Source organism: Manacus candei, unplaced genomic scaffold (genome assembly GCF_025592945.1).
Source record: "Manacus candei isolate 608988 ecotype Guabito, Panama unplaced genomic scaffold, ASM2559294v1 h1tg000015l, whole genome shotgun sequence".
Classification (NCBI taxonomy): domain Eukaryota; kingdom Metazoa; phylum Chordata; class Aves; order Passeriformes; family Pipridae; genus Manacus; species Manacus candei.
In genome coordinates this window covers 14,890,486-16,043,918 of record NW_026138063.1, presented here as the reverse complement: position 1 = coordinate 16,043,918, position 1,153,433 = coordinate 14,890,486, and the positions used below count along the sequence as shown (strand labels likewise).

Here is a 1,153,433-nt window from a genome sequence, read left to right as displayed (position 1 = left end):
GAGGTAGGTAGGTTTAAAAAGATGTAAACATTCAGATTTCCTTGGAGCACAAGCCACTTCCAAAGATCCAACAATGCACAAAATGGAGCATCGCTCTGCCTGGGTAATACCCAGTTACTGAAGAGACTCATATTACATTTTACTGTGTCTTCTTACATTTACATCTGAGAAAAAAAAAAAAGTATTTCCTATCCTTGAAGTGAACACAAGAATTTTTGGCTGTATACTCACATAAATGTAGAATTGCACAATTTGCCTTGGGTTTTCTCCTGGCATCATTCTGCCCATGCCTGGCACCCCTAAGCTGCTTCCAGACAAGCATTTCTGATTCACTGGAGTGAGTTGACGGTGAAGCACAACACATGGAGCCTTGAAGCTGTGGTTAACACGGAAACAACTCAGGAAATCACTATTACTATCTCAACATTTTGAAAGGCATTAATCTTCAGCCCAGCATTATTGTCATTACCTTATCTCTGGAAACATCCAAAATCCAGTGCCTTGAAGACCATTTTTTCACAGGCTTTCACTGGGGTCCGTGGGCTATCAACCTGAGCCCTGAAAATCAGAGGTGGGACTAACAAAATCAAACCTTTCTTCTGATCTCCTTTGCAAATGTCCCTTGATACCTGCATGGCCACCAGCCCATCCAAAGATGTTGTGAGAAGGAAGCAGGGACGGAGAGCTGCAAGGAGCCTTTAACCCTGTTGCTCTGCAGACCCACCAGTCCATCTGACAGCAACCTCAGACAGGGCTCATCTCTCCATCTCTTGTCTCTCTGTCACCGAAGGCATCCACCCTGCCCTGAGCAAGACAGCGCAGTGGCATGGGGAGGACTGGTGATTGCTGGCACTCCCAAGGACAGCAGGCTGGTGGGACATGGGCAGGAGCCAGCTCAGTACTGTTCTGCCTTTGGCTGTAGCAAATGCTGTTGGAACATGCCTGGCCACCAGGTCCACCAAGCAAGGAAGCACCAGGTAAGATGAAGGTGGGAAGGGGAGGGAGGAAAGGGAAAGTAATATCTATTTTTTGAAAATTAAAAGCAAATATGTCGGCAGAGAAAAATACTTGATTTGAGGTTTGCAAGCGAGCAATTATATTTTTAAAGCTGGCATGAAGCCTGCCCTTTGTCCCACAGGATCTAATCCAATGCCAGCTAAAACCACTTGCCCATGGGCTTGCACTTGTACTTTCACTTAAGTCAGTACTTTACATAAAAAACTCACAGCACAAAATTACCCAATAGAACTGTTTGTAATAACTACCTTTCTATAAAACGTTGAACAAATAAGCCTCCATATTTTTAGGAGCATTTAAAATGTTTACTATAAAATTTTATTATGTATTAAACTTAATCACCCAAATTAAATTCTCAATTATTGTACCTGTGCATGCTGTTTTATTTTTTCCTTCAGTAATGCCAGATAGTATAGCTATTCAATTTTATTTTGAAATTTTGACTGCATTTATTCAGGTATTTCAAGTTGGTGGTGAACTAATGGTAGAACCTGGTTAAGCTTTAGTATTACCGACAGAAACCACACAGGCTATATACTGCCAGTCACAGTTGGCAACACACTCTGGGACATTTTTGAAGAAAGGCTGCAGTGATCAAATAAATGGGGCTGTCTACTAGGTTCTAATGTTGAATCAAAAGCAGATTTCCATTTTGGAGCCAAATCTTTCTCAAAACCAGGTTTTCAGAGATGAAAACATTACATCACTTTGGGGGCAAAGGGAAAGGATACAATAAGAAATTTTAAGGCAAATGAGCCTTATAGTTTGCCAAGCATGTGATTGCTGACAATTAATTTTATTTATGCATTTATGGAACATCTTTTACATTCTTATATCAAGAGAATATATCTCTTCCCCCCACACCCTGAGTCTCTACTGTATCAAACTTATGAAATAAGTTATATTCTTATTATTTCAATTTGAAATCTGAGTTCCCTGTTTCTCTAAATGTTGTAGCAGGCATGTATTTTCTGGTAATCTCACTGATGAGCTCTGCTAGCCATTCAAATGATACAAGCATAATTCGCTGCAAAGATATGCCTCTTTCAGAGACCACTTCATTTATTCTTTGCAGTAGCTGAAAAATCCAGGCATGAAATCATGTTTTCCAGCTATGCTTTTTGTCATATTTATGGTCTCTTTGGTAAAATCAAAGGAATGCACTTCTGTGTAATGGGGCATAGTTTGAATGGGGCACAGTAACCATCACACCATAAAATTTAGAGTTCGGCTGCTTGATTACAAAAGCATGTCCTCAATGCAGCCTTTGCACAATGTAGCTGTTTAAATCACTGGGAGTTTAAAATTGGAGTCACTTGAGAACTAAAATTGCATGTGATGGCAAAATGGAAGAAGATATTAAGTCTGGGCTGCCAATTTCAGAGGAATTTCTGGAAGTCTGAGAGCCTACCGATAAAATTATGGAATGTAGAACATGCAGCAGTCATTAAACTCCTTTTCTTTTGCTTGCATCATGAGATTTTCTATCTGAACACTTCACAGTGGGCCTCCTTGAATTTAGAAACAGGTACCAACAAACAAGAACTGGGCAGTGATATTTTTGAGGAATGGAGCCTTTAATTTCTGCTGGTTTTCCCCTGAGATGTGCTCTCTATTACCACATGTTCATTTATTACTCTGTTGGACACAATCTTGCAATCTCTACTTGGTTTAAAAACATTCATGATGTGACGATCCCATGTAAATTTTCAAGTACATAACAACATGCTAATGCAATGACCACTCTCCATTTCCTCAAGGTAATGAGCCTGGGGAAGGCTCTTGGAAGACCTCACTGCAGCCTCCCAGTACTTAAAGAGAGCTGATGAAAAACAAGGAGAGAAACTTTTTACACATGTAGATAGCGATAGGACAAGGGGGAATGGTTTTATCTAAAAGAGGAGAGACTTAGATTAGATGTTAGAAAGAAATTCTTTACTGTGAGGGTGGTGGAGGCCCTGGTACAGGTTGCCCAGAGAAGCTGTGGATGTGCCAGCCTTGGAAGTGTTCAAGGCCAGGTTGGATGGGGCCCTGAGCAACCTGGTCTAGTGGGTGGCATCCCTGCCCAAGGCAGGCAGGTTGCAATGAGATGATATTTAAGGTTTCTTCAACCAAGCCATTTATGATGATTTGTCAAATCTATGGCTTAGATTTGACAGTGGAGCCATCTCCTATCTCATCACCTCTGGTGGGTGGACAGGGAGCTGGCCTCCCCCACTATGTTTCTCTCCTCTGGGAGCACAAGGCAGAAAGACCTGGTGAGGTAACATCTCATCATACACTATTAGCTACAATAATTACATTGTTATAATAAACTAGAGCAGCTTTTTTGCTTGTATTTTTCACTCTCCTCCACAGAAGCACCCAAACTGTGTGAGCTGTCATGGATGCCCAGGATGACACGCTGTAATTCAATAAAACTCAATAAAAGCAGGTTTAATAGCACGCTTTTGCTGTTCTTCCTAATTACAAATGATAAATAGCCCTAAATCTTTTTTTTCTCAAGGTAATTTCCAGTTTTCCAGAAAACAGATAAGACCAGACTTCTCTACCTAAATATTACACACTAAAACTACAATCATTTAGTTTTATCAGAAATACATAAGAAAAATGCTTTGATTACCGGGACAGAGCTAATGTCTAACAATTCTCTCTTCAGGGTAATATTTCAGAGTCCAGGTCTAATGCCAAAGCATCAGTTACCTGCCATGCAGAGAGGCTTCTGCAGGGCAAAAGCCAGTGCAGAATCTGTCCTCCATTGTTCCTTGAAGCAATTCACACATTTGCCACAGGAGATGCAGTTTAAGGATTACCAGACAGCATGGCAAGTCTGCTGCTTCTGGTTTTCCTAATCCTCAGCCCTGTTGCCAACAAAATGTCAGTAAATTCAATAGCTTCCAAAACCCTGTGGTAACTGTGTGGCACCTGCAACAGCAGAAGGACGAGCATCCTCCTTCCTTATGATCACAAAATTTAAATTGGAAATTAGTGGAAAGCTATTGCTGAATCGAAGCATCACAGGCAAAAAAGGATACAACACCACCCTTTTCAGCTACTGAATGGTTGTAGATTTTTTTTCCATGCTTGCAGCTATTGTTTCTCTCCTTTCTATTAAATCAGGGTATATACCACTTCAGACCATTTTGATTTCCACCTGCATGAAATTTACATACATCTTGCATGGTCTGACATCACTTAATCCGCAAGATTAGAGTTAATTCTCTGTTTTACCTGATTAACTCCACTGAATTGATCACACTTATTTCTCTCTCCAGCTAAGATGCACACAGCTGCTCATCTAAAGCATACAAATTATCTCATAGCCTAGTTATGCTGCTGACACGAGGTCATGAAAAATGTGCCAACAAAACAGAATCCCCAGTGCTCCAGCAGACAACAACGAACCTCGTATTTCACTATAACTTGGCAATTAAGTCAGAAGAAATACCTCAGGAGAGGAGCCATTCTCCAGGATTTCAAGCAGAACAAACCACTGCTGCTGAATTAGCTGAGACCCACTGCAGCATGCAGGCAAAAGGCAAACTGTGCTGAAACTCTTCTTTCTTAACCTTTCTAATGGCATAAATTAGGATTTCTGTAAGTAAGGCACAGGGAATGCTGTGACCTGCTGCATGAGACTGTGCTGCCTTAGGAAAGCTCAGCACAACTCGGCATCACTTCGTCCTGCAAACAGATGAGGTGCTGTCAGCCAGCCCAGGGCTTGGCCAAGCTGAGAGCAGCCCACAGCCAGCGAGGACAGGGCTGCCCCTGTGTCTTCCCATGTGCCCACTGGTGACTGATGCCCCAGAGACACGTGAGCCAACCAGGACCACCTGTTCCATGCCCACCAGTCTCATCATCCTGACATCAAGACATCAATGACCTGAGACAGTAAAGACTAGAGGTACACCAGCAGAGATCTGTAATGAGTCAATTAGTAAACACTGGGCAATTATTGTTGTTTAAACTTCTGCAAACTGAAGGAAGGAGCCTTTCCCTCTCTACTCAGCACAGCCCAATGCATTACCATATATACACTTCTACAGCCCTGGCAGGGAATAATGTATTTTTCTGACAGGTCACACAAAATTAATCGGAGCACACTACCTGCAGAAGACACTGCAATGGCCCAGGGAGAAGAGCAGAGCTCATTGGAAGTGACAGTGACCTCTTCATAGGGACACCAGGGACAGGCAGAGCAGGGTGGCCGAGTTGGGTCAGAGGAGTGGGTGTAGGGATTCCACAGCTCCTCTCAAAGCAGACCTGTGTCCAGCTCATCCCAGGCTACTCCTTTGCTACTGAATAGCAAAGACTATTAGAAACAGGGAAGGGAGGCACAAATGCCTTTTCTTTGTGTGGCCAGAGCCGACTGAAAAAGACACAAAGAAATGTACCTGAAAGCCCCAGAGAGAATCAGGTCCTAAACCAGTTAGGGGAGCCTGGGTAGATGTGAAGCATGGGCTATTAGTCAAGCACAGTTTCAGATTTCACCTGTTTCTGCACTGGAATAAGTCTGACATATTTTACGAATACAAAAATATCCCACAGTTGACTATCATCATTTAACCTCATTTTTCCTTTCTAGAGGAGTTTCCTTTGAAGTTCCTCTGCGTATTTCATTATTGTCTTGGGATCTGGAAAAGCTGCTGTTACTTGAAACCACTAGATCTGGAATCCATTAAAGATGAGACTGAGCCAGGGAGCACCGGCATGGTACTGAGCACTCAGCCACAACAATTTAACCCAACTGTGCAAGAAAACCTTGATTAATTATATCCTCAGTAATTATGCCTAAAACTATTTCTACTCTCTAAATGAGAGGTATCTAATTTGAGATAACTAACCTGAAATAGAAATAACTAATTTTTCACATGCACATGACCCATATCAACTGTATAAAATTACAATTTACTTTCTAAGAATGAAATCCACTCCTGTCCATCGTTCTCAGAAAATCTATACTTCCCATCAAAAAACATACCAGTGACATGATGCATTATTCATAGGATAATAATGTTTCCTCTCTTTCCAAGAGCAATACAATTTACAGGAAAATAACAGAGAATGTAAAGCACAATGCAAATCAAACACAATAGATAAAAGTTATCACCTAGCACTATCTTCCCATTCTGATTGAGAAATCAGGAGAGATGCTGCAGTCTGCACAGTAACAGCCCCCTAGTAAAGGGACACACTGATTCTGCACCATGCAACGTGTACAGTAACTAAGAGTCACTCCTTTGCCATCAAAGCTGAACTATCTCTAATGGCATATTTTCAACAGGTGTTTTCACCTTGCCAAGGTAAGCACGAGTCACTGTGAGCAGTTTTCTCCTCATGAGAAAACATTAACAGCCTTTTCACGTACACCTTCCACCAGAGACATTAAAGAAACCAAAACAAACACCCTGCTCCCATCTTTCTAGCAATAACTGGAAATCACACCCACTGCCTACAGGACCTATTTCTAAAATGCTCCCATGCCGTCAGCACAGTGTGAAGATTATCTTCAAATGCATTCCCAAAGGCTGCTCAGTAGATAGAGATTGTTACTTTGAGCATTTTTAACACTTCCTCAATTGTGCATTAGCAACCTGATCTTCTGCTTCCAGTCTTTCTGAAAAGAACTTGCAGCAATGCTAATTTCTTGCTGAGATGCAGGATTTGAAGCTTCTCTTTCAGCAAAGGAAATCAACCATCTGATGGAAAAGGAGAACGGATAGAGTTGGTGCCACCCGAGGAGCCCATCAAGCACCTTGCTGCTGGCACGTCCCACATGAAGGCAGCAACCCTCTGCTGCTGTGAAGTTGTGGGAGCTGAGCACATCACATTCCAGAGAAGACTTTCTTAGAACACAACTGTGCCAGGGATCTCTGCTGAACTAAACTGAAAAAGCTCTCCAACAGCTTATCCTCACTCCTCAATCTTCCCTGAACTGTTCAGTCTGGGGAAGCCTTTCAGAGAAAGATGAACTACTCCCCATTTTTCACGTCTCCAGTTCATGCTCAGATACCAAAAATCTCAGCCTGGCCATCTCCATTATCCTGTAGACACACATGTCCCTGTTGGCTGGGGCCTTGCTGTGTCCTCCCACCCCTCCCCACAGCTCTACCAGCCTGCAGCATTCACCCATTTGCAGGACAGACTCAGCACGTGCATCACATCTGTGCTTCCAACATATTTCACAACCCTTTTTCAAGGAAGGCACTGCAGCAGACAGGATAACATCTCTCCAAACACACAACTATTTTCAACGAATTATTGTATCTTCTTTAACAGCCCTCACCAAAATTAATTGCAATCCTAACTGAAGAAATTCTCATGGCACTTACAATGAATTACTGCCACACAAGAGAGGTCTTCCCAAACTTCAAGCTTAGCCTGTACAACTTAGCTATAAAAATCCAAACCAACAGCTGAATCCAACTGTCTTACACTCTCCCACAGGTATCAGCAACTCCTCCATCCCAGCCCAGCATCCTGCAAGCATCACGCCATGCCCCTGACACAGGCACACAGACGTCCTGTGGGTGCAGCCACAGGGGCACAAGTGTCTGGGCCCTGGGAGGGGGAGGGACAACACCTATTTTCCCCAGCCAAAGATGATCAATGGTACAATGAACGAGAGGAAGCATTTCAATGGAATTAAACAAAAAAGGAGCTTTTAAAAATCCCCTGTATCTGTTTAAAATTACATTAGGAAAAAGGTATAATGAGTGCCCCTATTGTCAGGAAAGGATATGTTCTCTTACTGTAAACTCTTGGCAGACTGGACACTCCAGTCTACAGGATAACAATCAGACATTCAAGATACCACTTCCCAATTACACACAAATTAATAATTCACTGCCACAGGGAAAACTGAGCCCAATCATACATCATTCTTACAGCAGCTAATTGGGCATGGAAGGGAGAGCTCTAGTGGTAAATGGTAAATAATGCATACAGTACATCAAATTTTGCATGTAGATAGACAAGTTAATTTGCTTCCCACTAACAAAAAAATTTTTATTAAGTAAACCATTTATATCAGGACTAACATGCAAGATGGCCTTCACATATATGCCTACTGTTACATATGTCCATCAGACAGAAAATATTTAACAAGTAACATGTTTCAAGATCTGTGTGTGTGTACATGTGTACATATATATGTGTATACAGACAAACAGAGAACCTTACAATTCAAATAAAATTAAATGTGAATTCACTGATATTGAAGTCTCAAAACTTGCAAGAATAACATATATATGTAAAGTTTTCTAAGAGACTGATATGGGATTGCCTCTTTATCTCAGTCACATGCTATTTATTTGTAGGTTTTAGGAAAATTAAAAGCAATTAATTGGCAAAACCCTTTTTCATGTAAAAATGAAGTCACTCACTACTGGAAAGCTAGGGAGTGAAACCAGCTGCAGAGGGGTTCTTTTGTTTGGTTGTGTTTTGGGTTGTTTCTTTTTCTTTTCCCTTTTTTTTTTTTTAACAAAACATTCAGCTGTTCTTAGGGGCTTTTGAGTTTAAAACATGAAAGACATGAGTCTCTGCCTTTCTCCATCCCCGTGGGCTAAAACCCCACGCACATCTAAGCAATTCTCATGCAATCTGTGCTTGCCAGTGCAGTGTTGCCCTCCCCATAGCAAAACTGTTCCTGAGCAACCATATACTCACAGTTCCAGAGAAGATTTGGTAGGTACAAAGGAAATTCAGATTTCAGAGATTGAAAACTGAACAAACTTACTCTATATGGAGTAACACTTACTTTCTCTTTCTTAAGGTAGTTAGAAAAATTATGAAAATCACTTTGACATAACCCCAGTGACGTTACATAGGGATGTCAAGGTGTAAAGATCAAAATGCTCCCTACATTTTTCACACTTCTAATAACACACTTAGATATTCAAAACTTTTCCACTCTTCCCTACAAGCAGAAGAGGAAAAGAAATCCTTTACATGTTTTCCTGGCTGACACTGAAGGAACTCATCAACCCACAGCGGGATGCAGTGAGATCCAAAACTGGGCTCTTTGTAGTTGAACAGAAAAGCCTCTAGCCAACTGGAAGTGACTTCTGATGGAAACTTCATGATTTTTCTTTTCCAACAGATTAATTGAAGGAAAAGTTTAACTTGATGTTTCATTCCAGTATCTACTGGCAACCGATAATCAGCGATAACTGCTATGCTTGCAATTCAGGACTGAAAGCTTTTCTCCTTCATGCAAATGGCATCACACATTTGGTATTGATAATGCAGAGAGATTTGGCATGAATTCCATATTATCTAAGGATCCAAACTCATGATACTGATTATTTTTCAAATCTCATGTTTTCTAAGACAAACTGCAGTTCACATTCCCTCATATTCCCTTGCATGTTTGAACCCTTAGAAAATAGCTGGTTCATGTTTCAAAGGGTCTGACTTTCCAATAAAAAGGACTAGAATGTTCTCCTTCATATTTTATTTTTATCATACAAAATTCTCATGTAATCCATAGCCTCCAATTGATGAGGAATTATTGCAGACACCACAATATCAAATATCCTTTCTGAGCACTCCCCAACCCACTGTAAATCAGTACATCTGTAAAACAGAAATGTAGACTGTCATGTATGAGAAAAGACAAAACCAAAACTGTCAACAAAGGTATTCCTTGCTTAACCCACCCCAGCAGGTGACTGCTCCCACTCAGCAGAGCTCATTTCAACTAGTCAGGTGGTGGGAGGGGGTGGTATCACTGCATCATCCTAATAAACAAAAATTATAGATCATGTCCACCCTCAACAAAGTAAAAAAAAAAAAAAAAAAACACAGAACAAAAAACACACAAAAAAGCCAAACAAAAACACTCAAACCCCAAAACAAAACCTTACAGCAATAATTAACCTAAATATTTAAAAGAAAATAATTTTAGAATGCTAATGGTAATTCTCATGAATACTGATGTAATACTTAAATGGAAATAAATTAACATTTTCATTCCACTAAACAAAATGAATACAAACCCCACACACATAAAACCACAGAGATTACACTGGAAAGACAGCTTAAAACTAAAAGAGTTTAACTCAAAACTTTTTTTTTTTATTAAAGTATGAATGCATTTATGCTGGAGAACAGTTTACATACATTATAAAGCAACAAGCATATTTTCAAGAGGTGTGGGCCCTCCTCAATATATCTCCATGCACAATGTACATGCTTTACTACTGGACTAGCACAAACACTCTCACATACAAACACGTAGATGCACAAAACACAGACACAGAGCTATCTGCTTGGATTAGCTTTCTTTTAAGGCTTCTGTAAGGTGCCCTAGTGCCCCTAACATTACCATAATTACAAACAAAGTCGTACAAAGGAGCAGAGTTACCTGCAAACTATTGATCTGCTCTCAGCCTTAAAAAATATCAAGTGAAACAAGTTTTTCCTTTTATTTGAGTTTTATTAAACATCTGCATTTAAGAAAGGCATGACTGCATATCTGCGAACAAGGAAAGATACGGGAATCTTAACATGAGGTTCTCAACCAGAACAGATGTTCAAACCTGGCTCCTAAGGGACCATTTCCTTTGATCTTTACAGTAACACAGCCCTGGCTGTGTGATGAGACACTGCCAGCTCCATCCCAGCAGGGCCACTTGACCAGCAATGTCCGGTAACACGGACTCGTGGCTCCCGTGCTCGTGGCACTTCAGACCTGAGGTTGATGAGAAGTCACAGTTCAAACACTGACAGACCCAAGTGTCCCTCAACTACTCCCAGTGGGCCCCCCATCCTGTGGAGCACATCAGGGTAGGAAAATGCACAGATAGCAGTGCTGACTTGCTGTACCCCCAGCCATTGGGGAGTATTTTTGCCCACCCCTTTTTGGTATCCTGCAGTACACAGTCTGAAACTGCAACTACTGGTGTTGGGTGAAAGATGTGGCAGCAGGTATATTAAGAAAATAGGTACAATGAATAAAATAAAGGATAGCATATGATATAATGTGTACATACAAGCATCTTTCATTTTTATCTGTGAAATGTGAATTAACTGCAGAATGCCAGGCCATTAGTCTAAAAGGCTATGTATGGCTGTCTTAGCCTACGTACGGTCAAAGGATTTTTGTGATGCATTGTGGAGAAAGATTCTTCGGGAACCATTAGGGCTTTCCAGGTCTACTTGCTCTTGTGCATCAGCATCAGCCTGCAGCTAGGAATGCCAAAGAAGCAACTAATAAAATTACCTGACCAGTCTTATAAGAAAAACAGGAATGACTGTACTTCATGGTATGCACCTGAACTACAGAGATGAGAAAGGGGCAGCAATGAGTGGGTGGGAGAGACGGGGGAGAGATATTTTTCCTCACTTTTACAACAGCAGCAGATTTCAATGTAACATGATTACTTTAATGATGCGTAATCTGTAGGTACCAAATTGCTCTTTTGATTTAAAAAGCTGGTCAGACAAGCGTTTGGCAGTCCTTTCATTCCCCTGTTTCAATTGTTGCTTATTCTTCTATGAGCTCTCATTCCCTAAGCCGTTTCTGCCTCTGCTGAACCGTGAATGAGTCCAGTCAGCCATCGTCAGATTCAAATTCATGAGACACTTCCTCTGACGAGCTGTTCCTGTGGATCCGGCCATCACTTTTCATGCTGTGAAAAGTCTTCTTAAAGGCCTCCATCATGGCATGGGCCAGCTTCTTGGCCTCCAGCTTGCTCTCACACTCTACAGCATGGCAGTCCATCTGGTAGGACAAGTCATCGTTGATCTCCCGATAGACCCAAGCAAAGATGTTTGGGCTGATGTTGTGGTCAGCAGTGCAGTAGGCTATACGTGCTACCTGAAAGGTATCCATGTGGACTGTCGCCTCACCTTTGAGGTCCAGATGGTGCAGCCAGACTTGGAAAGGGCGAATTTCCAGAAGGGCATTAGCTGGGTAAACATCCTCCCTGGTGAGCGTGTGCTTCTTCCATAATTCAATGACTGGTTTCTCTGTGCAGCCTGACAAAAATTGCATTCCTGTTGTGGAAACCTTACCCAAATATGTAACCTGCAAAGAAGAGCAAAGATAGGTGAAAACACAGATGGCAGACTTGGGTGTTACTTTCTGCCATCCTAGGGAACTTTACTGGAAAATAAAAACATCCCCCCTCCCCTTGAAAACACCCCTGACTCCCCTTCACTTTCAGTAAAACAGTTTTCAAACTGCTCTCCAAATATTTGCTTTCCAGATGCTGAATTCACCATTCAAACACAGAAGTTAAAAATGGCCAGTGTCTGAGTTTCAAGGGATTTCACTTTTGTCAGCTCCCCCAGAAAGCCCACCTTTAGAGCCCCTGACTGCCTCTAAGTTCATGTTTGCAAGTGCAAGTGTTGGTGGAGCAGGCCCCAGGTAGTTGTTTTTTCCTCCCTACTTTATTCAGATGATTTATTTGCATCATATTTTGAACATTACTATTAGGGAGATGGAGACATTCTCAGTTTGATAATGCAAGGCTGTAGGGGGTCAGAAAAGCATGATCACAGAAGAGGATTTAAACAGTTTGAATGTGTGGGTTTTTTTCAAAATGATCCTGTTTTTCCACCGTTTCTGCTGTTTCTACTTAAGTATTAAGCCAGGAATAGCTCAAAGCTGTTCAAAACTCTATCTTTGAAAGAGGGCTGAGACATTTATTACATCAATTTAAAAAATATGCTGTTAAAAAAATCTAGTAATAGATCTACCTTAGTTTAATCATATCATCTCTCTGCTTTTCTGTCTAGCTCTTTTGAGAAAATGAAATCCCAAACAGCACAGGAAAGCAAGGTGGTTTTAGTGCCCTTACTGTATTTTGTTCACCAAATATCAAATTCACTGAGAAGTCCATATCAAAATTCTGTGTTAAGCCTGTGCAGAAATATTCCCCTAAATCTGTGCAGCTGCTAATAAGGATTCCTTTCACTTACAGTTGAATGGGAGATTATTTGGTCTGGGAAAAGGGGATTTTCTCTAGAAAAGACAGGTCAATGGCACACAAATACAATTATGCAGATTATTCCATTTATCGCTGTTGTCAGAATGGTGCATTTAAGAACAACTATATGAAAGCAAAATTGCTTCTTATTTGTGTCTTGCAGAAGTAACTGCCTGAGACAGAACCTTGTGCCTCTTGCTTGATGTCTTATAACCTCCAGTACATTTTACTCAAGGTGTTTGGAGCGAAAAATTAATCACATACACTTTACAAACTAATTTCTTCAAAATTCTGTATTAAGCACACAGTATCAGTTATTTTATTGTTGTAAATGCATTAAGAAATGTAGAGAAAAAAATATGGAATTTTCACATTTAAGCACATTTAAAAAATCATAACCACAAGAAATACAGGATTTGTAATCCATGCAAACAAAATTTTCCACAAGAAAAATATTTTGCTGCAAGCTTCATAGGTTTTGTTAAACTCAGAGACCTAAATTAAGCTATAATTAAGGAAAAAGCTTACAAAACTTTATTGGAAATCTGTGTGGCTTAATCATGCCTGCCAAAAAAGCAATTTCATAGCACTGACATTTCAAAATGGGAAGTCTTATTCTTTGACTATAAATATTCATGCTTTGCACAGGAAATATGCTAAATCTTATAAAGCTTTATGGTTTTTTTTTTGAACAGTGGGAAACACAACAGCTAGAACAGTTAACAAGGCAAGACCTACCAGTGGTTTGCCTTTTTTTATTTTATTAGTGATGAGAGTTGAGTTCCCTCAAGTACTGTAGAATAACTTAAAAGAAAACCTCAGAGCTCACAGTGCCAACTAAACACATACAAACAGCACACACAGGACCAAAGAGGAATGTGTCTGCAATATACTGGAGGGTATTTCAACATATATCCACAGTCATATTGCTTTGAACAGATCAAGATCATTGGGCAAATCTGCACATTCAATATATTCTCCAATATATTGTGTTTGAATGGTGAATTCAATATATTCCAAAGGTTTGCTCAGCATTGTTTCATATTCACAAGTCAACTAACAAAAAACAAAACACATACTGTAAATTGACACTTGGGGTCAAATTCAAAGCCCATTGCAACAACACAAGTCCTTCACTGACTTCAAAGAGATTTGCACAAAGGCTTTAAACTCTGAGAAACAGAAAAATATCCTCTTGCTCATACACTTTGTCACTGCCCAAAGACAGCCTTGAACCCCTGGCTGCAGGAGTGAGCTGCCACCACTGCAGCATTTTGTCCCCCAGTCACTGTTCACAGAAGACCAGTGTCAGCTGGAGCCCACAGAAATAAGCACCTCTCATGAGTGCACAGCAGTCCATGCAGGGAATTGTTCCATTACTGGCTTGCCCTAAAGAGGAAGCTGCTGACAGCATGTGAGCTGCCCTGAGCAGCAGCATGAGGGTTGGAAGAGGAGAGGAAAGCTAAGGTAGCCCCATCCCAGTTAGGCAGCATTACTACAGGCCTTCCCAGGCAGTCAGCACTGCTGAGCAACATTCTCTAATCCACCCCAGCACACAGCATCAGCTTCTGAGCACAGGCAACTCCCAAGTGATGCTCGTGACACCTCCAGCAGCTGAGGAGCAAGATCAGAGCAAGTTGTCACACAGCAGCATAAACTGAATTTAATGTTCTTCTCTGTTCCTTTGCAGACACTAACTGCAAACCCCTGCTGGCCATCAATCCATGTGTGGCCTGCTTAAGGGTGAAGTTGCAAAAAATAATGTATTTCCTTAAAGTAAAGTATTTTTATTTTAAGAAGAAAAGCACTGAATTACTCTGAAAGCAGCCAATGCAAAAGTAACTAATAAGGAGGATGGGATGATGGTTCATTTACAAAAAGGGGATATACTAGTCTGATTTACTGTTCCAGTTTTATCACAGTGTAACTGTATAGGAACCTTTGGAAAGTTACTTCTTTTAACACCACTTTGCATTTTCATTATATAAATTTGATTTTCCTTTGAGGACACATTCATAAATATTTATAAGGTGCTTAGCCATTACAACAAGCAGTTCACAGGAGAGAGAATAAACAAAGCCTCTGCTTTAGAGTCTCTTCTGTACTGTGTCTTACATAGAAACATCTACACCTACTACTGCTGTTATTTTTTGTTTCTTTTTAAACGAATGATTATTTTTTTCCTAGTCGAGATACAAGCATTTGACAAGAGTAGCATCACTGAAGCTCTTAGTGAATACAGATGTCTAACATTTCATTGCATCTGACAAAAACAGAACAGGGATACAGGAGGTGGCAAGACACCTCAAATATTTGACCCACAAAAAGGTATTTGACCCTGAAATAGCTGTATCCTGTTCAGAAGAAAGTTTTCTCCATGATTAAGTATCATCTACATGTTATCCACTAAATATTAATCCTACTGAAACTGTCCAATTTATTAACTTAGACATTAACATTTGCATAATTGCAGGGACAGTACCAGTATGAACTAAAACCAGCAAAAGTTGGACTTTTAGGTTACTTCTCCATGAGCTCTCAGTTACAGTTATTCCACAAGCAGTGCTCCCTGCATTTCAGCTCTTACCTCAACACATCTCACAGTGTACCCACCTTTGTTTAAACACCCAGAAACCACTGACCACACACATCATTAGAGTAAAGGTATTACAGTACAACCATCTTGCTTTTCAATTTCCAAGTCTGCCAATCAAAGGTCAAAGAACAGATGATTCTTCCCATTATCAGATGGAGAAGAAAACTATTTTGAGGCAAAAATTCCCAGCGGTGGTCTTTTCCATTAAAATTGTTGATCTCTTATCAGTGTGAAGCCAGCAGGGAAGTACAAAAAAAAAAAATCCAAAACAGAGTTTCATCTTTAATACTCATAAGAACCACACGTGAAGGGCACAAAAAGACATTAGTAGTAGCAGTAGTCTTATTATTGTTGTTGTTGTTGTTGTTATTGTTACAGCTATTATTGCACATGCAAACACACACTGGAAAAGTGCCTAAACAGAATCAACTGTACAGCCTTACTAACTAGAGAGTAATCATTGTCAAAGACAGGCCAAAGCCACAGGGAAAGCTGAAACCTGCATCTGTGATAATACAGCTCTGACCACCAGCCAAAGTTCACCAAGACTGAATAATGCTTTTTCTTCCTCTGAAACACTGCAAGTCACTTGGCAGCAAACACTGGTTCAGGAAAATGACTTATTTGTGAAAGTATGGCATATCCTATAGCAAGTGTCATCCTACACACAGTAAGGCCAGTAGCTGTGGGCCCTCCCCTCTAGGGTTGGTAAGCATTGGACCAGGCTGCCCAGGGAAGTGGTGGAATCACCATCCCTGGGAGTGATGGCAAGAAACAACTGGTCGGGGCACTTAATGCCATGGTTTAACTGACAAGGTAGTGTTCAAAGGTTGGACTCAGTGATCTTGGAGGTCTTTTCCAACCTTAATGATTCTATGATTATAGCATCAGTTCAAGGCAGAATAGCTACGGGTTGGTTGTAACAAGTAAATTATGACCAAGTTGTTGCAGCCTTTACTTGCCTTGGACACTATTCTAAGGGAGAAAAGTAATGCAAAAGCCAGTTCAATGCCACTGTGTTAACCTTAAGAAGTAAAGGCATTTCCTGTCGTATCTTCTGTCCCACAAATTTCTGGAAGATACACCTCACAACAATTTCTTGTGCATGTTAAAAATTATCCACATTCTTTCCAGCCTTCCTGTGGCAAACTTCACTCACTGACAAGCCACTGTCAACAACCATGACATAAAATACACTTGAGGTTTCAGCACTTCTATGCTTGCAAGCATTCAAACCTTTAGTAAAAGCCAAGATGTTCTGAAGAGCTCCTTATTTCACCCTAGAGACTTGCCAACACCAGTGTCAGTATCTGACAAAACAGTCCTCAACAGAAAAATACTGTGCCTTTGCCCTTTTTTTAACACAGCTACACCCATCTGACATGTAGAGATGCCTCATGTCAAAGAGCATGAAGAATAATTGATGAATAATTTCATGCACTATCCTGGAAACACAAAAGTATCTGAGAACTTTGACCTTGTTGCTTTCAGCCCCTTCAGTCCAATAACGTATAGTTAAAATATCTTTTAATAACTGTGTTCGAGAACTTACCAGCTTCAAAAACACCAGTATAGCAGCTGCCACAGACATTTACACTTCTAGCACAGCATGATTTCTCAGAAGTCACAGCTCCTGCCTGTGTCTATCTGACTTCAGATCCAACTCCTCAATGGACCACATGTCCATACTGCTCCTACCTCACAAGCCTCACTAAAGTTAGGCAGCTGAATGACCTTTCCTCCTTCTGTTCCCTATTCCCAGTCCATAGACTATCACTGCTCCAAGAAAGCAGATCCAAGTTGTAAAGATCCATAATTACTGTATTACACGAGGACAGATGCTCTCTTGGCACAGCAACTTGGCATGGGAACATGTACACACACAGGACTCCGGGCTCTCGCACTATTCAAGACTATGATCAAAAGACCATATGCAAAATTAACTCCTTAGTTATTTCTTTAATATGATTATTTCTTCCACACCAAATAAGACGGCTCTTTGTCAACAAAATTAACAAAGAAAATGAAAAAAAATAAAACAAATAGAGCTCTGAACTTGAGCCAGGAGGTATTACTCTGCATACTTGCAGTCACCACAGGATGCCCTGGAGGATCTTGAATCTTGTACAAATCTTAGTAATAGATCACTGTCTCTTTTGTCCATCGGTGTTTTAAAGTAAACATCCCTTTAGCCCAAAATCTGGTCTAGGTGCAACTGGCTATCTGATAGAGATAGCAAGATATTCCTCACTTAAAGGTGAGGCAAGCAGAGCTAATGACATATTTTCTTTCTGAAAACAGAATTTCTTCTGTGGCAACTTCAGGATATGTGGCAATGAAGAAGTGACTGGAAGGGTCTGTGTCAGGATGCACAAGTCAGCAAGTAAACCGTCACAGAATCATGGAAACATCAAGGTTGAAAGAGACCTTTAAGATCATCCAGTCCAACTTTCCACTCAGCACTACCACTGTAACACCTAAACCACTAAATCACATCACCCAGCACCAGATCCAAGACCAAACACCTCCAGGGATGGTGATTCCACCAGTCTAAAGATTAAGTAAACTCACAGAAGTATTTAAGAGGAATACAGAGGAGATTTGAAGAAGAGTGGCCAAAAGCAAGTTTGGGAGGATGTGTGCATGTCTTATGATAGATTGCAGCTGGAACACAAGCACGCAGACACTCTCTGGGTTTGTAATACAAAAGCAGATGCAGGATGAGGAAGTCCAAGCTTCACCCAGACTCCACACTGTATTGTTGAGGCCAGAACACAGCAAGCTTCATCTCCACATCATCATGAGGTCTGGAAAACACTGCAAGAAGCTGCTACTCAGGAAACCTGTGCTCAGGCCTCCCTGCAATGACAGAATGCCCAAAGCCCACTGTGCCTCCTGTGCTGGGTAGTTGGGGCAAAGCAGGGTTCACCAGAGGGTCACACAGATTTGAGTGCTAAAACTGGATTTTTTTTATCCACAGTACAGTTGGGATACGAGTGGGACAGGCCTGCAGCATGCTGCCCAGCAGCTCGGTAAGTCCTGGCACAGCTTTCATTTCAGTAAACCCACATCTAGCTGTAGTGTCATTTTCAACATCATTAATTAACACATCCAGCTCTAGGCACAGCAGGAGCACTCTGTGCTGGCCAGGGTGCCTGTCTCACCACGCCACTGCACCAGCTTAGCTCTCCTCACCCTAAAGTGCAGTGACTCAGCCCCAGACTGGCAACTTTGGGATTTAGTGCCAAAACCTGCTTTTTGGCCCTGGAGAAAAAAAAAAAACAACAAAAATATCCCAGACATTCCATTGGATCACTGAGCAAATACCGTGAACTGCATTCAAGAAACATTTGCTTAAGATCCAAAAAAATAACTCAGTTAAGAAAAAAGGCTGCACAGTTTCTCTTTGCCTGTCACTGTTTCCTCACCCACACCGCCCATGTCCAGCCAAAGCCTTCACAGCACAAACACGAGGGTCTTTGTGGGAACAGCAGAGCTCCTCAGCACACAGAAATACTCAGTAAATGTAGTAATGTGGCTTACAGAAATATGTGAAAAAGTGTTTTATTTTTCAGACAAAATTCAGAGGGAGAACAGACTGAACTGGGTGAATGTTTAATGGAAAATAACCATCAACTCTGACAGCTGCCCACTGGATTAGGAGGGAGAGAAAAAAAGATCAGTAGTTGAGGTCTGATTTATTCCAAGGAATCAAAGAGTAGCTCCAGAAAAAGCTGGAAGCGTTAGCACCTCTTCAGCAGTTAAGTCAACAGCCAGCATCTGACTCCTTTAATGGGAACAAAGCTGAACCCAGGTCTTAAAACAATGCTAAAATTCCCCCTCAAAACCAAAAACAATAAACAAGCTCAGCAAGATGTGCATTCAACTCTTTACATCTTCAGAACTCCTAAGGAAAAACAACCGCTGGGCAGCAACTGCTCCGTCCATCTGTCCCCACGCCACCCTCACAGCAGCCCTTCACAGGTGCCTTTACTTTCCCATGTGTTCTCAGCTGTGACTGTGCAGCAGATCCTGCCTTAGCTCCCTCCCTGGAAGGGTTCACCACACAAGTAAGGTGTAAAGTGATAATCACTTTGGATATAATTCTCCAACTAAATGTCTTTGAAGGACGCAAGAGCTCCAGTTATTTTTAGCCCATCATTGTCCTTTCAGGTTTTACAGCCTCCATGCTTCCAGGTAGCTGTAACAGGTGAAGGAGAAGGAAGAGTTGGGGCACTGTGAAAATACCTTTCCTTGAAAAATGCTCATTCCCAGTAAAAGAAAGACACATTACTAGTTTCACTGCTGCTGCTCCTGAGATAGCCTCTAGGAAAGCTCTTTAACATGGCAGCAAGAGAGTTACTGTGGCCCAGGGTGGGTGTCCCAATGCCCAGTCCCACATCTGCCAGGGCAGCATCTCAGGCATTGGTGTTTTTTTGAGGGCAGAGCTGACCCATGAAGAACCCCTCACTCCTCAGACACCATGCAGGACAAACACCCCAGGGACTGCAGACAACGGACATCAAAGCACAGGGCACATCTCTGAGATCCTGTCCCAGCTCTGAGTGAGACACCCACAATCACACAGAAATCCCAGAGCCCCTCTTCATGGCCAAATAAACCTCTCATCCTTCCAGAGCAGAGCTCTGCCAGGCCTCCCACTGAGGCCACTTGGGGAGGGGAACAGAAGACAAAAACCTCTGCCATGCCCACAGGAGTGGAGTCTGCCTTACCCTGTGTGATCAGCCTCATTACCAACAGCAATCCCACTGCCTGCAAAGGAGAGGGGAAAACACATCTACATTTGGCAAGTTTAAGATTTAGTAAATAAATGTACTGAAAGACAAAAAGTTACCCTTGACAGCTTAATTTATAAGCTCTGAGAGGAACAAAAGCCAACAAGAAAAAGCCCACTGAGTCCACAGGCCAAATAGCCAGTGTGGGGTAAATAAGGCAGCAAGCAAACCTCTCCTTTAGAAAGACAACCCTGAGAAACACAACGATCCAGGCTTTTCACCTTTCATCACATCAGGCTGCTGCTTAGTAAGCCTTTTTATAAACTGCCCTCAGTCAGACCTAAGAGCATCTAACTTATATCCAGTGACCAGGAGTCTCTGCCTCATTGCCAAAATGGTTAACCAAGCCCAAACACAACCTCAGCAAGAGCCAGCTCTGCTCTCTGCAGCCTCCCGTTAGCAACAAAAGGATCGCATCTTGCATTTCATTCTCCACTGGACAGGAAGCTCTTTTTGTGGTTTGGCTTGCGGGGATGAATCTGAAATGAAATCAAATGGAACTGGCAAACTGCAGTGAGCTTGCAGTCAGAGACTCAAGTCCTGGTGTGAGTGGAAGATTTACACTGCACTATTTAAAACTCAAGAAATCAATTTCATTCTAGCAGGGATTTAAAAACGTTGTAGTGCAAGACATAACTGAATGAACAAATATATCCATCACACACAACCTCAGCAGGGCTGCTGGACACACTATTGTACAAGTCAATAGTTATTTTTATTCCCAAATATTCTCTTTATGTTGCTATTTGGATCACTTTTCTCCTTTGTCTCCTTTCATTGCCTCACATAACTTCCTTTCTCTGTATTCAGTTACCACCGGGTTGAAATTAATTCTTGGATAAGCCAGTTCATCTCCCATTTTCTTTCAGGAGTCTTCACAGAGCAAAGAGAGATGTGGATGAAGCCAGTGAAGCGAGAAAAAAAACCAATCCACTCTGTAGTAACTATTGCAATTACTTGAAGTTTCCTTCACACAAAGTCCTTCCAAAACCTTTCCTCTAATACCTCAAAAGCCTCACACTGAGAACATCCCTTCTGCCAGCAGAAAGTGGCGTAAATTTGCATGATCATGATCTCCCCACAAGCAGACACCAACCTTCATGTTCAAATTCAAATTACACACAAGACTGTTCACTACACATTCTTTATTTACATGAGGTTGAAACCGAACATGGAAATCTGATTAAGCACCTCATCATGTTTCAGAAAGCTTTTTAGTACTGGGTTCCTCACAGCTGTTGTCTCATAGCAGAGGGAAAGAGCCCACGGGTGGAGAGGGGAGCAGATTGTTTGCTTTTACTTTGTCCCCCTTCCTTTCCAACCCACAGAAAGTTCACTTTGGCACCAGTCCTACAAAAACTTTGATTGTACCTAATGGAGCACGCAAACAGCCAGTATGGGAATGGCTGTATCCTTCGGCCACGTTTTCCACCAAGGCATGTGCATTTTACATACTCCCCAAGACTTTGGACACTGAAGTACTCCCAGAAAGCCACACAGAGTGCATGTTTTTCACCTTCTTTTATGAGTAAGAGATCTGTCCTCAAGGTTCCTTTCTTTGCACATTCCCCATGAGATCTTTGTATTTCCCCTTTAGTTCTTCCTTTCAAAAGAAGATGCCAAGTAATAAAATTGAACAAAGCCTCTGTTACTAAGACATTCAGTTAAGGAGACCAAACATCTCAACTGCACTCACTTCCTGGCACAACTTGACAACACCTGAAATTAAGAGCAAAAGGGAAGGGAGCCAGCTTCAGGAACCACTGAAGATGACTACAGATTTGGTTTGTATTTCAATGGAAGTGTCGGGCCTACATCGCGGAAAGAACAGAAGAAAAGCAATGATAATAAAACTATTTCAGTTCTTCCTCCCTTGAGTGCTGTAAGATCAGTAACATTCAAAAAAAGAAAAAATTACAAAACAAAGCACAAACACAAGAGACTCCCAGAAATGGCAGCACTTGCTCCTTCTGCTATTGTCCACACACTGCAAATGAAACACATTCCCTGAAGAGCATGAGGAAACAGAGAAAAATCACCCCCATACAGATGTAACTGTACCCACATCCACAAAGTCTCTGATGAAAATACCCTGTCATTACTTTTGCATCTCCTTAATGAATCACTATGGGAAATGAGTTCCATGACTTAGCAAAACCCTTTGAGATTTTTCCAGCTCTCACGAGTTTTAGCATCTCCAGGAAAAGTCTTACTCGAAGTTTGGAGAAGAAGAAATACAGTGCCTACCCTGGGTTGGGCTCTTTCACTGCAGCAATGAAATACAGACCTTGCATATTTCGAATTAATAAAAAACACTAAATACATTATTAAGAAGAAAATACAGTTAAACAACTCTTTTTATTGCTAAATGAGCCCTTAGATAAATATGCCTGATTTATCATTTGTTTGTGTTATCAAACTCTGTATCAAGGCCATAGCTACCCAGGCTTCTCCACAGACCAGAAAGAATACCACCTCACTCCTTCTATGGTTTATGACACTATATTACGATTTAACCAGAAATTTCTCACTCAGTCACAGTATGTTAGCAGGCTAAACAGAAGATTTTTAAAGAACAAATATGTCCCAAAGAGTATAACGATCAAAGACAATAGGGTCATACAGTTTTTAATTCATTTCCAAAGCCATGGTTCACAGTGCCTCCAAGGTCCTGTTTTCACAATGGATTTAGTGCTTGCCTCTGTCTTCAATACAGTCACTTTCTGTTTGGATAATGTTTTTCCAGCCAGCACAGAAAGACCTGAAAGTGATCCTTAGCCTTCATCAGGTTGTCTGGGCTCTAGAGATGGTTATCTCCTGGGATTTCTCTAGGTATCAGGAGGTTTTTTACAGTATTACAGAGGGAGCCCCCTTCCTTTCCTGGTTAATTTAATCACAGCGTTACCTAAGCACCTCACCCAGAAATGCCACATTGCCTCCAACCCATTCTCTTGGCATATGTTTCAGCTCTAGGGTGAGAAGCCTACAAAGCAGCCAGAAATACAGCCCTTAACCGCCTGAAGCAAAAACTGAGATGTGGAGATTTCCATGGTGCTAATTTCAGCCAAGATGAAAGACCAAGCCTAGGATGGGAGAGCCTGGAAAGCAGCACTCCAAAGTGGAGGACCGTCTGGAGGAAGGAACGGGATGGGGGCAAAGGTCCTCTTCTCTGGGGACAGCTCTACTTACCAGTGCTGCAATTTATGTCATCTATTACAGCAGTATAATTCAGATGGCTGCAGGTCAGACAAATCACTGTTCACACCAGCAGTACAGCAAGCTCCTAGAAGCTCCCTTCATATCCACAGTTCACCTCTCTGTATTACAGAGGTCATGGCTTTTACAAAGGGCAGAAAATTAATTTTCATGGTTTCCACTGGCCCTGAAGTTGACTTTGCAAAGACAAAATCTATACTGAATAGCCCTGATGTTGATCTGTTTGACGAAGACCAAACCAGCACAAATTTTAGGGATCTAAGGAAAAAAGAAACTACTTATGATGAAAATAAATAAACTCTTCACTGTTTTTCTTGACATTTACTGTCTTTGTGCAACAATGAATACCTGCAGTTAAAATATAATAATCAATAACATTATAAAAAGGCCCCAGTCTTGCAGTTCTTAGCCAAACAAAACTGCCATCTGGATTTAAAAAATTGCTCCAATTTATATTTGCAAAGGATTTATGTGTTTGTATGAATAGTTAGAAAGAAAGGATATAAAGACAGAGCAGGAAAACACAGTGGTGGGATCAATACTGATTCAGAGCAACAACTGAACATGCAGAGCATCAAATTCATTTACTCTCCATAGCCGACGTTGCTTTAGGAGAAGTCAGGGTAAAAGAAACACAACAGGAGCTCCACTCATTCCTATTTTCTGCCTTCCTGTTTTGCATAATAAGCTCAACAAGGTCTCCCCACCCAAAAATCAACATATTGCTAACTATGACTGCAATATATATCTGCTAAAAATCTCAGAAGTCGAATTATTGTTTTCTACATAAATAATTAACATTTTCCACCAACAAGGAGTTTCACAGCTCTGAAACAAGTAAATACTCAGTCTCATTCATTAACGTCCTAGAGTTACAATTTTTCATATAGTTAATAAAATTATTTAATAGAATGAGCAGATCTTGTGAGAGCTTAATAGTTTCTTGATCATATCAAACTAAGAGTCCAACCAGTGCGTAATACTTTCTCCAGCACCTTCCAGGATCAGATAGACAGGAAGAACAAAGAAGCAGAGTTTGAAGTGACAAAGCACATGGCCAAGACTGGAATAAACTGCCCAAAGGGGAAGGTTTCTCTTCCCCAAAGAGCAGGAACCAAATATTTCCAGGCATTTCAAGAAAGCCCATGGGTTTAGAGTGCTCTCTGCCTTTGCTTTGAGATTTGACAGAGAGACTTTCAAAAGAGCGCAGACAGCAACATGTGTCAAGCATTCTAAGCAAAGCCGACCACTCTTTCAGTATCTAAAAATGCAGACAGAAATTTGGCAAGAGAAATTGTTGTGTGCATTAACAAATAAGGAATTACTCGTCTTTTAAAATTCTGTAGCTTTCTCCATGTAGCCTGAAGCAAGCAAAAGGCAAAAAGCTCCTGTTCCCAGGGAGCCTGATACAACACACAATTGTACTTTTACTCAAGGATTACAGCCCTTGCTAAGTTTCTGTTAACAGCCTCATTTCTTACCAAAGCTGTTATTATTTTGGCTAAATAGTTTTAAATAGAGAATAACATACATTTTAGGTTTATTTATGCATGAGCATAATTGAAGTATGACAGCACAACAGAAAGAAAATGGCATCTTGGGTAACAAAGAATTTACTTTCTGCTAAAAATATAGATATTTATAGTGCAAGCACACACTATGCTATTTGTCCCCTATTATCTACCTTTAGCCTTCCACACTTTTCCTCTGCTGTCTCCTCATCAAAACAAATTGGTACCTCTTTTGGGGTCAAAACAAAGCAGAAGATTCTTTAATTACCTCGAAACCCAAAAAGAGCATTGAAGTTCAAGATATGTATGCAAAAATCAAATCTGAATAGACCAACTTAGCTATTCCTGGGAGGGAATCTTATTTACAAGAAAACATACTGCATCTAAACCAAAGCCCTGGTGGGGGCAGGGGGGGTGGGGGAGAAACAACACAAAAAACTCTGTAGTGTTTCTTACTCCAAGCAAGGGCAGCCAGCACATGACATTTCTTTGGAGGATCTTATTTACCTTTTCTTTTCCAAGGATAAAAAGCTGAATTAAAGGTTAGTCCCCATCTGAAAACCCAAGTACTATGGCAGACAATATAGATCATAATTTGTCCTCATATTTTGTCATTAGCAAGGTAAGCTTTTTAATTTAATTTTCGAAAGTAGATACAGAACAACTGCATCTCCCCTTCTCACAAAAGCACCAAAGAGATTATAAAAATCTCCACATTTAAACTAACTGCAGCAAAAACAAGGCAGCCCCTCCCATGGCAGCAAGATCATGCAATATGCACTGGTGAACTGCAGCACAGCCCTTCTGGGGATGAACTGGCTGACACCCAGAAATGGCACTAATGCATCACAATGTCTGTCCCTGCCTTAGGTTCCTAAGAGCCCAAATTGGTCAGCAGTGCAAACAGACTCCCATCTGCATCCTTAAAGTGACACTGTGTCATTTTAACAGGCTGTGTTATACACACATATGTACTACAAAATAGTTCCACTGAATTATTTATAACACCTTTCTTCTTAAAGAAGCATTTAGCAAGCTGTATCATTAAAATATAACCAGCAGCTACCTACCTGCCCCTGTATACCCCAGATTTGGAGTTTAGAAGAAGTGATGAATGGTATTACTAGGGGAAACTGTAGGGGCAATTTTTGAGCAAGCAGTGCAATTAATGGAAACAGAAATTGGGCTCTAGCCACCACAGTCAGTGCTACTCTTGCTAAAAGACACAGCTTTTCAATGACTGCAGAACTTGGGGCACTGCCTCATTCACAGCACAGTGCAGAGCAGGTTCTGTTACATAAACACCCGAGAATCAGCAAATACAAAGGACAGGCATACATGAAGCAAGATGACTTCACTATTTTTTTGCATCTGCCTTCTTTCCTGCCTGCCATTTGCTCTGCTTCCTTCCTTTGCTCACAGGAAAGTACAATCCTGGCAACAGACAAGTGCCCCACCAGCACTGCCTGTGCCAGCCAGGTGATGGAAACAGGTGTGAGCAGCTTGGGACAGAGCCCAGGTAGAGTGTGGAACTATGAAAATTACAGCAAGTGGGAAGTTTATATAGGGAAGACTGGAAATGTGTGGAACAGAGAACAAGCCACAACATGACCCAGAGAAAGCTCTTGAGGGATAAGCAGTTGTTTCCAGGGCGGATTGCAAACCAGAGCACACCCGTCATAGGGGTGCGTGGATGTCCCTGAGTAATCCATAAGGTTACTCCTGTGCTCCTTACAGTCACTCATATGTAGTTAATGTGATCATGAACCAATGACTAGAAGGAACACTGTAAGGTTCACCCAGACACTTTTAATTTAGGATATTGGGATGAAATTTCAGAAGGTGAACAGAAGAAATTCCATGGTGTGGTCCAAAAAAACAGTGCATCTCAAGGGTGGGTCATACAGCAGAGGATACCAGCCAGAAAGGCTAATAAAAACAGAGAAGCTGTGAGATCCCAGCAGAACTGCCACCTGTGCTCTCCTGGAGGTGGTCCAAGAGGATGACAGCACAGTACCACACGCCAAAGCAAAATCTACTCTCCATTATATAAGGCTGTTGACCTTTGGAAAAACACATGACCAGCATGATTAAGTTTAGAGAAGGCAAAAACCACTTTGGCTACTACATATAGATTGGGTTTGGACTTGTATTAAAAACTGTCTGGAAGAGATCAGGAAACCAAACATTTCTCTTTGATGTAGAGTCCAAACTGCTCTGGAGTTTCTTGTTAAAAGCAAAATGCTCTTTAGGCTTTAGGCAAAGGACACATAATGTCCTTCACACCTTCAAGCTAATACTTAAAACTCTTACACAACAGAATGTCAAATATACCAAAATCTAATTAAATCAAGGATGTAACAGCAAGAACAGGCTTCATCTTGCTTGCGTTTTTCTCCAATTCCAGCAACTAAGCTGTCACCTTCAGGCACCTACTTGTTTTTGAAAGGAAAATTAAGAAAACACACACATTGTAAAAACAGAAATTTGTATCCAAGGGTGTCCAGCAAGTGTGGAAAAGGAGATAAAGCTCTGGGCTTTGCCAAATGGCACAATCCTCTTCGGGCTGGAAAAATTCTGAAAGAATCAACAATGGACTAACACAAATCCTTCCATGTAGATGGCTAAAGACACACAAAGTGGCTTTCATAACACTTAAAGACCTTGACTTAGGTACGTGTACAGTCATTCTCCTTGATCACTCTGTGACCTGATAGGGAATGCAAATTCTCATAATATCAGTTTCTTCCACTCACTTATGCACTTCTCAGCAGATGACTCTGAGATTAACAAAGCCCTGATCACCCCTGAAGGACATTATCACATGCACAGCCCTGCCAAAAGAACCAAATACCTCCTATTCTGAAGTCCCACTGAATTCCTGTCTGAAAGGAGCTATAGCTCTTTTCCAACAGATGATCAGTTTGAAGTTACTAAGAAAATACTGGGGTTTGAGATGTTTTGGTTTTTTGGGTTTTTTTGTTTTAGTTAAAACCTAAAAAGATAGGTTGATGTCCAACTCTTAAATCACAAAGCAATGGAGAGCAGGAACTCAGCAAGGTCACAGAGCAAAACTGACCTTGGGGTCCCCAGTGCTTCATGTCAGCCCATGTGAATTTACTGTGTGCTTTGGCAGCAGAGCACAGCAGTGGTCTTCTCCACTCCCCTCAGAGTGACTTCATGTAAAACAGCAACAGCTGAAAGGAAAAGGGAATTTTGACACCCTTGAACAAGAGAAGGTGTAAAAGCTGGTCAGGAAGAAAACCAAGAACAGAGCTGGGGGCCCTGGTAACATGCATGAGGTAAGACACACACTCCTGCTAACAAATGCCACAGAGGGAAAAAAGTCCTCCCCTCAGCAACAGCAGTAGTAATATCTTTCCAAAAACTTTGAGTCGTATGATATGGTCTTGTTTGATCTATCAAACCAAGACAAACTAGTCAGTTAAAAGACTTGAAGCAACTGCAAAGCCCAGGTTCTTGTTCATTATTTGAATACCAAGTAGTCATACAGATGTCAGTCTGAGATATTTCATACTGCCCCAAGTTATTTCTAAGCCATTGCCTAAGAGGAAGGTTGTTTGGACTTTGACCTGCTCTGCACTTGGTCACCAGCATTTGTGAAATGGAAGAAACAAACACGATTTTAACCTCTGGCACAGAGCACAGAAAGTAGAAATACAGACGCCAGCACAGTCTCTTGTGCACTGATGTCTGTCATTTGAAGCAATCTCTGTTAATGATGAAGCCTTTTAGATGTTTACTCCCTCACCTCCATCTTCAGCAGCACAATCCACAGTCACTCCCATTAAAGGACTCGGACCAAAACACAGATCTGGAAAGCTCAAAGAGACCTGACAAAAAAACTAAAAAAGGGTTCATAAACCGTGTTTCTGTGGGGAAATACATGTTTAGTACATACAACTAGATACCTGATACACCAGGCTCATGCACAGTGCAGTAGTACATCAAGGTCATGTAGGGAAATGTGGGGATACTACTACAGCATCTCCATAACAGATGAAAGTGAAGTCATGGTGCCATAGGTTGAGTGAGAACCAGAAGCCAAGATAAATACTGTGCCTTTCCCTGATGTAGCTCAGGCACCACAGTAATAGGTGTAATTGCACCAAAATGGAAAGGGATCCAAATTCACTCTGCTGGCTCATAAAGTCTTCCAGCATGATCAAGCCTATTAGGAAAGAAAGCTCATGGTCATATGGAGATGACACACTTGTTTGGACAAGCTAGATTAGTGAATTAGGATCAGAGAAGTGATTGTGCAAGGCATGCGTGGTCTCTCTAGGCCGACAGGAGAAGGAAGGGAAAAGGACATTGTATGCTAAGACAGAGCAGCCAACAATATCTGGAAATCCCAAGAAGTCACATAAAGTTCTCACCATCACCACAACATTGACACAGCTGTACTGTGAGTGTGACCTTCCCAGTCACTGCCCAGGAAATATTCTAACCACCATGGGCTGGCCTGTCAGGGAGGATGGTGTGGGTGGGTAAGCACTTCCCCAGGAAGAGGTGGCAGTGTGGACCCCAAACCCAACCACCCACACCCTCCTCAGCATTCCATTCTGTGCCACCTTTGACCAAACCAGACTGGAGTAAAAGCGTCCACACACCCACCCTGTGGTGGTGCTCACCCAGCTACCAAGAGTTGGAGTTCACACACGGTTGTCTCATCTTTCAGCACCAGCTGGCAGAGCTCCTCAGTCACCAGGAAATGGGCTGGAGCAGCATCTGCTCCTTCAGAGGTGATTTTGGGGTCTGAGCACCTCTTCCAGACCAGGGGCAGAGAATCAGACCTTTTGTTTGTTTGTTAAGCAGATCCAGAGTGATCAAAGTATGTAATAGCTCAGCATTTTATAACCAACCTATGCTAAATGCTAAAATGTAAATGTACCTTTCTGCTGTGTGATTATCAGACAATAGCAATCAAAACTTAAGACAAAGTAGCGAAGGAATGCACCATGTTAAATAGATAGAGCCTTAAAGGTTCCAAAATATTTGGCTTAACTTCCTGAATACCTCTTTCAAGCCCTAAATCATCACTGGAAATCAGATTCTAGAACAGAAACTCAAGAGAAATTAGTCATACATTTTCCCATGACAGTCCATTACTACTTAAAAAGAAAATATAGTGTCTTCTTCATTTGTTAAGATAAAAATGAAGAATGGTTTCTCATCTTAAGCCTTTAGAGGATAGACTATTTCTGCTGCACTGCTGTTGAATCTGTTTTATAGTTCCACTACCGGGAAAAAGGAACATCACACTTACAAAATTATTGCAATTATCAGCCATTAAGGATGCAGTTTATAACATAGTACAAATCCCTTCTAAATTTTATAACTTCAGCTTATGCTTCATTTTATCCCAACCAAGCAACAGCCTAGAAAGTAATGGCCTACTTTGCACTTGAGTACAAACCAAAAGTATAAAAACATTTTGGTTTTGAAGTGTTTGCATACTAATCCCTCAAGTACTTAATGTCACCCCATGGGTATCCATGTACAGACACAGCGACTGTGAGATGAACCTATATAACTTAAAAAGAATCAAAGATTCCTGAAAATATCAAGTTGACAGAAAATACCATTGACATTTGCAGGCAAGAAAAAAAGTAAGAAAGAATTCTGAAACTCCGAAATTTCAGTCCCGGTCTGATGTGGCCTCCCATCACAGGAAGCTGACATTTAAAAGACTGTTTAGAGAAAGCAGGGTGATGTCTGTGCCCAAAGCCAGTCTGAAGCCACACAGATGTCAGTCAAGCCGCAATCATTTGTCCTGCCTGGGGCTGTGTGATCACTACCAGACACCATTTGAAACAAGGAAATGATCTGATGTGGATGGGGCCGACTTTTCCCACTTTTTCAAAAACAATGGTTAAACTTAACAATGCTTTGTGACAGATACAGCTCCAGAGGGAACCGTAATTCTTCCTTAGCTGCACAGATATCTCATCTTCATTGGGAACTGGAGCTCTATCAAGTGCATTTATTCAGAAATATTGCTAAAGTTCTTCTTCCAACAGCTGCCTTCACAGTTACATATGCAAAACAGTAGGCTGGAGTTACCAATTAATCTCACAAAAGAGAATTAGGTTGATGTCACATAGTTTGAATAGTAATTACAGTATGAACTAGAAATTGTTCATGGTAATAAAAATTGTTACAAACAATTCTAGATCCACAGAGTATGATGGATGATTTGTTATGACACTGAATAATGTTTTAAATATTGCATTGCTTAAATTCCAGCACACAGCACCATATCTAAATTTAGGGTAACTCAAATTTGATTCACACCAAAGCTTTGCTTGACCTATAGCATCTTGGGTACAGCCAATCACCCACAAATGGTTTGGTCAACAAGGTCAATTTGATATTTTATTTGAATTCTGTGTAAGTAAAAACAAATCTTGGGAGCTACTGAGAGGTTTTAGTACTATAAACAAAGTGCAACCTCAATGTGTCAAAATGAATCTTGGAAGCATCACTAAAGCTGGATGAAGAAGCTAGCACTGCCCAAACTGCAGTAGGTTATATCCAGCAATGGATGCAGCAGCTTGAACACCTGCCTCCAACACCAACATCCTTCATAATGGCACCTTCTAGGGAAAAAAATATTCTAGCAACCCAACCAAATACCATTTTCAATGGATATTTTTAAGCTTTAATCTACCTTTGGCAACCTGCTATTTTTTATGATTCCTCCTACTAGTTTTCTGGAGTAAAAATGATGGAAATATGTTGGTTTATTTTTGTTGCTGCTAGACAGCTAATCAAATTTGATATTTATATTGTACTGGGATAATGAAATGTCAAGACAGATATTATAAAAACATTTCTGAAGATAGTAATTTAACCTTCAGCAATTCAATTTGATTCAATGGTGTCTGCGCACTTGCAAATAATTTTATTTTACATCCCTGAAACCTGATGGCAGAAATAAACCCTTTCCCTCTTAGGTTGCTGCATCTGGAGTGCCACTCGGTGGCCAAATACAGACACTCTCATTGAGCAGACATCTACCTAACACCAGTCAAGCCATCTCATAGAGTTTGGGATATACTGGATTTGGGAACAGTCACTCTGCCATTACTCATATGACAGCCTAACACAATAAAAAAAATTTTTATTCCTCATATAAACTGTGGTCATGAGACTCTGGTTTTAGTCAACACATCCTCAGTGAACTAAAGAACCTCCAACTCTACAAGCTCATCCTCTCACATCTCACTTCACAAAAAGTGCAGCTTCAGAGCCAGGCTGTAACAAACATGTCCTCTGTGCATCAAGCACCTGCAACCCATCCTCACCAGCGGATTACTTTGAATCTTTAGCACTGGGAAGCTTGTATTTATTTTTTTTAACCTAAAGAATCAAGTTTTTTTACATAAACCGATACACGTATTTTAAACAGAGAAGGAATCAGAAACTAGGGTGGGGCAGGAAAATAGCAGCTTGTAAAACTGAGAGCATCTTGTTAGGGTACCACTTGTACACTGCCATCACAAGAGAATAAATTACTATTTATTTATTTCCAGTATCTCATCACTCCAAGCCAGTGCTGAACTTGCATCACTCTGATCTGGCCAGTCTCAAGGGCAAAGTACTCCCTGTACCATCAGAAAACTTTCACTTCCTCTTATTCAGCTGCCTCCCAGACATTGAGATGCAACAGGGATTTTTGTGTTCCTGCTTAGGTTTTTTTTACAGCAGCAGCACTCACATTCAGCATAAGCACTACACAGTTGGAAAGTGGTAAAGAAAAGATGGAGAAAATTAATTTATGCATGACCGACATCTTTCATCCTTCAGAGGATAAGAAAAAATTCACTCCAAAATTAAAGAACTTCCTTACAATCACCTGGGTTAGTTGCACTGTTTCTTCTCCTTTTGGATAATACAATATATGGAAATGGAGAGCAGAAGTGAATATCTTGGATGAAGAATCTTAACTATAAGAATGTGATTTCATTATATTAAAAATGTAAAACGTCCATTATTATTTTTACTGTAAGCTTTCCATATTGCTTGTCAGCCTCCCAGAGCGTTTTTACCTCTTGTTTTCTCTCAAGGGTAAATGTCTCATGGTACATTTAAGAAATTTAATCAGAGTCCACTTTTATATTGCTATCTGAATAAATCCCAATTAGATCAAATTAGCTAAGTATTCAGCGTTTCTCAATAACCCATCCATACTGGTTTAAACAGATGAAAAAATACTATCTTATTATAACTTGACATCAGACCATAAACAACTGTCAAATATAACACCAGGCAGGAAAAGACAATGCATTCTTAATTCAACAAGACATTAACTCATCCTGCATCAATCCACACCACTAGGCAAGGCTCCTGCCCTGACTCATATGTGGGCATCAGTCTAGGGGAATAAGAAACTGCCTGTAAAGCCAGAAGTTGCTACGTGGGAGACTTTTACTCGTGTGAGGAAACCTCAGAGCTTGTTGGAAGGTGTTTACACAGCTCACTTCAGCTAAGCCTAGAAATATTTACAGTGATACAAAGTAAGGTCACTACAACTGTGCCTGTTCTGTGGCAGCACAAACATCTTTCTTTAAAAAAACAAACAAACAAAAAAACCCCACCAAACAAACAAGGTGAAGTCATCAGGGGATAAAAACAAAAAAAAACCTGCACAATTTTTGAAAGAAATCAGGGAGCTCAGTGTTCCCTATGATTTCATTGCATGAGGGGCCATGAGAAGCAGCTCTGGCATGAAGAAGGCTTTTTGTAGCACCATTTTCTTAAACCAGAAGTTTAGAAACAGCAACAGGATGCTGAAACTACATGATCCTTGCACAGAGGAGCTACTAGCAGGGTCATAAAAGATGTCAACATTTCCACTGAATCAGCTACAAAGCCTTCATCTTGTTTTGCCCTCAATGTTACCAAATACCTTTAAATCCCTGTGTTCTAATAAAAAATGTTGTTTGACCAGTGAACATCTGCAGGCAGCTGAACTTTGTCTTATTCAGCATTTGAAAATGAAAAAAAGGGACGTGATTTGCTGAGAGCAGATGAGCTACTCACCTGAGATATGACATTTCAGAAGGCTGAAGTCCAATCCATTTCAAAGTGGAGGATGACAGCAGTAGGCTGGGACAAGCCCACAGAGCTCACTGCCATGGGAACAAAAAGCTGCTCTGAACTGGTCAAGTGCCCCATGAGTAGCAGCAAACTGAGCACACCAGCCCCTTACACTTTTCATAGGACTCCATCAAAGTGCTTAAGCACAGGAACCCACCACATGCTCTCTGTATAATAGAAGACATTTACTTTTGTGAATGATTATAAACAGAAGGCTCTTGAAAGAGCTTTACTCTTCAATAGAACCCCTTAAATGTTTACATTCTGAGGGCTGTTGTGCAGTAAGGCCTGTTCACTGCAACTGTGATAGATGGAGAGCTTGCTCACAGCACATGGCTGTACCACACCTGTCACAGCAGGAAAACAGGTCCCCACAGACCAACTTCTGCCTAATCTACCCCTCAAATTCATTTGCAAATAAGCTACCTGTATTTTTTCCTCCCAGGACTCAGCTCAACTATCATCTCAAATGCCTCTGAGTAGCCCCAAACAGAGACTGAATGTAACTCTGCCCTCCACATCACAGCCTTCTGGAATCAGCAGAAATAATTCACTGCAACAGATAGATCTTAAGGGGGGGAGGGGGTTGTTTTTTTCCTCTAGCAACTGAAGCTGGCTGTCAAAAGAAGCTGCTAGTACAGCCCTTCCTTCCCTCCCAAATGCAATTCTTATCTTGGTAAGCAAGAAACCTAAGATGAATGAAATGAAAATGTGGAAGGAATGAAATAGGAACATTTGAGTCACTTCCGTGACATGACCAAAGCTTTTACTAATTATGAAAGTGTGCAATGTCCATTTACCAAGCCATTTTTCAGCTTTGCATTTAGAGAGAGAAGCAGACATTTAGCATAAGCAAAGAAAAATCCTAAAAATTCACAATAGGTGGTTCCTCTTCTGAGACAGCTCTAGTTTATCATTTTTTTTTCTTTATTGCTATTTAATGACTCATATCATGCGACTCTTTTCTCATTCCTAATGTCTGCTGCTGAAGTCTCCTCCAGAGAGACAGTACTTAAATGCCTGAGGGAAAGTCAGAGAGAAAGATAACTGCAAAAAAATCATGGGAGTCATCATTTCCTAAGTCTGCATTGAAACAGATAAAACTTCCATTGCCAAGATTAGTTCATACAGTACAATATATGGGGAGACGGACAGATCTCTTTACGTGGGATGAAAGGATGAACCTTTCCATCAGATATATATGCAAACATATATGAAATAGCTTATCTGAAGTAGCTTATCTGAAATCAGCTGAGTTACTTTCACAGACAGAAATCTAAAGTCTGAAATGAACTTGCTCTGTGACTTGGCAGCTGGAAAATCCAACTGATTGTCACAGAGAAGGTGCATCTTCTTTTGGGACAAAGCCAAGAACTGCAAGCAGAAAAAACAGAACCAGATGTTACCGTAGCATATCACAGCATAGAGACCCATTAGTTACTAACTAATTTCATGCACAATAACCTGCTAAACTAAAGCTGCAACTGTCACAAATGGTCCCATTCCTATTTCATCGTTACAGGTGATTTGATTCACCTTGGTTAAATATGAACAATACTATAATTATTGAACAAAGTTGTTAAGCCCAGCTCATCACTTCCACACATTCTTTAAAGAATGCACATCAGTCCTAAACATTTTGATATGGGCTGTTTTATATGATAGCAACTAATATAGTTGCCTCCTGCTCTCAAAGCTTTAAGTAATAAATCTGTTTCCACAAGTGTGTATAATCTCATTGCTGGTCAACATCTCTGACAGCACAGGTAGGTGGAGATGTTTTATACAGCACATAATGAGGAATCAGAGATCTATCCTGTGGAAATCAATAAAACCCCCTAGGCTTGGAGAGATTCCTCGGGGATTTCTCTGGAGAATCATGGCTAAGAAAACTGAGGATATTGTAAAATCAATACTATGGCATTTTTCAAGTGGGCAGATGACTTAATTTATAGCATTGCTATGACTTAGTAAAACATGCATTATGACTAAGTAAAAATAGAAAAAGTCTTTTTTAAATAAGTCTGGCTCATGCTCTTTGACAAGCTCTGCACAGCTTTTGACACCCAGCCAAGAAAACTGGTATGACCAGGTCACATCCTCCCCTCCTGCCCCCCAGTCCCGCCCAGGTGCCTCCCTGTTGCCTTTCAACACATGCTCTGCAGCACAGCACCCACCTGTCTGGCTGGATCCCCACAGTCTGGCTGCAAGGCACTCACTGGGGGGTCACATCCTCTGTGCTCCCCCTGCTATGTGCCACAGGGCAGAGGGGCATTTCCCAGGCAGCAACTGCAGGTAAACTGGCAGGAGAGCTGCCTACCAGCAATTGCAGGCTGAAAAAAACTGCAGAAAGTAGGAAATATTTTCCATGTTTTCTATCTTCCTCATGAGACTGCAGAAGTTACACACAAAAACCTCTGGCTCCTACTGAGAGAAACTAACTTAGTAGATAATGCCTTTAGAAAGAATGACACAGAAATAGGAATACATTCTGCCATGGGCTGTGGTTACAGAGGCAGACTACCAGCCTGTTCATTTTCAGGCTTGAGGAACTGCTATAGGGAATGCATTGCAGAGGTGAGCCCCAGGCTTCCCCCTTCTGCTGGGACAAGTCACTGTGCAAGGACCACAGCCAGACCACATGCACTGCACTCCTGATGCTCCAGTCACAACATACTCCCTACACAGTAGTGAAGGCAGAACAGAAATCTGCTGGGATTAAGACTTTTCCTACAGCCTACTACTCAAAATTTTAAAGTCTAGCTTGGTTTGACTGTGGTTATCTACTTCCCCACTGCCTGCTGTGACTCCCAGAGTATTGACTGGACAGAGCTAGATGTGGACAGAGAATAGAGTGTATCCTTTCCTCCTCCAAGCACCAGCTGATGTTGTCTGTCCCAAGCAGCCAGCTGAAGCTCTACCCCTGCTAAGCTTCCAACAGCATAATTAAAGGATTTCCCAGCTAAGCAGGGAAGCAATTTATCCTTGCAATTATCAGAATGCCTCACAAATCCTCCAAGAGCCCTTCAAACAGCACCAGATTTGCACAGACAGGAAAAGTAATTGACTCCACACTGGCAAAGGTGGAAAACTCAGGGATATGTTACAGTGGCGCTAATACAGCAGAGATGGGGTGCCCTCAGGAACACCCTCAGTCTTCTCTGGCACTAGGAAGAAAACCACCAATGCTTGGAGGCTAAGCTGCTGGAGATGAGCTCCTTGAAGTGTAGGTCTTTCATCACAGATGCCTGTTGGATAACCATCAGTCCCTAACGGAAATAATGGATTTCCATTTCAATTGATAAGCATCATTTACTGTGCATCAAAAGGACTTCTGTTGGTAGAAGGGATTAGAAAACCAGGAGTTGCCTCAAGAAGGCCTCGAAGCTTTTCCCTGATGAATTTCCTCTCCCAAATCCCTGTTTTTCTTACTTCCATCTCCATAAACAACATTACTTTATCCACCAAGTTTTGCAAATTCAGGTAACTGGTAGGAACTCTCCTTAGGTGGGGGAACCCAGGCCCAGGGTTAAATAATGTTTTACCAACTTTATAATGTCATTAAAAACCAAGGAAAACATTTGTGTTTGTCATGACTTTGATGTGAAATGCATTTAAATGAAGCAGTTTAGGCGGAGCTTGGGGCAAAATTAAAAACCCCACATGGGACACAACCACACAGGAAAGCAAACTCACTGAGCTTTGCAGAAATCATTATAGAGATCCAAGCAGAAAAACCACTGTTAACTTGATCTAAGAATGGCTAAATTACAAAGACAACAGTGAAACATTATAGTCAAAACACGTAATCATGAAAGAATTTAGGATTTTTCCTTGAGGCTGCTGCCCAGGCCCCCAGTGGGTCTGTGCACAGAACTTCTATTGTCTTCAGCAGGAGACTTTTGTTTGGAAGAATCACTAGCTAAATGATTATTTCATGCCATTGAAACAGGTTTAAAGTGTTTATATTTACATACAGACATAAACACAAATACATGTTTTGTTTTTTTTTTAAATCTTCAAAATCAGCCATTATAACAAATTTTCCCTAAATCATTACCAAAATAGAAATTAATTTTCTAGAAATAAAAAACAAGTAAATATATATTTTTTAATGTACTTCAAAATTTCTTCAAGAATTCAGCTAATCTGCTAAATACTCCCATTTCTACCACTTTTCTTTTTCCTGAATCTGTTAAAAAGAAAGATAGGCTACCTCCTTTCTAACCCAGTGAGCCAGAAAGCCATCTGGCCATATGGAGCAACACCTACTGTGACATCAGAAACCATATTCTTCATTTTGAAATACAACATTAAAATAATACATTGCCATACCCTTACTGTGCACAGCAGGACACCTCTTCAGACCAAGAGGCTCTCATCCAGCAGTGCTGGCAGCAGCCAGTGGGGCTGAGTACATTTTTTTCTACTTGTCACCCGAGCAAAAGAGTGATCCAAAGGGACTGTCTGCCAATCAGCTGCAAAGATCCCAGAAACAAGAGTTCATCTCAGTCCACACTGAGTGAAGAGATTTGTGGCATTCTAGTTATGGTAGTTTTGAATCTGTGGAAGGGTTTTGATACTTTCTGAGACTACTGAGAATGTTAAAATTAAATATTTAATTACTATCAGTATTTTGTTTAGGAACTGCTCCTTAAATAAGGCAAAATTACAGTCAAGCCAACCAGGGTTTATTCATTCAGATAACTCAATAACATCATCCTGGTGCTTTGGGATGAAGCAATTCCAATTGTGATCTATGGCCACACTTAAGCCATAGCTTGGGGAAATGAAACAAGAAGAAAGGAAATAAAAAGAAAGGAAAAAAAAATACTAAAAACTGAGAGTTCTAAATGTGGTTGCAATTGGTTACCCCGGTCCAAAACTGCATGCCAAAGAACACAGAGGACTGACAGCTCATGTTTGCAACCTGCATTTTCCAGCAGCCAGAATGTGTTGAAATAGGAATAATACAGGGCACCCAAAAAGAAGCTGTTCTGCACGTTTGCATTAACATACATTCATGCAGCCTGCAAACACCACTTCTTCTGGGTATATGATGGCCATTTATCCTACAAAGCAAAAATTCTCAGCAAGAGAAAAATGAAGAAAAGGCCCAAGAATAGGCACAGATGCTCTATCCATGGGCAGCTCTAGCCATGTGCACAGTGCCATATCCGTACTCCTGTCTTTGGTTATATGTAGGAGTAAAATGGAGAAAGTATTCCATATGCAACAAAAATCCATAAGTAAAAATCGTTAGTCAAAGCCATATTTTTTCTAAAAATATTCACTGTAAAAACAAATCTGTTTTATTCTGAGCATTGTTAAAACATAATGCAGTGCAAGATAAAGGAAATTAGAACAAAATCATGGAAAGTTCAGGATCTAGAAATAGCAGTGTAATTCCATTCCAGATTTTGATTCAGTTATTGCCATGGAACAACTCCAGCTTTACACCATCCTGTCAGACTACAATTTGCCACCGTATATATGAAATATTCCTCTGAGTCAGTGCAAAGAAACTCTACAAAAAACCTGAAGAACTCCAAGAATCTTTGGACAGCAAGAGAGGCTCAAAGAATCCTAAGCAAAAATATTTTGCTTTGTCCAAGCATGCACATGTGGAAAAAGTGCCTCTGAAACAACTGCAGTTTGCAAAACATCAGCACACAGAAGTGCTGAAATTACCTCTCCACCAAAAGCAAAGCATTTGCAGTTGCCATACTCTGTTCTGGTCAGATAGAAACCTGTGTGCTGCATTCCCTCCTCCTCTCCTGAACCTGGAGAGGAGAGAGAAGATAGAGTCATGACCCTTCTGCTTGCTTTTGGCTTTTCAGACCACAGTACATCAACTGCATGTCAAGAACTGAAAACTCCTCTTGACAAATGATTACTTCCACCCTGCGGCACAGGGAGTGGAAGAAGGACTGTCTCCTCCTTACTAAGGTAGCTCCAAAAGCAAGCTGTATTTTAATCAGCATTTCCTGCCCAGACAATATTTTTCACTGAGCACTGTTCTCCCTTGAAAATCTGCCCACGAAGAACTACCAAAAATTTAGTGGCTTAAAAACAGGTTTTCAGGACCATGAGATATGACCTTATAAACCTCCTGCCTCTGGCTTCGCAGTCTGTTTGGGTGCCAACCTTAGCAACAGCAGTGTTGGGCAGGGACAGACATGGAGACAAACAGCTCAGCCCTCCCAGCTGGTGCGAGCCAGGAAGAAATACCTCAAATTCTCTGTAAAGCCCACAGCAGCAGCTGCCCTCAGCAGTGCACTGAGGACAGGCAGCCCCAGCCTCTCCAAGATGTGTCACTGCATGATGCTCTCAGCCCTGGTACCTCAGGACTGCAATTCTGCAGTAAATGAGTGATCTCTTATACAAACTTGGAAGGTCATGATGTTTCTCTTGCTTACTGGTTTGCACGTCCAGAAGAAGAAAAGGGCACTTTCACAGCTCTGCTCTCAGTCTGAAAGCAACATGAATGGAGAATGGACAAGCTCCAAAGGAGAGGGGCAAGGAATGGCCTAACAGCCATTTGCAAGCAATTTGTAAGAGTACAGGAGCCAACTAAAAGTCAGTAGACATGTCAGACTTGAAAGGCATATTCTGCTCAGCTCCAGTTCCTTCAGGCCCTCTCCCAACCCACACCCATGAAAGCCAACTCATGAAAAAAATGAAGCAACACGACAGTGTGGGTGCCCTTGCTGTCCATCCCTTGTTAGTCCATTGATGAGAGTTATCTATAATTCAACACGCCCAGCTGACAGCAAATCAAGAAACACAGCACAAGAGAAAAGCAAAGGACACTTTCTCAAATGAGACAGACGTGCCTAATAACAGCAGTAACAAGAGGAGACTGTGTATATGTGCTCCAGGTTAACAGACTTCTCTGTGAACTTCTTCCTGCCACTATTCATACATCTGTAAGACAGGAGTACAAAATTAACCTGAAGGAAACAGTCATCTCAAAATGATGATGTCCTGTCAGTCGTCATGTAGCTGCACAGCCCTTTCCCTCTATGTGAGCACTCAACAGCTTCTCTCCTGTTCTGTACCATGTCTAAAGCACAGGCATAACAGGCTCATAATTCTGTGGAAAAAATTGCTTTTGCTTCTGTAAAATCCTACATGTTTTGTAGGATTCTTTGTTCACTCACTCTTCATCATCAGCTTGACTCTTTGTTGTGCTGTTTGAGCTAAGGGGGAGGAAGAGGGTGGAAGAAGAAGGTCTGGGTTTGGCTCCAATTCACCCTTTCCAGAGAAAAGAGCCTGAAAACAGTTTGGGTCCTGCTGCAATAGGTGCTGTGGAACTGACACTGCAGGAGTCCTAGAAAAAAAGTTCTTTCCAGATCAGCTTGGCAACTTAGCAGCAATATGCATCATTAAAATCCCCCCATCCTTCCACACAGTCAGTAGAGATATGTCTGCCTCTGGTGTCTCATGTTAGGAAGCATATTATTGTCTGAATGACAGGGGGCAAAAACAGGTTTTCATCTGGGTTACTTGTTTAAACTCCTATAATTATTCCAGCAGCACTGACTGCAAAAGTGAATGAAATACACAGTGGTGACCCTTGTTCACAGGCCTTAGAGAGAAACCAGCTGACATCCATGAAGGATCTTCTTCCCTAGTCTAATTCCCACAGACTTCTTGAAACTGCATTACTGAACTCATACACTGTTTAAAAAAGGTATGCCTGCATGTGAAAATAAAACCTTATTAAATCATTAGTCACACAGAGTCTTAGGACATGGCAGAACAACATAACTAAGTTATGTGTAGCTGTTTCATAATTAGACACTGCCTGTCATCAAAAGGTGATGCTTTGGGTCAATGCTGGATGGCCAACTTCTTCCATGCACAGCACAGGGGTCTCCACCATGTGGAATAGAGCTCCATGGCAGAGTAGGAGGACTGTCCCACCGTGTTCCCCTCGAGGGGCTGAGACAGCACACTCCTAACCCACTTGCCCACGTGGGGCAAGGGTTGTGACAGTGACTGGAGTCAAAGCCACAAGGATTATTTTTAAGTGTACGTGTTATTCACAGTCAGTGTATCTTAACTTCTCTCATCTGCGTGGAATTATTGTCCCTTTCAAATTTGAAACTTGGTACATTTTATTTCAAGATGACTTTACAAGGCCTTCTATGTGATATTAATTTCAACAGCCCTCTAATATTGCACAACAGTCATATGATCCAGTGTGTGTGTTTTATGAGACAGACATGACACATGAAAATTAAAAACAGGTCCTTTGTCTGGAATACAGAGAGGAACTTCAGGGGAAAAAAAGAAAAAACAATGAGCGCGCGTGCCCAGAGATCAGGGTGGAGGGAAAAGGGGAGGAAAAAACAGGATGAAACATCAGAGTCAGTTCATCCTGCCCAGAGTGAAAACAGCTTTCATCAGTATGAAAGACAATTAATTTGCATAAATTTACAGCACAATACAATAGAACTGTGCTGCTGCATTTCAGGACTGGCACTGGAAGTAAGGATTGCTATGCCTATAGAGCAGTCCTTTATCAATAATTTACAATATTTCCTTCTGCAAGCAAAACTTTGTAATTGCCTTGCATTTCAAATGACATTTTCTATGTGTATTAAATCCGAGGAGAGATACAGAGAATCAGGTTTTAAATGCGCAGGGTTTAACATTTATTTTTTAACACACAATCTAAGCACTCGGTACCAACATAGAGGTATTTCCTATGGTCGACAGTATCCTTCTGCATGTTCTGCCAGTCATGGAGGATTCAGAGGTATTTCAAACATATCAGCCCTGATCTGAATGCATCTCTCATTCACACTCACCCTCCAGATTGCATGACTGAACTATTTACAAGACCACCAGCAGTTGCAGTCATTTTGGTCTGTTGAACTTTGAATATATTTGTATTGCTGTGTATGCATCATACACTATACTGGGAACAGCACAGGCAGAGCAGGACACCTCTACCTGAGGAAGAGTGCACAGCAGACAACAGTCTGTGAGTTTTTGCAGAGGTCACAGGGGGAAAAAATCTCTTTTGCTTTGTCTGGCCTGACATTACTAGCTGAGACAAAGAGGCTCCCTCTTTCAACCAAGCACACTTCCTCAGTCAAAGGGTTATAAAATCAGGTAATTTTACAAAGTTAGATAACACAGCAGGTGTTATATTTACAGCAATGTGAGCATGAACAGAAAGACCTGAGGTAATCAAATCTCATGCTTGAAGGATAAGAGGATTCATAAGATGATCACCAGCTGAGATCAGGCACAAGCTACTTTATCCTACACCCCTTTAGACACCAAGCAATTGGCCAGGTGAAGGCCCTGTCTTTTTGTTTACTTTTCAGCTTTTCCTTCTTCAAGGCATCCACTGCTGGAGGTCAAACACAGAACAAGATGACGACCCAGGTCCATTTGTTTTACCCCATTTAAGCGAGGTGTGGATGAGACACAAATATCTCAGCACGCAGAGACAATGGGGAGACAAGCCTGGACTAGCCAAAATGCTTGTACTTCTCCATATATCTCAAACACATACCAAAGGCTTACATGAAACAAAAAGCACTCCTCCAAACATGTGAATGATCCTTCACTTTTGTTCCCTCTCTCACTGGTAATATCCCTAGAGATAGTTAGTAACATTCTTGAGGTAAACATATGTTCCATTGTATGGAGACAGATTGTTTCTCAAATGAGTTCACCTCTGTGGGATTTTTTGGAACATGTAATTTTAAATTAATACCATCACATCCACATGCATTTTATGACAACCTCTCTTGAAAAACATATTTTTAAACATAGATGTTGATTTTATGAGGAACTGAATGCCAAGAAGTAAATAAGTATAAAAATATATAGCAAAAGAATAAAAACATTTCCTGTGAGTGAGAAAAGTCTTTGGAAACAAACTCCTAAGAGGCCATTTTTATAACTTCTGTTCTACAGACTACTCAGGACTTGCAACACACAGAACAACAATGGGCTATGCCTGTATGTGCAGTTACCCCAGCTGTAGTTGCAAGGGAGTATTTCCACCAGTAAACAACCACTACTGTGCCTGGTTGGCCTCTTTGCACACACAAATATCAAAAAATAAACAAATACCTCGAGAAGTATCTGATCACCATGAATTTTTAAACTGCCTTTCTCAGCTTTGCAGCTTCTTCTTTTGATACCTTTAATAAGCAATTTATCTTTGTTTCTTTTAATATCAAAAAAAAACCAGCCAAGGTCAGCAATCTGCTTGTCAAAGGTAAGCTATTTAAGGGATAAAAAAGGAAAAAAACAAACAAGAGTCATAAAATGCAGTAGTACCCTTCAGCCAAATCCAACTACTACCAATATCAAAGGAATATTCATCATGAACTTCAATTAGGAATAAAAATTTTATCTAAAACTATGGTTAAAACAGGCAGCTTCTAGACAATGATAGAGCAGGGGAACTGACTGTATGAATAGGAAAAAACGTAAGCAAATTAACTTAATTGAATCTACATTCATTGATAACCAAGATCACCATTAAAATGCTTGCTTCTTACTCTCTGTTGCTGCTAGTGCAGAATATCACAGAATGATATAGACTGGTTTTTCTCATCCCAGAAGAGCAATCAATCTCAATTCCATCTAAAGAAAATGACAGTGAAATAAATGCAATAACCAATTTTCTTCATAGTACTCTGCAAAGGGGAACAAGAGGTCACCAAGATAGTATTATTTCTGCAGGCTTCAAAAGAAAAAAGGAAAATGATCCTTATAATGTTTGGAGTTTATTTTGGTTTTTTAAAACAAAATAAATTGGAAAATTGTTTGTTTAAGCCAAACTTTTGGAGAACTTGTTAAAGGACCATTCATAAATATGAAAGTAACATCTCCAGCCAATGCTACTTGCCCATGACAAATCTATATTGCTCACAGTCCTGCAAAAAATGTCTTGATCTGCTTTGAGGCAGGTGCCCATTTTAGTTGTCTTGAAGGATGCTAAAAATATCACCTAGTAAACTGAAATTATTCTTGTGTGGATACAATCTTTCATGTCTATATCAAGCCCCCAGGAACTATATGAAACCTGATTAAACTTTGTGCTTAAATGTAGGCAAAGGTAAATATAACATCATCTGTCTTATCAAAAAAACGAAAAGAGGTGGAGAAGGGGGCAATGTCCACTTCTGTCATCCCTCCATGTTGAAGTGAAGTAGGTAAATCAATTATTCTGATTCACCTTAACTTTGGTAAAATGAAATAACTTAATTTCTCTCCACAAGGAAACCATGAGGATTTACTCATGGTACCAGTACCAGAGTACTGCTATATATCCAGTATAAACAAGCATAATCACTCTCCTAGTTTTTCTGTACAGTCTTTACAAAATAATGCAGAGATGGCCAGGGTCTGTATCCTCAATGCAAAGTCTCAAATCTAAATGCAAGAAGTGGTTGGAACAGAAGATTTGTAGGGACACACTTTTAACACTGCAAAACCTGCAACCATCCTCACACCCATCTCCTGCCCAAACCACTGAGGGGTGTGCAAGATAACTGGACACAGGGAAAAAATCAGGGATATATCACTTTATAAGGGCATCAGAACAACAGTGGCCAATACTTTCTTACCCTTCTTTTAGGTTTTGAAGGGAAAGAATGAAACACTGGATAAAGTTAATATATATTATCTGTGAGGAACACATGGTGTTTTGGGGAGTTTCATTTTCTACTAAGATCCAATCTGACAATTGGGAATAGCAGCCTGAGCCATATCTTTTTTTTATATGCTGAACAAGCATCTTAAATATCTTATATACATGTTGATTATGTCAAACTGTTCCAGACATAAAAAGACCGTATAGCTTGCTTTGTGCTATACAGCAATGGCCACAATCATTTATATGATCTGGACCCTCAGCGAAAGAAATTCGAAACAGATTTCACTTGGTAGAATATGAACAATATGTTTCCTATATTACACGAAATGCAGCTGGCTTTATATGTAACACTCCTCTCATCTTGGAGGAACTTATAACCATGCTTTATATTGCAGTGGTGGGATATCAGCGCAATTCTACATGGTTAGTGCAGTTGCTGTGGAGCTATACTGCTATAAAATGGATAGAGAATTTGCTTATGCATATACAGCACTCTATTAAAAATATCTTTTAATATCTGTATAATCAGGCAGCACTTTCACCGTCACCTGACACATACACCCTAATACTTTTCATGTTATTCAGCTTGTCAGCTGTGGGAGAATTAATTGAAAAGATAGCCCTGAGACGTGAACCAACACACCAGCTTAACCAAACGCGAGGGTTAAACCACAGGGCATCTCCAGCTCATTCACAATGATGATCCTCATTTATACCTCCTGTCAGCTGCAAATAAAGAAACACTCTTTATACCTTGAGGCTACAGTCAGGCATGACTACAGAATAATTTGTCTATATACTGTCTGATTTCAACAGCAGCAATGAGATACTAGGCAACTAGGCAGTTTTTTCCTATTAATTCCCCACTCCCCTTTCAACAACCTTCCTGAGTAGGAAAAAAATTTGTACAAGTCCTCATCACCCTGGAATCTTATAGAGAAAGGCTCTGTACTTTAGGGATGACATTTCTGACACCTCCCTCTCAACTACAGCCTGCACTCTCTCACACTTCCTTCCCACCCCACATGTGACATGGACTGAGCAAGACACCGAACTCTCATCCAAGGGTCAGATCACACCACTGAGAAACTACTGGGTTAGCCACATATTTGCATGTTTTAATTGCACTTTCTTGGCCTTTAAAGACTACGATGGAAAACAGACAGCAGCTTGTTTTAAGTGGGTGCACGCTTCAGAGAAAGTAGTGAAGGACATTTGCTCATTTTACACACTGGGTCAAATTTGGCACGCCTGCATTTTTGCACAGTCATGCTCTTAGAAGAAGAAAGCATTTATTAAAAAAAACAAACAAACAAAATAATCCAGTCTCTCTTTTTTCTTGAGAAGGCAGCAAGGCTTTCTCTCATGTACTATGAAATGTCACTCTTTGTCTATGCACTTATACAAGAACACCAACAATTCACTTGAAGTAGAGAAGTCAATTAATATACAAATTACTTAATCCTTTGTAGCTGTCCTTCACGTAATAAACAAATCTTATGTCTATCCTCTACACTGTTTAAAGGATGTTCTAAAATGTACTACATAACCATAGCTGTAATTTTTATGTTTTATTTTAGGTTCCCTTCTGAGAGAAGGTAGTGCTGCCTTGCAAAGACAGATAGGATGGGACAGAACTGATTTGCTCTGCAGCTACAGATTAGTCACTTAAACCTCCCCGATTTCCAGTCTGCCCATGTGTATAATGGTGCAGCTCTACCCAGGATTGTTAGAAGGATTAACTAAGTGACACTGAAAGGCTTTGAGACCTGCTCAGTGAAAATTATTTCTATAAAAGTGCATATGCATAAAGTGCTAATCGATGCCAGCTGGCCTTTCATCCTGGGCAGCAAAACCAGCTTCCTACCACACACATTTCCTTTAGTGGGCACCAGCGGCATATTTTTTCCTTTCTAAATTCCTGGGGTTTGCCTTAAAACACACAAACCATTTGATTTTCAGGAATAGTGCATTATGAGATTGATGCAATAATGTATTTCAGCGATTACCTTGATTAACCCTGCACAGGCAATAAGTGTAAACATTGTAACACCCTTCAAACTGAGAAATGAGCCCTATTTGCAGTGCACAGCTCTAGATTCAGCAATTTACATCTTAGAGAGTCTGCAGTGTCCTGTTCATTTCCTATACAAACCTGACAATCGATTTACAATGGCCCTTGAAACGAAGCAGAAAGCTGCTGTTCCTGGACTGACCTTATATGACAAGGCAGTGTGAAATAAAGATATATAAGTAATTATTTTTCATTTGATTTTCCCTCTGTGCTGCAAGCAACCGTGTTTTCTGGAGCCCCTCCCTCAGCTGCAGAAACTTGGATGTGCTCCACCTGTTTATGTTTGCTGATAGACGCCAGAGGAATTTTCACTTCATCTGTTTTACAGATGCTCAGACTCTTTTCTCAAGACACATCATACAAAAATGTCTCCAAAATAATTAGCAGGATTTTAGTCGGCATGACTGTGATGGCTGCATGTAAGGTAAAGCTCAGACAGCTCTTAAGAAATTGAAGCTCTAGAATGAGTGTCTGGGACCTTAACAGCACTCATTTAAATCTTACTGCATGACACATTTATAGTTTTTCATGTAGTCAAAAGGGCAAAGGGGTTGGTATGCAGAAAGCTGCTACAATGTGAGAAACATCATGAACTTCTCTAACCTCTTGTACTTATACGGACATGAAGGTAATTGCTAACAGAGAACAAACATGCAACCTAACTCAAGGAGGGAGGAAAAATTACAGAAATATCTCTGTAATCGTCATCTCTGTGTCTCACTTCAAAATAAAACTCATTGTCTTACTGAGGAGTAAACTGGAAAAAAATACCATAAAATATGTTGCAAAGTAGTATTATAATTTTTAATTGAAAGATGCCCCTCCTTTGGCCATTTGCCTCACAGTGCCAATGTCAAGTGGGGCTCTTAACCATCCCAAGCCTGCCCTTCACCTGTCCCCAGCAAGGCCCCCATCAGCCAGTCATCCCATACAGAGCCACAGGCAGAAGATGACAACTTGACTGCAAAATGAAGGCAGGCTAACAAATCCAAAGAGACAGTAAGAGTGCCTCATGATGGTTCACAAGGTTCACTCTACCAAGTCCAGGTGATAAATTATCTAAACTTCTGTGGTTGCACACTAGACTCTCAGAGAAATCCCACCACATGTTTTCCTGGCCAGCTCTTATTTAGTGCCCCACGAACAAAACCATACAAAAGGACCACATTTGGACCTTAGGTAAACACGTACAAGAGCATTCTGTGGTGCAACACAGCAGTGTCAGGCAGCCGCAGCCGTGCCCAAGGCAGTCAGGGCTGGGTGGGCAGTCACATCGGTGAGTTCCTTGGAGGCTGTAACCACTCAAAGAAACTCCACGAGAGGCCACACAGCACCACCCAGCCAAGTAATGCTCAGCAGCTGCTGTGGTGCCATTCAGGCCCCTTGCCCCCAGTGGCAGCCAGGCCGGGAGCTGGGATGCAGAGACATGCACAACCACAGCGGTGGAACAGCATGGAGCTGTCACTGGAGATGTGCCTCCCACTCCAGCCAACACTCACCCAATGCCCGTGTTAAACCCCCCTTCAGAGCACAGCTACAGCAAGAGTCATACACCAGTCCTTTGTTTGGGGACAAATTCCACCCTCAAGACACACACTGTCTGCATAAAATTGATAACATTGAACAAAAATCTATATACACAGATTAGGAAAGCCTTGCAGAACAAAAACCTTAGAGTGGCTCATCAGTAAGTCACTGGTAATTAAAGTTATTCAGTTTATGCTAAGTATAAGAAAGTGCTGTAAACTGTTCCAAACTTAAATTATATATACAATATATTTCTTAGATGTATATCTCTCTTAGATATATTTCCCACTTGAGAAGGCAGAGTGACACCATTTATTTGGCCTTGTATGAAGACCTTCAAATGCAACTTGAGGCAAAGCTCTGGGGTGAAAACACACCTTTCTTTAAATCATTATAAGCTGTTTCATAAAAATAATTTCAAGAACTGCTTAATATTTTTAGCATTTCTGCCTAATAACAAATGACAAACAGCACTAGTTCCCATATGTTGTACTCAATTACTTTGATTTCATTAACAGACTACTTTCAATCATTAGGAATTCTAAGCCACATGCCAAACTAGAAGGCCAATTTCTTAGATGATATAACTTAACATGGCAGTTCAGTCAAAGAAAGCACGCCAATTTATACCATTGCAAAGCCAGCTCAAGAACTGCATCCCATTAACGATGATTCCCATAGGGATTCTGACCACTGTGGTTACAAATAGCTGACAAAGCTGAAGTGCATTATTGCACTATTTGTAAGAATGAGTCAGACATCAGCACAAGGCAATTATTCCCAGCCTACAAATAATTCAGTCAAAAAAGGGGCTTCTATAAAGAACTGGAACCAATCTGTTTTCTGCCCATCCTGTCCCAGAAGATACTCAGAATCAACTTCAATGACATTCTCAAAATAATCACAACACACATGCATTATCTTACCTTATTTCATTTTGTATTTTCCTTATCATCTCTCTCAACTTACTACTCAACTATACCAGGCTTTACAAAGATCCTTCTCTAATCTTGGAGATATTAATTTAATTTTGTTTCTGGCTTAAAGTTTTCTTTTCCCCCTCCTATTTTCTCTCTGCTATTGAAAAATAAATTGGGGGACAGGGGAAACACACAACAAATAGTACAATAAAACAAGTTCCTGAGGATGAAAAAAATCCCACTGAATAACGACTCATTCACAAATCTTTCTCAGCAAACAGTTCAACAAATCTTCAGTGAACTTTCTAAAGTGAAGTTATAAAAATATTTTCAACTTGCTCTTCTTCCAAAATTTTCTCATTTAAGTTAAAGTAGCTTCCTTCTACTTTAAATGTTTGTGTATGGGCATCTATTAAATGTAAGATCATCTACATCCCAAGTTTGGGATTATAAAGTGCAGGTCACTGCCATGCCATTTAAATCTTGAGAGCACTTTAATCAGAAGACCATGTCATCATGGCTTTAGAGGTGAAAAAAACCTGAAGAACATAATGAATTAAGACCATCTCTTAGCTGATAACTCAGTAATTATTTTTCCTCAGTGTGCTATGCTCTAGCAATCAGAAAGCATCCCTGATATCTAACAGGCAAATGAACACCAGCTTTCAAAAAGAGATAGACCATACCCTTGGTGGGTATCAAACAGTATTCTGTTCCATCAAAGTTAACAGGACACTACCAATGCAACATTAGTTTTTCATTTACTGATAAAACATGATAAACTTAATTCCAAATTTACATTGCTGCAAAATTCAGTTTCTTCCTTCTGTGGCAATATGTATCATTTAACAGGGTCTTGCTGTGAAATTACTATAAGTGAGTACCAGAGATTCTTGGGTTAGTAGTACAAGGGAAGTTCTTAACTGAGGAGTACTCACTCATTTTCCAAACCAGACTGTAAACTTTAAAATTTATCTGTCTCCTTTCTTAAAGGAAAAAAACAAACAAACAAAAAACCACCCTCATACTTCTGTTGCAGTTGTTATCCCTATGCAACCTAGAATCACACAGAAGAAAGCTTACTGAATTTCCACAAGCCTGAAATCAAATATTCCCTATAGTTTACAATAAATCAGCAATAGATAACATACACCAACCCTTAAAGTTGCCCAGAAGCATTGTAATGGTTATTGTTATGAACTTTTAATTAACTATCAAAAAAGAAGATCCTTTAATGAAATAAAAAAAGATGTTATTAGTCTCAGACGCTGACATTCAACCCCTGGAATGGAAAAATTTCTTTCATTTTCTGAGCTAATGTATTTATACATCACATTACATTGCAGACTATACTGCAACAGTACAAGGATTACTTCTGGGACCAGCTGAAACAGAGGTGGCACAGAGAACCTTCTTTTCTCTGATGAAATAATGTATTTTTGACTGCAACATTAATCTACATTCCAGCAGCCTGTGCACATATGAACATAGCCAATGGTACCTCATCTACAGAAGAATGGATGTGTAATCCAATTTCAGCCTACTTCTTTGCCAACATCATTTGCTCCAGTGGGAAGCTTTCAGCACACAGGATTCGCCCCAAAATAAGAACTGCAGGGTTTGGGCACAGTACAGCTGTAAGCAGAGATTACAAATTCCCAAGAAGGCTCATGTTGGCTCAGACTAGCCTGAGCAGTGGGTACCCAGTGCCAAATGCAAATTTTGCAGTATTCTAATGGAAATCAAAGAAACAATATCCATGGCTTCAGGGGAAGAGCCACACAGAATACCTTCACAGAATAAGCACACATGTCTTTGTTGTGAAAAAGCACAAGAAAAAAGATCTGCCACCACCTCTCCCAGCACATTTCACATGCAACAATACCAGGGAGCAACAGCCACAGAATCAGAAGTTCTTTGATTTTGTTGAGGAATAACTTCATGTGCTATGAAGGAAGGGTGCCTCCTCCTCCTGGGAGTCAGCTCACAGCAAGGTCTGTATTCCCCAAGGGCCAGGGACAAGCACTGGCTTCCCTGTGCTCTCCAGCAACACAAATCACAGCTCCATCCCTACACTGCGACAGCTGCACCAAGATGGAAATATTTCTCAAGGACACCCTAGAACAAAACAATTGACAGTGACTGCAGCATCTGCTCGGCGTAACCAACATAATAAATTTCAATCTAATTTTAATTTTTATGTGTCTAAAGCTATTAGGCCTTAGATATTTGAACCTTATTATGGAAGCAATTAGCTCCTGTGACCAGAAGGCTTTGCCTCAGCAATTGTGATGAGCACAATATTTTCTACAGCATAAATAATAAATACCCTGACACATCTGTAACTATCTAGGACCTTACAATTGCCACTGTGCTTCATACTGGTATCCTGGCTTTGTGCCAGACCACAAAAGCTAGAAGTTATTGGCATACATTATATGACATTGTATATTTGTGTAATTGAAGATTATCTCCTAAAGTATTCTGTAAATTTAGAATTTCAAACTTTAAATATTTCCTGCTGTAAAGAGATTAAAATGGTTTTGAATATTTAAATATTCTTTCAGAGAAAACTATTTTGGTATGTTATCTCCTACAAAGACAGCTATAATTAAACAACAGTTCCAAGTACCCTGGAAAAGTGGTATTTCTAGAACTGACAAAAAACCTTCCATTTGTGTTTCAAGATACCAAAGTATTCCATGGAGTTTAATGCATCAAAGGAATTTCATTAATATATATTGCTTTTTAGTACCTTCATTCAATGCATTACTACTTAATAGAAGCATGTATTTTAATTCTCAGCATCTTTTTCAGTTTTCCCCTATAGTGTATTCTAGCCTCAGCATAGTGTGCCCACACCAAAGCCTTCCCCTGAGCTTTGGTGAGCTGATCTGACCTCTGCAAACAGGGTTGCTGGCACAGAACAGCAGCTGAACAGCAGGGGACAACAGAGCTGTTTAGAAGGTGTTCAGGGATCTTTCTGGTTGAGAAATACTACAGAAGTACAAATGATACACAGTAAAGAGCAACTGAGCATTCACCAGCACACAGTGCCTGGTTCCTCAGTACCTCTCAAGTTTCCCAGTTGCTTTTACAAGCAAGGGCGGAAATTCAGAAACAGACAGTGCTCATTCTCCACCAAGCCACAGGAAGGATTTTTAATTCCTATATGGTGGCATTTTACACTGTGCTCTTTGAATGCCAGTCACTCTCTCCTCCATAACTAAACGAAACACAAATGGTTTAATGCCTTTTTTTACATTAAGAGGTTTGATTTAGGTTACCTCTACTGATAAGCACCATTTGCTAACAAAATTAAGGGCTGATCATTTCCAATTCAAGCTTTTGTTGAATCAAAGACAACTAATAATGTCAAAGCTCTGAAGCTAAAGGAAGTGCTAGATTCCAACCAAAGGGATTTCTGTTTAGGTTAAAAACTTTTTCCCAGGCTCCATATCATGCATTGACACCCATTTTTTTTTTTCACTGGGACACACTGCATCCACTACATGGACATAACTACAGAAATAAGAAGAAATGTAAGGTACACAATGGTTGTGTAAGCAATACAATACATGCACCAAGGGGAGCAAAGCACAACATGCTAATAGATACTATGATTTTTCGTATCTTTACATTTTCAAGGGAGTTGTGTTGTTTAGGGGTTATTTTCTGCAGTTTACTGCCAAGCAAAACGGGCTTGGACACACATATATCTGAGCAAAGTCTGGCTTACCTGGTGCAACATTTCTGCTCCCATTTCTTCAAGCAAGACAAAGCAGTGTTGGGAACTCCACATGCAAAGTCTGGGACTCCAAGCCTTGTTCTGAGGAACAACTGAGGAGAATTGCTTAACACTAATTGTCAGGTCCTGGTGGGAGATCTCTCTTCCCAGGGGACAGGTCTGCAGGGGCCACAATAACTGGAAAGCTTCCCATTCAGTCCAAGGATCAGGGGACACAATCCTCTGGTCCTGGGATGGGGCACACACACACAAACTATTTTCATTGCACACATCTCTATGAAACCCAATTCATTCCCTAATTTTCCTGACAAAATGTCCAGCTCCCTTCCTCTTGAGGTAATCCTAAAGGGAACCACAGGGAGAAGATCTTGTACCCAGGGTATCTTTGGCCACAAAGATACAGGGCAGCTCCCAGAAATCCCTCTGTCCTCCCTGTCACCAGTGCTCTCCTCACAAGGTGATGGTCTTATTCCTTTTATGGAACTCTTTAAAATGGTTTCAGACACATTTTCATAAAGAAAATCAAAAAGTAAACGGAAATAGACAAAACTGTTTTCCTTTAATTAATATACAAATATTCAGAGCAGTTACTTCACCACATGCAGAAAACACATATACTTTCTCCTATAAAAGATAGTTAAAGCAGAAACATGAAGCTGACTACAATACATGATCATTTTTAGATGGGATGTAAGAACTTCCTGAATAACAAAATGCCCTTTACTTGAACCATGGCTTGAAAAATGTCACCAGTGCAAATGCTAAGAAAAAAACAAATACCATCAACATATCTGACAGAACATAGGACATAACTTCCACTGCTCTCAGCATACATTATTCTTACAATGCCACTTGACCAGTAAGTAAATAAAATTATGCCAAAATACATCCAATACAGCAAAACTGAACACCGCAAAAGATCCTATTTAAAGCAGGTTCAGTTAAATATTAATTCAATTGCTTTACCCAATTTATATTCTCCACCTAAGACTCCTGGACTTCAGGAAATGAAGCATTACAATGCTTTTAACAATATTCTGCACTTGCATCTACCCTTCATGTTTCTATTAGCTCCTCTGCACACATTTAAGGTATAAACTCTCACTGATATAAATGGGCTTTCCATGCATGAAATTAAAAGAAATCATACGCAAGAGAGACTCTCTCTGAAGCTGAGAGCAGCCAGTGCCAAGCCCTGTGCAGTGTGTGCTGCCTGGGGGCTCTGCTGTCAGCATGGCTCATCCCACCGTGCTCACAGCGGAGCCCATGGCAAAGCTCTCATCAGCTTCAGAGGTGCAAGGCAGCACCTCACCATCCATACAGTCGTGTTTGGAAACAAATGAGCACATGCAACTCTCCATTTTCAACACTGGAACAATATTCGACCAATAAAGTCACGTGCAAGATTTCTGCAAGCATTTTACTCTTCCACAACTTCAGGATTTATTTTTTTTTTTCATTTCTGTAACACTACACAAAGAAAAATTAAATAACATACTTCATCTTCATAGCATACTTGTTGGGGCATTAGGTTCACCTTTAGAAATCGTGTCATTTGAGTGTCTGTATCTCTCACCAATTAGAACTATAAATATACTGAAGCTACTAAGATTTGCCCAATGCAAGAGTTCACATGTATCCTTTTGCTTCATTTCATAAGGGGAAAAAGAAGAAGAAAACGAGCTCTCAGTTCACAGTACAAAATATGTAATGCTTAAGGATAACAATAGAAGGCCTTTAATGAAGCAAGAATAAGCTCTGTGCTTCCCACTCACATTAAACAAGGCAGAAAACAGTAGGCTCGGGAGTGATGGTACAGTTTAGCTTGTCTCACTTGTTTAAATTGTTTCTTTATTGATGTTAATGGTCATCTTAATATTACAGGCCTACAAAATGATAATGAAGAGCAGGCAGCCAGTGGGAGTTGTATTTACAGCTGGACAAATCTGCACTCAAAACAATCATTCTTGACCCTTCTGTAGATGCAAAGAGAACATTTTTAATAAGCTTTATAAAGATAAAGTGAGGTGGTTTTAAGAATATGTGCAGCTTCCAATCAGCTGTGGCTTCAGTAGCCAAAAGATTAATAAATGTTCAACAGAAGAAGGCTTTTTAAATTACTTATGGAAATTTAAGTAAAACAGTAGATTGTTAACTACCCATTTCTGTCATCTGAATTTTACCATCCCAGAAAGTCTATGGATGCATTTTCAGCCCTTTAGAGTCAACAGGACAGCAAAAACAGGAAAGAACACCTCGGTCTCTGGGTATTGAAATGAGACAGCCTTCTGGTTGCATTAATTTTGTCTGATTCAGTATCAAGACACACAAAATCAACCCATAACAGCAACACAGTAGCAGTGCAGCAGAGGGGAGCCATTTGTCTACAGGTCAGCTGGCCAGAACAAGAATTTAGGGGTTGGGGAGCAACAAAGGGGCAGAGAAATGAGGCTGGTGTTGTCACCACCAAAACCGTGCTGCATAGGCTGCTGGGCTGCATGAAGCTGGAAAGCTGGCTCCTCAATTTGGACATTTTCTGAATGTTGAAGGGTCCCCAGATGCAGTAGATGGGGAGCATGCTGTCCCCTGAAAGCTCAAGTGACAACATATTTGGCCACCGCCATGGCTGTGCTGATTAGGATGGGGTACTAGGGTGGCAGAGGTTGCATAGGCCAGAAATGCTGGGCAAAACATCTTGGGAAAGTCTGATCTAGAGGTAAAAAAGCCAAAGAACAACACTAAGTTTTAAAAGTGCAATGACCAATAAAAGCAACAACACAGCATTACTAAATTTGCTGTAGAGACATCTAGGGTAGAGTAGAAATGGGGTATTTTGCAAGTATGCAGCAAGAGAGTCCTGCTGCAAGGCCTTTGCAATCAAAATTAACAAGGCAGAAAACCAAAAATAGGCAGTAATATCCAAGCAGACATTATTCCTAAATGACTCTCTTACACAAGGAATTAGAATCAGGCTTAGCAGGGCAATTTTAAGACAATGTTTTATTTCTTTAATATGTATCCCAATGAGAAACATTGTATTTCTATAGATCCTAACAGAATCACAATCAACATTACTCCCTATTCACCCTATAAGCTTATTGCAAGCCTTTCCCTTGCAGACTAACTCCCAGGCTCTGCTATGCTGGGGTACATCCCATTGCTCAAAGCACGTTGGGATAGTTTCACATGCAGGGAGAATGATTAGTGGGGCCCACAGGTGATGGAATTGTCTCTAATGGTGGAAATGAGTTTTGAGAAAAGAAGAAAAATGGGAGAAAAAGAGACAAAGGGAAAATGAAAATTGTTGGCAGCAGAAAGCAAGGTCAGGAGAAGAGCAGCAACAAGGGCAACAGGCTGTTCCAGTGGCTTTCCTGAAGGGGCCAGAGCTGCAGCTGCAGGAGAGCAAGGGCAGACACAGGTAAGGAAGGGCCCCTCAAATGGTTCCCAGTTCTCCCAGAAAACACCTCGAATCCAGTTCATAGATTGACATAAGTGTAACAGCACCAGCCGTACCCCAGAGGTGCAATGGTCAAAGCTGGGTGCCCAACTGCTGACACTACACGGTGCCAGGGAAGCCCAGCTGCAGCACAGCCCCATTGTGGTCACCAGCCTGCTGCCAGCCTAGTACAGGAACCACTTTCTTTTTGCCTCTGGAGTGAAGCTATTAAGCTTTTCTGAAAGACCAAACTCCATTTATTTACATTACTTCTTGGCTATTTTTAAATCTGTATCAGCATGTGCAAGATTTGATTTTAAAACACCATCACCACTCTAATGCCATTGATACAAATTTTTAAACAAGACTTTCATCAATCTTTACCTAAGACACACCATGACAGAAGTTTCAACATCATACCTTCCAAAAAGTTTGAATTAATAATTTCACCAAGTCAATCCAATATGACAGGCAAGTAACAAGTATCATTCCTGCAAACACCATATCATTAAAATATATTTTCACCCTTAATAAAAGCTACTCTTAAAAATGCAATTATTTGCACTGTTTATGTTCCTCTCATCTCAGCCTCCCAGGCTGCTGAGAAAAGCTTGTACACTGGTGGGAACTGGAGGAATGAGATTGCCTGACCCAGGGAAGCTACTGACTATTCAGCACTGACTTCACTTTGAGGAGCCTTCCAATAGAAAGGGAAAAAAAATTAAACCTACTACACCACTTCAAAAATCACAGACAGCATTTTTAACCTCTGTCCTTTTACATTACTGCAGCAGTGTCTGGAAAAGCTAAAGCAGGAGAGAGAGAGAGCCATTTAGGCAGCTCCCTTTGTGCCACCACCATGGCTCAAAGGGACAGAAATCAAGAAACATTAGAATCAGTGTAAGCCAATTAGGACATTAAGTAAGAATAAAACATGCAGAACTTAAACAAAATCTGTTAAAAGGCATGGAGAAAGCATGCATTTCTGAGCAGAGAGTAACTTATTTTCTGGAGATAATCCAGAGTTTGGGTTTCCATTTGGTAGAACTTATTGTGATAAGGGATGAGGAAGTTATCAGCTGAAACACAAGAGTACACATATGATATGAAAGACCTACAAGTAGGACAGCCACAGACTAATCAAAATCCTTAGGATCTGAACAATAATGGACACGTTTTTATATACAGACATCTAAATCATACTCATACCCATACAGAAAACATGCTCTATTAAAATAAAATCAAATTAGGAACCTGGGATTGAAAGTGTATTCCAGGTAGTGAGAACAAAAGATTTATTCTCACTTTTTTTAGTCTTTCCCCAGCAACGGGTGGTTTAGGTTAAGCTTAGTCTTGCCATTTACAGATATACAATAAACCAGTTGGTTTTTTTCATTCTTCAGAGCAGATGCCAACCTTAACACTTGGTGGCCCAGTATTCACAAATGCCATGTCTCTTGCAGAGAAAAGGCAGGATGCACAAGAGTATCAACCAGGACTCCCAGAGAGATGACAACTCTCTGGGCTCTGCATCCCACTGCCCTTGCCCCTGCAGGCAGAGACCTGCCTCTCATCTGACATTCACCATGGTTCAAAGAAAAGCAAATGACCCCCAAGGAAAAACAGAGTCTGAGTGCTTTATTGTACCTAGAAATCCTGCTCTGGTTTAGGCTGAGTGGGGCTGCAACAGTACAAACCCCAGGGTGCACAGCTGTCTCTCCCCATTTGCAAGCAGGACTGGTAGGGAAAGGAGGGAAAGGGAGGCAAGAAGGTGTCCTTTGGGAACTACAGCCTGGAGTCAACCTGTCTGACTGAGCAAACGCCAAAATATTTTTGCCTAAAGCTCTGTGTTGCAAACCTATGCTAATACTATCCATTTCTCATGCTTGGGGAAATCATGCCCACACGTCTAGAAGGGTGGGAACGGCGACAGCACAGACAACCCAAGCAGGCAGATCCAGACATGCAGTTCCAGGAGGAATGAGTCTTAAGCCTTCTACTGTAAGTAAAAAATATATTTTAGGAAACATGATGGCAAAAAAGTTGTGTCAGATCTGAAATTGAGTAGGAAAGAGAAGCTCTCAATTTGTTCAATTATTTGACTTTCCAGATTTGGTGGGGGTTCCCCCTAGATTACTTCAAGCAAGACATTTCTCTGCTATTTTTAAAACTATCCCATTCAATTAGAGAATGAGATTAGATGTCAGCAAGAAAGTTTTGTTTCTTCAGGATTCAACAGTTAACTCAAAATGAAAGCAAAAAGAGAAGTCTGATGAAAGGACAAGGAAAAGAGCAATCACAGAAGGAAACCAGTGCCCAGACATCTGAAGAGCAAAGCAATTGCTTGTGTCAAGTTCCCATAACAAGATGGTGCCAGCTGAGGCTTATGTTAAAACTGTGCAATAAAATTAGATGTCTGGAGCCTCTGTCAGAAGAATGATGCTATCTCATTAATGGGATTACATAGAAAAATTGGAGGGATTTCAGTCAAGAGGAATAAAACGATTAAGGATCAAAAGAATGTGACTCATGAAAGCAAGTAAAAACTGGATGCTGCACTCTTGCCTGAGAAGCCCATGTCTCAGAAGCAAAGAGGTTTGGTGGTACTAGTGACACCACAGCATCTACCCCCTTACATCTGGAATAACAGGAGTAGATCAGATCCCATGGAGAAAAATCTCATATTATAAAATCCTAGTTTTGTTACAGCAACACTATTATTGTATCACTCAGTAAGAAACTAATAATCAGAAGAGAAAGAGGTGAGGAAGGCTAATTACCTATAAACAGCTGGCAGATACAAGCCCCATAAGAGAAGAACACATTTAGTGAGGAAAAGGGCAGAGAGGGAAGAAAGAAAGAGGCTGTGACTACAGAAACTGGGTAAAATCAAAACCTTAGAACAGGAGAGGATTTCTTAGCCACAGCAACAACATATATGTGCAGTCACCTTCCTAAGGAGGGTACTGAGAATCACAACTGCTGAATCACCTGAAGAGGTGCTGGCCACTACCCCAAAAACATCATCATGAGACTCCAGCATTGACATAAGCTACAGAGGAAGAGGAGAAGGCAAAACAGTGCAAGAAGGAAAATGGGAGTGTTGTGGTAGCAGATGTTCCCTAGTCACAACTACTATGTTACACTGCAGGAAAAATAAATGAATAAATAAAAGAGATCTAAATATAGAATGAGATTCTCTTCACTGAGGCGATCAACATCTCTCTGCAATTCATCTTTTCCAATCGAAGGACTGTAGGTTAAGTAAAAAGGTTCATTTAAATTCTACACACATTCACAAAGATAAACTGATTTCAGAAAGCATTATTATGTCTGAACTCTCTCACTAGGGGTGAAAGCCAGATACTTTGTGAATCATTTTGATCATAGCTAATATTCTCTAAAAATTCATTAGGAGTCAACATAAAGGACAAAAGACATCACCATGGAAAAGCAGATGATACGAGCTACCATACAAAGCACATTAGGGTCACTTCCTCTGCATCAGCACAGGGAAGCACTGCTCCAACACCCAGCAGCAGTCTTGTTCTTGGCTATTGTGACAGGCAAAAAGTCAAACAAAAATGACACTTCCCAAGAAGAAACTTTTCTGAGGAAGTGCCAAACCTGGGAGTACCCAGGTACCGTATGCCAAGAGAAGCAGGGGAACACACCATAAAGCAATTTCTTCCAACCTCATCTCACATCAGATCCCCCAGCAAGGAAGAGCATGTGTGCACACATTTGTGCATACACACTGCCAGGGCAGGGGTTTAGGACGTGTAATTGCACTGTGGACCTTATCCAGTATATGCAGCAGCAGGCAATGGCTCTTCTAGAGTTCACACTTTACAGAGCAGTGGAGGCTGAAGCCCAGTTCTCTCCATTTTTACTAAGACCCTCAAGGGCTTATATCCCAGTAGGGTGGATACTCCCTACAACTGACAGCCAGGCTGGATGAAGGGGAATCAGTTGCCAAGCCCTAACGGGCAGCACAGGCCAAACTGGTACCCAGTTCAGTCTACAAGGCCGCCCACAGCTCTGCAAGGCTGGGCAAGCTCTGCAATCAAGGAAAATGGCTCCAACAGAAGATGCAAACAGAGCAGATTTGTTTGCTATTTTTATATGGTTTCTTACCACAAAAGAACACACTGAAAGCTCTTAAGCCATTAAACTTTTTAAAAGAGGAACAGCTTTTTCAGAAGCTGTGCTTTGATGTAACTGGGCAAATTCATCTTGTTGCTTAACCAAATCAAGACTTAAGTCTCCCACTTCTTTTTTTATCTTACTTTAAAAAACAAAACAAAACAAACAAACAAAAAACCAACCAACCAAACAAAAACAGGTTCACACCCCCAAAAAAACTAACCTCAAGTTTCTAGCTCTTGCAGAAATAACGTCAGTGTTTAAAACAAGCAATGCTCATTACAGGCTGTTAGAAATCCTCCACAATTTGCATCATGGCACATAACCCAAATCTTTTCCTCCTGAAACCCAAAATTTCTGGTCAGAAATTCTAAATTTCTTTTTTGATTCAGAAGCTTTATAGTAATAGTAGCACCTAATGGGGCTTCCAGAACAACAACAATGACCATGTTGGTTACTTTGGGCTCTTTGGAGCTTTCACAAACACATAGGACACTTCCACAGTGTTCTCATTCCTTAAGTTTATACTTCTGAGTACCTTGCATCCAGTGTGAGTCCGGGTCTTCATGAGGGGAGTTGTGGTGCACAGCTCAATGGCTTCTGGTTCGTGGAAGATCACTGTTGGGAGAGGCTCTTTACGGAGAGTTAGGACATTCAACTTAGTCTTTAACATGGTCTGAAAGTGCTAAACAGAAAAAGAAAAGAAATTATCTCCAGTTATAGTGTAGAAAAATCAGAGTTAATAGTTGGACGTGCCTGCAGTTTCATTTGCTGTTCAATGCCTTGGAAGTTTTCATGGGGAAAGTTAACAAGTTTTATAACTTAAGAGCATTCACTATTACTGTCAACAACGTGGGTACTGCTTTTAACTAAAAAAGATATACACACACAAAATGAGAGGATTTATTACAATCCACATGTGTTCCAAAAAGGATCTAAATTCAATCTCTGATCACTCACAGGCATATCACAAAATTGTTCATGGACCCACTTCCTCTACTAATGCCCACAGGGAGGGAATAACAGGGGATCAAAGAGCATTCAAAGAACTATGGATTTATTCATTCTTGTTCTCTTTCCTCTACACTTAAATCTCATCCCACTGACCTTTGCAGACATTACCATTCCAACTGAAGTAAATGCCTCATTGGTTTGCCTTTATCATGTGAATTTTATATTCTCTTCCTTTGTAAGCAATAGTTCCTGTAGTCTCCAAAGAAAATGTCACTACAGTACTAACGAATAGATGTCATTCAAAACGTGTCACTTTCTATAACAGACTCCCCAGGCTTAGGTGAAGAACTATCCAAGTGCATAGTAAAGTCATCAAATTAAGTTTCCCAGCAATTGTTTAGAGTGAAGAAAGTGAATCCTTGAAAGATTTCCAAATCAATTTTGTGGAATCAGGGGAGTCAGAGAAATTTTTCAACATTTAGATGTTTCTTTGTACTGACCTTCATTTGAAAAACTGAACATTTTCACTTGGTACTACGTATCTCAGGGGGGAAACACATAGATATGAACCAAATCAATTAAGTACTCCCACCTAGTAACATACTGCAGCACCATCTAATGAAATATGAATTTATCAAAGCTTCATAACTCAACTCTTATCAATCAGCAGTTATTAGACATACGTGCAATGACTCCAGATCACTTTCATCAAAACTAAACCATTTGTTCTGACTTCTGATGAGGGATTCTTAACTTGTTTTGCAGTCACCCATTTTCTCAGCCTCCCCTTCCCCTCTGCAAGGCAGATGAGCATTACAGGGTCTGTCTTGCAGCAAAAGAGATGCTAAGTGATTTCCCAGAACCATGCAAGAAGTCTCTACCAGAGCTAGAAAATCAACACAAATCCTTGCTGTTCAGTCCTGTGCTTTAGATGAAGAGAGTGTCTATTAAACATTTTATTTATACACAGGGGATAAATCAACTATTTAGATACTATGATGGTTTTCTATGGATTTTTGCATATATGAATACTCCATTGAAAATAAGCTTCCTACTTTATTCATAAATACTTTACCATCAGCTAACTGAAAGCCTGTTAATACACTTTTAAAACAGTTTAGTCCTTAGTTCATCAGTGTTTAGATCTAATAATTGTTATGATACTGGAACTACAGCACCTCAAACACTCTTAGAAGCATGTTCAAGGCATATACCCTAACAATCTGTGAAAATAGTACTTGTTTACCTATCTCACACATGAACTTACAGCCTGTTAACAGCAATACTTCAGGGCCTCTGCGGTGTTTGTGAAAGCATTTTCATCCCAGCAAAGAAATCCACTCATATTATTTTTCATCTGGCTCATATTACACGTTCTCCTATTCACTCTCCCTAACACAGCTCCAGCAAAGAAGTACTCCATTTAAGATGATTATACACTAAAGAATATTCTTTGACGTGTTTCTGAAGATAACAGAGCTCTTTGACAGCCAGGATTACTAAGCTTACTGAGAAAATCTACTTCATTTTACCTTTAAGTTGTGATTAACAGCCTTTTTTTTTGGAGTTTCCTAGGCTTCTGCAGTAAAGTTGTTTGCAAAGGCTAAACAGCAGATAAACAGCCATGACAAGTATAAAGCAAGAGGAAGGTCTGAGATGCTGAGGTTGAAGGAGCACCATCAATTACCAACTGCAGTGTTGGGTTTGCTGGTCCCATTAACTAACTACTGTCTATTACGACTGCAGCTCTGTCAGCTTGACTTGATTTTGTATATAGGCTCTAGGTTTGTTAACCTATTGCTGAGGTTGTGTTTCTGGAGAAGAAATTACGCAGAAGGGAGAGGGCGCTGGAGGTCAGGCCCAGCCATGCGCAGGTCACAGAGATTCCCCACCTGTGACCAATCCCTTTTCAAGTACAGGGAAATGCTGCATCCAAAGCTATCTCTTTCTTGTGGGTGCAGGGGATGGGAGAGGAAGGCAAAGATGGAAAACTTATGAAATGTATCCTTAACTCGAAGTTTGAATCAAACCAGAGACAATAGTTGCAAAATATCAGATTGAAGAAGAATCTGTCCTAGCATTTAACTCCTCCCTCTCTTCAGTGCTGAAAGGGCTCTATTTCCACAGATGATCTGTTTACAGAGCTTTTCAAATAAAGAAGGTTGCTTCTATTAGATAATAGAGGAAAAAACTCCCTCTGGCCCCTCTGAGTTTCCCTTGGACTTTGAAAATGGTTGTTCTCCTTTGCTGGCATTTCTATAAACTTCAGTGGGACTATTGACAGAAAGAGCAGAATTTGACCAAAATGAAGAAAACTATTATAATTATCTACTTCTTTTTTCATGTTGTAACAACCACATATACAATCTTAAACAAGGAAAAGACTACTCTCTGCCTTACAAAAGCAATTCAATACTTGTATGAGCAGCAAGTTGGAGTGGTTGGGTGCCAAAAACACTAGAGCACAATTGGCAGCAAACAGATGATTAATTGCCAGAGAAGTGCAGAATGGATTGGGGGTGGACACAGAAATAGCCTCTTGCTTTGGAGCTCATGGCTAATGCAGACAAGGCTGTGCTCCCTGCACACAGGTCATATGATGGCTGCCATAAGAAAATCAAATCTCTGCCAGAAGACACCACGCAGTGAGCCCCCAAATAAGCACATTATTGAAACACATGCCTAACTTTCACTATGTGAGCAGTCCCAGTAAAGCACACGTGGGTAGTCAATGGGATTATTCATGTGCTTTAAGCCAAGAACAGGATAAAGTGCTTTGCTGAACCAATTTCTTAGGTTTCCACTCCAAACTGGCATCTCCTGCGGAAACTGTTGGCAAAAGCTGACCTATAACAGTAGCCAATATATTTTTTGAGAAGAGGCATTCGCTCTCTGTGATGTGAACCTAGAATATTTCTTTAAAGTGCTTTAAGTTCAAAAAATTCTTGAAAAGCATGTCTTTGGCAATTCAGGGAACAAAGGTTGAGGGAACTTTATACCATTCACATTTCATGTGCCAGAACCCCTAGGTTCATGTGGTGGCTCTTACACTGAAAACCATCAGAAGAAGATATTTTTAGCTGGTATGACTATAACAATAGTTCAAAACTACACATCATTCATTCTTTATCCATTTAAATGATGTTACCGATATGACTTTATGTTTGAAAGAAATCCAACAAGCAACATCAAAGTAAGAAATTAGCAGACAGCTTTAAAATGCCTTGAGCAAACAAAAATACTTAAATGCCACAGAAAGGATTAGAGCTGCAATTAGCATTGTATTTTCCTATTTGCTGAACATTAAATCATTCAGAGCAAAATTTAAGTAAAGCCCCCTACAACATTGGGTAATTATCTTAATTCAAAACCCTAGTTTTGCTTATTCAAGAATTTAAGTTTTATCAGTTTATTTTGCTTAGTTTACCAATCTTAATGGCATCCTTTCCCCCCACAGAAGAAAACTGAAGGGTGTATAACTGGTAGCCCAAACCCATAGCAGGCTAAGACTGTCACTGCAGAGGTACTTGCCTCTTGCCTCCGTGGTGACCTTCAAAGTGTTCCCTATTTCAATGAAACCCCTGCCACCACTAACTCTCTAAGCTACCAGCTAATTAAACATAAGAATCAAGAACTTCTAAATTGTTTTCAACATATATTTTGTTATTAGATCAACAGTCACACATCAGCTCTAGACTAACTATTTCACAGCATTCAATTTGCAAATTTTAGGTGCTATATATTTAGTTCAGGCTGTTGCTGTTAAAACTAAAAATTAACAGCATTTGGGTTTTGGTTTAGTTTGTCAGCAAAAATACAGTCACTTCCACAATTCACGCCAAATGTTTTGGAGAAAATAATTGTTATTACATACAAAGAAACGTGACTTGGAGGAGAAAAGTATGCACTGAAATTTGTAATAATAATGCCCTTCATCTTCAGGTCTTAACAAAACAGTCACTGCTGTTCACAATACTGAGCAAGCCTGGGCTTAGTGGTTCTTTTAATTATCATGATGGAAATGAAACAAGGACCCAAATTCAAAAATCTAAGAAAGGGTTATATAATGGATGTTAATATAAAAATAAATGTCAAGAAAGAGGGGACTGTAATTCATTGTAATTTGTAATCCAGCAACAGGCGATGAGCAAAATAAACACATTTTACAGGCTAATTGGGTTGCAACATGGTGAATGTAAGTCTTCAGCACCTTAGCCCTCATCCCCCATTCTCTCTTAATGACAGCATTACAATAAATACACAATAACCTGGCATCACATTTCCAGATGACCTGTATTTGGCCAATTTTGCCAAAGATGCACATTGAGTTCAAACCTGAAAATGACAGGATGTTAACTTCAAAAAGAATTATTCTAAAAGTTCAAAGACTCTGAACAACCGATTTGCCAGAATGAGAAGCAGTCCTCTGGGCAATCCTTCTACAGCACCTACAAAGGAATTCCCAGATGAAATCCACATTAGTGCATCAGTAAAAGATCAGTCCCAGGGAAATTCAAAAATAACCTCTATAATTTACTGCCTCAGTGCAAGTACTTCTCTACCTTTGAAACACATTTAGTTCTGGAACGAAACCAACATTTTTCAACAGCATCCTACAGCGAGACAAAGCAGCCTAGGAGGGGAAAGACACAACCAAGTGCACTGAATTGCAAGAGAATTTTAGAAAATGCAAATGTTCCTTTTCCCCTATTTCCAGTCTGTAGATACAAGGCTTCACTCTTACTCATGGTCAGAGGAGATGACAACACAGTAGACCTTTAGCAATATGGTTACCCCCCTCAGTGACATGAGCACAGCTGTGACCAGAGGACCACCCAACCCCAAGCCTCCAGCTTCTCACCAAGAAAAGAAGAATTCTGATACATAAGAAAACTGATCCATTTCAATGCTTTGTTTTGTTTAAAGCAAATGCTGTCCAGTAGAGATTAATGTCACATCTGATCCATTTCTTGTTAAACAAATACTGTTAATACAGTTTAAATGCTTTTCCTCCCTGATATTAAACTATACAGTGCTTTATTTATTTATTCTTTACTAGCAGTTCATATAAACTTTGTACTGAGCACTACAATAAAACCCACTACAGAGGGGATGGAAGCACTTTGTCATGATAAAGTCAGAAATCATTTCATCAGCAACCTGCTTTGTAACACAAAACTGACTGGCATGCACAAACCCAAGACCACGTCATGACTTTTTATACTCAAGCAGATCCAGCCCAAGTAATCTTGAAAGCAATCCAGCTCCAGAAATCTGGTTATTAAAAGCATCTCTCATCTAGCATCTCAAGACCTATATTTTGCCACCCTATCAAAGCAAATCCATTCAATCTCTTTCAGGTAACAGATGGTAGTTACAGGAAAAAGCAGATAATTATCTCTGACTTTACATCTCTCAATCACAAAGAAATGGTAACATGCACAAGTGGTAAGACAGACTTGCCTTTGGGCACCCTGTGACACAATCTGGAAGAAGAGGAGCTTGGACAGGCCCATGGCACAACTTGGTGCAACTCAGTGGGCTGAGGGCATGGCACACCAAGGGTCTTGGGACAAAGCACCTGGGAAATGTTGCTCCACACACATAACAAAACCAAAACCAAACCAAAACCAACAAAAAAAAAAAAAAAACCAAAAAACAACAAAAAAAAACCACTATAACACCACACCAAACAAAATCCCCAGCAACACACAATCTTTTGTCACCCCTCCACACACCCTGCATGGTTCTGCTTTAGAAACTGAACCAGTGCCTGCCATCACTTCCCCCCTCATGTCCCCCTGCTCCCACCAACCCCCTCAGCAGACAGCACAGAAGAGAGATAGGGGCAGCAGGGATAGTTTGGGCATAGAAAAGAGTGATCTGCATTTGCCAGGGTAAGCTCTAATTTGTATGACAGGACAGCAAGCAGAAGATGGCATCAAAGTAAGCAGGACTTGAGACTGGGGAAAGGAAAGCACCAGGAGAGGCTTGTAGGCAATGTTGGCTGCTGCCACGTAGAGACCCTCCTGGACTTCTCCTGCTGTTACTGAATGTAACAAGGCCGCCAAGCACAAAGCTATGATGGAAAAACCTATAATATACAGAAACTATGGATAGATGGAAGGGAAGGGGAACACAATACTGCAGATGGAAAAGCATGACAAGGTACAGAGAAATACAAGATCAGTTGAGTGTCAAAAGGCCTTTCAGCAAAGATGTTACTGAATCTTTGCATGCAAGCACTGAGAGTTATTCCATCTTACTCTAATACCAGTTTGTTAGGGAATATTCTTCTTCCTACAGTGATAAGACATATCTCATAAGTGCACAACTATCAAGATTTCATAAATAAAACCTGCACTCCCTATCAAGAGCCTTGATCACACAGCTGCCTGTGTGACGGTGCTCACACTGCCTTGTTTTCTTACAAGTTTAAAGAATGTCTGTTTCCTCACAATTTAATTCATGTGAAACGTTTTGTTCTCAGACCCTGTGTACTTTGAGTTTGCTCTGGCTGGATGCCTTCATTCTGTTGCCAAGCTTATGCGATTCCAATCAGCAGGATTGCTGCCCAAACAAAACACAATCCCAGATACAAACACCCTCCAAACTGCAGGGAACTTCAGAGCCAGATGAGAATTTCATGATTGATCCTCTAACATCTCTCTATACTTAGTCAAACTAAATCCTGACCTAAACAAATCTAAATATAGAGGATATTCCAAGACTAAGTTTCTAGTTTAGCCAGAATTGCTCAAAACCTGAAGTCCCACTATAGAGATTCACAGCAGAGGAAGGAGTCAAAGACACTCACAATCATGAAAATAAAATAAGACGTTCCGAAGACATCAGCTACCACTATTTTGGCCATAGAAATCATTGTTAATTCTCAAATTTTAATAGCTTTGTCACAACTGAACTAATTCTCGTAACAAACAAACCCAATTAACATAACTTTGTTACAAATTTTATTAAACGCAATCATTCTAAATAACATTTACACTTGCAGTAACAAGTCTGCATTTTCCTTCCATCCCATTCCTGATGATGTTGATTTCAAAATGTGTGCAGAAGTCCAGCAAACAAAACCAGTCTGGGAAGCACATCTCCATTACAGGGCACAGAGGGAAAGTAAAGTCATTCCCATTATCTGCTGTTCATCATCTCATCACCAGAGCAGAAGTACCTCCCCAAAAGCACCATATCTGTGTGCAAGACTGGAATTTTAAACTAGATTACAATTTCAAAGATACCAGTATGCCAGAATTTCTCAGTGCAAGCAGAGGTATTTATCAGCTCCAGCATTTTTCAAGACAAATGGCAGGCAAAATACAAGTCCAAGACAAGACAAATGGTTTTAAAAAAAGAGGAAGAGTGGAAATAAATTAAGAAATAGGAGATGACAAGAAGAGAAAGAACAAAATAGAACACGCAGCAGCATAGATATGTCAAGTTCATTCACTTCGATTTTGAGCTGACCCCTTAGCTGCTTTCCAACATATTTTTCTCCTAACATGAGTTTTCAGTAGATGTATTATTTGGTATAGTTGGCCCAATATTAAAACAATGGAATCCTGCAGCATGAAGGCGGTTGTTGCTTTTTCAATTTGCTCTTGGAGGCTTTCCAACAATTTCTGTGTCAGAGGATGCTTTAAAAAGTTCTTTCTCCTCACTCTGTGCCTGGCAGAGCAAGCCCATCTCAGACAATACCTGCCAGACAGCCACTGCATTCCCCAACACAGCCTTTTCAAAAACAGCATTTCACTCTGTCACTCTTCTCCTTAATTTTCTGCAATAAATCAATAACTTCGTAAGCAGTAGTTCAGTGACCTCTTTCTTGCCTTTCTAAGACTCATTTTCTGAGACAGGGAAAGGAACTTGATGACAAAGGCACCTGCTGCAAACAGGGAATCTGCCCTAATAATTTGCTAGAGGTAACAGTGTGTCTAATACTATGGAGAAACAAGGGTACAAATTCTTAACAAAAGAGTGATATGTGTTGCTTAAACATAAACCAAATAAACTTCTGGTCTAATGAATTATTGTATTTACAGCTACAAGATAATGAGAATCCACTCCTTCCTCTAAAGCTGTCCATTTTATCACTGAGTCCTCTGATGCTAATTTACATCACTGTCTTTTTCAGGTCAGAATCACTCCCAAGATTTAAGCCTGGCATTCCTGAGGGTCTCTGAGAGGGGATCCTCCTATCTCCCATGGACAAAAGCCCTTTCCAAATGAACAGACCTGCGTCTTCAGCAGGTCAGCCTTTTCAGAAAGCCTTCATCAAGGTGTATCCTCTCAAACCTTGCAGGGTGTGAAGAAAGAAGCCTGGTGGCTTTAGTGGTCCCTCCCTCCACACATGTCCATAAGCACTATGAGTACATGCCCCACAGCATTCCCAGGTGAACCATGTCTGGTTCTGTCCCATACACCTTGCTGAGGACACTTCCCCAGCCCTAACTACACTCACGGGCATTTCATCTCCTGTAATACTACTCCGTTTCTGCCTCCACTAGCAAATTATTCATCATGGGGAAACTCTGCCAGGATTTATAGCTATACAAACCTTTCAGCAGATAATGCAGAATATAGACCAAAATTGGGTCCCACTGTAGTGCAAATGCATAACCACTGTCCCTGGGGCAACTTCACACAGTAGGTCCTCCCAGTTCTTCAAGCTGTGAATAGAAGTAGCACACTAGAGAGCCTACATCAGAAATAAGGGAGTCTACAGAAAGTGATCAAAAATACCTTTCTACAAAGTGTCTCATTAATTCAGCAGAGCTTTAGATTTGGATAATTGACAGGATTTGCACCAAGAAACCTTTACAAAAGAAAATCAAACCAACTCATTTACATTCCTTTTTCTGCTGCAGCTACCTTACTGGTTAAGCCGAGCCAAAACAGCCAGATGCAAAATTACTCTGCTTTTTCCAGTTCAGAGGGACTCAAGTAAAATGGCTGAGGATGGGGTTCCCCTTTGCTGGGGCCAACAAAAATCATCCACAGGTAGGACAGCCCTCCAACATCCACATCCTCCAGATGTAAAGGTTAAATCTGCATGGTGTTTTCAAGGTTTTTCCAAAAGTAATTAATCTTTTGTGATGCTTCCATTTTTTTGGTTTTCAAAGGACAAGTCCTCAGCGGTTGACAGGAGGGAGATTAAGCTTCTGAGTTCTTGCAATTTAAGCGCTCAAACCCAGAGATACTCAGAAACTCCAGCTTCTCTATATAACCTCAGTTTCTTCTTCTTTACTTGTCAGTAAAGTTCAGATAATTTTGCAGAAGCTTAACTAATCCCTCAGCTGAGTATTAAGTTCCAAAATGCCGGTGATTATACATATACATACATATCCACAGTTCTTAGAACAAAGAGGGGGAAAAAACCCTAGGAAAAAAAAGCAAATCCCTCCAGAAAAGAAATAAAATATGCACTATGATATTCAACCAGATGCCCTCATCCCCCCAAGGCATGGTTAATATACTATCTGCCAGTACATATGGGACCAATTAAAAAGAGCTAACTCCTCACACAGGCGCTGCAGCGTCACTCTGGAGGAATCCACAATCGATTAAACAAACTCATTCCAAGTAATTCCATTCTGGAAACACATGCTCATTCATAACCAAATCCCAGCCTTTAGGAATCTCATATGCCATGAACAAAACAACCCTGCTTCCACAGAAATGTCTGGCAATACAATCTGAAGTTCAACAGGAACAGAACTATCCTCATCTTTACTGCTGCTTTACATGTGCTACTACATGCACCTACGTGAAGACTTGCTACTACTTCTTACAGTATTATCTCAGTCTTATAATTCAACATTGCCAATGAAATTAAGTGCACGGAATTATGGAAATATTAAATTGTTTAACTAAAGGAAACAAAGGAGTTCAAAACTATCCAAATGTTCTGTTCCAGCAAGACCAGCAGAATAGGAAGACTTCACCTGTTCAAGGAACATTGTTCAACATCTTTACATTGTGAAAGCTACTTTCTCTGTTTCCAGTAATTATACTCTCGCTTTTGTCCAATCTGCTCCAAATGCTGGTCAACACAGCAATCAATTGCAAGTTTCCACACATAAAAAAGCTAGAGAATAAAGAATTCCACACAGCAACAAAGAGGAACACCCTTACTCTCAGTAGTCTCAAATTTCTTCCCTCCTCCATTGATTGCTGACCACCACAAACACCATCTATTCTCAGCCAATTTAGAACTTAAATAATTTTACATTGAAAAAAAACTAATCAATTCTGTATCTTCAAGTTTTGGCTCAACTTCAAGAAACGAAGTTGCAAAAGAAAAAGGAATGTAGATGAGAGGGTTTTTTGGGGGGGTTATTATTAATAAATGTTTGTTCATGCAAATCCCGTCAATTATTGCACGTAATATTTTAACATGTTTCAGACCTAGGGGAAAAGAAATAATACAGAACATCAAGATCCAGAGAAAAGGACATGGGCTGTTAAAGCCCTGAGCTTCTCTAGATGCAGATCTAATACATATTCCTGTAATACAACATGATTAAAATGTTCTGAATACCCATTACATTTATGGTCTCCTGTGTACCTGTGTCAGGCAGCCAGTTAAACAGATGTGAAAGAACCAACAAAATTAAAATAAATTAACTGCCTGCCCAGCATTCCCCCACTGTCTGCTTCGTTTGCCCCATTCAATTTAACTTAGAAGCATTACTGATGCAGTTATTCCAGAAACCCTCTAAGCACATAGAGCTGTAATTCTACAGGAGACATTAACAAGGTGGCTTTTATCAAACTTAATGCATCTGAAATCTAAATTATTTACCCTGAAAGAGAAGGGAGTGAAAGAATTCAGGGGCGTCTGATAAAATATTAAAGTATTGAATCCTGTGAATACATATTAGTCATTCCACTGGGGAAAAAAAAGTATCAAGACAAATATTTCATTTAACAAAAAAAAGGCACGTATTTGGCTGAAAAAAATACTCAACCCTAATACAAAATGTTTGAGCAGCTTTACAAATTCAGTCCTCTATAATTATACCAAGACTGCTAAAAATTCCACTTTCATAACCGCCACCACCAATAAATAATTGTCAAAATAAATTCAGTAGATTACCATGAAAAAATGTGTCTTCCACAGCTTAATCTTGCAATAATTCTTTTTATAGCATGCCTTTCTGCCCAGATTTGCAACTCTTGTTATTTGCATTCTGATCACTAAGCACAAAGGTCATCAATCTTATAATTCATATTTTTTTATACTCTAAATTCTTCATGCTGCAGCTCTGCCAATGGCTTCTCACCTCTGCTTATCTAAGGTATTTGCATGTATAATGGCCATACAGTTCTTTCAAAATATCTCCAAGCCATACTAAGTGATATCAAGGACAGTAATCTGGTCAAAAGAGAAAGAAAAAAAGCCCAATTCAGAACATTTTCTGGTATAGTAGTAACCAGACAAACTGTAAATATGAGGCAGATGGATGCATGCATAAAGGGATTCAATATGAGTCTCCAATGCCACTTCTGTATGGGTCAGACTCAATTGTGCAATCAAAGATGAATCCACAGAAGACTTTTCAAGGGAATCTGTCAAGTTTCCTGGTCTCTTCCACAAACCCTTTTAGGAAAAGTAACTCTCTAGCTCCAGATATTTATTGCAGTTTCTTACCTTTGGAAAGCAAGGATCATGTAGAAAGTAATTAAAATGAACACTAACTCATGGCTGAGATCATCAAGACCAACTACCCTGGCAGAGCATCATCATCAGAAGGGAACCACAGTGGAGTGCATCCATCAGTGAAGCAACACAGCAAACAGGGCACAACAGGATGACAGCTTCACCAGACTTCTGCCTCACCACCACACTCTTCCATCAGAGCTTCCATTTCAGCTGCTGAGATCCTGAAGGCTGCCCCCTGCAAAGCTGCTCTGCCTATACCCTAATCATGAATGCTCAGCACAAAATGTTCCATGTGGGCACAAAATAATGTTTTGCCTCTAGGTCTCCACTTGGGAAGTCAGAGAGTGGTCAGAGTGGAACACTCAAAATGAGCATTTCTCTTGCTGAGTGGTAATTCTGAGCTAGATGACAGAAGGCTGTTTTCCTGCTTTTCAAGCATTACCATTATTTAAAGCAAAGCCTACAAAAATGTTTGTACTGTTGGTAAGTTACTTGGGAGACCACCACAACAAAAATATTTTTATTTTAAAAAATAAAATTTCAGTCCAGATGCGAAGCTTGAAACAGATAACCTCAAAAGTGGAAAGTTTTGGGCAAGTTGTTAACTGAAGTCACAGATTTTCAGAAGAGACTAGCTCCACATCAATTAATCACAACTAGCTCCCCTCCAACAGACCAACCTTTAATCCAACTATACTATTTTTAGTGTTAGATGGCTTTAGGAGTAGAAGGTATCCTTATTTGATTTTTTTTTTTTCAGTTTTGGATTCCAGGTTCTCTGGTTGGACCAGATTTTCAGATGGCACTAGAAAAGCCTCCGAAACAACAACAGTCAAGTTTTGCATGGACAGCTATTTGCACAAGCCAATTCTACAGTTTTACAAGACAATCGGCTAGATAAACATCTGTCTGCTCCATTCCCAGCAGCTGATGAGCAAAGGGGACCTTTGATCATGCAACAAAGCCAGTTCCCTCCTGGGTACAATCCAACAACCCCCATAACTGAAGTGTTCTCAGTTCTGCTTTCACTGTTGGGTATCACGTACATCTCAGTGTCATCCACAGCACAGCACAGAAAATCAGAGGTTGAAGAGCTACAGTGACTCCCTGCAGAAACAGGAACACAAACTACCAACACTTTCTCTCATTCAAGCCAAGGGAGTGTATGCAGTAGTTATCCACACAGGATGACCATCGGTTTTGACTTTGACACAATGAAAAAATCTATGACAAGGGCATCTGCTTAAACATACAATTTTTAAAAGAATTAATTTGTAGAAATATAGGTTGGAAATAATTTGAAAACCATGATATTCCACACAGTACTCCATTACTCCAATATAAAGGTATATAAAGGTATAGATTAAAAGGGAAACAGCTTCAGCCAGCACACAAAACAAGGCTATGTGCTATGATCCATTTTCCCTGTAGCATCTGTAGGAAGGTGATTAGTTCCAACTCATGCTCTATGACATGAGCACTTCCACTTTCATGTTTTATCACCATTATAGTCAGAAATTAAAAGGCTCTGGTGCCTATCACTGATGTTCCTAACCTGGCAGAGTAAAGCCATTCCTGAGGCAGATTTGGGATTGCCTTTTCTGATTACGCAGTAGACAAATCACAAATGCAGTTTAGTGTGAAGCTGCCAATATTTAATAGTGTTTAATGGTGCAGTATTTATCTGAGTGGAAAAAGGGTGCAAGCATCTATCTAGAGAACAAATTAGTTCATCAGCTTCCACTGAGTTTCCCTCTTTACCTTCCTCCCTGAATGTGTGCTGCTGTGTTGGAGTAACATGCAGCTTGTGGGCTATTTTTTCGCTGAAATACCATCTCAGAGACAATTCTGAGAAAGAAACAAGAGGTAATTGTGAAAACAGTGGCAGGAACATGTACACCATTTAAGAAATAAGGTACGCAGGACACAGGGGTAACTCTCAGTGTTAACTTGGCAGAGCTACCTATGGCAACCTATGCCACCTGTCCCAGGCTGCACAAAACACTCCCAGAGTGTTGCTGCCCTGTAGTAGGTTGGGCAGTAGCCGGCCTGACTGTCTCCCACAGTTGTTTCATCATCAGTTGTCACAGAGGGTGGGTATCTTTCTATTTATTTAGCTGTAAGTGTGCGTGCATGGCAGAAGGAATGAGCAACATAAGGCTCATTTTGGTCTAACCCATTCAGTTCGGAAGATATTCTTCTCCAGTTCAGCATATGAGGTGCTCTGGCTTCAGCCTCTTTTCTGTTTGGCACACAATCAAACCATATTTAGAGGAAATCCAATTCTTCTATAAAAGTTGTATCTCAATAAATTGTGACTTACTTCTCTTCCCTATCCACGTTCAAAGGGAGAGAGCACGGCACACCTTCCAAAGCCATTCCCATTTAAACATTACTTTTCATCTGTACATGTTTCAACTTCCAAAACTGCACTCAGTATGAAAAAAAAGCACAGCAAAAAAAGCAAGGTTGTCTCACTGTATTATATTCACTTAATAATCATAAGCAATTTCTCAGGAAAGTCCTCCAGGCACAGTTTTAATGCTAAAGCAATTCTTGCTTCATTTTAACCATCCACTGATGCAGAGCTGATAGCCCAGCTCATTAAAAAGTACAAGGCACTATTTCAAGAAATGCCATAATTTATCAGGTAGAGTTTAGTCACGCTCCACACAGCACCCTGGATGCACAACACCAACCGCCTTTGACACTTCTGAATCCAGCTCTGAAGTCCCTCCACTTTGTGCTCAGCTGCCCATGCCCATGGTGCACGAAGTCACAGAGCAAAGCTTCTTGCTACAGTGTCATCTCCTACCTGCAGTTTTTCAAGAGGCTTAGTGACATTTAAAAATGCACGAATCCTACTCGAGTGACAACTCATTCTTCAGGTTAAGCATTTGCACCCATATAACCAGCTACAAAACTCATTACAGGAAGGATGATTGGAGAGAAGATGAATAATCAATTGCAATCATTTTTTTTAAACTTTAGCACGAAAAGCCACACATTAGTTTGACTAAGGACAGTGACAGAACTCTCAGTTTATGCTGTTGGACATGGGTTGTTGGTTAGTTGATTCGACAGACCAGTGATTAGATCTGACACCTTCACAATGCAAATTTCAACAGGCAATGCAAGGAATTACCTGGGATGAGGTTCAATTTAGCCCACAAATTATTCTTTTGAGGGACTGTGTTTCGATTCTCACAAGTACTCCCCAACACATAGGAATGTCTATCAGTCTTTGGTCTCATGTAAGATGGGAATGAACTACCTCCCATACCCATTGGAAGGTATTCTTCCAAGAAAATAGGGATCAGAAGAAAGCTGTAAACCCTTCCCAAGCTCTAATTAGGAAGGTGTGTGTTTGGGACCATACAACATGTTGGCAGCCACGTGATAACTTTATCAGGAAACTCAAATGGCTTTGCTAAACTAGGTGCTACACCCAAGTGAGAAACTGCAAAACCTGTACCTTCCTGATCCACACTGGCTCTGCAAACATCTCACTGCTCTGCTTAAGGATTTGTGTTGCTTTCCAGAAGGAAACCTTATTTTTAAACTGTAGCCCACTAGAAGGAGATTAACTGCCCTTAAAAAATACTTAACAACCTCTTTGCTTGTTATCAAGTGTCCCATACATATATGCCAGATGAGCACTGTAGATGTTGATAAGGCATTAAATAAACACTTCTGTTTAAGATACATAAGCTTACTTATGACTAGTTTGAGACACACAAATATTTACAGCTTACTCAATTCAAGAATCCTCTGCTCTCAAAATGTCCATTCAGCAACCCTGCCAGATACTGTTTCACAATACTACAGGCTCACTTATTCATAAACAAATCATTAACATTCTTGACATAAATCCATAGCGTACAACAAATCCCAGCTATGATAGTGTTTTACTACATTTGCTGTGCCCATCATGAATGGGAGTTCTGTTTTCACTAAAAAAAACACTCTGAACAAATAAAAGGCAAATTATTCTCTGCAAGAAAACCACCAGGATGAAATGCCTATGCACGGATTACAAACTAATTATCAACTTCATACAGTAACAAACCTGTTGTTCAGTCAGTGAAATGGGCTGCCACAATTTATGCAAGAAATTTTCTTGCTAGAACTCTAATAACTAAAAAACTCTAATAACTAAGAAACTCTGATGGTAAAATACATCATTACAGGCTTTTATAATTTCCTCAGCTACTTGGGAAACCTTTTACACATCCCCATTCCTCCACACATGGGCACTAGAATCACTGAAAAGACCCTTCTAAAGCCCTTCGATTTTCTTTCACTGCCAGGGGTTTATTTACAGTCTTGGATCAGAGGATTTCAGCCAAGCCCCAAAATACCTACATCACAACTTAAATCAGAGTAATTAAAATGAATGGAATGAGTAGCTTAATGAATACAACAGGACCAGGCTTCTTGTTCCCTTTGAATATAATCCATATATTCAACACAGGGCAATAGTTTAAAATCAGGCTGTCGCCAAAAAAACATGGTCCACAGGTAAATCCTCAAAAGGGTCTGTCATGAAGATAGCATTCCCCTATACTGAGGGGCATGGAGGACATGGCAAGATGGGATTCTCTGCCCAGGGCTGGTCCACAGACGGGAGGATGCTCCCACAGCACCTCCCAGGACAGATCACACATCATCACACAGCACCCAGCCATCGCCAATGGCCAGCCACCAGCAGAGCTGTGGAAATCTTGTGAGATTAAACCTCTACCCTTAATTCACTAATGCCTTGCTTGCCATATTTAAAGAATTAAACGCCTCCCTGAATGGTCATATTTAAGTAATTAAAAAAAAAAAGAGAGTGGAAGATAGTTAAGTTTCTGTTGATGCTCTTGGCAGATGAGAAATACGCTCACAAGAGCTGGAGTTCTCCCTGGATTGATAAACATAAAGCAGACTGCCTTCTGTGCAGGCTGCCAGCTCAGCCCGGGGAATAAAAGATGTTTTCAATTCCGGAAAAGATACATGAGCATTGAAATGCTGAATACTCAGCAAGGCCTCAGTCCCTTACTTACAGAGCACAGGCCTGTGGGCACCGGGGGCTGCTCACAGGACATAAAAATATGCATATGGCTGAAGTTTTGCAGAAATTAGACCTTTGTTATTGTAAATAAAGGCAGACTTTCATAACAATTACACTGCGGCACTTTTGAGGAGCATGCCCCCTCTTTTTATTATTTCCATTGGCATGGTTTTTCCATTTTAGCCTGCATTAGTTCCAGTTTTGTGACAATTTCATGGCAGTACACTCACGTATGAATATATACAAGCATGAATAGCTTGTGGTCTTTAGGTTCAACATCTGAGGGCTGTTCTGCAACTCAGGAGAGCATGTTTACAGGATCTATTTATGGGTCTTCCTCTGTACCCAGCCTTTGAAAACATTTCAAACCTATTTTTGCCAGAGAACACAGCTACCAAAAAACCACTGGGGTATTCTAACCTGGCTTTTGCTATCACAGAGCTCACCATCCCTAACAGCTCTTGCTTTCACCCCTGGTCTCCCAAAGTTGTAACATATCCATTAGTATGGAAACCATCACGGGTGAAAGAGTTCAAGGGATGAATAAATTTAGGCATCTTCTCATTTGACTCCAGGTTTTCTGAGCATCTCAATCACAGTTTTAGACGTTGTCTGCAACAGTAACAGATAAAAGTCAACTTTAAAAAAGTAACAACAACAATTTAAGACAGAAAATCACATGTAATAACATGTCTATAGAAAATGAGGCGCTGCAGAAATCCCAGACTATGGGGGTCAGGCTAAAGTGATGCATGGTTTGAAAGAAGGCAAACAGCTCTGCCAGGAATCAGCAAGGAAACCAGACAAGTTAAGCAGTCATTTGCAGTATGATACAACAGCCAAATAAATTACACTGAAACCTTAGTGTCAGGTCACCCAAGGAAATGTCCATGCTGCAGAGCCACCACCCCCGGTTAGGAAACATGCACCACACAACTTTGCTGAGTGGTGCCAGGAAAAGGCAGGAATGGAAACAGCTAAGTAATACTAAAAAACTCAGAGGGCGTTCAACAGGGTCCTCACAATCTGGAATAATTTCATCCTCCTGAGTTAGGGTAGCTCAGAGAGCTTGCAGGGCAGATTGCTAAAAGGGATTGATGCCAGTGAAATTCTGCCCACGCAGTGTCAAATCCACTATGCCGACCCACGGAGAACTGCAGCAGGCAAAGCCAGAAGCCAACATCAAAAAACCTGAATTAACAGGGAGGCTGAGCAGAAATCCTGATGATGTACGTTTGCCACCTCTGATTGCCTATTTTCTGGAAATACCAATATCTCCAACCCCAACTTTCCTTTGCCGACCAGTAATAGCATCAAAAACATCAAGCTCGGCACACCAACAGCTGCACAGCACCTGGTACTGCTAACAGCTCTTCACTAACCTGGTTTAGAAGCCGAAATAAACACTACACTTTTGTTTCTAAAGGCAAAAGCTGGTTATCAAAACCCATCTGTCACTGGCCATGCTCCGAAACACGTCTCACGGTAAATTCCAGCTTGCATTTGCACAACCATGTGCAGGGCACACCCCATGCACGGGGCTCCAGCAGCCACACTGAGCTACCACTTGTCTCCTTCAATACAGTAATGCTGTATTTTGCCCACTGATCTAGTTCTTTAAAAAGAAAAAGGAAAAAAAACAAGGCACAATCCACACACCCCTGATCCAGCAGCAAAGTTGTATTTTAACAGCGATTTCAAACAGGAGCAAAGCCAAGCCTGAATCCTGAGATTATCCTTTGCAAAACCCCAGCATCAGCATTAGCAAATGAAAAGATCAAATCACTTGGCTCAGATAGGCTGTTATTTTTGTACCTATATTTATTAACACCAGGTACATAAAACTGAGAAAAAGAAGGGCTAGAAAAACACACAGTGATGTTAACCACAAAGGCAAACTGAAGGGATGTACCGATCCTTTCCTTCGGCCAGGAAACATTTTCAAGCTGTTTCTTTTACAGCTAGTCACTGGGTAGGAAATGCTTTTTAAACAGAAAAATATTTTCCTTTCCAGAAGACGCCATAAAATCCATGCACAGAGAACAGTCTACGTTTCAATGAGAATTAATTACTTGTTTACTGTGGTAGTTCATTACACAGCTAAATCCCCACACATTGTCTAAACAACTTATCTCCTCCAATAAGGAATGGTCAAATGAAACAAAACAATGTTATTTTCTTAAAAAAGAAGAGGTAGAACACTGGTAACACATCTGGAGGCTGTAAAAATTTGAAGAGAAACATTAGAGGATGTCCTTTGAGCACCTTCCAGTTTTTTATAAGTGAAAGTATTCCAGAATAAAATGTTATCAAATATAATGGAATTGAGATGTTCTAATATACAAAAATATTGTTCTAAACCCTGAGCTATTAATTTTTAAAACAGTGGGCTGTAGTTTATCATTAGCATCTAGAAGTGAAGGATGGTTGTAACAGTCAATTCCATTTCTCCCCAATGACTAAATCATGTACTAGCTAAATCATTTATTAATGTCAAGGGGTGACATTTTTCAATTAAGATAATGAGATTCTGGAGGCTCTGGCCATCTGAACCCTATTTGTGAATACTCTTGCCAAATTTAAAAAAAAAAAAAAGAAAAAAAAAAGGAAAGCAGTCTGAAAAACTGATTTTACTTAAACTGGGTACAAACTGTTAACAATTTAGTATTAATCCTACCACATATCTGTAGCTACATACCAAGGACAAATATTTGTACTAGTAACCACATGCTGTTAAGCATTAACACAGGATTAACAAGATATTAATTGAATCATGAACATTTGAAACCAAAATCATGCTCCCCATTGTAATTCTTCAGCTCCTCAGGTGAGGGCTCAGCCTTTGTCCATACAGTGTCTCAGCAAACAGACACACAGCATCCTAGGCCTGGCTGATCTGGGAGAAGAGGGCAAAGCAGTCAAGGGAGAAAAACAAGAAACAGCTCACTAGCACAGCAGGGAGTGGCAGCCTCCCCACCATCCAAAGTGTCCTGCTGATCCTGTGTCAGGTCCAAAGGAGAAGGACACAACCCTCCAGGAAGATATATATTCCACATCTCTGTAAATATGACCCCTGTAAGTGAGCATTCTACCCATCAGACCCTTCACTGTTAACTTCCATGGAGCATCTATAATGTAAGTGCTGGTAGCAAAAACCTTTCTGTTTTTCTTTTAGCCATCTCACACCCACTGTTCAAAGTAATTCCTTATATTGACCCACCAGGAAAAAGAAAAACAAACAAACAAAAAATCTAAAGAAAGTGTAAAGAACAACAACTACACAGTAGAAGTTGAGATTTTCAGGATAAAACTTCAAATTCCTACAGAAGGTCAGTAAAATCAAGTCAGAAAAATAACAACACATTAGACTAGTTGGTTCAGACATTACTAAACGCTGGCCAGACTCCACATGCTTTCCCTTTGCTTTATTTTACTTACAATTAGCCAGCAAAAGACGATGATTAGCTAGAAAAACCACATTCCCTTTTGACCTCCAGGTGTACAAAGCAGAACAGCATTAAGTATTTCCTAAAGCAAGCTCTGGATCTGTACACACGGTGCAGAAAACACCACGTGGGATAAGCAGCCCCAGCAGCAAGTCACTGAACAGCATTTATGGCACAAACTCTCACTGTGGAGCCTGCCAGTTCCCTGTCAGATCAACCAAGGCAGACACCGAGTGTCATGGCAGTCTCAGGCAGACACCTGTCTCCAAACTCCCTTCCAAAGCCTTGTTCAAAGGCTGGACCTGTACAAACTACCACATAAACAAGAATTTTACAAAGCACAAAATTACATCCCATTTCTCCGTGATGGTGTGCACTGGCAGCTCAGCTCCCTGCTCCACTGGAGATCTGGGCATCTCTGTACCCTGTTTGTACCCATAGTCAGGAAGGATTAGAAGGGTCAAAGAGTGCAACAACAACATCAAGTATTGTGAATCACCCAGGCAAAGCAAGTGGTGTTACCCTGGTGCAGGCAGCATCACACCCTCTGTTCTCCAGGATAACGTCACTGTACAGGATCCAGTCACCTTGGCATTGCTGGTACTGCAATCACCTTCTTCTGAGTGGAAAAACCAACCACATGAAGGACATGATGATATGCTTAAAAGTCACTCCTCCATACCTCCAATAGATGGACAAATTGTGCTGTGCCAGTTTGTTCCTGTTGCAAAATAGTCACCAATTCCCTCAGAGCACTCCCAACAGCCCTGATCCTTCCTGGCCAGTCAAGCCTGCTTGCATTGCAAAGGGAGCCCTTACCTGCTCCTTTAGGCAAAGAGTCCCAATAAAAGGGCTTTAATAAAACTCTGTCTTAAATAAAACTACTGCTGCATGAGGAGACCTACTAACTGGGATGCTACAAAGACTAACTTTTCTGGAAACTGTGCAGCACAGCCAACGTAGCCCTGCCCTGACAGCTTTGCAGCATAAGTGCAATTATTGAAAGTGACTTTCTCAACTAGAACTCCTCAAATATACAACAATTCCTTACTATCAATATGGGAAGTCATATATGGGACTGGTATGGCAGTGTAAGGACTAGATCATTTTAAAGCAAATGTTCCAGTCTGATTTTATGCAGAGTTATACCGAGTCGTAGAGCTCAGTGGAGGCAAGATTTAAAAACCTCCCAGAAAGCTGTGTAAAAATAAAAAAAATAAATTAAAAATTAAAAATCACCAGATAGATTTTGGGGAAATGAGGAAGAATATGACTGCACTTTCCTGTCATACACGTATGGATTTGAAAATAACAAAATGTTGGGAACAATGGGGTTTTTTCCCAGGATGAGAGAGACTGCTTTCTAACTTCAGCTCTGTGAGGATTGACTGCTGGATAAGAAACACTTGTCTGTTCCTGAGAAATGCTGAAAAAAAATAAAAAGCAGAGTGGGCATTTTAAACCCTTTGAAGAAACAAATATATGAAGCTTTCACAAGAAAATATGAAAATAAGAAAAGGTCTCAGAAACTGACTGGATTCACAACTAAGAAGTAAGGTTTCCAGCTGAAAACTGAAAATATTTGCTGAAGCCCTGAGGGCGTGTGGTGGCTGCACGCTGTGCCAGGAGGCAGCTGCGGCCACCGTGGGGCACCGGGGCTGGTGATGCTCTGAGCCCACTGCCAGGCAGCCACCCCGGCCCCACACCGACCCTCCTGTGAGGGACCCATACTCCCTTTTTCGCCTTAAGGAGGGGAGGAATCTAGCAACTGGGAGGCTTATTAACACTTCCAGAAATACTTTGTAAAGCGGTTTTCCCCCCACCCCAAAGCAAGCGGGCGGCGCACTCACTGCGTGACACAGACGTTCCTCTGTCGGATACAGAGCAGCCCCTTATCCAAACAGCATTAGAGCCCGGTCCAGAATGACTTCAGTAACACACGCTTTCCAAAAAGAGTCATACAGAAAAGTTTAGTTCAGCTTTCTTAGACATTAAATCCTGTCTCATGTATCTACTGTTCAAAAAAAGGAGAAAGAAGAAAAAAAAAATCAGGTAAACTTTGGACTCTTAAAAACACATGAAGTTTCTTTACTCAATCAGAGTAAAAGAAACACATGGTAACTCCACTAGCATTAGTATTGGCACTTAGAGTTACAGCAACGTTCCCAAGATCTGAATTTGGACCAAAAACAAGACCCACATATAGACAAGGGCAAAGTTTATCCCCAGGTGAACAAAATGACATCTCTTGTAGACATTAATGCTTCTGAAACTCTCTAGCTTGATACAACATTAGTGATTTAAATGCCAAACCACATTCACTCCATTTGTCTTGGAAAGCTCCACATCCACGTAACAACACTCTCAGACCATAACAGGAATGAAAAATCAGGCTGTTACTTCCAGAACCAATGCAGTAAACATAAAACAAACAAGACATGGGCATTTCCCTGGTCAATGCTGCCCACTGCAGCTGGTTGTTTTTCTAATATCATGAATAAGCAGCATGAATAACTTCTGATAAATCAATTAAAAAAAAAAACTGAAAAAACCCAATATAAATACCCTCTGAAAGTAATTTAAACCAACCAGAAGTGACCTGTTTCGGTGCAAGGTTTCTGCAGATGTGGTTCCCAGGTCATGCCTGACTACTCATGGACCTCTTGGGTCCCCAGCTGATGACCTGTTCCTCCTACCCCCAAAAGTTCTACACCACTACAAAGCACTAAACTTAGTCCAAAGCCTCCTTAGATTCTATCTTTCTGGTAAACACCCGTAGATACCTTCACCTAGACAGACCTCACTGCCTCACAGAGCTGGACCCTGCTCTGACCTGCTGGAGTCCAGTCCCAAGCTCAGAAAACCAGTGGGAGCTTGTCTGGCCACAAGGGTGAAACCCCTAAGCTGCAGCTGTCTCTTTACAGGTGAAGATCTGGCCATCACTCATTTCAGCTCACACTTGCAGTTCAACATCTCTTCAAAAGTTAGGGGAGATGAGCTCCACCAGTTCTGCAGCCTGAAACTTGTCGGTTTTACACGTGAGCAGGATGGGGGAGAGTGGCTTCACAAAAGGAACAACTAAGCAGTGACTAAGTAGAATTTCAGTGAATATTTTTCACTGTTCTGAAGTGCCAGGGCTTATCATCACTCTTGATTATGAAAGGCAGTGGTCTCATTCATTTAGAGACTGGTCCCAGGATGTCCACGATGCCCAGAAAGGCTGCCCTTTGCCTCAGCAGACCCTGCAGCAAGTCTGGTATTTCTGACAGGGCTATTTCCTACACCAGGCAGCCCCAGTTCTCACTGAACAGCCCCAAGGAAATGATCTGAACTTTGTGTGTGATAGCTGTTGAGGAAACGAAATCCCAAGTCGTGGCAGTGGGGTAAGTCCTGGGAACCCAGTGTCCTGTTACCAAGCCAGTAGCTGCAGGACTGTGCAGAGCAGGTACAAGGAGTCACATACGACCTCAAAGCTATAAGAAAGAGAAAGAACCGAATATTGCAATAGTAATCGTGGGAAGAGGCAACATGAGAACCCACGTTTGCTCCTGTAACCTTTCAAACTGTGCAACTTGTCCTTTCATACCAACTCTGTATTTTAGAGCTACAAGCTTAAAACATTGCCCTTTGAAAATGTTACATGTCCCAATAACAAGCTTCAGGCTCTTTAATGAAAAAAGAGCCTCTAAACACCAGATCAAAACAAAAGTCACTCACAAACAAATGCTTCCTAACATTCCTTATACACCACAGAAAAGTTACATTGCCATCTCAAATGGCAAGATAAAAGTTAATGAATTCAAAGGCATATCCCCATGCACGGAGATAAGGCTGCATGCCTAAACCTGAGTGATTTAACACACATTTATCAAAGTGAACTATCCAATCTGATAGAAAGTAACATCCCTTCTGCAGACTTCAGCACTGGTGCTCCATCAACATGAACGTGGCAGAGAGGATTCTGCTTCCCCCATCACCCCAACTACATATTCCAACAGGCAGGTTTGCTGGTGGCAAAAAAAAGAGCCAGGGCCCCAAACCCACAGTTCCCAGGGGCAGCCCAGCTCACGAAGGGTGAACCTGACCCCAGCTCAGAGCGTAGTCAGCCTCTGTGCCTTGTCCTTGACTGGAGGATCACTGAGCATTGAGCGTCTCAGAAATCACTGACGGGTTTGCTCTTCGTTGCCTACCAGAAAAACAAGCACCCAGCACTCTTTAACAGCACTGCACATCTCTCCAGCAGTTCATTTTAGCAGGAGGCACCAAAGCTGTCTTTACTATCAGGATTTTCTCAAGCACGCAGTACCAGGCTCAATAGGTCCTTTCAGCCACACTATCAAGAGGACCGACGTAAAATTTTCAAAATATCCTTCCTTCTAATTCTAATCCAAACAACAGAGCACAGCTGTGAAAACTGAAGCCTGTGCAGATCTGCGCTGCACAGGCTCCTTCTTAAAAGCACTGGGACAGGACTCAAGCTCCTACATTTTCTGATTCAAATTTATAGTCAGGCACAGAAAATTCCCATGGACTAGGGAAAAGAGAAAAATGCTTAAGCTGACAATTTTCTCAAATACGGAAGAAATTCACTGCTGTCTTCTGGTGGCACACTGTGCAGTGAGCCAGGGCAGAGGTCCACGCTATGCCCCAACACCCAGGCAGCTCAGGGAGCTGCAGCTTGGTGTTTGCTTAAGTTCCAAAAAGTATTTTTCTGGTCAAAAACTGAAAAAATATAATAAATTCCATATGGAAAAGCTAAAATTGGACAAAGGGTTCTGTTAAATAAATAGCCTCAAATAAGGGGAAAAAGGATTAAAACCCTGTTTTTGAAGTCTGGCATATTTTTTTTCTAACACTTTTACTGCTTGTCTTTATGCTCTCCAGCTCAAAGCTGAAAGCAGAAGTACCAGCACACCATAACAGAACCCTTCTCATCATGTTCCTCTCCCCAGCATAAGGAAATACTAGAAAACAAAGGACAAAATTCTTTAACATGACACTAGAAACCAAGTGCAGCACGTTAATTTGGATGGGACAGTTTTGATGAATAATAACAGAAATTTTGTTTGCCTGTTTTTTAACCAGAATAACTGGAGGGCAGGGTGGTTTCTCTCTCCAACAAACTATACCATTTTCAGGTCAGTATCACCGTGGTCAGCTCAGAAAGCACAGATTAATCCTGACAGCAGGAAAAGCTGGTCCCTGCTCTGGAGAGCCTCCCCCTGCAGCCACTGAGAGAGGAAATGCTGCATCCAACCATCCCTCCTGTCTCCCAACACCTGGGCTCAGGGAAGGAATAGAGAGCTAGAAACTTGCAGGCTCAGATGATGTACTTGATGTTGCCACCATCACCATGGAGGTCCCATGCCCCTGATCCCCCACAAACCCTAAATTCTTATCCTGCCTCCCACCCAGCAGACAGTCTCCAGAAGAAGCTCCATAACAGGGAGAATTGCTCATTTTAAATGAGACTATACAAACACTGTGGATCTCCCATAGCAGCCCAGGATTGGATTGCTGCCCTGCCCTACAATTACCAGGCTCAAGGTTGGTACTGATCCCAGTGGAGTTTGGACCAGACTCCACTGCAAGATTTTAAAAGCAGCTACTTCACCAGTGGGACCAGACTGAATATCAGTTCTCCTCTACAGGCACTCAGTGAGTGGGTGAGTTTTCAGAAGAGCACAGTCCACCAGATAAAACACTCTCTGGAACAGCCTGGCCCTAAATGGAAGCTCTGAACACTTGTAAACTTATTCCAGGGTCATTCTGAAAGCTTCTCATGAGACATATGGAATAACCACCTCTCAAATACAGAGGGGAACCTGGAACGAGAAGAAAGAGGTGGCCACAAATCTGAGCTTCAGGATATTTAATTAACTTTCTATCTGCTCTCAGTGTTCTTGGCAGTTCCCATCAAATATATCTGGAGAAAATGTTTTCACATGAGGAGACATTTGAAAACTGTTTGGCCACAAAGGGGTACGGTGCAAGAACACTGACTGCACTGGTGCTATAGCACAGAGATCCCAAACCCAACAGCACTGTGCTCCCAGCATGGCTCAGTCAGTAAAACTCATCATCACAACTCAGGTTAGAAATGTAGCAGTTCACATTGCCTGGAAGCAAAATCAGCCATTAAGCTGTGAGAGGAACATTTATTTAAATGTTCCCAAAGAAAACATGAATGGAGGTTCTCCAGAAAGATCAACACTCCAGAAGTCATCCCCAAACTGCTAAGGTAAGTGTCAGTGCAATGAGATAAACGTAATCGTGCTGAGGCTGTGTATGATTTTGTTGATGCACCATCATTACAAAAATATAAATAGCAGCAATACAAAACTTTTTATTTTTCCTTAAGATAACATGCATCTAAGATTTATATCTACCACTCCATATTTTCAGTATTTCAGCAGGAAAAACCAATCAAGAAAAGTTATATTAGGTCTTGTCAGGACACTTTTACAATCCCCACATTTAAAATCGTTGGTCTCAGAGTTCTGATGCACTTATTGAGAAACATCTCAGAAGACTAACACTATCACCTGTAACTTTTCCAGCTACTATTTGAAGTGTCAATAAGTTCAATTATCATACATAAAAGCACTGCGTGGGGGAAAAAAATTGTAAGTACTAAATATTGCTTAAAGGGACCTTTCAGCTACATATTTACATGTCTCCGGGCCAGACTCTCACCTTGCCTACACAGACAGCTAGTCACGAACAAAGTCACCACCATGCTCCTGTCTGGGTGAGGATTCCAGCCCAACACCTCAGCACAGAGCACACCTCCCATCCCCAGCCAAAGGTCTGTCTGCTGGGAACACAGCCATGCTCAGAAGGAAATGGTAACGCTCAGGGCACACCACTGCTGACTGTCCCGCTGGCTGACACCAGGGATGCAGAAAATATGAAACAGGCAGTTAAAATGCTGAACTACTTAGACTGAATGCTTTAGTTTGCCTTCCTTCAAGGAAATCACTGCTTTATTTTTTGTCTTGGTCATCAAACAGGCTGGCAGTCTCATAAACACAAACTAGTAGTACACTAGAAACGAACCCTGAAGATCATTTCCCAGGGGGCTTTCCACAAGGCACCCACTGATTTTGATTTTCTTTTGGTCACAGAATGCTTCCCAAAATTAACATTTTTGCAGAGCCATTCATTTTCTACAAAGAATAAATAATGTAGAAAAAAGGAACTGCCCAAGCTAAGTGGTGCCAGATGAGCCTGCTGGAATCATGGGGCTTTGTTTTAAAGATTCCTGACTGCTGTAAAGTCATAGCAGAAAACTAGTGCAAAAACTCTGATGCCTTGAAAGATATCCTGAAGCTATACAGTGCCAAAACACTGGGCTGTAAGACTTCAGACATTTGCACCCACATGACTCAGGCTTAAATTTCAAATACTTTTCACTTTTTCCTTCTGACATAATATTTAATGAAACCAGAGTGCAGTAGCAGTATCATTGCTGCTATACATGCCTTGCAGTGGTTTCTGCCTAGGCAGCTGTTTGAGTGCTTACAACTTGCTTGTGTTTGGTTTAAAAAGGTTTTCCATATGCTTTTAAAAATTGGAAAACTATTGTTTCAACTGACCGTATGCTGCATTTTTAACACACATATGCATCTGAACAACAAGAAGGATGAGGATCTGATTTTGAAAGCACCAATAGCACCTAAAGCCACACTACATCTGAACACATGTAAATGTCATAAAACTACTGTGGCTGTGATCACCTCAAAGCCATCACACATGTGTAAGTCTGAGCTGACTTTTCTTTAGTGAAAGAACTTTCCAATATTCCTGATATGGGAAAGACATCTGATGAGTATACTAGTGGTAGCAGATGCATGTAATATACATGAATTTAGCAACAGAGTCAATGATCCCAAAATCCAAATGTATCAGTAGATCGAAGACGCAAGGTTAGAGGGTACAGTAACAAATCCCAGCAAAACAAGCAATATGTTTATGAAGCCTTGAAGAGCAGTGCTCACAGGCCAGTTGGAAGGAGAACACCCCAGTACTGCTGCTCTCACTTTTTTCACTTCCATTAACAGCTACACTGTGTGTTTACTGCTATATCTTAGTGATGTGGAGGTATATTACATCAGCCACTCAAAGACTATGTAAAGCAACCTTACACAAACTTATTTCTCATGGACTTCAGAGGAGCTGCACAAGTTACACAATGGCAGAAGTAAGCCTCAGGGTTCAGGAAATCAAACTTGCCCCAGTAAAGGATCTGAAGTTTCCTGCCCTCCATCACCCACTTCACTTCATCTCCTCTTGCCCACCCGCAGCTCTCCTGCATAGTATTTCACAGCACATTAGAAGAGATGTGGAACTCTACTTTACAAAAGAAATAAATTCTAGAGAATACACTACAGCCATCTATTTTTAAATCCTTGCCCAAAACTGTGGGTTTCAATGAGAATATTCAATTTCCAGATGAGCAGACAGAGAATCACTGAAGTCCTACTGTGAACACTTGGCTATTTGCACATCCGTATGGAGCCACTTCACCAAACCATATCCGGCCCCAAAGATCTGTGACACAGCATGCCTGTCTGTTCCTCTCTAGCTCACCCCCCGCCCATGTGAGCCCACCACCTGTACCACCTGCACAAGTGGGAGCTTCTCTAAAAAGAGGGCTCATGAGCCTGGCTCAGCTCAGGGACACCTGGCAATGCAGCACAAGGCTGGGCAGCACCTCTGCTCCAGGGCAAAACGTATTTGAACACGGCAATCCCTATTACCCACATGTGTTAAGAGAAGCAGAAAAACTTATAAACAGGGCTTATAAACAGCATGACCTCGGAAACTATGCACCCACTGGGATTTATTATCTAGAAACAATGTCTGGCACCAAGCTTCCAGGAAAATGTAGGTTTCAAAGCCAACAGCAGCCATCTCTCAGGCAGGCACACGAAACTGTGTGAAGACCTTGTTTGGTTTCAAAAAATCACTTCAGAGTCCTCACAGGAGCATCAATGAGGCCAACAGCTCCAAAATCCCAGCTGCACTGCCGAGGGCTGCTGAACCAGGCACAGAGGGTACATTTGGAAATCATTTTAAAGAAGGATTTTGGAATATTTTCAGCATCATTTCAACAAGTGCCGCTGCTGCGAGCATCAAGCCACAAATCAGCGCACACTGCTTATAACCATCGATAAGGTCTGCTGCAAACACGGCAATGAAAACCATACCAGGAAGGTACTGTGAGCCCCGGGCTGGAGTCCCAGCATTCCCTGCAGGGAGAACAACCTTTAAATACCTGAATTAAAGACTAGAAGGCACACACATGTTTGGTATATTCACCCACGTCTTACCGAACACGAACCAGGAATGCCACCACAGAAATTACAAGGGAAAAAGTCTCCCAAAACCGGTCCCAAATCACCTCATTCATTAAGTGTGAATAACGCTAATCCTGTATTACCTGCAAAATCACAATCTTCTTACCACACCAGAGACTCGCTGATCCATGTGGTCTATTCCTGTAACATCCCAGCTGTGTGTTTTCCCTTGTAACTGACTGTCCCACTAACTTTGGAGAAAATGGACGAAATTTCAACGTTGCTATAAGTGAAAAGTAGGCTTCACTGTATTATATTTTCAAGAAAATTCCAGAAACTTGGATATTTACGTTTTTCTAGCTTACTCTTCTAATCCACTTAATTCAATTCAACGTATCTTCCAGAAACAGCAGGGCTTCTTCATTAAGCAGCAGGATGACAGGAAAACCTTCCATCAGAGGGATAAGAGGGAAGTACAAAACAGGCTGAGAAAAAAAAAAAATAAAAAAAAACAACCAACAACAACAAAAAACTAAAAACCAAGTGATCACAGCTTATTCCAGCAAAGCCAAAAAGCAAGGCCCTGGGAAGGGGGGCATATTTTAGTAGCATATGAAGCTTTCAGCAGCAAGTGGCCATGACAGCAGTGGGGGCAAGTCCAGCTCATGCCCCAGCTCACTGCATTTTGCAGCCCAGCTGCTGATGACACCTCATTCCTATTGCGTATGCGTGAGCTTTGCTGCTGACCTCACTACTGGAATTGTACCCATCTGGTCAACGCCAAAAATTTCAGCACAAACTATGAAACTTGACAGGACTGAGCACATTTGGAACAAAAGCAGATTTTAATGAATGGCCACAGACCAGGAATGTGCAGTCTTGCCATACACTGTGTGGAACTGGGAAAGGAGACTCATGAGAATAGATGACCCTTGCACTCTTTGTCAGAACATAACAGGAGCCTTCACACCACGATGCTCGCTGCCATTTAAGTTAAACATACACAGCTTGTCTCAGCAATGAGTGCAGGACTGACCCGTACCAACAGGCATCCACTTCCAAAGTCAGTTCATACTTTCCCTTACTAAACCAGGCCAAAAGAAATATTCTGAAAGATGAAAATATTTTCTTTGCCATTTACTTAGCACAGAGCTACACCACGGACTAACAACAGACCTGCACTTCGCCACAGCTGGATATCAACGCAAGATACACGTGGGTCAAAATTAAGCCACATACCACGCACACATTAGACTATCAAGAAAGCAGCGCCAGGTCCACACTTTCTGCATCCATACATCAGCCTCACATAAAAGATAGGGCTGCATCTGCCATCATAGATCCCCAAATATCCTACAGCAGTGACTTGGCATAACCCATAATCCCAGAACATATTAATAGAGACCACAAGACGTCATCTACTCTACCCAGTGACCAAACATCACCCTGCTGCAACCAAAATCCCACGCCCAGCACCCTCCCAACAGTTGCTTGTCAGGCAGGGTGAGCACTTGTAATGCCAGGGGCAAGCAGAGGGCCCCCTTCAACACCCCAATGGCACCAACATTTGTTTCATAGCAGCTAGGTGCCAGGAAAAAGGGAGCCTGGGACAAGAGAGCAACATGGGACACCTGAAACTGAATTAAGATGTTGAGGGGGAGAAAGAAGGGAAAAAAATGCATTTATGCCTTGCACAAGATCTCCTTGGGGGGCCAAGGAGCGCTGCCAGCAGCTCTGGCCAGGCTGGTGACTCACAACATGTAAAGGGAAGATCAGGCTACTTGAAAGGAACAGGCTTCAACATTTTTTTGGAGATAAAAAATTCAGAGGGGTTGGGGATATTGCCCACATAACTCTGGCTCACACATGTATAGATTAGGATCCAGCTTTCGAATACAGGATCTCATCCTAGTTATTCTCAGCTAGGGAATCCTTCCTCTCACTGCACTCATTTTGTCTACCGTTCACTGTGTTGTTATTTAACCCCTTGCGTGAACACAGAACTATTATGGGATTCTTGCAACTTCTCCAAGGCTTTCCCTATCTCTCCAGAGCTGGTACAAGTCCAAAGGATCATTTAATTCTGCAATTTTGGACCCCCCGGTTTGTTTTCTTAGAGCACTTACAGCAATTCATGTACTTCCCAAGAAACTCCTGTTGGCAAGAACTGCATTTACAGGCACTCAGCATTTCGGGAGGCTAAGGATGCCTGGAGCCTCCAGCTAGAGGAAACCAACAGTGGGTTGCACAAAGTTAGTGGCCACTGCTGAAAGCTTTGGTGCTTGTGGCTCTTCTTCAGCAATAGGGAGGAGCATGGGCTCCCCTCACTACAGGCCTGTGTTGTTTTGCAACAGGTGAGAGGCTCAGAGAGCACCTCCTCTCCAGGCAGCCTGGTTCCCCACAGCACACAGCCATTCCTACCCACTCCCTAAGGCAAGACCCCTAATGGTGCACAGGATACAGCCAGACAAGGCTAAACAAGGTCACACTCAAAAGCTTACCCTGCAAAACACAAGCGTTCAGCTGTCTTTAGCCTTGCATGCTCTTGTAGGCAGTATCAGATATCTGTGATAATAGTATCTTATTATTTCAACACCTCCCAATTCTACAAAGGGGACATGCAACCATTCCATACAATCCAGATCAACACAACACTACTAACCTCGGCTTTTCCTTTCTCCTTCCCTTCACTTACCTTCTCCTTTGCCCCCAGCTGCTGGGTGCAGCCTCACCTGAGGTCTGCTCCCTGTAGCACCATCTCCCCAGGGAAAACTCCCACCTCCACAACCTGCCCAAGATGATTAACTCCCTCAGACAGGTGATCTTGCCACTTGTGACTAGCACAGAGAGGTTTCTGACTAACACAGGGAAACAAGTAAATAATAATACGCTCACATAGTTTTACCCTTGAATCCATCAACTACGGACATGGTACATCATTTCTATCCACTAAAAATCAAGTTTCTTATTGTAGAGAAAAGTGTGGCTTCTTAAGAACAGGAATTATTCCTCTTACTGGCTGGTGCAGATTAAAGCTCACTAATCTCTCAGCTTGGCTCTACTATCAACTCCAATCAAACCCCTGAATTTTCGGCTTTATGACATCAAAGAAAACTCTCAATTTGAACTGCAAAAGTAGTAATAACCTTTTCTTGTCATCTGCTAAGCCCATTGATTCTTATTAAAATATCCAGTTCTCTCTCACTGGACACTTGCTCTGGAAAACTACACGAAACCGACGCAGTGGAACCACAAAGTGAGTTTTATTTCACCTCGCTCCCTGCCTGTCTCGGATTTCCCCCGGACTATGCAATATGCACACAAGCGCACACGAACACCGGCACCGCAGAGCCCGACCCGCTGCCGGAGGGTGCGGCGCGGGGGAACGCCCGTGACCCCGAGACACCCGGACCTGTGGATGTGGAGGTGGCAAAGGACTCCCGCGGGATTTTTTTGCGCCCCGCTCCGAGGGACCCTCCTGCACAGCGGGGCCGGGGGCGCCGCTCACCTGAGCGGGGCGAGGGGAGAAGCCCCGAACGGCGCATCCCCCGCCGAAGCCCCGCCGAGCCGCGCCGCCCCCCGCAGCCGGGGCCGCGCTGCCTGCAGCCGCCACCGGAGCCCCGGAGCCGCCGGGCAGCGGCAAGCGCGACCCGGGATGCCGCCGGAGCAGCGTCCCCTCCGCACCCTGTATGTGCGTGCGTGAATGAGTGTGCGCGCGTGTCCCGCGTCCCCCGCACAGCCGCCCTCCGCGCAGGCGGGGAGAGAAGTTGCACCAAACTCCCGGCACGGCGGTGATGCCCCCCAGCCCCCGGTGAGCCCGCGGCCCCGCGCGTACCTGCAGCCGCTCCGTGGCCGGCTGCCACATGGTGCCGGCGGCGGGAGGCGCTGCCGAGCGGGCACCGCGCGCGGCTCTGCGGGCGCGCGCCCCCCGCGCCCGCCCCGCCCCGCCCCGCCCGCGGCCCCGCCCCGCCCGCGCGCGGGGCCACGCGCCGGCCCGCCGGGACCGGGAACGGCATCCCGGGGATGGGGGGACACCGCATCCCGGGGGACCTGCGGGGACGGGGAGACACCGCATCCCGGGGGGCCTGCGGGGACGGGGAGGCACCGCACCCCGGGGGACCTGCGGGGACGGGGACGGCGCCTACCCCCGACTGCCCGCACCGCCGCATCGCCGGCGTCCCCGCGGGCACTCGCTGTGCGCCGCCTGGGAGGATCGGGGGCCCCTTCCGATGGGAGCCTTCCCCTGAGGAGCTTTCCTCATCACAGCTAAAACTTTCTCCTCCTGTCCTGCGCACAGGACACTGCCCGGCTCTGTAAGGTCCTGCCCGTGCCCATGCCCGGGCTGCTGGTGGCAGCGGAGGGGCGTGGAGCGCAGGGAGCCACCGACCGGGTGAGGAGCCCCCCTGCCCTGTCAGTGCTGGGGTGGTCCTCCGGGGGGCCCGCACCAGCATCAAGGCCATACTCAGCTGTTTCACAGTGTTGGGTACCGACAGCCCCAGCAGGACAACCAGCTGTGCCCCGGCAATTACGAGGACATGCAAACGCTGCGCAGGCATTGCTCTTCCCTGTGGAGACAAAAATGCCACAGCAAGGTGAAAGTCTCTGCAGGTTCCTGAGCCACACCAAAGAACACTTTTCCCAGGTACAAAAGCTGACCCTGGCCCTTCCTGCTGACCTGGGGCTGCCTGGGCAGCACCTCATGCTTGGATGAGGGAGGATTAGGTAAAAACCCAGAGGAGCCTGTGTCATGCTTGTCCCGAGCATTGACCACCACACCCCACAGCCTGCAAGCCAGGCTTCAACCTGATGTAGGTGCACACGCACCAGGGGCACATGTGGTATCCTTTGACTGTCAGTGTTTTAGACAGCAAAGCAAAACAATACTAAAGGGAATCTTCTCAAAAAACCGGGCATCGGGCTCACCTGCAGAGAAACCATGACCTTTGGCAGAGCAGCTCTGCCATGGGGTCTCTCTCAAGGACCAACCCCTTGAGAGACTTTGCAGGATCCAGGTGAGGCTGCATGTGATCAGAGAGGCCTCAATGAACGTGAACTTTTAAACTGTTTCTGAAAAGATTCCACCAGTACATCCCTTGGCAGTGATGGCCTAATTAAAGCAATTCAGGTTTTGCAGCTCCATTTACTGATGCATCACCCTCTTCTCTCCAGGAAGGCAAGCACTAACCCCACACCAGCTCTTGACCGAGATGCTCACCAGAGCTCTTCCAACACTGTGTCCCTGTCACTCTCTCATTTCTTCCAACTGGTGCTTACACTCCTGCGTGAGGGCATTTTCTAAAAGTCTTGATCTTCCTCAAGGGAGCTCTGGAGCAGTTTCATTGATCCTTCCCTTATGGGTACATCCACCCGCCATCATTGCCTGAACCAACTGGGAGCTGGCACAACCCTGCCCAGCAGCAGGGCACACAAAGGAAGTTCAGGATCTGCAATTAGCAGGAGGAGACCAACCCTGTGGCTGGAGGCTGCCTCTCTCTTAGTTTACACGACTTTTAACTAAAACAATTGAAGAGGGAAATCTGCATTTGCTGCAAAATGGGTGGCATGTTATGAGAACAAACAAGCAGAACCAGTCAATTTCCAAAAGGATGTGAAAACAAGAGAATATGAATGCTGTAGGCTGCAGTTGTATGAGAGGAAGGTAGAAATATGCTCACACGTGAGGAGGAGCAGCTCAATTGCAAATTTCTGAAATCAAACTGGCTGATTAAAAAGCAATCTGTGAGTCCCTGAGCCCCAGCAGCATCTTCCCCAAGCCTTACCCCTCACCAAGGCAGCGAGTGGCACTGTGGGGACAAGAGAGCTACAGAGTCATTCTGCTTGTGCTTGTTTAGCCTCCAGGTGTACTCGAGCATCACTTGGGCTGCCTCAGTAAATCCAACTGCTTTCGCCATTTTGGACATGCCCCACGAGCCCTCAGCAGGAAACTCAGTTTCCAGGCATGCCGGGTGCTGCTGGGGTGGCCAGGCACCAGCCAGAGCCCGGCTCAGGAAATGATCCATTAAACTTGGGTGACTTCATGTCACAATCTCACTAAGATGAGGTAATTTTTACCTAGACTTTCTAATATTTTAATCCAAGCATCATTTTTTATTTGGTATTTAAGCTGTTCTGCATTAGGTAAGTCCTGCTGCAAGCCAGTCAGAGATCTTTAGCTTTCACTTAAATAAATAGTGTGAAATCCTATTTCCAGGATGTACTGTGTTCCAGAATGTGCCTGTAAGAAGATACGAAGGGGTTTTTTCTACCAGTTTTCCTTTTATTGGGCCAAATTGTGGAGTTTCTCTTCTCGGAATGAGTTAATAATAAGACAATTCTTTCCAAAGACTGCAATACATTATGCAGGTTGGTCCCACTTCTCTCACTCTCCTTCACTCCAGTGCTCATAGGACAGAAATAGTAGAGCCAGGGGAGATCTTGCATTTCAAAAGGGAATATTTGATGCAATAGGACCAATTTCACTTCCATTCACATAGTAAATTTGAAGCATTTCCAGTGACTCCAGGATATTTTGCCTCTTTTAATGACTTTTAGCTGTTGAATTTGTCTTCCTTTTGTACTATCTCATCCCCTAATGTAAGGTCTTTATAGCAACATAGCTGCTCTGCATTTGAAAACAAAAATAAACTTTTTTTTTTAACTCTAACATTGCCTTTTAATTAACTAAACTTATCCAATTGCTGATCCCAATTAATTATTTCACTTTAGAAGCTACATTTAACTTTAGGAGCACTATTATTTCTCACTGAAACATGATTAGAAGAGTCAGTCCGTTATTTAAATGCTGCTTCCCCAAATATTTTGCAGACTTCACAAGTCCTGTTTCCAAGATCCTCTTTTTGGTTACACAAGTTTTAAAAGCATACAGAAGTCATTACCACATTTTTATTGTTATTATTATTAATTGGATTTGCTTTTGTAGAGTAAGAGTTTGCCTAATTAACAAATTTAAAGTTCTGTAAAGTGTTGTAATTAATAGCAAACTTCCAAACTCTAAATACTCTTGTTATTCTTAAACACTTTGTCAAATCACTCAAAGCAAGTGCAGCTTCCTTGCACAGATGAAGGACACCAGACACAAGGTGTGAGCTTTCCAATATCTTTCTGAAAAAATGTTTAGTGCCTAAGCAACCCAAAAGATACTACCCAAGTAATTCAAGCTGTTTTCTTTGGCAACTGTCACATTTTTTAACATTGAAGTTAACAATAAACATATTTTTTGGCAGAACTTCATCTCATGAAGATGACAAAGCTGGATAGGATGGCATGATCTCAACTTTATGCCATATAAATGTGTCAGAGGCAATACCCAAGTTAGAGATTTCCAGTTCCCATGGCAGGGTGTGCACTTTGGAGTCTTGGTATCAGGGAGCCACAGAGTGGGCATTGCTTGGGAAGGACACAGTCAGGCTGGGTCTCCAGTACCACATCGAGCCATGGGATGCAGGCAAGGGTAGGTAGGGGCAGCATCAGAGCATCAGCAGTTTGCAAATGCTGACAGCAGAAACATAGGTTTTGAGGGGACTCAATCATTTGCAGGGTTCAGAGACTATTGAGAAGCATTTTAAATTTGCAGCTGCTGGCAGATATACTCCCTTTGATAGGTACAGCAGCATCTAAAGATCTGGCTCTTTACCTGGGAGCTGCCTCAAGCATGGTCACTGTCAAAGCAGCAGCAATTCAACAGTAGGGATTTCATTAAAATACTGGCAAAATGCAGACCATGTTGTCTCCAAAGGTCCTTGATTTCTTTTCAGTATTGAGTTTTGGTAATTTGAAAGGGAAATTTATTTACATACTTGCTTAGCATATAATCCCTAATGTTATTTAAGTAATCATTTCCATTCTGACTGTGTAGGTGCATTGAGATTGAGTGCAGCTCCACCAAAGGTGGTTCAGCTGAGGCCACTTCTGCTCACAGTGCATCTGGCTCATCATCCCCTTCACAGGTGTTTTAAAATGGCATCAGGAGATGCTATAACCTGAGGCAATGTGGTGTTAATGATTTGTGAAATTGAGGCAGCAGTAAGTATCCCGGGTAAGCAGGATAATTCAGGTTCAGATATACCATATTTTCCCACTTATCCAGGCTGGGCTTGCCAGAGATAATGAAGTCCTGATTTCCAATTTGCTTGAGAAGCTCTTGCTGAGGTTCCCATAGTGACCAGGTCTCTTTAATGACCTTTAATGCCAGAAGAGGTTGTGTTTCTGATTCCCTTCTCAGCTATAACTACTCCACCGCCTTCCCCGAGTACCAGGACAGCTACTTCTCTTCCTCTTCCAAAAGTAACTTGGATTTTGAAGGTGCCTGGACTAAATAAAAGCATGCAATGCACAGGTAGTGACCTATTTGGCCATATTAATGTGATATCCCTTTTTTCTTGTCACCTGGTGGCCTCATCTTTAGAAAGGCAAATATTTGGTCTCACTTCTCCTTCCTTTGTGATGGCACTGTACTGGTCCTGCTCACAGCAGCAGTAAAAATAAAGCACTAAAGCCACGTTAGGTCAATAAAAGCAGAAGGGAGGTTACTGCAGAGGTCTTGCATGGATTTAAAGGGGTGCAACACTTCCGCGAAGGACAAAATATATGATACTAAAAGGGCAAGCAAGTTTTACTCTTAGTATTCCCGTCACCTCTGCCAGGCAGCCCCTCCATCGCTCCGGCAGGAGCCTGGGTGAGCGAGGGGAGCGGGCACGTCAGCTCCCAGCAAACACAAAGTCGGTCTTTTGGAGATGCCAGCCCCCTCAGAGCAGTAACGACCATGCCGCTTTTTTCCTAACCAGCACCAGGAAAGGACGGACGGATGTGTGGATTTTGGCAGTGGCCGCGCTGCGGGGGCTGCGGCGGCACCGGCTCCCCGGGCGAAGGCGGCCCCTTGGCTCCACGCCCCGGCGGCCTCTCGCCAGCCGGCAGGAAGAACTGGGCTGCGGGGAATTCAGGCCATCTGAATCTGGGCCACAGAGGCAGGAAAAAAGAGCCTGGAAAGAGCAGGAGGAGGGGATGCAGCCGGTCTCCAGCCCCCGGGAGAGACAGGGGCACGGGGGCGTGGGGAGGGACAGGGCAGGGCGGGCACGGGGAGAAATGTTGAGTGTCACCAGTCTCCCGCTGTGGTGCCAGGTGAGGGTGAGCAACCCAGGGTACAGGGAGGAAATGGGACTTTAAGGAGAGAGGCAGCACGGATGAGGAAGGGGGAAAACCCGAGGTTCAGGGAGTGCTCCCACTGTGTCAGCAGTGACACAGCTGCTGGCCAGACACCTCCTTGCAGGAACACTGATATTTCCCAGGCAGCCTCTAACAGCAAATCTTGCATTAACATAACCAAAGAAGCTCTAGTCCAGCTCTTAATGCACCAATTAATCTTATAAGCAGCAGAAAAAGACTGGCATAAAATTCTCGTTTTGACATATGCCAGATGCCTACAGCTTTCTCTCCTAGGCCCAGAAGTACTTGAAGCAAGACCCGTTAAGACCCCTGTCAGCCCTGTACACCTTTGACTGTATTGTCTTTATTCGTCAGTTACTCCTGATGATTATTAAATACTTATTTGTCTGTGATAAACAGAAATATGTACCTCCACAAATCTGTACAGAGATCGCAACAACCCTTACACCAGCTTTACACTAAGCTAAATCCATGGCATCTCCATAGCTCCTGTCCATGACACTTTTCTGAGTCGTGCAGATGGGATTCAATGAATTTCATTTAAATTACATCTGATTTTTAACAACATAAACAAGAGAAGAATTATGTCTACACAGAGAAGCTGGTTTTAGAGTGAGCATCGAGGAGAATGAAATTATAAAAAGGAATGAAGAATGCTGAGTGAAAAATAACACTTCAGGCAATTTTATATGCACTGGGTATTTCTGCAGATTAAGAAAATTTACCAAGAAAAGAGACTTTTTACAGTCTCCAATCAAAATTTTTGTTTGCAGAACATCACTACAGCAAGAAGGAGGTTTGGCAATCTGTCATCTAGATTTCACAATTTTCAGCTACTCAAGTTGATCCACTGAAATAGGAAGTTTACTAGAAGCCACACTTCCTATTTCAGTGACACATACCCAGTAGTTATTCATAAGCTTAAGGAGGCTGGTCAGCTATGTGGCAATCTGGGAGATATTTCTCCTTCCCCCACTTGCGCACAGGAAGGTAAAGAGCCACTGCTACAGCAGCCCAAATTCTCCTGGAAGCAGCTATGCATTCAAACATTGTTTGAGGGCTAAAACCAGATAATTTTTGAATTACACTGCTGAGATGTTCCTGGCAGAGTGTGTAACAGCACCAGTGTCATCTGCTTAATGTAGTCACTGTCCCCCACAACCAACAACTGCTACCAATAAAATCCTAATGGTTGAGTACATCCAGGCACATAAAGGTGCAGAAAACCAAAACCACTGTAGGACAGGAGACACATATTCTCTGTTCTCCAGTGGTTGTCCACTGTAGAATGTGAGACAGAGAATAGAGCAGAGTTCAGGGGTAAAAACATGCTCCAATTCACCAGAATTCCAGTTAAGAAAAGGCAGACAGGTAGCTGGGAAGGGCCACCTTCTTGGTCCCCAGCCTGGGCACTGCACCAATTATCAAGAAGATTCTTAACACATCTGCTGTTGGGTGGGTGTGAACTGATTTTCTGCCAAATACCCATGCAGGTTGTAAATAGAGATTTACAAATCATCCAGAAATGCACAAGAATTACCCTTTCGTGTACAGTAATTTAGTGGGACCTGAGTCCTTTCTAAGTTTTTGGGAACCAGAGTGAATGCAGAGAGCCCTCACTGAAGGTATAAGGCTGACGCCATCAATATTTCACCTAAGATTTTATGAAGTCTTAAACATGTAAAATGTCTTCAACCCTAGAAGAGGCAAAAATACATAACAGAAAGTTAACAAAGCTCAAAAGTTCTTCATTAAGCTCGTGCTTAAATTTAACCAGGAGCAGTCCCCAGCACGGCAATGCAGCTGGACTTACATGCTTTGCTCAGAGCCCTGCAGGAGCTTATTTCAAGCCACAAGCAAGAGATGGTTAAATTGCTGGACCTGTGTCAGTCAGAGGGACCCTTGATGGGTCTCTCACATAAAATGCCAATGCCACATAAAGCAGTTTTTGTGCAAGTAACATATCTATGAGTAATTATGAAATTAATTATTATGAGATAGAATTTGCACTTGTTCTTTCAAAAAGCATTGTCTTTTTAAAGAAATTTAAGGGTTGTGTTCCTCTTTGTTGTGTAACAGAGAATACATCCCTATACTGAGGGAAGGGATTTGCCAACTCTTGCTGCAGAATATTACACAGAAAATTGCAGTCATAAATCACCCTTGACACTGAAGTTTGAAGAAGAGGGATGTAAATCAGAGACAACACATAAACGAAAAAGAGAGAGACAATGAATTCTCAGAAATCTCAAAGCTGACTTGCTTTTGAATAAAGAACACATTTAACCATTGATTTGAAATCTGATATTATTTCTCTGCCCACAGTTTCTGCCCTTCTTGAAAGGTACCGCCAGATGGGAAAAGAGAAGATGACTATATTGCTTATGCAAAATCAGGGCTTCTCGAAAATCAATTGAGAAAACATGCCAGCCCTAATGCCAGGGAAGGGCAGTGGTTTTGTTGGGAATTTTAGTTTTCTCTACAAACAGTAGTCCACTACAGTGATGGAAAATTAGATGGTATTAACTATTTTTTACAGCAATTTTGTGGTTTATTGCATGAAACTTTAAAATGTCATCAAAGCATCACCATATTTGCCATTCAATAATCTATTCCATTCAATAATCTATTCCAAATGGAATCTTTCAAAATTCAGCAACATATATCACTAAGTAAATCACAGCTGTGAGACACTTTTGATTTAAACCTGACGCGTCAGTCAATACTGCTAGCTTACTACCTTATTTTAAATCTCACATGTATTAAAATATAATAGCCCTTCAAAGCTAGCAGGGATTAAAGCATCTCCATGGAATTGTAAAATATTCTCCCCATGGAAATGAAACAAGTGAAAGGCAGAGAAAAACTGATAAATTTTGTATGTAACTCAGTGCTCTAAAAATCTCATCCCATCTTTGTCCTTATCACACACAGACAACACAGGGCACAGGGAAAGAGGGGAGGCAGTGTGCTGAGTACTGGAGATAAAAATAACTGGTCATCATATGGAGAACAATCTCAAGCTCAAATTCACAGCAAGATGAAAATGGAATGGCATTACAGGCACATGCAAAAGCAGATCCATCCTTATTTACATGACATTTTGCCAGTTTCATTTTGACAGACCTTTCTAGCAAATGCCATACAAAGGGAAAACAACTAAAATAAATGTTCAAATTAAATTAATTAGTAGGAGGAACTGGTGTCAGGTACAGATCACAAATAAGACAATACAGGCAGCACATTTTAGGTACAAAATCCTTGAAATAAATTATTTCACATCATGACACTTATTGCCTGGTTGCCTTCTTCACATGACAGATGCAGTATAACAACTCGAACAACCACAGACTGCTCTGTAGAATAAATATCAGTGCCATACCCTGGGATCTACAAACACAGTATTCAGCAAGCTAATACTGATTTCTGCTCCCTGTAACCTATCCATGAGTTGCACTGTTCTCAGGGAGAAAGAATAATAATTGGAACCTTTGTGTTCTCTCTGTCTCAATACAGTATAGAAAATAAGCTGGCTTCTAGGACAGCACAGAAACTGTACACTTGAGCCATTATTTTTTCCAAACCAGAAGTTACAGTTAACCTTCTGGCAGGTGGCTGAGGTAAATGAAGCTTTACCATGCATGAAATTGCCCTCATGGTCCTCATACTCATTAACAAAGTGTTTTCTTGAAGCTTACAGTGGCCAGGTGTGCAGGTGAAAGGGAGTAAGAACAAAGGTTCTCTCTCTCGGTTTCATAGGCTTGACGGCTTAAGACACAAAAAAAATATACTATTATTCTAATTGATATGGTTGTGATCGATCAAAGGTGGACTTGATGATCTTACTAGAGTCCTGGTGGAGCAATGCCATGCTGTGATATTGCTGTCCTGATGCAATACTAGATGCAGTCTTTCATCAACCAAAGCACTTATGAGAAGGGAGGAAGAGATTGAATTAATCAAAGACTTAGAGAGATGGATGAGTCAGGAGAGTGTCATAAGTTCATCCTGTTCTATCTGGCCAAAGAGTTTCAGACACAGGAACTCTCCATTGACCAATTTGCAGCTGTTTTTCCTGCTTGTCTTCAGCTATGATGCCAATGGTTAAGTTTCTCCATAAGATGCCCCAGACCAGCAAGGCAGAATGTACTGCACGAGCAAAGGGATAAAGCAAAGGATGGTGAGATACATTACAGCAATGATCACATAACCAACCATTACAATTGAGGGTGAGAACAAAGTATTCTGTTGACAAACTAATTGCTATTGCAGCTTCTACATGCCAAAATAATATAAATTGCATTAGGCTATTTTCTCTTTCCACAGAAGCTACAGGTATTTTTGTTACCTTGTGCAATCTGTATCTGGTTTCTAGGCTCAGACTCCAGGCAGATTTACTTCACATTACTTCAAACCCACATAAGTGAATAAAGAACTGCAGTGAAGATCAGAACAGTCACACTCTGCTTTCCTTGAGCGGTGCTGGACTGATATCAATGTATAGGCACATGCAAACTTGCTCGTATGGAAACATGAATGGAATTCAAAGTTTAAGACACTGCAGATTCAGATTATTGTTCATGTGTATACTACTCCCAGGAGACAGAAGAGAAGTCCCAGCTGGCTTCATAAGAGATCTCTGTTCTGTTGCAAGGAGCTACTCTGACAGGAAGTAGACCAGTCCACACAAAAAGAAATAAGTCAAAATTTTGCAGTGAAGGACATCTCCTTGAGAAGATAGCATTGCTTCCAGAGTGATAAACATGATCTCTTCTGGTCTGTGGGATGCTAGCAAAGAGCCTAGGGTCAATGATATAGAGCAGATTTTTTCCCTTAAACTATTCCTGGTCTGTTATTGAAGAAAGCACAGCAGACAAGCTTATTTTCCTAAATGATTAACTTTGCTGCCTTTTCTGCTCTGAGCGTCAGATAAAGAAGTTTATTCAGTTAGCTTATTTATTTACATTCCTTTGCCAAAGATCTCACCAAACAAAGCCTATTTGATGATTTATTCTTTGCTAAAGGGGAAGCTTATTTACAATAATCATCTTATCATAAACTTCTTAAAAGGAGGATTTGAAACTGGAATTCATAATAACAGAGAAATCTGACTTTTCCATGGAGGTCATATTTGTTATACGTTTTGCACTGTAGAAGAAATGAAGCCAGCTGAGCCCAGATGAAGCTGTGGTATAACCCCTTTGAAGTTTTGTTTGTTTTCACTGGGTGACCCATGTTCTGCCGGAAGGGATCACCTTCACCTATTTGGAGCTCTTCCAAAATATGAGGGGGGGAAAAGGATATAAAGGATTCAGATGCTGGGTCCACTAAAGGGACTCTGCAACACAGAAGTTACACAAGAGGGATCACCTCTAATGAAAACAGCAGAAAGAGTCAAGAAGTACAAAGACAACTTCTGAGCGACGCCTCTGCAGTGACCAGCACATCAGCCTGAGAAAGAGCTGGTGGGAGCTGAGAGCACATCACAGTCTGCCCATCTTTGGAACCATCTCCAGCATTTTCAGGGAGCAGCAGTTTTCTGATTGCTTAGGTGTTAGACTCTGGTTGGTCCCATCTCCCTGATGAGATGTTTAAAATGTACACATAAAAGTGTCTCAGAGTCAAATTTGCCTTATGCCAACCCTCCTGACCCCACACAACTACAATGTTTTGGCAGATGCTCAGCCAAAGTCTCAGGGAACAGAAGACAAACATGCAAGGAGGAGATACAGTAGATCAGCTCCCTGTCTCTCATCTGGCACTAGCTGTGTGCCTCACCCCTCTCTCACTACTCCACTGTTCGTGAGAGCATTTCACAAGGCTGATGGATGCTGAGAGATAAAACATATTTTAAACAAAAATTTTGTTTATATTTTCTTATAAAATAAAAGGTAGCTGACAATCACAACCCAGTGCACATCTCTCTCAGTAGGTTTGAAGAGAAGGTTTGGACATACACTGGACTGCCCTGACACTCCCATTTCTTATGTTTGGAACATGAACTCATTAGCTCTTGATAATACACTAATTATTTGGATTATTCATAGCAGGAAACAGTATGGGAGACTAAACCCTTTGCTGAATTAATCTGGCTTTCATCTACTCTCCATGATCAAGGAGGAAGCAGAAGTTCTTACTTCTGCATCCCCTCTAAGGTCAGGAATAAGAGCAGAGTAACACACAAATAGCAATTTCAGCCCAGCCAATACTGAGCAGCACATGAACTGCAGAAATGTGGCAGTAGGGAAACAAAAAAGGGTTCCCAAAACTGGTCACTCAGCAAACACCTGACACAGAAACCAGATTGGAGGCACCCAAAGAGAGGACGGGGCTGGATTTGCTCAGCTGTAAGGAAGGGTCACAGCTCTATCCAATGCAAAGTGCCTGTCTGCTCTGTGAAAGCTGGGTGGTTGTGGGCAACACAAGAAGGGAATCTCAGAGAAATTTTGGACACAGAAGGATTTAGCCACATGAAGGGAAAAAGAAGTTCCCTCTGGCAACACATGTGGGGAGGGGCTCTTCAATTCCCCTCAGCCATCCCCACAAAGGATAATATTCAGAGGTGTTGAGTTTATTCCTCATCAGGTGTCTACTGCTATCAAAGGAGAAAATATACATCTTCAGGAATGTCATATCTGGCCACACTCAGGGATGTTCTCCTATTTACAGATGGAAGAGGACGAAAAAATAACCAAACTTGGAAAGTACTGGAGTTTAATGACAAGCTCAGAGACTTGGTCCCATCTGCAGGAGGAGCTGGAGGCTGTTAGCCCATTGCTGGGGGCTAACAATCACCCCTTTCTGCATCTGGATGATTTACAAAAAAAATTCCAAAACAACCCATGTGTAGTATATTAACACCAGGTGGTATATGCTATACATCTATATTTGCTTCCTATATAGAACACACCTCATATGGTTTGGAAAAAGGATATGAAATTACCAGTGTCCTTTTTCTGCATTCATGTATATCCTCAGAAGGACATGATCTGGTGTATAAAGACAGTAACCAACTTGTTCTTGCAGCTTCAGAGTTGGGATAAAAAGAGAGGATGGGTTTGTTCCCTCCAGGTCTCAGGGCTGATCCATCTGGCAGGCAGTGCAGCGCTTCACAAATATCTCAGGAGCACATGGATTCAGGCATAGTGCATGCATAACATGCCATCAGGGTTCAATAAAATAAATTGGAAGGAACCAAAGTAATTTTCAAAGTACAATTCATAGGAAGCACAGGATGATTTACAGAAGCTAGAGGCTTCAAGCAGACAGGAAAATATCTCCTCACTTATCTTTCAGGTCAGTCAATTGAGAGAAATATAGGCTGGTTGAGAATCACTATCAAGGTGTGATTTGTATGCAGAAAGGCTGCTGCTCATTGCAACATCTCTCTTGTAAAATATGGACCATGAATATGTATATTCCCTAGAATAACAGAGTTGCTCGTTTCCCTACTTTGTATAGATTTGCAAGCCAATACTTTATGACTGCAAAGGCCAAAACCTCAGAAGAATGAGTTTTCCTCTTCCTCTGATTAACAAATCAATTACAACATCAGTGTATTTGCCCCTTTTCCACTCAAGTTAAAAAAATTGGTACAGGGTATAGCTTGTTTTTGGCCCTTCTCTGTAAAGGGTTCTCAAAATATTCCTAAAAGTTACAGTAAATAAAAGTTTCAATAACAGAATAAAACAGCAGCAAAAATCTGTACCAATGAAAAAAGCTCATCTGACAGCCACCAGGTACAAATGTACAACCTCTGTCATGGAAAACTGTGCCTGAAAAACAAATCTAGTTTAGATTTAGGTCTCTTTCTAGCAATTATCTTGGACCAACATTGTTAAAAGCCCGTGGCAGCAGATACAGGGTGTCAGAAAAGGTATTCTGGATTTCTGAGAAGCATTTGGCATTTCCTTAATTCTAACAGAACACGGTGTTACTAACCTGGATATTCACCATCGAGGACTGCACCTCTGCTCCGGAGCTCCATTTGTCTCACTTTCGAGAGATTACATTGATAACAAAACCCATATTTCCCTTTTCAAATTAACAGCTGGAATATCTTATTTTGGCATTATTTATAGCACATGTCCTTTCAAATTTATAGACAACACTTCCCTTTGAAATGAAGAAAAACAAAGAAACAGCTGTAATCTTCACTGATTAACGTTTATTCGGTATTTTCTGAAATGAGCAAGAATTTAAGACGCCCATAAGCAATCAAATACAGCCACAAAAACCCCATACTGATCCTAAATAAGAAGCACTATGAGAAATACACAATATTTCATGAAACAATACTGTACATCAACAACCTTTAGGAAACAAACAACTTAAACCATATGCTTAGTTTACTCACAATATAAAAAACTTTAACCTTTAAAGAAAAATATAGATTCAGTCCAATTGTAGGATCCAATCCCATGCCCACTGAAGTCAATGGAAGTTCTCTCATTGATTTCAATGTTTAAAGGATCATGCCCTTACTTTGCCTCAAGAGGCACTTTAATTATTATACAAGGCCTAGCCTGAATAACTATTACAAAAATGTCAAACATCAACTCAAGAGTATGTTTTAGCAACTTTCAGGAAATAATGGAGAAATAGGTTATCTATCCATGCATGGAATAAGGCAAAAGCTAATTCATTCAGATTAGGAATAATAATTTTTACTAGTTTCTTTTTCACAACACAAACATTTTAGACTTTTTTAATTAATGGATATATTATATATCATATTATGCTTCACATTTTTCCTACCTCTACTGAGAAAGCTGCCACTGACATGTCATAAAGAACTCCTCGTTAATTATTGTTTTCTGTTCCGTAACAACCACAAGAAACTCATCTGGGTTTAGTAATAGTGTCTACCAAGAAAAAAGCACACACTATCGTAAGCTTATAGTTTATAGAGCTCAAGGTACATTAAAATGTAAATCATGAAGTTCACAAATTCTGTTTTAAAATATTTTTCCAAACTAAAAGCTGCAGAAAATTGGTTCTTAAATATTCTACAGAAAATTCTGAAGCATCTAATGGTTTAAATTACTTATGCTTTCTTCTTAAAAATATTTAAATTAGGTTAGTAGCCCATCCTTTTGAAAAATAATCCAAAAAAGATACACTAGATTACAAATCTTTTGTCTTAATCAGTGTAACCAAAGGTTTGTCATCTGGGCTGTAATCTTCATAAGCAATGGGGGTTGCATCATACATTGCAGGTCGGGATTTCTTGCCAAACCTGGAAACAAAAGAAAACTTCTGGTGACAAACAGAAGTATTAATGAGTTCATGGCAACAACAGACTGAGTTATGGAATGTGATCAGAAACAAAGTCAGAGAGCTTAGATAAACCCTAAATTGCATTGCAACATGCCAGAAGTACAGAAGTTTAAATATCTGAACTGTGACTCTTGAAACATATGTATGAAATAAAAAAATTATAAATCTTCTTGCAATCAAGAGACAGATTCCATATCAAAGGCTACAGGAACTCTGCTGTGGAATTCTGCAGTATCAGAATATGGGAAGACTGTAGAAGACGAGAGGGCAGAATTTTATTTTCGAGCCTGCTTTGACAACCAATATTAAGGTCAGATCATAAACATTTACAAAAGGTAAATAATAGACAGCTATGTAACATGCATTTGGAAAGGCAGTAGCTGTGTACTGAATTGAGTTATAAAGCTTTAGGCAAGGCATTTGAAAAATTCATTTTAAGTCTTTGCTCACCAGACATCCACTTGAGAAGGACACTCAAATTATCAATGTGCTGCACACTGGTTGCAACACTGGCCATATTAATGGCAATTAGGGTGTTACAATGCCACATAAACATACTGATCTAGCAAAGGTTCACAAGCAACAGAATCACATGAGCAGCATCCTGGGCAGCCATCCCTGCTAAGAACCAGCTGTATCTGCCTGTGCTGAGAACTCTCAGGCTTTGTCTTTGTGGACCCAGTGCTGGCATGTCCAGGACCCTTTTAGAAGACTTTGCACTGCATGGAGAGTGTTTCACCCCTCTGATCATTTATTAAGATATAAAAATAGTGCTAAAAATGCAATGCCAAAGTGGAAAAAGTACTAAAGTGTTCTGGTTACAATTACAGGAGTTTTAAATAACAAAACAAACAAACAAAAAATTCACAGAAAGATGAGGCAAAAAATGGTCAAGTATTTAGTAACACAGAAAGAGAAAGACTTATTTATACAGCCATCCACACCAAGGATTTTTATCCGTTTATATACTATTTTAAGTCTGTATTCATTTAAGTTGTGTGCACTGGGAGGTGAGACCCAGAAAAATTCAGATTTTTAGGATAAAATTTAGCCCAAACCAAAATTAACTTGATTTCCTTCCAAGAATTTTACGCAACTTCCTGACTTCCAATTTCATTCTTGAGTGTTTTCAGTGATCTAGAATTGCTGACAAAACTGAAATGGCTGAAAGCATTATGATATATATGGTGAACATTTCATCTAAGTACTTCAGCTGTCAATAAGGCCACACTAGATACATTCCCATACATGAATGTCTGCCTTCTATAGTTTGTTGGAATAAATACACACAGAGCACATTTTCTCATCAGCATCACGGTGGATAAACCTGATTTTTGGTAAATGAGATAAAATTTCAAGAATTGAATGAAGGAATCAAGTAATGGCACCTTACTAAATCAGAGGCAGCACTGAATTCTGAATCACCCTTTTTCACCATCATTTTCAAGGATTTAAAAGAAATATAGCTTTGCAGAGATACAAATGATGATGAGCATTCTCCAGAGATGTAAGTCACATTTTGACAGGTAGAGAACACATGGCTCATTGCACACAGTGAAGTAGTACAAAATTTATTCTCTTGTGCAGGTCAGGGTTGACATGTGACCCTAATTAGAAAAGGCTGAGAAAAGACCACAGCACATGTGCAAGTAGTTTGTGGCCTGGTTGAGCCACCGAGCTGGTCGACCACACTGCCTTGATCAGGTGGTTCAGAAGTCAGTTCCTGCTCACAACAGTAAACGGAGTTAACACAAACCTCAGAGGTTTATGTTAAAGACAGAATTGTTAAATGAGAAATCTTCATTCAGTGGGTGTGTGTCTGGTAGGACTGCACAACAATGCTTTGCTATCATTTAATTGATGGCATAAAAGAACACATAAAACAATTACCGGCACGATCTGCTAGAGGCAATGATTTAAGGGGTAATAAAAAGTGAAAAGGGGCAGGTCCCTGCTACAAAGTGTGCTGGATCAATCCATCACCTGCTTACAATGAATGCACATACAAATAAGTGAATAAAGATTTCTTCCAGGGCAATCAAACATAAGATTATACATCTAACAAAGGGTATAACACCGTGTGGGGATATCTCAATCCTAGTAAGCACTGGGTCTGGAAAAAGACTGGAAGAACAAAATGGATAATCATTCTGACACTAGCTTTAGTGCCATACTGTGTCTGAGGAACAATTGTGTGCTTGGATCAGTAAACAGAGTAGCAGTAGCACTAGGGAAGTTCTACAGCCTCTACATTTAGATTTGCTGCATCTATTCATGGGAGATGATGGTGTTCCAATATGTACAACAGAGATACTGAAATGAGAATTAGAAAATATATTTTGCAATGAAGCATTGAATAAGAGCAACCTGTGTAGCTTGAGAGAGACCAAGGGTTCCCTGACAATAATGAGGACAGTATACATTCCCTGTAGGAATTCTTCTTGGCACAGGTAGCTCTGTGTGTGTGCGTGTGTGAAATCTGCTTCACATACAGAATGGTCTCGCCCCTCCTCTTCCTTAGAAGGCCATTTCAAGAGATGGCTAATCATAGAGAGTCATTAACCTCAGCAACCCCTTCAAGTAGAAGACTTTTGAGAACACTGGACAGCTGAACCCTGACGAAATGGTGTCTTCCAAATTCTATGGGCCAGGCTGGGGTTCTAAGTTTCCCCAGAAATAGAAGGAAGAAACCACACGTTGCTACTCTGTTTAAAGCCAGCAACTGGTAAAAGGAGTCCATAAATAAAGTTTAAACAAGAGAAATAAAAAAAGAGAGACTAGAATTTAAAAAAAAAAAAAAAAAAGAAAAGAAAGAAGAAAAGAGCATACATAGAGGAGGAAAGGGATTCTTTTCACCTCCTCAGGAAGAGAATGATTTATTTCCTCTGAATTTTTCAGAGAAAAGGTCAGGTGTGTAACTGGTATTGTGTCTTGCTTAGAACAACTGAGCTATAACCCTAGAGTTCCCACAAAATTAATTGTGGCTGAGGATGTATATAAGCAATTGGCAGGTGATGTGGAGACCAGAGTACTTGTGCATGTGATAATACTTTCACAAACAGGTAGCTGACTGAAACCTGTCAGGAAATGGGAAATGAGCCCGTACTGATGTTCATCAGATTCAGAAAGCTTTGGACATTGCAGTTTAACACAGGAATGGGGAGAATGTGGAATGTGCAGTGGAGAGGAGCCGGCCCTGCTGTGACAGGACAACCTAATCAGAGTCTGACAAACCAGACTCTTCAACTCACACATGGGCGGAACAGGACAGGATGTGAAAGTAAAAATTTAAGAAACTACTCTGTAAGCAGTGCGTGAAGGCTACTGCAAATGGCATCTGGGCACACATGAAATGTACTGTAGAACAGTCTGTAACCAGATAATTTGTGAACTCATTGTTAATGTTTTCTAAAGTGCATGATTCAGTTTCAGTAACAGATCTTGGTTCCAATTCAATGAAGTCTTATGGCTACTGAAGCCAGTGGTCAACTATTTCATTACACTGTTAGCTTCTTGCTTTAAAATGTATAAACTTTAACATAAAAGCCATATTTCTTTACTGCCCAAATAATGAATGTGAAAGACAGCTGTGCTTCACCAGGTTAGAAAACTGTCTAGTTCTGACCTGCTAATTCTAGGAACATTCACTAGAAGTAGATGTTTATTAGTAATGAACCTCGAGCACATTTTTTTTTCTTACAGCAGGTACTGGATTAGTAAATATCAAATTATAAAAAAAAAAAAATTAAGAAAAAATGCTGAAAAAATGAAGAAATAATTTTAAAATAACTTATTTAATATGCAACAGGCATCCACACTCCCTGGACACCTATTGACTTTAACAGAAACCTCATGTTTAAAGAAAATAATCTATTCACTTTTCCTTAGGCCTCCATTTTCCGAAATTACTAATATGTTTGGGTATCTAACTGTGAAAGGGAATTATTTCCAGAAAATGCTGAATTTTCTATTATTTGAAAGTAGATCTTTTAGATACAGCAATTCTGAAAGTTCAGATCTTGGTATTTATATACGTAGATTTAAGAGTTTATGCAAAAACAACTATAAAGTTGTGCTCCTTTTCCTGGATTGAATTTACCAAAGCAGTGGTTTATATCTTTCTGAAACCAAAATAAACACAACAATCTTCACACTAAACCTCTGTGAATTATCTGACTTGGCAGCTCTATCTTGGATTTTTATAAGACATCCATTCTCTGAGAGACACAGAGAATTATTTGGAATGAAAACTTTTATTTTCATTTGCATTAAGTAGAAACACCTTTTCCAAGATAGGGAAACCATTTATTGACAATAATGTAATTTCTAACTGCATAATAAAAAACTCATCAGGAATCTATCCCAGTCCAAGAACTTCTTCAAAGTTTATTTTACCATGATGATAACTTGGGGTTTTTTAAACTTTTGCCTTCAGTAATAAGCAGAGTTTCATTCACAGTAATCTAGACAGTAGTGATAAAGACTTGAACTAATCCAGCTTCCAAGATTAGAAAGGTTTCCTACAGGAAATCTTTGATCATTTTCATTATCTGCCAGTGAAACTGTAAAAGGCAAGACAAATTCTGACTGAAAAGAGCCTGCCTTGCTGGTACACTTTTCCTTGGTACCCTTAGATAGAAAGCTGACAAATTTGCTTTAAGAAATAAGTTAAGAAAACTCAAGTTTCTCAGAAGATGAATTCCAGTCCTTGAGGAAGTGCAAAGTACAACTTCAACCAGTAGTAACTCAAGAGGACTGACACACTCATCCCTGCTATAGGAGTAGAGGGAGGTGTTTAATTTCAAAGATGAACAGTATAATTTTGCACCTTGCTCTCCACCCTCAGAGATGTATAGTACATAAATGTAGACATTCAGAAGGCCAAATAATAAAAAAACTCTAAAGCTTTGTATGGGTCATAAAGTCTGTCCTCTCCCAGTACAGTACTAAAGGAAAAAGGGTTTCTCAGGGTGAGTACAATGTGGAGATGCTGAGATTCTACTGGGAAAGACATAAGACTAAGTGGTAGAGGGGACTTCAAGGAAAACTTAAAAGAATACTGATTTTATGGCTGTGTTAAAACAACTATACACATCTTTCTTTTTAAAATATTTACCGACTAATGTATTTTGACAATGAACAAATGTTTTATTGTAAACCTAGTTGGAATACTTTAAAGAGCTACTGCCCAAAGCTGTGCTGTGATTAACTGAGTCCGTGGGAATACCTCATCCATTTCAGGTACCTGACAACTTCAGTGGTGGTGCAATTTAACCTATTTAACTTTCACTGAAACAGCACTGGAGCATTCAGAAACTGAATTACCAGCAGTCACCAACCAATATGCACACATTCCTCCACATCAATGCACAGGAACGTGTCTCCCTCCCTTCTTTTAAGAGCATTTTAATGGTAACACACACAAACACTATGCTGCAATTTGAAGTGATCTTGACAAATCAAAGAAATGGGAAAAAGAAACTACAAAAATGGAAGTTCTACCTTATTGAGAGAGATGTCAAACACAGACAAAACAATACTGACTGGGAAGCAAAATGACACAGAGGATCTTGGGGGCAAGGAAAAATCTGTCACTATTGTAATGCAAATTAAAAAACAATAAAACAAACAGAGAAGAAAGTTTCTTTTTCAGATGTATGAAGAGGAATGCCACAAATAAGATGCAGGAGGTGATTATTCAGTTTGGCGCATGTAAATCTTCAAACAGAGAACAACTTCCAGCTTTAGGGACCCCCCATCAAAATAAAAACGATAAAGACAATCTGGAGTGTGTCCCAGGAAGACAATAAAGAAGCTGGCATGATCCAGGAGGAGATACTGGAAGAATGGGTTAGTTAAGTCCAGGGAAGAAAAAAATTGGTTTGCTTTTTATTATTAAAAAAAGTGGTTGTGGGGGAGCTCATCACCTGATGTACAAGTGATACAAACAGTGATAAATTCTTCTTCACGGCAGCCTGAAGAGCAGTAAGAAAGAAGTAGTGTAGTTCATAGCAAAGAAAATCCAGGTTGGATTTTAAGAAAGCTTTTTTTAACTCTATTCAACTCCTTTGGAGATTTTAAAACACAATTATTGGCATGGAGCTATTTAATGCATATTTAATGCTATATCAGTGCAATGGCTTACACTTCAGCTCTCAAATCCCTTCCAGTTCTACTTCTGTATAATTCTGACACCCAATTTCCTGTCTTGCAAGTGCTCCATTAAAATTAAAAGTTAAAAAATTACTGTCTCTAGGAAAGAAGGTAAGAAAGGCAAAAGGAGTACAAAAATCAGCGAGGTGAAGAGAGTCTCACTAAATAATCTGGTAAATTAGTCACAAAATTCACCATGTCTTTGCTGTCTGATCATATTGCTTGTGTGTATCAGTTAAAGAATCTGACAGGCTAAGAACCTTGCACTTCATCAGTTACACCACATAAATCCAGAATGATTCCCTCTCTCTTCAAGGAGTTCTGCTGTATTATCACACTCCAGATGAGAACAGAATAGGGATCAAACAAGAACTACAAGCAGTGATCCTGTCTTTTCCCAGTGAAGCCGCCCATTCACTCTCTGCCAACAGCAGTCAGATGCACTGGGCATGAACTGAAATTACATATTGCAACAGATTTCTGTTAAATTACCACCCCCAGAACAAACCTGGCATGTCGGATGGAAGCAATTGCACTACTGAATTCACTGTCAATACTCCTACAGTTGTAAAATTCTTCATAGGCTGGTCTGGAAGAGCCCTGGTATTCGATGCGGCTGATGCGACATATTCCCACAATCAGGATGATCAGCATCAGGACAAAGGCTACACACAGGGCCCCGATGATGATGTAGAGGGAGTGACGAGGCATATTTGTTAGACTCTCTGCCATATGCCCAGATTTCCACTGCAGATCTGCCAATAAGAAATAAAAGTTTATTGTTAATTAGTAGTTTATATCCATCCCGCTGAATAGACCTATTTTATGGTATTCATTTTCAATATTGCTGACTTTTGAAGGTAGGGGGATATTTAGTTTCTCAGGCTCTGTTATTGATACATCACCATGCCTAATATGCCACAAATTTGAATAGGGCTATCTTGAACCTTCACTCATCTTTTTTTGCAGATTTTAAGGTCATATGGAAACACCAGTCTAGTTCCATCTCCATCTCCTATATAATCCAAGTCAAAGAAAGTCGTCAAGTTATGCTTGCATTATGTTATTTTATACTGTAGGCTACCTAAAGCAGGCTGGTTTTATGCAAAAGCTTCTAGTAACTCACCAATGCTCTGTGCAGTTTGTTCTAATAGTGAAGACTTCCACTAAAATCTTTTATTTAACCTGTATTAAACATGCTTTGTTTCTAATTTGAAATGCAGGCTTTCGTTATGCCTTTCTCCATCAGAGTTCAGAGGCTTCAAAACCAGCATTTCAAGGACAAAAAGGACATCTCATAAGGTCCCACAATAGTGAGCTCACTAGAGTCTTTTCTCAAGCATAATTTCCCTGAGAGTCTCAAAGCAGACCTTAAAGTAAAGCCACTGTGGAAGAGGCTTCTTGTATTTATGTATTCCAGATTTTTATAAATATTCTTGATCAACAAACTATTGCCTATCAATGCCAAACAGATTTTCTATCAATTGCTTATGTCCTTAGATCTGTTTTTCTCTAGCATGGGTCAATGTATTTTTAATTAACCTGTACTTCCCTCTAGGGTTTGCTTTTGGCAATCTTTTAAGCCTATGGACTCATGAATTATTTCAAACTAGGAACAGAATTGACTCATACTGACTACAGAAATCTGACACTCTGCAAAAGTTATTTCTAGGGGGTGACTGTTCCTTTTTCAAATGTACTTCTGCTTTGCTCTGGTTTAGAAACTCCCTATACTTAATCACAAACACTCTGGGAACAGGGCTACCAAGCATATGCTTTGGGACAGTTAAGATACTCTCAGAAGCCACCTCTCAAGGATGTTGATGATGGCAGATAATTGATTCAAGCACCTGAGCTGAAATCACCAGTTTAGTGTCATCCATGCATAAAATCTCTATCTATAGTGGAAATACAGGGGAATGTATACAGACAGAAAAATAAATCCATTTTAGAGGAAGGTGGTGAGAAAGTTTGAAGCTGTAACATACCCAAGTGATATTCACTTGGGCAGAGTTTGGAGAAATGGTTGCTCTTTGTCACAATAGTAAAGGTTGTCCCAGAGCACTTCTCAGCTTGGGTTGCTTAGACTTTTTGTCCACAAATGTGAGCTGAGCTTACAGGACTGGCTGTTTGTTTGTGTTATCTTCTTCAGAGATCAGTAAAGTTTTGATCAGCCTGAGTCATTCAGTGATTAAATGCTTCTAAATTGCTGTTGCTGCAGTTTGCCCAGTCAGGATATGAGGGAGAGAATACAGCTGCGCTCTGTGCAGTTTGGGAAGAGTTTCTATTTCTGTTCTGCAGCACATTTGTCACAGCCAGTGGCTTCTGTCAGGTTGTCAGACTAGGCCAAATTCAGGTATAATGTGTGCAGATGTATGGCAAGATAGTTTTGATTTAGGTTCCATGTCTTCCATCTCTGGATGACAAAGATGAGAGAAATTTCTTCCTTTTTTCCTCACCACATCAAAATACAAAGATTAAAAGTATATTAGAAAATACTAGAAAGAAAATATGACAGCTCAAAATCACAGTATTTTCAGTTGCTATAGTAATGTTCATAAAATTAAGAATTAGATTTCAATGCACACCACACCGTCTGCACTAGAAATTCTTCATAATGTTAGTTTTCAAGTAACCACATGGTTTGGCATACCTCAGCAATTACATTAATAATTACAAAAGTGGTAAAGGTAATGATATAAATGAATAACCAGCAGGAATTGGAGAATTCATATGAGACATTTGTAAGCATTTTTATAGTGAATGCTTCATTAACCTTTTAGGCAAATGCATGTTGTTGTGAAAGGAAGAATATCCTCTTTATAATTAAGACCAATTTAATTCTATTTAATTGGAATTGCTAACATTGGGAAGGACCATAAATGATATGATATCACAGTTCATTCAGGCAAACGTGTCTAGTTTGTTATATATACAACACTTGAAAATTCAGGAGAGCAGTTTGACAAGAAGATAACCCTGAAATTCTGTTAGGATAGTCACTTCAGGCAGCTAAACCAGCTGGTGGAAAAATGTGGAACTCTTAATAATAGTAAATAGGGTGGTTCTACAAAAAAAGACTAAGTACCAACAGTCTCCTTCATGGCTAGTAATAGAGGATCACAAAAGATAAAATGGGATCTATTTAGGTAAACAACTCCTAAACACCAGTTTTTTCCCCTCTTGAGAAGCCTGAAGCTTGGCTTCAGACCTTTTTCTAGGTATCAGAGGGATGGTTCAATACAGAGGAAGTCAGTACACAGTGTTTAAATTTAATTTCCACCACAATATAATAAATATGACAAGAAGAACTAGAAAGATGAACAGAAGCAGATTTACTAAAAAATTCAAACTTTAGAGCTCAGAGAAATGCACTGCCCTATTGTCTCCCCCAGTGAGATCAGAAGTGCTGCACCTGTTCATAAAAGAGCTGGATATGGCCTTTCTATACATGATTACAGTTGGGTTCCCACCAATTCATAGCTCAGGGAAAGATAGTGAGTACAAAGATCTTGCCATGGCTACATAGATCTGCAGGAAAAAAAATCTGCAGATCAAGATTCTTTTAAATTCTTTCTGCAAAGTGATTTCTTCAAAACTCAATCCCTCTCTGTTTGCATAATCCTTTATATAGCTGTTAAAATCCAAGTTCTTTAGGAAAGCTTCCACAGCTTTGCGTGTAAGCCACTGCATTGGTTAGAGAGGCTGTGTGTCCATATTTACACCTGGCTGTGCTCCCCATACCCCACTGGCTCCATACACACAGGGAAGTGTGGGTGCCATTCACAGAGACAACAAAAGGCAGTGCTGTCACCACCTCTGGGCTAGCTAGGAATGGTCTTCTGCAGTCTTTGCTTACAACAGAAAGCACTGGAACTGAATTTACTGGCTTGAAGTAAGGACTAACATCAAGAACTGAATCAATTTTTAAAAGCAGTCGATATGTTTAAGTAAAAGAAAGTAAAAAATAAAAGCTTCATACGCTCCTCATGTAAATGATATAGAAAACATTTTTTATTCCAGCCTTTGTGTTTATTTTATTAATCTATCACCTATTCCTGCACCATTAACTGTGCTAACAAACTTGTATATCTGTATAATGACTCAAAGGGATCTATGACCACAGTGCCTGAAGCATTCAAGCAAGTTAAATACACAGCTGAATTCCCTAGTAAAGACAACATCTCTATCCCAGGAACAAGACATCAGGGAAATACGAAGCAGCTCTGTGAGCAGCACAACTAATGAAGCTTAATTTCCATTTTAACTCTTGGGCTTCATTCTTTCTGCCTCTCATGGATTCTCCACTGCTCCATAATGGTGCACTTACAGTGAAGCTTCTCTCTAAACTAAGCAGCAAGATCACACTGAAGCTGTTCCTTCCCTAGGCCCACCAGTGGAACCTCTCTAAGGCTTACTAAATGCTTCTTTCTAACAAATTTGCTGGAAATCGGCCTATGGATGGAAAAGTTATTCCTGAAAGAATTGGTAAGTGCATCCACAGACAAGTCACAGCACAATTACACAGAACTAGTTTCCTTAGGTAAGCAAGTTCAAAGTTGTTTTGCTGAAACACCACTAAAACTACAGGTGCTTACAAGTCAAAACAAATATGTTAGGGCCATGCTTATAGGGCTGTGGAAGTACATTTTACCCAAAGTAAGCTCTGAAGCACAAGCTCAGTTAAAAGACAAACTGCTTAGTGCCCAGCTGTGAGCCAGCATCTCTGACAATCTAGTCCAGCACATCTCAAAATAGGATGCCCAGAAACAGAACTTTTTAACTTTCATAGCCCCTTCTGAAATGTTATGGCCTAAAATAAAATGAATTTAACATGATTTTGATCATTTACACATGATTCGGAGTATGTGTGCCGATAGAAAGAGACAAGTATAAGTCTCTTTAACATAACATATCATTTTTAGACATCTTCAGAGAACTACAAAACTTACGTATTTCGCAGTTTGCCCCGACCCATCCGTGAGGACAGTGGCAGGTGTAGCCACCAGGCTGATCCATGCACGTTCCCCCGTGGTGACAGGGGCTGCTGTCACAGTCGTTTACATCGATCTCACATTCTTCACCTTCAGAGGGGAAAAAAACAACAAAAGCCACAGTTCTGTATGGCTGGTACCCGACACAGCAAGTACATTGTCAGCCATGTAATTTCTCTCTTGCTGCAAAACACCTTATAGTGCAGTAGCAGCCTTATTCTCAGAACATCAAAAGTGTTCCAAGAAGGAAGTATCTTCATTCTGTCAGGTGAAAACAAAGTCTGAGGACTAAGGCATTTGACTAACCTCACCCAGACTCTGTATCTCATTTCTCTAAATATATTTGCCATCCCAAGAAAATATAATATAACAGTTGAACACGTATATTCTGACATGCTACACAATAATACAGATAATCAGTGCCTCGGAGACACAGAGAAACATTGTACAATAGGAAGCTAATTCTTTTCCAAAGAATGCCCTTTAATTAGCACAGATAAAAAGCACAATTTGATCTATAAAAGAGTTATGAATGGGTTTATCTATTACTATCACATTAGATATTACCTTACATGACTGACAGAGCATCAGGTTGTAAATTATTTTAGCAGCAGATATTTGGATTACATCAGTCATGTCAGTCTAAATACAAGGCCAAAGGATTAAATGGGCTTCTTACCAGGACTCTGAAAGTGTAAATTGATTCATAAAAAGCACTTTAGGGCTTTTAGCAATTGCATATTACAGTAATGGAATAAGTTGTTTCTTGAGCACAAAGTAACTAAGGTCAATTTTAAAATATTTTTCAGTTTCAACAGTGTCCAATTAGTATATTGGCTTACCTGGAAGTCTTCAAAATGATATTTTTAAAATGCAATCTAGTGTCAAGTAGTAAGGTCATAAGGCACATTAAATAGCTGTCAGCTTAGTAAAGTCTCTTTAGTAACAGGCTTTATTTGCTACAAAGTTCAAAGCAGTTGTAAGTAATACCAAGAATTTTCCATTCTCGCTAGACTGACTACAATTCAGGGAAGTCTAAATTAATGTGTTTCTTGAAGAGACCCAGTCTGACTTGGTATTTGTCTTCTTTTGGACATGGTGAACACTGACAGCCTGATGTTCTGTGTAACATACAAATCACTTGCCTGCATATCCAGGTGCACAAACACAGGTAGCATTTAGACCTTCGCTGTCACAAGTGCCACCATTCTGGCAGTTGATGTTAATACAAGGGTCTTTGTATAATTCACAGTGCCTTCCTGAAAAGGACAAATCAGTAATTGCCATTACCATGACAGCATGAAATCAGTACATGCAATAACTTGATTTCACCTGGATGAATGTGCAGTCTCCAAACCTGTCCTATGTCATAAGACTAAAATCATGTATTTTATGCTGGCTAAACCTTTTACACACATGCCTCCTCTTTGCTCTTCCCACACAGAGGCTTTGGGCCAGGAGAGGTAGGGCAATTTCTGCTAAGAACTACTGGCTATCTATGAAAAACCAATGATATAATAAAGCATAATCTGATCACCTAATTACCTAATATTCTTCAATAAAATGTAAATAATAATTGTCTTGAGTAAGAATTTTATGTAATAACTTATGTAATAAAACACACCAGCATTCTGATGACTCATTAACTCTTGCAGGAAAATGAGGAATATAACTAAGGTAATAAAAAGAAATTAATTTATTCAAATGGATAGTTAAAAGTGCATAATTCAAATGGATAGTTAAAAGTGCATGCCACTTTCTTCATTCTTTCATACTCAGTGTAGGCTATGTGAATTCAGCAGCTTTGCCTTGCAGAAGACAGTGCAAGCTACATCTGGCATACAGAACATAAAACTCAGCAGATTCCCACCTGGGGATGGGCAGAGGGACTCTACTGCCACTGCTACATGCATCAATTTCTTGGGATCTACTGTTCAGATAAAACTAGAAAAATCAATACATGAATGATCTAATCTGTGCATAGATGGCACTGAAACACATACATGTGAAAAATGAATGATTAGTGAGACTTCATTTATAATGTAGCTACTACTGTGAAATTAACTTTTACTTTAAGTATCTGCTTAAATTTATCCATTAATTTAGGTTTTAAGTCTAAATATAACTCCTATTGCCATTCTTTGCTTGGGAATGAATCCAAAGTGACCACAAAGTGACTACTTAGCTAAAATCCTAAGTTATCCCCAAGTTTTCCCATTCTTATACTTCTTAAAAGAATTTCAACAAACTGGAGAGCAGGGCTGGGTTTTGAATGCTTCTGTGTGGAAATGCTTAAAAATTACACACACATTTTTCACTTTATAAGGTGATTCATGTTTCTAAATCCTTAATGTCCTGCAAACTGTAAAGATGCACAACCCAAAACCTTCTATGATTTTTTGATTCTATGATGGTCAATAGAAGCATAAACTCATATTGTTTACTTTGTATAAAAACTGCTTTGGCATCAGGAGAATGTTTCTAATGATGAGATAGTGAATGATTATGTCGCTTGTGGAGATTACAGACCCTACAATGATGGAGGGCTAGAAGGGGTTAGACAGATACATATGAAAAGTGGATGTGCAGCTGATCCTGTCTTACTCCTTCCCAATCTCTTTCATGAATACCAAAAGTGTTGCACAAGAAGTTTGCAACTTTGAATTTGGAGAGCCTGAGTGAATGACTGAAAGGAATTAAATTAGTTCTCTAGTGTTCAAGATTGCAATTATGTACAGCAATGAGAGCTTATGTGAGTTACATAAAACAAATAAAACCATGAAACCAATCACCTCAAGTTAATCGTGAAAATGAAAAACATACATAAAAGCAATTTATTTTAAATATATATATATATACACACACATACTTGCTCACTACAGACCTGCTGAAATAATTTTGTTAATATTTGCAGTGTTAGTAGCAAAAAGGCAGAGCAACTCCAGTTGAGCATCCTGCAGCTGCAGGAAGGAGCCAGCAGAGCCAGCAGCCCACAGGTACCTGCTGGCACAAACTTCAGACCTGCATGGCAGCTCTTGTCTATCTGCCAGCCAGGGGGGATGGAGGCAGAAGGGGGCACTGCAGGTGGGGATGTCTGGGTTGGTGCTGCTAAAATGGAGGCCTCTGATGACCCACAGAGCATCCTGAGCTGGGGACCTCAGCTCTGTTCATCAGTGTCACTGAACACCTGAAGCACTGGAATGATGAAAGCTCAGTAATCAGCAAAAAGTGCTCACAGGACCAGGCTCCCTCCTCTCATTTAAAGCATAATGTGCTGTGCACAGAGTGATTTCAGCTGCATGGACAGGTTGGATGAGAACAGAAGATGAAGTCATAACATTGTGGTTAAATGCTGTTTAAACTGTCATGAAAAGCTGATGGTCATTTCCTCACTAAGCCTCTAAAATGATGAATTCTGCATCTATTGTCAAAGAGCAGTGCAATCACCAGCATGAAATACATATTTAGCCTCAAGCAGCTGTTAAGTGAGCATTACTTATCCACACAGCTAAGGATGGATACGCTTAATGAGAAAATGCTAGAGCAATGTTCCTTATAGTCATTCTCTGTAAAATATATGTATTTTTAAATACTAATATCATATAAAATTACATTAAAATGTTCTCACAGCATGATTCAAAACAGAATACACCAAAAAAGTATCATTTCAGCCCTCCACAGAGGGATGTCACAGACCACTGATATGTGTTAATCTGTTTACTGCTGAAATATACTGTGAGATGGAAGATTTTGTAGAGCCAAACATATACTCTTCTCATCTATTTTAGAAATTACTTAGGAAATGCCAAAGACCAATTCCATTTGAACATATCTAAGAGTAGCTGCAGTTAACATGGGAAACCAATCACAGACCTACTTCTCTCTCTGGGCTTTACAGTCTTTTAAATGAACAATCAAGACAAAACTTTCATTTCTACTTCTTTGTGCTAATCTATTTTAAATACTAATCTTTTATTATTATTTTGTTTTTAGCTCAGTTAACTGGAGAAAATTAATTAAAAAATAATTTGGAAAGCTCCCCATGTGAAAGCCCCTAAAAATAACTGATGAAAAAGTCTATTTGACAGTTATGTTTTCTTTTAAAAATTCATCACTTTCTAACATATCTTAAAAACAGCAGAAAAAAGCTACACCTATTAAGAGCAGAGAGAAGCCATTTGTCCCAGACAAGGACATGCATTATCACAGATGAGATAAATCTAAACTATTCATTTGAATAAAGACTATGGGATCAGGGTCTATACTGTCATTTGTTTCCATTAATTTTACATGAAGGATTTATTTCTGCCCAGTGAAGGATATCGTATATACCTGTTTGTAACAGAACTTACCATAAAAAAAAATACAGAGAACAGTTGAAAAGGCAAGAGGCAAACCCATCCTACCTTCATACTCAGCAAGGCACACGCACTCGTAGTGGTTGGCGAGGTCTCTGCAGGTGGCTCCGTTCTGGCAAGGTGCAGAAAGGCATTCATTATATTCCTCTTCACAGTAAAGGCCATGGTAACCTAAATCCCATGAAGAGGAAATAAAACAAGCCATGAAACGCTTCCCAGTAAAAATTTACGATTAGGCAACTACAGACTCCGGGCAGATGCTTGCTAATTTAAATATACTGCACAGACAGATATATGTTAAGATGCTGATTTTAAAGGAATCTGCTCCCTGGGCGAAAATTACCAAAAAAACATTGGAAGCACAATGTTCTGAGAGAAACCCCAGCCTCTGTGACAAACCACAGTGAGGCTGCAAGGATGGAAGCTGGTGGCAGAAGCCAGTAGCAGCAACATGAATACCCTCACTCTGATTGTAAAAAGGAATACAGGAATACTGACGTATCAACCAGCTCCCTTGGATCCCTGCATCACAGCCACTTTTCATCAAAGAGGTGATATAATTGTATAACAGTTGTTAGAATGATAATATGTTTTAACTTCAAAGCTCTACAATGTCAAAACACCATAGAAGCATTAAGGTATTTCCATTTTTACAGTGTTCCCAAGCCATAGGCAGGTATTACAGCCTGATTAGGCAGACACAGAAAGCAGAGGCAGAGAAGAGACACCTGTTAACAGCCACTGAGTCATTTGTATCATGAGGTAAGAAAAAGGAGTTAATCCACTTGAAACAGTATTTTTTTCATTACTTAGTGTGCCATACAATCATTAGTTTCAACAGAAGTTGAAATTACTTTCCAGACATAGTGCATCAGGTCAAAGTAGTACCTACTCATATTAAGTAACAGCATTAATTAGTGCAGTGTAACAGAGGAAATAAACTAACTGTAATGCTAAAATATGTTTGCCTGATAGTATTTTTTTCTTGGTATTAAATATGAAGAATAATTTTTTTCATTTTGAAGGTCATTTTGAAAACTACTATTTTTGATATCAAGAAGCTTTTTTAATTCTTCTTCCATAGATCCAGGTTTTATTTTTGTAAGGAAAAGTTTCCTCTCTTATTTCTTGTTACTTTTCTTTCTTTCTTTTTTCCTTCTTTTTTTTATTTTTTTTCTTTTTTAAGGTAAGGGGCTTTCCAATAGCGGAAATAATGTCTAAATTTATAGGCATTTAATAAACTAATAAAAAAACCATCCATTGAAAAGGTGAGGATTGAAACTGTAGCCAATACTGTTGTCCACAGAGTAATGTCAAACCCTTTGTATGTGGTGGTTACTGCACACCCTTTTTCCTCTTGGGCTATTATTTTATAATATTTACCTGATACTGAAAACAATATAGACTGGGAATTTTTTTATTTGTTTTAAATGATGGCTGGCCTCTATCTGTCAGCTTTTCTCAATGTTCTAGAAATTTCATTCTATTAAAGGTCTGTATTACACATATCAAAAGGTAGTTTCAAATATGTCTTCATATTAAAAGCCATTTCACAAAGAACAGTTATACAGAGAAGATATGTCATGGTATGTTAACAGTGCATAAGAACACTCTTCCCACACCTACCACAGATTCATTTGGTTTAAATCAGTTAAATATCTAACCTTCTTAACTCATCAGAGATGATATTCCCCTCAACCTTAATGATCACATAATAATACCAAGAATATGTACTTATAGTCTATGATACAATACTCTGCACTGGAACAGTGCTCATATGCTTTTAAAAATCTTGATTTGCTCATTACATATAGCTGTAAAAGCAAGAGATGAACATACAATGAATAAATACAGAGGGTATGAATAAAGATGCCAGGGAAAAGGCCTAAAATATAAAGTGAGTGTAAGATTCTTCAGTGTGATTTTAGTTCTTCAGAAAATCTCTAGTTAGTAGCAAAATTCAAAGATATGAAAGGAGGGAATCTTTCATGAGGAACCAAGGAAAGGGGCAAATTCTCATTTTAGTAAGTGACAATCTATATTTGCTCTCCTGGTCTACATTTTCCCCAAAATTCTCAGAAAATCACACAAAATAGGACAAATGCCACCTCCAGGAAGTACTTGCATTTCCTCTCTCCCTCCCTATTATGGATAATTCAAAACAAAATTTTAGGAAGATACGTTAGTACTACTCAAGATTTTATATACAGTATCATCCATTTGATTCTGCACAAAATTGTTCTTTCATATGAAATAGTTAATTGGATTAGTAGCTTATTAAGAAACATTTCAGAACCACTTTTTCCAAAGCTGTTAGCCAGGCAATACAGAATTAATTATGCTAAACATTATGGGGTTTCTTACTAGCCTACGATGAAGTTTATCTAGCTCATGGTTCTAGGAAATATCCTTATGTGGTAAGATCTGTAGTCAACATACAAACCACCAAAATCAGCAAACTTAAAAGAAAAACAGATGGGAATTCCCAGTGTTCAACACCGACGTAATTCGACATTTTCAGAAAAAACGTTTTCCACTTCTCACCTTTCAAAGGGAACGAAGGGAATTTGTGACTGAATACTTGCCTGGTTTCCAAAATCAATACGAATTATGGTATCACCTCCTCAGGCTGCAGGCAGCCCACACTGCCAGACACTGCACACAGCGAGGGAAAGATGTTTTCTCTCTCCACGAGAGGGCAGGTCTCGCCCACACACCATTCCACCCTCATCGTCCTCACCCTGGGGCCAGCAGCTTCCTTCTGCTGCAACTGCTGTGATGGAGAAAGTTCTGCTGTGGGACCAGGCACCCGAGGGAGAGGTTTGCTTCTCCTCATGGAGCTAAGAGGCACCGTATCACTCTTAATGAGCATCTCTCGTTGTATTACTGCTTTTAAATTATACTGATATATAAATCATGTAGTATACTGAATTCAGATATATATATCTTCAAAAAGACTACATAAGAAATTTCTTTTCTTCAAAGAATTTAGATTGAAACAGGGGAATTTTTCTTAAATAACTTCAGAATAAAGAATTCTAGTGGAGTTGCTTCCTTTCTTTCTAAAAACATTACAATTCTGCTGCTTTTATATTCACAGCCAATGCCAAACACAGCTCTTCTGTGGTGTGTAACATTTCTGTGGACATATTCAGAAAGAAAGAAACAATTCCTGCATTAACAACACTTCTCCAGTTACTGTGTCCTGAACTGGGAAAAAAAATACGTTAGGCAAGGCAGCTTCAAAAAGGGCAACTTCTTTTTTCCAGGTCACTTGAAACTAGAAAAGCCTTCAATAACATCCTCTTCATGAACTCAAGCAGAACTCAGCAATGAAGGTCCCACTCTGATTTGCTCTCTTCAGAGGCTGGGGAATGGACAGGGAACCTAGAAAAAAACCTAAAATAAAGATGTCCCTACATTACCTCTTTTCCCTCTATGTGACGGTCCCTCTGCTACTGGTCTTTACAAAGGCAGAAACAGATCTGTTGCCATCCTCCTCTCGATTCCCAAGTTCTTCTTCCTCTTTCTTAAGCAACAGAGAGGCTGCCTTGAAGAGGCTGGGTTATTTTCCTGATGCTGTCTGGCATGGCCTTCAGAGCCCTACATGCTGAACTGCACTGTCTTTGCACATGGTTGTTAAAAACTGCAGGAGAAAATGGGAAAGGAAGCATGCAATCTGTGTCATGCAGGATGATGAGGAGAAGCCATGGGCTTTGTCAAAAGCTTTGAGAGCAGTTGACAGCAAAAGATACAGCAGAGGAACCTCTTGAGAATATCTGCACTTCCAGGTTAAAAAAAGAGAGGCTTACTCTGCTTTTATAAATCAATAAAGAACAAAGCTGAAAGCCTTTGAGCCTTTTTAGACACTACCTCCTCAACAGTGATTCCCACACCTAACACTTCACCAAATCAAGGAAGCAGAACGTAAAATCCCATCTTTATGGGAAGGCCTAATGGGGTACAATGTGAGAGAGCTCTATTTTGCAGGGAACAGCATCAGTCCACATATATGGCTGTTCACTAACAGAGGGTTATATAGTCAAGAAGCATGCTATATAGTCAAGAAATAAATGTGTTCAGTGTAATTTTGAGCTTATGTAACAATTAAATAAGAGAAAGAGAGAAGACTGCTCCAGATGGCAGGAAGGTAGGAAGGTATGCTCACCAGCCATGGCCAGATTGCATGGAAGGCTGTCTTAACGTAGAAGTGGAAAAAAGATGAGGAAACAGAAGCAACAAAGGGCTCAGTTGGGAAGACAGTCAGGAACTGGAATTAACCTAAAGTCACTTCTGCTGGAGCTTGCATACCCTGCCCCAGTTCCAAAATGTGGGAAGGGAAAAGATAGAGAAAAAAAAATTGCTATTGCTGCAGACAAATGTTGCACTGGCCTCTGCAAAGGCACTAAGACAAACCAATGCTCCCAGAACCACCTATTAAGTTGCATGAGCAGAAAATCAAGGGAAACATCCTCTATGGTACTACTTCTGAAGTTGCCATCATTCTTCACACCTTGTAGAATTTTTTCTGAAACTCCTCTTTTCTTTTTTCAAATGTTTATATGCCAGTATATATATACATATATATATAAAGTAGAGGGCAGGTATTTAATGTCTGTACATGTGCTTTGCAGTATCAAAATCTATACCCCTATGTCTTTAAGAAACCCAAATGCAAAACTTTGCTCCAGTATTAAGTTATGCAACTTCTAGATAGATTTCTCCACCTTGGACCAGTCAAAGTGAAAAATACTATATTAAATATTTGCATTTTAAATTTATCACAGCAGCTGTATTAAATTAATTGAGTATAAAGAATTAAAAGGTTTAAGATAAAAGGTTTAAGAGGGGAAGAAACTGCTTTGAGATCCAGGGACTAAACAAATGTTCTACGAACAGATACAATGGGGTCTCACTGGTCTCACAAAACTGGTACTAGATGAGAAATCCAACTAATGAGGACAAGAATTTTTATCCAAATTAGTTCTTTAACATGAGGTAAGCATGAAAACACATGACACAAACTATGAATCTAATGTCCAAACACTGAGTATTTTTTTGTCAAGGGTCAGATGATGAATATTTATAACTGGGGTGTGGAAGCATATAATTGAAGATTTAAAGGTAAGGTTTCATGTGCAATTGAAAAATCATACACACAACACAAAGTAGATACAATTGAATAGGCTTGGGAATTCCACAGAGCCCCTCAGCAGACATTTGAAGAAATAGTATGTTCAACTTTGAAATAACTTACACTTCTTTCTCCCATTCAGGAAATAGGGACATTAAAAAGTACTAGATTGCTCTCCAAGTTAAGTTATACAAATTAACTGTCCTGTACAAGCTAGTAGATGATGGAGATTATTTATAATGATGCCCTCAATGAAAGCCAACACACAAAAAATAATTAGTAGTAAATTCTTGATTGTGTATGTTCCACAAATTGTGCAACTATGCAAATAAACCTACTATCATTTATCATTCTTCAGATCTGTACCCTGGCCCAAAAAACATGGAAACCAAACTGCCTACCAAGCAAGGAGACTTGCAAAGACCTTGGGATAATCGGAACTGTTTAAAAGTCCTCTCTTTTTTAATTTTTGAGGCAGAAGTAATACAGATGAAAATCCAACTGACACTGTGCCTGCTAGTAGAAACAGTGCATAAAGGAAGGATTGCATTCAGGTCACACACATAAGCAAAACTTTGCAGCACTTTGCTTCTCTAACAGGAAATTACATCCTCTGTAAAAGACCTAAAAAAAAAAAAAGAACAAGGGGAAAAAGAAAGAAAAAGAACACGACACCCTAGAGCTGAACACAAAAATATAAGTGGTAGGTTCTAAAGTTTTTAGAGCCATAGGTTTCAGATGTACCAGATAACCAACATAGAAGAGAGTTCTAAAAATGTCAGTTAATAAACTTTTATTTATATATATATATATATATATATTAAAAATATAATGTATAGGAATTAAGGGACATGTCTGAAACACTCCTGTTCAAAGAAGCCAGTGGTCTAGGAGCTGGCACACCAATGCTGAGAGCCTGCAAGCTTTTCTGGCTCTCTCATGGTCAGGAGGCAGACACCATTTCTTTCCTGCTGATATGTGGCAATATTTTTATTATTAACCCTTGATAATGCTATTAAACTGCACACAAATTTCATTCATCTGCTTTACAAGTAATGTGACAGAAACTGTCAAAGTCTTTTCAGGCAAAATTGTAGATAGAATCCAGCTTCTTAATATAGCAGAGACTTAACTCATCCACTCTAGTGAACTGTTTTGCAATAGAGATAACAAAAATGTGGTAGGCCATGATCTGTAGTCATTATTTTAAGGGTTTTTTTTTTTAGTAATTGCAGCCTAGGAATCCTGAAATTTAATTGCTCTTATCTGCCTTACACACAATATTATGCAAACTACCAGGAAAGTGTGACTCCTAAATGATGATCTACACAGAATAGACTCCCAATTATCTACTATCCCTTTAACTCATGGGGAAAATCCCTGAAGATAATTGGTTCAAATTCTACTGCTATGACTTAAAAAAAGTCTGTAACAGTATGTTCATAACAATGAAAAGGCATAAAAGAAGGAAACAAATGATCCTGTGCATTCCTATCTTGCTACCTCTTATGTGCAGTTTTTTAATGATCTCCTGAAATAAGATACCCAAGTTTTTAAACTGATAGATTAATGACAAGCTCACATAATTTGGTCTTTAGGTTTCCACCTCTACATGAAGTAAGTGATGCTAGTTTTGAAAGTGAAGTTTACAGCAGCCCATAAAATGTTTGGAAAAGAAGAAATCTTTTTTTTAAACTTCAAACATGGAGCAGCACAAAAGAGTTCAACTAAAAAGAGCTGAATGCAACCTCTATGGCTTCTCATCTGGCTAACTTTTAAATGCACAAATATTATTTAAATAAGTTCCCATAACATAGGAGGTCTAGGACTATTTCTAAGTCCTGAGACACACAGAATTAATTTGAACAAACCTAACCATCAACTTCTAATAAGGTTTAGGTGAAAAAGTTAAGAAAAAAAGTTTTTATTTGTCCAAGAATATTTAATTAGCTTTTCATTGTTTGAACCACAAGCAAAGAATGTGCTAAAGAACATTAAAGCTTCCCAGTTTACTTAGAAAGAGAAATGTCTAGTTTTTCCTACCATGGATGACTGGGGAAGGGGCATTTGTGCTGGACAGCTCCCAGTGCTACAGAAATTGGCTCCCTTTTGAGGACATTTAAAAGAAAATTTATTTTTTTTTACACTATTTCAGAAATTCAGGTTTCTGTTTACTTATCTTCCCATCACTTATACAGGTAGAGCATCTCTTCCTGTGTTTTGATTTTTACAATTTAAAGCATTTGAATCCTGACAATTCTTTTCAGAACTTCCTAGACCATAAACAGAACCAGGAATCTTAAAAATGTTCATCATCAGTCTGGTTTTTACAGTCATCTGTGGTTTCAGCCACGTATTAAAAACTGTTTAAAGATCAAGATATATTGATACATTTTGATCGCTTTCCTTGTTGTCCAAAATTAGGCAGCTTCTCAACTTGTTTGTTTTTCCAGCATCTGTTGGGATGTTTCTTGGCCACACCCCAATGGCTTGTAACATTCCATAGCTAGAAAACAGTAGTTTTCTGTTATGAATCCAAACAAGTTAACAAAATACTCACCAGCCAAACAAGGAATAGACTGATGCTACCAAATAACTCTCACAGTCCTACCCACTGAGCACTTTTTTCCTGTATTTCTGGAATTTTTTTTTCCTAACTTCAAGGTTTTTTCCCTGTTCATTCCCTATGCTGTGTAGTCCTTCAGGGGGGCTGATTGAGGAGAATAATATACAAAATGAAGGAGTAAATATTAAACTATTAAATACTCATTCCTAAAAAGGAATGTAGGAAAAGAGCACTTGGCAATTTCAAATACATTCAAATACATTCAGACATACTTTGTCACATATGGAACCAGTTATATGGTATGAATTCCAGTTTATACTTTTGATAAGACAGGATATGCTGGCTCTATTTAAATATGATTAGGTTTATTGCCCTTCATCTCAATAACTTGTCCTTTTCTCTAAGGATACCTGTATTATGCAAACAAACAGCGAAGGAATTAAACATTTAAAAAAGGAAGACTGAATATTTGTAATGAAAGATTTATCATCTTCAGTTCACAAAATACATAAAACAAACCACGTGTTAGGAAATACACTTATGCACTACATAATGCCATTCTTCTTTTGAGATGGAAACTGCCCACACCATTCACAGAAATATTTGAGTTGAAAACATTTGAGGTCACTTAAACACCTGGACCTATCTTGCCACAAAAATCTACCTACCCTCTGGTTTCTGAAAAGTTGCAAGCATGCAAGCAGAAGAATTGAGGATGCTTCCTGAAAAAAATGCTGTTCATAAAATAGAGACTGCTTTTTTCCTTGTTGATGTCCTGGTTAAATACATTAATATGTTTCAATGATTAAAACTTTTACATGAGATTCCTATAATCTTGTATGTATAAATTCACAAGTGCTGTCAACAAATTAATTATAAGATAACACTACTGTGGTTTGGTCTGCATTTCACTTTCATATTTTTCTCCTTTATAAAGTATGTAATTTCACTATAAATCTGTCAAATCCAACTACAAATTTCCACTAGCTTCCTCTCAGTCGTGAGTACCTCCAAAAAAACTTTTGATGGCTCCTTGAATGGCTCTTAACAGAAGTTAAATTCTGACACCTTCTAAAAATGCTGCATTAGTAGATTTCATTATAAAATCCCCATATTCACAAATGTACACAAATATGAGATTGGCAGGATACCTGCACATCCTGTAACTGAGAAGGCAGAGATGGAGAATTGTGACTGGTTTCCCATATGACATGGAAGAGAAGCAGAGAGAAGGTATTTCTCTGAAAGGAACTTTGCAGAACAACGTTGTGTGTCACAGTGTTATGTATATATAGACCTACTAACTATCCCTCCTTTGTTAATCATTTATACACTGAAAATTTGTTTTCCCCTTAATTTCTTCAGTTTTCAAGTGTATAGCTTTATAGGAACAGCCTTAAAAAAAATATGCCAAAATTATTCAAATTATAACAAAGATTATTGGGTTTCGCTCTGCAAGTCCTTAAGCGGAGGTGGATGTGTAGCACAGGATATCATTATTTCTAACTGCTACTTCAGCTATTAAATATCATTTCTAAAATGTATAAAGGAGCTATGGGAACCCTAATGCTCTGTTACATTGGCACAGTGAATTAAAAAAACTCTAGAGCTGTGCAAAATGATCCCCAGACACCATTCACTGCCAAGCTGAGTTGTCAAACAATTCCCAGCTGAGCCATCTTGCTGTACCCACCTCAGCAGCACCACTGGAACTTCTGAAGAGAGACAATTTATGGAAATATGGATGGCAAGACTAAACCCTTCAGAGTAACCAATTTTTTTTCCTTCTCTACCTTTGTTCAGCCACCTTGTTTTTTTCTACTCCTTCCCCGATGATCAGTGTCATATTTTCCATTCTCTGCACCAGATTTTGTAATTCCAGTGGCACAGATACCTCACCTTAAAAAGATTTATCCTGCAGACTGTGGTTTTGTAATACAGCTGTAGTGATTAACCAAGCCATATGGATCTCAGTGGGTATTTTCAGTGCTCACTCTGCAAGTTTTGATTTTCCAAATGGAATGTGTAATGTGTAGATTCCTATCATTACTCTAAACAGATAAAACATCTGCTCAATGTGTTTTATAGACTGAAAAAGAAAAAAAAAAGTAAATAATTTAAAACTATATATGGAAGCCACATATAAAAACAGTGGAAGGTTTACAAAGTGTGTAACTGTACAAACCAGGGTTACAGAGGCATCTGTAGCTGGTTCCAACACTACGACAAATGCCATGTGCACATGGATTCAGGGCACAGAAGTCAATTAGCTGAGCACATGTAGGTCCTGTAAATCCAGGACTACAACTACAGGAGAAGGCAAGTCTGTCTGCATAACAGGTCCCATTGTTCTGGCAGGGAGATGACACACAAGGGTCTATTTTGTCTTCACAAGAGGTTCCTAAAAACCCTAAAAGAGATAAACGGTTTTGATGAGTAAGCATTTTGGTATGCATACAATTTTAATAACTAAAGCATGTTAGAAGTAAGTAATTGATATATCTATATTCCTTTTCTTAAATTCTGTGAAAACTATGAAAATTAAGAAAACACAGACTTCCTGGATAATAAACTCTAATTTTGTCCACTAAAGATGCTTCAGGTAAAATCATACTATGATATGTTTAAGGCAATGAATTGCAAAAATATTTGCTGAAACTGATAGTGCTTATCTGCCTTCTGAGTGGACCTGAGTGGAAAAGCAGAAGAGATTTTCTAAAGATCAGGAGCTGACTAGCCTGGAGAAGAAAGAAAAGCCAAAACTGACCTTTTTTCATATCTCTCAACATATACATTAATTATAGCAACCTCTTAAACAGAACGTGGGTTTACTTAAGCATCAATAATTTAAATGTTTTTTATAAGAACAATCTTGTCATTAGCAGGAGACACAATAATTTATTGAAGAAGCACCAGACAAAAAACAGACATAAGGAAAAAGATATTCTTGCACGGGAGGCTTTTTAAAATCAGATGTAGGGAAGAACAAATTGCAGTACATTAACTACAGTTTGTGTCTATACATACACACACATATCATATATGTAGTAACACAATGCCTGGTTATTGCAGCCAAAAGCCAGTCAGAATAGCACCTTTCCAAATAAAAATCAAACTGTACTTTCCATTCAGTTCTAATTTTTTTTGCTGAGTAGTTGGTCCATTTGTACAGACCCATCATTTTTCAGGCTTACAGTTCCCTTGATTATCTTACACTCTAGAACAGCTATTAACTTTACAATGGAATATTAAAGAAAGGGGAGTAACCCACACAGAACATACTACAGGGATCTACTCACACAATTAACGAGACTTAGATTATTGTAACTAAGAAAATATGGGAAGGCCACAACTCCTGTGTGAGTTCCAGACAAAACTAGGATGTTCTTGGCCACTGTTGGCAGCAGGATTTTAGGGGCATCTTCAAAATATTAGCTCCTGGACAAGTGACTTAAAAGGTCATGTTTCCCTCATATGTCCATAAGTCTCACATCAGAGCTAAGAAATAAAAAACATGGAAAAAGTAATCTAATTAACAAAAACAAACAAAACAACAACAACAAAAAAAAACCAGGAAATTAAAAAAAAAAAAAGAAAGAAAGAAAGAAAGAAAAGAAACAACATACAGATTGAAATTTAACAGTTTAGTCATACATAACTCAGCAACAGATCAGGAAAGAAAAGCAAGTCTGGCAGGGCACAGGCAAAGAACAGGCAAGGCAAGACCCTTCTGCCCTCTCCAGGCAGGATTTTGCTATCCCATGGCTCTAATTGCTTTATGGGCTTTGTGAGGACCACCTGCTCACCAGTGCTGAACAGACAGAGCTTAAAAACAAATACTAGGAAAAAATCCCCAGATACTGGAATCCTGTCTCAGAGGTCCCTCCCATAAATAATAACTAAGCATCAGAAACTGCGGAGAACAGAAACCCTGAGATCAAGGATCTAATTCCAGGATCTAATTTTTTTCACTGACAAATTAAAAAAAAAAAAAAAGCCTGTTATCATAAAATCTTGGTCAGATTTAAAAGAACCTGCAAGAGCTTTTAAGTATTACCAAGAGGAGGTCAGCCAATGAGTCCAGTTAAATCTCTATATTAACTCTGAAACCAGATTGAAAAGGATCAAGGAGATCTGAGGTCACCCAAAGACATTAATGCTGCTTCACTACAACCTTTGCAGTAATCTTCCCCACAAAGAGGAGCTTACTGGCAGATGGCTAATGTTTCAAGTGACAAAGCACTTCAAGAACATATGCAGGTTTAAAATATACCAAAACATGTTGCCCTTGCGCTATCTTTGACTGCACTGTGAAATGTGTTTAGTTGATTCTGGAAGTTTAAATCTTTAGTATGAGTTATATATCTGAAAATGCTCAAAGTAGCAAATCTGGAAATCTATTATTTTGGCATTTCCGAATGTACATTTAAATCCATACCAGTACAACAGTTGAAAATAAATAATGCAAGGAATAATCTTTAAAAATCAAATTCAGAAGTGTATTGATTGAAAACAGAATCAAATATTGGAGGAAAAAAAATCTATATTGTTTACCTGCAGATAATTATCCCCTGAACTGCTCTTCAACCCAACTCTGCACCTAGGTCATTGTTGGTGTAACAGGGACCTGACTGAAATGCAATCACTACTGGTAATTTGAGAGATCTGAATACAAAATATAAAAGGAATAATGCAGAAGGTAAAGTGGAAAGGCAATACTGGAAAATATTTATAATTCTAAAAACCAGAATACAGTGTTGGTGCTTACATGGGTCAGGGCTCGTTGTCAAGAAGAATAACAGTATTGAGTCAGGTGACACGCTTTATAAATTGCAACAGACCTCCAGGGTAGTGATTGAAAGCAGATCAGAAAATGTTTTCAGAGACAGAAAAGCTCCCCATAAAAGCCAGATTTCTCATCATGGTGGGATTTTAATTACTTCTCTATTGAAAGCAAAAGAGCCATGTGCAAGTCAGAGAAGTTAAGCATTTTCTGAAGACACTGTAGACCTGTCTTTTATGCAGATTGCAGAAAAACTAACTTGTATGAATATTGTGTTACACCCAATTCCGAGCGTTAGGAAAACATGAAAAATTAAGTCTATGAATTGCCAGCACTTGGGATTACAAAGCCTTTAACTGTGAAGTACAGGGATAAGGAGTAAAAGAAATACAGGCAATTTATTTTCCCTATAGAAATTTGTCTTGTGAGGAAATAGAAATTGATGATATTTCACCAGAATTCTGTAAAGACAAAAAAGATACTGATCAGATGGATCACGAAGTCATTAAAATGTAGCTGTAAGATTTTGATTGAAAATCACCCTTGCTAAGTCTTTATGGATGAAGATGAATAGAGGCTAAATCCATTCAAGCACTAACTAGAAGTCTATTTAGAATAAGAGCAATTTGGGAAGGTGCCAGGTAAAAACATTAGATTAACAGAGAGTACCAGAAACTAAACAGCCATAAAAAATTTTAATTAACAACAAAATGTTCTCAGGTAAATTAAACTCTCTTGTGGTAATATGAAGAATTCGGCATTCTAATCACCAGTAACCTTGGGAAATCTTCCATATGCATCAGCTGTGTGACCCACCTTCCCGGAATCCAGATAGTAAATAGGTTTATTCTATCTAAACCTAAAGAAGTTGGAATCACATCTGCAAGATGTACTAGAGGAAAAGGCTTTTACATGAACAATGAAGGACAGAAAAAAGTGAAGACCTTGCAACTTAAAACTATTCTAAATCTAGGCAAATAACTTCTGTTCTCTCAGTTACAATCCATGGTGACAATGTGCATTTTCTAGATGCTATTGCAAGTCAACACGTATGAATCACAACTTAGCATCTTCTATCACTGTCAAACACTTTTTTTTAAACCACAGAATCTGTAATAAGAGCATTCATAAATTTGTTGCTTTCCAGTATTTTCAGAAATAGTTGCAGATATTTCAGGACACTTTTGCTCAGTGTGTTGCCAGCAGTAGTTACCTGCAGCTAGTCAAACTGTCAACAGTAAAATAAAATCAATCCTGAAATGTGAATTTCAAGTAATCTGTATGTTAAACTCTTAATCTCAAGCATTGTTTTCTCTCTGTCTTCTTCTAGGGTATGTCTCTGAAATCGATTATTGCTGAGGATCATTCTTCAAAAATATATTACCTTGAATGAAAATATTTCTGCCCCTTCTGTCAGAGCAGGTGACCTCCACATGCAGCAAGTAGCAACAGCCTAAGAAGCCAAGCTCGTTTTCTGTGGCTGGCCAGCTGAATTCATGCCACTTTAAACAAAGATTAATATTTTCCTATAACACTGGATGCAGTTCATCTTTACTCATTATCAGGACATTAAACTTGCATGGAAGAGAAACAAAAGTTTATCTTTTTAATATAACTGATCTGCACTTTGCTCATCATTCTCTGGTTTTGTTCAAAACCATAGTCCACTACCAATTTATTTTAATATTATCTTATCAGTGAAATTGACAAAAGCTCTCCAAATATTTAAGAAACATAAAACAAATACATACACAACTACCAAGTCTTTTATTCTGTCTAATTTTACAAAATTTGTATGTGGAAGTAACACGTTTCCCCCACACAAAATGAGGCAATTTCCATATAGGTTTTTTTTCATTTTTAACAAAGATTTCCATGAATTTGGTAACTACATAAGCAAGAATAACTAGTTTCTACATTGCTGAAACATGTTTATCAATTTAATAACATTTGGCTATTCATTCAATGTAATGACATTTACTTATTCCAAATAGGGGTTTTTTTATGTTTCCAATATTTTTTTTATATATTTAATTCCACTTCAGGGTACTTTGGAAATACACATAACTTCTCAGTGACATAAAGACAATGGAGCAACCAAACTTATAAATTGATAATCAGTACACCAATCAACTCAAATAAAATGTATTAATGCTGCTGTCAGTACAGTAGTATGTTATATATTACAAGAAGGGGAAGAAAATCAGGGGATTTATGGAATCATTCTGAACATAAATTTCAAATCTTCATATTCAGGTTGACATGTTTACTATGTGTAGGATTTTAGAATGTCTAGAAATTCCTTTACATGATCATTTGAATGTAATATTTGCTAAATGTATGTTTATTAACATGAAACTTTTGAGAAGACTATCAAAGATCCCCACCCCATTCTAAGCACAAGATCCCAAATATACTTTTCAAATTAGTGTCAAAATTTTAAACAAATTCTTTGGTCCTTAGTATTCCTTAAGCTACTTCTCTATAAATTTGAGTGTAAAATCCAATTTGCTCTTTAGTACAGGTGACTCAACAACTTCAGGTAACAGTTTATTTTCTGACATATTCTGAACATAAAACCTACAATACATCCCACAGAAAACGAAATCTGCAAGCATAATGAGATTTTCTTTACTAAAGGACTCTTAAGGCAGCAAAATTTTCTAAAGAATAATCACGAATTGTTCACATCTGAGATAAGCTGCTTTTTCAGTACCTCAGATCTCACCTTCTGTCAGTTATCACATCCTTCTTTCATGAACCAGAGATCTCATTTGTAAAAGAAATGCACAATCTCGAGATCATTCCTCATTGTTTCCATCTCATTCCTTTATCTGCCATCTTCTTCTTTTCCCTTTGTGATACTTTCCATATTTTCTTATCCTTTTCTGCCTAACCACATTATATCTCCAGTCTGTAGTTCTTACACATACATACGCTCCTTGGCCACCTTTCTGCAGAGTGCTGAATTAGCACTACATAAAGAAAAGCCTTTTCTCAACAAGCAATTACTATTAAGCACAGCAGGAGAATAGCAGCAGGGCAAGAGACCTTCAATTAGAAAACTAGGGCGTTGGTAGGGGGTTTTTAATGGAAAATTTGAAGACATGCTAAAAATAGCAAAGGTACAAGTTACTGCTTCTGCAATTTTCAATTAACTATCCTTTGTTGTATTTACAAAAATTACCCATTTTCTTCAAAACCCAAACAAAAGCTCTCAAAATACACCTCTGTGAGAGGATAACACCTGAAAAAAAGTAAGAAGGATCAAGGGACAGCCAGTAGTAAATGTAGGTAATATATTTTGCTACATCAACTCTGTCCTTGCACAAAATATGTGAATTCTTGAGCTCATTGGCATTAGTAGACCTCCCAGAACAAAATGGAAAAGCAACACCTTTTTACTTAATATGCCCAGTAGGCCACTCCAGAGCAATAGCCCAGGCCCTGCAGACAGGCTGTGTCTGCACCAACACTTCCCTCTTCGTGGTGATGACATGGGTGGGAAGCACAGCTGTGTGACTTCATGGGAAGCATTCACTCTTGGAACCAACTGCAATTATTAGGGAGAATCTTTGGGATTGCTGTTGAGTTATCGCAGGCTGACACAAGAAGAGCATCATGCAAACAAGATGTCATTTGTTCCCACAAACCTAAGAATGATTTTTTCATGTCCAAGGAACCAAGAATCAGACACTGAGCAAATAAAACTATTCTTCCTAAGGGAAATAATCCTGGAGAGTCCAGAAGGTGATTCCTGAAACACTCTGTCCCCTCCAGAAGCTTTCTCTACACTGGTAAATAAAGCACATCAATGCACAAAACCTGATTTCAACAGGAGTTATAAGTGTATTTCAGTAAAAGTTTTGGAAATTATACTGGGAGACTAGAACTGGTAACTCTACACAGGAAGTTTCAGGAAGATGGAAAAAACATTTGCCTATCAACAAAGCATAGGAGCAGAGAGGTACTTTTTGAAGATGTTAAGGAATTGTTTCAGCTCTTTCTTTCCTCTGGAAGGGTCAAAAATCACACTGTGTCTTTAAGGAAAGTGCAGAAACCATTGAAAACCTCAAGGTTCCTGGCAGAACAGGGTCACAGGCTTGTAACACATAATAAGAACAGAAGTACCAACAAACAAAAAGACCACACTACTGAAAAAATTATACCACTGTGCCCCGAAGGAAAAAGAGCAAAGCATGCAGCCTGAACATTAAGATAGTACAATAATTGCCAAAATAAGCCTACTTAAAGCAGAGCACTCAAGAGAAACAATTGGAAACTCATCAATCACAAATATGGATCAGTGGAAAAGAAAGGAGCAGAAGATAAATATTCAAGGAGCAAAGCAGGTGACGAGGTTGAGGAATCAAATAGCTTAACACAGAGAGAGCCAAACACGAGCAAACAGAGAAAAGGAACGCAAGTGACTTGATTCTTCTGCAGCAAAAAAGCTGCTACCAGTGGGAATGCTGCACATCAAGCACTGGCACATCAAGTAACCTCTCCATCAGTGTCCTGGGGGCGGGAGGTTTTCCTCCCCTGTGCTCCAGGTCTCCCCCACAGCACAGAGGCCCAGCACGGGGCCCTTGGCACAGCCAGCAGGTGCATTTACAGGAGCAGCATTGCCACCAGCAGTGCCAGGGCCGGCGGGCCAAGCGGAGCTGGCAGCCTCCCCACTCCCCTGACAGACTAATTGCCCCTGGCACGAGCTCCCTAAGCCAGAGAGCAGCCACAGCCCCCCACAGTGACTGAGGCACAAGTGCTATTTAGCAGGCGCTGGGAGCAGGGCAGTGCATCCCAGTCACAGCCCCACGGCATAGGATGGGGAACGTGGCCATCCAGGGATCTCAGCCCCCCAGTAACCCCAACCCATGGCCAGCATCTCAAATGGTGATAGGAGAGAAGTCAAGACATGGTCAGCACATTCACTCATCGCTCAGCAGCAGCAAGCAACTGAAGTATGCCACACACAGAAACAAATAGGGCTGATTTAAAGCAACCAAAAATCCCAATAGCTTTTCTTCCTGACATTTATAATTGGAAAGATCATTTCCTGCACAGCATCCTTAAAGGTTCTTGAACAGATCTCCTATGGAAAATGCAAGCAAATTATTCACCAAGCCTAACACCTAATATTTTTCTTGCTGAATTCTGCTACTAGTTATAACAGAAACAATTTTCGAAATTCTACCAAATACAAGATCTGCACTGCTGTTAAGGTGTCAGTGTGTTTCAACACAGCTGTTAAGTGCTAAAGCATGACACTTGAGAAAAGCAAGGAATCAGTCTAAAGAAATCACAAATAATCTTCATTATTAAGCAAGCAGATGTTACTGGAGAAGTTATCAAAGACTTGCACCCCTAGAGCAAGCATAAGGTGCTGGCAGAACAAAAACATCCACAGATCAAGTAAGGACAGAAATATAATTAATTCAAAGCTCTAATCTTAATTATAAATAACTAGTAGAAGGCTTCATAATTGAAAGCTTCCACTCATGATAATTTTTTAATACGCAATTTAGACATCTGTCATTGCAGTCAGCTCAGGTTACAAAAGCATACACCGGCATTGGGGTGTCCTCGTTTCACACAGTTATATTTACAGAGTTTATCAGTGACACTCAATGAAAGGAATATGTCCAAACTGGAAGGAGAAGGAATTAAAATATTGGGGGATTGAAATAATTCCTTTAGTTCTGAGTTATTACTCTTACACACATTTTAGCCAGCTGGTCCATATGCAGAAATGTGCAAATGCTACAAGGGAGGCATCTTTTTCTCACACATTTAGTGGGCAATATAAAAATAAGATCACATCCTAGATCTCCTCAAATTCACCTTTCTCACAGTGCTGGAGCCTGATTTCTATTGTAGAATGAAAGAACATTTCTGCACCACATATACGCTGAAACACTCAGCCCCTGCCACACTTCCTATCCTATTGCTGACTGTACAAGCATTTCTCATCTGGATATTTTTTTCTGCTTACAATTATGGGCTAAGGCACAATTTAAAAACTATTTTAATACATGTATCAATATAACTGAAAATTTAGACTGAGCACACACCACAAAACACCAGTTTGTATGAGGTACTAAAGAGGTGCTTGCTGTTTACCTTCTGGGCACTGACAAGTGAATCCATGGATGTTGGATGAGCAGGTACCTCCATTTTGGCATGGCTGCTGGATGCAATGATCAATCTCTGACTGGCACAGCTCTCCAGTGTAACCTACAAAACACACACAATATTCAGAAAACAGAGCAAAAGTGAGGGTTTACCACAAAATGTATTACTAGTCATCCAAACGGTAACAATACTTTTCTTCACTAAAATTAACCAAAAAAGCAATAGAATACAGGACAGTCTTCTAATTCTTTATAAAAATGAGATTTCTAAGTAAAATGTATTCTTCACTGGAGAAACATAAATAAGTAGTACAAATCTGGAGGTTATATCAACTGTATTTTAATTAGAGCAATATTCTGACAGCACTAATACAATGGAGGTAGTCAATAATCTTTATCAAGACTTTAAACAGAACTTGACACTATGAATTATTTGTGCATATGCTGAATGACTGTCATTTGCTCCTACTTCTGGGCTTCAAAAAGAGTGTTTATTTTAAGTGGGAGCTGTGAAGAGTTGCTCAGCACAGTTGCAAACTCCTCCAAATAAGCTCCTATAAGTTCACAAGCTACAGATTGTGTGTACTGTACTATTTGACCATAAGTCTGCCTTGTTCCATATGTCTGATGTCTGTAACACATCCCCAGCAAATGAACAAACTTAAAAATACAGCCTAAATTATTATACACTCCAAACTTTAATTCCTTAACAAATACCACACATTCCCCTTTTCTAATTTTTATTTACCTCCAAGAAACTCTCTTGAATGCATGACCGAAGAAGAAACTAAATGCTACACACAGACATTATTTTTTTTAAAGGAATCCTACATAAAATTGTAGATATCTTCAATAACAAGCACATTTAGCTCAAGATCTGATGTTAAAGACTAGTAAGCTATGACCAGGTGACACTGTTAGTACACTGCTAGAAAGAGGTATAGAAGACAAGGACCCCAAGGTGAGAAAGAGGACGTGCCTGGACTAGGATTTTGCTGATGCAGGGGGAAAAAGGAAAGAGAAGGGAAACCAAAACAAACAATGGGGGGGAATATTTTTTTTTAATAATTATTTTTAATACAATCAAAATTTAACTTTATGTGTCTTTTGGGCAGGTTAATACTCATACCTGTTCAAACCTATTGGTATCACCACAAAATAGCTGTCAACACAGACTGTTATATTTGGAGTTACTAGAGCACTGCTACAGAAATCTTCCAGTTTTATATGCTATAGAGAGCTGAATTATAAACCCATTCTCTGCAATGCAAAACCTGAAAAAAGTTGAAAGAAAAAACCCGAAAGAAGCTCCATTGTATGTTGTCATATGATTCTATGAAATCACCTAAACTGGAGAGAAATAATGAGGCTGAAAGCCCGAACTCTGGTCTCATAAGGCAGGTCCTCTGGACCAGGTTGAGGCATTTGGAGGGCACTTTCCAGCTTCACTCTGGAAAACTAGTGATTTTCTGCAATTTCAATTGATCTCCAACACTGAAGTACTACAGAAGACTACATCCACGGATTGCTTTCATCTGTAGGCTTCATAGTTTTCAAAGTTTTCACATTCAGCTGATTATTTTTGTCAATCATAACACAGTATTGAATATGCTTAACTCATTTAAATTTTTTTCCATCTTTGAATGTTACCAAGCTTGTGAAGGTTAAAAATTACCCTGGAATACGGGTATCCAAAAGAACACAGCACAGAAAGGCAGCACAGACTGTGCTGCTCTGAAGCTTCCTACAAGAATCTGACTTCCTGTGATTGCCACTACAGCTGGCAGGAAAACTCATCAGAGATAATATTTTATGACAGATTTGCAAAAAGAAAGATGTCCTATCTTATCATTATCTATGGGGTACGTTTTGTCCATCTGAAAGACAATATGATTCAGGAATATCATAGCAAATATGTCACAAGAGCTAGAAATGCAGAGGTGATGAGCAATCACTGGGGGGGACGAGGGGTAAGGCAGTTTTCTAGTGAGATACACATAAAGAATCCTTACACCTCTGATTTTCTGCTGATATTTAACTTCATAACATTTCCTTCCATTAGAATTTGGGAAAAATCATATTCACATACAAATGTTTCTGAAACTTGCATATGGAGATATATATGATCATTAAACAATTATCTACCATTTTCTTTAATATTTTTCTGTATGAAATGATTTTATTTTTTTTTAGAAATTCCATGTTAAATGAAAACAGTTAGTTTTCCTGACTATTTTTTGATGTGTGGATGCAAAGTTTGGTGGAAAAAATAATTATGCATAGAAACACAAACCACTGACGTCAACAGTGATTGAGCCATCTGAATAACATTAGACACTTGCTATTAAAAAAATAGGAAGATTTATTTTACAAAACTTAAAATATAAACATAATCATAATGTGTGAAGGTCACAGAACATTGAGATCATCAATTCCAACCTTCAACAACACACACTAAACCACACCACAAAGTATATTTATGTTACTCTGCAAAACTTAATTGTATAACCTGAAAATATGAAGATATCCGAGTGAAAACACCTTAGGCTTTAGAACTAAAACATCAGAATTATCATAAATATTCCACTTTTTTTTCTTACACACCCACAACCAATAATTTTGAAGTATTTGAAAAATATTTTATATTAAAATTATATTCCAGTAAAAATTTTGACTTCATGGAATTCAGGCAGGGTTTTTTAGAATCACTATTGCATGTCTTCTGAGGTAGGGAATTTGAAAATAGATATTTAACCTAACAGTACTTGATGTAAAACAATTTCCAGGGCAATTATTTCAGTAAAAGCAAACAAATGGCTTTGAAATATAAAGTTAAGATAGAAGACTTTTCTATAACAGCCATTTAGTAAGGTTTTTTCCCAATAACATGTATTTACCCTCCAGCATATGACCATCACTTTTAGTTTAATGTTAATTTCAGTGACTATGTCAATAATAATTTGATCCAAATTTTAAAGCAAACTCTTAAAATAACTTCAGATAAATCAGACACTTGTTCATTAAGCAAACCCACGAACTACTCAGTTTATTTTATGAATTTTTTTAAAGCTTTCAAAATCTAATTTAATTCTGAGGAATGGTCCAAGAACTGCTTCACATAGAGAGAATTTTCTCCCATATGATTGGTGCAACATACAGAAAGAGTTTACTGGTTACAATGAAAGCATGTTTATTCAACAGTTAGTTTTAATATATACTTAAAATCTGAAAACTGAAAAAAATCTGATTAGGAAAAAGCTGATGTAAACAAAATTTTGCTTATGTTTTCTTAATAGTTAAAGTTCTATTGGTTATGAACAATTCAGTCATTAGGTTATGGTTTAGACATGTGCTTTCAATGGTGTTTTTTAGATGAAGAATCTTTCACAGCCTTTTGAAAACTGCCCTCAATGTTGTTGTATTTTCCATCTTTCCCGATATCTGAAGTTACACAGTTCACTGCTCTGCAAAACATGTGCCCTGGCTGTCCAAGCAGAAATGCATTATTCAAAGTGTAACACAAAACTTACCAGGCAGGCAGCTGCAGGTGAAATTGTTCCTGTCGTGTTTCTGGGCCACATCGGTGCAGGTCGCGTTGTTCTGACAGGGCTGGCTCTGACAAGCATCAAATTCTTCACACAGGGAACCCTTATAAGCATCTTCACACTCACAGAAAAATGTTGCCTAAAAAACAAACAGGATATGTCCTTCCCAATATATTTTCAAAGATTATGTTTTCATTTAATACCCTACTGAACATAGATGATTGGGTTTTCTGTTTATAACAACAACAGCTGCCATAGATACATCAAATACTAAACCTGCACTAATTCTTCAGCTAAAATTTTTAATGATGCCGGGTCATTTCATCCAGACAAGGAGGCTGGGATCAGATCCATAATACCTAAATCACTATAAATTTTTTCTTCCATTCCAGAAACTAGATTTATAGGCTGAAATAACTGTCAGGATAAGTAATGTGCAGATTTACTGCAAAAAAATCCTACTACAAACATGCACCCTTCAAGGGAAGGGCAGGACTGGCTCCCAGGGGGTCACTTCAGTGGTGCTTCAGCAGTAACAACCCCTTCAATTTTGTTAAAATATGTCTTCTTCCCAATGTATTCACTACTTTTTCCAAACCCTGCTGCTTAATAAAAAAACAAGACCACTACCCCTGCTAAAGGTTTAAAATACCTACAGAAGGCATAATATGACATTTTTAGTAATAATATAATTAAAATTAGATTTAAAAAAACTTTACATCACTAACATTGCCAGGGAAGGTTCAAAGAAAGGAAGCAAGGTAAGTTATCTCCTCTGTAGTATAGATTTAGGTTAAATATCTATCTGAATTTGCTCAATAAACACTAGATGGCAACATCACTCACTCTCACGTTTCAAAGCCAGATCATTAGGGCTGGAACGCAGCTGTCCCATGCACAGACATTGTAATGCAAATGTACATGGAAGTAGAAAGAAAAAGAGGGGGGTCTTCTATTTTTTACTCGTCTTTGCTTCATATGAATAAACATCTGTGGCTTAAGTAGAAAATAATCATCTTCACACAAATAAAAAACTTTACTCAGTAAACCCCAGATTTCAATCTTCCTTACAAATACCTCACTGGTAGAGTTATACAAGGATCAATATGATACATCTCTAAAACTTAAAATGATGGGCATGTTATTTATCAGGAGTGCAAGAAGTCCTTGCTAAGTGTACTAAAAGTACTGTCTATAAATGTTCTGGAATTTACCCAAGCCTCTTCACAAAATAGCTCTGAATATCTCACATATTAGAAATGACAGGTTTCCAAACAAGGCTGCAGTTCAACAGAAAGTCAGGCAAGCAAAACAGAGTCAAAATTATTGTACTCCCATAGTACAGTAACTTACTTTAAAGATAATTCATGTGAGCTGTCTACAGAGACACAAGCAGCCCGGCTCTGCCTGCACTAACATCCTGCTACATCAATATAAATATTAATACATTTAAACAGTGCAACAATCAGCCACTGCTTCAACAATATTGATTAAATAGGAAGTTAAGAAAAGCTCAGATAATATTGATATCACTCTAAGAGTTTCATACAGGCATCAATTTACCATAAAGAGTAGTTAACAAAATGGGTTTTGAAAGCTGCAAAAGAAAAGCATTGTAACACTTCAAACTGAAATGTCTAATGACAGGTAACAGTTCTGAGGTGCTGACAAGTTATTCTATAGAGAAGATTAGGTGTTATTGTCACTTCCCCCAACTGATACTATTGCTGTTTCCCTGAATAGCTAACATGTATTAGCATATTTGAGGAAAACTAAGTCAAGAAGCAGCGCCACATTGCCACACCAGCAGTATTAATGTCACTATCTAAGAACTCCTAAACCATCTACTATCTATAAACAGTTCACCTGTGTATTTTACTTGATAAGGTGAGTGCAAATCTATAATATATCATTTTGGATGGCAATAAAATAAATTTCTTAAATAATCTGATATTATGCAAGCTGTATCATATTATAAATATAGTTGGAATATAGTAATGTTTTCCCTATTTTAAGTAAGCAGAGTAATAAGTACTTTTTTTTACTATAGTAAAGAAACTGTTAAGAGGACAAGAATAAAATTTATGTCTATGCTTTCTCTTGCTGAGAAAGACTTTCAGTATTTATTACAACTCCCAGTGAGTTGCTATAATATCTGAGCAAAACATTGCTGTATGATAATTACATACTTTGTATTTAGGAATATATTGGACTTAGGAAAATAAGTCCATATGCAAGGCAGCTTGCCTTCAGGTATACATTAGGGTTTCTTATAATTTGTCTTTTTACAAATTATAATTAAATATATCTACCCCAAAGCTTCTAGTCCACAGAGAAGAGATGGAATTCATTGCTATTCATTTCAATATGTTATTTCTCTGTGCCAGCAGAGGCCAGTTATTTTTGTGTAAATCTCATGGGTTCTAAATCTAGCAATAAAATCTCATTTTTACACAGCCAGCTCTTCCATATTTTACATGGGAGAGCTGAAGTTATGGAACAGAGCAATCTGTGAAAGAAACAACTTTATCCCCATAGATAAATAAAGTTGTGGCATTCAAAACGAATAGATGGGCAAAGTTCACTTCAAAATCCTACATGAAGTCAGAAATTCACACCAGACAAATCTCTCTTCTTTGTGTTAATACAAATATTTTTCTCTTCCTTTAACACCTAACTGGTTTGAGGACAACTTACTCTGGTGTAAGGCTGAGTATACGAATCTGACACTTGTATTTATATTGTGATGCTGCCAAGACCAGTGTTGTACTTTTGACACATTCCTGCTTCCCTCTTGTGGACAAATGGCAAGCATGGTAGGAAGGCAGAGGTACAAAGTTCATACAAAGCAAGGAAAAGGCATCACTTGGACTCAGCGAAACCTCACAGAACTTTGTTCAAAGTGGTGGATTTTATGTTACTTTCAAAAGCAACAGTAATTGAAAAAGAAACTCTGCATTAAAAGTTTGCTTTTCATATCCACAGTCTATAAAAAGTATCTAGCTGAGTAGAAGTCAAGTTATGTATCAGTAAGGAATGAGTAAAAACTGTCCAAGACTCCCAGGTTAGACCAGAATTCATTTGTTTACAGTTGTATGCACTCCATAGATAACAGTTTGCCACTGTGCTCATACCACTGCAGATTGTTAATTACATTCAAATTTCCCATTAAGCAGATGTGTTCCTACATTCTTCTACATTAAACTAGATTTGAAATAAAACTATGAAGTACATAAAGCCCCAAAGACAACCATAAATCTTCTTGGCACTGGGAGCAATGACTACAGCCAGCAGAGCTCTGAGCTTGTTCATGGTATTAGGTCTTTTATCCATTCTTCTAAGAAGTTGCTTTGCCTCCTGCAAGACTAGATTGTGCAAAACAGAATGAATTATAGATAAAAACAAACAGCAAATCACAAAGGACTTGCTGTAAACTTAAAGAAAATTAAAGTTTAAGTTCTGCAAAAAGAACTGTGCCCTGGGAAACCACCACAATGGTCGTACATGTCGAGCGTGTAATTTTGGCAGTTGCTTGCTCCGTCGTTAGGGAAATCATGGAGATATTTTAGGGTATATCTCACACAGTTTGAGTTAAACAAAGGCAAAAACATTCTGCTTAACGAAATACGCACCTTCTATTTTTACCTTATGCTGGGCATGAATCAGTTTCTCAGCTGAGAATAAATTCTCTTATGCAACTTAATAGGCTGAGGAGCAAAGAAATCTCACAGATCTAAACAAACACCATGGACAAAGAGACAACACAGCAGTTTTATTCTCCCTGAAGTAGGAGGTTGGACATAAATTATGTACATTTTGGTCACTGTATCTGAGGTTTTAGTGAGCCCAGCAGGCTACCTGGCCCAGGTTTGATGGCACTCGAGAGGATCACTGGGGACATTCCTCATTTGTTCAAGTTCTAGAAAATTCAGGAGCAGTTTGTAACATGTGAAAATAGAAGAAATTGCATTTCTAAAGAAAAAATTTTATTCATACAAATATATTTATATTAATTTTTATATATTATTTTGTCCTTAGAGATATTAAGATTCCTGCTAATTGCAGATCTCTGACTGCCATTAATTGATAGACACCTCTCCAGAAATGGACTTCAACATGGTTTCTGTGTCCCACAGGGACAGAGTCAGTCAACTACAGCCTAGTGCATGTTACATCCAAAACATTGCCTCAATAAACTTTCCTGTTAATAGATTCAGAGAAAGAAAAGTGGAAATATAAGAACAGTCCTAAATTTTTCTATTCATTTGCCAGGGAAAACAACATACCACATGTGCACAAGGCAGGGCTCATTTATTACTAACTATTCCAGTTTTAACACATAAATTTTTCAATGCCAAGATTACAAGTAGGGACATATAAACACTGATTTATCTTTTTTTGAGTGAAATAATTCCTTCTCTTTCTCGTCATGAAGTCAATCTGGCTTTCCTTTTAAAGAAAATTTTACTTTACTCGCCATGTCTTAAATATTTATAACACATGGATAATTATTAAAGGCCATATATGCATTTTCCTTAACGCAGAAAAGCGTTAATTCTTCTGCATAGATACAGGAAATAATTTATTTTTATTTTGTGACATATGACACGCAACAAGGGAAGAAAATTAGTCGTAAAAATGGACAAACAACATGAAAATATACAAAATAAGGCTATTTAGTAAAGGCTTTAACTCTCAAATTGACAAAAAATGGAAAAAGACTAAATTTTGATATGATGTTATACATAGTAAATTTGAACATATTATTTACATAAGTGAAGTTCAAGATGCCAAATTTACAAAATAAAAATTATAAATATAGTAAAACAGAAAAACTAAACTGGACTATGAAACAGAACCCTGTATCTGAATGAATAATTTATTTGGATACCAGCCAGCTGGTATAGCAGAGTAGCACTTATTTCTAAATGCATCTTGCAATAATTATGCTCACACATTACCTCCAGCATTTTATAAAATTCATTTTTGAGAAATAAAACAGACAATTATTCCAGATGTTAGCACTGCCTTGTATATATAGATTACTGTAGCAATTTAATTATTGTTGTTACAATTCAAAACATCCTTTTTCTATCAAACATGCTTATTGAGAATTTAAACCAGAAAATGGTAGCAGATGAACTAAAAGTGAATTCACTAAATATGCCAAATTTTCTGTGCTCAGAGCAGGCTCACAGCTGTTAATATTTACTCAACAGTTACTATTGCTTTTATCTCCCAAATGAATATTAATAAAACCAAAGATTAACTGCGCATATTTGTGCTGTAAATGACTTTTAATCCATGAAATAAAAAATAACATGTATGGAAGGTAACAAAGTATATGGGATCTAAGTCACAGAAGGCCAGTCTGGTTTTGTAAAAGCAAAACAGAGAATGCAAATTTAACAGATTTGGTTCTTATTTTCTCATATTACTTGACCACATAAAAAATCCACAGTGGCCAGTGGAATTGGCATTGTAATCTCTCAATGTAGTATTATGTAAAAGAGAAAGATGTACAGGAAAACTCTCAAGCAATACCAAATTACTCAGTTCTGTTTCTTCTCATAATTATGCTCAGATAATTCCATTGCACTGACCAGTGTATTCTGAGTGACCAGTTATTAAGATGTGTAGAGACAAGCACTAAATTAAATCACACCTAAGACCAAAACAAGGTTGAAGACTTAAACTGGAACACATTGGTCTGGAGATTGGAGATCCCAAGTGTCCACCACGTGGGCCTTTTCTCATAAAGAAACATTCTTAGGTAGTGGCAGGATGCAGTACAAATTACCTTATACCTGATCAGAATGATTGCTTTTACTGCCAGGAAGGGTAAGAAACTTTGCATCTCACATCTGTTATTTTCTTACTTCAAGTGCTTCATTCCTAGGTATAGGCAATAAATATATGGTTGTTATCCAGTAACACCTGTGAGCTTTAGAAGGCTGTGACACAGCAGCAGGCATGCACACACTCAGAGGACTGTTTATAGTTTCGTGGAGTTGCCACACTGCAGGAAGGTCTCGATAAGTTCCCCTTACCTCATCTGGTTTGGTGATACATTTTCCTTTCCCCGAGCACTGCAAGTTCTCTGAATGGCTTCCCACAGGCAGGCAGGTACTGACTTTCACTACCACGGTCAAGCGTAGAGCCACAATGCACTTGGTAACTGAATCGTTCAAAAAACCTTTAAAAAAAAAAAAAAAAAAGAAAATATTCTTACTACGTGACAAAAACACTGATACATATTAATGCTCTACAGCTAGACAAGCAGATAAAACTGATTTGAAATAAAGTGTCAACCAAGAACAGCATTGCTCCCACTTAACACACACCTATCTGAATTCAATGCGTGTAAATATAAACAAGAACACAGTTTGGAGACAAACGCTCGTTATATTGATTAATAAAAGAAAGGCAGGATGGTGAAACAGATCTACTTCCAGAGCTCTGATCTGCAATCATTTTTTAGGTCTCAAATAATCAAATGCTTATGCCCGCTATCTTTTTGATATGTAAAAAAATATATTTTTAAGTTTTCTAATGACAAGGAATATCAAAATCAAATTTTGCAGAGGAATGTGTTTAAATGAATTCACAAAAGTTACTTCGGAGTTCAAAAGCACACAGATTCATTACACTGGTTAAAGATGCAGAATCCCTTTGTCTCTATTTTTTATGAAGTTTGCAAAAATATACATACACAACTTGACAGCATTTCTTTGTGTACTATTGAATGCAAGTATTATTGAATGCAAATATTATTGAATGTCTGATCTGATTTCTCTATAAGGTGATATAGCAGGTAGAGATGAACACTACATGAAAATGGGAATATTTGACAAAGAAGAGGGAAATTCATAAATCTCTGGCTAGCGCCTGTAATTGCATGGAATTATAAACCTTGTTGGTTGGAAGCTATTAAAACACACTGGAGCTTAACGACATCACTATCACCCACATTTCTAACAGAGATATCTGGAAAACAAAATAAAGGGCAGCAGGAAAAATAAAATATGGCACATACACAGCCCATGACATACACAATTAAGTCAGAGTTCTTTTCAAAACATATAAACTCTGCTCCTGTACTTCACTTGTGCTCGAACTGCATTGTTCCAGCACGGGGATTAAACTCCTGGGTTACAGCCCTTCCACGTGTGGCTGTTTTGTTTGGGGAGCTTGGGGCAGAATAAATGTGCACTGATATAAAATGTGTGAGTTTGGTACAGTGTATATACTGTATGCAGAGTACATGTATAAAAAAATCCACCAAAGATCCTTCCATAAATTGTCAAATTTGGCTCCACTATCCTTAGTGTAGGTAGACTCCAAAGGCTATTTGAGTGTAGTATCAGTATGGAACGTTACAGATACAGAACCATTGCAGCATTATTCTTTTCTTTAGAAATTAATACAGGGAGAATTTAAGCAAAAAAATTGATGGGTTTTTTAAAATATTCTTCTTTTTAAAAAGAATCACAGTAAATAGATGCAAGAAGTGTATGACATAGAATTTTTTTTCTAACATTTTCCACTTTAAATTCTAAAATCCACTTACAGCCTAAACCTCTAAGGAGCTTCAATGATGCAGTCTAGTTTCTTGCATTATAGACTGGAAATAGCACAACATTTAGTCAAGCAAAAAAAATAGTACAACAAAACATTTATTAAGAACAGGAATAAACAAAAGTTTTGTGGAACACTTAGAACATCAAGTGAATTTTCCTTCAGAACAGCTGCTAAGCATTACTTACATTCTGCATACAGAAGTGTCAAGCATGACTAATTCTACAAATTCCATAGAAAATCATATGGAAGACTTCCATTCTTTGTCCTTCATTTTTAGATTTCACTTTTTGAAATGCTGCCTTCTTTCAACAATTAGTTGTCTACGATCCCTAAACCCTGTCTTCAAACAGGAAAATCTCATGTCCAACATAGACACCACCAGCTTGAGTGTAGCCTTTACAGGTTAGCTAAATATTTCAAGGGATCAGATTAAAAAAAAAAAAAAAAAAAAAAAAAAAAGGATGTTTTGGGTATAGTTCCAAATGTCTAATGGTCTGTTTTTGCTAGTGAAGATTATTGTAATCTGATGACCCCTCCAGAGCTAGCCAATTTATTCTGGCCTCAATATATACCCTATTTTTACCCATCTGTTCAAAGATGCAGCCAGAATTATTTTCTTTAACAACTGAATGCAATTGTCACTGTCAGTCCTGCAATTATACGTGAATGCTTGGAAGAATGTGGTATTTAGGAAATGTCTTTGGGTTCACATTTGCTTGTCTGAAGCAGATTGTTACATATTCTTCAGGACAGTTCCCTAAAGAAATATTAAATCAACCTTCTTTGTACTTTGAATCCTGTTACTATTTTGGTATCAAAAGCCCTTTGGCAAATCACTAAAAAAATCATTATTCTCACTGGAACGCCACATATTTTCCTGTAATTTCCAATTATCTCACCTGATTTCCAAATACTAGAAAAATACAAACACGGATATTTATTTTCACTCTACAGAAGTTGCATACAACTTTCAGAGATCTCCAGATATTAAGGCTAAGAGAAGCTTGTCTGACTACCTAAATATAATTCCCTGCTTAACTCAGGTCATAGCACTTCAATTAATTCCTTCCCCAATTCCCATAACAGCAACTGAACTAGAGTGAGTTTTAAGTTCTATTTTTAACTTCTAGGTAGGAGAATAATTTCAGAGGCATATTTACAGCTACCTTCATCTAAGGTCTGGAGAAAAACATTACAGCAGTTTATATCAAAAGGTAATTTTGTTCAGTTCAACCTTGCTGGTTTTCTAAAGCTAGTTAAAACATAATGACATCGAAGCATTTTCAGTTGCAGAATTCAGGGTTGAGTTATTTACAGTAATGTTAGGGAAACAATTCTAAAGTCTAATAAATCATAATGTGACATGAATAGTCATTTAGATTGCAGAGGAGGCGTTTGCAGGCATTGTGCACACACATTTGATAGTCTGAGAAATGCCTGCACGATTTCCCTGGCAGTATGTGTGGTAAAATACACTACAGCTCATCCCTCCCTGGTAGTTTCACCTACTTGTGTCTAGGAGCACCAAATACATATGCTCTGTTTCACTCACATCAAGAAAGTTAAGAATGAAAAAGAAGGAATAAAGTCAAAACCAAAGATGACAGGTGTCATCATTATGTCCAGGTGCTTTCAGCAAGGTCATATCATGCTGTTCAGACTGCCACTGCTTGCACTTTCTAGACTACACAAATTGATTTGCTTCTTCGCATTTCTGAACCTGTCTTCCTTCTAAGCACAGCAGACCGAGGTCAGCAAGCTGGTCCATATTGGACAGCCAAAGGAAAACTGAAGTTAATAGACCACCAACTAAGATCATTATCTTATTGCACATAATAGTAATGAAAGGCATAACACTTCACTACAAATGGTTAACTAACTCTTAGTGTGTACTGGATACTCAGACACACACAAACACTTGCCTTTTGCTATTGGCTCAAATGTATTTCTCTGTATTCCACACAGTGAATACATGTATTCCAACAGATACTCACCTGTGGCTGAAATAATAGATTATCATTTTAGCTCCCTACATAAAAGTACCAGTTCGCAAAAATATAGGTCTTTCAGTCCACCTAGAGGTTTCTTGGATGAGTGAGAATGACTGCCAAGGGGATTGGGCACTCACTCACAGTGAAGTATCAGTCCTGAAGTTTTCAACTTATTTTTAGCCTGGTTTCCTAAGGAAATGAGACAGCAGTGGGATGTCTATCAGTTTCCATCTGTTCTCTTTTTCTCTCTCAACACCTTCCCACACCAAAAGCTTTTGGGGTCAGTAGCCAACTTCAACATTTTGCAAAGCAGTGAAGTTCTCAAAGACACCAGGTGCCTGCAGCTTCCCTATACAGGATACAGCCCTGGCACCAAGGGCATTGATAAGCCTAAATGGGTAGGAAAACAAAAAAGGGCCCCAGAATAAGGTGCACAGTACAGTCAGTCATTCATTGTTTGGAAAATGGGAAACTGGGATATATTCAAATGGAAGAAAACCAGACACTATCAGTCTTTCAGGAGCAAAGAAGTAGTATTTGGTGTGCCTGCACCACATCTTCAGTTCAAGTTATGTAGTGACATAATGAAGCTATAATACTTCCAGATCAGATTTCAGCTTCTAGAAACAACACTGCTGTCATCAGAGCATATTGAACCATATTTATGAGCTTTAGTGGTCCAGGATAGAAGCTACAGGACAGTTCATCTACAGATGATGTAAAGCCACAGAATTAACCCAAAGAGTCAAGAAGAATTTTCTGTTTGACCATATCTCTCACATCACAGGAGAAGATGTTATCCAGCAAGCTAAACAAGAGTGGTCAATATGCTCAACCTTTTGTGGCCATTGAACTTTGCAGACATAATACTTTAAAGAAAGGAAGTTAGAAAAGAAAGAGACTGTATTTTGATTGCAGCAATCACCAGAAAAAAAAAAAAAAAAGAAAAAAAAAAGGATACCTGAATTCTAGTTCTTTCTCCTAAAACATTTTATGTCCAAGTTTTATCCAGATTATTTCATGTCCATAACACTCACACTGTCCATGCATCATATGGTTACCATTCAAAACTATGAAAATTACTACGAAAACAGGAGTCTATACTAATCCTCACCAAGCTTCAGTGCCTTTTTGATTCTAGGGATCAAGTAGTAAATTGATTTTAACCAAATAAACCAATTTTCCTCTCTTATGGCACTGCATATCACAATGTCAAATAGTTATTCATTGAGCAAATCTAAGCAAGCTCAATCCTTCACTTGTTCATGGAAGTCAAATTCAACTCCTTTTAGAAACCTAACAAATGAAAAAGCATAACAAGATGCGCTCATGATGCACTTGATTCTGAAAATTTACCTTTACAAGTTGAAGTAGTAGAGACCTGCTTTTGAGTTACAAATGGACAAACAGTTATCACCTTTTCCATGACCCTAAAACTCAGGGTCATTAAGGCCTATCAATACTCTCAGAGCCCTGACACAAACTGTTCTACAGAATTTGGAGAACGGGTCAGGAATCCCTTCCTTGTCTGCTCAGGATGATTATCATACATAAGCAGAAAACAAGAAATGAGAAACAGGTAATCAATGCCATTCTCAATTTTTGATGCAGTACTTCAGTGCCATCAGCACCATACCGAACATCTGAGATCATTCTCTAATGATGCTGCTAGGCAACACAGCATCTGGGGATACAAAAATACAGCTGCAATAACAAGATTGCTATTTTGTCCACAAATAGCACTATTTATAGGTGGTACAACTCTCCCAAATTCTACATAGATCAGCATGCTTACTGTGCTTTATTGGAGATATTGCTTCTGAAAGTCTATATATATTTTAGAATCAGTTCAAGACCTGTTTCAACTATCCTATTTTTCAAAAGTTCACGTGAAACAGCAATTTAAAGAATTTTTTCTTGTTGTTGATAAGTGACTGAAAACCTTCTTATTGCATTTTTTTTCTTCTCCAAATTGATACCATAGTTACAATAATCAGTTTAAAAATAGATATGCTTTCCTCCTTTGCTATCAACATTGAAAACTCAGCCTGGGCTCCTAAAATAAAACATATACTTTCCTCTCGGGCATAATCACTTGAAGGTAAGCGAGTTGCTGGTGAAGTCACCTTCTCAGTAACATTACTGCAATTCTACCAGAGGCAGGTTGACAATGATAGTGTTACAGTGGCGTAACAGAAAGCAAAATTTGGGTGTCAGAAAATTATTACCAAAACGTTGGGAAGAAAGAGCACACAGCTGGACTTTCAAGCTGGAGCTCAGTTTTGCAGGACTGGTAGTTTAAATATATTTATGAACTGAGTAAACCAATTGAATTCACTCAGCACAGAAAAATCAACAAGCACACGTTCCATTACATTTCCTCTATAACAGATAGCAATTTCTGAATTTCATTGTTACTTAAACAATTACCCAACTTAATAGCTTTACTGGACCAAAACCCACAATGGAACTATGAACTAGTTAGCCAGCAAGAGCACACTTACATTTACAAAACCACTTTCATACTGCCTATGAAGGAGATGTGACAGCTTAGAGTGTGACCTTCTGCCACAGCCTCAAGGACTCTGCTTACGGTCCAAAATGCTGGTGAAAGCCCAAAAAAGGGTGACAAGACTTGTCTTCTAAAAGATTTCCTGTATCACAATTTCCCATTGTATGCTAATTTGTCAGCATTTCAACAATGTTGTCAAGTTGACAGTGAACTATTTTGGGCATAAATGTAGACCACCAGAATCTCTGATATCATGCCTCATAAAAGCAGTTGAATGTGGTGGAATACAAATGACGTAGCTGGGTCTGCAATAAGGGGAGCTGTGGAAGATGGGATGGCAACGTTGGCTGGGGTATATCTATAGTGACTTAGAGGTATCACTTAGATATATCTATAGTGACCTCAACTTAGAGGCTTTATGAGTGGCCACTCTACTTTTAAATACACTTTACAGTGTGTTACACTACTAGCTGAAGATCTCAAAGCAGTTTACAAGCATTATTAAAATGCACCCCTCGTTGTCCTCACATTGGTACATTGCATAATGCACCAATTGTGCATTGGTGTCCTTATTTCACCAATGGTAAAGGTTAAGCAGGTTAACCTGACCTTAACCAAGGTCAGGTTAAGCAATCTGTCCAAGATCCCACAGTGCAAACAACCATGGGATCAACTGAACATAAATATCATGACTGGCCAGAAAAGTCATACTCGAAGAATGAGAAATCTTAAAATTAAATAAACAAACAAAAGGTAAATACCTTTCACCAAGCTTTACAAATGTGAGTAGATGAACCTTCAAAGATGGACTAGAAAAATAATTTCCCACTGTTACTTGCTAGAAGTAGCAGTGACTAAAAATTAATTTTGATACTTTCCCAATTAAAGATCACTCTAAAGAGTAAAAATTATTTAAATGCTAGCTTAAAAGATAATACAACATAAATAGTCTAATGTTTACATCTACTTAGATATGGGATGAGGTACATGCAACTTGATCATGAAGGACATCATATTTATAGATACCACTTCTTGATACCCTTTCTTATAGAGGCCTACAGCATTCTTCAGAATGGTTTGGATTTCAAGTGAACACTTCGTTTTTTGCTTTATAAGGCCATCTTTTTCAAAAAATCATTGAAATTAACACTTCATTGCACTCTTTTTGCTGTTCACTGTTCTGCTGCTGCTGCTATTGTTTACCAAAAGGCCATTTTCTGCAAGGTTAGCTCTTATGCCCAGAACCCCAGGGAAATGTTCAGCTGAGCACAGTGCTGAATACTGCAGACAATAGGGCCCTTCCAGGCAAACTACACACTTAAAAATGAGAACCCCACGAGCTGGAGGAGTTGTCACCAAAGGCCCCCACCAGCAGGGCTGACTTGCACAAAAGGGTCACGCACGCGGACGTTCCTGCACATGGACCGAGCAGCAGAGCTGCCAGAACAATCCAACCACGGCATGTGCAGGGCAGGGAGATTTAATTTAGTCCACAGTGAAAGAGGGTTAAGTCAAATGACTGCACATATGCCATGGGCTGGGAGCTCACACAGATGCTCTGCTGACACAGAGCCACTTGTTAAAGCTGGAGTAACTTGATTACGTGGCTCTCACTGAATTCAGTTCGCACATCTCCTATTATGAAATAAAATTGTCCTATTTAATTTTTTGTTTAAGGGAAAACAATTTCAAGACACAGTAAACTGCTTTCTTTTGATGGAAATGCAGGTGTGTTTTAAAGGTAGGTAACAACACAAAACACAACAACCCAAAGCCCCAGTTACAACTTGCCTCCTAATCTGAAATTCTACATCCAGATAAAAAGAGCTAGAAAAGACTGACTTGTTTCAAAACATAGCTATAGATTATTTATTTTTCACATAATATTTTTGCACTGTTTCATTTTGTCTATTCAATATCGCTATAGTCATACTAGTGGTGACCTCTTGTTAGTGCCTGATGAGGCCTTGCAAGGAGATTCATTAAATAACCAGAGGATCAAAAAAGTAAATAAATTCTCAGGGCAGAGATAGGAAAGAAAATACTTCACTGCACTAGAAAGGTAGAACAGTATTTTGGACAGGAAAACATTATACTTTCTGACATAGAACCATATTGTTCACACACTTATTAAAAAGTAACAGATCTCTTGTGTTTGAGAAGCCAAGCATTAGTTTTCCTTTTCAAGCAAAGCTTTAAAAAGTTTTGTGGAATTCAAGCAAGCTGCCTTATAGGTGCTGGCATTTGAATGGCATCAGAATTCATTTCACCAGAAAGATGCTAGAGCATCCATTTTCAAGTGAATTTGTACAGCTACCAATTTCATTTAAGGAAATACTTCTGAAATACTTGATAAGTATAGTTTAAAACAGGTAGTTATGTTGTATTGATCTAAAATGCTGGGCATATTGGATAAAAACAGATTATACACCTGGTCTACATCATGTTTTGTTTGCTGTGACGAAAATAACCACTATAATTTAAAGACTGTGCTGGAGGATTTATTTTCTATTCGGATAAAAATATTATTTCATATAAATGTTAAACCTTCTGCCTTATTATCTGCAAGGTCTTATCTGAGAAATAGAAATCTTGCTTATAAATGTCTTCATCTCATTTTATAAGCAGACAATAAGCTGAAAAGCTAATGAAGCAATATCTCATGGAAGTCGCTTTTTAAGCAGCATCATGGAAGAGCTAAATATAACACAAAGTCAGAAAGCAAGGAGTTTCAAGCTATGTACAAGCATTTTTTTTACATTTATAGATATATAAACTTTTTAACATATTACCTATGGGAAATGAAGGCAAAATTATAACACCCAAGTGTTTGTTTTACTGTTTTTCTGAAAGAGCTCCCATCATTGCAGCTTCAGCAGTGGGCAGACCAAGGTAGAAAAGCAATTTTCCCAACATTTTATCATGAAAGCTGATGAGAAGCAGGTTTTATTCAACAGAAATAATACCTTAACAGACATGATAAAGACCTGAAAACAGAATTTCATTTTTTAATCTTGTTAGGAGAAAGAAAGGAAACAGGTTGCATGCATACAGTCGGCACTGCCAGCTTCACACTCTACACTGTGCCCAAACCCCCCAAATAAACACTTCTTAAAACTAAGTAATAATCCTATAGTATGTAATTTTGTATTGGTATGAAAAGGAAAATGGCCTGAAGTTGTGTCAGGGGAGGTTTGGGTTGGAAATTAGGAATAGGTTCTTCTCCCAGAGGGTGGTTGGGCACTGGAACAGGCTCCCCAGGGAAGTGGTCACAGCACAGAGCCTAAAAGAGTTCAAGAAGTGTTTGGATGATGCTCTCTGGCTCATGTGTAGAGGCCAGGAGTTGGACTTTGATCATTGATCCTGGTGGGTCCCTTCCAACTCAGGATATTCTATGATTCTATGAGTTATTCCTCAATCTCCAAATTCACTGGGGGAAAAAAGAAGCTATGGTGGTTTATGAGCTGTTAACTGGACTGTTAAATATAACCTGCTATCTGTGCAGCCACACAGGTGTATCTATACCAGTTTTCCAAGTAGACTAGAAAGTGTGTGAAATTAGAACAGGTTGACTGGAAGTCTCTCAGCCGCAGGTGTATCTTTACATACACCTGAAGCACAGAACTGTTGCCTGAGTAAACAGGTATATTAATTTAATACCAGGATAAAATAACTGACTCGTAAAAGAAACAGAAGCAACTAAAATGCAAGTGTTACAATAAAAGCATTAAAACACTTTTTTTTTATGTTGGATTTGGTTTTTTCAGTATTTGTGTTCTCAAAGCTAATGTTCCAGTTTTCAATCAGAATGTGATTGCATGCCCGGATAAAAGAGATGAATGCAAAAAGTCATAGAGGATTTATGAGGAAGTAGCCATACAGCCTGAAAATGCCCTTCAAAGCCCTTCAGCAAGGCCTTTTTTATTTTTTAAAGAAAAACGTTAGTGCACTATTTTTTCAAGAGAGCTACTATTTAATCAATTTAGTAAATCTTATGTGCTCACGACAAGCTTGTTTAGAAAAATATATCCATGTTCCAAAATTCAGTATATTATTCCCTGAAAGCGAGAAGTGCACAATGTTGAATGGATTAAGATTCTCCCCAAAACATATAACAAGCAGCACTTTCAACTCACCACAGAGATGCTGAGCTGTAACCTACTAGTGTTCATGAGAACTTCAGTCTGAAAGACTTCTGCCCAAACTGATGCTGCATCGGGGAACTCTTATCTCATTTTTTCAGACTCATAAAATGTATTTAATCTGATTTCAATTTCTCAAAATATATTGCAATGAAGAATAGGTGTGTGACTCTAGCAGGGTAAAGTTTTGCAGCTAACTCATTTTCAAATGTTCTAGTACCATTATTGCTAGCACCAATATACGAAGATCCTGAATTAAAACAAATACCAATGAGACGTTTTATAAATATGATAAATAGTTTATGTGGGAATCACTCATTAACTTCAAAGAACGTTGGGACAAATAGTATGAATCTATAGCTCTATTGATGTAAAAAACTTTCCATAAATTAATGTTTTAGATGTTGAACCCTTAATTGCGGTCCCTTATTTAAAGATATCATTGATTCCCTCCTGCTTCACTTTCTATCTCTCAGGCAAATCTTGATACTTATCCATAGTGCTCCACAGAAGAGATATTTTTCTGTATAGATATCAAAAACATTTCCTATTCAGAAAAACCCTCAGTTAAATGCTCCTTTTCTTTTTTTAAATCCTGCATAGGGGTACAAAACTTTGGAATTCTCTTGGCATCATATGAAACTTTTCTGTTGCAAACCATGAGCAGGGATGAACAGTTCACCTGGTTTGTGCCATGGACCAACCAACTAGTGATTACCTTTGTCTGGCAGTAACCTGGCATTAAAATCCACCTTGGGATATGGACTGTGCTTCATTGTGCTCCTAATCCACCTAAACTACTGAGTGAGTCAATACTTCCAGGAGTATTCTCACTTCAGAGCACGAGCCATATTGGTCTTTTTTTCCCATTGGCTAATAAGTACACTTCCTAATAAAACATTATTAATTATTTTTTAGAAGACTGACACATAGTATCAAACCTTACCAAAAAATCTTTAAAAATACTCTGAGCAAAGCATGGAAAGAATGTGTTACAGAAGGTAAAAGCCAGTCTTCAAGTTAGTACTCTTTGCCATCTACTGGGGCTTATTTGAACAGGGTAAATGCTGTAATTTAACAACATAATCATGCTGCATAATCGCAGCACTATAATTCTTTTCTTGCACTTCAAAAGACTGTTTGCAGATGCAGCAGCCATTTTATAAATCCCATTACAGAATACAGGCTGCTCCTTTTCCTTTAGTTGTGCTCCACTCTCCCCCTTCATTCTCATACAGTGCAGGTCCTGTCTCTGGGGGGAGCAGAACTGTGCTGGAGGTGTCTGTTTTTAGATGTCAGAACAGCATTCTTCTCAACCTCTAGACATTGTTCCCCGAACCACATGATCAGCAAATCAGCACATTACTGCTGACTTCTGCGTCTTTTCAATCTTGTCTAAACAACTTTAAACTTGTGTCACCACAAGGTAGCACAAAACAAATAATATTTCCCTAAATGTTTTGTCTTTGGTGTAAATAACTTATTCAGAAAGATTTGCAAGAGGTAATTAAAGTACCTTGCTGAGTAAAAAAACCTTGGAGGCAATACAGTGAGAAGTGACTCAAAAGTGACTCAAGATGTAGATCAAAAGACACATACATCCAAAAAAAAAAAATAAAATGGGAAAAACATCACTCAGACCTCCCCCATTTTTCTTTTACAGTTCTCATTAGAAATTTTTTAAAAGAAAACAAAAAATGCCATTGTACAGAACTCAAAAATTAAGACAAGAAACCTTTAAAAACTCATTTGAATAAACAGAAAAAGTAGGGGAAGGAGGGAGAAAGTATAAAAAGTAAATATATTGATGGTCATGGTCCACAGTCTTACTGTGTGACTCTATGTTTACAGCATCCTACAGTATCTTCTGGCCTCCTATTGTTCTATCTTAGCATCAATATAAAAGCATCAATAAAAGCACATGAAATATTATTGGTTTTTTATATATAATAACCCAGTTTAATTTATTTTACCTTAGTATAAGCTTGTCATGCATATCAAGAAAATATGGGAAGTTGTCTATCAGAAAAAAATATATTCATGTCATCTTATTGAAAACTAAATGACTGAAATCTAAAGAGTTGTGAGTCATGCCAACTTCACAGACCACTTCCATACATCTGGATCATATCTGAAGGAAAGATTAAATTATTTTTCTATAAGCCTTGGTAGAATTGCAGATTTCAGTTAAGACAACATTCAGCATTTTTCACAACAAATAACTGAGTTACTTTTAAGTTTTACACTCAAGACACTTCACTGTACAAAAACTGATGATGGAAAGTAAGCAGAATATTTCCACATAATTGAGAAGGAAACTCGGAGGCTGTTCTGTTTTCTCTTTCTTAAACTAACAAATTCATGTTTCAGTGTCTTTATTGCTTTAATATTTCACCCTTTTTTTGCTCAACTGTTTTAATAAAAGAAATAATTCTGGGAAAAGCTATAAGTAAGTTAAGACCACATAAAATAATTTACTCTGGAAAACAGTTGAGTTACCTCATTACTTGATTATTTGATAGTGCAGAGTTGCAACCCCTCAGGACTGAAAGATATGCAGAAGGAATGTTTCATATTCATTTTCTATCAAAAGCACTACAGTTAATCCAACTATTTGCTAAAATAAATAGGATTTATAAAAATTCAAATGCACTATAACCTCACTCATCTTGACTAAGCGCTCAGACACTCCTATTCATGAACATCTCACTGCACTACTGGAGCCTCCCTGCTGCTTCATGCAAATGCATTTATGATTCATGTTCTTTACATAAATCAAATTACACTACAGCAACTGGAAAATTCTACAAAGAATTTCACTATCAGAAAATTAAAAAGAAAGACCAAAGAAAATATCAAAAGCCACATGGAAGTAAAATAAGAGGTCTCAGAAAACTTGTACTGCATTAAATAATCTATTTTTATGAACTAAGCCCCATTTTGTATTCATCAAGGGAAAGGTACATTTTTCACCTCGTGTTACCCAACACAGAATAAAAAATTTAAAGCAAGAATCCCAGTGACAGAAAGGCAGCCACAGAGACAAACAGGACAAGACAAACTATGAAAGAGCAACAGAACATACGTTTTAGTCAACTGAATTAATAGCCTGTGCTGTACTATGTATACAGTCAGGTGGAACCTTCACAGAGCAACTCAGGCCCTCTGTTTGGGAGCTTATAATCCAAGATGTGCCTTTGGGCACTTTCACGAGTGTATAAAAGCTACAAATTACCCTGTCTTCAGGATGCTTTTATCATACATTAGCTACCACAAGGCAAATGCAAAAATTTATTCCTGAGGAAGATACATGAGGATAACTTTTCCCCTGACAAATTAAATGCAAAACTAGATTAAAAGAAAAAAAAAAAAAAGGTTAAAACTAAGCATCTTGGAATAATAGAAAAACCCTGAAACTGAAAAATAATTTGAAGAAAATAAACATCACTGAAAGAAACTGCTGCTGACAGTAATCAAATTATTATACTAACAACGTTTCAGCAGTATCTTTGCTAAGTGATAGCTCAAAAAGGAGAGAACAAGGCACTACAGCTGCATTTGGAATTTTCTATATTAGCTACACACTTGGATTTTGTCCCAATATTTCTGCAGCAGAATGTTTTTAATTTTACATTTATTAGCATGATAAGTTATTGAATAACAATTGTGGCAGCTTATAGTTCATTATAAGATATACAGCATTTCAAGCAGATAATAATAAACGCTGTTATTACAATGACTTTGGTTTCATGTCATTGGTATAATAAAACATCTGCCCAGAAATCTCAATTTAATTAAGTCTATTGCATCTATGCATAAATATTGCATTAAACCAGTATTATTTCCCATACACTTAAAAATAACATATCAGCCTATTTTCATTACACTCCTTCCACAAAGATGCTTAACATTTAATTGTCCAATGAAACAAACAGTATATTTCTAAGGTTTCACATTCACAGAGACAAAACTAGAAAATAAAAAAGTAGTGCAATTAAACATTGTTAAAATATAATAGGAAATCTGATCTTCTAATATATTTTTTCAGTTTTACTGTGTAAAGGCTGAAGCTTCTTCACAAAGTACCTCCTGACCCAGTACCTGACAAAGGAACACCTCATGCAGACAGTTATATACTGTAGCATTTACCAAAAGCTTTACAATTATTAAAATAGAACACATAAAATATCTTGCATCATCTAAAGGTATCAGGCAAAAATGACCACCTACATTTTAAGCTGAATGGTGCCACCTGTGTACAAATTCAGTGTACCTCTTGTCTGGTTTGAATGAATCCATGTCTAGAACATGGTCCCAGTATCCCATCTGGATCTTTCAGCAGCACTTAAATGAAAGGAATTACTCTTGTTCCTCTAAATGGTGTGTAAACCACTGGTTGTCACTGAGAGGTGATGAACAGAAAGCATGTTACTCACCAATAAAGTAGTTGTTTCCCAGTGCAAGCATTTCTTCAGAAAGAACAAGTCCACCCAGTGCCTGGAGAAGAGTGACACTTCTGCCATCAATGAGTGAACACTGTTTAAATCCAGTGCTTGTGACTTTCCATAGCAGAATGAGAGAAGCAGTAGCATCTTGCCTTATTCTAAGAAAAGAAATAATGAGAATATTTACACTGAGGGAAATTTGTGTTATTAGGAAATACATCACTGTAGAACAAAAGCTTATCAATAAAGAAGAAAATCTTAAATTTAGCAAGCATGGAATCAGGAAAAGTCCTGAAGATTTTTAGCATGTCCACAAAATTAAAAAATGCTTCAACTGTAAGATTTGCATAATAGTATATGTAACAGCAGATTAAATCACACAGAGTTCCAATTTCCAATACTTGAAGGTCACCATCTTACTGCTCAAGAAGAGATTTACATAAATATCACGTAATAGTTCAGGATCCTTATTCAGTCTCTGTATTTATGCCTTTTTGAGTAGTACTTCCATTCTACATCTACAATGCCATCATTTTCTGCAGCTGAAGTACATCCAGGGCTCTTGTTTACTGAAGAACATTCAATGTTCACTCAATACAGGGAGACAGATCCTTGTAGAAATCCCCATTTGTCTGACACACGAGATCGAAGATTCGGGACACTTTATTCTTTTAAATCAAATGAGTCATGCAATGCTCCCAAGGTCACTGAGTCCATGGTGTCTTCCTGAATACTGGCAGACTGGATATGGGGTTTACTAGTGCCTATACACTGTTGGCTCCGTTAGGAAGCGCTGTACTCTATGCCACTCTTTCTGTCCCCTCAGGATATATTTTTTCCTACTCCCCTCCACAAAGAAACAATAAAAACCTGTCATGTTTCTGGCAAGTTCCCAAATACTTGGGCATTAATTTCCTCAGAAGGAATACCAAAGGAGTTTAAACAATCCTCCAAAAATTCAAACACAACTACATCCAACTGCTAAAAACTGATAATTTTCTCTTGCTGAAAACAGACTTCCAAATACCTAGAGATGTTCTGTTCCATAATTTTCTGTAATAAAATTATTTCAATCCTGCTCAAAACACAAGGAAATTGTCATTTTTCATTTGACTTCAAAACAACAAAGTTTTGTAATCATGCATGACCCAAGTTGAAAAAATGTTGCAACTAGACATCATAAGAAAAATTTTTACAGTATTTTGGGTCCTCTTTAAGAAAAGTCCTTTGCTGACCATCTCATTTTAGAACAGGATAGAAACTAGTTTCACAGTTTAGATCACACCTGACAATCAAAACAAAACAAACTTATTAAACTCAAATTATTTACCTTTCATAGGTAGCCATTGAACCAGATATGTTACTTGGGCCTTCACCATAGGAAATAAGATGAAATAAAGATAGTTTCCCTGACCTGTCCTAATCTAAGTAGATATAAAACACAACTAAATATATGTAGTGTAAAAATCACCAAAAATTACTATGTACTCTGCAGCCTCCTTTAAAATGGGGTGCCTCCATTTTAAATAGAGCTTTAGAATCCACAAATGCCAGCTTTTTCCTGATTCCAAGAAAAGACACTTGTTTGCTTTCAGATTCCAGCCAGCCAGAGCATCCACACTCACAGATCTCTTTCTGGCTTAGGCTTAAGGCTCATGAATGAGCACAATTCAAAGTGCTGTGGGAAGGGTAAGACACCCCCACGTTTAACAGTTACTGCTCCAAACTGTCTGCAGCTTGTCTGCTTGCATCGGTTTGTTTTTTCCTGTGAGCATGGCCTTTTTTAACAGAAACCTGGGATCCTGAAAGATAAGATGACAGTATGAGAAAAGGAGGCTATTTTGGGAAAATCTAAGTCTAAAATTGCAGTAAAGCTGTGAGCCAGAGAGCTACGTTGGCAGATTTTTATTTAAAATAAAATTTCCAATATGAAAATGCCTCATCCCAACTGACAGAATCAGATCTTTCTAGGAAGTCAGGTTCTGTTAATTAAATGTAACAAAGTAAGTATGTGATGGAAAAAGCAAGACTTTGAAAAGCAAATAACAGAATAAATTCAAATTTTTGAGAAACGTGGTTTGTAGGACATACACAAAGATTTCACAGCTGATGATGACACCCAAAGCAATAACCCAGCAATCAAGTACAAATGCACAAAATACATGCATTTATATAGTCAACGATAACATTTTCTACCAGCAAGTTCATCTTGAGATTAAAGGGGGTAAAAAAGTGTTCACTGCATGAAGTAGAAAGGAAATGTCATATCTTCTTCAAACTGACATCTTCAACACATCTGCCCTAATTTCTATTGCATTATGATAGCCCAGAGACAGCTTACATGCTCACATCTTCTAAAACATTAAATACTTGGGGAAAATTATGCCAAGCAAAGTGCTGTGATGGCACCACTCGATGCCTGAAGTCTGTCTGCAGTTCTCTCATAGACCTTTAGCCATCTGACAGATCTGCCTGCCTGAAAAACTGTTGTCGAAAATATCCAGTCAAAGAAGAATAAAAGCATTTTTGTATTTTATCACATAGAATGAATATTCTTACTTTATTGACGTGTTCTGTGGAACTTCAAAGGAGACAAGCCGGCCTCCAGCAGAGCTATTGGAACTGGCATTTCCACAAGCCACATCTGGGGTTATCTGAAAATAAAAATAGCTTTATTTAACACTAAATGAGAAAATCTGACCAATGAAAACATGAAAGAATTTTTTTTAAAAATGACATGAATAGTCCAGCAGTCATCTTTTAAAAATCCTCAGGAAGGACCAAAACATTCACCAAAGTCTTTATGCTGCCAATAGACATTCTGAAAATTTACATAACCATCCTTTTAGGTTTTTATTTTAACAAAAAATTCCTGCATGTAAGTGTGAACTTCTAAAGGCATCTTCTTTTAAAAGTGAACATGTTTAGAAAAAGATGAATAGACTTCTGGTCTTTTAAAATAATAAATAAAGCTCTAACATTTGCCACATCCAAGAAATATTACATCAGTAATTTATGCGTTCTTGGAGGATTTATAATAGCAAATATATTGTCTTTCTACTATACTATGTTTTTTTCCAAACATGTTTCCTTTAAAAAACACTCTCCCACTTGCCCATTGCTATTCTTTGCAAGTAAAAGTTGCTCAGACAAACAGTGCTTTCAGATGGAAAAAAATGATGATCACAGTTGAGAGTGAAAGGATGTGTTTGCCAAATTTAGTGATGCCTACCAGGCATAGAAATCAGTTACTTCATTAACTAAATCAAGACACCATGAAAGATGTCACACATCACAAAGCAATCACAGACAGACTCCTCAATTATTCAGATCTTCAAAAGTAGTAATTTCCTAAAGACATTTTGAAAATCATCAATGGTTCCAAGGATAAATATATTTCAAATAAGTAATATTTTATGTGGCATGATTGAGTCTATTACTTAAATTAACATCATCAGTAGTTTTAAAGGATTAGTTTTCAAGTATCTTCATCAGTTTACTATGAAATATCACACTGTAAAAAGAAACTCAATAAACCAGTTTAATCTTCAAATTTCTAGGAAGATTTTGCCATGTTATATTTTCAGTCATGGAGAACATGTGTGCAAGCTTTTTACATCAGCTTTGCTGAAAAGGCAAAAATGCAACCTGACACCCTTCCGTGAACTAATTTTACATCCAAGAAAAAGCCAGAATCCAATTTATAACCTTAAATAAAATTCAAATTCACATTCTAAACATGATTATGAAACACGTGTAAAAACAGGAACAACAGAAGTCCAGAATACAATGCAAGTAATAATTTTTTAGGAGACTCAGAGTTTATTTCAACTCAGGCAAGACAAACACACAGTATTGACATTTCCCGATGTGAATGATTTCCCAATGTCTAGATTACATGATTCATTGTTGAACTCCCTGGAACATATAGTATGAACACAGGTAGTTTATGAAAATAAAGTGAGATGCAATTTTATTGTATTTATTCAAGTGAATTTAAAAAAAAATTATATATCCATTACAATTTTTAAATCTCAGGAGTCAAAATAATGGAGCTAACATTAAAGGCATGATGCATCCAAAGTTAATATGGCTAACACTCTTCCTGTGCCAACAGGAAAAATGTCCCCATTTAAACTTCCATTTTCTTTGAGAATCTATATTCCTACTAGAAAAAAGGGAAAAAAGAAATCAGCATCTTCATTCTCATGCAGTCTTATGCTACATCTAAAAATACACCCCTTTTATAGTATTTCTATAGTTTTACAATTTCATGCTCCTATTACCTTGGAACACAAGTGGGAAAACTGTAATTTATGCATTTCATTTAACTTACTGTTTAATATCAAAAGTTTGTAAAGGGTATTGATCTCTTTGAAACTCAAATTAAAAAAAAAAACACATAAAAATATAGAAGCAAGAGCTGAGCAAAATGGCTGCATAACAAGAGCTGAGATTTGACCTTGAGAAAATGGAAAAAAAAAACCACAAATAAAAAAAACACTGAGCAAAAAACTTTAACTTGCAAACACATCAGAATTTAGGATTAATCAGCAGGAAAAGCACACATAGGAAATACTGCAATGATAATCAGAAGAGTGAAAGGCAAAATGAATGATTTTGACTCTTCTATTAAGAGATTTGTAATGTTTGATGTCTTTATCTAGGAAGTCCGTTTGTAATTGGCCCTGACTTCAAGCTCTAAGAATCTGATAAAATAATCATATAAACCAGTAGGACACTAAAACCAGGATTTTACAAAGCCAAAATTCTAATTTCTTTTACATATTAAAACCCCTGATACTTGGATCAGACAAAAAAACACAGGCAGAATCAGCAGCTCTCATAAGGAACAAGAAATGGTCCCAGCAGTGTCCTATTTCAGGCAAATACTATAGAGACAAAAATGACAGTTTTGACACCTGAATTAAGAAAAAAATTGCAGTTTTTCCACAGCTGTGAGAAATATGTATAAAGATTTTTAAGTATGTCTTTTTCATGTTTTAACAGAGCTCTCTGCAAAATTAAGCAACTGAAGAATGGAGGCAAAGACAACCAATACATCACAATAATAAAGGACACTCAGAAGATGAAACAATCTGTAATTTTCATTCCCCCCCAAAAAAAAAATATTAAAAAACAATTACATCTAACTACAATGACATGAAACTCTTCTAAAATTCCCCCGAAGTATTCAATAGTACAGAACCTCTAAGACAGCAAGGAAGTTCCTTGGGGAACAGACTTAGATCTATAACACAGATGATGCAGCTACTTAAAAAATAGTCACCAAAGAAAAAAAAATCCTCATGCACCTGCCAGAGTCTGAAGAATGTTTAGGAACTGATTGCAAGGATAAGCTACTGTGTCAATAGAGAATACATTCAAGAGCTGTTCTTGACAACCTTAGAGTTTAAAATTATTATCAAATTGTTGACAGTAAACACAGAATTCCTCCTTACATACATCTTCCATGACTTTGCATCTAAATAATTTTATGGTTTTTAAAAAATAACATAATATATAAAAATTAAATTTATGCTTTGAATACTTTAAAATTTTACATAGGTAGAAGAGCATCATTTGAGAAAGCAAGAGTGAAATCTTGAGAAGAGTATTTACTCCTACAATCTCTACCTGGACCTTTACAAGGCAGCACTGACTGGCTACATTTCCTTACCAGGCCATAGCAGTAGTATAGATGAGATTGCAAAGAAAATCAGGTGTGGTACCTAAAAAGAAAGCAACAGACTATTCTTCCATATTACAACTTTTCTGAAGAAATTAAATAGTGTGAATGGTACAGCTACTCCCCTGCCTTATACAGACCAGAATAATGAGATATACACTTAATGCAACAAGTGCTGAAATACATACATAAATCCCAAGGCAACATTTTAACATGAATGAGTGCCTTTATTACATTGATAAGTGTACTAGAGTTTAATTCAATGAGGCTAAGAAGAGTAGCATACAGACACTGTCTGCATTTACACAGCCTCTCAGTACTGAAATTAGTTCTTTGAAGATAGGTATAAGAAATTTCATAGTATGTTTCTTGAAAAGCTGAGCAGACATTTGTAAGTCTGCAAGAACTTATCAACGTGGGCAGACTAATCCTGAACCGCACAAAATACAGCAATTCTGCCACCGCAATACATTTGCATTTCTTTTGTATCTCCACCCCCTGAGTTCACAAAATTGCAGAAGGCTTTTACTTCTTGCAAAACATGCCACACTTTCCTCAAACTTGAAAGTGGTCTGTGAGTGGAATGGCCAAATTTATATGAGCTTTAGAAATTCCTCACTACCCTATTAAGAAGATAATAAAGATTATTTCTGAAATCTAGCAGATACTTCCAAATACTGGAAAAGGCTGCCCAGGTATCTTGTGCACTCTTCATCCTTTGAGTTAAGACTCAGCTGAACACAATTCTGAGCAACTTGCCCCAGCTGACCCTGCTTTGAGCAAGGAGTTTGCTCAATGTCCAGAGATCCTTTCCAACCTCACCTACACTGATGCTGTGAGTGAAAATTCACCCAATGAGCCAATTGCCCACTAAGTCTTTGCTGTAAATTGCCATTGTAACTTCAGTGACACCACAGCTTTCACAAAACCCCACTCCAGCATACAAGAAGAGTGTTTTGTTTCATTCAGATGTCCCCAAAGCTTACACAAATAAGTCTGTGTGAACGTGTGTGCACACTCATGCACACACAGATACCTGTGTATTTTTAACTGAAACCTTCCTCCTGTGCTAGCTGAGAATGTTCTCTTTGATTTATCTCTTGTCTTTCAAACTCAAAAAGTTGTTCTCCTATTTTTACTCCTGATGAGGTAACAAAGAAATCTGCATGGTCTTAGAGCCAGAGCAAAGTGGGGCAAATTAGTCTGGAATTAAACAGAATACATGAATGCACACATCATTCTTGAACTAAATAAAAGAGATGGATACAAACTCACCTTACAGCAAAGAAAAAAAAAACTTTAAACATATTTGAAAAGACATTATGTTAATGCAAAGAGCAGGAAAATGAGCTCTTTGAGAAAAACAAGGCTGTGTTCTGGGGTGGTGTCCCATGAAAACTGAATTACTTGTTCATTAGGAATGGTAACCTTTCAGTTCTTCAGTGGCACAGAAACTGTCACGATAAATGCATTATCAGGAATGGTCTTATAAATGCTGCTTCTTTCAAATCTTCTTCCAAGGGATTTCATACTAATTTTCAATTCAATAAAAAAAGTTTTGTAACGTGAAATCTGGCTTTTCTGAACATATAACCACTTTTCTATCAGGACAGGGCCTGCAGGATTTATTCTCTTCCAACCCCCTAAGGGTGGCAAGAAGTATCTGTTATTTTTTAAGAAATATAACATTTGGTAGTCTTCCTTATGCAAGGGAAAAATAATGTGTGAAACAGAGAAAACAGGTTACATACTGACTATAGACCTTGAACAGCTGTTTGCAAATAATTAAAAAGTTAAAAGAAAAGTAAGAAAATAAAAGGCAGTATAATAGAACTATAAGAGGGGATCTGTTACTATCCACTTGCAATCAAGATGCCAAGCAATGAAGCAGGATCACTTCTGGCACAGAAATCCAACTCAGAACAAGATAATAAAAGAAAAAAAGAGAAAAAAAATCAGTTCCAGTACCCTTCCCTGTGGTATGAAAAACTACTGGTTTTGAAAATCTAGTGTCATGTAGCTTAACCTCCACACGAGTGTACTTGTTTCTACCCTCTAGAGTTTCATATGGGACAATGCTTGAAAGAAAACCAGAATAAAAAGAAAATTGAGGTTTATTTCTAACATATCTCACCAGTGGGAGAGAAAAGTAAAAGTGTTCAGAGTAGGAGTAGTGCCTCTCTGAAGAACACCAAGGGGAGGCTGACAGACTGCATCCAAAACCAGTACCAAACGAAGAAAGTTTCCCAGTTATTGCAGCATTGAAATGGGAGGTAAAGAAGGCTGCACATCCACCCGGGGAATTCTGTTGCTGGTAGTTTGTTTCTTTGCTCATCTGAGCAAAAGGCCCTTTGTAGAATCAGCAATCACACCACCAAGAGGATCCAGTGCATTTTGATGCATGATAATCCTCCAGATAACACTGTTAAAACTTTGCATTTCTGTCACGGACTACCAATGTCAACAGTAGAGGCAGATGCATCAGCAGGCACGGGAGGTTATCTTACCCAATGACACTTTCTCAGATAGATTACCTGGGTTATCACATTAACCATCTGCCTTCTGGTCTCAAGCTGGCCACCAAAATCAATGTCAACTTCATAAAATCTGCTGTTCATCCTGTACAGGTTTTGGCTGGGATGGATTTGATTTTCTTCGCAGTAGCTTTCATGGTGCTGTGTTTTGGATTTGTGATGAGCACAGGGTTGATAACAGGGATGTTTTAGTTATCACTGGACGGTGCTTACACAGCATTAAGGCCTTTTCTCTTTCTTAGACTGCCCTGCCAGCAAGTAGGCTGGGGGGTGCACAGCTTTGGGGGACCACAGTGGAACAGCAGAGCCCAACTGACCAAAAGGACATCCCACACCATACAATGTCATACTCAGTAATAAAACTCGGGGTGGGAGGTGGAAGTTGGCCAGGGCTGCTGTTGCTCAGAGAGTGGCTGGGCATTGGTTACTTAGCTGTGAGTAACCGGGGCTTTTCACATCATTTGTTTTGTTTAGGTTTTTAATTTATTTTTCTTTATAGCTTTCTTTTTCTTCCTTTTTTTTTTAATCTCCCCATGAGTTCTCACACTTTTACCCTTCCAATTCTCATTGGATGGGGGAGTGAGCAAGTGGCTGTGTGCGGTTTAGCTGCCTATCCTCTGCTGACATCACAGCACAGTCATTCAATAAATATTACTGCCCTGAATAATTAATAGTCATTTATTATTCCAAAGTGTAAGGAGATAATAAAGGTAAACATTGTATGAACAAGTTCATCAAGCAAATATTTCACGCAGTCAAATCTTTATATGCAGAGTGTGAGCTCAGGTCACTGGAGAGTAAATTGGGACGTACATTTCAACCAAAGACTGTCAAGTCAGCTAGAGATATTTCTACACAAAACACTGAGAGTAAACACATCAAACACATCAGGCCTTTTTTTTTTTTTTCTCCTCAGACTCTCTGAGACTTCCAGTCAGGATGATTCCTGAAGGAGGAGTTAAGAATCCAGCTACTTTTTAAAGACAGCTCTGGATAACCAAAAGTCCTGAGCCCACCTGCCAATATAGCTTCAGATGAGCGAGCCTTCAGTATCTTAATGGAATTGCACTCACTAGAATTCCTTATAAGGGTATTTTTGTCCTTAAAGAACTTTGATTTTAGGAAAGCTAGTATTTGTGATCATCTATTAAACATCATTTAGCAATAGAACTTAATAAACTAAGGTTTATGTGAATTTCATATAAGTTTTTTTTAGCATATTGAGCTTTTGGAGACATTTAGGGTTTTGCTTTGAAAACAAATATAATAAAGACTATTACTTATCCAGAGATGCTTGCATCAATTGTCTATCAGAATGGTGTTTGTACAGAAAATTCCATAAACAAATATTGTAGAGAAGAGAGTGAAGTTACAGATTTATCCTAGAAGAAAGGTAAAATTATTCTAGCAAAATCTGTGTTTCCTTCTGTCTCCTTATGTGTTTGTAGGATATCTTCTTCTAAAAACAAAAGAAAGATATTAGAGACTTCTAAAACAAATCTTATATACAGGTAGAAGATCTGTCCTTAGTCAAACCAGAATTATACATGTTCCAGTACTTTAACAGCAATCATAAGAGGGAATGTCAAGAAAATAGGTTAAGAAAAGGGTAAGCATATATACTCCAGCCTTCACCCATTTCCATGACAAATATTTTCCTAAGATATCATTCCTAAGGATGGAGTTTCTGTTCTGTATTTAGCAATCTCAAATGGATCTCTCTTCCATGATTCCATTCGGATTCTGTTCTGTTCCTCCTTCTACCCCCATACCAACCTTGTCAAAAGTGCACAAACATTTAACAACACATAAAGTAATCAAGATTCAAAGGTCTCTGTTTCAAGCAGAATTATTCCTTAAGCAAATTCCATTGTTGCAGAGGAGGAGTACTCCCTTTCAGGATTTTCCACTTGACTCAGCCATACTCCTTTTAAAGGTTTATAATTTACTGACTAAAGAACACACGTAAAACAAATGCTGTCCCCACTGCAAGAGGAATTAGAAGTTTATTGTAGCCTCTAATCACTAGTTCCAAAACCTTGAATCTGAGCACAAAACTGCAGTATAAGTAGAAGGTTAGGCTGGGACTCACGTGCTCAGCATTCTAATTCCTGGCTGTGCACCTGGCAAAACACTTTACTGTTCTGAGCTTCAGTGTCTCCATCTGTAAAATATGAAGAACACTGCTGATTTCCTTTGAAAAGAATTTGAGATCTATTATGGAAAAGTCATATATAAGAGTTTGGTACTACTATTCTTACAGTTGATTTTGTACACAGAAACCTTTATTAAATCCATTAATCGAGTCTGATTAATGAGATGGGGGTTTTTTTTCTTCTACTATTGGCTAATATATACCTTTTCTACACTGTAACAAAAAGATGATTGAACTGAAGAAATGTGGATTGTTAGTTGGATCTCTCTTGCAAGTGGAATAAGGTAATTGCACCAAATAAGAAAAAGAGTTCTCTTTCAACAGCTGAGCACAAAGACAAATTCCTGTTATACTGAAGAAATCAATTGAGAGAAAATATTCTTGTCTAGGATCTGTGTTTTTACTCCTTAATCTGCATATCAGGAAAAGATTAATTTCCTATATCAAGACCTCTCTAAGAAATGAAACTGTACCCAAAGACATTTTTAATTTGTCTACTGCTCCAGACAATACTGAGATGGTTCATCCAAGCAAACAGTGCTAAATATATCCCTGAGATCAAGGAATACAGAAAACATGTCCAACCATAAGCATACATCGTGCATCTCCTAGACAGTCTGCTTCTCTCCGGTATTCATATTTTGAGTTGCCAAAACTTCCTGGAAAAGCTTCCATGTAAACTTAATCTTTCCAAGATAGTGAGAGCTTTCAATTGGAAAGATTCTGGCAAAATTTCTCTCTGAGACAAAAGAACTTGAAGAACAGTAGTTCACTTGCAGTATCAGCATAGAATAATTTGGAAAACTGACTGTCTTGGAAGATTTAAAAAAGCAAACGAACAAACAACATAATAGTATCAGTCTTTGTTGTCCTCTGAATATCAACAAAGATCAAAACAGTACATTTTTGCAATACAAAATCTACAGCTACTTTAATTTTTTCTTTTTAAGAGAGCAAGAAAGGATCAAGCTTTGCAAAGTTCTTAGAGCTGTGAGGAAAGGTAGTATTTTTCTTATTAACACTTAACTTTTTAATTTTGAAGCCTCCACCAAAGAGGCTTTCTAACACAAACCAAATCAACTCTCTTCAAGGCAAATCAACTCTCTTCAGTTTAATATAGATCAGAGACAATGTCTTGAATCAGCAACTGAAATCCCTTTGTTTCAGATAATCATCTCTCTCACTGCAAATTCCAAAGAACAAGGTAGAAGGTCATTATGCCACACTAAAGAGTTTGTGAAAAATACAAGACCCATCCTAATATATTAAAAACATGCCAACACCAGCAATTTCCTAATAGGGCAACAAGTAATTTCCATTTTAGTGTTCATAGTGCAATTGCAATTCATAACTTCTCAGGAATAATACAGAAGAATAATAATTTCTCAGGAAGAATACAGAAGACATGCAGAAGGGGGGACTCGAGCTATTAAAATACATGCTTGCAAACAATCTGTTTGACTGAAATTCTTAGTGAACCTGCCTAAAATGCAAACTAGGCAAAAATGTTACTTATACAATACCAGACCACAGATTGAGGAAGACACACCAGGGAAATCTGGTGCAGGGAAGAGCATGCCCTTAATTGATCAGGACACATGGAGCGACCATGCAGAGATGAGACTGCATTTAAACTAAGTAATAAGAGCAGATCATTGTTTGGTTCTGCTTCAGTGCTCTCTCCAAACTCCATCCTTGGTGCCTGACATATGTTCTACTGAAAAATAACAGAGAGGGGAGATGGAATTCCAAGAAATAAAGCTTTGTGCTCCAGACACTGCCTACCAGAACTCCTACTGACATGGGAGACAGCCCTATAAACACTTCCACCTCAGATATAACCTGAGGGTCATAACACATCAAACATATACTTTACATATGTTAATTCTACTTTGAAAAATTGATTTAAATTAATTTTCCAGTAAAAACATCTGCAAATTTTTGTTCACTAGCAAAGAACGATGAAAAACACACTTCCTCCAGGATTAAACACATGCCTGTTCACTTCCTCATTATGTACTGTGTGAAAACACCTCAGGAGAATCAAACTCATTGAAACACTTTAAAAAGAGATACAGTGGACATTTTCCTTGTTTTACCTGAATAAACTGAAATGAAATGACTTCACAAGGCCTTTCTCAACAAGAAAAAATGTCACAAAGATTCAACTCTTTGCCTACAGAAATTAAAATATTTCTTCATCAACAAGTTTCAATACCCCTAGTGCTTGGTACTAAGCTGGTCATTAGTTTAACAGTAACCAGGTAAAGTCTGACACTTTTTTTAAACATTTGCAGACACTGGAGTCCATGCAAGACATGCATTACTAAAAAAGCAGTGTACAGCACAGCAGAAAGCAAAGGATCATATGTTGTGTGCTATCCAGTTGTAGTTTTGCCAGGTAGTGTTAAGTTTGGGATTGTTTGTAAGAGTTACAACAAACATGTAAAAGTTTAAATATTTAAAAGTTTCCACCACTGTCACTGCATCTCCAGAGCTCTGCACTGTGTAATATACTAACTACCAATTTAATCCTTAAATAACTATGTTTTCTTAACACTGCAGGAACCTGTATTTTTCAAAGCAACACATGATTATAACTGCAAATAGCAAAAAATATATTAAAGGTATTGCTTTAGCCTTTATCTTTGCCTAAATTTATTTGATGTTTGGAGAGACAAATGCCTGCAAGAAACAATATTATTCCGTTTCAAAAAACCACCTAATACAACACATTGATCAGCTTAAACCCATTACTTGTAACATGTATCAAATGGGTTTTTGTGTTTAATTTTACTGGCATATTAACTCAGGGCAGAGATCACATCTTCAGTCCTCTCGTGTAGAAGCCCACGAAATGATGCACAAATGACAACCCAAAAACGATAACACTTTCAAAGTTTTTTTTCCTGTGCCTTTTCATTTAGACAGAATACTCTCACCTCTGTTTCATCCCACTTCAGTTCTACCACCTTCTGTCCCGCTCTTGGCTGCCACGTAGGTAAAGCCACAGTCGCTCTTGAGCGAGGCAGAACAACGTCAGGTTCCAGGGTGGGTGAGGAGGGGCTGCTCTGCCGTGGGGACGTCGGCTCTGTCCTTTCAGACACGGGAAGGTTGGGAAATGAGTGCTCACAGTTTGTTCCCTCATAGCCTTCACTGCACAGACAGAGGTAGCCATCACCGCTGGTGCTGCAGTTACCATGGTGACAGGGGTTGCTGGCACAAGGATCTGAAACAAACTGGGAAAAGCATATCATATAGGTCAGTTACTGATTATAAAGGATTTATTTCTGAGTTTTAAAAATACCGTAAAACGGGATTCTTTAGCCCTACTGTATTTATCTTCTAAACATATTTATGAACCGAGCTCATCTTTGATGTATCTTCAAGGAGGTAAATTCAAAGGATTAAAGAAGAATACAAATTAATCTATATTAACTAATTTCCTCCGACCATTTATGCTAATTCACTGTTGCCACATTCAAGCAAAGAGATAAGCATGAAATAGGAACATGGCCACTGTTCATTATCAGGAATTTTCAAAAACACTCTTAAAAGAGTAATCTATTCAGGGAAAACAAGAGGCATCTTGAAACTTAAGGGAGTAATGGAAATAGGACTGGGACACAGAACTCGTCCAGACCTCCAGGTCACGAAGCAGCTCTTTGTGGTCAGAGTTAACCACATCACACAATCCTATTCATGGACACAGCTTCCAGTGGAAAACAGACAGGGTTTTTACCCACACCTCATTTTATGGACAGTAGTTTCAGAATACAATTCATTTTGGTGCTGAAAACTTTCAGGAATTAGAAAGTAGGGGCAAAAATGTGCCTGTTCTTAAAACAGCATAGGAAAAGACTGAGCTGAGTGATGTAGGAAATATCCTGTCCTAGCCTTGCATGCCTTTAATTTCTAGCTTAAATTTACCTACAGCTAGTTTGTACTCAGTTTCTTACATCATCATTGACTTTCATGTTAAATGTCTTCCCTCTTCTGTGCTGACTTTTACACCCCTAATGTATTTATAGAATACATGTACAAACTCTTCTCAGGTTTCATCTCCTAGAAAAATAAGCCATGCTTGCCCAGTGTCCTCAGGGAGGACAAACCTTTTCCTCTGGACACCTCCTCATTTTTGCACCTGGGACTCCAGAGTTTAGCACTGGCTTTTGGAAATGCACCAATACTTTTGCTTGTCCTGGAAACAGCTTCCTGGATAATAGTTCAGAATTGTCTGCCTTAGTGAGAATTAAATCACTCTGCTGGCTCAGTGTCATCGTTTGACCATGACAGACACGCAGTTCCCTTGATTTGTCTTCACACCAGAGGGATTCCATCACTGGAATCAGACATTTCCTCAGTCTTTAAATGCAAATTTCGCCCAAGAGCTCCAGTTCTAAAGGTTACCCAGTTCTTCCCTGTACAATATTCCAGTCCTTCCCTGAATAAGCAATGCTTCTTGTTACATCTCTCAGTAAAGAACCACCCTCATTTATTATTAAACATTTGTTTTAATTATCACAGGAATTACATAAACTTTATATATCATTAATGTCATAAAAACAAGTATTGGGTCGGTCTACACTAGGAATTTTATTTTTTCATCAGTCCAAAGGTCTCATGTCCCCAAATCCTAATATTACACTTTCTTATATAAAACAGTACTATTATTGACCTCAACTGGAATTCTTTCTTTGGTTGGAATTTTTGTACACCCCAGACTCTGTAACGTTTTTGGACAGAAAACAGAGGAAATATTATGATGAAAGTTAATTTTGGGGTCAGTTAATGATGAATGTCAGACTTTGTACTGACTGATGTAGAAGAGTCAGGGGCAATGGAAGACACTCCAACATATATGATCTACTCATTTATCTGGTGGGATTGGCTGCAGCTCAGAATGTTATTTACTTTGCATGAGGACACATCTCATACAAAGTAGGTGATACATTAGACATCAGGTTCAAGCTCTGACTCTTCTCTCTCTTTAAAACTCAGCTATATAGCAATTTTATATATATAGCTGATACATCAAGTATCAAAGAAGTATGGATTTTTATTATCAGAAGGGCTTATGTCCTTAAAGTCTCTTTCTCCTGCAAATCAACAGAATATATAAGTTCTCCAAGAACAATTTCTAGATCTCTTCTCCACAAAACAATATCTAAGGGACAGAAAAGAACAATTTCCAGGAAGGAACAAAACTAGTTCTGTTCTATGGTTTGTCAGTTACATTTTAAGCTTGTTCCACTGCCAAATACCAGAGATATTCACAGAAATGTCCTTTTCCTTTAAGAGTACTGAAGATAAAAAGTGTTGACATGTGAACAAAGCCCAGTTCAAAAACCGTTGCAACAGTTTTTTCATATTCTCGTTTCTTGAACTAGATCTGAGTTTCAAAGACATGCAGATATTCTATTGTTGGATAAGCTCTTTACTCACACTTTCACAATGAATCCAAATTCACATTAACCCACTTTTTGTTAATAATTTAATTGTTCTTGTCACACCTAAAATGTTAAGGTTATTATTTGCAAACCTAGTAACAAGAAGAAAAAATAACATTTTCAAACAGTCACAAAGGGCACTTTTTCCCATTAGTGAATGCATCCATCCACTTTACCAGTAAAATAATACAAAATGCTGTGTGACACATACTATTTGCTGTAAGCTGTTTTGAGCTTGTTTGACTGGGAACAGATGTGCTTGATGACAACACCTTGTGCCTTAGGAACCACCCCTAACATTCCACATGGGGTGGAAATGAATATAACTAAAAGTGATAAATTTAGATGAAGAATAAAAAAAAAAAGTTGTGTGTAGATTTAGAACTTGAGCCATGGACTTTCCCAGAACTCAGTTTTATTAAGTACTTCGCAGGATTTTGTCATTCTCTTTTCTTGGTCGTAATTCTAAAGCTCGATTCTCTTTCAATAAGCCTATCAAACAAATCAATGTCCTTTGTGCATAAGTTTTCTGTTAAATTAGCAGACAAAAAGAGATAAGCAAATATAATTGATTAATTTGTGTTGGTTGTTATGTGTCAATGGTTCCTCTAGTCCTCACCAAGGTGGCAGCAATGATTAGCCAAGGGATCTGAGAAACACCTTGATACAGTGTCAAAAGGCAGCAAAATTTCAAGGCTTAACCTTCATCAAACTATTGAAGCTCACAAAAATAAGAAATAACTATCCTTGGTCTCATAAGTAAGAGTTAAACATAAGCATATTGCAAGCACACAACTAAAAGAGCCCTTTTTTAGCCATTCCTTGTGAACTTCACAGTATTTTAAGAGACTGTTGCATAGAGAAAAAGAGGAAGCAAGTAACACATATCCATATAACCCATGATTAAATACTCACACAGTATGATCAATACTTACAAAAATCCGGGGAGTTTTTAGGTGCAATATTTCAATAATTATGATTAAGAAAGTATATTTAGTATTTAGGTCTCTTGTTTTGATCCCAGTTTTTCCATTTAATAGTCTCTCTGTTTCCATAATATGTTTGTTGACTAAATAGGCAGAGTCAGCCACTACAGCTGACAAAGCCAAGCTAAAAAGCATAAAATGTGTTTGCACACAGTAACTATTCCATGTGCCTGGACAGTTGTAATCTTTGGAGCATTTTTCCAATAGAATCCTAAGAGAGATGAATACCAAGGTGCCCTTCATAACATAGTTAATTTTCCAAAGGCAGACTGATTATGGTATAAACACTGGGTTTGTTTAAGAGTCACACTCACAAACATGGATCATTTGCCAACCAGTCCAATTGTTTCCTAAGGTTTCAGTTTAAGATAAAACACTACAGGATATAAATCTGCAAGTTCTTTCTGCCAGTACTACTTGTGGCGACACCAATTTGTCATTTGATGCTCATTCAGAATCTCTTCAAAGTGGTTCTACTTGTTCTACCTGGAGACAGTCCAGGTAGATCCTTCAGAGAGCTTCAAAAAATAGAATAAGTCTAAAGAGAGAACATTTTTCCAGTTAAAGGATTTTGTGGTTCTCAAATATGTAAAATGACTTTAGCTGGTTGGGATTTAGTCAGCTAGTTTCTTCGTGTGTTCTGGTAATAAGAGATTTTAAGAGAAATTTAAATCAGTAAAAGTTTTGCACCTAAGCTGCTGAAGAAATTCCTCAATACACAGACAACTCTCACAAGATCCACCACAAATCACCAGGATCAGACACACTAATTCAATATATGCATGGTACATTAAAAATTACGAACATCTGAATACTTTTGAAAGAAAATCATTAAAACTTACAATCTAAGCTATTATCTGCTTTTAATACAGTAAGGAGGGGAGAAAAGTTGTTTTTTTTTTTCCCTTACGAGCACATCTGAAATATCATCTATTTCTGCATATGCATCTATTTATGAAAAAGAGATGGAAACAGATTTAAATCTTTTACACAGCAATGGCAATAAAGATTATCTAGAATTGCAATCTCTTTGAAAAAATGGTTTAATTATGTTCAAACTATTATTTAAATTCATTCTCATTCAATCCTTTACACAGTGAAGCTGTAAATCCCCTTCTATCACACATTAAATATTAGCGCAAACTAGGACATTAAAGGCAAGGAAAAAAGATGAATTGAAATAGTAAAAAAACCTCAAAAGTTCCAAAAAGCAGCCACAGAAAAATCATTGAGATGAGTATATCAAATAAATGCATTTTCTTCTGTTTTGAGAAAAGACTGTCTTGTGACTTGGTAGGAGTCAAGCAACATATCTGGGTTCAATTTCTGGCTCTCCCAGAGACATCCTGTGTGACCTGAGAACAGTCAGACTCTATCTCTGCCTCGTTCCCAACTGTAAAATGGAGATTACACTTCCCTTCTCACACTGCCTGTGTTGTTTGGTTAGAAAGTAATTTTTTTTCAGGATGGGAAGCAAAGAGACAGATGTAGATAGGAACTCTCAAGTAGCAGTTAAATACAAATAAATGTAATCAAGAAATTCAGGTTTCTTTCAAACACTTCTTTGCTCTGACAAACAAGCATTTAGAAGAACATCCAGTAAACTTAAAAGTTAAGAAAAAGTCCTAAGTTACATCACCTCTTCTAATTAACCCATAAATGACAGAAAAATCATCTTGATAATGCATCCTTTAGACACTGTATTCTTCCTCAAAACAAGATTTACTTGAAAACAACTAGGTCAAAGAAAATATTAATTTTTCAACTGTGACCAAACATAAAAGAAATAAAACAAGTGTGCAATACACTCTGATTACAGGAATAGGATGAATGAGAGCTTTTTGTCACATGAGGATGTAAAAATCAACCAGTATCAGCACCAGGGTGCACAGAGATATTGCCACCTTAAATGGCTGGTTTTTACTTAAAAGCTGCTGCAATTTGCTTTGTGTTTGAGTTTAAGGACACTCTTCACAAGTAATTCTTCTACCACATGAGGAGAAGTAGTAGCAGGTCAGAGTGAAACCCTGCCTGACAGGGTGCAGTGGCCACAGATCCGACACCAGCCAGTCCACACAGGAATTGGAACACCACAATTTGTCAGAAGGAAAAAGTACCATTGTGGTGCTATTTCATACCAGGAGGTGCCCACATGCAATGAACCACACCAATCTGAGCCCTGGCATCAGGGACTTGAAAGAATGGGCAGCCACAAAGTCATGGAAATCTCTTTATACAGAGGTCCTGGAAGCCACAGCAATCAGGGCTGTCTTTGGCATCCCTCAAAACAGTGTAAGCTGGACAAAATATTTATATAAAACATAAAACATCAATATGGCAGCTATATCCATTTCAGTTAATAGGAACTAACTACAAGCTGCAAGATAGGATTGGAATTAATCAAGATTTAGAAGGTTAAGGCCAAGAACTGTGTCAAACTGAAAAAACAATGTAAGCCACTTCTTTCTAAAAGTAAGCATTTACTGTTTTCATTTAGCAATTCAACTCAATGCCCCAACCCATCAAGAAAGCCATCAATAAATCTAATAAAGTGCAACCTTTATCAGATAATTCAGAAAATGACTCTTTGAAACACCATTAACAGTGAGAATTTTGGATTCCTTCCAAGCTGCAATTCTCATTCCATGAGTTTTGAATATTCACAGTAATGAAACTGCCAGTGAATGTAATAAGGGGATATAAAACATTTTTTTTTACTTCAGTGAAGCAGCAAAAAAAGGCCTAAAGAAATTGTCTGTTTAATTGCAAACCAAAGCATGGCTGCCCAAATCTATCTGAAAAACCAACAAACATAACAAGGCAAAATTTGAACAGCATGAGAGATTTTAAAAACAGAGCTCCAGCAAATGGCTAATTTACCCTTGTGTAATAAGTTACCAGGCACCAACTGCTTTGCTCTACCTATCCTCAGGCACAGTTACCTCAAGGCACACTGAAATAACTGCCAAGCAAATTGAGATCACTTTCCCTCTCCCTCAACAAAAGGAAAATATCTGCTTCACGCTAATCACGCAGAACTGTCAGATGTCAGCATGTACATAAACAGTTATTGACAAGCACCTCACATTTTTCCTCAGCTTTTCTCATCAGATGATTTTTGATCCTTTCTTTTTCAATATATATTTGCTTTTTTCCTGTTACGAGAGGACATTCAATTTTGTTCATATTTGTCTAAATATAACGGATTTATAATTACACTCCGAGCAGACAAACTAAGCCAACTTACTGTGACTTTCAACAACACCCATACTTAGCAAAGACACTTTTTAAAAAGCAAAATGAAGTCAGAATATCCATCCTGAAGATAGGTCAACTACTTAAGACAATTACCAATAGATATGTGAAGATTAGCACTGAGATTTTCTTATTGCAGCATCATCTCATTTTACTCTCAGTAAGGGTTGGCATCCTACAGCACAATTGTTAGATGGAACCCCAGTGGCACTCTTATTACTGGTGGCAAAACTAGGGGGTAATTCTGAAGGCACAGCATTACATCTGTTACAGTGGCACAATACATTTGTTCATTTAGATCTTATGCTATTATTTCATTATTAAGACATCACACAGTGAAAGAACTATCAATAGTGGTTTTATTCTTAATACCGTTTTCCCTTTTTAGAAGTAATTTTTCTTGAGCAACAGTAGGGTGCACAAAATATTTTTTGAGAGGACATTAAGATATGTAACAATATGAGAATTAGTAACATTTTTTATTTCTTGAATGAACTAGTGAAAAGCTGAAATTAAGTAAATATGCTCCCTTAAATTATTCTAGAATTCCATAAAAAACCACACAAACAAGTGTTCCAACTTACATGCAAAAGATTTAATTTTTTTTTTAAGTAAAATATTTATTAATTTGAATCTAATGAATTTAAATTTACATGAATTGAAGTTTGAAGTTGAGTATGTGTGTCACAGTCTAACCCAAAGCTAATAATAATAATATATCAAAATCTTAAAGTTCCATCATGAATACTCTAAGGTGGGATCAGGACTAGACCAGGGAGGAATACAGTTCAAATATCATTATGAAAACATAATCCCAAACAATCTACTACTGGAATTTTCAAAACTGAATAAAGAAATTAGTCAACCTATTGAAAGTAAGATGTTTTTGAACTCCTAAATTTTTAGCTGTTTTAAAAACAGTAGTGTGCTCTAGCCTCCACAGTAATGCCAAGTTTTACACAATCTATGTGTCTGTCCACCCTTACAAATATTGACCTTACTGAACAAACCAGATTCGACAGTTTTCTATAAATCTCAAAAATAACTAATTTTTTTACTTTTCTTGCATGAACAAGCAACCAGAGGGAGGATCAAGCCTATGTAATTGTTCTGACTAATAAAAAGTGCACAGCATAAGCTCCCACTGGATTACACACAAGACAGAACACCCCTACAAAGTTCAGCAGCAGGAACAGCAACAGCATTCTCATTTTCTTTAGCATCAACATCAATCAACCTCAAGACACAAATTCACCTAAAACAAGACTTCGTTAGTTCAAGTACTAATGGTATTTCTTGATTTATAAGTCTGAGGCTTCAGACATTTTCTAGATGAGATACAGCAAAACTGACACACAGTTCTTGTAAGAACAAGAGGAGGACTGAATAATACAGTGAGTTGTGCATAAAACTATGCAGTTGAACCATCAACACTGCATTAAATCCTGAAAAACTCCAGACATGTGACAACTGGCTACTCTCACGGCCTTTTGCCCACAAAAGGCTGTGAAAACAGGCAAAGATAATAAACACATCCCTAAGTTATCCAGAAGATGTGATATAACCAGCAGTTCACTGATGTCACATTTCCAAATCTTATAGGGAAAAAAACAATTAAAATTTGGGGAGTTTGAAAAGAAGCAGTTGTAATTTCAAGCCACAATGCATCAGAAAGGAGACATTTTGCCATCTGAGGCATTTGGCAATCAATAAAACAACAAAAGCTTGTGCACTGGGTCAGACAGATGAGCATTGGATGAGTCTTCCAGCACTTTCAAACTCATTCCTGCACTCCATCCACTACTACTGAAAACACAGTAGATCACAGCTATATGGTCTGCTCATTTTTTGCTTACTTTTCATACTTACACATTCCTCCAGATCCAAAGTTAAAATATTGTCTAGTTGGAGAAATACCAAAAGAAAGATGAAAATAATGGTGACCCCCATGAATGCATTCTCCCAGTACACATTCTCTGGTTTGCTGTGTTGGACAATGTTACTACCCAGGACTGCTATTTTAAAACCTCTTTCCTCTGTATATTAATATAGACTTGATTTTAATTGTTTGAGCTCAAATTAGAATCAGATTAGAATTCCAAAATCCAGCTACAGTTTTATATGGTTATTGGGGGTTACACCAAGAACTAAATACACTTAATTAATTAATACACTTAAAGACACTGTGCAGAACTGACACCTAAAGCGAATCAATGAAAAGGGTTGCCAGTGTGAAGTATCTGCCTCCAGATCTCTCATTACAGCAGACAAGGACTCACAGCCTTCCTTATTGGATTAGGAACCTAACAGTTTTCTTGTCACAGGTGATTTTTAACTTTAAGACAGGGTTGGAGGCATCTTTATCTCATAACAAAGCACTGTCTGCACATAAAAAGGAATATCCAAAGAGTTTCAAGTGAACATCCACTTATTAATCCCTGAAGAACTTATCATTTTACTGCAAAAAGTAATTGGATTAAATATTTGAACAATGTTAGGAGAGACATAAAAGCCCAAAATTTCTCTGCTCCTCCTTGCTTAAACACCATCCCTCACTCGTGTTGGCACTCATCCCATTGTCACACTCTCCATCCCTGTGAAAGCAGTTTAAACTACAATGTTGTATCTCACGTTTTATGACAGGCAGAGTGAACTCAGCTACTTCACGGCAGCTCACACACAGTAACTTGCTAAGGTATGAAAACAGCAGCATATGCCTGAACCTTGAGAATAAGCCAACCTTCAGATGCATAAAATAGGCCATTATATTCAGCGGTGAGAGGCAGTGCTTCTTTTAGCCTCATCTGAAATAGCAGTTTTGCCCAGTCAGTAAAAAAACCTTTTTGGGGTCATTTTTTTAAAACCATATTGATCTTGTGGTCCAAAAGACCTTCTAAAATTGGTACTGAAATGGACTGGATTATCGTTTTTCCCATGCCATCCAGTAACAATTGCTCAGGGTTTTATCTTACTAGCCTATGCCAACACAATTTTTCTCATGTCAGGTTTTGATTATTTCCATTTAATTTCAGCTACTCGATCACTCTCACAACTTCTAATTATATACACAGACTTTTAATTTCCTTAATACAGAGGACTGTGCTTGCTGCCAGGACAATTCAAAAAGGAAACTACCTCTAAAATCTCTAGGTCTAGGGAAATAAAAATCTGGAGTACAGCCAATCTCTCTGGGACAGCTATAGGCAGTCTCAGGCCTCTTGAAGTGAGTTGCAGGGAGTTTGTCATTACAAACAGGGGAATTACCTCTCAGTGTGTTTTTTTTTCCTGTCACACCACAGATAGCAAGCAGAAACTTGTTTGTTGTAAAATCTTCTTTCTGGTGTCTACAGGATGTCATGCACGAAAGATACGTTTAGAAATTATAAAATGAGTGAAGTTTTAACCCAGCAATGAACTCGTCATCTATCATTTTAAAACTGCCCTAAAGACCCTAGTTGTTACCAAATGCATTACAATATTAATGAACAGTTCCTAAAAGAAATGACAGGATTTGTGTCCCCTCTAGATGAAAGGGCACAAATGAAAGGACCCTGTCCCTTCAGGGAATAAATTTCTTTTGCTTAAGTCTCTCTTTCAGTTGGTTTAAACACTGGAATCTACAAAATCAGACAATACTACACAGCCCATTTCTCCAGCACTGTAGAAAGCAGGGGTGTGACCTAAATAAGCTCTCCTACAAATTTCTGAGATAATATATCAAAAAATATAGACCTTGTATCTGTCATCAAACTACATTGTGTGCACACTGGCAGTTTGCTGTACACGGTAAACTCTAGAAACAACTCTTGTTTAAACAATACCATTCTACAATTTCTCTCACTTCTACAAATTTCTCTTTTGATGATTCACCCTCATGAATTAGTCTGTATGCAGACAAGTGGAAACTTACATCATTTCCCATATTATTTACTTCTCCAAATCCACTATTGCTATCTTTGAATGACTTCAAATCTCCTGTTTTAGCTAATAATACCAATACTAATTTGTGTCTGTTGGCCCAGTGGCTTAATGGTTTAATGTTATGAATGAGATCTATAATTTTCTGAACTCAGCAATGCTTCATTGCACTTAAAAAAACCTTAATGATAATAACACAAGCACAGATAATCTGTCTGATTTAAATTTGGTAATTTTATTATATGTCCCTACTCCTTTTCCTGTGATATTTAGCAAATGTGTTGCTCTCTTTTTCATATCACTCATGATCTTAGAGACTTTTATCAAAAGTGTGTTTGAAAAAGAGGTGAACCACAAAAGTCCTAGATATTCAAAAGCTGTTTCATACACCTTGTTACCATTCACTGTACCTTTTTGATGTGGAGAGAGAGTACCAGAGATGTGGGTTTACCTTGGATTTATATACTGATATAGTGATATTACCTGCTTTTTTCTCTTGTCCCTTCATCATAGTAATCAAAATATTAAACCCAACTTCCACAATGATTCTCATTTGTTTTGCCAGTACATGTCATTTCCAGCCTATATGCCTGTGACTCTCTCCTCACTCTCAATTCAAATTGATTGTCTTCACTGGTTTAGACACAGACCCTCTAAGGTCTGTGTGTCACCACTGCCCTGCACACAAGTACAATACACAATGGTCATTACCCACAGGAATCCTGAGGGCAAGGATTTCCAGATCTGATCACAATCATGCTGGGAAACTTTGTATGAAATACAAAGGCAAGAGCAGTAGAATTCTGTTTCCTGCAGATCACTCCTGCTGCCTTTCATCAGCTAGAGTCCTACAGGCATGCTTGCATTGTTAATAGTTTCTTGTTTTTTTTTTTTTTTTTTGCAACTTTCCATTAATTCTTATAACAAAAGATTCATTTTTGGTGGCAAACGGGGGCTTTTGAAAGGTACTCTCCTATATCAATTTTTTATATAATGGATGGCAAGACACACCAGAGTGTCTGAGAGCACTCCAGAGGTAAGGAAAAGTGTTTATTAATATTATTTTCCACCAGATTACCATGCTTTCAGGAGCCAAAGCACTTATCTCCTTTTGAAACAGATACAAGAATTCAAGGCAGTATTTCCTGCTCCTATAAAAGAATTCTAGGTTATTTCTGGGGTCATCACCCAGCACGTTGCCTCCACATCACATGCATTAGTGAGGCACTTGTACACTGACATTCATAACGCTTTGCTCTGATATACTGTTAGTCACAATATTAAAAATGATACTTCTCCTATTGTAATTGTACTGAAAGATGGTGGTTTAGGAAACATTGGAAGAGGCAGCCAAACACAAAGTTTACAAATAGCAGAACAGCACAGTACATTTTGCATAATAAGATATCGCTGGGGGCCCATCCAACTCGACACAAAATCCAATTTGTACATTCATGTATTTACATCATGGGATGAGATGGCAACTTCTGACAAATGTCAGTTTTCTTATGTTGAAAATTACACATGCACATCTTGTATCAACATTTCGTCCTTGACCTTCAACAAATATGTTTATACTAAAACGAACTTTTTTAAAAAGATAGGAAAAATGTGGGAAAAAAATGTGACAATTTTAAACCACTGCTATGGAGATGCCTTGCAGGAAGCTTCTGGTGATGGACAAAACAATGGCTCATTAAATCCCTGCAGTGCCCTGTCCTACATAACTTATTCCATCAGGTTACATGATATTGTAAGACACTACACAACTGCCATTCTCTCTGAGTACAGAAAGTGCAAAGAGTAGATTCTTAATGCTGTATTTGCAAAATGGTAAAACACAGCATAACCTTGTAGCAGTATAAATATTGTCATTAGTCTTTGCTCTCTCACTGTTGGTTCTAAAACTTTTTCAATTAAGTAATTAAGAGGATAAAAAAAATATGGAGAGCAAGAAGAAAAGTCAAGAAAAGTTTTTTCTCTTCATTTGTCTTGCTTCTGGTTTGCTTCTTTATACATGCAGGAGACCTTTCAGAGTTGCAAAGTTCCTTCAAGATTCCACTGAAAGTCAAAAAAACTGGAAACCCATGATGTGATTAGCTATTAATCCTGGTAAACCTCTTCCCATTAATTTACTTGCTTTTTGCATTATGGAAATCATTTTTTAATTAAAGACTCAATTAAAAAATTTTCTGGGAAATAAGGGTGGGGGTTTTATATCTCAATAAAAAAATTTTTTTTCAAGTAATTTCTCATTTAATGTAGAAGGGGGACAACTCTGAAATAGGTTAGGAAATAAATACTGGCAGAGAAAGTCTAGAGCAAGAACAAAAGAAGCTAAGAGAAGTTGACCAGGACAGACAAATATATTTTGAAAGCACAAGAGAAAGAAGTAATCATTAATCAAAACCTCTGGTCACAGAATCAGTCTGATTTTCTAATATTTCCAGATGATGCATCATGGGTTCAGGATTCTTTTCTCAATAGCAACAAGACACTGAGTTACAGATGGAATAGAGGAAGAGATATGGCTAGTGCTACGGTTTTTAGCCCCCCAAAAACAGATTTGTATTGTAAGGTCAGAACATAAGTATTTTACACAAGAATATGCAAACATTTAAAAAATAAGTCAGCTATACTCGCTAGACCTGGCACTGTATCCTCAACCTCCCCCACAGATGCATTCTTGAAGCATTCAGCTGCTAAATACTTAGAATGCTAATGTACTACTTTCTGAAATGATAATCTAAAGAGACAGAGGAAAAATACAGTTAAAATTCCAAAGTGTTAAAGCCAAAAATGTTATTTATGCACATTATATAAAATTTCCATTATTACTTTTACTTGTCAGGTAAATATGTAGGAGGAATACAAAAATCCATCTATTACAGGGCACACAGTAGAAAGAATATTTAAAACTACTTAGACCTACATTTTGTAGCAGAAACAATCTGGTAATGATCTAGTCCCTGTTCTCTCTCCTGTTCTGTAAAAATCAGGCTGTTGCTCAGCTTCCAAGAAACTTTCTGGTTAAATTCTCCATCGTACCACTACTGCTCCTTGATCAAATTTTCTGTAAGTTCTCTGTAAATGCTAAAATATAATGTAATTGGAGTAACATCATGGGAAATCTGCTCCAATTATACTTTTCAAGATTGCAGATTTTTACATCCTCCTATTTTTATCTCTTTTTTTATTGAGTTGATGATCAAACATAACTTGGAACTGAGCCTCCAATGAGCAATGGACATTTATGTATATTTGCATCCTTGAGTAAGAAGTATCAGTTGCAAATTCAAAATAGGATTCAGAATTAGAGAATCAGTAAATATCCTAGAAAATACTGCTACCCTGCCTGATAGGTATTAGGAATTAATCTGTCAACAACTCTGATACCTTCCATGAAGTTGTGATGGATATTCACAAACATACTGAACTTCCTAACAAAGCCTGGGTTTCTGTAGCATTTGATTTCCTGTGTCTAGTTTTACTCTTGTCTCTCTAGGTTCAAATCCTTAAGCACACATTCACAGGCACCTCCAACATCTCTTTAATTTCCTATTTGGAGGACACCACAGTCCAAATATCCACACACTTGTTTGGGGAGAAACTCTTTCATAGTGGGTCCCTTCCAGGTCAGAATATTCTGAGACATATCTACAATGGTGATTTCATTGTGCACTTCTTTAGCTCATTGTTCACCTCTCACAACAAAGCCAGTTAAAGCTCAGGCCCTGAGATTTCATACATACTCCTACTTTACTTGGTGAAAACGAAAGAAAAGAAGTGCAGTTGGTGGAAAACCAGCAACGTGCGACTAAAATCCCTTTTCCATTGTGCAGGCTACATTAGGATGCTCAGGTTACAAATCAGCCCAAAAGCTGTAGGCTTGTAACATCCACTCTCCTCTCCAAAAACCACCGGAAAAAAAATCTCTCTCCTTTACAACCTCAGAATCTGCTTTGTTAGTTTACTGAATCCATAAAATTTTCCCTCCCTGCTCAAATGATCTGCTGCTTAATTACAAGCTCATCTGGAAGGATCAATATCTCTTGGCAGTAAACAAGTCATTATCCTAACATTCCTGCATTCAGTTCAGGCAAACTCCAGTCAATTTTTGATAATCGTTCATCACATGCACCTCTGTCAATACCTCCTCTATTTCCAGGACCAAATACACATTTAAATGAAAAAGAAAAGGAAAAAGAAAAAAGGAGATAGAAGTAAAATACCTTTTATGGTCTCAAAAGACAACCAGATACACACTAAATCTTCATGGTCTTAGTCTCTGAAAGAAATAAATCTCCATTTGTGAAATAGTACTGAAATTACATTTAAAGCCTAAGGATGGAGACATACAGCACATAAAAAGTTACTTTATTCTTATGGCCTCCCTCTGCCAAATCACTGATTTCCTGTGACAGCAACAGCAAAAAGGAGTAAGTGAAACATTAAATTCCCATTTGAATCAGATAATCAGATAAATTTTGCTTATTTTTGCTCATTGTTGAATAAATTCTGTTTCAGTGTCTGCTTCTGCCATATCAAGTGAAACAAAAGGACAGACCACCAGAAAGCTTACCACAACACATGCTGTAAAATGGACCGTTTCAATCACAGTGTCAACATCTGCACAAATAATTAGCCAGAAAAAAATGTATTTAAAACACAGGTATACACAAAATATAAACAAATAATAAACTTAATTATACCCAGAGTTGTCCCTTCTCCAATGGCTTCACTTATATTTATTTTAAGTTCAAAAAACAGCTTACCAGGAATGAACTATTGCCCACAAAAGTTTTTCTGGAATTTAGTGACTGTACATTCAGGTTAAACGCCAGTCCAGCCCTGGCAGTCACACTGACCCTCAACAGATTCAGAGGGAAAAGAGAAGCCTGCAAGCCAGAGAAGGTCTTGTAGATTAGTGTTGAATTTGGAAACAGTGAGAGACTGAAAGGTAAGATAAAAGCAGGTGGCTCAGGAACAAAATTTGTCATGTTGCTTTGCCAATGTATTTCCAACTTGATTTGTCACCCTTCTGTTACTTTTCTATTATCCATTATTTGAACAGACTGCATATTTGATGAAGACATTCAGGAATAATTTCTTGCACACAAAAATGTCAAGTAAGAACAAAATAATGAGCAATTTCATTTTAATTTATGACCTCAAATAGGATTTGAATCTTGATACAAAGAAGAGGAACAAACTCGTGCCTGAATTATGACTTCCCTGCGTTGTGATTTTAGTCTTATGTGGAACACAGTCAATGTTATTTATGTCTGAAATGCAACTAAAAAAAATTGGCTGTATCAGCTGAAACCTCCTCCCTCGTAAGGCAGTAGAATGACAGCAAGAAACGCCTGCAACCCCTTGCTGTGGTATCTAGCACATAAAAATACAGCCATTTTCCACCACAAACACATAGAGAGATCTGCCAGGTAAATATTTGGAAACTTGAAGGCTGGTATTACCAGCAGATTGAAGCATGGCACTCTCCCATCCTAAATTTCTTTAGGGTACATTCCTTCTGCCCACACTTTCATTGCAAAGACAGAAAAATAAAAGCAAAGCAAAGCAATGCTCTTTTTAGATGACAAACCATCTGCTAAAATGCCTACAATAATTACTCTGTTTCCTTTAGAATAACTTTCCATATGTTGGTAACTAGCTATATTTTCTTGTCCCACAATACAATGAGCTTGGAACTAAAAATGCCCTCTAGAGTGCTGAAATTAGACTTACATTCACAATTTAGGATATACCCCACTGCAACTGTGCTTGTTCTTTTATTTAAAGAAACTTATGCCTGCTGATTTACTATGGCTCTTCCTCATCAATCCTTATTAGATTTCAAACTGCAATGATCTTGCAAAACAAAGGACAATTATACTGGGGTTGGATTCATTCTTTTTCTCTCTCTTTTTCTTTTTTTTTTTGAATAAAAACTACCACATGTGTTTCACCTATTTATCTGCTCTGCTTATTATGGAATTATTTCCAAAAATAAATTTATCTTTTTATCTCCATCCCAGTAGACACATTCTGTGTCCTCATCAGTCTTCCTATGGACAAGATTTACTACCTCAGAGCAGCAAATCCAGCACACTGAACATTTTTAACACTAATCTTCTAAACCCCAAAGAATACTTCAACCTTTTCTTCTTGTAATTTTTATTTCGAATAAAGAGCTCTTGCCAAAAAATGCATATTACTCCATATTACATATGATTATACCCCACAAACTATACCATTTATCCTTTGAATAGTTCTATTAGATACAACTATTAGCTTGTCTGAATTTTCCAACTATATCAAACTCACCTAGCAAAATGTATCAGTTTTGTTTACAAACCCCATGTAACTAGTATCAAATATTTTTATATTGAAGGAAAATTGAGCTAAAGGTGCTAGTTAAAAACCTTAAAAAAAAAAAATACAATCAAGCCCTGAGACAGAATAAGCTATTAATTGACAAAGCAAGTGGTAAGGTGCTTAATGATGTGACAAGGTGGCAGAGAAATTAAGAATATTAAGAAATATTGGCACCCTGCAAGTGAAGGAATGCATGACACCCACATTGTTAACATACAAGCACACACATAAGTAGATGACAGAAATTCTCTTGATTTACCATCAAGCCTTTCCTCCATAATTTGTCACAATATGACAAGTTCCACCCCACAGCAGCTGGCAGGACAGAAATGACCTAACAGTGCAAACAGCCCTGAGGTTGGGGAAAGAAATCCTAGTAAATACATCTCACATTCTTTAACTACAGTAACAGTCTCCCAAAATTGATATGAAGAAGTCAACACACTTGGTAAATCACAGAATCAGAGACATTTAAAATGTATCAGTTTGCACACTACTTAATACTGCAGATTCTCTGATTTCTGCAGTGAAAAACTGAACCAAACAGGACATCATCCTTAATTTTTCTTACAATCAATATTTAACCCCAGGCCAAAAGCCAAGCACCAGACAGTGTGCATGGGCATCGTGAAATTGCATTAGGGATGGAAGAGTTGGGAGTAAATAAACTGAAGGAGAACAATTCAGGTTGTTTTAAAAAAAACATTTGAGAGGAAAAGCAAAATTTGAAAGAGAAACAGTTGAAATATAAATTATTTGTATAAATGCTAAATATATGAACAGTCTAGTTAGAACCAAAAAGACTGAACTTTCTACCAAGTAAAATGTTCCATAGATCATTTTGTTCAGTGTTTAGTACTGCCTTCAAAATTGTAAACACTTTCAAAAATGCACCAGAAATTTTCCTGGGTTTTTTTTATTTCTTTTAGCAATGTATTTTAGAGTCTCCATTCTGATGGGACCAATATTCTGGTAATTTCCAAAATAATCACACAGTATATAGCAAGGTGGAGGGATGGAGGGAGGTGTGTAGGGAAAGAGGGCAGTTACATTATAGAAAAATAGCCTGTGTAAGATCCTGGTGCAACAGCCCCTCTACTTTCATAAATGTAAAATAAAAACTCCTCTTTATATACACGGCATTCAGAAAAGATCCCCTCAGGCTGCAACTGTTAGAAATGGGCCACATTTCTGTGATTTAGTGTCGCTCCATCCTATAAAGGCTCTCGTGGACTTACAGTGGAAATCTGCTTAACTGTGCTAGAAATGTGGCTTTATCTTTATGCAAGAAAGGGGGGGGAAGAAGTGGTGAATCACACAAATGTCAGATATGGTCTCTCTGCTAGTCCAGGGGCAAGAGTGGTTGAGACTTATCTTCAGGATGAGATGTTTCTGTCTTACACTTGGCCTTTTACTGCATCAGCTCCACTCATTGCTCCCTTTCTTACCTTGTTGCATTCACCCTCCCTTGTTTAACTAAATAAGAATTTACTCCTTTCACAGTCCTCTGATATCAACAGAATATATTAATATGTGTCTTGGTAATTAGGGAACGTGCCTCTCTCAAGCAAAGGCTTCTGTAAATCATTCTTGAGTTCAAAAACGTTCATTTCAACCCAATTCCACTGCAGCCCACAACTTTGGGTCTATTTTAGCCAAAAGCTCCCCACTTTACTCCTCCTCTACCACTCAACACTAAATTCTTACAGTATGTCTTTGGGTACCTTACTATGCATTTGCTATAACTTCACTACTACATACTGACAGATTTTACCTGTATATTGCAACATTTAGGCACAATTTTAGTTTACTCCTTGAAATGCAAGGCTTATATTTATAATTTTCTTTTAAAGAAAATGCAGCCTAAATTTTCTAAACATTTCTTAGAGATAAGATGGAACAGTAGCAAATTCCACGCTGGTTAAGAGAACCTTAGGCAAAAAAATATTTTGTTTTGGTGGGGGTTTTTTGTCTATCTGTTCCCAAAAAGTATTCCAGTTTAAAATAGTTTCAAATCCACTTTTTGTTTTTACTCAGAGACCCTGTATCTTTCAAGACACAGAAAATTATAGATTTTTTTTTTATAGTTACTACTTTATAAATAGAAGTAAATTTAAATTTTGTTCCACTTGCTGTGAAGATAAATTAACTTTTTGAGAAAGGTAAGCCAGAAGTCATACATAGCTTTGGAGGTTACCACACATTCTTAAATTGCAGGTATAAACAAAGCAAAGCAAAGACTTGATAGTGGGCCTGTGCATCCAATATTTACATCCCAAACTTGATATTCATCATCACACATTCCCACTGTTTCCTTTGTTGAAATCTGGTACATTTTTCAGATGGGTTTGTTGTCAGTGAATGAAGACAAACATTTAATTGTGAGTTTTATTAACATAAGCACACACTTATCAGAATTCCCCTCATTTTTGGTATATCAACTAGTTATAATTGCATCAGACTAAGTTTCTGGACTGTGTTCAAAATCTCTTTTTGTATTCGTCTAATGTTAAATCATAGTTTAATCCAAGCCTGACTTGGCCTTTTAGTGCTACCATCAATTCTTATTTTACTCATGAAATGCTGAATTTTATTTGGAGCCTCTGTTAAGAGGATCATAATTTTGGAATTTCTCAAGGATCAAAGAAAACTCTACAAATTAATGATACTAATCCACCCTTGGTTCTACAGAGATTTTTCACACACTGCAGGATATCCTTGGCTGTTAAACACTACATCTCTAAGTCAACAAGAAGATGCTTAAAATGAGGGAGAGATGGTCTTCTGCATAGTGATTACCCCTGCAAAAATGTTAAATATTCACTAACATTTGTTTTATCTGGATTCTATGAAAAAACCTGGCAGGCACAGTGAACTTCTGCATTTTAAAGTGCTTGAACCTTTGAAGCTCACAAAATGTCTTCCATCCAGAAATGAAAGGTCATAAAGTATAATGGCTTAAATGATAATGGAGGCTTTGCTAATCAAACCTCTGGATTAAAAGTTTTACCCAATTAGCTCCCTGTTAAAAGATATGGTTACTAAATTTTCACATTTTCTTTCCAATTGCTTCCTCTTATCTGATTTCTCTTCTTGGGTCCTTGTGGTGACCTATATAAAAGGACAAAGTCTCATTATCAGGATTGTGCAGCACCCAGAACTGGCTGTAATTGATGAACTGAAGCCACAGTTGTAGCAAGAGCCTGTACATTTTAAGTCAAGCAAGAAGGTGTTCCTTTGAAATAAGACAAAAATGGGCTGCCCTCACCAGGGCTTTGAAAGCAGGGGTTGGTAAAAATGTGAAGTTCTATTATATAAAAATAAGGAGGATTTAGGAAAAAAAAACCTCGGCTTGATACTTTTATCCCCCTAACCTCTTTCTGCCCACACAAATGTGGAAAAATCACCTAAAGTCCAGGCAGTCATTCAGGAGCACTATTCCTCACAGATTTCATGTGCTTACAAAGGAGGAAACAAAAAAAAGTAACTTCTGTTGACCCTGTTTGTGAGTGCATGAGGGGATACTTTATACACCATATAAAAATTAATGAGGAAGTCTAGTCATGGAAAATCCATAGAATTCCTAGAACTCTAGAAAGGGCATATACAGATATCATCCAAAAATAGCTAATGGATTCTCTTATATTCCCACATCACATATCCTCTGAGAAGATGTTATATTCTAGTGGGCCAGCACTGATCAGCAGAACAAGCAAAGCACAACACAAAATAAATTCAGTCTGAGAGCCCATAAAATTACTGTGAGCATTACCCTCATCTTATACATTGAAAGAAAAGTGGGAAGACTAGTTCAGTCATCCTCCCCCATTCTCTTGAAATCTGGAGTACCCTTGAGACCTGCACTGTGCAACCACTTTCTTCGATGCATCAAACGTGTTGACCTTCAAGTGTTTATGATGCCACAGTCACCGGGTCTTGCTGCCTACATTTTATCTCCATCGTGACAGAACTTCAACATGAGGAGTTCTATCACAGGCCACCCCAAAGATGACTTTCCTCCACGTGTAATTCAGTGAAGGAAGCTTAGGAACTTCTGAGGAAACCTCTCCAAACTAAGCTTACCTCAATTAAAGAGAAAAGGATCAATACTTGTGTTCCTGTTCTTATTTCAAATTTTTTTTGTTTTAGCTTTAAGAGGTTTGTTCACTATCTCTTAGAATTGACCTTTGCAGTTACAAATTTTATGAACTCCCAGTATTGGGCATTCTAATGGGCCTCCAGGGCTTTGACAGCAGTAAAGAATTTGTCAGAATTTCTTAGATTACCTCCAATATTTCAAGTGTCTATAAACATGAGCCTTCTTATTTCTGCACCTGACAATAAAATCTTCAGTTACATGCATTTCCATTCAGAAGCCATCACAAAGTTCATCCATGTCAAAACACTCAGGTTTATCAGTAAGTAAAGAAAAATAGCAAAATTTTTGTTATCTAACATTGAAGGTAGAACTCTTAGCCCTGTCCATAATCTATGCTTAAGGGTCATAACTGGGGTTAAAAGAAAAAAAAATTACTTGAAGGATATTTTAACATGTTCACTGTTTCAGAACAAAACAGTACTGACAGGAACAACCTAAAACCATCAAATTTCAGTCAAAACAGGCACGACATGTATTTTGTTTCATAGCCTTATACCATGTAATACAAATGTCATCTACATGTGTGCTGTCATAAAACATTGAAAGGCAAGCTTTTGGGCCTCAAAAAAGATATCAAAATAGATTAACTTTATCAGTTTTATTTTATATTTTCTCACTTAAAAGCTGTTCTGTTTGATAAGTGGGTTTAAAAAAAACATAATTCAGTTTAAATTGCATGTGTCAAGTGGAAGCAATGGTTTCATAACATGTTCTATAGTTATTTTTATTTAAAAAAAATTATCATAGACAAATTGTTCTAGATAGAGTTACTTCTTGTTATTGACAGGTATAAAACACTGGTCCAGGAACATGACCTTTCAAAATTTTCATTTTAATAAAGCAATGTAATTTTTCTCTCTGTGACCAAGAAGTGACTTTTCCCTAATAACGTTTCTAGAAGTATGAAACCTCTGAAAAATGTAGACTACAACAACTCTGAAGTTCCTGAGTAAGAAAAGGAGGCTTAAACAACATAGTGGTGTTTCTGCATCTCACACTGAAATTTGTAATTACCATAAATATTTTTTAAACCCTTCTAAAATCCACTTTGTCAGCACCTTAGACTGCAGCAATTAATCTTGGCTAACTCATTAACTTGATCCAGCAACCTGTTTGTTCCTTACTTTTGTTGCAATCACAAAGCACCCTTCATAACAGTAAGTGTTTAAAAAGAAATAAATAAAAAACACATGGGGAAAAAAGTCTTTCCTGGTTCCTTCAAACAAGTGCATCCATACACTTATAAAACTAATTATAGAACATAATGCATATACTTTAAAAACAAATGTAGTTACAGCTGTACTCCTCCTGCACTTGTATATGTAATTCTCAGAAATACATGCCTTCTGAAAGAAAGATGCTTACCAGTACATTTATATGCCAATGCCTCCAAATACATATGCAGACATAAAAGGGTAACACTTAAGTGTAATGCAGAAAGAACTTTATCAGGACTGCAACTTGCAGGACTGGAACATGCAGCATCACCTTTATTTTTTTGAAATTAAAAATGTGCACACCTTTTTGGTATGTGCTCCAATTCCACTGATTTCAAACAAATACATTCCTGTCTACTTTTACTAACAAGGCTGTCGCATCCTTAGAAGACACAAATATGTTTTTGCATTTTCAGGTTATGAACTGCTCATTTCCACGTTGCCTTATAATATTATATTGAGCATGGCACTGTCTCACATTATAAACAGGAACTACTTATTATAAATACATATATTTATAAGAAATGAACATTCCTAAAATTTAATGAGCAGCACTGCAATCTGCATGCTGCAGTTCATTAGGTCCCATGTGAAAAGCAGAAAACACTACAGCTCAAAATTAAAAACAGTGGCTGTGAATTAGTTCTTTTAGGGCTCCTCATCTTTTGGCTGACAGTGGGAAATGGATGTAAGAAGACAGATGTTGTAAGCTCAGTTCATTACTACCAGCTATGCATTATTTCCCCACCTTCCTGACAGTAAGTAGATTGATTGCTACTCTAGTAGTCATATTCCTCTAGTTGTATTTGGATTTGAATAAAGATTTTATTTTCTCTATCTTATGTCAGAAATTTTAATATTTTACTTTTTTCTCCCACTTCCTTGCGTTCACAGCACATTCTGGACATCCCTTGTTTCACCACACTTTCATCCAGTAACACAACAAAAATCATTAGCAATCTTGATCGAACTCTGTCTTCTCTCCAAAGCAGCAAAAGCATGTTTCACATTGGGAGAGTAGTGCTGCACTTCCCAAAAACACCTACATTAGCTCAAGAACAGTGGCCAAAACAAAGCTGCTCTCCTGATCCGATAATGGTGATGATTTTCACTGAAGATGTGTGTGAGTAAGAAAGAGGAGATAAAAGCACTCAAAAAATTGTACAATATAAAATAGTCTCACAAACTCATCACCCTTTTTAGTAAGCAGTTTATTTTCAGTACCATTTAAAAGTTCAGTCTGTTTACTACACTTCTCAGTAAAATATTGAGATTACTAAATTAATAATACAATCTCTCAAATGAGACTAAAATTATTGTGTTCTGGTTTGTTTTTTTTTTAAATTTACCTTATTGAAGTAGAAAGAAGTCTGCCTTGTCATATTTCAAGGCTGTGTAATGTAGTTATTTTATGTCACATACGACTTCAGATATCTCTGAATTGCCTTAATTCACCAAAGCAGTCACACCTTTACGCTTTGTAAAAGTAGAGGGAAAAAAGTATGGGTATTTGCAAATAAAACATGTATTTTTACTAAAGCTTTTCATCACATACTTTTGTGAGGTTTCATCTGAGGATGCTGAAGGAAACAATGGTGGATGCCCATTTACAAGGGGACAGCTACTTTGCTCTGTATTTTGCAAAGCATGTGTTAGTCAAAATATGGACAATAATGCCAAAAACTACATTTGCAAAAAATCTTTTATAACCAGAAAAGTTATAAAAGTTTAGACAGCAACCATGAACCACTGAGATAGGGTTAGCAGAATGCCTTCAATGCCCATGGAATCTGGTGACTGAAGTCATGCCAGGTTAACTGAAATAGGTTTTGTTAAACTAATACATTCTTTGTGCAAGGACTCTCCTATAATAGGTTTTCAAATAGTTATTTCAACTTAAATTGTGTCTGCAAAGTTGTGCCATTCTCATTTTATGAGAATTTCATATAATCCTACTAAAAAGAACTCTTGCTTCAAAATCCTGTGCTTTTATTGCTGCAGGCAGACATGGAGAGGGTAGATAGGGCAAGAGGATTATTAAAGTGGAGACAGGCAGCTTTCCCATTAATTTCCAAAGACAGCCACAAATATTTCTTGTTCATGTCATATTAACCAAGCTTTTAACACTACTTTTTTCTGCACTGTCACAATAAACTAACCATGGAGCAAACACTGCTAGGTCTCCATGTCACACCATCCATTTTCTTTTGTGACAAACTGGAAGCTCTTTCACGCAGGAATCATCCTTTCCTTTCATGTCTAAAGAGGTACAGCAGGATCCTCATTCATGGCTTATTGTCTAGAGGCTACAAAAACATATAGGAACCTGTATAAGCACAATGACTAGAAAATGATGGTCTTGGTTGATACCAAGGCTGCAAGGTCAGAATCTTATATGGGAGGCTATTGCAGTCAGCTTAAATGACCCAAATTTGACAGGCTATGCAAACTCCAAGCCTTCACAAGCTAAATCAACATGAGTAGCTCTCACCATAAGAGCTCTGGAGTGTATTTTACACTGTCTGCCTAAAACTCTCTGACCCAAGAAGGATCTACCTCACCGATTATTGTTATCTGCAAGGGAGTCTACATCCAAGAGAAACAGTTTTATAACTCAGAACTTCTATCTGAAAGTAGCTCAGAAAAAATTACATTTTGCTTTTCAGCTCTCATACCTGGGAATATCTACCATGTAAGAAAGCCTAAATCCAAGAGCTTTGTATGTTATATTACATCCTTAAAGACTGCTAAAAATTTAACCAGCTGGAACCCAAAACATGTGACCCTAAATTGAGAAGCTGTTAAATAAAACATGTAGAAACACACTCAGACCTTTCATTTGGAATTCTATTGTGGCCATTCTATATTTGGAGCTTAAGTGTCTCAAGAATTACCTCAGGTAAGCCACAAAAAAATCTACAGGGGGGAAAAAAGTCAGTGGTTCTAGGAGGAAGAATAAAAACAAAGCCTATTTTTTAACTAAATATTTCTGCAGCCTACATGAAATGTAGAAGAAACCAAGCAGTTTAAAGCCAATAGTTTACCTAATTAAATTATATCTGTTGTCATTTACCATTGTTTAACTCTTAAGTGGATATCCAGAATGAACAGCCAGCTGAACAAAGGAGACAGAGATAGAGATGAATATTAAAGCATGCTGGAGAATAGAAGTCCAAAAGTTTTGCTATCACATTAAGTTGTTACATATAAAAACATATATTTCCCCTTTTTGAGAGCTGAAAGTTCCCAAAATAATCCTTCCTTTTACTACTATTTAACTAATATGAGGTAACTACCAAAACTCCAGCCAACATGAGGCAAGGGTGGTGAATATGGTTTGGTTTTTTCCACTATTAGAACATTCAGTTAATTGATCTAGATATATGATCCCATGCATGTAGGAGAAATCAAATCCTGATAGTCTGATAGAAGAGGTAACTGAAGAGACACATTTCCTAATAGCATCTGCTTGCTCCATGAGCAAGAACAAGACAACACTCCATTTAACAGCCTCTGGTCATGAGCTTACTAGCTTCAGAAACTTCTCATTAACTTTTCCCCTGTGGCAGAACTTAGTTTTTCAGAAAATAAGGTATGTGACAAGATACTACTTTATTCAATTCCAAAAAAATTAAAATGTGCATACACCTTCTAAAAGAATAAAAATTAATTGGTTATGACAGCCCATTGCAAGATTTTCAAAAACAATTTCTTCTGAAGATTTTTCTAATAAACAGTTTCTGGCAATTTCTTCAGTCCTGTCCCATCTTACTTTCTGTAATACCAATACTATGTCGGACTCCTATTCAAACATTCCACATTGCTGGGCACTGTAATGCTGATTAGACTAGTTTTCTGAATTAAATTTTCACCAGCCCAATATTATTACATTATTTATAAGCTGTTTGTTGTTTTACAAGCTTCATCCATTAAACCAAATGAGTCTTTTCAGTGACACTTGTTTGAGTTGGGACCAGGACACTATATAATGTTCAACCCAAAAAAAGGTTACAATAAGGACAATAACAAAACTGTTTGACTTTAAAAGTTGTTTTAGCAGTTGTGGAACTACTGGGTGAAAGTAGGGTTAGTTTCTTGTTGGAAGAGTGTGGTTTACACAACAAAACTCTTTGAGAAATATCTTTCTGTGTACTTGTTTTCATCCTCTGTCAAGCCCAGATCATCCAGTAAACAAAGGAAGTTAGAAGGTAGCCTTTTTTAATTCTTTATTAAAATTAGCATCCCATCAGTTTCTCCTAGAAATAAAAAACCCCCAACACTAAAGATTCCTTTAAAAAATGATAAAAATTATTATCCATTTCTTCTTATGAATTCTCCAATAGACTTAAATTTGAATCCTCTCATCAATGTAAACCCATATGTAATCCATAAGATGATGGTAAAATCAAGAAACAAAAAGTTAATCTAATCTTTCTTGTTTGCATCCTGATAATAAAATTCCTTCTCTTTTCTCTACAGCATACAATTTTATCTATTCAGCTGCCGCTACTTTATGCAAAGTAAACGTTCATTGTTTCCTTAAGAGTAAGAAATAAAAGTATGTCATAAAAATTATCCAGATTTCAGTGCAAAACAATGCTCACTGGTACTAAAATATTAGGTAAGAAACAAAAATCATCTAAAAGGCAGTTTTTGGTCAGACCAAAGTTTGTTTTCAATGTAAGTTCTCAAGCAGAATGGTAAGAAAAAGTAGGGAGGTTTTTTTATTGGCTGTGGGTCTTTTTCTTTCTTTTAACTACAAAATAATTAAGGGTAACTTAATTTTACTGAACCAAATACAGGCTAGTCCTGACTTTGATACATTTGGATTCAATTTCTCCATAATGCTGGATTCCCCATTTCTATTCAAATTACAACCCATAGTTGAAAATTCATTATCTATTGAATCTTATGTGTAGGACCATTACTTTTTAATGAAACCAAAACAAAACACCAGTAGAAAATGTTCCCTAGCTTCCAAACATATCTTCTTTAAACTTCCATTTTTAATTAAAAATACGATATTAAATTCAGGCCTAATGTAACTTGCAAGATCTAAAACCCCATGTAAATACCTTGCTAAAAAGTTATTAAAAACATTTGTTATTACCTCATTAACTTCGAGGCATGTCAAACATGTCTATTAAAGAACATTAAAATTTAATCCCGTGCCTACCTATTAAAAAGCAGAAAACAAAGAGAGAAATGAAAGAACAACACATTATTTGTAAGCCTGAAGCAATCAAGGCAGTGATAGCCATCCAGAACTGCAAAACAAAGCCGAAAAAAATGCAAATTTTGCTACCTCGATAACATTGAGGCATCTTTTACAAGGAAGAGTCTATTTTGGAGGGCAGAAAGAGATGAGTAAAATAATACACTTCTGGAATTATTAGAAGTATCATCGTTACTATAATATTAAGCAAGGAATGTTTCTTAATATTTTTTATTTTCTATATAACATGGTGCAAGATTTAGAAGTATTATTAAGGTGGATGAGCAAATCCAGAAATAAACTGAGACTAATGAGGAATTACCACTAAACACCATCTTAGATATAGAAGAAACAAAATCTCAAAATTCATTCAAAGTAGAAAATACCAAAAGTGACACTACTGTACCACCACACTGGCACAAGAGAAAAGAGACATGAAGGTAAAAGAACACATTTCAGAACTAGAAAACCCTTAAGACTAGGTTTCAAAGTCAGAAAATTGGCTTTCCTGTAATTCAGGAAAAAAGAAATCCTGTTTGCTGTTTTTAACATAATCCTATTTCCAATAGATGTAAACTCTTTAGATTTAATTCTTACATATAAACTTGTGTCATGGGAAATGCAACAGAAATTCCATATTGCAATGGAATAAAAATGTGGCACATGCTGCTGCCAATTTCATTTATTTTTTTTTACCATACAAAACTCTACACAACTTCAGGCACAGAAGCCATTAGGCACTGCAGCTTTCAAGCAAAAATTTTTTACTTAAAACGGTCATAAAACTTTAAAAGATTCCATATTTTTAGAAGTCTCTAGGAAGCATGTGATCGGTTTATTACATCAAAGAACTAGTTCACTGACATCCCTGCATCTGGACAAGACTACGCGTTCGTGAAAGAAGTGTAAGCCAGAAAAGTTATTTTCCTGATAACTGACATTATAATTTGGCATGGTTGATGATTTTCAACAAAAACTACCATTATTACCTGGAATTGTGCAATTCAACAAAATACCTCACCCTTCGTGGCAGCTCAGAATCGAGATAACGTGACAAGGAGGCTGGACAGGTAACCTGACGTTCCAGTCCAAAGCAGAAACTGGGTACTTCATTTCATAAAGGCAAATCTGAATATAAAGTCATAAACAGTTTTTACCCATTTTGAACACAGATGCAGAGACACGTGCAAGTTACTGTTGCAGAAACGAATCGATTAGTTGAGTTTTAGCTGCCAATATAAATTCTTAAACTAACATTTCTTCCTCATCTAACTTGAGTGCTACCACACATCGCAGTAATAGCACAGTAAGCAAAGCAAGCCCTTCATGAAAGTGAACCTCTCTCTCTTTCCTTTTTCATTCCCCCTTCCTTTAGTGCAAGAGATCATCAGGTGAATGGAAAGTTGAAATAAACTATCTCTGCTCAAAGTCGAGCATATGCCAAAACTTCAATTTGTTGTTGAAATCAGCAGATTGGAGATTAAATGTTTAAACATTTGAAATCTCAATCATGCACCCATTTGTAAGAGGAAATAAATATCTTCTTCTTTCCCTTCACGCAGCAATATCAAAAGGACCTATTGTTACAATTTTTACAATTAAAGAGACTTGGTGAAAACATTTGTTTCCTCCTACTCACAGACAAGTTAGAAAACCTCCAGGTCTAACTCCATATTTCCCAATTTGACAAAACTTTTTCCATTTTATTTTCACACAAGAGGTGGTAATAAATTTGCTTTGCTAATTTTGCACGTCTCAAACAGATGTAAAATACAAGTAATGTGGCGAGGATATTTCAGAAGATTGGAAAGAAAGGATGCAGATGGCATTGCAACGAGAGGAGAATTTGTGCCACAGATGAAAATACTTCCTAGACTGAAACCTTTTGTTAATCACGGAATTCTGACAACCAGTGAGGTATTTTTATCTGTGCTGATTGCCCGGCTCCCCCGGGACAGTGGCTGTGCAGCAGCAGCAGGCCAAGGTCAGAGGACATCACCCACAGTCGCTAAGCAACGAGCAGCCCTTCCTGGGATAAACGACAGCAGTGCAGGACAGGCAGCAGAAGCAGGATGGGCAGCAGAAGCAGGATGGGCAGCAGAAGCAGGATGGGCAGCAGGAGCAGGATGGGCAGCAGGAGCAGGACAGGCAGCAGGAGCAGGATGGGCAGCAGGAGCAGGACGGGCACCCACCATGGGCATGGAGCTCTCAGCAGCTCTCAGCACCCATTCTCTTCAGCCACAGAAGTTACTCTGCTGTTGAATCAACTGAGGGCCCCCTGCTCACAGCTGGCAACAGTTGTACCTCAGAGACCTGAGGCAGGACTGGTGCTCCTGCCTTACCCTGGAACCCCAAGGACCACAGCCTGGCTGAATCTTGAATAAAGGTGAGTCTACAGGAAGTGGTGGAACCGTTCAATATTACTGTTCAGAAGTTATCTCGGCCAATATCAGAAGGTCTGTGTGCCTTTTGGGAATAGCTCTTCCTATAGAACTGTTCCACGTTATTATGCCTTCCTATTATATGTTCTCTATGATTAGGTTTTACTACTTTAAGTTCTTCTCCAGATTTTACAACAAAACTGTACAAACAGACTTCATACTGACAGTGTGAATTAATTGCTTTGCGTGTGCATTGGTTAATGCATGAATGCTTCGAACAATTAAGACCCAGAGGTGCTGATTAGTTTCCACTGCTTTAGAACCCAAGAAAATCTACTGAAATAAAGCACTGACTCTGAGCTGGACTCATGCAGTTTGAAATCATTTCATTTGTCTTCTGAAGAAAACAAAGCACATACAAGGTGTCCATGACCCTGGGGTTTAATATACAAACGAGGTATTGCTTTTATGCTGTTGCACTATCAGTATGAAACTCATGGGTTTTCGAGCATATTTTAAGACTGCAAGAACAGTTACTTTATGGATGGCTCTATAACCAGAGCATTTATAAGCAATTCTTCCAAATGATGGATTACAACTGAGAAAGTTTATTTCATTCTTGAAAAAAGAAAAAAACAACTAAGCATTCAACCATTCAGTTAAGACAGCACCAATAACTTCCCCAAAGAAAATCAGCATAAGACAAGAAATATACAGTGTCCATTATTTATGTGTCCAGTGCAGAAGCATTTCCTTGGAGAAATCAAATTGGTTTTGTCACTTTTTGTCATCGCATGCACCTATCTCCCACAACAAAAAAATACTATTACTTTCACAATTACACATAGGTGCAAAACAGGAACATGGATAAAGTAATATACTTTTTACAGGAATAAGATGATTCCGAATTCCTAAGAATCAGAGCTGAATTATGGTTCAAGATAAACTGAACAATGCTTATCATTCAGTGCTTTTCACTGTAATGCAACAATTTTATTCTATACATTGTATAGAATATAAAAAAATAATTTAAATTTTATAAGCCATATAAACAAGTACTTGTAAATAATCAGTTGCCCATATTCAGAATGAAACATGATTTTTTAATGTTAATTCTAAGGAGACAAAGACTTTGAATTAGGACATAATTCAGCACAATCTCATAGACACCTTAAGTTACTGAAATGCGAGGGTATTTTTGCTAGATAAACACATAAAAGTCTATTAGGGCACCCGCTTCAAAACTGATATTGGTCCAGCCAGCTGGTCAAAGGACTGAACTGACACAGAATGGGAAATAGGAGATCTTGTTAAAGGATCTGACAGTGACTGGTATATAAATAAAAACACACCAGAACACACCAAAACACACCAATTGCAAAACTTTTACAATTAAGAAATGATGGTTTTTAAAATGTGCTGAATTGTATTTTTAACTTCTAGTTTTTATATGCTTTCATAAAGAAGAGATTACATTCAGTGGCTGATAACTATCAGAATAGTTTTCTTATTACTAAAGCTGTTACATCAAACCCAAAACCTTTTGTTACCAAGGCCAACCCACTATACCTATACAAATTTCTTTGTCAAAATAGTTACATCTTACATACACATATTTTGGTTCCTAAATTATGCATATTTTGTTTAAAAGTTATGAGGCATTTCTCATCTGCTAATTAACAAACAAATGCTGAGATAAACTTCGTGAACCTATACAGTATCTTTCAAGGCTCATTCAAAATTCTTTTTCTAAGATACTTCAACAATCCAGACACCTGCAATAAGTTAAATTGCAGAGGAATGGAGATTTGAACAAGATCTACCTTTTCCAGAGGCACTGTGTGTCTGATCTACCAACCATGAAGCTGCTGGAGCTTCGTGCACCAAGCCTGACTTCTTTCAGATGATGCACACGTGACCTGTGAGGAGATTCTCCTGGAGAAGACTCAAGCTCTGCAGCAGACCAAGTCACAGAAGTCAATGATGGCATGGGAGCCAGAGTGGCAAGAAGAAATGGACATAAATATTAACTTTTGTTTCCAAAATTATTTGTAAATAAATAATTATTTAAACATAAAGTATATGTAAAGGAAAAATTTCCTGACTTCAACCTGGTCCAGAAAAGGTGATCTGCTGACATTCAAATATTGACTTGCAATTCATAGGCAATCAGTTGGGAGAAAGCTGGATGTGCATCAAACTTTATAGCAGCTGACCTGGCAGCCAGGGAACAATGAGCAGAAAAAGATTTCTGCATCTGGAGGTTACTGTAATTAGTAAAGAGCATTCTGTGAAATCTCCTAAGACACAAAATTAGAACTGGCTCACATGCATATAAATTAAGAGGAATTTCATGTGGACGATTTGATGACTACATTCAGCTTTCAGTTGTTAGCAGATTTTTCAGGGTGGAAAATAAGCAGACTACAGATGGGGAAAACATTGGAGCTGGCTCAGCAGGGTTAATTCTGGCATGATGCTGCATTACTCGTCAGCTGCAGTGCCTCAGCACCACACTCCAGGGCCGGGGTAATTGTGCATGGAGCTGGCAGGGAGTCAGGAGCTTTGTTAGCTCCTGATCAGCATTAACCGTTCTAAATAAAGCTCAGCTCCACGCAGGCAAATGTAGGTGACTCCACGTGATCCTCCTCAGTACTCTGGAGCTTTCTTCCATGTGGAGTATACTATTTCCTGATAATAGCTAATGGAAAGGGACTACTAGCAGAAGAAAGATTTTGTGCAAAGATGTCCCACCCCAGTTTCAGCCCTTCTGTACAAACTTCCCAAAAACACGAACAAGGAAAGGAGAAGATTAGTAGAAGGAAGCAGACCTCTGTATTGCCACAGGTGTACAAACAAAAACCTGCAATAAAGAATAGAATGCACATTTGGTGTTCTTGTAACTACAGAAGGAAAATGCTTTATTACAATCAGAAAATCTTTAACTGTTACTGAGCATTCCAGAAGGTTATAGTCCACACAAAGGTACACTTCCAGGGACACAGAACCTCTCCACAGAGATTAAGGCAAACTAAATAAACAATTCACTAGAATAATATCCTGTGACGTGGTAAAGTGGAAAAAGTAAAAATAAAGGAGGACAAAATTGATGCCTTGATACAACTAAATATAGGACCAAAGTCCACAAGATTCCTGGACAATTTACTAAAAAACTTCTAGAATAAATCTGATATGGACTATAATGAAAGTGAATTAGTATCAATAGGTAAAAAACTGCATTATCTCTCAGCTCTGAAGAACACCTCTATGAGCTCTAAAAGGTAACCATATTGTTAGATTTGAAATGAAAAGTATGAGTCCATTTTGTTATCTGCAGGTCTATATTTTTCTCATAAGATTAAGAGAGTTCCAAATGAAGTGTGAACATATATTTTTCCAACATTAGAGAGATAAAGAAACTTTCGATGTTGAAGAAAAAATTTGAGGAAATTTCTAGGGGTAGATTATAAAACAAGCCTTGCAATACCAAATTTCCAAACTTTTAGATCAAAAAAAGGATATTAACAGATCAGGCAGGAGACAAGGAAGAACAAGCAGTGTGGGGGCAGGATTTGTTTCCTATGTCTATTAATTATTTGTAGCCTGAATTATTTCATCTGAACAGATCAATGATGTGGTCTTGCAGATATTGATCACTATAGCAGTCTATTGATCCAACCCACAATCAGCTAAATGCAACAGAAACAGTCTTTAATGAGGAATTTAAATACGTCTGCAAAACAGATTCTCATTTCTTTCTTCCTTCATTCATCTCGAGTCATATCAAACCTTTTATCTTCACACAGAATCCAACACAGAACTCACCCTATAGCAACACACAGTGAAAGTGTTAAAAAAAAAAAAATAAATAAATAAATAAATAAATAAATAAGGGATAAGCCCAAGGGCAGCTGGGACAAACTGTGCTTACCACATCTACACAGCACAGCAAATGACTAAAGGTTTCAGAGCAAGGCCTCTGAGCTGCACTGCTCAAATCAAGCCATTTCAGAGTACCTGGAGAAATGAGCTTCCTGAAGACTGTCAGCAGCACCACTATCCACTTGAAAAAACTAAACCACACTTGCCACACCATTTATGGTGCATTTGCATATATATATTAATGATGGGAGTCCAGTACAACTCTTGAGCTCAAATGCATCATTGTAGATAATTATTTTAAATGTTGCAAGGAAGAAGTTATTGTCACACAGCTTCAACAATAGATTGTTCCAAATTTATTCCAAAAACCATAAGAAAATGGAATCTCAGATTTTACTTACACTATGAAGATGCACTGAGTTATCACAAGTATAGAAGAATAAGAAAGTTGTTATTTAATTGAAATAGAGCAAGAAGATGAATTGCAACACTAGTCAGAGTTCTTTTGTCATCTGATTTTCCACAAAGCATTTTTACTTTTACAGTAAAAGATTGAAAACAAATTTATTCACAGTGATGCCTCTTTGCTTCATAGGATTTTCAAGTACAATCCTAACTCTCAGCTACCTTGGTAGGAGCCATCTACTTACTCTAGAAATACCTTTCCAGAATAAAACAGAAACAGTAGAACAATTACCAAACTGTAATTACAACTAGAAAAACTCATTGAAGGACTTAGTCCCTCAGAAACTCAATCTGATCAATAAACCCAAAAATTATGGGCAGTGAAGAATTATAAAGATTGACTCCCAACATATCTCACAGAAAGGAATTTTAGATAAATATCTTTTCTAGAAAAATCCTCTCATTTGATCTGGAATAAGAAGAGATGCAATCCACTCACACTGTCAAGTTGATGTAGATGACTATGCAATATGACCTCACCAAAAAGGTACGTGACCTCCACATTAGTTATTGGCCAAAGAGCAAATAAGATCTAAAAAATTAAAGACCTAAATACCGTTCCGAAATAACAATATTACTTAACAGTAATAAGTAAATTAATAAGTAAAAGACTGGGTTAAGAAGTTGGTCAAAAGCAGGGAAATCTAAATTCGTCAAGGGTTTAGCAGGCCTTAGTAAATTCTTCAGAACTGAAAATTTAGAAAATATTTCTATTAAGTCACTGCTGAGGTTACTAATGCCGAGCAATAATATTTTACTTATGATAAGTCCATAATTTGTCTAATAGGAGTAAATGAAAACTAACTCAATCACTCTAGTTAGTTCCTTAGCACTCACTAGGGAAATGCAAATCAGATTTGCAACAGGAAAAAAAGGAAAAGAGAATAAATATTATTATTATTATATTTGAAAAACCATCAGCAATGAAAATTACTATTTTTCCCCTAAATTATCTCCTTCTTGTACATTCCCATTCATACCTTGATGCCAAAAATTACCACTTATTATTTCTATTCTGGTGAAGTCCTATGCCAGATGTCTAACCATGTCTGCTCCTGTATTATGGAGCAATACTGTTCTAAGATGAAGCAAAATTCAGAAATCCATACAGCTGGCTAAATATAATTTGGGTTGCTGTTATCCACATGAACAATGGTATATAACATATAATAGGATATATATATATAATAGGACTAGAGAAATTCATAATCCTTTCATACCTGTGAGAGGGCTAAAGACACCTGTCACACTATGGAGCATCATTAATGCATTTATTCAGACCTGGAATACAGGCAGGTGCTGAAGAAAAGGCCAACAGTCAAACTCTCTGAGATATATGATGTGAATTCACCTAGCTGAGACAGAGAAAATTCAAAGCAACTCTCCTTTCACTTATACCCAAAAAACTGTCAGTACTGAAATGAAAAACCCACAATGCCATTGAAATGCAAGTCAAGCAAGAAAAGAAGCTATCAGACTTTTTCAGCATCTAAATCCTCTTTGTCTAAGAAGAATATAAAAACTGTTTTGGAAGCTAACTTTATTTATGTGACTCAGAGTTAAAAGACAACAACAGAAGCTACAGAAATTACATTCCTGCAACTACGGTGCAAAAAAATCTTAGGCATTGAACAGATGCCTAAGCATCAAACAAGCTGGGAATTGAACAGATGTTATTCTGATAAAGGTAGAGGAAAACTAGGAAAATATACATAGAAATTAGTTCAAATAGATTGCCTTCTAATAGTCGTTTGATGTATGTAGTTACTCATCTAGCTCATATCCTCAAAGTCATTCCAAACACTGTGAAGGTCAAAGGCAAGGGCAGCTTTGTGGTTCAGGAACAGCAGTGCTGGAGATGTGGATGTCAGAGCAGGACCCCAGTCTAGTTCTTCCTTCCCCAACCAGCAAACACAGCAGTGCACACTTCCCTTGTTCAGAGATATTTTGTACATTAAATCAAAGCTTCTATAAAATTCCACAGCACAGACACAAGTGCTCTGTGATTAAACCAGAATTTCCTCATTCTATTATGAATATCTATGGCAAATATTTCAGCTTATCTGTTATACAAACTTAACATTCAATCCCTAAAGTTTAACTTCTGCCCTTTTTTTCCTGATTCTGCCTGTATTTCATGTCTTAAGTAAAGAACTGCAAACACAACATAATATTCTATATTTGTCTTCATCCCACTTACTTCATGAGGTTTAAGGGACTATAAATGACTTATTCTACTCATTCCACAATTCAGTGACTGCAAGCAAATTAGTTTCTGCTCATTCCTACATTAACTTTGGTTTCCTCTGGGTTTGACATGATTGTCTTCAGAATGAAAGCAAATTCTTCTGAAATGAGGGATACAAGTTTCATCAGCTTAACCTGATCGGTAATCAACCAAAGACATTTACAATTCCCTTGAAAAACAGAGAATCTCACCTGTGGTATTCTAAAAAAGACAGAAAAATAAACCATGCAGATCAACAATTGATACTCAAAAGCTTTACAGTTATCTCCAAAATTAGATTAGATAATGGCAAAGTTCACATCTAAATCAATACATCGTTAAACACTCAGGAACTTTTCCCACTAGAGACCACAATGGGTAGAAACCTCCGGCTGAACACAGGAGTTATCAGAAAATGACAGTTCATTGACTAAAATGGGTTTTGTGCTGGCACCTCTGATCAGAGGAGGCCAAATCACAGATGTGTTTCTGATGGAAGCTCTCTCCCCCTACAGCACTAGTGTTCTGCCCCAAGATCACGGAACGCTGCACCTTGAAGCCCTGAGCTGCAGCCCCACTCAAATCAGAGTAGAGAATTTCAAAGCCATAAGAACACCAGGGTAACTCAAAACTTTCAAGATCTCTCAGCTCAGAACCAACCTTCTTACTGTCAAGAAGTTTGGAAGAGCTTCTACCAGGCAGCAGCTCTCAGAGCTCAACAGCTGCTTGCAGTAAAGGCCCCACCTCCAAGTGGGGTATACTTTCACACGGTAGGCAAGGAGCTTAAAAAAAACTGAAAATACAGAATAGAACTGGATGCAAGCATATTTTGGGAAAGAAAAATGTCCTCAGAACTAGAAATCCCAAGTTGGAAGATGCTGCAGTACTGATTACAAAGTGAAAAGCATATACATCATGCAGAAAGCAACGAAGACGCTACACTTGTGTTTGCTGTGTGTCACTTGATAAGGTTTGCTAACACAGCTGTCCTTCCAGAGTACCCCTCAACTGATTGTCTCATATCAACATAAAATATGGTTCTATCACTCACTAATATGTTACATTAACAGAAAATCCTCCATGTTCCTAAATCAAATGCAGAGAAGTTTGGGGCCAATCCCCTGGTTTGTAACTGCTAGCAGGACTTGATAATCAGAGGGCAAATCTGTAACTGAGAAATCTATCACGCTGTTCTTAAGCAGGCCTTTGTGAAAAGGCAGAATTACTGTAACTATTAATCCTTCCTTTCCCACTCACCTGCAGAAAGAGTTAAAATTGGATGTTGCAGGGGAAGCTGTTTAATTGGGGAGAAGGGTGTTTTGGAAGCAAGTGGCACAGCTGACCTTGCTCCTCCATTCTTTCACCTTAGAGATTTTCTTGGCTACATTTCAAGAAACCAAACCTCAAATTACTGAAATAACTAGTTCCAAATATATATTTATTATTTTTATAGACAAAGAAATAACTATGAGTTTACTTCACCTTTAAGTGGTATCACAGTGGAATCATAAGCAGCCTTCTAAAGATGCTCCACATTTTTAGCATGCTCTGTACAAGCCAGGTCCCCACACACCCTCAGAAAGATCATCAAGAACTTCTACAACATCCACCCAGTACCTTTCCATTACTTTTAAGAGGAAATAGTTAGACAAATTTTAACATTAGAGTCTATTACAGTTATGTAAATTAAGTCAACCTGTCCTTCCTTCAATTAAACATGTTAATTTCCCAGGGGACTCAGCACCGTTTTCCTTGGTTATCACATATGCCATCAGCACACAGGACGCTGGAGCCTTAAAAAGAATTAATCAAGTAGCTGAACTCACAGACCTTCCCTGTGTCAGTAAACCTCCTGTAACCCAACTCACTGAAACTCAAAGACATTCTCAAATGTGAAAGTCTCTCAGATCCCTACACACAAGAACACAACCTTGGTGTTACACAGTGACAATAAATGCCAGAAAACAACCCTCTTGCCACCAGAATTAGGAACCTCAACATAAAAGACATTTAGCTCATAAATTATTAGACTTTTCCATGGCCTTCTTCCTTCTGTTAAATGTTCAGTTTGCCTGAAAACTGCTGAATTTACCTGAATATTGGATGACAACAGAAGTACAAGTATATAGTCAATCACAAGTTATTAATAGATTGCTAGATGTATATGAAACCTAAGAAATTTGGTTTGGCTTGCCATTACAGAGATTCATTCATTAGTTTGATTTTGATAAAAGGTATTTAACAATTTGCCTATTTCTTCAGCAGAGGAAACCATACATCTGATAAACCTTTAAAACAAATATACAAATAAAATTTGTATTAATTTTTACAGATTTGCAAATTTAAAGCACAAATTAGGGCTAAATAAGAAACATAAGAGTTGTCAGGCAGTTCATGGTGATAGTGACTGTTCTTATTGACAAACACAGCTAACAAATACTTCAAAAGGAGATCACACCAAGTTACCAAGTTTGGAAAACTACAAAAAATTGTTTATATATTTTCCTTAGCCACATTATTTGATTAACAGCTGATGCCCAGAAGAATTTAACTACCTCATTCATGTTTATTTTTTAAAGGACTGTCTTTGTCACAAGATTACCTTCAGACTCTTCTTGTTTGTCTCTGTACCAAAGTGAACAAGTAGTTCACCCCAGGTTATTCAAATCTTCTCATATCTACTGATCTGCTAATCTTTCTCTGGGTGATATCTATTTCTGTCCTCTCTATCTTGTAACTAAAGTTACCTGAACTTGACTTCAGGGGACCAAGTATTCATTCAGAGAAAGGAACAGCATTCTACAACAGCTTCTGTTCTCTCCTGACATTATCTGCACATCTTAAAATCGCATTTTGAGCACTCAGGCTCAGTGAGGAGTTTACCACATATCCCCAATAAAACATATGGGTCTTCCTCACAGAGAATCAGAGTTTATTTAGAATATGCATGGTTGACTGAAGCTATTCCTTCTCTTGCACATTTGTCAACAACAAGCTTCAGCTTTATTAGGTCCGGTACCAAGGATCAGATAAGGGCAACCCAGACTGAAGAAGAAGCTTGTTGTAAAGAAAAGGAATCATATCTTGTTACTTTTTTTACAGCTATTGTTCCTACAGCTACCCAAAAGTCTTCTCAGGCTGGCAATACAGTTGCTGTTGTAACTAATACATGAGGTACAGCAAAGTTCTCAAAATCATTAACATTCAGTGACCTTATCTCAGTATAACAATCCTACTTTCACAGTCAAATTGAATCCTCTTCTTACCTCATTCAAGAGCACCTTGTTCACAAACACCTTTGCTACAGAAGTCTTTGAAATACTGATCATTGATCTATTGCCCTGCTTCCAGGGAGAAAGAACATTATGAAACTAAATTAATCTGTAAACTGCTAGCCTGAATATTTGCCAGAGACAGAAATAGCCCAAATGGTTGATTTTTTTTTTTTAATAAGAAGGCTTTTTTTCTTTACAATTTAAATATATCCTGATAGGCCACTGATGTGTAATTTAGAATCTGGTATTTCAATATTATGCTTCCTTATAAAGTGCTTCTCACTCAGCATTCTTAGAGCCTTCATATATATTCACAAATTAACCTTTTGGAAACCCAGGATTAACTGAATTTATAGAGAAGAAACATAAGTAAGAAGGTGATGAGAGTTTTTGCCCAGTGCGACTCAGCAAGGCAGTGAGAATTCCAACCACCAAACCCTGATATTCTTATTCCTAGTCACAATATATCACTTCCAGGCCTTTCTATAGAACTTACAACTATTTTTTCAGGTTTACAGTAGAATATAATACTAAAAATACAGTACAATTGTTACACTTACTACAGCTTGTGTAACTGTAAAACAAACTCAGGTGAACTTGAAAAATAATATAGGACAGTGACATGTATTGCTGAACTCAAACAGGTTACATATGCAGCGCTCAAATCAGCTTTTGAATGCAAGAGTGCTTCTTTGTAAGGGATTACACTCAGCCAGTAGAACAAATTAAGTAGTTTTCTTATCAAGTAAACATTACTTGATAAATGTTTATCTTGATGCGCATTTCCCTTGTTACAAAATTTTTGGAAAACTGCACTTACATTTTATGTTGTGTGGAAAACAAATTAATTGGAACACAAATGTGATGCAAAATATCACAAGGGCTTGATATTTAGCAAGAACAGAGTGAGATATGAGAGCATCAAAAAAACAACCCCAAAACCAAAAAACCACCAGCCTGCGTTCATGGTAAAGTGGACACTGTTTTCAGCAGACCCATATATGCCTTTTAAAGTGGAATTTTAACTAATGATCTTTTAAGATTGCTGGACTCATTACCCCATGATCATGCAAAATCCTGCTAAATGCCACTTCTGAAGTTATTGATATAAAACAAGACCTTCTCTGAAGGGCAATATGTACAGGATTTTAGGAGAGCCCTCAGAAGGAGGGGAGCAATTCTACCTCCTATAATACTGAGTCAAGTCATACAACTCCACTTGCATGGAGTTTTGGGAATTTGCTCCACTAAACACAATTTCCAGAGCTACATAATATATGAATTACAATATCAAGTCAGGTATTTCAAAGGAAAGTAAAACAATGATGGTTTTTAAGCAGATATTGTTGCAAAGTGATTCTCTTAGATCAAAGAATATAAACAGCAATAAAATCCGACATATGAAAAGTTGAATCATCTTAGCATAGCACATCTCCTACTATTATTCAGTTACTTTACACCTGATCCAGATCTTTGCAGCCTTTAATCACAAAAAAATTATTAACAATCAACACTTGACATTTTCATTTATATGATGCAATTCTTCAGGACCAAATAGTTTGCTCTATGTAATGACCTGACTAGCATTTAAAAATAACTATTTTGAACAGATTTAGCGGGATCATTTCAGGACATTGGAAAAGAAAATACAAAGGTTTGGTGTGTAGATGGTACCCAAATAATAACCTCTGGTCCAACCCCTGCTCAGGTCAAGGCACTGGGAGCTTTGGCTACTCAAGCCAAGAATCTCCAAGGATAGAAGTCTTACAACTCCTCTAAATGCCTACCTCAGTGTTTGACCACCATAATTGTGAGGAATTTTTTTCCTTAGTTTTGGATGGAAATTCCCCTACTATAATGTGTGTGTCACCTCTCGTCCTTTCACTGAGCACATCTGAGAAAAGTCTTGCTCCATCTTCTCTATGACCACCCATGGGGTAGCTGAGAATGGCACTTCGATCCCTCTTTGCCTCCTCTTCTCCCCCAGCCCCTTCTCACACACAGTATATTCATCAGAGCAAGTATTTCAATTCTGCACCTTGAAAGCACTGCACGAGTGAGCAGAGTTAGTCAGCAGGAAATGACGTGGTACCTCAGAACTGAGGCTGATCTACATCCAAATTAAAGAAGAAAACTGCAGGGCATCTGCTAAATATGCATGTTGCTGTTATTAAAGGTAAAAAGCAAACAGAGTGGTCACATCACAAAACACTTGCATCACAATAGCCACATAATCTAAGTATGTACCCTTCATTAATGAGTACAGAATGAAAAAAAGCATTTTAAATATACTAGAGAGTCCATTAGGAATTTAAGGATTAGAAACCTTTCAGAAGCAACGTCAGCATTTAATAGAAAACAGGATCATGTGAGGAATTAATCAGGATACTGACATGAAGGTGATTTAGCAGTTAGATTAAAGGATGTCCTTTTACACAGCACTGTCCAGCGCAACCTGAAATAACCTGGCCAATGAAATTCGTACCACTTCCCCTGGAGGATTAGACCAGTGAGTCAAGAAACAACAATCCTTCTTCGTGGACCTGTTTGCTAACTCTGGATTTCTACATTCAGCATTAAAGACCACATGATCAGAAATCTACTGAGAACAGAAATAAATTCAAGGAAAAAGAAACACAAACCCAACACAGGATAAAAAAAATAAAAGCAAGGGTCACAGAGCAAAAAAACTGAAATCACTGCAGTATAGTCTATAAACATTCAAATGCTATGATCAAAGACGAGAATAAATCCACCTGGCCTTCAAAAGTACAAAAAAAAAAAAGGAGAGAATGAAGAAAAACATAATCAGGCAGAAATTCAGGAGGAGAAATCAAAAATCATTTTAAAAATATAAAAACAATTCTAAAAACAAAATTTAATATACAACCTACTGTCCGGGTTTTGTAATAACAGTTCCTTCACTGACTTTTTTAAACTCAGGTTACACCTTTCTAAAATTCTATTTTAAATAAGCTGTCCACAATTGCACGTAAAAAATATTTTTTGTTCTAGGTGTGGAAATACAGCCATTAGAATCAACACAACAAATCCTCCCCAAAACCAAAGAGATCTCTTTGCCACTAAAAGAATTGCTTGAACACTGACTCCAAAACGCTATTGCATCAGTGGTACCAGCTCAGAAGTGAAACATCCAGTCATCACTAATCAGACTGGAGAGAAGAGAACTGCTGCAAAGTCAGAATTCTGGTTAAGTATGCGTGGACACTACTTGTTTCCTAGTTCTGACTACTGACACTATCTACAAAATAACTAAAAGCATACTAAAAAGCAGCAAAGTAAAAGAATTAGGGAAAATTATCAGCCAAAAGAAAGAAGAACAAAATTTAAAATTAAAGAAAAAAAACAAACGAGAAAAGGAACTAAAACAAAGCATCTATGATAGTACTTTAAAATACATTAATAATTTAAATTTCTTCATGTGATAGCCTTTTAATGAAATTAGCACTAGCATGGGATCAAATAAACATCATGCAATTCAATGCAATTAGCTGAGTTCAGTTTCTGTATTTTAAGCCAATTACCAAGTCGATCATGGAATTTTTCATTTCCCAATTAGTTACTTTGTATCTTATGTCTCTAAAATTATCTCATAAGCCACAAATACAAATTAATCTTTACATAAAACTTTCCTGATAAAGAAAAACAGTTTTATGGGATTACATACGTCATTAGAAATAACAGAGTAGTCATTACACTAGTCATTAGAAATAAAGGTTAAAGATTGTTTTTAAAAGTAAAATATAGATAAAAATTTAGGGATTATAAAGGTAATGTAACTTTAATATCTGTTACTCAGTTCATTTCAGTTTATTTCATCAAATTCTCTCAGTGTAAAGCTGAGAACTGGCCAATTTCAAATTCCTGAAGAAAAGCAGTTGAATTCACTATAATTTTTGTATGATTTTATTGGGAATACATGTGATTTCTTTGCTCAGACCAACGTTTAAAACACTTCAACACAGTAATCCTACTTTTTCTTTACAGACACTGGAAGTGTGGTAAAGGGAAGTGGGAAAAAATTCACAACCATGAACAAAAATGGTGGTAAAACAGAACAATGTCCTACAATTGAAACCAAAATCCATAACAAAACACGCCTCAAGTTTGCAAAGCAAAGTATATTCAAGCCATAAATAATGTAAGATATACACACATGCATAATTCATGGCATGGATGTACTAAAAGGACCTATAATTTCTGTTGTTAAATAAATAATGAGTTACTAAAGCAGTTTTCAGATGAAATCATGGACTTGGCTTGTCTAAGTTAAATACGTTACTTGGTGACAGGAAAGCTCTGGACTTTTAGAAGTATCTCACTGGTATGTGATCTCAGCTTTATTCTTTTCCCATGCCAGCACCAACATACACAGATGCATCAAAGCCAGTTATGGTAGAATCTTCAGGAGTAAAATTTATGTGCAATCTCCACGTTTGTCTCACAGCAATCCTTCTGCATTATCAGCTTCACCGTGCCCAGTTGACTCATGGGCACATTCAGAACATTTTGTCTTCATTCTAACATCTCAACACATCTGAACAGAATTACTGAAATCTTGCCTTCAATACAGGAAGTAACATGAAAGTACTTTTGTCTTTTTAGAGAAGCAGGATCCCCAAAGAAATCCAGCTCCATCACAAATTGCAAAAACTCAAACATATTTTCCATTATCTGAGTATTTAAGCATAATAATTTCTGTTCTTTTTTCCCCCTCTTTGCATTCTCCCCTACAAGTCCAACTGTTCAGTAACAACTTCAGCATTAAGACAAAAACCTCTGTCTAGTTATATGCCAGTGATCTCCTAATTAAGTCAATAGTTTTCTCATAACTCTTAGGAATACATGAAAAAATCCTTATAGTTGCTTTTAAATCCTTATGATTATTCATTGTCACTGAATCAGAAAACATGACTGTTTATGCCTTTCTTTGTAGGAGTTTAAGCCATTAAGTATCTGTTAAGGTCTTAGATATCTGAATGACAGAGCAACCCAAGAAATAAAGCATTTGTATAATATGTATTTATTCCCTATTTTGACAAAATGAACAAAGCCTCAAAAGTACTGTGTTTATATTATGCCTTTAAAAAACCCTGCCTGGTCCCTACTTAAAGTTACCTTTCAAAACTATATTAACTTCATAACTACCTGGTATCCATACTTCAGCTGCTGAAGAAAGCTTGAAGTGGCATTCATTTGTTTATCAGTATTCCCTGCAAGGGTCATTACTTGGTATTTTATATAAAGGAAACAAAAGGTATAACATCGTAAGCCTCTTCTTATTAGTTAACAAAAAGCATAACTGCTATGAACATGTTGCCTCTCTTTTATTAGAAAAAACAATTAAACTCAGTTCCCCAGGCATAACACTTCACAGGAGGTGTGATGGCACAAGTGTTACATTTTACTAGGTCTTCAAAAGGGTCATTAATCTTTCAGTCATGGATCTCACAACAAGCAGAAGCAAACATACAGCGCTCTCTTTCTCTCTTTGCAGCAATAGAAACATAGTAAACTCTTAAGAAGACAAGATCTAAAATTAGCCAAAGAGAAATCTATTTAATCCACTTTCATCTCCCCGATTTTACAGAATCTTATTAGTGTAAATATTTTCACTTTCATTGTTACATTGAACCAGCTGAGGCGTTTCAAGGCAAGCACAGAACTCTGTGCTCCTACTTTACAATGACTTTCAGACTCACCTACACATTAAGTCTTCAGTAAACGTATTATCCCTTTCATCTATTCAGCAGTATAATTCAGATACTACGTGACCAAAGAACAATAAAATAAAGCCTAAAAAGCAGACTGAAATTACTTGAAATCATTTGCTTCTGTGAGATCCACTTACAGGTGAGAGCACTGACAAAGCAATGGTCGCCAATCCATTCAGGCTTTTGTAGGCTGCTCTCACAGAAAGTAACCCAGCATATACACATGCAGGAAACAAACCTGGGTCCCTGCACCTGCTTTTCCTTATCTGGAGAGAGGGAAGATTAAGTTTTTGTGAATTTCTGAGCATGATAACAAAGATTGTCATCTTTAATGCTAGAGAAAAAAAAAATCACAATTTCACGTGACAATAATTACATTCAGTTATGTTATCACATTAAACCCCAGTATGACCAAGAGCATTAGAAAGATACTGCTTTTTGCCTCTCTGTATTTTAGACCATTATCCGAGCATTCTGACCTCTCAGAATTCAAAATCAATCCAAAAGGCACCCGAAACGTGGGAGCGAGCATTCCTAGCCTATGAAAATGACCCCTGGAGACACGATTTAAGGATTAGCATTCAATGCAGTACAGCACCCGCTTCCAAGGACCATCCCTTTCACCTTACAGTAAGTCAATGCTGAATAAACTGCGAGGACTGACTGTAGTACTGACATTAACCTGGGAGGTACCGGCTGGGCTCAGCCCCATCCTCTCTTAGCCCGGCCGAGCCTCTCGCACGCCGCCGCTCCCTGCCATGCCCGGGGGAGCGGCTCCAGGCTCGGGAGCGCAACCACGGCACGGCTCCCAGCCCGCAGCGCCGGCAGCCCCTCGGGGAACTCGGGGAGCGCCGGGGCCACCAGGAACGGCTCCGGCGGCGGCATCGGGGGGGCGGAACAGCGCCCGCCAGGGACCGGGACCGGCGGGGCGGCGAACGCGGACGGGAAGGGGCGCGGCGGGTGCGGAGCGGGGCAGGGCGGGCAGAGCCGCCCGCAGACGGGGCAGGGGCGAGGCGGGAAGGGACATTCGCTTTGTCCCCCCAGCGCGGGGACACCCAAGGGCAGGGACGGGCACAAGGACGCGCGGCGGGCGGGCGGCGCCGGGGCGCGCCCCTTACCTGGCAGGAGTCGCCGGTGACCCCCGGGGGGCAGGTGCAGCTGTAGCCGGGCGAGGGCTGGGGCAGGATGAGCTGTAGACGGCGCGGCGGCGGCAGCGGCGAGCAGGTGCCGTTGTTGCGGCAGGGCTGGCTCAGGCAGGGGTCCCGGCCCGGGGGCGCGGCGCTGGCCGGCGCGGGGAGGCAGGCGCGGCGCTGGGCCAGGGCGAGCAGCAGCAGCAGGATGAGCGGGGCGGCTCGGGGCATGGCGGCGGGGCGCGCGGGTGCGGGCGCCGCTCCGCTGCGGGCGCCGGCAGGGAGGGAAGGAAGGAGGGATGGAAGGAGGGATGCAGGAGCAGCGGCCGCCCGGCTGCTCCCGGCCCGCGTTCCCCGGGCAACGCGCGGGCGGGGCCGGGCCGGGCCGGAGGGGGCGGAGCCGCCTGCAGCGCCACCCGCGGCCGCCAGGGGGCGCCCGCCCGCCCGCCCTCAGCGGGGCCGGGGCCGGGGCCGGGGCCGGGGCCGGGGCCGAGCTCAGGGTGGGCGGGCGGGGTGAGCCCCACACCCATCGCCCCCCGGCTGCTCACGGGCCACGGGCACCGGCACCGCGCCCCCGGCACGCCAGGTTCTGACGGGAGCAGCGCGTTCATGAGCTGCCCGCGTTAATGAACCGCCCGTTCGCGTCACGGGTGCGAGTGAGGGTGCAGAGGCGCCCGGAGGGATCGAGCGCTGCCCTGGCTGAGGCTGAGCCTGGAAAAGACACTCCTGCGTCAGGACAACTCACCGTTTCCTGCTTAATTACTGTTTCACGAGTGTAATCCGCTGAGAATTACTTTAAAGTTCTATTGAGACCAAAGCAGGGGCAGATGAAAAGCACAAACATTAATCCTATCATTTCTCATGCTACAGAGAAGCTGTGTGTTTTCTCAATCGAAGTTATCTACGGCTGATTTTTAAAAATCGATTTATATTTTGCTAGTCTTCTGGGCATTTTTAATCACTCATATTAGAACTAAGATAAATCAGTTAGTGGGCAGCAGGAAGATACCCCCCCATTCTCCAGCCTTCTATTCATTTGCTTCTGCAAAAGAGAAATAAATTTGTCATAACTATCGCAGGGTACAGGAGGATTGCTGGCTACAATTCTCATAAACCTTCACACCTCACATAGGGCCAGAAGCTCTCACGAGCAGAAATAACTGATGATGCTGATTGAACTGTAAATTCATCAGGGGCTCCAGCAGCCTGGCCACGATACTCTGTCCCTGCATCCTCCATCCTCCGTCCCCCCAGCCCCGTTCCCGGCAGCTGCCGCTGCTCCTCCAACCCCACCAGCCCCGTTCCCGGCAGCTGTGGCTGCCCCTCCATCCCCCAGCCCCGTTCGGTGCCGCTCCGGCTCCCTCTGCTGCCGCCCGAGCGCTGCAGTGACCGCCTGCGAGCCGACCCCATTTACATCTGACATGATTTGTTCTCTGTAAGTCCACAGAGGCTGCTACTTGTCTCCTTGTTATCTTTCAAGTGCTCTGAAATAACTTGTATATATCCCAGGCTGCTGCGATGTTAAAGCAGCAGGACTGTAATTCTCTCTGTCCTCCTCCTCAATAACAATGTTTGTCCCTTTCCCGGCTCCTCAGACTTCACCCATCGACACAGGGTGTCAAAGATAGTTGTTAATAACAAGCTTTGGCCAGTTCTCTAAACATCTTACAGAACAATCATCAGAACCAGACAATCTGAAAAAAACATTCTGCTCTCTGACCCGCCCCATCTTTCTTCCTGTTCAAGCTCTTCTGGCTGATGCTGATTGTGTTGACCAGCTGACCAACCTTCATAACAAAGAGGAAGCCTGCACAGATGGTTATGTAGTGACCCTGCTTTCCGGTTGTTCTTGTACCCCCAGAGGCTTCAATAATTCCGGCCTAAAGCTGAGGCTTTTTAGTAGTAAGACATCTTAGGTAAGTATTGGAAAAGATGGTTTCAAGACTGACAGCCAGACCAGACAATGAATTCTCTTGGTGGAGCAGCCTGGTGTTTGCAGAAAATAACAACTTTAAAAATAAGCTGGGTCAACCAACACAACCAACACAACAGGTCATAACACAGTGCTCTGGGTCAGATTGTACATACCTATATCACAGTTTCCTTAGCATTTTGCAGAATATCTAAGCAATGTTTGCATTATAATTGCCATTTTCATAAGGAAATATTTAACCTTAAAACAAAATATTATACTTACCTAATTAGCTAGTGATTTTTTGAAATGCTGTTCCTTTTTATGCATATTAATGTTCCAATATGCATAGTTTAAATAATTTTATAGTCAGCTTTCCATAAACAAATTACTAATCTTAGTATTCAATAAGGATTCAAGCTGTCTGCCTAATTTACACTTGCTAGGATTTGAATTGTATTACCAGTCTAAGAGCTTATTAGTGTGGCTTAGATAAGCTACATTACAGCTTAACTATTTATTTGGATGGGGAAGTACTCATCCTCCAGTGGCTTGAAGGAGATTTTGAACAGATTTTTTTATCTGTTCTGATTAAATATTTAGTGAGGAACAAAAATCTCTCTGATTTCCTAAGAGAAAGTTACATGCTTTAAATATCTCCCATAACAACAATGATGTTTTCAAATATTGATGAATTCCTTTAAAACCATTAACTATTACTTACATTTTTCCTTATTACCATAGGAGTTACTTTAGATGAGAAAGTTACTGTGTTGAGCCTTTTCTGAACAGTGTCTGGACTGTGATTCTTTTCTGTTTCTTGTTTTGGGTCAGGCTGAAATCACATCTCTATGATATTGGTTTGCAGAGTACAGAACCGATGTTTTCCTCATCTCTCCCTCAGCTTGTGCCTGCTGTGCAGCATCTCAGGAGTTAAAGTTTTAAACTACCACAAGGACTGGGATTTCATTTGAGAAATTTCAGAAGGGTCCCATTCATGCAACTGAAGTCAAATTTCCAAAAATGCCCATTATCTTCCCAATCCCATATTGAACAGCAGCCAAAATTAAAGCTAAATCCCTTTGAAAATCATTGCTGGAATCACAGAAACTATTACTGTTTATTTAACATTGTGTTTCATACAGCTTAAGATGCATTTACTTAAAATGTTTGCTACGTGTATTTAACTTCCTTTTTCCAAGCACATAAGAGTTTGCTGGAATAGAAATTATTTAATGTAACTGTTGGAATGACCCACTCCTCCATTTATCCAAATATTGGAGTACATATTTAATCATGTAAGTAGCCCACAAAATTCAGGAGAGTACACACCTTGGAAGGAACATGCTCAGGTGTTTCACACTGGAACTTATTTTGTCTGACTTTCGTGGGTTTGTGAGGGCAGTTTTTGGCTACAGGAGAAAGTTCAGGGTCTGAACAGAGACAAAAATTTTAAAAAGCACATAACTCACTGTTGTAGGTGGGTAAGGGGGAAGTGTTGCTTTATTTTCATGTGTACCTGAATAATTGCTATTTTTCTTTTATCTCAGCACAGACTGACACACACCCTGCTCCCTGACAATGAGCAGGAATTTATCTGCTTTCTCTCCAGCTCTTGCATTTACATTTGTTTTACCTTGCTCCCCTTTATTAAGATGTTTGAAGCTTACATGTTTTCTTCTTTTTGTTTGCTAACTTTGCTATAGGAAGCTGGTGATAATCACGCTGGTTTGTTCCCCCCGATGGCAGTGAAAGTACATGTTATTTAATGTCTGCTGCACGGGGGAGCTGCGCTGCCAGCAGGGAGGTGTTCATACAACCAGTACCAAGAGAGAGAGCTGCCAGCCTGGGTACAGAAACGTTCTTCATTGTAGGAACCATAAATTCTTGGGAATCATAAATCATGTTTTAAGACAAAATCCATAGAGTAGAAGTTAAACTATTCTATTAGGGAGCACAAAACCACTGTGCTGTGAATATTCATGGTGCCTGTTTGTCAGTGGCAGTCGGGCAATTCTGGAGTGGTGGCACCTCCCACATCTTCACTTGTTTGTTTGGTTCACAGGAACTTTTATCAACCTGTGTGGTTCTTATTTATACTTTTAGCACAGTGGAATTAAATATATACAGTGTAGATGTTTCCCAAAACAAAATGACTGTCAGCTGTCTAAGAAAGATCTTCTCAATATCTAAGAAAGCTTCTCAATAGCTACTGCACCTTTCACCAAAAAGCTGTACACATAATTTGGTCATAGACCCTTTACAGTAAAGATGAGTTTTTTATACTCTTACAATATTTTTTATCACCATGCTGTGGGACACCACAGCAAATATTACTGTACTTCATAAAAGGATAAATTTGTCTTATGAAAAAACTGATCTGGACCTACCTTTAAGTGAACTACATATGGTAAAATTCTGCAAATTTATACCAAGTCTGAATTAATTTCCATGGAGCTTACCTCAAATCTTCATTCAAGAATTTACATAGATGTGTCAGTAATTCAAGTGATATGCTTAACATGACAGCTATCAGAACTTGTATCAAACAAGTATTGCACCACAAAAACTTCAAGGAAGTAATATATCTGAAGAAAAGTTACTTTTTATCCAGTAACTAAATGACTCTATTTCTATGAATTTCAAGGTGAATACGGCAGAGGACATGACATCTATATTTGGGTTGACTAGTGAATCTTACACATTAGAACCTGTACAGAGGAGAGAGATAAATAAAATATCCATGGACACCTTGCCCTACCTCTTCGCCTCCCCTAAAAAAATCACAAGGTAATTTACTTTGATGTTTCAAGGCTTAATATTTGCTATTCTTAATATTTGTTATTCTTCCTGAGCAGTAAACAAAAAGGTGATGCTTTAGTTTGGTTTGTAGGCACAAAATGGCAGTACTTGGGATTCTCAAGGAGCAGCCAGCAGTAAAAAAAACCCAAATAGAACTGCCTATTATTTTTTTAATGTCAACACAAAATTTCCCAGCAAATACATAACTGAAGTATGTGTCGGGTTTTTCCTTTCATGAAATTTTTCTTTCAAATCTTCTTTTTCAGCTATTCATTTCTTTTCAAGTTTTTCAGTTTATTATTACTCAGTAATATCACCCTCACTAGAATTAAAATTCACAGATAAATATCACCCTTTTTTTATCTTCTGGGTTCTTTTACATGTCTTTATAAGCAGTAGTCTATGGCTGAGTCCAGGATTGTCTTTTCAATCTCATTCTCTCCCTAAGCATTTATTTCAAATAAGAGATGTATGCACCTATTTTAATAAATGTGGATCCACAAAATATCTTTACTCCTTTACAGGTTGAATCTTCAGGCTCCCAGTTAACTGAGTGCTGATCAGGATTCACCACCTCCTCACTGCTCTCCTGAGGTGAGGAAGTGATTTTATCCAAGTTTTACAGCTCAAGCTCAAGCCCAGATCTTAAACTATTAAAACATCTAACCAATAAGTTGGATTCTTGGCTACCATCTGCAGAGAGGCAGTGGTAAAGACAAAACTCATCCTATAACTCTGAACTACTGATTTACACACTGCTAAACCTTGCTAGAGAAAACAATCAGGTGCTAAAGTCTGTAAAAATTAGGAATAAATATTGTATGTTTATGGGAAAACAATGAAGCCAGTATGACTTCACTGTCATGAAAAAGGGGGCCACTGTGCATTGTGTGGTGTCAACATCAATTCAAAGTCAGGGAAAAGGAGACTCAAGAGATTCAAGGAATCAGTGCTGTTTGCAGAGGCAGTGGATGTGCACTGGCACTCCATGCAGTCCACACTCAGAGTTCAGAGTTAATGACAGCCTGTTATATATTATATCCACTGTTTCTTTTGAAAACTAAATGGTAATATTGTAAAACAGCTCTGGACCAGTTTTCATTAGGCCTCCCACACAAAGAACCTCTTATTTATTTTATGTTATCAAATCTTAGGGAGTGACTTGAATATACCAACCTGGCTTCTTTTCAGGCTGGCAGATCCTATATAATGCACTAATGGGTGGAATTACTCCCTTTATTTTTAGTTGTAGTGAATAAATTTTATGTTTCTGAAACTATGATGAAATTATAGAAATCTACAGCACTAAAAACATTCAGTAGTTTACTTTCATCTTTATGGCTACACACCAGACATTTTTGTATCAATGCAGCAGTGACAGCTATTAATCCCACACCACTGTCTAGTTCAAAAAACAGAGCAATTGCAAATTGTTTATTTTTCTTAATGTCTTCTTGCTTAGCTGCATAAGTGGCTATAAGGTTCATGCTCTTATACAATTTAACAAGTCAATAATTCAAAATAGAAAATGCAGAATCACTCATCTACATTCCACATTGAGCTTTACAGCTTTTTTCTTTTTTGTTTTTTGATTTAAAGTGTTTGTGTGCCTGTCAACCTCAAGGAATATGCTTACAGGATTCTCCAGGGTAGAGATACACACATTGAAGTCCCTATTTTTGCTCAAATAATGAGAAATCTGTGTCATAAAAAATTGGCAAAGACACATGGCTAATTAGCTCAACATCTAGCACACACACTTAGTGTTACAAATTACCCTATCAGGCAGACTGGCATTTTTGCATTAGGTGGTACCTCTATAAATGCAGCTTTTGCTTTTGGCAGGATGGCTGGTTGGGTTTGCAGAAGGAAGTGCCAAAGTGTTGATCACTTAAAAATTGCTCCTTTCCTCAGCAATTATCAATTCTGAGGGGAAAAAAAAAAGTGCAATTGTAAAACCCAAAAGGAACTGAATTACAGGTATTTAAGAGTTCACTGAACATTTTTAAACAAAGATACATAAACTGTGAACTTGAAAACCAAAGTGCTATCTTTGATTGCATGCAGAGTAAGGGATAGTTCACGTGGTGTCTGGTTTTCCACTGACATATGATTTTCTTTCTACTCTCCATAGTCAAAGAGGCAAGATATTAAGTACTTATTATTATTATTTCAGTAAAAGATCATTGCAGAAACAATCTGTGCCATCCCTTTTGACAGGTTCAGCTCTGTGCAGAGGTGCTGTAACTCAGTCTCTGGAAAACACTCCAGTGTTTAGAAAAGCAGTGGCACAGAGCACACCCGTGCTGCAATGCCTCCTGTCAGCAAATGCAAAATACCTCATCCCCATGGCTCTGGAGGGCAAAGGCATGCACTTAAACAAAGCCCCAACAAATGAAAAATCAGGCAACCTTCTGGAGAGGAGTGCTTAACTTGAATTTTCCAGTAAACTTCATAAATAGCCTTGGCCAAGTGAGAAGATTACGTTGCACTGAGATTAATTTTACTATAAAAACTGAATGAGAGGTGCAGATTCACCCTTTGGAAAGCTGTTTTGCTGATACTGTGTAATACAAAGCAAATATAGCCTAGACTTCTTAATACCTTTTGGAGCCATATGATCATAACATGAAGTGTAAAAGACATTATTACATAGTGTCATATATTATCCTGATCTTCACATTGATTCAGGTGTGAAGAGATGCATTTTCATGATTAAGAATCAAATAGGTAGGACTCCTAAAAGAAATAACAGAAAAAGCCATATCATCTTTGATAAGAGTGTTTACATGGACAACTAACTAAGCAGAATTGCCTAATTCCATTTGAGAATTATTTAAATGCTAAAAATTATTGCTATTAAGTTATTTCCCTTAGATAACAATCAAATTAAAGTTTAATAGCTAGATTCAGTTTTTTATTTTTTCACATAAGATTAAAAAGTAAGTCTCTGGCAGCTGGTAATTTTTTGCTTTTATTTCCAGATTGTGCATTAGTTTTGAGACACTGTTCTTGTAACCACGTTCTGTTTAATGCTGTACAGAGAAAGGACCAAAAAAGCTCCCCACCTTTGCTTACAATTAAAGCACAAGAGAGGGCAGGGTCAGGCACTACAGAAAAACTGCACAGCACGAGGGGGAATAATGACACAACATTAACCATCACAACAAGCCATAAGCATAAATGGCAATTGTCATTTTTCATGATCATTTCTGGGGCAAACGTTGTGGCAAAGAAGCTTTTTAAAGATTAATTTTAGAGAGCTTGAGGCAACCTGAGAAAATGTTCAGGTGCAAGATAAACGGGAGAGGGAACAGCAGCTCTTTTTTGGAGCATTGGAAGACAAGAACTTTATTGTGGTGGAGGAAAGGGAACTAAGAAATACGAATGGAGAGAAGAAACGATTGACATAAGCCAAGCCACAGTCTGTGTATCTGTCCCCTGAATGGGAATAAGCAAAATTATCTTTACTAGTAAAAAAACATGAAAACCTAAACAAAAATGCCAGTTACATAGTGGAGCTGATATATCCATTGAATGATGTATGTGGATGGGAGAGGACCTGCTCAGCACAAAGCATCAGCACATTCAGATCCAGCATGGATGCAAGAATCTATTTTTGAGGCCAGGCTGACATGGAGGATGGCTGTATTAAAAAAAAAAAAAAAAGGAAATCTCTTGGAAGAATGATTAAAAGCCTTATTTTGGACTTACAGATATGAAACATCTGGACATCAGGACTGGAATTTGGTCAGAAATAGGCTGCTGCAGCACAGAAGGATAAAACCTTTAAATCATTAATATGAAGAAAGTGGTTAAATGTGGTTTAGTGCAAGATTACTGAAAAATAAGCTACAAAAGGAGAAAAACAGGAAACTAAGAATGGGGACACTAATTGCAATATATAATGTATGTAGCAACAATAACAAGGATAAGAGAAGACAAAAGCAATGTATAGCTATATGAAGTTGGTATTGTACTGTCTCTCCCCCTATTCTACTACTAACATTGCTTCCACATTCAGACTGAAGGAGTTATAAAGCTGTCCACTCTGCCTACCTAAAGCAACTTCTCTTGTGCATTACTGATGTCTTACTTTTGAAAGTGTTATGGCAGAGATCAATGCTGCTGGAGGAGAGGGAGATGCTGCTGAGTGAGTGTCCCCTTTGTTAGGTCCTGAAGCAAGTACTCCTCCTACAACAGGCTGTCTTTGTAGTTTTAAGCCCCATAATTTTTTTTTCCACTGTCATTCTTAAGACAAAAATTTTTCTATGAAAACTCATTTAAAAAGACTGCTTGGTGGAACCATAAATGGCTCTGATGAAATAACTGACACACAAAATTAAATCCTATTTGATTTCAACTGCCTGGTAACTGCTACACCTTTTTATGTTGTCATAGACATACAGGATCTCTATCAACTCAAAATCAGGCCTCCAACAGCTTTAAACAACAATGTCAAATGTTACTGACAGCTGGATTTGGGCATCTGATCCCAAACAGCATCTTACTCTCTGTTCCTTTGCCCATACACTTCACAGGATCAAGGTTACATTAATCTGTAAACTGCACAGTGAGCTTTTGGTAGAAAATGCATTTTGCAGGAATGTCTCACTAGAATTTTGCACTAACACAGTAAAGCAGAAGCTTAGTTATGTGACATGACCATAAACACCCTGAGCATCACCATGGACATACACAGCATTGCTGTGGTCACTCACCTCAGCAGTACTCGTTCAAATTCCACAAATGGGACAGGAATGGAACTTTTTCCTATTTTGTCCATGTCATACTCCTAATTCTACCTATCTTTCCATTTCAGGGCAGTTTTCAGGATGCTGGGGTTTGTTAATACCTGTGAAAACTGCTATTTCTAGAAAACCCTGTATATGGAATTATGGTATCTCCATAATTCCTGTCAAATCATGTTAACTCCTGACTCTGGAAGAAATTGGAAATGACCAGCTACCTGCTGGGGCAGAGATGAACGGAGAGACAAAACCGTTCCTGATCACAGATAAATGCCAATTAATTCAATATTAAAAACAGAATAAGATGCCAGAAAAACTTTTGAAAATTGAAACCCTTTAAGAAAAGTAGAAGTAATTAAGGCCTGCAATTTTCAGCCAGTTGAAGCAGAATTCTCTGAAGTGGAGGCTGCTCATAATCTGCAGCTGCAAAGACCCTTATCATTTCTATTTATTTTATCAGAAAATTTAGAAAATCTTTCTCTCTGCATATAAACTTCTTCCATTGAACTTATTTAAATTGATGGGACTGATGTAGCACAAAACACTGTAAGACTAAGATGCATATCAGCTTTGTTTGATGCTCAGCCATCAGTAAATGCCTGCAAACAGTTCTGATTTTCAATTCTAACCACAGCTCATTTGAGAATTGTAACACGTTTTAGTGAAACAAACAGTTTTATCCAGTCGGGTCTTGAAACACCCGGGGAGACTGCACAATCCCTGCTCTGGGGATGTGAAGCAAAGGGGAATAATCCCTTCCCTTGATTCACCAGCTGTGCTCCTGTTACTGCAGCGTGGGATGCTGCTGCTCCCTTGCTGCCAGGGCACAGCACTGACCCAGGGCTCAGCCCTTCCCAGCAGAGCTCCTCTCGAGACAGTTCTCCCTTTAACTAATATCTGCTCCAGCAGAAGTAGCCAGTACTGCTGGCCATAAGACGAAACTGCCACTCTTAGAACCTAACTTAGAACTAAAAGTGGAATAATTTTGCTGTTTGATTACAGTTTTAAAGCGATTTTTTCTCCCTTTTGAATAGCACTTATACTTTCAGTGTCCCAGAACAAGGGTTGGTTCTCTGCACACCAAAGAAATATCAAAACTGTGGGAAACCTTTCTGAATGATTAGTAACATCAGTACTTCCAGTAAATTAAGCATAACAAGCTACAAAGTAAAGGCATAAAGATTAAATACTGCCTTTTTTTTTTTTTTGAGAAGCATAGCACAAACTACGGGAAACAGCTAAAGGAAGAGTAAAATAATTTGGGAAATAGCTGTGGATACGGGATAACTGCATTAAAGTATCTCATAGCATCAACTTGCCTTGGCTTCCAGTGTGTAAGAAAATTGTGTAAGAACATACATTGTGCTAGCTTACCTTTACAATGTGAACCCTCCTTCCTCCACCTCTTCCTGTTCTGACAACAGGGTAGGGTGGTTGCTGTCTCACATTTTCCCCCAGGCTTACCTACTTTTGTCCTTTACAGGGTCTCAGCAATTACCACAGCCTAATACTAAAGGGGGAGCAGGAGGAGGAACAGGACAGAGACAGATGAGACCAAAGAAAAGCCCAACCCACAACACACGTGTTGCTCTACCCCAACATGCTGCTTACAGCTCAAACTGGTCAGCACCCTCCCTATATACAGGAAAATATCACAGGAGTTGGGAATTCCTCCCACCTCTGGGGAGGCTGGTGGAAGGAGAGGGGGACACTTTCATGTCTCCTATTACTTCTAGGGTGGTTTGGGCTTTGTTTGGGGTTTGGGTATTTTTGTTGTTGTTGTTGTATTTTCTTGGGGTTTTCTTTACTTTTTTCTTCTTTGAACCAGGTTTCCAGAAGTTGCTGCCAAACTAGTTCTTGAGCTATCAGAAACTTTCATCTAGTGCCTTGAAAATACTGGATGTGCCGTGACTATTTCCCCTCTGTTTACTTCTCCCATTTACTGTCCAAGATTTCATTATTCCCCAGAACACAAAGCAAAGGAAGAGACCCAAGGTCTGCTCCTCCCTCCACCCCCGAAGCAGCTCAATACCTGATCAATACACACACACACTTCAGCACCAGGAGACAAGGACATATTTCTCTAAAGGCATCAGTTATTCCTCAAGCCATTCACTCTCAGTCACAGGCAGCAGAGCTATGGAAGTTGTTTCCTACCTGGTGGATAAACATGCACCAAACATTCTGATCAAACACTGTGACTGCAGCTGCTGCTGGTGCACTGGGGTGGGGCAACCACCTACACTCATCTGAGGAAAGCTCTGAAAACACAATGCAATTGGGAACACACAGCTGTGAAATTCCTGCATAATCACTAGAACAGATCACATAATACAGAGCTGTTCCAGTTCAAACCATCAAGAGACTAGGAAAGGAAAATAAGAGAAAGAAAGGGCAAGCCCTGAAAAGGCTCGACCATCAGCAAGATTTTGCCTCCCCTTCTAAACTTTTTATTCTAATCCATTTCAGCAAAGCTTTTCATTATTCTCCATTCTGTCAACACCTTTAGCTACAGAAAAGAGTTTTGGCCTGGGGGAGGCACGTTCATATTAAAACCAAGGCATTACCCCTCATGTCAGGTGGACTTTGCTTTCCTGCTAGAAGGCCCCCTGCAGAGGTTCAGGCTGCTCAGAGGACAGGCACTGGCATTACTCATGTGCAGACAGGTTGGTGAAAACAGGTGGGTCAGACCCATCTCCAGCAGTGGCCAAAAGAGAGGTCAAGTGCCTCTCTTGTTAGCAATCTCATGTTAGCCTCTCAAGTTAGCAATTCCAAGTGATGCAGACACTTGGAATTTCACCAGTCCCTGCCCTTAGGCACCACCTTCTCAATGGAGGACAGCTCAGCAAGGGAAAGAAGATAGAAGAAAATAAGACACATGGTTGAGGGGAAAGAATCTGAGCAATTCAGTTTTGCAAGCAGTCTGCATATGGAAACTTGAATATCCAATTAAGTTTGGCAATGGCACGGGGGTTTTACACATAGCTGGAATTAATTCTTGTGCATCTTCCTACAGAATATGAAGCAGCAGTGTCACTAATTCATGTCAGATGGGATACTAAAGCATTCCCTAAACAAGAGATTCTGGTATAAAGCCAACATATAACAAAAATAAAATTACTGCACAAGTTGAGTAGCAGCTATAAGTGCTTAGATGGCACTTACGTCCATGAATGATTTTTTGCTGCTCTTCTTAATTTAAAAGGACATGAAACTCATCCAAAACAGTAACTGGTGGTGTTCTCTAAAACCAGTTGAACTTACCATGTTAAAAAAACGCATCTATTTTGAAAGATAAGACTTCTCACTGTACCCTTTATTATACCTAATAAAGGTATACAAAGCAGTGCAGTACTAAGATGACTGTGTGTTCTTCTGAGGGCTACAGAGCCCTCAGCTAGCATCTGCACACACCTGGGATTGATTTTAGTGAGGTTTTCCCTTAATCCAAAATTCCTGAAAAGGAGGAATCCCTAACATCTTACCCCACCCCTCCACTTGTCTTAATTGCTCCTAGATACATTTGTTTGCAGGAAAGTACTGCAGCCATGTGAACTGTGACTCTTCAGTTTATTCTTTTCATTTACTAACTTGCTTTCTAATACATCAAAAGCTGCCCCTGGTATGAAAAAAAAGTGTCCCCAAAAGGGTTTCATTCACTTTTCAGGCCAACTAAATCCTTACTCTGTGCTGAAAATGACAGCCAGAACAACCAAAATCATCACCACAGGTACTCTTTTTTTCCTTCCTTTTTAAATAGGTAACCAACAACTTATTTTCCCACTGAAAGTTACACAAAGGCTATATATCAAATTTGAAAGCTCCTCAAAATTTCAAAGTCGATGAAAGCCAGATTCTAGAGGGAGACAACATGGGTAAAAAAAAATATCAATACACATGATATTTTAATACAAAATATTAGCTTTTTTCTTTTTTTTTTTTTACACAAGTCAGTTTTTTTTTAAAATATAGAACCTTAGAAAATGAACAAATTGCTATCCACACACTATAAACACTTGTTTGTGCTCAGTTTGATCAAGTTATCAGAACAATTGAAACACCAGTCCACAGTTTAAACACTGCCTTGAAGTTGAATGAAAGCTATGCCGCACTGTGCGCTACCATTATTGTATGGACAGTGTGAAGCGCCTTCGGTCAGGTTTAAGAGTAGGAAAAACTGTTCAGTTATCAGGTTCTCTGTGCAAGGATTTCACGTTCTACTCGTGCTCATGACAGATCTGTATTACATTGCAGTGGCACTGGTATGAGCAACCACATGTAATTCTGTGAATGTTCACCGGAAGAATGTCCGTTACGTGTTCTGGAAGTACAAGTTCTTCAGCTAGACAAAAGAAAACTTGTTAGTTTAGGGGAAACACTAGCCTGATTAGCCAGGATTTAACAATGTCTAAGCACTGAAATGAATTTTGATTTCTCAAAGTTGAATAAAAGTCATTAACTATCACATTTTCATAGAGATTAACTGTGTAGCAGGTACATCTCAGGAATATTTGTAATTGCCCGTTTTTTGAACCCATAGAAAGGAAAAAATTTCCCTCTGAGTTGGAGGTCTTTAAAAGGTCTTGTTTTAGTAGTAAATCATCCACAAGTTGCAGGTTGTTAGCCAAGTAGATTTAGGATGATTTACTTGCATTACAGTAATTTACACAATTGAGCTTTAGGCATACAGTACAAAACTATGAACAAAAAGGTGAAGCAAACTTTTTTATTTATATTCAGGTAAAAACATTAACCTGATGAAGTAAATTATTGCAGATTTGAGAAATCAGCACATAAAACAGTTGGACAGAGCATTGCTTACAGGTGCTTTATCTGTGTCAAAAGACAAAGGCTGAACTGCTTGTTCCAAGCTAGCACTGGGGGGGAAGAAAAAAAAAAAAGAAAAAAAAAGAAGAAAAAACTACAAAATTAATCATGAACTTAGATCAAGAACAAGAAAACTGTTTACTCAAACAGGGAATGGAACAACTAATTTGTCTTTTAAAAAACTTTACATCAATTGGAAATGCTCTGGCCATACCACAATACACACTGGCCAGCCCAAGCTGTTGGACTTCAACTACATGAAAGAAATAATTCTTCCTCGCCTCCAGTAAGAGGCTTTTGCTGCCTGAATCACTGTGTAAACAGCTCTGGAGCGCCGACTGGTAACGACTGTCACCATTATAACCTACCACTACAGTAAAACTATGCTATAAGAAAGGTTCTACCTAGTTACAAAGGCTGAATTATATTGACAATATATATTTGATTTCAGTAAAATTTAAATTATCTTAATCAGAGAAAGAGGCATGGAGCAGTTAAATGCCCATGCTAACCAAAACATAACAATTGTTGAATGTTGCACACAAAAAGAACCAAGTGAATTGCACATCAGACAATACATGAGGATGGGTAAAATTAGAGGCAGGTGAGGGTACACAGAACTAGTCTACTAAACTAGATTCGTCAAATACATGTTGTGTTTTAATTTCTGTACTTATGTACAAAAGTTGTCTTTGGAGGAAAAACTTCAGACTTAGCTAGATGGATACACACAGCCCAGTATTAAACTGCACAGCGACATTTATTGTTCCAGCCTGGAAAAACATCCCTTTTTAAATTTCACACAGCAAAGCAAGTTAAAAACTTCACTCATCAAATAAATGATAATTTAAACAAGAACTTGCTAAAGAAACCTTGTCACAACAACTTTTAGGGCCTGATCACTTTAAGTCCATAGGGGCTTTTAATGAATATCAACCAAGTGTCTTTGTTTATAATCTGCAAGCCGTTTTTCTACAACAAGAAGGCGTAACACGTTTCCTTGACTCAGGTGATATATTTAGAAAAGAATCATGAGTTTCTCTTTTGCTGTAACAGGCAGACATTGCATTTTTCATTGTGATCAGGAAAGATGGAATGACTGCTGCCCTTCTCTTGCAGCTATCAAGAGTTTTTCACGCATTATCTCAATAGTTGAATAGTCCGGCAATTTGAGATAGTTCACACAAGTCATTACTGAGGGTAGGAAATCATCTGGGTTCTCTGTAGACTCAAAAGTCTTGCGTACAATCGTCAGGGGAGGGTTCAAACTTCGAAAACCTGGTAATGAGAAAACACAGTCAGAATGAGGTTGCTCCTCTTGGAAAGCCACAGCCGACACTGCAGACATCTGTCAGTGGCAGCAGCACACACGGCACAGCTGAACCTCAGCTCCACATTTACAGCTTTGGGATATGGCTTCATAAGGCCACCAGCAACCTAAAAAATACCTGAAATCCTGCCTGTAGATTAAGATTTCCAAGATGAATTTAAAAAAAGAAATAAGTTAGATGAATCCACTCTACTTTTAATTGTGGTCTGTATATGTAAAACCCTATTCCAATCATAATATCTTAAAGACTTTGTTGGCTTTGTTTTAAGATTCTGAGGAATTATCTATGACTGTAATACCTTATTTGTTTGTACTCCAGCTAAGGTTTTTATACTCCTAACCTTCAATTCTGTCTGCGCCATCTCTCCATTAAAGAGCTCTAAAAAAATACTTTAAATATTTTAAAAAAAAAAGTCAACTCTTCCCCCCACATCCCAAAGAATGTAAGTAATGGAACAGATGCATAAATTCTGGTTTTACTTGCCAAGGGTTCAGCTGAGAATACAGTAAAATGTGTATTCTACAATGGTCCCTAGCAAAGACAGCAAATTCCTCTGTTTTCCTCCCTGCCTCTCACCTGAATTCTGAAATTCAAAAGGGGGAGAAAGTGAATAAAATTAATACTATGCTAGTAATGTCTCCTTTCTAGGAAAGAGATTATTGTTTCCAGGTAGCAATGCATCATTTTGTTGACATAACTTAATGCACCTCTAGCCAAGAAATACAGTATTAGGAGCTTTTAGTTTTGTTTAAATTTCAAACTATTTTTTGCCCTCTGATAGGTTTTCTGGTAGCAAATTAAACCTGGAGAGTCAAATGAATAAAGTATCATGAGATTAACACAAAGGTTATGAAAATTATACCTGAAGTCTACCCAGTCACCTCTGAAATTAGAAATGTCAAACCAGTATGAACCTCTAATAATTTTTTTCCTACACTGAAGTAATCCACTTACTCTGAAATGCATTATTAATAGTGATTTCATATATAGCAAGATGTAATAAGGAAAACCTACCTCCTACAGGCAGTCTGGGGCTCCCCGTCACAAACTGAAGAAACAGTCTTTGCTGCTCACTGTCAAAACTACTGAGAATTTCAAACAGATACTTCACTGCTCGACTGAGGAGGGAAAAGAACCAAGATGACATTGCTTTGTTTATCATTAAAATAATTCAGTGCAGTATAAATATTTTCAAATAAATTTTATACAATTCCTTTAGCTTGAATAACAATATATCAAAGTTATTTAAATACATATTTTCTACTGGTTTTGGCTTTTTGGGTTTTGTTTGTTTGTTTGTTTGAACAAGACCAACCCCACGTTACCTGTCATGTGTATAACCGTGATCAGGCCTGCAACATTCCATTAAAGTCTTTGCATCCCAAGTGTCTGTTTTGCTGCCACACAAGAGCTGCTCCAACTATAAAATGAAACAACAAGGAGTAAGTGCTCCCCTCTAGAACTTGAGGTAGGATGATGAGTACTGTCTGTTCTAAACACTACTACAGTGCTCCACTTCCTGGGATGGCTTGGTGCAAAAGCAGCTCTGTCACACCAAGCAATCCACCCAAATTCTTTGGATTCAACAGCTTCATCCCAACGACTGTCTCACTTCCTCAATCTGTCTTTGCACACAATCCACCACCATACAAGATGCAGAATCTATCTCTTAGAACAGAGACGGTGCTAATAAGCATTTTACACTGGAGAACCAAAAATGCCCTGAAATCTCACAATTTTTAAAGAAATCTGGAGGAATGCGAAGAATAGAGTGTTTACACTTGCATTTTAGAACTGTGAGATCTTCCTTGAAAGAAAAAAGAGCAGTCATTAGACAGAAATGGAACTGTCAGATAGCAGTTCTGTACTTTAGTTATTTTGCCTGTTCTGCCTATGGATTTGGGCAAGCAGAGGTGACAGGCTACAGTAGCCAAAACATTAAAAGTTTCTGCTGACATCCTTCAGGATACACGAGGAGTTGTAAAGCCCCAGTCTCAGTAACACCAGAGGTCTGACACACGTAGGTTTTGTCCATAAAAGAATTTTACAAGTTCTTTGTAATAGTTTAGGCATGGCTTGTAAAGAGGTTCAAATGGCTGGAAAGTTATCAGCAACAGAACATGAGACCACACATGTGTATTCCATCAGGGAAAAGCTCTATCTCAGACTATTCCTGCAGCTTAAATTTGATCAACTGTATTGGTAGATTAGCAATAGACTATCATCTGCATTTTAAAATTGCAAGGGGAAGCAAGCATCAAACCATGCCAATGACAAGACAGAAGAGCATCACACATATCACAAAATGGACAAGTGGATAAACCAGAATAATCTGCCATTTTTACTTGCCTTCAATTTGTTGCAGAAAAAAAAAAAAGTGGTGGTACCTTTGAAAGTAGTACCAACAGAGATGCATAAAGAATAATCACTAGAGTAGCTACAGGCCTCAGCTTTAGGAGACTCTTACATTGCAAACCACCAAGAACATGAGAGTAACAGAGAGGCTTGGCTAACACACTGTTTCAGAGCATGCTTTAATGTTTGTTCTTGAAGTCAAAGGTATAAGTTTATAAAGGTAAAAAAAAAAACCCCAAAGTACAGTCTTCAAATAGACTCCTTAAAGGGAAAATAATAAAATATTCTCTCTTCTAGTCCAGACAACAATAATTGTGACTCAATTCAGTCCACTTAAGACTGCAAGCATTTTACAAGGAAATTTATATGATGGTGGTGAGAACAGGGCAAGACAAACTATCCTTATTCTTTACCCCTTCACCTGAATCTCTTCTTATTGTCTAAAGCTTTGTTAAAGAGCTGAATACTTTTCTTATTGTTTTCATAGAACATCTAGGTAGCATCCACATCTGTGGATAGCTATTCAGAGGTACTGCAATACAAGGAAATAGAGTATCCATGCCAACACAGAGAGCATGCATATATAAATTCAGGCACTTTTCTCAGAAAAGCCAGAATCACACAGTTTTAAAGAAAATGGAGCTGCTCACAAAAGCATTAAATAAATGACCACTGAACACAGAAATCTTTAAGTATGCAATTTCAGGGACACTGAGTTTTACTAATGTCATCAACTGTCCCAGATGCCCATACACAGATAAGGTTATAAAAAACCTCAGCAAAACCACATTCACCAACCTCCTCAGGGTAGAAGTACTGAAGATGACTGAGGGGAAAGACCGATTCAAATCCATCTCTGAAGGAGTCAAATTGTCTGGCAACACCTTCATTTAGTGCCCAGAATATAACCAACTGCAGGGAAAGAAAAAAAAAACAAAAAGGAAAAACCAATCAATTTGGTACAAAAGGGGTACAGCTGCAGAAACAGAACTCCAGAAGTCTCACCATACACTCACTGGAGTTTCAGCAGTTTGAACATGGATTTATGGAGCTGCTCTACAGCATTGCCTCACTCTGCTTTCATTCATAACTTAGATTACCCTAAACATGAAAGTCATGCAGAATTTAAACAACGTATTTGCCTTTGTTTTTAACTGAACAAATAAACAGAATTCAGAATAGCTGTTTAAAATGAACCTGCAAACCTGAACACTTATTATTTTTAGAAGCCTAACCTAGGTGTTCTCTCCCTACACCATTTAAAATTCAGTAACTGAAGCAGAAGTCCATAGGGTATCATTGGCTGTTATATTAGTTCCCCCCATGGAAACATATGGATCCCTTTTCTAATATATAGTTTAAAAAAAGTAATTCTACCCTGTTTGATATATTAAGTAGCTTAATATTACACAAATACATGGGAACAAAAGAAATACCTTCATTTCAAGTTACAGGGACATGGCTAGGAATCATAATGCAAAAGGCAGTAAGACACCAGTCTAGGCTTTCTGAGTGTGATTCTTCTGTTTTGGTTTGGTTTTCTATCTGTAGTTACTCCCTCAATATTAAATTCCCTTCCAAAGTGGACAGCACATACTAAAACAACAATCAGTGGGGGGAAGGAAGGAAATATGGCACAAACAAGATGAAATTTCTTTTAAATAATCTCCCACGGGCAGTATTGCTCTACTAAATTAAGAAATTATATTGTGCCGAGTTCAGATTCTTTTGTCAGTCAGTGCCTTTGGTGATTACATTTGCCTTATATACCCTTGACTCTAGCAGAAAATGAAGGCTGGTTGTAAAAGACGTGTTGTCAACACAGAACTACTAGTTTTAAAACGTGTTAAAAGCTCTGCCCTGTGATGTTGATTAAAGTTATCTGCATATGAATGTGATTAAAAACTCCACAGATATTGCAGGACTCCTGAAGCACTTATTTATCCCTGTCCCAGTAACTGAAGAGTTACTTGTTCCAGAAAGCTCTCAAATACAAAAGCTCATTAGGATTTGTTGACAAGCTTTCCTACAGAAGGGACTGAATTTCAGTTGTGTAAGATACACACCTCTACTTTCACACCCCACATTTTACTCCTGAAGAGGAAGGCAGGAAGCACCAGCAGCACAGAAAGCTGTTCTGTAACACAGAACATTCTGTGGCCATTCTAACAGCAGACTTGCTTACCTAGAATTGTGATTACTTTTTATGACCAAGAGCACGTGGCAAAATTCAGCTGCACTGTATTTTTGCAGATTCAAAGAAAAGATCAAATTGCTAGGCAAAAAAAACTACACTACTGAAACTTTTTGTTCACAAATTTAGAAGCAGTAAGTTGGCCTCTTTCTCTGTAGTACAGGGGAGAAGGGGACAAAAAAAGAAAGAAAAAAAGAGAATAAAGTCTTTCACTGTACTGGTAGCTGAAGTAGTTCTACTTTCTGATAAAGGCAGTTCCTGTGGGAACTGTCCTTTTGGGGAAAAAAGGGAGGTGGAGGGTAGAATGACATGATGACAAGAAAGGCATGAAAAGCAACAGTAGGATATTCTAGTTTTATTGACTACTTTTAATGTTAATCCACACACAGGATTTTAATGAAAATAACATTTTCAAGAGCAGGACAGCTGACCCACAGGGAGCTGTACAGGGCAGCTGATAAACAAACTGTTTCTAAAATGTAATTCATCATACCTGTGATAGAGAGCACACTAGTCCTCTCTGAAATCTTTTCTATTTCCTTCACATCAAGTGTACAATGCTACAAGGACAAGGACAGGAAAAACTGCACAGGTGTCCTTTAAGAAAATAGTTCCAAAAGTTGCTTAGAAAGAAGAGGAGGGCAAACTTTCTGTAGTAATCTGCTTTTCCTTTACAATGCCAGAGGCCTGCAATAGGACAACTACAGGACATGTGAGTTGTCTGCAAGCCTTTCTCAGTGTATCAGACTCCTGATACGAGTTACCTAGAAGAAAAATGACTGCAAAATGTATGAAAAACAGACTTGAATGAAACTTTTCTCAGTAAATAGAGACTACTAATTCTGTTTCTAACCAACTGTGGTAGTTCATATCGTTCATCTGTTAAGTCTGGAAACAGCTTTATATCCAAATATATTTAATTTTGTAAGTGATTCTTGACCAGCAGAATTTGCTTTCAATAAATACATGAGAACTGGATAGGTAACCATTTTGAACTGTAGGATGAACAGTAACTGCTCAATATTCAGTGTAAGGATTATGGAATAACTTTGCAAAGTTCTCAGTTCACATGCAGGAGCTTTTATGACCCTTACTGAATTGTTTCTACCAAAACATCAAATGTGTTTTCTTAGTGCTTTAAAAGTTCAGTCATCAGAGTGAAAGGGCAGCAAACCAACCTCTCAGGAAACGCATTATTTAGTAATTGGAATACCATGGTCTTTACCTCCATCCCACTCATGACTTCAGGAGATAGCACTGCGAAGTTCCTGCCTCTCCTCATCTCTTTTCCAGGTTGTTTTTAACCTATTCCTTTCAACACTTTCTTAGGGAGAAACAGTTTCCTACCTTTGTTCAGCAGTATCAACTTTCTGGTTTTCTATGCCTTCTGATACAGGAATAAATCAATACACAGGTGTCCTGTCAACTTATTATGGCAATACTTTATCTTTTCTTTACCTATTATTTTTTATGGTTTGGGGTTTCTTGTGTCTATATTTCATGGGGTTTATTTATTTGTTTTGGGCGGATAAATGGGTTTTTATTGCCTTTTTTTTTTGACAAAACACTACTGCTGTTATTTTGACTCACAACTGAGCTGATGTTTTCTTTGAGCCCAAAAAAGTTACACTATTATTATAGCAATTCAAAGGCCATGGGTTAGCAGATGCTAAATTACTATTGCTAACAAATTCACTACTATAACCCAGATGTGGAAACTTGTTAGAGTGTTCTGAAAGTCCATAGCTGAAATGAGTCCACTTACAACACTTTCTCCAAAAAACCAAACTTCTGATGACTTAGTTTTTGTACTATAAAATTTTCAAGTCAGGTGCATTGACTAGGATTCAAACAGTTTTTCTGTAGTAATTAAACTTGTACAGAGAAGAAACGATCAGTAGGAAAATTATTGCAGTGTCTAGTTCATGAGAATGAACTGAAATATATATGGGAGTAAGAATAAAGAAAATTTTAGTCCTAGGTTTGCTTTTACATACTCTGAGATACTCCTCTAAATTGTGGATGGTGACCGGTGTATCTTTCCCCCCTTTCTTCAGTTCTATATTGGGAAACCCAGGAAGTGTGAAGTCCAGCCCTAGATCTTCCACTGAGCAGCCATTCATAGTCAGAGCCTCCAATGCATACTGTAGACTTTCTTTGGTCTAAAAAATTGGAAGTGAAAACCAATGAGAACAATTCATTCAAATTAACTCATCCAAAAGTTAAGCAGACATTTCTATAAGAATATTACCATTAAAACTGTTACAGTACTCCTTGCTTTCCTTCCATAGTTTTCATACATAACAGTAAATCAAGACAAACCAAATAAATCAGCTTAATGGATAAACTGGAAAGATCATAGGAGTACACTTTTTTCTAGCAATTTTGGGATTACTTTGACTTCTTGCCTATTATGTATCTAGAAAATACTAGTGCAAGATAAGGAAGCGTGTAATAGGCTAAGGCTCTTAGGCTACGTGTTTGCCTTAGAACAGTTAATAGCATTCAGATTTGGCATGCATACTGACATTTTTCAGCCTTCATCCATCAGGTTTCAGGTTTTTCAAACTCTTGTTGGGAAATTAAAGGCGGTGACAAAGGAGAGATAGTGAGACAGTGAGGCGAAGAGGAACAAAGACCCACAAGCTTGCAATAACTTCACTAGTAACAAAGCAGATGTGTTAAGAGTATAAATTAGGTTATTAACTGCTACCTTCTATTAACATTGGATGCTAGAAAAAGCATGCATGCCAAAGACCTTTCATCACTATTCTGCCACAGTGAATTGTACTATTTTCAGCTAAAAGTGGATAACCTTGAGAAAGACTTTTCTGTATGTCTGACAGAACCTGTACCCTCATGCATTATGACAGTTTACACAGTTCTGCATACAGCTCTTCAGGGCAGGAGGGGAAAATACCCCAACACAAAAGGCACTTCTAAGAAAACCTGAAAATTTGACTAAACTAACTAATAAAGCCAAACCTTTTGAACATTCAAGAATCAAGGACAGATTTTTTTCCGCTGATATTTAAGTTGGTTAGTCTTTTCAAAGTGAACCAAAAAGAGAAGTTAGGCAAACACCTGACAGTTTCAGACATTTCTAGACTGTGCTTAACCACACAAAAGAATCCTGTAACGTATTTCTCATGCTAGGCTTCACAAAAAGATTGTTTTATAATTACTAGCCGCTGATCCAATAACATTAAAACTACTTTGTATTAGAATGAAGTAATTATCACTATTATCATTAGTATTAAGCCCTATCATACACTCTGAATTACTCCCACTTCATAAAATCCAAATGTGTGAAACTGCATTCTTCCATTCTTAGGGTAACTTTCCCACCTGTGTTTTATCCTGTTCAAGTCTTTTCTTTTGTCTCACAATATCTTCAAGGTGATATATTGATTTGGCTACTACTGGATCAATACTGAACAAGTCATGTGATGTCAAGGAAGTTTCCTGTCGCAGCATCCACTTATAAAAAGGAAGTCCAAGAGGAAGGTCCACCTGGAAAGAAACCAAAGCACTGAACTGTTTAGTATTGAACTGTCTTCCAAAAGAATATCTTCTGCTATCTTATCTCTTGACTGGACCTAGAATACTATTTACTATTTTGTCCTTCCAGCACACACCAAAACACCGTGTCTGATTGGTTTTGCCTCAGAAATTTACAGCTGAGAAAACACAACTGACTGCTTAGTGCACATACATTAAAGCAATCAGCAAACTTGCAGCTGGGAGAACAATAAGCCCAAAACAATCTTGAAAGAAGACTGGATAGAGGCTGCAACATGTGCCAGGTAATGGCTTTTCCTTTTTACACTATGGGCTCAAAAGCCACTGTAAAGATCTTCAACATATGCTACCCTCTCCCCCCTCAAAAGTTCAGCTGCGTCCCTGTCCTCCTCCCCACCCTCCACCAAACTGCACTTAATTCTAGAGTTGAAAGCAATACCATTAAACTCTTAATGCTTTTATCGCTCAACACTCAGAATTACTATTTTAATTTGACCCCTTCAGAATAATATTTTATAATTTATCCTTACCAGTCTAAAATCCATGATTGCCTTGGCCATTAGTTTTCCCAGAAAGCGGAACTTCATTTTAACTTTTGCAATGTGAGCTGGCTTGGCTGTTCTACCAAAAGGAAGTGCAAAAAGGCCTTGAAGGTTATGTATATACTTGGTACCTTCCTGGCTTCCTGTTGAGGAAGGAAGAAAGAAAGAAAAAGAAAATGGTTCAGTACATACACATCCAGTTTCACTCCAGACTCAAGTCTGAAAGTGGCAGACAGTCAGAACCTAAAGCTTCTTATAAAAAACCCCCACCCAAACAAAACAAACAAATAAACCCAAAACCAAAACCCACAAAGATAATCACACTCTATCATCAGGCGTATTACCAGGCCACAAACTGAGGTGCCCTTTACAAAACTAAAGTCAGCTTAGAATCAATTCAATATTAATCAATATTGGTAATTTAGACAGTAGAGCAATTACCTTTTGGATTGGCTAAAGTCACTTCTTCTCCCCTCCAAAGGCCCAAGTCTGCTCTCTGTAGTTCCTGAGATACAAGTGCATAGAACTCTAGTGTGGGGCCTAGGCCTGTGCCAACCTTCAGGGGAAGGAGGGTGAAGGGAAAGGAGGGGGAATGAGATAAATAAGTAAATACATTAGTCCATTACATCAGTTTGAATATCAAAATCTTTACCTTATTTGCTATAAAGAAGACTGCACTGCAAAAAGCATCTAAGAGAACATAACTATGCCAACATTTACAATATGACAGAGGTAGCTTGGAAAGACCCCATGTCAGAGGGAATAACAGTGGAATAAAAGTATTAACCACCTAATTATCATATTATAGAGGAAATGCACACAGCTGTTTGCTTAAGAGTTAGAAAAAAACGTGCTCTGCAGAATTAAGATTGATTATGAAATTCAGATCAGAAAGAGCTTCTCCAAGAAACTAAAAATAACAACCAAGTGGATTAGGGATAATTAATAGATAAAATTCTGTAGCACCAGCAACATGAAGGAAGAAGAGTCTGACCACATCATTCTAGGAAAGTTGTAGCTATTTTGCATTCATCTCCAGTAAAAAGGGGTTAAATTAGACTGCATTGATAGTACTTACTTCATTCTCATACTGGATTTCCAACATGGCTCTTGAACTGCCTAGATCCTGCATCACAGATTCTGCCTGTTTCAACAGCTCATCTCTGTTCACAGTGCGCTACACATTAAAGAAGTTTTAAGTAGTGAAATTATGTCTGTAAGTCCCAGCTCCCGAGGCAGTTACAACACGAAAAAAGTCAGTTATGCAAGGTTTTCCACCCCATGCCAATAGTTCCACAGTTCAACAATTTGTAAGCTTATACTTTGATAAAATAGTTCTTGCTTCTATATGAAAACTGTTCAGAATTAAAATGTTCCATATAAAATGAAAAGCCAATACCTTACAAGTGTGTCAGTATAACTAATAGGTACTACTCTTGCCAAGAATCTGGCAATAGGACTGTAACATACAGAGAAGTGCTGTCACTTGATGTTATATACCTCAAACTATTATAGGGAGAAGAAAACAGAATAAAGATGCTGAAAGCCAAACAGAAAACCCAACACCACCAGGATTCATACATGTTGGAAGTTATATTCTGTTTTAATTTGGTTCTCACGTCTCTCATCTTTTTTCCCCCACAGGTATTCAAGGTCATACAACACATACAGCAGATCTTATTTTAAGGTAACATCTCTCCAGACTCAAGGCAGGCATCCAAGACTACCTCAATTTAACACAGTTACAGCTTATTATGCTGTGAAAGGAGGTTTACCTTCCCCAAATACAAGGGCAGTATTTTTGTTTATTCAGGTAACACTTAAGGGTCTAAACCCTACTGCTTGAGTTCTTCTGACAAGTCAAGCAAAGCAGAGGTTTACAAGTCAATATGTAGAAATATCACTAAATTTTTCGTAAAACTCAGCATTCATTACTGGAGCCTAGTTTCAAGAATCCTGTGAGGACCCCAGCTGAGGATGGAGGATGAGGATGCTGTGAGGGAGCACCGGCCATCCCGCAGCCCCTCCTGCCACCTCGTGGCCAGCGCTGGGAACACACTGAGCTTCCTCTCGGGGGCTTTAGCGACTAAGAACCACCTCCCCTCACCGCTATACCACCAAAACCTCCAGCTTCACAAACCAATCTCCCTCACATTTACATTTTTTAAAGACGATATAAAAATAAGCAGATCGTCCATTCCATTTGAAACAAGATCTACCTACTTTTTTCCTGTCCAGCCGTGGTGCCACTCTGCTATCCTGAGAATCCGACTGGTTGATTTCTGGATTAGTATCCAGCAGTCTTTGCATGGCTCGATCACGATCAAAAGCGGTTACATAAAACAGCATTTGGCGGGTATCAAACGGAAAGAAAAATGGGCTGTAAGGAGCAATGGATTAGTTAGCTGTGTTCCACATAGCATCTATGACTATTATTTAGTTTAAAACGAAACAGAAATGTAGTATGCCTGCAATTAGTGCTTTACTACACACTGTGGTGAAAGCAGCCTCCATGAAGGAAGCCTTCCAGAACACACTTTAGTTTTAGTTACAATGCCTACGAGCAAGAGTCTAAAGAAATGCAATAAACGAAGGAGCCACAAAAAAATTCTAACTCTTCTTGAAAAATAACTCAAAATACTTGAATGCCTTGGCTATGCAGTTTACATCAGAAAATAAAATTCCTTGTGCACAACTGTTTTATTTTTAGTAAGTCTAACAGATCAAAGATTTTAAGAAAGTGGCTCCAGCTCCTGTATTTGGCAGTGGGAAGGCATGAGAACCCGTTTACAGCAGCACCAGTATTCTACCTTCCACCATTTCCAAAATATTTTAAATAATCTGTAAAAGACTACCAAAGAAACTTCTTATTTTAATTTATCACTTCCTCTATTCTCAAAGGTATGTGTATGTTAACTGTAGTTCTCTATTGGCATTTAAGTGAAAAGGCAGTTTTATGGAACAAATACTGCTATAGATGTTTGTATAAGAATATACACTCATACTCATCATCTATTATCCGGAATGTTTATGAAGGACTTTAGAGACCTTATTTTAAAAATGAAAAGCCAAACAGATTCTCTAGAGTCTGTATTTCCAGTCAGTTGTCATCAATGTTGCTGCAATTAACATGCTTGAAAAAACCAAGAATGTCAATTCTGGTTTCTCATTTTTTCAAGTGCAAGAGCTTTACAGCTTATACTCTGTATTGAGATACTAAAAAGTACTATGAACATAGGTTTGTAAAAATTATTTTGAATATTTTATCAATAATGATAAACATATTTTCCTTTGTACCATATTGAATATGTCATGATAAATGCAGTGATACGGTAAAAATGCCATTAAGCAGTTTAACAGGAGAAAACCACCACCTGAATAAACAAGTACCATAATTTCAATGAGAAAACTTAAAATTGCTCAGAAACTCCCATAAGAAGTTGCCCAAACTTCGCAGCTAGTCTATCCCTTAGCAGGTGGTTTAAATTATGCAATATAGGTGTAAACATCCATAGGAGTGTCACTGATGTAACTTGGCAAGACTTCTGTGACCACATTTTACCCTCCTCTGGCTCTCAAGAGTTTTGTAACGTGTGATGCACTTGTGCTGCCCAGTCAAGAGGCCTACTCAATTCAAATTAGACACACCATGCAGCAAATCATCCATACCATGTTTTCCCCAGTTCTGTCAGCCAAGTTGGTATGTTTCCTGTCATAATGACCAAAGGATCCTGAAGCTGCCTGTTTGCTTTTGCTGTCAGTTTGCTGTTGATAAACTCCGAGGTTGGAATTATCTCCTTGCAGACTGCATTCTGTGTTAAAGAAAAGCAATGTATTTCTAGTTAGAGAAATGCTGAAAGAAGTACCAAGTCTTTAAGACATCTCTTTAATGCTTATAGTTGGCTTATCATCACAAGAAAAAACAACTTTGTCATTTTGGCCATCCAGACTCTAAGCCACAAAAGAAGGACTCAGTAGTGTTTTACTGTTCATTTTCTTTTCAGGAATAATGTTGGATTTTGAACCTAAAGAAGGAAAAAGCACAAGAAGTGTGTCCAACATACTATAGAGAAAATATGGCCGATGATAAGAATTTACTGCCTTTGTCTTATCAGGAGTTAGAGAAACATGCAAGGGAAGATTACAGTAATAATTTGCATTATTCCATCGTGTTGGGGGGCAGCAAACAGGGGAAGAAGGTTATTTAAGGTGTTTGAGGACAGAACCATCTGTATTATTATTATGAAAGGGGATTTAAAAAGTGGTCTACTCACATCATACAAGTAATACCAGTATCGACTGATAGCATGTAAAACTCTCAAAAGAAGAATAACATCTAATGAGGGATCTTCAAATGTTATATTTTCAGGTGGAGTAGATATGAGGTAAATTTCCAGAGGATTTAATACCGAAGGGCATACACCATCTAGCAGGAAAAAAAGAACATGTTAGCAAAACAAATCAGTTAGTGGTCTTCCTAAGATTTTTATTAGGAGCCTAGGTAGTATTAGTCATGGCATTCCCTTAGCTACAACAGTTTAGTTAAACAATTCAGTAAATATCTTATTTTTAGTTTTAATACACAGATTAATATATGCTTACTATTCTTATACTATGCTTGCTTTAAAAGAAACACCACGGTGTCTGTAAACATTCCTGTGAAATTTCTGCAAGGAAGGGGAGGAAAGCTAACATATTAGCAAGGCAACACACTCACCATGCCACAACTCATCATGTTTTTTAGAATTTCTAGGGGAGGTTTTTGTGGGAGCAGTTTGTGCTCTTCCTCTTTTACCACCAACACAGTCCTTATTACCATCTTCGTCCTCCCGCACAGGTTTGTACCTAAAACATAAACAGAAGTTAAAAATATGTTTTTGAAATGCTAACTAACATGGAAATGAAAGCACTTATGAAAGTGTTAGTTCTTTGATTACCAGAATTCTACTTGAGTAACAGTTAAAAGCAGAAAGGCAAGAACACTTGCATTTGGATATGATCCAGCCTTTGAAGGTAGGCCCTCAGAAGCAAAGCTTGTCATGAGGGAGAAAAAATGGGGACCCTTCGGCTCTGTGAACTGGAAGGAGAGAAGCAGAAGGTATAGACAAAACCCCAAAGTGACTGGGGTTTGGGGGAGTGGTGGTGGTTGTTTTTTTTGTTTGTCTACTTTTTTCTTTAGCACATTTTAAGATTAGAAAAAGACACTGCTGAGCACTGAAATTGTAGGTCAGCGCTCCTCTCAAAGTATGGCCAGAGAACACATAAACCTGCACCCCAAGCATATCAGGAAATTCAAAGGTCCACAGTTATGGAAAGAAAAAGAAGAAAGACAGCTACATTCCGATTTTCTTGATGTATATACATTTAGGAAACTGGAGAAGTTATTCCCTGATTTCTCTAGGAAACTTACCAAATGGTATGTGTTTTTGTCCAAATCCCAGCTCTTCCTAATGGGTTGCTTTCATCATCTGTAGATTCCCTCTCTTCCTCAGATTGCAAACTGTACTGCCTGACTGCCTGATACACAGTCATATTGTATGGCAGCAAGTGATCTCCAATGTAAAACTGCAGTCTATGTCTCACATTCCCTGAATTTAAGAATTGAGCAGCCTGAACAAAACAAAAAAAAACCCGTACAAGTTAGGAAACGTGTTGCACAGCTTTTCTTTTTAAGCTTCTCCCCACACTTCTCCCTCGCCTTGCTCCCAGACCAAAAGCTTACCAAAGATTCATCTATTTCTTCATCTGACCCATCATCATCACTATCTTCATCATCTTCTCTAACTCTTCCATAGCCTGAGGCAAGAGAGAAGAAAGATTTCTTCATTAGCTTTTTTACATGAAATGTGACAATGCTCTGATACTCTGACTTTTATAAATTCCACTGCTTAAAATCGTTCCAAAATGCACCAGTTAAAAACAGTAAGATTCAGAAGTGCTAGAACAAATTTCAGCATCAACATCTGGCATCAAAACTGCCAAGCTACAGCCAGTTTGACAGTAAAGTAGATTATACTTCTGTTAGTATTTTCACTGAACTGTTTACAACATGAAACAATTTGTCCCAGAAAAGGGAAGATTTTCTACAGTCTTAAGTCTCCTCCCTGTGAGCAAGATATATTTATTTATAGGTGCCTCCCATTTGTCTTCAGAGTAATCCCTCACAGGTTTTTATGAGCTCTAACACTGACTGTAGGAACTATTTCAAAAAGCAAAACACAAGTTACTGTATAATATATAAATACCTCTAACTACAAGGTATCTTTCAATGGCTTGTACCAAAGCCAGAGGATCAATCTTCACAGGTCCACCTTTCCACTGTTTCACATTAGCACAGTCTGGATGTCTTTGCAGTTGGCATTTTAATTGATGTGTATTGAAGAATTTTAAAGCTTGGGATCCTCTGTTAAGAGAAAAACTCAAAATAATTTGTGAAAAAAGTTGCTACACAAAGAATCTAATAACTATAATTGCATTAAAATAGGCTTATACATGCATTTACAATTTCACTGGTTCAGTGCATCATCTGTCAGATTATTTCTCTAAAAATAACTTACTACAGTTTGGATAAATAGATTAAAAGTTTTCTTCTATAAGAACACCAGAATTCAAGTTGGACAAAATCTGGAAGCTACACAGATTAAGAGAAAGCCTAGCCTGAGGTCTGATTACAATATGGCCCACAGTGACCATCTTTGAAATCTGCAGTTGTTCAGATTGTCAGCTGATGCCCCATGAGATTTAGAGTTGTGTTTTCCTGCAGTGCAATAAGTATCAGAAATGGGCATTTCCTTCCAAAATACAAGTATTCATCTATATGTTTTTTTCAATAAGGACCTGAATTTTAATGTTAGTTAGATTAATGCTACAGTTTGAGGTTCCAATTCATCTAATATAATGGATGTTATGTCACCATTCGTGACAAAAAATCCACACTAATTTACTCCCTGAGACATAGAAGACTTTTGGCATTTCTAAAAAGAAGAGCTTCCAAAAATTCATGTTCAATGCTCCTCCTCTCCTAATTTCTACATAATCATAAGAATATGTCTACAGTCAAACTGAGCTTTTCGCCAGCACCAAAAAATACTTGCAAAACTTCTTTGCAACTTGTACTAAAATCGATTTCCTAACTGTGATACAAAAAATGAAAGCTAGTGTTGATATACCGAAGAAAAGCATAGATAAGAAATTGTAGAAATAGGTCTTTAGTCACTTAAATTTGTTACATAAAGCACAACTAACAAGCTGGATTCCAAATTTATTCTCTATCTTAAGACTCAGGGCAGGTCCACAGCTATTTTAAATCATGTTGACAGCCAAGAGTTATCACTCAATCCATTATCATGCTAGAGAACAGAACTTACATGAGTAACAAAGTTTAGCACTGTAATACAAACTCTGCAGTTTAATGACTTGGCTAAAAACATCAGTGTCCCAGCAATAAATAGATGTTTTCTTCCCAGTGTTTGTTACATGGAGACAAGGAAGACTTTTGAATTTTTAAAGCTTTAAATTTAGCGACTGCATTTAAAATTACACATCCGCCTCCAATCTAAGTGAGAGAAATTTCATGATGGTAAGCAAATCTTTGGTTAACCATTCCATCTTCCACTGAATAAGAAAGCCAATTGTGTAATCACTTCTGTCTTTAACAGGGTCAGAAGTTTCTATTACTTCCATTATCTCTTGGAGCATTTAGTGTTGTTTAAACAAGTTTTGGAAAACAAAAGCTTCCAACAAAACTGTTACCTGAGCATTAATCCTTACCTGCTCCCTGTTCCATTTCCACTAGGGAAGTCATGCACTTTAACAGGGAACTGTTCCATCTGACTGAGGCAGTTGTTCATTTTATGGACTAATGCCAACAAAGGTGCATTTTCTAATGGCTCTAATCTTCCAAGGGGCTCTTCTCCAGGAAGCTGAAATATAGTCCAGTCTTTTAATTATGTGCCTGAATTAATCCATCTTAAATAATTTATACCACAGATTATTTTAAAAAAGGGATATTAAGAATCACTGTTCTCACTGAAAGCATCAGCAGTATCAGGATGACTAGATGACACATCACAATACTACGAAAGATCTGTTTCAAAGAACATACTTTTCTCTCCTGGTTTCAATTGAATAGCCCTACAGATTTTAAGCATTCACCCTTAGCCATGAGCAATAAGCTTTGTGGAAGTTGTAGTTATCTACCTTCCTCTCTTCCACTTTACATTTATTCCTTTAAAAACAGGACACTAGTTCCTTGCAGTATTTAGGACTAAAGAGAACAAGTGATAAGATTACTATCCAAACTCTTTCCATATCAACTTCCTAAAAGACAGAAACAACTTGTAAGTTGTTCAAGACACAGTTAATTGGCCATTTTGGAACTTTTCCCACTGCTGTGTGAAATTCTCTGTAATTACAGGGTATTCAAAAAAGTTCATGGCCTATAAAGACTTAGAACCATGTGAAAGTTATAGTGCTATACAGTTTAGGCATAAACAAACATTCCTTCTGTACTCTATCTTTAAAATAAGGTCAACACTGAACCTTCTCAGATGGTTTTTCGAGAAAGAAAATTTGAGAGAATGACAACTAAGAATTCCAAGACAAAACCCAAGAAAACTTACCGGAGAAGAAAAAAATACATGAAGAAATCTTTTCAATCTGATATCCCTGCTTACAGCATCTTTTTCACTTTTAGATGTCAAATAAAGCAGCAGTTGTTTAACAAACCCACTATGCTGGATTTCAAATGAGGAGACATCGGACTCCGAGACAATGCTACGGATTTCTACAAGGCACTCTGTTCCACCATCCACCTGAGAAACAGGAAGGTAGTGTTTTACTATGCAGGTACTAAAGGTTTAAGAAATACTATTTTTCCTTCTACTGCATGGAACAGCTCTAAAGGGAGGGGGAAAAAGGGAAAGTCCAGAGTATATCGTAACTTAATACAAGCAGTAACGGGGCAAATAATCTGAGGATAAGCACTTCTCTGTTCAAGGGGAGACATTATAGGCAACATCTGCATTTTCTTTATTTTAAGAGAAATGCAAGGTCCCATTTTTGTCTCACACAAGGTAAAGATGAGGTCCAAACAAGTGGGTTTTTTTTTAAAAAACAAACACACACAAACACACAACCCAGAAAAAGAAAAACAAAAACACACAAACAACCCCCCCAAACACAAAAAACACAATGTACAAAAAAAACCCCAAACAACTCAGACTGGTATATATTTTACACGACTTCCACGTGGGAGAGAAGAAGAGAGAAAGTTACATATTTTAATGATTGCTTAGATTAAAGCACAGAAGATGGTTCAGCTCTTGAGCTTCTTTAGATGTTACATGTTTAGACCACCTATCAAGGATCACAACTGTTTGAAAAGCAAGGCTCAACCTCTTGATATGCTCACAGATTTGCCTCAATCTGTATTTCTTCTATCATTTTAACAAAATGCTACTTCCCTTTTGATCTCCCTCCACCCCCAAAGTTCTTACTACAAACTGTGTTGCTCTTTAGGTATAAAGAGCACTTTACACCTAACACACTTAACTGTGGAACTTTTAAATTTGAAATAAACTGCTATGTAAATGACATATTGCTAGGAATCAAGAATACCCTTGTTAATACTGGTCTTTTATCATAAGTGATGTGTGTCAGAGCTTATATACTCATTCCAAAAAATGACTCCAAGTCATAATGAGTCATAAGTCAAGTCAAGAAATGTCTCCCCACTCCAATTAAGTTTGCCATTTCTAACCTGGAGGTTGAGTTGTTCAGTTGCAGTGCAAAGTCTCTGTAATACATTTAGTGCAGGATTGCTTCCATCCATGTTTTCAGAGCTAAAATAATGTTCTACAAATTTATGGGCTTGCTCCTTAATCCAGCCCTTAATTTTTTCTCTGTAAAGAAGAACACAAAGGCATTTGGCCACACTTAGCATTTCCATCACCAATATTGCAATAAATACAACCAGAGTATGATTTTTCTCCATGTTAAACAGCAGTCACAGACAAAATCTCTTCGCTCTTACTCTAATGCCGTAAAGTTCTTTTCTCTACAGATCACTTTTTCATCACTTTTCTCAGTTCTACAATTTTTCCCCACCATGCTACTTTAAACTACTAAGAGGTTATTTTCTCTACCTTTATTTCTTGATTCTTTTTCCAGAGTTATTTTAACTGTGGTTGTGCTCAAACTTCTTTGTTACATGGTATGCAAGCCCTTGATGGCTTATCATAAACAGCTGTACCTCAAAGTTAACATCATATTACAAGTACTTTGACTTTTTTGTGTGTGTACCTGTTATTGGAAATGGTATCCTTGGAAGCAGCCCTTGCAAGACCACTTACTCCTGCTGTTCGTGCTGGTTCAATATTATTACTGTTGGACTGTGTGCTTAATCTTCCCCATGTTTTAGGATTTAAACTTGCCAAGAAAGAAGATTTAGGAGATTGAGTAGTTGTAGGGCTTTTAGCTGGAGGAAGTAAAGACAAAATTAAGAGAGTAACAGGTTTGTTACAGTTAGTACTTTTGGCAGCTTATAAACTTACTTTAGAAGGAGATAAAGTATCACATTTTAAGAATTATTTACCTTGATTGTCTACTTTCTCGTCATCTCTTGGAGGAGAGTATTTTGGTCTCCTTGGCCCTCGTTTTGGCAGTCTTTTCCTCTTTAGAACATCACTGAGTCTTCTGTCCAAAGTTAAAAATAAAGAGACATGTTCCCACCCATCATATTCACAGACATACCCATCCCTTATTTTAACATGCATCTGCCAGCTACTTCCTCAGGAATTAAAGAACAGGCTCTATCCCACAACATGGAGAATACTCTTCACTCTGGGAGAAGGGACCTGAACACTGTTTGAATTGACAGGACCAAGTGACTACTCTCACAAAGAAGGGGGTTTGCTTCCTGTCACCTTTCTATTATGAGCAGCCAAATGCAGAAGCGACACTAAACAGAGGTCTCTCATAATTTTCATGTTTTAATTTGTGTAACTATCTGTTTATTCATTTATTTGAATACCCTTAAAAAGAAGAAAAAGAAAATCCACAAACTTCTACTGAATAAACACTGAAAGACATTGGATATTTGACCTGCCTCTCTTATTAAAGCCCAGAAAACACTTTTTCAACAATTTGAGGCATTTCTACTCACCAACCCCTACACTTACAAAGTTCACATATTTCAGTTCTGGTTTAAAGTGACAAACACTTGACCTTTAAAATGAAGGTAAACTGTGTAACATGAAAATAATTTATTATTTATTCCTACAAGAGATTTTAATTCTACAAGTGTTCAAAATGGTTGCCTTCCAACAAAGTAAGTTAAGGATGATTTCTTTTTTCTCCAGTCTCCAGCAGAAAGGACCTATGCACCATAGCTCTTAAAGAATTGCTCTGTCCTCGAGAGTTAGATGAGACTATAGCTGTGGCTCTTGGTATCCTCCCAAAAAAGTAAATTATTTCATATTATTACAACATAACTATCATGTCACTAGTCCTTTTTTTTCTTTTAAACATTTAATATAAAATTAATCAAAACTACCCACTGAAAGTTTCAACACCACCCCACTTTAGTCCTTTAGAGGAAAATACCACAGCAAAACACAGACAACAATATGGCAGCCCATGTCACTCTAGGTTTAAAAAAAAAAAAATAAAAATTAAACCACAACAAACCACTAAACTCAACCCAAATATGTCACTTTCCAGGAACTGCACTTACCCCTGTGGGCTCAGATCCAGCGAATCCTCCCGGCTGTGCTGTAAGCTGGGAGAGCCCAGCTCTGCAGCTGCGTTACTGGCAGCAGTGGCTGTTCCAGTACTTATTGTGGTCGTGGTGCCCAGCGTTCCCGAGCCGTTAGTGCACACTTTGGGGGGGCTCGTGAGCAAAGCCTCGGACTCTGCCAAGTTTTTTACTTGGTGCATCACCCCTTGGCAAAAGAAGAACTCTTTGTTTAGTGGGTTGGTTTGGGGGGTGGTGTGGTAGCAGGAACAAGGGTGTTTGAAAATATAAAATATGTGAACCTCTGTTTTGACTCTGGCAGCAGTGGCTCACCCCACCCATCAATACAAAGTTTTAAAAGCAGCTCAACCTTTTCTCCAGAAAGTTAACCTACATAGTTTAAAAACAAAAAAATACAGCAGCATGACCAGTAGCTAAAGAAACCCTGAAATCCCCAATGGAGTAGAACACAGACTTCCTGCCAAGGATTCATCAGTTTTCTCCAGTAAGACTTCCCATGTAATGAGCCATCTTCAGCCCAGGTCAGTTCACTAGGATCTAGTAAGCCTTGTTTCAGATTCAGAAAACACAAGTTTGTCTCTTCCAGAGTCTTGGTAAGCTCCTCCCTAGCAATACGAGGACAGCTTGCACAGATTTGTCTTTATAATAACAATATTCCATTTTTACAGCTTGGGGAGGTTGGAGAGGAGGGGTAAAGGGTATGGATTCTATACACACATGTTTTTAAAATACTACCCAGAGAGGTGAAGAGAAAAAAAAAAGAAAGCAAGATTTACCTTCTCTTCTGAAGTAAACACTAAAAATGTCAGGTAACTTTTGCATTAAGATCTCTGCCATCTGCAGGGCTCCAACTACTATCTTAAGGTCTTGACTTGACAGCATGGAGGCAATATGACTAAAACAGATAATTTGTTAGAATTAGCTTTGTCTTTTTTTTTTACAGCGTTTTTCTTTACAAATCAAGTCAATTCATCTTGCATATACAGCACTGGAGACTGAAAGCAAACAAATTTCACAGAGCTTTTGTAAGAGCTATAAATAAAAGGACAGTCTTCTTCCCACCTAAATCACTTACTAAGTTTTAACATGGCATAAAGAAAAAGAGAGGGTTTCCTCCCTTCATAAACATGGTGTTGTGCAGCTCGGTACTGCCTTTGAAAAACTATTGAGTTTATTTTCTGATTGTATCCTTTTATCCAGCTCCCTAACTTTAGGCACAACATGTAGGAGAGGCTTCACAAATAAAACTTACCAACTGAATGCCACAACTGTCTATTACTGCTCACACTGTATTACCTCAAAAGTTACCTTGCCCTTAGAGAAGTTCATAGGCAAGTTTTAGAAATCAAAAAACCAATAAAGGGTAATATTAGACATTACCTATGGCTGTGGGTACTAATAATCTAAGTTTCCAGTAAGAATGCCCAGTGTTGGCAACTACTGCAAAATCTATATTGCAAAAAAATTCCTGCAGAGCTGGCAGCCTCAGCTTTTGGAAAAATACATAAGACTTTAAAAGTATCATTTTCCCCAAAAAAAGTAATTACAAGTTTTAGTTTTAAGGTTAAAATTAATTTCATTCACGAGAGTTAATGAACCCACCTTGAAACAGCATGGTTTTTCAGAACATCCTTCAGAAGTTCAGCATCAGCAAAATAAATTATCCTAAGAATTGCTCTAAGGCACTTGTGTCTAACAGCAGGTCCAGCTGAAGAACTATATACTTCATAAAGAACACCAAACAATGTTTTGATAAAGGATTTTGCCAGTTCTGGGTCCTCTTTCATTAACTGTGCTCGAGCATCATCCTTCTTCAATTCTGAATGTCCACCTGTGAGAAAGTGTGCAACCAAACACTGTTTAGTTCTTTGCACCTCTGCTCTGATGCTTACTTTCTTCCATAAAAGCTGATTTAATTCAGCTCTTAAATTGAAAAGCTATAATTTAAGAACCAGAAGTCAAAATCATGGCAAGAATGTAGGTACAAAGCCTCCTCTTTTAAAGAGTTCATTCTTTTTTTTCTTTAGCTTTCTTTCGTATTTCTGTACAACAGTAAGAGCCCTCACAGAGTCTTTGTTCAACAAAAAAGCTGTATGAACAAAACTGTTTCACAAGTTCCTAGGCCAGGAACACCCCCAGCTCCCTCCCAATTCAATACATTCTCAGTTCCCAGGAAGAGTTTACATGCTAAAAAGCATACGTGTCAACACTAGGAGTTTTGTTAGGAAGTTGTCTTCATTCGTTTAATCAGAACAGTCTGATGTTCCACAAAAGCCATGAATTTATTAGTTAAGTAGTAAACTGCTGCACAATCCAGCACAAATTAGCCATAGGTAGAGACACCAGGTTTTTCTGAGCTGTACTTACTAGTGTTTGTATTGGCTAAAGGGTTTGGTTTTCGCTGAATGGCACGTGCTGTTCCAGTATCCTCATTTATTTGCTGCATAGAGTTAAAGTCAATAGTATAGACACGCCCAAGTGTAGACAGGCTGATCTCATCCTCACCAACCTGATGAGCTGCCTAAAACCAAGGAAGAGTTCAAAGTTAAGAAATCCCTAACAAACAGAAACTATATGAAAGGTGAGGAGGGGGTAACACAGTAGGAAAAGCAGTGACTGACAGAAATACAGTAAGAACAGTGATTAAGCAATTAAGTGATTTGGGATGACAGAATACCAAAATAGTGCAATACTACAGCAGGATGTTTGAGCAAACTTGTGTTTCTTACTCAGAAAGATCAAGAGTGGTATTCTCAAAGACGTAAAGAAAGCACTCGATTCCCTGTACAACCGCACGCGTATTTTAAAAGCATCACCACACAAATGTGTGGAATTACTACCTCTATTATTCGACTATCAATCCTGTTATAGGGATGCCAGAGACCCCTGTCATCTCGCCATTGCCATATTGCACCATCTGTATTTTGTGCATTTCCTTTCTTTAGCATAGTATCAACAGCAAAGATTCCCTCTTTTGGCAGGCAAGGCATCAGTTCACTGTAAAGAACATTAAAACAGTATTTTACTAGAAATATACAATCAAGACCATCTAAGCTGAAAACTGTTTGCCTTCATTTTAGTGAAGTTAGGGATTTCAACATACCAACCATACCCAAAACCTAGGACTGCAAAACTTACCAGATAAGGGAAGTAAGCTCATAAAGTTCTTGAGGACTGCGTGGAACAAGGTCAATTTGTTCTTGACAACTCCCATTTGAGGCTCCACAAAGAAGGAAGTGAAGAGTTTCTGCAATATCTATAAAAATTATTATTCATGAGATTGCCTGTATCAGAATATGGACTCCATTTCCTGTTGGACACTACACAGTTACTGCCCAAAGCAAACAGACAGTAGACAGTAAGACAAAAGCCATCTCTTGGAACAGTGTAAGAAATGTGTTTGTTCTCAGCTCTGGGGTTTGTGGTTTTCTTGGTTTGGGGTTTTTATCTCTAATGGACTTCTAGGGAGAAGTGTCACTCAATATACAGCACACAGAAGAAAACAGGGAAACATACGGGGCAGATTAAGTGACAAGTCAAAATTTATGAGATGAAACAAGGAAAACAAGTGATGACTAAAGACAGCTGTAGAGCACCTACTTTGTTAATGTTTTACCTTAGAAAAAGTACTTAAATCACATGGTCCCCCCACATTGTGTAGATCATAAAAAAAATTATTCAATTTGTGTTGGAATGAGAGTAATTTGTGCAGCTAATACAGACTCAAAATTAGGTGAGCACTCCAGTGACAACAACTAGATAGGAAAGGGTAGAAAAAACCCTCTGAATAAAAGCTTTCAACAAGTTCAACTGAACTATATCTCAGGGGAAGCATAGTAAGAGAGAGAACAATTGAAAGAACAAAATATTTATATAATCAAGTACAGAGAGGCCCATATTGACTGTAGGCATTAACTTGAACAGGTCCCCTAGAATATGAAAGAGTAAGAACTCACTTTGCTTCATGAGCTGGACTGCAAGTGTAGGGCAGTTGGAGCACATCAGGGAGAACATGCGCACCACCATGATGAACATTCCTGAGCTCAGGATTGGAGGCGTCACAACCAAGAGTTGCTGGATATTTGTTAACAAGTCCTTGGAAGCAACCTGCTGCAGCAAGTTCTTCAGGAGGGAACAGCAAAATGGGAAACATTAGTCTTTGAGAGGTAAGCCCTCAAGAGAAACAGAGGGAGGGAAGTAAGAAACAAAACTCCACCCCCATCCACACCGTTACCTCCTCGTGCTGGAAGTTGTCCACCAGCCGTGCAAAACAGAGACAAGTGCTTTCAACAGACTTTTTATCCTGTTATAAAAAAAAAAAGTTATGTATTTGTTTGAATTGAAATACATTAACTTGCATTAGATCATCCTGTCATTTCCAGGCATTCATAAAATATCTCCAAAAAGGCCAGCTGAATCATATTTTACAGAACATCATAGCTCTTCAATTTTAAATTAATTGATACATTCTAAACTGACCTCTGATATGACTGTGCTCCTGCATATTCCCTGGGAAACACCCCACACTTGCAACACTAATACCATTAGTGACCTTTAGAGATAAATACATGGATCTATAATATTCTTTTTGGATTCTGCAAGGAGGAAACAAAAGGGAAAGGAACTACAAAGCCAAGTAACAGAAGATATCAATAATAAGCAGGAGTGAAGGCTACTGTTCTATAGAATACATGGGGTCCATTTTTTATATCATGCAGCACAACCAGCACAGCAAATGCTGAACACCAGAGCAGGTTACCCAGAGAGACTGAGTCTCCACCCTTGGAGATATTCTGAACAAACAAAAAAATCAGCTGGACATGCTCCTGGACAATCTGCTCTAGCTGACCTTGCAGGGTAGCTAGGACTAGACAATTATCCGATTTCACTATTCTGTTAAAAGTAAACTCAAGATTCTTTTCCAGAAAATTTCCACCTCCAAACTTCTTGAAATCTTACTTTTTGGGATTGTAGCTTCTCTTCAGAGAGCAGGAATCAGTACCTATCCCTACTATTGCTAAGAATGGTGCTTCCTGCTCCTAAAGTACAATCTAAAGCTGATAACTGACTCTGTGAGGCTGCTTCAAAGATTCAAATAGTCTTTCAGCAAGATGATGTTTGCAAAATTAAGAACAGCACAAGAACACACAAAACCATTGCCCGAAAGCTTCCATTAAGTTTATTTGTTAACAAACAATATACCTCTCATTTTCCATCTTTATAATAGGGATCTGCCAGCCAAGCAGATCATCAGAAATCTCTTTTGTAGGTGCTCATTTATGAACACAACAACTTTGCAGGTTAGGTAGCATTTAGGAGCCCCATGGTTTAGGATTTATCACTTCAAACTATTGTGCAAGAATAGGAACTTTTTTTTAAAAGCCATAAGCCCTCCCAAAAAGTGAAAGCAGTGAAAAAGGACACAAAAACTGAAACTGAAGCTGTTCTGAGTTAAAAGTGGGAGAGAACCTTGCAAGACATTTGTTAAGGAAAAAAAAACAACAGTAATACTACTAGACTTCCTCTTTCTGATGTCCTTGTAGTTCTTACAAGGACTACAAACCCACTATTATTCATGCTCTAAGTTTAACTACCTTATTTACCTCATTTTATATAATGTCACAAATCCTTACAGCATGCTTACAAAGAACAAAAAGCTCATATGCACATTAGGATATTGCAACTTGATAGTACAGAAACTTAAAGACAATTATCACATTGCAAAGGTAAATAATACACAATAAAGAACTAGGTATCTGGAGGCAACTTTATACTACTTTCACTTAAAAATTAGAACTTTATATTTTTTAATAGCTTCTTACCTGATGGGTTAACCTTTGTGTAAGCAGTGGCAAAGAGTCTGCCACAAAGTGAAACTCATCAGGTGTTATACTCTGGCAGCAGTTGGCAGCGATAGCTAGTGCATTCCTCTGTGCATTTATACTGAAGAATTCCAGATACAGCAAACAGTCTGCCAGCCCACCCTATAACAAAACAAACATTTTCACTTTCAGTGCTGCTGAAGTCACAGAAAGCTGTTTTCTTATTTCACCTTCACAGAAGATCACCAAGATGTGGAAATGGCAGAGGTAAGAGGGCAGTTTTTGTCACTTACTGCCTGCAGAATGGCTTTGCTGTGCCTGCGGGACAACATCTCCAGGGCTGTAAGCGCCTGCTCTGCCACATCAATGCACTGGATAACTTGCAGCTACAAGGAAACAAAAAAGCTTGTAGATCAAGTTCTAAACCAATCTGTAAAAGCAATCACCTTCATCAACACTGGGACAGACAGTCTCTACTAAGACACACATGCTAATGAAGCCAGATGGAACCAAGCCTGCCAGTTTAGGTTATCTCGGGTAGGAAGCTACTCCAGGAGACAACAGCTCAATTACAGAGCACCTCTGCAACATCAACCTGACCAAAAGCTCTCAGTGGATCAGACTGCACCACTCAGCAGGGATGGGAACAAAAATTAAATGTGGTTTTAAAAGACTCTCGTGCATTATGTGTTATCTTGTAAGCCGTGAAAAGAAGCTGTTATCTTAATGGTATTTCTTAAAGTTAAAACAAAAGTTAAAATCTCTTCGTACTATTTTATCGCTGTTTTGATTTCATTTTACCTTTTCCAAGAAGACAGGAATTGCATCTACCACTACAGCAGATGATCTGGGAAGTGCTTCCATCATGTATGTTAAGGCTCGGCATGCATGATTCATCTATTAAATAAACAAATATTTGGGTTTAAGTTCAGATGACGTATTTTTGCATTTCAAAAGTTTCTCAAATATTACAGATTACTTACAATGTCAAAGTTGTGCTCCATCTGCAGCAGCGTTATCTGTTTTTAAAAAAAAAGTATTGTTAGTTTAGAAAAAATTATCTAGGTACCATCGTAAAAAAGGGTACAAATCACTACTGTAGCTTGACTCGGGACTTTGACTGTGGGTAAGTTTCAAAAGAACCTACCTAAGCTTGAGTTATTAAAGAATTAACAAGACTACCAAAATATCACAAAACTTGCCCTCAAAACCACATAATGTGATAAACGTATGCATAACTACAAGGAAGTCTATATAATATAAATTAAAAAAATTAAGCAAGATATTGAATGAAATATTATATCCTCCAATAGAAACATGAGATTAAATCTTTACCAAAGCTGGTACAACACTCTTGACTGGAAATCCTCCTAATGTTTCTTCATTTCCCATGACCAACAGCTGGCACATCTCAATCACTGCCTGTAGTTGCTGACTTTCATCAGTGGCTTGGAGACCTTGTAAAAGCTGTTGGGCTTTAGAACCTAGTTGTCCAGAAAAAAAAATTAGGAAAGAAGATATTAGAAAACATAAGTGTTCAAGGGAACTGTTATGCTATACTTCTGCCAGAGCGGAAGACCAGAGATAGTTTGTTTTCCTCTGTATTTGTAGTTTCACTTCCTTTCCCTGTCATAAAAAGGTAGGATAGGAAAGGGAGACAAAATCTCTCTTGGCTGTCTTTCCAGTGCAGACTGGTCAGCACAGGGAGTCCGCCACACTGCTCCTCACAGCCATCTTGCCAACCTACAGCAGGTGCCAGAACCCACACCACCCACCCCACCTTTGTAAAGCAAAGGACTTTTCAACACCCTCCCAGATCATACAGCACATGAGACCCCATCCTCTCCTTGGCATGCAGTGTAACAGGCTGCCTCTGGCTCTCCTGGGAAGCCAAACAGACTTAGACTAGAAGGTACACATCTCATCCAGCTGCATAATGCAGACCTGGGGGAACAAGCCTAAGGACCCACTTTCTCACTGACACACCATCTGAAGGGAATTATTTCTGTCTGAAACTTAAGACACTTCTGAAACTAAAACCAGCATTAACTTAGAACTGACATCTACAAGTAGTTTTAAAGCTAGCTTAAGCACTTGTTTAAAGCTAGCAAAAAACCCAAGGGGGTTGGAGAGGTCTTTTGTTAAGCAGCCCATCATGCAAAAGAAAAAGATAAGGAAGGGGTGAAAAGGCAAGAACCCTCCCTTCCCCACCTAGAATGGAACATTATGATGCCCCCAAAAAAAGAAAAGAAAAGAAATACAGCTAAAGCAGATTTCTCTTCCTTAAAAGAAGACAAGTAAATTAATATTTTTGACCGGTGGTCTAGCACTATCATGACATACAAGTCTCCAACACGTAAAATATTAAACTATGAAGCTAATACAAATATTAGATTTACTAGTGGCTGAATTCTACTAGTCTGGAAGTGGAAAGAATTAAGTCAAATTAGACAAACTTTGCTTACTAGCTCCACTTCCAATTGTCCTGTGGAAGAGCTGCGACATCCGAGGACCAAGAGGGCCAAACAGGTGAGGAGGAAGACCCCTAGCCTCTAATAGAGCTAAAAGCAAACAGAGGATAACAGCCATTGTCAAAGCTTCTACGAATATTTTTAAAAGCTTAAATTCCATGATGTTATCATTTAAGATTGCTAGAATTTTGATATTTTAAGAAAGAAGAATTAGAATTAGATGACTGCAGCTACCTTGATTTCCAAAAAAACACCGAAAAGATGACCTTTGGAGGATAAGTAACTCATTTCTGTAAGTATCAGAGCATTAAGGCCCTTTAAGAAGTCACCCGCTGAGTGTCCAGAGTTATGCATTTCACAGAAGAAATCTGGTCTGTTAAACTCTTGTAAGTCTAGAGCTACAATAGCAGATATACCAGGCTGTAATTTCAAATCTGAACTCAAACTACATAAAATAGGTTAAGGTTATCTTCACATTTTCAGAAACTGCATGTCACTACTAATCTGAAAAAAAAAAATGACACTGAAAAACAGGTTCATATCTTTATCTGCTGATGTGCAGGAAAGGGAAGAACTCTGCTAGCTATTAGCGGGTTTCTTTTTTGATTGATTTTAAACACTTTACAGTAGTGTTACTTAAACTAAACTAACTGGCAGACTCTGATTTTTATTGTAGCAATCATGACTACTGTTGATCAGTAAAATAATCATTAATAGTGAAAACCAATTTAGCTCTATATTCCTAATGCATACCTGTGCTTACTGAGAACTACAAGCTAGTGAACTGGTACTGACACAGCACTCACTTCACGTTAAATACCCAGATTAACCAAAACCTCTCATTTGCAAGGGAGATCATAATCTCAGGACTCCCTGCAATGTAGCAGCAAAATCATTAGTCCAATTGCAGGACATGCAAACTGAGTTTATACCTGTTTGTACTCCTGGGTTTTGAGAGACCGGAGTCCTTTAGCCCAAGCACAAAAGCAAGCATTTTAAGAACATTCAGATTTTGTTTGGTCAAAGCTTATAGCAACATGGGTATCAATGACAAGCACAAAAAAAAAAAAATGTTATCCAGAAGCAGGCAGAGTACAATAGGCTTAACCTGGCCTGTGAACTGAAAACATGCTTGCAAAGATTATTTTGATATTTGAGCTTACACACTTGGGACTGAGTTCTCAGTTCTCTACTTCCACCTCCTCCCAGAAAATCATCAATAGTAGTGTATTATACACCATGTAAATGAATATGCCACCCCCTCCAGACATTACTTCCAAATTCTTGCATCTTTAGTATATTAAGGTTTGTAACTCCATACTTCAGAATTACTGTAAGCAAAGCAACACATTCGCAGACAGTGAAACAAAATACAGCCTTCCCACTACATGTAATACAGAATTTGTGTAAGTATGGCTACTTATAGGCTGCAAACAACAGAGGTAAATTAATAACAACTTTTATACCTTGTAGTCTTCCCATCTCAGAATCATCTGACTCACTTTCTCCAGAAGTTGTCATACCTACAGCTCCAGCAACAGAACTAGAAGCTAAAGAAACAAAATAGAGATTAACACAATTACAGTGCCTTTAAAGCTACAAAATTCACATGAAAAAAGTCTCTGCCATCAAAAGTGTGCTCTGCATATAACATTGCCACCAGCCAACTTCTGTACAACTTCCATTTCAAAGTAGACCAGTCTACAGTCTAGTACTTTCCAAAAGCTGAAGAGAGTGGCTAAATCCACACAACATAATGAAAAAGTACAGCTAGATCCACAAATTACATTTCAGATAGATTTACCAGTATCCTTAATAAATTTATGCTTTTCTTAATTGAGTATTACACTGCACTTAGATTTTCATTAATTTTAACTTTCAGTACTGATGTGGCTGGCTTTAAGCATAGAACATTTAATATTTTCTACCATTCAGCATAATTACTGGAAAGCACCTTTGAACTCACTACTGATTAGGACCGGATGATAAAATTATCATTTAATAGGACTGTGCAAGTAATAATATTTAACTTAGTTATAAATTTCTCCAGTACAGAAATGCTTGCAATTTCAACAGAAAACCTGCAGAATATTTATGAGTAATTTCAACAGAGCTTTTACAGGTACACGATGCCTTCTGTATTCTAAACCATTCAGTGTCTTTTCAGTTGGTAGTAATTTATGTAGCATCAGCTGAAGTTACTTTTTTTAAAAGAGAGAGAAGCTTGAAAACTAAAGTCTGGTTTATTGAATATAGTTTGGAAACTACAAGAAAGCATAATTGACCCATGTATCAGACAGCCAAGAAACCAAACTCAAAAGAGAAGATCCCTCTCACTCAAAATCCTTCCATAATAATTTATGAGCTTACTCAGAACCATTTAATTATTTTCAAATGCAAAGAAGTCTATATCATTATTATTATTATATCATCATTATTATGCTAAAAATGCTTTAGTTGGAATTTCTTCTTACCTGCAGCTCCCTGGGGAGGCTCATCTGTTCGTGCAGCTGAAGAGTTAACTCCATCCTGGTTGTTGTCAGGATCAGCCATCTTCTCCTGTCGGCGAGCTTCAGCTGCTCCTCTTTTGCCCAGGCCAGAGCCTCGCCGACTAAAGGTTCAAAAAACAAACTTTCAGACCTTATGAACTATGACAAGGGATTCATTAGTCTACTCAAGACTGTGTAACATCTATGCAGATCACTGCCACAACACTAAACAAACTAATAATTTGTTTAAGAATCAATCGTCACAAAATTATCCAACCCTTCTTTGCCCTCCTCGGCCCACACCCTGCAGTGATCTGTTTACACTAATGGATTACAGCCGGGTCCTTACATTATACCCTTCAAAACGAGGCAGTCTACACTAAAATACAACAGTAAAAATGAGCAAGATTAAAGTGACTGTTAGTTACAAATCATGTACACATTTGAGAAGCCCAATAATAAGAGTAACCATCTTTAAAGGAAGTTCTTAAGAGGACTCTGATGCTCAACATGGTTTTCAGTGCCAGAATAAGTTTGAGGGGATGAGCCTATTTAAATCTGCTGTTTTAAACACTACTGTCATCATCACTACAAATACATATGCCTACAAAGTAAACAGTCAAATTGAAATGCCCACTTGACAACAGAACCGAGGTTTCAGAAGTGGGTTTTTTTTATGGTGTGGAAGAGGGAAAAAAAAGTATTGCTGGAACTACTAAACACAGTCTAGGCATAAGAACAAAAATAAAACTTGTTCAGGCTTCCTAGGTCTAGTTCCAGAATCTATACAGCCACAAAAGTTTTTTGCACCACAGGACACATTAACTCTCCCCTCCCACTTAATCTACCAGCTGTTTAAAATAACTAATTCAGGGCTAATTTTCCTCTGCATTAGGAAGTATACTAAGCACTTAAATGTAGTATTGTTCAGACGAAGCTGCTGACAAGCTGAGTCAGCTTAACAGTGCACACTATTAAAACAGACTGCTATGTGGTACCATGAAGTCTTGTTTTTCAAAACAAGCATCTATTTTACTAGTCATGATGGACAATAGCTCAGCACTCTCTCTCATTCTCTGTGTTAAGTATCTTTTTTAAAAAAACCTCCCTAAGGACAGGATTACTTAAGTTTGTGACACTGACTTTGGGTGTTTCTTTCCCTCCACCTCCAGAGATGAGGGACATACTGGAAGTCTGCTGGTGACCAATCCTTTGTTGTATCCATGACACTGGTGTACAGAGCCATCAAAGCTACAGCTACTTTTACAACAGCCAAGCAGGAGATAGACAAGGCCAGTTTTCATGCATGCAAGTGACATCAGCATCAATTCACTGCAGAAATTGGTTTGCTGAAGTTGTACCTGGTGCTAGCACAGGAGCCCGTGGTCTTTTGCCGTGTGCTCCGCCGCAAACTGGGGAGCTCAGCAGGTGGTGATTCACTGCGCTTCTTCGTAGATTTTCTTAGACCTATGCAATATGTAAAGAATTGAGAGGAAATCAGTCTTTAAATACACAGCAGTTCTACAAAGAAATTCTCCTGTACGGGAAACCTCCACGCAGAAGAAAAGCTTCTACATAAGAACCACACTAAGCCCACCTCAGCTTTTAGTCACCTGACACTGAACTGCTAGACCAGTCAAAGAAAAGTTCAGGCATTTACTTTTACTTATTATTTTAAGCTAAGTAACACTAAACTCCAAGTTGTTACGCAGGTACCTTTTCCTAAAATACATACTATGGTTACAAAAGAGCTTCTAAGTCTTTCTTATGCTAAAAAGGTAACAAATTATGGGATACAAGTTTATTATTTCCACATGTTGATGTCCAAACACAAGAAGATGCTTTAGTCTTAAAAATGAAAAGAAATTACACTTTGGGGAGGGAGGGCAGTGGTGGTTGTGATCTCAATTTTTGGTCACTTTTATTCACATTACTCTGGCTTTAAAATAACTGTATTAAATCAAAACCACGCTCCCCTCCTGGAGTCAAGCACTGCCAGTGCTGAGGTCTATCGTGTATTATTTGCGTTCCTATTTCAACTACACCCCTCCAGCCCCTCTGTCATGAGGCCTCCTTTGATGAAAATAATCAAGCATATCCTCAAGGCTTTGGAAATGGAGTTCAAGTTTTTAATTTACAAGTATTTGCACTGTTGAAAATGACCCAGTTGATACTAATTTGCTCTAGGTTACAAAGCCATTGTTCTGATGACATCCCACCACAGAGCCAGGTAAATCTTAAGCACACAAAAAAAAACCCACGTGACACAACATTCTCAGCAAGCTTATTATCAGGTTGAAATATCCCATAGCAGCTTCCAAACTGGAAAACTGATAATTTAAATGTCAAAATTAAAAATCTTTATCAGGTTCAATTTGACACTGCAGTGCTCCTCTTACCTCTACAATAAGTCAATAAAATGAAAGAGAAATTTATAACATTAAGTTCAGACATACTATTACTAGAAGAGATGTAAATAATTTTGAAGAGATGAGGAGGTTAGATCACTGCTCCCCCCTCTGGCAACAAAGCAGAAATAAAACACCTTTAAACATGCAATGTGTTTGAGTTCAGTACTTATCAAACTGGCTCCTGTCTACTTCCTTAATCCTAAAACATCCTAGGAATGCAAAGTTGTGGTACTGAGGGATGTAATAACTATGCAGCCTCTGACTGGATATTTAACAGAAAAGGTAAACTGATCTGAAAAGCTACTACTGACCTGGCCAACAGTGTGTCCTTTCAAACACTACAGTGCATCTGACTGGGAACACAATCTGTGTGCAGGTAAGTTCCATGCAGATGAATGTTAACCTGATATTCACAGATTTACCACACACTTGGCTTACCAACCCAAGAAATATGGTAACCTTAAGAACACAACAGGGTATTGTATTTAAAAGCCACCAAGCACTGAACTGAAGCAGGCCAGCCACTTGAATTTTCAGATGGTCTGTACATATAGAACAAAATATGTAGCTTTTTCAAGTGTTCAAGAAGCAGTGGCATGCTTACTACATAAGCTTTGAAACCAAAAATAAGTTGAAGTTGCTACAGTAGAAATACACAATTACACCAACACTAGGTACATATAGTGAGATACTTGTGAGGGGTGACAAGAGAAAGAAAAGTGTCATAGAGATACAAGACAAAAATCACTTGAAACAGTTGCAGCAGGATCCCATGTCGTAGCTAAGTTTCTCAAGTAGTAGAAGTCCAAAGGTACAGCAGAACTTCCCTCAAAGCTGGTTGTATTTCACACCAGAGAATGCATGCTTTAACTGGCTCTAGGTATAGCACTGTAGTACTCCACAGGCAAAACATGTTTACCCCTCTGGGTTCAGAGGTATGCTTTTCCATATGTAACATATGGAACACATGGAAAAGTAGGCTACTCAAACCCTGTAACTCTACAGTAAAATTCTAAGTGAAATGTACCTTTGCTTTACATTTAGAAGAATAAATCAATCATCTTGTTACAGTAGAGTTCACTGGGAAAAAATTCACATTTTCATCCTTTATGGTAGCTCACCATTTATTACTGCAAATTTGTGGGTCATCATTTCCAAGCAGTCAGACCTTAACACCAGGTACCTTATTAGCTTAGTAACAGGCCACCAATGACACACCACACATTCACTGTAAGTGACATAAGATTGACTTAATGGATCAGAACAGGATTTCTGCTAAGGGCAAAGGTTTCACAAAGCAGCAGAGCTAGCTTAACAACTTACTGTTTTTTAACAGTATGGCACACTCACTCATGTCTTATTGTCCCCAAATCAGTCCCAAGATGTACAAAGTGCACACCTGACACACATTTTCTTCTTTTAGTATTCTGCCAGTTTGGCAAGCTGAGCTTGCTTTACAAGGGTCGGATGAGCAGACACCATAGTAGAGCAAAGAAGCTATAAAATGGGTTGTCCCTTTTCACTAAGAGACATTAAATTAGCTGAGCCATCTCTTTAAACTGAATTACCTCAATAATTACCTCAGTTGTAGAGAAGGTAGTTACCTGGTTACCATTTGGTGGGTGAGCTGCAGAATACACCCCAGCCTGAGCTCTTGGAAGAGTTGAGCGCATTTTCTCTTGCTGCTCAAGAATGTTCTACTTGTCAGATCTCTGTGCACGTTTCTTTTCCCAAGTCTTTAGTTCTCTATGTCTGATGCATCTACCAGGGCACATTTGAGCTTCATCCTCCCCCTATTAATTTCTAAGGCTACAAAAGAAGCAAAGAAAGACGTTCCAGATCGTCTCTCCCTGCTGTTCATTGCCATTCTCTGCCCTTAAAAGTTCATTGTTTACAAAGGCTTCTTAAGTCAATCTTACCACCTGCATCTTTTGTGAATTCTCTGAGTCTTCCCAATACCAAAACTTCAAGACTTAATTTCTTCAGATTAAACCTTCTTCATTTCACTTGCACTGTCATCAGAATTTGGGATGGCCAACACAGCCTCCCAACTGAAAGTTAGTCCTGCGTCTAGAGGACTTGCAGGAGGCTAAAAGTTGCAAGCCTTCACTGGCAAATAGGGCACAATCAGCGCAAGAGAAATGAGATTAGATATGCCCTGTGACTCCCTGATGAAGGAAAGCATCAGTCATATTGCCACAGACAGCAAGGGATTTCAGAGGAATAGATTTATGTTCATCTCCAGAAGTTATTTATTCAGCACTATTTCTGTATTATATAGAGCCATGCATTGATAAGTCATCTCTTCTCCAGGCTAAACAGGTGCAGCTCTCTCAGCCTTTCCTCATGAGATGCTTCAGTCTTCTAATCATCTTCATAGCCCTCCACTGAACCTTTCCCAGTAGTTCCTTGTCTTTCTCGAACTGGGGAGCCCAGAACTGGACATGGCACTCCAAGTGAGGCCTCATGAAGGCAGAGTAGAGGGGCAGGATCACCTCTCTTCATGTGCTGACAATGCTCTTCCTAATGCACCCCAGGACACCACGGGCCTTCTTGGCCACAACGGCACAACACCGCCAGCTCATGGACAGCTTGTCCACCAGGACCCCCCCCCAGCTCCTTCTCCACAGAGCTGCTTTCCAGTAGATCAGCCCCCAACATGCACTGGTGCCTGGGGTTGTATCTCCCCAGGTGCAGGATCCTACACTTGCCTTTGCTGAACTTCAGCTGGTTTCTCTCCATCCAACTCTCCAGTTTTCACTGAATGGCAGCACAGCCTTCTGCTGTGTCAGCCACTCCTCTCTCTTTTGTATCTTCTCCAAACTTGCTGAGGGTGCATTCTGACACTTCATCCAGGTCACTGATAAACAAGTAGAACAGGACTGGACCCTGTACTGATCCCTGTGGAATGCTGTGAGCTACAGGCCTCCAACTGGACATGGTGTAGCTGATCACAACCCTCTGAACTCTGCCATTCAGTCAGTTCTCAGTCCAGTTCACTGTCACTCATCTTACTCACTCTTCCTGTGCTACCTATGAAGATGTTATGGGAGACAGTGTCCAAAGCCTCACTGAAGTCAAGGCAGACAACATCCACTGCTCTCCCCTCATCTACCCAGCCATCATAGAAGACTATCAGACTGGCTAAGCATTATTTCCCCTTGGTGATTACTACGATAAGCTTTTCCTTTATATGCTTAGAGATGACATGCAGCACGAGCTGTTCCATCATCTTTCCAGGGACAGAGGTGAGGGTGACCAGCCTATGGTTTTCCTGGGTCCTCCTTCTTGCCCTTATTGAAGACTGAAGTGACATCAGCTTTCCTCCAGTCCTCAGGCACCTCTGCTGTTCTCTGTGATCTTTCAAAGAAGATGGAGAGTGGCTCAGCAGTAACATCTGCCTGCTCCCTCAGCACCTGTAGGTACATCCCATGGAGGGTTTGTGGGTGTCAAATTTACCTAAGTGATCTCTAACCCAATTCCCTCAGCCAAGGAAAAGCCAAGGAGATCTGTTTTAGTAAAAGTTATGAACAGACATGGACTTTCAATAAATGAAAAGAAAATTACATTTAAGCAGTTCACATTCAATACCTGCCAAAACTTCAAAACTAAGAGGCACATATTGCTTGTGCCCTGACATCATCCTATTTGCATGCCAAACACTCATGTTTATGAGTCAGAAGGAAAATAGACTCAAACAGGCTAAACCTGAAATAGCGCAGCCTAACAGAAATCAAACTAGAAAAATCTTAACAACTTCACATCTAAGTCTGTTTCCTGGTCAGCACTTTTTTTAAAGACATATTTTGTTGTGTGAAAGAAACAAGTTCTGAATGCAGCTGTACTGCGATCACTTGAGTCAGTGTATCACCCAAGTCAAAACAAAGTTAGTCAAACTTTCACAGTTCATAACCCAGAAAACCCTTTATTTGCAGTTCAGAAAGGTAATCAGGAGAGATTTACTGGTTAAGATTGGAAGTTAAGATTTAAGATTGGCTCCTGTGCTGGTCTGCTCTCCTCACTGAGATAGGGTGAAGGAGCTGTGGCAGTGGAAGGTAAGACAGCCTCCTGTCATTCTAATATTCCATTATTACCCTCCCTCAGGACCAACCCAGACACCCTCAGCTCTTGATTATGGTCCCACACAGCCCATCACCACAATTACAGCAATTATCTCCAAGTCAGCCATCTTACTTCCTCAATCCCAAGTCCACAACCCCAAGGCTCCAACAACCATCACCCAAGCCAGCACTGTCACCCACAATCCCAAATAAACTAATTCAGAGCTATTTTCAGACTCTTTTCTCCTCACCTCTGTCAAATCCCTCAAAGCCAGGAGTTCTACACCACTCACACTCTGTGTTTATGTTCATGTGGCTTTTCAGTGTATCCCAACAATCCCTCTAGCCCCCCAGATCTGACAGCATTAGGTAGAGTTTTCTCAGTCAGGGACAGCTACCCTATGTTACCCTGCACTCAGCACTGTCCCAGCCACAGTTTCCAGCTTCCTCCTACTTAAGGGCCACAAGACACTACACAAAGGACAGCAAAGATTTCCCTAATAATGGAAACATAATTACTGTTTTTATATTGTTACATAATCAGGAAGATGACCCAATTTGCAATATTTAAAAAGCCCCTACAACATATACGGATTGAAAGGGATGTGAAAATAGTCAAATCAAGAGAGCAAAATGAGAAACTTGTTTTCTTCCTCTTTTGCCCCCCCCATGAAGAAATATTCAGCTACTCAAATAGATGCGAAAAACTTTAGTCTAGCCTGTTTTTATTATTCCAACATATTGCATAGCTGTTATTCAGTGATGTCACTGCTCAGTTACAGAGAATGCTGTGTAGCTAACACTCTGAAAGTCACCTTGGCTGGATTTAAAACCTATTAATTATCCAGTGAGGACTGGACAAGAAACTTCAGGGTATTCTCCTCCACCATGTGAAAACCTTCTGCAAAGATGGCAACCATGTTCCTCCTTGTTCTTGTCTTCAGCAGAGTAAGCCAGATCAGCTCTTCTTGTTTTTCCCTTAAAGATCACAACATCTAATAATACTTCCTGTACTTCCTGAACTGCAACACCCAGAAGGGAACAGCATTGCATTTATATAGCCATGGCTGACTGGATGGGGCTCTGAGCAACCTGGAAGGTGGCCTTGCTGTGGCAGGGGGGTTGGAATGAGATGACCTTTAAGATCTCTTCAACCCAAATCCCTCTATGACTTTATGTTAGCCTGAATAATCTCCCCTCTCCTCCCACTTTTCATTCTAGAATGTTTGGCTTTTTGCTTATCTCCCACTAGTTCTATAAGTCCTAGTTCCATCTTCTTCAAGTATGTGTTTCATAGTATACACCTATACAAGCCTACTGAGTTTAAGCTTTCAGTTTCTACACAGGATTACTATGACTTCTAAGGACATGTTTCCAGGCAGACAGTGTACACCCCAATTTCATCAAGATCACTGTTTGCCTTACTGCTTTAGAAAGCTTTAGGGTGTTAATATTTGTGCCAGACATCATCTGCTTCTGCTCCCTTATCCTCTAAGGCTACTGGCCTGCTACAGAAAATAAATTTGAACTTATCCAGTCTTTCTTAAAAACCAACCCATGGTTATTGTCTTCATATTTTCATGACACTTCTCAGCATTATCCAAAATGTGTATTTTGTTAAAATACTTCAAATTCGTCCCAATATTTTGAAGCTGTCACACAAGCTTGTTTTTAAAAAAGGGCTAAGCTAACAATCTTTACTATTGCTTCCAAGATCATTTCAACCTGTTGTCAAAGAGCACTATTTGAAAGACTGAGACTATCTGAAAGTATCATAGTTTAACACTTTTAAGTTGAGCTCTCTTACTCTTAGTGATATTCAGTGATTAATTATATTTATTGGAATAAGTTTTGCTGTAATCTATGGTAAAATAAAGAGGCATTAGACATTTTAGACTTCCAAGTATCACCTGTTAGCACTTTTCCCCTACCTCAAAGTAGGATGCCCTCTACATAAAATAACCTGATCCTCTACTGCTTCTAGAAACATCTCTCACTGTGCTTTGTGCCCCTTACCGGTGACATTTTATACTTACACACACACCTCTACAATCCACAACAACTTGGTTTTGTCACATAGGACTTGAACATTTTAGTTGAACTGAAGTTTAGCTTTTTCCAAAAGATAACTTTAGCTCTTTCATGACCTGAAAGTTAAGCCAAACTGGCTTTCTCAGTACAGCCTTTGTGGAGACAGTTTAGGCTCATTCTCAACACTGTTTTTCAAGCTCCTGAACACACACCCCACCCCACCCCTTACACTGTGCTATTTCCCCCTTCCCCTTTTCACTCTTTGCTGAAGTTTTGTAACTTATCACATGAATTACTCTCTGCCTTCACCTTCTTGTTGTTCACTTGTTGGAGGCAAATTCTCTCTTGTCCCTATCGCTTTTTTTTCCATTTCTAAAAAGCTGTCTGTAGCCTGACTTCGCCAAGAACTTGTTGGTTGTTCCTGTTGTTGCCTGACTCCTCCTCACTTCCCCCTCATTCCACCCTGTGCAAATTCAGAGTTTTGATTCTGGAATTCATCACCCAGTAAATTCTTGAACCAGGAAGCAGGTAGAAAAAAACCCCAAACTTTGCTGTAAAGCAAGTAAGTCCTCTCCACTTCCCCAATGCCATTCTTCACCCCTTAGGTTAGGTCATTCCAGAACCAATACTCCAGTCATGCAAGTTATCCAAAACATACCTGTTAGATTTAATTGACCCATGTTGATTATACAGGAAGACAATCAGTTGCTGTTGTTTATTCCACCTATTTCCTGCATTAGTATTAGCTACAGATGTGCCCCAGCTGGGACAGGTACTTGTGACCATGCACAACAGTCCACAGGTTCATGCACACAATTCCTTTGTAAAGGAACTTTGTAAGCAAGCTTAGGAATCCAACTTCTTACATTTTAGAGAATACATGCTGTAAATAAATCATTCAGCACACGAAGGCAGCATAATGCATTTAAAAAAAAAATTGCTCAAGACAGCAGAGCTACAAGCATATCTATAGCAAGCAGGTGTTCTGCTTGGAAACAGCCTGTATTTGTTAGAGACCATGTCCAACAATGGCACCTGCTATTCAAATTCAGCACCAAAAAGAAGACATACTTTGTGAGAACCTAAAAGATAAAGTGACTAACATCCCCAGCACTAGGTACACCAGGCTTACAAGATTACTGTTCTTAAAGTAACATCAGAGAGTCTCACAGCAATGAAAAATTAGGAAGGCAGGTTTGAAAGAAGAAACCACATACAATGTACTTGTTTTCCAGCAGTTATCGTTCCCACTTTGGGACAGAAGGCTTAAGAAAACGAGGAAAAAAAAATCTGACAAGAAGAATATAATCAAGAGTGTTTTATAACGTATATGTCCCCATCACAACATTCAATTATTTGGCATATATTTTATTTTTAAAATCAATTTGAAAGACAGAGAAGCAACTTAAATTTACAGAATGCTGACTGCACTAAAATCATCTGCTTTAGCTGTAAATTGTTTCAGTCACAGTGTTACTTAAAAACTCAGCAGAACACACTAAAAGTTACTAGGAAGATCCCAAGAAGCTTGAAAACAGAAGTATTTTTTTAGAAGACTTGATTTTAAAACACATGTGCTTATTCTTCCACAAAAGAACAACTTACTTGCTAGCTTAGCCTGTAGTCCTGAAGGTCCAGGTTTTGATGTCTCCGACTTGGAAGAGCCTGGTAGAGACAGTTTTGTTTTGGGCAGACTGACTTTGGGGCTGAATCGAGCAGCCCAGTCAAACTTTGAAGAGCCACCTGTTTTACTCGGTTCTTTGTCCCTGCTACTCCTTCTGGGACTGGGGCTAGATGCAGAACGGGAACGTCTAGCCTTACTCTGGTCCTTTCCCTGTTTCACTCTGGCACCCTGAGGAACAGCAGAAGAAGCAGAGGCAACAGCAGAAGAGGAGGAGGAGGTGGAAGCTGAAGAAGAAGAATCGGTGATGGTGTTACACCCAGCTTTGGCTGAGGTCACCGATTTTGAAGCCAGCTTGGAGACTTTTGCCGACTTCTCTTCAGCGCCAGTTGATTCAACTGATGACCCACTCTTTATACAAGACAGATTCTCTGTCCTTTTCCTTTTCTGACTTCGGGAGCTACCAGCAGCTCCACCCTTTCTGGTGTGAGCCTTGCTTGTTGATGGCAATTGTGTAGACTTGGGCTGTTCTTGGTCTGAGTGTCTTCTCTTAGACTTAGTATGTGGCTTGTTGGTTTCCGAGGAAGTTTCAGTGTGTTGAAGTGCTTTGGGTTTTTTAGCAGAGCTGGGAGAATTGGTCCTCCTGTAATCTGGACTAGCACTGCGTTTAACTCCTCGAGAATTGTCTTTCTTAGGCACTTGCCCCGTTTTTTGCTTTTCTGAAGTATTGACTCTCTCTGGATCTTCTTGTTGTGGTATTAAAACAGCAGATGAACTACAGCCTCTGTAGAAGTAAGCAGGAACAGCATTAGTGCTGAACTCAGGAAACCTCACAGTTGTAACAGTTTTGCATGATAAATGTCATCATTCTCTAATAAAGGAAACTGCACGTAAGAAACTGTTGATTAGGTTAACATTGAAACAAACAAAAACAATGCCACAACATGCTTGTATGAGAACAATCATATTGCACATACTTGCTAGCATAAAAACTAAACAAATTGCAAAATAAAAGCACAGTAGACTGCCTTCTAAAGAGGAAGTTATAACTTGAATTGATTTTACTTTTTTATGTATATTGGTACAAACTGATTTAAAAAAACAAACAAACAAAAAAATCAAGCCATGAAGGTGTTATCTGAATGTTTGAGAATGTAAGTTCCACAAGAGAGTAAGGAGTGTTCAGTAATGCATAACTAGTCATAACTGGATTCTAGTTCAAGAAAGGCTCTTAATGAAAGGATAGTTTCTCATCAATCTCGAAATTGAGGTAGTGAATCACACACAGAAATGGCAAAATTCTCTTCTACATGATAGGAAACTGTTCCAGTGTGTAAATAGCAGAAGCATATGAAGAGCAGACAAAGCAATACCAAGATGATTACTCTGAACACAGGCATACTTTAGATTATTGCATGTTTCAATTCATATTGGACATTGCTCCAAACTCCTTGGGCAATCTTCCCCCAACATGAAGCAGAAGAATGGGAGAAAGACCTTGCAAGTATTCCAGGACTAGTTATGCAGAAATCGTTTCCTCCCCATCACTGATGGAATGCTCTTAGTTGGTGAATTAGAAAAACAAAACAGAAACAGAATTTGAAACACTGAAATACATCCAGTGAATGCAACACCTAGATTAGTTCAAATCTATTAGTCATACGTTGTGTAAGAACTCTGTATAACTCAACACATTATACACAGTTGTGAAGTGCAGATAACACTGGTTAACATATGAATATGAAGCACAATTACCTTTTAGAAAAGTGTCCCTTGGACTGCTCAGAAGTAGTATTAGACTGCACTTTGGGTGTCTTTGAAATAGATTTTCTACTCTCAGGAGGGCTATGTGCCTTATGTTTTGCCTGCCCTAAATGTGACCTGTCAGCAGAAAGTCAAAACAGAAAGCTATCAGGATTCCAAGATACAGATACAGACCTGTAGGTGGAATTATTGTTTATTTTTGGGCCATTTACAAATATTCATTTACAGCTACAAACCTTTCCATATCAGCTCCCAATATTAAAGCAGCATTTCAAAAGAATCACCTGTTGCAGTTACAAATCACTACCAGTAACTGTTTTGTAAGGCACACAATTATTTAGTCATTTAAAATGAATAAAACATCATCTAACTCCTGAGCTGTGCAGATAAATTCAAATTTTTCTGATCTGCAAGATTACTGAATTATTCACTTAAGTATTAAGCTAGCACAGTAAGGCACATGACTAGAGCACCTGTCAAAGATCTCTTCTCAAAAATAGATATATACTCATCTACCTCGAGATTCCATGCATTAAGTCTTTATACAGTTATGAGTTTGTATCTTTGTTCTTCAGTTTAAAAAAAAATCAAGTGCTCAGAATAGGAATGCAGCCAGTTTCACTTGGTAGGAAATCTCAACCCTACCAGTTATTTTCTGGCTGCAGATCCACCAGTTCAGAGGATTGAGAGCTGTGTGGTAACAGCTGAGGAATGAAGAGGAAAGAAGAATGAAGAAACACATGCTACCAATGAAGGCAGTCAGATGAGACAGGAAACCTGTGATGTCAGAGATAGGAATGAGTTTCACACAGATAAGCTACAAGAGGCCTTCCAAGCAGCCTTCAGCTGCATGCAAAAATTGTATGAGCTCTGACTGAAGGACAAAGATAATACTATACCATGGATAAAATTTAAGACTTAAGTTACATCTTCACATATTCCACATTTAGCTTCAAAACCACTTGGAATTACCACCTGCAAGACTCAGAAAAGAGCTCATCAGCATTTAGAACAGGACAGTATAAATAATTGCTGAGGCAAGGGACATCTCACTTGCACTTCCCTGGATAGAACACACTTTTGACTCAGGTACCACCAGGAAAACTCCACTGCACATTTCATAGCTACAGAGAACCATCAAGCACCACCAACCCTTATTAAACCTCAAACTAGTCTAGTATTAACGCTGAAAGAAGTTCAAAGTTTCAAAGTTGAAGAACTCTTGATTATATGTTTATATGTTATTAACCTCAGCTATCTACTCCTTTGAGTTGAGCTCTGCAAACATCTGAATGCTAAGGTGTAAGGGGAGGAACACTGACTTCCAATTTAAATGTCCTGCTTCAACCCATGACCCCAAACATCACAAAATTTAGGCCAACAGACTAAGTGGCAGTAGTAGAGTTCCACAAGCTTTCAAACAGTTTTTTCCAACCAAATGCCAGAAATCCAGTAGCGAAAGCAAAGCTAATTTTACTACTGACCAGAAAGCTTCACTACCCTCTTCAGGACTTCAACAAAAACTTCAATGTCCATAGAAAACAAGTACCAAGTCCAACCACCCAGATGATAATAATATGCTCACCTTTCTAAGAGCATGACAGTCTGCAAAGATTAAATTAACAGCATCTTCTCCATACTCAAGAAGTAATTTGTTTTGATTTATCATACTATAAGAAGTAATTTTTACTATCAAAAGCAAGTGACACAAAATAGTTAGATCTCTAGGTCACAACAGCAAACTCCATCAAGGTAAACTTGGGAATGTTTCACCCAATCCTCAGTGTTTGGATTTTCCTTTTCCCAACAAAAGATTAAGGCGTGAAATTTAATTTTCCCCTTGAAGTGTTTTTATTATGGGAGTAACAGACGTTATTACATAATTTACACTTGGCAGGAATCTCATTTTTTATGTAAGCTAAACTGATCAGAGTTCACTTATTCTGAAGTGTATTTTAAAAGGTTATTTTCCCTTAAAGATTTTTGTTTTGCTTTAGATATTCACAGAACATAATAATTGAAGATCTTTTCAACTAAAATATTGCTAAAGCAATACATGCAAAACATGCACTGAAGAGTTTCCACTTGTTTCAGGCTCCTCCCCTTTCACCTTTAAACCCTTTGGATTCTTACAAGTTTTACAAATACAGTTTCATAACAACATCCAATTTATGTGGACTACTAAAGCTACAACCATATCCTAGGGATGATGAATGCTGCCTCATGCAGAATACTCGCATTTACTTTTTCTTTATCCGTGAAATGATCAGTAAAAACACTGAGCAGAAAAGTTACTCTAGAAATGCAACAAATGGGGAGTTTAAAACTGATGGGAATTTTTTTTATTTCATTTTTAAAGACCTACTGTGCTTTCTCTTCTCCCTCTGAGTTTAATCACTCACCTTGCACGTGTTCCAAAGAAAAGGTACACAAGACAATAACAACTGTGCATGCAGTAGCATGTCAGTTAAAAGGAACATGACATTAATTACCCTTCTATAAGGTCTATACAATAGCAAGAAGCCTGACAACTTGGAGAGTCTGCAGGATTAAGGTAAAAGAACTTTAACCATACACCAACCAGCAAGCATCATAGTCCCAATTTATACTGAAGTTGTGACAGCTTGTTTAAGGCCTCCTTCAAAAAGCTAACTTACATACAAAAGCATAACAGTCTGTAAAGCTCGACACAGAGAGTGGTGGCTGGAGTACAACCAAGGGCCATGAAGGATCCATGAGCAGCTGGAAGGCCAATTCTTTTCAAGGTTGTAAACTACCTGTACTCTTGTCCATAATCCAAGGCTTTCCACTTGGAACTTACCATTACAAGCTCTTTAGTCTTTTCCATTAATGTATCATTCATTAAGAATCTTCATTTAAAGCAACATTCCAGCAACAAGTATTTTGAGAGCCTAAGTTCCTCATTAATGACAAAAAATGACAAGGTAAGTATTTATGAGCTTGTGTTTGTCCTTTTCCACTCTCAGGGGCAGGTCCAGAAAGACTGAGCTCTTGCTGCACCTTCAAGTGTTGCTTCATAGAGTTTTTAGTTTTCCTTCCACCTCTCCCCCAACTTAAAGACAGTTTCATAAACCACTCTGAGGCTTCACTCAGCTGGGCAAAGCTGTCTGCTGATACACATTGTAATTCACAGGCAGACATTCAAGTTTAGAGAAGCACACATACAAGTTGACAAGCAAACCACCATTTAGCTCACTGTGTTATATAAACAATATGGTGGAAAACGTCAGCCCTGAGCAAAACCATAATAAAGAACCTGTTCTCAAAGAGTTACTCTGTGCATATTAAAAAAAAAGTACCTTTTGAAGTTAGTTAATAAACAAAGTGTTTCATCTAAGTAATTTTTCTCAGCAGCTGAGAAAGAGCTATTAAATGCTTCCAAACATTAAGTCTGCAAAAACTAACCACTCTTACTTCTGTCAAAAATGAGACTAAAAAAAAAGCAGCAGCACAGATGAAAAAGCTATGGAAAAACACCTATTTGCTTTCCTCAGAAATACTCCACCTGTCTTCCACACCAACACAAATATTAAATTTAGTTTGTCACAGGTAAGTTTTTAACAGTTTAACATATTACCAAAACTGGTCCAAAACCAATCCTGTTCAGAACAAAAGCAGTATAACTGACAAAAGCATTCTTTCTGCTTATAACAACATCCTACATGCAGCCAACGAGGATCTCATCTATCATTTAGTCTTCAATCCCATATGCACACGAACATGTATGTATTATATTTCAAAAATAATTAAAATTTGTTTATGAAGTATCCTACTTTCATACACAACTCAACAGCATAGCAGTCATTTATGTCAAACTGATATCCTACTTAAATACTGTTGTTCCTAAAGATTTCATAAGGCTAATATGCAGGTTAAAAGAAAAGCACCACTGGCAATTAATGCCACTAATAAAATACTAACAATGCTTGCAGCATTAGTAAAAAGTTCCAGTATATAAGACTACTTCCATCACTCCATACCAGTATAGTGCAACATTGATCACAACTGAAAGGAACAGCCAACTGCACCACTTCCAGCAAAGATCTTATTGTGTGCCTCACAATACCGCTTCCAAATGGCTCCCGTTCCAAGTAAATACTACAGCATCACCAGGAGCTAAGCCACAGGGGCACAATTCTCCAACACACGTGGTAACAATGTAGATACACAGTTAACAAAGTGACAATAAGTACCTTCCACCCCCTTCTCCTGCCCCTACCAAGAAAGCTCGGGTTAGGGCATCTGCTTCCCATTCCTCTTGGGTTTACTGCTGCAAAGGGAAACTTCAGTATCATTACTGCTTCCCTACAAACCTGCAGAGACATCCTTCAGTGGAAAGTGCTGGGAAAGATACTTCAGACGAGGGTATGGGGTGTACAATTATGAAGGTGCCATTGTAACAGTAATTCTAAATTAGGAGGATAACACTAAATACTTCTCAAACTGGTAGTAAAGCCAGTAAGAACTACAATACCTACAAGAGCTGAAAGTAATCCAAAGCACAGAGTTATTTCAGCATCACTACTGATAACAGAAAGTGAAGAACCACATTAGTCCAACTTCACCAAGGCCAGTATGGTTACATGCACACATGGGAGGAACAACACTCCACCAGTTCACCAGTTTATATTAATCGCTTGTCAAACACACAGCTCTTTCTTCTTTAGAGAAAAGCACACACCATTGTTGCAGCACAAATTGGAAATAAAGCATCTATCTTTCTATGCTGTCTGTGAGCCAAGTATCATTGTTCATATTTTTAAACAAATACATCTCTAAAAAATCAAACACTTGAAGCTCCTATCAAGTTCCTGAGTTGAATGTGAAACTGCCTGTAAATCTCTAGCAGAAAACCATTACAGGCTTTCTCTGCTCATTTTGACTACAAGTATTGATGTTACAGTGACATGAAACAAGCCCCATCTAGAGGAAAATGGGTTTGCATTGTTCCTTCCAGGTTAAGCCAATCTGTCAATATTAGATGTCACTGGAGGGAGATTCTGCATTTAGAATAGACCATACAAAAGTTCAGAATTTCCAAAGTCTTTATGCAAGTGGCCAGTAGCTGCTCAGCAAGTTCAATTTTTTAAAACTTTTGTTAAAAGACCTCAAATCTGTAAAAGTGTCAAAAGACTATAGGACACACATTAGCACTTCAGCTTGGCAGCACTGTCATTCTCCTGCCTCTCTCCTTTTTAACACCTCTCTCAACTGAAGTCTATCCCATTCACTCCAGAGCATAAAAGAGATAGCACTCACTTACCTTAGATTACTGGATGTCACATATAAGTTTGAACTTATGAGTGCCAAACTGCACAAACTCTCCAAATTTTTGTCACTTAATTTGTATTTTGAAAATACATGCAGCTCAGCCACACAAAAGCCTTAAGAAAAAAAGCTGTTGCACTTCCAGCATTTAGAAAGCTATTTATACAAAGGAGAAGTGCAATCAAGTACACAAGTTCAGACAGTATCAAAACCTGTCCTTGCTCGAAGGGCTATGATTGCATATCTGTGACCAAAGTGAAGTAACCTCCAACACTTCAGAAGGTGTGGCCCTTAAGTTTGCTTACAAACTTTGTGGCTAATTTTAGGCATGAAGCAACAACCCCCTACAGACTCACATTACTGTCTAATTCACTCTGCAATAGTAGTTTTTCTGTTTTGTGTGAGGTTTGGGCATTTTTCATCTTTGTTTATTGATCTGTTGTTTGTTGGGTTTTTTTAAGAAGCACATGGATCTAATAAAGTGGCTGAATAAAACCTCATACTGTTTGTACAACTACAAGTAGTACAGATGAACAGAAGAAAATCTGTAAAGCAAGATAGTTCCCATTAAGGATCAATGTCCACTATCTTTGCATTTCAATGATCTCTACTTGAAAGCAAACCAGATTAAAACCCCAAGTGACCAGAATACATGAACTGCTCTTATAGAGCATAACTTTCAGTTTAGTTTCATCCAAAAAGATTCCAGTTCAAGTGCTCCAAGGCCATTCCATGATGTTAGCCAAAGCACAGCAGGTTAGGATGACTGATTTGTTTCAAAAGAACATTCCCAGCTCCAACTAAAACACTAACACAGATACATCCCCGGTTCACAGCTATTTGCACAATACGAACGTATTATTGAAATAGTCTTTCCACAGTTTGTTTATTCTATTTTAAGTGATTTTACAGCTGAAACTGAAGAGTTTCAGTTTACAGATGACAAACACAAAAAAGGCTGGAAATAAATTGTGTCAGGAAGCGCAAGAAAACCCTTATGTAAGAAAAGGTGTGTTGTTTTTTGTTTAGTTTTCTTTTAATACAGCAGCCAAAGCAGTGTGTATCACTGGAGTACAGCAAGGTATAATGACACATCAAGTTGTAAGCTCTAGACTCTCCTACATAGTGCTCAGCAGCAGAACTGAAACACAGTAACCCACTGCATGTAGACGCAGTGTAGGATGAGTCCTGAGCTTTGTGTCTAAAGACAGGCAAGCAGAAAAAAAGGGACTGTTATCTGAGAGCCTGTCTCTTTCCATGTCATGTACAAAATTGCCAAGGACTTGACAGATCTATCTTACATTGGTCCTTGTACCATGGTCATTGCTGCCCAGCAGCTTACTAAAGAGGAGATACTGACGACAGTAAAAGATGATTAATTTATTATAAATTTTATATTAACCAGCATGCTTTATATCCAGGTCTTTTTAGATGCTGTGCCAGCCCAAAATGGTTGTTCAGAGATGGAAAGGCAGGGGAGGTCCTGTTCTAAAGCTACTCAGATTCAAAGCTTCTCCCATCCTCTTTACTTCAGCAAGGAGCTTTGGTTCTGATAAAGGTCTAACATAGTTTAAGAGTACAATACACTCTTGCTCATGGAAGTCTGACTCACACAGATTTGGTGAGGGGTGGAAGAAGTTCAGCCATTCCACACAACTGCATCTTAAATCATTATGTGACAGCATAAGTAACAGATCACAATGCACCAAAACAATGTATGAGTAACTTTTTTGAAAGAGAACAGTGCTACCCCTAAAATTTCTCAATTTGGCTGACTCACTGTAGAGCTTCTCTCTGGCATTGTGCTATAAAATCTGAATTAATGGTAGATATCTGAAGAGGAATCCCCCACCCCTTGCCTCTAATTCTTTATTCAAGGGACAGGCTGATTCACCCCAGGTCAAGTTCAGTGTATAAGGAAAGAGTTGGAAAGGCAATATCTAACTTAAACATCCACTGAGACCACACATAATGAACAGAAGGGAATGAAAGGCTCAGTATGCCTCAGTTAAAAGAAATATTCTTCAGAAACAATTCTAGCTTACAGAATAATCATCAGCATAAGGCAGCAGCTTCCCCCTCCTTATGCCACATTAGTCCAGGAGAGAATTCTTGTGTTTATCAATCTGCTTGTCCATTTGCACAGTGGACTAGTTTAGAGAAAGTGAAGCTGCATTTTTGAGATTGAATTATTCTCACAGAAGCTCCTTAGAAGAACAGTTGGCCTTCTTCACCCATTCAACAGTTGTTCAACTTGTTCTCAGTTAGACTTTATACCAGTAAGACATACACCTCATCTTCCTGAAGTTTTATAGCCCGATGCTTTAAAACAAAAAAATTCTTTTGTGCCTGTGCTGGTTTCAGCTGGGGTAGAGTTAATTTCCTTCACGGTGGCTTCTATGGGGCTCTGTTTTGGATTTGTGTGGAACACAGGGTTGGTAATATCCTGATGTTTTTCTTATTGCTGAGCAGTGCTTATACAGAGCCAAGGCCTTTTCTGCTTTCCATACTGCCACACTGGCAAGGAAGTTGGAAGGCTGGGAGGAGACACAGCCAGGACAGGTGACCCAAACTGACCAAAGGGATACTCCACACCATATGGCATCATGTTCAGTATATAAAGTGCAGGAAAGAAGGAGGAAGGGGGACATTTGGAGTCATGGCGTTTGTATTCCCAAGTCACCATTGTGTGTGACAGGGCCCTGCTCTCCTGGGGATGGCTGAACACCTGCTTGCCCTTGGGAAGCAGTGAATTAACTATATGGTTTTCTTTGATTGTGTGTGCAGCCTTAGCTTTCCCCCTACTAAAATGTCTTTATCTCAACTCACAAGTTTTCAGGCTTTTACCCTTCCCATCTACCCTGATCCTGCTGGTGGGGAAGTGAGTGAGCAGCTGGCTGGGGCCTGGCTGCTGGCTGGGGTTAAACCACGACAGTCCTACTGACCTGCAATATTTTAATACACTTATCCCAAAAAAATCAAGTCCAAGGTACACATATTCAAACAACTGCACCAATAAGATGTCTGGGGGAGCAGAATACAGACAGATGTTGCCTACCATCATACTGTAACCTTCATTAGACTAGTATTTTAACAAAATAAAAGAAACACTTATCCATACAGACTTCACTCACTCACAGCAATAATTATACAGGCATCCACAGGAAAGTTTTAATGATCTTTATTCTGCATTGTAGAGGCAATCACTTGCAGAACAAATACAACCTGGTCCACTTGCTTACTAGATCAGGCATATTAAAGGATGGCAAACCTTTTTTTTCTTGAATTATTCAAAAGCTGCAGAGGATTAATATGCAGTGCAAAAGGAACAGAGTGGTACCAGTTACTCAGTCTTCTTTAATAGGAACATAGATTTTCCCAGATTTCCAGTAACAGATTCTCCCCGTCCCCCCCCCCCACATACTTTTGTTATCAGAGAAGACAGGGAAGGAATTTGTTATTACCTGTGATTTATGGAATATAGCTCAGTTACATTTCTTCCCCCCATAGATCTACTACTGCTATTCTGGCTGAACATGTACAGTAGTGAGCTACCCATGGTTCTACCCCACACAGTAACAGTACAGAGAGCATCTCACAGGCAAAAAGATCTAACACAAATTTCAGTGCTTGGATTGCAGGGTGGAAAACTTCATTCTCTAATTAAATCACAGCAATTTTATATACTAAAACACACACAGAAGAGAGTCATACCTTCCTCCTACTGCGTCGTCTTGTGGCTGGGCCCCGGCAGTGTTCCTCTGTGAACGTCGCAGTGACCCCCCTGGATTGTTATTAGGCCGGTTGGACATTGGCACCTCTCTCCTGAAGGGACATACCCTTTCTAGACACTATCATTCACTGAAAGACAAGAGAGAAAGAGTCATAAGACATGTGGCATGAAGACTCACTGCCATGCCTCCAGAGGCAAGTGTAAAATGCTATTGTTTAAGCAAAAACTTCAGACAAAAACCTTTAAGCAATTTTTAGTTAAAAGACACACGGACCAAGATTCTCCTCAAGAACATTTAGAATCGTAATACAGAGCAACCACTTTTACATATATATATAGCATACAGTTGACCTATTGGACTAGATGATCTTTAAAGGTCCATTCCAATCCAAACTACAAAGTCCTCAATGATTCTATGATGACATCCTTTTTTTCTGGTAGGCTTCTGTAACTATGTTGAGACAAGACAAATGTAATTTAGGAGAACCTGTGTTTATCAACATTAAAGAAAAACTCAATGCTTGACAGAGAGCAACAGTATTCAAGTATTTGAACTCTCATTGAGGGAGATGACAACGCCAGTTTCAAGAACAAGCAAGAGTATTCACAAGATTACAGAAGTAAGTTAACTACTATGCTCTTAAAGCAGTTTCTTCCTCTAGTCAGATTTATGCAACTTTTGCTTGCATAAAGCAAGATACTTAACTCAGGAAAAGATCTAGCTACATAAGCAAGAAGTTCTTGCTCACAAGAGGTTAATGAGTGGGAAAAGGTATTTGAGACAGAAGGATTAATAAGCGCACACAATTATTTTTAAAAAATAATCAATATGATGGTCTTGTATTACTGCTTTTGGAATTGCTTTGTAACTGCTACAGGTCTACAGATACTTTAGTAGTTACTTATGAAAGACTACTATAACACCCAGCTGCAGTCCTCAGAAACAGAGGTATTTCAAGAACAAGTCTCACTTAATTCCTCACTGAAGAGAGGTGACTTCTGTATGCTGTGCTAAATCAGTATTATCATGTAGACAGCACAGCAACAGGACCACAACCAGCAAATCCAGTTCTACTATTTCTAATTTTGTGGAATCTGGTAAAAAAAGGTTATTTGTAGGTGAAAAAAAAAAGCCATAAGAAGTGTGTTCTTGTTTAAGAACACGATAGCCTATATGGCAATTTGGTATCTATTATATCGATAGCACAGTAAGCAAGAAGTCTGCCAGGAAAAAGTTTAAAACATTTCAGCTGCAGATTCAAATTCAAATGTCTCCAATGAAATAACTCTCCAGACCTGGCACTGTCAGTAAAGCCAGTGAATAGTTGACTGTAATTGTCTGTTCCTCTGAAAGGGCCTACAGAATTGAACAAAGGGGGGGAGGGGGAAGGGAGAAAGAATCCTAAGTGATGCAGTTTTACCGTAGGCCATAAGAACCCAGGCACATAAACTGGTATTATGCAAACCCTTACCTCACATATCACACTAAAAGGAACGTGTATATCATCATGACACCTGCACAGTGCAAGAAATTATTGATCCAGATTCTGCTAGCTCAGATTCAGTCTTGTTACGCTGTAATAACACAAACTAAAAGTCCACACTTAACATGCCAGAAATATTTTAAGTAAAGTCCAAGAATCAAATAAGAATACAAGTTAAGCAGAAGAATTGCTCCCCATTCTAATCCCCATAACAAAAGAGTCAAAAGCATCTTTTTTAAGTTTCTCATGTTCTTTTCACTATGAGGTCTCACACAGCAGCAGACAGCAAAAGCAGAAAGTAGGATTAACAAACAAGTCAATTCTACCTTTGCTGTTTCTGGTTTGTTTGTTTGCTGTTTTTTTTTTAACCTTAGGCTTAGGAACTTGAAAGAATGTAAGTAAAGCACAAAATACACAGTCCCATGAAACAGTTGTTTGATGAACCTCATAGCTAGAAGTCTGGATGACTAAGAACTGAGAAAGCTGTAAACCCTACTCCTCCAAAGGTGAGCTTTCATCCTCACAGTTATTTCTAACTCCTTAATCATAACCAATATTCCCACTAACAGGAAGGTTTAAAGCTTTTCAGTAATACATGGCACCATTAGTCTACAACTTCTTATACTTTAGAGCACAAAAAAATTTACAATGAAACAGAAAAGGCCTGGAATAGCTGGAAATCTTGCCAGCTTGCTGGTGTAGCCAGATTAGTCAAGCTGAGGAGAGTGTAAGTGGCAGCATTTTCTTCAAATACCAAGGCAAGAAACAAAGCCCAGCATTAACTAGGCTGAAAGCTGACCAAGGTTCCAGCCCTACCTAGGGGGTCTAGCTGAAGTCAATCACAGGCACTGTCAAATATTGTTGTGCATTCTGTTTCCTTGTATTCAAACATCAAACAAAAAAAAATTTCTTCTTTACTATCAGAAATGAGGTGCATTTTGTCTGTTTTCTAAAAGGAGTAGTGTCCCCCTCTGTAAAAGGTCAACTGAGGTTGAAACTCTGCACTAATGTCAAACTTTTACTCCTACTACAAAATGGTTGCCACAGAACTATTGTCTCACCTCATACTGGCAATAAGAATGTGCATTCCAGTAGTTTCATTCTAGAAGGAGCAGTGCTCACTCAGAGCTCTGCCAGCTGAGCCACATGCTTTCCCACCTCGGGCCAGAACATGGGCTTCTCCACACCCCACCACAAGAGTCAGCTACAGAAAAACACTGCACAGGCAATTCTGGTCCTGCCTAGGGAAACTTCAGTTTAACACTGATCTGTCCAGGTGTTCTGGTTTTGCCTGGGATAGAGTTTAATTTATTCCTAGTGGCTAGTATGGGACTATGTTTTGGATTTGTGTGGAACACAGGGTTGATAACAGAGATGTTTTTGTTCTTGCTGAGGAGGGCTTACCCAGAGCCAAGGCCTTTCCTGCTTTTCACACTGCCACGCTGGCAAGGAGGCTGGGGGTGCATGGGAAGCTGGGAGGAGACACAGTCAGGACAGGTGATCCCAACTGACCAAAGGGATATCCCAGACCACAGGGCATCACGTTCAGTATATAAAGTGGAGGGGAAAAAAGAGGAAGGGGAGGACATTTGGAGTGATGGTGTTTGCCTCCCCAAGTCACTGTTACATATCATGGGGCCCCCTGCTCTCCTGGAGATGACTGAACACCTGCCTGCCATTGGGAAGCAGTGAAGGAATTCCTTGTCTTGCTTTGCTTGCATGAGCAGCTTTTTCTTTCCCTATTAAACTGTCTTTATCTCAACTCACAACTTTTCTGGCTTTTGCCCTTCCCATTCTCTCCCCAGTCCTGCTGGTGGGGGAGTGAGTGAGTGGCTGCTTGGGGCTTGGCTGCTGGCTGGGGTTAAACCCCAGCACTGGGTTAGCCAGACACTTTAAGAAGACTGTGCTTAGAAGTTATGCAGCACAATGTGTTGTCACACACACGATATTTTCAGCTGTGTAGAAGAATGAAATGACAGCTGTTTTATCCTGTAAGGCGTCTGTCAAGTCAAGATAATGTCCAGAATTATTTTCTATATTGAAACCTCTCAACTTAACTGCATTTCTTATTGTGTACTCGTTACATATGACTCCTAGTTTTCTTTTTAATATAATGCTGCTTCATGAGTCAACTGTGACCTTTAACATCAAAACACTAACTTCAGTCTCACTGCAAGTATCTCAAGCCACACAATACCATATGCCCAGTCAGTCCAGTAACAAAGAGATCTTTTCACAACTGTGTCTTCCACATGCTAGAACCACAAGAGCCCTGAGGTTCCTAAATCCCAACTGCTCTCATTCAGACTCGTCCCTCCACATGTGAGTCTCTCAAAGTACTTGGCTTATTCTTTCCCATCTTCAGACACTTAAATTGAAAGAAAGTGTGCAACCCAGTAGAGATCAGCCAAATGGGCCAAAATCCTGTCAGATTTTAAGATCATTTTCTCAACTACACTAAACATTCTTCCCCACACCCACAATCAATAAGAAAAAAGCTACAATTGTACATCAGACCTCCACGCTTCTGTTGACAAACTTTGTGATTTCAGAATTTTTAAGTTCAGGCCCTCTTCTAGCATAAAGTTATCTGCAAACAAACCACTTTAGTTACTGTCTCATAACTCCATATTCTTAGCTGTAATGATGCCAAAGCACTGGCCCACAGATGCTCTCATCATAAGCAGACTCTTTAGAACAAGGATGAATTCCAAAAGCCCAAGCATTTCAAATAAACCCACAACAGATCTTCTGAAGCCATGTAACAGCACAGGTATCCAATGCTTTTTATCCTGCTTAGTGTTCTTGGGTTGTAGCAAACACTGTCTGATTACTATTTACAGTCACCTTTGTCACTGTACAGGAAAGCAACTAGAATTAATTTCTGTAGACTTGACACAGCTATTGCAAACACTATAGCTAATGTACAGCCTACATACTGCTTGGAGAGTTCTACAGGAACACAAGACAAAAATTACCTGTTAATTTGTCATGAAGCCTTTACCTTTATCCTAGTGGAAAAGCCAACAGGAAATGAGTAACACTCTTCCCTGTTTTTGAAGCAAACAGAGGAAACAGACGACTACACAGCAAGCCTGTATGAGCTTTTACTTATCACCCTAATCACTCCCTGTAGGATACTGGGAACTGTAATGCAGCTACCATGACACAGGCTACAGAGAAGAAAAGAGAGTTAACTGAAGAACTCCAGTAGGCTCTGGGCCCACTAACAGAGTAACAAGGCAAACCAGTAACAATACCTGTAAAAAAAGAACTGAACTCTCTCACAAGGGCCTCCTAATCTACCTGCAGGAGCTCTAAAACCTATTTGTTTGGGGGTTTTGTTTGTTTGGGTTTTTAAGTTCTGTGGAAGAATCTTGGTAATGCAAGAATTCTTTCAGGCTCTTGCACTCCAATTTCTAGAATATTTCAGGATATGCCTAGCACCTCTGCCTAGAATGCTCCATTATAATATCTGTTATCTGTTTGGGGTTGAGCTCAGCACACTGGTCAGCACATCTGCTTTTTCATACCTTGGCCCAAAAAACCCTGTGCCTTATTTAATGCTGCTGCAGCAGCAATCCAGTGCCTCAAAACTGCAAAGACTTACTGCCCTGAGGTCAGTATTAGGCAAAAGAAGGGGGGAGAAGGACAAGACAGGAGGATGTTTATATGCCTTGTAAGTTCAGAACATTTTCTTCCAGCAAGTTGCACATCTTGCCAGCCAGAACTCAGAGTTTGGCGTAGATATCAGAAAATATTACGTCTAAGACTTCGGATTTGTATTCATTTACTTCAGTGTAGACAACATTAATTTACTTGATCAGCTGTTTCTGTGGTAAATCTAGTCACTTAAGATATAGAAACAACATTCTAAATATACAAACATACAACACATTCAAGAGTTGAGACTTTAATTGCAACTAAACTGAAGGACTTACTGCCCACGGTTTAGTAACCGCTGAATTGTTTTAGATCTACCTTACTTCATTTTCGACTGATCTCACAGCTGCACCTCATTTTTGCTCACAAGATTCTCCTTATTTACCTGCCGACACACACACCTATTTTCTTGCCTTACAAGCAAGCACTTGCAAGTACTCATTCAATTACTTCTACTACTTCACCAGCTGACTTAAATTGACTTCTTAGTCCGGAGAGTTGCTTTAAACTCAGTCTTATGCAGCTGATTTTGACGCAATATTCTTCCTTGCTATACTCTCCAAATTCAGTAGTCATCCACTCTGTTCAATTCTTTTTCCAGTGAGGTCCTCACCTTGAAACATAAATTTCATGTCAAAGCTCCATGCAGGTAGAAGCTCGTATTTTCAATTTAGCAGCCTCTCATCCCTTCTAGTTGAAGAAGTAGCTTGTGGAAGAATTTAGGGAGTAGGTAAAATAACATACTGAAAACTTCCTAGAAAATTTTTCTGCAACATTTCCTGAATTCTCATCATGCCTCCCTTCTTCCAGACAGCAATTTTCTATACACAACCAGGGGAAAACTATACTCTTCCATGAGCTGTAAGGTACACTAAGGTGCATGCATTTCATCTGCATTCATGCAAATCCTGGGTTACTCAGCAGCAGAAAAGCACTGAGCCTTAAGGAACAACAAACTTTTCTTCTTCCAACACAAGAAGACTAAGCTACCATTTATTTTCTTATCTGCTTCCATTTCTACCTTCCCCCCATCAATAGCCATAAGCTGCCTACACGATTCAAGGATGCTAGAGCACACTATGGCTCACTTGCTGCACTGCATCTTATGATGTAAAACTCATGTGGTGACTTGTATCAGATTAACTTCTTTTGATACAGAAACCACACAAAATCATACTGAATCATATATTAGGCTGGACTGTATTCCTTTTGTATTCTCCTTTGCCAATGCTGAAGAAAAACTAGAAAACTACACACACAAATGCATGCACAAACACTAGAGCAAATCCAGTACATACAGAAAAATCTTCAGGACAAACAAGACTGTACAGCCTCCTAATACTGTGACATTACCTCACTGCTAAGAAGACGGACAAGTAGGTATCAAGGAAGTTTCTTCTGAGTGTGAAGAAACTATTTCTACACCTCCTCAGGCACAGAATTTCTACAGATTTAAAGAACTGCATCACTTTTGTCACTTCTCTCTGAAGACATTAATAAGGGATCGATGGGAAGACAAGTGGAGTTTAACAGCATACAGAGGCAAACTCTCTTCAGACCAGATGCCTTTTTGATGTAGGGTCCAACTGAAGTACAACAGTTAAAGTCATAATGATTAAAAACACCTTGGCTGGAAAGGATCTCTTGAGATCATATGGTCCAACCACCTGCTGAAAGTAGAACCTCAGATCACATTAGAGATCTCTCATTCTGAGAAGTGACAACGGCCAACCACGATGACTGAACACACACACAGCTCCAAAAGCACTCCTGCCCCTTCAGGTCCTCAACAGCACAACCCAGTAACCTGGACTAGGATGAGGAAGGAAAATGGGCACATAAGATACAAATTCCAAAGGAGTCCAGTCTCTGGAGATACTATAGATTAAGGACTAGCTCACATGTCCTTTTTTACACTGAGTAAATATGACAACACATATGCTGTTAATGCAGAGATTTTTCCAAATTGCCAACAAAAAAGAAAAAAGCTGCAGCACAATATTCTTCCTAGATTAATTTACAGTGGAAGAGTTCTTTTTAATTCAGTTACTCTACAATCATTCTTGTGGAAGCATTTCTTAACCATTTCAAAAATACCCCACATACTAAAGAAAGGAACAGATACTGCAAAAAACTTCTCAAATACCAGGAGGCCATAAATACGCTCAAGCTACAGACTCAAAAGGGAAAAAAAGAAAAAAAAAAATCAGTAAAGAAACTGGAGTTACCCTCTGTTCCACTGACTTTACAACAAACAGCCATCAGAAGATTGTGGCAGCCTCTGGGCCCTGCTGCATTAGGAAGTCACCTTGCCCTTATCCAGTCTATCAAGAGCTTAGATCTTGCCCAGCCTTCCAGCCAAGAGAGTGGAAATGCCAAAGGTCACCTTCATAGAATCAGCAAAACAGGTTGCTTCAAACCTGAAAGGATGTAAGCATCAGGTTTAGAGTCTCCAAACTGTATCTATGTTTATATGTCTGTAATGACATATAGACAAAGATTGGGAAGAGAAAGCTTGGCATGAAAGAGAAAGGGGAAGAGCCAAAAATATCCTCATTTGTGATCTCACGGTTGGAAGAAGGGGGAACTATACTGCTAACTGAAAGTTCAAATATTCATTACCTGAAATTGCAGATTTACAAGTTCCCACAGGAGATAAGAACACTGAAAACACCTCTGAAACGATGTAAACACTATTTGCTAGAGGAATGGCCAGGTTGTTAGGACTGTGTGATCAACAGGTCATACATGCCATAATCCCAAGGCAGAAAAGCAGCATCCTTACCGACTGACTCCTCTCTGGGGAAAGGACTGGAAGATACCTGTGCAAAAGACACCACGGTTTGAGATCGCAGTCTGAGGAAGTCAGAGGTCAAGTATTGTTTAAGGAAAGATCTAAATACATGCTACCACATGCTCCAGTGTTGATAAAAACAGTTTTGTGACAGTGATTATGAGTTTTAGAAGATGAACGGTCTCCTCTGCTTCAAGCAGGTCAGTTGAATTTACAGTCTGAGATTGCAGAGACCTTTCAGGGGATCTGGTATGGAAAAGCAAACTGGAGATGTCTTCAGTGACCCAGAAGAAGCTTAAAACCCTGTTCCATGAAGATTACCAAGAACTGACAGTCATCATTCCTTTAGCAACACAACAGTGGATTGGCCTAAATGCCACAGCCAGAACCTCAGTGAGTCCTTCTGGACTGTGGAAAAGTCAAACTGAAATAGCAAATGGGGCACTACTCAAAATTAGGGAGCAGCACAGGTGCCACTGCAGTCCAGTACAACCAACCTGTCAGCTCAAGAACCAAGAGAAGCCTATGGATTGTCTGGAGAGGAGGGGGAAAAAAAAAAGAAGCACCTGCAAAAGTTAAGACAGCAGAACATTCCCAGTTATCTGGATAGCTTAAAGGAACAAAAAAACCTGCTCATGTTCTATTCTGGATATGGTTGCACAGGATACACAGGCAGGCTCAGGTGTCTCAGGTCTGATTGTAAAACTGGTGTTCCCAGTTCATGGCACACAGGAATCCACAGCTTCATTTCATCACTGAAGAAAAAAAAAATCACCATATTCATGCACTGGGAAATTGGACCAGAAGTAAATCTTAACTGAGTTCTTGCAAGCTGGCTAAGGGGGCGACCTAACACTAAGATAGTGAAAGCCTTTATCTCCTATAATCATTTCTTCTTGAAGACCAGAAGGTACTGCAGTTTGAGGAGAAAAAGCAAAGGAGTTGCATGGAACAAATATAATGCATCTTGAGGGCATCCCTCTTCAGTTCTGCCACCTCATTGCTTTGTTTCTCTTATGTTCATCAAGTACATAAATACTACAATTTGTGTCACTCTTTGGACTGCACTTTGGTTCACAAAACACCACAAATGTCATTCAGATCTTTGATCCTCATCCAAATGAGAAGTTAGGAAAAATAGAAAGCATTTCATTTTTTCCTCTTGCTTCTCTATAGTTTTGCATTGTGTATTTAAAGTGTTGTCAACAGCAACTATTCCTCTCGGGTTTGAGTATATCAGTAATGGAGTCAATTATAAAAATAATCTCTTAGAACATTTATTCACGACTTTTTTCAAAGAATTTGCCCTTGTAAAAAAATTCAAATAATTAAGTTGTTCTTCTCCAAATAAGCCACGTTTGTTACCCTTCCATGTCACCATTTGTAACATGTCCAAACTAATTCACTGCAAGTTTTCCCCCAGTGTATGGTTTGACTTGAATTCATTAATGAAGGAAGATTCAGAACGCTCTCTTAGTGGCAGAGGGCCAGGACTCAACACTTCAGGAAAATATTTTCACGTTTACAACACCTGTAGTTTCTCAACCTGAATTCAGTGTTCTATTTCATGTTAGTTTTTTAGTCAGCTACACATTAAGTTCTGTTGCATAATTCAGTCAACTCTGCAGCAGTTAAATTTTTTTCTATGCACAAATATAAAGATCATCAAAAGCATAAGAACCCAGAAACTTCTGAATCAATCCATATTCAGCAAAAGACCAGTCTGATCAGGATAGCTGCAAGTCAACCAGAGACAGCTCAGCTTCAGCAGCAGCCCAGAGGTATTCAAGTCATGTCAGGAACACAAATGGAGAACACACAGACATAGCAAGTGTTCCCTGCAAAATAATGAACCAGGTTTCATCTCTTTGTTGACAGGTCTTTTTCGTTTTAGCACAGCAATGGGAAAGGAAGGAAAAGTGAGGAACAAATGCACATCCTAAATTTGTTCTGCTGTACACTCGTGTCACAGAGCGAAATTTCTCTGCCAAATCAGATTCTACATCAAGAGCTTGACTTCACCTCTACAGGAACTTTAAAACTACTGTTACTTACTAACAGGCTGCGAGACAGCAACATTTACACTTTGAGAGCCTCAATATGCAATTCTGCTACCTGGTGCTCAAACAGGTGTGGTTCCAGCTTGTTAGCACCAATGGAAATACCAGTTCTTTTCCTTTTTAAAATTAAACAAAAGCATATCTCTCCAATGAAAAAGAATATATTTTCCAGCAGCCAAATTCTGACCAAAACTCTGCTGTTTGTACCCAGAGTTAATTGATGTGAATTCATTTCTTGCAGACTCTCAATAAAAACCATCACAATAAATAAAAGTAAAATCTTATCTGACCTTCACTTTCAGCTTATCCATCCTCCTTGTTTAGTAGAAGCCAGAAGTCAGTATCTGTATGGTGGCTTAACCTTTCACTAACATTATAAAAAAACCACACTGCCTGGCAAGAATGAAGGAAAAGAGTCTCTTCAGAAGACAGGAATGAATTTGAATGAGGAGCTTTTACCTTCTGTGAGACGTGAATTAAAGCACAGAATCCTTCACGAAGAACAGATTAGTGACACTGCCAGAGGAGAAGAAAACTACAAGGCAGGTGGTCAAGCTAAGACCAAGTAAACAGCTGCAGCAAAGTTGGGACAGGGGGCATTTACTACCAGTGGAAGGAAAAAAAAAAAAAATCAGCTGAATGATTAGTGCAAATTTCAGTTTAGAAGCTTGGTTTCATTACTGTCATGTAAGTAAACCAAGAAGTACCCAAAATCATCACTGACTTCCAATCTGCCCTGCCCAGCACTTAATACCCAGCTGCCTTCGAGCTGCATAGCTCTATTTACTTCAACATTATGAGCCTGAATGCAGAACCTCCTGCTAAAACACCAAACCTCTTCTGTATTCTAATGCCATAGACCAGATGGTGCCTTATTTGCAGTTTGCCATTCACCTGCATCTGGCACACACAGCCCTTAAGCAAAACCAAGTGCAATAGCACAAGACAAATACTGATATGGTACAAAGCCATGTCCTACCTGCAGAGCCTGTTAGACAATACAAGCCCCAAGCTGCAGCATGGCAGGTTGCCTGAGCCCTGCCAAGTTCCTAATCAACTTTTGCCAAGCTGTCTTAAATTACAGAGAGACCTAGTGAGCTCAGTGGCTAGTAAAACATAGTTTGGTCACCCACAGTCTAAATTAACACAAGATGATCTCTGCAATCTTCTAGACAACTAGAAGGAGGGAGTCAAACAAAACAAAAAGCAAAACTTTAATTAGCCCCTAAACTGAAGGAATTCAGGGACCAGATCTCACAGAAATTAGGGCTGGAAGAAGAAACAAAAAACAGTTGACTTGTACATGCAGATTAGAGAAGTGCACCACAGATAAAGCCAAGATTACAGGTCTAAGAGCATTATGTAGATCTACCTTGAAAACAAGGTAAAGAGGGAGGAGACTGGGTCTTCATTTTGATCATATCCAGCTTCAGCTTTAAACTGGTCTACACATAGAAATATCAAAAGTTGAGAAGCCTGTGCGCTCACACTAGCATGTCTTAAAGAGAAACACTTTAAAAATAAAAACAATTTCAAAAAAATAATTTATGTTTCCAAGGGCAGGTGGAAGGGTGAGTACTCATCTGCTCTCTGCTCACCTAGAACATGTCTCAGGTTTTTGCATCTTCAAAATATAATTTAGACAAGTTTTAGACAAATCAGGAGGCTTTCTGGAGTTTTCCTTCGGTTTTTTTACTCACTGACACTTAGCACTGACTCAGGCTGATGTCTCCTGAGGCCTCCTTTCCTGCACTGTCTTAAGCAGGTTTTACCATCCTGCCAAACAAAGACTTCTATCCAAATGCTACACAAAAACGTCATAGGCCCAATGCATACCGAGATTCCTGCTCCACATGATACAATCTGGAAAATGGTGTAATTGTAGTTGTTGAGGAAGAAACCCAATTAAAACAGGTTAAGTTTCCGGCTTCCTCAGCACTGGATCTGCATATGGATCTTTAGCTCTCATAAGAATACTGCAACAACAAACAAAGGGATTGAAACACATTTATGTTTTCTAAACCTGGCAGTGCTCAAAGCAGTGGAATCTTGGAATTCTGTGCCACGGAAGCTTTTCCTCCATCAAAAAAAAGGTATGCATTTACATTAGACCTTACAGTGATGTAATTGAGAGCAAGCTCCAATACACATACCAAATCACTGACACAGGCACAATTAAAGACATTTACCCTGAATGAAATCATGAACTGAACTACCTATCAAACAGCTGTACAGAGAAACAGAAGTTCTGTGTAAAGACGAACAAAAGGAAGGCACATCCCAAGAAACACCTGTTAAATGCTAAGGATTAAGCTGTCTTTAAGCTGATCCTATCATTGACAGGATCATGACTTTACAGTGCTCAGAGCTACTCTTTCATGTTAACTACACAGAACAACATACAATATTAGTTTCCATGACTGTATTTTAGGGAGGTTCAAGCTTTCACAGTCATGGGAAAAGCTGTCAAAAGGCAGAGCTTTATAAAAGAATTAAACAACTTCATGGCACACTTTATTGACAAGTGTCTACTTCACTCCACACATACACACCTTTCCAGCACTCAATAAATAAAACAAGTTTATGGGAACAAGGCACTGCACATGGAAATTACAGAGTACAGGAAAGGCAAATGAGTATCTCAAGAACCTGAATACAGAAGGTTAAGATGCTGAACTTATATTAGAGCTCTCTCAAGTGCTTTCTAGCAGGATTCCAGACTTGGTCTTAATTTCAAGCTAGACAAGAACTCACCATCACTGAATCTTGATATAGACAAAAAAAGTCTGCTACAAATTCCTCTCTTCCTTCACATAAGTGCAAGTACCACCAGGCTGTTTTTCTGCTTTACCTCAGCAATGATTTTTACCTCATCTTTCCCAGGCTGCCCACACACTTTCCTTGCACAAGCAACAAAGGTAACTACGCCCATATGCTACAGTTCACTAGATTAACAAGACACTAATGAGGTATTTTTCCTAGGGTCATAGCACGGCCAGGTTTGTCAAAGCCTGAATTCCTTGTGAACAGTCAATCCCCCAAGAGATGCTGCCTAAATCTCTTCCATGTCTTCTGTTATCTTCAGCTAAACTGCTGCTCTGATGTACTGTAAGGATTCACAGAGTGATATAGAATACACATGAGAAGAACACAGTTTCTCCACAGCTCCAACACATTTGGAATAAGCAGAGCTGTAAGCTTTCTATAGCTTGAGCCAAATGATTATTTAAGAAGTAGATATTACAATAGCTGATTTGATAAGCCTTTGCTCTTGCAGTTTGCTGTGACCCAATCAGAATACTCAAGAGTTGTCTCCAATACAGGTGACCTTTCATCCTACACTAATGTTTAACTATGCCTTACAAGTAAACCTACAACCTACTGCCCCCAAACAACACATCAATTCTGGTCTTGTCTGGGATTGAAAGAGAATATGGCAAGAAAGAGAGGAAAGGAAGACAGTGTTTCTCCCAAATACATCAATGACAGAACACGTTGGAGCAAAGCCATGCATCCATCTTGCTACACTCCTGAAAGACATTTTTGCAAACATGGAAATAATCCCATACTGTTAATATGACACTGAATTGGAAGCAAAGTTCACTTAACGCCTATGCGAGATTTCTTGTCTTTCTGGTTTATTTTTGTGGGTTGTTTTTTTTTTCCTTTAAAAAATATCCACAAGACACTCCAGAACTACTCCCCATCATACTCTTTACTATTTATTATAAGCCATTTAATAAAATGCACTAGTAAGGAAGACAAACAAAAGGATATCTAACTGGAGAGAGCACCATCACAGTGCAAGGCAGAATAATTCTCTTTACAGCATTTGAGTAAGAAACACACAGAGAATGGAGAGACTTCAAGGAAAGATAAAAGAAAGAATATGAAGTAGACAGGCTCGTAGAGGGGAAAATACCTGTAGGCCCAGAAGTGAGCAGTTTCTTCCTTCCTGCCCCTCAGCACAGTATGTTATCATAGCAAACATAAAATGTAGGTATTTCATAAAGGCTGCAGCCTCTCTTAGTCCTATATCTGCTTTGTTAATTAAAGATATTCCGCTAGGAACATGCACATCCCCATCCAACACATGATTAATGCACAAAGAAATGTTCTACTAATACCAGTATCTTTACTACCTCTAATTCCCCATGTCAAGTCTTGAAGTATCTTTTCTCACATAAACTATTTCCTGGCACCTCCAACTCCCAATAGCTACTAAAGTTGCCAGATTAATTGCACTAACTTTGGCTCTTTTTTCTAAGCTTTTCAAATTTTATTTGTATGTTTAATTTGTATTTAAAGGTCCTCCTGGCAGAACAATTTTGGGACACAGAAACTGTGTACCGCAATCTAAAAACAGCCTGATCTGTGCAACACAGACTTCTTCCACAGAACTGAAAGTTGATGAGAAACCAAACTTGCAGTTACCTTCTAAGAAATAGTTTCAACTATTTTCTATTAAATGTCTATTTTAACAAGTTAGAAAGTGGAGGGCATAAAGCATCTAACATTGAATTTCGAATCAGCAGTCTGGTGTTGTTTTTTTCATATATCAAGGACAGCATATGCCATAGGCATATTACTAACATGGCAATATTTATTACATTAAACAGCTGCATGATAACAGCCTGAAAGTTTCAGGCACTTTTTTAATTTTTAAGAAAAACACTTCAAATGTTGTACTGCAATCTGTGCTTTATAATGGATACTTTTTTAATAAAATGACAGCATAAACATTTTTATATACTCAAGTATGACAGACATTCTGAGTCAAACACGCCTGTACTTTTTTTAACTCCTAAGCTTAGTAGTGATTACACTTCCTTATAATTTTCATTCAAGGTTTAACTTACTACTGAAGTTACAGCAGAGACAAAGGAGAGAAAACAAGCAGGCCAGACTTGAAGGCATTAAGAGCTCTCAGTCTGCACTGTGCAGTTTCTCAGCTGAGCTCCACTGTATCTTCCAAAGAGTACCAGGTACTGATGGAAGCCAAAAACCCAACTACACTTCCTGGGAGACATCCTAGTGAGTGTGGTCATCCAGATAAATTAGGAAGTTAATTCCTCTAATCCAAACCTACGTGAAAGTCCTGTGTACTAAGCAGAAGGCAGTCTCTAACTATTACATATATTTATCCAAATAAATATCCAAGCATGTCATCATTTCAAACCCTTTCCCTTACACAAATAGCTCAGAGGGTACAGGGACAGAGTACAATCATTAGCATCATTCCTACGCCTGTGCAGACCATCTTCATGTTAAAAATCAGCACGTGAAACTTAAGGATTTGGTCCAATATACAGACTGCATCAGTACAAGTTGATACAGACAATTTAAAACCTGCTACTTTGATCTATCACAAGTTGTCACAAGTAAAACTTTTCAAATTCTGCTGAAGCAACCTGAAATTACAGCAGCTTCTCCTCCCTGTCCCACCACAAACACTACTCCAGTCTATGCAAGCACAAAGAACAAAGCAGCTTAGATGATAGCCATCACAAATTTGTATTTTCGAGTTCTTCCACCTCAAAGCTGGGCCACCAACCCTCCCAACAATGCAGCAAACACACACCAAGAGCAGATGCAACTCTAGTTTGTTGCAATAACCTAGAATACTATTAAGCAGTAACAAACTATCTTGATTTGGGACATATCTAAGTTAAACTCAGATGTTTAAATCACTATATTCTACAATAGGTTAAGTTTCTGCTTCTGGCTGCCACAGGTCTGGGCTTGCACCAGTCACTTCCTGCTTTTGATACTGACAACAGAGAGCCCAAACCCCTCCGAAGGAGCTTTTCAACAAGTCAGGTAACACACAGAAAGCAAAGATAGGGACTTACAAGCCCCAACTCAGCAATGTCTCACACGAGCTACGTGAGAATCAGAAGAAATACAGCAATTTGCATCTCCTCCACTTGTCACACCCAGTGATCTCCCAGCAGCACTTGTGAGTCCATGGGCACAAAACTCTGGGTCCTTGAATTCCCTGCCTCAGTTTTTCAAGGCTTAGGCATGGCAGGTTAACATGTTCAGAATGCCCTCCCTTAAGGGACACAAACAGAGATCCCCATGGGAGCAGCTAACTTTCATGGTACAGCTGTAATATTTATTACAATGGAGCCTGAGTCAGTGGTATGAAAACTTACACATACTTTTGCACCTTAATTTTTCTCCTCCTGTTAGCCTTCAGCTGGCATTTTAAGCTCTCCAATCTAAAGTGATACAAAAATACAATAAGGAAGAATTATCCCTTCACTTTAAAAAACAAACAAATAAAAACAAATCACTACTTAAAAAGACATACCCTTAGTGTTGACAAGATTTCCAGGAGTATTTCTCTCCTTTCCTAAGAAAGTAAGCCTGCTTTTTTTCAGGTACTTTTCCCAGGACAGCCTTCCTTCCCTATGTCAGTAATGCCATGCAAAGGCATTTGTTTACTCTCTGAAGGTATGTAGAGACACTGTCACTGAAGTAGAGTTTAGCAGAGCACAAGCACTCTTTGATGAGGACCACAGCTTCCACCCCACCAGTTTCAAAGCTGTGTTACAGCAAACACACTGGAGCAAGAATATTTTTGGCTAAAGTACAGTTATGTCTGATCGATTGAAGGATTTAAAATATTCACAGCTACTCTGAATGTTCAAAGGCTCAACATTGAGAAAAACAGCTGAAAATGAGTGTCTCTGTAAGCCATGGGTGCTTAAACATTTGTAACACTTGAAGGCAGGCAGTAATGTTTAACTTGTAATGATATTAAATCTTGAAATCCTAGTTCAGTAATAACATCAGTAGTCTCCAGAAGCAAAAGATTTTTTTTTTTTGACAGCAGAACTCAGGACACTTGCTGCTATTTCCAGGCTCACAGAAGAGAGGTCATTCATTATTTTATTTCAATTTTGTTAAACCCAAAACTATTTAAACAACCAACTGCTTTTAAGTAACATCCAAATAGAATGCATTATTTATGAGTTTAACAGAAAGTATTTGTAATGATGGAAGACTATTACACATAGAAGGAAACTATGAAATAAGATGAAATCTTTATTATTGTTACAGCCTTGCTTATTTCCACTTAACTCCCCAGGTGATATGATTATCTAAACAGATCTGTTCCCTGAAAACTACCCTTTTCTTCCAAACTAGCAAAACTTTCAAGTTCCCTTTCCTCTCCTCTGTCCCTCCTCCAGAATAGTAAGCGTGCATCAAAAGTTTGGAACAGTAATTATTCTCATGAGACACTACCAATGCTATGAAGTAATAATACCAATCAATATGGAGATGCTGTGCTTCAGAACTGAACCCAAAAAGTGTTGCTATAAGCCAAGCCCGTGTCAGTTGACAAAAGCATTAGTGACTGCATGTTCCAGTTCCTCCCAGAGTGGTACTGGAGGGGAATGGAAGAGGTGAAGTGTGGAAGAGGCACCAAGGCTTAGGTATATACACCATTACAGAGTAACCAAGAATTCTCAGTGCTTTTGCAAAAAAAAGTGGTTATCTGGAGTACTCTATCCCATCCCAGCTGGCCTTGGTCAAGAGACATGAACTCCAATCAAAAAACAGAAGAGTGCTCTTAGAGGAGTTAACTAATAAAGCCTGTATTATTTAGCCTGGCAACAAGGTTATAAATGTTTTAAGTGCCAAGGGTAAAACAACAACAGAAGAAAATAACTTAGAAAGAGAGGAGTGTATTGATACAGTTAGCAGGCAAAGAGTTATGAGAAACCTTCGGGCTGGAAATTAGATGACCCTAAATTTTGAGAAATGACATGCTGAAAGAATATCCCAGGAGGAAAGAAGAATTAAAAAAGCAAGTATAAAAACACAACCAATGCATGCACTTAAATCTAACTCTCAGCCATCTAAAAAGCAGCTAAGTGATAGATCAACAACATTAGCATTAGATCATTTTGACATTACAAGATCTCTTATTAAGCTCCTGGAGAGTCTTCATTGTCCTTACAGACAACTGACAAATAACAAGTTCTGTTGTTCTTCAAGGCAGAGAGATGTTGCTCAGGACTGAGACATTTGGGCAGAAAAATCTCTTTAAAGGCTCAGTTCCTAGAAAAAGCTTGTTCCCCCACTTTGATCTTTTTGCTAAGGAAGTAACTGGAACACCATTCTTGTCATCACAACACCCGTTCTTTCTCAGAAGGTACAAATAGTCAGAGAAGACCCTGCAAAGAAGCAAACCTATATTATCTGCAAAGTTTTTCTTGTCCTTCTTGTCCCATGGGACCTACCACTGAAACTCTGCTATGACTGAGGAAAGAAAACTTGTTCCCACACCTTCTCCTGGGAAGGAGAAGGGGAGGCAGAAGACAGCCCTCCACAAAGCAATTTATTGCAGTAAGCAGCAAGTTCTAGGATTTAAAAATAAAAAACCACAAACCATATACCAGACTTTTGGACAGGGTTAGTCTGTGCAGAGGTTGTTTATCCAGCTTGATCCTTCAATTGCTGTGTCACTCTGTGCCCATATGTTCAGGTTTGATATCTGCCACATGTGTGGGGCGGGGGGGGCAGGGGGGAGGAATATGCCAGAGTTAATATATTCTGGAAACCAAACCAACTCCTTGATTTGCTGCACAGAGCTCCATGTAGAACCAGCAGACAAAAACACAGGAATGCTATCAAAGTGCACCAGAGAAATTCTGTCATTGAGTTACTAACGTTCAAGACAATTGATATTTCAGAAAGGGTTACAGAACAGAGCAAGTCAAAATATTATTTGAACTCTGCTATTAGATCAATTAGTAATATCACCTGCTCTCTGGTTTTGATTTGCCATCATACTGATCTGACTTTCCAAATAGAATGATATCATTTTGGTGAAGGAAAACAATATTGCAAATCTGAAAGTCTAAGGAAGAAATAATTTCTTAGTTGAAAGGGAACAGCTCTTTGATTAAAACACACTACTCAATTTTGTGATGCAGAGTAATCTACTTGGCTTACTTCTGATTAAGTTTTTAACATGCTCCAACACCACTAAAATGCAAATAAAATTAATTGCATAAATAGTACAGGTGAGATCTAATAGGGTTTCCAGTAATTTCAAGTGGATGTGAAACTGTAACAACAAAAGAGATCCCACAAACAAGCAACAATCAGACTGCTGAGAACAGGCTGAGGGAGTTGACAAAGTGTTTCTGTGACACTACAGGTGTTACCAGCAGGAATCATAGTTAGCATTTAAGTATGAGATCTCAATCTGAAAGAACCTCACATTTCGCTCGAATAAAATACATAAAGCAAAGAGTTTTAAAAACTAGATAATACAACTACATTGTTTATCCACTGACCTATTACTAATAGGAATCTGCTTTATTTAAGTTACAAGAACAGTTTTAACAGCTTTTGGCTAACTCTGTGACAGATGAAAAAGCCTGAAGGACCCAGGGAGCAACTTTATTCCAAGCAACTCTGGAAGCCATAAAGTACAGCAACAAGTGTGTCCACTGCATTGTATTTTGGAAGTGACACATTGAGATTACTTTGCCTGTCACTTCAGTGGAGTCTCACAGGTGACTTTACTTTTAAGTGTACTCTCAAAAATTAACATCACTACACCTCTATTTACCCCAAGTTTCTAAATATACAGTTCTCAGGTTCTAGCTCACTTCAGTTCTTCTGCATACAGCACAGTAAAGTTGGAATCTTCAGTGCCCACTCTGTTCCAACTCCAGTTCTCTTTAGACAGCATGTAGAGAACTCCTAAGCTATTAAAAAAAAAAAGCATGACCACAGTGTTTGAGTATTTCAACATTAATAGAAGACATATAAGAGGTACCATTCCTTCACATACTAAATTTCACAAAATTCATCTTTCCTCTTCGGTTACTCTGAAGAGAGCTCAGTTTCCACTCACTCCATGAAGCATTTAAATATGCAGACTGAGGTGTGCAACAGCATTTCTCTTAAAATGCTTCTTCCAAATCCAAAAAATGCTGATGAAAGTTCTGAGGGGGCTGTCAAGAGTCCAGGATAAAACACTGCTATGCTCAGTTGCAAGTCTACAAATATGCAGCAGAACTGTATCAACTAAAAGCTGCCATACAAGAAATTTGAAGAACGCATATTTGTTATCTTATTTTTGGCAAAGAAATATATTTGTTCTTCTGCCAGGCTTCTTGTAACTCAGAAAGGGAATGAAACTAACTTCTTTTATCCACAATCTTATGATATAATGTAGTTCTTAATTTTTGTTAGTATTTTATAGTAGAAAGTTATCTGGTATATACAAGAGGCAGGATACTACCACAATAAGGCATGGCAGCACACACTGTCATTACATAAATATGAAAAATATTATGGAATAGACTGCAGAAGATCTCTAAAGCATAACTTTTAACACTGGGAATCTTGGCTTAAAGTTTTAGATCTCTAAAGCACAACTTTTAACACCGGGAATCCTGGCTTAAAGTTTGCCAAAGTTATGCAGCTTCCATCACTTCCATTAAACGAGATTCAGCTGAAATTGTGTTTTTTCCAGTTATTTAATTTAAAGATCTGAAACCTACCTACCTATCTAGGCATGGTTCTTCTCAGGTGCTGTTCACTCAGGCTTATTCATATAGTTCCACTATGCCTGCGTGTCCTTGTTCAAGTGAGCCATTTCCCACCTTCCCCTCACCCCAATACACTGGATGAGTCCATCAAGCCATCACAACTGAAACAACTGCAAAGCTCAAAACAAGTGAAGTTTTAAGGAGAGGTTACAGTTCCCAGTCAGTAACTTGATTACTAACGAAGTATATCCTCAAAATAAAGAGGAAGAAAACTCTCACTCTCTAAGGAAGGCAGAATTCCAATTTAATATTCAGCATACAGCCAGTTAATATGCACCTTCAGTTACTTTCTTCATTAGTTCTCTTTAAATGCACAGCCACATCTCACCTGTGATCAGAAGATTCAGTTACCTTGCACACACTTTCCAGGACAGGACATTCTCTATACTGAATAAGCTAATTACATAAGGGATTTGACACATCTTAACACATAAGGGATTTAACCACATCTTACAATATCACCCTGTCCAAAAACACACATCTACCACATATTCCACAAAGGAGTATGATGTAAAGACAGCTTCTCCTCACTAACTGCAGGAGTTAAAGTATGCAACTAATAATTATACCAGTATCAAGGACATTTAATTTGAGTCCCTTGAGAGGTGGGAGGGATGCAGTTGTGTGCTTTTTCTTTTCTTTAGGACTGGGGGAAGGCAGGCAAGGGGGATGTTGAAGTCCACCATCACTAGTGTTACCATGGATTGTTTCCATCTTTCCCATTTTGGTGCCTCAACTCATTTATGTTGCTCCTGCTCCTACAAAAAACCCCATGCTTTCAGCTCAGAAGATACTACATAGGAGTGTATTTTTTATTGCCATGTTTATTTACCTGTACTTCTACTTTTACATCTAAGCAGTCTTGGACTAGAGGAGAGGTACAGAAGAGACTTCAAGTACATAAAAGCCCACAGTACAGAGATAATTTCTCCCACCCAGAGTCGATAAGACAAACCATAACAAGCTCAAAGTAAGGTAAGTAAGACAGAAGTCAGACATGGAGAAAGATGAGGGAAAACAAAACAGCATACTTGCTTTCTAAAACAAAGATAGCTTAAGACTAGATCTTGGGGCACAAGTTTGTCACAGACTTATTTTTCCTAATAGTTTTACCTTTAAGAGCTACTCCTGAAAAATCAAAGTAAAAAATTACAGTTACTGCTCTGCACTAATAACAATTGATATCAGCCATGCTTCAAACAGCCAGCCACAAATCTAAAGGAGGTGCACTTTGCTGGTATTGAGTCTAATGCCTATCTCAGGACTAGACAGCCTTCTGAAAGTTTAACACCTTTGTTCTCAAAAAACATATGTACACCAAAAAATAACAGGTTTGTATTCTTTCATTTCCATCTTTACAAAAGTCTAGCAAATATTTGCCCTTCTTTACAATAAGTGTATGTATTTGGATGTCACACATTAGAACGGAAGTTGTCAGTAACAAGTTGCTCTGACATAAAATACACCCTGCCTTTCAGATCTTAAAACACCCTTCTTGTTCAACAAGTACCAGGGACCTCAGCTTCCATTTTGAAACACCAAATTGCTCCCTACAACTCAAGGTTCACATTCCAGAGGATGACTCAGACCCTTTCATACCTTTTATGAAGGTCAGATCTTTGCAGTTCAGTACGTGCACTTCATTGTGGACACTATCAAAGCAAACCATTCAGAAAACACTGAGAAAATGGGATTTCCCCCTGCTCCATGAGCCAGCACTGTATTATCACACAACTGCAGAATCCTTCTAGTTTCTTCTCCACACATACCTTTGTAGGTTTGTTGGGATTTTCCCTTTCTCACTCAAGAAAATGGAGTTCTTTTTATCAGTTGTGATCAATGACAAACTTTATTCAAGGGTAGATAAAGTTAAACGGGAGAAGGGCCAAGTAACTTTCAAAGTCCTTTCCAAACTGGCTTACTACAGGAATCTTGACAAGAGAAGTTTTTCTGGAGCAAATGAGGACAACTATGGCTTGAACACCATTGTTGATGCATGACAACTGCATCTTCAATATAAAGACCAGTATCAGATCACCATGATTAATTTTTTTATTATACACCTAACTCCTCCATTTTTCCTACATAAAAGCCTTCACTCCCAGAGTTGTCTCTCTACTGCTCTTACATGGCAGTTCCCTGCCATATTTGCACTGAGCACACTCATGAGTCAAGTAAGACTGGCAACAGTCAGTACATTGCAAGAGGAGCCTTATTATAGACAGTGAGAGCAAACAGATTGGTTCTGAGTGCTCCAACCTCGGCTGCCAGACAGAACTGAAGGAGAACATGACTGCATATTTACACAGTCAGATTCTACCAACTTGATGGCAGGATTAGGAGGACAATTGCTCCTCAAAACTAAACTCCGAAAAAAAGCAACCATTGCTGGTATCTGAAAGCAGGCAGTGGAGAAGCCAGTTGACTTAGCCCTGCCTGTCACACAGACTGTACACTTGACATGTAGCTAGAATGTCTTCATTTATGGAAGACTGATTAACTTTAAAGCACAAATTCAGCATTTTGTTAAAAAAAAAAAAAAGACATCCTGAAACAAGCAGCTACGTACAGGCATTTTTGTCATTACTGATCACCAGTGTGAAGTCTGAAAATAGTTTTGCTCCTCGAAAGGCACTTCATTTCATGTAAATTGGAAAAAAATGCATCAGGAGGAAAAAAAAGAGTTAATGTGGCTTTGTTTTGCTGTTATCAACCTCATACCCCAAGTTAAAAGTGAGCTATGAAAGCACTCGGGAAGAGGTTCCTTCATATACTGCCATAAATCTGTTATGATACTATATATAGATTAAAATATTATGAGCAAATTCAAAGTAAGTATTACTTCTTCAGAAAAATAAACCCACTGCCCCAAAAGTAATCTGCTACTCTTAAAAAAAAAAAAGCCAAAACAACAGGGATGTACTCCTATCTTCAGAGTCAGTAATGAATGGGGCAGTGGCAGCTTGATGAAGAGTGTCAGAGCCCACAAAGTGCTTTACAGGGAGGGTTACTAATTTGACAGGTGATGAACAGGACACTGCTCATCAGGCCAACGGGAGATGGGTTATGCTTTTGACAATGCAGTAGTACACCACGGTGTACAACTCTGGGATTTGATTATACTTTGTCACAATAATTTAGCTTCAGTGTGACAAAAGACAGACTCATGATCAGAAGTGTTCTACATGCTGCTTACTAATTAGCTTGTTAGAAAATATAGCATGGCCTATAAATATAAGATTAACACAGATAGTTCTGAGATTCACTTACGCTGCAAATTAAGTACAAACATGTAGTTTAGTCAAACAGTAACTTTCCTACTCATGCTTCAGCTTCATTACTCAGAAACAAAAGGAACTTAGTCAGGTTATGTTTCTGGACTGCCATGGAGTAAATACCTGTACTTATCAAGGGTGAAGGACCCCCACAAAAAGTCATCATGTCTCCATTCATGGCATTAAAACCAAATACACTGTTTTTACTACACTTCTTCAGGAGAAATAGTGTCCTTGTTGCCTACAGCTGTAGGCCTCAAATTTAGGAATGATGTTATAAGTACAAGTTCTCATTACAATTTTTTTTCTGTAATATTTATATTCTAGTTTTGAAAACAAACAGTTAAAACCCAATATAAAAAAAGAAAATTAAAAAAATTGTGCATGCTTCCTGACTGGGAATGACAGTTTTGATTATTCATTTACTGGGAAGATGCAGGTTGATTCCCTAATGGTCACTCTGGCCTGATGAACTTTTGCAAGACCTCAAAAGACTCCATTTTCATAAGCTTTACTCAACAGGTCAGCCCTCCTACTAAAGTAGATCTGCTATATTAATAAGTAGTAATGTCACACTGTGGGTGACCTACAGTTTTTCTACTAACAGATAAGAAATGTTTATGTTACTACCTATGGAACCATCTGGAGACTGAAGACTTAAAAGCTGTTAATTCAAGTTTAGTACTCACATTTTTTGCAGAAATACCCTAGGAACGGGAAAAAAAAAATCTGATTACCTACATTTCTAACACAATAGAATACACCAAACAATAAAAAACTAAAAATACCTTTCCATTTAAGACCAAAACCAGTATATATGCAGAACTGGGCCATTCACAATCAGCTGCATTTTACAAACATAGAAACTATTACCAGTTAAAAACATATTTCTGGAAACTTGAAGTATTATTTACAGAATTTACTCATCAGGACACTTTTTAAACTTAAACATAATATTGATATCAGCTGCAAAACCTGAAATACTAATATTTTCATAAATACGTTCGATTTCTATCAATATTTATTAAACAGGCTACCAAACAATAGAAAGCTACACAGTTATTTTTCAAGCACTGTTTTCATGTCCATTATGCACATTTTTATATATGTATGTAAAATAAAATGTTCCAAAACTTTTAGTTTAATGAAAAACTTAATAAATCACAGCAATTGCAGAAATCAAATACAAAAAAAAAAAAAAAAACAATTAGAACTCTAGTCTTAGGAGTGGGAGAGAAGAGAAAGAACTGGAAAGAAAAGACTATACAAGAGATAAACAGAAGTAATCACAGCAACGCTTGTTAGCTTTTAAAGTTTTACAAAAGTACATCCACAGTGACAGCATCCCTAAGAAAACCCTGTAAAATTAATTTAAGTGTTCAGAATTCCTCTTCTTTCTCATTAACATAGATGTAATTCAAATTTATCAGGTGGCAACTACTTAACTCCTCTTTCTGACAACCTTTAAAGCACCAGGAAGCTCAATATTCATAATACACACAGTACATTAACTGTGAAAGTTCCCCTGTTTGAGCAAAGTTTTGCATTACACTGTTAGAAGCTCTGTATCAATATTATTTCTGCTGAACAAGGCAGGAAATAAAAAAAAAAAAAATTGAACAGTCTTTTTTGGGGAAAAAAAAAAGTATTCCAAATAAAAATTATTATTGGATTGCTACACATAATAAAAACACTCCCAAAACAAACTGCACACTCTCTAAAAACGTTCTTAAGTTGCACGCCAGACTTACAGAATAAATTTAGGCCAGTACCAAGCACTCATTTCTTCCCCGTGTGTAAATGCGACACAATCAGGCCTCACATGCAGGCCTCTCTCCCCAACACAGGCAGGACCTTTGTTCGATACGTCGATGTTTTTCCCTCAAAGCCCTTGACATAACTTTCCATTCTTTCCCCTATTATTTTCCGGTTGCCCGTCTAGACTTCGGGACCGCCGAGCCGTGCGAAGCCCCGGCCGCCGGAGAGCCCGTGCACTCGGAAAGGGGAAGGGGGAACAATAAAAAAGTTGGACACAGGAAGACGGGCCTGCAGGTCTGTCGACAGCCCTGGCCTCGGATCCTCTCCCAGCCCCGGATCCCGGGGGCACCGCCGGGACCCCCCCCTGCCACCAGCACCCCACAGCCTGTCCCCCTGCCCAGCCCCCCGGGAAAGGGGAAGGAGGAAGAGCCAGGCAGGAAAGGCAGAACCCAGCGTTTGATCAGCCTCCAAGTACGACGCATTATGCAAGCAAACGCCAAGGACCAGGCAACTTGCTTCTCGACTGAAAACAAGAAAAACATCGCCTAAAACATTTGGCTGCGAAAATAACCCCCCTCGTGGGCAGCCAGCCCCGGGGCTCCGACCCCACGGGCGCCTCTGTTCTCTGCCCACCTTCTTCCTCCCCCCAAAAAAACCTTGTGAAATATGGACGTCGGCCGATTATTTGGCATTTTTATCGAGCCGGGCAGGGACGAAAGAAAGAGGAATTGCTGTTTTTTCCTTTAAGATATTCGATAGCTCCTTTAGGGGAAAAAATAAAAAGGGGGGGGGGGAGGAGAAAGGGCCATTGGGGGAAAGGGGGCCCAGCGGAGTGGGGGAAGGAAGACGGAGAAGGGCATCGAAATCGGCACGGCAGTGTCAACACTGACACTGCCCTTTTGTATCAGCAGCCACACAAGGCCCGCGGAGGGGCGGCCGCGCTGCCCCCCCCCGCCGGGCGGCCCGGGAGAGCCGAGGGGCGAGGGCTGTCCCCGCAGCGGGCCCGGGCACTGCCTGGCCATTTTGTCAGCTGCGTTTCCACCCCTTCCCTCGGCGGCGAGGGCCCCACTCCCCCCCTCCGGGCCGCCCCACACACACTCACCAGCGCGGCGCCGTGTCGTTCCCAGCTCCCCCTCGCTCCCCCCCCCCATCTGCAACAATGCTCCGGGATGGCGCCGCTCCCCTCCCCCTGCCCCGGGCCGCCAGGAAGGGCAGCTCGGCTAATGCCGGGGATGACACAACAGGCCCTGCCCGGAGGCTGCCGAGGGGCCCAGCGAGCGCCCCACCGCCCCGCGCCCGCCCCCGCGGCGCCCCCTGACCGAGCGGCGGGGCCCCGGGTACCTAGTTTGTCCCGGTGCGGCCTCCGCAGACGCTCCGTGCCTCCCTCCTCCCGGCAGCAGCCGCCTCGCTTCCCTTCAATTATCAGCTGAAGCCGCAGCACCGAGCGGCGCCTCGTCCGCCGCCTCCGCCGCCGAACCCCTTCCAGCGGCGCGAGGGGGAGGCCGCGGGACTACTTTCTCCCGGCGCCGGGGCCCCGCCGGGGCCCGCGCGCCCCCCGGGCCGGCGGGCGGCCCCTGCCCCGGCTGCCGCTCCCCGCGCAGCCCCCGCCGCGGCCCGGACCGCGGCCCGCTCGGTGCGCTCGGCGGGGCCGCTGTCGGCGGCCGGTATCCCTCCGCCGGGGTCGTCACCCCGGGTCCGCGAGAATGTCCGCCCTCGGGGCGGGCGGGGGTCGGCGGGGCCGCGGGTCTGCGCTGGCACCGGTGGCGGGGGTCGGACCCTGCCCGGCACGGCGGCGCCGCCGGGGCTGCTCCTTTAAGAGGGGGCCGGGCCCGCCGTGACCCCGCGCGATGTCCGCCCCTTCCTGGTTGCCATGGGGACCGCCCGCCGGCGTCCAAAATGGCGGCGGCGGAGCCGCGCGGAGCTGCTGCTCCTTCCTCCGCCCGGCAAAGAAGGAAGGCGACCGGGGCCTGTCCCCGGCTCCTGAGGAATCAGCGGCTTTAGCGAGGGCGTGTGCTTGAGCAAGGAGCTCCTTGCCGGGGCAGGACGGGGGTCGCCTGTTAACGCCGGGAAGCGAGCCGGGAGGCGCCACCAGTAAGTGCTGCAGGCCGGGCCTCCTGAGGGCTCGGAACGCCGGGCCGCGGCCCGGGGATGTGGTGTCGGTGAGTAGCTGGGCAGCAGGTAAGAACTGGGTTAAAAAAGGGTTATTTCCAAGCTTTAGGGAAAGTGGGTCTAGACGAGGAGCCTCCGTATATGGGAGATTCCTTCTACCTGGGAAGGGGCTCTGGGTGAGGACCAGAGGAAAGGGGGAAATAAAAATCCTTCAAAATGGTGAGTTAGTAACCTTGCAAAGAAGTATCTTCTGTGATTTCGTAGCCTTAAAATAGACGTAAGTCTACGCTCAGAAATGCCTCGCAAATAAATGAGGTACTAACGTTTAAAGTGAATAAGTAACAAATCCTTAAGTAATGTCACAATATTCCTCCTAAAATAAGTCTAGCTGCACTCTCAGAATAACTAGATTAAGGTGGGGGGTGTCATTCCAGGAGTATAAAATTAAATTGCACATCTGGGAATGGGAAGGCTATATATATTTTCCACATGGTACCTGAAGATGTTTGTGTACCCTGCCTAACGCCTGTGTACATAACTGGTTTTTCAAACAGGGAGAAAAGCAATGTTAAATATCCTGGAAGAGTTTTTTGAACTTTTTTTTTTAAATATGCTACAAAATGTGGTCTGTGAATATTTTTCAGAATACTCTAATAGGAATCATCAATGAGGAATACTGAACAGTAAACAAATGAGATTTAACAGATCTCGTTATGAGTTTATAAGGTTATGAAATAAAACTGCAAATATTCTATAATTTTTCTTACATTTTTTACTTAGTTGACTTTATATGCATGAGAGATGAACACAAATGCTTGTGTCTGGCTGGACATACCAATTTAGAAGCTGTAAAATTTCAAAAACTTTTCTGAGAAAGTTTTTAAAATGTCTCACCAGAACAAAACAAAACACCAATGTATTTTGAAACTAGAAGGAAGTTTCTGGTTTGTTTTCATAAAGTAAACCAAAATAATGAACATATTTTATTTCAGGGAAAAATTACTGCACAATGACTGAGAAATGTATGCTTTTGAACAGCTGAAGTCTTGTAATGGGCCTGTCCCATTGACCCCATGGGAATCCTATCAGTGTCCTGCTTGTTCATGGAATATGTAATTCAGTGTTATGGGGTATTTACCATTCATTTTTGCACTCAGATAATAAAAATAAGATGTCCCTTATTATTATTGCAGTCTTCAGTGTTTTGATTCTCATATCTGTTTCCTGACAAACACTTCAGATATCTATTCTTGGGTTTTCAGTTGCCCAAATATATCCTGAAAACGAACCAGTCAGTTAACATAACTGTCAGTGTAAGGAAGTTAAAATTGTTCTGCAAATGTTTATTGTACAAAGCCTTACTAGGAACTTGGTGTCATTGAAAAATAACTGGTTTAGATTACTGGAAAAATTCAGCTTTGATTTTTATGAGGATAAGATCATTTGAGTATGGTGCAGTGAACATATGTATTTGAATATATCACTATATTGTCTGAAGGTAATTGCCTGAAAGACCTCACAGTCTGTGCCTCCAATCTTGCACACAGTTACCTGGACACTGAAACTTGCTGCTTTGAATAGTCCCATTCTTCAAAGTAAGTGGCTTCAGAACTGTCTGTTGGTTTTCTTTAAAAACAAAAAGGGAGTTTGTGGCTGCATACTGGATTTGAATGAAGGCTTCCATATTTCTGTAAGTGTTGCCCTGCTTTGAATGGTCTACTTGATCTTTACATGAGCAGTAAATTCAGCTCCTTCAGGATGAAGTTATCAATCTACTGGGCATGTCTTATACAGCTCCAGAGTGTTTGTACCTGTGGTCATTGCCAGGATTTCCAGCTATCAACTATCAAGTCCAGCTATCATAGAGCCAGAAATCCTGTACAAATACAGAATATCTTAAGAATGGCTTAGGGCAAGAAATTTAGTTGGACAAAGAGGCCATATCAGAGGGGTAAAAACAAGTCCATGGCAGCAGACTTTGTGTTCAAATGAGTCATGTGAAATGTCTGTGGCTTTTGTGTAGCTTTTTCCCCTGTTCAAGGGAATTGACATCCTTCTTCTGTCCTGCAACCTGATAGCTTGAGGATGTTCTCCAAAAGGCATTTTTGAAGTCTGCTGTGCCTGCCTCAAGTCACTACAGTAGGCCCAACGTGCTGTATAACTAAAAATAAGTTAACAGGAAGTACTGTAAATGAACATAAAGGATGTCTCTGAGAGTAGAGTATACACTAAGTTTGCTGAGGCTAAGTATAGGACAATAGTCAAATAAAGAGGACAAGACAGACAAACAGAGAACCTAGAATGTGACACTACAGGGGCACACTAGTTTCTGCATGGGCTGCTTCAAGGAGGAAGAGTAAGAAGAAGGGGGAGTCCTGTAGTCTCCTTCTCCAAAAGGAGACTACATAGGTGCAGATGCATAAATGAGCATTCATGGAATACAGTTCAACCAGCTAGATTGTGTAAAAGGAGAAATCTTTTGAGCCATCAGTGAAAATAATTTTTTTTTCAAGTAGCTATTTCAAGTCAGCAATCATAATCTTACAAATGTAGAGAAACTACTGAACATATTTCCCCTGTGTGGGCATCTGCCAGTTCCACTGCAGAAATATAAGACTCAAAAAGACTCCAGGTCATCAAGTCCTAGTGCCTGCTGTTTCATTCAGCCACATAATAGATCTTCATAGCATAAATGGGATTTGATGTGTTTCAAAGGTAGTGAGGGTTTTTCACACAGAACAATTGCTCCAGACCATCACTTCTCTGATGGTTAGAAAGGCAGTTATGCAGACTAATTTACAGCTTCTTCTGCTTGGATATCTTGTGTGTAGGTAACAATGCTGTATATGTGTGTGTATAATAGTGTGGTTCTTTGAGGCTCCTTCTTAGGCCCAGTGCTCTTCAACCTCTTCATCACTGACTTGGACACAGGTCTCCAGGGGATACTGAGCAAGTTTGCAGATGCCACGAAACTGGGAGGAGCTGTTGACTCCCTCGACTGGCACTGCAGAGAGACCTCGACAAATCAGAGGGCTGGGCAATCACCAACCATGTGAAGTCCAGCAAGGGCAAGTGCTGAATTCTGCACCTGGGCTGGGGCAACCCTGGATGTACGGGCAGACTGGGGAATGAGATGCTGGAAAGCAGTGCCAGGAAAGGGCCCTGGGGGTCCTGGTCGATGGCAAGTTGAATGTGAGTCAGCAGTGCCCTGGCAGCCAGGAGGGCCAACCCTGTCCTGGGGGGCATCAGGCACAGCATCACCAGCCAGGTGAGGGAGGGGATTGTCCCGCTCTGCTCTGCACTGGGGCAGCCTCACCTGCAATATTGTGGCAGTTTTGGGCACCACAATATAAGAAAGATAATAAGCTATTAGAGAGTGTCCAAAGGGGGGCAACAAAGATGGTGAAGGGCCCCCAGACTGCTCTGAGCTGTTGTGAAGGAGAAGCTGGTGTACATGTCAGGATAAACATACTAAATAGAAAAACATGCTTGGCCATAAAGTGTGTACTAGGAATCCTGCTAGAATTCATGGGAACAGTGAATAGCTTTTGTTTTGAGTGCATGTAATATTACATAGACTGGGAATTTTTTTCTCAAGACTGACATGAGGGATGGCAATTTGTGTCACGTATGCCTTTCCATTATCTTTCACTGTACGTGTTTTTCACTCTTGAAATGCCAAATTAATATTTGATATGCCAGTTATAATTTGGCAGGGTTTATCACAAACAATAGATGTTATCTGTTTGTACAAAGCAAGTGATAAATCATATGGCCTCCAACATTAAATGTAAGATGGCTTAAAAGAACCACACAAATAACTCCTCAAAATAAAATTTCTTATAAATTTTCTAACAGATGATAAGTACAGGTTTTGAAAAGTGCAGTGAGAGGAATCCAGATGGTGGGGTAGTGTAGAAAAGATGGGTCACTCATTTTGGTCAAACAAGGAATATAGACACACATCCCCCACTCCCCCCCAAAAAAAGTCTGGTGCTTAATCTGCTTATAGGGCAGGCTGATAACTAGAATGATGAGGCTGGTAACAAAAGAAACGTAATGGGAAAATGATCCACTCAACATGTAATTAATACCAGCATCTGTCACCATTTAATGAATGCTGCACTAATCAGAGGATTTTGTCATGTTAGTAAAATGTGGAGCTACTCCCCTGTAAAAGGCAGGACTCACACGTCCCCAACAGCACCGGCATTGTGTGCGATATCCCACACAGGGGCTGCTCACACAACAGTCAGGATGGCTGAACTTTGTCAAATATGCAACTGCAGAATTGGATGTTTGGTCAGAGCTCAGCAACTGCATTCTCTAGCAAATATATACAGGCCATGTAGATGAGCAAACAGTGCAAGTAACCAGGCAAACAGTTCTGATGGATGTTCTTGTTCTTTACCCCTCATTGCTCCTATTGTTTAGTGTTCGCCTCTACATCTTCAATCAGTTTCTGATTAAATCAATACATTCTGAACACAGCATGTTATTTTGGGTACTGAGAACTACAGTATTTTCCTAAAAGACCTTATAATTAATTGTTTTAATTGAAAAAATAAAGTTGTTTTCTGGCTTTTTAGTTTTAAGTAAAAATTCTGAACCTACAGCACTAAAATCTTTAAGAATGTTTTTTTAAAACTCCTTTCTCAATAAACAACTCAATTCTATGTCTAATCCCTGTAAGTACTAAATTAAAAAAAAAACACAACAACAAAACCCAAACAAAAACCAACAAACCACACATGAAAAAAACACCACTTACGAATTATTTTCAATAAAATTTCAATTTTAGGAGACATATTAATAAGTGATTATTGTAATGATTGTGGGCTAGTTGATTTTCAGTTGTGAGTACCTTTGGGTTTTATTAAACCTGCAAGGATAGCTCCTCCATTTGGGAAAAAAAGGTATTATAAAGTTAACTATTGAATGCTGGCCTTGTTTTTAAGTCTTAATGATGACATTTGATATGTAACCTATTTGATTGACAGGAGATGCCATTTGAAGTGCTTAAGCCAGATGGATTGGAGGGGGGGAATTAACAGATGTTATAATAGCAAATGAGCTGAAATTAATTTCATATTATACAAAACAATGTTTTTGAAAGATGTCTTATTTTAAGTAAAGATCTGTGGGAGATGAACCTTTTTCAAAATTCTGCTATTTTATTTGCATTTGAAACCTGGAGGATGCCATACCAATTATTGCCTATCTGGACCAATTCTATTTAAGTCTCTTCTTTGACTTTTCAAAGCAAGAATTTGTTCTTAACAAACAAAAACAGCACAGAAATTTTTCTAGAGGGCGTTTAAAAAAATTATATTTTTGTTATGAACTATCTGTATGGAGGACTTTAATTGCATAAAACTAGGAACTTGTTGTTGTCTTAAATTAGAAACCTTTCAAGCATAGTTTGATGAACTCAGAAAGAAGCCATTTTGTCCCAGCTCAGAAAAATGTTCTGTTGTGCTTAAAAAGTGTATTTCCAAAACAGTCAAACACTTTCATGGTAATGGTATCACACACTATTAAGCAATTATTATCAGCAGAATGTTTGTTAATCCTAAAATACATAGGGAAATCTCCTTTGCTTTTTTGCTGTCTCTAATTCAGACATCGAAGGAAACAGTAGAGCTGCTTGGAAAATGGAGACAGTTTCTCTGGGGAACTAATGCTGTGTTGGAAAGACATGAATACTGTTGTCAGGTGTTTCTGTGCAAAGCTAAAATATGTTGGTTTAGCAGCGTTGTGATGTTGTGTTAGAGTTCGGATGCCTCTTAGTACCTCTCACTTCTTCCATGAAGCGCCACCTCTGCATGTATGCAGTTGCTAGGTCTTATCCATAATGTTTTGGGGAAGGTTTGGGAATTCTTTAGTCATGCTGCAAATTGAAGATGTAATGCAGCACAAGAACCCAACTGACATATGGGCTTTTAACAACTGAAATGCAATTTCTGATGTGTAGCCCCAGCAGTGCTGGCATTCCAGGGCTTTCCTTACTGACAGATCAAGATTTCTCTACAGAAGCATCACATACAGCAATGTCAGTGGTGAGCTTTTTCCTTTCCAGAAGACTCAGTTCTCTCTGTTTTGAGGGGTGGTTGTTTTGGTTTTTTTTTTCCCCTACAAACTTTACTAAACTGTGTGAAACTCTGTGTAACATTTATTTATGATTTGAAATTAGAAATATAACTGGTTCTGAGTCCTTAAGTAGTTATTACTTGTAAAGTTCAGTTGTTTGTGAGCCTATGATAACTCTGTACTGTTGTGTGGGCTTATAAAATTCTTTCTGTAGTACTTGACCTGTCCTTTGAAGATGCAGTGGAATATTCTTGTATCAATTTCAATTAAAATATGTTAAAGATGATAAAGTAATCTTAGTTAATTCTCTGTTACCATTGTTTGCCATTACTCTGGTTTTTCTGTATCACTGGTGGCCTAGAGATGTATTTTTTTCTTTTGTGTCAGCTGGGTTTTGTCTCCTCATAACTAGTCTTTAATATACAGACAGCAGTGACACTCAGAATTGCAATGTTTAAGCTCCCATTTTAAGTTTTATGTATGATTTTAATGTTTGTGGCTTTCTTCAAAAGTATTATGCTTGATCTAGTCCTACCTACCAAGGATGATTTCCAGGTCATGAAGGTATAATAGTTTCTCAAGGTGAGCAATCACAACTACCTTCTGCTTAATTAAGTCAACATTTCCTGCTGTACCCAAATGTTGCTCACATGTTCATTATTGTCAGTGCTTCTTCCAGAGAAAGATTTAGTTATATTTTTCACTTGCCTTACTTTAGGTAGTACATCCTTGTCCATGTTGTTCTCTCTTGGAATTCTTCAGGAGTAATTCTACTTTTGTGTTGCCAAAGGTAAGTTTGTGTTCTTATCTATTGTCTTGTTTTGCTTTTTTCTGCTTCAAGTTCGGAAAAGAGTTATTTCTTCTTTTCTGTTGCCTTTATTAACCAAGAGCAATTTACCTTATTTCATTTTCCATATACACAGTAGCATTCATGATGAAGAACTTTCAGGGATATTTACTTGACTAGGCACACCGTATATTTACACTTTGTTCATTTACCAAAAGTCAATGAAATGCAATCAGTAAAGTGTTCAAAGGAAGAAGGCAAGAAAGGTGGAAGGCAAAGCTAGAAAAAATCAGGATTTTTAACTCAGTGTGGGCAGGTCTTATCTAAAGATGCACTAGAGTAATTTAAAAACTGGTTTTTTAAACAAACTTGCTGGTCTAAACTGCTCTATGGATTCTTATTGTAAAGATTTGCTTGATTTTGATTGAGTATAAACTAAATCAATTTGTGTTAAACAGAAATAAGCCTAAATTAAACCAAAGTAAAAGTGCCTGCAGCTTTTGGATGGACTTCACTAAATTAGATTAAAATTGTGCACTGGGTGCAACCAGTGTAAATGTCATTTGTTGGCTGAAACCTAAATTACACAAATTATCTGGAGGAGGGTGGGAACTAGAAGAACAAACAGTAGTGCACAGTAAAATGATCAAAATGATTTGTTGAAAAAGGCAAAATAATACTGCAGAAGCCTAAGAGAGTGTCTGAAGCCAGAGTTCTAAATAACATAATAGGATGATAGTGAACAATAGAGTGAAAGGAATGACAACAGATGGGGATTGCAGGCAAGAGGAGCTGTGTAGCTGGAAAGCATCAAAAAAGCAAGCAGATACTTGTGACAGAAAAGGCAATGTATGTTTTTAATATATGGGCACATCAAATTATCATGACAAATGATAATGAAAGGATAGATTTCAGCATTCACTAAGATGGTGCTACAGCTGAACTGTGCAATTGTTCCCACCTCTGCAGTTTACAATGAGACTGAAACCTAAAGGTAACAAATGTTAAGTTTCATGTAAAACAAGTAATTAAAATTGGACTAAAAAAACCTAGTATTTGAAGAAACAGGAAAAAAAGTCAACCAGCTTTTCAGAGAGTATGCTACCTGTAGTACTGAGCTGAGGACTGGTTGAGAAATAGGACAGACTTGTTAACACAGCTTTTTCTGCAAGCTGGAGACATAGGTAGGAATCAAGTATATCAGAATGCCTGCACAGTGTGATGGATTCTTTAGTGCTCCTGTCTTTCAATCTGAGGTGGAATTAAAGCTGTAAATAGACAGAAAGGGAACTTTGGAAAACACTTTGATAAGTGTTAGTCTGTTCTTAAAAAATGTGATGAGATTTTAGGGGCCACTGCACTAGGTGTTCCTCCAAATTTAGAGTGAGGGGTGTCAGTGCTGGAAGTGAGATGCCCACATAAAAATACAGGAAAACAGTTTTCAGCAGATATTAGATTAGACTGGTTGCAGATGTATACAAATCAGGAGGATAAGAAGCATCCAAGAAGGGAGCAGTGGGATGATTGAACTGAGACTTCATCTGTAATAAAAAGGATTGCCAGTTATGTGTACATACCCTGCTAAAAGAGGTGCAGATTCCCTAAAAATTACTTTGCACAGCTGCACTTGAGGACTTTTTGTGCACATAGCGGGGAGTCTGACTGTTCTGTTCTGTTGTTTGGGTTCTTTACTCTAAGAAAGAGGAAAAAAAAGCACACAAAAAACCCCACAAAAAACCTAACCAACCAAACAAAAAAAAGACCACCCAAAAACAAAGCAGAAGAAATTTAAAGCATAGACTAGACCTGAAATTGTAACAAGAAGACCTTGAAACTGAATTAAGGAGGACAAAACTAAAAGAAATGATTTTAAGTGAAACCTGTCAGTGTGTTATCCATCTAGAAAGGAATGTTATGCCTTGCACTTAGCTTGCATCCTTTGTTCTGTTAAGTAGTGGAATAATCTCTTTGTGGCAGTCTTATCTAGGTCTGCCTATTTAATCACATTAATAAATGGCAAGTATCATGCTCATAATTGAAGACTCTGATCCTCAAGAGTAATATTTTATTCCCTCTGATAGTGTTGCTTTCCCCTCAGCACATCCCCTCCCTTCTGCATTGTCTCTCGCTCCTGTGCTGTCTCTCTGATCTGTGCACAAGTCTGTATAAAGGTAGATGTTACCTTCCAAAGCACCTGTGCTGTTGGCAGCTGTGAGAAACAGCTTGAGCTACTTTTTTTTTTCTTATTTTCTTGACTTTTTATGTATTCCTTCTCCCACCTGCAAAGTCTAGGAAAACCAATGAGGAAAGATACTAAAATAGGAATAAACCAGGTATGTAACTGAGAAAAGGGAGGAGGCCATGGCAAGGCAGCAGATTTTGTGCTCAAACATAACTACTGCATTCCCCAAAGGAAAAGACAATTATTTTTTTTCCAAGCTTTTACTCCATCTTCCTCCTGTATTTTACTAATATGTTTTTCAGATGCTTTAAGTGGAAGCCTTTGGTAATCATGCACACATGCACACAGAGCTAATCCCTTAAGTGGGTTGATGCTTCAGAGTATGAGTGAAGTGGGGGAAAATTAGCAACTTCATAGTTGCTCCATATGAAATTTTGAAATTGAGATATTTCTTTTCTTCTTCATGCACTTGAAATATTTGTTAATAGCAACTCACAAAACAGTTTGCCTTGACACCAGGAAGTCATCTTTCTTTCCATATGCCATTGTCTTTACAGCTGTACTCTGCTACAGTCACTGTTGTATTTTTGCTTGCTAACTGAATTGTTTTAATCTCTTGCTATTTATTAATAGTAATTTTTTTTTCTCCAAAACCAAAGCAGACATAGGGCAGGGAGGGTTTGGTGATGACTGTTGTGGCCCTACAAACTTCCAAGTACACACTGCTCTGAGAGAATGTTTTTTTTTCCTTGGAGAACAGTTTATTTAGCACAGCTTAATAGGTTTTACACTTCAGACTCTGTGGCATATCTGAAATGGACATCCCTTAGAAAGATGAAAAATGGACTCTGTCTAATAAATGCCAAAGAGACCTATTTTTGCTTCTCACGAGTGCACATCAGAAGGAAACTATTATCCTGTAGCGATGTGAACCTATCAGTGTAGACAAAATAGTAATTTGTATCATTTCCTGTACTACAGCAAATGCAAGGACAGACCTTCGTATCAATTGTCAAATGAATTAGGGACATTGAAAGCCCTACCTTAGATTTGAAAAGAAAGGTAATAAATTGCCAGAAGAACAAAATGCATCCAATTTCACAGACAGCAAGTGGTACCTATTTAATTTCATATTGTCCATGCCTGAAATAAGGAATGGCACCAGGGCATGGCTTTAGTTTAATTTCAGTTTGGTGGACTCTTGCACTATTGCACTCAGATGTGTTTCATTTTTTGTGCTTACTCCTATAAAGTTGTCCTTCAGAGACTTCTGGGAACCCTAAATAAATGAAGGCTTCATTAACTGCAACCATTTTACCTTCTTTTCCAAGGAAACAGGACAAAACCTGTCAGCAGTTTTGAGGTACACACCACCACCACCACCCCCTGCCAAAACCAGTGTAGTCCCTTCTGCCAGGCTGCATTTCCTAGTGTTCACATTCTTGCATATTAACCCAATCAAGACTCTCAAAATAATCTCCTTTGGCCAGTCAAATATTTTCCTTACCAAGAATCTAACTGGGTTTGGAGACAGGAGGAAAAAAGGAGACTTAACAGATTCTTCAGTTCCACAAGATCTGCATTCTTGCTTTTAAGTTAATCACAATGTGCCATTGTAGCCTTACATGAAACAATGCCCATGTGTGTTACTGTTCTGCCCAGCTTATTCCCCAGGGATCAGAGCAGCCCTGCTTTAGTGCCTCAGTGTCACCATGTGAGCAGAGTCTGCCTGAAGTGATTTAACATTTTACTTTAGTTCTTTCACAAAGCCCTCTGCATTGGCAGTGCTACCTGACTCCATACCTTAGACACAATACATAATTGCCTCTTCTTGGTGGAAAGTGAGTAAAATTGTAAGGTACCTAATTTCCCTTTTTTGAAGTGGCCTAGAAGCCAAAGCTTTGTTTGCTTGCAAAATGAGCATAGCTTTGTCTAAGCCTAAAGGTTTCTGTTGTCCAACTCAAATTTTCCTTTATTCCTTACACAGTCAAAGCTGTAGTGTGGATGTAGCTGCAACTGTGTGAAAAACTTTGCTATAAAGTAAGAAAAACAGTACCATAGTATCAATTTCTCAATTAGCTGTGACTATGTTAGAGTAGAAAAACCTATGCCAGCAGGGGTGCTTTTTCATAAGTAAAATTGGATCTACACTGACAGGCACTGGACAGATGAAGGAAGAAGGTAAGCTGGTAGTTTTCACTGTGCTAATTAATTTCAAAATTCAAACATATATATCTAGCAAAGGCATTTGACTTCATGGCTTGGAAGCTGTGCCTAGCTTTACAAATTCTTAGGCAACAGATTAGCAGATACTGGCCTCAAGCAACCAATTAACTCAAAAATATTTAGGTATACAGATCCTGACTAGAAATATCTATTTTATAGTTATCTCCTTTAAGATATTTCAGTATGCTGATATTTATTCCACTTTCATTTTGTATAGATTTATGTGAGGGTAAAATGGGCAATTTCTATACCAAGGTACATGAAAATGGATTGTTTTAAAACCAATAGATTCATTTGAAATTGTAGCAAATATGCGACAATATTGTGCAAGAGAAAATGAGATAAAATGAGGACAGAAGCACTTGAATACTCTAATTTTGAAATCAAATTTTTGTGGTCTCCCCCACTCTACAAAATCCAGCCAAAAGCAGAGATTTATTTTTTTTAATCTATGGAAAATTAATAGAATATGAGATAAAATAGTCTGAGAGAAGGGATTTAGAGATAAATCACTAAGACTAATAGAGAACATGATTTTTTTTCAGTAGAAGACACAAGGGCTCCTTCACTGCACAGGGAAATGAGAGCTGGGACTGCAGTGACAAATCCAAGGGTGAAAACAAAGACTGGGGATTTAGGCCATTCACCTGGGACAGAGGAAAATGTTTAGCTCTAGATCTCCTGAATCTCAACAACACTATTTTCTATATTCTGCAGTCACCTTCCTTCTCCAGTGAATGTTTAGCTATTTAAAGGAGAACAATTTAAGGGGAAAATTAATCTCCCTATAACCTTTAATCTGAGGAATTATATTTTGAGTTTCTGCAGCCGAGTCTGGAGAAGTTTGAAATCCTAAAAATGTGTATTGGGGAAGGAAGAAGTTCTACAGAGCTTCACAATTCACACCGTCTTGTCCTGACCTTCCCCCAGAGGTTTCTCAATAGACAACGTGAGTCTGTCATGTGAGACTTGTCTTTACTTATATAACTTTCAAATTAGATTAAATTAAGGGAAAGTTGAGGCCAGCATCCTTAAAAGATGGCTCACCATATGACAAATTTCAAATATTATTTTCTCATGCTATGTAAATAGTAACTATGCTTCTGGTAATTTGCAGTCCAGATTAATTTTGACAATACATACTTACTAAATAGTTCGGTTTTTGCTAATTTTCACTTAAATATTTTGGTTGTTTTATTTGTTTAAAAATTTCCTATGACTTTTTACCTGAAGCCTTGTCTGGTTGCTGCTGTTTAGATTTGGTTTTGCTCTTCCTTTCCTCTTCTCTCTTTTTTCATGAAGAAATGCCAACAGAATAAGCAATGTGGCAGTGAATTGCTTTAACACTTGCACCTCCAAATAACATCCAGAATGGAATGTGTCCATGGTAACCAGGATGCACTTACAACACTTTCCATCTTTTTAATCTATGCAAATAATATAGGTACTACAAAGTCTATGCATTATTTTTATTTGAAATAACCACATGCTAAGAAATTATCAAGGTACTTGCAGATTGTCCCGGGTATTTGTACATAAGGAAGTTTTTTAATGCAATTGACAGTTTGTTCCACTGTAAATCAAAGAATAATGTTTAGAAAAATCACAGTGGTGTTCAACAAAATTACTTGAATATTTTACTTTTCCTGTGCCTCTGCATGTTGGCCTGATCTTTCCATTTTGGCAGAGAGTTCTACTGCAGTGTGCTTCCTGGTATAACAATTAAAAGGAGGTAAGATTATGGAAATATGTATTGCTGTATTTTTTTTTTAAATTAGTATTAAAATGCTTTGGAATTTATACTTGCACACAATAATGCGAGAAAGTAAATTTTCATAGCCATGTTAAAACATCTGTTGTAATGCACAGGGGTATTTAATTTGTAGAGTATTGACTTAGTGTTTCATTTTAGAGTTTGTTGGATTGTATAAAGATAAAAATCTGATTCAAGAGTCTATAGACACATATGCCCACTCTAGTGTTTGGATTAAAGACGTTCTTGTACACTCACATATACTTAAAGTTACATTACAGATAAATACACTCACACACACAAAATACTAAACAAAAAATACATGGAATACTTGCTGTGAAAAGTTTGTCTTGCTTACACCAGTGCAGAATTTGAGTATCTGCTATCTGTATACACTTTGTTCTGTTGTACTGTATATCCCATACTGAAAAGTATTGATTAATGTATTTAATTTACACATTGTAATCTGTGGTGCAACATGTTTCTGCTTTTTTAAGAATTAGACTTGTGTGTAGTTCATTTTCTGTACAACCTTATAGATTTAATCTGTAGAATATTGTTCAAAAGTTAGAAAGCAATAGCTGTTAATCATTTTGGGTGAGTGGTTTTGGGGGCAGGTAGAACTATTTTCTTTTTCAGTAACACTTGGCATTTTCATGCTGAGAAATGGGGATTTTTGGTTTGGGTGTTTTGGTTTGTTTTTTTTTTAATAAATGTCACTTCCAACAGTAACATGAAAAAGCCCAGAGAAAGTCTATTAACCATGTTCCTTTTCTCCTTTAACAATGGGATTTTTCCCTATAGGATACTGTATTCTTGCATACCATGTTGAAGGGTGTGCAAGCTGAGGAACGTGTTACAAAGATGTCTTTTCTTTCTCTATTTGCATATCAGTTTTGTTCTGACCTTACTCTCACCTCGTGTTTTCCACAAATAAGAATGGCAGTAGCCCTACATGCTGATTCTCCCTACACTGCCAGAGATAAAAAGAGCTTTTGGAAGTACAGTACAGCATTCAGTGTCCTATTATCCCCGTGGTGGGCTGCAAACATACCAGTTCTAAAGCCTTCCCAGGCACTAAAATCGTCTCTGAAACAGAATGACAAGGGCTTTACAATCACTTCTGCATTGAATCCTCATGTTACCACTAGTATATGAAAGGATGTTATTTTAGCAACATGGTAATCTATATTGTGCATGTCCATTGCAGAACTGTTAATTCTGCTACGATCAAATGTTTCAGTGGTGTGGTTTACTTTTTGTGTATTAAATTCTAAAATGCAGATTGGATGAATATTTTTTGCCTTCAAAGAGGCAACTGTTTCACTGCAAAGGAATAAAGATTGTGTGTGTATTGTAAAATAGGATGAACTTACGTAACTGAGTAGGATGTTTTTTCCATTTATTCACATAATAAGGGTACAGAGTATTGCAGATATGTCTGAGCTGTAATTGAAGCTATTCTGTATGTATGCAATCAGAAATATGATTTAGCATTCTGATTACCCCCTATAATTGATGTATTAGCCACAATAGCCATCAAAATGATAAATTTTAGCTGTCTATATTTGACATTCAAATGTAGATGTTAAGCCTTTATTCAAACTTGTTTACTGTTGCTATAGCTAAGAGATTAACAAAGTAAAAGAAAGACTTGAAAAATACAGAAATGACTGGTGTCTTAGCAGATCATCTGGAATCTGAGCTTTAATTTGAAAATTAGTGATGAAAGTGAATGCAACTCTTTGGGAGTTACAAATACTTAATTCTCAACTTTAAAATCTACATTTTATCACTGAAATACCAGTGAGATCTAAAGTTAAATTTGATGTTGAGAGATGTAAACACTGTTGTCAGATCTGATTTGTAATGATAAATTTAACTCTGTTCTTCGGTCAGTATATGTGAGTATTGACTGTTAACTCAAGGCTTGCTTTCAGTTTTCATTTTCAACATGCCAGTAGGAAAAATAAAGCTCTGTGGAGTTTGTTTTTTATATACACATATAAAACACATATGTGTTTATATAAAATATATATGTGTGTGTGTTCACCTCACTAGTATTCTCATTTGTCAGTTGTATCACTCATATCAGGAATCCACCTATAGATATGACAATGTAAACCCTTCACTTTTCTCAATGAACTGGAAGGAAATAAACCATATTAATATTAGTAAGACTAGAATATATGTTCTTTTAACCTTGCCTACAATAGCAAGTGAATCTTATTTGTGGCTTGGAGTGTGATCTTTACTAGCATGAAGGGAGAAACGTGATTATGACTTTCCTCTCCTGTAGACCCAGCTGTGACAACAACAAAAAGAAAGTCAATATTAAAAGCTGACACGCTGTTTAAGCACACAGGTAATGTTTTAAGAGAACTCTGGGAAAATTACTGATAGTCAGGGCCACTTATTCTCCAGCATTTCATAGCTACCTAATTTACTATTCATAGTAATTTTTTGTCTCAGTTGCATGCTTTGTAATGCAGATTTTCTTTTTCTGTCTCTGAAAATGTGAGTTGAACATGTACTTCTGGAGTGCCTTTTCCAGAGTTTTCAGACAGTCTTAAGTGCTGAGCCTTTGAACTGTCCTATTAATTTTGATTTTAACAAAATGTTAAAATCACAGTTGTAACTTCCAACACTACCACTTTTGAATGCCTGAGCAGTTGAATGAGTATTTCTACTTATCAGGCATTAAATTATGTGGTTAAATTGTGTTTCTATGACTAAATGAAAAACAAAACCAGAATGTTTATAGTTTTGCCAATTGAGATGTCTTTAAATGTGTGTTTATTTCTACAAACAATTTGCATGCAGGGGTTGGGAATGTTTTCTTTGTATGTAAAAACATTTCACACTTGTTCTAGGTGCATTCTGGGATGTTTATTGTCCTTTGAAGCATGTTTTAGGGCTGCTGGTAAAGTAACCATGGTCTGATCTCTTACAATAACTTTGTTTTGGGACTGTAGTAATATTTCCACAATCTGACACCTGAATCTGAGTATTTATCTCATGGTACTTGATACTCATTTCTTCTGCTTTTTTTCTTTTTCTTCTTCCACAATTGTGGCCACTTAGGAGTGAATTTCATCAATTAAGACCTGGAGAAATTAAAGAATCCCAGGAGGATTTTTTGATGATTCATCTCTTCATAGGAGATGATAATAAAAATTACAAATTTGTGGTGGCATATAATGGAATAACATAGCAATATTGGTCTGTAATAACTTCCTGAAAGATGTGATTGCTTTGGCTAATAGACTTTTTTCCTATGAATTTATTAATATAAATTAATGTATGAATACAGGAAAAAACAAAAAGCTGTGACAGTAAATCTAAATATATTATAAAACCCAGCAACACTGATAGTTTCATTATAAGACAATGACAGAGATTTTAGCAACAAAAATAGGCCAGGAAGCAATATTTTTATGGGTAATAACTCATAATGCTCTGTGGCAGCCCATTTGTTTTTATGGCCACCTGGATTCCCAGTCTGATTTAACACAAGTAGCCACAAAGGCTGCAGGTAGTTGGGACTATGCAAGTGCAACATGACTTCAGGAGCTGCAGCCAGAAAAACATCACTAAATAAACCTCAAAGGTAGACTGGCCACTGAGAACATCTGAAATAATGATGCATTTCCCCAAAATTCTGTGGAACTGTGTGTCCCAAGTAGTTATTGCTTTGCATCTTCCTATAATCTTCGTTCTCAGTAATGGATTAACTTTAAGAGATGGTCATGTCACAAGATATGGTGGATCCTGATCATGGCTCCCAGAGGAACATATCCTGAAAATACTAAGCCAAAGACACATTAATTCACTAACTGGAGGGAATAGATGAGGTGAGCCATGACCTAGTCTGGAAATGGAGAAGTTCATAACTGCACCTGCAGGGACTGCAGTTGAGATCTGAGGCTTTTGTAGCCCAAGAGACCTGACAGGACACTTTGGATTGGGGAGATTTTATTCTTTTTTAAATAAACTGCTCTTGTATTCTGTTTGTGTACAGATATTGAAAAAAAATAGTTACAGATGTGACTTCATATTTATCCTATTTTTATTATGAACTTGAAAGGTGTCATTTTCAAATGAAGTCCTGTTTTTCTCATCAACAGTTTTCGGTAGACATCATCTTATTGAATCATCATCTTATCTGAGTAAGTTGCCCAGGGAGGTGCTGGAGTCACTGTCTCTGGAAGTGTGCAAGAGGTGTCTGGATGTGACAGGGGTGGTTATGGTGGTGCTGGGTTGATGGTTGGACTACATGATCTTGAGGGTCTCTTCCAGCCTTGATGATTCTAGGATTCCATGGTTATTTACTCCTGGGTGGAGGTCTGCTCTCCCAAGAAGTATATGAATCCTGGGTAAGTGGTATGGTGGTAGGGAAGAGGGTAACATTATATATCTCTTTTCAAGAATAAACTTGACTGTATCTTCATTTATGATCTCGGATAAGACCAACATGTTCCCTATGCTTTGCTTATTAAAATCTAACACTTCCTACGGCACAATCCAGAGATTTTTAGCCCTGGTGATTTAGCGTGGTCTGCACTTCTATGTTTAGGTTTGTGTTTCTCATTCCCTCTATAACTTTTGCAGCTGATCGATATCAAGTGATCGGATAGGAACAGTGACACCTCCTTAGGCCGTTGGGTGGGAGGCTGCAGGTGAGCACTTGGTGTTCCAGGGACGGACACAGCACACCTCCTAACCTCAAGTGACTGCATATGTGTCTGAACCATGGAAAAAGTCTCAATCAGCACTCACAGTCCATGACAAAACCAATCTTTAATTCCAGTTATTACTGCTTGTTTTGACTAGAAGGGGAATGAATGTATCCTGAACCAATAGAAAATGGACTGCCTGTTGGATTTGGCTCAGGCTCAGGGTGTCTTTAAATATGCTGGGTTTTTGCAGTAGACGTTCATAATTGCTCTGTTAGTTGAAGCAGAGTTGTACCACATTTTAATTTGTGGCAAAATTGATCATCAATTTTTATAAACTTGAGCTTTCAAAGAAGTATTTTTCTATACTTTTTTGTTTACCGCTGGTGGGTTTATTTTATTTACCTCATAAAAGTAGATTTGACATGTGAATATATGTTAGTGAGAAGGATTTTAGTGGGTTTTTTTCCATTGCTTATAGTGTAACATTTTCCTGCAGCATTTGATATTAGTATGATGTCACAATAAAACATCTGTTTTACATTACCTGGGTACAGTGATTCAAATGATTACATTATTGTTAACATGCAGTTTTCTACTATTACTCTGTGTGTTTTCAGTAGGTTACAAATAAGATCTGCCTGCTTTTTCTTGAAAAGTATTGCTGGTAGTTCAGAGGCTTCCTATCCCATAGGAAGTATTGAAAGCCACAGTTGCCATTCTTTTCTAACATTTGATCATTTCTTCCTTCTAAAATCATCTCAAAATTTGGGAGTTTCCCCTCAATTTTTTATTAAAATTATCATATAAGATAAAAGTGCTTTGCTTTCAGAAAAGTGCTAATATAAATAGAAGTATTATGAGAATAAATTACTATGTTTGTGAGAAATTGTATTGTTATCCTGACACTATTTCTGTCCATAGCTCTTGCTGTTCCACACAATCAGATGTTTTTACACCTCCTCACCTCCTGTTAAAGGGAGCTTTGCTGCTCCTAAGTATTCACAAATTATCATTTTTTCTCTTAATTCTCCACAAATATATATATATATAGGAATTATATATATATATACTGGAATAATATTCTAGTTATCCTTACTGATTTTTTTGCCAAATGAGTTCAAAGAAAAAACTCATCATCATCCCCATGGTTTGCTGCTAAATATTTGGTACATACCCCAGCCACCAAAATGTTTTCCTGTTAAGTATTGGTATTTCCTGTTGTTATCTCCTAGTTTTCATTCCTAAGATTTTATCTGTTTTCATGGTTTGTGTTTTTTTTAAAGAAAGGTGCTTAAACAGTTAACATTAGCATTTTAGTAAATTTATAGTAACTACCATACACCTATAAACATCTGTGTTTGATTTGAAATGTTTTCTGTTCTTTTTGGACAGTGAAATAACTTATCATTAGTTTCTTCTCATAATCTCCATCAAGCCAAGAGGGTACAGCAAGGTTTTATATATGGTTTTGCAGTGATGGAAAATAAATTGATGATAGTGTCGAGCAAGAGAAGAGAGGTCTACTTATATTTCTGGATGAGTGAACAAATAGTACAACTCATCAAATGGTCTCCAGCACTCACAGGATGAAATTTTCATAGAAAACTTGAAGTTCAATAGATTTTCACAGTTAGTTCATCATTAGCTGCAGATACATTAATAAAGCAAAATAAACACAGCTAAATATATTTTAAAACAGCCAAAACAGATCACATTATTATTTCTAGAAATAAATCATTTTAAAGAAAAACTCAGATATTCATGTGGTAGCCTGCTTAATCTTCAACATGAAATACCTGCTCAGTGTATTTCATCATCATCATCATTCCCAGTACGTGAAGATTTTGATCATCCTTACATACCAGCCTGAATTAATCAGCCCAACCATTTTTAGTTGACTGTGTAGATCATTTTGTACTTGCATAAGGAATTTGAGGAAAATTACCAACCATATAGAACTGACATGCTTGGAAAGCAAAAAAGCAAAGGAGAACTGACAGCAAACTGCACTTGCAGCACGGAAATGAAAGCTTGCATAATATTGGGCCACCTACCCAAAGGCATTAGCTTCCTTCTCCATAGCTACCTTAGGAATATTTGGAAGGAAAAAAGAAGGAAAGTTTCTTAACATCTTAGCAGTGAAATCATGTAATTTTCAAAGCTCTTTCAAATGTAGCCACGTAAGCTTGAATTTTGTAACTAATCTTATAAAATACTTTGGAAGGAAAACGGCTGCATCAAAATTGGCCTGTAGTTAGTATAGTTTCAATTTCCATGGTTCTGTTTCTCTCTTTTTATCACTCTAATGTACATGAGAAGATAGATTCTAGTCAGTTAAAACAAAAACAAACCAACCAACAAACAAAAAAGCAATAAAAAGACACCACTTTGGATGTATTAAAAAAAATTTCCAAATATAAAAAATACTAATTCTGCTTTAAATTTTGATTGTGTATGAAAAGGCAAAAAAAGTCCTGTACTAATCTGGATGACTGCATTCATTTTGTTAGATCTTAGGAAATCAAAATCTTCATTAGACGTGTAGCAAATTGAATTCGGGATTCTGTTTTATAATGAACTAGTAATTTTATTACAGCAATTTGATAAAATAGATAAGTGATCTGAAGAAATAGTGTTGAACACAAAAGGCCAAGTTCCAAGTGGGACACAGAAGCAGAAATAATTGACTGTATGGCTGCACGATGGGAAGTAGCTCACTAAGTAGGAAACCTACAAAGAGAGAATTTGGTGTATTAGATTATAAAGGAATGAGCCAAAAAATGTCATATACTGAGTAATTAGCACAGTCATTATGTAAAAAGATCTATATGTATGTGGAAAAGTGGATCCAAAAATGGTTCTGGATGTTCATGTTAAATGTCATTTTCTCTAGAAAACATAAAAAAAAAAATAAGCTGACTGTTGGTTTTGGTTTTGGTTTTTTTTAAAGATGTATGTGAATAACTTGAGATTATTGATAAGAAACTTTAGACTTTTACAAGTCTGTTGTCACTTGGGTTTGGTTTCATTTTTTTTCCCTGTACTGTTTGGTGCCAAAGTTCTGGAATCTGTGGCGAGATAAGTATGACTTCCTGGAACGGCTTCCTGTCCCATTGCTCCTGTACATCATTTCCTTTCTGGAGCTTGAAGATATTGCCAGACTTTCTCAAGTTTCACACAGGTCTGAAACAGTAAAAATTTTGGCATGTTGGTTTTGATTCATCTCATTGGTTTAACATAATCGTCAATCTGTCTGCTTTACTTAAGACAAGTAAAGTAAGGGTTGTCTCTTTGAGCTAGATCTTAGAGAGACAGTGCTTATCCTGCAAACCTTTATTTTATAATAAACACAATGATGCAGACAATTCCATTGCCACCCGTGGCTGGATGTTATGCCCTACTTCCAGGATTAAGAAATGTAAAACCTTTGCTTTGTGTTATGATTCGTATTATTGTAATGTTTAGAAGCTTCAACCACAGCCTGGGATCCCCTTACCTTAGGCTCGTTAGCAAACAAAAAGTCACTGCCATTCCTTACATTTACATCTGTGACAAAAGACAGGAGCACAAGGAAAGAGATTTTTTCTTTTTTTTTTCTTTTTCTTTTCTTTTTTTTTGTTAGACTTCACTGCAAGAAACTGTAAGAAACACAGGAGGAGAAAGAGATGACTTTATGCTTGCTTGCTAGGAAGCTCTTTCCAGCTATCAGGAAAGCATGGGAAATAGTATGAACATGTTGAATTTAAACTTTAAAGAGAAACAGAAGTTATTCTATTGGCTACCTGGAGCTCAGAGCAGCCTGCCTGTGCTGAATGAGGGGTAACAAATTGGAAGGGTAGCCTGGACATTGCAGAAGAATGAGGGGCAATCTGTCCCTCATATTGAAAAGTCCTTCATATAGAAAAGTCATATTGGAAAGGCCTTTGAAAGGTCATCTGTTCCAGCTTCCTGGTCTGTGCAGGGTCAGGAAATTGGGATAGAAAGATAATGTGTTCAGAGCTATGATCTGGGAAGCTTTTTTTTGTGGGTCTGAAAACTGTATTTTCTATCCCAGTCAGAGCCTGAGAAAAGGCTGCTGCAATAACTCCAGTAGGGGGAGAAAAAGATTTTAGCTTATGAAAAACAGGAAGAGAAATGTTTTAAAGGGAAAAATAACTTCTTATCCCCAAGGGTGCTGTAGGAGCCTAGAATGAAGCCTGTCAAGTTATGAGTTGAGCAGTTAATGAAAACATAATGGTGAGACCTTATGAAAAAGTTAAACCCAGGTTTAGTTGTCTTGAGTCTGCTGTGACAACAGATACACTCTGAAAGACTTCAGAGTCACAGATTAACTGTGTAGTGTGGAGAGAGGGATGTGTCTGGTACAGAGCACGTCTCCAAACTGTATCAGGATGAGATTGCTCCCAGGGTTTCTATTATTTTGAGGCTATGTGAGTCAACATTTCAAGTTGTGTGTCAGACTGCTGGCAGTCCCAGAGGACGTGGCTGTGCTGCAAAGGTGTTACAGGTGCTTCAGCAAGACAGAGTTCAAGTGAGCACAGAAATAGGAGACAGTGCAAAGAAAGCACAGGAGAACATGGCGAGTCAGGAAAATAGAGCATGTCATTAATTTAGAGATGAAGGCCAGATGGGAGGAGATAAGCTTGCTGAGTTCTGGGCTTTATTTCAGTTTGCAGATAAAACAGTTGATATTGTGACTGGGAAACAACTGGTTAGAGAACAAGGGAATAAAAACAACTAAAGGAGAGGAAGAGAATGGATAGAAGAGAGGTCAGGAAATTATTTGTTAGTATATCTGGAATTCATCTGTCATTTTGCAGACTGTGAGTGGAGCAGGATGAAGTACTGTGCAGGGCAATAAACTTTTCATTAGTTTAACATAAAGCCTTGGATATTCTGGAATTTAAGGAAATCCTAGAAAGAATTAAGTTGCATGATAAGAAAGATAAAATTTTGTGACAATGAAATAACCTACTAGAACTAGTAGGTTCTCTTTCATCTCAGAAGTATTTTTATGGAATTAAAAATTTGCCCCAATAATATGAGTTTTCATTTCCAAAATAACTCACGTGTAGGCTGGAATGCTGCTCTCTGTGGAATTATAAAATATCGTATTCGCATTTTACATTTTTGTCCCGGCACAAGGGCAGGGCGGGACTCGTTTCGGTTGTTTTGGGACGAGCCTCCTGCAGAATTCCCGGTGCTGCGGGGCCGTTCGGCCGCCAGAGGGCGCCGGGCCCCGGGGCACGGCCGGAGCAGCGGGAACGGGGAAGAGCCGCGGGAACGGCGGGAGCGGCTGCGCTCTGCTTCCGATATTTATGGTTAATTTTTCTTAACGGAACACTGTGTTTGGAAATAAAAACATTGGATAATAAAAACCAGCCTCTGCTATTTTTCACGGTGTCCATTTCTCAGGGGAAAAGCTGAATGGGGGAGAGGCAGAGAGAAAGCAGAAATTCAAAGAAAACTTTTAAAAGGTATATATTTTCATTTCGGCACTCCTACAGCAGTTTTGCCTCAGTGATCCCTGCTTTTCCTTTGCTAAAACGTGCTAGGATGTTGTGTGTGCCTGCACAAGAACAAAGAGTTCACACGTACAGTGACAGCTTTGCTGTAGGCAGTGAATTAAAGAGTTTAAGGTATTCAGCTCCATCAGCAGTAACACAAGTTATACCAGGACTTTTGCTGTTCTACTTCTGTTACCACTTACCAGCCACTTGAATTGGAGTCATCGAGTACAACTGCACTTAGGTCCCTGCAATTGCACATGTAGAGAAGTGGAACGTTTGGGGAAAAATCAGTGTTGCTGTGCTCTTTATTACTTACAATGAGTAGATAATACATAATGACACAGAGTATCTTCCTAATTTTTTTTGGTGATAGTTCTGTCATCTAATAAATTACATTATTTTTTCTTCCTCTTTATAATATTTTTACCTGATTTTTTTATGGAGTCATTCTGAAAGAGAGAAGCATCTCCTGGCAAACAGGCTTAATCCTTACAGTACTTCTGAAAGTTGCCTAAAATTGCATTTCTGTGGTAAGCCCAAGGCTTCTCTTATGTCCTTGAAAACACACTTGTATTTCTGATGTGATTTCTACATCCTGACAAGTCTTTTGGCATCAACTTACCAAGCTCGGTTGATTTCAGAGCAGGTGTATCAATCACATACCAGGAGATTATGGCATTACAGCTGCTTTTAGTGTGGCAGAAAGGCCTTTGATATCATACCAGAAGAAGCTTCTCAGATATTTCACAGAACAACATGGGATATCTTGCACTGGCAACTCTGGGCAAAACTTCCACTGATATCTTGTGAGTTTTAACTAAAACTGTGTCTTTCAAGATACGTGGGCAGCTCACACTGCAAGTGACCTTGATACAAGGCCTCTGTGCTGTCTAAACACATTCTGTGTGGTAGAATAATCACCAATGAGTAAGCCAAATTATGATTTCTAACCCTCTACTTTCTCTTACAACTACCTGTGTGACTGTGTGCTATGGGAAACTATTGTGGAGAATTTGTGTGACACAATCACACCTGAAATGAAGGAGCTGGCATAGGAAGTGGGCTGGAAACCATTCTCTGCACACAGATGTCCACTGCAGCTACAGCTCTGAAGGAGGAGGCAGAAACAAGATGTTCAGAACAAATAACTGAATAAAGGTTCATTTTTCACTGAAGCAATTGTTGTAAGGTGTGGGTTTGCTGTTTATCGGGTCAAACACATGGACTTCTTTACTGAGGAAAGCAGATTTCTTTAAGGACTGAAAGAGGAAAACCAAAATATGTCTTACTAGGAGCAACATGTAAACAATACAATCTTTAATATGTTGGGCATCCTGAAACTGTGTTACAATCAGCATCATAGCAGCTACTAGTAATATAAATGGTTGTGGCTTCTTTATACTTCTTCATTCTGACTTGTCTGGTTTGTATATCTCCTATCCACTCCCTGGCCTATAGCAGATGCTGTGGCATTGTCATTAGTACCCTTCCAGAAGCATCTATCACTTCGTGCTAGAAAAATTGCTCTTGAGCACTGGGCCTTTTACTGTCCCCCTGGTAAATCTGCAGTGTTTGCAGGCCAATAACATGGAGCTGGTTTCCAGAGTTTGATGTGTGTTGAAATGTTTTTAAATTAATTATCTAAACTTCAAACAAATAATAATTTTGTCACCAAGAAGAAACTTCTTTGGAGACTGAGAGTGTGGATCAGATGTGAACAATCCTTGAACACCATGTTAGAGGCACTCTGCCAGGATGGCAAATGGGAAACGTGTTCCCTTCATCCTGCTGATGCAGGAACTAATTTACTTCCATTGTTCAAGTTGCATATTTGATAAGAGATATCTGCTGTCTTTCAAGACTGTAACTATGCTTCCTTAAGAGTGTATATATGTATGTATATATCAATATTCTGGAAGCATTTGGTGATCATTGATCTTAGAAGAATCACATATATATCCTTTCTTCTTTGTGATTCTTTCATTTTAGGATAATGACAAACACAAATTTCATTATGTGGATAAAACACTGTCCTAACTGAATTAATAAATGAACAGAAAGTGTATTTTTGGGTAATGTAACTTTATTCCCAACATACGGCCCATAGAAAGATATAATGCAGATATCACAAGTGAACAGCATATTATTTATTACTGTAATATGCAAATAAAGTTACTTTTGACAAAAGACAAGGTGAAGATCTATGTATGAAGAGTACATATCTTTCAAAAAGAAAAAAAAAGGAAAATAAGGGAAATCGTCACTTCAATATATATATTTCACAGATAAAAGATAGCTCAGTTAAAATAAGCTATCAGCAGCATTCACAACAAGAAGACATTAAACCTGTAACAAAGAGCTGATGTGAAAGTTTATGTGAGCATCTTCTCCAACAAAAAAAGCTGATTTTAAGAAGTTACTGTGTGTTCACACCATGTGTTGCAGTTCAGTGCCACCTCAGTTGTTTTATGTGACTTTTAAAGGCCATACATAACTACTATATGATTGAACTGATCTAAATCTTAAAGTAGTTCAGGGTTTTCTTAAGGTGTTTTTTTTTTGGCTCATTTCAGTGATCTATTTTAAAATATGTCCTTGCCAACAGTTGTAGAAGTGCAACACTAAGAAGCTGGTGAATTGCAATATAGAACAATACACACAGTGGTTCAGAACTTTTTCTCAGCCAACTTTGCAGCTATAAAGAGGATCAGTAGTGTTGCAAACTCAACTGTGTCTAATAGTTCTTTGATATAATTGAATAGTATCAATTGTTTTTTTAAGGAATTCCAGCAGCACATATCAGTGTTATACTAAGAACCTCCTTTGTCATGCAAAAAACTTTCATAAAGCTAGGAGGATAAAAACATACAGTGACTTTTCTTTGATAGAAAAATTAATGTCGGATTCACCTCTCAAAGCTGAAAATTATGTCCTGTCCCACCATACAACACCTTCTGCATTGGTTACCAGGTGCTTCATGTTAAGAAAATTTATTTGAATAATTCAAATGTTCTTTAGCTCTTCTATGCTCTGCAGCATCTTATTTTCTAGTGAATAAACTTCTCAAACATGACCAATCTTATTCAGTTAATGGTGTATACTATGAGCAGGAACACAACTGCTCATAATGTAAAAGTTTTTGTTATTAAAGTAATTGTAAGAGAATTTAGTGTGCTGTACTAGAGCTCTTTCCCGTGGAAGGACTCAGTGGCAATGTTAAGAAGTTCTACAGTACCTCTAATTAGGTAAAGGGGCCACAGACCCCAGACTGTTCCTGGAATCATTTTCCAGTCACGAGAATATTTTCCATATGTTTCCCGTTTCTGCATTTATGATTTTTTTACTTCAGGTGCATTAAGTGTCACAGCATTTATAATGCAGCCTGTGTGTTGAGGATGGCCACTTTATTACGCAGTTGATACTTTAAAAAAATAAAATTAAAAATCCTTGAAGTAGAATCACAGAATCACAGAATATTCTGAGCTGGAAGGGACACACAAGGATCAAGTCAAAATGAGTCACTTCAGAAAAATATAAGAACTTTTCTTCAGTTTTGTATCACAGAAATAGTAACTTTAAAACATTCAATTAATGGAGTTCTTATACTAGCATTTCAACAGTACTTGACTAGCCAGGCAAGAAATACAATCATTTTCTTATACTCTGTAACTATCAGACTGAACACATAGTAGGAGGGACCTTTATAAATCATTCATGTCCTGACCAAATTCTCTCTAGGACTTGTGTAAATCAGGAGTAACTGCACTGCAGTCAGTGGATTCTCACCAGTGGTTAGTGGTGAAAAGTTGAAAGAGAAGCAAGGGTAAAGGCTACTAGCATTGTGCTGATATTAAAAGACTAGCAGTGTGCTTTTAATCACTGTATTTGGTACTTCTAAAGTAAGAGATCTTAACTATTTTAAAAGCATGTTTCTCATAATTTATTAGCATTATGGAGCACATTTGCTTTTCACTTAAGTACAGCTTAATGTGGTTGGTTTCATAAGAAAAACATCTTCATACTGTCACACAATAGAAACATGAAATCAAAAAAGTTCTGTAAAAAAACTTCTGGAATTTGTTCTATACTTGTGCTTCTTCTGTAGATTTTTGTCTTGGTTGTTTCTTTTGAATACAAGGTTGTATAAGTAAAAATATTATTCCCACCATGTATAGCAAGCCAGCTATGTAAAAAGAAAAATCGTATTTTTGTGTGATGTCATAGATCCAACCTGGAAAATAAGGACAAAACATGTTTGTTACAAAGCTTGACAACAAGGTATACTGCATGGGAAAATACAAAAAATACTTCACATTTCTCTGATGACATTTCAGTCAAATCCACAGATGTTTTGTGGAAACAAACAATTTTCAAACAAGTTGTCACAGGTCTTGAACTTAAAATAGACATTTTGTAATCCCAAACCAATCAGCTCTTCCACCCTACTACTGCCTTTGTGAAATCCCCAACACTGCCCAGTTCAAATGCTCTGCCTTGTGCAAGCAAACACATTCCCGGGAGCTTCCTCAAAGACTCACATACCAGTAAGACTTTTGAAGAGATATAATCTCAGTGCTGCAGTGACTCTCATTCCAACCTCAATTCCTTTGCAAAACCACATTAAAGTTATTTCAGAAAGGTTTGAGAACCCAAACTAGCAAAATTCTCTCCTGTCACGCTGGCTGCATTGCGATGACACCACAAGATCAGCAGCTCTTTTTACATCAACCACTTGCATCCTATTTGCTTCGTAACCAGTGACCAAATACAGAGCCACGCTCAGCACAGACTGAGAGGTGCTGAGGGAACATATGGCAGAGTGAAACACTGCTGCTTTCAAAGGGCACTGAGTGAGCTTTCTTCTGACTCAGAGGTGGGCAGAGGAGCTGTTCTCTCTTTTCTGGGCTGCTCGTGCTGCCAGTGGCTTCCCTTCAGCCCACAGCCATCCCTGGCTGACCACGGCCAAGACTAGCAAGGCTTTTTTCTGCTTTCTTCTGACCAACATCCCTGTAAAAGAGAGTTGTAGTCTAGTACAGTACTGACAATTAGGACCCCTGTCTCTTCTGCACTTCTCTGCCTCTTTCTATGAGAAAATTCATAATGAATGTCTGTTCAAACCTAAGTAACTAGGGGTACTATGCATATTACACTTCTACCTTCTGCTGTGAATGGCAGTAAAGAGGTTATGAGCACTTCAGTCCCCAGAGTAAGTATTTCTGGCTGAAGGAAGGCAAAGTTAGTTACGTCAACACATCCACTGGCAGCTTAAAGTGGTGACACCCAAACACACTCCACAGTTCTTGGGGGTAATAACTGTGGTACAAACAGCTGCCTGTCCTGGGAACTAATCATCATTTTTCATGTGGTAGAGGAATGGGTATGTATGGTAAGAAAATTTAATAAGAGGAGTCATACAGTTATTATACAAACATCTGTTGTTTAGCAATTTGAACTTTTTACCTGCAAAGGGTGGTCCAAACAATGCAGATATTCCATTGGCACAAATGATGATGCCATAGGCATTTGCAAGGTGTTTAGTTCCAACTAAATCTTCAGTCACAACAGGCATTAGAGAAAAATAGCCACTGGAAAATCCTATTAGAGCACAAACCACAGCCAGGCCGACATATGTTTGTATTAGTGGCAGAGTAAGAATGCAGGTGACCAGGGTAAAGTTAGCCATAAGGAAGACATTCCATGTGCTGATGCACGGGAGATCAGAGATGATTCCAAGGATCACTTTACCAAAAATATGAACAATTGCTATAATGGATGTCAAAGGAAATACATTGTCCTGCCTAGATAAGTTGTACTGCTTGACTATTTCTGGAAGATGAATAAAGGGAATGACAAAGCTGCTATAGGCAAACAAAGCCCAAATTATAAAGGCCACAAATACTCTGTTGGTAAACAGTGATGCAGCTCCAAAGTAGCTGGAGTACCATAGTGCAAAGCCCTTCCTGACTGTAAGTGTCAGCTGGCTCACTGTCTTAAGCAAGCGCAGTCCATACATACTCCTTCCACTCCCAGAGCTACCTCCGATTTCTGTGTGCTGAGCACTCTCAAGCACTCCTTCATTTGCTGCCTCTTCTTTTTTCTCTGGTTCTTCACCGAGGACTCCATTAGATTTTATAGTCTCTGTAGAATGGGACAGAGCTTTTGCTTGATTATCTTCACTATTACTTCTCACAACAGATTTTTCACTCAGGTCTTTGGGGGAGAGAGGTCTCATTAGTGCCCCACAGACACAAAGGTTCAGAGAGATGGCACCCTGGATGAACATGGCATTTCTCCACCCAAATTCAGCGCAGAGGTACTTCAGTAAGGCAGTCATTAAGAAAGCTCCAAATCCTGTTCCTGTGGTACTGAGCCCTTGTGCAAGTGCTCTTCTCTTCTGAAAATACTGCCCCACCATGACCACTGCAGGCAGATAAACCATGCCACTTCCAATGCCTATGAAAATAATAAAAAAAAATCCTAGATAAATTCAAACTTTTTGCCAACAATGTAAAAAGCAATGAAAAACAGATCAGTTTTATTCCTAACTTTTATGCAAGCATACTGGTAAAACCAATAATAAAAATTAATATTCAATTCTGATGTCAGCTTTCATTTCTGTCTTGTAGTGTTTTCCAAAATTTTCAGTACTCATTCCAGTGAGAATACAAAACAGATATTTAACTGCTGGAAAAACTTAAACATGTGGAAGATAAAACCTTACCTCAGTTCAGCATGACACTGCTGGAAGGGCACAAACGTGCCACAACCAATCAGGGACAGTTAATGTGAGGACAAACACAGACACACCCTATTCTGCATTTGCAATAGCTGCATCTGATTGTATCAGTGACCCGAACTGCTTAGTGAGCACATCTTGCTGCTTTCCCCTAAGTTCACCAGCAGTGAAGATTCACACTGAGTTTTTGTCCTTGCTCTGTAACTGTGGTGCCTCAGTGACCACGGTATGTGTTTCAGGAGTCAGCACCAGGGCTTAGCACGGCGGGGGGACCTTGGGTGGCTTCCAGCCTGGTTCTGTTTGGGCACTCCAAGGAAGTCCAGGGAGGGCCACACAGTAGCTGCACAGGCGTAAGCTTAAAAGGCAGATCTCTAATTTTGTAGAAACCCCCTCACCTGTAGTTAAAAACCAAGGTATATACTTCAAGCAGAAAGTGTTAAGAGCTGTGCAAACTCATCGTTAAAGAAGACAGTTGCCCATTTTTTCTCACAGCCTATTCCTCATAGAGGAATTTGGACTGGAACAGGTGTATGCAGAAGATTCTTCCCAATACACTGTGATCATAATTCAGAAGAGTGTTTTGGGGTTTAAAAGTTTTCCTAAATAGGTGATAACACAGCTGCAAGCAGCTACAGCATGATCTAGCTACAGCTAGGTGAGAGAAAGAACAGTGATTCCAGCAAAGCCTGAAAAAAAGCCCTTCAACATCAGAGCAGTGACCATGACCAGAGCTGACCCGTTTTGCCTATTAGAAGTATTTATTTCTTTGCTAGGCAAATACACATTCAGGTTTTTATTTTGCACAAATGCCCCTCCCCAGCCACAGAGTTCAGGGAGGCCTCTTTGCCCTCCTGGGGACCTCCTGCTCCTCAGGCTGCCCTGGAGCTCTCCTGCCCCTCACTGCTGGCCGCAGTGAGGAATCAGCTCCTGCTTGCACCAGCACTCACCATGTTTCCCCAAGAATACAGCATTTTAAAATGGTGTTATCTTTTCATTCTGTGGGCTACATAGCGAGAGACAGTCTGATTACAAGTGAAGGCCTCGTACCTGCCTCACAGGCACACATGGGGCCGCAGGTCTCTCCTTGCCTTTTCCTCACAGATTCGTCAGGGCCAGCTCGGCTCTGCCCCCGCCATGCAGGGCCTCGGGGACAGTCTGCCCCCAGCCCACAGGGCCTGCCCGTGCCAGCGGCTCCAGGACAGCTGAGGGGAGAAGGCTCCTCTGCCCCCACACTGCTGCTGAGGGGAGGAGAGCCCGCAGAGCGGGGCTGGAGCTGTCGGCCAGGCGGTGAGGGGACCAGGCCGTGAGGAACTGGGGAAGGGGAACTACTCTGAGGTAACCCCCCGGGATGGGCTGAGGCAGAGGGCTGGCTGCGGACAGGGAGACACGGTCGGGGTCACAGGGACATCCTGTGAGAAGGCGGGAGCCATGAGTAAGCCCACAGGCACAGCATGGGGGCCCAGAAGTGATGGCAGCAAGAGGCAGCCACTGTAAGGGAACAGCAGCCATGAGAACATGGCACAGACTTCCCTGGGGTGGTGGGGAATGAGGTGACCGTGAGCAAGGGGATGGGAGAGAGTGGGCAGAGCCCGAGGCGAGGGGTGAGTGAGGAAACCGTGAGTGAGGGGGTGGTGAGCCAGGGACCGGTGAGTCAAGGAGATGGTGAGTCAGGGACAGTGAACAGAGGTCTCATGGAGCTGGAAGGAACATCTGAGGCACTGCTTTTCTGGCCAGAATTACTCCTGCAAGACCATTTTATTTCTCCACCTCACATGAAAGTTTGCTTCCGAATTTTTTCCATATAATCTTTGTCACTTTGTGTGTGCTCTTCCTGAAAAGCAGCAAGGACTGAGGGAAAAATATGTAGATTCCTGCCTGCTCAATTATATTCAATATATACAGAAACAGAAATTCTGAAAAAGGCAAAACCCTGTCTGTGGCCGTTGTTCTTTGTTCAGACATCATTACTGATGTCTATGGTATGGTGGTATAATGAGTCAGCACAGTGACCATTGCTAGTTTCAATATTTCTCCACCCAGAAGGCTAAATCAAAATTTCTGTATAGAAATTCTGTAGCTTTCTATGAAATTCTATGAAAGGACAGTTTAAGAGAATGCCGAGTACTGAAGCTATTATTAGTATTACAAACAATTCCTTTTTTTCATGACGTTTCCATCTGTCACATATAATACAGACACTGTGCTTCATTTGCAAACATAGCTGGCCATGTTATCTGTGGAATGAGTAATATTTCAAAGCCCCTTGATTGCTCAGTGTTGCTCAGATGATAAGTAAAGCCCAAATTTTATATTTCTTACCTGAGTAACTTTCACATTTCTGCTTCATATCTATTAATAGTATCTCTTTGCAGAAATGAACAGTAAATAAAATGAAGTAGTGCTTTAAGCAGATAATACTGGGCTATTCTACATAACACTTAAAGTAACTAAATTTTTTCACAAGACACATTATTGCTAGAACATGAGCATTCAGGTACTAAGGATCTGTTGATTTTGAAGAAAAATGCCTTTTCATATTTTGATCAGGGTCTTACAAGACAAAAGGTTTTCTAGACATCTAATTTCAATTAAAATGACAAAATATTACTTCGGTCATTTTGGTTGTAAAAAAGTGTAGCACTATTTGTTGCTATACATGATTGCTGATACAATGTGAATATCCTTTATTAGAAATTAGGTATGAAATCCACTCAACAGTGTTTTAACATCTTTAAATTTCATTTGTTAGAGTTTGGGTTACATTAATTCTTCCAATTAAAAATGTCCTCTAATATATTCACTTGGCTAAAACTGATAAAAGCCCAATCCACTGAGTAAATAATTAAGATTTCTAAAAAGATAAAAGGCTGTAAAGACTGTGAAAGAAGAGCTGGAATAACTTTACGATCTAACTTCCCTCTTGACTCACTCAGATAACCTTCAAAGGAATCAAAAGTAATTGAACTTTCCAACATTAGTGCAGCTCTTACCGGCTGTCACCCCAAAGGTAAGGAAGAGGTAGTGCACACTGGAGGCATAGGCACTCAGGATCCAACCCAGGGCATTCAGTATCCCTCCAATTATAGCTGTCAGGCGGCACCCACACATGCTGATGAATAAACCAATAAAAGGACCTGTTCAAAAACATGGGGAAAAAAAAAAGAGAAAAGATAAATTATTTATTTAATTCTTTTGCTCTAGCAATTTTTGACACTGACTTTTTTAATGCTTTAAATAAAATGTAAAACATCGGGCAACTTGTGCAATTCAGTTTATTTTCCATATTACTGCTTAAAATTATGCAAAGAAAAATATGACCAACTGATCAAATACTTAGCAAATACCTGCAAGACCTAAAATCAGAGTTGCCTCATGAAGGATAGACAGTTTAAACAGAGGAAAAAGCTGAAACTGCTGTTCCCAGTGCTGATGCTGTGTGAGTGCAGGCCTTTTTCATAAATAACTAGAAAGTAAACATTTTATTTTGTTTTCAGTGGGATATTTTAGGCAGATCTAAACACAGCTTTTTCAGTCTTCATTTAGGGAGCCATAGGTGTATATATACACATACATGCAACCATATCCTCCAGATATTATTTTGGATTGATCCAACCACAACTTAAAAAGTAAGTTTTAATTCAGCTGCCAAACTGAAATATAAACTGAATTCAACATTTTCTCCTCCTAGGTAGAGTACAGGAAGGACCACAAGCTTCACAGATCATCTGTTTCCTTAATTATAGTGAGACCTTGAAGTCACAGGCTTCCTTTCCTGCTCATCCTGTCTCCTGGACTGACATCCCTATCATCTTCCCTGTTGTTCCCTTTTCCATCTAAATTGTAAAACTCGTCCTAGGGACTTCAAAAAGGCAACTCAGGACAACTTTGTCAGCTCTGCTAATAAAATGGGAAACTAAGAAAATACTTTAGGGATGAATGGCAAACATATTCTAAAAATCTATGTAGTTTGAAGTAAGAGATGCTAGAACATACCTACAATAAGTGTGATGCCCATGCTGAGGGAGCTGACCCACGCTGTTAAGCCACGGCTCTGATTAAACTCTTCAAGCCATTCCATGTTGAGTACTCCAAGGGCCATTTGGGAACCCATGATAAGTATGTGCACAAGGAAAGAGGAAAATACAATCATCCAAGCCCATCCTCCATCGATGTTTGGATTAGGCTTAATTGGCTTACTTCCAACTTTTGAGTTGTCTCCAAAATCATACCCAATATCCTCTCGACTAGCATACATTTTCTCCACAGTATTCTGAAACAAATGCAGTAAATACCTACGAAATACACACAAAAATATCAGACTTTTTATTTTGGCTATAGCGAATACCACAAATCCCTATCATATTTCACCACTTTTATTTAGTGCAGTTCTCAAGTTATTATTGTGATTTCAGTGTCCAAATGTAAAATGCTTAGAAAATTGTCCAATTAATTTATTTCTTTGTGTACCTTATTATCATGGCTGTCTATGCAGGAGTATTTACAGGCTAAGAGTAGGCTGCATTATTTCCATTACTATAGATTCTACTTACTTTCAGGTGGCTGAGAGCACTCACTCTTCATGGGTTGACTGTGGTCACAAAAAAGACTGGTCTCTCTCTGTATATTTCTTCACTGTATCACCTTTTGCTGTCCCAGTAAGATTTTGTGCCTTTGTGTTCAAGTTCATAAAGCTTTGAGTAAAGAAATGAAATCCTCAAGAGGCAAGTAGATGAAGTTACCCCATCTTTTCAGAGGAAACCAGTTTTCAGATGTATTTCTTCCTTAGCAATGGCAGAACAAGAATGAAGACAGCAAAAGATAAAGAATTAAGGTTCTTGATTTTCAAAACGCTTTGCTTACATAAATCACAACAAGGGGATTGTTACTACCTCTCTGGCAAGCTTTTTAGTAGAGTCAATGTGACAAACAGTTTGCTATTATGCTTTCAGTTTCCATAGTATTAATCCTTATAATCCTACCAAAACCAAAGAATTCTTCCAAATGAATGTCAGTGCCTATCAGAATCAAACCCACAGGCAGAGTTATGTATAGGTGTACAGAGGAGCAAGCCATACTTAGCTTAATTTGATTACTTCAATTTATTCTGTTGTTACTCTAAACAAAGATTGCAACACAATGTGAAAATAATTTCAAGACCATTTTTAATTGATTAACATGCAAGGTGCAGAACCCAGCCTTCCCTCCATCTGATTTCTGCTGCAACAGATTGAAATATTACCCAACTGTGGAGCACCACATAGGTTTCCATGGAGACTAGAAATGTAATGATACAATTTACCAGAGATGGTAATTTTTTGTCTTTCCTTCTCCAGAGAAATAAAAAGAAACATCAGCTTCACGACAGTTGAAACAGAGAAGAAAGTTATCAAAAATTGTTTAAAAAAGCTCCTTATATATTCTGTGAGCCCTCAGAAGGTGTCCTTCTGGGCTAGCTCCTCACTGCTGCAAATGGGCAGTGAATGGACTAACTCAGATTCTGTACCAAATGAAGATTTGTCTTTAAATGCATGACTGCATTTTGCTTCTCAAGGTACTACCTTTCCAAACGATTTTACTTTTTTTCTGATTGCTAGGTGAACACAGAGAGATGGCCCTGGAGTATTCCACGCTGATACACAGATGGAGTCAGAGCTGACTGATCCAAGCTGTTTTTCTCACAGACAGCAGTGAACACCTGTTGACATGTGTGACCTCCCCAGCCTGGCTGTTGGGTAAGTTACCTTTGCAGTCAAGTGCCACCTGACCCCTCCTGGCACTACAGGCAATAATGTGTAACTGAGGGCAGCTTGGACACGGAGGTTCCTCCAAGAGCACACTGATTTGCCTCATACAGTGAGCTGGAGCTAAAATATCTTGTAATCCTGGCATCAAATTTTTCACAGACAAATACTCTTCAGTGACTAAGTTCTCCCTAGCCCTAATTTGGCCATGGCAGGTATTGGTGACAGGGAAGAACAAGAACTTGTGTACATTTAACACTGCATGGACAGATAAACTGGGATCGATTGATGAGTCCACACCTGGCTGCCAGTGGGAACGGGTACTGAAATGCCTCATAGGCTTTTGCTTTCCAAACTGAGAAACAGGAAGAATGGGGATGGTGCTTAGAGGTCTTTCCAGAGGTCCTGCAGGGTGTTTGAGGCAGGAAGGGTAGCAGGGGAGCCAGGCAGAGCCATGTGGGGGTGCAGACTTGTTTTTTGATGATAAGACAACAGCCTGGGATAGCTGTTGTAGCTCATCCTTCCTCTACAAAGGGTAGGTCTTAAAGGTGACATCTCAACTCTTTCCTAACAATGTACTTGGAGCCAGATCCCCTGTTGCTGTAGTTTAGAGGACTACCTATGGAGGATTCAGCCCACTCACAAGAGAGAAGACTAACTGCATAAAGGCAATAAACACAGTGAATAATCATGCTAATGGGAAATCATGAGAAATAGCAGAATGAAGGAAAATCACAAGCTATTATACATGCTCTGCATAAGATTAATGAAAATGTATGATGGATTTTACAGTACATCTTTGATAATGGAATACAAAATTATGTAACTGAAAATTCAGAGTCAGGATTAAATGTGAGGCCTCACCTTTCTCTTTTATGCTTTTGACTGGTTTTGTACACACCTGAATCCTGATACTGGATACAAAAATTTTCTTCTTTGGACAGAAAATTGACACATCTTTTACCTATTTTAAATTATTTGAAGCAAATATAATTGACATTGAGCTACAAAGATATGACACATTTCTGCAGTCTTGCTGACAGAATGGGCTTAGATTAAGTAGATGCAAGTTAATGTCATACTTGCATCAACCTCCACAAATCTTCAGAAAATGCATATATTTTCCCTTTGAACTGGATTATTGCTTATTATTACTGTTTTACTGTTAACTTTTCCCTAACGTCACAATTTCAGAGTGAATTCACTCAAAAGCAGGCAAGTCATCTCCAATAACTGCACAGACTCTCAGGCTCTGGATAAAGCAAGGAATGGATGCCTGGATCACCTTCCCAGTACTGACTCATCGCCCCATGGCCTGTTGTGCCCAGGAGAAATGCACTTACCTGTCCTCAGCCTTCTTCCCACACCACAGCACAGCCAAAAACAGTCTCATGAAAGGCAGAGGAGCCCAAGGGAGTCTTTGTAATTATGAAATCCTGGAGAGCCAGGCCAGTTTCCCCAGTAAGCAAGGCAGTGAAGACCCATTCACAGTAACAATGTTTGAATACAGCCCCTCACAGGGAATTGCATTTAAAGGCAGGAGAATCTGGATTCCTGTTTGGTCAGCTGGAGAAGATCTAGATTTTTTTTTTTCAGAAAAGCTTTTAGGACTGTATGCACACAAAGTATGCAGAGCTCTCAGAAAAATGGCCCAGATAGTAGTGCCTGCAAAGATGCTGAGCTTTTTTGAAAATCTGACTCATGAGCTATTTCAGGGGCAAATGCAGGTGCTGTAATAAGACCATAGTTAGCAGCAAAACACCCAAGTTCCCTGTACTATCAGTGGAGCTATGGCTCTCTAGCCGGTAGTTGAACTAGATCACTGAAAAACATCTGATCTTGATATAAAGTCCATATGATGAATAATTGACATATACTTGGGCAACCTCTTCTAGCACGGGACTGCCTCAGTGTTAAAAGTTACAGAATGAAATCGTACTTTAAAGGCACTTCCAATGGATAACTCATAAACGTAACTCATAAACTCATAAACTAGTAATGAGTTTTGCTTTGCAATATTCCCAGTAGACATAACACATGTAATTATTTGTCTGCTGAAGGCATACAGAAAAAACATCGTTAAAAACATCATTTATTTTGGTTTTCATATGTTTTGGCAGTCTGACCTCACCTAGCCAACACGAGCACTTCAGCTGTCAACCACTTCACTGGAGATGCGAACACTGGCCACTTCTGCCACTCAGAGCCACAGTGGCAGGAGTGTGTGTCCAGCAAAGAACACAAAATCGGGGAAATTAAATGTTAAAAAGGCTAACTGCCAGGGTCACAAGTTTGCATAAAGTCGGCAGCGGTTCCATTTCCAGACTGGGGTGCTGCCCTGCTGTCCCTTCCCGAGAGCTGTTTCCCAAGCCCTGCTCTGACCTCCCCTCGGTGCTGTTCTGCCGCGGTGCGACCCACGCGTGGTGCCACGTCCCCGGGGACTGCGGGGATTGGTTTAGACAGTAAAACATTTTTCTCCTAAGGGAACGGGCAGCTTTTGCCAAGGGAATGGTCAGCTTTCACCAGGCATGCACCTTTGTTTTGTACGCGGTTACGAGAGCAGCCCGAAGGCAGGGGATGTACTTTTCGCCCCAAGATAACAGATCTGGGAGCTCCACATGCTGAGCCTTCCCCCAGCACTCCAGTGAGGTTCCCCCAGCACTCCAGTGAGGTTCCCCTACGCGGAACACCGCGCCGGGGCTGCTCCGGGGGCAGCGCAGCAGCGCCGGTGTCGGGCAGGGCGGGGGCCCGGGCACGGCCCGCGGGGCTGCGGCGGGGGCGGCGTTCGGGAGGGCGGCGCGGCGGCGGCACCGCCCGCCCGCGGAGCACAAAGGATGACCGCGAGTTACCCCGCTGCGGCAGCCGCGCTCCCGGCCCGCCGCGGGTCACGGGGGTCCCCGCGGTCCCCGGGCAGCCCCGCGCCCCTGCCCGCGCTGCACCGTGCGGGGACAGCCCGGCCCGGCCCGGCCCGGCCCTGCGCGCCTTTGCCGCAGGCGGTCCCTGCCCGCTCCCGTCCCGTCCCGGTGCCGGTGCGGGTGCGGTGCGGCGGCTCCTGGCTCCTCCCGAGGTACTCACCGCGCCGGGCTCCGCCAGCGCCGCCGTCCCTGCCCGCCACGGCGCCGAGCCCCCGCTGTCAGCCCAGCCCGAGCCCCGAGAGCTGCTGCGGGCTGCGGTGTCCACCTGCGCCCGGCCCCGCTCAGCCTCGCCCCTGCTCGCCGCCCCGGGGCTTATTTTCCATTGGAGTGCGGCACTGGTCTGGGGCCCCCTGCCCCCCGGGCGGCTCGTCTTCTGCACCGCCTTGTCTCCATTCCCTGCAATTTCAAATCTCCACGCTCTTTCATTCCTGCGATACCGGCTAATTCTGGTTTGGCGGAGCAGATTTGCAATCCTCTCACATGCACACTCTTGTGGCTGAATGAAGTTTATTGCTGCACAGGTTATCGCCGGAAATTTACATCCCAGAGAGTTAGAGGATATAGTCCAATAAAAGCAGCCAGTATCAAGATCTTAACGGCCGTTGAATTATGTTTACTTCTTCGTTGAATTTATGCACCTAAACCACCCTAAGAATGAAGCTCGAAAGTTTCAGTGTATGGTACCGTATTTGTGTAATAAATACGTTTCAAAACTATTACTCCCTTAGGAGAAAAGCTGCAGAAATACATTATTTTTTTCAGACCAGTATTTACACCTCGGTCGTATCTTTCTGAATAATCTGACTAATGAGATATATATTCTGCAATTCACTGTTTTGATTATTTGCAGTGAATATACCCAGGCTAAAATGATTTTATGCCACCATACAAAACTTTCATCATCGAAGAATCTTGATGTCCTAGCAGTGCACGTAGTAGTATAAATGAAGACTGTTCAAGAATATGTAAGAAGTACTTTGAGAGAAAAGAAAATGAGGAGAGGCCAACAGGAATGTTTTAATGGTGTTGTTAATGCTGTCTACGTGCAAGACATGGTGGTACAGAATCTGTTAGAATTGCTTTTAGAGGGGTTAAAATATGTGTTTGGGGCTTTTTATATATTTTTTTCCTGCATTTTTATTTGACTCTTTGGTTTATCTGCTGTTTACACATGAAAATCTCATCTATTTTTTAATTCAAAAAATGTGCTGCTCCATTATGTATTTAGTCTATCAATATATCATTATGAAACACTTCTATCTGGGTTAGATTCAAGTGTGTGGCAGACTATGGGCTGTTGCTATGGCTTCGGTCTTCACATAAAACTTACACTACTTTGCATTGTAGTCTTCAAAAAATAATCCTTTCCCACAATAAACTACTGGATTACTGTCAGAGACTTGTGATTGGGTTATTTATTTTTCCTTTATAAATAAAACTAGATTCATCATTTTAAAAGACTATGACACTGCATTGCAAATGTGTGTCATTCTGAAGTATACATATTCCTTGGTTCCTTTGTGTTTTACAGAAAATACCTTGCCCAACAGTGTATGGGCATTCTTATCCCAGAATTTAGCTTTGGCATTAGCTTTTTGCTTGCAATCTGGTTTCTTAAAAGGTATAATGCTAGGTATTTGACATTTGAAATCTGCTGCTTGTTGACTAATGTTATTACTCAAGTTTGAGACACATATATTTGCACTTGTGAATTATCTAACATGCTAACATGTTTTATGAATCTGGCACAGAAATAGATTTGTCTGTTAACCCCACATTGCCTCCCGTACCTGAGATGCTGCCTGCATGCCTAAATCCTTGTGCCAACAGAGATTTGATCTGATGGAGAATTCACTTAGCTGTGTCATACTGCTTCAGCAGTTCTGCTTCATGTGTCATTGTGGTTCTGGGCTATAAGCCTGGATTTATGTTGTCTCTTGGGAAGGTGAGTATGTAAGGACCTACTTGAATTTAACCATGAAATTGTGCAGGTCTAGCAGCAAGGGTACAAACTATGTTCAGTAAGGGGAAAGTCCATTTTGTAAGAATGGGAAAGACAATTCTATGGTATCAGAAAAAGTGCAGGTTTTGGCAAAGATGAATAAGGTGCCTGATCCAGTAAAATAAGATGTAAGCCAAGTCTGACAGATTCTGGTGCACCCGTGCACAATCAGTCACAACTCCATGGACTCGGCTTCAGACTTTTGCTCCTTGTTTTGCCATTCACTATTGCTGGCAAGAGTCCAGCTCAACGATCTTTGCCGCTCCCCTTCGGGGAGTTTTAGATCGTTATCAGATCTCCCCTTATTTTCTCCTTTGCCAGGCAAACCAAGCCCAACTTCTTCAACATCTCTTCACAAGTCATGTGCTGTAAGCCATTTACCATCTCATCAGCCCTCTGCACGTCCCTCTCCTGTTTCTTGAAATCCTTCTTGAACTGGGGAGCCCTGAATGGGACATATTATCCCAGGTGTGGACTCATTAGCACTAAATAAAGAGGGGTAATAATTTCTATTCATCTGCTGTCCATGCTCCCTTCCTAATGTAGCTCAGTGTATGGTTCACTTTCTTTGCAATGAAAACACCCTGTTGGCTCATGTCCAACCCAGTGTCCACTGTGACAGCCACATGCTTTTCAGCTGCTGCTACCCTGAGCCTGCACTGGTGCCTGGCACTGTCCAACCCCATCTGTGCACTCTGCACTCCTCGTTAAACTTCATGAGGTTTCTGTTGACCCGGGTTTTAAGTTTCTCAAAGGCCTCTCAACTGAACCTCCGCTGTTTGTTTTGAAAACCACCCCTTCTAAGTTAGTCTGAAAATCTGCTGCAAGTGCATCCTGTATCCAAGTTACTGGCACCAGTATTGACTCCAGACTGTTTTGTTTGTACTGGTCACCAACTAAACATCAACCCATTGATTCCTACTCTTCAATTGCCCAGCAATCCATCCAGTTTTATCCATCTAGCAGTACATTCATCCAGACCATACTCTTCAGCTTTTTCCTCACCCTGGGCTCCAACCACTTGCTTAATTCCCATTGCTCACAAGGGCAGCTGTGCTGGAGAGCTTACAGGCCATTCAGCCCTCTGCAAATGTGTATTGATGAACATATAAAGTGCTATTTAACTTCCCAGCATTTTTCCTCTACTTCTGCTGCAGTGCTGATTATTCTCCTTCCTAAAGTTCTCATTAAGTCACCACCCTGCTTCCCATGCTGCAGTGATTGATGAGGGAGTACAGGTTTGAAATAAAGCCTGGTTGCTGCAGCATCAGGACACAGAACAAAAAAAACATCCTTCTCCCACTTTTGTTCAATCACTGAACTACTAACCAGTGCAAAGAAGCATCAAATAATCTGGTCAATTCTTTCTTTTACAATTATTGCTAAAAGGAAAGATAATTTATGGTATTATAGATTTTGCCTCCTCTTTTTTCCAGAGGCCTCTTCGGGTTACTGAAGAATTCTGTGTATTTGCAAGGGCATGTTACATTGGTCCTGGAGTAAAAAGGAAAAACAAGCCAAACTTAATGGTGTAATTTGCCATAGAGACTGCACAGAAGTACAGCTTTCTTATGACACCCTAAAAGCTTGTGTGTTCTGTTCATTTTGTTAACTCCAGACTGCCAAACAGAAATAATGCATATTTTCTTGTTTTCTCACTGCCTGTCTGAGGAGAATCCTTGGTATCTTTGGTGGATTCACCACAAACAACATTCTCAAACAATACCCCAAGCAAGTATGAACATTTTCAGCAACTCCCCCGCCTACTCCCATGATAGCTGCAGTCTTACTCAAATGGGAAAGAATGAACTAATTTGCTATCTTCAAGTTCACCAAAGACTGAGGATAGACCATGGGAATGGATTTCAAAAATAGAAGAAAAAGCAACATTTTTATCATTGCCGCCATGGAGAATTCCTTTTGGAGAATAACTACTTGTCTTTCCTCTTTCTGCTCTCCACAGCTGCATTATAGCAGCTACAGATATGGAGGGACTAAGAAAGTCCTGTCCAGTTTTCTTAGATCCTTCAGGGGGACAATGCAGAACCATAGAATGGTTTGTGTTGGAAGGGACCAACAGATCATGTAGTTTCAAACCTGCTATGGTTAGGAACACCTTCCACTAAAGCAGGTTCCTCAAAGTCCCATTCAGCCTGGTCTTGAACACTTCCAGGGACGGGGCAGCCACAGCTTCTTTGGGCAACCTGTGCCAGTGTCTTACCACACTCCCAGTGAAGAATTTCTTCATAATATCTAATAATAATATCTAATCTAAAGCTACCCTCTTTGAGTTTAAAGTCATTAAACTTGGTAAAACATCCTCTGAGTATCCTATGAGAGATGTGAGAGTTTCTGGAGTGTATTGAAAGGACAAAAAGATGTTTCTCATCAGATGAGGATGCTGCAGGGGTTAACAGTCCTGCCTCAGAGGCTATTTCATCAATGCCTTGACAAGATTCACATTAGAAGTTCCCCCAGCAAAACTGAGTATTGCCTCACATGAAAGATTGGGGCCAGGCTCTTCCTGCCACAAGAAGTGCAGTATGAATGAAGTGGGACAGTGAATGGGAATAGGACACTGAGCTGGCAGGGTACATTGGGTGGGTAGGAGTATGTACAGTGGCTTCTGCTCCTGAACTGGAGTGCCACTACCCACATACTTTTAAGTTCTTCAGTGGCAGCAGCAGCAGCAAACCTGGGTTTCCATGTTGTAGATAAAGATATCCATAGGAAAACAAATGTTTTGCAACTCCTTATAGTTATTTCCCTGATTCAGAAAGTCACACCACAGGAGCAATGATACTTGCTCACAAAACAAAGGAAGAGATGACAAAACAGTCCTTTCTTGCAGTGCTATTTAATTTCAGCTTTAAACGTTAGCAATCCAAGTTACATATTGAGGAGGTAAAATAAACTATGCTATCAAAAAGAACTCTATTAGTCCTAAGTGCTGTTGTAACACTAACATGTTTTGCACGTGGAGATATCTCGCTTTTCTGGTTTAAAACGTGTGAGCATAAGGGTGTGGTTGCAGTTGGCTGAACATCTGAAGTGCGGTGTGAGGAGAGAGAACTCGGGGGCCTCTGATATGACTCACAGTGGCACTGCAGTCACTTCCTCCAGGTCAAACTTGTGCATGTAAGAGATGGCAGAACATTCAGTGAGAACTGCATGACTTGGTCATGGGTCACACCTGTTGCAAATACACCGCATTAACTGCAAATTCCAGCAAGGTCAAATTAGGACTGAACTAGTTAATATAAATTATTTATTTCAGTGGTACCAAGGCTGAGTCCTGCACCCTGTGGCATACAAGTCTCAGTATTAATCTGTGTGCAGTAGCTTTCTAAAATTTTCACACTTGGACCCAACGGGTCCAAAGTAAATGTTTTGCATGTCTTATCCAAATCAATAAATTTGATTTTACTGCAGATTAAGCATGAAGTTTTAAATGTATTCCTGGCTTTGTTCTGTAGTTTTCTTCATGCTTATCTTGACGGGCATTTAGGTCAAAAGAATCCTGATCTGTAAATATTTTGAAAATATGGTCTGAAACAGTGTTTGTGCTTGTAAATTTTGAGTTCATCTGAGATGGATCTGTGATTTTCCTTTTTGTTTCCCTTTTTATTCTCTGTAGCACCACTGCCAAAGTATTACATTCTTTATAACCAGTGCATGAAATATCAATGCTTTCATGAAATCCGAACATCAACATTTTGGTAACTTGATTTGTATAAAATCCCAAAACAATGTATTTTCAGAAAGGGTATTTTTTAAACCCCAGAACTGCAATGATGTTATGATTCACGAGAACAGAGCAAGTAAACAATGATTAGAGACAGGAGGAGACACGTACACTGTCCTCCACTGGATCGAGAGCTGTAAATATGTCAGCCAAGTTAGAGCAGGTAACTTCCTCAATTCACAGCTAAACTTCATTGTGTGATTAGTGGCTCAGATCTCATAAGGTCGCCTCCATCAGTACTTGAGCCAGGTATTTTCAGGTTGTGTGAAGCTGCCAGGGTGTTCTCAGTGTTCTCCTGCTGTTGCACTCTGCAAAGCTGCACGGGCTGTTTTGGAGGGCTGGGGTGTGACTGATCTGCATTAGGCCAACAAAACCCAGAGATTCTGCAACAGAGATTGCTGTGAGAGCTCAGCCAGAACTATTTGTACAAAAGCTGCCATTATGCATCCAAAGTAGAGTCATTCCTTCCTTCTCAGTAACTGTTCCAATGTCACTTGCTTGTTTTGTTGGGGTTTTTTCAGTCTCTCTCTGTATAGCACTCATATTGTCAATAGCTACAGTTTTTGCTAAACAGAGATAGGGAGGGAAATGGAATGTATTATTAAATTACCTCAAGTTCCTTAGAAAATTTTAATAAATATAAACAGGAGTGCAAAATAGAAGTATATTTTATGGGTTTTTTTGATTTGTGAGCATTTTGTAAACTTCAAAATGAAATTCAAACATTCCATTAAGGCCTGGGTTACGTTTCCCTGTTAAGTTCTAGTTCTTGAGCTGTAAACAGAGGGCTTCCTTTGAAATGTATAACAGCACAAACTGTTGTTGCCTTGTGCTTAGTTTGTCTGTATCTCAGTGTATAAAGAAATATTTGCAACTTTTCAAGGCCAACTAAACTTTCAGTGGTAGATTATCACTATGCTAATCTACATGTGAACCCCTCCCAGCATTCCTTCTCACCCTTTCTGCAGAGAGTTCCAAGAGAAAGTAACAGTTCAGATTATATGCCATCCATGGTTGTCCTACAGGTACCATTACCTACAGGTTGCCCCCTTTCCAAATGACATTACATGTATCAGAAACTCGGTCCTATTCAGGACTCCGAAGCTGGATCAAGTGCCTCGTGCTTCTGTGAGCTGGAGCAGTTTCCACACGTTTTGTGGGGCACACAGAGCACCAGAGCTTGTTTTCTCACCACACAACAAACTGCAAACCAGCAGGATCATGAGTCCATGGGACTAAAGGTATCAGATCATTTGTGTGGATATCATGGACTGGATCATCAGGGTATTCAGATGAAACTGAAACACTGAGACATTCTGAGCAGTTACTGAGCAGTCTTTGGGAAGGTGAGATTTCCATGAGATTAAGGGTGACCTGTTGGGTGGAAGAAATCGTGCTCTGATTTCTAAGGAAGCAGTGAAAACAATGCAATACCTGTAGGAATGTTTCACATCCAATACAGAATGAAAAGTACAATATAGGTCATTTGTGTCGTTATCAAATTAGTAACTGCTCTTCAATAATACAATTTCTGTTACTTTTGCTATTTATTTTAGATTTTTTTAATAAATATGTTAACATCCACATCTAAAGAAATCACCGTGGTGTAATGATGATTGCAGAAAGTAACCTATCAGCAATGAAATTTTAGATTTCAGGGCTTTAATATTTTAGAAATTACCTGGTATTTGGTAATATAATGGACTAAATTGCTCCGGGTTTTTTTTCCCCCAAATTTGATAGCATTGCTTTAAGTGGTGCAGAATGAAGCTGTTTTCAGAATCTGCCCAGCAACAAGAGCTGCTCTCTCTCCCTCTAGTGGAAGATAATAAAATAGTTTTCTTTCTGTTTTTTCATATGTAAACCATCAAGTAATACTGTCAGAGGTTGAAAGCTTTTTTGAATAAGAGTATATCATAATTTGTGTTTACTGTATAACATAAATGTTATACGAATAGCACTGTAATGCTTTATGCTTGCATATTAATATTTTTCTGCAAGTGCACTGTTTTTAAAGTGATTCTATGGATTGTAAAATATTTCTATGTGTAAGTATCTACAGATATCGAGACGCTTTCTAAAAAAACAATAAAGGCCCCGAAGTTAAGATTAAAAATAACTCCTAATCTCAAAAGTAAAATACAGTTTGCTTAATGTTGAACACAGGAGCTTGGTATTTGCCAGATTGATCCTCAGTTTAAAAAGGAAGTACCTAAATTATAAACTTTTTATTTCAGCCCAAAGTGCTCTCAGTATTTGTGGTGTTCACCAAGAGGAGTGCCACAATATTTGGATGCAATGTGTATCTTCTTTTTATAATTAGATGCTAAAATCTACTGCTTTGTTTCAGTCTCCTAATAAACAAATTTTTAAAGAACAGCATAAACATCTTCCAAGCATTTAGTATTCATTGGGAGTACAAACTGCTTATGTAAGTAAAGATTTACAGGACTAAGTCAGTAATTAGGGTAGTAGAAAATACTTCTTATGTACTACTGATTAAACAAGATATGCCTATAATTACTCCACTTCTAGTTTCCAAAATGTACCAAGACCATTTTTTCTTGGCTAGATTCCTGTTGCTGTTTTTCAGGGGCACGTTTGATTTCTAATTAGGCTGCTGAGCTTCTTTTTAGTGTATTTTCCTATTTTGTGTTTTTATCTCACTTTCTCTATTAGTACTTTTCCTTCCCTTCCCTGTTGCCATACAACACTTCACACAGGTAGCTGGGGAAGCTGTCAGGCCAAGGGGATCTGTAGGCACATGCAGGTAACTTGAGAGTCTTCATCTTTTCGGGAAAGGCACTTTCCCACCTGCAAGTCACTGCCTTGCACTGAGTTTGTCACTGTGAACATTTCAGTTCGATTTCATTTGAATTTGTGTATTTGTTGTTCTTACCAAGTCACTAAAGGGTAACAAAGCTACTGGACAAGAAGTGTTGGGCGACAATTCTGGGTTGCCGCCGCCTCACTCAAGTACTAGCAGAAAGTAGATCTCTGAGCAAGACAGGAGAGGTTTTATTTTCTTGCACAGAGGAGTGACTCCAAGGACTGTGGTGCAATGAGTCAGTCGAATTGTAATTGCTTTAAGAAGCAGAGAAACTTAGAGAGGGGGGTGAAACAGTGCGCTGAGAGATGATACAGGAGAGATGGTGGAAATGCCACTATGGCCTCCTATCCGCACTTAAAATTCTCCTCCGGCATAAGGAAGAGACGTAAGGGAGGGACAGAGGGATGTGTGAGACAGTGCTTTTGTGAGCCCAGCAGCTCTGCACTTTCATCCCGAAAGAGATAGGCTGGCATAAATGCGTCCCAGGCTCTGGAATCTGGCAAACTATTTACAGCTCGGTTAGTTTGTGTTGTTTTGGGAGGGTGACAGAGAACAAAAAGCAGAGGAGCAAAGTGCGAAAGGGACATTTGTCCACTCACTGTATTATCGAATGGAGAGAAGTAATAGATTGCTGGACAGGATAATGTCATCCCACACACCAGCCTGCAGTCGTGGGTTATGTTTTCCCAAATGCTCATTCCTTTCCTTTCAGTGTAATAAGAATGTAATAAACATTGTTATTTGAGGGAGAGCAAGGGCGTGGGCTCCCGGGGCGTTCATTCAAGCCAGCTCTTAACTTCGCCCTGGTTGCAAAATGGACTCTGGAGCTCCAGTGGCCGGTGGTGCCGGAGGCCCTGGCACATGTTGGAGGTGCCAGTGCTGCTGCTGCAGCGGCTGCAGCTGAACTGGCACCAAATACTCTGAATGGAAAAAACAAACTCATAAATGTCCTCTAATTTAAATCAGTTGATCATCTGTGGGGTTGTATTAATAGGGAATGCAAATATGATTTTAATACAACTTTATTATGTTTAAAGGAAGGAAATGGTTGTTAACTTCTATATGTATCATTTTAGAAGTACTTTTGGTCCATGATTTGAAATGTTTTTTCACCCAATTAATGTGTTCCTCACACTGGGATGATGATTATTTCAGCCTCAGAATATTTCCAGGTGCACTGTCTCTAAGGTTAAGTATTGCAGACCTTCTCCTCAAGATCTTTTTCAAAAAGGCACATGCTTTATTCAGCTCATTTCAGTACTGACCCGACAGTTCCGCCTGTTTGTACCTTTCAGTGCATTTCTTAACAGAAATGTAATGCGACTGTAATGAGGAGCTATAATTAGTATTAATGAGGCTTCCTGGAAGGAGCAGTCATCGCAACATTTTACCGTCCCTAAAAATAATAATGTTCCAGAGCCTCTGGCTGCCTCCGATCCCGGGGCGGGGTCGGTGTCCCCTCGATCCCGGGGCAGGGTCGTTGTCCCCCCGATCCCAGTGCGGGGTCGGTGCTCCCCCCGATCCCAGTGCGGGATCGGTGCTCCCCCCGATCCCAGTGCGGGATCGGTGCTCCCCCCGATCCCAGTGCGGGGTCGGTGCTCTCCCCGATCCCAGTGCGGGGTCGGTGCTCCCCCCGATCCCAGTGCGGGATCGGTGCTCCCCCCGATCCCAGTGCGGGGTCGGTGCTCTCCCCGATCCCGGGGCGGGGCCCCCTCAGGGCGCAGAGACAGCGGGGGCTCCGTGGCGGCCCCGCCCGCCCGCCAGGGGGCGCCGTGTCGCAGCGGCCGCCTCAGGGGCTGTCGCGGGCGGTGCCGCGTCCCGGCCGTGTCCGCGCCGTGCGGGAGCCGGGATCGGGAACACCGATCGGGAACACCGATCGGGAACACCTTCAGCCCCGTTTCGTGCCCGACATGGGCAGCAGCTCCATGGGGAACGCCCGGTGCGGATGTGACATGACACACCGGGCGGGCGCTTCGGGCGGTGCGCGTCGGGAATGACGCCAGTGACACCAGCGCAGTGCCAGCGGGTCGCGCTGGGGGCAGACACCTTGCAGGTTCTGAAAATGTTGAATTATTTGGCAAGAAAACACTGTTTTTTCTGGGTTTTTTTAGTATTTATTTTGTCAAAAATCCATCTGAAAGTGTTGCTACTTCAGATGTAGCAAATTAGATTAAAAATGTATTTTAAATCCTCTATTAATTTCTCTTACGCTGTTGCCAGTTTACTGAAGTTTTGATGGGCAATTTAAGTAAGGCCGCTATAGAAAATGGGCGGTTATTGCTGAACACGTAATTAGTCTGTATCCTTGGAATTCTATAAAACTGTGCTGCACTAAATAACAGCTGTTAATGCCTGTGGAGTATCTTTAGTATGCACGATTCATAGTACTTTGCAAATCATTAAAACATTACATTGTTTCACAAACAATGCCATGTACGTCACAGAGGAGCCAAGACACACACTGGGAGCAGACTGCAGGGAAGACGGAAATAATGAGCTCGTCCTTTGACCCCATTTTGATGACTCTTTGACCCAAAAAGTGGGTAGTGCTTGATAGGCGGGTAAGGCTGAAAATCAGGGCCTCTGAGGAGGTTACAAATTGCACACAGGAAACCTTAGAACCTCTGGTATTCACATCAGGCTCTGAAAACTATCCATGGTTTCGATATTTATTGAAATACACCTGACATCTGTTAGAAAGGAGGGATCCTTGCTGTCAGCTCTGCTATTCTGAGAGTACAGAATGCAGTACAGCAAGCATATGCAAAGTCTGACCTTTGTGTCAAACTTAAATGACCTTGGTCTTGCTCCCTGCAGTTCTGGAGAAGTGGCGAAGCTTCTGGGTTTCACCATTGACCTTATCCCCACCTTTTGAGAAAAAATGTTGTGGACTAACTAGGAAGACTACTAAATGATGAGGTCTTCATTTTCCATAGTTACAGCAGCTTTACCAAACCACATCTAATCTTACTCTGTCAATAGCCAACTGCAAGCCCTCGTTAACTTTTGCAGAGTTACCATCAAGGCCCTTGACCTGATTCTGCCAGAGAGCTCCAGGCAGTTTTAGATATCTGTTCTCACAATATCATTTGTCAGACTGAGGTTTTGGCTTACAGAAGGTCAGAAAGAAGAACAGTTATGAACTCATTGCCAAGTCATCATTTCAGTGGGAGAGCACAGCGAAAGAAAACTGCTACTACCTCTTTCAAATGTTACATTATTTTAACTAATTTCACCCTCAGTGTTATTTGCCATTTATTAATGTTCATTTACAAACAGAAGGAAAAAACCTCCTACATGTTGATAAAAATGGGGTTTGAAATACTTTAGTTATAGTAAATAATTAAATAAATTGGAGAGAAGCCTGGATTATGTAAATCTGTACACTATGAAAATTGCCAATAGATATATAGAGAGTCTCATGAAAGACACAAGTTTTATTATTGCCCACAACTCAGGACCAAGTCCATACCAAGGGAACACATATGACACTGATCCTGCAATTGCACATCTGGGGCCAAAACCATACAGAGAATTTTTCTGGATTTTTTTTCATGTATTTACAGATTTGCATTTAAACTTGCTGCCTACTTTAAGTCTCTTGTTTAGAGAGGTGTGATGGGTTACTAGTTTTTAAATATTTTAGAAGTCTTATGTTCATCTGCTTTGTTCCTTCTGAACTTCTGGCCTCTTTAAGGTGTTTCGATTTGACACCTAAAAATTGAGATGCTGATGACTTCTGATGCTTTGATAGCAGTGCAGTGTGTTGTATTGTTAAATGTATTTTGATTTATGTCTTTCTTAGTGCAGTTAATAATTTTGCCTACAGTTAGCTGGAGTGGCCTGCAGCTGCTCCCCTGAAATCTGTGGGAGTCTTTTAGCTCTGACGCCAGCGTGAGCCGGGCTGTGCTCTAACCTAGAGACCATGCAGCTGGCTTTTAACATACTTAGCTGGGGTTGAAATCATTGTATTAGTCAGAACAATGAGGAGGCAGAAGCAAAGCTAAAATTGAGGCTTTAAGGATCTGACTCATTCGGTTTCTGGCACAAGGAGGTGTAAATTGCAGTTCCTGATTTTGCTGCGCACCTACCAAACCCCAATTACAGCCCAGCCCAAATGCACTGGGCTCTGAAAAGACCCACTCACTGCGTCAGCACATCCCCATGTAACCTGCATGTTGTTGCTCTTGTTGCTAATGTACCATTTGGAAGCTGATGTTTGTAGGGTGTTAGCTGGAAGATGGCTGGGTGTTGCTGCAATTCTCCATGCCAGTTTTGCAGTCTTTGCCACCCCGAGAGCCCAGCTTGTAGTGCTGGTACCCTGAGAGTCTTCAGCTGGACAATAACCTGACAGATCCAGAGCCTCCATCCTCTCTGCTGGCAATAAGCAGCATATTGCCTAGTGGGTTTTTTTCTCAGAGATAGCAATAATATGGCTTCTCAGACATGTTCTATTTGTTCCATCAACCACAGTATGTTATTACCCCAATTCCAGACAATTATATACAAAAAAAAAAAAAAAAGCCCAAAGCTGGCAAACCCACTGTTGTCTTGCTGAAAGCATGTTGCAGCCCCTTTCAAGTCACAAGACCTGTCTGGGAAGTATCAACAAAATGCAGTGCATTGTAGTCATATGGGTCAGATTCAGCAGGTCCTGTGCATGGAGGCAGCCCCACAGTGCACTCAGCATGAAGAACCAGCCAAAGGAAATTCTGCCTGCAGATCTGTGCTGGTTACAGCAAAGGAGGAACTTTCGAGGGCAAGTCAGAGAAGATGGCAGACACGTTGTACCCAGTGCTCTCGTCATTCCTGGTGCACACATCCCTGCTTGCTGCTGTTTGCTACATGACATACCAGCCTGCAGCTGGTAGTGAACCTGAACACAGCAAGGCATGCTGCAGCTAATTATTTAGGACTTTCATAAACATCTGCTTTGGGGAAAAGACTATTGTCATTTTAAGGCTTGGGACCAAAATTTTGATGAAAATATGGAGGTTTTGTGGTTGTGTCACCCACATTTTCCAAGCCACTTATGTTTTTCTTCCACAGTTAAAATGCACTAAGTACATTTGAGATTCTCAAAAGATATGAAGAGAGACCCAGGAAGGATTTTTCATTAAAGGTGAGTTAGTTTTTCAGTTGAATTGTTATTTATATGTATTTATTTCTACAGCATTTAGGAGATGCTCTCTTGAACCTCCCTGGACAAATGGAAGGCCATAGGACTCCATAAAAACAGCAGTGATTCAATCTCAGCTGCAGAATTGAGAAATAAGCAGTGAGAATGATGTAGAGCTCAATCACACCTTTCATCTTGCTTAGCTATACTTACCTTACTGAGTATAGACCTTGTAAGAATCAGTTAATCTATCTCCCATGGGCCATTCTATTTCCTGTTCCTTCTCATATTACTTTTAATATTCCATTATTAAGGAGGATTTATTTCTAAAATATTTTTAGACATTTCTTAGAAAATTTTGAAACAACTTTGAAGTCTTGTCTTTGAGCTGTTTAAGTTGGCTGAAGGGACAGGTGAGGTGAACTACATGCAATTAAATAGTTTATATAATTTGTGGCATAAGAAACATATCAAAAGCTCTTTTTTTTTTCCTATTCTACCTGGGTGGAAGAAAGATTTTTGTAAGGTTTTCAGAGAGGAATGCTAGAAAACATATTGGGAACCCTAGGAATATTGACAGAGGGATCAAATGTCCTCCCCAAATAACAAAAAAAAAAAAAAAAGACAATGATGGTATATGTTCCCTTTGCTGTGAACCAGAGCAGCTAAATTGTATACAATATGTCTTAGGCTATTAACAGGTATTCTCCTTAACACAACTAATTAATTAGGAGACTTGCATTATAAGTAAGAGGATCTGAGTTTTGTTACTTTGTTTCTCTAAAATTTTAGGCCACATTAAATCTATGATAGCTGTGAGGTTATTGTATTTATTAAATATTTGTATCTCTTATTATTACTTTTTTGAGTCTGTGGTGGCATAAAAAAATTGTAAATGCCTCCACAAGGACTCACATTCTAAATAAGTAATGACATCCTAGACATTTTGGTTTTAAAGTGACTTCTTTATTTTAGCTTCTCTTTAATTTCTCTTGCTTCTTTTGCTTCTTCTTTTACAAGGAGCAGTATTTTAACAACACGGAGAAGGAAACAGATGCATGAACTACTCCAGTTTCAACAGAGAAAAAATACAAGGTGGGTTAACTTTTTTTGAATATACAGTCAAGTTACTATCCTTTAATTATCAGGTGTTGGTAGGCATTAGTGTACTGTTGAAATGGCTGTCTTTCTTTTAAATTCATGTTTTCCAACTAGAAGTCTGGTTATTCCCCACATAAAATTCCTATCAATAAAGAGATGATTTTAAGACTACAGTTTATGTTACACTCAAAGAATGAAACTATACCCAGTAGGCTAAACATCAAAAGAATGGGAATACCACAGATTATTTATCTCAGTAGTAAAAACAACTATTTCTGAGAAATATGCTTTTATACTTAAACTCTGCAAGATATATTTGAAGATTACTCTTAATAAGAGACTTCAGGCAGTCTGCTCCTTAAGATTTGAGTCATATATGTCTTTATTGCCTCAGTAAGTTCAAACTTATAAAATTTTCCTACTTCTGAATTATATTTAGTTCATCATTCTCATGATTTAAGTTCACCATATTCCTATACTCCATTTGTATTGTGAACCTTCTTCAAATGATATTTCTTAAATTTTGGAATAGATCATTGGTACAAAACCAAAACACTTTTGAATGTGTCCCATCTAAACATTTTATCTATAGCTAACAACATTCTTTCTCATGAATCTGAATAAAACTGCAACACAAACTGGAAAGCATTCAGCATCAATTCCTACACTTCCATCTTAAGCCAGTCCTGTCCCATTGAAACCAGCAGTACCCTTTGGCTTCAGTGGAAGAGAGTCCATTATTTTAGCTAGAATTATACATCATTTTCTGGCATCATGTACTTTGGTCTCTGGTAGTTTTTTGCATCTAGGCACAGTAAAGAAATCAGATGGTATCCTTCTAGGCAGCTCGGTTTCCTTTGTTGTGACATAGGAGAAGGATCATAGTGGTCCCAGGCAAGAGGAAACAAAAAAACCCCTAGGTATCAGGAGTTTAGATCATAACTAACAGAACATTTGGGGTACATATATAATAGTTCTGGGAGGAAATATGTCATCAAGATTTAAGTAAATAAGGCACTTTTGCACTGTAGAGAGATGATTGTCTTTAAACAATGTAGTAGTTGTATTAGTCCTGTCTTGCCACAAGATGTTGTTCCTACTGGTGTGTTGGTACTGTAGCTCATACATGGCAGAACAGTCAACAGGCATATTGCAAATGTGCAATATGATTAGATGCAGCCAGCTTTGTGACATTACAGACAGTTTTGAAGTTCCTTATCTGAACATCAGTCTGGCCTGTTAGCAAGTGATGCCTTCCTGGATCTTACATTGTAATCCACATTTTTCCTTGTTTGAAGGCTCTCCCGTACCAGGATTACAATTAGAATCAGGCCAGACTCAGAGCTATTTGGTGCTATGGTGCTATTTGGGATGAACTTCAGTTTCCTAAATAGAGGCTTCAGTGTCTTTAAAAAAACCCCACCCTGAGTTGCCCGAGACATCCATATGGGGCCTGTCGGATACGATGGGGCTGTCAGAATAAGGAGATGCTTATTTCTGGAGCACAAAGTGGTTGAAATGTGTGACACTCCATAGCTGCCTCTTTTTAGGTAGGTGAAATCCCCTGGGTACTGCCAGCAGACAGCACAGAGTCACTGCTGGCACAACTGCCCCCACTGTGGAAAGGGGAGCTCCTTGTCATGTCACACAGCAGCATTCCTGCCTGCAGGAAGAACCACCTCAGGCTCCTGAGATACGGACACTTCACCAGACAGGCTAAGCAGCAAGAGCATAAGGGGTCCTTAATGTCAGACTGGACTGCCCCTCTGGAGAGGGTGGAGTTTGCTTCTGCTGGGTGTGTATTCCTTTTGGTTTGCATTACCAGACCACTTCAGACACTAAATATAAAAGTATTATAAATCCTTTTGTTTCCGCAGTGACTAAACATCACTTTCAGATTATTAAATATTTCCAAATATGCTTAGTCAAAATTAGTATGGAGTCTTGAAAGTCAATGAATGTAGCAATTATAGAAGAAAGGATAAGACAGGGTAGAGTGGTAATCTAATTTTAATTTCCTTTAAATCTTTACTAATTTATTTATCAGTGTAATGCCCATTGGTAGTGCCTGAAATGATACAACTAACATATATAATGGGTTTATTATTTTGCATAAGTCCCAAAATGAAAGAGTTTTACTTTTGTAGATAGTCTAATTAAAAAGTCCAAATGAAATCTGTGGTGCTTTTAAACAGAAGCTTTAACTTCATGTATAAACATTGCTGATGCACAAACAGGTTTCATTTCTTATCAAATTCAGTGTTAACATTCTTTAAGCTTTTGTAATATTGGAAAATCTGCAAGATGAAGATTTCTGTGTGTTGTGGGTAAAGACTTGTGCAAACAGGCCCCATGCCTGCAGACTAAGGTAAATCAGCATACAGATCTAAACTGTAGAGAAGACCCTTTAACCACTGTTTTCTTTTGCCCATACATAGGAAATGACCAACTGACAGATGAATGACTAAGCAAAGCATTCCTTATTTATGCACATATGAAGTTGACTTTCTAGGGCTCCTGACAACCACAGGGGTCAGTAGTTTAATTCTACCATGTGTATTCTGAGTAATCTAACAAAAACAATAGCAGTTTTCTGCTTATTTAGTGCATACCTTCAATGAGTTCATCATTCTACACAACAAATGGAAGGTTGAGTGCCTGCTGCATGTATATACATTTATACATATATATATGGATGAAGGAACTAAATGCACCATTTGCTAAACAGATTAGACCAGGAGGCTGATTTGTGACAATGCAGTGCCTTTTAAAAATAGCTCCAGCCACCAGTATTGACAGTGCTGAACTGAAGCTGTGTGACTGCACAGAGCTCCAGTAAAAACAGAAGCTGGGCTGTGTGGAGTAGTTTGAAGCTCTGGAGCTGTAACTGAAGTGATGCCTTAGTTTTAACAGGGTGACAGGAAGTGGTGAGTCAGCCCCCTGGGAGGGAAGCTGTAGTCACTGGCCACTGCCTTCCCTTTTGCTTAAATAAAAGAAAAACGTCAGTGTTTCTCTTCTTTGTGAAAAGCTAGTACATATGCAATGTCTCACCTGATACAATCATCAAAATAAACTTCCCATGCTCTGTGCCCCTAGGCTTTTTGCAGCATGTGTCATTGTTTTAAATGTTTATCTCTTCTCCAAGTGCCCAAAGGCCACGTGTATCTATGGAGACTGTGTGTCACTTTGGTGAGCTTGCAGAGTCAGGAAGGAGATGCTGACTCTGCCCCATATGTGTCTGTCTGTGTTCAGAAGTATTCTTGGAGAAGATAACTGCAGGTGAATTATGTAAAATCTTGCCATGCAGCTTTGTCAAGTCAGAAACTCTATGCAGGGCCTGTGTTATGGCTTATTGTTTGCTAACAACCAAGCACAGGCTGGTCTTAGTTGTAATAGGAATGAGGCCATTGTGCTCCTGATGCTGAAAAGTCAGAGCAGGAGCTCTCTAGACTCATTTTGAGTACAGAAAGCCAAAAAGCACACACATTTACTACGGCACCAGGTGCTTTGGAAAAAATCCCAAAGGATGCACCCTGAATCACATGGGTTTCATAAATTTATACAACTTTCTAACTACAGATTCAAAGATTACCTCATCTGTCCCACCCCATTCTCCCCCACAGTAGGTCCCCCCCAAATCGCTTGTGTTTCTCTTGACTCCTTGGTTCTGGCGTGGTTTCCTGCCTTCTGGACCTGGTTCAAGGCCTAAACCCAGTCTTGTTGGGGCTGTTTCATCTTCTTTCTCACTTTTATCAGCCTCTCCACAGGTGCAACCATCCGTCTCTGTTTTATCAAAATTCTTGCCTGTAACGAATCTTTACAAGAAATTATAAACTTGCCCTTGAGAACTTCCAACCTTACTAAAATACATGAGTTCTGTGGCTAACACTCTCCTTTTAAAATGCTTAGTCTGCAATACATTAATTCTGTGGCTAACAATTTCTAATAGAGTGCTTAATTTTACGGCTGCACTTTCAGAAGCAGCCTGGAAACCTGCTTGTCAGTAGTGAGCCTATGGCTGACAGCTGAGTGACAGTAGCCATGGGCAAAGTGAAAGCTCCCCTCAAAGTTGTTGTGTGACTTCCAAAAACAGGACTTATGCTCTGAAACTACCCAACTGCTTTGGAAGTGCTTAAACTGTGGTATCTGTGTACATATGTACTTTCTTAACTGATGGTCACACAGACAAAGCTGAGACTCCTTAGTTCATTTGCAGAATTTTTGTTGCCTCTGAAATACCTGGCTTTGAGTGCTTGTCTTGGTTCTCAATTTCAATTATTAAATTCAGTCTTCTCAGTAATGTATACTTTGGTTAAATGCAGGAGCATCTATTAAAGATGTCTGAATATCATGTACAGAATAAATTGCAAGTTACCTCAAGGAAACCCAGAATTTAAGACTGCATTTAAAAGATTCTGCATTTAGATACAGTTAAGAGAATATTAGAGGTTGGGGAGACACTGAAATAGCAGAAATACAAGGCTCTGAGACAGCTAAACTTCTGTGGAGAACTGATGCTTACAACAGAATAGTTTCAAAGACTCTGCACATAACATTTATACTTACGTATTTTTTATATGTGGGGTTTTTTTAAAGTTGCTAGTGACAATTGGCAAAGTAAATTTATGTTTAAATGAAAATCATATCCTGCTGACTAAAATTTTATCTTAAATACTGCTCAGAACTGACATCTGTTTATATATTTGACATTCAGAGCAGATTATGTCATACTAAGTGCCAGATACATACTATCAGCAAAGCTATTTGCCTATTACTATTAGAAGGCATAAAAGAAAGATCTCAAGATATATTTAAAACAGAACCTCATAGCCAACCTTGCCTGGAGCTACTTTTGTCAGAACAGCTGGAATTGTCTTAATTGTAGTTCTTATAATCATCACTGTAATTAACTACTGCCTCTTCTGCAGAGAAGAAAAACACGATGGCCATTTAAATAAGTCAAATAAAAAGGTCAGAAAAACTATTATTATTCATGGACTGCAAATGAATTTGCATCTTCTGCTACTTCTGATAACAGCTGTTGGAAGACACCCTGAAAACACTATTTTACAGTTTTTCTTATTTTATTATTTGCACTATATTTTAAACCTGTGGTTGATGGTCAGAGAAACAAAGAGCTGCAAACCAAGTTATTCAACAGGCACTTACCACATGCAACTCTATTGACACAGCAGCTATTTAGTTTATTGAGTGACTGATCCTGTATGTAAAACTCTAATTCTTCCACCTTCTAAAAATTATGATCGTCAGCACTGTAAAATAAAGAGGAAAGAAAGACTTGGATATCCTGCACAAAGTGTTTTTATGGCACTGGCTGGAACTTAAAGGAAGTTGTACTGGTTGACTCCTTTAACAATTTTCATATCCTTATTATTATTACCCTACTACTATGAAGCTTACTATGAAACAAGATCTGGCAGAAGGAGGAGTATGAGCTGCCATCTGGGAATGCTGCAGGTTTGCCAAAGGAGATCTAAACCAGGATTTACTTTAAAAGAAATGAAAACCTACTTTCACTGGGCTGTAGTAAAAATGATGATTATAGAGAATATGATGGAATCCATCTGAAGGTAACCACTGTTAGATAGGAAAATAACAGCAGTAGAGTAAGTTCCTATTACAGCCTTTCCAAATGCAAAATCAACTTGCAGAACCAAGTTTTGGAACTGTTTTTAATATCTGAAAATATGCACACTATTTTGTCTTTACTCGTTACATTTAGAACAATTAAGTTTTATTAAGATTTTAGTGAGCTACCATTTTTTTTGTGATTTTTTCCCCCTTTACTGTTGAATTCTGAAATATGTCAAAAAGTAGGAACACAAAATCTTTTTGTTTATTTATTTAAAGCAATGAGTTCTTGACCTAACCATGCTGATACATTGTTCTTTTAGGACCTCTAAAAGTGTACTTGAGGGGAGGACATGAATATCTTTTTACCTCTTGCTTCCCCACATTCACTGTATTCCCGGAAAGTCTAGAGGATGCCTTCTGGAGTGAAGTAAAGCTAATTAAATCTTTGAGGTTTTGTATTTAGAGAAGATACCTAGACATAGAAATCTGAAGAACTAGACTAATTTTTTGTTGAAAATTTTTCCAGCATTGTCAACCCCGACAGACCCATTCATAAAATCAATGAACTGTCAGTATTTAAATTATTATAAAACTGAAGGGAAGTGAATCTGGTGTTCACTTGCCTTTTAACCTTTCAGGGTAAAGCATATCCTGATGCTTTGATATATATCTCTGAAGCTAAAAATCATTTTCAAATAAATGCTAATACTCTTTCTAGTAATAGGATCCCAAATCCTGTCCCGTGATACTATGATGAGGGGAAAAAAAGTTGCACTGTACTTCAGGATAAAGTTTCAGTAACTGCTGCATTACTGTATCATTCACTACATATTGACATGCTTAACTTGTGACATTTAAATTTGAAAGTAGTGGCCTTGTGTATAAGGCCTTACTTTTGCAGATCCAGCAATCAGATGAAGAAGGAGGAGAAAAAGACTGCTTGTTTAGCAGTGAGTTTAGATGAGCCAATGAGATCCTCCACTGTAACCTAAAGTACAAAAAAAATGAGGAAGTATGAGCCCAACCACTTGCCAGTCTCTTCCGTGATCAGGCAGCAGATTAGATGTTTTCAGCTTGGCCTTTATTTTAGCTTAATACTGTCATAAGTACAGCCCAGGGACTGAAAACTAAAGCCAGCTGATAACGAGTTCCACTTTCCCAGCTGGAATGAGCCCTGAATGTTAGGTATGAGAGGGGGAAAAAAGTTTCCTGCCTCGCAGTATAGCATAAGGAGAGAATGGTATCCCGGTAATGACTTGGCAAAAAGAAATGGCCTGAGGTTTGTGTGCAAGCTGAGCCAGACTGGGAGGCTGGTGCTGCCTGTGCCTGGAGTGGCCACCACAGGGTTTTGGGCTGGGCTGGGCTGGGCTGGGCTGGGCTGGGCTGCCGTTGAGCCCGCGCTGGGATCGCGCTTGTTTAAACCCAGAGTGCAGTGAAGGAAACGTCACAGGATGTCAAAAACAACACAGGAACTCTGAAGAGTACATTCACACCTACTGAACAGGCCTTCTAGAGAGGTACACATTTCAACATCACTGAATGCTATGTAAAAATATGAGAACAAACTATGCAATACCATAGGATCCATATTAGCAATGGAAGCTAAACGTTAATTCAGACAAATAATAGAAAATAAAACAACAAATATGTGGCTTTTAATTACTAATTTTTTCCCACTAAAAATAAATTGAAATCCTGCTGCTTTTCATATTTCACGCTGCTATGCACAGTGTTGAAGCAGGGGAGGAGAGAGAAGATGAGAAGAGTCCTGCTGCAGGGAGGTGGGGAAAGTCCGAGCTGACAGATGGAAAAAAGTGCTGTCGTGTGAGGGCTGGAGTAACACAGCATGAATTGGTCTGAGTATCACTTAACTGCACTGCAAATACAGGCCCAGATTTAGAATAACTGCAAACTGAAACCTGAACACTGGTGGAAACTCTTGTCTCTACAGAATTTTGGTAACACAAGTGAATGATTGAGGGGGTCTCTCTTCTGAGTGTCTTGTTCACAAGCACTTATTGCCCTGGCAAAGGGTCTTAGGTCCTGTATACCAGGAAACAGTTCTCAGTTTTCTCTTTCTATGGCTTCTTTAGGGTTACAGCCCTGGGAGTAGATCATTAATGCAGATTTATGGTGGCTGTTATAACCATACTAATGTCGGTATCTTTTAAAGGCAGAGTTTGCAGTTAAATTCCAGTTGATAAACGTTTAGATAATACCAGATTTTATGCAGTTTAATCATAGTAAGGTGATTAGAGATCACAAGCTAAGGCAACCACAGACCTTTTCAAACAAATATACTCAGCATGTTATATTTAACAAGATGCTAAACATTCCAGAATCATTGAATCCTTTTTTCAAAGTAAGGGGTACTTTTTCAAAGTGAGAGGTAATGCCAGTGGAATCCTTGTCAAGTAGGCAAGAACTCATGAGGGCTGTTAATAATTTCTGACTTTTTCCCCTTATCCCTTATGAGAGTTCTAAAATTGCTCCTTTTGCTTTATTGTGGTTTTATGCTTTAAATGCATAATGCACAGTATGCTGTTTTGTCCCTGCTCTTCCTATGCACTTGTCCAGTTGCACTGATCCATTTTATAGCAGCAGAGAACCTCACACAGCAGCAGCAGCAGCCAACCTGCTTACCCACAGTGAGTAACCACAGCCTAGAGATGGCTGAGAACCACATGCTGTGTGGAAGAAAGACACATAGAAACCAATTGTCCTTGTGGTGATCCTTTTCCCTTCACTGACTTATGATTGTTACTGCTGGCTATGATATTCATATATTCTCCACTGCTAATGCAGAGGATATCTTCTGTGATTTACACAGAGGATTTCACAGTGGTGACAGCTGTTGATGGTTATCATTTCAGAGGATGTAGACAGACACACCTTGGAGCGTATCTTCAAGCTTGCCTTCTGTGGCAGTGCATCCTCCCCCCCTCCTTGGGCCACGCTCTGATCTCAGAAATGCTTGTTAGGCCTCGGCCTTGATGAACAGCACCTGGACTAAGGTCCTCTTGACCTTACCAGAAACACTGCTTCCAGGAGCTTACATTGGCTAACAAGCTCCTGGTTTTTAATGAACAGCCTTGGAAACTTAACTTGTCTTGCTAAAATAACAACTTGAGTGGAACAACATTTTTGTTATCAAACTTTTAAAGAAAATTGCTGACCCTAATTGCAACCAGGATGGAAAATTACTATGACTAGAGGCAACTCTCCTGAGATCCCATAAACAATGGTCCTAAGTGAGACACTTTGAGCTCTCCTGGACCACAGTGGACTGTGATGTATCTGACATCCCACTAGTATTTTTCTGTCCTCTTCTCTGAGTGGGACAATCTCTCAGAGCCAGTGAACTCTCAAGTTTCCTATACTATATTGCCAACATACCAAGAGACCACTCATTCACAACATCTTCACTACAAATGTTCTACCATCCTGCAAATCTTTTCAACACTAGTTCCAGGAAGGTCTCTTAGGCAGTGTGGTTCTGCCCATGTGTAAAGATAGGTTGGGAGATTTTACACATTTGGATTGGAAACAGTGATTTGGTCTAAATAGAGGCTACACAGCAGTTTAACAAGCAGCAGGTAAGTTCTCTTCCACAGGAGCAGACATCTGCCAGCAATAACTGCAATCACAGAATTAGTTTTTCAAATTTTAGATTTCTCAGGAGAAAGCATGCTTTTACATGTATTTTTAACTTTTAGTGTTTCCACTTGGAAGTCAAGCTGGCACCATGTATATCACGAGTATTCTCTCTCAGCGTCTTCAAACCAGAAGGCAATAGGTGTTGGTGATACATCCTGTTCTCTGTATTTGCAAGCACAGTGAATAGTCAGGTCTCTGACAGTGGATCAGGGTGATTTTTGCTTAATTTTTAACAAAAATCCTGGAAATTGAGTTCTGCCCTTGCTGGTTTACATTCAGCCTGGCTTCCTGGGCCTAGAGCCTAGGACCATACTGACTTAATGGAATTTGCAGTGATGTAACAGTTTGAAATTCAGCTTGAGAAAAAAAATAAATAGATTTTCAGCTGAGTAAAAAGAAGCTACACTTACTTTATTACTTTCCAAAACAGATTCCCTCACAGCTTTAGATGTTTGCAACAAAACTGGCTAGCACATTGCTGGCAAAAGATTTTGTGATCATGTTTTGCTTGGATTGTTCTGCTTTGTCAGTGTGGTTCAGAACACAAAGGCTATTGTTTAAAAAACCCATGAATGTTAATTTGCATTCCATTGCTGGGTTATTACACGGAGGGTGGAAAGAAAAAACAAGCTCTGATTTTAAAAAAAAATACATTGTTTTCTTTTCCCTTTCTTCTTCCTTGGGAATGGTTCTCCTTTATTTTAATGTTTCTTCTCCAGACTATGCTCTTAGAGACAGTGAGTGTTCTCTAGCACTTTTAGACAAATAGAAGTACACCCACAGCTGTGTCTGTAGAATAGAATACTTCAGTTGGGAGGGACCCATAACAACCGTCTAGTCCAGCTGCATGTAGATCATCTAGTAGAGCTATATAAATAAAAACTTAAATTAACTAACAGAATCAATTCCATAGAGATGTTTGTGAGCAGTGACACTTGCAATAACACACCTGCTCTTAAATTAGGAGGTGATTGCAGTGTGAAATTCCAGAAGACTCTGAGTACAGTTTCACAAGTGGCATCGTCCCCATTTGGACCACACTGCCACATCTGCCACCATCTATTGATTCTCAGCCCTGAGCCACATGTTCCAGCTGCCTCCACACCCCCAGTTCTAGTGTTCATACCACAGCGTAGGGAGATGAATGAGCTCACTAAGACAACCAGAAATAACCTTACCAAAAGACAGTTCGTTTTTGCACTTCACTGATCTGGCTCCTCATGCAGCCTCACAAGCACTAAGGCTTAAGGAGGGTGGGAGGAACAGGACGCAAGGAAGAGGAAAGAGTAGAACTGTCAAGGCCTTAATGGCACTAATAAGCTTTTATTTGCCTCCCCCACACCCCTGCCCATGGGCCCAGAGGCTCTATTTAAGTTCAGCTGTACCTGTTTCTACCACAGCCATACCCGTGCCTGTCTGTAGGTTGTGCCTGTTGATCTGGGTCATTGTGGACTGTTCTGGCCTCAGACCTGTGGATTGACTTTGCAGCCCGATCTTTTCTCTCTCCTGTCACTGTGGTCCTGGCTGGTGGTCACAAGGCTGGGCCGCTTCCTGCTTGACCTCAGCCCTGCTCTGGCATCACAGACCACCTGTGTCTGACCCTGACCTGCAGACTGACTGCTCAGCCTGACCTTGGACCTGCCTCATTGCCACGAGCTTGCTTGATGACCTAGTTTTGCCCTGGCTACTGTCCCTAGCCTGCCCTGCTCCCTTATTTTAGGAGAGTAGGATGGTGTCTGGTGAGCCATCTGCTCTGCTTGCTGTGATATATCTCCCTGTCCCTGGGGAGCAGCCAGCCCTGACAAGGACCCGGCACTGGGAGCAGTGTCATCTCTGACTGGCTCCTACCAGTTAAAACTAATTACAAGACTGTGTTAAGAGGTAGCAGGAACAATGAAGGTGGTGTTAGTTCTTCCACCACCTCCCAAAAGAGGGAGTCACACCACCTCCCCAGCCACAGGTATATGTTCCAACCCTTCTTCCTTGTGCCAGCACAAGTGTTTGTGCAGCAAGGCAGTGAACCAGGACTAAGAAAAGTAATGCAGTTAATTCTTGAAAGAATGGATTGACCCTGTTACCTGAGGAAGGAACAAGCAACTTGTGTTGAGAAGACGGGCTGACGCATCTTCAGCCTCAAGTGTTTGTGGAAGTCTGGAAGATCACCAAGGTTAGGGGTCTACCTGGGATCTTGGGAATTCTTGGGACTGGCCTAGGCTGAAGTGAGCGATGATGACGTGTCTTCCTTTCTGTCACTGCCCAGACTAGCTCAGGCAGGAAGGTGCTGCTGCACTTACATCCTGCAACTGGCAATGCAGACAGAGCTGTGCTTATTTAGGCCTTTATTAAACAAAGTAGCAAAAACATTTATGTAGACCCAAAGGTGCTGGTCACAGGGTTTACTTCAGTTCATAGTGAACGAGGAGACTGTCAAAACCGAAGTGTTCTGCACCTGGCTCTGCCCACTCAGTTGTTTGATGATGAGCCCATTTAGTACTGATTGGGGTTTTTGGGGTTTTCTACTGCCCAGCATTTTGATTGTTCTTTCCAAATGTCCTCTTCTGTCAAAACCAGCATGGAAGTAATATCATAACTGCTATACCTGAACCAGCAGTGTTCAGAAGATGTTAACTGAGGAAATTCTTAAGGCACTAAGTGAAATCTCCAAGAGAAAGCTCTCACTGTTGACCATACTGCTAACAGGGAAAATGGTGGTTAGCTGGAAATGGAGAATAAGCTTGCACTGCAGTTAATTAGTCTGGATTTGCTTATGTCTATAGTGTCCAGCTCCTATGTTATGCTAATTTAACTTTTATTTAATGAGGAAGAAGGAAAAGTTTTCGTAGAAACTGATAAAGCCAGAACTGCCCAGCAAATAAAAGGCATCTTCAACATCAGCAGGTAAGAAACCTTTAAGAAGATTAATGAAGGAGAAAATGGTAATAATCGAGAATTTATTCTCTATGTTGTAGAGGAAAAATACATTTCACTAATTACTTGTTACTTATTGTTGGATATTCATAAAAGAACATTTGCTTTCTTCTGCCATTAATAATGAGGACTTAATTAAAAGTATTTGTTTTGAGACTAACAAGATACATTTGCATAAAGATTGTGGTATTCTAGAAACTTACGAAGTTCCAAAATTTATCAAATATCATGGACATATTAGGAATGATTGAAAAAGCAGTCTAAAGGGTAGTAAAACAAAGCAGGCACATGAAACAAACTGCCACTGTAAGTAAGGAGCAAGTGATGAATGGTACAAAGGGTGGAAGAAAGGCTAAGGATTATTTTTGTCTGGAATAGAGTCCCTGATGCTTGGTAAAGATGCACCTGTTATACCTCTTGTTGTGAGCTATACTAAATCAGACTAAGCTTAATGAGTGCCAGATTAAGTGTTTTCCAGGATATTCAATAAGGAAAGGAGTCCAAACCAGCTTTTAAATGTTTGTTGTTTGGTGGGTTTTTTTTTAAGAGCTGAAAATATTGAAGGAGATTGGTTCTTGGAGAGACAATTTATTATTTTAACTGTTTTGTCCTCTTTTCTATATCCAGTTTGATGTTTTAAAGAAAAGCAGATGCAGTCATGTTGTCCTCTTCTTGGAAGTTATAACTGATGTGAGTAACACAGATGAGTGATTCAGGCCTCATGGCCATTATTTAAAATATCCTCCCACTTTTAGGTATGTATCTGGGTAAACCAACATAACCAGTAAGAAATTCTTGGTGCTTATGAATGATCTTGCAAAGGTCCAGAGAGAATTTCAAAATAAAAGAACAAATGAAAGAAATTTACCTGCTGTAAGCCCACAGTAACGCTATTTCCTTGCTGGTGAGCACTTCCTCAGAGCAATTATGTCATGGTTTTGGAAGCCTTTTATAATGTTTGTATCTGACATCTCACTTGCATTTGTCTGTCAGCAATTCTTGGTTGGGATAACCCACTTGAGCACGTGGTTATGGGTTCCTGAGTGAATCATTTAACCTCTCTGCCTTTTTCTCTTTCCATCCATAAAATTAGCATAATAATGCTAATTCATTACAGGCTATAGTTAGGCTCAATTAATGTTTGTAATGATCTCTGAGACTGTTGGATAAAACATGCTGTAAAAGTGTATTATTATTGTTAATAGAGCCTTTTGTACTACTGCACTCTAACAAAGCACTACCATTGCTCACCAGCTCCTAAATTTCATTGAAATCCCAAGGAGTTAATGGGATACAACTTTCTGTTAGTGTGTGCATTTATCTTCCTGATTCATTCAAACCATCAGAACAGTTTCAGTTTTGAAACATGGAAGAGCTGTGGAATTTGTGCAAAGAGAAATTATGTAATTTTGTAAGTGATCTAGGACTGAAAGCTTTTTAAACAGGACCTCACACTGACCTCAGTTCCGGCTGAACTAGTTCAGACTGCAGAGAGCTGTGATTTGTGCAGCTTTCCTAAAATGAGGTGCCTGTGTGGTCAGGAAGATAAACAGTCACAACTGTGTAAGGGAGTGGCAGTAGACAAATCTCAGTCAATACCACTGAGGAAAAGTTCAGTAGTCTGGGGTTCAGAGTTAATGCTCTGGGGTTTTGATTACACATACCAGGTTGACAGTGGGAAGACTCACTTAGAACTTCTCTCCCATTTGTCAGGAGCAGATGAAAAAATGAAGGAAGAAGCTTCACAACTGGACTGGTTGGGAGAAATGGTTCAAGCAGATCTACAGCCCTCAAAGAACAGCCCACATTTAGCAGCATAATGAACAGCTGAGCTTGAGCATGTAAGTCTGAAATGGATTTTTGGTTGCATTGGTTCTACATTTGTTAGACTGTTTGGAGCTGTGAGACAGTCATCTATACACATGGGTTTAAGGAAATGAGATTTCGCTGTCCTGTTATGTGACATTTTATTTTATCAAATGCTAAACAGTTTTCTTGGAACTTTCAAAACATTTTCTCTTCTGCTGACATACTCCAGCTTCCTACCCCTGCTTGTTCCAGTACTTGCACTGTTCAAAAATGATTTCTTACTATTTTTGATAATGAGAAATGTGTGTTATTCTCATCCTGTCTGTTCTTCAAAATAGCTGGACAGTCCCTACTAAAGCTTTACAGGGGGAAAAAAAAAGCAATTATTGAGAGAGAGATTATGTTCACAGACCTGATTCTTCTAAAAGTTATATGTTTCAGAATTAACTTTAATCATGTGTTTATAAAAGGAAATTTTTTGCTGATTTGAAAATGTAAAATGGCTGAATAGATTTTATGTTGACTGCTTCGAGAAACTACTTTTTTTCCAACCTACTTTTTTCCAACCTAATTCTTATTGCTCTTCTTGTCTACTGCCTAGTACTGCTGAGAATGATTCAGCTTAAATGTCTGTAATCTCTCTACAGGATTTTATGTGACTGAGTGAAGCCTCTTTCCATATCAAATCTTTGAGTCTCTTACTCTCTAAAAGAAAAGTTTGCCCCATAAAACTGGAAGAGAAGAAATAGGTGATGTGAACATGGATGTGCTGATCAACACAAGGGAAGCACAAGAAAAGCGCAGGTATGGGCATCAAGCAAGTTGTGCCATTTAGTAGAGAAAAAAATAGAATTGATAAGAACAAAGTAAAATTGATAAAAATACAATACCTAAATTCACTAATCATGTGAATTAGCCTGGAGTGATAAGAGACAGAAATTTGAAACCTTTGTCATAGTGTCTGGCAACAGTTTAGAAAGCAACAGTTTAGAAAGCAAATAGGGCCTAAGGAAGTAGAATTAGATGGAGAGGACTACACTTATCAGTAATTAAAGCACTATTCTGAGAAAAAGCAAGGCAAAGCCACTTATTATTGCTAACTACCTTGAGTGTCATGTTACACAGAAAATACAAAAATACAACTGTAAAGGTGAGCACAAATATCTATAAAGGCATCACTTTCTTCAGATTCTATGGATAGTATTACAGTTTTTAAAGAAATTCTCTTTGCCATTTGTTTACAGTGAATCCCAGGTGTTCTAATCCCTAAAGATTTTATGGTATAGAGTACTAGACTATAAGTGGCTGTTAGAAGCATTTCACAAAAAAACCCCATATGGTACCTCAATATATCTTAGTACATGGCTTGTCTGTGATCCTGCAGTTTAGGCATGCCCATAATGCATGTTCATAACACATTGATACAATGGACTATCTCAGAATACATTTCAGAATATTCAAATACTTGCTATTTTTGTAGAGTCTCTGTATTTGCCTTTTATAAAAGGAATTGCCTTTAAATGCTGCTCTGCTTTTTGTTCAACCCCATCTAACAGGAACAGCATTTTTGGTGGCCTGTTTATGGGAGTGTGACAATTAAAAATGAAGGTGTGTAAATCATTACAGGAATAACTAAGAGCAATTGTTTTCTGTCCTGGCAAATAATGGAAGACTTTGTTCAGCCATATAGAGACACAGAAGGAATTGTGGGGAAGTCTGGGAAAACTGTCAGCACTCAACTGAGTCAGTCTGTATCCTTGGGGCGACTTAAGCTCCCTGTGTACACAAATGGAAGTCCAGGGCATGTTGGCTGGGTCAGGTACAAATGTGCTTTACTTTGGCTCTAGAAAGGCAAACTATGGAGGTTCTATCATGAGTCCTTTTTTCCTTTCCATCCCTTCTTTTCTACAGCCCAAAGTGGAGCTTTAGTGCTGAAGAAGGTAGCTTCTAAATCGTGTAGGATGTAGCAGTAGGATTTGGGACAGAAGGCATTTGACCAGCAAGTTAATGACTAGGCTGAATGCCTGGGTATAGGGATGCCTTCCTGAATGTGTTAGGTCAGAGAAATTTAGTTCATAGTAAAGGGTGTGGGTTTTTAATTTTCCAAAATAACTCTTAATTTCAAACTGAGTATTCACCAACAATGTGTTTTTTGCAATGGCAATAGTGGAATGAAGAGACAAATATAATTGATTACAGCTAAATTCAGAGGCTGAAAGAGTCATTCCAAGAGCAGGTTTGCTGAAAGGCTGTAGCTGGTTCTGGTATGCCTTTTAACATCCACCCTGGATTCCCAGCTGTGCTTCATGACCCCTTGTCATTGCTTTGCAGGGATTGTATCACCAAGTAGTTCACTACAGTTTCTTGAGGGCCAGGGTTGATTCTATCCTTTGACTTCCATATGCTGCTCATTTACTTGACAAACTATTTTAGAAACAAACAAAACCAAAACTGTAAGTACTAAGCTGTCAATGAACCCAAGTGTATGTATGTTTGCTCATTCATTTATTAAGCATGCTCATTACTATTAAGCACATCTCTCACATCCAGCATTTCTCCTATAGCTAGAGGGACAGTTTATTCCCTTGGTCCAGCTTGGACGTGTGTTGAATAAAGACAGAAGTGAACTGGTCTGTATAAAACTGTGTTTGTCACTTTTTTTCTCAAAGTCTCCTAATCTTCATCCAGATATTTACTGCTACAAGGTTGGTGCTTGGCAGAGTTCCCAGCCTACCCGACTGCCCTTTGTATTTCCTTCTGAGGAAGACAAGGTGTGGCAATACTTTTGAGACAAAAATCAGTACAGGTTTAGGGACTTTATGTGTCTTTCTTTCCACACCCTATCTCCTTTTGCCAAATGATTGATGTGGAGGACTAGGACTTTTCCTCTAAGAAACCATGTACCACAAGGAGGATGATGCAATATAAAGTGATGCTGGAAGTCTTCATTCCTCACCAATTTTGATAAGCTATAGTATGTGAGGAGAGATAAGTGATGATAAATAAAGGAAGAGGAAGCATGTTTACAAGTAGGATGCTTGAAAGTGGGAAAGGCTGCAGCACAAATGGCCTGTGAGATCCAGTGAGGATATAAGAAATAGCCTGACTTTAAGCTGATTGAATAAAGAACTGACACAAGCTCATAGCATGGACAGAGACACTCCTGGCCCAGCAGAGGCAGGGAATTTTGAAGTCAGGACTCAAGCGAGCCAATGCCTTGGGACTGGAACAGTTTTGGCACAAATCATGTTAGAGCTTAAATCCAAGTTGCTGAGTGAGAAATTACATAAAATATGAATATATCTCTACCTTGAAAAATTGGGCCTACTTTGTGCAACTTACAAATGCAACTTTTTGAATTTGTTTATTTACCGTGGCATGTATTGTGAAGCTGTAGAAGGATGAAGAATCTGCTTTCTGAACTGATGTTGAATCTGAAGCAAAATCATTGCAAATTTAAGCCTGCAAAATTATTATTAAGCACTGAAAATTGCCCATTAAAGCAAGAAGTATGCATAAAGATTTCGACAGACTCACTCCCCTGTTCAATGTGAGATGTTTATTCCTCTGCTGTGTTCACTGCCAGCAGGCTTTTAATGTTTCCTAAATCACACAAGCCAAAACACCTTGCTGTGTCTGTCCCAGAGCAGTACTTCTCTGGGAGACTAAGAATGCTGACCTCAGGAATGCAGGAGCAGACATATTTGTTGCGAGACTCTGCAGAAATCAGTCTTCTGCTGAAAATTACTGTCTTTATACAAAACTATCACTGGCTTCTGAAATAATAATATCATACTTTAACAAACTGCTAATACAGCCCAAATCTTCCCTTCTTGAAATCTATAGGAGCTTTCACCGTGGTTTTAAACAGGGCATGACTAACGTGACAGTATACATTTGACTAGGAGATGAACATTAAATAAACCTCAAAACTAAGCTATATTTAATATTCTTAATTTAAAGTTCATATATGGTGGCATCAGACAGCTCTTAATTAAAAAGGCTCAAAACAAACAAAAATAAAAATAAAGGCTTGCTAAAATCCTAACTTATTTTGTAATCATGCATTGCAATAGCAGTTGTTTTTGCTGGTCTGATCTGCCTTTCTGTTGGCTGGGTTCCCTTTCTGTGACAGATGTGCTATTTATGGAAGGGGATTCTGAATATTTTAAAGCACTGACTGTTAGGATCATCTCATTCCCAGCCTTTAAAATGAAAGAGAACAAAATGCCAAATAACTTCCCAAAGAAAAACCTCCAAACTGAACAGATACCTATTTAATCATTAAAAAAGAAAGGGGGGGAAGCAAAATCAGATTGTCTGATTTTTACAAGAAATGAATACGTACGTACAGCAGCCTAGTTTTTGCTGTGCAACATTTTCTGATTTAACACGATATTTGGTATTAGTCTTCACTTTTAAAAAGTGGTGCTCTTTTAGAGAAAAAAATAAATCATAAGGTACACAGGTTCCTAGGGAAAGAATATGTGTCTGAAAATTTGGCTGCTTTCTTTCTCAGCCATATTGGCAGGTCGAATGAAAGATAGCGCTTCTCTGGGCAAATCTGGCCTCACAAGGAGCTGTTTATTTCTGCAGTTGGCCAGAAACCATTTCTATTCTCTTATGCATATGATAAATATTATTTACCTAAAGAATTCTTTCAGTGAAATATTTTCAGAGCTAACACGTTAATCTTCACAATTCTGTTCTCGTGCTGGGTATCAGCTTGCGGTATTCACAGGTGGAGGGAGAGGGAGCTGAGAGAAGTCACTGACATAGTGGGGGAGATTCTACTCTTTAAACAGGTAGATCTTACGGTTTGTTTTACCTCACCTGCTGGTTTAGCCTTCTGGGAAGGTAATTCAGGTTATAGTAAACTGCAGTATGGTTCTCTCATTCTCCCTTTGGAGACACAGTGACAATGAAAACAGAACCATTTTAGCTTATTAGGCATTTTAAAAAAATCAGATTAGTAGTTTTTAATGTTTTTCTCTTTGCATATTCTTCATTATACATGCAAAATATTTTATTGTGCTTTTAAGTTTTCCAGAAAATAAGCCTTTTTTGACACTGCAGTCTCTGCAGAGGGTGATACCAATTTAACGTATGCAGCGGCTGAACAACATGCACGCTATTAATCTCAGAAGGTAACAGAAAGCCATTAAGTAGGTGATGTGATATTTTTAATTATTATTTCTGCTGGTTTTATGTTTCAAAATTATTTTCTCCTTAAAGACGACAGCACTTTAGTATCTGCATTGACCTCCATGATGTCAGAATGTCATTGTGCAACCGTAGCTAAGAAAAGCCTCCGAGAAAAAAAAAAAAAACAAAGGAGCTTTGCGTCTTCCAATAACATGAGATGTGCATATACAGTACGTAGCATTTTGGAATTCAGACTGTGGTAGTGAGTTGTTGCTTTCAGTTTGATTAGACAATCATTGTTTCGCTTTCCTTGCTCTGACAGTGAGTATGCTCGTACGCTGCTTAAGTCTTCTTAGTGCTATCTAGGTCAGTGTACTTAGGATAGCTTTTATGTTCTCTAAGTCTGACAAGATACCGTGCTTGACAGAGATCAGCACCAAATTTTCTTTTATTTATTATATCTGAGGATAGCAAAATATCTTAAAACTGATCAGAATTGTATGCCACATAGCACCTACCGTTTCTGCATTGCAGATATATTTAGCTCTAACACTGCTTGTGGTTAACAGGGTGTAGCGTAGACACAGACAGCTGATCATGCAGTCAGACCCGGTGCTCGTGTGGTTTGTCAATACTGCTCAGGATTTTGATGGACTGTAAAAGAGAGAAAACAGAAAGGAGAGAAAAAGAAATGTTTTATTTGTCTGAACATTAGACTTTTAGCTCTATTATTTCTGCTATCATTGGCTTTTTATTTTATTTTTTAATTCAGAGACTTAAAAATTGAGAAAGCACAGCAAATGCATCCAGGATTTAATATGTGCGACGTGAAATCTTTCTGCATCGAGAGGATGTTACTGTAGTCGCTGCAGCGCTTCTCCAATAAGCAAGAAGACTGTTTTGTTTTCCTCGGCAGGCGACTCAGCCATTGCACAAGCAGATTTTGATAAGAGTTTGAAATGCTTACTACTGTATCACTGTAGAATTTGGAGTTTGCTAACAGTGTTAGTGACTGGAGCTCATCTTGCATCACCAGTTGATGACAATTTTCTTTGTTCCCTCCCACCCAGTTGAACCAAGACTCTGTAGCTGATACGCAATGTCACTTACAACATTAATCAGATACTGCATTTAAGGTGAGCTGTCCCTTGCCTCCTCCCTTACCAGAGCTGTGCTGCAGTATGTATCTTACTCCTGCAAGCCTAAAATGGCAGGCAGGATTAACGTTGCTTGTGCTGTGTGCATGCTGTGTATTGAATTCATTATACTGTGCCTAGTATCTCAAATGTGAGTATGTAAATGGTCTGTGTGCCATGTCATGCAGTAGTGAAGAGTGGTTTGTGCTTCATTACAGGCTTAGATATTTGAGCATCACCTTAAGAATTCTTTTTTCATTTGCAATGTGGTGAGCTGTTAGCTTGTCATCACATTCAAACTACATTATTAGCCCTTGGAAAGGGAAAAAAAAAAAAGCAAACTGTGCTTCCAGATGGTGTCACCCTTTTTCTTCTTGCGTTTACTGTAGTTTAAATAATGTATATTGTATTGTTAATTAATGTGAATATCGAATTAAAGCACTTGAAACTTACATATTTATTATGCAGGTAGGAGGCACGTCGAATCTATTTTTAACTCTTACGCAGTCCACGTTGTGCAATGGGCTTTGGTTGTCGAGTTTATATTTTCAGCTGTGATATCAATAGGTTGATTTTCAGTAAATGTGACAAGTGGCCTTTGCAGTGGTCAGCTTCAAGCTTTGAACCCTCTGAGGAGGAGAAAAAAAAAAAAGCCAACCTTGTGTTGCAGTTTCGGAAAACCTTGGATGAGGACGTGGGTTTTTTTTTTCCCACTCCTGCTTTCCCTGTTGATAAACTCAGTTCTCCTGATCACGGTCTATTCAAGCTGCTTCCCATCTGAATTTTGACAACTGCTTCTAAAAAATTATCAAGAAGATCAAGAATAGAACTTATCTCCATCGCTTTACATAAAAATGGCTGGGTGCATTGCCATGCTAACACTGCTCTAAGTGGTACATGCAGGTAGGTTGAGATTTGCATGTTTTACTGTTTTCTTGGTCAGTGTTGCAAGAACATGAAATGGGCTTTGGAATGTAGCTTTCAGTTTAAAAATGTACTTAACTGTTAATGAAAACAACCTATATTAAATTGTTGGCTTCACATAATGGCATGACAGTTACTCATATCTGTTTTTTTCAAATCTATTGTGAAAGTGGAGCAATCATGTCTGTTAAAATAATCATATGTACTAAGGGCGTGGCAACGCTTATGCAACAAAAGAATTTTTGAAAACCCTATTGATTCCATTACATTTTAAAGCTGACTATAAGCATTACTAAGCTTGAAGATAAAATGCAGAAATAACAATTGAGATAGATTAGAAAAATGAAAAATATTTAAATTCTGTCGTAAGCGGTTTTGTGTTTTGTGCGAAATATTAAATAAAGAATAATATGTTTTAATGCTTATATTTTCAGTATTAGCTACAAACATAAAACTCCAGTATTTCTTTTTATTTAAAGATAGAAGGATTTTAAAGAGAAAGATTGATATAGATGGCCCTGTCAGCTTAAACTGAGTATCAGTTCACTGTGTTTTACTTCACACAAAAAAGATTATGAAGTAAAAACTTAACAGCCTTAAATACAAAAATCTGAATTTGAACATTAAGAATAAAAATAATTATGAGTACTGTATTACTTACCCCAACTTTTGTAATATGTTTGTTTCAGATTAATACTGGGCCAGAACCAGTTTCCTTGGCAACCAAATCCTTTTAAAAGGTTCAATGGTAGAGATGTAGAAAGATGTTATTCTCTTTAATAGCAATATCACAATGCAAATGGAAATGGTTGTTTCCTCCTAGTTCTAACTGAGAACTGATCTCATTTTATGTTTCCATGTGTCTATCAGTTCTTAAACGATGCCATGTTTATAAGGCTGTACACACAAAAACCTGTTTTATTCCTGTTTTGCAATGGTTGTTCCCAGAAACGTACCCTGGTTTCTTTTTTTAATTTAGCCTCGCCTTGCATGTAGGTCAAGGTTTGTAGTATGTGTATATAAAGAGACAGTTTCATTATCACAAGTATAAAAATATTACTAAAATATTTAGCAGCTGAGAAATTTAGAGAATCAGAAGTATGTTTAAACCTTCTTTCACTTTTTCTGAATTCAGCCACAGTAATGCTAATAAAGCTTTCTTTAAATACTGAAGTGCAGGTACAGAACTGTTTTTAAGCATACTGCAAAGAACTCCTGTCAGACCTTAAACAAACCTTCAGAGGATAAGGTCACTTGTGGTCTGCGGTAATTTGCAGACCTTACAGATTTTGCAAAATTTAAGTATTATAATTCTTTATTTCTATTTTTAGCTACTGTTTTTTACAGTGTCAGTTAAGTAAAATCATATGTGTACCACAGGTAACTGCCTATGCAAAATCAGATGTTACTAAATGTCTCCACTGAGCTTGTAGCGTAGTGTATCTCCGTGTCGATCCCTTTTGTACGTGACTTGAGAAATTCTCACTGCTGCAATGAGACTTTTGCAGCAGGGAAGCCATTTTCCTTTCATGTCCTTGGCTTTAAAATGACTAAGTATATTTTGTGTGCATGAGGACCCAGCACTGAAAATGAATGCAGAGGACACATTTAGAAGCACAGCCGATTATTAATAATAGCCTTGACAGTATCAGTAATATCAAATTAATTCTCATTTATTTCTAAATATATCAGTTCAATGCATTCCAAATGAACAGAGTGTAACTGTTCAGGAATATGACTTGTCATCTGTTGTAACAGGCAAATGCTTAACAATGATAATAAACCCATTTGATTCATAATTGTAAGATTAGTTTAACACAGTGCAATATTCCTCTGTTCCACCTAGAGAAGCAGAACTGAAAATGTAACAGACAGCGTCTCTCAAGTGACATATTAAAGTTTGCATTTTTGTAATCTGATTTATCTCCAGTAGCCTGCTTCTGCTGATTATTCTGCTGTCTAAAATGTTAATATGGAGTGCGCCACTACATGTAGCAAGAAAGTGCATTTCTTTGTTTATTTTTGTGTGGTTATTTTTAAAGGAAATTGCTGAGCAAATGATATGTCGAAGCAGTTTATTTATTACCGCTGATATTTATCTTTAGAAAAGATGGAGCACTTAGCAATAAACTGTTTTTATTACGTCTTTGTGTTCAAGCATACCCACTTAAGGCATTTTTTTAAAGTAGCTCTGTTCCATGAGCACACTTCGCTCTGGTTGTTTTAAATCCATTTGCCAATTTGCTCTTTGTTAAGGGGTGCGAGTCCTCTTGTAATTAATATGACTGAACTCAAGTGCTTTCATGAGTCCGGAAAAACTCATTGGCAGCCTGTGAACAGTAATTTCTTCCAGCTAAAGAAACCGATTTCTTTATTGAGGAGGAGTCTGGTAATTAGCGAGCTGTTTCCAGTTTGACTGTTGTACGTGGGTTGCTGTACGTAGTTCAGAGGTACCTCCAGCGAATGCAGTGTCAGAATGGCGTAGCCAGAGGTGCCACAAGAAATCTGTAAACTTCATCCATTTTATTCTCTTTGGCTAAGGGCTTTAACCCGGGCATGGAGGAGCAGGTGCAGTTTTTCCCACCTCCAGCACAGCCTGCAGATATTACTGTTAGTGGGGCTTGTTGGGTTTTTTGGGGTATATTTTGTTGTGGGTTTTGTTTTCGGTTTTATCTAGAAGTCTAATTGTTGATACTGAGCCTCCCTTTTTATAAATGAAATTTGTTCTTTTAAACATGCAAATTCCATTTATGGCAAACAGAAAATCTATACAAAGCATGAGTAAAAATAAAATCAAACTCAAAAACTATTCGCTCAGACATTATTCTACTTTCAATAGCATTTCTGCTTAAGGTTACTTCTACCTCCAAACTTCATTTTGATTTGAAACTGCAGGTCTCTCAGTGGATTCAGATAATATTTCTCAGACTGTTAGACAGATTCTGGTTGTAATGAACAGGTACCAATTAACCCTTTCAAGGCATCTAGTGCCTGTTGTATTTTATCACATAAATTGCTTTAGTCTGTATTAAAAGGGCTTTATTGTGTATAATATTGTATTTGAATTCTGGTATTACCAAATTTGGGAATTCTTTATCTTTGGTAAGAACTTTTACTGTTTGATTCCCCCAAATGAGCTGTTTAAGCTTCCAGTCGCCATATTTTGGTCACTTATGATTATGCCTTTACTGGAAGTTGAGGTAATAATAACGGCTTAACACAATTTTCTTTCATTCTGGCCTTTGTTATAGGCGACGTGAGCTACAGAATTCTCATTCAAATTAACCTGTACTAAAATGTACTTGGCTAAACCAACACCAAAAAATTAGCTCACCTTCTTACCTTTAAAAGCCAAAGTAATGGACCCTGTATTTCCTGTACAATGTTATTTGTAAGAGTATTTGGTGTATTTGCAAATGGAAGATGCATCTCTGTGTTCTTAATTGCTGCTCTCTCACTGCTGCTGTTTAAATGCCTATCAGCTGAGTCATAAGGCCTTATCTGTATGATTCTGCAATTGCCCTATGGAACAATTTAATTTTGTTTAGTATCTTTGAAACAAAATCCTGTTCTGAATAATTTTAGTACTATTACATGAAAACCTTTTTAGGATGTTTGATACATAATAACAAAATCCACATGTTTGACAAGGATGAATAATCATTTAAGCAGAGAGATAGTGGAAGTATATTCCAGAGAACAAGAACTGCCTAGAAATGTCATTATCACAGATACTCTGATGATATCTGTGACAAGAGAGAGCAAAAGGGATGGAATAGAAAGAGAAGAAAGGGAACATCTTTTGAAATTATTATTTTAAACTTGAAAATGTCCTTACATTTTTGTCTAGAACATATTATGAATCATTATGTTCAGTTTGCACTACACAGGTTAAACCATAATAAAACAATGCAGCAATGCAGCAGAAGTTTGGTTAATGGTACTGTTTTATTGCTGGTGTGTTCTGAGCCTCACAGATGTAGATTTGGAGTCCTACAGCACCCCCGGGAAAATTCTGATGAATTACATAATGTATGCAGAAATTAGTACTTGTCCAATAATTCAGTATTACATTTGGATTTTTCCCTTTGCAGGCTGATACACAGTAGCCACAGAGTTTACAAAAAAATACTGAGATGATTTTCCCGAAAATACCTGTCAATACCACTTTTAAAAGGCTCTAACAGAAGAACAACCTGATTTTAGGTGGGTAAGTTTATGGGGTGATATCACATAGAATTAGAGATAAAATATTTAACACTATAACCACTGCATTACATAATTTTTTTTCTGTTAAGTGCTAATTTATTATAGTCATTTAAGAGTTGTTCTCGTTATGGTACCACACTGCTCTATTCTCATGTCAGTATTGTTGGATTTTTCCAGCTCCTGCTGGATTTCTATTGCCACAGAGGCTGGACAAACAAAATCAGGCAAGAACAGATCTTTGAAACAGGTTGTTAGAGCCACCAATGATCTGTACAAACCAAACAGATTGGTAGGGAAGCAAACCTCTGAGCTTGCCAGAATGTCAGCTCGAGATCCCAGTCCCGAGTGCTCCTTACAAACCTGTGCCACACAGGAAAGGCAGAACTCTTCGTGCCAGTGCCCACTTCTGACACTGTTGTGTTGGTTAAGCTGTGTACAGTTCATAGAATCTCTACCTTTATATGTGACCATGATCAGGGATGGTAAAAACCCTCTTGATTCATGAGCTGGAAAGAGCACTTTGTAGATTCAGAGCGATAAATATTCAGGATATTTCAAAATAACAGTTCGCATTTTGCACGTCTTTTTCAGATTTTAGCAGTTTCCTTTCTTCTTATTGTAATGTTCAATAATAGTCTTGGTTAGAATGAATATTTCTGATATCTGTGCTTTAAATTTAAGATATGTATGTATTGAATGGAAGAATCAGTGAAATCCTGATTAATTCGTTAATTTTTAATGTGGTCCTTTGTACCAAAGAGTATAATTTGCGTTACAGAAAGGGAGAAGTTCCATTGATTTCAGTAGCACTATTTGCACAAATTTCTGTAGGAAATGGTTTGTTGCATCACAGTCGTTCATGCTGTGGTATCTCTAAGTCAAAATAAGTAATTAAGGCTACCAGGCAGAATGTATGATAAGGAACCAAATTTAAAAAAAACAAAAACAAAACCAACAAACCCACAAGCCAAAAAACCTCTTTGATTCCTAGAATATCTCAAACTGTTTTCTGTATTTACGTTTATTTTTAATACATGATGTTGCGTGACATAGAAAATGGTAACAGATTTTCAGAGACAATAAAATGGCACTGGTGGTTTAAATTAATCAGGGAAATACTAAAATTAGATAAATTCAGGTCACCTGCACTTACAGAAGCAGTGAGCTGCCAAACCTAAGTTGTACCTATTTTAAGTAAATTATCATGGAACACTTGCTCAGTACATTTGAGATAGAATACTGGGCCATAACCTGTTTCCTTGACAACCACATACGAATAAAAGGTACATTAGCAAAGCTGCAGATGTGTGTCAGTGAATGCTTATTAAGCAGCCCCATGCATTTACATACCATGTGCTCACAATAATGCATGCATCTTGAAAATCACCATATAAAAAGATTTCTGGGCATGGCCCAATGTGGATTCCTAATACTCAAAGGTTTTAACTGAAAACCTCCATGTTTTCAATGGAAATATGTCTTGTGATTTTTTAACTCATTGCACTTTAAATTGGACTTGCGATAACTGGACGAAATTGGTGTGGTAGGCTTGGTCTGCAAATTGAAACCTCTCTCCAGGATTCTGAACACTCATAGCACTGCCTTCAGCAACCAAATGTGGATGGAAAGGATGGTTGGTTTGCATTCTTTCAGAAATGCTCAGGCATTCTAAATCCGAATCTTGTGCCAGCAGTCAGAAGCAAGCACGATCATACTGTTTTATACAGTGACAAACTAAAGCCACTAAATAAAAACGAAGCTGGTGTTGCTTGCAGCACTCTCGTTCTATCCAATGTACCCAGGCCAAGAGATAAGACCCAAGTGTTGTCTTCTACCAGTCAATGACAGGAAAAGGCAAGGCTGGAGAAAAAGCTGTGGAAGTCAAAATAACAGCTGTTCAAAGACTTTTGGAATAATATTTGGATGTAGCATTTAGGCAGCACTCATACTTTCTGTGCAAGTGTTTGTATAGTACTAGTTTGGTTTACAGTCCTGGATTAAAAAGAAGCTCAGATAAATAAGGTCAGTTCTGTCAAATTTGTGTACTGACTTCAGCAAGTTTATGTACAGGTTATTTTTGGCCTTTCTTTTTAAAGTATTTGTATCTGGAATGAAAAGTGTATACAATGCTTTGGGTTATCCCAAAATTACATATTTTTAAGAAATAAGTCTGAAATCCTATTAATTAAAAAGACAGGGAAAATGGGAATCTGCAAATCCTGGCTTTAAATTCAGTGTGTGTAATCTGAGAAGTTGCTTATGTGACCAGTAGCCTAATTACATCTGCCTTGAAATCAATGAAAAGATTCCCATTTACTTTTTTTGAGCGTACAGTAAGAGAGAAGACTTCATACATAACAATTAGATTTAGGAAATGAAGATTATCCTGACAATGCTCAACATTTCCCTAATTCTCAGCAGTTGAGAATCAATACGAGAATCTAGTATTAATTCCAGACAGTTTGAACACTGTCACATGAATCTTTTCATGATCCTGAACCATAAACAATGTGATTATACACCATCACGTGCTGCAATACCATTAAGGCCTTTGAGCAAATAAGAGTTTGGGAAATTATCACAGAGAGAGAGAAGTCAGCTGTTGTTTGGTTGGTTTGTGGTTTTGTTTTGGGGTTTTTTAAATTATTATTAATAATTTTATTTGTTTCTCCCCATCTGAGCTGAGCTCAGAGCTGAGCAGTTCATACTGGTGGCAGAACAAGCAGCACAGACTTTCTTCTTGCTGCCAGTTGTTACCTGCTTTTGCTACAGTCCTTCTCCACTGCTACAGCCTTGAGGAAACGTGCAGGAGGGTGGAAAAGTAGGAATCAGGCTGAGCCACTTAGGTCAGCACAAAATGGAGCATAAGAAGAGCATACAAAGTTATTGTGTGTCCAGTAAGTTGCCATAATATTGACCACACAAAGTGATGATTCAGAGCAATAGCCATCACTTGCACGTTGGTTTTGGCTCACCAGTATGATCAGCAAAACCAAAAATATTTTGCAATATTTTAAGGGATACTGGAGAGCAGTGGTGGCCAGTTAACAGCTTAAAAACAACCCTAGTTTTCAAAATGGCTGTGTCCAGCCCTCTGGCAGACCAACTAAATGAGGTGTTTCCAGGAAAAGGGATTTAGCTCTATTTTCAGTCTCACATGATTTGCTACATCAGCTGTAGTAAAGGGCAGGAATGGCTGCACTGGCCTGGCCCCCAGCACACCTCACGCAGAATAACAGTGGCCCCTGAGTGTGCAGTGAATGCTGGTTCCCATATTCCAAGGATGTTTCCTCTGAAAATTGGAAAATGAGGGACTGAGTTCAACTGAGTTCAAAAGCTCAATACTTTATCTTTCTGATAACCAAATAGGCAAAAAAATACCACATAGTAATTGTTCTGAATGAGCAAATAATAAATGTTTCATTTGCTCCTTTTGTTTAAAGCTATTTGAACATATAAATCACTACATTTGACAGCAGTCAACAACAGAAAAATGTCTGTTGTTGTCACTGTGTCTGTAAACACAGCTTCGTGCTTGCAATTGATCTGTGCTAGCTAAGGACTCGGATGTGCCACACAAGTGTAGGCGGCTAGAAAATGGCTTGTCAGCAGCACATAAAAAATGAAAGACTTAAATGGAAAATAATACTAAGATTGTTCAGAGATAGCAAGATGTAAAGTCAGCTGATTCTTAGTACCAGTTCAACATAAGCTTTTGTATTTGGTGCAAAAGAAGAATTTGGATTTATGTCAGTTATTGCTGTTGCTTCATTTTCTTTTTTTTAGACTGATGAAAGAGAAAAAGATGTACTTACACTTTTAAGAAGTGCTTGAATGTGTTCTGTTCAGTGTTAATGGCACCCAGATTAGGCCATGCCTAAATTTTATAAAGGCAATATACCTTGGAGAAAGCCTTGGTTGGTGCACATGCACAGCTCACAGTTTGAGAGCCAAATGAGTTGTCCCAGGTTTCTCTCCTCTCCACCAGACTTGGAGGAGCAGGTGGCTGCTGCAGGCACTGTAACTGTGCTCCTTCTCCCTTCTTCTCCCTCCACTTGATGCTTGAGAAAAGGAGGAGGGTTGCACAAAGGAACTCTTACCCTTGCTCATGTAACACGAAGGGGAGTTGAAGCCCCTTTGGGCTGCTGGGTCTTTCCTGTGCCTCACTTCTGAGTGAAGTGTTGCCTGTCTGAGAGCTGAGGAGCTGCGTTTCCTTCCTCAGCAGCATCACTGGCTGCTTTGAGCTCAGCAGTGAGAGCAAGGAAGACGACAGTCCATCCAAAGAGTTTTCCTTATGGATAGGTTGGCCTGCTGTAGGCACTGAGACAGAAACCAGTCATGTCCTGGCCAAACTCCTGTTACTTATGATGAATTTGTGAGTCTGAGTAATGCTATATATATGTTGTTTCCTGCTGTACCTTAAGAGCTGAAACTGCTTGAGGAACATTGGAACATTTTTTTTTCCAGGTAGTCTGAAATACTCTTAAAGAAAGAATGCCACATGCCACCAGCTGCAGAAGTAAGATTATCAAACTTCAGCAAAGCATCCAAACACCACTATTTCAGTAGCGTTGGAACTGTTTTATACATTTTAAAGAAACTCTGACAATTTTCTCTGTTCCTTGCAATTTTACCATATTAGAAATAATCCACTGCTAAACTACTTGGACTTCCACTTAAAAGGAACATAATATTTGTGTGAGGTTATATGCATTTATATTTTTAATAGAAATTGGTATATATACACTAGCAAGATAGCTATTTTTAAAGTATATAATTTATATCGTGGTTTATACCCTGGAATCAGGACTGCACATGCAAATGAATCTTGTGTGAGTTCTCACAGATGTCACCATAGTCCATTCACACAGGTCTGACTGCAGCACCAGCACCCCCATACCCCCATTTACTTAGCATGCAGTTGGTTTTACATGAAACATTATAATGATAATGTAAAATCCTGGGTAAGGCCAAGACAGCCTTAGAAAAAAAATCTTATTATATTTTTAATACACAAGGAGCTGATGGGACTGTGAATTCCAGTAACTTAAGTTATATATATATATATATGTATATATATGTATATATATATATATATGGAAATTAGTTCCTACAATTACAGTATTAGTCATAGAAAAGATAAATCTTTTTTTAGCAGATGAGCTGAAGTTGCCTTAAAAAAACACCCTGTTTAAAAAAAAAAAAAAAGAGAAAAAAGATAAAGAAAAAAGTCAACTTTCCTTTAAATCTATTATTTTGTCTATAGATATTAAGATTGCCAGAGCATCCAGTGGTCAAGTACAAATAAATTAATGTCTCTAAGTTGGAGGTATCAGCTACACAAATGATGGTTATGTATCTGATTTTCAAAACAATTTAAAATAATTATGATTATGGAGGAATTAATAACCTAATCTTCCTTAAATTTGTTTCATGTAATCAAAAAAGATGCTTGTTCAGTAATGCATTTCTTTCTTTTAAAGGATTACAACAGGTTTAATTTAATCCATTTTATCGTATTGTTACTGACAACACACTTGTCACAAATATTTCTTGTGGCACTTGTGCCAGAAATCTTCATAAATACATATTATTATGTATATACGTATCTAAAATAGTAATAAAGGAACAACAGCAAATAAGCAATAGGCAAAGTCCAAGATTAAAAGTAACCTACACATGCATATGAAACTTTGCTTCTCCGTTATGTAAGTCAGAATATAAAAGGTGATTGGGAAAACCTTTGTTTTCTCAATCAATACCACCATGTTCTTCAATTATTTGTTCCCCTCCCACAGCTGCGGGTGAACAGCTACTGGTCATCTCATGACTCAGTTTGCCATGAGATTAAAGAAACAGTTTTTTGGTAGCAGAGAGTCCTAAGCTAAAAACATATTCATTGCTTCAGTAGGTGAATTATAAGCAAGAATTCCAGTGATCCAGAAGAGGGAATTAGACTCTTCACAGAGATATTCAGTATCTCTAAGACAATCTTTTAATGTGGACTGTATAAATTAGTGAAAGAAGAGGTGTGTATAGATAAGTCACTGAAATTATGACAATTGCCTGACATGAACAAATTTCTTTCCGTATCTTTTAAAGAACCAGGAAAACATTGATAGTTCCAAGACAGAATGACAGGGGCAAAAGACCTCCCCTCCTTATATTTTCTTATGTTGATATTAAATAGTTTCCTGAGATAATAAGCAGCACTTATCATGAAGGGACTCTAGCAAAGTTCTGACGTCCAGGCCCATCAAGTATGACAATGACAACGTAGTTCATGCTTCTGGATTTTGTTTTTGTCTAAAATTAATCAGTTCCTACTATTCAGTGCTTCTAATGCATAGGTTTAAGATTTGAAAACAGAGCTACTGTCCAATGAAGCCTTGTACACAATAGCTTGTAAAACTAAGCACAGGTTAGCTTTGGACAAAGTATTTTCAAGCAATCTTTAAGACAAAACCCCAAATTGTTAATTTTTCTAATAATGTTTTTCACCTGTCTCAAAGCCCAGTTTTTCTCTAAGCTTCAATAATTCCAAGTCCTGAGAAAACAGGTTTTGCTGACTATTTAAAGTGAGAGGCTGAGAGAGAAAATATCTGGGAAGACTGTACCAAATGTATTGGAGCATCAGGCCAAATGAAATCAAGCTGTGTCCTTTATCTACATGAGCATTTGTCAGTGCTTATAAAGCACTAATGGTAGTGTTGTGCTTGTTTCCCGAGGCAGTAAAAGATATGGAGAAACCCTAAATTAGTGAGAATACTGTTTAACATAACTTCCTCGTACCATTTGTCTAGAGATGCTTTAAAAATATAAATAGTTACTATAATCAGATAAGGAAAAGGGTAAATGTGACTATACTGCAGTAACCAAATGTAATTTATTTTAGATTTTTTTCAAGGAAGTGTTTCATCTCAGCTTTCTGGAGGGAAGTGGTAGGAGACAGCATTTCTGGAGATAAATAGCTCTGTGCTTTCTCTTCCTTCCTGGGAGAAGGCTTGGAAGGACAGTGAGGCCCTGGAAGTGCCGAGGCAGGTGTCAGAGTAATTGTCAGAGACGAGCACAGAGCCGCACTGATGGCGGTGGAGCAGGGGCTGGCAACTGGCAACGCCGCATTTCCTCGTCCTTCTGAATTCACGGTCCTTGCCTTCGAACAGCTTGGCGGACAGGCCCAATATCCCACTGTCCCAGTTACCCAGCACGAGGCGTTTGCCGTGGGACAGGGACAGGGCCCGGCCGCGATGGCGGCGGAGGGCGCCGGGCCCGGCCCGGCCCTGCCCGGCAGACCTCGGGCGATCCCATCGCCGGGATCGGCACAGCAAAATGGCGGCCGCGCCGTCCGCCCGCCGCCGGGCCGGCAACGCGGCCCCGGGCCCGGCCCTCGACCGCTGCCCGCCCGCGGGGAGCCCGCGGACACGGCGTTAATGGCCCGGTGTCCCGGGGACCGGGAGCTGCTCTGTGCGCGGGCGGAGCGCGGCGCTGGCAGGGACCGAGCGGCGGCAGGTCAGTACGCGGCTCCCGCGGGAGGGGCAGCGCGGGCACAGCGCTCCGCCATGAGCGGGGCCCCGCGCGGGCCGCGCCGTTCTCAGGCGCACACACGGCGAGGCTGCCGCGCCGGGAGCCCGAGCCTTGCGCGGACGGTGCGGGATTAGGAGGCGATGGCAGCGGCCGCAGCCCCCACCTGCGGGGCCGCGCGTTCCTGCGGCTGCGAAGGGGCTTATTTCGCACCGCGCTGCCCGCGAGGGGCCGCGGCCGTCACGGCGCGGGGGCAGCGCCCCCCCGCGGGCACCGCCGGCAGCGCCCGCGCCCCCCGCCCCGGGCCGAGCCGGGAGCCAGGGCGGGACCCCCGGTCAGAGCGGGCCGGGGCACCGCCGAGGGGCTGTGGTTACCTGCGGCCGGGGCAGGCACTGCGCCCACACACCCGGCTGGCTCTGGCGTTCTGAGCCAGGCGCTGCCCAGGCCGTGCACGTTGTTTCTGTGCGGTGCGAAAAGTTCGTGGGAAGCGTAAAGGAGGGAGCGAGAGGATGAGGTAGGGAGGCTAATAGTGGGAAAGAGTCTCAGCTCTGAGCGTGGGGCTCGTCGCGTCGCTTCAGAAGGCTTTTGACACTGACATCACATTCTTAGGCTAAATTCCACCCCCCCCCAGCTGTCTGAATTAAAAGAGGAAAGCGCCAGGCTGAAAAAAAACACATTTAAAATCTATAATGCTTATGAGGCTTTAACAAATAGACCAGGTAAGTAAGTGTTCGATAGTAACGGAGGAGGATGTGAGAGTCTTTAAAGAGTAAAGCTCTAAATGCACTTGTAGAAATGAGGTGCAGCTCCATGGAGCGGAGCGCTGTCCCGCATGGTCCTGCGAGCTATTGAACGGCGTTAGACATCATTAACATCTTGAGACATCATTAACATCTTGAGACATCATTAACGTCATTAGACATCATTAACACGGCCCCGCGTGTGTGGGGTTGTGCGGAGGCTGCAGGGACCCTGACCGGGGCAGCCGTACTGCCCAGGGGACACTGGTGAAGTGATTCCATAAAAAGCTGGGCAGTCGTCATAACAGGGATGGTGGGACAGCAGGGTTCCGGGTGAGCAGGGATCAGATCTGGGGGATATAGGGCGTGTGTGTACTTCATTTGGGTTTTTTTGTTCGTTGGTGATGCATACCCCCATTTCTGCTGTAGAAGAAAATGGCATCCTTTAGGAGAGTTAGATACAGGGGAACGTCCCTTCTGAGCTTGGGAAGCAGCCTGGAAACAGAGAGAGACCCTGCAGAGTAGGTTAACAGAGTGGGGCGAGACTGAACATGAGGAAATTACGGAGTGAACGTATTTCCGTAGTGTCATGTTGCTAAGTAGCAGAAAATATTAGCATCTTCAAAATCCCAGTAGAAATCTAAGAAATAAGAAAACAGGAAAACTCTTCCTACAGTTCATCAATTATCTTGCTCATTTTTATTTTGACTGGGTACTAGCAACTGCCCCTAATGTTTTGGGATTTTTTAGTTATGCCACTAGCCTGTGTTTCAAATTTAGCTGACTGAAGTGGAATAAAAGAATCTCTTGTCATATGTAATGGGGTACACTTGCCTGGCAGTGGATTTCAAAAGTTTAGCAGAAGTTAAAAGAATATTCCTAGCTTGCAACAGTTCTCTTTGGTAGTAAAAAAAAAATATATTTGGTATTTATTGGCCAATAAAACTTGTTGTGATCCCTTTTTTTGACTTCAAAGTAATATTAATATAAAAATTAACTTGTTTCAGCATTGTTCATGTAGAGCTGGCTGCTGTAGTATTTATAATTAGCAGTGGCCATCTGTGAGGCATAAGCAGTAAAATTTGTGTTTGGATGCATCAATCTCTGATACTGACATTAACTTTTAATATTACTTATTTTCACTCATGACTATTGTCCTGCCATGGTATTCTGTTGATGTCAGCCTGCTGACCATTACACTTAAGTTTTCGATGAATATTTAACTCTTTTTTCTCAAAGTGATTCAACAACTCTTAATGGCAGGTTAAGTCTGTTACTGTTTTCGCAGGAAATCTGCAAATAGAACCCATAACTCCCAAGAAAAAACTCTGCTGTTCATAACCTAAGTTTATCTATAGCTGTGCCAAAGACCATGAGGTTGTACTACAGAGGTACTGTTCATATTCCTCAGAAATTATTTATGTCTGGATTGAGAGTAAAAAGTGTAAAAATAACAGACATATTTGTGTCAGAAAAGGATGGCTCAGTCGGCTGCAGAGTTTTGTTGCCCTTCAATAGGTCAAGTGGTATTTACATATATTTTGGGCAACATTTATGAGTAATACTAGAATTTCTTCAGTAATTCTATAATAAAAATCATACAGAAGAATAGTTGCATTCCAAATTGACTTCCCTGTGTTTTAATCAGAAATATTTAACAATAATACATCTGCAGAGTTTGCTCTCTGTGTATTTTGGTCTTGGTAGCGCTCCCTTGGAAACTTAAGAGCAGGTTTTCATTTTACAGTATGAACTCCAAATGGAATGTAAAACATTCCTAAAGTATTCCATTTATGTGTGTGCTAGGTAGGGTATTCTGATTTGATAGCATTTCAGACACATTTTTTGCAAATACAAGAAGCATGACAGGTAAAATAGAAGGCAGTGAAGAATCATTACAGATACGAATAAATGGGCTATTTGGGGAGCATGTAGGTGGAGATGGGAGAAGCAAAAAGTGTTGGCTCTGAAAACGGATTTTCTCTGGATTTTTTTAATAGATTTCCTGGGAGATATATAGCATATGGTTTAGCATGCAGCCCAAAAAAAATAAATTAAATTACCAAATAGCAAATGATAGTTTCTACCATGTTAACACAAGGAGTCTAGTTTGGTATTTTACTGAGCATACCAAAATATCCAGGACCACAAAAACTGTCAATGTGTATACATGCAAGTGGAAATTTAAAATATTCACTTTTGTCCTGAGGAGGATAAATTTTTAAATAACAAGTCGAATAATAAGACTTGTACTAAACCCACTTGTGTTTGTGTGCCTCTCATCATAGCAGTAGCAGGCTGACACACTTAGCAAACAGTCTGTCAGATGATGTGTCTTTGAACTACAACCAGCTGTCTCCAATAAAGAAACAGAAAAAACCCAGGCAAGTTCCTGTGGGGCAGTTCACTGGGAGGTAGAGTTGACATCATTTATTTCCTATACTCAGGAAATAACCCTATCAGTGGCTCCTGTTGTGAAATGTTTTTGATGTCTGACAGTTGGTTTCTAATACCACATCACATGAGCAAGTCAGATGTAATCTCAGACATTGTCAATGAGAAAAAAGAATCAATTATGGGATAGTTGCTGCTTGCTGGAAGGAAAGTGTTTTTGTCAGAATGCTTTCTGTAAAAGACTCCATATTCCAGAAATATCTACAATTATATCTGGGATTTTAGATAGTGAACCAAAGCAGATAACCATATCTAAGCATTGTGAATTTTAGGTTATCATGCCAAATGAGTAAATATCTCTTATTTTAAGCAAAATGAGTGCCTTAAACAAACCCATTGTAAATTACAGCTTTAAGTTTAAAAGGCACAAAACAATGCATCTAGATTTACAGCTACTGTGAGCGTCATTTAATCAAAGTAATATTCATCTACATTTCTATTATTCTTGCACTGATGAATTAATTTCTTGACATCTGTGGCATATGAAAGCATTAGAGGTATTTTTGTGAATCACAGGTTTTTTTGTTCAGAATTCTCTGCCTTGAAAATTCTTAGCCATTGTACAGTTTTGGAAGCTCTGACCATTTGCATAGCCAACACCTTCCTGAGAGAAACAGTGGCCATGCTGCAAGGGACAAATTTTACTTTAAAGCTTCATCCATCACATACCAATTTATGGTCTTGTTCATAGTACATTCTGTTTGTCTTCACACTAGGGTTGTAATTGCTTTTTGGTAATTTCATTTGCAGTAGGGTAGGTGGTGGATTTGTGATGAAGTGTCCAAAGTGTCATTAGATGAGTGAGGGCAGGGATGTGTGCCCAGTATTACTTACCTTCGTAAGAAAGACCCTATTTTCCAGAAGGGATTACTTCCCAATAGCTTGGGTGAGGGAGCCAATGTGTTTTAAATGGCCATTGCTGTTTGCTCAGTGAATATGGGTCAAACCTTTATTTTGCTATTTGGATCAAACCCATCTTAATAAATATATTGTCATTTGTAATGTAAATTATTTCAGGGCAAGGGTCATCATAAAATTTTTCCAGCTGAACACTGAATTTTGGAGCAGCAGATGGAATGTTTAGAAAGTAATTCCTAACTCAGAACTACAGTGTTGTACTGTCCTAACCTGTCTTACAAAATATCTGCATTGGTAATTTTCTTAAAGGTGCATTTTGATTCCACAAGTTGAAAGAAAAGAGTCTTTAATAATGTGATTTTTTTTTTTACTGTGGTGATTTGTAAGTGCCAGTAGAACAACTATTTCTTCATGACCTGTAGTCAGAAATGGGCAGCAGTAATTGAAAACACTACACAGAGATGGGGGAAAAAAAGGAACAAACCTCATTATATGATACAGATCTGAATTTTGAACAAAACAGAAAAATCATCTGGTTAAGACAGATTTTAAACGGATAAAAAATTCAGTTGTCAAAATTCAAATTCAATTGTCAAATTAATTTATTTTTTCCAGTCTGTTTTTCACTTGTATTTTGCATATTTCATCTCACTGGAATAAACCAGTATATTCATACAGTAACAGCCTGGCTAATATAATTTTTTTGGTCATCATTAAACCTCATTATTATGTATTGGCAGTAATTTAATGGTATTTACTATTGCAATTAAATCCTTTTATTTGTTAGAAATTAAGAATACACTATGAAATTATAAAGTGTGAACACTAAATCTAAACTATAACTGAAGAAAACAATTGTTATTTTCTACTTGATTTGCTCACAAATTTTCAGTCATTTTAAAGTAGTGTAAAGTATTTAGCTAATAAAATTTAATCACTATTTAAAAAATAATATTCTGTTCATGTACATAACGTTACATGTACTCCACTACTCTTTGTCAGATTGTGTTCCTTTTGCATTCATTTGTTTAGAAAGCCTTATCCTGTAACTGAAGCTCTATTGCATGTGATTTAAATATCAGCTTAGTAGGGGGATCAAATGCACTTGTGTTGTAAAGTCATTGTCTGACAAACAGCCCCAGAAAACAAAGTCCTCCGTATCCACGGAACCACAGCAATCCAGCCTCCCCCTTCTATCTGCCAGATCCCTCTGCCTGTGCTGGGGAATCACATCCAGGGCTCGGGGGCACTCAGTGTGAGCTGAGCAGGAGCACCCCCTGGCACAGCAAAAGTTGGGAGCCACAGTCCCCAGGGAAAAGCAGGGGATAGGGGACAGAATGACAGGGGCAGGGAGGATCCTCTGCCTCCTGCTGGGAAGCTGCTGGTGCTCCTGCCTCCTTCATTTGTACACACATTGGCACCAGTGAATGTAAGATGACTTAAACCTGAAATAATATGACAAGATTTACTCATTGTTAAAATTTAAAAGTTAATAAATAAAAAAAAATATATGAAACTATAACTTTACTCTGTAACTGAAATGGATGAAAAATGCCTTCTAAATATCTTTTTTTTTCTTGCAGATGACAGTCATGTCCCATTCAAAGGATCTCAAGGATGACTTCCACAGCGACACTGTACTTTCCATTTTAAATGAACAGCGCATTCGGGGTATTCTGTGTGATGTCACCATAATTGTGGAAGATACCAAATTTAAAGCCCATAGTAATGTGCTGGCAGCTTCAAGCCTCTACTTTAAAAACATTTTTTGGAGTCGTACTATCTGTATTTCAGGTCACGTACTGGAGTTAGATGATCTCAAAGCTGAAGTGTTTACAGAAATACTGAATTACATCTACAGCTCCACAGTAGTTGTTAAGAGGCAGGAGACTGTAACGGACCTTGCAGCTGCAGGGAAAAAGCTGGGAATATCATTTCTGGAAGATCTTACAGATGTGAATTTTTCAAGTTCCCCCTGCCCCTATGCATACTGTGTTAATGAGAAAGGGAATGTCAAAGAGGAAAAACACGAAAAGAGACACGAAGACTCCGCTGTGACAAATGGACCACGAATTACAAATGCATTCTCCATTTTTGAGACAGAAAGCAGTTTGTTTTCTCCACTTGATTTGAGGGCCAGCTTTAAAAAGGTTTCTGACACAATACAAGCTCCCAATATCAGCCTCGACAGAAGCGATGTTTGCAAAGATGCTGAGCCAGCCAGTACCTTGGCTGAACACTCCTATGCAGTTTCTTCTGGGGGAGACACTTCACAAGGAGCCCCTTTTGTGGAACAGGACAGCAGCCCTTCATACCAGGGGGGTGAGGACCGCTATGAAAATCACCAAGCCACGCCAGTCATTCAGCAGGGAAAACAAGCAGGTAGTACTCCTAAGCCAGCCTTTAAGCCCCAGAGTACGAGTTTGGCTGTAGCAAAAGTACCAGCCTCTACAGTAACCACTGCAGAAGCCCAGCATGAAGCAGTTACTGATCAGACAATTACTTCCTTTCCAAAACCTCAGAATAAAGCAGGAGATTTCCATTTATCCAGAGAAGAACAAGACAGTTCTGCTAATGTTTCTGCATCTGAGACAACTGTCATTCCACCTGCTTACAGTTGTAACTGTTGCACAAAATCATTCAATGACAGGGCATCGCTAACTGCTCATCTTCAACTCCATTCAGAGCATCAGGAAACTTTCATATGCAAATACTGCAGCAAACAGTTTGCAAATCTAAATATACTGGAAAGTCATGAACAAGTCTGCATGAGATCAAGTAGCTTATCGGTCCACAATGGAAAAGAACAAAATTTTGCAGATAACTATACTGCTACAGAGGGAAGGAATGGGAGTTCATATGCAAACACAGAGCCCCTGTTGTCTGAAAACAGTGTCACTGATCGTTCTAATGCAAACTGCACTTTGCCAGAGACAGATCATTTGGTTAAAGTGGTCGATGGGCAGATATTATACACCTGTGTCGTTTGCAAGCGCAGCTATGTAACGCTGTCTAGCCTTCGAAGACACGCAAATGTGCACTCGTGGAGGAGAACATACCCTTGTCACTACTGCAATAAAGTGTTTGCGTTGGCTGAGTACCGCACCAGACACGAGATCTGGCACACGGGGGAGAGGCGGTACCAGTGCATTTTCTGTCTGGAGACTTTCATGACTTACTATATACTGAAAAATCACCAGAAGTCCTTCCATGCAATTGACCATCGTCTCTCAGTAAATAAAAAGACAGCCAACGGAGGTTTAAAACCCAGTGTGTACCCATACAAACTGTACAGGCTCCTACCGATGAAATGCAGGCGAATGCCTTACAAGTCCTACCGAAATTCTTCATATGAAAATGTTCAAACAACTACCCAGGCCAATGAAACTACTTCTGCTAACTGCTTCATTCCGACTTCTCTTAGCTCTGAGCTACCACCACTAAATTTTCAACATAGTATAATAGCAAACAACAGAACTCTGGCCTTGGATACATCTTCACATAATGATACAGCACCTTCCACGAATACTCAGAATTCTTCCTCTTGGGGAGTAAGTATCTTAAATTCTGACTTGCAGAGGGACTTTTTCACAGCTGAAAAAAGAGTTTCCACTGCTGCGAATGACTCTGGTTCTCAGGAGTGTGATTCCTCAGTTGTGTCTTTAAGTAATGTGAATGAAAATTCAACCTCTGTCATCAGTTACAGCAGTTCTGCACCCTCTGTTATAATGCACAGTAGCAGAGTTTCATCAGTAATCATGCACAGTAAAACAATCACTTCCATAGAAAACAGTAAGACAGAATCTTCAAATAACCTGCCTAGTCAGTCTGTAAGCGATGACAGTAAGTATGGACCAGATAATTACGGGAAGTGCATTACAAAATCAAAAACTATTAAGGAGAAAAAGAAAACACTGCAGTACAACAGAGCAGAAGCAACTGAGGATACACAGCATGTCACAGGATCCGGAGGTTCATCAAGCAAAACAATAAATACTGTGCAAGAATCAAGTAAAACTGAAACATACATTGCAAAGCCTGCCTTACCTGGAACGTCTGCTGACAGCAATGTTGCACCTCTGTGTCAAATAACAGTAAAAATTGGTAATGAAGCTATTGTAAAAAGACATATTTTAGGATCCAAGCTCTTTTGTAAAAGGGGACGAAAATCTAAACATGAGTCCAAGCAGGACAATCTAACTGAGGAACCAGAAATAGAGGTAAAAGAAAAGAGCCCATCTAGACTTTATAGCTCAGAATGCCTGGAACTGACAGAAATGTGTGATGATGTAAGTGACCAGGACTCCAGTGATAAACCCTGGAGACCCTATTATAATTACAAACCAAAAAAGAAATCGAAACAGCTAAGAAAAATGAAAAAGACCAAATGGAGGAAAAAGCACGGAAGCAAGAACACCATTATGGAAAGCCACAACACGTGCAGTCGAGAGTATGCACTCAGGAATGCTCCTGAGGAAAAGGCCATCAGCCAGGAAGACAACACAGAAATGCCTAATCTTCATTGTGAGCTCTGTGAAAGAGACCCATCTTCCACAGGAGAAGGTCAAGAACACGTGCACTGGCATGTAGCTACTTCAAAGCCTTACATTTGTGAGTTATGCCAAAAACAGTTTCAAAGTCCATCCACTTTAAAAATGCATATGAGGTGTCACACTGGGGAAAAGCCCTACACTTGCAAAACCTGTGGTAAATGTTTCTCAGTTCCTGGAAATCTACAGAAACACGAGCGTATTCACCTGGGTGTCAAAGATTTTGTCTGCCAATACTGTAATAAGGCGTTCACTTTAAATGAAACACTCAAAATCCATGAAAGAATTCATACTGGAGAAAAACGCTACCACTGTCAGTTCTGCTTTCAGAGCTTCTTGTACCTTTCTACCAAAAGGAACCATGAGCAAAGGCATGTCCGTGAGCACAACGGAAAAGGATATGCTTGCTTTCAGTGCCCCAAAATTTGCAAGACAGCAGCTGCTCTGGGAATGCACCAGAAGAAACATCTCTTCAAAAGTCCAGCTCCACAAGATAGAAAAGAACAGTTTTGCAATGAAAGCACTAAACTTCTGGAAAATCCACGTTTCCTTGGCTCAGAAGGAAGTGAAGTGAAAAATACACAAAGTGTAACTCCAGAAGTTATACTCTGAGTGGCAGCTGTGCAAAAGAGAATCAAACCCCAAAACTATATATTGGAGAAGATAGAGATGCATTGAATGGGGAAAGTCTCCACTCAAATTAGTATCATTTACTATGATAAAGTTTCTTCATCTAAATGTGTGTCAGTATATGCAAAAGAAGGAAAAATAACAGAAAAACTAGTATTTGCAATAATACAAACTTAATGTGAAATACCCAAAATACTTTTGCCACAATAGACTCTTGGAGAGAAAGGAAAAAAATGACCAACCAAAACCCTTCTACTTAACATTACAGGTAACTGGTCACTGAACTATTTTACAGTGCTGGTTTTGAGTCAGAATCGTTCTAGGCAAAAGAAATAAGTAGGTTCATGGTGTATTCCGTAGAAGGATTTTTTGCTGCAGAAACTATATATTGCATTTTTTAAAACAAAAAGTAATGTGTTTATAAAGGACATAACTGTAATCTAGTGTATTCTACAGTGAAGGTGGGAAGTGTTTCATGGGCTCGAGTGTACCGAAGTACAGTTGAGTTCTGCTGTGCTTTTCTGTAACTCCAACATTTACAAAACATAGTCAGGAGTTTAAACTACTCTTTTCCTTTCCATATTCAGTTTTGTAGTTACCATAATAACTGTTAAGTCTGAGTGCTTGTGTGGAGAGTATTCCAGATTTATGATATCTCTGAGACATTTAATAACGATTCAGTAGAAGTCATTATAGCCAGTCTTCCAAACTGCTTAAATCCCCATGTCAGTGGCCTGGTGAGCTATTCAGGTGCATTGGTCTTAAGGAAATTGTCCTGAAAGAGCCTAGCTTAAAGAAATCCTGTATAGAAATGTCCACCTCCTGGTGGGTCTGCAACTCCTGTCTTTTACAAATATCATTCTTCTCAGCAGAAGAGGAGATGTAGACAGAGTTTTCTTCCTCATCCTAAAATAATGCCTGGACACAAACAACAGTGCAATTCCCCATAAATACTTTGATTTTGAGAGGAGTTGGTAAATAAGATTCTTGCTTTCATATATATCCCTGAGGCAGTCCTTGTGTATAAACAGGAACAGGGGCACTTTGTGGGGTTCCCTGTCATCTCCATGCCTTAAATGCAACTTTTAACCTTCAGATGTCCCTTCTGGGTGATCCCAAGTGTGCCAGCACCTGGCCCCAGGCAGGCTCTGCCGCAGTGTCCCGTGGCCCTCAGCAGAGAGGTGCTGGGAACGGGCTGGAGGAAGGAGTGTTGGCCTTCCTGCCTCCCTCATCCCGCCACACCGAAGGTCTTGGTGAGCCTTACAGCCTCACAGTTCACTAAGGACTGTCTGAAAGACATCACCAAAATATTCCAATTAACACTGTTTTGTGGAAATGGGATAAATTTTAACTGAGATGTTCAAAAAAAGTCAAAGCGGGTGTATGTCTACGAGTTGCATTTTATATGATAGGGCTCTGTTGTACTGTATCTGCATTTCCAATTACTCATGTGTGTTTATCCCTGTGAAGTGTTAAAAAATTAAGTCAGGACAAGGGTTAGTGATCCTCAGCTTCATTCTGTGTGATGGTTCACAGTTTGTTACTTAACTTCGTCTTCTCGAATATTTTAAAGAGAAATTATAGCTTGGGTACAATAAAATTACAATTGAAATGATAATACAGTATTGATTGAAGTAATAATATAGTCCACTTACTTATTCTATCACTGGTGAATGCTATGAACCCCTTGAGAAATTTTGGCTTCATGGTAGCTTTGGTTCCAGTTAAATAAGGATAACAGAATAATAAAACACAGGAAAATATAATGATGCTTCAAAGAAAGTACACAAAGATATCTTCTAAGTGGACTTGTATGGTGATAAATATAGACCAAAGCAAATAAGGTAGAATATTTATAAATACAAAGATAATTTTACAAATATTTTATATAACTGTATAGTTCATGAGAAAAATATTGTTAGCTTGCATTAGGTTGGGGGGGTTTGTATATTTTGATAAAAACACAACAACTTTGTAACTCTGTATATTCTCTACAGTTTATAGCAAAGCAGTTTTAAGATGGCAATGTCATGTTTATAGTTCAGTTGTGGCACTTTTACTACAAGTAACACGTTGCAGTAATTAATTGAGTATTAATGACCAAATTAGAATTAAAGTATGTGTAAGAGAAGGTAAATACTATACGTTGTCAAAGACTGTAATTTGTTACATAATCACATCTGTATTTTTGTTTAGAAGAAAATATTAAATGCAGATGTTAAGGATTGATAAAGAGTCTAATTTTATTTTTAGAAAGAGTGATTATAACTCTGTTTTTGCTTAATTAAAACAACATATTCCTATTTTTCTGTAAGTCTCTCCATTTTTTAAATTGTTTTAATACCTATATGGTCTATAAGATCCACAGATACGTATCATCTAATACTTATTTCGTTAGAAGATTAAGCAACACAGTTACCAAGCATCGCTTCATTAGGGTCAAACCAGCAAACTGAGAACATGCCAGAGCTCAAGGGAAGTGATGGTATCTCCTGGCACCGTTCAGGGTGAGCACAGTGCTCAGCAGGACACAATCTACCTGCTCAGTGTCTCAGAGGACTTGGAAGACAGGGGAACTGTGTTTAGTACTTTGCAGCATCTTAAGCGTGTTCATGAGGACCTGAAACTTGAAAAATTCTTTTCAGTTCTGATAGTAATCTGATAGTAATATAGATTGTGTATTTTACATGCTGTACTTGAACTTTTTGGAACTACTATGAAGAAACATAGTTCAAAATGCAAATATCGAATTGCATATGAAAATATGAAGATACATATAAAATGGAAGATTATGCATATTCAAAGTACTTCCCCCTTCAGCTAGGTGTCACTCGTCTATAACCTGCAGTAAAAATTAAATTTAAGCAAAATTATGCAGGTCATTTTGGGAAGGTTCTCAGGAGAGATGTATAACCAAAAAAAAAAATTGGAAGTTTGCTACTTGCAACAAATACCTTTTTTTCTGTATTTCAAATACTAATTAAAAATGCAAGTGGATCATCATGAAGTTTTTGCATCTAAACAAAATGTTAGTCAATCCTCAGTTATGACATGCCTAAAATTAGAACAAATGTATTCAATCATATTGCTGTCTTCTGTGAAATGAGATAGCATGACACAGCTAAACTCCAGGCATTTGAAGTAAGCCACTGCATGCCATCATCACTACTATTTGTTCTAAACATCCTTAATATAGCAGTTACCACTGACAGTTCAACACCTTGGCTGTCAGGTTACCTCACAAGAGCAAAGATCCATCCTCACTGTTAAATGAAGAAATCCTTCCCCTAAGTCTGCAAGGCAGCACACCAGTGTTTGTTTTAACTGTGGCCTTATCTGCACAGATCTACCTGTCATACAGATGCTCCCAAAATGCAACTTCAAGAGAGGTAAAAAATGAACATTATACAACTGAAACATTATTCTCAATATAGTATGGAAGATTAAAATGAGGCTTTTTATTAAAATAAAAGGGAGTGTGAGGAATTAGGCAATGGCAAAACTCAATGATGTCAATAGGTCTGTGCTTCAAAGAAAGCTGATATTAAGTTAAAACATTAAATGCCAACTAGTAGTAGTCATAACTTTTGAGAGAGGCAGTAGAGTCACACGATCTAACTTTCAAAATGAGGCAACACACAGTTCAAGCACACATGTCCATTCTCAGAGTGCTGCCCTGCTCCTTTCTCACATCAAAGCTCTGACTCTGCCCGGGTTAGCCTCAGTTCACCAGCCAGGCAGGGCAGCCAGCCTAGACAGCCAACTGTACATAATCAACTCCTCAATTTGTACTGCAGAGGAACCTCTCATTTCCAACAGGTTAAAATTCAGCTTATGCAAACCCGTGTCTTTGTTCAGGTTTAGGTTTTGCATGCACACAAATACGGCTCTTAGTGGTGTGATGAAATAGTTCATTCCCCACCACTCCCTGCCCGCCACCTTTAAACATATCTGTTATCCCCCAACCACCATGTGGAGTGTGGGGATCAGGAAGGAACATCACCACAGCTGAGGGAGCAGCAGGTGAGAAGTTGGACACAGGAAAGCCACCAAGAAATGAGGAGCAGCCAGTGGCTGTCAGATTATATGGCTCAGTGCTGTATCATAGTAGTAACGGCAAGATTCGTGCAGAAATGAAAAATGGTCAGAGCACCACAGCAGGGGACTTCAGTTAAGAGACATATGACAGGTGCTGGCCTGCAGACTTCCCTTTAACAGGACAGACTGAAGAGGGCTTTTTAGGTGCAAAGTGAAGAACCCTAGTCCTATGCTGCTTTCTGAAACAGCTTTAGCCTGCTGAACTACCTGAGTTTTAGGGTATGTCAGTCTCTAAAGGCTTTCACCAGACTCTACCTAAAGGCCTGGAAGCTGATGTACCCTCAGCCTGACCCTCAGTGACACCGAAGTGGATGTGACACCTGTGGCTGGTGAATTATGCAGGCCCAAGACAGGTGCCCACCACCAATGCAGACTGGGGCCAAGTCCAGGTGTTATATAAGCCAGATCCCAGAGTTTCACATTAGGATCTGCGTCTACAAGAAACGTTGCTATAAAATGTGAAGACCCTTCGATTCTTGAAGGTGGTGAGCCACTGGAGCCTGCCTGTGAACCCCTCTGGGTACCCTGGGACTCCTGAGGGAGGTGTTGCCCATGGCAGTCTGCAGGCAGTGAGACCTGCTTCTGGGGCAGCGCTGGCAGACGAGCATTTCACGCTTGGTTCACGGCATTTCTTACACAGCTGAACAGGCAAACGTGAACCAGTGAGAGCAGCAGAGATCCGACGGAGCCCACGGCGTGCTCTGCACAGAGGCAGGTGCTTGGTGCACCCCAAACCAAAGCAGGCAGACACGCCACTTGTCCTGGCCTTTCGATGTGACCCATCTCAGCGCGGAGAACACAGCGGTCAATGTGCTGGGCTGCCGAGCCCCTGCCCCTCCGGGAGGCACAGGTCACCGAGTCCGTGAGGGTGGAAAAGACCTCTGAGATCATCGAGTCCAACCTATGACCCAACACCACCCCATCAACCAGACCGTGGCACCGAGTGCCACGTCCAGTCTTTCCTTAAACACCTCCAGAGACGGTGACTCCACCACCTCCCTGGGTGTCTGATCACCCTTTTCTGTGAAGAAATCCTTCCTAATGTCCAACTTAAATCTCCCCTGGCGCAGCTTAAGACCATGTCCTCTCGTCCTGACTGTGCCCGCAGAGGAGCGGGTGGTCCGGGGGGGGCGCAGAGCGCTCCGGAGCCGCCCGGCAGCGCGGCAGGACCGCAGGGCCTCGGACCCACAGCCCGGCGGGACCGCAGGGCCTCCGACCCACAACCCGGCGGGACCGCAGGGCCCCGGGCGGAGCCCCCGCACAGCCCGGCGGGAGGCGCCGCCAGGGCGCAGGCGCGGCCGCCCCCCGCCCGGGCCGGTGCGTGGTTCCCGCGGGCGGCGGGGGCGGGGCCGGGCCGGGCCGCGCCGCTCCCTCCCTGCCCCCGCGGCGCTCACTGCGCAGGCGGCGGCGCTGGCGCGATGGCGGCCGGGGACGGCGGCGACGAGGTGCGGGTGCTGCAGAACCTGCGGGGGAAGATCTGTAAGTGCGGCACTGTGGCGGAGCCGGGTGCCCACGGCCGGCGCGCTCAGGTGCCCGCTCCTGCCCCGGCTCCACTGCTCCCTCTGCGCGGCGGGGCGGGCGCTGGCGCGGCGGCCCTGGAGGCGGCGGGGCGGGGGCGGGAGGGCGCGGAGGGGCCGCGGGGCCGGTGCGGGGTCGGGGCCGGGGCCGGGGTCGGGCTGCGCTGCGGCGGCCCCGCGAACGGGCTTTGTGGCGGGAGCGGCGGCACGTGCGGGCCGGGCCGGGGTCTGCGCGGGGCCGGGAGGGCGGGATGGGGCCGTGCATGGATGGATGCAGGCGGGCGTGCATGGGTGGACGCGGCGGGGCCGCTGGAGGCCCACAGGGGCTGGGAAGCATCCGTTGCGGCGAGGGTTCACTTGAGCCAGCAGAAATGCCCCCTCCCGCCCGGACCTCGGGCACCGGAGTCTGTTTGTCAGGCAGAAATTGCGAAATTAGCGCGATGTGCAGGAAGTCGGTGGTGGAGGGCTGTTCTGGAAGCGGTCACTGGTGCTCCCGTGCCTCGGCGCAGCGTGTGTGCGAGCGGAGGGGGGCGGAGAGAGGGGCCGGTGGCTTTATTTTGGTGGTTCGGAAGTGCTGACTGCGGGCGCCCACACGGGCGGTAACGTGGGAACCGCGGCCGCGCTGGGGAGCGGCGCTGGGGAGCGCTCGGGGAGCGGGGCAGCGCTTCGGAGCGAGGGGCAGGGACAGGATGTGCGGCGGCTCCCTCGGGGTATCGGAACACGTTCATGCCGCTCGGACGCGGCCCGTTTGTTTCCTTTCTCACGCAGCCCATCGACTTTTTTTGAGAATGAAGCGACACGGGTTGATTCGGGCACGGCGCTGGGGTTGAGAACCGGTTGTGAAAACATGTTGAAGGATTAGTTTTGGTGGAGGAGTGGAGTCGTGTTTACTTAAATACCGTCATGCGGCGTAGTCTTCAGTAAATAGACCGAGCCATGAAAACAGCAGAGGGCCTGGCCTGGAGCTGCTCTCGCTCTGGTGTGTTGGTGGTAGAGCCTTGCTGGGTATGCGAGACTGAGCACACACTTACCGAGATCTGCTGTTAGCAATTAGCACAGAAATAATACGTCAGATCGCCTTTAAAAAAGAATACTGTTAGGTTTGGGGTTAAAGCATGAATTCATAGAGTGGTTTGAGTTGGAAGGGACCTTAGAGATTATCTGGTTTCAGCCCCCCTGCCATGGTCAGAGACAGCTTTCACTAGAGCCCCATCCAGCCTGGCCTTGAGCACCTCCAGGGATGAGACATCCACAGCTTCTCTGGGCAGCCTGTTCCAGTGCCTCACCACCCTCACAGTAAAGAATTTCTTCCATATATTTGACCTAAATTTCCTCTCTTTCAGTTTGAACCCATTACTCCTTGTCCTATCACTGCAGTTCTTGAGGAAGAGTCCCTCTCCAGCTTCCCTGTAGGCCCCCTTGGGATAGGGGAAGGTTGCTGTGAGGTCTTCACACAACCTGCTCTTCTCCAGACTGAACAACCCCAACTTTCTTAACCTGCCTTCAGTAATCTTCAGCAACCAACTTTTTATGTATGCCCTAGGAAGCAGGTCATAGTCCTGTGAATGCTATGACCTGCTTCCTGTGAAATACATAAAAAGTAGGTTACTGAAGGTAACTGAAGCTGACTTATTTTTTGACACCATTTTTCCTATTTTTTATTATAAGGTTTTGTCAACATTGGACTACACAGCAACTTGATAAAAGCTTTCCACTAAGAATTAAAAGGCAAAACTCAAAATGTCTTGAGACTTACACTGAAACTAGTTTTATTGTCCCATTTATGTGTTCTGGATTGAGCATCTGATTGTATCGTAGCTTTGAAAACAGAGGACTATGCCCTGCTTCCCAGGGAATGTATAAGAAGTTGATTGCTAAAGATGAACCCGTAAAAGAACCATTTGGAAAATGAGTGGAAGTAACAGCTGCAGTAAAAGATGTCTTGAAATAGTGTGAAAATGACATTGTGAAGCCACTTATTTCTTCTTACAAAACAAAAACTTTTTAAAAAGTAGATGAGTTAAATATGCTGTGGAAGTTTGGGAATCCTCTGATGCTTAGATGCTCTTTTGGCTTCTTTGCACAACAAATACTGTTTTATTTTCACTTCTTGCTAGTATTTTAATACTGGGTTTTGTAGGGGAAAACCCTCGAATGAACAATAATAAACAAATGTAACAATGTAATCCCCCTTGAGCTGGAGGGATTAGCAGTAGCAGACCTCACTTTGGAAAGCTGAAGTTCATAGTCTGAAGGAATTCCTTGTAACTCATTTCTTACAAGTAGAATACATTTCTGTGCCTAAACTTTCTTGGCAATTAAACTACTACAGGACTTGACACTGACTCATTTCATGTGTGTTGTATGAGAGAACATGGTAGTTTTAATGAGGTAATGTCAGTTCTGTGAAATTCTGCATGTATAGAAAACACCATCTGCAGTGAGTTGTTATTTATACTGTTTTGCAATACACAAATAGGCAGTAAAATCCAAAGTTAGTGATGTTATACAAAGCCTCACACCAGATTTAGAATTGAGACATGGACTTAAAGGTGTTTTAAGTAGCCATTACATAGCAGTGAAAATACTGAGGAAGAAGACATTTGCAGTCCCTGGTGCCCTGGTTTTGTGGGGCGTCAGTCTTTGCAGCCAGTCTGCTGCCTCTGGTTTTCAAGTAAGAGGCAGGATGAACTGGTCTTACCAGTTTAAGACCCCATAATATCTTTGGAAAATGTATTACACTTAAGCAGGTTTTCAGCAAAAGTCCACTCAAAGTTTGTCTTTCCTTTATGACAACTCTTTTGGTGGCTCTATTTTATGTGTCAGGTAATGGCAAAGCTGCTTTACAAAGGTCTGTGGATGTCTGTAGCTTTAGGCATATCTTGCAGTGTAATGTTTTAAGCTGTAGAATTAGCTTCTGTTTTCATTTATGGCATTCAGTAGTACATTTTTAGGTGGCATTTAGGTAGTACATTTTAGGTGGTTTTACTTGCTTTGATTTTTGGATTGTTTACTGAAACCTGTCTTAATGGAGCACTTGAAAAATGTCCCTGTTGTCTCCTAGAGCTCATTTGACAAAAGTTAGGATGCATTCTTTTTCAAACTTAGACTGGGATTTTAGCACTGCTTGGTTATCTTGGACTATGCTGCGCTCCTGGAGTGGATTTAATTGTTCTATATAATGTTTAATCCTGTGAGGAAATGCTTTGGTGTTTATGTGCATTAATGTCTTCTGACAGGGACTCATAACAAAGAAATCTAGAAGATGTACACTAATTGCACACTTTCACTCTACAAAGGATGTTACATATATGCACTGAAAATCCAAACATTCAAACAGATATCTGATGTTGTTAATACTTGGTTTTTATGCAACCATTATAGCCTTAGGTTTCTCAGAAAAAGGAAAACTTAGTGTAATCGAAGACTTGAGCCTTTTTTCCTTAAAGCAGATAAGCCCCTTGGAAAAGTTGGACCACTTACATGGATGAAAAGTCTCCCACAATCACAGATATGGTGTTTGAAAAGATGTGAAATCTCGTGTCAGGTGAAGTACAGAGCAAGTGCTCTGAGGTTATTTTTAACTCAGAACTGAGAATCATCCTCTGCCTACGGAAAACCTCAATAAATTTGTCTGTGCCTTAAAGCCAGACACTTGGGCTACAAAATAAAGGTTTTTATCTCATTAGGAAATCAAAACTTACATTTCTTCTGTTTCCTTGTGTAAGAAGTTTCTTTTAGTACAGAAAAACTGTGGTAGGCATAAAAATAGTGAATTGTGTAGAAATATTTAATTTTAACTCCTCTTAACATAACATGAGACTATGATTTCCTTTCAAAGTCCACTGTATGGTGCCTTTACAGTGATGATCAAATAATGTTATATCTTAAATATTACATGTGAAAATAGGATGGTGAAGTTACGGAGTGTTAACTAAGAAATAAAGATTCTTATCAGGGGAAGCTGACACACAGTTCATGCTTATTAATTACAAACTTAGGGTGTCAGGAGCTCTCTAGGGTTTACCAGCCTTTTTCATTACTTGATTTTTGTATTTCATGTGTTTTATTAAAATAGCTTTAAAAAAAAAACAGTTCACCAAATTTTAAGGCGATGTTCAGATGCTTCTCTCTGTTCTTCTGCAATATCTCACTTGAGGGTGACTTTAGTGCCTTTTTGGAGTGTAATGGCATTAAGAACAGGTTCTGCTCATATCTGTCAATCTGTCAACATTAAGTGTAGTGTTCAGAAATTTCATGTATACTTCCTCCTCTCCCACACCCGAGTTGATGAAAAGCTCATTGATGCTTCTGAGAGCACAAGTTTTAACTGTGGAAGTTCCTTAAGCATCTGTTCATGCTTTCCATCAGTGTACATATCCCTAACTTGGAAAACATCAGGTATGAGGTTCAGTCTCTGTTCCCGTTAAACTGTCATGTTCTCTGCTCTGATACAGCTGAGGTGGCCCTTGCAATGCTGGACATTACTTACTTAACTTTCAAGACTGTAATAATTTAACTTAACCATTTAACACACACACAAAAAAAGACTGTGGAGAAGAGAAAAAACAGAACTCTGATTTTACATCTTAACAGCATAGCAATACAGCTTACTCCACTGTACTTCATATCTGCATTTTTTTAAAAAAGAAATGTGTGACATTTCAAATCTAGTTTCAAACTGATTTCTGAAAGGTCATTTGTTATTCAGACACAATAAGTTATTAAAATTCAATACTTTGACATAGTTTTCATCCTGTTACTTTTTAATGTCTTATATAAATAGATAATGCTGATTCCATGATAATGCTGGGAGAAGTATTTCCAGTAGCAGGCAAGGATGTGAAAGGTCCTGGCTCACACCTAATGCAGAGTAACACAGTTCTGGTTGCCTGTGGTTTAGACAGCAAAGTGGGACAGGGACAGAGAGCGACTGCTCACCAATTAGGAGCCTCTCCCAGGAGAGTTCCAGAAAAGCTTGTAGGTTTTTAGCAGAATAAAAGCTGAGAAGGGTCTGTTTGTCTTCAAAAGCATTCAGAGGGGAAGGAAATATCTGGGGGGGGGAAATAACTGTTTAGCTGAAGGACAGTGTTGCCATAACTTGATGTTGATGTCTGTGGCATTCAGATCTCAGAAGAGCTTTCCAATTTGAACATTAGAACTGGTTCTAGCTGTGACTGCTTAGGAGCAACCATTTCCAGAGAGGGCTGCCTTATGTCCAGCCTGTTATTGCAGTGGCCTAGCCTGAATACCCAGCAAATCTTTGTATTCTTGTGTTGACAATCTTTCTTTCTCATTAGAAACTTCCTTTTCTGCTTGTTCTTATCTATATTACAATGAGTCAAGAGGTGATTATTTCCCCCTTCTACTAGACCAGACAGTTAGGAAAAAGTAAAACAGTACTCATGATTGGTGTATTTTCAAAGGTTCAGCCAACTTAAAATCCACTACTCATTGTGGAAAATGAAATAACGATTTGATGGGCAAGTTCTTATTAATCAGCCTCCTTTAGCCAAAGTATTTGCAGAGAAAATACCAAGTGAACAGTAGCTGAGCCAGGTCATGTCTTGATGTTATGACCTAATGCCACATCACCTCAGGCTGCTGGGATTTAGCAAGCTGTGCAGGGTCAAGCCCGAGATGAGACCTCTCAAGGGAAAGTGCAGGTGCTGCAGGAAGTGGTGCTTGTGAGTCAGTGTGTGTGTCTCCTCCTGTCGACTCTCATTCCACGTGAAGCTGGATGTAGCAATTGCTGTGCCCTTTTGGAGCTTATGAATTGAAAATTAATATGGAAATGCACGTGCTAACTGAATGGAAACATTAATTTTGGACACATTAAAGCTGTAAAATTATTGTACCTAATATTTTGCGGGTTTTCCCCCTTCAGTGTTTGCAGTAATTTTTTTTTATTTACAGATGATGCCAAACACTTAGTACCCAACAAAATGAGAGACTTTTTCTGTACCATAAACTTGGACCAAGAAGAAGTTTTTCGTACACAGGTAGTTGAAAAATCTTTAAGGTAAGCTCAGTTTTTAAATGGGTATGATAACAAGACTGCCCGAGTTCTGAATAAAAACAAGATGTGGATGTGCTTCTGCTTGTACCTCTTTAAAATGAGACCTGACTTGTGGCAACTACTCAGATGTTACAGCTATGTGTAAATCATAAGAGTAGTTGAAAGAAGACAGAATTGAGGCTTGTGAGTAGAATGGTGCTTTTAAAATGGAGCATGCTGAAATGCTGGTACTTTACTCTGTTCCATTAGACATCATAACGTTCTTTTTCTTACCAGCTTGTTTTCAAGGGAAAGAAATCTGCTTTATACTTGCTCTCTGTGTCATTTCCTACTTCTGACGTGCAATTGGACTGTATTGGTGGAATTCTGCTCTTAGTGTCTTTCTGGTAAAACCTGTTTCTAGAATGAAGGGACTGGAACTTTTCCATGTAAGAGAGTTTTCTGTGCTGTGGGATGTCCCCCTGAATAGGCCTCATTCTTTCCTGAAATTCTTCTGGGAACTGTAACCAGTACCCACAGAGAATGGTTTGCTCTGCCTCCCTGAGCAGCACTGACCTGTAGATTCTGCTGCTGTCTTACAGCCTTAAAAACAATCAAACAAAAAAGTCATGCTAACAAAGCTGCAGGGATGTAGGTGCTTTTATACCTCAGAACTGAAGTGCACTGAGGCTCATACTGAAGCATCACTGCAGCTGCATTGTTCAGAATATCTGAGCGACAGCTTCAGTTATCTGGAGGTGACATTAAACCTTCCTCTTAAAACCCAGAAAGTCTGCTCAAACTTTTGCAAGTTTTCCTAATTCATGTTTCCAGGGGTTTTGTTGTAGATGTTTGTTCTTTGAGCTGTCTCTCCAGATGTTTCCAGGTGAGGAACAGCATATTGCTCACATGGCAAACTTAAATAGGGAGTTTTACTTTTTCAGAACATTGTTTCAAAGCCTCCTTATGCTTCTGCATGAAAAGAAAATATGTGGCATTTGCTTTTTTCCTGATCTGTAATTGCTGTAGTCAGATTCATAAAATTTTCAGAATTTTCCTGTCTGCAGTTGAGATTGATTACCAAACAAACTCAACTGAGTATTCCTTCAGAGAATAATGTTAAAGAGACTGTACTGATAAAGGAGAAAACATTTCACCTTAAAATAGACAGTAGTTTGATGAGCAAAAAAGAACCCCCAACCCAGCATATCTTTGAAAAAGAAAGACTTTGCTGTCCAATTTTTGATATTTTAATCATATAAACCCTAAAAGTTACTGCCATGCTTAGAAACAAGACCTGTTAAATATGATGTTTTGGCAGACATTTTTATTGCGTTCTGTTTAAGAACTATTAAATTTATATACTTGCGTCACCCTATAATAAAAGAAGTATTAGTTGCATAGTAAAACATTTGATAAAATACCTTAGATTCATGCAATTTTTTTTATATAGTATTGAAGTTTTAAAACTGAAACTTGATTAAATGAGAACAATGATGTTAGTACTTTACAGAGGAAATTAAGAAGAAAGTCTCACTATAACAAAACACAGTTGGGGAGAGAAAGGCCTCAAATAACACTCATGCCTCCTCCCTCTCAAATTGAGAATTTTTCAGGTGATAAGAAATTAATATTTTGAAGTTGAGAACATTGTAGGAGTAGGTTACTTCATAGGTAACTCCTTCATCCTCTGAATTAGAGCTGTACTAAGTTGTATTCACAGCACGAGTTGGGTTCCAAACAAACTGGTGAAATGTAATAAAATAACTCATCCTGTGTTAGCAGCAACCAGAGCTGGATGCTTACACTTGATTGCTGGTGTGTATGCAGTAATTACAGCATCTTGGTGCTTATTGCTGTGTTAAACTAGAATACTGTACTAACCTAGAGGAGGAACAGGAGATGAAAGCTCCAATCTCTTATTAGTCTGAAAACTTTATAAATTGCTTTTCAGTAAGGTGTGATTTTAGTCATAGATACAACTTTGAATTTCATAGTTTTCTTTTGTATTATTTGCTTGCTTTTTCTTACACACATAATTCACAATCTGTCACTGTATTATGGGTTGCAAATTTATACAAGCTGTAATCTAAATTTTAGTCTATGAATATCCGCTAGTTAAACATCTGTGGAAGTAATTATCAATAGAATCAAAATTAGTTTTGGCTACAGTGATTGGAAACTATCAAGAAGTGTATTTTTTTTAAATGTGCAAATGGATTTGAGCTTCCATTAGCACTGGGAGACTTGTTAGAGTGCAGATGTAAAATAAATGACTTTCCAAAGTTAGAAAAACAAGCATTAATACTGAAGTGAAAGAGGGATATTTTGGCTAATGACTCAAGAAATATTTCCTGACATGGTGTGGGATTTCTATGTGTTCTGAAGAAAGAGAATTCTTTTCCGTTGGAAAGTTTAAAAAACATCCGTGAGCCTCCTCAAATGTCTGTGGTCAAATATGAGGAATTGGGGGGAGGGGGGAGTTATGGTATGTATGTGTCCTTTTTTTCCCTTTTTTTTTATTTAAACTAAATTCAGTTTCTTTTTTTTTCCAACTGAACTTTGTTACGGTGCAAGATTATAGCAGATTTTAGCACAAATGAATTCTCTTGTTGATGTAACCGTTGCTTCCATCAACTGACAGATCGTGGGGCATTGGTCAGTTCCTGTCACAGAACTGCTGAGTTAATGCAGCAAAGAAGGGAAGAGCAGAAGAGTGTGTCACACACTGAAATTTAATCTCCTGTATTACTGTAATCCAGTTCTTCCTGTATGACAGTCTGGTCTTCCTTTGAATTAGCACTATCTTCTAATTTTGTATCCGTCACACTCTTTAAAGTTCTTGCATCAAAGTCACAAATGAAAGTACTAAACTGACTGAATCCCTGAGGAACAGGATGAGTAAGTTCTCCATTTTAATTATTCCTCATTGGTTTAACCTATATTGTACCCAGTCAGCCAGTTCTGTATCCACCTAAGAATTTCTTTATTAATCCTTTGTATTCTCTACCTTAAAGTCTCTCCCTCTGCCTCATACTTTGCTAAAGAATAATCAACAGCTGATTCATAAAGCAGTGGTGTTAATTTGGCTAAGGAAAATGTATCAACATGAAAAAAACTGTGTTACCTTCTGCTTATGTTCATACTGTTGACCTGCTCTTGCTTGCAGCCTCTGAGGCTTTGTGTAATATTGAAGTCAAAATAATAATAGTGATTGTTAATGGTTTTTCATTTCATTCATTGGTGGCTGGAGGGGGGGATATATGTAGTTGTGAAGTTTGCTCTCTTCAGCCATAAGATACAGGTGGTAAAATGTTTTTTGGAAGTCTCTGCTGATAGTCTTCATCCCAGACTAATTATAATTGGAGGCACATAGATCCATCAAGAATAAGGACTTAACCCTTGGTGGTAGGCAGTGGTTGATGTGCAGTCTGGTGTTCCTCTGAGGATGTCTGACTGAAGCTGAGCCAGGAGCAGTTTCCCTTGACAGCAGTGCCAGCTCGTTCTCCCCCTGTTCCCTCTTTCCGCTGTAGTGTCTCTCTGTTTGTTCTGCTGCAGCTATTATTTGTATAGCTGGTGGGGAAACCATAATGTGGAACTGACCTAAGTTTAAAATAAGCCTTTATCTCATCGTTTTTTGGTCTGAGTTACTGTGTCAATACAATTAAAGTGAGCAGTGATGGTAATAAGGAAGTCGAGGTCGTTTAGGGCTGCACTGCTGCTAAAGGTAACGCTCATGAGCCTGTACCTTCAGTCATGGTGCTGAGCAGAACCTGGCCCTTGAAATCAAAGCAGAATTGGTTGGCTTTGAAATTATTAATAAAGGGGGAAAAAATGGGCAGCTGAAAAACTGCAAGTGAATTTTTCAACTGAGAATTCTTACATTATTTCTCAGTGTAGTGCGAAGGCTGATCCTGATTTGCCTGTTTTGAAGCCTGTGGTAAAAGGTTTGTGTTTGAACGAAAGGAACATTTTCACTTGTGAAATTCCTTATCATGAATTCCTGCAGTTACAGCTCCTGTTTCTAAACATCTATCCTAGACATTTGCATTACTGGATTTTTCAACTGTGTTCTTTCCCAGAAGTTTTTAAGTTTTTTTAAGTTAGTTATAAGTTTTAACTTTTTTAATGAGCCGTTGTCCTTAAGCATTGGATGGTGTTTTCTTTTTCTGTGATTGTTTTGGAGGGAAGAGAATACGGATGGTGGCCTATTTTTCCTGATATCCTTTGAGTAGGTAATAATGTGAACTGCTTGTTCCAAAAATAAGTGTGTTTGTATTAGTTTAGTAATACAACAGTGTCAGAATGGTACTTCACTGGGAAACAAAAAAAACCCCAACCTTTGTTTCTGGGTGTGGTATAACTGTCATCACAGTACTTTACTGCATAAAATTAGTTTCATGAACCTGAACACCTTTCCCTGGTGATGTTAATATGTTGGAATTGAAAATATTTTAAGGCTTCTAAGAATTCAGTTGTTCTAAAATAGCAGTTTTGTTTGTGGATGCACTTGACTTTCAGAACTCACCACTTGCAGTGACACAAGCAGCATTGTGGTTTTGTTCAGCCTTGAAACAGTGTTCTGACTGCTGGCTGTGATTCCATCAATAAGTACTCCTTAAGTTTAGTGGGAATATAAATTCCAGGAGTGAAGGTACCAACACGTTGTACGAAAGATGTATAACACAGAGGAACCCAGAGTCTTTTCTGTAGAGGGACGTGCAAATGGCACTAAATAGGGTGAACTGTAAACATTATACTGAACTTCACTAGATGCAGAAATGTGGTGACCATTTCAGTGTGAGGGAGAACATGTGTATTTGAAATTAACATTCTCTTTTTTACTGTTCTATTTTATGGTTTCTAATGCTTAGGGCTTCCTTCCACAAGTCTGGATCTTTGAGCAGCAAGTTTGACATGGAAGTCAGAGCTAAGCAAATGTCGGTTACTGCAGTAATTAAGTAAATTGTGTTTTAGTGTTATTTAACCTGTGAGTGTCTCAGGAAGTCATCTGAGCTGGGTAGAGAACCGACTAGAATAATTTCAGGACAGAAAAATAAAATAGAAGTTGCAGAGGAGACAACACTTTCTCTGTGTGTGTGCTCTGATTTTTTCCTTTCTTGTGCATACCTGAGGCATTGCAGCATTGCAGTGGTACTGTGTGTTCTTGTAATGAAATGGCTGGGAATGGCTTTGACAGGTGAGTGTAGTGCTACAGGCCACAGTCTGGCACAGCAGTAAAAATGCAGCATTTTAGTGTACAGCTTCGATATAAGTGGCATAAAGTGCTTTCTGTTTTAACTTTGAGTCTTCCTTTTCAGCCCTTATTTTGGGGAAGAGTTTTACTTTGAGATTCCAAGAACATTCCAGTGGTTATCCTTCTACATTTACGATAAAAGTGTTTTGCAGAAAGACCTGCGTATCGGTGAGTGTCTGTGAGGTGCTGTCCACATCTTGCATAAGTTGGTCATTTTCAGTAGCATTATCTGTAGGATTAGGGGTACAGTTATTGGTGATGCATTTTTCAAAACACTGTGTATAGTGCACTTATATGTTTCTTTAAATTTTGAAAATCGGGCTTTTCTTTCCTTGCTTTATTCTGTTATAATAAAATATGTTTATTTTTTAGGCTAATAGGACATTTTATAATCTTATTATGGTCTCAATATGATTTTGTTTTTGTAATTCTACTTGTTTCTTCTCCATTTCTGCTTCATTGGAATATTTGAATAATTGTTACTACTGGTAGATCTTTAAAGAATGAATTGTAGAATAATTCCACAATAATTACAATTGTGGAATAATTCTTAAAACTATTTATAGATAATTTTTTTCCCTGTCAGTGCAACCTGTGACTTAGTGACTTACAAAGCATTTTGCAGCAGCTTAGGTGAAAAATTACAGGAGGTGTTTTTTTTTTTCTCTCCTGCTGTATAATGGCTTTATTGCAGCTGATGTTTGGATATAGTTGCTATAAAGCTTTAACAGTCTGCTGTGGAAGAAGCCTTCACATTGCTTGAATTGAGGAAGGAAATAATTTGCACCAGGATGCCAGATAATTTGGTATAATAACAGCTTTCCAAATAGCAATCAGAAAAGTAGAAAGCATCTACTTCAGTTTCCTGTTTAAACATTCTTCAACACCGTTTCTGTTCTCTCAAATCTGTTATGTTATTTCCAGCCTCCAGTGTGTTCTTTATTTTACCTCATCATCTTATTAGTGAGATCCAAGATAACAAATGGTAATTAACGTCATCAAGCTTTATATAAATTATTTTTCTGCTTTACTTATCCATGATATTCTTTGTTTCCACGTTTTTTTATATCACATCATAAGCTTAAAAAAAAAAAACTAAAAGAAAGAGAGTTTAGGAAAGATCAAACTTCAAACCTATTTAAATATTTGTTCTATTCAGGTGAAAGTGATATTTATACTTATCTCTCCCTCCCTCAGGAAAGGTGTCAATCAAAAAAGAAGATTTGTGCAACTACACAGGAAAAGAGAACTGGTTTATGCTTCAACCTGTTGATTCTAATTCAGAGGTTCAGGTAACTATTAAATTGCATTTTGAAAGTTAAATACACATGAGGGCATGTGATGGTAGAAATTTGTATTGAGCTGTAGGAGATAGGGCTTAGCATCTAATTCTCATGAGACAGTTGTGTCTTTCAGTTTGGTTAGAGAATAATGCATATTCTACACTTCTAAGCTGACTGTGTTGTTCCTGATGGTACTTTAAAAGCAGCTGTTTGGGAAGAACCTTAACGGTATTTTGGTGTCTAAAATGCTCGAAGAGGGGCCATGTACTTGAGACTGGTGAATGATTTATGAAACTCCTGAATAATTTTTTCTTTTGTCATTTTTGATGTGAACTGAAACAGTGACTGATTATGTGACATGAAATGGTTGGTCTCTGAAACTTGAAGGTACTTGTACTGTGCTCATTTATCTTATCTTGAAATACTTTTTGCACTCAGTATCAAATAACTTGCACTTCAGAGTTGTATTTTGGTCTGTGGTTCAAATTCTTAGGGCAGGTTTGTCCTAGTAATAGTTAAAAATGAGATGACTCTAGAAGTTGTAGCAGTTCTCTTTTTGGTTTCAAGAGCAAAATAGTATTCTTGAGAATCTCTTAGCCTTGTTGCTGTGATAAACTATTAGATTTTAATAGTTTTTTTTCAGATTTGCCTGAGGGCAAAAGTCTTTGACTTGTCAGTGTTTATATTTTACTGGTAACCTGAAAGTCCCTCTGGGCAGAGACAACCCTGTCTACTTCTACAAGAAGTGAATATGCACAGAATTCTCATTATTTTCCAGGATTAATCATCTGTGAGCTGTAAGTTTAGCCTGCAGCTGTTGGGTATATAGGAGGGCATATGGTTGCTTTACATGAAGACAGATTTTCAAAATGTCTGAATACCACTTTCTCTTATTTATTGAAAATCAGTCCTTGTTCAGTTAGGATAGAATGGAATAGGGGAGTTCATTTGGAAGAGACTTACAAATCATCTTGTCCAGCTGCAACTTTTCTCATTCTTCTTCTGATTCTTCCATGTAATCTGAATATTCTAGAGAGTACTTTCCAGGTATAAACTGAAAGGCAGTTTCTGCTTTGACTTACACATTGTCATGGTTGCTGGTTTTTTTCTATCATAAAAATGGATATGAAAATTCAATTGTAATATTCCACTAATAGAGTTTAGTGATTTCTTACATATTGGAAATAAAAAGTTTTTAATTTTCCATGGCTTTGTCGCTCACAGCAGAACATAAGCTCTTAATGATACTTTTCTGTGGCTGGGACATGTGTAAAGCACTGTCCTGCATGACACTTCCATTAAAAGATGACCTTTTCTGCTAAGCTGTGCATTCCTCATGTTTATCTTTCCTTGAGTTAGAGCATTTAGGTAGGTTTCTCCACTGTCCTGATTTATTTTTGCATGAAATTTTTAAGAGCAGAGCTGAGACCAGTTCCCATCTGCCACATTTGGCTGAAATCTTGTTGGTTTGGATGTGCCATGCAGTACTGAAATGTATTCCTAGGAGATGTCCAAGATTGTTGGTCAGATGTGGCTGAAAGTAGCAGGCTCTCACACAGTACATGTGCAGAAAAAGTGCATGAATGCTTATAGAGCTAAATCACAGTTTGGAGGAAAACAAAATATTTCTTCTCCTTGTGACATATAGTTGATTGTTTTGTTCCTCTGGTCCCCTCCAGGTGGGTATTTTCCAGGATTTATGGTGGATGCAAGGCAATAGGATAGTATAGAAGTATTTTGTGGTCCATGATTATACTCAGGGCACTTTGCAGTTGCTTGGTTGAGGGGTTGTTGTTTTGTTTTGGGGTTTTTTTTCCCCTTAAATCTGCATTTGTTTCAAGAAAACTGTACTTTTATGTACCAGTCATCTATTCTTTATGGGTTAACTGTGGTATCATTAGCAGCCTGTGTAGCAGGCACGTTAGTGGTGGAGGTACATGTGAGTGTTGTGGTACACAGCTTGTAGATGTAGTTCATCAGGTCTTATAGCCTGTTCTACTTTGGTAGGACAAATTGAAGTGTCACAGCAAAGACATTTGAGTTTTTTATTACCTTTGATAGTTTCTAGAAAGGCTTAGAAGTATGTTAAATGTTTTGTCTTCTGTGGAATTACCAAGAATTAAACTTGCTGATCCCTACAAAATAAAACTGAATTGGGGCAGTGGAAAAATAAACAGACCAGCCATTTTCCAAAACCACCTCACTTGTAATAAATTTAGGACTTCTCTGGAGTCACAATTCAGTCCTACTGCAGGAGCTGTAGACCAGTTGTTTTCTATTCTGGATCACAGCCAATCTGAAGTGGAGGTGATTAAAAGTTCAGCAGAGTAAAAGCACTGTTTGCTTGAGTTAGTATCAGTTTGTAATGAAAGAAGGATTATAGGTGTTTCCTTTCAAGTGTGTATGGAAGGAGTGTGGCCTCTCCCCAGCCATTGAAAGTATGTAAAAATTACTTAGATTTTAGAAAGCATCTGCTCTGCTCCCTTTTTTATTTATAAAATCTTGATTTATCTGTTTTGAAATGGGGTCATATGGTTAAACATGCCCTTGATCTTTGTAATTCAAGAAACATTTATAGAGATTTGATCTATACTTGCAAAATACATTGATAAGATCAAAGTCTTTCATGCACTTCTAAGGTTTTTCAAGATAACTTTAACATTCACTGTTCTCTTTCTTAAAATTGATAGGATTTATAATTACTGAAGTAATGAACTCTGTCTTCCTCTGATCAGTGTTTGAAAATCGATTGTAAGTCCATTTGTAAAGTTAAAATGCTACCTACCTCCCTCTGAACAACCTGAGATTTACAGATGAAAAGTGCATTCCCATGAAGTGCACTGTTTGTTTATTTATTGTATAAGGGTGGCTGATTTCTCTGTTTTAAACTGAACCCCATCTGTGCAGCCACCTTTCAAACCCGGTTGCGTGTTATGTCAGAAGTTCTGATATAGATCTGCAGATCAGCCACTTTAGGAAACCATCACGCTGCTCTCAACAAACAAAACAGAAATGTACCCAAAACTCTCTGTGCTTGTTGGGGAAATACTTACTTAGAGCCACGTTTAAGTAGTCATCATGGTAGTGGGTTTTGAACAAACTACATCCACAGATAGTTTTCAGGAGCAGTAAGGTGCTGTTTTAGAGCTACTGTTCAGTGTAGAACACAATTTGTGGGTTTTGTTTTTTAAAGCAAAAGAAAGATGTTTAGGACATTCACAGGATCTGTTTTCTAAAACTAATTAAGTCAGCTATTACAGTAAGTACTACTAATGTTTTTTCATTTATCATTCAAAAACTTTGCCTTGTAAGGCTGTTGGCATGCATCACTATCCTGTAAATCTATTTTTGTAATGGAGTTTCTCTGCTTGACAAATACTTTCTTAACGTACCTGTGTTCCAATCCATGTAGTAACAGTTTGCAAAACACTTGGCAGGCATCCCAAAACAGTTACGTTTAAAACTGCCTTGTAAAAGAAGCTTCACTTCTCCTCCCATGTGACGTACAGAGAGGGAAACGCAGCCTTTGCCCCAGGGGATTTACAATAACAACATTTCAGTTCTATGTCAAAACATAACTGCTGTAGAAATGTGTGCAAGGTCAGCTCAGGGTTTTAATTCCATTTTAGTGTTGTACAGCAAAGCTGCAGTTCAGATTATGACTTGCTTCCTTTGCCACGCTTGAAAATCACCTTCCGGATCCCTTCCCTGAGAATTTTGATTGTGGACAGACCAGTATCATCTGATGCTCCATTTAGCAAATAGACAAATTCTAAGATTACTAAGGAGAACACTGTTAGAGGAAAGATGGTGTCAGTGTCTGATTGTCTTAGATGTGAAAGCCAGCACAAATAACCAGGCACTGAAAGGAGTAGCAGGTGTTGTTCAGGCAGTAGCTGTTTGGAGTGAGGTTAAGATACCAAATTTTGGTCATCCCAAGGAAGTTGCATATCATGGTTTGAAGTTTTTGGAGCCTTGTATTGACATGGTACAGTAGGTTGGCCCTCGCTGAGTTCTGAAGTTAATCCATGGTGTACCATCATTTATGGATCATTTTTCTTAATATGTCCTACCATCTCAGAGAAAGAAAATGAGGAACCCAGGTTTAGCACCTATTGCCACCTTTTCCTCTCTTTGGCTGTGTTTGCTTTTTCATGAGTATATCAGCAACCTTCATGAGATAGCTGAAAGCTGCAATGGGGTGCACAATAGATTTCTAGATGATCTTCAGTCTGGTGTGATGGACAGGATTTCACAGCTGGATGTTAATGCTGCTGGTTATGGCTGCTGCACACTATTCTACTTCTCTAGATATACCCAACCACCTTCAGAGTCCAAGGTCATTTTAGAAATTTCTCCTAAAATGTCCATAAATCCGCTGTCTGTGCAAGGATTGTTCATTCCATGATTAGGACAAAATAGCTGAGAGAGACACTTGCTCTTGATACTTCCTCATGCTGAAGAAATACTTGTGTATGTTAAATTTGTGGAGGCTTGACCAATTCTTGTTCTGTCTGCAGTTGGAGATAATGTTTCTCTCTATCATTATCTCAAAGTTCAAGTGCATGCATCATACCCTACTTGCAGGATATGTGCTTTAGATGAGGTATTTTTTTAAAGTGGTTATGTTGGAAATACATTAAATAACTTCTATCTGTAAACTATATTACTGTTCTAATTCCTACTTTTAAAAGAAGGGCTTTTAAAACTATTTGTGTTTCTCTCTTGGTTTTTTTTTCAGGGAAAAGTTCACCTTGAATTAAAACTGAATGAACTGATAACAGATAATGGATCTGTGTGCCAACAACTAGTAGTACAGTAAGAAAATACATCAATTCTTTAATATTTGTTTGTTTGTTAGAACATTATGTGATTTTTCTCTCTTGATACTGGATGTCTGCACAACCTGTACCAATAGCACTTTTATATGACTTTCCCTGGAGCCTGCCTTATGAGGGAATGGGTATATGCTTAGGGAACTCCTGCAGAAGCTTTTCACAGCTGCTCATCTCTGTTGCTGCCAAAGCACTTGCTTTTATTAGGACTGTTAGGATTAGTGTCTTGTAATTCCAGCTGAATTGGGTCTGGTGAGAAAGCTGGAAATGTCCAGTGTAGCTGACAGCCAGAACTTGTAGTACTGCTATTACTGACAGAACTGAGCTGCTGGTGATGGCGTTGGGAACAGAAATTACTTTTTCAGTAGTAATATTTTGGGTTGATATGTGAAAATCCACTCCTGGTTTTACTTCAGAATTAGTTTCTCGTGGTTAACCATGATAAGGAATGTTAATAGAAAAAAAAAAAGTATAGAAGTTGTGGTTCTGGAGCAACCACGTTTCAGGAAAACTTAGCAACAATGTCACGAGCTTTCATTGCCAAATTTAATTTTGACTCCAAAGTGTAAAGATGTTAAAGTGTGTCAAAGAGCATCATAGAAACAATTAATTTTTGATATGTGTTATTTCAAAAAGACAAATTTTGCCGGTATTAAAGCAAAAGCGCAGAATGAGAAATACTGGAAAATAGTAACTCCTGTATTGTTATTTTTAGAGCTGTGTTTGATAATGATCCAAAGTGATGGCTTTGGAGTCTGAATATACAGGTTACAGTCGTTAGTCACAGAAGGCCAAAATTCCACATGTACTGGACATTCTGTTTCTTTTTATCACTATTAACACATTTAAATACAGAAATTGGTACAAAGCTAATGCAAATATAGCTGTACAAAAATGTTTTGACACTCATAAAAAGTTTATCTGATAAGGGCATACTAGAGGATACTGGTCTCTAAAAACTAATACTATCCCTTATTTCTGGAAGTCTGACAGCCCTCTATGTTACATGTCTCTGAGAGATGGACTGCTTTCACTGAAGAGACCAGTGCAAAGCAATACCTTGTGGAGATCAGGGAGATGGACAGTGTTCTCTTGTGTCTCAGCATGAGGTTCAGGAACAAGCCAGCCTTACTGCAGTTCGGAAAAAAGGCTTTTCTGCACTTGCCTCCAGACAGGTTGTGGGATAGGCCATGTGAAGAAAAGGATACAGACAGGGGAGTTATAAAGACTAAGGGGAAACTAAAAACTCAAGAAGTAGTAAGATACTTTAATTTTGCTTTCCTGCATTGTTCATTAGCTTAGATTTATTTGAGTGAGAGATTTTTTTAAAATCTTTGAGCATTTAGATGAAAGCGTGGGTTGCATTGCGAAACTGCGAGGAGAGGAAATGGTGTGTGGTCTTCTGTTTGTAGTGACTTGTTCAGTCATGTTCAGATCAGACTCAGTGAGCAGGGGGAGACCACTACACGGTCAATTTTGGTAATGTAGTTTGCATTATGAAGTGAAGATTATGTTCTTTCTGTTTTAGTCAACTATCTAAACCAAGAGGAGTAGTTTAGTTGGAGCAGGACCCCCCAAAGTAGTCTCTGCTGGTCGCTAACTTGCTTGGTATGAAAAGGGAATCTGGTTCTGTGGTAGAACTAAGCCAGTGAAACTGGTAATGCTTTAGTGGCTGTTGCAGGCTGATAATTCAGATAAAATGGAAACTTGTTGTACATCAAGGAATCTTTATAACTTAGAGATAATTGTGAATGTGTCTACTTTTATAGTGGGTAACAGCTTGGTTCATTGGAAGTTGTGCTGCTCTTATTTTTTCCCACTTGCAGCACAAAGCAGAATTAGGACAGCTTTTTCCCCGTGGACTATTCACCACCAAAAGTTGGCTGGAGATTTGTGACTTTCTCAACTGAACTTTCTGATAGATGTCCTTTTTTAAATTTATTTTTTTATATGTTCATGCATTTTTACGTTTCAGGTATTTTTAATTCTTGTAAAAAGGCGTGTGGGTTTTTCACACCATGAAGAAAAGTTGCTTTAGAAAGTTACTGTTGCAAATTTCGGTAGGAAGTGGTTTACTCACCGTGCCCTCTCTTAGGATGTCTTTATGACGGAGATAATTGATCAAAAGGAAACCAGGGTTCTCTTTTGATTGCTGTACTCACTCACTCACTGCCGTGTGGGAGAGGACTGTGCGTTAAACACTGCACTGTTACATCAGTGCTTTTGTCTTCGTCTGAGGTTGTGAAATGCATTAGAGTTCCTTAAACTAAAAATGTTTATTAGTATTTTACCACACATGCTGATAGCCTTGAAATAGTTGGATGCATTAGTAATATACTGTACATACATATATTTTGGATGTACATGTGAGAATATGAGAAATAAATCTCTCACTGAATATAGTATTATAGAAATGGATTTGAGGGCATTTTTGAGACCATTCGATCTTAAAGCATGAGGAACTTACAGAAAATACATGTGGGATTATTAAATAAAAAATTTAAACTCTTTAAAAATCTGTTTATTTTGTAAATTTCCCATAATAATTAGTAAGTGATGCACTTATTGCTATGTTTCACTAGTTACCAGGCCCTGAGAGGACACTGGATTAGTAACTCCTATAACAAAGCTGAAAGATAGGAAGTAGCAGAGCTGGGATAGAGTAAAAGAAAGACAAGGAGTGGGCACATATGTATATTTCTGTCCCTGACTTTTCTTTATCTGTCCTAAACGGAAAAAGTATTGGCTAAAGAAAGAAAAAAAATTGTAGGTGTCTTACTTCATATCCAAATTAATAGTGTCTCAATGTAGTGAGAATGGGAAACTTTTGAACCTTCACCAGTTAATTTCTTTGTAGGATATGAGAATTCTAGATACTTGTGCTGGCTTCTGTGCATAGGTAAGTTGCTAATGGATTTCCACCGTGTGTTCCCTGAGAGTCCAGAAGTTCAGGTGAAAAATTATAGCTACAACTTTCATAATGGGAGATTAAAGATCGTGTTCAGTGCACACACAATAGCAAGTAATACAAGGGCTGTGATTCTGAGCATTACCTGGAGTCCTGTCACCTTTTTGTTTGTGGCAGAACCCAAGCTGACTAGGGGATGGATTCCTGTTGTTTTGAATCTGTAAACACAGTTTAAAGAGGTAGAAGCCTTTTTTGCTGGTCTTCTGGTTTTATGATGAGGATTGATTTGAAAACTTAATTCCAGTCACTTTTTTTGACATGCAAGCATAGTTAATCTTCCTTTGGTTGAAGGACTGTCTTAGAGATCACTTAGATGGGCTAAACCCTGATTCTACACATAATTTTTGTATTAATTGCAAACTTGCTGTTAAGTTCCATACAGATTAAGATCAGAGACTGTGAATTAAAATCTTGTTTTGTCTCTTACACTAATTGTTTCCTTTTCTAATGTGTGAATGAGGAGGGGGAAAAGATAGTGCTGTAGATTACCTGCTGACTCAGTGTGGGCTCTTCTTTTCAAAACCACAATGGCATGTATCGTAACACATTTCAGAAATATACGTTTGCAGGTATTTGTTCTGGGAGTCTGTAAAAACAAGTTTGCCTGACCATTGTTTGCACATTTGCTGCTGCTGAAATAGATGATACTCAAACAGTTTCTTGCCAAATTAGGCAGTTGGATGGTAGTACTTGCCTTCTCTGTGTTTAGCAGCACTTCAGCTCTGAGAGGTTTCATGTGTTTACGGTGTGAATACTCGATAGCCCAGAAATGGTTTATTACAACTAGATTTTGACTTCTTTGCACTCACTTTTCTAAATCAGTTATACACCATGCTATCTTAAATTGACCTGTCAGTTTGTTACAGTTTATGCTTCATCTGCTCCTATGAAGTTGTTCTAGGGAACCTAACAATTTTTTTTGAAGTGTACATATCCTAATGGTTGCAGTCAGTGAGTTTTTGCCCTTGGAGAACTTCAGTTGATTTGAATGATGGAGTTAAGAGTCCCTCAATCATTGAGGAAGTTTACTATGGGCTGTGTCTTTTTAAGGACTTATTTTCATCTTATGAGCTGAATGTATGCCAGTTGTATCTGAAAGGCTCTCATTTCCTGTATGAAACTCCTCTTGCACAACAAACTACTGAGACGTAAGGCAAGAATTAATGGAAATTGAAGCACATCTTACACTGTACTGGAACTGATCTGTAGTTTGAGAAAAGAACAAAAGTCCTTCTGTTAGCTGTTTCCTAGACTTTACATAAAGATACAGTACTTTAAAATATAAAATAGAATGCTTCTGAGTTCCTGTCTACTTCTTCAAACTCTATGCATTTATGCCTTTTGAATGAAAATTGCTTGTACCAGCCTGGGTAGATGAAATGATTTTTCAAAGCTGAAATATTTACCATGTGTTAAAAATGTTTTTATTATGGTTGTCACAATGGGATTATATATTTACTGTTACTTGTTTTTTTGATTGGTCGAAGTGTTTGACATTTTGTTGTTGCCTTTGATGGGATTTCTTGACGGTTGTTTTCCTGTTTAGGGAGGCAGCAGTTCTAAGCACTGATTCTGTGAGGAAAGGCAGTATTCTGGTGGAATTAACTAGCTGGAAAACTTAGTGAGGTTGCACTTTTCCTTTACTGTTAAGTCTACTCTAATTGAGCCACTTAAAACATCTTCAGAATTTTTAAGCATGTTTACTGGAGGCTGTTTGTTTAGCAGGTGGAAAGTATCTGTAATGATTCAATCTCGTGTACTCAGTCCCGAGGGAGTAACAATCCGGTTTGGTGGTGCTGAGTTGATTTAATGGCTTCCTGCCCTCATTGGCTACTTGCCTTGTGCTGCCTTTGGAGCTTGTGAGGGCTCCTACATGATCAGGTTAACTCAGTTTGCCAAACTGACAGCTGGCTCAAAACCTAAACAGCTTTGTGTAAGGTTGGTAAACAGAAACACCAGGTCAGTTCAGCTCAGTTGACTCAGCTGTGCTGTCAGATACTGCGTCTGCAGCAGACTCCAGGCAGGACCTGGAGTGAAGGAATGGGTATGATGGGCTAGCTTGGAGTGAGAGATGGAAGGGGAGGAGGTGAGATAGATCAGGAACAAATTCTTGAACCTGATAGGTGTGAAAGAGAAACATTTGTGAATATTAGGAGTTGATGGTCAGGGGAGATGTTGGCCCAGGATAGGCTGTCTAGGTTGGGTAGACCACACTTGCTGGCAACAGAACTGGGACTTGTGCAGGAGGTGAAAAGGGAATGCCAGAGCTGCCCACACAGGGAGACTGACTGGAGCATGAAATCAGTTCAAAGTGACAGATCCGTATGATGAATCCAGAGATTCTGGTTCTGCTGCAAGGCTGTGTTGTTGTCAGTACAATGTTTTTCAACTTGCGAGAAATCACAAACAAGCTTTTCTTCAGTTTGGGTACGTTGTGGTCAAGCTCTAAGAAGACCTGGGGAGAACAGAACAACCTGTAACCAAAAGTCCAACAGACTTACAGCTGTTTGCTAGAGAAACCCAGGAGCTTGGTGAACATGACACAGACTGTAAGAAGAAAATTAGTGTTGTTCTTGTTAAAACAGTTCAGTTCTCTTCAGATAAGTTTGACTGATCCATCTGCTATGAATTCCCTGTGAGACTCAAGTTGAGGCTCATTTACAGGCACACTCAGCTGCTCTCACCTCAAACGGAAAAGCCCGAGGAGCTGCGAAACAGTCTGTTCAGTGCTACAGAATGCCCATTAGTGTGAAGGAATCAAGTCCTGCCTCAGATCAGATCCCCCAAATGACTGAAAAGTCTAGACAGTTTAATTTTGTCGCCACTCTTCTGTGCCTCATGTGTGTTGGAGGAGGAATCAATTAACGCTTATGAAACAATTGGATGTTTCAAGAAGCCTTTTAAATGGTGGGTTTGAAATCACTGTAGGGTTCATTGTGATTCAAAAATTATTGAAATGCTGAAGGCCACGTGCTTGATAACTGGAAGAAAAATAACAAATGATTGTGCAGTGGTTCAGCACTAAATGTTCCCTGAACTGGCTAAGACAAAGGGACTTTTGGGGGGAAAATACCATCTGTTTTATAATCGTGCATACTCCAAAGAGGGTGGAGTTTTGAGTCAGCACAGGAGTGTTAGTGTCTGTTGTTTCCCCACTTGAGTTTGAGTTTGCAGCTCCTGTTACTCTTTCAGCACCATTACAGTACAGAGATCATTTACTTTACAGTACAGAAATCATTTACTTAACAGTGTGTGCAGCTACTGTTGTTGCTATGTGACTTTAACTTGATCTGCACAAGTAGATCCCACATTATAGCATTGGAACACGTACTTAATTGTTTATATGAACTTAGAGAAGTCTATTTTCTCTTTAAGTTACCTAGGTTTTGGATTTTATTCAAACTGGCAAATTATGACAACTGAAACTTACTTTCATTAATTTAGTTAAATTCTTGAAATATGTTTTTTTAAAATAGATTATTTAAAAGAGAGCAGGAATATAAGATTCAGATCTCCTGTGTTTTGTTTATGAAATTTTGTAATCTGCTGAATGTTTCCAGACTTAATAAATTAGTGCTACAGTGTACATGGTTACATTAGAGCATCGTTTTGCTTGAAGTCTGGTTTCTGCTATGAGTTTACCTCTTCTGCTTTGCTTTTGTTGTTCCAGCTGTTTTTAGTTAATGCTCATATGTGGGCAGCATCTGAAGGTTAGGCAGCTTGCTGTCACAGTTCTGTGTTGCTGCTGTGGTGATTCAAAAAGGTTGCAAGTCTTCAGAAAAGGTCTGGAAAAGGTGTTTCTCTCCCTATGAGCATCAGTTACCAGCCATCAAGAGTGGTGAACAGTGTGCATTTCTCAACATAACTCAGAATGTAGTTTGTCCAAAACAAAATATTTGAATCCATTTTAATGCCTTCCAGATGTAGTTGCTGCCGTTGGATGAGACCAGATAGCTTCTTGTGGGCCTTGAGAAATCAAATTTAAGAGTTAATGAAGTCTGCAATTTCTCTTAATATAGCAGTTCATTTTGCTTAGGATTTTGTCATACATGTGTGATACTGGAATGTCTTTTATCAAAGCAGTTCCAAGACTTTTGGTCTCACAGAACCCCCTAAGTTTGACTATACACTTGAATATTACTTTGATTTACCATCCAGAGAGCTGTAGTTATGATCTGCTTCAGGTACATACATCATGTTGGATCAATGTATATATCAGTGTGTAAAAAGGCAGCACTTAAAAAGGTTTTAAAAGAAAGGGTTGTTTGGGTTTTATTTTTTAAGCCAAATATATTGCTTCACTGATCTGTTGTTTGCCTTTTCCTTGTAGCATAAAGGAGTGCCATGGTTTGCCTCTTATAAACGGACAGAACTGTGACCCTTATGCAACAGTCTCTCTTGTGGGGCCTTCCAGGTAACATTTTAGTGTAGAACTAATACATCTAAAATGCTGTGGTTTTGAATTGCAAAAGAAGGTCATAGGTTTTGAGCAAAATCTTTAAAACAGAGAAATCTTTAAATGCTCTCATGCATACATCACACCTTCCATCCATACTGTTCTTTCACATTCCCCACTGTAATCTCAAGGCTGGGGTGGTGTTTGGTCTGTCTGATTGGCCTGCACTAGTCAAGAACCACTTATCACTCAGTTCTTTCTTAGATTTCTTGATTTCTGCACTGTACTTCCTGTTAATTTTTGTAAAATTCCTGTATGGGATGACACAGTTAATTGCTTACCTTCCTCTCTTCCTTATTTTTCTTAATGTGTGAGTTTCTTTCCAGCAAATATTTAGCAGCTGGGGGGAAGCAAGAGAGTCGAGGTTCTGGAACACTTGCAGGATGCTACATTCAAAGGCCCCAGAGTTTAAATGTCTCCTTGTTTTGGATCAGTAATCCTGAATAAGTGTTGGGGTTTTTCATTTAAGAAAAATCCCACATCCCACACATTCACTATCTGCAAGTCCCTGCCCTATAAACAAGCTAAGTTTCAGTTGCTTCTTTTCTTGCAACATGAAGCTTAAGTCCCTCTCCCCTCTCCAGTGCTGAGGAGGTGCCATTGTGTGAGCATAACACCAGAATGTCTTACAGGCAATTTGGTTGTTTTAAAGACTCTGGAAGGGTTGTCCCTGAGTAAGCCCTGCATGGGGCTTTTTTTCTTCCTTGGTAATACATGATCACATTTTTTAGGTTTGACTTGGGGTTCTTTTTGATAGAGTCTTTTGGTTTGGTTTGGTTGGTTGGATTTTTCTTGAGAGGACTGGGGAGATTTGACCATTAGCCCTAGGGGAAACCTGGGGCTCATTGCCAAAGAAGGCAAATTGACATATATTGCTGTTTGAGTCCTGTGATATGGATGGAAGTGGGAGAACGTTGGTCCCACAAAATATTTGGCCTGTTGGTATGGGAATATATGTGCAAATCTGACAGAAATTCCTGGTTAAGATTTTCCAATCTCATGCATGTGTGACTCATGTACCATGACTGGAATATTTATATGGCCAATGCCTGAAAACAGGTAGTTGATACATTCTTCTCCCTTATCTGTTTTTCCCCCACATTTTATATTTGTGTTTCTTTTAAAAAGCCTTTTTACACTATCGCAGGCCTTTGCTAAATAAAAAACCCCTGTATTCTTTTATAAACCTTGTAAAATTAAAACACCAAAACCAACACACAAGGAATTGGGGAGCAGTTGTTTTGTTTGACCCTGTACTGCTCAGTATCTAACACTGGCAGTGATTGCTTTCAAAGAAAACCTTCAGTCTTAGGTGTAGGCCTTTATCTGTAAAGAAGTAGTGGGTATTTCCCCAACAGAAGAGGGTGGGAAAAACAGAAATTGCAGTGGAACAAGATGAGGAGAAGCTTGTAAACTGCAGGCAGTGGTAAAGAAATTTAAATTTTAAATGCACTAGAAATTGTTGGTATATTTTAATTGATGTGTTTAAGTTTTACTTGTTTGTGAAATTAAATACAAACTTTGAGCTGGATAGATGCATAATTAACTAGATACAGTATTTAAAATTTTAACCCTTCAAACTATATTGTGAATTAATTATATTTTAAGAATTTCCTCTATTTCTAAAAATAACAAAAAATGTTCTAACTTAAATGAATGGGTCCTTCTTGACAATAGAATGTCTTTATAATTGTGTGTTTAAGTTGTCTATGGTAAAAATTTTACCATATTGGAACAGGAATGACCAAAAGAAGACCAAAGTAAAGAAGAAAACAAGCAATCCGCAGTTTAACGAAACATTTTATTTTGAGGTAACTCTTTGTGTGGTGTTCTGCCTGTCTATCTATTTTATGCAATCCCTCAAATATTTTTAAGCAAGCTGCATGACAGTACCTAACACAGAAAGCCCTCCTAGTGAAGAGCTTTTACTGGCCTCTCAAATATAAGAGCATGACATACTTAAATTTCTGTCTGCCAGACAATAGCATTGCCCTTCAATTACTCTGTGAAAAATTACTTCCTCACAAGCACATGTGTGAAGGTAATTTGTTATCTTGAATTACCTGTTGCCATCTGTTGCCATGAGTAGTTCTGAGACAGCTTTAATTTATCCTGTGGAATTCTAGTTAAATATTTTCAAGAAGATTGAGTTAAAAAATCCGAACAACTTATGTCTTTAATAAAGTAATGTAGTGATTATGGCCAAAAAAGTTTTATCTTATTTTTAAAAAAGTAAACATTGTCATTATTTAGGAGTTGATTTAATTTTATAGAAGTTATCCTACAATAAATTATGAGTTTAAATTTCCATGTGATTTGTCTTGGTGGTAATAACTGTATTTTCATTTAAGCATGCTATACTGAGAGCTGGAAGGAGTACAACTGTTACATGTGCCTCAAATGTATTATAATATACTGTATTTTGTATAGAGTATTAACATATGGTGACTCAGTTACCTGCTCAAGATACTGAGTGTCATTTCTTAGGAAGTAAGGTATTAGGATAAAAATGTGATCCAAACCACTCTGATAACTTTATGACTTATGATTTATTGGAATTAAATTGAGAATGCAGTCAGTGTGTTATAACTAGAGCAAGAAGAGTGGACTTCTTATTTGTTGTTTCTTTAAACCTTTCAGAACTAACTTTAATGCTTTCTTGGGGCTTATGCTAAAACCAAAGAAATTTTTGCCCGTGTCATGTCATACTACTTGTGTTTTTTCACCTGCTTTCTGGCAAAAGGCAGTTTGGTCCATAGACCTTTCTCCTTTTTAGAAGGAACAGTAATTATTTATCTGTGTTAGAGGCAGGGTCTTCCTTGATTTTTGACATTTATAATATGGCAGTAAAAAGTGTGTTAATAGGAGGAATTTACTTGCAGGTAACCAGATCCAGCAGTTACACCAAAAAGTCCCAGTTTCAGGTGGAAGAAGAAGATATTGAGAAACTAGAAGTCAGGTAAGTTATGTGGATTAGAAAGTGATTTCATAGAATTATTAAAAAATCATAGTATTTTATCATCAAGACAATAAATATGTTTTATCTTAGAGTAGCTCCAGAGAATTACTGATCAGACTTGTAGAAAAATCATTCTGACATAGAAAATCTGTCTTTTTTTTTTTTTAGATTATATTTCTTACTGAAAGTGAGTTTTGTTTTGAAGTAAATAGTGGTAGAGTGTATCTAGCAGCCTAAACTTGTTTCCTGTGCCTGTGAGTCATGAGGTTGAGGACCTCCTGTCAATTTATATTAGTTTGGGCAGAATACTGGTGATAGAACTTGTACTGAAGGATATTAGCATATCCTTCACAGACCTGATCCCAGTATGTAGTTTCAAGGAACAGCCTCTTCTTTGACCTCCTTACAATTTCACAAAGCTTTTTAGAGGAACATTCATGTTTCATCTTTTCCTTGCAAATGCAAATACTCAAAGTATGGTCCCCTTTTCTGCTCCTTTACCCTCAGAGCAGGTCTGTCTGTGTTTATTTGATGTAGTCAGAACAGTTGAGAGCCCCATACTCATTTTTATTGTGTTCCTGCACATACATGCACCAAATCTGCTGAATGACAGAAAGTCTTCAAGGCTAGCATGTTTACCTAATGGGTATCAGGAGAATTTAGCAGTTAATTTTAATAGCCATTATAGAACTATTTGATATGTGCATTTTTAACTATTAGCGTCATTAATTAGAAATGTATCTTTCTTTATAGAAATAAATATATTTAGAAAAATTAGTCATGCCCCAACAAATCTAGTTGTCTTTTGTTTTTGTTTTTGTTTTTTTTTGTTCTTAACAACTGCTGTCTGTCAGAAATGTCAGAGAGGTAAGAAGTAATAGAACAAACCCAAGGTGCATGTCTGGAGTCTGGTTCCTTTTGAGGTTGTAAGCATATGAGCTGCTGCTTGGAAAAACAAGCGCATGTGTTGGTGTGGCATTGCAGTGTGCCAGATTCTAGCAGTTAGACAGAGATGTAAATATATGGCTAAAAAGTTCACTTGAATTACCTCAGAAGAAATGTGCACAGTTTTGGGGGTGGAGGCTGCTCAGAACCCATACATATTGCCAATATCACTTTTATTGACTGATGCAAGGTCTGCGAGTCTAACTTTCACTGTTTGTTTCTTTATCTGTTCTTTATGGGTTAATAAAAGCCACTTGTTTGATTCTTCTTGATTTATTTAGAATGGAGTGAGATTTCTAACATTTGCTGCCTGCATGCGTGTGGATTAGTGCTGTAAGGCAGTTATTGTTAACTTATTTCTCTCTGAGGGAAAAAAAAATCAAACAATGTTCTTATTTTCAGGGTTGACCTGTGGAATAATGGGAATCTGGTACAAGACGTCTTTCTAGGAGAAATTAAAGTTCCTGTGAAGGTGTTAAGAAATGATTCCTTTCAAGCATGGTGAGAAATGGTAGTTCAGAAGTGAATTTTGCTTGTCTTGCACATTTTCCCTTGCAAAGGATATGCTTTATTCTACCTGTTCATTAAACTATGTCTTCCTGTTGTAGTCAGGGTAAAACATGTTTTTAGAGCTTCCCTGCTCAATAAATTAACCTTTCCAGAGGGTACATTTGGTTCTTCTCCCCCCCATCTGCCTAAGGTCACAGAATAGTTGGTGTGTTTGAGGGGCAGGTACAGAGGGGGAACACTGAGTGATCTTTCAGTCTGCTTGTGGGATGTGCATATTTTTCAGCCTAACCAGCAAACCGGGAGTTTCTCAGAATTGCATCACTTATAATTAAATTTCTAACTTGGACTTCCAGAATGACTGATGAAGAGTTTACTTAGTCCTTAAGTGTGGCTTTTTTTCTTCCTTGGGGAGGTTCTGGAAGTATCTTCTGGAACCGACCCAACGTCATTTCGGGGGAGCAGGCACAGAAGCTGGAAGGGTGAGGTATGAAGGGAATTCAGGAAACAAGGACTTCAGTGTGTAACATAGCAGCAACCTCCTTTCTGACGTTCTTGCAAGCAGGAACCCATCTCTAACCCTAATGCTCAGCAGCAGGAAATGATGAGTATAAGAGATTTGAGTGCCTCAAAGTGTGTAGAATATTCTGCTTTTAGTGAACCTTTCACTCCAGAAAAAAGCATGGAGGAAGCCCTTGTGTGCACACATAGAAAATGCATAGGAAGGAACTGGATAAATGGGAATTAAATGTAACACAGGTCTTGGCTGTGCTATGTGTACCCACCTCAGGCCCCAAGTGTTTTGGATGTGTCAAAGTTAAACTCGGACTCTTAGTGTTTGGCTGTGATCCTAAACATAATAAATGTTTGTGTTGGTAGTTTCTGGTTTTTACACAGTGTGTTGCAGACACAGACTTGTTCTGCCAGTGCTCTGATCAACAGCTGTACGACCATATTAACATAATGACATGCCTCTGTTAACAACCTGCTAAGAGAGAGATTAATCAGCATGGGCTCATTACCAGTGTATTGTGTTTGTGTAGCTTTTTGGATTGACCTGACTCATATCTAGTTCACTTGAAGGATTGGTAAATAGAGTGGTTTGGGTCTGCTAATATACTTTATAGGAATACCTTACATTGAACATCCCCATATCCAATTATGATCTCTTAGCAAAAACAGTTCTGTGATTAAAAATAACTGATTTTTTATACTCTTACTAATTTACATAATATGTTTTTAAATGTGACTGAAGTACAGCACATAAAGCATTAGCACTACTACTAAATATTGGGAAAATAAGCCTAAGAGTCATGCTGTTAAGTAGAGGTTCTCCTGATAAATCAGTTTTACTTTATATTAGCATGCCTCCATGGGCACTGCATCTGATTATGAAAAAAAAGAAGTCTGATCTCTGGATTGTAGAAGCAAAAATATACATGATTGTAAAAGAATATTTGAAGACAGGATTTCAGTTTGTTGGGGTGAATGTTGAAGCTGTACTGTGACTACTTAAAAGCTGTTAAGATTTTTGTAGGGCTGCACCTCCTGTTGGAACATAGTGGAACTACAGCAAAAGCCAGTGAAGAATTGTTTAGTGTGTTTTGTATTAAGAGCAGAAAAACACCCACTTTTTTCCTTTATCCTGTTTCTCAAGAATGCAGCCTGCTAATATTATGTATTTTTACTGGTTTCACACTAGACCATTTAAATTCTTCACCCTAGCTGTTTCATCTGCAGTGTCCAACACCCTAAATTTAACTTAGATGTGAAATGAGATGTCCAGTGTAATTCCAAACTATTCCTGCTATTCCAGGTAGCCTAAAAAAAGTATACCCTATTTTCCTGTTTGGAAAGATAGGAGAAAATAAATGTGTTTCATTATGTGCTAAAGATGTATTAAGTGCTGCTCATTTCTTTCTTTTGTGTCTCAAGTTTGAGGCACTGGCATTTTTTAGCCAGTTTTCAGACTTAGTGTATGTATACTAAAATAATTGTTATACTTTACTTTATTGTAAAGTATATTGTAGAATTAGTCAAATGAATTAAATGGGAATCTAATATTTTAGAATTACCCTGTTGCTTACAGGTACTTACTTCAACCCAAAGAAAATGGAAACAAGTCTTCTAAAACTGATGATTTGGGATCACTTAGATTAAATATCTGTTACACAGAAGACTGTGTACTTCCATCTGAATACTACACTTCCCTGAGGAACTTGCTGCTAAAATCTTCAGATGTTCAGGTACTTTTTTGAAAATTTCTTTAAAATGAAAACTTAAAATGAATTGCGTAGTCCTGTGTGAGACAGTATGAATTACTTGTATATAGATAATTGGTTTTGTTCCTTTGAGGTAATTACTTTTGTCACACCCAGATGAGAAGCTTCTAGAGCTTTTACTTCTGCAAAGTACCAGGATTTTCTTCTTATTTTAAAAGAACTGGCAGAGACAGTGAAATAACCTGTGCTATGTGACTGGAGGAGATAAAATACTTCTGTTAGTTGCTCTTTTCAATGTTGTATTTTTCCACTGGCTGCTATTGGCTTCCTGGATTTAGAGGTTTTCAAGGGACATTGATCCATTATTGGCACTGAAGAGGCAGATAATGAAAAAAAATGGTCTACTTCAGAATTGGTTTCTAATTCTACTTCTGAATTGTTTCTGCCTTCCCTAACACGTTAATCAGCGTGACTGGATTTCTCCACATGGACACAGTGACAAAGAGGGAACTGTGGTAGATGGTTTCCATAACATTGGGACAGGAATCAAATTATAGTAACCAGGCTTGATGTTCTTAGGTCTTTTATAGCTTTTCATCACGTCAATGTTTGTGAAATACTGGCAGAGGAGAAGAAAGATAAAGAGGAGGCAGATGTGACTGAAGTTTTTGCTGGCCCGTATTCAAATACTGCTTCTCTGGAATTCAGGAATAGCTGAGTATGTAGGCAGTGGCAGTCAGCAGCTGTCTTTTCTACTTAAATGAAATAATTTAGTTTTTGTATTGAAACTCCCAACTGCACAGTGGCGACAGACACTTTAGAAGTGTGGGAACTTTTAATATCCCCTGATTATAGTTTTAAAAGTCCTATAAAGATACATGACATTATAGTAAAGCAATTGCTTCCTGCCTCTTACTTGGATTTGGGACAAAGCCGTACTCTAACCCTTTAGGGAGAATGAGAAGGATGAGTACCTGCTGAATTCCATTCTTAAATGTCAATTATAGAGTAGATAATATCAATTTTCAATTAAGTAACTCTGTAGAACGGAAGCTTTTAATTGCCATGTTATACAGCAAATGTTGAAACTTTCTGTTAAGAAACTATGTCCATAGTCATGTTAGATCTGATCTGTTCTTTGTCAAATACACAAAAATATTTAACTACTTCACTCATGATTTCATGTTCTGCTTTCTCCCAGCCCATTTCTGCATCTGCTGCCTACATCCTGAGTGAAGTTTGTCGAGACAAGTACGATGCTGTTCTGCCCCTTGTACGACTGTTGCTACACCACCATAAGCTGGTTCCATTTGTTGCTGCAGTGGCAGAACTGGATCTGAAGGACACCCAGTATGTATTTCATGTTTATTGATTTCATGCCTTCTAAAATTTTTCTTCAAAGGGCTTCATGACACAACATGAATAAGTAAGTGTGTTGATTTCTTTCTCTCACTACGTAAAACTGACTAAACACATCCATCTTTTAATGCTACTTTATAAAAACATCCATTAAAATCACTTTGAAGTTGGGAGTCAGACTTAATGGTTGTGTGCAATTCGGTAAAATTTTGTCTAAGAGCATGTAGTTTTTATTTTAAAATGTCTTAATTTAGCCACTCTTCAAATTTTACTGGCCATTGGATTGGAACTTACAAACTTAGATGGAACTAATTAAATGGAACATTTTTTATATTGCTAAGAATCTTATCCTGCTTCCTTTAATATGTGACTTCAATGAGGGCTACTGTTTTTCTGCAAAAATGCCTTGTAATTAAGAACATGTCCTGTGTGCCTTGAAAGTAGCAAGCACAGGAGTTTTTCCAAGTAGTGGTGTATGGGCTGTGAATTTGCAGTTCTGTGGTGAGGAGAGAAATGAAGAAGACCTGAGTAGTAACCACTGAGGTGCCAGGTCACGGCCAGGTGTGGAAGGGATTCTGTCAGCACAGGACAGTTCATTTCAAGGCTGGCTTACTCTTGATTTAAATAAGATGAGACAGCTTAACTCTGTAGAAGGAAGTGACTCACAGAAAATAATTTTCTAAACTGCATTTTAGTACACACATTCCGTTGTAACTGAACTGTAACAAAGAAAGCTTAAACTAAATCCCTCAGATTAGAAAGATACACTTTGCACAGCTGGCTCACCATTTTCTTCAACGGCTATAATGAGTAAAAAGCATAACTCTGGATTAAATATGTTTTGGTTTAAGTGTCTGAGTTTATTGGTGTAGTGGAGCAGTGTTGTATCTCTAAGATTTTTTTTTTTTTCACCATGACTGCTGGAGGAGGAATTGTGTATTAGTGAGGTACAACATTGATTATTTTGGAGTTTTCTCTGATTGTACTTGCTCACATTCCAAACTGCACTGTGACTTCCATTGTCTAAAACGTCAGGACTTTTCTTATGGTTTTATTTACATTTCTGGCTTTGGTAATAGCTGTAATAACATTCTTGTTTATTCTCTTTCTGTTCCTGCCATTGCAAGCTCAGTATCTAGATTCTGGAATTTCTGACTGAAATACATGAAAAATATTTTTAGAAATATTATGTAATAGCAAGATAAAGTATTAATTGAATTTTGTAGCCGAACTTATTTTTTCCCTGCTCAAGTAAAATCAATTCTTTTCTTTACAGAGAAGCAAACACAATCTTCAGAGGCAACTCATTGGCAACTCGATGTGTAGATGAAATGATGAAAATAGTGGGGAAGCACTACCTGAAGGTTACTTTGAAACCTGTTATTGATGAGGTAGGTTATCCTACCAAAACTTTTTTCAGGACACTGAGCCCTTAGGGGTATCCTGTGTTTTTGATAGGCATTCTGCTTAGAACTCTGTCTATGGTAGGAATCACTCAAGTGAGGGAATTCTGGAGGAAAATTAAATTGAGCAATAGATGGGTTAAGTTTAGGGGGAGAAGCTGCTTTTTGTTATTTATGTTCCAGATGCTTCAAAATAAACAGTCAATGACAGTTGTTCCAGCCTCCAACACATTGCAGAATTTACCCACGTGATACTTTATGTAATTGATCCATTAAAAAGACACAAACAAAAGTGAGGATGATCATTACGTGCTGCTATGGATAGTTAGGCCCTATTTAGAGTTTTCCTAAACCTAGGACAGAATCTGGCTTTAAATAGGTGCATTTCTGTACTTTCTGTCTGAGAAGTTGAACTCCTGTAGTTTTGTTTGTTTGTTTCAGATCTGTGAGTCTCCTAAGCCCTGTGAGATAGATCCCATCAAATTAAAAGAAGGGGATAATGTAGAAAGTAACATGGTGAGTTTCCTCATTGATTTTTACTAATTTAAATTTTCTCAAAATCTGAAATAAAAGCATTTTAAAAGCTGCTCTTTGTGATGGAAAGTGAGTAACTTACAGTAGCAGTATAATTCTCTGATTTCAGAGTAAACATAGGAAAAACTGTATTTTCTTATCCTTGTATAATTATGAACACAGCAATGGAAAACTCCAGTGGAAAACAGGATGGGGTGGAGAAACTAAAGATTAGTCTTTCTTACCAATTTTTGGGGTGTTTTGATTCCTGATGTTCTGTGCTCAGTGTCTAGATTATGATGTACCTAATTAGAACTGCTTCAGCATTTTTCATTGAAGTTTTACTTGCTGCTTGCCTGTTATTAGAGGATAACATTAAAGGCAATAGTTGCTGCAACAAAGTTAATATTTATTTGGTATACATGGGAAGTATTCCTTCCTTGTTGTCAGATTACAAAACAGGTATTGATATATAGTTCTATATTGCCAGACAGTGCTTATATACTTTAATGTAAATGAATAGAACTAAATTATCTTTTAACACTAGTAGTGCCATATAAATATTATGAGACTTCTTAAATATGCACTGTACTAAAATTCAGAATTGAATAGTCAGGCAGTGTTTGGAAAAAAAAATAATTGTTATGATTGTGTTCAGGGAAAAAAAGCAAACATAGAAATGTGTATGTTCATAGATTGAAAAAAATGCCTCTTTTCATACTTGCAGGACAATCTACGCTATTACGTGGACAAAGTATTCCGTGAGATAGTGCAGTCAAGTATAAGTTGTCCTACCCTAATGTGTGATGTTTTTTATTCTTTGAGGCATCTGGCTGCCAAAAGATTTCCAAGTAAGTGTTCTCTAAAAACTTTTGAAAGTGGTGTTTGGAGTGAAACTTTATTTCTGCAGTTACCATATGGGGATTGTTAAAATTCTTGCCCTGTCCAAAGCTGGGCCCTGAACTTCTTACTCAGGCATTTGTTTTTCTGTAAGTTATAGTGAAGCTTTGTGGTCAATCAGCAGGAATTTTGTATTTTCTGATACAAAAACGTAGCAGGTCAGAAAGTGCAAGACAGCAGCAAATGAGAAGTCACCAACAAAAGTATGAGATAATAGAAGAAAAGCACAAGTAATACAGGAAGTGATCTATTTGAAAGATATGTCAAATTTGTAGGAGCTGTTCTGTTTATTGCTCCCAAAGAAGCAAGATGTGCACCTCAAAATAAATTCACTGTTTGCATCTTTACATGAACTACCATTCTGTTAACTGTGACTAGCACATCCATAACTTCTCTGAAGTTAGCTTTACTACTGCTATAGCTGTACTACTTCTGGGTAGTTTTGAGGAGGGGGATAATAAAAAAGTATGTAATAAGCTTGTAAATATGACCAATATTAGAACAGAATAGTTTTAATATAGGAATAATGTGATAGGTCTGAAATACTCTTACACTTCAGTCAATTAAAATCTGAAATGTTATTTAATAAGGTGAAGAATATGCTTCTCCTAATGTGGAACATTTCTCAGATTCATGTTTGTCACTGATACTGAAGCCAGGAATTGCTCTGGTTTAGACAATCTTTTTAGAATAGCAAACTTTCCAGATCAGATTCAAGTGGTCATTAGAGTAAGAATGCAATCCCACTGTATTTCCCAATATAAAAGTGTAAATATTCTCACAATATTAAATGAAAAATCCTCATTTACATTGTCAAAATTATATAACACTATGGTTTTATGAAGCAACTCAGAACTGGAATTAAACTTGTTCATATGTGTGGACTATTTGTCATGCAGCATTAATGTATTTGAGTTGATGTGTGAGTAGCTTTCCAAGGGTAATAAATCCAGTAAGCCCCAGTGTTTAGAGGCAACTGCTGCAGTGTTTTTTCTCTGCTCCCAGCATACAGCCATACCTAATGAACACTGTGGATGTAAATGCTTGCAGTCATCTCATCATTCCTAGCAGTGGAGCTGATGAGCCAGTTGTATGGGAACAGAACTTCTCAGAGAAATAAACCCTCCATAATAAGTAGAACATTTCTTACCATGATCACCTTTCCCATTTCATGCACTTCATTGATTTTTCTCTTCTATTTTAAAATATAAATGTCTCCTCTGATGTTATCTTCTCAAGGATTTTTATGTTAACTGTCTTCATTATTTCCTGTTGAGTTTAGTGCATGTTACATTTCATGGTTTTTCTCTGCAGATGACCCTCATGTACAGTATTCTGCAGTGAGCAGCTTTGTGTTTCTCCGTTTCTTTGCTGTAGCCGTAGTCTCACCTCATACTTTTCATTTACGACCTCACCATCCCGTAAGTTTCGTCAAGCTTTGTTCTGTTTTATTCACGCCGTCAGATCTGTTGATGTGGGAAGGCCTCAGTTACTTTCAGTGGGTATGAGTGGGAAATTAGATGACTAAATATCTCTAGGTTCAGTTTTCAAGGGAAATAAGACATTTGCAGTTCTTTAAGCATCAGATTTTTCAGTCTTTCTGGGGTGTTCTGAAATGATGTGGCAGAGCTGTTAATGCTAAAGATGCTGTGCCTTTTTTAGAAATGTGTTTCTTGGTTAAAATAGCAACATGACTGAGGGTTCTTTAAGTTATAGGCCTCAACTGCATCAGTTCTTTCCACCAAGGAAGTTAAATATCCAGAAGTCGCTTTTATGTTTATTTCTGTTTGTGTCTTAAGCAGAGATTGTAGACAATAATTGGTTGGTGTATTTATTCTGGACTCCACTAGTTACAGTGGGTTGCCAAATTTTCCATTTTCAGTTGTCAAGTAGATACACATAACAAAAAATTTTCAAAGATAGAAATATGGAGATTAAAAAACCTGTATTTTTCTCATGAAATAACAGAACGTGTATGAAATCTGCTTCCGAGGTTATCTTTATTAGCTTATTTAATTTACTTAATGTGTGTTGTGCTTTCCAAAGAAAAAAATACATACTTACTCTAATTAATTCCTTTGATTATCCAGTTTGTTGAGTAAAAAAAAATTGAAGGATTTTAGCACTTGAGAGTTAAACATTTGAAAGGGAACAGCAGGGCTGCATTTGGGGGCTGTTTTTATAATCCTGAACTAAAATGCAAGCAGTGAGGTAGCAAACAAATTAAGTAAAAACCTTAAAGACAGTATTTTAGATTCATTTTGTATTATGAAAATTTATACCATTTGTCAAGCAATGGTTCATTATGTTTATTATTCAGGAGTTTGTTAGATGTGTAGTAATGATTACAGGATTTGAGGGGTTTGAGATATTTTATAGGTAAAAATATTTTTCCAAGTACTAATATTGAATTCTAGTGATAGTGAGTAAAATATTAAGCACTGTGCAGTAGTTTATAAACTATATAATACTTCATATGCATTTTTTCTCTTGGGGCAAAGGAAAGGAATGAAAATGTGTCAGATTTACATTGTGTAATATAGTAATTTTTGTGACATTTTAATTTTCAAATGTTTTACCTGACATTGTGAAAAAAATGTGACTTCTGAATTTTGTTTCTTTGTTTTAGGATGCACAGACTTCTAGAACATTAACTCTTATATCAAAAGCCATCCAGACTTTAGGGAGTTGGGGAAGTTTGACCAAAAGCAAACTTGTAAGGCTGCTAAAATTCTTTCTTATTTAATAGACATGATGAACATTCTGTGAAAGTTTATTTATGTCAATATACGTTTTTTTTCAGTCAAGTTTCAAGGAGACATTTATGTGTGAGTTTTTCAAAACATTTCAAGAAGAAAAATTTACTGAATCTGTTAAAAAGGTACTTTTCAACTATATGTTTTTTCATGGTGTATTTGATCAGTCTTCATTATTAGAAGGTTGTGTTATTGTTCAGTTTTCTACTAGACAGCAAAAGAAAAATTGTGGTCCATTTCAGACTTAAAAACCCCCAAAAAACAACACAGCAAAGTCAACACAGTCAAAGTTTTATACTTAGCAAACTAAGCTAATTTAGTTTAAAAAATAAAGTATACTTTTTTTGAGACAGACTTTATTGAATCTGCTGTTCAGGAACTAATTAAAGAAAGCTTGTGTGGCTTATGGGCATCCCGTGTTGCCTTGTTCCAGTCCCTGCAATCTGTTTTCCTCTGTTGCATAAAGTAATTGCTCTGTTCAGTGAGAAACTGTTCGTGTATATTTTCAAAACAGCTTTTGTTTTTAATGTGTTTCTGAATAGTATATATTCCCTGTATTTTTTTCCTTAAGTTCCTAGATGATGTTTCCTCTACTGAAAGTAAAGAGCCCAGTGGTCTGAGCGAGCCAGTGCATCTAAAGGAAGGGTAAATACATCTTGGATCTGTACTGTGTGACAGAATTGACTTTACTGTTTCTTCATTAATACCAACGTCAGATTAAAGCTTATTAAAATGTTTGATAGAGTGCAGAAATTCTGATATCTGTAATTTAAGATAATTCTTTATTAGTTTGCAGAATTAGTTTAAAAGAACAGCTGTAAACTTTACTAACACATCTTTTAAATGCTTTCAGGAGGGAAAGTAATTAAAAGCAGGTTAAAACCTATTAAAAACTGACTGCATTATTGTCACAGTCCAGCGTGTGCTCTGTGATGGGTTATTGAGGATTGTGAAAGTGTATTTTAGAAGAATGTATTAATTTAGAATTACTCTACATGCAGTTTAAGCCCAGCCAGCTACATTTAAAGTAGGAGAAAAAATTACTCTGTAATTGAAATACTTAATTTTTATAACAGCATTGTATCACTTACTATTGAGGTGAAAGTAAGTCATCCTAAGAAATAAACTGTTGTTTTCTTGGTGTTGATTAAGAATAGCTGATAAATTATTCAAACAACATTCATGGGGAAAAAATATTTTAATTTATTTGAGAAGTAGATTTATAGGAAGTAAAGATTCTTCTGTAAAACAGGCATCCAAATTTCAAACAAGAAAGAAGTGTGTCTCTTTTTAAGATACTTGATAGAAATGAAGGAGGAAATTCAAGTGAATCAACACTCAGTTATGGTGTTATAAATTGATGGCTGTTGCTCAAACCCAAAAAATTAGTTAGCACTTAAAGTGCACTGAATGCAGCTTGTGTCTACCCTTGCTATTGAGTCATGTTCAGTGTCATTTAATTTATATTCAGTTTCTGATCCAGGTAAGGCCAAGTACAATCATATGAAGAAAGTGGCAGGAAGGAGAGGATCTTGTAGTTGGATACACCTTACTCCCTTTTGGAAAATTTGGAATTCTGGATCTGAATGAGTAAATATCCCCTCCAGATTTACTGCTACAAACACAAGTCTCAATTGTGTATTCTTCAGACTCCTTTCTGGGAGTTTTTGGAACCCTCTACACGATCACCATGTTGGGAGGTGATCTTGAGGATCTGTTTTGAACAACCAGAAGATATTTTTTTTTTTTAAATGCATAATGAAGTAGATCTTTATGTTGCTGAACAGTAATGTGTTGTCTCAATAAATGGTTTTGAAAGCTCTTCAGAAGAGTAATGATTGCATTTCATTTGATTGAATCTTTACAGAGAAATGTACAAAAGAGCTCAGGGAAGGACTCGGATTGGTAAAAAGAATTTCAAGAAGCGGTGGTTCTGTTTAACAAGCAGAGAATTCACATACCATAAACAGCAAGGTAATTGTGTTTATTTTACTAATAGTTTTATTTTTCAGTGTTTTCTAAGTGTGTGCATCTAATTTGTGCTTTTAAAAAGGCATCATCTTCTTCTTTTCCTAAAATACCTATGATGTATTTTAGTTACCTTTGCCTTGATTAATAAATGCTTCTCTCTGATTCATGTCTATTTTCTCAATAATAAAAATGCATATTTTGAGAGCTTGAACTGCAATGTCAGTGCACTGAGGTTCTAAAACAGTTCTGACACATTGCTTCACTCCTCTGTTTACAATTTTTTACAGATAAAGAACCAATTTTCACTATTCCAATCAAAAACATCCTTGCAGTGGAGAAACTTGATGAGAGCTCCTTCAACAAGAAAAATGTGGGTCAAAAGATGGTTTATATGTAATTCTTGATGTGTTCCTTAAATAAAAAAAGATTATAATTACTTTATAAGGGTAATGAAACCCCACTACCAAACATTTCAGCAAAAAGTCTTTTTAATGGATCAAGAATAAGAAGCTGTGTGCAGTATCTCCAAGTACTCTGAACATTGTTAACCTGGAAATAAGGAAATCTGCACCAGCTTTTCTGACTGATTCTGACTTCTGTCCTCCTTCCCAAATTTCTGGAATGAAGGTTAAAACTACATGACCTTATTACAGAGCACTTTTAATTATATTATGTTCTACTAGATATGTATGTATTCCTTTCAATGAGAACTTCCTTCAGTACCTTCATCAGCTCACACAGTTGTCTGTGCTCACAGCCTCATTCTGGTCCTGTAACATATCAGTTATTTCTATTATTTTAATCCAGAATTCTGAGACAGTGATAAAAGTTGATAAAAGTCCAGCTAAGGCTGAGAATGGCTTAAAAGGAGAGACTTCTGGGAGTCTTCTGTTGCTCTCAGGATAGGAAGGATGAAAGTCATGCTTCATGAAGTCTGGGGCCACACTTAAAGATACGTAACTTAAGAGGGCAGAAAATGCATCGTGTTCTAATTCTTTTAGGAATTCTTGTTTGGATGAGGAGGTGGTGTAGATGGAACACAGGGAGCTGTTTGAGTGGGGTTTTTCTCCTAAGTAGGTCTGTGTATTTGAAAGAGGTGAAATGTCTGTCAGTTCTCCCTTGTCTCGCTTTCTGTCTCAATTTGACGTTGAATTGCCTGAGCTTTGAAATCTCTCTGAACACGTTCAAAGTTGCTCAGTAAGCGGATGTTTTCACTGAGCAGGATAATGTGTTTCTTCTACAGATGTTTCAGGTCCTTCATGGAGAAAAGCCACTCTATATCCAAGCAAATAACTGTGTGGAAGCAAGTGAGTGGATAGAGGCTCTTTGCCGGGTAACAAGGTGCAACCAGAAGAGGCTGAGCTTCTACCACCCATCTGCCTTCCTGAACGGGAACTGGCTCTGCTGCAAGGCCACGATAGAGAACAGCGTGGGCTGCGCTCGCTGCACCGCGTAAGTGCTGCTTCCTCAAGGGACAGTGCACGGGGTCTGTAGGAAATGTGGGATTCACTTTAGGGCTTGAAAACATGCAAGCAAGGCTTTCCCTATCTACTTCAGCAAGTTATGTACTAAAAACATGCCTTAGTGTAAGGCACAAAGGACTGGATTTCACTGTCTGTCACTTTGTCAGCCGCTGTATGAAATAAAGGTAATCAGTTCAGCATGTAAATCACAAATATCCAATGGTTGATTTCTTCTTCTGCAGAATAGTAGATTTAGTTCAGATGCCAAGGTGAATGCAGAAATAGGATCATCTATATGAAATAATTAAAGTACCTTGCTGCAGAGAGTTCAGCCTGGAAGTCTTCTCTCCCCAATGACCTTGTTTTATGCAGTCACTTTTTCAGTTGAACCTCACATTTCTTAAAAGTGTGTTTAAGAAAATCAGCTAAGTAACCTTGGATGTAGATTCTGATAAATCATTTGTGTTTTGTAGGTATGTCAGAAAAATGAATAACATCTTATGTAATGCTTTACTGCCTTTCTGTCAGCTGCTGATTTCTGAAAACAAATAAATGCTTTGATCTTTTTTAAAAATAAATTTATCCTTAACTGGATAGGTGGCATAAATTACAGACTATGTTTTGTGAACCTGTGTGTGAGTGATAAGTATATTAAAAGGCTGTGTATATTGAAAAAGAATCAGTTTTTACTTGCTTTCAAGAATTACTTATCTTGACTACCTGTCTCTTTGTTCACCTTTTAGAGATGTTCCTGCTGATACACAAATTGAGATTGATGGAGACAGAGAGACAGAAAGAATTTACTCACTCTTCACTATCAACAGATCTAAACTACAGAAGCTGGAAGGTACTCAAATGATAATTCAGAAGAATTATACTGATATTATTCAGCTCTAATTCTTTAGGCTTAATAATTTACCTGAAAATAACAGAAGAGCAGGAGATTGTATTCCTGTCTTCTCAGTGCACTGGTGTCTGACATTCTTCTGTCATTCCTTTACAGTAGATATGAGCTGTGCACATTGTTTAATTGAATTTCCATATATGTAACACCTTTAATAGTTTAAGCAGAGAGACTGCAACTATAGCAGGTTGTTCTTGTGTCTTTGCTGTCCCTTTCCTGACTTTGTGGTGAATTCTGTTGAACGTGGTTGAGTTGCAAGAAAGCATTGGGCTTCTGTTCATGTGAAGAGGAGAGAGGTGGATGCTCCAGGCGGCGAACACAACTAACAGAGAATAACCCAGAGAACTGGAAATACACCTAGTTGATGCTGTCTCCTGCTTTTGTCTTCTTCCATTTTACGTATAAGCCAGAGTAACTTGCAATTACCATTTATATAAGAGTTAAATGTGTTTGTTAATTGAGGCAATTCTGATTGGGGTGACTGTGGTTGTTTTTACAGAGGCTTGTGGAAGCATCGCCGTCTATCAGGGCCCACGGAAGGAGCCAGATGATTATTCAAACTTCACCATCGAAGACTCTGTAGCAACTTTTCATACACTGAAGCAGATAATAGATATAGTAGAAAAGCTGAATGAATCGCATGAAAAATACCAAAAGAAGAGATCATCTAGTGCTAAATATGGTAGTGAGTAAGTATCTCATGTAATTTTGACGTAGATAAATGTGTATTTTGGAAAAAAAAAATCACAGAACGAGGCTAGGCTTGTTGGGGTAGAGATAATGAAGATAGAGTTAGACAACACAGACAGGGAGAAAATAAGGTACATCATTTGTAGTAGTGCAGCTTTTTACCAGTTAGAAGATAAAAGTTCTGGTCTGGCATTCATCTGTGTTCCTGTTGAGATTCCTCTAAGTAGGTGCAATGACTGTTTCCTTGCAACTTAACACCTGAAGTGCACCCAAAATTTATCTGTAACTATATTCCTACCTTTTAAATTTTTTTCCAAAATTTTGCATAAGAAATAATTAAAATATCAAGTTGTATGAAACTGTAAAAATTACCCTGCAGAAACATCTCTTTCAGGCAGTAGGTTTACTGTTTGTATTTCACTTGCCATATTCAATGATAAACACTATTTCTGGTGAAGTTAAAAAAAACCCCATTTGTTCTTTGGAGTACTTTGTTGTTCCAGAGCACATTCTTTAATTCTCTTCAGTCCTGGCTTATGTCTGTGGAACAGCGTAGCAAGTTTTCAGATTTCTTCTTTGCACCAGTAAGGATTGATGCACCAGGCAGAAAAATAAAAAAAACAAAGCTCAAACCCCAGTCTGGTTTGTTTAGGTTAGTGTTTAACCCAAGTTGTTTGGAAAATTTGATTTTGATTTGGAGGTCTCATGTGAAAGTAAATGAGGTTTTTGCAAATCATGGAATTTCACAATTAATTGTAGAATTTTTTTTTTATACACTAAAATTGTATGATGAGAACTAGAAAGAAAATGTTAACCTTAAAAATATTTACATATAATATTTCATTTTTTTGCAGAGAAAATCCAATTGTTGGAAAAGTTTCCTAACCAAAACAAGCTGTGGCACACTTGGATGAAAAAAAAAAGAAACTGGAAATGTTCTAGAACCTTTTGGGGTTTTGTTTCATTTTTTTGTTTGTTTTTTTGAATTCATTATAAGCATTTTTGCAAAGTATTTAAGAATGAACGTAAATGCTTGTTGTGTTGACAATCTATTTAATATTTAATAGAAAAAATATCTTCTTGGAAATCTGGTCTTTAAGGTTTATTCTCATTTTGCTGAAGAACTTGAAGTTCCAGGTTCTTTGAGTAAGAGGTGTGAATAAATCTAAATGTTGTTTTGCCATTGTTGTCTTATTGGAAAGAACTTTCTAAACAGATAAGCTTTTTAATGGAAGAAAATCCACACTGCATTTGTTGGTTGGATTACATCTCTCAATACATACACTGCAAACTTGCATGAGTTTACCATGAGTGCCTGCCCTGCTGATAAGGATCTTGAAATAGAAATCCCAGGATCCCATGACATGGAAAAGCTTCACACTCGATACAATTGAATTTTTTTTTTTTTCCTTGTATTAGGTGTTGTCAGGACTTGATTTATCTACAGGTGAAGTTTTACAAAATCTTGCAGTATATGCTGCAAATAATCTGGACAGCAGATACCAGTGTTAGTTATGTTATTAAGTACTAAAGAAGAAATCAGGGAACTTAAGTTGTAACTCTTGTTTACATTTGGGGTGAGTAATATATGGAGTGACATTAGACCACTATCTATTTTCTTTAGCATTTTTAAGGTACATATTTTTTCTTAATCTAAAAAGAAATGCAGGGTAGTAACATTCTTTTTAAATAGGTTTGCCTACAGATAGAAAAATGTAAATGTGAACAGATTGTGGTTAAGTACTGATCAATTAACATCATCCTGTGTATGGTTATATTTCTTGTTTTTATAAAAAGTAATAACTACGTCCAGCTCAACTTTTGACTACAAATCTAATAAATAATCTCTATTATAATCACTCAAAGCACTTTAGATATCTGGACTACCCCAGATTATTTTTAGATACTTTGTAGTATCTGCTTGTTATGATCAGTTGAATGATCAACATTGTTTTGTCTTTAAGCAATGCTTCAGTGAATATTTTTGTATCTTTAGTTATGTGGATTTGTATTTGCCACTTAACACAATTTTAAACTGGCATTCCCGACTTTAGTAAGATTAATTTTTGCTTACTTCATCTGAAAAGTTAGGTTTATGCTGAGAAAACATATATGTATATAACCAGGAAGAAGCAAAGGTATTACTGTGGCAACTTTGCTTCATCAGTATTAAATACAATGGTACTCATTGGAATATTATTTTTAATAAAAGTTATTTGTGGTACTTTTATTTTTGGAGTATTTTCTGTGGGGTCTTTTGTTGTTTTGCTGGGTTTTTTTTTTAGTTTTTGGTTTTGCTTTGTTTTTCCAATCATGATTTGGCCAGATTAATTAGAAATGTACCTTAGAATAGAAATCCACAATGCTTGAAACAGTAAGGTGTTTAAATTACCATACATTTATTATACTGTTGTAGGGAGGCTTTCTGTAATAGAAGCAAGGTGGCAAGACAGGATTGAAATCTCTTTTGAAATGAATGTAACCTGTTAGAATGACTATTTGCTTTAATAGCAAACTATTTTAGAATATCCAGGATTCAGTAGTAGTGTCTGCAACATCACAATCATTTAATCACCTAAGCTGTTTTTGCCTTTTCCTTTTTTACAGATTTGATGTGTTTGAAGGGACTTTTATTTGCCAACTGTTAAAATTGGGGGAGAATACAGTAAGGCCAAGAAATGTGTTTTGCCAAGGTAAAGGTAAAGATTAATTGCCATTAATCAAAAGCTGCCATTAAACAAAGCTGAATGTGGTTGAGTGTCAGTTAGGTTTTGTCATATGTGGATTAACCCTGTGGCAAATTGTCTGTTCCTTGGAGCCATTTCCTGTTGTTTTCCAAGTCAAATTTATGAAAAATTGAGTTGTATACTCTTGCAACATTGTTGGTTTTTTTTAATATGCACTTTTTTTTTCTTTGGTACTGGAATATTGAAATAAAAAACAGAGGCCATTGAATATTTGTGAACATTAGGATTTGATTTCTCGTAATGTTTTAAAATTCAGTAGATGTTCTAGAATTTAATTAGGTACAAGTAGGATGATTAATAATAAAAGTTGCCTTTGTTTTGATTAGTCTAGAAAGGTGATGTTATTCAGTAATCTGTTCTGTTAGGATTGTAAAAGTTTTAATTTTTATTATGATGATGTATTGTTGAATGTATTTTTATTTAAATTTTATTTTCGTATCAAGACATTAAAATGTTTTGTAACATTGCTTGAGAATAACTCAGAAATAAATGACAACAAACCTGAGATGCTGTGTGTTTATTGTGAGCCCTAGCTGTTTAAAATGTTGGCATTTACCTGGAGACTGAATAAATAGGGGGTTATGTACAAGACTTGGATATAAAGAGAAACCTCGTTGGCAGGGGGGGAAATAAAAACCACCAAAATTAAGGTGAGGGGAGAGCACTGTTGTGTTCTGAGATCAGTGGCTGGAGAGAGAAGTGCTGGTTCACCGTGTGGTGTAACAGCATGAATAGAAGTCTTGGTGCTTTGGCAGTTTAAGAAGTTTGCAGTGATTGGTCTGATGTGTTGAGGGATGCCTGCTACTGAGTTCTTAGTGTTACATGACTAATTTTTTTTTCCTGCTTGCTGGTTTGTCTTCCATTACCTGTCCTATGTACCAGCAGCAGCTACAGAATTTGTCTGAACTATTTTAAATACATTGCAAATGGAAAAAAAGTGTTTACTTTTATCAATCTGCTGTTGTGGGGTTTTTTTTATGTAATCTGGACACTTTTTTGCCACCTGCTGTCCCCTCCTATGTTTATGGCGGTTTTTTATAAGATAATTTTATACAAGCACATTTTAATGTCTTGAGATGTTTTGTCTCCTTGTGCAGAGAACTGACCTGTTGTTTTTTGCTGGTATGGAAGCGTTTTTTAGGAGTTACAGTGCAAACCTTCCAGCAATTTCAGAATAATTTTGACTAATCTGAGGTAAACTGTATTAAGGCCCCATAGGTGTGATCACTACATTCATTTAGCAGAGATTAGAAAGCAGAAGAATTTAAATATGAAATTGGAAGCACAGGAGGAATTTTTTCCTGTGAACATGAAGTATTCTAAGGATTCTGTGATGATCAGAGCAGAGTGATCTTTTCTTTTCACTGCTAGTATTCTGCCTTCTCTAACTGTTCCATTAGCCTGAGCTTTCTCTAAATTGTGACTTGAAAAGGGCATTCCCATTCAAGATCTGTAGATGTGCCACTTAGGGACACAGTTTAGTGGTTGACTTGGCAGTGTTGGGTTAACACTTGGGCTTGGTGATTTTAAAGCTCTTTTCTGATCTAAATGATTCTATGATTCTATGAATAATATATGAGAAAAGTAGAAGACATCTTTAATTTCTGATCATCTATATGTATTTTAAACTACAAAGTTTGCAACATTTAATCGTTTGATAAGGACAAAATCAGTATTGTTTTTAAAAGAGTATCCATATGAAATCAAAATTAGGCCAATAAGCTCCCAGTAATAAGCAACTTCCAGTAGAACAGACAATTTACTTAAGGTTCTTACAAATACTTAGAGAATATTTAAAAAAGGTTTAATATGATTTACACACATTAAATAAACCAGAAATTCTTTATTAGCAGTAAGGAGGCTCTGTCAGTGTTACTGTGTTCAGCTGTGATGAGATTACTGCTGAAATACTTGTGTATTCCTGAGATTCATCAATGTAAGCAACTGTTAATCAGAGTTTGACAGTAGAGCTGTAAGGACTGGGAATATAGACTGTAATTTAGCTAAATTACTGAATTTTAAAATATAAGTTTAAAAAGGCACTTTATATACTTAAATCAAGGACAAAAAAAGTTAATAATTGTTTGTAAGTAAGGTTTAAAAAGATTCAGTGGCTGCAGTGTTCAGAAAATGCATATACTTTTAAGACTATTTTGGGTTGCCTTTTTTTTTTTTTTTTAAGTAAAAGCAATAAGATGACCTTGCTGAAATGTTTTTAAAACGTTTTTTATGTTAATTAATATTTACAGAAAATAACAAAATCGTCCATATATATAAATCTTATGGAAGTTCTATGGAAGATCATATTAAGTATGATCAAGATTTTTAAGTGTTTGAGTTCATAATTATTTTAGCATAATTACTATTGCAAATGCTCTGGTAGTTGTCTATGAAGTCTAGCTAACAATTTCACCAAAAAGAGAATGTAAATATTTACACTGATTTTAGAAACATAAATTATGTGACCTTTTGAATCCAATCAAACAATTTAGTTTGCTTTTTGTTCCCCATTTTCATCTTCTGTTTTTGATCATTCTTCGTACACAGGGAAAAAAGCTGAGAGAATCATAGAACAGCCAAAGTAAATCTACAGTGTGACTTGAATACAAGACTTAAAGGTAAAAATCTCTTATCTGGTCCCTCTGAAATAGTGCAGACTTTGATTTGGTTCTGATTTCTCAAAAAATCCAAGATACCCCCTGCTTTACTCCAGGTTGATGTTTCAGTAACAGACTCCATTGTGTCTGGGAGCAGAGAGAGAAGATGGGGGGGGTGCATTTAACAACAGAAGGCTCCAAAGCCAGCCAGACCCCCATTCCAGCAGTGCTTTCCCCCAGGGCAGCAGGCACTGCACCAGAGGGTCACCTCAGTAGCTGGGAGCAGCCCAGGGCTGGGAGCTCCTGGGGTTTGACACCCCCTGCTCAACCTTTGCTCTTCCTGCTCTCTGTGACACTGTTGCCAGGGGATACAGAAACAAGCAAAAAGCAGGGAACAGAGATAAAATTAGTAAGAAGGAAACTCCCCTTTATGAATAAAGTGATCTACAGTAATGCTCAGAGCTGACAATTTCGTTGCATTTCATCCACAGACCTTTACTTAATGAAAGGGGGGTAAGTATATACATTTCAGTCTCTCAGTGCTGGGGGAGGACAAGGTGTTATGTTTTTATAGCAATGCAAACTTATAAAGTCCAAGAGGAAGAAGTATTTCCCTGTAACCTCTATAATTCAAATGTATTTAAAAGGTGCCTGATGCAGGCAAAAATGCCTTTTCTAATTCTTGGTCCGTTTTGTTATCTCACCCAGAGGGTGACAGTACAAGCCAAAAGGTTTGTGCCAGCATTTGTACATTTGAGTCTTCTCATTTTCGCAAGCTACACCAGGGGAGGTTCAGGTTGGACATGAGAGGATTTTCTTCACAGAAAGGGTGATCAGACATTGGAATGGGCTGCCCAGGGAGGTGGTGGAGTCTCCATCCCTGGAGGTGTTTGAGACTGGACAAGGCACTTGGTGCAATGGTCCGGTTGATGGGGAGGCATCAGATCATAGGTTGGACTTGATCTCACAGATCTTTTCCAACTTAATTGATTCAGTGATTCTGTGATATTAAAATGATGCATTATAGCTTATAATTTACCTCACAAGTTGTGCTTAGTCCTGTACCTTTCCCTTGCTCACCTTTTGCTTCTAACCTAGGTGTTTTACCCTGGTATAAATTAGACTAAACATGTTGCAGATTACCATATTGGTTTTACAAGTATCTTAAAACTGAAACAGAAATAATCCTAGATATGAAATCTGAAATAAAGCATCAAGCTGTACAAGTGGAAAAAGCAGAAGGACAAGTTCCTGAAACACTCCATAACTTTATTAAAACACAAAACATACGATGATTTCTGTGACAACCAAAATAATTAATTTAGTGTCTTCCTGAGTAGTTGATTCAGGTTCCAGTCAAGTTTTTCCATTCTGTCATGTTGTGACATTTACATGAGTTTTGGGGGTTTTATTATTTGTGTATATAGTTGAATTGTATATGCATTTATTCTGGCACTACCTTGGCCAAAATCTAAAAGTAGAAATGTGGGTCAAAGTCAAGACATGTTGTGACATGGCACACAGGATGTAACGTCTGCAAGTGTGGAGGATGAAGAGATAAAGCTCACCTGTGCAATACCTTCCAGGAAGTTAAACATGTGAGTAAAGGGAGTTTCCATAGGCAAGTTTATATGTGCCTCCTCTTGCTGGTATTTTTATTTTTTTGAGGAGGGGAAGGGAAGTGTGATGTTGACTGGAGGGCAGGATTTGCTAACAGTGGCTTATGGTCCATACTGATACAAGGCAGGATCCATATATCGGTGAGGTGTTAAAATAAGACAAATTTATAGGAAATGTCAATATTCCAAAATAGGCAGGGGTTGTACCCCCGCACAACAACAGAACAACATAAATTGGCTTTCAGTTTTCAAGTCAGAATGTAGCTCCATTCTCAAAACAGCTAACCATAACCACAGTTAAAATACGTATCATTTTATCTCCTCGGGTTTTTTAAATTAATAAATGGAATATGAGACAGGCCTCTAACTTGAAAATTAACACTGTTCAGGGGGTACAGTAATAGCTGAGTTTTACTCCAGAGTAAAACAATTAGCAAACAAAAACACAGTGTAGAATTTCTAAAGCAATCGAGGGTCTTTGTGTCATTGGCTTTAAATCTCTGCTGCAGGAGAGAGGAATGAGCCTGGATGTTGTATGAACAATGGAGAAGTTCCAAGGGCTTAGACTTCATTAAAGCAGCTCAAAAAAGTCAGGATCTATTTAGTCTTTTGTGACACAGAGTTTTCCCATGAAAGTAGAAAGGTTCCCATGCAGAGGTCATTAAGGGGTTTTTATAACTTCTTATAAGTTCCTATAAACTTATAAGGATTTCCCTTCTATGCATTACATGTCATGAATGTTCATTTGTTTTACTTAATGAGTAAAGCACAGTGCATTTAAGAATCTGACTGTCTTTGAGCTCATTCCTGGACTTCAGTGAAGTTCATGCCAAATCACATATGTATATGGGAATGGAGGGAAATGGTGAGGATGTACTTTATCTCCATTGGCTAGTCTGGGTAGCAATATATTTCTGTGATTTCTTCTCACAGTCTCCCATTGAGGCCCTCCCAGTGTAAAAGTATGCAGTTTATTCCACAAATGCTATTATGTTTCCCTAATTCCTATTGTGGTTTCTTTTGTATTTCTGCACACCAGCTTCATGCTTCTGTTTCACAGAAAGTGTACATTCCAACGTTTGAAGTCTCTTTTCCTTTTTGGCAATTGCATCTGGCAGCTTCAGTAAAACCTTAAAACTACTCCAGGTGGGTTTGTCAGGGGTGCTGATACAGTTCTGTTTCCTGTGCTCTCCTCCTCTATTGCAGCCCCACTGTCCTGCCCAAGTCTCAGCTCTAACCACAGCAGTAGTTTTAGTGCTGGCCATTCATAGTCCTGTGTAGCATATTCTTATTGGTAAAGTGGCACAGAGAGAGACACAGATCATCTAGAGTTTAACAAATAGTTTTGGCAGAGAACTGTGCTTAAATTATTTTCTTTGGCAGATAAATGGACACAGTCCTTCAGTGTTTTGATATATGTTAGTCTATTGACAGAACAAACAGTAAGTGGGATAATACAGTCCAGCACATGCATTAGTTGGCCAAGATACACACATACTTACATAACTGTTCTTTGCATTATCATAAAACTGACATTGTCATAACAGTTTTGTTTTTAATAAAAATAATTTTGAATTCTATGTTTTGGAGTAAACAAACTGTGAAAAGAAAAACAAAAAACAACAAAAATTTCAAAAAGTTGTAAGAGGAAAGAAGGAAGAAAAAAAAGAACAAAATGAGGTTGTTTCTAGACATCTCCATTCTCAAAAGATTCATGAAAATCTATGAAAGGCATTGTACATGCTTTCAAACCACTGTGTGTGCAATATTCAGCATTTAGAAAGGTGTATAGAGAATGAAAATGTTCTTACAAGATGAAGATGCGTCTTTGTATTCATTTTAAATGGGAGTAGGGGTATGAAAAGAACACTGTTATGGCACTTATGTAAGTTGGGTGTCAAACACTTGGAGCTTTGAGTATTTTTTGACATAGAGACAATCAGAACCCAGAATCAGTCCTTGATGAATTACACTGGATTCTTCCTGTGAAATTATTACAGTAAATTAATTGATTATAGATTGTGTAATAGAAAACAATATTTCGGGTTTGGATACCTACTGTTACAAATGTCTCCATTCACAAGTTGTTTTTTTTTTTCCCATTCTACAGCACAGAATTGGCTGAGCAGCTTTAAATCTTGCTGAACAATCACTTGATGGGCTGAAAGGAACTTGGTTCAAGTTCTCATATTTAGATACTCTATTTGGAATGTTTTCAGTTATGTGTGAATGAGATGAGAAAATGCCCAGTCTGAAATAATGTTTTTTTATTTACAGTAAGGACAGTGACTACATAGAGAAAACTCACTGGAAAAGCTGTCATGGTTTGTGCCACTTACCCGTTGCAACCTCCTTAGTGTCATGTGTGGCTGTAGGTAACAGGTGAATTCCAGAACTGTTTCTCCAAATGGCTTGAAAATTTTTATACAGCTCTTTAGGTGATCAAATAGCCAAGAAAATAATTATTAGTTGGGAAACTATCATTTCTGTAAAGCGGTATGCAGAGATAAAAGGTACCTGTATCATATTTGCTCTACTTTCACTGCTAATCTAAATATGGTTTATATTTGAATTTGCATGTGTGACATTTTGACAGCATCCAAACATAATTTTAACCTGTGTCATAGTTTGCTTTTAAAACTGAAAAGATTTGCATTTTTTTGCTAAAAAAATTAGAGATGACAAGACAAATTGTGTAAATTAAAAAAAAAAAAAAAAAAAAAAACAAAAAAAACACCTCAGGCTTTTTTTTTTTTCTTTAGAAAAAATGGCAGTTGACATTTTACATAGCAGAAGTTAAACATGCTTAAGTCTCAGTTGTTTGTTTGTTTGTTTTTACTTTAGGAACACATACATTCAAATTTTAAGTGTTCATGCAAAAGGGATGAAAATACAATGCACTGTTAAAGGAAAATTACGTATACATTTTCTTTTCAAGTTTTACAAAAACAGTTTTAAATTTAAACTTTTCTGTATTACACCTAGTCCCAGTAATTCAAATTGAGGAGTGCCACAAGGGTTTAAAAAAACAGAAAAGAATGATGAGTTAAAATAATGGAGTTAGTAAAGGGAATTGAACAGCATGGATTGAGAGAAGTCTGAATCAGCTGAGGTAAGAGCAAAAGATTGTTGAATAATGTTCAAGGAAATTATAGGTTTTTCTGAATTGATAGTTGATTAATGTAGAAATATGAAATCTCAAAGATCAATATAATTTTTATTTTTTACTTTATTACCAAAGGCCATATTTTTGTTGCCAAGGTGCACAAAATGGAAGCCACTGCCAAGGTGTGTGGCTTACTCTGCTAACTGTCTTTGGAAATGTGTCAGGAGTTGGAATTCCAGGAAGATTTGGTCATTTCCCCTTAGTCAAGGCAGTCCAGGCCATTGAGATGAAGCTGTGATTAACTTGCACTACAACTGCTCATAATACTCTCTGTATGCAGAGAACATCCTTCATGAGGAATGTCAATTTGACATCTGCTAGATGTCCTGTTGAAACATTAAAAATGCTTTAAAACTATATAAGTGCACTCAGTCTTGCAGAAAATCTTCCTTGGCTTAAAAAAAAATGTGTGATTACATATGAAATGGATTGATTTCTATCCACACTTTGTATTACTCTACAGCACTTGCAAAGCTGGCTGGATGCACCATGTACTCCTTTTCTATGCTGGCAATAGTTCATTGTGAGATCGATTCATTCTCAGTAACTTGGACTCTGCCACACCAGACAAGCAGGAAATTATTTTACGTTTAGAGCATCAAAACAATGTGAGTTTTAACACTGATTATATTCAGCGTCACTGAAGGTAGGAACGGTTACAATTTGGAGTATTTAGAGTTCTACAAATAAAGATTCTCTAGCTCCTCAATGTGAAGAAAATTGGGGCTTGATTACAGATCGTGACATTTGTGTTATCCAAAATTGCCTTTTCTCAAATGAATTTCAAAATTTACCTATGTATTTACATATTACATATTACTTTATTGTTATCATCTAAGAGCTGATTTACAGATTTCTGTTACAAGCAGAACTACATATTTGGATGGAATTAGATTTTGAATGGTAAAAGGAGATTAAGAAGTGTAACTTCTGTCTCTGCCCTTCCTTTCCTTTAAAATATCTCATTTTTTACTTTCTGCCTTATTTATACTGTGTTTTTGCACATCATTATTCCTGTGCCTTTTCCATCATACATAACCCAGCTGTGGCAATCAGCAGCAGTTTTTATTGAAGGTACATTGGCACAACCAACCAATGTTAGTGTTTTGAAAACTCAACTTGGCAGCATTTCTACTGAGCACCAATACTAGGGTTGGTTTTTTTTTTTAAGTGGTAGTGAGAGTAAAAATTTCTCATGTTAGTAAGCAGCAATCCAGCCTAGCTTTTGAAGCTTAGCACCACAGTCTACAGGACTGGAGTGGTCGTAGTGCAGAACAGTGAGGATAAGTACTGGTTGGTATGACTTTTCTAATAGTGGGTTAATGAATAGAGAATCAACTGAATTTTTTTCTACTGTGCAAGTGGGACCCAGTACACATTTCAGATCTTGCCTCAGCCAACAATGTAAGTGTGATTGGAGTAATTCAGCTTTGCAAACTGATGATCAAAGTTTGGCCTAACCACCTAAACCAGTGTGGATATACTGAGATTTCTGCAGTGTGATCAGAGACCTGATAACCTACAGTGAACTTATCAGAAACTAAAGGGGGAGGGGAGTGTGTGGATGTGTGTGCACACAAGGGTCAGAATCAGTGCTAGAGAACACTTTTGCCTTAAGCATTTTGCATTTTTGTGGATAAGCTGAGGTGAACCTGTGTGGTCCATGCACATCTCTTATGGCCTGTTGTTGGTCCTTCCTGCTTGGGGTGTGTGATGGGCTGGTATGTAAATGGTTTTGGGTCTACCTGCATGGAAATGTCCTAGACTACATAAAATGTAAGTACTGCATATGTTTCTGAGCCACGCGAATGATTTGTTGGTGCTCTGAATGGAGTTGATTTGTTTGGCAGTGTCATAGAACTGTTGTGTAGATTAAATACTGCTAAGTCTTGAGAAAGGGGAAAAAAGTGAACTTTAGCTCTTACAACTTCCATTAATTTGTTTCTTCTAACTTCAAATAGAATATTGTATCTTTTAAATTTAATTTGTACATGAAATCAACAGTATTTAGCAAACTTTAAGTAGGGTTAAAGAGACAGGGTGCTATATTGGAAAAGTCAGTTTTGTATCTTTTTTTTGGGTAAAGATTAGTAAATAAATATCAATTTCTATTGTCTTTTAAACTAATGGTGTATATTGTTTAGCTTTGTTCTTATGCACACTTTGAAACTCCACTTTTTAAGGTGTATGTAGTTGTATATGTAGACATTTTACTTTTTAATGCAATCGGCCACTTTAAAATTACCTTTAAAATTTTTAGTTCTCTAGTGCTTCACAACTCATCTGTTTTTCTGCTGATTTCTTTTGTCTCCTCACAAATTCAAGCTGATAAACTGGCAAGTAAATTCAGACTGTCCTGCTCCGACTTTTCAAAGTCGGTGTATTTAATGGACCATTTTCCAAGAAAGATTGCTACCGTGTAACCAGAGACGGGAGACTTTGAGAGGAATCCAAGACGGAATTCACAATATCAGTTAGGTTGGAAAAGACCTCTGAGATCATCTGGTCCAACCTGTGACCCAACACCACCACGTCAACCAGACCACCGAGTGCCACGTCCAGCCTTTCCTTAAACGCCTCCAGGGACGGTGGCTCCGCCGTCTCCCCGGGCCGCCCGTTCCAGTGTTTGCCCACCCTTCCCTTGCGGAATTCCCGCTCCCAGCCCGGCCGGCGCTGGCTCCGCGCGGCCGTTCCCGCTCCCGCCGGGGGGTGGCGCTGCCGCCCCGCGCGGCCGCCGCGTCCCCGCCCCTCCGCCATGGCCGATGTGGAGGACGGGGACGAGCCAGGCGCCCCCCACTCGCTGCCGGGCTCCGCGGGCTCCAAGGCGGGCGGCCCCGACAAGATGTTCTCGCTGAAGAAGTGGAACGCGGTGGCCATGTGGAGCTGGGACGTGGAGTGCGACACCTGCGCCATTTGCCGGGTGCAGGTCATGGGTGAGCGGCGGGCGGGCCGCCATGGCCGCGGGGCGGGGGGGCCCTGCCGGCGCTGGGCCGTGCCCGGGCCGTGCCCGCCGCCCCGGCTCGGCGGGCGCAGCGCTGGGACGCGGTTTCCGGCGGGAGGGGGGGCTGATCCTCCCGCCTCCGCTTCCTCCTCCGCGCCTTCCCCAGAGCGGGAGGAGGAGGAGGAGGGCCCCGCGGGGGCCGGGCCGCCGCGCTCCGGGGGCCGCACCAGCCCCGCGGCCCCTCCGGCGCTGTCGGGGCAGCAGCGAGAGCGCCGGGCCGGGCCGGCCGTCCCTCGGCAGGGCTGTGCCGGGCCCGGGGGGCCGTGCTGCTCTGCCCGGCCCGTCCTGGGCAGGGCCGCCCTCGGCTGAGGGCTGTGCTGGTCTGCCGGCAAACCCCGCCAGCACCGAGCTACAGCCGAGCTGAGTCGAGTGCTGCATGTGCGGGGCTGCTGCTTGTGCTGTTTTGTTGGGTTTGGTTTGGGTTTCTTAATTTATTTTTTTTTAAGAAGCCGTTGCGGATGTAGATATAAATTCATTTTTCAAATCTGTTAATCCATAGTGTCTTAACACTACTCCACAAGCCTCCTGATTACTGGTGTTGTTTAACACACATGAATATACTGAGAAATCTATTGAAAAGTAAGGGATTAATTTACCTGGTTTTGAACTCCAGAGACTCTCTTTCAAAGCAGCCTCATATTTGACAGACATTACTGGTTTTTCTGACGTCTTTTGCAAATACGATATTTATCTTGGTTCTTCAAAAATTGTTCAAATTTTTCCTCTGCTGTATTTGTGAATCCGATTTTTACTATTATGCTGAGTCATCCTAGATATAACTGTCCTCTTAATCGGGCTTGGTACAGTTTGGCAGGACAAATGATTCAAGATTCCCTCCAGAGCTCCTTGCTTTTTTGGGTCCAGGAACCATGATACTGCAAATCCAGTCAGGATTTGGTTTAACAGAAATGAGACAAAATATGCAGTGCTGTGATTTCTCATATATGTTTTTACTGAGAACCTTCTGTGGAACAAGAGGCAAAAGGGTGTACTAGAGGAAAAAAGATGCATCACACTGAAATGGTGGGAGATTCACCTTTGAACATAAGCATGTTAGATTATTTGCTTTTCTATGGTAAACAGAGACCACCCTGGAAAAATGAAATTGGCTTCATTGCCATGTTAAGCAATATTTTTAAAAATGTATTTATCCCATTATAGCTAGCTTGTTCCAGGACACTATAAAAGAAGTCTTAGATGAACAAAATCTTTCCCAGAGCTGTTATAAAACTTAAAAAAAATTACAAGGTTATATTTTTTCATAGCTAGTCCAAGGGAGTACTTTTAATCCGAAACTAGCAGAAAAATTTGGGAGCCATTTTTTGAGAACAAACCGCGTTGTTAGAACGTGAAACTTGATCGTTACTGACTTCAGTTGGGTAATTTCGTGCTGACCCTGCCAGACCCGGCCTGGCTCCTGTAGAGCCACTGCGTCTGCAGTAACCTTAGGCTGGGGGCAGTGCCAGACTGACACTGGCACTTGTTGAAAGTTAGTTTGTTTGACTTTTGCAAGGGAAGGAGGTGTTAGCTGGCTCAGTTTTCTACTGAGTTTAACTCCTTGAACCAACGTGGTCTTAAAGTGCACAAGGGAAAGAAGCAAAAATGCAGGTGTCAACTGGGGAGGGCAGGATTGCAGCAGTACTGACTTAGCTTTCCTTACCCTTTCGGACACACCCTTGGGGTTATGATGTAAGAAGGGGACAGCTTACTTTGGTATGGTGGCATTGATTTCTACCCTCAGCTCTGTGCTGCTTCTCTATCTAAAAATACAGATCCGGGGCTAGATAGGACAGCTGCTTTTCCTGTGACTCCCAGTCTGCCGCAGCTTTCCGCCCTGGCCCGGATCAGTGTGCTCCCAGGGATCAGGATAGTTGAGCAGTCTGGCAGAATTTTCCCTGCACCTTGGCCCTTAACCACTGTGGAAATATAAAGTGCAGGAACAGACAACAGGAAACTGTTCACTGTTCTGCTTTTATCTCAGTGAGAAAGGGCAACTGTTTCAGAGTTTTCTCTTCTTTGTTCTTTGTTACCTGAGGAAAGGAGGAATGTCTGGGCAGATGAATCTAGAACAGAAGTACTGGCCCTGTCTGGCAGAGAGAGCAAAAATGCTCAAATCTAAATTCCTGTAGCACGTTATGTTTCTGTCTTCTAGGAGAGTAAGGTCCAACTAGTGACAGGTAGGCCTGATCCAACCTGCAGAACAGTTGTTTAAACTATTTCCTTTTCTTTGCATGAGATGGTGATGTGTTTGCTCCCAGAACTGTTGGAACACTTTTTGGTGTGCATGATATGTGCAGTGGCAGCCCATGTCAGGGCAAAGGAGAAACACAGCCATTTTTCCACTGTGTGTGTGTGACACAGTGGGAAGCCTGGAAGTTGTCACTTCTGTATCTTATTGAGTCCTGGACCTGCCATCCAGTCCTGCAGCCACAGACCAGAATGCATAAAGATGATAAATATTTTTAATTAGATATTGTTCCATGTTTATATGTTAATTTATATTATCAAATTTACCACTATATTTGCATGTGTGTGTAATTCTTGTGAAAATTACATGCAGGTACTTGTTAAAGAAAATTACTATAAAAAGGAATAGGAGGTGGGAGTTGTGGTGAGAGATGTGAAGCCTAAAAATTCAAAATTGTGAATGATTTCCTTAAAAGGAGATGCTAACATCTGAAAAACAAAGTCCTGTAATTAAGGTTTGGCTTTGTGCTTGCTCTGCTCTTAAGATGCCTGAGTGCCTTGGCACAAATCTGCTGGTTGTTATATCTACAAAATGGAGAAGGCTTTTTTTCAGCAAAAGTTATGAAAATACTAAAGCAATAGAAAATAAACAAAACTTGTTGGGCAGTTTATAGTTCTTCTGATCTCTTTCAGATATTTATTTCATTGTCATTTGCACAGTTTTAGAATTTAGGAGGGACTATTTAATGTTAAAGGGCTGAACCAGATATCAAAACTTATGATTTTTACCTCTGTAAATTTGTTTTAGCGTTTATGTTTTCCTCTGACAAACCTATTCTTAAGATGGAATCCTGAGAATCAAATTGAGTCTTGTTCTTGTTTACTTTTAGATGCCTGTCTTAGATGTCAAGCTGAAAACAAACAAGAAGATTGTGTTGGTATGTAGTGATTTCATTCGCTTGTTTTTCAATTGAAGCTTCTCCCAGTATGGTGCATTTTAAAGTTTGAAGGGAATACTGATTTTATTAAAGGGAATACTGATTTTATTAATGCTCAAAAGTAAACTGGTGTTTCATTCTACATTATGTCATCTTTTTACATTAGTAATACTTTATGCTTTGTTTTTGAGCACTAATAAAATTAGTTTTCATGTCAACTGTGCTGTAAACCTGTACACAGCTGTCAAATTTGCTGTCAACATGTACACATCTGAGAGGTTTAACTTCCAGTGTGAGCATATTTGAGGAGATCCTAATGTGCCTTTTTGAAGTGGGTAGGAAAAAGCTACTTTTTCTTATGAGGTGCACGCCAGAAGGCACAGTGGTAACAGCAATAAAAATCCAGTGTTCTGAAATACATGTATGTCTGGGTTACAAAGTGGTATTTTTCCCACTCTTAATTCAGACATAGTGGAGGCATGGCTTGTTTGTTCACTTTTCTTTTTAAAAAGTGCAATCACTTGAGTTTGCTATAATTCTATTTAAGCATAAAAGTACTTTCAGTACCAATGTATGCGAAAGAAAATCTTAATTGTGACATGTTCAATCTGGAAACAGTGAAAACTGTTTCAAAGAGTTTGCTTTAAACCTTTAAGACAACTTTTAAACCAGTGGAAAACCTTTCCATGCCGTTGTGCTTTGTGTCTTGAAGTATATTGTCTCAAATTTAGTCCACTGTTGGGTTTTGATGATTGTTTTAAAGAGAATAGGATTTTCCTGTTCTAGACATCTTAATTGGCTTGCTAAGTGTCCTATTTAAGATAGAGAGGAAAATGTATGATTTACAGCACTCCTTGGATTGATACCCTTCTGTTCTTGTGGGGAAAATGAGCTAATAAGGGAAAAAAGCAAAGTAACTAGTACTATTCAGGAGTAAATGGCAACAGATAACACTTTTTGTTGTGTTGAAACAGTTGTAGCCTGTGAATAAATTCTGGTCCGAGGTCCCATTTTAAGGCTCTATACTATGTCACATGTGGCTCCTTGGTATCATACATCTCAGTGGGAACATTTCCCATGAGAATTGGGCTGACCCTCTTCTGTGATAGTGAGTCTGTAGTGCATTGCCTTTTATTTTTGGTACTGGGGAAGATACAGGGAAGAACTTAGATAGTTGCACTTATTTCCTGGACAGAACTGATAAATGTGTGTATACATTCACAAAACTGTGTCACTTTATACAGGAAGGTGAGAATATATGCAATTCCTTTTTACATAATTGGAAATAAGTAAAAGGTTGCTGACAGAGAACTGATTATCTTCAGGATGATCATAATACTCCAGTTTCAGTGGATAAATTAGCGATGACCTGTTTTGTCTCTAAAGCTTCCAGTGGCTGTAAATATTTGATAATGATAGTTTGGACCTTGCTGTAGGTGTTGATTGAACAGCTGAGTGTGACTGGAACGTGTTCTTTCTTCTCTTTCAGTGGTTTGGGGAGAATGCAATCATTCCTTCCACAACTGCTGCATGTCCTTGTGGGTGAAACAGAATAATCGCTGTCCCCTCTGCCAGCAGGACTGGGTAGTCCAGAGAATAGGCAAATAAAAACTGGAAGGTTTTTGTCTGTTGAACTTGTTGAAGTAGTGTGTGTCTTATGCCATATGCTCAGTGCAAAGGAACGGAACATGTCAATCACAACATGACTTGTTTAGTTTGTCTGCTGCAAAGGTCAGTGTGGGTTTGATTTGTGCTCTTTGCTGTAGGAGGAGGCAATGGTCAGTCTTACTGCACATATTCTACAACTGAAAGGAGAGACACTACGTTAAAATGTATCTGCTACAAATAAATGTTACCTTTAGCAGAGCATAGAAGTGTGGTGGTGCAGATTATACCCTAATTTAATGTTTTTCCATAGATAAATGAATTAATTGAAAGGGTGACCTTACCTGTAAGTCTGATACACTGCATAGTTTACTGTCAAGATAAGGAAAATGTTTTCTAAGTAATATTGTATACAAAAACACAGTCAATGTGTTTTTTAGGAACTATTTTGGTTTTTAATCTAAAATGAAGAGTGTGTAAAACATTTACAATGTGCTTTTTCCATCACGCTGTATTAAACATTTCTAATTCAGGTTTTCTTTATGACTTTTGTTGTATCTCTAAGTCTGCTGCTCTGTAATAATCTGTACATAATTTCTACACCATAATATTAAAATTTAACCACATTAATAATTTTTTATTTATATTTCTGTTAACGATCATGGAGACGTGTATTTTTAATCCAGAGAGATTTGGTACAAAGACATGGATTTCATATCAGTTAACTAGAGGTGTAGACAATCTTGCTGGTTAGCTCACTAATATAGGAAGCAAACAAAATGGATAATTGAAATATCCCAAGGAAAACAAGCACTAACTAAATCTATGGGAAAAAATGTTTAGTTGTGGTTTCATGAAAATTCAGTTAATAGAAATTTCTTTATTATCTTTTTACTGATTACAGTGTTTTGGAAGCATTGTTTCATTTTTGTGGAAATCCTCTATATATCATCTTTTTTATATGAATTGTGATCTTGTTCTTACAAATATTTAAGTGCTTGCCTCTGACTTTGTCTTTTCCCTAAATATCTGAAGTAATTACTAGTAATCTGAACATATGCTGTGGGGTGTTTTTAGTATGTGTAATGGAGAGGTAGAATTACTGCTTTAAGTCTGTAACAAATTCAGGATTAATAAAATGGTTAATCAACATGGGTAAAATTGAAGCAATATTATATGCATTGTTTACTTCAAAATTATCATCTTAAATGTTTAATGTGTTTCTCCACAGATGTACTTCTATATGGTTCTGTTTAAGTACATTTAAAGAGGTTTATCTTCACTGTATAAAGGACTTCCAATGACAATCTTTGTGTCATCAAACATTTATGCAGAGTTTTCTGTGGTTTTGTTTATTACTTGTAATCTTGTTTTTAAGATGTTTTAAATTTTTTAAATACAGCTTTTGTCTCATTACACACTGAGATCAAAAAAATCCTCTGTGTCACTGTTACACTGTGTCACATCCCTTGTCATTATCCCAGATGATGTCTGTCTTTTAACAGTAGTAATGAAGTGCCTATAGCATTTACAATGTTGAGGAGTATTTCTGCTTGTGTACAAGTATTCCCAAAATTTTTGCAAAAAAAAAATATGAATGGATGTGGAAATAAATTTTAGCTTGTCATAGTTAAACTGTATCTTACCTACTGTCTATTTTCTCTGCCTGACTTTGGTCCCAGGCTCCATCCTGTAACCTCTGTTAATGCCATCTAGTCCCATCAGAGGACTTCTTTCTTCATTTTTCTTTGGTCTGTAGGTGAATATGGAGAGTAACAAGCCCTAATTTTAGTTCACATCATGTGCATGGCAAGAGTACCTGAGAATTACACTTGTAGAAGAGTTTTTCCAAAGTGTTGGATCAAAGGAGTATTGACACAAATGAGGTGTTAGGAAAGTTAATGTTGAAATCAAAGCAGCTGATACTTGTGTGTATCTGTTTGTGTATTATAAGTATCTTGTTACCAGTAATTGAGGTTTGTGCAGAACATAAGGTAATGAATTTTAAGTCCTGCATATTTTGTCTGTGATTTAGAGATGAGCTTAGGTCCCACTCTTTCTATAAGCTTTGCACCAGAGAAATTTTCTTTTCCAAATCATATCCTGATATTCCATTAGCATAGTTGTTAGTAAGTCTCCATTTTCAGTTCTGTCATTGTTCACCTCTTGTGCCTGCAAAACAAATCAGTTTTGCTTCTCACCCAAACGTACTGTTTTATGAGTAGGTAGCACTATCTTAAACAGCTTTTATCAATTGATAGATTAATGCTGAGCTACTTTTTTCCAGTGTTTAATAAATACTGATTTGGATAAGTCAACAAGCACATCTAGCTAGAGTCTTCTCTCAAAAGTGACTGGAGTAATGAATATGAGTTGAATGATCATATTGTTAGATTTTGCTTTTCATGAAATTATGTTCTTTTAGTGAAAGTTTACATTCCATAGAAACTAGGAAAGAGTCTGCTTATCAGAGTAGAAGGTTTTTGGAGTGTAAATGTTTGTCTTCCATAGGTTCCATAAACATTAGGTGTTCTCTTGATTTGCTTAGACTTGAATATATCAATAGCTGGTGTAAGCTTGAGTTCAGCCTTAGGACCCCAACTACCTACCTCTGCTCTTTGAGCTGTGGTGGCATTCTGGCTAAATGTAAAGAAGACCCTGCTGAATTTCAGGACCTGAAATGAAAGCTTTGTTACCTCCTTTCTTTCCTCTCTACCCAGGATATTATAGGAATGTGTTGCTGTAGGCACCCTTTTCAGGAAAGCCACCAGGAGAATTCCCCATTCCTTCCTCTGGCTATTTTGAGCTTTACCCACACTGCACTGTTCAGCCCTTTATGTAACCACCTCCTGGCCCTGCTTGCTCTCACCTGGCAGAACTGGCCAGGCTTTCAAATACTCTGCCTCAGAGTACCCCTGTTAACATGCACACACAGCAGTTTGCAATGGATGGCCCCCTCAATCCCACCTGGAAAACACACCTCCGAGGTAATTTGGTTAAGTATGAGTTTTATGTCAAATGAATTCAACAAAGATAGGATTAATGCTTGTAAAAACAAAATACTGCATGGTTGTAGAGTGGCAAAAAGCAGCCAAGAAGGGCTTAGCACTTACTGTAGGGAGTCTGAAAGGTGCCTGTTATTACTCTTGATGTTTAGTTTTTGTGATTCAGCTCTTCAGCTTGCTCTAAGACTGGGGGGAGGGAGGGGCAAAGAAACTTGACCTTGACCTCAAGAGTATACAGCTTGACCCCAGTGCTACTGGAGGAATCATGAAACTTCTTTTCTTGTTCCCATAATACCTTCCTTATATTTAAAGAAAGTTTTAACAACCAAGTCACCTGACCCCACAGCAGAAGGGGGCTTAGCCTAGTAAGTGCCACACATCATTCTTATTCTTTTGAGGGAAAAAAATACCTCCTGGTAGGCAGCCAGCAAGCAAAGTCAAGTGGAATTTGCCTTCACTTGATTATAATCAGCTTTGTCCCTTTGTTGATGTCACCTCAGCTATATGCAGTTGCCATCTTCTCATCCCGACACTTTCTGTCACAAAGCTCAGCAGAGAAAATAAACTCAGGCCAAAACATAGAAGTGTTTTGGCAAGATTTGGCAGGTCATGTGAAGTCTTTTTTCTGTGGGTAGGAGATGAGTTCAGAAGTGTATGTTGTTTTGTATGTAGGGATCACTATTTTTGGTTCTTAGCCTGCACGTAATCTGCTCAGACAGAGCAACGCCAGGCATCCGGGCTGGCATGAGCTGTCTGTGGAGCTCATCGCTGATGTTGAGTATAACTTGAGTTTTGGAAGTGTGTGGATGTCAAATCCTGTGGTAATTTAAAGCTCAGCATCTCATGTTCATCTATGTCAACTTCTGTTTAGGCCTGGCAGATTTGTGATAAAAGCTTCTCATAAAATCAGATCCCAGCATATGTAACTGTGGCTATGCCGGGGTTCTTTGTCGAGCGAGGGAGAGCCAGGGCTGTCCTGACTGTGACCAAAGTGCCCCTGAGTTGGAGAGAGCATGTATTGCAGATGGGAATCTCTGCATGTTCCCAGCAGCCAGGGACAGTGCAAGTAGGGGGATTCTCAGTACATTTAAAGGTTGTCAGAGCCCATTCTGAAAAACACCAGCTGAACCACGTGCATTTGGTGCTGCTGGGAAGGTTTGCCCAGGATGTCATCCCTCGGCTATACATAGCAAACTCAAAGCTCCTTACAGAGAAACCTCTTACCAGTCACTTTCCACAAATGGTGCATATATCTAAAGGTACTTAGGGAAAATCCTTGAGAGGTATTTAATGCAAAAGCAGTTGGTCTCTCTGGTGTTTTTCAGAAGACCTCAGCACACCACTGGCAGGGAGAAGTGCAGGGCAGCTCTAGTACAGCACTTGGGCCAGTTACTCATTTTGTGTGAAACCAGGCTCTGCCACCCCAAGAGCTTGCCAAGATGTGTGACATGGGGGGGCTCGACAACCTGATTGCCAACACGGCCTACCTCCAGGCGAGGAAGAGTGGAGAGGCAGACACCAAGGAGATGCAAAAGAGACGTAAGAGCCTTTCACTGCCCAAACTTGACCAGTGCAAAGAGCAGAGAGAGTCCATTGTTGCTGATTATGAAAGCATCTGTGAGCAGCAGCCCATTGGCAAGAAATTCTTCAGAGATTTCTTAGAGACAGTGCCAGAATATTTGGTAGCTAGGGACTTCCTGGATGAGGTATCAAACTGGGAGCTGGCAGAGGACAGCATCAAGAACAGTACCATGGAAAATATGGTCACCAATTTTCTTAAGGAAGGCTCCAAAAACTATCTGTCTTTCATGAGCTCTGACTTGGTCAGCAAATGCCAGGCAGCTACTGCAAAAGACTATGAGAATGTCATGCAGCTGGCCAAGGAGGAAACCAAAGTCTTCCTTAAAGACAAGCCCTTCCAGGATTTCCAGACCAGCCCCTTCTATGACAAATTCATCCAATGGAAAGTTTTTGAGAAGCAACCGGTAACTGATAAATACTTCTATGAGTTCCGAGTGCTGGGCAAAGGTGGCTTTGGAGAGGTAAGAGCTGCACTTTTAAGGATGTGAGTCATCCCTTCCCTTTCAAGACCAGCAGGTGGGTTTGCAAAGAGCAGTGGATTAAGAAATTGTGTAAAGATTTGCAAAACTGCCCCTTCAGATTGCCCATTTTCCAGAAAGTAGGCTGGGTTATTTGTACTGTGGTAAAGTTAGTGAAGAGCTGCTTTGAAGTTTTTACATTCTGTATCTATGCTAGTAAAAAAACAGGCTTCTTTACAAAAACTTGCATGACTGTCCATATAGTTAAGTATGGACTTAATGCTCCTTGGCACCATTTTAGCCTGTGGTAGCTCACACGGTCCCAGCTAATTCCTAGCTGCAGTGTAGGGAATAGCATGATCTGTTCCCAAATTACAGTATGAGTGAGACTACCTTTTTTGAGAGGCAAGAGAGTTAAACTGTACAGATGCAATCTGTATACGCTGCTTATTCTCTTGGTTACAGAATTTTGTTCTTGTCCTTGTTCCTCTTATTTGCTAATACATGTCTGCTAATGGTGTCCTGAAGAACTTTGCATCAGGTCAACCATATACTGGTTCAGAACAGAACAGATTGTACTTTTGTTTTTTCCCTTATTTTCTCTGCTAATACACTCTTCCATGGAAGTTAGCATCAGCAGCTACTTATAGGCATCAGTGATTCCCCAATTTCTGCCTATTACTACCCTTGATATTCCAGTCCCTGTGTAAAATTCCTTCATTACTTTTCCGTATGCATCTTCTCTAGGTTTGTGCCATCCAGGTGAAAAATACTGGCAAGATGTATGCCTGCAAGAAACTGGATAAAAAAAGGTTGAAAAAGAAAAGTGGAGAGAAGATGGCACTGCTGGAGAAAGAGATCCTGGAGAAGGTCAACAGCCCTTTCATAGTCACACTGGCTTATGCCTATGAGAGCAAAACCCATCTGTGTCTTGTTATGAGCCTCATGAATGGAGGGGATCTGAAGTATCACATCTACAACGTGGGAGAACGGGGTTTGGAAATGAAGAGGATCATCTATTACTCAGCTCAGATCACCTGTGGGATTCTGCATCTCCATTCCATCAACATTGTGTACCGGGATATGAAACCAGAGAATGTCCTCCTGGATGATAATGGGAATTGCAGACTGTCTGATCTTGGATTGGCAGTGCAAGTCAAAGAGGGAAAACCCATCACTCAGAGGGTGAGTACAAATTCGTTGAACATGGGAAGTGGGAAGTGAAGCTGTTCTATTTCTAATGCCTGATAAGTCCAAGACTTAATTCCCTGCAATTTATTCTTTGCTAAAGACCTTACATAGTCATTTCATTCTAAGAGACAGGTTGTAAGAAGATTTGGTTAATTGACTCTCTAACTGCTGCATGTAGTAAAATAACTTATTTTGCACAGAAAGAGTAGAATCAACCTGACCTGTTGTTTCTCTTAAGCTCTTGAACCAATCAGTTTAGGGGGGCAGATGCCTTGTGCCTTGAGCAATCCTGCATAGTCAGGGATTTAACCAATTACTTTTTTAATGAGCAGCAGTCAAACATATGACTCCTTGTATTCCACTTTTGCTCCTAGAAGAATACAATTTCATATACATTACTCTGAAGTGATTGCATTGCAGGCATTCGTGGTGCTGCACAGTAAACCATTGCCAACCTTCCTCCTCCCCAAAAATTAAATCCTGATAAAGTTAGCACATATGACAGTTTGCAAATGTACCTGCCTGTCTGCATGTGTAGGAAGAAAAAGATGGATGACCAACTGGATTTTGTTGTGTGAATTAGATTGTGCAGCACTTAGCTGTGCCTGTGGTCAGCCCAAACTCACCTGGATTTGTGATAACGTTTACACAGGAAATATGTAGGTAGCTTAACTATGAAAAAAGCCTATTTCTCTCAAGGTATCTGGAGCTTAAAGATATATATAATGAGAGAATGTGTCTGAAATACACTAAGAATATGAAGAAACAGAAGCAACGTTATAATAACCTGGTCTAACTGCCTTATGTTAAACTCCCCAAGTCTTTCACACTAGAAATTCAGCAGAAGAGAGGACCTTCTAGTGGCCTTTTGCATCTTGCTTGAAGTACACATTTTTGATGTCAGTAAATACAGTAATTTTGAAGGAAATTTTCCTGGCAATTTAGGAAGTTTGTATTATGAGTGGTTTTAGTTCTCACTGAAAGAAAAGATGGAAACTGCTGAATGTATAGATAGTAAATAATTATAAAATGGGAATGCATAGTGTTTTGGATACAAAAATGCAGTTTCTATGAAAGCTAAGGCAGGTTTTTAAGTAGAACTTACGTGAAATGGGAATGTTGTTTTGTTTGTGAAGATGGCATTTTGATCAGTGAACCCAAAGCTATAAACTTACTGTGCTGTGCCAGTTCCAGATCCATGGAGTTACTATGGTCAGAAAAAATAACGTTGTTGAAGGGCAGTTTTTCTTACTTGTAAATATGTGGGGTTTGGCAGAGGGGAAAAAAACCAAAATGAAACAGTGTGTTTAGCAATGTGTAACCCTTCTATGGGTATGAGAGTTGAATCTCAAAGCAATATTGGTCACCTATGACAGTCATCAAGTTGTTAATGACTCTTCTTCTGTTGTTCACTGGTTTTAGAAGCTCTATTCACCATTGTGTGCTTTTTATTAGGGCAAAAACTGCAATGAATAGTGTAATGATTGTAATGCATTATAGGAATTTCTGTTAAATGCAGTTTTATTAATTCAGAACATTGAAATAAGAAGAAAGAAAAAGAAGGTATTTTTTTTCATTCTCTCTATCGTAGCTATGAGTGAGTTAAATCAATAATAATTCCCAGTGTCATTTTGCATTTCTGTAAACTAGTCATATTTGAATCCTTTGAAAGCTCCTCCAAAAACCATTTTATGAGGGCTAGATATTGTTAGTATTTAAACTAATGTCATACACAGGAAGACCAAAGAACAGATTTACACAGTTTACATTAAGCTTCACCATGTACCTCTGTAATAAAATAAAAATGGTGCTGTTAAAGTAACTTTTGTTCACACTTCTATTGTGACTTAAAATCAGCAGAAAATTTACATCATAACATGCTTTTTGAGTATGACTACCAAACTGTTATCACTTAAAAAAAGGTGATTTGTATAGGTTTGGGTTTTTTCACCCAAAAGGATATATGGCTCCAAGACAGGTTTATCAAATGAAATCTAATCAGTTCACCATTTTGTGGACACAGTTTTATAAGGGCATTTTTATAAGCCAAAGCAGAAAATATATTCCTTCCAGGCCAACTCTGTATTGTACTGGTATCTGAGTGAAGTGCCTAACATCACAGAGCTGTTTCTACATTTTGGATGATAGTCTGAACTGACAATTTAAGGCTTACAATTTCACTAATTAAGGGATATTACTACTAATCTATAGAATGTAATAATGGATTTATCTGTGTATTCATTTCATTAGAAATTGCAAAAAATACACTATTTCAATGAATTCTGAAAGTTTTGTATACCTCTCGTGGGTGTACAAGCTATTAAAGATGAAATTTCTTATGCTTTTAAAGCATAAAAAAATTCCCAGCCCCTCATGTATGAATAAATGCACATCACCCACACATCACCTGGAGGATCCATTAATCCCTTTTCTAAATCTTATTAGGTGATTAGGTTGTCACATGGCACAAGTAATGAGCTAGTTAATGAGTTCCTGTTTTAGACATTTTCTAAGTTTTCAGTGAAGGTGTCTATGAAACTATAATGTTTATATACTGTTCACCAGCCAAATTTTCTTTATGGGTAGAAAGGTTTTTTGACTTTTAGATGGGTGAGTTCAATGTGGTCTTCTTAAAAAGTAGTGTGTGTTTATGCTGCAGAAAAGGCATTGTGCAACTGGTGATTTAATACTTATGTAATTGAAGTAGCAGCCTTGCTATTCTTTAAGTATTGCCATTACATATACTCCTTTTGAAAAATAGTTGTGTGCTGTGTGCCAATTGCCTGCAACTGTTATAAATAAAAATACCCTGCATTCAGAAACAGTGCTCCTTACAAAGATTTAGAAGGAGTTGGATATCCAGCCTTAGTTTTCTCCCCTTCTTCTCAATTGCTAAAGCATCCAGTAGAAACATCCAACTTTCCATGTGAATGTCACTTTGAACATACATAGGCAGTTGTAAGTAATTGGTACAGTAATAATGACAGAATTTAGAAAACTTTAATTTCACTATGTGTGCTAATTTGTCCTTGTAAAGTGCTAACTGGTTTTGGAATGGAGAAATCACCAAAAAAACTCCCCCCACAAATTAAAATAACAACAGTCTTGGAAATAAAAGAAAGTAGAAGGCAATTAAAAGCTACTTACAATGTATTTTTTTTCATCAGACATGGATTAGATGGGATCTTCTCGTGATACATACATGTACCTGTGCAATCTCCCAAGAAATGTATATATTCACACTTACTCAGGCAGAGCTCTTACTGATATCACTGGAAACAGAAACTCTTTTCCAGTGGTAATAAAATTATTGAGGACTTTAAGAAATATCATGATTTCATACAAATGTGCCTGTAGCATCTCATCTGATGGGTGGATCATTCTGTGCAAAAACTAGCTTGTATCTTAAAATTATGACTTTTAAAATGTTGATATTCTCTCTGTCTTACATAATTGAAGTAGACAACAAGGAGAAACTGAGAGCCTGCACAGGTGGCTTTCCATAGGCCAAGTGTTTTGTCTAGTTATGTACCTGATTGATTCTTGAACTAGTTTTTTTCATATATGACAGAAACGAGGAGCCTCCATCCCAAGTTTCTCCACTTGAACAGTTTGACCTGTCATCTTTTTCTTGAAGTCTCTACAACTTTTTCTCATGCTACTCAAAATTCACTTCTTGTGAGTCAAGTGCTCCTGCCCTTATCCAAAAAAGTCATACTTCTTCATTAGACCTTAATTAAACCTGAGAATGGTTGTGAGAAAAGTTCTTCTGTTTACTACCCTCATATCCTCTGCATATTGAAATATAGAGGACTTAATTCCATTTTTCCAGAAGTCAGAGCGTATTTGCCGTTTATTTCGGGAAGAACTTTCTGCCCTTACTGGGTTTGGCCTTTGTGTGAAGCAACTGTTGCATGTAAATGGTGAAGGACTTTCGAGCCAGAGAGCTTAAATATTGACATAATAACTGCGAAAAATAACACAAACATATTTTTGTAGTATTTATAAAAGTGCATTCATATCTTCAGAGGTTTCAGGCTTCTTCACAGTTTTCCTGTGCTATGTTTTATATATTTGAAGGACATCATAATATTTTTATAGGAAAAACATGTTTTGGTTAAAATCTTACTCAAAATGTCCTTTTGCCCTCCTGTATGTTTGTTTATCATAAGATTCTATTTCTTAGGAAAACAGAAGGAAATCTATTTAGATGTTCCTGAAACTTGCAGTTTAATTTCAAGGCAGATGAGAAGCAGGAGGAGGGTTTAGACTTGTGAAATAAAAAATAACTCAGCACGCTATTCTACAGTTGACCTTTGTTCATTATCACATGGCATTCTTATTGGATAAGATTCTGTAAAAATCTGTTCTTCCTTTGCACTTCGAAAAATGACAGCTCCTTTGTTCAGAATTAGAGGGACTTGCTGCTGTTTTGCAGTTTCAAAACCACCATTCTGCTTATGAATTTTTAAGTATGACGTGAGATTGGTGTTTTTACTAGCAGAACTTTGTTCTTAAAAAATTTCACAGTCACAGCTGTTTTGAACTGCATAACCGTGACAGGTGTTTTGTTTTGTTTTTTAATCTCTAAACATACACTTTACAGAATGAAGTCTTATCCACACAAGTCTGTGGGGCCAGCTAGGAGCTGGCACAGATGCTCACGAAGCCACTTCCCATCATTTACGAGCCATCCTGGCCAACCAGGGAGGTCCCTGGGGGACTCATTTTGGCTGGACGTGAGCAAGTGTGATACCATCCACAAGAAGGGCCAGACAGCAGATCCGGGGAACTACAGGCCTGTCAGCCTGACTGGGTACTGGAGAAGGTCATGGAGCAGATCATCTTGGGAGCTGTCATGCAGCACATACCAGACAACTAAGGGATCAGGCCCAGCCAGCACATGTTTATGAAAGGCAGGTCCTGCTTGACCATCCTGATCTCCTTCTGTGACAGGGTGACCCACTCTGTGGACAGGGGAGAGAGTGTGAATATCTGGGCTGTTGTAAATTCTTTGTCAGTGTTTCCCACAGCATTCTCCTGGAGAAACTGGCTGCTCATGGCTTGGATGGGTACACTGTTCCCTGGGTTAAAAACTGGCTGGGTGGCTGGGCCCAGAGAGTGGTAGTGGATGGAATTACATCCAGCTGGGGCCAGTCACCAGCAGGGTTCCCCAGAGCTCAGTACTGGGGCCAGCCCTGTTTAATATGTCCATCAATGATCTGGATGAGGGGATTGAGTGCACCCTTAGCAAGTTCACAGATGACAGCATGTTGGGTGGGAGTGTGGGTCTGCTGGAGGGGAGGAAGGCTCTGCAGAGGGATCTGGACAGGCTGGATTGATGGGCTGAGGCCAGTTGTACAGGGTTCAGTGAGGTGAAGTGCTGGGTCCTGCCCTTGGATCACAACAACCCCCCACAGTGCTACAGGCTGGGGGAGGAATGGCTGGAAAGCTGCCCAGTGGGAAAAGGGAGTTGTTGGTCAACGTCTGGCTGAACATGAGCCATCGTGTGCCCAGGTGGCCAAGAAGGCCAATGTTATCCTGGCCTGTATCAGCCATAGTGTGGCAGCAGGACCAGGGCAGTGACTGTCCCCCTGTACTCAGCACTGGTGAGGCCACACTTCAAGTGCTGTGTCCAGTTCTGGGCCCCTCACTGCAAGAAAGACATTGAAGTGCTGGAGCGTGTCCAGAGAAGGGCAATGGAGCTGAGGAAGGGTCTGGAGCACGAGTCTGATGAGGAGCAGCTGAGGGAACTGGAGAAAAGGAGGCTCAGGGGGGACCTTATTGCTCTCTGCAACTCCCTGAAAGGAGGTTGTAGCTGGGTGGGGGTTGGTGTCTTCTCCCAAGCAACAAGCAACAGGACAAGAAATGGCCTAAAGTTGTGCCAAGGGAGGTTTAGATTGGACATTAGGCAAAGTTTCTTCTCCAGAAGGATTGCCAAGTGTTGGAAGAGGCTGCCCAGGGAAGCGGTGGAGTCACCATTCCACCACTTAAAGGTATTGAAAAGTCGTGTAGATGTGGCACTTAGGGACATGGTTTAGTGGTAGGCTTGGCAGTGCTGGGGTAATGGTTGGGTTCGATGATCTTAGGATCTCTTCCAACATAAATAATTCTATAAATTATGCAAGTAAAGGGAGCAAAAATGATTTTGTGGGACCATTCTGCCTCCTGCAGTTTTGGAGATGGCAGAAAGGATACTATAGTCATCTAAAATTTTGAGAATGCAATATGTCCCATGAAATGCTTTTCCTACACATGGCATGTCACTCATGTGACATTTTTTCTGTCTGGGAAAGACAGTGGAGCCCTTCATGATGTAGCATGCGGTGTCTTTTCATGACTTTTAACATTGTTTTTGATTCAGTTTAATCTCACAATAAATGCTATAGCATTTTCTATAAAAATAGTGTACATTCTGAAATGATTTCTGATAAATCATCTAATGTGCCACTTGTTGACTCACCATCATCAAAGATGTTTTTGTTTCATTGGATAAGAAATGAAGCATTTGGCTGACAATGTAATTCTTTGAACTTTTGATTTGACAGCTTTGACCAGAAGCAGTATTGCATGAACAGTAAGCTGTGAGATGGTGTAGCACTTCCATTCTTACTGGACCACATGTGACATCCCACTTACTGTCATGAATAATTTCAGTTAACAAACATATAATTACTTTTTTTTTTTAAAGACAAAATCCTAGAATTACAGACACATGGAGGTGAAAACTGTGGGCTTGGTTTAAAATCTACTAGTGAAAGGTGGCAGGTGGGTGGTTCTCAGCACGGGGTGTAGTTAGGCTGCCGGACTCTTGGAAAAGGTCTTGTAGTGTCTAAGCATTTATCTAGTTCAGGAGGAGAGTGGACAATTGATGGAAAACAACTTTGCTGAGAGAAACCACTTCTGCCTCTGGAAGCCCTTAAACTGCGAGTAGTTGGAGTTTAAGGAAGGTGTTAGAGAAGTCTCAGTGTAACTCAATGTACACACCAGGTTCTAACAGAACTCCCTATACATCCATTCTTTGGCCAGTTCACCATCAGTAAACTGGCTATATGGGCCTCTGGTCTGATGCAGCCAGTACTCATCTTCCTGGATTTACATTTTAGAGAATTGTACCTCCAACATTAGTCATAATCCTGAAAGATAAAGTGGGTGAAATCCCGCAGATTTCAGTGATCAGCAGGAACTGTCCAGGCCTCACTGACATTCTCACTGCTTAACCTACAGCTGTACCCACATTGGAGGGCCCTTCTCCTTCCCAGGGCACCCTGCAGTCCCCTGCACAGAGCACAGAATTTCTCTTGGATGACCCCTTTCTGAGAAAGCAGCCTACTCGTGCTGCCATCATACAGTGTTTGCATTCATTATGAAGAGCTTCATAAAATATAGACAGAACTCAGTAGATGAAGACTTTTCTCCCTTATTAACAGTGTTTATGAAATATTCTCTCATCATTAAATAATGAAACCATAAACATCTCTGAAGTATTATTATTCCCACATTATAAATGGGAAATGGTCAGGAGAAATTTAAAAGGAAATTAAAGGGAAAATCACGTTACAGGAAGACTGGAGAACCCTTATAATTCTTGAATTCTAATTGTGTGGTTATGAGTCTGTACCAAGTGTTCTGCTTGTCCAAAATGCTCTGTTGCTATAATGCCTGATTGCTTCCCTGTCTGTGAATGTGTATTTCTTCTGATGACACTTCCCCATGTTGGGAATGTTAGCAGGTTCTGTCTCCAGCAGGGATCTGAGGCAAAGATTTACGTGAGATCATGCAGAAGAAATCGGGGAGATGCTCAAGAATCCAAAATTAAAATTGGTGCCCAGTTACTGGAGTGTCTTTCTTCAAACCATTTATTCCTTTGACTTCCATAGAGTGTGAATCTAAACTGAAAAACACGCTGTACCTGTGTCTGCTTCTCTTCCCAAGCAGGAGCACAGAGGCAGCCTGTCCCTACTGCACAGAGTGGCCTTCCCCTTCGTTTGTGCAACTCCCTTCAAATTTAAAATAAAAAAACAATGGTGGAGTTTTTACTATACCATTTAGTGACATTGAACCCATTTTGTTTTCTTTTTTTTTTTTAATATAACATAAATTTGTTTTGTCCCTTTTGTACTTTTTCTCTGTGGGCTTTTTTAAAGCAGACAGCTTTCCCTATGAAAATTATGTTCCTATAAGAAACCAAAAAAAGTTTGGTCTTGTGTAGGCACGTGGGATTCAGTAGTTACTAAGCTCTATACAGTCTTTCTCATTATCTCTTCCTGGTATTCTGAATGGTTGGTCCTTGTGTTCTTCTGACTCGGTAGCCCATCAGTTTATGATGGACCATCCCAAAGGAATGGCCGTCCCCAAGGAAGGTCCTTCCCTTTGCTAAGCATTAACAATATGGCAAAATCTTTGTTCTGTGAGACTTTCCAGAATACTTTTTGTCCTATTTAGATTGGATTTTTTATCTTCTTTTGAAGGATAGTTGCCTATTAATTTGATCAGCAGGTTTCTTGTGACTGTATGAACATGTGGTGAGAAACTGTGGAGTAACTGCAATTCTGTGTGACATTTAAATTACGCTCCTTCCTCCTCACAGTGGCTCTTGGGAGAAGAATTAAGATGGTAAAGTGAGTGACAGAGGCAGATCAGTTGTTGTTCTCCACATCTAGGGCCTATTAGCTTGTGTGCAGAGAAGAGATTTCTGTGGTCTGTTCCTGCATTCCTGCAGGGTCTGTTAAGGCCATTGCTGAGGAGTGGAGGAACAGCTGGACGAGAGAACAAAGCAGGCAGTGGCACCCCTTGGAGGAAGGAAGGACCGAGCCCCAGGAAACAGCTGATAGAGCTAAACTCAGCTTGTTTTTTTTCCTCTGTTCAACAGTTCTTGTGCCATGGCAAACAAAAGATAGACATTCTGATTTGCTTTACTGTTTGGTTTATGATATCAATTGAGTTTGTTTTGCAGAGATCTGTGGGAAAAGGTAGAGAGGATCTGAATCCCGTTTCTCATTTGCCTGTTTCTGTGCTGCTGAAAGCTCCAGAGAGTTCTGTTTCTTGCCTGCATCTGCTGGAAGCTGAATCACGGTGGTGGTCGAGGGGCTTTCCTTTCTGGGCCAGCAGTATGTGAGGGTGTGTGAGTGTGGCACTGTGGGCCTCACTCTGCTCGGAGCTGTGCTGTGCCCAGTACCTGCTGGCTGCACTGGGAACTGAGTGCACTTAGTGTTTCACAGGATCACATCTTGTATTACTAAAAGATTATAATTTTGTGACCTTTTAAAAATTTATGCAGGGTCGCTTTTCACAGAAGAAAAATTTGTATACTTTCAGATGAGTCATTCCTACTATGCCCTGTCAAACCACACTGAAAGGAACAATTCCACTTAACAGAACTTCTTCACTAATGTATCCAAGGGCAACATTTGGTCATTACTTTTTAGAGGATTATTGAAAAACTGTATTCTGTGTTGTTCTCGAGATAGTGAAATAAAGGGAGAAGGAGATTTGTGAACCCTTTTCAAAAGCAAGTCAATTAAAATTTAATTGACTGGAATGTAATGGCTATTTTTACATTTCAAACAGCATATGCAAGTAAGGCATCCTGCTCATCATCACAAAAGACAGTATTAAATGGAGAACAAACAAAAACCAGCAAGTGTTATACTGACTATGCTTCAAGAAGTTGTGTGCCTCTGCAATGGCATATGATTTCTGCCTTCTGTAAAAAGTTGGGATAATATAACATTCCTTGTCTTCTTTGTGATATTTTTATTTACTGTGTCCCATTAGATGCTTCCAGGTCAGTGAAGGTGTAATACCATGTGTTTGTCTCTGTAAGATCACTTGAGCAGTCAACACATTTGTTCAAATGGTTCCTTGTCTTCCCAGGAATTCTAAAGGAAAGAAGAAAATAATGTGCTTGGTCTCAGTCAAAACCCAATGGACGTCCTAGTTGTGTAGAGTTGACAACAAAGGAATTGAGTGTGGGTTTTTTATTTTTCCTGTTTCCATTAAAAGAGTGAAATTTATCCATGTAAATAAGATCTAGTATGAAAAAGTGGGTTTCAGTTAATATACATCTTCTGAATTTACTTATATATTACTTATATATATTGAATTAAAACATCTGTAGAATCATACAAACCTAGTGATTTTTTGTGTGATAGGCATACCAGTATCCCATACTCAGAGATATCCATTCTGAGGCATGGTCAGATAATTCTAACTAAATTAAATATTCAATACCAGCCCATGGGAAGGAGACCCCTTCTCAAAAATAATGCATTTATCTTTTCTGGTAGCTTTCTGTCTTTTTTTTCCTTTTTGCATTTGAATATATATATACTTATTTATTCCTTGGCCTGCTGAGAGTAATTTAACTCATTACTTTAATTCACTTCTACTCTGGGAATCAGTGGATAAGTTTTCTACCTAATACATTATTTTTTGCTGCTCAAATCTCACTGCTAGTGAGGAGTACAGTTTAAAAACTCCCTTCACAAAGCTGTTTCACCTCCTTACATGAACCTCTCCTGAATCATTGAGGCTGCCTTTCCTGTTGCCATAGGATCTCTTTTCCTTGAAAGATGATCTGATCTTGGACACCTTGTTCTCCATAATGATTAGTGTAGGGATGTTAGGTTTTAGCTTTCCTCTCTTGCTATCTACTCTCCAAAGATTAAAGGAGAATTAAATCTTCATTTGAAAGATGGATGTTTTTCCAGTTCCGGAGGCTGAATATTTCCTTTTCTGTCTTCCCTAATACAGGAAATGCTTATGGCTTCAGCATCGTTCTTCCCAAATGATTTTGCCAAAACTACACATATGTAGAAATAGGTGAAAAAGACTAAAATTTATGCTGTTCTCTTTCTTTCTTCAACTACCTGTTTTGATAAAGATAGCGGAGATTTCTGTGTTTCTTCCCCCTCCTTGTTTTATATTTCTTCCCTCTTAAGCATCACTGCTGACTACTTGTGAAATGTCTTTGTTTCTGCTGTAAAATTGTAGTGGTTTAGTGGGTTTTGAGTCTCAGAAGTTGTGAGATTAGGTTTAGATTCCTGCTTCTCAGCCTGTTCCTTCATTGTGAATAGTAGGAAAGCTTCAGGATTGGGAGAGATTTGTTTTCAGATTCAAGTTTGGATAAAATTCCATGAGAAAACCATCTCTCATGAAATTCTGAATTGAAATGGTTTGGCATATCAGAGGAACAATATGTTTCTAGTCCTTCTCAGATTGATTTGGATCAACTCAATAGGAGCTCAAAAGATTTCAGTGCTACTACTTTAAAATTTGGAAGTTTAGTTCTTGTTCATGGTTCAGCTCATCCACAGCCCATCACTTCAGTCTGAAGGAAGGCTGTTGTTGGTCCGTCTCTATTTTCCATTAAACTGCAGTCGTGAGTCTTTTTGGTCTGTGATAACAGCCGTGCTTTCTCTATCCTTGGGAAACACAAGCACCATGTCAAAGCACAGTGTTCTTCTGGATGGTGTGTCCTACTGGAGGGTGTGTGGAAAATGCACATGGAAGAGACTGAGGTTACTCAGTTTCTTTTGAAAAAACAACTATGGAAGAAAGAATGCAAGTGGAAGAAAGAGAGGCAATCTGGAAGGAGCCGCCTTGAGACACATTTGTGACAGATTTCTGACTTTTCCATGTCAGACGTATCCAGGTCCTGTATGATGATGCTAACTTGCAGCAAAGTAATGTCTTATCAGAAAGACCACACTGTGCTGTCAGGGCACATTTTGATGATAATATGACTCATCAATTCTTCAAGGCATTAGTGCCCCAGCTTCACCTCACTAAAAACAAGAATGTTTATTGCTTCCCAGAAGGAGGAAAAAAAAAAAAGAAAAAAATATTTCAGAAGCCTCTTTAGAGCTGTGTTCACCAATCCACAATGAGCTCTGTGTGCATCCTTCTGTACCAAAACTTCTCTATGCTTTCAGCCTCTTCTCTCCCTTCTAGGTTCTTCTGGTGCCAGAGGGATCTGGGTTCTGTGCTCTGTGTTTGAGCACTTTTCTGAATAGAGCAGTAATCATACCTAAAAATGTCATGCTGTCAGGGTATCTCTCAATATTAACTTTTACTTAGAGAAATTCAATGTAAGCAGTACAAATTGCCTGCGGGATGATGTCAGCTGCTGCAGTGCCTCTGCTTCTGTGGCTTTAGTGAGGGCACCAGTTTTCTTTTACCCTTTTCTTTGCTTTCAACCTAGCTGATATTTTTGTTTTTCTCATCTCATTTCTGTTTTTCAACGAAATGGAGGATTTTGCTCTATATCCCTAAAAGTAAAAAAAATACAAAGAGGGAAAACAAACTGGATTTAATTTTCTGTCCATTAAGCTTATGTTTTAATTGATGCTAACATGTTCTCTGCTGCACATGTTGTTTACAGTAGAGTATATGTCATAATGTGTACTGACACAAGCTAAAGTTTATAGGGAGATGTGACTTGGAAATATTGTGCCTATATTTGCACAAAATGGAGGAGTTACCCCAACCCCATAAAATGAAATGTATCTGTTGAGCTGTGCTTTTTTTAAATACCATTTGCTCAAATGAGCTCTAGTTTAAGTTACCTTTTTCTAACTGTTTTACTTTGGAGTAAATCTCTGTCACTACTTGTATTCTGGTAGCAGTAGTAATGACAGTTGAATAACCTTTAGTGGGATTTTGCACACACACAGTTTTTCATTTTAAATTGTAATACTAGTAATACATCAGTCCCAGTATTTAAAACAGATATGAGAGGTTCAGGCAACTTCTGACATAGCTGTCAGTGTTGGCTGAGTCTGGTAAATGCAAAAGGCAGGGCCTCAGAAGCAGCAGTAAGTGTTGGGTCAGCTGAGGGAATGCTGTACGATGGCAGCCTCACGTCCTCGGTGCAGCAGAAAGCACATGGAGAGCCTGATCCCCTCACCTCCCTCCCAGGTGAATCAGCTCTCCAAGGAGACAGGCAGCAGGAGCTATTTTGGACACTGCAGCCTGTCCCCCAAGGGGAATGTGCCAGGCCTGCTCTGGGAAGGAAGCAGGCAGATTCCCCTCCCAGAGAGGGGTCCCTTCTCCGGGAGAAGGGGCTGTTAGGGCTGCACAGGCTTTATTCAGACAGCTGGTTCTAGTCAGGAAATGCAAACTCATCTTTCACCCAAATGAGTGTCATTTATGAATTATAATATATAGGTTTACTTTCTTACAATGGTTTTAGGAGTTTTTCTTGGCCCTTGATGGTAGAACTTCCATCCAGACACCAAGAGGGAGGCGAGTGAGAACTTCCTCATGCAGCTCAGCTACCGGCTCGATGAGAGTTTTCTCACTGGCAGCAGACCCCTGTGTTGGACCCGTTATAACCACTGAATGGGGTGGGAATCAGTGATTCTTTTACCTGATTTTTGTCCTTTTTTAAAATCTTTTCAAATTGATTGCTATTTGTGTTTGCAGGACGAAGCTAACAACACTATCTTCAACAGACAAAAAATAATATGGAAGAGGAAAGCAAGATAGACATGAATTTAAAAATAAACCACTTTTAGGTGGAAATTGCACAGACATTTCACTTTTGAAAAGCATATTTTCCCATATGCCAAGATGTTTAAAGACAGATATAGTCCATATGCTAAAACAGTTATACCTTACAGTTTCCAGATAAAAAGAAGTCAATTATGCAGAGTTTCTAGATACAAAAATCTATCAGTAGTATTACTAATATTTTGGAAGAATTATAGACTAGTCTGTTTAACTGTATGCATTTAATTACTGACATTGTGTAGTAAATCTCTCTGTCTGTTTGCAATAGGCTGGGACAAATGGTTATATGGCTCCAGAAATCCTGAAGGAAGAAGACTACAGCTATCCTGTGGACTGGTTTGCTATGGGCTGCTCTATTTATGAGATGGTTGCTGGACGAACACCATTCAAGGATTTCAAAGAAAAGGTCAATAAGGATGAGGTTAGAAGAAGAACTCTGGAAGATGAGGTGAAATTTGAACATGCCAGCTTTACAGAGGAAGCGAAAGATATTTGCCGACTGTTTTTGGCTAAGAAAAAAGAGGACCGTTTAGGAAGCAGGTATGCCTTCTCAGACTCAGTAAAATGCAGATTAAAGCTGCAAACAACATCATTATTTTACATATTACACAAAATGGGTTGCATCTTCACTTTCTACAGAGTACTGAATTTTCCCTTTCATTTCTAGGAAGAGAGAGGTGGAAAGTTTTGAAGATAATATGGAAATAAGGAATGTTGTTGCAATAGTTTGGTTATCTATCCTCACTTCAGACAACTCTTAGGAGTTCCCTTCTGTTATTTTCTGTGTTAGACTCTGTATAGTTTTGGGGAGAAGGGGGCAACCCATTTTTGTTGCACATTCTTTTCTAAAGGTAAAAGATATTCAAGTAGAAACCTGCATCTATGCTAGTGCAGACTGAGTACACAATCTTAGGCTGTATCACTTACTGGAATGATGTGGGCAGAAATCCAAATCTGCAATGTGGATTCTCTTCCCTGCAGATATCTAACTTGCAAGGCTGCGTCATTGGCTCCTTGCTGAACAGACTTTAACCCCTCTGCTTTGCTCAACTGCTTTAAAAAAATCTTAGACAGATTCTGGTCTTCCTGACTCATCCCGGGGAGAAAAAAGGAGGAAAAAAATATTTGGCACAAATGCCTGTAAAGCAAAACATTTCTGAGGACTTTACAGGTGGTTTTGGGTTGATGAAGACTGATAGATGTGTCCCTGACTTAGAAATTTCAAGGAACTGTTTAATAAGAAGAAAACTGAAAAGCTAAACATTGTAATGTATAACTTGTCTATCTCTGCTGCCTTTGAGGTGTGTTGGTGTGTATATATATATTTAAATCATTTAGTGCATTTCCAATGAGACAGATTGTGGACAAAATAAAAAATATAATAAAAATGTAAAAAATTAATAGGAAACTGATAGTACCTATCTTTAGAGTACTCTACATTTGAATCATCTATGAATACAAATATATGTATCAGGTGCTTTTCCAGTCTAATGGTGGAATAGACAAAGGATCTTACTGAAAATGTGTAGACTTCTAAATTTATATTTCATAACAACGTGGAACAATTTTAGAAATGCTAGGCAAACATTTATCTGAAAGAATTTAATAAAAGGTAATATATCATTAATACACTTATCTTTAATATTCTAGTGCTACATGAAGACAGCTACTCTTTGTGCCTAATGAATTTTCCCAACAACTACGCCAGGCAGCAGAAAAAAGTTATTTTCAACAGCTCATAGAGTATGTTTAATACAAAATCTATATGATTTGAGGATGTTTTAAAAGCTTATTTTAAAAGTAAATTTAACACAAAACCATGTAGAGCATTCTAACTTACAAGTCAGCATACTTGCAGACATTTAGACTTACAACATTTTGTGAAGTAAACAAATTTCAGAGTAGGAGTAAAATGAATTGAGAGATTCTGAATGACTTGGTCAAGTTCATTCAGCAAGTCTGAAGCAAAACCAGCAACCAATGATTCACTTCCTGTAACCACATCCCCTGTGCCAAGAGGGTCATTTACCATCATTCTCTCTGCTTTTTGTTCTATTCCTTCTCAGCAATGGGAGAAATGTACACAGAAAGGTAACTGCACATATTATTTTTAATTTTCTGCTGTTTAAGATATCCTTACTCTTAGTGCCATAATTAGAGAAGGAAAGCAATAGGATGTATTCCCTTCCTGGGCATGATAGAGAATAAAAGCTTGCATGTACCTCTTAAACAGGGCAATACTATTCAGGACAGCTCATCCTTTTGTAGAGATTAGTACTGTAAATCTACTAAGGACAACAAGAGCTTGGGTTATCTACAGAAGTGCCTGTTGCATAAGTTAAAGCTGCTCAAAGACAGCTTTACTTTGTACACCTGACCTTTTAAAACACTCTTTTATTGAAGGTTCAATTTCACCAGCTAAGGAAAGATGTAACCCCTTTTCTCCACTCAAGCTTTTTGGGACTGACATCTCAAATCCCAAACCTGTAAAGTGACTTTTAAAATTTTTTTTAATGGAAGAATGCAAAATTATCCAACTTTGTATGAGTTCATTTGCTCTTCCTGTTAAAGTTACGTAAAAAGGCAGTTCACAGAGGAAGAGCTTAAGTTCACCTCCAGCTACGTGGAAGATGCCTCAGTTCCAGTAGATGGCATTCATGTAGCTTTACATTTTTTAACTTTTTATTGTTTCAGGAGGAGAAACACTGCAGCAATTCCATTTTGGAGCCTCCACCAGCTTCTAGCGCTTTTTGGTTTCTGTTACAGAAAGGAAAAGTGAAATAAAGGGGAATTTCTGTGAGTGCATTTGCCCAGTAGAATGTCAGTACTACTGGCCCATGAGTGTCCCAGGACATTAGTTCATTGGAATAGCAGCTCTAATGGACTTCAGGCTACCAGTGAAAGTATATATAAGTCATGTCAGGCTGCTCAGGTACTTGGTATCACTAGCTGGGTAAGTTAGGAGATGATTTTGCAAGACTATATATGTGCAGAGGTCATGATCCCTGTTGGCTTAATCTGTATAATTGCATGCATATGCCTCTTTTGGGTAGAAAATATCATTTTTTCATTGCCCAGCGTGCCTGGCTGGCAGCTTCTCTCATTCTTCAGGCTGTGATTTAGCATTCTGGTCATGGTGGTGTACAGTACCAGAGGTGCAAAGTGATGATGGCAGGGGGGCTGAAAAGGGCAGCTGGTGATTTCATCCTGGCCATGCCTGGGTTAGCACCAAGGCAGCCTGGAAGCATGGCAGGACAGCATGGGAGGAACAGGCAGTAGCAGCAAGCTGGAGAAGCTGTTCTGCATGCATAGTATTGAGGCCTTAAAAAAATGAAGATTTTTCCATAGTCACACAAATCTTCTACTTCTATATGGTGCTTCTGCACACTTGCAAAGATAAAAAGACTTGCTGAATGTTTGCATTGCCTTTTGTTCATAGAACATTGTCTAGAAATACATGAGTGCTTGCACTTTGCCCAGCATGATTCTGTAAGGAAGTGGGAAAAGCAAAAGCAATGTGTTAGGACCTACCATTTTCTGAGGCCGAAACCCAGACAAATTTGGTTTTCCTATATTACTGTTTTCAAGAGTGGTGCATTCATAAATACATTTAAAAAAAGAATGCATAGGTGGAAAGTACAGTGCTCCTGTCTGCTCCTCTTTTCTCTAGAATTCAAAACTCAGGCTTTGCATACCTTGGCACTAGAGGCACAGTTCAAAAACTGTGGTCTTTGGTCATACTTTAGTGAGCACACATTTGAGGCTCAGATGATTCTTAACATCACCATATCCTACTGGTGTCTCTGTGAGTCTACAGTGAAAAAATTCAGTGTTTCTTTTACAGCTAAAGTTCTCCCTGAGGTCTGCAGGTGTTTTTCATAAGATGTATTTAACTTATGCATTTACAATTATTTAGTCCTTTCTTGGTTTTATAATTAGGTATTAACAATATTAATAAAGGATTGTTTTTGTGACAGTGGCACACATACTTTTGTTAATGTCATAATTTGTGAATCTCTTGCCTAAAAAAATCTTTGTTCATTTGTAGGAGTATTTATTTTGCATTAACAGAGTCACTAAAAGCAGGAGTGTTTGAGTGACATAACAGTTTTATGATGTAAATGTGTAGCTGCTTTGAATTAAGATAAAACCAGAAATGTCATTTGTCACCAGTTTCCTATTGTTGCTCAGAGTCAGTCTCCAGATATATTAACCCAGGGTACCTCAGCCTAGAGTTTAATATATATTCTTACCCTAGATTATAGGATAGATATTCTTATCCTGGTTAATACAGAGGCAGTTGTTGAACTGCCATTTTTTGACTGTAAATCCCAGAGTCCCCCTCCCATCCTGCTCTCTGTTCAGTTCTGGTGGGAATGTATCTTTGGATAGGGGTATCTGAGATGCAGCACTGCAGCTCCTGCATGGCACCTTGCCCAGACTGATTTACCCTGAGAGGTGGAGCAGTGAGTAATGGGATCAGAGTGTTTTCTGCTCCTCAGCTTTGCTTATATTGTGCAATGCAACGTTCTTTGGTTAGGAAAAAAGGAATTGTGTTGCATTATATATATCTATCTCCTTATTTTAAAGTACCCTCATGTATAAAACACAGACACACCTGTACCTCTCTGAGAGCAAAACATCCCACTGATTAACAAACCTTTGCTTTATTGCAGAAATGCAGACGATGACCCAAGAAAACATAATTTCTTCAAAACGATAAATTTCCACAGGCTAGAGGCAAACCTTATTGACCCTCCATTTGTGCCAGATCCATCAGTTGTCTATGCCAAAGATATTGGAGACATTGCTGACTTCTCTGAAGTACGAGGAATTGAGTTTGATGACAAAGATAAGAAGTTCTTCAAAAGGTTTGCCACAGGGGCTGTCCCTATCCCCTGGCAGGAGGAGATCATCGAAACGGGACTGTTTGACGAACTGAACGATCCCAACAGGGTCGAGTCCGGAGGTTACGCCAACGGAGGCGAAGCTAAGTCAGGAGTTTGTTTGTTGTTGTAAATATTTTATCGTTGTCAAAGAGTAGAAACCACCTCTGAACTTTCCGTGTTCTGACGCTGTGTCAGAAACTCAGTGCTCCTCTTTGAGAAGAACCAACCAGTGTAAGGTGACATTGGCAGGCTGTGTAGGACCACCAGCTGTATAGACTGTATTGTTTGCCTTTGTTCTAACAAAGGAGATAATATTTTTGTGTTATTGGAGATGTATCAAATGAAGAACCGTATTTCTCCAAGAAACTTAGAATAGAAATTCTGGAATACAAAAAAGCAGTGATAGAGTGAAGAGGCAACAGCTTTTGAAAATGCCTGATTACCGTTTTGAATACAATGATTTGTTGGTTTTCTTTCTTTTTTCTTGTTATTTCTACTAACATTTCCTTGTTCTGCAGTTTTCAGGAAGGATTTTTTAATTTTCGAGTAATATTCTCAGTTAGACAGTGGAGCTCACGTACCATGTCAAACTTGGAATCTTATTGGTTAGCCAGTCTGTCTGTTGTTTTCTTAAGTTCTGTTAGTTTTTGGATGGTTTGATTGTAATATGTTCAAGTTGTCATAAAATATAAAGAAAACTCTACATATCATTAGAAAATAAGAACGACACGATCAGACTATTTTCAAAGTTGATTTTCATGAAGTGAAGATAAGATTGCACCAAATCTAATGGAATAAAGCATTTATTTATTATTATTAAGTGTATTCTTTTAAGTGATAATACCATACACAAAGAAAACATATTTGTAAGTACACATTCTCTTTGACAATTTTATACTTTTATCAGGTTTCCTGCTAATTTTTCTGTATTTTGGTGATAAATTAAGCTACAGATAGACCAAAGCAATATGTTATTGGCTTTTTACAAGACATTTATTTCAGTGCAATATAGGTTTTAATTCAGTAGTTGCAAAATGCATTATACTGTTAAGTGCTGTAATGGTGGAAAGGTTATGTATGCAAGTTGAAACTATCTTCAAATGTTTATTGATTCTCATGCAAATTTTGATGTGTTTTTATTTTTCAATTTTATGACAACCCAAACTGAATTAATTGGAAACATTTCTGTGAATGCTTGCTACTGGTGAAGTGTATTACTCATGAGAGGCCTCCTGCTGATTTTCTGTGGTAAGAAAATAGGCAGTAGTTGTTTGCACAACTTCTAAAACTGATCCTACCTGCTGGTTATGTCATCCATCCAGCCACAATTTCCATTGACTAAAGTGGAAGTTGAACCTGCTTCATTCCTTGGAGTCCTGGAGGTTGCTGATGCCCCGTTTTCTGTTTTTCATATGGCAACTGAACTCAAAGACTTCCGTTACAGAGACATTGGGATTGAACCCAGACATCTGTTTTAGAAGAGGAAAACCAGTATATACGATGTCTTCTATAGTCAGGTCTGTCATGTGCATAGCTTTAGTATTTATTTATAATCTAATAGCTCATCCCAAACATTGCAATAAACAAAAACTCCTTAGTTTTAAATACTTTAAGTGATTTAGTCACAGCTAAGAAATACATTGGTAATACAGTGTGTTGTTCTAAGCAAAAAAAAAAAATTGTTCTTTTTTTCCTTTCAAATTTGCTTTTCCAGTGCTTTATATAATTAATGTTCAAATGAAAATCGTGAAGAACAGTGCTACTTAGGATTAGTGGATAATTCTGTTCATTAATTATGAGCATATAATTGTCTGCCTTTTGAGCAGAGACTTTCTGTCAAAGAGTTTAAAACAATATAAGCTGAATTCTGACTTGATCTTTTAATTGAGAAGGGTGATCCTGAAAGATTGTGAAAAGCAGAGGAAGTTGGAAGGAGTGTGATGTGGTTCTGGCATGGATTTAGGAGAGCACTTCCACTGCTGACATCCACTGATTTTATTTCTTATTGCTCCCATCTGCAGAAAACTCTCACAGAGTGGTATTAGGCTAATATATTTAAGAAATGAAGACAGAAAACTTCATCATATATACATTTTTTAAAAAACAAAGCAAAACACAAAACTACACAGAAACTACAACCACCCCCACCACATTATTACAGCTAGGAGAGACCTGTTAGTCCTAGTGGCATCAAACTTTTGTCCTGAACTGATACACCTCAAATTCATAGAAATGCTGTTTCACAAATCCTCCAGAACCAGAAAGCAATACTCTGTAAGTTTTCCATTGCATAACTAATTTTTCATTATATACATGGTCCCATTTGGAAAGAGGTTATATATAGACAGACAGAACCAGAACTTAATGTCTTGTTTGAGTCACATATCCCCTGTGACACCAGGTGTTGCAAGTCGGGGTTTTTCAAAACGTATTGCAATGCTGAGATGTGTGAATTCAGGATGCTATGGGCACATAACGTTAGGTTATTTAGCTTTAGAAATGTTATGGTGTCTCTAAATCCCAGGATGTGTATCACTGAGATACCATAATGTTAAGTGTCTCATGAATCATTCAAAGTAGCACATCAGAAGTCTGATAATGCACAGTTTGGCACAGTGTGTGACAGAGAAGAATGTGTTAGTTTGAAATACTCATTTTAATATTTTTAAAATTCTCCTTCACAACATGAACAGCTTCTCTGCACTATGGAGAGGGGGGCAGGGCAAAAATTATTTCTGTATTCCTGTTAGAATTTTCAGTGGGTCTTTAAAAATTAACTTCAGCTTCTTTTTAAGGAATCTGTGAAATGCTTGCTTGTTTTCTTCTTCCTGCCACTGTAGAGTTCCTTGATAAACTTTCAGGAGCAAAGTTACTTAACAACCTGCCTCACCTTAACAAAACAAAGCCAGCAATCCCAAAAGATTTACATGTTCAATGAACTGTCTTACTGCAACCAAGGATGCTACTCACGTGAGTAAACTTGAATGTATGTGCAAGTGTTGCAAGATCAGGGCCCAAGACAAAAGTATAGATCGAGACATTGGATGCTTATGGTAGAAAAAGAGGGATGAATTTGTGAGAGGAAAATAACCTTGTGGTTGTGAGTTGAGTTCTTGTGGCAAAAGAAAATTACGTAATTTGAAACTGCGATTTTTTTTCTTTTAGCTGTCTCTCTTTTTCCTGCTTTGCCAGCTTTGTGGTGTCTCACTTGGCTGCCTCTTTTTTGCAGCAGATAAGATGCATTCAAGTGTTAATCTAATTTAAAAAACTAAATTGCAAACTCTATTGCATTAAATGCCATCTGTGTAAGGTTACAGAGTGCCCTGGCCACTCTGCAGGGACTGTACTACCAGTGCTGTCTTTCCTGCCCAGTTTTACTCAGTACAGCTCTTAGAACTGCTTGATAATTTGAACTGTACAAGCCTGAAATGGGAGATTTGTAGCAGCTTGAAATCTGTTCTTGTAAGAACATCATTTAAAGCTGGACAACACTGAATGAACACTGCTGGCTCTGAGAGGTATGAAAGGAAGAACTTTCTGTTGCATCTCAAGTCCAAATTTTCTTTGATACTATCCCTGTTACCATTATTCCACTAATTTCACTGAGCACAGAGACAAAATGATGTTTGGCATTAATGTTAACCTTATGAGATCATTGTTCACAGAGATTATTTCTCAGTGGTACTGTGTACCTTCAGTTGTTTCATGGTAAAGGCTCATTTTGTCAATAAATACCTTGTGCTGCAGCAAGTAGTTCACTTTTCTATTCCAATATGAAACAGATTTAGTGATTGGAACCTGTGGGTAAATTCCAGGCTATGGGGTAGCATCTGTATTAGGGAAGGCAACTTTACATTCAGTTAGGAGCATCTTAGCAAACATAATTCTTGAGGTAGTTATTTCTTCAACCATAAACAGATGCAAAACAGAAGTAAGATGAGATCTCTAGTTAGAGCAGATGCCTGTAAATGTGCAGTTGTAGTTATAAAGTGATGCATGGTTTTAGGGACTTTTAATATCAGCATAGTTTTTAGAAATTACATGCTTATAATACTGTATTTAAAATACTGTTGCTTTTACAGCACTTAATGATATATATGTAACATTTTTCTCATTTGAATATCCACATCTATGATTAGAATGAGTATGTTCATGTTATTTACCTTAAAAAATATAAATTGCTTCTTTGATGTTATGACAATAATTTTTATCTTTTTATTATTAGTTTTTTAATACTAAAATACTTAAATCCTTTTATTTATGCGGTAATGAATTGTAAAAAAGTATTTTAATTATGCATAGTATTTTTTCTCTATAATAGGATTTCAATTAAGAATTAATATCTTAGCAACTGTGGCTCATAGCACCACAAAAGCACTGGAAAGCCTACCAGTTCTGGGACTTCTGCTAAAAGCAAAGCATACATTTTTCCCAAATGACAAACACATCAATTTTGAAATCTGCAGATAGAAGAAATTACCGGTGCTTTATAGTCTGAGATCTGACACATGTAATGTGATGGGCAAAGGTCCCCTACGGTCAGTGTGGCTTAGGGAGTGCATTTGAAACTTTGCATTACAGTGGCCTTGGGGAGCTGTACAGGCACAGTGGGGAGTGCCTGGACAGAAACTGAAAACAAATGCAATGAAGCATATGACCTTTTATGATTTGGTACTGCATTATTACAGCAAATACCTCTCAATCTAGTATTTAATTTTTAAGAAATAGACCAAAAAATTGTTTCATAGGAAATCGTTCGGTATTTCTCTGAATTTCATTTATATAACTGTCTGAACCTGAGCAGAGCTAGTATAAAATTCTTACTGCTTACCTCTCTGCCTTTGCAAAAGTGTGAATAAATAGTGTTCATAGGGGAGTGAAAATCTTGTGGGCATCTCTTGCCTGGAAAAGAAGAAGAGCAAGAACACAGGGGTGGCACTGTGTCTCTTGGAATACAAGTACCTTCATCCATGGGAAAAAATGCCTGGTGATGTCTGTAGGTAGCACCATTCTCTTAAGTTCATTTCCTTTTATATGGCATAGCATATGGTCCTTACATTCACCCCAGTTGTGTACCCTCTTCTGTCACCTCCTGAAGGCTGGCACAGTTCTGAATGAAGCCCCATAAACTTTCAGAGAAACTTAATGTTACTTCTGTAGTTTGGACAGACAAAAGGTGCCATAAACAATAGCTGTCAACACCATTGCAGTCAAGTGCTACTCCAAGTGGTGAAAGGCTTTTGGAGGGAGAAACATGGGAAAAAAAAACCCCATGAGTCTCTTTGGAAGGGCTTCTGGGTATCTTAGGTCTATTCCTATCCCTCTGACAACTTCAGGGCAGCTGCAGTGGTTAATTCCTCCCTTTCCTGCAAGCACAGTCTGGTTTAGCAGTTATTTTATCCTGTGTATGCTCTTTATCCATGCTTTTCAATGTCTGAGCTTTGTTAGTAGGTCAGTCCTTCCAAGTGTTTTGTTTTCTGGTTAATGTACACCAATATGGTGCTATTGTGGTGTTTGGTAGAATGACTTAAAAAGAAAGAAAATTTTCATTTTTCTTTTGTGCACAAGCATTATGTGAAGTTAAACATAACTAATTAATTCTGGCATGTGCTTTATCAGTTGTTCTTCACCAAACCTACATGTTGGCCTATACAATTCATTGAAGTTGTTCTGACAGTTACATTTTACAGAGTGGAAAGATACAGCGAGGCTGAACGACACACTGTGTACATGTCCTTACGATGGGAGTTCCTCACCATGAATGTTTCCGTGATTCATGTTTTTATAAAGAATGCCAAAGGGATGACTGTGGATATATCACTTGTCATAACTTGTAGTTCAGTTAACAATAGTGGAGTAACTGTTTAAAAAAACAGCTATTGTACAGGAATGTTCAGTCATGTTTTCTTTGCAGTACTTCATGCAAGCATGACATGGGATGTGCTAGATGTGTCTTGGGACTTTTGGGTCGCTGGAGTAAAAGGGCTACTGCAAGTAGGAACAGATTTGTTAATCAGTCCTGTCCACAAGCATTCCTACAGCAATACATGCTGTTCCCACTGAACACCTTTTGGACAGCGGTGAAAGGTTTCTTTTAATTGCATTGCTGCTCTGCAGTGCTTAGTTACAGTTCAGTCTGTGCAAATACATTGATGGAACTACAAAGAAATTTTTTCCATAGCCTGGACTTCTCAGAAGGATGTAGAGCAGAGCATATCACCACAGTGGTTGCTTCTGACATCACCAGCATGTAAGCAAGAAGTGGCTTTGGGAGTATGAAAGCAAAGCAAAAGAAGTCCCATTGCCCAATGGATGGAGTCAGTTTGGTCCCACTGTTGGGAACAGCTTCTCTGGATCCAGTGGCAGTAAAGCTGGTTCCTGATAGACAGGGATGATCAGAGTGGAACCAGTGAGATAATGTCAGCAACAGGGAGGCCCCTAAAGCATTCCTGTTTGTGCCCTTCCTTGTCTGAAGGAATTAGATTCATAGTAAAAAGTATGGATCATTTTTATCATTATCAGTAACAAAAACATCATGATCATAAAGAAGAACCACTAGTACCAAATACCAATTTAGCCTGTTTCTCTGCAATAACTGGAGGGAGATGCCTGATTTACAAACAAGCCCCAAAGAATTTTGATTCTATTCCCAAAACATAATACCGACAGGATGTAATGAACAACAGGAGGAAACTCTGTTGAAGTTGTACAGGACAATTGGCAGAATAGTAATCTCAAATATGGTATCTGGCTTGTAAATCTGTTTTAATCTATCCTAATTATGCAAGAACTACAAGGCTGATTTGAAAATAGTCATTAAGCAAAGAAGTTTTTTCTGATGAATACAGGAATTTTTTCTTTTTATTCTTTCCAAGGTATGTTTCCTTCCTTCCTCCAGACTGACTTCTATGCTATTCCCCATTAGAACTTGATACATTAATGCAATTCTGCAAACAGATAAGAGGCTATTTTTGGCCCCAAAACTTTGATGGAGTTGGTAAAAACAGAGCTACCTTGAGAAGATAATGAGACATCAGCAATGAACTGGTGTCCAAAAAGATGAAAAATATGAAATCAACATATATCAAAAATTAGGCTATAATTTAAGAAATATTTTTTTTAAGCAAGGACGAGATATTTTAACTCACATCAGTTCCTTAGTACAATTACTGTACATGTCTATAAATAAAATGTATCACTGGTGCAGGCTATTTTAATCAGCATCCACATAATAATAAATATTCATCCTAATATTAAGTAAGGTTTGAAGACACTGATCTACATATCTTGCTGCCCAGAGTGAAGGCAAAGACTTAATGCTGGATATTTGATTACAACAGCTAAGCTGTGCTGGCAACAGCATGTACAAGTATGTAAACTTTTGGTTTCCCACGCTTACTTAGTGAAAGTGAGAAATGATAGTGCTGGAATCTGGAACCCAGCACCAAACTAATCAGCTGTCAGAGCACTCTTGCATAAAACCTTTCAAGTTTAAGGTATCAGACTAAAAAGGATGAACTCTCTGAGAGTTGGTGTAATGATTGTGTAGTTATGTATCTTTCGATACTCACATCTGGTTTTATTTGATAAATAGTAAAAGCAGCAACATTCTCAGTACTTTTTGAAGAAATGTGGGCAGCTGTGTTCTATAGCTGTATTGCTCAGTGGCATCTTTTCATCAAGTACAGGGGAAGAAATCAGAAAATGTGCTCTTATTAAATTGTAAGGATAGTTTGTACACTGCTTAAAATAATCCAATAATGATGTATTGTCTGATACAACCTAACAATCAGTAGTTTCTCATCCCATAATGAGAATTCTACTCCATTAAATCAAGCAATGGATTAATGTTCAAATACTGTTTTTCCTAAATTCTGTGCTCCATGTGATTTTCCCACTTCTGCAGTTCACATTTTTGCTCCTCTCCCCATCTTTCTGTGTCAATACTAAATCAAAACATTATATTCTTTTTGATGTGGATGAAAACGTGGTGACAGATGCTGGATGAAAAGTTCTATAATTCTATAATTTGTGAACTCATAACCCTAATGCAGGATCTACTCCCAGAGAACTAAAACTGAGTATGTGCTCTAATATTTGGTCCTTCTAAAGGCTCTATGTTACACCCGTTCTGGGCAGGGAAAAGAGTAAAGAAATGGATAATCTCTTCAGAATTTTCCATATGCCTTGTACAGAGAATAGTGGATCAAGTGTTTTAAACAAAGAAAGGGAGGAAACTTTGATTTCTTGCCAAGAGATTGAAACCTCCTGATCTCTTGCCAAGCTGGTTTATTTTGCTGCCAACAGTTTCCTCACCTTAAACAGCTCCTTTTGGTCTATAAAACTAATAGCAGGGAACAAGGCTCTGCAGAATGGCAGTGCTGGCAGAATCTGCTCTAGTCAATGTGTGGACCAACTCACTTTCAAATTTTGATATGTACCAGAAAGCACACCCAGTTCCAGGCAGGGGTGACCTCAGGTGATCCCTAACCAAATTTTACTTTCTTCTCCAAGTACATGAAAGTTGCTGGTGTTGTGAATGCTGATCTCTTACTGCAAGGAAAATATTTAACTGCTTTTGCTATTGAATAAAATATGACCCTGATTTTCAGGATTCCACATATTCTGTTTGTTTTTTTTTTTTTAAATGTTGAGATTTACCAAATTTAAGAAACTGAGCTCATTTGAAGTGAACACATCAGTTCTGACACTTGGCCTCCCTCAAAACTGGTGAGTTACTGCAGGTACATCATGTCCTTGGTGTTGATAGGAGTGATTTCAGAGCAGTCTCTAAGCAGACGTGGAGCACAAGTTCTTAGATATTTTGCTTATCTTTTTTCAGTGAGAAGAGGAAGAAGATGGTAAGGTCTGAAGTCAAAGGTTGGCCATGGATACTATACCACAAGGTTCTTAGTTTTATTATGCTAATAGGCCTGGGACCAGACATGTGTGATCGAGTTATCTGCTGTGGAGTAATAAAGCATAAATCCTGGGCACCCCTTCAGCCTGTTGTCCCAATCATAGCTATGTAAGGCTAATTGATTAACTAGAGGGAAAGTTTTTATTTGGAAAATTATAAATTGAAACAATAATGGAAATTAGTAATTTTGAGGGGGAGGAAATTGTAATTAGTGAACTGTATTAGCAAACATCTTCTAGTTTGTGTCTGGATGGACACAGGGATAATCTGTTATTCTGAGATCCATGGAACAGTCACCACTCCAGACTGTAAACTGTTGTTCTGAAATGACCATGATCTTGACATTATCTGAAAAATAGACATTTAAAATCAAGTTAAGACAGGATATGCAGGACCTTAAATCTTCACTGTAATCAGGAGTGGCAGTAAATGCATTAATTGTGTTTTGTTCCTGCAATCTTCCGGTAAGGAAAAAAAATAGACCCATTCTGTAAAAGCTATTATTTTAAATGAACAATGACTTTTTTCTTTTTTTTTTCTTCCAATAGCAAGAGAGGATATGCTGTCTGAATCTTTTTTTTCCCTTGGAAATACTTTCTAACTTATAGTAAATCAAGTGAGCAACCCTCTATTAATTTGTTTTTTCCTTTATATAGCTGATAAGAGAATGAAGAAATAATGCTTCAGACGTTGACACATATCTCTGGGTCACTTAGGTGATATGAAAATATTTGGACTGTTTAGAAGAAACTAATTTATTTTGTAATAGTAAGTGAAAACATTTATGAAGCCTCCAACTACCAGGCAAGAACTGCAACATCCAACTTAATGGTGCACACAAAGCTGACTGCAATGAATGTCTGTGTATCCATCCCCAGAGGGATGGTTTACCTACCCATTTCTCAGTTGCTCAACATGCAATTTAAAGACTACTGCACAGTCATTTGTATAGTTTTCTGTTTCTAGTGAAAACAAATGGTTTTGTCAACTTAAAGGGCTTTCATTTCACTGAAGAAGCAAAGCAATGGGGAGGGAGACACAAGGAGGCACTTAAACAGCTTGAGAGCACAGTATATGTGCTCAGAAGAACTCAATTAAAAAATACTTTCTTTTTTACAAGAGTCTCTGTGGTCACAGATGCTTATCTGTAATTCTGAGTGATACCCTAAGGATTTTTCTGGCTGTTCTGCTACTTCGAGTTCAGAAAGCAGCATTTTTATTTACTTTTTGCTTAATGTTAACCCTTTTTAGAGCAGGGAAAAGTCTTAAAGAAAAAAATATTTTTAACTATATGGGAGGACATACCCTTTTGAAAAAACATGGTCCCCCTCTGTTTTGATTTGAGCAACAGGCATAAGCTCTAGTGACAAAACACTTCAGATTTCCAGATGCCAAATTGATTTATTCTGAAATAAGTAGCTGGAAAACAAAACAAGAAGTGTACTGAACCCAGCACTACTTGACTCAAACTGCACAGAAACTTAGAAAAGTGAATAATATGAAAGAAGGAATTTTTTAATTAATAGGAATCTTAATCAGATAATTTTCTCTAGAAATTGATTAATAATGTATGATTTGACCCAAAAGAAGTGGAAATCTTATGTCTAGGAAACAGAAGAGTATGTATGTCACAATGGGATTTTATCTCTGTTGGTATTACAGAAACCAAGTTAGAAAATAAGATACTCTATTTTGTTTCAGAGTTTACAATTCTAGCATTAAAACCAGGAGAAATGTCTGTATCATTAATAATGGAGATCGTATGTGACTGTTCAAGACATCCACTGCTGGAAATTTACCTCCTAGGTTTAGTTTTTAAATGAACCTTGCTGTGTTTTTTCTGCTGCTAAACTGCTGTTGAACAACAATTCAACAGAGAATGCACTAAAATAGAAAAGAAAAATCTGCAGTAGAAGTATTATGGTTAAATTGATTTCAGAAATTAAATTTACTCTTGTTGGGAATATAGGTCATAATGCATGTCATTAGCATTTTTAGCTGATTGTTCTATTTACATATTCATAAATATAATTTTCATATATTATATCGTATAGTTATCACTTTTAACTGACAGACCCCGTAGTCACCAAAGGCTTTAAAGCAGACCAACTCAGGGTTTTTTTAAAGTGAACCTGCTGAAAGAACCCAAAAGCTTCCTATCTCTGAAGTGAGATGATATTAGCACACAAAACAACAAACACAAGCAAGAGTTCTTTACAGAGAAAGCTGAGGCTTATCAGTGGAGTTGGATTAAAAAGTTTGCAAGTAACCTCCTGGCCAGTTGTGCCTTACGGGGTGAGTTCCTCAGTTTTGCCTTCCAATTGGGCAGCTTTCAGCAGCCTCCTAATGCATACATAGTTTACACAGCTCCCTGTTGGAGAAACACCCTTATTTCCAGGGCTGGTTCTGAGCCCTTTCCCTGCTGCCAGCAAACCCTGTTCATTCCAGCGTTCCTGCCTGCTGTGCCTCTGCCCTCCCCACCCTCTGCTCCAGAGCTGCTGCTCCAGAAAGGTCAGTGCTTCTCCAGGCTGTTCCCCTCTCCCCAGAAGGCTGCAGGAGAAGGGACAGGGTAGTACAGCTTGCTGTGCCATTCAGATAATACATGCATGTACAATCTCTGCATAAGCCACAAGCAAAGTAAAAGCCAGTACAATAAATACAATCTTTGGCTCATCATTAACTCTTCAGTGTTACTTTCCCACCTGCACATTAATCACAGGTTAAGAAGTCTGCCCCAAATGTAATTGAAACGGAAGGACAATGACGAGAGAAGTAGAATACTCAAAGCTTTGTAAAAAAATGCAGTGCATAAAATTAAAATTATTTTTGCACGGAGATACGAAGTGTTCCAAAGTTAACAGCTGAGACTGCAAATGTGGTTTTGCTGTTGGCGCCCTTTCTATAGCAGAAAGACACGAAACCTGAATCCCCACTGGCTTCCCCCAAATCCAGAATTTCTTAGGTCTGTGATCAAGAACATTGTTTAGCAATAATTGCTGGCAGTTTCGTATGCTGCATAAACAATTCCTCTCCCACCTAAATACAGAGTTTCTAATTTGTGGCTTACTTGTCTTCCAGTTTACTTCAGGGTATGTATGTATGTATACACACAGCAGTGGATGTAGATAAGATGAACTAGGTTTGTATCTTGGTAATATGAATTATTAATGATTAAGTGAAGTGACCTAATTTAATACAAAGTTTTGAAATTAATCCTCCTTCTAAGAATATTTTAAAATACAGAATGCATATTTAGAAGACATATGGTAGCTGCCCTACCTTGACTTCACAGTGGGTATTGACACAATGACTTAGAATCTAGCAAAAAATCTGTTCTCACTGAGATCATCTCAACCACTTGACAATTACCAAAAGAGGAGGGAACAGACCAAATTGTATTTCATGGTCAAACTTAAGGCAGATGTTTAGTATTTCCTGGTGTGGTATTTATTTGAACACTGTTTGGGGCATTATATAATAGATTTGAGAAATCAGCTCTACAGCATACATTGTGTTAAGAGTATGAATTCACTGCCTACAGTTTACACAAATGACCATTTTCTCTGCACTCACTCGAGTGTTTTAAATGCAATTTAACTCTTATTTTTCTGCTATAGTTATACAGGGTAGTCATTCCTTTCAAGTATTCATTACTAACCTTTAATAACCTTGTTAATAACCTTTGTTGTGTCCAAATTTCAGAAACCCTGCTTGACGTGAAGTGCAAGGACAGTATCTGTACATCAGCCCTAAAACTCTAGGTGTGTGCAGTGCAGTGCCCAGCTATCTCAGTTTGTGTTGAAATGCTGAGAACAGTCTCCATAGCACATGGGAAGTACAGTTCCTTCACCAGCTTCACAAATCACCTTTGACACACAGAAACTGCACTGTGATTTCTGCCAGAAATCACAACCAGGTTTGCTCCTTAGGATGGCTGTAAGTACTTTGTTTTATTCCTGTTATGGAATTATATTTTCAAAAATCCATTCCTGTGGCCCCAGATTTGTTAACAAATAGATCTCTCAGTTACAATCAATATGTCTTTGGCCTGAGCATTAGAATGTGCAATTATGTTTGCCCATCTATGCAGATGGGCTTTTATTGTAAAGTAGCTTGTCTTTCTTCTGATAGCAAACAATTTAGCAGATAAATAAAAAATGAAGATTGATGGTATTAGAGCACAAAGTGCCCATTACAATTACAGCAACAGAGAACTGCAATAAAAAAGACTGTAGAACATTTCAGTCTATGTTTTAATATGATTTGTTTGTAGTTTAAGATTTTATTTTCTCATAGGCTCTGTGATTATAGGTATCTGTGATTATAACAGACCACATTTTGACAGGGTTTTCTTTCAGTTTTTCAGTTAACTATATCCTGCTTCTTCTACTCAAAACACTTCCATTTGTGTATGGGAAGTATCTCTCCCAGCATGTGGAGAAGATACAGCAGTTTTGCTTATTATGTGAGCACTCAAGTGTGGATTTTTTTTGGTTTTGTCTGCAGTATGAATCTGAAAAAAACCTTCCCCAGCCACTATGTATTAAAAAACCTGTATTTTACCATCATCTTGTAATAACCACTGTTGCCCTTAAAGTATATAGAGATCAGCTAAATGTTCTGGTTTAAGTATAGTTTCCTTTTAAAGGACTGCATCTGGCAGTAGGAGGCAGAATAAACATTTTTGATTGTATTATGATTAGGAAGCAATGAAAAGGGAGGCCTGTTGTATCTGCTTGTTTAAGTGTGAGAGAAATTGGAAAATACATTTTAAAACTAATTTAAAACCTTTATTGGTGGCCCTTTGGGGAAAATCTGCTAGCATTTACTGGGAATTAAACATGCAGGAGTCTGTAGAATCAAAAGAAATGGGCATATGGATCCAATGTAGCTCTGATTCTTTTATATTATTCCTATAATATTTATTTATAAACCTGTGTTATAGACTACAAAGTGTATCTACTGCTCTTTTGAAACCACAGATAGTTAAAAATCAACCAAAATCAACTACTGAGAGTTTATAATTTTGTTTAAAAGGATTTGATAGTTTGCTGTAGGGAGGTAGTATAATCTTACCAAAAATGCTGTAAAAAAGTCAGACCAAAAATAGAGTAATGGTGGAATTCCCACACATTCAGACTAGAAAGAAAATGCTGACTGTCATTTTCCATTTTCAAAAGTTCTTCTTTTTTCAACTTCTTCTTTCAAAATCATATAAATAAACAGATTGACTGCCTAGCATAAAAAGTGGACATTATCTCAATTTGTAAGCCTTGTGACTCTCTGTGGACATTCCACAATTGTACTTACTATAGGGATACTCCCTACAAATGAATTTATCAGGAACAGATGGAAAAAATGCTGAGCATTTGCAGTATCATTTGTGGTTAAGGAGAGGAGGAAGGTGGTGAGCTTTTTAACAACTCTAGCTCTCAGGGAGGGACAGAAATACTCACAAAGACTTAATAAATAACCTCAGATAAATAGACTGGTTAAGAACTGTTCCTATACACCATTAAATATTAAATATTTTTATAACTTCAGTTTGATGTCACCATCACTAAGGTGTATGTATGTAACACACACTATTTGGATTAGGAAGTAAAACAGAACGTACCCAAAACAAGTAGATTACAATACATTTTAACAGTTAAAGGGGAACTACATTTCAATGGTTTATATAATACTGTGAACTTTCTGCTAAACAGTACATAAAAGCTGGCTTGCTATAATTTTTTTTTAGCTAATGTATGCTCAGAAGGACTAATAATAGGCCTTGTGAGTCACAAGCATTCATTAAGTAAGCCACCAGAGTTTAAAAAACATAACAGTTGAGATCCAGTCTGTTTGAAGTGAACAAGTAAATTAATATGTTTTAAGAAATAGTGACTCTTTTAAAAACACTGTAATAATAGGCCTCTAAATATTTAAGATTCTTTATTCTATGCAAAACCAGCACGTTAATTACTGGATTAGCAAGAATATCTTTCAAGACCAAACTTGAACCCATCTTAGATTTTGAAACACATTTGGAATGCCTGACTCCCTCACAGTGGTCCCAAGGGGAAATGTGTTACTCTCACTCGTGTCTGGTTTCTGGAGAAGGCACAGTTCTGACACAGTATTTGGTTTTCAGTGAAGAGCTGCTTTTTACTCCAGTTATCCAGCTGGCTTGATATGGGTACAATTAAATCAAATGATTTGATCAAGATCACTAAGGGAATTAGTGACTTGACTGGGGGAAGAAAGTTGGACTGGGAAAACTGAAAATACTAGTTCCCATCGTGGGACAATTTCTCAGTAGCATTTAAGTCAATTAAGGGGCAACCTATTGTATTTCAGAGTCATCTGCACAAACTGCTGCATTGTATAGACTAAATTTACATCAGTGGGAAAATGTAGATGCAGAAGGGAAACCGAACAAAAAAAATGAACACTTTCATGTGATAGATATCTTAACAGACACATCAGATAAAGAAAAGAAAAATTTAAATTAAAATTTGTCTTCCAAAGCTTTTTGGTTTTGTAGGTATCACTTTTAGAGGAAAAGTTTTTAATGAGTCTTTCTTGCTCGTCTTTAGTTGTGTACTAGCCAACTTTTAAAAACTGGTTTCTTTTCCAGGACTTTTCTAATTTACAGGTGTTCCTTTGTCTTTGTTGTTGTTGTTTAATTATATTTTCCTTTCCTCATTTTTTAACAACCTAGAGACATGTCAGTACTATGATGAAACTATCATGTCAGCATGATACCACTTCTTTTATCAGTAAGATTCGATGACTGCAAAAGACTTTTGCTGCATGCATTGATTACTGATAAGATTAAGGAGTTGTCATCTTCTGTGATAACAGAAAGTAATGACATATTAGCATATTAGCTCAAAATTGGCATCATAAAATTTGGTGGTAAAGGAATAATGAAATTTAGTATTTTCTTATATGTCTTCAAGGGCAGAACAGAACGCTCCAGCAAGGATAGAGACTCCTGCAATTGCTTTCTACCCTCTTTCTCTTTCCAAACCTGACCTCCCTTCTCTAGGCCTTTCATTGCCTCTAACATCAATTTTTCAACAGTTTTTTGTCTTCATACACTCTTCGTTTCAGCCTCAGTCTCCTGCCTTAGCCAGTGCTGGCTTTCTCCTTGGCTTGCTGCCCGAGTCCCCTGCTGAACTCAGAATGTGGTTCTGCCAATCTAATTGTGGGCTGCTACTGAAAGGGGTAGTCCGTCCCATTCCTCCTACTGTCTGTCCTGATCTCCCCTGTGAGCTGAGTCAGGAAACTAAACTTGTGTAGATCCTTTTCTTTCAGTTCAGCTCTCCTAATCAGGTCATCATGGGGTAAAATGAACACATGCTAAAAATCACAGTCAGGGTTGGAAGGGACAGTGGAATAGGGAGAGGAGGAGGGACTATTCTCTTACAGCAGCACTTGATAATTAATGTGATTTTCATCGTTAAACTTAATTTTCAGCCCCAAACTCCTCACCCTGTCTTTCCTGTGCTTCATTTTCCCTCTTTAGCCCCTCTTCCAAATGAGTTCCCGTTTGCTCCTGCCCTTTCTGCTCCCTTCCCAGAGACATCCATCAACTAATGCCAGCTGTCTTGCCCAGCTGCTTTTTTCTGCATCAGACCAGTACTTCACTGATGCAGCACAGACAGACCTTACCAGTATCTGCCTGTGGTCCTTCACTCAAATGCTGTTTACAAAGTATTAGCTCAAGAGGAGAGAAAAATGTTTAGCAATTAAGACAGATACCTCATTTTTATAAACTTCTCTCAAACCAGCTTTAACTAAGAAGCTCTTTTACTTGTCCATGAAAACAAAAATCTGAAACTGAACTCTGACTGCATGTGTTATAAAATGGATGAAAACCCCAACAGTTATGAAATTCCTACAAATTGAGCTTTCCTCGCTTTGAACCCTTTGTATTAAAAATAAGCAGTGAAATAGTTTTCAACAATAGTTAGAGGCTCTTGTTCCTACTGTAAACAAATGCTGAATATCTGGGCAAAAGTCTCCTCTGCGTAATGCAAGTCAACTCCCATTGACTTCACAGGAGTTATGGTGCTATATGAGAGCAGAATCCTGTCTCTGTGAATAAAGGAGTTTTTTCAAGAGTGAGGGGGCTCTGCACAATGAATGCATTTTTACCAGCCCTTTCTGATGCATTGGCAAACTCCCAAACACAAGAACTGTTTCTGTAGTCTTTCTACTCTCACAATGACACACATTTTCTTTTTCATTTTTAGTGGGAAGTCTTTTGTATTATTTTTTTTCTCATGAAAATGTGTGTCTTATGTTTCTTGGTATTTTGTACAGTGAAGTGGAAAGTATTTCTCAGTCATAGTATTTTTGAAGTTGGTCTTTCCTGAGTTTATCATGTATCTTCTAATTCCAGCTTAAAACTTAGCTGAAGATAAAGCAGCAGATTTGAGCCTGATGCATACGTCTCCTGCAATTCAAAAGCTGCTTTGAAACGAGACTGGGCAGGCTCCTGTGGAGGTTACAGCAGCCCCAGGGAGCTATCCAAGTGGTGCCAAAGTTGTGTCATGCTGTGGTCCACCCTACACCCAAACTATAAAAGAAGGGGGTGGTTTTCTAATCTTCAGGAATTCTCCCATGGGCCAAAGTGAAATTCCCTTTAGCAACACAAGAAAAAATTAACTTGGGCTGAAGAACTGCCCTCTGTAGAGTTTCTGTACTGTACGACTGCAATCTTGCTTCCCATCATATTTTATTTTTTGCCTAAAGTTCTGCATGACAATTTTTTAAAAGAACTTAGCATGTATGTTTGGACAATTAAAATTTTTAAAGTTTGGAATTTTTTTTGTGTTAAATGGTTTACATTTTTATCATCATCATACCTTATTTTCTTGAGAGTGAGTCAAGGTGGTTATCTTCCTGTTGTGCTTTGGGAAGCACCAATACAATTGGTTGTACCAATTACACAAAGATCTGCCATGCAGATCAAGTGGCCTTTCCAGAGAAACAGGAAATTGTTTCTGAGGAGCATTCCTAGTGTTGAATGGTCTGTGAGGTGAGCCCAAAGTTGTCAATGGTCAGACACCTATGTTCAGAACCACCAGTGTCACTCATTTCTCTCTGTGGAACCGACTCAAATATTTCAGTAACCATCTGACACACACAACTGGATTTCTTCCAAAGCTGAGTTAAAAGCTGTCTTTAAAAAGTATATCTAATCTCATGATTAAAATGCAAGCAAATGTGTACCTAGTATCTCTCCTGATATAAAGTATTTAAATATTTAATTGCCCTCACAGTCAGGAAATGTCAACATTAGGTTTGTCTAGTTCCAGTTTCCAGCAAATGGATATCATTGCCTTTGCCAGCAAGGTTGGAAAGGTCATATTATCAAGATCTCTTTTCTATATTTAAGTACCTATTCAAAGTAATCCAGTTTCTTGTCAGGTTTTTTTTTTTTTTGTTTCAGAAGCTAAATAAACTGATATGTGGAAGCTCCATATTCTAAGTCAGCATATTTTCTGCTCCCTGGATAATCTTTCAGTACTCTTTGAACTATCACTAATATTTTCCTGCTCTTGTAAATACCAGAAGTGGCTGCAGGTGTTTTTGTACCGTTTCTTCACCGATGTGTGCAGATATCTTCTTTCTAGAAGACAAGTTTTTATGCACATTCAGTTGCATTAGTTCTTTTCCATCTCCCGTGACCTCGCACTGCCAGGGCTGTGCTGGTCCCCAGCCCAGGCTGAGCCCACGCCTGGCCAGGGCCCTGCCCATCTGGACCCCAACTGCAGGGCTCCTGTGGGTAACCCTATAGCAGATCATGTTGTCCTCATTCAGTACTTTGTATTAACTGGGGTATGGAGGGGCCTTTCCATTATTTCACCTGGGATCAGTGTCCAGCTAATGGGTTTGTATGCCCATGAGTCAGAACATTGACCCTTTTGCATCTCAGAAGCAGTTTGATTTTCAGTGGAGGTGAGAACCCACCATTCCAACCAGGTCAGGCTGGGCTGTGTGAGATCAGTGATTTTAAAAATAAGCATAGTAGCAATTACACTAAAACTAAGCCTCTGAAACTCACTGGAGCAGAGCACAAAAAGATTCCTATGTTTTATGATATCCAGACCAAAAAGCTTCAGTGGTTGCTGGGTAATACTAGTTCCTTTAATACTTTGCTTTACATTTCCTTTAATTTTTTTTTAATATGAATATATTTAGATGTTGACATTTCATTGCATAATGCAGGGCTTGGTTGTTCCTTAGAGACAATCTGTTTTTTTTAATCTGTGTTAACACCCCCAGTCTTTGCATCTAGCAAACTTTAATGTTATTGAATTAGTATGGTGTCCCATTCCAAAAGATGGTTATAGGTACATTTTGCTGACATATTATTCCCTAAGAGTGTAGGATACCTATTTGAATTAGCTGGGAAAAATAATTCAGCAAAGCAGTTGTTAGAATGGAATGACAGTCAGTCTTTTGCTCAGTGACATTTAGAAGAAAAATAAAAATGGACAGAGCATATTTTTGGCCTGAAATGGAATCTGTGAGCTGATCAGTATGACACAGCGTAATTAGTGAGTGATAGCTACTTTCTGCTGTTGTTTTACAGCAAATAGAATGATTTGGCTGATGTACTGTAACAGAAGAGGCTACTGGAATCAGACAGTTGGGAGGCAAATAGGTTTATTCTGTTTTATACTTTATTGCTTTCTGGCATGAATTATACTGCAACCATCATAAAAATTAAAACTAGCCACGCTGGCTGATAAATATGTATTTCCTTTTCATTAATTAGTCCTCTTGTTTATGGTTTATCTATGGTTTATGTATATGTTTATCTCTTATATTGTTTCTCTTACATTTTAAGATGTAGTCTGGTGTAGCTTTTTCACTTGGGTTTTATCTCTGGCTTATTGACTATTTTAAGAACTGCTTTGATGTAGGAACTTTCCTGTTACACCTGAGTTTTGCGAAGTCTCCAGGTAATGCCTTTATTGATACTGGTTGAGGACCCTATGAGGGAGAACACATTAGAGCTGATCCTCAGGGCTGGGGGTGTGCACAGGGGCTGGCACTGCTGCGCTTGGTACTGGGGAAGGAGAATTTCGGGGCTTTTGATCTTGATCCACGCCAAGGAGTACATGGAGTCTGCTCCCCTGCTACCAGCCGGGGGATGGGGAATGGGGCTATGTGCTGTTCTGACTTGGACCTTCAGGAAGGCGTCAGCAAGTGAGCTTTGGAGGCCTTACGCTCCAGAAGTCATATAACCAATAGCCCTTCTAGAGCATCCTGACATATTCGTGTTTTTTCTGCCGGTGTTTCGGGACTGTGCAGGATCACAGGGATGCCGAAATGCGGATTACACGTGTCCCCTGGTATTTCCCTAAGATGGTCAGACATCAGGAATCGCCCCGCGGTGCAGCACCCCCGTCCTGCACCGCCCGGGGTCCGCAGTGCCCGGAACCCGGGCCGGGAGGGGACCGGAGGGGCTGGAGCGAGACTCCCTGGCGGGCGGGGGGGGCAGGTGCCGTTTGGGAAGCGAGGTGGCCGCAGCTCCGCTCCGTTCCTCTTGGATCTGCCCGTGCCCGGCGCCGCCGAGGCCCCGCGGCCACCCCGTGTCCCCCCCCCCCCGCTCCCCTCAGGGCCGGCGCGCGCGGGGCCGAGGCGGGCGCGAGGCAGGGCCGCGTGCGGCCGCAGCGGGCGGCGAGGGCCGCCGGGGGGCGCGCGCGCGGCGGGCGCGGATTGGCTGCGGGCGGCGCGCGGCGGGTCCCGCCCGGCGCGGGGGCGGGACCAGGGACGAGGGGCGGGACCGGGACGGGCTCCGCGCGCCGGCCCCCGCCCGCTCTCCCGCCGGGCGCCGCGGCCGCACTTACTTAGCGGTTGGGAGCGGGCGCTGTCTGCGGCTTTCTCTGCCGGGGAGGCTCCACCGCCGGGGTGCGCGACGCGGCCGCTGCTCGCCTCGCCATGTCCAAGGAGACGAAGAAGCCGTTCCGCCAGAGCATGGCCGAGTGGCGGCAGTTCATCTACAACCCCAGCAGCGGCGAGTTCCTGGGGCGCACGGCGAAGAGCTGGGGTGAGCGCTGCCGCCCTAAGGGGCACAAGGGCGGGGCGCGGCGCCGGCGGAGCCGAGGGGCGGCGGGGAGCGGGGCCGAGCGCGGGAGGAGAGGGGAGGGGGTGGGGGTGGGGGGTGTGCGGGGGCGGGATGCGGGAGGTTCCCCGCGGGGGGATGCGGGGGCGGCGCGCGCCAGGTGAGGCGGCCCCGCGCGGCGCACGCGCCCGGCGCCCGCTACGACCGCCGCGCTAAAAATAGCGCCGTCCGTGACAGCGGGGGCGGGGGTCGGGCATGGGAAGGGGAGTTCCCGGAGCGCCCCCCGGGCCGACTCACCGCCCACCCGGCACCGGTCCGGGCCCGCCGGCTCCTCCCTCGCCCGGGCCGCCCCGGGGGCCGCCGCGGTGTGGCCGTGGCGGGCCTTGGGTCGCGAGGTGCGGGGCGGCCCCGCCCGCGGTGTGGCCCCCGCAGCCCGCGCGTGCCGGGGCAGCTCCGCCGCTCCAGCCCTTCCCAGCGCGCCCCCCCCGCGCTCCAGCGGCGCAGGGAATCCAGAATGAATGGGCGCAGATCGCCTTTGTACTTGCAGCTGTGGGACGGGGAGGGGGAGCACAGGAAAACCCCCAAACCCCAAAAAAGTTCGTGAGCCCCGATTCCGGAGTGAGCGCTGTCTGTCGTTGTGCGTCATCGTGCTAAATTTGTTCCAGCGTGGGGCTTCTGGGCCTTTTATTTTCTTAAAGGAAGCTTTCAAAGGAAGGCTCTCCAGTAAAGCTTGTGAAGGCAGTGTTTGTTTTCCCATTTTCAGGTAGTCATCCCATTGCTTTCCTCTGAGCTGGAAAGCATGTTATCATAATCTCGTTGCTTCCAGTAAAAATATTTATATTTTCTGAATGTGTTTTTTCATATTAAACCGTACAAATGCTTAATATTAGGATGTTTCTTCAGCCCTCATGGGACATATTTACTGACTTTAGAAAATGCTGCGTCTCCTCCCAAAACTTGGATGTAGTTGGGATACTTAAACGTTGTCCTTACAAAACCAACAAGAATCTCAGCGTGGTGTAAAGGAACAGGCCAATACATCCTTGGCCTTGACACAATCTCAATGAATACTAATGTTGAAATAGTGAGGAGGAGCTTTAAGCGGGCTGTGCATGGGGTGTGCTTTCTCTGCCGTGCCAGTATCTCCTGTCTGTCAGGAGAGGGCCCGAGCTCTGACAGGAGTTCTCCTCCATTCAGATGGAAATAAGAGCTTGCAGCTACTCTGCCATTTGAATAGCAAAGGAGAGGAAATTTCCACTATGCTGTTGTCTACTGATCTTTCTGTACAGGCAGGTTTCCTCAAGTGCGTGGGCTGGGTGTGTGGATTGCAGAAGTCTGGCTGTGTCATGAGTCTGAGGAGAACAGACTGTAGGCATGTTAGAAATAGCTTGTAAGTTTTTTCAACAAAAAGTGAAGATGAAACCACCTTGTCTGTTTAAACCTGTCCAGTAGGGCAAGTCAGTTAGGATGTTCCTAGTCTGTGTTAGTCCCAGACCAATAGATAACACTTGAAACATAAGTGAGACGACTTAGTTGGTATTTGAGTTTCTACAGCTACTAGATAAAAGATGTTTTTGAGAAAGTATGTATAGACAGTTTGAATAATTTTACTGTGTGCAGTCAATTGGAATAGTTGTACTTCATTAATAAGTTTTCTTTAGTGGATTAGGTGATTGGCATGTAGTTAGTGCTATATAACATTTCCTCAGCCTGGACATTAGGAGGTGAATGTTTAGCATCACTATAAATTTTCAATGTATTTTTTCATCAATATTTGTTTTGGCATTTTGTGATTACCATACTGTGCCTGTTTAATTTAGTTTAGTTGTAATCTGACTGTTTTGGGATGTGGCATGTGGCTCTGTGTTTGGTTTCACTTTTTAATAGCAGGACACTAATTGTGTGGCTCTGTTGGCACAGAAGAATGTGCAGGGTTTGGTCTCGTTTCTGCCCTTGCAGTGCTGGTGTGAGCTTAGACCTGTCTCACTGACAAGTGTTCCTCTTCTGTTGCTGGTCTCCCGGCTGAAAGGCGAAGGAGGCAGAAGAGGAAAGCTCTGGTTCCCAGTCTGCTGGGTTTTCATGTCTCCAGGGGCAGCACGATGAGAATTCAGTTGGCTCTGGTTCTTCTGTGCATATTCTCTCATCTCAAGACATCTTCCTTGCAGAAATAAGACACAGGCAGTGGCAGTAGAGAAACTGTTAAATAATTATTCACAGTATGTGCATGTTTTGCCCTAGTCTGAGACAGTCCCCCGGGCTTATGTAAATTGTAACTGCAAGGCAGTGATTCTCCGTGAAACCCAGTGCTGTGGCATTGGAGTACTCCTCTGTCTGCCATTTCTACACCAGCAATTTGTGAAGAGATCAAACACAAGTAGCTCCTCTACTCATATTTGTCATGTAACAGAGGTATGTTGCCTCTTAGAGTTTGGTAAAGGGTTGCCTGTTTCAATTTGGTGAAAACTCCATAATATGTCTCCTCTTGTGGAAAATAGTTGGGGAATTTCACATCTTTTGCAGAGTTGAGGGGTAATTCAATTTGAATCTTTCACAAATTGGTATCCAAACCTACACACCCTCCCCCCCAAACCTATTTTTAATTATTTGGCATAATCATTTGTTGTATTAAAGAGACAGAAAACGCTGGAAAGACTGTTGATGACTTGAGGTGGTGGCATTCCCAGCAGAAAGGCGTGAGGAGTGCTGATAGCCCTTGCAGAGGTGAAGGGAATGAGGATCAGTGCTGGGGTCCACCCAGAATTTAATCAGGTAGGGCAGAGAAAGGAGCACTTGGCAGACTGCCATATGGGGCCTTTCTGCAAGTAAAAGGAAGATCAGCATTTGACTCTGCCTGTAATGGCAAGGTGCTGTGTCTGCCTGGAATTGGAGTAGGAATGGAGTGAGATCATCATGAACATGCTGTAATGGGGTGCTCACCACACACTCAGGTGTGTCCATAGCCTTACAGGATAGGCAGTAAATTCTTTTCACACAAGGTTACAGAAAAATAAGTAGTGCCAAAAAAGAAAGGCAATACAGACTCTAGTACATCACCTGTGGTCACACTAGATGTGATGTCAAGTGTATTTAAGTCTTTCTGTAAAGGAGATTGTGTCAAGGTATTTGAGGTGGAGGTGGCATTGTCTTGAAGTACATAGAAATTCAGACCTACTGAATTTTCTTTTGAATGGGTAGTTGCATCCTTCAGTGCACAAATACAGTGTTTGTAATTACAAACAAACACAAAACCTGACCAGCAAAACCCAACACCTTATTTTTAGGAAAGTTTTCCACCATGTCAGTGGATATACAGTTTGATTGGTAGCCATAGCAAAGGATCCAGTTTTGCTTCTGTTTTGTCTTCACTGAGTTCCTGGTTGCACATACAGGGCTGTTAAAGTTTTAGTGCTTTTCTGAGTCAAATCATCTGTGTTCTCTCTCAGTGTTTTGAGCAGGGTTTTATTGTAATTTAGCTTTCTTTACAAGTAATGTAATATTAAACATTCTGGCATCACTGTCTGCTATTGCAGTAGAATATTTTTCCTGGTGCAGATCACTGAAAAAAGGCATCTTGCCGTTTCTCGTTGCAGGTGTCAGTAAGCTCTAGTGGTACAGTGAGGGTATTTGGGGGGGGTTAGGGTTTTCTGTGTTCTAAATGCTTAATCATGGCATCAGACACTGGCTTTTGTGGTTCTTTGCAAGTGTTGCACTTGATGGTTTTTATTGTCTCCTGAGGTGTAGCCATGTTATATGTGGAGCCCTGGCTTATTGTGACGTAAAATATAACATGGGACTGAAGTTATATTTCTTCCAAGTCTTCCTCTTCCTCCCTCTACTGTTCCTCAGATCTAGAAAACAGTAATTCTCAAGTGTGTGAGAAATAAAATTGAAACATGATCAGTGATTATTTAAAATGTATACTTATGTTAGTTTAAGGAAAGAAATCCATCTGCAGCAGGTGGACTAAAATTCCTTGATGTTCCTGGCACTGGTGGTAGTCAGTAGGAACATTACTTGGGTATTTCAGTCCCACTAGTTAAAGATGCTGAAGAATGGTCATGCAGGTGATAGGATCAATGCAGCATGGGATCCAACAAACCAGAAAGACAGCATTTTTTACTGTTACAGGTAATGTTGAATAGTTTCTTCCATGTCTTTGTCAGTGTGTGTACTGATACCTGGATATATCTACCTATGTATTGCATGAGATAGATTTACCAATCTGGTTAATGCCAGACTGACATGCTTTTTTTTTATCAGCTTTGCCATGTGAAGTGTGGAAAGCGTGTGTTCATCATGGAAATGATATCTTGCATTCACCAGTCAGAAATTCTAATTTTAACAGTGGAGAAGTGCTTTCATCCCTGCAAGTGAATTCCAGCTAATGATGGTACCAGCACATTGGTTCAGAAATGGCAGTTTTCCAGATTTGACTTGCTTGTTCTTGTGGTTAGGACACGAAGAAGGGTTTTTTTGGTACTGTGATGCCCTGTAAAAAGAAAAACAAACCGAAACAACTAGGTAAATTGTAATGCAGAATTTTGTTTTTAGTTTTTCTTATGTTATAGTTTTAATGTAGCGAGATGTTCTGCAACAATTGAATTGAGTTGCGTGATGTGGTAGCTGTACTTTCCATGGAGTAAATGTGGAGGATAGCTTTTCACTGTTACTTGGGTACATCTTGTTTTCTGACAAGAAATCCAGTGTTATGTGAAGTTATTTTGGCAGAGTTTCTTGACAGGTTGTGGCTTGCTCATTGTGATTAGCTTAGGATAATTAGTACTAATAGGCTCACAAAGAGCAGCTTACTCAGTTCGGGGCTGTTGGAAGTTGCAGAGAAGTTTTTTGTTGTTTGGGTTTTTTCCCTTTTTTTAATGTGGCAAAGTAGCATAAATGGGGCAGGTTAGTGCTCAGTGCAGTGCATTTACCAGCTATATTAAAATAAGAATTAAAAATAATCTATGTGTTTGTACACACATGCTCGCTTTGCTGGACTGGGGGAGCTTAGCAGAGTTTCAGGGCTCTGAATAAAACAGCCTTTCTAGCCTTCATCCTGCTGCATGTTCCCAGTGGATGGGATGCTGGAGGGAGAGGGACTGGGTGAGGCCCTGTGGGCACTGTGGTCCCCCCATGGAGTCGATCCCTCCCTGGGCATGGGGGGCTCCCCAGGGCCTGCCCACGGAGCGGTTCTGCCCTGCCCCTGCTGCTGGAGGGGAGGGGGTCCCAGCACCCCCTGCCCCACTGCAGTAGGGGGCCTTTGTGGGTGGGCACCATCCCCACAAAGGAGGAGCTGCAGCAGGCCTGGATCTGCTCCTGGGGAGCTCCCGAGTGAGGCCCCAGGCAGTCAGTCATGCAGGTGCCATGGTGGTGTCGGCCCAAAGCAGGACTGTGCTTAGGGCCACGTCTGCTCAGAGGGGCACACCAGGTGATGTTGTGCCCATCAGTAATAAACAAGTGGGCAGGGGTTTGTTTTTAATTTGGGGTTTTTTTCCAGTGAAGTTTGGCATAATCTTTTAGAGATTAAAATAACGATGTATTATGAAATAGCTCAATGAAAAAAAGATTTCCCTGACTTTCTTGCTTTACACTAATTGCCATGGAAACTGCTTGTCTCGTCTTACGTGTCAAACTCTTTTTCTGTTTCATTGGAACTGTTTGATGAATGTCTTGGTCACTTGATGGGAAGTGTACTTTCTAGGCAGCTTGATGAAAGTGTATTCAATAACCGATTAACTTACAGGGATCCAAGTGAGAGCTGACCAAAGGTTTTGTAAGGGAGCTTTTTTGTTTGGGATGCCCAGAATACACTGAGTATTAATTAGAAGATCCTTGTTCTGTTTTGGATCCAGTTAAAGCAATTATAACCTTATAAGTAAAGCAAATTGCTGGTGTGCCAAATACAAATGCAATTTTTGTTGACTAGGATTTCTACTATTTATTTTTATATTCTCTTTTCAGCACCTAAGTAGCCTTAGATAGTTTACAGTAGATGTCAAGCTCTCTTGTTCATTATAGAGTAAGCTTGGTTTTGTGTTTGCATACTTTCCTACTTCTAATTTCTGCATAGAATCTTGCATCTCATTGGTTCCAAATATATTTTAAATACCTGATCACTCTCAGACTTTTGCAGATGGCTAAGTAATTTTATCAACACGTGAAATCAAAAACTAAAACCAAACCAAAAATCCAATAATGTTCAGCTGGTTTCTGGAGAGAATTTATCTTAAAGATAATTTGGGAATCACCACATTATTTTAATAGATGTCCACTGAATTCTTTCGGAAGTAATACAGGTACTTGCATCTTTAGCAGTCATGGGTTACTGTGGTTTATATTTGCACTGAATATTCCAGTGCAAAGTGCAATCATAGTTTCTGGGACAGGAGCCAAGGATTAGGCTTCCTTCTGTCATCTTCCAGTGGACAGTACATATCACTGTGATACAGTCATGTTTGCTTTTGCTCTGTCCTTTTCTATGGAAGGCTGAAAAATACTGCATTTAATCAAGTGTCAGTGGTAGGATGTTGTGTAATGGTTTTATGTGCTTTTCTTTACCTGGGTTATATCTCTGGCTTCTGAAAGCACCCGTATATAGCTAGACTATTCTATAAAAATTGAATTTCTGTCATCATTTGGTTATGTTTTTGAGTTAGAAAGGTTTTGAAGATGGCTCTCTTCAAGCATCTGATTTCCTCAATACTTTTTGACGATGTCTGTGCGTGTCCTTAAGTCTCAGGTGCTCAGTCTTAAAACAGAATCATGCACTATTTTAGGCTGGGATTGTACACCAGAGTAATGAAACAAGTTGAAGCTGGTAACATCTGTGTAACTGGTGAATTCCAGTGAGGTTGCTGGGTCTCTGAGGTAGATTGGTAAAGCAGGTGGATGTGTTAGGCAAAGACTTGATAAATCTGAATAGAAGGCTTGGTTTTGTTTTCAAAAATCTGCAGCAGAAAGCATTTTCACCTTGAGGAGTCTGTTGTAACAGGATCCATGTGTGAATGAATGCTCTGTGTGGAGTTCCCTCATGTATCAACTATGTTTTTGAAGCACCAATTGCTTCCTGCCTGGTTTAGATCCAGTTTAATAATTATATCTCTTCACTCAGTTTTCATCTTCCTGGCCACCCTTTCCTTTCCAGATACAAAACTACAATTCCCTTAAGCAAGTGAAACTTAATTTTTTTTCCTAATGCATTGCTTAGTCATCTTTGCCAGCTTTCCTTTGTAGCCCAAAGAGCAGTTTTTAATGCTGCTCTCTTAAAAATATAAATGCTAAAATGCCCTGTAATTTTTAAGAATCAGAAAGTATTAAAGAAAACCTCTTTGTATGCATTGTTGTGCACTGTGCATTAAATATGCTGGAGGCGTATTTACAGCTACAGACATTGTATTGCTTATTTCCTGGTTTTATTTTCAAAATAGATAATGGAATTAGATGAAACAAAAATAGTAATTTTAGTTTTTTCTTTACAGGATTGATCTTACTGTTCTATCTGGTATTCTATGGCTTCCTAGCAGCACTCTTCACATTCACAATGTGGGTTATGCTTCAGACACTGAGCAGTGATATACCAAAATACCGTGACCGGATTTCTAGTCCAGGTAACACTGTATTTATTTTTTCATAAACCTCTGTCTGATTTAACAGCTAAGTTTCATTTGAGAGCTTGTTGGAAGTGTGAACGACTTATGGGAAACTGTGATTATTCCTCAATTACTTGCAGGTGCAAAGGTAAAACCTGATGTGAGGCAAGTGATATATGCTTATAGCATAAATTCAGTCAGTAGCTTTTTGTGTGTATGTGCTAACTTTTGCTGTGTTTTCCTCTAAGTTCTTTTCAGTTGAATTTTTCCTGTATCTAGAACACAATTTTACCTGCAAATCCAGAGAACATGCTGTTGAAGAAGTGGGATTATAATTTAATCAAATTGTTTTAAAGGTACCATAAACCAGTTCTTTTGGCTCAGATGGACAGCCACCTTGATTAGTGTTTGGTACTTTGAAGAAGGTACAGGAAGGCTGTGCTGTGGGTGTGATCTGTGTAAGGACTGTGGGCTGGAGGCCTTTCTGGAGTTTTCAGTACAGAATTAGGTAGTTTCCAGTTGACATGGAATGTCTGTGGATTTCAGGGCTCATTGGCCTGTTCTGTAGGGATCCACTAAAGAGAGAGGGTCCTGTTGTGTGATGAAGCCAAGTCCATGTAACATGTAGCTGCCACTAAAGGTGGTGTCTTGCTTCCTGGAGCTGATGCTCCTTTTGTTTATGTGCCCATCTGGTCCCACTGCTGGCTGGTTCAGAGAGCTGTATGTGACAGACAAAAAACCCTACACAAGTAAGAACGACTAATAACGTGGTTGTCTTTTTTTTTTTTTTTCCTTCCACCTTTTTTTTAACTTTTTTTTTTTAAATTGTTTAAAATGTATCACAAAATTCTGACATAGGCTCTGTTTTGGTATATCTCCATATTGGAAAAATATTAAGAATTTTCACTCTGAAAGATTTAAAAATTGACTCTGTGTACTTTAACTACACCAAAGAGATTAGTGTGTTCTAGTTACTGTTTCTGGAGAATGTGTAAGTATTTGATTTGTATATGCAACTTAAATGGTCTGGCCACTTGAACATTCGATATCTCAGTTTTTCTAATAACTTGTCTTAGGGACCAAATTTATGTTTAAAACACAAAACTAAATGGTGCAATATTAATATTTTGGTGGAAGTGAGACAACTTTATTTTTAAAAATACTCTTCCCTTTCTCTAAACTCAAAACTCTTAAAATTGACCAACATCTTGTAGCTGCATCCACACTTAAGATGATACAGTAATTTTTGTGTGAGCAAGTTGCAGTTGGACCAATGTGATAAACTTCTCTGGATTCTGAACAGAATTTGTGTGGTATGGTATTCTAGCCTTCTCTAACAAGTGTTGTCTTGTAAGGGATTTTGAGGATTTGTGTTGTGTTTCAAGCTAAGAATGGGCTAGATGCTGCAAAGAATAATTTAAAAAAAGAAAAAAAATGAGGAAAAAAAGAAGGTGGCTTAGTTGACCATTTCTCCCCATTTCCATTGTGGAAGTCAGAACCTTGGTAGTGGATGGAACTGTGAGGAGCTGTGAGTTAATGCTGGACTTGAGTGACATTTCTCTCTTGCAATTCAGGGTATTTTCCTTGACTTTGAAATAAGTCATAGGGGATGTTTGTTTAAAAAGTTATGTATGCCACAATTAGTTTTTAATTTAAGAATTCCTGTAACATTTCTGAATTAAATCTTTTTATTAACCATGTCTTTAGTAACTCATACATAAAAGTTAATAAAGTTGCTTGTCTCTGTTTCAGTGTTCCTCTTTAACTCTGTCATTTTTCACTTGCAGTGAAACATGTAATGTTCCGGGCTGTAAGACTTTAAATTATAAAAACAAATTCTACATACAAAACCTGGATGGCGTAGGTCAATGGTTTTACTCTTGTTAAACATATTTGGAAATCTCACAATTGATTTATTTTATAATTTTTATTTTACTTGCTTTGTACACTGGGATATAAATCAAATCCAGATGATTTTTTTAAAATCCCTCTTGGAATTGTAATATAATGTAAAATCTCTCTTACAGTCTTAGATGTGATCCTGTGCTGAGGCTGTTAATTCTGATCCTTTAGAAGAGCCCAAATCCTGCATCTCTCTCAGTCTATGCATCAGTCCTTCATATAGCTTTTTCTGTAGAATTTACACCATAGTCTTTAGGCAGACTGTGATGCACTGAAATTCAAGTAGTCCTTTCCTCCTAGGGTGTTTCTGAAGTTCCACTGAAGCAATAAATCTCTCCAAATGATTGTTTCATTCACTGATGACTAGTTGAATTATTTTGTCATTACTCCCTTTGAAAAACACATAGATAATAATAATAATCTCTTATCCCTCAAAAGCCTTTGGTGTGTAAAACCCCTTCAGTGATTTTTCAGCCCCACTAATAATTATCTTGTATTTTGTTGAATCCCAGATCAGTGTAAAGGCCAGAAAACGTAATGGTACAAAGTAATCTGCAGTTAAAATAGTATTTGTAGGTTTACATGGACTGTCAGTCATTGAAGCATTTAGTCGTGGCTTCCATGGAAATAATTTAACTGCTGCTATTGCAGAAAAGAGGATCTGTGATTTATTGGGAATCTTAAAAAAGACCTAGAGTAAAAAAGCATTAAATTATATCTGGATTTTTTTTAGAATCTGAAAGATGTTCGTGATAAATGTTTAGTATATATCTTTATTATTTCCCAGTTGAAAGTATTTGTAAGTGAATCCTGCCTTCATTTGAGAAGCTTGGTCATTTCTGTAGGTGAAGCCTTAGACCTGCACTTTTGGTATGCTTTCAAAAACCTTACTGTGATTGATTAACTGCAGTATAACATGTTAAGAATCCAACATTAAGACATATTTTCCATCTTTATCTTCCCACTGCGCTCTTATCATCTTAAATGTTTAGTTTATATTCAGAAGGCCTGATTTATTTAATTTTTTTTTGGGAGATGAATTTTGTTTTCTACCTTAAATTCTATTCATTTGGGAATCTAGTTTTAATTGGTTTTGCCAGATAATAGGAAACTACATGGCATCCTAAGCTGATACAATTGGTTGCTTTAATTGCAACTTCTTTATGCCAAATTTGACTTTGATCAAACCATTTTAATATTCTAACTTAGGAAAAAGTTAATCTGATAAAATATAGGTTGGTATTTTGGGGGTTTTTGTTTGTGGTTTTTTGGTTTGTTTGGGTTTTTTTTTGGTGGGACTACAGTGTCAGTTCTCAGCTATACTTGAAGAGAGAGATGCATGGACACTCACTTGTTAATCACAGCTGCTGGGTTTTTATCTGTGCTAATTATTTATATTAAATAAAAATTACCCTAAGGTGCTGTGAATAAAGCAATCAGTCACACACCCTTTTTTGAAGAGGTTTTGAACTCTTCTGCAGTGTCTGGTGGTGTGGTGCTATTTCATCTGCTGCTGAAGCTGTGGTGAATAATAGAAGCATTGGCTGTCTCTGTTAGTGACAAACTCCTGATGGCACAGGCTGGGTATTAGCAAGGAGTGTGTCTTTTGCTTTCACCTGCTACAGAAAAATCCCTAAGATTTAACACTGCACCTTTCTTGAGCCATGTGCTGGGAGGAAGGACAGTTCAGCTCTGTCAAGGGCCCACACTCCACGTGTGCCTTTTTCATCACTCCAGCCCTTGGCAATCCATGTCCTTGTTTGTGCTGCCAGCCCTGGCTGCCTGGCTGGGGGGGTTCCTGCTCTGGTACCCAGAGCCAGCAGCCAAGTGGAGCCATAGTCCCACTGGGAATGCTGGTGCTGCAGGGCCTGGAGGCAGCTCCAGAGCATTCCTGGGGCCTGGCTGAGCCATCCACCTCTCCAGGGACACGGCCCGGGGCTTCATAAAGTGTCTTGTGTTCTCGTGAAACAGATGGTGCCTAAACTTTCTGTTTGAGGACATGGAGGAGAAGAACAGAAACCACCTTGGCTTGTCTGTTTTGATTGGGGTAACTTTCAAGCCGTCTTTACGCACAATCAAGATTTTTAAAATGCTTTTTTGTGTGAGTTTCTATGAAAAAAATACAATCATAGCTTCACTCTATACTGCCTGAAACTTTGAACCATTGCTTGAACTGAAGGCTTTCGGGTGTGGTTTTGGGTATTTTTTCAATTATTTAAGTTTAATTTGCTGAGTATGGAAAATAGGAAGTGAATTGGTAAAAATCTTTGATTAAAGCTGATTAAGCTGCTAATTTCGCTTTTCCTAATCACTTGGGTTTGCTTTGTGAATTGCAGCTATGCACTGGGTTGGATTTAAATATTAATTAATGTAATGTTGATTTTGATAAGTGGCTTCAAACACAAACTACCTTCCAGTACTGTGGAATGTAGGGGTAACGCTGATGTTTCTTTACAGATGGACATTTTCCGATTTATGGGTATATTGAATAGGTTGGAGTGGTGTAGGAAAGAGAAGTTGTTTAGTTCCTAACTTTTACTTTTTCTTTTTAAGGACTTATGATCTCACCAAAGCCAGACACCGCACTGGAATTTTACTTTAACAAGAGTGACAGCCAGTCATATTTGGAATATGTTACTACACTTAAAAGTTTCCTTGAATGTAAGTTACTTCAAACTCCACAAGTAATTCAGGAATCTTTGTCTTGAGAACATTACTTTCATTTTTTGCCTGTAGTTACTAGTTGCTAATGGAGACTTGTGCAAGTCCAGGATTACTACAGATATGTGTGTTATTAAAGTATATACTTTGCAGAAGGTAAGTATTGATGCCTATATTGGACAGGGAGCCCTGGGCAAGAGGAATAATGGAGTACATAATGGAGAGTTTTGTCTCCTAGTCCAGTGTTTTGGTGTCATGGTTATTTAAATACTGTAAGTAGAAATTACATATGCCAAGAGAATATAATGTAAAATAACATACATCATGTATTTGGAGACAAAGTTTGTCAAGACTTACCTAATTAATCTAAATCATTTCATAACTGAGAATCCCGTAGCCTTAAGACCTTAAGTGTCTATTTGAAAAAATAAGGCACACAAAGATTAAATTAATTGCAATTTGTTACTTTTCACCCCGATACATAGTATTTATGGGCAGTGATATTAAAATACTGAATTTAGAACATGGAGAAAAGGTAACACAGGCAAGACTGAAGGATGGCAAAATCATTAGTTTGTCATGTGTTATTCTATGTATGTGCCTGCATGTACACTTATTCTAATAATACAGAAATCAATTAAAATATTAGTAAGTTTAACCCCTTAAAAGTTGTAAATCAGAATTGAGAAGGTGCTGTGTGCATGAGTTGCTTTGTTAGCTACACAAGCTATTCTTGAATCTCTCCATATTCATAGTTTTGGTGCCTATTAAAAGCTTCTATGAGTAGGATTTTCTTTCAGAGCTCAGCCAAGGCTCCTGGGAGGAATGCTGCATGTCATGATTACCTGCCTCCTGCAGTTTTGTGGGTCTTGCATGGAGGATGAACTTTCCCTTTCTCCATTTTACTTTGTTAATGAGGTGGGGTGGAGGGTAAGGGAGGGGAAAACCCCACAAAAAATCCTTAATGTGAATAGATTAGCATTTGTGGCAGTGTGATCTGTGTACTTGCAAAACACAAAGAAACAATTTGGGATCTTATACTACCTGATGTAAATGTAGAGGCCATTTAATATTACTTACTGAAGTATTTGAAGTTTTCCTGTGCGTTTGTAAAAGAAACGTGTGCAAACAGAAAACTGGTTCAGTTTCCAGGTAAAAAATTGACTGTTTATATTTTAATACGTTATTAGTTTAGAACATGTAATAAGTTTATGTACAGGAATTTATGAAGTTGTGACTATTGTTACAATTTGAAAAGCAAGACAGTATTACTTCTTTTGTAATACTCTTTTTATTCTTTCATTCAAGTGCAGTGCCACTTCCTGATAAGACTTCAAAAAAGTGTTTAAGATGGATGTAAGAGACAGTGCTCTGAAAATAGTTCTTTGAGAGAACTCTTTGACAAGTAACACTAGTCAAATTATATACTTATATAGGCATCAGCAGGCTTTGGCTGCTTATTTGTTTTCTACCAATTGACTTATAAGCTATTTCTGTTTCATAGCATACAATGAGTCAAAGCAGTCCCAAAACATAGATTGTACACCAGGGAAGATTTTTGAGCAAAATGATGTTGCTGTTAAAAAGGCCTGTCGATTCAACCTCTCTGATCTGGGGCAGTGCTCTGGAAAGGAAGATACGAATTTTGGGTATTCCAAAGGAACTCCCTGTGTGATTGTGAAAATGAACAGAGTAAGTGCCTGCTTCTTTTTAATTCTTAGTATAAGTTCTCCCAAGTACTGCTGTATGAAAAATGTGTGAAATATGTGTTCAGTTTGCTACTTGAGATATCTGCATTTCTAGAATAGTGTAATTTACTGAAAGGTCTGGCAATTCATGTTTTCAGAGAGTAGAGTGAAGTGAGCTTTTTGAGCTTTCTAATACTTAGAAGTATTGGCTTTGACTACTTGCATCAAAATATCTGAATCCCCTGTTTTAAGAAGTAATTTGCTTTTTGCTTTTGCTTACTGTTCTGTAAAATGGATTCTAGGCCACTCTGCAAGTAAAGTATGTTTTACTTCATATGTGTGGTGCAGAAATCTAGCTAGGATGTAATGCATTCTGTAACTCCTAAACTATGAAAGGTGATGAAAACTGCACTAAGTATTTGACTTTTCAGTGATGTTGCACATTACTTGAATTGCTAATTGGTTGAACCATTAATGCTACATGCTGAATATAAAATAACAGTCTTTTCTATGGCTACTGTAACTATTTGAGTTAATTTGAGTAAACTGTTTAACTTAACAATACTTTAAATCTTTGTCCTAATTTAAAATTGTGTTCAGGTAAAAATGACACTGAATAGATTTACTCCCTGTATGAACGCTGTCATTTAATGAGGTGAAAAGTCAAATTCAGTCTGTAAAATTGGAAAGAGGGAGAAAGATCTGTAAATATTGTAACCTTCTCTCCTCTAGATAATTGGATTAAAGCCCGAAGGAGAACCACGTATACAGTGTACACCTAAGGTCAGTCCTGAATGTAAGAAATAAGTGTGTAGTTAATTTTCCTTATGAGTAGGATGAATAGTGAAGTAATTTATTTCACTCTTTCCTTCTTGTTAGAGACTTTGTATTTTTGTTTGTTTTTCATCTTGCTGTATGTCTAATTTAGTTTTAGTGTCTTTAATTTCTTCAGTGTACTTATAAAAATATTTTTCAGTTGTTGTTCATTCATCTTTAGATGTGTTTTAGCTACCTGTTTTTTGCTGTAGAGTGGTGGAAAATACATACATGTTATTTGTGGTCTTATTTATTTATTGTGAGTTATATTTTGTTTTCTCATTTCATAACCTATATTTTTATTTTTTCTCCATGCTGCAAGTGCACCTTAGACAGTTTTGTAAATGATGGGTAAGACACTGTGTGTGGAAACTAATGTTACTGCTCAAGTAGAAATTGCCTTCAAATCAAGTATAAACTACTCACAATAACAGCTAATTATGCATATTTGTTATGTACCAATGGATTTCTACAGGATGTTTTATGGTAATTATAATAATTACTGACTGCTGGGGGAGCAGTGAAAGCCTTGGTAAGTTTGTAGCTTGAGTGAAGGGCGCAGTCCTGGCTTTTAGCTGGAGGTGACTGGTAAAAATGTGGGCTGGGAAATGTCATCAGTTAACGAGACAAATACTTGTAAGGTTTCTGCTTTCTTCCTGGGTACCTGGGGGAGGCATAGATTTTAATACTTGATTTTTGTGGAGTCTTTGAAAGTTTTGATCTCTCCATGACAGTCCATTGCAAGCAAAGGTGATTCCTTTTCTTATTTGAAACTGATTTCTTTGCTTCCATTCTCAAAAAAGACGTTTTTCTCTTGAAGGAATTACTTGGTTTTTAAAATAAAGCAATTAAGCTTGTTCTAATAGTCTCTTTCTTCTTTGACTTGTCTAGTTTATAATTTTTTCATAATGTGATAACCCAAACTGGACAGAGGTTGTCCTCTAGCTGAGCTATGGTTAATGGCACAGTTTCTCCCTTTGTAATCACATTGGAAATAATAAAAGTGTCTCAAGGTGAATTTGCTGTTTGTAATACACTTAGTCTTTATTTTAATTGTTCTAATATTTAGATCTTTCTTTCGGTTATTTCCCAGTCTGTATTTGTAGATGTCAGTTCTTGAAGTTGAATTTCATATTACTATTTTTGGTCCTTGCTCTGTAATTTTTTATCATCATTTTAAAGGGATCGAGTTCTCTGAAGTGTTTTGCACTACTTACAGCCTGGACCCATCAGTGAGTTAACTTAGTTTTGCATCTCACAAGTCCTTATTGAAAATACTGAATGAGATCCATCTTCATTTCCACCTGAAATGCCTTGTGGTGTGTTGAGAGCTAATGTTCAATAGATTTATAAAACATTGATGATAATCCTATTTTATGATGATTCTATTTCTTCATCTTTTTTGTATGGATGCTCTATGAGACAGTGGTAGAAGCTGTAGTAAGCAAATTACAGACGATCCTTTTTCTATCCTCTTGGCTGGTTTCAGTAGGAAAGGAATAAGTTTGATAACAACTTGGTTGATAATGATGGGCTTTTTTACTATTATGTTTACCCTTTGAGATACTTTGAAATAAATAATATGTATTTTTTTTCTATAAGTACAAATTACTTAGCGAATTTATTTAATAAAGATAGAATATAGTTAGAAGTTCCCTGATGATGAGCTAAGCAGGGTCGTCCTAGAGCACAGGATTGGGTCCAGACAGTTCTTGAATATCTCCAGTGAGGGAGACTCCAGCACCTCTCTGGGCAACCTGTTCCAGTGCTCAGTCACTGCACAGTAACAAAGTTCTTCCTCATGGTCAGGTGGAACTTGCTGTGCATCACTGTTATGTGTACTGAGAGCAGTTTGGGCAAGTGTCTGCCTGGACTGAACACCATCTGACTTTTAAATGGAACTTTAGTTTTTACAAGTCTCTCACATACAAAATGAGGTTAATAGCTTCTCTCTGCACATCCTGCCAGTCTTTGTCACCTGAAATATCATTTAAATTTTTCAGTGTGAAATCCATGTTCTTCAGGCATTCTCCTGTGAGGCAATTCTTCTTTCTTCTCCCTGTACTTTTTCTATGGGATTTTTTTTAAATGGAAAAACTAAAAAGGTAGATCTGTGATTTCAAAGTCAGCACACTTACAGTTGGAGATGCTTCTGCCTCTGCCCTTTTAGTAGTGTCCATCATCACAGTATTTTCTGTAGGTTCTGTTTGCAGTGTCAGACACTAATTACAGCTGGTTCTTCCCTCTGCACCCTGGAGGAACTGATCTGCTGTAGTCTTGCTGATCTCCACGAAGAGAAACAAACCAACACAAGATGGTGTTTCCAAGTTTGAAGATCAGCGTTTTAGGTCTTTTGTTTGAGGCTGGAGATGTGCAGTTTCATGTGCACTGGAACATTTTTTTGCAGTATTCTTTCAAGTTAAAACTTACCTCTATTGAAGACTGGTAGATTTGATGGGAGTTTTTTTTTTTTAACTAAAGAAAAAAAGCCTTAATTCCAAAATACATTAATTTCTTCTGTTTAGTGACCATCTTGACTTTGTACTAGGTATCACTTTCTAGTGTACAAGAACGAAGAATGGTTGTATGAACGACACTACGTGCCTTGCTCCTGTCAGCATAGTCAGGATCTGAGTTAACCTGCTTTTTGTGACAGAAATCTTTGTTGGTTTACAGTTTCCACTAATGCATACTGCTCTTTATCTTGTGCAGTGATACCATTTCTTCTTCTCAAGTTATTAAGACCATTCCTGCCCAAGTTCTTTCCTTGGGTCTTTGAATATTATTTTAATATCTGGAAAATTATTTTTTCTAAGACACAGTTTTAATAAAGACCAAGTTAGTGAGGTAAAAGTCCATCTGTCCAGCTACATTTTCTGATTTTAGATTTGCTGACTGTCAGCAACTCTTCGTGGAAACTAAAGGGTAAGCAGATAAAGTGACACTCCCTAGTGGACTGATTCTTGGAGTTCTTCACCAAAGCAGCTTGTTTAGGTGTTTTTTGGTTTGTTTTTATTTAATTGTGTAGGGATATTAATTAGAATTATTAAAATCCCAAACCCCACAGCAGTTGCATGAGACAGGCAGCTGCATGTCCCAGAACCCCTCTGCTATTGCACTGGTAGCCTAATGCCTATATAGTTCTGACTGCATGCATGCCTTGTGTTTAGCTGCTCCAGAAAGCACTATTTATCTTTCCTGTGTTATTCTGATTTTTTAACTGTTATTTCAAAAATATATTTGAAAAATTAGTATTTTCAGCTGCATGAGCTTCAAATAAAGTATAATGGTGAAAAGCAACACATTTCTACTTAGAGATTATATTTGCTAGCTCAAGGTTCAAAATACTTAATAAACATATATTGAAGAATTGCAATAATTTAGACTGCAAAGGAACGGGAATGGGGCCATATCCTAAAAAACATATTGTATGTTCTTTTAAGGAGGTCAGAAGAAGGTAATCTTAAACTGTGGTTTGTTCTTTACTATTTTTTGATCTTACTGGAGTTGTCTTCTGAACTTTGTAGAGTACCTGTTCAAAATCACAGCTGTTGTATGTGGTAGTATAGAAAAAGCCATGACAGTTGCTGATACACTTTGAACTTGTGTATTACACTGAACAAGCAGTGATGGTCTGAAGATACATTTAGTATTGGGGGGATCGTTTTAATGGCATTTCCCTTGATTATGCAATATATTTATCTTATTACAGAAAGTCATGTTACATGTGGGCATTTCCTAGTGATTTGACATCCTGCCAGGATACACAATCCTGAAGAATACTATGTGTAGGGAGAGGTGTCTTTGTCTGGACTGCTCAGTCACATCCACATATTTGGTATATCTCACAGATTCCTTAGTCAGAAATTAGGCAGCAACTTTGTAGGTAGCTACTTCTTATTCCCAAATTTGGGATTGTAGGGGACAGTTGAGTGAGAAGGCATGCATGTGTATATGTTGTTCCTCTGAGGTGGTGATGACACACAGAAGTCTAGTAACATCACCATTTTAAACTTGGATTTCTTTTTAGGTGGCCTATATTTGAAGGAAACATCCAGGCTTGCTTGTGGATACTTGGGATTTTAGTTATATAGGGGTGATTTTTGGTTGTTAAATTATTCATTACAATGAATGTCCTCTTCCCCCTTTGCCATTTCTTTGACTCATAAGAAAAGCATGATTGCTAATTTAAATAGTACTGTTAATCCTTACTGTAGCAGATGTGTGCAGCATGTAACTATTTGCCAAAAATAAGTGTATTTTAAAAGTTATTCTATAAGTTTGTAGGTCAGTTGCCTTTTTTTTTTTTTTAGGTATCTTGTGCTTTATCATTGGGTTATAATTCTAATTTTGTGTTCAATTCTATGCAAGCAGATGTTAACTTTTGCTTTTTTTGCTGTCTCCAATTACAGGATGAAGGCATGGTTGCTATAAATTATTTTCCTCCTCATGGCCTGATAGACTTGATGTACTTTCCATACTATGGGAAAAGCTTGCATGTAAGTCTGCCTTAATGATGGTCTTCATGTGGTGAATGTTTTGGTTCTGTTTGCATTTACAGTTAGCAAGATCAGATTGATTCTGAAGTTTGAACTTTGTAATGAGGTACTCATAAGGAATATTTGATATGCAGAAATTGCACAGTGGTTGATGAGATTAGAGATGCTTTCTCAAACCTGAGGAAATAATCTGGGCATTGTCCTAATGAAGAAGTGGCTGTATAGCATCAGTACTGAGAGCATCTGCTCTTTTTTAGTCACTTGTGGTCCAGGATGGTTATTTGTCTTTTGCTGCTCAGTACAATGAGCCAGACTCACTGACCTTAGAGAATGTTCCCTTTTTTAGATGATTTGATATAGTTAATGAGGATGCTGACCCTCTTCCCTCCTCCCCCAAATTTTTCTTGAGTAAAAGTACATCTGTTTTCAGAACATCATAAAAAGTTGTGTACTTATTCAAAACATCTTGGTGGTTACAAGACTTCTCTCCCTGAGGAAACATGGGAATTTCAGTTCTGATTTTTAGAAAATTCAGTACTTCAAGTGTGGTGTCACCCTTACAGCTGGAGAGTTTTCAGGGTACCTTGCCTTGCTGCATTTCCCCCTCCCAGTCTGAAGTTCATTGGAGCACAGGAAAATTTCTGATGTAGTAAAACCACTATCCAGTGAAAGCAGTTACTTCAATCTACTTCTAGTACTTCATATTAAAGATTTTAGCACATCCCCTTCCATGACATCACTTTTTGCAAAGGAGACTGAGTATTCTGTAGTGTTTCCTCTGGTAGACAAGATGCCTAAAACCAACAGAAATGTATTAAGGAGTCCTTTAAATTAATGAGGGGGAAAAAATCTTAACACAAGATTTTGCTCAATTAAAATTTGAGGCTTATGTTTGTATAATACTGCAGTGTTTTATTTAGTCCATTACTTATGGATTCTTACCAGGAAAATAAATAATTTTGCTTAATCAGCAGTCAGCAGTATTGACCTAAAAATATTAATAAATTATGGAAATACTTTATGAACATTGGATGAAAAGCTGCCTTAACAATGTATAATAAATAAGCTCTTATTTAATTCATAAGCACTTTACAAGAGTAATGGAATTGGATGTGAGGTATAATATTGTGTTGACAAAAAAAAAAAGAATTGGTTCTGCTCTCATTTTTTAATTTTAATTTTTATTATAAGGGAGCAAAGTCAGCAGTTGTAATTGTTCCACCAAATATGACTGACCAGGAAGGATACTGTCAAGATGTTCAAGGAAAGGTCTCTGTGTAAAGCTATCAGAGAACACCTTTTAGAATGGTTTCTTGCTGAACAAACAACAATGGCATAGGGTAGGAGGGAAGCTGGTTCATTGGCATTTGTTGAATCACACTTAAAACCTTGCTAGAAAAGTTAGGTTCTATAGCAATTACACCCACCCATCCCCAAAGCAAACCCAAAACAAGCAGAAGAGACAACAGAATGGATAGGAAGGAAGATAATAATTTCTGAGCTTGTTTCAAGTGGAGGTTTCTAGAAAAATTGGACCTAATATAATAGAAAAGGGTAAAGACATATGCTTCTTGAAGATAGTATGAATTAAATTATCTTTAATAGATTAGTTAAGAAGTAGTATGAAGAATGTTTACCTGACTGACTTGGAAAAAAAAGTGTCTTACCTGAGTCAGGTTGGGCTTTGAAAAGTTGGGTTCTTAATTAGTTTTTTTCCGAACTGTTCTGAAAGATTAGATGTTAATTTAATGCTAACTTACTCTGGTCTCTCAAATATTTTCCCCATCTTTCTGTTTACTAGGCTCACTATTTACAGCCTCTAGTGGCTGTTCAACTAGCAATTCACCCCAACAGTACCAAAGAAGAAATAGCAATTGAGTGCAAGATCCTGGGCTCACCTAATTTAAAAAACGAAGATGACCGTGACAAGTTTCTGGGACGAATTACCTTCAAAGTTCAGATGTCTGAATAGCTGGAGTAAATGTTCTCCACAAAGTAAATGTTGTGTTGTCTGTTTTGTATCAGCTGGACATGCCATTCTTAGGATATGAGACCACCTTGGAGAATGTTAAGGTGGTTTATGGCGTTCAGGGTAGCATAATAATATGCTTCCAAATTGTATGTTTAAAATCCCTTAAAATAAATGCCTATCCTGCTTTTGCCTGCCCCATTGGAACAGTGTACAGACTATAGTTATGTCATAGGGACCTGTAAATAGCTGTTTTCAAACACATAATAATGGTGACCTTTGTCCTGTTCTAAAACGTGGTTTTATCCCCCAAGTGAGTGTCTCAAGCTTAATGTGCTGTGCTCTGTAAATATTGTATTGATTTAACACTGGTTTAACTGTCATATCTCAATGCTGACACAGTTAGAGGGATAAATAATAAATGGTACCTGATTGACATAGTGAGTTCTTTGTAAGAGTAAACACCTCCAACGTAAATCGTGTGGATGGGAGTGGGTGGGTGGAAGGATGGCTGAGTGGAGATGCCTTAAATTGTAGACTGGGTGGCGTGGGAGAATTGAAATGAGTTTTAAGAGTTGGTATGAATTTCTGAAAGTAAGTGCTCAACTAGTACTTCCTTGTGCTTGTCACTGTGCAAGTATTGTGTACATGTAATACTTGGTATAGAGTTTGGTGTTCTAGCTGAGGAATTGAATCTTTCTTTGTGTTGTTAATTGCTTGTAATATGTGGAGCACAAATAAAATCTATACAATATTTTAAAACTTTTTAGTTCAGAAATATTGATAGCAAACAGTTTAAATTGTTTAGGGTCATGGTAACAGTTGTACAACAGAGCTGCTTGAAAAAAGTGGCTTCACTATTGTGGGAATAGGCTTTCATTTTCCAATTAAAAAGTTTTCTGAAGAACCTCTGTTTATGAAAAAAAAAAAGGAAAAAGAAAGGATTGTCTTGATTAAACATTCCTGTTTAATTTATATATCTGTTTCGTTGCATCATTTTAACATCTCATGTCTTCATCTGCTCTTTCATCTTGGACTTTGTGTGTATTTCATCATCATCCATTTAGAAAATTGGTATCATCAGCTGCTTCATAGAAATATCCTGTTGAGCTGCAGTGGATTACCTGCAGTGTAACTCCAAAGGCAGTTGCTAAAATGCCTACAAACAGACTGGTTTATTTGTGCCTGATGCTCACATTAAACCAGGCTGACCCATTCCACTGGGCTGTAACTTGGGCAGCTGTGCTGACATGTGATTTATGCTACTCTTCCCCAGGGTTTTGTTTGGTTTGGTCTTGGGGGGTGTGTTTTTTTGAGCACATGGTCCACATTCTGATGTCTTCTTAATATTAAAGACCACAGCGAATCCGCATTTGTGTAAATACCTGTACGTTCTGCTAGTTAGGCCTAAATTTGTTACTTAATAGGCTTTTGTACCTAATTGTTACAGTGGTTTTTAATATTTTATTTAAACAAATTAAATGAAGGATTTCTAAAATTAAAGATCCAATCTTATTGCCCTGCTTTAAAAAAGTTTGAGTCCAGTCTAAGCCACATTAGTGAAAAACTTTTAACAGCTGTGCAAGTTTACACTGGTGCACAGTTGGAGGAAGCTGCTCTTAATGGGACTTGAACAGTGTCTTAAACCTCATTAAAAATAGATTTATACTGATCTGATACCATTCAGCATGCTTTTTTGTTGTCTACAAAAGTTGTTGTTCCTACAATATGCAATGGATATTTTTGTAATAATGGCATGCATTAATACTGAATGAGATGTTCTTTTAAAATATTCCATTACTAATGTTTTAAATGATGCACTTTTAGAGCTGGGATACCTGGCTTCTTGAAGATATGACTAATTGCTTCTCTGTGTATTAATACTGCCTGAAAGTATTTTAATAGTTGTGAGGGAACTTAAATGTAGATGTTGCATCTGACAATGAAAAGGATTCACTTCATGTAAAAACTTTTCACATTTGTGTTCATTTAGGAATGGTAAGAACTTCTGGAAAAACACTCAGTTTTCAAATGAGCTTGTTTTTTGCAACAATTTCTCTTTTGACTTATCTATATAGACAAAGCATGAAATGGCAACTCTTCACCAGCACTTTTCAGACAGGTAAAACTCAATAAACTCCTGTTCTCCCTAGATTCTGTACAAGTGTTTGTTGTTTTGGTTTTTGTTTTTTTTAAATTTAAACACATAAGGATTATCAGTTGGGGGAGGGGGGAGAAATAAATTTTTGAAAGGGTTCAGCTATCAAAATTAGCATGTAAAACCTAAGTAGGTAATGAGTCTAGTCTTAAACTATTTAATTAAACTGAACTGGTTCTCATATTTATTTGTGGGTTTCAAGTAAGTAAATGATGCAGCAGTTACCTAATAGTAAACAGGTGTATAGACTGTTAGGATAGAATAGAATTCCTGATTTCCTTCATGTGAATTTTACAGTAAATTAGACTTCATTTTAAATTATGATTAAAGATTTAAATTTACTACTTTGTTACCAGAAACCTGAAATGTTTAACTTTTATACTGTTAAATACTTACTTATTTAGTAACTTTTAGTGTCTTTTAATTTTAAACATTGTGAAATTGCCTGTTGTTGCAGGTTCTGTTTTTCATACCACCTTGACAACCCCCTGGTGTCCAAGTCAGTTGAGGTACCTTCTCCCTGCCATCCCTCCCGTGAACACCCCCCGGGGTTAGAGGGGAAGCTGGAGACAAGATTGTTGAGACACCAAGTCAGCTGCAGGCTCTACTTACATCCATCATGCAGTAGATAAGATGATCCCTTGAGGACAGATGACATTCAGCCCTGACTTGCAGTTACTTCCAGCTGGGGATGATGCTGCTTCTAGGACACTAGTAATGAAAAGCCTTTCCTTTTGTACTGAAATGTCTGCTCTAGTAGTTCCTCAGCAGCAGAGAGAGAAAACTCGAATGCAAAGGAAGAGTTGCAGAGTAAAGGAGTTGTGAATCAGTATAGAAACAAAAACAGGAGTGGGGAGGGGGGTACTGGGTTTTGTGGTTTTAATACTCTGCCTCTGTAATAGGAGATTTAGAAATGAAAATTATTTTTCTCTGCACCAAGTCCTGCTGGCTGATTCCCTACAATTTTTTAAATGCAGTGTTCTCAGGAACCTGGCACTGAACCTGAATTTGCCCTATTTCAGGATTTTTTCTACCTCTCTGTGAAGCTTATTCTTCATAACTTTTGGAGGGAATGAGTCAAATAGAACTTGAAGCTGAACAGGAACTTTGCATACTTAAGCACTCAGAGTGTACTCTTGGGTCTTCTTACAAAATGAGATGGGTCTCCTGTGATGATGAAAAAAGATTTAATCGTATGATTTAAGGTTTACTGGAAAAATAGTAGATGCTAAAAGTATGTGGGCAGCTCTGAGTATGGATTTCAAAATCTCAGAATACTTGAAGCTTCAGTTTTTAACTTTATGCAATTATTCAGAGCTTTGTCTTCCCTGCTAGTGAAACAAGCATCATCTTGCTGGTTGGGCACTTGGTTAAAACACATCAGCATTCACACTAAGTCTATTGTCAAATTACTGAAGCTTTTTAATGAATTTTTTTAATGTTTGTAGTCAGTATACCTGAAAACTAGTGCTTTTATAGAAAAAAATCATTCTGTTAATATCATTTATCATGAAAAATCTTTAATTTAGATAGATTTTTTTTCACTGTGTTAATGAAATATTCAAGGCATAGATGTGTTCAGAAACAACTGTTCAGTTTTGCCTGTAGGTCAGATCTAGCTCTGCCTGGTGAGAGGAGAAGAAACTTCACCTGCAATGAGCAGAACTGGTCTCCCTTTGCTACAAGCTGTTGCAAACTTGGAAAGGACCTGAGGTGATTTTGTGTTCTACCCATGTACACTGGCAGAATATAATTATTTCATTTAGTTCAGCCCACCCTCCACATCAATACTGACTTGTTTTTCTGGTTTGATATTTACTTCTTTAGGCAACAATAAAGAACACGTGGGGTTTTCTTCCAGCTTCCTTTTGAAGAATATCCCTTCTGTGTTGGAAGCTTTACTTGAACTAATTGCCCTTTGGTTAAAACATGTAAGCTGTCATCGTCTTGTTAGAAGAGCATTTTAATACTGAAGATCAGAGTGAGTTCCTCTGTAGGATCCTTCCTACAGTTTTTCTTCCTGTCTAAATGGGAGGGAAGAAAATTGGAGAAAAGCTAAGCTGATTAAACTTAGGATGACTTAAGTCTGTTAAATTTGTCACTGATTCTTGATGTAAAATCAGTGTAACATGAGGGTTATCAGAAGCTTGCATGTCACTGTGTAGTTTGTTTGGATCAGATAGCTCTAATAATTCACTACTAAAAAGTAAGATTTTTTTTTTTTGTCTCGTTAGATGTCAGGCAAGCACCTAAGGAAAGCCAATAAAGAAAATTTCCAAGTTTTGTTCACTAACCTGTACTTAAATCTTATGTGCTGCAGCTCTGAACTGTGAGTATTGCATGGAGCTGTGGAAGCAGTGCCTCAGTTTGATTTTGCATTACCTGAAGGAAGTTTAATCTGGATTTGGTAACAATTCCTTAAAAGAACTGATGGATATCGATGTATTTGAAACAATAAGTCCATATTTAATTTTACAAAGTACACTTAGCTGTGTGTATTATGTGTTAGAGAGGACTGTCATCTTCCGAATCTGCTTCACATTGTACGGAATAAAAACGTGTCCTTCCAGCACCCAAACGTTATGTGACTTGTGAGCATATTACTGCTATTTCTGTTTTTCTGGCACAAGAGAGCCCCTACAGTGATAACTCCTCCAGGGTTTATTGTCCCTAACAAGCTCTCTCTTAAACCTGCTGTGGCTGCAGATTCAAACTTCATAAACTGCCACTTCACTCTTAATTAGAAAAGGAACAGATGCACTTACTTAACACTATAAATATTTTAATGGCTTTTGCTTAGTACTAAGTTGTCCAAACGTTTCAAATGTTCTTGTGAATGAGAAAAATCATAATGTAACAGTGCTTGGGCGAGTTTTAGTGTAAGGAGTTGTTTTTGCTTAATGCCTGACTTTTTTTTTTTCCTTTTACCTTTTAACTTTTGGGAGAGCTTAGCATATAATTAGCACAGCATCTGTAATCCTGTAAGTTCCTTTCTACATTTGTGTTGAGAATTTGCTTAGTTTAAACATTACTTATAAGTGGTGGTAAATTTCAGACCAGTTGATTTAAATGTTAGTTTAAAAAAAATCCACAGATAAGATTACAAGTCTTAATGTGCTCTTAAGGAAAACTGCACGAGTTTCTTTGCCTTCTTTTCAGGTAGCAGGTACAGTAACAGCTCATGGTCTTGTCCTTTTGTTCCCCTACTGAATCTCTGGGCAAACTGCTCAAAAATTCACGGAACTGTTCAGTTAAAGCCAGCTATAACCACAGGTGTAAAGTTTCTGAGACTTTTCCCTTGGTCCCCCACCCACCCTCAGCATTCCAAGTGACTGAAGCCCAGCACAGTGAGCCAATAAAGCACAGAGAAGTTCAGCTGCTAAAGAAAGTGAAATGGGATTCTTGATCTGAGTCTGATTCTTGACTTTGTAAGAAAACAAGAGAAAAAAAATCCGCCTCTGAAAAACCAAAGCTGGACTCAGATAAATATCTCCAGGTAGTTGGAAGTCTTAGTTACTTCACTTGATGTCTTGTATCTGTCTTTCCAGTGGCTGATCCGTGGATACCCACTGCCTGCCGAGAGCAAGGGCTGTCTCCTGAGGCAGCGGTTCAGCGTGAGCTGGAGGAGTTGCCTTGCAGGCTCACTGTGGTGCAGTGTCATCTCCAGGCTGACAACCCTTGTGTGCTATGGAAGAGAAAGGAGGTTGTGTGGCAGGAGGATGTAAGTTTCGAAAGAGGGGAAATGTTCCTATAGGTAGTTCCGTCAGTCTGGATTGATAGCTCCATATGGCTGTGGATTGAGGAGACTTTTTTCCCAAAGGTAACACAATAGCTGTTAAGGAGGATATACCATGGAGTGGTTAGGAATTGGGGGGTGTCAGGCACAGGACAGGGAAGGTTTGTAGTGCTTCAGTGAATTGTATAGTAACTTCCTTGTTGGGTATATACAATTCAGTGAATTGTATAGTAACTTCCTTGTTTTTAAGTTGATGGGCTTAGAAGAGTTTGCACTGTGGTTCAAGGTGATGCATTAACCTACATGTGAAGCCTGAAACACCTTTTAATTTTATTGGTTATCTTAAAGGACACAAAAGCAGAACTCAGTGAATAGCAACCTTCATTACATAAAACCCCTTCAATTTGACAGAGAAGTAGTGACCCCAAACTAAGAGTGTACCCAAATGCTTGTAGTTTTGAGAGTTTACCTCACCTAAAGCCAAGGCATTGCAGGGAAGCAGTAAAAGAAGGATCATTTGGGCACTGTAGTAATAAGGTACAAATTATACCGAAATGGCAGGGCAAGAGTGATAAGTATGTATTAAAGAAACAAGGTAAAGCAGCTGTTGGTGAATAATACTGGATATCATTTGGACTTCACTGTTTTGTCTACATGGGAGAAGTCATGATGGCATGTATTATGTTTGCTTCAGCCATGCTTGAGCCTTTCCTTAATAACAGAACCTGGGGAGGGCAAAAGGAAACAACAAAACAAAGCAGCCTTTCCAGCATTGGTCTGAAGATCTGCAGTGCTCTTGAACTTTAACATAGTTTGCAGTGACAAGTGTCTGCAGGCCCACTCAAGTAACTGGTCAGACACCTTAATCGGATTACAAATTTGAAATTTCCACACAGTGGAATGTGTCCAGAGTCCTGCTTCTTACGTGGGAGAAGGAAGGGATACTAATTCCAATTCTTTCTTACTACTTCTCTTCAAAGCTTAGTTCTGATTAGTAGTAGAAATAATTCTATTTGCTGTCTTTCCTTTACTAGTGTTTAGGTCCCCAGCTGTTCACACTTGGTAGTGTAATTAATAAGAGTATCAAAGATCCTCTTTGATAAGACCTTAGTTCTCAAAGACATTTCATTTATTGCTGGAGTGTGGGAGGATATGTAGAAGACAACTTCCTTCTGCAACATCTGGCTGGGGGAGCAAAAGAAAAGATTTCTGTATTGCTAAAGCCTGTTGTGTTTGATCACCCATCACACACAAACCCTCCCTGAGGTGTTCTTCAGGAAACTGCAGCCTAGACAGGCTGAGAAAGAGCACACAGGTCAGTGCATGTGTAACATTTACTGATTCTTGAACCTTTGACCTTTTTTAAATAATGTGAACTGTCTCTAGCTAAAAGTAATAGGTATGATGATTGATCTGGATGCTCCTAATGGTTTGAAGAATACCTTGAAAATTAATGTCTGTCATCTGTATTTTTTTGGATCCATGTGCTTGTCTAAAGACTTGCTTCCTGCTGCAGTGTAACACTGTCAAGCAAAAAGCTGCTGCAGTGGATCTCGTGTTTCCAAGTGCTCCAATGTGTTAAAGTAGGTCAGAAGTTGCATAAGATGCCATTACTGGAAACTGCTGTAGGCTGACTTGCATATAACAGCTCAGCAGTGCAACTGGCAAATGCACTCTGACAAACAGAAATGCAGCCACGGCTTAAAACATGACAAGAGAGCTCTCTGAAATCTCCCTAGGACATGACTGGCTGTGGAATTGCGAGATGTCTTTGCCCCTTCAGTTCATGTCCCTGCTATCTGCTGAGCCAGAGCTGCCTGCCTGGCTTGTCAGGGGTTTCACATTGTTCTTGTCTGCAGGGAGCTCAGGCACAGACTCCAAGCTCCTTTGCGAGAGATGCACTCTGTGTTTCCCCGCTTACCGAGCTCCTCTGGAGAGCAAACAGGCACGGTACTCTGAAAGTCGTGTAGAGTTAATCTGTAATAGCTCTTCCTCTGACTGAATGGTTGCTGGTGATTAGTAATGGCCAGTGGGCGTTTGTGGGGGTAAGTGCACAAGTCTCTGCAGTTTCTGCAGGCAGGAGCGGCCACTGCTGTTCAGTTTAACACCAACGTGCCCGGGGAGCGCCGAGCAGGACACAGTACTGGCATTTTCCCTCTTTGGTGGGACTGTTTCATAACTTCAGCACATTCCCAGGTATTCAATTCATGCAGTATTTTACCCTCTTTACAGTGTTACAAAACCGTGTAAATGGGAAGGAAAATTAATTCTGGAAGTACTTAGTATCACCTTCTGTGTGCCTGCTTGTTCTGCTGGATGTGCCTCCTGTGCCCATGGAGCCAGACTCGCTTGGTTAGGAATGTCTGTTGGCCCACTCTGTTCTATGCCCTTGTACTTCACTACATTTTCAGGTTTTTTATCTTTTAGGAGTCTGAACACTGGTAAGGGCAGTCTCTTGTATTCTTTTTTTTCTTGCTACTGGTATTTTCATATCAGCTTTTTCTAACGCAAGTTTAACTAGCTGAATAGAAAAGAAAACTCCCACTTGGGAAGGGATTATTTCATTCGTAATCAGAGTGGAGTACATCTTAGCTGCAATTATCTTTTTAAATTATTATTATATTTTTTAGTTATCTTTTAGTGCAGTGTATTTTTTTAACTTATGAACAGTTTATTAGTCAGAAAACGTACTGCTTGGTGGATGTATTTTTCCAAAAGTTTGAAATAGGGGTACTTGTTAATTAATTAATGTCTGGCAAGAATTCTTTGAACTGTGCAGTTATTTCTGAAAAATCTTCAGCAGCCAGGGCTGCTTTATTTCCTGGAATTGTTGCATATCCAGTGGTATATATACCCATCTGTCATCGTGCCAATCACCCATTTCCTATAGATAAGTAGATGGCTCAGTACCAGCCATGTCAGGAACACACAGTTGGACAGTTAGATGGGCTGGAAGGGTCTTCAGTTAATGTACAAACCTCATCAGGTCTTGGCCAGTGCAAAAGCTTCTGCTCCTCATTTTGCTGCTCAAAGGCCAACAAATACTGGTCTGATAAGTGCTCTGATATAGTTGACTCAGTCATTTGGCAATGGACCCCAGACAGAACAACTCTATCACATTCAATCTTAATTTAATAGTCTTAATATATTGCCTGCTGACAGAAAACGGTAGGCAGGAGCTTGGCAGAACATGAAATAAGTTTGTAAGCCTGGATAGAATGTTTAGAACTTGGCTTTAGTCATGCTAATGAGATGATGAGAAAATATCAAAGGTGAGAAGACTTGAAAGTAATAACAATAAAAATCCTGGGCTTTCCCCAGGCTTACATCAGCCTGGCCAGCCTGACTGCAAACAGCCAGCAGCTGCATTAATTTACATCTCACACAAATGTACCTTATTAGCAATAGGTATAGCAGCTGCTTCTACAATTTGGTTAATTTAGTAGTAATAGTACTTAATGACTTTGTTATGGTAATGTGGAAATGTTATCTTCGTGTTAAGATGATGATAATTTTTTAAGAAAAGTGTTTTGCATCTTTTTCTGTCTTGAAGGTTTTGTCTGTGGATTCTCTAGAGCTGTTTGTATTTTTTTCTCTCCAAGAACAGTTAAGGATTTTCACCTTCAGAGATTTGCTTTTCCCCAATTAATACCATACAGATTTCACACACTTCATATTAATGTTTTCTTCCAGTCATGATTACTCTGTATTAGTGATATGTTCAGAATTTTGAAGTAACAATCTTTTGGTAAGAGGTCACTTTTTTAAGGCATTGGCTCCGTCAATCTAGTCAGAGAGTCCAAAAAAAGACTAATAGTTGGACAAGTCCCCAGCACTGCTGTGGAGGGCTTTAAAAGAAGAGTTGGTCGAAGCATCTATGAGAAACTGTTGGTTACTGGCCACTTTTTTTCTTAATTATTTTTAAATAAAACTAGGCTCTCAATTTTAAAAGCTGGACAGTGATGACCTACAGCATGCTTCAGGCTCTGGAATTTCCTATAAAAGTCCTAAATTCTGATGGAGGGTTTGCAGTGTGCCTTGTGAGAGTGGGTCATGGCAGCCAGGCCCAGCTCCCGAGGGTGTCTGTGCCTCTGTGTGCAGGAGGGAGCAGGAGGGGATCCTCGGGAGAGGAGGGTTCATCTGAGCCCCCTGAGCCACCTCCAGCCCAGCTGGGGCTCTGGAACTGGGCTCTCTTGCTGCAGCACCACGGACTGGTGCTCAGAGGTTCCCTTGCGTGAAGGGGTGTTTCCCGTCAAGCTCTAATTCCAAACTCCTCAAAAATCAGGAGTGCTTATAGAAAGGTGGATTTAGCTGCTGTTTGCCTCCAAGTTCCCGGTCTGTTCGGGCCCCTTGGAGGAGGGTTCTATGCCCCATTTCCTTTGGCCGGAGCCGCCCCTGCGGCCGGTACCGGGTGAGTGGCGAGCGCGGGCCCCTCACGGGCGGGCGGAGCGCAGGTACGGCGGGAGGGACGGGGACAGGGACAGGGGCTCCCACCGCCGCCCTCGTCAGGCCGGCGCCTCAGCGAGGGTGTGAGGGCGGTGCAGGGCCCGGCGGTGCCGCCTGGGCTCGGCCCGCAGGGTCCGAGGGGCCGGGCGGGGAAGGCGCTCGGAACCTGCGGGTCGGTGGTGCCGCGGGTGAGGGCGCAGGAGGAGACCCTGCCGGCTGGGAAACGGGAGCGAAAACCGCCCTGCCACCGGCAGGACAGCGGCGGCCGTGCCTCTGCTCTGGGGCTGTGAGCTGCCTTTCACCCTGCCGTGATGAGCTGGGCTGGCTGGGGCGTTCACACCCTGCCTCACCTTGCAGGGACTTGCCGTGGTCCGTGCCCTCAGCCCGGGCCTGCGCTGAGGGCTCTGCGTGCTCTCTGAATCTCACTCTGCAAAGCCGCAGGCAGGAATTGTGCACAGGTCAATGCTAGGACATTGTCGTGGGCTTTACTCGTTTGAAATGGTTTTTAACTGCTGGATGTGCCAAGACATTTATGTCCTTGTGGTGCTTATTTATTAAAAATAACTATCTTACTTGTGCCAGCAGCATGTAAAAATGCAATATGCTGCTTTAACATAACATGGTGTTAAATGGAATTTCTGTTATTTAATATTTGAAAACTATTGCTCAGATAATGGTGATAGATTAGTTAAATCTAATATTTGTATGTTGTCATTGCTGCATAATGTGAACTTTAATGTCAAAATGATGAAAACTTGGGTTAGCAATGGTCATTTGAACCAAAGGAGGATATTGGTTGTGTGGTTTCATGTCTTGCAAAATGGTGCTTAGATAATTTTGTCATTTTGTAGCTCTGTTTGCTGCCTTATGCTGAAGAACACACACCCTTCTGTTTGCCTACTTCTTCCTTTTGTTGTCATCTCATTGTTGCAGGCTTTTATATCACTTCCTGCTCGGCTCTGCCTGGGACAATGGTTTTCAGTTTTTTAATGGGTCTGTGAGTTCTCTCAGTGGCTGCTGAGGGATTCTTGAAAGGTTACAAAACCAAGCCTGCAGTGGGTTATCCGGGGGCAGCTGTAGGACCCAGCAGGCAGCAATGCAAACCCTTCAACAACGTGCAGGTTTTTTTAGTCTGACAGACTTGTTCTAGCCATTGTGACAGAGGAGGGGTTCTGTGAAATGTATAGGAAAGTTTCTTCTGTTTTGTTACCCCTGAACAGTGGTTTCAGCATGGGGACAGTCCCACGGACATGAGGTTTTTCAGCCTTTTCAGTGCTTTACAGTCAGAGCAGCAGAACAGGGTTTGGTGTTAGGCAGGACCCCCCAGAGCAGAGCCAGGTCCCTCCCAGGCAGGCGAAGGACAGTGCTGGAGCTGAGCTGCGTTCAGGAGCAACCTACACGGATCACAGGGAGCCAGGGACAGCACTCGTGACAGGGCACTGTGACAGTGAAGTATTGTTCACATCGATCTCCTATCCTACACTTGGGGTTGAGACAAAGTTTAATGAATAATAAACCTACACAATTTGGGGGGGGGGGGGGTCTGGTTTCCCTGAATATTTTGAGATATTTTTGCTTTATAACAGAATGTGTGGAATTCAGCAAGATACAATTTTAAAGAGTGTTATTTTTAACCAGGAAAAATACTTGTTGTAGCACAGAATAGCACTTGATGCTGCAGCAGTTGCCATCACTTAGGAAACACAGATTTATTGATGTGAAGAAAAGCACAAACCAGTGTGTATGATGCTGTCTGGTTGGACAGTCAAACAAATTCTAACCAAAAGCATTTGTAATTTCAGAGAGTGTTATTTGCAGACTCCTCCATTCTTAGGGATCCATGCCGAGTACTTCTTCCTTAGAAGAAGAAAGATGAAAAGAGCTTTTATGCTCTCAATATTCTCTCAGTTGCTGTGTTGGGTTCTTGGGGAGGAGATCCCCAGGTGAAAACAAAGCACAAAGAAATAATGTAGCTTACCACAAAAACCTCTCCTTTTAGTTTTTTTAGAGGAGAATATTCCAAGCAGCTTCACCATCAGTTTAATGTTTCAGAATCATTCTGGTAGCAACTTATGCAGTGCTGACACAAAAGAAGGTACAGATTCTTAAACTTTTTTTTTTTAATAAGCATAAATAAGTCATTAATATCTCAATTGCTGAGATAAAGATTGTATCCTCTCATCTCTTCAGTTTCTTTCCTATGAAAAAGACATTGCAGGAGTTTTTATTTGCCAAATCTGTTAATGAAAATGCCTTCCCAAATATACCAATGCATTTCAGTGAAAGGGGCCTGTGATAGTTTCTGTTTATTACAGAAGAATGAACTCATGGTTTTGCAGTCTTCTGCTATTGTCTTTAACCTTTACTTTCAGCTGGTTTGAGTTTAAGAATAGTGAGTCGTGGGTCTTCTGTGCACATGGGGAAAAACAAGCACTGTGACATTACTCGGTGTTTTCATGTTTGGCAGAGTTGGAAAACCAACACAGAGGATGAAGAGGAACTGTATTTAATGCTACTTAAGTTAGTCTGATTTGGATTCTTGCTACCAAAATATGAGGAAAGGGTTTAGCAGGATATAAGTTCAGTCTATAGGTGTTTGAAGGGTGTTCACAGGATTTGGCCTGAGACATGGGGAGCACCCAGAGGACTGGAGTACAGCGTGCTGAGGAAACACTTCCATAGGAGGAGCAAAGCCTGTGTGAAATGTGCCTTCAGCTGGACATGGAAACTGCTGAGCTGTTTCTGAGGTACTTGGAATACTCTTAGACTGGGTGCTTATCTTGAATAGAGAGGGACAATAATATCCCTAAGAATTTTGTGAGTTATCAAAATGGAACAATTTCCAAACTCTGGCATCTCTCCCTGGATAATGAACCTACTGAGGATGCAATGGCTAGATTTTGATATTTATTTCAAAACCAAAGCATGCAATATTTCCTATGTGAAACAGGGTGGTGTTTTTTTTTTTATAAGGTACATACTGTCAGCATTAACCTTGTGCAACCTTTTTCTGCAGTGTTTTTCTCAAAAACAAGCCCAATCCTGTTGCCTTGAAAGTCTTTTATTCAGTTCTTCTACAGTTAAGCTTTACATTTCTGTTCACAGACAACTGGATGTTTTTCTCCAAAACACACACAACTTTTACCTCAGTCAGACTGTCTGCTCCCCACCCCCATTTTGCAATGTACAATTCCCACTTGCAGCATTTTCAGTAAACATGGGATCAATTGAGTATACAGAAAAAGCTTCTATAAAATTTCCATTAAAAAAATAACAAGTTTTTATTTACAATGTGTTTTCTACTACAAAGTAATATTTCCTATTGGTTCAAATATACTATTTGCTAATGCCAGTGTTCCTATTAGGAAAGTAAAACTTTGTATATGCATTTCTCTTTATATCTTTATCAGTGTTTAAAGCACATAAAATACTACCACATTTTTTTTTACACTACTCCTAGCCATGTACAATGTGGTAGTAGAAATTAACACTATTTGATCAGGACAAAAAAAATCAGCATAGCTTAATAGCAGACTTTCTGCAAAAATAAAACTTTAGCTTATAATTTATAGGTATTTGCAAAGAAAGAAATCTATGGAGAATTGAAAAATTAAAATGAATGGGCAACTTGGACTTTCCTGAAGTCACAGGAGTTTAATACAAGAAAAGGAAGAAAAATTTCCACCGAAGGGTTCATGTGATGCTTTGTGTTGGGAGAAGGGGAGAGCAAGATGAGTAGATTAAAAAATTATTAGAATTTCAAATCTCAAATAGTTAGCATCCTTATATTGGATTTGTCTCTTCCCACCCACCACGTTTACAAACCCTACTTTGAGTTCAGTGTTGAAGGAGGTCATAAAACAGCTTTGTCCATGACTGGCCTCATTCTTAAAAAAAAAAATAAATTAAGTTTTATTTAATTAAAAATTTAATGGACTTTCAAGTGGTTTCTCCATTTAAACATAAAAAGGAAGCATCTCTACAACTCACTTCCATGTAGAATACAGTGGATATTCAAAAGTGCTCCTGTGGGGGGGCGGAGGGACGGCCCTGCCTTTGGCGTGTTGCAGCAGCTCCGCAACAGGGGCTGAGGCACAGGAGCATTCCCTCACTGCCAGGGCACTCAGCGACTGCCAGAGCACCCCCAGTGCCAACAGACAGACTGGTGCAAAGCTCTGCCTCTACTTGCTGCTTACTCCTGATGCCGTGTAGGATATGCAAACACAGAGGCTGCTGCCTTGGTCCCGCGGCATTGTTTGCAGTCAGGGCCTGAGGAACAAGGACAAACTCATACCCGACTTCTTACAGGTTTGCTCAAAGTAGGATTAACTTTTTCACAGTAGGTGCTTGTGAGATACAGTGTCATAACATTTGCATATACTTCTCTGAAGTATTTCTCATATATACAGCCTGGCCTTTAAGACAAGGGAACGTGCCAGAAACTTGTATGCTGGGTTGTGATTCAGCTGGTGTTTTCCCGGGGAAATTCTGGGAGATCCACTTAATCCCTGCATTAGCACAACCAACTCTACTAATTGTTAAAGCTACATTAGCAATTTAACAAACCCACTAAAAAGCCTGGAGAGTGATTTTGTGGACTTCCTATTTTCTGATCAATGTTTTAACTTTTGTGGCTGTGACCTGAAAATGTCATCAGGAAGGGCTGTGGATATGGTGTTTTTCCCTCTGGCTGCCTGCCTCGTACAGGGGAGCCATTGCTGCTTCATGGACAGCACAAGAGCCAGGCAGTGCTGGGGATGGATGTCTCTGTTTCACTCAGCCTGGATAATGAGAAGAGGCTAAACTAACTCACTGTTAAAGACTCATTTTGTCTCAGAAAAAGTTTCTGCATAGATGAGTTTGATTTGCATCTCCAACTGGATGTAAATTTTACATAGCTGTATCCTACTATCCCATGGTGTCCATATATCTGAAGTGTCTGTGCCTGGAGAGTGTTGAGTACTTAAGAATGGCATTTAGAGAAGTCAGAAGGTTTAAGTAATTTCCACTTATTCTAGCCAATACAGAATACTAAGAAGAGGTGCAAGTTTGGGCTACTGGGAGGTTCCAGTATCTGCTAGGAATTATGGCCCTGAACCAGGTTAGTCTGCTTTTCTTCTTAGATAAATGAAGATGTATTTATCTGTTCCATATTGTTCCAAAGCAGGAGGCTTTCTCCTGGGATTCGGATGGTTAGATCTCGGATGTTACTTCTGCCCAAATCAGAGCAAGGGTTTTTGGTGGTCCTGCAGCTTATGTGGATGTCCTAAATGTTGGATTCTTGGGTACTGTCAAAAATATGGAAGCAGAAAGAAAACATTTTGGTTTTGGCTGCTCTCTGGGGTAGCCAGACAAGGTGGGAGTATGAAAGGTGTGAAGTGAGTGTGGAGTCTCTGAACAGCTGCGATCAACAGCCCCTGCAGTTGTTACTGTTGGGCTGTTTTAATGAGCATTCCCTCCCCTCACTGGCAGTGCCAGCTGGGTGAGCGATCCAGGGATGCCAATCAGGCAATCAGGTTGGAGGAGCTGGCAGGTTCTTCTAGATGCAGCTCTACAGTGACTTGAAAGGATGGTAATCCTTAGCAGATAGAATGAACAACTGGGACTAACATTAGTTGTGGGTATTTTCTTGGCAATATACCTGGATCCAGGGGAGCAGAGTTGCTCACAGCCTCTTAAAAACACTCACCAGACTAAATTCTAACAGCTAAATAGGAAAAAGATAATCTGATTTGGGAACTTTGTTAAGTCTAAGGAATGAGAGCTTCAGGAAGTTTTATGGTATCAGGACTGGGTTATGTGAGCACCTGCCAGCAGAAAATTAACTATTTAGAGCTGTTCACATGCTCGTGTAGGTGTGTGATGGCCACAAATTCCAAATGATTCATTGGTGTATTGCTTGTAGACATAGGTCAGGATTCAAGAAGGAGCATATTCTAAAGAACAAAACCTCCATAAACAGGTCCTTAACCTTCCCCTGTTCCCCAGTAATGCTGCCAGAGGTACTGCTGAAGCACCTTCAACCAAGGAGGCTGAAGCAGAAGGATGTCACCTCAAAGTATGGCTAACACTAGAATTTTGTAAATCACAAATTAAAAAAGCTCATGTAGTCTTTCCCCAGCTTCATTACATCTGGCTATTTAATATACACTGATGTCCCTGAGAGATTCTTGTAATGAAAATGAGGTGCATCAGGCAGAAAATAACTTGTTTTGGTCTGTCTTCTTTGTAGCATACCCTGTGGTTACTGGCTTTGTTTTAAATGAAACCAAACCCCAAACATCTTTAGCTCACTCTTCTCAATCAGCTGCCTGGATTATTTTCAGCTGAAAAGGGCCAGTTAATTATAAAAAGGATTATTGCCCAGAGTTCAAATGTAGTTAAGTTTTATCCATGCTCTTGAATTAAAATGGTGGATGTGGTCAGAAAAAAGAGAATTTGAGATTTAAAACCTTAACTGTGGAATTCTAAATTCAAGCAGCATTTCATTTATGAACTTGAAGGTCTTAGGGCTTTTTACATAATGTTACTCCAGGCTGACGTTGATCAGCAAAAGTCCTTCTGTGGGAATTCTTTGTACTGAGCAATTTCCAGCTGCTCAAAAGGATTAGGGGTATTTACAAGCTGTAGTTTAAAAAACTAAAACCCCTTAAACAAAATGGAAACATTTCCAGTGTGGATTGTGCTGGTTTTAATGACATTAGTCATTTAAGTTATACCTTCAGTTAACTGGTATCATTTGCTTAGATACACACACTTTCTGAGATGAGGTGGATTGTTGCCAATAATTCCAGTGTTAAAATGAGAAGGACTTTAATACAATTTTAAGAACCAAAATCCACAAACATTATGTCAGATTTCCACATAACAGAAAAATGCTGTCTCCTACTCATATTTTTTCCTCTAGTTAGTGGAGCGACAAGTTTTTCTAAGTCAAATTTAGATTTCTCAAGCACCACAGAGTAAGTCCAGGAATAAAGCTGAAATTTATGTTAAACAGGAGCTGCATGACAATTGAAATGTTAACCTTTTCTTATCAGAGATATCATCTAGTACTAGTTGCTGCTTGTTTCCTATCGATGAGTGCCAGGGGTATGGCATGAGACGGGAGAGGATGATGGTAACTGAACAGAAAATGGGAAAACCAGTCTTGCTCATGACCATTTTATTCTGGGAAGTGCTGCTGGCTCTCAGGGGAGGGAGGGCCTGTGTGTTGAAGCAGCTGAGCACAACCACTGCCACGAGCTGCATGGGAGCTGTGTGGTGAGTTAATATTCTCACCCCCCTTGTTACTCACAAGTGCTCAGTGCTCAAATCAGATACAACACCTGCATTTTGTGAGGTCTTGCATTTACCTATGTTGGTTTGTGGGGTTTGTGTGTGTGTTTTGTTTCTTTTTAAAATATGTCAGCTAAGATCAACAGGAATGACTGAAAGGCTTGTCTGAGATCATACATGAGTGACTATGGCTGGATAAGGCCCAAAATTCTCCTAGTTCCCAGACTTCAGTGTAACCACAAGACCACAGTGAAGTTGAACTTCATCCTCTACTGGAACTTGGCACAAGGAAGCCCAAGGAAAGAATTTACTTTTGAAGTCTCTTCTAAATGTTGTAACTTGTTTTGTCCTTTGTATTCACCTAGTCCAGGAAAAATAACTTTTAAAGATTTGGTTCAACTGTCTAAATGAATGTTATGTGCTCCTAGATTTTTTTATATTTTATCTTTGATAGCTTGAAGTTTGCCAGAAAGCAAGCAGCTGTGCAGTCTGCTGCTTTGAAGGGCACAGACATCAATGGAAGAAAGGTATCATTTAAGATCTTCCTCCCGTAAAGCAGAAAGCACACTGACTGCTAATAAAATACATTCCATTTCTGGGTAGGAAGCCTTTTTTTCCCAGGTTCTTATAGTTCAAAGTGCTGCTCTTTAGGACCTGTTTAGTGTTTTGTTGGTTTTAGTTTTTATACAGATCTTGAGTAGGAAGTGTGAATAAAGTGTAAAGTTAAATGTGCCCCTAATGTATTGCTGAGGGATAATTATTTAGAAGATGTTTCTCTTTAAGAGTTCCTTAGGATCCTGCACAAAGGTATCTTTGATCTGCCCTCTCCAATGACAGCTGACTGACAGTGCAGTTTTTGAAAAAGCAGTGGGTTTATAAGAATAAAAGTGATTATCTGTTTAAATCATGAAGCTGCAAATTCCATAATAACATGCCTGGAGTACCTGTTCTCCCCCTGTTTCCAAAGTGAGCTGCTTAGCTCAGGTGCATTGACTCTCTCAGCAAGAATATTACTTTTTAATTGTAAAGCTTTCCTTGGTACAGAGGTAGTGCTACAGATTTGGTCAAAGTGAGGTGGTGTAAAGCCCTCAGTCTGCTCTTGCCTGTGAGCCATGAGCACAGGATAGTCTTAACAGTCTTGCCCAGAGGATGAATAACATGGTAGGCATACAGGAATTCTTTTAATTTGTGCATTTGTAACTGAGCTGTGTAAGCTAGAGAGCTCTACTTGCTCAGCCAAGAGCTGTACTTACATACTGGTGCTGCCCTAACTGTACCTCAAGTGCAGGAGTTTGAACTATCTGTGAAAAGTTTCTGGATGCTTTAGTTTTTAATGTAAACATGCAGGTGTGCTTGTCTGCTCCTCGCAGTTCTGCCTGTCAGTGCTCAGGCAGGAACAGAGGGATGAGCTGCCTCCTCTCCCAACATAGTAACATTGCTGAGACAGCTATTACATACAGTATAAAAACTGGAAAGAAGTAACACTATTTTAAACTGCATTTACCTAATTAAAAATAGTTAACTTCTAGACTAGTTAAAAGCCTGGATGTTAGAACACCACGAGAAGAGTACATCTGCAGTGTATTGTGCACTGATATTGAAGTGGGTTTTTTTTTAAAAAAAGGCCTTTATGATTGGATGTGATGTTAGCTATGGAACACACAGCCTCCTGCTGCAAGTCTTATTCAACAGTTCAGATGGGATTTGTGTTGTGTAACTTGAGCCACAGATTATTTGAAGTGGTTTGATACAATTTTCAAAGGCGCATCAAGGTGAGTGCAACAGAAGTTAATGATAAGACAGTTCTTCTGTCATACATAATCCAAGCTGACTGGAATGCAAAACATGAATTGACATATTGTTGAAATTTTATTTTTTTCCTAAGAACCTCAGCCTATGACTTTAAAAAAAGTTATGTGACTTTGAAAGCACTGCCTTGAAAACACGCTGCCTGAGAGCCTTAACATGGTGGGAGGCTTTTTTGAAAAAAATCCAACACATGCTCTAACATCAAAGGGATTATATAAAGTTAGAACAGTAAAGAAGAAGCTACACTGGATACATTGTAATCTAGAAATACAATTTTTTTTTACTTGTTTTCCTTAAAAAAGCTGGTGCAGAGAATACTGGATTTTTCCTGACTGTTTTAATAATGGCTAAGAATATTCACTTATTTATAATAAATTAGGTCTGCAGTATAAATGAACATACGAACCTTTTATACTGTTACTTTTAGAGTATCTAAAATGGATTTAAACTATTTCAAGATCACTTGCAATTTGTATTACTTTAAGAATCTTCTATACAGCAAGTTGAACAGAAAAAAAGCAAACATTTTAGTAGCCCCTTTTCCCTATAACCATTTTCATATAAGATAGTTTTAAATAGCTTTTTTAACGCATTTGCATGTGCTCTTCCTCCCCCTTTTTCTAAAGGCAGCACAGCCAAAAGACAATGCAAGAATTGGCATTTGCTGACTGACTCCGTTTTCTTCTCCATCTGGTAAAGACAAGGGGAAGACAGAGACTTAAGTCCCAAAATGGAAAAGGTAAACTTGGGGTTTGCTTTGCCAAATCTCTGAGAACTTTGTTCTTCTCCTCGGTTTTAGCTGATAAAACCCATTTTGCTCTGTCTCTACATGTCACTCTGTGTTCAGTTACAAAAAGTTTTTCAGTTATGAATAAGTTGATTTTGAAGTGTCCATTTTGCTTCACTGAACACAGTGCAAAACAAGGCAAAAAAACAGTAAAATCCAAACAGGAACTCCCATTAAGAATATCTGAGCAGCATTTTGTATATTCCATTTTCTACTCTCCTCATTCTGGGGAGGAAGAATCCTCATCTTCATCCTCTTCATCTTCATCGTTGAAGGAGCAGGGCGTTTCCCCCCGGGACGCTGCGCTGCTGGACTGCTGACTGCTCAGGGCAATGAGCTGCCCAGTTGCTAAGGCCACTTCAGCATCCAGACACAGCCCTGCATTCTCACTATCAAAACAGAAATGGTCAAGTTTAGAGGGTTTCTCATAAAGTTTTAAGCCTTCTTTTTTGGCCTCAGCTTTTCCTTTAGTCAAAGAAATGCTGCCAACAAGGAAAAATCCAGAAGTGATACAGTGAAAACTGATAAACCATTGCAAAGTTGCATAGAAAAGATTATTGAGTCACTTTTTTTTTTCCATAAACAACTAGGAGAATTGCTCAAGCTGAAGAAATATTAAAGAAGAAGAAACCCATCAGTTTAGTCAATGCACGAAATGCAATGTGAAATGAAGCTATTAATGCTGTAATGAAGAACCTGTTCCAGAATAATCCTTATTTCCATTGTTTATGGTACAGGTAACCTCCAAGCAAAGTATGGCTGTTGAGATGTATTTTGGATTGGGTTTTTACTGGTAGTGGGTTTTTTTTTTATTTGGTTGTTTGTTTTTAATTTTAAATTATTAATAGACTTTGTGGACTAAACTTGTTTCGTGAGAGCTTAAGCAGTAGTGCATTTAGACACCAAACATTCTTTTGCATTCTGCAGAAATATTACCAGCCTTAAATCCACATGTAATTACCTATTTGTAGGCCATGCCCAGGCAGGAATTTAAGGTTAATCAAGAAAAAGGGCTCAAAGTGATTCTATTCTTAAGAAACATAGCTGGTATGTTCAAAATTCAAAGCATGTTGATTTGACCTTTCAAATATAATTATCAAGGAAGACAGAATTAGAGACTTTTTCACAATCAAAATCAACCATAATAAGAAAACATCTCAATTCATTCATGAAAGTGGTATGAAACAGGAGGTTACTGAAAGTACCACAAGGATATATAACTACCCTTGAATAAAAAATGATTTCATTTACCTTGATTTAGCATTGCAAGTGCCTCCAGCTGCCTCTAAGTGTGAAGCTACTTGTGCTGAACTTGAAAGTAACCCTTGGTTTATCCATGAAAATCCTGCAGACATATCTACAAGAAAGCATAACTGTATTTATGATAGCTACTTAAATTTTTTTCTTCCTTTTACAATCTTAAACTTTGCAGTTAGGATTCCATAGTTTAGTTTAGAAGGTACCAGTAGCTCAAGTTGGTTTTATGCTGTAGATGTGTCCTAGTTAATCAAGATGAACTTAACCCCTGTGTTTGTGGATGAACTCAAGCCTTGCATTGTTCCCCCCTCACAGTTATGCCTATTTCTCTGAAGCTTTTCCCCCTGTCTGAAGAGGATTCACCTGGCTGGCAGCCATATGGAGTCACAGGTACTGAAACAGGAGTTCTGGAGTCCTTCATGGGGACTTTCTCCTACAGACCAACCCTATGAAATGCCCCATCAGCTCCTGCTCTGCTTGGTGAAGTTCAACTGCAACTGTATTTATTGGGCTGAGGTGCTGCAGTCGCCCAGGTGGGTTCTGTGTTGGCTGTGTGTGTTCTGGGGCCAAAGGCAGTTTCATCCTGGTGCCCTCCTGGCTGGCTGTGGTGCAGAAATGTTACCTAATCCTAATCCATCTGCCACAGACAGAGCTGGCTGTGGAAAGCACAGACCATGGCAAAGGTCTTGTGCCAAAAGTAGGGAAGAGAAAACCTGTTGTACACTGTATGTGTGACATGTAAGGCTGTCTCCTCTCTGGGGATAGGAAGTGTTAGGGTTAAGACCATTAAAATGGTCTTGCAATAATGCTGAATTTCTTCAGGTAATTTGTTAAAAGCCCCCTGAGGGCTCTGAACAGGTAACTTACAATCCTCATAGCACTTGTTTTCAAATTCCCTAACAAGTAATGCCTGTCAGTTCTTTCCAATTACGCACATTTCTGCCAAGAGAATCAGCAAAACAAGTCCATTGACCCAATTACACTTGTGGGATTTTTTTGGGGGGGAGGTTGTTTTTAATTTGTTTCTTAGATAAGGTATTTCTATTGACCTGCCTGAATTCCACCTAAACACAAAGTTAACATCAAAACAGTTACCAAGACTGTCTAGTTCTTTTCCATGGTGCTTGCATGTGGTTCCAGCTGGATGCATTAACCAGGAGTCAGAGTCCTTACTATTAATTCTATTCCTAACGAAACGTCTGTTCTTTACAGCACAGTGGGATTGTACTGCTCATATTTATCTGGAATTGTTCTCTAAGAGCAGGTAAGAGGAATAATTAAATGTGTTTGTTACATACACGTTCTCATTTGTCCTTCTACATTCTTGTTAGGCTTTGGTTCCTTGGGATTTGGCAGTGTGCTGCCTAGGACAGGCAGACACAGCCCTGTAAAAGTGGCTCACCATGTACTGGGATGGATCCACAGGCTACCTTGTGCTGTGGAAACCTGTTAGCAGCTGGGTATTAATGTCACAAAGCAAGGCTAGCAAGAGTGGTGTCCCTGCCAGCAGCCCTTGGAACGTGACAGCAAACATTAATAAGTGGCAGTTTTAGGGTGATCTATGGAGGACAGAATAGATGAGGATAGTTAAATGAGGACACAGCTGGATGGCTTTCACTAAGATTGCCCTAAATGTAGGTTTGATGTTACAGAGAACATGTTCTGACAGCTTCCTCCTATCTTTGCAGGAGGAGGCTAAGCCATTTGGAATGACTGCATTGTATTTAGATTAACAGAGATGTATCACAGTGTTGTTTCCTGGTATTATGAAGGAGTGTACCTGTGTGTACATGCTTAATATTCCAGAAGAATAACAAGACACTGCTGGTAATCTTGTGGTTTATTAACATTTTTGGATAAGAGCAAGGTAAAAGAAAGTGTGGCTTTTGCACAAGGCAGAAAGGTGGTTCATAGATGCATATCCCTGCCTTGTATTTTCATTGCCTTACATTTCTAAATTCTATTTTTCAGTGGGCTCTGGGGAGCCAGGGAAAAAAGGAAGTTTGTGAAAGACAGGGAGTTGAAGCCATTTCCAGTATAGAAAAGTCTGTCAAAATAGAAATCTGCCTACAATGAAAGACTTATTTCTTCTAGCAGAGTAGCTCAATTACTAATAGCTCTACTTAGGAACCAGGGAAAGCAGCTTGGAAAAACCTTCCTGAAGTCCAGTCTAAGAGTGGCATTCTTATTATGAACTAGGCATATCTTGCAGCAGATACCCTTGGTAGAAATTTGTACTTTCCATGAGAAGGCTCTAAAGCAATACTCTGAGCAGCTTTAGTAGTTACTGTACAAGTGCTGCATAGGATTGTTGTTGATGGCTCAACAGACTCCTTCAGTCAGGGGGGTACTCCTGGCTCTGTAGTTCCAACTCCAGCCCATCTTCCAGTCAAGGCTTATTATACAGGTAAGTAGCAGAGCACTTCTTTGTGCAGGGAAGAAAAAAGAAGTGTTGTAATCTAGAGGTCCTAAACTGCACCACTTTCTCTGCCCACTGCCTTAGTGGGATCCACAAAGTGGCATGCTGTTACTCCAACTGTTAGTGCCTCAGAACTTTTAGTGCTTGCTTTTTTTTATCTGTAGTCTTATTTCTAGGAGTCAGGACTCAACTAACAAAGGCAGGACTTGGTTTTGCATTAACTGCCTGTAGCAGTATGTGCATGGCTCAAAAGGCAGAGGATGTTACTCTGGATATGGTTCTACGAGTTCATGCTTGTCTCAGTGGTGTATTTCTGCTCATGCAGCAACCTCACTCCCTCCTTCACACTTAGCTGTTCTGGTTTGAGCCCTTGGCTGGAGAGTTCTACTGGTTTAATTGTCAGAAACTCCTCTGCCAGACAAAAAGCCTGTAGTTTAGTACCCAGAACCAGCTCAGGAAGAGCACACAGGAAAGTACCTGGCTCAGAATGAAATGGGCAGGAATGTGTAACTAGGACTGGGACCCTGGAATGCATCTTAAGCTGGTGCAGTATCCTGTTTTAGACACTGTCAGTTAGGACAGTCAAGCAACAGAAAAGCATGTAACAAACAAATTTAAGATATACAGAATATATTACTCTGTGATGTTAATATGCCTTAGCTTTGGGTGATTTCAATGGCAGTCATACCTGGGGATCACACCAATGTAGTACTTAAAATGCATATTACAAAAGTGCAACACTTTTTTTGCTAAGACATCATGAAACTGATAGCAAACCTAGAAGACACTACTTTTAAAATTTGGGCACTTGAAGAATGGCTAAAATACATGATCCTCCTGAAAAGAAAATACACTAATAAGGTTTTAATGCACACATTATCAGTTCAGCAATTCCAAGCAATTTATTTGGCTGTTTAATGCAAACAGAAAGTTATTTCTTTTCAAAGCTGAGATGGTCCAAGGTTTTTTGTCTATTTTAAGTTTCTTTAATCTAACTGGTTTAGACTTGGATTCTTCCAACTGCTCCTCAAGTTCTACTGGCAAGCATCACAGTACAAACTATTGTTAGTGTTTGGAAGTCAGGAATTATCTGAAAAAATGACCAGGCAAAGGTCAAACTAACATTGCACAGGAAATTACTTACCTACTTAGACATATTAGAACAGGGCTGGCTTCTACAGCAGCTGAGTTCATGGAGTGACTACTGTGATTGTAATAAATCTTGATCACAATAAATTTACTTGGGGAATAAATAGGAGACCTTGATTTGTTTTTCCTGTGTAGTAGTAATTGAAGCCAATCTAGTTAAAAGGGCCATCATGACAGCTGTAGAAGTAACCATGGATTCTAGAAACCAGTGTGGGCCCTTTTATTTCACTACTCCTGCAGTGTAAGAAACAATGTTTAAAGACTCCCAAGGTTAAAATGGAAAGTTACACTTAACCAAAAATAAATAAGCAAGCAAATGCTGGATTTTCAGGTACTGTACAAAACATTTCAGTCTGTTTCCCTTATTTGTCACTTACTGCCATTAGAAACCACTATTGTGCAATTCATATCTTAGCTGTAGATTAGTGTTGTGTAATTAAGTGGCAAACAACAGACAGAAGAAGCCTTTAAAATAAATGTCCATGTGCTGGTAGCAGCACCTCTGGGCTCATTTTTTCAGAGGCTGAAACAGCTGAATGTAACCCACATCTGGATGTGACCCATTGCCTCACTGCAATTTGAGTGAAAAATAAAACCAATGCATTTGCTGTGAATTAAAGGCTCTATGGGTTCCTGGCTGCTGGTCTGCTACCAGGGAAATACTCAGTAAATAGTGTAATGACACAGGGGTTTGTGCAAATGTAAAAAACCATTCTGTTCTCTGAAGGTAAATTAACACAGGCTTAAAATTAAAAAGAAATTTTAGTTTGATCCTGGACATGTGGGAGCAATTCAGTAACTTAAGCATTGCAACACTATTAAAAAGATGTGGGTTCTACTCCTTTCCCCTCTCTTACGTTGCTGATGGTAAATAATTTTTAGTTGAAAGAATCTGCAAGGAACAAATCAAGATTTCTTTCAACTTCTCTTTTTGGTACCAGTGGTGTCTTATAAAGACTTGGAGTGTAATTTCAAAATTGATCAAAATTAAAATATGAAATCTTAGTTTTAAAATGCACAGGACAAGAGGACCAGGAAAACACAAACAAGTGTTGATAAACGTAAGCATGTTTGAAGTAGTTTGAAATGTTAAGCTATTTAAAGTGTACTAATTTTACTGAATGTAAGTGAATTTAAGTTATATCCACCAGTGTTTTGACATCACAAATTTTAAGGAATTGTTTCATTCTTAATTCTTTCACACAGTTAAATCAAGAATACAAAAACATGTGTTCAACTTCCTGACCACTTAACTATATTTCTCTTAGCAAACAAAATGGCCTTTTTTTTTTTTTAGTAAAAAGCCTGCATTTTAAAGATCCTGACATGAAGATTAAATATTGCCAACTGAAGGAAATCAATTTTAGGAAAGTTTTAAAAAAAATTAAGTGAAATGTTTGAAGTTTCCAACCTTCCTGTGAAAGACACAGTTTTATACTACTGCAATTTAAACAAGACCAGAGAAGTCAGGGCAATAGCTTTGTTCCCTTTGCTCACAAACCAAGGTCTGTACACAGGAATTCATTGGGTAACACTTCCTTTACAGATAAAGTCCCTCCAGAAACCTGAGAAAATGCTGGGCTAAGTTCAAGCTGTGGGTAGAGCAAGAAGAACACACTCTGACAATAACTAAAGGAAGTGATGGCAAATTTTAGCAGCTCTAGTCCAGTGATGCAACACTGAGTGAGTTCTAGGTTTGAGTCTGTGTAAGCATGACCAGTTCTAACAGGGGAGGTAAAAGCCTCTGCATGGGACTCCTGTCCCAAAGCCTTCGGAGCCTCTTGATTTATTTAGAGCTCAGTTCTCAGATGGCATCTGCTGGCACCTGAGGGATTACACTCAACCCATTCCAGATGCTCTTTTTCTCTCCTTTTCCTCAACTTGGGAGGAGCTGCCTTCTTCCAGTTTGCTCCTCCATACATCCAGTTACTCAAAATTAATACTAATGCATGAAAATCTGTTCTTGGTATCAATTTAGTTATTTAAGAAATATTTTTCTTCATAATGCAGCTCGCTTAGAAGTTCGTTGTTATAAATTAGTGTGAATTAAATTTACAGGACAACTGTGATATAGCTTCCAGAATTAACAGCAAAACAACTGGTTCATACACCAACCCTACTAGGTCCAATAAAACTTAGATTAATATAAATAAATTTGCTTTAGTTAACCAAGGTTATGGATTTGATCCAGAACAACATTTAAAAGTCCCATCTAACTTACCTGTGATATAGCCTTCTAAAGCTTTTGGCACCAGTGATTTTGCAGTTCTTAGGTCCTCAGCTGAGCACTTGCCTGCTTCGAGCCCAAAGGACATTCCCATTCTCTTCAGCACCTCACTGTCATCATGAATCTCGAAAGTGTTATCGAAATTAAAGAGGTATTCAAATCTGCATGTAAAAAATTAAAAGTGAGATGGTTTTGAAAAGAGCACAGCTGTGCTTTTCTTGCTTATTCTTTCTCTGTTTTTTTTGGTATGCACTGAGGTAAGTGTCTAGATTCTTCATCTTCTGTAAAGGGTCCTTAGGGAAAGAGAACTGCAACAAATGCTTTCTCTCTCCTGCCTACAGGGTTTAAAATGGCACTTTCTCAATTAAAGTAATTTCACTACTGCAGGAAGAAAGTCTAGAATTTTCAATCTCATTAAGTAGTTTCAAAGGGGAAGAGGAAGACCTTATTAACATGAACCTTCACTTGCACTAAGGCCAATAAGGTCACCTGCAGCCCTGTCACCAAAATAACTATTTTGTTTTTGCTTTGTTTTACATTTCACTTTCTGTTCTACTGTGCAACACTCCTCCTGTGAACTGACCTATTTACCTTGGTATAATTTTGCTTTTTTGGATGCAGCTAGCAAAGCAGTCTGTTCAGTCCTGAACACACCACTTCTGCTGCAGGACTCTGAAAATGTTTTTGATTGCATATAAAAGTGGAAATTGTGGTAATTGTATCACAAACTTAAGACAGCTTTAAGGAAAGCAGGGGCATCTAGACTGGCCTTAAGCTACAATCACAGGCTATTAAAAGCCTGGACCGTGCTGCTCCAGGCATCACAACATAAGGCTGGTTCCCAGTCCCTCATTTGCTGCTGACAAGACCTTTATCCCATCCATGAGATACAATCTCTGAAAGGTAACTCACTGGTGGGTCTTCCACTTGCTCTCCAAGCTCATGCTACATGCCCATTTTCTTGACAGGCTTTTTTTCCTAATATTAGCTTTCCTATACCTGGAGCCAGTAAGCTTGGAAGTGTTACAGCTCTTGTGTCTGTGCACAGAATTTTCACTTGGTGCTATAATGCTTTGTGCTGGGTGCAATTGTCAGTTCCTGACTCATCCTGTATTCCTTGTAAAATCTCTTGGTTTTGCACCTGTATTCCTTCCAGCATAACCACATTAAGAGGGAAAATGTGTCACTGTACCTTGGGACTTCTTGTGCCTCATCTTTTCAATATAATTTATAACTACTTCCTTTTTATCTGAAGACTTTGCTTTTCCTACTCCAACTTCAGAAATGCCATTCCCAGGATGCTGCTTGGCACCCATCTACCTTCTCAAACTCTAAACAAAACTTGCCCAATAACCTCTCATTTTTATTTGGGAGAAATGTCATTCCGTTTTGGCTGGATAAAGCCTGTTCTTGCATAGGAAAAAGCTTAGAGGACCCAAACTTATGTGCCTCATGATACGACATCACCCTCATATGTACGACTTTTCCAAACAATTACTTTCCTTTAGAAGATCCTCTGTAAACACAATTTTGAGTAGCTAATGCTGTGAGCTTTGCTCTTCATTGGACTTACTCACATCAATGCTTTATATAAATGTTAGTAGGAGAAGAAAGAAAAATGAAAGCCTTTAAAGAGTGGGCTGTTGGGACTGGAACCAAATGCAGGGCAAGCACTCAAGCTGACCAGTAATGGAGTTAAGCAGCACAAATACTCTCCAATAAACTACAGGATGTGAATTCTCCAAACTGAGTGCCCACTTTTGCTAACTGCCTTATTAAACAGATCAAGGTAACAGTGCTTAAAACAGAGCAGATTCTGGCACTGTTTATCTACATATTGCTGCTGCCACTAATCAGTTGCACGAATAATAACCAGAATGGAAAGCTTGTTTAATTTGGGTGGTACACTCCATGACCTCCAGATGACAGTAATACCAAAGCAGGCTATATAAACTGAAGTATTGACAACTTAAATAATTTTGGTGTGCTCACTTTTAGTAGCAGCATTTTCATACAGTTGGAGGCTGTTACATGTGTGCTACACTGCCCTAGATCCCAGATGCCAGTTTAACCTCTGACAACTTCAAAGCAACAGTTCTGAAGTTTCAGTATGGAATTGTTCAACTTCTTAACAACTTCAAAGCTCAATATAGAGCCCTGTTCAAATGAACTATATAGTGTGACTATAAAATAGGGGCATAATTATGCTAAACCAAAATTGATCCTAAAATTCCCAGCTTGGTGAACTGCAGTGCTCATGGGAGTATTCCAAAAGTTTTGTCACAGAATGTATTGGACTTCAGTCCAATTTTCTACAAAAATTCAACTTTTAATAGTATTGCTGTTTTGCATGTTGGTGCTTAGGTTACTAGAGCCTGTCTATTTTTGCTGCCTGACACAGTTCAGTCCAGGATTTGCACACCAAGAGTGAAATCTGTAATCTACAGTATTAAAGCAAAGCCAGCTATTCTCAGCTGATAAACTGTTGTGATCCGATTACCTGTTAAAGTAACAGCACCTCACACTTCAGCCATATTTTCACAGGACGAAGAGCACCAGAATTATGTAGCTGGAATATTTTCAAATTAATATAAATGCAACTATAGCAGTTTGCATACAAAGACAGTCTTTCAAATTTCTATGTAATTTCCTTCAAAGAACTAAGTGCCCCTTTTTTGGTGCTAAAAGACACTTTCAAAGTTGTTATCATCACCTCCAGGACGTTACTTTTGTGTCACATGGATCACCTTTGTTTCTGACTGTGTACAGTTTTCTGGTATATGAAGAGTAAATATTCAGAAGCAGTACCATGGCTTCATGAAAAGGTGATGCTGTCCTGGTATACAGTTTCATTTGGTTATTTCTTCTGTGCAGTGGATGCTCTTTGAAATGTCAGCCTGAAGTGCCTTTCACAAAGTGACAGTTGACCTTTCTTAACTTGTAAAGCAGTGTTGATAAACTCATTCCTATTACTCCTGCAGTTGCATTAAATATTAAAAAACCCAAACCAAAACAACAAGCAACCCCATGGAGTGACAGTTGCAAATGTAAAATACAATAATTACTTTTAGTAAGCTAGAAAAATTTCCCTTGTTTGTTTTAAGAAAAATTCCAGTCTGTAAAGAAAATAAAATTGTAAAAATTGATTCCATAAACACTCACTTGTCACTTGATATGCTGCAGTCTATAATTGTTCTTTTGCTAGTGTTGACTATTAAGAAGGGCAGCTGTATTGTGGAGTTCAAAGATGGAGGGCCTTGATTTTGCTGTTCATTTTGCTGATTTCTTTGTACCAAGTTTTTAAATGCTATTTGCTGTAAAAAAAAAAAAAAGATCACTGACAATAAAAGAGCAGACATCAGTGTTTCCAAGAAATGAAATGTCATAGGTCTTATTTACCAACTCTCAATACCTTATTTTGTCAAAAAGTAAGTTGTGGCCTGACTTTCTCTTTGCACAGTGAAGTTCACCAGGAACAGAAGTTAAAGGCAAATTTCTCACACATATCCTAATGACTATGTCCCACTCACACTCCCTGGAGAAGAAACAATAAAGGAGCACTAAAGCTTCCCCATTCCTTTGGAAAGGGCACTGGAGTCCGAGGTCTTCTCTGCTACTTTTTAAGCATTATTACCTCAGACTAGGAGCTCATTACACTGAAACAAAAGTTAACAAAAATCCCCCCTCCTCCCATGATCTGTATTCTCTTTCCCCTCTCCTTTATCACCCACTTCTCTCTCTAAAGAACTAGTTTTGAAATTCTTCTCTGGAAGTTATTAAACAGGTGCTGTTTGTGACACCACTCACTGTCTACTGATTTCTTATATCTGACTGCATCTGTATGAAAATGTGTGGGTTTAGGAAATGTACTTTCATTTATAGAAAAAAAATTAAATATACCTGCAGCAGCAGTTCTTGCAGTTGGGCTCGCTTCTGTTTTATCCTTTCAATCCGCTTCTGTTTTTCTATCTTAAAAGATAAATGTAAATGCATCAAGATATTTCCTTAGTTACCTCATCTGTTCCACTGTGCAAACTGAAAGGCTTTCTTTGAAAACGGGGTGAATTGCCTGCTCATATGAGTTTCTCCAGTAAACAGGTCTGTCAAACGGTAATTTCTTTCTTTGTCAACAATTTTAACTCCAGTAAGGAATTTATTATTACAAGAGACTATTATCTCCCCACCCATTGCTCTTCTGTACTGTGAACTGAGAGCCAATTAGCACCAAACCAAACACTTGCTCGAGGGGGTGCTTTGGGGTTTGTGGTTTTTATTTTCGGGTTTTTTTTCCTTCTGCCCTCCACTCTTTGGCAGTTGTGCACGTCCCACTGTTCTAACTGCAACCTACTGGACATAAATGTTTGGAGGCTGGGCTCAGGATCATCACCTCCACCTTTCCACTGACCTCTTTTTGTTTGAGACTCCATTAAACTCACAAGATTGCAGCAACAAATCTCGTGATTACCTCTACCCCAAAAAGGGGGTAGAGGTAACATTTTCTGTATGAGCACAGAATCCTTCTCTTGCAAGAGTTTTGTTAATGGCAGAATACGAGAGAACTGGACAAGTGTCATCATGGTTACAAGGGGTTCTTCCTCATCCTGTGCCAGCACTGTATCATTGCTCCCCAAAATATTAAACCCTTAAATTACCTCTTCATTCAACCACTGAAAATAAATGATGCAGTCTTTTAAAACTCAACTGGCCCAACCCCCCTGTCCTATTTACAGTGTTGCTCTGTGGTGGTTCCCTCCTCACACACTTCAATGTTTAAAATGCTTCCTTCAAAGCACAGTAAATGACTTTTTTTTCTGGGATTCTTAAAACCAATAAACAGTGTAGATATCATTTAGGCATGGTTTCTATATAACAATTTTTTTGTACTGGTAATCTTATTAGGATTTACACTGTAAGAAGAGTTGGCAATTTGTACAGCTTTAAAAGCAAAATTAATTCTGATTTTCACACCATAAAAATGTAGCTGTATTTTACATTCTCTTCTATTATGTCAGAGGAAGCAATGTTTTTAAAAAAAATATGCCTGGCTTCCATTTTGTGCATATGTAATTAGAGCCTGAAACAGTGAATCACATATGATCATTGAAGATAACACAAGTTCTATATTTGTAACAATAACCTATATTGAAGATAATGCATTCATATGAATGTATGCAAAGGGTAAATTTACCCATAATTTAAAGAACCCACCCTGGAGTATAATTACTGAGCACATGCATTCTCCTTGGGGAAGTGTATTTGCCAAGTGCTGTAATGGACAAGAACAGTAAAAGCTTTTCTATTACCACACCCAGAAAGACAACTGATGTAAATGACTGCACAAAAAGAGCTGTTCTGCACTGGAAAGGCACCACCCACCTCATAAGATACCTACTGCACAAATATCACAAAGCTAGTAAATATTAAGATGTATTTGCAAACAGCCATTACAGCTCGCTGCAGTAAATACAGTGACTTGTGGTTTTATTTATAGCACATTTGGCCTGAAGGACAAGCAACATTTGTGCATATAAATTCTGGCATCCCTGCAAAAAACCACTGTAACTCTTAGCCTGCTGGAAAAATACTGGAAATAACCGATAAGTTAAACTTCTTTTTTGTTTTTCTGGCAGTTCATAACTAGTATTTGACACCCTAGCAGGAATTACTTTTCAATTTAATTTACTTTGAATCATATTTCCAAGTACAGACATTAATAGAGAATTGGACTTCTATTCTTTTGACTTTGTTCTGGTTAATTCAAGCTATTACACCACTGTCCATTTTTGTTAGGTAAACAGCTTGGGGTTTAAAAAAACTTTATGTAACACATACTAAATAAACAAAGCTGAACTAAGCTTATCAAACATATCCTTTCAGTTTATTCCAATATCAAAAGTTGTATTTTCATAGTGTGCAAGAATCAAAACCAATCAGTTCCAAACTGAGAAAAAAACCCTCTTGTAAAGAAGAGCAATTCCATTATCACAACCTGGGAACTAAGCAGAATTTCCCAGGTACCTCCCCTTACCTCTAGATTCTGACATTCCTGAGCTGAGTTTGTAGGAAGGCCAATCCACCTGATTTCCTTCTTCTCCTTTGAAATGATGTTCATTGCCATCAGGACGTTGAGGGCATCGTAAACTCTCCGTCTAATATTTTTCTGATCATAAGCTTGCTAAGAAAACAATTCAGCATTAATTACAGTGAAAGAATTAAAAAAGGAAAGACAATTGAGCACATCCTAGATATCTAGAAGATAAAATGCCAAAATAGCAGTTCAAGTCAGAGTGCTATTAAAATATGATCCTTCACCTGTGCTACTCCTTGGATACCACATGAGCATGTCTGGTTACAGGTGGAAGCTTCAGGCCTGCTGGAAGCATCTGTGCAGGAAATTCCCACCATGGCAGGTCTGTCACTATTGAAAAGCCAGACAAGACCACACATGGTGGGTGCAAGAGTAGCCTTTTCTTAAAGTTAATTATTTTGGCGGACTTGTCTACTTTGTTTATAATTTAGAGGGAGTTCAATCCTTCATTTTAATTCTCTGGTTTTGAATTCCTGAGGATAAGTCTTTATATTTGAGAAGTAGTTAAGTAAGTGAAGGAAAGCATGGACTGTGGCAGGATAGTGCAGAACCAGAAGGAACAGAACCCCATGATAAACAAGACAAATCTGTAATGGTGTAACAGTTTCACCCCCTCTTCACTTACCGAGTCTGCAGCCAAGTGGCTGTTGGAATTTGTGAACTCTGACACCAGCTCATCGGCCACTTCGTTGTACGAAGTTGTTCCTTTACGTTGAACTTTTTCGCAGACTTTCATTGAAAAATGCCTCAGACCCTTCCCATTTTTATCTCCTTTTTTGCTTCTCTTACTGGAAAGAGAAAAATATTATTTTAATACATTGAATGTTAATAAGCTACTGTGTTACACAGTAAAGGGTCTACCTTTTTTGCAACAGGAATCTGGGCCATTTAAATTAAAACAAAACTGTTCTGCTTTTTTGCATCAGTTTCTTGTTTCTTACAAGTTGGCAAAAAAGTGCACTGGAGCCCTTTCCCTTTCCTTGGCTATTTCTACATGGGTTGTATTTGAACACATGCTGTGAGAAGATGCTTAAAAATAGATTTGGAATTCATCTCCAGGTAGTTTCACAAAAGAACAACCAAAAAAATCTCACAGGGTGTTTATGTGCCTGGAACCCAGATTTATGGGGATCTCTCACGTGTGTGCCTAAAATAGAAAGGCTCAGACACCCCTATTTAAATATTTAAAATACAGCAAGAGATACTAAACTTGCCCATCAGGGGAATTAAACTATGTGCCATCATAGTTAAGACAGAGGTACAAGAATTTCTTTAGTGGAGAACAAGTACATATTCATTGAGTTTTATGGTGCCAAATTAACAACTGGCAACTGTCAGGGTTATTTTCCATTCACCTTCTTCTTCCAGAAAAGCAAGAGCTTAGCTAATAGTAATAGAAAAAAACAGGAGCAGTTGGTTTTCTCACACAAACTAGATTTGGATGTGGATTACAACAGAAGCCTTTAAAAAGTTCAGTTCTGTTGTTTTTGGGTTTGGGGTTTTTTTTAATTACAGTCTGAAAAGTTCATTTGATAATATGTTTCAGGGAGATCTGTTATTTTACAGAAAAAGGCCTAGTTCTGCCAGCAGTAACAAGCTAAGGAAAATATTAAAATATTAACGTAAAAGAATGGGTTTCAAAATTTTGAACATATTTAAGAAAACAGAACACAGAAGAAAAAAAAAGAATAGGAACACCAGAAGATTAAAAAAAACCCCAACACTTCCAATCCCTACATAGATATTCAATTTGATCAACCTCAACAGGTAAACAAATAAAACCACCTTGAATGCTTTCAAAAAAAGTTTCAGAAGCAAAGGAAAAGATCATTTGTTTGCAAGTATTTGTCACATGGAAAACTAGAACAATCTTGTTTCTGAAAATCTGTTTTTCACAACTCCTGGTATCATCTGTAACAGCAAAGTTATTTATCAGGAAGTGATAAAGCTAAAAGGAATGAATTATAACTACAAGGAATAAGATCCACACAGCTTTTATGTGAAGGAGTGAAAACTGAAAGTGGGAACTGGACACCCATCTCTCTGAAGGGCAGACCTGGAGTAAAACAGGTATGACTGTGCTCATAAAATACATGTTCAGCAATACTCACCTTTCTGAAAAATCTGACTCTATAATTTCTTGAGTCCGTTTTCGCTCCCTAAGAAAAGACAATTCAAACTTAAGATGAAAATAACATCATATCTACAGACCACTAAAATCACAGTATGCAGGGCCTTGCTGGATCTGGTGTTTGCTGTTACATGTTTCCCAAAAGGGAAAAATCTGACACACAGAGATTGACAAAATCTGAGAGAAGGTGGTTAGGGCTTTTGGAGGAGGTTGTTGGAGCTCACTGCCAGACAAGTTCTATTCCCAATTTTACCATGCTTTGCCCATATAAATTTAGGTAAGTCACTTCACCTGGAACTACAGAAGTGCTGATGTGAGCTAGATAACCAAAGGCCATCAAAAAGGAGAAGTTGGGCTCCTTTGAAAATTCCTATTTAAAATTCCTCCATGTGGAACAAAAATGTCTTTAAACAGTGCCTAACATATATCCTGTATTTTCAGGCCATTGAATGTTCTGAAATCTTTAAACAAAAACCAAGGTAAACCACTAAACATGTTCATATTAGGGCTGATGCAGACAGAGCTGAAGAGAGAGACTCTGAGGAAGCAGCTGGTGTGAATTTTGCACAGGACGAGCAGTTTGCAGTCACTGGTGGTTCCTTATCGTCCCATTTACACCCACAGCAAACAGGAGCTGTGTCCCAGACTCGCATTTATTCCAGCAGCTCACACAAGGTACATTGCCTGAGAGTTGGGAAGTTACATTCCATTGTTTCTCTGTGTTTCCAAAGCAGGCTCACAGCGCAGACTCACAGCTGGAGACCTGACACTGCTGTGAGGGACACTGAACAGGAACGATGGATTTGAAGCCCTGTGCCTTGAAAGCCAGCACGTACTTGGTTTGCAGTGCAGAGCACAGGAGGCCTCTCCCTGGGCAGCAGCAGTGGGATTTCTGCCTCGGCGACCCCTGTCCATGGTGCTTAACTGGGGGCTGCAGCTGGGGTGGGGGCTGCAGCACTTCCCTGGGCAGGGCCCTGCAGCAGAGCGAGAGAAGAGCTGGCCCCTGGTCTGTGCACCAGGCTGCTGGGGGCTGTGTGGAGCCCTGAGAATGAATATGCTCATCCCATTTGATTTTGGAAATAATTTGGAGTCCGTGGAGTAAACGATGGGTAAAGCACGTAGGCTGGACTTGCAGTCTTGTGGAAGTGTCTTCAGCAAGGGCTCACTGCCTCCATTCAGCAACACCACGGACCCTTCCTCACCTCTGTTCCTCAGATGAAAACATGACCTGTGGTATGGACTTGTGCACAGATCAGTATTAACTGGTCTGCCTGGAGTCATCTTGCTCAAATGGCTGAAACAGGAGTCAGGCTCTTCGGAAATCCCGTGTCTCAACTGACAGTTAACAAACAAAAGGATGGTTCTTCTCCTTGGTGGTGGAGGCTGATGCTCTGCAACGAGGCTGCTCTGGGAACCCCCATCACTGGGTTTGGATGAAGCTTAGGAAAGCAATGGGTGTTGATTCTCTGGTTTAGCAAGTTGCTGTGACAAGTAGAGCTTGTCCCTCCTCTGGGTACTGAAAGAACATCTGCCTGGCCTCCACATTTCACAAAATGTGGAGAAACAAAGTAATCTTTGTGAACTCCTTTTTCAAATAAAATCAGAACTGAGTGCATTCAAAAAGTATTTCAGGAAATGAACAAAAAGTCAGCAAAAAAATAAAGCTTAAAAACTGCTCAGCTGGGCCTGCAGTTTATCAACTCTGTGGTGGGAATACAGTGACGGGGAAGTACAGGTCTATGACAGTCCTTGCTTACAGAGTTGTTGTTTCTTAGATGCTCCATTTCTCATGTCTAAAGCTGAAAAGGTACTACTGACATTCATCACTGATTAGAAAAATTAACCTAGATGCAGAAATAAATTATTTTTTCAGAGGCAAAGCTCTACATCTTTATTTTGAGACATCTAAGCTCAGCAGCACTGGTATTAAAACAAAATACCAAGAAATACTGTAAAGACCAGATTTAATTAGAAGAGATAAAGAATGTCATGTTACTCTGGAGTACCTCAGAACCCATGAAACTTGTTGCTAATGTAAAATAGTAATAAAAATACCACACTGATTACATTCAAAATTTTCCATTAGAGTTTATTCTTAATTGCCTCTTGAAGTGTTTTTGACAGTCTCTCCCCCTGTAGGTACCCACTGCTATGCTCAACAGCAGCACTACTTGAATAGACCATGAATTCATGAAAAAAATAAAAGCTTGTTATAACAGAACTCGTGAATTTGCGACTCCATTTTCACAAAGAAACAGACACTGCCACAAACCACAATTTAAGCAGACAGTGAAGTGACCAGTGCTTGTAGCTCGTGTTCACATGCTTCAGACATCAGAAGTGCATATGAGGCTAGACAGCACACTCCATATTCCTTTTAGCTGTGCAAGAACTAGAAACTGTAAGCCAACACACAGATACAACAGTATAAATAATAGAAAAGATCAGAACAGGCCCTCAGACATCTTTAAATAAGGTAAAAGTCTTACCCTGGGACCCAACCAGAAGCTTCTGTTATGTGTGTCTGTGTGACCATTGTTGGAGGTGGGTTATACGGACTCCCAATCAGAACACTCCCTGAATTGGTCAGTCTTTGTGGTGTGCTTATGATCTGTAAAATTTAGGAATAAAAAACACTGTTGTCTTAAGAAAAGAGAGGTTACCACAGCCCCAAATACTAAGCATTGCACTAAGAAAAGCAGTAATAATTCTGTACCAGAAGCAAGCTGCAGTCAAAATATACAGAAGAGATGTCATCAGAAGATCTTCATACAGTAAAGTAATTACAACACTGTTAAGTTTTCTAATTGTACCATATTACTGTATTATTCATATGGTCAAGAACTAGACAAATAGAAGTAATTCCTAGGTATGGCAGGTAGGAGCTGTACCTATAGACACCCAGCTGTTTCTCCATGAGTACATCCAGGCAATGTTTTGATCCCTGTAATCAATAAAACCTTCTTTCTTTCCAATGGATTTGTCTCTTGTAATTGTCTTTGGTACCAAACACAAACCAAGCTCCAGGCAAAGTGTTCCCTGCAGTTTCCAGCACTCACAAGATCCCAAGGCATTCTGGCAAGCTAATAATACAGCACTGTACCTATGGAATTCAACATAAAGTCTGTACTGTAGATAGAATTTACATTTACACAAACCTGGTGAAATTGTAGGTACAGTGGTTAACACTAAGACACCTGGTCTTAACTTCTAAATTACATCCAAGTTCACTCTTCAAAGTAGGTCACCAGAAGAATTTAGATAGTATTTATAGATCAAACAGCATTAATTACTTAATCTTTAAAATAAAACACATTTAATTACTTTGATTCCAGTATGATAAGATTCATACCAAGGTTTCTTGGACAGTGCTTTTTACTCATATACCTTATTTCACTTTTTAAAACTATTTTACTTTACTCCATTTGTTAAGTAACACGTTTAGTACTGACTGTACTAAACATTGTAGTTTCCTTTACTATTTAACTTATCCAACAACCTTGTAAGTATACAGCATATATATATAGAAAGTGTGTATATATACATAGCAAGTGTGTATATATACAGCAAATGTGTGTATATATACACACATATGCAACAAATAAGTATACAGAATTTGTTTGGTATCCATCAATACTGTTTAAACAAGCAGAAATAAATGATATGTGAAGAATCTCCCATTTCCTTAGCTCATTGTTACTGCACATCCCTCCTGACACCACACCATCATAACACATATGTATTTTTTGTCTTAAAGACATAAATTCATCTCAGTTATCTTTTGTAAACGGACAGCTCGACAGAACCAAGTGAAAACAGAAATTCAGAGAAACCGAAGCAGTGGTACGAGTGCTGTATTTCCTGGTGGACCCCGGAGCACCAGAGGTGCCCGCCCGGCTGTGTTTGTTACCCGCCGTGACCCCGCGGTCCGTGTCGGGGCCGCTCCCGCCCGGCCCGCAGTGCCACCTGGCGGCCCTGGGGACAGCACTAACACTTCATCAGTAACACTTACGGTGTTAAACTTACACCTACGGACTGAATATAAAGATTCAGTCTTAGTACGACCAAACAGTCGCACCCAAGAACCCAGCCAGCAAACAGTGCCCTCTCCACCACTGGCACAGCCATAGCCCGGGGGACTCAGACCAGTGGTCACCGTTCAGCCACCGCACTGATCGCGGGGGCTGTGCTGGTTTGAAGGACCTGGAGCAGTGGTTAAACAAAGCCAACAGCCCCTCCCAGAGCAGGGTGTTGCTGCCACAGGTGGGAGGCCGAGGCAGCGCTAACACTGGCACTGCTGAGAGCTTGTGGGCATTCTCCTTTCAATGGCCTGGCATAACACAGCTGTACCCTGGGTGTCCTAGAAGGCCTGCTTTAATGGCTACTAATAAGAAAATGTTTTCTGAATATAGATCTACCCTTGCAAACCAGCAGAATAAAAGAATGAAAAAATGAAAAGAAAAAAAGAATAAAAATTGTGTGTCTCACACCAGGTAGTGGCTTTTGCAACTTCTATCTGCTATAGAACTTAAACTGCAACTAGGGCTCACTTAAACCAAAAGCAGGGCCTTGAGAAGTCACCTGTAAGAGTAGGAACTGCATTAACAGACTGTTCTGCCCTGGTCTGGGCTATTTATTGCACTCACAAAACATCTTCTGTGGCTGAACTATTCCAGTGCAATGCTACAGGGCACATGCTCCACAAGACGTGCATCAGCACTGACACACTGAGCAGGGCTGTTCCAGGGCTGTTCCAGGGCCATTCCAGGGCTGCTCCCTGGCAGTCTGTGCCCAGTGCTCCAGATGGAGAGCTCCACACAGCAGGGAATGCTGGGAGGGGGGGTGGCTGTAATGTGTGTGCCCCTTTGGTGTACTGCTGTCCTTTGGTGCAACCCACTGAAGAACAGTAGTAATGCTGACAGGAAAAAGGCCCAACACAATTATTTATAAAACATACCAAATGCTTCTCTACTCAGGTTAAGGGCTTGGCAGGTGGGCATCAGGTCACTAGAAACTGTTCACGTTTCTAGGTATTGCTTTTTTAGCTCTCTGGCCACCAGAAAACCTAAATTTTTTTTTATACTAGATCCAAAATCCCTGAAATGTCAACATATGCCCATATACCGTTATCACTGACAGGAAAAGAAGAGTAGTTTCAACAAGTTAAATCTCTCATGGCACATCTGAGGCACTCTCTGGCAATGCTGGAGAGTATCAGTAACATTCTTAATGAGATTTTTTTTCCCCCTTAATACACTTTTGTTAAAATGTCATCTGACAAAGCTGTTTTAATTTCCACTCAAAGCCAGGCAAACGGGTGTCCCCCCAGGGCAAACACAGGAGCGTTGTTGGGAGTGGCAATTTTGGGATGCTGAGCCTGCTGTGCCCCCACGTCCCCCCCCTCCCACCCAGGTGGGGCACTTTGTGGCTGGGGCAGGAAGCAGCAAGTTCCTCACACAGTTCACATCTTTGTTTTTCGTGTTTCTACGTTACACCAACAGGAAGTCACACAGGCAGTTACACAAGTTGGCATTACCAGGGTTGCAACACTTACCATTTGGGGTCCAACATTCACATTGATTGGTCCTAAGGTTTTTGGCAAAATCTTAGTCGGAGAGTTGGTGCTGGAAACTGGCAATGTAATTACTGAAATATTACCTAAAGAGAGTGGTAAAAAGAGAGGTTTAAATTACTGCCTTAGTAACCTGTGAAAACCACTTTGGCAAATTCTCACACCGCTTCAACGTTCTGGAACCAGATTAGTTTTCTTGCCTCATTCACTGCAAACACACCCTCATGTAACAGCCTCCAGACCTTTCAGCAGATGTCACAAGGACACCTCACCAAACTACACCTTCACTATTTTACCTTTAAAATTAAACGTATTTTATTTCCAGAAACAATTTATTTATTCTTGCCTAAGACGAAGAGCACACAGCCTGCAATACCTCAGCATTAGAAGTTAAAATTATTGAGAATACTTCAACAAGAAGCCAGTATACAAATCCTATTTATAATCATAAGCATGTGTAGAAAATATGCATCCATAAACCTTCCTAGCCTTAACCATTCCTCATCCACCTATACTAGAGTGTTCTGTAAACACCACTGCAGTGAGCAAATCACAGCCTGCCACTGTACAGATGGAGTAAGTGATGCCTTTACAACTTACCCAAAGTAGCAGAGCAGGCAGCTGGATGCCAAGATAAAGCCAACCACGCCACCATGTTCTCATCCCAAGATGTTTATCATCTTTGTGATCCCAGACTGCTTCCGGATCTAACCCATCCTGCCTTCACACAGCTCAATGCTGAGAGCCTCAAAATACTGCTGCTCCTCCCCTATCCCAAATCACATCCTGTATATTGATTATTTGGACTGAATGTTTTAATCAAAATGGTCATTGCAGCACTGCTGTGTATTACAGCCCAGGAGTGCTCCAACTGCTGTGCACAAGCCATTCCAAGCAGTGAGATCACTGGCTTATCCATGGACATTGTGGCAGCAGCAGCAGCTTTCTCTGGGACATCTTCAAAGCAAGGGAGTTGGGAATCGATCAAACACCAGCCCCCATTTGTACACACAGCCCTGCTCAAAAGGGGCAGGGACAGTGGGGGTCTGCAGGCACAACCAAATGTAAGGAAGAGCTGCCACTGCCTCGTAATCCAGAGTCAGCCTGAGTCTAGCTGAGGTCTTGAGTCACAAGGACAAGGACTGGCTCCTGGAGAACTCCTTACACTCTGGCACTGCAGACAGCAACTGAGGGCATCTGAGGCTTCAGGTTCCTTCAGCACAGCACAGACACCAGCCCTCCTCCCACAGGAGGCAGCCAGCACTCAGCTCAGCCCACATGGGCCCAAGCTGATATTAGACATCCCTGGTCTTTTCTCACATCACCAGTTCACCTCCACTGCCCACTTTTCTCTTCTCACTTGGTCCTGAATCATGGTCTCTCTTTTACAAGTTATGCTAGCACACCTATGTTCTGCCATGGGGTAACTGAAAAATCATACATTCAATAATGTAATTTCTCTGCAATAGCAAGCAGGAGCAACACAATTGATAGAAAAAGATTTTATCTTCTGTAGTTACAGCACAGAAGTAGAAAAGATGTAGACATATGCAAAGTCTCTCCTTTATAAAAAAAAAATCAGAGATATGAGAAATACATACAATTTGAGGCAAGGATGTTTTCTTGTTCTGTGTAAATTTTCCAAAAGGCAGATCTGTATCTGAAAACATCTTCAGAAACTGCTTGTTTCTCTAGTCAACAAAATGAATAAATTATTCAGTCACCTCACTCACCTAGAAAAACAAACTTACAACCACACCATCCCAAACTCACCCCCCCAGGAAATCCTTGCTCTATTATGAAACATCTTTTGTGAGGTAGTGTCAGAGTGCACAAAACAGCAATTCATGATTTACATACACTGTGTTCCCATTCTGAGCTCAAAATAGTTCTCCTACTTGTCAGTTTTACTTTTTCAGGAGGATTTTGCCTGGGATTTCCCAAGTTGTGCCAGCATATTCTCATCAAAATCCAGTCTCCCCCCTCACTGCGGGCTGTTGCAATCAATGATGTGTCACTTCCCAGTACTGCTGCAGGAATTTTCCTCTTTTCTGCTGCAGCTCAAACTTTTGACCCTGTTATCTCCAAGATCAGCTCTCATATTATTTGTTCTTGTCCCTCTTCTTACCAGGGAAAAGAAATAAATTACTTTCTCTGGTGCCGACAGCATAAGGTCACATGGCAAAGTGCAGTAAAATTCTGAGATGTCGGGTTTGGCTTCCAGCTCTACCACAGGGCTCCACCACAGAGCTGCCTCCAACAACACTTCGTGCCCTGCAAGAGACACTGGAATGTCATGTTTCACAGAATAAGAGTGAGATGTGTCAGACTTACAGACTATGCAGTCAGCACAGCAGCTCAATTAGTAGCCACTGCTGCGCTGTGCCTTCCTTTACAGGGCTCTGCAGATAAATGTACATGGTCACCACTAGGGCAACTTCAGGATACACCAGGGTCATTCAAATTACTTGATCTTGATTTTAAAAAGACAGCAGTTTACATATGGCGTGTGTTTAAATGTCTTTTTGGCTGAAGTTGCTGTCAATAAAAAAGATTTTCATCTTCTAATCCCTACACAAATCCCCCATTTGGCAGCAGCACTGTCAAAGTCATCTTAAGAGTTGATCGAGCGCTCAAAGAAATGTTTCCCTGCCTTTGTTCTTCCTTTTAAATTTCTCCATGGGTAAATATAAATATGTGAATGTGTAGATTTTTAAATGCAGATAGGATAGAAAGGGACCAGTTTCTTTTAATGAGTGAGGTCTCTTTCATCCACTGTGGACAGAAAGAAAGAACAACCAAATTTTACAGTTTTACAACAGTAAGAGGTTGTTCTAAGTGTCTGTCAGCAGCTGAAAAATAAGTAAACAAAGCTTTATCACTTACTAATAAAATATTCCCTCCCTATTGTTTTCTTTTTCTCAAACATAGCATTATGGTCCACATACTCATGTAACCTCAAATGCTACAAGTATTTAACAAATACTCTTGGTGGAAACGCCACCTCTCCATGTCCCTTCACAGCAAACAGGACAGCTGGTTCACGTTGTTGCTCCAAGAAGTTAATGTGTTTCCAAACAGATCAGCACCCCAGGCTGAAGGGACAGATCTTGCAGACCAGATCACCAGAGTCACTGCTCTTCTCTAAAAGAGAAATGCAGCTTCCAAGAGCACCCTGCCCTGCCCACAGCCCTTGCACAGCAGCAGCCCAGGAACCACTGCCAGACCTGGAGCTGGCCAGGACCAGTCCCAGAGCAGAGAAAGCATCACCATAAAGTGAGAACTGCTAACACAAGTACAACCAGTTGAGGGAACAGGCACTTGCTTGCTAAGATGACTTGCTGTATTTTACACCAAGTTCTTGAGATTAGGGCACCTGTGTTTGCTGAGGAGTTGGTAATTCTAAAGCTTTGAAGGTAAAGTACTATTATAGAACAGCAAACACCAACAAGAGCAATCTCTTCAAGTCTTATTTACGAAACAGCACAGAAAAAGTAGGAGGAAGTAGATGCCACAAAACATTCAACAGATTTCTGTATTCAACTGAAAGCAGAAACATGGTCAAAGTAACTATATATATATTATCACAAAGCAACCGTAAAGGCTTTAAACATGACCAAATTCTAAATAAATGCCAAGTCTTAATAACACCCATCATTGGGGGACAAAAAAGATTACACTGATTTATGTCCCATGGCACAACAGCAGTGAGTACAGTGATAAGCTGAACACAATGAGACCCATCAGCCTCCGAGTCACGGTAATCTCACTGCGTGGATGAAAAAGGTCAGCTCAGATGGATCAAACTAGAATGATTTGTATAATAATACTCAATTCTTATATAATGTTTCTCAGCAGCACTTTCAAGGCACAAAGGAGGTCAGTGTCATTATTCCCATTTACCTATGGAAACCCAAGCACATGGGAAAGAAACAGACTTAAAACTCTCATCGAGGAGCTTCAACTGCAATGCACATAAAGCCACCCCAAACTGAGCCTGCTCCTCACTGATGCAAACTCAAAATAAAAATCTGCCAGTGCATGTAAGTATGTTTCTCTCAGAACAAAAGCACTTTGCTTCTGCATAAATTATTTTTCCATCCCTCAGTCACCACTATTGCTGTTTCTCATGGAGAGAAATCAGTGTTGCTATAATTTCATATTTTAAAAAAACATCATCACTACATAATTATTAATCCTCCTGGCATTTGTGCAATATTTTTACTTGCACGCACAAAGAAAAATTCAATTTAAATGATCTTCAGCTTCAAGCAGTCACAGATAAAGTTATTCATGTTTATGTACATGTACCCTCACATGCACACACTAACCATCCCACAAGACTCACTTTAAATCATTATGTGGAACCCTAAATAGCCTAACTTCACACAAACAACATGCACTTCTATACAAATATGAAGCTAAAGAGATTTTAGTGATTTTCCTTCCTGTATAACTAAATCTCTTAGGTCTGCAGCTTAGTTGCAAAGAGAATCAGAAACAATGTCAACTGGAGAATCTATAGAATCTGTCATAGCCAGTTTGAAGGAAACCATGGCTGATGGGGAGCACAGCCCAGCCAGCTGGGGTTACACACAATGCCTACAACAAAAAAAGCTTTTGAATTTCCAAACAAAACACCAGGGAAGTGTTGGTAATTTGGATTTCATATTCAGAGCTCTAAACAAGTGTCCACATTTTAAAAGTGTCTCGATGAATAGCCATTTAAATTAATACAGCCTGTGGCAGAAAACCCCAGTTCAGAGTTGTGAAATATCAGCAGTCCATCAGGATATTTTGCAATAACATAGTGATGTGCCCTCAGGATCCTTTATTACACTACAGCATAAACTGATTTCCAAGATCAGCTATTATAACAGCATATAGAAAACCTGAATTATTATCATGCTATTAGTACACAAGTATTTTCTTGGGACACTTATTTGTTTATTCATTGCATAAAATTACTGGGCCACAAACCTAACTTTTAAAAATTCCATAGTCTGTAGAAGCACGTACGTATCTAGAAATACCTCAAATCAAAGAGATCTGTAGAAAAGAAAAAGCAAACTGGGGCAGATAATATTTCAGTGTACTTTAGGCTTAAACTGAACAGTACATTTTCAGTCTTTTACTGCTCAATTTCAAACAAATTTACAGGAGTTAACAACTGCATGAATTCAAAAGTACCAGGCACAACTCTGTGGATAACCAATTCTGATGTCTGGGTCATTTTAGCAGGTCTCTTCAAGCACATCATGAACAAGTTCATTCCATTAGAGCAGTCCTGTGCAATAAGCCCAATCAGGACTTAATAAAAAATAGGTACAGCATAATAAAAAGATGTAGTCTGTGAGCATTAACTTCTCCTGTAGCAAAATAAACCAGGAGAATACCCAGAGGTTGTGCATGGACACTAAAGGTCATGGTGGGAAAGATAAATGGAGCCTGATCAAACTGATACTGCAACAGCAGAAACAGAGTAACTGCTTCAGATGGTCCAGGGGAAAAAGGGATTTTGGAAGTTAAGCCAGAAGAAAAAAGAACAGAAGAAAAGAAGAGGAGAAAAAAAGCAGAGGAAGTAATTTTGGAGTGCAAGGGCCAAGTAATTAGCTATTTTGATTACACATTTTTAATAACAGACACAAAGACAGAAAATTTCCTCAACATAATCTTATCTCGTGGTGCTAATGCTAGAGAGAGAGAGACTGCAGAATGAGCAACAGCCAACTTGGTGTCTCAGGACACCTTCCTGCAGTTTGGAACAGCATCCCCAAAGATCCAGGCTGCACTCTACTGTTATTGGGCAAAGTGGCAGAGCAGTGGGTTTACCTAGAACAGTTCGGCATTTTTCAAAATTAAACCCAGTAAACCCAGGGTTACACAACAGATTTCACAGTATAATAAAAGATCAGAGTTCATTATTAAAAAGGAAGACATTTTGCAAGGAATTTTCTATGTGCTCATAGCTCAGCACTGGAATCGGAAACGCTCCTTTAATGCAATATTGGTAGTAAACTAGTATGTTTGTACTAGAGGCAAATAACAAACAAACACACACCACAATTATCTATTTGGAAAAAAAATGATTTAAATGCAACTTTTCTAAGCAAAAATTTCTAGCACTTGAAATCTGATACTTTCAGGAAGATCCTTCTTTGAGCAATTGGCCTCTCTCCTTTGCTCTTGAAGGTATCATAAATCCATCATGCCTCAGTTTAACAATACTATGAAGGCACATTATAGATAGGCCCAGATATGTAGCAATAAACTGCTTTTATTTTTACTTTATTTTAACTTCAGTAATGGATAAAACAATAAAAACTGTCTTCATTAGGAAGCTCACAAAGCCCTGATAAGATACAATGGATCTGAATGTCTGTTCTGAGTTTCTTCCCCCCTCCCTAATTTCCAAAGTCCAACAGTGGACATGCCAAAAGAAATAAGTAAAAGACACTTCAGATTGAAAGTAAGAGATAGCTTAGACATTGGCTGTATCTATACAAGTTTTTCCAGCTTTTATGGAATATTTGATTCTCTAAGAAGAGTAAGTCATTGTGAACGAGATGTTATATCTCAAAAGAGATGTCAGTGATTTTTAATCATATCTCAAGGTTAAAAAAAATTCACTAGATCATAATATTGCAGAAAATATACCAAAATGGAGGTAAATAATACATCCATCATTCCAGGAGCACAGTCTGATAAAGAGTGGGATAAGGATCACTGAGATATTACTACTAACAATATTGTCCTGTACTTATAAAGTTATTCAATTATTTTCTGTATAAATCCATTGCTTGCCTCAGAAATTATTTGAAAACGTTGCACTTATTTTAGTCTTTTTCCCTAGAACCACGACATAATAATCACAAAATAATGAAGCACAAAGGGCAATTATCTCAGCAATGCACAATAAATAATTCTCAGAGGCCTACCATCAGTCTGTAATGTTCTGCAAAGTTTAGAAAACTGGGAAGATACTGAAGCTTTAGCCATTTTCTGTTTAGACTCTCTTGTTTTGATGCCCTGAGCCAAAAAATCATTCTTCCAGCTAGTACATGCATTTGTTTATTGCAGTGGATGACAGCAAACTTTACTTAGACAGGTTGATTGAAATGTTCTCTGAATTGCAAATCCTCAAGTTTTCTAATATATATAAGGGGTTGCAGCTTTATTTTTACTGGAATACTGTAGCTGTTATGACTGATCATAAACTGTTTTTGAGTCAAAAGTGATTAATCTAGAAATAATAAGATGAAACAGGACAGGACAAAATATATTAAGTGCAGAACACTTAAAAGCATGAAGTCATGCTTAACCTTCTCTGCCATTTTGACAACAGAGTATGGGAACTTTAAGGGTGGAGTAGAAATCAGGAAATTCGGCATATTATTCACCATGAAGGAATGAAAAAATGGGCTTATTTTAGCCTCTAATTAAATTACTTTTACTACACCCTCTTTTCCCCTCTGAAAGTCTGAAGATATTCCAGTCTTTTCTACTGACACTTATATGTCAGTAATAAAACATCTACCATTTAAGTTCCGAGTCTCCCAAACGTGAATCAACCATATACAGTGAAATAAGTCTTAATGTACACTTCTTTTCTACGTATACAAATAGAATTCTCTTACCTTTTGTTGGACTCTGGTTCTGATCTATAAATCCTTTCAAGTCTCCATTTGTGGAAGTCACACCAACCTGAACAAAACATTTTTGAAGTCTTAAAATACGATAAACCTTTCTTTGTTTTCTAATGCACAACTAATAATATTATGAAAGTAATCTGTTCTGCATTATGAACCATCATAATCCTATGGACAGTAGAGTATAACAAGAGCATGAGATTCAAGGCAAAGAATTCAGTTCAGTTATATTCTGCTACTGCACTACATGTGACCCAAGCAGCCCATTCTGGTTGTTATGGTGTAAGTCACTGTCCCCTCCAAGTCAAATGGAGCAGCTGCCACCAATAACAGCACAAACCTGCCTGATGTCCAGAACCCTCAGTATTAAGCTGCACAGGGTCTACAGGTCTGAGATGTGACTATTGATGCATTTTAGATACATTCCCCAGCTTCCAGAGATGAACTGACTTACCCTGTGGGCAAGAGGCAAATAATACTTACTTAGGGTAAGTTATCGGATACATGGAGAACTGAAATCATACACAGAATGGTGCATCTCAGATTTTGGCAGGTACACAAAGCAGGGAAAGGTGCAGTTTGTACAGAAAAATGTAAGATCACAGCTCCTGGATGAGGGAGGGAAGAGATGGAAAGTCCCTCGTACCCAGGTAACAAGGGATGGGCCCAGCAGCAGCAAGGAATGGTAAGGCACTTTGCAGCTTCAGCACATTATGGTCACACCACCTTAGAAACCTCTGTCCAACAAAGCATTCTCTTTTGCTTCCAAGCTGGGAGAAGCACTGGGGGACTGAGCTCTGCTGGGGCATTAGGCAACTAAACTAAATACAAAAAAACTCTTTTTAAAACACTATAAGATTTGAGTACTTCTGTAAGTAATTGGGACAAAGGGGCCTGGTATCCAAGTTAAGAGAAAACAATTATATGACCAAGGATCAAATATTTGCTTTATTTTACAGATGTATGGAGCAACAATGGAACCGATGTTAGGGCCGCTTGTAGAATTTTAATAATCTTAGATTAGAACATAATTTAATTTTAGATAAATTAAACAGTAACTAAAATAAACTACACATGAAAAATACCTACCATAAGCATTCAGACGCTTGGTTCCACTAAAGAACTTGTATTCAGTAAATAATTTTTGTAGGGAAAAAACTGCACACGGCATTGTGTGAAACTATTTCTATCAAGATTTTTTCACCATCAGGGGACACACAAAATGATTAACTGTTGCTGCACTACTGTGACTGTAAAACACTGCCTAAATGAGCTAATTAGGTGCTTCTGTAAACAAGCCCTAAAGATGCTCAGTGCAGTCCCCCAGTTTATCTCACATGTTGTTAGTATCCCACTTGCCCTTGCCTGTCTGTCCTGGCACACCCCCCTAGACTCTCATCACTGTTTCCCAGGGGCAGCCAGGTGCTTTGGCTGTTGCAGGCAATGGTACCACCAGAAGCTGTTTTGAAAGAGAGCAAGAGTGTCCCATGTTCCCTCCCCATTTCCCAGGCTGTCTCCCAGCAGGCGGCAGCAGTGCAGCAGAATGCAGCGGGGCTGGGGAGGGAACACCGGGATTGGAGCAGGGCAAGGGAATGAAGGCATGAAAACAAAAGCAAAACCTCTCCTATCACGATCTGGGAGCAGATCCATATGGAAAACTGAAGCACTCTGGTATTTTCCCCCCCAGGTGCTTGGGTGCAAGGAAAGCTCGTCTGGCAAGAAGCCGCTGTGGTTCCTTACACTGGAATGTGTTCTCGAGGAGAAGTTTAAACTAGAGGTTGGAGAGGTTGGTAACTGCACAGTGAATAGCACTGGAAGGCCATTCCACTGCCAAGGGAAGAGCCAGCACTCCTGGATCATGCTACTGCTGCCTTTGCACAAACAACAGCTTCTCCCCAGGCCCCTTGCCTCTGCCAGAAGGAACACAAATAGGAGTAATTCTAAATTCAGAGAAAGAACAGGGGTCCACAGGGATAAATATAATGTTAGAGAAAAGGGCCTCAATTCATCTCAGGAGAAGGGATAATAATTATGATGAACATCCCCAAAGACACCACTGCAATTTGTTCACAACTGAACATTCAGCTCTAAATTTACAACTGCATTTCCCTATTGATTCATATCAGCACTTCAATTAAACACTGAAGGTGATGTACATGTGCAGTGTCAGAATGAAAAGTCTAACATTTACATTTCATTCTCTAAAAGATTTAGATTATTTAACTGAATCCATATTTAAGGCAATATAAAAAAGTACTTGAGGGTTTTTTTGTGTGTATGTTGTCCTTCAGTTTTCCAAATGACATAAGATTATAGCAGAATTTCAGTTTGCACATAAATATGTTACTTTCATTACCATGGTCCTAAGAGCACATTTATAAAGAGCATCCAATAAACAGCAGCACTTTTCTAAATTAAATACTCTTTGTATCTAAGTTTAGAAGAGTTTGAAAAGAAACTTGAATTTCGTGAGAACTTAAATGAAAAATATGGCAGACTTAAAGGAATTTGCTTCTCTTACAGAGGAATAATCATAACTAAGCCCTCAGAAGTAGCAATGTGTGATATAATATTACAGTACTGCAGCAGAACAGACCTTCACAGTATTCCATCTCAGTGTTAGAGGACTCAGGCCAGGTTGTTATCTGGATCCCACTGCTTCTGGGATCTTGTAATTTAACCACTCCTAAACTAAAACCAGTAAACGATCAAACGCTTAATTGGTATAATCTGTTATTTTTGTATGTCTCATGTGATATTTCTGCTTTATAACAGTGCCCCAGAGTGTGGATTACTGGGAATGGCAGGACCTGCACTGCTGCTCCTGTCCATCTGTGGCATGATGAGCCCAGCCATGAAGTAAGATGGAGAAAGCACTTAGCAGGCCTTTGCACACTGTTAAATACTTCCACTGAAGTATTATGCCTTTTTTATCAGGCAACTAATTGTCCAAATGGGATGAGGGGAAAGGAAAAAAGAATCACAACAAGCTCTCGTAGCTTCCCAGCCTTCTCTAAGGCTTGACATACTGCTCAGGGCAAGTCTCCTAGACCAACTGCAGCAGTTAAACTTTCCTCCATGTGAAAGGAGAGCTATCACACCCATTTAACTGACCTCATCTACAACAAGACAACCACCCTGAGAAGCAGTGACAAATAACTTCACATAGATAAAAATTCAGAGCCAACAATCAAAACTAACAGACTTATTGAAAAAATCTGCTTTAGTCATATTATTTATTTGGTCCTAACAATAAGTTTACCATGAATATTTGCTCATTTTTTCCTCCATTTCTCAATTCTGTTTTGGTGCCTTCTTACCTGAAGGACAGATGGGAATGGAAGTAAAAAACAGGCAAGAAAAACACATTTTATGATATAAGCAAAGAATGAAATAGCCCAATAAGATAGAGTGATTAGAATTACATCCAGGTGCAATGTATATTATATATACACAACATCTCATCTCCAAGAGAATCTGTAACTTTTACTCAACATTTTATTATTTGTAGCTGCTTTGTTTGGATTAGTTTTTTATGGAAGGTGAAATTACCCATAAACAATATTTCACAAGCAGATGGTAGAAAGTGTCCTGCATTTAAAGGAAGTGAACAGTGAGCCAGTCTGGATAATTTTCCAGTCCTGTACTCAAAAAGTTAGGAAGGAAAAACAGTGATGGGGAACATTATTCATCTTGCATACACATCCAATCTATGGAAACATTTTGGCATGTGCTTGAAGCACAAGCTTCCTTGGAGGGAAGGCTGCTCACCCCAGCTTATGGCATGGGAGATGAAAGGCCATTTTAGCCTAAACTCACTGCACTTGGCTGTGATGCAGAAGGATCACAAACATGCCCAGACTCTGTCCCAGCTGGGGGCAGTGATTTCAGAACACAGAGGTGGCAGCTTCCCTGTGTGTACAAGTTTAATGAAAGATATGTGCCCTTTAAGAGTTTTCAGGAAGCTGCCCAAGTTCCAGTACTTTGGTGTTCGCTTTCCTTGATGCTTCAACATAAAGGAAAAAAAAGATAGAAATACTTTCACAGAGAAGTTCTCTCCCTCAGCTCACTCTGCAGATCATTAAACCATATCCAACAACATAACAGACAAACACTAACCTTGCATCTGAAACAGGTTTTGAACTGCAGAAACCAACAGGCATATGCTAAACCCCCCAACTCTGCAAATTCAGAAGCATTCTTGGGCCTTCTAACAACATCAGAAAACACTAGGGCTGACACTGATACCCTGAGTGTGCAAGTCTAAGTAACTAAGGTTTGGAAAACCTGAAGAAGTGCTACAAATAAGGCCACAAAGCATACGACCCTGCAAAATTTCAAAGCATACATACCAATAAAACATCTCTTCTATAAAGTAACCATAGCCTTGCAAAACCACATGTCTGTATTCAGCACAAGAATAGGTTGCCCAGACTGAAGGTTCATGTCTGTCCTTGGAGACTTTCAAAACCCAGAACCCTGATGGAGCCCTGAACAAAGCACCAAGCCACTGGATTCCAGTGTCAAAGAGCTTTACACAAAGCAGCACAATATATGGCCTCCTGAGATCCCTTCCAACCTATGCCACTCTGACTCCATCATGCAACACTCCAGAGATTTTATTGGGATTGGTATTTATCCTTTGACTGTATCAAACAAAAGGTCAAAACCACAAGTGATCTGGATTTGTTCAGCTGTTCCACATACATCAGTAGAACTACTTATTGAAACTAGAGATTAAGATGACCTACAAAATAATAAGTCAAAAGGCTTTGCATATACATATCAAATTATCTTCTGTCTTGGTAAGCCTGAATCAAAAAGTGAGATGTAAGACACCTCAAAGTCTGGAACTACACACCAAATGAAGCTACTAATAAAGCCAACAGAAACTTCTGAGAGTTGAGAATTAATTTAACCAAACTATGCCCCTGGCACCAGTGTAACCCAACATGCACAAAAGCTTTTGCAGTTACTGAACAGAGCACCACTCTGGGCTACCTGCACTTTTACCATGGGGCACTTCTTTGGGGTTGGTTCCTGAACCTGTTCAGATTTACCCAGACTTCAGGATGCCCTGTCAAAGGCTGTCAACAGGCAAATTGCCCAGGGCCCAAAGTCATGCTCAACTTAGTGATCACCAAACTTAATCAGAACTGTTCTCTATACAAATTGTGTACCACAGGAAGCAAAATTAAGCAGAAAATTCAGGTCAGGATGTTAGACACTTCATAAGCATCCTTAGAACCTGGGATAGAGGAGTCAAACATGGAGCCTCCAGACACCACACTACAGGCTTGTTAATGCAGCAAGAGAAGAAACAGGAACACCCTTGGTCTTCTAGAAACCAAGAGTGTACTGACATAAGTAGAGAAATATGCAGTCTTTCTGTTCTTTCTTGAGTTTTGAGGCAGACTCAGTAGAAGGATTTTGCAAAGGTGACAAGATTCAACACAATGAGCAGCTCTCAGGTGAGTTTGGAGCAATATTAGGAGAATCACAGACTGACAGAGTATCTCAAGTTGGAAGGGACCCGAAAGAATCAATAAGGGAACAGCACAAAGCATTGCCTCACTTATCAACCTGACCCACAGCTGAGTGGACTCCACATCCTTAAAGAGCTTCAAGCCAGTTTAAATTTATCAAAACACAGCAGAAGATGATGGGATAATACATTTGTGGTGTACAAAAATCAGACAAGATTTTTCAATTTGAAGGTCTTAGTGCTTGATTTCTTATGTCTGTCCATACAGTTCTGAAAGCCAGCAGTGACTGGTAGCGTGCCAATATACAAAGTAATACATGTTGCAGAGTTATACTTACATTTTTAGCCGTCATGTCAGACAGTATTGCTTTATATTTCGTAAAACCATAAGATATCCCTTTTCATCTTCACAGAATCTTTAAAAGGAACATCCTGTAAGAAAGTTAATGAAATATCTTAGGTGAAACCCCACTTTTTGATAAAATCAATCACCACCACAGTCAGGTTCTTCACAGATACTAAAAATGTACATTGCTTGGGACAGGCAGAGATGAAATCCTATACACAGACACCAACTTAAAGAGAGGCCTAATTACATTAATGTGTTAGCAAAGCATGTCATGCCATTACTGAAGCTTTTTAATTAAAACCATGCAATCTTTTGCACCTAATGCAGAGTATGTCTTTATAAAAGGGAAGTGAATTACTTCTCTCCATTGTGTCTTTAGCCACCAACAACAGAGAAAGTTTTTAATGAAATGTATATATATGGAAAACATTCAGTATTTTTAGGAAACATGCAAGAAAAAACATTGCTGTTCAAACTCATCTTTTCAATATTTTATTAAATCTGTGTAATTAGAATTATATTATTAGAATTTCAGGAAAAGACAAAAATTTGAAAAATTGAAAAATACTTAAAAGTGACTTATTTTTTAAATGAAAGCTTCCAGAAGTCTTAGAGAGAACAGAAGAAAAGTTACAAATCAATGCTGGCAGCACAAACCATTTTAAAGATAGAATTAACTTGTCAAAGTGTTTAAGTACTTCGAAAGTACTTCATAAGTACTACCTGCAGTTAAAAATGAACTATAAAAGACATTTGAATTGCACTTGGATGTGTAAGAGAGAGAAATGTTCACACTTTCAAGTGTGGAATCAACTCAGTAAAATTAAGAAGATACCTAAACTAGTTACCAAATATGAGTTACAACCATTTACAGCAGAACTCAGCACTACAAAAGCAGGGTGAAATTCATGTTAATTCCTCTGTATTTTAACCTACATGAGTTCTGAGAACAGGCAGCGCCTTTGCCCCCTTCGAGGAAAGTGCTAGGAATTGTTCCAGCGTGTGCACAGCTAATGGGGCACTCTACCACCACTTCCCATCACTGCATTAGTAGTTTTGGACAGCCCAGAATATTAAATTCTAGGTTGTTTCTATACGTGTCTTGGTTTATTCGGACACCGTATCAATAAAACTTTCAGTGGAAAACCATTTTACTCAACATAGAGGTGTCCTCCATTTCCTGCTGAATGAGTTGTATTTAATCCTTAGTGCCTCCATTTATTGCAGCCATGATTAAGCAGTTGCTCCAGCATGTGAACACCACACAATTCTACTAAGACATTCTCCTGTGAAAATTTGTACATTTCACTTTTACAACAAAGCATCCAAGAAAATAAGAATAATTTTTCTCTGACCTCAGAGAAGGTGCTACTGAGAGATATCTATTTACAGCCTGGGGAAAGGGGCCACTGCATCTGTGCAGCAATCCTGAAACCTGAAGAAGAGTCATAGAAAAGCCTCAAGGCTACAGAGGTCATGGAAAAGAGCAAAAGCTGAATTTTTGCATTGCATCTGAAAATTATGATCTTTGTGCTTGTTCTTTTTTCACCTTTCTCATCCTTCCACACAAACTCTCCAAATATATCATTTGGAGCTCTGGCCAAAATTCATGATGCAGTTTGACCTCTCTTTCTTTAAGAGGCTTTACAAGTAATTTACTCAAATAAACCACAGTTAAGAACACATTTGCTAAGCAGTTTTAATCCATTTACATATAAGCAAACCAGGTTCATCTTTAACAAGTTATTTGCTGTCAAGCTTAGTGATCCAGAAGGTATTGTCCATAAACTATTACAGTCCTTCTCCACAATGCTCTTCAGCCAGTATGAACAGTTGGTATTCTTCCAGCTTTATGAACACATTTTGTCAAGCTCAGGAAGCCAGACTTTGTGACCCCACCATCTGCCATGACCTCTTGTCAGGTTCAGACAAAAGAACCGACACAGATGGCCTCAAAATGGAGATTCTCTTCATCCCCAATTGCTGCTTGTGCTTGCACCACACAGATGGAAAAACATAAAACTCAACCTTTTTGTTCTTTAGCTGGTTCCTACTGAAATGAAGCTGCATAAAGACAAGTTTGGAGCCAAAGCACTTGAGACACGAGGATTGCTTTATCTGAACTAAGATTGCCCCGTCATTATCTAAGCCTTGGTTTATAATCTGCTCCCATAATTCTGCCTTTTGGTCCTATATTGCACGGTACAAGGAGCCAGCCAAACTGTCTGACTTTGTAAACTTTGACTTGTAGCTTCTTCTAGAACATCTGTTTCCTAATTGCTTATGCCAATGACATTAAAAAGCCAGTTTGAGCATTAAATTTACAAAAGCCCAGATAATCAAGCTCTAGCTACAACAAAATTGTTGTTCATTTGTACCTATTCTCCTTACAAGTTAAAAGTCAAATCTGTTGTAAAGTTTCTGTGATACTGAAGCTGAATCCCAGTGCCAGAAACAAAACAAACCAGAAAACAGTCATCTGCAGAATGACATTACCTTCCTTCTTACGTTTATTTTCTATGATCCAAAGTCTTACTGTTCAATTGTCCCTATAAGGCACATGTAGTGAGTAAAACCTAATAGCAGAAAAGAATAAAGTTACGTAACAAAACACTCTGCCCTCGAAAATTAAGATTTACCACACTTATCCTGGTTTCTCTTCTCAAATTATCAGTACTTCACAATCAGACCTTCGCATAGACCAGCACCACACCAAGATCCTCCTCAGTGCCAGAGGCCAGTTTACCACATGAAGTGTCATTTTTATGTAAATATTACATCACTACTAAACAGCTACAAATGAAGACAACTGTTGGATAATTACTCGAACTGTTACGACATTAAATCTTCATGGTACACATCAAAAAAAGGAGATAGTTTAGGATACTAGAATGATTTTTATCATCAACAAGGAGCACTTTTTTCATTTACTTGATCAAGAGTACTGCAAAATGAAAATTATTCCAAGTGACTGGGTCAGCTAAGAGGAAAGTGTGATCAGTTTCAAGAAAAAGAAACCTGCATTCCACTAGAGATTAATTTATATTCTTCCCACCTCTCTCCATAGTACTGACTTCCAAGTTATGGTACTACAAGGCTGATTTCAGAAGACAGCGGTAACAAAAAGATTCCTTATTAATCAGTACAGGCTCAGTGTTAAACCACTAATTTATGCACAGCATCTACATGGTTTAGACCACCTGTTACACATATGCTGCTTCTTTGTGTCTCAGTTTTCTGACCAGTAGAATTTCAAAATTATGAAGTACTTATCAGAACTCCACCTGCTCCCAGGAAGTGTTTCCCTATCTTGTTCCTAAAAAAAAATTTCAATATCCACCTCCTTTTTGAAGAAATTGAGATTAAAAAAAGACCAATTTTAGTGAAAGTATCTGTATGTACAAGTAAGATTCATTTCTTGGTATCCCACGCAACAGAAATGCAACTTTGTTAGCAAATTTCTGGAATTTAAATTACAGATTTTGTATCCCTATAAGAAAATTCCATTGATCTGCCAACTTTTTTTCTGAGTCCTCTTCAGATGACTTTGTCCCAGTTTTATCCTTCATATACACATACAAGAAATAAATTCAGCCTACAAACTGCAAAAGGCAGGAATACCATGTAACATCCGGCTTGTCACTTCATGAAGCACTTCAAAAAGGAGTGTATCCAACAAGTCACACAGAGAGTGGGAAATAAGTCACCACCTTCAGCTATCACACAGTAATTTGTATTTTGAAAACAATGGTAGAAAGTAGCTCTTAGGAAGCATTTGAAAGGAACTCCCACCATGATGTGTATGATGGGGGAATTGCAGGTGTAACTTCTTCTTCCAGCTTTTACTGTGAGCAATGGTATGCCTTCAGAAAAGTCCAAGTAGGTAACAGACAAGGTGATCAGAGAGACTCAACAAAGGAAAACTAAGGGACTTGACCACTAAATGATATTAGAAGTTTTTAACAAAATAAAATAATTTGAGAAGAGTAGTGAGTTTAAAAGCTTCATTTAATCACTTTTATTTGACTTAAAAGGCTGCAGCCTATGAATCCAAAGTTTTCCCTCCTACAAGACACAAAAATGAAATGAGAATGGCTGCCTTAAACCAAGGTGTAAATGGAAGATAAAACTACCTGAACCTAATTTGAAAGCAAAGATCTCACCATGTAGTTGAGACTGAGCAAAATCCCAAGGTGTCATCAGAACAAATCAACTGGCACCTGACAACAGCAGTAATTATGACTCAAGTTTACACAGCACAAAGAACTTGGAAACACAGCCAAGGCCTACCACACAAGTTCAATGAGTACAAACCATAGCACTTCAGTGGTATAATGAACAGCCACCACCCAGTGTGGTTTGCCCAAAGCACGTCAGGGGAAATGCCCCTTTAAGGACTTCATGCAGCACATCCCGGGGCACCAAATTAATTGGCTCATGGTCAGCACTCTCAGACTCGATCCCAAATGCCACAGCCCCACTACTCCCACCACTTGCTGTATTTACTCTCACTGCTGTACTTATTACATGACTAGCAACGTACATATTATATGCAGATGTATGTATTACATGACTATATATGTTGTACAGATATACGTGACTGCCACAAGCACCACTGATGGAGGTTACTGAGTATCTTGAATCCCAGGGATGAAGACAGGTCTGAGTGGATGTACACGTGACAAGAACACACAACACAGGGATAAAATCCAAAGCTGGATTCAAACTCTTCCTTAGTTGCAAGTGCCCAAAGTCTCCATGCACTGAACTGCACTGCTGAGCCTCAAGTTCTGCTGCTTGTCCAGTCCTGACAGTGCCGAGTCCCAGATCCCAGCAACCTAGAACTGGATACTCCTGCCCTCAAGCGACTTAGTTTCTTAGGCATGTTCTCAGACATACTCAGTGTCATGCCAGTACTAGCAGTAAACTTTATGTCTAAGAATAGGAGCAGCACTCATGGCTTATGTCAAAATCAATGAGGTGAAGCATGTCCCCTATTGCCCAAATAAGGAGAACATTGCATTAAACATGTGGTATAATTCCCAAGTACTTGAACCTTTGAAGGTTCTTTTAATTCCCCAAACCAGCTTATTGTCATTCAAGATAAAGTACACAGGGTCTGATATCAGAAAAGGGAGTAACACTCATGCAGCACTTAAAACAAGATGATCTAAAATATCTTTATGAGTTTTTGTGCTGGTTTAAAAATAAACCAGCAGGGGAAATGAACTCAACTCAAAAGAGAGATTATAAGTCAGAATAATAATTAAATAAAATAATACAGTAAGTACAATTATACAGACAAACAATTGGTTTTAACCCACAAAATCCAAATATATAACCCAGCACCCTGGGGCATGAACAGAGTGGTGTTCTTTGGGCCCCCTGAGTCCAAAGTAAAAGGAGAGGGGAAAACCTGTTGGTGAGAGTGCTGTTGCAGTCTGGTTGAAAAGTGGTGGTTGCAGTCCAGTCAAGAGTGGTGGCTGCAGTCTGGTTGAGAGCTGTGATCTGCAGTCTTCCTCTGGATCCCATGAGTGGTTAAAAAAGTTCCAAGACTCCAAGATTACATATTCTCCAGTTCAGGCAGGAATGCTCAGTACTTCCCTCAGGGCGAGGAGTTCCACAAAGGGTGTGAGGACAGAAGCACCCTCCTATCTCGAAGGCCTCTTAACACCCAGTTTATAGCCTGAGGAGTCAGGCTGCTCTGGGCAGAGGGTGTCTATTGACAACAGTTTCTGGGAAATGGCATGGAAGGCTATAGAATACACAGTTTTGGGTTACACCCATCCAGTGATGAACTGGTCCCAGCTGTTCTAACTAGGACAGTTTTATATACAACTTTTATCAGCATAGCTACATTTGGAATTAACAAAAATGTAGCTGCAGATTTTTTTAAGTAGCCAATCTATAAGCTCATCTTTTGTTCTCTCACTAGGTTTCTCTCAGTTAAGCTGAGCTGAAAACAGCATCTTTTTGACTACTGAGACTTCACACAAGCTTCTTCACACCAGCTCACATACTGTATGATACATCAGAGAATGCTCTAGATATTAATCTAGTCTTGCAATGAGTTTTAATTTTGAGATTTTAAATTTCTAGTTACCAGTACATTGACAAATACATGGAACAGTTGCACCACCCTGTTGAGATATACTTTTGTCTACATCCCTTAGCTGGAAGGATCTTAACATCCAATGAACTGAAAATAATTTTACATTTGCATTTAATTAAAGATCACCAAGTTATATAGGGATAAAAAACTTGATGGTGAAGAGACTTAGCAGCTATTTCTTACATTTTCCTTCTAATTTGCTAGAAGCTTTGCTCTAGTTTAAAGCCATTATTAACTCTACTCTTGTATGGATTAAAGATTATGACAGTATTCACTGAAGGGTAAAGGTTACAAAAAATTTCATACTTCTGTAGTTATAATTCAGTACAAAGACAGAAAGGGATTTTTCTAGTGATGCACAAGCTCACAAATACTGATTACAGCACACAAAATGACCTGAAGGACGTTGTACTGCTCTAAGATCCCCCCCTTGCTAACATCGCTAAAAGGGATCTTCCACCTTTACCCACTTCTTCCACTTTCCAATTCTTCTCCAGGCTACATGGTCTCAACAATTCCCATTCCTACCTGACCTCTCAGTGAGCCAGTTCAGTTCTCATACTGTCAGGATTGCAACAATGGGGCTGAAAGGGGGTAGAAGAAAGTTCTCCATGTGTTGCGACCCACTGACAGCTCCAAGGGCCACCCGGGCCTGTGCACAGGACAGGACCAACCCTCAGAATTAACAAGCTGATTGCCCAGCTCAGTCTGGCTTTCAGAACCACATCATGACTCCATTTAAAAAAAAAGCATTTATGATCTCCTCGAAATTTACTGATGAGTTGAAATGTGACAAAAGGTTGGACACGGTTTGTTTATATAAAGACTACTCTGTGCTTTTGAAGAGGTCACTGGAGTGTGTGCCTGCTTCAAAACTCTGCTAGGAAGAAGGGGGGTATTCTGTCTTCAGATCACAGCTTTCCCAATTTCTTATACAGCAAGAAGTGGGATGAATAATTTGCTTTTGACAGAGAGCAGAAGCCTGCTATTATACCGAATCAATACACAGCTTGAAATTTTATCAGCTGTAGGTATGAAGATATTGATTTAAAAAAATTGTTTAAATGTATTTGGAATTGTAAGTTGAAGTTTAAATAAACTGAAGTTTATGACAAATTGATTGCACATTTAAGAGAAGAGAAATATATTGCTCATGTTTCTCAAGTCTCAAGGTCAAGTTTATAATAAAAGGAAAGGTTACCTTGCTCGTTCCTCCCAAGGAATAGAGAGCCCATGCACGAGAAGGTTTTTATTGTACCCTGAGGACATGAGCTCACTTTCACTTACAGTTTCTAATCTCATCCACAATTCTTGGTCATGTTACCATCGTAATACTTGGATGACCATTGTGGTTCACAAGTGACTTTTAATGCATTGAGGCATCGGCATTCACAAGCCTCAGTGAGCCAATACTGATACATTTGCTTTAAGATTTTAATTCCCACAAATACCACTATAATAGCTGCTACCAAGTTGAAGAATTCCTCTATACAACTTCACTAAAAGTTCACAGTCTTAAAGATAGTGAGTACCTGTCACAACTCCCTAATTTCTTTCTGAACAAATGACCTTATTTACTTTTATCCACTTACATCTTGGGCTGAAATTCCAATAACAAAACAGTAAATGAAAATGGTCCCTTACTCTCACAGAAAACATTTGCTAACACCACCCCCGGGAAATGGATTATGAGTTCCTATCAAAACAACCTTCCCATATACCCTCCAGGTGTTACAGTCACCCAACAGGGATTAGTGAGGGACTGTGGAACTAAAGTACTGAAGAGGCTGTAAGACAGTGCTAATCATTTGTATTCCCACCCAAATCAAGACAAATCTGGCAGCAACAGGAATCTGATAAAATAGGAGAAACTGGACTTGCCAAACAGAGGAGCATCCCCTACCCTCCACAGGAAAAAAGAAATTAAGCTGCAAAGCCAGAATTACATTCACAAATGGATTTGGGTCTAAAGAAGTTAAAAATTCCATGTTTTGGACACAAGCACTCCATTCACTGTTAGGAAAGAATCTAGGAATAGAAGTACAGTCTCAACTACCACCACTGCTTCCTCTTACTGCTGTTTGAGTAAAACCTGATGGTCGGGGTACATCTCACTGACTGAAATAATGCAAAACCAGTCAAAAGAAAAGGAATATCACCTTTATAAAGTGGATTATTTCTAGAAGCTTAGTAAACTAACAGCATGTTCAGAAGTTTTGTGAAAAACCTGTCTGCTCAATGTCTATCAAATATCCTAAGGACTGTAAAACAGGAAACTAAGCTGTTTTTAAAATGAGTTCCGTTATCTGATTCAATGCGCTCTGGGGTACCATGTCGCCACAGGACTTGCTTTTCAAGGCCCAGGATGGTATTTCGGGCAGTAGCGTGAGGCACCGGGTACGTCTCCAGCCATCCAGTGGTGGCTTCCACCATAGTAAGCACATAGCGCTTACCTTGGCGGGTTCGTGACAGTGTGATGTAATCGACTTGCCAGGCCTCCCCATACCTGTACTTACTCCAACGTCCACCATACCATAGGGGCTTGAGTCTCTTAGCCTGTTTAATGGCAGCACAGGTCTCACAGTCATGGATAACCTGGGAAATAATGTCCTTGGTTAAGTCCACCCCTCGGTCTCGTGCCCATATATGGGTGGCATCTCTGCCCTGATGGCCTGAGGCATCATGAGCCCACCGTGCTAGGAACAACTCTCCTTTGTGCTGCCAGTCCAAGTCCACCTGTGACACCTTGACTCGTGCGGCTCGGTCTGCCTGTTCATTCTAGCTGAGGGGTGTCTGGTTCTCACTGGGGCCGTATGGAGATTGTTTCTCTCAATCTTCTCTTTCAACCCTGTAGTTAATTCCTTGAGCTCATTAACTATTGTCTCTACAGAGGAGATACGGGCCTGTATCGGTCCTCCGATCATACTGTCGTACAACCGAAGTTTATTTATTACAGACATCACTGGCTCCCGCTTCTCCCCAGCCTCCAGTGATGTCAGGTAACCTTTATGTATGGACGGCCCCATACGTGTAAAGCTCCACCACATCTGTGGTGTACACTTAACCTTGTCAGGATCGTTGGTAGGTTGCCCATCCCCCCCAAACAGTACTTCTAGCAATGCCATTTCTCTCAGCCGTAGGATTCCTTCTTCGATGGTCTTCCAGCTCTTGGTGTAATGATCTGCCTGCAAGGAATCTCTGTAAATGAACCTCTCTCTCACACCATCCACGAGCCGTGCCCAGAGAGACAGGGGCTTCGATTCCCTCACAAACACCTCCTCAATACCCACATCTTGGGCAATGGACCTCAGGAACCTCGCTTCACCACCATCAAGGTTTACTGCATCACCTGTAGAGTCCCAAACTCGGATCATCCAGGCCAGAACGGGCTCACTCGGACGACGAGCAACATCTGCCCGTAGATTCCGGAGGTTATTATACGATAAAGACTCAGTGATGATTTCTGTCTCTGGAGCAGCTGCTTGTGAGGACCCTGCCTCTCCATCATCGTCAACTAGGCGAACTGATTTGGCTTTACATTTCTTCCTGTGGATAGTGGCAACCTCCGTTGGTTTAGTCTGCCCCTTAGTTTTTTCCTTATCCTGAGTCACCTTGATATTAGGCATCTTGTCCTCGTCTTTTCCTTTCCCCTGGGAATGCTGCACCATACCAAGCAACTTCCTGTAGGCAATGGCCAAGACCCCGCATGCAGCTGTCACCTGCTTCTCCATGGATCCATCACGACCCCTCTCCCTCACAGCTTTCATTATTTTTATAGGGTTCAGGAGTTGTTCAAGGGTAAGTTTCCATGTCATGGGAGCTGAGCAACTTTCTAGGAATTTACCCATGTCCTCCCATAACCCACGCCACTCGAGGTTTTCCACCCCTGGGTCAGGCTCCTGAACGCCTTCTCGGTAATTCTTGGCCTTGGCTTGGTATATCAGGTATGCTATAGTGGCACAATTTAGGATGAAAAGCCCAACAATTGAAATGTCTCGGACATCTAAAAATGATTTAAACTTCCCAGAGGCCATTGTATCGTATCCAAAAGGGAACTGAATAAAAGGTTGGGCGCGTGCATTCCCCTGTGTGTCTCCATAAGAATGGGTACTATTATCCTTAAAACCCCAGAGGAAGCAGCTTAGGCTAGAGCAGTAGTGTATCCTTGAGGATATGTTCCGGATGAAAATCACAGGTGCTGAATTTGCCGTGTCATATACCCAATGCACAAACTCAAAAGTACTTATTGCAATGTAAGTACTAGTATGCGAACTGAAACACGTTGACAGGTGGGACAGGTATCTTGGCATGGTCATATGCCAGAGGAGAGCAACAACCCCTAACATCATGGTGCCTACAAATTCAAAAACGCGTGTCAATCACACAAAGGGTAGTTATTCTTTTTCCACCTTTCCTCTTTCGGGCCCCACGTTGGGCGCCAAAAAATGTCTCAGTCTGGAGAGACTAGACTGTTTGCTAAAGAGGGTGAGTTGTGAGGTAGACCAAACTCCTCTCTCTCTGCAATTGTAATGTCAAATTAAGGGGCTTTACTCGAGGAAAATGTGGAAAAACAGAAGAAATAACAACCCTTTATTAAGAAATATATGAATGTTGGCAAAAAAAAAAAAAAAAAAAAAGAAAAAAAAAAAAAAAAAGAAAAAAAACCAGTAACACCAAACAAAACAACACCAGCAACAACAACCACAACAACAAGTCTAAAAGAATACTCCTCTGTCCTTTAACACAGTCCTAATTGCGGTCTGCAGGGGGCGCTGTTGGGCCGCTGGAGCTGCAGGGCCTGCAGTACCTGGTCACGGTCGGCAGGGGGCGCTGTAGGACTGATGGAGCTGTAGGACCTGCAGTACCTGGTCACGGTCGGCAGGGGGCGCTGTAGGACTGATGGAGCTGTAGGACCTGCAGTACCTGGTCACGGTCGGCAGGGGGCGCTGTAGGACTGATGGAGCTGTAGGGCCTGCAGTACCTGGTCACGGTCGGCAGGGGGCGCTGTAGGACTGATGGAGCTGTAGGACCTGCAGTACCTGGTCACGGTCGGCAGGGGGCGCTGTGGGCTCCGTCAGTCACCCGCGGGAAGAGGGGACCGGAGAGAGAGGTCCCGGACCACGAGGGGAAGCCGAGAAGGAGATGAGGGGGGTCCTCGCCTCCGTGGGGGCGACAAGGAAGGCAGGCAGCACACTCCCACGGGAACTCACCGCTGTCTCAAGTGGCGAAGACTCACTGCAGTCTCAGGTGGTAGTGTCTCCAAAAACTCCTCCTCCTCTCCCGCGGGCAAGCAAAAAACTCTCCGATGAAACACAGCGGCTCCGGCGGGCGGGACAGTCAGACAGGTTGAAGCCAGCAGGATGGGAGGGCGAGCCCCCCCAGGATTAACAGCCAAAACAAGCTAGACCTCCGGTCCCCCTCCCCAACGAAAATGCCTGTCTGCACCCCAGAGAGCCAGCCACACACCCACACTGCCTCTCCCCTCCCAGCCAGAGTCTCCACCAGCCCCGCCTCCGTGCCTCTTCCTTATCTTTCTCCAAGATCGGTCGTTAACCCAACCCGGCTACATCTTTGGTAATGCTAATAACCTCCCTCCCCCCACTCACTCCGTTTCTTCTCCCTTGGAGTGGGGCAGGGGGAAGGAAAATTCCCCTGATTTCCTAATCTATAACACAGGAAGATCACAGTGCCACAACAATTCTGGATGGTGCCTTCAGAGATTCCTCTGAAGGAGCCCCCTCTAGAATTCAGGCTTAAGTGATTTGGGAAGGTAACAGTATCAAGTCGCCTTCTACTTCTCTTTTAAACATTATCAAGTCAGAAAGAATGAAACTGCCAACACCTGAACTGCTGCAGTTCTCAACCAAGCACACTAACAAACCCACTCGTCTTTTCCCAGCTTAGTTCCAGACTCCACTGTGACAGTCAATACTAGATGTGAGCTGGATAAAGCATTATTTTATCACCAAGTTAGTGGTGCAAAAATCTAAAAGTTTCTACAGGTTTCAGTAAAGACAAATATTTTCAAAAGTGGCTTCAGTAGGCTGCAGATTTTGCAAACTCTGTTCTGAAAGGCAAAGAGTTTCTTCAGCATTACTAAGGGAATAGCTGGATCTAGAATTACTTCCAAACACCATCCCTTTTCATTTAATTACTGTTCTGTATTTCACTAGAAGTAGGATATTCTAAAAGGCTGTGCTTTTGTTGTAATTCTACTAATGCAAACATATTAGTATAAACATTAGCACATATTAACATATATAGTAGTCTTGCAAGGTGAACTATCGTAGGCCTGCAGTTTGATTTGCTTAGATTGATTGTTATGCTATAAATATTAAAAGGTATAAAAGTAAAGTTGAACAGTCTGTAAAGACCTTTACTGGAAACTATCACTGCACACAGGAAATCAGACCAAGGAGCAAAGAAGTTCCTTTAATGAAACTCTGAAAATAAGATCACTTATTACTGTCTCAGCTTCTTGCAAAAGAGCTGTAGTCTCCAAATCAAATAACAGGGGAAAAAAAGAATTCATTTCATTCTACTACTGGATGTTACCAAACACAATCAATCCAGGAAGCTGTTATAAAACTGTCACTCCCTACCACACCTGCATCTTTTACAGTACTTCCTTGCAGATACCAAGTTTCTCAGATCATTCAATAGGCATTTATGATTTCAGCTCTGACACAGTATGTGTACTATTACCACACTGGGACACTGAGATTGTTTTTCACCTAATACCTGAAGTTTTGGGATAAACCTGTGTGATTCCAGTGACTTCTTGGCTTTGCACACAAAAAAATCCACAAGTATATTTCCTTGCACCAGACTAGGCTGTTTATTTTCAATATTCTAAGGTTCACTGCTGCCTCATTAGGAGTCCTGTCCTGTGAATGTAATTGGAAAGGTAGAGGAGAAAGCCTTAACCATTACACCCAAAAATATACAGAAAAAGCAAACCATTTAAGAAATTGTCACTTAATAAAGACAACCCTAAGAACACTATTTTAAGGTAGTACATCAGAAGAAATGCAATTCTAAGAACTGAGTTAGGCTGGCTATAACTAGAACTCATTCTGCTTCACATTAGGATGCAGAAGTTTAAATACTACCACAGTTTGGGCTGCAGCAGCTGCCCTTCCTGTCCATGGCAAGTCACTGTTCTTCTGCTTTTGAGATTCACACTCAGCTTTCAAAGGCACAGTGACAAGGCCTTCACATTTAAATCAAATAACATAATAAACCCTAGACAGGGACATGATGTCGGACTTTTGGTTCCTATTTTTTTGCTACACCTGTAACAAGTTTAGCCAAAGCCACTGAAAGATATTCCCTGGAAGGGGGCTCACAACCCTTCAGGAAGTACGTCCAGATGCTCCAGAGGCCCCTTCAGCAGTGTCTACAGACAAGAGCAGACAAAACATTGTCCTGTACTACTGACACCCCTGCAAACTGCTCTGTGCCTTTGCCCAGCTGAATTATTTGGTCTATCCCCTTTACCCTGGAGAGTTGCTGGCAAGATCCTGTACTGCAAACTGCACCTTATCACTCTGTGCGGGGAGGCTGGCAGTCAGAACTCCCTGCAGCAATGAAGAGCATTCCTGTCACTGGTGTGTTCTCTATAAAATTAATTACATCAATGTAGTACAAGTCAAATGGTTTCTTTTCGTTGTGCTGCATTAGTGATTTTTGTCCAAAGGAAGTGGTTAACAGAAAGCCCAATAATTTGACAGTGAAATAAGATCACTCCTAAATTCACTCATGAGACATTCTTGTTAGTATTTAATAATTTTCATTTTTTCCCCTAGTATAAAACTAAATCATTTGACCTGTTACTTTTTCCTCTTCTAAAGGTACTAGAGTCACTTCACAACAAGAAACATTTCAAAGGAGGAAAATTTTTGTCCCCTCTTATGACCATCTCTCCTGCCAAGTCTTCTCTTTCCTAGAACTCAAACTTCTCCTTACTCTTCCAAGTTTTTTCAAAGTGTTGTAGTTAGCACTCTACATGTTATTTTAAACAGAAGTTCCTGAAATTCAGCACTTCAATGCATACAAAACATCTTTGAGTACACATAGCATTGGCACAAGCATGGGCTGTGAAACACAGTTCTGGGTTTGTCCTGTAAGATTGGTCATCTCATGAGCTTTTGTCCCATGTATACAGATCATACATTACTTGTGTTTGGCAGGATATAATATAATCAATTAACTGAAGTTAATTTGGGAAGGGTAAAGAAATTGAGAAAAAAATATTCATTTCTCTTTTAACAGCACCCATTTTTACTAGCATAAAATTATTTTTTGATCAAAGATTGTATCAAGCTGCAATTTTTTACAGCATCACACAACCTCCAACGTTTTGCTGTTTTCTGTCAGCACGATTAAGTTACATCAGTGACAGCAGTTGAAAAAAAAAGTCAACTGTTAAAAGTATTAATGAAGAGTCATAAAAATAATTTAACTAATTTCAAAATTACAAAAACTGATCGAGTAGTAATTTTAAAAAAAATTTTACACAGCATGATAAATCATATCAATGTAAATCACTCATTTTCTCTGTCAAATCAAGAATTTAGAGAGAAAATGAAACCCAAAGTCCTTTCCCCAGCGAACAGCAAGGGCTGTGACACAGAGCTCGGCATCCCCCCTTGACTCAGGGAGGGAGTACGCTCTCGTCTGCGGTTTTCTCCCACATTTCAAGGAAGTTTGCTTATTCCGTATTTTCCTCCCATTGTTTGTATTCCCAGCTCCAACAGGCGGTGTTTACTCCGGGTTCACCTCTGCCGTGGAGCCCTTTCCAGCCGGGCGCCGGGGCAGGCCTGTAACTCCCAGGAAGAGGCAGCCGGGGAAGTTTTGTTGTGCCGGGCTGACCCTCTCCGGGTCAGAGCCGTGGGTCAGACCCGCCCCGGCCCCAACTCCCAGCACCCCGGGGCAGGGCCGGGGGCCGGGCCGCTCGCTGCGGGTCCCGGGCCCCGCTGGCCCCGCTCAGCCCGCACGGCCCCGGCGCGGCCCGGCCGCCGCTCCCACGATGGAGGACGTGCCCCGGCTGTCACCGCCGCCCGGGCCCGCCCGCAGGTGTCGGGCACCGACTCCCGCCCTCACGGGGCGCCCGCCCGGCGAGCGGCGGCACCGGGCGGGGGCGGCGGGACCGCACTGCCCGCGGCTCCGGGGGGCGCCGGGCGCTGATCGCTGAACAAACGCGCTGCCCCCCACCCTCCCGGGCCCCCACACCCGCCCCCCGCTCCCCACTCACCCGCAGGCCCGGCCAGGGAAGGAGGGGATGGCGGGCGGCGGCGCGGGCCGGGCCCAGACAGCTGCGCTGAGGCGACGAGACGGCGACGGTCCCTTGGCAGCCGCGGCGGCGGGGAGCGATCCAGCCGCGCCGCGCCGACGACGCCTCTCGGCCGGGCCGGCGCCGCGCCCCCGGCGTTGGCGAGGAGGCCGCGGAGCCGGGACGCCCCGGTGGCCCCGGAGCTCGGCGGCAGCAGCGCCCGCAGCGCCCCCGGCCCGGCGCGGCCCCGCCGCCCCCCCCGCGCCCGCCCCGCGCGCGGCGCTGCCCGGTCCTGCTCCCCCGCACAAGCTTGGCGGCGTCTGCCGGCCCGCAGCGCCCATTGGCCGCCGCGCCGAGTGACGTCAGGCGCCCCCCCCGCGCCATTGGCCGGAGCCCGTGTGTGTACACACAGCGCCCGCCAATCCGCGGCGCCGCGGCCGGGGGGGGCGGGGCGGAAGGGCTTGGCCGACCCAGAACCGGGGCCGCCACCGCCTGCCCCTCGCGGCGCGCGCCGGGCTCTGTCAGGATCGGGGGGACACAGGTTCGAGCCCCGCCACAGCCCCCCGCGGCCGCACCTGCTGGTACTGCCGGCCGGTGCGACGTGAATAAATAAATAAATACAGGGAGAGACTTGTCTCCATACACAGCTGGCGGCGCCGTGCTGTCTGCGGCCGCCGGCCCTGCCGCTTATTTTCGAGGCGGTGACGGGGCCGCGTCCCGGGATGCAAAGTTCAGCCCCGCCGCGGGTCCGGCGCCTCGGGCAGCAGGAACGTCCTTCCCGGGGCGGGCTCTGCCCCAGCCCCGTGAGCTCCCTCCTGCGAACAAAGGCGCCCGGGCCCCGCAGGAAGCGGCGGGGCCGGGCAGCAGCGACCGCGCCCTCGCACCTCGGCCCCGCCCGAGGCGGCCCCGGACAGGCGGGGACAGCCGGGCCCAGCTCTGCACCCTGGCACAGCCTGGAGACCTTACCTTTATAAAAACTGATTTCAACAAAGCGGGATTAAGTACCTTTACAGAGACAACATAAATAGAAAGCACTCGCAGGAGTAAAAAAATAAAAGGGGCACTAATTCCGTTGGAAGCGACGCTGGAACATTTGTTAGGACAGGCTTTCTCCGGGGCAGCTGGGCACAGGGCCAAGGCTCGCTGCCACCCATCCTTCACATTTGTGGAACAAGCTGAGCAAAACAAGGTTTATGGGGACACAGAAATAATATTTAGGTGCATTAGGTACCTCTAGATCGTACACATACTAGATTAAACATGGTAAACTTGTGTTTTTTCTTGCTTTACAGACAACATTAAATGCTCTAGGAAGACACATTTGATCCTGTCCCCTTCACTAAGAAGAGAAGGAACGTCATAAAACAGGTGTTCAACCCATAAAACAGAGTTCTTAAATGTCAGTCTAAGGAAAACATTAGCAAGCTAGACCTGTATGTTTACCTCAGTGCGGCAGTTCACAACTGAAAAACTAGCATTTGCCCAGGAATTTGCTGACTTTGTGCTTTCACTTGCTTTCCATCCTCTATATAATACTTCCATCAGATGTAACAAGACCTTTTACCAATATTTGTAGTGTTATGCAAGATACATTCATGAAAGCACTAAAAAAATGCAAACTGTTGTGTATTCTCTTGCAGACCCCCTCCAGCAGGTACAACCACAATTGCTACTGTGATGCCTGCCCTGACACAAGTGCAGAAGGCATGCACTGCCTTGGAAAAGGAAGCAAACCAGGGTGGCTGGTTTATTGCACTATTCAATAAGTTACCTGAGCTAAACAAATACTTGAACTCAAACCCAACCTCGATAAAGGGCTTCATATATCTCTTTCTGGTTCATTGGTCATGACCCTTCTGCAAGAAACACCAAGGAGTTGAAGTCAGATGCTAGAACTGATTATGAATGTATGAAAAATAGCCATTTTAACCACAAAGGAGAAAAAGAAAAGTCACTCCTGTAGTTTGCATTTGCTTTCTACAGCAAACTGCAGAATAACTATATATATATATATACACACTCCCTTGAGTTTGAAGCCGGTGAGACAGTTATCAGTTCACATGAGGGTAAGGACACTACAGAGGTAACATTCTAAATCAGTCCTTCAGAACTTTCACAAATCCCAAACTTTATCCCAGAGTGAGGGCTGCACTTAAAAACAGCTTAGAATTGGGTTTTTTTAGATATGCTAAGGCATGGGTTTAGCAGCTACTTACAGTCCAGCCTGCACTGTGGGGAGCTCTCACATCTCCCTCCAGAACCTGTCAGTGGTCTCCCAGCCTTAGAACACCACCTTGCTCCCCCAGCTGTTCAGATCCCTCCTTGATCCCCCCTATTTCCCTTTCCAACACTTGCTAGTTTCACCACTTTCTTGCCAGCCCACAACCCGTGCTGTGATAACCTGTACAAACACTAACCCACAACAGGCTCCCCTTCCACCCCCGCTCCTTTTCTCCTGCTGAACTTCCACTGACTCCCTAAAAAGCCTTAAACTAACATGCTGCCCAACTTCTGGGGCAGAGCACTGCCATATTCCCCGACTCAGCCCACAGGACTGCCACACCAGTTTGTCTCAAGGGGGATCAAAACTTTGTACTTTTTGGCTCGGAGCAGTAACAACCCCCTCTCTATGCTATGCCCCACTGACTGGCAAGGAGTGGTTCTTACCCTTTTCCACATGGTGAGAGTCTCTTGTGCTGTGCCCTGATCTTGGAAACAGTGGACTAGTTGAGGGATCTTACTATAGAGATTATACCAGTGGAAGTTACCAGGCTGAAACAGCAACTCAAGTGTTTTCCTTTTCTACTGTCTTCTATCTGGAAAGCAAGTCTCAATGCTCTTGTCAAAAACAGGTGAGAGAAACTGAATTTAATTCTACATAAAATCAACTGTTACAGGAAAGCAGAAAACACTGCTTAAAAGAAATCAGTACTCAAAAATCTTGGCCAATTTCATTACAGGGAGATTTTAAACATAGCTGCTGATTTTTTTCTTAGTTATGTAAGGAAATTCATGTCTGCTCAATATGTTCAACTATCTGAAGACTGTTCTCTTGATATGCAACACTTAATCCAATAGTAGTTAGATCCCTCCAACATTAGAGGTATTTTTCATGCCATGTAGTCCCCACACAGATAACAGGACTACATGTTGTTATGAATGATAAAACTGCCAAACTGAGATGGCATTACCTACCATCAGCACTGTGTGTATCTGTGAAGGCAGGATGCACAGAGATTATTAACACATCTCAACTGAATTGCCCATTCTTCATAAGCTGATGAGGTGCATCACTACCCAATCCTACGTGAAACATTCACAGTCTCAACACAGTGTAGCTCTTAAAATGATAAAACTACAAACCAACTAATATTTATCATTTTTGTATTGTTACATTTATTATCAAACTCAGCTAATAGAAAATGTAAAATTGCATATACTTTCCAAACTGATGAAAACTGCCCTGAAATAAAAAAACTAAATACAAGTAAAAAGAGCAGCAGTAAAGGTTGTCTTATTTTAAATAAAAGTTAATATGAGTGAGGTTCTACAGTGGTCTTCATGCCCTTCTGTTAAGACAGCACAGCACCTGTAAAATCATTTCAAATTCATTATCAATTAACAGGTACCACTTTTAGATATCAGCACATTAAAAAATTCCTGGGAAGATCAATTTTTCTTGTAACAGGTAAGCAAAAGAGACTTTGATCAGTATTCAAATTTCTTCAAGATGGCTATTAGTCTGGTTAGTCTTGGGGCAACTGTGCATCACGAGCTGCAGCAGATTCTCTAACCTCCAAAGGTTCCTCCATCTTGGGAGACTTAAAGACACCTCCCTGTTTGTTTCAGAGACTTACTCACTAGTTTGAACCTCTTCACAACAGAACTCAAAACTCTGCATTCCATTTGAATGGGTCAGCTGGTGAATGTACTGAGGCTTTTTTGCATCCTTCATTTGCAGTGAAGTTTCTCTCCTGTAGATTTGAGGCTCATGAAAGGAAAACGGGTGAAATTTCCTGCTTCACAAAATAAAACAGTGACAGTGGTAAAATGGTTATCCTGAATAGTTCCTCTAGGACAATCTCTAGAGCAAGAGGACTATATAATGTCTTGAGTATTTGGATATCTTCTATCTCTTTAGCTGTGCTATCGCCAGGAGGAAAACCACCCCCGTGCAAAGGTGCAGTCTAAGGCCCATGGCTGCTGAGTTACCTTCAGCAAAGTGATTTGAACAGGATCAGGCTCAGCTCCCACTGAAGGTCCATCAAGGAACACTGCCTCAGCAACCCCAGCAAAACCACAAGATTAACAAGGGGACATAAGTTAAGGAGCTTTCGTCAAAAGGGCAATAGATGGACATTATCCCAGGGCAGATATTGATGACTAAACTCTTTCACAGTGAGAGCAAAGTCTAAAATACCAGCAACTGAGGCACAAACTCCAGCCCAAAATGCCACACTGAAAGCCTTTCTGTTTGGCCTTGGAGAACCTTCTTGCTAACAAGGATTTTCCTTAGCAGTGACATTGTGAGGACTGAGAAAACTCCCAAGCTGAACACAGGAGTTAAAGCAAAGCAACTGTTTCATATATCCTGTAATTGCAGGTTCTTACTTCACAGCAGGAGTAGGAGGACTATTTATATTAAAGTCTTAGCACCATTTATAAAAAAGATATATATAGCCTGTATAGCCTGTCACATTACTTGAAATCAGCAAACAGACCTGTTTCTGGACTTCATTTAAGGATTCCCATTAAAGAAGGTTTAGGAGAGAATGGTCTCTGCAACTTGGAAGGACACCCAGAGGGAAAAAAATTTGCCAAGATGTAGCATGGGTTGAAAGGCAGAAAGTAATAGAAGAATAAAAAAAAAAGGCATTTTAAGCTAGGGGTGACAAGCAAATGAGATCTAGTTTGAAGAACACAGCTAGAGTAGATGCTCCAACTCACAGTATATGATTGAAACAAACTGAGGAAATAGGGTACAATTTGACCTTCCACGTTTCAGCACAAGAAAAAGTGAATGATAGTCCTTCAGCCCTCTTCAATGACAACTGACAAGTCAAGACAATTTCTTGTCTCTGGTGTCTGTGGAATACAATCACCCACAGCTTGAACTCAATATTATTCTGAAATGAAAATGTTTAATCATTTAAAATTTTTGAAGCTGATTTACACATACTCCTGAGAAAATTACAATAATTTAAGAGCAGTGATAAGCAAATACATAATAATTAACTACACATTTCTTTAATTAGAATTTATTTGTTTAAAAAATACAAAAGTAATTTATAGCTTCAAAAATAGACTTTTGACTCCCTTTTAGCTAATAATAATAGGATTTAAGAATGGCCTTGAAAATATTAATGGTACAAATATCTACAAGTTAGATAGCATACCTGGAAGTATTTTTAATGTATATGGGTTGGCCATGCTAGATAAGATCGCTTTTCGTCTTTATAAAATTTTTTAAAAAGTGAGCTACAAGCTAGATAGGAACAATAGCTACAAAAATCCTGGATTTTTCTTTTAAATGGAGTGCTGAAAGCCTATTTGCTTTTGTATTTCATCTTAATTTAGTGCACAGAAGTGTCATCACAGAGCTGGGCCAAATGTTTTCTTAGAACATCAGCCAGAAGTTGGTAACAGGCTACTATCAATAAAACATCTTTCTACACAATTGAGTTCATCACAATCCACCCCCAACAATCATTTTAAGTTCCTCAGCAATGCCTAGGGGAGTGTATGTGCCTTTTACCCTTCCTTGATGATTAGCATTCCAAAGATTTTAGAGATCCAAAGGGAGGTGAGCTCCTCAGGAGAAAACCCATCATGGGAAGAACACCCCCTGTGCAGTACATGGTAGGATTCCAGCAGCTGGGCCACCCGGAGGAGGTCATGGAAGGGACAGCAATGCTGCAGCTGGAGCACAGCTGTCACAGGGCTGATGGGAAGGGTCATTACAGTGTGTAAGTAACCCAGCAGCAGGGGGGTAACCAAGTACCACAGAACTCTTATAGATACCATCACGAATTCCAGTTGTGGTTTTCACTGTCCCGTTAATGTCAAGATGTTATAAATACCAGTTAAAACATCTTAATTCTTCTATAATTAAAATGCCAATTTCTACCAGTGCAGGGAGTGTTTCATTGCTTGTAGCCAGGTATCCATAGCAGGTCTGTATTCCTCTGAGTCCTTCTGGGGCTCAAACACTGCTTCTATTCTCCTTAGCTTCTTTAGTTGTTCTTTGTCAGTCCAAAATCCTATAAACAGAAAATTCATTCTCCAGCTCAACTGTAAATATGTTATTTTTGAGTTGTTTTAATCTATTTCCAAGAGATCCAAAGCAGAAACACAGTAAGAAATCATGACAACTTTTCTTTACTCAACCAACAACTTTCTCAGAGGGAAGCATATTTTTAACATTGTGAAAATCCTTTCCAATAGGATCCACTTGTTTGGAATTCTGACAGTGCATCTGCTTAACTGGGATGGTTTCCAAGGAACAGCTCTGGTGCACTGAAGTTCCCTTAGGTTTCATCCACAAAATGCTTTCGGCTGCAGGCCCTTCTCAATGAAGAAGGGCCACGAACCCCAAGATTTAACTGCTTTCCTACTGTCTTAAAAAATTGCAGAAATGGCAGAAAACAGCTGGTGTTACAGATTCAAATTAATTTATGTTATTAAATCATTCTTGCCTGTCAAGGACCCCAACTTTCTGACACTTTTATTTGGTGAATAAGTCTTACTCAAGTACACAGTTTTTATCTTCCATTTGTGTTATTTACATATCAGAGCAATTTAATGAAAATATATTTTGTAGGTGCATATTCAGCAAAACCATTGACAGTTTGTAGTTTTAAGTCTGGTGAATGATATAGAACAACTCTGTGTGAGTAGAGCTGTTTTTTCTGTTAATAATTTATTTTTTACTTCCATTTCCATGAAAACCTTAAAGAACAGAGGCTCAGCTCACAGATGATGGGACACAACTTCAGCAGGAATGGCATGGCTGCAGATGAGCGCAGTGGCTCCCTTGCCACATGATCCACCCCCATCCAGTGCTGCTCAGGCAGCACAAATATGGGAATGGACACAGAGTCAAGAAAGAGGAGGCAGCAAAGACAGGGTTGACCTCTTTCTTCTCCAGTACATCCTTCTAACTGTACTGTACAGAGAAGCAAACCCTGTTTACCTTGGATTCCCACAAAAAAGGCTAAAGTAATCCTTTGGGGAGTTCTTACAATTATTTGAAGTTATGCCCTTTTTTTGTCTGATTTTTTTTTCTCTTCATATTTACAAAAATGCATTATAAAGGGAAAAACATCAACCTTTTTAATTTCTACGTACCTGAAGCAAGGCCTGCTAGAAAAGCTGCACCAAGACTAGACATATCTGCATTTGCAGGTTTTTCTATTTTCTTATTAATTAAATCTGAAGTCATCTGCATAACGAAACTATTATTACTGACACCTCCATCAGCTCTATAGGGAGAAGGGAAAAAGTAGTTAGAAAAATGTGTTAAATTCAAATGCTTATTGCTGGCATTTCAGAAAACAAGTCTTGTGTTCCACACCTATGCATACATCTTCCTGTACCCATACACAAATGTGTTTCCACTTTGTGGGTAAGTTTAGTGGCCAGAAGAAAGTGCCATGAAAAAAAAATGTTTAAACTGGGGGAGGAATGGTAGACAGACAGGGACACAGGACACTATCAAAAGCTCTGAAAGCTCTGTCTTTTAAAACCATAAATCATCCTGGTTGAAATGTTAGAGTTTATAACAGAACTTTTACATAGTTACCACCACAACATAACAATAGTCAAAACCATTACACTAAACAAAACCTTTCAGGTGCTCTCAGATCTGGAAGAGTACCCCGTTCCTTATTACCAAATCTTTGTACTAGTGAGCTAAAATGCCTTCACTGTTGCTTCTCTTTATGAGGAAGTTCAGAATGAGGCTTCCATCTATCTATTTTCCTAATTGCATCATGTTGGGGACCAATTTAATGGACAAAACTAGAACTTATCAATGGTAATCTTTAATCATCTGGGAGTACAAAGTAATCGCACTTGCAAACAAAAGTAACTGTGACAAAAAGCAATCTTTGAAATGTCAGAGATTGGTTCATTATGCTCTTGGACTCCAATACCAGCCAAGCATGGAGCTGTTGCTCTATCAAATGTGGTGTAGAAAAGACCTCTACTGTTTATTGCTATAGAAAGTGTTGGGTAATAAAACTTATTAATTGCTTAAAGATCTTCAATTCAAATATGCCAGGTGAAGTCTTCCATACTATTAAAAATTTCCAAATACTCAGTTTTACATTTAGCTAAATTTTGCTGCTGGATACTTTGAAGATTCAATCTGTACATCTGCTAGCTCCAAGTTCCTATGTGCCACTTGACCAGGGATGTGCTATTTCACAGAACACATGAACATTCCAGGGCTCCAGGGACCACCAGGATCATCCTTATAAAGGCTCCTGCAGGGTGTTACACCATCGGACAGGTGGGCTAAAGTGAGGGTTCTTTCTCTGTGTTTTCCTTGATGGTGTTGAGACAAGCAAAGAGAAGTAATAGGAAAGTAGAGGACTAATGAAAACAACAACTTGGTAGGAGTTTGTAAGAGCCAGAGACTGGGAAAGAACAAGGGATACAGGACAACAGCTAAAAAGGGAATGAAAGTATTTATGGGATAAAAGCAAAAACAAAAAATCAAAAGTAACTGACAGATACTGAAGATGTGCAGACAAAAGGATGGGAGAGCAGTTTACAACCCTACTGAAAACTCCACTGAGTTTATCTCATTATCTTCTAATGCTTAACCCACAAGTTGAATTGCTACTGATGCTAGTTAACTATTAGTCACTATATGAAGCAGCAATTTTCTATCAATGAATAAAAAATAACGTGATCATACAATTTAAAGTTTACATTACAACATAAGTGGGATCAGAATTCTAATGTTCCCTAGGCTCTACTTCCACACTTCCCATTTTTCAGTTCGCGCTCTTAATGTGACTTCTCAAATTTTGGATGCAATTTTCCACGTAAAAAAGTTTCCTAAGGAATCAAAAATTCAGATACTTTTAATCTTTTTGTCTCCATTAAAACCCCAAGCCTGGCTGTTTCTTCACCTTTGCCTACTCTGCTCCAGTACGTGATGGAAAAGAGAAACTTCTGGCTCCTCCCACCTTGTACTCTCCCTTTTCTTCCACTACTCAAGAGTGATTTGTGTCCACATGCCTGCCAGTCTGTTCCTGCCTCTGCAGGAAGGCTGCCTCTCTCTTGTTCACAGTGCCATGCTGACCCCTGGCTGCCCGAAGGAGGAATTTTGTCGGAGAGCCTTCTGAGCCCCAGAGGGCTGGAGGCTCTGACAGCTGCTGTGTTCAGAGGAAGCACCTACTGAACTGTGAACTGTAGTGTTCCAGCAATGTATAATTCGGTTAAATTTTCATCAAACGTTGTGAAAGCATATTCACCATTACCTCACTAAATTTGATCTGCTTCTTCAAAGATTAAAGCAGAACCAACGTCTTAACAACTGAATTGTAAAAATATTCTCCCTCTTTTCCTCACAAATAGAACAAATAGTTTTAACTGATGTCTTCAAAAAATAGTCTGTGAGAGACCCGGCACAAAATGTGTCAGTATGAAAGAATGATTACAAAGGGTAAAATGACCTTTGGGGTAGGCATTGCTATGTGCACTCTAGTGCTTTTTGAAAACATGCATTTGCCTTCTCTTTTATTATTGTTTTAATAATTAGAGCAATTTGTTACTCCCCTACTGCCAATCATCAATAGATGTGGGGAGACTCTACTGCTGCTTAAGCTACATTAACATTTGACTTGGGAATCATCCATTTCTCAACAACAGAATTTTTACAGTAAGATAAAATGCATAATAAAGTTCACATCGACCTAAAGTCAAATTCCCATATATCAAATTTAGAAGTTACACAGAACTTACCGAATGGTTTGAAGAGGAATGTGCACCTTCTTCACAATGGTATCATAAAGCACTTTGTTTCTTTAAAAAAAATATTCAGTTGAATTAAGCATTATATATTCCATAAAGTGTTTCCAGTATCTACATAGTCAGAAAATAAAATACAAGGCAAAAAAAGCCTCAGTTCTGTCAGAACTGCTGCAATAGCTAGTGAGTCTCTAAAATGCACAAATAAAAAAACCAAACCCACTGAAACTGGTCTTTGGTCCTTGTCATTACTACAAAGGCACAAGTATGGCTAAATCATGGCCCATTCTATAGCAAGTCACCATGGAAGGTTCACTCTTTCCACTGAAAATTGCTGATAGGTTTCTACAGACAAGATGCCATCACTGATTCCTCACTTAGAGTGAGGAAAGTAGGCCAAGAGAGTGTTAACTGGAGTTCACCCAGCTATTTTTTAAGGGTAATATCTGAAGGCTTCAAGTTTGACTTGTTCTGAAACATTTCAGTTAATGGGAGAAAATCTAAACACAAAGGATCTCTACTCTTTTCTATTTATTTGTGTGATTCTTGGGAAGTCCTGTGTAGGGGCAGGAGTTGGACTCTGCCCTGATGGGTCTCTTCCAACTCAGCATATTCCATGATTCTATAATATAAAACTTTGAGCTTCAGGGGTACTTTAAACATAGCTGGAATGGGCTACAGCTTCTGACAAAACACTGTCACCAGAGTAAGGACAAACTTCAAAGAGAAAACATTTTTAGAACATGCAAAAACAATATAATTTAACAATCTATATGGTTACTTAATAAAAAAACCTCTGAACTAGCAAACATACACAAGTGTAATTGTAAAGTGTTAAGAAAAAAGGAAGCAGCTGAAACTCCTTTCCAGCATAACAGTAACGGATCACTACTATTAATATTTTACAATCTGCAGAAGTCCAAGTATCCATTTAATGCTGCTGATCTAAATAAAAGCAAATGTAAGAAATAAGCCAGGTAATTAAGCAAACAGTACCTGAAAGCTATAGATTCCAGTATAGCTCGTACAAGATGGTTTCTGGTAGTGGAAGGCTTCAGCCCCATGAAAGAGGCACATAAATATGTGCCATCCACAGAAACCTGCACAAAAGATGTCACCATGAGTTCAGTGAATTGTGTTTGTAGGCTTTTAAGAAAGGAGTCAAAGAGTAAGAAGAAAAAAATAACTTACAACAATTACAGGCAGCAGTGAGAGAAGAAAATTGAAAACAATACGTAAGAGGAATATAGTGTTATTTTAGCTACCTCAGTGAACAGTTTAAATAGCTTCTTTCAAGAGCAAAAGTTTTAAGTGTCTTATTTCAAATCTGACATACTAAATAAGACTAAGCCATGTGATTTATCTTCAAAATACGTACAGAGTACATTTTAAGTGTCTAGGACAGGGCACACTGATAGTGCTGTTCTCCAACAAGATTTCACACACCCCTTCCTGAACTATTGAAAGAAAGATGAATTGACTTTTAAAAGTAACACTGAAATGGATGATAATACTTTTTATTAATGTATGCTACAGCCTATTATCAGTTACACTGATAAGCACAGTCCAAGAAAAAATTCTAAGTGTTCTTGTTTTTACAGGAGAACTAGAGGACTAATGTATGAATCTCTGTTTCCACCCCTCCACTCCTCTGATGAACTTTATCACAAAATACTATTTGGCTGATGTGTACCTGCTTTGTGACAATGTTCAGTCTTATTTTCACTGTAGACAGTAACTTTTAAACTGAAACAATCCCTTTCAGTTGTATTGTGCAAAGTATCAATTATGACAACACTTACCAGGAGTTTGAATTTCATGCTTATAAAATACATACACACATATTTATAGTTAAGAAAATGCTATCATATGCTAAAAAAACCCAAAACACCAGTGTACAGATAGGCAGACACAGCCAAAAAGAAAGCTGGCATTTTGAGAAATTCCTAAATAGAAGAAACTTCTGCATCAAAGAAAATATTCTTTTTGTTTCCACAGAAAAGTACCCTTACCACTCTAAGAATGGAGCCACTTGTCCAGCTCAGCAGTACAATAAGGATTCATGCCTTCTAAATTTACCGTTTTTCATGTACAAGATAATCTAAAAGGCGTAGACTCATATTCTACATAAGGGTATCTAGAAAGAATTGATCATTAAAAAAAAAGAGGAAAAGAGCATGCACATCCACGCATACACCCCACTGAAGAGTCCTACAGTTTTGTTGTTACTATTAACCACAGAAATGGAAGCCTGGAAACCCACTTCTAGCAGAATGAGTAAAAGGAAAAAAATTATTAATGCAAATATTCACCCCATTTTAAATATAATTTCACAATGATGTTCCTCTCTGTGTACTGCACCACAGCAGTAGAATCCAGCAAGAAAGACACTTGTTCTTATTGCCTAATTATGGATGAGTAGAGGAAAATTTTACTTTGTGTAGGAAATGGCCACATGAGTTTTCTAAGAACCCTTTCTAAGGGCTGTCATTCTGAGGACTAAGAAATATTATAATAGAATCAATTCGTGTTAGCATCTAGCCATGTGGAGCTACACTGACACATTACAGGCCCAGAAGTGTTCCACTCTGTTGTGTCCTTTTTCACACCATGTAATCCCCTCAGTTTCTAAGTGGACACACATTCTGTCACTGAGTCTGCAGGCTAAGCACGGTCCACTGGAATAAGCAGGGGTTTTAAAAAGCAAAGAAACCCACACTGGGGGGGACTATTAGTGGCAGCTAGATGTCACAGTTAAAGAGAAATCCATTCAGTTATCCAAGTACAGTTTCTAAATTTGGACTGGGAATACCAGAATTAAGGAGAAAGACTGAATCAGTATTAACTGGGAAGCTGGCTGGGGTTCCTTATAGAGAGAGTGCCAAGAAAGCAAGGGAGAGAAAAACCCACAAAGCAAAACAAAAAGATACAAACAAACAAGAAATTTTGCCAATATCTCTAGAACTTGAACACTAATAGAAATAAAACTTCAGAAAATACTGAGACTAACATTTGTCTGCCTCAGGATTCCTGTCTGCCAATACTGGAATTTAGCGTAGCTCAACACTTGCTTATTCCTAGCACAGTTACTCCCAGTAAATACGAAATGGAGGCCCCTTAGCACAATCAAATTCTATATCCCTAGAGACTGGGGTGGCTGTTTGAGAGCAGGGAGCTGGGCTACCTGGAGAAGAAATGAAATTCCTCTTTGCTTTGTTCTTCAGGACTTACACAAAGGGAAGGTTAAAGATGTTAAGTTTCTTCAGAAAGAACCACTAGTCCTGGGAATGATTAAAATGAGTATGGTAGACAAGTGAAGATTTAAAAAAACCTCAAAAAACTTTTAGAAACATACAGACATGAGGTAATTCAAACCAATCAATCACTGAGACTTCTAAGAGAGATGTTTATCCTACTGAGTTTGATCATTCCCAGGAGAAGTGTCTAAACATTATCTTCATTTTTCATAACACCAGGAATTGCAATCTTGCTCATTGTTTGTAAATATTCTGATGAATTGCAACGTACATCTTGAGAAAAGGCAGAATAAAATGCAGTGCTCAGAAGTATTGTCTCAGTGATGGCCCTGCAGGAGGCAGAAAAGCTACGGGATCAGTTTTTGTCTCTGCAGGCACTGCCTATGTTCCTGGGGGCAAATCATTCAGTTTATCTGTCCTTCACTAATTTTCCTATTTGGTAGGGTTTTTCTCAAGGGGAGGATGTGTTTAAGCATTCTGACAATGGTCTTCATACATGGTGATAAGCGACAGACAGTAAGAACCTGAGTAGTACAGAATAAATACTGTGATAGGATGTAAATTATTACATTTAAACATGTAAAAGTTGAAGTTTTAACTGGGTTAGTAAATTAATAATTTTACCTGAAGACCTGGAATGAAACAAACGCCTTGAGAATCAGCAATACTCTGTGCCATTTCTGCTGTTTCATCTACATTGGTGAAAAGATCTGTAAGGATGCATAAGTTGTGTGCTTTTATTACATTGACTTCAATTTCTTCATTTTGTCTTGCTAAGAGACAGAAATCTAGAGTTTGACTACTGCCTTTTGTAATATTCTCAGACTACATGTTCTAAGGTAAATGAGCACTTCTCCTCTATTTCTTGTCCATCAGTCACATTAAAAAACCCAAACTATTCAGATGAAGGCTAAACTCAAAAGGATCCTCTCACACCTCTTGTGCTGTAGCCTTTTAATCTTCACATCCTGTAAGAGGTCATTATATTTCCAAATGGACAGAAATGGGAACTGAGATTGGTAACAGTGGCACCCTAAGAGTGCTAAAACCTTAAATTCACAACACATGAGATGCTTTTCTCCCCAAAAAGATATTCTTATTGTCAGCCCAACTACCAAGCAATTACAGAGAAAGTCCTTAATATCCATATTTTATCACCACTCTTAGTATCTTTACAAGTGACTGACACATAAATAAGGTAATCACTTATCACATCACCTCTTGGATAGACCTACTTTTATTCTCTGTCCAGCCAGAAATTTTCTTTCATAACTCTACTGACACTCCTCTTTAGCTTGTTCTTCACCCACCATTCTTGTACCAACACCAATCTTCATAATTTTAACTAATAATGCCCTTATGTGGCCACATAACATGTTTTCACAAAAGACTAGAGGTCTTCTGCACATGAGATCTATTGCTTTTTCTTGTCAAAAAAGTGAATTCTCCTATTAAAGATAAATTAGGTTAATCTAGCTAAACTTACCTTTGAAAAACCCATCCTAGTAACTTATCAGGAGTTTCAATTTACCTTTGTAACCTTCATGAATCTGATTGAAAACTTTGGATTGTACTGTGCTCAAACTAATAAACCCAAATCACATCTTTTCCTTCTTGTTGTCTTTGCTGTTACTGAATTATAAAAATAGTACCTCTACACAAGGACAGAAAAAGAAAAAATTAAGGCTGACTTCATGTTGAAATTCCACATACTACTACTTCTAAATCCTTAGAAGTGATATGATCACACTAAAAGAAATTAAACTAAGTCTGCCTTGCTGCAGAAATTCCTAATTCCAAACCTTTACCACTATTATGTCTCATCTTCATCCATGGTGAGCCTCACCACCCTTACTGAGGCTTACCTCATGTTTTGGCCCAATTCCTTCTTAGAGCAAAAGTTTTACCATTCTCTAAAGCTGATAGAAGTCTCTGAATTCTGCTTCTCTGCAATAATATTTTCAGAAAATAAAGGTCTTACTTGTTACAGTGTTTAAAGCAGCATGCCTTTTTTAATCTCCCTCTAAAACTTCCCTTTTTTTTTTTCTGTGATAGCAACTGTAGGTCATGACCATTTTACTACTGACTAGCTAGAAATCCTTCATACTGTGCATACACCAATAAAATCCATTTTAAGTATGGATAAGTTTGATATGGATAAGTATATATTTTAACTAACAGCTGAGTCTACAGTGCTGAACTGAGTCATTTCCTCAAAAGCCTCGTGGCTGTTGCTCTCCAGGCTTAGTCAAATGTTGGATGACAAAGACCTGAGGACCAACCTGAGTCACATTTAGCCCTCAAGGGCACATACCAGAGAACATAAATGCACCATATGAACCAAAAGCTGACAATTTCAAGAAATAGGAAATTTTGTGGGGAGCTACACTTCAGGAAAACCTTTCCCAGACAATCTTTCCTTGCATCTTAGTAAAAATGTACTAAGTTTCTAAGTAAGCCAAGTAAATTTCTAATTAATACACTCAAAACAGTTGTCCTATAAACAACCAGTAGTCAGCTACTACAGAGCTATTATTTTCTTAGTCTTTCATTAAACTGGTATGCAAAGCCCTTCATTACATAATAATACCAGCCAACAGGCACATTACCTCTATGTGAAGCAACACTGACAGCACCAACTTCTCCATGTTATTTTCATATAAATCAAGCCTGTTATTAACTCTGAGATGTGTAGCTTGAGACCTCTCAAAAGCATTGCAGCAAGTGCTTGTGGAATCAGGAAGTTTGTCGTGCTCAAGAGAAAGCAAGGAGTTAAATGTTTCAGGAAGATAAAAGCCTCCATAGGTAGGAGAGTCTGAGGCAGAGACTGAAGAGGAGATGATTGTACAAACCAAACTCCAACTCCCTGCAGCAGACACATCCAGCACAGAACCTAAGACACTGCATTTTTGCTGCCCAAAGCACGTGGGCTGGTTTCTTCAGTTATGAATTACTCAATTATTCAATTATGAATAATAAAACCAAGTCCAGTAACATAACTATGAACCTGTAAAAAAGTTTCTTAAGCGGTTATATATTTTACCCTCTATAAAGAACTTACCTATATCCTGAGCCCACTTTATGGCAGTGCCAATGTCCGAAATAGTGCCTTCAGTTAAGTAAACAACTTCTTTCCCAATCTTCCAACCAATCAGTGGATAAAGACCTTCATTATTTTCCATGAAAGAAAGCCACTTAGTTAAACTAAATATTTCCAGAAAAACATATACAAGCATTAACCACAATAAGACCAAACAAAAAAACCCATTTATTCAATCCCTTTGCAGAATTGAAGCTAAAAAAAAAGTCAGCAATAGAGGTTAAGTATATTGTTTGAAAATTTAGTGATGGGATTACAAGAGACTTGAGCAACAGGTTGTTGGACCAAAGTTAACAAAAAAAAAAAATCAATATCAAAATACAAAAAAACCCCCTTTAAACTGAAGAGCTATCTGTACTTACTTTTATTTTTTATATGATAAGAGATTGTGAATACCTATAAATTTATCAATGTTTTCCTATTTAAGTCCATCCAATTTTCCCCAAGGGATTCTAAAAAGTCAGACTCTTTTCCCCCCAAAACAAAAAGCATCTTTCAAAGAGCTGACTGCTTGAAGGTACTATTACATTAGGAATAAATAATAGCCAATAATAAGGATAAACCTGACCATTTGTTCTCCCCTTTGCTCCCTGCCAGATATCTTGAAACCTTATCAATGAAAAGCAAGACTACTTAGAACAGACAGTGTGAACACAAAGACCTTCTCACTTGATATCTGTTTGAATAAGAACACAGCACAGAAGTCCAGCAGAGCACTGTTTTTAATGCTAAAGCAAAAAGACTTGGTGATGCAGGTTGCACACGTCTTGGCAACACTGAAAAAATCAGACCAGCAGAAATGCAGCAGAAGAATCTAGGGATTCTCTCTGCTTTCTCAAAGTGACTTTGCTGATAGATGTGTTCCTCACAGAATCATCCCTGGTTTGCTTGCCTGTGTCCAAGAGAGTTGCATGGTAGCACTAGTGCAGTTCCAGAAATTTGGTTACTGCTGGAGGCACTCTGGTGCTTACAATATAAACCAATATAAACCTATCAGCAGCATCTATTTAGATTACAGTTTGTATTTGTCTCTTGAAAGGGAAAAAGTGACATACACATCTCCAGACCATTGGTACAGGTGTGCCTTACGATCTTTCTTTTTCACCAAAGATAAAGCCACAATGAAAAAAGAGCAAAAAATTAGTTGAGCCAAAAGGTCTAAAGAAAGGCAGCTAATTAGGGACAGAGAAGTCCATCCATCAGGTGACCTTCCTGAAGATGCTCTCACCAGAGTCTCCAGTAGTGTAAAATAATCCTGCCTCTAGGCAATGGATCCATATGACACTCAGCATGACCAGAGTTACTAAGAACCATCAGACTGCCAGAGGGACAGCTTTTACATCTGTACAACATGACTCCAGCACTGAATTGTGACAAGTGCTGTTCTTGAAGGAACTACATTATTTCTGGTTTTTTTTTAAACTGTCATATATAAGAGATAAATGTAGACCAGAAAGTAGAACAGCAGCTAATGAACAGCTTGCACAAAGATGCTGTAGGGATTAATCCTGCAGTCTTAAATACATATGTCAACTTTAAAGATTGAACACATTACATTTAATGCCCAGGGCACTGAGAAAGCCAGGTACTTAATTTGTCCTACTAACTGTCCCCATGACTGCCAAAGACATAGGGAAAATCATTTTAGCATAAGTATCAGCCTAAAGCAGTAGAAGTTTCACAGCACTGCCTTAGAAGATTTTAACTTCTATCAGATCACAGCTAAGTATTTCCTTAAAACAAAACAGAATGGAAAAACCTTACAGCATGGTTTTTGCTATTAGATTTCCACAGACTACATATGTATGATTTCCTAATGACATGATTAATTAGCCTAAAATCATTAGCATTCATAGGGAATTCTATGTCTATGCTATTCAGTTCTGACACATCTCATTTATTTGCCAAGGTCCTTCAAGACTTGAGCTGGTAAAAGACTCCTTAGCACATTGCTGTCCTCCTTCCCAGCCCCACCCATCCCACTTTAAGTTGCAGACTTACCAAAATTAGTAACTCTTTAAAAATATGACAGACAGAGAGAGCTTGTGTGGGCAAATTTACTTCAGTATCATCTGTTGCTCTCTTGACAAACAGCCACCTCTGACAAATTAACAAGCTTGACAGACCACAAATGTTCAGAACAATGAGGTTTTAAACACTAGAAGCATGTTGACCATTTCTAGTGTTTTAAAAGAAAACTAATAACTGTTAATCCTGCATTATCTCACTGCAGGTAATTTGATGCATAAGGTCTCAAGGGCAGGAACTTGATCTACTGCAACTTTTTGATGTGAAAAGCCAGAGGACCAATCCCTCTTTTCTTCATTCTTCTACTGTATAATACTGCTATCAAGAACAGGTGAAGAAAAAAAAAAAGAGGGAGGGATGCAGGTAGCAGACATAATTACTAGTGATGTTCTTAAGTTCTCTTCCTGAGAAGCATATTTCAGGATAACCAGGATGTGTATTTCTAAATAAAAATTTCCACAGTCTTGTGGACCAGCACTCCCAAGCTGGTTTGTTACAGCTAAAGATAGAAGGAAAAGCACAGCCCTATTTTATCCCTTCATGTACCCTCATCATTAACAGCTATCAAGGAAAAGCTGAGTGTGTCAAATACTCTAAAACCAAATTTCACTGTCTTACTTACTTCTCTGTGATGCAAAGAGACGCTCTCCAGTATTCACATTCCAGAAACCTCCCGTTCCCATTGTCAGTTTAACATCTCCTGGGTGGAAGCAGCATTCTCCAAACATAGCTGACTGCTGATCAGCTACCTGCCAGAGCAACCAAAACAATGGGACAAGTTAGCTGTCAACCACCAACCTGCAATGCTGCCAGATTTAAAATTATCATTTCAAATGGTTCAGAGTTCTGAATAGAAGTAACTGTTCAGAAAGGAACTGAGCATTCAGAGAGGATTCATACACAATTTCTTAAGTATTTGCAGGCCATTCCAACAGTCAGACTTATCACAAGCACCAAATTACAGCAGGTTTGGACACAACAGGAATGTCTGTAGCATTGCCTGCAATGCTGAAAAATGTTACGGAAACAAAAGCAATATTTTATGTTTTAATGTTTGACAAGGATAAATGGGGCATTTGCAATCCCAGAGAGCACAACAGAATAGCTTGGCTTGAATTCTTCTTTCTCCAAATAGAAAGCTGAAGTTTTGAGGTCTTGCCTTCCTTTTTCTCAGATAACCCTCCTGTACCAAATTATTCCATGCTCAATTTTTCAACAACAATAATGGTTATTAAATGTATTTACTTACGTTTTTGCCTTGGTGAAACAGGAAATTTACAAATGAATTTAGTCTACAGTTCTTTAAAAATAGCAGGAGAAATTCAAATTATCTAGGTGACAGTTTTTTCACTTAGCTCAATTCAAGCAGATTTTGCTACAAGTCATCACTTTAGAAAAATAATGAGGTTTTCTTTTCCAAATTCTAACTACTGAGGCAAGAACATGTTATTTGCCACTTATTTTTAGTCGGAAAAAAAAACCATATAAAAGGGACCACAAGTAGATCTATTAAAAAATACTCTTACATTTGTACAGTCTTACTGAAGTCAAGCCAGAGTGGACTCTGTTGCACAACCCTGTGTAGAATAACTGATTTTAAGCCAGAGACACACACATTACCAGAGCTTAGAGTCCTACATTCAGTGCTTAACCATTTGGTCCCTAACCTTAATGAACCTCAACCTCTAAAAATCCCTTCCCCTTCCTCTCTCTTCCTTTTTCCCTAAGGGTGTAAACTGAGTTTTTGGATAAAAATTCACCAACCAATTCTAGCGTAGTTAAGTCATAGCAAAGGAAGTAAGTACCAAATCAAAGCCACATAAATAGTGTAGGTAGAAATATACAGATTAAAGTAAGAAAACATTTTCACTCACCAGTGCCATTATTGGAATAGGTACCCCAAATATTTCAGAGTCAGTTGATCCAAAGTTGAAGCTTAAAACAAATGTTATGGAGAAACATCACAATACTAAATTGAACTTTTTCTTAAAATGAAATCTAGGTACACAAGGCCTGAGTCTGCACCACATCTGAAAGGTGATGCTACTGATTTATTTTAAAGAAAACATTAATACTATCACTAACTACTGTCAGAAACACTGACAGTAAAAATAAAGTTTTAGACTTCATATATTTCTACATAAAGTATAACTGCATACACAAATAACTTTGTGTACCTGCATATAACTTGGTCTGTGCAGATTATGTAGTATTTTTATAAAGGCAATTAATTTAACAGTTATCATATTCTTTTAATTATGTCTTCATAGTTACCTCGTGTCTTTCACTGGTGGATAAATAGACTTTGGAAGAGAAAGCAGATTACATAAAGTGGGGCTCCAACATTTCTGAAACAAAACAGAAAAAGTAAAAATGTCAGCAATCCTCTCAGAAGCACAATAAATAGCAACAACTTTTTCCCAGAACAGCACATACCATAAAGGGTTCAAAAATGCCTGTAGAACTGGCACTGGAATAATCTGTAGCATACACAGAACCTACCACGGAAAAAAAACAGAACAAAGTAAGACTTGTAGATATTCAGACATTTAAGAGTTTTTTTTAAACATCTCATTGGCTCCCATCAAATATAAACTGAGTGTGTGTGAGCAAAATCACAATGGCAATAATGACCTTATTGCCTCTCATGAACCTGGATAGAAGAGCCAACACACCCCACACCAACTGCATCACCCTCAATCATAATCCATCTGATTGCTCAGCATTAGCCCTCAGGACAGAAACTTGTAATTCTTTCACATTTGTAACAATTCTTCGGTTTTTTGCTTTCACAGCTACTTTTCTTCAATCAACACCAATTAGTTCTGTTAGTCCTCTTTAAATCCCATACTCTTAAAAGGTTGATTACATTGAATAATTATTTCCCTTCCAGGCAGGGCCCAAAGAATATTTAATTTAGGGGTTTTTTAACAGTCAATACATTAAAATATTTATCAATTATCAAAAAGCACAAATTGCAAAAAAAATATTTGAATTCTAGGATATATAAATGACAAGTCATGAACATTATCTCTTAGATTCCAGTGCATTTTATTAATATTTAAGAGAAACTGTAACATTCACCTTTAGTCAATCTATACAGTAACCATGTGTCAATTGTCCCAAAGCAGCAGTTGTTTTTTTTGGCAGCTTCTTCAGCCTAGGAAAAAATACACATACAAACAAAAAGTATTTAGAACTGGATATAATAAAGAGAAACATATTTCCTAATTCCTTTTATCATTTTCTTCATGGTTAATGAGAAAATATTTTTATTGTTTATGACTTCTGTAAGGAGTTCAAAATGTTATTTTCCTTAGGATCTTATTCCCCTTTAAAATGGGAAATTAGGGTTTCATCTAATTTCCACTAAATGATAATGTTTACAACTACAGAATTCATAAGCAGACATACGAACTAATTCTCTCAAAACATGACTGAATACATGGCTTTTATCAAGAGCCATAATCTTCTGAGCTTCTTGGTTTGATAGTCACATATTTTAATTATCAGTGCCTGAAAAAATGTGGGAGAATGTTCATCTCACACAGAAGACTCAGCAGCTGTGTGACTTTCCCTTTTATAATCCTCCAGATTCACACCTCACGTTTTCAACAGGTCCAACAAAAACATGCCTGTAAGAAATTATACTTGACCTTCTCAATAGTTAGCTTTGGGACAGTCAAAACTCAAAAGACTCTGGGGTTTCTTTACATTGGATAGAAAATGGATAATAACAATTTTCTTTTAAAAATTACTTGAAAATTAGCATAGAACATACGATGACTGAAGTTATAAATGCTATAGGTAGAAACAGGGAAAATGGCACAGATTAGAGCAATGAGTATAGCAACAAATAGCTCAGGGCTCATTAGGCCATTGGATTATTCCAGCATAACTTATTTTATGTGCATTTTCTAATTCACACTATAACAAAATGCAAACCAAATAATATATGATATTATTTGTGAGATGCTGCAAAGTGCTGGGATAATGCAGAGTGGAAAGATAAGAGTGCCTGTAGAAAATAAATACAATTGTCATGCAAAACTAGAGTGCAAATAGCTTTACAACAAAGTAAAATTACTAATTCTACTAATTGTATAATTATATCAAGTGAAATAAGGTGATTTGATTATGTTTCTTATGTCTGAAGAAAGCTTTTTTACTACTACATATTTCCTGAATCAGAGGAAAAAGCTGTATGAATACAAGTCACTATTTAGGAGGACAGGCTTTGAACATTAACACAGATGAAAGTCTTTCTGGTTCTTCTGAGGAGAAGAACAAGACAAACCTGAAGAAATTACAGCCAACAGTCACAGAATCATAGAATGGTTTGGGTTGGAAGGGACCTTAAAGATCATCTACTTGCAACCTCCCTGCCATGGGCAGGGACACCTTTCCCCAGACGAGGTTGCTCAAAACCCCATCCAACCTGGCCTTGAACACCTCCAAGTCACCTGCCACTATCATCACTTGAGAAAGCTGTTGTTGTTCCCTTTCCAGCTTACCTCAGGTATGTTTTTAAAAACCCATGACAACTTCATAGAAGTTTGTTGTGTTGAAAAAGTAAGAAAACTTGGTGCCAAATATCGATCGTTCCCAGTCAAGAAATGAAGCACTGTAAAGATAACATGGATTACCTGTTTCAAAAGAAAACAGTTACTTAATGTTTAATCTCGCCCTTTAAAGGTTTCTGATCAATTATCTTTAAAGGATGACAACACAGGTGAAAGCTGTTGATTTAGAAAGCTAAAACTCTGTTAGAGTATCCTTGTGTAGGATCAAGCAGGGATCTTAAATCAACAGATAGCCTTCCTGCAGCACACACCACAGGAAAGAGCAGCTGCACTAAAGTCTGGTTTTCCAAGTTCTGCTGGAACACAGACACTTCTCTGCACTACCAACACTGGTCACCTACATGAGCACAATGCCTGATGTGGCTGACAGCTTTACACACTTATTCCAGTGAAAGTTCTAGGCTCGATCATGACAATAGATTTAGCAAAATTTAATCATTAATCAAGCGTTCAAAAAGGAAATAAGTGGCAAACCCAAGCATTTAATTTCCTATGGTGAGTGTGCTAGTTAGTTTCCACTTGGAGGAAAAGTAACTTCTGTTTTTCCAATTGGAGTAAAGTTTTGTCTTCTACAGGTATGAAGCACAAGCCATGAGCAGCATAAAATACACCTTCTACAGGTAATCTGAGCAAAGAGTACGTGAAAAAAAAGCACTCAAGAAGAGAAAAAGCCCAAAACACTGCCAACCAAGAACTACCCATCAACATGCAAAAACTGTGCTGTAGCAGTGTTAACATGCAACATTTTAATATAACAAGAGACTAAAAAGTAACAAAATGAATATTAGACCTATAGGTATCTTTTCCCATAATTAATTACCTGCAGGCTATCAGTAGTGCATTTGTTTTCTTGGCACTATCTTCCATGCTAATATTGCTCAGTTAAACGGTTTTAGGCTACAGCACCTCACATTACCATGTGAACAGGACTTATATACTTATATACTGCCCTTATTTGTTATAAAAATGAGACAGCTCTAATATATCCAAGCTGTATCTAGATTAGCAGAGTTTTACCTTCAGCAGAAGGGACTTATTCCAGGAACGCACAAGTTCAGCACTTCTTATGTCTTGCCAACTTATGAAATTATGAAAAGGTTTCTCTGTCCTCCTGAAAAACAGTATTTGGACATTTCCCCTTTAAAACTACAGAACACAGACTGCCCAAAAAATTCAACAACATTCACCATTTCCAATCAGGACAATTGACACTGGGTCAATTCCCAAAATAAGTGCATATCCTCCTGGTGGATTCAAGGAGTTACTAGGTAGGCACACAGACATTTGGAGTGCTAGACTTCTCACCAAAAATAAAAAATAATTATGTGTCCAGCTCTTCCAAAGCATTAAGAACAAAAAGGCCATACACTTGCAAACTGTTCTGAACTGTGTAAGGTGTGGCTGTGCAAACACAAGGGAACGTGAGTGACTGACATTTTTTACTTTCAGGTTGTGACTTAACACAGTTCAACATTTCTACAGCCTGCTCCCATCCAGCCCATGAATGTAAACCAACACAAAATCATTTGAAACAACACACAATATACATACTTGTGCCATGTAATGAAAGTTCCTCTCTGTGTGGAGATGCCAAGACCAGCAATTTGCCCCATGTGAAGCCCTGCAGCTAAAAACCAAAAACAAATAATAAAAAAAAAAAGCATTTATTTGAAGAAACAAACAAAAATACAGCTTCTTCAATATAATTATAAAAATCTATGGAATACTTAGGAAATTAACAGCTAAAGAGAATATAAATCTCTACAGGCTGCCCAATTAAGTGGCTAGAGCAGTGAAATGTTAGAGAACTCTGAGTCAGACAACTGATTCCAAAGCAGATAAACAAACCTATGTATTTACTAAAAGCAGTTGTGGCACACTGACTCTTTCTGCCTCCTGAAAGGCCTGTTGATACTCTACATGAATAATCCCAGAGACAGGCAGGCAGATTGCATAAACCTATATAATGAATTAAAATGTGCATTTCACATGGATGGATGCAAAAGAAAGCACAAACAGAAGTACCTTTACACTTACAAAAAGAATTTTCATAAAGAAACAAAACTAGATTGATCCTGTAGGCAGTAAAGAGATTAATGTCAATATGGCCTGATTTTTTACATCACTTTGATAATGACGTGTCTCACTTTAAATATTTCTTAAGCAACCTTTCAAAATTCCTAAGAACAAATTGGCTTAAACCATATACCACTGAATGCAAAGTATACTTCAATATCAGAAGTACAAAAGTGTACATTTGGGTACACATCAACTTTGCTGTTAAATTTTACCTTCAGATAACTCTTATAGAACATTTTTTCTAATATATATAACTGTAAATAATTAAATATGTCCACAGCTATTTTCGTAGCAGCTCTAGTCAGCTTGCTAAGCACCTCCATGCACGCTTCCAGAAGCAAAATTACATGAAGGGAATATACATTAAGAAATTCCACTTAAATGACAGACTACCTATTCTGTCCTAAGTACTGTTACTCTGAGGGGCTCTCAATGCAGCTACTTGAACAAATCACAGGTTAAGTATGTCTTGCTCATACAAGTTCTCATGTCAGCTTTCCCATCCAAAGTTACATTTGTGTGAGCCTATCCTGGAGACTCTACACCTGCCATCCTCAGTGACAATCACAGGGAAAGGGCACATCCTGTGCAGCCCAACTCTACTTGTGCTTCTGCACCTTCCTGTGTCCTGGCCCTTGCATTCCTGCAGGCAGTGCTATCAAGCCCTCAGTCAGCTGAAAGTTAAACCAGTGCTTTCGCAAGGCAACCTGCTCCACCTGCCTGCACAAGTGCTGCTGGTGGCAGGAGTGTATGGGAGGAGGACCTGGGAGTGGGTGGCTTGAGAACAGCAGCATTTCTTTTCCAGGCAAAGCCACAGGAGTGCTACCACAGCTCACTACAGATTAGTGGCATGTGTTACTCCTCCCCATCTCCACAACCTGCATGCTCCCATCGCTTTCCCTGTGTCAGCTATCATGCTCTCTAGATACCTACAGGAGTGGAGTGAAATTCTATCAAAGAGAAAAACAAACCAGAAGACAAACATGGATATTTTTCAGCTAAGCTGTCTTTTGGATGAAGTACCAGAGTAAGAGAGGGGGGTGGGACTGCGCAGCCAAAAGTTTCCACCTTTAGGTAGGACTGGAGTACCTCAGCTCACCCGCCTGCACATGGAATCACATGTTTAGCTTCACAAGCCCTGCAAACCCAAGTGGAGCTGTGCCTTCCTCCTGCTTCCAGTCAGTCATTCCTTCCCCTGGTACCACACCCTCTCTTGCACCAGCACAAACACTGGTGAAGCTCTGCTGGCATAAACAACCGGACAGTGACTTGATTCAGGAAGCTGCTCTAGACTTGAAACAATCCTGTAAAGAGAAGGGTGGGACTGCTTCTTTTGACAGCAGTGTGAGGTCAGAAATGACTTAAAAATGACCTAAAAATGACTTGCTGACAGTACACACAGCTTGGCCACAAGATAACCTTCCCCTTTTAAAACTAGCTGAAAAATCTTGCTTCCTGATTTGCCTCACAGAATGGGAGTGAAGGAAGACAGTAAGGTCTTTGAGGGTTGAGGTGGCATTGCTATTCTCGTGACATAACAGTTGTGGCTGCTGAGAAAACAAACCAAGAGCCCAAAATAATCAGCTTACACCTGGTGATGGTTACTTTCCCTGTTCCCTAGGCAGCCTTCCAAAGGAAGAGACAAGCAGTTTTGGCTTGAGCCAGAGCAACGCTTGGAGACCAAACTGCAAGAGGGGCTGAATGGGAGGAACTTAAAGCAGTGGATGCAAGAGTGTGATGTACACACACAGGCCAAGGTAGCTGAGGCATGTGGGAGAGCTGGGGTGCAGCTGACAGGTTCACACATCAGCGTGGCAACAAAGGCGATCCATGCTGGATTGTAGAACACTGGAGCTGGATTAATGTGAAAGCTATGGGAGTTGCAGAGAGCAAGAGTAGAGTTAGAGTAGCATTCAGAAAAGGGGGGAAAAACCCACATCAGAAGTTTGGCAAAAAAGGGAGTTGTGTGCATTTAGTGTGTGGAGTACTAGGAAATTTTAGGCTAAAGTACAAATAGAAAAGAAGAGTAATACAGAAACTGGATGGTAAGAACTGTCCGTAATTTGAATGGGAAAAGTGGGAACATCAGGTCGTAATGGAGGAAGTACAACCCTGCAGCATCCTGAGTTTATGCTCTCATACACCTGCAGTCACACATACAAAGTGGTAGTGGAATAACGGGGCACTGGAAGGGGAACAATCCTACTCTCTGTTCATACACAGAGGCATCTGCAGGAACAGGGACACTGGGGAAGGATGCATACACAAAAAGCTGGAGCAACAAGGTGCTGTCACTGATGTGTAAATCTAGTGTTCACTGCTTCTACTTCAATCCTAATCTTGCCCAACTGAAAGGAAAAAGGTCACTCCAGTGCCCTATTTTACATAAGGACTGAATAGACCTTAAAGCATTTTGTAGACTTGTGCTCAGTGATGAATTTTCAATACTAGTTAAAAATAATCTTATTATCTAACAGACTTTTTTCTAATTTTGATAAATAAATAATTAATTTCTCAACCTTTAAGCCCTTACTTTGTACAGCCTCTTTTATTACACCAACAAATTGACTCCACAGCACTTCAGGATCTAATTCAACCCATCCAGGACGAGGATGAAGCGACTCCACCTATTCAGGAAACACAAACAACATTTTTATGATCCCTAGTTCACAGAAGCCACCATTCTTGTGCAACTTGGTGCAAACAAATTTCCCTTTGCATTTTTTTTCTTAATTTTCTGAATCTCTTGCATGAGAAGAAACAACAGTGTAACTTTTAGAACACAGTTGAATCTGGATGTGTGATCTCTAGAAGACTTCCTCTGTTCAGAGGGAATAAAGAAGCCCAAACCCCCAGGAACTTCAGAGGCTGTAAACTCCTTTCAGAGCTGCAGATTGGAAAGCAGATGCTCAGAGAGCCTTTTGGCTCCACTGCTGAACTCAGACCTGGATGCCTCTGAGCTCCTCACCAGCAGCACGGCTCAGCAGGGCAGGGATCACCCACTAGAGGGCCAGCTCCACCGAGAGCAGCCCCTTCCACCTCTGAAATCCATCAGACTTTTACACTTCTCCTAATTGTAAAAAAGTTAATTCTGGAGACTGTCTTGATCCCAAAATCACGATCAGTACAAGCGAAAAGCAGCCCGAAATCCCTGTTCCCAAGTTAACACTTTTTCACGCGGCACTGTTACACGATGGGACGCGTGTAAACACCAAGTCCTACGCAAGCCTCAGCTATGCCCTTCTAACAAAAGTCTTTTTGTTCCCAGAGGAATTAGTCGAGAAGCGACTGAAGCGACGGTAACAGGGAATGGTGAGCGGGAGCGAACGGGGCGAGCGCTCCGGCGGTACCTGCGGGGCTGCGGGCTCCCTTCACCCCGGGGGCCCTGGGAAGGGGGAGCAGGGGCGGACCCGGGAGATGCCCGCGCACCGGGACAAGCCAAGGAACCCGCCGGCTCCCGCGGGCCAGAAGCGCTCTGGGCAGAGCGGGCACGTCCGGCCACGCCCGGCTCCCGAGGCAGGTGCCGCCCCAGGCTGCTCCCGCCGGGCCGAGCTGAGGGAGCGCCCGGACTCACCTTCCTGCAGCTGGAGCCCCTGACGGCGGCCGCGCGGTCATAGACGTGGCACTTCACCGTCGTGCTGCCCACGTCCACCCCCAGCACGTACCGCGCCGGGGCGGCCGCGGCCCCGCTGTCGGGCTGCCCGCACGGCATCGCCCGGCCCGGCCCGGCGCTCAGCGCGGAGTGAGCGCGGCCGCGCCCGCCACAGCCCGCCGGCCTATGGGCGCGGGCGGCGCGGCGGGGCCGCCGGGCGGGCAGGTGGCGCCCGCCGGGGGCGGTCGGGGCGGCCTCCGCAGGCCGCGGGCCCGGGGCGGAGCCCAGCGCGGGCGGGGCAGCCCCGCCCTTCGCTCCCTCATCGGGAACGGGCCTTCGGCCCCGCGGCCCCGCGGAGGAAGCAGGAACGCCAAAGAAAAGCCCCATGTTGCGTCTGTGCAGTCTGTGTTTAAATCCAGCAAAAGCACGTAAAAGGTTTTTATGGTTAAACACGAAATGTTACAGGGCTTCCTGAAAGGCGGAATTCAGCGAGCGTCGCTGGGATATGTGCCCGCGGTGCGATGTTGGGTCCCGGCGGACAGCCTGCCTGACCCCAGCTCCTCACAGCAAACAACGAGATCTGGGATCTCGCTCCCGGGGTCTGTCACTGAAGGCAATGAGCATCAGCGAACAAATCGCACCTAATTACACAAAGTCATCGACTGCAGCCATTCTCTCGTGCCATAAGTTTGCTTCATAGAGGGAACCGCGTTTAAAATCACTGTTAGAACAGTTACTGCCAGAAATGTTTTCGTATTGCCCTGAGATGGGGCTGTGGTTTTTAACAGAAACAACCAGAAATATTCTTAGTTAACCAATAAAATTCAGGATGCTAAACCTCAAACTAGTATCAATAGAATTTAGTTTTAACCCAAATTTAATCAGAAGAATTAGTCAATTAGTTTTAAATCATTTAATTAGAGCAGAAAAAGCAAATGCAAATACACTGAAAATATTTTCCCCTGGCACTTCTGGTTTGACCCCTCTTACAAAAAACTCTATTATGAAAAACAAAACAGTATTATGTGGTATAACAGTCAGATATGATTGGATCTTTAAACCAGGAATACTAATGACAGTGAAAGCCACATTAAGAAGAGGCTTCTCACCTCACATGGGCAGCTGCAGAGGTCACTGGGACAAAGGTTTGGATCACAGGGAAGTGAAGGCACATGAAAGAGAAAACCAAGGAATAACTGCTTTACCTCTCCTTAAGGACCAACATTAAAAAGTCACAATCTCTTTGGCTTTTATATTCTCTTTCACTGTAACTTGACAAGTTAATACAGCTAATAGATGTATGTCAGAGAAAGGTATCAAGCACTTCATTATCTGATTAAGACTATTTTCTTCCAAACTAATTTATCAAAAGAGCATATTAATAATTATTTAAAACTCCCAAAGAAAGCTCCCTCAATAAGATTCAACACATGTAACTGTTATAAAAGGCTAAAATCTCTCCAAATACTAAAAAACTAAGAAGCCTTAAAAAAATTGGAAAATGCATCTAGATATCCTTTGTGTTTTTACAGTATCAATGCAAGTGGGACCTGTCTTACTGCAAGATTAAGCAAAACTTCAAAAAGAAAATGGAGGTGCAGGTTACTTTCTTCTTTCACAAGTTCTTAATGTAACAAATACATACCTTCTGATTGCATGGAAGTGACTGTAAGCAGATTTCTTCTTGCAGATCTTAAATTCTATGTAATATCTTAACAAAGAACTTAGATGTGTATATGGAGGAAAAAGATAACATGAACCAACTTGCAAAACTGCACTGCATATATAATCTCAGCTATAGGCAGCATGTATTAAAATTGCTTCATTTATGAGAGGCTTATGAAATACAAATTTTATATTATTGTTTTGTTTGTAGTGTGATAAAAGTAATGCAATAGAGGAGGCAATGGGCTTTCAGACATGCATAGCTTGTCCACACACGACTTATCTGGCATTAGCTTCTGTTATTTTGTCATGAATAATACCATTCCCACACACTCTTCACCTGTCAAAAACCTCTGTCACCCTCAGAGAAAAATCTTATCCCCAGTACTCATAAAACCCCCAAGTAAATCTTAGCACAGACAAGAAACATTCAATTTGAAGTGAAAATGTATGGACTCCTTCCTCTTATACTGTGCTGCAACGCTGATAATGAGCCTGTGTAACCTCTACCACCACCCTGTGTCCTCCTGTTGGAGTGAGAGCATGCAGGTGCCACCTCACTGCTCACCAGGCAGAGAGCTGACACACCTGGGGGCACATACCAAGCACTGCAGCAGCTGTGTCCTGTACTTCTGCATCTTCTCTGCTGAAATCCTCAGTTTCTTTGATCTCTGGAAAGCGTGACTGGTCTTATCTTTTACTGGACTATCAAAGCAAATGAAGGAGTGGAGGCACTCCAAGGACCTGTCCAATGCTGTAGCAAAGGAAAGAGTTATTAAGGAAAACCAATCAGAACATCAGGGTCAGGAAGATCCTACATGGCTGGCAGGGACAGCAAAGCCCCTACCATGAGTAATTTATACTGAATATTTGTAAGCAATGTTATCACACTCAGCATGTTTCAGTCAGCAAGAAATACACTTTAGAGGATGATGCCAAGCAAGAGGGAGTTATCCAGAGGCCCTGAGAGATGAGACTGATACAGACCCAGCAGACCGGATTGCCAGAAAGAAAACATGATCTTGAGACAGTCTGGACATTTTCTAGGACCAGATTATTAAATAAAATTTCCAAATTATTAATTAAACTGTATTTCAGATAGTTTTTTTTCTTTAAAATAAAGGTATTCTAGGGTGCATTTCTGTTTTGTGACTGATACGTAGGAACTTCTTCATTCACCCCAGGTTTCCAGTATGAATCAATCAAACCTGTCACTGGCACTGCTAACAGGATTCCAGCTACTGAAATCTAGGAGAGCAAGACACAAAACTTGTAGTGCAGGGGTTTTTTTCTCTATCTTTTCTTCCTTAGCTGTATTTTGTCAAGATGCATCTATTCTACTGCCTCATCAAACTCAGTTACCGTTTTACCCATTTCCTTAGCTCTACTTTTTAACAAGTTTTAACATTATGAAAGCATTGACCTCAGGGCCTTTAGTCCTTTTGCACTTAAATAAGAAAGAGCCCACTAATTTCTGTTGCTCCACTGGCTGGTGCAGCCCACATCCATCATTCATTAACCCTCACCTGGAACAGACAGCCCAAAATGGAAGTGATGATCTTGAGGCAAATGCTGCAATAATTTACCATATGACCCTTTCTCAGCAGTTCCTCCTGTACTCCTGCCAGAATTTACTCCTCTCCTCACAGTCAACAGACAGAACCACATACAGTGACATGACTTAATATATCACATTAGATTTGTGTGTCATTTCAGCTTTAGGCAGCCACAGGATGTTTCTTAAAGCAGTTCCATTCTTGCTTAATCATCCTGCTCTGATGCTACAAAACCTGCAACAACAGAGCTGGTCTTGGGGCTCCACAATGAACTCTCTGAAAAATAACATAGGGGAAAGAGTTCCAATCAGAGTAATTCCTTGATATGGTTCATAATGTGGCTATTCAAAAGGTTTGGCATGACCCAGTGGGAGCAAGTAATAAGAGACTGGTTAAGCCTGTATTTTCAATAGAGAACTGCACATCAAATCTGTGCCTGAGCCACAAGCAGGCCTTCCTTGCTGCCAGCTCTGCAACACAAGAAACCTTTAACAGGAAATGAGGGGGACTTTGGACAATCAAGTTTTAAGCCAAGAATTTATCTACCAAAGCAAGTCAAGTGTTTCATTATTTGCCCATTACCTTTACCCAGCCTAAGGAATATCTACATTTGGAGATATGCAATTGGTATTAACAAGATAATGTCCATCATCCTCTGGATGTCTCTTAAGGATTTATTATGTGGACTGAAAATGATGTAACAATGAACAACTTACTTTCTTACAGAGGTTGAGTTCCTGTATATATGTATATGTGTGTGTGTATATACATATGACAGTCATTTGTACCTAGAAAATTCAGGGCTGAACAGCTCTTTAAAAGAACATTGATTTCAAGTCTAGAAATTCACAGGAAAAAAAATCTAAAAATAAAGACAGAAAAAAAATGCCCATCAATGAGGTTTAGTCAGAACAAGAGAATGGATATACTAGAGGCTAAAGGGATGAAAAAGAACTTAAGAACTATTGTTTCAATATGACAGAGTCATCAAAAAAAATTAGAAAAGAAAGCAAAGGGAATAAAAAGGAAAAAAAATTAAACTGAGGAAAATGTAGAAGGCAGCAGCTCAGTAAACTCACAGGTTCCAGCAGCCTTCACTGCCCTCCATTTACTCTGCTGAGTTAAGTTTTGATGACTGACAAAACATTTCAGTTGTTTCAAAGAAATAGGTACTGGAAGAAACATCAGGAACTAACATTATATGTCACCTTCTATCCCAAATTAGTGCTAAATCTAAAACATGCTAAGTTACTCATAAATAGATCACGTAGTTGCATTGGACTCACACTTCTTGCTTTGCTGTGTACCCTCAACATGCTAAAAGTTGATGACTTTGAATTTTATTGTTACTTGCACAGAAATTACACTTTGGTTTTGTTGGGGTTTTTTTGCCAGCCTTTGTCCTTCTTGCAGTTACACAAAATACAGGACTAGGTGTGATCATCAACTTCCATAAAACACTGCCAATGCAGTGATGCTACTGAGCAAGTTCTACCAGGGAAAAAAAAAAAGTTGTAATGAAAATTGCTCTGTCCTGTCAAGTAATAGAATCAGGTTTAGTGTTTGCACTTGATGGCATTGCAACTCCTTCTGTTTTGCTTTGATATGTACTGCCTTTCAAAGCAAAAATAAAACAGAAAATTTGTGAATTATAAAAAAAATAAGAGTAAGCACCCCATCAAAGAGTGGCAGCAGTAAGGAACCATTGTTGGAACCACAGATTCTTTTGTTAATAAACAACAGCTACTTACCTCATGAGATTCGATTCTTCAAAATATTTATCAGTTACAGTCTCAATAGTCATGGGTCCTCATGCACCTGAATTTGAATTCTTTTGGCCAAGAGTGTGTATTCAGACTGCCCTTATGCCCTTGGTGTCACTGTGTCCCCTTTTCCAGAGACAGAAAGAGAAGAACATAACTGTCTCTCAGTAGTAAGGAAGGTTGATTATGGAATACATATGGAGATCACATTGCAAATAAAAAGAATAAAAAGCATCCTTATTGTAAGTAACAATTCCTTCTTTGAGAGTCCTCACTCCCCTGTACAGTTCAGATCAATTCTGAAATTCTGAAATTGAACAGAAGTCCCTTAATTTTTGAATGGGAGCATCCACAAAAGATTTATTATGCACTAACCAATGTATTTTCAAGTTTTCCCTTTATTTGTTTTTATTTTCTTTAATGCTATATATGGAAAAAAGTAAGGGGGCAGAACTTGCCATGCAGGGTAATTGCAATACTTAAAAGTTCATTGAATAATAATTTAAAGAGAGCTTAAGAAATGCAAGATTGTATCTTGGGATCTTCAAATTGAGCAATATGACCTGAGTGAGTACACAACCAGAGCGTTCCCTACAGACACACCCCGTTGCACACACAGTTACACAAAGTTGCAGCAGGTGGTCATGCCAAGAGCACACTCCATTCTTTGTGTGAGTTGCTTTAAACAAGCTAATTCACACAGTAATCTACAGGAAAAAAATAACATCTCTCTACATGAAAAGCTGGTGCTGCAGTTGGCAAAAGACAGATCCTAACAACTAGCAAAAGTCTCAGCAGAGTGTTTTACTTCAGGTACAGCAATAGAGTCAAATATTTCCTGGTAACCATGGCTTCTCCTATTTTTCAGCCATCAGCTGGTTTTGCACCTTGTTCAGAATCACTAGAACTGAACTTACTGGAAAGTAATCTTACTGACTTCTCTATAGCTTTTTTAAATTTTTAATCTAACTGATGACAAAGGGCAAAGAAGCTTTGGAAGATCAGTATCTTGTTGAATGCTTTTAATTGTAATGTGACCAACACCCTTTTGAAAAAAACCTTGTATTTTTATCTCAGTTATAGTTGAAAGTCATCAAGAAACAGCTCAGGAGGGCAGGTGCTACTTCTGAGAATCACAGAAATTGGGCTTCACGAGATTTAATTTCTATCTTAAACTTTTGGGTTGGAGCATACAGCAGTTCCCATACAGTATTTGGAAATAAAACAGTGAAAATAGGTAATGTTTCTTGTTTCAATATTTAATCCAAGCAGACACAGACACAGTTTATAAAATTACTCTATTGCATTAGAGTTCTATATAGCATTTAACTTTTATGAATGTTTTTCCTTCAGTGTAGCATATATTCATATTTCAAAATATCTCTGCACAGTCCTTTGTGCAACTACATGCTAAAAATCTGCAAATGCACACTTAACACTAAACAGCACAAAAAATACATTCTGTATCCATTTATATGCAAATTTTAAACATTTCACTTGGCAGATAAACAATGAAAAGTTATTTTAAAAAAATCAGAAACTACAAAAACACGCACATAAAAGTCTTCCCTTTTGGATTTTTTAGTAAAATACTGCTCTGTATAAGATCTAATGAAAAACTCCAGTGCTTACAAAATACTTTTTATCTATGAGAAAAAGAAATGCTTAAATTTATATCTGTATGAATTAAACATAACAACCTTGTTAAAATATAAAAATGAACTCATGGGGGACATGGCAGAGATCAATGCAATGTCACATCTACCAGGACATGTAGAACTGTAATTAACTGGGCACCAGGCAGGTGGTATCAGAGAAGAGATCAACTAAAAATCAGGGACTAATACAATATGCAGCAGCTACAGAATAAAGTGTTTAACCTCTATATATACTACATAAAGCAATTCCACTTGAAGAGGGAGCAGAAATCTTAGTCTGAAGTAGAATAATTAATAAAAATTGCTGTGTTCACTGGCAAGAGTATAGTGTCCTTCATAACTTTGTTTCTAAAAACTCTGCACAAATTGGCTATCCAGATACATCAAAATTCTGTGATGAAAGAATCTAACACGGTCTCATCTCCATCCTGGGAATTTCTAAACAGGTATTTTCTCTTATGACCTGATAATTCACATGGGATATGGGGGATTAACACCTGTGTCTCATAACTAACTTTCACATTACCACTTCTCAAATGGCAACATCATGTCGGTCTCGTGTTGCTAATGACAATAAATCACCAAAAAATACAACTTTCCCTTCCAACCCTCTTGAGACCAGATGACTACAAAGAGAACAACAAAATCAATGTAATTTAAGACTACATATAGACTTTATAGTTTTGTGATACTAAGTTAAATGATATAAAATTTCTTAACCTTGTTTTTGCCTCTGTGATCCTTTTTATAGGCTTGCTGCTATTCTACAAATACTGCTGTTTCGGAGAAATGATAATTAAAAAATCCTATAACACAGTAACAATGTGAAACTTGATACTACACCAGAAACGGAGGCAAAGAACAAATGAAAGAAAGTCTAAGGACTTGCAGATCCAGCATGAAACCTGTTTGGAAGCAACAAAATGAATCACTCAAGTATGCTTTATTTCTGTTTCCTGGGCCTTAAGAGGAAAAATATTTTCTCTAGAACATATTAAAATAAAGAAGAAAAATTAAATTTAATCCATGTCAGTAAGCAGCACCAGAGTTTCAATTTTTTTCCTAGACTAAAGATTTCACATTAATGTCCATAAGAATGGTATATGTCAGTTAAAAATAGTACAAGGACCTTTGAGCCTTCTTTTTTTCCTATATGAACTAATGACAGTTCTGTCCAAAAATGCAATTCAACTTTTTGTCTCAATATTCTTATGGAACAAATAGTAATAGTTTCTGATAATTCAATTTTGCCACCCAGAACTTCTATCACAAAACTAAAAAATAAATATTAAAAGTAACTTGTAACAAAAAATAACCTAGTATAGAGAAGGTTTCAGGGCACAGACTATTAAAGGAAGAAAAGGACTCTAAGTAAACATAACTTTGACAGCTATCTGGCACAAATGGACATCTTTAAACTCTGGCCATATCTACAGTTTAGAAAAAAATCAGGATATCATTAGCATTTAGGAAGCTATCCATATGTGTAGTAGATAACTATGTCATTCTATCATGGGGAAAAAAATGAAACTGATAGATTAAAAAAGTTAAATGTACTTTACCAAAGAGGTCTCTACTTTGCAAATATATTTTTGTTATTCAATAACATCCTATAAATGAATCTCCTGGAGCAGACTGTGCATCAGCAATCACTTTCTGCCACTCTAACACCAGACACACAATAACACCTACGTTCTGAAAGCTGTAAAGCCCTTGCCCTCTAGCACAAATGCCAGCAGTTCGTACTTAGAGAGGGTTTGGCAGTTACACTGTAGTTAGCTCTGAGTCACATTGATTCAACTCAGATGGACCTGGAGAGCCAATATAGAAGCTGCATTTAAATGACTTTTCCTTTCTGTCTTCTTAGACTATTTAAAAATAAGCTAGAGTACAAAATGTCACACTGAAAAGTGTTAGATGCCCAACTTATTACTGCTCCACATCCCTCCCCAAGAGCAGAGCAATCCCGAGTTAAGGCTGCCACTGTTATTGCTGCTTACCCCATAGAGTCTGTAAGCCACTGTTTAGAAACCTAGGCACAATGGAGGGCATGGCAACCTGAACTCAGCATTTCCTGGCTCTTGCTAATTTAAGTGAAAATAAAAATAAGTTTTAACATAATTTTTAGAGTTTTCATGACAACCTGAAAATCATAGCAAATAAAATGTATTTCCTTCTGTATTATACTTAAAGTGGCTGGTCTTTTTAATAGAGATTTCTGATTTTTTTAAATGATAGAACATAACATGGGGGAAGAGTTAAAGATAAAATACACCTAGCTACCATATTTATTCTGAAGATTTTGGTGCGCCAAAATTGACAGCCAGTTTTCTTGGCTTTCGCTTGCTGGAAGTGTTTGGTGTTGATTTGTTATGAGGAACACTTGGAGTAGCCACATTGTCTTGAAATGAAACAGTGGATTGAGCAGCTGGAGGAGATTTTAAAGGAGCTGAAGAACTATCTTGCTGAATGTGGTCAGAAGACACTGGCTGTTCATTCTTTAGTGGTGCAGCTTGAGGGGAACTCTGAAACTCCTTGAGTTCAAAGTTTTTCTTGCTAGCAGCCCTTTTTTTAGTTACCTTTAAATTAAATAAATATTATTTAACAGAATGCATTCTCAAAAAAATATTCCACTTTCAGAAAACATGCACGCAATTTCTTAAAATAATTTTCTAATACCAAACAGTACTTCACAGTGGGGGTGTTATTGCATTCATCACGTAGGCACATTTTTTACAAAAATACCATATTAAGACAAACGTGCTGGTCTTACCTGCAGAGGTATAAACTGGTTGTGAGAACCAACTGGTATCGTTCCTGCAAGGGACACATTTCCTGGATAGGAGCCAGGATAATAATGCTTAGGCACTGGAGTTCCCCAGGACACTGGACCAAACATATGAGATGATGGAAGAGGCATCATATTAGCTACAAAAACAAGGAACTTTTAGCTCACTTTCCCAAAAAAGAGGGTACAAACTCCCCAAGAGTAACCCAACTACATTTGTCTTCATGTTGTTTACCTTTCCAGTAAAGCCTCATAATTCTTCATATTTACTTCAAAACAGCTAAGTATTTATTATCATCCCCCCACACCAAACAAACAGCTCTGCTTTTACAGAACTACACCTAGATGACAGCACAATTAAGAGCACTAAGTTATGGCATCTGCACTCCAAAGTGCACAGAGCACAGATCTTCACATCCTCAGCAGAGAGAACTGTATTAGCAGAAGGCTGCAAGCTCAGGCCATCCTTAAAAACACGTCAACAACAGAGAAACCTTGGGGAAAAGAGATGTAGCAGCTGCCATGTGGGTTTCTAGGATGCTACAACTGTACTGACTCATTAATTACTAGCTGTGAATGTGAGCTTCAGTAGAACACAAAACAGCTGGGAGCCAGAAAAAGCCCTAGGACTTCTAGCAATTTTTGGGGGGGTTACTTACCATGCTCATGTTTGGCTGTGTACAACAGGGTTGTGACATAGCACTTCAGTGAAAGTTGGTTATAATCAAATAAAAGCTAATGCATGGATAAACATTAACTATGGGGGCGGAGGGGGAATCCACATAGAAAGTCATGGAAGACACTTCTTATGAAATCTGGACTATGAATAGCAGCTTTGAACTAATTCTGTTGTTTTAAAGGGAAAAAAAAGCCAAAATGGAAAAAGCACCTAAGACTGAATGGATAAATACATTCTTGAGGAAAAGAAATAACTGGGAGAGACATAATTCTTTGTATTGAATTCATCTGCATATTGATGAGAGGAGGTTCATGAACTGTTTTCAAAACAGTTCAGACAAACAAGCACATACATGAAGACCAAAAAATGGCAGTTCTGGAAGACATTCATTTTCATATGAAGAACTGCTACAGTTACAGAATATCATTATATTATTTGAAATTGGTTCCAGTCAAATACTTACCAGGGGGTTGTGCAAATACTGGAGGAATTGATCCAGGCGGTACAGGAACTCCAAGTGGTTGATAATTTGGAAACACTGCTGGAGGTGAAGCAAAGTTTACTCCTATAGAACTCTATGAAGAAGGAGCCAGAGGGTTACAAACAGATGCAATGCAAGAGAGACAAAGATTTTTAAAGATTCTTTACATCCTCACCAGACGCTGTAAAGCAAAAAACGCAGCTTTCTCCTTCGCTTCAGCTTCGGAATGACACTGAGGCCCGTGAACCAACAAACCATTCGACAACTTGATGTGGCAAACTGTCATGGTCTAGAAAAATGACAGAAGATTTCTGAGGGAATTTATATTGCTGACAAACCGTGAGACAGAAACAGAGGATTTGGTTGCTTGGTTGTTTTTTAAAAAGACAGAGGGAGTTAAGGTTTATTTTCTGATGTATTTCAGTGGTCAGTCTAAATATCTAATATAGGACAGTTGATAAAAAATTGAGAAGTTGAACTTTTGCAGGAAAAGCTTTTTACCTGTGGTGTTTTTAGGAAAGAGAAATCTGGTTGTGACATTCCAAGAAGAGAACAAATACGAGACAGTTCAGAAACAGTGGACAGTGCAGGCTGTGGACAAGCGAAAGGGTGACCTCCAGTTTCTATTGCTGGTGTGTTCTGAGGGCCTCCAGGGCTATAAGGCTTGTTCATATAAGCAGCTGAGAAAAGGAAAAAAAAAAGCTGTATCACAAGCATTTCCTGCACAGAAAGGATGGCAACTTGGTTATTAGGAAAAAAGAAAAAAAAAAAAGTATATTTAATTTTTTCCCTAGTCTTTTCCTATTGTTTAACAAAAGACAGGAAACTATATATGAAGAGTATTTTAGATTTAAAGAAGTAAAACTGAAAAAAAGATGAACGTTAACTGCATTTTGAAAAACAGTACTATGCTGTAAGGTGTGTTCTAAAATGTCACTTCAAAGTGAAGCTCTGAACTATGAGCTGATGGCTAAACATACCCATTTTTTTTGTTGGTCTGTATTGCACAGCAGCTCCATGGCAATCCTGTCTACTAGAGGGAGCAGGAACATCATTAACTTGGGGTTTCACTTCATTTCTTGTTTCCAGATCAGAGCCATCTATCTTCAAAATCTCTTTGAGCATCCGTGTTCCTTTCTTTAAAAACAAAATAAACCACTCAGGGACGTGCTGGCATTCAGACACCATGACCTTCTTAACACTAAATATCATACTTGGTAACAGAATCTGAATTGTTCTTTTGCAGTCAGTTACACTTTATCAAAACACAGATAACAGCATCCTAGCATAAAAAAATGTGTTTGCTAATTTTCTTTGAGAATAGCTAATTAAAAACTCATTAATATGTTTTTAGAAAGCAGTATGAGGTTTCAGGGAGTTTCTTTAAATAGAAGCATTGATGCTAAGATAGCAGATGCAAAACTGCAATGTAATGATTCCTGCAGTATACAGACCATAGCAAATGACTGTGGTGACAGATGTTCTTCATTTGTAGCTCTTGCTTCCTTAGAACAAGTCTGCACTTCATTTTCTTTGGAAATTTTCAAAGAAGCTAGAAGGCTTTCCAGTTCATTTTCCTTCTTAAATTGAAAAAGAAAAAAGGTATATCAACTTAGTATATTTACAAGTAGATGCCAGAGGAAGGGTATATTAATTTGAGGTTAATTTTATTCTCATTCAGATTTTTTTCTCTTAGCTTGGGCAGGTCAGAGTCATGTTTGTTCTGTGAACAGACACCCAGAGACTGCATCAAGGTTTGCATATTAAAAATATGCAAGTATTGAGGAACAGAGAATTAATTTAAAGAATGGTCAAAGTTATACAAGTTCGTCTTCTGTTATAAACATGAATTTGCACACAAGTGACCAGGAACAACTCGAACAAAATGGACTGGAAACTGAAGTTATTCAAAGAGCACAAGAAAATCAACTATCTAGATCCTACCTTTCCACCTGTACAGGGACTATCAACTGCAGCCTTCTGAATTACAGGCATGGTGGGATTTTCATTCCTTTTCAGAAGTTTGACATTGTACTTATTCACACCTGCAAAACTCTGAGAGAAACCGCAGCGATTATTATTGAATACTCTATTACTTGTAATAACCCAATCATATTAGGAATGTTATGCAAACAGCTTTCACAAGCTAATATCCTTAGAGGATTTCAGCTTACTGAAAACCTAGCCCTTGTTTTCCCATTACAGTGTAGCTTTAGAGTCTGAGAGGAATAGCAAAATAGCTTGCTATGATCATACATCTTACACACTTTCATATTCTGTCTGTAAAATCTCTACTGAATAAAAACCTCAAAAATAAAGTTTACCTATTAAAAGAATCAACTAAGATGCCAGTTAAAGGCAAATCTAAAATGACAAATCAGATCAGAGTAAAATGACAAGAAAGGAACACATTTACTCAGTACAGACAAAATTACCTGTTGGTTTGATATTTTATTATGTGGCTGATTTTCACCTCTTGTAACTTTGGAATCTTCTTTAACTACAAAAGAATGTATTCTTTTGAAACACTCTTAAAAACTGTAATACTAATCAAGACTCAAAAAATATTAACTCCATACAAGTACACAGAGTTCCATTAATTTGAATGGTTTTATCAAATGTTTAATTCATACTTTATAGGGCATTTGGCATATGCTTTTCTTCTAGGATAAAATAAAATTAAGCATATGGAACAATATGTCTAATTTTGTATTCTACTAATAGGATCACAAGCAAATTTTCAAAACCACATTGTGTGGGTTTTTGTTTTGTTTTTATATCAGATGGGCAGTGAGTCAATAGAACACAGAATGTCCAAGACATTCAGGATTAAGGACGGAACAATCTAATAGGGACACCAGGGACATCTGACAATAACAAGTGCACTGCAGTGTTTATAAAACTACAATAAATTGTTTCCTGTCAATAACTACAGAAAGCCAAAAAGCTCAACAGACATTTCAATGAAGATCAGATAAAGCAAGTAGTTTTCCTAAACAGTTTCTAATTATAGTACTTACATTTTTTATATGGCTCCTGTTTTCTTTGCTGACATTTAAAGCTGCTGTCGTTGAATCCTGGCTTATAAAACTGATGGCCAGTTCCCAGCTTGATTTCCTGAGGTAGAACTGCACTCTAGGATTTCAAACAACAAAGCTTAACCAAAAAACTGCGTCTCTGTCATTTAGAAAGCAGCCCCATACAATCACCTCTTTCCAGAGTGGTGTATGCTCTGTGTAACAATACTGTGATCCAGAGGATTTATTTGTAGCATAAACTAAAAAGTTTTCTGATATAATGAACTGATATATGAAATTATGTGAAATGTTCATATTTTGAACCCAGGGATCTGTTTAAAGTCTATATACAAACCTTCTCATGCATGTTTTGCTGAATGTGATGAGACTTCCCAGAACTCTGCAACGACTGCCATATGCTGCAGAATTCATCATCTTGCTTACTCTGTGCCTGACAAAATAAGAAACAAGATCCCCAACAAACTCAGCAGCTATAAATTCAGCTTTTGAACAGCTAAGCATATACCAAGACATTCCAAAATTGTAAGGTCCAAGTTTAACATAGCTCAGATGAGATATTTTCATAATGACACCAGTACAAGTTGCAAGTAATTAGTTTATAAAATAAGCTGTTGTGGTAAGTTGCATTTGTACAGCAACTTTTACCAAGAATCACTTCTGAAAATGTTGTTTAGTTATTAATTCAAGTTATGAACACAGGAAAGAAGACCAAGTACAATTAAACTCAGATAACAATTCGGAAAGGTTTCAAAAGCATGCTTTCATACTCGTAGTGGTCTAAGATTTTATTATTAATGACTTATTTCGTAAGGCCTTATCAATCAGGCTCAACTGCTTCATTCCATTACAGGTATGTTACCACAGAACTGAAGCCCAGACATGCAAAAAACACTTTTGAAAATCTAATATCTAACCAAGGATAACACAGGATATTATAGCCATTCAAGAACAGAGACCAGTTCTGCTCCACTCTGTATCTGGACTAAAACATTTGAAATACTAAAACAAAGCTATTTATTAATCGTGAGAAAAGGACACCCACTTAAACAGAGGGTCAAAAGAGAGACATTTGGGTCCAGTACTAAATGAATCAGAACACTCACTTTATTTTTCTGATTGCCACTCAGAAATGATCCTTTCTGGGGTGAGTTGCCCTGATTTTCAGTCTTGAGATTGTAATGCTGTCTTCCATTCAGTTGCTAAGTTATTGAGAGAAAAAAATAAATCAGAAGTGTTTCGTTGTCCTAAGTTTTCTTTTGGAAAGTAGTTTTTCCTGGTTAGACTTAAAAAATTTGAGACAATTGTTCTCAAACACCCCTATAGCAACATGAAGTTACTAATTAAGATGATTTGCTTTAAAGACACTTACTAAGAACATAAAGTTTCATTAAACCACTAAGAACCCCAATTCACCTATAATTTTTCCTCCTTTATTGCAGTTTCAAAGTAAATTGTAACCAAGAAGTAAAACCAATAGGGAAATCATGTCTTCTTTTTCTGAGCATGGACAAACTTGGCCTACAGGAAGCATTAACTGGAACAGAACTTTAAAGAAATAACTGCATCTCTGCCCAAAACACACTATTTGTTGACACCAAATGTGGTGTCAATGCTCCAAACTAAGTATTTGTCTCTCAGAAATGCAACTGGAGTTACTCAAAGCAAAACAACTGTCAATAGGAAATCTTAGTCCCTTTCATCATTGGATTAATTATTTTCTCCAAAATAAGAATTATCCTACTTCTAATATACTGACACAAAAACTAAATTTTGTTTGGGCCAGTGAAGACAATCCTGTCAATAATTCAGCTTCGAGGGAAAAACATTTCTGTACAAATGCAAGAAAAGTCTTACTTGAGTAGGAACAAAAAGGGAGCGAGGAGAATGGTTGAGGCCTCCCAGATGCACTTTTTGTGAGCATACAGATGACAGATCAGATGCATATGAGTTGTAGTTATTCACTGCTGGCTGAGGTTTAACTATGGCCATCAGTTTTTGATTTCCCATTTCTGATCGACTACCATGAGACAGGTTAATTAAGGCACTTGATGGCAGGCGATAACCTCTGGCAGGGGAGCACCTTAAGAAAAGTAAATTACACCATTTACACAGTTTAATTGTTGCCAAAAGATAATGAGTTTAAACAACAGAGGTTGAAAACTGTCCAATATTGAAATCTAGCAGCATTATACACAACCTTAATCCCACTGCACTGCCCCCTTTGGCCTCTGGCTGTCAAACCCAGCAAACAGTAATTACCACTCTGAGTTTAGATTGTGCCCTTCAGTGGTGAGCTTAAAGAAATTTTAAAGGTGAGTGAATCGGTTTACCATAGTTCTGTAGTAAATATTTCTGTAAAAGATTAAGAACCAGTAAACAATATTCTTTTCCTTTTCAGAAATGAAACTGAAGTTTAAATTGCAGTAGTAGAATTATAAACTGAATTTAAGCAGCATTTCTGAATGCTGAATGTTGTCTGTGTTACAGGACACGCTCTTGCAAGGGCTACACTTGTGCTATGCTTTGTGAATGCAGGGAATAGGTAAGAATCCACTCTAACTTCTGTCATTAAAACCTTAATTTATCCAACAACGAGGGTAAAATGAAGCCTGCTGCATAAATTTGTGCACTTAGAAGTTTAGCTGTTTGCTTAAATGTAGAGGAGTTATCACACTTTTTAAAACAAAAGCACCTCCATGTCCTGAAGAACAGTTTAGGTTTTTAATGGTGGTTGGAATTCAATGCCTAAGTATCAACTACTACAGAGTCTCTCCTTCAGAAGAGCAGATGCCTACTGACTGGTTTTTAATGTATGTGTTGAAGACATACTGATAATAACCTTTTTTCTACATATTTGTTTTAAAAAGACACTTGGAACTAGTGCTTTATTCTGCTGGTTCATATTTGCTTTCTACAAATCAGAAGTTTTTAAATACACCAGAAAGGGCCTAAAGAGCATTTCCACTGTATAATATGCTTCATAAAAATTATCCATACTCAAGGAGAATAAAGAAACACAAAAGAAATAAAAACTGACCAACACTATCAAGAAACAAAGTTTTAAGAAGAGGCATTACAAACACTCAACCAAACCAAAGGCAACTATATCAATAGCATGAAATGACTTTGAACCCCCCTGCACAAACCTTATAGTGAGGCCTCCAAGGAATTCTTCATCAAACAAAACTTCAAAGAGCACATCTGTTTCTCTAGTAGCTATAGAAAACAAAGTAAAGTGTCATCCTATATAGGGTACCTTAGTTACTTCCATCTAAATTCTGTAAACATCTATATTGGTTATGCAATAAATAACGAAAAGACCAAAAATTAACATGAAAATCCCAATTTATTCCTGAGTCATTTCATTAACAGAAATTTGAAAATGCTTCTCAAAGTCATGTATGTCTGCCCTTGAAGATACAGTTTCAACAGAAATGTACCATGCATAACATCTTACCAGTGTGCATTAATAGAACTGCAATTTATAGCAGAATGTCACAGCTGTCAGAAACTGCCACAGAGATGTAAGTCACTTTTACACTGAGGTAGTCAGAAACCAACAGCTTTAATATTAACTTCCTGCATAATGGTAGACTAATACTCCTTTAAAATTATATTAATATATTGTAATTACAGAGAGAAAAGCTGCACCCAAGTCTAGTCTATTTGAGATTCTGTTAGATGCAAACTGTATGAGAAAGCAAATACTGAAATGCCAGGTAAGAAAACAGTTTACATTACTGGATCTCAAACTGCTACTCAGTGGAAGTGGATAAATCCTTTTATTTACTTGAAATAGATTTATGGTTTATCTTCTTGTCAAAGAAGGTATAAATCCATGCCAATGGAGTATGACAGAACAAAAAAAAAAATTCAAATTAAAACAATTTAAGACAAATCATATTTGATAAAGTTTTATGTTTAATGTAACTATTAAAGTTAACACTTGTTTTTATGTCTACTTCTCTTAATTTCACTCATATCTTTACATAACTTAATTTTGTTCCATTTTTGATCTGTCCTCTTCATATTAAGAGGGAACAAAGGGGAACTTCTTATTCATATTAAGAAGGAACAAAGGGCAGGTAATTTCTTATGCAAAGAATAGCTGTGTAACACATGAAATTAAACTAGAATACCTGTAGGTTGAATTCAAAACAGTAAATATGTTCATTAATGGTTTTATGTTGTATATGCTGCAGAGTGAGAAGTCTGTGTGCGTTCACAACCATTTTGCAAAACACTGTTCTGAAGCTGCTTTCCCATCACTGGCTGAGCTGTTATATAGCTACAATCATGAAGAAAATATTACCTCCTTTAATTCCTATAATGGTACCTCGAAGACCAACTGGAACAGAAAAGTTCTCTCTCACGTTGACAACACGGTCAAACAGCCTGTACTCGGCATCCCGGTCCGGAACAACCCCCTTCTGCTGCTCCAATGGCTGACAAGAACCAAAAGACTGTGTTAGTGTAGGCAAAAGGAGAAGGACTACAATTAAAATGCATTTATAACAGTACCTGAGGCAAAATATAAAGCAAACTTTCTGGAAAAAAACCCCAAAGAAAACAAAACCCCCAGGCCACCCCCTCCTCTCCCATCACTTACTCTGTACAGCAAATGGGGTTTCACAGTCACTCGCACCTTCTTGTTGCTCTTTCTTTGCTGAAGAAAAGGAACAGAAAGTCAGTACAAACCAGAGTAGGAATCAGCACTGGAACAGGTAAAACAAACCACCTGAAAAGATCATGCAGAATTCTTTTAATTTCTTTTAGATAATGGTGTAACAGCTTTCAGGAAGTGTTTAAAATAAGCCCAGTTTTTAAACATGGTGGATTTCTTACCAAAGCATTACTTGTCTAATTCCAGATTTCACATCAATTTTATTAAGATGCCCTTGCAAGTTATTTCAAAAAAATTAGCCCACTATTTCATGTGGTTTTGCCCTTAGCTTTTAGTTTAGTGATTTCCTTGCCCACTTTTTTCAACTGTGGCCTTTGGAAAACAACTTTCTAATTTTCTGCAGACCAAAGAGAAACTGCAAGGGAAGAACATCTGGGACTGTTCTTCTGTACTTAGAAAAGGAGGACTTTAGTATTTCTGAATATATATATATATATATATACACTGGTACGTGTTCCTTTATGAAACCACCAAAAGGCACAGTTCAGAGGACAGCCTACTGCTGCTAAATCACCCCCAAAAGAGTGAGCCAATTACAAAGATAAATAATGAGCTCTTCTGAATTTCTGGGATAATTCACATTACAAGTTCAGATTTTACATTACAGTCTGTATCCTTTTTCTTTGGAATGAGAAGTAATCTTCAATGGTTTTATTCTAATTCAAGAACTGGGAAGATAATGAGCAGCTGCTTTTTGTTCACCCCTGCTCACAATGACACTAAGCTGCATACCTTGCATTTCTCTATTTCTTCTTCAATTTTCTCAACAATGGCTGCATCCAAAATTTGCAAGTCGCAAGATGAGCGAGACAAAGCAGACACAGGATGTGCCTTTAACCAGGCAACAATTTCTTGCACTTTCTCAGCTCTGAATAAAAAAATGACACGAATTAGTGCATTTAAGTGCATAAACTAGGCATTTTACCACGTTCCCTAATTTAATCAGTCATGTATATGATACAGGCACAATGCTTGTATATATTCATAAAGTAACAGAACCTAAGAGCTCTGTACGAGTTTACAGCAGGGATTGAAAAAAATAATTTGAATCATGTAATACTGTTTCAAAACCATAGCCTAAAGTTTTGTTTCAGACAAAAAAAAATTCATTTCAATTAAAAGTATTCAGCAAATTATGTTTACATCCAATCAAAAAACCATGTCCACATGTGATTACAGGTTCTGTGACCAGCTGTTTCTCACAACACTGTAAGAAAGAACTTCACAGGTAAGTCTGTCTGGTAAAATGGAGCACAAACCTGAGACTCCTCTAAGAGAAGAGCCTCACAGGGGTATATCCACCTGTCAAGAGTCCTGTGGGGCACAGTGTCACACAGACTTACCACCTGGAGCATGTGGACAGGCCCTACCAGCTGATAATTAAAGCTTTTCATGTGACCACTCTGTGTCTGGAACCAAGGCTGCTACTTGTGTCCCATGGAACTGACTAAACGGATACTAAAAATGTGCAAAGTAGTTTAAATTCTGTAAGAGTTATTTTTCAAAGTGATTTTAGACAACTACAACAATTATTGGTTCCTTTGACAAAAAATTATCTTTATGACTAGTCATAGCTGTGTCTACTGAGGGTTACTTTAAAAGCAAGAATTATGATGCAGCCATTGAAAATTACATTTACTGAACTTGAGGTTGGAGTCTGAAACAGACACTTGCACTGCACAACTGCAATGTCCAGCATTCAGGTAATTTTTTCAGTCATTGCTGAAGAATCATGCTGCTTAAGGAACACCAAAGCTTCAGTTACAAAGCAGCCAAAACTACCAATTTCAAAACTGTCCATGTTTATTCTCCCTATTCTAGAAAAAAAAAGGAGCAAGATGGCTTACCCATTCTCATCCTCTCCAGGCCAAATGTCATCTTCATAGCAGATATCTTCCTGGCTGTTCTTGGCTACATAATTAAATAGTTCAGGCACCCTGATAAAAATAAATAAATGGGAGATAACTTTTGTTTCACGTCAACAGACCACAGAAAAAGCCTCATCAAAACAAAATCTGATGGGCTTCAGAATTTGTGGAGCCAAGATGAATTATTCTTTACTTAATTTGGTTAATTTGTCAAAGGTAAGTTGTTAACAAAATTACTCTATCCCAAAATATGATTCTCCTTGGAAAAAGAGACTGTAAGAAGGAGAAAATTGGAATAAAAGAAATTCCATCAAGCAATCTCCAAAACCAAACTCAACAGTTCTTAGAAGAACTGTGACCAGAGGACAAAATCCAAAGACTGAGACAAAGGTGGATAATTTGGATGAAGTTCATACCCAATACTTGCCTTTCTAAATACTCAGCAAGTAGTTGTTCTACTGCAGAGGAATACATCCATTCATTTCCAACTTTCTTGGTATAGCCAGGAACTTCTTCATTTTTCTTATTGAACTTCAGGTTTAGCCCCACATTTGCTTTGTGATCTCCATGAGGACTGGAAGCAAGAAAAAGTTCATTAACTTGCAGTAACACGTGTGTGTACATACACTAAAAAAACCCCACATAAACATACATTCTAAGCCTTAAACCAGAGAAAAATTAAATGAATTGTATTGTTTACTTGTTAGCATTGTGTCAAAAATGTTCCAGACCAAAAGCTGTGCTATGGTAGCTGACCACCTGTGGGCCCAAACTTTATTGCAACGGAGGGTAGGAAATATTTTACCCTTCTTTGATTGAGATCTAATCAACCACAAACTACCTGGCATTTACCAAGTTGTAGAAGAATGTCCTTGAGCAACCAGTAAGGAACAAATGTACACATTAGATCACAAGAAGATGCTCATGCATCAAACATCTTTAGAGATCTATCCTAAGAAACCATAATTTTGACATTCAGAGGACTATATGGATTGCCTCCCTTTTGTATTTTAAGCAGTTTTAACTACTTCTTAAAAGAAGTTACAGGTACAATTAATACCCCCTTATACTAGCAGTGATAAGTACAGTAAATTAGATCCCAATTTCACTTTTTTATTCTCAGTGTGGCACAGTCAGTTTAAACTCCTAATTCAATTATGCAAACAGGGAACCAGGAAAATCAGTTTTATATCTGCCTACAATATAAAGCAAACAGATATCTCCAGCAAACAGAAAGTAAAAACACATTTATGATCGGAGAGAAAAACACTGCATATCAATTTAGTTTACAGCAAATATACTTTAAAGAAGGTTTCACATCATAAAATAGCATACACTTGATAAGATGTATGCACTTAAAACACAGCAGAAATTCTGCAGAGTTGTCAAAATTCACAAAGAGAACTTACTTCTTCTTCGATCCTCTTCCAATAAAGATACTCCCTGTAAATCTGGAGACAAGATATCCACTTACTCCAAGCCGGCTGGCCAAAACATATGCAGGATTGTATTTCACAGAATATTTCTTTAAAACAAACAAATAAAAAATATTGGCAATTCCTGAAGGATAAGGATTTTTATACAAAGGGCAAATGAATAATATGGAAGCATCCCTTAAAGACATTTACCCTTGCAAAATCTATTTGATACGTGGTTTAAGCTTTTACTAGAAAAGCAGAAGCACTTACATGCTGGTTCTGTATTAAAGTATCAAGTTGGGGCTCACAGGGAATGTTAAAAACTACACGAATTCTGCCTTCTCTGATCACATCACGGGAATCGTGAACCTTGGAGAGAAACACAACACATTAAAAATGCTATTCAAAACCAGCAGCCTTTGGAGACTAGACCTTGTAGTCTACTTGATCAACAATTTTGCTGCAGTAGGCACAGAAATACTTTGGGATTTATCACCTTGCCCTGGCCTGTACACTGCATCCTCAGAGAGGCAATCAGTCAGCATTAAATCAAAGGAGTCCAGGACTGAAAACAGGACAAAATGGGAACTCTATGTATTGCAAATTATCCCCAAGAATTAACAAAAATAATCCTGCTTTCCTGCTATGCTTTTTACTCTTATGCCAGCAACAATGACAGGGAAAACAGAACTCCCTCCCTCTTCCTCTGACTAAACCACCAGGGAATCTTAGATTCAAAATTTTAGCTGGCAAACTACCACTACTGTCACACAACATCTTAGACTATTTTAGGTTTACAAATGAAGAAATCTACAGGGAAAAAAATATTAAATTACTGGAACTAACTTCTCCCATGCAGCCGTAGTAAGGGGATCCCAGCATGAAGGCTGTGCTTCCAGGAGGAAACAAATCATCCAAAGTTCTGATCTTTGAAAAACGAGAGTCAAAGGCTCTGATATCCTACATGAAAAAGACAAAATTTATAATCTCAAATATCATGCAGTTCCAACAGAATAATAAAAAAGTTCATATAAATGGACACTTATTCTAAAACATTATCTGAATCCGAAATAATTGAAAGAAGATGACACTGAACTCGTATATTTACCTTGACAACTGTTTGGTAAACAAAAGGAAGAACTTGCTTGGACCACTGCTTCTCCAAATAAACTTCTCCATTTTGGTTCAGTTGATACCTATTCCCAGTGAGTAACTGAGCATATACAACTACTGATGTTTCATGGATAATTATTCCTTTTCTTCTCTGGTAGCTGCATACAAAGCAGAACATTTAGTTTGATTACAATAAACAGAACTGAACCAAGTATTGAAGTAAAAATAAATAAAATAAAAAAACCCTCTTTAAAAGAGGATTCCAATAGTTTGCTTCCTATTTTACAAAAAATACCCAGAATAAATGGCTTAACCAACTGCTTACCCCCTATTGCACAGCCATCACTACGAAGTTAAGTATATTAATTGAAGCACATTTTATCTTTACAGTGGAAGGGGTCGGTTTAATTATGGCATTTAACTCAAATGACAGATAATAAAATGCCAAACTACTGTAACTCAGTTATATTCCACTGAGCACCCACACTCTAGAACTGCAAGAGCTGTATTCAAATGCTGAGCTACTTGAGTTGCCAATTGATACTGTATAACTTCATTCTATGTACTTCCTACAGCTGAAGATTACTAACACCAGAACAGAAAATTGAGAGGGAGAGTAAATACTAAACCTCATTCACTTGAGTTCTTTTGTAACAGCATCTAACTTTAATTACCTAGGGACCAACTCCACATATTCTGAAATTTCAACACAAGCTCTTTTGTGTTGTTTTTTTTAAAATTCCAGCAGACTCAATTAACCTTTATCATCAAGTGCTGCTCTTCTATGCTGCTTAGGTCTGTAATACAGCAACAAAACACAGCTAAGATATAAAATGCCAAGTTACACTTTCATTTTCAAAGTTACTTACTGCTCTGAAATGCCTTGAACTTCTTTTACCCACATGCTTTGTTCCTTATCTCCAACATAAGCCACTTTGGTTGGGGGCACTGCATTTCCCATGTAAAGCTTCTGTGTGCCATGTGGTTCTTCCAAATAAAACCTTGAGAATATTATGACAGGTATGAATTTAACCAAAGAAGATTCATCTTGTCATGAGCAAAACTTAAAACAGTCAGAAATTAGTTGTTAAGGATGGAGAAAACTTGCAGCATCATTTTCTCTATCCCTTCCACAACGAGCCACACAGCATATTTTTTTATCAAAAATACATGTGCTGAAAGGAAGGTTGCATAGAAACATTCTCTGTGTGGATTGCTGTCCATGCATTTTTCCCTCAAAATTAAGAATGAGCTCTCCCAAGCTTCTACAACTACAGCAAAATAGCGAAGGACTAGAACTGTTACAGAGCCAACAAACCTCAGAACAATGTTAGACAAAGCAGCCTTTGCTACATCTGGACTAATCTGCTGTCAGCATTACAATAAAACCGACATTTTCATGTACAGCCCAAGGAACTTAATTTGAAAACTAATAAAGACAACAAATAACTCTGCATCAGACAGCTCTTACTTGGTTTCTCCATCTGACACTGCAACAACTCTGGCTTCTTCAAGGTGGGGCCAGTTAACAAAAACTCGCTTTCCAAGTATCAAACTGGCAACATTTTCTACCATCTGAAAAAAACCAGAAGTTCCTATTACTAATTGTTTAACGTATTAAAAGATTTTTGTTACACTATTTTCAAACTGTTTTTGCAATAAAAATTACTCTAGATAAAAACCAGGCTTCTTGCAGAATAAAGAGTTCATTTTATCTTATGAAAATATATTTGATACAGATTACACAATACCTGATAAGAAATGTTGCTCTTTGCATGTTGCATATGTTATGTGTAAGATCTGGACTGATTTACACTTCTGATATGGGCTGAGTACTACTTTTGTTAAATCACTTAGAACCACTTTTGTCTCTGGGATACAAAAATCAAAATGTCAATTTGAGATTAGAGAAATATTTTGTACCATAGATTTTAATTTTGTACCTCACTGAAATAAAGGAACAGCACTTATGGTCATGACTTTGTAGCATCTGTAATTTTAATCTCACATTATGTTGTGGGTTTTCTAATGAGTTTCTGTTATTTTTTGATACGTTATTTTGGCTTATTTTTCTTGCCAGGTATCTTAAATACACATTCTCTCTGTCTCTCTACTGTAAGATTCTATCACATTGTTTCCCTCCTCTCTCCTTTCCTGGTTTTATTTATCTCTGAAACATTTTTATTTTCTGCATTTGTCTTTTGCTACCTTGACTCTTCCCTCTAATTCCTCTATCAAACAGCCCCATTTGTGTGGAAAGTGTTAAGTCTGCTTTGCTGTTGAAAAGGGGCCAGTGAAAAAGTGTCTATGTACTCAGCTACACAAAAGTCAAACAGCACTGGCCTGGAGACTGCATTTATACCATTAATTAGTCAGCTACCAACTCCTTACCCAAGGACATCCAAAGGTTACCACAGAGAAATGCCAGAAACTCTGTTAAGGAGACTGACACTTCATATTGTGAAGCCTGGATAAATTTAAATCTCTCAGCAGATACCCAAAATTCTAGACTGTTTCCTACACAAATTTAGCATTTTAATCCTAACAAACATTATTTTTTTACTATTGACTCCAACAGTCGACAAAACTTTCAGAGCAAACAAGTACCATTGGTTTTTTCAGTGAACTGATTCAGCTGGTACTTTCAAAATATATACTGAGAATATACACTTATATATACTCTCACATATAAATATATGACCACCTAATGGTCTCAGCTTTGTGCTGGGAGCTAAGAACTCCAGAGTTCTTACTCATGCAATTAACTCTATGGCCCGGAGTATACAGCTGGGTACCACCTTCCTTCCTATTAATCAAATTTTAACAACTCATACATACAGCTTGGTTTGACATCAAGTATTACTAGTTAAACAAAGTTTTTTTAAAAAATCTAAAGATATTATTTTAAATTCAATATGTTTAACTATTCTTTTTTAAGAAGTGCTTGGGTTTTAAATTTTTTTAAATTTTTTTCATCACTACTCTATAAGCTTTCTTCTTTATATAGTACACTATTAAAAAGGCATAAATAACCAACATTTCAAATCTAAATATTTACCTAATTCAGTCTTTTTATGACAAGGTTTTTGTCTGGGTTTTTTTGTTTGGTTGGTTGATTTTGGATTTTTGTAAGGTTTTGGTCTTTTTTAGGAGTTGAATGCTTACCTGATCTTTGGAGTTCTCATCAGCTATGATTTCTAACATCATGTTCTCTCCATGGCTGCTTTGCTGAAACACCTGTACACCACTTTTTCTAAGATAGAACTGGGTAAAAACAAAACAGCACATAAAACTTGAACTCTTACATAGTTATCTATTAAATACAATTGAAACGTCAGAAGAGAGGTATCTTTTACCTTGTGCTTAATGTGCTTTAAAGTAGGAAATCCACAAAAATATAATGCACTCTTGTTGATTTTAGTTATCTTATTGTGGGTTATTTCTACATGCCAAGCATCCAAAGGTATTGTTTTATACCTAAAAAATAAGTAGCACAACACTTGTTCATACAGATTGACCTTCAGCTCTAGAAAAGCTCAATACTCATTCAAATATTCATTAACTGACAAACCCTTTGATGTTCCAGCAATTAATTTAAGTCACTTGGAATCTATAGAAAGGACTATAAAAAAACCCCATGCTATTGCTATGAAGAGACAATTCATTAGGAAAAAGACAAACCTTCACAATACATGCCAAACTCACTATTTTAAATAATTGCTATTATCAAATTCTAAACTAGCAGCGGTTCCATATGGTATTAATGGCATCATTTGTCTTCACAACTACTCGTTCTTCACTGACTGTAATCCAGCAACAGGCATTCCTCCTCTATTCTGCTTTAAGTTTCACTACTATTAAGCTTATGTTTCCAATTTATCTTGAAACCTCGGCCTGTGTGAAATAAAGTTGTCTACTTTTAGTGAGAGAAAGGTGAAAAACACACCTGTGTTCCACTCTGCACTGGATCCAAATGCTTTCATTTTTTAAAAAATACTCTGGAATTATCATGCTGATAACTCACCACTAGTTATCAAATATTTGTACCATCCTCTGTGTCATATGAAGGTTAGTAATTCTCGAGATTGTTCTCAGTGATTTAGCATCGGTTCATCTGTTTTGCAAAGTAACATTTGAAGGGACAAATACTTTTACTGTGCCATCCAAAACAAGTAACATCTAATTCAACGTTTTACATTTTCCAGTGTAGATATTGGCATATGCAAGCTTTGGTTAAAATGTTAATAAAAGTATTCCAACTACTTTTAGCCTACTTGAAACTAGTTATGCCAGCGTTACCTTGTATGACATCGTTCTATTGCAGGGAATTTCTCTGGCCATGGTGACAGGTACTGAAACTCAACATCTTTCTCATACCAGTACATCAGGCAAGGACTGTGAGTGTTTCTCCGTTTCTCCTCCTCTTTCAGGCCCTTGTTACAGGACTCCATGGCCTGCAGCAGTCGTTTCTAAATTTCACAGAAATCAGCACGTGTGAAACTGGCAACAAAAATGAGCATGGAAACATCTACCCTGGGAAAGTGGATGTGTGCACTTTTCTGGTTCATGTGCTCGTTTTCCAAGTGCAGCCTCACCCTTCCCCACGTCCCAGCTCTCTGACAAAAATACAACAGTTACCATGGAATGGCTTTGGAGAATAAAGATCACCTTTTTGCAAATCTGTTTCCACAGTGTAGCCTTATCTAATACTGTTTTCCTATATGCAAAAGGAAAATTATTACTCTATTAATGCCCCCTGTTACTGGTGTTCATGTGAGGAGATTTCCTGTAAAAATACACTTTCTTTTTTTCTCAAGTGTTTCTTTTATTTTACATACAGACTTTTCTATGTATATAGGAATTGAACTTTTTTTTCCTCAAAGAATCTGAAACTAAATATTTGAATAACGAGTGAAAAACATTAACAAACAACATGAAGTTCACAGCCCTTACTTAGGACTTCTGCCTCCTCAAGCTACCACTTTGCTTGTGGTAACTTAATCTAGACTTACTCTCCAGGCAGCTAACATCTACATTTTTCTTTGATCTTACCAAGTGTAAATCAAAACTTGCACTTAATTGCTTGTCTGTTGACTAATTAAGAAAGTTAGCAGATTTGTTATGAGGCTTTTATAGACAGCAGATGCTGAAAGAACTTACCTCATCAATAAATGGGATTAATACTACAGCTTCCCATTCCTGCTGTTTTCCATTTAGGTCAGTTTTAAAATCAGGTGGATAATATTCTATAATAGGAGAGTCTTGACTAGTCATCAAATGCTAGGAAAATAGAACAGAGACAATATCAGAGACAATGTAGCACTAATTGTAAGAAGAGATGGAGGAAGGCTGGTATTAAAACCAATTCAGGGCTGTAGAGGAATTCAATACCTAGCTGTCCTAGTCAGAAATTGCTTAGCAAATGCAAAACTTTTTATTTATTACTAACTTTACAATGTAGTAAGAATAGTAACAAGTAGAATATTTATCCATACACCTAAAATTTAGAGATAGAATATAATTAATAAGACATGCAAAAACGTCAAAAGAGTAAAATAAAATAAAGCAAACAACCAGTAAGCAATAGATAGATAATGCAGTTTAATTCTATATCCTACCTGGTAGCATTTAGGTAGCAGATCTTTGCTAGCTGCTGGAAGTACAGCAAGAAGCTGTTCAAATGGCATGAAAGGTTTTCCCAGTTCAAACTGGATTTTGAGTTCACTGATGTTGCGAATATCTGACAGGTAAGGTGCATAATGATAAGGATAATACCTGCAAGGAAAAAACCTCTTAAGTTACTTAATTATAGCACAGTAGTGTTCACAGATCAGAGCCAAACCAAATCACATGAAATGTTCCCAGCATACAAGGTGAAATATCACTCTGTCCTTCAGCAGTTTCTCATTTGATGTTTTTTCTTACCAGCTCCATGATTGAACTCCATGGTAGTAATAATGCAAAATCCATTGTATTGCCTGGACATAACATTCAGCTTGATCAGCCAAGAAGTCACTTAAAAGAAAAAGGAAAGATACTAATTTTCACAATATACAAAAAGTACTTAGCACCTTGCACACAGAAATGAAGATAGCACATTTTGGGAACCTAATATATCATGATTTTCTAGACTCATTTAATCCTAATGGACTTCTTCTCTTTGGTCCTCAAATACCTATTACAGAAAACTTGAGTTGCAACTCTCATTGCATTAGGCAAAATCATCACCACTGCAGCAGTCCTACATATGTTCTCTGCTTTCAACACAAAAGAATATTCTGTCTTATACTAGAATTGTAGAATGGTTTGGGTTGGAAGGGACATTAAAGATGGTCCCGTTCCAACCCCTCTGCAGGGTCCCAGTAGGCTGGGACACCTTCCACTGGACCAGGTTGCTCAGAGCTCCATCCAACCTGGCCTTGCTTCTCTGGGCAACCTATGCCAGGACCTCACCACTCTCACAGTAAAGAATTTATTCATTTTTATCTAATCTAAACCTACTCTCTTTCAGTTTGAAACCATTATGCCTTGTCCTGTAAATAGATATTTACAAAGACTTGTCTTTAGGGCTTAGAATAAGAGAGAAGAAAAAGTATACACTTACTCAGAAACTACTTCTACACCCATTTTAGTCATGTAGTAAGTTCTTTTGTATTGCCTAAACTCAGTTTCAAACAGATCATCATCTTCTGGTTCATCTTCCAACATGGCTGAAAAAGCAGGCATGAAAAATAAAAAAGAGGGATTAATGTTCACTTCTCTACTATAATAGGTTTAAAACCACTCACTTTTGACTTACTGACTTAATTTTATCCCTCGATTCAAAGTTATAGGTGCTCATACCTTCCTTGCATTGAAAGTAACACGACACAATCAAACAAAATCTTTTACCCAGAGAAATTCTGGAACTTTCAAGACAGGCAGCCCATTTTTTTAGCTCAATGATAAGAGCAGACAGGATATAAAAGCCACCAGAAAAAAACTTGAGAAAACATTAAAATAGATTTTAAAATTTAACTATGTTCAGTAACACCATCTCATATCATGGAGTATTATTCATATATCTTTGACAATTAATTTCAAAACATGAGCAAAAAATATTTCCTACAAGTGGAATGAGTTTTAAAAAATAACCACAACCAAAAACCCTAAAGCCATAGAAAAATCTGTTCATTTGTCCCCAGTATAAAACAAAAAAACCTAGACATACAATTATTAAAAACATAATGTTGTTGAAGATTTGCTCATTCATTCCTTTAACTCATCACAGAAATCCAGGCCAGGGAAGAAGCCCTCAAAAGCTTTAGCCCCACTCTCTCTGTCCAAAGCAGTTCCACTTCCCAACAGTTGACTATGAAAGTCTTGCATTTAGATTAAGGTCATCTCTGACATGAAATTCTTACAGTTCTTCCAAATCTACACACATCTTAACATGGGGGTTTTGTTATATGTATATGGAAAAAATATTTGCACTTACTTTTAGGGGTCACTTCATCTTCATTTTTTTCTAAAGCAGCCAAAGATATAGAATTTTCCTGAGCCTATTAAATTAGTATTTGAGATAATGTAAAAATACAGGTTAATATGCAGAAGTCTCATTCAATACCATATAATATTCAACTCAAAATGCTATAATCAAAATGTATAAATACTGTTATTATAAAACCCATTTCCTTCCCCTATAATTGCTTAGAGAAAATTATTTAATCAGAAAAAAGGACAGATTAGACCAAGGAGCAGCCTCAGATAAAACCTTAACTACCCTTAAAAAAATACTTGAATATTTGTTTTGCAAAATGCTACTATTTTCCAAAACTGTTCAGTACATATTTAAGCATTTTTACCTACATCATGCATTGTTCTACAGCACCAGTATGCAGTCAAACTCCTCATCAGTAAATTTTCAGGAGTTCAAATTACTTTTGTGTGAAGTTAGGATACAAGAAACTGTGTTTTAGAGAGTCAAAGAAGCCAAATATTCACTTCATTGCCACACTGCACTGTCTTTTGTGTACAGCACTGAGTAACAGTCATTAGGTTGGCCATCCTGTACCTGAGGTGTGCCAGCTCCTGGCTGTCACTGCCATTCAAAGCATCAGTCAAGAGGGTTGGCTAAATACTACACCACTGCCCCAAACTTCTGGGACAAATCAGAAACCAACCACAAATATAGTACACCTTATTAAAGGAAGAGCTAACATCTCACCCTTACAAACCTCAGAGTGCACTAAAGATCAGGATAACAATATACAGTTGTTGACTAAACTGAGAGGAATTTTCGGCTGCTACTCTACACCCTGCTGAAGGCACGTATTGAAGGACAGCCAATGGAAGTGGTGGTGGGGAACATGACACTGGGGCAGAGCCAAGATACTTGAAAGGTGCTGTTCCTTATTAATTAGTTACTTTTAGAATTGCAAGTTTACCAGTTAATTAGTTAATACTAATCTAAGATAGCTCACACCAATGAAATCGCTATTTACCTACTCATTGCCAAATAATTGGCCAATACCAAGACACACCTGACTCATCTATCAGTGTATCTGGAGTACAGAAAACTTGCAGCGGGCTCTGCATTGAAAAGTAAAATTATAAAGCTGAGCAGATTTGACCTTAAGTCACCCAGAACTATGTTTTGCTGCTTCTGAGGAACAGCAAAGCATTAAATTACAGGTTTACAAGACTTCAGAATTCATGAGAACCTGACCTTGACTTAACCATTTCATCACTCCTAACCAGCAATGCATCCTGGCTTTACTATCTTTTCTGATTTGGAAAAAAAAAATAATCTCAAGACAGAGGTTTATGCCGTTTAATTTGTCTAAGATCAAAATACTGATTTGCAAAAAGTAATATTCTACTTTCTGAAATTCTGCCTGTAAAATACTCACCTTTTGTTTCTTTTGTTTATTTTTTCTGGCTTCCTCTGCTGAAATACCAGCTGCCTCGTTGAGGTATTTATTGCCCACTTTACTTTCAAACCATTTGAGGTCTACAAAGACTTCACTGAAGTGTTCACGATCAAACTGTGCAGAAAGATTGAAGTAAGTTTGCAAATATTTGAGGGCTGTCCAATTCAGAACACTAAATTAACAATGTCTTTTTAGTATGTGCATTAGATTACATGTAGAGTCATTTGTCCATAAACATTTTGCCCTAGAGCTACAAGAGATTAATAGTAAAAATCTTGTTTCTCAGCAATATGTAGCCAAGCCATAATTTATTTACTTCCAGTAAGGCAGCAAGGGGTAATAAAAAGAGTTAAATAACTTCCACATTTCACTATCAACTCTAGAAGCAATACATATATAGGGGTCTGGGTAATACAGCCTCTGCCACAGACCTAACACTGCCATAGCTCTAGCCAAGAACCAGAGGACAGGGCTGAAAGCAGGGGCAAGAGCTATCTCCCTCCTTCCAAGGTCAGCAGAAGGCTTAATCCTTTCCATTTCTATATGGCCTACACCTTACCTCATTTCTAGGATGCATTAGTACTTAACAGGACTGTCTCCTGTATACCAGTTAGTTCATGACCAACACTGATGCCCCTGAGAGATATTAATGCTTCGTTGCTCCTTACCAACGATCTTCATAAAAAACTTGCAAACAATGCTCCTCCCCAAGACCTTCAGACACAGCTTACCCCACAGGAAACTGTACCAGGAGGGGAAGCAGAGAATACTGCTGCCTGTGGCAAGCTTTGCCTAATACTGCCACACTATTCCATGGGAACTGAGGACCACAACTCTACTGGTGAATCCTCATTAAAGTACTAAGAGCTGCTGGCTAAAGCATAGATCAAATGATTCAATCTTTTTCCTCTTATACTATGATAAGATCAGACAACAACTGATTGGATTCCACCTGCTAAATGGTAAAACAGCTGACTGAACCACCTGTAAAACACAGTCATTTAACAGTTCATAAAACTACAGTATGGTTTATTTTAGGGCACTATATTGAGTTTCTATTCAACACACTTCACCATTCCATACAGTGCAATTTCAAAGTTACTTACATCTGACAATCTTGTGAGATATTTCTCAAAACGTTCTAAATTCAGATGCCCATTTTCATTGATGTAACCTATTGTGAAAATTAAGTATGTTTTTTAAACTAACAATTTAACAATTTTAAAATGTTAATATTTAAATGCCCCACAGATAATAGAATGCAATCTTGCTGGCTGTCTAAAGAAAGCGTAGTAAATTCTAAACATTCTAATATGGCTAAAAAGGTCAACAAATATTAAGGCAGGAATGTTAATGCTTCTACTTTCCACAGCTGAACTTAGTTTTCTTACCTCCCAGTTCTGGCAGGACAGCCATGTATGTTCTGTAAAGGAGCGGCAGTGCATCATGATTTATGTGTAAATGAGGTAGATGAGGAATGAAATCATTTCCTACAAGGAAACCCATTAAGATCCAATCATCTATTATCCTTTCAATATCATATTCAAAGGAAATCTTGTCCTGGGGGGGGAGGGAAAAAAGAAGGAAAAAAAAGAAAAAACCCCAGGAGTATAATTTTTATTATAATTTTTCGCATAAAGACCTCACGCATTTTTTTCCAATCTCAGTTCCATTAGAACTTACTTTTACTGGGGAAAATTCATAATCAATATATTCTCTCATCAGTGATAAGTGCAGTAAATGAAATGTGGTTTCCTCTGGTGCACATGCTCTGTAAATTATTCAAAACACCCAGTTAATTATTTATAAACACACTTTCAACATTAATATTAATATAAATCCAAGATTACCTAACCCCAAGAATTTTTACTAGGATTGCATCCTTACAGAAGAAATAATGTATAAACACTTCCTTGAATCTATTTTAGGATTAATCTGGTTTGGTCTATAAAATTTTGCAGTAGAATCTCCTAAAGACCAGATGTGACTGTGTGGAGAACAGCTAATTTAGAGAAAGCAGGGTAGCTCTGTGGAGTTCCATCCTGCAGGAACTATTTCCTAAGTACTTACCCCATTGTTTTAAAAAGGGACAAACTAATCTAACTTTGCACAAAGCCCAACAAATTTTAAGGTATTTTAGAACCAGTGTGAATAAACAGAGATTCACATCTAAACTGGATGGGTTACTTTTGTAGTCATTTGAAATGCTTCTAAGAAAAGAATATGCTCAACTTGAAAATATCCTCCATAGGTATTATTTAGTGGCTTCAATGTAGCACTAAAGAATAACAAACCTACCATTTGTTTATGGCATAAAGTAGCCAACATTTTAGTATTCTAGTAACTTATTTACAAGCATAAAACCTCAGATATATATATACATTTTAAAAAGTCAGTATCTCCATAAGACAGTTATGGAAACAATGTCACTACAGCCTGGGTTGCCTATTAATAATATGAAGAAAAAACTGTAACACACCAAAGCTTTAAGGATTTTTTTATCAGTTGTTTTGACAGCATACATTTTGTCACATAAATTAATCTAAATGCACAATTTAACAAGATGACTTCTCTAATTTCATGACTTTTCTAACCCAAAAAATAAACTAAGACTTTATTAACTTAGTATGCAATCAATAAAAAAACCCAAACAAACTACCAAACACGAACCTGTTTTAGTCACCCAGTATCTTTTGGATTTAATTTCATCATATATTAAATAGGAGTAAAGTTAAATCACTTCACCTTTGAGCCTTTTTACCACCAAATCTGACTTCTTCTCTTAAGAGTGCAAAGTGTGCCTCATGACTTGTTAATCCCAGCATTATCTATTGCAAAGAGACATTAGAAAGGTCTTACTTCATCATTTTTTAAACGAAGCAGTATAAAGAAATGTTGATGTTGTGTTTCATCACAAATTCAAAAGTTTGCAGGAATGCAAAATTACATGCTTGTCTAACAACATTTTAGAACCCTACAAGCTTAGGAAGATATCAAAGACGTACAGGTTTGACAAATGTCTGTTGTTTGTTGTATCTGAACTGCACGTACCAAGTCAGCGTCTAAGCCATAGAGACAGTGCCTTGTGTTTGGATCATGATGAGGCTTTGCTTTTTCTGATCTGATGAACTCCATAATTTTATGCTCACCTTCCCCTGGAGTCTGGACAAAACAAAACAAACACAAACAAAAATTAGCATCAAGTATTTTTCTATAAAATAAAAAATTATTTCAAATAAAACAATAAGAAAATGCAGTGACCTCATGGCCCGATAAGTAGACTGTTATTCCTTGCCAGGATTTGTCTGTGGAAATCTTCATATTTACAAAATATTTAAGATGCTCATTCAATCTGGCCATGAATTCAGTTCCTGAAAACAGAAATCTAAGTTACAAAAAAAGCTTTTCACTAGTTTGCATTTACATATTAGAAGTATTAATGAAAAGAAAAACAACAAAAAAATTCTACCAGACATGAAGAGGATAACTATTTTTTTTTCCTAAGACATTTCACTTTTTACATAATAATCTAAAAAATTTTTAGGATGAGACCATACTCCAACCCTACTGAGTTAGTAAAACTTCTGTCCTCAACTTAAGCCTTTATTAATTCTGTCTTCTGTTTTTTAAAAAACACCCTTAAGACAGAAAAAGAGTACCAAAATATAAATGCAAAAACATAAATCTAAACACAAATTTAAAGAACTGAGAAATTATCTTACCTGGTGTAATACAGTTGGAGTCAAATCTGGCTTCTGTAGGGAGAGTTTCTCCCTTTTCTAATGCCTTTTTAATTTTGTCCTCTGCCTCTTTTGCTGACCTAAAACAAAACAGAGTTGGAGAGAGAGCAGAGAAAGAATCATCTTATTCAAATGTTAATATCCTAAGTACAGCTTTACTGACAAAATAAATATAGTTGATTTTTTAGAGTATTAAAACAAAAAGGAAGAGAAATTTAACTCCTGAACAGTTTGAATTTGTTTCCAATCCAACAAGGAAGCCTTAAAAATAGCTTTTTCTTCCTGGTACTGACAGTAACCTGTCACTACTCAGATACAGTTAATATTTAGATGATCATACAATGGCTGATCACAATGACTATTGAAACAGTAGGAATATTTGGGATCTGAACATCTGCAAATGCTATCTCAGAAAATAAAGGTAACATAGTGAAACAAAGCAGCAGGTTTGGAATACCAAGGAAGTCAGGGGAGTGAACAATTTATCATCATCAGTAATGGAGAAACTAAAAACATTATCCCAGCCTTTCCTGGCCAGTGATTTCATAACCATTTGAACTACAAACAGAGAAATCACCTAAGTCTTAGATTTTTGTCCTTCTCTCAATTCCACTACAATTTTCTATTTAGAACTTTTTTAATCTCTACTTCCTCTCAACCTCCTTTTCTCCTTAAAGAAAAAAACTCATCAAACAAACCCCACAAAAAAAGTCCAGTTGCTTGAAACTATTTTCTCTTGTCCCTTTCCCCATTTTGTTTATGTTGCATTTCACTCACCAACCCTGTGCTGTCTGACCACTGGCTTCCTTTCCTTACATCAATCTCAAAAAAAGCTTCCAAATCTCCCAAAACATTACTATAATTCTTAACACTGTGAATCTTCTTGCAGCTCTGTGTCTGAGGAATGTATCTTGGGAACTGGGAACAACAGGGAATCAGTTTCATTCAAAACTTGATTTCTTCCATGAAGAACACCCCATTACAGTTACCAAAAAGGCATATCCAGAATCAGCATTCACAAATACCAAAAATGCTCCCAGGTTATGAAGCCAGTGGAAACATCTGCAAGAGCTCCATTGCAGATTTATTTCACAGAAAATGTTGTAAGAAAAAGCTCCCCCTGTCCCCAAGTGCCACACACACACAGAAGAGTTTAAGTGACAAGCAAACTTTCCTTTTTGGAATCCTCATTTTAACATTTTTACAGGCAGTAACTCTCATTTAACTACAAGTTAAAATCACTGTCAAAGGCACAACCAGTCAATCTATTTTACTTTTTATGGCATACATGTAAGTAAGTGGGGTTTTTTAAGTGTTTACTATCCTCAAGACAGAGTTAGAACTAATCTTCTTACCTAAAACGTCTCCCACGCTGCTGATTCATTTTTGCTCTTGGAGCTACTCCATCAACTGCCATGAAGAAAACCTTCCTAGGTTTAATAATGCGGAACAATACTTCCAAATAGTGGAAGATATTGGCAAAAATCTTATCTTCTGAGATTCTGAAGTGAACATCATCATCATTTGGATGTGAACACTGATGTATAATGCCATTCATGTCCAGGTATAAGTTGTCAAATTCTGGAATCTGCAAAAGCCACAGTCAGTCCCCACTTGTGAAGCTGAAGCGCTGCAATCACTGCCTGAGGCACAGCTGAGAGCAAGGAACTCTGGAAACAGCTGAGGTGAGAAAACCTCCCTGGAACCTGCTGCACATCAAGGCACTAAGGAAGAACATCTCCTCTGGTTATGGGTTTGCCTGCACATGCAATCTATTATGATGATTTTTCTCAGTGACCAAAGTCAGCTGAACAGATTCCTATCCTATCCTGGCTGTTTCTGGAACCTCAGGACTTTTGTCCCTGTGCTTGGTCAGTCTTCTACATCGTAAAAGGGAAAAGCAAACAAAAATCACTCTTCTGAGAAACATTTATTTCCTTTTTATAACTCCACACACTTGCCTGATTCAGTCTTCCGTAGCTGTACTACAAACAATAAAAACTACAGAACTGAGGATGCAATTTCCAACAGCATTTCGAAAGCAAAGCCAGTTTAAGAATCTTTAGGGTTCTCCCAGTTAGCCAGTTCCTCCCCTGCCCACAGCAAGCTGCCTCTTTAGTGCTCTGAGCCACCTGGGAGTCTGGAGAGTGGCAATGACCACCAAAAGCAGCACAGTTAGCAGTGATAACATCAATCTCTTTCCCACACTTCCATACATGCGTTTTTTCTTTCTAGTTCTCTGCTCCTCTAACAGCCCTATCTGTAGCAGTCACACTTCCTTTTAAAGGAAAAAAAAACCTTCCCAAATGTACACAAGCAACAAAAACACTGTTAAACACATGAAGCAAAGGGGCTATTGCAATCTTTTTGTTACCAAATCCCACCAAACATGCACAAGATCAATTTGCAATAAACAAATCTATTCTTTAATCCACCAATACGACTGTTCATAAAACCCCTGCTCTCGTTACAGCTGTACCCCCCTGCTGCAATCCCCTGGTTAAAGCAGACACTGCTGCTCCAGCTTGCCACAGCTCTTCAGCACAAGCTTAAAGGTTCCACAGCTCCGGTGAGCAGCCCAGACTCCTCAGCAGACAGCAGAAAAGCCAGCACACACTGCTGCCTCTGGCTACGCAGACAGCAGGACCAAGCAAAGCATAAGCAAAGACCTCAGCTTTGAAAACTGCTTTGAGACCAGCAGGAAGGGTCAAATATCCAGGTCTGGAATCACTTGAAGCTGGCATCTTAGTTACATTGATACAACAGCTATTTAATCTTTAAAAATCACAGCTGTTTAGGGAAAATGTATTAATATTCAAACATGCTCTCGACTGTCACCCCTCTCAGAACATCCTTACTCAAACTATAAAACCACATCTATAACACCACCTGAAAACGATAAAGAGCTTGTACCTAACAGGTACCAAACGTGGCCTCCCTGAAAACAAGACTTTTTTTCCCTACTGTTAAAAGCATCATTTACCACTGTCCTTTTCCAGGCTGGAACCTACTTCCCGATTTTGTTGCTAACACAAACTGCTCGACGCAGGTGACAACAAGGAAACGCAACAGGGCTGTAAAACCCGTCCCTCGTCATCACTGCGCCATCCTTCGTCAGCAGCTGTAACTTTTCTGAGCCCAACAAGGAAGAAACTCCAACCTGGGGCTCCCCGCGGGGCGCGGGGCCGCCGGGGCAGCACCGCGGGGCTACCGACGGGGAGCCGGAGCAGGGGAGCGAGCCGGGCATCGCCACACTGCAGGGGAACGCCGGGCTGGGCATTCCCCGCGGGAACAGCGCGGTTTGGGTCCGGGACTGCTGGAAACATCGCCGGCCGTAACGAGGGGCGCGAGTGCCGCCGGCCCCGGCCCCGGGCGGCGCTGCCCCAGCGGCGGGCTCGGCCCGCACGGCCGGGCCGTCCGGGGGCACCGAGCGCCCTGTCCCCTCCGCAGCGACCGCCCGCCGCCACCCCGGCACTTCGGGCTGCCCCGAGCTCCGGCTCCCCCGAGCCGCGGCCGCCCCAGCTGCGGGTGAGCCGGCCGGGCTCGGGCTCGGGCTCAGCCCCAGAGGGCCGGCCGGGGACAGGCCCGGGCGCTCCTCCCGCTGCCTCGTCCCGTCGAGGGGCCGCTCGGGACCCCCCGGGAAGGGGCCCTCTTGTCAGGCAGCGGCGCTCGGCCCGCAGCTCACCTGATGCTCCTTCAGCACCTGGCTGAGGCAGGGGTACCGCTCCGAGATCCACCGGTAGAACTTGGGGACCCCCATGGCCGCGGACCCCGCCGCCCCCTCAGCCCCGCCGGAACCAAACACGGCGGGCCGCGCTCCGCCCTCCTTCCGGCGCGCGGCGCTGACAGCGGCCCGGCGCCCGCCGCACCCCCGGCCGGCGGGGCCGCCCCTCGGCCACGTCACCGCCCTTCACAGCGAACCCGTCAGACCGCCCCTCTCTCCCCCCCTCCCTGGCTCCGCTCCTCTGTGGAGGTCCCACGCCGTGCCCGCGGTGGGAGGCAGAGCCGTGCTGGCGGTGCGTGGAGCAGCAGCTCCCGGGGCAGGTCTGTGCGCTGTGATAAACTGATAAAGCCTGGGAAAAGGAACAGAACCCCAGCACTCGCATACCACACCAGAAAAGACCGGAGTATGTTCCAGAGATGTTTACGTTGAAAAATCTATGCGTTTATGGGACAGTGGCAACACTTTTAGAACACCAGCGAGGCTCACAGACAAACAAACCCACTATAACTAGTTGCAATCCCCATTATTCAAGTTTACTCTCCCGAGCCTCTGGACTTCAGCTGAACAGAACTGAAGTCTCACGCCTGTGATCAAAACCCGACAGGACTGTTTGTCTCTCAGAATAGCAGAAACTGTACAGATACTGTACAAAAATTCTAACGATCGCCTACTGTAGGGTAAAAGAGTGTAATTTTTCCCTCTCTTCCCCCCCCTTCCCTACTTGAAGAAGCAGTATTGTAAGTTAGTATTTGCTTTCTGTCCTTATTTATTTAATCTACTCTTGCCTGTGTTAAAACACTTTTTCTGAAATGGAGCCTGAAAAACACTCCCTATGGCCACGCTTTTCACAAGGGGGAGCAGACGGGCTGTCGGGAGCTGCCTCTTGCAGTCATCCCTACAAACTCTGCCCCTGCACTGCCCTAAGGCCAGGGCCCCCAACACCCAGCTCTGTGCCAGGTCCTTCAGGAGGGTTTCTTAGCACTGCAGGCTAAGGAAAGAAGTTCAAAACAAAGTAACACTTTACCAGTTTACTCACGGTAAGATGTAAGATCCAGACTATTTTCCTAGACGTAGCCAAGCCACACGGAAGAAAGCTGAACAAAACCAAAATTCAAGGTCTTCTGCTGGAAAGAAATGCTAATTATTTTTAGAAAGCCCTTATGAATATGAGTAGAAAAAGCTAAAAGAACCACTTTACATCATATCAGTATTAAACTTTAATGTCATATTTTCTAATCTACAAGTAAGCTGAATGAGAAAAAAAACTTTACAAAAAAATACAGTACTTTATAGAATACATCTTTCAACATCGTGAAAAATTTTTATATAGACAGAATAAGACACTTGCAGAGATTTGCATAGTCTAATTTTTTAAGCAGTTCTTTTGTACTGCCTTCTACAGTCTACAAAACATAAGCCCTAACACTTTACACATCTGTGAGCGCATTCATGGCATCCTTGCAAAAGCAGTTTACACAGATTTCAGATGATCACAAGACTGTTCTGCTGCTCACAATCAGGAATCAACAGAAATAACCAGGTCTCACTGAGTCAGACCTTCCCAACAATATAACAGCTACATCCCTTGTGAATGGTATTGTTCCAAAGGGAACAAATCTCACATATATGGAGCCCAGCCCATATACATCTGGCAGAGCAGGTTGTCATCACTTGCTTCTTGAATAAGGTAATGGACATGCCCTTCAATAGATAAAGGTAATCCCTTTATTCTGTTTCTAGTCTTAATGACACCTTGCAGCCGTTGTTCTATATCAAGGACATGGGTTTTGGCCTGGAAAAAAAGAAAAAAATAGTATTGCTACTATCCATGAACTTCCACTTCTTAAAATTAAAAAAAAGTATTTGTTAGAACATGTTTGAAACTGTATTTTAATTTAATACAAAACCCAGATGTCAATACCAGATATATTGAAAATAAAGGCTACTCACTTTTAAAAACAATTCTTAAAATATATATATTATTGGTTAAGTTATAACTTTTGCCTTACATTTCTACAGATAAAAGTTACCAGAGAGACTAAAAGAGCTAAACAAATATATTTGAGAATGGTAGAAAGCTTTATTTCATACGATTACTTTCAAATAAACACAACATATTCCTAGCCTTGTTCTTGGAATTCTGGATAAAACTTAAGTCTGGAAAATTTAGGCCAAAATGATGAGCCACTAAAGTTGCAGAAGTCTAATTAAAGAGGCTGTGCTGAGCATCTCAAAATGAGCTGTTCCGAAGCCCACTAGAGCCGCTAGTTCATACCAGTTATATTCACATATTTGCTTTCAAAGCCCAAGCATAACATTGGCACCTCTCCAGAAAAAGCAGTTAATTTATACAACTACGTGGGTGGTCTTGTAACTAAAAGAAAGGTTATGTAGACACAGCCTGATCAGTAACTGTTTGAAACCCAGGAGATTTCTGTACTGAAACAGCTCAGTTAAGTTCTCTGTTGTAACACAACTTCAGTACTGTAGTTTGTCCTTATCTTAGTTGCTGTGTTTGTCAGTGCTCCCTAAGTATTATCTGTTATTACACATTTATTTTCATTAAGTAGTCCTTAAAAAAAAAGGGACAAATCAGAAATTTTGCAAAGAAGAAAGATAATAAATACTACAGGCTGTGCAAGCTATTATTTTGGATGAATAATATAGTCTTCATAAGCAGTTAATAAAGAGTATATATGAAATCCTAATTTTAATCAAGTAATCCTTGACATGTAACAAGGCACGTATTTATTCAATAACAAACTTCCACTCAGGAAAAGCACAAAAACACACATGGAAAGGACTCCAGATGTTACCAGCACTGTACCTCTGGAGGACTGTGCAACTGTCAGAGTGAGGAGCAGCAAGATCCATCACTTCTGCTGATGTTGTCCTTGATTTAATAACACTAATAAGGGAACTGTAGGCATTTTGTTTGGTTCTTTAGTAGATAAATTCCATTTTCTATCAGTAAAAGAAGTCTCTTTATGGATAAAAATTATGAACACAGAGATACTAAAGAACCTCCAACCAGAGAAATTTTTAAATCAAAGAAACAAAAGAAGACAGTTAAGGTTTCAGTTAGAAAATATCTAACTCATATAGAACCAAAATGGACATTTGACTTTTGCATACCTCAGGTTATGCTTGTTTTAAACTAACCTTTTCATTGACAACTTCTCCAGTTTCGTTCACCTGGGCTCTTGTATTCCCTTTAACAGGTTTACTCCATTCCACAAGAGGATCGTGGAGAAAAGTCTTCAAGACACTAAATAAATTAAAAATAAAAAATAAGACTAAGATATATAAATATATATTTAACTGCATGTCATAGTGAGACTGAGCTGCACGATGGGCATATGCTGGAACTGGCAGCAGTTCCTGTTTGCCATGTTTAGACTCCAGGCAGCTTTCAGGAGTTTGCAGCACAAGCAGTTGCCACACCTCATTAGGGGCTCTCTCTGATCACGCATGAGCCTCATGGTGACTTCACAAGCTCTTCGGAAGAGACCTTCTGTTCCCATTGGACCCATTCCATTCACCATGTTGTGCGTGAGACGGAAAGGAACGATTTCTGGAACTTCAAAAGTTTCTCCCTGTACATTGATAAAAGAGAGTATGCTGATAAAAAAGGGCATACCTTAACTGTTTTAAGCATTATTTAAGCAAAGAGTAATATTTGCACTGTGTTTTTTCCCCCACCTTTGTCTCTGGCAGTTTCCTGGCTGACACAGTCCTGCTTAGCTGCTAAGGGGAAATTACAGTGGATAAAGGATACCAATGTCCAAATAACCTTTTTCCATGTTTTAACACACTAATATGGGATATAAAATTTTGTTCTTAAGTGTATACCACTGCTCTATAGTCTCATGCAAAATGCTACTTTTTTTTCATATATGCAAGTTGCAAAAAACATTTTTTTAATTAAGTGTTATATAGGACAATTTAGACTTATTAAAAAGAAAGCAGAGGAAATAACGTAACAATATCTCTACCTCACTTATCTGAATTAAAAAGGCCACATGTCCCACAGCAAAAGCATCTTTCAACTGACACTCCAAATCGCACTCTGGCCGCAATTTCTGCTGTTTACCTTTACAGAACCTTTGGAATTTTTGTGCTGAATTTGTGTGAGAAAGAAAGAGAAACTCTCCACAGCAGCAGAATTCTGAATGTAGAAATTACAGTTTTGTTTGGAAGGTGACAGTGGAGAGAGGAGAATCACAAAACATAAACAGTCTAGAATTTGGGCTATTTCAGCATGTCCACATCAGGTCATTGATAGTGGCTAAATCAAAAAGTTGGCTTTCATTAAATGCAGCATACAGAATGATCACAGACTCTACATGTCCCAGACTGTTTGTTGGGTATAATAAGAGCCAAAGTGAGAGACAGAACACAACGGGTATGTTAAAGTAAAATAACATGGAAAAAAAACAAGACAGTAGAAGTTTATAACTTACATGTATATAAAATAAAGAACAAGTTCAGCAAATGGCATTTCTCACCTTATTGAAAAGGCAGTTGAAATCCACATGCACACATTCCCCAGTCAAAGAATCAAAGAGGATGTTTTCCCCGTGCCGGTCCCCCAGGCCAAGGATGTAACCCACCATGGACATGACCGCGACGGAGCGGCAGTAGGCGGACCTGCTGTTGTACCTGTGGGAACAAGGACTGGGAATGTCTAGGGCACTTCCTTGGCTTGTCTGTCTCTATTCAGTAGTATCATTAATGCTTAGGGAAACACACAAAGGAGATGTTCTTGGGCCAGTCCAACCCCAGTCACTGACCATGAAGTAGGATCAGGAAACGTCCTAAGAAACCATTCATGGAAGAGAGGAGGATGACGACGCAGAAGGACTTCTTTGAACATTTTCAGCTTTTCAGGCAGAGGTGCTGACTTTGGAAGCATGTGCTGCCGCAGTTCTTTTCCAGTCATGTAAATCCCTGCAACAGACTTCCTCAATTAGGCAAAAGAAATCCCCAAATATAAAGCCTTTTATGTACTATCACAATATGGTAATTCAGAGAAAATAAATATTTCCATAAAGCTGATATAAATGAACAAGTGAAAAATAACCCATAGCCTGTGTTGGTCGGTTTACTGGAAAGTAAATTAAAAAAATCATTATGTTAACTGACAGTGAAGACCTGGCAAACAAGCTACCACAGGGTAGAGTGAGGGAGGGGAACACACAAACAGGCAAAGAACCTATCCTCACAAAGCCATTCATTATATTCGTTCACATTTGGAGTTCCAAACTCCCAGAATATCTACATACACACAGATAATGTGCAAAATTTTTCCCCAAAATTTTATTACACTGACCAGAAATCTGCTTTTTAAACAAGACATTAAAAAACATATCTGATCTTTTCTCGGGAAAGTCGCTGTACTCTCAACCTTGGTTTAATTATATATTACCTAAATTATCTCACACAAATGTAGCAGAAATGAAAAATAACAGATCAAATCTAAAGAAAAAATCCACACTCTGCTCTATGATGTGTGTCAATGTTGCACACACATCCCTGTGCTGCTGAAACAATTTATATCATCTTATTACCAGAAAGTATTAAGATGACTGTGTTATCAGTTCTTGTAAGGAACTTCATTGCAAGCATCAATTCTCTTCCATTTAAAGGTCTACCACACATATGAATAATAATACACTGCAGATAGTTAAAAATACATGTGACTGCACCTTCCTAGAATTTAGCTTGATTCTTACCATTTGTTTCATTTACTTATTAAGATAGAAGCCTTTAAAAATATCAAAAAGCTGTCATTACAGTATAATATATTCCTGTACCTTTCTCCTTATAAAGCTTTATCAGGATGTTCCTTAGCCCAGCAGTATTGTTCACCCATTCGATGATGCCGCATTCGTCATTTAATGGAATCACTGCGTAGGTTCGAATGTGGAGTTCTCGCCTACGGGACTCTGCGTCTTTTCTTAAGCACTGTTCACAAAAGATTAACAGGTAACACTGACAGGATCAAAATGGAGCAATAGCATTTACCATTCTATCTATTTCTATTTTCCAATCACACAATCTAGAATTTATAATTCTAAGCTTCACAGTCTGCAGTAGGTCAAACACAAGCAAAATGCGTATCTGTTCTCCAGCGGAAATTAAAAAAGAAGAGGATTTTGCAATAACACAGTCAAACTGCCTAACTTGTACATGGCTCAAACCTTTGAAAGTGGTATTTGAAATAAGTCTTTTAGTGTTTCAGAGATGCTGTCATTTGCTTTAACCTCACAGAAAACATGGTACCTTAGCCCAAATCATATTGCCGAGAAGCAAGATATAACTAAAATAAGAAGTATGGCAACACTTCTAGTAGGAAAAGATTAATTTACCTGTTTTCTATAAAATATATTACAAAACACTAAACAAGAAATATTAAGCATGAAAGCAGAAAGTTTGCAGGTATTTATATACTGTAAGAAGTTATACATTATCAATTGCTACTGTTTTCTGCTGAAATAAAATATTTTACACCAGTTTACTTTTCTTCCAGTGAGCTTTATCTCAAGGTAAGTTGGCTCTTTTATTAGATAGTTCACTGTTCTGTACTGGTCAATAAGTGTAATGCATCTGATTGTCTCACTCATCAAACCTTATTAATAAGGGAGTTGAATTCCATGAGCCGACAGTCTTTCCTTAGATCATCTTTTGGCTTACACATCATAATGTAAGATTTCCCATCTGAACCTTTCAAGGTGATCTTTTTTGGCTTTTGAAGTGAGGCAAGAATTTCCACCTAGAGAAAAATTAAGTTCTTAATTAACATCTGCGTCAGATTATACAAAATTAGGACTGTAATTGTAATAAACCACTGCAACCAGTCATGTCAGCACATCCACGGTGCTGCAGCATATTCAGCTCAGCCCACCTGCCCCAGGCTGTTGTGAAGAAGCCACTCAGCTTCTGTGAAAGTAATTATGGAATTTCCTACTCACTCCTCCATTTCTAGAGAACTAAGATATATTTGCAGCTACATTTGTTTGACATGAAGTTAAAACCCAGGTTCCAACTAGAGCCTTACCGTGTCATCAAAGCCTGCAATGTAGGCCCAGCATCCAGGGAAAGGGTCATGGTTAGAGTGGGTGCCAGGAATTGAAGGAAGAGTTGGTATCATTACAGATTGTAAGGGAATGAGGATTTCACTGAATGTGTGCTCTTCTACTAATCTTTTCAGTGCTTTGAAATGAATATTCATGCTTAATGTTGAGCTGTTTCCATCAACCTTGAAAAAAGTTGATAAAGTTAACAATAACCCTTAACAAACATTTAAAAGAACACTGCTATTACACATTAACTGATAAACAGAATAGAATAACAAATGCTTATGGTAATAAGAAAAATAGCAAGTTACACTTCAAATAAATAATCAAAAAGTAAATATATGTGGCCATTACGGCAGATGTATTTTTCCCTTTGAACGTAAATACAGAATAATGAAAGAGTTTCTTTAGTTTTACCTTTATTATTAAGATATTTTGTTCATAAAAGCACAACCAGCCTATTTTTACAGTAAAACTTTGTGAAAGTTACTGGGAATGAATTATATGTGAAAGTACAAACCAAAGTAAAGCCCATGCACTGTGAAATGCACCGTTACATACTGGAAGATTTTACAATGCGCTCGCTTTAGAGCTATTTTCTACTTTTTTTAAAAAACATTTTTATTGAGTAAAAAAACCCCCAACTTCTACAATTTAGAGTAGTTTCTGCTAAACTGCAGTAACTGAATTGGCTAATGAAAGCCATCAGAAGAAGCTTTTGCTTTTTGCTTTTTTGAATAATCTCATTCCATGCATTAATTTGTTTATTTGTGTAAGTACCGGTTTGTTGCACAGTTCCAACAGCTTGTCTGTGAGGCGAGTTGCATCTCCAATAAATTTCCCTAAGGATTCCTCCATGTGAATAGCTCTGTTTAGAATCTCCTTGCATCTGTTGACGCGCATAGGGTAAGAGGACTGAAAAAAAAAAGGAAAGTTAAAATTTAATAAACAACAGTCAAATGAATTGAAAAATCCCCCCCTCCCCCAGTAATTAATATTCTTTCCTCTACTTACTGCTTGTCATCTGGAGAAGGGTGTGCTCCAATTGACAAACTAAAGTGGTATGGTTGGTGTGGGTGTGGGGGGGTGTTATTCTTTCTGAAACCATTCTTGTGAGTCCCACAACATAAAGGTCAATATTCAAGAATATGCCAGTGTATCCTGAACATCATTTCAACCAGCCTAAAGAAACAGTATGCACCATGCTTTCCAGTTTGCTTGGGAATGACCTTACTGCCAGGTAATTATTTAGATTAAGTAGTACATCTATCCTACCTTAATCAAGGAACAGAGTCGATTATTTGATTATAAAACTCAAAGTAATATTACACAGTTATTAAATGCAATAAAATCTGTTGCCCATAACTACAGAATTCATCAGCTATTTATCATTCAAATTTCCTTTCCTAATACATCATACAAGTTCAGATGCCTACTAGCATTCTAATTTGGAACATTTAAACTGTAATATCTGAATTCAGACTGCAATAAAATATTTTGCAGTGATGGCATCAATATCCTCTTCCATAACACTGGATCACAAAAACTGAAGCTCTCAATTCCTTATCATCTTAAACAGGTTATATTTACATTTCTCTCTGATGAAAACAAGTTTTGTAAACTTAATAAAGGTGCAGCTATGCATAGCAAGGTACCTTGGACACAGCAGTCATCATCCACATTGCTTGCTGGGGGTAGGCTAAAAACACTTTGGCAACAATCACCATCAGAACGGCAAAGACCTCATCATGGGAATGGCAGATGCGGGAGATGAGCTGAGAAAAGGCTGTCAGGAACTGGTAAGGTGCCAAGTGGTTTGTGTGCTCTGTAATCACCTTATTTATCTTGGCGAGATCGTGCTTCATTTGAACACGTTCTGAACGACTGGCTGGAAAATGAAAGGACAACACTGTGTTCCTGGATTTCCCCACTGGAAATGTAAAGTCATTTAAATCAAGGCTGTAAAGTTCTTTTTAACGTAGCATACAGTGACTGAATACATATGCTATTTAACTATCTAGAATAACAAGAAATTACCAAGCACAGAACGTGGGACAGGCAGTATCAGGAAAGCTCTTATTACACTCTTAAAATTACTTCTCTGAAATGATGCAACAGCATAGAATGAACAAAACCCACTCCATATGTTTGCCTGATAAAAGGATTCCAATGTTCTTTAGTGGACAGGAAATGAAGGAAGTCTTTACATGGGGTGAAATTAGCACATCTGCTCCTATCTCCACCCCTGCCCCTGAGGATCCAGCAGAGTTCCACATCACCATCACAGGGAACATGATTTGATGTGCCTGCAGCCAAGCACAGCTGACACAAGTGTGCAGAACGAGGTCAAGATCAAGGAGCCACAACTGTCTACTTCACTCCAGACCTGCAGGCAATGTTTGCCAGTTTTATTTGTACAAAAATCTCCCAGCCAAGATGCATCTCTGGTGTTAGTTCCACATGCTTTCCTGCTGTCTCTAATTTAAAAGAATAGTAGTACTTTTTTGCTTCCATATGATCTCAGGCAATAAGTCTAAACAAAGAACTGTAGATACACTTCACTGCTCTTTCAATCATGTACTTAAAAGAATTAATATATAGAGAAATTATGTATTGGGAAAAAATGTTCTACCTTTATCACATTCATATGCTTTTGCTCCAAAGTCCAGCCATAAAGACAGCATTCTTGGCATGGACTGATAGATGAATTGGTTTCCATACTGCAGAGACCTGTGATTACATGTTTAAATCAAAGTATGTTAATGATACATATTGGAAGCAATACAAATTTTACATTCTCAATCATTTCACATTCCATTCTGAACTTAAGAAATTTATGTCAGCATTTTAATGCATCTGCAACAACCAAAAATTACAAATATACAAAGGTTTTGGTTTTATTAATCAAAACTGCAGGTGAAATAAATAACTGTCTGACAAAAGACAGACTTAGCAAGAAGTAAACTTAATTAGGTACGAAAACAAAAAGAAAGCATGCAGCAGTTTGTTTTAGAATACTGCATAAAAATTTGAGTCAGTCTGAATTGGTGAAAGATAATATATTCCTATAAAAATATTTTTCCCAGTATAATAGTCATCCTTCTATAGAAACTAAGAAAAGTTCCCCTCTAACCTCCCAAAATGATGAACGATGTATCTAATCAGATCTCCTTGCTTTTCCATCTTGTTGTCAGTTACCATTGGCATTAATTTATCATAGTATTTTGCAAGATAAAAATGTCCATCTTCCCATTCTGGCAAGAAAATTGTAACATCCTGCAACAAAATAAAATGAGATAATTACTTCTGAGAGGATGCTAAACTGAAAATAAAAAAATGATTCTCAAGAAACAAGAATCTTGTATTAGTTATGTTGTGCACAGTACATGCAAAACAAGTATTAATTGTTAACTCTGTAACTCCAAAAATTGTAATTTTGCCCCAAGATAATTGCTCCTACAAACTGGAAGTCTGTTTTTAAAGTACCTTTTGGATTTGGAGACAGCAAAATAATTCAGGACAAGACGATACAGAATTCCTCATCTAGGAAATATACTTTCATTAAGAAGATAATAATCAAGTTCTTGATCCTGATAAACTCAATACTTAGTTTCTTTTAGCTTTTTGAAAAATGAAACAGCAGGATTTTAACAGTTGGACTTGATGATCTTTCTGACCTAAATGAATCTATGACTCTACATTTTTCAAGTTTCCGTTTTCCTTCTAAATCATGATGTTTAAAGAAAAACAAAAAATTGTGTGATATATTAGAAAATAAATAATCTGGTGAGTGGCATATCCATCCTTTAATATCACTGGCTTGTTTCCAATGCCAATGCTTAGACAGCAGAGAGTTCTGAACATTAGTATTTTCATAGAATTCAGTGAAATTTCATTTGTTTCCATTATTTCAACCATCATTTGATTTGATTCATTAGTTAGATTTTTCTCTAAATGACTGTTACAGAAGGATGTTACTCAGTAAGACAGCAGCAACTATTAACAGTATCAAATGCCAAAGCTTGGATAGGAGACATACTGCTTTTAAGGAAGCATAAAGATCTGCATCTCCTACTGGTTTAGTAGGCAATATTAATCAGTACCAAGAAGTATTTCACAGGCATCACAAGAGGAAGCATGCAGTGCTGTGTTGTTCAAGAAAAACATACCAGGTGTCCCTTTTCCTAGTTCTTCAGAGACTGAAAGCATATTTAAAGCACAGTTATAAGTCACTACCAGAGAGAGAAATAACACTGAAGAGTAGTGCAATATGTCATTAAGTCAACTCTGTATTTAGAGTAGTCCACATTTTAGTGAGGAATTTTAATCTGTGCAAGCATGAGAAAAAAGCCATGCTCCTGTAATTTGTTTTTTCTTTTAGAAGAATTATATTAGGTATTTGTAGCTCTCACTGATGGGAACTGTAGCCTTCCCATCAGCCTGTACTGATGTGCCACATTAAAGCTAATTAAGACAGTTAAATCTTTACAAGAAGAACTATTTCCCTCCTACACATTGATACTCCATTTAATCCCACTGTTGTTATACTTGGCTGACATCATCAGGAGCATAATGATAGCTTACTTAAGGGATTCAAAACCACTGTCTTGTTAACACTTATCCAAATTACCTTATACTTTTTCATGACTGCATTGCTCTCAAAGTTGGCAGTCTCTTCCATAAACCTGCCCACCAGCAGCATTGCCCGGCCATGGATGAGCTGGTTTTTGCTATCACAGGGTGCTTTATTTTCAGGGAAACATAACTCAACCCCCTTCTGGAGAACAATGAGTGCTTCATGAACCTCACCCTAAGGGAAAGATGAGAACATTGTATACACTTTAAATGAGAGAGATGCAAAATTTCCATCTTACAGTTGTTATTTAGGCAGAGCTGTATCCCCAAGTGTGTTCTAAGCCATTCTGGCTGTGGTAACTGAATATTACTGATTTCAAATGCTTCTTTTATTCCCTTGTTATCTCAGCATTGTTGTGCCTTTAGGTGTACCACAATAATTGCTCTGATGTTTGCTGCTTACTTCTGTCAGTTAAAAGGAAACAAACTAAGGAGAGATCTACTATTGAGATAATTTAAATTTGCCTGGGCTGCTTTGACAGAGGCAGGTAATCCACCAGTTTTATACAGGGCTGCCAGAAAAATCAATAGATACAGAAAAGGGCTGAGTAGCAGCTGGAGGTAAAAACTTCCTGTGGCTCAGCTGCAACCAGAATGTGCTGATAGTCCCAAATGACATACCTTGTTTTACCTATTGCTGATTGGGTGCCCGTTTTTCTTGAAGAAAACTAAAAATATTATTTCCTTGCATGTAAGAAATTAAATTCCATTTTTATTTTCCTTACCTTGGACCAGAGCCACTTTGCTCTTTCAATATAAAGTTCAGAGAGTGTAGATTCCCCAGCGTTCAGAAGAGCATTATAGGCGGTCTGGTGATGACCAGCTTTTCTTGCAACTCTCGCACTCTGGAGCCAGCACTGACCAACAAGCTCACTGTAATCCTGGCTGCAGAGACATTTTTGCAGGAAATGGAACATTTCAGTCATGATATATATCACAATGTGTTGAAATAGGAAGTGAATTTCTCAGTAAGCTCTATACGACATAATGATAACTTAAAATTTTTTTAATAGACTTGTTTCACCTTTTTTCCCATTTAGGCCTAGAAACAAATACACTTTCTCCCTGTTTCCCTTATTGTTCCTATAGACACCACTTTTTCTCCTAATTTTGAAGGTATATAATGTTGGAGAGGACTACTTTTGTTTACAACAAATTTCCAGAGTTTTATCTTCTCTCTTCTAACATATATGGAAACCCAGAGTATTACTGAGAATACAACACAGACAAGAAACAGTCACGTTCTCACCTTTTACTGAGACTAAGCAAAGCCCTTCTCAGAGCTAAAATGGGTTCTTTTGCTCTGTAAGAGTTTTGGGTCATTTCAATACGAGCACACCAATTCAGGGTATCTCTGCTGTGGTCACCATCTGGTTGCTGAAACATTGGCCCAATACTGTGTTCCAACTCACACAGCATATGCAACCTGTGCCAGCAAAATAAAGGCAAAAATCATTCAGAATTGATTGCTGTTTGAGATATATGCAAATTTTACAAAGCTTTTGCCGTTTTCTTTCTAAAAGTTGTCCCTAAAGCAAGAATTCAGCAAAACCAAGCACACAGAATCAAGGATTTGTAAATTGGTTATATTCCTTTGCCAAGCTTCTGAATACAGAGACAATGAGGATCACTTGGAGAGGAAGTAAATCTTTAGAAACAGTATTTCTATCCATTACTTTTAGCAGCAGTTCTTCAAAGAGTCTGATATTTTCAACAAGTCCCATTTTAAAATCAATACATTGTTAACTAAAATAAAGTTATCCCATTTATTTTAGAATACCATTACTGTTATTAGCTGCCACTGTAAAGCTGCAAACTTGTGCTTGGAAATGCCTTGGAAGTATTAAGCATTTTCATTATAAAAAGGCTACTCACTTTTTAGGCTACTACAGCCAACTTGAAAGTTTATTAATAAAGGAAAAAATAAAACTACTGAAAGGGACGGGGTTTCAATTCTTACTGCTCTTTTCTTAATAAAACAAGAGAGCACTTTTTGGCCTCCACACAGGTTAAAAGCAATGCTCTTAAGTTAATGGAGTTACTGGCCTATATGTACCAATTCAAGCATGGAATTAGACTGCTGTTTTTATTACCTGCTGGTTTTTATTACATAAAAATGTTTACATAAACTTGCTTGCTGATTTTGGAAGACTAGACTCAATAGTTTAATTTTTCATGAATATTTTTCATGGGGGATAAGTATAAATTCCCAATTAGTCGAAGGTTTTCAGTTGGGTGAGTATAAAAAAGGTGACAAAAAATGCTCATCAGTACCATTTACTGTGGAAATGCAAAACTCTTGCTACTCCATAGTTGATTATGTGATTTCTGGATTTGAAAATAGTGACATGAAAATGAGAAACCTGATAATGTGTTCATATCCTCGCTGGTAGGATCCCCTTTCAAAGCTTGCTGCTGAAAGGGGCACAATCTGTTCTGCTCGAACAACCTTGAGTGTCTCGTAAAAAGCTGCTTCATTTTTCTTCTTGGCTGATAACAATAAATTTCCCAGTCTGACACTCCAAGTAGTGGACTTCACGTCTTTGGAGAGAAAAAAAACAAACCCTCTATTTTTTTAAGCAGCTTAATCTGAACATGCTAATTTTTCTTAACATACTACTGGAAAAATAAGCTTTTCTCAGAACTAATTAATTGAATTTTAGTAACACTCTATAATGCCACTCCACAATCCACCACCCAAAAAAATCCAAAATATATTGGGCCTTACACACACTTGAAACTTCTCAAAGACTATACAGTTTAGAATCAAATACAGTTACAAAAACCAGAAGACTGTTAGGACCAACCCTCCAACCAGTAAAATCCCAAACCAAAAAATTACAATAGCTGCCCCTATTAATCAAGATGATTAAACTAAAAATACACTTGTTCAGAAATGCAATGAAGGATTAATATTTTTATATCATGATAACTTACCTGAAGCTAAATAATTTTCCAGTAAATCCCATCGGGACAGTTTCCAGGCTGCTTCCACCCTGTAAGTGTTCAATTCAGAAATCCATTCAGACCTATTAAAAGAAAAGAAAGGCAATAAAACTTCATGTTGTCTCCCCTGTTAATCCTACCTTATACTAGCAAATATTCTTTATATAAAACTTGTCTTACTTGAAAAGCAGCAAGGTAAGCTTGCTTCAAATGAAAGTCAATAAAACCAAAGGACATGCACTGATAACAAAAAAGAGCTGTGCAACACAACCCCACAAATGCAATCTCCAAACAGTGTATTTAACTTCCATGGCCCTCCTTAAAAATTACCAACTTTCAATCCATTTATCCTATTAGACTACAAAATACCTATGGAATCAATAACATAGGAGACAATGAAAGAGTCTACCTAACAAATTAAAGCACATCCCAGCACTGCACCCAGTGCAGACAAGAACTACAAATATTTTTGGACATCTTGAAAGCAATAATTTATAGATAAAGCACTCAAGGTTTTGTAGCTTCACATTGCTAATTGGATGTTCCTGATAAGCCTCAAATGCTCATTAATGAGCAGAAATGGTTTTATATTACTCAAAGAAACCTTACATTAGATGCTTACAGTACCTGTTTGCCAGCACTCCATTCACCTGAGTAATGACCGTGGATAACTGACCAAGGCCTAACATGGACTTCACCACACCATGATAGTGAATAATCTAGAAATAGGGGAAAAAACCCACAAAACAACAAATAAAAACCCCACACATATACATGAATGAAATCCATGGCAGTCTGAAGGAGGAAAGATGTCCCTTTGGGTGCTTTTTAGAATAGGCATAACTAATTGCACCATAAGCTAAATGAACATTCAAAAAAAATCCAGTAAGAGATTTTTTTCAGTTCATAAGACACTTTCAGTAGCAATAATTATTCAGCAACTGCCACAAAAAACTCTTATATTCCTATTTTACTTAAATATTCTGAAGAGGCTTTTTTGACTTAGTCTTCTGTGAGATTAAAAAATAATCATCATATATATTAAAAAAGAAAAAAAAAAGTTTTCTATTTACCTGGTCAGGTTCCAGTTGGATGGCCCTGTCATAGCAGGCTGTTGCATCTCTTAATAAGCCAATACTTTCATGTTCAAGGATTTGTTCTTTGAGAGATGGCTCTCCTTTCCGAATGGCACTCACCCCAGCCACTCCATCTGGCTCATGCATAGCAGCATACAATTTCTTTATGCAAACAGAAATGGAAATGGACATTAAAACAACTCTAAGACAACAAGAATTTATTCTATATATTACATGTTCAGAATCCCACATCTTCTGGAAAGTGGAGCACACACTGCACTGTAAGACTTGTTGGCATCAGGCTTTCACGGAACATGTCAGTTTTGCTGGGCTGCTTCCAAAGTTGAGCCCTACTTTTGCTCACCATAGCATAATGCTCATGATCTCATACTAGGGACAGAATAACACATTAAGTTACCAGAAATGATCTGTAGAAAGGGCAAAATAAATGTCCTATTATGACATGATAAAGTTGTATAATATGAAGATGCAGATTACTTCAGATGGAAATGCAACTGAGTTTTTTAAAATTTGAAATGTCACTGAGGAACATAAACCATAGGGAACCACAAACAGGATCATGTCATAGGTTCAAATACTACTTGAAAATGATTTAAATAATTTTCAACACCCTTAGGAGTAGCTCTTTTTCTACTTTAGAATAAGCCACTCGGATTTTTTTCAAACGTGCTTTGGCTTTTTTTTTGTTTGTTATTATAGTTGTCTGTGTTTTCTCTGACAAAAGGCACAGAGCTAACTAAAACCCATAAATGTTATACTTTTGACAAAACTACATTGTATTATTTTCAGGATTTTACAATCTTATTATACACTAGAAAGCTACTTATTCCTTTTCATGTAAAAACATGCCAAGCCAGAGGAAGTACTAAATATTGCTCAAAGACTAAACACTTGCATCCAACAGCAAGTGCCCAACTACCTGTTTTCTTCTTCCCATCTCAAAGAAGAATTTGACAAAGCTTTATTCATCATGTACATTTTCCTTTTAAAATAAAAAACAAAACCAAAAAGAACTTCAGAACCTGAAGAAATCCAAGATGTTCCTGGATATTTTGTTTCTTCTCTGTGATGAATGACTCAAAGTGCATCACAGCCCTTGTGTAAGCCTTGGAGCGAAAGGAAGCCACAGCCAATGTATCCTGAGGGATGAGGTCCAGAAAACGGGTCACATTTTGATATTCTCCATAGTCCTCACTTGATGCTGTTGAAAACAAGACATATTAAAAAGTCTGTCAACTGAGGTTTCATTTATAAGAATTACTTTATGCATCGAAATTCAATTAAGTCATTTAACAATCTAATGAGATAATTGTATTAATTTAAGAACACATTTTCTCTTCTGTCAACAATATTTTTTTCAAACAATCCTGGTGAACTTCCTCCATCTTGCAAGACAGCACAGAACATATTAAACTGAATGTTTAGAAAACTACCAAGAAATTAATATTTAATTATTTGAATTTTGAATCTGTATTTCCTGTAACAGGCAATCAGAACAAGGCTTTTGGGGTGGGAGGGGGTGGAAATCACAATATGATATTAAGAAGTCACAGAACAGACTTACATATCACGCTAATACTGCATTCTTAAATGGTCATAATGTGAAGCCACAAGTGCAAATACTTATTTGAAGAATGCCAATGCCATTTTAAATAAGTATCACTCACTTTTTAGATCGCTCCTGTCTTTGCTAGATTTGCCAGTATTTTTCTCAGCAATAAGTATTTGAAACTTATGTCTAGCCCACTGAGTGAGATGATCAAGCATGGAGAACACTGTCTGTGTGCTCAGCTGACTCAGATCAGATGCACTGTCTTCAAGTCTCCTGGTGGACTGGTCATCGTGTTTCAGAACAGCCATAATCTCCATGTAAACCTACACAAACGTTAAGATAAAAGGTAAAAGTGTCCTACCAGCATCAAAATAGTAAGAAACAGCAATTAACAAAACTCAAACTAAAACACTAGATATTTTAAATGTATATTTTAATAATTTAGGGCTTAATTCCAAGCTCTCTTGTCTCTCTCTCCAAGCTCTCTCTCTCACAGTCTCAAGAGGAAGAAATGGCAAACCAAGTAGGAGTTGTTGTCCAGATATTCCATACAGGGAGAAAGCCTTTAGGTTTCAAACACACAACAAATCCTACTGCATCTCTTCTACAAATACAATACTTCAGGGTTTGATAAGAACAAAGCTATCTACTGGCTAATAGATCACAGATCTACTTTTTTGCTTATATTTAAGTAAATGCAATGCCAAAAGACCTGTTTCCTGTTTGCTTTAGTCCACAGAATATGAGTTAACATACATAACAGAGGCTTATTGTGGATATACTTGTTCACATAAGAAAAATCATCACACACTCACAATGTTTAAACACAGACACTTTAGCAGTGAAATTTCAAAGTAATGAAATCTAAGTTATATTTTTCAGTATCTTCTCTCTAACTCTGTTGTTTCTTCCAGGACATGCTTACAAAAGAGTCCTTGCAAACTTGCATCTCTCTGTACATGTATGTGCTGCTCACAGCACAGATGGCAGCACACAGGCACATGCAGTGACAGCTGCAGCAAATTGAAGGAAAGCTCTGGACGACTCTTCTCTCGTATCCCTGCCTTGCTACAAATCCTGCTCCACATGAACCTGGTAGTTAAACAGTTTATCCACTTAAACTGCAATTGTATGCAAAGGAGAGGAAAAAATTATGGGTCTGAATTCTTGGAATTATACAAGTTCAATTTATTGGTTGTTTTTGTTGCACTCTTCCTCTTTGTACCACTCCAGCTCTTGATGTTCCTGCAGTCATAATTAACTAGATGGTATCTCATCCTAGGCCCAACTGAAGAGAGAGATGGAAATGCACAGAGAAGCAGTTCCAACACAAACTTGTATGAGCATATTCAAAACCCTGTCAGAAAATTTATATTATTAATACACAAAAAGGAGTTTAACACCTAAACAATTTATTCCTGTAAGTCTACAGTAATTTTGCAGAGCTGAACAGCTCTTAGGAAGAGCAGCTGACCACTCCTATAGAAGGCACTACCATAATATACATCTCACCTCTTGTTGATCCTCTTGACTGCATCCCAACAAAACATAGACAAGGATGTGTGGCAGCAGATAAATTGTCACCTTATAGTCATTTTTCATCATTATACTGCAGCAATCAAAAACTTTTCTGGCAAGGTCATGTCGCACCTACAGAAAGATATTATTTCCAGGAGAAGTACCATTACAAAATGCAAATATCTGAACAATTAATAGATTTCCTTTTGTTGACAACACAAATTCTAGTCCATTAAATAATTTTAAGATACTTGTCTCATACAGAAGGTTCCTCAGATTCAAACCTGCAACAAGGATGGCCAATGGCAGCTGCTATCACACGTATCAGCTGTGGATCCCACAAAAAGCCAGGGGATTTTGCTTACACGTTCCACTTTCCCATGTTTTTTACACCATTGTGAACTTGCACTGGCTAACAGAAAAAACCTTAAGGCTGAGAGTCTACCACTACACTCAGCCTCTCTTCTGCCCTAAAAAGCCTCAAAAAGTAGGAAATTAATGAAGACATTCCATTCTTCTCTGTCTGAAAGAGGACAGTGTAGCTCCTGAGCTACTGTAATGCAATTCATTTCTTACAGCGGTTGATTTGGAAGTGAAATTTTCAGTGGGTCACTTAGATATTAGAAAGGGGAAAGAAAATGAAAAGATAAGTACTTTTTATGTGCTGGGACTGCGGAGCTACGGGGAAATCTTTCCAAAACTGAGAAGGTAAATTCAGAAGCATTTGCCCATGCCTTCAGTTTTACAAGTCTCTGGACAAAGGCAAGTTCCTTTGGCTTTTAGCTTTGACACTACCTGTGAAGCCTGGCCAAGAAACAGTGCTGGGGGAGGGAAAGTGCAGAGTTACCCTGCTGAAGAAGTAGGTAAGTCCTCTAAGAGGCATATTCTCCCATCCACCCCCCATTTCAGAAACCAAAAATGCAGTTCAAGGACTATGCTGTGTACAGCAATAGAGAAAGCAGATTTATTCTCTTACCTTTGTTATAAGATAACCTGCCCAAGTTGCTGACCATTCTGCAAAATTATAACCTAATTTGCTTAAGTAAATTGGCTTCTTCATCTTAGACCAATTTACAGCCTTTTGGTAACTCTTGTACCTGCAATTTTAAAATATCCATTTAATAAAAGTAATGGTTTTATTTATAATTTACATATAAAATGCTATAATAAAATGCTATAATAAACAATAATAAATAAACAAAATTCCTTGACTGGAATCTTTAGAAACAGAATTAAGAAAACACTTTCAGTAGCCAACATCTGTTATTCTAAAGCTTCTTAAAATTAAACACAAAATAAAAATTCTCATAACATTTTAGGTTGTTAAGTATATTTCAAAGTACTATTCAAATCAGTTTTAAGAAATGCAGTTTGATAAATATTTCAGTACTATGTTCTTGACAGGAAAAACCCAGAACATATATGAAAGGCAAGAAAGACCAAAAGTTTGTTTTCTGAAAAGGCAAAGCTTATCACAGATGAGCATGACTGTCTTCATGAGGAAATAGAAAGGAATCAAATTAAGGCACAAACATAATTACATCGTTTGAAGTTTTCTTGACATTATTTTTATCATGACTTCAACAAAATGTAAAGTCAAATTAAAACTCTATAATAGGAGGAGCTCATTAAGGGTAGCAGTAATAGGATATTAATAGATTTGAGTACAGAGGAAAGAAAAAAGAAACAAAACCTTCAAACATCTTATAAGCCAATGCTCTAGGGACAAATAGGCAGATCTGGGCAAAGTATGAGCTCCTAACTTTGCCTGTTTCATTTATAGAGAATTACATTTAAGTAAGTGCTAATTCAGCTTTATGTAGAAAGACCTTATTTGAAGTTTGTATCTACACATATCACTCTTCCCAGAAGAGTGACAATCACAAAACCAAATGAAGTTAATAGTAGCCTGGGGGGGGGAATCAATATGTTATGAAAAGAAATTGTTTAAGTTGTCATATACCGTGTATTTAAGTGAGGTTCCAAGATCTCCTGCACATGCTCAGGAAACCTCCTCCAAAGCTTGGAGCCAGGGCAGTCAATGTTTGTCTCCCTACAGTCATAGATGGATAATAACTCCTGCAAAGGCAAGGTTTACATGACCATGTTAGCACAGAGAATTTTCACAACCACAGTAGTAACCAAACCTGGTGTTAATGATCTTAGAGGTCTTTTCCAGCCTCAGTGATTCTATGATAAGTAATGAGATAGAAATTATGGAATGCTTAATTCAACTAACTACTGATTTCCCAGACTGTCCAGTTGGTTGGACCACACTATCTCATATTCTTTGCATCTGCCAATAAACCAGGACTACAAGTTAAGTCTGATTCCTCCTTGTCAAACCAGCAGCAAAGACCAGAGTCTGAAAATAAGGGTACACTCCCTTTCAGTTGCTTCTTAAAAGTGTAAGCAGAAACTATCTTAGTGATCCTTACTTCTTTTCATTTCTTCCTGGGGAACCAGCACTAATTCTAAGTCACTCTCAGGATTACTCCTTGAATCATTATGAATGGACTGTTAGTTACCTCTGAAACACCAGATGTCTCCTAAAATACTGTGACACAGAAGCAAACAAATCTATCTTTTATTTGACAATTCCTCAGAATTTTAAGTGTACCTTCTAATTTAAAGCTGTACAGGATGAAGTTTCAATTACTTAAACATGTATCTCAAAATGCACATTTATATTGCACAGTTTTAAGTTCAGTGTTATAGAAATAACTTGTGATGAAAAAATAGGATCTATCATGTGTCTTACCTGAATTGCATATGCTGCAGAATCCTGAGCACGAACATTATCAGCATAAGCAAGGAATGCTCTGGTCAGTTCCATTAATAATCCATAGGCAAAATTTGGATCTTCCACACCAGCCTCAAACACAAACAGAATGCCAGTTCTATTAAAACAGAGTAATAGCTGTGTCTTTAATCTCTAAATAATCACTTGGAAGCTTAACTCTAAACTGTTTTAGTTGAGAAAGCAAGTACAGATTTTCAAAGGGTCTAAAGATAAGAGGTTCCCTACTCCCAAGGACTTGTAAATGACCCTTAACGCTAAACAAAACACTATTGCAGTGCTTCTTACCACAAATGTAAAATGTTTTCCTTGAGTTTCACTTGTTGAAAAATCGAGCCTGCCAGGATCTATGGCCCCCAGTTCACCTAAACATTCTCCACAAAGCAGTCGAGCTTGAGGATTTGCATCCTGGCAGCCAATGAGAAGGACAGTCACCAGCTGGGAGATGACTGGCTCCACAGTCTCACTGTCTGTTACATACTTGATCAATTTGTCCTAGGAGGTTGAAAAATAAAGATGAGTTATTCTACAACAATATTTATGGTAAATAATCATGGAAATTTCCAATCTGTAACTTACTCTTTCTTCCGATTTCATTTGCCCGTGACTTTAGGTCAGTGATTCCAATCCTGCCTCACTCTAACTACAGCCCCATTGCACTGAATTGCTTGTTGCCCTGGGAAGAGCTAAACAAATGAATAAGGGACTTGGGCCTTAATTAATAATGCTGTCATGGCCAATAATGTATTTCATTATCATACACCTACTAACTTCATTTTCTTTCCTTGTCCTACACCAAGAACCTCTCTTTTTTTCTACATCATCTTTTTCACTTATTTGTCCCTTTTCCAGAATTCATCCAAATTTATTTCATGCAGCTGTTGTCACACCTTCTGGTTTTGCTGCCATTTGTATTCTTATTTGCCATGTCTTGGCCATTTCTTCACTCTCATATCCTACAAAGCCCAGGGTTTCAAGTCTTTTAATCAATGTCCATCATTTTAATTGGGTGTCCTTTCTTTTCTGTTTTGGCCCATCTTTTATTCCCCAGTTCCACATTTAGTCCAAATAAAGAAAAAAATGAAGATGTTTGTCATTGTTATGTTTAATGAAAACTGAAACCACAGCCAACATAACAGAGCAAATAGTTCCACAAGCTGTGGAACTAATTGGGTTTGATTTGCCTCAGTTATTTTGCTAGACCTCTAACTAAGCAAGACATGGCAGCATTTTGCTGACCTGAGCCACAAGAATTACAGACTGGCCAGGAATTTACACAATGACTGTTCTTTTAGCTAGAAGGTTTTTTTTAAATTTCTGACTAAAGAGTGTCCCATAATCTTAGAGGTACTAAGGGGACAGATTTATTATTTTTTCCTAACAGGTCACCCTTTGAGATAATAACCACACAGATTTGTAAAGCACTATCTTCAGCTTGTACGTGGCTATAAAATTTATTTGAATATGGATCAATGGATTCAAATTTTTGAGGGTGGAAGATAAAGAAGGAAGAGGAAAAAACTGAAGGTATGAGGTGGTCACACATGTTAGTTCTTCCAGATATTACACACACACACAATGCTGGCTTTTATGTATTAGGCTCCTGATGCAAAAGTTATAAATGTTCTAACAGAGAATAAGCCCACAAAACAGATTGCTGTGAAATATCTCTTTCCTTAGAGTTGAAAAAAAAAAAGCAAATGTACCACTAGCCTTGCAGAATCAACATCACAAAGATCTGGAAGATTTGAAAGTCCTCTCATATGGAGATGTCATGAAAAAGAACCCATTTCCCCCATTATGTGAAGAAATAGCTTAAAGAACTGAGAAGAGTAACACAGTTCATGGGAACAGCCTGCAACAGTAAGGAGTTTTAAATTGATGCTCCAGATGCTGATTTGATTTGTTTTTAATTCTGCTGAGTGATGTTTTCTATACCTGATTTCTGTATAACGTTTCTTTCAGGCTGGTGAGTGCATGGATACGAACATCCACATTCTCGTGCTGAATGGCTCTCATGGACAGCTGCAGTGCTCTCTGCAAGTCGGTGCTTTTGGAGGATTCCTGAACAAGACAGGACATAAGAAGTTCAAGTTAAGCATAACAGGAATCTGATTAAGCAGCCTCTCAAAGAACACAAGTGAGAACACATGGAAACAACTACTTTATTGCCTATGTTCTCACCTATATCCATAAACCATTGTCTTTCTGCCTGTTTTTTAAAATGTTTTTCCCAAAAGGTGCTATATCTACACTTTTGGGTAAATATAATGATGGTGTAAATAAACACTATAAAATCGGAAGAAAATGCTTTGCTTTGAGTCTGTCTAAAACCAAATTAATTTCTACTTTTTCATTCCCACGAAGTAACTACTACTCCCCATCTATTACCTAATCATTCTGAGGGCAAGCAACAGAAATGGACCACAGAGTACTGCTAAAAACAGACAGACTTTGCTCCCTGTGTTTGGAAAAAGGATCAAACGAAAAGTAGTAGCTTTTCTTGTAACACAGTCATTGCCATAGCTAATGCTGCTGACTTTTAACATTCTGATCTCTTTAGTCTCACAAAAAGATGAAAAGTTTGTGTTCAGGAGATGTTATAGAAACAAGAATGTTGACTATGAGTATATTTCATTCCTAAAGAAGAATCAGAACCTGCTTCAAACTATTCCTGTGATACACAAAACCTGTTTTGTGGTGGAAGCAGATAAATACTATTTCCATTTAGCAATAAACTTTAAATGTTTTCCTCAGTTGTCATGAATTCATTTGATGCATTCAAACCAACCAACTAAATAAAAGAAGCATACCTTTCTGTATTCCTGAAGGACAACCTGAATTTCTTTTAGTTCAGGAAGGTCAGGCAGAAAATATATTTCATGTAGAAAGTCTCGTACTGCATCCCTAATAGTTACCAAAAATATTGCAAAGAATATAGCAAACATTAGTTGGATCAGAAAATTCTTAAAAACCCATCCAAACCCTTAGATAAGAACTTTATTATTCCTATTGCCAACTTTTGTTTTGAAAACTGTTGGTATGATAGAATGCAAAAAAAATGAAAGCCCAACAAAAGTAATCAAGATAATAACCATCAACTTTCCTACCAGAAAAAAAACCCACATACTTTTAAGCTATAAAATATAAGATGAAAAAGAATTAACTCAACATTATCTTCAAAAAGGTTAAGTAAAAAAACCTATTTTTTATTAAACCTTGATTTTATTTTCAGTTGGTGTGACCACTTGAAGAGAATGTATGAAATCTTACTCAACATTATAAACTGTCCAGTTCATAATTATAACTCTAATTATTGAAGAAAACAAAGAACTCATTTCCTCCCCATTTCCAACTCTCTACACTTCTCTCTAGCTTAGAGCAAATGTAAGCAATCATCATTATTCTGTAGAGGGAAGTGATTTTCCATCCCAGCAGAAAAAACACAGACTCAAGGAAACCTGGCAGGGTTAAGTGTCTGACTGGTTGTAACTTTGCCACAGCATCATGTATTTTTATAAGGACAATATAAAAACACCTTTTCAGATGAGGCTACTGCTTGCCAGATTTCAAGATCTAAACACATTTTAGAGAAGTGCAAATGTATAGAAAGATGCACTGTTTAGCAGAAAAACAAGTTCTCATCTCAGTGCTGGACAACTTAAATTTAGGGTTATCTCCATTCCTGTAACAGGATTTAATCCATATAACTGAAAATATTTTGAACAGTACCTGTTCTCAACTATGAGGAAGTGGAATATTGCTGTAGTTTCCTTGGGTTGGATATGAATAAGGGGCAATAACACCACAATCACATGGCTAAGCAAGGAGCCAAGGTAGGAATGGTCCAGACTTCGAACAAAACAATCCCAGGCTCTAAACAAGAAAAGACAACAAAACAACAGTAATCAATGGTTCTTCTCTGCATAAGACATTTTAGGTGAGTCAAGAAAAGCATTTTAAGCTGTTTCAGCTCTGTAGTTTAGATTATTGTCCAGAACAAAACAAACCAGTATATTGAAGGACAGAAACAGCAGGTATGCCACTGCTTTGGTACACCATCAGTTCACCTGCAACACAGTTCTGGAAAGTCATCCTTGTATCTCAGAGCTGTTCTCAGTGTAGTCATCATCTTCACTCTAACTGAACTCACGTGTTTGGGCCCCATGAGCTTCATTAAAGACCTAAGACTATTTAAAGCCTAGACAGAGAAAAGGCATTTTAGTGTATTAGATACTCAGGAAAACATGTACAAGCCATATTTTCTAAAAAAATCAGGCTACCTCTGTTTAAGAAATCATGCTGTATAAGACATCAAAATCAGTTTGATGTTTCAATATAGAATTCAGGTTTAGAAAAAAAAAGAGAATGAAAGGAAATCTCTGATGATAGAATTGTAACAAGAAACCATGTTATTTAGGCTATTGACAAATTGATGAAGAAGAACTGTGGACACCAAAGGAGAGTTAGTTATTATAGATGTCTGTTCTAAGACAAGATTGACTATATATCAAAAGCTGAAAAGAGCAGGCTTAGGAAATAGAGAGAAAATAAATAAACTTGCATTTAAGAAAAGAAACAAGCCCAAACCCAACTAAAGCAAAGCAACAAAACACCAACAGCATTGACGTAAAACTTCTAGCAGAAGTGATTGCAAGCATCAGGAACAGGTAATAGCTCAGCTGTCACTGACAGAAGAGAAATCCTGAGACGCAGGAGATATTTCAGTCCCAGTAACACTACCTCTAACAAGGTAGTACAATGTCCAGCATGACAGATCAGTAACATGGGAATAAACCTGAGCTTGAGGAAAGGTCATGCAAGGGGAAACTCATCAAGAACAAAAAACAGAACAAGAAAAGATAGAAATAATAGCAGGTGCAGCAAAAGAAATGCTATACAAATTAAGAAATTCATAAAATGTGAAGACATGGGGCTACGAAAATGAGACCATCTCAACATGAATATCTGAGAAGCAAAAAACCACCAGAGGAAATGCAGTCTATCAATATAAAGGTTATATCCACTCTAGCACTGAAAATTTCCTGCAGAAATCACCTGCACTACCTGTGTGAGGTGGCTACAAGCCCAGTCCTGGGCTTAGAAGCACTGCCTCAGGAGAATTTTCACACATTGTCTTGAGCTCTGCTTTCTCTAAATTACTGTAAATCTTAAAGGAGCTGTTCTGTGAGAAGCAAAACTAATAAAGTCCAGTTTCTCTTGGATTTTTTTTTTTTTATTTTACCTTTGCTCTTTGGTGCCCTTATATAACCCTGTTCCCTGCAGTAACTCCAGCTTTCTCCAGTATTCCCTCATCCTCCCACTGTTGTTTGTTTCACGCATTAAAAATAACACACTTTTCCTCCTCTGTAATTCCTCGTTGACTGACTTGTTATATATACCATGTCTGACTGAAATATTTACATTATCTGACCATTAAAGAAACAAAACAAAAAGTAACAGCATCAGGTTTAAAGAATCATATTGGAACTTCAGTATCATTGAGACTTCAGTGACAGTTGCATGACCACACAAGTAAGTCTGGAATATCAAAATAGCCCTTGCTTATTTTTGTTTTAATATTCAAAATTAATTTTACATACCATTTTTTTATCTTCAATGCCAACACTGGAACTCAGTAACTGCATGTTAAAAAAAGCCAAGATACCAAGCAATTTAGGTTGCAGATAATCAGCCTGTGGAGAAAAAAAAAAAAAAGGGTAAAAAAACAAATAGTCTTACTAATAACACATTCCTAAGCTTAAGAAATTAAAAAGCAGGTATGAAATGCTAATTCTGAAAGACAAATGAGAAAAATCCCCAATACATACACTGCTACTTAAATACCAGTGTTAATGGCACACATCCCTATTAGGCTGTGGGTTTTGGGAATTGCATGTGTGCGTTGTCAGTTTGTTTGGGCACTGTTTGTTTGGATTTGGTTTTATGCATACTTGGTATGTATCTCCCTATTCCAGGAACACTTAATACGAAATGCCAGCCTTTCCTCCACTTTTTGTCTCAAATAATGGCAAAATGTCTTCACTCTCACAACGGACAAAAAGAAACAATTACTGAGCAAAACTGAACCTGAAAATGTTGATGTCCTTACCATCTGTTCAGGTGATGTTATTTCTCTGGGTCCCCGATAGGGGTCATCATGAGAGGCAAATGAAGCCAATATGGACAGGCCATTGAAGACTTGCTGGTAGTGCTCTCCTATGCGCAGCAGTAACTCATTGTGCAGCCCCTGGTAGTCCTGCCTCAGCAAGCTGCCCAGTTCTATCTCAGTCTCATTCTGTAATCAAATAGCAAACAGAAACCAAGTCTTCATTTAATCACAATGAAATTAGCACATTGAGAAACAGGAGGCATTGGGCTCTGGTTGATTTATTATGGAAACCAAAGAAAAAGCTTCCATTCAGCAAAATGCCAAACAAAAAAACATTTTTAGAATTTGTTAAGTTCATAAAGTATCTTATAACCATTCCTCAGAGCCAACGGAACTGATTATAAATAACAAGAACAAAATTTCTGCATATCCAATTTCCCACTCTCTGCTTTGCAATACCTTTACTTAAATAAAGCAGAAGGGTCACTCTGCATCAAGTGCTGCTCCTCATCTTTAGGTAGAATAGAGCAAATGCCAGTTTACCTTGAGGTAATGAAGTGCCCGCTCAAGCTCATCCTTGGTGCAGGAACAGACCAAGTGAGAGAAGATGTATTTGAAGTTGTTGATTAAAATCTCTCTTCGGTTGACATTCAGTTGTTTCGCGATGGTTCGGATGAGCGTGGAGGCTGCAGGACTGGCCTTGGCTGCAAGGTCAGGAAGCAGAACCTGCAGGGTCCGCTGGCAAATTAAGAACAGCAGTTAGTGGAAAAAAACAAACAAAAAAATCCTCCAAAACCCCAGGATTAAGCTTAGTTCCATTTGTGTCAGCACCACAACACACATCTCTGGTCATAAGTATGACCATGGGTATTAATAAAGAACTTTAATAAGATGGAAATACAGAGTAAAAATGCAGATAGAACTAATTACTTCAGGAGCTGCTTCACCTAATCAAATACTAAGAAACAAGTAAGCAAGAAGTGAGCTGGCATTTTTTGTGTCCAGTCAGATTCTCCACATACGGAAATCTTAGAAAACTCCAAAACAAACCAAAAAACCAACATGCCCACATAAAACATGTACAGGTATTCCCCCAACCTACCATTCAACTAGAACACTGCTTAGTTAACAGTTGTGCATTTCTCATCTCTTAACAAGCAAAATACAAGTATGATTATGAAGCTACTTAGTCTTGCAGTAAAACAGATATCTAACCAGATCAGAAAGAGCAGAATCCACAGAATAGGAGCTTTCCTCATTTGAAACAAGAAAGCTGAAACCATGCAAAAATCACACCTCACAAAGGATCCCTCCAAGAGCACCAGATCACTAATACAGATAGACTTAATGAGTATTCTAGATCTTTGCTCATTATCTGTCACACTTGAATTAGCATTATGGCCATCCCTCTAACTCCTTGATAAAACTGATCCTCTGTATTTCAGCTCCCAGTTGCAGCAATCACAAAGTAGTCTATTTTATAACAAACAACAGTAACTAGAGAAAAAAAAACCAGATCTTTGACAATCACAGAAAAATTGTGGATTAAAACAGAAATTCACAAGCACACAGACAAAATATCAAAAATAGAAAGGACTGACCAACTTACCGAGAGAAAGCGATTTAGATCTGGAAAATCAAACACACTGGCAATCTCAGTTAACATGTCCAGAGCCATTTCTCTCTGGTGATCAGCTGTTTGTTTCTGCAGCTCATTGCCCTGGCATGGAGAACCCAACACCACCATTTGGCTGGAGTGCAGGGACTCCACTAGAAACTAAGCATGAAGAAATAGATATTTAGTATTATTTTTCCCTTGTTCGCTCCCTAAAACTAAACAGAAGAGTTTTACTCCCCTTTCTGTACACCTGGTTTTCTCTCCCATTTATGGTGCAGAGATCTATGATTATTACTTTGCAATAGAAGTGGATTATCATCCACTTAATAATTACATTCAATTTTGCAACCCTGGATTCAAATATTGCATTATTTTAAAAAAATTTCAAAATTAGAAAAGTTTGCTTTCAACAACTTTTTTTTAAAGAGAACTTTTGTCTTTAGGTAATGGGTAGAACAAAAAACCCAAATCAATCATGTCAGAATTATGCCTGTAAAATGCTGACTTCAATTCCAATTTTAAATCATAGTGTCTTGCAGCAATAGAACTACATAATGCAAGAAACTATACAGACCCTCTAATTCGGAATGACAGCATCTAGGGAATAAAACAGAGAAGCAATATTGTCGAGGGAAGATCAAGACAAAGTCAAAGACTTCTCATTCCTTCCTGAATATTTGTAGGGTGTTTTTATCTTGAAATCATCTTCCTCAACCTATGAGATTTCACCTTGTAAAAATACTGCAACTTTTACCTTTAATACCATTTTCAAAATACACAGAAAGAACCTGAACACACATGCCTTTCTAAACCACCATATCTTTTTACCTGGCAGATGGGCTTCTTGTACTGACTGAAGAAAGCCTGCAGCTTGACAGCCTTGGCCGCTGCCAGGGCGCGGATTTCCGCGTACGCTGCTCCGGCCACGGCAGCCGACTTGGACAGCAAACAGTGCAACAAGTGCAAGAGGGCAAACGGTACCAACTCTCCTTTTGATGCCCTTACAAAGCAAGCAGGAGAAAAAGAAATATGCAAAATGCCTCTTCATTGTACTTGCAAGGCTTATCTGCACCTCCTATGGCAGGGCAGAAGACACTGAGGAACAGCCCACATGAATCAAGAGCTCTGTGCAGTTGCAGCAGGCTCTGGACAAAGGCTGACTGCAAAATCAGTAATTTAATCTTACACTTGAACAAAAGGTTACTTTGCACCACAAACTGACATGACTGGGCAGTTTTCAAGACACTATCAAAAATACCTTCCAATATCTCCTGTTGTGAGAATCAAGGTATCTTTAAGCTCATTATTTCTTGACAATTTGGCATTTGTATAGGCTTCTTTCATTCTTGAAACAAACAGCTGGTACACAGGAAAACAAACAAAAAAATAATTTTAGTGTTTGACATTAGTGAAACAAGACACACAAACTCAAAAACCCAAAAATAAATATGAATTCACCTCTTTTATGAATCCTTCCTCAGAGTCTAAGGATTCTAGTATGTTCTTTATGCAGTCACTGAAAGCCACTCTTACATCTTTGTCTGGATCTTCCATTAGATTTAATAAAGACCCAACAAGAATCTTCACACTGGACTCATCAGTGTTAAAATCCAGATGTTTGCAAAGATGAGGTATATTTTTTATAAATGCTGGGTGGCATGGTTGGAGGAGGAAAGGAAAATATATTTTTAATACCTTTTCAAAACCTATTGAAGTGCACAAAACAGTGATGCAAGCGAGCCATAAAGCACACTATACTTTTTTTAATCAAAAGAGTAAACACTGTAAAACAGAAAAGCTATTTAAAATTCAGATTTTATCAATTATTACAGTTCTAGATATAGTCATAGACCAAAATTAAGCCAAGGTAGTTTAAAAGAATATTAATGACAATATTAAACATTAGCAGTGATATCAACTGAAATACAACACTTCAAGTTATAGCTATAAAAAACCCAATATAGAATAAAAGGAATGGAGAAAGGTACAGAAGCAGTGACTTAGTACCTCATATGGAAGTATAAAATGTTAATAAAGGTAAAGCCACATACCTAGCTTTACTGAACTGGGTGCTTTACTCTCAAGGAGAACAAGAAATGGCTTGAAAACACAGGCTTGCACAGAACAAGTTTTTCCATGAGTAGAAGTCACAGTGAGGCTGCTACACAGAATATCATGAGTAACATGTTTGATAGCAGAGTCTGCCAAGGAGGGTTGTACACAGAATGTACCAGAAAGGCAGCAAGATAATTTCCCCACTATAGCAGCACAAGCCTCCTTGACCAGCTCAGACTCATCTTTGATTTGATTTCTGAGAGGGAAACAAAAATGAAATCGTTTTAGTAGATCATTTACCTAGAAATTTGTTTTTCTACACTGTCTGAATTCTCTAACTATACTGACAGTATTATCAGGACAATTTAAGGATCTGTCTCACTAAATTATCTTTGTCCTTTTCAGAGTACCCTCACGTTCTGTTAAATATTTGAAGTAGCGCTGGGCATGGTGAGTCTGGCAGGTCAGACAGAAACTGAAGACTAACAAAAGGACAGAGGACACCAAGACATATATACAAAAGGTAAAGAAACTGGAAAAATTGTAAGAGGCATATGGACAAATATGGCATAGATTTCATTGACAAAGATAGCTCCTTTCTCCTCCTTAATTTAAATGGTCTCTCTAGCCAGGAAAGGAACTTGCATACTGACATGGTAGTTGAACACTGTTCTGTCATACAGACATCACACACACCTATCCTATTGATATCTTATGATTTCTGTAACTGAGATCTAACAAATTCTGGATTTAATAGAAATTAACTTTTTTTTTTGGTGCTTGTACTACATTTCTTATTTTCTGGTTTTCTTCTTGCCCAAACCCAGAAAAGCAGATCAATACATACAAAAGCACTTTGGGAATCGTGCTGCAGGACTGCACACTTGTGGGATGAAGCAGAAGAGAGAATCCTTTCACACAAGTAGCCCGAATTACTTCATGGGGACTTTGTAGTGCCCAATGATAAATGGATTTTCTCCAATCCAGATGAATGTTTCTTGGGAAGAGAGACAGAAGGAGCACACAGTATGACTGAGTTCGGAGTGCTAAAGGGAAAAAACAAAGCAAACAATTACTTGATTTAAACTTTTAATACCATCAGTCACCATAAGAGGGCAAAGAAAATAATTTTGCTATAGAAAAATCATTCCAAAGTGATATTAGGTTTTATATACTTTAACATACTTACAGAAACTCTGTGCAGTTTTTTGACTCAAAACTAGAGGATCAAACCCAAACATGGATGGCTTAAAACAAGAATCATCAGGATGGCTGTAAATCCAGGGCAGAGACAGCAATGCACATAAGGTATCAAGAGTCTGATCACTCAGTGGAGTTTTCACTAGGGGAAAAAACAAAAAAAAAATCAAGAAAAATATACTTTTTCAGCACTGTATAGTTTATAAAACATTTTATGTTCTTAATTTGCTACAAAATGTTACTTTTTCTATCAACAAAGATTAGTATCACTATTCCCACATGTTGATATCCTACATTTTAGACATGTAATAGTAAGTCTTGTAGTGCTACATCAAAATAACCTAAAAACCTCATTAAACAGCTGACAGAATGTAATACATGAGCAGCAGAATGAAGTTGGGTATTTCTGGATTTGTGTGAAGACTCTCAGGTGTACTCTGGGATGTCTAAAAAGCTAAACTCAAAATAACTCTACAGTATTAGAGTCTGTCCTACACCCTGGTTACTTTTTTAAAAAAACACGCAAGTATTTTATATTTTTGGTACAATTCCTGCATGCCACATTGTTGAAGCTGGTCACAAGCTTTGAAATTGAGTGGAACTAAGATAATAAGGCATGCTGCCTCTGTGTGTTTTAAAAAGAAAACTGCCTGAAGTTTGTTCCTTTCTTATGTATTTTCACTATCCTCGTTTACTCTCTTGGTCAGATAAAAATCAAAAGTACAGACAAAGAGAAGTAAAACATGTTCAAAAAGGAATGCAAATTAAGCTCCCTAAAAGAGAATAATGTTATTTTTTTACTTTATTTAGCTTTTTTTTTTTTACAAGACTTTGAATACTGGCACAAGATCTAGAATTTCAGTACCTCTACCACAACAGACTAACACAGTCAGATGCATTCCTAATTCACAAATACAGTAAAAGACGTGTTAGTTTAAAGGATTTCTCACCTTGTGCATACAGCAAGGCATCAAAGATTTTCACTATTCTGTCAATCACTTGTTCTAGATTAACAATCTGTGTAGCAGCCTCTAACAGGTTTCTGCAGACTTTCACTACTCTTGTGATAAAATCAGAGGAAATCCACTTGAACTGTGTATTCACCACTGAATCTGAGGAGCTTGGAGAACTCTTACATGTGCCAGAGTTACACGGATGAAATATTTTATGATCTGTACTGTTAAAACAGAAATCACATGATCAACTCAACAGATTATAAACATTTAATATTGTACTGCTTGTAAGCAAAGTTATTATGAAAGTGGTTTTTTTCGAAACATACAGGACTTACCCAACACTTATGCTGATACATGGACAAGCATTAAAGTAATCTATGCCAATCTTAAGGACAGTTACAAGAAACTGTTGGTCTCACAGTTTCTCCTTGGTCCCTTTACCTGGCAGAATTTGTTGGGGGAGAGCAATGAACTATGCCCAGAGCAGCCAGTCGCAGAACCACAGCAATGCCTTCCACAGTCTGGAGAACATCCACTGGCAGAACTTCTTTCTCAAGAATGGATATTAAGGATGCAGCTTTCTCAGTGATGGCATTCCACAAAGAGCTCTTCAGTTTCATGTTCACAGGGCTACGTCTGTAATTTGACCATATTAATTATTTTCCAACACATACCTTTTCAGAAAAGATAAATCATCATAGCAAAACCAGTGCTAATCCATGTTTGATACAGGATTAGGAATATACCACATGAAGCTTTATCTTAAATGTGCTCTTTGGGAGGAAAAGAGACTAACTCTGAATTTAAGTATGACTCAAATCAGACTTCTCTGAAAGGCTATAAAGCCATAACTCTACAATCCTTGGAAGGTCTTAGTGGCCATAAAAAGCCAAACACACTCATCTTTGAGAAAGGCAAAATGAAGAGGATCCAAGGAATCCTCTAGCCCTGTTAGCCTAACCTCAGTCCCAGGGAAGGTTATGGAAAAAGTCTTCCCTGAACTGATATCTACCTGCATGAGGGACAGGAAGGTGACTGTAAATGGCCATTACAAATTTACCAGGGGCAAATCCTACCCTTGATTTCTTTCCACACTGAGAGAGGCAGCTCTGTGGAGAAAAGGAGAGCTGTTATTTCAGAAGACTTCAACTGGCTACAAAACTTGGCAGGCAAGAACTTGATGAAGGTCCACAGGACAAGTCCTGCAACTGCCACAAAATTCCTGATGGAACAGAACCAGCTGAGGGCTGGCTGACTGTACAGGAGCTTTGGAGAAAGTGACCCGGCGGACCCGTGGAAAAGTTGACTATAAGCAGTGTGACCTTGTTGCAAAGAAGGTCATACTGGGCTGTACTCAGGAGTGAAGGCTGATCATGAGCCCACAGCTGGAGTACAGCATGAAGCCAGCTTTGAGTGCCCAAATACAAGGAAGATCAACAGCTGGAGCAAGCCCAAGAAAATCACGGAGCTGAAGCACAGCACAGGCAGAGGCTGAGAGAACTGGCTTTGTTTACCTGTTCTCAACTAGATCTGTTTTAAGTACCTCCTGCTTAATAGCACAGCCAAACACATGATTCTGTCACTTTGTATGGATGCTCTCAGCTTTTCTGTTCTCAGTAGGTAAAAATAATTTCCACTGAACATATTAAAAATACAGTCTCTTTAACTAAAGCTTGGCTTAAAAATCACTGTAGATTTTGATCCTTCAAAATATCACTTGGATTTTTTCCCCAGAAGATACTTCAATGTGGCTGTTAAGAACTAACTGCCTCAAAAAGTTGTTATTTATTATTCAAGAGCCAAATTACTATAAAAGTACTTATTGAGTAAGTGTCATACATTGAAGGGGTGGGTGATTTCTTTGGATGCTTTGTGGGGAGGCTTAGTCGTCGCCTTTTCTCTGGAACTTCATCACTGCTGCTGCTCCACCCATCAGTGTCAGATGTCTCTTGCTGGTTCTCATGAAGCTCCTGAAGGATTTGTTCTGTTTGTGTTTTTAACACCGTATAAAGTGGACTCACCAGATACTGGGATGGACAAACAACAGAGGTACCTTACTTTCCAAAGATGTGCTATTATTGTTTCTGACTTAAAATGCAAAATTTCAAAATATTATGGTAACAAAGTTCTTAAAAACCTTTCTGTCCAAAAACTTAATTATAAGATGAAAGCTCTTATAAGCAATGAAGTTTCCTGTGTTACTACCAGAGAGGATGCAGCTTGCACAGCTGTTTCCCAGTTCCTGCCATAATACCTTGCTACCAAAGCCATCAGGACAGACACACAAAGTTTAAGAGACAACAGATACAATACACACATGAATGCATGGGGTAGAGGGAACACTCAGCACATCAACACCTTCCTGTCCCTAACAAACATGATAAAATCACATGGTTAGAAAGTAAGAACACAGGAGAATGGGAATTACTTATAAAGCTGCCCTCATATGAGTGTGCTCTAGGCCTTACTCCCATTTTATACTTTTCTGATGTTATTTATGATTACAGACAGTTCTGCCTGCATAGCTTATCAACAGTTCAATACATCTAAAAAACAGAAGAGTCCAGCTACATTCCACTGATCAAAGAAATATGACCTGTACAAAGATATGAAACAGTTAAAAAACAAGGAGTATCAACCTAAATATGCAACTAAAAATAGCATTTCCTGAATTTTCTTCTTTGTATAGGTGTAGGTTTTTGTATCTGATCTATTCACACAACAAATACCGTTTTTAAAATTAACCTACCTCTTGTTCCTCCTGAGTTCCAACCACATTCACAAAAATCCCACATATGGTACTGATATGGGCTTTTCTTACTTGTAAGGCAGATTCATAGCCAGTTGGAACGAATTCCAGAAAATACTGCAGTATATGGCAAAAAGTAGTTTTCAGCTTTTCAGACTGAAGACACCTAAACACATCCCCTTCAAACAGTGCACAGAGCTTCTCCAGCAGCATATTGAAGTAGACAGGTTCAATCTTTTTGTAAGAATCTGCTTCAAAAGGCAACAATGTCCTCACTAACAGTAAGAGTGGTTCTCCAAAGAGTTCTGATTCCTCAGTATCCATTTCAAGGGCTGACTGCAGAATTTCAAAAAAGACTGTGAAGAAAACACTGGCCAGTTGTTCTGGAGGTCCTCCTAAATGAATTAACTTCACCAGAAACTTCATTGCCAAAGTTTTAACTTTAGGACTGCCATACTCCAACAGGGAGCAGCCTATCCCCCAGAGAATAATATCTTGTCTGACAAAAAACACATCTGCAACAACATCTGTCAGAATAGACATTAATATAACCTCTAAACTTTCTACATTGGGCATACCCATCAGCTGTAATGGTGCCAATCTTAAATATCCCACTTTGTCACTTATACTGCTTGAAAATCTCTTTACAGTCACTGGCCAGATCAGTCCATTTCCCCTGGGATGTTTCTGTGCATCTCTTTCATGCAAGATGATTAAGTCTTGGAAAAGCTGCAGCAAGTCTTTAGTTAGTACTTCAAAAATGGAGCAACTCTTCATTTTAAACAGAAAAAGTAGAGAGCAAATGACATCACAAATGTTCTTGTGCAATGTGTTGCAGTTTGGAGTTGCAGCAATTCGTAGAAGCCTTGTTATGATCCAGTTACTAAATTCTAGGACAATAAAAGAGAAACAGCAAATGGAAAATTATTAAGATAAAACCCACAGTCTCCTAATAAGCACCTCCCTGGGAGCATATTGCTTATCAGTAAAACAAAGGAAAACTTGAGATAAATGCATGTAGGCCTAGTAAACAGAGCCTTCACTGGGACATTTATTCAGCAGATCCCACTGAAAAACAGGAAAAGAGGAGGGAGCAGCACATGGGGGTTGGGGTGGGAATGGAAGACACATATTTTCACTGGGTGGCTCCAGCCATTTTCCTCTGCCTAAAAAAAACCCTCAGGCAATGAGTACAGCATTTCTCATCAACATGAGCCAGGTAATACCACTATGCAACGGGAATGAATAACATCAAAATCTGTCCCAATAAACTGCCATTATCACAAGTGCAAATCCACTCACAATATTCTAAGTCTAATCATCATATTCACTTATAAATTTGTAACAAACTTCCACACCTGCCTTTCTCCCATTTCTGTTCTCTTGGATGATGTCCACAACTTTAAATCTTGAAAATACCAAGCTTCAACATAACATTTTCAACAAACTCACCTATGCAACTGCATTCTGTTTCCTCCTGATTTCCATCCACATTTATAAACATAAGGGGGGAAGATTTCATGATATATTGAATAAAATCAAGCAACATTACAGAACTTGGCTGCGAATCTGATTTCTTAATTAGTTCCAAAGCAACTTTAAAAAGAAAAAGCAGACAACAATATCTGAATTAGCATTGTAATAAATCAACTTCACAAATTTTGTTCACACCTAATGAGGATATTTTTATATATATAAAACACTATGATATGGTTTTGAACCTCCCAAATTATTTATTTATTGAGAGTATGCTTTTTTAATCCATGAAGATGATTTTGTGCATATGTACAACCCTCTGTGTGACTCCCAACTGTCTGAAGAGAAATATAAATTCCTCACTAAATAATATTAACACCACATGCACTAACATTCAGTTAACATCCTATCCAACTGTGTGATGAGTGAAGAACAGCAAATACCTAACATTTCCCTAGGTTTATAGTCTTGGTAGGGAAACAACTCTGAGAATTGTTCCAAATCTTCAGGAAATACAAGTTTTTAAATGGTAAATCCAGCTTACTGAAGCAGAAAGTTTAACAAAACACTAAACATATCTAACGCTGCTCCTTTGAAACAGGTATCTGAATCACATTGAATTCCACAGGGTCAGCTAGCACAAGAAGGAAACTATTTGAGACTCAGACAGCAGTTACCCTGAAAATTGATATGGCAATGATAAAATACACTTATGTATTCAAAGTAGTACATAAAGTAGATTGGATTTTTATTTTTACAGCCTTTCCTTTCAGTACTATAAAAGAATGAATGAATGCATCACCTACAGAGTAACATGGGTATGAATGGATCAATTCACCAGCCGAAGTATCAGTCTTACTGAGACAGTTGCAAGAAATTATAGCTTGGAAAGAATAAGTTACCCTTACTCTGATTCTCTTGGATGCAAGTGTACAGATAATTGAAATGATACTGTGATAGTGTATGTATTTCAAAATTATCAAAATGCCAGTGAAATACTGTAATAATTGGAACCTCAACATTATTTAGGGAGTACTAAAATAAGGGGTTTTTTAGAATTTTAATATTAAAAATAAAGCTGTTTACATCCAAGTATTTAAATTCTGAAAGAACACGTGATTATTAAGAATTGCAAGCTATATTATTCATTAACAATCACAGTACATGATACTCCTGCTTTTCAGTGTTGCCAGCACCTGTATTCATACAAGCCTGCACTGCAATTCCCCCCTCCTTTTTTGGGGGGTGTGTATGTGTGTGTGTTTAGGTTTTTTTCACTTAGGTAACTTCACATCATAACAGAAAATACAGAATTTATTACAAAAATAAGTCACAAAGGGTATTGTATTCAAAAAAAATCTTTCTGAGAATGAGAGTTGTAACTTGTATTTTTGGCAGGAATTACTTAAAGCATAAAGCATATAATTTTAAAAGACAGGGATGTAATGCTTACCAACATCTACATCTGTAAGAATTCTGTCAATAAACTGGCAGAGGATTTGTCTTGGTTTCTGCACAACTGTGTTGTATTCTTCTGGGCTAGCACTAAAATTAAAAGTACAATATTTTGATGTTATCCATTTTAAAGTACAAAGTAATTATTTGAAGTCTATCTCAACAACACAATATTAAACACTGATTTTTTTCTTCTAGAGTCTTCTAAAGGAAACACAAATTGATTTCTTGTTTGTTTGGGTGTTTTTTTTTTAATTTTCTTGTTTTAGTGACCAGCCTGTCACTCCTTCAGAAGTACAAAAGTTTTATAATGACCTGAAGTGCCTTTAGTTATGTAATTATGTTTGATATATATTAAAGCCACATCTAACAAACCAAAGGATTTATCCCCATGCTACTACCATGGAAGAAACCAGATCTGATGCAGAAAAAAAGCAAGATTAAGAACCTCTTTCACTTTTTGAACTAACCAGAATTATTCAACTGACCAGGTACAGATGACCGGGTAAGAAGTGTCAGCAGTGACTGCCCAGGGGACTGAGAAAGCAGTCAGCTCTTGTCAGGTCCCATCTCCAACATACAGTTGTGCCTTTACATCAGCCCCCCGACTAATATAGAACAAAGCTGCGCATTTCGTGCTGCCACTAAAACTTCAGAGCCAAACATGTCCCAGGTCGTTTGATTCACAGTGAGCGCACACAAACCCTGGCAGGTGGCGGGACAGGGGACCTGTCCCGCTGAGGGGCAGGCGCGGGCCCGGCTCCGGGACACCCCGCACAGCAGCGGGGCAGGAACCTCCTCCTCATCCTCATCCTCCTTCTCCTCCCCCGCCCCACAGCGCAGCCCACACACACACACGGCCCGTCCTACCCGGCGAGCTCCCGCAGCGCGGGGATCATGGAGGCCATGCCCAGGCCCTGCTCCGCCATCGCTGCGCTTTGAATCGGGCGGCGCTCCGCGGGGCGGGCACTGCGGGACGGCGGCCGGCACGGCACAAACCTCCGCCCGCCCCCGCAGCCGCTCGGCTTTAACCGCTTCGTCACCGCACACGGGCGCTCGGGGCTCCCGCGGGCTCCGCGCTGCCCCCGCGGGGCTCGGCAGGAACGGGGAGCGCCCGGCGGGGGCCGAGCGCATCCCGCCCAGCCGGGGCACTGAGGGGCCGCCGGCAGTGACAGCCGCAGCCCGGCCACGACGGACGGGGCTCCAGGGGACTGGAGGGGAGAAGCATCGCAGTGTTGAGGGGGGCTGAGAGCGAAAAGGAGAGCGGAGCGGCCCCAGTGTGAGGGGCGGCGAAGAAGAAACTTCAAAGCAGGCTGAGGAGGCGCCTCTACACCGCTCGGTGCAGCTCCCGGCCCGCCCCCGCAGGGCGCACCTGGGTGTCAGGTGCGGGACAGCCCCGCGGGGACCGGCCCCGAGCGACCCCCGCCCCGGCCCGCCCCTGCCATCGCCCCGCCCGCCCGGCCCGGCCCCCGCGCCAGCAGCAGCAGGTGGCGGCGGCGGCGCTGCGGGGACAGTGCGGGACATTGCGGGACAGTGCGGCCGCCGGCCAGGTGGGCAGCGAGCGGGGCGCGGGGGCCGCTCCCCGGCTGCTCCCCCGCGCCGTGTGCGGGGCGAGCGGGGCGCGGAGCAGCGGGAGGGCGCGCTGGGCAGGTGCGGGCTCGGCGCTCCGCCCCGCGGGTAGCGGTGCGTAAGCAGCGTTTAAAACACTGCTGGTTTTCTGGTTTATTACCGTTACTTTTTCTTTTTACCATATGTTGCGTTCTGTTCATGTTTCTTTCACGAAACGTTTAAATGTGTAAAGCTGGGACGGTGCCGGTGAAGCCCGCTGAGCAGCGCGGGGCTCGGGGAGCGGTGACCCGCGTGTGCCCCGGCTGGGCAGCGAGGCTGCGGGAGAGCGGGGTAAATAGGGTGAAATAGGGGTGCTGTGTGCGGGGAGGAACAGCAGAGAGAGAGTGCGGTGGACACTGAGCTCTGAGCTTTGTTTTTGTCATTAGGAGCTACGGCTCGTTCTGCGTTTGTTTATGAAGTTTGCTTAGTGTTGTTTCTGGGCTGAAATAAAATCCTCTCGGAGGCTTCTAATTCTGTTGCCTGTTTCCACTGTGCTAGGGCTGTTTCTCGCGCATGTAAAACAGCCCACAAGGAGCGTGCGTGTGTTTCAATTACTGAACCATGTCAAGTGGATGTTTTAAGGGAACCTGTTACTAACTGTTCATAGATGAATATTTTTGTCCTATGAGATATACGTATGTCATTTCATTAAAATTCTCCTGGCCTTTTAAAGGCTGGTAACTTAACAGGAACCTGAAGTACTTCGAGAAACTTCACGAAACATAACTGGGTTTTATCTTAGTTTGTTTTTCAGTAGATATTGCAATGTATTATACCAGCTGACTTTATAAAATGCTAGTCTTCCAAGAGGAGTTCCTAGAAAGAAAGCAAGAACCATGTAGCTTTGTATATTCTGTTAAGTAGAACTTAGTCCAGGAAGACTAAGTACATCTGGGTTTTGTTGTCGATGTTATTTTGAACACGAAATTTTCTACATAGTTTCAATTTAAAATATCTGTTATTGTGAAAACAACATTGAGTGTAAATTTTCAAGCCTGAGACAACAATCGCACTAAGAAAGGTGTAAATTGCACTGCTTGCTAAATTGTTGGGGAGTTAAAATTCCAGGGTCATCCTTGATGAACTTAAGAAAGATAGCAGGATGCTGTTGGTATCTTAGGAGAGTTCGAGCAGCCTGTATTATTCTTGAGCTTTCAATCCTAAGAAACAGGCTTTATTGAATTATAGGGGGGTTTTCTGTTGTTATTATTGTTGGTAAAGCGTAAATGGGGCATATGAAGTGCTTAATCAAAAAAATGCTTTGGCTTGGAGCTGCCCTGAGTCACCAGTGAGATCATATTAATATAGGTATTGTAGAAACACTTTCACCTGTGATAGGTAGAATGCTACATGAATTTATAGTGCAGTTTCTTTGAGCATTTACCAAACATGGAATTCAGGTGTTTTTTGGTTTGGGTTGTTGGTTTTTTTTTGGTAATGAGCATTTCTAACAATTCACCAAAAAGAGATCTCCTGCTCCCCAGTCTTCACTGGGAGTGAAGTTAGGAGGCTTATTTTCCCTTCCAATTGTGAATTCCCATCTACTGATTTCTTATCATATCATCAAATTCCTCCAGCTACCATGGTTTTGGAAAACTCTACGTGAGACTGCCCATAATAACAACTCCATTGTATTGTGAGGATATAAGAAGACTTCTAGAGGCTCTCCATAAAAACATTTTCATGGGCACTCACAAAATCTAGTGTCCTCCACAGAAACAGCAACTGAAACACCTGATTTCATTTCTTCCTTTGCTTGAGCACATGATAAGCTCAATAAATTCTTAATTTGTCTCATTTCTTCCTTATCTAATTATTTTGTACTTTTAGGTCCCTTGGCCCCCAGCAGGAGAAGGAAGTGTGTTATCATCCATCTGGAGGGAGTGACTTAATTGTTTATGAAAATAGTGTGCCTTGAGACCCTTCTCTATTCTTTTCTCCAATGCAGCTGTTCATATTGGTGAAAGGAGTCAGGTGTGCAGAGCTCCCAGCTTGCAGAACTTGGGATGGGTCAGAGAAGCTCATGTGGAAAGGTAGAACTAAGTATCAAATTCAGAGTATGCAACACTACCAAGATTTCTGCTGAAGCTGAGGTTACTCTTTTTTTAATTATTCTTCTCCATTCCCCACCTGAGCAGTCCTCTCACTGTATAGTTGCATGATTCTTCCACACCCAGGCCTCTGTCTTCTTTGGCTTTTCATTACTTCTTTACCACATGCCTTTGCAGGTCAATGTACTTATTTTAAGATCCTGAGAGACTTTGCCTTGGACCAGCAGGTCCGACAGTACAAGTGCATGTTAACTGTACTTTTGTTCCCTCTGTTGTTTAATTCTGAGGTATAATTGCTGTTGTTCTTGGGCTCATCCACTCTGTGGATGTGTGTGAGATGGTGGTTAGTGTAACTGCAGTTTGATGTCAGCTGTCTTGCAGGTAGGTAGTGAGTGTACTAAAGACATGTAAATGCACCAGTGTATTCCTCATGAACTGTAAGATGTGAACATACATGATAAGGGTGGTCAGAGGAATGCAGCCAAGATGGTGCAGGGAGATGCTGTGATCTGTGCTAAGTCATTTCCTTCAATATCAAGGTATGTGACAGTTTATCATCCACATGGCTGCTGTGCTGACACCCACAGGCTGGGTGGTGACTCAAAGACAAATTTCTGTCCACAGTCATGCGAGTGGTTGTCAAGACAGTGCCTGACCTTTGGACACAGAGCTCCTGTGCACTGTAAGAATGTGTGTTGCAGCACTCTCAGGTTTTATCTGTGCCTGGGCTGGAGTGGCACAGATTAAAACTTGAATATTGGTTTGCTGATTAAAAAAAAAAAAAAAAAAAGTCAAAAATTGAAACAGTAAATGGTGGTAAGGATAACAGGCAAGCCAGAAACCTAAAAGCGGATTATGTACACCCAACTACTAAGCAAAAACTAAAACATGTAAAAGAGGGGGGAAAAAGTGAGGAAAGAAAACATGTAACATTAAAATCTGTTTGACTTCTATGTATAATCTCAACAGGTCCTAGTCCTGCAAGCATTTATCCATGGGGTTTTTTGTGAATAGATCTGGTTATGTACTTGAGACTACTGATAATGCAAAGTAAAGTATTTGAGTATTTGGAGAGATAGCACGTTAGAGTATACATTCCTCTGGAACATGGTGTTATTATTTGTATAGGAGGAGTGATTGTTTTTTGCTTATCTTCAAAAATTTTACTGCTATTAAAAATTGTTGCCTATATATTTCTTTTTTTTTCTTACTTGATTCTTGCCTCCCAATATTTCTAGAAAAGTATTATTCCTGAGGCTAGTAACTGTGGAGGAGACTCACTGAAATGTTTTTACTAGCAGGATCAGTGTATAACATCAAAACTTTTTGAGCTGATAATTTTTGAATGAGAGGTAAGATGCCTGGAATTTAGTTTCCTAGGGCAAAATTTACAGAATCTGGAAATTACTCCTTTTTTAAAAACTTGTAGTAACAGTGATGCTTAAAAATCCCTTAATGAAGTGCAAAACTCTGTACTAGTCATGCTAGGAGAAATATGCATTTAAAATGTCATTTAAAGTACATTTGAAGATTGTGGCTGTTGAAATTATGTAGGTTCTTTTATTCAAATATTTCTTCAATGAAAATCTGAAAAACAGTACTAGCTACAGTTGCTACAGTTTTCATAGTGAAAAGATGTTGTTTTCTGAGAGATTTATTATTAGGAGATAAAATTTTCCATCTGATTCTCTGTTCTCTACGGATTAAAACTAGAATAGAGTTTATGCCTGGGAATATTGATGGAAGTTCTGCTAAATGTCCACCTTCTCCATTGCATGGCTTACCACAGAAATCAATGCAATAGAGGAGAGAGAAAGGGGATTCATGTTTTTGTCCTTTTACCCTCTTTTTTTGGAAGTCAAATAAATTAAACCTACATATGGTGGAATGGTACTCATTACTTTTTGGAGGAGGATATATTCTTTGGTGAGTATTTTCCCAGTACTTGGAGCTTGAGGATTGTGTCAGTGAAGGAGCTTGAAAATGAAGCAGTAAGAGTGACTTCTCTGTTCTCCAGTGTATTATGTTTGTGATAAAATTACTAATTATAGGATTTCAGCTTTGATTCAGCTGGTCACATGGAGGGAATGCTAAATGTATGTCATGGCTTTATTATTTACATAATTATTTGTTTCAGTGCTTCTAAATGTAACTGGATGAATTTGTAGCTTTTTATGCAGAGGTGTGTACTTGGTTACTGCTATTACATCCAGGTGTCCAAGGAGGATAAAGGTAGTTCTTCACAATAGCTCATCAGAGAGACTGGTATTGCTAAGCCTCAGAAATAAATTATGCATAAAGCAGATTGTGTGCTTCTACATGCATGCTTTTGGTGAGAAAAGGATTATCAACCCACTTTCAGGGCTCTCTTGGCAGATGTTTCCTTAATAATAATAGGCACTACCAAAAAAAAAAAATAATGCTAGGTCCAGTATTTCCCACTTTCATTCAATTAGTGTATTCATCCTTTCATCTCATTAATAATCAGTGGTAGAATAGACTGATTAAAAACACTGCCATGTAGAAAAGCTGAAATATTAGGCTGTATGTTACCGACAAGATTATATTTACTTGAATGCAATTTAAAGGATTTATCTCTATGTAAGAGTCAGGACCTAGCTCTTTTCAAACCATGTATTCCCTGAGAGGTTTTCTTTTCCAGATTTTTTATAGTTTGGAATGTTTGCTGATTTATAAAGCTCCTTTTTTTAACTCCACATCTCCCATTCTCCTATTTTGTTTGCACGTGTCCTGCTGTTTCTCTTTGCACTAATTTGTCCCCTTATAACAAAGGGAAACTAAAGTTAGGATGATATAAAGTAGTATGAAATTATTCTTTTCCATTGAGCTGATTATTTTTCTTCTGCAGTGTTTCTAGTCCTTCCAAGCTTGATGTATAGAATCAAGATATATTTAATTGAAGCTAGTGAGGTTTTTACCAGTGACATAGTTGGCATCAGGTATAGACTCTCATTCTTTCTTTTCTCCCCCCTTAGGTAGTATGATATATTCAGTGAGGAATAACTGAATATACATTTCATTTTACTTGTCATCGCCTGTATCAGGCACTTAATTGTGGCTGAATACTTAATTCTATGAGGCAGAATATTTTTCACACCCCAAATTATAAAATGTTATAGCACATAAATTAAAATCTTCTCAATAATTCCTTTGTTTTAAAAGAGTTAGTTATTGTGGGCTTAGGGTTGCATACACAGATAACTGTTTCACTAGTTTAAGGCCTGTTGGATAAAATTGTCTAAAAGCTGATATCTTGTTCATCTTAATCATTGACATTTATATATCTTTGATCTTTCCAAAGGGATTTCATTATTCTACTGTTACCAAAAATTTAAAAAAATAGTTAAACTAATGTGTGCACTCCTCAGAATTTCCAAAGTCTTTGAGGCCTGAAACTCAAACCTCCCGACTGGTCTCTTCACCATGGGCAAGGTGGTTTAGTCACGTCCTACCAAGGCTGCTCCCAAGAGAAGCTTGGCAGCAACACAAGACTTGTTTGTCATGCCAGAGCAAATCCCTACTTCTGGCACTGTGTGCTGTGATTGTTTTCATAGGGTGGTTTGCACCCTAAAATGGCAGCTCTTATGCTGTGGTGAAAGAGCTGCTGGGTCAGCCACGCTGGGATTTTTAATCTGGTTCTGTCTGATAGACTGATTGCCTTGGGGAAAGTAGAAATTATGAAATTGTCTATAATAATAGAAGCACATATTTCTGCTGCATTCCAAAATTTCTGCATGCTTTCTCTCCTGAAATTTCATTTTTTTTTTTTGGTGGTGATAAATCTGTGGAACAGACTCTTCTGCCATGTAGTTTAAGCTACCATTCTGCTTTTTACTAAGTAAATTAAGATCTAGGCATTTAAACTCAATAGGATTAATCCATATCAGTCCTCCTCAAGGAAACAGGCATATGTGGGATGAGTGATTGGGTGCTATATGGTCTCTGGGCACTAAGAAGTGCTTCATTAAGATGTCACTTCAGTTGTGCTGCTTCCTGCTGGACTCCTCACCCAGCGGGAGACAGACCAGCAATAGTGGGAAAGCTTGGGAAGGTGAGCATGGCACTGACTTGCTAATTGATTCTAGGAGCACAATGAGTATTTCTGTGTCATGTTTAGAAATTTAAAAATAGGTGTTTAAGTATAGATAATTGTTTAATGTTTAAGAGCATTAATTTTGGAGACTTGGAAATAGGAGTTATTTTTCATGAATTGTCACTGTAAAGTGACAGTAAACAATGTGACAGAGTTACTCAGTTTTTGTGGGAGGAACATGAGCTCCTTGGTGCAGACTTGTAGCTAGCTTAAAATACAAAATGTCTCATTAAAAATATTATGTGAAATAAGGAAATGTAAATACATTAAATTTAGGAATACTCAGAATTCATGTTTCAGCAGAGAGACTCCCTACAGAGGTAATCCGTCTTTCAGTATTTTCTGTGTTGTAAGAAAACAACACAGAAAAAAAAAGTCACTTTATGGGACTTTAGGTCATTAATTTTAAAGCAACAAGTAATTTTTTTCAACTATGATTTTTTGGTCGGTAAGGGTTGTTACTAACCTAACACTCTTCTGTGAGATTAATGTTTTTATGATACTTGTAAAAAGGAAATAGAAATTCTAGTTAATAAAATCATAAACACTTTTATGCATTGTTTTGCAACAGATGAATAAAATGTTAGATTTTCATTGTTTCAGTAGAAATGCATGGATATATCTTATATTTAGACTTCTTTTTTTAAACTCATGACTTTGTTGCATAGTTGCAATGTATGGTTTAAATGCTTAGGGATGTCTGTTCATGCTGCCAGCTCAAACTATTAAAAATAAAATTGTTTAAACCCAGGATTTTTAAAGGGGTTTTTTTTTTGGTTTCTGATATTTTTAAGAAAGATGGTAAAGTTTTCACTGAAGCATCAGAAATAGTTTTAATTTAATAATGTGATGTTATCTCCTAATCATATGAATCCTAAGGCTGAGATTTTGAGTAGTTTAGTTACAAAAAAACTTGCTCAGAAATTTCATTATTTTTTGTCTTCAAAATATGATTAAAAATGACAGTTGGCAACAACAACCGTAGATGTTTTATTCTGGTGTAATTATTAAGAACTACAGTGCCAGCAAATGAACTTCATGCATGCCCCAGATAGTCCTCTAGTTTGGAAGGTACAAATGAACAATACCCTGTTTAGCTTTAGTTACTCAGATTCCCTAATGTGCTGCTTTTATCCTCAGCACTTGTGCAAACATAGCTCCTTAAGGCTCTCAACTGGCAAACAGGTAGCACTTCTGCATCTGTGGACTCTGCAGAGATGGGTTTTGAAATGCTGCCAGTTGCTTTTGCCATGTACTGTAGAGGATCCTCCTTTTTTCTCCAGCTTGACCAATGAAAAAAGAAACCCAAAAATAACCTATGAATTTTCCATGACAGAAAATCCTGGCTTGCTTGCAGTATAGTAGCTGATCAGTCTAATCTAATAATCTTTTGAACCATGTGGAGCTGAAGGAGGCATTAGTGGGTGTCAGAAGGCCATACTGCCATCTGATAATTAATGGAAACAGGGAAAATACTCTGGCAACACACATCTATTTGGTACTATTTTGTAATTGCAATTAGCTGGAGTATGAAGAATATGTGGCTGTAAATTCAATTGCTGAGGGCAGAATGAATGCATGTCTGTTGTTACTCTTAATGATCTTCACATGATTAACTTCTGGGGTGACCTTAAAACTAAGTTCATTAGTAAGAGTTAGCTTGTGTCTCTCTGCTGGAGTTTTACTATTTGTAGCAAGCTGAGGTTTCCTGCTTTGGGATACCAGAGAGCAGCACAGGGGAGGATCAAGGCAATAGTTTTCTGGAGTGTTGCAGTTGTGCTGTTTTAAGATCTCCCTCCCCTTCTGCCTCTTGGGCTGTTTCTTCACCAAGAGCTTTGTTTGTAGTTTTGCTTTTTAAGTTACGCGCTAACTAAATGTAATCTTCGTGCTCAGAGAACTGAAAAATGGTTCAGTTAGCTTAAGAAAAGGATACTCTTCTGAAGTTAGGAATGCCATAGAAGGATAAAGCCTCTTCCTTAGCAAAGGGTAGGGAGTACAGTATGTCCTACCTCTCCAGCGGCACCGAATCTGGAAGAAATAGAGGCTTGGGACAAATACTGACAGCTTTGCAAAAGTTACTGTAAAACTCTCAGTGACACTGTGACAGATTAAACAGTCGAAGGTGAGTACACTTTGGTTGTAGTAGATGGAATGCAAAATCCAGCAAACTCTGAAAAACTGTGAAACAAGCGAAACTGTAATTTGTCACAGTTTTAAAACAAATTTCTAGTCCTTCCAGTTACAAAGAAAAGCTTGAAAAGTTAATCTGATAATAATGAGAAGTATCTGAAAACAGAAGACAGATGTCATTCTGTATTTCATGGGTTTTTTAGTTGCTTAGGTTCTGACTTGTGATTGTTTTTGAAAAGTTGGGTTTATGACTATTGCTTCTGGTTAGCTTTTCTGTTTAGTAATTAGCTAGCAGTGCTATAGCTTATTAGAGAAGTACAGGAATAATTAAAACATAAACTCCAAGTTGTGAATCTTATTTGAGAGTACTGGGACACCTGGAAAGCCCCTTTGTCAAATGAGGGTCCTGTCAACACATCATGAGCTCTGAGCATGAGTTTCTTACTGATGCAGATATTTCAATAAGAACTTCAGGATTTTTTTTAATCAAAATTTCCTTTGAAAATAATGCAGTTTTTATTTTTCATTGTGGTTGCATGCTAACAAAAGCTGCATATTCCTAAACCTAGACAGAGAAAGAAAGAGATTAAGTATCATTTGCTGGTGTGTCTTTTAACTTGCTCTCTTTTGCTGTTGTAAACTTGATATGTAACAGCAGCCTAGGCACAAAAGAGTGACTTGAGAATGGAGTGCCTGAACGAACTTGCTTTTATTAGTGTAGCCTTTCCATTTATATTTTAGTGTGGTTTGCTCTAATGAAATGCCACAGAGACACCAAGTTTGGACTTAAAATAATAATTCTGTTCTTCAGAGCAATTAGTGGTAATCAAATGGGTTTTATGAGAAACTGTTTCATAGTTTCTTATCAATTTTTCTCTATGTTAATTACAGACTCTTTCCATCTAACATGCATTTGCATGCTAAAACTGCTATGATGCTTTGACCTTAGTAGGAATTCTTCTTGCTACAATTTCTGGCTTCGGTGGCTGTTTTGTTGGTACAAACTGTATTTTTTCCTTGCTTTTGGCCCCAGCATCTGAGGCACCAGCTTCCAGTGCTAATTGGAAAGCATGATCCTTGCCAACTCTGGCCCTCCAGAGACAGGGCACTTTCCTGGTCACTGGGTGGATGCATTCAGAAGGGATATGCAAGCTAAGATACTCATATGGGTAGAGATGGGGGATATGGGGACACAGCCAGGGAGGTGAGGGTAGCCTTGTGAAATAGGAAGGGCAAAAGAGGTGCTTGGTGGGAGCCTGCACAAGTTCCCCAGGAAGAAGGGTCTAGCACACTTGTGGACAGGGAGGCCAAATGATGAGTTAGCCTGAAACATAGGTTTCAGACTGATTTTTGGAGAGGAGCAAATGCTCCATCCAGAGGGCCAATGATATTGTGAGATTGGTGAGAAGAGATAAGAAAAAATCACATAAAATGAAACAGTTTGTTAAATTGATTAAACTTGTTGAAACAAAGACAATTTCTGCTCAAGGCTCAGTCAGATGCTTCCTGGACCAGTGTAAACACTATTATGTTTACACATGTAAAGAAATTTCTTCCACGATTTCACCTTAATCCTGTTACTTTCTTGCTAATTAATTTGACTGTAGTTCTGCAATCATGGATTACTTGAATACAGACACTGCCATATGTGAAATGGAAAAGCATGATTTTTTGCTTTCAGAACAGTGCCTTCAAATGTTTAGTTTATAGTCAAAACCCCCGCTTCAGATTGTTGGATAAAAAGATGAGATGATGGGGTTGCCTCACTTCTGTTACCGTTATTATTTTGGGTTATTGTGGGCGGGCTTGGTAGTGGTTTTGAGCTGTCTAAGGAAAACACATTAATGATTAGTGTGAATAAAGTTTTTCTTTGGAAATAAACGTAACTTTAACTGTGAGAAGGAGCAGACCCAATTGTAACTATGTTATATACCAGAATCACAGAGGTGAAAGTGGCTCTCTCAAATGTGAGCCACACAGCGCTCAGGAATGAGTGGCAAGTTTCAGGAGTTTTATACCACGACCTGTGGATTTCCTTTGTGAGCACTAGTTTGAACTGTATCAGTAAAAGATAAAAATTATTCTAGACTCTGGACAGTAAGGTGAAAGCTAAAGCAACACTAAAATGATTTACATTGGCAGCATTAGTACCACGCCCACAAAGGTCACATGTATTACAATCCTAGTGGTTTCTACAAATGTACATTTTCCAGTAGGCTTGAGGAGACACTTGTTTTAGGATGTCCTCAACAAATGGAAGGTCTTCTGCATAATCTTGTGTCTCCCAAGGGAATTCCTCAGACCCACTTCTCCTGACACTGTTTTTGCCTGCTGTTTCCTGTCCTTGTGTGCCATTAACAGTGTGCAGGTTTTATTGCTGGATGCAAGACCTACTTATTGTAAAATCAAAATATTAGTATGTCTGTGACTTTCTGTGTGTATAATGAACTATGGAATTGAGACTTTGAGGAACCTTTCTGTTTACACTTGCATTTCCACAGCAGCACCAAACAAGAGCTGCTTCTCTCTCTTGCAGTTGCAATCTCCTTCTAATTGCAGTTATGTTGTACTTGAGTTATTTTTGTTTCTAAAGTTTTTCACTAGCTTATTTATAGTGTGATTATTAGAGATGCTGAAAGTCACATATCCAGCTGAAATTGTTGGAATACAACTGAAAAACTTGTTCTCAGTACTCTGGTACCTTTGCTGGGGTAATATGTGATAAAGTGCACGGTGAGCCTCTGGTGGGTGTCCTGCACTTGAATGCAAAAGTAACTAATCTCCTTTAGAGCAACTGGAAGGCTTGATTAGGGTGTTCCAGAGCTGAACTGCTGTAGGTTGGTGGCACACCTGAGTGTCTGATGTCCATACATTTAAACTTGTTTCCAAGCTGTTTGCCTACAAGTAGTAGGCTCAAACTTCTTTAAAAGGCATAACAGGACCATTCTTTCCCACTGTAAAATGTAGCAACTCTATTCTTGTTTATTCTATTTCATAAGCTGCTTTTATTCACAATGAGTTCTGAGAACACTTTTTAGTGAAAACAGTCTTACTAGAGAATAGTTGGTATGTTTACATTAAAAATTAAGTTCTTATGCCTTTTGTGTTCTTTTTCCTGATTAAATATTTATCTTGTTGAAGAATGTATTTATGTTGTTGAGGAATGAAAAACATGAAAGATGTTGAGATAGCATAAAAGGTAATTAAGACTTATGGTGTGAGTGTATTCAAGTTCTTACTATGCTTTCATTTTCCCTGTGTGCCTGTACTTCTCTTGACAGAAGTTGGATACCATGTACATGCTGGTGTTGAACTTTTACCAAGGCAAAGGTTCTTGGTAATAAAACCGAAAGCAAGTGCCCCTTTAGCAGATTTACTGTATCCAGCCCTTACATTGGATCAGAGCTTTTTGAATCTACCCATGTTAAAACTTCCCTACTTCCATGTAGGGAAAATTTATTTTTGTGTCCCTTAATTTGTAGCTTATTATGGCACTCGTTTATTATGTACACTTTGATTCTGTACTCCATAATTTATTGGAAAGGTAATATGTTTAAATTACAGAAAATATGCAGATTGTCCAGAATACTGAGTCTTGACACTTCCATCATGTAAAACATAAAGCTCCTCTCAAAAGTAGGATGATTTTGCTTCAGGTTAAGGGGTATATTGGTTTTGCAGCCAATCTGATTTTGTGTTCTGAGAAACCGAAGTGTTGCCTCTTATCAACAGATCTGTGAGAAAAATCTTGGTTTTGTATTCCTGACACTGATTTGCCTGGAATTGACAACTGCCTAAGAAAAATCTGCCTGAAAAAGCTACTTGTAAGCAGCTTTGTTCACATATGTTTCATCTGGAAATGGTTTGCTGTCAGTAGGGAGCCCTGGACACACTGTACTGTGGAAATACACAAACTGAACTTCTTGCTGTTCTGTTACCTGGAGAAGTGATCTAACTACAACCAGTGTTAGGAATGACTGTATTTATAAACCTCAGAAAACACAGTTAGAATGTAGTAACTTGTGCTCATGGCTCTGCAGGGTTGGGGGTATTGACTTGTGTCACCTCAGTGTCCCAGTTTCACAGAGAATGGCACTATTTCAGATTTGCTCTTGCTGTCACAACAGGGGATACAAGTCTCAGCCCTGTGCTGGAGGCAGGTGAAACTTGTAAACTCCTAGTTAACCAAAACAGAATGGGATCTGAGATAATCCATTTGGGCAAATTCAACCCAAAATGTTGGTGTTGCTAGGTTGTAAACACGTGAGGTTTGCAGGACGTTTCAGGAAAGCTGCTTCCACAAACTCTGCATGCAATAGCCTTTTTCCAAAATTGCTTGCCTAGAAGTGGTCCCTTTGGCATAGGTAAGGTTTCCATTGATATTTTTTGTTTGGAGTCCTGAATGCAACAACCCAAAGCCCGGGCAGTTTGAGCTGCTCGTCAATGATGCATGCAGAGGAAACGGCCTGAACCTGATCCTGGGGATACATTTGCGTGGCTGTTCTGTATCCCGGCAGCCAGAGGAAGCTGGAGGCATTTTGTTTGGATGAAAAGGTATCTTTCTGAAGTAAGCTTTTATCTGCTTTGTAAGAGAGTTACTCTTAATCCTGACCCGAGCTTCATGAAATGAATCCGTTCCTATACCAGAATAAGTGAATTCAGATCAGGCCCACGACCAGTCTAACAGATATCTTGGCTTGTTTTACCCTTTATTCACAAGTCATCCAGGTTTATCCTTAAGGCATAGTGGAGATGTTGATTTTATTATTCACCAGAGTTACTGTACTACGATAAATAAATTCCTATGGAGTGAATAATTAATTTCACTGTAAATCTAGTCCTCTTTACAAGAGATACATATTTCATGGACACAGAATTTATCACAGTGGCTGGTTTGATAGCCTTCCTCTAGCAAAGATCAGTATATACAGTTTGGAAGAAGTTAAAAATACCATTTTTCCCATCTTAAATTGCACCTTATTCACTATGTAATGCTATACATAAAAGACTGAGGAAAATTTTGTGGTTTATTAGTTTGTATGTTGAAGAACAACATTTCTTCATTGTAATCATCTAACTTGTAGTGATTACATACTTTTGATTGTCATAAATGTATCCAGCCATGTTTACAAGCCCAGGCTGAGAAACCTACTCTGAGTCTTCCAGGTTGTGAAGCCTCAGATTGAGTGTTCGGTATGTAAAGACATTTGCTCTTTATACTACTCTGTTAATAACTGTAACTGATACCATAATTATACCTGGTCTCTTTTTTCAAAAACTAGCAATGTGCTTGCAATATCTTATTTTTATATATATGCAGGTATATGTATGTATATAGCTAATTGTATATTGCTCTCCTGTTTTTAGGGTTTACAGGCATCCTCTTTGCTGCATTAGGAGTGGATCTATTTTTGTACCTTCTTCCTTTATAAGACCCAGTGCTCTTCCTTCTACAGGTGTATTAGATTAGTTCTTTCTATGTTTAGAGAACTGTCCACACCTGGAACGCTGTGTTCAGTTTTGGTTCCTGCTCACGAAAAAAGATGAGGACAGGCTGGAAAGGGTCCAGAGAAGGGCCTCAAAGATGATCAGAGAACTGGGAAGCTGCCACAGAAGGAAAGGCTGAGAGAACTGGGTTGGTTCAGCCTTGAGAAAAGAAGGCTTAGGGGAGACCTTATTACAGTGTTCCAATATTTAGAGGGTGACTACAAAGTGGATGGAGACTTTCCCTTACAAGGAATCCCATGGAAGAGAGGAGGGGTAATGGGTACAGGTTGCTCCTGTGGACATTCCCATTGCTCACAAGAGGAGTATTTTTCACAATGAGAACAGTTAGCCATTGGAATAATCTCCCCAGGGAAATGGTGGATTCCCCAACACTAGACACTTTTAAGGTTTGACTGGACAGGCTGCTGGGCCATTTTTTCTAGACCGTGCTTTTGCCAAGGAAGGTTGGAGTGGTGATCCTTGAGGTGCTTCCCAACCTGCTATTCTGTGGTTCTGTGACTGTATTCTGCAGTCAAGGCTTCTCTCACTTTGGATAACATAGAGTGTATTTCTCTCATATGAATGTCTCCTGCAGCTTTTTCACAGATATGGGAAAGATAAGCTAGCTTTCCATATCCTATGCTAGTGCAAACAATAATAATAATAAAAAAATTATGAAGGCACTGAAGTCTAATGATTATTCATTTTGTCATAAAGATTAAGAGCATTATCACAGTAAGATAAAAAGTTAATCTCTAGTAAGTTTAAAAAAGAGTTAGTCTCCACTGCTGTTTTATTACAGACCACTAGTGAAACACATACAATCATTTTTGCTTTCACGTTGTTAAACAACTGATCTCTTTGGCCACTAATCATCTTTATAATTGGAGGTCAAGAATAATTTTGGCATAAGTAAAAAGATTTTTCCAGCTCAGTTTGGGAGGGGAAACCAAAACATAAAACAAACAAACTTGGGCAGTTTTATCTTCTTGAAAATACATCAGAAACCTTTGTGTGTTCATATTGAGCTAACATTCTGTTTCACTGCTCAAATCTTTATTATATGCAAATATTTCAACTAATTTTTAATTAGCATTTCCTCTTCTATCCTTACTGACCAAAGGGAATATGTGATGCATATTCTTTCTTTAAAGTTCTTTTTGTGTGTCTTATACTTTATAATGCATTATTTTCTTTCTGAGACTGGATAGAACTCCTAGTTTAATCTGGCAAGAGATTAAAAAACAGTAGTAGTGCTCGAAAGCTGTTCTGTTCTCATCACATTGACTTAAAGAATCATGGATAGCTAACACAGGAATACTATAAGTTAAAGCATGTATTTTTGTGGGGATTTTTTTCTAATAAAATCTATAGCAGTTTGATTCAAAGCCCAACAAGAGAAGCAGAATTTTCACGTTTTGTAATTATAGACAGTACATAGTAATAACCAGCTGGTTATTGACATAAAAGCACAACCTGTATATGCAAATTAGGCTATCTTGACTGTCATTAGAGACAACAGCTTTAAGGATGATGCAGCAATAGATGGTATTTGCAGCAGGGACAGAGGAGGTGTGTCCCTGATGCCAGAAAAAAGAACAGCGACAAAAGAAAATAAGCTCTCGAGTCAGCATTTGTAAAGTCCATTGTCATTGCAGTAGCAGCTGCATGTGGAAATGAGGCAAATAGAATTTGAAATGAAGAGCTGGAAAAGAAATTGCCACTTGCCTGCAGGGATGGAGACAACTATTGGGCCTGATTGCCAATTAACTGCTCTATTTTTTTCTGACAGCTTTGATAACAGGTCAAAAAAGTGGCAGGAACTGCTCCTTGACCTGCTCACTTCATCCTGTGTGGTTGCTCAGCCACAGATACTCCACTGCACACAGAGAAATATCATGATGGTTGGTATCTGTATTGTGTTGGATGTGGACAATTTCCAGGAGACTCCAGGGAACTGTCTTTAGACACAAAAAGCCTTCCAGGCGTGGAAGGCAGGCTAGGGATACATGAATATTGTCAGTTCATGTTAAGGATATTGTCAAGGACTAAAAAGAGGATCCAAGGGTGCTTTTTCATTATTAAAACAGTGTTTGTACCTACCCTGTGCTGGGGCAGCAGGAGACAGTTTGATGTAAGCACAGACTACAGACAATCAAGGTGTCATCTGAACACCACCAGAGTACAGAGAAACGTTCTCTCTAAACGAATGTACTTTTCAACAGGTAGTCACAGTTCCAAGACAGGTACCTTTGGAGGCTAAATCTTGTCAGAATTGCCTGTGCACCGAGTCATCTTGGGTGCTGATAAGCCTGGGTGTGCAAGGTATTTATTAGCTTAGATAGAAGGTCCCTGTTTCTGTATTGAAATTGTCTGAAATGTCTGACTAGTTTGGGTGTTGTCTCTGATGGTTCAAACTGTCTCTCCTGAATGCCAGAACCATGATTGCAGTACTTCTGCCATTTAATTGACCAGCTAATTTACCCTGTAATGATATCATAGGCTATTTAAGGCTGTCTCTTTAGAGCAGAATTATTAGCTTTATTTATCTGCTTCATTCAAGAACAGATGTTTCTACTGTGTAACTGAAATAATCTACATCTTTGGAAATCAAAGATTGCTATTTTCTGAAGTAGAATATGATGTGAAATCTAAATCATGAATCATAAAAGGGCAGCAGTGAAACTAATTGCATTGCAACTTTTCAGAAATTGTTTCTCATAAAATCTGACTCATGATAATGGTAAATAGTTAAAAACATTAATAGGACGACAGAAGTGATGTTGTCTTTTACACCTGCATGGCTAAATAGTTCACTTATGCTTTGTCGTGCTGTTTCTGTGTTTCAGAGCACTGTCATCTGTTTCTTTGCAGATTTGGAGTCCTTTAAATTTCTTTAGTAATTTGGATTTAAGTGTTTTATTTTTTCACCAATTTTTCCACAATTTTTCATTATTTCTTTAATTGCCAGACCAGGTTTCCAGTGAAGGTACTTGCACTTCCAGAAACATCTGTGTGAAGGGTAATTTTTTTTTCTGAATATATATTTTAAATATCTTTTTTCTTTTGAATATGAAGACTGTACATGCTATTGGTAAGCTTAGCAAAATGGATAAGTAGGATTTTAGTACTTAAATAAGATCTAGTGACATGAAGGAAAAAGACTTAACTTGCCACCCACACTCAAGGCCATATCCTGTGTGACCTGCAGGAACAGTCCCAGTGAAGACACAGAAAATACTAACCCAAGTAAAGCAGACAGGAGCTATTTAGAATAACCCACTGTTGTTTAAGAACTCTTTTTACATAGCATCGTGGAAGAAAAGCTTTCCACAAAAGGTGGGAAACAAAGGGACAGTCTTTCCCAAGGGCATCCAGCCTGAGCCATGATAAAACTAGTTGTTGAAGGCAGGTTTCCCCTTCTAGAGTCTTGTCCAGTGGGTAACAGTACTGTTCTGTTGATATGCACAATTTTTGGGGAACAAGCAGCTGCATATAGCAGATCTGAATTTAATTACTATGAGCAAATGATAGCTTGGTCATTACAGGACTATTTTTTTTCTTGCTCTAATGCAAAAACACTAAACCAGAAGGGGAATCATTCACAAGTATAGAGCAACTCTGATGGAAATACTTATGTAAGATGGATTTTTGCCCCTTTTGGCTTATAAGGTAAAATCAAAGATTAAACTTTGATGTTTATGGAAGGCACAGCCCCACCTGCAGCACGTTGTGTTCTCTGTCTCCAACCAGGTGCTGTCAGAGCTGAGTGCAGGCAGGTGGTGCTGCCCTGGGCTTGCCTTGTGTGTGCCCATGGCACGGGCACAGTGGGAAATGGCAAATACAAGCTTGGGTATTGAGACAATTGTGTGTGGCTTCTGTACAAAGCTGCACTTAGTACCAACAAGTCTGAATCATCCTGTTGCAGTAAAGCTTCAATGAGAGGAAATAGGCAAAGATCTGTCATGGGGATTTATTGACCTCTTGCCTTCAGTTTTGTTTTGCTTTTGTATGGAGGTCAGTAGAGAAAGATTCACACTGAGACTCCAGTCTTTGCTCAGTAAAAGCCTTCATTCGGCTCTTTGGCAGTGTTATGAGACAACAGGGTGTCAAAAGAGTGGTGCAGGTCAGGAGCTGTGAAAAGGCTCCTCAGTGTTCACCCACAGATTGTAGGCAGGTACTTGAAAGTGTCCCACTGAGGTTTATTGCTGTGTAAATGCTGGAATGCTCAGTGCTTGGCAGCACTAGATCCTAACACTAACCAGTACTTGGCAATGATACTGCACTGCACTTAGAAATTGATGTTTCTAAAAATGGTTTTTTGAAGTGTAAGGAGACATAAATGTTGGAAAACCACTCAAGCATGGAGGTAGATTACTGGTCCGTGCTTCTATGCAAATGGAAGCACCAAGTGTATGTAAACAGGTGCTGCTGTTGTGAATTCCCAGTCCCTATTACTGAGTGAAAAGAATTGTTGGGTATTTGAGGTACTTTAAAGTGTTGTTTGTAATGTTAATGTTTTAAGTGTGCTAGGCCTGGACATGTCATTGTGTTGAAAAGGTCAGTAACTTATATGTATGGAATAAGGAATTACAGCCTTATATCTTTCCTGTTTATTATTATTAGGTATAGACAATTGAGGACGACAGTTCCTGCTGCCCAAAGATGGAAAACAACATAACTACTATATCTCGGGAAGAGCTTGAAGAACTAAGAGAAGCATTTGGCAAAATAGGTATGTTTTAAATAATAAAACAATAAGGATGCCATTAACATTGCAAAACTTTATGATTTGTGGAAGAAATCTTTATGGATCACCTTATTTTGATAGGGACGTATTTTCCCTCTTTGTTGCTGGTAATATCTAATAAAATAAGAATGTTTGCATACAGCCCCATATTTTCACTAAAACTATGTGTGTTAATTTCTTTCACCTTCAGCACTGAAATCAGATGTATTTTCTTGCTGGGCAGTTGCCATTATTTGTGCCTTTGCATATGCTACATAATAGGTCTCAAAATTCAGTTTTTTGATTTCCTTAAATCTGCAAAAAAAGTTTGATTAAGCTTCGGGTCTTATATATTTTCATGTTAGATTACTGGCACTTGGGTTTTCCTTTACTTTCATGCTTTGGTGAACTAATAATTCCTCTTTTCATTTATTCTATTGGATTTTACATTTTAAGTAAGCCAAACTTGCAGATTTTTTAGTCTTGCTTTTGTAGCTAGCAGATGTTAATAAATAACTACAATTTTCTATGTTTGACAGGATGTTTACAGATTAATCAGAGTAAACAGAGTGAGAAATTAGATAGCAACTAACCCTTATTTCCAGATTGCACTGCTGTTGTTAAAGTTCATGTCTGCTCTATTTCCTATTTGCTGCAGTTTTGGGGGGTGATGTGTGACTGCAGCTCAGGAAATCAAACAGACATGTTTGCATTCAGTCATAAGGGGGAGAACAGGGTAATGTCAGGCAAGAAGTCTTAAATGTTATGAGTCTTTAGCTTGGTGAAGAAGCTACTGGGAAACTGTATGTTAGAGATTTAAGCCAATGAGTAGGAGGAGGTGAAGAAGGAATTATGCAGGTTCTGTCAATAGAGGTATCACGTGATGCCCAGTAGAGTCAGAAAACTTAAAAAGAAGTAACTTCTCTTCATTATAAATAATTAAACCATGAACCCATTGACTTGAGACCAAAAAAGAGTAGAAATCCTAAAAGGAGAAAGATACATCCATGGAAGGTAATTCATGAGTTGCTGTTAAAGACTCCTCATGACATCTGTAGCTCAAGGAATCTGTAGCCTGCAGGTGCTGGAACAACAGGCCAAAGGGAAGAGCACTGTATACCTGTATCAGTGTAACATCAGGGAGATGTTAAGATAGGTAGATACTCACTGGTGTTGTCTAACTGCTTTTCTGTTTGGTTGGTTTTTCACCATCTGCATTCCTTCTTTTTCTCCATTTCCTGCCTGCGTGTTTTCACACTTCTGCTGTAAGAATTGTCTGTCCTGCTCCTGTTCACTGAAAAGCACTTTCTTCTTTATGCTTTCTGTAAAATACAGACATTAAGCATCATTAGGTTTTGTTTGGTTTTTTTACTTTTACTTTTCCAATGTCTTTATGGATAAATTCCTTGCAGCTACATTGGTAAACGGAGAGAAGGCATGCATTTAACTCTCAGCTTGTCATCATGGAAACTTACCCCCTGTGAAAGATGAACCTAGAGAAATAAAATAGCTGGTAATCTGAGTGAGCTCATGAGCATGTCCTCTGCTGTTTAGACCATCCCTATTATTACCTGTAGTTTTACATGTCTGCAAGCCAGTGGATGAATTAATGCAGTTGCAGACATAAAATTTGTCTGTGTAGTGATTTATGAGTTGTTGATAGTATTGAAAACACAAAATTAATTTTTTTAATCGGGTGTTTTTAGCCTTTTGTCAGCAGTGAAATGTGGCTGCCTTGTGAAGCTGTACAGAAGCTACACAGTGTAGTATGAATACAAGAAAATTAGTGTACAGCAATCAATTATGGCTAGAGATGAAAGCATGTTTCTCTGCTTGCCTTTCTGCAGTGAGAGGCACATTCATCCACTGTGGTATTATTGGCTGAGTTCTGATACCATGGACAATATGAAGAGAAGTTTTTAACTAGAAAATAAAAAAAAGTGGGAGCACCTTGATAAGTCAGAAAGGTGGTCACATCATCTGCTTCTCTTTTTGACTGATTGTGATGTTCTCTTAAATTGCTTCCCTTAGATTGATTGTTGGTAGAGCTGGGAAAATACTATTAACTAAGATTTTTCAAGAGCTTTAATATGATCATAGACATTGTAAATTATTGTCAAACATGGAAAATATTAACATTAAATATATGAAATGATGGGTATTATATCCAGCATTACTTAGGCTGGATATGATTTCTTGTATTTGACTGAACTTCATCTATACTGTGTATGGACTATGGCTTTTCTGCTTTTAAAAGTACTTCTCTCCATTGTATAGCCAATGCACTACAGGTACAGGTAAGGCTATTTTACTGGCATATTCAAATTGTGCTTGTATAAATATGTGTATACATATATATGGAAATATGCACAGATTTAAAAAAGCAGGAACAGTTAATGTGGTTGGTTCATTTATATGTTACTCTGGGTAAAAACATAGGTGTAAAATGATGCTTTATTATACTAAGATGAATTCAAGTCAGCTTTCTGCACAGAGATTGGCCTAAGGTGAAAGTACAAAGGGTACTTTTGATTGTTTCTCTGCTGCTGCATTATTCATGATGAGTAACACAAATTATACTCAGTTTTTCTTAATTTATTTTTATGATACAGCCATTAATTTCTTTCCACAATTGTGAAACTGTACTGTACTTCTTTTTGAAAAAAAAGCATTCTAATACTTTGCTGTACCTGAACATTCTTGCCTTGTGGTCTTGGGAGCCAAGTGTGAGTGAAGGTAGCAGCACAAATTGTTCCCAACAGAGCTAGTTAATAGATTAAGGAAGGTCACCTTTAATAAACAGATACAGATCATCCTGGATTTATTCTTCACAGGTAAGCCTAACCACATCAAAAGTTTTGAAGAACAGAAAATGTCTATCAGATACTAGGATAAGAAACAAAATGCAGTGTCAGGCAGAGTTCTTGTGTAAGTAGTTTTTCTTGTGTAAGTGTGCTCTTCTAATAACAACATGCACCAGGTCTGAGTTTCCTGATTGCAAATGGTATAATATTGACAGGAAGCATATATTAATTGATCTCCCTCTCACTTGAAGGTTTATAGATAATTTTGTTGGGCGTCTTAAAAAAAAAAAGCTTCAACTTCACTACTTGAAAATTTGCTATCTTGTTATAGCTGTGCTTTGGATCACAAGATAGCTCCTGAGAAAGTACATCACAAGATGGCACCAGGCCTAGACAGTTGTCCCTCTAATCCAGAAGCATTCCTTTATACTTACTTATGTCTGTCAGGAAAAGAAATACTTATCTGCTAGAACTGCATTTCTCACACTTGATTTATTCTTTACAGTTACTGCACTTGGTTCTTTATGTAAGTGTAACAACTTGTGCTTTCATTTTACAGACATTGACAACAGTGGGTATGTCAGCGATTATGAGCTTCAGGACCTCTTCAAAGAAGCAAGTCTGCCCTTGCCTGGTTACAAAGTCCGGGAGATTGTAGAAAAAATCATTTTAGTGACAGATAGCAACAAGGATGGGAGAATCAACTTCGAGGAATTTGTCTCTGTAAGACACTCTCTTTGGATGTTTCTCTACTGTCTGATACCTGTTAAGAATCAGGATAGAAAACTGAATTAAGTGCTATAACTAAGTACTATTTTAGATAGATATAACTATTATTTTGAGTTTTCTGTGACAATTTAGAATATCCTATATGGTTATTTTACTCTTTTACTCTCCTTTTTAATTTAATAGATCTGACATGAGCAGCATGTGAGAGTGCCTTAGTTGAAATAGTCCTGTTTTGTTTATTCAAAGATGAAGGGATGGACTACATATTTTAGGAGTGTTGGGCCAGCCCTTGCTCTGACAAAAGAGCAGACAACAGAAAATTAGACACCAGGCTCTGAATGCTCTTAGTAGGGCAAACATTAGTCTATCACTATGCTTAATCTCTGTACTAAAGTCTATTTATTACTGGGACTGAGGCACAGTTTTTCCCTTTCAGTGAAAAAATTTCAAAGGTTTAGACTTTTTTAAATGAGGATTACTCACTAGTGGGCTTTAAAAGAAACAAAAGCTTATCAGGCCGTTGATTAGTGTGTGTTTGGGGTGATTATTTTCTGCTTCCAATTTGGAGTAGTGCATCATTGCAACAGGATGCTTGTTAAACTAGCTATTGATCTTTCCTTTCAAGATTCTAATTTGAAGTGGTTCATAGGTGAGATGCAAATATTTGCCTCCACATGTTGAACTGTATTACTTCGCTGTCAGTTTGAGATCTCTACAATATTTGGGCAAATCTAGGATGTGGGTTACATTGCAGGCAGGTGAATAAACGGTATTAGCTTGATTAAGGACATGTGTAACTGTCATGTTGTCACCTTTTACTGTGCAGCATGTGGTGAAATAAGTGGGAGAAATATGCTATAGGCATCGAAAATGTGCATATCTTTAGATGTGTGTTTCAGTTTACTAAAACATCTATGGAAAAATTGTGTATGTCTACTTTTTTAGTTACCACAGCTTAATAAAGTTATTCACTGAGAAATAATATGTTAGACATCCACTATGCAAGTTTCATGAGAGGATTTAAACTAGTTTTACCCATACAGTAAATTTTTTTTTTTTAGAACAGAAGTCAGTGTAAATAGGCAGTCAGGTTAACTACTAACTCTAGAGTGAATTAACACTTAGTTATCTGAAAGTATGATCAATCACAAAATACTCTCTACTTTTTTGATTTCAGATAATTCAGGAATTGAAAAGTAAAGATGTCAGCAAATCATTCCGAAAATCAATAAACAAAAAGCAAGGTATTACAGCGATTGGAGGAACATCAGCAATCTCTAGTGAGGGGACACAGCACTCTTATTCGGGTAAGAAATAATTAAACATGAGCAAATTTTGCATGGAGGAAACTCTTTAAATTTGCACTACAGACAAAAAAACCAAACAATGGAAAAATGTTGGTGTTGAAAGCAAATTAACACAGAGAAAGTATGTGGAGATAGACAAGTGTGGACAATAGTTTATTAGCTGTGTTCAGTTGTTACTAGTTTCATGCTGTACTTGGAGGCAAGTGGGACTCTTTGCAAGAGCAAAAGAGCAAAACAAGCAGTGACAGCATGTAAGGGGAGAAAAATGGCCCCTTTGGCGTTCTTCTAGTAATGGTAGTCAAGCTTTTACCTTCATTACATGCTAATCTACTCTTATTCCTACATTCAGATAAAAATGAATTCTCATTTTCATTTCCACAGTGTTAATAGCATAAACTAAAAAACCCTTAGCAAACCACCATATATCCTTTGTGGGTGGAATGGCCCCCTCAGTTGTCTCTGCCATTACAGAATTGTTCAGTCCTGCATGGTTTTTGCAGAGCCTCTCACACTTAAGAAGCTGTTTTTAATATTTGATCCGTTTCTTTCTGCCTCCCCCCTGCTGCATGTAATTTAAGTTGGTAATTGTGCCTAATTGCATTGCAGCTCCTGGCCAGAGTGTTAACCACCTTCCAGGATCACATTGCTATCAGCAATATTGCAACTTTTTTGATTGATTTGAGTCTGGAATTTGCAGTGGTTCCAGACTGTGTTAAGATTCCATATATGAGAAAGAATCATTTTGGTTAGCCAGAGGTGGCAATACCCTCTGTTTCAGTGTGATTCTTATAGCACCAGCTGCACTTGGTAGATCTCCAAAGCTGGGAATATGTTCCATCTCAAAGGATGCCTGTAGGGCATCAGAGGTAATGGTTTAGACTCCCTTTCATTTTTGGTGGAGAGAAACAGACCCCAGTGAAGTGTAGTTCATGTGGCCTGGCCTCATCACCACCTCATTTATGATGAGATGAAGGGTGCACTAGAATTTCACGTTGTTTCCCACTGACAGTGGAAGAAGTGTAAGGACTCAGGTGTAGGTACCTCTCTTGTTTGCTTCTTGAGGTAAGTGAGAGGAATACCACCTGTGCTGTTTGGGAATGTGAATACTGATACTTGACGGACTGTTATCCCAATAAGCTTTCTTAGATACACAGTAATAAATTCTGCACTAAATATAAAGAGAATTTAAAACTGAGATATTAAACTTCTTAAGTTTCTCAAAGCTAAATACAGCTCAGCAGTCCAGATCAGAGTCTCAAAAAGATTGCCAGTCTCTCAGAATGAAATGCTGTGTTTTAAACCAATGGTGTATAAATTGTGTTGTTGCACATTTCTGATCAGAAATCTTCCTCTTTTCTTTGTAATTTCTGAGAAACTGAATTTGAAGTCAGCCATGAGGATGCCTTCCCTATGATGTCCCTTTGATTTTTATGTTCTTCAGAAAATCACCAGATATTTCGAGGGTGCAGTAGGAGAAAGATCAATCTGTACTTGCCATTTTTGTGTTCTTTCCCACTGGTCTGATTCTTTTCATAACTGGCCTCTGTGAAACTCAGGGGTTTTATTGCAGATGAACCTCTTTGACCCACATATGATGTTTAGTAGTATGTGTTCATGAAAATGATAATCCACTATTTTAATGCTGTCTTTTTTTTTCAGAGGAAGAAAAAGTTGCTTTTGTTAATTGGATAAATAAAGCTCTACAAGATGACCCAGACTGTAAGCACCTCCTCCCCATGAACCCATCGGATGCCAGTCTGTTTAAATCCCTTGCAGATGGCATCCTTCTTTGGTGAGTCCAGGAAAGAAAAGAAATTAATCTCAAAGGTTAAATGCTGATCACAGTGACATGAATTGGAAAACTTCTGATAGGCTTTAACATCAAGATTCCACTCCTAAATATTTCAACCAATGTGTAAAATGGGGAAAATCTGTTTGCCCATAGAAATGTGATTTTTAGCAAATTTTTTTTATGTTATAGAGGTGGTTTTCCACTTCACACCTGTAATTATGCTCATCAGATATGTGCAGGCTGTTTATAAAGGAGATGATAATTCCGCAGTTCATATATTCATTCGTGGAAATAATTAGAAAATGTTTAAAATATTTTTAGAAGTTACTAATTATAGTCACTAAATCATGGAACAGGACGAACAGAAATCTGAATTAAATCCATGGCAAAACAGAGAGCATATAGTAGGTCCCTTAACTTCAGTTTGCTGTAACTTTCTAGTTAGTTAAAGTAGATTAATAGTACTTACTCATACACCATGCTAACAAGGGATTAGCATGTTAGTATTGATGTGAATTAGTCTTTGAGATCCATGTACATACAAGGTACTACAGAAATGCAATGCAGAAGTACACTGATTATACTACAAAATTTGTCAGTAGAGACCATTTAACTGACTTTGGTTTACAGTTTTAATCTTCTCAGGACCTTTTTGTGACAGTACAGACGTGCTCTATTAATTATAAAAGCCAAATGCTCGAGTTTCTTTTAGCAACATTATCTGGGGTGTTCTGAATGAATGTACAAGTATTTAACGGGGAGAGGAGATTTAGAGGATGATGAGGGGTTTTTAAAATCTTGTCATAAGTATTTTCAGCTAGTTTGAAGTGTTACAAGTTTATAATCAAATAGTATATTTTCTGTAAAATGAAAGTTTGAATTAACTCTTGATTTTTCTTCCTTAGCAAAATGATCAATTTTTCACAGCCAGATACAATTGATGAAAGGGCTATTAATAAGAAAAAACTCACTCCTTTCACTATTTCTGTAAGTACTGCATGGATAGGAACTTGCCACAAGTGAAAAAGTATTTTTCTGATTTAGTGACAGTTCTCCTGGTGGAGAAAAAAAATAATTAAAACTCCTATGTAATAAAAAAATCGTAAAGCATGAAATTCTATATTCTAATACTTTGCTAAATTCTCCTGTTTCTTAGATGATTTACAGGAAAACTTGGATTTTTCATGCTTTCCCTAGTTCTTCCCATATTCACTATTTTTGTTTTGCTTTACTAAGTACCTGAAGAAAATAATTTTAGACTTCTGAGTAGATGGTCAGGTTGCACTTTAGCAAAGCAGAAAGTACCTGCATGGCTGTATGGCAGGATGATGTATTTTCATAGTGGAGAGCACTTTGGGCAGAAAATGAGAACCTCAATTTTTAATTGTGTATGAAGTAATGAAAAAATTTGAGAGAAACAGTTTTCATGATCTTGGGTTTAAGAAAATAGGTCTGGAAGAGGAAGTAGATCCATAAGCTACCAGCCCAGAAAGAAAAAAATGCTGATTAAATTGGCAGACTTTTCATTTCAGGCTGTGGCGTTAAAATACAAAAAGTTAAACCATACTATGTTCTAAATCCTCCAAGTGGGTTCTGTAATCTCTACTTATTTTTAAGAAGATTTGTCAGCAAAGATAATACTATGTGTGTTTATGTTGTCTCTGTAGATAGTTAAAATGTGACACAAGAAAATCATAATATTGATGAAAGCTGCCAGCTATTTTTCCTTGGAGCGTTTCATCTGTGACAATCATTGGCTTTACTTTCAGTGTCAGGGTGTTGAATTGTCGTGATTTTCTTATGCTCTCCATTCAGTTACAGTTTTACAGTTGCTTGAGTGTGTCAGCCTGTATAAGATTCAAGATGGGATGGCAGTGATGTCAGTAGCCTTCTGCACAGCGCAGAATTCCATCTGAACATGGTTTTCCACTGGATCAGGCCACTGATATTTTGAGCAGTTTTGTTTAATTTGTACATCTGATACTTATGAATTACAGAAAGTGTTTTGATTAGAGTATTCCTCAGTGATCCAAGCTGCAGAAGGTAGTCCACAATTTTTTGTGAGTCCATATTGAACAGTATCAATAATGTTTTCTACTAAATTTTGGTAGGATATGAGGTAGTTCACAAAAAATCTCTGGAGTGCAGTTTTCTATTGAACTAATGCATTATTTCTTCCAAAGTTTAATATGAACTAATTTACTAAGAATTACAGCCTCATGAGTTTGTCAAACAATGATATTCCAAATAGGAAAACCTAAACCTGGCTCTGAACTCAGCATCTGCCATTGGCTGTACAGTTGTCAATATTGGATCACAAGATTTGCAAGAAGGGAAGCCACACTTGGTGTTAGGACTCCTGTGGCAGATCATTAAAGTTGGTCTTTTTGCTGATATTGAGCTCTCCAGAAATGAAGGTAAGAGCAGTGCCAGGTACAGCAATGTCAGCCACTTGGAATTAGCTGAGACCACAGTAGCAATGATTTCAGCGTTCTTTCAAACTTGCTTTTAGCTCTTATTGCCTTGCTAAATGAAGGGGAAGAACTAGATCAGTTGATGAAGCTTTCCCCAGAAGACCTCTTGCTACGCTGGGTAAACTATCATCTGGCCAATGCAGGGTGGCAGAAAATCAATAACTTCAGCCAAGACATTAAGGTTTGTAGTTATTTGCTCTGATAATTGAACATAATGCTATTAAAATATTATGCACACTATGCATAAAAACAAATCAGTCAGATCAGAAGAATTTAGATAAAATAGTAATCTGCTTTTTCTAGCTGTAGTTTCACCCTGCATTTTTCAACTCTGAAAGAGTTTTGATCTCACACATCCTATTCAGTTGCTCATACTATCACGTCACAATGTGGACACTTCCAACAAGCTCATATTCAGGGAAGTTCTAATGTTCTGAGGTGCTGATTAGAGTTATTTAGGACAATTTGCACTACCTTATTAGTTAACTAATAACTCCCAGCCACTGCTATGCTGGTGTGCCAAGTGACTGACAGAGGGGACTGAAAGGTGTGCTTGCTCCTCAGGGCAGGTGGCAGAGCTGCATAATTCTTCTCTCTTCAGTCACTCTGCCTAAGGTGTGCAGAGTTCTGTAGTAGCCCAGCTGAAGAGAGAAAACACCAACTTTTCAAAACTAAAAGCAAAGGAGGAAGATTCCCTAAGGTGATAAAACCTCCTTTCACTGAAGAAAACCATGTCATTAATGGCTAGTTAGGTATTTTGAAATGCCACCAAGAAAGCTGTTATTAAAGCAAGCATTTAACTAAGGTTTTATATGAAAACTGCTACTATGGTAAAAATATATGCTGTTTAAGAGAAGTGTTAAATACTTCTAAAACTAGTAGGGTTTTATTTTTTCTCCTGGTTTCTTACTGGGGGGGGACCCCAGAAGCACACTGAAAACTGCATCAAATTAATATAATTTGTTTTGTCACTATAGATTCATCCTAAAAGAACCACCTTACTCTCCTTTTTAAATTTTCATTACCTCACTGATTAAGAAAGAGAAATTTTTATAAACCAGTCTGTTTGATAAGGACAGTCAAGGTGTAAAATACCAACAGTGAATATAAGATGCAAATTGGGTATTTTTCTATATTAATTTGCCCTGAATATCTGAATTACAACAGTCTAGTTAATATTCAGGAGAATAAAACTAGCATTGTCCAGAATAATTAGCAGACATTCCTTTTCTCTGTCATCTGGCTAAATAACTTCTATGTGAAATAGTGTAGTAAAATGGCTGTATGACCTCTTTCATATTCACTGAAATTAGGGTGCTGTATTTTTGACTTATGTGGCTTTTAGATTGGACTATTAGAGCAATAAATGGCTAGGAAAGGCTACATACTTGCTGCTTTTTATTTTTTTAAATATTACACTGCTTGTTTTAGGATTCAAGAGCATACTACCATCTGTTAAATCAGATTGCACCCAAAGGAGATGACATTGATCAACTGCCCATTAAAATTGACTTTTCAGGATTTCATGTGAGTATCCAGAAATGGGAAAATAGACTGGAATTATCTGAGACCTCTGTGTATGTGTCCAACATCCTGGTTACCAGGCTGCCCCTGAATCTTCTTTTGTTTTCTAACATGTGCAAGAATTCAGATTCCTCAGTGTTACAAAGGCTTAAATGGGAAAAAACTTGTAAAGTCCCCGAGTGCTGCCGAAACAGGATAATGCATCCTGCAGTCTGAAGCATGGAGCTGTGTTTTACTTGGAGTAGTGTATGTTTATTTTCAGCAGGGTCATCCAACACAAATATTACAACATCCTGCTCAGTCTTCCTCTTTTGGAATTCAGACAAGGAAAAAGAGTAGACTTGACAAACCTTGTGATCCTTCCTCAAACCTTCCTCAAACAGATTTCAGAAATAACACGTGAGCCCTTCCAATAACGAGCAGGACAGTGTGGCATCCAGCAAGTTTGAAGTTGTAAAGGGACACAGGGTCTAAAACCAGCCTACATGGATGTGAAAACACTTTTGCCTAAGGTGCAATATGGTGCTCATTGGAAGGATTGTTCTGAGAATGCATTTGATGCAAAGCTGAACTGCATGCCTGAGATATCTATATATCAATCAGAATCTAAAGTAGAATCTTGTTATTCATTATAATAATGAAACCCATATGCAAAGTTGTTTGCTTACAGGCTTTAGTTCTCTCAAACTCCTTCATAAGGAGAGCTCTTTCTTTGTTTGCTCTTGCTTTGGATTTTTTGGGGAGTGAGAAAGAATAGTAGTTAGTTTTTCCATGTAGTTTCCTACAGTTTATGTGATCATGTTCTGAGTTATAAACCTCAGTACAAATAATAAATACCAATGTACAAAACACACAGGTTGCCAACTTAAGATGATTCAGAGGCAAAAATATTAAAAGGAAGACAAACCTGAAGCATTCAAACTTTCACTTAGGATTTTGGGCATCATCTGTAATTACTGTGCTTGAGAATATCAGTTTAAAGCAGTGATGGTGAACCTTTGGCAAAATATGTAATACGGCAATCAACAGTCTGGAAATGGAAACATAACCAATACAGTTCTGGCTGCAGTTGCTGGGATTCATGAGGAATGCTGTGCTGGCAGCCACAGAAGTGAAGGACAGAAAAAAGGTGGAAGGAAGAGGGGAATTGTCGTGTCACATCATCAGCAAGAGATAGCTCAGGCATTGAGGAATGAGGGAGGAACTGACATGGGTCATTTAAAGATTTTCCTACCTGAAGATCTGGTAAAAAACCGAAAATGTGCAGCTACTTACTGCAAATTAATTTTTGTTTGTTTGTTTCTCTTTTTAGGATAAAACTGACTTGAGGAGAGCTGAATACATGCTCCAGCAGGCAGATAAATTGGGCTGCAGGCAGTTTGTAACTCCAGCTGATGTGGTTGCAGGCAACCCTAAACTCAATTTAGCTTTTGTTGCAAATCTCTTTAACACCTATCCAGCCCTACACAAGCCTGACAACTCATCTTACGATCTCAATTTATTAGAAGGTACTCAACTTACTAAGCATACAGAAGATAAGAATATTAGTGATTTATATTTAAGTATTCCTTCTAGGTTGTGATGTAGGATCCCTGTGTGATGTGCCTGTCTTATCTCACTAGCAATCAATATAAACCTTAGAAGTGCCTGTTGCTGTGTATATTGTTCCCTTGTGTTAGCCTGACCAAGTGGTTATTCCTGAATAACCTTCTATTATTCATTTGCAGGAGCAAATGCTATCTTCCTACTTTCCTTCCACTTTCCTATGCTTCTTTCCATACTATTTATATATTAGCTGATGCACAAATTCTAGCTTTTCCTAATTTACAGTGCCATACTATGCAGTTTGTGGGAACAAGTTAAGCCAGCAGCACTTGCATTCAGTTAACCAGAATTCCCAGGACTTTTTGCAAACTCGATGTTTTGATTGACACACTCCTTCTCAGCTCCAAGGCTGAAACACTCCCTTTTGATTCTAACTAACTTTATGCAGGTGCTGCTGGCTTAACTTGTTCCCACAGCAACTGTAATAGTCTTTAAAAGTATTTTTCCCATACTTCATTGATATATATTTGTGTGTGTTTGTTTGTTTAAGGCAGGAAATTTCTTTTAAAAAAAGGCTTCTGTATCAGCAACCTATATTAATCTATTGCATCAACAACCTGTATAGATCCTATTGTATCAGGGAGTTTGGCCTTTAACTGTACAGTTCAAATCTCTAATGCTAGAGATAAAGGGATGATTGGTAACAGTCTTTGGCTGTTGCCCTTGCTGTGGACCAGCTAATCTAGGATAATGAAATGGCTCCTGCCAGTGTGTTTCACAGTTGTTCACTGATCTCAAAGGAATGTGAGAATCAGGGGTGCCGCACTCGGGAGAATCATCAGCAATGTTCACATATTCCTCTGCACTGCCTTCTCCTGCCTTCCTCTTACTGTTCCTATCAGGTTTCCTTTCCATCTAGGTGAGTCCATCTTCCTTTGCTCCTGTTTTTTCATAATTTGTCTGTGCTGCTGCATCCCTGTGTCACAAATCTTGTATCCCCCAGACCACTCCTGTGTCAGGCTTCCTGCTCTTCTCGCTTCAGCTGGGTGCCAGCTGTGATAGAGGTATCAGAGCACAGTCTTCCCTTTTCAGCTGTGATATCCCCAGTCACTGCAGTCCCTGCTGGCCAGGACAAATGATTGAAGGAAAGGTCTGGTCTTCCTCTGCTGCAATTTTATTAGAAATGTATGCTCTTGCAAATTTATACAGGAGCTGCGTGGATGTGGAATATGTTTAGTTCAGCTTCTGTGTTCTGAAGACAAAGTTGCTGATGTGATTCAAAACACTGAAAACTTGGTCAAATTTGGAAGTTTTCATTGGCATGGCAAAAAAACAGCTGAAGTAGTTTCTGGACTTTCCTGAAATATTTAGATGAGATCAAATCTCAGCTAAAAACAGTTGTAAAAACTTAAAATCACCTGAATGCTAGACTACCATTTTGTAATGGCAAATACTGGTCAAAATTAACTTACTATTTATAGTAGATATTTTAGAGATGGGTAATCATGCCAATGCTGTCTGTTCAAAGGCAAGTAGATGATTCTTCTTTGCCCCCAAATAACAACTCCCGTGGTGTCATGTAGACCTAAACCATCAAAATAGTTATTTTAGCCGAAAGACAATGTTGTTAATGTTTTTTTCTGTTAATGTTTTATTTTCTTTCCATAAAGTCCTGTGTTTTTACTGTTATTTTCTCAAGGTAGTGATATAAAATATGACATTAATTTCTCTATAGTTTCATCATAGATTGTCTGTTGAAATCTGACTCATAATTTATAATGCTTTCCTGTTTTGCTTCATGAAATGCAGATTTGACCCCTCCTAATGTAGGTACTGTATTTAGTACTTTTCTGTACTCCATAAAAGTGTTTATTCTGCAATTTTTCTTCTTTTTTTTTTTCCTAGTGTTTAATCATCTCTGTCCTTTTCTGGTTGATTTTTTGCATTGTTCTTACATGTTTCTATTGTTTTAATATGCCGTCATAAGTAAAAGAGAAGGAAAAAACCCCACAGGTGTGATGCACATAAAATGGGGGCAAGAGTTGCAGTAAGTCAAATGCCATACAGTTATTTCAGTGGGTTTAGCCAGTAAGGGCTTTCCATGAACAAGATGTCAAGCTGTAGGCATGCGTGGGTGAGTAGAGCTTTCTGAAAGTCTTCATTTTCCTGCATAAATTCCATCTTTTCAGTGACTGCTCCACCCAAAGGGTATGATGTGGCAGTTCTCCTGAGTTTCAGATGATGAATTCTGGGCATAAAATGACATCTGCCCTGATAATACTGAACAAGCCTGGTGATGTGCACTTGTACAGAGAGAGTGTATCCCTCAGGAATACTGACACAACCAAATGAACACTTGACATTGTGTGGGGGTGGAGGGGACAGCCCTGACTTCACTTAATGCACAACCTTTCCATGTTGCTCCTGTTCTGAGGAACCTCAGCACTCTGGAGATGAGGTCATACAGAAAGCTGAGCTCTTGGGGGGAGGAAGAGGAGGGACCTGTGTCCACCCCACCCACCTTTCCTGCAGTGTCAATGTCCTCTGCTGTTGCTTAGATTACTGCAGCCTTCATGGCTGTTATTGTGAATTACTCCCACTCAGGCTGGCTGAATTTAGAGTGCAATTGCATCTTGAGCTCTGTTGTCTTCCAGAGAGAATCTTAGGTATTTGCAGCTCTTTGGATTCTTGACCCCCGCGCTACAGCTCCTCCCCACTCAGTTCCATGGTATAGTGATCTCAAAGAAAGAGATGGCAATAAATATAAAGGATACTACCAAATTTGCTCCTCTCTCTTTTGTGTAGCTCTGCCCCCTTTCTGCAGTTTTCCAATGATTTTGGCTATCTGCTGCACCACTCAGCAGAAGATATGCTCCTGATAGGATCACAAGGTATATTTTGAATAAAAGAATAGAGAGAAAAAATTGATCAGTTCTCAGCCATCTGGAAAACTTACAAACGCTTATGTGTTGCATGATAAAGGGATTTGTTCAGAGTGGCATATTAAATATAGTATGCTGGGTTTAGTTCCTGGATTCCCACTATTCAAAAGGGTCCAGCCCAACTTGCATGCTCTTGCTCCTGCTTGGCTACTTTGGATTCTTTCAACAATGTTAAGCATGCCTTTTAAAACTCTCACTCTGAGTGCAGTTGCTGAGTATGTGTTTTTGTGGCTAAACTGTTTAGTAAGAGTTCATTATATAACTCTGGTACTGTCCTTGCAATGGACAAGTGTTCCTAAAAGCACTTTGTGATCAGTACTTTAGGTACTGCTGCAAATGAACTCAAAGCTCGGTAACCCTAAACACTTTTAAAAATAAAGCAAAAGGTACTTGCTTCAAAATACTATAACCTCTAAAGATACTCTTTATAAACTTAAATTATATCTCATTCTTGAGTTGTGATTTTTTTTTTTTAATGGGAAACTGATATTTTTAAAAACTTTGCAAAGAATGTGATTCTTCTTTTAAATTTTAATGTGGGAAGAAATATGAGAAACAAAGCTCATTGCAAAATAGTGTTTTTCCTTGTTTCAGCATATATTCATCAGTAACTCTTTAGTTATTTTTACAAGTAAATATTTGAAACAAACACTAGTTCGAATTGCGTATGAAAAAACTCATAATTTAGAAAATGTGTCAGTAGGATGAATATAAACTATTTCATAATTACAGGAGAGTAACTGGTAAGCTGGCTGAAACTTTTTAAATAACATTTATTCTGTTAGAAATTGTGAACTACAGCTGAAATTTCTGAAGTCCAGAGCTTTTTGTATAAAAGGGTAAGAGACCTAGATTAAAATTGTAACCTTGATGTAAAAATCAATGTTATGACAATGTTATGCATGGAAAAATAATATTAAAGAGGTTTTCTTTGTAGTCTAAACATAAATACATGTTTATGCAGTAGTTTCATTTTGGAAAAACATTCATTATTGTGTAGTCAGCCTCCAACTGCAGTACTAAATGAGACAGTTGTCATGCTATATAAACCTCATCAGACAAACTTGGTATCGTTACCCTCTAAGGAGCAAATGAGAACAGCAAAGAAAAATCTTACTTAGATATTTGTGCTTCAGTCCAGAGAAATCTGTTCTTTCGTTGTTTGGGGAGGTTTTCTCCCTCCTCAGTGTCCTCTCTGTTTTCTTAACTGTGGGAATGAAGTGATGAGGTTATTCCAAGCTCACATATTCAGGCAAAATATTTTCTTAAGTGTGCTTCTTTGCTGTAAGAGAAAACAGCTTATACAGCACTGATTCACAGGCAGCTGGCCACAATTACATTGTTAAAATTTAGGTAGTGTTTATGTAGAAAGTCAATGTACTATTACAAGCTGTAACTTTATAGAGAAAGAGGGTTGGTTTAGGACTCATGGTGGCAATGGATAAAAGCAATGTAAGTCAGGAAGGTGAAGGTTGGGTTTTACTTCCTAATTACTTTTCTGCAGTTCTCATAAGCAGAATTGCTGGTTAAAACTGTGAGGGTAACTGGTCCCCTTGGCAACTTCACAAATGTAACCAATACATCACTGCCTTGCTAAATCTCCAGTGCTAAAAACTAAAAAAGTGAATTCTGTTGCTTTTGGGAGGCCCTTCACAAATTAACCCTGGCAGCTTCTGTGTGGAGAGAGTCGAGCTGTAGTGTCTGCAGCTTGGAGCAGTTGCAATATGTGTGTTAGTACTAACTTTTAATAAAAAGATGACATTTCAAATAGATGTAACCATACTGTTGAATGCAATTGTCACTCATTTTAGTTTTAGGAAATTATTATTAATCATCACTATTTTCTTCATGATATATTAATTACATAAAATATAACAAAAGAAGTCTATTTTATTTCATCAAATTGTATTTACTCAGAAAAATGTAGCCTAACAGTACTCCCTCTAGTGCCTCTGTCCCTGTGGCCAGAATTAAGTGAGTCTGAATTGGACACTATTGCCTCATGTGTTACCCAGTGTAGACACTGTTAGGGAAAGTATGAACTCATTTTAGGGAGGGAAGGGGGTATGAGGAGTATGAGAGCCATTTAAAGATTGCTTATTAAAGTGTTTTCTCCAATAATTTATTGAGAATTATATTTGTCACCATAGGAGAAAGTAAGGAAGAAAGGACTTTCAGAAACTGGATGAATTCACTGGGTGTAAGCCCATATGTTAACCATTTATACAGGTAAGGGTTTTTTAAAACAATTATTGGACTTCCCTTGGATGACAGGGCAAGAAACAAGGGAAGAAGAGAGGGAAGTTGTATTTCTACTAGAACAGTGATTTCCAGGTTTCCAAACAATGTGACAGGAACTTCAAAACTGGTCTGTAGAACCACATTAAGTAGTATCATACTCAAATAGTCTACCCATCATCTAGAAATACTAGAAAACCTAAGAAGGTTTTTATGTTGTCCCGTCACTCAGTTGTGCTTTGAGTTACATTTTTTTAAAAGTTGAGATAATTGTGGTTTATGATGCGTGGGGTTTTTTCTCAGTAGACTGTAAGGAGCTGTGCAGAGTGGGGTATTCCCTCAAAGGAAGGGCTTTATAACATGCTTTTTAGATGCTTTCAAATTGTGCCAGCAGTTGATTGAAATCTTGTCAATAAAAGATGAGACAGAGAGAGAAACTGGGAGCATCTGCTTCCATGTGTATTTGCTGTTAGGTTTCATTGTGTCTGTTTTCTGACCTCTGTAAAGCGATCTGTAGGTAGCTTAATGTGGAGAATTTCATTCAGTAAGTAGCTCAAGGGGATTATTAGGAATGCAATATATAATGGGAAAATAATACTTTTACTACTATTCTTTTTTCACAAGATAAGTACCTTGGTTTTGATTATTCTCCAGCTAAATACATCTGTAGATGCAGATAAAGCATCAGTATTTAACATCTGGAAAAGTCCTGAGGAAACTAAAACTAGATCAATAAATTAAAACTCTTTAGCAGCTATTTTGTCTATGCCCACTCTATGAAAGCAATTATTTAACTGAAGTTGGTAGAGCCTATGGGTGTGCTTACTTCACTAAGATTTGTGAAAATAATGAAATTAAATGCAGAATTGGATCTATATAATTGCTGAAATCAAGCAATAGAATATAGGCCAGTTTCTCTACAGAGTGACACACATTTTTATTTAAATGTCTGGAATTTTTCAGTGACTTAATTACACTTTGAGGAGTCTCAGGTACTTACTTTCATTGTCAATACGAGCTTTTGTGCTTAAAAACGTTGTTTTCCTCTGGTTTAGTGACCTTTCTGATGCTTTAATCATCTTCCAATTGTATGATATGACTCGTGTGCCGGTTGACTGGAACCATGTCAACAAACCTCCCTACTCACTGCTCGGTGGGAATATGAAAAAGGTGGGTAGATGCTCTGGAACAGCCCAGCTTCACTGTCTCCTTTGTGCTGATTGTGTTGTCTGGATTTGTGTGCTACTGAGTCAGTCCTGGGGAGGGGGGAAGAAGAAGAAAGCATATCTTCCAGATATTATCCCAAGGAATAAATAGTAGTTATAGCATATATCACTTTATAAATGTGGACACCTTTTGGCAATATGTATTTTATGGTCTGGTTTGGATATATAAGTGAAAGTTTCAGGTCTGACACAGCTATCACAGCTTGGTGCTCTTATCCTGTGAGGTGTTTCCTCACAGCTACCCAGAGGATTTGTGCAGGACTTGCAGAATCCAAGTTTTCCATTAGTTTTGTGACTGTAGAGGATAAAAATTACTGTATGTTTAAGAAGAACACATTTAAATATTTTTCCAAGTATAGTTTCGATATAGGTATATTTTAATTCACCGCCCTAGTGAAAGTCAACTTGTTTTTTTCAAATGTGGGAAAAATATAATCATTTGAATATTACACACTTGCATTTATAGTAAAAACTGTGTTATTTTAATCACAGTGGAGGTAGAATAGAAATCCTTCTCTAGCTTCAAATCTCACCATAGGTAACAGTAAGCCAAAGTTATTCAAAATACACATAGATTATAGGTCTGTATTGCAGAAATATTAAGGTGTATTCATTATTTGCACACAAAATTTATTTTTAGATTGAGAATTGCAATTATGCAGTGGAACTTGGGAAGGCAAAAGCCAAATTCTCACTGGTTGGTATTGCTGGACACGATCTAAATGAGGGTAATCCAACTCTGACTTTGGCTTTGGTATGGCAGCTGATGAGAAGGTAAGGTGGGCATAATATATGATAAATGTGTATATATGTGTCTGTGCATGCCTGTATGTGTCTTGTATATCAAGGCAAATTAAGGCCAGTGGTCAGTTCACCCAATGGGTATTTTAGAGAGCAATCTCTAAATATCCCTCTTCTCAAAGATAAACTTTTATATGTGTTTTGTAATTTTCCATACTGTGTAGTGATTGAAAAACATTTTACAGCAACTCTTAAAACCTTATAAACTAGAAACTGGGATTAAAATTATAAATCCTACAGCAAGTAAAAAGAGCTCAGATTATTTCATGTTGATTCCATGTATCTTTCTGTAAGTAGAGAGTAATTTAAATATTTGTAAAACCCAGAAAGAGGTAATATATACTATAGAAGTTAAAAGGGTAAAAACAATTGTAGGTCATCACAGCTATAGCAACATAACTATCATAAAATCAAAATCTTGCTATTGTACTGAAGAAAAAAAAAATTATAAAGTGATTTCAATAAAGTTTTTTATTGCAAATGTTTTCCACAAGGCAGTTTTCTTAGACTGATTGCAGAACACTTAATACTTTTTTTCCTCAGACTATTGTGATTCAGTTTTCAAGGTGACTAGAATGGTAGGGAGCCATTTAAAATCATAAAGTAAAATTAATTATGGTGTGCTGAGTTAAATACATGAAGAAGATGTTACAGTGAATATTATGAGGTTTGGGATACTGTTTTTTTCTTGCAACCACTGAAAAAGTGATTTAAAGTATTAAATTGTTTATAAGGTAAGGGTACCTTATGAAGAGAAGTACTTGGCATTGTTACTGTGATGAAGTAATATTTTACTTTTGCTTGTAGCTTTGTACTGTTTGAAGAGTTGAGTTCTACTACTTGTTTTAACCTGGGCTCTTGTTTTCTTTACTGAAGGTATACTTTGAATGTACTATCAGACCTTGGAGAGGGGGAAAAAGTAAATGATGAAATTATTATTAAGTGGGTGAATCAGACACTTGCAAAAGCAGATAAGAAAGCTTCAATTACAAGTTTTAAGGTAATCAAACTTATTTACTCTTCCTTCCATATACAATCACACCTGGGATTTTAAACCTGTATGTTAACAGTTTGGCTTTAACAGTGGCTCTCCCATCAGCTATCATAATTCTTTAAGGAAGTGTTTCTGACAGTTTGTGAATCCTCAAAAAGTATTTTACGAATTTGTTAATAAGAAAAAGAAATTCAGTAGCTGGAGTAAGATAGAAAAGAGAAACCCCAACAAAAACAAAACAACAACAACAAAAAAAAAAACAAATAAAAAAACAAACAAAAAAAAAAAAAAGAAAAAGTTTAAGCGTTCAAAGGGGCTTCTGCCTGAAGTTCCCAATGTTTTGGGCGTGGCATGTCGTGTATCTGTCAAATTTTTAGATATAGACACATGCTCGTACAGGCATGAAGAACAATTTTGGAAATGCTGGGGGCGGCTCACCAGTTCTACTGAGAGTGGTTAAAAAGGTGTTCTCAGAGTGACAGAGCCAGGAGAGGGAGCCCAAGGTAACCAGCGACATCTCGTGTCTTCCTGGGCACCGCCGACGTGCAGCAGCCCTGTGTCACCCAGGAGCTGTTCCCATGCAGCAAATAGGAACAAATTGATAAAGGAAGCTTTCCTTCCACATTACTAAAGTGCTAAACGCAAAGGAAGCCATGTGTGTGCCAGATGTGCTATGCTGTGTGAATCTCTAGAAATGGCAGATTAATAATGGCACTTGCATGCAAATATAATATTCTTATACAGGTTCATTGTATAATCAGCAGCAGTTATGTCTGTGATCCACAACAGGAACATAAGTTAAATATTTGAGAGCTCACTGTGGTATGAACTTTAATTAAGTAAGCTTTATTAGGTAACAGGTAATATAATTTTGTAGAGCAAAATATTCCATTTTCATTCTAGGAGGTAACTTAGGTCTTTTCTTAAGAGAGATTGCTGCTTCTCTTATTTCTGCATAAATTGTAATAATGTTGGTATTAAATAAATTAAAGTCTGAAGGGAATCTGTCCCAATATCTTGCTTTTGGTATGCCTGTGTTTTTGGTAGGACATTGCTTGTTTTTAAGGTCATTCAACTGGTGTTTTTAAGATAATTCAACTGATGCTTGACCACTAAAGATAAGGAGGTACTGATGTAAAGTGACATTATTCAATATTATTTTTTTTTTACTACTAATTTTTTTACAATATTCACATATATATTGTCTATCACTCTTTGGATTTTGGCATTACTATGGCAAACAGATAGTAGAGAATGCAGAAATGCCTGATATTTTACTGTGGACTATGAAAGCCAAGTGCTATTGAATTGCCATTAGTTCAAACACTAAAAATGACAAAGGTGTGCCCTATGGTCTTGGGCATATAGTCCATGCATTTAATGTCTCCAAGCAGAATTATATTAGTATTTTTAGATGTATAATTAATATGATGGCTCTGTGGGACTTCACTGAATTGGGAATCATAGCTCTGACCTGGTGACAGGCAGCTGTGTTGCGTGGCCTGTGCTCGGCTGCTGCTGCCTGCTCTTGGTTTGGCATCAGCAGCTCCTTCTCTGCCCAAACAGCTGGGAAGGAATAATTGCAGCAACAGCACTTGCTTTTTTGAGAATGTCTGTGTATTAAATACGAAACACAGACTGCTCCTAGTAGCTCAGAATACCATCTGAGTTGAAAAATTGTAAAAAGGAGCCATAAACTACTGCAGAAAACAGTTCCATGGCAAGAAAAAGAGAAAACCAAAAGTACTGGGGAATGTAAATATCTTGATGTTGTCTTGAAAGTCTGGTCCTTGGACTTCTATCAAAATTCCCTTCCTTCCTTAGGGAAGGGGGGAAGTTTCATCAAATAAATTTAAACCATTGGTATAATAATCATATCAGCACAGTGAACCTTATAATTCTGATTGCAGAAAAGAACATTAGATCTCATAAAGGGTGAGGAAAACCTTCACATTATAAAGTAACAAAACAGTATGTATGCAAGATGTGCTGTAGAGTCTTTTGCATTATGAAGATGGAATAATCAAAGCAAATTCCTTAAACTAATCTTTTGAGTCTTTTTCTTTTAGGACAAATCAATTAGCACTAGTTTACCTGTCCTAGATTTAATAGATGCCATTGCACCAAAAGCAGTTCGTCCAGAAATGGTTAAGAGGGAAGACCTTTCTTACCAAGACAAATTGAATAATGCCAAGTAAGTTTTAAATGAATGCACTGTATTTTCCTGAAATGCAGGAAATGCATGAATTCATGGTGTAATTAACGATTTACTGAATTGTTAACAGAGAGAGATTACACTAATATTAACTGATTTGTTTCAAATGAATATATTATAAATTATAACATTACTGAGTTATTTTTCTAGAGTATCTAAAATATGAACTCAAATTCACAGGTGATATGACCTCCCACCACTGCACTACAATTGGTTTCTGAATAGCCTGCCATAACCCATATTGGTTTTGACAAAAATAACTGCTTTGATAGCCAGTAGGAAAACATCTGCCAGTAGAATTGCTAATACATGCTTTCTTCACAATAATATCCATTTTCTAGTAGAGCCTAAGTACTGACTGAGCAGATGTATCCCACTATTAAAATCTCGTTTTGTTGCTGTGGACTGTGACACATTAGAGATGCCAGACAAACGACAGTCTTTGTTTTCTCTCGTTTTCAAGGTATGCCATTTCGGTCGCTCGAAAAATTGGTGCTCGTATTTATGCTCTCCCAGATGATCTGGTTGAAGTGAAGCCAAAAATGGTGATGACAGTGTTTGCATGTTTGATGGGAAGAGGACTGAACAAAATAAAATAATGAAGACATGTAATATAACTTTCTGCCACGTTAACCACGATGAATGCCTCGCAGTTTACAGAGTTCTGAAGCTTAGTATGAAATGAGAAAAAGTGTATGCACAAATACACTCATCAATTACCTTTTAATAATATATTTATATTAGTTAATTTTATTCCATTTCATAACACATGGATTATTTATGGCTAATACTGTTTTCAGAACCCATTCATTACCAAATTAACATCTTAGATTTGTATTGCTTGGAAAAAAACCCCACCATATTAATCAAGCTTCATTTGTATTAGTTTTCATAGCATTTTAAGAATCTGCATCGTTTTACATATGTTATTTCAGGACCAATTGCGACACATTGTTTGATTTTTGTGGGTGTTACTTACACGTAGTCATACACATTTCAAGGTGCATTCCAATCCTGTCCTATTACTCCAAACTGCACAGAAGTTATCATCCTTGCCTTATTCTCGGAGAGCTTCACTCCTGTTGGAGACAATGAGAGTCTTGTCATTGACTTCAGGGAGAGCAAGTGAAGGCCTGTGATAATGTCTGAAAACTAATGAATACTGATTAAGCTGATGAAACTTTTTTTTGTGGGAATAATCTTTAAAAAAAAGTAGTAGTTTTGTTCTGCAGGAACTCTTACAGTCTGTGTCATATGAAAAAACCAGCAATAGAAGGCAGAAATGTCATGTCATCATTAGGTCTGCATATGTATTAAGTTTTGCAGTTGGACTAAACATCTCTTGGTTGGGTTTTTTTAATTTTTCATAAAATATTGTATCAAGAAAACAATAAAGAGCTGGCTAGTCCAGTTTGGGGCTTCACATTACTGTACTGCATTTCCTTACAGGTCACTCCTTTGATTTTCCTAAATTGTATATCTTGGGTGCAAAGGTTTTGTGTAGAAAGACTGGTGCATTGTCTGGATGAGATGAAGTCCGTAATTATTTTCTTAGTAGTTTTAAAATATGTATTTGTACTCCTTTCTCTGCAGCTGTAAATTTTCACTTGCTGGAGCTGGACAGTTAATAAAGTTGTTACCAGAAGCCAAACAATAAGACAACTAAATTAAAATGACAGCAATTTTTTTAAAGTATGAAGCTGCTACTTTCTCTCAGCTCCTGGAACCAGTTCAAAGTGTGGCAAAACCCAAGAATCATGATGAGTGAACAGCTGTACTAAGCTTTATATCTTCAGTATCTTGCACATAACGTATCAACAGTAAGAGATCCATCCATTCAGTTTCTATTATATAAGAGGATAAGTGGTAGTTGAGAGAATTAAATGCTTGGATTTGGATCCAAGCAGCTGGGTTAAAAGAGATTCAGGAAGGACACTGAGTGTTGGAGTGGGCCCAGAGAAGGACCATGTAGTTGGTGAAGGGTCTGGAGCACAAGTCTGGTGAGGAGGCTGAGGGAGCTGGGGGTGTTTGGGCTGAAGGAGGCTCAAAGGTGACTTTACTGCTCTGTACAGCTCCAAAAAGGAGGCAAGTGGGGCCAGCCTCTTCTCCCAGGCAACAGCAACAGGACAAAAGGACATTGCCTCAAGCTGCACAGGGGAGGCTTAGATTGGACGTGAAGAATTTGTTCACAGAAAGGGTGATCAGACACCAGAATGAGCTACCCAGGGAGGTGGTGGGGTCACTGTCCCTGGAGGTGTTTAAAGAGCACAAGAGGCACTCCGTGCCATGGTCTGATTGGCACGGTGGTATTGGGTCATACATTGGACTAGAAGATTTCAGAGGTCTTTTCCAACCTAACCGATTGTGTGATTCTCTAAGGGAAAACGCAGAACTGAGAGTGGTCAGGTGGGGGGCGCGGTGTGTGCGCCCCGTGCCTCACCGTGCTCCCTTCGCAGCCAGCCTGCGGGGCGCGGGCCTCTGGGCGCTGCCGGGAGGGATCGGGGGTCGGGGGGTCGCGGACGCCACAGGGCAGCGGCGCTTCCCTGAGCCGCAGCCCCCGCGCTCCGCCCGCCCGCCGGCGCTGCCCTCAGCGCGGGGCCCGGAGCCTGCGCAGTGCGGCGGGGAGCGGCCTCCCGGCCCGGCCCTGCCCTGCCCGGCCCTGCCCGCCCTGCCCCGTGCCCGCCCGCCCGCGGGGTGACCGCGCCGGGGCCGCTGCCCCGCTCCCCGCGGGGCCCGTGGGCTCCGGGGACCGCGCCGCGACAGCGCCCCGCCCGCGCCCGCATGGGCCTGGCCGAGCCATGGCCGCCCTGTACCAGAGCGCGGACCCGTCCGCCTCGGCCTCGCCCAACAAGCTGCTGGCGCTGAAGGACGTGCGGCAGGTGAAGGAGGAGACCACGCTGGACGAGAAGCTTTTCCTGCTGGCCTGCGACAAAGGTACCGGCCCGGCCCCCCCCGCGAGGCCTCGGCCGCTCGCCCCGAGGGCCCGAATCCCCCCTGCCCGCCGGCGCCGGGGGTCAGCCCCGCCATGGCCGCGCCTGTTGCCGGGGGCGGCGGGACCCCCGAGCGGGTCCGGCCCCGCCGCCTCCCGCTGTCCCAGAGCCAGCGGCCCCGGCTCCTTCTGCCGGGAAGTAACTCCTGAGGGAGTTCGGTTTGTGCCGGAGCAATTCGTAAGGTATTTATTTGCTGCGTTCGCTGTTAGAAGAGCCTGTGCGTGTGGAGCTGCTGTAAAATCGGGGCTTATCTTAACATCACCGCAATAAGCGCGATCGATATCCTGAGATTTGTACCCGTGGTTGTGGACGGGCAGAGATTTTCCTTTCTAAAATATGCTTCTTTATGCCTGTATTTAGTTACCCTTGAGTAGAAATATGGTCTTAAATAAAACTGATGTTAACACGTCTGAAATGTTGGACTCTTGAGATTGGCTTTTACTGATGTGCTGCGCGGCCCTTCGTGCTTGGTTCACAGGCACGGCTGTGGGGTGCTGACATGTGTGCTGGCCCTGAGTTTAGGTTTGCTCGCACCCGTGGGAGTATTTCTGCGGTGACATCAGCCAGCGAGCTTAGGAACTGTGCTCTGCCCGTGAAGGCTGTCCCGAACATCGGATGAAGCCACAGCTTGCTCTCTTAAGTATGAGCAGAGACTGAGGGATCTAAAATGATGCATGGCAAAAAAATGTAGAAAACCTAGTTGTCCATATAACAGCTGATTCAGTGCTCTTGAAGGCTTTTTATGTATTTTATTCCACGTAGAAGTATTCTATATATACTTCTGTAAGTATGCTACACTAAGGTCTGTCTTGATCATGGTCTTCTATGCTGCAAAATAATGGGTTACCTCAGCGACCGTTTTGAAAGCTACCCATGCTTTTGTGTGTGTTAGAACTAAGGGCGTAGATGAAGTACATGTCTGTTGCTTTCCTGAAAAGACGTAAATCTTTAGTTTTTTGCCTGATAAGAGAATGCTTATTTACCTTGACTTCTTCCTTGTCTGTCAGTGTCTTGTTGTCAGCTATGGAATGTTGTCTTGTTTGTGGGTAGCTGGTACTTAAAATGTTCCCATGCTTTATGGTAATACAGAATGATATCCATGCATTACTTGTGCAGGTGACTATTACATGGTTAAGAAACTCCTGGAGGAAAACAGCTCGGGGGAAATGAACATAAATTGTGTGGATGTGCTTGGACGAAATGCTGTTACCATAACCATTGAAAATGAAAACTTGGACATACTGCAGCTCCTTTTGGATTACGGCTGCCAGGTATACAACACATTATTGAAAATTTTCTGTGTAGTCATATATGTTCTCTGTTAATCTGTCAGAATTTGGAAGGGAATACAATCTGCCTTTATAGGCAGTTCAGTTCTTTTTCCATTTAATAATTGCAAAAGTGGGCTTTTTCCACTTACTTTTTTGTAAGTATATATAAATGTATAAGTAACATTTTCAATCATATGAACAAGTCTGAATTTTATTTTAAATATTATTCCTGTTGCAGATAAAATGCACGCATTATCTTTAAGCAAAATAGACAGTATATAGTCAGTGCATCATATTAAAAGTGTAAAATGCAGATATCCCTTTGGCTATGGAGTATAATAACTTTTTAAATGGTAACACGGAAAAATGCACATTATATTAGCTGATTTTAAGTTAAGACAAATGTGCATTGCTGCAAGTGCTTTCTTATTAAAGTTGATCTGTGCTTGATGGCAGAATAGTTCCCTGCCAACAATGCTTCCTTAACTGTATGCAGCATCTCTGCTGCTGCTGGGAGAGTGGAAGCTATGATGGCTTAAGTATGTAAGACAGGGAGAAGTAGCATTTCTTACTACATTTTTTGATATTGGACATGAATAAAACAACAAGCTTTCCCCTCCCTGGATCAGTGGCAATAATAAAAGCTGTGTCTTTTATTTTTTAAAGTGAAAATTTGAATTTTTGGAAGTGAATTAAAAAGAATAATATCAACTGAAGGGAAAATGAAAAGCTGCTTAGCTCAGCTTAGGAGAAGTTGCAGAAGGAGTTACCAGCCAAGAAGAAAAAACTACTGTGAATGCAGGGCTGAAGTATCCCATAGGCCCAAGCTGTGTCACACTGACACTTGCTTTTAACGTTTTTAGTACCACAGGAAACTGTCCCGTAGAACTTGATTTTTGCAAGTATTCAGCATCATCTTTGCTGGAAAGCAATTTCTGCAGTTTCTTCTTTTGCTGTTTGTGCAATGAAACATATTGTCAGTGAGGCTCTGTGAACTCCTGGAATGACAGCCTGCATTTGTATCCTGATCACTGGCCTGGTGATAATGCAGAACGTTGTTTTAGTACTTGAAATATGAATTTAAAATATTAAAAAATGCAGTTTGCCTTGCATTTGACTCTTTCTGCTGTTTTAAGTTACTGCTGTTTTCACATATGATTTGTTTTCTTTCCTTAGTCATCGGATGCACTGTTGGTGGCTATTGACTCGGAAGTGGTGGGAGCTGTGGACATTCTACTTAATCACCGGCCCAAAAGATCCTCCAGACCAACCATTGTCGTTGAGTGTTGTTAGTCCTTGGTTTTTGGTTGGGGAGTGGGGGCTATCACATTCTGGGTAGCTGGGGTATTTAAAACAATGTTAAGTTCTGCATCTCTGAGGTGATAGAACCTGGACACTGAGGATCATTTTTGTAGCCTGATTTGTCTGAAAGATAGAATACATTGTTTTGCTTTATGACCTAAGGAATACAGCACCTTTATACCTGCCAGTGCTAGTAGGTGCCTAGTTTGGAAGAGAATGAAAACAGTGGTTATAAATCTTTTCTTGTAGCCTGTTTGCGAGCTGGTTAGCAGCCTTGACCTAGAAAGGGTTTATTCATGTATTGAAGCTTCATAGATTTTTTGAGCAAATCTATAAATGTCAGATCTTTACCTTGAAATTAATCACTTGAAACTTAACTTGGCAATGCTTAATTGTCAGAGAACTTTTAAAAGTACACAACTAGAGGTGGAGGAAGGGAAGGAATAAGGTATTGTGTGACAGAGTACGACACATTCAAGGTATTTTTTCTACACTTAGTAAATAAAATAATTTTTTCTTATATTACAGCAAGAGAACAATTTTTAATATCACGCGTATATTGGAGAAGGCAGGCACTGAATGTCAGATTTTCTGTGTAAATAAATCAGAAACATTTCTGTGTCTCTTTCTTAGTATTTATCTGAGAGGTGTTTGAATGTTTTTGCAAATTTTTCCTTCTTTTTGTGTTATGAAACATTGGAAGGCATTTTGAAGAGCAGATTCACTGTTGAACAGTCAAAAAACCCCTTACATGTAAGCACTGTAGTAGAACTGTGGGTAATAAATTTAGACACTTGCCGTGTTTTATTCCAGAAGTTAATGGAACGCATTCAGAACCCAGAGTACTCAACGACCATGGATGTGGCACCGGTCATTTTAGCTGCTCATCGGAACAACTATGAAATTCTCACCATGCTGCTAAAGCAAGATATATCCTTGCCCAAACCTCATGCTGTAGGCTGTGAATGCACACTGTGTACTGCCAAGAACAAAAAAGATAGTCTACGACATTCCAGGTGAGACTCAGCAGTCATAGTCCCTAATAAAATAATTCTCAGTCTCAATACCCAGGTATTGCTTGGGTCAGATTCAATATGTTTCCTTTTTCTTTTTAAGGTGAAGTTTATCAGTGAATTCCTGTAATACATTGTAGCCCATATTGTGAGAGATGGTAGTTCTTGGAGATGGGTTGTGCTTGAAAAGGCTAGTGGGAAGTAGTGGCTTTTTTCCATTTTGGTTTTATACTCTTAGTCACTGTGCATATTAATCTACATGCCTTTCCTTGCTACCAGTTGTGTCTCAAACATTCTGGCTTAATATTACTTAATATTTGGGGGATTTTGAACCAGAGTGAGGAGGTAGGTAATTCTGCATCAGGGATTGATGTAGGCAAACACTTTTTTTTTCTTTTTTTCTTCAGTATTTTTAAAAGTAGAAAGCTTTTTAATAAAGATTTGGGTGAGGAGAGGGATTTACCAGCCTGGTAAATATTTTGCCTGGTTAACTTGACAACATGTGTGAGGGTTGAATAAAATTTATATGTGAGAGTTGGGATGAAAAATCACAGAGCTCAAAGATCACAAGGGTACTGCAATTACAATATGCAGTTAGTTACTGTGTAATTACTCAGTATGTATGCAAAATACTAAAAAATAAGAGAAGTGAAAACATAATTGTTACTGGTATTTGGCTAGTCCAGGCCACATTCTGGTGTCCATCGTATACCCCATGTTGTCAAGTTCAGTATGAGAAAAGGTGTCAGGGTATCCCAAGCAGACAAAAAATAGAAACATTTGAGATAGCAGCTCTTAGTTTGAACTAGAACAGATAGCACCCTTTTTTTCAGTGTCCTTGAGTCACTCAGTTTGCAAGAGGAGAACATTCCTTCAAATACATTCCCTGATGTTTTTTCTGTGTTGCACATTAAAGCTCCTTACTTCATAGAATCATAGAATCAACCAGGTTGGAAAAGACCTCCGAGATCATCAAGTCCAACCTTGATCCAACACCACCGTGGTTACTAGACCATGGCACCAAGTGCCACATCCAGTCTCTGACTTAAAATGTCAGAATTTTACAAATACTCTTGCCTTGACTGATGGCTTTCTGCTGCTGTGCTGATAACAGGGAAAGTAGTGAGGAAAAGAAGAGGGAACCAGTTTGGCCAATTTTTGGTACTTAAGGATTCTGAATATGTCATGGAACTGTGTCTTCCGTGACATACCACATTTAATGCTTGTAATGTCTGATTTTAAGAAAGCAGATTGTTTTGTCTTTCAGCTGCTTATGCAGACCTTTGGAATAGGTTCTGATTTGAAACTGCTAATGAATGAAACACCTTCAGTTTGCTCACTGTCCTTTTGTCACAGGTTTCGTCTTGACATCTATCGGTGTTTGGCCAGTCCTGCTTTAATAATGTTGACAGAGGAGGATCCAATCCTACGAGCTTTTGAACTCAGTGCAGACTTGAAAGAATTAAGCCTTGTTGAGGTTGAATTCAGGTAGGAATTGAAAATGCAAACTAATTTTAATACTTATGAAATTACATGTACAGAAATGTGTATGCATTAGAAAAGGTTTATTCTTAATTTTTTTTTAATTGGAGTGTTTAAACTGATAAACAGACATAATAACAAGTTATATAATATAATTTATGCCTCAGTGGTAGTTATTTTGACAGTTTAATGACTTTGAATTCTTTTAGGTGTAGACAGTTCAATCTGTATAGTTGCACCTACAGTTCAAATTTCAGCTCTACTCTGAAAAACAGAAATTATGCTAAAGGCTGACTTATGTGAAAATCACACACCTATTAATCATATCAGTATCTCACCAGTATTCTGCACTTTTTTTTCCTGTATCAGGATAGAAATATGCAATAACTTGTTTATACTGATCTGACTCATGTTGAGAGTTGTTTAGAGCATTGTTTCTTAAGTTTGCCCCTTATAAGACTTTGAACAGTGCATGTGTGTATATATATATATGTGAAATATGCATATATGTGGAGATTTCATGTTGAAAATGCTCTATTTAATGAACAAATGGTCAGTATAATTTCATGTTTGAACTATGCAGATTTCTACCATTTTGTAACTTACCAGCACAAAAGCTTTCTGAGAATGTGAAAGCAAGTGTTTATGAGGTAAAATTCTACTTTCCTAAACAACATGTGAATTTTCTGTATTTTATCTGCTTGTGTTTCTTAAAAAGAACTCAGTTGTTGCATTTTTATGGTACAGGTTGGCACTAAAACGGACTGTGTGCAAGGTGAGACAAAGAAGTCATGTGGTTTCTTTTCCTGTGTTTATTGTATTAATACTTAGTATTCACCGAATAGACTTTAATTTTCAGATTACAGGAATAAAGCAAAACCCAAAACAACTTCCTGTCAAGTGGCAAGTCCGAGTGATTACTTAGCAGTGCCATGTTTTGTGCCTACCACACTTTCTTATCTCCTGGAAATAATTCTAAGCTTTCATTTTGTATATGAAACTCGTGAGATGAGAATTTGTACACTGTAAGTCTGTTTGTCAGTTTTTCTCTAGTGGTCTTGCAAACTAAACTGAAGTGTAATGGTCATGTCACGTGGTGAGAACTACTCAGAGTTGTCTTAGGAGTGCTTGGACCTTGACACATGGCTTTTGGGGTGGTTTCTTTTAATTTGTCTCAACATAACATACAGTCCCAACCAAAAATGGATAGTTAATTATTTAAAGGATAATATCAGAACAGCGTAATAGTGCGTTCTGCTTCTGTGCCTTTCAGAAATGATTATGAGGAGCTCGCTCAACAGTGCAAAACCTTTGCTAAAGATCTGCTTGCACAGGCACGGAATTCCCGGGAGCTGGAGGTGATTCTGAATCACACATCCAGCGACGAACATGTAGACAAGCGAGGATTGTTGGAAGAGAGGATGAACCTAAGCCGCTTAAAACTTGCAATCAAGTATAATCAGAAAGAGGTTTGTCTTTGCAGTAATTTGATAGACTTTCCATATCATATTTTGCTAGTAATTAATTTAATTTGTTGTTGAGCCTCTAGACATAGAAATGGAAATAAATGTGCAGGAGTTATAGAAGAGATGGTAGTACACAGAGTACCAGCATGTAAAACAGGGAAGTGATGCTGCAAGACACTGAGTGTTTCTTCAGTACTTACTGTGGAGAAGAATGTAGTATTTTCTGTTTTGGAGTATAAACTACTGCTTTTCTATGAACAGCTCTGGTAGTGTAATTATTTGTTCAGATCCTCATTAAATCCTTGCCTACGGAGGCATGGATCCTTAGATGCCAAACATGATTTATCATCCTCTCACTAGTCATTAACTGTTCAGCTTTGTCTCAGCCTTGCTGGAGCTGTTCAGTAATTAAGTTGGACCTGTGCTGGTATAACTGAATAGTGCCTCTGTTCCAGAATAGCAGTGCTTTTTATGCCACCAGTATGGAACTTATTTCATGCAGTAGATTATTGTCATCTTTGTCCCTTGACAAATCATAACTCTAGTTTTCTGTGCTAGAAGGCAAATGGGTATTTGTGGGATTCCTAGTACAAGGACCAAGGACAGAAAGTTTGCTTTCCATGCAAAATCCATTTTTAGTTAGCATTTGCAGAAGGAGATATAATTCTGTCTGTTCTACTTGTCTGGGTTTAAACTGTTTGTGAAACTGTTGAAACACATGATGTTTAAAAGGCATAAGCCATAGTTATGGAATGCCCTAGAAGCAACATTATGTATTTCTGGTGTGCATTCAACAAGCACACTAAAGTGTTTCAGATGTTCTTCTGGGTTTGAGCATAGCTTGTTTTTACCACAGTGCTTAGAAAATAACAACTTTTTTCTGTGGTATGAGGAAAGTATCTGCAGAATGTGCTTTATTCCTGGCAAGTTTACTGTAGAGACAGTTTTTATGATGCTTTATAGAATATTATGATAACAGCAAGGTTCTTTTTTGATTAAACGACAGACCATTCTCTGGTGAAATACATTGTTTTGTAACTCATGCAGATAAGCACCTGAAATTTAAAACTATATTTGCATAATATGCATAATTTTCAGGACAAACTTGCCTTTTTTTGAGGGATTGATATGTATAACTTACTCTGATGTAAAATTAACCCTGCTGAATAGAACCATAGTGATTTTAAGAACTCATATGTATAAAACTGCTTGACCACTTTGGTCCTCATCTTACAATGTTTTGTGTTTTACATTATACATAGTATTCAACAATAACAGTATCTTATTCTTCAGTTAAGATCAATATACTTTATAATAACACAGAGTGGAGCTGTCTGAGGTGTGATGTTATTTATCTGCTAAATTTCTACATTATTAGAAATCAAAATTCTTAACCTAAAACCCATTGACAGTCTAGTGTGTATAATTTGTGTTTGCTGACTCTAAAAGGAAATTAGAATAATGGCTGTTTTTATGCATAGTGGTTCCATCATCATCATCATGGCTAGGCTTCCATATTGCTTTGGTATCTTACGAGATAATTATTTCAAGTTGATATTCTTGCCTTTTCTTGTTAATTGGTATCTACACATAGCTTGAAAATTAATAATGTAAATTAGTAATGTGCAGTAAGAAACCTGAGACTGGTTTCTTGTTTGTTTCTCCCCCCAGTTTGTTGCCCAGTCCAACTGCCAGCAGTTCCTGAACACGGTGTGGTTCGGGCAGATGGCCGGCTATCGCCGCAAGCACACCTGCAAGAAGATCTTGACTGTTTTGATGGTTGGCATTTTCTGGCCAGTTCTGTCCCTGTGTTACTTGTTAGCTCCTAAATCTCGAGTTGGTCGAATGATTCACACTCCTTTTATGAAGTTTATTATTCATGGAGCTTCATATTTCACATTTCTCTTATTACTTAATTTGTACTCCCTTGTCTACAATGAGAATAAGAAGAATACAATGGGACCAGCCCTTGAGAGAATAGACTATCTTCTGATAATCTGGCTAATTGGTAGGTGTGATTTGAGTGCATTGGATGGCAATTGCTGATGTTGATGGCACAGTAATGACTTGTGTAACCTTCTTTGGAAACCAGCATGTTATTCATGTTGTATATGTTTATGTCTGCATGCATACCCCATCTTAGTCTAATTAATTGAAGGTGTGCATTTACCTCATGCTTGTTTTAAAACACAGAAACAAGTAGTATTTTCTCAAGGTATGGTTTTCCATTTCTGAATGTCATTGCCACTGATTATCATAACTACTGGAAAGGCTGCATGTCAGTTCTGGTTAATGCAGCAGAGGGAGCACAGGTATCATTTTTGTTGAGTTCTCAGGAACTTTCAGTTGAAAATTCATAAAACCTTTTACCATATTTTTGGTTGGGTGGCATGTGTTTGTTTTTACATTAAAATTTACCTTAATGTGATGATTAGATATGTATCATTTGTTTGACCAGACTCATAAGAAGCAATGACATGGTAAAAAAAAACAAAAAATTTTTTATCTAAGTAGTTCTGGGTGATTTATTTGATATTTTAGGGTGGGGTTTTTTGTGTAATGGTGATTTCTTTCACTGTTGAGCTATATGAAAAATGTTGAGTAGTTCATGCAGATTTTGGAAATACTCAGTACCCCCCACAAACACAGGCAGGTCTTAAAGCTTGAAAACTTCAACTTTTGAATGCAAAACAGATTCCTCTTTTACTTTGAGATTAAATATCTGATTTTAGAAATTATTTTGTTCCATCAAATCTACTGTAGATGAAGTGTGTCCTTAGGTGCTCTTGACTATAAACATTTTATTTTCTTCGTGTAGTATTCTAATGTGGATTTCAAGTAAGACTGAAATATGACCTCTGAGCAACATAATCATTAAAACTGGGTTACTTTTCACCTTACTGAATGTTAACAGATTTTTAAAATAGTAATTGCATTTATAGCTTAAATGCTTTTTTTGTAATGGCATATTGTACTTATTATTTACAAATATTCAGTAAGTTGAAAAATAATGTATTTAGAAAATGTGTTACAAAATCAGCTGGAATAAAAAGAACCAAGTAACAAGGATTCACCATATTTCATTTTCCGTATGATATTCCATAGTTCCATTAAAATGTGTTCTAAAAACCAATGTCAAAATGACCACAGCAGAATTTCTAACACATAAATTTAGTAGTAAGTTTTGTATTCTTCTAGGTTAACTTTCAAAATCAAGAATAAAGTAATTTTCTAATTTGTTGAGCGTAAATCATACAAGTGTCTTCCACAGGAAAATAAAGCAACAGAACTCCAGTTCTTGTGTATGTAAATAACATCACCTGTAGCATCTTCTCCATCTCCTTTTACTGATTCTGTAACAAATTCACTGTAAAATACATGGTGATTGTATGTAAAAGAATATCTGTTCAGTACAATGGCTTCACTTCCCTGGGTTTTCTGTTTTTCCTGCAGGAATGGTGTGGTCAGATGTTAAGAGACTCTGGTATGAGGGCTTAGAAGATTTTTTAGAAGAATCCCGTAATCAGCTTAGTTTTGTCATGAACTCCCTGTATTTGGCAACTTTTGCCCTCAAGGTCGTTGCCCATAACAAGGTGAGCACTTGTCTTCATAGATGCATTTCTCTGAGCACATCTGACAGTATGCAGTGCTGCACAGTGCAGGAACATGTGTTACATGTGCTGTCTTGGCAGCAGTGGGTTGTGGTGAAGGGCACAACATTAGTAACAGCCCTGCTATGTGGGTACAGCTCAGGCTTTGGAGTTAAATGTTCTGTGGGGGATATGCCACGTAGTTGTCAAGACCTCAGGTCTTGTTGCGTCTTGGAGAGAAGTTGATGAGGCAGATAGGAGTTAGAAAACACATCACGACATGTCTGAGTACTTGGAGACCTCAAACAGAGCTACTGTCTTCCTTGTGAGAACTGGCTGGTCTTCCAGGGGCTTGATTTTTGTTCAGGGAAGTGCATTTCACCTGATGTGGCATTTGAGCTTGCCCAAGTCCATAGTACCATGCAGAAAGCTCATAGTAATCTCTGTGTTTGGATTGCCTAATGCTATTTTGTTACAGAAAGTTTTATTTAGCTTTTGATTACATATACTCAAATGTCCTAAGTGGTTGTGGGGGGATTTTTAATTGGTTTTTGGCTTGGTGGGGTTGTTTTGGTTGGAGTTTTTTATGATAGTAAGGATAAAAGCCCCGAGACCATAGAGGAGCCTTGCCTTTCTCTATGAAAAGCCATCTGGATTTGGTTGAAGATGTGAGTTTTGCAGACCATCATTGCCATTCTGTTGCATGTGTTGTTTGCCACACAGCATATGGCAAGCTGCCAGACCAGTTGAATGTGACTATTTTAGCAAAATTCAAGCCAGTGCAGTAGCACCATTATTTAATCTTGCAAACTCTAAGTTGACAGCTGTCTGGCAGTTGGGAGGGAAATAAACTGGTTTAGTTCTTCCCAACTTGGTGTTTGGCTCATTTCCCTATCCTTGGATTGATTCAGAGACTGGTAATCACTTGGAAAGGAAGGCTCCATTTCTTGGAAAAAAACTAGAGGAAGGATGCCATGTTGGGCTGCCTTCCCAGCCATTTGCTTTGCAACCAGCACGTCTCGAGTAGCAGTTCCTTTGCTAAGAGCCCTTTGCTGCTAATTCGAGTTGTAACCTTTGGGAAGATGCAGGACTCCTGTCCTATGTAACAGGCACATAATGGTTTTTTTGCCACTGTTATGTGACAAAATTTATTTTTATGGTTTATAAATCATTTAGGAATCCAGGAAAAAAGGTTTGTCTTACATCTTGGGTCCATGTTATAGGCACTTAAGCTGTAAGAAGTAAAGGAAGAGTCTCTGTAGCAGGAGGATTTGTACATATGCAAATGCAATATATGAAAACATGTTTATCCCTGTTTCTTGCCATCTTTATGCAGCAGATTTTTGGGCAAGTTATTTTAAAGCAGCTTTGAGTTCCTTAGTTTTTGAATGTCGATTTTGAGGCAGCAGAAGCTGGTAATATAAATGCTGAGTGCTTTCAGCCAAGCCGAAAGTTGGGATCTGTGGATATTCCATGAATAAGTTGAATAGTAGTACCTAGTGGGTGGTACTTGAAGGGTGTGTTTACATCAACAGTTTATTTGTGATTTCCATTTTCTGTAGCCATTCACTAAACCTGTTGAAGGAACCCCAAGTCATAAGTGTTTCTAAAGCTGGTTAAGGTCAGCTGTCACCATGTTGCAATCACACCTGTGTGTGTTAGTTTTCTTTACAGCATCTTAATGTTGTTTTTGACTGAGGCCTGTTATGCACATATACACATGTTTATGAAGTACATGAGTCCCTGTTTCAACAAAGCATGCAAAACAGAGGAGGCAGAACAGAGGAATAAATGGTTTCAACAAGTGAGTGGCAGAGTTAGGTGTTGAATTTAAATTGTCTGATTTGTGGCTCCCTCTGGAATGCCTTTTAAACTGCCTTTGTCTAAAAACAATGACATTTCTAAAAGAGGTGAGACATGAATGATACATTGTAATTTCTTTTATGCTCTTGCCTGTTTTGGAGGCAGAAGTAGGGAGTGGTTCATGGCTGCATTTCTGTATTTGTAATGTCACTGATCTCTGTCCTTTTCATGTTTCAGTTCCATGACTATGCTGAAAGGAAGGACTGGGATGCATTCCATCCTACCCTAGTAGCAGAAGGACTTTTTGCTTTTGCTAATGTTCTTAGTTACCTACGTCTCTTCTTTATGTACACAACCAGTTCTATTCTGGGACCACTCCAGGTGAGTATCATTTCTGCCTGAGAAAACATTAAACCTAATTTGCCATCAAGAGTCTTATTGAGAATAAATGAAAAAAAGTTAAGTAGGAAAATGAAAAGTAGAAAGAAGTGATACTGCATTGAAGTTTGATTTTTTTTTTCAATCTCCTGTAGAACATGATTGAGATGGAAAAAGGTAAGAAAAAGAGTGAAAGACCTTGTGTAGTTCACTTTCTTATGATATTTTTCCATGATAACTGTACCTATACTGTCTTTTTGTTTTCATCTGTTGTAAGCTTAACATACTGCATAAGTGTCCACAGTTTGAAAAGTGTAAGGATCATTTTCTTCTTGAAAGTTGTATACAATAATTGGCTTAACTTCTTATCTCTAAAGAGATGGCTGAATGAGGTGTGTAGCAAGGAAGAGCTATCAAAAGCCTTTCTGTTTTTGTCTGTGATCTCATTGAAGCTGCATGTTGAGTTGTGCACATTGCTTTTGTTTGAAAAATAGAAATCTCTCAAGAGTATTGAAATAATCATCTATTTATTGGCAGTTATAAGAAGGGAGAACAGGTTTCTTACAAATTCTTACTTGGAATTTGCTGGAGCCTTCCCATGAGTAATGATGAGAGTAAAAACCCCCACGTTTCAATGACATAATTTTCTGTTATACATTTTAGGTGGAAATGTACTTGCATACTTTGAAAAAAATACTAAAGTCTTGATGTTGCATTAAGCATTAGGCTTGTTGTACAAATTGATTGAACGCTGAAGTCTCTCCACATTTTAAAGAGATTCACTGTTTTATGTGTATATTTATTTATGTACTAGGACTTGCACAAGTTTTTATTAGGAGACTCTGTTATGAAATTCTCCAAGTAAATAAAAACAGTCAACAGTGCCCCATTCAGAGGCACACAGGAGCTTATGTTATTACTGTTGGCCAGTAGGGCTGGTGCAACAACTCCTACAGTATTTTCTGAAAGTAGGTCACAAAGTTCAAATGGTGGTAATCAAATATGGCATGGAAACCCAGCAGTGGGGGTGGGGGAAGGCAGCTACCACGGTCTCTTGGCTATTAGAGTTATTTTTAAGCATTCACTTACTTGACTCATTGGTTAGTAAAACCTATTATAATACAGATTTGTAAGTTGGCTGTGTGTGGTGGTTTTTTATTAACAGAAGGTAGAATAATATTCCCCTAGATTAGATAATTAGATTTCAGATGCTTAGAACTTGTAAATGCTTAGAGAGGGCAAGCATGAATATATGAAGGAAGCAACTGGCATTTGGGATGGGTATTACACTCTGTTCCAAACAAAATAGTTTTGGGTGGTTTGCACTTCTTATGTGTTCCTGTTTCATCTACTTTGTCTCTCTCTTGGCTGGGACTGTGTGTCAGTTAAAGGGTAGATGTTTTGTTGTTGGGATTTGGGTTGGGTTATTTTCCATTAAAGGCTTAGATGTGACCAAAAAATAGGATGGGGATGACAGTCATCCTGACTAATGTGCATATAATTGGTGCACAGCTCTGCTACACTTGCAGTCTCCCTGACTGTGACAAACTGTACAGACTGAGGGTGTGCTGTGCTGCAGGGGGGACTCGGGGAGCTCCCAGCAGCATGGGAGGGAGCAGGAGCAGGAGTTCATCTCCCAGTGAAGTTGTACTTGCAAAACCTGAGCTGTGTCACAGTTCTGGACTATGATTTGGTACAGTTTTGATTCATACAGGATTAGGCTTTCCACATGCTGATTTATATAGAAGATTACATTGACCCAATCCTTTTTTATATATTTGCATTCTTTATAATGATATATTGTTCTCAAGAAGTTCTTAGGAACAGTAATTAAATTATATAAACAGTTTATGTTGTGTCTGTGTAAAAATTTATCCTTATGTCAAAAGCAAAGTCTTTTCTGTGTTGGAAAAAGGCATAAGCATATATTGTAATTTTAAAGATGCTGTTGTACTAATGTTGCAAAGTTCTGTATAGGATATTTTGAATTGGAAACTAATGATCAGAATTTCCTGTCATACCTTCTATACTTTATCCTTCAGTTTTTATGTGCTTACACACACATGTTTATTTAAAATCTTACATAGAATGTACAGTAAATTAATACTGTATTCTGCAGATGGGTTTGGTATACTACTTTTAAAAATTTTTTTATTAGCAATGAATTATGATTCCAAATGTTTTGATTAATTCAGTGTCCTTATAAGTATTTTCTTAGCTTTCTATGGTGGCATTTATGTTCACATGCATTTCATTTACTGCTTTTGTCTGTTGACTTGTGAGTTCCTTACTACCATTGGTACTGCAGATAAATACTAAGGTCTAAATACCATTGCTTACGGTTATATGTAGGATATTAACTTATCAGGTGATGTTAAAACTACTTACATTTTCTTTTTAGTATCTAGAATTTTAGTTTGAAAAATAGTACAAGGATATCTCCTGATTTTGAGATCTACTTAAGCATGTGAAAATTCAACTTAAATATTTAAAATGTAAATAGATTTTTTTTTTTTGCTGATTAGAGGCTGAAGGAGAGAATACAAATAATAACTACATGTTTTACTAAAATGGGAAATAAATCTATTTCACAGATTTCAATGGGGCAGATGCTGCAAGATTTTGGAAAATTTCTGGGCATGTTTCTTCTTGTCCTGTTCTCATTCACAATTGGATTGACACAACTTTATGATAAAGGATTTACTGTAAATGAAGAAAAGGACTGTGCGGGTATTTTCTGTGAACAGCAGAGCAATGACACATTTCATTCGTGAGTCTGATATCTATAAAATAGCTGATTGTTTTAGCCCTTACTCTTTAGTAATTAAACAAAATTGGAATTTTTCAATGAACTTGAATTTTACATTAAAAACCTTTGGTGTTTGCTTTCCCTAACCAGATTTTTGTTTTTCTTGTTTTTGCAGGTTCATTGGCACATGTTTTGCTCTGTTCTGGTACATATTCTCCCTGGCACATGTAGCAATTTTTGTCACACGTTTCAGCTATGGTGAAGAATTACAGTCTTTTGTGGGGGCTGTTATTGTTGGTACCTACAACGTGGTGGTTGTGATAGTATTAACTAAACTCCTTGTGGCAATGCTTCATAAAAGTTTTCAGCTGATAGCAGTAAGTGGTTTCTGATGAATTTCCAATAACTGCTCGCTGTATGTTTGGATTTGTACAAATTTCTTCCTGTGATGTGTAGGCTAATCTACAGACCTTCATGGCTGAGCTTTGTCAGTGAGCTCACAAGGGTCATCTTTCCTTCAAATAAGAACTTTTTATTTATTTTGATCCAAATAAAATGGGTGCTTTGCACGTTGAACGTGTGCAGGGCTTTGGCCTGCTGGGAATTGATGACTTTCTTGATACAGTGGCTGTTCAAGATGCTGTTCTTGATATGTGTGGTGCTTTGGCATTTGATAAGGGGGTTATACCTTCATGGCTGAATTTTATACTTACATAGAGTATATAGTGAATTAAAGAGAGTGTACTTATTTTATGTCTTTAATATTATAATATTAAAACAAGCTTATTAAAATACTACGTAACCTATATCTTAAAATGCTGTATAACCAAAATTAAATTATGGTCAGTTTACAGGTATGAGAAAATAAAACTTACAAAATAACCTGTTAATATTTTTGCTTCTTTTCTCTGTTAATGTTTGTGATGCTTTAGAATCACGAAGACAAGGAGTGGAAGTTCGCTCGTGCCAAGCTCTGGCTCAGCTACTTTGATGACAAATGCACACTCCCCCCACCTTTCAATGTCATCCCTTCTCCCAAGACTATCTGTTACCTCTTCAACAGTCTCAGTAAATGGATCTGCTCTCATACATCAAGTGGCAAAGTGAAACGTCAGAACAGCCTGAAGGTAAGGAGTGACTGGGAAAGCTCCAGGCTCTGAAGCTGGAGAGGTCCTGCTTGCTAAAATGAAATGTCATAAGGTGAACGCTGCTAAGATTAACACCAACTACAGAATATTGTGTATTGCATCTGAAATATAAATAAGTGGCACCTATTTCTGCTTAAGTAAGATTCTAATAACTTTCTGGTTTGGGAATTTCAACCCCCTTCCCTCCAACCCCCAGTTCCTCCAGAAATAGTCTGGAAAAAAATGCTTTGATTGAATGAAAACACATAGAAACCTCAGGGAAGTATGTGCTAATCTCAAAAATGGTGAGGTTAGAGTATTCTTTGGGGAAGGTAATTGGTTTTAAACACATTACAGAAGTGTCAAAATAAATAACCGAAAACGATCACTGAAGCCTTTCGTTGTTGGGGGAGGAATTTTTATGTTTTTTTTCTTAAGTAAACTTTTTTTGTACCCTGTAATTTTGCATACTAATTTTGCATCTTCTTGCTGACAAAAATAGCATTAAATAAACAAACTAAAACACTTCATGGAATTTGCACTGAGAGACATTCAGGACTATGGAACCTCTTAATTGCTCACAGGACAATTACCAAGACAGGTAGATAAAAAAATTTCAGTTTTGATGGTACAACAGATTATAATTTAAATTTTGCAGGCAATTTAGATGCATTGTATGTTTGTGCACAACGGCATGTATTTATAAAATAGCTTTGTTATTCATATTTATTCTCTGTATAGTTGTATGTAGGCTTCAGGGCTCAAAGTTCACTTTTCCACGGTAAATGTGTGATGTTTGTTTAAAGGAATGGAGAAATCTGAAGCAAAAGAGAGATGAGAATTACCAAAAGGTGATGTGTTGCTTAGTCCACCGTTACTTGACTTCCATGAGACAGAAGATGCAAAGTACGGATCAGGCAACTGTGGAAAACCTCAACGAGCTGCGGCAGGACCTGTCGAAATTCCGCAATGAGATGAGAGACCTGCTCGGCTTCCGCACTTCTAAATACGCCATGTTTTATCCAAGGAACTAAAGCCTAGCTTGTAAACAAGAAGTGTGTACTTTCAGATACCTGTAGGTAAAAGTGTTGCCCTAATTCTGTTGCCAGATCATATCAACAAGATATTGCACAAAAATACGTTTCAAAATGCATTTGCATGAGTCGCAGCTGCAGCAGAGTGGTTGAAATAAATGCAAAATCAGATATAGTAATTTTCTTAGGCTTTCAGCGTGTATATAAAATTTGTATATAGGAGTTTTTTAAATGTTCCTCAGAGCGTGGCTGTCAGGTGTCAGAGCTTCATAACTAGCACAACGTCTTTCTTTCTTCTATTTTTGCTGTTTGTTCTTTTTTGATACTTGTTTTTCAAGTTGTGGGGGAAGATAGGCTTTTTAAACAAAAATCCAGCCTACGTTTATTTTTAATAGAAAAGTCAGATATAGAATAATAGAAAATTTTCAGCACAGTTGGAAATTATGTTTGACTGTAGGTTACAGTGCATGGGAGACTGTGTGGCTCTGAAAGAGGCAGTTCTAGTTTTGTATGTTAACGTTGACTGTAACATTTATAGAATACAGCACATCAGATCATCAAGACTCTTCCCTTTCATGGGAACACTGACATTTTGAACACAAAATAGACCAACTATTTCTTGAATGTTGATGGTTATATATAAGACAATCAATCCCTGCTTGGATTTTTCAGCAGTGCCTCAATAGTACATTTTAATATATGTGCTAAGATTGGGAACAGAATTTTAAAACTAACCTGTGCACATTTAATGTTTGATGTCTTGGGGTTTTAAAATCTGGATAATAAATTATTTGAATTATTAGAACCTGTGATTTAATGAAGGTGAGGTGGAGCACATGAGTGCTGTTGTTTGCAGTGCTGAACAATTCCTGTGAAACATTCTATGCTTGTTTCTGTGAGATCATTGAGTCTGGTCATTGGAGAGATGTACTTCAGAATGGTCTGCTTAACACAGGTTTTACATATCCTACTTTAAACTTTTTTTTCTTTTTTCCTGTTTTTTACCACAATTGTTGCCAAGCTAGAATTTAGTTTGTGTCAGGAATACTATGTTTTGTGAAAACATGTGATCTGACTTTGCTTACAATGGTCAGTAAGGGCTTTGTGGATTTTCTGTGCTAGAGGGTCCTTTATATGCTTATATATATATATATATTATTCAAGCTGAAAAATTGTAATTGAGAAATGTGAGATTCCTGTATTTTTAATTACAAAATAAGTATATTTATGACAGCTAAAGGGTCGACTGACAATTTTGTTGTTATGATGGTGCTGTTCTAAAATGGCTGTGTGGCCAGAAGGCGCAGGCAGCCAGAGTGGTCTTTGACTGCAGTAGATTTGGGGAGATTGATGGAGTGAAGGCTCACACGAATGTTTACTTTTTTGAAGGAATTCTTATAAAACTCTTTCTTGTAAAGGTAATATATTTTCTGTACTATGACATTATGTATTTCTGAACTAGGTTTTAATACTCTGCTTCCAGAAATGTTACAATCTAGAGGGATTCTGATACTTGATTTCATGTGAATAGGAAGTTAACCTCTTGGTTCAAAGCAAAGAGGATCACTGAGTTTTGTATTTGGACTCAGATCTCATGTCTGGATAATGCACCAACATAAAATCTATGTGCTGTCTGTGTTACATAGATCCAAAAAGGGAAGCAGACAAATAAAAGCTCTTTGAAAAATGTGGTTGTATTAATATTAGTCATATTGCAAACACATTATATGAGGTACCACATTGAAAGTAATTTGTCATGTCAAGGTAGTAAGTTTAAGGAAGGTAGCTGGTGTCAGTGTGTTACTGCCTTTTTTCCTCCTGGACTCATCCTGTTTGGTTCGTTGAAATGGCATCATCCAGTGCCATGAAGAGATGCTTGAGCTGGTTCCAGACTAGCTAGGCTGGATCCTAGGACCATTATTAGCTGTTTGGCACTGGGCTCACGCTGGTTGGTTGTGGGAAGCTGGGTAAGTTGAGAGTATGACTGAAGGAGCTGATGGACTGACTGCTTTTCACATGTTCAGCAGAGTCACTGAGAGCCAGCTTGGTCATTGTCTTGTGGCACAGTGTCCTACTACAGTGTGGATGTCCTTAGGAAGAACTGTTGTACTTTAAGGCTCTTTTGGGGTGTTTGGCTGGGAACTAGGGGTCCTGGAGTTTTTATTTGTCACTGAAATACATACCTGTAAAGTGATGGGGACCAGAGAGAGAAGTTTGTTCTCTGTTATACCTTAGTTACATAACATTTTGCATCTGTTTTGTTTGAAAGCTGTTGTAGTCTTCCTCTCTGCTTGGCTACTAATCAGTACAGAGTGCCAGTTACCCAACGTTGTCTCATTTAGATTTTCCTAGTTCATGTGTGTTAAAAATTCTGTTGCTTTCTTATTTGGCAGTTTAATACAGGCTGTTCCAGTATTGTTGGGGATCCAAGATCTCCTTTATGCCCACTCACAGAATAGTTCTGGACATGCAGAGAAACGAAATTTGAGATGTCACAAAAAAAGTTTGGAGAAGCTGGAGTTTACTTGGCTGTAGGATTCAGAATGTTCTTGTACAAATGTTAGTGCAAGTCATAAAAGTACTGAGTTGGTTTTTTTAAGCTGAAAAAGGTTGATCTTTCTTCCCTTTCATATTAATGTGTGTTTTGTCTTAAAGCTAACTTTGCCTTGATGAATGAAAAATGGAGATGGAAATTTTCATGCCACCTGTATTTGCAACAGAAAGGTCAAAACCACTCATTACTGAAAGTAAAAGCTTATTTTATGTTCTTGCTGAACTGTAATTTTGATTGTTATCTCTGTAGAAATTATTTCAGAAATGGTATTGTGGTTAGATAATTTTCATCCTGTTTGGTTGCAGGTTGGGTTTTAAATGTTCAAAGTTTAGAGTCACTACAACCTGCTTTCAAAAACTTGTGATAGTTGTTACCTGTGTTTTGTAACCAACTCATACTTGATAAAACTGGCAGTGCTCTGTGTTTCCTGTTCCCTCTTTCAGGCCTACTGCTGCCAGTGCATTGATTTGGGAAAGGAACTGGTCTAAAGGGAGTGTTGAGAAGGGCATGCAGGAGCTTTCCTTACCTGCCATTTGGTAGACAAGGAATAGGCTGCCAAACCCTTCTTGCCTCACTGGAAAAAGCTGCCTGACAGATGGGCATGTCATCATAAATAAAAATAGATTATTGTAGTTCAGGGTAGTTCTGAGCATGATTTCCACATTGCTCCTCCCCAGGCTGCTGCCAAGAAATGCAGAGAGCACTGTGCATAAAACCCCTTAACCTGCATAGGAATCAATGCTGGAAAATTAAGATTTTAGTTTAAAAGTTAGAAAACTACATCTGCTTTGCAAACAAGTGTTGCCGTCGGTTCCACAGAGAAATGCTGTTTGCTTTGGTCAGTCAGGCGATCTGTGAAGTGGGGTTGCAGCACTGAGCTGCTGGATGTGAGCTGCCAGCACAGCCTCTTTGTACCTCTGTGCCTCCCTCTGCTCCTTTTGTCCCCTGCCCAGCTACCCATAAAGTCCTTGGAACAGATGCTGCTGCACTACTGAGCTGCACCATGGCCGTGTCTCTTGGCATTACATGTGGGAATCCATAATGGAAGAGAATGGTAATCTGCATTCCACTGCTGAAAGAAGCAATGGGGACTTCCAACAGGGACTGTGTATTCCATTAGTTTTCCTGCCCATGGTTGCAAATTATCCAAAGTACTCTGGCCTGGTATTTCTATACAAGGAAAACAAGTACTTAAAGGGATTTTGGATTCTATTCCATCCATGTTGTTCTTATTAGTATTCAGGCTTTCCTAGTTTAAACAGATATTTCATATCTGCTTTTGACAAAAATGTTCTTCAACTTCTCAGTATTATTCTTTACTTGTAATCTGTTTCTGTTCCTCCACAGAAGATTATAGATTTGATTATAAACTTTCAGAGTAACAAATAACTGCATACAACAGACAGGCCAACAAAGACACTGTAACACTGTCTAACTGCTTCCAGTCTGCTCACTGTTTAATCTCAAAATAGCTATTTGTTCAACCTTTTGCATATAGGCATGAAATAAATTAGACAGATATGCTCCTATTTACGCTGCTGGTGCCAGACTGAGCACTGCTGTATTGTCTGTCCTTTCATGGGAGAGATGAAAACTTACACTGTTTGCATGTGTACTTTACCACCACTAAATTAATTCCTACCTTCCTCCTCCCTAATTACCTTACAGAACTTATTAGTGACATTTACTAACTAGACAGTCATCAGTGTGAAAAGCATGGTGCTGTTTTACAGTTCTCTAAGTCTTTGAAGAGTAAATCCAGTTCTTGTTCAAATCAATGATTCACTGACTTCCCTGTAAGGAAAATCAGGCCCTTAATCAGCAAGGAAGTGTCAGTCAGACTGTGCAGGACCCAAACCATCAAAAGCATGTAAATTATCAAAAAAGAGTTTCTATGTTTAGCCTGCCCCACCTGATAAATAATTAATAACTAGTTGGTGTATGATTTAATCTTAAAATATTTTATTAAGCACAGGTAATAATGCAGAAATCCATGTAATAAAAAACCTTTAGAGAAAAAGCGAAGTTAAAATCAGTTGCTATAAATATTGCACTTAGAATTTTTATTTTACATACACAACTCCTTAAAAAAATTGGACAATTATAAATTAACATCTTCCAAGTAACTGGAATTTGTATGTTTGAGATCAGATGGCTATGCTGCAAATCTTCAGCATTAAGACTCAGGAGGATCTGTTCTCGTCCTGTACCTGTAATGGATTTCACTTTGTGCCAGCTGTGCTTGGGTGGATGGGAGGGAAGGAAGGGTCAGCGTGGTCTTACTGTTGACAGTCAGTTGCATTTTCATGACTTACACTAAGTGAAAATTATTTTTCAAGACAGATGAGAGAATGCAGCTGTAGAGTTCAGTTTTAACACGTTTTGTTTTTCAAGGCATTTAGGATCTTTGAGTTCTTAGCCTTAAAACTCATGACAAAGCTGTTGGGAAAGACTTTGCCTCTACCATCTTCTTCTACTTGGCCCATGATGATGTAGTTTAAACCTACAAAGGACAGAATGAGATTACAAGACACAAATCTGGGATGTCACTTGGTAAGTACAATTCCTTACCTGTGATCTCTGTTCATTTGCATTGGTTTTTTTCAATGCCTTCTCATATTTTTCCTTCTACCTAAAGCAAATACTTCCTTACCCATCTTTGCCATGCTTGTTATGCCATAAAGTACAGTTAGGCACAAATCAAGTAGATACATTGCTAACTAATATACAACAATCATTAAATATATAGGGGATAGTCATTAAATGTAGACTGTCAAAGAGTCTGAAAGGCATCAGAAGTGCAGCATAAATGCTGGATAATTTAGGCACCAACACCCAGAGTGGAATGTGTCTCATTCATTTCAATATTTGCACACTTGCTCAGATTGTATGTTAGTGGCCATAAGAGATAGTGCACTTAAATCTTTGCATTCCCTTTTCCTCCCCAAAGACAGAAACATTTTCTAGATACATAGAGAGGCAGTCAGGCAAGCAAGGTGGACTCAATGTGTGACAGAACCTGGCTTTGGAGGAATCAAGTGGATTTGCGTATTTTTATGGCTCAGAAGAGTTAGGGGTTTGCAAGGCCTTAGGCTAGAAGGATTTGTGTCATAGGGATATAAACAGGGAAGTTTAGATATTAAGTAAAGGCCATTAAATAATTCATAGATATTTAGGATGAGAAACACAAGTGTGTGGTTTGGAGCCAGCAGTCTGTGTAAAAGGAGACAGTTGGTTCCACCCAGGACATTATTATGTCTCCCAGTGTCTAGTTGCCAGATAACTACAGGCAAAAGCTAGTTTCTGATCATGATTTTTCACTTTGTTACTGCCCATCTTGAATTAATATGCTTAAACAACAGTACTATCTGGAACACTACCAGGGGTTTTTTAATGCTTAATAAATTATTTTGAATGTTTCCTGCTATGGTTCCATTTATGTAAAAACAAAATCTATTTGAGCTTCATTTGAGAGAACCAAATCATATTTTACCTTGTATCACATGGCTTTTAAAGAAAAAAAAGGTTTTTCGAACTCCTTTGATCTAAGTAAGCCTGATCCTTTTTAAGTAAAACTGAAAAATGCAGCAGAAACCTGGATTACTGGTTATTTTTAGCTTAAATTGATTATTTTACTGATTATAGAAACAATTACTGTAATTTTACTAATTTTTGTGGCCATATTTCAAAAAGTAGTTTTCAAAATTGCTGTCTTTATTATAAAGACACAAAGCAGTTACTGTTATGTACTTACCTCTCCTGATGAGAGGACACTGCTTACATACAACAAGAATCTTGGCACTCATACTCTTGCCAGCTTGTTGAATTGCTAAATTCCCCTCCTTATAGACATTAATGATGGCTATTGTTGCATGCAGGCTGCCAGCCCGGGTTATCGTTGTGATTACAGTTCCAGTTATGACTAGGAAAAAAGATGTTTGATACATGTGATACATTTATATTTTAGACATTAAATTTTGTGGCATCATAAAACTTAGTAAATGTATTAGTCCCTAATAAGGAAATAATACTGGCAACAGGTACTAAAAACATTCATATCACCTGTAATAAATAAACCACTACTGTCAAATTTTGGTGGCACCAAATATAAAATTGTTGTAAAATGTGCCAGTCTCTTGCAAACCCAGTTCTTGGGTTTGATAATTTCAGTTAAACAGTAGGACTTTATCCTCCTTTAATGATGAATTTTAAAACATGGAGAAGTTGAATTGAAAGTGTTCTAGGCAGAAGCTGAATTGCCAGCTCTCTGACACTCCCAAATGAGCAGCAGGGAATAGTTCATGCCTTAGGAACTAGATTTTCATCTGTCTGAGGCCTGATGCTGATATAAATTTGTCAACTTCAGCTAAATGTAGATTACAGATTAGACATCATATCTCCCAAAGACTTCTCAGTATGAAAATAAAGATACTTTCTTTTCCGTGGGATGACCAGATTAACTCTTAAACCATCTTTGTTTATTAGAAGGAAATGGTAACTGGTATTATCTATTTGTTTTCTTCTCAGGTCACCTTTTGTAAATCAGATATTCTATCCTGGTATCAATTAGATCTTCAGTAATCAAGTATGTATAGCCAGATTTATTTACAAAACTGCATAATCCACATTTTGGGTTATGTGTTTGTAAATTTGCACATTATCTTTCTTTAATGCAGAGCTTTTAATTAAATAGGAGTGCTCAAGTTCAGTCAAAAAGAGACCCGTGGATGTTGAAATGCTGGGTATTGCAGCTATATTTCTAGAAACAATAAAAGTGAAATGCATGATGAAAGAAATGCTCTTATTTTCTAAAGTCAGAAAGTCAGCAAATAAACTCAGAATGAATCGTAATCTACGAACAGCAGACTTCCTATTCTTACCTTAGGATATGCTTACATTCACAGTAGCATATCAAATATCTTTACTCTCAGTCCTGCCATGGAAAAGACTGAAAAATGTCAAGTATTTGATAAGAGGTGAGACAGGAGAATGTGATTTATTACCCTGATGGTAGAGGAAAAAACCAAGTTTTTTATAGTGTCATTTACCATCAGCCGCAAGTGAGGTGTGGTCAGTAAGAGGAGACCATTTCTGGTTTGGGATTTTTTTCCTACCTGCTTCTTTTCGTCTTGGACCAGCCTGTACTGGTGGCAAAACAGGCTGGTGGTCAGGGGTGGTAAGGGGTCCCCTGACTCCATCCTGCCTCAGGGAACAGCTCCAGCCCTCCACTGCTGCTCTGGCAGCATCAGGCAAAGCTGCCCTCACACTCCTCAACCAGATTTCCTCAAATCTGATGGGGTTAGCAATATAAGTCAGAAGAATCTGGTTAAAGTGAATAAAACAAAGGGGGCGGGGGAAGTTTTCCCATCAAATTGTAAGGGAATTTATAGGGGATTAAAAAAAGTTTCCAGTATTAATAAGGGAAAATACCCTGATACATAACTGAACAGCCCAGCAGTGACAATGCCATCCTAATGCACAGCAGACACTGCTTTTCCTGAGTGCCTTGTGTCTGTACATACAGCAGTGCATGTCAGCTTCCATGACTTCTTTTAAAAATACTTTGGAAGTGTATACAGTGAATTGTGGCACAGTCAGCAGGTGCAGCATAATGTATATGGGCTGGTTATGGACACATGAGCTGACAATACAGTAACTGAATCCACACTTCCCTGTGGTTGTCTTTTCAGATTGAGAAAGTGTGTTTGTCTCAGACATCTGTGCAGTGCCTATTTCAAAATATCTCCAAGAATGTATTGAGTGAAACACCAGATCCTAATGTCAGGTACACATAAGGTGGTGTAAAAATATAGCCTATTATATTAATGACAACTCAGAACTACATCTGGTAAAACTCCCTTGAGTCTAAAAACACAGTGCTGAGTGAATAGTTAAAAAGAAACTTCCTTACCAAAGTTGCTTGAACAATAATTGCTTTCCAGAGTCCCACTCCTTTTACACTTTTGCTGGCACAGGGCAACTGTAGGTTTCGCAACTTTTTGAAGAGAAGAAGTAAATTGAAATTGAAGTATTTGGTACAAGTGCAAAGCAGTATGTTTAAAAAAAAAGAGAAGAAAGATGAATAATCCTGATGTGTACATGAACACCACAGTAACAATATTCCTTTTCTCTGCCATCACCTCCAATGATCATCTTTTCAGGTGTCTCAGCTGTGTCTGTTCTAGTGACCTGATAGAATGGGGTGTTACAGAAAACTTACACATGATCACAGTGGGATCTTAAATATGTAACCAAGTGCTGTTGCCCCACAGCCCTAGTAGTACACTTGAAATATCATAACATGATATTACAGTAATGCTTCTGAGGGAGGGGGTGGCTTTTATTGGAAATTACTGTACTGTGATGGAAGGGATCAGAGTTCAAATTCCTGACTTTTTTTTTTTTCAGAATTTTTTACATAGCTTCTTGACATGCAGTACTGCATGGTTTTTATTCATGACAATTTGAAACACGTTTGAAGTATGTATTTAACATTAGGGATTGACATTGCCTTTCTGAAATGGAATGCTTTGTTTATAAACAACATCTTTCTCCTACTTGGGTGGATATTAATGGTCTCTGTACTTTACTCAGCTGACCCTTTCTACATAACATGTTGGGATGCAGTACTTTCAGGCTTTTATGTCCTTTTCAAATTTGTTTGGAATTGGTCAGTGGCATCGTAATTATTGGATGGAGGTGAGACAGATAGATTTAGAAAATGTATTTATAGCATTTATTTCTTCAGGTACTAATATTTTTACGTAAGATGGAGACTGAGGCAATTCTTTAAAGCACCTACTTAAGTTTAATATTTTATTCATGCCTGGAGTTCTGTGCAAGTTTGAACAGAGCTGATTTGCAAGATAGTAAGTTAAATCTATTTGAACTGGACACTTCTGAATGCAAATGATTGCTCTGAAATCTAACTAAACCGTAGAGGTTTGGTTTGCTTTGGTTTGTTTTTAAGCTCAGAAATGCCTACATCATGCATAACTGATCAGACAGTGAAAGGACTTCTTGCTTCTGTCTGCCTGACAAGTGCTTCTGAAACATTCCCTCTGTTGTCCTCTCTCAGATGAGTCTGCATGTTTTTATTTTCTAACCCTGATGTTGTCATAAAAATGGATTTGGAGTTAATTGGTAAAGCTCACCTCTGTTCCCTTCAGCCAGGAGCAGCTCAGAGAGCGAAATGACGGCAAACCCTGAGCACAGCACGAGGAAGAACTGACAGCCTGGGTTACTTGAGACCAGGTGTTTGAACTAACAACTGCATTAAAAAGTGCTTTATAGTGAAGAAGAGCTGAATTATTTATTGTCAGAGCAGCAGTCACATCAGAATGATTTATAGGTCATTATAATTTCATTTCTATAATGTTTATTTTCATCTATTTTAAATACCTTTCGTTAGCACTATTTAAACACCACAGCTTCTTGGTTTCCTGCTGTCCTCACTTTTGATGCATTTTAAATACAAATCAGGTTATGTCTTGCAAAAACATCATAAATAATTTGGTTTGCTGCTATAACTTTCTTGAATCTTTCACATTCAGGTTATAGAAATTCTAAGAATTTATCCCTTCAGTATCTCAGTAATGAGCTAGTTTTGGCAATACCTTCAAAAAAACCCTCCTCTGATCTTTCATATATGCTGTCTAGTCTAAAATATAAAAGGAAACTTATTTTTAGTGTGACATATTTCTTTATAAGTTTCAATCCCAGAATTTTTTAAAATAAAAATAATTCTAGGAAAGTGTCACATTGACAGGGTGTTGGCAGAATATGAAGAGGGCTCAGGTGGCTTCCATACCATACCAGTTTTGCTTGATGTTAATAACTATATGAAGAAAAATACAGTAAGATTTTTACAAATCAACTTCTATAGAAGAAAGAGTTCCTTTAAATAAAACTATTTCTTGAAATAGTTAGAACTTCTTATACAAAAGAAATTTGCTCATCCATTCTTCTAGTTAACTGTCCCAAATTTAGAAGAGACAGGAAGATTCTCTCAGGTGGAATGAGATACCATTACACTTAACTCTTACCTGGATGGATTTCCTTTTAAAAATGTTAAGTAGATTCTCCCATGAGTATGTTAAGGTACTCTCTTGAGTCTATTAATTTTAATTAATTCCCTCAAGGTTTGAAATACTAACAAACCATAAAACTTTAATTTTTAATATACCTTCTATTACATAGTTCTGTAACCCTCTCCTTGTCCTGGAATAATTAATTTTTCTAAGAAATTATATAAAGTCAGTAAAACTTACTTGAGGTAGCAGGGACTGTTGTGGTCGTAGGTGGAACTGTAGTTGTGGGTAACTTTTTTGGTCTAAATTTATAATGGCCAATAAAACCATCAGCTGTTAAGCTTAAATCAGACAAAAACTGAATGAGCAACTCATTTCTCTCAGATAGAATAGGCCTGAAATAGAAAAACAAAATAAAATATTTCCATTATTTTGAATGTCAAAGCCAAAAAGCATTAATAGCCTTCTTTAAGAAAAAAGAGAGTGCTTCTCTTTAATTACTGGTCTGAATGCAGTGGGCTGCCTCCAAACTAATACTGAAAAGTACGTGGTTCTTTGCAGGTGTGTCACACACTGGTGTGTGTGAGGATGAAACTCGTTTTGATGAATCACCTAAAACTCTGATTCCTGAAGGTTATGCCAATACAGGTATCCTTAAATTCTTCTGTGTGAATTCATTGCAGACCTCACTTACATGGAGTGGAAGGGGCCAGACTGACACAGTGGGAAAATGCATTGAAGAAGTCCTCAGTACGTAGGGGAGGTAAGTAAATGGGGTTTTTAAAATTTGTTGTTGTTTAATGAAAAACATGTTACACATTTGGAAGGACATAGGAAAATTTTTTCAATTTTGGGTTCTGTAACTCTTCAACAAAACCACCAAAAATAAAATGTTTTTGGTTGTTATTTCTGTGGGCTTACTTCTTGTCAATTATTGGATATTCATGACCAAGGCCTTGAAGAGCTAATGGAGTTACTTTCTTAGGATCTGAAATGTCATGGACAAGTACTGCTCAGTGTATTAACCTTCAATTCACAACTGCACAGTACCTTTTGTGACACTATGACTGCCTCTGGGTGTGGAGGTAGTGCAATAGGACTTCACTCAAAACTAGTGTATGGGAAAATGATATGGAATGCAAGTCTAGCCAAAGCAGCACTTCTCTCATTCTTTTGAGCTTTCCACAGACCTTGTGTCAATATTCATTAATAATTAGTAACACAGATTTTTCAAGCACAACCAGTTTTTGGAAAGAGAAGGAAAAATAAATATAGAGGCAAAAGAATCTTGGTGAGGAGAGAAAAAAATAGGAAGTGATTTTAAGTTGTAGTTTTACTAAAATGACTTGTGTTGTTTCTTCCCAGCAAGTCTAAGTTCATGAGCAGGACTTCTTCAAAACACTTAATCAGGCCTTTGAAGTAAAATGTTGTCATCATCTCCCATTTTTCTGGCAGATTTTCCCAAATCAGTTTACTCTGATGGCCAAGTGACACAAACAGTAAGTGCCTGGCTATCTGGGATTCTCTGGATTTCCAGCTGCCAAGGCGGTTGCACAGATCACTCTTTCCTCGCTGCAGCATTGGCACAGGCTGGGGACGCAGGAGGGCACTGATTATCAGCTGCCCAGGAGCTTTGTTCTGCTTCCTGAACACCACAACTACAAGGCCAAATCTGAAAAATCTGACCCAGTCTGTGTATCTTGTCTTTTTAAAAAGTGGCTGAGAGAGAAATAAGTCAGATAAAGTAAGGAGCCAAGGAGCCAGAGAGCTCAGCTGGATCCTTGTACTTCAGTATCTATAATCAAAACCTATATGAAGTGATGTTAATGTTCAGCTACCATTAGTATTGGTACTATACCAATATGAATAGCATTAGGATTAGTACTGGTGTTATTAGACAGTGGTCTAATGAGGGCTGTGGGACAGGAGAGAACACGGGTTGGAGCCAGGGCTAGTCACGGAGAGAGAAAAGAGAAAACCTAGAGAGAGAGAAGATACTAAGCAACTCCTAGAAGTTCAACTGGAGGCAGAAAATGTTGTTTAATTTAAAAAATAATAAAAATCTTTCAGAAGCCTAGTACAAAACTGTAACTACAGTTATGAATAGTGACTGTAGTACTGTGTTATGACACAGTGGTGGTGAAGTTCATAATTCAAGGCAGTTACTCACGCTGGGGGACTGTCTCCGCAGTACTTCCCAATCCTTTTGGCATCGTTGATCTCCCCACCATTAAACACTGCTACGTAGTCATATCTGCAGTAGTTGTCTCTTTCCACATCAAACTTCTCAAACTTTAACTCTATTACCTACAAGGAAAATGTGAATAACTCATTTATTGGTGCTTCTTTTAGTAAGTGACATCTTCATGTGAAGTACTATTTGATTTTTCTTTCCATAAGGGAAAGTCCTTAATGCACTTAATTGTAAAGTATTTTGATCCACATGACCTCTCCAACAAATAGTTCAGCACATGGCTCTACTATTCTGTAAAATATTTTCTTCTCAAATGTATGCAAGTAACTTCTGATAAAATTATTTTTATGAGTGAATGATAACAGGATAGTAGGTGGTAGGTGTTACGTTGCTTTTAAAATAACTGTACAAGTATAAACCACAGAAAAGGGATGTAATTTCATCATTCAAGATATGCTAAAGAAAAAGCAAAGGCAAAGTTGGTAGAGCCATTTCACTGACTTCTTTAACAGCAGGGTTTGAATCACTGGTTGCCAATGCTGTGTACATTTGGTGCAGAATTAAAAAAGTTAGAAATTAAAATATTGATAGAAATAAAATTAACAAATAGTAAGACTAAAACCATGAGAAAGAAAGTAGTTAAAAGAATTGTGTCTCCATGTCAGATTTCCATAAATGTTGAGGCTTTACAAGTCATAAATGAGAACTAGTGTAACTCTGGTATTTCCAGTGCTGATGTTATTATCTCCAATGACTTGTTTGTATTGAATTTTTTACTTAAGGAAGAAAAACAATGGACAAGGAAACAGAAATTGAATCTACTACTGTGAAATGAAGCCCTGCAGAATGACTCTGTCAGTTATGTGTAGCAAGGAAGGGAAACACAACTTAACTGCTCCATGGAAACAGAGGTAATATATGCATTTAGGTTGCTTCTTTATATGAAGCACAACAGTATTTAAAACATCTTCCCATAAATAGCACAAATGAGGCTTGAATGACAACACTGAATTGTGTTGATTGTAAATATGCAGGATTTCTTTTTAAAGGTCTGTCTCAAACAAAGATGATATTAAAATTTCTAAGACTGTACAAATAAAAACGAGTAATTTGTACATGGCATACACTTGATTTGATTTAATAACATAGTAAAAATTATCTTGTTCTATATTCATTGTAATGGTAGCCTGTTATCACCTAATGTCTTAGTTTTGCTTGAATATGCTTTTGCACTATTCAGATGTTTAAGGCATAATTTTCCTTCCCATAAAGTCTGACTAGCCTTGGGGACTTGGTTTCAGAGATGACTAACAGGCTTGTTTCAAAACCCTCAGCATCATGATGAAAAAATGCCCTTTAAATGGAAGTACCCATATGAATAATATTCTGGTGATTAAAAAAGATGGTATAGAAAGAAGCAATGCAACTGGGAATAGAAATGCTAAATTCTTCCACAGCAGGCAAAACAGCATAATATCTAATTCACTATTGTTCATAAGTGCACTCTGCACTAATTACTATTTCATGATAGAATAGAAGCTCTTCATGATCAGGAGAAGCTCCTCCATCTTCTATAATATATAAATTATTGGTTTGTATTTGAAGAAGCAAGAGAACCTTGTTTTATTGCTCACGAGCTTATGAAATGGAGACAACAACACCTAAACTTCGACAAAGGGAAGACTGAGGAGCTTTTTATGTGCACTTGAAGAGAGATGCTTATTCACTACTTCCTCAAAAATTGCTTTTGTCACTGTCAAAATTCTGCCTTATTTACATGCAACCAACCACTGCTGCAGTACATGACTAATATATATTTGGAAACAGGTAGATTTACAGAACAGGATCATCAAAAGACACGGGATATAATGCATATATTTTTACGCTTATATAGCCTTTCTTAAATCTTCTCTATGAGCTTAGGAGAAGTTCTTAGGCTTATCTAGAGACATTTGGAAAGAACCAAAGTAATCTGCAGTTTACAGATAAAGTTTTAAAAATAACTGCCTATCTATAGGATTGTTACATGACCTGTATCTAGCAAACAAGGAATGTGGATTAAAGAGGAGTACAGGAAAGACTAAGCTGAAATACTGCTTCAGTTCAAGGGAGAAACTATCTTGAGAAATGGAAAAGTATGAAAGATCAGAAGAATATATTTATCTGGGGCAGCTTTTTTTATTTTGAGGATTACAGTCATGAGTGGAAGATGAAGAGAAAAGTCATCTGTACATGTAAATGAATTTAAAAAGCTGGCTGTGGCAAGAAAAGCCACCTACCAAACATTCAGTCATTCTAGACCTCCTGCCAAGGTACAAAGCAGATGGCTCAGCAGCAACCAGAAAATGTGGATTGAGATTAGCCCTATAGCACAGGGAACACACTTGTGTTTGCCATGTGTGGCACACGAGCCCTCTCTGTCTGCTGTCACATCTTTTCACATCTTAATGAAGTGGTAACATATGCTCTCATGGCATCTGGCTAATCAAGCACGTTATAAGATGGAGCCTTCAACATAGGAAATAAAACAAACTTTATGAAATGTACATTGAAAATCTCTGTCCAGGACACAGCCAAATGTATTCCCTGTGGTGTAAGCAGAGTAACATAATTTCTGCTTTTAGTAAATTCAATCAGCTCTGCCTGGGAACCTCAATAACAAACTGCAGCAATGCCAGAAATGCTCAAACATTGTTTAAACGTAGCATTGGTCATCATCATGTTTGGTGCTGAGATGATCACCTGCCCTAACTTAATTTGCATAAAGCTTTGTGAATTAACAAAATTATCTTTAAAAAAACCCTGGTGTAAAAGCCTCACCAGTCACAGATGCTTTAATAGTGTTGATTTAGGGGAGTGTATCAGTGCAGGGCAGAGGATGTTCAGTGCTGAGGGAGCACAGGAGTTACTGGAGTGAGACAGGCGAGGATCTCTGGAGCGTAGCTGTGCCTGCACTCGCTGCACGGACCCGCCCCGAGGCTGCAGCCAGATGCCATTTCATGGCTCAGGGCAGCGCAGGCAGCGTGTCCCTGAGCCTGCTGCTGCTGGGATGGGAGTCCTTGCAGGCCATGGAAGCTGAGCCTTACCTGGTTCTTGGGGGCGACGATGTGCCAGGAGCAGGTCACTCCCGCGGGGTAGTCTCGCTCTGGCCAGTTGGGCGTTTGGAAGGACCCTGACGGCTTCTCCAGTCGTCCTCCACAGTACTGGTCCCCTGCAACACACACACCGAGCTGAGCAGAGCCCAACGGGGGAGCCACAGCCCGGGGAACGCCCTTGTGCTGCTGCAGGGCTCGGGGGAGATGGGTGGTTCTGGCTGCTTCTGCCATGGCCCCACCACAGGACATGGCTGAGCCCTTCAGCTCAGCTGGTGGCACCTCTGGGAAAACATACTGAATTAGGGGCACCACTGCCCTGGGGAGCCTGTTCAGTGCCCAACCACCCTCTGGATGAAGAACTTCTTTCTAATATCCAACCTAAACCTCTCCTGACACATTCCCTCAGGTCCTGTCACTGGTCACCACAGAGAAGAGATCAGTATCTGCCCTTCCTCTTCCCCTCACAAGGATGTTGTAACTGCAGTGAGGTCTCCCCTCAGTTATTGATGAGCTATTACCATTTTACTACTAGGCTCAGTTCTTCCACTACTCCTACAGTAGTCAGTCCTTCTCTTTACTGCTTTGATTAACTAAGATAGGTAAACAGCTATACTTTGCTATTTGCTAAGCAAGATAATGCATGAATATGTTGAGCAGCACAATCCCTAATACCTCTGCCATCACATCTTGTTAAGCATTAATGTGGCTCTCCATAGCGCTGCACAGTTATACAGCATGTACATAATAGTTAATTACCTCTTTCATGTGGTTCTGCTGCAGAAAACTTCGCAATGAATCCACTTCCAGCAGTATTGGCATCTGAAGTCATCTGCACCAACATTTTATTGCTGTTGGATACGAGGGCACCTGGTTTGACAGTGCCACAGAACCTGCCGATGCGCTGTCCATTGGCATGGCCGTTGTATATATCCACAAAATCATAGCGGCACAGGGTGTCGCTTTCCAGGTCTAAATATCGAAAAGAAAGAACCACCACTTTTCCCTCTGGGACCTGCAGAGAGACACAGAGAGAGAGAAAGTGAGAGGGAGGGAGAGGTGCATCTTGAGATGAGACTGATACCACATATCTATCAGATCCCACTGTTTGCCTAAGTGTTTTCATACCCTTCACTTCTTGCCAGGAAGCTCTTTTTGTCAATTATACTCCAGGCAAAGCAGTTTTTAGAGTAATTTGGACCAATCATAAATATAAAGCTCTAGCCATCTCTTGCCATCATCTTATTTCTGATCTGCAGTATCCTCTAGTCAGGCTCATGCAGTTAATTACAAACCATCACTGCCCAGTTCAGCTTGGTGTGTTTCTCTTATTTTCTGCTGAAGTACAGAATCAGCCCTGCAGCTCCCTGTCACCAAGCAAGGTGAGGATGAGATTAACATGAAAAAAAAATGGAACAAGCAATTTACCATTTTGAAATGGCCTCTCTTTCTGATTGTGTTACCAAGTTTCACAGTTTGAAGGATTTTTTTTTTTAATTTATTGACACACACATTTGTAAATAAAATTAGAAACTTTATGGCTAACACTGTACAACCCTAATATTTAGTCATTGGAGTGGCTGCAGTGAAAAAATTATATTTGGAAAGACTATGTAAAACTATTAACAGAGAATTCAAAAGAACAAGAGAGTTTTGTTTTCTGGAACATCTGAAGAAACATAAGGCAGGGCAAATCTTCTTACATGTCTGCATCTGTGGACATTGCAAAAGAGGCAAGAGCACTCAGAAGGATGTAAATTAAGACAGCATAATAGTTTACAAGGAGGAGAACATTTCCAGGGATAGAGTTGCAAGCTTTTCAGAGAAAAAGCAGCATACTAAGAAGTGAAAATTATTCTAACAAAGCACTTAATGCTGTGTAACAGGACAGGAAAAAAGGAAACAGTATTTTACAGTATAGAGGGACCTTAGACAGGCAAGTGTAATTATCTGCATTCAATCCATAGCCTGGTAGAGTGGTTAGCTATTAAAATAATTGCAGCTGTTCTGCTTTACTGAGACACTACTATAATTTTCTGCTTTAAACACACTTAATATATCTGCAGTAAGTTCATATTTAAGCCATGTTATTTAAGAGTTCATGAATTTTTTTCATTCCTTAACAGTGACTCATTTTAAAACACCACTTTGAGATAAACTACAACTAAATTGTTCTTATATGAAGTTGTCAAACAGCGTTTTAATATCATGAGTCTCAACAGTTAAAAATTACTTGTCAGGTCAGGTGTAGATGGAATTGCTGTAGATGGAAGTGACCACGTAACCCACAGCAGATAGTGATACAGGCAGCAGCTCTAGATGTAGTGAAAAATGTGCTGTAGATATGTTAAGGTGACTCATTCATGCAGCTGCTTTTACATCCAGTGCTGATATTGATCCTGCAGCAGGACAGACTTTTGCTTGAGCTGTTCTCAGCTGCCTGGGGCCCACTTGCACACTGGCTGACCAGCCCCACTGCAGTTCCTGTGGCTGGTTTCAGAGTGTTTTCCTTTAAGCTCAAAGTTCTCCCAAAAATTCAGTTCCCCTGTGCTGACGTACATCACTATTACTACATCAAAACCACAGAACTCCCCTCGTCTTGAATCTACTCCTTGAATCATTGCTCTCATAACCAAACCTCTTATCATTGCATTCACTTGTCTGGTCTGAATCAATAAGGAGCATTAAGGCATGGTCAGTTTAACAGAAAACGAGCTACAGTGAATTTGGTATTCCTGTCGGAAGACCTGAATATTATTTATGGTTATACTATGAACTATGTGTGACTGTACAAATCAGTTCAGAAATGCTGACTGTAAAGTTAGTCAGATAAAGTCAGATTTAGGTAGTTCAGTTACAGCAGCCTTTTTTCCAGCAGTTTGTATGTAAAATAACATATGCTCTTTTGGAGTGGAACACTCATTATTCATAAGGTCATACAGGATGCAAAAGAGGTGACCTTTAAAGGTTATCATGTTCTAAACCAGATTGAGCTGTTATGCCTACAGTTGAGATTGTCCAGCATTTTCCATTACAGTGTCTTGCAGCTTTGGCTACGAGTTACCCATCTTTAAGAGATTTCCTCTTTTCCTTCCTGTTTCTGGAAGTTGAGCAGAAGTTGCTCTGGCATATTAGATTAAACAGTTTTATCTAAAGAGATTTTCCCCTACTTTCTCAGCTTGAATTGCTTCTTTGAATATACCTGCTCCCTCCCAGTGTTTGAAGAAGGAAGTGGAAATGTGAGAGGTGGCTGGTTCTGGGGTAAGAAAAGGTCTTTTTGCTGTCCTTGTAGAAACACACTCAGATTTAGCCAAGAGGTTCCCCCTCAGTAATGCTGATGGTGCTCACTGACAGCTTTGTCCCAGTGCTCCTCAGCTCTCAGCAGCCTTGAGGCACTCAGTCCTACCCCTGGGTATTCCACCTCCTCATGCTGCCCCAAGTGGGACAGAGGGAACCAGGACATGGGATTGACCCTGCCCAGGAGGGAGAGGGGGCTGGCAAAGCTGCCAACTCCAAACTGCCAGTCAGCTGTTCACTCAAGCCTTAGGTTTTCTGTTTCGTGGTACAAGTAATTCTGTGCAGGGTGGTGTGCTTCCTTCTCCTCCCTCCACTACTGGCTATGCTTTACTACACAACATACACTATCTAATTATATTTCATTACAGTTTTTAATCTCTGTAGCTTCTGTTAGTTCAGTCTATTTGAACTTGGTCAAGACTGTTTCCCACAGATGTACTGACTTTCTAAGTTTTGTTTCACGGCAGTTTGTAAAAAGAAGTGTAGGAAAAACTCAGCCACATGATCATGAATGTTTAACAAGGAGCCTACTCCAGGTTTTAATTGTTAGAATAATCCTTGTCATGTTTAACTGAATTTGGGGAGGTAAGTAATTTAGAAAAATGGGTGGGGCCCTTAATCACAGTCACTGCTTACAGCCATTACTTTATAAAATAATGTACCTGCTTATTAAAATAATAGTTGTCATTCACAAAAATAACAAATTTGTTCCAGTATGGTAAATCAGTTAAAATTCTGTGGTCTGACTGGATGACAATCAGGAGTGCAGAGGATGGTGGTTCCATGTTCTGGCAGCAGCCACTCCAGTCTGCAGCTACTCCTGAGAAATCTCACTCTAAACACAGGCGTCTTTTCAAAACAGTACTTTTCTTTCATTTCTACCATTTGCTTTTTTAGATGTTGAAAAGTAATGTGCTAAAATCTGCCAGTGTTTATCCTAGGACATTTAAAATATTGTTCCATGAGAAACACAGGGGAGAAAGCAAAGGCCAGCGTGACTCAGTATTGTTTACTTTGAGCCACCCGAGCCTGATGCAGTAAGATGATGGGATACCTCAGAGGAAGAACTGGAAGGAATTCCAGCTCTTAAAAGAAAGGGGGGGGGGAAAGAGGGAGAAGTCAAAGGAAGAATGATGTGATGCTTCCTCTGCAGGGTGTGCCTTATTTTTGTTTTATCCATCCAGCTGGTATCTTTGAACAATAGAGGCACTTTAGCTTCTGCCTCCCCTGGCACATATTCACTCTCTGCTTCCCTTCTTATTTTAACTCTATGAACTTCTTTAGCATCAAAAATTACGATGTTAAACTCATGTGAAGGATGCCTTACTCCTATTGAAAGCTAAGTGACTTTTAGAGGGAGTTTTTCTAGAGCATAATTCCCTAAAATCACCTGTGTAGATTACTAACTTCTTCAAAAGGGCATGATTATTTCATATATACAACCCCCCTCAAACTGAGGTTGCTAGAGTGTCTTTGGTTATCATTCATTGCAGGTATTTCATATAATGTTAATCAAAGTTTAATTACATTTAAAGTAGTGAAGCTGTTTTTCTGAACACAAAGCCCTCTTCATCAAAATTACTTGGTTTAGATTATTTACTTTAAAAATAATCTTTTGGTGGGGAAAAACTCTTAAATGCCAACTTTTGTAAATATATTTTGCCTAATTTTTAAACCTGTGCTGTATATGGGTTTAATATATTTTGATACATGTTCAATACCAAATGTTTTGCCATAGCAGTCCTAGGTAGAGTTGAAAAATACATCAGCTACCTGCACACCAAATGTATTATTTCTCCCCACTGAGAATGAATGTGGAAATTATTTGGAGTTACATCCTGGGGAGAACCACGATTCCTGCCTAGTGGCTTATACTCTAGCTGCAATTTAAAAAAAATTGTATTAGCTTACTCTTCCTGACAGACACTAGATTCTGTTCATCTCTTTCTTTTGGCAATACAATCATGTGTAAAGATCTGTTCTCCAGTGGGAGGGCAGTTTTACAATGATATGGGCAAATGAATGCTTAAAACATAGAAAAAATTATTTAAAATATTTCGCTCCCTCAGGGCAGATTCCCAACTTCCCTGATAAGTAAATTTTTCAAACCTTGCTTATTGTCAGCAAACCTGCTGGAACACAGCTCCTGAACCTATAAAAACATAACCTTACATAACTCTGACAGTTTTCAGTATTATTGTTGCACATGAAGTTGTTGGAGTTTTATGGGAACTAAGCAGTCTGCCAGAAAAACACAGGAGAGCGGTCCAGATTTTTGGACTATGTGACACATTTATGTGAAGTGATGGCCAAGAAGGATTACAGTGTATTAAAAGTAAATGTATATGACATATTTGAGATAAAGCTATATACATTACTATAAGAAAGGAAATAGCTGTACAAATGACTTCTTAGCAAAGCCAGCTAAAAGCTGCTGGGTAGTCTGCCAAGGTTGTAATATAACCACAAGCATGTGCTGAACACTTCTTAGAGCTCTTAGAATAGAGAAGCTGTTTTTTTAGCCAGCTGAAAAAGTCCCAGTCTCTTGAAATAACAGAACCATAATTGAGCTAGAGAGACTCTTCTAGCTTTAGCAAACCAGTTGGAAAGATTTCAGCTGATACCTGAATGCCACACTGCTTTATCTATATTACTCATAACATTTTCTACACCTATTTTCTTCTAAGGAATGAATTAGCTGTCATTCTGCCTCTCTGTGCATTTCTTCTGCAGCTGATGAGATCCTGTAGTTGAGAAAACAACAGCTTAATGCTTCTTGTGACCCAGATGCAAAGTGAATCAACGTCTCTTTCAGCCTTGCAGACTTGTCAGATCCTGCAATTCAGGAGGGTGTTCACAGCCCTTGGCTAAAACGGACAGGCAAAAAGTCTCAGTCACTTTCTGAGACGATGCTAAATGTGGAAGCCTAACAGTAACTGGAGAGTATTTCTTCATGGCAGTATAACTGGCTCTCTTACTTGGGTGCTATTGCAAGCTATTCTGAGCCTCGGCAGTATTTGGTGAAAGGATTTGGTTGTTTAAATTCAGGCTAAGCAGCCCCTTGACTGTAACACTTTCCCTCAGTTTGATAAACCATCCTCTTTTTAAAGAGGGTACAGGCTTAATCTTGCAAGTTTTGTAGTCCTTGCTTTCCCTACATCCTTCCTGTACACTAGAAGACAGGGTGTTCTACACAGTTGATGGGGGAAGAAATCAGCCTTGGCTTAGTGCACGATATTGTCTAACAGGGGTTAAATGAGGTGAAGGCACAAGCAAGCCTGGACTACTACAGGTGTGCAGCCCTTCTCTGGCTTTGGACGAGTTACAGAGGACAAGTAAGCAAGTCAAAGAGTGGGAGTAAATGGCAGCACAGCAGAAAACTGGGATCAGGATGATCATGAAATGCCAGATGCCCCAAGAAAGCTCAAGTGCAGACATAGCTCTGCTACAGCTTTGTAGTAATGCTCCTCACCATGTCCAGGCTAACCTGGATGCTGGTATCTTGTTTACAACAGCCACATGAAGTCTGCAAGGAAGCCACTCTGCATGGACTTTTTAAGTACAATCATTTGTTCTCTTCTCCCTCTACCCCTGGAATATAAAGGGCAGATCCATGGCGTGCTTCAGTAATTGCTTCTTCAGTGCTGCCTCCATTTGTAATCTAAGTTTTTGAATGGTAAAAACTTCATGCTGTTATGAACAAAATTATTATTTCCCTCCAGAATCAGTTTTGGACTTTTGAAGGTCTAATATCGAGTCATATGGGTAAACTAACTTTGGACATTTTTTCCCTTTCATTTAAGGCACGTGTGTATGATTCAAAATGCAATTTGCATCTGCTCTTCAGACTGTAAGGTGGGCCACGCTAATTGCTGTCACCTCAGCCCCTCCACAGCAGGAAGCAGGTTTATGAGCATACCCTGTGTTTCACATCATACTCTTCTGGATGAAGTCAGTCACAGATCAAAGGTAACCTCTAACTCGGCCCCAGTAATAATGCAACAGAAAGGTGCAGAAATCAACTATGCAACTTCACTGGGATCCTTCAGATAAAATGATTCAATTTACATCACTCATTTGGTACGAGAGTCATTTTAAACTGAACACTGTAAACAGATCAATGTCTCCTGCTTTGCGTCAGCATCTCTATAGTAGCAGGAAACAATTATCCTGTGACATCCTATTCTCCTGCCAACACCTAGGCTGTGATGCAGTCTTTGAAGTTGTCTTTAGTGAGCATGTCACACTTTTTTTTTTATGCTTTCTTATATTTTTCTATAGGCCTGAATATCATAAGAGGTCTTAGTGAACTGGGCCTGAAAAACAGAGAGGAAATTTTGTGGGCAGTTTCAGATGGTTTAATTTGTGCAGATGTGAGGAAAAGTAATCTTTCACTTACACCCCTTCTCTGAGTCTGTGGATAAGGACAAGAAGCACTGAATGTTGAGTCCTAGTTGTTTCATGGTATCTGTTGTCCATGAATATGATGTCTCTGCCCTGCAGTCTCATTTCAGCATCAAAGTATCCATCACACCACATGCTTTCATTTCACATGGTCATTTATAAACGTAACAGCACTTCCCTATTACTGTCAGGTTGTTGGATGACAGACTCCAGATGTCCTGCTGGCAGAACATTGCTAATAGCACACTATGAGCAAACCTGCCTGAATTTTTTGGATTTGACAGAAACTTTTTCTATGTCTTCTTGTCAAGAAAACTTTTCTTTTCATTACCTCCACCCCAAACCTTTATTTTGATAGAACTCACTATTGCTTTCTGCAGTGACAGGAAGGGGAGATGTTTGCTTGCAAGTGTGTTAATTTAAAACAATTAGAGATGTATCTATGGAAGTCAATGAAAATTTGCTTCTGACATGAGGCAAGGCCCGTTCTATTTCAGCCACTAGTATCATGTTACATCAACCCTAAAAAGCTCCAGATAGTTGAGCTGCTCTCATTACTGCACATATGTTACCCCATATAAAACACTGGCATTAACAACAAATAGCTCTTCATTGTCTTCAGCTCTGATTTTGTGATATTAAAAATTCTTACTGTGATTTTCCAAGTACATTTGCTGTTTGGAGGGTAGACTCCAGGAAATCCTTCACTCCCAATAAACCCTGACTCTCCAGATACAACTCCTCCACATGTAAATGTAGGCCTGAGAACAATAGGAAAAATAGACTTAATTTTTAAATGTATTTCATTTATTTTTTTGTATAATAGTCAAGAGGCATGAACGGTCTCAAAAACATTTAAGTACTTAAAAATATTGCTAACATTAAACATATATTTCATGATTTACATAATTTGACTGTTGACACAGAATGTGCAACTTAACGCTCAAACTTAAGTGTAGGAAAAATTAACTCCTTGGGCCTTAATTCTGGATTTGCACAGACTGTTATCCTTCTCTCCTTCTTTACTTCATAAGAGCAGGGTGTGATACATCATTGCAAATTGCTATTATAATGAAAAAATAGTTATTAAAAAGTCATTAGTAATGACTTTTTACAATACATATAACAGTAGTTGAAGTAGCACAGTAATAAAAATAACTTTTCATTCCTTCCTATGCTTTGAATTTCGATGTTTTAGTCAAGTAATTCTCCGGTAGTTTTCTGTACCCCAGTAGCACAATCCACCCCGTGCACGATCCCCGCGGCCCGTCTGTGCTCAGGACACAGCTCAGGTGAGCTCAGGTGCCGGCTCCGGCCACGCTGCACGGACACACGAGGAGCCCGGGAAAACCTCCGTGGGGAACCACAGCCTTCCTGCCGAGGACACGAGGGTGAGCGAGTGCCCTGCCGAGCTTTAGACACGGGGGTGCCATACCGCGTTATGCCGCTGTGTTATACACGCTGCACACACCCTGCACGGCGCTGCGCTCGCAGCGGCCCCCGGTCCACGGGAAAAGCCCCTGCCCTGATGCGCTCACGGGCAGGGAAACACCCCAAGGACGCACGGCGGGCGCTGCTCCTGCGGGGGACGGAGGGAGAAAGGGAGGGACGGCGGGGGCGCGGTACCTGTGCGGGGAGGAGGGGACGGCGGGGGCGCGGTACCTGTGCGGGGAGGAGGGGACGGCGGGGGCGCGGTACCTGTGCGGGGGGGCTGCGGGACGCGCCGTCGCCAGCAGCAGGAGCGGCGGCAGGAGCAGTAGGAGCAGCGGCAGCGGCGGCCGCGGGGCCGCGGGCGGCATCTCGGGGCGGCGGCGGCGACTGGGGCAGGGCTGTGGCCGCTGAGCCGCTGCTCCGATCGCCGCGGGCTCCTCGTGTGAGTGCGGGGCCGGGGGAGGAGGCAAAGGCTCCCGCGGCCCCCCGCCCCCGGGGCAGGGCAGGGGCGCGGGCAGGGCCGCCCTCTCTCCCCTGCCCCGGGTGTGCCCGGCCCCGCCCCGGTGCCTCCCGGGGCCGGCAGGGTTGCGGGCTCGGCCCCGGGGGCTCCCTCGGTCTCGGGGGCTCCCCCGGCCCCGCGGGCTTTGCGCAGGGACCCCCGGCCCGCCCCGAGCCCGCAGCCCCCGCGACACCCGCTCTGTCCTCAGGTGGCACAGGGCGGGGGCTCGTCCCGGCCGTGAATGAGCTCAGTGTTGCCGTTTGTGCAATCGTGCGCGGCTTCGCCAGCGCTTGAAAAATAGTAATGCTGCTTTGAAATTTCTTCTTTATTTAAATTCTAAAGTAAACTTGAAATGCTTCGTTTTGTTTACCAATGGGTGATCTTGACCCATTTAGTAGCCTTTTCGCTCTGGCTGTGAAAGATACTCTTTAAAGGGCTGTGGCAGAGCACACAGTAATGAACTCAATACTCGAGTGTTTGTAGGATTTGGGCCAAAGTTGTTTGACTGAGAAAAGAAACGAAAGATTAAGTCAGTATTCTTACTGAACACAATATTCTTATTGAATGTGGCATTTAAAAACCCCACATTCTTAGTGCTGTTGAATGATGACATACAGATTATCACGTCAATAAATAATAATTTATCTCCTTAGGATTGCTTTAAGAAGAGCCTGTCCCTCTTATTGTTTTAAGTACTTCTCCTGTGCACCTTTTGCAGGAGAAAGAGGTAAGTCTGTAATAAAGTGCTCAGGCACAGCCAACTGAAGCAAAGACTGGAGTAACTAAACAGAAGTTCTACTGCATACAAGGCAGAATATAAACCTATTACCTTATTTTTAGCTCATTTATTATTAACATTCCTATTCTTGCAAAATACAAAGAAGAGTGGTCCCACTACCACAACTTAAAGAAGTGCTATGGATTAGAGAGGGTGCTTTGAGGATTAAACAAAAAGTGGATGCTGCAGTTTAGTAGACATAATATCTGACCTTTCCTTTCTGCAGTTCTGGATGAAGGAAGCAGTAGACTAACCTGGATCCACGCTTGCTAAATTTCCAAGAGGATTTTTGTGGGAAAGGTGGAGCTGCTAGTGGAACATCCCAGACCTTTGGAGGCAGCCTGCAAGACTGCTGGTGAGTAAGGGGTGCCAGCAGTGCTCCTGTGTGCACAGAGGCAATGGAAGACAACAGAAGGGCAGAGGCTGAGATGTGAGGGGGTTTGGAGAGGCCCAGGTTTTGTAGGAGTGACCGTGAGTGCTGGCAGACAGTGGGAGTGCCTGGCCTGCAGCCCTGAGGGGGGGCAGCCCCACATCCCTCAGTGGGACCGGAGGAAGGAGAAGCATGGATCTAGGAAAGGGTTGGTGAGGCACTGGGGCAGGGAGTCCCGTTCACAAAAAGGGGGCTGTGGAAACAGAGAAGACCATAACATGGTCAGAGCAGAGATTATGTTTGCAGCTGTGTTTTGAACTGATTTTAAGTCACAGAAATGGGAAATAAGAAAGCTACAAAGGAGACATTTACTTACTCCTTGACCAACATGATGCTGGTTAGCAGCCAGAAGTTTAACCACTACCAGTAGGTATACTGGATTTAGTCATGAAGGTAATACAATATTAATAAAAATTGTTAGATCTGGAAGTCAATGTATATGACAGAGTTGTGTAATCCTCACACCACAGACACACGTGTTCCCTGCTGCTCCTTTCTGTCAACATTTTTTAGTCTAGAGAAGACCCACTGGAAAGGAGAAAGTATTTCAGGCCTTATATCCACTGAAGAGCCTCCATGCAAAACCACCAATAAAAGGTGTTAGTTCCCATGGATTACATGTTCAAGGACTCTTTTACATGTGGTTGCTGCAGACTTTTAACCTCATGTAAAGGTAGTTTTAAACTTCTGAACAGTTAATGCATTACCAGGTTCTGCAGTGCCACCCAAGCATATCTTCAGATCTGTGCAGCAACAGGACAATTCAGGCCTGTTGGGCAAATGGAGGCAATGAACAGGCTGCTGGAGAAGCCCCCCCCACCTGTACACAGCCCCTGCAGCCAGGGGACTGCACCTGCACCTCACTGGGAACACAGCAGCATCACTCCCTGGCACTGCCTACCCAGTAACACACCCTAAACGTGTGTTCCCTCAGCACCCTAAATCTAATGTGCTCAAGTGTTCTTTGGTGTCCCACTGTTAAACAGATTATGAATACCACAAATAGTAAATGATAAACAAGGCACTAATTTAAATTAAACTATATTTACCAAATGTAAGTGATGTTGCTGGAGAGAATTCACCCATGAACTGACCCAGAGATGTCTGGCTTGTTTCCATTGATGGCTGCAGAAGGAACAGAAAGTAAAAGGCCGGCAAGTAGTAACCCATAAATAAATGTGTTAGCACTGACATCAATCTTCAGCTAAATTATGATCTGTTAGCAACACAGGAACAGGAGTGACCTTTCTTCTTCACAAAGCCCAGTCTTCTACTCTTGCAGGGAGCCAAATCAAATAAACCCTTTCATATACTGATGATACTTCATTTTTGAAGTCAGGGAGCTTCTCAAGCAGCATCTGTTAGAGTCCCTATCTATTTGGGATAAAACCATGGAATGCACAGTTAGGAATTGTTTGTAGGTAATGCATATAAATTCAGCTAAAAAGGTTTTAAGTTCAAAACCAAAAGATGGCAGATTTACAGTCTCATGCAATCTTAATTATGCTGCCTTGTGTATGTATTCCTTGTATAAATGATGCATAGGTTATGTGACAAAAATAGTATGGAGTTGCATAAGCAAAGCATCTGCATTAATGTGGACGAAAAGTGTCTAACTTTTGACAGCTGACTTTGCAACACAAGTTTTTTACAGCAGTTTCTTTTCGAAGGTAGAACAAAAACTATTTTCTGTTACGTGTCCCTGAGGTGAGGCATCTTCAGGCCTGAAATGATGCATCTTTAGTGACAGGCATTTAACTTATGAACTACAGAGCTACTGCCACAGTAATTATAAGAAATGCCCACTGTCCTAGGGTGTCACTGCTTCCTGCAATGGTCTGGCAGAAATGTGCAGCCTGAGTAAACCCTCTTTTCCCATCAGCTGCTGCCAGCTGTCCTGGGCTCAGCCAGTGATGCTGGTGATCAGGGATGAGTGCTTCTCCCTGTCAGTCACTGAAGAAAGATATCTGGTACACAAAGCTAACAAGGGACAAATTTCCTAATGAATGTCTGGCAAGTGTGACCTTGTCTGCCTGAAAATGAGACAACTGCTGAAGTGGAACGAGGAAACCTCTTCCTGAAATGTAGCCCTGTGTGACAGATTGGCCCCGAGATGTTCTTTGAAAAGACTGTGTCAATGTTGGTGCAAACCACGTGTCCCTCCATGCATCCCTGCCATCTTGCCTGTGACAAATTTAATAATGATGTTGCTGTGCAGCAGCAAAAGTGGCCTGATGATCTGACTGAAAAGAAACCCCCTCCCTAAAACCTTAGTTTATGCTCCAGCTTTCAGGCTTCTCACCAAATCTTCTTTTTCTCCGTGGAAAGTCATCTGTACAAAATACCTTGTACCATGGCAAAAGACCTCTTAGTGCTCTCTTAGTGTTTCTGCACAAGTCCTGTTCAGCTGATGTTGTGAAATTATTTGAATTTAAATTTATGTAAATGCTATCAACAACAGCTCTTTATTTCATTTGAATCACAGAATCATAGAATTGTTTGGGTTGCCAGGGACCTTTAAAGGACATCTAGCCCAACACCCCTGCACTGAGCAGGTACTAGACCCGGTTGCTCAGAGCCCCATCCAACCCAACTTTGAATGTTACCAGAGATGGGGGATCCACCACCTCTCTGGGCAACCTGTTCCAGTGTGTTGCCACCTTCATAATAAAAAATTTCTTCCTTATATCTTGTCTGAGTTTACACCCTTTTAGTTTAAAACCATTACCCTATTGCAATAGGCCCTATTAAAAAGTTTTTCCCCATCTTTCTTCTAAGTCCCCTTTAATTATTGAAAGGCCACAATGAGGTCACCCTGGAGCCTTCTCTTCTCCAGGCTAACAACCCCAATCTCTCAATGCAGTCTTAAGTGCCAAAATCTTGATATTTTCACTTCCAAAAGAACTGTGGTATTTCCTGGAATTACAAGTTGTGCCTTTTCAGAATAGCATTGAACAACATGCAATAGAGAGGATGTATCCCTATTTTCTTGATAATCCTAGCACCTAAAATGACTCTTACAAACTGATGTACCCACCCAGTCCTAGGAATCCCAAATTTTCTTTGGTCTGCAAGCCAAGGATTTATCCATGTCATGCCTTTTATTGAATCTGCTACTTTATAGAAATAAAAACCCACACAAGAGTTTTCACTGGAAAACTTGCAGAGCCTCCACCCTTCCCCAGGCTTGAATTCCCACTCTTCTCTCTTTTTGTGTTTCAAGCTTCACTCTTGGCTCATTTATCAAATGACAATGTGGTTTCTGGCTTTATATAAAAAATAGCTGTGATGAATCATAGACCTCCCCTCCCCTGGTTTATTTTGATACTGAGATACCAAGGGCAAATGTAGTAATGACAGTATTCCCACACCTTAGGAATTAAGGAACTTATTAGGAACTAAGCTTACATTCTCTAATTAACATTTTTGTCTCTTTTCTGGTTTTACCTCAAGTAATAACATATTTAATACAGTTGCAAAATTTCATATTTCATATTATCATTTAGCAGTGAGACCAGAAGTGATGCATTAATCATAAAAGCAGTACAGTTTTTCAGTATGGCTTTTCTAAATTACCTTCTGGTCCTTTTATTTGTCAGTTTGGGCAATTCTGACATGAGTTTCTACTTGCCTCTTCTGTTTATAGGAATATAAGCTGGTATCCAATAATTCCTTTTTTTTTCAAATGTTTTACCCTCTATTGTTCAAGGTCAGTTGCTTATTTGCCAGCATAAGAAAATATTATGGACAATGGTGCTGAATTTATCGTTAGTTGGATTGTTTATCATCATAATATAAAAATTATAAATTGGACAACCACTGCTAAATTGCAAATATTCCTGTAACCAAAGGGATCTAGTAATTCTTAACCAGAGTGCCTGATATCAAGCAGGATCCTTAAAACATTCATAATGTTGTGAAAAGATACTTCATCGTACAAGACTCTTAGAGGATTGTTTCAACACTTCCAATGAAGCATGCCAGGGTCCATTAACCAGGAGCAGGCACAATGACAGTATCACACAGAAGGTGTAGAAATGGCTGAAGTGCTGATCAAATAAATGGGTTCTAAAAAGAATATTTTTAAGCAAGAGCAGTGTCTCTAATAGTGCATTTTAAACACATCAGTCCAAGGAATGTAAAAGGAACAGGAGCATAAACCATGGAATAGAAGGCCATAAAACTTAAGAGGCAGAAGCCCTGAGTTGCCTGCAGGTGCCTGTGAATTAGGCTGTCCCCTTGTCTTCCAGCAGCACAGAGAGGAGCAAAGCACCTCAGTCTGTGCAGGACAACTTCTGAGCCCTGGCACAGGGCAGGGCATCATCAAGGGTCGGGAAATGCTGTTCTTACCTAGAGAGCTGTAAAAGCAAAGACAGATCAGCTGCCTAGTCAGTCATTATCCCAGGCTCGATGTAATCTAAGTCAGCAAGTATTCAAGTAGATAATATTATGAAAGAAAATTACAAAGCAGATTCCTGTTGCTTTGGTGGATGCAGGAAAGAAACATGAGACCTTTAATTGTGCTTGTGCTTGGGGAAGGAAATAAGAGGGAAGCTACAAAATTGTATTACTAAAATGGATATGATAAATGACACTAAAATGTCACTAAAATGGAAAAAGTAGGCTTTCTTTTTCTGGATACAAAATAGAATTACTTTTATGAGGGATATATATAAATAATCATCCTTGAATCCATTGTTCTCATTTAATGACAAGACTCACTCATGTCTGTATAAGACTTTCTGAAGACTTAGATCAGAGTCTGGTTTGTAGACTGAGAGATGAAAAGAGCTGATATTTCGAACAATCTACTGCACAATAGAGTCCTCTCCCCTCCAAAAGCACCACCTCCACCAGAGAGTGTTAGCTCTGACCTGAATGCAGAGAGTGAGATGTGGAGCCATTGCTGTGTTCCCTGACACACTGGGTGTTGCCAACAGCCTGGTGATGGTCACAGCCACCTTCCCCTCGAGCTGGCTGCAGGTGACACTGGAGGTGTGAGGCAGAGGCACATGTGAATGCCCTCAGCAGCCTGTGCAGGGAGAGGCTGTCACACTGCTATTGCACAGCTGATACCTGGGACCCAAGACTCATGGTGTAGTTTCACATGTAATTAGTTTGCTGTTACTGGCAACACAGATCTGAAATCAGAATAAAGCCCTGCGAGAAACTGCTTCCTGCCAATGCTCTCACTGCTTTTCCTGAATTTCCTTCTACTGTTATTTATAAGGCTATACATGAAAGGGGGAACAATTTGATCTAATTTATTTACTGCAAATGCTCTTAGGAAGAAAAGTGTTATGAGCAATTTTAGTTCAGCCAACAAACATACTGTTTTCCTACTTTTCCTGGTGAGAAAACTCTCTCTCCACTTCCAAATTACCAGAAAAGGGACGATGAGGAAAAAACTCTTTACAAAATGTGCAAATGATATGACAGCCTGTGCAACAAGAGATGGAGGAATACAAGGAAATTTCCATCAGCTGTGATCATTCTTGCACTGGTTTTCCTGACTTGAAAAGGAGCCCCTCACTTAACTGAGCAACTCCACATCTATGTCTGAAAGACAGACTGGGGGAGCCCACAACTGGAGGACTTCCTTCCTCAAAGGTGGAAATTCAGGACAGGGAAAATATCCTTTCCTCAGCAGGCAGATTAGGTCAAGTGAAGAAAGCTGAAGTAATTGTGAGGGAATATCTTGATACAGTCATTCTCTGCCAGGTACAGCATCATGTTGCTGGTACAGACAAGGATTCCCCTTGTTGTTTGTGCTGTGCCCTCAGTTGTCCTTATTCAACGTAGGCTCCCTGGCAAGAAGGTGGGTGTTGCATCACTGCTGTTCCTGTGCAACAATAAATTGTACCAGGACTGGGCAGTTCTGACTGCAGGAATTACAGTCAGTCCCTATGGCCTCCTTCCCATCAGAGCACAGGGGTCATGGAATGCAAAACTGGGGCCAGATTATTTCACTGGTGGCTGGAACTCAGCTATCTGCCATGTGCATTACAATGGTGAGTTTACTTTTTCTAAGTGCTGAATTACTGCCCTGGGAGATGCACACATGCATTCTGGGCCAGAATTCAGAGTCCAACCTAATACTATGTTTTTTAAACACATCTGTGATCTATTATGTTGCTGGGTAATGATTTTCACAGAGTCATCGTTATTTAATGTGTAAAGAAATGTCATTGTCAATATCAGGCTCAGCATGGTATTGCAGAGCTTCTTGCTATGGGCAAAATATTGTAGGTCATTAAAATGCTAAAGAATTAAGGAGAAAAGTTACAAAAAAATCGATGGAACTTACATGGAAATTTTAGGAGCCAAGACCAGAGACTTCAAGACAGTAGCAGTTTTGGTTACAAAATGTATCACAAAAGTTAACTTAAACACTGGAAAAGCATTAGAGAAATAGCATTATAGATTTAAATTAGATATATACTTGGTATAAGAATGCTTCAGTGTTTTTAGTGTTATATGAAAACTATTGCACGATATGCAGTTCTAACTCAGCAGCAGTCCTTTAGTACTTTAGGAATCAAAAGTGCAAGACCAGAATTAAGCAGCAATTTATCCTTTTTGTATTCCAGGAGTTACTTGGTTTAGTCCTTTCAAGAGCCTCAGACTATTTTTGTTTTAACAGTCTCTGAGAAAATTTCCCATATCCACCAAACAAAATAAAGGCCAGACTGAGTAAGTAATACTGTAATTTAATTTCAGTTCCTAAACTATACTTAACTTCAGTTTGGATGTGGACAGTTGAGCACAGGCAACTGTTTTGAATGAGTCTTTATGTTTAAATCCTTCAACTCACTTATTAAAAGGGTACTTTGAGAGGAGAAAAGTTTTTCCAGAATCTAAGTCTGGTCTTTGGGCTCATTCTTGAGATAACAGTCAAGTTTCATTTTAATCCTGGCAGGAAAGGACAGAGGAATGCCTGCCTCTACCACATAACATTTTCTGGTGGATGGGTAGCATCTTTGAATAAGGAATCAAAGAATTTGCAAGGATTGGTAAGTATTTATTTAAATTCCTGTTGTTACCTGTTCTGCAGTTGGAGAGCTGCAGTGCTGTAACTCCTTCCACTTCAAAGCAATTATGCCTGGCTTTCAGGCATGAAAGACTGATGCAGCTCTTGTGCTCCTGTTTTATGTATGCTTTCATTCTTTAAGAGGTGCAGTGCTTTGCCTGAGGTATGCTGAGCCAGCATTCCTTCATCTTTCCAGATGTACTGCAGTGCTCTGATAATAATTATCCTGCACAGTGTCAAACAGTAAGGAATTCTTTGGTGTAAAGAGGTGCAGATGTAGATATGTGATGCTAGGTATATAGATTCCTGAAAGGGAATGAGAGGAACTGATTTATATGGAGCCTGAGTTATAAGTACAGCCAGTAGATCATGATTATTATACTGTCTATCCAGTACAACATCTCTGTATTCAGCTTTCAGCTAAGTTTTCAAAGCTCTGTGTTCTTAGGCTCTTAAACACTACTGACACTTCTCTCTGCCTTGACACCACCCCAAATGCACCTCAAAAGTTTGCTGGCCTGTCTCTTTGTTATCCCCCCTCTCATGGTTGCAGTTTTTACCAAGGTGGAAGTGTGCTTCTGTGGATTCCTTAATGATTATTAACCCCAGAGTCTCCTCTTAAGTACTGTTATTCAATTATCTGCTTTAACTGTAAGCGAAATCAAATACATTTAATTAAACTAAGTAAATACTAAACTCAGTGTGCTGTGTCTCTGACCTGCCCTGGATTGTTAATGTGTTAATTTATACCTGGAATGTTACTTTTACATTTTCTGTACTGTAGAAGACTCCAACATAGATTCCCAGCCAAGCTGTAATGCAGGACTTAGAACCAAAAGGTTATAACTATAAAAGATTATCAGAGGTCTGATCCAAACACAACAGGACCTTTGATTTTACTACATCCTCTTAGTGTTCAAAGATGGACAATTTGACTCCATTTCAGAATTCTTCAGCTACTTCTCATTAATATGAGAATGAGAGGTTAAATCTACCATTCAATTTTGGATAGTTTAGCAGTCTGTTCCACTCCTAATTCCAGTTTTGGTTTAGTTTGCTGTTTGAATTACCCTCGAAATGTAAGTCTGTTTGTTAAGCTGAATGTTTTTCAGTGGAGGAAAATGAAATTTTTCCAGGTTGTGAATTCCCAAGTTACTCTGCCTTTCCCAGAAGCCCTTCACTCTATGACAACAGGCACATTTCACAGTTTTCAAAGCAGAAAGCAAAAGTCACCTACCTGAACTTCGATTAGACTAAGATAAAAGGTATAGAATTTGTGGAGCCCATACTGGTAAACAAGATATTATTTGGGAAGACTTTCTAAGTTAGTTTGGGCTACTAATTGGCTGAACACTTGGACAAAAACAAAAATCTCAGCACTCAAGAGCTGAATATGATTTTTTCATATTTCTAAATGAAATTAAGTTTCCAAACTCTGTTTCATTTGGTGCAAATTATTCAATTTAATGATAAAAATGTATTTTTATGGAAGTGATTGTCAAAACAATGATACAAATTGATGTGTAAACCCCACTGAGAAAGTGAGGATCACATCAGTGCTCCTGAAGAAGTCAGTGCATACCTCACAAAACAACTCCTACCTGTGTTTGAGAGGAATTCTCCTCTCCTCTGCAAATTCAGGTTAGGTTTCTGCCTCACAGCAGCGACCTGACCACCAGCCCCTTCAACTGGAACAGTCCCACTTTGTAAAATATATTTACATATTCATGGAGCCAGCTGGTGAGAGAAAAAACAATGCTCTAGTCTGATGGCTCAGTAACTCTCCTGGGGAGGGTGGAGGTGTTAGTCCCAGTCCCAGTGAATGTGTAATTATTTATACAAAGTAGAACAGTGTCAACAGGAGAAGTGACAAGTCCTGTCTCCCAAAAAGTTTCCTTGAAGGAATGAAGAAGTCTAGAGAAACAATAATGCATTTGCCAGAAATCTGCCAGGTATAGTTAACAACGGTTTAAACAAACTCTTAAAATAATTTACAGATTATTCCTGAAATAGCTAAGCTTTTGGATGAATAGATGTTCTTCCACATCTCTGAGACAGACCTTGTTCCTCATATTGAGTGAACAGACCTTTCATCCTCCAAAGCAAAACAGCTCTTAATATAGAAATCATTGAGAACATATTTTAAGAACTTAGTATCTCATAATATCATACCTCCATCCTTGTTCCTATGGACATCAATAGAAGGAAAACCAGTACTTATATGTCCCACAAGCAGATCTGTCTCTTGGAGAATGCTGCTCTATAATGGTTTGTGTCTGACAGGAATAAAGAACTCTTGAGCCCTGCCAGTGGAACAGTCCCTGCTGTATGGAGCTCCAGCAGGGATGTTTTCACAGGGTGCTTCACGAGGGCATCGTGCAAGGCACGGTTCTGAGGCACAAACGAGTTTTCACTGGACCAACTAAAAAGACAGACAATGTTTCAGGCAACAAATTCTCCTTCAGGGCTAAGGCAGAAGGGGTCAAGCTTTAAGCTCCATGCAGGCTGAGAAGAACTGCTCTCGCTTTATCTCAATTTGTGGATTAGACAATGTATCACAATTTTCTAACATTTTCTTACAGTTTGAGTTTCCATCAGAGAACTCAAAAAAGCACAGATAGTTCCAGGACATATGTCTGACCTACAGATGCTCAGGCCTGGCCTGACAAAAAATGGGATCAGAAGTTAGAAATTCACCACCTCTGGCTTTAATAAAGGAGTAAAAAAAACTAAGCAGTTTAAAGCTTTAGTCACCAAAATCAGAGCTGTCTGAAAATTGTTTTTAAAGCTCAGCTGTACACAGTGTAATAATTCATAATACAGTAAGCATAGAGTCATATCCCTTTTGTTAGTCATATGTTTTGCCAATAAAATGACTTTCAGACAACAAAGAAAATTTCACAGTAGAAGGCCTTTCAGAGGACTGTATAATTAAAGCACAGTAGTGTCTGACATCTGGAAAGAAATTCTTGACTGCAGAGCAATAAATGACCTGTAACCTTTAAAACAATTTTCAGGTAAAAGATTTTCAAAGAAAATTTTGAAGGAAAGCTGCTGTAAATCAGAGAAGTCTCAGTCTTGAAACACAGAGATGGAAGTGACATAGCAGATTTCTGCATCTACACATCTTATGTAAAAGCTATGAAAGAACAAGCAGTTGTCAGCAAGAGGTAAGAATCCACTGAGTGATATTGTGATGAATACTGAAAATTAAGGAATTAAATATTATGTAGGCTCTGGCAGATGGAAGGAGAATGACCAAGCAGCAGGTACTGCACTAAACCTAGTATATGTAGCTGATATAGCAAGTGAGCAAGTACAAATTGTTGCAGAATCTTTATTGAGATTTAGGCAAAAGGATCCTGTGTGGTGGAAATATATCAACCAGGAAAAACAGCTTGCAGAGTATAGCAATATGTCTGTCCAGATTTTGAGGTAAAAATGAACAAAACTTCTACTATGTTCCCATCATAAAATAAAAATCTTTCAATACACAATTATAAGTGAGGTCTGAAATTAGAGATTTAGCATCAGCATACCCTGTGGATGGTTGTTCTTCCTACTTATAATGAGCTGTATAAAACCCCAGAGTTCTGTGCATACTGTGATAATTTGTGTAAGAGGAACTGTAAATATATTCCCCCTGCTAAATCCTTTAGAAGAGTGCTGTAGATGAGAAACCTCCCCAACATTTGAAGCCTTTCTGTTCTTACCATGTCACTAACAAGGGTCACTGTTTACTGTATTAGCTATGACCTCGTGAGATGCTTCCTGTGGCAGATCCAGGACTGGAATAGCCGGACAGATTGTGGTGGTTCTATTATTAGAAGCCTATTATGTTTGACACTGAGCATAAAAGATGTGGCTCGTACTGCAGAACATTTCTTATACTCTTAGCTGAGAGTAATCCCAGCAGTTATCAGAAAATATAGTGAGACCTCCGGGTTCTCATTGATTGGATTTACAAGTTGATCAGTCATGTTGAGATCTGCAAAATCTGTCAACAAAGAAATGATGACCAATGTCCTGAGAACAAAATCTGACAAGGAAAATAGTAAATCTTGCTATTGCCAAAGCAAATTCTTCAGAGTGTAGAGTTTCACCCTCAAGGATATTTTGTATCTAGATAGCTTGTGTGCAGAGTTAGTTTATATATTGGGTCTGAAATATCCGGAAAAGCTTTACCTATAGCTGGACTGTGTGAGGAAATAATTGCATTCAGTTTTCAACAGTATGTCAGAATAAATTATGTTATTACTGCATTTAATGGAATGTACAAGCATGATTGCATTTTGACCACTTCTCAGGTGGGACATAGAATTATTTACTCTTCTTTAGTGCTAATACAACCAGTGGTGTAAGACAGGAAGAGAAGACTACTGAAAGCCCACAGGTAGTTGGGAAGTCAGTTGTTTGTCCTGCCTGTGTGACAGCAGTAGCTGTGGCTACACAGTGTTAAACAAGGCTCAGTCAGGGCACTGGTGTGGCACTGACACAGTGAGCAGTGCCCTGAATACAGCAAGGACAGTCTCACCGTCTCCTCCACCTTGGTTTCTCTAAGAGAGCTTTCACCCACATTCCAGGCAGTTGACAGTGCTCAGCTTGCACTGAAGGACTCTGATCTGAAAAAATATGGCTTCAGGCTTCAAATTTGTAAAGAGAAGAGGATAAGAGAGTGAAGTTGGGTCAGAAAAAGTGAAGAAATAAATGAAAGGAAGAAAATAGCATAGTAAAGAGATTTGGAAACACTTTGATGAGATGCTGGATCTGCATCCATGCAGTGAGGCTGCTGACTTGCACAGGTTGTGCCAGCACAAGATGTAGGGGTCGCTGGCAGCTTGCACAGGAACTCACACTGTGAAACATTTTCCCATATGTCGGTGTTAAATGAGAAAGGAGTGGACCAGGCTCATTCATATCCCAGCTTCTACCAGGGCTGTGGAGATCATCTGACAGCCTCAGGGCAGCTCTGGACTGTGCCTGCACCCAGAACAGGCTTATTTGAAGGCTGAGCAGTGGACAGTAAAGCACAGCTGTCTCAGAGGTGCTGTGTGATCTTGGGCTGCAGGTGGGGAGTGAAGCGTCACTGGCCAAAATGAATCGGAGCTCTGCAGGAGAGCTCGAAGGTCATGGCAAGCCAAGAGCTGGTGTCTGAGCAGGAAGGATGAGTGTCAGCTCTGCTTTACAAGCAGCAGAGCTAGTCCAACAACTCCTGCTCTAAACTAGCAAGCAGAGACTGAATAATAGCAGTTATAATATTTCAATTAACATTGCAATGTTAGACCCAAAAGGAGGACTGCAATGTTTCAAAAAGTACTTTTTAATGCTTTAGGTGTTGAAAACTGTAGCATGAAATTTATGTGCATTGTTTGATGCTAGCTGGGAATGTGGTAGGTAGGCTGTATGAACACAAATCTGAAAACTGGCAGATTAAAAAAGTCATTCACATCCAGTAGGAAACAGGTCAGCTGTGGCAGGATGGACATGGCATCGTGCCAGCCAAATGTGTGCCTCATGGTTGACTCAGGCTTTATCAGGGCTGGTCCCTCTCACTTGCCCTGAATTTGTCCTGAGAAATCCTCTCAGAATGTTCTGGGCCAGGAATCAGCCATTTCTGAATGGATGACTTTGCTCAACTTTGCAGCCTTCCAGGTACTGGAGGGTGAAATCCTGCATAAGAGGATACTTTCAGAATTTTTTTTAATTTATTGCCTGGTTTGTTTCTTTGTCAACATGACAAGGTGCATACTCTCACTCTGACTGACTCATGCTCGGTTTATATTCCAGGAATGCCTAAGAAGGCAGCGTCATCCCCTTCAAAACAGTTTTTCTTTTCATATGGGATTATATCAGCAAGCAGCTGCCTCTAAGGCATTATTTTTGCCAGACGGTCAGGCTCTCTGTGCCAGCTTTTCCCTGAGAGTGTTACACGGATGGGGCATCCCTTCCAAATAAGCCCTGGAGGCAGCAGAGGTGCCCAGCGAAGGGGAGACACAAAGGGCAGCGCTGCCACCAGCTGTGCAGCGCCCAGGGCAGGCAGGGCGGGGACTCCTGTGCTCCCCTCTGTGCGCCGCAGATGAGGAATACAGGGGCCGGCTACCACGGAAAAAATGTGTCCGTGCTGGAGCCATCCCGCTGCTCCCCGGGCTGGCCGAGGGACACCCGGCAGCGGGAGCGGTCCGAGCGCTCCTCCTGGCGGCTCCCAAACCCCGCTGCGGCCGGGCCGGGCTGGACATGGACACTGCGCTACACGGCACAGCTGTGTGCATTGCCTGGGGCAGGGCAAAAAAGGCTGAATTACCTGGTATTTTTCAATACATGTGAGTAATTTATTTATCTTTTTTTGTTTATTTCAGGCTGGTGAAATTTGAGGATTCAATCAAACTCTGAGACTGCAGAGCACTGGCGGCTGAGTTAAAGATTGGGGGTTTTCTTAAAGCTGAGTAAGACCAAACCTTGTCTAGGAAACTCCTGCTGGTTGACCTCAGTGTCCTTCATGGGTCTGCTGGGCACAGACTAACGTTGCAGAACCTTCCTCTGAACAGCAGGCCTGAATCTCTTTATTCCAAGGTTCACTTGGCACAGCAGGCAGGCAGGGCTGGAACTGCCTGGTTCTCAGGCTGGTTTGACTCATGCATGGGGGCAGCTGTGGTGGGATCAGATGGCTCTGTGCCACGTATGGACTAGTGCAGGGTAGAGACGTCCTGTGCCACACTGCGTTGTCCTGTGCCACGCTGCGTTCCTGCTGCATCCTCTGTGCCGGCACTGGAGGGATGTGATGAAGGAATGGTAGGGTAAAAGAACTTTTTACAAGTCAGTATTATTCTCCAGCCTGTTTGAGCCTTCCAGGCAAAATGCCAAGGGAAGAGAATTAAGTCTGGTGCTTGTCTGTGAATTTAGCTCAGGAATTACTTGTGAAGGGAACCTCACTACCGCTGACCTATTATGGTGCACATGGGAAGTTGACACCTTAGAGAATTCATTGACCAGCCTGTTTGTTGCAGACTGTTTCATTCATGAGCTATTGAGAGACTGAAATGGCTTTTAAAACAAAGATTATTGAGTAATAAGCTGGAAGTCGTTCATGACTGGGACATATCTGGCAGTTCTGCCATGACACTGATGCTAGAAATCATGACACTTCCAGAGCCTGAAAAGCATAAATATTTCTTAGCTATATGTGCATATTTGGCTAATGAGTAACATTCTTTGGGGTTACTTAAAAGTAGCAATAAACTGTTTTTGATACTAGATGAACATCTAGTACTTTCCACAGAGGACTCTCACTCCAAGCCACAGCTGCTGTAAAGGGAAGAGGGCCAGATTCACTGTGGGTCTTCAGTAACTCTGCTTGGAGAAGATCACTGTGACTTTCAGAAGAGAACACAGTGATTACTACACTTCGTAATATTTGTACATCCACTAGTTTATTTGCTTTGTGCAAACCTGTGCAACAAGTCTGCCAGCAAAGTCAAAATCAACAAATCTTTTAAATTCTGTGAGATTAATTTTTCCCCTTTTTTCCCCTTTAATAAGGAAGACTTCTAAAATGTCTTGTTGGTAACAGCTGGAGATCTCAAACCAGTATGTGGGGCACTGCCAACGTTTTTATAAATGTTGCTGTCTGAACATATTTACCAGGTAAGTAATTCAGCCTTATGTCTGAATGCAGGAATTTACTAATCACAGATTAACTCTAATGGAGGTACGTACTATTTTCCATTCATTATATCAATTCACTATATCCTTTGGATTACTGAAGTAGATCTGAACATACCCTGGCTGTATATTCCCTCTGAGGTATTAGGGCTGCTGAGTGCTGAGCTAGCAGTGACTTTAAGTGATGTTAATTTAACAACCTGAGTATTGCATTTGAGCAGGCTTTCCATTCTTGTACACCCTCAGTTCCCTATGTTTCACTGAAGTCAGTTAAGTCAAATTATTTTTTTTTGTCCAAAGTACATCTGAAGTTTAAAATGAAGGAGATGGCATGCTTCTGTTGGAGCAGAACAGCTATAGTGTGAAGGAATATGCTCTCTTGTTAGGGACAAAGGTATTCTTCAAGAATATATAGCTTCTGTGTTTAATCTTTGAGTCTATATAATATAGAAATAAATACTCTTTTTAACTAGGTTGGCTAGTGAATGTATTTGATAGTGCTCAGTGATTCTGGTTACTGTTCCAAACTTTTTTTCTCCGAGCTATGGTTTTCTACAGACTACGAGAAACAGTGTTGGGATAATGTAACTGGTACAGATAGAGAATGTGCAGTTTTAATTCATTACTAAGTTGGTGCATTTCTAGCTTTACATATGTATTTTGCTCTTTGTTTTGTATTAAAATCTTCAGACAATGACCTGAAAGGAGAATGCTTTAAAGTGCTAAGGCTGAGTAGGGAATGTGAGTCTTGGGTGTCAGGGGTAGGACACTGCCTTAGGGCTGAATGGCAGAATTGCTGTGCCAGACTTGCTGGCAGCATTTCCCTGGCACTGTCTGCTCATTAGGGCTCTGCTTCTATAGCACACTTAAACACAAGGAAAAGCTCACCCCTGTCAATGAACAAAGATAAACATATATTCATATTAAAGTTAAGCATGTGCTTATGAGCGTCACTAAATTTGGGATAATGAGAGATGATGCCTGGGTGTACAAAGGTATCAGAAAAGCTGTCCCAGGGACCTGTTTACCTTTTGCTTATTATTTATATTATTTCTTAGGGCTGTGGATATTGCTGCTTGTTATCCACCCCACTGACATTTCATAGTTGTCTTTCCAAGTGCTGCTAAAAAGAAAAGCTGAGATTTTGGAACACTACTGAGTGCCAGTGATTGAATTCCATAGCCCCAGGGCTGTGGATGCAGAGAGCCCAGCATATAAAGAGAGAGGAAAAAATCAGGGTTTTTCTTCTTGTACAAGTGGAATTGCCCAGTTTCTCAGGACAACAGAGAAGAGCGACAGAGAATAGATGTTTCCTAGCAAACAGTATAATTGATGAGAAGTATGCTTAACACCAGAAATGAAAAAACCCTATATTTTCATGTTTCATCAGTCAGGAGGGACATGAAAGGATTAGATCTTGGAGGCAGGAGAGACTCAAATTAGAGAACTCTATAAAATTGCTTCCTCTCCAAAAAGATTGTGTGACGTTGTTTTTATGCTTCTGTAAAGCATCTATCATATACCCAAAGGCTGTGCTCCCTGGCAAGAGAAATATTTCCAGCTCCCCACTAACAGAAGGGTATTGCCACTCTTGATAAGAAATCTGCCTTGTAATAGAGGGCTTTCTGATGCAGAAAGTGCATCTGTAGTGTCTGCCCAGAGACTCTCATCACTAAAACCAAAATTTAGCCTTAGCATTAATACTGATTTGCTCTACATTTTTACCATCTTTTTAATTTTTAATGAGTTTCATCTCTACTCACAAATCCTACTAACCATACATTATCCTGTGATGAGATAAAATCTGAAGGTTATTGTTGTGTGTCAGATGTTCCTTTGTTCCTCCACAAATACACTGTCCTGACTTTTAGGGCCATTTGTCAGAGATGTGATGTCGCTGTAACAAAATATAGATTGCCTTCAGATTTCCAGTAGGTTATCATGATGAGTAACTATGGAGCCACCTCAGCTGAAGGCTGAGGTACTGACCTCACTAAATTACCTGTCCCAGCAGCTGTCACTTTTGTTGCCTACCATTCTGCTCAATATTTTCCCATCTTCACTGGCTCTGTCAGTTTTGTGAGGTTTTCTTCCAGCATGTTCACATTCAGCAGTCAGATCCAGAGCCTACTGATAACCCTTTGAAAGGCCTTAAATCTTAACAGCAGGATGCAGTCTTGTGAAACATTTGTTTATTTGCAGGATGTAGTCTCTTGAAGCATCTGGTTGTGAGGGGGCAATGGATGTTTTTGCTGGGATCATCAAATACTTGAAGTAATTTCAGATAGGATGTACAAAGTCTGCAAATAAGAGTCTCAAGAATTTTAAAACTTTTGAAGGAATTCTACAGACCTCAACTAGAAGATCCTATAGTTTTCCATTGTGTTCAGTCTTTTAACAGTATCGGGGGGTGCCTGCAATTATGTTGGGATACATCTTGTCCTGCTGAATTTTGATAGAAAAGGCTTAAAGCAGATACTTTATGTAATTGCAGTTCATTGAGTGCTTTTTGGTGCCTGACTTGGACTGAAAACAGTATTTTGCCACATGAAACATTCCTACTCTGCCAAATGGGAAACTTTATTTGATGCCAAATAGAACTCTTCATTTTGCAGTCAGTATTTTGCTGTGATTCTTGATGTTGTTGCTACCAATTTCATGATTTTTCAGTGAGCTCTGTAGGCTGAACACTGATCTCCTTATACATATTATTGATCTTAATATAACAGGGATGTCTATCATTAATTAGTTAGCATAGATATTGGAGAACTAAAAAGGCAATCATCACATTTCTGATCCCACAGGTGTCCCAGTAAGTTGTACTAAGAAATGACAAAAAACTTTATAAATGCATTTCTGCAAAAATGTACTCAGAATTAACTTTATTTATAGCTCACACCTTTTTTTTTGCTAAAAATGCATAGTCATTACATAGACAGTAGTCAGCATCCAAAAGTGTACAAAGAGTAAATTTTCAAACCCTCCCAACAGAACCACATGAAATTCACACTTTTTGTTCACTGCATGCACAGACCCTTAAACGTGTTACCTCCTACTGAAGCGTGCTTGAACCTCTAGCAGACAGAATTGACTTGCTATAAGCTGTTTCTCCATACTATGAACCCCCAGCTACAACCACAAATCCTAAGGCATTCCCATGAAATAGCGAAGCCCTACTTCAGAATCCTGAAGTTCTGAGCATGGCCCAGGAAGCAATTGCCCTGAAAGCAGAAGTCTGCTGGTGGTGTTTCCTTACAGGCAACTTTAAGCAAAAGCCTGCTTCCTTTGTCTTGGTCAATAATTTATTACTGAATTCAGTGGAATGAAGCAGCATCTGTCTAAGCAAGATGTGAAAATGATTTCAGTTTATTCCACACCCAGCTCCAAGACACCAAGTGTCTTGAATGGAGTCCAGTGTCTTTCAGTGCATATGACACTGCCTCGCATCTTGCATCTCATCTGAGGAGAAGAGAGTGAAGTCTCAGCTGTAATTTGGGTGTTGGTTGTGTAGCCCTGACTTACATGTGTCTAACAGAAGCTAGGAATATACTTGGACAGGGAGAATTTCTGATGGTAGAGGCTTTGACTTAATGAACCACTCAAACCCTTTGATGTCTTTTTTTTCCCCTCTGCTACTGCTGCCAGTTAGAAAAGCTCTTAAAAACATGGTCCTCTACTCAGTGGTGCTGTTTATATCAGCCCTTGCAGGAGATGGGCAGAGTGGGTTAGCAGGATTATTATTATTCAGGGCTCCTTGGCAAAGGAAGAGTACACGTATGGGGTCAGAAGATCCAAGTTCAGTTTTCACTCAATAACAGGATTGGCTCCAAGTTGTTGGTTTTGGGGACCAGGAGGGAAAAAGAGAAAGTTGTTTGATCAATATAATTTTATGTTCCCAAGTGATTACACATGTTTACTTAAAAGCTTCATTTATTTAAGGTCTTTTTACCCTGATAAGAAGTAGCTTGATGTAGTTTGAAATTCCCAGTGGCAACTGAGACATAATCAGGAGAGACTCATAGAGAACTCTATAAATTGCTTACAGACACTGATGGAAAATCTTGCTCCATTATTTCATGGTAACCAGAATACAATCCATGGCTAAATGAACGACGAGGCCTCCTGTCAGTGTTCCAATGCCCTCAGTATGAGTTACCAGTGAGAATTTCTGAAGAGAAAACACGTAAGTCATGTATCTTTTCTCTTTACTCCTGACCCTTAAGCATTTAGTCAGCCTATTTAAGACTGCTTAGGTCTTGATTGCCCCCTACTTGAAGCCAGTGGAAATTTTGCCATCAGCTCCAAAGGACACAGGACATGAACTTCCTAGGAGCATGGCAATGACAAGGGTTTGTCCCAGGAGTTCACGGTCTAGAAACGTTCATGTTCCTCTCCCTGTGAGATGAGGAAAAAAATAACATTCTCTCTGCCGGAGTTCAGTAATATTTCTTCTTAGCACCTAGGAGGGTCTTTGCATTTTTAAGTGCTTTACAAACATTAGCTAGTCTTCAGAGCAACCCTGCGAGGTAGGTAAGGTATATTCTCCCCATCTTACAGATGTGGAAACTGAGACACAGAGGGTCAAATTCAACCCTGGTACAATTCCAGTGTTTGACACGAATTAAATTCATTCAAAATGAACACAGTTTAAACAACTTGCCCTAGATTACAGAACAGACAGTGGCAAAGCAGAGACAAGCCTCCAGGAGTGCCTGACTCCTCAGCTTCTTACTGGCCACTTGGTCATTTTGACTCTCATAGGCAATGAAAAACAGTTTATTCTGGGCAATTACTACAGGTATGACTTGCTTCTGTAAGGCATGTGGATGGTAATCAACTGAGTTTAGTGCAATAATGCTTTATGCATGTGCTGCCTCAGAGTTTACTTAAACATGAAGTAAAACTTTCATACTGTCGTTTTCTGCAGGTACACTGTTGACAAAAACCTGACAAAGTAGCTGGATTCAGCAAATAAATAATAAGCACAACACTTGGACAATTAAGCAGAACTATCATTTTAGCAAAAAAACCCAACATGTTTCTACTTTTAACTGCTAAATTTCTACAAGTGCAGCATGCAGATGAAACCTTTCCCTGTGTTTCCAGACTGCACATTCCAGTTTTGCTAACAAAGCTGCTCAGAGCTTCACAGATACCCTGGATACTGACCTTCAAATGAGTGTGCTGCAGAAGAAATCAGGTATCACCACAGAACACTGGATAATTAATACAGATCAGGTGTATCAATCCTACACAAACATGAGCCTAAAGCTCACAGGCTACTTGGAAGTGCCCAGAAGCTGGGCTTGCTGAATATATGCCAGTGTGTAGACTGCAGTTCTAGGCACATGCTGACTGCAAGGAGGGGTGTTTGTGCCACCACCACTTGGGGAACTGTCCCCATCAGCAGTCAGTTCCCATGGGCACAGGCCTGTCAGTCTGGAGCTCAGTGCTGGCCCAAGGCAGAAAGACACACAGGCATGTCCAGGCCATCCTGCTGAGCTCCAGTGTTCACCTGGGCTCCCATCCCCACACAAATTCTACCACAAAAGGCCCAAAAAGCCTTTTTGGTTTTAAGCATGAGTCCACAGTGTACACCTTATGGCAGGTACCCAGGCAATAAAAACCTTATGACAGGTACTTATGCAAAAAAGTTCGTTTTCTAGGATGTCCTTATGCATCTAGTCTGCAGGTTAGACCTCTTGTGTAAACTCTGGACATGCTTACACATGTTCAGTCATGTGTGCTTTCACACCAAGAAGTCATCCTGCACCCTTATAAGTGACACAAATGCTGACTCACTTCTGCGTGAGCAAATTCAAGCACTATAATTATAGATATCTTGTTCCACTTTTAACTTCTTTTAACTCAGTTTTGTTCTGTCCATATTTATGAAGACTGGCTATCAGACACAGCAAATGGAGCAATTATCTCCCCACATGTCCTTCACTGGATAAACACAGACACTTGGTAGCATTTCCCTAGATATTCTCCATGCTTACTGTACCTTTTTAATTTGTAGCCACATTTTTTTGAACAAACAGACAAACAAAAACACATTAATTAGAATTCTTAAACTCTAATCACATCTCCCTGTGGCCATTCCCTTGGGATTCACACAGCCTGCTTACAGTGGCTCAGAGTGCAGTGCTTGCAACCAGAGTGTACAAATGATTCCATGAGGTGCTCAGGCTTATACCTGTGCCCCAACAATTTGCCAATGGAAGCTTCTAAATGAAGCAATATTCTTAGTATCAGAGCCAGGTACCAAATCTCCAGCGTGACTGGGGCTCACAGGCACTCTTGTAAGAGCAGTAAGATTCCAGTAAAATTGCAGCTGGTTGCAATCCAAACTTTACACTGTTATCTGTCTTTGAGATATATATAGATGACCCTGCATGGCCTAACTGCAAATATCAAATGTATTTTTACAAGTTAGCAACAGCCATTTTTGACATTGCCTCTCGAGGTGTCCTCTACATTGTGACTGACAAGCACAAATATAATTCATTATACAGTATGCTTTAAAAGCCTGGTCTCTTACATTTGGCTTTTACTGTTGCTTGTTTCTGAGCTGTCTTCTAGTGCTGAGATTTGCTGTCCCTGGCCTTTTTGATTTATTTCTTAGTTTTTAATTGCTAGTTGGACATGCTAGTGGCATCTCCCAGGCAAACCCTTTCTACATAATTAGTGAATGAGTCATTGGGCTCTAACTACTATGCCACTATTATTTTAATTTGAATACAGCCCACCTCAAAGATTTTTGGCCTCTTTTTGCAGTTGTGGAAATTCATAGGATGACATCGTTGCAGGTCTTGATCCACTGGCTTTCTATTGTGAGTTTTCAGGGTTTTCACAATATAAAGCACATTTCAAAGAATAATTGTTGTGAACCAGCCTCCTCTCCCAGTGGTGCAGATCATTTTCTGCTTTGTTGGTTGAATAAAGCAATGCTACATTTATGAGTAACAAAAGTTAATGGAAATATGTAAAAATAAAAATACTTCATGTAGTTTTCATTTTCTTTTAATGGAGGTTGGCAAATAATAACCAAACACAGCCAGCCACATGGGGCCATGCTGTTTTTTATGGCCCATCAGCAATAACTCAAGGGGCCACAGTTTGGGAACTGCTGTTTCAGAAAATTGTAGCCAATCTCTTTAAGAGACCACATGTGACCCTATCAGAAATTATGTACTAGCAGAATTGTGGCTGGCAAAGAGTACATTTTTTGTTGGGCCATTTTAATCATTCACTGAGAATCTAAAATATTCAAACCATTGTACTTAAAATGGGTTGAGATAAAATTGAGTGTAATTTTCTGTTAGCTTATGCACTTTCAAAGAGAAGTTTTCACAAAGCTGACATTGGTACAGGACATATAAATTATTGGTTTCTGTGATGATTCTGACTCATATTGAGGATTTGGCCTCATAATCCCCAGATATAGCTCTTCCTATATTCCCATTATAAACAAAGGGGGCTTTGTCTTACTGAAGACTATGGAATTGGACTCAAAACATTTTCTTGGGGTTCAGATGCCATGTCCATGAATAGGGGAAAGACCCAAGCAGAAATATATTTCTACAGTAGGGGCTGAGTAAAAGAGCCACTACACTGTTGTGCAGTCTGACACCAGCATTTCATAAGGCAGTACCACCTTTCTTCTGACAATGGCATATACAAGTAGTTTCTCACCTGAAGTTCGATATGTAACCCCCTTGTGTAATATTATTGCATAACTTGTTCTGTCAGACAAAATCAAACCCCATCTGCTTAGAATCTGCATATAGCTTACAAAAATGTCTCTGTGTACAGAGGTAAGTTCAAACTGTAGTTAGCTCTTTGTTGTGTGACAAGAATAATATCTGTGTTGCTCTGAAAAGATGCTGCTTTGGAAAATATCTCTTAATTCTTGTCTTTGAACTCCCCCAAAGCTTCTGAAAGAGAACTTCAACACACCCAGCTGCAGCCACAATGAGTCAAAATAGGAAAAGGTGGGGAATGATGAGAAAGTGCCAGTATCCAGTACTTCTGTAGCCAGATTTTAAGTCCTGAACTCAGTACCTTATTCCGCAACTAATTTTAGGATGGTAAATCTGACAGTGCTCTAATTTAAGAGCAAAAGAAAACTAGTTCCATGTAGTTCTCTAAAAGATCCAGAATGAGATCTCATGCATCAGTTACTCTCTTTACGTCCACAGAACTCCCACCGAGCTTGGCAGGGGTTTATAGAAAGTCTGGCATCTGACTTTGACTCTGAAGGGCTGATTTGGGGGTGATTTACCAGGGAAGATAAAGGGGCCCCTTAGCAACCCCCTTAACACAACAGATGTTCCTGACGTGTTGAGGGAAGAACCATGCCATTATGCAGTGTCCTTCTTCTTCCCCTGCCCCCATTCCATTGACCCCTTTCTGGTTCAGTTATTTTACATATCCTTCTATTTTATTTTAGTATCCGAGTGGTTACACCAACCACTCACTGCCTGTCTAATTAAAGTCTCTCCATCAACTGGTAATTCTGTAATAATTCACAGCTGTTTTTCCTCTCTCTGTTAAATCTATTGTTCCCTGGCTGAAAAGGCTGCAAGACCTTAGAAACTATAGATAGCTATCGATTTGTTTGCATTTAAAATTCAGTATGTGGCTGCAAAGGCCTGTTACAGCATCACAGAGGAAGATAAATGTCAGTGCATAATCTGCTAGGAAATTTCACACAGGAGTTGATCAAAAGTCTATGAGTAATCATTGCACAAATGTCTTCGAGTGTATACATATATATACACATATATGTAGCTAATAAATATATAGCTAGATATATAAATATATATGTATATACAGAGCTAGTTCAAACCTAATTGTTATGAAATTAGTAAGTGGCATTCACCATTCATGCATTCTTCCTAGTAGCAGAGCTAAATTATTTCAGCTTATACTCTAAGCAGCAACATACCAGTAAGCATTTGCTTGCTTCCCCTGGTAACCTAGTAGTTTAAAGAGCACGAGCAGTTCTGCCATGGTCATTTTCTCCAGCAACCCTCCATGAAAGGGACCTGGCTCTTCCACAAGTGTGTTTCCCCCAGGTTTCACAGCTTCTTCAGGACATGGTGGGACTGGTCTGAGGATCACCGGTCGGAAGGTCGTCAGCCCGAGGGTCTCCAGCCCAAGGGTCACTGGTACGGTGGTCACTGTCTTGAGGGTTGCTGGCCGGGCTAGTCCTGCTTGCAGAGGTCTGCGACGTTGAGGAACCTCCTGACGACCACGGCAAGGCAGACTGTCAGGAGCAGCATGTACCCCACGGTGCCCAGGTAGGTGGGGGCAGCCAGGGGCGCCTTGAGGAACTCAGCCAGCCCGTCCTCCACGTAGTGCACCTGGTCGTAGATGCTGAGGAAGGTGAAGATGTGGAAGAGTTGGTGGCTGTGCCCCACGATATCGAAGAGCCCCGGCTGGATCCGCTCGGGGATCTTGCTGACGTTGAAGAAGGCGGCCACCAGCAGCCAGAAGTAGCGCCGGTAGAAGTAGACGAAGAGCGTGGGGTTGCGGGTGCGGAGGTCGAAGAGGAGGCTCTCCAGCATGATGGGGCAGGCCATGCTGAGCGGCATGGCGAACACGAAGGTGCGCACGGCGAAGGGGTAGGCGCAGCAGGCGGCGCGGCTGCGGCAGCAGGCGGCCGTGCAGCCCACGGCCAGCGCCAGGGCCACGGGCAGCACGAGCACGCGGTAGGCCGCGATGGGCAGGCTGCAGTCCAGCTGCCAGCCCAGCCGCTGCTGCACGTAGTGGCTCATGGCACCGGCGTCCAGCAGGCTCAGCCCCGGCAGCAGGTAGTAAGAGTAGGCCACGGTGCTGGCGAAGCCATAGTAGCTGATGGAGGCGTAGTCCAGGTAGAAGAAGGTGGCGCGGAGGCGCGGGGAGAGGCAGCTGAAGAGATGGGCCGTGCAGCTCATGGCGAAGGTGAGCAGCACCCCCGAGGCGTAGCACCAGAGGGGCAGCAGGGCCGGGTGGTGGAAGGGCACGTCCCCGGCGCCCCGCAGCAGCAGCAGCCGCCCGAAGCGGCTGAGGAAGAGCAGCAGCGGGATGAAGTGGGTCCAGAAGTTGAGGGTCTCGTTGGTGGGCTGCAGCACCGAGGCCAGGCACTCCTGCGCCGAGCAGTGCAGCCGCCGGTAGCCCGAGAGGATGAAGCACTCCACGAAGTCCTCGGGCACCTCGTCCCACCGCAGCAGGGCGGCAGGGCGAGGCGGCGGCGTCGCCTCCTCCTTGTCCCCCTCGCCCGCCGGCATGGTGCCGCTGCTGCCGCTGCCCCGGCCGGCCCCGGGCCCGCCGCCTCGCCGCCGCCCGGGCGAGGCAGAGCCGCTGCGCCCGCAACCGCCGGCGGAGGATCCGCGGTGTCTCTGCGCCTCTCCGCCCCCGCCGCCGCCCCCGGCAGCATCACTCATTGCAGCAGGGGCAGTGGCGGCACCGCCGCGGCTCCTCCCGCCCCGCCGCCCGGCATCGCGGTAACTGGAAACCGGTAGCGCATCCAGCGCTCCCGAGGAGCGGGAAGAGACGCCCCCGCCGCCCCGGGTAGGGTTTCCCGAGGAGGGAGGCGCTGGACACCCGAGCCTCCGTTAATGATTGATGCGGCCGCAGCGGGGGGGGCCCGGCCCGGCGGAGCCCCCGCGGCGGGACTCGCGGCCGAGCCGGACCCTCGGGGCCCCGCTCCCGGGAACGGGGACAGGGACAGCTGGCACGGCCCCGGCCCCGGCAGCGCTCGGCACGGCTCCTGCCCGCCCGGGCGCTCACAAAGGGGGCTCCGGGGCGCCCGCCCGGCCCCGAACGCGGCTGCGCCCGCGCAGGCGGCGGGAGCCCCGGGGAAGGGGAGGTGACCCGGCAGGGCTGCGGGACAGCCCGCGGGAATACCCCCAGAAAGGGGACAGCTGGCACCTGGGTGGCTGTCTGTCGTGTGTGCTTCGGTGAGACCTGGTGACATGATCTCATGCAGTGAATGCAAGCGTTATTTCAGGCTAAACGTTCCCGGCCGGGCTGCACCGATACACACACGGCACCCACCTTATCTCCGAGCGGGGCTGCTGGGAGGGACACCCGGGAACGGGCTGACAGGAGCTGCTCTGGGTTGACCCTTACACAAATCCTACATTTATTGTCGTTGCAGTTATGCAAGCAGCACAGTTACATAATCAGAATATAAAAATACAGGGGAAAGCGCTGCCCGGTTGTTACTGTACCTTAACACGTCTGAAGGAAATAGGTGGCAGTGGGCAAAGGTAAGTCACTAATGCAGGCACACGTAGGAGCCAGAGTAAGGGATTGCTCTCCGCTGCTTCAACGTGTTTCTTTTTTATTTGTTTTCAGGTGGTCTTAAACATGTGATAGTTCTAGGCTTCCAAAAGTATGTATTTACATGGTGATATTCAGAGATACATGTTTGGTCACATGGTATAAACTGAGGTCCAGTGTAATCAGGACATTCTGCCCAACGATTTTTACAAAAATCTTCTGTTTGATAGTGAGTCATGACAATGTGAAAAATCTTCTGAAAAAGGAGGCCATCAGAATTACCTTTTTTTAAGTTGTCACAAAAGAAGTCTTAAAGGTATGTTCCTGAAAGTGATTTTCAATGCATTTTTCATTGAAGTAAAAATACTGATTTTATGGAACTGTCAAAAAGTAGGGCAGACTGGTGATACTGCTTGTAATCTTTATAAAAATTACACAGGAGACTTGCTGAGAAAATAAACAACTGAACAGTGCTGAAAAGCCAATGTGAGGAGTAAAACATGAAATAAGGCATTTTTCAGATAACAGGCTCCAATGTCCTTGTGTTTTATAGGGGGTCCCTGGTGCAGGGACAACTAACTGGACACTTCTCGTCGAGCTGTGTGTCTCACTGATACACACGGCACCCACCTATCTCCATGTTCTAAGCGGGGTGGCTGGGAGGGACACCCGGGAACGGGCTGACAGGAGCTGCCCTGGGTTGATCCTTGGACAAATCCTACATTTATTGTTGCTGCAGTTATGCAAGCAGCACAGTTACATAATCAGAACATAAAAATACAGGGGAAAGCGCTGCCCGGGTGTTACTGTGCCCTAATGCGTCCAAAGGAAATAGGAGACTGTGGGGATCCTGCCTAGAGTGAGCCTCAGGAACAAGCAGGGCCCTGCTGCCCACGGGCTCTGCAGTGTGTGATTTAGGGAGAGAAAAGGCTCTTCGGGATTAACAAAAACTGCTCAGCCTCTGGTAAAGGTCAGGCTTCTCATGGGGCTGCTCTGTACTAGAGAGGCCCCCCTGAAGAAGAGATAAGCTGGATGCTGGGCTGTTTGCTCACCTGGTGACTAGAGAATTCCCCCTCCCCTGCCCTGCTCCTACCACAGCACGCACTGGCGCTCCCAGTAAGGCTCTGGTGACCCTTTCTCCCAGTCCCGAAGTGACACTTTCATTTATGGTGGTCAGTGCCACCGCAGGCTCTACATAAAAGGGCCAAAGTGACCATGATCTTCAGCCTCCCTCACCAAGGTTAGATAAGAAAAGGTGGTTGACTGAGAGCAATTTGGTTTTAGACCTGTGCTAAAGAGCCTGCTGGAAAGCCACCAGCAGCTGTTGCAACAGATGGTGTCTAAAGAACAACAGCATCCACTGCTGATTAGGAACTGCTGGCCTAGCAGTGGCAGCAGGGCTCGTTCAACACGTTCTGGCTTTCCTGCAACCTCCAGATTTTCAGGGATGTGGGAGGCACTCAGCCCTTTTGCCTCAGGGAGTACTGGGGTATCACCTGGCCTCCTGGGGGAGACACCCAGGGTTTATGTTTTCATGGGAGGCATCCCAGGCTGGGAAGAGCACATGGGGTTTGCTTGCCATTCAAGACTAACAGTTCTGGTGGCCACTGGACTGTCTGGGTCCTGGTGGAGATACACACTACTGCAGAGAAGATGAATGTCTGGAAATTTCTCTCCACTTCTGATGTCTTCCTGTAATATTTTAAGATGTCTTAAAATATTTAGGGGATGGGGACTTTTTGCAGAGCTGAGAATCACTTAAGAGACTTGAAAATACCAGCTGCTCTGGCAGAAGCACAGGCCCATGGTAGTTTTCTTAGAATCATGGAATATCCTAAGTTGGAAGGGAACCACAAGGATCATCTAGTCCAGCTCCTGGGCTTTACTCTGTCGCTGGCGGGTTTACTTGTTAAACTGTCTTACAATAAATACAAGCTGTGTACAATAAACATACGTTTTCTCTTCTCTCCCTCTGTGTGGGGATCCAGCTTTGGTTTGCCCCAAGTGCTCTGCTGATGTCACACATGCATAACCTTGGTCTCCTTGTCTGGCCAGAAGGTGCCAGAGCGATCTTAGAGCTTCTAAAGATCCCAGTTCACACCACTGCCAAGTGACAGCAGTGTAGCTTTAGCACCCACATTTATGGAACTCATCACTAGTGATCTGAGTCTTTTGCTTATTTCCAAGGCACACTCCTCACAGGGAGAATAATCTCTGAGGACAGACTGGGGTTTCATAAAGACAACTGCATACATTTTACATTGAGTTAAGTATTCTGTTCCCAAGCCAGCTGTGGAATAGTGTACAGGGAACCTTACAATTTAAAGCACTTACAACCTCAAAATAGCCTCTTATTCATATGTAGTCCATCAAGGTTAGTATTACATGACTATTATGTGGTAAGCCAGGGAGAATCAGGACATCTGGAGGTCACAGAGAAGAGTCCACGTAATGTAGTGCATGAAGAGGCCTCTGCATTTCTCTAACCAGAGTTTATATTTAGAAGGGCATGGCCAGCATATACCAGGGTTTCTCCTAGCATGTGTAGAATTTTCTGCAGGCTTTCTCTCCAAATAACCTTTGAGAAGACTCTTAAAACACTGATGAAGGCACTGCCTAATGAGGTAAGTAATGAAAGATAATTTTAATCAGTGCTGGCTAAAGACTCAAAGAAAATGTGAATTTGTTTCTATATTATACCTTTGTTTTATTAATTGTTGAAGCCCTTTCACAAGGTGCCATTTTGTCTGAAATACCAAAAATCGTAAAAAATATTCTAAATTACTCCCCAGTGCAATTATGCCTTTTGGTTAGGAAATTAAAAAATAAAAATAAAAATTCATGTTTTGCACTGTAACATATTCAGCACACTAGGGAAGAGGTTGTGCTTAGACCTCCTATTATCCATAGCTTTTCTGCTTTTCTGAGTAAGTAAATACACTAACTTCCAGGAATCCAGGAAGTCCTAATGTGAACAGGCAATGGTGGTATTTGGGAGATTTGATGCTTTTGAATAGAAACCTTTAGGCCCACCCAATTCAACCCACTCACACTGCCAAACAACAGTCTTAAGAGCTCTTGCTTTACATAATCCTCTACCATACAACCGTGTCTCTCTCTTTTTTCTTTCTATATCTTCACTGCCAAGACAGATTTTCATGATTTCTTTCTCAGTAAGAAGTTTTATCTGAGTAAAAATATTTATCCTTCTTCACTGAAATCTCTTTAGTAAATCTGATTCTTGCATGGAATCCCACTGACCAAGAGTGAATGTAGAATTTGGCTCCATTTGAAAAGAGTAGCTGTTAAAGAACGAGAAGCTGTAGCCTTATCTAACTTTGTTTCCTGTACCTCATGATTGCAGATTCTCTGGGAGAACAACTGAAGAGATACACAGACATACAAAAATCATCCTTTTGTTCTAAGTGATTTTTTTTATCCTTTCTCAGTGTTTATCAATTTCTTGAAAATAATGTCTTAATGGGTAACTTTCTATTGCAGTGATTATAATAGTTTGTAATAATTGAGTAGACACAGTGCTTTGATTGAGAGATTAACTTGCATTTAGAGATTCTACTCCACTACCTTTTTAAGACTGGATAAACAGGAATCCTTGCATCATTTTCTCCTTCTTGAGTAACTAATTAGGGACAATTATACTTTATAAACCCAATTTTTCAATAGATAAAGAAAAGTGAAAGTGATACCTGTATTTTGAAGCCTCACCTGGAGGGGAGAAAAGCCAGATGTGATAAAAGGGAGTAACAGTAACCAACACCATCATGGTTGAACAAGAATGTTCATTCACCAGAAGCTTCTTATTTTCTGCCCTCTTTACCTTCAAGTTGAATAGCTTTAGGTTTGTACTCTTTATGCTTTAAAAACCAGCAATAAAACCCATCTGAAAAAATCTGAAAAAAACACTGAACACAGCAAACTGGGAAAAATACTTCATATTTTAAGAAAATTTCTCTGGTTGTTGTCTTTTTAAAGTTCTTGGTTTTGAAAGATTAGAGGTAGAACTTGTGTTTTTCTGGACAGCAGCAAATCTGAAAATAAGTATTGCAGTGAAATTAGTTTCACTGTGATGAAGAATAGCATATTGCTAGATGCACATTTCACATGTTTTCCATGGTCAAAATCCACCACTGTCCCAGCTTCCAGTGGCTCACGGTAAGAGCAAAGTACAACTTGTCCTTTGCAAGAGTTGCAAGATTGAAACCTCACTTACAAAGTGCATGGTTAAGAAATTGTTTTGTTTGTATGTGCTGAGTGGGAGTGTTTTGCAGAGCACAAATTGCTACTCACTGTTAGTAACCTGAAAGGAGGGACTCTCAGTATGGACAAAGGAATGACAGGCATTGCACTCATCTTGAACTTCCATGCTTTTAAGCAGCTGATAAAGGTGCACATCTGTATTCTAGCCGTGTAGGCTAATTCTCTCTGACAAGAAGCTGCAGGAGGACTTTTGCAATTAAGCCTTCAAGTGATACTTGCACTAATGCCTGGAAAATGCACTGCAAACTACCAGCCTTTTTCAGCCAAACAGTGCAAGTCAGATGTTGCTCCTGTGACTGGCCTCACTGCTTGAGGAATCCCAGGCAGAGAAAGAACCAGGTTCCATGATAAGATGTGTCCCAGGAGAGCAGTGGGGTCCTGGAAGGGAAAGCAGGAGTGGAACAGGTCTCACAGCTGAGGGAAGGTAGAGCACCAGCACTGAGAGACAGAGTAACACTGAGATGGCTTTGGCCAAGGAGACAGAGAGCAGACAGAGCGGTGGCAGCAAGTCCAGGGTGCTGGGCACCTCAGAGCCAAACTGCCCTCTCCCAGACAGATCCTCTGGCTCTTTTTTGTTATTCCAGTGGTTCCTGCTAAAGCATCTCCATTCAGCTCAGGCTCTTTATGCTCCAGCTGCACATGCTCTCCTCATCTCTGCACTGCATAGCCAGAGCTTCCCAGCAACACATGATAGATGGGAGAATGGGCACTTACCAACCCTGAGAATTCCTGCCTAGCGGTTTTCAGTCTCAGGGGTGGGAGGAGATGAGGGCAGAATAAGGGAAGAAGCTGGAAGACTGCTGCCTGAGCTATGGGGAACACACAGACATTCCAGTGATCCATTACTGAGAGTGTGAAACAACACAGAGTTACAAACCTGTACACTCAGCAGCTACACTTCTGTCCTGCTCCTGATCTGCCTGCCCCATGTCCTCAAACATGCTTCCTTGGCTACAGGGTAGGGAACTTCCAAAGCCCTTGAAATTCTTCCTTTCCCCTGCCCTCACATACCTTTGCAAAAGGACTGCAGCAGTTCTGCTGTGCCCTGGCCTGGGATGAGAGCAGTGGAGAGCTTTTGTCTGAAAGTAGAGAGAAAAGCAGCCAGTAAGACAAGGGTAACACATGTGGTTTACTTAATGTAGCTTAGTGTTAATTATTTATGATAATTCATGATTTTCCCTAGTATATTACCTAATGATATCTGTCATTGTAACAAGTTAATAAGCAATTCCCAGGTCTGCAGGCAACCAGACCTACTGCATTATAGTGAAAAATGTTTACATTTTACTTTTAAATATTATTATTAGCCTACCCTTTCCAGCGTTATTTCTCCATGGATTTCTACCTCTTGCTGCTTCCTTTCCTTCCCTCTCTCCTTCCTCCCCTTCCTCTCCCATTCAGCCCAAGACAGTGACATGTGTTCTCATTCACTATCTGTACACAAGTGCTACTGTACTATTGCAATGTGTTATAAATAGTGCAGATTCAGGAGTACAGTTCATTCTGAAAAATTATCTTTAGAGATGACCTTTGAAACTCTAACTGTATCTTTCCCATTTTTCACAGCATGCTCTGGATCATCACTTAATCTGGTGTAGTTTATTAATTACAAAAGAGCATAGAAGCTGAGCAGTAAGCAGAGGATTTAAACAATGAGGTGGATAATTAAAAAGGATTAATGAGGTGGATTAAATAAAGGGATTGAGGCCAAATGGAGCACAAATTTTCTAAACATTAGTGGCCCCAAAACTCTAGCATCCAAGGGCATGTTCCTCTTTTCAGCTAGATGTTTGTTTTTTATCCACAAATGTCGGTCATTCTTTCACGGCAGGTTTATTAGTGCAGTCCCAGGAGAGCTGAGCAGCATCGAGTGTCTTCTCCTGGCCCTAAATGCCCTTTCTATCCAGTACAAGTTCCTCAGCTTGTTTGCTTTCAAGTCATTGCTGCACCTGTTTCCATTACTACATTAAAAAAAAAAACCAAAGCAGGTCACAGATGTCACTTATCCTGTGTCTCTGCAAGCTAGTGAAATGGTTCTCAAGTAAACACCGAGAAAGACTGGGGAAGAGAAAGGCTTGACGGATTCTGAAGCAGTAAATCTTGCCTGATCCATCTCTAAAGCTCCTTGACCAAAGCCATTCTTCATGTGGAAGGGCTCCTCTATGGGCAAGCTTGGGCCTCAAAATATCCCCAAAAGACTGGTGGAATTGTGCCCAAATCCCAAATGTCAAGGTGTAGGTTTTAGTTCTCCCTCCTTCCTTCCACCTCGGATTTATCCAAGAGAGCCGTGCGGGTGGCTCCTCCAGCGCGGAGGTGCGACCCAGCCATGGTAACAGCACACCCTCATCGTTCTGCTGCTTATGTGCCTTAGACACGCATCGGCTCCCTCTGGATCCTCGGCAGCCGATCCATTACCAGAGAATTCCGCAGGTTGTTTCGCGGCTCGGGCAGCCGGAGGACCGCGTGTTGCAGCCCCAGGACCGCGTGTTGCAGCCCCGCGGCCCCGCCTGTGCCGCCCGGCCGCTCGCTGGGCTGCGGCGCGAAGCCCCTCGCCCGGGGAACGCTGGGGATCGCTGTCATTTATTTTGGGGGGTTTTGTGCGGCTCTGGCACCCTCAGCCGGCTGCGCGGGCCGGGCCTGCCCCCTGCCGGAGCCAGCGCTTCCCGCCGGTCCCACATTCCTGCTTTCCCCTGGGCTCGCATCCCGCTTCCCGCGGTGCTGGAGGGACAGGAAATGCCGGTAGTTTTTCCTTTTGCCCGCCCTGCTGTCCTTGCACACTGAGCCGCGTTCTCCGCCTTTGAGGGAGACTTTCCTCTCTTTTTCCAGCCCCACCGCGAGCGCTCGTTCCCGCTGTCCCGCTGCCGCCCTGCCCAGCCCCGGTACCGCCTCCGGACCGTGCGGTGACAGCGCCTATGGAGCCGCTCCCAGCGGAGCCCTGGCCCTGAGACCGCATCCCTGCACACCTGCAGCCGCTGAGGTTTCCCGGGGGCTTTGCCCTCTCTAAACTTCCTCTGCAGTTGCCCCTGCCCCTTTCCCCCTCTCCTTTTTCCTTTTCTCCCCTCCTCTGGAAGCTCCCGCCCCCGTTCCCCGCTGGCCGAGGTGGTTTTCAGCGCGGGCCCTGCTCCGCACACAGGGCAGCGGGTGTCGGCAGGTGGTGGATTAAAACTTTCACTAATTTCTGTGTACCCGTTTCTCTTAAGCGTTATCTCAACCCCAGCATATCCCGCGTTATGCTGAAAATCCATGAAAGCGCAGGAATTCGAGACTCATGATAAACGCAGTGTGTGTGACCTCTGGCTAAGATCTCCGGTTAAACGGTGTTCAATAGAGTTACAGTTGTAGTGTGGTATCAAACCCAGTAACGGAGGATTTGCTGTGCCAGCCTTTTCCCTGTTTATTCAAGGGCTTTTCCCCGTTGGATGCAACAGTTCCCGCCGTTCCCGCGGTGTTCCCCCGCGCCCGTTCCCGCTGTGCGGGGCCCGGCTCTGGCTGCGGAGAGGCAGCAGGGGCGCCCATCGGTCGCTCGGCGATCGACTGCGCGCCCTCCGCTGCGGGCTCGGTGTGCTCGGCGCTCGGCTCGCCGCCGCCAGGGCTGGGCTCGGCAGAGGCAAGATGGCGGATAAGGCGCCCGGCGGCTCCCAGAAACCCGCCGGGAAGGTGAGGCCGCTCCGCCCGGGCGCGGCCCGTGGTGCGGGGGCACGGCCCGTGGCCCGCTTCGCTTCGCTTCGCTCCGCTCCGCTCCGCCCAGGGCTACGGCCCGCTGCCGTGGCGGCGGGGCCCGGTGGCGGCGGGGCGGCGAGGCGCGGGCGGTGCGGCCTGATCCGCTCCCGCGCCGTGCCCGGGGCGACTGCGGGCCCCGGCACCGGGTGGGGGGCGGGAAGGGGCCTAGGGCTCTTGCAGGACACTCCTGCTCCCCGAGGTCGCCCCGGGCCTGTATCTATGCCCGCCGTGTCCCCGTGCCCGGCGGGAGGAGCCGCGGGGCCCGGCGGGGACTGTGCCGGCCGAGTCCCGGCTCGGTGCGGGTTGGTCGGTGATGCCCAAGCTCCCCTGCGGGTGGAATTTTGCTGATTCCCTCGTGGGCCGAAGCCTGCGCGGGGTTAGTTTGCGACTTGCTGGTGTGAAGGACAATTTGAGATCGAGTGTGTGCTTTCGATTTGCGATGGAATTACAAGTTCCGTAGAATCGCCGTGGCGTTGCCCGCGCTTTTCACTGCACTCATTGTACTTCCTGTAGTTTCTTGTTGGGCGGATTTCCAGAGCAGGAGCCCAGGTAGTGCAGGAGTTCTGGCAAACTTGCCAGTGCTGTAGCCAGCGCCGGGCGGGCTGTGGGTGCTCCCATCCCAGAGCTGCCCGCGCCCTCAGCATCCCTCCTGCCGAGGGCGGAGAGGGTAAGACATGTTTGGGGGATGCGCTGGCGGTGTGAGGATCAGTGATACTCCTTTTCACTCGCTTTTGTTTCAGATTTTAGGCCAGAAGTGTAGAAATTCTCCAGGTTTTGATGTGTGAGTGTGTAAATCATTTAAGGAGGAAGCCACATTTTGGCTCAGAAATTTCCAGTGCTATGTAAATTAATAATTTTTGCCAATTTTTTTTTATTAAGCAAAAATAGGATTTTGTTTTTCGTTTTGCAGCTTATAAACTCTGTAGTTACCTCTGGCCTTGGTAATGAAATGTAGTTACCAAAAGCCTTTGCATGTTTGCTCACTTGGTGTTATTAGAGTAGGAGAGTTTTATTTTTGTATCCCCTTTATGACCTGGTCCAAATATTGCCAAGAAACATTTTTTTATCTTGCTTTTGGTTTGGAATTGCAAGTACGAGCTGAACAGAAAACTTGAGTAGTAAATAGGTTTTAATTTATGGACAGTGGCTTTCAGGGAATAAGACATTTTGGGATTTCAAGTATAATTAGACAGAGAATAATTAATTATTTATTTATGCAACTGAAGAGGTGGTGCACAAAACCAACCCAGATGTGGCCCCTTTCTTTTCACAGTTACATCATAGACTTTTTCGTCATTTACTATTTCTGTACTGATGATACTAATTTTTAATATACAGTAATAATTAATTTATGGGAATTGTTTTCTGTCCTGTTTCTCAGTTCTGCAGGGGTACATGCAGGCACTTAACCTTTCATACCAACTCGTCCATCCCAGAGAATTCAGCAGGACAGTGAGAGAATGTGGGGTCAGACGTGTGTTCATCAGTCAGGGCCTGTTAAGGGTGTGCTGTCCCTGCCTTTCCACCCTCATACACTTCCCCCTCACCCCAGTTTCCCACTCCTCCAGATGTCCAGGCTGTGTTTCAGTAGTATTTTCCCCCTGCTTTACATTCTAGATCTTACTTGTTTCTTGTTGTCAATATTATTTTATGTGCCAAAGAAAATAAGGATAGTACATACCTGGATCCATAAGAATGTTTCTATTGAGAAGTGAGATAAAATAAGACATGCTTAGCTCTTGGGATTTATTTCTGGAAAAATACATCTTGGGAAATCTCAGTGGGTGGGATGGTGTGTTGGTACCTTTTGTTTTGTCATTCCATGAGTGTCTGGATATGTATATCCATAGAGATACTTCTCAGAGGTCTGCAGAAAGAAGTATGACGTAACAGTACTGGAATTAGTAATATCCTTTTTTTTTTTGGTAATTAATTTATTGACACAAGGATACAAATGTGTATTTTTAGTTGAGCTTGTATGAAAATGGTTTAACAATTAAGCAAATAACCACTTTGCTCAATTTCTTAAAGTAATTATTTATCAAAAATTTTGATTTTTTAAAATAATTTTAGACTTCATTTAGGGACATATCAATATTGAAGTTGTAGGCTTCGTTTCTTTTGGTGCATTGTGTTTGCAAGTTGTAAGAGTAATTGTACTTGCAAAACAAATATGACCTGTAGATTTCATAGATGTGTTTCAGTGGCAATTCCAAGATGTGCCTTTGCTGGCTTCTAGTTACCTCCTGGGAAGACACAGTGACCTTTCATTTTCTGTGCTCTACAAAGAACTGTGACCTAGTGCCTGAAATAAAATAGAGTTTTTTCCCTTCAGAACACTTGGTCTTTGTTCTTCACTCTTAGTGTTCAGGTACTGAATTTAAGCCAGTTACTTTGATTTATAGTGTAAAATCGAGGTTTTTTTAAGTCAGGCATTATCTGATTGATTCACTGTTTGAAAAACATCCCTGGAGATGGTGCAGGTTCAGAATCCCCCACTGCCTGTGTGGCTGTGGTGGCAGCTGCCTTGTGTGGTCCTGTCAGCTGCTAAATAAGTTTGAGAGTCTCCAGTGTGGAATATGCTGTGAAAGCATCATCTCTTCCTTTGGCACTCAGAGATCAGAATAGCAGGATACGTACTCGAGATTTCCAGAAATCTAAATAGGGAGGAAGAATAATTAGGGAGAAAATAGAGATTGCTGAGGACTGCATAGAATGTCAGTGTAGGACATGATTTTCAAATGGCAGATACAGATTATGTTCAGTTATTATCTTTATGTAATGACATTTTAGCTGCTCAGTGACTTTTCCATTTTCTTATTTTATCTTCTGAGAATAGAAACTATATTGCATGTCCACTACTCTTATATATAGTGCTGTTCAAATTGGCTGCCGTGTGCAGAAGAAATAATCCACTTGGACCAAACTGTACTTTTGCCTCTTTCATTCTAAAAAATGTACCTGTTCATCTGAGCTTAATGTTCTGATGGATACTATTCCTTGCAAGTGCTTTGGAGAAAACCATTTTCTGTTTACCTTTGTGTCTGCAAGTTAGGGCTATTTAAATAGGGAATAACACTGATATGCATTATTCCAGTAACTGTAAAGACTAAATAGATTAGCCATAACATAATTTGCAGGTGTTTTCAGGCATTTGTTTTCTAGAGAGTTAGGGAAAGGAAACCTCCTTTTGCTGGATTTTAACATCTTAATTTAAGCTGTGATTCCATTTGCTTTTCCTTGCTGTCAGTGCTGACACAGTCCCAGCTCCAGCTACTTTCCTTCTCCCTAATGTCCTCTTTAACTGATTTGGAGGGGAGCCTGCTATTAGTTAGAAACTGGTTTGGCTGAACCTCCTCATCTCTCCCTTTCCTGGGTGATCAGTTAGATCAGGAACAGTGATCCAGTTCAATGACCAGCTGCCCATACTCGGGGCAGGATCAGTGGAAGGTGTTGAAACAGGGCAGGGCTGTCTTACACCAGTTTCTCTAAAAACTTTACCCTGAAGCTGTTGCTTCTTGCAAGGAGGGGCTTTTATTTAAGTTGTAGCCATTACAGTTGCAAAAATACCATTCAGCATTTGGAAGGCCACACATTGTCTCTAGGGTTTTATTGGCAGCTTTTGTGCTCTGTTGTTTTACTAAATGACATCAGTATTAATTAATTAAAAATATTTATTTTATACAGCATATTTTAAATATTTGTGTAACAACAGGAGCATGCCAGCTTTACCAAGAGGTTGTTGAAGTTGGAGAAACTGTAAAGAGCTGGATTTGTGGGCAGGAAGGAAGATGTGGGAGAGCAGTTCTCTGTTTTCTTTGGAAGCTTCCATGAAGCTGGAAGAAAATATAAACATCAGAATCTGAGAGAAGACTCTGCTTTGGCATTTTTGTAGGAGTTCATAAATTTCATCTATATTGTTCTTTGAAGTTTTTTTTTTTCTCTTGGAGGTTGAGTAAAGTTGGCTGGGCTCAGGAATGGAACTTTGGGCCACCTGAGCTCCAGGACTGGCATTTGGGAAATCTGCAGAGTGAAAGTGATGGAAAAAGTGATTTATCTGTAAAATAGTCTGGTTTAGGAAAAAAACTAAATAAGGATAGGTTTCATGCAAAGTGGTAGATGCAGCGAAGTGGGAATAAGACTTTTGCCAGTTGTTTATGGTGGCAGTGACTGAAAGGTGGAGTTGCCACCCTTTTGTGTCGGTATTCTGAACATGGAGGAGCTGTGCTCACGTCTCATCAGGTGCAGGACAGAAATTTGGATATCTTTCTTTCAGCAGTGAAATTTAATTGAGCTACTTAACAGAACAGAAAAAACAATTCCGTTCCAGATTTCAACACAGGTGGGCAACGTCATCTGAAATCCTACCCTTGGTGAGTGTTAGGAAGACACTGATCCCGCTGAGTCAGTGCAGCTGCTGTAACTCTTAGGGAAACAAAATCACCCCTTTCCTCAAGGGTGCAGATGGATACAAAATGCAGTGCTGCGAGAATTTGTGGGTTTTTTTAATAACTGCTATTTAGCAACTGACAGATAGCAACGTGTAATTTTGTGAAGAATCTTGTCATCTTGTGCTTTGTCAGTACAGTTGCTGAGATGGTCAGCAGCAGTATTAAAGGTAGAACTAAATTTATAGATGGGAAGAAAAGACTTTAAAAATAAGAACTGTTGAAGGAGGAGAATAATGTGGCTCTCCAAAGCTGCTAATTGCTGTGGGATAAAGTTGGTCTGAAAGCTAAAATAGCTTTTAGAATTTTTGTGAATGCACCTTAATTCTGCTGCTCAGCTGATGTTTGGAGTGGCTCCACAGTGCCCTGGTCCCTGCAGGTGGCTTGGGAAGCATCACTGCACTCCCAGTGACTTCCAGACTTTTTTATCTTTGGCCTGCTTTCCTGCAGAATCTCTGTGTGCTGCCAGGCACTGAAGCCTTTCTGAGTAGCATCATCTGCTTGTTGCTGGAGAAGCAGATTTAGTGTCTGTTACTTTTTTCTATGTTCTTCCTCAGGAATTGTGCTGTTGTACTGAGCATTGATACTCGTTGTTACTCTGTGTGATGCCTTGTCTGTTGTCCTCCCTAAAAGCACCTTCAGCACCCACCTCTGTTGGGAGGTGTTGCTTTCCAAAACTTCTGTAAACTAAACAGCTGTGGAGAATCAGGAAATGGTCATTCCATTCTGCTCTTGCCAAACAACCTCCTTTCCCTGAGCAGTGCTCTGTCTCCACTCTGTCAGTGCACTAAGGCAGAGAGCATTGTATCACTGCCTTTTGTGATTGGGATTTTTACCTGCAGGTCTGAAATTGTTTTTGTAAGGGTGAGTTGTAGCTGCTGTGTTGGTTGCCGCAGGGTGGCAGCAGGAAGAATGCAGTTTTCGTGCTCTGAAATTCCTTTGCACAGTGTCTTTTATCTGTGTGATGATGTGCTATACACTGATAAACTCTCGGGGGAGGACAGGTTTCTGTAAGCTCCATATATGTAACTGTGCATAACAGATTACTGATCTGAGGGCCACAGGCAGTTTTGAATCACAAAAAAATCCAGCACCAAGTACAGAGGAAAAGTTTGTGGGAAGTGGTGTTTGTTAGTAAAAGATGCTTGTGATATTTGCTTCCATGTGTATTTTAGAGAACTGCTACTGGTACATGTGAACTTTTTATTCTCTGCAAAGATGTGCTTTGTGAGCCATGTATGATGTTGCTGGAAAGTGGATTTGGGAGGTCTTTGAGAGTAAGACAGAGTTGTTTTCTTCTGTTTGCTTCTTCCTACCTCTCTTTTTCTTAAAAGACCTTCAGACGTATTCCTAGGAGACTTTTGCTTCTCCCATATGAGGGCTGTATCTTTGTGTTGCTCTTTACCTTTGTGGACTTAGTTCTTGTTGTTGAAGTGCTTTTTGTTGCAGACCATTTTTTCTAAGTTGGTTTTACTGTAAAACATAGGAATGTACTTATTGAAAGAGAAATGCCTGAGCTGATGAATAGGGATGCAAAATGAAAACAAGGTCTAGTAGATTATTTTCTAGAGTAGCATTTCCTGCTTGTTCGTTTTGGAAGACTGGAGATGAGCATCATATGTTATTATTTCTGTAGAAACTGTAAGTTCCTGGTAACAAGGAGAATTGCTGATGTTCTGTAACTAATGAAAGATTTCAGCTAATGGAAATCTTTTATTTTGACTTAAAAAGCAATTGAGATATGAATTGTGCATCAGGCAGTAATGTGTTAATAGTAGATGTTATATCATTGAGGGATTTGTTATATCAGTTTTCTGGGATTTGGGCATTACATAATTTAAAAGTGTGTTCTCCATCAGTTAAGCTCATTTAAAAACCTGATTTTGTATATGCTGGTTTACAGTGTAAAGCAATAATGTCAGTTAGTACATACTCACAAATTGGACTTAAATTAGTGTTCCTGAGGTGGCCAGCTTCCATCTGTATACAATATACTAAGATCAGTTTGGAAATTATTTATAGTAAGCAAAAAGTAATCAAGCACTTGATGTAATCTTTAACAGCCTTTAATGGCAGTTCTTGCAGATGCAATGTAACCAACTTTTTTTTTTCCTTATAGTGCTGTTAGTGGTGTGTTTATAAAATCCAACTGTGGAAATTTAGATGTTTTTAGTGGTAACAAGAACAGTCTATCTTTAATACCTTATTTACCTTATATTGACATTGTTCCTGATGTGACCTGTTCAGATATATCATTAAAATACATTAAATATATCTTTGTTCTTGTGTATTTGGATGTTGAAATTGAAATGAAAATCACATTCAGGGAACTGAATAAAAAAGCCCTGAGGTTGTTTGTCTGTTACTTGTTCTGTGCCTCACCTGCTCTTCATTCTCTCTTCAGGGCAGGGGGCCAGATGCAGTACACACCACTGGATCTGCTGATTCACATGTAAGTCCAAAATATTTTAAAACAAACAAACAAAAAACCAAAACCAAAATTCCAGTGAAACCCACAAACTCAAAATAGGCCTGTTTTTAAAGAAAACTCCTTGCTGCAGGCAGAGCCTGGTGCATTGGATATGTAACCTGTAGGTGTTTGCAAATGAACCATTGATTTTCATGTTTAAAAATATTCCTTGAAACTTTCAAAACAACCAGCAGTGTAGGAAGCTGTGCTGCAGTATTGCATTCAGAATAGATCCTTGGACAGGAAGGAGCTGTAAGGACTCTCTGTAGGTTTGTCTCTTACACTGAGGAATAGCTGAAAATAAGAGATGATCAGTGTAAGAGTCAGGATATCGAAGAGCCTTTTTGCATACAGTTGGCTTCTCAAAGGTGAGTTAGTATGGCCCTAATTCCATCCTTTATTTTGCTTTCTGATGGAATACACTTAGAGCAAAAGGTTAGAGAAATTCCCTGATCTCACTGGCCACCCCACCCCCTACCCCCTGAGTAGAGAGACCTTTGCCTGGTTGTAGGGTTGGCATTTTGCATGAAGACCCATCTATTTCTGAGCTAAAATGAAAATAGGCAGGAAGAGCCAAACAGAAAGTTAAAACCAGACAATTCATTCTGTGGTTTGGATTTTCTTCAAAATTTCAGTTTGATTTTGTGTATGCAAAAGTCAATTACCAGCTGTTAAATTGCCTGTAAGGTAGCATTATTCAAGTGGTGATAGCAGACATATTTCCTAAAGAAGTAGGTCATTTTATTGATTTGCTTTACTTGCTACAATTTGGAAAATTACCCTAAAATCTCTTTTGAATGTTTTGTGCTGTTGAAGGAACTGGGACTTCAGTACTTTGTGCCACTTCACAGTCAATGCAGTGTTCTGTTTAAGGAGTTTGCTGTCATACAGATATTTGATTACTCAGCTGCAAGTTGTTTCTTTGCTTCTGTCATTTGCTTTACCCTTTTCTTGGTTTTTTTTCCATTTTTTGAAGGAGGAAGGCCTTCAAGTTTTGTATAGTTCTATTGTTAGGAGTTCTGTGAAGCTGTAAATGGGTAATAATAATGTTACAGTTGCCTGCTGGAATCTAACTAACATCAGTTCAATCCTATTAACTTTATATTGCTCCAGCCACTTCGAAGGTCTTGGTTTGTTTTTTATTCCTGAGACCCTTCCAAAACCGAGGAGATCTTTAGTGCCAGAACTCTTTTATCTCACAGCTGCTTCCTGTATGTCACTGGAACATACATTCACGTGGCTGACCTGCAGGTATCCTGTAACATTAATGGGAGAGATTATGTTCTGATGCCAGGATAAGCCTTGGGTAGGAGTGTGGTGTTTGTTCTGTCGGCAGTGCTGTGCCATATGCCCATGTTTGCCAAGGTTGTATGTATATTGTTTGTCAGACTGAAATATAAGCTGTTTCTCAGACAACTGGAAAACTGGATTTTATTAAATTTAAAAACACACAGATGCATTAAAAGCTTCTGATAAAACTGTCTCAGCAGCTCATGTTGACAAACATGGTGTCATAAACCAGATAACTTCACAAACAAGGCTGCATTCATTTGTAACTGATAGCTTTCCTTTCAGTGATGAAGCAGGGAACACTTCTCAAAGAAATGTGAGCTGTTTGGTAATATGCTTGGCAGAGATCTAAGAGGTGTTTGTGATACTAAGCAAGGATTATAAACTGGAGATATTTCAGCTTGTTTTTCATTGTGCTTTTTTATGTAAAAAAATTTCTACTAGGAAGCTGATACTAGAAGTAAAACTCTTTACAAAGAAAGTTGTTCCTCGAGGAAACTCTTTGCAGTTGGTGTCAGAAATTTTCTCGTAATATGACAGTTGAGTTGTTCACCTGATTTGTCTTGATGTTTTATTGAGCTGGTTTTTTTTTTAAGACCTGTCATTGCAAAAAGGGTAATTTTAAGCATCACTGTGCACTGTGTAAGAGCACTACAGATATTTTGAAGATGAGGCTGATAGCTTATGTTTTGCTCCTGTGGGTCTTTGTTCTTGTGCTGATTCTTTATGAATTGCTGTGTTAAACTTGGAATTTCCGGAGAAGTTTCTTATCATCTCTCTGTTTTTACTTCCCATTACCCATGTCTTTGGAACATGCTTTTCATCCTGCTGTCTTTCTTCTCTTGACACTTTACTGGCTGTTAACTCCCTGAATAAAATCTTAAGAATTTTAATTCCATACTCCAGAAATTACTGTTACACATAGTGCTCCTTCATCAGGGTTTTGGAAAAAAATTCAAAAGAATCTAGGAGTTGAATGGGAGGTCTTTTGTTTTATTTACCTAGTAGCTGAAAACCTCTAGAATGCATTTTCTTCTTCAAGCATTTTACCTTGAAGCACAACTGAAATTTAGCATCCAGTTTGTTGTTCCATTACACCTGTTCAGCCTTGCACAAACATGATTCTGGCAAAAATAGTCAGTAATGCTTTTAGAACTTTTCTTTTTCCGTTGGCTTTTTGGTTTTGTTTTTCAGAAACTGCAATGATCAAAAGGGTACTGTCGTGCAAAGCATGTATTTCTGAAGGTTTATTAACTGCCTTCCATAGGGATAAGATCTCCAGGTTCTAACAGCAAGTGCCCTTCAGATTTCAGCTGTGTTTGAATGGGTCTATCAGAAGCTTCCTTATTAAACCCAATAGATTTAATTGGTTTTAGTTGTATTAGGTAATAACAACTTCAGAGATAAGTACAGGAAGCCTTTTCTTTGTTTTATTTAAGTTACTGGTCCAGATCAAGGTCAACAGTATCATTATTTTAACTGTTTTGTAAACAGTTTAATGTCTGTTTTCTGACTCCTTTTGCAGCCTCTAATGGAAAGTAAACTTAAAGCCTTCAGTATTGGCAAAATGAGTGCTGCCAAACGGACTCTGAGCAAGAAGGAGCAAGAAGAATTGAAAAAGAAGGTAATGGTGTACAGTGAAAATTTTACTTTGTATGCAGAACTGAAATAAATTTGCTTTTAGGTTGCAACCAGCTTTACCTCCAAATACCTTTATTTTGTTAACTGTAGCTCTCAAAGAATGAGAGTGAATTGTATTTTACATGTTTAATTTGTTTCTGGTATCCATGGCATTAAGATAGAGAGAGGCTTACTCTTTCCTTCTGTGTGAGAAATCAAGTTCTCTGGCTTCCTGAAATAGGAATTACAGTAATCTTTTGATTGTTATATTGCTCAAAAATGGGGACAGCCATCACCTTGAATAATTCTCTGTTCTTCATTTGCTTTCTGTCACTGAATTTCAGTAATTTGAAAGAGTACCTGTCATCTTTGAAATAGGTTCAGTACACATGCTTGTTATTCTGTTAAACATAATTTTGTCTAATGGCTTTATTTAGAGTTAATACAAATCTTAAAATTTGATGCTGCATTTTAGATTACTCAGGAATGTCCAAATTTTAGAAATATGTAGCTGGTGGTTGGTAAGGTGAAAGTTTTGGAAATACTGGGCTTTGAACTTTACACACACAACTCATACTGTATTTCAGTGGCTTATCTCCTACCAGGTTGTTGGAAATACTGGCCTAAAGATCATGGCAGTGCTAAATTCAGTGTCTCAGCTTAAGTCACTGAAGTAACTTGTTCTCTGGGGAATACAGAAAGGTGATCCTGCTGTTGATCTGTGGCCACGTGGGTTGATTGTGATGGGTAGGATGGAATGGGCACTGTTCTCTCCTGCTGAGGTCAGCAAAGCTCCAGGCTCATAATGCTGGTCTTTGATAAGAGCTTTTCTATTTGGCATCTTTTGAATGTTAAATTGCTGTGTAAACTCTTGTGAGGGAACAGTCATATTGGAGGCCTTACTGGCTTTGTGTCTTCTGTGTCGTGTTCTTCCCACATTTCTCAGAAATTTGAATTGCCTAAAATTGAACCTGCTTTGATGCCGTTTGTAGCTTGAATTCTAGAAAATAAAAAGGATTGTCACATAGCTAATTTAAGAGTAACTGTCTAGTGAAGGTTGTTCTGCAATGATAGTAAATAGATGAACATTTGCTGTGTAGGAGGATGAGAAGGCTGCTGCAGAAATTTATGAAGAATTCCTAGCTGCCTTTGAAGGAGGTGATGGTGGTAAAGTGAAAACATTTGTAAGAGGAGGAATCGTTAATGCATCTAAAGGTATAACTAATCCTTTTTTGGGGGTGGTGGGTCATTTGGCTTTGAGTAGAGATGGAGATTGGCTTTGAATTGCATTTTAAAATTGGTATGTTACATCAGAAGCAGAAAAGAAAGCTTAATGCTAAAATCTGCTCTATGCTTTGACTCACTTAGGTGGGCAGTGACGTGACTTGTCTTTTAAACTTAAGAGGAAAAAATGCTTTGTTTTAAAATACCTAATCTTTGCTCTTTTTCTTCATATTAAAAGATGTTAAATTATGTAAAGTTCCTATTATCTCTTTTTTAAATAAAATTATATATTGGATTGAATGACCGAGACTGAAGAACAGCCTTCTTTCTAATGAACAGTGTTGTGCAGCATTCGTTAGTAAAATTTGCTTTTAATTTGCCTTTAATTTCAGAGGAGCATGAAACAGATGAAAAACGGGGTAAAATCTATAAGCCTTCGTCACGATTTTCAGATCAAAAAAATCAACCAAGTCAGCCATCCAACGAGAAGCCTCCATCCCTCCTCATGATCGAAACCAAAAAGCCTGTAAGTTTCTTGCTTGAATATTAACCCCACACTGAAATATTTAGAATTGCTTAGAAAAAGGGCCGTGTGATCTTGCAGAGTAGCTTTACCTGCATTTATCACATACTGAAAGAAGGTGGACATTTTGCTGTGCCTAATGCCATGGCAGATAAGAAGGTGGTGAAATGCAGAGGCCCAGGAGCCCTGTGTCCAGCAGGATGCACCTGGTACTGCCCGGCCATGTGGCTGCTCCAGGTTTGTGCTGTGTTCCTGGTAACTGGGACAGACTTCTCAGGGGTGCTAATTTAGTGACTGTTGGAAAGGAACAGCATCTTCAGCCCTGAGAATTTCTGAAGTTTCAGAAGCAGTTCTTGCTGCCATCTGGTTTTAGGTTTTTTTAGCTTAAACCCAAAAAATAATTTGACCTTTGCATTAATCCAAGGTTTTCTTGATGAGGTTCTTTGATTTATTTTTTTTTTTGTGGCGAAATTTGAGAAGTCTCTTTAGAAGTCCCTCTTTGAGTTGTACAAATAAATTGTAGAACTTGCACAGTTTTGAAGCTGAACACCTTGTTTTTATTTAATTTAGTTTGTCTTCTGCATGGTTTGATAGTTTATTTTTCTTGTAAATGAAGATTTCATCATAAAAAATAATGGAAATATTATGAACAAACATGGTCTTCGAGTCAAGTGATAATTACATATGATTACTGTTACTGCTGTAGATGTGTAATGAATGTCTTGGTTGTCTTAAAGTCTTTTGATAGAACTTACTACAATTTTAAAGCTTAAGTGAAACATGTACCATGCTGCCTGTTAGGGTGGGAAATGAGATGTAATGTGATAATTGTGGGCAGTTTCATCCCAACCTCCTTCCAGCTTTAAACAACTCTCAGTTTTAGACTAGTGGGGTAATACTGGATGGCAGTTTTGATTTTCATTGTATGTAAAGCTCTACAGTTGCAGGGATGAATTGTAGCATTTTTTTATTATGCTGAGCTCTGTTCTGTCGTATGCAAGTGTTTGTACTGTAAGAATATTACTGCTTTTCAAACTTGTCATAAATACTTATGAAGTAATGCAATCAGTTTACTCACTTGCCCTCACTTGTCCAATGGTGATTGAAGATAATGAGGTAAAAATGATTTTATTTATTTGGCAGACCCTCCCCAAAAACAAAAACAAACAAACAACTTTGCCTGGGGTGAGTAGGAAGTCCAGTTTTTCCAAAGATGTAGTGTGTAACACAATAAATATTTTGTATGTCTGCCTATTGGAAACGTTTTCATTTAAATTTGGTTATATGAAAGCAATGTTGTTGAAGATAAAATTTCACATGAGTTAGTTAAGGAACATATATTACTGTTAAAGAAAAGTACTATTGCAGTATCCATATTCTTTGTCATTCAAGAGTTTTTTCTGAGGATCTTGAACCATTTAGAGTAACTGTTTATTCAGATTGTATTTACATCCAAAAGGAAGCAAGAGAAGGAAATTCTTTTCAAATAGAATGTTTGTGGATAAAATAATTGAATATATATATATATATGTAAAATAATTTACATATATATGTACACACATCCATCAAATTAATTAGAGCATGACAGATTGCTAGGAGCCTAATTAGCATCTTAACTTCCAAGTGGAACAAACTGACAAAATACTTCAGTTATTTTAAATTTGGATGTTGTAGAGAGTGTTAGATCACACATGCTGCATTTTAAGAATGAGAAGTAACAAAGTTTAGTTTAAACTATCCTTAATTTTATATTTTCTAGCTTTGTGTTTGATAGCACTCAGTCTGAATGTTTTCAAGTCTGTTTGGTTGGTGTTTTGTTTTGGTTTTTTTTTTCTCCTGTAGTTTACTTCGTTTGAAAGCTGTGGGTAAAATATGCATGGAAATTATCTAAAGTTTTGTTATATACTTATGGTTTTTAATTTTGTTCATTTTGTCTTCTGAAATGTTGTCTTATATATCTTTAATTTTAGCCATTGAAGAAAGGAGAGAAGGAAAAGAAAAAGAGTAATTTGGAACTTTTTAAAGAAGAATTAAAGCAGTAAGTTTGACTAGTTTTTACTGTAAATAAAGAAGATCCAAGGTTTTTGCCTTGTTTTACAGACAGTATTTGGGATCATTCGTGCAGAGCTGTTTCCTGAAGGTTTTTATTTTGTTTTCCCCCAGATGCTTGTGAAATAACTTAATTAACACATAATTACTCCCATTGCTGATGGACTTGGCCTTGGCCAGCACTGGGTCCGCCTTGGAGCTGCCTGGGCTTGGCTTTGTCAGACACAGGGGAAGCTTCTGGCAGCTTCTGCCAGAGGTCACCCCTGTAACCCCCCAGTACCAAAACCTGTCCCCCAAACCCAGTACAGGGAGGGAGCAGAGACTGGGGGGAATTTGAAATATCTGTCAGACTTGGGAAGAATAGGTTTTATCAGTGTGTCTAAAGTATATCCAGAGGAATATGAGGTTGAGCTGTTGTGGTAATGCAGAAATAAGAGTTGTAATTGAAGTCTAGAGATGCACTTTAACTTGTGTAACATTAAAACCAAACTGAATAATGCTTCAAAAAGCAGATTCTTTCACTTTTGAATGTGTAATACAACAGAAAGAGTAGCACATATATTGAGTGCAACTGAGTACCATGTATTTATCCTGATGTTAAAGATGGAAAACAAAATAATCTGCATGCATTAGAAAACAATTAGTGCAACATTTTAAATCCATACATGGCTTTTGTCATTAATATCTGAGCTTCAGTGCTGCCTGTTCGTTGGTATGAATGAGTTGACTGGACAGCCTTGTATTCCTGGTGCACAATATCTTCATATCAGAAGAACCAAATGGTTACTGTTTGAGTACTATCCCCAGAGGTATAAACTGAAACAAAATCCTGTATGTTCTGGCAATAGTCATTTGTGTGTGCCCGTGGGTGTGGCCTTAGAAAAGGTAGCAGGAGAAAGAGACACTAAAGAGTTGTGTGCATCTTGAGAAGTCATCTCAATGGGCAGTGGATCTCTGACAGTTGGATGTGGAATTGGAGTCACTTTTTCAGAGCACAGTTCTTATTCTGGTCTTGCAAACTGCTTCTCAAATCAAGTTAATTCTGTTTGAGGATAAAATACCCTGACAGTATGAATGAGGAAACATGCAGCTGGAATCATTCCAGTTGATGAAACAGAAGTTCAAACATATTGGCAATTTTAAATTTTTAACAAACCTGTCATTTCATATTAAGAATTCTCATAATTCTAAAGTTGTTTAAATCAAAATTATAGAAAAAAACTTTCAAAATGGTTTTAAGTTGTTACTTGCATCCAACTTGTTTTGCAGAATACAAGAGGAGCGTGATGAAAGACACAAAACAAAAGGTAGATTGAGTCGTTTTGAACCACCCCAGTCTGATTCAGATGGGCAGCGTCGCTCAAGTAAGTAGATGTTATTTTTGGTGTTAGTTTGGGCTACAAAATTTGTGGACTAAATGGTACATATTTTTCTTCCTTTTATTCAGTGGATGCTCCTTCAAGAAGAAACAGATCATCTGGTGGTAATATAGATTCTTTTCTTACTGAATTTAATGTTGTCATTTAAATGCACAGCAGGGATTATGACTTTTTTTTTTTGTTTTTGTTTTCCTCTGTCCTTTTAGTACTGGATGATTATGCACCAGGTTCACATGATGTTGGAGATCCAAGCACAACAAATTTATATCTTGGCAACATTAATCCACAGGTAAGTTTGGAGCCAGGGAATGCAGTGCTGGCATGTTTGGGTCTAGGTCAGTTTTTTTGTAGTATTCCTTGAAATAAATGCTCTGTACATATTGCTGCAAAAGTTAAGGTTTAGACTACCAATCATTAGCTCCGTTAAAATTGTTTTTCCATGGATATCTCCAGGCAAGGTGGATCATATCTCAAAAATTTGAGTGTGCTCAGTTAAAAATGCAATATTTAAATTCTTATTTTTTGCAGTAGATTGCACTGGGGAGGTATCAATGAAGTGTTGTGTTTCAAGAAACTGAAAAAATTAAAATTTCAACAACTGGACAATAATATGAACAAATGTCATAGAAATAAAGTAGCAAAATGCTAAATTTTTACCTTTTTTGTGTAGATGAATGAAGAGATGTTATGTCAAGAATTTGGACGCTTTGGACCATTAGCGAGTGTTAAAATTATGTGGCCAAGAACAGATGAAGAAAGAGCAAGAGAAAGAAATTGTGGCTTTGTTGCCTTTATGAACAGGAGAGATGCTGAAAGAGCATTGAAGAATTTAAATGGTAAATGGATTTCTCAGTTTGGAGCTGTAATAATCTTTGTAGGAATATTGAGGAGGAACTGTAAGCTCATTTTCAGATCGTTTTATCAGACTAGTGATACATATTCTGTAACTCCAGTAGATCCCAGGCTGGCAGTGACTTTAGTTTACACTGTCTTTTTTACTGGCAGGTGAGTGTTGTTAGACTAGAGTAACAGTGTATTGTAGTGTCCTGAACACACACTGGGGGAAGATTAATAAAACATTTCATGTCCTAGGCCTTCATTTGCACATGTTGTAGTCTGATAGATGTGATACAGTAATCAAACATGTAAGTGAAAGGTAAACCATGACAGGCAACCTAAATGCTGCACTCACATGGAGAAACCTTGAGTGATGCAGAGCCAGTTTATAACGTGATGGGTTTGTTTTCCTTTCACTTTTTCAGGCAAGATGATCATGTCGTTTGAAATGAAGCTGGGTTGGGGCAAAGCTGTACCTATTCCACCACATCCCATATACATTCCGCCTTCCATGATGGAGCACACCCTCCCACCTCCTCCGTCAGGACTGCCTTTTAACGCCCAGCCCAGGGAGAGATTGAAGAATCCTAATGCTCCAATGTTACCCCCACCAAAAAACAAGGAGGATTTTGAGAAGGTAACTTACAGTACCCTGGGCCATATCTCATTGTTAAATACTACATCTGTGACAGTATTGCAATGGCTTCATAGATTTGCATTGTTCAGCCTGACTCTGGCGGCCCTTAGTCTGCAAACTCACTGGCTCCCTGCTGTAGCCCAAGGGAACCTACTTAATTCCCGAAGCTCTGATTCATGTCTGTGTTAGGGGACAGTATATTGGCTCTTGATTAATTTAGTGCTGCTTAAAATCTGGCTATCATTTTCCCCCTCCAGGCTCCCTGGATTTTTTTCTCCTACGTCCCCCCCTTTTTTTGGCTGCCAAGTTGCGGTATCTAAATTGTTCTATTTAGAGAAAATCCTACATTTTAATTTGAGTAGCATTAGTTTTGCACTAGAGGAGTTGATGTATGTTGTGTATAAGGTAATTAATCTGGACATTGAGTAAGTATTTTATGCTACTTATGGAGTCAGTTTTCAAACTTTTTTTCTGGAATATTAGCTGATAAAAGGGTAAGTATCTTGTAATCACAAACCAACTTGATTTACATTTGTAAGAATTTATTGATTCTTTGAATGACACTTAATTGTCAGGGCTGTTTTCCGTAAGACTTGGGAATAAAGTAATACCAACGTGATCCAAGTCAAATAGTTTAGAATTTTCTCATAAACTTAAGAACTCCTTTCTTAATTATATTCAGCATAGTTCCTATTCAGTGCCTCAATGTACATTCTGACAGGAATGTTCTGATACTTTGCAATTAGTGAACCTTTATGGTTCGCTGACACAACCTTTGCATTTTGTGTAATTGCTTAGTTATAACTTCACAGCAGTGATTGCCTGCAAACTTGTGATAGATGTGTAGTATTTTCATTGCATATGTATATTTTTGCTTGTTACTTGTTAACAATACTCACATATTCTATGTTTATTATCTGATGTGACTTCATATACAGACTCTGTCGCAAGCCATAGTCAAAGTGGTTATCCCAACAGAAAGGTACATGTTTTTCTTTATTATTACTGATCTAAATATAGAAAATTTCCCCTTCGGAATTTTAAAGAAAAATGGTGATGTTGAGGAAAAGGTAATGGCTTGACTGAGCAATGGTTCTTTCATGACACCTGAAAGGAATGTGTGTGATTTACAGTCTTACTGTTCTTATCTTAATAACTCTTCTTTAGTGAGGGTAGATTTAAGTAATTATCTTTTGCATTTAATTTGAGCACTAGAGATAGTTGCAGGGTAATTTTGTGAGTGAACACTAGGGTGAAATAGCTTGTCTTACAGACACTACATAAGTCCTGGCATAAACCTCTGAGGACTGAGATGCAGCTGTGGGGCTTTTTAATTTTTTTTTTCTTTTTTTCACTTACATGTTTTATAACCAGTTCAATTAAAGATCACTTTTAATTTCTCCTATTTTTTTTTAAATGTGCAGCAGTTAATAATTTTGGTCACTTGAAAATGTAGTTTTGTATTATTGCAAGGAATTATTTTGGTCCCCAGCGCTGCTCCTGCCTTCACACTAGTCTAGGAATACTCTTGCTCAGTTAAGCTAAAACCCTTTCCCAAACATAGGAACACAACACTGTTTTAAAAGTAAAGAAGCACAAAAGATTACCAAATTCTCTTTGACATTGGCCTTGGTGAGCAACACCAGCTGAACTGTCTGCGGCAGCGGGGGACCAGGAAAACATCATGGGATGGATTGGGAAAGTATACAGTTTTTGACCAGACATTGGTACGATCGGCTCCAATAAATGTGGTTTTATTATAACTGAAAACCTTTTTTTTTGTTGGCCAACTTAAGCTAAATGACATTTTAAAATAATGCACTTTAAACTGTCGTTTTTTTACTACACTGTTTTAATTGTCACAAAGTCCCTTTTTTCTTTTTTTTGCGTGTGTGGGGGGGGCAGAAAGAGATTTGTGAACTAGTTATAGTGCATTAACATACTTGCCAATAGATGCTCAAATGCACTAGTATTTTTGATGAAATTATAGGACAAGACAGTTTTTGTTGGATAGAGACTTGAATAATTAGTGTGGCCAGGAGGAGTCTTGATTTGAGAAACATTGAGTATAGAACAAGTACTTGTGAAACTGTGCAGTGCTCACAGAGTAATTAGCTTTCAGAGAAAAAGATGTGTCCATTTTATTTACTGTAGTATTTCAAAATATGATAAAGTGTGATAAGAACTCATGTTAAATGAATTGTATTTGAAGATACTTTTAATTATTCTTTTCGTAATGACTTTCAGAGTTGCTAATGACAATTGCTAAGGCTATTACACAGTGCATCACATCATGCAAAAATGTCAGCTGACTTCAGTGGGATAATGTGTTTATTCTCCTTTAGTTAAAAATTTTCAATACCATTTTTATCATTTTTTACTTCTTAGTATTTTAAGCATAAAACCTTGAGTATATACAATCAGAGGTTTTTCTGAGAAATTCGCTTCCAAGTAGTCATGTCTTATACACCGAAACGCATTTAACAACCCCTTTCAGATATTGGATGTACTGGATCTGTTTTCATACATCTCAGGTCATCACAAAGCAGATGTTCTTGTTCAAGCATAAGCTGCTCTTACACAACTTTTTTTTTACTGGATGAAAGACAAATTAGATGAAAACCAGTGACATCTTTCTGCGGAAACCAGAAAAGATCACGTTGGACTTGCCTAAAAATAAAGGGATGGTGTAATAGCTCAAAGCTAATTGTAGATTTGTTTCTTACTGATGTTTTCAAATACAGTTCATATAACACTAAACTTTGAGAACACTGCTTTAAATAAAATGGCTACAGAATTGTTGAGACTTTGTCCTCTTTACAATGTTTCTGGGATTATAAAAAGCGGAGAGGAAAAATCAACTGATAGCTGTTTGATATTTTTTTTTGTGTGTGTAATATTTGAGGTAAAAGCAGATTCAATGCTAGATGGTCTAAAACAACATTTACTAAGTTTGCAGATGACAGGGACAGGTTTCTATTACAACATTTTTAAGTTGAATTTTTTTTGATCTAGTGCATTATATCTGTGGCAGAACTTGGAATACCCATGGTAGAAAATAGTCACATTACTAAGAAGTGATAGAAAATTCTTCAACTTTTCAATGTAGCAGTTATTGAACTTCAATAATTAAAAAAGTGCTAAAAAGAAATCTAAAGAAATGTAAAGAACCAAATCCATTTGTGGCATCTAAGAAAATAAATTAAAAAATGTAAAAATCTGTATTTTTTTTTTGTTTGCATCACATTCAAAGGACACGAGCTCTGAAGCTTTTGATATTTGTAGGTAACCTATTTTGAAAATTCAGGACCCTGTTTCCAAAAAACCCCAAAGGAGTGGAAACTGGTTATCATTATTTTTGATAAAGCTTATATGAGTGTCTGCTGTTACCATGCTTAGAAGGGATTCTTCATTTTTAGATGGGGCTTGAAAAATGTGCACTTCACATCCGCTCCTTGCCTGTCTCAGGATGTAGTGCTGAATGAAATGATGCAGATTTTTATTTTTTTTAATTGTGATTTGATTCACTTGGTTGTACGAGGGAGGGAACATGGGAAGGTATGACATGAAATGATAGACAGTTTTGGTCTATGCCAATAGTTGAGTCTTGACCAAAAGGAAATTATCTAAATTTTATAAAACCATTGCCTTGCTTGGCATCAAGAAGGCTATTTGCTTTTGCTTTCATACTTGAATAGTTTGAAAACTGAATGCAGTTTCTATTGAATATTCAAAAGTATGTGTGTTTTATTTTGAGCATAATGTTCAGCCACTTGTTCCCCTGTAGAACTTTAGCTGACACTTCAATCTTATTTCTAGACAATGTAGATGAGGGCTTAGTTTTTGATAGTTAATTACACTTTGGTGTTCAGTTGCCCATTTTTGTGTGTATCAGGCTTCTGCTAAGCAAGAGATGGTTGTAGGCTGTGGAAATTCAGGAAAGAGGTCTCCTCTTAAATTCTTACTCCACCAGTATGTTTGAATTCTTAGAATGCCCGTGTCTGTGATGCAAAGCTATAATATGTTCCATGTTACCTTATCTTTTATACAGATTTCCTAACAATACAGCAAAATAATCTCCTGCAGAGTTGTAGTATCTTAGGTGGAGTGTAGCTTTATATAGTGTTAGGTCTGAATCAATTTTTCTTTAACTGTGTTGTTGTTGTAGGAATTTGCTCGCTTTGATCCATCGAATGATAGAGTTTGTGGTTCGGGAAGGGCCCATGTTCGAAGCCATGATCATGAACCGAGAAATCAACAACCCCATGTTCAGGTGCTTATTACATTGCTTCACTTGAAACAGCACTAACTGTTTTCACTGGTGTTAGTATTTGGCATTTTTGAAATACTAATAAGAGTTGCTTTTACTGTGTCTATCTTTATGAGCAGATTTAAGCTGTACAAATGGTTATGCTGTCCATTTATAAAGGAGAATGCGTTTTTATTCCAGTTGTTACTAGTGTGTACATATAAATAAATAAAATACTGTACACACAAAATACATTTCTGTGTATATAAAATAAGTGACATTTAACACATACTTTTCTCAGGGAAAAGTCAGTGGAAGCAGTAGCATACATTTTAGAAAAAGAAAAAAATCCCCCCCGAAACAGCCAGTCTTAACTCCATGTGAAGTCTGCTCTTCCTGGAGCCTGATTTCTAACCTTTAGCAGGAGCTGGGAGTAATTTTTCTTTGATGTCAATGCAAATAGGATTAAACTTCAGCTGACATAGGGAAGTTGTGGGAATTTCCAGCTCTTGTCATTAATAGAATAAAAAAGGATCAATTTCCAACTTTCTTGTGAAATGCAGTCTCTGAAAAACGTTTTCAGGGAAATGCTACATGTCCTTTTAGCAATGCTTTATTTGCAAAAAGTTTGAAGTGCATCACTATGATTGTTATATATAAAGTGAGAAAATATGCAGGTCAAAATATCCTGACCATTAAAAATGGGCTGCTTGCTCCCCATACCCCCATCAGATATTGCCAGTGTTCTTACAGACAACTTAACTGGTGGAAAACTTCATGTTATTTAGTATTTGATCTGTCACCAAACTGTGTAACTACAAGCTCCTGCACCGCTTGTGCTGAGGTTGCAGTTGCTCTTGTAGTGATTCCTGGCACTGATGATTCCTCTGCTTTGCTGTGAGGTTGCACAGTTGTTCTTGCTGACCCTGTTCTGCTTTTAACTTTTGAGAAATGGTGTGCCTTTGTGGAGCTGTGCTCTCTGCTTTGCAGACTGTGTGTGTGTAACAGTTGCACATGCTCTGCCCAGCTGTGCTGTGGGTGCTCGTGTTTTTAGCTGTCTGGTGTTCACTTGGGGGCTAAGGTGGGATTCTGAACAGGGTTTGGTTATTTGTTTTTATTGCCTCCTTTGAATTTGCTTCCATTCAATGATTTGTAATATGTTTTATCTCTTTTCTTTGTGGTTTGCTTTAGGTTTTTATTTGAAAACCAGACTCCAGCCCATGTGTATTATAGGTGGAAACTTTATTCAATTCTTCAGGCAAGTAGAATTTTAGTGACAATTCATAACTTCAAGCATACTGAATTAGAAGAAGACAAAAATACAAATTGGGGTTTTTTTGTAGGGAGATGCTCCAACCAAGTGGAGGACAGAAGATTTCCGTATGTTCAAAAACGGGTCGTTTTGGAGGCCACCCCCGTTGAATCCATACTTGCATGGGATGTCTGAAGAGCAAGAAACAGAAGCGTTTGTGGAGGAACCAAACAAGAAGGGTGCACTTAAGGAAGAGTATGTACCACCATCCATTTATAGTGATGTTTTAGTTGCCAATCTGCTTGGTTTTCCTCTTGTGGTTGTTGTGTATTTTTGTATGGGTTTTTTTATATTTTATATATATATTGAATATTTTTGTATATTTTTTAATATATCATCCCTAAAATGTTGTCATACTTGTCATAGTATTATTTATGTGTCTGAGTGTCTCTTAAACTCAGTGCTTTTCAGTTAGTCTGTTTTGATCATACTTGTTGCTAAATATGTTCTGGGTTTGGTTAGATTTGTCATCACTGAACAACAAGTCCTTTCATTCCAGTTCTTACTAACCCTTAATTTGAAAGGGATTGGGAAGATGAGAGAGCTTTTCCTCACTTTCTGTTGCTGTCTGTAGGTGAGGATATACAGCACCTTTCCCAACACTTCATGAGATAAACAGTTATTATGATCTTAAACTTATTGATGCTGTTGATCAGGAATTAAAATTGGGAACAGTTGTTAATAAGCAGGAAGAGCCAGATCACCTGAGTTCTTTGCTGTGAATTGTCAGTGTGCTGTGCTAGTGGAAATAGAGACCTGGTTTTCTTGTGCTGCTGTTGTTCCAACTGTTATTAGCATATGGATTTTTTTTCTTGTTTTATTCTTCTCAGCATAGTTACTATACCAGTCATAGTTTTGAAGGCTTTAATTCACAATTTATTTCTTATACCTTCTTTTGGAAAGTCTCAAAAAGATACTTTTTTGAGAATGTTCTCTAAATATGGAGATCAGGGAAAATATGATGTAATTGTTTTTTACTGGCTTTCTGAATCTAGTGTTTCTTACTCCGTAGCAGAAATTACTTTAATGCTTTAGATTTACCCAGTTTGGTTTAGGCTTAAATCCAAAAAGATAATTACCTTATCAGAGAAACTGATGTGTTGCATTAGGTATTTCTCAGTTATTTTTCCTTGATTTCTCTATGTAGTCAAGACTTGAGTGGGAATTTTTTGCGCTTTATGTAACGTTGATGCATAAATTCATGAACCACTGAAAGAACTGAGGTAATGGAATATAAAAACATTTAAAATTGCTTTTCTTGTAAAGATGGAAAATTAAAAAACATCATTAAATGAAAATTCCCAAAAGTACCTTTAACTTTATATTGAAAGTGTTAAAATTCCTGCTATTTCAGACAGAGGGACAAACTAGAGGAAATTCTCCGGGGATTAACCCCTCGGAAGAATGATATTGGTGATGCAATGGTTTTCTGCCTAAATAATGCGGAAGCTGCTGAAGAAATTGTTGACTGCATCACAGAATCACTGTCCATTCTCAAGACTCCTCTTCCTAAGAAGGTGTGTAGATTTTCTACATTCTTGTTTTTTGGGGGGAAGAGCTCACTTAGCAGCATGAGCATGTAATTTGTCAGCATTATTTCATGAGTTTCAGATAATGTTGAGGTTTGGTACTAAAAGGTGGGCTTGGATTTAAATATGCTTTTTTCCTGGAATTTTGTTACATATTTTTAATTTTTCTGGACTTGCTTGTAAACAATGTTCTGCCTTACTGTGAAGTTGAAAACATCATAATGATCTGTTCAAACAAGGCAGTTAAAATTAGAATGTTGTGATTCCTCCTTTGTAATACTGTGTTAATATGTTAGTACCCTCAAGCATAACAGGGGGCTAATTTCCTCTTAGCATGTGTATTAATAATATAGCTGTGCTACACTTAGTTCTAATTAGGTACTTCTAGACAGTTAAAGGCTGTCTCGTATCCTTTCTGGAAACATGCACATGTTCTCAGGATAATTTAAACTGGAGTTAATTTGAAGGTTCTTTATTGCAGATTGCAAGATTGTATCTGGTGTCAGATGTGTTATACAACTCTTCAGCTAAAGTTGCCAATGCTTCCTACTATAGAAAATTGTAAGTATAATATTTTAGGCGATTGGCAGTTAAAAAAACATTCTTATATTCATCTCTGTATGTACATCTCTGGATAAACGTGGTTGTAGAGAAATTCACACTTTTCTATGATACTGCTATTACAGACTGATATTATTTATATCTGTTTGCATGAAAATGTATAAGATGTAGCATGTTGGTAATGCCCTATGTAAGGGAGCACTTGCATGGAACTCCATAAAGGTGAGAATAATGCATGTGCCTCTTTACAGAAAGAGCCTGTAGCTAATATTCAAGATGTGGTATAGCAAAGAATTCATGCAAAGAAGTAAAATTTTGAAACAGATTTATTTTTATTAAAGTGTAGGGGTTTCAACTCCCCATGAACTTTGCAGAAGGTATGAGGGGATTATGTACTTAATTTCTAAGGTGCTGAGCAGAATTTAGGAAATATGTCCTAAATTGTCTTACTAGATGTTTGTGTCTACTCCTGGAGTCTCTCAGATGCTATGGCAGCATGATGGGAAATATTCAGCATGTTCTGGAACTCCAGAGGTTGCAGTTGATGTTTCCTGTTGCAGTGTGTCTGTGCTGTGCCGGTTTATTTTTTGCACATTGAGAGAAGCTCAAGGGAAGTTAGGCAGCTGTTGCTCACTGTGCTTTCACTGAGAACCTCACTGAGTAAACTAGAATAGAAACATAACTAAGATTTAAAAAAAAATAAAATACAAATTGCATTTTGAGACAATTCTTTCATTGTATTTAAGGTTGTAAAACTCCTTTTATTGTCCTCCAGTCTTTCCAGGGTGTATAAAGAGACTGCAGCAGATGTGAAGATCTCCCTTCACAGTTCTGTTGTTGTCCAAGGTGATTTGATATATAGTAATCATATTTGCTTTATAGTTCAGTTCATGGCTACAGTAGGGATCAGAACCTTGTGCTTTTGAGTCCTGTGTCCCAGGTATTTTCATGAATTATGTATGTCCAGAAAACATATATTACAAAGTTTAACTAAAGAAATGTATATGTTTAATTCTAGTTTTGAAACAAAATTATGTCAGATATTCTCTGATCTCAATGCTACTTACCGTACAATACAAGGCCATTTACAGTCTGAAAATTTCAAGGTATGTATTTCATTGTTATTTACATGACATAGAAGTCATATAAATAGATGTTCCTGCACAAGCGATTGCATACTATGATAAGTGGCTTAGACATCGAGGTTCCTGATCAGGCTTTGAAAAAAAAGAGTTTTCTCTTTTGCAAAGATAGCCTTGAAATTAAGGAAGAAAATTAACATCTTCCACCTGAAGTGTACAGGTAGATGTACAGTTGTGCAGTTGAGAGGATATCTATCTAATACTTAAATTACAGACAGGGCCTTCTAGCTTTCTTATTATTTTTGGACCACCTCTATTTCAATTTCAAAAATAAACTTGGGTGCTCAGTGTGGAAAGAAACTCCTGGACAGAACAGCATAAAGTTACTTTTAAACGTTTTTGTGATAGGCTTTATTTTTAGATTTCTGATAACCAGTCTGACCATGGGTGGTTGAGAATGATTTTTGAGATAAAGTGCTCTGCTTCTCACGGTTCTCATGCTTGGCCTACCTTTCATTCTCCTGTTTCCAAGATGCCTCTGCACTTCTTTATTCTTCTTTGTTTTTCAATCAGAAGCTTTAAATACAAAGCTGACAGAGTAGTTAGTTTTTTCTGTATTAAGGTCTTTATCCTGGTTGTCCTGCTTTCTTTGCTCTCAGTTGCTCTAGATTGAGAATCAATTTCTTAACTGCTATTTTAAAACTATTTGCTAAATTATAAGAGAGGCAGTAGATAACTTTTTTATATCTACATCTTCAGTTACATTTAGTGTTCCAAACTTGAACTGAAACCTGTCATTTCAAATATGCTTCAATTCTACAATAGAATGATTTGGGTTGGAAGGGACCTTAAAGATCTCATTCCAACGCCCCGCCATGGGCAGGGACACCTTTCACTGGAGCAGGTTGCTCAGAACCCCAACCAACCTGACCTTGAACACTTTCAGGGATGGGACAGCCACAGCTTCTCTAGATAGCCTGTTCCAGTGCCTCACCACCTTCACCTGAAAAATTTCTTGCTAATATCTGATCTACACCTTTCAGTTTAAAGCCATTACCCCTTGTCCTGTCACCATATGCCCTCATAAGAAGTCCCTTTCCAGCTTTCTTGTAGGCCCTTTAGGTGCTGAAGGGGCAGTAAGGTCTCCCCAGAACATTCTCTTCTCCAACATTCAGTAATATGTATAAGCCAATGTTAATTTTAGTTATTTTATTTTATGAAGAGAAAGATTTCTCTTTTATTTTTAAAGAGAAAGTTTTCTCTTACTTTTAGTAGAGGCACCTACTTTGAACATTGGGGCAGAATGAAACTTACTGTCAGGAGAGAACTGTGAACAGCTGAAATGGATAATATAACAGGAATTTAAAGGGAAAATGAAATCCAAGTGAGATTTTATAAAAAGTAGTTCCTGTATATGTATTTTTGTAAAATTACTAGTCTTGCCCAGCATGGTATCACTGTAATATACTTTAGTGTGGAACTATTTAGGAGCAGCTCTGCAATAGTAGGTCTCTGTGGTCTATTTCCCGTCACTTAAAATTTCTCAATACAAATTTATTAGCTTTTTTTTTTTTTCCCCTTGCTTCTAGCAACGGGTAATGACATGCTTCCGAGCATGGGAGGACTGGGCAATCTATCCAGAGCCATTTCTGATCAAACTACAGAATATTTTCTTGGGGCTTGTAAACATCATGGAAGATAAAGAAACAGAGGTGAGTGAGCTCAGTGGTGATGCTTGGGGGTGGCAGGGAAAAGATGTGTAAATATAAAGCAGGGCTGGCAAGGGTTATTTTACTGTCTCTTTTAGGGTGAGTAAACCTTTCCTTCCTCCAAGTCCTTGCTCTTAAATACAGGTGTATTCAAATGGAAATGTTGTTTAATCTGTTTATGAATTTCTTGCTTGTAGGTTAAGTGCTGTGGTGTAGCTGTATTGTGAAACCATTTCAGAGCAAAGACTAGTGCAGAATGACAGGTATTTCCTTTGTATTGGAAATACTCTGTAATATCTGAATTTTGAGTGGCATTTCAGGCATTGTAACTGTGTGGAAACATGCCTTTCAGAACAGCAGGAGGGACACCCCCAGTATAACTGGAAGGGTAACTTATTTCCCTTAGCAGAGGAACAGGGTTAACGTGTGTATATGAAGGGCGGTGCCTGGGCCTAATAAGTTGGAATATGTAGCTGTGTTCATAATTTGTGTGTATTCCTGCTAAAGAGTTGATTTCTGTCAGTTTTTTATTTTACTGAATCCTTCATATCTAGTAAGTATAATTTGTCTAATTGGCTCATTCTGAGCTAAACCCCCATTTAACATCTTTTCTTTTGAATATAGGTATTGCAAAGCTTCCAGTACATTGTGGACAAATTCCAAGTTCCTGCCTATAATTTTTGAAAGAGGATATTGTTGTATTATTTCCTCTACAATAAACTTGTTAGCAAAAATTGTTAAAGTTGAGGTTTTTGAGGTTTTGGTATTTTTAAAAGTACTTTTTTAAAAAGGAATGATTTGATAATTGGAGAACTAAAGAAAAGCAATGTAGATTTGCACTTGAAAGAATTAATTATTGTTTACTTTCAGGAAGTACCGGATGACCTTGATGGTGCTCCCATTGAGGAAGAGCTTGATGGTGCTCCACTAGAAGATGTGGATGGAATTCCTATTGATGCTGCTCCTATTGATGATCTGGATGGAGTCCCAATTAAATCGCTGGATGATGATCTTGATGGAGTTCCTTGTATGAAATGTTTCAACTTTACTTTCAATTTGAATCTTCAGTCTTTGATCTTTTTTTCCTGAGTATTTTTTACAAATACAACCAAGAATTGATGTGGCATGTAGCTTTGTGAGATGTTGAGCTGATTAACTTCAGTTTGCCCTCCTGCTTTAAGTTCATAATTGCTTCAGAATACACATCAGGTTCCAAACCCTGGTTTCTTTTCTTTGCAACTAGTAAGATGGTATCTGTTTCAGTATTTCATTCTGATTGTTACCTTAGTGTTTTTTGGTTTCAGCTTTCGATGAGCTTTGGAAATTATTTTTCTGTGTCTTTCTCCAACAGTGGATACAACTGAAGACTCAAAAAAGAATGAGCCTATATTTAAAGTTGCCCCTTCAAAGTGGGAAGCAGTGGATGAATCAGAACTGGAAGCTCAAGGTTAGTTTTGATTACTTTTCTAAGTAAACTGAAAGCATAATGTCACCTATGTAATGATTATTTTCAGCTTTTCTGTGCTAACACAGTAAAATTTTTAGCTGTAACTTGTTCACAGAAGCTTTAACCAAAAAAGGGAGATACTGTTTTCTGTTTTGGTTGTTCTACTTCAATAACCTACCAACCTTTAAAAATAATTTCCAGTTCATTAAGAATAAATATTGAAAGCAAAAAAAAATCTGGGTATGTGGTTGGCAGTCTTTTCACATCTTGATTTGGAAGATAATATTTTACAAGCTGACAAATACTTGTCTACTTTTAAAGGATTTATCAAAACATGATATGTATTGTAAGTGAATAGCTCTGTGAATAGTAAATATTCTACTGCTGGGCTTGTTTGAGTATTTCTGTGAAATAGAAAGTCTGTATTAAGTGCATTAAGTGAATTTTACCACATTGTAGTTCTTATTATGTCTACAAATACTAATTTTCTGATTAATTGGTTGGGTTTTTTGTTGTTAAAATTATCTTACTGTCTCTTCTAGCTGTTACTACTTCGAAGTGGGAGCTTTTTGACCAACATGAAGAATCTGAGGAGGAGGAAATTCAAAAGTAAATACTTCTTCATTCTGATGAAAACATACTCATTTTATGAATTGAGTGTCTTTGGAACTCTCTGTAAGATAGATATGCATTGCAAGAGCAGAACAAACATGAAATCTTGAAAGTAGGAAAATAAGAAGATGGAGAAAGATCAGGATTTTAGTGCAGTGTGCTTTCAGCCCCCATTTTTTTCTAACATGATAATTTACACCTTTTGGTAGAGTTGTTAACTATAATCTTTAAATTGATGCTGATTTGATAATTTAATATCAAATGGCAAGAGCTAAGGCAGTAGTGTGGAAATCTTGTTATTAGGTGTATAGGAATGTATCTAAACGTCTGCTTTTTGCTTTTGAGACAAACGCAGTGAATAATATTCTGAGGTATATGTATGTTGGATGCTGGTAGGATCCTGCCAGCAGAAGCTGGGTTTGAGTAGTCTTACTTTGCTCTTCAGGCAACTGAGAGCATCTGTTAGTGCTGTAAAAACTTGCCTGCATTGTGTGTAGTCCTGCAGCACTCTAGTGGCCAGGCTGGGAATATCATTTTGGGTATCTGCCGTGTCCCAGGTTTATCTCCCAAAAGCAAAAGTGTTGCAGTTTTTTTTCTTTTATTAAACTTACTATACCTGAAGAGCACAATTACAGCACTTTAAGAGATTTTGTGGAGGCAGTGGGTTTGTTTTGTAGCTGAGGTAGGTATGTATTTGATGACCATGAATTTCCTGAATTTTTCTGCATGCCGAGAGCAGTGTACATTATAAAAACTAACAATTTAATTAAAATACTAAATCTCGCAGATGGAGACTGATTTGTAGCTGCAGACTTTTTACATAACTTAATCTTACTTAAGAGATTTCAAAACTAGTAACTAATCATAGAAACTACGTAGGAGAAATAGTAAATTTTATATATACTTAGTTATCTGTTACATCTCAATTCTGTATGTTTCCTATAAAGTCAAGAAGAAGAAAGTGAAGATGAGGAAGACACTCAGAGTTCTAAGTCAGAAGAGCAACACATGTATTCCAATCCTATTAAAGAAGAAATGCCTGAATCCAAGTCATCGGTCAAATACTCGGAAATGAGTGAAGAGAAGCGTGCCAAACTCCGAGAGATAGAGGTGAGCAGGTGCTGTTCTGTGCCACCCTTCTGGACCTTTCCAATCCTTACCCCACCCTGAGTTCTCTACATATGATAGGGGGTTATTTTAATTGAAATAATCATAGTCTGTTCTATAGTGGTTCTTTTTTTCAGTCCAGCCTTGCCTGGTTTTGACTTTCAGAATAACATGGGGAAAAAAATTGAAAAATCGAGTCAGGGGATATTGCATGTTGAGAATTACTGTTCCTTTTCAGTGTCCTGTTTCAGTACCACTGGTAGCCTTAGATTGCTTGGTCCCTCTACACTTTCCTCCTCTTGGCAAATGGGAGTGACTTTTGGATGTGGCCTTAGTCCTATACCTTTCTCATTCTTTCTGTTTCTTACCTCCAGGTGTCTGTATTTTATTGCATTTAAAAGTGTTTCTTTTCACTGTGTCAGCCATCAAACAAAGAAGTAGATACAACTAACCCAGGCAGTCCTGGAAATGTGGTACTCCAATTGAAGGCCTGTATGCTGTTTGTAGGGCTCACTGGCTCTTCTCTCTTTCTCCAAGCATAGGTGTCAGTGTAGCACAGGTTGTTATGGCTTCGTGCTGGTTTCTGAGCTCGTGTTTTACTGAGAATGGAACTAGAACTGGAATTTAGCACAACCCTTGTCTAGCAGTGAAGCCCTTCTGACCCACACAAAAAACAAAACTAGTTTAAAACTGTATGTGGCTTTCCAGCTTGTACTCTCTATTCAGTGTAGCCTGGGTTTTAATACTGAAATTCTTGTACCTTCTGCTCAGTGCATTTAAATGATATTAAGAAGCTGCTGAACTACTGATTGCAATTGTAGCATCTCCAAGTGGCAGGTTACAACTTGGGTAATGTTTTGAAGGTGGAATTGTGGCTGCCTACCTGTTTATGCTATAACGTGCTAGTTAGTTGAAATCAGACATTAGGAAAGCCTTGTAATATTATATTAAGATGCTCAGGCAGTAATATTTTAAAATACCACAACTACTGTTTCTCTCAAATATGTCTCTGTTTAATAATTCAGATTTTGGAATTAATAGACTATAACTAAGCACTTAGAAATCTCTTGCTTTGCATAGCAGTTTGAAAGTTTGTGATCTGTAGCCATACTAAGTTAGTAAAGTCTGCATTTGAGAAAAACTGAATGGGATTTATGTCTGACCTGACTCATGGTGGCAGTATTTTTGTAGAAAATACGTGTTAGACTAATGAAAGTACAAGTGAAACTGATTTTCACGTTGCTGTAATATTGATCGTAGCAGTTATGGAAAGGGCTCCTCTCAGATTGTGTATCTGTTTTAGAGATGTTATCCTGGCACTTGTGGAGGCAGTTTAGGAAGTGATTTACTTTAACCATTGGCAGTTTTACACTGCTTGAGTGATTTAAGTTCTTTCCTCAATGTATCCTCTCAGGAACAGTTTTAGGTGGCAAATATTTGAGGTTTTCAAGCACAGGTTTGCATTTAATTTTTTTTGGTAAGTAAATTACCATCTTGGTGTCAGACTTTCAGAATTGCCAGGAAAGTAGAGTAGAGCAATTCTTTTTCATTTTCAGAACATTTCAGACACTATGTAGGAGTACTTAAAATTTCTCCTCAAGTTTGTCATTGGCAGGAAAGTACTCCTTGTACTACTTTAAAGCATTCACACTCAAAGTTTCTTCTTAGTATGTACCCAATCCCTGCCAAAACCCACTTCCATTATTAAATTTGAGGGAAGGAACTGAGGAAAAAACAGCCAATTACCAGCTTTAACAGTTATGCCATCTAATAAAAACTGTAAAAAATGTGTACAATATTTGGCAAAAAAATTGGCAGTCTGATTCTCTAACAGTCCTACACAGTGACTACCAGGGAAGCTGAAACAGATTTTTTTCATGCAGTTTTTGGAAATTCATGGATACAAACAAGAATTCTTTCTCTTGGCACAGTCAGTAAATTAAGCTTGTCAGCCGGGAGGGGAAAGTGCAGTAAGAAACAAACTTTGGCCGCAGCAATCAGAGGAGGCAAGTTAGTAACCTTTTGTTTGCCTTCCCTGCTACCCCTCTTAATCCTTCTGAAGTTAGAATTCTTTCCAGAACTTAGCAAGAGCAGAGGCTTTCCTATAACACCAAAGAACAGTGATTTCTCACCTGTTTTAAGTGTGTAAAGATTGGCACTTTACAGCATTAACAACTCAAATTTCAAAATGGTCTTTACAGTGCTGTATAGGTGTGTGTCTTTCTTCCCCCATCCTGTGACATATAAAAGAAAGGTGTATTCCTCTTTGTAAAGAGACCTCAGTGCTGTGAAGTGGTAGAAAAATGGGAATTTTGTTGTTTAAATTGGTCATTTTGTTTCCTCAGAGTGGTCAGAAACTCAGACAAAATAAAGCAGCATTGTCCTCCTTGGACCTTTCTCTGAGGTACTTTACTTCTGTCTCCGCCTTGCTGCACAGGATTTTATAACCCTACTCCAAACAGAAAGCACAGCACAGGGTTCACCTGCAGCAGGAGGCAGGCTCTTCACAAATCCAGACATACCCATGCTTCCAGAAGGGTCAGACAGGGTTTTAGTCCTCTTTAGTAGCTGCCTTTACTCACCTTTGTGTTGGCCACCTGAGACCTCAAAGTAGCATTTGACTGAGGTAGAAAACTAATGGTCTTGAGTCATCCTGTTCATCCTTTGTGCTGGGAACCACTGAGCTCCGGGAGCTGCAGGGAGGATCCTGTTACACCATCCTGTGTCTGTGCTCTGTCAGTGCCCCCTGCCCAGTGCACAAACTGAGATGTTCCACACCAAACACCCCCTGCCCCAAATGTGTCATGGTATTTGAGGTCCAATTTATTTTTCTACCAAGAGCCAAAGAGCCAAAGTGGATGTCACAAGGGAAAGGTGGCTGCCTTTGTCAAGAAACTGAAGCTCCATCCAGTTTCCATTATTTCTTTCTCTGGATTATGGTGCTTAGTGTGAAGAATACTCGACTTCTGTGTATTTGTTTATCAGATCATAGGAGCTATGTGAGGCTTGTAATCATCACTAGAACAATATAACCCTTTGGTCTGTGGAGGCTTCTGTACCTGGTTCATTTGAGGCTACTGCAAAATGATGAAAAGATACCCTATTAAATATCTTACTGATTTAATAATAACAGATGAGACAAATTGGCTCTTGCTTAACTGATAGTTTTGCTATTTATAGCAGTTGTTCTTAGAAGATGATGACTATTCAGAAGATTTTGATCTATTTTAAATCTTTCAATGTATTTCTATTTTACACAAAGCCAAAAGCAAGGAATTGCTTGGCTCCAAGACACTTGGCAACCTGTGAGTGTGACTGAGCATGCCAGAGGGCTGTTATGGCAGAGGAGGTATTTCACATGTGTACATCAGTATATCTGTCATCTGTTGTTGATAATACTGTAGCTGCAGAAATTCCACTGTTCGTAGACTTGCTGGAAAAATCAAGCTTTCAAAGAAATATTTTTCTCTGCTCCTGCAAAGTCTAGGACTTGTGACAGCCATTGCTGGGGCAAGGCCGTTCTAAGGAAAATCAAACCACTTTGGTCTGCTTGGATGTCTGTCCTGTCTGTAAATAGTCTACATTTGAGTGCAACTTCTTATCAAGTAGAAATTCCTGTCTTTCATAAAGTATCTGATGATTAACTTCCTAGTTCATGCTAATATGCAGTATGCAGCTAATTGACCTTGAACTAGTTATTTTGAACCTGGCCCCGTCAGGTCTGAGGCTGTGTAACTGTGGAGTGACCTCTTGTGGAAAAGACCCTGTGTATGGGCTCAGACAGTATCAGCAGCAGATTAGAAAACCAAGAACAGTTTTTGAAAGCATATTAGTTTTAAGTAAGGAAACATCACACCTGTTGCTGTGAAAATACACAAAGCAGAGCTTCAGTTTGCAGCAGTCTGTGGTTTCCCTGGGCCGTGGCAGCAAGGTGTCACCCTTTCCTTTAGCTTGCTTGCTTCCTGGGTGGGCTGTAATCAAGGCCTCACCTTCCAGGAATGCCTGAACCTTTTAAACTTTCCTCAAATGAGTTTGAGGAGAGAGGGGAGAAGTTTCAAGATGAGAACCAGTAGAGAAGAGTCATGTTGTGGAGCTGTTTATCTGGAGCTTATGAGGGACCTCCTCCCGTTAGTAGGAAATGTGATCCCTGCATGGGAGTATTTGGTAGCAGTTGCTCACAGGAACTTCATGGATATATGACACTTCTTCATTGCAGTCTCTGAAGACTATAAAGTGCTGTGGGAGGCTACTCTGTCTAAGGAATTAGTACTGAAAAGTTTTGGCACAGAGTTTTGAAAAATTTTCCCCTTCCATTTTATCCTGCTGAGTTTGGAGAGAGTCCAGATAAAAGTCAATATATTTATTCCTAAGGATGAACAGGCTTAACAGTTCTTGTCTGTTGGAGAAGAATAGTTAAAGAATAGCCAGTGCAATGAGAATATATTAGTTCTTTCTAAATGCAGGTTTACAAAGTAGAATGCTTACAAAATTCATTGATTAGATGAATTGGGAGATGTAAGCCTAAGTATTAAGGATCTCGTTCTCCTGAGGGGTTATCTGGAACTGTGTGATAGGAATAAGAGCATCATGTCCTCTGCAGGAAAAGATTATAAGATGGTTGTTCACTCTGGTCAATGAATAGTGAAATAGTGAAAGGAGGTAACCAAGTGTCTAAGTTCGTATAGTAATTCTGGGTGCAATTCTTTAGAGAATTCTGTGGATTTTGGGACCTAAGTAATTCCTTTGAAAACATAGTTACAGTGGTGATGTGTTAAGAGAAAATAACAAAAGGCTCTATACATGTAGGATGAGCTGATCTATTTAACTGCTCACCTCTGCTGGGTGAGGGAACATCCTGATCCTGTGAACTCTGGCACTTGCTCATTCTTCCCCTGACCCAATACATCTCACTACTGGAGGGAAGATTGAAGCCAGGGGTAAGGGTGGGCTTCTGCTGGGACAGAAGCACTCAGCCAAACACTGCAGCTGCTGCAAGGGCAGGGTGGAAGGGAAACCCTGAGCTTGGAGTGCAGTAATAGAGAAGGAAGGTGAAAGAACCTGACCTTTCTTTAGTGAGCTGTTGATACCATCTCAGCATTTTGGAACACTCAGTCACCTTTTCCAGGGGATGTGCTTGAGCTGATTTCCTGTGCCCACAGCATCTTTCTGAAAGGAGTCAGTTTACAGTTTAAAGGGAGATAGAGCGAGTGTGTGGAGGAGAGATCCATTGATGGTGGGTCTGTAACAGACCACAGCTGTCTCAGGAAACCATATGATCTCACCACAGTTGGAGTCTGGGGAGGTGTTGAGTGAGTACTTACTGTAGTATAGGCTTTTCCTATGTTCTCTCTTCCTCTGTGCACCTGCCAACGACCACCTTCAGCCTGCCCCCTCCACCCACAGTGACTGGAGAAGTTACATGCAAATAGTTCCTTTTGCCATTCAGAATGTCATGCCAGCAGTGGGTTGTGTGCTGTGCATGGCAGCATTATTTTGGGTCCAGTTTAGCTTATTAAATCAAATAAAGCCTCTTGTTTGGACACCTCGTTTATTTTCATCTCAGGTTAGTTTTGGCTATAGGCTTAGGCTTCCTTGCTTTCAAAATATGGTTAAACAGTGTCACAGCTTTGTTGGCTAAATATGTAAAGGAATAAAATCTTATAAGGATGGGTTTTTTGTGGGCTTTTGCTGGTTTGGTTTTTTTGTTTGTTTTGTGTTTTAAATTATCTGGGTGATTTACTTGGGAAAACAAAGTTCAAGTGCTGTGGGCATGTTCATACCAGGACAGCCCAAGAGGCTTTCTGGATCAGCTGAGCCTCCTTTGTGCTCCTGTTCAGTACTGATGACCTTGGAGTGTACATGGTGGTAGGGAATGCAATCCTCACTTCTTACCAGAACAGGGGGTACATGGGCACACTGAGTAGGTGGTTCCAAAAGGTTTTCCTGCCTTTGAAATTTGTGAATTTGAAGGGGACAAGAAGAAAAAATGCCTTTATGGAAGGTGGTATGTGACAAATGGTGGTGTCAGTTTTCCGTTGGCTGCTGACAATTTATTTGGCTGAATTGTAAGGAAAAATGCTCAAGGGCAGGTAGAGCCTGCTCTGGGAGGGAGGGAAGGAAACAGAACAGTTGACAGAAATTTACTGTGGTATCAGATAACAGTGGTGGTGGGGTTTTGTCTTTAATTTTTTCCCCCAAAATGAGTGGCTCCATTATATTTGAGACTAAAATGAAAAAGGTGTTTCTGGCATAAGCTCTGTAGCTGAAGGGGAAGGGGATCTTGCTCAAAATAGTGTTATCCTTGCTTGGGTTTTATGCTTCTTAACATGTTTGTTCTTGTGATTAGTTTGTTTTTTGTGATACCTTTCCTTTCTGTCAGTAATTGGAATATATGGTATCCAGTCTGGCCTGCTATTTTTGAGAGGGAAGAAAAAACCTTTGGGGTTTGATGTTGTGCTTACTTCATATTAGGAAATAGAGAATAAGATCCTTTCAGATAATCAAAATGGACACAATTGCAAAGTCTTTTCCTTTGTGTGTTTTCAATGTGGAAAAATTAAATGTTTCTAAAGAGAAACCAATTCTGTGTGTTCACTAAAAATAAAACCTTGAGCACTGGAAAAATCTACTCATATATAACTCTGCAGGTCAGTATTGAAACAGAAAATGCAAGAGGGTCAGAGCATAAGCATTTGGAAGAGGGCTGACAAATACAACCTGACTTATCAAGTTTCTCCCCATCCACCCCCAAAAGAGACAACTTCTCCAAAAAAATTGAAGGATTGTTTGTACAAGGACATGTCACTAGGAATGAAGGATTGACAAGAGATGTGAGTGAAGTTTCATGATGTGAATCAACTTGGAGAAAGGTTTTAGTGCATCCAGACCAAAAAAAACCAAAAAACCAAAAAAACCCTGAAAACAACACAGGGAAAAATTCTGACATTTACTTAACTTTGTGACTCTGCTGGGATACTGCAGTAAATTTAGTGTTACATTTAGCAGCTCTTGTGAACTGAATTTTGTTGCTAAGCTTGACAGCACATGAAAGAGTACTATGTTAGTAAAAATCAGTTCTTTCAAATCAGCCACTCTGTGCAAATAGCCCTGAAGAGATGCGTTTGTTTTATGTCCTAATTATGTCAGTCATTTGATTTTAATATTTAGGGTTAAATGGAAAAAAAGACAATTTCTGAAGGGAACCTTGGAGTAGACAAGAGAAGTTGAAAGAATTCATTGACACCTGCAGGAAATGATTTCATTTTGAAAGCAAAAAACCAGATAATGACCAAAGAAATACAAGGGTGCAGTGTTCTAACTGCACAGGTGACAGAATGTAGTAGAATAACAGAAAAAAATCCCTCTATTTTTAGTTCTTTCCACGTCTGTGAACAACTGCAGGTGCCTGCGGATAAGTGTGGGGTTTTGTTACTTTGATCCAGTTCAAATAAATTTAGTATCTCTGTGCACAAGCTTGTCTAGAAAGAATGAAGAACACAGATTATAAATCATGGAAATTTCATTTTCAGCCACCTCCCTAACTGGATAATAATAAGCCCAATAACCTAATGGTCAGTATTATTTTCACAGCTTAAGGTGATGAAGTTTCAGGATGAGTTAGAGTCTGGGAAAAGACCCAAGAAACCAGGCCAGAGTTTTCAGGAACAGGTTGAACACTATAGAGACAAGCTGCTCCAGAGGGTAAGAACTGTTCTTTATGTTTGGTTCTGATTCTGTGATAGGCTTTTATTGAGTTTATCAAATGTAAGGTGGGATTAAGTATAATAACACATGGTTCTTGTTAAAATACTACTGTAATGTCAAACTGCATGTTTAAGTCCAAGTGCTTTCTGTAGAATACATGTAATCTCCCTTTTTTATCAAAATACTGTAGTATTTCACACTGTATAGTTGGGATCACAGAGTGTGTAGAAACCTTAGAGATCACTTCTAGATTTACTGCATGAAGCAAACTGAGATGTGGGAAAGGAAAGGGAGAGCTGTCCATTGAAGATGTTCATCAGACTTTCCATTTTACTTCTAATAATTGATCTGTTGTGCTAAAGGCTTCCCAAGGAAGAGAAAGAATAGCATTAAGTACAGCATGTGTGTTTCTGATTCTCCAGTGTCTAAGTTTCCTGGACAGTTCCAGCTCATACATTCATCCAGATGTGACTGGTTCTAATACTAGTCCTCTCTGGACTATGAAGTCACAGTGGCTTTAAAAATTATCATCATATATAAGACATCATGTGATCTCAAATCACTGAAACACAACAAAAGAACACAGAACCTCTTTGGACAGTGTGTTTAGTGAGGGAGGGTAAGGGCCAGTGGCTTTCACAGCCTGACAGATCAGAGATGACATAGATACCCCTGCAGTTTCTTGGAAGCTAAGTACAAATAAGCAGTTTCCGCCAGGTGTTTGTCGCTTGTTATTTTCATTATTTGGGGTTCAATATCTCACTGATTCACTAAAGCAATTTTCCATAGTACCTTGAAGAAGGAGACTTGTAAAAATTAGGCAAACTGATCCCTGAAGGAGATATATACCTTGGAGGTTGATATTAGCAGTTAAGACTTTAATTTTTATAAGTATTTTCCTTTTAAATGTAGTTGTATCTTAAAGCTTTCGACTTCCTCAGTATTTTCTGTAAAAAAATGATTTATACAGTAAGCACAGAATTTTTAGTGAGACAGTAGCTTAAACAAGCAGAAATTGTAATCCTGATAAATTTTTAGATGCCTTGTGTTGAAGTAGTTCAGCCAGCTAACAATATTTCAGATTTTTAATAATTACCTCTTTCACTTTCAATTATGAAGGTAATATATAGTTAAGAAATATTTAATGATAATCATAATAGTTCTTTAAAACAGTAATAACCCTGTTGTTAAGAGAATAACTTTCTTTTACTTTAATGCCCTAATAAAGTTAGTTTTTATAACAGTAATGTAATAGTGGTTCTTCTGTGTAAAGAAAATGTGAGAGTAGATGAGTGTAGCTGCTTTGGTATTTCCTGTACTTGTGTTATTTCCTCTCCCTCTACTGTTTTTTGTTTGTTTGTTGTTTTGGTTTTTTTTTCTTTTTTTTTTCCCCTCCCTCCTTTCTTTCACTTAGCTAAATCACCCCTTCTTTATCTTCTTAATGGAGTATGCAGGGAATATCTGTTTATTTTTTGCCATGGAAAGCATTTTTTTTAATGCTGATACTTAGAAACACATCTCTCGATATCTGTGTTCAGACTTGCTGATGGTTTAGGTTTATTTTTCTATAGTTAATTTTCTATTTGTGACAGATGAGGTGTACTCAGGATATGTATTTTCTTACAAAATGGACCTATTATACATAGAAATGGACTTATAGTTGTTTTTGACAGCTCTGACATTTCCCTGAAATTTGTAAAATTCAGGAATGTTCATTTCCAATTAGATACTCAGATTTTCTCACACAGGGTGACTTCTTTCACATTTTTGTTAGTGTTTGTGTTCAGTGAATGTTTGTGCTGTGTCCAAAGCAGGAGGAAAGGTTGGAAGAGCAGGGATGGTGTGACCATTAGTTCAGGTCATGTGCTGTGTTCCCTCAGTGCTCAGTGCTTTTGTGCTGTTTGTGATCAGCTTGGTTGCCTTTAATAATGAGTCACACCTCATCTGAAATCATGATTGCTTCTAATAATTTAGGAGAAAGAAAAAGAGATGGAAAGAGAACGGGACAGAGACAAAAAGGACAAGGAAAAGTCTGAGACCAGGTCCAAGGATAAGAAGGAAAAGGAGGAATGTACACCCACACGAAAAGAGAGGTATGGCTTTCCTTGGAATAAAATGGATGAGAGGAAAAACCTCATAGTGTCTTTGCAGTGGCACCCTTGACATTACATTGTATCATGTGTCTTATTTTAAAAGAAAACCACAAAAGCACCCAAGCAAAACAACAAACACCCAACAACAATAAACATGCCTTGGCTATTAAAACATGCTTCAAGATTGTAGAGGAATGGTCATTTTTATGCTGCCCCAAGTCAGGTACTGTACCCCTTTGAAAGGAGTCCCCTTTTGGAGGAAATGTAAAATGATGACCAGTTGAAAACAGGGTCTGTTAACTCTTGTAGCAGTGAATTGCCTGCAGTGCTTTATAAAGTCAGAAAACTGTCCTGAGGACAGACCACAAGTGAATTGTAGTGGCTTAAATGTTATTCATCTCATAGTGCAAATCCTTCTGAACAGCTGGTTTTGGGGTAGTTGATTGTACACTTTGATCATCTAATACTTGTATAGCCAAACTCTGCCAGGGTTTTAAGTGTAGATATGGTAAAAGGCTCTGCTTTTCATGAAGCTATGACAGAATGTTTTTACATTGTAAGGTGACTCACAGGCCCTCATTTTTTTTTCCCCACAAAATCTGTTGCACACGTTGGACTTGATGTTTTTTTTTTAATAATAAAACACCGCCCTTTATTTGCATAACTGTTATAACATTACGTTGGCAAAGGAAAAGCTGTAGAGAAAGGGATAAATTTTCTTAACCCCCGTTTTCCCCTGTGTGTGTGTGGACTCCCTGCCCGCAGGAAGAGGCGGCACAGCACGTCCCCCAGCCCGTCCCGCAGCAGCGGCAGCCGCAGAGCCAAATCCCCGTCCCCCAAGTCGGAGCGCTCGGAGCGCTCGGAACGGTCCCACAAAGAGAGCTCCCGGTCCCGGTCGTCACACAAAGACTCTCCCAGAGATGTCAGTAAAAAAGGCAAGAGGTAAGCTGGTATCTTCTCTGTTTTGGGAAGCACACAGGTGTGTGTTGGGTGGGGTTTGTGTGTGTGTGTTTTAGCAGAGCGCATTTGATACTCAAGTACTTGCTCTCATGATGGTTTTGTTTAACTGTTTAGTGATCATTTTGAGAATACTGCTTTAAACCACAGCACCTTGCTGCTTTCTCAGCTTTTTATTTTCAAAGGACAAGTCTTCTGTAGCCCTTCTAAAATTTCTGTACTACTACTATAAAACCACTTACATTACAGTGAGCATGCAGTCTTTTACACTGAGGAGCTTGCATGAAACTCTTCTCTCCCCTAGTTTGTTTTTTAAGGGAAAAAAGTCTAGATTAGATACTTCTTACGTGGTTTTGTTTCTGAACTAGGTATTTCCTAATCTCCAAACTGACACAAATATTTGTCTCTAGTTAATGTTAAACTTGAGGTGAAATTTTACTGATGTATCAATGCTGCTGTAACTTGAAACTTGAAGGTTCAGCTTCCACCTTGTTTTAGAGGTGTAGAATATCTTATTGATATAAAATTCCTCAGTCATGCTGAGGAAAATGCCTTTGCTATTGAGAAAATCATAGTACATATTGACAGTAATCAGATTCTTGTGCTTATGTAAGTAAGGAATTCAAATAGAAGTAGAAAAGCATTGGAGGTTTTTCATTAGAGTTAATACAATAGTCATTCAATTTTGATTATATTAGATCAGTGTGTTAGGTTTGGGTTAGATGACAGTAAGTTTATCCAGTGTCTATTCTTTTTCTATGGGGTAACATCACAAACTGAATGTGTTTGATGAGAATCAAAAGTACTTAACTTTCCACACAATTCAACATAATTTTTCATTTCTATATGGACATAGGCTGCCATTATTACAAGAACCAAGGTAGTTGAGGCATGTGTGGAAAGTTGTGAATTCCTGATGTGGGTTTAAAGGCACGAATTGGTGTTATTTTTCTTGTGGATTCTAAGCACTGTTAAGCTCAAAATACTCTAAAAACTTACAAGGCAAAGACTGCCTTTTTCTCAAAAACAAAATATCATTCTATTACTTTCCCTTACTAGGGAAAAATATTTTCTACCTTGTTTGGCTCAATAAGTGAATGCCAATAACTGCAGAAGAAGATGCTGTTCTCAATTAGTGTTTGACATAAAACCTTATTTTTTTTGCAGGTCACCATCTGGCTCCAGGACACCCAAAAGATCGAGAAGATCACGATCCAGATCCCCTAAAAAGTCAGGGAAAAAATCCAGGTCTCAGTCCCGTTCTCCTCACAGATCTCACAAGAAGTCAAAGAAAAGCAAACACTGACAATGTTAATATTTTTTATGATGCTGTCACTTACTGGAAATGCGGTTTTGTTTTTGTGCCTGAACAGTCTGTTAAAAAACAAAAAAGCATTCCTGATTATTTTTTTTTTGTGAATGCACGTGTATACTCATGAGTATCGGCATCTGTAGACCTGTCATTGTTTTATATTGTACAAATATCTTCATTGTGACTATTTCCCAAAAGAAACATTTTTGTGTTTAGAAGTTTCATCAGAAATGTGTGTAACTGATCTGCTGGCAGTAGTGATATTTTGTTTTAGAATGTTGTGACATAGCAGAAATAACTCCAATGTTCCCCTTTTTGTAGCTTTGACAATACGAATTAGATTTCAAATAAAATCTGAACAGAAAATGAAGATGTTGTTTTCTTGCCCCACTGGTGATACAGATCTCTAAGGGAATGCAGAGTTTGTTTGGAAGTACCGTGTATTTCAGACAGACTATGGTGCTTGGACCTTTGAGTGTAGTGCAGTTCCTGTTTTCACTAGTTTGACTATTCAGATAAAAGCACCTTCTGAATCCAGTGGATGGGTTTTCTCTCCTGCTGTGAGATTGTATTCTAAGAGCAGTTGAACAGTCTGGTACTTACTCTGATAAGCTTTACAAGTAAATCTTTGCTTCCTATTTCTCTGTTTTAATTGCAGGGAACATTTGTAACACCAGAGTAATGTTTTTGTTCATTTTTCACAAAGGGCCTCTGCAGAGACACCTCCCATGGCTGTGCAAGTACAGCACATACACCACGGCTCAGGAACAGGCCTAGTTCGTGGCACCCATGGGGAACACTGAAAGGACAGCAACCCTGAGGCTCTCTGACTTCCTAGGTATAGATACAATAATTGCAACCTACAGGACACTCTTGTTTGCTAAAACTGATTTTTACTCCAAAAGGACAGCTTTTACATTATTTTATTGAATTTAATTCCTCTGTTGTGGAAATTCTTCAAAGTAGGAAAAATTAATTTTTTATTACATATTTATTAATATTTTGAATCAAGAGGCTGTTTAACTTTTTTTCTTTTCATGAGAAAGGCTTTCCCTTCTCCAAACCTGCTGTGTGTGTTAGGCATTGATGTGGCTTTAAATTACTCCACCCTGGTCTCTTGCCATGCAACCTTTCCGTGGGTGGGAGAGGGATGAGGAACGGGGAGGGTTCAGTGTTTATATGTGGAGGTGTGGGGATATTGTAATAAAAACATGAAATTAAAGGGATCTGGCCTCTCGTGAACTGTTTGTAAAAGCAGAAGCTGGGCTTCACTGCAGGCACAGAGTGCTGGAGGAGGGCCTGCTCTTACACTGGGGTGTCCACAGGCTTTACATAGAGATTTGTAAATGTGCTGGGGAAAATCCTGCCTTGTACTTGTATATAACTTCATTGCAGCACTTTCAGAAGCAGGATCTGAAAGGTCTTGGGGGAAAAAAAAAAATATATTTTCTCTGTTTTTTTTTTCTGATGGGAGACATAGTTATAAGATTATATAAACTGTTGCAAATGTGAGAATTAAGTGAGAATTCTCTTTGCTAATGAGAACCTTGAGATGATCTGGAGCACTGAAAATGTGGAGAATGCATGTGTACTGTGAAGACTTTCATAGAATGGGTATTGAATAGATGCACTGATAATGAGAAATTAATACCCCTTTTATTGGTTTGTATAGCATTATAAAGACTGTTTCAGAAATATGCAGAGTTTATTTTTTATATTTTTCTTTCTCCTGTAACATAAGGTGTTTCAGATGCACAGATTTTGGTAGCTAAACTGTTAGAAACAGATTTTTTTTTTTTCCCTAAATTCTGTGTATTTGCACCTGGCACAGACTAGATGAGGCTTTCTGGAGCAAAACGTAGGTACTAAAATCAGTTGGGAACAGGGAGAATCCTGGCTGCAGTGGGAAGTCAATCACTTCAGATCCAATTAACTTCTTTATTACTTTCATCTTGTAGCTGTTTATAAGTGGAGGAGTGATAAATGTCAATGTTCTGGGTCAAGTGAGACTAAAGATGGTTTGCCACAGGAATATTCTATGTGCAGAATCAATTGTATATTTCATTTAATAGCTAAAAACCCTCAGGGTAGAAAATCACTTAGCATTTCAGGTACTTTTCAATAATTAATTTTTATTTCAGCTTTTATAAAATTCTCATCAGTGATTATAAAAGACTTAAGCCAAGTAGCAAGAGAGCTAAAGGAGCACACCCAATAGATTTTATTTGGTAATCACTTTATTATGCAAGACCTTTTTTCAGTATCTATTTTCTAAATACTGTTCTCGTACCTCTTGTTCTTTGCTTCATATCCTGGGCTCTAGAACAGCTGTTTCTTCACATAATAGTCTCTTAAGAGCAGTTAAGAATCTGTATCCTTAACTGGATGCCTGGTTTTTTGTCCTGTAGAAAAGAGCATCTTTTGATCTCCCTACTCTGTTGATTTCTTCCTTGCTTTTATAGCTTTGTTTATAGCTTGGCTTTTCCGCAAAGAAGAGCGTGAAGGAGACAGCATCTGGTAACAAATATTTTGTAAAATATGCAAGTTAATATTGAAGACTTAAAATTAAGCTGCTTGTGCAATTTATTTTAATTTAGGTCATGTTGCAGTGACAAGGTACAGTCACAGAATGCCATTACTATGTGACTTGTGTTCCTGCAGCCTTTTGGGGTGAAATGGTGAACAGGGTAATGTAAATAGTGATCCTGGGATTCAGGAAGTAGCATTCAGATGAATCCTTGTGAAATAAAGTTCTGACCTGGGGAGTTGTGGTCCCAGTGATTTCTGTGGTTGTAGAGGAAGAGAGCCCATTATGCTGTGAGACCCCTCAGGCTGTGAGCGTCCAGCCCTTTGCTTTGGGAAGGGGAGGAGGCCTGAGTGGGTAACAGGCTTCTCTGTCCTCTCCTGCCCTATGGATCATAGGAGAGGTAAATATTCATGCTTTAGTGTTTAGGTTTAGCCAAAGCAGAGGAAGCAAGTTGCTACAGCTGAGTTCTGGTGCGGCTGAGAACCCCCCTGCCACCTGAAAGGCCCATCTTGAAGTGGGGTCACCTTGGAAAAGGGAATATCCATGGTGTGTTCCCAGACATGTGTCTGACATGTTTTGGTGAAGCCTAGTCCACACTCCAGGACATCCTGATGTTTATGGAAAGGCCTTCTTGGCCCGTGGTTACAGGTCCTCTCTTCTGAGCTGAGAGTGTGTCCATAAGGCTCGCTCAGGCTCGGCCCTGACTGTGGGCCCTGTCCCAGTGCACAAAAGCTGCTTGGGGCATAGAGTCTCCTTCCAACAATTAAAAGTATTTCCTCACCAGTGTTACAGGAGTGTTTGTACTTGAACTGCCTTTTTTAAACTCTGACTTCCTTTGACTTCTGTGCACACCAGCTGCATATATTTTTTGTGCTATTTGAGGAAGAGTTGGTTTCTGAAGGTCAGTGTCAGGCTATTGTTTGGGCACCAGGCACATGCAATGTGGTCTCCCCCCACCTCCTCTTTGCAGGCTTTGAGGTGTGAGAATCAACCACTTGGGAGCAATGGTAACAGAATATGTTTTCCAAAGCATCTGTTTAGACTAGCAATGATTGCTAATGTGAGTTCACCTGTCCCAGTGACATGAGAGTGACAAGTTTATGTAACATGACTTAAAAGGCAGGATCTTGTGATGACAAAAGCAAGATCAGCCAAAAATGGCAAATCTGTTCTGACCATCTTTGACCACTTCAGGCAGGTTGCTTGTGGGGTTTTCCTCCACAGGCAGAGGTACAGTGCTTTAGTGGAATTAATGTTTTTAATAAATAAAAATTAGAACCATGGTTGTATTGCTGCAGATGGATTAGGGTCTGAACTCGGTATCTAATTTTTAGATAGGTGGCTTGCTGTGTTTTCACACAGCTGTGTGAGGAGTTTGGGGAGGGACATTTCCCAGCCATTGTGGGTCTGCACTGAACACTTAACGTAAATTCTCTACAGCTGAGACAGCAGCAGTGGGATAACCTCGATGAGAATTCTACAGTTATCCTCTCTTAAAATCAGCTGGTCAACATTATGAGATTTATCAAATTACAAACCTAATATTGACAGTCAAACCCTGCAAATTGTATCAGAGTTTACTTTTCTGAATAAGGCTGTTGAATTCATGTATTTTATTAAAGAAGCTCATAATAGTATTTTAAAATTTCTTTTTGTTCTCATTGCTGCATGAGCTGTTGCAAGACTTTCAATTCTTTGCTGGTTCATGCTGCTACTGTAGCTGCTGCTTCTCAGTTCAACCACTCTGGTAAGAATCATAACTAAAATGCTAATTTAATTTTGTCCAAATCTCTTTCCCGTGTAGGATGCAGAAGTCATAAACAATTGCATACTATTTTTTCCTCCACCTGCTTCTGTCAGCACAGTCAGTTTTCATGGGTAAGCCTCTGCCATTTGTCACTTCTGATGTCTAATCTTGTGCTGGGATGTTCTATGTATAACTCTGTCATAAGCTGTAAAGTTTTCTGTTTGTGGTTATTTAGAGGGGAAATGGTAGTTTCACATGGCCTTTTTTGTCTTACTTGCTTTGGGGTTTGTATTCTATGCAGAAATTTTTCCAAATGACACGGCGACAATAAAATTGTCAGTTTGCTGATATCCAGAAATGGTTTTATTTTTATCCTGGAAGAGAGTGATGTTTGTGCCTGTTATGCACAAGCAGTTTCTTGGCCTCATCTGCTCTTCTGCTGGTTGCTGCTGGTTCTGCCTGTGCTGTTGAACTGTAGTGGCTGCCGCTGTTCCTCTGTCAACAGTGACCTCTGTGCTCCTCAAACTCATTAATGAGGCATGGGCTGCTCACTGTGTAGTTGTCTGTATAATTCTCTCTTGAACCAAGAAAACTCCCACTTGAAACTGCTGCTCAGGTTCAGAGAGGATGAGCAGTTTTCCAGTACTCACAGTGGTTTGTGGGAACTGCAGGTGAAGGGAACAGAGCCCATGTTGTGCTGTAGTGGGAAGTTGTTGCTGTGCCTGAGCCAGTGTTGCACCTTGGTGCTTATGTGTGGTGCAGGTCCTGTTCCTGCCTTCCCTGTGCCTCTTGTTCTCTTATTTTTCTGTCCTTTCTGCTGCCTTGTTTGACAGTTTTCCTCTTGGAAAGGTAGGGCAGGCACAGGGTGGGCAGGTCCGTGGGATGAAGTGCACAGGAGGCAGGACATGTGGAAGTGGGACCATCTCATGGCAGCAGTGAGCTGTTACCCCAACTGTGCCTCTCTCCTCTCCTTTTCTCCAACTTGAACCCATCAGTCAAAGTTGAAAGGAGCAAGTGCCTCCAAGATAATTTAGGTTCTGCAAGATCTGTGAAAGCCAAAAAAGAGGGAAGAGACCTCAGATGCCCCCACAAGATGGGAAAGGCTGATGTTGTTAGAGGCCAGAGTATTCCTTTGGGATAGATTACAAGTCCCAGACACTAACAATCTCTACTTGGAGCTCAGAGTTCAGGAACACGGTATGTTGTGACCTTGCTCTATTTTTACTTTTGTGTGGACTGGGGAACTTCCTGTAGCTGTTTCCCTTAACTACAGACCACCAGTTTTACTCTTCAAGACCTTGTTAATAGGTTGCCTGCAGGCAAGTGTGGAACCTGTTTCTTGATTCTGCTTCTTGGGCTCTTGAGGCTGGACCTGGGTCTGAGACTTGGGTCATTAGAGCTTGTGCATGGTAACTGTGCCTGTGGAGAGGTGAGCACGGAGACAGGGTAAGTGTATGGTCTGTGTAAAGCTCTCAGAAATCTTCCATGGAGAGACTTAACCTAGCAGAATAGCTTAATTCTCTGTGACAAACTGTTCTTGTTATAAAATTTAGCTGACATGGGAAGAAGAGGGTGAAATTCATGCATGCAGTTTGGATTTATGGAAGATGGATCAGCTTGTGCTCAGGATTGAACTTCAGGATCATTACCAGCAATCAGAATCATCACCAAAGTCATCACTGAGAGTTGAAACCAGTTTTCATCTTTTTTTAGCCATGCTAAAAACCACCTCTGATGTTTCAGTAATGATTTAGCCAGACATTTTCACCTGCTAATACTGCCAGAGCAGACACTGCACTGTTGCAAACAGAAACTCAGGAGGCTGGAGATGAATCTTCTCAACCTATTATTGTATAGAGGTTTTCATTACAGCTGATACTGGTCATTTTCATCATAAAATCTGCATCTCTTGGGTTGCTGGTGATTTATTTTTTTCCTGGCATTTTAGGTTATCTTCCCTGTGCTATGGGAAAAGAACCGTCTGCTGATTAACTGGATGGAGAATATTGCCTTGGGCAAACTCTGTAAAAGAATTGGCTGTAAAATTTAAGATATGAGGCTGGGATTGAATTCTGTCCATTGTGTGAACAGAGGGGCTGTGGATTCTCATCCTCTGTTTTTGCAGAGGGTAATTAGATAACTGAAAAAAAGAGAAGAATTTGCAGTAAAGCCTGATTTCTAGGCAGTTCTGTTTCACTGGGGAAGCTCATCTTTCATGCCAGCCTGCAGGAAGGTTTCACTGTGGTATGGAGTAGAAATTTAATAATGTTAGAGACAGGGAGTCCCCATTTCTCGAATCCTGAGGATTTTCAAGAGTTAATAGTGAATGATTTATGTTACTCTGTGACTACTCTGAGAGATGCAATGCATTAATTTCAAGAAGTTTCCTAGACAGTCATTTGTAGCATGCTGCATGTTAGTTATGAGAGAAACTGAATTCTCACTCTTTGTTCAAAGCTCTGTCTGAATTTTTAGACAAGGATTGGCATCTCTCTCCCTGGGATTTAAATTTGTCCAATCTGTAGTCAAATAAGGGTCGGCTATTTTGCTCCATCATCTGAATGCTCAGATCCAGGGCTGCCTGCTGTCCTTGGGGAGGCAGGAGGCGAGTGAGGCCCCCAGGACCCTGCTGTGTGGGGGGACCAGGAGGTGTGGGGGGACAGCGGTGCCAGGCAGAGCCCCCCGCACAGGGATGTTATCCAGGGACAGGGATGTTATCCAGGGACAGGGCTGCACTGAGCAGCTGAGGGGATGTTCCTGGGCACCCCAAACACGGGGGTGGAGTGTGCCAGGACAGTCATCAACCCAGGCCCACGGGTTTGGCTGTAGGGAGTTCAGAGATGCCCTGATGAGCTCTTATGTGTGACCCTCTAAAGGTTTTGGAAGCCTTTGGTGTGAAACAGTGTACTGCCTGTTGTTTTAAAGGTACATGGTTATAAAATCTCTTAATTTCCTTTAGAACTTAAACAACAGTTACACAACAGCTGAAAAAAAAGATTTCTAATTTTAATAAACGTCAAATAGAGACTGATCTACACTGCAGTGTCCCCAGGACATTTACAAAGTTCTGGAATTCCTTCAGCTGCACAAACAAGAATTTATAAATATTTTTTGAAATTAAGTTTATTGAAAATGTCACCTGTGCACCTGTGCAGAGAAACTGCGTGGGGGGCATGGGGATGGGTAGGGGAGCTTGCTACAGGTAGGTTGTCCACTTGGCTTTGTATTTCTAGTTTATGATTAGCTGCTTTAATTTTGGTCCCTGCCAGCTGCTCCTGCACAGCAGAAGGACAGTGGCACAGTTCAGAAGGAACATCCAAAAGGAAATGGATCCTTTAGAAGGATCCATTGCTGCACCCATGGCTTGATCAAATGGCTGCTGAAGGATCCAACATCATTAGAAAAAAGTGTGTTCTGAGGGAAATCAGGTGCCACTGCTGCAAAACATGTTGAATACGCTGTTAGACTTCATGCACAGCACTAAAAGGAAGGGTGCAAAATATAAACATCTGCAATCTTAAATGCTACTCTGCAGGTTCTTACCCACCTCTAGTGGTGATACTGAAATACAGTCTTAAGGAAACTCAAAGGTTTCCCAAATTTGGAGAACTACTCAATTTTATATAAATTTTGTTCATATTTTGTGGTCTGTAACTTTTGCCTTAGTTTTAAGAATGTCACTTTTGTGCAGTGTTTGAGGAATTCAGCATCTATATTTATCCTGAACAGATTAGGCTAGATACAGGAGTATTTAATCAGCACCCAGAACTTATCTCACACTAGGTATATAACAGCATAATTCTCCATCTTTCATCCAAACCCAATTTGTTTTAAAAGATAAAGTCTTGCTGAAGTTTGACTTCAGGAAAAACCCATTCCACCCCTGTGAGCAGGAGACAGGCAAGTCTTAAAGCATGAAAAAAAAATCAAGTCAGGAAGTGTTCCAGTAAGGATGAAATCTCTTTCAGCCCCATCACTTAAATGAAGGGATGTTGTGGGGGGAATCTTGGAGAATTCTGACTGAGGCAGTATCACTTCTAGGGGGGAAGAAATTCAAGTAGTCAGGATTTGAGTTGCCTAAATATTACATGTAAAATTCATAAATATAGTTACTAAATATAAAATATTAAACAGTAACATAAAATATTTAAGCATTAGATGAAAAAAATATTTCTTTCCCCTCGTATTTTAAATTGGGGAGTTTTTATTGCAGTTACTTACCCCTCACTTTATACATTGCTGGCTGCAGAGTCTGAGGTAAATACAGACACCTTACTTATATCTGAGATCTGTAGTGTGGAACTGCCTGCACTGGAAAAGGTGCATTCTTTTCTGCTCTATCAAGGGAAACTAGATGTAATGTTCACAAACTGAAGCTGATCTAGAAGTAAGTGTTGGGGTCTTGAATTTTATTTTTTTAATCGTGAATTTTACTTCTCGCAGAAAGGAAACTTTTTATTATTTGACATAGGTTGTCTAGTGTAGAAATTAATAAGCCTAAAATAGATTGACATGAAGTAAAATAGAGGATGGAAAAAGCGCACCGAAGTGTCTGAATAATTTTGTGAAGGGCTATATCTGTTCAACTGCAGACTGTTCCTCTTTCACACACTTTCCATGCCTCTTACCACTTAAGTTTTTATTCTTTTGGGTTCCTTTGCCCTATATATTTTTAATACTTTGCAACAGATGTGTAGATGATTAAAAAAGTTGTGAATTCGATGTTGGCTGTATAAATATTTTCCATATAAACTTATTCAATATTCATGATATTGAGTTACTTAAAGTGATAACTTGACTACCAGGAGTGAAACTTCTGGGAGGACCAAATACAGCAGCTGCACTGAACCTGATGGATTGCAGTCGTGTTCTGCATGGGTATTTGAATCCACCTGCACAGCATAAATACAGACATAGCTCCAGTTTTGAAAAATAAGATTCTGTTTTGCAGCGGGTAGGTCGAATTAAAGACCTTCTTGGACCTGAGTTTTCCCAGTAAAGGTGGAGCAGTCTGGTGAAGGCAGCACTGCTGTCAGTACTCGTGCACTCACTGATTCAGAAATGTTACCATTGCATAACAGCAGGGAAGGTGCAGAATCCAGTCACAGCTCTTAATGTTTGGGTTTACTGACTAGTTTTGCCGTTTCAAATGTTATACTGCAGTTCATGTTTGCTTATCTTTATTTGTGACTTGCTAAATTTTAAACGGTGTAAGAACTGGAGCTGGCATTCTAGGTTTTTTCAGAAAATTTTGTCTCTCTCTTCAACCAAGTTAAATGGAAAGGAGGGATTAATTTGAACTTCATGGTATTTTAATGAATTTTCACTGCTATGAATTGGCTTTGCTCCCTGTAGTCTCTGTCCTTTATTGCATTAGTGCTGCAGTGCAATATTGGCGGGAGATATTGCTTTATGAACTACAGTGTCTCGGTACTGCTGTTGTTATTCATCATCTAATATAGACTAATCGATGCTATTACAGACCATTCCAAAGGGAAAAATAAACTTTTCTGCTTTAGCTGGGTGATGGTCACTTCATCTGTAGTGAGCATGGAAAGCCAAATAAATATTTGACGTGTACCTTTGTAAAAAGGAGATAAGCAGTCTTCTTGTTATATGTGAAGAACTCATGGGTTAGAACTAAAGAATAAAATAACTGCAAGAATTTTATGTGACAAGATGCTTCAGAGGTTTATCCTTTTTCATTATATACTATGCTTCAAAAGTTACAAGTCAATTTTTTTAAGCTCATCAGGTTTAAAGGCATTTATTTTGCCAACTAGATACAAATAATTTTTACAGAATGTGGCTTTGAAGGCTTCTGCTGGAGCACTGTAGGTAAAAAAAATGGCTTCCCCTTCCCCTCACTGTTTGATGAAATAGAGACTTTTCCTCCAATATTTAGTTGTTGTTTAAATTCTGCAGTTAACAAGTTATTTCTACATGAAAAGTCGCAGTGACATTTTAATACTGCCACCAGCGTCACTGGCAGCTTGTGAAACGGTTCTCCTGACTTGTCCTGTGTGGATTGATCGCTGCATCCCAGGGGGGACAGCAGGGTGTGGGTGGCAGTTACCCTTTACTTTGGGGCTCGAAGGGGCCTACAAGCTTTTCCAGAGACAGCTTGGCTGTTTATATCCCTGTAGAAAATGTGGGAGAAGTCTAGGCATTGTTTTGGTTAGGGATATGAAGACTGCTTACACATTTAGCCTCCTTCACCCTATTGTACTGTTTTCTTGCTCTTTTTAAATAGTGTGCTACCAGGCAAGACACACACCATATCAATTTGTGGTTTATCTGCTGCGTGTAAAAGTGTTTGCTGTAGTGTCGGATCTGTGCTGTTTGGAAAATAAACGTTCCAGGGAAAAGTCAGTGCTCTCCATTGCGGAGGGATCGAAGTATGTTTAGGCCAAGGTACAGCTCTGCAGCAGCTCCAGCCTCCCGGCTGCCCTGGAGTGTGGGCAGCACGCTCGTACATTGTGTGCACAGCAGGAAAGGCCACACTGCTGTGACAGAGAGCAGGACAGAAGTGTCACCAAATGCTCCTGTAACTCGTGAGCACCTCTCACACTGCTCTGAGCTCTGCCGAGGAAAGGGAGGAAACCTCTGAGAAAATGCCTTGATGAAACAGTCATTGGGCATTGCCCGGAGCCCAGTGGCATTGTGAAGCCTGTGCCCTACAAGTGTCCTGTCCACACGGGACCTGCCCCTCAGGGCCATTTTCAGGTGCGTTTTGGGGATGTGTGCTGCCTGGAGCTGCTCCACGGCATACACTGCACTGCATACAGCGCTCTAGAGCACAGAAGTCAGGAGAGAGCCCTTCCCGCTTCGATACCCGCTCTGGGGTGGGGAGTTTCGGGGTCCACCCGGCCAGCTGCGGGCGGGGCAGGAGCTGGGGCAGGGCCGGGGCTCTCTGGGCTCTGCCCTCGCACCCAGGGCCGCGCCGCGCTCTGCCCCGTCACCTACCCAAGGGGCCGAGGGGCTGTCCGACGACCGGGCACCTGTTATAAAAACACCGTAAAAAGCTGCGGGCGGAGCAATTTGTGCCCGAGCTCCGCCAGGAAGATCCACTGTGGGGTGGGTTTTTTTTGATGTTTTTGGAGGACCCTTGAGACCGCCGAGTTTCTGCACACACCGAGCTAAGGGCCCCTCTCAGGCCCTTCGGGTTTCCCCCTCCCCTTTTATTCTTCCCGCTACCGGCGCAGCTCTGCTGTGCGGGGGTCCCCGGTGAGCGGCCTGTACCCGGGGCAGGGCTGACGGAAACCCCCGGCAGGGAACCGCTTCCAACAGCACCCGGGCGGTGCCGGTGCCGGTCGGGCCGGGCTCTCCCTGGCGGCGGACGAGCGGAGCGGGGGCACCCCCGCGCCCCGACTCCGGGCAGTGCCGCGGCTGCCCCGAGGCGCCTCCCCCTCCCCGGCCCGGCGGGGCGGTCCGTGCCCGGCGGGGCCGCGGGGCCGCCAATGGGGAGCGCGGGGCGGGCGCCGCCGGCCCGGGCCGCCCCTCCGCGGCGGCGTCACCGGCACCGGGGCTGTCCCGCCGCACGGCGGGGGCGCGGAGCAGCCCCTGCCCGCCCCTCGCTCCCGCCCGCCCTGCGCTGCGGGGCGGAGCGGAGCGCGGCGCCGCCTCGGCCCGGCGGCCGCCGTGAAGCTGCGCTGCGGCGGCGCCCGCGGCCGCTCGGCGATGGCGGCGCGGGAGAAGCGCGGGGCGGGCGGGCGGCCGCGCCGCTGCTAAGTAGGGCAGCGGCGGGGGCGGGGGCGGCGGGGCCGTCGCGGCGGCTGCGCTATGCGGGCCGGGCGCGGGGGGCCGGCCGGGACACGGCGCCGGGGGCGGCGCGCCCTGCCCGCCGCGGGCCCCGGGGCGCCGGGGCGCTGAGCAACAGTTGGCCCCGCCGCCGCCCAGCATGAAAGTGTGCCGGCGGAAGGCGCTGGCGCTGTGCCTGGGCTACGCGCTGCTGGTGCTGCTCGCCACCCTCAACCTGCTGGAGTACAAGTGGCGGCGGGAGCCGCGGCGCTGCGGGGACACCCCGGGCGCCCCCCGCCACCAGCCGCCGCCGCCGCCCCCGCCGCCGCCGGCCGGGAGCCGCGGCCCGGCGGGTGCCCGGCGGCAGCTGGTCTATGTCTTCACCACCTGGCGCTCGGGCTCGTCCTTCTTCGGGGAGCTCTTCAACCAGAACCCCGAGGTTTTCTTCCTCTACGAGCCGGTGTGGCACGTCTGGCAGAAGCTGTACCCCGGGGACGCGGTCTCGCTGCAGGGGGCGGCCCGCGACATGCTGAGCTCCCTGTACCGCTGCGACCTCTCCGTCTTCCAGCTCTACAGCACGGGGGGCGCCGGCAAGAACCTCACCACGCTCGGCATCTTCGGGGCGGCCACCAACAAGGTCATCTGCTCCTCGCCCCTCTGCCCGGCCTACCGCAAGGAGGTGGTGGGCATGGTGGACGATCGGGTGTGCAAAAAGTGCCCCCCGCAGCGCCTCAGCCGCTTCCAAGAGGAATGCCACAAGTACCGCACGCTGGTCATCAAGGGCGTGCGCGTGTTCGACCTGGCGGTCCTCGCCCCGCTTATGCGGGACCCGACCCTGGACCTCAAAGTCATCCATCTGGTGCGGGACCCCCGGGCCGTCGCCAGCTCCCGCATCAAGTCCCGGCACGGCCTCATCCGGGAGAGCCTGCAGGTGGTGAGGAGCCGGGACCCCCACATCCACCGCATGCCCTTCCTTGATGCTGGCCACAAGCTGGGCGGGAAGAAGGAGGGGGGGGGCGGCTCGGACTACCATGCCCTGGGTGCCATGGAAGTGATCTGCAGCAGCATGGCCAAGACCCTGCAGACTGCCCTGCACCCCCCTGACTGGCTCCAGGGCAACTACATGGCCGTGCGCTACGAGGACCTGGTGGTCGAGCCCATCAAGACCCTGCGGCAGGTGTACGGCTTCGTCAACCTGGCGGTCAGCCCAGAGATGGAGAAGTTCGCCCTCAACATGACCAGCGGCCCCGGCTACTCCTCCAAGCCCTTCGTGGTGTCGGCCAGGAACGCGACCCAGGCGCTGAGCGCCTGGAGGACTGCGCTCAGCTACCAGCAGATCAAGCAGGTCGAGGAGTACTGCCACCAGCCCATGGCCCTGCTGGGCTACGAGAGGGTCGGCAGCCCCGAGGAGGTGAAGGACCTCAGCAGAACGTTGCTCAGGAAGCCGCGGCTGTGACGGGCTGTGCCGAGCGCCCCGGGGGTGGCTGAGCCCTGCGGGCAGAGGAGCCGCTCCGGCTGCTTTGAGTGAGGGAGGGAGCCGGGAAAAGCAGCCTGGTTTCTGATTTCCTCCAAAGACTGCTGAAGGGTAACATACAGTAATGTGATGATTTCTTTTTTTTTTTTAATTACCCTCCCCTTTCATTGGGTTAGATGCGATTTGAAAAAAAATCAAGTGGGACTGAAAATATGTGTAAAGCCCCTTTCTCGTTCTCAAAAGCGCCAGGCAGTTATTCTGTACCAAAATCTTGTTTATGAAGTTCTTGTGGGTTTGAAGATGGTAACAAAAACTCTTGCACAATTCCTAACCCATCTTTATCTCCCTTGGTGCGGAGGGGATGCCCTTGGAAAATATAATGCTGAAAATCAGACTTTTGTATGAAAGCAAATGTTCAGACATGATAGTAATAAAAGAAAATAATAAATGATATTCATTTTTATAATTACCTCAATTGTTTGGGAATTACAGTGTTGCTTATGTACAGCTGGAAGGGATGCTTGCTTAAAATAGCGACATGGACTTTTTAAAGGGTATGAGTGGAGGGCTGGAGTGCAACATTTGATGTGTTCAAAGACAGGGGCTGCTCTCACAAAATCAAGTAGAGATCTCACGAGTGTAGTGCAGGTTTTATGGCTGTGTCAGAGCAGGTTTCTATTTAACTATTGTCTTTTTTGTTGTATTTAAAAAGTCTTTTTAAGTGCCACTGTATTAGTGTCCTAAGAGTTTTAAAAGGTTTGCCATCACAGCAGTATTTATTTTTGTCTTGACATGTATGTCCAGGAGTCACTGTCAAACAGAAGTGGATCTACAGCGTGACAAGAAATGCAGGATTCAAAAAGACATTTGTCATATTGGAAACATTAGCATGTGTAAAAACAAAAATAAAATTATATATGTTATATATATTCTATAGTGCTAACAATACATAAGATATGTAAGATATTTCTTGACATTGATTGGTAACAGGCATAGCAGGGAAGCATAGAAAAATGCATAAAATGATTTATTTTTTCCCTTTGTCTGTGTCCAGGGGTATATTTATGTACGAAGAGGGAGGAAGCGTACAGCTGTGTGTTCATAGCTGTAACAAAGCTTTTATGGAGCCAGCCTAGCATTTGATTTCAGAGCGCTGGTTGGAGACTCGGTGCTCGTGAATTGTCATTGCTCTATGATGGAGCCAGATGGTGGTCTGGCTCTTTCTGGGAGCTTTGCCTAGAGACTCGTCCCATCGTTAAAACTTGATGATAAAAAAACAAAAAAAAAGAGAGAGAGATTTTGCTACTTCTGCTTTTGTAATTTCCTGGAAAAAGTCCTGATTTATTAAAGGTTAAGTGGTGTGTTGCATATGAGAAGTGCAGACACCTCAAGTAATTTTTAATCTTGGTGGTGTTCTCTGCTGCTCTTTGAAGGCTCATTTTGCAACTTGAGGTTTTTAAACAAACGTGGTTTTGCCAAACTGTTCTCTTAGGAGACTACAGACTTTTCTACAGGAAGTACATTTTACATTGCCTATTTGGGTGTTGTGCCTTCAGAAAATGTGAAGAGTATGAGTAGGAGAAAGGAAATTGATTTGTGAAAATAAATTGATATAAACAGGATGCTGATGTGGGTATGTATGTGTATGTGTGAAAATTCTAGTGATGTGTATATATGTCTATTTCTTGTATTAGTACTCTCAGTTAAACAGCTGATAACTGGCTACTAGGCTTTTTGAGTTCTTGATGAAATTTTGGCATTAGATGTTAAACTTATCCTGAAAAGGAAACACATTTAATAAACTAGTTCAAAGATTATTGCATAAGGTTGCCTATACACTTGCTGAATGACTGCATTACACATCTTCTTCCCTCAGTTCATCTTCACCATCAGTAAAATCACACAAAATCTAGCAATGGGAGATCTTTTAATTGGCCCATTAGGATATATTCCCAAATTCCAGACAGCAGTGCTAAGAATGGGAGGGATACTTTATTTGGTGTTTAAAATATATACAAAGGTACTTGTGTTGTTGTGGATTGAGGTCTTTTGTGTTAACATTGTACGTGTTCAGTGCGGTGCTGAGTGGATTTTGGATGTTTGGGTTTGGGCTGTATCTGTGGGTTTTTTTCGTTTCTTCAGTCGGTGTGTCCTGGGGCAGGGCTTGAAAATCTGATCTGCTTATGGAGCATGTCGCTTGCTTTTCATCCCTCCACTGCTCAGTGAAGCTGCCCCGCTGCCACCGCACTGTCCTGTCTGTGCTCGGGCGGCCGCGTGTTTGGCAGCGCTGCTCCCGGCAGGAGAGCGGTGGGAGCTGTGGAGCCCCTCTGCAGAGCAGGGAGCTGCCCAGAGCCAGTCCAGCTCCCTCGGGGATGGGACACTGCGCCGGGAGCTCGGCTCCCGCTCTCTTTACGCGTGGAACTTTGCTGAGACTTCTAAATGGGGCTTTTTCATGATAGCATGTTACAGCATAAGCTGCTTTGATTTTGGAAGCTGAAGCACAGTCCTTTCTGTGTGCAGAATTCCTTGCTCTCTTCTGGAAAAGTTTTCGGGATGAGTGAAGTGGGCAGGAATTAACTGCCTTTGGGAGTGTGAAACAGATGAGCCCAATTGACTTAGCTTCCAAAAATCTCCTTTGGATTCTAATTATATTAAAAAGCTCATCCTGTCATTCCGCGAGAGCACTCGCTGCTCTTCTAATAATGGTGCATTGCAAGCATCTGCTTCACTTTACTGATATGAACACTGTGCCAGTGGAGTTACAACATCTGACTCTGGTCCATAATTTGAGCTCCACCTACTACATTGCAGCAAGGAATCACCCAACGTAGTGTAGAGTTGTACCTCAGCATTTTTTGGGTGAACAGAAGAAGTAATGCAATGCTCATTTTGTGAAAATAAAGGACTGCAATTTTGTTCAGGTAAAGCTTCAGGAGAAGTGAATGGGACCCTGCTTGTGGAAAATGCTGGTGGGCTAAGCCCTATGTTTCATGCTGCTGTATTAAAAAATAATTATGTGAACAACTGGCTGTTAAAAGACCATTTTTAGTCCGTTTTTATATTCAGAAAAGAGGATTAGAGGAATTAAAAACACAAACATAGCTGAAAAAAACTTTTAAATGTGGAAAATTATAGAAAAAATAGGATATGAGAAAGATGATGAACATGATTAAAAAAGAGCTTTTCCTTTTGTGAGAGGGACAGCTAGCTGAGGTCAGAATACTTAAATAAACTTGACTCTTATGCTTAAAAATAGTGCCTGGGTTTGCTTTCTGTCTGATTTAATAATTACAGTGTGTTTCTTCAGCTGAAGCTAATGCTTAGTGAAGAATCAATAGCATACACAAGGTACAGGGTGCACTAAGTTGCATGGGAAGTGAGACTGTTCTGAAGACTTGACACGTTGGTTTGATGGAAGAGAAAGGCCAGTGGGCAACTATGTGTTGCCTTTTGCTGTGAACAAAGCCAGAAAATTGTACAAGTATGGTAAAATGGCAAGGATCACTCAGTGCATGAAAACACAGGAAAACCCTCTGTCCTCCACTGAATCAACTAAAACACAAGATGTGTAAAGTGTGTAAGTTGCTGCCTCTAAGCTCAGAGCTGGCAATGAGAAAATCACTAGATCAAGTGTCTTTCAGTCTTTCTAACAAAAGGAGGAAATTCTTTATTTGTCTGATCACTTTGTAATTTGTCAGGTGTCAAACTTCATACCCTGACGGCGAAGAGGAACAAACCATTTTTCTCCCATTATGATTACAACTTGGATCTCTGGAGATGAAATACTGGGGATTATAATCAATCCTGAAACAAGTGTTTTTCATCCCACAGGCCACGAGAAGAGTAGTGAGATTATTCTGTATTTCCCCCTTCATTTCCAGTTGCTGTGTCCTTGAAAGTGAAAAGATGTTTAACATGAGCCCTTGCACACCACAAGAGGTGGTCTAAGAGTCAGTGTCCCAGCTTTGCTCCTGTGCGACCCGTTAATGCAGGAATGGGTGGGTCTCTTTGGAGTGGTGAGTGGCAACTGTGGCAAAGTGTGTGGGGCTGCTTTACATGAACAGACATCAGGCAAATGCTGCCTGTATTATGTTACTTAATCAAATGGATCAAAAATGTTCTTATTCTAGTGCCATTTCAATTAAGAGTGTTGTATAAATATTACTCTGCTGGAATTATGCATATGAATAAGGTAAGCAGATTTAATTTGGAGGCTCTGAGTGTGAGACTGCTTTCTATTGAAGTATCCAACTTCAATTGTCAGTGCTTTCTTCTAGTTACCCTGGCAGTCTGTAGATGTGGTTTGCATTTTGAATCAGAGATCCTGAGCAAGATCTTACAAAACCGTGCAAGTTTTATAATTTAAAAATACACGGAATAACATTTCAGCAATACTCATTATATTGCACACATTTAAAGTAAAAAAATAAGGTTTATCTGGTTTATTTGGATTCCCTGGCAACAAATGAGTTCGGTTAATGTGTCTAAATAATGGCTCTTGGCTGCCATGACATCCATGATTCTTCGTGTAAGTTGTCATTTCTGCAAAAAAAAAAAATACATAGAGTTGGTACAACACAGAATTGTTTTCAAGTTGGAAAATTTCCTTGTATTTATTTTAATTTGAGGCTCAGGGTTCCTTGTATCGTGAGATCATGAAAGGATCACAAGAGTGGGCCTGCATTGTTGAGTATTTAGAGTTGGATCAGTGCAAGTTCAAAGAGAATCAGCGCAAAACTTCAGGTGTCTTGTCTTCCCTCGATTCATGAAGAGCCAGCACTCCTCACACACACTGATACCACGAAAACTATGAAAAAAAAATTCATAATATTAATGGCCTTGCAAATGGGAGAACTGGGATTAAAGAATCATCTGCTTCTGCAGTGAAACATAAGGCTGTAAATTTGTGTGTAAAAATATGTGGCATATTCCTTCACAGAAGAAAATTCTGTATGCAAGGGACCCATTTACAGCCACTGATGTGGGTGAGCTCTCTGGTGTCCATTTCAGTGTCTGAGCTAGAAATGTGCTTGTTATAAACAGGGTGATGAGAAGGGACTTGAGGCTTAGTGGTAAGTTACCATTTCATTGTTCCTATCAAAAAAATTGGTGAGTAGCCAGGACAGCCTGCAGGTCTTTTAATATGAGGTACCACAGACTTCTACCTGGATATAATGGCATTATTCTGATGGGGTTTGAATGAAAATAGGACTTTTGTGCTGAAAAACAAGATGAAAATTGGGTTGCAGGAACTCCCCAAACGAAAAATTATTAGCAGGGCAGTCTGAGTGAGGAAGGCTGGTAGGATCTGCTGAGCAACCTGTTTGCAATGGCATCAGTTGAAGTGGGAGTTGCTAACTGGAAGGGGCTCTGCAGGTACAATTTTAAGAACTCTGAAGATGCTAGTTAGCTTTAAGTGAGATTTTCAAGAATATTTTCCTATGCCATTTTCACTGCAATGGGAATATTATGTGTGAATCAGTGGGAGTTATATTTCAGGGTGCCTCTGGAAATCATGGCCTCATACATTCAAATTGGAGAGGACCTCTGGGGGTTTCTCATCCAACCTCTTGCCCAAAGCAGGGCCAGCTTATGAGATCAAACTAGGTTGCTCCAGGCTTTATCCTGGTGGGTCTTAGAAACCTGCAAGGACAGAGACAGCACAATGTCCCCGAGCAATCTGTTGCAGTGCTTTACGGTCCTCATGGTGACCCACGATGCTTCAGCAAAACCAGCCCCAAATCACTAATTATGTTACATAAATTCATTAATTTTGTATTTTGCCTGTGACTACTGACTTGGGTCATGTCCTCACTTCCCCTTGACTGCAATAGATGTTGGCTGCAGCTCAGCTGTTGTGAAGGGTCAGCAGCAAAATGGCTAATGAGTAGTGATCTCAGTGGAAAAATGCGGATTCACAATTAGAATGCTGCATCCAGCAATGTCCATTGTTTTACCCAGGAGGGATAAAGGGGAGAGCAGAGGGAAAAGAAATTCACTTAGAAGGAAGGAAAGGAATACAAAGCGGAGCTTATCAGAAGTTGCTCTTTCTCTGCTATAGGAAGAAAGAAATGCTGCTAAGGAAAATTGAAAGAAACAAATGATACCACGCAGCAAGGTCAGGAGAGGATGAATAAAGGCATTTGCATGTTAAAAGCAGCGAGGATAGAAACCTGAAGGATAGAAGATAAAATGTGGTGATGCTATGTGCTATAACCATTTGTGGTTAATAATGATATGCACAAAGAATTCCTCACTTCTAAATTCACAGTTTTAGATTCACTGATTTTGCTCACAATTCACATTCAGGAATCATTTTCATAATTACTTGAATACTTTTGATGTACCAATTTGTTTTGTGTATAGATAGAAACAGAGTTGCTGAACTTTTGTCTAAATATTCCTTTCTTCAGACCTCTGTGCATAAATTCCCAAGCCCCCTAGTCTGCTAAATTCTTGGCACCTTCTTATTTTCCATCTGCCAGATGGTTCCTTCTCCCACCAGTCAGGGTTATCAACAATTATCTGTTTCAAGCCATGTGCATGTCTCATAACAGTTTATCACGGGAGACATAAAATGGAAAAGTGACATATTTAGTGTTTATGTAACTTCCAGAATCACTTCTGGCAGCTTTCATTATTTGCTTATTTGCCACTGATGGTTCCTATGGATGTTTCTTGTACTGGTCTGGGATCAGCCCTTCAGATCTCACATTATTTGGTCCATTTGCTAAAATCAGACACTTTGCATGCTCAGTGAGCAGCTGTTTTTAGGTGTACTACCTTAGTTGGTCGAGTGATGACCCGTTTTGTTCTTCAGAACACCCTTATATCTCCTTACCCTCTCTTTTCCCAAGTAACAAGTGATAGGAAATGAGGAAATAGCCTCAAGGTGCATAAATGGAGGTTTAGATTGGAGATTTGGAAAAACTTCCTCACTGAAAGGGTTGTCAGGCACTGGAACAGGCTGCCCAGGGAAGTGGTAGAGTCACCACCCCTGAAGGTATTGAAAAGATCTGTAGCTGAGGTGCTGAGGGACATGGACTTAAAAGTTCTTAAAGGTCTTTCCCAACCTAGATGGTTCTGCAGTGAGATGGCTACATCAGACCCTGCCAATGCCACAGTGGGGTGGTTAGAGACACTGGGGGTCTTTCAACTCATGAAGCAATGAAAAAATCTGACTCCCAGAGCAGAGCTTGGGGCTGAATCACGCTGACTTCGATGGGGTTATGTGCTTTGCACTTGCTTCACTGGCTGTAGCTCCAGTGCAAACTGTCAGAGCTGTCAGTGGTAAAGGATACCTGTTTCAAAGAATAACAATGGTGAAGAGTAAGTGGTGGGAAACAGTTTTTTGTGTTTCTCTGCTCCTCTATGGGAATGCAACAGCTGGTGCTGACCACAACATTTTGATTTTGTAAGAGTTTAATATCTGGTCCCTAATTGCACATTCTTTCCTACTGAGAAGAGGTAAAAATATAAAAGTGCAGTAATGTGGCTACTGCCCAGAGAATACCTGCTGTGTTGTTTTAACCCAGGAGCTCTCATTCCAGGGCACAACTCACACACAAACCACCCCCCCCCCCCCCCTTTTATTTTACTTTGAATAGGAAACGTTGTATCTGATGCCACACCAGAGGGGCAACCACTGCCTTTCTGGAGGTTGTGCCCTGCAGGTGCTAATTAGGAATGTCTGACACCTGATATAGAAAACGCACACCTGAAAGCAGTTGGGGGCTGTGCTGCTCAACCCTTTCACCTCACAGACAGGTAACAGTTTCTCAGGAAAACAGGATCAAAGCAGAAGTCTTCCCTGCCTTCCCAGGTCCCACGGGGCTGATCTGCCCCCCGTTATTTCTGTCTATAGCTGTGCCCTGCCAGGTGCAGGGGATGCCAGGCCCGGCCGGCTCTCCAGGCCCATCCAGCTCTCCGGCTCTCATGGTTCCAGGGCTGCCATGTGCCATCAGCCTGATGGGTCGCAGCTGGGTGAGGTGGGGCAGCACTCAAGGAGCTCTCCTGGGGTGGCCTTCAGGGAGGATAAATGCAGCAGGGGAGGTGCTCTCTGGGCTGATGGGATTTTGCCTGAGGTACCTTTGAGGGGAAGGGTGTCCATAGCCCCAAGACTGCCGTGAGCCTGCAGGAAGCTGCCCGAGCAAAAGCCCCTTTCAGTGCAGAGGCTTTGCTGTGCCCTGAGCAATGGGAGAGGTGGCAGGGCTGTCGTGCTCAGACACTCTTCAGTGTAAAGAGTTGACAAAACACATGGAAGAGGATCAGTTGGGACTGAGGAAGCTCCCGAGTGCATTGAAGCAAGAAACAAGACTCCCAAGTGATGTGGGTGGCCATGCACTGTGCAGGAGCTGCAGCCTGTGAGGTGCCTCAGGATGAGGAGGTGAGCCACTGACGGCAGCTGAGCTGTGGGGGTAGCGTGGAAAGGGGAGGGTGGGGGTGACTGTGGCATTGGGATGGGGCCTCTGCTGTCTGCTGAACTGTGCTGAGGACATGGCCACTGGCAAGAGGGCTCTGGGAGGGCTGTTTTGGGCTGGCAGTGGAAGAGGCTGAATCTTGAAGAAAACTCATCTGGGGAGGTGTTATAAATGAGTCAATAGAACACAAAGCCCATGCTTAGTCAAGTGGGCTCTGAGGGGGAAATGAGATGTGGGGAAGGCCTCTGCTCACTGGGAGCCCAGGGTGGGTGAACTGTGATGGGAAGCTGGGAGTAAGCTCCCACCTGGCAGCCCAGTTGCTGCTGCTGGGGAGCCCCAGATGTATTTTGGGGAATGACTGGAGCCTGTGAGGGGCATTTCTGGAGCAGTGATGCCCATGGGCTGCTGATTGCAGCCAAAGGGGAAGGTTTGGTGTGCCTGGGGTGTGGGGTGGGTGCTCTGCTGCTGTGAGGTCACTTGGCTCCTGTCTGTGCCATGGAACGCTGGCACACCACTGTGGGCTGCGTGGTGCCACAGGCGTCGTGTTCTGCTGGGCTCTGGGCACCTGAGCCCTCCTGTGGATGTTCACCTCTTCAGGGACGTGCAATGCTCAGACAAATCTACAGGTAAGGAGAGGCTTTGGAGCTGATCATTCATTACACACATGTACTGACAGAAAAATCTGTGTATGCTGCCTTACCATTTTTAAGTCTTGTTGGGGTTCAGTGCAGAGTCCTTTAGTGTATCTAGTGGCAGACATGTCCTGTGCCTGTAGTTGCTGATGAATTACAGAAAGTGTCCGTTTCTCTTCCTCTGCTTTCTGAACTGGATGCAGCTGCCCTGACCTCTCATCCCTCTTGCACAGGTGAGCTCTTGTCTCCTCGCTTCTGTCTCATTCAGAACCTGGAGGTGATCAGACTCCCTGTTGCTTAATTAGTACTTTCATAATGAATAATTTGGATAAGTGCTTTGCTCTGAAGGGTAGCCAGCCATTTATCTTTGTCACTTCTATCTGAATGGTTATTTTGAAGTTTAATGTTTTGCAATTGCTGGCTTTGGCTGTGGCATAGCCTGTAAACTATACTTAGACAGATGCCTTAAATCCTATCAAGAAATCAATGGCCTTTTTCTCACTGCAGGCTTCAGATCTTGGTACAACATCTGGTAATGGCTCCTCATTTTCTCTTATCAGCCTCTATATAGGAGATGCTGAGAGAACGCATGTGTGTGGGCTCATAGCTGAAGTCCTATTGACTGCTCTGAGCCCTGTGAATATGTGTCCTATAATCTATAATTCCTGGCTAAAACAATAGACATAAATTATTCTCACATGTAAACCTTGGATTTTCTTGCCTTTGGTATACAGGCAATGTGTAACAACCTTGTGCATAGCTGCTGAATTTATTCCTGTGGGAAGGTGAAATGGAAGAAATGAAAAATCTAAACATAATTTTAGAGAAAGAGGAGCTAAGTGCACAGGCGGATGATGCATTTAAAATGGTTTATGTTTTAAAAAAATCTCATAACTATTTAGTTAGTACTTCTGTTCTATAATTAAGACAATTATCTCAAGTGTTCTCAGCAGTTGTTCTGCATTAGCTTACTGAAGCTAAATCAAGATGCCTACCCTTATTATTTCTTCTCTGACTCATCTGCAAAGGGCTCAGAGGGGAGAGCAAAGGGCTCTCTTTGGAGGCTGCTAGTGCCTGGGCATTCTGCTTCCATGTTATGCAGGTGGGCTTGGAGGGAGAAGGGTGGGTATCCCATGATATGCAGATGATGAATAAACTCCCTGTACTCACACTGCCTATTAGTGCACCAGCATCTTTGGTACAAGGTTGTGCTGGGTACTCTGGGAATTGAGGAACAAGGGGGGCAGTGAGGAGATATGTGGCACAATGACCATGTTATTGTCTGAAAAGCTTGACATATGGCTATTCTAACACAAACAGTAAATACCTCATTATACAAAGCTATTAGTGTTTCTAACTCAGCTCTGGTACTTCAGTGAAAGCAATGTATCTCTGGCATTTATTGGACTATAATACTGACACAAATGCAGCACTCTGGCATCCTTATGTATGTGCAGAACTCTGTTTTCAGGCCACTGGATACATCACTGATGCAGATTACTCCTCTCCATTATCCACTTACTTAGCCATAAAGTCTTGGTAACTTTTCTAGAGGCAGTGTGACCTGGGAGAGGCACCTCATGTCTTGTGTGGGACACTTAATTCTAACCTGAGCAAAGCTTCTCTACAGAGAGAGGTTATGATGAGGATGGGTGGAGGAGATCATGTTGCTCCTGGATGACTCTGGGGGTTTTGGACAACCCCAGATGGGGCCAATTAGGACTTAAAACAGCCATGGGCAGCCTACAGGGCACTGTGCCTGATAGGGAGCCTGTGTCCAAGAGTTCTTGATTTCTGTCCAGATCCCTGAAGAATAATCAAGTGTTTTGAGCCAATGGCTGTGGGGAAAAAACCCATAAAAATAGTCAATCACTTAAGAAAATGTTTGCAGTAAGTCTTTTTTAAAATGGTCTAGCAATGTTGCTAATTGCATATACATTTGTATTTCAGCTATCCAGGTTTAGGCTGTGTGATAAACATATACAGGGGCAGGTGCTGTGGTACAAGAGGTGGTTCAGTGGCTGGAGGATCAGGACATGGTTGGGCATGGGGGCAGTTTGGCTTGCTGATTTAATAGACTATTAATTTAAAAATCTATGCTTAGTTAAAAATATAATTATGTTAAGATTAGAATATGGTCAACTCATAGATGTTTAATTTTCAGATAAACCTCTCTTAAGTAAAAAAAGGAGCTGTAAGGTAATTTAGAAAGAAGAAACCTTTTCTATGCTTATGTCAGGCATTTAGGGAGCAAGTGGTGTATGAGCAGGCCACAGAAGACATGGTGTCTGAAGAACAAAAATGGAAATCACTTTCAGTTTTACACTTAATAGCAAGACCTTATCAGGCAGCAGAATCAAAATAAATTTCTGAGAACTAGGACTGGAAGTTAGGTATGGCAGGACAGATTTACAGTAGAGGCTAGGTAAAGAGGTACAAATATAGGGTTTTATGTTTTGTTCTAATAAAGCATATTGCATTGTAACAACACTTCTTCCCTTCTGTTGGGCTGAGCAGTCCTTGAAGTATATTTTCCCACTGAAGTATATTCTTCCACTTCTTAAAGTGGAACTGGAATCCCTAATAATTGCTTCCAGATGTGTTTGTATTTTGATTTAGACTTGCCTTGCTTCTTAGGTTTGGCTTTCTTCAGTCATTGGCACTTTCTCTTGCCCTGGATGCCTCTGTAAGTTCCATGCTTTGCTCTGCAGCTGAGTATAGAGCAGTAGGTGCCCAAACACTTGCACCAGCCTGGAACTATGCCACATCCCAGCAACATCTCTGGCAGGCAATTGTTTCACAGTTTCTCTCATGTAGAGTTTTATGGCAAGCTGTGTCCAGGCAGTGAGGATTGTGTTTACAAATTGCCTTATAATGAAGCTTTTAGGGTCAGAGGGACGCTTCTGGTCCTAGCAGGAATTTAGCATAATCTCATGCACTGAAACTAGGGTGCTTGATGAGAAAGGAAAGAGGGATTTTGCCCTGTATTTCCAGGAATACTTTATATAGAGAGAGATATTTTATAAAAGCAGTTGGCTTCTTGAACACTCCTATTTATTTCTAAGGCGCTGTGGGAATTGGTGTTGCTGATCTGGCACTCTTGCTTTCTTATCTGCTGCTTCATCATGATTTCACTGTAGTGACATTTGTTGTCAGAAAGTCAATATGGTGAGTTTGGGAAAAGCTGCAGCTGCTTGGAAAGTGGAAGCAACAAGCTAAACAGCTGATCTATCAAGTTCACTTGCAATATTTGTTTCAGTAATGGATCGTGGTCTGATCCAGTTAAGTGATGGCCTGGGCAGTCACCTCAGTACTGGCTCAGGCTGGCTCTGGTAAAAGAAAAAACCTCTCAGACAACGGAGAAAATACTCCTGCAGTCCCTGAAGGAAAACCTAGAAGTCAAGCTTCAGATAGGGCAGATGAAGCCCAGTCCTTGTTCCCTCCATACCCTATTTGACCGTGCATATGCCTGGGTTTTGGCACAGGGACAATGGGGGTTGGTTTTTAGTATAAGAATATGCTTACTGAAGTGCTACCTTGAGGGACCATGTCTCTTCACCCTGTTTTTTTGCTGTTAAAAACTTGAAAAGAGCCCTTAATATGCAAATTGATTGACTGAAATGACTAAAAAGGATGCTGCCATTATTGCCATGAATCAGGATTCAGATTTGATTGTGTATTATATTCTTAAATATATTCAGCACAAAATGCCTTACATTTCAGCATGTGAAATGATAGGCAGGGCATCCGTTGTAATGGGCCGTGCACTGACTCATTTGACAATGTGTCTGATTTTTACTGAGTACCTCTATTTCAATGGCAAGTTTAGCTCTTCTGATGGGAAGCAGAAGTGTACATTAGGTAATATAACGAAATCAGCTGGTTGTTTGGTGGGAGAGATGAATGGCCTTCTCAGTTCAGCAAGGATGAATATTTCTGAATGAAGCTCATCAGATTCATAACCATGCCAAATCCAGGACTAGCTGGCTGGAAATTTCTCTCTGAAAAAGCATTACTCAGTTTTCTAGAAAACTTTGGGTGTGCTGGCTTAAGATATGGTACCTTGTTTTAGTACACAAGTGATGATCAAATGTGTTAGTGGAGTGAATTTAAAAAATACACAAATTAAAAAGCTTATTTAAAAAAGCTCTTAGAATTGGCCAATTTCCACAGAAAAAACCCTGCTCTCTGGGATCTGTTTCAGAGATATTGTCCAAAGTTCTTCAACACAAGGTTCTTGAAGTTATAGCTTTAGAATGGTGAATGCTTAAGAGGTATAGAGAGCTATTAATATATCTTAATTGGTTTCCTCTCCTTTTAAAAATCATATAACTTTTATCTGGTCATGTGCAAATCTAAATCAAGAATTTTCCTGTGGATAATGAAGTTGAAATGTTGCCTAATCATTTCCCTTCTTAGAGAAGGACTGGCTGATGGATTCTGTGGCTTACAGCTTTCTGGCATGAATACTTTCCAAACAGGGTAGTACTTCCAAATTTATCTGAATTTGCAGGGTTCAAAGTAACCATGTGATAACTCTACGTTCCTCAGTGTTATATATAGCTAAGGTTTTTGGATTGCTTTGGAAGAGAATTTCCTTTGGAAAGGAAAAGTGAGATTATGGAACACAACTGTGGGCCAAAGCTGTTTGCAGTCAACTGTGAGGCACTAAACATCCATGGCAGCCTAATGAACAGTGCAAGACCAAATTTCTGTGAAATCAAATGATCTTTAATGCATCTTGAGTGCCAGCTACAGGAACATGTGTCATCTTCTAAGAACTGGCAGCCATCTGCTGGGTTCATGCTCTCTGTTTGTGTGACGTGCCGCCCCCGCTGAAAGTGTTTGGTGACAGAGCCCAAATGAGTTACACAGTCAAATATGTAGATCAGCTTCGAGAGAGGAAAGCCCAGTTTAGTGCTGTGCCAGTGCTTTGCAGACAACTGTCTGTGCATAATGTGCCCTCATCAGTATGTGGGGCCTATGTTGTGTTTCTGGATGCTGAACCAGCAGCAGAGTTGTGTGTCCATCTCTTCTAAATCTTCCATGATTATAACTCTCATTATAATCACTCCTTGTGTAAGTGAGAGGGAGGGTGCAATAAACTTGTGTAATTTATTTTCTACTTATCGTCAAGCTCTCCCAATTGTAAATAACATGAATTAAACCACGTCAGTAATCTAGTGAATGTGCTCTAAATCAATCTAACATATGGTTCAGACTTGGGCTACAGATCAAATCAGAATGCATTTTATAGATAGTTTATAACACACATACTGAACATCAAAATTCTTTTGCGTACTGAAAAACATGAAATGTTAAGTTCAATATAATTACCATAGAATGGTTTGGGTTGGAAGGGACCTTAGAGATCATCTAGTTCCACCCCCCTTGCCGTGGGCAGGGACACTTTAAATTTTGTATGTTTTTATTTTCTAAATCTTGTATTTAGAATAGCAGTATTTCAAGTAATTCAATTTTAGTTCTTGGCCCTACATTTAGTCTTCATTCTATTTATGTGCTTTGAGACTTGATTCTGCTGCTTTCCTGTACCACAGTATTTTTGTGTGAAGTCAACTGAATTTCATTTTTAAAACCAAATGAAATAAGACTTCCTTGTATGTTCTTGGCATTGTTGAGTAAAAGAGTCTGTACATATTTTGCAGATATTGTCACTCTTATTCATACCATGTATACTTGTGGATCAAAAGCAATGTGAATAACTATCACTCAAGCAATAGGTGTCATTCAAAGAGTCTCTGAAACTATCAGTGTAACTCAGTGGACCAACACCAGTCTTTTTGCAGAACTTAAGATAATTGCCAATAATTTCCTTAACTAGAAAACTGTTTTGAACACCAATATCTGGATAAACATCTACTTCTGTACCAAATATGAAAATTAATCTTCAGGCAAAGGTTTCAATTTGAAATTACAATGGACTAGGTACTCTGTCAACTACTGTCACAATTGGACTTCTTTATAAAAAGCCCATGAAATGCTCAATATCTGCTCAGAGCAGATATATTATTGAGTATCTTATCATGAAATATTCTTAAATCTGGTGGAGGAAAAGAATTTCTGTGTTGAACTCATGTTTCCAGAAATCCCAGGTATTTTTTAGTTATTGAAATCTTGTAGTCATCTCCATTTTTATTGAATACAGTTTAATCTATGTGTATGTGGCCAAGTTTGTCTCTTGACTATAATTCCAAAGCAGAGGCCTGAAGTCAGCAAATGAGAGGTTTCTGATTTTAGGTGTTTGAAAGTCTAAAAGTTAGAAGAATATACATTTTTAGGAGGGAAGTGCAAATGAGTGGGTGAGAGTAGAGTCAGAGCAGAAAGCTTTCACAGTGCCTGACATGGGTGTGCTGGAGAGGTAGTTCTCACTGCTTTCTTACAGGGAATGCCTCATCTGCAACATTCCCCAGAACAATCCTTTGGCACTTTTGTGATGGAACTTATTCAAAGTTCAGTTTCTCATTGCACAGAGCTACTCAGAAGGAGGGGAGCAGGAAAGGCCTGAGTTTTGGATTCCATCACTGTAATGAGAAATAAATTGGATGCAAGGAAAATCTGCATTGGGCCTTAGTGCTGTCAGACCATGCTGTGTTGTGACTAATGCTTTTTTTCCCACTTTGTTGTTACTGAAATCAATGGCAAAACTCCATTTATATTAAGAGCACATGACAAGACCCAGAGTAAATGAAAGAAGCAGATGACTAACAGTAATGGACATAATTGGGAAAGAACAGTCCTATCAAAGAGTATATTCAGAGTTGATTTAGAGTGGTAAGTAAAGATCATTCAGTATCTGACTCAAAAAAAGATAAAGGCTACAGCCATTAAAGGCATATCCACTGTGCACAGAGGGAAAGGGTCTCTTCATTCATTTAAACTGTGGGGGGAAAAAGTGCCTCCAGATGGTGGTTATGCAAATGATCTTTTAATTGGTAAACAGGAATATTTCCCTTTGCCCATATTTATTTTTTGAGATTAAACTTTGCTTGTGCAAACAGTGTCTGCAGGCTGGTACACAGCAATGGACATCTGTGCTTTTTCAAATCATTAGCACTAGATTAGAAATTTTGGCTGAAATTCTCAGTACTTGCTTGCAACACCTGATTTCAGTTGATCCACAGGAGGGTTGGGTACTATCCATTCTCTGGACAGTATCGTTTATTGTTCTCTACCAATTTTGAGCTTTTCTTTCACTGAAGCAGCCTTTCTTTTCCTGTGAAAGCTCTGCCAGATGTGCTGCCTTCCGGGTTCTCTTGTCCCTGACAAGGGACAGCCAGAGAGCAGGAGAGCAGCCTGTGCTCCTGGCTCATGTATCATACAGCCTCTGATTGCCTCATAGGCTGGAGATGAGCTATTTAAGAAGTTGCTCTGAACTTGGCCTCGTTTAATGTCATCCCAGACACTGCTCTGACAATATTAAGTGGCTGTAGTTTTTTTTCTTTCTCAAAATGTGGGTGTGGACAGGCGCTTGGTGTAGCCATAAAACTGTACTACAAGTGTGGAGGAGAATAAAGCTGGGATGTGAGCAAGTTGGCTATTTGTCATCAGCCTTTGTTGTGGCTCATTTAGGATCTAAGGCAAGTAGGCTGTTCAAGCCACTGTCTTCCTTGGTGTGATGCTGCTGTGTTTGAGTACAGGAAGATGCTTTAAGTGTGAAACTGTTGGGTAGCCTGATTAGTGTCTCTAACTAGCATGGAGATTGATGTCTCCTGCTTGATTTATAGGGATGAATGCCCAGAATCCAAACTGGTCTTCTGTGATGGTCTTGTGCAGGGGGAGTTCAAATTTTTGGAACCACTACTTTTAGCTTGGTTGGTTAAATGTATTAAATGGCTAAATGAGAAGTGGTGCCACATCCTTGATGTGCTCCCCAGTGTTTGTGTCCATCCAGTTTGTGGGCTGCATGGGCACTGTGCTCTGCAGCACTGATTCAGCAAGAAAGTTAGATTAGTTGCATGAAGAAAATGTAGAGTGAACAGCAAAGAGGAAAACTCTTTAACCATTTAAGCAGTAAAGAGACTGACATTAGAAAGCTAGAGGTGTCAGCAGATGTTGAGGTAAATCTTCTACTCAGCTTACTGCTAGAACAGATCTTGGATTTCTTTACTTAAAAACAGCGTATTTAGACTCGATTGACTTCTTCCAGCACTTCTTTTTGTAGCAGAAAAATGTGGTGCGAAATTTGACCTCAGCAGCAGGCAGGGACCTGAAGACTGCAGTGGTGTCAGGATGTTGCTCTGTGAAGCTGTCTCCTTTGTCACCTGAAAAACAGTGCCATAATTAAGCTGAAGGGGTTGGTGTAACTCCTGGGTCAGGCTGGTGTTCCAATGAGCTTGGCAGCACTGCATTTGGAAAGAAATAGACTGTATGAGCATTTTGTAGGGTCAGGAGGTTTTCAGCAGCCTGATTGTTGTGTGGTCTAATCATGACATTTTTGAAATCATTGTGTATTTTACACTATGTCACTCTGGCTTCCTATGGAATGCAGAACCATACTGGGGATGGAACTACACGACAAGGCACTTGGTCACCTCTAAAGCTGCAGTTCATGGCTTCTGCAGTAACCTGATGTTTCCTGCTACTCCAGCTGTTCTTACTCTCTGCCTGTGCCTGGCTGTGCTCCCTGCCCCACTGGCTGTGCTGGTACAACTGGTGTAACATTGTGCTATGAACTAGATCAGTGAGTGGGGGGCTGGGTTAAATATAATCCACTTTGAACCTGGATTATGTCACTGATCTTGTGAGCATCGATCACATGGCCAGCAGGCAGGGATGTGCATCTCAGGTGTGGGTGGAGGGAGGAAGGCACTGAGTGCCTGGGAGACGGAGGCAGGGATGGCAACCTGTCCAGCCAGCTCGATGTTGAAATTCTGCACTGTAAAATGAGATATTAGGGTGCTGCACACTTGCAAATGTGGGCTGTTACAGTTCTGTGTTTGGGCCCCTGGCATCAGGCATATGATGTAGGTGGTATAGAACTTAAGAGGAGGCTGACCCTGAAATGGGGCTATGCAGTATCCAGGTTACATGTGAAAGTTTCTAACTGCTCCATGGTGGGCATGAAAGGCAAGACAGATGGTGTTCCAGCAGGCTGAATAGGGAGGTATCCCCAGTGACCTCTGGAAATGGTAGGGCTGAGCTCTGCCTTGCCTCCCTGCCTCTCCTGGGAGCCACATCAGGTGTGCACCTTGTGCAGATGCAATTTCTTTTCCCAGGGCTGGTGAACAGTGTTTACAATCTGTAGTTGGTGAGATTGCCAAGCTGTTGGAGTGCCCATGGAGGTAGTAAGGAGATTCTCTTGATTTCTCTTTTGGCTGTAGATATTCCTAGCCATCACTGTAAGTACACTTTGGAGGGAGGGGTAAGGTCCTGGCCTTCTGTATCTCAAATCTAGGTCTTAGAGCTGGGATGAGACTTAGAAAAGGGTGGGCAAGAAAGACCTTGGCTCTGTAGCCTCCTAATCAGAGCATTCAGATTGAAGTGGTCGTTGGCTCCTGCTTCAAGGACTGTGTTAGGCACTCAGTAAAATGTAATCATCCTCCCAGGAGTGAAGCAGCCACATCTTCCAGATTGCACTTCCTGAAGGTGCTCCTTTTCCAGCATCTCTAACATTACTCTGAGTTTGTCAGGGCTCTGCAGCTTGTTAGTGGCTAATGGGTCCTGGGGAGACTGACCAGGCAGGCTAATAGAGGGCTCTTCTGTGCTAATGGTTGACATTTGGAAGTAATCTCCAATAGGGCTTCAGATTGAGTCAAAGGTGAGAACCATTAAGGTACCAATCCTTTATTTAGAGCATTTAGTCAAGAGATTTGTGGGCACAATTAAAATAGCTCAACACAGATGCAGCTGAAACCCGTGGTATACAGCTCTGCAGAGTGTCATAGGAGGAAACAGTGGTAGAACACTTCTGTAATCACCACATTTAAAAGACAGAATAATTAATATTTGGCAAATAATGTGTGTTGGTAGTCATCTTTACTATGTAAAGGAATTATGTACATTATTGAAAACTGAGAGAAAGCAATCTTCAAATGCCATATTTTGGAAATATCTTAAATTGTGTCCTAATGCTGCAGAAATCACTAGGTTTTCAGTTTTCTTGGCTCTTGACCTTTTGCGAGTTATTTGGCTGCTTTTATTTGTTCAGATTTCAAAAACAAAATGTTAAAATCAAATGCAAAAGTTCAGCTCTTCTCAGAGTCACATGTAAGAGGAGTAATGGCTGTTATCCAGAACCATTTAGCATGTGCCTACACAGTGCAGTGCTTAACAAGGTAGGTCCCAGGAACAGCAGAACTGCATTGACACTGTGCTCTGCCTCTGCAAACACGCCCTCCTGCTCGGCAGAGCTGATTAGCCTAAAGACAAGGCTGCAGTGATGTGTTTATACTGTTTCCAGGACTGGGGAGGTCTGACTAAGCTTTTCAACACAAACCTAGCCATCCTTTCCTTGAGGGTCTCTTTAAAATTAATTTTCCCATCTGCAGTGCCTCGTACTTGCTATTACTGATATCTTCCTTGCTTTCTCCAGTAGTTTTAACACAAGTTGAAGAGGATGGTGGTGTGTAGTGTCAGTAGGAGCAATGCTGGTCTTGCAAGTCTCTCTGGAATGTTTAAACTACTGGAATAAATTAGTGCATTTTGTATCACTGCAGTTTTTTTAAGGGTACTTTGTAAATGTGATTACTCAGTCATGTTTCTGTACCTCAAGATCTTCTATACTTAAAATAGCTATACTTAAGCTTAGTTTTTGCATAGTTGTTATGGTAAGATTGCAAGATGCTGCAGTTGATATTTTGAGGGTTTTTTTAATGCTTCTGAAGACACTGGCATGATATTATATCTCAGTCTTACTACAGCTGGTTTTTTGTAGAGAAGAAAACCATGAAAATGTTTAAGAAGACGATGAGATATTTCCTTATGGTGAAATAGTTTGATAGAATCTGTAGACTGATTTTTGTATATTATTTCTAAATTAATGTATGTTATAAATAATATATAATGTATATAATAAATATACAATTCTATTATATAAATAATGTGTATCTATATAATCCATATTATTGGTGACTCTACTTGTCTTGTGCTGCCTGTAACTACGAATGCTCACCTGTAAAATCAGTTGTCTTTCCCATACAGGGTATTGCCACTTATCCAGGTCTTGTACTTTAAGGAAGTGGTTAATGCTCCTTATCAAGACCAATCTGTTTCTGTAGGCTTTTCATGGAAGCTTTTCTCATTCATGAATCCATTTCTGTACATTAAGTTTGTCTTCCTTGTCTTATTTCTCTTCAGATGCAGATCCCATAAAATGACTCAGTTGTAATTGTCACACCTGTTCCTCGAATAAGACAGTGTTGAAGGGAGAGTTTTGCTTTGGGGTGTACTGTGAACTGCTCCTTTCTCGTTAAACCTACCAAAAGGCACAAAAGGGAGGGGCTGTTGTGGGACTCTGCTTATACATTATATCCCAGAGTAGTTTGTGGAGTGACATCTTGAGTCTGTTGCCAAGTACGAGGTGTGATATTGTGATGATTTTGGTTCATCTTAGGCTTGTGTTTATTGAAAGGAGCTACAGGCTCAGGCTATTTGCTGACCTCTTTCTTGTGAGATGCTGATGACTGCAGATACTGACTCTAGCAAGAAACTCATCCTTGCAGTTGATGTCCTTGTTTTCAGTGTCAAGAAGAAATCATGTGACAGTGTCTGCAAAAGTTGTTCCCACTTTAATATTCCTTGTTTGATATTTTTGAGACACTTAAGTATTCAGGGCTACGAACCTGTCACTTCTCTGGAGTCCTAAATTAACTATGAAAGGATATAGATATCTCAGTTGTTGAAATCTAGCAGAGTCTGCTGTTAATGGAGACTTATCTAGCTGTCCATGTTTCATTGTCCTTGCTTTCCCACTTCATGCCTTTTTATTAAAGATGTAGCAGTGATCTTTCTTGGTGGTCTTTAGTTGTGTGTTTTAGTTTTATCCATGTTGACTAGATTTCTTTTTTTGAGTTTATTTCCTGCTCCTACCTCAGGAGAGGGGATTTACTTTACTACTGCTGTTCCCCCTGGATTTTGGACAGGACCTGACTGAATTGGTCTATACCTACAGTTATATCTACCTGGCTTCTGGCTGTCCCTCTAATCTACGGCCTTGGCTGACAAGTTGCTTCCTGTTAAGAGTTGTTACTGATGGTCACCTGCTGGTAGGGGTCTGTTATCTTTGCTGGCTGTTTTTCCAGTGACAACAATTTCCTTTCTTCCTTCCAAAACTCATTACCATTTTTTACTTCGAATGTTCTTGTGAGGCTGATATTTATTTATTTGATTTATTCTTTGAATTTATGCAGAACTATGCTAGCTTTAATTAACAGGCATCCATCTGTGCTCTCAGCACCCTTATGGTAATTAAAATTAAACATCTCTGCATTGTCCAAAGCAATATATAAACCAAATTTTTCAAAATGTTTCTGGAAATGTCTACATGTAGGGGTTTCCTCTCCTGCTGGCTTCCCTTGGTTTATGGTGTTGGAGTGCAATCATTGCTGTGAATTAAGCATGTATTGTTACAGCTTTGCCTGCTGCTTCTCTTCAAAGCTTAGCAGTTTTTTTTACAGTAGCAATACTTCACAATATATACTGGAGATCACACCCCCTGCCCAAGGCTAAGAAGGCCACAGGCTCCTGTGAAATGGCAATCTGTTGGCAAAGCAAAGTATGGAGTGATGACATAAATGCAAGAGTTTTGTCCTGGTTGGTCCCATGGGCTGTCCTGTTAAAGGTTGTGCTGAGAACTTGCTTGAGGCTTATCAAAGGAGGCTCTTTCTGGGTTTGTGGGTTCCAGCCTGCAGCACAACTTCAGTGTTAGTGGTACATGTTTCCTTATGCTTTATTTATTCGATTGACCTCAGTATGGAAATTAATAATGTGCAAAACAGTTGTTTTCCCCCCATTCAGTGTCTCAAGTTCTGATGGCCTTTGTCTAATCAGGAAAAGGAAATGCTGTTTATTTAGTTTATTCTCCCTCTTCTTTTTCCCCTCAAAAGCTGGAAAGTGTTTTTTAGAAACTATTATTAGATATAAGGGATTGCACTTTTTTCTCCTGTGTTCCTGGATTGCTCCACCAGTGTTGGCTCATTTGAACCTTCTTGCCTTTTTACCAAGAGGCCTCTTGGCAATGAAGGTGTGGGTAGATGATGGGGTTGTTACACCATACACTGCACTAAATCCTCACGTGAGGTGCATGCTGCCTGTCTGGAGACATGATTAAGTGCAGTCCCAAGCGAAAGTTTAGTCCTTCAGTCTGGTGGAGCACAAGTTGCAGCACAGAAGGCTGGAGGGGTAATTTCAGGACACTGGTAACGTGTAGGTACAACTGTTGCTTTAGCCTTGGGGCTGGTTTGGTTCTCGTGGGGACTGTACAACCACCGTCTGTTGTGACATTGCAAATACCACAAAATAAGCAGTCTGTCTAATATTGCTTAATGGGGAATTTTTATCTTTAAGGTTTCTGTACTGTTGAATTACTGATAAGGGTAATGGGAGTTATGCTGCCAAGCAGATCCCAAGGATTGGGCTTTTTTGTACTGTAGGCTATTCAGATCCATTTTGAGATTTTCAGCTATTAGTTTTCCCCTGTCTTTAATGCATGTTGCCAGAGTATGTTATAACCCAGGTGCCCTTCCCAAAGCTTTCTTCTGACAGCCTTGGATCAGTGTGCCTGCAACATCTTGCATCCATTAGCATTTCTGCTGTCAGAGGGAAAGGTTTTGGGAGCAACAAAAGAGGAGATTGAGAGGAGAAAAAACCTGCATTAAATACCTGAGATATGAGCATATTTCTAAGCACTTATTGCTTTGAAGTGATTATTTAACATGGTGAAAATGTATTTGTGTTGACATCCTTTAAGTGGGAGCATAAGTTTTTAACAAACTGTACCTCAGCATTAAAGGCCAAATATTTTCAAGTTGCTGCTTTGTTAGAAATGTGTCAAAAGAAGGCCGGTAGCACAGTCTTAGAAACTATTATTTTTCAGTTACTATTTAAAATCATTATGCTTCTGACTTGCAGATCTGGCATCCTTAGTGTATTGATTTTCATATTTAAATGTATGGATTGGGTAATCCTTGCATAGCAGTATTCATAGGTCTGACATCCTGCACTTATTCAGGTATAAAAGACAAAATTTATAGGTTGAAATGATGCATTTTATTGGAATGTCTGATTCAGCTGGGAGGTCAGAAAGCTTTTGGGCACAAGGTCTTGACATTAGGCTTGACCAAATTAATGTAAACTTCAAGGTGAGGACATTATCTGAAGAGCTATTGCACTTGACATAACCTGCCTTATTATTCAGCTGAATAATTCCAGAAAAATATATGGGTAGTTGTAGGTGTGTCAAAATGTTATTTTCTGGAAAACTGTTCATGGGACTGTTTTGAAGGGCTGTGAATGTATTTTAGAAGCCATAATTTCTGGAAAAAACCTTCAGGTAAATGTGTTTTGAGCTTGGTGGGGTTTTTTTGTTTTGGTTTTTTTTTTTTTTCCCAGGATCATTGACTGCTTCTAGGATAAGAGTGCTTCAGGGTAGTTTAACAAAAACAATTTGTTGGCTGACAGTGGGATCCACCAAAATACTCCATGATTAATTTGCCGTGGCTCAAAGGGCTCTTGAAGGGACTTCTTATGTTTTGAACCTTATGGGAAAATTGCTTTGCAGTCAAATCTGAGCCTGTGAATAACAGCAGAATAAGCAGTGCACATTGTAATACCACATTAAATTGTCAATCATAGTCAATGTTTCCCTTTTTTTTTTTTAGTTTTCAATGAATTACACTGTGGAGATGTTGGAACATGGGGCTGATTCCAAAGGGGGAAGCATTTAGTTGTAAAATAGGATGTATGGTGGGTATAAGAACTGGGGTCTGAGCTGTTAATCCCACTCACAAGATGAGAATTTGGAGACAGAATTCACTTGTTTCAGCATGAGCTTGGAGGGCCTGCTCATTATTTGGTGCTTCTACCATTGTAGTTATTTCCTTACCACTGAATGGAAAACTTAAAGTAAATGCAGTCTAATAGGGAGGTTGATCACCCCAGGACTAGGAGCAAATAATTTAAAAAAAAAAATACAGTCTCACCTTCGTGTGTTGATTTATGCTGGGCAAGTATTGAAGTCAGAACAGTACCTGGTTCTGTTTCCTCTCTGAGCCCATTTAAAAACATGAGAAGAAATATGCTCAAGTATTTAACTAATGTTATCTATACATAATTTTCAAACTTTAAAATGCTATTCCCAGATGAAAAAATAACAATAAGACACAGTAGCCTGACACCTGTTATTGATAATTAAGGCAGACAACTGATTTGTGCTAGATGAAATAAATATGACACTTCCAAATAGAATATTCTCCAGTTCAAACCTAACCCTGTGGAATATTTCAGTGCATGTAAATGATTTGAGCTATGTCCTCATTTTTCCACCCCGTTGCACATTGTGAAAACTGTTAGTGCTCAGCTGACTGAAGGCTCTTCTGTGCTCAGAAGGAGCTGCAGAAGAAAAGTCCCTCTGAGAAACTGGTACTTGAGGAGGCTGATGAGGCCTCTTTGGCAACCGTGTGGGACAATTCCCTTTGGAAGCTGCATCAGATTCTCTGCAGATCCTCCTGTGTAGGATTGCCTGTTCCAGCAGCCCTGTGACTGGAGACTCCTGGGGAACATGAACCTGGCATCCAGTATGTCCAGTCTGGAATCCAGACACAGTCACTCAAACCCATAAAATTGTTATCAAGAAGTTACTCACCCAGTGTGAAGTGTCTTGGGGGACTCTCTGTATTTGAACTGTTTAGCATCTGTGTATTTCACTCTGGAAATATGTGAAAGAAGAGAAAGACAACCTGGAAGAAGAGGTGGAGAAAGGATGGGTAAGGGGAATGAAACTGTGGAAGCAAAGGGAAGAGGCTGAGGGCTGCAGTATTGCTGGATGGGGATTTGGTGACTGACCATAAAGTCTTGTGAACAACTGACTCTTACTACATGTACACTGTTGTAGTTTGCAGTGCACTGATATTCCCTCTCTTCCTCCCTTGTCTCCAATAAATGCTGCTTCTGGCCTTGCTGAGGTTTAATTGTTGTTTTGTGGCTCATTCTGGATCACTTTAAGGTCCTGCCTAAGAGCAGATACTGTGCTGCTGGGTTGAACATTGAACATGCTGCTGGTTGAATTATTCTGGATGAATTTTTAAGTTTAACTTATTATTTTTGAGATCATAAGTCTACAGTGTTCTCTTTCAGTAGAATAAAGATGTTCAAATAAGGGTAGTGTGATTAACTATGCCAATAAATTATAGATGGGAGGCAACTAAAAAAATAATGTGGGGTTTTTTTCTGCCAATCAGGGTTTGAAAGACAAGAGTTGCAAATACTATTTCTTTATGACACAAAAAGCACTTTTTCAGGTTTGTTAGAATACAGAACGTGGATGTGAAATATTCCCCAATCCTGTCCTTTCACGTTGCTAACAGACTCTTGGTGTTATGCTTCAGTACTGTGACTGTGTCAGTCCCACTGCCCTGCAATGCTACAGAGTCTTCTCTGCTTCAAAGTGGACTTGGTCTCATGGCCACAGTTAAAAGCCCTGGGATTAAGTGGGTGGGGGAGAAGGGGGTAGAGGCTTCTACAAGGCGTGTCTAAGTACTTAATACCATAACCCAGCATCACATGTTTCTGACCTTCATTCTTCATTCAAGTCCTTTTAAACATGATCAAGGGCACGTTTCTTTGCTGTATCTAATTGAATTAGGTAGTTAGATTGAATTAGCATACAGTAAATTGGCAAAGCAGCAATTGCTTCCAATAACAGAGCCTGGACAATAAGCACAGCTCAACATCCTTTCCTAAAAAGAAAAACCACTCTTAAAGCAGAGAAAGTGAGTTGAATTTGCAAAAATGTTACCTTTTATTCCTTGCTGGACCCTCTGAAATTGCTCCCAAATCAATGCTGTGCAGAACAATGGAGCCTTTGTCTCTGGGCTGGCAGCAGCATTTGCACAGCTTGCCTTGATGAATACTTTGTCAGAATGTTTTTGCATTGCCAAACTGTGCTCACCCCCACCCCCCAAGCTGGAGCTAAGTAGTAGTGCATAACAGAGGAAGTGGTTTCTTTTCTTGTCCTCTCCCTGAAAGAATAATTTGACCTGCAAACAGATAACTTTTGGCATTATGGGAAGAACAGGCCACAAAAATATTTTCCTACAGTGAAGATGCAGCAGGAGGAATGGACTGTTTTGTAGAGGTTCTCTTGGGATTGTTTGCATGTCAAATATCCCATAGAAACTGGTTATTTAACTGACTGTTTATGTTTCTCAGAATTTGCCTTTTTCTCCTCTCTGGTTTTTACTGTGTTATGTCAAATTTGGATATACTTATTATAGCTCTACTTTAAAACCAGTGGTTCATAAGACCATGCTTGGTCACACCCACCATTTGTTAGTTTATTATCTTAAGTTCTTATTTGTTTTCCTTTCTTTCCCCACCCACACCCCAGCATCCCTGCGAATTCTTTTGTGGGGGCTGCTGCTGTCTGAGCCCTTCAGATGAGTTCTGAGAAAAGCATTATGAGCAGTGCAGTGGCCTCCTTCAGGCCTCTTCTGAAGATGATAAAATGTAAATTAGCTGTGTTTGTACAATCCCAGATTCATTCCTCTTTTATAGCTAAGAATGGCTCAACTAAAAATCTAATTTATAACATAGTCTGGGGGAAATGCTTAATTATACACTGAGGAGGAGAAAGTGGTTAAGGGGGAAACAACAACAAGCCTAAATAACATCAAAACAAATGTATGCTGTGAAAAGCCACAAGGACTGAAGCAGACAATAATAATTTATTAAAAACTGTATAAGTTTTCTCTTTCCTTGAAGGAAGACACGCTGCGTTAATGCTGCTCTGAACAAAGCCATTTTGTCTTGAGGATTTTGTATTCAGTGATATTAATCTTAATCTGAATTAAAATTATTTTATGTCTGTCTTGATATCACCTGAAGATGTGGTTGGCCCTAATTTCTGATAACTTATTCTCCACATCTTTTCATCACTGGCATTGTGTTCTGTTATAAGCTGCATCCTTTTATTCATGGGGACTCTGGCCATCATCTCAGGACAGAATAATTCATTAAGGTTGCTATTGATTTTGTCAGTAACAGTGAGATAAGTCACATTTGCTTCCTTTATTAAAAATTCCAGCTTGTAGTGTTAATTACTGAGGATAATGAAATGGATATAGCAGTAAACCTGAGCAGAAACTCCTGCATTTGTTGTAGAACTTCTCATCACTGATCCTTGGCTATCTGTGTTTGTGGGCCTCTGGAATTTGGTTATGTGTGAAATATGGTGTTTGAATAGAGAAATGAATTTTGTGACCCATAGAAGACATCATAAGTTGGGTGGAACTTTGAGTTATAAGGGTTTTATTGTTGGTTGTGTTCTCTAATATTTTTAATTAGTGGATTGCTGGACAAGATCTCTGTCACTGTCCAGATTTTAGCATAGTTAAAGTTGTCACATGCACAGTTCTCATCTTCTCTTTCCGTGACTGCAAGGCTTCTATTAACTTAACTACATTTTCAATGTAGCATGATTTACTGAGAGAAAGTTTTGTAAGACACTTATGAAACAACATTTTACTGAAATAGCTGGTTGAACACAACAAAAGATGATGATGCAGCTACTCTATAAAATACTTCCCTGAAAGCAGTTTTGGGTTTGCTTTTGCAAATAAATCTCTTCTTTCTGCTCAAAGGCAGTGTCAAAATATGCTTGACTATTTCAAGTTTGATCTTGATAGGAGAATTATCAGGAAGAGTTAGGTCAAAATAATCATGGAATTAAGAGAAGGGGTGAACGCTGAGAGTGACTGAGAGCATGACACTTCTATCACTGATAGAAACTAATATGGACATGAGAGATTTCTTCTAAAGAATTATATAAGATGTATATTGCTTTGATGGCTTTCCTTAAAATCATAACCTTTTCTATGTGAAGCTTGCTGTTTGATATCTAAGAAGGTTGAATGTAAATTGGTGTATGCTCTGAAGAGCTTGAACACTTCAAGGATCATGTTTAAGGAATTAGAAAGACTTGAAGTCTTAGTCCTGGTATCAGGACCTGAGACAACAGAAACAGGATCACCTCTGGTCAGTAGATGGTTATCTCTGGTCTGTGGAGTTGTGCTGCTGGCTCAGACATTAAGGCACTGTGTAGGATCCTGTAATTATGATGAAAAGACTGCTGACCATACATCACATATCTTGTCCAACCTGCAGATGATCTCCCTCCTGTAAAATATAGCAAAGAACTTATTTTCTGTCTGTTACATTTTATTCAAGGGGATCAATGTGTCTTAGGACAGTTCTGTGTGTTAATTCTCTGCTCTGCTAGTAAATGTATGTCGTGAAAGAACAAAGGGAGAGAGAAATTGCATAAAGTTGTGTAAGAAAAATAGATGAGTCAATTCTCTTCTTGTCTTTGTTTTCTTTGTTTTCTTTATTTCAAAGCATGACTTTCAATTATGCTTCAATTCAAGAATTTCTCCCCAGTGAATACCCAGTCATGTGAGGCAGTGCACTTTCAGGTGAGGTTCCTCAGCAGCTTTATCACTAATACCAACCAATATGGGAGGTTTCTGAGCAGTTCTTCAGCAATGTGCATCATCTTACAGGACAGTACATTTATAAGGAACGTAGAAGTCTTCCAGTATTTTTCAGGCACAGTAATTAAACCATTTCCTCTTTTTTCACTCCAAGTGTTCAACCGTGGCATTAGCATCATGGGGGAAGTTGACATGTCCAGTGTCAACTTCTCCTCAAGATGCAGACTTTAAGGGGCTAGTAGGAGCATAACTTATTGCAGTCCAAGGTAGAACTGATCCACGTGAAGACTCAGGGATGACTTGATGTGGCAAGGATGACACGCCGTGGTAAAGCTCCCCCTCTGAAAGCAGCCACTTTTTTGGAGCAGGGTTTTGAGCTACCGAGAGCACTTGGCATCCTGGATGGGCTTGTGCAGGCCCTGATGGATAGCAGGGATCTGTAGTCTTACTGATATGGATAACAGAGCTGTCTAGCCCAAAGCTAGTTTGAGTGTTTTCTTATGTACTGCAGATACATTTCTTGACTGCATTGCAGATAAACTGTATATATAACTTGATTTATGTATGTACATATTTATTCACCCTGAAACAAACACAAGGACTGTATGCAGCATTATCATTGCTGTGCAAAGTCTTCCAATGGCAATAAGCTGATTTCCAGGGAAAAACTGTGCCTTATTTGCCTTACACCAATAACATTTTCTAACTGCTTAGGAAGGTATCTTACAGTTTTGACATCAGGTTGCATCATCTTGAAGATGGGTACGTGCTGATGCACTGCAGAAATAGTCGAGGAAGCCATCTGTGACTTGCCTTTCTATGTTCTGTGATACCAATGTGGTGTGTGTGCCAGTTTCTCAGTGGTTAACATTGGGTGAACTAGTCACCTCAGGTAACAAGTGAAAATTGGAGAACTTAGTCTATGCCCAAAAATCAATGACCCTACAATTTTTTTGGAGAGGATTCCTTTATTATGGCCTTCTTCAGCTTTTTCAGGGTGTAACTGCAATTTCTATTTATTTTCAATTAAGTGTTCAAGTATGTGAGACTAGTAATATGTGGAATGCCATAAACAATACAGTAATCTGTAACAAAAAGAACTAAGTGCAGACCCAGCAACCACAGGGGGAAAAAATAACAATTTAGCCAAATGTTCAGAGCAAATAATCTTGTGCCATTTCCTGTGTTTTTGAAGTTTCTGTGAGCATATGGAAGAGCCAGACTTAAAGTTCGACGTGGCTCTAATTAGTGACCGAGAAAAGAAGGTGTATTTGTGTGTGTCAGCTGGAAAAACGTGCCTTCAAGGACTTGGCTTTGTTGATCTTAGATCTGATTTCAAATTGGCTGACTTGCAAAACAGCCTTTTAAACTTAGATACTGCTTCAGAACGACTGTCAAAACAGTAGAAAAAACAAATAAGAAAGTCCTATATATCTAACCCTGTAGTGTATGCAAAAAGCAGCTCTAGGAGCAGCATGGCTGACTGTTACAAGTGATGTGCCACAGGCATCCAGCTGTGCAGATGTAAGGCTTCTTCCTCTGGAAACGCATGTGCATCCCTTTGTGTTTGCCCAGGCATTATCCAAACTCAAATATACAATATTTTCTTGGGAATGGAACTGCATTTTTAAATGCTCTAGTGGCTTCATCAAACAGTCTGGAAGAAATACAGTTGGCTGCTATGTACATTTGAAAATATAGGAACAATCACACCTCCTTCAAACAGAGTCATATGGAATAGAGATGGGAGATGTAATAATGCTTGTCCCCAGGAAGTGGTGAGATATTTGTTGTGTAACCGCCCAAGCTGCCCTCTGTGACTTCATGTAGCTGTTCCAGCAGTGAATCCAATGTTTTTTGGGTGCATCTGTACATTTATGAGAATTCAAGCTTGAAGAGTTTTAATCTATTGCCATTTTGAGTTTAGAACTCCTTAGGAGTTCTATGGCTGTGAAGAGCTTGTAGGATTCAGAGTAGAATAGTTTATAGACTGATGCTAGAAAGAGCTGCTCAAAAACTGGAATTTGAGCAAAAAAATCAAATTAAAAGGCAAACTCAAAACTGTTTAGACTACAACTTCGTGCATGTACTTTTCAACAAAATGTGAAAAAAGTAGATACTTATTTCAGTGGCAACTGAATCTTATTTGTTGTGGGTTTTTTTTGTTTTGTTTTGTTTTTTTATTTAAATTGCATGAAACAGAATAGAGTCTTGGATTATTTCACCACCATACCCTCCCCCTCCCCTAACAGCTTCTTAGAAATATGAATCTAGTCTAGTTGAACACTTGCTTTGAAAACGATAACTTGGTAAATTTCAAGAGAATAACTTAATCTGAAATGTGAAAAATTGTGCATTTAAACCTCTTCAAGAAACCTCATCTACACTTTTTTTTTCAAACATGTTTGCTGAATTTGACATGGGTTTGTGAACATTTTTGTTCCCTCAGAACTCCATACCTGAGTTTGGTAACGGATGGAGAGCAAATCCTCTCTTAGGACTTGCCATTTGACAGTAGGCAAATCGTGCTCTTGTGTCTCCAGTGCTCATGAGGGGGCATCACGTGGACCTGTGTGTTCTGATATTTCACGTTACAAGAGAAGCCCAGCCTTGGACAAAAGCAGACTTTGTGGATGATCTCTGCAGGGCTTCCCGAAGCTGCACGTAGTGTTGGAAGCAGCAGAGCTGGGGAGGCAGCTCAACTGATGCTGCAAACAGAGCTGGTATTCAGAGCAGCTCTGCATCTGTAAGTTATAAGCTGCAAATTGCTGTTGCCAAGCCTGGTCTTCTCCAAGTACATACATACGTGTCAACAAATTAGAGCAGGAGAACAAGTGGCCTGGCACTCCTGGCTTGGCTTGCTGCCAAAGAAATGATCCACCCTCACAGTCTAAATTTCTCTTGACTGCGAAGAAGCAGGACATGAGTTTAATATTCTGGATAATAAACACAATGCTGAATTAAAATGAGGATGATGCACCAGAGGGAATCGTTTGTGCTGCTCTGTTTGTCTCTTTGGGCTCTTTGCCTGGCTGGCCAGCGCCCAGGGAGCACAAACTGCTGCCGTTCGCTCCAGGAGACCAGCAACTGAGGGAAACTGGTTGGGAATGAAGTCCTGCTTCCCATTCCTGATGATGAAAGGCACTTACTGAGTGCAGCAGGGGATTTGATGGTTTGTCTAAGGAAAGAAGCTTGCCAGCACTCCAGAGGGAATGACAGCTGCTTGGGGAAGAGGAGCAAAGGATTGGGGTGCAGTGGTGCGTAAGGCCAAGCCTACAACTGTAACAGAAAATGTTATTTTAAAAATTCTGAGCTAATTCAAATAACAGCCTGGCTGAACAACTTCAGCATGTAATACTGCCACAGTGAAGGCACTGTGAGAGCCCTGCCTGAAGCACCAGGGCAGCTGGAGGTCAGGAACCAAGGGACTGTGGCAGCACTGGGTTCCCACCTGTACCCAGAGAGAGAAACTGGGTGGGCAACAGGCAGAGGAGGTTGCTCTGTGGGCATGTGGGGACAGTGAGGCAGAGTAAGGTTGTCATAGGCACTCCTGAAGTGTGTAATGGGAAATGCATCCACAAGGAAAAGACCTTAAAGCAAAAGCAGGGGGGAAAAGCCAGGAAGGCTGCTAATGTCCACTATGATGTACTTTAAAGTGAAGGGGGAGGAATGGAGCATGGAGGGGCAAATGGAGAACTTTGAATATTGCAACATAGTGGGCAAGAGCAATCGGGAGGCTGAAAATGTCTTGGGACAAAAGACTACACTTGTGGGAGCTACTTCTACTACAGATGACACTGAAAAAGACTGAAAAAATATTTATGTTCCTCTTTCCCTTAAGTTTCTCCCCTTCCTAAAATAGGGACACTAATAATCTTCAATCTAATGTTGGGGTGTGTGCCCATTATCTGTGTGTGGGAAGGCCCAGAGATCCCAGTCAGGGTCTGAATCTTGTTATACCAAGTACTGTAAACAGCAGAAATGCCCAGACAGCTTTAAAAATAATTGAAGTATAATTATGTATCACTGTAAGGAAGCTGTTAGAAGAGTCCCAGCAATATGTTACACCTTAAAAAAGAGGACATAAGTAGGAAGTGAAGAATAACGGTGAAATGGCAAGAATCAAATAAATGAGGCTCACAGAATATTAGTTCTTGGTCATAGATAGAAAGTAAATGCTTATAGACAGAACTGAGAAGAGTCTTCCCTCTTTCCCTGACCTTTCAGTGCAGGTGAAGATTAAAACCAAATAAGACTTGGGATACTTAGGGAAGAGGGGCACAGAATTAGAATGGATTATACTGTTCCTGCTGTGAGAAAAGAGGCGATAACAAGTTCTTAGTCTGTAACTTCTGTGGCTACATAAGGTGCATATTGTTAATTTTATGATTTGGAATAATGGTGTCAAAAGGATTAGTTGGTGTCCTGTGTGTGTTTATCTGGCCCAAATGTGGTGTGTGTTTTTTGTGGTGTGGGATCTTTTTTTCCCCCAGATGGATAGTGTAGGCAGAGTGCATTCAATCCCAATCTGGTTAGAAGGAGGGTTGTTAAATGGGAAGTGGTTTATTGATTACTATGTTCACAAGCTGTGATAGCCTACCTTTATCATTTTAAGAGATTGTTTTGCTCTTTCACTTAGTGCAAGGTCATGGAACAATTGATTTGGCATTTGGTACAATTTGCAGTTAAAGGGATCAAAACCATGGGTGAGGAACTAAAATGGTTGCAGTGTTTTACTTCTTCCCCTTGCTCTTCTCCCCTCCCCCACATGATTACCTGCTGCATTTGCAAGGAAAATTAATAACCAGATTGTTAATGTGTCTGCAGATTTCTGCTTGATCAGATGCTCAGCTGGATCCAATAGTTCTTTCTCCAGCAGGTGCTGAAGATAAAATGAGATTCTTGTGCTCTTATCCACACTCTCTCTCTCTCTCTCTCCCTCTTCGCCCTTTACTAAGACAGCAGCAAATCCACACTGCATGTTGTTACCCAAAGGTGTAATTCAGCATTTGGGGTGTGTGCATGGTTATTTTTTATTATCAGTTAATTTTAGCCCTATATAAGGTTCTTGTCTAATGTGACTTTTTTAAGTTGTAAGAAGTGGGATTTGACCATTTTCTGAAGATACAATTTTGAATTTAGCTTAAAAAAACACAGCACACTACAGGCCAACATCCAACAGAGTATGCAGTATTCTCACATGCAAAGATGCTCTATTGTGATGTTAGGTATTGATTTGCAGTTGACATCATCTCCCTTATAATGCAGCATCTCTTTTTCCACGGGGGATAAACAGGTCCTACTGTAATTTGAGGGTTGCCAAAGCTAGTGGGGATTTTCACACAATGTGGATGGGCAGTGGTTTGGCTTTTGGGTTGGAAACACAGTGATAGCAACTTGGTGACAGCAGCTGTGTTTGACACTCCTGCCATGACAAAGTTCCCTAGCAACACTGCTGGCAGGCAGGAGCAGTTCAGGGATGCTGTCCTGCCTCCAACGCTGCCCACGGCTGGGGGAGAGGATGGACTCTGTGCCCGAACAACTGGGAGGCAGCTGTCCTGTAAGTGGCAGGCCCACTAAAAAACTGCTGCTGTGTGTGCCTTGGTTCTCAGAGCACTCTAGGATGAAATACATTGTGACAGATATTAGCTAGTGTTTATGATGGGTAATGTCCAGAATGTATCATTGGTTAAAGATTGCTACAGGAAACACTGTTCTCGATTCTGGGGACAGGAATGAAATATAGACCGCCCAGATGTCTGTCTTTTTTTTCTTTATGGAGAGGACTTAGTGATGAGAATAATCTGTCAGACAGCAGATGCAAAAAGACAACTCAACCTCTGCAGTCTGCTAAGACAATTTTAATTTAAAGAACACCGTAAGGAACAAATTGTACTTAACCCTCTTTTCACAATGAAAATGAATAAATCTAATAAAACCGAGAGAAATCTAATGAAGCCTTTTGTCATTAGTGAGGATCAGGCACTTAAGACTGTCTGTTGCAAACCATAGCCCAAACCTTTCTGTGCAGCCTCACTAGATAAGAGGTTGCTCCTTGTGCTTTCTGAGGGAACATTTTCTGTTAACAAGCCCTATTTACGGTGTGAAAAGACTTAATTATATCCTGTGCTTAATGAGTTCTTAGTTTGTGAGAATTTCTCTGGCTGAGGCTGGGAACTGTTGACATATTTCATAGGCAAACAATTTGCTGTTATCTCTGGGTTGCTGAAAGACTGCAATTGCTTTACCTTTGTAGGTGCTGGTAGTAAAACAGAGGGGTGGATGATAGGAATGGGAATTCCCCGAGAAAATTGTACTATAAAAAACATGCTGTGTAAATTCCATGAGAAGTTTCTTAATTTTTGTAACCTTGCTCTTAAAAGCCACCTAGCTTTGGGAAAAGTAGTTGTCTATAATGAGGGCTACTTGTGCAATGGAGCCATTTACAGAGGAAATGTGGGGAAGGAGGTGGCAATTTCCCTACAGCCAGAAAAAATGAAGATGCATGATAATTCCTCTTCTTCATAATAGAACTGGGCTTCATGCTTATGATAAAAGATAAGCTTATTAGTATTGCAGTTACCATATCTGATACAAGTATTACTTCGTCTTGCAAACTGCACTTCAAGACGTGGGAAAGGCTTAATCTGTTTGTCATACCTACCTCATTTTATCTCTAATAAGAATTGGTGTTTGAGGGCTTTTGAGTTTCGTGCCTTAGAGGTGGGGATGCCCAGCATGGGACAGAATGAAACCTTTTGGTTGCCTTTTGCTGATATAAGTCAGGAGTAAAAATCCACAGATATAGTGATGTGATTATGATGAAAGAGAGGAGGTTGGACCCCTATGTTTTTGGTTTTTTAATACAGATGCTGTCTATTGCAGTGGAAGTCTGCATGTGTGAATGATAATGACAAATGAATCAGGAAATGAATGGAGGAGAACATGTCAGGAAATGGCAGTTAATATCAACTGAAAGGAAAATGAGATGTGTACAGCACTTAAAACATCCAGGGATGAAAAGGAGAGGAGCAATATAGTTAATATGGCTTCTTTCCTCATATTTAATTTTTTGATGGGGCTGAAAGCCTGCAAATAAGCTGGAGGCAGCAGACTTTGTCTAATCCCCAAGCACTTTCCCCTTTTCCAGTGTAACTAGGGGAACCTGGCATTAGTCATCTCTTCAGGTGATTGGGGAGCAGGAGGGATTTATGGCTGAGAAGTAAAGGGTTTAGAAGTCAGTCACAATTTATCTAATCACAGCCACTGAACTGACTTTAATTAGAGAGCATTTGGTGTGTTGTTGGCAAGCTTTCCATCTATCATAAACAAAGACACCAAACTAACAAAAATACTTGCCAACCCCCTTACCTCCTACACAAAAACATGAAAAAGGCAAGTGGCAAAGACATGTCTGATAAAGAATTATTACTGGCAGGGGTGGGAGAGCATCTATTGATCTGCTTCATGTAGGCATGTCTGTAACTCAGATGGCTGTGTTAAGATGAAATAGCAGGTAGAGAGAAGAGGTTTGATATTGGGAGAGAAGGAATCTACCTGGAATAATTATACACATGGGCAATGTGGCTTTTTAAAGCAAATCAGAGTGAAGTTCGGTCCAAATTCAACTTTGCTACAACTCTACTGAGGGCAGTAGAGTTACAGCAAGGATGGGTTTGTCTTTCAAACCTTCACAAAGGGGATGCTATTGAGGCTGGTGAAATGAATTGACAATATAGTGGGTCTCAGGAGGGGATATTCAGAGCAGTAAAAGCCCTGGCCTTTTTTTGCCAGGTAGGTACTGCAGGCACTGCAAAGGGCTCTGTGTTCCCCTCAGTGCTACAGGGAGGGATCTTTCTTTTTGTGAAAGGGAAAGGCAGTGATGAGAGAGCGAGATGGCAGCTTACCTGCCTATAGGAGTAGTCGTTAACATGAGAGGAAATAATCAGCCCTTTGTCTGGGGAGGCAGAAACAGCCAGCAGCCTTGCTGAACAAGTGAAAGTGTTTAGTCAGGTTATGCACATCTCTGCTGGGGCGGGAAAGGGCAACAGTTGCAAAGACAGTGCAAAGCTCCTATGGTAGTGCTATTCTCTGTTTTTATTTACAGTTCACAGCACTTTCAACTCTGGGATCTTTGTCGACAGTTAAAGCTAAGCACTGCTAGACTTTCCCAGACAAACAACCTTCCAAGAAATGACTGTGAAATGATTCTGTTGATTCAGTAAATGGTGGTGTTCTCCCCGACTCAGTCCTATAGCACCGTGAGGCCGGGGGGCACACTGCTGCCTGTCATTTAGCTCTATACCGGTCATGAGTTCTTGGTAACTTCTGAGAAGATGCCTGTCCTTCTTTCTGAAAAAATGCAAAATGTTTATTCATGTGGAGGGTCAGCTGCTTCAGCAAGAAAAATTATTGTTCTAAATGAAACTTATATCCATTGCTTTATCCAAGCCTGTAAATGTGTAGGGGCTGAAAGTACCACTTCTCTGCTTAAATTTTCACTTTAACGAGTGGAAGTAAAGAGAGAGAAATTCTTTGGCTTATGCTTCAGTCTCTTTTCCAGCTGAAGTGAACTTGGCTTGGGCCATTTAAAAAAGCAGAAAAAGTAAACTCATTTTCTGTGAGAACGTTCAAGTCTTCAAGTTCTGAAGGGTGTAAATGCCAAGAAGAAAGAGGCTTCATTTCCATAATTATAAGCAACATGCTGGGAGCAACAGACTGAAATTAAGGGAAGAAAAATTTAGGCTTTATATCATGGAACATTGTCTTTCAATGGAGCCTGTGTGCCACTGGCACACTCTGAGGAAGAGACAGACCATGCCAGCAACTGGCTCTTGAAAAGGTGGAAAAGCTGAAACATTGAGCCACTGGGTCTGGCAGTAGCTGGGATATAGCTGGTGATGGCATGAGGGTCTGACATGCACATTCAATGAGATCAAGGCTGTCATTTTGTTTCTATGCCTTGTGCCCAGTGCTGGTGTTCATGGCAGAGATCTGGGTCACTGCCACACTCCCCAGCTGAGTGATGCTGTGCTTTCCAAGCTACAGGCACATGTAGGCATCTATGGCTTCAGATTGAAGAAACAGCCTGAAAGGCTGGTTGTGAAATAATTTATTTTTAGTATGGCATATTCCCCTTTGGCACTGGAAAGCTGAAGTACCTAGAGGAGATCTGGAGTCTTGGACTGGTGATTACCTAAGTATTGGCTTGTGGCAGAAACAAGGCAGAGATGGGGAAAATAGTCAAAACCAGAGTTGCAATAGAAGACTCAAACTGTAATTCCCAACCTTAAACTTGGCATAGAGACTATTGAGGTCTTGGTTTCTAAGGTAGGGGCTGTCCCCTCTCAGGGCTGGTAGCACAAAGCTTGATCTGTCTGAAGTGTGACTGTCTTGTTGTGTGTGGACTTTTTGCAAAAGGAGTAAGAAGCAGCCTCTGATGCAATCTGCTCCCACCAGATGGGTCAGCTTTTATTTGCAGTGTTCAGCCTCAGCTCTCTGCTACTCTGAATGTAAACCCACTGTAATGCCTGTTCATCTGAACACACACTCCCCACCCCTTCTGTAGCTTGTCATACAACAGGGGCAAAGCAGCAGATTTTTGTTGGAGTAAATGAGACCCTCAGTTATCTCACGGCCGCTGATTTGCACATAATTGCTTCCAGCAAACACAGTGTGTCGCTTGGGTGGAATACAACGAGATGATTTCAATTTGTCAATCTCCTAGTTAGTTTTTTGAGTGGGATGGGGAATAGGAGGGAATTAAAACAGCCCCACAAAACCAAAACCACTGCCCTCCACTCTGACGACCAGGAAACAGCAGGAATGCACTAAATGGCATGTTCTCTGTAATAATGGCTCAGCAGCAAGAAAACATCAGTGAACAAACCCAGCCTCAGAAATGTTCTCCTTTAGCTGCTCTTACTAATGCCTCAGCTGTGTAACAGCAGTGCTGAAGTCCCTTGTCCTCCTACTCCTTGGGGTACTGACTTTGGGTTCATCTTCTGGTTCAGCAGAAAAGATGTCTCCAAAGGCTCTCTCGCAGCTTTACTTCCCTGTCCCTCAGTGTGACTGAGTTCAGCTCAGGGCAGACACAGCCTTCCCCGTGTCTGGGTTGCTTGGCAGCACTGGCAAAGGAGGCCAGACACATGCACAGTGATATGTGGCTGGGATGCCTGTCCTGGCAAACTTTCTAAGCTACGTTCCCCAAAATAAGGTGAAGAGGAGGCTCTGTGCATCTGATCCCCAAATGCAAAGGGACCTAGTGCTTTATGGTGAAAGACAGCCAGGATATTTTTGATGGTTCAAAGATTAGCAAAACTATTTGATATTTGCCTTTTGAGCTTTTAAATTTCTGAAGTCAAAGTGGTTCCCTTCCTTCAAAAAAACTCCTGTAAAATATAAAAATGCAAACCGAGTTCCTAGTCAGAAGGATATATTCTCTCAGAAAAACCAATAGTCCTGGCAGTGCATTAGAGAAATTGGCTGCACTGTCCAGGTTTATGCTCCATTCGGCTCTTGAGATTGCTGTAAAACCTACTTAAGGTATTTGAATTCAAGCCACTGATGCACGACAGGAAAAAGCGGCACCACTGAAAGGCAAACATTTACAGGGCAATTGCCACTGTGCCTGGCAAACCCCTTTCTTAGCACAAGAATACTGTCTGATAGGGCTACCTTCTTAGTTAGGATTAAGATTTTTTTTGCACATAATGATAAACCTGCATCTGGACTAACGCAGATATTAAGATTTCAGTGGGTAGATCTGAAATGAAGATCACACTGGGTCCCTATAACCTTCCCCTCTCTTAGGGTGAACCCTACCCCTTTTGCTTCCATCTGGGAAACAGGATGATTAAAAGTTCACGTTGTGAACGCTGCCAGCAACATCTGTCCCAACGCTGGGAATCCAGGTGGGAGGGACATGTGGGAGCTGTCTGGGTGTCCTGGGTAGCCCAGCTCTGGTGACAGATGGGTGTGTTTCCCTCTGCTGACACGCTGGGCAGGCAGAGCTGCAGCCTGCAAGTGCTGCTGCTCCTGCGGCTCCCAGGACTCCGGGACTGGGGCCTCCTCTCTGCGTTACCTCCTCTTGCCTCCCTGAAACTAAGGGCATTTCAAGTTTCAGAACTTCCTAACTGCTCTAATTCATTTAAAAGAAAGAAAAAAACCAACAAACCAAAACCACCAGAAAAATGGGAAATTAATACTTCTCAGTTACTTTTTACCTCCTAGTTTCCTTTCAAGCAATAACAAATTAGATCTTGTGGAAAATAAGGCACTTATTGCACTGTTGTTTTTTTGTTTGTTTGTTTGTTTTTCGAAACAAAATTTTTAGTTTGTCCAAGGGAAAAACTCCAAGGAAAATGAAAGTGTTTTCTTCTAAGAATAGGAGTTCTGATTTTATATTAGCAAAAGTGATTTTATTGGGGAAAGGATTTATGTATTCTTTCTTCAAAAAAGTGTTTTCTTTTCCTTTTTGTATAAACTTTCTTCTTAGCTGCATCCTTTGTCCCCTGGAACTTTTCTTAAACAAAACACCAAACAAAAGTAGCCCCTAAACTCCTACTTTGCAAACCTTGGGATCATGCCAAGTTCTCCCAAATGTATGATTCCTACTGTACAAGTTTCCTTTTGACTTAAAGGTACGTGATACTTAAAAATGTCTCTGTTTTCCTTATAAGTGTATAAAAGGAATGTTTGCCCGATGGGCAGCTTATATGAATGACTTATCACTTTATTTTTAAAAGGAATCTGCCAGCTATGTGCAGCTGGGTGTTTAATTCATACTGAATAATTTATGCAAGAAATTTGTCTTTCATGTATTCATAAACTGGAGTTAAGCCTGAAATTAAGATTACGTTAAAAAAAGAATCTACCAGATGCTTTTGCTCATGGTCATATTAATAGACAGTTGTCCTTCCTTTAACTTGTGTCGGTTTCCTGGCGTTGTCATCATGTTCCCATTTAAACCTCTGGGGGTTTGGAGGGCTCAGCATGGAAAAAGATTATTGCTGTGGGATGGGGCTTATTTGGGTGAAGACAATGGGGAACCAGCAAAGAGAGGAATTGAGCTGGTTTGAGAGGGCTGGAGTTCATGAGATAAATGACACTCTTTACTACCCTGTCCCTGCTGGAGCAGAGAGATACTTCTTCTTTCTTATCTGGGAAGCCCTGTGCATGTCCTGTGTCCCCAGAGGGGCTCTTGGCCATAGCAGTTGATCTCTGGGCCTGGGAGAAGCCTAAAAAGGCTGTTGGCCAAGGTTCAACGAGACATGTTCATGTTCTTATGATGGTTAATCCTAGGGGGGACAGAAATTCCTTGTATCTGAAATATTTCCTCCCCTTCTGAATTAGCATAAAATCCTGATATTTTTTTTATGAGGACCTTAACCTGTATTGTTATATAACTGGAATATTTTAAGATTTGCTTTCAAATCTGAGTATAGTATACAGCGTCAAATAATATCCTTCTATACTAATATTTAATGCATTAAGTAGATAAATAGGCAAAATTTTAACCAAAACAAAGAAACAATCAAAATGATTAATATCACACTTCTGTTCCATGAAGCTTTTAATGAAATCAGCACAGTATTGTACAGTCTTTGAGTTTGATGCCAAGGTGCTTTCTTACTGCAAAACATCTGAGTGGTATTTTTGACCACTCTACAATAAGTGCTCTGCAACAAGGAGAGATAATTTAACTATGCCTGAGTCACTCTGAATTCCATAGCTTATGGACAGCACTGCAGTGGAACAGCAAAGGTATGACTGTCCAAGGGGAAATAAAATAGGGTGAAGAAAATGGAACATCAATGAATGTCAAGACCAGGGGACTCTGACTTTGTCCTGGGAACTCTTGTACAGGCTTCGCCAGATGTCTGCATTGTTGAGACAGGAAAGAATATTTTATGTATAAAGGGGAGGAAAAAAGGACATGACTGAGGGCAAGAGGGTTTATGGCTCCCTTCAAAGGGGGGGATGCTTGCTGACCTTTACCTTCGTCATATGCTGCATTTTTCACAGGATTTGAGACAGATCTGCCTCTTCTGAAGACAGTAGGAAGGAGAGCAGGCAGTGCAGGGCAGTTTGCCATCTTCAGGGAAGCATCAGCCTAACACAGACACTGGGGATAAGTGCTGGGAATGAGTGATTGGTTTCTCCAACCTTCAGGGGTGGTGACTTCTTGTCAAACCAGTTTACCTGGGAGTAAAGTGTGGAAATACACATCCTTGCAGGAGGAGAGTGGGAAGGGTGTATTTCTTGCCTGTCTGGAATGGCTCTTATCCATGCAGGTGTAGGCAGGGTCTGGCCAGGCTCCTGCTCCCTTGGGAGCTTGTGAAGCAGGTCATCCTTTGGAGGGGCCTTCACAGAAGCCTGCTCAGGGAAGTTCCAATGCCTCATCCCCATGGTACCTATAATGTCTGGAAAACTGGGGCAGAGTTTGCTGAGGCATGATTTGTCAAGTAGGTGGAAATGGGTTGAAAACTCAGGAATAAGGGCTGGGAGTTTCACTTTCTGTAAAGTAGATATTAATGGATTTTTGTCATTGGGCTATAGCTTGAAACTTTAATTAATGTAGCTGTACCTTAGCTTGCTAATTATTCAGAGATATTAATTTCTAGATAAAGAAAAATCTCTTTGTAAGAACTGTGTGATGGCAGGTGATATATTAATGAAGTTGACCAGTTTAATTAGAAAATCTTTTAAGTTGTCTAAGTTTCAAACAATTCAGGTCTCCACTTAATACTGTGGAGATGCACGGTGGCAAATTCAGAGAGTGGTTTCACAAAATGTGAAAGCGCTAGAGTTTCAGTTCTCAATTTATGCCTGAAGGAGAAACCTCACAGATACAGTGAATGATTTTCCCTGTGTGCAGTATATCCCAATATAAATTGCCGAGCTCATCTGTGTTTGTAGCTGCTTGTGAAGTGTATTCTCGTGTTTTCAGAATTTGAAAGAACAGATGGTGAAAGCTCTTCTAAATAAACTGAGTCCTAACCAGGCTCTAAACATGAGTAAATCCTGGATGTTAAACCCATGAAGAATCCCAGAGTTTTGGGCACTGGTTAGTGCTAACAACCACATTTCTAGCCTTGCACTGTGGTGTCCTGAAGTGATACCTTTCTGTACAGAAGTTTGAGGAAAAATCCCTGTCAACTAAGGCCGTTATGAGCAAATCATACAGAAGGCATGTGCTGAAGCAGCCAAGGGAAATAAGCTGCAACACACTGGGCTTTCACACAAATTGTGGCTCCACTGTGAAGTCCTGCAGGCTGCTCCACGCTGCCTTGGCTGCGAGGCTCAACAAAAGATGAGGTCACCACTTTGCGTGCTTGCCCAGGTCTTAGCCTGGTCCTCCCCAGGTAGCCTTCAAAAAAAAAAAAAAAAAAAAAAGAAAAAGGAAATAAAAAAACCCCAAATCCAACAGCAATGATCTGAAAAGGGTCAGTCCTGTTCAGGTCTCTAAATTATTCCTTGCACAGCAGCTGACTCACCCTGCAGTGAAAATTGGTTTCATTCTTGGTGTAGGGAGCTTATTGTGCCAATCTGAAAAAAGTGTGTTTTATGCTGCACTTTTGCTTTGGAGGCCCTGCTGGAAGCAGTGTGTGTTTTGGCACTTCCTAAGGGCTAATTTCAGTGTGACTTTAAGGCTGTAGCAGGTTTCAGTGTGAGTTGTTGAGTATTCATCTCTTACAAAAAATAGATTATTTAATAAGGAGCCCATGAATTTTAGGAGCTTAAGTTTACATTCACTTTTAAAAATTATTATCAGAGTTTAATATGAAGCAAATATTTGGACAACCTTAGACTTAGAAAAAATGAATTTATGGGTGAAGATGAACTGGGACTTATCATACACTGCTCCACCCTTTCATTGATCAGGTTCCTATAGGAAAGGAAGGGGGAAGTGGTGAAGGGGAGGCTGTGCCCTCAGACAGCACCTGTATCTTCCCCACTCCAGTTGTCAAGGCTGTACAGTTTTCCTTAGGCCTCTGATTAGGTGGGACATAAAACAAGCTTAAAAGTAAATTATTATTTCATGCAGCTGCACTAGAACTGTGTTTTTGACTGTGTATTAATGGTACACACTGTGTCACTACTTGTTCATTGTGGGTATTGCATGAGCATAAAGGAATCCTACAAATGGCTTTTTAGTTCTATGTGCAGAAGGTGAAAATTTCTGTAAAATAGCTTGAAGAGTGTTATTTCTTGGGAAGTTTAACTGGAATACCTGCCTTTGGTTACAAACGTGTGCCATTAGTGTTCTTTATATGTGTGGGGCTTTTTTTTTTTTTTTTTTAAAGTTAGTTGTTGGTAGAGGTGGTTTGCCCTCTCAGAGCACCTGAACTACACTAATAATCAGGGAATCTGCGTCCATGGTTACTGAAATCCTCTTCCACTGTTTGAAAACTTCAGTTTAGGGATAGACCATTGCAATTTTCCACTGAAACCCTGTCAGATGAAAGCATATGGGGGGCTTGTGCAGAGGAGGAGGGTGCTTGTTCTGAGCCAAATTTAGGAAGTTTTGAGGGCTAATAACACATCTCTATTATTGGTGTTCAGGCCTGTAAATATCAGGGGCTTGGTGTTTGTAGACAGGTTCTTGCAGTAAACAAAACAGTTAAGAAATAGAACAGTGTTTTCTTTTTTTTTTGCGTAGGCCTGATAGTTCATGCAGCAGAAACTAGAGTACTTGTCTCAAGTGTCCACTTCACATTAGCTTTCATCAAAAAAGGTGCTCCAGTCACTTCTCTAATCAGCAGTGGCAGCAGTACTCTTGGAGTACCAGGAGGAAAACGTGCCTGGACCACAAACAGAAAGAGAGCAGCACCACCTTCCCTGCTCTGCCAGCTTGGTGTGTTGCAGATAAATGTGAGCTCTTCCATCAGTGAGGGAGCTTTCTCCCCTGGATTTGCCCCAGGCTGTGGAAATATGTGCAAAGGGTGAAAAGAAAGGGTTTGGGTTTGGGGTGTGTATCGGTGCTCTGCAGCTACTGCCTCTGTGCCAGAATCTCCCCAGCAGTGGGTGTCAGCCAGAGTGCTCAAGCTTTACTATGGGGAAAAAATGATGCACACAGATTGCTCATATGATATTGCTCCCTGGCACTGCAACCACGTCATGTTGACCTTCCTGAGAAAGGCTGCAGAACCATTCTTAGGGTTTTTTCCTCCTGTTGGTTCCTTTAGTTAAAATTACATGAGCTCTTGCTCTTAACTTCTGTAGTGATCATGGCCAGGCTTTGCGAACAAAGCTCTGGGAAGGGCTCTACCCACGTTTGTTACAAGCGCGCTGGTGGCTGAATAGGCCGAGACAAGCACGTCCAGTTGCAAAAGGCACAGCAGAAAGACTCCTTAGGTGGTATATTCTGCAAGACATGATTCTTTCTGTGTTGTCTTTTCTCCTCGAGAGTGATCCTGTGTGCTTTCTCAAAGGAAACAGCAGTGTTCTAGATGGTGTGTCTCCAGACCTCCCAGCTAGAGGCCAGAGTAGACCAGTAATGTTGATCAATATGGCCAAGGCTGAGATGTTGTTTCAGGGAGTCCTTGTATCTTCTCTTTGGGGCTCCTCTCATGCAGCAGCCAGTGGCAAGTTCACCATGAAGCAGGATCTTAGGGAGGCGGTGGTCCTTCATCCTTGAGACGTGTCCTGCCCAGTGCAGCTGTGTTCTCAGCAACATGGCCTCAATACTTGTGACTGCTGCTTGTTCTAGAACAGATGTATTGGTCACATAATCTGACCAGTGGATGTTTAGGATTGCATGGAGGCAGCATTGATGGAAGCGTTCTAGGAGATGCAGGTGGTGGCAGTAGATGACTCGTGATTCAGATCCATACAAGAGAGTAGACAGCACTATGGCTCTGTAAACACTGATCTTGGTACTTGTCTTCAAGTGTTTATTTCGCCAAACTCTTTTATGAAGCTTTCTGAAGGCACCGTATGCCTTTGACAGAGAGATAGACAACAGTTTGGCAATCTCACCGTCCGAGGAAATGAGGCTACCTAGGTAATTAAACTGCTGGACATGATTTATGCACTAATTTGCCAATGGTGATGTGGGGATGATGGAAGACTTCCAGAGGTGCAGGTTGATAGAGAACTTCTTTCTTCTTTAAGCTGACTTCCAGCCCAAAGAGCTCAGCAACGTCTGCAAAGCAGGATGTTAAACGCTGCAGAGCTGCTTCTGTGTGGGCAACAAGGGCGGCGTCATCAGCATAAAGCAGCTCCTGGACAAGATGATTTAAGGTCTTGGTGTGGGCCTTCAGTTGCCTTAGGTTGAAAAGGCTTCCTTCAGTACGGTATTGAATGTAGATACCGTCCTGATCATCGAGGTCTGCCGTGGCCCTTTGGAGCATCATGTTGAAAAAGACTGTGAATAGGGTTGGTGCAAGAATGCAGCCTTGTTTCACACCATTAGTTATTAGAAGGGGCTCAGAAAGTGCATTGCCATATCTGACTTGGCTGTGTTGATCCTCATGGAGCGAGATAATCATTTTAAGGAACTTGGAGGGACAATTTAAGCGTTCCAAAATCTGCCATAGACCTTTCCTGCTTACAGTATTGAAAACCTTGGTGAGGTCAACAAGGGTTATTTAGAGACCTCTGCCGCAGGTGTGGGGCACCCCCCTGCCCTCCTGAACCTCTGTAGTGATAGTGAAGTGCCTAAAGGATATTGAATGCATTTGGCACCCTGGTTTTGGGCATGATCACCACTTGGGGGGAGGAGTTATATTGTTCATGCAGTCTTGCATTGTATTAGTTGCTTTTTGAAGAACTGTTAAAACTGTGTTGGGTGTGAATATCATGCAGAGGGAGAATAGGACTTCATAAAATTTTGCTAGCCCAAGGGGTGGGAAAAGTAAAGATTTCATTTTAAAGTAAAGGTAAACCAGAAATGGTGAAAGAGACAACTTAGTGAAGAAAATGAACAGCTGGTGAATGAGGGAGAGATGAAATAAGGAAGACTGAAGAAGTTATATCTTCAGTTGTTTTTCCGCACTTCTGCAAATATCAAGCTTGTGTTGCTTTTATTGCTTTGCCAACAGTGCTATTGAAGGATTAACCTTTCACCTTGGGTTCTTTTTCCTCATTTTCTTTAAATTTGGTCAACCTTCAGCTGGCAGATACCTTTTAGGCCTGTGGAATGCCTAGGATTTTGCAGTGCAGTTGTAGTGTCAGGACTATCTATGGCTCAGCAAAGTTTTTAGGAGTGTTCTTTAAGCTAACCCTTAGTTTCTCACACTGCTGTCAAACACCTAATTTGGAGTTTAGCCTGCAGTTGCTATGAATATCTTTCTCAACTTTTTCAATTTGAATATCTTTGGCACTGATTCTTCCTGCCCTTACTCCCCCTTTCCTTCCTTCATCATTCATTTATTCATGTCCCTTTCTCTTTTATATTTTCATTTCCAGTCAGGCATGCATTCTAAAGGTCCTGTACCTCTGGAATAAGAAATCTCATTATGCTTATGGGATATTACCCTATTTCAACTCGCTTATGTAATGTCCAATGCCATGGCATAAGGTTATTTCTTTCAGTGTTTAGATTGTTATGTATGTGGCTCTCTCTAGTTTCAAGTTGTTAATAAAGTACCAGTATTTTATTTGTCCATCTGCCTTTGCTGTTACATACCAGGAACAGACAGCATGTGGTAAACAATGATGTAGAACAGTAGCTGGAAAACACTCCTGGATATTCTCTGCTGCTTCCTGCAGCAGAATTTCAAGCCCTGCTGTTTTCTCAGAAGGATGGTGTTAATTTGACATGCTCGGATTTGGGATCCTCTGAGGCCTGAAACAATATTTGTTCTTCCATACCTCAGATATGATTTTTGTAGAGGAATAATGTTGACCAGTAACACTGAATTAGCTGGAGAAAATGTGGCCTCTGCTCTGACACTGGTGAAAAAAAGGTTTATTTGTGAGCAGAATAATTCTTGTTACACATGTGGTGCAGCACTCGCTGCCTCCTCTGGTGTGTGGAGGGAAGACTGCCCAGAGCCAGGGTGGGCTGGTGTGGGAGGAAGCCAGTGTGGTTGTTTACAGTGGGAAAGCTGGAAGGGTTGGAATTCCAATTTGCTAATTGGAAACATGAAGGCTGTGGGTTTGTGCTGTGGAATTCCATGACAGTAATGCAGCTGCAGTGGGCCTATGCTGGTGGTGCCAAGGAGCTGTTAGGAGCTGAGCCAAAGTTGGAGATGGAGACCTGGTTACCTTGGGGTAACTGTAGGAAAGTCCCTGTACCTTTCACAGAGGAAAGACAAACCTGGGCCATAGGTGGGCACCACAGAGCTGACTGACATTGTTTTGCTTTTTGAGGAATTTGTCTGCATTTTTAAACACATACCAGGATGTTCAGTTGGGAGTTTTCAAACTGGAAGTGTAACTTGCACCACAAGACTGTTGAAGGGGATCTTGGCTTAGCTGATGCCCATGCTTGCACTAGGTTGTCTTATTCTTTTAATTGCTTGAAAGGGATGAATAAAGAGAGAAGTACTACACTGGCAAAGTTTTCTGTTGTACTGTTCGGAACTGTGCACTTGACTATGTGATTATGGTGTAAAAAATGTGTGTGTTAACAAGAACAAAAAGGAGGGGATTTCATGATCTGAAAATTGACTGGTAGTGGGACCAAGACTGTGGGATAAACTAATACTTGCTTAGAAAATTTGGATCAACTGGAGAATTGTCAAGTTCTAAAAGACTTTATAAAATAAAGCTTTGACAAGTCATTTATAGTTCACTGAGTAGAATTTGTCTGTTGGGACTATATTACTAGAGATGAGCTTGCTTGTGTTAAGTTGTTTAAAATGTTCAGAACTGGTTTACTTTAAGATGTAGAAAAGGGCTATTTTCCATTTTGCTAGAAGGAAGTAGGGGAAAAACAATTTTGTCTTCAGAAGTAGTATTTTCTGACCTGTAAAGTGAATATTCAGGGTATCATCTTTGTTCTCCGAAGTTCATGGTTAATATTTGTATCCTAAGATTTCTCAGTCTCTGAGAAGAAAGGATTTTGAAAGCACACATGTAATGTTTATGTGCATCTAAAATAGACTTCTGTATATTGCTGCATTCGTGTTGTACCCAAGTGTACACAGCACTCAGGCTGCTACTGAGCTCAGCATTACTTGCTGGCTGATAGCAAAATACAGACCAGCTTTGAAAGGGAAACAAAGACCCACTGAACAGACTGTCCTGGGTCAGCAAGGTACTTCAGTGAGTAGTAGGTGGAAAGGGTGTGACCTGCTCTCAGGGCTTCAATACAATGAGTTCAGTGGCTTAAATTATGCACAGGGTTGATTGGTTTGGAGATAACCCTGGTGTGGTACTATGGACAAGTTTGAGCTTTTAATGCAACTACATAGATGTTTACTTTCACTGACCCCTGCTTTCAGTGGGGTTACCAAATGTTGCACTTCTCTGTGAAAGCTATCATAGTGATCTGATATTTTTAGTACAGTGTCTTTCTGGACTGGTTGTGCTGTATGTCCAGAATTCATTCCACTGCTTTCAACCTTAGCCAGTGCTCTCCACAGTTCAGTATAAAATTTCAGTTATTGCTTCTGAAACCTGAAAGGTTTAGTAATATTGTAGATATCCACCTTTCCTATAATTTTGGCCTTCATACTCAGTATGTAGTCACTACATTTTGACAGTATATATTACATTTCATTTTCCAAGCACTGTTTTATTAGATTAACTCAGATACGAAGAGTAGCTTCACATTTATCATGAATGACTTGCACATTCAGTCAAACACTATGTGATATTGAGTAGTTTAAATCTCCTGTGTATGAACTGTAAATTAACATTAAAGGCCTCTCTTAACATCCATTTCTGTTTAAAGTCATGCAGAATTACTAGTTGTAATTTCTTCTTGAATGCAAATATATCATCTGCTCTAATGTTGTTTTAACTCTCTTGATCTGCATGTCATGAAAAGAATACCTTAAAATTAGGAAATAGGAAGGCTGAACAGCATAATGGACAATTGAGACTCTTATTGCTGTTTAGTAGAAGCTTCAGGTTTGCTTGTAGCTTGTATTAGTAGTTTTCCTAAAAGCCAGTGATGCTTCAGTTGTTGAGCATGGTACCCATCCTGTTAAGACCATTGATTCAGCCTCTTGACAGTTTTAGCATAAAGATCTGACCTGTGAAGATGGGAAGTATGACTCCTCTGTCAGAAGGGACGACTTTCTTTACCAAGTAAAGTAGCCCTTGAAGGCATCTGGGTAGAACAAATGTGAAAAGTATTTGCTACAGACTTTTTTACAAACAGATAATTTCAGACCCCAGAGCTCTCCATTTATCACATTGCACAAATGTGAGAAATCTGGGCATAGGCACAATAAATAAATCAGTAAAAACCCCATACAATATGCTGGAGAGTGCATTTCAGAGTAGAATCTAAGAGCAGAACTGTTGGTGAAGAGCTTGTCATTTCCAGTTCGTGTAGCAATTGTGAAATACAACTTTGCATCTTCATAATACTACAGCAGTTTATTGATTTCCACTGTAATGTAAAGACTGGGATCCATGCTTCCCAAGAAGCTTAAGAAGCCGCCTGACTTGCACTCAATACTTCTGAAGATTGAAATCAGAAAGTCTGGCTGCTGAAGTCAGGCCTGTGTTAGCAACCATCCACGAGAATACCCTCTCTCTGTGTTGCCACATATTCACCTCACTCCAGTGTGTCTCTGCCTGCCTATGCTGCCTCTGTTCTCTTCTGTGCACTGCAGAGCATGCCCTGGGAGACAGTACTTGCCCATAAAACCTTACCTCCTTATCCATTCTCCATCCCTGCTTGCAACCTGCTGTGCATCTTTCCCCACCTCATGCAGCTAAACAAAGCAAAGCATGGAGTTGGAAATTCATTAGTTCTTCTAAGAACTTATCATGCCTGAATATTATTTGTTTTAAACCACGTTGGGATTAAGATCCTTTGAAGCTCCTTGATTAGTGTTTAGGGGAAAATAAAATGCCAGTTTAAGCTTCTGATCTTTCATAACAGCACGTAGAGCTTCAGTGTTCAAATTTATGCTTAAAATGACTGTTTAATAGTCACTTTTAACCAGAAATTAATTAGCCTGGAAAAGGATAACTAAAACTTGATTATATTTGCATTTGTATTTCAGGTTCTATCTGTGATGAAATCAAGACCTATTCAGCTTTAGGACTATTAATGGAGATGGCTTGATTTTTATTCTTTTAGATTTCAAATTTCTTGCTTGCCCATTGTCTTTATATGCTAAGAATGATCTTGACAACTGATGCTTTGACTTAGTACGAATATCATCATGCATAGATAGTTGAAACTTCTGTGGTGGGAAAAGGCACGTGCTCTAATGAAAGCCTGGCTCTATCCCTGGTTTTGCATTGCTTAGCTGATATGTGCCAAAGCTGATCTGTACTAATGCTTGATAGTAGTATATGGCAGCTTAGCTGTATGTATGGCTGACCAGCTGTTCATCCAGTTACTGTGTTTATGCAGAACAATTAATACTTTGATACATAAACTCTCCTCTTGGGATTTTTTTAGTATCTAACCACCACTGTCCTCATTGCTAGTGTGATATTGAGTGCCCAGCTTAACTAGAGACAGACAAGTTTTTCCTTGGAGCAGACAGTCTTAAGAAATAGCTGTTTTGCAGAAATATATGATTAGAAACAACTCCCCTTGAACAATAACAAAAGAAACAGTTAAATCAAAACATATGTTTAGAATGATCTTTGAAAACAACAAAACTTTTCCCACCATGTAAGCTTTGTGTGTTGCCAGGCCCTAAAGACAAGTGCCTTGAGGAATAACTGCTGTTTAAATAGTGGCCGTGCCCATTCAGTGCTGCCATAAAAGGGTGTTTGTTGCTGATTTTATGGACTTCAATGCCTCCTACTGTCGATATTCAGTTGGTGAAACCCTATATGGACTAGGCTATATGTGCATTTAGAAGACATGTTTGGCTGGTTGTCAGGGAAAGTCTGTACTGTGAGCTTGAGGGAGATTTATCTATCGAGACTGAGGTACTGCAATGTGTGTTTTAAACATTTTTAGATTACATACACATTGGACAAGAAATCTTCTGCTTCTTCCTTATAAATGTAATAGCTACTGGAGTAGTAGCTAACTGTGGATCTTTTCAGGACCAGCTGTATAGAAGAGCTGTCATCATGTGAGCAGGAAGCTATTTCTCTCCATTCCAACTTGCTAAGACTCTAAGCAACATTCAAAGGCCTGGGTACATGTGAGGGGAGAGGTACAGTCAAGTGCTGAGCCAACACATGACTGTACTGTATTTACAGCGGGCTGATACTGCCCTACATCTGCTTAAGTCAGAAAACCTGCACATTGTTGTAGGTATATGGATGATAGTAAACTACTTTTATGGGAGGAGCAGGCATTTATTTGGTGAAATCTGAGTTGTCTTTGATTTTTGTGCTTAGTACATTTTTCTGGCCTCTTGTTCACATAATAGGATCTTTTGCTTCTTTGTTTTAGTCTTCTTTCTTGTCATTAACGTTTCCCTGTTCATGCTGGGGAATTCATCTGGGGTTGAAGCTGGAGTTTGTACCCTCCTAATCCCAGATCTCCTTCTTGAATATCTTCCTTGCCTGTAGCCTGGGTGGAGCCTGTCCTGTCCCGTGCTGGCACTGGTATGTGAGCAGATGATTCATAGTTTTCGGTCAATTCATCATTATTTATGATATAATCTGTGTCACCATCCTTGAGTTGATCCTGTATTCAAACAAAGAAAAAAATCTGTGGAAGAGAGACTCTTGAGGAGGATTTTTGTTAAACCTTAAATGAAGAACAAGTCTAGTGCAATTTTGCTTCCATTTTGTTTCATTATTTGCTTTTTTTTTCAGATGTTCTTTTACCATTTTATTGTTGATTAAAGCAAATAGTTGCCTATCATGTTCTGCACTTGAGCAGTGTTAGAAACATAACCTACCCTTCAGATATTTTAGATAATTTTAATGCTTGAATCTCGTTGATGGGTAGCCAATACTTTCAGCATCTGGCTGAATTATTTAGAATATATCAGTCATATTTGAAACTCATGGTATTTAGTGGCCAGTAGTGGAAATGTGGCACTGTACCTTCTGAGACCTCATCTTCACAGCTCTGAAGAAATTGTATAATTCTTACACTGAAAGTAAGAAGTTTTTAGAAAAGGGACTATACCAAAGTGTTTGATCAGAAGTGGCAGGTTTTGGATAACATCCTGAGAACAATTAGCCAAGTAGGTACTTACCCCATATGCAGTGGGACTGGTCAGAATCCTGGCAACAGGGTTGCACCATTCAGGTAATGTTGTTGTGAGGGGTGGACCAGCGTGGGTTAAGATAGGTTTTAGATATCTGTGAGGTTTGTTAAAGAATATGTCCTGTAGGGTCACTGATATCAACAGGTTGCTCTATTACACAAAGAAATTTCATTTTAAAGCACACAGAAATCATCTAACTAAATGGAAATATAGAAAAGACTCTCTCTTTACCTGCCCACTACTGCATACATTCACCTGTCACCAGTTCTTATCTAATATTTTTCAGTAATAGCAAAAAAAAACAAACCAAAAAAGAAACCCCAGAACAAACCCCAAACGATTTGATGCTCAAAACCTGTTTTGAAAGGGTACCAGAATGGCTGAAGGCAATGTGTCATGGGATACACAGATGCAGCAGGAGCTGGAAGAGAGGAAGAGTGTACTAGATTGTTTCCTGTTAAAATTGCATAAGAGATCACACTTTAAACAAACAGTAGACTAGAAGAGTAAAGAGGACAATTTAAGATGCCACTCTATCAGCCAATTTATGTAAGAACAGTAGGGAACATTTTCTTACCTATACTCCATCTTTTGTAAAGTCAGTGCGTTTCTTCAGTAGACAAAGTCTATTTCATCAAATATTAAATTTCTTTATTGCTGGGAGTGTTCATAAGCTGTTCTCTGTAATACTTTACTTTCAGCATTCAACACGTTTGTTTTACACTTGATACATCAATGCTTCTTTATATAAAATTAAGTAAGAAAGAGGCTTTGTGCTATTGTCTCACACCTGTCTTTCTAGTCTTTTCATCCAGAAGTGCTTTTTCTGAGATAAAAGAAAAACCCGTTCATCTCGAGCAATTACATCACCTGCGTGTCTGTCAATAGCAGCTCTCCCGTGAGTCCCTCAAGCCGACTTATCTTCTCTGCTACTTTTACTCGCAAAGTAATTTTCAGTGCTCTTTGGCAAGCAGGTCTGTCAGCTATTTTTGCTGCTAGGAAAAATTTGCTTTATTGATTTGTTGTCCCACTTTCTCTGCCCTGCTCCTTTCTCTTGCTTCCTTGCTTGTGCCATCTTCCCCACTCTTTCTCCCTGCTTCCTTAAAGAAGAGAGGAACAAACGTAACACTGAGTAGTGATACAAGTTCTGCTGCAATATTGTACAAATATTGAGGGAGGAACACTGACTCTTAGACCTAATCACACCAGTGCCTCCTTTGCTTTCAGTATTGGTTGTTTATGGTCTCACTGCTTTACATACAAAGTACAAGTTCTTTATCCTGAAGAAACTGTTATGTATAATATGCTTATCTCAGTTACAAATTGAAAGGCCAAATAACTTGTTCTGGTCTCTGTACTGCAGCCATGGAAGTTGTTCTATAGTGTATGGAGTTTGTGTGTGTTCATTTGTATTTTTTTTTTGTTTTTTTAAAGTTAAGCTGGAGCTGCTGGAAAATTGGGTGATTTCTTTATCCAAGGTCATATATTGAGTTAGTGTGAAACATTAATTGAATCTGGTTCAAAAAAAATGGTGAGATTTCAATATTCTTAGCAGAGCCGTGATCAAGGTGGGAATCTCATGAGATCAAATTGTGGGGGGAAGGTTTAGATTATCTCATTTTTGGTGGAGTAAAATCAAGACAAAAATCCTCTTCTGATCAATTCCCAGTCTTATTTGAAACCCCAAACTGCCAAGCAATTAAGAGCTATTATTAAAAAGCAAAGTATGAAAACCATCAATTAGAGTTGTTCTGTTTTCAGCACTTCAGATAAGCCTAATTAAAAGGCCAAAAATGGAAATACAAGCCTATCTTCTGGTTTTTAATCTTTGGAAATATTTGCTTTGTTGTTACAAACAACTTGAACTGTTTGAACTGAGCTGTCAGACTGAGTGTGAAAAGTACAGGCTTGTAGTGGAAGTTGCATTTGATTGTACTGAGTTCTGTCTGCTCTCTTCTTTTATTCTCTTCCAGAATAAGTAACTGAAGATGAATATTCCTCTACATTTCTTAATCTGATGGTGTCTGAACTAGGCCTTATTTGTAAGGAGTCTTATAATTTCATAATGAGCTTTTCTACCACTCTATAAAAGCAAGTCCTGTTTTTGCCATGCAGCAGTAGGGGCTGCATGCTGAAGCAGGCAATCTACCCAGCCACCACAGTAGCCTCCAGTCCTTTGAGCCACTACTACTTTTAACATAAACTCTCGTGTCTTGTGTATTTAATTGGTTGCTGTGTGTGTGTACAGCAGTGTCCTGGATTTGAGTGATTACTTCATTTTGCAACAGGTTCTCTAAATCCCCTTCCTTTTGCCTGTACTCTGACACATTCATTGTGTATTATCCATGCTTCTGCTTTGAAGCCTCTTGAGATGCAGTTTAAAGTGAATGCAATTTTCTTGTGCTTGTTGTGATGATTCTGTAATAAATTATTTATCTTTGTTCCTTATTTAACTAGTTATTATTCAGCCCACTAAAGGAACTTAAATTGCACTGGCCTATTTTTCATTGTTTTAATAACCTATGCCATAAATGTTTCTTCTTTACCGTTGACACAGTTGCTTTATAGCATTACAGACATAATCGCCTCGTTTAGTGCAGCATAGAAGAGGAAGAAAAATCTGTGTGCTGCGCTGGCATTTCAAAAGTGTATCAGACATGGGTCTACAGCATTTTAAGGCTGGCAAGAAGTCTTATCACGCTCCAGCTGCTCTGGTTACATCTCCAGGGAGAAGTAATTTAAATAGTGCAAAACTTACCTTTTTCTATTACACTAAGTTTCTTCCAATTTTTAAAGCAGCCTAAGTGTAACCTCTTGGCATAACTCAGAAATTACAGTTGAACCGAATTCATGCCTGCCTGATCAGGGACAGGGAGAAGATAGCAGGAGAGGTTTGCATTTCAACCCTCTGTGGGCAGAGCAGCCCACCTGTGTGGCTCAGACTAAGCCATACAACACACTGTGTTAAACAACATCATTAATATTGTAAAGGTGGTAACTTCTAAGTTGTGAAACTGAATTCAGAATGCCAGTATTTGCATGTGCATAGAATTTTAATCCTTATACAGCACTGGCATGTTACCATGCATTGCTTTTATAATAAAATACCAATTTTCCTGTTGATCTCCAGGATTCCACTCTCGGTTCTCATGCCAGAAATGGTTACCCTGGGTCCTCTCTTTGCTATTTGACCTTCTCTTTGCCCAAGCAGTTTGTCTTCCCTCACCACTAGTCAGACACAGTTCCCCTCCCTTTCTGTCTCACTGATACCTGACATCTGAATGTTTCCCCCTTGCTGGTTCAGCTTGTGTCTCTTCTGAGTTTGCCTCTGCCCTGTCCTGTGCTGTGCTGCCCAGCAATGAGCACAGAAGGCAAGTGTGTGAACCACGTGGCCCCGAGTTACACCACAGGGAGGGTGTTTGCTGGGGCTGAACAATTCAAATAAGGGCTGGGGTGGGGGGTCCTGTGTGCTCAGTAGCAGCAGGACCTTCAGAATTTAGCTCTCGACACTGAGAAGTGGTTTGGTTATTCACACTCTTGCAAAAAGGCCCAGGTTTTCAATGTGATCTAATTTAGACTAGAGTTTCAAAGAAATGGCAAAAGCCATCTTCAAGGTGGAATGTGAGGTCTCTGCTCTAAGTGCAGTGCATTTAAAAATAATCTCCCGAGGAACCAAACCATGGAATTGTGTGATGTGCTTTTCTTTAATATTATGTCTGAAATAAACATGTATTATGGAAATCTTCCTCCTGCTTCACAAAAATACAGGAAACCTGAAAGACCCTTTTCAAGTGAGAAGTCTCAGGTAAATTTGATGAGAAGCACTGCTGACACTAGCCATGTTGCAGAATGTTTAGGTTTTCATTATGCACAAAATTCTGAGATGTAAAACCAATTTTGACATTATATTAGGAAAAAAAATCAGAACCTAAAAATTCCTGTGACTGCACTTTGTTAAATTGACATGTTCCTCCCAATGTTGAGGGTGTTGGCAAAAATCACTACTTGTCTTTTTGATTAAATAGCATTAGCATGTTCAGATAGGGGAATATATTCTGGTGAAAATGTGCCTGTTTTGACTTGGTTCACTTTTCTTTTGTTGGAGGAACAAAATTCTAGTACAGCTGTGACTCTGCTGTGAAAAACATCATAGTAAGAGAGAAATAACTTGTTCAAGGGGGAACTCGTGACAAAAACCAACCACAGCAACAAAAAAATCCTAAAACAAACACCCCCCAGCCCCCAGCAAAGCAGCAGATGTAGTCACAGTTGGAAATATATAAGGCAGTTCTGTAAAGCCCTGCATTTGGCCCAAAAGATGGCATGAGTTGCCTCATCACATAGTGGGGACTCTGTAACTGAAGGCAGTCCCATCCTCTCTAAGGGCAAACTTGCTCACACTATATTTACTATTAAATAGCCCCGAAGCACATGAATTCTTGTGATACTAGCCAAAATTACATATGGCAAATTTTCTAGAGAATATTCTCCTTTATCAAACTGGTATAAGTACACATCTGTTACATGTATGTTATTTGATAGTCTACTGATGGGTGCTATATTTCTGCTGTAGGCATGAGTCTCTAGAACTTAATGCCACCACTCCCCAAATCCATCTTTCGTCCAGTGTTTTTAAGATTTCTTGAGATTTGCAGCCTTTTGTTTTAGTGTCGCTTTTGCAAATATTTTTATTTTGTAGATTACTTATGAGTTTAATATTACTTTTTGTTGTGCTTATGAAGAAATATACACAAGAAATGTGTTGAAGTAAAGATGTCACTTCTATTCTTTAACCTATTTTCTGCGATAATGACAACTGAGGTTTTGCTCTTTGTTCGGTTTGTGTGTGATGGTTTTTTTTAAAGGCTAATTTGGTATTAGCTATGTGTTAGCCTAAAGATCAAACATTTCCATTTTGGTAGTGTTTGAGTGGGAGCAGGCAAACCATGAAACTTTTATCTGGCTGAGTTCTGCACGTGGCTGACTCCTGCTACCAGCTGACTGAGATTATTTGTGTACTTTATAGCACAGCTTGTGTGCGTGACTGAGCTGGGGAGGCTCAGAGACATCGCCGGGTCTTAAGTGCGTGCACAGAGGATTAAAATGACCCAAAGGAGAGGTGTTTTACAGGGGTCTTTTCTTCTGGCTCTTGCAAGAGAGGATGCTGTTTTCTTACCTACCAGAGGATGGGGAGTTATCGGAGTTGAAAACTTGGGCAATGGTTGTGTTAGGTTTAATTGTCAGAATAAGAATTATGTTTTTGAAAAGACCATGAGATCTGCAGTGATTTAACAAGATAACCTGATCTGCACTGTGGAGAAAGCGGAGAAGGAATCACTAAATCTGGTCTAAATGATATTTAAACTTATAGTTGTTTCTAGCAAAATCTACTCTAGTTATTTGTGACTTTGTAATGTTTTTATAGAGAGGTGTAAAAAAATTTGAAAATTCCTGCTCTAACTTAAAATATTAAACAACTGATGATAAAAGGAATCATACAGTTGCTCTGCAAAGTCAAGTAATCAGGTCTTTTTTTGATAAGATTCCTTCTCTCTTTCTCATGTCTGAGAGAAGGGAGGATGATGAAAATCAGTATTAATAAAATCTAGTCCAATGTGTCCTTACAGGAAAGTCTGTCTGACTTAGATTCTAGACCCAGATGTAATGTCAGACCCTAAGAATTAACTCTGGCTGTCATGCAGAATATGGCTGAAAATTTTCTGCTTTCAACTTTGAAACTGGAAGTATTGCAGAGATGTGGGAAAAATGGAGGAAGTTAATAGAACTGTTCTTAGTCAGGTCTTTTTATACATGAGTAGCTGCAGACTGAGAAGTGGCTTGTTCTCTTATATGTGCTGAGTAAAATGTCTGGGATATTTGCAGACCAGTCTTTAGTTGTGAGCTCACTAAAGCAGAGAGGAAAACAGACATCTTACTCTAGATATTTGAAACCTATTATATTCTGAATAGATCACCTCTATGTAAGAAAGAAAAAATCTTAAAACATAAGTGAAGACTTGCTTATATAACGGATGAATGGTACTGCAGCTACTTTTGAAAATAGGATAGATTGTGCAGAGGATGGGAGAATACTCATATAAGATTCAAAAGGAATATACAAAGAGGCAATAATGTCAGACAAATTAACATTAGAAGGAGCTTTGGAAGATGCAGACTATGTGAGGCAGATAAAGAGAAGAAGAAAAAGCTTCCCTGACATCAGTTGTATAGTAACAAGGAAATGACCCTTCATCTACCAAAAAAAAAAACCCAAAAACCCAACCTCCCTAATACCCTCCTAAAACCCCCAAACAAACAAACCAAACAAACCCAAAACCTCAAACAAATGGAAAGCGTGAACAAAAATACAACCAACTAACTTGCACCAACAGAGATGCACATGAGTCAGCTCCACACACAGTGAAGAGGTCAGACTGTGTTGCCATCAGCATTGATGACATGCATGTGACTCTTCTGAAGTGTATGTGTGATTTTCAGTTGACATCATTGGTAGGATGTGTTACCCCTGTCTGCAGACACCCTGCAGTTGGATATCTGAAAGACATCTAACCTACCAGTCTTACTGTTTCCTCAATAAAGAGAAATGGCCAAATCCCAATGCAGTTAAATCCAGCACTGCAGGATTGGAATGAACTGAGATTAGAATGAATTTCTTTCCCTCTATCAACTATAAAAGAGTCTAAAAAAACTAAATTAGACTTAGGTGGCTAATAATTAAGTATCTAAAACCTGGTGAAATGAATCTTGCCTCAGGACATGAGAATGTAGAATTCATGAGGCAAAATATAAGAAGTCAAACACAACATCCTCCATACCTAGGAAAAATAAGAGTGTATGAAAGGCATCTATTTTTATAATTAGGAAATATTATATTAAATGCATTTAGAATAAAAAAAAGATAAAAAGTGTGTAAATTTCCGTGTAATAACTATGGCGCCAATCCAGCAGCAGAAATGAAAACTTTAAAATTATTAAGCTTGTGAAAACCTGAGTGAACATGGGATTCATAAAAAGAAATTTCACCTTGGAAAATTTCATTAAAAATATTTCCTGGCATGTGTGAAGATACAGAAAACTTCTCAGGACATTGCAAAACCAGTCTACCCATGGCTTGGCAATAGGGTTTCTTTTCCTGCAGAAAAGGAACTTCTGCAGATGGTACATTTAGCATGACTACAAAACTGGAGATACCTATGGTATGAGTAAGCTAAATTATTGCATCAGAAGGGATGAACACTGCTGTGACCTGGCTGTGCATAGACCCTTAAAGCCTTAGAAAGTCTCAGGTGCCAGCTGCCTCAGATGAGATCACTTTGAAGCTCTTCACATGAAGCACAGTCAGTGTATAAAATGCTTGAACCCTGGTGCTGGCAGGGGGAACGGATTTAGAGGCACAGGCAAGTTAGGAGGGATTTTTGCACTCTGTGTGGAAGACTGTGTTCCATGAGATTGTCCTTGGCATCACCATCTGCCCGATGGTATTCCAGAGAACAGATGTGTGGAGAATGAGGACTGGCAGTGGTTACACACCTTGCTAATGACAATTTAATGGCAGTGGCACCACGAGTAGAATCATTTCAACATACAGGGAGAGTAAACCTTAAAGATGAAATGCAGCAAAGTATACATACAAATTGGTTTTGTTCAAATGAATTACTTCAGTTGCATCACAGAGGAAGAGAGGGAAGGTCTGACTCAAATAAAGGGAAAGTGTTAAAACTTTGAGAAACATCAATAAATTATATCAGGTACAATGAATTTGCACCTACTAAGGCAGGTCCTGAGGGTAGCAATGGTTGTAGTGTTTCTATTCTGTAACAGGAGAACTTTGGGACCAGGAGGGTGGTGGAAGGAGTGGGGAACAAGACTTTCCAAACAAATGGACATCATTCTACTCAAACTAAAATACTGCAGTGAAAGCAAGGCAATAAAATGGTTGCTGGAACTTTGTAAGCAGCAGCTGGAGTAATATTTTTGCTGTGGACCTCTGGTGATGCAGATTGAAAGCTAAAGCCAGCACACCAAAATTGTCTTCAACTAGAAAAATAATTATTTGGCATTTTTTCAGGAAATCATATGAGATATTTCATCATTGCATTAGATATAACAGTGCAATAACAGTTAAAATAGTTCACAGATCTGTGGAGACTGTTTTTGACAAGTCTCCAGCTTCAGCATTGCCAAGAGTCAAAGGATGCTCTCACAGTTATAAAGGTACAACTTGAAAGGGAAATATGATCCCTTAGGAGAAAATCCTGTAAGGAATTTCTTGCACAATTTTGTAGAAGGATGAGATACAAACATGGAGGAAGTCTTGGAGGAGCAGCATGGCTTTTATTCTGATTCTTGCTTGTTTTTGTAAAATATTAACAAAACCAGAAACAAAAGTGATAATTCACTGTATCTTTTAGAAAAAAAAAATCTGTATAAAGATAACAGAATCTCTCTTCCCTTCTCAGAAGACTATGGGATAAAGAGTAAATAAGGAGACTGGTGTTGTGGCAGAAGTGAAAGAGAATAGTAGCTCCGAGGAAAAGGAAAATTCTGAAAAAGCTTTTGAGGACTGTTTGGTATGGTAAGAGTTCAGAGCAGAGTGCTGTTCTCTTGGCCCAGCATGACTGTGCTGCGTGAAGCCCTTGGCCACACTGACAGCAATAGGAGAACATGGGAATACATCATTGCTTATTTGATTGTGTGACTGTGAGAAACCATGCTCATTTCAGGTATGGAAGTAGATTCCAAAGCTATGTGACATGTTCAGGACATGGTTTAGCCCTTTTGCAGAAGTGTATTTTACTCAGTAGCGTGTTGTACTTCTGGCTGGTTTGGTAATGAGTGTGAGGTGCTGGGACTGGCTCAAAATAAGCCATCTTTAAGTCTCACTGTGCTGTGCCACTGAGAGCAGGACAGCCTTTGTAGAGTCTTGTTAATAGAAAGCTTGTTCAGTTTAATATAGCCTCTGAAAATCTCTACTCCCATGAGCAGATTGGTCCAGAGATTGTCTTCAGATCCTCTAGGAGCTTTTACCAATGTGTAATCCATGTTATATGCACAATTAGCTAGCTGGATGAAGTTGGAAGTCTCTAATAGGTTTGTGAAGAAAGCACATTAAGAAGTGGAGGGGGCTCAGTGTTGAAGAAGTGAAAACACATTGCCCAGGAATAGGTTTTGCTGTAATCCAAAGAAAGCAGCCTTCTGGCAAGCCAGATCTTTGCTGTTGTAAGGATATTTTAAATCAGATAAAGACCAGTTAGAAAACCAAATTCCAGTGCAAAGAACAATTGAGGATAATGAATTATGGCACATATCCAATAAATAAAAATTAGTGAACACAGAAAGAAATATGAGATATTTATCCTAATATTCAATACTCAATTCAAATTAGAGCTTAAAATTCTGAATAGGTAAACTAGATACTTTGTTTATGAACAGTGGCAGATTAAAATAACAGAACAGAAGATACATATTAAGAGATCAAACTGCCTTTTGATCAGCAGAGAAGCTTATCAAATATAAAACAGAAATAGCAAAAGCGAATGCTAGATTTCCAGCTGGGATGGCTCATCTCAGTGCTCCTATCACTGTCCCAGCCTGGAGCAGGATAACTGTCTGAGCACAAGAGGCTTTCCTGTGAGCTGGGAATGCTGGAGAATGGTGTGTGGAGTGAGGACAGGGAGCTGTGGTGGAGAAGGTTTGAGAAACGTGGGGAGGCTGGGAACAAGGCAGTGTGACAAGTGACTTCTATGGTGGCATGATTCCTTCTATTTATTACTGCAATACACTGTGCACATGTACTGGTGCTGGCATGGGCACAAACACAGGCAGTGACAGAGGCGGGGAAAGCACGGTGCATGAATGAGCATCAGGCTTTCTCATTCTGGGTTTTATTGCAGATAGAGAGGTCACTTATTGGGGTTTCAGTCATGAGCTGCTCATAATACAAAAGCCAGCAATACTGTGCATGAGCAGGTGTAGTTATTCTATGAATGTGACTTGGTTAAGAAGCGCATTTATTGAGATCACTGCTTTTCTTTTCCTTTCCCATCTCTGACAATCCCTGCTCTCAACTCCCAATCCAGATCTGATTTCAAAACTGTTTGCTACTCAGATTTCACTATAATGGCTCACTTCCAAGTACCTTCACATTTTAATTGATTTAGACCTACACTTATAGGTTTACACTTCTATTCAAAAGCCTAACTCTGTGTGACCTTATGCTCAGTTTACCTCCTTTTTTCTGCAGCTATTTTTTTCCCCACATAAAACTATAGTCAAATTATTGCTTGGCAGCTGCTGTTGACAGATGAATTGGATGACAACATTTAGATAACTAATCCCATTGATCTATTTTCCCCCGTGAGAAAGCATAAGAAGGAATTTGGTCACTTGGACGCACTTGACATCTCAGAATTCTTACAGAATTTTGTTGCGTGCAGAGGGGACCCGTTTTTCAGCAGCGCAGTTAACTGCCTCTGGCACACTTACATAGCTCTGCAGTCTGCTGTGGAAGGGAAGCAAAGCATGGTCCTTTCTGCTCTGAGGTTTCAGCTTTCAGGATTTGTTTTATTTATAATTTAGCAGCCTTGCTTGCTTTGGTTTCCTGGAATGCCTTTGACTAAGACGTGTCAGATATCAGAATGACTTCTAAGCCAGTGAGGGGAGCATGGATAGCATGGTCCTGTAAAGAACTGGTCTTCTGCAATGGCATGGCTGGAGCTATCTCAGTAACAACCACAGCACTCCAGGGCAGTGAAAAGAACATAAAGCAAAGAACTGAAATCTTCTCAGGACTCGTGTTTCCCCAAATGGAAGAGCTTTGAGCAGCACCAGGCATGACATGCTTCCAGCTTTCCATATGAGCTAAGGCAGTGGACAAGAATCACTGTGTGAACTGCTAAAGTCGTGGCAGGTGTTTGGAAGTGAAAATCCAAGTACAGTACATGTTATTTTGATTTGTCCTTCAAACTGAGGTGGTGTTGGTTTTGTGAGGTCTAAGGGCTGAATTGTTCCTGTTGAACTGTACTAAGCTCTTGTGCAGAGCTTCACCATTAAGAGTCCCAAGGCAAGGCCTTCCTTAGCACGTCAGGCAGTGTCTGAGGTCACACAGTCCTCCAAGCCCCTGTCAACATGAGGTGTACAATACTGCCAGAGACACCTGACTGAGCAAGGCTTTCCAGTACTCTGGTATGGACCACTACATCTAGATTTGTCTTGTTATAGAAGGTCAGTTTTTATGTGGCAGGAGAAGGATAACCTCTAATAATTTTTTAAATCAAAATCCATGATGACACCTTAAAGAAATAGAAAAATCCCAAATGAAACAACCCCCCCAACAAAACAGAAACCTGAGCCTCCCAGAAAACCTGTAGAAAGTATGGAAACTTAAAACATACTGATAAGCTCACTGGGTATCTTAGCAGTAGCAGACATATTTTTGAGTACTTAATGAATTTTATGTAACACTGCAGTATAGAAATTGCTGGCATCAAGGTACACCCTTAGAAGATACAGAGCTTGCACTGCTTTCTCAGGAAATGAGCTGCCTGGAAAGTTCAAGTCAAATTCTTAAAATAAAAAAATGAAAAGGAAGAGCAAAGGTTCAAATAAATGTCTTGGTTTTGTCAAAATTGGGAATTTTTATTGCCTTTCACTAGACATTATTTAAATTTCCAGTAAATTATTTTAAAGTAGGCTACATTTATCTTCAGCCAATTTACAGTGAAATCTGGGCAGTAAGTATAAAATAGGCTTAATATTGTAAATTGTCAAAAGTTATACTTTTTTATTAGTGAATAATAACTAGTTTAAAACTGCATAATATATATTGTAAAAATAGACTTATTTTCTGGTGTTTGATACTAGTGACCTTCTTCAACCTCTTGGAGATATAGACCATTTAGGTTAAACAATAACATCTGTTTAACCTACATATAAGGCTGCTCAGGCTGTTTCTATAGAAAATAGATCTTGTCAGACCAATCTAATTTTATCCTGAGATGAAATTACAAATCTGATAAAAATGACCTGCATTTAATAAGCTTTGTTCAGGCATTTGAAATGGCATTATGATGAAATTATCTCTCCACAGTATCAATAAGACATACATTAAATTAGTTAAGAATTGACTGGTTGATAGACCTAAAAGAGTAATTGCCAGTGGAGAACTGCCATGAGTTGATATACCTTGAATGCTTGGTAAGCTGTTCATTCAAATGTTTCCTGTAACTGGATTCCTGGAAACAAACAAGCAGGGAGGGCCAAACTTCCCTGTAGTGCTTGTGGGTTGTAGCTCCAAGACTTTTCATGAGCTCTAAGGAAAGCAATGCATGGAAACAGTGAGCAGGGAATAAAAGTAGCGTGCCAACCTTTGTGTTAGACACTACTGAGGCCAGTGCTGGAACACTGTCTGATGTGGTGGTCTATGTTTTGAAGTGGTTATCAAAAATTTGGGAAGTATCTAAGAAAGAGCCCCCTCTTTCTTCTCCCAAAATACTAAAACTAGAGGAAAAAGTGAAGTAGTGACTTAATAGACTCTTTAAGTACCTTTTAATGAAAAAACCTCCAATGTGATGCTGGACTGTTCATTTAAAAAATAACTTAATGCAGACAATACACTAAATCTGTGCTAAAACACACAAGATGTTTTAATAATGACTAATCAGTGGAACATATTCCTAAAGGAAGTAATGAACTCTCCATTGCTGGTATTTTCTGATTGGGAAGGGATACCTTTCTCATATCTGGTACCCTTTAGCACACATAAATTTCTGAAATCAATACAAGGTGAGACTTAAGTATCCTGATGTCCAGGAGCTCAGACTTTATGATGTAAAAGGCCCTGTGCAGCCTAAAATTTAGGCTTTATAAATTTAATTAGTTAGCACATTTAAAAGGTGTTCAGCACTAGGAAAGTCATAGAAGTACTTGTTCAAGTTAATTCCCTCTGGAAAGTTGGTTGATTTAGTACCTGAGGAAATATTTAATCTTTTGTGCCTGGTTGTCCCAGGTTATGTCTCTGTGACTACACTTGCTAAACCCTGTCTTTCTAGTTACTTAGCTCTGCTTCATTTGTCTTGCTAACATTCTGTGGGAGCACATCATCTAAGCTCCTCTTTGCCCTCCACTAGTGGAATAAGTACTTCATTGTCTTTGTGTGTGAACCTGTAGTTCTTGGATGAGTTTACAATACTGTATTGGCTTTGTACTCAGTTATAATAGCTTGAAGTTTGTCAACAAAAAAACATTTAACATTTAGTATATTGAGAAAAATGTTTTGTGCAAAGTATTTAGATTTAAAGTAATTTTTTTTTTTAAATCCTGTCTCTAATACATAAGAATACAATTTATAGTAATGGACTATTATCTCTTATTCTGGAAAAATATCCAAATCACATTGAAATCTCATGGAAATTGGCACCAAAGCAAAGATTTCTCTGTCTCTGCAGGACTGTTGTTAGGATGCTGCAGCAAGGTGCACAGGGAAAGCTCTATCCCACCCAGAACATGATTAGTGATGTACAGCTTTCAGATGCTCAAATGTTTATTTTACTGCAGGTGTTGCACACAATAGGTGTCCCAGGCAATAGATACCTTCAGTACTGTCAGAGAACCTGACTTAAACCTGAAGTTAACTAGACTCAATCTTCATGAGCATCATGATGATGAAAGTTTCACTGGTGAACAGCAGTAAAGTTACCAGGTTGTGGCAGTATTTACAGTAACTAGTTTTGTAGGTGGCCCTAGATTGCCCTGGATAGCCGGGGCCATCCTCTCTCTATGATGTCTTTATTCACTTCTGTGTTATCCAGTTCCCACCCTGGTGTTTAGCACAATCTCTGATTCTCCTGGGCAAGGATTGCTTTTCCCTCCTTTCTGCCCAACCAGTGATGCTACTTCCTCTGCTCCCAGCAAGTTAGAGCAAACCTGTGTGTGTGGTCAGTTGGGGTGTCTGGACCTAGGAAAGCAGCAGTGAAGGAGGGAGCTGTTTAGGGCAGGGTGTTCCCAATGCCTCTGCCTGGCACTTTTTCTTCCAGGGACAGATGCTCAATTTCTGGGGAGTTAGTGAGCTGTAACAGATGCTAGCTATGGACTCCAGAAACCTGATAGCTTTTTGTCCAGAAGGCTTAAGAGTGTGGCAGTAGCTGATATCTAGTGTGTGATGATTTGTGGGTATCAGTGTCATGCAAGACTTAAATGAAGTTACCTTTCTTTAGTTACACTTCAGCAGTCCACAAAAGTTCCATGGAGGGCCAATTTCCTTTCATCCATTTGGATCATTGGCATTGCCATGATCTAGATGAGAGATTGACATCTTTACTAAAAATATATATTTTTTGACTCTATAGCTAATAATTTTCTTCCAGAGCACCACTGGAGCAGCTGCCTCTGCTATTTTTGGCATATACACCTCTAGACTGCAGACAAGAGCTCTCTGTCTGCCCCTTTTTAAATATTATTTTCTGTATATGTGCGTGATGGTGGGTGTTATTCTGGATTCTGTCTAGTAGTTCTTGACTATTCCACCCCCAGAAAAGCTCTGATCAGAGTGAAGGACCTGAACCAAATTTCTGCAAGATGCTAAAATAACATTTGTAACAGAAATATCTTTGATTTCTCAGTTGAAAATGTTTTTGGGTTTAGATGCTTGACATTTCAGTGAAAAGTCAGAGTCTTTCCAAGGGCATTTTCATTCCATTGAAAGCTGATTTTTCTGTTGAAAAACATTTGACCATCATATTTAAGGCCCAGCTATATAGAAAAATACAGCTTTGTCTGACCTAAGACAGAAGTCAAGGACAGAGATTTATAAGTAATTGGGTTGAGGATGGCTATGGATGTCTGACCTCAGAACTAAGCAAGTCTTTGAACGCCTTTTGAAGGAAAAGGGTAATTCAAGGACATGGAGTTACATGGAAAATCAGATAAAATGCAATGTGTTTTTAACAAAAGCTGATTGTCACACTAGACCAGTATCTGTCTTTGATAAGATAACTGTTTTGCTAGACAAGGTTGAAGTAGCAAATCAAATACATATATGTAGGTTTAAGTAACACACATAAGGTCTGTTGCCTCATGGGACGTTATTATTTGAGAGAGACAAAAGGCAATAGTATGCATTAGAAGACAGATAAGAAATTAATTTCCCATTTAGACATCTTGGGTCATCTCAGAAAGAGCATTTAGGAATGGAGAGAGGCTGTATGGGATGTGCTTCAGACCCTAGTCTTGGGAACAGGTAGCTTTGAATCTGGTGGTGTCTGCAGGGCTGTCCTTCTCTGGGTTTGTGAATATCAGGTACTAGAAAAATGTTATGCCCTCTCTGTGTCATTCCTTCCTTGATTTTTTTATTTCTGGTTGTTTCTCTCATAGTATCAGGTTGATTGTGACTTGCAGTAAAACACTGTGACAATGTGAGAAAGGTGCCTGAGAAGTGCCTGCTTCCTGTCCTGTCACTCTGGATGCTGTGGCATTGTCCTGTGAACCTCCCCAGGTCAGCAAACTGAAAGGAGCCTGTGACATATGAAGTAGAAGAAATTTAAGATGCAGAAAGGTTTAATAGCAGAGCAGTCTTTTGACCTCACTGTTTTGACAAAAAAACTCTTACAACATTATATTGAGAGGCAGTAGAAAGCTTTTTATCCTGAAAGAAAAGATGACAGCAGATTATCTTTTATGGCTGCAGTAACATTGTCTCAATGGGTGAATCGGGCTCCTGTGTTTGTTTAAGGATGAGACAGAACTTTGAACAGGCCCGGCATCGTTTTGAGATTGTGTGCCAGGTGGTTTTATTTGCCTGCATCTCAGTTCCATCACTGAGGAAACTGAGAGAACTCATTCAGTCTGTGGCCATTCTCTGCTGAGCTACATAAACTTCTGTCCCTAGAATCAGCAATGAACAGCAAATACTCTGCAATTTCCTTGAGGAATTGAGGCTGGTAAGTCCCAACTCCCAGGCAGTATTTGTTCCTCTGCTCTCTGAAGTCAGTCTGGTTTACTATATGTTGCACGGGCTTTACCTGCAGAGTTTGGCTTTCAGTTAAGGCATAGCAGCAGGTCCTTGATGTGTGTGTGTGGGAGAGCAGTATGGGATGGCCTGACAAAGGGCAGAAAATTCAAATACACAATACCAGTAGTAATATTATTTTGTTTTTCTTATTGGTAGTGTAGTGCTACCTAAGAGCACCCCCCTCACACTAGACAGTGTCTTGTAATCTAAATAGGATGTGTCATAAAACACTTCATGATCAAATGAAGTATTCTCTCAAGAAAATTAAATGTCTACAAACCCGTGAAACGTGAGCTCTGTAGTTGTAGTCATTACAAGTGCTGGTAAGTTTTACTTTGTGGTACTCCTGTAACAATGGGAAAGTAGCTAAATTATTTGAACTCATAAACATTTGTGTTTTGAACATTTTTTTCAGTAACCAAGGGAAGATAGTTTTAGAATATATTTATGATTCACTTTCTTCCATTCTCCAATTCTGGACCTGCCCTAATGGTCTCTTTGTCTTTTAGTTGCCAAGATAAACTGCTGTACATGTGCATTTGTGCTTACACTATAAAAATTAATGTGAACTTGGAGGGGTTGGGAGGTAGCAATAAGGGGTGAGGAACAGCATAATTGGATGAATTCTGCTCCTAAGTGTCTGTCAGGCAAGCTAGACAAAGGGGCTGGGAGAGGGGGCTCCTCCACTTGGTTGTCACATTACGCTCACTCCTGATGTTTGAATGGAGAGTCAGGAGGTTGAGCAAAGCCTGCAGTGGGAAGGTGGATAGAAAAAGGACCAGCATGTGCACTGATCACTGAAAAATGAGTAAAATAGCTTTGAGGGGGGAAAAAAAGAAGGGTTTTGTGAAGAAATATTAGTTTGTATCATAGTGCACAGTGCATGCTGAATGAGAAAAGCAGAGATGTTTTCTAACTTTTAAAGATGAAACACTACAGCTTTAAAAGAGCAGCAAAGCATTTTGCATGCTGCTGTTATTAAGAGTGAGATCCTGCGAAGGGGTTGTTAACTTATCCCCCAGATTTCAGGCTTGGTGATGATTAGTCATGCTAAATCCCAGGGGTGTTCATGTACATAATATGTTTTCCTTTCTTTTCCCTCCTGTTCTTTTGGGCTCTTTCTTGTCTGTTTCCAGAGATTTTCTGATTGACATAATTTTCATGGATAAACCCCACCTCATCATTCATCTCCCTCTCTCAGGATTACTAATTGTTCCTCTACCTCTGTCAGCATCCTAGCTCATGTTACCTATTTATTAAATTTTCCAGGAAGCATGTTCTTTGTGTTGCCCCTCACACATCCAGTAAGTTTTCTTAGAAAAATACTTCAGAAAAACTTAAACTAGTTAAAGTTCCTTAAAATACTATAATATTATATAAAAAATATAGTTTCTGATAATTTCCTTGTTTACCTTTCTCTGTCTGTATCTCTGTCTGATATCTTGCAGGTTGCTGTCCTGTAGACTGTGGGGGAATTTTCTCTTGGGTTTCTGTGCAGTGCCAAGCACAGCAGAGCCTCCACTTTGTTACTGAGTATTAGGAGAACAAAGAGTATAGAAAGAACAATAAAAATATAAACAGATAATTTTGCATTTGTATAGTGAAAGAGTTTTCTATCGCGGTGTTTATACACATGCTCTCCACCCCCAAATGTTAAATATAAAAAGAGACTTAAAATTAAAATGGTGCCTACTCGTGATTTTGCATTGTTCAGTTAAAGATCAAAATTAAAACTAGAAAAAGTAAAAAACCAAACCCTAAGATATAATAAACAACACGGTTTTGTTGGTTTTCATTTGGTTGTCCTTCAGTACCCTTTTACCAATGCAGGAGTGATTTCCTCAAAATGAGTTTCTCTTTGGCTTTTGGGCATTAATGCACCAATTTCCTTTCTGCTACTGAATATTATCTGATCCTGAAACTGGCTACAATTGAATTATAGGCTGTTCCTGTCAATCACAGCTGCTTATCTGAGTCTTATTTGGGCTGAAATTGAAAATTCCTTAATAGAGTGATGTTGGAGCTTGGGTATTTTCTCACAGGGGCCAAACCACATTCCCTCCCCCCTCGCCTCTCTGCATGTGCCACATCTGTGACCAGCTGCAGTGGTTACAACCCCATGCAAAGTCTTGGGGTGAATCTCTGTGCAATTCAGCCTGTGAAATGTGAGGGCTGTAATGGTAGAAGGAGCTGTTGCTGAGAGGAGGGACTTGCCAACTTCTTCCCTTCTGCACTGCAGCAGCGCTGTCGATGCAGCAGTTCCTGGAAGGTGAAGCTGTCGCTGCCCTGTTATACATGAAGGAAGATTCTGACCCAGTCCACACAGCCTCTTTGCCCAGGTTTTGCAGGATGCTGCTTGGTTTCCCCTCTACCTGCCCAACTCCCAAGAGATGTTAGAATAACATAATGTCCAGATATCTGTCCTCAAACTAACAGCTCCTGTTAATAATTAATGATTCTATTTGCTAGCAAGGGTTGTGTTTACTGGGCGCTATAACTTTACATCATGAGCAAAATTCAATGAAAACTATACTGGGGAAGAACAAAAGAAAGCATTAAAGGGCTTTTATAAAGTCATAGTAGTGAATAAATTTGTAGAAAAGAAACGAAACCAAAGTGCAGTTTTGAAGTATAGAAGAAGAACTCAACACACTAAACTGACCACTTTCCTTATAAACCACATGATGTATAAAGATAGTATTAACTTTAATAACTTTAATAATTTTAAAGTGTAACCTGTGCTTGTGCATAGCATGATCTTTAATTTCTGTCCAGCTAAAGCATTGATTTCTGCTTCTTCAGAGAACTCATGAAACAAAGATAAAAGATCCTTTTTGCAATTTGTTTCATGCACCTTCTCTTCTATATTTGATATAACTAGGTTGTGTCATATACTTTGTGGAAAATTTGATTTGAATTGATGAAACATAGCGTGAGGTAAAGCAGTCACATGACTTCTAGCACAGCACAGTTTTGGTGTTTAGGAAGTCTCAGGAATGTATCAAAAAGGCAGGATTCAAAAATGTTTCTCCCTGGTTACCAGTTTGCCTCCAACACATTTTCAGATTCCTTTCCCTTTTGACATTTCTGAGTAAATGTTCTCAGGTTTTGATTTCTAAGGACTCAGTGTAACAATCTGCATGAAACAGTTCACAAAATAGGTAAAGTTGTTCTGTTTGTTTCAGAAAGAAACTTTTGGAGTCCCATTCATGTCAGTTTTTGACAAAGACAAAGCATGCATTGGGTGTTTGAGTACACTGAATCCCATTAGCCTACTCGTTTGTGTGTGCAGAGGAATCTGTTCACACCAGGAACCAGTGCAGAACAGCTGTTACCTTTGAAAAATTGATTATTTCCATAAAGTTTGTTTATTCTGTTCATGCTATTAAGTTTTGACATCTCTCCAAAGAACTGTACGAATGCTCAGACTTTTTGCTGTGTTTTACTGCTTAATTTGTTTGCTTTGGGCGCATTTATATTCAGGACTGTACCACTGAAACTTAAATCAGGTAATTCGATCATAAATTGTTGTGTGTCTGGTGCTTAAAGGTGTCCACTCAAGGTTTTGCCTCACTTTAAGTCAGTTTTGAAATACCACCATGGAGCAGCGTGACTTTGAATAAAGTTTGGGTGTAAGTTCTCTAACCTGTTTAATGGGGTAATGCTGAGAACAGGGGAAGAGAGATTTTTCACAAGTAACACAAACAGACCAGCAGTCACATAAACCAAACTGCCAGACGAAAATAGCAAACTCATGCATCTCAGAGTCCTGCAAAGATGGATTGCTTCCCTTTTCTCTTATCCTGTCTAGCCAGTGTGACTGGGCAGGACTTTGTTCTGGAACAGAAGTACCCTGTACCACTGCCTGGGCTGGAAACATCTCTTTTGAGAACAGAAGGAAGTAACTCATTTTTGTTGTCAGCTGCGAACCAAGTGTGCTGGTAGTTACATAATAATTTAAAAAATGTTAATGAATGCTTATGTGTAGTTATGATAGTGTTTTGTCATAATAGGTCAAGGGATGCAGCTTTATAGTCCTTGCTGACAATCCATTTTGTCACCAAGCCCCTGACCCAGCTCATTTGTGTAGGTGTAATGTGTTGTGCACAGGAGTTACAGAACCACATCTACTGAGGTATTGTACAGTCCTTGTGAAATCTATTGCTGAAAATGATGTTTTAGGGCTATTTGGGTGCTGTAACACTCAGCATTGCACCACCTAACTCCAGGATCCCAAAGTGCCTGCTGGAATGATGAACTTTGGGCTCTACAGTAACAAGACTTAGGCATAAAAAGGTTTCAGAGTCCAGATGAGTGAAAATCCACTGAAGCTACAAAGAAATGAAATGTAACCCAGAGTTACAAGTTGAATCAGAGTCAGGACTACATGGCATTCTGTGGTACATCTCTGTGTGTCCCATCTCTAATAGTAGTAGCAGTATTACTATTTACCCATTTGGACAAGGGCTTGAGCCTCAGTTTTCCTCACATGAGGCACAGACAGGCTTCAGAGTCCATTCTTCTCTCTGCCTAGTGGAGTCTGGGAATAGTTCACAAATGAAGAGTATCATGTCTGCCATTTAGATTGATAACAATCAGCATGTGCAAAGCCTTGGAAACTTCTAACTTGTTTTGGACACTTTTTCTGAAAATCATAGAACTCTCTGTACTGCTTCTCACGCCCTTGTAGATTTAGTTGGGTATACTGAAAGTGTGTCCTTGAATCCAACGGTTTTGTTCCCTTGGGTTTATCCTATGAATCTTGCTATAGCTTTAGGAAACAAGATTAGAGCCCTAAATATATCAGGAGCATAATATATACATATTATTTTAGCTCAGCACTGCAGCCATTTGAGAAAATTATTTACATAGAGAAACAGTAATATAAGAAATATCTCATGTGAGACGTGTATGCAAATCAAGTCAGTATATACTAAAAAGCAACAAGTGATTGATACCCTTGGGTGACAGACTAAAGAGGAAATAGAAAAGTGAGAAATAGCATAATAAATCTAAATATTATTAGAATTGGGAAATCTGGTTAGGATATCTGTCTGCAAAGTGGGAAAATATTTTATGGACTTTCATTTACACTAGTTAGTCAAGAAGACTATTTACTATGAAAAAGTGCCAGCTATTCTGTAACTTTGGGTTGGTCCTCTCTGTTTTCAAATGCAGCACAGTCCAGTACTGAGATGCACTGATTTCTGCAGGCTTAGGTGTTTATCCAGAAGATTATTGTCAAGTCACGCTGAGGATTTCCTGCACTGAAAGAGCCAGATGTGTGGGCCATAGTATTTTCTAATAAAGTGGATCTTTTACCAAGGTGTCAACTGCTTTTTTTCTTTTTAGTATCCAGACAGACATATCTTCTTTGTGTTTGAAACTGGACACTAAGAAAAGAAGCTGTTGGAGTCAGTCAGAAAAGTATTCACAGCAAATGCATACAAAAGAAAGCAGAACTAAATGAGTATTTTGAGAGGAAAAAAGTAGTAGCCAAATGACTAGATTTTGCCCACATTAGGCAGTTCTGCTGTAGGACTATTTTTGTGTCATCCCAATGTCACTTTAAAACATCAGGCAAAATAATCATGCCTTACTTACGACCTCATTAAAGACGTGGAGTAGTGCTCTGCCAATTAATCAACAAAATGAGATGTACCTGCTCCTTATAAGTCTTCTTGGGTCATTCCTTTACCAACTATAGGTCTGCCTGCTCTGTTCAGAACTGTGCTCCCCAGTAGCCAGGGCATGGAAAGACAATCATCCAAAGTGGATCAAGCCACTGAGAAAGGCAGGAAAGGAGGGACAGCTGGTGGCATGGGAGACTTTCAGTGGGAACACACAGGGAAGGGGGTGGACTGCACAACAGGCTCATTTCCTTCCCTGGTCCCTCTGTTAAACATAGATTAATCCAATATTCCTCATTTGCCCTCTGAATTGAGGTAAGGCAATCTGTGTACTGGCAGGTCACCATTTTGGTCAGTCACAGATAAAACAAACATCCTGTAATCTTTCCAGTGAATCTCCTCCCCACTAGTCTTTTGCCTTTTTATGGCTTCTGATCCAGGTATTTTTCTCTTTCCCTGTGACTTTTTATTACACAGGCAATAACTCATCTTTTTTTTTTGGTTTTTTTTTTTTTTTTTGACTTTCAGAATTATATTCAGGATTTCTCCCTTTAATATAATACATTTTAACTCAGCATCAGTAATATTTTTCTGGTTTTTTTCACTCTTTTTTATATCTATAGCCACAAATACTTTAAAAATAAGTATTACAGTTGACCTTTGTGATTACTAAAGCTGAAATTTGATTCTAATGTTTTTGCTTTATGCTTTTCTATGTCAACCAAACATTGAATTAGGTGTGTGGGTTACATTGCAAATTTCTTTTGTTGTTTTGAATATATGTTTTTTTTTGTGGATTAGTTATAGATTTTTTAGCTTTTAGAAACACAAGAACTGATGTCACTGCTTGATATCTCTCCAAAGAACTGCAGGAAACATTCAAGTTTCTGCTCTTGAATCTAAACATACTCTTTAGTTGTAACCTGAAACATGTTTGTTCACGTCCTGCTTTGCTGAAAGCACACACTTTACTGAGAAAAAATTCCTTAGTGTTGTTTGACAGTTACTACAGCACAACTAAACACAAAGATCTATTTTATTTTTCATCCTAGCTTGGATTTACTATCAGGCATCAAATGTAATAGTAGGGACTTAATAGCTTGTGCATTAGGTAGTATAAAATTTTTATCTAGTATAATGCGTTTATCATATAATTCAATGGTATCTGAGACACATTCTGGCTCTCCTGTGAGGAACATTCAAATACTTCTGCTCAGTATAGAGCTTGTTAGTACACTAGTTTTAGATCTTAATAAAAAGTGCTTAGAATGGAAAATGATTACTTGATACTTCATGTGCAATGTTAATACTTATTGTCCTCTGTTCTGAGATTCATGAGATGTCTTTCACACCTATCAAAGTAACAGAAAGTAATTATTTTGTATATGGCAGATATTACTGCAGGCACAGACATGCCATCACAGTATGGTGTGAGGGTACAGTGTCCTTAAGAAACTTAAAAGAAAAACACGATTGTCTTCAAGAAAGTTTTCTTGATCTGGTTGGTAAAAGTTACTAGATCAACATCGATGATGGCAGGGTCACAGAATGTGCTGAGTTGGAAGGGACCCACAAGGATTATTGAGTCTAACTCCAGACCCTGCCCGAGACCATCCCAGGAGTCACACCATGTGCCTGAGAGGATCATCCAAATGCCTCTTGAACTCTGTCAGCTTTGGTGCTGTGACCCCTTCCCTGGGGAGCCTGTTCAGTATCCAACCACCCTCTGGGTGAAGAACCTCTTTCTAATATCCAACCTAAACCTCTCCTGACACAACTTCAGGCCATTCCCTGGGGTCCTGTCACTGGTCACCAGAGAGAAGAGATCAGTGCCTGCCCCTCCTCTTCCCCTCACGAGGATGTTGTAACTGCAGTGAGGTCTCCCCTCAGTCTTCTCTTCTCCAGGCTGAACAGACCAAGCGCCCTCAGCCACTCTCCACGAGGCTACATGTGGGTGCTTGTTTTGGATTGGCAGACAGTATGAGCTGCTTCACAGAAATATGACAAATAGAAGGGCAGATGAGGAAGATGTCACTGAAATTCTCATAATGATATTTGATGAAATTCAGAGCCCCGCCAGAAACTTCAAGATAAGGGAGCTAAATCTAGCCTACAGTAAAGATACCTGAAGGTCACACAAGTATATCACCCTACTGGTAAACATATAGCTTTTGGACAAGATTCATGGATTGCAAAATAGAGAAAATTTTATAAAATGCAGACTAACAGGAGAAAAGCGGTGCAAAATTTTAGAATTCCTTCTAAGTCTAGGAATGTTAGTTAAGAACCAGGGCTTGGATATATTCCGTTAATCTATGAAGACTCTATGTGGCATTTTGGTATATGAGATAAATGATTCTCAAAGAGCAGCATTTTGCATGAGCTTCACTCTGTTTAAAAAGTTCTCAACTAGTAAAGGCAAAACATAGTTAATATTTTTATTTATCTGAACAGTGAAAGAAGGTGCATTTTACTCCCTTTCTTACTGCCTATTGTACTTTAAAGCTTTCCCCCAGACTAGATTACTGCAAAGGAAAGTAATATCCCCTGATAAGAGCTGAAGTGAAAGAACTGCATGGCACCTCAAGTAACCATATGTGCTCATCTGGGTTTTCCAAGACTAGCCAAAGTTGACTCTCTAGCTGCAGAAACCAGTGAATCATTCCCTCAGAAAACACATATTTCTTCTCCCTTACAGGGAAGGAAGGGTGAGAAGAAAAATGTATGATAATCCATTGATTGGAGAAAAGTCTAACATGAATTTATATTAATGATAAATGAAATAATTATGTCAATTTTTGGGACATAATATATTTTTAGTTATTTGTTTACAGAATATTAAAAAGTATCTTGTTTTGTGGCGAACAGGAAAATAAGAATACGGATCTTTTAATGTTGGCAAATGTGTGCATTTTGGAAAGGACAGATGCTATTAGATTTTTTTTTCCCAGTAGGAAGTACTCTGAAGCCATCAGGCTTTCACATATAAGTAGGTCAAGGAAGACTTCTTCCAACATTTATGCTCTTTAACTGCAAACAGGAAACTATTCCTCATTTTTGTGTCCAAAAGGCCATATTAAACCTGACCTTGAGCTTATGTACAGTTTTACTTGACCTTTATTTAGAAACCCTTCTGCTAGAAAACTGCCTTTTGTTGTAACTAAAAATATACCTCACTGTCAACATGAGTCAGCATTCAAAGGAAAGAGCTTTCAATCCATTATAGAGGTGCAGTGGAATCCTGACTTCACTGATGTCAGTGGAAATGTTTCCACCTATTCTGGTTGCACTGAGCTTTTCTTCCACCTACTTTATTATGTCAATTACTTTCCTGATTTTTTTTTCTCTTCTATTTTTTCCTCTGGATTACAAAAAAAGCATTCTTTCAGTGGAGCAGCATATGTGTTTGTATATATAGAAGCATTCAGTCCTGCATTGGTGCAGTGGCAGTTACATTTGTGTAACTGTGGCATTCTCATCACTCTCACCTTTCTGAAAGATGTTTCGGGTTTGGGTTTTTTTGGTTTCTCTTCAATTGCGTAACTTCTGCACAAAAGAAGAATTCTCAAAGATGCTTATTATTCTGTTATTTCTTCTAAATACCAACCTACCTTTTTGTAGCAAGAACAGTGACCCTGCCTGCAGACAGCACTGATACATAAGAAATGCTCACTAGCCAGTTTTGTGGCTTGCTTCTCTCATGACACCAAATCTGATGAGAATGTTTTGATAAGAGCTGGAATGATAGCAAAATAGGGATGTATGAAGTTGATCTTTTCTATCTTTTCACCATTTAAAAACATTCTAGTTTTTCTCTCCAGACTGTCTACCATACCACAATCATTTTTCCTATCTCTTGGCAAGTACTCATATGTCCAAAACTTGTGAAAAGAAAACATCCTCATAAAAAGTGTGAATTGTCTTTGAAAGAAAAGTTACAGAAGCAATTTATTGTTGCTGCATCTGTAGAAATTGATATCTGGGTCAGCAATTGGTACCTTAATGGCTTTGTATTGAGGTTTATTCAGCTGCAGGGAATAAACAGGGAATAGTAATATTTATATCATAGGTGATTTTGAAAGAATAAATATTGAGACCTGTGCTGACTGAGTTTATTGATACATGCAGTACAGACCTTTGGTTTGAAAACTGGGCAAAATAAGGGCCAAATTTGCATATATAAAAGAGATTTAAAAGCTTCCCTGTGACTTCAGTGGTGCTGATTGGGGCCTGTACAACTGTTGTCAAGTTACACAGTGAAACTTTTGAGAACCTGGCACAGAAGTTGAAGGTCCTTTAACTTACAAACCTCTCTCTTATGTTAAATGGGTAGTTAAGTAGAAGTTTCCCCAAGACTCTTCTTAAAATGTCAGGGGTTTTCTGATTTATCATTTTTGAATATTTTGTATATTTTGTGAAATTTGACTCCTAAAATTAAAGCCATTTTTAAACGTAAAAAAAAATAGCTGTGCAGTATTCTTGGCTTTTATGTTCAAGCAGTATTAACAAATTAAGACACGTAGCAGCAGCATGAAAACAAACTTGCATACTGTTTTGACATGTGCATCTCATGGAAGGATTGCTAATTGGTGAAAATGCCAATCATTACAGACAGTGATTCATTCTCAGGAGTGGATGATATCTACTGGTGCCACATGGCATATAATCAGTGCTGTGAGAACCATTCATGACCAATATTTAAAGTATTTGGGGGAGATTTCAGCCTTCAAAAAAGGACTCCCATAGAAAGAGAAAGCACAGAAAAGGGATAGTTGCTTTTCAAGGGAAACACTGGAATAAAGAAAAACAAGAAATTGCTGAAAGAAAAAATGTAATATATGTATCCATATTTTTAATTTTGTTAAAAATGAAAAAAATATGTCTCTTGCCCACTCCAGGCTCACACAGTGGTACTGGAATGAATATGGACAGTTACCGTGGGAGTGATGTGGTCTGAGCATTGTAAGTGCTCAGTTGGTTCATGCCAGTGGAGTTGATGGGGTTTACTGGAGCCCAGCTCTGGGGAGCGGGGTGGTGCTGCCCCTGGGGACACACAGCCCCAGGGCACAGCTGCTGGGGTTTGTGGCTGCATATGCTGTGCTGAGAGTGGAAAAGGGGCTGGGTGAACTGTGCCTCTATTCTTCCTCAAATGTCCCTCTGTGCCCTCAGCAGGCAATGATCTTGCTGTGCATCTTATAAAAAAAATCACGTAGTCCTTTGCCCATTCCTGCCTTCCAGGACCGAGGACACACCTCACCTCAGTGTCTGAAGAGCTGTCAGCTCTGTGAGCCAGGACATTGTTTTGTTTACAACATGCCAAAGTTCATTCTTCTGATTTGTCACTTATCCTCTAGATCCAATGATGTGCTTAGTGCTGCTGTCAGAGGTGCAACGGCGGCTTTCCCGGGCTGCTCCTGCTGCTGTTCCATTAGCTCGCTCCGGCTGGGGCAGCACAACAGCAGGAGCAGCCCGGCTCGGGGTGGACCAGTTCTTAGGGAATGGGCTCAGTTGTCAGGGCAGGCATTGCACTGCTAGAAGCAAACAGGTAGGAGTAGTCACAGTCACCAGATCTAGTAAGATACAGAACGGGCTCTCGTCTGTAAGGATTAAAGGGCAACTGAAGTTTCATTAACAGGACGTTATCAAATGCTTGTGAAAATCATAAAATAAGCTTCCATTCACACAAGGTTAGCAATTTGCCTTCTCCAATGACTGTTAGTCACAGCCTGTTGCTGAGACAGCTTACAATTTGCTAAGCAGTGGCCATGCTGGTGGTATATTGAACTGAAGAATGAGAAACTTCGAGAGACTTGCACTTGAATTGTGAAGAATATCTTTTAAAAGTCTCTAAACAAAATATAAGCTATTAAATGTGTTGCAGCAATGAAGTGCTGAGTTGCAAATGGAGGACAGCTCAGTGCTTTTGTAGGGGGAGGAAGGACAAGGTTTTCAGCTCCTTCAGAGTTTCGCAAATTACCAAGAGACAGTTTTGTTAATAGAGCAGTGGGCAGAACTTCTTTTCTTGCCATACAAAAACAATCACTGCAGAGAATTCTCTGCCCTGGAGATTTCTCCAGGTACTAGAGAAAATACCGCAGCAGGTTTTTCTGAATCACAAGTTTGCTGGCTTGTAATTTTCATGCAATAGGAGGAGACCTACATTTAAATATGGATCCCATGTTTCTGCCCTTAGAGATCAATTCAAAACACTGCGATTTGTCCTCATGGGGAAGAGTGGGATAATTACACCGGTGGTAGACTCTGTGTGTACTTATGGAAGTTGCCTTCCACAGTAAATGGCGGGGTTTTGAATGACTCAGTTTGGAGTTTTATTATATTTTATAGGGCATAACTAATATTTATGAAAAGGGTTTTTCTTAGTTTTTACATATATCTAATTCATGTAGTTTAACATATATGAAATTTAAAAAAAATGTGTACTGTGTATAGGTATGATAAGATCTGCATGTAGCTCTTAGAACTGCTCAGGAGGCACTTTGAAAGTCTGAAAATGCCAGCTAATACTGAGAAAATGGATGAGTCAAATAAGAAGTATGAATTTATGGAAATAATACCTGTTGGTTTATGGGGATCTTTAAAAATACCAATTGTAGGTCATCAAAATATCATTCCTTCTATGCAGATGGTGTTATTAAATAATGGTTAACATGCGATAGGTTTAGATCAATCAAAAAACCCCTGTAGGATGATCAAAAGGATAGCATCTTACAGATGGTTTTTTTCTGAAGACTTTACACTGGTCTTACCACCCAGTGAAATAACTGGAAGGAGTCACCAAGGAAAATTCTGCCCTAAGTTACAGCAGTGCTAATGCAGAGTAACTGAATCCATCTGTGCTGGGTTTAGCACTTGGAGCAAGAGCAAAGTTATATCAGGAGTCATATCAATTCCATTCATTCCAAAGGGCTTATTTTGGATTTACTTTTTTGTTGGGTCATTTGTTGTTTTATTGACGCTAATACAAGGTGGCAGTGAATGTGTGTGCTATTTTTGCGTATAATTCATTTGTATGTTTTTCCTGTATGCTATTTTTACAACAATTTGTGTAACTCTGTCCTAAAAAAAAACCCAATTGGGCAGGATAAACGCAGAACAAAAAAGTCACCTTCGTGCTCAGATAACATGCATTTTAGAAATGTAATTAATGTATAGTCTAAGGGGACTGGCTGAAATTCTCTGCAGAACCACTGTACCCTCTGACTTTCCAAGCTCTTTATCATTTACTTTGAAATTTGTTGCTAGAAGACTTTTCTCTCTTGTCTTTTGCTTCCACTTTCCTGAAATTTTTGTGCTCTAGCAGCAGTCATCAAAACTGCAGGTATTAAGACACAGGGTACAGAAACACAGGAATCCAATAATCTCCTGACTGTGACAGATCGTAGCTCTTGAGAATTAGTCTTGAGCATTGTTTGATAGTTCCAGTTTTGCACACAGTAGCTCTAAAAAATGTTCATTGCTGAGGAGCTTACACCCACCTCTGTAAGCAACTAGAATTCAAATTAATGATAATGAGAATTGTTCATACATCAGAAGGAGAAAAGAATGCAAGGAAAGTAATTTGTCTCCTGAAGCAGCCTGTCTCCTTGACTCTGTCAGGAGAAGGAGCGCATACCTTAGGAAATCAGTCTTCTCTTGTTAATTCCAGCTGAAATGGCTCAAAAGAGGTTCTTCCAAGTGTTTTGACAGAAAGTACAGAGAAGGATAAGAGACCTATTCCTCTGGTACTTCAGCTGGAACTAACACAGGAAAGCTTTTAAAAAAGAATATAGTGAGGGGGCTCCAGAATCAAAATGGGAGCTTATGCAATAATATTCAAGTTAAAAGAAAACTTCTATATCTGAAAAATTAAAAGAAAAAAAAAGCAAGAAAACCTTGCTGAGAAACAGAAGACTCTTAATAAATCAAAAACATTTAACAAGTGGAAATAAGGACTTAGTCCTCTTGTCTGGTGTCCAGAAGAAAAAGGGCTCACAAAGGCTGGTGCTGACAGCATATCCTACAAGAGGAAGTCTGGAAGGGCCCCATACACACCAAATGCAAAGCAAATAAGGATTTTAATTCAATCTGTCAAAATTAATTAGAAACAAGATTATAAAACTCCCCTCACAATCAGATGAAACATTAGCTTGTTAATGTTAATTCCCATTCTATTATTGTGATAAACTGAATCATAGCTATTTGCTTTGTAGCTGATCAGCTGCTCTACAGAATCTGAATTTTCTTTTTATTTACCTCTGAAAGTTTGAGTAGAAAGCATCTATCTGTAGTGACAAGCATACAGCCTTTCTCCCCAGCTGTGCAGAGGGAGGTTTTGGGGGACAAGGTCTTGCTGAAGCTTCTGCTGCAGGAACTCCCCTCCCCAGCTTAGGGAACAGGCACACCTTTCCAGGAAGGGATACGGGAGCAGATCCCAGATGTATCTTCTGAGGAACTCTTAAGAAGGCATTTGTGGTGCATTTGCTTGAGCTTCCCACCCAATCTGATCCATGGCTATTTGCTTACAGCTTCCCAGCTGTATTTCACTCCATAACTACGTGATCTGTTCCTGTCACTTGCATTGAGGAGACATTAGCACTGCTCCTGTGTGCAGTGTAGCTTCAGATTGCAGTTACCTTGCCCATGGAGGCAAAGCAGGCATACCCCTGCTTGCTAGGGAGTGTGCAGCCATTTTTGCTCATTTGCATTGATTGGACCTGTCACTGCGTGCATGAAATCCTACCCAAAACCTTTTCTTATGCCTTGTGTTAGATTTGATCTCACCAATTCTGTTGGAGTGTTGCTGTAAACCCCACTGTGTGAAGGGCAGGGGTGTTGTGTGCTCACAACTGCTGTGTGCTGAGGCTCAGTGCAGTAAGGTTTGGTCCAGGAAGTGTTTATTTTGATCAGACATGTCTAATATTAGGAAAATATTGTGTGTCATTACTGAAATAGGTAATAGACTATTGTTCTGTGCTGTACAAATGATGGATATGTAAATAGAGGAATACTGAAAAAGCAATCCAAGACATAATGTTCATTTTGGAGTTGCACCACAATGGAAGCATCCACGCATTTATGCTTAAAAAATAAGGTCTGGCTCTTCTATGTGCAAAAGTAAAACTATCACCATAAATATCTGGCTGTGTTGTTAAATCAGTAGCAACAAAGCCTAAAGCAAAAACATAAAGAAGTAGGTGTATTTATTGCTATGTAAAAAGTTAAAATAAAAATGTAATTTTCAGCTATCTTTTATGTTCTTAGAAATATTGGTGAAGATGTATAGCCCAATAAAAAAAGCACAGTTGGCATTTTGCACTGTTAAGAATAAACCACAAATCACCTGCATTATTAGCCACTAATCTCCTTAGGTTCCTAATCATATCCATGTGAATGCTAAGAAGCAACCTGGGCTAGGAAGGGAGTTTTCAAAGTGGTAGATGCCTTGGTATCACTGTAATTTGGAGAGGGTTGTGGAAATATTTCAGTTCTGCCTTATTTCATAGAGTGACATGGTAAGTTGTCCTTGTACCATCCCTAACTCATTGAGACAGCAGTGATTTCAACCAAAAAAATTCTCAGCTACCAGGTGAGTTACTGGCCATTTCTTTACATAGTAGCCTAGGTGTTAAAGCACTGATCTGGGAAGTAAAAGATCGGGATTTTTGCTTCCTCTTAGCCCAGGAAGGTTTGGATCAACTCTCTATTTCCTAAAAGAATATCCTAGCAGGCAAGATAGAGACCAGCCTGAGCTGAGGCCATGCTTTCTCCCTTGAATCCTGCTGCTGAGGTTGTAATGTTGTGTAAATGAGTAGGAAAGTGGAGGAAATGACAGCTGAAAAAATTATATGCAATTATGGACTGCATATGTATGTATACATACATATTTTAAAAATATTTTTCTTGTATTTTAAGATTTAAGGTATTATTTAATTGAATATAAAATATAATTAAACATAAAAATAGTATTTTTATATTGCCTCTTTAAATTTATGTAGCAATTTGTGGACCAATCAGGTCCAGAGTTGCTTTATCTGCATTTTAATGGATCATTAACAAATAGAATTTTCTGCATCACACAAAGTGTAAGTCTCCAGTTTAGCTAGAAGGACAAAGCCCTAAAGACCAATCACAATCTTTATTCACTCCAGTTCCCACTGATACTTGTCATGATACAAAATATCAATAGCAGTTTAATTATGTATAGCAGACTGTACATATGTATTTTTTACATCTGAGTTTTAATTACACGTGAATGAACCTGATATGCAGTCATTTGTGCAGCAAGTGCAATCATCTTTTATGCAGTTGAAACTTTTGGATGCCTGGAGTAAATGAAAAGCACTTTATGGGTACTTGCATTATTGCATATTACATTATAATGTAATTCTATATTAGATATTCTATTTATGCAGAATCCAAAAATAGTTCATGCTGTGTAGCAATGCAAATTTCAGTGAATAATCCACAAAGAATTTCAAGGCCTTAACCATTTGTGACGTGTTATTCTCTATCTTTAATGAGGACTCAACCTTTGAATAAATCATACTAGTGTTTTTATGAGTAAAACCCATTTCTGTGCTTTCCCATTAAAGAACAGTCTGTCACTTCTTATCTTAATGATAAGAATGGAAATATTAGGGCTTATTGTTACTGTTCAAAATTTCTCAAACGGGTTTTAGATGTTCTGTCAAGGGTTAAAGTGGAAATCAGGATTCTGTATTCTGAGGCTGTGCTCCCCCTTCCCACCTGAGGGCTGATCAGAGAAGGAGAAAGCATCAGCAGTTTCCTGGCCAGGGCTATGTGGGATAGTGCAGTAGCTGAGGAAAAAATCCGCTTCCTCTATACTTCCTTTGCAAGGAATCCAGTTTAAGTCAACGTAGAATGGAGGGAATTTCCTTTCCCACTAGTCTGGGGAAACAGAAGACGTGAGTAGGAATGCTTTGTTTTACCTGAGTACCTGAGACTGAAGACACTGAAGCCAAAGACGTGTCTGAGGCGCAGGTTGTGTGCAGGGACAGCTCCCTTGCACTGTGCAAACCAAGGCTAATGGGCTGTGCTGAAGTTACTGAAGTTACATCCCTGTAACAACTGCCAAGTTTAGACCACCGGTAAAACAACAAAATTTGACAAGAAAGGAACCTCCCCTTGAACTACTTAAGAGATTTTGCAAAGCTGGGGCTTTCTGTTCTTTAATAGATACTACCAAGCAGAAGTTTTTCTAATAGGGATATAATAAATAGCAATTTACTGAATCAGTTCAGAAAATCACCCGGTTGCTTTTGGCAGATTGAATAAAACACACCCTGTAAATTTCTGATTAACAGAGAACAAAACGCTCCAAGTCCATCAACACTGGCTAGGAACTTAGAATTTGAGAGAGATTTTACCATTCAACACAACTGTCCTCAGTACATAATTACATGGAAGAACAAAATAAAAAAATCTGTAAAAATCATCTGCATAAATAAGGCATCTTTTGCAATACTTTTAAAATAAATTTAAGAGATTAAAAGTGTTTTTCATTGGTTATAATAGCACAAGTTAAAAAAATTGACAAAAATAATTTGATCAAAATACTCATTCTATTCCTTCATGTAATTAAGTATGCATTTCAATAAGCTTGTGTGGTAGAGTAAGATGAAAGGCAGCCTTTGTCTTGGGACTTTTACATCCTCTGACAATAGTTAAAGTGAGCTCGTAAGATGTGATGATCTGCTGCAATACCTCATGCAAACTTGTAGTCAGCCCTACATCAGTGTATTTATTCATTCCTCTGATCTGTCCTCTCCCCCTTTCCTTAGAAGCCCCTTGAGAAGAAGGGCTGGATTAAGAACTGGTACCAAGATTGGTTGATTTACAGTCTATTTGAATGCATGATGCTGCACATGTTCTAGTGAATCAGGCTTCTATTTCAATATCAGAAAACAGAAAATGGCTCTTGAGTTTCTGTGCTGCCAAAAATGGCATTACTTTGAATTGCTGATTTCCAGAGTGCTCTTAAGATTGGAGGCAAAAAAATTTTTTTTCCTCTCACATTTGCACATTTGCCTCAGCCTTATTGGTGGTGCTGTGTTAGGGTGCTAAAGTAGTTTAACTAAACTGGAAACTATCATAGCCAACACAAACTAGAGATACCAACAGTGCTTTTTCCAGAGCAACCACCGAAAATGGGAAGGATGTCATTAATACAGAGTAAGCTTCCACATAAGACCTCCACTGAGGGTCCCATCCACCCCTACTTGAAGGCACTGGAACACTCTTGGGGATGGTCCTGTGCGAGGCCAGGAGCTGGACTCTGATCCTTGTGGGTCCCTTCCAACTCAGCACATCCTGTGATCTCATTGATTGTTATGGCATTTGCATCCACATATTAGCTCTCTGTAAAAGTGTTCAATTCAACAATATTTTCTGATGGAAAATCATTAATGTGCTCTTTGCCATTCCTGGTGTTACATTAATTATATTGAATTCCTTTAGTCTCACAGCTTTTACCGGAATACCACTGTAATTTAACATTAATAACAGACCCTTACTAGGAAGTGTTACCAATTTCTTGCCTAGGTGATGTTATAATTAGTAATATCTTGCTGTGACAATTGCTGCTGTAAAAGCAGTGCCATTTATAGGTGGTGTTACATATGCAGCATGTGCTGTGTGCACGTCCAAGCATTCCAATATATGCTGAGTGACTGGAGAGGCAACAGTGGAACATGCAGGAGAACATTTTAAAACACTTTAGATGTAATGCAGAATAACTTTTTGCACATACAAGGCTGTAAAGGAAATAATAAGAGAGTTGAAAGAAGGTTTTAAGCTATGCTCGATTAAATCTGCGCTACAAGTTTCCGGTACTCTTATATCATACTTAGGTCTCCTGGGTGCTTTTAAGTATTGTCAGCCAACAAACTATAATTTCATGCTTGGGTGGACTAATACAAGCCTAGGCTTCTGCTTCTTTGTACAGTCAGCTTACAGTATGCTGGAATAATAAAGTGAGAACGGGAGGGAAAAATAAAGTAAAATAAACTATTGTCATACAGAATGATAATACTTATCAGTAAAATCAGATACTAGGATGGTTTCACCTATAATTTGTTCAGGCAATAAGCTGTGAGTCCGTTTACTTCACTAGGTTTTAGATCAACTCCTTCAAGTTCTGTATTTTGATTTGACAGGTACTGTAACAGGCAGCTGTGCAGGTAGAAGTAAGCTGCAGAACTGGAGAGTGGGTTATTTATTTGTTTGTTTACTTGCCTTTTTTTTTTTTTTTTTTTTTATGTAACAATGTAGAGAAAGAGACTCCTTTAATGCCAGCCACTAAAACATAGACATATTAGTCATAGCCAGTCAAAATTTTTCGGACATGTTATCTCTGTATCTAAAGTGCAAATCTGCTGAAATAAAAGTCCCTTCCAGCAGTGTTTAGACAGAAACTTTACCTATATCCTGCCCCCTTCCCCTTTGCTCCTCTAGTTGTGGTAAAACCATGTGGAGCAAACCGTAACAGCCTCTACCCAGAACCCTGTCAAAGCCATACTTCTTAAGGCCTCAGAGGCTCCAGTTCCACTTCTCTACATTTTTGTTCAACTTTCTCCCCTCCTTTGTGGGCTGGCCCACTCCTGTGCAGTTTATGAGCCTCACAAACATTTTTGAAATATATCAAATTATATATTTTCCTTTGAAAACAAGCTTTGGAGTGGTTTTGTACTGGAAAGACTAAAATGTGTTTTCCTACCTTAAATTTTAGAATCCCATACAGGATGATGTTTGTAGTTTCTATCTATTGCAGATTTTAATAATTTTAATATATTACCTGAAAGAAAGTGATATAGTTGCATAAAGACCCATGCATTTATACTGGGACAACCAGAGTCTGTGAAAAGTCTCTGTGTTCAGTTGAGGTTACCAGAAGAATTGAGAGAATCCCTTGAACAGCATACACAAAAGGTATAATATGTCAAATGAGCCAGGAAATTAAATAAAAAAGCTGGTATTTCTGCACTGATTTGTCCACAGTAAGCTCTAGGCCAGGTTCTACCTTAGGTGCTGTGCAAAATGCTTGTAAAAATCAATGACCATTTGATGCAAAGAACAGAAACCCAAGCCCAGCACGTCTCCCATGGATGACAACAAGGATCCGATAACAGCTCACAGAAAAGCACTTCCCTGCTTCTCACACTGCAACAATAATGACATGCTCTCCTTCTCCACTTGTCACATGCCTCCATTGTTTAACCATTATTTTGAACATTGATTTTTTTTTTTAAATCCCATGAAGTTTCTCCCATATGACTCTTTATTTCTTCCTTTAAAGGCAAAAGCACTGCATTCTACTGTGAAGGCTTTAAAGAAATAAAGAAATTTGATATAATGGCTTTGTTACCAGTGAAGTAAAACCTTTGCGAAAAAAGTCCTATTCCAGAAAGCCTTAGCTTTTGTATCATTTTATGTATCTATAAGAGCTAAAATTAGATTATAAAAAAGAATCCGATCTTTGTTTCTTTCCCTTGTCAGTTCCTTTTCTTCCTAACTTCATTTTTTCCCCTTATATTTTTTTTTTAAACCTGTAAACAGTCCTTTCTGCAATGTACTGAATTTTAGTGTCAGAGTGAAAGATCTAAACAGTAAAAACTTTATTTCCTTTTGATTATGTTTTGTGGAAAGAAAATTCCTGAAGCTCCCTTCTTTCAGGATCGTGGTGGGGAAAGAGTGGGTTTAAAATTTATATTTTGTGATAAATATATCAAGAAATGCTCATGAATAATCATTATGTGCATCTCCATGCTATGTAAGGGTGAAAAGGATCACATATCAAGTATTGTAAAAGAACCAGATATTTTTCATTTAACACTTTAACTTTTCATTTATACTTGCATTTAAGTCAAGTTTGGTAATTTTCCATTGTAAAAAACCCACCTTGATATGAATGAGATTTTCATAGTATTTACATGAGAGAAACTTTGCAAATGACAATGATTTTACTTGCATATTCAGTGTGGAATTATTTGAGAATTATTTATCCAGGTTTCTTTCTGTGAATGAAGGATAAACTGAGGTCACTTATTATTCTGGTTTGTGATTAGCCATGTTTATTTATTAGGTTAATTTGCAGAGTTTCAACAATCCCGTGTCCTTGGAAAGGGTCATGAAATGGCACCAAATCAGCTATACTGATTATCTGTGCTCTGAAAAGTACAATGAGTTTTTCTAGATCATGTACTTGAAAATGTGTTGTTGAAATGAGCTTTGAACCAAGTTCAGGCAATTGTTGCCAATGATAAAATACCTTCAGGGGACCTGCCCTGTACTGCTCGAGTTTGCAGTATTTGAGAAAGCCTTATGATACAGTCAGCTGCTTTTGTCATCTTCATGTTATGATATCCACTATAATTCATTTACTGAGATTTGTCCTTTCCTCTCAGCTTTTAATATGATCTGCTTTTAACACCTGCAGAACTGATTCTTGGGCTTTATTGGCATATCTGTGCTATGATGACTACCTGTCCTGCCAGCCAGTTCTGCATTAGTGCTTGAGTGGGACCTGAATCGTAGTGTTATCTAATGCTTCTTTGATTTATGGTTAGACTGAAGTCTCTCTGAGATAAGATTCTTTTCTCTGTTTAAAAATTGTCTAGCAAAATCAGCTTCTGGTCTAAAATCAGGACACTGTGTGCTATCTTGCTGTTTTCACTGAAGCGATAAAAGAATAACAAATCAGGATATTGGTAGTTAAGAAACTTTTAATTCTCCAGCTGGTAAATGAAAATAGTGTGCACATACATGCTTAAAGTCTCTTTCTTGTCTTTCCCTTCTAAAGATGTCTGTCTCTGATACCAGAGTGACAAGTCAGCCCAGAAGGAAAATTCAGCTGAAGACCACAAAATGCTGAGGTTTTATTTTGATTGTCAGTTCACCCTAGAATGCACTTTTGCTTTTAGTGGTTTTTCCATTTTCTCACAGGCACGGAATAGTACTTATCTTGCTCCATAGGCAGCCATTATGTCTGTTTTATCCACGTACAAAGAACAGGAGAAATAAAATGATAGGTGCCCTGATAAGGCAGATAAACTTTTGAAGTCTACAAATAACGCAATTCCTTTTGGTTGATTGATTTCAGGTAAGTGCAAAGGACATAAACAGCCTCTCTAAAAAAAACAACCCTGACAGGTATGCATCTGAATGATGGATAACTGCAGTTCAAGTAGAAACACTTTCAGAAGTTGTTTTATGGAGAATTGTCTCACTCCGTCCCAGACGCTGCTTCTATTCAGTGTAACTGAACGTTAGTTCCTGGGATTGAAATGAAATCTGTAGAGAAGGAGAAAGGTCTCCTCCTCCTACTCTACTGGTGGCAGTGTGTGTGTGAGCCACTCAGAAAGCAAAGCCCTGTGCAAGTTGGACAGCCTACATTGCTATTTGGTAGCTTGGAGCAGTATCAGGGATGCAGTAGGCCTGTCACTGCAATACCTACAGCACCCATACCAGCCAACAAACAACAACCCTTGTACCTCTCTGGCCCCTCCTGTATGCTGGAGGTAGGCAGTGTTAGTGCTCTGGTCATGCTGTTTAATCTTGGAAGGCTACACCACATGCAATGTCATCCTCACCTCAGTCCAGAAAAAAAACATCAGACTTAGCTGTAGGTCAGTCCAAGACCTGTATCTTGCAATTTAGTACTTACAGAGTATTCAGAGAGACTTACCATGCATTTGAGGCCTCTGTCCCTCTTCCTCCCCTTCTTGCTTTCTTCCATTGTATTCTTGCACATGTTTTCCTGTTATGCAGTAACTATTTTTTCCTCAGTGCAAGTTTCAGCATGTACTATTAAAGTACATATCCTGCAACACAGTGTAGGCTTCTCCTTATGAAGATGGTGAACATTTATGGATAGAAACATCTTAGTGCATACATTATGCTCTGCTTTTCTCATCTTCATTTTCAATTATTTTTTCACTTTTGTGTTTTAGTGCAGCAATCCCACATCCTTCCTTCTCCTCTCACTACACAGCATGAGAAGCTGGGAGAACAGTTTAGTTGTCTTCCTGATTGATGCTACAGAACAGTCAGCAAGAGCAAGAATTATATGAATTATGAGAGAGAAAGAAGCCTCAGTGGACAAAGAACCTTGTATAAGATCATATTAAGCTGGAAATGATTGCAGGAGTTAAGTCTAGAGTAGCTGGTAAAACAGGTGAAGGTAGTTTGGAAGACATTCTTATTACATGAATTTTCTTTAATTTTTAGCAGTAGATTGTAACTTGGAACACAGGCTTCTGGGGGGGGGGGGGAATTCTAACTCCCATCAGATATACAGTGTTTTAGGACTAGGCAGGTAAAACCAAATGATATTTGTCAGATGAAGCAAGTAGAGAGGTTTGGGACTGAGCAGAATTAACAGCAAATTGCTACTACCTGGAAGTAAAGTTATAATTTTCTTTTGTGATGCTCTGGAATGGGACACCTCTGCACCATTTGCCTGAGCTCTGATCATATGTACACAGGTTCTTGCCCGTGCAGGATGAAATTTCCACCTACTTATTAATTCGTTAACTAAAATTGTCTACATCTGCCTTGAGAAAACACAACAGTATGAAGACATGTATATAGTGCTGAATTATAAATCTGTGGGGTCTTTTTTCCTAATAAATTCTTGAAATACCTTTGTTTATTCCCTTGTTTTCCTCCTAGCCTTAAGTAGGATATTACGGCTTCAAATGGTGTAATGCATTGTAAGCTGTAAAAACAAAGAAGCTGAAATGGATTCACTGGAATTTGCCCACTGTCAGATACAAGTATTTTATTTTGCATTTTCCTTGTTTAAATTACTGAGATGCAAATCCAAGAGGATAACTCTAAGTAATTAAACGGTCTGTTCTTCATTTTTATTATTCCAATATTAACATTTCTTAGCCTAGATTTTAGAGAACAATATGTTTTTCCTAGGTGTCAATATTGGATTCAGAGATACTTAGAGAAAACAACCCTCATTGAACCCATTTGGCTCTGAATCAGGCTTCTGCTGTTTCTTTCAGAATAAAAATAAAATTTGACTCAGACAGAATTGCAGGTTTTTTTGTATAGTTCTACCCTAGCATGGCATGTTGCCATTGCCCAAGACCACTGAACTAATTGGAAATCATTCATAAGAACAGCAAGGAGCAGCACAACTTTTTGATTTCCTTAGTGGTATTTCCTCCCTCTTGCTTTCCTTTGGTGAAATAAGTAGGCATAAGAGATGTTATTGCCAGAAGAGTGGGTAGATTTGTGTTAATGCCTAAGAGCAAATGTCAAACTATAGAAATGTCAGTCTTGTATGCTTTCGATGTATATAACCACATAGATTATTGGTTTGCTGTATCTTTTCTTTGAAAACTTCATCATAATGCTCTCTGCAATCTTGTATTGGGCATAAATACTGTGCTACATGACAACTTCTTTAAATTTAGCAACTAAGCTTTGTAACATTAGGCAGGGAAAGGCAGAAGAAAGTTTGGGTGGATAATTTCTCTCTCTCTGAAAAGAATGTCTTTCAGAAATAGTCATACCAAAGAAATGCTAAGAGCTGTGAGTCACAGCATTAGTGGGTTGAACCATCATTCCATGCAGGAATATGGGCATACATTTTCAGGATTAGTAAAATGTAGAAGTATTATTTTTAATAAAAATATATTTTAGGATAATGGCACAGCTATAATTTCTGAGCATCTGAATTCTAAAGAAAGATTATGACTTAAGTGGAAGAGAGATTGACATGAATAAATTTGTTCTTTTTAAGAATATTGTTTTTTAAAATCACTTAAAATATTTACTTGAAATGCAAAAGACATGGAAACCAGAGTTTCTAGAATAAAGCATCAGACACTTATATTCAAGATCTCTACCATACAGATAATCTCTGAGAAGTAATGCTTCTGGTGCCTTCTACAGGCTTCATTTTACATGTATTGTTGTCTGTCTTTTTCATATTTATTTCTGTTTCCCTCTTCTGCCTCTGTCCCTTGTTTTCTAGCTCTACCCTTGTTCTCTTTCATGTCTTTTTTTTTTTTTTTAACTCAGGCTTCTGTCCTGTTCCTCCTGTTCCTGCTTTCCACATTTTTTCTTTCTCTGATTTCTCTCTTTTTCTCTTCTTTCTGACTTATATTTCCAAGGATATATCATAACCACAGGCTATTCCTTGTGAAAAAGGGATGGTTAAAGCCAGTTATGGTGGCACTCAGCATTAACATTTAAAAGTATTTTCCCCCTTCATACAACATTCACCTACTATTTCTATGTATTCTTGAAGAATTATTCTAGGGAAACATTTTAATGCTAAGTGCTTTTTGGCCTTTAAAACTGCTTGGCTAGATGAATTAGAGCAATATATTCATTTTTAACCAAAAAGATGTTTTTTCCATAAAAAGTCTCTTTGAAGGATAACTTCACTTGAACTCTCTAAGGAAGCTGTATTCCCAAAGAGTTACATTTTATCAGCTGAAATGTGTCATCCTGGTTTGCTGCAGCTGGTATCAGAAAAATATATATGCAGCCTGAACATTAATCTCTGCACAGCAGTGTAGGGTGAGGGACCAATAGATGTGCTATTGGATAATGGAGACAGTACTGGTAGGGCTTTGCCTATTCAGCTCCTGAGCCAGGATGTGTGGAAATTAGCAGGCAGGCTTCTCTTATATTCCCTGAATATCTCTGTTAAAGGCTTAGGGCATGATTGTTACTGGGGGATCTCACTGACAGGTATGCAAAGCTTTGGTAGTTTAAAATGACAATAGTAGCTGTTGCTGGTTTTGCACGGGCATTAGTGGCAGACTAATGCCTTGGCTTAGGGAGGATGTTCTTTTATCACTTAAAATATTTTCATGAAAAGCAAAAAACATGGAAACCAGACTTTCTGGAATAAGGCATCAGACACCCATATTCAAGATCTCCACCATACACACCTCAGTAGGAATGTGAGTAAAAGCACAGAGGCTCAGGAATCCAGGGAATAGGAAGTATAAGTTTTAGGGAAGTCCTATGAACCTTTCACAATGGGTGCCTCTTTCTCTGTAAGAGGTGTGGATAAACCAATGTTGTCTTATTTTTTCTGGGGTACTCACTGCTTTGTGAGTATGCAGGCAGGCAGCAGCCATTTGGAGGCTTCTGTCTCTAACCTGGTTCCCCAAACAGAGTATCTACACCCTATCTAAATAATAATTGGATTAGCTTTATCCAGGAATTTAAAAAGGTTAATTTATTTAAACCTATTGTAGGTCAGAGCTTCTTAACTTGTTCTCACTCTCGTAGCCTAAGTCAGGAATGTACAACCACCACATTACCCGGCTTCTCTAGGCCTTCTGTTGTTTTGGACTCTCACAATTTCTTCTCCTTAGTAAACCCATTAAAATAGATTATGCTTTTGTTTTTCAAAGTATAATAATTTTTGATTCCTAAATATTTTGAAGATGACATTTGTAATGCAGCTATAATGCATGGCTTATAACAGCAAAGGATACTTATGGTCAAAGCCATACCATATTCTGAACAGCCATGCACTCTCAGCTTTGGTTGTATTTTTATCCAAGGTAGATGCACTCTGCAAAACAAACAAATGAATGAAGTGAAAAGCATTTTTATAAAATAAATAAAACATAGAGTTCCCATATTAAAAATGCATGTCAAACCAAATTAAAATTAACTGCACTTTTTTTTAATTTAAAAAGCTTTGCTGGTGCACAGATGTCATCTCTGTGAATCAGTTCAGGAGCAAATTGGTTCATATAGCACATTTTTCATTGCTGCACTCATTTACTTTTATTAATGGTTCCAATTTTATTAAGCAGCTGAGAAGCACTATATTTCTAAGATCAATAAAATGATATTTAGATTTAATTGCCATTGTGGGATCACTTCAGTTTACTCCTACAAGATCAGATGCTATTCATGTATGTCTAACAAAATGTCATTCCCAAAGGGATTGAGATATTCTAATAATTATGAAATTCCTTTCTATATTTCTTTCCAAGGGGAGAGGAACATTACTTGAATCAAGAAGACTCAGAATGCCACTTTCTGTTCTGCATGCTCATTTTGGGGTGTGCTGCACAGGTAGAGAGGTGGACTGTCCTTTACTCAGGGTCATAACTGGGAATAGTACATTAGGAACAGTTATCTGTACAAAGACAGCCAGTTTGGTCTTACTCTGGGCATCACATCAGTACTAAGAAGTATTAGTGGTAGGATGGAATTAGGAATGGGAGGGCCAGTTTTCTAAGGATACTCAATTATTGTCATGTTTGTGTTTTGTGGCAAGTGCAGTTATTTTTAATGGAAATATTTTTCCTTATGCAATTTTAAACAGATTTACCTGTTAATTTTCATGTTTTAATCTAATAATATATTAAGACATGATTTCTTATTAAACACTAGCATACACATAAATTCTAGCAACTCTCCCTAGTAATTGGGGAAGCTGGAGGGGGAAAGAAGATGGTACTCATCCCTAACCTAGCAGCAGAACACTATTCTAAGCTCTTAATATCTAATAATGCATTTTGGAAAGATAAAAGATTGGGAAAAGAGTTGAAACATTTAAGCAGGAAGTGTGATGACAGGAAAGGTCTATGTTAGGTCAGAACCACAGGAACACTGAATAAAAGAGTGAAGAACTAGAGTGCACAGGGGTAGAGATGAGAAAGAGAAGGTCAGGCATGGAAATAAACATATCATGGAGTGGGCTTCTTGTGTGCAGTGCAGAGGAGGGCTTCTTAAAAGCACAGGGAGCTCTGAAAATGGCCTGTATGTCCTTGGTTTGACTACTAATGCTTTCAGAAGCCACAGTGTTGTTGGTTAATTCCTCTTTCCAAACTCATTGTATATCCAGCTTCCTCCTATGGGAACAAGTTTCCTTATACAGGATCATGAATTGTTCCTGTTTGAAAGCAGTGGACAAAGAAGTCTACACAAGGGTAAAACTCCCCAGGGGTTTTCTGGGCCTGACCTGGACCTCCTTTTATTTCTAGTTTGACATGTGTTGCACCTTCCTCCTTTTGTCTGTGAAAGCTGTGTTGTATTACCAGCTTTTGCAGGAATGGGAATTGGGTGGTTACCTGTAGTGCAGCTCCTGCATAAACAGTGCAGTCAAGGGATGGTGGGAGATGTTGGTGTGAATGCTCTTGGGCTGTTGTAGATCCTGTGATCTTAAAAAGTAACTTTTCATTTTCCCTACGGTTCAGAGAGGTAAAAGTGGGGGGGACAGTTCTCCACCTCTTCCACACAATGATTTTCACTCTGGAAAGTGAGGATGACAATGTTTCTCATTTCTTCCATATGGGAATTGCTCATATGGAGATTATTCTCATTAGTAACTTGCAATAAATTCACCAACCAGCTGGCAGATGGAACTGATGAGAAAAATATAACTAAATTCCTTGTTATACTTATAAAAATACAGGGATGGTTAAATCAACTGTGAATATTAATTTGACAGAGATGATACTGATAGGTGTTTTTCAGGCTATTTAGTTTTCTCCTGAGATCAATAGTACATCTACAAAGTACTTTTTTTCCAAAGTGCTTGTAGAAATTATATTCTTACACTGTCTCAGTTGAGATTAATGCAGCACAGTTTGGGATACATAAGCAACCTGAATAAAATATGGAATTGGTTGTCCTTGTTTATGGAAAGTTAGTTAGAAAGCCCACTGCCATAAAAGCTTTTGCCTTTTTTCAATAGATCAGCTTTGTAACTCTGCTTGGTGACTATGTATCCTGCATTGTGCTTTACAGTTACCTTCTGGTGTTTGGATGTATGTGATATGCAGCAAACTGCTTTTGCTTGTTTTTTTATGTATTATTTTCTCTACGGTAATATGTATTATTTGTAGTATGTATTATGTGATTTCTTTTGAAACTAAGTTATGGGAGTACATCAGTAAATAAGTGGATATGAATATGGGGCTATTATTTTTTCTGTTTATGGTGCTTATGCTGGGATAATGATTTAATGATAAACAAATTTAAGGAAAGGCAGGGGAGAACTGACACAAAGAAACTGAGATATGCTTTTGCTGGATGAGATCATGGTTAATTATACATTAAAAGCCTCTATGCCTTTGCTAGGGAAGGAGCCCTGGGCTCCAGGTCTTACAGTTTGAACTGGAATCTGCTGCCAGCTGGCTGCCAAAATTATTGGTTGAGGGAGCCCAGAATAGAGCATAACCAGAAGTCCAGAAACCACCGTGTATGTGGAATTCTTGAATAAATCAATCAAATCTCTTCAAAGAAATTGAATTTATGGGAGGCAAAGGAAGGAAAGAAGGAATGTAAAGATGAAGAGGTAGGGAAGGAAAAGTGTTATGCAGTCATATAGTTGGTATTGCATCTGACATAGTACCCATGAGGTAGAAGGTGTTTAAAGCTTACTCTGACCCTAAAAAAGTCTTGGTCTTGTTAGAGATATAGATTGAGATCTATACAGTAAGGTACCCTGAATCCTGGTAGTTAGAGTGGTCCGAGAGGAGCTAAATTCAAATCTCAGTAGAAGATACTGTGGCTTTCCCATTCTGGATGATCAGGGAGGAGCCTAGAGGCTTATTTTCCATTAACTTTTGCTCCCTTTTAAACATCTTATTCTTGAACATATTTAGTTCTTATTTCTGGTGCAGTCTCCCATGAAGCTTCAATTAACAACAGAGGGAGTTGGCACATGGTTTGAACTTCATCTGGGTGAGAGCTTTAACTGGCAATGGGAGTTACTGGCACTTGACAGGTTATTTGTCCAGGGATATATGCAGGAAAATCATTGCTTTCGCTGTGAAGACATAGAAACATAGAAACAAAATGAAAAGTAATGAAAGGCAAACTAAATGAAAACATCCTGTTAGAAATGAAGGGAAAGAAAAAAAAAAAGGAAGAAGAGAAATGAGACATGAGATGAAAGAGAAAATTAAAAGAAACAACCTGATTTAAATTGAATAACTATGGTAGGTACTGAGTTAAACCAGAGAGTGCTACATGCAGCAAAGGTCTGAATTACTAAAAGATTGATATATAAAATACAGAAAAATATAGACAAATGAAAATAGAGTACCATGGGGTGGGATGGGGTGGGAGAATTAATCAGAGCAGCGAAACTATTTTCCAAGGTATAATTTATTACTATAAGGAATGCTGAATTGGATATGATAGGGCATGAAAGGTGTTATATTTTTTTACACCTTCCATGTTGTATAGCTGAGTTTTGTCAGCAGAGATAGGTGTTAATTCACAGGGCAGAGCTGGGACACTGAAAGTGTTATTGTTATGAATAAACATTACTATTTTCATTTTTAATAGAAGATTGAGAAAATCAGATGCCTATCGGCTTCTGAAGAAATCAGGTTTTTGCAAAACACACATTCAGGCAATTTTATGCTTTATTCTGCATTCCCCGGTCTTTGATAATTCATGAGTGCTGCAGAGTAGAAAATTTCTGAAATTATGTATCTCTAAACTCTGTTCAAGAATAGATTATGGTTTTGTGTCCTGCCCTTTTTCAGAATTTGGACAGAGGCATTGTAGGAATTCCTACCAAGATGCTTAGGAAAGTGAATTTAGTCACAAGTCTCCTCAGACAGAATAAATCAGTATCTTGGCGTGGTGCAATGAAGTGTTATTCCAGCCTTTTTAATAGTGACTGGGTTGTAAAACTGAGGATGTGGTCAGTATGAATAATATTGGTTTTTCTTCTTTTCAAAGAAACATCAGGACACTTAGGCATCAGAATTCCATTTCAGTGAAAGCTGAGACCCACCCTATGTGCCTTCAGATATGTGCAAATGTGTAAAGGTTTGGAATACTCAGTATGTAAGATATATTAAAATTCTGCCTAATGATATCTCTGAGGTATTTTCAAGTGACTAAAGTATCTTATTCTTGTCTTCCCCAACCTATTTTCTACATTTGTATAATTGTTGAGTTCCAGTTCCAGTTGCATAGTCTGAAAGTGTGCGTGGGATGGTATTCCTAGAAACAGGAACCTGGCATTAGGCATTTGTTTGCTTTTTGCTTTAGCAACTTGTCAGCTCTAGTGTGGCTTCTCCCCAGTGGTTCTGCTGTTCCCCTTGCCATGCTGAAGCACACGTTGTGTCCTGTACATTGACCCTCTACAGATCTCTCCTGCTGCTGCAGGCAGCCCTGCATTTGGAACAATGCCTTACATGTGTGACAAAAAAGGGAAGGAGGCAGATGAATAGCTGCAGCTTGTTCAAGAGCTCCCTTCAAAGGTTTCAACTTCACAATGTACTTAGTCTTCCATGTGAAAACTAACTGAAAAATATTTTTAGAAACCTGAGCTATTAGTATTGAACATTACACATTTTCCTTTTTAATTCTAGATGTGATTTGTCAACAGCTGAACACTTTAAAAAAAAAATAAATTAGCATGTATGTCTAAAATCCTGACATACCTGGCTTGCAACTTCAGCTTTAAGATCTTCATCTGGATCTACACCAACTCTGTAAAACAAAAAATAGAACACCAAACCTGAAGACATATGGTAATGATCTGATCCATATTAGAGAGCTTTGAGGGTAGAAATATTTCTCTTGTGTCACTCATTTCCTACTAGGTGAGAAGTGAGGAGAAGAGCTGGCAAAACATTAAGAACACTTTTTTAATCAAGGAAGTTCTTGCCACTCCTAACACCTGAGATTAGATCTTTACCTTGGCTCCGATCCATACCTGGGGAGAGAGACAGTCAAGCTGTTAACCTGTGCTAGGAAATCCTTGGTTGCTGGCAGAAGAGCAGTGCAGAGGGACTGGAGTTAGAGGAATGTGGAGGATAGGATTACAGGACTCAGGTGTTTCCTGGCTGTGCTGCATTATGGATTGCTTGGATAGCATTTGGAGAGGGCTCTACTTGGCGTACCAGGTACAGGGAAGCAAACCAGAGGGAAGGGGAGATTGCAGTGGGTGATGTGCAAGATGATGATAACCTGGGTGACTTTTTACTAATATGGATGGGAAAAAATAAAATTGGCTGTTAAAAGGGATGTGGTGGAAGAATTGACATATTTTGAGTATGGCTGAGGGGAAATGCAACTGAGAAATATCACAAGTTGTTCACATCAAGAAAGTACAGAGAGCGTCAAGAGGGATGAACAATGTACCTTTTTATCACCCAAATCTGAAGCCCACAGCTAAGGTGTGGGCCCCTTGTATTCCTCACGAGCTCCCACATAGTATCAGGTCCACCAAGCTAAAACAGAATTTACTGATGCAAAGAAAATGTACTCTCTAACTAGACATTAATTGAAGACCACTTTACTGGTTTTCTGACAGTCTTCCTTCTGGAGTATAGTTTTACTTCTGGTAATAACACATCGAAGTATACTTTAAAACAGTATTTAATATTAGCAGTTACATACCTCAGCATTATTTCCTGTAAATATTATGCATAGATTCTTATTGAGTTGGAGACAATGACAGGTACTATATGCAAAGTAGATGCTTTTTATATGTAAATACTGAATGGAAGGAAAAAAACTCCATTTCTTTCTATCATAGCTCTTGAGCTTCAACAAATCTTAGTCCTTCAGGCATAAATATTTCTATCTTTTTATTAAAAATAACCATCCTGGTGCTGACTAAACAAGGAGACTGAATGAATAGCTGGTTCTTTTTCTTTTCTTTTATTGTCTTCTTGGTCCCTAAATTGCAAGAAGAAGGTTCTGATGGCACTAACTCGATTCATTAGTTCGGAGTAAAGCAAGTCAGGTATTTCCATTCCATTAAAATGTGAACATTTACATGTGAAAAGAAAAAAAATAATTACAGAGACGTTTAACAGTGGATTTCTTACTGCCACGTACAGAAGTGTCCAGGGCCTTGTCTGTGCTTGGCACTGTAAAACTGAGCAGTGTGAGCCAGCCCTGCCCCGCAGCGCGTGCGGGGGAAGCGCAGCGGGATGTGAAGGCTGGAGCAATGGCACAGGGCAGGTGTGATGGTCCCAGACTCATCAGACGGGTCAGAATCAGAAAGGGAATCTCAGTCTCCCAACCACAGTCACGTGCCCTGTTTATGAGGCCGTGCTGATTTGCTGGATGTGTTCACCAGCAGCACGACTTGGGCAATGAAAACCACCAGCAGGACATTTTAGTGATGGGTCTGCACAGCTGTGGAAATACAAAAATCCAAAGTGTTTACGCGTGACAGGTGCAGCTGAAAGGCAAGGCTACAGCACAGACTTCCCAAAACTCTTGTCTCCTTAATGAGCTTAACTTGACCTCAAGGAAGGTGAGTTCTGGAACAGAAGTAATTTAGTCTTCATGGAGTTCTGAACTTACTGGAGCTGAGAAACTGCCACTTCTGGCTGACTGTGTGTGCTGGAGCTGTGATGTGTTATTACAGAATGAGTGAAGACAACAGAGAATGTTTCACCCAGGACTAAAAGGACTGTAATAGCAAGTGGAAAAGGGTAGGCAGTGGGGCCAACAGGAACCAGGGTTTCTGGCTGTGATATTGTTTCAGTAACACTGATATAACCACTAGCTAATCACACTGACAACAGGAATCAACTGGCATTGTAAATTCAGACTTTTTTTTCCAAGTTTTGCAGAAGTTGTGGTATACTTTAGCTCATATACTTATATGCTGCATGTATAATTTATTTTGTAGACAACAGATTATTATAATATGGCACATATGAAGCTACTCACATGAAATCTTAATGGAAGTATTACATTTAAAACCAGAAAAAAAAAATCTAAGGAAATCAAACTTCTGTCTTAGATTTTTCACGTATGAGAAAAAAAGAAGGCTTGTATGCCAATGAATGTCACAGAGAGAGAGCTGATACTTTTCTTTTTTCTTATCTCTAATCTCATTTAAAACACATGGTCAGATGCATTTTCTGTTTTTCTCATGGAATGCTATGTCACTACTGGGAATTAGTGTGGATAGCACAGTCTTACCAACTGATTTAAAGTCCCTTGGAAAAAGAACCAAAAAATTCTCTGGATTCTATGGGAGAGTTTTTTGATGTGTTAAAATAGCAATACATTTTTGTAATAATTTCACCATTGGGAATTTTATTAAGTATGGATGAAGCAGAATTGGTCCAGTCAGTTTTGAAATTGAGGCTAATTATTTCATATCCAAAAATAGGCTTGGCAGCCTAACATGAGGCACGTAGCATTGCAAATCATGGTCTGCTATAATTGACTCTGATATACTTGACATGAACTAGGATGCTACTTTATAGTTTTTAAATATTGAAAAAATAAAGCATAAAAAATTATATGAGACAGTCAAGGCAACTGAAATTCATCACAAATATGCACTTCAAGTTAACATCCTTGACTTCTTCAAAAGACCTGCTAGATCTAATGCTATTGCCAGTAGAACTTAAAATTTGTATAAATTACTACAAAGACCCTTAAGAAATACCCTGTTGGTAATATTTGTACAAACATCTTTCCTCTTTTAACATTCTTGTGAGAAGATCTAATAGATGCTCAGGAAAATATTTTCTTAGTATTTTTTTCTCCTTTCTTTGTTATCAGCTTTTGTCTCCTTTTTCCTGTTATCTTGCTGTACTTCTTGCAGTCTCTCTTTTCCATCTTTCTGTCTCACTTTCCTTGGTTGCTCTCTGTTACTTGTTTGGGTCTTCTAAATATTGCATGCTTTTATTTCTGCCTTTCTTTTTTGCATCTTTTTATTCTATACATTAAATATTAGGATGACTTCTTTCCCATAAAGACAATTTATTCTATACATTAAATATTAGGATGACTTCTTTCCCATAAAGACAAATGCAAAGACTTTTTAATCAGTTCTATACTGCAATGAAGTTTATATATTTAGGTAGGCTTTAGTAATGTCTTAGGTCCAAATGCCCTAGATAAGAAGGAAATCAAAATTCAAAAGCTTCTCTGTATTGTCTTTTTTGCTTTGGGTCCTTCTTTTTTTCTTTTTCATTTTTTTAAAATTTTTTTTTAAAATTTTTTTTTAAATTGTGGGGTTGGATGTGTAGTGTGGTGTTTGTTTTTTAGTTTTTGTTTGTTCTGTTTTTAAATGAGGTTTGGATCAAAACCTGAATTCAGAGAATGTTTCAAGTTGCTATACTCAAAATCTGGAAGGGAAGCTTGTGACTTCAGCCAGTCTGTAGCAATTAGGCCTAGGAATTGCTGGGAACTCTGCATTAGTCTGCACAAGTACCCTTTCAGTGGACAGTATTTAAATCCCCGTGTGCTATCAAGTGCATCATCTTTTTAGCAAGAGCCTGGACGGTTTGTTAATAAGAGGAGGAATTTGTCACTGAATACAAAGCAGTCGATAACATCTCTTCTTATGTGATTTGAAATGAAAATGGATCGAAAGATAAATCCTAAACTGTCAGGGGAACCAGTAGTAAGAAATACAAACCCAATCCATATGAATATCAAGTAGTAAATCACTATTCAGGCATTGTAAACTTTTAATTCCCTCAGTTGAAATCACCACAAAGTCAACACTATAGGATAAAATATCTGCTTTCTACAGTGAAATCACAGAAAAGCATATAGACCCACATCTTCGTGGGGATCTAGGCATGCAGAGCCCAACTTTTGGTGTCTACACTTACAACTGTGATTCTCAGCCCTCCTTCACTTAAGGTGCCAATAAATCTGTAAATAGAGATGTTTCTCTGAAATCTGAGTTCTAATTACTGAAATTCTCCTTCTGGGCCTGTATAGGCTTTCTGTATTTGCAGAACCAAAGCCTGGTTCTTGCAAGTTGAATCTTGCTTGCAGTTCTACCTAGTCTAGTTTGCACCTACATGTGCACATGGGTTAGTTGTGCTCCAGGTGAGGCAGCAGGGACTGCTTTTGTTTGAAAACCTGTTCTGAGAGCATATAATTGATCCCATCCCCTTTTTATTTAATGACTGATCAACTCAAGTGTCCTGCAAAGAACAGGGAAGCCTGTTTTCATCAGTCACTTCAAACTGAGGTGATTCCACACCACACCTCTCAGAAGTGCCTAAAATACTGGCCTATGTGGTGGCACTATCCACTGTCCTGCTGTACCAAACGCTGTTCAGCTGCAAGCACCAGTGAAGCCTTTAGAAACAATTGTTTATAAGTGTATTATTTAATGCAGCTAATGATTTAATGAACAAAGCATCAGACTTGGGAAAGTTTACAAGAGAAATATCTCCTAACGTGAGCAAGTCTTCCCTGATCTAAGAGTGTGATGATAAATGTGTACCTGGTGGAATATATCACAGAGCTGTCTCATAAGGGCCAGAATTAGCCATGTCTCCTCTATTCCCTTTTCTGGATCAGTGGGAAAACAAAGGCACTTCAAAAGGTGAAAAGTCTGGCATCTCTTTCTATTTCTGACCTCATACTGTGAAATAGGGACAACAATACTCCCTTCACCCTATTGCTCATCTGTTTTGCATATTTAGCTTGTAAGTACATATTCTTCATTATGTTTGTACAAAATCTAGTATAGCAGAGCTATGATCTTGTTTAGAGATCATAAGAGTGCTGCTGTAAAATAATTAATAACAATATTGGCTTCTTTACTTGTCAAAGGTTTTACTGGAGGAACTCACCTTATTAGTGCAATCCCCTCAACCTTCCACTGGCTGTCTCATTGTAACTAAACCAGTCTTTAAGCCTCAACTTACATCTCAAAAACTACACATCCCAGGAAGGGTTTTCTGAGTAAGTGATTTATAACCCAATTTGCAAAGATGGCCATTAAACAGCATTTGCAACAGGAGTCTTGAATATTTTTGCATGAATAAATCTGGAGCTTGTAGCTATCCATCATCAGCATATTGCATTCAGTACAGAATTATTAACTGTAAAGACTAGAAACATGAGCAAAATCCAAAAAAGATTGTTTCATGATCTCTAATAAATCATTGCAATTGAAATTAAAAAACCTTCAGGATAAATAATGATTTCTTAGGACATTATTCTTGTCAGTGTGGCAGTAAGTGTGACGTGTATTCCTAACAAACTGATACCTCAAATCTGCTTTTGCTTCTAGATTGCTATATTACTGCTACATGCTGCTTTTACTGTGGACTGATGCTGCCAAAAACTTCTGCTTTGTTATAGCACAGTATTTGATTGACATAAACCCCATGGAGAACTTCATGAGTATAGATCTTCAAAGTTCAGCTCAAGCTGATTTTGTTAATAAATGAAAACACTTTAGTTTAAGTTTAAGGCAAGAGTAATCACTTGTGTCTCACAGCAGAAAGAGCAAATCAGTTTAATCTCATGCTGATGAGGATTAAAATAAATTATCAGGTAAACGATGCTTCCTAAACGGAAGATGCTTCCTAAAGACAGCTGTTTGTCTTGTGGCTAATGCTTTCTATACACAAAATACTCAAGTGGAACAAAAAGTGTGATTTTAAACCTGTAGAATCATGTGAGTAAGAGATAAATGTGCCATAGTCTGACTTTTGAACTTGCAATTTCATAAAACTGGTAAGATAATCTTTTTGGAAATTCAAAATATTAGTTCTGTGCTCAAAGTCTACGCACTGCTTTTGGTGGACATGTGGAGAACTACCTGGTTGCAGAAGTGACAGTTAAATTAATATACCTGTAAAAGCAGTCCAAGTAAAGGAGGGCTGTGATGACTTGAGGTAGTGTATAAATGCAAGTAGAAGAAGAGGTTGAAGAAAGAACTGTAGTGCTCTGTCAGAGATCCACAAGTTATAGTTTCTAGATGTGACCTTAAGTATCAAAAAGATTGTAAAATTGTGGGTAATATCACTGCATAAAATTTTACCTATCACTTCCCCACAGCTGTGCAGCCATGTGAAGAAAATGCTAAAATTTAAAAATAGATGATGGCTTGCATTTACATTGTGCACTTATGTGCATAGTAACTAGGACAATGAACTGGATTCACACATAGCTGGGATCTGGTTCTCTATTCTGTTAATCCTATTTTATTCTAATATTGGGGTGCTAAAATAGTGTGGTCACTCTGAAGTAGTAAAGTACATCTGCATGGCACAGTGCAGTGCCAGATGTCTCACAGTCATGGCACTCCAGTGCAGGGGCTCTGAGCAGCACAGATTTACATCCCTATAATGCTTCTGGCACATGTAGGAGATTATGAATGCAATTGTGCCATGTGAATATACCTGTAGTGAAGAATCAGGCCTCTTGTTCAAAAATATGAAACTAAGTTAACTGAATAATTTAGCTTTTGTGGAAATTTTAGAAATCATCATTTGTAGTAACATCAGTGCATGTGAATAGAATTGGAAAAAAATCAGCATGAAGGTTGGCAGCAACCAAAATATTGTGAACTTCTGGCAACTGTTTGACCTGGGAGTAGTTTTCAGGTTTAAGGAAAGATTATTGTAGTAGATTCTATGACATAATAAGAAGTAGTACTGTTTATTGGGACACTGAGGCTTGTTATGCCAAAGATCACTAAATTTAGCTAAATGGGAAATGCAAGTTGTATGTTTATGTCAACAGACACTAACTGCATGAATTATACTGAATTCCATGTCAAACTGGACAAATAGCAGCTACTGACTCTGCCCCAATATCTTACTTCCTGCTTCCAGCTAACTAAAGAGGCTGAACTCACAGCAGGTGACTGCAGGTCAGTTCAGGAGTTTTTGTGCAGGCAGTGAGCTGCTTGGGGTTCCTACTTTAAACCTGCATTCTGAAAAACACAGGGCAAGGTCAGTTTACATTCCTGTGTCTATACGTACGTGTGTGCAGTCTTTAGGGATCCAAACTCACAGTTGCTTCCTGATACAAAGGGAATGTGTGAGAAATTTGATTTCTGTGCTTTCTCTAAATTTTTTTTCTTGAATTTCACAGGAATTATCCAATCAAATATATTCAATACGTGGCCCATAGACAACTAGTGAAACCCATTGACCCTTGGCAGCAATGTTTAACATACTCTAGGGACATCAGCTGATCAATACTGTTTTGCTTCTTTTATTGTCTCTCCTGTGAGACTCTTCTTCACTTTCCTTCCCCCTGTCTTTTTTTTGTTTCCCCTTTATTTTTTGTTCTCCTATTTATATATGTTTATAGTCACAGGTTGTTCATGTACCTTTCATTGCACTGTGGTAGGTGATCCAGCTATCACCTTCTACTTTGGTGTTTATAGCTCTTTGCTGAGTTACAATACACTTGCATGTTTTTTACTCCTGCCTCAGGGAGAAGAAAAATCTTTCATAAGATGGTATTTTTAGTAGTCCATATTTAAATTAATAAACTTTCTGTTCTAAAATATATGGCAAACTCTACCCCTTTCCCCCCTTTTAATATCCTTATTTGGTAAACACGTATCTCAGAGGCAATTGTTTTTCTAGGAATCTGACAATGTTCAGATCCCTCTGTCAGCTCGGTAAAACTTTGTTCTGTTCCCCACTCCTCAGGAAGGACCGGTCTGTATGTCACGTACTTGTATGTGAGGCTTTCCATTCTCCCTTCCCCAAAAGAGCAGTTTTTATTCATCCTTTCTTTTTCTAAAATGCCCCCTCTGTGTTTTGAGCAGGCTCTGAGTTGCAGCGTGTGAGGGGAGGTTTCCCCAAGGCTCTCAGTCAAGCAGCATCACTGCTCTCACTGACTCCAGGGGAGCAAAGTTACACTGGCACTGGGTGTTTCCAAAGAGTCTTTCTTTAATATCTTTGCCATCTCTCAGCATTTCTGAGTTATACAGGGATGTGATGGTCATTTTAACTTTCCACTTATGATTGTACTGGCATCACTCATCTAGTGTGGTTTTCATCAGCAGACTGACTGGAGACTGGCACTTACTGCTATTGCTGTCATCTGCTATTCTCTCAGTGAAGGAAATAGATAGTTTTATGCAGCTCATTTATGTAAAAAGTGAGATCTATAGAACAAGGTAAGCACTTTACTGCCTGCTTTTCAAGCATTTAAATTCTGTCTGGAATCTCCCTCTTGTTTTGAAGTGCAAGAAGAGCAGAAAGACCCGAGCAGGGTCATGCAGTTGCACAACCATAGTTGACAGTCACTGCCCTTTGCAGTTGCACTCTACTTATTGAACAGGTAAATGATTGCTTGTAGGAATCAGATATAGATTAATGGGGAAGGCTGGGAAAGCTTGAAAGGATTGTAATCCTCTTGAATTTTTATTTTTAATCTCCGCTACAGAAAAAACCCAAACCCCAAACCCTCAGTAAATCTAAAATTCAAGATAATAGCTACCAGAAGAATTCTAAAATGAAATTCTTATGCTAACAGTAGATTATTTGATATTTAAATGTTAAAAAATTATTAAAAATTTGGTTTGTTTTAAATTGGAAAAAAAAAATCCACTTCAAACTCATCTGAGATGCAGAGACCTCTAGAAAAAAATGTTGTTACAAGGGTCACATCGCTCAGAAATGCTGCATTGCAATTAGAGAAAATGAAAAATAACAATATGTGAAAAATTATGTGACTTGAATGATTTTATGAAACTGCAGGAGAAGCTCAGATATGAGGAATGTGCATGGTAGTAGCTGGGATATACAGTGCAATCATCTTTTTCTCAGTAAGGCTGCATTTGCTGTTTAGTTTTCACCTGAGCTTTAAGTTTCAGATGAAAACTGGGACTCAGAATAAGAAGATCACTTGATATTGTATTATAGTGTTGACTTAGGAGAAAGGATGGGATTGGGTGTCCCTTTTGGTAGTAATGGTGGTGTTTGTTTTGAGTGCCAACCCAGTTAATCCCAACCAAGTTGAGCTTTTGAAATACTGAATCACAACACAGTGTGGTGATGTCCTCATGAAGTGACTGTGATGCCTCTCATCCAAACTCTACCCTGTGTTTTGGGGGAACAGAAAAAAAAAAGGGATTTGTGTGTATGCTTTGATTTCCCTTATTTAAGTCAATGATCTTGTATTTTCAATAGCACCTACTGGGACTGATATCAGCCTACATGTCTTAGGGAGCTACTGATGATGGCAGGTGCTTTTCTTTGCTTTAACTTAAGATGTTGCAAATGGAGATGTATAGGCATACAAAGACATCGCTATATTGTCTCTTTGATAAGAGACAGTACACAAAACACAATATTGATCAACCTCCATGTGCTTTAAGATTTTCATTATTATTACCGTGCCTCTCCCCTGCTGCAAGGAAGTCTATAGATCAAATGCTCTGTACACAATATTGAAAAAGTATAAATAAAAAAGTGCCTGGAACATTATTAAAAATGCATTTCCAGTTAATGCAAAAAGACAGAAACACTGATGCATTATAAAAAGTATCATTTTCACACATAGCAAATATCCTAATTGCTACTTTTATGAACTCTGTGGAGATGAATACAGCTTTCAAAAAAAAAAAAAAAAGTCAGGAATTAGGCCATTTTGTTGGCATCTTACTTAGACTACTAATAAGCTTTGCCAGCCAGGAAAAATTAGAACTGATTTTACTAAAGATCTGTATGAGGAAAAGCAACTGTGCTCAGATGTATTTTGACAATTTCCTACAGATGAGTCTAGTTAATTCCTGGCTCAGAAATAACAGTTCCCTCTAGTGAATTATGTCAGTGATTTTTAGAGCAGTAAAATGTTTGTTCTCTGAATCACTTTAGGTGTCTGTTCCTTTTTTTCCTTGAACATAATCAGCACGGCTTTGGAAAGAAGCCTAGGCCATTGTAGATGCATTATATTATTGCTAATGTGATTAACCCAAAGTAAAACATTAAATCCTCCTGAGGCATTAGTCTAAATAATGAGATGACCAACTCTAAGTTCCTTGGGCTCACAGCACAGGGAGAAACATTTCATGCACTTCATCTCTTGCCTTGACATTTGAAATTTATCATATGAAGCTGGTGCTGGGAGCAATTCTGTGCAGAGCCATCAGAAGGGAAGACTAATGCTGGTCAGGCTAAATGTATGGGATGACCAAAACACACTGAGTAAATGCTTCTGGCTTTGCTGCTGAGAACTGGTGACATGAAAGCTGTCACTGATATGTCCATTTAGGCTGGTTTTTTCACAAGCAGCTTGTAAATCAGCTGCATTGCTTAAGTCCATGTCTAATTCCTGCTTTGAAATATGTTCACCTAAACTCTGTCTGAAATGTTCAGAACATCAGGGAATTATAGGAAGGACTTGTATGAATTGATTCACCCAAGGGTGTATAAAGCAGATATATGGTATATAGGAGAATGTGCTTTCAAAGATACCCTGTACAATTTTTTAATCAAAGTGTAAATAAAAATGACATTTCTGAATTCTTAAAATGAGAATGCAGCACACAGGCCTCTAGAGCTGAGGTCATGACGTTCATAGGCAGATACACTGCAGGGTGTGGTCTGAATAAGCATTGATAGGATCTTTCCACAGTTCCTCATCTAGGAAAAAGTCTCAGAGTGACTAAAATGTCATGTACTAAAATGGAAGAATTTTGCCTAAATTTTCATTGTCTGATGTGTGCAGTGTCAACAATTATTACCCTTTCAGTTTTAATGGCAGGAAAACACCTGTGCACATTTGTGTCAAAACACTCTTTGAAGCCACTTTAAATAGAGCAGGATAAACAGTACTGTCTTCTCTGGAGGCAATGTTCTAAAACGCTGCTTAATGGAAAATTTATCTTTTAATTTTTTTTACACCACTTTGCTTCTCAGCAACAAGAAATAAAATAAAGACTCAAAGACACCAATTTTATTTAATTTTTCACTCTGTCATTTAAAAAAACAAACTTACATACATTATATGCTGCTGATATAGCAAATATCAATTACAGTGTAATAGTCTTTTTGACAGAGTGGCTATAGAAGTGCTGGTACAGTATGCTTCCTTTCATCTAGGGTTTATGTCATCCCATGTTGGTTTTAGTTCATGAATTGTTTTATTCCATTATAACCTTGTTCTGACAATTGTACTGTTTAGTTTAGACAGTGCAGATTTCTGTTCATTTTGAGTTGTTTTTGCAGTGTAATCTTTGCTTAAGAAACTTGGCCACCCTTACCAGTTGCAGGTGATACACTTAGATCGTGTGGCTGTTTAAAATACTATTTAGGGAATTCGTACAAAAACTTACTAAAATAGTAAGTATCTAAAATAGATACTGATCTATTTACGATCTATATATTTATGATCTATATATTTGCACTGTTTGCAATGTGAGGCAATGCAAAACTGTTACTGATGTCTGGCTTTGATACAATGTTGTTCAGTGGGGTGGTTTTTCCTTTTGGTTTGCAGTCAGCTTTTACTTACACACCACCACCACCAAAGACAGACACTTTAAAGTTAGTTGCTGTGTTTATCCAGACCTACAGGAACCGTCCTTATTTCACAGTGTGCAAAGTCCCATTCTAGAATTCAGAAAGTGCACTAAATACAAATGTTAGGCTTGAGGTTTTTTTTACTCCTGAATTTACTAGTCTCACATTTCTAAATATGCATGACTTTGGGAATCAATTCATTCATTTGGAGAGAATAAGAGCTTAAATGGAATGTAAATGATCCAGACGCTCAGGCCCAGTGCCCTAACATTGTTGAAATTCAACTTATATACATGTATTTGCATTGTGATGTATTGTATTTCAGAGAATTTAGATAATATCAGGCACTTACTTTGCATTTGAGCACACTTATTCTGGCAAGGCAAAGGTTTCAGATGTCAATAGTAGCTTTTTCCTTTTGTGTCAGCGACTCAACTGTGGCTAAAAACCTCTTGATTCTGGTCATTCTGTTGATCTCAAAAATGTCCTGATTTTCTTTTGGTAATGAACTGAATCAGCATTCCTGTCTGGTTTGCTGGGCGCTCTCTCCTAAACATGTGCTGTCTTGAGATTTTTGTAATGCCTGCACCAGTCCTTGCAAGCTTTTTATGAGCACCCAGGAGGAGGGCTAGTCATCCCCTTGTTGTATAGTACTTATTAATTGTGACACTGTGGTTAAGATTGGTAAAACACTTTAATTTTAATTAATTGAAGTCTTTATCTTTTCATAAGAGCATTTGAAGATGCTCTTCAAAGCTTCTAGTTGATTGTGGGTTTGGTTTTATTTTTTTAAATTTTTTTCCTTCTCCTTATAACCATATACAACTTGAGCAAAAACTCTGAAGCACCCAGTTGAAGTTTAAAATTAGTTCAGGGGAAAAGGAGCGCTGTGAGGATGAGATAGGGAGCATACTATAAAGTTTTATAGTTTTACTTAAGCTTCTTGTGTTGCTTTGCAGTGTGCTAGAAGGTGTTTGCTGCATCATGGTTAAGAAAGGGACTCCATTCTCATTGCCTTCTTGCAAAAATGAAAATAAACTGCTGTATGGAGTAACTATGAACCAACATTTGAATTCTAGCAGTGATGACAATGAAAGCAATAGCTTGCAAGAGATTATGAAAAGATGAAGGGAGAAAGTAGAGTGAGAAATTGCCTCGATCAGGGATTCTTAAAGCATAGTGTGCTTCTGCCAAGAAAATAAATGAATGTCGTTATAACAGCCTGCACCAGCTGAGGATCTGTCCCCATTTATCCACTGCCACCCAGCTCCCCTGGGGCTCTAAGTACTTCTCAGTGGCCAGTGACTTCAGGCCTATGTGATATTTCTGTCGGTGTATTCATAAATACGTGATACTTTGGCATTGGCTTCAGGTTCCTACCTTGCTGTACAGAGCCAGTAAACTTGATAGCTGAAAGGCAAGTCTAATGCTTAAAATTCCCCATAGAATCACAGAGCCATTTCAGATGGAAAAAATCTTTAAGATCACCTAGTCCAACTGTTAACCCAGCACTGCCAAGTTCACCACTAAAGAATGGGCCACATTTACATCTGGGAAGGCTGTGAAATAAAGAGAACATTAATTAATTTTACTTTTTAAAATGTGTCACTACTCTTCTCTCAGACATGCATCTTATGTAAGGTAGTGCAGCTTGAGATATATGTAATAAATTGTATTGAAAGCTGGGACATTTGCTTAATCTAAATTGGTGAACTTGTCACTTATTTATAATCCTGATTTTGAATGAAAGTGATAGAAAAGTGGCACACAGCCATTATGACTTAGATTTCAAAGTGATAGGACAATGCAAAGAACTCTGACAGAGAATCCAATACAATGTTTTTTCCCCCCAATATTGCACTGAGCATAAATAAGAAAGTACATAGGCTGCAGACTGTCTTTTGGAATTAAGTTGAGCAAATAGATAATTTTATCACTTATCAATATGGAAACATTACAGTAGTATTTCTCAAAATGTGAAAGAAGTAAATAATGCAACTATTTTGGTCAGTGAACTAAGACATGGCAATTGAACCAGATTTGGCAATTCATTTTATGGGCTGAGAAGTTTTCTTAAGACTTTCGGAATCAGTGAAATATAAAACCGTGCCCAAGCAGCAGTTTCAAAAAGAACAGAAGCACTAAGGAGCCCAAGTGGTGCCCATTTAAAATGGGAGCTGTCATACAAAGCCAAGTAAAGGACAGTCAGATCAGTGGGAGGTTATGCAGTGCCACTGATTTCAGGAGGAAAAAATAATGATCCTTGGGCTTTTAAAAAAGGTTGGTCTTAAGTAAATTCAAATATATGTATATGTAAGGGTTACTAGATCAGAAAGCATGTGAGCAATCATTCTTCTGTAGACTACTGAACAGGGTACTGGAAGACCTGGATTCTCATCTTTAATACACAGAGATGACTTGTGTTTTAGTTGCTGACTCATTTTAAATGGAACAGAAACACTTTTTTGGACAGAAGCTGACACCTTCCTAGTGAACACATTAACCATCAGTCTACAGAATATTTTTGCCTCGTTTTCTGGTTAATTAAAATTATTTTCTGACTTCTCTGTTTTCTTTACCTCGTGAATACATCTGCATACACACACAAAATTGGTGAGGTTTGGGTTGGAATTCTTCCATAAAGGTGGAAGAAATGCACATGGATTGAATGAGGCAGAGGAAGGGAACCATCGTGTCCATGCCACCGGTGGGTGCAGCAGGAAAGGGAGAGCAGAGCCCCCCATGCTGTGTCTAAATGGAAAACAGTGGCTGTCATGGCATTTGTAGGAATCCCTTTGGGTGGAGATCAGAAAAACTCAGGGACTGATTAAGACTCAGATCAAGATTCAGGCAGATTCCCTGAACCTACACTGTGATTCCTGACCAGGCTTAATGCACGTGGATAAGTGAATAGCAAATGCAGCTGGGTAGTTTCAAGGTCACTGTGTGCAACACCTTGTCTACTTGTAAGATTAGATTAGCAAAACATGGTTTTTTTAGGATTGCTGTTTAGGATATTTTACATAAACAGCACTTACATATAAACTTTTATATAAACATCAGTTCTATATATTTATTTGCAGAGGAAATATTTTGGAATTATAAAACCAGATTTTTTAGTACACTTTCAAGATTCCTTTATGTATTATTTGTCATTATGTAATTAAATGGTGTATCTTTTAGAAGAAGCAAAAAATGCAGAAACAGAAATATACATTTAAGGGCATTGAAATCAAGTACCTCTTACTGAGACAGGGGGTAGTTTTCTCATTTAAAGCTCATCAATGTTCTGACTAGCCAGTCACTGTTGGGCTGTTTCTGCACTGATAATTCACTATAAAAAAAGTCTGTATTTCCCTGTAATCTGTATCTGTTTATTAAAAGCTAAAAGCCCATACCACTATACAGAGCCTAGATTATTTAATATCTGCTTTAATTAACTTTTCACACTCAACTAATTCTGGAACAATTTGATAGGCTTGTTATCAAGGGTGCCAGACCTTTTCTTCCACTCTGCATTTCAAAAAAGGATAGGAATTTCAGAATTTCCAGAGGAATGTTTCACAAGTGTTGCAAGTTTCATGAAATTTGAAGTCACAGTTCTCTTCTGTCACTAAGTTCCTTTGCAAACAGAGATAGACTTAGTGATGCCTTTTTGTTTCAATTTACAAGAATATTTATACCACAGTCCATTTGCTGTATAAGACCCTTAAGGAGGCCTGTAAGACCCCAGCTCTTCCCAGTTACCACCTTTATTCTTGTTGGAAGAAAAAACTATATTTGGGTTTTTTTCTACATTTAATGTAGAGTTAAAAAATGGAATTATATGTTCTTGCATTTGTGAAATATTTGATAGCAAGAAAGAAAGAAAACCACAGGAAATCTTAAAAAAACTTGAGGAAGTTTGAAAAACATTGGAGTTTTTTTCATACTGAAATGATATATTAAGTTACGATGAAAACTTTCATCTCTTCAAAATGAAACATTCATTTCATATTTTCTTGCTGAAGAAATTCTAATATTCTTAGTCAAGCTAAATGGGAAAAGAATGAATATGCACACTTTGGAAATTATGTAAACTAACAACTGTGAAGAGCATTAATTCTGTACCCCTCTATTTTTCAGTCCGTCACACAATTCTTAAAATATGAAAGTTCAGTGAATTTCCAGAGCAATTATTTTGCAGAAATAGTTTCTAACAAATAATAGAAAGATTTAAGAGGTATCTTGATCAGTACTTACAGAGTAGGAATATAAGATTCATCTTAATACATGTGATCCTTATTTTTTCTAGAACCAGGTTTCATACCACATATTTATCTCATAATTTTTAAAGGCTCAGCTATTTTTCTGTACTTTCTGATTACCCTCAAATGACACAGTTTTGGCATATGCATGAAGTAAACTGGGTTTATTCTTGCACCAATTTAATTCTGACAGACTTGTTAGAGCTCCAAATTAATCTGGGATATTTTGGTAGAGAGTAATAAATCATCAACTTCGTTCCAAAGTCCCAGATAATTAAGATGTTCCTTAGCAGCATTTCCAAATAGGTTTTTAAGATTCTTTATTTGTAATTAGAAGAACTTCATCATGTTGACTGCTGCATAGCAGCTACCTTTTGTATGACAAGGAGAAAAGTTTTCATGGAAGAATAAAATTATTGCATTAAATGGAAGAATTGTTTTTTTTCATACTCAGGCATATCAAAGCAACAGTACTTTAAAATATAACAAACTATATAGTTAATTGACTCTAATCCAGCTGGGTGGATTATATTCCAATCTATTGGTTTATTTATAATTTTCTGGAAATACCTATAAACTATTCAGAGTTTTTGGCCTGTGGAAAATTCATCTTACCATTTGTTGTTAGACATGAATCTTTTATTACTGTGTAGTTTTTCCTCTCTCCTGTACCAAATATTCTAGCAATAAAAGTGTATGTTTCATTTCTTCTTTCTTTTTCTGTTTTCAGTAGCTATGTGGATCAAGAAATAAAAGATATGTGAGGTGGGATTTAACTGCCTGTTGTGTTAGGAGACTATGCTAAAAATTAGACCCCTCTGGCCAATAAAGATCAACAAGCTGACAGGTGGAGTCATGTAGGAGTTGTGCACGAGTCACAATTGCAATCCAAAATCTCCCATTCAACATCTGCCCAGGACTGACTTCACAGTTGCAGTCAGAAAGCCCAAGTCCTCTGTATTTTGGTCTTTTATTTTCTTATGAAGCACAATTGTTTATAAATCTTGTTTAGTATCATTCAGGCAAAATGCTATGGTGAATAATTCCGAGGGATCAAATGCACCCCTTATCTTAGCAGAACTGTACCTTGCAAATAAATGATAGGCATTTCAGAAGATCACTGAGATTCATTACCTGGACGATTTCTCATTTTCAGATAGAAATGAAAGGAAATTATCCAATTTATTTTTCTTTTTTTTATAACATCCAATACATTTGATGTCCAATTTCATACTGCTCCTTGATTTATAGCATTTCCCAGGCTAATGGTGCTCTAGCTACTATTACAAAAGCAGCTATTATATTAACCCTTTCAATGTCGGTGTACCCCAAGAAGTGTTTTCTTTCCTCACAGATAATTTCACGTGTGATGTTGAACACCTCTGGATTTGAACCAGAATGCAATTCTCTAAAATGACTTCAGTCAGGAACACCAGACCATTTCCTGTCTCTTGTAGATACCGCATACACACTAAGGGTTTACATATCCACAAATCCAGAACTGGTGGCAAAGACCACCAAGCAAAGAGAAAGAACCACATCAAGCAATGGTTTTGTATTAAAAAAAGATCTGTAGCCAGGATGTAAGCCAATATTTTAGTCTGTGCTACTACAGGAGATCAAACAGAATGAAGTGATAAACTAGAATCTGATTTCATGCTCTCTGTGACCTCTGTCACAAGTAATCAATAGATTACTATGCAAATTATTCCAGTGCTTAATCACAATGATATCTGATGTGCTTGGCTACACTTGGAATTTCTGATAGTTACTTATAGTGGCTAAATGTCTTATAGCTGAAGTCAAAACTCTGCTTTTTCCAGTCTCTTCCTGGATTACTTGTTCCCCATCATACTGGGTAGGTTACTGGGTGAACAGAGAGGGATTGACAGCCCTGCAGTTTCCTATGTTAACCCTAAACTACTATTTTTTGTTGTATCTGGAGTAATGTGTGGGAACAATGCTGGAGCTCATTAGCAAAATGGTGTCTTGAAGGCAACACTCCTTCAATAACTGTGGGACAGGGCCTTCTCTTAGCCGTTGTTTCAGACTGTCCATGAACTCACACAAAAGCTTCCTTGTTAGTTTAGTTTTATTTGAATAGTTTTAAAGATCTTCTTCACAATTGTGAAACTCAGCCTTTAAACAGCAAAGTAGATTTTGTGACCTAAGAATCTTCCCATAAATGAGTAATGTCCTAATGCTGAGGAGAGCCCAGGGAGTCAGCAGAATGTTTTCTCATGTGTATGCAATTACTGTTAATGCAGGAATATTCAAACTATCATGTATAAAAGATGTCAGACAAAAGGCTCTCCTGTAGATGTTCACAGGAGCAGATAGTTGGCCAACTAAGGACAGTAGTAATTTAAAAATAGCTGCAGTATTAATGATTAGACTTGTTACATTAAATTACAGCAGTTTCTGGATTTCAGAGGGTTGTTAGGATTATAAGCCTTTCCAGGCAAAGATGGTGTGATCTCTGTTGAAAGTGTGTCTGGGTGAAAAGAAACTCGATGGGCTGAAGAGACTTGACTGAAACTGGGCTCTCCACAGGAGTGTTTATTGCAGTGTGATTTTAAATATATATTATACTCTGGCTAAAGATGAATATGACCCTGGAAACAAGAGCAAGCTTTGTTTATTGGAGCTATATTTGTTACCGAGAGGGAACACCAGTTAGGCTGATTATGACTATTCTGAGCACAAAACAAAATAATAAACAGTACAAAAAAATATAACTGCACTTAAAAACATAGTGCCTTTAATTGCACTGTTCGTCTCTATGTTGTGGTCACTCACAAATTGCAGTTGAAGATACTTAAGCTGACATTCCATTTTCAATAGTAAAGCAACAGATGCTTCGCTTCAGCTAAACTTTTCCAGGAATCTAGAGGAAATATGACCCAAAGGAATATGGTTATAGTAGAGAGAACATATCAAGGCCAGGAGAAAACATTTAACTAAATCTCTTCTTCTAAACTGACTTCCTCTGGGCATATGGTGACAGGAAAATGTGCTCATAGGAATACAAATAAAACAATTAAGAAAGTTCATTATAATTTATAACTATTAAATTATGGATCATCTGAAGATATGAACACGTGCCCTTGGCTGGTACGTTCAGAGTAGCTCAAGGACTAGCTACGCTTCAGGAAGGATAATCCTTGTGCACCTATGTGAGGGTGAAAAAGGAAAGCCAAGATGTGTTTACTTAATATAGGAATAAATGAGGAACAGCAGAGATCAAACTCTAGTTTGAATCTAGTTCATAACAAATGACTGTAAGGAGATGTACTATCTCATGCTCTTCTCCATGAGCAGAGCACAATTCAGCAATGGAGCGCAGTATTCTGAGGAGGCTCTTTCTAACCAGGCAAAAGGATCATCATTCCTCCTTGCCCCAGCCTCTTTGCCTGGATCCCCTGTCAGGACACTGTCCTTTCCAGTGCCATAGTTGTGTCTCACCCCAGTAAGATTAGAGAAGGCATTGCTCCACTTAACACTGAGAGAAACTACCTAAAACAAACTCCTGAAAGTCACTTAGGAGCTTCACCTCCATTGAATTGCAATGGACTTAAGTTTCTAAGCCACTTTTGACTATAGGGCTTTGTAATAGAACATAGTACATATGTTTAACCTTCTATTATTTGTTTTAAAGCTTGGGAATTTACAGACATAGTTATTGTATCTCTCTGAAAGTTTTAATACAGTTAGAAGAGTCTCAAGATTCTCAGTACGTGCATTTGCAATAAGAGACGGGGTCTCAGGAGCTGAGAGGGCTCAGTCACCTACTTGAAAGCACCAGAAAGGGTCCAGTGCAGTTTGCTCCTAAAGCTCCAGGGCAGGAGGGTGTCAAGCACATGCAAACACTTTCAGGCCAGTTGAAGTCTCAGCCCTATGTGACCTGAGTTTGCCCACAAACCAGCAAATGCTGCAAATAGAAGCTGATATGAAAACCACCACTTTTAATATTGCTTATGTCCTTTTAAATCAGTTTGTTATTGTTTAAAGACTTCTGTTTAGCAAACACTGTGAGATTAAGCATCCTAATTTAAAAGTCCAGTTTATCTCACCATCTCTCCCACAGGTCCCATTCATACAAATTTCTACAAATGGGATCTGGAGGATTATTTTCTCTTAAGACTGATTTGAGACAGGAGATTGAATAAAACTATCCAGATGCTACAACCGTATGATGGTAAATAGGATCTTAACTCTGGGAAAACTCAGAAATATATAGATTTTTAATAAGAAAGACATGCATGTCAGTATAAAAAAAGGATGTATCAATCTTTCTGTGTAACTGGGAAAGTAAAGTAATGTAGGCAGCACCATCCACCTTGTCTAAACCAATCTGTTAATCCTTTGATCTAAAGTACATCCTCCTTTGATCTTAGGCTGTGGAAAAGGAAGTTTCCTGCTCAGTGCCTCCTGTTCTGGAGCCCCGAATCTCAGTCATATTTTTACCACCATTTCAGCCCTTGAGATTTCTTACTGCAACTGTTGTCTTTCTAGATAAGGCAGAAGTGTTTCCAAAGACCATGATATTGATTTGTGTAGGTTTTTTTTTTTTTTTTTTTTTTTTTTTTTTTTTAGTTTGAAGGGCCTCTTTTGGGAAGCAGAAAGAACAACTTTGGAAGCATAAAACAGACCAAATCTGTTCAAAGCTTCCCACTTGGCAGTGCTGAGCGCTACCACTGTTGCACTGTGTTATTCTGCAGCATCTCTTTGAACACAGCTGAATGCAGGGAATGCTACTATAGAGTTGGGAATAATGAAAAAAATATTTTTGAAACAGGAGTGCTATAATCCTGGCCAAGGTCATGTTGTTAGTGTGATTGCTGGGTCATAAAGTTCTGTCCTTCAGCAGTCTATAACTAGTCGTTAAAGGTCTGAGATGAGCACAGAATCATAGACTACCAACTAGGTTTTTGTTTGGTTTGGTTTGTTTTTGTTGTGGTAGACAGCTGTAGTCACACACAGCATTTAGCCCCAGTGCCCATCTGCATCCCTAGTGTGACATCCTGGTAAACATACACACTGCCCTAGCCTTTGATACTGAACAATGGATTGAAGTGTTGGATACTGAAGGAACCAAAGTCTTGACTACTTCTGCTGAGAACGTGAGTTTGGACAGCCTAGGCCATCCCCCAGAAATGTGATATACCAGGCCTCTGGCATTAATATTTAGAGAAAGTTGAAGGTTTGGAACTGAAGTTTTGAGTGAACTAGAGAGGGCATGATTTTAAGGGCACACACTTTTCTAAAGCACATACAAAGGGAATGGCCTGATGGGCACAGTATTAAAAGTTACTATTCAATGCTGCTTAGTATTTATTTAGAATATGGAATAAAAATATCCTTATTAACTGAAGAACTGCTGCAAAGAGATGCACAAAGAGTCTGGAAATCTCTTGACAAACATTTACACAGAAGGTGATGATAAACAAACAAGACCTAATACTTAGCACAGTGCTTTTATGGCACATATTTTATTAACAGCTTTGTATTTTTGCTCTGCCTGTCAGGAGAATCCTTTATCCTCAAACCTCTCATTGCAGATTTACTGTAAAATGTAGCTCTCTATTTTTAATCAGAGTATGGGGAACGAAGGGACACATATATCTAAAAGCATTAACAAGTAATACTCAGCATCTCTGAAGGCACATTTATTCAATACTTCAATTTGACTGGGAACCCACATGGCTATCTTTGTCTTGGTGTTGATGTATCATGAAATTATTCTCACACACTGATGCAGGTTTATTCATTTATTCTGCCAGGGACAGAATATTGTAGTCCTTTCACATGGGGAGTAAAAACAATTTTTTTCCCCTGAGTTATAACTCTCAGATAAACCAAAAGACAATGTATTATTTAGGAATGTGGTGCAACCACTTCTGCTCTCTGAATGCCAGCTGATAATGCTGTAATGGACTGTGCATGTGCCTCTTGCTCAGAAATGTTAAGTTACTGCACCAGACAACTGGGAACATTTAAATAGGACCCGATTTTCAGTAAGAGAACATTAAACACTTCCTGAAACACAGTGTTTCAGGTATCTAAAAATGAGACAGTTAAAATAAATAAGACATTTCCAGAAGTGTATGTTTCATTTTTTTTAGCACAAAGTTAAAAAATATTTAGTCTTTGCCCAGAATTTCAAGACTCATTTTAAAGGCTGCTCTGTATGAGTAAATGTGGTAGTAAAATAATGAGAATTATTCATATGGGTTTCTTTTAAAACTGTGTTTTGACATACAGAGACATGTAGACATAAATTTTGCCATTAGCAGGTCAGATTTCCAAGGCTTTAAGAACTTTTCTTAAATTCAAGCTACGGTTTAAGTAGGAATAAATGTTTCAATATAATTTATTTGTTAAATAAAGGGAACTAGAACTCTGAACTTTAATAAACTTGGTGAACTCCTGGGATCTATTTAAGCTTGTTTTTACAAAAGCTCTTAGCACAGCTGGCTTCTGCAACCTTGTGGGATAGTTGAGTGATATTGCTGCATTAAATGGGGGTGGAAGTTGAGCCTTTTTCAGTAGCACATGGTTAGTTTTGATAATACATCTTACTATATGTTTTGGCAACAATTTGCAAGTGTTGTATAAGCCATACATATTCCTGGAATAAATCAAATGGTAGTTATCTCTGAGGACACATCTTCATCTTTTCTCTAAAAATAGACTGACAGATTATATTTACATTATGTTAAATTTTAACTGAAAAAAAAAAGAAAAGCAGATCTGATGCTATTGCTGTGAGGAGAGATGGGAGATTATGGAAATTCCAGTTATTATGGAAACAAAGATTGATTTTTCAGAAGACTATTAATTCCTGCTATCGATTTAAAATTGTCATTGTTATATTTCCTTATACCCTAAGAGTCCTGGTCACTGTTATGAGAACTTCACAAATTATGGAGAGCGCAATACACAAGTGAAACATTGTACAATATGTCGACAATAATGTACAGTAAGACAGATCTTGGATACCTTCTTTTGCCTTGACTCTGTAATGCATTATGGTAGAGCAAATGGTAAAGATATTGGTGTGAGTTGTTTCTGATTTGTGTTATTTTTACGTATATTCAACATAATGGATGCTAGATTTATTTATGTTTTAAAACCAAACAGTTGGTCTGTACCATATAAATTCAAGCATTTAACTCTAGGATAAGACTGAGTTGAGGAGCTGAGTTGCATCTCTGGAGCTACTTGGGAACTGTAGCCTATTCCACATAGGGAGGGTGAGCACAAAACTCTATGTGAATAAGATTCAATTCATCCAAATAGACTGAAATCACATGGTCCTCTCTACTAGTCTCTGAATGCCTCCTGTTCAATTAAATACATTATCTGCTGGATAACCATTTTATGATGAAAGAATTAATTGGCAAAAAAACATATTCAACTTGGAACTGTTATTTGCTAAATGATGGTATTTCTGATCATTACTGCCCCCTGAGAAGGTTTACCAGTACAACAACTTATAGATTATATAGAGAAATCCAGTGTAGTTATGGTGACCATTCATTTATTTTTAATTTCCTGTAAGCACTTTATTTTGATAATGTGCATAACTTTATGTCCAGTTGTTTAGATTAACTGTGCTTTGGATTTGACCAGTAGTGGTAGGTCTGCTTCCCCAAAGCAGAATTCCCCTGGGGAATTCCACGGGAGGTTTCAAACTGTCCTGGGGTGTGGAGCCTGATGTAGGTTCATGTCAGTTGAACACTGAAGGCTAGTGTGAGAAGAGTCTCCCTCTTGTGTGCTTAGAGACGTCATTGCAGCACTTCACCCCTTTTTTATGTAATTGATGACACCCCAATCTATTCCAATAAATATCTTCAGAGACAATCATACAAGTTTTGTGTAGTTGTAATGCAGTTTCCTTTGGCTGAACCCTCCAAAGTAGCTTGAAAAATACAGTCTCTTTCTTCTAAATTTATAAAAAGAAATGTGGGGATAGATGCAGCTCAGAACTGCTGTTTAGGCACAGCTGCAAACATACTGGGGGAGTGCACCAAGCAAGGTGGTGTAATTTGCAGCAGGGCCATAACTTTCTCAGCAAACTCAAGTCTGCTAGAATCCATACAAGTATCATCTGTCATGAATTACCACCACCTTTAGATACAATTACTTAGCAAAATTACTTAAGATTAAAAAGACAAATGGTAGCTAAGGACAAAATTCCATATTGAGGTGCAATAAATTATAAAGATAGTGAAATATATTCACTGGAGAGAGAAATCAGAGCCTCAATATACATTTGTCTATTTAAAATTTTATCTCAGTTTGACCACCTTATAATTTGTGAAGCTGTATGCTCTGATGTCAAGAAATTAGCTGGAAATTGTGAACCTAATAGCTTTATAGTAAGAAAATCTATATCCCAATTACAAAAGCAATTTATTTGATTGGGAAAAATGCCTGGCAGATCTGCTGGGATTCAGAGTAGATCCTCAAAGAGATGACCATTTCAAATCAATAATGACTGTCTGCTTTCAGTGTCTTTCGTTAAATCTGTTGTACAGGTGGGTGAAGAAAGAAGCACATGATTGCATTGAACAGTATAAACAATTCATGAGATCCCCTTGCTTGTGGTGTTGTGGGACTCTGCACCTCTGGGCAGCACTAAGTAGCAGAAGAAATTACATCCAATTAAATTGCTTGGCTTAGTGAAAGCACTTGACAATGTTCATTTAAAAATTACCCAGAAAGCTAAACCAGGACAGGCATCTAGTGATAAGTCCTTAGACTAGACATGTGACTACTGCTCACTGCCTCTTTCCTTTGCTGTAGTCTCAAAATTATTCCTTATTCCTCTTTTGTAGAAATCCAAACTGATATGGCCCCCAAGACCTAATAAGAGCACTCCTCCTCATCCATGTTTCTGTTGCCATGTAAACTCTGTTGCTGACTGACAGTGAAAAAGTGGCAAATCTCAGAAAGGCAGCTGATACTGCCAGAGTGTATCCAAACTGTGATGAACTTGATTGACATTATGGGACATGAGACATGTCATGTAAAAGAATCAAACTGTCACAGAAATAGAAAGACCCTACACACATATGGATGCCTGCATTTTATGTTTATACAGTAAATTTGCACGCTAGTCCTTATTTTGTCTGGGAGTTTTATCTATGCTCTTTGTTAAAGCTCCAATTTGGTTACCTTCAGCTGGTATTTTACAGCAACAGGCTGACATAAAGGCTTGTAATCAGACATCATTTTGTAAACAAGGAAAATATATGCTATATATAGAATAAATTATAAGCAATTGTGAATTTCAAGGCTATCTTGATACTGTGGTTTTCTTTGGTAATCTTACAAATCATGGCAGTGAGTTCTAAATGGATTATGAAGTGACCAGAACTCAGCAATAGCATTACAATCATTATTAAAAGTTGGGTTTCAAAAAAGCACACTTGGAAGGACACTGCATTTAAATTAGGTACTTTTTATTCCAGCTTCTTATTTCACTCTCTTGTCATTTCACCTCCCTTGCCATTCATCCTTGTCTGTGAATAGAAGTCACTATGAAGTAATTTTAAAAATGCCATAGCAAAAAAGCATATATAAAACAATTAGTAATAAATTAGTTACTGAATGATGTACCAACAGAGGCTGAACGATAAACCAATGCAGGAAGATTTTTCTAGCATATTCACATTATAATCAGAAATATGTGATTTATTATAAGTTTGTGTAATAAATACACATTTTAAGATGATGGCAAAATCTACTTTTATAGCTCTTTCTTCAACAGTGAGGAGGACACTACTAACATTTATTCACAGTGCTTCAAAGGAACAGTAGTGGATGGGATGGGTCTGACCTAAGTGTAAACCCAATACAAACCTGGGGAGAACCTGTTCCTTGTGGTCTGGAACCTCTACCAGGTAGACAAATACTTCCTTTTTGCTTGTTAAAACTCTTAAAAAGCACATATGTAAGCATTAGAAAGTTGTGAGAAGGTAGTGATTGATGTTGTAAAGAGAGTACTAACCTGATCTGAAGCCAGGTGAGCATTGGTGTCGTGCCCCCACCAAACACCCAGACTGTGAAAAACACAATTAGCAGTGCTGTGGTAAACATCATTTGTTTGGGCTGGGAGTTTGCGTCTCGAATTGCCAATGCAAATGCTATTGCACCACGTAAACCTGAAAAAAGAAAAAAGACAAGGAGGATGAACTTAATGTGATGGAGAAACAGAATTTTACTCTGTTCAGTCCAAACCCAGTTCCAAGGGCAGAGGAAATTTTCAGATCATAATCCTCCTTATAAAATATTGAATTGTGCTGATTGAAAGGATGGGTTTGAATGCAATGTAAACAACTTTGAAAAGTGGACAATGAAAGTACTTTCATGTTCACATAATAATCACACAATTGCTTTACATCCACTGAATTCTTTGTCTTGAATAATTGCAAACGAAATAGTAATCTGAACTTTCTGCATGTTGAAAAAGAAATCTGTATCCTGTGTTCAGTGGGACTACTCCTGAAGTCAGGTGTGAGAAAGAGGATTGGCATTAAAACCTGTACCCAAACATGCAAATTGTTTCTTGCTTGAAAAAAGAATACTTCTTTAAAATAATTCAACGTGCTAAGACCAGTCAGAAAAAATATGGCTTAAGTACAATGAATAGGTTTTAAAAAATGATTCTAAGTATCTAAAAGGGGATGCAAAATAAATTAGTGTACTTGAAATATTATAATAGTTGTAAAATTATACACCTACGGAGACTGAAAAAACAATAACTTACAAAGGTGGTGAAAACAGCTAAATGAGTTTAAAAAAAGCCCCATAGGTAGTAATAAGCTGACTAAATAGGTCTTCACAGAGTTCCATGTTTAAAAATTGAGGGGGAAAGTTCCTGCTGGTACCTCCAGCCCTCAGGATGCATAATACAAATAACACTCTATATTTTCCAGTGCTTTTCATTTATCTATTTAAATTTACTTTATTGTTTTCTAAAAAAGAATTCCACAAAATAAGGGTAGAGAGGAAAGCTATTACATGTATACAATACACACTGAATCCAAAAAGTACTTTGGAGGAATTGAGAGATTAAATCTAGTAATTAAACCTCTTGTAAGGCACTGATGGCATATGCAGAATCATTTAATTAACTGCTAAATGCAGCTATTTTTGGCCTAGAACTCTAAAGCTCAAAGATTACATAGCCAGAATGTGAATTATTTGCAATAGAAGCTGGGCAGTTTATCCAGGGAACAGCACAAAGCCATTTCTGCAAGGAAGAACCAGCTTGTAGTTACCCAGTCAGCGTAGCAGGTTCCAAACACTGCAGTCAGCAACAGGATTTGTCCTTGGATGTGCTTTTGTGTAGAAGATGTGTCTGAGAAGGCAGATGCTTTACTATTTTCTTACAGGGAAAAAAATATCAGCTCATTTTAAACATGTGTCTGAGAAGGGAATGAACAGGGAATGAAAAGGTATTTTTCAGTGGTTACAATGGTAATCTGGTTTATTCCATGGGCCTCTGACACTTAACCCTGGGGTGGTTTTCTGACTAGCCCAGCTACATTTTGGTGGAAAATAATGCTGCTTTCCACAACTGCAATATTAAATACAGAATATCTGTTTTGATAAGAGAGGATATAGGGAAAAAAAAGTTAATTAATGTATCTCTGTTTCTTGAGCACTGGACTGGCTGTTTCTTCAGTTTAGAAAAGTAGTGAGTGCCTTCACTGCATTTTTCATTTATACAAGACTCAACATGGTCCATAAGAGCTAGTTCAGTTTCAACTAAAAAATGTCTAAAGTGAAATAAATGATCAAAGCCTTTGCTTCCAACTAAAGCAGGGGAAGCAGATGAATACACCTCAAACGTAAAGACTCAATGAGAAGCAAGGAACACTACTCCCCTTCTCTCTGTATATCAAAATATATTCTGGGTAATAACACAAATGAAGGAATGGAATTTTAACAACCTCAGAAAATGTTAAGATGCTGAAATAGAAAGATAAGGAGGATTAGATTTTCTCTAACACCTCAGGGAAAAATGCCAGCACAGCAGAGTGGAATGACTGGATGCAGTGGACACTGGTACCTCAGCTCCACCCAGAGAGAGTGGCACTGCAGAAGGAAAACACTTGATGAACCGCGGATAGAGATTCTCTCCCCTCATCTTTCAGAGATGCTGCACTGACAGCAGCTCCACATCTGTGCTGTGATCCATTCATCCTTGGGCTCTATCACAGATTTCCTATCAGATTTTTCTGCTGACTGTGCCAACCATTATGGATTCATTTTTAACTGATATTCTTTAATATGTCAGAACCTTCAAAGAAAACCACCCCAGGGTTAAGTGTCAGAGGTCCATGGAATAAACCAGTTGGGCTGTTAGCCATCCTTTGCTCAGACTCCACACAGACACATATCTCCCAGCCCAGCCCTCTGAGGAGCTTAGAGGGATGTAGTGTTTGTTGTTGGTGTGAAGAGAATCTGCCAGGAAGGGAGATTTTCTGTAGGTAAATCTGGTGTTTTGGTTTCAACTGTAGTTCTCTGCTCTTTTCTTCCTTGCTTTCTCTTCTGTTTAGCTGATTTCTTTATGTATCTATGTCTCTTGGAAAAGTTCACATTGACACTTCCCACCTCCATGTCTGTATGAGTGTGCAGCTGTAAATGCCTGCACAGCAGCTGCCTGTACACTGGCATTCTTTTTTGTTGTATTTTGGCATTTGTGTTCCTCCCTTTCAGACTCCACTGCTGCTGTAATGCCTTACATTAACAGCAATAATCCCTGTAGCACTGTGTCCCACAAACTCCCTGTTGCTGATTTATATGCTGTAGAGAAGAGGGCACAGTAAAAAGTAAATAAGGATATTGGAAGAGGAGTGGAAGTTCATCTATATCCACTAATTTTCCTTTCCTTTTAATTTTATTAGCTGTTAAATGCATCATAGTAGGGTCTGAAGTGAAATGAGGCATTTTTCATGGAACATAGACCACTAGTGTGTGGTGATATCTCCCTTACAATTTAAGACTTTAAAGCATTTCTTTTTCACATGAGCAGAGACTGCTGGACTGTTTACTTTAGGTGATGTTCAACTTAACTTGAGAAACTCAGGCTTAATTTACAAGGACTAATCAAGTTTTCATTTACAATGGAATGTTATCAGGAATCATGATTAAACATAGTGGTAGAAATGAATCCACCCTCTGTAATGTGTTGTTAGAGGAGTGGCAGAAGCAGATGAAGAATGTGATAAATCAAAATGCTACTCAATCCACTTCCAAGCCTAACACTTCTGCTTTTTCTCAAATTTATTAATACTCCTCGAAAAGCAGAACTTGATGATTTCAGTAGAATTCTTGGCAGGATAAGTTATAATCAAATACTAATTGAAAATGTAGTTGCCTGACCTTAGTTGCAATCACTTTGGTGATTGTGGCTTTAAAACTCAGTTAAAAAAACCAGTAAATATTTGGTGTGTTTGGTAATGATAAGATAGAAAACAAAACTGTCCCCAAATTCATTCTTTTCTACACCTGAATGTTTGATGCTGTGGTGAGTGAAGCCCATTTTCCCCTGTGATTGACTAGAACCTGATGCTACACCAGAATAATGAAGGTGGTAAATACTGGCAGGTTGCCCAGAGATGTGGTGGATCCCCCCTCCCTGGAGACACTCAAGGTCGGGGTGGATGGGGCTCTGAGCCCTGAGCTAGTTGAAGATGTCCCTGCTTTTTGCAGAGGGTTGGATTAGACCTTTGAAGATCCCCTCCAACCAAACTATTTATGACTGTTGCTACTGACCTTTGGTAGATAATGTTTTCCTTCAAACTAAAATTCAGTGTCTTGTTTACTTATGTCAGAAATGTGTCTCTCTTCTGGCAGTCATTGTTCTCTGTTTATCACAATATACAGCATGATCAGTTTGTAGCACATAAGAATGTTATTGATAACTAAGCACAAATCTTGGTGCATCTTAAAAAGTACAATTACACAGATAATCTGTGTATCCTAAGCATTCTGTGAAGTGTGCAGCTGCTGGCAGTGTGAGAGACAGTCAGTCTTTATTCTACTTGCAGATGATGCCATTTACTTTACTATAATGTTGTAAAGACATTTTTCTCTACAAAATACACTTTTTTTTTCTTCAAGAATAGTTAAAAATTACTTTTCTGAGAATTTTAACATTTACAGTTTAGAAGTTTGCAATACTGCTGTTTCAGTTCTCAGCTGCCAGATTGTCCTGGAAAGCTAATGTGTGAGTGTGAGCTCTCACATTCACTTGTTGGCTGCAGGCTACTTTCTGCTCCTGCTCTGTGGAGAATGAAATTCAACTGCAGAAAACGAGGACAGAAAAGTTAAAGAATGAGATACACTTCAGAAGATTTTTAATTCTCTGCTTTAGCTGATGAAAAACAAAGGCCAAAATGAAGCCCCAAAACTAGATAACAAATGATATGGAGCTGTTTTTCATGCTGTTGTCCAGTTGGCCACCTGCTGTCTTTACTAGAGTGATCTACATACACAAGTTACCCGTAGGACAGTCCAGGTGAGCAGGTGGTTTGGAAGGCAGTCCCCACTGGATGTGTCATCATCTCTCACTACAGTCTAGCTGGTATTAACTGACATTTTCAGTGGCAGCTTTTAGCAGAAGGATTGAATAGATATAGAAATGAACTACTGTGTTGCTCTCCAGAGAGCTGGAATTACGTCGGCACAAATGAGGCCCCCTGAGGTGGAGCACTCCTGATGAGGAAGCTTGAAATGTGGCTCATTGTATTGCACTTGTTATCTGGCTAAATGGATTGGTGTGCATCAAGGCTGTCAATCAAGGACTTTTATCCATAAGAATCTGGAATAGATTTTTATATAAAAAGCAGGAAAATGAAGGGGAAAAAAGTGCTAAGTTTCTAATTTTAGAAAATTGTATCATAAATGGCATTGGGGGGGGTCTGCATTTCTGTCTTTTACTGAACAAATGTTCTTAGCTTATAAGTTAGTTTTTCCTAACTAGCGTCAGAAAGTCACGTGGAGTTATTTCTAGCTTGTACAAATCAAAAAATAGAGAATCCAGTTCAGATTTTGGCAGTTCCAGGGCTGAGTACAAATCATAGTAGAACACGGCTCCCTCTTCTGGATTTTTAAATTCTTTTTCTATTATTCTACAATGCTAACAAAAATCAATAAATATCAAGCTGGAACACATATGAAAAGGTCTGTGGAATTAAAGTCTTCTAGTCTCATGTTTCAAAGTAAAACTGTTCCTGTAGTTAAAGGAATGCCAAAGACCATATCTGATGTGAGTATCAGTACTAACAATGTCCAAGCTGGGTATTTATTTGCTGGTATGTAAGCATACTGTCAGATATACTACAGGTGCCTTTAAAATGACTCAGCATACAAACATGGTATTCCCAAATTGCCATGGAAGTGTAGACAAATGGGGGACAATGGTTGGAAAGACAATGGCTTCCTGGGTGGTGAGTTTCCAAAAAGTTAATTAAAATATGTCTAGAGCATAGGGAAGTTGATGAGAATGCATCCATTTGCTTTAGTAGCTTTGAAGAGATGACCTTGACTTTGAGGATAATAAATTCTTTGTGATAGATATGGGTTTTTCTAGTGATAGATGACTATCTTTGTCAGTCATTAATGTGGAGAGGAAAAATACCAAAAATACCAAAATAGCTCTTACCTGAAAACATCATCATGTGCTGAAAGTTCCTGGGAATCTTTTGTTTTCGACCCAAATTCAAAAGGAAAGAAAGTGGGTATATGTTGCAAGCTCTTGCTACAAAAACTGCCACCTGAAATGTAAGATGTTGAGGAAAATAGTGGAGGAACTACTGACAAAATCAGAGTTAACCAAATATTTCTCTAAAGCTATTTTAAAGTGTAATTAAAATGAATATGTTATTATCTTCCATCATATTTTACATGTCACATCCTTCTGCTTCCAATAAAACTGTGCGGTGGCAAAGATTAGCCTTCCCCAGACATCCCGGTTTTATATTCATCATTATATATCCCACTTCAATCACTCTACTTCTACTCATCACATTTGTGTCACATGTGACTTCATCCCTTCAGTGAAATGCCCATCATCAATTGCAGAGATAGCATTATCTCCTTGAGCAGCAATTTGCAAAGAATAAATGTGCTTTTGGACCTGATTATCACTTTCTTATTTCCTGACGATTCGTATTGTCCTTGCACGTTTTGCTTTTTCTTCCCCTTTTCTGTGTAGATTCTTTGAATGTTCTTTATTACTTCTCCATGAAACTTTCACAAAAGTTACCTTAGTTAGAAACATGGGGCTGCCTTCCCATGCCAGGAGTGCAGGACACGGGACTGTACTGCCTTGCTGGGGGGGGTCCTCTCTGCCATCCAACCAACCTGTAGCCAAGGGACCTCTGATGGGTTGTTGTTATTCATTTAGAAATTACATATAGAAATTACTGTAAGTAAACACTGTGATCCCAACTTTCAAAGCTATTACAGTTCATCTTAAAGTGATAAGCAAAGGGCTGCTGCTCTGAGCCAAACAAATCATTGTATAAATTGTCAGTGTGAAAAAAAATCTATAGTGCTGTGCAAGTAAACCACAGATTTGTTGAGAAACCATGGCAGAATTAAAGACACAGACTCTTTTTCTTACCAGTCAGGCACATGATGGTATAAATAAATCTATGTACTCTAGAGATATCAAATATAAAGAAGGAAAGCAGAACTGCTTGTTTTTAAGGACTTCATATCATTTAAGTAGTTTTGGGGAAGTCCTGCTTATGGCACACATCTATCTGGAGGCAGCTCTACAGTTTGTGGATCTGCACTGGCTCTGGACAGGCAAAAAGATTTTGTGTGCCAGCACCTGTCCCCAGAGATGTGCCCCAATACTCATCCCAATTTCCCACCCCACTTGTAAACCAGTGGCAAAAGTTCCCCAGATGGTTTAAAGCCATTTACTTGGTAGCAGGTGAGCAAAACAGCAACTGTCCAAAGAACATGTGCTTATGTGCCCTGGGGCAGTTATTAAGATACAGGTAATACAGATCATTGCTCTTGGACTTGACAAAAATTGATTTTTAGTTATTCAAGGAACTGACTGGTTTGCTTACTGGCTTTTTTTTTTTCCTCATGAAACGTACATTTTTTTATATATATACACATGCACTTAGATACATACTTCTTTAAAGAAAAGGATACAAATGCACCAAATATAAAAAGAGGATTGAAGATGTGATTTTGAAATGTAAATAGTGCAAGTCCCATGTAACAGAAGATGACGTTCTCAGCCAAAAAATTCATGAACTCGAACAACTTAAACGAGAGAGAGAAAGAACATAATTATGACTCATGTCTGTAACAAACTACTGATTATTCCAGATTCCCTTGGAATACAGAACTGTTTAGATGAAAGGAACAGAAATTGCTGCTATTGCAAGGGTGGATTTTAAAACCACCTAATTTGCTATACAGTATACCGAGTGTCCTTTAGCTTTAAACATCATAGTTGCTTGCATGTTTTTCTCTGATTCGTGTATGAAAGCTTGACATAGAAAATGGTAGAATATGTAAACAGCAAGTAAGTTATACAAGCTCCAGTGCAAATGCAAGGAAGCTGAGGGAATTTAGCTTCACTCGTGTTTACAGAGGTGAGCCTGGGAAATGGCTCCTGGTTACAAAAGTGGCTGGGTGTGGGTGCACTAATGCCAAGAGAGAAAAAGAGATTTCCTAAATGGACTTCCAAGAACCTGTGCCTTTGAAATATAGCACAGTCTTTCTTACTACCATGAATATTATCCTACAGGTGGAAACTTTTATTGCTCTGTATGGACATCAATATCAATACTCATTTGAAACCAAGCTCTTTAAGATATCATTTAAAGGTGTTATAAAAAAAGATTAAAATACATGATTAGGGTAGAATTTCTTCTGTGAACAAACAAGCAAAACCAAAATATTTATTTGTCTTGATTACATTTGCAGCTGATTATATAAAAACTAATAAAATAAATTTATCCACATTTGGAAAAAAATGCTGCCAAATAACCACAGAGAAGTGGAGGGCTTTTCTCTTCTGAAGTCACTTTTGAGCTCAGGATTCTATGCTAACAAATCCTGTTGCAGAGTTAGGACTGAAGTTTGTCAGTCTGTCTACAACAGTCATACATCACTATTTGGAATGTTACTATGGAGATTTTTTTATTTGTCCTCAGTGAGCTTATGTGTTTTTTGTAATATGTTTGTGCTTCTAAAAATAAATATCCAATAACAGTCACTAAGATTTAACAAAGGAAAAATGAGAGCTGTCACAATCATTAAAACAAATTTGTGAGGCAAAATGGCATAAACCCTATTAGCATGTGGAAAGATATTTTGGACCCCATGGCAGCACCATCAATTATCCCAAGCACATATTCCATAGGCCCCATTTTGTGCTGCAATACTGAACGACATGAAAACAAACACATAAAATATTTGCAGGTTAGCAGTTTTAAATTATTTTCATTAAATTTAAATGAGAGAAACCAGTTGTCAAAAAACCTCAAAGTATGGGATCTTGTGACCCATAGAAATGATGGTAAATCCTTGCATTTCCATTTGGGAGCAACCCTGAGCCAATGTCTTTGTGGGAATGTCATCTGATACATTATTTAAATCATTAGAAAAATGTATCAGTGGTGTCATGATAGGATCTACATATATATAAAATAGCTAATTGTGTATACATGAAAATCCTTTTAGGGAAGGATACTATGGCTATGAAGAGCCACAACTGCATATTTTGGTTGTTGGGATAAGATAAAGGTGCCCCAGAGGTTTTAAAGCTGAATGATATTTCATTCTTAATTTACAAAATCTCATTCAAGACTAAAAGAAAGGCAAAGTAGATCTACTATTGATGCATTTTAGAAATACCGTTTCTGAAACTAAATTTTATTTCTCGTATCTTCTGATTTTCTGTTACCATACTTTTTTTTGAGGAAAACAGATTTTTGCTGTATCATTGCTTTCACTCTATACTCTTTCTCAATAATCTTTACCAGTAAAATCAAGCTTTTACTCTTGCCTGAAGTGCTTTCATGACATAGCTGATTTTGAACTCCTCACCACTTGTCTCCAGCAGTCTGATCAAGATGAAATCTTTATGGATTTCTTGTGAATCCACTTCAGTGCATTTTTTACATTTCCCAATAACTTTACCTCCTTCTACTGACTATATGCATCCTGTTTCTTGCTAAATCAAACATTTGTGTGTGTTTGTGTGTTTGCTGAAATGTGCTGGTTTATTTTGTTTCCTCTCTTATCTCTAGTTTCTCTGTATTTTGATCTTCCACTATCAGACCACTGCCTGCCTGCTATAAGATTAAATCCAGACTACTTTCCTTCCTTTGTGTAGCAAAAATCCAGGTGCTATTTCAATAGCTCATTTAGAGCAGGCCCAGCTCCTTCCTATTCCAGTCACAGCCATGATATGATCTCTTATGAAAGATTCATCTCCTTTTACTCTCTCTTTCAAAAAGTATATCACTCACTCATATGACACTTTATTCACAGAGTGCAACTTATTCAAATTTCCCACCATGAGAAAAAACCCCAAAAGAAACAAAAAAGCCAACTGCTTCAGAAGTAGTTATTGTCATCAAAGAAGTGATATCTGAATGCCTTTTGCTGGAACAAGGACGCTTGCAGATATGACATAAAACCCACTGTCCTCTTGACTTCACTTTTATTCCTGTATTTAAGCACAGTTTTATTTAGTGTTCAACTTCTGTGTTTTGTTCAACAGTAATACAGAGCCCACTGAGATATTCCATTTACCACTTAACTGTCAGTGCCGTGCAGCACAAATCCCTTCAGTGCAAAACAATTTATACTTAAGAGATCTTCTGAAAACCATGTTAAGAAACAGCTTCCATAGAAGCATTTCCCCAAATTGTCATGCCTTTCACTCAAATGTTTCTATCACTATTTTAAAGGTGAGGTGTCAAGACCTTTTGATGAGAAGCAGAAAAACAGGAGGAATAGGCCTTCAACTGGAATTTAAAATTTCCTGGGTCATCCAGGGAGTTGTACCATACACAGTAGTCCTTTTTTATTTGAATGGCCATGGGCCAGGTCTGTGCTATGATGCATGGTCTGCTTAGATGCTATTAAAAAATGTTCTTTATTTTTAATATACATCCTTGCAAGTGGGATTACTTTAATAGGAAGAAAAATTTAGGATTAAAGTCCTAGAAACTGAGTCTTTAGAAGTGTTTTGTCTGTAACCATAAATTCCCTAACCTTGCCACCCACACAGACAACTAACCTCTTTCTACTTTAAATGAAATCAGCATTAAAGTGCTCATATCCCACCATTAGTTTCCCAAGGCTAACAGAAAATTATATTAGAAACCATTTTAATACACACATAGTAGTAAGAAAATTTTTCAACTAACCCCCCTCGTTTTTAATGTGACATTTCTACCTCACCTCAAAGTCTATAAATCTGCTTATACTTTTAAAGTAAGAGCTGTAATAAATCACCAATGTCAACACATTGCAGAGTAAAGTATTAATTACAAACCCACCATTTCAGAACCAATCCAGGCACTTGGTTTAGGTGTTTAGCTCAGTGAGTTACCGAAACTGGTATTTGCTTTGCTTTAGTAATTTTCTCTGTAAATAGTGCTTATTGCAAAAGATTTATGGTAAAATTTATATAATACTTATGTATTTAAAAACACATCATTCACTAAATATGCTGAGTTTTTCTATTACTCTCAGCCATTGTAAGTGCTAAGAGGGATGTGCAAAAAATCAGTTTTAAGTTGGAACCTTCTTCTGGAAAGTGCCACTTGCAGTTCAGTTCTCACTGGCAGAGGAAGGAATAAATCCAGGCTGTTTGCACCTTAAGCCTTGGTGTAACCACTGAGTTTATCTTATACTGATGCATTATTTTAACTCAAGTGAAAAATTTTATATGATATAGAAGTTTTTTAGCTTTATCTTTCAAGCAAGACAAGGAAAACACCATGTTTTTCTTCTCCTTCCTTCCCTCAACCCCCACAGTTAAATTCAAGCCAATTAGAGCAACAAGATACGCCAGAATGGCTTTTGCAACTCTATTCATTTTATAGAACTACTTATATTTTTACTGAGTGTTAGAAAGATTATCTAGGTAAGTAATTAGTGCACCTGGAAGATGGGGCACACTAAGTACCAATCTCAGCTGCAATAAAAATAGAATTCTTTAAAGGATCATCAAAAGGAGAAAATGATCACAATCTATGCCACAGCCTCTTGTGGCTGGGGAGGTGGAAAATAAGATTTTTCAAATCCTAATATTTTAAAGAGCGTTTTTCATCTCAAGGGAATAAAGTTAATACGCCGGGACTGGGTAAAAGCAGGACTGCAAACAGCATTCTTTTCTCTGAAGGGAATAACGTTAGTATGGAGGTATTGGATGAAAGCTGAATCACATCCACAGCTTCCTCCCAGCAAAATGTAGGGAATTTTACTCACTGATGGCAATATTGCATTTGTTCACTTGATTTAATACCTGCTGAAGGAATGTCATCCCCCACTTGCAGGTACCTGCAAGCCTTCTCTGGTTGTACTGATTTTGGTCACAACACAAAGAAATGCCACCTGTCTCAGGGGTACATCCTGCACTGATATATTCCTACATCAAAACACGGAGAGTTTCCCTAGTCCAACAGCAGCCAGGAAGCGAGCATGTAAAATTGATTATACTTTTTAAGAGACATCTGAAGGTGACAGAGAGCTATTAAAAACCCAAGCAGTCAATGTTAAGTGATGGTTATAAAATTTATTATATTTGAATAATGCTATTTAATTAGAACACAGCTATTAAAAATGTTCCATGAAATCAAGGATATTGATAAATCAATAATTGATGAAAATTACTTTTCCCTAACTGTTTTGAATTAAAATGCAGTTAGAATTTGAACTACCATATTTCTTCTGAGATTGTAGAAGACTTTTTTATAGCCTAATTGCTTTATTTAATTTTATTTTGATTAGAGGTTTCAAAATCAGAAAAAGAAGGTTTGAATTTGAACCTTTTGCTTGAAGTCTTATACAGCTATAATGAATCTTCACATCATAGTGATAAAATGCTCATTTCTGAATAAGATGCTTAGTTGAAGGAATCAGCAAAAGTGACTCAAATTCGTGCTAGAACATAAACTTGTTTATGGTGTTAATTTTGATATCCAAGCATATCTGACTCTAGACTTGCACACACAGTAGCAGAGAGAGATTTGTACAAGATCTTTAATGTCCTGGGGAAAAATTCTGGCCTTTTTTATCAGTAGGCTTTGCTACTGAATTAAATGAATTTCACCCCAACAGATTTATTGAAGGCTCACAATACCTTTCCATTTCCCTATAGAGCTGGGAGGTTTAAAGGACTGAGAAGGCCTGAGGGAGAACTGAGAAAGGAAAAGGAAAAAGAAATGAAACAGTAGCACCAAGGGAAAGGAAAGAGCAGCAATATTTTGCATTTCCGTGGTATGGTTACTCTTTCTGGCATAATCTACGCACCATCACAAAAGTTCAGCTTGGGAGAAGCTGGATAAAACTGCTGGCACAGAATACACTTCTGACTAGCAATAGCAAAGAAAAAGATCTTGGCCTCAGATATAAAGGCCAATCCTATTATTAAAAATATCATTGGTCTTGAATGGCTTTGCTTGACAAAAGAAGTTTAAATTGCAAATGTTGAAAGTTAGGCAGCTAAATTAGAATTTAGCATTTAAATTCAATGTTGCCTTTGGTAGATTGGATCTAGCTCTAGAATGTTAGTCTTGCTAAGTTGCCTAGGAAAGGGAATTTCTGCAAAGTAGGTTTTTTTCAAACATGGCTCAATTTGTAAGAAAGGGAAACTTTTTGGATCCCTTCCTTTCCTGCAGCACAACCGACTTGCTGTTATACATCAGGCCTTAAGTTGTACCTAAAAATATGCTCCAATACTAATTCTTGAACTGTGTTCATAAAAACAGTTTGTTTCCTTGCCAAGTTTTGGGTGTTGGAAAGTTAGTCTTTGATGTACTAGGAACTAGAAACAAATATGAGGGCTTTTAACCTATCAGGAATTAATAAAAAGAGATTCTTATGAAGTCTGTGGTGCCTTTTCTTTGTATCTGTAAGGTCTTCATTTCACTCCAAATCTGACTATTACAGGATAAATACTTGCCCTCTTTGCATCTCTTTTATAGATAATATAGTGCAGCTTCTAGCTACCAATATTGATGTTTCCCTTTACAGTCTGTAAAACTAATTCTGTGGAAAAAAAAGCTGCAGAACTGCAAAATAAGAATATATCTGTCTCACCTTAACTCAGAAAGCAGTAGCAGTATTTGCATGCATTTTTTCTGATGACATGTTGTTTTGTTTTTATTCAGTGCCTAATCTACGATAAAAGAGCGTTTATTAAATAACGTCTCTACTTTCTGTGCCACAGTTATTTGTTCAAGGTTTTCCATATAAATACTGCTTTGTTATAGGTCTGTTTATAGAGGCTGGAGGGGAATGGAACCAAGACCTTACCTCTTCCTAACATATGCAGAGCATCCTCACTCTGAGAATTGCTCTTGCTCTAAACAGTGTTGAATAGTTTGAGATTCTGATGATATTAAGCTCTCTTTATTATTCTTGAAGACCTATTACTGATGAGCCAACTTTGGAGAATGCTACCCCGTGGTGGTATTACCCTTGGGCAGTACTGTTTGCAATTACTCTGCAGTTCAGTATCTGAAGCAGGATACTGAATTAGTATGTCCACTGATCTGTTCTTATATGTTTAGGGTGGGGATTTGGGGAATTCTTTGTTTCATTTCTACAGTCATCTTTAAACAGCTTCTCTGCCTCCTGATGTAGGCTGCTATTCAAAAACTGATGATCCATTTGGACAAAAAGACTGAGAAGTGTGAAAAGCACATCTGTTTTTGTGTGTCACGTTTTTTTCTTAAGTACATGACTTTTCTCATCTGACACTTCTTAAAGCTGTAATCTAGAGTGCAGGCTCTATGGAGATGAGATAAATGAGACATAATGTGACTCCAGCTGAAACCAACAGAATAGAAGCTGTTGAGCTGTTGGAGAAAGTATTGCAAAGATTTCCAGGGTTTTCAGGTCTACTAAATTACTTGTGGTCTCCTTGGTGATGTTTTACTAAACCCATGACTGATATCACAAAAAACCTCACAAACCAGGCACACAGTGAAACAAATAGAATCTGGAAATCCTAAACTAAGATACACCTTCAACTGTACTTGAGTCTGGGAGATCAGGAGACTATTTTAAATAAAATTGGGTCTCTGTAGTGAAAATAATACTAATGCAACTTAAAAATACCTTCTGTAAGAATCTGCAGGAAAGCAGAAGGTGCGTGAACCGCCTTGATTGGTGTGACTGGAGCAGAATTAAAAGTCAAAAGCCTGAAATAGATGTTCAAACTTGCATGCTATTTCATTATTGTAGGTTAATGGAAGTGGATAGGTACCAAAATATGTGCAAAGACAGAGCACTTATTTGAATCCCAGTCATGATTTAGACATTCAGTCTGAAAAATTTTGACAAAAGAGCTTTTTAGCCCTTAATTTTGTGCACAGACGGTACCATGAGAAAGAGATGAGCTATAGTCAGCTGTTTAGTATTTCTTGCACTGTGCCACCATTTGGTACAAATGTCTCTTTTGAAGGTAGCAAATCCATTAATCATGTAATGGAAACACAGCTGTGCAGTCAGTAAAAAGACAGGATGCTGGTAAGGGCTTTAGACTATTATAATGCCTTATTTACATGTATTTTCTTCTTGTAGCTTATTGTGTGAGAATTTTAGTGTTAGCTACATACTTCTAAAAAGTGTTGACCAAAACTTTTGTGCAGTTTTTTTAGCTGATAGGGAATTTTTCAGATGATAACCCTTGAAAGAGAACTGTGAGGAATCAGCAGTCATGCAAAAAGAAGAAACACATAAAACATATTTCAGACTGCAAGAATGGATCTCTGTCAATAGCAGTTTGAGCTCTGATTCCTTAAGGCCTCCCATTGCCCCAAGGCTCTCTGGGCAGGGCAAAAGTATCACCGCTTAAAAAAATATAAAGTAAAAAAGTAGCAAAGCTCCCAAACCAGGCTGGCTTCTTTGGGTGAGGCCAGTCCACATTTGCAACAAAAAACTCTTGATGCTCTGCAAAGATCCCAGTGCAGCCTCTCCAACCACGCCAGAAATAGCTCTCTTAATTGCGTTTCCAAACACAGTGTCCTCGCAGGAAAGCAATTATGAGCAGGGTGACACGTACTCATGCAAGTGTAAGGCAACACATGACTATAATTAAGGAGTCTATTACTGATACCCTCAACATTAAAAACTATGTAAACCTATGTGCTGAATAATTTTACTGCACTCCAATTTAGCAGTATAATGTACTATGCATAGAAATACAAAACAGATAATATTTTCTGGAGATTCATTCCCTAATTGGAAAATTTATTGATAAATCCTGTAGTAAAATCACACAATAATGTGAAGTGTCAGTGTTTCGTAGTTAGAGAAAATCATTGCCATTACATAACCGTATTTTAAATAAGAGACTGTGTTGACTTCTGTTATCATTATATTTAGAACCTGTTCATTTATAGCATAAGCCAAATCTCATTAATGTCAATGGGCTTTGGTTCATTATCTAAAACTCTACTAAATGACTTTACCCATATGAAAAATTAAGAAAGACTTAAACGAAGAATCCTACCTTTATTTTTTATCCTTGTCACAGATTCTCAGGTGAGAGTAGGGACTGACTACATGTTTAAGGGAATCGTAATTGTCAACTTTTACAAAACATGAGATTGTGTAAGATATACTTCAAACTAAAGGTACCCATACACACCCTCAGTATGGGACACGGACCTGCACCCTGCTCTGTTTCAGCACTGCATGTTGATGATGTGAGAATATGTTCATACTCCAGCACTAGACTGAGTTTTGTTTGTTCTTCCTCTGTACACTCCACAGTTGCAGTGATGAGGAGGAAGGCAGTAATTAGGAAGGGCCTTGATTTGACAGGCTACACACATCTTCACAAAACCAGATGTGCTTTACAGAAGTGGGGTACAAGGCTGGATATTTGCATAGATGCAGACTTAAAAACTAGGGATGAGTGCTAACTACCCACAGTAGGGAGAAAAGTTTCAGAGATCACTTCAAACATCTTGTGAGAAGATCAAGAAAGACACAGTAACATGATCTGCATAGTTACATAAAGCAGTTTTGGGCTCTGCAGTAGCTTACATAGCCCCATGCAGTTTGACTCCACCGCACAGATGAAGATATATGAGAGTCTGATTTGTGATTCAGGGCACCTTTCAAAGAAACTACAGCATGTGTCTCAGTTTGGAAGTTCATTACACATTTCTCCATATGCCAATGAGATTTTGGCCTATAGGTTATAATTCCAATTGGTATATGTTAGCTAACTGCTGGCATCTGCTACTGTGCTGTAAAGAGTAAACTATAACCTTAACAATCTAAGATCTTTATTAATATTTAAAGAAAATGTTTAATGTTTAAACAGATTGTAAAAACTTTAATGAAGCCATTTGGAAACTAGTTTGCATATGGCATTATGTTCCTTAGCCTACCAGCATCAAAAATGACATCATTTTTCAACAAGATGAGCTTCTCTGTAGAAATACTGCTTCACTGCAGTTCTGGGTTACTTCAGGGTATGAATTACATTTGAGCATGTTGTATTTTCCAGTTACTGTGCTTAAGTAAAATGAAAGAAATGGTTTTTGGTTTGTTTTTCAAGAGACTTTCTCTTCTTCATAGGTCCAAAGTACCTTTTTTATTCAGAGGGCTGTGTGTGTAAGATACTAGAATATGATTTTCCTTATAAAATATGGGGACACTTTGCTTGATGGGAACTAATGAGGCCAGAGCACACGTGCACATTTGCAGTTAAGGAGTCACTAATGCAGGTGTGCAAAAACAGGAAAAATGAAAACTGCAGAATGAAGTATAAGACTGAATATTCTAACAAGATTTCTGTATGTGCACACCCGGTATTTTCAGTATTATGGATAGGATAGCAGCTAATTTATGATATAAACCATAAATTATGCAGGTAATTACTGATACACCATAAAGTCTACTGTTATCGCTTCACTCGTAGCAATGTTTCCAAGCTGTTTACCATCCATCATGTAGCTCACAGCTGAAAGAGAGGAAACAATTACAGCATTTCCACATAAATTTAAGGGGAGTCATATGTAAAGAGACTGCAGATTAACATTCTTTTAGCATGGTTAAGTAATCAGGAACATCAGTCAGATAATGAGGGATTTTGTTAAGAAATTCAGATTGAAAGACATGATTTTCTTTTGCAGAAATCAAGATTTTCTTGTGTTGTTACGATTCTTGTTAAACTCATACAGTAAGCAGCTTTAGCTTTCTTTATAGCATTATACTATTCTGCAGGGTTCCATAAGATCTTATGATACATCTGGTCAAACAATGCACCTGGCGTGTTTCCAGACCTCAGCCTTTTCTGCTAACCACAGAAAATAGCTGTGAGGAGATCTGGAATTCATTGTACACGTCCTGTCAGTTGCAATCCATTTTAAAGGTAATAATTATTGCAAGCACCACGTGTGTGGTGCATTTTCACTTAGAGAAAAGAAGGCAATTTATGAAGGAGAGCAGCGTGTTTGTAACACCCCGGTGGCTCTGCAGAGGTGCACTGAGCTCCCAAGCTATGGCACTGCAGCTCGGGAACACAGGGCTCAGCCAGCATGTCCAGGACACCACTGCAGCTCAGCAGTGCCTCAGGAGGGTAAAGGGGAGGTTGTAAGAGAAAGCACAGGACAAGAATGAGGGGCTGTTCTCTCCAGGGTACTTAGGCTGGAGCTGTAATGAGACTTAATGTCTAGAGATGCCAGTTTTTGGACTTTTAGAAGGGTAGAAGGCTGTGACTTGTGTTGTTTCTAGTATAAGTTAGCTATCTCAAACTTAGCAGGAATCTCTGTACAGTTTCAGGTGTCTACTCCTAATAGCCATATGCTAAATGCAGCATAAACCATTCTTCTTTTTTAACTGTGCTTACAAGCTTTTTATGTTTGTATCATTTTCTTCTCTCAGAAAGAAAAACAACAGGGGCATTTCTCTGTTCTCCCTGATTGTTTTGAACAGCTGCAAAATGAAGGTTTTGCTACTGGCCTCATCCAAAAAAAAAAAATAAAAAAAAAAATCTGTGTGCACTATAAGAAAACAAGAGCAAGGTTTTCCCCTAATGTTACTAATTTCCAAAGTATTTACTTTAAGCAAAACTAGTTAAAACAGGGGCAAAACTCTACTAATGCTATTCCAATACAAATAAATCTTTCCAAATGCTATTTTATTTTCATATTTTTGTTATCAGAATGAGCTTTTTCTCCAGACCTTTCTGTTGACCTCTGCAAGTTGGTCACCTGTGCTCTTTTCTGAGCAGTATTGTCTGAAGCCCCAGTTTTTCCAATTTTTGAATGCCCTTGCAGGAGTTCAAGGGCATTGGAAATTCAGGATTTTTTTGTTCAGCTGCAGAAAGGGAACCATGAAACAGATGGAGACAGTGCCCATCAGAGCTAAATTTTATGCTCAGTCTCCACTTAAATGGAAAAAAGTACTTCATGCATGCAACCTGTTTGATGCTAACCGGGAATTTGGAATTTACTGGATCCTTTAGGCAAAGACCTCTTGTATACTTTTTGAAGACCTGAGTCTTTTTTCTCAGACCTCAGCACCATGAATTAGTTAAGAAGAATTTTCAGTTTACCCTCAGAGTACTAGCCATCAAATATGTTATCTCATATCCAACAGCCAGTGGTGCTGTACACCTTGGAAGACAATAAAAAAAATATTCTACTATGAAATTTTCCTGTAGGCACTGAGACTGTGCTGGGAAAACAGATTCCTCCTGCACAGCACATATGCAAAGACTGATTAGAATCTAGTACTGGTGGTAACCTTGTTTGAAAGATAACTTTCTTAGTCTTTCTCTCTGCTAATCGTGTATTTGGAAACACCTGACCTCTTGCAGTGCCTTAAAGGTCATTTTTCCCTAAGTAGAGTTTCTGAACAAATCACAACAGCTGTCAGTTAGGCTGCTCATTTCAAAAGGATGGGAATTACATTTTGTGGTAGTTGCTACCTGGCTAATTATTGAGGATATTTTGCTGTAAGTAGGGTTTTTCTTGGTCTTGAAATACTCTCAAAGTTTTTATAAGTCAAGAGATTGAATTGTAAGAGCCATTATAACGTGACATTTGTGTGTGTACTTTTCTTCCCAGAAGTGTAAACACATTATCTATGAACAATCCAATGTCTGATAACAGAAAATACTAGGCATTAGCCAGAGATATATTAGTATAGGCTGTGTGCTATAGAAGTAAGCCCAGCTCCAATGTTTAGTCTCTTAGATGCTCACACAAATAGCAGAACCAAAGCCACAGGGCACACACATGTCCTGTGGACTGTGGAGGATTTAAGATAAGGGTACTCAACCTATTTCATTCTGTGCTGCTGCTTCTCCCTGTGAATTTAGAGTGAATTTAGAGGGCTACTTCTCTCAGGTGCAAGATATCCTGGGTGAGACCCTTTGTAAAACAGATCGATGCAGTCTGGGGGTTAGTAACACATGGCCAGTTCTGCTCAGCTGCTTCCTTCTCTCACAGAAAGATAACAACAGCAGCTGCAGCTCCTGGCACGTGTTTTTAACAACAGATTCAGGAGAAATCACTCTGTAACTGGAGCAGAATCTGCAGTGCCTTATTAATTTTCTTGTGAAAAGACAGCTCATGGAAGAATCCTAAAAGTCAGTCGCTGTATCCTATGTCTGGAGAAAGGAGATCTGTTGTTTCAATGGTGGCTGTAGGTCTGCTTGTAACTTGTTTACAAGACACATAGGCCAGCAGAAAAGCAGCAGAATGACCAATCACAGTGATAGTGTGTCGTTTGGATATTGTGAGCCAAAACCTGACTTCAGCCACCTCTTTGCCTTTAGTCCTACAAGGTTCTTTTTAGTAAAAATTTTCTGCTGGAGTTCAGATAATACTCTTTTGATTAATTGATTACTTTTTTCCCTTTCAGTCGATTTTACACCTCCACTGCCATACTTTACTTTTACTTTACTGTTTCAATTTGCTTCTGAATTGAGTCTATAATCATGGATGGAACAGCATCAACCTAATCATCGGAATAAGCTCCCCAGGGAAGTGGTGGAGTCACCATCTCCAGAAGTTCTCAAAGAATGAATAGATGTGACACTTTGCAGTATAGTTCAGTGGCCATAGTGGTATTCAGTCAATAGTTGGATTTTATGATCTTGGAGATCTTTTCCAACCTTAGTGATTGTGTTATCCTAAGTCTGAAGTCTATATTGAAACTATATGATAACATACTAGGGTCAAGAGACTATAATGATTTGATTTACAGTTTTTGAGAAATTAAAAAATACATGTTTTATGACTGTTTTGTCAACCTATTTTGATGAATATGATTAATTAGAATTAATATACTTATAAACACAGTCCTTTTACACCAAAGTTTCTTTGGAATGCAGCTTAATTTATGATCCAACAATCAGTTGGATTGATCCCTAGCCTGTGTCCTTGTTGGAAAACATACAGCTATGTCATCAACAATAGGAAAGCTTTTAAAATTCCAGGTATTTTCAAGGGATTTCCAGGAAATATTAGCTGCTCCTCTGCAAAATGATGACTTTTAATAATCAGAGATAATCATGTCTCTGTGGAGACATCATTTATAGTGTGAAGAGTAAAATTTGAACCAATCAGTACTATGTCCATCAATGAGCAAAGCCCCAAGACCAGTCTGAACTTTCAGTCCTCCAGTCTAAACTAATTTGCTCAAACATCTTAGTGAGAGTACATGCTTTGGTAAAGTTACTCAGAGGTTAAGCAGCACTGAGCTCTCTTGTTTTTCCTTTACCTCATTGTCCCACCCATGTAAAACCTTGGAGGTGAAAGGCCACTGAAATCTTAATGTGGCATCTTGTGCACACTGCACGCCCAGTGCAGCTGAACAATCAGACCACAAGCTTTTATCTCTAAGACAGGTGTTCCATAATGGGGTTGCTCTCAGTGTCAGCAAAACAGGTCCCTGTTTAACTCTAAGGTGGTTAGAAAGGCTAGGACATTTAATTTGAGATAGCAACCTTCACTAGCTTGTTAGACAAACTATTTAATAGGTGACTATGTGAACAAGGGTTAGACTGGTGGAATGAGTGGAGACAGGCAGGGCAGTGTGTGACACACTCCCTTGTTGGCTGGACATGCTTTCTGGTGTCTTCTTGTAATTCTCTGGCTCTACTCCCATAGGAGATGCCTTTCAGAATTCCCTTTCCAGAATTTGTTGCTGACACTCTATGCTGTCTGTGAACAGAATTTTCCATATCCTTGCAAACTTAACCAAAGAAAGGTATTGCCCTGTACCATTCTCATCACTGTGGTTGTTCCCCAGAGTTAAAGGAATATAACCAGAAAATGATACAACTCCTAAGTATGATGGGTAAGATTTATAACCATTAGTCAGTACTCCCCCACCAGGAAAATGGACTATCTTAGCTTGGCATTTGAGTGAAAGTGAGAGAGGGCAGAGAGAAAAAGATAGCGAGGTGTATCTTATCTTCCCATAGAGAACACAGTATTGTGCATGCATCCCTTTCTACAGGTGACCTGTGGGGATTTATGCTGCCCATTTTTTAACAAACTGGGGATTTCCATTAATCTCACAACACCCTGCCCAGCTACTGACTTACTTGTAGCAGAGCAAATCAACCCAGCCCAACTGTACATCTGAAGCCTAATGTAAAATCTGAGCTATAATGTCCCAAGATTTAGAAGCAACTGTTGTTTGGCTGCAGCATAACGTGAGGTGATATAGGAGCTGTAAATAATTCCAGAGAAAGCTGCTCAGAATCAAATAGCTTTCGATCTGATCCCAGCAGTTTCGTCTTCTCCTTCGTGAAAGATATATTGGATAAATTAAACTTTAAGTGTCTGAGACTCAGGAGCACTCTGTTTGACCTAACCTTGTTGCCACGGAGGGCATGGTCGATTGCAATGTTAAAACCACTATGACCATGGTCAGGTCAATGAGGATGACTTAAAAATACTGCCATAAAACATCTTTCATGGTAAAAAAGTCAGTAAAAACACACAGAGAGAATGTTTATAAACACTTAATGAGAACTGGGATAAGTGAATTGAATGAAAACTATCTAAAGCCTCCATTTTCACTAAATCTTTGTTATCTTACTTTTCTTGTGACAGTGTTCCAATAATCAATTTTTTTGACAAGATTAGTGTTATACTTCCAGATGCAGATGCTTGAAATCCAGTATTTCTCTTTCATGGAATGTTAAACAGGGATTGACAGGATAATAAAGGATACATGGGGACTAATAATTGCATGGCATCTTTTAACAGGCATTTTTAATTGAGGTTCTTAAACTCTCATTTAAGAACTGTAGGTAAGTTTTCATTTTATATCAATAACTGAAGAAAAACATACTTGTCTTTTTTTCTCCCTTACCTATTTTTTTAGCAAAAATGATGAGGTATTATGAGATATGCAGAACTCGGCATCATAGTCAGAAATACCTTCTCTATCACTGTATGCTGGATTTTACCATCGAGCTATGAAATGTTAAAATTCAGTAAAAAATTTAAAGAAAATTATGCAAAGCAGTAAAGAAAATGCATTTATTTAAAAACAGCTAACACAATATAACAATCAGATTTAGAGTTTTAAATCTAATTTCCATGGTTTTTGTTAGCTTTAGCCTGAGCCTTAACTCACTGTTTTGTAGTGTGCATTACAGTTCAGCACTCCTTATTGAAACTTCTGTCATATTGTAACAAAAGATAGAGACTGCTTTGGAATAGTTCTATAAATGAACTGAAAAGCCCTTGATTTTGGCCAGTAATGAGTAATAAAAAAGACTCAGATTGGGAGCAAAGCCAACTATCTGAGCAACAATATTAATTTGAAATGCATTGAAGTCATATATGATTATGAGAATGCCAAGTGTATGGCTTATTAAATTTGCTTGATGAGAATTCTTGGGAGAAGAGAAAGAAAGAGGCAGTGCAGGTCTCACTGAAACAGCTGCATGTGAAAGGGTAATATTTGGATTAGAAAATAAATTAGAAGAATTCAAAGGAATTTAACAACAATTTTTGAACTACATCATAAAGGAGGCTGAGGATTAAGAGCTTATGGGGGAAGAGAAAAACAGAATAGAAAAGGGTGCATAAAACTCATAACTCCATAGAGAAACACATAATCCCTTTTCTGTGTGTTCAAGGGTAAATCGAGTTTATTTTCACTATTTTATTTGCACTTCTTGAATAGAAGGGAATAACAAAGTAAACATGAATAAAACCAGTATGCGTTTAAACAAGATGTTAGTTAATTCTGTAGTTGAAAAAGCTTCATATGTAATTAAAAATATCACCATTTTTCTTTTTCTCTGTCTGAAGTTATGCATCACCAAAGCATGCAGATGGATCCCTGAAAAAACCTTCTATTCAAATTTGAAGTTATATGCAAGGGTAGCAATGGCAAATTTAATTCAGTATTTCTGCAAAAGAGAAACAATTCTATAGTAGATATAAATGTCCTTCCCTTACAATACAGTCATCAGAGAAAGGTTACTTCTCTGCTGGAATACTTTTTGAAAGCATCAGACTCTGCTGGTATGAAGAAATGCAATTGAGAAGTCTTACCCTGTTCAATAGCTAACACTTTATTATGGAAGTACTGACCAGAAAGTTTTTTCTGATTTAAAATCTGTAAGACTCTAACAGTTGAGCTGGGACTATGGCCAGTATTTTTTTCTATCAAGCTGTTTTTGATAGAAAATTGGATTTTTGATTAGATTGAGATGTGTAAGAAACGATGAAATTTTCTACGTGAAATTTCCAATGCTTAGAAGAGAGGAGCTGCTGAAAAAGGTACCAGATCACATCATGAAAATTATAGTATTGGACTGTGTGTTTCCATTTTGTTCTAGGAGATAGATTTTCTACAACCTGGTGTTCATGGGACATATGAGTCAACATTAAAGGGGAAGAAAACTGCATTTAAATGACTTTTTATAGGATCTAGGTAGTGGCAGGGTAGTCTAAAATTACTCCTTGTGCTGAAAAGTATTTTGAACATTGCAATGTCATAGATCTGAGAACACCTCCAAGTTTTAAAAAATAATTACAATTGCACTAGTCACTTGTTCGAACAAAAAGCAGATGACCAAATTTCTCATCTCTAAAGCTCTAAATAACACAGTGAAAAAAAAAAATCACTATCCTTCTAATTATGTCATTTTTTAATGAAGTCTGTGGGCCAGACTGTAGTTTAGTCTGTCCTTTTCCAAAAATCTACATGGATCCAGCCTCTCTGAGCACTTCTGTCTTACCAGAGCTCTTTGATTTCCTTAACTTGGAAGCATTTTTGTATGGAGGCTGGTGGAAACTGTTCTCTGCACACCTGACTGGCATTTCAGGTCTCTTGGGAAGGACAGATTCTTATATTCTTGTATTTTTTTCTTATCCAGAGAATAGTTAACTGTTTCTCTAGTCTTTCCCCTAGTGAAGACATAAGCCTCTTGCCTTGCATCAATGAAATGCCATCCAGCTATATTCCAGTAGCTGTTATTCCTTGCACCAGTTGAAGAAACAAAGTCAATTATTTCCATACCTGTTTAGTTCTCATTTTGGAATCTGTTGACAGATTGTTGTAGGTGTAATGGGCCTGTGTAACTCCACAGAAAAGGACTGCAACAATACCTGAAATTCAAAGAAAAAACAGCGTTAGCTGTTTCGATTTTCTTACTTAGGTTTGCAAAAGGTTGCATAAAAGAGAAAATTAGTCTGTTATCACCTTTTTATATCAGAAGAAATTTGAGATATATTCTAGATATTTTTTTTTTCTTTGCTAAAAATCCTGTAGATCTTGAATCTTCTACCTGGATGATCATGCATTCATAGCACTTCTATTGTTGTGTATTTGGCCTGAGGCTGTAGAAAATTTGTTTCAACTAATACATGGTGTATGATCTGACTGTAATCTATCTGACAGTAATTGTAAAAGTAAGACTAACATAATTGTAGTATGTAGGACTTCAGACCTTTTGAAAAAATTTGTCAGAGACTGAATAGGAAAGGAAAAAAATAATTTTATTATATTTAAGTGGTTTGAGTTCACTTGGTACTGAATGACTGCAGCAGGGGAAAGTCAATTCAGTCTGTGCCTGACTGCAGCCTTTTCATAATCATGTGCAAGGAGGACAACAACACATTGCTTAGAAGTGGTGCTCTGGCAGGTGCAAACTGCACTGCCCAGAACAACCAGGTCAATGACACATGGCAGCAGTTATATTCCCAGCTTGTGGAAGGTCTTGAGGAGCAGGGCAGCAGGTTTTCCAGGAATAATAATAAAAATTATTTTTTTTTAGTGCTATTTTTTAATACTTCTTCCCTGGCCCTGGTTCTAACTCGCTACAATCATACAGTAACATCACTGTAATGCAGTATTATAATTAAAGTAGCTGACAAGATTGTAACTATAGTTTCCTGTCAGCTCTGGACCCAGATAATGAAGAAGGAGCCCATACAGGGAGAAAATGGAAAACCAAAATAAAATGTCCACCAGTAGCCATATGTAAGTGCCCTCGTGGGAAGAAAGCTCTGGGCTTTTCTTCAACTCAGGGCATGCCTACATAGATAATTATTTACACAACAGCTCAGGGCTTTATGGTGTCCATTCTGATCATCATTCCCCTGAAAACCTTCACACACTTTTCCTGAAGCACATGGAGCGTGCAAGTTCTGCTTGGTTTTGAGCTGCACATCATGTGAGCAACAGCTGGCTTAGCCCAGAGCCAGCCTGCGGAGGCATCACTGTGTGCCAGGGATCTCCAGGGCTCACACAGCCACTTTTCCACAGTGCCTTAGTCCTTGTGCCTTTCAGCCCTTCTACTCCCTGCCTCCTGTGTAGGAGCCACAACATGCCCTGATTAGCCTTTCAGTTCTGCTTCCTCATGGGCTGCTCTGGTCATTGTTAGGTAACTTTTAGCTCACAGGCTGCTCACATTTACTGAAATTATATTGATGAGTCTGAGGCAACAAAGCAAGCGGAAAGATATCTGTCCAGATTTAGGCACTATCCAGCCTTGCAATGTGATTGTGCTCAGCTTTCTGAGCATTTATTGTGTTAAACTAGCATGAACTGAAACATATAAACTAGTTGTATTGGAAGCAAAAGCATGAAGTGGAATGTAAAAATAATCCCAGTGTCTTCCTTCAGTCCTGGACTTGAAACTGGATAAAGCTTCCTCCATCTTCTCCAGGATGGGGACTATCCTGACTTAATGAAGGCCAGTAAGAAGGGGCTCAGTAAGGGGATGGAATTTGTAGTGCTGCACCTTTAGCACAGCAACCCAATATAAACAGTCTGCTACTTCAAAAGGGTTAATAGAAGCAGGCTGGGCTTCAGACTCACAGGAAAAATGGACTGCACTGTACTGAACAAGTGTGAGGTGCTTCAAGCACTGGTGCCTCAACATGTTCTTTAACAGGCTTATCCAAATCTCTAAATGTTTGAATTTTAGCAGCAGGAGGGTCTTTGAGGTAGGTGAAATATCCTTCTGCCCTGAACCATGGCACAGATAAGGGAACAAATCAAAGTAATAATTTAGACAATGCTGAAATTAATCCATTTGAGGGAGATGGTGTGTGTGGGATCTGTGTGGTGTCACATACCAGTTACATTAATTATTACCTTACTACATCTTTCTCTAGACTCTCCTTGGATTGCTACCCATGCAAATATTGGCCAACAAAATCCAATTTTCATTACTTGCAAGACTCTCTTGTTTCTGGGAAGAACTGAGGCCTGGCATTAATATGCCTTTAAAGGAAGAATGGAATAAATAATTCTGAGATGAATTTGGCCCAAGGGATAACTGCCATCAGAAAGAAAATGATTATTTCTTTAATAATAATAATAATATATTATAAAAATAATATTTTTTTCCCTCAAAAAACCACTGTAGACATTTTCTTTGCTTCTGGGTTATCTTTATATTGTAAATTTACCTGTATTGCTTCTGCAGAACTGTCTCTGTAGCCAAGAGAAATTCCACCAAGCTTTAAGTAATGTCTTCTTTTTTTAATATTTATTTTCTTAAGTTGGCTTTGATATTTGTTTTTTTCTAGCTACACTAAGACTTTTCTTCACAGTAAATAACATGAGGAGCGGTGAGGTTGTCACTGCCTAAATACATTTCAGGGAGTTCATATTTTCGTGAGGTCTAATTGCTCATAAATATGTCTAAGTCTTTTTTCTCAATAATTGTATTTGATTGTGCAGAAATGATCTGGTGAGTTTAAAAATTCTCAAGGCATAGATAATATGCAATGGGATGCTCAAACAATGACATTTCAGCTAAAAATGTAGCCAGTCAGTAATGTTGCTAAGTATCACTAGCTCCAGGCTCAGAACAGAAATGGAGATAAGAGCTTCTGATTCACTTTCTTCTCTATTAATCATCATAGTGTCATCTTGCATTTTTAAAATTGACTATTAAATATGATTATGAACTGTTCTTGACTGCTAAGAAACTGTTAATTATGTGTGTGAGAGAACTGAGTGACGTGAGGAAAAAAATGGCCTAAATCTGATTTTACAATAAGAATAAATGAACAGAACCGTGCAATTATGCAAGTGTAGAAACCAGATACCCTGTTTCCAGGGAAGACTGGGGGAATGCAGAGGAATATTTCAATTGCTACAATAGAAAGCTTAATATGTACCAGCCATGCCTCTTGCAATGAATGGTTCATTAAGAGTCTTGGAGAAAATTGTTTGTAATGCATTTACATAAAAATGATTACTTAAGAGTAAGGACCAATTACATTTTAATGCAACTACAAATGAAAGAGAAGTACCTAAAGAGGCAAACACAGAACTCTTTAGTTAGAAGAAAAAAGCAATCTGGATTTCTTTGTAAGACTATTAAAGCTAGATCTTGAAGTTAGCTGGGTAGCAAAATACTGTATGAACAGAGTATGGCACATAAATGAGGTTGTTAAGTTTTTGCAGGCTTGCTTTCACAGAGAAACAGGTAAGAGCAAATATGGCAATACTGGAATTGTAAACAGAAAGTATCTATTAGATGTAGGGAGGCAAATAAAACAAGACAGTCTTTTTAGCAGTACTTAGTGCTCAGTGAGTAATTTCAGACTTGGAGACTCAGCTCTCTGGTTTCATTTTTAAGTGGCAAAAGTAGCAACTACTGAGACACTTAGTACTACAATTGCCGAACAAAATGCTAACTTAACCAGGTAATGTTTTGATTTGAAATGAGTGATCAGTTGCTGAGTGCAATACAGCTCCTTGTGTTTATTAACAGATTATTGAAATTTTTCTCTTAATATAAAAGATGAGACACTTCACAATAAAATGCTTATAGTCACTAGTAAACTTTCAGCTGCAGCTCATCCTCTTTGAACAAGTTTTATTAGAAAAAAAATCTTACAATTTTATTTGATTTTTTTCCCCACCTTATATAACAGAGAAACAGACAGCTTGCTAGCTGCTAATACAGTTAGAGAACTTATTCTTACATTAGTTTTTACCAATACTTGTAGCTGATTGTTGGGACAAAAGTGAGTAATATGAAAAGATAATACAGGATAAATGAATAACTTGTATTTTAAAAAGTATTTTGTTGATGGTGTGAACATTAACCTGACAGTGTGAGAATTAATTTACAAGAGTTTATCTAAAAACATCTTCTATATTTTCACTAAAAGACAATTTTTTTTTTGGATCATTTCACAAATGCATAAAAAGAAACATTTAGAAAGGGCAGCATGTGCAATGTGCTTTTAATGTAAACCTGGAAGTGAGTGGCCACAATCAAAACTTGAGAATTTGCTGATTTGAGAGAATAAAACTGACATGATGTCTCCAGCTGTCAGGCCTTTAGTGGTAAAAAAGGGATAGAAAAAGAAAACTCCCAAACCTCTACCTTCTGGGGAAGCAAGGGAATAGATAAAAAGTTCATCTCTAAAGATGCACAACATACTGCAAATCCCCCAGTAAAGCAAAACCAGCAGGAACTGGTCTTCATCAAAGGTGGTGAAATGTGTGGAAAGGAGAACAATGAGGATTGGGTAAAAGAGAAATTATTTAAATCAGATAAAATGTACTTTGGAGTCATATTTATGTCAGAATCTCCCCAGCACCTACTGGGATGCAGAGTGACTGTGTGAGTGGCAGGAAATGAGGCACTGTCGTCTGCCTCAAATTGCTGTGGTAATAAGGCCATACATCCAGTGGCAACAATATCCCTATTCACTCTGTTTTCACTGAGGGTATGAAGTGTGACTAATCATTTTCTTGATACTAAAGAAAAGATTTAAGGCTTCTTTCACCAGACCTGCACCAATGCAGAACTAAAGCTCGTACTTTGTTCATGAAGCTTTTATCTCTGGAGTTGTGTGAGGTTTATTTTATGTTGAAGTGACAGAAAGTAACAAAAGATAGAGCTGAGGGGATTTTTTGGGCCCTTATCTGGGGATGGTACATTGGTATTGCACCTGGCTGCTTCCAGACCTGAGCTGCAGTGTTGTACTTTTGTAACCTCAAATGAATTGCTGAATTCAATTTAGATTGGAACCCCTACGGTGACACATAACAGCTTTTATCCTAGACACGCTTAGAGTGCTTACCCTGTTTATCCTGAATCTATGCAATAGCAATAAGACTCCACTATCCTCATTTTATGCAACTGTTCATTGGTCTCAACCTAATGCCATGCTAGAATATGTACTTTTCTCTAAAATCATATACCTTTCTCTTTTTCCCATACTGTCTTAAAAGGCTATACCTACAGCAGACCCTAAATTAGCCAGACCCAAGAATTGACTCCAAATTTGTAGCAATCTGGCTCACTTGTTATCCGTCTCTGCACAGCACTGCAAGGGCCATCTTCTCACCTCAGAAGAACCTGCTCTTCTCATTGGGCTCAGATTTCACTCTGTGCTCCTGGGAGTGGCAGATCTATGGCTTAGGAGAATTGAGTTTTACTCTAGAAGCCAAGGTATCTCTTCTTCCTTAGTGGGAGGAGTCTGCCTATTTCTCTGTGTGACACAACATGGCACGCTACTTATGACTAAAGGAAAGAAAACCACAAAGTTTGGAATTTAAAGCCCAGAATAACTTCCTTTTATAGAATAATGTCAGCTCAGTGAACTAAAGCCCATGTGGTCCCAACCTGACCTGGGCTTGCAGTGCTCAGAACTGCAGACAGAAATGTTCTGGTAGATCCCTTCTGAGAGTGTCACAAGAAGAACCGGTCACAACATTTTAAAAAGCGATGAGGTAGTGGTGGATCCAAGACAAATTACAGCAAACAGACAGGAGCAGTGAACAGCAGAATAAATGCACTTTGTCAGCAGCACTAAAGGAAATGGAAGTTGGTGACATTTGTTCTTGCTATGTCCTAAACACAAAGGTAGCACAAAATTGCCCCAGTGAGAGACCAGATTTCTGGACTCATCCTGGGTACATCATCCATAATAAACTGCTTATTTATTTTTGGAGGAAAAGCTTTCCTACTAGGTAGACTGTGCTCTCCTCTGAGCCCTTGAATAAGAAGACAGGTGTCAGACACATCACAAAATGTTCAGATGAGAATTGCTGAAGGTGAGGAAACAACAGTAATTTATTATCACAAACTTTTCCCTTTATAATGTTCAGAAAACAAAGGGCTCTGAAAAACAGTAAATGAACGAAGAAGATGCTCTTCAACATTTTTTCCTTCAAGACCTATTTCTTTCTTGCCTTCATAGTGCAGATCTTTACCATGTAAAGATCAGAGGTGGTTGGCTGCAATTTTGATGCCTTTACACTGATAAATTCTATATGACTTTGCAGTATGCATTCACTGAATACATATGTGCAAGTAAATTCACATATACATTTGAGTGTATTTCTGCAGGTATATTTATCTCTTTTTATTTGAATATCTACTCATTTCAAACAGCTGTAGATAGAGTCTAAGTGAGGTGAACATTAAATGCTTGTGTACATCATGGAATCTTTCACAGACTAATGACTGAGTGATCATTTAAAATTTAGCAAATTTTGTTAATTACAAAACAAGAGAACAAGCAATTAATACATGCAAGATGTACTTTCCTCATTTATTTTGACAAGTGTTTAATTTAAATTATTTATGATTTTTTTTATAGCCTACTAGTAAATACTCTGTAATGAAGTTTGAACATGAAAACAACTCTATTAACACTGACCTTACTCTAGTACTCTGTTATTACAGCTTTTTTCAGCAGTCAGGAATTATATACTTCAGGGCAAATGAGAAAATGCACAAATTAGTTTCTACTGTATAAGAATCAATTTATCATGCATATATCACAGCTTGATGATATAGCTATAAGATTAATAACCATAACATTAATTTATAATTTTACAGTTATCAGTATGACAATAATTGTGTAGTCATCCAGGATTTTTATGTTGATTTGCTGGTTCAGTCACATCTATTTTTCAACCAGGGTCAGGCCCATATACTATGTGTTATATATCACAGGATATCTTGAGGCAAAGGAATAAAATATTTTCTAAAATATTGGCCTGTACTACTCTCCATTTACAATTTATTTAAAAAATCTGCTAGTGAGCTCTACCACCTACTATACTCACACAAAAACAGTATAGGCCATTATTTCTAAATTATGAAACATTTCAATAATAGACTTCAAAAGACTCAGAATGATTGAAGAACTGGTATGGAAAGCATTATAAGAATAAAATTATTTTGCAATTACATTACTTAATAGCTACAGGGAAATAGTGATGTCTAGTGTTAATCCTTTGAAGTTCATTAAGAAGGAAGGAACAGAAAAAACACAATATCCAAGGAAAATGAAGTTCAGATGCCCCTCTTTTTATTCATTGGCCTGAAGATTTTGGCAGTAAGCAGGATGCAAAATTGTTTAATTAATAAGACAAGGATGCCAGAAGATGCAGATGTTGATACCCATTCAGACATAGTGCGATTGTGTGGCTGATATTAAAAAAGTAATATGCTAGTTCCAGACAACTCAGTAAAAATATAAAAATATAACTGTTGACTCCAAAAGGCTTTGAACAGTTTTGCAAACAGACAAGCATGGGCTGCATCATCACTCCATTAAGCAGTTTTCTTCCCCTGACTTTCCCTGACATTAGTTAGAGCACTAGATTTCAGGGGTGACGGCCTCAAAAACATTAAAACAATCAGGGCCATGCAACCTGTGTTCTCTTGAATTACACTATACAGTAGGCTGCTGTGTAGGTAAACAATTTTTGCCTAAACTCCTGTATACTCTTTAATGGAGGCCCTGGGTATGTAACTGACTGTGATCATATAATTTCTTTCCTGACATTAACGAAAAAATAACCAGATCACACATCTCTACCTGTCACTGGGACATGGCTGTGCCTCTCCTGTTGCTAAAGGTGTTCATGGAGGGGCACTGAACAAGATGACTTCTTTTTTTTTTTTTTTCTAAGTACAGAGGTGGATGCCACTGGCAATGTTGAGGATGGCCCTGTCCTCACTTTAGTCATTGATAATTGGGAAGAACAAAAAGGGACCAGGACATGCAGTGTGTGCAGAGGAACAAACAGTCTCACAGTCACATGCCACTGCATATTCGCTTCCTTGTACTTACTGTCATCTTTGGTCCTATAGCTGGGCAGAAAATAGTTGGATTAGTAGTGGGACTAATAGGGATGGGATAATCTAGGGAAGAAAGACTGAGAACTTGAGTCTGATCTAATATGTCTTTGTCTGGAAGAACTATTCAATGTCTCTTAATGTTCTTAAAGATGAAACAATCTTCAGTATAGCAATGGGCCTTTAGAAAATTTTTATGTGATGTCATGCCTAAAATAAACATGCATTTTACCCACACTAGAGGCATATTATAAAACTGCTTTTATTCAGTAAAATTCAACACTTACCTGTCAACCCAGCGGCTTCTGCTGATAAGAAGGCACTCCAGGATAGGAGGAAAAATAGACCTGTCTCCAACATAGGAAACTCACACAGCTTTGTAAATTTTGTCAAGTGCTAAAAGATTACTAAGGAAAAATAAAAACAGTTTTGTAAGCTAAAATTGCTCCTGACCTGATAAAGGATAGAAGAAAGAAAGCTCCCCCACCATACTCATCTATACTAGTTGAATTCAGGAACAAATGCACAGTTTTTAAGTTATCTCAAAGAGGAAAATCTAGAACAGGTTTTGAAGTCAGCTATTTTAAGTGCTTTTGTGGAGTTTGAATTAATGCCTAGTTGTTTGCATTTGATATTCTTTTTCCCAGAAAAAAGAAGTAATTTTGTCCAGTTTTATAAGCTACCTGGCATTTGTTTACACTTGCATCCATGCAAGAAAGATGAAAATCACTTGTCTTTCTACAGTAGCATTTTACACGAAGAACTGTAAAACCCAAGAAAAAATGCAGGGCAACAGATAGACCTTTAATTTCTAGCTTAGGTAAACTGATGAAGTTGTCAGTCACACTGACATGTTGTAGTGTTTCCCTTGTATTTTTGTATAATTGCTGCTAGCTTGTAGTTCATAAATAAGTTACTGTATTTAATAAATTCATGTTTTGACTTCAAAACACTTTCTTTAAAATGCAACCATTTCCAAATAGTAAGATAAAGACCAGAGTCTTGCCTAATGTTCAAAAGAAATTTGAGCATAAAGTTCTTTGTGGGTTCTGACAAATAACATTTTCTGTCAATTTATGATTTGTCTGTTGGTTTGCAAAGACTTGAATCTAGAGTGAAAAGGTTCAGGCTTAAACTAAAAATGGTCAGCCTCAGATATCAGGTGTTTAATATCAGGTGTTTTTTCCAACATATATAAATTTTCTCTCTGAAAACAAACCATAAAGGATATTAAAGCTGTGACAACAGCATAAGAGGATCCCATGGCAAATGATCCAGCAAAGATCCCCAGGAAATTTCCCATTGACTGGAAGAAAGCAGCAGCATCAAAAGCATTAGGATTCTCCTTAGGACTGTAAATGGATATAGAGCTGAAAAGAAAACAAAAGGATAGGGGGGAGGGAAAGAAAAAGGAATAACAAACTCAATCACATTGTTACAATTTTAGAATCAATAATTGAAAATTAATATTTTTAGGGACTCAAAATGCAAACCAAAGCTTCTCTGGGCTAATAGCAGATGAGAGCAAAGCAGATGGAGACTGGGGACAACCAATTTATTTTCAAGGTGTCACACTGTAAATCAATAGTCTACTGCAAGTCAGTAACATTTGTATACTAGAAGTGCCATAAACAAGGCCAACTAAACATTAAAAGGTGATAGGTGTAGAAGAAAACTGCAGGGAAGATAGATAACTTTGAATTATTTATTGTCCATGTGTCTTCAGAGCAGTTACATATTCACAAATACTCGATAAGAAGTGCAGGTTTGTGGCTGAGGCTCAAATGGGGGACACAAATCACAGCAGGTACCAAACCTGCAGCAGCAATTTTGTCGTAAAGTAGTTCCCTTTTTGGTATAACCCTTCATAACTAGAGCTGAAGCCACATCAAGAGCTCAGCAATAGGAGACCTTGTGGGCAGGATGAATGTTGTCCCACAGAAAGAAACTGCTGCAGTTGTCAAAGGCCACCTCCTGTATCCCAACCCCGAGTGCAGCCCTCATGAGTATTTTTGAAAAGGAAATGATGCCACTAAAGCAAATGGGCTGTGCATTAAATAATTTTTGAGAGTTTCAGGCTTGTTGTTTGTCACCAGTCAATTATTACCCAGAACACCAGTTACTCCTTGTATGAATGTCTTTTTTTCTTGTTGAAATGTTATATTTAACAGATGAAAAATTGCTCTAAGCCTCCTAAACTAATTAAGCAACACTTTAGATCTTTGTGTTCTGTTGCTTTGAGTACTGTAGGTCTTTTATGTTAGTTGTCAAAGAAAATGTACTGAGCTTGGCATTGGATTCCAGAATGCAGCTTGGATTGCTGGAAAATGATAAGTATTTTAAGCTTTAAAAATTTAGAAATTTAAAAAGTTGTAAGCATTTTAAGCTTTTGCATATTAAAAATGTGATTTTTGCAGTCTTTCACTTTGAAATAAGGCTTAGAGTTGAAGTTCTGCTTGAAGGATTTTTTAAATAGTTGCATTCAAATCACATGGAGATATGTGAAAACAGTTCTCATGCTTTCAGTCTGCAAAAAATGGCACAAGGTTTCTCAAGGCATATGGTGGAGCACCAATAATTATGAGGAATGAATACTCATCTACTACAACAGAAGTAACTAAGCCCTAAAATCTGCTCTCTCCAATTATGCTGATTAGCACCACTACAAAACTAGTGAGATTATTTGTGGTGGAAAGTACTATTGATGGAAGGATACAAAATATTATTAGCAGAGGAAATGCTAATCAGCAACATGTTGCTGTCCAAATTTTCAGTCCTTTTTCAACTGTGACTCTCTCAGACCAAGGGTCAGTTACAGTTCTTTGTTTCTCTTGCCTTCAGATTATTCCTGAAATGTTTTTCACCTCTGGCCTACTCAAAATGTATTGGTTTAGACCCCACATGAAATAAAGAACTATATTAAGCCACAGATGCATTCCCTAAACTGGCAGAATCCTATCAGCCGTGATACAGTCTGGTTATAGTGTGATTTAGTAAGTGTATTTTGTGTTGTTAGGGAGGGCTTTGCTTTAGCTAATTATATAAAATTGGAACTATTTGGTAGTGTAACCAGAACTGTTAGATCTAAAGCTTGTGGGTCTGTCTTGACAGCAAAGCAGCCACTTTGCTCTCTGATGTTTGCCCCAAACAAGTATACAGAGACTTCAGCTGCTGTGCTGCTTGGCTTAGTGAATTATAAATCAGGGCATGATCTTTTTTGCCATTGGTACTGCTGACAGCACTGAGTGGTGAATTCAGAGAGGTCAGCCTAGAATCGACGAAAATGATTCTGTGACATTGATGGGCTTTGCCCATGGTAGGGATGCTCAGTAATAAAATGTAAACCAAAAAAATCTTGACACAGAGTGAAAGTTTAATAGTCTAATGTAAACTATAGTCATTAAATGACTTTTTATTAAGTATGCTAACATTAAAGGAAGAAAAGTCGACTTTATTAAGACCAATTAGGGTTCCAGTTTAACCTCCAACTTAGCAATAGCTTTCAGGTATGAAGCAAACTAGAAGAAAGCATCCTATTCTTAATATAGTTATTTCAGGAACGAATATGAAGTGACTCATTCTCACTGGGAAATTTTTCTACTCAATACGCCCTGAAACCCCAGGGTTTTTAAAAGCACCATAACACAGCACATGCTCATTGTCCTAACTGTGGTTCCTGGACTAAATCTTTCTAGAACTCATGTTTCCCTGCAGCTCAAAGAGTATTTACTTCAGATTTTCACTTTGCATTATTCTCTATTAGACCCATTATTTATTTTTCTGAATATATTTCGTCTTTAACACTAACTTTTAACCCTTTCAACCATCCAAAATACACACTAATTTACCTGGCAGTTTTTCTATATCAGCTGTAATTTAGCAGAACAGGATTTTATCCTGTTTATTCCAGTACTTCCTGCCAAACCAATTATTTGGCGTAAAAACAAAATTGCAAAGTTTAACACTGGAGAGAGCCATAATTAAAATTATGGTTCCTCTACTCTTCTTCCTTTTCCTCAGAGAGCACTTCAAGAGGCGTGCTGGCATGACTTGCCATTTCTGCTCTCTGCTCTCTGTGCCTGCTACAAAAGGGGTTGATTGCAGTTCATTAATAAGCAGTGCGGGAGAGTTTGATACAAAATTTCAAACTGTGTTTAGTTTTTATAGGCTCTCTAATTGCTGAACTTGTTTAAGAAAAAAAAGAGTTTATTTCTGTAAATTGGTATCAGAGGTGGATTAAGGGAATGCATAAAATAAAAGCAGTAGAAAACCTTTTTCAGAGACTGATAAATGAACAGAATTAATGACAAAGACATGCTTTATCTGCCACCCACAATGAGATAGAATGGAAGGATAGTAATAAAAGATTTTTGTTGGATCCTCCCTGAATGCCCTATATATGTATCTCACAAACACCTGCCCCAGTCTCTACTATCTGTCTATATGTAAGTTTGGTAACCTCTCTCTCTCCTTCAGGTTGGAGTTAGAAATAATACTTAGCTTCCTTGATGGTTCTTATAAGGATTAGCCAGTATTTTCTATATTAGAAAGTTATTTAACAGAGGCCTTTTTATTTCCAGTTCTTCTGTGCTTCCTACACCAAACAACATTGGACAGGGTCAAGTGTTTTCACAGCTTTCAAGAGGGAAATCTAGGCAATATTTATTCATACAATAAATTGCAAGTTAGGGTGGTTGCTCTTGCTTGAAGCAGATAGAAGGACTGGCAGTTTGTGTCACTTGTACCACGCTAATTATTGCGCTTCTTTCTCCCCCTCATCTGTTAAGATCACGTTAGGATGAAAACTCAGCACAACAAGCACTTTCATTCTATGGACTTGTGCAGGGATCTCACAAAAAAGGTCTACATGAGAGGAGTGCTATTACAGTAGAAAGCATAGTTACATTTCCAGTTACATCTTAATTGATTCCTTTTTTACACCTTCAATTATTCTAAAGGATTTTCTTTTAACTAGTGGAAAAGATTCTTTTTCTTGATATAAGCCAAAGTGATGCAACATCTGCATCAGATGACTGTTAGAAAAAGGCAATATGCTGAAGAAAATACACTCAAGCATCAGAAGGAGAATGTTTGTAAACAGTAGAAATTTTCAAGTAGAATGATGTGGAATCAATTATTAGAAATAACCAGTAAACAGACTGTTTTATTCCTTTCTTCCTCCTTCTGTCTATTTGAACAACATGAAAACAAACAGCTAATTATCTTTGGACAGGAAGATTTCTTTCCACTTGCTAAATGAAAGGGCTTCCTTTAGCCCAGTGGCCTTCTTCCTATGTACCACTTTATCATGTAATACTGCACAGAAGAAAATTGGGAATAATGTGAAGAAAAAATACATGAAAATACAGAAAGGTCAGATGTTCCTTAAAATACCTTCATTGAATGAAGTGAGATCTCCCTCAGGTGATAAATAATTATAGAATTAAATGGCAATTTCATCAGCTGCTAATTAAGAAAAATAAAACAGGCCAGAAAAAAAGGCTTCTAGAGTTCAAGGTTGTTTTTAAGAAGGAAAAAAGGTTGTTTTTCCTGACATTATAATTATATAGAAAAAGGTAGGTCACTATACTGTGTTAGAAAACTTGGATCTTTAAGAGAAGTGGATTGAACTGAACGATTTCTGTTCCCACACAACTTTTTTAACTATATAGTTTTCTTAAAAGTGTTAGAAGAAAGCTGAAAAGACAGAATTGTAATTTGCCCACAGTATAAGTGTTTGAGCTACAAGCTAGAAGTGAAAGCCCATGCAGACACCTACATCTTCTCTTGGCAAGTTTTAGGTTGGTAAAGCTTTCCAGACTTCCTCACAAAAGAGCTCCTCACACAGCAAGAGCAAGTAGATGAACTATAAAAATAAAAACAAATGAGGAGGTTTGGGACGTGAGTGTGCCAAGCCAACAAAAGCACGTATGAAGCAGGGAAGGTTTGAAGACAATTAAGGCAAAGCAGAGACAGATCAGTGTGGGAAGACTTTAGGCAGCCAATTGTAACAGTAGTTTGAGGCAAATACATGGAGATCCTCTAGATGAAAATTTCCAACAACAAACACTGTATTTTTCAGATGTGTTTAAAACAGTGATCAATAAGTAACGCAAATGCACAGAAGGTGCACTAAAAGAACACAGATGAATCTTTTGAACATCCTTCTGTATAAGGAAATCTATCTTTCTGGAATATATGCCTGATAATACTTGCATGTTTTTAGATATTTAAGGCTCCTGAAACATGGATTTCACAGAAATACACATATTAAGCTTTCTATTGATATGTGTGTAAGAGCTGCAAAAGATAAAGGTACTGGTGGTTGAATTGCTGCTGGAATGGCCAGTATTTGAACCTTCATTTTTCTGGATATCCAAAACTTTATTCTCCTTGGCAACACAGTACATCATGGGTTCTATTGACAGCCTGGTTTCAGCACACTGCTACGAGTACTATTGCTTTTAATTCTAGAAGAAGGTCTAGCAGTTGTTTTAGGAACTATTTTCTATCTTGGATTACACTCTGTTCCTTTTTCTCTGTGTCATGCTTTATTTGCTTCTTCTCTTTTCTGACCTTACTTTTGTTCCTTTGTAGGCTTTTCCAGACTCTATAAACTATTTACGGAACATTTCATTTTGATGACTTTAAACCACACTAGCACTTACTGTTGTTGTATATGAGATTTTAGTGTTTATGGAAACCTTTCTCCAAAGGGATTTGCTATCAGTTCAAAGGGACTAGCTGATGACATATGTCCAAGCATCCTTGCTGGAAAGGCAAAGCTATCACAGACCCTATGGAAAACCCCTTTTCCCATTTATCTGCATGAAAATAGGAAATCAAACTCTCTGCTAGATTTCCACTTAACATAAAAAATCATAGGTTTATTCTACTGATGGACTCAGGCTCCTTTTTAGGTGACACAAAGCATTTTCAGAGCTGATATAACTGTGTAGCTTACTACAGTTGTCAGCAGCATTACACAGCAGTTGCAGAATTTGAGTGACTCTGTGCCATCACTTGGGCAATCAGAAATCAGTTTAGCTCATCAGGAGTCATTTTTGGCAGCTGATGATAAATATTTTTTACACTGGTAACTATTTTCAGTTTTCTTCTGTGTTCAGGCCTGAACTGACACATGGCAGCAGTTTGTCAGAGAAAAGGGCAAGTAGTTTGTGTCGTTCCAGGTAGATTTTCCCTAATGCAGATCTTAGTTCTCATCGACCCCCAAAATCGGGGACTGTAGAAAATCTGTCATTCTCCCTCCTCCTTCTCTGCCTCCCTACCCATTACCTTTAGGAAGCCTGCTCTACCTCCTTAGGGACCCTTGGAAACCATCTATTGTGGTGATCCCATTCTTGCCCTGAAAATTCCACCACCATTGCCTTAAAAGTACCTGGTAACTCACTCACCTTGATGGGGTTGAACCCAAATACTCTGGTGCCCAGGGAAAACCTCTGCAAGTCCCTCCTGACAGAGGTGCTGGACACCCCCCCTCCTTCTGATCCTGACCAGAACTCAGTCACTACAGACCTGTAGTCACTAAAGACACACAGACAGGAGGTGAGAGACCATAGTTTTGACAATGAGTAACGAGCTAACAGGGCTGCAGGCTGAGAGATTGAAATCTAAAGTCGTCTCTGATCTGGGGTGGAGCTTCTCTATCCCTGTGCATCTGAGAAATGGTATATGCTGTCATCTGTACAAGTATCTTAACTCCTCATTACTTTGTTCTAGGCAAACACCATCCTGTTTTTATCTTTGACAGAAAGAAAGCCTGGGTTTAAAATCTATGTAAAAGAAAACTAAGGCTTTAATAGTCAAATGTGTTTGCATATATCTGTGGCTCGGTGTTGTCATTCTCAAATGACTGCTATTGCTTCTAAATGTCTAATTTTCATAAATCTATTTGATCATACTCACTTCCCAGTGACAACTCTTTTCCTGTCCCATATCTTTGAGAGGAATGAAGCACATGAGCAGAAAGCAGATGGCTGATAGTGCGTCCCTATGACAGCACGTGCTGCATTCTGTTCTGTGCCTGACTGTCCTTATGAGCTGATGATATCAAAAAGCATATAAATTAAACAGTTCTGTGCCTGAAAAAATGATCCTTTCCCATTTGGATATCACAACTGTAATCCAGCTCGCTGTTTAATTTCCATTCTTTTCAAACCTTGCATGGAGAGAAAAGGCCTGTGTATCTAGAGCAGCTTGAAGTCTATCCTCCCAGTTAGGGAGCTCTTAGTGGCTTCATCAACTGTGAAGATGTACATAGTGCTAAGAAAGTAGAAACAAAGAATCAATCAGCAAGGAACAGATAAAGATAAAAGTAAATTATTTTTGTGTTAATATGAAGAGCTGGATTTCTCCTCTTCCTTGCAGATCTATCTGCAATCACTGATGCTTTTGCAAAATGGAACTTACGAATTAGAACAGTACTGTAAAAAATACACATTTTTTTTTCTGCATAACAAACATGACTGTTAAAGGTGCAAACAACCAACCTTCTGAATTAACAAGAAACAATAAACAAGGAAAAATTTCTCCAGTCAGTATCTGGAGGAAAAAACAAATAGATTTCTATGTTATTTGAACCAAAACTGCTGCATCATGATAATTGTGCCACTAAGGGAATTAGATGTGCTGTATGTGTTAACACTACTGCTGATGCTTGTCTGTGAGTCTAAGCAATCTTTTTGCCTCCCTAACCCCAACATCTGAGTTGAGAGCGATCGTCCACTCCCAGCTCTCGCACTTCTAGACCCGACCATCTGAACTGGTAACATGATCTAAAGATTTGTATCTCTCTAATAATAGTGTGCAGCACTTACTTTCTTCATATACAGCCAGATTTTTATCTCCTATCAGCTTTACATTATTCTCCCTTATTATAGCATTCTTCACCTTTGTGTTGTCTTTCAATTCCTTGACTTGTGAGCCACTAGCCTTCAAAGTTACTTAGAACAGAGCTAATAAATATTTATCAGAAACCTTTACAGAACCTTCCCTTTACGTGACAGTTCTTACCATTAGTGCAGGGTGATGAGACCCTGGAGTAAGGATTTGCAGTGAAAATGATATATCACTCTTGAAAGACAAAAATCGAACCAATGTGTAATTTCAAGTGTACTGTCAGCATAGGCAAGTTTAATGTGCTCTTGGAGGCCTAATTCGATCCACACCTCAGCTTTATTTGTGCAAAAGTGGCAAAACATGATACTATGGGACTTAATTTACTCTACACACACAGAGTACAAAGAATAGAACATCAGAGCACGCTAACGAGACACTGACTGATGTGTCCATAGAGGTAGGGAAGGTGATTACTGGAAGGATGGGTGATCTTAATTAACCCTCCCCCTTTGTACTAAAATTTCTGGGATAACTCCAGGATGAGAAAATGAAGCCTTTCAACTATCCTTGTCTTTTGCAGTGACTGTACTCTTGCAAACATATATGACATTTATCTACGTCAATTGGACTCTACCTCCCTGTTGATAAAATGATGTAGCCTGGTGGTTGCCTGCATGGAGTGTTAGGATGCTGCAGCATCAAAATTACTATGATTTGCTGTCATTCTGCTGCAGCTCTCTAGATGAGAAACTGCCTCAAATTACTGTCACAATGATGAGCATCTGAAGCAACTCCACTGATTCAACACAGTTGTTCTAGATTTACACTGGTGTTACAAGAAAGCAGAATATGACCCCAACACTTTAAGGGAGGTTTTAAGGAGCTTGGTTAGCCATGAAAAAATCCTTTGCCCTTGTGGGTAACTAGCAGAGATTAAGCTAAAACAGTTTGCGCTAAACCTTTATTGAGTAGTAATTTTCTCAGAATTATGCAACCCATGATTTTTCTCAGGAGCATTTTAAGATTGAAATAACAGAAAATGATGTATATTTTATGCCAGACAGTACTCCCTTCATTTAGGGTTTGACTCATCATCACAACACTGCAGAACTCACTACACCTGTGTGCTGTGTGAAATACCAGGGTTGAACAGCAGCCTTCCATTTGGAATAATAGCTGGTTCTCATCCTTCACAAATTCACAGTCCTGCTCACCTCACCCTCCTCCAGGGTTTAAATCAACTTGTCCCTGAGATTTAGCTGGTTAAACAGCACTACAGTACACTATAATTTTCCTTGAAATTCCCTTTAATGAATCTGAACAAATGGGTGGAGGGTCAATATCAGATTGCTTAGCTGATCAATGGAAGAACATTTACAGTAGGTTCTTATTTAATATTCAAAAAACTTTATTCTTCTGTGGCCTCTGCTTAGGAAGATCCTGAGGCTTGTGTGCAGAGCAGTACACTGGGAGACCTGATGCTGAGTGTAATTGATGAAGATAAGGTACAGTGAATCCCATAGAAATTAGAGTGAAAGGAGTAAAAAAGTCTGTTTAAAGTTTTTTTCTGTTTCAGTGTTCTCCCTCACTGCTGCCTAAGACTCTCTAATGTGTAATAAATAGGAAGAAATGTGATCCTCATATGTGTCCACAACATGATGTGTCATCCCTGTATAACCTGTGCATGCAAAACAGATTTTATCATAGCCAGAAAAGACATAAATAGGAAAAATCTACATTTCATGTAGCTTTTCAATATCTGGAGTACAGTTTGTCTATCTTGTACCCAGACCCTTGTGGAGATTTTTTTAAACAATATTAATGCTCTGAGAAATATTGTAAACAGATGCAAACAAAATGGGCCATGTGGTTTCTAATGCACCCAGACCATACCTTAGATGACCCTTCCTCAATCTTGACTTGCAGCAATGTAACCTCGAGGTCGGTGCCAAATGTCCCTCTTTAGCCACATTTTACGAGGGGAACACTTATCTCAGGTAACACAGTCCATTGCAGCTGACATGGAGGAAAGGAGAGTTCTCTTTGAACTGTTTTGTGTTATCATTGCAAGCTGCTTATGAATTTTTCCTTTGCATTAGACATTAACACTTCTCAAGGATGGGTCACATCATTTTTTCCCCCAGTGAAGACACACCCTGTGTACTCAGTCTGCTGGTCCTGTGCTTCTGTTGGGAACATAGCTAGTATGGGAATGGGATTTTCAAAGCTCGATAACCTTATTGATTTTTTTCATGTGCCCACCAGACAGATGATAATTTTTGCCTCTTGCTAATCTGGATTTGAGATGAGCCAGTAATCTAAAGAAGAAAATCTTTTTAATCTCCTGAGCTGTTCAATCCCACCTACATTTCATTATTGGAAATATTTTCTATATTTTAGAAAAAAATGAAACAGCTAGGGAAAAATGACTTGGGCATTGTCTGAATGAAATACTATCCTGATAACAAAGCTTCTCTCACAAATATTAGTTCCACTTCTATTGCTTTATAATAAATGGTTGCAGCTGTTGCCATGGCAATTTTCATTTTTAAAAATGTATCCAAGTGAAGACAAGAAATGCAGCTGTTGTTATGAGAAAGTCTAAAATAAATCCAGATGTGAATTGTATGCTCTAGTGTTGGCAGTAATAATGTCAGAAACAAAACATGTTACATGTTTTGTTTTCTTGATATACTGGAGCTGAGGGTGGGGATTTAGGGATATTCTGAATTGTAGGTCTCTGTTCCTGACCCAAATATTGCAAATGAACAGAATGAAATTTCACCTTAGGGAAAGGCACTTCTCTTGCCAGAAAAGCTGGTCAGCCTTGCATAGAGAATGTCAGTAATATTCCTGTAGGAGAAACATGGGCCTGAGGCTCTCCTCATTTATCCAAGCTCTGGCTGAAGTTTTAAAAATTCATATTGCCTATTGCTTGCTGCCTTACCAGTCTGTAGCCTGAAGTTCTTTAACATCTCTGCTATACCTTTAAAGTTAGAACATTAAAACAAAATTACTGGGCAGTGTCTGCAAAGAAAGTGTAATCCAACAAGTCCCAACTTGTACTAATAACAATCCACTGGAAAAATCCAGTGTGTGCTCAGAAAGTATAGTATGTTTAAGTCTCTTTAGAGAAAAAGCTATTTAAAGATAGATTTTTTGAGAAGGTGATAGAGGAATAGATCCAGACTTATTTCAAAGTGAAAAAAAGAGTTTGGAATTATCTCTCTAGTAAATGCTGACTGGAAAGCAATTGCACAAAGCATGAGAAAGAGAGGTGTTTGGAGGCAGACTGTGTAGTCTGTCAGAGGCTGGGACTTGGGCAGGATGGCAGATGGGCTGAAAGGTGGCTTTGCATCTGTCTTGTACCTTTTCTCCTTGCCTGGGAGCTGTAAAAGGCTGCTCTGGCTGAAGCCATTCTGAACTGTCATGAGCTACCCACAGCCTCAGGGGTTCATTTCAGCAGCTTGGGGCTGCTGGGAGCAGAGATGTGGCAACTCAACCTTGTGGAAGTTGTTTTCCTCAAGCCTTAAGTCAGTGGTGATTATGACACCTGCCAATACCCTTTACTCCAGGGGATTACTCATGGTAAAATAAAATAAAGAGAAGGAATCACCACTTAGCCAGTGAAGTTGATGTGGATAGAATTTCAGCCCCAAATTCTAAGGCAATCAAAATACTAAAACATTCTCTTTATCTTTGAAGATTATAGCAAGAAGAGATAACCAGAAAACACACACACATTCACACACTCATTCTATAGCTCTGACTTCCATCTTTGGGGATTTTATACTCAAAACACCTGGAAGTCTGTATTTTTTTATCCTTGGTGCAGAAGTTTCAAATGATAAGTCAACTTTAAGCCTTGCTGCATAAACACATGCCACTTAAAGAATAATTTAAAAGCTAATGAAAAATCTTGAAAATAATCTGGATAACAAAATCCTAACCCTAACCCTGCAATTTCCTGAATATAAATCACCTAATCAAAGAGACCTTATACAAATATACTGGATGGGAGTTCTTACTTTGATAAGAATCCATTATTCATAAGTGCATATGCTAAGGTTTTGAACACACAACTGCCAGCTGATCATGAACTACTTATCAATGATAAGATTAAAAGAGTTAAGGACCACCTTCCTTTGTTTAAAATTAAGGTATATGCCGTTGGCCTATCCAATGCACTGTGGAAAATCTCACAAAAATGATAGGCAGTCAAACAGACAATTTTTCCTTCTGACTTTTTAAAGACTCCATTGACTTTTGGATAAATATTTAGTATAACACATTAATTTCCACCACTTAGTTTAAAAATAAATACTTTCCCTAGACAGGCAGTTCTATGAGGCTTAAACACAGCTATTAATAAGATGAAAATAATTCTGCCTAGCTTCATTACCCTCATAATTACTAGAATGTAGGAGTCTTGGCTCAGAAACTTTTGCATTCACCTCACTCTATCATTGCAGAGAAAACACTCTCCTAGCTATGGGCTGAGTCCTGCTAGCGCTACAAATAGAATGTAAAACTGAACACCCTAAAACGAGAGTTTAGAAATACCTTTAACATTACTCTCTAGGAATAAAAATGCTGTAATAAAGAAGATATACATTGTTAGATGGTTCAGGAGGCTGACACATTTTCTTTAGGAATATTTTCATCTAGCTGTAACCCTCTCCCAGTGTGTCTGAGGCAGGGCACAGCACCCTGCTTGGCATTCTATTATTCTCATTTCTCTCGCTCTCTTTTCTGGTTGTGCTTGCTACAGATCAGTAGAACAATGTAGAAAGAAAGAACTCGTTGATTTCTTTTAAATGAAAATAAAGTAAACATTAAATGAATGGGGATACAAACTGAAAATGCTTTAATTTTGAAAATTATTTCATTTTTGTGAGATTTTGTAATGGAGAAATTACTAAGGGGAAAAATATGAATATCAGTTTACTCAGTGTATTGTTGGGATGCTACTTTGTTCAAAGTTTTAATTATATTTAAACCTTGCTTTTCAAAATCCAAATTCTAATGTCACTAGGTCTCCCCAGAAAGGTGGTGAATGTTCATTAGGAATTCAAATAACATACACATATGCATATTACGTTCAGCATATGTAGATCATTATAATTAGCAATTAGTTAGGGAAAATCTAAGTACCTAATGCATTAAGAGCAATCTGATAAAAGGCCTGGGCTTCTTTCTTTGGTGCGGTAGTCTTTACAGGAAATGTTCATAAGTCCCATTGCCCTCAACACAGTAGAAATGAAGAAGCATTGTCAGATTATCCTCTCTCAGGGCCACTTGCACAACTGCTGCCCTGAGTGTTTCCTCTCTTTCAGTTATAGCTTGTGACTTTGCCAAAATGCCACCATTGAGGCTACATTTCCTTGTTGCATTTGCAATTTCCATGAAGACCTTTCTTTTTTTTTTGCATTTTGCAGACCCAGTATAGAGAGAACACATTTGTGCTTATCTTGGACAGAAACCTCACAGCCACATAATTACAAAGCTTTCTCACTGAACCACTTTGAAATTCAGACTTGTCATTTCTAAAGGGAGGAAAGAGGAAATTACCCATCTGTTACTTACACATCTTTCAAAATGTGAAAATGTGGCAAAATTGTGCAAATCTTTAAGGTTTTTAAAATGTTTAGATGACAAATCTCAGTGGAGATCTGATAAACTTCATCAACTAAAACAATCTGATAAGATCTCATCTGTATTAGGCCTGTGCCATCTAAAACATATGTTTTTTTCCTGCAATTGCTGCTCCCCAAACTCTGCCAGCTGCTGTGTCCCCAGACTTCAGAACCATCACGTCTCTCTCTCTTGTCCTCATCACCTCCTCTGTTTGTCCCAACATAGTCAGAAGGGTAGCAGAAATGAAGTCAGGGTGTCTCTTGGCTTTAGGGAATGCAGGAGATTGGTTTAAGAGTTTTCACTCTTAGCTTATTTCTAGAAATAATTTCTTTCCATCTCAGATGGGAGAGCTGAGGTCTGGTGACTGCAGCAGAAGTGCAGGAGGTCGAGCAATTCAGGGAAATGGGTAGAGCAAGACAGAGATTGTGAACAGACAAAGGAGAGAGAAAGAATGAGATTGTGACCAATATAAAAGGCCCATAACCATTGAAATAAATTCTAAGAAAAGATATTTGCTGAGTCTCGTGGTTTAAGTAGCTGTGAAATGCAGTAGCTAGAGGCATGCAGTCTCTTCTGCTGTGCCTGGCACTGAGGGAAGGCAGCTGTATGCTACTGTTATCAATTATTCTCTTTGCTCAAGCGACAAAAGTATATCCTGAAAACATTAAAGTTCCTAATCCAAAAGGTGAAACATGCACACTGAAAATAATGTCTTGGGTATGGAGAGAGGGGGGTTTCTGTGTATGAAAAAAATAAACTTAAAAATTACATTTGATTAAAATGTTTACAAAAGGTGCCTCTCAACTCCTCTTCAGTAAGATATGAAAATCTTGGGGCATTATGTAAATTTTGAGTACTTGATAACATTTGCGTTATCTTGACGTGCTTTATGGATAATCCCCCATATATCCAGAAGTGTATATACATATATATGCACATACACACATGCAAAAGAATTTTGTGGAGAATTTTGTCAGTTCTAACAGAATCAGTAGCTTAAGGATGTGAGTCTTAAAAGATCAAGGCTTGCAGTAGGAAGCAGTTTTGTTTTTTAGTAAAAACAAAAAAGGCTTAGAGCAGGTCAGAATGATGAAATTCCAATTGAACTGTAGCACACAGCTTCTGGAGGAGTTCACAGAGGAATCATGAGAGACTTCAGTCTTTCCTTGTGTTCCTGGGTAGCCACTGAAAACATGCAGTCCATTCTAGGAACAGGTTCCTTTCATTAAATCACAACCTGATCTCCAAAGAATAACAGAATTTTTACAGAGTTTATCCTGTTGTCACAAATCCTCTGCCTCTTTGAGATAGCTGTGCTCTTCAATACTGTGTTTCTGGAAAGGATTTGGGCAGTGAATAGGTATTGGTGGGTACCCAGCAAATGAAATGGCAGGCTCTCCCCACCTTTCCAATACACACTCCTCCTCTCTCTTCCCTGCCAGGAGACTTGAAAAGTATGTTGATCTACTGCAAGAACCAGACAGACTCTTATGTACAGTATCTCATCCAGAGAGGATGAAATGAGCTTTCTTTTGGAACCTTTCAAGAGAAATAGTATCATATTATCATTTTAAACTAAAAGGGAGTTGTCTCTGTAAGTAGAATTAGATTCTGTATGAAATTATCTTGGTCTCAGAAAAATCTGTCTTATTCACTAGAGAAAGGTTATTTGGACAAGAAAAAACATCTGGAAGAGCTCACAAAACAAGCTGACTCATCCCAGGCTGTACTTCAGTTCTGAAGAGTTCCCAATAGGTCTTTGAAATGAAGAAGCTTTGATGCCAGTTCTGTCATTTGTACAGAAAATGTGTCTAAATAATTGCCCCTTAGATGTGATTTGCAAGGACTGCAAGCAGTGTTCTTAATTCTGATCTTAAATCTTATCAGTCTGATTGTGTATCAGTGGACAGAGATACCTGTAGCTAGCCTGATTTGATTGGGTGTGACAAGTACAGACATTCCCAGCTGATTTGAGCTAAGCTACATTTCTATACATCCCTGAGGGCACTCTCTATAACATTACTCACTGAAATATATTCTAGTTTAGCAGAATGCGACTGAAGGCTGCCTATTCAAATAAATTGCACAAACAATCCAGACCCAATTAGGTAACTGTGGTGGGCTGACCCTGGATGGATGACGGGTACCCAGCCAGCCACTCTCACTCTCCCCTCCTCAGCAGGATGGGGTGGGGGGAACAAAATAACATGGAAAAAAACTCACGGGTCGAGATAAAGGCAGATTAATAAAGCAAAAGCTGTGTGTGGAAGCAAAAGAAAACAAAATATTTATTCTCTACTTCCCATCAGTAGGTGATGCGCAGCCACTTCCCGGGAAGCAGAGCATGTGTATCTGTAGCAAGTACGTGTAGCAGTTGCTCTGGAAGATAAACACAGTAACAAAAGCCTCCCCTGCCCCCTTCCTCCTTTCTCTGGGCTGTTCCTGCCCAGCTCGTCATGTGTGTGGAATATCCCTTTGGTCAGTTGGGGTCAGGTGTCCTGGCTGTGTGCTCTCCCAAGACTTTGCCTACTCCAGCAGAGGGGTAGGATGCTGGGGAGGCAGCTCTGGCACTGTGCCAGCTCTGCTCAGCTGCAGCCAAAACACTGCTGTGCTATCAACACCTCTCTGGTACCAACACAAAGCCCAGCACTGGGAGGGCTCTGTGGGGAGAATGAACTGCAGCTCAGGCAGAGCCAATACAGCAGCGAGTAAGACCTTTAGTGTGTATTAAGTATATACGAAGTAAAATTTTGTTGTGGCGCTAATATTGGAAAAAGGGATATGAAATATGAAATGTGAAAAAATATAATAAGGAGAATTACCTCCTGAAAACATTCTGAGTTTCCATTTTCATGCTGAAATTCCAGCTTTAACAAGCATTACAGAAATTCAGTAACATTCCCCCCCCGATTTAAGCATAACTCTGGCCTTTACTGTAAGGCTTATGGAGAAAAAAGAAAGGAAGATTTATTAAAAAATGACACAAACATTTTATGTGGGATTTCCTCTATTCTGGGAAAGAAGCTCTTTTAAAGTTCCTGCTAATAGCAAGTTTGGTTAGTTTCCCAGTGCTCACATCTCCTGTTCCAGATGGTCAGTGACGTGAAACTCTAATTATCATCAACAAAATAAGCTGGGACTAAACCCTTCCTCAAAGGTAAAAAGAGCAGATGGACAACCATAATTTCATTATTATAGAAATAATAGAGGGAAAGGATTCCTCATCCACCTTTTGAAATCACTCACTAGCTCATTGCACAATTAACTCCTTGCTCTATTAATTTATAAATTACTCTGTTATTTGACTGGTTGAATGGCTGCTTGGTATATAAGCCTTTCCAACAATATGGGGAATAGTTGCCAAATTCATCTTGTCTAAGGGGAACGAGTAACTGAAATGTTTGGGCTGAGCTTCCATCCTTGCCTGCTTTCAGGTTTTCAGGTGGTTCTATTTTATTCTCTTCCACAGTGTTACAGACATCCTTCCTTAGGAATCTTAGTGGGAATAAAATTACAAATAGTATTTATCTGGAATGAGGCGAGGACTTTATCCAGAGATCCAGCCAGTCATTCATGTAGAATTGTAGCTCACAGGCATTGAAATCCCTAAATCTTTGGCAAAGATTCAAGGTCATGCGAGTCAGTACCATGGAACAACTCTCCCTATGGCTGGTTGGGTTCCAGTGCTGGTCTCACTTTGAGCTGTGATTTCTAGGTTGGATTTTGCAAAGGCAACCCCTATCTAAGCTTGCCACTGCTCAAACTGAGCTCATACAGGCCTCAGTTCCTGCAGGTCTGCCAAACTAGTTAACATAAAGACAGCTACAAAGAAAAGGTCTGGGGGCAACCCCTTGTATTTCTGGCAGAATCTCATTCCTTTTCTAAATTCAGACTCACTACTTGATTGCAGCCTATCACTCTTTAGAACTGGCTGTTCTAATTCCTATTCTGTTGCCAGTTTCTTTACAGTTCAGGAGCAGATTTTGATGTTCTGCTTAAGGATTTCAACATAGATATTTACAAGAAATCAAGATTAAACCGCAAAATTGCATCAGAGAAAAATAATCAGGTTTTTCTCTGCATCCCTATGAGTAAACAAGCTTTTCTTCCCTCCAAGGAGTCCTAGCTACAGGTTTATGTATCACTGTCATGATCTGTAGTTACACAGTGTGCCTTATCTTTGTTTCTCACCATGTCTTGTCTTTTCTCACTCTTGCATCTTTTTCCTAGCCGTGCTTTCACAATGTCCATTTGTTGCTTTCACCAGCTCTTTTTCCTACTTTCTCTTTCATCTCCATTTCACCACCTCTTGCAACACTTAGAAATCTATTTTCTTTGAGCAGGAAAGTGTTGCATGTGTTGATACTTTTTACCTTTTTGTCATGTGCTTAATGGCACAGGTGCTTCTATTTTCTTCTTTCCTTCCTTGGCTACAAGTGTTGCTCTGTGCAGCTTTGTACAGTACTTGGCAAGGAATGAGGCTTTTATACTTTTGAAAACCAGTTACCTAGACTGAAAAGCTTTATGTGTAGGTACACTGAAACTTTAAACTGTGGGCACATAAGGGCCCACTTAGAAGTGTTTTTTTACACTATTTCTTACGTACTGATATGCCTAGGACGTGTGAATAATGTCTACGCTCAGATATACGTTGGAACTAAATAGAACTTAAATGAGTTTCTTTTTCACTCCAGTGGCTGAGATAAAACGTTAAAAGATGCTAAGAAATTGCATGAATGCAGGGTTTAAAAAAAATGGTTAAAAATACAAGGGCAACAGAGAAACAAAAGTTCTTTTTTAAATATGTGATTGCTCCATACTGATGCAGTCATATTTTTCTGCTATTTGCTAACAGTGCCTCAGCACGAGGTTTGGGATTCAGGTTGACAGAATTCACCGTGTTCTTAGACCGAACAAACTCCCACTTACCCACAGGTGGGGAGGAAACTGAAACAAAGTCTTTGTTTCTCAATTGGTACACATGATAAAAAAGGTTTTGAGATATACATACGGAAGCACACAATGTCACTTTTAAAGGCCACTTTCTGACTATAACAGCAGTTTGAGGGAAAAATATGATATGAGAACATTCAGCTATCTTTCCTCTGCAATATTTCTTATTCAATGTGCCCAGGGATCAAAGTGTAGCAAAGTCTATACAGAACAATGCTCCAAAAATGAAAGGGTAAAGGATCCAAATTAGAGACAGTCCATGACAAAAGAAAAAAGCATAATATAATCATAAAGGGAGCTTCAGATCTACTGAGATAAGCATCAAGGAGACACCCATCATAGCTTTCAAAGCCAATATTATTTCCCTCAAGTCCCAGCTCCCAACTTAATTATTCAACAGCATGTCGTAGTATCTTTTTGTGTCCTTTATAGAACTACTGATTTTAATATATAATACACAAAGAATAACAATTAGAAATTGTGAAAACTAGGAAAGTAACACTTGCAGATAATGGACAGTCACCTCACTGGGCCAATGACAACATAAAACATAGACTGAATATTTGCAATTATATTTGATGTTTGTCAAATATCCGTTTCTTCAATCTCTGATTACATTTACCTCCTGTGTAAAGTACCTTCAAGTTCAATGGCATAGTAACAGCACTAAACCCACTGAAGTAATAACAATACACATAAACAGAGACCTAAACTCAGAAAGGTTTAAAGGTCTTATTAATTTTTTCTTTGAGGTCCATTACATCAAGAGTTCCTTATATTTTGAAGAGATCTAAACTGTACTGAAATTAGTAATATGATGACTGTGCCTACCAGTAAGAATCACCAGTGTGTCAGAAGGAATTCTCCTGTCTTCCTAAGATAATTATAAGGATCACTGTCTAACAAGATATAACCTTAGAGGGTGCTTGGCACACACTGAGCTGAACTCTGGTTTCTAAGTTATTTCCCCTGGAAGTGAATATTGTTTTTCAATAACTTTGTCTCGGTTACCTTTACCGTGTTATTTTAGAAAGCCCCATACAAGCTTCCAGGAGACTTTCTGCCAGGAAAGGCTGGTTTGAACACAATATTAACTTGCATAAGGTACTACTAGTTCTTGGTGTATATCTGAAGAACTGAGAATGATTTCTTTAAAATTGTAATAAAGATATGGTAAAATATAATAAATATATGAAGATATGATCAACCTTTTATTAAAAGATTCCCATAATCTGTTGTCTAAAATGAAATTCTAAATAGTGAAACAATCTGTAATCATAAAGATTATGTTTTATTTATTTGTTTTAATGTTAGTATGTATAAAAAACTTCTACATATAAAGTTTCTACTGTGAGTATACATAGAAAGTGGACACAGGTAACAAGTTAATTTTCTGGAAAACAAAGGATGTGGGAAATATTTGTGGCATAATTAATCATACAGGTTTTTCTGCCTAAAAGCAGACATGTTTAGTAATCTAGTAAGTGTTGTCTTGCAAGGTTCTGTTATTATTTTTCCTAAATATCTTGAATCCTTGATCTAAGCCAGGCTCATAAATTACTAATTTTAATAATTTAAATACTTGTTTTCTTCCAAAATATTTATTTTTCTGTGAGAATTGTCAAAAACTTTTTATTAAAGTGAGACTTTTATCCTAATAATGAAAAGTTGTAAGCAACTCTGCAAGTTACTTTTACAGGAGAAAATCCTTGTCACATCTACAATGCCCTTGCTCCCAGAGGCCCTTGTGTGTGTGAGCTCTCCCAGATGCACAACAGCTTGCCAGCCTTCCTGCAGCCACTGCTGTCTATTTGAGTCACAGTGATCCCTCCTGCATGGATTATCTTAAAATAGCACACTATAAATGAAATCTTGCAATTATCACAAACACCCAGGTGTTTGGTGTGGCAGGATGGCCAGAGGAGAGTCACTAACTGGCCTGGAAGATTTGTGTCCTTGATCAGTATTTTCTGAGGGCAATTGGCCACAGTGTCTGTACATACTGCTGCAGCAACACAGAGCTCCTGTGACTTACTAAATCCAGAAGAAAAATGTAGGAGTAGCTGGTCCTGCTGCTGTCCTTCTTAAACTAAATGATAAACAGCGGAGGAAGAATAGTGGTAGGAGGGAGAAGCTGAAGGAAAGGAGAGAGATCAATCTAAACCCTTGTTGGCAGTCAGCCACACCACCTTCACCTTGTCCAATTGCCACAGCCAGCCAGAAGGGCCTTCCCTCTTTTCTCTCCCTGCCTTTCCTGCAGTGAGTCACTCCTGCAGACATTATCTTGTCTTTTCTGTTAGATAATGAAAGACACTGTGTATTTTCTTGTTCTATTTTCTGTTTACCATTATGTAGTGTACTAAACCACTCATTATTGCTTTTGCAGATTTGTAAACACTATTCTCACACCTTTTTAAATAGACCTCTATTACTGTAATTATGAGCATGTTGTGTTTGCACACAAGAATGGTATGGGTTACAGGGAAAAAAAATAGCTGATCTTTCGCAGTCATAGAAAAATAATATTCTTCATTTAAACTCAGGTTGGCTTAGTGGGGTGTTAATGACCTGAAGCTGACATTATTAACAGTATATCTTTACTTAAATGGCAACGGGAAGATCATATTAGGTTTCAGAAACATTGTATTTCTGCAGAAGCTGATTATTTAAGCCCGAGAGTTATGAATTGTGAAAGTGATGATGCCATATATTCTCTTCAGTCGCTAAAAATGTCTCTAGAAATCAAACTATCAGTCACACTGAATATAAAAAAACCCCAAAACATTAGTTTTCCAGTGACAAGAGATTGTATAGTAAAGATTTGTAATCTCCCATGTACAGCAAAGAAAACACGAAAAGGATTTAGACTTGAGTACTGTGAAGAGCAGAGTTTAGAAACTCATGGATCATGTTCTATCTGATAGTTCTTGTCTTTCTAGATTTGTTTTGCGGTTGAGTTGTGCCTTTGAAGGGATCTGTGTGCTTTGACATCACAGTGACTGAAAAATAGAGATACTTAAAACATTCTGGGTGCCCTTGAGTTGCTTGTAGCCTTACAGTTCCTCAGCCCAGGAATCTTGCAGTAACAGGTGAAGAGTCTAAATGAGCTGTAAATGTCTAGGCCTCTATTAAACAACACCAAGGGAGAGGAAAAAGATCCCAGACTTACTGTCACCTACATGCTTCTTTCTGATTCTAATAGCTGCTTTAATGCTTTTCTGTCTGCTCTCTCTACCCAGTTGTCTTGTCTTTGATTAGTTTTCCTTCTGAGCATTTTATTTGCTGATGTACCAGATGCTCTTCTAAGTGACACATTCCAGCCCCAGTCACTGGATGTGACAGCCATGCTGTATCTAATCATGAAATGCTGTGCTCAGACACTTGACAGTGTTTGAAAATACTACTCTTGCTCTGAAAACAATATGAGGAGTTTAGTGTGGGTGAATGCAACTAGACTGATAACTAGAGAATGATAAATTAAATAAGAATACTTTTTTTTTTGTATTTTGAAACGAGTTTGGGTTTTTTTTTTTTTTGCAATTCAACTATTATAAGTGAAACTGCATGGAGTTTCAGACAAAAATATAAATCTCAGTTTTTTAACGACTGTAAAATCTGTAAAAGTCTTTTTTTCTGAAGGATAGAATAAATCCTAGTTCAAGGAACCATGTTGTAAGGAGAAAGGTGGCACTGAATTGAGGCTTACTGTGAAGCATCTTCAAGCATCCTGGAGAATTGAACTTGATTTTGCAATTCTGTTACTCTTATATCTGAGAGGATTATTTGTTTTTCTAGCAAAGCTTCAGGAAGCATATAATACATGTAGAGTGGAGTTGAGATTCTGTTAATCATGTACTTAGCATCTGTGTTTTTAGGACAGCACATACTTGTGTGATTTTGGCCCATCATTTGTGATCTGTTTGAGGATTCCTGAGAATAAAAAAGCTATATATAAATTCAAGATAATATTATCAGCTGAAGCTCTGTCAGATTCAATAGGCAAGAGTAGATAAACTGAGCTACTGTGTACCACTTTTTGGTTTTAATCTTAGAAAACAAAAGATTGCAAAAAACAAAAAGAACCTGTCTCCAATTTTACAGTTGCCCTATATCCCAGGTGCTCATTCTGCATTATTTTTTCAAGATACCTTGTTTAGATGAGAAAGAAATAATATTGAATTAATTTTACAAATTTTACAGAATAGACTGCTTTTTAGGTTGAAGAATATAAAGTAAAAACTGCATTCTGGATATGCAGTTACCATTAACAATATTGAAATTCTAGTGTTTAACAAACCAAGAACAATTCCAAAACTACTTCTCTGTAACAAAATCTTCAAATGCTCTATCTATACTTGCACAAACTATATCAATGAGAATTACATCAGCTACTAAAGCCTGTAATTATCTCACCAAGTAAAGAATGGAGGTGGGTGTACTTACTGTGTCAGCACTATAGCCACAGCATCATTTAGGACACTCTCTCCAAACAGGAGCGTGTATAAATCTGTATCCACATGCAGCTCATGGAAAATAGCAAGAACTGTCACTGTATGGAAACAAAGCAAAGTGAGTTCTTATTTTCATGTTGCTCTGGCAGTTCAAGAAATAAAGCAATATTAGAATATGAGTTTTGAGAAGTCTAGTCCTATTTATTGCCTAAGTGGTTAATAATAAGTTAAAAGGGATCGACTGAAGTATGTAAGATCCTTAAATCCATTAGGTCTATGAGTTTTGGTGTTTCAGCTGAGTTAGGAAGACACTTTCCCTCTCACACAGAGAATCATGCATATATGAAAATGTCACAGCATGTTTCACTGTGCATAAGGGACTGTGATCTTGTGACTACAGAAAAAACAAGGGTGATGAAAAGATAGGCTTTTCCATGGACTTTGTGTGTAATGAGTAGTGGTTTACCTGTTTTAAGAAGGATTTAATAACACTTATCCATCTATTATGCTTGTTCACTGAAGAATATGCATAATAACTTACCCTGTCCTGAACCACTTTCCCCTTGGATTAGCATATCTGTGGTCATGCAGCCTTCTGGTCCAGATCAGGATATCTGACACCTGTAACCCTTTGCCTTCAGAATATCATTAACTAACGTTCCTTCCTCCTTCATGAGTTATATCCTCTATTTGATTTTTAGTTTACCAGTGTAGTAGAAAAAGAATAGAGTGTGTTGAATTTAAATTGAAGTTGGGCAAAACATTTAGACAAACATCCTCAGGGGCATTTAGACACTTGGCTCATATTCAGGAAATAAGATCCTACAGTTATTAACTTATGCCTTATCTGTTTTATGCCTCAGTTTTCTTACCTGCAAACAGGGTATCACAGTCCTTCCCAAGATCTACCTTGCACTTCATAATGATAAAACCGATTCTTTATTTCTCACAGTAATCTCCAACTGAAGAAGACGGTTTAGGTTCTGTGTTGGTATTATTTTATCTTTGCATGGGTGAAGCAGAGCTTTCTCTTTTCAAACAGAATTTAATGTAAAGGCCCCCAGTTACTTGTATGGTTAAAAATTACATGATAACTCACTGCTTCACTGGCACTCATTCTAGTACATAATTGTGCAAATGACTCAGTCCTCAAGGCCCAGGAATCCCAAAGTTTAGGAGTGCCTCTGGGATGCCATGTTCACCTCTGACATTTTAGATATGACAATTATATACTTTTACATTCACATGACTGCTGATAAATCACAGAAAAACATGAACAGCTAATGACGTTTTGTTTTAATAATATTTCTTGGAACTTTGAGATCATTACTCCTTAGATTTTCTAAATGACATTTAAATATCTGTGTAATCTAAAAATCTGTTTATAAACCCAAAATAGATTCTCAGTTCTCCTGTGAGATTTTATGTCAAAGTGATCTCTGTTGATGTGTTATCTTTGAAGAATTTTGGAAGTGTTATCCTACAGAAGACAATTTAGGGAATGTGTGTAGCTGAACATTTGCTGATATAGCTATATTTAAATTAGCTAGTTATATTTAACCATCCTGGTAACCTCACCCATCTACTCCCACTGCAGCTATAATTTAAACTAGGAAAAGAGTTCTTTCCCCAGAATAGCTCAAAGGTGTAGGAAGGAGTTTTATTGACAAACGATATTTTCTTGGTTCACCAACATCTATATTCAGGTTTTTTCCTGATTAGCAACGCTGACTTAATGTGCTAAATGTGGACCCAGTTTAGTGCCCTGTTCTTTGATGTCATTGCCATAACAACAGACTTGTTTTCTAAAACTATTTGCCACTTCTAGCTTTTGTTTACTGGCTAATTAGTTTGGGCTCTCATTAATAGTCCCTGTGGTAATGATAGAAGGAAAAGAAAGCAGTAAAGTCCAAAGTCCTGTTGGTGTGTACATGTAGCAGGCCAACCCAATTAGACAGATGCCTACACATTCCTCTCCTTCTTCTTTCCTCCTAAGTAAACAGATTTCTTTTGTTTTCTTTCTCAACCCTACCCCAAAAATATGACTTCAAATCTTTTCAAATGAAAGCAAAATAATAAAGCAAGTGACACAATAATGCATTGAATGCCCAGTTCACCCAGTTTTCAGAAAGTATCTTCTATTTCAGATGTTTTCTCGTTTCCAGTGGAGGTTATAGGATCTTCTTTACAGAACTACCTGTCCCTGACCCAAGGATTCTGGTCTCTGCTTTGTCCCTATGTTTGTCTGGCCCAAGACACAGCAAACTTCAGCCATATCGCTGCTGACAGATATTTTTCTGATCTGTTTTTAAGGAACTGAAGTGATGCTGGTTCCACAAATCCTAAGGGAGAGTAACTTACTCTTCAGTATTCATACAATTTATAAATGCAGTTATTTCTGAATGATGTCTAACCTAAATCTCCCCTCCTGCTCTTCAAGTCTGTAATTTCCATTCCCAGCCTCATGAGACAGATAATTTGTCACATTTATTCAGTTTTTCTTTCCAGCAACATTTTGCCTATTCAAAGACTCATTTCAGACATCTCCTCCCTATACTGACTCACTTTCAATCTCCTCCCTTTAGTAAGGTTTTCTTGCCTTCTAATCAGTGCATATCTTCCCTGAAATACAGTGCCCAAAACCAGACACCAGTATTGTAGTTGACATTTGCTGTCAAGAAATAGAATGAAAAGATGCTGTAGAACATGTTAATAAATCCTATTTTTCTTTTTTTTTTTTTGCTATGTATTGGTACTTATGACTCATTTTCAGGATGTAAACCTGAAATCCTTCTCATAAGTGAATACTCACTTCTTGTCTGCTATCTATGAGGTTGATTTTTTCTAAGTGTAGCATTTATCCTTCTTGATTTTAAATCATTACAGGAATCATATTGAGTTCTAATCACATTTTTCAAAGTGTTTGCAATCTCCTTTATACATAATATTATACATTGAAGAAGCCCCCTCTGTTGCATTAGCCAACTCATTAATGAACATTGTAAATAGTATCTGCATAACAACAGAGAACTGCAGAATCTTTGGCACACCCACCCTGTTTAAGAGCTCAAGAAAACATTTGCACCTTGTTTTGACAACCAGCATGTAGTCACTTCCCCCAGATCACATTTGCCTTCATTAATTATGAGAATCTATGGGTATAGGTCAGAACAGACACGATAAAAGGGACATGACATTCTGCTACGGAAGAAAGTTAATTTAAATTGCTCTCTGGATAGAATCACACCCTAGGAATAGTCATCATGTCCAAAGTAGACACATCGTGTTTTGTCTGATGATTGACTTTAAACTCAAGGGAATTAATTTTAAAATAATCATATATCACAATGACCTGTCTAATCTGTGAGAACTTTAAGCAAAGACCATAGACACTGCATTGCAGTTAGCATGGCCTCCCTGGCTTTCTGAAGGCACTTTGAGGAACAGTAAATACAGCTTGGGTTTTGTGTGGAAACTACTCAAAGACTTGCACAATTCAATAGATACAATATGTATTATAAAGACACCAAACTACTTTTCGTTAAAGTACACAACACCTCTTCATCTCTTATTTCAGTGTAAGTATATGAGGACAGGGATAAAGACAGGTAAAGAACTTGATGGCTAAAGGGACAGGTAATTGGGGGAGCACAAACACCTTTTGTGGCAGTAGAAAACTGATGCCAGTGGAAATAATGTGTATGAGAGCTGCTGACTCAGAAAGAGTTGTGACCTTCACTTAAAAATTCAGACATGGGAAGCAGGAAATAGTGAAGCATTTAAGATTTTCACAGTACTTGTGCCAGCAGAAATCTGATTCATTTCTTCCTTAACTTCATGGCTTTAGGGAACATCTGCTAGATGATAAGCTTAGCATGCTTTCAGTTGTACCCAAGTCATAACAAGAGTCTGTGGAGCTGGTTTGTGAAAGGTAACTTTTGACATATGTAGAAACAAATGGGCTTGTTATTGATCCCTGTAAAAAGTATTTGCAACTGAAATATCAGCAAACTACAACAATCCCTGAACTAACTGTATCCAATGCTACTTTGCTGTTATGTTTAAAAAGAATAAGGAAACCCAGAAAATAAATGAGACCATTATATAAAGTACTGGTATTATTGTACCTCAATCCTCTGACTAGAACTATTAATATCTTTCTCATGGGCATAAATTCTTTTAGGAGGGCAGTGTCAAACAGGAAGAAAATAAGATGAGAGAAATTTAACTTATATTTCCTATTGACTTGGTCTAAAAATAAAGATTTCAATTTAAGTTATAGTCTTCTTTCCCTATTAAGCAGTCACACCACTCACAATTAGTTCAGTGGTGAAAAAGAAGAAAGCATACAAATATTTTAATTAAAACCATATTTATAAAGTCTTACATAACCAGTATATGAAATGTACTATGTTGTTGTATTTGTACATTATGCTTCTTAATATGAAATCCTTTGATTTTATGAGAAACAGAAACTGCTCTTTCTGATAAATATCCAATTTTATCAATAACAAGAGCAGTGCAACCCACAGCTCCAGTTCAGCTGTAACCATAGTAACTCCAAATAGGGAAGAGCCTTGTGATTATCAGTGTGACCAAAGGTAAGGGAGTTCATATAGCTCAGAAATAGCCGTGCTCCAGCAAACCCTTGTAAGGTAAAGCTGTTTTCTACACTTGAAATGTCAAAACTGAAAAAGAAAAAGGAAGTGCCAAAGACACATGAGATGTGTCTGGATGGGAAGGTCATTACACAGAACGTGTTAATGGCAGCAGCCAAGACAATGTGCCAGTCGCACTGTTGGGTTATTTTTGGTGGCTGAGGCAGAGCTCAGACCTTTACATTCACGTGCCCGTTTTGTTCTGTCCCTTCATTTGCTACAAGCACTGGCGCCCTGGAGCAGCCGATTGCTGGGGCTCGTTGCTGACCTGCCTTCCCAGCACAGCACAGCCGCTGGCAGAACACCCGGGCTGTGCTCGCCCGGCAGAGGGTTTCATTTGCCAGGTCTCTGTTGCTCAGGGGCCAAGTGCTGGGGGCTCCACGCCCACGGCAGCACCTCTGCCACACTCTCCCTGCTGCTTTTGATGAGTGACACGTGCACGAGGATGTAGGAAGGAACTGCTCCATCCCCTTTGAGGGGATCACAGCAAAACACTCCCAGAGTCAGGTTCCATTAGAAATCAAAATGCAATACTAACACGAGGAAACCCTTTCTACAGCAAAAGAGAAATCTGTGCTGTTTGACACAGATGAAAGAACAAGATTGATCAGAAGAAAGAAAAATGTAAATACTGGTCATGTTTAAATCAAAGATTGAGGAAGTGATAATTTGGGAATTTTAGAATTCTGTTTCTTTAAATTAAATCTCTCACCTGAAGTCTTAAAATAACAAACTTTTCCTGCTGAAAATAATAAATTATTGAAAGGAGGTATTCTCTGTAAAACGAATTATTTAGTTGAAAGTAACTTTCTTTTGTCCGTGAAGTTTCTAACTTTCCTGTCTAGAGACATGAAAGTTCTTTTGAGGTATCCCAAAGCATCACTGATGTTTAGGGATCACAGTCTATAATGCAAAACACAGTCCCAAGTATATCCAGTCTCAAATTAATTTCTTAATCTTAGTTCAAGAGCTAGTTTTCTCTATAAAGGAACACACAGCATGTAAGAGCAACTCATCTGAATTATTTTTATGCAAAAATATCTAGATTAATAATCTTCAGATAACTTTCAAAACTAAAACCTACAGACTGCTATGATATTTTTTTGTTCTTCTTAACAGTATTGGCAACTGTAACTGGCAGACATTTGTTCACTGCCCTGCTAGTAAAAGTCTTTATTTATCATGTAAACATCTACCAGTCATCTTTACAATTACAAATACAGAACTCAATCAAACCAACTTCTGTCAACTGATCAGTTTTAGCATATTTTGAGGCTTAATTGCTTCCAACAGCCAAGGGAAATTAAATCTCTTTTTAAAATGAGTTAATAATCCTACACAGTAAAAAATTAAATGAAAATCATGTAGGAAATCTGACAGGAATTTATTTTTTCATCTTAAGACACTAATTTATTGTTCTAGCCTACTTCTATAATGCTGACATTTTACCAAAGATTTCTTTAAGAAAACAAAATCAAAACCTAGTTATCACATATAAAATCATTAGACTGATTATTTTATGCTCTAATACATATCAGTCCTCCATGGCACAAAATTTTAGCTTTAACTTCTGGAATGCCAGTGAGCTCTTTACATGGCTTGAGATTATAATTCATTAGCAGATCCTGCAACACAATGAAATATTTTCAGCAGTCTCCACCATTTAATTAATGACAAACTTAATTCAAAATTCTCTAAGTCTTTGAGTGGTTGAAATTTATGGATAAGGTTAGTGAACACATGGAACAACTTAGAATATTGTGAGTAGATAACAGAGGGAGCAAGACTGAACATTAAAAAACCTCTTGGACATGAGCAGACACTATATAAGTAAGGAGTAATTGCAAACAATATTAATTAATGACAGTTTGTCACACTAAAAGCAGTTTTCTCAACTGCAGCATTAGATTTTTAAGCCTATTTAAAAATCTAGGAAAAGAAATCCTTTTCACTTCTTATTCCTTACAGTCTAAGAGGAGCTTCTGTTTTGTTTTCTTTTTTTATTTCATGGTTGTTTCAGATTAATCAGTGGTGATTTAGTACCATTCTAATCAAAATCAGTGCATTTGTCTTATACATTACTCCTCATAAGTCAACATGTTAATTTGTGAAACTAAATAGTATTGGACTGGAAAATGGGAAAAGAAACCAAGTCAGCTGCAAAAACCTATTCATGGCACCATCAAGAAACATACTTAGAAATTGTAAGCACCCTTTTTATTCCATAAGCAGTTTATTTTCCAAGGTTTCCCTTGTGCTTTCAGTTTCTGTGTTTTTCTCTTGCTCTGAGGATAGGCTCCAATCTGAGCTGAATCTTAATAATGTAGCTGGGTGATAAGTGGCAGCATATTGGATGCTTGGATTAATTTGAGAATAACAACTTGATGCAGCTTTTACAGCAATCTTGCAACAACTGCTTTTGTGGAAATAAATTGTTTTAGACCATATTTTTAAGTCATCAGAACGATAAATCACAAGCCAAAAGTATCTTGTTAAATATTGAGAGATCATTTAGAGAATGGAAAAAAATTGTAGAACAAATGGCTTTTTCTCATTTCTTTTCAAAGCCAGGGATTTGAAAGCTTTATTCCTAAGTTTCTCAGAGAAGTTTCTCAAGGGTAGTTGACACTAATGTGCATGACAAAATGTTTTCTGTTACATTGCCTGTAACAGCTCAGCTGAACATTTTGAAAAATTCCAACATACCCTTGCAAAATTTGTATTTTGTCTCAGCAGACAACATATTAAAAAATCCTTTTTTCACCTTGCCCTTCACTGTTACAGGTGCAAATAGCAATACCTTCCTTTCAATATCAGAGTACTCTTATTAACATTTTCAACATAACAAAACCTGGAAAAATCTACGAAACCTAGGCTTACTTTGAGATAAGCCCTGTTTTGATTAGAAGGATGGACTAGAAGACCCCCAGACATCCCTTCAAATGTAAGGAATTCTGTACTTCTGGGATTCCAAAACTCACTGAGTCTGCTTCCGAGTCTGCTTCCCAGACTTTGCTATTTACTGCAACTTCAGGCTTTAAATCTCATGTCTGCAAATTCAAGTCAGTCTGTTGGTGTGGGATTTTTTAGAGTTGTATTTATATGAGCACTGCATTCAAAGTGTAACTGATGCCTTATAAACAGTATTCATGTGGCCAAATCTGAAAGCTTTGTTCCCCGTATCTTTAAGCTGGGTTAGATCACACATGGATGTGATGTGGAGATTTTTAACTGTGAGGCCCCAGGTTACAGCAGTTCTCACAGCAATCAGCAGGGAGGTGTCCTGGAGATCAGAGGACATTTTTCCAGTCTTTCCAGCAACTCCAATTATGAAGTCTGTGAGCTAAACCTAGGTAAACTAGTCACTGAAACAAACACAAGGGATCCCTGGAACTGATTTGACTTGTGATTATCAGAATATCAGACATTTAACAGCTATTGGAAGAAAACATTTCTATGGGACTTACAATTGTGATGTTCTTATTTACTCTTCTGACTTTTGAAAAAGCAATTTATTTAAATGGTTACCTGGATCTGTGGCAGACATCAGTGATCCAAAAAATAAACAGTCAGTGAAGTGGAATTCCCATTGCTTTAACTGGCCCATGTGTACCATGGCCTTCACAAAGCCATACATTATCAACCTGTCAGAGGAAAGATAAGACAGGCATTCAGACAGAGCATTTGACACTTATGCTCAATTTACAGTATTAAACAGGTTCTTATTTTCTTTAGCTTCTTTTCAGTAAACTTATCACACGAATACTGAACATAAACAGTTATCATGTAAAAATTTTATTTCCTGTTCAACTGTCAAATATTGTATTGAAACACCAGAGGCAATTCCAAAGCAAAGGCTTTTCTGAATAATTGTCATCTGCTGGTAGCAGAGGACAATGGTTTGAGCTGTTTATTTTTCAAAAGGAAAGATAATGTAAATGTAAGAAGACATTATTAAGACTAATTTGTCTAACATTGAAGAACATTTAAACAAAGGCAGTTCCACTATCAGCTCTGTGGCTTGCTCTAATATTTCTAAATGATTAGTTTTATTCTATGAGCTTTTAAATGTTAGCTGTACTCAAAGTTCCAGATAAGGTCTCCAAATGAGACATATTTAACAACTCACAGTGACAGTGAGGCAACAAAGTCACACTTCAAAATGCACTGCTACATCCTCACCAGTTTCACAGGAAATGTTATCGCTGGTTTATATAACCAGGCAATGCTATCTGAGATGTGAAGTCTAGTAAGAATCTTGAAATACCTCGAAAAAAAGAGATTCAGTTGTTGTTAGAACCTGTTGTAGATTTTCACAATTTTATATGTTTCCAATCTAGTTAATAATAAACCAAATTGCATTCCATCCCTTTTCCATAAATACAACACATAAATTGACAACTGGGCTCTTCTAACTATGGACTTTAAACCAACCATTTAAGCAGGGCTCCACACATGCACATACTGAGCTATGTTTTGCCCTCAGCTACACTCCTAAGGTGTTACCAAAGCTGCAAAAATGCAGAAGATCTGAGGGACATAGGAACAGTCAACAGTCTGAGAGTTGATTACAAATTGCTTTCAAGTACTTTACCAGTCTTACTGGGAGGGCAGCAGATAAGTCTCCACAGCATTCCCCAGTGGTCCCTGAGTATCTGTATTTACAGGAGCTGCCTAGCAAACAGTTCACCACCAATTGCCCTAAAACTGTTTATCCAGCTATGGTTCTCCTTGATTGATGAGTTCACTTTCTCTCCATTGCCAAAGAACAAAGACTCAGGACCCTGCAGTGAACTTAGTCTTTTTATCTCCAGCACAAATTTGTCAGCTTTCAGGAATGAATCCTTCAAAACCTGACTGTGGTGCTGCTATCCCAATTTGCAATTGTCTCAAAAGCCACAGCAATGGAAGTGAGCATGGGGATGCCTTTTAGAAATAATTGCTCAGACCTGCTTGCAGTTTTGACCAGAGATACTCTTCTTCCTCATTTAAAAAAAAATTAAAATAATAAATAAAAATAAATCTTGACTATCTGTAAAATTTAGTAATGATATTGAAAAGTTTGATCTCAGCTGGATACCTGAGCTCCAAATGGTGGTGCTATTACACATCATTCAGTACCACACAACATAACTGTTCTGAAAACTTCTCAGTTGGACTTAAGGTTGGTTCAGTGCTGCAAATTGTATTTGTGAATAATGGATTTGGTCATGGATTTGGAACATTACAAGGCAATACAACAGAAGAATAAAACTCAGATGAGCTTTGCTGCAGGAGACCTGACATTTTCTACACCCAAACAAATTTCTTTTAAATGTGGGAAGGAGCTCATCAAGCTAGAGCAAGTATTTTGCTACTTCAACAGGAAAAGAGAGAGGCAGTAATGTAATGAAACACAGGAGAATTCAGAATTTTCCAGATTATGCAAGTCTGGAACTTACAAAGTGTCTCATCTCTCAAAAATTCTACATAGAATGCTGTCATTACACAGTAGAGGAGACATCATATAAATATTTGAGTTGCTGAAGTAAGAATCTTCTTCTGGGAAACTGAACTTTAACTACCATAATTTCCAGTACAAATCGGCAAGAAAACCACGAGTCCTCAGCACAAAGGCACAAAATAAACTGTAGACTGGCAAAAGTTGAAGTAAATAACAGACACTGAACAACCAGAACAAAAACTCCACAAGGCTTTAATTATTCTGAGCACTGGGTTGTCCTTACAGTTTTGAAGCTGGACTGAATTTTGAAGCTTGCTGGTGTGAAAAAGGGAGGATGAATCTCCATTTGTAAAGGGTCCAGTTTTTTTACTACTACAGTTCTGCTGCTAATAACCTTCTATTGTCGTGCACTGAGGAAAGGACTTAGGAAAGCACCTTGGCTTTCTGGGAACTGCTGGATTTTTCCAGTGAATTTGTTTATAAAGCTGCTCTCTAGGAAGGTTACTCTGGGACTGGGACATTCTTGAACCAGCTGCTGTTTACTTGTCGAGGGGAAAAAGAGAGAGCCCTCTCCTAAGGCCTTTACAGACTGATTGCTACACACAAAACCAGGGCAGGTTGGTTTATAGAATGCTGATTCTTTGATAAGTAGCTGAATCCTCACATGCAAGCTAAAATGGGAAAACCTACCAGTTCTAAAAGAATCTACTCTTAATTTAAAGCTGCAGGGGACATAATTAGAATGTAAGAAAGCCTGCTAAGCGAAGATGTACAACACACCCCGTATCCTCAGTACAGACAGCCCCATCTGCCTGAGGATTTTATCAGCAGTTGTATTTTTTCAGTTTTGCTGTTCATTGCATTATCACTGCTGAATCTCACTAAGGGTCTTTATTGCGTTAAAGGTTTTAAAAGCGTAATTCCTGATTTAAAGTGTTTGTGCAGTTATGTTGTGTAGCATGAAAGAGACTTGTAATTTAAATCTTTTCTGCAAAATATGTTTTCTAGTCTGCAGAGAATTTTTCATCTCGTAGTCCAACTCTCTAAAGAATCCTACTTTATCTAGACGTGATTATCTTGTAGCTGGAAGCCAGTTGAACATAGTTACAGATTGTAATCATGCAAGCAAAAGATGAAAAAATATTTCTTCCTTCACATTTCTTCCTTTTCTCAAGGAATAGCAAGATTAATAAGCCAAGAATATATATGAAGTAACATAGTGATTGACGGATACCATAATAGAAACAAAAAGTCACTTATCCAAATTTAAAATACATGATGAAAAATATAAATAGTAAAGATAAAAATTAAATACCCACTCCTTTATTTTGATCTTTCTCTTTCTACTATATCAATATATTTTTATAACCTTTTCCTATACAATGAAATGCTTCACATGAAATGTCCTGGCTGCAGTGATCCATTATTTCAGAGTGTTCTATGTAGTATTACATCCTTCTTTTAGTCATCTTTTAAATCAGTTTTGTCACTAGGAAGGGTAATATCATGGGTTTTTCTTCAAAAACTCATTTGCCAACTAATCAAAGCAGGAGAAAACCTCAGTGAAGTTTGTCAGGTAAGAATAAAGTGATAGTGAAGTTACCTGAAGTTATTCTATATAAATCACAGAAGAAGAAAACCCCTCTGGCTATAGAAATAACTGAGAGATCAGAAAAGAATCTGGCTTTAAAAACCCACTGCTTACCCAGTCACCTGGGGTACAGTGACTGCCCAGGAGCTGAGCATTAGAACTACACACAAAGCTTGAGCATCAGTGGATCTGACAAACAGCTCCAGGGAGCACAGCTGGGCTCCTGGGAGGGCACGGGGTGAGGTGCAAAGTGCTTTTGCTTGGCATTTCCCACTGAGCAATGGAAAAGATCTGCCACCAACGTTTTGTTAGTAGTCACAGATTATCTTTTTGCTTCTTCAATCAGAAGCTGTGATGGGAAGGGTAAATGGAGAGGAACACGTTTTACACCTCAGAGATATGATGTATGTGGGTGTGAGTAAGAAAGGCTGTGTTCTGGTAACCATGGATCTATAGGTAGCTTGGCTTGTTAGATAGTCCTGTGGTATTGGAGTTTTGGGAAAGTGATGGCTGTTCAGTTATTCAGTCAAGAAAACAGGTACTGAATGTAAATAAAAAAAATCCAGCCCAGGTTTCTGTATCAGTCAATTTGGGGGCCACTGGTAACAGAAACAGTGAAGAGATCTGAAACACGCTTCAAAATATTTATCTTAAGTTCTATAACCCATCTTCATTGGTACAGAACCACAGTGAGTGCCTGTCCTTACTGAAACACATGCACACGTGTCCAGTGCTGACTTCAGCACAGTGCATGTCTGCAAGATGCTGCTCTGCCAGCCCCGTGTCAGCCAAGCAAGGGCAGAGGTTACAGCACTCACTGGATCCTCACCCCTTGCTGTATCTCTGCCCCAGCTCAAGGCTGCCATGCCCAAGTAACCCATGTCATTTCACTTTAGGAAAGACCAACCATATTTGTGCTTGATGTTTTAGGATGGACTTGAATGAGACTATGCAGAATGCCCCAGTGTCTGAGCCTTTGCTTAATTAAAAACAACTTCTATGGATTTGTGCTCATGAAAGTAAAGAATTGCTACATGTTGGTATGAATTTTATTTTGGTTAGTCTTCTGTAGTATATTCAACCATGGGAAATATCTATTAAAATATAGAGGTGAAAAACACTTTGTCCAGCCTCAAAATTTCAAAATGCAATTGTGGATTTTGCTGATAAATGCTAACAGTGTAGCTAAACTAAGTGAAGAGTGGAAAAAAGGGAGTCAGGTGTAAACATACATGAGCTGAAAACTTAGTTGAGATCACCAATCATTGCTGGAAACTGTCAGTAAATGGTATTTCATGGGGTTTTTTTGGGGTTTCAAAAAAGTCTCAAATGATATTTCATGTTTGTTTTGGTTTGTTTTTAAAATTTCACATCTCTTTTTTCAGACTGACTTTCAGATAGCCTTTACTGTACTGTAGTTTTACAACATTTTGCATTGAAGACATACAAACCAATTTAGCACCTCTCACAACTGCACAGTATTATTTAATGTGTTTTTAATACTTCTCTAATTAGTACAACACAGCTTTGGGATCCCTGTGTTCCTGATCTCCATTTAAATTAGAGCCATTATGCATTATATACATACAAACCTGAATCTCTGCAATGAAAAATCTGTACTTGGTGTTTGAGTTGTGAGTAAAATCTAATAATTACTTGGGCAAATGAGCCATGAAACACTGTCAACTGTACTGTGTCCAAATCATAGTGCCACTTAATATTTTATTGCACTGCAAGGTTCAAACATTACCTCAAGATTTACTTTACTCAGTCTTATAAATTGAGAGAATCTCGAAGAGATAATGAATTACTGACAGTCTTACACATATATTTTGAGACAGGTATTCTCCTGACGGTAAAAATAGAATTTAAAATAATCAGACATAAGATTTTCCAGATACAATAATGATGATTGTTTTAGAAATTCCTAAACCACTGTTGTACAGAAGGTAGTGGAATTCTAAGAAAAATATTAGTGACACCAAGAGGCTTTCATTATGAAAAAGGAAGGACTGAAAATACCCAGTTTGCAGAAGGAAAATAACACAGTGTCTGTATTATCTACAGGAGTTAAAAACATTGTAATTAAATGTCAGTAACTCTGAGTTCTCAGATTACACAGCTGTTGTCACATACAAGGATTAAAACACAAAGTCAGTGTGTCGGGTAAATTGGCTTCACTAGTTAATTGTCTCATTCAGCCACCAGTGAATTCACTTCAACAATGAGGTATTTCAGTGATTATCATAATTCTAGCAATCATAATATGCAAGGTTCTTTCTTTACCTAAAAGAAGTCAATATCCTGAAGAATTTAATCTGGTCTAAATATTAAAAGGTTTTTTAAGTTCAAGAAAACCTGTTACAGCCCATTATAAAATTGCCTTCAATAAGAGAATTTTATCTAGTTCTCAGCTGAGCGGGTACTTTGTATCCTGAAGTGTGAAGACCCCTAATCCCATCTCATTATCCATATAAATGTCTGACTTTATGAAAGACTTTGCTAAACCCATGGTTTTAACCACATCTGATAGCATTGTCACAGATTAGCTATGGACTAAGAACAAAACTTTGTTTTCTTCACCTTTGAAGCTTCAAAAGTGCCAGCCTTTAATATCACTGAGTATCACCTCATTATCATATGGACAGAAGGATATATGAGGATCATTTTGTCTTTTCAACCTCAAGAACATTCCAGGTGTCATAAAAACTTCTATATGAGTTTTCTTCAGAATTCCATGAAGCAGCAAAATCCTACTTTCAGAAATAGTGTTCAGGACAGCTGAGCATGTTAGGATAAAAGACCTGTCTATGGAAAGACTTCAAACCTCACACATCTGAGGGATTAAAAGGAAAAAAAAATCTGATTCAGCAGAAATTCAGAAGAGAACTATTTTGAGTCAAGAAAGCAGGAACCAATAATGTTTTGAACTCCCTCTCCAAGTATAGAAACATTGCTGGATAGTAACCTTCCATCAATCTATGTGGAAGACAGACTCATGCTTCTGGTTTATTATTTGTACTGAACTAACTCATGAACAATTCAGCTAGTATCTAAATTTCAGAACAACTTCCCCCGTGAGATTCTGAAACAGCAATATTTTTGCTCCTCATTTGAAAATACAGTATAAATATTGAATTTAACTTCTTTTCTTTTACTATTTCATATCAAAATACATAAACCCCATGATCTTATTTGCAAGGAACTGCTACAGTAGGTCTTCACTGGAGCACCTGATGTTCCCTTTAAATGAGCTTGTATTATCATTAAAAGGTAATTATGATCAGTTTGTGATTTCAGAATAATGTAAATTAGATTAGAGAATAACCTGATGTAAAATAGGGCATGAAATGAAATCTAGAGAAACATGTTTGAAACTTTTAGAATTTTTATTGGATTAGCTCAGTCAAATAGAGATGCAAGTGCTCAAGAACAAAGAAAAGAGGAATTCATACCTGTACCGTAAATGGAGATTGCCAGGTACCCTCAATGGACATTTAATTTATAGTGCAGTTTTCAAACATAAAATGTATTGGTTGATGAAAGAGTTGAATGTGTTTAGGACAGAGGGGGCCCTTGCTGTGTCTTGAGAGTTTCCAGGAGCCTGCCTGGGCTTGGTTCAATCTCCCCTAGAAATAAGGGACTCTTCAGAATATCAACCCTGAGTTTCACATTTCTAAACTAGGGGGTGGTACCTCTTGGGACATGGATCAGTCTTGTGCCTTAGTAATTGAAATCCAAAAATTAGACCTCTGAAAGTGTGTGGATCTCTGTAAGTGTGTAGACAGGAAGAGAAACCCATCCAACCTTTAAAAACATATTAAGTTTCAGGGTTTTTTTAAACAGCATCCTTGCTATGGCAAACGGGGATGAAGAAGAAGAATGATAAAATTCCTTGTGTCCAGGTTAGCTCCTGTTACTGGGGATATAAGAGTATTATTGTGTAATGATGCTCATTGGTCAAGTGAAAATTGAGGTTTTTTTGTTGGAAAAAAATAATTAACAGAAGGACAGGTATGCAGATAGGTCTAAAGTGACATGAAAATACTGTGATAAACTTTCAGAAATAGGAACCTTCTAGGCCAATAAAAAACTTCTCAGGGTGAAAGTATTTGTGGTGATATGATTCAGAATGAATCAGTAGGACATGAGCTTCAAAACAACCTGTGGCAAGCAGGTTATCTCTTTCTTATACATTTATCCTTAATTGATGTGCTAAATAGAAATGATTTTTAATACATTAAATATAGCAGCGGGGTCCCAGAGAAGCCCACTATTGTGCTTCTTTATTTTTATTTTAAAACCCTCTTATTTAATAGGTTTGTGGCTTCTGAAGTTGTAATAATGTTTGACAAGCATCAGTGTGCTGTAGAGGAGTCTGCAGTTACCAGTCTGCCCTCTTGTGAGAGTTGCATCTTCCCCACCAGACTATGTTACTGTATCACACGATTCCAGAGTCAGTAGGAACAGAAATACTTAATTCAGCTTTTTCACACAGTGGTGTTGGTTCTGCTCCATTGAACATAGCTATTTCTTCATTGTAGCTTTCTTATTTTTTTATACAATATGCATCAAATGCGTATCTGTTAAAAGAGTTCTTTACTTATGGCTAATTGTGATGATGAGAATTTTGTGCAGATTTTACTTTTGTTGTGCAGATTTGACTTTTCTATCTCTGATGCCTCAAAACACCTATGGCAAAGACAGCACAGTTGGTTACTATACCTGAGCAGCACTGGGAATGGGGAAAGACTGATTTTGGGCACAAGATACAAGTGGGACGACTTGTGTTTCTTTGTCCCTCTCTATTCCAGTCCCTGCTCCTCAGGAAGCCTCAGGGTGTGGTTTATGCCAGTGACTGGCCCAAAAGGTCAATGAAAATCTCCTGTCCCCACTACCAAGAAGGCACTAGATATTCTGAGTACATTATGCTGCTTTCTGTCAGATCTGGACATACCAGTGAGATCCTCACAAGCTTTAACCCTGTAAAAACCCTGCGTAGAATTCTTCTTTTTTTCTTCTTTTGTTCTAGTTCTCACTGCAGGAAGCCCAAGCACACAGCAGTATGGATATGTTCTGTGGCTCTATCCTAAACCCACGCTCCTCACTGACAACAGCCAAGGACAGGTCCCATTTAAGCTTAGGAAGTGCCAGGAAATATGGTTAGTTATTGCTGGTAGAAAGCAGAGTATAGCAGCTATTTGTTACTCCTTCTGGGGTTTAGGCCATAAACCTATAGGATTCTGTAGGATATATGATTGAACCTCCAGCATAAATCTATGGATGTATCAGGATCTTCTTCAGTCCCTGCCCAGATTTTCATTTCCTTTCCCCTGAGGGCAGAACAACCTTCTAAACAAACGTATTTTATTTTTCTAGCACTAGGATCTGATGAAGAAGACTTACATAGGCACAAGTTGGGTGTATAAAAGACAGTTCTACCACAGCATTTCTGAACAGTTTGTGGAAGTAGGACCCCTAGGACAGATTGATTCAGTGCATCTCATGAAGGGCACTTCTCTAAATGTTAAGGATTGCACATGCCCAGTTACAGGACATGCTGTTCCCCTTACAGGGTCTTTCATAATTGTTGTGTCTTGTTTAACAAATAAAATTTCTAATTCTACAGGATGAGGTTTTGCAATCTTTAAAATCTAAAGCTAGTACTGTAGATTTAGTTGAAATGATTAAGTGGAAAATGGCCTTAAATGTTTCCTGGGTGAGTTGAATGAATTGATGAAATGGAAATGCTGTTATGAGATTTTGGCTGCTTTCTCAGGGAAAATTTACTTTGTAAATACATGAAATACGAATGATTTTGGTGAGAAAAGATTGAGATATTTGTGTGAAAGATTTCAACTTTGGAACAGCTCTAACATAGTGAGAGAGGATTACAGGGAATATAATTCTTAAATGTGTATGTAAAAACATCAAACCACGAGACAAATAATTTTTGTCTAACTCATGTGCATTACATATCAAATTAAATAGAAGCGTGAATAAGGCAAGCATGTGGGATTGGGCTGAAAATAGCACTAAAAACTGTTATGTCTCCTTTTCTTCACTTGCTCAGCTTGAATATCACTCCCAGCACTGACTTCTCTCGATAGGGTGTAAATGCAGAATAACTGCACGAGTAACTTTGGTCTTACATTGTTACTCACTGGGCATGACTGTCAGTCCCTTGTCACGTTTTGTAGTCTTATTGATCTTTCAGTATTTGAAGAGCTCGGAGAAAGAGTGGCTTTTTCTTTTCTAGGCATGAACAATTCTGTCAGATGAATCATATACACATTTGCTTTTTGATAAACCAAATCCATGAGATACAAGGCTTTGTAAGACACAGTATTTACTAACATAAATTAACTGATAATAAAAAAGAAGAAAGTAAAGTCAACTTCCTCTGTAAGAACAAGCTGATTATTTCATTGCAAGTAACACTTTTTGTTCATTTTTTCTTCCTCCAAAGTCTGTGATAGCTGATTGAATGACACTTTTCCTTTGCATGGTACATTAGGGCTCCTGCAGCTGAACCATGGGATATCAAGGTGTGAGCAGGGGTGGAACTGAGGAGTAGTGAGTGATCTGTCCTCACCACTTGCATGTCTATTGCTCACACAAACAGTTTGACAGTTGCCAGCTCTGTGCTGTTCCAGCCACCTCCTTTTCCTGCAGGGATCTTTAACCTGGCCAGGTTACAACACTTCTGTGCCTGGTGATGGAAACAAAGCGGCTATATCAGACCTGGGAACTGTGCACTAAGCTTAAACTGACCTTAAATTTACAGGGTTTGTGGAGGCAGAACAAAGCTGCTGATTAGTAGAAGAGCAGGTGCAAGTCCTCCAGATTCAGGGTAAATTTACAAATGCATGTCACCTGCGCAGTTACCTTTGCATCAGAATGTAGCAGTCACTCGATAGTGCTTATCACTGTGATAAAGCAGGTACAGCAGGGAATGAGAAACACAGCCTGCAGGCACCACTGCTGGGGAAGGATGGGGGAGAGAAACACAGTGTGATTGTTATGGCTAAAGCCAGTACAGACATTGGGCAAATGTCACTATTCCTGTAAAAGTGTGCAATGGGATCTTTATACACCCATTATTCAGAGTTTTACAGTTCTAGAAACACAGATACCATTGCGTGTTATGCTAGGCAGGATTCTACCAGAGGTGAAAGATCATTTACTGAACCACTGACAGACACTGCTATATTGTTTCTTACACACCAGTGTTGGCTTCAAAAATTTTTAACCACAGCCCTCTAGTGATGTGGGCCAGGACATGGATGGAGTAAAGTGGCTTTGCAGTAATGCACTGCAATCAGACAGAAATTTGACAAGAGGCTGGAAAATATTTTTCCAGCAATAGGACTGATTAGGCATTCACAGCTAGAGCTGAAGCACTGTAGAAATGCAAATAGATTTGTTCTCTATAATGGCAGCAATTACTGCTTTGCTTCATCCTATAGCTGGATCAAAACAGAGAGAAAAGGACTGACATTTCTGTGCAGTAGAATGTCTCCTTCATTCTTTCCATACTCCTAGATTTTTAGGTATACTGGACAAAGTACCCAAGAATGCACTGCAGAGTAGCCTTTTAGGGATGGAATAATGAGCTCTACAGTCTAATAGCTCTTTTATTGCTCTAATTTCTGTGCCTCTGTGATTGACTCCTTCATTTCATCACTTCAAAGATCAGAGAAAGATTATATTCCAAAATGAGCAAGGCTGAAGAACATTCCCTTCTTGGGAGGACACTGATTCAAATTAACTGATTCTACATCACTGAGCATTGCTCACTATGAACTATGGTAACTTTTGAGTTTGATTTTATGCAACAGCTGTAGCCAAATTTGTTTAACACTGTATTGGGTTTGCACGGCAGTTTTGGTAGTGGGGGAGGCTAGAGGGGTGGCTTCTCTGAGAAGCTGCCAGAAGCTTCCCCTGTGTCTGATGGAGCCAATGCCAGCTGGTCCCAAGATGGACCAGCCACTGGCCAAGGCTGAGCTCATGCAATGGTGGCAGCGACTCTGGGATAAGGTACTTCAGAGGCGGAAAAAAACCTCTGCAGATGGAGACAGGAGTGAGGATATGTGAGACAAACAGCCCTGCAGACACCAGGGAAGGGGGGATGAGGTGCTTCAGGTGCCAGAGCAGAGATTCCCCTGCAGCCCATGGTCAGACCATGGTGAGGCAGTTGTGCCTCTGCAGCCCATACAGGTCCATGTTGGAGCAGAGATCCACCTGCAGCCCCAGGAGGACCTCATGTCAGAGCAGATGGATGCCCAAAGGATGCTGTGACCCCTTGGGAAGTGTGTGCTGAAGCAGGGCAAGTGTGTGGGGAGTCCTCCCCCTGAGGAGGAAGGAGCAGCAGAGATTGGGTGTGATGGACTGACCACAATCCCCATTCCCCACCCACCCTGTGCAGCAGGGAAGGAGGGAGAGAACTCATGAGTAGTTAAGCCAGAGAAGGAGAGAAGGGTTTCATTTCTCATTATCCTACTCTGATTTGATTGGTAATAAATTAAGCTAATTTCCTCAAGTTGTGTCTGTTTTGCTCATGACAGCAATTGGTGAGTGATCTCTCCTTACCCTTATCTTGACCTGAGAGCCTTTCATTGTATTTTCTCTCCCCTGTCCAGCTGAGCAGGGCAGAGACAGAGTGGCTTTGGTGGGCACCTGGCATCCAGCCAGGGTCAACCCACCATAGAAGTATTTTCACACAGTGTCTATTCAGGCCTCACTGTAATCTGTAAATTGCAGAAATATTTTTTCCCCTTTAATCTCATACGGAAAACTGATTACTCAAAATGTTTGCCAGCAGCAGTTTGTTCAATAGGTTGAACCACAGGTCATCAGATACTGTGCATGTCACATTACAGAAGCCCTTCTCCTTTCTTAATTCAGCCTGGGCCTCCACATATGGAAAAAAATTTCAAGACTATTCACAAAAGTAACAAGTGCTTCAGAAATAAGTTAACATTATTGTTTTAGGCTGCCTGTTGGTATAGCTCCAAGTAATTAAGTTAATAAGTATTTCTAGAATTTCTTGACAAAATTTTAAAGATTGACCTTAAGATCTCTATATCCTTCAGTTTGGAGTTCTTGCTGTGTTAACTTTATATTATACTTTCTATATTACATTTCAGGGTTTTTTTACATACGCAGCATTCTTTTTCTCACTGCAACCTCTCGTGTACAATAACCATCGGTCTATGGGAGCACTGAAAGAGGTGTTACAGAATTGCTCGCACTTCCCAAACTGAAGGCACCAGTTGCTTGGGCTGTACAGGGAGACAATGATGCCAATGTTTTCTCTAGTAACTGAATGTACAGGGAAAGCCAAATGGAACACGAGAGACAAGACAGAGGAGTGCAGCAGAGCAGCTAAGCAATAGCACGAGCAACAGGGGGTCAGGGAATACAACTCGATCCCACAGCCAGTGTGGGGCAGCCCCAGCGTGGGCAGTGCCTGTGGGATCCAGGTCTGGCCACAGACCTTGGGAGAGGCCCTGGCACCCCGACCCCATGTGGCTGTGCTTTGACAGCCCTGCAGCTGGGATGAAACAGGATCTCCAAAGGAGGGGCAGCATCCTGAACCAAAGCTTCTGGTGTGTCACCACCGTGCAGCAGCATATGACTTGACCCGGCGTATGGAGTCCCCTAGGATGGATTCTTCCCAATTTTCCTGCTCTTCCCCATCTTGTTGCAACTTGAGCCTGAAGAATACCTGTGCCTTGTTTGTCCTAGAAAGACTGTTTGTACCTGCTTTTGCTGATTGAAAATATTCAATCTCAAATTAATTTTAGAGTGTTAGAACTTCTAAAGGATAAAAAAACTGATCCTGGAGCTCCATTTACATTCACCAAAGCCTGAGTCTATTCAGTAGCATAGAAAGCAGAACTGCCTGCAACACCTCGCCAGGAGAAAAAGCACAGATGAAAGGAGGAATCACAGCACTAAGGATTTTACATTTCCATTGCACTTTGATGTTCAGCTCTCGCTCCCCTCCCTCCCTGAAGCAAGCTAACACCATGGCGTGTGACTACATGCTTCTAAGTGGTTGAATCTGCCTCCAGGCACTCTCCTCCTAGTCTTCCTTGCTACATTTGAAAGATCATCTGCCTCCCCAGCATCTGCTCATGACTGATGACGATCAATGCTAAAGGGAGAGAAAGGGCATCCCAATGGCAATTTTATCCACTGGAAATCGTACACAAGGCTTTCAAAATGGGCCAGCAAGAGGAAATTAAGAATAGGTTAGACTGTAATGATCAAACAGATCAAAGAAGTGAGAGAAACAGGGGAAAGCAACTCAAACATCTTTTTAGAGGCAGAAAGCCCTGCAGGAAAGGAAGTATGAAGGCACAAATATCTCAGCACAGCATCTTAGCACTGCACCGTTACAATTCCCTTGAGACAGCACAGCTTATACAGTATCACTATGGAAAGAACAAAGTATTCCAGTAGGGGTATTTGCTGAATAATACAGCAGTGTTTCCATCCCCAACATGTTAAAAAACCACTAAGAGATATATAATCATTTCTTAAACAAGATTTTTATTAAATGACATAGTTTGTATTCTTTCGATTGTTCAGCTTTTAGTTTGCATCTGTTTTCCGTTTTTTTGTCATTATGAGACACTAAAAAATTAATTGAAGATGATGTTTTTGTACAACAAGAATATCCTCAAGAGTAGTACTGTAATTAAATTATCAAAGATAACAAGGTTTGCAAATAAACCCAGGTTTGATAACACAGAGGTGTGGCACTCCTCTGAAAAGTGTTGCCAGGCTTCATCCATCTGTCCTGGCTGTTATGGAAGGTTTTTGTCCTTGTAACACAATGGGGGTAGTTCTTGCTGAAAAGAGATACGTAGGCAGCTTGAATAATTAATTCTTTCAAAGCAGAAGCCACTCAGGGGCCAGTACCTAATGAATAGAGGAAGAACACGGAGGAGAAAGAGTTTTGAACAGTGTGGCTAAGGACACCTTGTTTACAGCCCATGACAAACTCTCCTCAAGGTGTGACATTTCTTTCTCCTTGGCAGAAAAACCCTTCCTGAGGCTCTGTAATCAGGTGGAATATTGTCTGAGAAGCTTTCTGGAACTATTTGTCCCTCATAAAGAATTTGTGGGCAATTATTTGGAAACGTGTTAAACTCCTACCAATGTGCTCTACTGATGTGGAAGCAGTCTGCCTGGATGCTCCACAGCTTTCCCAGGTCAACTTAATGGAAAACCAGCCTGCTTTAAACAACCTATGGGAAAAATTGAGACACAGTTGAGAAGTAATGTTGCTCCTTTGCTACATGCATCACACATGCTACTGGCCAGACTGTGGTGAGAGGGACACTGTGGGAGTGCTTGGGGACACTTGTGTCAGACCAATTCCTAATTATATAAATTTCTTGTCATAGTGGAATACCTGAACAGGACCACCTACTACCTGTCTGAGAACAACTGCTATTGCCCTATAGTACTGTGAGTACATTGCAAGTCACTATGTCATTGATTAATGTTTTTCAATTTTATATATCTATATCTATCTATATCTATATGTATCTCATCCTTGCCATACAGAAAAACTATACGGAACATCCACACCCCTGAAGAGACAGTTTTGGGGGAGAGGAAATTACTTTATGTTACTTTATGTGTCTTGGCTCACTGGGAAAACGCAGCAAAATTTATGTGCTTACAATTATCATTAGATCTTCATTTTTGGCAGGTTTAGCTACTACTTTCACTTCCCATTTATTTTTAAGTGAGTTGTGTGTTTGTGAATGCACGAGTTTGATGGCTCCAAAGACAGAGAGCATCTGTTTGCCTATAAAGGAAATATATTTACAACATTCACTTCCACAAACTGCTCCCAAAAGAGCGCTTCAGTTGCACACTTGAGGGCTAACAAGGGGATCAGTAATGTAAAACCCTCGTCATCTTGCCAAGATTACTAATGAGGCTGCAATTTGCCAGTGAGAGGTTGCAACTGTAATGGGTTTTGCAGTCTATTCCTTTCACTAGGAGGGCATTTTAACAACTAGTTCAGGCTCCTGAGTCACTTCCAGTCTTGCAAGTGTTCCCACAACTGTGCAATTTTGTTAGCAATGACCTCAAATCGTTGTGTCACAACTCCAGTAACTAAGTCCATACTTAGAAAACTATGTGAAAACATTTGAAAATCAGGCTGATTGTTAAGACTCGGACATTTAGACAGATTGCACAACAATTTTAGCTAAAAGACTCCCTCTTATCCCCCAAGACACCCCTAGTTTTCGTCAGAATTGTTTCATTTACTGTGTTATTCAGAATCCCTGGGTAGGTCAGTGTTTGAAGAGTGATGTGTAAAGGATGATGCTTGTTTAGCAACTTGTAGTATTCCCAGTACAACCCGTGCTCAGCGTTTGAGAAAAGTGAAGTGAGTGTTCTGGCTGCTGCAGACTTTGGAAGCTGCTCTGTCACCGGATCAACAACAGAGCTGACACTGGATTTGGAACTGGAGCGTTGCCTGACCCGTTACCCTGAATCTGGATGCCCCAGACTAGCCCCCCCATGCGGACTGGTGCCCCCAGGACTCGCCTAGAGGAGCTCTAAACAGAAACCAGGCACTTGAAAGAAAGTGTTGTTGGAGACAAACCGCAATGTTTCCTTCCCTCATTCAGGCTTTCCCGTAATCCCCCGTAACCCGCCGCTGCGGGCGGAGCGCGGGTGCCACCCGGTGGCCGCTCCGGGGCCCGCGGCACCGCCGTGAGGGACCGTGTGCGCCGCTCGGGCTGCTCCTCACCGCGGTGCTGGCTGATGCTGCTAAACACTCACTCCTGGTTGCTGTTTCTCTCGTGGTTTATTTGTATTTTAAAAGTAGTCAGGATGCGGTTTCCCCCCCCCCCCCTTCTGACGCGTGGGAAGCAAAGCCGGTGGCTCGTGTCTAACAGCTGAAGGAGAACAGCCACGCGAGCTGCGGGTCAAACTGCGTCCAACAGCAAAAGGGACCATTCCGAGTCTGAATGAAACCAGAAGTGAGGCTCTTGTACCGGTCTGCTGGGGGGGAAATCAGGCATAAATGGTCCTTTGGCCTCAGCTGAGGGCTGCTTTGGAAAGATGCCAAAATGGGATTGGGATTTGGACAGGAAACCAGATCCTGAGTATCTCAAGTACACTGGTAAGGCTTGTGGCTCTGGCAGTGCTCATTGGCGCCAGCCTCACCAAGGCTGTTCTGCCCTCCATGATACATGAATTTTTGAGCCATCTGAATGGTGATGGCAAAAAAAGTGCTTTTTGGTTACTCACGGTTGTACAGCAAATGGTGAAGCACAGCCCAGGGACAGGCAGGGGAGGGGCTTTGGAGCTGTCTCCCAACTCTATCACATCTGTAACCTGTCAGCAAGTGCATTTTTCCACATCTAAAGTGAGGTCAAGACTCTGCTTCCTAGAAATCAAGTGGAACTTAAAAGGTACTTCAACATCTTTGCAAGAGAAGGTCTATGTAGCAGGTAGCTTAGACAGGTAATATGTTATGCTTAAGCACAAACTGTGGATTCCTGTATGGGCTAGATAAGACAACATTCATAAGAAGATTACTGAAAGCTGGCTAAATCAAGTCACCCACTTTGGAAGGACTTGGAAGGTGGCAAACCCACCCTCTTGCTGGGCTCAGAGAGTAATAAACATTGGTTTGAAATCCAGCTGGCACTTGGATACTAATGCTGTTCCTTAGAGATGGACACTGAGGTGTATTCAAAACGTGACCAGCAGGCTCCAAGTAACCTGCTCTAACTTGTTTTCATCAGGGGATTGGATCTGAAGGTCAATTCCACCCCAAATTATTTGATGACAAAAGAGTGGTGAAGAGCAATCTCACTCAGAATACCATCCTAAGGGAGAGAAGCTGAAACCAGTTCATCACATCCCAATGAACAATGGAGGGCAACTGCATAAACCAGATGACATGATTTGCAAGAGAACTGAAAGCATCAGATCAGTTCCACTGCTTTCCTAATTTCATTTTATGATACTTATGTTCCATAGAGATTGCATAAACATGCACTCTTTCTCCTCCCAAAATAAATTAGGATCATTCTCAGGGAACACATCTAACGGTTTCATGTGCAGTCTCACTTGGGTTAAATAAAACAGGTAAACAGAACTCTGAAAATAATCTCTACTCCTTGGCAAAATGAGGAGTTTTGTTTTCATCACTGAGTGGGTAGTAAGGATGGGTGAAAGAAAGGTGAGCAATTAAAAAAAGAAAAAATTGTTTTTCCTTTTCAGTCTGAGGAATAGCAATCTTCTCATACAGCAGCAGGCTATGGAAAGGCAATGCTGGCACAGCCTCTGGGTCAGTCAGTGTACCTACACGTGATCTTAAAATTCTTATTGCAGAAGTTTCACTATTAGTCATTGTCTTTTTACAGATCAAGTGGGTTTTTTTACCAGTGAAATCATACTGCTCAAAATTTGCTACGTGCACATAAATACCCCACAAAAGATAAAAGCACCCATGCTCCCAATAACAGAAAGGTCAAAAAGGGGTAGAAATTGTGGTCTTTTAATTTCAGTTTTGGTTGCTGCTAAGCTTCAGGGGGAGAGTGGTTAACTGGGGAGAGGTGGTGTTGCAAAGAGGAAGGAAGTGCCCAATCAGTTTATTACGGAAATGAAAGTGATATTTCTTTTTATTGCAGATTCCATATTTCAACAAAAGGTGATGAGAAAGAAAAACCTCCTGGAAGCTAACTGTTGGATATGGGATGATGGAGACCAAGATAATTGAATCAACAGAAAAAGTGGTAGAAAAGTTGAAAGTAGAAAATGGCTGAAAGGGATGGGCTGGGGGCAGCACATGTTCTGCTGTAAGATATGTTATTTATAGCAACACAGAATTGTAGACTAATTTATGTTAGAAGGGACCCCAGGTTGTCTCTAGTCCAAATTTCTCCTCAAGGCAGAGTCTGCTATGAGACCAGAGTGCTCAGAGCTTTAACCATTTAGGTCTTGAAAACCTCCAAGGATTGAGATTGTACATCCAGCATCTCTGGACAATCTGTTCCAATGCTTGGCTGTCCTCATCATGAAAAAGTTTTTGCTTATATCAAGTCACATTTTTTTTAAGTTACAATTTATGTCTCTCAGTTTTGTCCTCTCACCATGCACTACTGTGCAGAGCCTGGCTTTGCTTTCTTGATAATCTCCCCTGGAAGCCCCTCTTACTTAGGCTAAATGAGCTCAGTTTCTTCAGTTTCTTCTTTATAGGGCAAATGTCCCAGCCCTTATCCATCTTGGTGGCCACCCACTGAACTTGCTGCAATTTATCATCACAGTCAAGTGTATGGAATATGGAAACAAATGTAATGGACTTCTCAGACAATGAGTATTCAGAAGAGAGCCAGGACTAGAGAAACATTTAGATGATTCATTGTCATCTTAATACTCAGGAACAACCAGGAGCTGAAGAAAGCTTTGTATACTATTTAAATGTCATCTATCTGCTCTATTCCGTGGAGAATCTGGTTACTTGATCAGACCAGCTTTTGTAGGTTTTGTCCCCACTGAGTGTAGGATCTGTCCCAGGGCCATCATGAAAACTTGTGTGTTTACAGAACATTTCAGCCTAATAGCAGTTGTGCTCTGCAAAAGATTTGTCAGATGCAAGTGCAGTATTTGATCAACTGGCCCAGAAGAGGGATATGCAAAACGGTGGTGGGTGGGAGAAAAAAGCATCTTTTGAGTTGACATATTATGAAATATTCAAGGTAACAGGTAGGAGAGCTGCATCACCCACTCTATTCCTGCTCCAACGAGCTACTGCCTGTACACTTCCAAATCTTGCTCAGCATTTTATCTAACAGTAATCCCCCCAGTTTGAAGAGACTAAAGGCATGCTACTGAAGTAGAACAGGTTTCTCCTCTGTTTTAAATTTCTCTTACACCTTTCCCAGTGAAACAGCTCAAAGGACTTTTCAACCAATCCACAAGTTCCCGTGCACATGACAGAGGTCAGACTGTTGCCCATTTTGGAAACGTGGCCTGGCTCACTACCTGGCAAAGCCATACAGGTATGTAGGGCCTGGAGCAACACACAGCATGGGCTGAAGGGGACATACCCTCCTCAGTCATAGGCTTGGTGTGCAGGTTTCTCATGCAGTGTGGAAAAATATCTGTATGAGATGGAAAATGAACTAATCACAGTCAATGTACCTCCTTCTCCTTGTGTTTTCATCTCCTCTGTAGCCTGGAATTTTTCTGGGAAGATCGTATGTGCTGAGAAAGGCAGTGGATGTCAGGATAAGGGGCCATAAGGGATGCATATTTTCCATTTCACCTGCTCTGTAAAGATGTTTTCCCTGACAGTCAATATAGATACTGTGAAAGCAGTCTTGCAAACTTGAGACTTCCAAATGATGCTGCAGCCAAGGAAGCTGTTGTACAGGTGTAGAGGTGATCTATAGCCAGAGAAATAAGCGATGGCAGTCTTTGGAGACCACACTGGGTGTCAATTCTTAAAGGATCCATGAATATCAGGGAGAAGACATTAGGAGATCTATCCAAAAGTATTAATTCCTGCAGTAAAAGCTTTGGCTTTCAAGGCAGCTGGGAAGACAGTTTGCAAAAAACCCCCACAAAAACAAACAAAACCCCCACAAACAAACTCATCCCTCCAGGGTGGGTTTCTTCTTGGGAAATATCTGGACTTGAGTGTTTTGGCTGTTTTGCAACAAATGCTGTTCTCATGTTTTTCAGTAGAGCACATAATTTAAATTTTTTGATGGGTTCCTGGAGAACCTACTGGGTATCAAATACCAAATTAAGCAGCCTTTTTATTTTAGATGAATCTCCTGCTATTCCAGGTTCTTCTTGTCTCTGCAGCCCCACACCTTTGGTGTTCCCTGTAATATATTTCTTTCAAAATCCTTAGTATGCTGAGGAGTTCTTCTGGACGATACAAATAATTACACCCTGCTGCTCACCACATCTGTTTATGAGAAGAAAAACTGTTTTCTGCTTGATCAGCTTTGCTGCAGTAAACAATGTCAGATGTTTATTGCGAAATAGCTACAAATTCTGACTGAACTTTCAGCAACACATACTTGAAGGCATCAAAGTACTCTTGGAAGAACTTTTCACTCTGTGTGGGTGTTAGTGGTCTGGGAAACATATTTTATATCAGTCTTCATTTAACCCAGCTTCTTATCCACAATTTCACAAGTCATACAAATAGAAGGCTTTTTTTAAAAATACTTTATAACTTCTAGAACTGCTAGAACTCTCTGAGAGTTATGGCTATGAGGAAGCCTTTTCCCTCTTTACTCCCTGTGCAGAATCCCCCAAACGAGGTATCACAGTGGGTGTGTATTTTCAAGCTTCTCTAAACTCATACTTTACTAACCCATTTTGGATTCACTACACACCTTTAAACAGTGATACACACCTTTAAAAAGTGATACATAGGAATTAACCCTTGCAACTGCATCTATGAGTTGCAGGTGGCAACTCCACAGACTGCAACAGAATGATCTTAGATTTGGACTGACCAAAGAGTCAAAGCTACTGAGTTGGGAAACTGAGCTGCACATGGACAACTAAACACTAGCTCTTTTCCTGCTGGAAAACTCATTGTTAGGCTGCCTTCTTTGAAGGACCCTGGAGAGACTTGGCTTGGTTTTTCAGCTGAATCATCTCCGTTGAGTTTCCTCAAGTCAATGCAAAACTGGGGCAATACTGACTGACAGAAAATACCTGCATTCACTCCAGGATGGGACACGAAAGCAGCCGAATCCCCCAAAAAGGGTACCAACACAGGCCCTCTACCCTTACAAACACAGGCACTGTACTCTTCAAATCAATGTCTGCTTACTAGTTTTGTCTTTATTTCCACTCTTAGGCTGAATATCAGCTTCAAAAGAGCATTAGAAATTATGTTCTGAGGGTTTTACTATGGAGGAGGGAAAATGGTCTATATATAATTTTTCCCTATTTCTCCCTCAGTTAATTTCTACAGCACGAAGATACATTAACACTCCTCCTCACCAGTTTGTATTTGTACCAAGAATAAAGCTTTTATTCTTGCCTGTAGGGAGGTTAAGCATTTGCTATTTACAGGTGGTGTGTGGAGGAAAGATGGACCTAGGTTTTTTTTATCATTTGATGGGAACATGCAGTAGAAAACAGTATTTTAATCAGAAAAAAAATACTGCTTTCTTTGAACATGAACTGAGTCTAAATTATTACAGAAGTTATCATCTGGAAAGACAAGAGCTGAGCTGGTGTAGCAATAGATGATCCTTGTAAAGGTACTTGCTTAGTTTACGGAGAGCTCTAACTGAGAGATTTTTTTTCCTGTTACCCTTAACCTGGCCCCATTTTCCCTTGCAGAAACAGTTCCAAAATCCAGAAGAATCCCACAGCACTACACAGTAAATTCAAGCCAAACAACATTTGGCTTTGCTCTGCTGAAGCACACAGCTACAAGTATTTTGTTTCCAAGTTGTAAAGTCTATCCCTAGCCCTCCAGTGAGAAAGAACAGTCAGATTATAAACTCAGGACTGTTTCACATCAGCAGATCCCATTTGTATATTCCATTGAGCTCCCAACAGAAAGTAATAAACACACTAACAACCTAACTAAACCTCCATCTAGCCTTTGCCAAACTATCAAAGTATCTATGAAAATAAAAAGAAATCCCCAGCCGTGCTCAGTAACCACAACTATTGCCTGCTGAACCTCTCAGGTGTGCACTGCCTGCTCCATGCTCAGGGAGAGGTGGAACCTGTGTCAACACTATATCTGTACATCCCCAGTCCCACCCCATGTTCCTAGGAGGCCACAGCAAGTGACTTGTAGGTGAGAAGGTGGCTGTAAAACAAGCTGACATTTTTAGGAGAAAATGAATACACCACACACATACAAAATGTTACACTTTTGTTTGATTGTGTCTTTTGAAAGACTGTTTTCTACTAAAAATTTTTAATTGTAAATAGTCTTTTTTAGTGGTATACCAGTGGAAGGAATTGGTCTCCTAACTTTTAGAATTGCATTTGTATAAGTATAATGATGAGAGAACTAAATCTCTGACTGTACAGTTATGTCAGAATGCATCTTACCCATGTAAACCATGTAAAGAAAAGTTGAACATTTCTTGCCCTTGCTGCATTTGAGCAACAGTGTTATTAACTCAGTCCAACCCTTCCTCCTTTAGGAAGCACAAAGAGGGACTGTCAAAACAGTGCAGTTAAGAGTGAAGAAAAATAATTACATCATGTGATGATGGAATTTTGATACCACAGACATTTGAATGGAAAATTTCTACTTTCATAGAAAGGTTATGATGGAACACCCAATTTCATGTCCTTTTTTTCCCCTACAAAAATATCTGGATTTGTATTTGATATTCCTTAATATTTCTTTTTCTCTTTTATAAATTTTTACTTATATATGTGCATGTCTGTGTATAGAAACAAAAAACTGTTCTGGTTTTCAAATAAAACCACTTAAGATTCAGTTTTAAAAAGAAGGAATTTAGAAAATATTTATTATACTGTATTGCATCCTATTATTATAATCTCACCCTTTAGTGATCATATGCAGAAAGTATGTGAATATTCATTTGTAGAATGGTGAGGAATGGCAAGGGAAAGAATTCTTGAACTGCTTGGGAGAATCAAGTATGATGATGACTTACTCTTTACACTTGAATTTAAATGTCAAAAGAGACTTCTTTCTCCAAAATGTTAGTCACTGCAGTTAAACACAGATGCACAAAGAAATAGTTTGATTCAATGTGGGTTTTTTAATAGGAAGTTCAATTTAAAGCACTGATTACCATGAAACAATCTGATATGCTTATTGTAAAGCAAGTACTCATGTACTCACAGACATACTGGAATTAATCAGGTCAAACTAACTAACTGTTGAAATATGGAGAAGTCTCTCCAGCCAGGGAAGGTTATGCAATCTGAGTAGCTGATATAAACACCAACATCTTTCCCCTTAAAACAGTGATCATCTTGGAATGACTCTCCCTAATACCATTATTATCAGTTGTGTGAATTTCATAACTTCACCTTCTCAAAACTGCAATTACCCTACTTTTTCTGATCCAAACCCCAAAGCTTTTTTCAAGTAAAATTCTCACTGCAGCCACAAAGATAGATAAACTTAGCCTAAGTTGTCTGCAAATACATTTGTTATTTGAGTTGCACACTTAGAAAGCTTTAAATTCCAGAAAAATCAGGCCTTGCCAAAAGTAGTAGACAGGCTGGAAAAATATGAGTAAGTGACTGCAAACATGCTGCATTCTGAATATCAAAAATGTGGTTTTGGCATTGCAATTCAAGAAAACCCAAGTGAAGCCAAATCAAAAATCACAGATAAGGCCAACTTAATGATGCCAGTGCTCCTGTGCTTAGCCATCTTGGCTCTGGCTGCCACTGAAAATGCTGAAAATCAAGTCAAGATGATTTAAGGGGGGGAAATGCAAATCTTTCTACGCCCCCTGCCACTCAGTATGTTGCTCTAATAGGCTGTTACCATAGTGTCAAGATTCTTCCAAATACTTGAGCACTCTTCCATGATCAAAATTCAAAATATCTATGACGGATATCAATTCTGGAAGATGCATCCCAGCACAGTTTATTAAAAATAGAATCTAAGGGAAGGGAACACTATTCCTTGCAAAAGTTGAAATTAGGTCCTTCTCCCTGCCTCTGCCTAATATGTAAAAAATAAACAAGAAAAGGCAAGAGGGGGCAGATGTTAATTTAATTTTTCAGCAGCACAGTTTTCATGTGCTCACTGAGTAGCTTCAGCTCAGTGCTGCTTCAACTTACAATCAGTCATAATGCAGAGTTAATATCAAGGTACATATGGAAAAGATGGAATAACCCTGTGCAACAGTCCCACAGGAGCATGGCTGGCTACATAGGTGTGTGCAGAAAGCCCCTGGAGCCCAGGAGGATATCAGATTGAGCACGAGTCAGAAGTGGATTTCACAACAACAACTGTGAAGCATAACTGCAAACCACATTGTGTTCATGGAAGCACAGTGAGCAAGACAAGGGAAGCCATTAAGTCTTTGTTGGCATTTGTGAGGTGGCATCTGGAATAGTGTGTTTAGTTTTGGACCTCTGATACAGGGAAGACAGATAGGAGACAGTCCAACAGAGAACCACTAAGATAATTTAGGGGCTGTAACATATGAGAAGAGGCAGCAGGTGAGCTTTCTCTTGTAACTAGGAGGGGACCTGTCTTCAGGTGGTTATAGACGACCCACCTTCTGAGGGGTGCATAGGGAAAGGATGGGAGGTAAAGGTTACAAGGTGAAGCAAAGGAAATTCCAGTTGGATATACAGAAAAACAGTTGTTGTAGTGAGGGTGGTTAAGACTGGAACATATTTCCCAGAAAGCCAGTGGAAATCACATTCTTGGAGATACTCAGAAGTTGACTGGACAGGGTCCTGAGCACCTGGATTTAAATTTGAAGCCAGTCATGCATTTGTTAGGGGGTTGGACTGCAGACATCCAGACATTGCTTCCAACCTAAATTATTCTCTAAGTCTATGAAACTTGAGTACTCTGCTACAGCAAGAGACTGCCTGCCCTATATCAGAGAAAGCCTAAGAGGGTCTTGACCTGTAAGGTCTGAGGAATAAAGAGCTGTCTCAGTGATCATCCCACACTCTTCTTCAGGAGGCAGGAGGCTGGAACCACTGGCAGAGAAAAGGTCTGTTGAGAGACTGGATCTTATATGATCTTATGTCATACAGATCCAGAGTCAGCACTCTCTTTGCTGTGAAGGGAACAATTTCAGCAATTCTGCAAAGGCTTAGAGTGGGGGAATTTCTCCTTTACCTCATGGGATCTCTCTGCATGGATCCTTGCTAGCCAGACTTGGTGCAAAGGGCATAATTTTGCTTTGCTGGGAGAGCTTAGAAATTAGTATAACTTGCCTGTGTGTTAAGTGGCCAAGGGCAGTGTTACAGCTAACATGGGCAGGCATTCCTTAGAGCAGTATTTAGCAGAAAGCAATTACATTTCAGCACTGCTTTCACTAAAATAAAGCAATCTCTCTTACCCCTCCTTCCCCTGCCCTCAGTGGGAATATCTGATTATAGCCTTTTCACTCAAATTCTACACAGCTCCTCTTTCTTGAGGCCTTTCACACAAAAGCAAAGACTCACAAAGAGGAGACAGGCACCATTGTATCAGTGTGTTCCATGGCAACGTTTTAGCACTCTGAGAGTTTGCAGCAATCCAAAGGATGTTTCTGTCCTTTATTAATGATATTTCCCAGCTGTTTCTGGTTGAGAAAGAGAGGTCTGGTCCTTCTTTGTTACAGCCTCCAGGGTTCACACAAGGAGCTCTGTAACTCCCTCAGGCAGGAGGAGCACAGTCCCAGTGCAAGGCTGCAGATACACAGACCCTGAGCCTATGGATATTGAGGTACTGTACATGTATGTGTTGCACATATATAATAAAAACTAAGCACGTTTAATCATATCTATGCACAAAATATTTGTCCACAGCAATGCAACCTGGAAGTACCTTGGGGTTCTGTCCTTTCTTTTGTAGCAGCAACTGTAGTTCTTCACCCCTTCTCTCTTAGGACATGTTTTTCTTTTAGGACTCATTTTTCATTTTCTTCAGTAAAGTTTTTATATAACCTTTTGTTCTTTGTGCACTCAGTATCTCCTTCTTATCCTGACATGTACATTATGCAAACATGCTTCACATTCACATAAGCCCTGCTCTGAATACATTAGTGCCTTCCCTGCAGTGATTCCAGTGGGGTTGTGGGTTTGTACAGAACACTGTGTAAGGCCCAGTTCTTACTCCTCTTTAACTTAAGGTTTCATTTGGATCTTCATCCTTGACTTTGGGCTTGAACTTTGAAGTGCTAGTAGGAACTGTTCCTAACAGGAACTTTCTGTAGTAGATTCTATCTGCATTCATTCTGTTTTAGATAAAATTGTGTGGATACAGGAATGAAAGTATTTGGAATATAGGCTAAACTCAATGTATTATGTTTCTTTTAACAATTTCATCAAAGCTGCTCTGGCATTTTCCATTTGCAAAGGGCAATGACACATGTCAGTGTCATAAACTAAATGCATGTTCAAAAGGATCACTGGGCTGGACAGTCCTACTGCTTTCCTGCAGTCTCACAGAGCTATTGGTTTACAGGAGAAATGTTCAATAGCTGAGACAAGTGAGAGGAAGCACAGGAAGGGTCCTACTGTGGTCCAGAATCACTGTTACCTCATGAATGTGCTACCATTCAGCTCAACCCATTGCCAGGATAAAGATTTTTTTACTGAATTTATAATTCCAACCTTAGGGGTGCTATTTGCCATATAAATGGGTATAAAAAGAAACAACTCCATGAGCAGAGGTCACAGAGAGGTGTGTATTATTGCAAATAAAGACAGGGGGAAAATATGAGTGGTGCAGCTGTCCAAGTTGTGATCTTCGACTTGTGATGAGATGCCATTTCTCAAGGAAAGAAAGATTTCAGAAAGAAAAGTGAGGTTAAGCTTTTTGTCTCCAATAGATAGGACACATAGTACAATTCCTCCTGTAGGTACAGATTTGTGTCTGGAATTGAAGGCCTCCTTTCTGCTCAGCCCACAGATGTGCCATCGTTTTTCTTTCCGAAAGGGAAGCAGCCACACACAGAGCTTGCACCCCTTAGTTCAGCACAGAAGGTGATCATACTTTGAATGTCATTTTTCATTGCAGAGTCTAAAGTTTCCTGACATTTGGAGTGAACACAGCTTGCAGAACATTTAATATCACAATGCCTCCGGTGCATTATGCTTACTAAGCTACTTGATTATTAGGAATCCAGGCTATCGAGATAGATATGATGGCATACTCATAAAAGAATAGTTTTAAAATCATTGAACTCTAAGTTATAGGTCATTCATGTATTTTACTATCATTAAAATGGCATTAAAGGAGAAAGTTCCATCTCATAATAATGCCAGCGAGGACCTTACACCTTGACGCAGCACTTACATCTTTAATATAAAGGAAGGGAAAGACTGACATTAAAAAAATTAACTGCTTCTATAACTTGAAACTGCTATTTATATGTACAGAATTTGGACCAGTTTTAAATTCAAGCACCTTTACAATACCTGAAGTGTTTCCACATATCTTTCCATATCATGCAGAGATATAAATGGCATATTTTAGAGTTCTACAGCCCAGGCTCTCAAATAAGGCCTACAAGATAGGATGTGCTTCCTAGTCTAAAGTCTGAACACCACAGAGTTCTGTGACTTTTTTCCATTATAATTCTGCACAGTACCAGCAAGATCAAGGCATCTCAGCAAGACTTACTTACATGCAGCACTGCTCCATCACCTTCCCAGACCATACAGACTGAGCTACCTCAGCTGTCTCCATAGCACAGAAATGCCAGGTGATGCTCAGGTTAAACTGTGAATAGTGACCTGCTTCCCTCAGTAAGGCTCTGTGCAGGCACAGAGACCCTCTCACCGCAGAATCCAACTCTGGTCATTTATTTTCACCTGCATCAGGAATTTTCCCAGAACATGAGAGCTGAAGTGTCTGTGTGATATTCATAAATATTGTGAAAGATGGATCTTCATCCTTGACTTAAGGATTTTTAAACAGTTTGTATAAATTTGATTGAGCTAATCAAACTGATAAACAGAAGTTTCACATCATGCCAGCTGGAAATATATAATCCATTTCTGACTAGCAAATACTTCTTTTAGTTAGGCAAATTTTGAAACAAAATTAGAAATTTTTCATTAAGGAGATATGAAAATAAAACAGGATGTTTTGTCCCTCTACTTTTCCCCCTTCCTCTTTTTCTGCAGGAGCCATTTATTCACAGCCAGGCTAAATTCACACATTGTTCCAGACTGAGGCTTTTCCTGTGATCTTCAACTAAAAATTTCACTTAGTCTGTGAAATGACTCCAGGGTTTTTTTACATATATGCTACCAGATAACTGTTCCTACTCCCTCTGAGATTTAAAGTCCTTTCTTTTCTGTTGGAGATCTGCTCTTTTCTAGAAGGAATTCTAGTAACATGGAATTTCACTTGAGATAATGGTTCTGTTTCTTAGGACAGATGGTTACACCTATGGAGTGTGGAAGGCAGCTCATGCTTGCAGCAGTCATAGACCAGAAATGAAGGACACAATTTTCTGAATGCCTGGGACAGTTCTTGGCTATCCAAGAGTTTTGCCTTACAAATTGGTAACTATATTGACCATGCAAAGTCTGCAATTCTTTTTACAGTTTAGCTTTTAATTGAAAAAGATATCAAGCATGCAATAATAGCAGAAGGCATTCACTTACCCTATGACAATGCAGGAGATGGCAGTTCCCAAGAAGGCGTAGGTTAAAATCGATCCTAAGTTGCGAAAAAAATGCCTCTGGAGAGAAAAGTTTGAAAAAAAGTCCTTTGTAATACAGTAAATAAAAGAGCTTTCAGTCCAAGATGAAACACTGCATCTAGAAGTGCCATTTGTTACTACACATATCTCAAATATAAGATGGAACAATACAGGCTTGAGTTATTTTGGAAAATACAATTTAAGATGTTTGATTTTTTTCCATCAAATGGGAATGCCATCAAAGTTCCCTCATTCATGGGTCTGGACAAATGCTTCATGATCATAACTGACATTCACACTGAAAATATCTGATCCAAAAGGTATCATGACCCCATCCCTTGAACAAACAAAGCCCTGATCAGGCAGTGTATGAAACACAGACAGGCTGCTGCCTGCAGTTCACCAGATTCAAAGTGGTTTCTTCTGAAAACAGGAAGGCCCAAGTGTTATAACCCACACAGTCAGATCTTTGCACAGCGGCAGAAAGGGACCAGAATGAGGCCATGCATCTCTCATTTTTTGCCATTCCTGTCAAGTTCTTCCTGTGCAACATAGTTGTTAACTGGCCCTTTCCTCTGTCACTGGCCTGTCGGACTTACAGAGAAGTAGCCACATTCAGTCCCTTTTGTCATATAAAAAAGAGACACATACCTTCTTTAAACTATATCCAGCATGGAATATAATGGGTGGCAGCAGAATATTGAAGAAGATGGAAGGATCAAAGGTCATCTGCCAGAAAGGACAAAAGAGAGGGTAAGGACAAATAAAACAGCATTTAATTTGATAGGATAGGTTCTAGTTGTAACTTCTTATCAGAATTGATCTGAGGATCACCTTCAATGTCTGCAGGATTATTCTGAGTTGTTTTCTTGCAAGTATAAATGTGTAGTTCCTTACAGCTTAATGAAGCAGATTATTACTTGAAAAGTATTCCTTCAAGAAGGAAATCAGTCATGTACTACGTTGCAGGGAACACATACAAGCAGTATTAGCTGTGATAGTAGCTGCACTACCAGGTAACTTGGCTGTCCCATGGCTGAATTCCTGCTTCAGAAACAGACCTCCTGCTCAGTTTTGGGGCAGATGCATTGGCAGCATTGTGCCTCAATTCCCCATGTGCAGAAGGGTGATATAAGAAAAGGCCTACACTACCAAACCTGATGTAATGTTTCCTTTGAAGGAAACCCTTTATAAAATACCCATTAAAATTTTTAAAGTAATGCTAGAATGAGGAAACCAAAAAGTTCCTATTCCAGCTGTTGTCAGTACACTCTTCATATTGGTCTTCAACTTCTGGTACAGGGAAAGGCCAAGGACAATATTCAGTCATTGCAACTCATTACAAGTAGCTTTCAATAAAATAGAATCTGCTTTAAAACCACAGCATTGCTGGAGAAAAAAATACTTTAATGGGCCTGCGTGCTGCTTACTGTTCTGTCAGTGGGCTGTATTATATCAATACTTTTAAAAGAGGCAGGAGGTAATTAACACAAAGGCTTGCAGCTACTTGTTCAGATGAAGTGATATTTTAAGGCTACAGTATTCTAGAATAATTATTTTGTTTCAAAAGAGTAAGAGTAATTACTTCTGTCTTATTAACAGACAACCTGATTTGATAAACAGGAAGTGAGAGTTGAGACTTTTTTCCATCCTACTTACTTTGAATTAGAAAGCTGAAAAAAGTGAGCTGGCAAATAACCTCCTAAGAACTGTATCTGTGCTGGTACCTTCAGTGAAAACATGACAGAAAAAGATTTGCTTCACTTTTTAACTAACAGCCTCAAATGTTTGTTTTGGAATTAATTTAGCAAATACGTAAAAATATCTTTTCCACAGACATCCGAAATCCTGACTGCATGTTTTATTATTCAAAACCCTGTTCTAAAGTGTACATGTTTATAAGGCATGGCACAATCTATTCTCTCTGATAAATGCAATACGTAAATGCTTTTACTGCACTCAAAAGGGAATTAAAGTTGTACAAAACTGAGGGAATGGTGTGATCATGCTTTCTGCTTTTTACAGTAGAGCTTTCGCCAGTCAGGAAGGCTGCCAGCAATTGCTATTGTCTCCTAAATATGGCTGCATTTCTCTCTTTTTCCTTTTTTCTTTATTTTCTTTTCAAGAGGGCATTTGCCAGATAATTTTAAAGGGAAAAGAAGTGAAAATCCAGGCAGACTAAGGCCTCTCCAGTAATATAGAGAAACCAGCAATTCACAGTTGAGACTTTTAAGAATCTTCCAGCAAAGTAAGACTATGGAAAGAAAACTGGGCAATCCCCTGTAAGGGTAACAGAATCTTCTGTGCAAGTTAGTGCTCCTCCCTTTTCATAACACAAGTCAGCTCCAGTGTACCAGGTTTGATGAAGATGTTCAAATGGAATGGACATATGCCCTGGAAACTAAACACACACTTTGGCTCAGATAAAGCTCTTGCAACCAACTAGCAGGAAAATGGATGAAGATTCAGCAAAACCTGATTAGTCTGACTGCCACAGTGTTTTCCTGTCTCCACCCACCACAGCTCTAACAGTCCTTGACAGTCTAGTTCTTTCTGAGAAGGGCAAGTCCAGCAGTCACAGCAGACAGACACACAGTAGTGCTGCATCAGCAAGAAATTTGAGCAGATGGTTATGTCCTAATTCTGCTGAGCTTCCCAGTGTGCATTCTAAGCATAACTTAAAAGTTGTTATAACGATAACCACTGTAATATAAAGGAACACACATTACTGTGCTAGATAAACAATAGCACTTGGAAAAAAGCAAAATACTACATTGCAAAATTGTAAAAAGCTACTGGTACTGGCTTAGAAGCTTCATGTGAATATGCAATGTCTCTGAGCACAAAAGCTAGGTTTTAAAAAGTGCCTGTGCACTTAAGAGTTCTTCAAATTGCTGCCATTTTTTAAGGAAGTAAACATTAAAACAAGTAAATATTACATGGGTGAGGAAAAAATATACTAACAAAGTAAAATATTTTAATTGTTATGCACTGGAAAACAGAAAAAGCCATGACATTGTGAAAGACTGCAAACTTTTCCCCACAGTTCCCTTTTTCCATCCAGCCGAAATTGCCACAATGCCATCTCCCCAAGCCTGGGGACAGCCAGCGAAATCCCTGCTGAGGACCACTGCAGGAGTGAAAGAATGTCCAAGAATGTTGTGATGAATTTAAGAATTATAAAACTTATCTCTGGGAGTTTACACACTTACAGGTTTGTGTTTTGAAGAATGTGTAGAGTTTGTAGTTACTTGTGCTGTACACAGGAGACAACCTCCCCTGCATTACCCTGCCAGAGCAAGTCCTTTTTAAGACAGAGGAGAAATAACGATATCGGTGGGGTTTATAAAGGTTTGGTGGCAATGAATATCCAGGTTAACAGCTGTGTCTGCAATGAACTCAGTGTCTGCAGGATCTGGGGCTGCCTTCTAAAAGAGTCCAGGCAACTATTCCACAAGCATACAGTCAGCTGTGAGTGAAAGGATGGTCAGGTTTCTATTGCACCTTATTTCCTTTCCTGTTCTCCTTCCTTGCTTACCTTTCTCACCCTAAATTCAAAATACCCTCTGTCACATTTTAACTTGAAACTTGTTTTCCTCTCTCAACAGTGAAAATAAAATAAATATCCTGCACAGTTAAGAACAAAAATAAGTTTTACCTTTTGAAGCATTGCATTGCCCTGGTGTCCATTGACATTGTGATGGCTGATCTCTCTTTTGTATTGATATTCATAGACCTGATTTGTTATATTAATAAGCAGAGTGGATGGCCCAGATTTCAGCTTTTCACATTCATAAACGGTCCCACTTTCTACATCTGATGCTTTTGTCACATATCGTATAATTAATCCCATTATGAGGCCTGGAGAGTAAAGAAAAAAAGAAAAATGAGAAAGATTCAAGTACTTTTCAGTATTTGATGCTACACAATTACTGATTTAGAGAAAAAATAACTCTGTCAAAGTTAGGACCCCTTTGCAGTGTTTCTACCTTCACAGAGATACACCTCTCTCAACACGCCATGGATGACCATAAAATAGTTTTCCAAAGTGGTCATTTCATTAGAATGCAGATGTTGGTTTGACATATGTGCAGTCGTATTCTTATTTTTGTGATGCACTTGCTGGCATAATTATTAACTGAGTTTCTCATGCACCAAATTTTCAATAGATATTCAGAGCAGGGAGATGCCTGCATAACTAATGTGCTGTACTGAGCATAAAAACATCAGCTGTGCTGTTGGTGATTTTACACACTTCATTTGTGGGGACAAAACTCTGACACATCCTCAGGCACATTTTGCCTTCTGTAGGAGACTATTTTTAAGACTGTATAAACACAGGACAATAAAAGCAGGGGGAAGGGAAGGAAGACTAAGACTGGAACTAATTGATTTGACTATCTACAATTTAGGACTCTTATCTGAGACAGATATTTCGTCTCCCTTTACATTTAAGAAAAAGGAAAATGTACTTCTGCAACTATCCTGTGGAAGGTATGCTTCTTTCTGTTGGCTCTAGTGGGAGCTTGCATGTTTACTTCAGGAGAGGTGACTAATATTTAGCTGATAATATTGCTGAGACTATTTCCATCCTCAGAGACTTGGATTTGGTTTCAAATTCAATTTCCATGCTTCTTTTATGTCCTATGTGCTTTAAGTACCATGTATAGGATGAACAGCTTTAAAGTTACTAATTATGAACATATGGTAAAATGCTAAGAATACTTAGATTAAATATTGATGGAAGACATCTAAACATCTAGATAGATATACTTACTAATGAAAGATAAGAAAGAAAATAAATTACAGGAAGTAGCTGAGAAGCATCTGCAGTTTCAGTTTTGTCCTGTAATCAGGACAAAATATTACAGTTTCAGTTTTGTCCTGTAATCAGGACAAAATATTACAGTTTCAGTTTTGTCCTGTAATCAGATGCCAAGTGATCACAAACACCTAGAGAGATAAATAGGATGTCTTTGTTATTGTCAAGTTTTCTGATAACAGAGATTCTCTGAACTGCAGATTCCTGGCATACATGTAAGGCAGGTTTGTAGGCTCTTGTACTGATGCTAGAATGGAGTAACAGCTGTATTGCCTGTTCAGTCTGTGTATGCATTTGTACTTGTTTAATATCTATTGTTTACTATGGTTGCTTTCTGTAAATGATAGAGGATTTCAGTAAGCTGTAGAAAATCCCAAGGCCACTTTCTTAAGTTACACAGCATTTGTGCAATAAATCACATTATAAATCTACTTGTGGTAAAAGAGAGAATTCCTCAAAGTTTTAAGGGAAAGCAAGGGTGTGTAGAGGGAAGCAAACACTGCAAGTGCTCTGAAATATGATTTCTACAGTGGTCAGCCTAGATGCCCAAAATCATGAGTCAGAAACCAAGAAACCAGTCATTAGTTAAAACAGTCAGGCTTTTCAGCTTATTTTTATCAGATTTTCTCTAGGAGAACCACAGTTTTCAAATTCAATTTCAAATCACACAATAACTTTGAGAATGGCAACATGGAACTGCTCAAGGAAGACCAGTGGAGACAGACTGACATTGCATGTAATGTCTCTATTGTAGAGTCAGGTCCTGTGTCCTACAATATTTCAAGATTCCTGGTAGGTGTGCTATATTGGCTAACAGAGCATTTCCTTTGAACCAAATTCCATTTGATTGTTTTAAAAATTAAAACGAATGTTCTCAATTATAGTCGTGCAATTGCATTGAATGGTTCAAGGGCAAATTATTTAAACCTGTTGTATCATGTTTAGACTGTTCTTTTATTCTGTATTCTGAGAGGAAATGTTATCTTCAGCTGTCATTTCAAACTGCCTCTGTAGGAATTTTCTGGAGTGAAAACAAATGCAAATATCCAGATCCTAGTCCTGCAAGACAGCTCTTGAGTATAAATAAATCCATTTGCAGAAAATGAATATTTTAAATATATGATCACAGTAGCTTTAGAGAAAGAAAGATCGACACTGACTGAGTTTTACAACTGGAATTCAAGTTTGTCTTTTGGGTTTTCTTCTACCAGCTTTGGATCTGATCCTCTGATGGAGTCCAGATGGGAGGAACGTACAGAGCCACACAAATTATGAAATGATAATGAGAGAACAAAGAAATTATAGAGTATCCAGCAGCATACACATACTGGAGAAAATACATCAAAGAAGATTCTAATAATTGATATTCTCAGGGTTTCAGTGGGGCTTTAAGGTCCTTACAACTCCCAAGGAAATTCTAAAATATATTAATTTGAACAAAATATGGACAGGATCCATAACGATGGGCTGATTCAGAATATTCTCAAATGCTCGAGAGAAGGTTCAGATGAAGACAATTGCCATCAACACACTATTTGGCAAAAGCCAATGTAAGTAATGGGATTGTATTCTTCCTTCAATAATAATAAATGTGCCAAAGATGCTATATAAAATCTCCAGGGAATTAAAAATCAGGGAAGAGGGTATTTAATATTTTAGTAGGTGTATCATTTATGGAATGCACTTTCTACTTTAAAGCATTATATAGCATTTATTTCATAAGAGCATTCAGGAGGACAGATCATATTCTAACAGAAATAATTAATTTTTAAATAAGCGTATAATGTACTCTCCTTTCCACTACTCCCCCTTCCAGACTGAAGTCATGCTTTTGTGATGTATCTTCTGAAGCGTGCTGTATAGTTCATTTAAAGGAAAAAAACTGGGAAATACCATGTGGATGTATTTACCAGGAAAAAAAGACCAATAACTTGTCTTTTGCAATCAATGTTTCATGGCAGAAAAAATTTATCATGAAGTTTTTCTCACAAAGCTCTATGACTTTGGTATGTAAAAACAGACCTCCTCTACAAATAGTTCTGATTTCCCAGTGGCACACACAGAAAGCTTGGCTTTACCATGTAAGTCTAGGAATTCAGCAGGTAAAATTCCCTGGAGATGAGTCAGGAATGATGTTGCACCTGTTACCTGACATCACAAGTAGGTATTGCACTGAGGTATGGGTTGTCATGAATGAAAGTTTCAAATAGTTAAGTTTCAATGAGTTAAGGATGTAGATAATTGTAAATGCAAAGTCTTATGCAAGGCAAAACTTGAGTGTACTAGCACAAAGTACCTATCTTATATTCTAGGTGTCCAAATCTACTTATAAATGTTTTCAGCTCAGCTGCCCATTATTTAAGATATTTTTCTACCAAGGCCTCGTTTAATTCCTGTTTTAAGCATATTTATTTAAATGCAGCAGTGAAACAGGAATGGCTGTAACTAATGTTACAGATTTCTTTAAAAAGGCTCAACTATCTTTTGAAGGAAGATTTTGCAGCAAAACCTCACTACCTACGGCTCAGTCATGTTTCAACTGAAGGCAATTCAGGTTTTCCAGCTTGTTCAGTGGAAGCAGGATAAAATTCTTAATCATAGATGAGAACATTGGAAGGGTTTTCTTAAGTCACTCATGCTAAACTCCTGAGCTAAGCAGGGCTGTTCTTTCCCCAGGATTCTATCTAGTCAGCTATTAAGCACCTTCCTTAATAATGACAGTCAGGGATGCAGGTTTTTCCAAATATTTTAGATTTTCTCCCAAATGTCATGATTTTCCCATACTGTTTTCTGAATCCTGGCAATCTTTCTTCATTATGAATTTTGTAAGCAGGAAGACAATGTAGTACTCTATTTTATTGAGGTCTCTTTTTCTGAGACTTGTTACATCCATTGCTGCCTTTGAGAATTAGGGCTACTCAGAACACACTCACCATCAGAAGGCAACTACAATTGTTTCCACTGGATTTAGAAAGTGCAAGAATCATATTGCTTAATCATTAAACACCTCTACCAAAGCTGAATCAAGATCTGACTGTGCCTTATTTCCAAACACACTGAATGGGATCCTCAGAAGAGGCTGGGGAAGGGCTGCTGTGAGTCAGCTTTCCCATTGCACACCTGTCACACACATCCCCTCAAAACTTGGGAAGCCCCTCTAAGCACTGCAACACAAAGCCAGTTTTGTGTGAGCACTCCAGTGACTCTTCTGTCATTCAGCCTTTTCATGTTTTCCTTCCAGTCTGTTCAACACAGAGCACAACTTTGAAAGCTGGTACATCTCCAATCAGGCTGACCTCCACCTAAAGGGTATCACACACTCCCTAGGGGTGATAATTAGCTGAAAACAATTCCAACAAAATTGCTAATTAACCTTGCAGATAAAAGGCACAGATGGGAGTGGTGGTGGTTTTTTTTGTTTATGTTCAATTCTGGCTGCTGACCTGCAGGAGCGTATTAGCCTCTTCATCAGAGGTGAGTGGTGGCCTCTCTGTGAGGGTCTAATACCAAAATTCTGGGGAGGATGAGGCACTGGGATATGTGTACCCAGTTTTTCATTGTGTAGCTCTAGACTATTTCCCCACTAATGTGAAGAGCCATGACTTACTTATCATATGGGGAATTTGGCACCTAATGTTTTTTTGGCTGAGGTATCTAAAGACACCAGGCCCTGCAGGAGGTGGCTACAGGCACTTCAGTGTTTTATTGGCTGGTTGTCTCTTGACTGGTACTAAGAGGCATCTTCTGGGGTGTGGTGCTATGAGAGGGGTCACCTACTCTGATCTGAGAGAAGTGACAATTCTGGTTTTGTTTGTGTCTATAATCTACCACACTATTTCTCACTATGCTCTTGTACAGTAACTGTGCTGATAATGCATAGAAAGGATGTTCATCCCCTTCTGGGTGGCACAAAGTTATTGTTTCATAACCACCTGCCTCCTTGGTATACAGATATCAGGAAGTGAGTTGAATTTATTATTTGAGGTCTGTTTATCAAACCAAACTGCAACGTGCAGAGAAACTTGCTCTCTGAGATACAGGAAAATAAAGGAATCGATGAATAAACAGGTGAATCTGTTTTCTTTATTGTTTGTGAGTGATTTTTCAGTTTGGTCTCAAGACAAAATAATTTGAGTCTTTAAATACTTTCAAGCTGAATGCCTTGCAAGGTATACGCAAACACACATATGTGCACATAATTTCTTGTGAAATAATGTTGAATTCATGCTGAATTATTTCTTGTGAATTAATACTGGGTTATGTCAAATGCTTTGTTTTTTTTCTTTGTAACTGCTGAAAGACTTTGAAATTAAATATAGCTATACTTAGTGTTGAACCATTTCTTTGATAAAAAAGTAGAGCTAAAACACCTCAGTTCTGAAAGTTTCTAAATGGACAGTTTTTCACTATGGGCTTGTGTTCTTTTTTTAATGAGCTGGAACTATTCAATCTAAAACTGAATTTTCCTACAAAGCTGATGCAAAAAAGAAAAAAAAAAGCCAACTCCCTCTTTTATTTGCTCTGTACTTTAAATAGAACTTTCTATCAGGCTGTGTTCAATTTGTGGCTGTTCAGCACTTTGCAGTAGCTGTAAAACTTCCTGTTTTTGTATTTCTGTGGGTTTTTTCCCCTGATCTTCCTCACACTTCACTTTCTCTATCCTCTCCACTGCTGCACCTCTAATGGCACACTTGATGAGAAATACAGACCCATCTGTCATGCTGTGGGGCACAGTCTGCAATAAGTGGCCATATTCTTCTGTCACTCAAAGCCAAATTATCTGTTTCTTTTGTTGCTATTCACATATCTAATGAATAGCTGAATGGGCAAGAGCAAAGCAAACTGTAGGACTGAGACTTTGAGTTTGTACTGAACAGGTATAAATCAGAATTGTTTGGATAGGGAAGGCAAAAATTATGTGAGGGCAGGATTTGACTCACTGTCAGTGCTTGGTGCCACGCAGATTTACTCCTGAAGCTGTTGCTGTTGATCTGACACCTCTCTCATGACCTCTGAAATTTCAATTTCTTTTCATTATTGCTATTCCACAATGCTAAAGATAACTAAACCCATATCCAAAATTTTGAAGGATAAAAGGGACATCATCAACTTTTTGGATGCTACAAATAAGCTTTTTTCCCTGTTTGAAAATTGCCATAAATAATGAAAGACTAAACAGGTAGTTTATTTACAATAATGAGGAATGCTTCCTTTGTTCATGACTGTTTTAATAATTCAAAAGCTCTGTCCTGCTGGAGCACTAATCTCTGAACTGATCAAAAGAATATGAGTGCATTGTCCTCATGATGTGCAGAGTATGTCCTGGGCAGGCAGCAAAATAGAACCAAAGGACAGAAAAAACTCTAATTAAATACTGGTTTGTGTTATGTTGTATTTCTCCATATTTCATTTCTGTTTTGACAGGCTTTTGTCTAAATCTTCAACAAATGTTATCAGCTGTACATGGGAAACAGCCCAATAGTATACTATAGCTACTATAGAAGAGGCACCCATGTATTTAGGAAAACATTGCAATTTACAAGTGGATCATAATGAATATATTGCCCACTGTCTCATGATTTTCCTTTTGAGACATGTTAACAGAAATGCAATAAGCAAATGTATTCTCAGTGTTTTGTAACTTGTACCTCATAAAACTGTTAAACAGCAATCCAGGTGATGTCTGACAACAAAAAGTATCCCAAATAAGTGTCATGTGATGTGCATTTCAGTCTCAACGGATTCAGTTGAAGTGTGTTTTCTGTGTGTAACAGATTTAAAGATTAGAAAAACAGTATATTATTAAAGAAATATTTTCCCACAACTTGAAAATACAGGCAAAGCAGATGAGAATGAAGAATCCCACAGACTCAAGTGTTAGGGGCTCAGTGACTGGATTAATACAGGAGTTTCTTTTTTGCTTGCTTTCCTTTAAAGTATCAAGTTACTTGTGAAGACAGTGAGCCAAGAAGATGAAACAGCCTGTGTTCTTGAAAATTCGTACAGTTAATGTCTCACCCAAAACAGCTTTAAGGGATACAAGGAAGACTGAGCTTCAGCTTCAGTCCTCCGAAGATGCTGAGATCACCTGAAAATGCTTGATATAGCAAATGAAACATTTACCTCAAAATGTAGGGCTCAGTTGCCTTTGCTGTTGCAGGCTTTCAGATGAAACTTTTTGCATGTGGTGTCCCATGATAAACAAATATTCTTCAGAATATGGAATCTTAACAAAGTCAGGTTTGGATATTACACTGCTAGAGTATATTATGTGCACAGAATGTGCCTGAACAGGCTGGCATTTAGATGGGTCATGATTGAGCTCTTGATTTCTATCTTCCATTGTGGCAGCATTACCTTCCTATATGCGTTTTATGGTAGGAGAAATGGCAGCCACATCTCTCAAAGTGAAACAACAGTAAGAGAATGACAAGAAAAATCATTATACATGTAAGTGTATACCATTAAACCAGTGAGTACTCGGGGACAATGCAGGAAGTTCTACAGGAAAGCGATATGTAACATGACAAAACTTCATGAAAGATTAGAACTAAACTGGCAAACTGAACTTACAGCACAATGACAGCATTCAGGGAAGACTGATAGAGGCATTCATCATATTGTGTTTTTCAAAGGCATAGAGCAAAACCAAAAGAAAACTCTAAAGATCATTTAAACTTTATTAGACAACATGTCTGTACCCACAAGGCTCCTTAATCTAATATCTTTGAGTGTTATAAAAGCCACTGAGGACATTTCATTCTTTGGTAAACAGCAAACTCCCCAACTCCCAAGGTGTCATGCAGTGGCTGTTGGACCACAGAGGAACAGAACATGCACATCCTGAGGATAACCAGCTCATGACAATTGCTCTCTCCTCAAGGCAGCCTTCAGCTACTTCAGGAGAGATGCTGCTACATTATTATTTTGCCATACAGTTAAGGAGCTGATGACATTTAATTCACACATTTTCTGAGCTTTGTCAGCACTTGATCTCAAGTGCCTGATCAAAAATATGCAACTAGCCCCATGTTATGCTGGCACTTGAATTTTTACTCACCATAAAGCATAGCTCCTCCAGTTTCATGCAGAAAGCGGAATCGATGGTTTTTAAACAACCAAATTGTTAATATTGTAAGAATGAGCAAAAAGTTAAAGACTAGCAGCTCCACAGCTCCCTGATGATAAAACTGATCTTCATCTTTCACTGGTATGTATTTCTTCAACTTCTCCATTTCATTCCCTTTATGGAAAAATATGTGAAAAATAAAAGAAGAAAAAAAAAATCACAGGAACAGAAGTGTTATCACCTTTGGTACAAAAAGTCCAGACACTACAGAAATTCACAGCAAGCACATCTGTTCCATTTGCAGCCTCATAGTAAAGTGCCCCAGCTCAGAATTCAGCTGGATTCTAGTTACAGCTTCCTGTTTCTCTCTTAAAGCTGCCCTGTCTCATTTTTGATGTTACAGTTGTGTCGCTGGACTGCGCTTGCTCAAGCTGTGGATGCACAAACTGCCTCTGAGCCTCAGACTCTCTTAATTTCTAAAATTCTGTTGTAAAACTCAGTGCATGTTCATAATGTTTGTCCCTGGAGTTAATAGCACAATCTGAATCCTAAAAATCATATTTTGCCTTGACAGCTCAAGACAGAAAAAATTATGTTAAAAGAATGACATAGAAACCTTTACTACATTTCGGAAGTTTAAAAATCTTTCCTGTTTCCCAGTTGCCCATGTTTAAGTGCAGGTGAGGTAGAATACAAGTGACACTTTACTAGGGTGCAAAGACAGAAGAAAAAAACAAATCAGTGAATAAGGATTTCAAGATTTAGGCATTGCACATGTATTGAACCTGCCAGAAGACAGAGTGATCTCTGTAAAAGAAAGGGTCTAATTACCTAGAATTAAAAGTAATTAAAAACCTCTATCAAACGGAACAAAATGCAGTGGAATTTACTCCCCATCGTTTCTGCTGTTTGCATGTTTTCATTTACTCAATTAGGCCAGGAAAACAGTAGAAATACTCTAACTATGTACAGCAAATCCTCCTGGAAGCTTTTCTATCTGAGCTCAAGGATGCAATGCATGTCTATATGGAAGAATTCCAAATAAACTCTCATCTTCATCAGAAAAAAACATCAATTCTGCTTCTCATTACAAAAAGACAGTCTTCTCATTATTTGATGTTAAAGTCTGCTAAAATTTATTTTTTAAAATATTTTGGGGCAAACTAATCTGGACTATTCCAAGTCAGATATGTGTCACAGGTGAATAAACCAGAAATACCCAGCTGTCCATACTCTCAGTACTTTCAGGGCTGAGTGTTCTTGGGGAGGCACTGTTGCTTCAATCAATCTATCATGTTTTAAAATAATTTTAGCTTGATAATCAATCAGCTCTGTCCTCTGCATAAACTAATTTCATCCCATTTTACAGGTTTTCAGTTTTTTTTCTTTCAGCTTGTAAGAAAAGTTGATTCCTTCTAGTTCTTTTTCAGTTAATGCTTTCTCCTTGCTTACCGGACATTTTTTCCATCTCTATCTGAGAGTGGTTTCACTCTGTTCTCTCCACTCTTTCACTATCTTCTCTCCTTTGTGTTTCCCTCATTTTCTCTTTCTTTTTGTAATTTTACCTGATAATTTGCAAACACAGTCAGCATTGGCTAAGGCAAAACTGTATTTGTGAAAGGATTTTCAAGGGAGTCTCTGTGAGATGAAAAGTTGGCAAAGCCCAGATGACACTTCCCAAACTAATGAACCGGGCAAGTCAATTTTAAGCAAGGATAATGGTGGTAACCTGTACTTTTTGAGAAGTATTCAATACTGTATTTTGAATTAAAAAATAATGTGTAAGGGAATTAGGTGCAGCAATTTCATTATACAACAGTTGCAACTGTCTAAAAAGTGTTAGTCAAATAGCTAAGGCTTCTACCCTTTATAAAGGAGAAAAAATAAAAATGAAGACTTGATGTGGATGTCATATTCACAGTTTAGAATGATAATGACCTCAATTTTGTGAGTCTGATCATCCATCTCCAATGCGGAGGTATCAAAAGCAAGCAAAAAAAGATCAATTGAAAATAATCACATTCAGTATCTTTTGCAATGAAAACCAAAGGTTTGTTTACTATGAAAGTCAAAGTTCTTTTCTACCCTGTCAAATAGGTAATTTGCAAGCACTTATAATAAAATCAATGGAGAAGAAGCATGAAACAGTGAAAGGAGGTCACTTATACGAAGAATCTCAGTGATTAGATTTACCTCAGATTTGGGAGACCAAGTTCAGTTTTTTATTTGCATTTACCCAAACCCATATTTTTCATCAAATAAAAAGGGGTTCCTTAATCTTACTGCTCGAGTAGGTGCAGTATGAAATATTTGAAACACATAAGTGTTAATTTCCCGAAGCAAAATTGGGTTATGACTCTGCCCTATCTCACAAGATAATCTGATGCATGTTCATGAAACAATTGCACATTACAGTGACTTGCACCACGCCAGAGCTTAAATGAAAACAGAATGTCAGATTTAGTTACCAGGCTTGCAGGTGTTGGGCTCGGGGCTTAAATTCTGACAAAGCTCCCAGCCACAGCCACCCATCACAGCTGCCACTTACGAGCAATCCAGAAATGACATCCAAAACTGTTGTTTCTCTTTGCATCCTCAAACATTGTATTAATTAATTATTACAGTACACCATCTGTAATATGCAAAAGATATGATGATTAAGGCAAGCTAACTATCTGTTGCAGCATGTTTGCAAGTAAGAATTATATATATGTGTTATTGGGGAAATATATTGGAACTAAATGGTGCAGGACCTTAAGAATGCTTTTTGCTTTTAATAACCTGAGGATATTTTGGCACTTATAGGCTACTCAGAGGGATGTCCCAAATGTTCAGGCTCATACATGGAGAAGAGCTAATGTGAAACTTGTAAGTAATAGAAGAGGCTATATTATAAGTTTCAATCCAGTTAGTTTTGTTATACTTTGTGCTGAATGGTATGGCTGTATTATTGTTCTCTGTATGCCATATTATTTTATTAGAAATATAGATACACAGAGCCAAATACCTCTTGAGCTAAATTAAACCAAATCACCTCTCCAGTTTTTCTTCAGGAAACTTTTGCTACGTACAGTTTTGTAAAGAAGAATGAGTTCAGTTAGATGAAAAACAGCTCTATTGAGAAAGCAGAGCTACCCATGAAGAATACACAGGAAAACCGTATAGCCTCAGAAAAACTAATCAGGTTTTGCAATAGGTTCTCATTTGAAAAAGCGTTGGCAATATTACCAGGTAATCTGTTTGATTCTTTCTGTGCTCAGGTCTTTCCACATTCTTACATGTAACCAGATTTTCAGTGGTATCCAAACCCCTCACCAATTTCGCCTCCTAAGTGGAATAACTTCTCTCCAAGTTTTGGTTGGTTTGCATGTCAGATAGGACAACAGTATATTGCAGCAGTTGCATCATATTTGCAATATTAATGCAGATGGTAATTCAAGAAGGAAGGAACTTGATAAAATAGAAAGTTACATTTTGACTTTCAGAATAGACTACCAGGTAAATGAAGAAAGTTTTCACAGGGAGGGTGTTTTGAATATTATTTAACAGACCAAATACAAAGCCAAACAAATTAAAGTTTCTGGAAGGCAGTGCATCAGGTAATTCTCATAATACCATGCTTTATCTCCCTTGGCATGTAATTTTGATGAACAAGAGGTAGTTCTTACTAATTTTCTATGTTCACCTTATCAACTCTACGCATTTCACAGAAAAATAATCCTTTCCTCCCTTAGCTTGGCAGATGTAGAAGTCTGCTCTTATAGAAACTATCAAGATGGAACAGAAAGCAAGAAGAATCTTGTAAATCAGTAGAGGGATTCTCACTTTGGAAAATACAAAGTCAGAAAAGGAGCACAGTGTAAAAATTGTAATTAATTATAGTTAGTGAGAATTCTAAGCAAAGATGCAAAGCTTTAGCAGCACTGGCAATTCTGCAAGTATAGGAAAAGTAGAGCCAAAAGTAAAAGCAAACACTGAAAACAAGTGTATCTATACATGTAATTAAAAAACCGAGCAAAGCCAACTCTGAAACTGAGAAATCAACCACATTGTGAGTGCACAGATAACAAATGTTCTGTCACAGCTCGCTTGCCTAAAATCCCCAGACAGACTGGAACAGGATTAGTGGGATCACAAGTGGTTATCCTTCTCTAATCCATTCCAGCCAAGAAGATCTGCCCTGCTACCTCCTGTTCTGATACACAACTGCCTAGGAAATACTGTGGGCTAAGGCCACTTAAGGCCACTAAGCCCACAGTGCTGGGCTAAGGGTCAGTTTATAACTGCCAGGCTTCAGTGTATTTTGAAATCTATTCTTCTACTGCTTGGAATAGGCTTCCTATGAAATCAGTTTATTTGCAGGTTGTTATTGATCTTGTTCTCTTTCTTTCTGAGGTCAGACTCTGGTTTTACTATTGCTTATTCAACATTGCTGGTATTCCATCTACATTGGTCACAGAGTCTCTAGTGAGAGAAATAAATCCACATAATCTATATATCTATTATATTACAGCTATTACCCTTAGCTCAAAAATAGCTTTAAAAATAATTTCTGCTTACTGGAATACATCTTTCTATCCAGAAGGTAAAGTCTGGGTTGGTTTTTTTTTTCCCTCCTTGATTTGGAGCCTGTTTTAGTGACTGATCACAATACAGTACTAATTATGATGAATATACATTAAGTTGAGTGGAACTGGACTTTTAATCTCCCAAGAGTTGTGATACTTCTGCTCATGTCACTGTCTCCAGGCATTGTATCAACACAGGAAAATATTTCCTCCTTTTTGAGCATGAATGAATTCAATGCACCATGTGATGTAACAACCAGCTCAGCACACTGTAATCATCATGCTGGGATCTCCTTTAGAGACCAAATTCAGTTCTGAGAGAGTAGAAATGCTTGTGTGCATTTTTCTCACTGAGAAGACAGAAATGCCAGCACACCTGAAGAAATTAAAGCTCTGAAAGAGAGGGAGGAGTTTGGTTCTATGAGTTGTTATTGTATGGTTAATCTGTTCCAGTTTAGACAATTTTAACCAATAGGTTCAGAACTAAGATGAGTTCTTATAAGATTCTGGGAAACTGATATCACCTGTTTATACAGTTTAAATTAATCCACATCATTAAATGTCAGGATTATGAAGGAGGTATTTCCAAGTTTACTTTTGTGGGTTTAATGTTCATTTTCAGCTTGAACTGCTGTCCTGTGGTATTTTCTTTCACATTTTAATAAACTCAAAAAGAATCTAGATGGCAAGATTTAACTTAAAAATGTAAAGATAATGAAGTTAGTGTTAGTGATGAACAATGAACCTGAGAAAAATGAAAAGCACTATACTGATATACTTTATCAGGGAGCTTTTGTTTGTTTGTTTGGGGGTTTTTTGTTTGAGTTTGGTGGGGTTTCCTGAGGGGTGGCAGGAGGTTAAGCTTTAAATGGCAGTGACAGTCAGGGTGTTTGCTGCTGAGATATGGCACTCCTGGATTTGTCTGTATTTCTGTAGTTGCTGTTTACCCAATACAATTGAATCAGTGCTGCCATATCACTGTTGATATGGAAGCCTGGGGTATTAATGTCACCAGCCCAGGAGAGCAGATTGATCTCCAAATGTGGCTTCTTCAAATCACAAAGACCTCCCGACATGCAGAAGGTCAAGCAAGTAGGGCAGAAGGCTGGTGTAGACGAAAAAGGAACACTTGGCTGAACTCAAATTGGAAAAGGAAGCACAGAAAGTGGAAGCAGGAAGAGGCAATACAGGAGGAATATAGAGATGTTGCTTGAGCATACAGAGAAATGTTGAGGCAATTAGAGTTGAAACTCCCTAGGGATATAAGGAAAAGCGCTTCTGTGACTACGCCGGCAGCAAAAGTAGCTCTTGGAAATGTAGACCCAGGCATCAGTGTGGCAGAGAAACTAGTGACAAAGGACATGGAAAAGACAAAGGAATTCAATGATCTTTTTGCCTCAGTTTTTACTTAACACAACCTGTAGCAGTTTGTGGGACTGATGCATTGCCTGCTTTATAGGAAACTAAACTTAAACCAGTTGATATGACACCACAGTGTGTCGTGTGGTGACTTCTGTTTTGGATACAAACTGTACTGTGTTGTAACAAAATGCTAGTAAGGAAAGTGGGGAAAATACCTGATTTAACTGACTGGCATAACAAGGACTGCTCTTTTCCGTGAGTCGAATCTGAAAGTTCATCCCACTAGAGGGCTCTCCTTACACGTGAAATGGAAATCTGACTTTAGAACTACTGGATTTTTTATCAATTTTTCAGGTTAAAGATGGGTTTTGGTTTACTTAAGAAACGCATTGTAGTGCATAAGTATACTGGATAGGATCCCATTTTGAATATATAATTAGTATTGTGACTTTACTTTCAGAGGAAGCACGCCGATCCAATTAAATTATTTTTAGTCTGTGAACAGAAATATTTTAGATAATTCCTGCTTAAATTAAACACGTCACCCAAATTCATATTTCCCTGATATCGGTAGGAATCAGATTAGTCCAAAATTTTTATGTTATGGGTTCTGTCAATACCACTAAAGTATTGTTTTGTGGGGTCTGATATTTACACATGCTGTTCTTATGTGTAACCCTGCTATCTTCCGACCTTGGAGATTAAAAGCATATTTTACTGAATAGATCTATGATGAACGATGCTGTTTTCATCTCTATCAGTATCCAAACAGCAGCTATTCCTTTTTTCACTTCAACACTGTTTAAAAATTTGTGAATAAGAACATTTAACCATCATTTCTAGTTGCACTGTACTAATAGCAGCTCAGTAACACAGGTTGTGTTCTTCCATTCTGAAGAGAAACAGGGCTGTGCTTGTAAAGGAATGTAGGCACAAGAAGTGCAGGCAGGTGCTTTTGAAAACCCCAGTGGACTGTAACTCCTATTACAGACAAGGTTTGGCCCTGCTTCTCTCACATAGTAACTAATCTTTCTTTAACAGAATTATGTCTGATATATAACTAATTTAGATCTGGGAATATCTCTTTGAAGTGCCATATTGCTTTCCTCACCCAAGGGAAAGCCGTGTCTCATCTCCAGTCGAGCTCTTGGCCTGTGCTCTCTCTTCCTTTGCCATTGTCTGTGTATGTTCAGGACAATCATTTCTCTTTACTCTGAGCCATGTTTTACCCTTACGTTGCTTTTGGTTCCAACCTCCTTATTCACAGACCTCTTTTCTTTCAACTGACAGTTTTCAAATATTTTTCTCTTGTTCTCTGGAAACTCTAGTTGCTATAGAGACACCTGATGATTACAGAGACAGTGACTACCTTTGTTAGAACCTCAGTTGCTATAGCAATGACTGTTGGCTGTGGGTTCAATGAAATCTGCTACGTGGTTCATGCCCTTTTACACAGCAATACAGCTTGTAAAAGCTTCTTTTAATTGTTATGCTCAGTAATGAGACTGTGAGCCAAATTCTGTTCTAATTGAAGTCAGTGGGAGTTTTGCCATTAACTTCAGTGAGACCACAGTTTGATCCTAAACTCCCCAGTCCATAAATAACAAAAGGAATCTACTTTCAGCTCAGTGGCAGAGTATGGTTTCATTCAGTCAGTAATAGCTGAACCTGGTAACAAAGCTCTGATGTCTGTGACTGTATTTTAGTAAAGTCTGACTTAAATGATAGTCTTTTTCTTCTGAATAATATAGAAATTTTGTGATTCTAAATAGTCAGTTCTCAGACCAAACATGTCATGGTCCTTGTGGGGATGGTGTGTGTATGCTTTTAAATAGAGGAATTGTAAAACAAAAATCTTCAAAATACTTTGATCATTTTGGTTTTCTTCCAGGAGAAATGTTTCCCTTTTGTTGCTTTGTGGAAAGAGTGACAAGAGAGTAAAGGTTTTCAAGAAGACATCATCACTTCACAGAAGCGGTATCCCTGCTGGAAAGGTAGATATAATGCTGCTCTTCCAGAAGACATTATTTCTTGGCAGTCTCCCTGAATCTTTTTTGACACTGTGGGAATGACCTCTGAAGAATGTCTTAAAGTCAACTTTGCCTTTGAGCTATTTCTGTTCTATTTAAGGTATCCTGGAGATACTTTTAAAGTCATGGGAATCCAATTCAAGGAGAAACTGAGACTGGAAAGCACCATATTTGATGTGTGCATCCACATATGTTTGTTTTGTTAGGTTATACCCAAATTATCACATATGTCAGTTGTAGTGGCTTGTGCCTTCATTTGGTGGCCTTTTTAGGAACTGATTACTGTTCTCCTGTTTATCCACTGTTTTTGTGAACCTGTGGGGAAATACACTGTGAGCTTGTGTCAGAAGAACAGAAGTTCTTCCCCTTGATCCCCTCGGTAAGGGCTAAGTTACAGGCAAGATTACAAAATGTCTGATTTTTGGTATGCTCAGAATAACATCTCTGACATGCCCACTTCAACAGCTGCTGCAAAATTTGAAACCTCAGAAATCTATAAGAAGACTTCTACCATGCATATTTTGTATGAAAATCTGCTCATTTTAAGCAGTCATGACTAGATGAAAGAAAATTGTGAAAGTACATGAAATAACTGCCATTGATCCTTTCTAAAGTGCTAGGCCAGAATAAACAGAGTGTTTCATTTGCTATGGAAGAAGTATGAAATGGAGAAACGTTGCCATTACAACTTAGGAACTCCTCTGGAGCACAGCTTGAATTCTTCTTCGAGGAATGTTCTCTGCTCCATGTCTGACAGTCTAAACCTGGCAACACTCTACCTGCAGAGCACACCCTACATGTGTACAGAGGACAGCAGGATAGGTCCTCACTGAACAGAAATAAGATTCTCTACACTGAGAAGAGCCATAAATAAGGGCATATTAGATCACTGTCTCACAGCAGCCCTTTTTGGTTTGTTTTAGTAGCAGCAAATCCCACAACTTTTGTGCATCCACATATTCTCTCACTCCAAAGAGGAAAGAATTGAACTGGCCTTGGAAAAGTGGAAAAGTCGAACTTCCTGACCAATTGGCTTTTCCTGGATGTGGAGACAGAACAGTCACAAAGATTTAGCACTCCACTTGTTGTTGCTTTCCTATTCTTCCCATCTTCTAAATGTATAGAGAAATAGTATTCGCATGTAGTTCTTAATATATTTCACAATATTCCCTATGGAAAAAGCCCCCAGGGTATTTTTTGGGTGTTAAATGGGGTGTATTACATCATAAAACGTGTTTACCACATTCCTGTGCAGGCTTAAAGGTTCTCTTTGTGACTATGGAAGACTCTGCCAGCAGAGCACAGACTATTTTGTTAATCTGTTGTCTGGTTTTGAATATGGCCTTTCAATGAAAGACACACTGTGGGTGAGCAAAAAGTCAGTTATTGGCTCTGAAGAAAGTAATTCCTTGAGTTCCATTTACATCTTGCATACTGACTTAGTTTTAGGGGTTTTAAAGGAAGTAAAATTGCAAATACCATTACCAGGCTTTGCAAGTTGCTCCTCTATCTAGGAATTATGAATCTCAAAATATAATATTAACGATAACACTTGGAATGCAGATATAGTAATATTTTATAACAATAGGTATTTTTCATGTCTTAAAATAGTAGAAGAAACTGAGAGTATGTTAGTATTCTGATAATACAATGGGTTGCATTTTCCCAATGAAAATTCAGATTTAAAAATCTCCTCCTAAATCCCTCATAGAATTTGGTGCTGTGAAATTTAATAATTCACATCTAACATAAGAGCTAGAATTTTTAGGAAAAAAGTCAGCAAAAATGTTTTAATATATTATTTAAAGTCACTGACTAATATGTCATTCAGCATATCCCCAAAATGAAATATGGTAAGCTGAGAAATACCTTTTACTACACTGTTTTTTTTTTTTTTTTAAAGTGGGTCACGTAACTTTCCATGTGATATTTCAAAAGATATATAGCATTTTAAAAGGTAGGCTAAAATGTGATCTTAAACTGAATTGCAGTCATAGTAGGCAAATAGAGGAATATTTGCATTCCAAATGGGAATGATCAAATTTACATGTCCTTCCTTAACATTATTAGAATTTATATTAAAATCATAATTTTTTAAAGGGAAATAATACAATTTTTTATATTGCAAGAACCCCTTGGGACAATCCTCAAATTTATCACTCATTTGCAATGAATGGAAGGGGGCCATAAAAGTAGCTAGCCAGATTAACAATGTATTTTAAACAGAATTTTTGCTCTGGAATCAAATCCAGAGTTATCCTGAGTTGCCATCTGCTCAGCCATAAATTATTGTTCTGTTTCAGCTTGGCTTTTTCTTTCTGTGCAATCTAAATCTAATGCAGACACATTTGTTTTGCAATTCATAAAGGTGATATTGCCATAAAAACAAGCAATTCACTACTTGTTTCTTGTGTTCTGTCATTCTACCTGGACTCATTATAAAAATAAATCCCTTTTGATATTTTTAGATATGAATTTAGGTTTGGTTTTTTTTTTATTACTAGCTAATATGGTAAAATAGAGTATGTGCTTTGTCCTAAGGAAGCGGTAAAATTACTTTAAATAGTCCAAACATCTTCCTGTAAGTGAGATAACATTTTCAAAAGTACTGTAAATAATGGATTTTGTTTCCAGCATTCATATCTGTAAGCAAAAGTTACTCCTTTGAGCTTCTGTTGCAAAGCAAATAGAAGTCAATATCATTTTATTAATGGGGAAAAAGATATTTATTTCTTAAATAATAGTAAATATTTTGGGGGTTATAAATAGGATTTTTCCCCCCACTCCTTTTCATATGATATGGTTTTCTTACAAAAACCCAACTAAACAAAATCAACAAAAAAACCAGCCAGTGATTAAGAAATCTTGAAGTAAAATGTAAAAGGGCTTCTAAAATGAAACTACTTTTGAACAAGTCACCATGTATTTTCCATCTTGCTCTTAAGGCATTGGACAACTGTTGCAGATGGTAGTACATCTACAAGGAAACTGGGAATTGGCCCCATCCCTCTCTCATGAAGAGGCAAAAACTATTTCTTCTGGGACAGTCATTTTGTCTTGTAGGAAAACAAGGAAGGACAGGCAAATTCAGTCAATGTGTAGAATTGAGGAAAAACTCTGAGCCCTCAATACTGAGACCAGTGTTGAGCTGGCACTGGAAGAAGGCAGCATCATCCAAATAGATGGATCCTGTAAACTGAGAGAAAATACTGTCCCAAAGCACTAAGGTGTTAGGACACCACTTCTCAAAACCTGGGGCTTTTTGTTACCTCTTGGGGGCTCTGATGCTTTCTTTTTCAGCAATCGATCACTCAGAGTGAAAATTTCTTATAAAAAATGTAGAATTTATGAAGTCTAGTTCTTCTAAAGCCCAGATCTGGGAGATGGGACATCTGAATTCCTTGCCTGACTTTGCCACATACTTCCCATAGGGAATTTATGACTTGTGAGATACAATTTACTCATGTTTATGAACAATTTTTTGATTTCTGAGCAGTTACTATACAAGTGTTCAGTACTGTTACTGAAGAATTGCCAAGTAATTCAGCATTTTCCTAAAGGAACACATCCAGCTATGTAGGGGCTTAATATTTTGATGCTACCATGCCCAACCCTCTATTTGGATATGCCATTGAAGAAATGCTACCAATATCTCTATAGAAGACACATCTTTTCTTTCAACTGCCCTCTGTTTCAGTCCCATTTACAGAAAACTAATGTTTCTGTGTTCTTTAAGCACTAAATTGTGCTTTACACTATGTACCCTATGGACTGTAGCTCATGGGCCTCCAATTTTAAGTTACTAGAGTGAACAGAGATTTCCATGGGAAAATGGCATTCCTAAAACTGCAGAACCACAGAAAGCTGGAATCTTACCTGTAGGAGTACAAAATTATGGTGGTTAAATGCAAGTGTACCCAATTTCTTTGTGTACCTCCACAATCTGAGGTGTATATTGGCTCCAGTAAACAATATTATATCAGAAATGGTTAAAGGAGTGCCTTCTGTTCACTTGAACACTGAATTTTGTCCTGAGGAAGATGAA

General features: G+C 39.1%; 23 protein-coding genes and 7 long non-coding RNA genes across 94 annotated transcripts; 16 read left to right on the top strand and 14 right to left on the bottom strand.

Annotated features, from left to right (window-relative positions):
• Positions 1-10,073: 10,073 nt before the first annotated feature.
• On the bottom strand, positions 10,074-96,066 carry PID1 (phosphotyrosine interaction domain containing 1). 5 transcript variants are annotated; one of them, XM_051781959.1, is made up of 3 exons: positions 95,958-96,066; positions 62,223-62,369; positions 10,074-12,049 (listed from the first exon to the last, which is right to left on the bottom strand). In XM_051781959.1, exons 1-3 carry the CDS (start codon positions 95,985-95,987, stop codon positions 11,573-11,575), a joined length of 654 nt encoding a protein of 217 aa, XP_051637919.1. In that variant the 5' UTR covers positions 95,988-96,066; the 3' UTR covers positions 10,074-11,572. The 5 variants fall into 5 exon arrangements, with proteins under 5 accessions (XP_051637919.1, XP_051637922.1, XP_051637921.1 ...); XM_051781962.1 differs by lacking the exon at positions 95,958-96,066 and adding an exon at positions 92,473-92,612; XM_051781961.1 differs by lacking the exon at positions 95,958-96,066 and adding an exon at positions 92,266-92,354.
• A 13,386-nt stretch (positions 96,067-109,452) lies between these two features.
• DNER (delta/notch like EGF repeat containing) lies at positions 109,453-229,297 on the bottom strand. The gene is made up of 13 exons (XM_051781940.1): positions 228,959-229,297; positions 182,240-182,536; positions 171,479-171,573; positions 168,911-169,077; positions 154,299-154,444; positions 148,234-148,387; positions 144,693-144,806; positions 135,975-136,199; positions 126,138-126,260; positions 122,877-122,990; positions 121,690-121,821; positions 117,246-117,492; positions 109,453-110,543 (listed from the first exon to the last, which is right to left on the bottom strand). Exons 1-13 carry the CDS (start codon positions 229,199-229,201, stop codon positions 110,432-110,434), a joined length of 2,169 nt encoding a protein of 722 aa, XP_051637900.1. The 5' UTR covers positions 229,202-229,297; the 3' UTR covers positions 109,453-110,431.
• Positions 229,298-230,366: 1,069 nt separating this feature from the next.
• On the top strand, positions 230,367-242,052 carry LOC127468629 (uncharacterized). 3 transcript variants are annotated; one of them, XR_007903622.1, is made up of 5 exons: positions 230,367-230,886; positions 233,530-233,672; positions 234,209-234,278; positions 239,919-240,057; positions 240,264-242,052. It is a non-coding gene; the product is annotated as an uncharacterized LOC127468629 (long non-coding RNA). The 3 variants fall into 3 exon arrangements; XR_007903620.1 differs by having other exon boundaries at positions 239,919-242,052; XR_007903621.1 differs by lacking the exon at positions 230,367-230,886 and adding an exon at positions 230,950-231,050 and having other exon boundaries at positions 239,919-242,052.
• A 1,095-nt stretch (positions 242,053-243,147) lies between these two features.
• On the bottom strand, positions 243,148-323,788 carry TRIP12 (thyroid hormone receptor interactor 12). Of its 7 annotated transcripts, none has more exons than XM_051781915.1 (42): positions 323,612-323,788; positions 296,635-296,781; positions 287,623-287,748; positions 285,852-286,651; positions 277,105-277,210; positions 275,729-275,865; positions 274,721-274,804; positions 273,249-273,344; positions 272,119-272,267; positions 271,767-271,802; positions 271,585-271,680; positions 271,077-271,169; positions 270,784-270,945; positions 269,196-269,264; positions 268,918-269,083; positions 268,100-268,217; positions 267,802-267,958; positions 267,329-267,482; positions 266,564-266,792; positions 265,738-265,856; positions 264,941-265,148; positions 263,801-263,901; positions 263,509-263,683; positions 262,967-263,108; positions 261,828-262,019; positions 260,977-261,128; positions 259,452-259,624; positions 258,929-259,002; positions 258,617-258,816; positions 257,924-258,051; positions 257,481-257,632; positions 256,876-257,018; positions 255,430-255,586; positions 254,285-254,383; positions 253,648-253,762; positions 253,195-253,349; positions 252,491-252,655; positions 251,140-251,304; positions 247,747-247,860; positions 245,919-246,013; positions 245,608-245,711; positions 243,148-244,540 (listed from the first exon to the last, which is right to left on the bottom strand). In XM_051781915.1, exons 2-42 carry the CDS (start codon positions 296,730-296,732, stop codon positions 244,344-244,346), a joined length of 6,201 nt encoding a protein of 2,066 aa, XP_051637875.1. In that variant the 5' UTR covers positions 296,733-296,781; positions 323,612-323,788; the 3' UTR covers positions 243,148-244,343. The 7 variants fall into 7 exon arrangements, with proteins under 7 accessions (XP_051637875.1, XP_051637879.1, XP_051637877.1 ...); XM_051781919.1 differs by having other exon boundaries at positions 259,452-259,609; positions 323,612-323,787; XM_051781917.1 differs by lacking the exon at positions 323,612-323,788 and adding an exon at positions 323,373-323,392.
• Positions 323,789-327,823: 4,035 nt separating this feature from the next.
• FBXO36 (F-box protein 36) lies at positions 327,824-348,754 on the top strand. The gene is given in 4 exon segments (XM_051781308.1): positions 327,824-330,094; positions 331,188-331,259; positions 345,156-345,276; positions 348,570-348,754. Coding segments are annotated over 4 exon segments (534 nt in total). The 5' UTR covers positions 327,824-329,938.
• A 1,366-nt stretch (positions 348,755-350,120) lies between these two features.
• Positions 350,121-364,206, bottom strand: SLC16A14 (solute carrier family 16 member 14). Of its 2 annotated transcripts, none has more exons than XM_051781953.1 (6): positions 363,159-364,206; positions 358,893-359,123; positions 358,336-358,634; positions 357,333-357,476; positions 353,067-354,059; positions 350,121-351,837 (listed from the first exon to the last, which is right to left on the bottom strand). In XM_051781953.1, the coding sequence occupies exons 3-6, from the start codon at positions 358,595-358,597 to the stop codon at positions 351,689-351,691; spliced, it is 1,548 nt and encodes a 515-aa protein (XP_051637913.1). In that variant the 5' UTR covers positions 358,598-358,634; positions 358,893-359,123; positions 363,159-364,206; the 3' UTR covers positions 350,121-351,688. The 2 variants fall into 2 exon arrangements, with proteins under 2 accessions (XP_051637913.1, XP_051637912.1); XM_051781952.1 differs by having other exon boundaries at positions 358,893-359,119.
• A 33,029-nt stretch (positions 364,207-397,235) lies between these two features.
• ZBTB38 (zinc finger and BTB domain containing 38) lies at positions 397,236-422,254 on the top strand. Of its 9 annotated transcripts, none has more exons than XM_051781931.1 (4): positions 397,236-397,250; positions 398,000-398,065; positions 403,084-403,195; positions 416,355-422,254. In XM_051781931.1, the coding sequence occupies exon 4, from the start codon at positions 416,355-416,357 to the stop codon at positions 419,931-419,933; it is 3,579 nt and encodes a 1,192-aa protein (XP_051637891.1). In that variant the 5' UTR covers positions 397,236-397,250; positions 398,000-398,065; positions 403,084-403,195; the 3' UTR covers positions 419,934-422,254. The 9 variants fall into 9 exon arrangements, 8 of the variants coding, with proteins under 8 accessions (XP_051637891.1, XP_051637887.1, XP_051637889.1 ...); XM_051781929.1 differs by lacking the exon at positions 397,236-397,250 and adding an exon at positions 398,807-398,968 and having other exon boundaries at positions 397,713-398,065; XM_051781927.1 differs by lacking the exons at positions 397,236-397,250; positions 403,084-403,195 and adding an exon at positions 398,807-398,968 and having other exon boundaries at positions 397,526-398,065.
• A 3,174-nt stretch (positions 422,255-425,428) lies between these two features.
• Positions 425,429-472,216, top strand: RASA2 (RAS p21 protein activator 2). Of its 5 annotated transcripts, none has more exons than XM_051781935.1 (24): positions 425,429-425,528; positions 431,483-431,588; positions 436,886-436,989; positions 438,019-438,113; positions 442,846-442,922; positions 450,238-450,321; positions 452,102-452,174; positions 453,246-453,322; positions 454,670-454,768; positions 456,864-457,020; positions 458,198-458,346; positions 459,632-459,746; positions 460,200-460,274; positions 460,999-461,122; positions 462,486-462,592; positions 463,801-463,887; positions 463,975-464,052; positions 464,499-464,572; positions 465,795-465,901; positions 466,186-466,268; positions 467,142-467,350; positions 468,105-468,208; positions 468,765-468,954; positions 471,563-472,216. In XM_051781935.1, the coding sequence occupies exons 1-24, from the start codon at positions 425,468-425,470 to the stop codon at positions 471,663-471,665; spliced, it is 2,538 nt and encodes an 845-aa protein (XP_051637895.1). In that variant the 5' UTR covers positions 425,429-425,467; the 3' UTR covers positions 471,666-472,216. The 5 variants fall into 5 exon arrangements, with proteins under 5 accessions (XP_051637895.1, XP_051637896.1, XP_051637897.1 ...); XM_051781936.1 differs by having other exon boundaries at positions 469,810-472,216; XM_051781937.1 differs by lacking the exon at positions 454,670-454,768.
• A 119-nt stretch (positions 472,217-472,335) lies between these two features.
• Positions 472,336-515,355, top strand: GRK7 (G protein-coupled receptor kinase 7). Its single transcript, XM_051781951.1, has 7 exons — positions 472,336-474,320; positions 476,958-478,300; positions 479,160-480,860; positions 491,123-491,862; positions 492,607-493,044; positions 506,834-507,105; positions 511,242-515,355. Exons 4-7 carry the CDS (start codon positions 491,260-491,262, stop codon positions 511,582-511,584), a joined length of 1,656 nt encoding a protein of 551 aa, XP_051637911.1. The 5' UTR covers positions 472,336-474,320; positions 476,958-478,300; positions 479,160-480,860; positions 491,123-491,259; the 3' UTR covers positions 511,585-515,355.
• On the top strand, positions 480,859-488,455 carry RNF7 (ring finger protein 7). Of its 2 annotated transcripts, none has more exons than XM_051781969.1 (3): positions 480,859-482,010; positions 485,163-485,210; positions 486,700-486,756. In XM_051781969.1, the coding sequence occupies exons 1-3, from the start codon at positions 481,840-481,842 to the stop codon at positions 486,754-486,756; spliced, it is 276 nt and encodes a 91-aa protein (XP_051637929.1). In that variant the 5' UTR covers positions 480,859-481,839. The 2 variants fall into 2 exon arrangements, with proteins under 2 accessions (XP_051637929.1, XP_051637928.1); XM_051781968.1 differs by having other exon boundaries at positions 481,799-482,017; positions 486,700-488,455.
• A 5,187-nt stretch (positions 515,356-520,542) lies between the features above and the next one.
• LOC127468483 (uncharacterized) lies at positions 520,543-531,982 on the bottom strand. The gene is made up of 3 exons (XR_007903576.1): positions 531,219-531,982; positions 521,680-521,793; positions 520,543-520,722 (listed from the first exon to the last, which is right to left on the bottom strand). It is a non-coding gene; the product is annotated as an uncharacterized LOC127468483 (long non-coding RNA).
• A 176-nt stretch (positions 531,983-532,158) lies between these two features.
• ATP1B3 (ATPase Na+/K+ transporting subunit beta 3) lies at positions 532,159-555,720 on the top strand. The gene is made up of 7 exons (XM_051781221.1): positions 532,159-532,432; positions 539,923-540,051; positions 544,489-544,596; positions 546,101-546,288; positions 547,017-547,067; positions 551,513-551,599; positions 553,401-555,720. Exons 1-7 carry the CDS (start codon positions 532,324-532,326, stop codon positions 553,569-553,571), a joined length of 843 nt encoding a protein of 280 aa, XP_051637181.1. The 5' UTR covers positions 532,159-532,323; the 3' UTR covers positions 553,572-555,720.
• Positions 555,721-563,424: 7,704 nt separating this feature from the next.
• On the top strand, positions 563,425-569,005 carry LOC127468305 (paraneoplastic antigen Ma6E-like). Its single transcript, XM_051781307.1, has 4 exons — positions 563,425-563,696; positions 563,792-564,366; positions 565,908-566,003; positions 568,927-569,005. Exons 1-4 carry the CDS (start codon positions 563,425-563,427, stop codon positions 568,941-568,943), a joined length of 960 nt encoding a protein of 319 aa, XP_051637267.1. The 3' UTR covers positions 568,944-569,005.
• On the bottom strand, positions 566,665-623,735 carry TFDP2 (transcription factor Dp-2). 5 transcript variants are annotated; one of them, XM_051781222.1, is made up of 14 exons: positions 623,477-623,735; positions 608,098-608,191; positions 602,263-602,329; positions 596,227-596,316; positions 594,608-594,711; positions 591,543-591,664; positions 589,034-589,081; positions 587,548-587,710; positions 586,863-587,009; positions 584,735-584,803; positions 583,997-584,148; positions 580,829-580,995; positions 575,034-575,139; positions 566,665-574,171 (listed from the first exon to the last, which is right to left on the bottom strand). In XM_051781222.1, exons 2-14 carry the CDS (start codon positions 608,110-608,112, stop codon positions 574,003-574,005), a joined length of 1,419 nt encoding a protein of 472 aa, XP_051637182.1. In that variant the 5' UTR covers positions 608,113-608,191; positions 623,477-623,735; the 3' UTR covers positions 566,665-574,002. The 5 variants fall into 5 exon arrangements, with proteins under 5 accessions (XP_051637182.1, XP_051637183.1, XP_051637184.1 ...); XM_051781223.1 differs by having other exon boundaries at positions 586,863-587,006; XM_051781224.1 differs by lacking the exon at positions 596,227-596,316.
• On the top strand, positions 575,174-584,685 carry LOC127468253 (uncharacterized). Its single transcript, XR_007903513.1, has 3 exons — positions 575,174-575,429; positions 576,252-576,303; positions 584,295-584,685. It is a non-coding gene; the product is annotated as an uncharacterized LOC127468253 (long non-coding RNA).
• Positions 623,736-626,872: 3,137 nt separating the features above from the next.
• Positions 626,873-656,668, bottom strand: GK5 (glycerol kinase 5). 4 transcript variants are annotated; one of them, XM_051782051.1, is made up of 17 exons: positions 656,415-656,668; positions 654,382-654,533; positions 651,056-651,149; positions 647,995-648,070; positions 647,461-647,554; positions 646,375-646,506; positions 644,945-645,020; positions 644,297-644,358; positions 644,135-644,208; positions 643,735-643,795; positions 642,483-642,609; positions 639,794-639,898; positions 637,357-637,442; positions 634,472-634,575; positions 633,470-633,529; positions 630,842-630,975; positions 626,873-629,754 (listed from the first exon to the last, which is right to left on the bottom strand). In XM_051782051.1, exons 1-17 carry the CDS (start codon positions 656,518-656,520, stop codon positions 629,618-629,620), a joined length of 1,680 nt encoding a protein of 559 aa, XP_051638011.1. In that variant the 5' UTR covers positions 656,521-656,668; the 3' UTR covers positions 626,873-629,617. The 4 variants fall into 4 exon arrangements, with proteins under 4 accessions (XP_051638011.1, XP_051638010.1, XP_051638009.1 ...); XM_051782050.1 differs by lacking the exon at positions 656,415-656,668 and adding an exon at positions 655,306-655,468; XM_051782049.1 differs by lacking the exons at positions 654,382-654,533; positions 656,415-656,668 and adding an exon at positions 652,097-653,204.
• A 348-nt stretch (positions 656,669-657,016) lies between these two features.
• On the bottom strand, positions 657,017-692,281 carry XRN1 (5'-3' exoribonuclease 1). 9 transcript variants are annotated; one of them, XM_051782026.1, is made up of 43 exons: positions 691,163-692,281; positions 688,833-689,065; positions 687,460-687,557; positions 686,999-687,108; positions 686,789-686,899; positions 686,483-686,565; positions 685,421-685,508; positions 685,129-685,297; positions 684,844-684,911; positions 683,717-683,851; positions 682,303-682,366; positions 681,430-681,535; positions 680,751-680,840; positions 680,444-680,600; positions 679,986-680,105; positions 679,125-679,294; positions 678,182-678,302; positions 677,991-678,089; positions 676,297-676,400; positions 675,695-675,826; positions 674,821-674,983; positions 674,559-674,672; positions 673,983-674,081; positions 673,704-673,819; positions 672,722-672,868; positions 672,274-672,363; positions 671,159-671,294; positions 670,352-670,408; positions 670,055-670,187; positions 668,889-668,958; positions 667,597-667,822; positions 666,846-666,941; positions 666,077-666,172; positions 665,725-665,839; positions 665,140-665,204; positions 664,649-664,759; positions 664,159-664,284; positions 663,685-663,841; positions 663,206-663,384; positions 662,880-662,993; positions 662,687-662,798; positions 661,530-661,684; positions 657,017-657,255 (listed from the first exon to the last, which is right to left on the bottom strand). In XM_051782026.1, exons 1-43 carry the CDS (start codon positions 691,235-691,237, stop codon positions 657,199-657,201), a joined length of 5,067 nt encoding a protein of 1,688 aa, XP_051637986.1. In that variant the 5' UTR covers positions 691,238-692,281; the 3' UTR covers positions 657,017-657,198. The 9 variants fall into 9 exon arrangements, with proteins under 9 accessions (XP_051637986.1, XP_051637983.1, XP_051637984.1 ...); XM_051782023.1 differs by lacking the exon at positions 657,017-657,255 and adding an exon at positions 658,337-661,335; XM_051782024.1 differs by lacking the exon at positions 657,017-657,255 and adding an exon at positions 658,337-661,335 and having other exon boundaries at positions 664,159-664,281.
• A 119-nt stretch (positions 692,282-692,400) lies between these two features.
• ATR (ATR serine/threonine kinase) lies at positions 692,401-731,497 on the bottom strand. 2 transcript variants are annotated; one of them, XM_051782021.1, is made up of 47 exons: positions 731,320-731,497; positions 730,448-730,539; positions 728,971-729,114; positions 727,519-728,408; positions 726,609-726,796; positions 725,211-725,405; positions 724,764-724,990; positions 723,803-723,955; positions 723,461-723,659; positions 722,610-722,869; positions 722,017-722,207; positions 721,817-721,917; positions 721,387-721,558; positions 720,550-720,717; positions 719,484-719,678; positions 718,941-719,126; positions 718,432-718,524; positions 716,899-717,029; positions 716,561-716,704; positions 715,642-715,735; positions 714,767-714,892; positions 713,117-713,323; positions 712,790-712,903; positions 711,992-712,107; positions 711,005-711,125; positions 710,023-710,160; positions 708,626-708,833; positions 707,981-708,159; positions 706,935-707,099; positions 706,489-706,580; positions 705,853-705,944; positions 705,279-705,456; positions 704,165-704,341; positions 703,641-703,800; positions 702,911-703,090; positions 701,414-701,556; positions 700,913-701,010; positions 699,936-700,168; positions 699,061-699,195; positions 698,262-698,462; positions 697,833-697,976; positions 697,018-697,168; positions 695,995-696,151; positions 695,710-695,863; positions 694,646-694,797; positions 694,364-694,469; positions 692,401-692,993 (listed from the first exon to the last, which is right to left on the bottom strand). In XM_051782021.1, exons 1-47 carry the CDS (start codon positions 731,376-731,378, stop codon positions 692,820-692,822), a joined length of 7,983 nt encoding a protein of 2,660 aa, XP_051637981.1. In that variant the 5' UTR covers positions 731,379-731,497; the 3' UTR covers positions 692,401-692,819. The 2 variants fall into 2 exon arrangements, with proteins under 2 accessions (XP_051637981.1, XP_051637982.1); XM_051782022.1 differs by lacking the exons at positions 692,401-692,993; positions 694,364-694,469; positions 694,646-694,797; ... (4 more) ...; positions 698,262-698,462; positions 699,061-699,195 and adding an exon at positions 699,287-699,462.
• Positions 731,498-731,868: 371 nt separating this feature from the next.
• PLS1 (plastin 1) lies at positions 731,869-774,887 on the top strand. Of its 5 annotated transcripts, XM_051782047.1 has the most exons (17): positions 731,983-731,999; positions 750,466-750,574; positions 753,403-753,496; positions 753,932-754,095; positions 755,279-755,408; positions 757,068-757,200; positions 758,106-758,187; positions 759,452-759,617; positions 759,713-759,855; positions 761,106-761,201; positions 762,511-762,706; positions 767,836-767,914; positions 768,979-769,093; positions 769,790-769,923; positions 770,827-770,950; positions 773,014-773,138; positions 773,623-774,887. In XM_051782047.1, exons 3-17 carry the CDS (start codon positions 753,472-753,474, stop codon positions 773,756-773,758), a joined length of 1,848 nt encoding a protein of 615 aa, XP_051638007.1. In that variant the 5' UTR covers positions 731,983-731,999; positions 750,466-750,574; positions 753,403-753,471; the 3' UTR covers positions 773,759-774,887. The 5 variants fall into 5 exon arrangements, with proteins under 5 accessions (XP_051638003.1, XP_051638007.1, XP_051638005.1 ...); XM_051782043.1 differs by lacking the exon at positions 753,403-753,496 and having other exon boundaries at positions 731,869-731,999; positions 773,623-774,877; XM_051782045.1 differs by lacking the exons at positions 731,983-731,999; positions 753,403-753,496 and adding an exon at positions 734,131-734,150 and having other exon boundaries at positions 773,623-774,879.
• Positions 769,061-776,083, bottom strand: LOC127468673 (myosin heavy chain IB-like). Of its 3 annotated transcripts, none has more exons than XR_007903641.1 (4): positions 775,985-776,083; positions 774,139-774,238; positions 770,695-770,851; positions 769,061-769,179 (listed from the first exon to the last, which is right to left on the bottom strand). XR_007903641.1 is itself a non-coding variant. In XM_051782059.1 (3 exons), exons 1-2 carry the CDS (start codon positions 775,940-775,942, stop codon positions 774,156-774,158), a joined length of 426 nt encoding a protein of 141 aa, XP_051638019.1. In that variant the 3' UTR covers positions 769,061-769,179; positions 774,139-774,155. The 3 variants fall into 3 exon arrangements, 1 of the variants encoding a protein (XP_051638019.1); XR_007903640.1 differs by lacking the exon at positions 775,985-776,083 and adding an exon at positions 775,600-775,721; XM_051782059.1 differs by lacking the exons at positions 770,695-770,851; positions 775,985-776,083 and adding an exon at positions 775,600-775,942.
• TRPC1 (transient receptor potential cation channel subfamily C member 1) lies at positions 775,958-795,054 on the top strand. 2 transcript variants are annotated; one of them, XM_051782041.1, is made up of 13 exons: positions 775,958-776,093; positions 777,266-777,420; positions 778,597-778,698; positions 779,536-779,738; positions 781,092-781,223; positions 782,491-782,686; positions 784,355-784,691; positions 786,137-786,276; positions 788,314-788,457; positions 791,049-791,224; positions 791,379-791,580; positions 792,136-792,330; positions 793,137-795,054. In XM_051782041.1, the coding sequence occupies exons 1-13, from the start codon at positions 775,958-775,960 to the stop codon at positions 793,362-793,364; spliced, it is 2,346 nt and encodes a 781-aa protein (XP_051638001.1). In that variant the 3' UTR covers positions 793,365-795,054. The 2 variants fall into 2 exon arrangements, with proteins under 2 accessions (XP_051638001.1, XP_051638002.1); XM_051782042.1 differs by having other exon boundaries at positions 775,961-776,093; positions 778,597-778,708.
• Positions 795,055-798,290: 3,236 nt separating this feature from the next.
• On the bottom strand, positions 798,291-853,814 carry PCOLCE2 (procollagen C-endopeptidase enhancer 2). 3 transcript variants are annotated; one of them, XM_051782054.1, is made up of 10 exons: positions 853,527-853,814; positions 851,326-851,393; positions 817,588-817,696; positions 809,994-810,249; positions 809,229-809,353; positions 806,119-806,255; positions 804,189-804,343; positions 801,830-801,913; positions 799,673-799,840; positions 798,291-798,421 (listed from the first exon to the last, which is right to left on the bottom strand). In XM_051782054.1, exons 1-10 carry the CDS (start codon positions 853,557-853,559, stop codon positions 798,291-798,293), a joined length of 1,266 nt encoding a protein of 421 aa, XP_051638014.1. In that variant the 5' UTR covers positions 853,560-853,814. The 3 variants fall into 3 exon arrangements, with proteins under 3 accessions (XP_051638014.1, XP_051638015.1, XP_051638013.1); XM_051782055.1 differs by lacking the exons at positions 851,326-851,393; positions 853,527-853,814 and adding an exon at positions 843,716-843,829; XM_051782053.1 differs by lacking the exons at positions 851,326-851,393; positions 853,527-853,814 and adding an exon at positions 818,634-818,859.
• Positions 804,353-817,671, top strand: LOC127468677 (uncharacterized). Of its 2 annotated transcripts, XR_007903651.1 has the most exons (4): positions 804,353-804,711; positions 806,925-807,053; positions 812,413-812,495; positions 816,335-817,671. It is a non-coding gene; the product is annotated as an uncharacterized LOC127468677 (long non-coding RNA). The 2 variants fall into 2 exon arrangements; XR_007903650.1 differs by lacking the exon at positions 812,413-812,495.
• Positions 819,124-835,336, top strand: LOC127468676 (uncharacterized). Of its 3 annotated transcripts, XR_007903649.1 has the most exons (7): positions 819,124-819,592; positions 819,870-819,998; positions 826,664-826,766; positions 826,993-827,086; positions 830,121-830,273; positions 833,460-834,516; positions 834,640-835,336. It is a non-coding gene; the product is annotated as an uncharacterized LOC127468676 (long non-coding RNA). The 3 variants fall into 3 exon arrangements; XR_007903647.1 differs by having other exon boundaries at positions 833,460-835,336; XR_007903648.1 differs by lacking the exon at positions 826,664-826,766 and having other exon boundaries at positions 833,460-835,336.
• Positions 827,099-830,126, bottom strand: LOC127468678 (uncharacterized). Its single transcript, XR_007903652.1, has 3 exons — positions 829,276-830,126; positions 828,705-828,840; positions 827,099-827,409 (listed from the first exon to the last, which is right to left on the bottom strand). It is a non-coding gene; the product is annotated as an uncharacterized LOC127468678 (long non-coding RNA).
• PAQR9 (progestin and adipoQ receptor family member 9) lies at positions 837,612-845,493 on the bottom strand. Its single transcript, XM_051782056.1, has one exon. It carries the CDS (start codon positions 845,193-845,195, stop codon positions 843,975-843,977), a length of 1,221 nt encoding a protein of 406 aa, XP_051638016.1. The 5' UTR covers positions 845,196-845,493; the 3' UTR covers positions 837,612-843,974.
• Positions 853,815-853,905: 91 nt separating the features above from the next.
• Positions 853,906-896,555, top strand: U2SURP (U2 snRNP associated SURP domain containing). 7 transcript variants are annotated; one of them, XM_051782033.1, is made up of 28 exons: positions 853,907-853,971; positions 860,887-860,934; positions 863,768-863,866; positions 864,963-865,077; positions 865,479-865,612; positions 866,753-866,794; positions 867,580-867,647; positions 868,928-869,022; positions 869,106-869,141; positions 869,244-869,326; positions 869,708-869,873; positions 870,300-870,511; positions 871,450-871,493; positions 874,680-874,784; positions 875,952-876,018; positions 876,104-876,267; positions 877,427-877,589; positions 878,083-878,162; positions 879,181-879,268; positions 880,834-880,956; positions 881,824-881,980; positions 882,305-882,400; positions 882,943-883,009; positions 883,960-884,122; positions 891,710-891,820; positions 893,798-893,916; positions 894,682-894,858; positions 896,041-896,555. In XM_051782033.1, exons 1-28 carry the CDS (start codon positions 853,927-853,929, stop codon positions 896,177-896,179), a joined length of 3,006 nt encoding a protein of 1,001 aa, XP_051637993.1. In that variant the 5' UTR covers positions 853,907-853,926; the 3' UTR covers positions 896,180-896,555. The 7 variants fall into 7 exon arrangements, with proteins under 7 accessions (XP_051637996.1, XP_051637993.1, XP_051637999.1 ...); XM_051782035.1 differs by having other exon boundaries at positions 853,911-853,971; positions 869,106-869,138; XM_051782034.1 differs by having other exon boundaries at positions 853,911-853,971; positions 875,952-876,022; positions 876,108-876,267.
• An 11,700-nt stretch (positions 896,556-908,255) lies between these two features.
• Positions 908,256-911,498, top strand: CHST2 (carbohydrate sulfotransferase 2). Its single transcript, XM_051782057.1, has one exon. It carries the CDS (start codon positions 908,360-908,362, stop codon positions 909,653-909,655), a length of 1,296 nt encoding a protein of 431 aa, XP_051638017.1. The 5' UTR covers positions 908,256-908,359; the 3' UTR covers positions 909,656-911,498.
• A 46,647-nt stretch (positions 911,499-958,145) lies between these two features.
• On the bottom strand, positions 958,146-1,141,745 carry SLC9A9 (solute carrier family 9 member A9). The gene is made up of 16 exons (XM_051782060.1): positions 1,141,420-1,141,745; positions 1,133,196-1,133,398; positions 1,130,189-1,130,266; positions 1,129,500-1,129,576; positions 1,100,665-1,100,780; positions 1,092,471-1,092,576; positions 1,069,810-1,069,948; positions 1,068,866-1,068,971; positions 1,060,526-1,060,614; positions 1,042,964-1,043,077; positions 1,041,453-1,041,564; positions 1,035,786-1,035,939; positions 1,009,737-1,009,785; positions 1,004,805-1,004,884; positions 962,644-962,749; positions 958,146-962,123 (listed from the first exon to the last, which is right to left on the bottom strand). The coding sequence occupies exons 1-16, from the start codon at positions 1,141,592-1,141,594 to the stop codon at positions 961,917-961,919; spliced, it is 1,911 nt and encodes a 636-aa protein (XP_051638020.1). The 5' UTR covers positions 1,141,595-1,141,745; the 3' UTR covers positions 958,146-961,916.
• Positions 1,115,589-1,129,504, top strand: LOC127468675 (uncharacterized). Of its 5 annotated transcripts, XR_007903645.1 has the most exons (7): positions 1,115,589-1,115,654; positions 1,116,559-1,117,189; positions 1,118,852-1,118,956; positions 1,120,106-1,120,222; positions 1,125,810-1,125,886; positions 1,126,502-1,126,605; positions 1,129,014-1,129,504. It is a non-coding gene; the product is annotated as an uncharacterized LOC127468675 (long non-coding RNA). The 5 variants fall into 5 exon arrangements; XR_007903646.1 differs by lacking the exon at positions 1,115,589-1,115,654 and having other exon boundaries at positions 1,116,366-1,117,189; positions 1,118,852-1,118,953; XR_007903642.1 differs by lacking the exon at positions 1,115,589-1,115,654 and having other exon boundaries at positions 1,116,366-1,117,189.
• Positions 1,141,746-1,153,433: the final 11,688 nt, after the last annotated feature.

Coding starts and splice junctions, on each gene's coding strand:
- TRPC1 (XM_051782041.1), top strand. CDS start 775,958: ATGGCCGCCCTGTACCAGAGCGCGGACCCGTCCGCCTCGGCCTCGCCC. Junction 777,421..778,596: donor TTTTGGATTACGGCTGCCAG/GTATACAACACA, acceptor TTCTTTCCTTAG/TCATCGGATGCACTGTTGGT. Junction 784,692..786,136: donor TCTGATAATCTGGCTAATTG/GTAGGTGTGATT, acceptor TTTTTCCTGCAG/GAATGGTGTGGTCAGATGTT.
- ATR (XM_051782021.1), bottom strand. CDS start 731,378: ATGGCGGAGCAGGGCCTGGGCATGGCCTCCATGATCCCCGCGCTGCGG. Junction 720,718..721,386: donor ACAAGAAGCCCATCTGCCAG/GTAAAAAGATAT, acceptor CTTCATGCTTAG/TTTCTAGTGGAGTCCCTGCA. Junction 694,470..694,645: donor CAGAGAGAGCCCCTAATGAG/GTGTGGCAACTG, acceptor TAATTTATTTAG/TGTCTTGAAGACTTTTCTCC.
- LOC127468673 (XM_051782059.1), bottom strand. CDS start 775,942: ATGCGGGCGCGGGCGGGGCGCTGTCGCGGCGCGGTCCCCGGAGCCCAC. Junction 774,239..775,599: donor CTGGCTGCGAAGGGAGCACG/GTGAGGCACGGG, acceptor TGTCTCCAACAG/GAGTGAAGCTCTCCGAGAAT.
- TFDP2 (XM_051781222.1), bottom strand. Junction 587,010..587,547: donor GCCACTTGGCTGCAGACTCG/GTAAGTGAAGAG, acceptor TTGTTTTCTTAG/CAAGCTTATGATCAGAAAAA. Junction 574,172..575,033: donor ACTTGCAATGCTAAATCAAG/GTAAATGAAATC, acceptor CTGTTTTGATAG/TGAGAATGCAGGGCTGTGTC.
- XRN1 (XM_051782023.1), bottom strand. CDS start 691,237: ATGGGGGTCCCCAAGTTCTACCGGTGGATCTCGGAGCGGTACCCCTGC. Junction 674,984..675,694: donor GTTCAAGGCATTTCAGAGCA/GTAAGTAACTTT, acceptor CTTTGTATGCAG/CTACCAGAGAAGAAAAGGAA. Junction 670,188..670,351: donor AACCCCATTTGCTGTACAGA/GTAAGTGATGGG, acceptor GGTTCTTGTCAG/CCATTGGAGCAGCAGAAGGG.
- PAQR9 (XM_051782056.1), bottom strand. CDS start 845,195: ATGAGTGATGCTGCCGGGGGCGGCGGCGGGGGCGGAGAGGCGCAGAGA.
- PLS1 (XM_051782045.1), top strand. CDS start 750,505: ATGGAAAACAACATAACTACTATATCTCGGGAAGAGCTTGAAGAACTA. Junction 759,618..759,712: donor TGAGCTCTCCAGAAATGAAG/GTAAGAGCAGTG, acceptor ACTTGCTTTTAG/CTCTTATTGCCTTGCTAAAT. Junction 769,924..770,826: donor GTATGGCAGCTGATGAGAAG/GTAAGGTGGGCA, acceptor TCTTTACTGAAG/GTATACTTTGAATGTACTAT.
- PID1 (XM_051781959.1), bottom strand. CDS start 95,987: ATGTGGCAGCCGGCCACGGAGCGGCTGCAG. Junction 62,370..95,957: donor CGGCCACGGAGCGGCTGCAG/GTACGCGCGGGG, acceptor TTTTCTGTTTAG/CACTTTCAGACCATGTTAAA. Junction 12,050..62,222: donor GGACTCACACTGGATGCAAG/GTACTCAGAAGT, acceptor TCTTCTTTGCAG/GTTACATATTTGGGTAAGGT.
- TRIP12 (XM_051781915.1), bottom strand. CDS start 296,732: ATGTCCAACCGGCCTAATAACAATCCAGGGGGGTCACTGCGACGTTCA. Junction 275,866..277,104: donor GGCTCCTGTGCTAGCACCAG/GTACAACTTCAG, acceptor TTGAACCTTTAG/TCGGCGAGGCTCTGGCCTGG. Junction 263,902..264,940: donor CTGGATCTGAGCCCACAGGG/GTAAGTGCAGTT, acceptor AACTTTGGACAG/AAGACTCAGTGATGTTCTAA.
- RASA2 (XM_051781935.1), top strand. CDS start 425,468: ATGGCGGCCGGGGACGGCGGCGACGAGGTGCGGGTGCTGCAGAACCTG. Junction 453,323..454,669: donor ATTGAGAAACTAGAAGTCAG/GTAAGTTATGTG, acceptor TCTTATTTTCAG/GGTTGACCTGTGGAATAATG. Junction 468,209..468,764: donor TAAACTACAGAAGCTGGAAG/GTACTCAAATGA, acceptor TTGTTTTTACAG/AGGCTTGTGGAAGCATCGCC.
- SLC9A9 (XM_051782060.1), bottom strand. CDS start 1,141,594: ATGGAGAAGTTGAAGAAATACATACCAGTGAAAGATGAAGATCAGTTT. Junction 1,060,615..1,068,865: donor AGAAGCCGCTGGGTTGACAG/GTAAGTGTTGAA, acceptor TTTGAATTTCAG/GTATTGTTGCAGTCCTTTTC. Junction 1,041,565..1,042,963: donor TTTTTATATTTGGTGCATTT/GTATCCTTTTCT, acceptor CTTACATTTCAG/GTGGCAGTTTTTGTAGCAAG.
- CHST2 (XM_051782057.1), top strand. CDS start 908,360: ATGAAAGTGTGCCGGCGGAAGGCGCTGGCGCTGTGCCTGGGCTACGCG.
- ATP1B3 (XM_051781221.1), top strand. CDS start 532,324: ATGTCCAAGGAGACGAAGAAGCCGTTCCGCCAGAGCATGGCCGAGTGG. Junction 544,597..546,100: donor ACTTAAAAGTTTCCTTGAAT/GTAAGTTACTTC, acceptor TCTGTTTCATAG/CATACAATGAGTCAAAGCAG. Junction 551,600..553,400: donor ACTATGGGAAAAGCTTGCAT/GTAAGTCTGCCT, acceptor TCTGTTTACTAG/GCTCACTATTTACAGCCTCT.
- GRK7 (XM_051781951.1), top strand. CDS start 491,260: ATGTGTGACATGGGGGGGCTCGACAACCTGATTGCCAACACGGCCTAC. Junction 491,863..492,606: donor GCAAAGGTGGCTTTGGAGAG/GTAAGAGCTGCA, acceptor CATCTTCTCTAG/GTTTGTGCCATCCAGGTGAA. Junction 507,106..511,241: donor GAGGACCGTTTAGGAAGCAG/GTATGCCTTCTC, acceptor GCTTTATTGCAG/AAATGCAGACGATGACCCAA.
- SLC16A14 (XM_051781953.1), bottom strand. CDS start 358,597: ATGTATGCTAGTCGAGAGGATATTGGGTATGATTTTGGAGACAACTCA. Junction 354,060..357,332: donor TACCTTTGGGGTGACAGCCG/GTAAGAGCTGCA, acceptor TTATTTTCATAG/GCATTGGAAGTGGCATGGTT. Junction 351,838..353,066: donor GTTTGGACCACCCTTTGCAG/GTAAAAAGTTCA, acceptor CTTATTTTCCAG/GTTGGATCTATGACATCACA.
- GK5 (XM_051782049.1), bottom strand. CDS start 652,501: ATGGGGCTTTTCTTTGGCGTTCCTGCTTCCTCCGCGGGGCCGCGGGGC. Junction 643,796..644,134: donor CCACCAGTGAAAGACACGAG/GTAACTATGAAG, acceptor ATTTGTTTTAAG/CTTCAACTTTGGATCAACTG. Junction 642,610..643,734: donor CTATTCCAATAATGGCACTG/GTGAGTGAAAAT, acceptor TTGCTCTGGCAG/GTAGCTGATCAGCAGTCAGC.
- DNER (XM_051781940.1), bottom strand. CDS start 229,201: ATGCCCCGAGCCGCCCCGCTCATCCTGCTGCTGCTGCTCGCCCTGGCC. Junction 144,807..148,233: donor CACCTGCAGCTGCCTGCCTG/GTAAGTTTTGTG, acceptor TGTGTTTTGTAG/GTTACACTGGAGAGCTGTGC. Junction 121,822..122,876: donor TTGTGCACCTGGATATGCAG/GCAAGTGATTTG, acceptor TCCCCTCTGAAG/GTGAAGAATGTGAGATCGAT.
- PCOLCE2 (XM_051782054.1), bottom strand. CDS start 853,559: ATGGATTTTCAGCATAACGCGGGATATGCTGGG. Junction 817,697..851,325: donor GCTGCAGTCCTTTTGCAAAG/GTATGTGAGGGC, acceptor TATTGTTCTCAG/GCCTACATTTACATGTGGAG. Junction 799,841..801,829: donor TTATTGTTCAAGCAACTTTG/GTAAGGAAGTTT, acceptor CTTTTTTCCTAG/TCATAACTGGAACTGTAATC.
- RNF7 (XM_051781968.1), top strand. CDS start 481,840: ATGGCCGATGTGGAGGACGGGGACGAGCCAGGCGCCCCCCACTCGCTG. Junction 482,018..485,162: donor TTGCCGGGTGCAGGTCATGG/GTGAGCGGCGGG, acceptor GTTTACTTTTAG/ATGCCTGTCTTAGATGTCAA. Junction 485,211..486,699: donor CAAACAAGAAGATTGTGTTG/GTATGTAGTGAT, acceptor CTTCTCTTTCAG/TGGTTTGGGGAGAATGCAAT.
- LOC127468305 (XM_051781307.1), top strand. CDS start 563,425: ATGACCTACAGCATGCTTCAGGCTCTGGAATTTCCTATAAAAGTCCTA. Junction 563,697..563,791: donor GTGCTCAGAGGTTCCCTTGC/GTGAAGGGGTGT, acceptor TTTGCCTCCAAG/TTCCCGGTCTGTTCGGGCCC. Junction 564,367..565,907: donor CAGGCAGGAATTGTGCACAG/GTCAATGCTAGG, acceptor CTCTCCTTTTAG/TTTTTTTAGAGGAGAATATT.
- U2SURP (XM_051782033.1), top strand. CDS start 853,927: ATGGCGGATAAGGCGCCCGGCGGCTCCCAGAAACCCGCCGGGAAG. Junction 880,957..881,823: donor TGGAAGATAAAGAAACAGAG/GTGAGTGAGCTC, acceptor GTTTACTTTCAG/GAAGTACCGGATGACCTTGA. Junction 891,821..893,797: donor GAGACAAGCTGCTCCAGAGG/GTAAGAACTGTT, acceptor CTAATAATTTAG/GAGAAAGAAAAAGAGATGGA.